The 1137224-nt window shown below is 42.6% G+C and overlaps 2 protein-coding genes across 2 annotated transcripts; one reads left to right on the forward strand and one right to left on the reverse strand.

Moving 5' to 3' along the window:
- The first annotated feature begins 119198 nt into the window (after positions 1 to 119198).
- KCNH8 (potassium voltage-gated channel subfamily H member 8) lies at positions 119199 to 707504 on the forward strand. The gene is made up of 16 exons (XM_030202709.1): positions 119199 to 119353; positions 255315 to 255548; positions 292970 to 293101; positions 311469 to 311596; positions 329194 to 329434; positions 444489 to 444646; positions 470115 to 470322; positions 498325 to 498522; positions 525209 to 525408; positions 536515 to 536764; positions 563512 to 563726; positions 626094 to 626132; positions 649431 to 649780; positions 682510 to 682613; positions 686409 to 686488; positions 706914 to 707504. The coding sequence occupies exons 1-16, from the start codon at positions 119278 to 119280 to the stop codon at positions 707502 to 707504; spliced, it is 3204 nt and encodes a 1067-aa protein (XP_030058569.1). The 5' UTR covers positions 119199 to 119277.
- A 292060-nt stretch (positions 707505 to 999564) lies between these two features.
- Positions 999565 to 1106318, reverse strand: EFHB (EF-hand domain family member B). The gene is made up of 13 exons (XM_030206026.1): positions 1106160 to 1106318; positions 1102945 to 1103001; positions 1097999 to 1098142; positions 1081638 to 1081818; positions 1072964 to 1073074; positions 1062453 to 1062579; positions 1051844 to 1051927; positions 1034377 to 1034444; positions 1034125 to 1034279; positions 1023101 to 1023308; positions 1021687 to 1021893; positions 1011126 to 1011307; positions 999565 to 999802 (listed from the first exon to the last, which is right to left on the reverse strand). The coding sequence occupies exons 1-13, from the start codon at positions 1106220 to 1106222 to the stop codon at positions 999641 to 999643; spliced, it is 1749 nt and encodes a 582-aa protein (XP_030061886.1). The 5' UTR covers positions 1106223 to 1106318; the 3' UTR covers positions 999565 to 999640.
- Between the last annotated feature and the right edge of the window lie 30906 nt (positions 1106319 to 1137224).

The following is a 1137224-nucleotide window of genomic DNA, read 5'->3' on the forward strand; positions in this document are numbered from 1 at the left end:
CTCCAGTAGTAAAAGCAGCAAGCAGACAGGCTCGACTCTGTCCTCCGCTTCCCTGCCCTCTCTGCGTCCCGCCCGCCTGAAAGGAAATGACATCAGAGGAAGGCAGGACGCAGAGAGGGCAGGGAAGCGGAGGACGGAGTCGAGCCTGTCTGCTTGCTGCTTTTACTAATGCCAGCAGCCTGTTCGCCGCTGCAACTTCGGTACCAGGGGCTGTTGGTAGCGGCGCTGCAGCAATTACAACAGTCTGCTTTCCTTACACTCCTCCTCCTTACTTCTTCCAGAATATAATGGGGTTCATTCTGGTGGTTAAGGGGGGAGGGGCAGGTGTGATCCATGGATGCTTCTACTCTGAAGGCTCCCATCTTCAAAATGAAAGCACATGCCTACTAGTTATGTGCAACATCAACAGGTGCATCCATTTTAGAAACATAACTGTCTAAATTATGAGCAGGGCCAAAATCACACATAAATATTTATGCTATGAAATAGTAATGTAAACATATGCCAGAATATAAAAATTTATGCCAGTCATTTTTGAAACGTAAACATTTATTTTTCACAAAACTGTCTCGGAGACCAGTATCACTTGGCAGTTTCACTTTTCTGGGGAACATAAACCACTGAGAATTAAGAAAGCAAGCTCCCCTAATCTCCCCCCAGCAAAGTGTTGCTCTATATCTGCACTTTTATGAAACCTAGACATTCCAAGTAGCAGGTGTAAATGTGATGATATTTCTGGACATAGAAATGCTTTCCCCTTATTTTTTAGGCCTGCCCTAGTTCCACCCAGAACCTGCCCAGATCATGTCCCCTTGCCAAATGCATATTTTGGAGTTTTAGATATGTATATCCCTGCTTTGTAAATGTCTTAATGTCATTTTATGTGTATCTATTACTCAAACAGCAATTCTAAAATAAGCACCTACATAGGTAAAACTTTGCTTTCTAAATTAATCAATCAATACCCTAACTTATTTCTAATTAATCTGTTTTATGTGGTAGTTAATAGTTTGCCCTAAAGCCTTGTTTCTGTGCAGTAGAAGGAGGCATTTCCTACAACTTAAAAATTCCTTTATAAATAAATCAAATCCTAATAATTATCACCGTTTATTTTAAAATCTGTTGGAAAACTGGTTTCACTGCAATTAATTGACAATTTAGATAAATGCACTGCACCCCAGGCAGGCAGATGTTTGGTCTTTTCGTAGCACCCAACTAACTTTTTTGGTCTTCTTGATTTGTATATGTAATGTTGCATCAAGTTATATTTCTGGATATGTCATCTACACTTGGTCTTGTCGATCATGTTTTACTCGCCCAACTCTTGGGTGGAATTGATATTGTAGGCTTTGTACTCCATTGGTTTCAATCTTTTCTAAATCAGTGTACTCATTGAGTACTGTGGAATAAAGAACTGTCTACACCTTTTGTATTATGGAACTTCTCAAGGGTCTATAGTAAAAGGACCCCTTAGTTTGTCCCTGAGGCAAAGGAAGGTTAAGTGGCTTGCTCAAGACTACAAGAAGCAGCAGCAGGATTTGAATTAGGCTTCTCTGTTTGTAAACCTTGTGCTTTTACCAATAGACTACTCCTCTATTCCATGTTATAATTGATTAAATCTATTTGTTCAATTTTGGAAATAACTGACTTCCATGTTCGTATAATTTCCTCAATTTATTTTGTACAATAGATTATCATAATCTTGTACTTTTCAAAGAAGTAATCTCTTTTTAACTAATTGTCTGTAATTCGTACACAATACTATAGTATGGGTTCTCTATGAAAAAAAAATATGATCAATTCTCTTCATTATTGTTCAAAGAGCATTGGTTGAATTTGCATAACTTACACAATTCAAGGTTTTTTTTACTTATACCTGGCATTTTTTATCATTATTCTCCTGATTTGTTGTTCAGTTTATTAGGGGCCCTTTTACTAAGCTGCGGTAAAAAGGGGGCCATTTTTGCTACATGCCTAGGTCCTTTTTTACCATAGCGGGTAAAAAGGCCAAAAAAAGACATGGCTATGCAGTAAGATTGCTCTTTCTGTGTGGCCATGCGGGGAAATACTGACACCCATTGAGGTGGTGGTAAGGGCTCCCACGCCAGCTCAGTGGTAACCAGGTATGACAGGGCACTGCTCGATTACCGTCAGGTGACCCCCTGTGGAAATATTATTTTCATATTTCCGCTAGCGCAGGAAATTCTACACACTGGGATTGTAACTACCACTGGCACCCATGTTGGGCTGACAGTAGCTCCAGATTGGCGTGCGGTACTACTGGTGCTTAGTAAAAGAGCCCCTTAATTTCTTATCAACCAAATTGTTTTCTCAGATCAACACAGCATAATTTGCTTTTAGGAAGGAGTCAAGATAAAGTAAAACTTGGAATTAAAACTTGGTATAAATGCCGACACCTAAATTATGCATGGACCAGGTATATTCTATAACTACGCACATAGATGTTAGAAATGCCCATGATCCACCCATTCCACACCGATGGCCACACCCCCTTTTCAACTTTCACGCTTATTTTCGAACGAGGACGTCCATCTTTTGACACAAATCGGGAGATAGGCGTCCTTCTCGCAAGGTCGTCCAAATCGGCATAATCAAAAGCCGAATTTTTTACACCCTCGACTGCTTTCCATTGTGGGGATGACCAAAGTTCACTGGGGCGTGTTGGCAGGGTAGTGAAAGCGGGACTGGGGCGTGATTAGGGGATGGTTGTCCTCGGCCGATAATAGAAAAAAGAAGGGCATCCCTGACGAGCACTTGGTCCATTTCTTTTCACGACAAAACCTCAAAAAGGTGCCCGAACTGACCAGATGACCACTGGAGGGAATCGGGGATGACCTTCCCTTACTCCCCCAGTGGTCACTAACCCCCTCCCATCATAAAAAAACAAGTTTAAAAATACTTTTTTTCCAGCCTCTATGCCAGCCTCAAATGCTATACTCAGGTCCATCGCAGCGGTATACAGGTCCCTGGAGCAGTTGTAGTGGGTGCAGTGTACTTCAGGCCAGCGGACCTGGGTGGGAAGTTTGGGAGGGTTAGCACCCAAGGTAAGGGAGCTATGCATCTGGGAGCAATTTCTGAAGTCCACTGCAGTGCCCCCTAGGGTGCCCGGTTGGTGTCCTGGCATGTGAGGGGGACCAGTGCACTACAAATGTTGGCTCCTCCCATGACCAAAGGGCTTGGATTTGGACGTTTTTGAGATAGACGTCTTTGGTTTCCATTATCGCCGAAAACCGAGGACGACCGTCTCTAAGGTCAACCTAAATGTCAAGATTTGAGCGTCCCCGACCGTATTATCGAAACGAAAGATGGATGTCAATCTTGTTTCAATAATACGCGTTGCCCTGCCTCTTCGTGGCACCTGCCTTATAGTTGGGTGCCCTTAGAAATGGTCGTCCCCGTTCTAAAATGCCCATGTATCTTAGAATTTACGTGCATCATGTTACAGAATACGCTTAGACAGTTCTGCATGAAAATTCTAATTAATGCCAACTAGTGTCAATAACTGATTGTTAAGTGCAATTATTGGTGCCGTTTGGCTTGTTAACTAATTAAGTTGCTAAACATTAGCACGCAGTAATGCTGAACACATCCATAGGATTATATGGATGTCTGTAGCCTTAGCGCACGCTGAAAATGCTAGCGAGCCTACAGCGTGACTTAGTAAACAGGGCCCTTAGACTGTGAGCCCCCCCCCCCCCCCTCTGGGACAAGGAAATACCCAGTGTACCTGAATGTAACTCACCTTGAGCTACTACTGAAAAGGAGTGAGGAAAATCCAAATCAATAAATAAATATCTGTCGCTTTTGACTCTGTAGATCATGATCTTTTACTGCAGAGATTAAGGACCTCATTTTCAAAAAAGAAAAATGTCCAAAAAGTGGCACAAAGCAGCAGATGGCCTTTATTTTTTTTCCTAACACATCCAGATCACTATTTTTTAAACCCTTTTTCAAGATGTTTTTCTATGCAGTTCATTTGCAATTTGTCTAAATCTCAAGGGGGCGTGTTTGAGGCGTGTTTTGGGTGAGGACTAGGGCAGGCTTATGATTTAGATGTTTTTCAGAGATAATGGAAAATTGTAAAAAAAAAAAAGTCCAGTACAAAAAATCTGACATTTTAGGCTGGACCTATTTCAATAATGACTAAGGGCCCCTTTTACCAAGTTGTGGCAAAAGGGGGCCTGTGCTGGCATCGGTGCATGTTTTTGTTGAGCACCAAGGCCCTCTTTTACTGCAGCTGGTAAAATGTAGGTCTTTCTTTTATTTAAGAAATGGCCGTGCAGCAAGTGAAGCACTTACCGCGTGGCCATTTCAGAGGGACCCCTTACTGTCACCATTGAGGTGACAGTAAGGCTTCCAAAGCTTAACCTGGTGGTAACCAGGCAGTGTGTGGCACTGCCCAATTACTATAAGTATATGTATAAACGGAAAAACTGTTTTAAACTATCTGTCAAAAGCAAATACTATTATTATACCTTAGATCAAATACAATAATCCATACACACCGCAGAGACAACAAGTCACCGCTACCTTATTTACCTTAAACACCAATTCATAAATCTGTTATAAATGTGTTCAGTCCGTACCCATTACAACCATTATATCCCCAAAAGGAATATGTGGTAGTGTCACAGATGGAACCATCATAGCACATTGAGTGTTCCGCCCAATTACTGCCAGGTACACACTGGTGCTACAAAAATAAATATATTTTTGTAGCGCCGGATATGATGGTGCGCTGGGGGTGGGAAGTACCACTGGGCTGCTGTGGTAGCCCGGCGATACTTCCTTTTTTGCGAGTGATAAACCCGCATTGGGCTTATTGCCACTTTATAAAAGGTGCCCTAAATGAGAAAAAGGTGCCCAAACTGACCAGATGACCACTAGAGGAACAAAGGCATGACCCCCCCTTCATCATCCAATAGTCACTGACCCCCTCCCACTTCTCTATGAGGTGACATAGACAGTACATACCAGTCTCTATGACAGCTTCACATATACCCCCGGATTCTATATAGCTCTCCTACAGATTTGTTCCAAAATTGGCTCAGATTCTATAACTGTATTTAAATCAAGTATCGACTTTATCATAACCTTACTCTGTAAGCCACATTGAGCCTGCAAAAAGGTGGGATAATATGGGGTACAAATGCAATATATAATAATAATAATGCTCCCAATTTAACAAACTTAACAAGCTAATGAGTGCTGATAACAGCACTTAGCAAGCAATACTGAACACTAATTGGCATTGATTAGAATTTAGGTGTAGAAGTCGCTAAGCATATTCTGTAATGATGTGCGCCTAAATCTAAGTGCTTGGATTTACACCACATTTATTTAGATTTAGGCGCTGAAATATCAACTAAGCGTATTCTATAAACAGTGCTTAAAGCTAGGTACCGATTATAGAATATGCTTAGTAGGCACTGATTTCAGCAACAACGTTTTTAGGAGCCATATATAGAATCTCACCCATAATGGCCTTTCCTCTTAGATCAGCAAACAGGTCCCTGGAGCAGCCTAATGGTTGGTGCAGTGGGCTGTAGAGAAAGGGAGCCATACCCATATCATGTTCTCATTGGTATACTTGTGGTGGAAAGTGTGAGCCCTCCAAAACACATAAAATACCTACTATACCTGCATATAGACACCTGCAGGCATAAGGGCTACATTTTTTGCTATTCCTGGAGAGTTCATCATACAATATAAAGGGGTTATGGTGAGATGTGTACCTGGGACTTTGCATGTGAGATCCATTGTAGTGTCCCCTAGGCTGCCCCACTGCTCTGCTGGGATGTCTGTTTGGCCAGTCTACTAAGAATCTTGGCCCCCAGGCATACCATTGGCTTATTTTTGTGCGTTTTTCCCTAGGCCTTTTTTTTAATGGTATCCAAACATAAACACACTGAGCATAAAAACATCTTGAAAACAGTGATTTTTCAAACAAAAAGATAGATATCTTCCTGGTTTAAATATCGCTATGTTTGCCACTCGATTTTTGGACATTTTCAGCAAAACGTCCTAAATCGGAGTTAGACATCATATTGAAATTGCCCCTCTAAGTGAATTTGGGATGGCAGGATCTGTTTTTAGTTGGTTTAAGAATTTTTTGCTCAATTGATGTTACTGTGTTTAGAAAACTGTCAAATCTTATTTGACCTGTGGTGTACCCCAGGGTTCACTCTCATTGCCTATTCTGTTTAATTTGGTTATGAGCTCTCTGGGTACAATTTCACTGGCAGATGGCGAAAGATTATTTTTATATGCTGATGCTATATTAATGTTGGTTCCAGTAGGTGCTAAATTGGAGGATATATTTGAGAAAATATTCTGCTGGCTGGGCAAATACTCATATGCTTAAGTTAAATGCTAATAAGATCAAAGTTCTATGGTTTTAGAATCCATCTATTCTAATTCCTTTTAAAATTGCACTGCCTCATGGTAAAATTCTACATATTGGTGATAATTCAAAGGTTTTTAGTGTCATCTTGGATTCCTTTCATACTTTTGAACCTCAGGTTGCAATTCTATGGAAGAAAACCATCTTCCGATCAAGACAATTGCACTTAATTAGATCATACTTTCATGAGCACCACTTTGCCTTATTGGTCCAAATGTTGGTTTTGTCCCAATTGGACTATTGTAACTTGTTATATATGGGATTAAATTATGTATTGTTAAGTAAACTTCAGCTGATAGAGAATACTGCTGCTCGATTAATTTTCTGGATTAAGAAATGCGATAGCATTTCTGGGTATCTTCACAAGCTTCATTGGCTCCATTTGAAAGCTTGAATTGTTGTCAAAATTGCTTGCATTGTTTTTCACATATTACATACTTCTTCTTCTTCACCAGACTTCATTCAGCTCGTCTCAATCACTTTTTTCTTCATCTTGGATATACAATACATTTTTATTACAATTTCCTACTCTTAAAGGATTATACTATAAGCATCAACTAGATCTAATGCCTATTTATCATGCCATAATTACAAATTATGATCTGCCCTAATGAATTAGAACAGAGTCAAACTATCTTCAGTTTCAAAGGAAACTGAATTTTTTTTATTTGATAAGTTTTGAGTGTTTTTTTTTTCTTTGACAATTTTAAAGGTATTTTTAAAACTTTAAGGACCATGTTTACTAAGCCACGCTGTAAGTGAGCTAGAGTTTTTAGCACTCACTAATGATAAAGATTCTTATGGGTGTCTCTAGTATTAGCGCATGCTAAATTTTAGCACATGCGCTAAAAAAGCTAGCACACATTAGTAAACAGGGCCCTTAATATATTATTCTAATGTATTATGTCTGATGTAATTCCCCATATGAATTACATATGAAAAATGTCAGGAAGTATTTTTTTTCACGGAGAGAGTGGTGGATGCTTGGAATGCCCTCCCGCGGGAGGTGGTGGAGATGAAAACAGTAACGGAATTCAAACATGTGTGGGATAAACATAAAGGAATCCTGTTTGGAAAGAAGGGATCCTCAGGAGCTTAGCGGAGATTGGATGGCAGAGGAGGGGCTGGTGGTTGGGAGGCGGGGTTAGTGCTGGGCAGACTTATACGGTCTGTGCCCTGAAAAAGACAGATACAAATCAAGGTAAGGTATACACAAAAAGTAGCACATATGAGTTATCTTGTTGGGCAGACTGGATGGACTGTGCAGGTCTTTTTCTGCCGTCATCTACTATGTTACTATGTTACATGGTCTTCTTAGAAACATAGAAACATGATGGCAGATAAAGGCCATATGAACCATCCAGTCTGCCCATCCTCTGTAACCCCTAATTCTTCCTGTTCCTAAGCGATCCCAAATGCTTATCCCATGCCTTTTTAAATTCTGGAACAGTCCTAGACTCCACCATCTCCACTGGGAGGCCATTCCACACCTCCACCACCCTTTCTGTGAAATAGTACTTCCTTAGGTTACTCCTAAGCCTATTCCCTCTTATCTTTGTCATATGCCCCCTCATTCCAGAGCTGTCCTTCATTTGAAAAAGGCTCTCTTCCTGTACATAAATGCCCTTGAGATATTTAAACGTTTCTATCATGTCTCCTCTCTCTCTCCTCTCTTCCAGCGTATACATAACTTTTGCATTCAAGACCGCTTACTAATTTCTTAGCCACCTTCTGGACCGACTCCATCCTGTTTATATCTTTCCATAGGTGCAGTCTCCAGAACTGCACACAGTACTCCAAATGGGGCCTCACTAGAGACTTATACAACGGCACTATCACCTCCTTTTTCCTGCTGGTCATGCCTTATAAGCTATAAATTGCCTAGAACCACTAGTTGGAATTTGTATGGTAAGCAAGTTCTATATTAGATTAGATTAAATTAGATTAGAAATGCTAGAGGTCAGACTTCCATATAAGATTTTGATATTGCTCTTGTAAATTTCATGTGAATACTACATTTTGAGGTTAATAATATTTCAAGGAGAGTGGAAGAAACATTGGAACAGCAAGCTGCAAGATAATCTCATAGTGCTACTGCTAGGATTCAAGCCTAAAGCTGACTACATGGCTTAGGCATTCCTGCTCTGTGTATCCATCTCCTGAATTGACATCATGTACTTCCGGGTTCGTCACAAGCATAAGTGACCAACCACACGAGGTTTCTCCGCTTCAGAATGTTGGAGGTGCATTCTATTAAATAGGATTGGTCAGTTCCTTGAAGCACAGCCAGAGCTCAGGGTCCTGCACAGTAACGCTCAGATACCAGAGAGAGAGAGAGGGGGGGAGCCTAACACCAGAGAGGGGGGGGGGGGAGGTATCTCTGTCACACACACACACTCTCTCTCTCTTTCTCACAGTCAATGTCTTTCTCTCTCTCACTCTCACACACTGTCTCTCACACACTCTGTCTCGCACTGTATCACATTCACTCTATGTGTCATACAGTCACTCACACACTCTCTTGGTTTCATACACTCAGTCTCACAGAGAGTCTGTGTCTCACACACACTCTCACACACACTGTTTCTATGTGAAACACATTCTCTCTCTCTCACACTGTGTCTCACATACACACTTGCACACACTCTCATTCTCACACACACAATCTCTCTCTCACAGACAGACTCGCACCCAGACTCACTCTCTCTCTCTCTCTCTCACACACACACACACACACACACACACACTCACACATTCACTCTCTCTCTCATACACAGTCACTCTCACATACACTCTCTGAAACATACACACTCCAAGGAAAACCTTGCTAGTGCCCGTTTCATATGTGTCAGAAACAGGCCTTTTTTACTAGTATATATATATAATTTACCAATGATATGTATTCCCCTTGTAAAATAGGACTATATATTGTTGTCAGCTTGCCCACACTATTCCCTCTCCATGTCCCCTTGCCATTTAGATATGGTGTATATCCCCATTTTCAATGTTCTTTACATATGTAAAATCTGCCATCTACATTGTGATAGTCACATCCAGGATAGTTGAGTTAAGGCAGTTTCAGTTTGAAATACAAGTCCCAGAAGGCATTGCAGGCAAGGAGCCAGGGGGTGAGATGAAGAACCCAGACTGGACTCCTAGCTGCAATCAGGGAAGACATGGGTGTAAGGTGGCAGGATGTGTAGAGTGGCTGCCACTAGGGGGAAAGAGAGATAGGAAACCCTGTGTGCAGGAGCTCCTCAATAGTCTAATGCTTAACTCAGCTGGTGTGGGGGAATCTAGTGGAAGGAGAATGATTGGTTGTGAGAGCAGAAGCCAGGGATTGATTGGGCAGGTGGGAAGGAGTCCCAGAGGAGGCGTTCAGGAGGAAAGAAGAAGTGAGAGAGAAGCAGTTGCAGGGAAAATACCTTGGGTGGGAGAAGTTGCTAAAGTATTGAAAACTCTTGAAGGTAAAGGCTGCTTTGTGATTTAACTGGGATGATGAACTGAATGAACTGTTTGTCTTGGGAATTGAACTACTGTTTACTGTGCACTGGATAAAGAGCCCAGACTGAAGCTGACTGTGAGCCTGTATTGAATCCTGGTAGATGCTGGCAGCCTACTGCTTAAAGGGGACTATTTGCCACACACTTTCAGGTGGCTTACAGGTGTTTAAGACTGAAGGTGAATGCTGCTGTTGGAACCGTGTATCAGGTCTACTAGAAACCTGCATGGAATAAAAGCCTTAAGATTGGAGTTGCTGGTGGACATTTGTTTCTTGATTGTACCGGGAGTGCTCTCCCTGGTGACAACATATGAGGATCTTTCTAAAATAAGGTCCATTGTCTTTGTCATATTTTGTTGTTTAATTTTATAAATAAAAAACTGAACAATAAAATAGGCTACAAAAAACTGAGTATGATCACATTTAATGTGTTCGTATTCAGTTTTTTGTAGCCTATTTTATTGTACTGTTTTAATTTAACCTTATCTACTTTAAAATGCAAATATATGATTATTGATTTGCAGTACACAAAATTAATAAACTACAATTCACCACATAGGTCAACCACAAAGAATCTCTGAGGGAAAAGAAGAGATTGAAAAGTTTGGGTTGTTGGTTTGAATGGGTAGGCCAGAAAGTCCATATAGAGAGGCATAATCGAATGGGGATGACCATCTTTAAGGGCGTCCATCTCTAATGACGTTCCGTCGAAGGGGTGGAGAAACCCGTATTATCAAAACAAGATGGACGTCCATCTTTCGTTTCGATAATACGGTCGGGGACACCCAAATCTCAACATTTAGGTCGACCTTAGAGATGGTCGACCTAAATGTTGAGATGGTCGTCCCCGGTTTTCGGCCATAATGGAAACCGAGGACGCCCATCTCAAAAACAACCAAATCCAAGCCCTTTGGTCATGGGAGGAGCCAGCATTTGTAGTGCACTGGTCCTCCTTACATGCCAGAACATCAACCAGGCACCCTAGGGAGCACTGCAGTGGACTTCAGAAATTGCTCCCAGGTGCATAGCTCCCTTACCTTCCCTCTGCTTCCCCCTGCCCTCCCCCATCCAGAGCCGCCCCCATTTCTTCCTCCTCCCCTTTGTTCCCGGTCTGTTTCTTCCTTCTATTCAGCCTTGGGGTTTAGTGGCCAAGCTTAGCTCTGTTCTCTTTAGGTCTGACATATGAAATCTTAATGGATTTCCATTGAGTTCACTCCTTGGCAGACTTTTGTGTGCATGGGAGGACAATGTGTGCTCCTTTCTCCTGCATGGGAGCTGTGCTGCTAATAAAGCATGGGATCCTTGCATTCTCCTGCACAGTAAAAGTGAAACCTGTCACACAGAGAGCTTATAAGGAGCGGAATGGATAGACAGCTTTGTGCCTCGGTATCTCCTGTGCAATTTTCACTTTTTCCCCTGCCATCTCCCCCTCCCTAGGTCCAGCACCTCTTCACCTCTTTTTCCCTTCCTTCATGGTATCTCCCTTTCCTCTGCTTTCCTTCTCCTTTGCTCCGGGTATCTCTCTCTCTCTTCTCCCTCTGCTTCCATCCCCTTCTCACAGATCCAGCATCTGTCCATCACCGCTGCCCGCCCCTAGTGTGGGTCTGTCATCTCTCCAGCACTGCACCCCCCCCCCCCCCCGTGATCCCCAGATGCGCAGCAGTCCTCAGTAGTCAGCTGTGTAAACAGGCTGCCTGCGGGTTAGCCCTGCTAGGGCCTTTCCTGTGCCACAGCCCGCCTCTCTGATGCAACTTCCTGTAGGTCAAATGCGGCAAAAGAAAAGCCCTGGTAGTGTCGGTCTGCAGGCAACCTGCTTTCATAGGACTGCAGAGGAAGTGCTGGAGGGGTGCTGGACTGGTGCAGCAGGGGAGGAGAAGGTGCAGAGTAAGGGAGGGATGCAGGATTTGGAGGGGAGGGGAGGAGAAGGGTTCAGCTGCTGGTGGCCCCTATCACTGGGTGGCCCAGGGCATTTTGCTAGGCAGGCTTGCCCCTGGTTGTTATTTAGCAGGTTAGTGTCACAGTCAGTCTCCATTTATCAGACAGATTCTCAATTCCAAAAAATCTTTATAGTTTAATCCTTCCTGAAACCTAAAAAGCATGGCCTCTCTTGGGCCAAATAATTAGCTCCATCAATGATGATTTTTCAAATTGGGTAAAACATAACTGTCAGAATTGTCTTAGCATTGCAATATCAAATTTGTCTACTATGTTCTGTAATTAGCTAGAACTGGCTGCTTCCTAGTGCATTTTTATCTTTACTCACTTAACCAAAACTCTCAAAATGGAGTCTTTGTGTTTAAACAATAAAATTATATGACCCACAACTGCCAATCAAAAATTGTTAGACCCCCAAATAAGTCTCTCTCAACTGTGGTTAACTTGTACAATACAAGCAAGCATTGTTCTCTTAGCATATCACAAGATATGTGCAGCATTTTAAATTTCTGTAATTTGTGGTTAACTTGCACATTATAAGTGTAACGCCCCTTTGCCTGGGTGCTTCTGGGTCCGGGATTCAAGTGGGTTGGAGCCTCCACGAAGGGCAGACTCTGTCGGACCCTTGTTCAATCACTCACTTGATGTGTGGTGCCTCCACCTGGGGAAAGAAATGTTAGCTGGTGGGATGACTCAGTCTCAGGTTCAAACCCTATGTGGGAAGCAAAGCTGAAGGTTAAAGATAAGCTGTATCTGGACAGCCACACACAGTCTAGTCCAAAATGACCACTCCACAGTCAGCAGCTTGTAACAAAACTGGAATTCTTTATTTTTACTCTGCAACCTGCAGCTTCAGGCAATTCAATAGGAAAAATAATCCAACAACAGATAATGCATTAAACCTCTCTTTCTCTCTTCTGTGGTTCCTCAAAGGGAATTCTGTCTCCTTCACTTCCAGCTATATTTACAGGGACAATCAGGGCAATTAAAAGTATGTACAGTTATATACAGTTTCCCAGTGCAGTCTGCACTGAGTAATGTTTTGATATCAGTCACTGCTTCCTTTCTAATCCCAAGAAGCACTTCCTTATCAGCTCAAATCCTCTTGGTTTGATCCTTCCCCAGTGGTGTTAACTCTCCTAGAATCACCCTGATTTCTGGGATGGGCTCTCCTTAGTCCCCAGTCCTCTGACTCCACAGGCTTCTATCTTCAAGCTCTGCTTTCTTCTTTATTCTCTCCACGGCTCTCCTTCCAAGGGCATACACACACCTTTATTATCATAACTCCACCTTCCCTGTCACTCTTCTTTACCAAGGGCACTTTTCTTGTGCATTTTGTTTCATAAACACTCCCATGGGCTGCAGGACCACTGAGGGGGGCGGGGGGGGGGGGGGGCAAAATTCCCGGGCCCTGGCTCCAAGGGGCAAGCTTCTTCTTGCTGCCTGCTTCTGGGTCTGTCCTCCCTTGCTCCTGCGTGTCACCCAGGACCTGAATGATTGCATTAGTGCAATATTGCGTTAATGCAATCATCTGGGACCTAATTCCCAGCACAGACAGAAGCAGGAGAGGACAGACTGTGGGAGCAGGCATGCAGGAAGCGACTTGCCGGCACTGAGCCTAGGCCCCCATTGGAGGCAAAGACAAAAAGGTGCAGAAGTGGCAGCACGAGTGGGGTTCTGTGGCTTGTACAAGTGTGGGGGGGGGGGGGGGGGGCTTGCAGCAGTCCAGTTCTGCCCTGGGCCTGGCTATACCTCTTGAGAAGCCCTGGTGGGCTGGGCTTCCTCCCACCCAGGGACCTCCCAGTCACTCCCCTCAGTGACTCATTACAGGGTTACTCTTCTAGTAATCCCTAACCTAACAGGGGATTTCATAAGCATGCACCTTTTTCTTCTGTTGTGTTCTGAGCTTCATCTATGTCTAAGAAAAAGCCTCCAGTGGCCTGCATCTATTGCAACATCAAAGCACATTAGAACCAGAAGCTACAAATAAAACAATAATCCATTTTCTGTGAGTTCAAATTTATCTGGTCAATATTCAGCCCACAGCGGACACTGGCACTAAATATCCAGGGTTAATTCCTACTGAGCTGGCAACTAGAGCTTATGTGGGTCTTGGCTGAAATTGGGCCAGGATCCGCATATGACAGTTAGGTAGACCCCACCTGAATTTAAGCCAGGACTCACATAATTAGAAAGAGGTGCCTTAGTCCCTCTGATTCCTTTCACCCAAGTTCCAATCTTCCCTCCCTCGCCTTTGAAGCAAATGCAAGGCCGAGCCTGAGCTCCTACCCCAACCCTTATACCCATAGGACCCCTAGGCCTTCTTTGAAGCTCCTTTGTGGTCTTAGGAGGCATACAGGCAGGAGCAATGTGCACTTTCTCCTCTCTGTCATAGGTCTGGCCTCAAAATGACCAACACATCCACTAGCGACAGTCTCACAGTACTCGTGAGTATTCAAGACTGCTGTGAAGGGTTGCGGTGAACTTTTTGAAGCCATGTCTTCCTAGACCACCAAAGAGCTTCAAGTTATGCCCAGGAAAGCCTATGGGCATGGGGGATGGGGGTAAGAGATTGGCCTAGAATTTGCTTCAGGAGGGCGGGAGGGCGATCGGGACACGAGAGGCACCCAAAACACCTCTGGAGCTCCATGGAAGTTAATTTGGCACTGGACAATATTCACTCTGGTGTCTAGTTACCTACATGGCTAAAGTTAGGACAGATTTTTTACTGTTCTAACTTTAGCTGCTTACTTAACCAATTAGAAGTGTGAATATTGGCACAAACTGGTTAAGTACCAACTTTGGCCAAGCTCCCCTTTGCCTTTGCTAGTGGGATGTCAAAGCCCTGCCAGCCAAATAAATACAGTACCGCCACTCCACTCTTTCACAAGCTGCTTCCTTACTGTAGATGTTAGCAGTGTGCCTTCAGCCACTGATGCTGGGACTTCTCACACATGTTCAAAGCAGGCTGCCAACTGCTGCAGGAAGGAATCAGAACGAGGAGGAGGGGAGAAGCTTGGGTACAGTATTTATTTGGCTGGTGGGGCCTCGGCATCCCTGCCAGCAAAGGATTGGTTGGTACACATGGGGCGGGGGGAGTGGTGGAATGCATTGCCCCCCCCCCCCCCCCAGTCCACCCCAATATTGGAGAACTGGATATGACCTTGGCCCACAGACTGGCCCAGCACTAACCAGACAATGCAGGGGCAATTAGTGGTGCTATTCAGAGGCACTTTCTGGTTAGGTGTCATTGAATATCAGCACTAAGTCAGACACAAGCAATTTAACTGTGCAGGAATGTCTGGTTAAATTGTTTTAAATATCGAGTGGTATATCTTTAAATTATACTATCTTCAAAACTCTAATATCCTGCTGAAACATCCACTGCATTTAACTTCCAGAGGAAATTCACATAGTTGTTATGAAATATAATAATTTATTTAGATTTTGCTCATACCTTTTTCAGTAGTAGCTCAAGATGCTGGAGACTCACAATCTAAATTTGTACCTGAGGCAATAGAAGGTTAAGTGACTTCCCAAGTTTACAAAGAGCAGCAGTGGGATTTGAACTGGGTATCTCTAGATTTTAAGGAGTGTGCTCTAACCACTAGGCCATTCCTCAGTGGTTGATTTATAGTTCTAGCAAACAGAAGTGCCTTGTTAGATGCTGGACTACCTGTTCTCAAGATTAAAATTCACAAAATTAGGTTTTTCTCTGCTGTGGGTGAATAAGCAATTGTACAGGACTGACTGAACATCCATCCCCTAGAGAATCTTAATCATCCAGGAAATAGAAACTTCAAAGAGACTTTAATCTTTCAACACATACTGTTTGCATAATTAACACTCCACTGTTAATTGCTGCCAGAGATGTATTGATGTTGTTATACTGCATAGCTAGAATTCTATAATCCATTAAACAGGGAAATGTAAGAAATTATTAAAAACTTTGGGGTTGCTATTCAAAGCAATTTAGTTGGTCACTGACTGGTTAAATCACGTAGGTCCCAGCTTTGAATATCAGGGAATAACTCCATCAGTGGTGCTCACCACCATCAGCTGAATATCAGACCCTTTGTTTTTCAAGCCTTTGAAATCGAAGGAGTATGAACTATGAAGACATTTTTGGATTCAGATAATAATAATTAAGAGGGCAAAGTATAGATGAGAAATGACTGAGCCATATCTGAAATGTATTGATGGATGAATGTTGTTATTTTAAATTTATTGTGTTTGTATTTACATAGTAACATAGTAGATGACGGCAGAAAAAGACCTGCACGGTCCATCCAGTCTGCCCAACAAGATAAACTCATATGTGTATACCTTACCTTGATTTGTACCTGTCTTTTTCAGGGCACAGACCGTATAAGTCTGCCCAGCACTATCCCCTCCTCCCAACCACCAGCCCCGCCTCCCACCACCAGCTCTGGCACAGACTGTATATGTCTGCCCAGCATTATTCCCCGCCTCCCAACCACCAGTTCTGCCTCCCACCACCGGCCCTGGCACAGACCGTATAAGTCTGCCTACCACTATCCTCGCCTCCCAACCACCAACCCCTCTTCCCCCCACCGGCTCTGCCACCCAATTTCGGCTAAGCTTCTGAGGATCCATTCCTTCTGCACAGGATTCCTTTATGTATATCCCACGCATGTTTGAATTCCGTTACTGTTTTCATCTCCACCACCTCCCACAGGAGGGCATTCCAAGCATCCACCAAAGAAAATGAGGGGACCATTGCGTAATCAACAGTCATCCTGTATCCAAAATGTTTTGTATATTTAGCTCCAGTGCTTTTTTTGTGCCGGTACGCAACGGTACGGCGTACCGGCACCTTTTTTTTTTTGCTCCCCCCGCCCCGTGACAGACGCAGTGCCAGCCCCCATTTACGGCCGCTGCTGCTTCTGTTGAGCAGCAGCGGCTGCTACACAAAGAAAAAGATCTAAAAAAAACTTCAAACCTGGTTGAAACGCGGCACCCCGGCACTGTAGACAGCCATTAGGCATTGGCTGTTGCCCCGCAGCCGCTCCTCCTTTTGACTCTACGTCACTGCGCTCCTCCGGGGTCTTCCTCCAGGGGCAGTGATGTAGAGGCAAGAGGAGGAGCGGCTGTGGGGCAACAGCCAATGTCTAATGGCTGTCTACAGTGCCGGGGTGCCGCGTTTCAGCCAGGTTTCAAAAATTTTTTTTTTTAATCTTCTTTTTCTTTGTGTAGCGGTCGCGGCGCTGCTGCTCAACAGCAGCAGCCGGAAATAGGGGCTGGTGCCGCGTGCATCGCGACTTCGCGCCGTTCGCGGGAAACTTGGCAGGGAGAGGGAAACCAACAGAGGGAAGGATTGGGGAGAGAGAGAAAGAGGGAAAATAACAGAGGGAAGGATTGGGAAGAGAGAGAAAGAGGGAAAACAACAGAGGGAAGGATTGGGGAGAGAGAGAAAGAGGGAAAACAACAGAGGGAAGGATTGGGGAGAGAGAGAGAGGGAAAACAACAGAGGGAAGGATTGGGGAGAGAGAGAAAGAGGGAAAACACAGAGGGAAGGATTGGGGAGAGAGAGGGAAAACAGATGGAAGGATGGGGAGAGAGGGAAAAACAGATGGAAGGATTGGGGAGAGAGGGGAAAAACAGATGGAAGGATTGGGGAGAGAGGGGAAAACAGATGGAAGGGTGGGGAGAGAGAGAAAGAGGGAAAACAACAGAGGGAAGGATTGGGGAGAGAGAGAAAAGAGGGAAAACAACAGAGGGAAGGATGGGGAGAGAGAGGGGAAAACAGATGGAAGGATGGGGAGAGAGAGGGAAAAACAGATGGAAGGATTGGGGAGAGGGGAAAAACAGATGGAAGGATGGGGAGAGAGAGGGAAAAACACAGATGGAAGGATTGGGGAGAGAGAGAAAGAGGGAAAACAACAGAGGGAAGGATTGGGTAGAGAGAGAAAGAGGGAAACAACAGAGGGAAGGATTGGGAGAGAGAGGGAAAAACAGATGGAAGGATGGGGAGAGAGGGAAAAACAGATGGAAGGATGGGGAGAGAGAGGGAAAAAACAGATGGAAGGATTGGGGAGAGAGGGGAAAACAGATGGAAGGATTGGAGAGAGAAAGAGGGAAAACAACAGAGGGAAGGATTGGGGAGAGAGAGAAAGAGGGAAAACAACAGAGGGAAGGATTGGGGAGAGAGGGAAAAACAGATGGAAGGATTGGGGAGAGGGGAAAAAACAGATGGAAGGATTGGGGAGAGGGGAAAAAACAGATGGAAGGATGGGGAGAGAGAGGGAAAAACAGATGGAAGGATTGGGGAGAGGGGAAAACAGATGGAAGGATGGGGAGAGAGAGGGAAAAACACAGATGGAAGGATTGGGGAGAGAGGGAAAAACAGATGGAAAGATGGGGAAGAGAGAGGGAAAACAGATGGAAGGATGGGGAGAGAGAGGGGGAAAAACAGATGGAAGGATGGGGAGAGAGAGAGGGAAAACAGATGGAAGGATGGGGAGAGAGAGAGGGAAAACGGAAGGATAGGGAGAGAAAGAGGGAAGACGCTGGATGGAAGAATGCAGAAAGAAATAGGGGAGACACTGGAAGGATGGGGAGAGAAAGCAGAGCTGCTGGAGTGGAAAAGTGGGAATAGAGAAAGACTGGAGAATAAGAGGAAGGGGCATGGGAGAACAAGGGTGAGGAAAAGATGAAAAGCCACGGGTAGATGAAGGAAATTAAAGAATGGATAGTAAGAATGAATTAAATCTGGACAGAGAGAGAGCCTGAAAAATATTGAAGAAAGCAAAGAAAAAGGAGACAAAAAATGACAAATGGCACAGAAGAGTTAAGCGAAAACAAAGGAAAGGAGAATCACAGACTGGGACCAATATGGAAAGAAAAACAGTCACCAGACAACAAAGGTAGAAAAAAAATCATTTATTTTCATTTTAGTGTTTGTAATATGTCCAATTTGAGAATTTACATTGGCTGTCTTATTTTGCACTGGGTATACTACTACTACTACTTAGCAAATCACGTTATTTTTTTCTCCTATAGTACTGTAATATTTTCAATGACGTCTGTTTATATGCGCCATGGCTGGTATAGGGGGTGTGGTTAATGTGGGTGTGGCTATCATAGGGGTGGAGCCATATGTGGTGACCCCGCCCATAATGAGTACCGGCACCTTTTTTTCTACAAAAAAAGCACTGGGAACAAGTATCTCTCTTTTCATTCACTACAGGAGCAGGCAGGAAACTCCTGTGTTTGTGTCTTCTCCCCTCTTCCTTAGCCCTGAGAGCAGAGTCATAGCTTAGATGGACCCCTGGGTGGGTTAACCCATCTGCTGCTGTCCAACATTCTCTTTGCTGGACCACTTCCAGAGAGGAAAAGATTCCTTCTACTTGGGCCTCTCTATAGGAGGAAAGACAAGGCTTCTTCCTTAACTTTCAATGTAGGAGTCCAGAATGTTCTTCCTGCAACTGTATAAGAAAGCACATTTTAGCTTTCTGCCACCCAAGAACAACTATAGGGATGTGCCCTGCAGAGGTACTCACACCACTAAGACTACCACAATACTCAAAAGATACCAAGGGGGGGGGGTCATTTTATAACAGGGCGCCTAAATTTTATGCCTATTTTTAAAAGGCAACAAAGGCCAAAGGTGGTTACCCCTGGATTCTATATATCGCATCTAGATTTTTATGTGGAAATCCAAGCGTATTCCATAACAATGCGCCTAACCTAACTGGTTAACAAGCTGTTAATTGGATGTTCAACAAACAATTATTAGCACTAATTGGCTTTAATCAGAACTTACACGCAGAACTCACTAAGCACATTCTGTTACCTAGTGCATGTAAATTCTAATGCGCATTGTCAAAAAGGGGGCGTGGAACGGGCAGATCTTGGGCGTTCTGAAAATTTACGCACAGGGTTATAGAATGTACCCGCTCTGCACCTAACTTAGGCGCCGGTATTTACACCAGGTTTTACTTGACGTAATTCTCCTCGACTAAATATAGTCGTGCGGATGTCAATAAGCATATTCTATAAACCGCTTGGAAATGTTATAGAATACGCTTAGGTGGAAATGTTTTCTGTGCAGATTTCTATGTATATGTACCTCTGTACAACTGTACAATAATTATTCTCCACACATAAAACATGCACCAATAAAAAGTCCAAATAATAGAAACAGCTTTGTTTAAAATATAAGGCTTATCAGTGTGGTATGTTCTAGAAGGAGTGGGAGGCGGAGTTCTTTACGATGATCCATCCCCACTGGGAGGGATCTTATTCAGTAATATGATAGTGCTGACTCTGGGTCACTGGGTTGGGGGGGTATTAGAATGTTCTGGAAGCAGAGTTAAGGAGTGGTGGAAGCAGAGGTAACATGTTGCTATGTCTAGGGCTTTAGAAATGATAAGTAGTAGTAGTAGTAGAAGACATGAAGGGGAGGCTGCCTTCAAAGGCACTCTCTCCATTGAGTGACTGTGTTTCACATATAGCCCAGCTTTTCAGTCCCCCCACCACATGTACAGGGCACATGCTTGCTTAGATTTCTGTTCCTAAAGCTGAAAGAGGGATGGATGGAATTAAAAAAATTGAGATCAAACAGGTGCCTTGGTCAGTTCATTTTGATGTTTCTTGTCAAAAGGCTGGCAGAATATGTAAGAGGCCATTGAAAATAATTTTGTTTAAGAAAAAAGATGACCCCAGAGTTCTTCTATATATATAAAACTCACCCTCAACGTTCTGAAGATAGTGACGTCAGTGAAGCCAAGCCCTGACTTCCTTCAAAAAGGTTCGAAGGTTCGTGGTGGTGAAGCCACCAAAATCGCTCTGGGCCCCCCCCCTCGAGGGCGGAGCAATGGCAGAACAATGAAGGGGTTGGCAGGGAGGGAGGCGGGGGGGTGGGAAATCGCTCCGGGCCCCGCCCTTGCATCAAACGTCATGACGTTGAGGGCGGAGCGATGCCAGAACAACGAAGGGGTTGGCAGGCAGGCAGGGAGGGGGGGTGTTGCCGACGAAAACCTTCATGGCAGAACAAGGAAGGGGTTCACAGGGAGGGAGGCGGGGGGGGGGGGGGTTGCGACATCACTCCAGGCCCCACCCTCGCGTCAAACGTCATGACGTTGAGGGCGTAGCAATGGCAGAACAACGAAGGGGTTGGGCAGGGAGGGAGGGGGGGTGTTGGCAACGAAAACCTTGCTAGCGCCCGTTTCATTTGCTCTGAAACGGGCCTCTTTTACTAATTTATATATATTAGGAGGTTTTACCGTGAAGCTGAAGGAAGGACAACTAGAATAATTTGTCAGGACCCGGGATACAGAAATGAGTATAGTCACTAAAGTGGCAGTATTTTATTTACCAGAATATAAGCCAGTCCCCTGTTTTTGAAGCTCTGAAAGTGGAGGAAGCCACAAGTACAGGAATGAAAAGTAACCCTCAATCCTCAGCAAACTGCAGAGCAAGAGGAAATGCAGGCATGCAAAATGAAAATAGACTGGTTTCCATGTAAAGCCTCATCTGTCTATGTCTGCCAGTGGGCAATATCGAGTACAGTTTTATTTTTGGGAGGAACACACAGTTGTAGGATAGTGCTGGGATAAGTTCCTGGGACTACGCTGCACTTCAATATTAGAACATGTTGGGTCACGCTATATCTGATTGCCTGCGTTTGGAGGTCAAGAAGACACCTATTTTAGACACATAGGTGGCTATGGGACTCATTTTCAAAAGAGAAAAACATCTAAAAAGTGGCATAAAGCAGCATTTGGATGTTTTTCTTTCCAAAATGTCCAAATCAGTATTTTCAAAACTCATTCTCCAGATGTTTTTCTATGCTGTTTGCAAGTACATCCAAATCTCAAGGGGGCATCTTAAAGGCAGGATCTGGGCGTTCCTAAGACCTGGATGCTTTTTAGCCATAATGGAACAAAACAAAAACATCCAGGACTAAAACTAAGAGGGTTTGAGCTAGGCCTGTTTTAATAACGACTAAGCTACAAAAAAGTGCCCTAAATGACCAGATGACCACTGGAGGAATAAAGGAATGACCTTGTCTTACACCTCCAGTGGTCACTGACCCCCTCCCATCCCCAAAACATAAAAGAAACAGAACATTCCAACCTGTATGACAGCTCAGATATTATGGCCAGTCCTATTAGTACAGCAAGCAGGTCCCTGGAGTAGCCTAGTGGTCTGTGCAGTGCACTGTGGTGAAGAGAACCCAGGCCCATATCCCACTCTAACTGTTACACTTGTGGTGGAATGTGTCAGCCTTCCAAAACTCACCAAAAACCTACTGTACCCACATACATGTGACCCCTTCAACCATAAGGGCTGTCGTAGTGGTGTATAGTTGGGAGCAGTGAGTTTTGGGTTGGAGGGCTCATCAGACAGGATAAGGGAGCAATGGTGAGATGTGTATTTTATATGAAGCCCACAGCAGTGTCCCCTAGGGGGCCCGATTGCCCTCCTGGGATGTCTGTGTGGCCAGTCGACTAAGAATGTTGACTCCCCCTACATCCCAATGGCTTGATTTTGTGTGTTTTACACTTGGACTTTAATTTTCAAAAATGGGCCAAAAAGAAACACACAGAGCACAAAGATATCGAGCATGTGGCCATTTTTGAAAAATAAAGATAGATGTTTTGCTGTTTCGAAAAGGGCTATATTACTTGGGACATTTAGCACAAAACGTCCAAAGTCCGACTTAGGCGTCATATTATTATTATTTATTGCATTTGTACCCCACATTATCCCACCTTTTTGCAGGCTCAGTGTGGCTTACAGAGTGTTGTTATGATGCAGTCATTACATGATCTTAGATACATAAGCTGAAAGTAAATGAATAAGATGCAAGGTCATTACATGATTTTAAATACGTAAGCTGAAATTAGATGAATTAGATGCAAGGTGATAGAGAAGGTGTTGTGAGAGGTATTTATGATGCACCTGAGTGATTTAAGGAATGATTTATTAAGGATGTCTTTCGTAGGCTTTGTTGAAGAGGTGTGTCTTCAAAGATTTGCGAAAGCTGGTTAGATTGTCCATATTTTTCAGGGCCATGGGTAGTGCGTTCCATATCTGTGTGCTTTTATACGCAAAAGTAGTAGCATATGACTGTTTGTATTTAATTCCTTTGCAGCTGGGGAAGTTTAGATTGAGGAATTTGCAGGCCGATCTTTTGGCGTTTCTAGGTGGTAGGTCCACTAGGTTTAACATATATGATTTTGTGGACGGTTGTGCAGATCTTGAACTCGATTCGTTCCTTGAGTGGTAGCCAATGTAGTTTCTCTCTTAGAGGTTTCGCCCTCTCGTATTTAGTTTTTCCAAAGATGAGTCTGGCTGCAGTGTTCTGGGCTGCCTGGAGTTTTTCTAAAATGCCCCTCGAGTCTTTATAAAATATCAGGGGTAAACTAGATTGCAGCCAGGGACATGTATGCCAGCTCAGGAACAGGTGCAAATGGTAGCGGATAAAGTAGTCATGTATTTTCTAAGTTATAAATGTAAGTCATGATTGTAGCCATGTCTCATCCACACTCTACCCATGAACACACAGACATTCGGTGAGGAAAAATGAGTGCTTTCTTGTCATTGCCAAACTCATGGGGTAATTTTTTACGCTGTGGAGAAAGGCCTTACGTATATGTGTCCCTCGTTGATTCCTATGAAGAGGAGTAAAATAAGTCTTTCCAAAATGATAGGAATGAGGCTGTCTGGGGTTTGACCTATGGGCAGGTGTGTTTGGTTTCTTGCCCTTAGGTCAGGCAGACATCATCCCACATGTGCCTCAAGCAACCTCCCAGCTTTTTTGATTGGGGGCTGATCTCACAAGAGCAACATTTAGTGCTGAAAAGGAAGAAGAAGATTCATGCATAGGGAAATGAGGCCTCTAGAAGACAATTTATAAACAGGCACGGAGCCTTACGCACCTAGAAGGTTCCTATCCAGAGCCTTTTCTATAAAGGAAATCAAGCACCTATTTTCCTTACACCAAGGATGCTCAATGTCAGTCCTTGAAGGCCATAACCCAGTCAGGTTTTCAGGATTTCCCCAATGAATATGCATGAGATCTATTTGCATGCGTGTTCATTGGGGAAATCCTGAAAACCCAATTGGGTTGCAGGCCTTGAGGACTGACATTGAGCACCCCTGCTTTACACAATACCAGCGTAACCGGGTATATGTGCCCATGTATGATTAGGCGGGAGCATGTATGCCAGCCATGGAGCTGGTGCAAATATTCACTCCTACATTTCATAGATACATAACTTATAGTATTGTATAAATGACACATGCAAGCTGTTCCCTGCCCGTCGTCTGCCCAGACTCCATTCATGCCAACCTCCACCTGCAAATTACACACTATCAAAGATATCTGCATAGTTACAGAATAGCGCATAGCTGGGCTTTTGGCATTTATGTGTATATATGCTGATACTGTAGTCATTTATGGGCTTACATTACATACCAAATAAGCCCATAAATGACTACAGTATCAGCATATATACACATAAATGCATAAATGCATTCTTTATAGAATTGCCTCCTCCAGGCATGCCACAAAGATATGATTTCCTTCATTATATAATTGTATCCAACTTCTGCCTCCTGAATAGCTCCTTACTTCAGTCTCCTTTCCAGCTGCAGGGCTGGGCCAACCATTAGGCAACCCTATTCACACACGCAGCAAAGTTTATTATTTAAAAGCCTGATGTATTGGGGGTGGGTCTGATTAGGGGCCTGAAAGTTAATTGGAGGGGGCGTAAGCTGAAGGTTTACTTAGAGCATTGTTTCCCAAGTCCGGTCCTGCAGTACCCCTTGCCAGTCAGGTTTTCAGGATATCTACAATGAATATGCATGAACTTGATTTGCATACACTGCCTCCATTATATGCAAATCTCTTTCAAGTAAATTCATTGTGAATATCCTGAAAACCTGACTGGCAATGGGTACGCCAGGACCGGACTTGGGAAACACTGGCCTAGGGCACCCAGTACACTTGATTTGGCCTTGCCCAGTTGTGTTTACAGTTACTGATGTTATAATTCTCCTCCTCACTCTTTCACAGTCTTTGTTCTAAAATCAGCAATTCAGTGTTATCTGTCTCCTTCTCTCTTTCTATATATGTACCGGAATTTCTTCTCAACCTCCCTCTCTGTCTTTGACTTTAGCCTGGTATTACTTCCTGTCTTTGTGCCCTTCTGCTCCTCTCGCTGTGCTTTATTCACCCCATTTCTCTCTGTCTTCTCCTGATTCTCTCTCCCTGTTCCTCCTTCACAGCTGGGACCCCATCGAGAAGTACATCAATGAGCAATACGAAAAGTTCCTCAAAGAGGAAGTGAACATCGCAAGAAAGAAACGGATCCCAGACACTAGAGTTCACTGCTGCCTCTACTTTATATCACCCACTGGCCACTCGTATGTGAAATCACTATTCTATATTACTCACTTGGTTTTGGCGCTTGTATCCCATGATAGCACCACTTTCTATCATCCAAAGCCCATTTGAACAGATTTTAAAATACTGAATGTGCTTTATACTCCCCGCAGATCATGAGCCCAATATTCAGCCGGCAGTGATTTGTGTTTTACTGATTGTCGCTGGCATTAAACCAGGAAACTCAATGCTGGGCCATGTCTGGGCTTTGGCATTGGATTTCCGGGTTTTCAGGGCTGGCTAACTTGTGGAGGGGCATAGTCAAATGGGGAGCCCAAGTTTTCCTGAGGGCATCCTCGCAGCAGGACGTCCCTGCGAAGGGGCGGGGAAACCTGTATTATCGAAACAAGATGGGCGGCCATCTTTCATTTCGATAATATGGTCAGGCACGCCCAAATCTCCACATTTAGGTTGGCCTTAGAGATGGTCGTCCCTAGAGATGGTCGTCCCCGATTTTCGGTGATAATGGAAACCGAGGACGCCCATCTCAGAAACGACCAAATCCAAGCCCTTTGGTCATGGGACGAGCCAGCATTCGTAGTGCACTGATCCTCCTGACATGCCAGGACACCAACCGGGCACCCTAGGGAGCACTGCAGTGGACTTCAGAAAAAGCTCCCAGGTGCATAGCTCCCTTACCTTGTGTGCTGAGCCCCCCTAAAACCCACTCCCAACAACTGTACACCACTACCATAGCCCTTAGGGATGAAGGGGGGCACCTAGATGTGGGTACAGTGGGTTTGTGATGGGTTTTGGAGGGCTCACATTTACCACCACAAGTTTAACAGGAGGGGATGGGCCTGGGTCCGCCTGCCTGAAGTGCACTGCACCCACTAAAACTGCTCCAGGGACCTGCATACTGCTGTCATGGAGCTGGGTATGATATTTGAGGCTGGCATAGAGGCTGGAAAAAATAATTAAAAAAATGTTTTGAGGGTGATCACTGGGGGAGTAGGGGGAGGTCATCCTTGATTCCCTCCAGTGGTCATCTGGTCATTTAGGGCACATTTTTGTGGCTTGGTCATAAAAAAAAAAGGCCCAAGTAAAGTCGGCCAAGTGCTCGTCAGGGACGCCCTTCTTTTTTCCATTATCAGCCAAGGACGCCCATGTGTTAAGCACGCCCCAGTCCCGCCTTCACTATGCTTCCGACACGCCCCCGGGAACTTTGGTCGTCCCCGCAACGGAAAGCAGTTGAGGGCGCCCAAATCGGCTTTCGATTATGCCGATTTGGGCGATCCTGGGAGAAGGACGCCCATCTCCCAATTTGTGTCAAAAGATGAACGCCCTTCTCTTTCGAAAATGAGCCCAATAGCCGGTTAAGTGTGATATTTGGCACTTAACTGGGTTACCGCATAAAGATAGGACTAATTTTATGTGGCCCTATTTATGCAGTTAACCTGCACTTAGGGGCCCTTTTACTAAACTACAGCTGGGTTACCGCAGGAACCCAGTGGGAATTCCCACCCCCAGCACACACCATTTTTGACGCTACAAAAAGTTTCTGTTTTTGTAGCGCCAGTGCTTACCCGGTGGTAATTGCTGCCTGGTTACCACCGGGTTAGTGCAGTAGCCCTTACCGACACCTCAACGGGTGGTGGTAAGTGCTCTCCCACCCACCAAAATGGCTGCATGGAAAGTGGTTCACTTACCACACGGTCATGTCTTCAGAAAAAGACAGCCTTTTACCCGCTGCGGTAAAAGGGGGCCTCAGCGCAGGCCCCTTTTACTACAGCTTAGTAAAAGGACCCTTTAACCAGCCAAGTGCCAATTCCACCCCCAGAACATCCCCAAAATAGCCAGTTTTCAGTTTGGCAATAAACAGTTAAGTGCCTCTGAAAACAACCGGTTAGCCCCAAACAGGCAATTTAAATGGCTAGGATCCATTTCTGGCCAATTAGAGCACATTGAATATTGACCCCCATTGTGTATCAGTGTTTAGAATAATGGCATTTACCTGTTTATGTGCGCATACGTTCATTCATTCATTTATTTCACTTTCTATACCGCTCTTACTAACTGGCAAACCAGGGTGATGCAACACACAAGGGTGGAAGCGAACAAGTTCCAAGTGACCAGCCCAAACAGGAAGTAAGAGCGTCAAAATGAGTTTATTGAGACCCTACACGGTCCGTGTTTCGGCAAACAAGCCTTCCTCAGGGGTCCAAATGCTTTGAACTGCAGTAGCGATGCAGAAGGCATATGAGCCTTTAAAAAGGCACAAAGATAATGCGCTGCTACTGTGAAGAAACCGGTCTCCGGGAGGACCAAACCAAACTAGGGTGGTGTACAGACTAAAAAAAAAATTACAAATAAATAGTAAGAAAGGAACTACAATTTTAGATAGGAAAGAAATCTCATACATTCAAACAAAGTCGTTAAAAGGAAAAAAGGGAGGTAGGTAGGTAAGTAAGGAAAAGGAGAAGGAATAGAAGGGGAGCGGAGGGAAAGAGCAAAATTCTGACAGATGGATGTCACCCCTCCATGCAGGACAAAAAGTAAGGGTAAAAAGCCAGGTTTTCAAGGCAATATTAAATGATTTCAGTGATGATTCTGCACATATAGCTAGAGGCATTATATTCCAAAGGAATGTTAAAGTGAAAAAGAAAGCTCTGTGTCTGATGAATTCAAGAGTAGACTGTTTTGGGCTGTGAGAACCAAGTGATGATCATTCAGGGATTGAAGAATCAGTGCTTTTTTTGTGCCGGTACGCAACGGTACGGCGTACCGGCACCTTTTTTTTTTGCTCTCCCCGCCCCGTGACGGACGCAGTGCCAGCCCCCATTTCCGGCCGCTGCTGCTTCTCCTGTTGAGCAGCAGCGGCCGCTACACAAAGAAAAAGATTTTTAAAAAACTTCAAACCTGGCTGAAACGCGGCACCCCGGCACTGTAGACAGCCATTAGGCATTGGCTGTTGCCCCGCAGCCGCTCCTCCTCTTGCCTCTACGTCACTGCGCTCCTCCGGGGTCTTCCTCCAGGGGCAGTGACGTAGAGGCAAGAGGAGGAGCGGCTGCGGGGCAACAGCCAATGCCTAATGGCTGTCTACAGTGCTGGGGTGCCGCGTTTCAGCCAGGTTTCAAATTTTTTTTTTTAAATCTTCTTTTTCTTTGTGTAGCGGCCGCTGCTGCTCAACAGGAGAAGCAGCAGCGGCCGGAAATAGGGGCTGGTGCCGCGTGCGTCGCAACTTCGCGCCGTTCGCGGGAAACTTGGCAGGGAGAGGGAAACAAACAGAGGGAAGGATTGGGGAGAGAGAGAGGAAAAACAACAGAGGGAAGGATTGGGGAGAGAGAGAAAGAGGGAAAACAACAGAGGGAAGGATTGGGGAGAGAGAAAAAGAGGGAAAACAACAGGGAAGGATTGGGGAGAGAGAGGGAAAAACAGATGGAAGGATGGGGAGAGAGAGGGAAAAACAGATGGAAGGATTGGGGAGAGAGGGGAAAAACAGATGGAAGGATGGGGAGAGAGAGGGAAAAACAGATGGAAGGATTGGGGAGAGAGGAGAAAAACAGATGGAAGGATTGGGGAGAGAGGGGAAAACACAGATGGAAGGATTGGGGAGAGAGGGAAAAACAGATGGAAGGATGGGGAAAGAGAGAGGGAAAACAGATGGAAGGATGGGGAGAGAGAGGGGGGAAAACAGATGGAAGGATGGGGAGAGAGAGAGGGAAAAACAGATGGAAGGATGGGGAGAGAGAGAGGGAAAACGGAAGGATAGGGAGAGAAAGAGGGAATACGCTGGATGGAAGAATGCAGAAAGAAATAGAGGAGACACTGGAAGGATGGGGAGAGAAAGCAGAGCTGCTGGATGGAAAAGGGGAATAGAGAAAGACTGGAGAATAAGAGGAAGGGGCATGGGGAGAACAAGGGTGAGGAAAAGATGAAAAGCCACAGGTAGATGAAGGAAATTAAAGAATGGATAGTAAGAATGAATTAAATCTGGACAGAGAGAGAGCCTGAAAAATATTGAAGAAAGCAAAGAAAAAGGAGACAAAAAATGACAAATGGCACAGAAGAGTTAAGCAAAAAAAAAAGGAAAGGAGAATCACAGACTGGGACCAATATGGAAAGAAAAACAGTCACCAGACAACAAAGGTCGAAAAAAATCATTTTATTTTCATTTTAGTGTTTGTAATATGTCCAATTTGAGAATTTACATTGGCTGTCTTATTTTGCACTGGGTATACTACTACTACTACTTAGCAAATCACGTTATTTTTTTCTCCTATAGTACTGTAATATTTTCAATGATGTCTGTTTATATGTGCCATGGCTGGTATAGGGGGTGTGGTTAATGTAGGTGTGGCTGTCATAGGGGTGGAGCCATATGTGGTGACCCCGCCCACAATGAGTACCGGCACCTTTTTTTCTACAAAAAAAGCACTGTTTAGCTCCATGGTCTCTTGTAAGCGTAGTTAACTCCTAAGTATCTTATTCACTTATCTTGCCACCTGAGTGGAGATAACTGCACCATGGTCTTTCTTAGATCCATCCATGTTGGTACAAATGATGTTGCTAGGAGTTCCCCCCCTAAAAAAAAACCCATACAATATCAAAATGACTTCATAGCTCTGGAAGGAGGGTGAGAAAGGTGCTCAGCTGGTCTTAGTTACAAAGTTTGCAGCAAACTAGTCTAGATATGGAGTGAGTGGAGAGTCACAGTCACCACATGTATTAAAGGCTTGGGAGAAGACCCAAACCTTTACCTGCATTCTGAAGTATAGGTAGTCTGGAGTTAGATGTAGCCCCTCAGAATGAGTTCCTGAGAAGGCTCTCTGGTGAGTATCACATTGTTTGTGGGATTTTTGTTTTGACAGGGGTACAGATTGTGATGCTCCTTGAGAGAGGCCTCAAAGTCGTGTAGAGTGCTTATTCTTTACCTACTGTGGCCCATTTTGTCTAAGGACCTTGAAAATCAAAGATAAGAGTTTTTATTTTAATGACATTTTAACATTACAATAATTCAAGTATAACCCTTGAAAAAAATAAATATTAGTGACTTAACAAAGAAAAGAATTACAAGAAACAATATTAAGCAAAGGCAAAGGATTAATCAGCATCGATATACAAAGTCAACAAAATGGGGGTGAAGTTAATAATGGAGAAAGAAAAATAAGGAAAACCCCTTATACAAAAAGATAAACATAAAGGAAAGACAGAACATAAAGGTGACCAAGCTCCAACCTATATTTAACAGCAGGTTACTATCTACTGAACAGGACCCTCAGCTAGTATTTCTTCAGAAACAGATGAAGCAGACTGCCTATGGGCACCTTAGCATTTAGGACCCAATGAACAGAAGCAAACGCGGGCACTAGAGGCCACTAGTGCCTGCGTTTGCTCCCACCCGATGATCATAGCCAACGAGTGCATGTAATAACGCGCTGTCTAGCTCTGAACACAATGAGAATGCAAATGCATGCTAAGCAGAGTATTACCTATTCCTCCCCAATCCTCAGTAGACAGCATGCCAAACATTGGCGCTGCTCCTGCAGCAAACCCTATGCCACGCTCAAAACTGGCATCAGGGTTTGCGGAGCATTGGGGAGGCATGGGGAGCCCTATCCAGCATGTATTTGTATGCCTGCAGGCTGGTGCTGGATGAGAAGGGAGTGAGCTACTCCCTCATCAGAAGCAAACGCGGGCACTAGAGGCCACTAGTGCCTGCGTTTGCTCCCACCCGATGATCATAGCCAACGAGTGCATGTAATAGCGCGCTGTCTAGCTCTGAACACAATGAGAATGCAAATGCATGCTAAGCAGAGTATTACCTATTCCTCCCCAATCCTCAGTAGACAGCATGCCAAACATTGGCGCTGCTCCTGCAGCAAACCCTATGCCACGCTCAAAACTGGCATTAGGGTTTGCGGAGCATTGGGGAGGCATGGGGAGCCCTATCCAGCATGTATTTGTATGCCTGCAGGCTGGTGCTGGATGAGAAGGGAGTGAGCTACTCCCTCATCCATTGGAGAGGTATGGTGGTAGCAGCCCACTTGGGCCACCAGGAATTCTTTTTTTTTGGGTGTTGGGGGCTTAGGGGGGATGGAGATCCACTGGACCTCCAGCCCACATGTCGTTGTCTGGGGGGGGGGGGGGCTTGGGGTGGTGGCTGGCAGAGATCTGTGGGTCCCACGACCTCCATCTCCTTGTTTGACAGGTCCAGGCTTTTGACAGCCCGGACTTGTCAAACTAGTACGGATGCTCAGGCACAATCCTCCCGCACTTTCCCCCTATGATCAGAGCTAATAGCGTGCCTATATTTGCATGCTATTAAGTCTGATCATATTTATTTATTAGGATTTATTTACCGTCTTTTTGAAGGAATTCACTCAAGGCAGTGTACAGTAAGAATAGATCAAACATGAGCAATAGACAATTACAGCAGTAAAAAATATTCAAATAACAATACAAAGTATGGCATACTATATACTACTTACAATGTCAACACAATATGTAATAGCACATTATAATGATCATAGGAGCAGTGTCAGGCTTGAATTAATCAGGGTCTCCAGTGCACTCATGGCTTACATGTATAGTCAGTGGCACTACTTACTACTACTACTTAACATTTCTAGAGCGCTACTAGGGTTATGCAGCGCTGTACAATTTAACAAAGAAGGACGGTCCCTGCTCAGATGAGCTTACAATCTAAAGGACAAAATGTCAAGTTGGTGTAGTCTAGATTTCTGAGTATAGGTGTGGTGGTTAGGTGCCAAAGGCGACATTGAAGAGGTGGGCTTTGAGCAGTGATTTGAAGATGGGCAGGGAGGGGGCTTGGCTTATGGGCTCAAGGAGTTTGTTCCACGCTTGAGGTGAGGTGAGGCAGAAAGGGCAGAGCCTGGAGTTGGCGGTGGTGGAGAAGGGTACTGAAAGGAGGGATTTGTCTAGAGAGCGGAGGTTACGGGTAGGAACGTAAGGGGAGATGAGGGTAGAGAGGTAAGGAGGGGCTGCAGATCGAGTGCATTTGTAGGTTAGAAGGAGAAGCTTGAACTGTATGTGGTACCTGATCGGAAGCCAGTGAAGTGACTTGAGGAGAGGGGTGATATGAGTATATCGGTCCAGGCGGAAGATAAGACTTGCAGCCGAGTTCTGAATGGACTGAAGGGGGGATAGATGGCTAAGTGGGAGGCCAGTGAGGAGTAGGTTGCAGTAGTCAAGGCGAGAGGTAATGAGAGAGTGGATGAGAGTACAGGTGGTGTGCTCAGAGAGGAAAGGGCGAATTTTGCTAATGTTATAGAGGAAGAAGCGACAGGTCTTGGCTATCTGCTGGATATGTGCAGAGAAGGAGAGGGAAGAGTCGAAGATGACACCGAGGTTGTGGGCAGATGAGACAGGGACGATGAGGGTGTTATCAACTGAAATAGAGAGTGGAGGGAGAGGAGAAGTGGGTTTGGGTGGGAAGACAAGAAGTTCGGTCTTGGCCATGTTCAGTTTCAGGTGGCGATTGGACATCCATGCAGCAATGTCGGATAAGCAGGCCAATACTTTGGCCTGGGTTTCCGCAGTGATGTTTGGTGTGGAGAGATAAAGCTGGGTGTCGTCAGCATAGAGATGGTAGTGGAAGCCATGAGATGAAATCAGGGAGCCCAGGGAAGAGGTGTAGATTGAAAAAAGGAGGGGTCCAAGGACAGATCCCTGGGGGACTCCGACAGAGAGTGGGATAGGGGAGGAGGACGAACCATGAGAGTGTACTCTGAAGGTACGATGAGAGAGATAAGAGGAGAACCAGGAGAGGACAGAGCCCTGGAATCCAAAGGAGGACAGAGTGTCAAGAAGTAAGTTATGATTGACAGTGTCAAAGGCGGCGGATAGGTCGAGGAGGATGAGGATGGAGTAGTGACCTTTGGATTTGGGGAGGAGTAGGTCATTGCAGACTTTAGATAGTGCCGTTTCTGTCGAGTGCAGGGGGCGAAAGCCGGATTGAAGCGGATCGAGAATGGCATGAGAGGAGAGAAAATCGAGGCAACGGCTGTGGACGGCGCGTTCAAGTATCTTGGAGAGGAAAGGTAGGAGGGAAATGGGGCGGTAGTTGGAGGGACAGGTAGGGTCAAGTGATGGCTTTTTGAGGAGGGGTGTGACTACAGCATGCTTGAAGGTGTCCGGGACAGTTGCAGTGGAAAGAGAGAGGTTAAGGATATGACAGATAGGGGGGGGGGGGTGATAGTAGGAGAGATGGTGTTAAGTAAGTGTTACTTAGATAGTGTATATGTTCTGACTGAATAGCAGGCCCAGTATTACCATTACAATGTACCAAACACAGTCTGGTTAGTTATTGTAAATTAATGTAGTGTGTGTGGTAGATGAAACATACTGCCAAATGGCACAATGTCTGGAAGCAGCATCTCAGGCTAGAGCACGGAGCCAAAGAACAAGATCCAAACTGCACAAATCAACAGCAGAAGATAAGTGAGTCCAAAGCAAAAGAGGAAAAATTGCCCATGCTCATTCTCCTGCTAGGTCAAAGCAACCTAGCCGGTCCACTTTCCTATTCACAAGTACCAGCAAGGCAGAAGCATATTAGGCCATCACTCTAAAAGTAAGAAACTTCACTCAGTCAGCAGTTCTGCTGAGCAGCCACAGGGAAGTCATTACCTGCAGGCAGCAAATCAAAAGAAAACTGCAAGGAAGCCATCAAGCAGCTTTTATGAGCTTACACCAAAAGACACAGCACACTGACTGGGACAGTTAGGAGCTCACTGAAGGTCAGCAGGATCACACAGGACAGCTAGTACTGAAACAGAGAGCAACCTGATCACTGCAAAGTGTTGAACCCAGTCACTCTAAGCAGAAATCCTTTGGAAGCTGGCATGTCCAACCTGTACTTATCCTTTCCATTCATTTTCCTGGTTAACAGCATGGTTGCTACCCTGTTGACACCACATTTAGATGATTTTTCAGGATATCCACCACACTTGAGATACATTTGTATATACCGGGTGTCTAGTGTATGCAAATTTACCACACCAGAAAAGGTCTAGAATCCAGTGGACTAAAAGGAAAATATGACTGTGATATTTTGCATAACTTTCCAACAATAACTTCAGGGTATATGAAGACAGAATGTACAGTATGTCAATTCTGAACCTGAAAGAAAGATGCATGAACTGTAGCTAAGACTGAAGTTGCTGTATCAGTAAGTAATAATGCGGTCGACATTCAGGTCACAGCGGTCAGTTTTTTTTAAATGCTAATCACCGTGAGCAGAATTAGCCCCAGATATTTGATGCTGGACTGAGCCTGGCCATTGTCATTGATTATCTAGGGCTACTTCAGCATATGCTAGCCGCTGGAGCTTATGCAGGCCCAGCTGATATTCAGTTAGGACCCACATAAGACACTTCTATAGGTCCCGGCTGACTATCGGTCAGGAGGTAAAGCCTGGACTAGCTCAATCTGTCCTCCTTTTTCTGGAGCCATATGGTAACCCTATGGGCCAAGACCTGCATAAATATATAAGCCCTCTTCTGATGCCCGCTCCCACTCCCACTCCCCAGGAAGCAATAAAAGACCCTTCCAGATCCCCCTGCCTCCCCCTACCTCTTAAAATGCAAACCCTTCCCCTCCCCTCCAATGTCATTGGGCTTACCTGCCTGTTTACCTGGTGGTCCAGTGAGGGAAATGGGCAGGAGTGATGCCCACTCACTCCTCCCCATTATGGCAGTCTCCCAAATATGGCTGCCTTGACCTCTAGCGACACCCTCCTGGTATTTTGACGTCTCCTGGTCTTTTAAATCATTTTAAATATCAGGTCAAATGTGTCTATTTCCTAACAAATCAGTTTGCAGTCTTCCTATTTTTATGTTAGTGTAATGTTTGATGTGGACAAACATATTTAAAACTACATTAAATACAAATGGAGGATGTATGAACTGAATAGTTTCTTAAATCTTGTCTACAAACATTCATGTAGTGTGTCTCATCAGTTTGGTGGAAGAGGGAGAAGGACAGCATAGCCTCACCATACTGCACTTTGTACAACAATCTCTCTCTCTCTCTCTCTCTCTCTCTCTCAAACTCTCTGTTTCATACATACATACTTATTTTTCCAAAGCCCAACAACCCCTGATGACTTCAACCCTCCCTTTGTTCAGTTGCAGCTGAACAATTTAATAAAATATTTTCAAACCTTTGCATTTCTTCTAATTTTATTTTTGTCTGTTATATATATATATATTTTTCATTCTTGATCCTTCTTCAATTTCCTTTTTTAAAAATTCTTAGAAGCCCATAGAAACAGAGAAATAACAGAAGAAAACGTATATATGACCTAGGGATGAGCACAGGCAAAAAAAAAAAAAACTTGGTTTGCTTTCAGAATTTTCAAAAATTGTCTTTATTTTTGAGTGGTTATTTTTGTTTGTTTCACACATTTTAGCATGCCTTAGAACTGTTTAACCTGTGCCAGTTCACGTATTGCATGTTTTAATGCACTGGCTAACGTGTGTTAAATCAATATTGTGCATGCTAATGTTTTTTTTCAAGGGCATCCGCTAGCCTTTCTGTAAAGACAAATGTCCTTAGATTACTCCTGGGTTTGTCCCCTTCCACCCTCACTCTATGACCCCTAGTTATAGAAACTCCTTTCCACTGAAAAAGGCCTCATTCCCCCTTAGAGATATTTAAATGACTTTCTCATACTCTCCTTCTCTGGCTCTCCTCCAGAGAATAACATGTTTAGATCTCCTGAGGTCTTTACACTTTATGACTAAGATTAGTGACCTTTTTAGTAGTGACCCTCTGGACTTACTCCATCTTCTTTTTTAACTTTTTAAGATGCAGTCTCCAGAATTTCACACTGTACTCTGTATGAGTTCTCATTAGAAACTTATTCAGAGGCACTATAACTTCATTTTTCCTGGTGGCCATTCATCTCGCTATTCATCCAAGCATTCATCTGGCTTTGGCAATCAACCTTTGTACCTGCTTGTGCAAAGAAGAACCTCAGCTCCTATAAAGTATTGCTGCTTTGGGATTTTACAACCCAAATATCCTGGACCTGCATTTTTAGCATTAAGGGCTAAATTCTATATATGGCGACTGGAAAATATATGCGGAAAACATATGCCTAGGCGTATTATCAAAAGTATGCCTACGTTTTATAGAATAGGCTTCAATTTCCGCGCAGTACATAGAATATGTCGAGCGCCTCTCCACATGACCAAATGTAGTCGTGGCCATTTATACCACGTTTTACTTGGCATAAATCCCGACACCTAAATTAGGCTCCGAGTTGGGTGTATTCTATAGAAACGTGCATAGATTTAAGAAATGCCCATGCCCCGCCCATGGTCATGCTCTTTTTTTCAACTATGCGAATTAGAATTTACATGCACCATGCTACAGAATATGCTTAGCAAGTTATGCGTGTAAAAATTAATGCTAATTAGTGCTGATAATTGCTTGCTAACATCCAATTGACAGCGCTGATTAGCTAGTTAACCAATTAAGTTACGCACATTGTTATAGAACACGCTTTGATTTCCACACAGAAATTAATGCATGATACGTAGAGTCCAGCAGTAATGGGGCAATTCTATAACTGGGTGCAGGGGCAGACTAACAGTGATGTGGGCCCCCAGGCATTAAGGGTACTGGGCTCCTATTCACTTATCAAAAGTGATTAAATTTGATGGAAGCTAGGGGAGAGTGGGCCCCCTACTAGCGTGGGTCCTCATTCACTGCCCTTTTGTCTCAATTATCAGTCCATCCCTGACGGGGTATTTCAGAGTAGGTGTACCAATGTCGAGCACTGAGCACAAATTCTATAATAGCATCTATATGACAAGATACTACTAAAGAATAATAGCATGAGGTCAGCACTGATACACAGAAAGTGAGGGTGAAGAGTTAAGGCAGGTAAATGGCAGGTGCAAATTTTCATGCCTGTGTTCCATGAGTACTCTATGATTTATACGTATAAGATATGGACATGCCCATGCCTTTCCAGTGTTTTTCCCATATGTACACCCCCTTGCAGTTATATACTAATACACCCATGTGTTATTTTATAGAATAGTATAGAACGCACACACATGCACAAGTTTCAGTATTCACTGTATTTACGTTCATATGGTGCATGCTACTACACACACACATAGAATTGGCCTTTAAATCTTCATTGCCAAGCTGTAGACCATTTGTCGTGCTTCTTTAGTCCCCTTGTATGCTTTCTATACCTTCAAGGATGTCTACTAGTTTTAATTTCCTTAATAGAAACATAAAAATATGTCGGCAGATAAGGACCAGTGTATGCCTGGCTAAAGACATCCCAATGCTGTGTCCGGGCTGAAGTAAGCCCCTGCTGCTAACTGTTTGAACTTTGCAAGTTTGCTGGAGGTCTGGCCTGAGCCAGATCTGACAAGTAAAATATAACTGAAAGGCTGTGTTTGGGGTGTGGCAACCCCATAGCCAAGGACTGTGTTTGAGATTACCACCAGAGGCGGCTTACTGTTGTTAACCAAACCCAATGGGGTTTTCCCTTTCTATGCCTCAGGCTCTGTGAAGAAACAAGCCCGGTAACTTCTCTTTATTTAAATAAATACAATTTTTGCATTCTACCTTTTTGTCCAGCTGTATTATTTCCTCCCAACTCCTGCTCAGGGTCTCATACTCATGTAAACAGGTTTGAAATTTACCCTCTTGAAATTTACCAGAAATAATTGTGCTCAAATATTTCCCTTTTCACCCCATAGTTTATAATGCAGGACATGCCAAACCTGTCCCGGGGATAGCCAAAATGAATATGCATGAGAAACACAGACCTGCCAAGTCTCCCACATTCAGCGGGAGACTCCTGCTTTGGCGGGTTATCTCCCACACTCTCACCAAAGCGGGAAAGTCTTCCACTGGGACACCGTGGTGGTAGCTCCCCCTTCCATGCTGTATTCATTTCCTGGCCACTGCTGCTTCTCATGTTGAGTAGCAGCGGCCGCGACCAAAAATAAATATAAAAAAAGCAAGCGCGGGGTCACAGCAGCCTTCAGGCATGCGCTGTCAGCTCTGCTGCTCCTCTCGCCTCTCTGTGCCACTGGAGCAGGAAGTTGACATCAACTTCCTGCTCCGCTCTGGGGACAGAGAGAGGAGCGGCAGAGCTGACAGCGCATGCCTGAAAGCTGCTGCGGCGGCACCATGCTTGCTTTTTACATTTTTTTGTTAGGTCTTTTTTTGTTGTTGCAGCCGCTGCTGCTCAACAGGAGAAGCAGCAGTGGCCAGGAAACGAATATCAGATGGAAGGGGGAACTGGATGCAAGAGGTAGAATGGAGAGAGTGGGAAGATGGGGAGAGAAGGAGGGGACATGGAGAAGGGCTGGAGAAAGAGAGAAGCTGCTGGAGATAAGGATGGGGTGTGACAAGGCAAGCCCCAGAGATTCCCCAGTGAAGCAGTTGAGTGCAGAACTACGGGTCCCAGAAGTCCTTGCAAGAAGGAGAGAAGAGAGTAGTCCTAAAAAGATGGAATAGATTCCCAGTCCCAGCAGGGGGAGCAATGGCTCGAGGCAGGGTGAGCCTGATACTCCCTTCCCCACTAGAGGGAGAGGGAAGGATGAAGCTCAGTTTCCCTGGCTTCACCATCAGTATATAATTCCCCCCAGCTGTGAGAAGGGCAGAGCAGATTTCCTGGAGGCTTTCAGTCACCAGGAGAGAGGGGAGATGAATGGAGAGAGAGATTCCATGTAGTATGTGGAGGAAGGAAGTAGCCTGCCACTAGAGCTGCCCAAGGGAGAGGAGCCAGCTACCAAGGAGTGGGAGAATTCAAAGGTTGCCCTGCCCAGCACTTGAAGGCAGTGGAGGAGGCCACACCGGGCTTGGTGCTGAGAGGTGGGAGAAACTGGCAACCCCTGCTCGTTACAGGGTTCCCTCTGTGCTGTGAAAAGGCAGGTGATTTGTGGTATTGGTTTGACGTGCAAAGACTGTCCATGAAGATTTGTTCTGAACTGTTGTGCTAAATTGGAAGTGTGCTGAACTCTTACTAAACCCTTCTGAAGGATTGGGAAGGGAATGCTAATGCCCTAATAGAAGACCTGAGGTCTTGAGGAGCTAAGCATTTGCTGAGGGATTTTGAGACCTAGACTGTACCTTTTTCCTTTTGAAGATTATCTTATGAAGACTGTACCTTTTTCTTTTGAAGACTATATTAAGAGGGCTGTACCTTTTGTTTTGAAGAATATAATTATGACTTTTGGTATGAAATTGTCTTAATAATAAAATACTTTGGCCCTGAGTCCCAGTATCAGCAGTATTCTGTCCTGGAACCTTGGGAGCCCCGCAGGCTTGCTGGCTCCACCCAAGAGGAGGAAGGGGACCCCCCCTTTACAGGGGAGAAAGGGGGGATCCTGGCTGAGAGCAGAAAGAGGGAAGACACTGGAAGGAAGGGTAGGGAGAGAAACAGGAGAGACTTTGAAGGATGAGGAGAGAGAGGGGGGGACATGATGAATGAAAAAGGGTAGCAAGAGACACACTGGATGGAAAGAAGGGGATAGAGAGAGAGAGAGAGAGAGAGACACTGGATGGAAGGATCAGGAGAGGGGGTAGACATTGGATGGAAGGATTGGGAGAGGGGGTAGATATTGGATGGAAGGATAAGTAGAAAAAGAGGGAAGACAGATGGAAGGATGGGGAGAGAGAAGAAAAACGGATGGAAGGATGGAGAGAGAAAGACGCTGGATGGAAGGAGAGAGAGAGAGAGAGAAAGAGGGAAGACACTGGATAGAAGGATAGGGAAAGAAAGGGGAGATGGATGAAAGGATGCAGAGAGAAAGGGGAGAGACTGGAAGGATGTGGAGAGAGAGAGGGACACTGAACAGAAAAGGGTAAGATAGACACTGGATAGGAGGAGGGGGAGAGAGAGAGAGAGAGAGAGACACTAGATGGAAGGATCAGGAGAGAGGATAAATGGGTGGAAGGATGGGGAGAGAAAGAAGGAAGATGCTAAATGGAAGAGTAGGGAGAAAAAGAGAGGAGATGCTGGATGAAAGGATGCAGAAAGAAAGAGGGGAGACACTGGAAGGATGGGGAGAGGAAGAGGGGAGCTGCTGGATAGAAAGGGGGAAAGGACAGAGTAGTGAAAGACTGGAGTATAAGAGGAAGGGGTATGGGGAGAACAAGGGTGAGGAAAAGATGAAAAGCCATAGGTAGATGAAGTAAAAAGAAGGAAATTAAAGAATGGATAATGAGAATGAATTAAATCTGGACAGAGAGGCAGAAAAATATTAAAGAAAACAAAGAGAAATGAAAGAAAAATGCAAATGGACAGGAAACCCTGGCAAGAGAGTTAAGAGAAGACGAAGGAAAGCAGAATCAAGAGACTGGGAGCAACACAATTAGAAAAAGTAAATGGCCAGACAACAAAGGTAATGAAAATAATGTTATTTTAAATTTAGGATAAAGTAATGTGGTAGCTGTGTCAATAAAGTTTAATAAATTCAAATAAAACACAAAATAGAAAATACGGTGATACCTTCATTGATTTTAAAACATTTTTGATTAGCTTTCAGAGACCAATACTTCCTTCCTCAGGTCAGGAGACGATACCATAACAGCATTATACTGAACTGAGGCAGGAGGTTTTGGCCTCTGAAAGCTACTTGAAAAGGGTATTGGGCTATTAAATAAAATATTTTCTGAAATAGCCTGTGGGTTTGAGGTGTGCCAGGGGGCGGAGCCATGTAGAGTGGGTGGAGCTAGGGTAAAGTAGGGTGGGGCTGGGGGCGTATACTAAAATCTCCCTTTCAAAAATTATGACCCCTTGGCAGCTCTGGAAACATTTGCATACACTATAAACCACCTATATGCAAAATGTATACCTGACTTGTGAGATCAATGGGTTAGATTTGGGAAGTTTTGCAATAACAGATATGTTACTATTGTTCAGGCTGCAAATTCTTTCAAGAGTAAACATTAGTTTTTAAGAGTCATGCCTCTAGAAAGGTGATACACAAATCTATCAATAGGAACTCTCAGTCTGCTGAGTTCTCAGGATAAACACAATGGGCCTGATATCCAGAGCCATTTAAACAACCAGAAGAGGCTCCCAGCTGTTTAAATCGTTTGGTCATGGCTAAACAGCAATATTCAGTGGTATGCAGAGCCACTGAGAGACAAAAGTCAGTTCCTGGGCAAGCAATCTTCAGGGCCCTGCCACCGATGCAGCTCCCACCGCCACCACTGCCCTCCCTGGCAGCGATCAAGAGAGACTGATCTGTCATCCATGGGTCCTTCGTCCTGCTACGTGCCTCCTCCAGTGAAGTAGCTTCCTGTTTCTGCATAGACAGGACATGGCAGGAAGAAGGACCTGTGGCTGGCAGAGCAGTCTTCTTGGAGGCCAGGCCCAGGGAATCTTGCTCCCCCCCTCCCCTCTTGGTGGCCCTGGCGTTATGTAATCCGACAGTACTACTGAATATTGCACTAAATGGCCAACCTTTAACCATTGAGGCTGGGGCAGGCCAGGGGTGGAGATTGGGCAGAGCATGCTCTAGCAGGTTAGTAGAAATATTCATACCACTAACCAGCCAAGAAATTAAGCTGTCCTAACTTTATGCACCAAGTTCAACCAGGCGCTGCTCTGAATATAGGCTGGAGCCTAGTTGATCTCAAATAGGATCCCCCTTTGTATTTGCGCACATGAGAAGTTAGGTGCACCGTTTATAGAACAGGGGAGTAAATCTTTTATGTGCACAATTTCAAATTAGAGACAATTAGTGTCTGTTAATGCTGATTATTTTTAATTTAGTGTTAATTAGTTAATTATGTTATGCGTGTAACTGACCCTATTCTATAACCTCGTGTCCATATACGCACCTAACTTTGGGTGCCATTTGAAGAATATGGTGATGTATGTGTAAAAAAATATAAACTGTAAATTTGGTATGCAGTGTGTAGTTTTGCAGATCAGAAACATAAAGAACAGATACCTTCTATGTTAACGTTAACTCGTGGTTCCATTCAGTTTATCTAATGATTTGCATTCTCACTGGTATCTATCTATTTTTGAGAACACATCTTCTCTATCTGTTTGGCATCTATTAGTGAATGATACTTTTTCATATAATGTTATTATATTTTGCTCTCTCTTCAGACTCAAGCAAGGGTATTGCTCCTGGTATGTTGCCAGATTTTTTTCAGGGAAATGAGGACATTTGAATGCTTGTACAAACAGGAGACAAATGTGCAAATAGCACAAGAAATCTATTAGTTTTAGGCAAAGAAAAAAAAAGATTTTTATTACAAGACAGAGATTTCCATGCCAAGTGTAAACTGTGTAGAAATATTAAATTAAAATGAGAGCAATCTGCTTCTCGACTTGAATGGAGTTCCACAGAGTAAGTGCACAGTGATTGTTACTATAAATAAGACATCTCCAGGAAACAGCTCCAAAGCACGCAGTATAGTTGTCAACCTGGATCAGCTTCAGGCTTTTTTTCCTCAGCTCTTTGTGCTTCATCTGTTAAGGAAAGACCTAAATACCATGATTAGTTTGGTGCCTTTGCAGCAAATGATGTTAAAATAGATAGTATAGAAAAGTCGTAACTAGCAATGATTTACACAGTGGAGGCTCTGAGTGGACCTTTATGTATTCTATGCCTGAATGGAGCAGTAGAGGATGAAGCTTAACAAAGAGCTGGAAGGTTATGCATTAGAAGTTCTAAAATTGCAAAGGGAATTACTTTTTTTTCTCTGAAAAGGGTCATCATTTTTTTTTGTCATCGTGAGACATTCACTTGCAGCTGGAACCTTTACAGTCCATTTGTGCTGGTGTCAATGGCAAGAGAAACATGGACTGCATCCCTATTGAAGGACAAGGAACAATTTCCTGCTGCTCAAAGTCAAGGTACCTTTAAGAGAAAGGGCCAACAGCAAAAAGTGTCATTTGGAATAGTTGCTGATACTCTTGTTACTTCAGGACATATCAAAGCAACAAGTCTGCCATCACAATGTATGCAAAGGACCCGAGAGAAGTCCAAAAGAGACACCCGTAAGCCTACTTATAAAATAGGCTGCCAGATTCAGGCCCAGTAGTGCACAACTGCTTCTCCCGGCACCCTGTCAAAACAAACTGGTCAAAAGAAACCAGACAAAAAAGTTCCAAACAAAAAAAAGTTCCTGACATAAAAGTCCATGACAAAATAGACTCCTGACAAAAGGGCCTAATGAAATAGATTTACTGAGAAAGTCCACGGCTTGTCACGTGAAATTCCTGGCACCTGCCTACGGCTTGACTTCACTATCCACATTTGGTATCTAGTGAGAATCATAAATCTGCTTGACAAGATAATCCAGCTTGATTAAGGAGGTTTCCCTGCCCTGTTTTGTGTAGAGTCTATTTTGCCTTGGGTTTTTTTTTTTTGTCATGGTCTGTTTTGGTTTTAGTCTGTTTTTTTTTTTTTTTTGTCATGGTCTATTATGTCGGGGTGCCGCTTCTCCCTGCTCTGAGGTAGGAGTAATTGTTTGCTGTACTCTATGCATTTTCTCACATATTTTATAAAATGCACACATACATTGCAACTCCACTCCTACTCTATCAAATCACACTCCCAGAACCTCCAACACGCAGTGTGTTTTTAAGTACACACATCTTGTCACTACATGCACAGCACCCCGACATAATAGACCATGACAAAAAAAACCAACAAAACAGACTAAAACCAAAACAGACCATGACAAAAAAAATCCCTCCCCAAAAAACCCCAAGACAAAATAGACTCTACACAAAACAGGGCAGGGAAACCTCCTTAATCAAGCTGGATTATCTAGTCAAGCAGATTTGATTCTCACTAGCTACCAAGTGTGGATAGTAAAGCCGTAGGTAGATGCCAGGACTTTCAAGTGACAAGCCGTGGACTTTCTCAGTAAATCTATTTCATCAGGCCCTTTTGTCAGGAGTCTATTTTGTCAGGGACTTTTATGTCAGGAACTTTTTTTGCTTGGAACTTTTTGTCTGGTTTCTTTTGACCGGTTTCTTTTGACGGGGTGTCTACATGCACATATATGTTTATAGACAACCATGCAATTTTATAAATGACCATTTCTGAATATTAACCAGGCTTTACAGGTAGAAAAGCCTTCATTAAATTACCCTTCAAAGACCAACTAAAGATAAGATTGAATGACATTTTGGGGGGCCTCTGTGCTAATAGTTTGCTTAAATGGCAGACTAACCATTTTTAGTGAGCATGGAAAAAAGTATCTATAGAATACTAGCCTAAGTTTGTACTTTTGCACCTAACTACTGCCATTTGGGTGCCTAAACTACCCAACACCAAAATCACTGAATCCTCAGCTGCGACTCATTTCAAATGAGCTCATCACTTACGGCTCACCTAGCCTCTTTATCAGATCAGTAACATGTTTTTGGCTCATTCTTATAAATACTTGTTTATACATTATTTTATTTATTATTGTATATTTATGTATAAACATCAAAGAGCACTTATCTCAAATTGCAAACCAACCAACATCTGCCATATTTCACCACTGCATCAGGAGCAGTCTAGATATATGTGCTTACACCATCTAGAATCAAGATAAACAAACATATATAAGAATGAGCCAAAAGGGTGTTACTGATCCGATGAAGAGGCCAAGTGAGCCATGAGTGATAGACTCATGTGAAATGAGTTACCGTTGAGAAGTCAGTGCTTTGGGGATTAAGCTATTTTGGTGTTGGGTATGCTGTGCTGTACTCGATGCCCCCGCCTTATTTTGCCTCACCCTAATAATTTGATTTATGTGCATAAATGCATGTATTCTGTAAAACTATACCTCATTTCTGGGCATGTCCCTGACCCACTCATGCCACTCCCTTGGCTGCACCTTTTTCGAAGTTACACACTGGAGAAATTAGGCATACTGTGTATAGAATAGGGGTGTAGAACAATTACACGCTGTAATGGCCCACTAGGTTGTGGCATGGTCTGTGTCACCAGATCTACTCCTTCTTACATTTTCCTTGGAAGAGGTCAGGAAAAATACCCCTGATCCTGATCCTGCTCTGGTCCAGGCTTTCCACCTCTCTAGCTCAGACACTCACACAGCAACCAGGTTCCAAAACATAAAGAGCTTTTATTCAGCACAAAGAATTAGATTCCATTAGAAAAGTTTGGTCTTCAAAACACAGCACAAGACCTCCCTGGCATGTGCTTCAGGATTCAAAGGAAAAATCAACCAAAACGAATTAATGCAAAAACAGCACAGGAAGGGTTTCTATTTTCTTCCCTAACCCAGCTTGCATTTTAAGTCCATAAGTTTGCACCAGCATTTCCAGGACACAACCTAGATCTGTGTCCCTTAATGAACCTCTCTCTCACTAAGTTAATTCCCCACCTAATTCCAGACATAGGCTTGGACTGCTCAATAACAGTCTCTACACCCTTCACATGGCTAACTCTGAACCCCCCCCCCCCCCCCCCTCTCTTTCTTCAGGCAGGTCAGTAAATTTCTCCAGTGAAGACTGGACACTAATTCTTTCTTCCAACCACAGGCTAGGACTATTCAAAAAGTCTCTGCACCCTTCATATGGCTGATCCTGACCCCCTCTCTCTTTTCAGGCAGATCTGTAACATTTCTCCAGTGAGGACTGGACACCAGTTCTTTCCCCTTCTCTCACTAACCAGGTACTGAATTAACTTTAGGGTCCTTTATGCCCTGGGTTAGTTAGCCCGTTTACTCCCTGCAACCGGTCCTCTGTGAGGAAGGGTCCTCCTGCCCTCAGGCAGGTTGCTGTTCTTCTCCTTTTCACTCCTTTCATAAGAACATAAGAGTAGCCATTCTGGGTCAGACCAATGTTCCATCTAGCTCAATATCCTGTTTTCTAAACAGTGGCCAAGCCACTCCTCCTCTGTCTTGATCACAGCAGGCTTTTTACCTCTGTGTCATCGAGAGAAACGGCCCCACCTGTTTCCAAGCCTCTCTTTAGCTCCATGGGTATACTGCTTACAGAGTCAAGAACAAAGTGCTTGATCTAATTCCTGGCATGTCCCTAAGGACTGACTCCTTTCCCTGCAGGAAAGCACTACAGTTGTGGAGCACCTCCCTTCCTGAGGCCACGCCAGATTTTCTCCCTTCCAGGGTGCTATGTCTGTCCTAAGAAAGACCTCACTAAGCACTACTGGAAAGGGTTTAGAACCTTGGGAAATCTGTCCTCTCTGTAATTATACTCACCCCTCTCCTGCTGCAAGCCATCCAGTGAGGTACAACTAACTATCCAGGTAAACTTCTTCTCCCTTCTTATAGTATTTACATGGCAATACGATATGAAGAGACAACAGGGACACCAGGAGGGTGTCTCATACATCACAATGGAATAACTACAAAGTAGTGCCGTCAGCACTTAAGGTCAATTACTGATACTTATCACCAATTAAGCACCAATTGAGCGTAAATGACCCCTATTGTATAATCACACGTCCAATTGTGCTTTTCTTTGGGTGCATTTGTAAAACAAAGGGGCTAAAATACACAGGCAAAAAAAAATTCCTATTTTCTTTTCAGAAAATTAAGGTGCATTAGATTCTTACAAAGTATGCAAATCATATATGTGTCAATTTCTAGGTTAGTGTATTGCTCTGCCGGTCACAGACTGCTCAACAATTACTATGGATTCTTTTGGATTCATATTAGGTAAATGAGACTTTTATTAGAGGTTCACTTCAAACGGAGAGTGTATAAGTCATTATTGTCTAAGATATATAATGATTAATCTATATAGTTGAAGAGAAACAATCATCACATCACTAGTCATACATGACTACATCCAGGCTTTTTTTTATCAGTGAAGCCAGGAGTCTCTTGACCAGGAGAAGCAATAATAAAGAAATATATATACATACATACATCACATCACTGGTCATGTGTCACTGCTTCCAGGCCTACATCAGCTGAGAGAAGCCCCTTTTCAGTGAAGCCAGGAGTCTTGTAACCATGCAGGTTCCTGCACGACATGTCTGCCCACAGGTGAGCGTCCAATTTCACTGTCAGAGGCTTCCCTTTTTATTAGGCTTAGAACTCGTTTTCAGAGCTAAGGAGTGGCCTAGTGGTTAGGGTGGTGGACTCTGGTCCTGGGGAACTGGGGAACTGAGTTTGATTCCCACTTCAGGCACAGGCAGCTCCTTGTGACTCTGGGCAAGTCACTTAACCCTCCATTGCCCCAGGTACAAATAAGTACCTGTATATGTAAGCCGCATTGAGCCTGCCATGAGTGGGAAAGTGCGGGGTACAAATGTAACTAAAAAAAATTATAGAATGCTTGAGAATGTGGGAATGTAGTCACATGCTCCCACATTCAGGTAAAAAAGCCATTGGCCAGATGGCCTATCTCCTGAACTTGAGACATGCGGCCCCACCTCCCCCCTGCACATACCAGACTAATTAGAGACGTGCCTTATCTTCTTACAAATTCCAAATCATTTTCACACAAACAGAATTACTTTTAATCAAAAACATAGGTTTAGAGTCACTATTGGTCATACAGACAGAGCAGACAAAGTTGGAAAGCAATCTTTAAAATTCTTTTCAATTAGTGTGTGTTAAATCAATTCTGTGTGCATTAATGGGCAGATGATCAAAACCCTGCGTTATTCCAATCATCGCTCTAAAAATAGCGCTGAACAGCACGGGGCTTTACTGCCCCTATGATCTGAGATAATAGCATGCAAATTTATGTGCGCTATTATCTCTGATCATAGAGTAAAGTGTAGGAGGATTGGCACAGTCCTCTCACACTTGTTTGACAGGTCTGGGCTGTCAAAAGCCCAGACCTGTCAAACACAGGGGCTGGAGGTCCATGGGACCACGAGACCCCAAACAGCATGGCCCTGGTGGCCTAGTACCCCTACTCCGAGCTAAGCAACATGGGGGCTGGAGGTCCAGCAGACCTCCAGTCCCCCAGACCCTCCCAACACAAGTTCAGGGGGGCTGGAGATCCGGTGAGTCTCCAGTCCCCCTAACCCCCCCCCCCCCTCCCTAGCATCCCCTCAAATTGAGCCCTGGTGTCCCAGTAGGTCGCAAATCAACCCTCCTGACCTGGTAGTCTAGCGGCCTTCTTCCCCACCCCCTACCTTAGTTGAAGGAGGGAGATGGCCTCCCTCCTCCTCCATCAGCGCCACCTTGAAAATGGCAGAGCCCAGCTCTGCCCAGTGCATTCTGGGATGTGCTGGGCAGGGCTTCACACCATAGTTTCCACTGGACCTCCAGCTCCCATATCACTAGGAGGGGGTCAGGACGGAGTTCCTGCTCCTGTGGGGGGGGGGGGGAGCTGCTGCATTGGAGGGATTGGGGGGCCTGCTAGCATGCAAATGCATGCTGGACAGGGCTCACCATTCCTCCCCAAAGGTCTGCAAACCCTAACACCAGCTCCGAGCTGTCATAGGGTTTGCCGTGGACAGCGCATTAATGTTTGGTGCGCTGCTCGCTGATCATTGGGGAGGAATACATTTACCATGTATTTGCATGCTACTTGCGCGGCACCCCCCCCCCCCCCCAGTGGCGTGCACCCGGGGGGTGTCATTTCGCCGGAGGGGGGGAAGGTGTATTTAGTGGGGGGGGGGGTGCATCGGCGCTCCGCCCCGGGTGCCATTCAGGCAAGGAACGCCACTGGCTTACAGATACAAGTTTTGATTTCATTCTAACTTTATACTTGTGAATTCCTGATTCTATCACCATACCCCAGGGGTAAGAGGTGCCTTCTTTGCACATCACAGTCTACTGTGCAGGTTTTTTTTGTACTGTAATTGTTTTGTGAGATGCATTCCCTAGCTCACAAATAAAGAATCCATGTGTGCTGACTGAAAACTCATTTCAGGGTCAGATGCACTTTAGTCTATTCACAAAGAGGGAACCTTTCACTCCTCAGGGTGACATGCTACATTCAAAAGTTTGCATGAGAAAAAGGTATTTCCATAATAAAATAATGTTCATTTTCCCGCTAGTAACCAGCAAAATCACACTCCACCAGTCACAAGGACATCCTCCTCACCTAACACTCTCCTCCACTCAGTCCTAGGCTTGTCCTCTTTCCTCCACATAACTCCAGTACCAAAATTCTTCCCCCATACTACCCTTGCTCCACCTTTCCCATTTCATTTTTTTTTCTGTTACATTTATTAATTCCTTCACCTAACAATGTAAAAGAATGTACAATAAAACAATAAAACACTTTTCAAAAATCATTCAATAAAATATATAGCCCCAAAACAGGTACTCTACTCTCTACAGTAAGCCCCATACCCCAAGTAATCCCCAGGGCCTGGAGATTATTTGATCCTATTGCTAAACTCCTGCAACTCTTCCCATTCAAACTCACCCATCATGGTCCACCATCACCAGATTCTCCTTACCTTTTTTTCTGCACAACTTTCAAATGTCCCACCTCACTTATTCTGCTCTTTTGCCACTTGATCCAACGCTTGCCACATGAAACAGCTTTGCATTAGTATTGATGGGCGAATGGGTAAATAGAGAACAATCAGCTGCTCAAAACTTGCACAGCTGAGGAGTCATCATGACAAAAGCTGTGCAAAAACAGAGACGCGGATGTAGAGTCACATGAACAGCAGTGTGTGGTTACCGTGAGGTGTTCACACATGGTACTGGGCACACAATACATAAAGGTGTTCAGCAGAGAAGTTAACTCCTGCAGTAAGTAGAAGTGCGCATCATATTAAAATGGTAATTGCACCATTAGGTATTCCTCTTCAGTGTACAGAAGTAGACAGGAGTACTTTGTACAATGTTAAAATTAATAAAAATAAAGATTAAAAAAAAAGTAAATAGGATTTTAATGCATACACGATGCAAGACGTTCACAGGTCTGAGGCAGCACAGAAGGGTTAGTCGAAAGAATTTAATGACAGGTTTTTGCATTTACTACCATTTTTTCCTGCAGCCATAGCAAGTACATGCAACTTAAAAAGACAGAATGGAAGGTAACAGCTCTGTGTGTGTCCAAAGAAAACAAATACCAGGACACCTCCTGCGCATGAACTGGAAAAATGTACTGTGCATATATATTAGCCTTGCAAAAATGTTATGTTTAAGAAACTTTTGTGTGGCTAATTGTACATGCTGAACAACATCCCGGTTCATGCACGCTTGTGTTCTGGCACTTTCATTTTCTTCAGACATGTGTACCATGAAGTCACTCTTATTGCAGAACCTTTGCGTGCACATTTCCAATAAGCTTTCCCTAATTAGCATGCAAGTTCTGCATTAGTTTACTGCATCACTGTGGAATATGTTCTCATTAGTTTTGTGGTAGAAGCCATCAGCACACACCTCTATCACGTGGCTTTCTGCATGACCCACGGTAAAGGTAAGGGCTGCTTCTGTGCATCACTTAGAAAACGACTGTGCATTGCATGGAATGCACATTTGAATGTTTAATACCTAAGTTAAATAGATTGGCATAGGATTCCCATTCTCTGCTGCTCTACATGGTAAAAAGCCCACAGAGCCCCTTTGTGCATCTCCTGCTGAACAATATGCTTGCTAAAAAGGCTGGAACTGGTATAGAAAGTACATTGCTGGCTTGGTAAGTTTAATGCATCTCCCCCTGAGTTATGTGCATCCCTGCTGCATTTACATGACCACAGTTACTTACATGTGCCAAAAATGAGCTATACTAGCATTCTATAGTGGAATCTGGATGCTCACATGTCATTCTAGAATAATAACCCAACGTGTGGCATTGGGGAGCCCAGTGGAGGCATCCAGTTATAGAACTGCCCCTAAGTGTTTGCCCCCCCCCCCCCCAACAGTTATCACACAGGTTTTGTACTTTCTGTGCATTCAATTTTGTACCTAATGTAACAACTTACTGCACTTTAGCAAGATGGCCCCTTAGTTCATGCCTGGAGATATTCTCCAACTCTTCAAACAGGAAAATATCCCCATATTTGTGGACAAAGTGCATTATTTTTCTACTAAGCAGGACTGCTGCTATAATGACTGGGATATATAATAGGGAGAAAATAATCAGCAGATGGTTGCACAGTGCTAGATCTCAGCTCCTGTTCCGACTAAGCTGGAAAAACAAAGGGACAGGGGGAAATCACCACCCCATCCTCCCTCCCATCCTCACAAATTAAAGTTTAGAAACCCCCAAGTAGAAAATCACTTTTTATAAACTGTACTCATCTGTGCAGCACAAGACTAGAACAGTATAATTTTATAAGCAATTTGCTATTTTCACGGTTCAGTATTTATTTTACCTTATTCAGCTCCAGTGATGTAAAAGGAATCATTTCATTTGTTATCAGTGTCTAAATTCCCATACATTATTATTCCACTTTCAGCTACCCAAATAACAGTGATTTGCTCTTGCTTTGCTTTCTTCTTAGGAACTGTACCAATGCATCAGGCATGCATCATAATCAGAAGTGAATACTGAAACATAATAAAAAATATGTTTATTTCTCCCTACAATAAATTAGCTTCAAAAGAAATATAGGACACAGCATTAGATACAGATCACCAGGCTCATGCAGTCTCTCCATTATCCTTTTCTGTTGCAATGTAACAAAATCTCCTTGATCTCCGGCTTTAACTTCATTTCCTCTCAGCTGTGCTTATTTCAGGGTTTCCTCAATTCTATTAATGTGTTGTCTCCTTTGCTTCCACTATTCTGTTCATCCGTCACAATTTTACAGCAAGAAAATTTTGCTATATTTCTTCTGTGTCTACCCCCTTTGAGTCTCACAGCATGACCTCTGTTCAAGGACTTCCTTTACATTTAAAAAATGTTTGCTTTTTCTGTATTTTGAAAATCATTGATGTACTTAAACTTCTCTATCATATCCCCCCACTTCCTCCTCTCTTGTAGAATATACATATTTATTAAATCTTTCAGGGGCTCTTGTACTAAAGTGTGTTAAGCTGTTAATGCGCAAATTAGCATATGCTGTTACTGCATGAGTGAAGTAACTATTACAGCTATGGAATGACACAGTACATAGTAATTCATGTTACATTACATATCTCTCTATATAAAAGGCAACCCCAACGTTCTGAAGTCTCCACGGAAGTTGAGGCGCCCGAGATATCCGGTGTGCCCTGGAGTATCTGCACCGCCCTCGCGTCAAAACGTCATGATGTTGAGGGCGGAGCTATGACACTCGAGGGCCAAAATTGAAACGCCACAGCGAACAAGGCAAGTAGCTCGGAGGGACGGAGGGAGGGGGCCCCTTGATAGCACCCATTTCATTCCGCTCAGAAACGAGCATTTTTTCCTAGTCAGTTTTATATTCTGCAAAAACCTATACAGTTCCATGCAGATCACAATAGCAGAAACCAGAACAATAATCCAGGAATTACAGCACTACACAATCTAAAATATAGATTAACTCACATATTTCTTGAATAACAAGTTTTAAGTTGTTTTCTGAATGTTAAAGAATCCCTTATAGAATGGACTGAAATAGAAATAGAATTCCAAACTGAAGCAGCTTTTAGGACAAGGATGAAGATAGTTGTCTAACAGATTTAACCAAACCTACTGAAGGGAATTCTAGAACAATCTGTCCCCATAATAACTGTCTATTTAAAAGAGAAAAAAACCCTAACCAAATATGATAGAACATCCCCATAATGCGACTGCAAAACCATAGTACCTAGTCAATGAAGTTTATGAAAATATGTTAATATTGGTTCATCCTGACGCAATTAAAATATAATCACAATCACTAAGTTTTGCACTGTCTGTAACTTTTTTTCAGAACCAAAATGGTACAGCCCACATAATGTTGCAATAATCTATCTTAGAAGGAAAGATATCAACTCAAAATGCCTTTGAACAGATCTCAACTTTCTCATGAAGAAAAAGGAACTTTTTATTACTTGGTTTACCTGGAGGGGCATTTTCGAAAGAAACGTCTAAATCAGAATTTGGACATTTTACAAAGACGTCCAAATTCAGAACAGGAAAGAAGGTCATTTTCGAAAAAGATGGACGTCTATCTTTTGCATTCGAAAATACTATGGATGTCCTGTGATTTGGATGTCCTTTGTTTTGGTCCATTTTCGAACAAAAGACATCCAAATGCAAGACCTCCAAAACAAAGAAGGAGTGGCTTAATGGTTAGTGCAGCGATCCTGATAACATGGGTTCAATTCCCACTGCTGCTCCTTGTGACTTTGGGCAAGTCAAATGCACAAGGGGCATTTTTGGATATGACATCTAAGTCTGAATTTGGAATTTTTTGTAAAACATCCAAAATCAGAACAGGAAAGATAATTTTCTACAAAAAAGGTCTATCTTTTCCTTTTGAAAGTGCTGTTTGGAAAAATAGTTTGTGATTTGGGGGAGTAAGTGGAGGTGGTCCTCGAGTCCCTCCAGTGATCTGGTCATTTGGGGCACCACTTGGGTGGAGTAGAGGAGTAGCCTAGTGGTTAGTGCAGCAGACCTTGATCCTGGGGAAGTGGGTTCAATTCCCACTGCAGCTATCTGTTATAAAAACAGGTCTAGCTCAAAATGTTTAAGTTTTATTCTTGGGCGTCTTCGTTTTGTTCCATTGTTGCTGAAAGACATCCATGTCTTAGGAATGCCCAGGTCCCACCTTGAACATGCCCCTGGCACACCCCCTTGAGATTTGGATGTCCTTCTGATGGACTTCAGAGAAAGGCATTCAAAAAGAGGTTTTGATAATACTGATTTGGATGTTTCTGTGAGATAAACGTCCAAATGCTGACTTATGTCACTTTTTGGACGTCCATCTCTTTTGAAAATGAGTCTGCTGGTCAACCATGGTGAGCTGGCTGTTCACCTCAACCCCTAAAATATATGAGGTAAATTCAAATTTAAATTTAGTGTTCCCAATAACAAAAGTTTCTTTACCCATTATGTTCTTAATCGGACCTAACCATAAAACCTTTTGCCTTATCCCGAATAAAATTTAGTTGAAAAAGAATGGCCTAATGTTCTATAACTTCAACACATTTCTGTATTCCTCTCAATATTTCATCATAGTCTTTGGGAATCAGCATTAGAATCGTAATGTCATCTGTGTAAACAAATGAGAATAACTTCAGTCTATCAAGTGCTTTCCCAAAGACTGAAACAAAAGCTTGAACAAAATGGATAAAAGGGGGCAAACCCTGCAATACTCTGCAAAGACAGGTCCAGGCATCTGACAAGACTCTCTGTGCCTTTACCCTTAAACAGTGTCCAGTCGAGAAACCCTTAACTGAATTTAACACTGCACCTCTCATGTTGAAACTATCTAACAAGAGTAGCAATATTTTCTGATCTATTAGATCAATGGCGCTTGACAAGTTGAATAACAAAAGAATATGATCTATAAAATGTATTGGATAGTTTCCTGCCTTGATTATGTCCTGAAGTGTATTTCTCCTATTTGGCCAGCTGGTGGTGTTTCTTTGCTGTAAAGCTGTTACAGGGGAACTGAATGTTTTATTACTTTAACACAAGCAGGGAGCATGCAGCAGTATACTTTTAAATCTTGTTGACTGGGCTTTGATTGGCCCAGGAGCTCATTTCCTTTAGAATGTACTGATTTTGACCTGCAGTCTTAGCCCAGGAGAAAAGAAAGACAGATCTCTTTGCTGAGGCTCGGTAAATTATATGTCCTGATCTTCCCCGGTACTGTTTAAACAGTATACAAATGTTTAGTTAGTGTTATAGTTGATCCATATTTCAGTTACCTGTTATTGTTTGCTGATTGCACTATTTTGTTCCACTGTTCCATTTTTAAAAGATAATAAACAATATGTTTATTGCATCTTTGTCTGACTGATAAAGAATCCTTGTGGTTTGTGTGTTGGGTCTGTGAGTGCTTTGAATAATAAGCTAATTAGCACTGATAATTGAGTTTTTAACAAGCATTTATTGGCAGTAATTAGAATGAATTAAAATTACATGCATAAATTTAGGCATGGGTTCCATGCCTAAATTTTATGCATGAATCAAAAAAGAGGGCATGGACATGGGAAGGTCATGGGCAGAATAGGGATGTTCCATTAAGTTACACACATAGTTATAGAAAAAGGACATCTGCACCTATATTTATGCATGGACATTTGTATCATGTTTTAGTTGGTGCAAATGGCCATGCATAAAGTTAGGCATGATTCCCTATGTAAGCGCTATTCTATAAACAGTGCCTAACTTTAAGCATGATTTATAGAACTGCACTGTTTTCAGTGCTGATTTTTTTGTGCTCTATATAGAATTTAGTCCATAACACCTCTAGAAGAGGAGGCATTGTGCATCCATACTAATTGTACATAGTCTTAATAGAACAGAGAATCTTTTCAGTGTAGCAGTGGATGTGCTGGGTATCCCTCTCCCAACAGTTACCACACAGCTTTTGTACTTATTGCGCATTATTTTGTTGCTGTTAAATCATGGACCACTGGATTCTGTATTGGTTGCCCAAAGTTGACCCACTTGTAAACTAATTATCTAATTAGGTGCTAACAATCAATAATTGTTGTTAATTGGGAGTTATACGCAGATCTGACCTATGCCCTAAATTTCATAGCATGCAGCTCCAAAGGGGGCATGGCCATAGGAGGGGCATGGACAGGTCAGGGGCATTCCAGAATATGGGTGCGATATTATAGAATACCTGCATTTATTCACATAACTCAAGCAAATAGGCAGTGACATCCATCAGTGAAATAACCAGTGCATTTCGGAAGGTAGGTTTACCTATCATGCAAGATTCTCAGGGGTTAAGTGTTAGAGGACATCCAGTTGTAAGACTCCTGAAGAAGGGCATTGTGGCTGAAACACAATTTGCTTTGTGTCTTTGGATGTTTCAAATAAACCTGTGAGTTTTGTACATCATCTAACCTTATCCTTTTTTGGTGATACCTTTACTGTATTTGTTATATTGTTTTCTGCAAGGGACTTTGTTCTTCTGTTCTGTGTTGATCAGTTGGATGCCAGCATTTACATCACTCTTTTTCAGGTGTAAATGCTCTTGCCCAAAGTTAGGCACGAAATTAGCACTAAGCTAGTAATCTGTAAATGTCGTTCTGCACAGAATGCCTTTTATAGAATTTTAGCTTAACATAACTTTGGGTGCCATTTATTGCATTCTCAAAACGTACTACACTTTAGTAAAAGGGCCCCGTAGTCACCTCATAGGGGTTTTGCTTTAGTCTCTCAATCAATTTGGTGGTATCCCTTCTCTGGATTCCTTCTGCTGTGTCTTTATCCCTCTGGAAGTGTATCCTTCAGAACAGAACACTATGGGGGCAATTATACAACTGGATGCCACCATTTAGGCAACATAAGGGCATGTGGGATAAAGGAATCCTGTGCAGAATGAACGGATCCTCAGGAGCTTAGCCTAGAATGGGTGGCAGAGCTGGTGGTTGGGAGGTGGGGCTAGTGCTGGGCAGACTTATACGGTCTGTGCTGGGGCTGGTGGTTGGGAGGCGGGACTAGTGCTGGACAGACTTATACGGTCTGTGCCGGGGCTGGTGGTTGGGCGGTGGGGATAGTGCTGGGCAGACTTATACGGTCTATGCCAGAGCTGGTGGTGGAAGGCGGGACTGGTAGTTGGGAGGCGGGGATAGTGCTGGGCAGACTTATAGGGTCTGTGCCAGAGCTGGTGGTTGGGAGGCGGGGTTGGTGGTTGGGAGGCGGGGATAGGGCTGGCCAGACTTATACGGTCTGTGCATTGAAGAGGACAGTACAAATAAAAAAGTAGCACATATGAATTTATCTTCTTGGGCAGACTGGATGGACCGTGCAGGTCTTTTTCTGCTGTCATCTACTATGTTTACTATGTTTATAAGGACATTACTACAACTACTACTATTTAGCATTTCTATAGCGCTACAAGGCATACGCAGCGCTGCACAAACATAGAAGAAAGACAGTCCCTGCTCAAAGAGCTTACAATCTAATATTTACAAAAATTAACTTTGAGAAGACTAAGGGGGGAAGGCAATGCTGCCTTCGACGCCTAACCGCTTGAGAAATATAGAATGCCCCAATCTATCCACCCTATCAGATTAACTGTTCACTCGTCCTCTAGATTGTACACTTGTCTTTAGATTGTTCTCTTGTCTTTTAGATTGCAAGCTCTTTGAGCAGGGACTGTCCTTCTATGTTTAAATTGTACAGCGCTGCGTAACCCTAGTAGCGCTTTAGAAATGTTAGTTAGTAGTAGTAGTAGTGGAAGTTACCAACGTGGGCTACAGTTAAGATGAGTTATTGTAGCTCAAGTTGTGCTATTTTAGCACAGCGTCTCATTGCATAAAATATGATCCTGTGCTAAAATAACATGACTTGTAGCCCACATTGGTAACTTCCCCCCAATAATGTCAATGAATGGAATTTAACATGTGAAATAATGAGTATAAACTATATGACTGGTATTACAAGAGAGCACTTGTGGTCAGACTAGATCACAGCCACATGTGAAATCACATGAAATGATAGTCTGGCTAAGCACACGTGAACCAGTATCATTTTTATCCTTTTAACATTTTTTTATTGTTCCACAACTCGGAGGCACTAGGAACACTTTAGACACAGAATTAGGTACCTAATATGCACTGTTCCCTCTAAGTTGAGCGGTAGGCCTCCAACTGCATTCTGTCAGTGAGGGGTGCTCTTTCACTATCACATTTTCAATAGTGAGGAATAGTCAAATTCTGTAGGATTCCAGAGGACATGCCTGTCCCTAGCAATTGAAAATACAATATTGAAACAGTACCTTCCACTGGCAGCAATGTGGTTGGAGAATTTTCGCTCAGCTTAGCGAGAACAGTGATAATATGCCTAGCTTTTATGCATATAAGTTGCTTTATTCATAAAAGTTATGCATATTTGAGGAGAATCACCTGGAGGCATGGTGAGGGCTGGGCCCAAGGTTACATGAAGAGCACTGAAAAATTCAACTGTTTTGTATATATATATATTTTTAAAAAAGAGAAAACCCCTATGAATCAAGGCACAGAGCAAAAATGAAAGTAGGGGAGGACCAATGCAATTTCAACTTAACGGTAAAAAGCAATTTTATTGTCAGATTCAATGCAGATCTGTGTTTTGGCGCAGGGACACCTGCCTCAGGAGTCAATAAATCAATCCAGAAAGGTGTAGACACAAACTCATGCAGGTATCTTTATATCGCTCCATGGTGTGACTGCACCTTGAATATTGTGTTCAATTCTGGTCGCCGCATCTCAAAAAAGATATAGTGGAATTAGAACAGGTACAGAGAAGGGTGACGAAAATGATAAAGGGGATGGGATGTCTTCCCTATGAGGAAAGGCTGAAGCAGCAAGGGCTCTTCAGCTTAGAGAAATGACGGCTGAGGGGAGATATGATAGAGGTCTATAAAATAATGAGTGGAGTGGAATGGGTAGACATGAATTGTTTGTTTACTGTTTCTGAAAATACTAGGGGGCATGCAATGAAGCTACAAAGTAGTACATTTAAAACAAATCAGAGAAAGGTTTTCTTCACTGAACATGTAATTAAATTCTGGTATTCGTTGCCAGAGAATGTGGTAAAGGCAGTTAGCTTAGCGGGGTTTAAAAAAGGTTTGACTGGCTTCCTAAAGAAAAAGTCCATAGACCATTATTAAAATGGAGTTGGGGAAAAATCCACTGCTTATTTCTGGGATAAGCAGCTTAAAATGTATTGAGCTTTTTTGGGGATCTTGCCAGGTACTTGTGACCTGGATTGGCCACTGTTGGAAACAGGATGCTGGGCTTGATGGACCTTTGGTCTGTCCCAGTGTGGCAATACTTATGTACCTTACAAGGCATGTGAACAAAAAACTAAAAACAGTGCCCTTGGTAATGCAAATACCAACAGAGTAAAATATTGTATGCTGTAACTAAACTGCAAGTTTCAAAAATGTGGCCACAAGGAACAGCAATGCTCTATATATAAATTATACACAGAAGTTAGGCTTCAGGCCTACCATGCATACATATGTGCCTCTGTGTGCTGACTAAAGCCAGCAATTATATGTAAATTCAGTGGTGTTATTTAAACAGAAAACACCACTTAATATGAGTATAATGTTAAGTACCAGCACTTAAGTTTAGTAAATCCATCTCCAAGTGTTTAAATTCAAGTCAGCATAACATCTATGTAGGACCACCTCTAGAGCAAACGATGCTATTGTAATATAGTAATTGATGGTGTTCCAGTAGATTAGTTCAAATGCTGTGAAATTATTACTTCTTTTGAGCTTTCTTTGCAAACACAGAATTCTGGTGTGGTTCAAAAAGGTTTTCTCACTCTGCAACAACTTTGTTCAATTTGTAGTTATCTTGATTTTTCTTCTTTGCAGTTCCTTACCTGTTGATTTCTAGGGTAGCCTATTGTAATTTAATATGTGCTGGTGTTCCACAATTCCTTTGGAATATGCTTAAGCGCTCCATAATACAGCTATCCTTTTTTTCCATTCTGTGTTCACGAATTTCATCTCATCACTCCCTTTTTTTTATTAAATTATATCAATCACCTATTCTTTTTCAGATTAAGTTCAAATTCCTTTGCTTAACCCATAAGGTCCTGTGTACTTATCTGCGAGATTATCTGTCCAAAGTTGAACATTATGGTCTTTTAACAACCATTGTCTTATTCTTCTAGCTCCATATCATGCGTGTTTAGAATCTACGTGACATTATGCTTTTTTCATTCTGGTTCCTAATTTTTGTAATAAATTACCTCTTTATTTGCGTGCTGAGCCTTCCCTTACAAAATTTAATGCAGGCTTAAAATCCTACTTTTTTTGAACATGCTTTTGATACACAGGGGGTCTTTACTCCAAGTTTATTTACTGTTATTTGTTCTATTTTCTCTTTTGTGTGTGTTCTTGATTTGCGTGTGATTGTGCTCTGTCCTATTTAGATTTTGGAGTTCTATTCTGTCTTTTGATTTTTGCCTCTAAATTTGATATGGTCTGTTTATCAGAGAGAGTGTTAGAGATTTTAAATAAATATAAAAATAAACATTGTTTGTTCAACAATCTGGCTTTTTCCACTGCACCACAGAGTACTTTTATATTGGAAGCATATTTGGGCAGACACAAGCTATATTGTAACTGGTTAAATTATAATTCCAAAAAATGTAGCCTTATTCCTATATAGTACCCCGTAATCCTCATAAACACGGTAATTACAATCAAAAAATGGTGTCTGTCATTGCTTAGTACAATCTCACTTTTTGCAAGTTTTTGTTAGTGTTTGCTTCTAAGGGGACCCCCTCATCTTAAGGTATCCCATTCCACCATCCCCAGTCACTCATCCCAAAGGCTAGTACTGTGACTCTGCTACCACAAAATGTTTGTATTTGCTTCTCATGGCCTTAGAAGCAAGTTCTCTGTTCACTTTACAGTGCTTTCCCCTACTTGGCATGGTAGCTCTCAGATTACCACTGAATTTTGCTTTTCTAGGAATCCTCTACTTCCCCAATAGGCCAGTGCTGGGTCCACGCAACACCCAAGCACTTTTGTTTGCTTCTTAGCGGCAAATTTTATGATTCCTTTACAGTGCTGTTCCCTTCTTGTAATTGTAGTTACCACTCAGGCTTATTTTCGAAAGTGATCGCCGGTCATTTCCCGACATAAATCGGGAGATGGCCGGCAATCTCTCAAAAGCGGCGAAATCGGTATAATGGAAAGCGGCTTTTTTTTACAGCATCGCTGCTTTCCCATTGCCTCGCCGGTGAAAGTTCAAGGGGGCGTGTCGGCGGCATAGCGAAGGCGGGACATGGGCGGGTATGGACGTGGCTATCAGATGGCCGGCTTTCGCAGACAATGGGAAAAAAAAGCGGCGTTAAGCAGTATTTCGCTGGGTTTACTTGGTCCTTTAATTTTCACGACCAAGCCTCAAAAAGGTGCCCCAATTGACCAGATGACCACCGGAGGGAATGGGGGATGACCTCCCCATAATTCCCCAGTGGTCACCAACCCCCTCCCACACTAAAAAAAATAAAAATAAAACACTTTTTTGCCAGCCTCTATGCCAGCCTGAAATGTAATACCCAGCTCCCTGATAGCAGTATGCAGGTCCCTGGAGCAGTTTTTAATGGGTGCAGTGCACTCCAGGCAGGCAGACCCAGGTCCATCCCCCCCTACCTGTTACACTTGTGGTGCTAAGTGTTGAGCCCTCCAAACCCCCCAAAACCCACTGTACCCACATGTAGGTGCCCCCCTTCAGCCACAAGGGCTATGGTAATGGTGTAGAGTTGTGGGGAGTGGGTTTGGGGGGATTTGGGGGGCTCAGCACCCAAGGGAAGGGAGCTATGCACCTGGGAGCTATTTGTATTTTGTTTTTAAATTTTTAGAAGTGCCCCCTAGGGTGCCCGGTTGGTGTCCTGGCATGTCAGGGGGACCAGTGCACTACAAATGTTGGCTCCTCCCATGACCAAATGCCTTAGATTTCGCCGGGTTTGAGATGGCCGGCATTTTTTTTCCATTATCGCTAAAAAACAAAACCGGCGATCTCAAACCCGGCGAACTCTGGCATTTGGCCGGGCTAAACCGTATTATCGAAAAAAAAGATGGCCAGCCATTTTTTTTCAATAATACAGTACCGGCCAGCTATTGCGCCACCGCCAACATAGATCGCCGGCAGCGTTCAATTATGCCCCTCACTGTCACCTTTGAGTGACCTCTTCAACAATCTTACAACCAAAGAGAAAATCTGATCTTGCTAAGTAACTCGATTTGCCTCAACTATATACCCCTTATCCTCATCCCATTCCTCTAGAATTTATACTATCCTCCTGATTAACTTTACGTTAACATTCACTCCCAGCAGCCTCTGATTTTCAATTTACAGGTTCCTTTCTGGATAAAATTCTCATACATGTCCTTTTCACCTAGGACAAGCATCTAAATACCCTCCTCCTTCTGAGCAAAATGCTTTGAAAACTCTTTAACCCAATCCCTGTAGGATTCCTTAATCTAAGGTTCAAACCACAGATCGATGAATGTATACCCGGTGTGAAAAAAATGTCAACAATCATCCAACTTAGAAAGAACATTGCTTGCATGTTTTATATATGCATACATTTCAGTTCCCACACGTTTTCAGAGCTATTTAATAGAAATAAGTAAATGTATCTGTAATTTCAGTATTAACATCTGCATAGGGTTTATTGGATTTTTACCAGCATAGAAACATATATGATACCAGCAGATAAGAGCAACATTATGCATCTTAACTACCCATTTATGCCTGTTTTGTACCACCTAAACTATAACGTAAGCCTCAATGTTAACATAAACTTGAAAAAGTCAACTATAACACTAAATGCTTATCTTGCATCCTTCTATCCAGTCCATATTGCCTAGCCTCCATCCATTCCAGTTGTTTACTACTCCCCTGGTCAATCTGTTACATTCTCTATTCTTTACACAGGAAGCCTGACATCCCCTTATATCATTAAAGGACTCCTTCGACCTCCTTGATCTGATATTCTGGATTATCTAAAGTTTGTAGCAGGAAGTCTACTATAATATTTATCTTATATAAAAGGCCACAAACTCCCTTGTCCTTTAGATTTCAAAGACAGCTTGGAACTGCCTGATATGCTTGTTTACAGAGAATTTTATTTCTTTTGCTTTCCAAATTCTACCGCTTCTTTCTCCATCTGTGCTGGTAGATTCTGAATTGCTTTTTCTATTTGTCAGAACACTTGTCCAGATTCAAAGACGGAGACAACTTCTGAGTATTCAGATATATTTCTATAATTAAGAAGCCTATGACAGTTTCTTTTAAGTGTAGTCTATTTCTTTCAAGATCCATAACTACTTCAGCTCTTGGAATGTAAAGGGCAGCTCTGTAATCTGGGTGCCTACATTTGCACGGCCCTTCAACACTTAAATGTAGAATGCTAGCACTTATGCACGCAAGTGTGAAACTGCCACCATGGTACCTAAGAGCTTTGAAATGGTACATATAACTTACCCCGCTGAGTGATCCAGCACCCAATATTCAGCGGCACTTAACCGATTAGAGCCGCTGAATATCATAGCTAAACAGTTATCTCCTAACTAAATAAATGAAGGGCAGGCCAGGGTTGGATTTAGAGTGGACTGGCAACTTAGCCAGTTAGTGGCAATTTTCGGTCCACTAATAGGCTCACGTAACCATATAGAGGGGTCCCTTTACCAAGCTGCGGCAAAAAGGGCCCTGTGCTAGTGGTGGAGGCCATTTTTCTAGTGCACCAAGGCCCTTTTTACTGCAGTGGGTAAAAAGTGCCCCCAAACACACATGGCCACGCAGTAAGAGAACTCTTCCCGTGCAGCAGCGAGCTCTTACTGCCACCCATTGAGGTGGTGATAAAGGTTCCTGCGCTAACCCAGCACTAACTGGGCAGCGCGCGGTGATGCCTATTACCGCCGGGTTACCGCGGCACAAGCCATTTGTGGGGGTTTTCTTTTTTCCCTCGGAAATGGCGCATACTCGGGCGGGACTACCACTGGTGGCCGCATTGGGCAGGCAGTAGTACCGGATCAGCAAGTGGTAAGCTTGCATTGGGCTTACTGCCTCTCTGTAAAAGGGTCCCAAAGTTAGGACTGCAAAATAGCTGTCCTAACTTTATGTGCCAAGTTAACTGGACATGGGTCTGAACATCGACCAGTGCCCGGTTAACCTGGGTTGGCTGTCTTACCCAGATGTTCAGTGCCAGGAACAACAGATGCACCAGCAATGAATGTCCAGGGTTAGTTCGCTTGTGCCTGGAAGCAGCTTTCCAGCCACTTACAGTTGCAGGCTGAATATGGGCCCCAAAGTTTATACATTTACTCATATAAGTATACATATCATCCACATACATTTAATACCTACTCCAAGCAATTTTAAACATATGCAGGTGCATTTTTGCAGCCACAATTGATCCAGGATTTGTGAGACTATTTTAATAAAGACACATAGGTGCTTATGTATCTTTCTGAAATAGCTCCAATTTAGGTGCCTACTTGCACTTCCTACGTGGAGGGGCATAATTGAAAGGGACGTCCTCGTTTCAATTTGGACATCCTCGCAGAACGTCCTGATCCAGGGGTGGGGAAACCCGTATTATCGAAACAAGATGGAAGTCCATCTTTCATTTCAATAATACGGTCGGGGATGCCCAAATCCTGAAATTTTGGTTGTCCTTAGAGATGGTCATCCTTAGACTTGGTCGTTTCTGATTTTTGGCGATAATGGAAACCAAGGACGCCCATCTCAGAAACGACCTAATGCATGCCCTTTGGTCGTGGAAGGAGCCAGCATTCATAGTAAACTGGTCCCCCTGACATGCCAGGACACCAACCGGGCACCCTAGGGGGCACTGCAGTGGACTTCATAAATTGCTCCCAGATACATAGCTCCCTTACCTTGTGTGCTGAGCCCCCCACCCCCCCAAAACCTACTACACACAACTGTATACCACTACCATAGCCCTTACGGGTGAAGGGGGGCACCTAGATGTGGGTACAGTGGGTTTCTGGTGGGTTTTGGAGGGCTCACATTTATCACCACAAGTGTAACAGGTAGGGGAGATGGGCCTGGGTCCGCCTGCCTGAAGTGCACTGCACCCACTAAAACTGCTCCAGAGACCTGCATACTGCTGTGATGGACCTGAGTATGACATTTGAGGCTGGCAAAACATATTTTTAAAGATTTTTTTTAGGGTGGAAGGGGGTTAGTGACCACTGGGGGAGTAAGGGGGGGGGGGGTGATCCCCGATTCTCTCTGGTGGTCATCTGGTCAGTTCAGGCACCTTTTTGTGCCCTGGTCGTAAAAAAAACACGACCAGGTAAAGTCGTCCAAGTGCTCATCAGGGACGCCCTTTTTTTTCCATTATGGGCCAAGTACGTCCATGTGTTAGGCACGCCCAAGTCCTACCTTCGCTACGCCTCCGACACGCTTCCGTGAACTTTGGTCACCCCTGCGATGGAAAGCAGTTGGAGACGCCCAAAATCGGCTTTCGATTATACCAATTTGGGCGACCCTGTGAGAAGGACGCCCATCTTCCGATTTGTGTCGAAAGATAGGCGTCCTTCTCTTTTGAAAATGAGCCTGAATGGGTTCCCAGCTCCTTAGAGTGACCTGGTTCCATGGTCTTCTTTTCTTTTTCTCTTTTAATTGGAGAGGAATCCCTTAAGTTGAGTACTGATGACATTGTATTTATTTTATTTTATTTGTGTAGGGACCCTTCTAATAAAAATGTGGTAAGTTTTGCACTTACAGCAGCACAGACAGTGTCAAAGCACAAACCACAGAAACTGAAAAAAGATCACCGAGTCTTCAAAAAAAAAGGAAAATATCTTTAATTCATGGCCCTGAAATGGGCCATGTTTTGGCACAACACCTGCATCAGGGGTTGTGAAAAATCTTTGTATCAATCAAAGTGCACCCATTTATAGGGTAATTAACAATTGCAGACCTCAAGACAGACATAATTTGGAGATGGAGGACAAGAAAATGAAATACAAGCCTTTCCCTTGCCTTGAAGCAGCTGCAGACAAAGGGCTCAACTCATTGCAGGCAAAAACAAGAGCGAGCATCACCTTCACTCCCCCAATAAATGCAGGGAGGTTTCTGCGCTATTAGGACAGGAATATAACGCAGCCCCAGGAGCTAACTGTCACAATGACAATTGGCTGAGATGGCACAACCATTTCACAGTCCCCCTAGCACACTCCTGACACCCTTAATAGGTTACCCTTGCCCCCTGGACACACTTCTGATTCCTAATCAGTCACCTTTACCCCAAATACAATCCTGACCCCCTGATCAGTCACCTGCAGCTCCCTGACACACTCCCAGCCCCCCTGATGTAGCACTGGGAGCCTCCCCCAACAGAATCCCAACACTCCCTGAACCCCCCCTGATTGGTCCGATCTCCAATCAACATTGAGGCACCTGCACAATGTTTCATTTCTATAACCCTCTTGAAACCCATGTTATTAGGGAGCAAAGAGAGCAGATAAATCAATTAATATTGTAATTGCACTTTTGTGAGGAAAGGTAAACTAGATATGAGACTATCCAGCTTATAATTGAAAAAGAAAAACGCCTATATTGCGACCCAAATCGGGAGATAGACGTTTATCTCACAAAAACGATTAAAGCGGTATAATCGAAAGCCGAATTTGGACGTTTTCAACTGCACTCCGTCGCGGATGCGGACAAAGTTGATGGGGGCGTGTCAAAGACGTGGTGAAGGCGGAACTGGGGCGTGGTTATCGGCCGATCAGAGATAGGCGCCTTTCGCCGATAATGGAAAAAAAATATGCGTTTTTAGCGAGAATTTAGGGCACTTCTCCTGGACCCTGTTTTTCCACGAATAGGGCCCCAAAAAGTGCCCTAAATGACCAGATGACCACTGAAGGGAGTCGGGGATGACCTCCTTTGACTCCCCCAGTGGTCACTAACCCCCTCCCACCACAAAAATATGCCGTTTCACAACTTTTTATGTTCACCCTCAAATGTCATACCCCCCTCCCTGGCAGCAGTATGCAGGTCACTGGAGCAGTTATTAGGGGGTGCAGTGGACGTCAGGCAGGTAGACCCAGGCCCATCCCCCCCACCTGTTACACTTGTGCTGGTAAATGAGAGCCCTCCACACCGCCCCCCAAACCCACTGTACCCACATGTAGGTGCCCCCCTTCACCCCTTAGGGCTATAGTAATGGTGTAGACTTGTGGGTGGTGGGTTTTGAGGGGGTTTTGGGGGGCTCAACACACAAGGGAAGGGTGCTATGCACCTGGGAGCTCTTTTACCTTTTTTTTGTTTTGTACAAGTGCCCCCTAGGGTGCCCGGTTGGTGTCCTGGCATGTGAGGGGGACCAGTGCACTACGACTCCTGGCCCCTCCCACGAACAAATGCCTTGGATTTATTCATTTTTGAGCTGGGCGCTTTCATTTTCCATTATCGCTGAAAAACAAAAACGCCCAGCTCACAAATTGTCGAATAAAACATGGACGTCTATTTTTCCCCAAAATACGGTTTGGTCCGCCCCTTCACGGACCCGTTCTTGGAGATAAACGCCCATGGAGATAGACATTTTCGTTCGATTATGCCCCTCCACATGAATGAGGATCTTGATCTCTCTTCAAAATAGGGCAAACTGATGCCCTTTTTAATAGCAAAGGAACCTCCCCTTCCTCTAAAGAAAATCAAGCTGATATTTAGAGCAATTTAAGCAGGCAGGAGAGGCTATGGCTCACTTAAATCATGATGAGACGCCCAAGCACTGATATTCAGTGGCACTAATCTAGGCAGTACTGCTGAATATCATCTCTGACCAGTGGTAAATCTGAACACATCTTTATTGCAGAATTTGAATCTAATAAAATGCCCAACACAGGCCTTGTTTCCCCCAAAGGAGCTGTGTCAGGAGCTAAATTGTGATCTTCATCACCAAAAAAACTAAATGGTGTATTCAATAGTTTCCACCATACACAATTGGGAGTCAACTGAGTATGGCACCAGGGCAGATTAAATTAAAAAAAAAAAAAAAAAAAAAAAGCAAACAGCACAATCTCTACTTCAAAGTGAAAGGAGCTCTCCAGAAAATGGCAGTGTGCTACCATGCAATTTAGTATCACTGGAACATGTGAACATTTTTCCACTGCTGACCTAAACATGCCCCTAGAATGCCTTCTCTCAATGCAGCTACTAGCATGATCATCGTGGAGCAATGTGCACATTTCTAGCCACATTCAGGGAGGGTAATTATCAGTCTGCAGATTAACACAGATAAAATGCTTTTACCCAAGTACATTGCTTTGAGAATTGTCAGGATGAAAGCATCTGCAGTAATCAGCCACTGAAGAGTTCTATTTAAGTGTTTCTTTCTTCGCATATAGCCTGAACATAAATAGAAACTAGTTTACATCTACTGCAGACACAAAAGAATGTATAGTTTAGGTTAGAATGCAAATGGTTATTGTTTGAGGCTAGGTATAATCAAGTCCAGAGTTCAGGTTTTTAATATATCTTCCTCTTCATAAGTAGATTTATATAATCATTTATTATTTATTATAGATTCATATTCGGCCAGTAGTGGTCAGTGTTTCTTTAAATACTGACCCCCCCCCCCCCCCCCCCCCCCCCCCCGCTGGCTAAATATTCAGTGAATATTCAGTGCCGAGCTGTATCCTGGCACTGACACCAAAAATCCAGATCTTTGGCAGCACCTGACAAATATCCAGGTATAACTAATATTCAGTGCCATATCTGCATACCCAACCAAGCAAAGTTAAGGGTCCGTTTTATGCAATTCAACATGCCCATTTAGTTATGCGGTGACTGGCACTGAATATTGCCTTTACCCACATAACTCCAGGCTACTTCTCAGCTCCATCTCAGACCATGCCGGTCCTAACCAGAGAGTGCTGAGGAATCAGATTGGATGGATATTTAGCAGCACTGTCCCAACTCACTTAGCATGATTTAAGCAGTCAGTAGCCTGTCCTGCCTGACTAACTTGCTTTGAATATCAACCCCTATGTGTTTACAAAAGCTTATTACTCACTATAACAAAAAATACAGCCCTAAGTGAAGTGCATACAAAATTGTCCAATAATAATTGCATACCGTAATATAGATAACATATCTCAACAAAATAATCAAATAAATACTTATATAAAAATAATTAATTTAATTTAATTAATAGTTAAAAAATAAATATCTAATTTAAAACAACTACTATATATTTATATATATATAAAGTATTGCATATCAAGTAAAATGAGTTTATCTTGTTGGACAGACTGGATGGACCGTACAGGTCTTTATCTGCCGTCACTTACTATGTTACTATCCAGCTTATAATCGAAAGCGATCGCCGGCCATCTTCCGACACAAATCGGGAGATGGCCGGCGATTTCTTAAAAGCGGCGAAATCGGTATAGCCGAAAGCGTCATTTTTGACAGCATCGCCGCTTTCCCGTCGCTTCGCCGGCGAAAGTTCAAGGGGGCATATCAGTAGATTAGCGAAGGCGGGACATGGGCGGGCATCGGCGTGGCTACCAGATGGCCGTCTTTCGCCAATAATGGAAAAAAAAAGCGGCGTTAAGCAGTATTTCGCCAGCTTTACTTGGTCCTTTTATTTTCACGACCAAGCCTCAAAAAGGTGCCCCACTGACCAGATGACCACTGGAGGGAATGGGGGATGACCTCCCCATACTCCCCCAGTGGTCACCAATCCCCTTCCAAACTAAAAAAATAAAACTAAAAACCTTTTTTCCAGCCTGTATGTCAGCCTCAAATGCCATACCCACGTCCATGACAGCAGAATGTGTTGTATCCTCCGACAGCCTTTCCCTGGTTGCGATGTGGCTGTGGGGTGAGTGTGACACCTTTTCTGTTAGGCGCCCTGCAGAAAGTCACATTAGCAATGCATTGTGGTGGGTGTAGGGTACTGGGCTCTACTCCCATGGTGCTTTTCCCCCCTGCTAACTGGGTCAGAGTGTGCCCTGTTTTGTTTCCTGTTGTAGTCCATGCGGTAGTGGCCATTTTTGTAAGCCAGTTTTAGTTCCCTTTCCTGTGTTACCCACATTAGAGAACGTAGTTCTTACCTTGAATGGTGCTGAAAGAGGGCATTGTACACCATTGTGCCAGCTCTGACCAACTGCTAATCTTAGTACCAGGGGACTCTTTGCCAGTGGGGCACAACCTCTGATCTGCAGTTAACTGTGAGTAAACGTGCTTATTTCAAGAAAGGACTTTTTCAGAGAGATTAGGCTTTAGGTGTGAACTGGTGTGCCAAAGTTATACAGCAGCAATAAGTCCTAGAGGCTGTATGCAGGTCCCTGGAGCAATTTTAGTGGGTGCAGTACATTTGTGGGTAGTGGGTTTGGGGGGCTCAGCTCCCAAAGTAAGGGAGCTATGCATGTGGGAGCTTTTCTGAAGTCCACTGCAGTGACCCCTAGGGTGGCTGGTTGGTGTCCTGGCATGTCAGGGGGGCCAGTGCACTAAAAATGCTGGGTCCTCCCACGGCCAAATGCCTTGAATTTGGCCGGGGTTTGAGATGGCTGACATAACTTTCCATTATCGCTGAAAAACAAACCCGGTCATCTCAAACCCAGTGAACTCCACGGCATTTGGCCGGGCTAAACCGTATTATCGAAAAAAAAGATGGCCGGCCATCTTTTTCGATAATACGGTTCCGGCCAGCTGTAGTGCCGCCGCCAACATAGATCGTCGGTGATCTATTTGGCCGGCGACGTTCGATTATGCCCCTCTATATGTTACTATGTAATATGGCAATCTCATACATCTTAAGTTGTTGTTTGCAGCACCCCCCCAGCGGCGTGCACCCAGGGCGGACTGCCCCCACCACCCCCCGCTTGGTACACCACTGGATGTCTTAGTAATCTATTGCTAGTAAAATAAATAGAGAGAATCAGAAAGAGAATTAATCCAGGTTTCATTATATTTGTAGGCATACTTCTTAGGGGTTCTTAGTGTGAGTTCAAAAATAGCTTAAGTTGTTAATTGATTAAACAAGCAAATATGTATTTATCAGCAGTAAAGGGATGATATTTAGCATTGAGTGGTATCACTTATTCATTTTAATTTAAACCTACTATGTCTGTGGTGTAACTTCAAAGTATAAGAGGCAGGGCTGTGCCTAGGGTCTCTGGCGCCCCCTGCAGACCATCAGTTGGCACCCCCCTGCAGACTATCAGTTGGCGCGCGCCCCCCCCCCCCAGACCTGCCTGGCTCCAAGGCGCGTGAAGAGCTGGGTGGTGCCAAACAGCCAAGCGCTGCTCCCCCAAGCTGCCATCTGGGGTGCGATGGAGGAAATGGCTGGGTTTGGCCTGAGCCTCCTCCGCTCCATCCCCGATTCCCCGGTGCTTTAAATTTACCTCTCTCCCCCTCCGGCTCCGATGTCTGCACAGCGTCAGTGAAAGCGCTGCCTGTCTGACGTCTCTCCACCAGCCTTCCCTTCGCTTGTTCGTTCCCTCTGTGTCCCGCCTTCTTCTGACGTCATTTCCTTGAGGGCGGGACACAGAGGGAACAAACGAGCGAAGGGAAGGCTGGTGGAGAGACATCAGACAGGCAGCGCTTTCACTGACGCTGCCAGAAGACGGAGGTGGAGCGAGGTAAATTTAAAGCGCCGGGGAATCGGGGATGGAGTGGAGGAGTAAGGTTTTTTTTTTTTTTAAATACAGCTCGACGGCGCAGCGCCCTTGAAGGCAGGCACCCCCCTGCGGCGCTTACCGTGCTTACTGTGTTGGCACGGCCCTGATAAGAGGGTCTTTTACTAAAGCTTAGTTCCAGTTATCTGCAGCAGGGCCCATTTTATTCCTATGGGCCCTGCTGCAGATAACTTGAGCTAAGCTTTAGTAAAAGACCCCTTAAGTTATCTAGAAAGCTAGATAACTTCTTGTCTATGCTCTAACCTGGCTTCCTGCTTCTCTTATATGTAGAATCTTTGATGGTATGTTTAACACCATACAAATTATCCCCCACCCCTTTTACAAAGTTATGCTAATGACTGCCGGTGCGGTAATGCCGACACAGCCCATTCAAAGTGAATGGGCTGTGTCGACATTACTGCATGACTTTGTAAAAGGGGGGGATATGTTTTTAATGGGGACATTTTTTAAAAAACCCAAAGGGATCCGTTTACTAAGCTGCGGTAAGCACTAGCATGTGCTTGCTTCAGGTTAAAAAGTCACTACTGCGAGATATGCTCAGGCTTCCTACAGTAATTTTGGAATTGGTGCAGGCTTCCCACATGCTAAAAAATAGATTTTATTTTTTAGCACAGGGAATGTGTTTGGAGGCAGAGAGTAGGCGTGCCCTACGTTAATCGGTTTGCGCATGGGCACTGGCACACGCTGACTGATTAGCGCAGGATTAATCAGCCCCTACCACCTACAAAATAGGTGGCAGTAAGGGCTCCCACGCTAATGTCCACACGCCAATTAGGATATTAGCACATGGCCATTAATGGAAAAAAAAGAAATTGCAGCCATTTTACAGCCACGTTAAAAGTGGCCTCAGTGTAAGCAGCTTAATAAAAGGGACTCATGGGGCGTCTTTTACTAAGGCGCACTCACGTTTTTAGTGCACGCTAAAATTGTGGGCTCACTAAGCGTTAGAGACGCCCATAGGAATGCATTGGCATCTCTAACGTTTAGCGTACCCACAATTTTAGCATGCGCCAAAAACTTGAGCGTGCCTTAGTAAAAGACCCTCTAAGTGAATTATATGATCAGCCACAGAACTGTCCATATCAGTCGTTTTGATTACCAGGTCCATTGTAAATACACGTCTGGTCACACACCACTATTTTTTTTCACTTCATTTACAACTATTTTTGTAATAAGTAATGGAAGTTTGCATCCAAACACCAGTTGTTCCATTTGATAAATTTCACCTGATTATGCTATAATTGCTCAAACAATTTAAGCTTGGGAATACATTAAATACTATTACATCACAAAAAAGAAAACAAATATACAATAGGTTAATTGGTAAATTGCAGCTGAAACACTATGACAATTCATGCACTCAGCGCATATAGATTCAGTTTGATGCATCGTAACACAGTAGGTAACACACTAATTAATTTTATAATTATGCTATGTATTTTGTGCATAATGCAATCAGCTTCAATTGCATCACTCAGAGCAGCCTGATTCATCAAAAATTATTTTTGTTCATTCATTGTCTATGCGAAAAAGCTTTAGATCTTATTTATCAATACATATTTGCTTGTTTAATCAATAACAATTTATATATAAACAAATTAAGCTATATTTTGAACTCACGCTAAGAACCCCTAAGAAGTATGCCTGTAAATATAATGAAACCCTAGATTAATTTTCTTTCTATCTCTCTCTGTTTATTTAGCTAGTGATAGATTACCAAGACACCCTTTTAATAAAGCACATTAAAGTCTGGGCTTTTTACTGCAGGCTAAGGGCTAGATTCTGTATATCACACCTTAATTTCCACACAGGAATCAAAGTGCATTCTAAAAAATATGCTTTAATTTAGGCATACATTATAGAATACGCCGAGTGCTGCTTCACGCAACTAAAATGTAGTCACGGTTAATTACGCCAACCAAAACCTGGTATAAATCCTGATGCGTAAATTAGGCATGCAGCAGGTGTATTCTATAACAACATTCATAGATTTTAGAAATGCTCAAGACCCACCCATTCCATTCCCATAACCTCGACCAACTTAGAATTTATGCACATCACATTACAGAATATGCTTAGTGAGTTGTATGCACAGCGCTTAATCAATACCAATTAGTGCTGATAATTGCTTGTTAACATCCAATTAACAGTGCCAATTTTTAAAATTTATTTTATTTATTTATTTTATTTATTGCATTTGTATCCCGCATTTTCCCACATAATTTTCCGATTAGCTAGTTAACCAATTAAGTTACACACATTGTTATAGAATGCACTTCGATTTCCACACAGAAATTAAGGCTCCATATATAGAATCCCAGAGTAAACCCAGATTTAATGTACGGTACCTGCTTCCAGTTAACGTAGAAGCCCTTAGCATCTCCTATTTAGGAGGCCGTAAGTGGTCCTGCATTAACTCTGTGTTAGGCAGTTAACATATGACAAGTGCCTAACTCTGTGTTAGGCAGTTAACATATGACAAGTGTAGTGCATTATCTACCAAATGCCTTTCATACCCACTCTCTACCCATGCCATGCCCCCAACACAGCCATGCTGACTACTGCAACGGAATTTATGCGGGTTGCAAACAACAAATCATAAAGAAACTTCAGACCGCTCAAAACATGGCAGCTAGGCTTATATTTGGAAAAACACGATTCGAAAGTGCCAAACCCCTCCGAGAAAAACTGCATTGGCTCCCAATCAAAGAACGTATTGCTTTCAAAATCTGCACCATGGTTCATAAAATTATCTACGGCGAAGCCCCGGGGTACATGACAGACCTCATAGACCTACCAACCAGAAACACAAGAGGATCAACACGGACATACCTAAATCTCCACTACCCAAGCTGCAAAGGACTCAAATACAAATCAACTTATGCATCCAGCTTTTCATACATAAGCACACAACTATGGAACACACTACCAAAAGTCGTGAAAACAACGTTTGACCACCTAAACTTCCGGAAATCACTAAAAACTAACCTGTTCAAAAAGGCATACCCTACCGACCCAACTTAAATGCCTGAACCCTGCAACACAACGAAACCAAAGCTTGTAACGGACATAAAATAACTCATCCTTTCCACGATTCCCTAATGTGTCTGTTACACATGAACCTTATTTGTATTTGTTCACTAAGATTTACTGGAACTTCTAAGGACAGGAGCAAGTGGGTATTGCTCTGGACCGTGCTACCTCACTGGATCACCCTGGAGGAAGGGGGGGAGTCGGGAAGGGGATCTGATCTCTGAAGGGGTGGTGGTGGGGTTCAAAAAGAGAATGATCCCCTTCCCGACCCCCCCTTCCTCCAAGGCCTATCTTATCAACCCTAGTGATTCAGTGAGGTAGCACGGTCCACAGCAATACCCACTTGCTCCTGTCCTTAAATGTTCCAGTAAATCTTCTTATGTATCATGCATTTAAGTAACATAATTTCTGCATGCTTATCAGAGAGGGGGTTAACAGAGAACTATGTAGACTCTTTAGTGTTCACCACATCTTTGGATGTATTTAACATTTCTGAATCTGAGAATTCCATGACCATACTCCAGTGAAACAGACAGGGATGTATCCATTAGGTAGAATCCTCCATATCCAGTATCTGGGCTTGTAGGATGTCCTGATAGGACAACAAAGTCAGCACGGCTTTTGTGTGGGGAAATCTTGCCTGACTAATTTACTTCAATTCTTTGAAGGAGTAAACAAACATGTGGACAAAGGGGAGCCAGTTGATATTGTGTGTCTGGATTTTCAAAAGGCGTTTGACAAGGTACCTCATGAAAGGCTACAGAGGAAATTGAAGGGTCATGGGATAGGAGGAAATGTCCTATTGCGGATTAAAAACTGGTTGAAGGATAGGAAACGAAGAGTGGGGTTAAATGGGCAGTATTCACAATGGAGAAGGGTAGTTAGTGGGGTTCCTCAGGGGTCTGTGCTAGGACCGCTGCTTCCTGTTTACGCATAGGCAGGACTTGCAGAGGGAAGCTACGATGCTGCCAGCCAATCGCTGCCTGCACCGTTCACCTCTGAGTCCGACGCTGGCTGGCATTTGTTTTGAAAAGAAGAAAAGCTATTTAAGCTAAGTAAAAAAGCTTTTTTTAAATGAAAATTTGTTTTGAATATTAAATAAATTGACTGTTGGTTTAAATGGATTAAAATATGGATCAAGTGACGAATACATGTCCACCATAAGACTGTGCATGGCTCGCAATTATAGCCAAAATGGTGGTATCATGAATATCTGATTGATCCTAAATCAATAATACCTTTGAAGTATGTAAAGTAATATTGATGAAGATACACATGGAGTTGGGTAATTTGAAGATAAAAATACACTTAGGGAAATGTACATATTTTCTGTTTTTCTATTTATCGGAGTAGAGGACAAAATGCATTTGTTTCACTTTTACCAGTATTACCCTGCCTATAGAGCCTGGCTTTCTTGGGTGGGGAAGGGGGGTCTCTGTTTCTGTTTTTCTGCCTGTATTTTTTATTTTTTTGGGTGGTCCCCTATGGTGTGGATACATCCGTGCTCTGCATGTGCGACTGAGGAAAAGGATTCTGCTATCATGTGGTGTCTGTGTAGGAACTTGTAACAGTCCGGTTTGTTCTAGTTTCCCAGTAGTAGGTAGTAGTAGTAGTAGTAGTAGTAGTAGTAGTAGTAGTAGTAGTGGGCCCACTGTACTATTTATAGCACTAACATTTCAAAGTGGATTAGGGCTCTTATGGTTTGGTAAGTTTGTTATGTAGGTTTTGAATGTGTCTTTGCAGGGTTTTGAGTTATTTTGAAAAGTGTCTGGCCCTATTTGAAAGCAGGCCCTGATACTCAAAATAAAAATACTCAAGACTAATGGTCTCCACATCCTGTAGAGTCACCACACAAACAAAATCCTATCTGACTGGCAGTAGAAGGAGTGTCTGCTGTTCCTGAGGTGATAATCACAATCTGCATATTTTTTTTTATGTAGCGTGGAATAAGAGGGATAGCTCCATTGTTGAGGAACATGGAGTTTGTGATACAGAACTGGAGGTACAGAGTTTATATTGAGATTCTGTCCAATCCTATAGAGAATCCAACTTCACACCACACAAAAGAATTCATTGAATGATGCTATCAATTATAATGGTAGTTTTGCATGGTAGCTGAAACTAGCTGGAGGGTTTCTTTATGCATAGAAGGCCATGGTGTCCTATTTTGCTAATTAAATGAGGGTGGAGAGGGGAAGGGCGTGTGATGTGGAGGGCATGATGTGCAGAAATGTTGCTGTGACTTGCCCCCTTCTATACTTAGCTTTCCCCCCCCCCCCCCCCCCCCCGTTGGTACCCCAAATATTTCTGTCTGGAGACACCACTGAATGTCAGGAAATTCTTTTTCACAGAGAGGGTGGACTAAGCTTGGAATGCCCTCCCGAGGGATGTGGTAGAGAGAAAAATAGTGTCTGAATTCAAAAGGGCATGGGGTAAACACAGAGGATCTCTAATTAGAAAATGGATGGTATAGCAAACCCTAAACTTAAATGGCTGCATGTGTGTGGATGTGTTGAGTAATGCTAAGATGGCGACTCTGGCTGTGATGAACTAGGGCCAGTGCTGGGCAGACTTGTATGGTTTGTGTCCCATATATGGCAATCTGGTTTAGGATGGGCTGGAAACAAATTCGACAGCAACTACAGTGCCGGGCAGACTTTTACGGTCTGTGTCCCAAAAATGACAAGACAGATAGGCTGGAGTAGGCTTCATCAGCAACTCCAGTAGTTGGAACATAAGAGCAGGGTCGGGAGGCCTTCTATGGTCTATGTCCCAGAAATGCCAAAGAAAGACCATAATCAAGTATTTTACTTCACTTTCATTGCTGATTTAATCATGAATTGAGAATGAATGTGACAGTTGGGCAGACTGGATGAACCATTTGAGTCTTTGTCTGACATCACTTACTATGTTATTATGTTTTCCAATAAACGTCTTTTTTCCATTTGGACATCATAGTGAAAATGCTCCTCCACATAACATATAATGGATTTATGAAAATATGTTTGTGAAAATGTCATCTACCTAGGACATGTTTACAATCAACTATCCACACTGTAACTCATTTAAGATACTAATTGTTAGCAGCTAGCAAAAAGTGAAATGCTATAATAAAAAGCAGAAGAATGTCTGTAAAATAATTATGTCTAATGAACATCTGGGAACACTTAAAACATACACATAATTGAACATTTCAAAAACCTTAAAAGAAATTCTCGGGATTTTATAAATGCTGTCCCAGTTAGCTGAAACAAAATTAGAGACACTGCACATGATCATTTAAAGCATTGAGCATGCCAACTCAAGGGATATATTAAGTTAACTTCAAAAAATGTCAGAAAATCTGTACCTGAATAAGAATTTACAAAGACTTATTTCCCATATATAAAACTAAAAATCCTTCTATTGCAACCCATCTGATTGGCAGTCTTCAATCATAAGCCAAACACGCCTCTTAGATCATCAAAAAAATTAACAATGTACATACTAAAAACAATATAGCATGTTTATTAAAAACTGCAAAAAAGTAATGATATTAAATTGCAGTAAAATCCCTGTTAGTAATGATCTTTTAAAGGGACATAAAAAACAAATGGTGTGTTTGAATAATCCTTCTAACGTTAAGCAATAGGCGTGAGTTAGACAGTAGTTTTCATAGTAAATCCCTGAGAGTAAATGATTTCACCCACAGTAGGAAAAGGAAAATGGAGAGGGGAAAGAAGAAGAAGATGATTAGAAAATAAGAAGGGGAAGAAAAGGGAGAAAGAAGAAGGTGATGAGGAGGAAGGAATGTAGAGGAAAGAGGAGAAGAAAAGGAGAGGGGTGAAGGGAAGGAGAGGAACTGAGAAAAGGAGGTTCATGAACATACTCTAACCCCACCCCTTTTGATGTATCAAATATGGTTTCCAGAAAACCATGTAGACAGACAGTAATGTCCTCAACATGGCTGCCACCACACAACCCCCTGCAGACAGATCATATGACAAGAAGTGACATCACCAACATGGCTGCCTCTATCATGGATGGGGTGAATTAACTGCTATGTCCTGACTTTTATTTTCTCTCTTTGATTGCCTGTCTGCCTCATTAACTCTGTTGTTTTTTACAGCCCTCAAAGAACATCTCCTTGTGCAAAGTCTGAGTTTGTAGGGTTGCCAACTGGATCCAGATTTGTCCAACATGTTTACCACATTGCATGCAGGGACTTTTAATTCTGATTTCCTCATCACATTCCATAAAAAGGCAAGGCTACAAGTTCCTGCAAGCAATGGGGTAAACCCAGGACTAGATCAACTCTGTTGGGTGAATCTGGATCCAGTTGGTAACCTTAATTTGCAGCTTCCAGCAAGCAGTGGCCACCAGAATTGCACATGTGCAAAAGAACTAAGCAAAAACTCAATCTCTCTCTCTCTCTGCATGATTGTCTGCCCTGATGAACATCTCCTTCTACAAAGTCTAAAGTCTAAATATATTTTTCCTTATGTGTTTGTCTGTCTACCCTGGTGAATATCTTTCCTTGTGCAAAATCTAAATTTATTTTATTTCTCTGTGTGTCATTGCCCCTTCCTTTATGCATATCGAACGTTCCTATCCTCTACAAATCACCACTGCTAATACCAGGTAACTGTGAAATTACATGCAAATTTTTCTTGGGCTGTGGTTTATTATTTCAGTTCCCATACCACCTACCATGTCAAGCCCCACTCCTCCCTCCCTGACTTTGGAAATCACCATCTGTTGCTTAAAATGTATTTATTTGTTGCATTTGTATCCCACATTTCCCCACCCATTTGTAGGCTCAATGTGGCTTACATTATTCCGGAGAAGTTGTTACAGCTCAGTGTTTTTTTTTTTTTTCTTAAAGATCTCAACACAGAGACTGAGAGATACCCATTGATAACTGATCTTCAGAATCACTGGAGAGTCTAACCACTAATAGAAATCAGAATCGTCTGGGGACATGTGACATGATAATGGATAAGCCACTGTTGCCCCAAGAAATGACCAAGTCAAGGATGGATCAACTAAATGATGCCCACTGAGACAAAGGTGTGATATGTTCATCGTTTGGGATTTTACTTATTAGTTCTCTTACATAATCAATAAAAGAGGGGTTCCATACCTCATTTTTCCTCACAAAAATCACAGAGTCTGTGTTATGGTAAAGGTAGTGCTCTTGCAAACTGTCCAGCAGCTTGTACAGCTCTATATAAGTGTGAATGGTTGTAAAAGAGGCTTTGAAGATATTTGGGTAACCCGGTAGTGCACAAATATCCTTTGAGCACTTCCAGGTAACATATGCAGTGCCACCATCTAAAAGATCTCGTGATAACACTTCATATTTGGAGAAAAACAGGTACATCTGGGTCTCTCACAATACTTGCGGTAGGTAAATTTCTTCTTTAACTAATGTGATAAAGAAGAGTTTTATCATTTTTTTTATTTTGTGGGATTCACACTAACCTGATCAATTCATAAAAACAAATCTTCTTTCTGACTGAAATCATCTATGTATCTGCATTTTTGTACACTATTGATGAAGCAAGAAACCTGATGCTTCCTGTTTTTGTTTTTTTAATTTTAACAAAGGTGAATGTATATGTATTCTGAAATCAGGCCGGTAGATATTGGTTTAAAGTGCAAAACTTCATAGATTTAAGCATATCCATTTCTATGGTATAGCAAGTGTCCATCAGAGATCTTTCCTTCTCCATTTGAGTGCACTTCTCCCACTAACCTGCTTCGGTACCTGCGGGAACCTAAGCTTCTTGTGCAGCCTAACCAGTAACACAGGGGGAAAAAAGCTCTCATGCAGGGTACACCTTGACTTTTATAACCCCAAAATAATTAGAAAGGAGGATGGAATTTTTATAGATGATTTTCAGGTGACCTATCAGATATTATTTTAGTTTTAATAACAAAAACGTATAGGCGAGTAAAATCATAATAGTGTATATTCTCACCCAGCTTATCCTGGAGTAAACATTTGTTTTACTCCCATAAAGGGCATCTCAAGGAAACAGGTGCACATATGGTGAACAAAACAGTTCAAACATTTTTGAAAAATGACCTAAGCTTTCTTTTATTGATGATGCACCAGATAGCTTATATGGTCACGATCCCTTCTGTGTTTCACCATAATGTCTAGCTTTTCAAAGGGATTAAGCACTATTTTGCACTGTCAATAAAATCAATGATAGTATTAATAGTTTCATTAACCACCCCCCCTCCCACACACACACACCCAAGTCTTTCCGGTGTTTAGCCTATCAGAGTGATGCTTAGAGCATGTTCCGAATACAGTCTCCCAGAAACTGTTTGCAATTTCTGCATTTTCACTTCAGATTCCCATTTCAGATATTTGTGATGCTTTTGTCCCATACATCCAATGTGAGCTACAACTTGGACCATGGACTAGCAGTTTTGTATAACAGAATGTACCACTTTTCGTGCAAGCATACCGAAGATGCTTGTCTGGAAAACAGCATGTGCCCTTAGCTTTTTAATAAAACCAAGATTGTACCACCATATCTGGTCCTGAAAACCTCCAGTCTAGAGGCCCATTTGTAAACTCTCTGTATACCTTGGGCATCAGCAGGTACACCTTGGCAGCAAAATGACTAACGGTGACTCTGCGGCATTTCTTTATTTACCATTGTTCATCTACAATAGGCTATTGACTATTATGCATCTTGTATAATAAAAGCAGCTGGGTTATGTGTGGTTAGAGCACAAACACAGAATGTTTTATAGCTGGTTGTCACATGATGTCCTTTTCCTTTAACGTGGGTGTGTCAGACTTTTTTTTTCTATTGAGACATGTTGGAGCTCATCTCCATCCCTGTCCCACTCACTGGCATAGTCTGGTGTTTATACTGACTTCTCAGACCCTGTCACGCTTATTTTCGAAAGAGAAGGGCGCCCATCTTTTGACACAAATCAGGAGATGGGTGTTCTTCTCTCAGGGTTGCCGAAATCGGCATAATTGAAAGCCAATTTTGGGTGTCCCCAACTGCTTCCCGTCGCGGCTACGACCAAAGTTCCTGGGGGCGTGTCGGATGCATAATGAAGGTGGGACTGGGGCATGCCTAACAGATGGGCATCCTCGAATGATAATGGAAAAAAGAAGGGCGTACCTGACGAGCACTTGGCCAACTTTACTTGGTCCATTTTTTCTTATGACCAAGTCTCAAAAAGGTGCCCGAACTGACCAGATGACACCGGAGGGAATCGGGGATGACCTCCCCTGACTCCCCCAGTGGTGACTAACCCCCTCCCACCCTGAAAAAGACAACTTTAAAAACTTTTTTGCCAGCCTCAAATATCATACTCAGGTCCATCACAGCAGTATGCTGGTGTGTGTGTCAGCAGAGGCATAGCGAAGGCGTGGATGTCCTTCGTTCAAACATTTTGGACGTCCTGAACTGCCCCCCCCCCCCCCCACAGGGATGGCCAAATTTCACTCCCTTGAGTGGAGTGGCATTGAGGAGTGGCCTAGAGGTTAGAGCACTGGTCTTGTAATCCAGAGATGGCCACTTCAAATCCCACTGACGCTACTTGTGATCCAAAATCCAAATAAATAAATAAAGGGGGTGTCTGAGGCATAGCAAAGAAGTAAATTCTAGATATCCAGTATACATTTACTTAGTCCTTAAATAAAAGTTCTTAACAAGAGAAAATGTTTTACACTTTTTCACTTTAAACTTATCAGCTCACATCTCAGTTTTTCCCATGAACCTCAGTGATGTTAATCGCCAACCGTGGCATGGATGTCCTCACAAAAACATCCACATTTTGGACGTCCTCAACTGCCCATCACAGGGACAGAGGCATAGCGAAGGAGCCTAACACTTGGACATCCTTCACCCATACTCAAAAAAAAAAGACGTCCCGGACGAGCACTTGGACGTTTTCACCTGGACATCAGTTTTTTTAAGGTTGTAGACAGCTATTATACACACAGCTTGTCTGCGTGTATGAAGCCTTCTTTGGCATGTGCAGAGCAGCCACGCATAACGCTTGGCTGCTCTGCACTGGCTTCCCCTCCTTAGGAAGGAAATCGTGTGAAAATGAGCTAACAGCAAGCAGCTCATTTGCATGCGATTTCCTTCATGCATGCCCATTCCTTTCCGAATCGCTAAGGGATCGGAAAGGGAAGGGCTTTTTCCGTTCAGTTAGTTCATCAGTTAGTCCACTGCAGTGCCCCCTAGGGTACCCGGTTGGTGTCCTGGCATGGGGACCAGTGCACTATGAATGCTGGCTCCTCCCACGACCAGATGAGTTGGATTTGGTCCTTCGGTTTCCATTATCGCCGAAAACCAGGGACGACCATCTCTAAGGTCGACCATCTCAACATCTTTGTCAACCATCTCTAAGGTCGACCTAAATGTTGAGATTTGGGCATCCCTGACTGTATTATCGAAACGAAAGATGGCCACCCATCTTCTTTCAATAATACAGGTTTCCCTACCCCTTCACAGGGACATCCTGCGAGAACGCCCTCAGGAAAACTTGGGCGCCCCATTCGATTATGCCCCTCTGTGTGAGCCTAATTCATGCCACTTGATAGAGGCAGACATGCTGATGATGTCATTTCCACAGAAGTCTGATTTTTATGTTAATTTTGGAAAAAGGGTGACAGTTTTCTAGCTTGTAGGCATGGCAGAATTTTTCTTATCTAAGGGTGCATCCCTCATTTCTGACCTACTTTGCTGTACCTAGTTCATGTTTGCATTTTTTTTCCTGGTTTTTCACTTGTACTAACCCAACCTTGCCCTGAGGATCTCTAAAGCTGAGGTCATTTTCTTAACTCTCCTGAGATCGGTAAATTCTGTCTTGCATTCCTCTAGTGATTGAAAGCACAATCTTGCAGCACCAGCCTACTCTGGCAGGAATGCCAGTGGAGGACTCCTGAACAGCATAATGCTGCTTTGAGGGGAAAATTAGATATAGATACAGATATATACTGGGACAAGGACAGATAATGCACAGAAACCAGAAGTCTGTTTAATGTAGGATCAAAAAAAAGTACACTGCGAAGAGCAGAGATAGGGATAATAGAAAAAAACTAAAGCAATCAACACTATCTCTTTATTTCTATCTATATCTATCTAAATTGATCTACATCTACATATAGATAGATAGATGTAGAAATAGAGAGATAGTGTTGATTGCTTTACGTTTTCTATATTCTCCCTCTTATCTTTGCTCTTCACAGTGTACTTTTTATTTTATCCTACCTCAAACAGACTTCTAGATTCTGTGCATTATCTGTTCTTGCCCCAATTTATGAAAGAAGAATCAACATATATTTCTATTCTATTAGTATTACTAGTCTGCTGATCTTTATAGAACCCTGAGGGTACCAAAATATACACACACACACACACACACACACACACACACACACATACATACACACACTGTTTCAGGCTATGGAAGGACATTACTGCTATTCTACACACACCTACTGTAGTCCTTAGGTGACGTGACTGACTTAAAATTATAGTATCCCATGATCCTGTGGCCACATTAGAGTTCACATAATTAGTATCTCAATGTAGAATAAACACCCTTGAAAGAAAATACACACAGCAGCTGGCTTCCTGCCTTGTAATTATTTAAATTGTCTGTTGGCATTGTAATGAAAACAGCTGTTCTATCTCTCCTGCCCTGCAGGCAACAAAACCCTGCTGCTGGCTAATTGTATCTCTTTCTCTCTCATCCAATCAGATTCCCAGTATTGGAAAAGAAAGCCAATAAGCATAAGTGGTGGAGGGAATTAAAGATAAGAGAGCAGTAAATGGACAATATTCTCAGATTTTGGGCACACAGCCAGTATTGCTGCTGACATCTAGTAGTCAGAAGAGAGAACTGCAGGTTTTCTTGATACTGCTACTGATTAAACAACAGCAGAGGTATATACACTTTTATCAAACAATACACTTGGGAGTCCTTTTACTAAACTGTGTTAAACTTTTGCACTTACCATATGATACTTGCCCAAATGACTGCATGGTAATCTGCAGTTCCTTGTGACCTTGGATAAGTCACTTAACCCTCCATTGCCTCAGGTAAGAAAACATAGACTGTGAGCCCTCTAGGGGCAGAGAAAATACCTGCATATAAAGTGTACAGCGCTGGATATGTCAAATAGCACTCTCAAAATTATTAATAGTAGTAGTAGTGTAGCATAATATGAGTTAATTGTTAGAATTATTGAAATATGTAACATGATATGAGTTTAATTGTCAGAATTAAATATGTAGCAGAATTATTGATTGTGCTGAATCAGATACAAATATATACCAATATTAAAAAAATGCAGCTTATTGAGACAGAAGCAGAGAAACTAATCTGAATTCCAAGTCCCTCTTTCCCCTTCCCCCTGGGAAACTTCTGATAACAAAAGACTATTCAGAACTGCTTCAGAGAAACTTCCTCTCCCCCCTCCCACCTGAAAGGCTGTTAACAAAAGCTTGGCTGGGTGGGTACCTGAAGGCTCATCAAGACATCTCCGAAGAATAAAAGTTCAAAGACAGAAAGGCTGGAAGAGGTGTGAACTCAGAATAAAGCATAAACAAGACCATTTGCCAGTAGAAATCCAGACCTAGGGTTTGCTACAATAAACCATCAACCCCAGACAACTGGACGCCAGCCCATGTATAGAAAGAAGGCTTTTTAGCATATGATGTAATCATGTTCCTCTACGAACTAAATTACCCAGTGCACCTGGGACCATGATCCTTTGCAAATTACCCATAACTCAGCGGACCCTAAGACCATAATGCTTTGCAATTACCCAGGTCCCAGTGCAACCAGGAAGCAAAATGATCAGGACATGCGATCATGTTTCCCTGCAAACTAACAGTATAAAAAGCAGGAGCTGTTCCCCAGAAAGACACTCTCTCCTCTGCTGCAGCTCTACTCTTCTCCCCTCCCCCACCAATGACTGCTGTGGGGATCTACCTCTGCCTCATGGCCCTTCACTCAGGTGGACCACAGCATGCTCTGCAATAAAAGACTTGTAAGTTTAATTTATGATTTTAAATCTGTTATCTTGTTAAGCATATTTCTCCTGTAAAGATTCTAAAGCTATTATCTCTCGCTTGCAACATGATTACATTGCCTGTATTGTAAATAAACCCCTTTTGAAGCTAAATATATGGTCTTTTCTGTTCTTTGCACATGTTCTCTGGCAATGCAGGCTAATGTAATTCAATAAATATAGCATTTAATTCCTCTTTAATCTTGCAATTGTAAATCTTATTACCTTATAGGTAATGGGTGGAGAATAAAAATAAAAAAATATGTATCTTAAAATTTATAAACACAGCACAAGCTGCGACCACATGCTCTGGGCAATTCCCCCTGTTCTTAAATATCATATTAGAACTGTAACATTTTTGAAACATTTTAATGGATATTAAGAACTGTGAATATTTTTTGAAACAGTAGTAGTAATTGCAAAGCTTGTATGGTAACTGTTGGGGACATTTCCAGCATGCTTCCCATATAGAAAAGACCTGCATATAACAAATGTAAATTGCTTGGGTTGCAGCACAAAAAGGCAGTATATCAAATCCATGACCCTTTACCCATTACACTTACCATGCAGAAAAATACTTTACTGCATGGTACGGTGCCAAATAAGGGCTTCTGAGCTAGCTGCACCAGTGATAGCACATAGCAAGTAACTGCACACTAGTCCATGCCCATCACCCCAAAAAACCTGTTTTCATTTCACAACAAGGAAACCTCTCCACTCTAAGGCTCAGGAGTACAAACAGGCAAAGCATCATGCATGAATGCACACGCACGCATAGCGGGAAAAAGTGTGCTCTCTTTGCAAATAGTGTGCATTATTATTGGCAAACAAACAATAAAAAAGCATAAGCCCTCTTGTTCTATAAAGTGAGCACCTCAGATTGTAGAATCCTAGCACCTATATGCATAGATGTTAGAAACTGGCATGCATATGCTAGTTGGGTGTTAAGCAGTATTCTCTAAAATTAACATGGAACCTGCATAGCTTGCAAATGCAAGAAGGAGTTCATGTGGTGAGGCATGGACACATGTTCTAGAATAATGGCATTCATGTGCTAAAGTGCTGCATTTACTAAGTAATAAACTTCACCAAACATACAAAAATTGTGTGTTTCACTGTCAGCTACACATTAGGTGTAAGGGGAAAAGTCTCATAATGTCACATAGGCTGCTTGTGTTCACGATTAGTGCTCACAATCTGAGCAAGCCTTCACACTCGTGACTTGTATAATAACAAACAAAACCCCCCACCTCCTGTGTTTTAGTTGCAGAAGTCCGTCAGTTCAACTTAATGTGCATAACTGATTTGAGATATTTTTACTTTTGTTTCCTTTTATTTGCTTTTTTTGGCAATACTGAATCACCATCAGAATGATATACTAATTATGGCAAAAGGACAATCACTTATCTGCACAATCTGGACATTCTCCAGACCCTGACAGGTTCCTGTTTCACCAGAGCTTTATCAAGGTATCTGGATAGCTGCAGATTTGCATCCTTACAACCCTCTACTCATTAGGGGTACAGAACAGTTCTGGATAAATAAATTAAATATCCTCTCTCCTTGAGGGTTAAATGTAACCATAAAAAGGAAAGTTTTTTTTCAAGGGATTCAAATATAAACAATCATACAAAAATGTATTTGCTTAGTCCATAATGGAGCTGTTTCTCATCAAAAAACTATAGCTTCAATAATTGAATTATTTTGGGGTTAGAGCTAATGAGTGAACCAGCTCAGGATACCAACCAATGAACGAGAAGTGTAATTTGATTGGTTGAAATCTTTACAGCGTCCATTTAAACCATGGATGCCATTTTATAGAAAATCTATGCTCGTAGGATTGAACAGTTTCCAGGACAGGAGTAAGAAATATATATTCTATACAGCTAGATGAAGATAAAAACCATGAGTATGTAGTCAAGTGAGTGTAATAGTTAACAATTTGCATGATATGTGTTATATATAGGGTACTGAAAGTGCATCATAAATAAACATGCTCCTGATGAAGCAAAGGTGAAGCAGCCGTGCTGTTGGGTGGGTTAGAACTGCCTCAGGTAAATACCTGGAACCTTGTTGAAACGAGTGATTTATTTTTTTAAAGAAAAGAAAATTAAAAAATATTAAAAATTGAAAATAGAAAATCAGTTGTTATTAAACACTGGAGGTTTTTTAGGACTAATGATGAAGCAGGATGGGCTATTAGTCCAAAATTGAATTTAGACATGACCTGAGCCACTGAAGTCCTTTTCCTCCTGCTTTAAAGCAAATTGACAGCAATTTGCTTAATCAATGTAGTGATAGTTTCAGGTGAGCAAGTTTAGCCAAAATACTTAGTTATGCACAATTTTGGGCAACTTTTATAGAATTAGGGGGGGGGGGGGCAGTCCCTAATAATCAGTTGTGAAGCTTGGTAAATAGTACATAAGTACATAAGTAATGCCACACTGGGAAAAGACCAAGGGTCCATCGAGCCCAGCATCCTATCCACGACAGCGGCCAATCCAGGCCAAGGGCCATGGCAACCTTCCCAAACATACAAACATTCTATACATGTTATTCCTGGAATTGTGGATTTTTCCCAAGTCCATTTAGTAGTGGTTTATGGACTTGTTCTTTAGGAAACCGTCTAACCCTTTTTAAACTCTGCTAAGCTAACCGCCTTCACCACGTTCTCCGGCAATGAATTCCAGAGTTTAATTATGCGTTGGGTGAAGAAACATTTTCTCCGATTTGTTTTAAATTTACTACACTGTAGTTTCATTGCATGCCCCCTAGTCCTAGTATTTTTGGAAAGCGTGAACAGATGCTTCACATCCACCTGTTCCACTCCACTCATTATTTTATATTGTAGTGAGTAGAAAATGACACTCTGAAAAAGGTTCTCTTAGCAGAATCAAAACACATCTGGCTTGTTTTTGTTCATTTCTTTCATTCAGTATCAGTCTTAAAGCACTCCTCATCCTAGGTACAACCACACAATCAACTGGCACATAAACACTAACCCTTTTTTTTTTAAGCCTAAGTATCTGATTTATGTTTTTTCCTTCAACAACTGCTAAACTTCATTGTACCTTTTATCCTGGATGCAATCTCATGAATTACTGATACATTAATACTAATGCATCTTGGAACCTAAAGATTGACTCCCTCTGTATCTTTTATCCTGTGTTACATTTACTTGGTTTTCTATTATCCATTGTACATCGTGTATGAATATAATGCATTCATTCACTTCTCACTTCCCTACTTGTTTGTATTATTTTACTGTATCTGTTAAGTGGATCTACTGCATGTATCTTGTTTTTCATTAGTTTTGACACGAGAGAAATAACTGACTTTCGAGCATTGTGCAAGTTATATGGTTGATTATTTATGTCATTGCAATTGACCTAGTTTCTTTTGTTTGCAATACTTTTATGTGTCTCCTTTATGTTTAATAAAATAGTGGTGAATAAAGGGAAACATACCGCAAATTCCTCAGTATCTTTTTATCACTCTCAGATGAGTTTTTCTCTGGATCCCTTGTTTTCCCAATTATTCTAGGAGGCTCAGAACTTTTGCTTTTGTTATTTAGGTTCTTTTCTTTCTAAAAATATAATGCTAGTAATACTTTCCTTCACAGTCAATAAGCCCTAACAAAAAAGAAATCCAACATAAGCCACAGTGGAATAATGGGTATAGGGAGGGGAGGGATTATTTTATAACTGGTTGCCTCTGTGAAATGCCTCAAAAGGTACCTATTTATACCTATTTTGTAAAGGCAACACAGGTACCTATGTGCTTTTATCAGTGGCGTACCAAGGGGGGGGGGGGCAGTGGGGGCGGTCCGCCCCGGGTGCAAGTCGCTGGGGGGTGCCGCGGCGCATGCCTGTCAGCTCCGAGTTCGCTAACTTCGCTCGTTCGCTGCAGCTCCCTCTGCCCCGGAACAGGTTACTTCCTGTTCCGGGGCAGAGGGAGCTGCAGCGAACGAGTGAAGTTAGCGAACTCGGAGCCGACAGGCTCGCACCGCGGCACCCCCCCCCCCAGCGGCGTGCACCCGTGGGGTGTCATTTCGCCGGGGGGGGGGTGCTGCGCCTGGGGCGGGGGGGCGCATCGGCGATCCGCCCTGGGTGTCATCCAGGCTAGGAACGCCACTGGCTTTTATAAAATAGGTTCCCAGATCTATCCCTATAAGGATACAAATCCTATCACAGAAATTTACACGTGCTCCAAAGAATATGTGTACTGTGCATATTTAATAAAATATGTATGTACATAGCAAACTAAACTCTGGAAATGCCTGTGTAGAGATCACATAAAAGTCAGTAAAATCTTCAGTGTGTCTACTTTTTACACAAGAATACCCCCACATAATTGCCATGTTCTATGTGTAAGACATGCTTTATCAAATTACTACCAGTAGTCCACCAATTTTTAAGCTGGGTCCAAAAGAGTCTGAAGAAGAGCCAATAACTGTCTTCCTCTGCTGGGCCATAATACCGCTGACTAGCATGAAATATGTAGCACAAGAAAGGTGTAGTTTGCTTTCATTGTTTGAAAGGTCAAGAGGTAAGGAGTTCAGAGTACTGGCAGGGAGTGGGCAGAGGTTGAACTTTCCTTTTGCCTTCAGATTGTCATTAATTAGCACCCCCCCCCCCCCCGCCCACCAACTTGTACTCATTCTCTTTTTCACACATACTCACCCACCCACACACACACACTGTCACCCCCATATCCTCCATCCATGCGTACAGCCACCACAACAACCTTTTTTATTTCTGTGTCTCAGGATAATGCAGACATACTTGGTAGCCTTCTCCATGGGTTGCCTGCCTGGATGTGATCCCCTATATTGATAGTTAAAGGTTTCAGCCAATTGCGTGTGGAGATCGTCTTCCCACTCTACTGAAATCAGCAGTCTGTCAGTTCTTTCTTTTCTGTGCTGTGCTGTGCTGTGCGGAGGACATCTGCTCCCCTCAGAGAAAGGAAAAGTGCAGAATTTCTTCATTTCACTATGGAAAATATTAGTGCTAACCCAAAGGGCCTTGTTGAGGTAGTAGCGGGTATTCTGGTAAGAAGTGTGTTAAATCCTACGAACCCTATGGGCTCACTATCAGTACCAAAGGGTCCTTGCACATCTGCTAAAACCTCTCAGGGGACAGTTTTGAAATCTACTCTTTGTAACTTGAATACCTCAGATAAGCTGCTGCATGGTACAACATCTCTCTCTGGTCCCGCAGGGCCACCGAGAGGGGGGCAGGGGGGGGGGGACAAAATTCCCCGGATCGGGCCTGACCTCCAAGGGGGGCCTGGCACTGGGGTCTCTCTTCTCCTGCTCCCAGGCCACCGGCGCTGCAGTCCCCAGTCTCACCTGCCTGCCCTCGGCTCCGTCGGCTGCCCCCTTCTCTCTGCCACCAGGCCCCCTGCATTTGGAAAAGGAAGAGTCTCTAGTTGGCAGCGCAGTGCCTCGCGTCTGTTTGAGAGCAGCGGATCGCCTCAGGCCTTCCCTCATTGTGTCCCTCCCTTGTCTGATGTAACTTCCTGTTTCCATGAGGGCGGGGCACAGTGAGGGAGGGCCCAAAGGGAGGCGATCTACCACTTTCACACGGAGGTGAGGCACTGCCGATTTGAATGCAGGGGGCCCAGTAGTGGACAGAGGAGGGCTGTCGATGGGGGTGGGCAGGTGGAGACTGGGGACTGCAGCGCCAGCGGCCTGAGAGCAGGAGAGGGAGGCGACAGTGGTAGCGATTGGGGGGGGGGGCGGCAAACTGACTCTACACCTCCACCAACTGTTAAAAAACTTAAAAAGATCAGTTATTCACAGCATTTATCTTCCTCTACTGACCAACTAGGGTCCCTACTGGTACCTCTACCATCTCCACCAGATTTCACAGCTCTCTCCAGCTGCTCAGTCCACACAGGATGCAGCTTCCCTTTTTCTTCAGTTATTTCAGAAGGTCTTGCAGAAACTGTTGCAGGAATTACCACTATTGTTAGCAGAATCTGTGGTACTTCAAGAGTCAAACACCACACACCAGAATGAGAGAGAAGTCTTCTTTATTTGCCAGCAAACAAAGTAGGACATCAGCACTAGGTCTCTTCTTCTCTTTCTCAGCTTTCTGGACCCTGCGTCTCCTGTCTGTCCTTCTCTCCTTCTGTTGTCTCTCTTCTAACGTAAGCTGCTTCTGCTCCCAGTTATATAGGGTCTTACACCTCTCTAGCCCCCCTTTCTCACCAGATGGTAAAGAATAGATTGATTACCCTGTCTTAAACTAATTATTACTTACATTTACTCCAAAATATCAGTTACATAGGTTAGAGATATTTCCTAAACTGACCTATGACCTGGGGCCTCTCACACTAGACAATGGGACACCTATCTCTTGCATTTTATTATTATTCAATTCTCAGCTAACTTCATAACTTAGGTTCATTGAGGGGCTAAGGGGCCAATCTTGCTCAATGGCACACATACATTTATTATTACTTTCAGAAAACCAGTCCTTCACTTAGCTATGATTAATCAAGACTTTCCCTGACCTCTTTCACCTATTAGCTTCCTACACAGAACTCGCTAGGACTGTGGATAATTCAAACCAGATGATGACCTCGAAAAGTCAGCCACTGGATTTAAAAGATATTCTACATAGAAATAGAACTTACTAATTACACAGAATAAAACATATTCTAAAATAAGCAGAAATCAGAATTCCTTATAAGACAAAATCTAAATCATCAAGAATATCTAAACTATCTTCTTCTAAACAACGTTCAATCTAATCCTTTTTAAACTGCCTGCAATATGCCTTGCTTGCTGATCCCCTCGAGATTATCCAGATGTGGTAAATAATACCTATGAACAGTCCATCACTCAAAAAGAGACAAAGAAAGTTTCATTTCTCACTGACCTTTCTAACCTCTTAGTCTAGCAAAAGTTAGACATTTGAGTAATTAAAACCAGATGGCATTCCTCCACTTTACAGGACTGAAAAGTTAAAATAGAATTAACAAATATGACTTCTTTGCCCAAGCTGCCTCAAAACCACCCCAATATTATCATCCTCCTGACATAACTTATACACCCTCTCCAGCCCCATCGCTAAAGCCAAGGAGTCCTTCTCCTCCACCTGAACATTGAAGCAATACACAATCACCTGCTATGGAGGTACTCTCCTCAGAACATGAACCTGAGCAATTTCCTCCTTTAGAGCCACAATAAACTGATGCTGTTTTGTCCAACATACAGCAGTCTGACACTGATTTCTCCAATCCAGATACTCCTACACAAGATGTCAACTACTCTAAATTTATTTTAGAAATCCTAAGAAACCTTACTGTCAATGCAGAAACAACAACAATGAACAGAAAGAATTTTGAGTCTATATTAAAAGCTGTTGACTCTCCTTCTAGATCCATAGTAGTCCCTATAAATACTATACTTCATGGTCTGCAGGCTAAGGTATGGCAGAACCCTTGTTCTCAGCAACCCATTTCAAAATCCCTGGATGCTAAATATAACATTCAAGCAGCACCTGGCCATGAGAAATCACAGTTGCCACATCACTTTGTAGTCTTAGAAGTCATTCTAAATAAAACAAAAACATCAAAATCAACTTCAGCTTACCCTCCTGGCAAAGATCCCAAATCTTTGGACACTGTTGGATGAAAGGTTTTCTCTGGGGTAATGATAGCATCAAGAATAGCAGCTCATCAGATTCAAATACTGCATTACCAGCATTCTAAGATATATTCTTTTTTTTTTTTTTGTTCAATCAGTTTTTATTGATTTTGTAACATATTGTAAATTAGTACCAATGACAATAACAGTTAACAAATATTAGTGCTTATACATGAATGAATAGTACCTGTTCATTAATTAAATTAATTTTTACTTATTGCTTAACTGGATGAATATTTAATCACCGGAGACCAAATTTTATTATATGTCATAAGGGAACCACATTTCTCTGCTGCTACCTTTTCATATTTAGCTGTTAGACATACTGAATTCTAAGATATATTCTACATTGGATTCACTCTGCACCACTTGCTGACCAGTTATCCTCCTTCCTTAATATACTGGAAGACATCACGTTTCACCTGATTAGGAACACCTATGACTTCTATGAGAGTTCTCTTGAATGAGAGAGACATTTGCTGTGTTTCTATCAACCATGCGAACTACAAGACTATTTGTTGCTTCTTTCATTGGATTTTAGCTCTATTGCATGTATGTGCCCTTTGAGACCACAATAGCTGTTTTAGCTCCAGTCCTGAAGCAGCTTATAGTGAGGTGAAACATGGCCACGTTGGGACATTTTACAGAGTGGCACAAATAAAGCCCTTTTATCATATTAGACGTGTGTTCTGCTCTTCTTTGGACTGCTCTATGACATAACTTCATGCATAGCTGTAGTTTCTATTGCAGCAAGTATTGCTTGGCTGTGTGCATCAGGTCTCTGGAATGATCTCCATTACCATCTCACAGATGCTCCATGTCAAGAAGCCAATCTTTCAGGTCAGGTCAAAAATGTCCGATCAGCTTTCAAGGAACTCTCTAATCCCTCTGATAAACATCATACAAGAGATTCCCATACTCTACAAACAGGCAATCATGCCAATCTCAATATACCTCTCAGCCTTCATATAAACAAAGATACCAACCTTATTTCAGGCAACTACAACCTAGACCATCTCAGCAAGCTACTTTTCCAAGACAGAGACCACAGAACAGAAAATCCCAACCTGCCACTTTTTCAACATCTACAAAACCATCTTTGAGCTTTTGACCCTTTGCCATTAGAGGGATGCCTTCAGTATTTCCTCCATGAATAGAGCAAAATAACCTCAGACAACTGGGTATTACAAATCATCACATATATATATTTTTTCTGATACCCAAGAAGTCATGTGGATTGTGAAATTCAGAATGCACTCCTTACAGACTTCAAAGTGCTTGGCTGGCAACTTTAGATCTCAAGCATGCTTATGCTCATATTCCAATTCATCAAAATCACTGGAAATACCTACACATCACTTTCCAGAATCAACACTTCCAGTACAAAGTCCTACCATTTGGACTTTCTTCTGCACCCCGAGTATTTACCAAATGTCTACCAGTGGTAGTGGCTTTTCTCCTAAAGAATGGAGTGTTTGTTTTTCCTTACTTGGATGACTGGCTTATTGCCAGAACCAACAAAGAAGATCTCTTGCAACATCTTCAACTAACTATTTCCACTCTACAAATACTCAGATTTATCATCAACAAAGAGAAGTCTGTTCTTCCATCCCAAACAATTCAGTTCATAGGAGTAGTGCTGGACACCAATCTCGAGCATTCCTCTCATAAGTTCATGCTCAAATGGTTGATCAGCTGGCTTTGCAACATCTTCCTCTACAAACAAGTACATCCAGATTCCTCCTCCGTCTTTTGGGTCATATGTCAGCAACAACAGCAGTCATAACCATAGCACAGTGGCACCCCAACATAATAGCCGTGACAAAATAGCCCTGTCAAAAAAGCCCTGACAAAACAAACTGTTAACAAAATAGCCCTTGACAAATCAGGCTCTAACAAAATAGCCCTTGACAAAATGGCCCCTCCCACAAAATAACCCTTGACAAAATAGCCCCTAGACAAAATAGCCGCCTAGAAAAAAATGCAGTACCATATTCTGGGCAATCTAATCGGACCCTTTTGTCAGGGAGCTAATTTGTCAAGGGCTATATTGTGGTCAGGCTGTTTTGACAGTGGCTGTTATGTCAGAGGCTATTATGTCAGGAGCTTTTTTTGTCTGGTGCTTTTTGTTGGGGATACTTTGACCGGGTACCGAATGCTCTACCTCAACAAGCAAGGCAGTACAGGTTTCCTCACTCTCTGCCTAGAGGCCTATCATATTTACAATGCTCTACTTTCCCTAAATTCATGGCTCATTTCCTGACCTCATGAATCTCTCTGCCACAGCAATTTGCAAGATTTTTAAAACCTGAGGTACTGCTATCATAGATCTTTTTGTTACAGACAAAATCAAGAAGTGTCACCTCTTCTGTTCCAGGTTTCCATCAGAGCACAGTCTCTCTAATGATGCATTCACAATATCAAAGCACAACTATCTCTTCCATGCATTCACACCAACACCACCTATCTCAATCAAAAGTCATCCAGAAGACCATACAAGATTATACAGATCTAACAGAAGTCACCTTCAATTGGCCCCATCAACTATGGTACCCCTGGATTTGCAAACTGGTGATAAGCAACTCCATACATCTGGGATCTCACCCTCACCTCCTTTCTCAGCAGAAGGTTCATCTTTTACATCCCAATATCAAGAAGTTATCTTTCACAGCATGGAGACTCTAGCGTCCCCAACCATAATGTTCCCTCCAGTGATTCAAGAAATTCTTTCAGCAGGTCATAAACCCTCCACCCAAACATACTATTCCTCAAAATGGAAAAGGTTTTCCATCTGGCGTACTGAAAATCATTTACACCCTTCATTTACCTTCATTCAAATACAACTTTAGTATTAGCTATATTTATCAGACTCAGGTCTCAAATCAACTTCTCTCAGAGTTCAACTTGCAACAATGTCTTTCTACCAGAAAGACCATCAAGGGATATCTTTTTCCTTGTATCCCACAGTTCATCATTTTCTTAAAGGCTTACTCCACTTGAGGCCACCACTCCAATCCCCCCCCCCCCCCCCCCCACCATCGTGGGATCTCAATTTGGTCTTATCTCAACATATCTACCTAAGAGCCTTTAATATCTGCTTCCCATCAACTTCTCACATGGAAGACACTTTTTCTGGTAACTTTTACCTCTGTACATAGAATTACTGAACTACAGACCTTAGTTCATTATCTTCCTTCTACATGATTTTTTCCCAAAGGTTATACTACGTACTCACCCTAAATTTCTTCTCAAAGTAGTTTCCTCTTTTCACCTTAACCAGGACATTACTTTACCAATCTTTTTTCCAAAGCCTCACTCTCACCCAGTGGAAGAATTTCTCCATACCTTTGACTGCAGAAGAGCATTACTTTTTTTTTTTTTACCTCAATGGAACTAAACAACACAGACGATCATCACAGCTTTTCCACTCCTTTCACACTCATTCACTGGGATTATACATATCAAAACAACTCTATCTTCAAAGATAGCTGACTGTATTGCATTTTGTTATAAGCAAGACAACCTAGACCCTCCAAATAATCTTGGAGCTCATTTTGTATGTGCCATCACTACCTCCATTGCACATTTATGAGGTATACCTCTCTTGGACATTTGCAAGGCCGCAACATGGTCTACTCTTCATATCTTTTCTAAACATTACTGAATAAATACTGCCACAAGGAATGATACAAAATCTGAACAGGCTGTCCTTCAATTCTTATTCTCGCAAATAGTGTCTCCACCACCTTTACAGACTCTTTTACCGGGTTGCTGACATGTATATTTTCAACCAATGCAACCCTCAGCTAGGGAGTCACCAAGTGTATCTGCATTATCCTGAGACATGGAGAAAGCATAGTTGCTAAATCTGTAGCTGGTACTCTTTGTGGATCTCAGGATAATGCATACAAACCTTCCTGCCATCCGTCCCCACAATTAATTTTTTTCATTAGAGACAATCTGAAAGGTATTAACATACAAACAAACCTTTTCCAGAGACAGAGAAGTGGTAGAACTGGAGGACATAAATAAAGTTTGCAGCAGGGATCAACAGGAGTAAATCATGAAGTACTTTTTCACAAAGAGGGTGGTAGATGGCTGGAATGCCCTCTTGTGCAGGGTGGTACAGATGAAAATGGTAACAGAATTCAGAAATGTGTGAGATAAACACAAAGGACTCCTATATGGAAAGAGAATGGAATCAAAGCAAACTCAGTAGTGATTAGGTGGCAACTCCAGTAACTGGGAAATAAGACCAGTGCCAGGCAGACTTGGCACTGCGACCTGGCACCTGATTATGGCTAGACAGATGTGGATAGGCTGGATTGGGCCTCTGACAGCAACTCTAATAGCTGGGGAATAAGGCCAGTGCTAGGCAAAATTTACTGTCTGTGCCCCAATTATGGCTAGACAGATCTTAATGGGCTGGAGTGGGCTTTTACGGCAACTCCAGTAGTTGGGGAATAAAACTAGTGCTGAACAGACTTCTATGGCCTGTACCCTGAAAATAGCAAGGGAAATCAAGATCAAGTATGCATATGTTCTATTGCATCACACCATATGCTATGTTTATATTTTTGGACAGACTGGATGGACTGTGCAGGTCTTCATCTGCTATCATCTGCTGTGTTACTATGTTACTATGATTCCCAACTGGTATGAGTGTCAGCTTCAACAGCAGCAGTGAGCAGTTCATGGCAGAGGGAGGAAAGGTTCAATCAAGTCAGGCTTAGGGTATGTTGTGATCTAGAAGGGAAGTAGCAACTGAGGTTGGAGGCAGTTGCTGTTCAATTTATTTCACAATTGCAGCCATATGCATTGGAGTTAGGTAGCAGGTTGCAGTCCTGGCAATGTAAATGCAGGGCCATGATCAGGCACTTAAGATATGTCTGGGCTGGTTGAGAAAGGGATACTGGAGTGGGTATAGAGCTGGAGGGAAGCAAGATTGTAATGAGTATTGCAGCAGCATGGCAGGCCATAATGAAGAACACAGAAGGATGTGTACTGTCTGGCCAGGTAGGCAGTGGCAGCTGCAGAGCAAGCATTCAGGCATGAATTGGATGGAAGAAGCTTGCAGCAGGTGGATCTGAAGCTTGTTATGCACATGCAAAGTACAGTTCCTGTAAGGTGCATTTTAGCATGTGTGGCTGTTCATTGGAGGACAAGTCCTAAAAATAAAAATAGTATGGTGATCTGGGTCAATATCACCTTATCAATGGAGAATAATATCACCAATATAAAGTTTGCACTCAATATCTGGTTTGCCATATTGGCTTGTAGGCCTTGAACTGAAGAACATTACCCCAATGGGACACGTCTACTGAGGAGGATGTCTCTATAAAACTCTGTTCATTTCTTCCATCCTCTCCTTGGATCATGCTGTTGCTCACTGGAAGAGCTCATGGGCACATAACAGTGACAGTCCCTTAAGATCCAAAGGCACCTAGAGAATGGGAAGTAGGAATATACATTTGTTTGGTTCATTAGAACATCTTAAACATTTTAGTGTATGCAAATCTATTTAATGCACATTAACCTAAAAATTAGTGCAAAACCAATTTGCATGCAGATGTTATATGTATTAATTTTTTTTTTTATCAAACCAAATGTGTGAAATTATCTGATACATTGTTTGAAAATTCATAGAAAATGCCTGACATTGAACCAAATATTTTTCCATGCTCATCCCTATTGAGAAAAAACAGAAGAAAAAGTTGATGAAAGGGAGATTAAATTATTCTTAGATTCATTAAAGACTTACTTCAACAGCCCTGTTTACCTTAAGATGAAGTAGTGTTTTTAGCGTGTGCTGAAAATTAGCATGCACTAACCGTGTAGACACCCATAGGAATATTGTGGGTGTCTACACGGTTAGTGCACACTAAAAATGTTAACATGCCTCTAGCACAGCTTAGTAAACAGGGCCCCAAGTGTTTAAGAAGTAGAACTTCTATATGGTGTCAGGGGGAACAGACTGACAAGAGGATATTCAACCAATTTGTTTTTTGTAACGGGAGCTCACTTGCAGTGTTTTCAGGTGAAGGATTCCAATTCTTCTGCTGGAGAACTCTGATAGAATTAAAACAACAGATAAAAATAAAAATCAATAACCCTACTAAACATACAAAGAAAACTCCATTCTCACTCCACCCACCTGCATAAATCCTTACTACTATAACTAAATTCAATCAACTACAGCCCCAAGAGCCTTCATCTTTATTTTTGCTCTGATTTCAGATAGCTAAACCTACTCTTCATAGCACACAAAATGGCTATTAAAAGGGTCTGACCTTTTGGTATGCATCCTGCTGTATGTTTGAACCCTCCAATTTACTTATGTATTAATTACAACTTGATGATATACTTCTGATTTGGCCCAATTTATCTTGTATCCTGATAATTCATCAAAAGCATCTACTAACTGGAGCAGTTCCAGAATTGTATGGAGCTTCAGGAAAAGTAGGAAGTCTTCTGCATATGATGGTTGCCTAATTTAGCACCTTTATACAAGATACCTCGCAGCAATGGAGAGATATTTATTATCTATAACAGAGATTTCATTGCTAAGTGGAAAAGCAAGGGAGAAAGAGGACATCCCTGCTGAGTCCCTTTATGAGTTGTATAGAATTCTATAACTGCCCATTCACTAGAACTCTGGCAATGGGCTTTGTATATAGAATCTTAGTCTTTCGAATAATCCATTCTCCAAATCCATACCAGGTTAAAACTTGAAACAGATATCGCCACTCAGAGTAGTTAAAAGCCTTTTTGGTATCCAATGACAATGCCAGTTCTGGTCTTTTTTAGTCTTGATCTATCATTGAAAATTCACTGAAGAATCCTGTTTGTTCAGGGCTATTAACAATGGTAACGCTCTGGATAACCATTGCACCAGTATTTTACAGTAAATTTTATAGTCGGAATTGAACAACAATATTGGTTGGTAGTTCTTCATGTACTGATGATCTCTACCAGACTTCCCATGAACAATTATTCAAGCTTCTGCTTGAGTCCCTTCTAAGGTGTTCCAAAGCTGCAAAAATCTGACCGAAGGAGCCAACTCAATCTTGTTGTTAAACCATCTGGACCTGGAGATTTTTGAAAGTGAAGAAATGCAATGGCTTCCAATATTTTCTACTCCATGATATCCCCTTCCAGTTACATAGATTATGCTTAATAAGCCAACATGTGTGGTTGACATTTGTAGTTCGAGGCCGGCAGGCGCAGACATAGAAGTGACATAGACCTAAAAGGGAGAGGAGGGACATAGTGCCTGGAGCCCGAAGGTCTATGTCCCCAGTGCACTGGAATGGGATACAAGAGATACATGTGGAGTAATGTATATAAAAAGCAAAAAACCAACTTACTTGGAAAAATCAGACTAACCAAGCTATGGTTTAAGGAGGGGACTGAACGCATACTCAGGGGGCACATGAAGGAGCACACACAAGGAGCTCCTTGTGCATGCTCCTTTGGCGCGTACATGTAGCACACCTCTACACAGCTTGTGCTGCTAAGGGCTGAGAATTTAAAAAGCCTAACCAAAGTCATTACTCCAGGAGGTGGGAGGGTCAGGCTGAAGCTGCCACATTTTACTGTCAGAAAAGCATTTTCCTGTTTTTGTTCTGTCATTGATTCTGTCTTATCTAGACTATTGTAATAGCCTATATTGTTGTTCATCGGCTACTTTATTTTCCAGATTGCAGATTCTACAAAACACTGCAGCTAATTTGGTCTTTGGCAAAAAGAGGTCTGATCATGCAACCCCATGTCTCATGAGCCTGCATTGGCTCCATGTAAGTGCTCGGATATCTTTAAAGTTGGCTGGTTGGATTTATAAAATATTTGAAGGATTTGGGCCAGAATATTTAGTAAAGCTGTTCACTTTCCCATTGTCACCTTTTTCTTCTAGATCAGGAGCTTCCCAACTCCTTTATTTTCCATCATTGCTAGGTGTTAGATATAAAAAAAAAATCGTAACAACTATCTTTTCCTTATCAGGCAGTCAACTTATAGTGTTCTTTGCCTGTTTTTCTTAGAACAATTCCTGCATATTAGTCTTTTCAGAAGAGTTTGAAGACCAACCTCTTTCAAAAATCTTACTGTTAATCTTGTTTTATTATTCTTAATATTTGTAACCTTCTTTGAACCAGTATTCCCGGGAGTTGGCAGGCTACAAAAAACATGTCATGTCATATCATATCATTTCATACTTCTAAAAGGACCCAGTTGTCTTCTGTGTCAGTTCAGGAAGATAAAGTATATGATAAAGGGATTTTGGCTAATATTGCAGCCCACATTTGTATTAACTGCTGACGAAAAACCCAACCTACTGTTTCTTCTTACTCCTGCTTACAGTATTTCTGAATCTTTTTTCTGCTTAATAGATTATAAACCCCACTGACGTTCAAGGACATTATAGTACAATGTATAAGCATGGTCAGTGAATCAGTCACAAATACGCAATCAAGAGTCCCATTTTATACAGTAATGTCATTTTTCTAGTATTTGTATACCAATGCCATTACCAGAACCAAGCAGCAACAGGCTACAATGACAAGTACAATTCCTATACTGTGATATAGTGAGTGGGATCCAAGGAGTCTCCACCTCCACCAGCCTTGACATATATTCACAGAGATTTGTATTATGTTCTCAAAGTGTCCATAATATTAGTACAAGTCCAGTACCAAGTATAAACATTCATAAATTACCAGGAAGTATTTCTATTTAAAAAACAGAGAAGGTTGAAGAAAAAGACTCTCTTAGTAATCAGATTAGATTAAACAAAAAAGCCAAATATTACAGTGATTGTTAAGATATTATAATTATTATGTACTTACATATCCAGTCCATGAATCAGACTCACCGAGACTATATCAAAAGCACATAGTTATTCAGTATAGTAGAAGCAAGGTAGCAGAATGCTTAAAATTGTAGAAAAGTGGATAAGCCACCACTAACCCACCAAAACCAACTGTACTTTCGTTATTCAATGTGGATTCTCTTGAGACGTTCAACTCTGACAAATAACACAATGACCTCCCCTTACTCTCCCAGTGGTCACGAACCCCTTCCCACCCACCCACCCCAAAATATGAGTAGAAACATTACTTACTAGCCTCTATGCCAGCCTCAGATGTAATACTCAGGTATGCAGCTCCCTGGAGTAGTCTTGGGGTGGGTGCAGTCCACTGCAGACAGATGGACCCAGGTTCATACCTCCCCCTACCTATTACACTTGTGGCGGAAACCTTGAGCTCTCCCTAATTCACCAGAAACCCATTGTACCCACATGTAGGTGCCCCCTTCATCCATAAGGGCTATTGTATTGGTGTACAGTTGGGGTAATGGGTTTGGGGGGGGGGGGTTGTGGCGGCTGAGCAGACAAGGTAAGGGAGCAATGGTGACATAGGCATTGGAACAGGAGGAGTCATGGGTGCCGTGCCCCCCCCCCCAAAAAAAAATCTTGAGGGAGCAGGAGTCATGCAACAGGTTCTCCCCACTCCCACCCAATACCCCCTGCTGCAGCCACCATTGCTTCTGCTGCTGTTTTAGCAGTGGCAGCAAAAACAGAGAAAATGATCATGGGGCTACACTGTTTCTGCTCGCATCTGCCGGTCCCGCCTCCCTCTGACATAATTTTCTGTTCCGGGGCAGAGCCAGTAAGCCACAAGCAGGAACAATGCAGTTCCATGATCTTTTATTTTTTTTTTGCCACCACTGCTGAAACAGCAACAGCAGCATCATGGGCTCTGTTCCCTTCTCTGCCCCATCCCCATGGGATCTGTCCCCATCCCTACCCTGTTCCTGTGTGATCTTTCCCTGCCCCATCTCTGTGGGTTCTGTCCCCGTCCACATCCCCATGGTTGTTGCGGGTCCCCGTCCTCATTTCATTCTCTAATGCTGGAAATAGGTGGGAGAGGAGGGACAGACACTGGATGAGGAGAAAAGTGGGTACAGATGTCGAATGGAATGGGGAGAGAAGTGGCAGATGCCGGATATAAGAGGGAGAGGAGGGACAGACACTGGATGAGGGGGAGAGAAAGGACAGATGTCAGATGGAAAGAGGGAGAGGAGAGACAGACACTGGATGAGGGGGAGAGAGGGGATATGCCAGATGGAAGAGGGAGAAAGGATGCAGATGCTGGACGGAACAGGGGAGAGAGAGGGGCCTGAGTCAATGGAAGTGAGGAGAGAGAGGAGCCAGATGTTGGATGGAGGAAGGAGAAAAAAGGGAGAAACTCTGGAAGTGAGGAGAGAGAAGGGTCAGATGCTGGATGGAAAGGGGGAGAGAGGGGTCATACACTGGATGGAAAGGGGAGAGAAAGATTGAGGGGGCAGATGCTAGATGGAAAGGGGGGAGAGAGGGGAAGAAGAGGTCAAGGAAAGAAGAAACACGAGACTGGGACCAACATCATTAGAAAAAGTAAACGGCCAGATAACAAAGATAGGAAAACATGAATTTTATTTTTAGTTTAGGATAACGTAGTGTGGTAACTGTGTTAATAAATACAGAAAATGGAAATAAGGTGATATCTTTATTGGACTAATTTTAATACATTTTTGTCTAATGTTTGAAGACCAAATCCTCCTTTCTCATGTCAGAATACCATAACAGCAGTATATTGTCCTGACCTGAGGAAAGAGGTTTAAGCCTCTGAAAGCTAATTGAAAAATGTATTTAGTCCAATAAAATGGTATCATATTTTCCATTTTTTGTTTTTTTTGTATTTGTTAGCCTATTGTATTGTGATTGAAATATGTCAGTTTTTGAAATTTGCATCTGCTGTCTTTATATTTGCATAGTATAGGGGGACATGCATCACTTTTTCTCTTTCTCTGGAGTTGCACTGTGGTTTTTTGGGAGTTCAGTTTAATATTTGCCTACATATTTTTATACTATGATTGGGGGTTCAAAGGTAGGGAAGAATGCTGGATGCCATGGGGAGGTGACTATAGGATATTAGGCAAGTGGAGATGCTGGAGCTGTGGGGGCGGAGCATGGGTGAAGCTGAGGGCGGAGCATAGGCAGAGTTGGGGGGCAGATCTTGCCCTGCCCCAAAACAAAAAGGCATTCCACTGCCTCTTAATGGTGAGATCTGTACCTGGGAGCATTTATATGAAGTCCTCTGCAGTGCCCCCTAGGGTGCCCCACTGCTCTCCTGGGATGTCTATGTGGCCAGTCTACATAGAATGCTGGTTCCTCCTACATCTCGATGGCTTGAATTTGTGCATTTTTCACTTGGACATTTTTTTTTCAAAATGGACCAAAAAGATAAATGCACAGAGCAGAAAAATACATCTAGCAAATAGCCATTTAAAAAATATATATATATTTCTATTTTGAAAATGGCTATATTCCCCACTTGAATTTTGGAGATGATATGTGATTCTCAGATTCACAAAGATTGCTGATGTCAGCAGTTGAATTGTACCAAAAGAGATTTCTACTGCAGTTTCTAAGGTAGAACATATGTAGGCAACATATCATAATGCATTTGGAAATTCTTTTTAATCAGGTTGGTGGCTCCCAATAGAATTAGGAGAATTTTTGTATGTTTCTGGCACATTTTCTTAGTCTCTGATTGCATTTGTTGGTACTTCAGTATTTTCTCTTTTTCCACACATATCTTTTTCCACTGGCATATCTATCAATAAATGCTGCGCTTGTAGAGATAGCAATGTCCCAGATGATCGTAATTTATTCATTTTCTATATTTGTGTTCAGGTCATGATCTAAATGATTTTTGGGCTCAGCTATGTTATAATGTATACATAGCTTTCAATGAAGGAGAGCTGCTAGCTTAATATTCATTTCTGTACATAGGCTTATAAAAGTACCTGGTGGGCAGCATTAGCGAAACTTTAAATAAAGTAAATTAGAATCTTGTGCTAATATACAATTCCAAAGCTATATAACAGCACCTAGCAAATTGATATCTTATATCTTATTTCATAGAGTTTAGACACTATGCTCACTAAAGAATGAAGTTCTGACTTTTGGTGTTGAATATATCAATAATGCTGTCATAGCCCAATGAATCGCACAGTCCTCTCTCAAATGATAAAAGTGACAGATTATGAAGGTGCAAACACAGCAAAGGTGACAACAAAGATGATGACAAAACATCCAACAGACTCAATGAGTTCACATCAGAAGTTTAATTCACAAAAAATACTGTATTCAACATGAATCATGTTTCGGCCGCAAAGGCCTGCATCAGGAGTCCTTGTAGTATGCAAGTATTACATTTCTGAGAGTTCTATAACGTCTGTGAATAGTAAACCAAATAATAGATTTGAAAAACAGGAGCATTCACAGTCAGAATCACCACACAAATGCACAGTGACAAAGCAAGAGCGTGCACAGTCAGATGCATCAAAACCAATGCCATATAAAGCGCATGGGGGCTGTAGACTCTCTCTCTTTGGCCAAAGGCCTCAGATGTTGGCATGCAGGGAATAGAAGCAGCCATCATTCCAAAAGCATCATCTTGAAAATGATTATTCAATTCAGTTATCTAGTAGTCAATAATCTTATTCCACAGATGTCTCAAATCTTCATTGCTTTGCACACAAGAAGGTTTACCCACAGTGGAAAAACCCAATGCTACATCAGACTTTGTGTCACGTTTGTGACTGCTTTCCATGTGGGTGCTCTCCTTGCCCTCTGGTGGCCAGAACTGGTGGCTGCTATGGACTGTTTTCTGCTGTCTTCCATGTTCCAGACTTCAGTGAGTCCGGTCCGGATTTTCCAGGTTGCCAGCCTTGCTCTGCTGGGTTGTTCTGGTACAGCACCCTTACTTGGCTGGTGATTTACTGCAGCTGTGGGTCAGCTGCTGAGGGGCTTATTAGCTTCTGTGAGCCTTGCTTGCCTTGGTATCAAAGGTCATCCATGAGTTCCTGGTGGTTTGTTGGAGTTCCTCTGAAAGTTTCCTTTGTGTTGGACCCTGCCTGTTCCTGGACTTTGACTTTGCTTGCTTCCCGTGCCTGTGACCCTTGATCTGGACCTGGACCTGGACTTTGCTTTCCGCCTGCCTATAGACTCTGGTTAGTTTATGGATTGCCCGTGTTTGCTGCCGGCCCCTTTGACCTTGCTGTGCTACTGGATAATGTTTACTGTCTACTATTAAAGCCTCTTCTAGTTATATTCTGTGGTTCCTGCCTGTTGTGTTCAGCACTGCTTTCTGCTTGGGTGATTTGCCTGCCACTGCCACTCCTCGACAGTGGCCCAAGGGTTCACAAACCTAGTTCCTGCTTTGAGAACGTGACACTTTGCAGGTAGCTTTGTCTTTCGAGAGGAAGAAATATCTCACTTTTCAATATCATTTGATGTGTTCTCTCTAAACTGAACAAAGGTTTCTTTTAGGCACTCTATCAGATTAATGCAAAGCAGCACCCTATAGTCCTTTAGTGGCAAAATCACTACTTTCAAATAAATTCTCAAATGTAACTGCCAGAAATAAGAATTTCTTTGGCTCTATTTGATATAGAAGAAATTGGGAATCTAGTTTTGTCTGTCCAGCAGCATTTGAAAATTCAGCAAGTTCTCTACAGATGTTATTCAAGAATAACATGAAAAAACATCTATACTTTTATCCAGTGCTTTTTTTGTAGGAAAAAATGTACTGGTACTCATACAGTGCCAACCTTAAGGGTGGTGTCCCTAGATATGGTTCCACCCCTGCAGTAGCCATACCCCTGCAGTAGCTACATCCATTTTACCAACCATGGCGCATATAAGAAGGCATCGTTGAAAATAGTAAACAACTCCCTAGGTCCAACAAAAGAACCCCTAAGAGTGACCATAAATTAATAAAACATGTAGAAAAAAATCTAGCTGAAACCCCTCAAAAAACAGACTCAGGCATGTAGGTCAACACCAGAAAAACAAAAATATCTTCCCCTTGTACTATTATAAAGATAGCAGAAGTAAATTTCAGAAACTCACATATTCCATTCACTACATTACAAATTAACAACAACAAATAAAACAAACAAAAAAATTAACACAGATACCACACTACTTTATTGTAAAATAAAAAAATTTTTTCTACCTTTGCTGTCTGAGCATTCTTTTTTTCCCATTCACTTTGGTCCCAGTGCCTCTCTTCTGCTTTCCTCAGTTTTTTTTTTCCTGTCTTTGCAGGGTCTCTGTCCACTTGACATTTCTTATCTGTGTCCACCATTCACCACCCATCTTCCCTCTGAATCTCTATTTCTCCTATCCAACATTTCCCTTCTGTGCTTTCAGTGTCACCATTCCACCTATTTTCCAGTATCACCCTTCTGTGTTCCCATATTACTTATGGGCATGTTTGCAGCCTAATGTGTGTCTACTTAGACTGTGTATAAATAGTTCTGTGCATCTATTCTGCCTCTCTGAGTTTGGTATGCTATGTTTGGTTACCTTATAAAGTTCTTTCAAAAATAAAATCAAATAAAATGATTATGATTATCTGGAAGTGGTTTCTTATTCAATTCACAGGTCCCTACACTTGAGAGTGATGCATGAACATGTGAGATATACTTTTGAAGCAGATCATACAGAAAGCCTGGGAGCAGCATCTAATGGAGACACATATAGTTTATTTTTGTGCTAGCTGGAAAGAAATGCACATGAATTTAGATTCAGGGCTGGCTTAACCATTAGGTAGACAAGGTGGTTTCCAAGCACAGTAGTTTCTATTGTGCAGCAAACAGCAGCTGCAGTTAATGTACTACAATAGTTCCTGACATCATACTAACTCAAATAACCACTAATGAGTACTTTTACCTGCAAGGAAGGTAATTTTCAGATATCCCAATTCATAATTACTGATATTAATAGATAGCATGCCATTACTGCCACATATAGCAATAGGAAATTAAAATATCAATTAGAAAATAATCTAAGGGGCACATTTACTAAAAAGAATTTTAATGCACTGTGAGCCCCAAACTTACGTTGCATCAGGAAGGAGTGTTCCCAGTATTTTATTTAAACCTTGGAGCTGGGACCCGTTCTCCACCGAGCCCCCCCACCCCCACCCCATCTGCCCCCCTTCCCCTTCACCGTAATAACTCTCTTGAAACCATTGTTGGGAAAACTTAGGCCGCAGCTTACTTTATTAACAATTCAAATTAGTTAACTTGTACAACTTATCATCCCCCCTTCACCCGAGCTACATGGGTCCGGCCATGCCATAAGCCTGGACCCCCCCATCCGCCGATCGCCCTGTCAGCAAATCGGCACTCTCGTCTAAGCCCCGCCCTCGCAGCAGGGGCCGACTCTGTGTGGACCTCCACACTTGTCTCCCGGGTCACCCGACCCGCCTTCCATGCTCCGGCTCAGCCCCCCCATGAGCCATGTCTTTTGTAGCTCGGGTTTTCGTTCTTTATTTTTGCCGCTGCGACATCACCTGCTCAACCTGAAAAACAAAAAACACGCACATCCTCCTACAGCACATCCCCCTCCCCCCTGTCACCTGAGGGCGGGTGGGTGGGAAACAGCCTCCGCGGATCACCAGCACCCTGGTATCCGACGTCTCACTCCTCCCTTTATGTCCTCGCCCAGCCCCGCCCCCTTCCACCTTCCCAGCCAATCAGCAGCCTGCCCTGCTCCAGAACCAGAGTGCATTCTTTGTCCTAGCCAATCCAAGCTGGCTGCTCTCCTGCATGACCCCTCTCCCTCCCAGCATGCCCATCGCTGGCTCGAACGGGCCCAGCCCACGTTTAACTGGGCCCTTCGAGACCAGCTCTCGGGCCTCTCATTATTGTAGGTTATGCATTAATGTTCCCATTAACATGTGGTATCTGCTGAGAGTTAACACAGGACAAGTTATCACTTCATATTTAGGAGGTGCTAAGTGCTCCTGTCTTAGCCAATTAGTGTAGCTAACGCTTCCACGCCTATTCTTGATCCATTTTAGATAAGTTGTGAATGTTGGAATATATACACGAATCGGATGCTGCCACTGTTATTTGAAACAAATCTTATTTAACCACCTGAAGTGGCCAAAAACATTCAACAGTTGCTATTAGTGTGGTGTAAATGGAGGAAAAAGCCTCTGTATTCCCGCTTCAGAACATAATCTTGTGTGTTAAACCGGGTTAAAATCTTCATTGGCTAAAAAACCTCCATGAAAACTTTAATCAACAAAAAATCACATCAAACGAACACTTGTCTTTAGTGCTGCCAGTGCAGTTACAATTTGGTTTCACTCTTGTGCGCCCGACGGGGTCCCGTTTCGCCATCGCAGGCTTTGTCAAGGGAACAACCTCATACTGCAATGTGAATCTGTAAATAAAGACACAAATTAGCCCCTGTAAAACTGCACAGCACAGTAAATAGGTCAGACGAGTGAGATTGAGATCAATTACACGAGTAAGGCACTGACACAGGGGCTAATTTGTGTCTTTATTTACAGATTCACATCGCAGTATGAGGTTGTTCCCTTGACAAAGCCTGCGATGGCAAAACGGGACCCCGTCGGGCGCACAAGAGTGAAACCAAATTGTAACTGCACTGGCGGCACTAAAGATAAGTGTTTGTTTGATGTGATTTTTTGTTGATTAAAGTTTTCATGGAGGTTTTTTAGCCAATAAAGATTTTACCCCGGTTTAACAGACGAGATTATGTTCTGAAGCGGGAATACAGAGGCTTTTTCCTCCATTTACACCACACTAATAGCAACTGTTGAATGTTTTTGGCCACTTCAGTTGGTTAAATAAGATGTTGGAATATAGACATTTTAGTGAATATATGCTGAGACTGTGACATATTTTAGATATAAGTAAGCATGTAGTAAAATCGGTATATCTTCAACCCCGTTACTAAGACATCTACAAACATGGAAAATGTGTAGGAGATATACATCAATCTCATAAAATACCATGGTAGGCGTGGAAATCCAGAATGTTGTAAATGGGGTGCCTATGATGCAAAAGCCAGCTCCACAGGGGCAAATACTTGCATGCCCTGCCTCTACACATTTAACATTTTACATATCGTCACTTGCAATGGTTCTGAACTGTTTACAAAATGGTAACAGATTATTATAAACAATGAATTACAATTTAGAATTTTACCTAGTTAAATAAAGCATCAATCTGTGTATCAATGACTAAAATTCTTCTGAAAGAGCCAACATTTCAACCAATTTTGAGATGTTAGATAGTCTTGTTCTATTCTAAGTTCTGTGGGCAAAGAATTCCATGATAGAACTACTGTGAAAATAGCTTCTTACAGGATAAATGTAACCTCAAAGAGGACAGCGAGGGAACTGAAGGTTTATTTCTGTTGATCAATCTACAGAAACCATGACCTATACTGAGGGAAACTAAAGAAACTAAATGCTCAGGACAACATCCATTCAGTTCTTTTTTTTTTTTTACTAAACATAGAATTGTAAATTCTATCCTGGCAGCAAAAGTCAATGCAGAGATTTAAGCAAAGGATTTACACTATCAAATTTGGATTTATGAAGAAAAATCCTTGCTGCTTGTAATAGTTGGATGCTGAATACAGAGATCATAGAAAGACCCAAATATAACAAATTGCAATTCTTGAGAAAATCATAGCATGAGCAATTTTTTCCATATCATCTAAGAAAAATATGAGCAGATCTGGTGCATCAAGGAAAGCTGACAAAATACTGAGGAGGATAACCATGTTATTTAATAATCACCTTTCAATTCTGCATCCAATCATACCCCTAGACTACGAACCACAGGTTGTACTGAGATACTTTTACCAGGTAATATAGGCTTAATAGTTGAAAAAAGAGTAGGACTTGCTGTTTACCCATAGTAATGGTGTCTTGTCAGAATTCAATTTAAGGCTGTGTCTAGTCATCCAGTTAGAGATGTTCAAAAAATAATCATTCATATAATCAAAAAAGATTTTGAATAGTACTTGTTAGGAAAAAATAATCTGAACATCACCTGCATAGATGAAACAGGGCAGACTTAAGACTTTAAGTGGTTTTCCAAGAAAACTAAACTAAAAAAAAACACAAAACAAAACATTACATAAAACTGGGGACAAAGGGGACACCTGCGATACTTCACAACCTGGACTCCAAGTAGATGAACATTACCCATTTCTAATAACGTTATAACTTTTTTTCACAGCTATTACTGAGCCAGAAATTCCAATCAAGTTCAACTTGTCTAATAATAAATCATGATCAACCAGATTGAATGCTGCTGAAAGATTCAACTGTATTAAGATAGATCAGCCTTGGTCAATCAGTAAACCAAGTTCTGTGGCTAGGGATATAGGGGCCCTTTTACAAAGCTGCAACAAAAAGTGGCCTAGTTTACCGTTATGCAGGGCTTTCCTGCGTGGTAAGGCTACTTTCTGTCACTGTCGGAAAATGGCCGATTTTCCACTTTCTGATTTAATGGACATGCATTAATATTATCAACACATATACATCCATTGCATAAATCTATAACAATTGTATTCTGAAGCCATTTTGATATCTGAACAAGCAGGATGCAAATGTACCGCATTACAAAATAAGGTACGTGATGATTGAAGGATATAGATGGGAATATATAAAATATACACTGATATTGATTGTCTGATCTTTTAGGGGAAAGCCTTGAAACAGCAAAGGTGAAACATGTGTCAGCACATATTCCCACTTACAGATGCACTTAAGATAAGTGATTTTGAATTTTTTTGTCATACATTGATTATAAGAAGAAATCAAGATGAATTTTAGAGCATGTTTCTACAAATGATGCTAAATTTATAAAAACTATACAATTCATAAAAATTACAATAATATAAATAAAATTGATGACTTTGATGATAAAAACAAGTAAGAAATTCAAGAACAATATCGGACTGATAATAAAATAAGGTGTTCCACCTACTTTAACAATAGAGGTTACCCCTAGAAGATTGCCTCTGATAGTCTGTTAAGCTTCAGAATATAATTGTACAGATTTATGCAATGGATGCACATGTGTTGATTATATATCAAGAATTGTGTATAATTTAAGATCAAGATAGTTGTGAGGCCTCATGAGTACTCATGGATTAATATTGCCATTAGCATGCAGCCACTAACAAAATTAGTGCATGAGCCCTTTCAGACACCTATTTTGTAGGCAGTACAGGTACACATGCTAATCCTGTGCTAATCAGTTAGCGTGTGGTGATGTAGCCATGCTTTATGATTAGCACAAAAACACCCACTTTCCACCCCCAGACATTCCCCCCCCTGGCTAAAAAATAAAACTATTTATTTTTCCCCTGTAGTAGCAAATGCACATTTGCACTTACCGCGGGATGCCTAAGCATGCCCAGTGGTATGCCATTTTAAGCTGCAGTAAGCATGTGTTAGTAGTGCTTACTGCAGCTTGGCAAAAAGGCTCCTTAGTAATTATTGTCCACACGGTCCCCTCAGTGTGGAAGCTGCCCATATAGCACCTGCATGGAAAACCATCTAGTTGGGTTCTAGTGGCAGCAATAAACATGTAGTGCTATATACTGACAGGCTATGCCTGTCCAGGTCTATTGGGGACAGGAGACAGAAGGCTGAGCAGTCAGAAAAACATGGCATAGATCAGTGTCTCTCTCAGAAAGAAATTGAACAAGGAACTGACCTTACATAGAAACCTCGCTGTTCCTTTCCTGGGGAAGGTGTTTCCAATAGAGATCTGCACGGGAATGGTGGTTGTGGGAATCCTGCAAAATCTGCGGGGATCCTGTGGGAATACCCTCTGGGACTATGGGGTTCCTGCAGAGACGGAAGCAGCTCTGTGGAGTTCCTGCAGGGATGGAAGCAGTTCCTGAGGGGTTCCCGTGGCAGTGTATGCTGCACCTGCACCAGCCTCTCACCTACTAAGTACCATGTTCTTTGAATGCCACCTCTTCCTCTTTGCTTTAATAGCTCAGATGTAGAAAGTCTTCCATTAACCCTCTCTGCTCCTGGGCTGATGCACAGGCCTCAGCTCTGACACAGGCATGAGCATCAGAGGTCACCTGGCCTATTGATGCATGCATTTGGTGTTCTCTCAGTACACAGTGCCAGCGAATCAGAGATGAGCATTTCATCTGCGCATCAGAATGCTCCAACTTCCAGCTTCCATTTCTTACTTGCCTGCAGTGCTGCGACTCGAACCCAGAGACTGAGAGAGCTGACCGGAAATTTTTTTTTTTTAGAGAATTAGTGAGGATGGATTAAATTCTTTCAGGGATGGGTGGGGGATAGGTAAGATTCCAGTAGGGACGGGGCGGGGATGAGTTAGATTTCTGTCCCTGTGCAACTTTCTAGTTTCCAGCAGTAGAAAGAAAACCCTGGAGTGGGGGTGGGGGCAGGGCAGGAAGGAGTACTGGGCAAGCTGAAAGGGAACAGTCTTCTTGGAATTACAAGCACAAACACTTTCAAGGTAGGAAGAGTGTACCTCATTAGCAGTCTTTCAAAGCTGCAGAGAAGGGGTGGAGCTGAGTGTTCCCAAACAGAGGAGAGCAAGGTGGTTGATAGCTTTAACCCACAGAACAGTCAGTATATTAAAGGAGAGAGAGATGGTTCCAAGTGGGGAGAAGGAAAAAGAGAGAGAAAGGCTGAATGCTCAAAAGTTACGGAAGCAGGACAGATGGAAAGCACTGGAATATGGTGCTGTTGTTAAAGTAAGGGAAAGGTGACAAGAGGTCTGGCTCCCCAGATGTAGGTTGCTTGCATGGGAGTAAGGGAAGCTAGAATAGGAGCCAGCTCTTTCACCAAAGCAAGAGACACAGCTGCCCATCCAGCAGGCCAAACTTCAAAGGTTTGTGGAAGAATCAAATTCTACCATGAACCCAGTGCAGCAAAATTGCCAAATATTAAGCATGTGAACGAATGCCGCATTAAAACCTAGGCATTAATTGGCTGCTCACTACTCTGCTCCTGATTGGCTCAGGTACTGATGGGAAAGTTGATGTAAAAAAAAAGCATTCCATGGTCCTTTACTCCACCCCTTCCCTATCAATAAAAGAAACCTGGTCCTGACCCAGCAGAGCATAGCACCCTCCTCCCACACATCCTCCTCTGGTGAACCCCTACCAGCCCATCAGAAAAGGCCCTTGTGGTCCAGTGGGAGCCCAGGGTAGGCTAGACTAGACCATAACCCCATCCTGAGACCCCTTCGCACCTCCAAAGGAGGCAGAAGGGAAGGATTCCTACTCCCTTCTGCTCTGGGTATCCTTATATGGTAGTTAGACCCTGCCTGGTGTGTCCTAAAATGCACCGGGCAGGGAAGGGCACCACCATTTTGTTGATGACACCCAGAGTGGGAGGGAAAAGGCATCTTTTTGTCCTGTCTCCTACGGAGGTATGAAGGGGTTTAGGAGTAGGCCACTGCTAAGCCACCAGTGTTGACCGGGGGGGGGGGGGGGGTTCTTGCTTAGGTCCCACTGGACCACCAGGGCCTTTTATGTTTTCTGGGGGGTCAGGGGACCATGGGACCACCAGAGCCTTTTGTGAGGGGGCTGGGGGGTCCACTGGACCACCAGTGATTTTTGTTAGTTTGGTGGGAGGTTGGGCTGATGCTCGGGAGGGGGCATAGCATGGCATGGCATGGTGGCATTGTTGTCGAAGCCTGTCTTGGTCAGGATGTTCAGGGGTGTTGTTAGACACTCTTTCTATCAACCAACTTTCTAGCAATGTACCGGACCTGGCATTATATTTTCTGGTGTTGTGTCTGACAGCTGGGTTTTTTTTTAAAGAATTTGTTTAGGGTACTAATTGACTGCTTTTAATTGTGGTCTGCACTAATGATTTTAGCACCCACGCTAAAACCATTAGAGCATTTGGGGACACACAAACACCAGCACTAGTCTGGCGGTAATCACCTTTAAAACTGGCATTAGGTTTTGAGCATGGACCTGTGAGTAAAGAAGTGTTAAGGATTAAGGGAGAGGTGGCAAGATGCCAGTCTCTTAAATGATGCATTGCTTGTAAAGGGGGAAGGGAACCTAGCTTGGAACTACGCCCCTGGGTGATGCAAGGGTGCATAGGAAGAAAAGGAAAGACTCAAGAATCAGTCTTAAAGAGAATAATAATCCTCTGTGTTAAAGAGTTGTGTTGAATGAGATAGTAGAAAGCCCGAAGGAATTGCCTAAAACAATTCTATTTAATCCCAAACAGCACTGAGAAAAGAGAGAGCTGTAATTTACCTTCAAAACCCTGTGTGTTTGAAGAGGGGTATTACAAGAGAGAGCATGAACCCTATTGTTTGTATGTAAGAAAAGAGGTCTATTATTGAGTGAAGAAAAGGTGTCCTATGTTAACTCTTATAGAGCAGGAATACATTTTTGACCATGTTTGCTTAGAAACTATGTTTAAAAAGGAAGACATAGAACTATGGTAATTTGTTTTGGTGATATTAAATAAAGAGTATTTTTGGGGAATATTCTAGAACCTGGCAGTCTATTAGGACATAAAGAATGGGATCTCAGGGACTAGATAAATAAGAAAGAAAGGCTGCAATGAATTAGGAACCTACTTGCCTGTAGCCAGAAATCTCTCAGCAGCCATTCTCTTAAAATTAAGATCACTGTCAGTCAGAGACCTGCCCAGACCAATGTTTGGGAGAATGGTAAATAGAGGTGAGCACATCCTTGGGGGCACCACATTACAATGTATAGCACTATTCATACATGCTCCGGCTGCAGCAGTAAATGTCTTGGCACTTGCGGCACATAGACGACCCCCGTCAGGAGCAGCATGTACCTGTGGAACACCTCATACAATCAGTCCCAGTTTAGAAAGGACATAGAAATCAGAATTGAGGCATTTGTGTCAGGACATCTCCAGTTTCAGTAGTATTTTAAAACAGAATCTGATGATTTAGTTGCTATTCTAAAATACATTTATGTGCCGAGATGGGCAGCATAAACATCCATTTTAGAAATATAAACATATAGGGCCTGATATTCAGTGCTATTTAACCATCCAGGAATGGCTCCTGGCTGGTTAAATAGCGCTAAGCACTAATATTCAGCGCAAGATAGCTGGTTATCTCCGTTGAATATTAGTGCTTAGCGGCTAGTTGCTAACCTGCTATGTCATTTGACTTAGCTGGCTAAGCACACATATTCATCGCTAAACCAGCTAAGTTGAGTGGTTAAGACAAGCTGCTTAAATGGTAGGCCTACATTTAATCTCCATTAATTAGCTAATGCTGAATATTCGCTTAGCCGGATAAGTTGTTGCGGCCAAAACTGAAACTGGATATTCAATACTGGTCGCTGGATACAGTCTGGCATTGAATATCAGGGGCCAACGTTGGAGGTGGCAGCTAACATGCTGCCTCTCACCAGTTGAAGATTGGGGAGATAGAATATTGACATTTTTCAAGCCGGCACATAACCAGTTAAGTTCTGGCACCTAACTGGTTATTTTTGCAATCTTAGAAACATAACTGGTTAATATTCCAATGCTGTCACAATGACCAGTTTCCCCATTATTTTATTGCCTTCTTCTGGTTTCTGTTATTCTTCCCCAGTCTTCTCTCGATTCCAATCTGTAGTTTAAATCATGATTTACTAAAAAAAAAAAAAAAATGCTACCCAACATTAGTACATGCCAATACATATTAATATCTGTTATGCACCATAGATACTATTTTATGCAATAGAACCAATTAACTAATAACACACATTAATGGTGCTAGTGTACACTTTTAGTAAATCTAGTCTCTAATCTGGTGTCAGCTTTCTTCTTTGCTGTACCTTCTGTTTGAAATAAACTACCAGTATCTCTTTATATGACCAGCTTTCTGCTTCTGTTAAAAGCTTAGATCCTACCTTATCAAGGACATGGTGATCCATTTTACTGTACCTTATATAATCATGCAAACAAAGGTGAACAAGAAACATATAGGTGATATTTATTTGGCAAACTACATTCCTTGACCAGCTTTACAGGCGAACCCCCAGAATAGAATGAAAAAAAGATAATTTACCAGAAAATATAAATTAATCATAAAGTATACCACATGATTGTAAAGCTTTTTTTTTTTGACACAGTGATCATTTATATCAATGATGCTATAAAAATGTCTCTTCCTATTAGGTACAATAATGTTTGCCTAAACCATTCATGTTTTGAGGGACGGTGCTATCGTTTTTCTTCTACTGAACAATCTGCTTAATCAGCCTTTAACTGTATAACAAATAGAGGCAACTTCAGTGCATTCTTATAGATTGGTGGCAGATTTTTTTTTTCTTTTTAATGATGATCTATGCTTTAGACAGCAACAAAGAAACTGCCAGCCTCACCTTCCCCAGAGAGAAAACGAATGAAAAAAAAAAAGCAGCGCTGGCACTTTTCTTGATAATCTGCGGGAAGCACAGATGTGACCCTAAGCATTTAGCTGTCTAAAAGGTATCCCCCCTCAGGGAACAGATTATTGTAATCTGCATAAAATACCTTTATATGTTGTATTAAAAAGTTGGCATACAATACACAATAAAAGCTGTAATTCATACCAGCTGACCCTTTTCTGTGAGAATGCGATGGATGCTGAAAAATGATGGTTGTTTGATATCAAGTGCTCACCCAAGCCCTTTGCTGGTCTGACTTTTAACGTGATAAGTGAAAACTCTTGAATTCCACTGGCCTTATTCAGCAGATCAGTGGCCTTCTTTCAAAGAGCTAAATTTAGAAATCAACCGCCGCAGAGAGGAGAAAGATCTCAGGAAGCATCAAAGAACTGTAAAAAGTGAAAAACCATGACAGCTTATTTAAAGTGCAAGCTCTGGATGTGAAAGATAAAGAAGTTCATTTGTCAACCATCTTCCCTCTGGTGGATCCAGGTTCTTTAAATATTTAAAAGATGACTTGGCATCTGACAGACTGCAGTGCTTGGACAGCGACAATTTGTCTTTACACTCTATTTCTTTTCACCCTCAATAACGCAACTGCTACTAGAGACAGGAGACAAGAGTTGACCATTCCACCGGCTCATCTTCCAATTGCACCTCAACTCTGCTCTTGCAAGTATGAAATCGTTCAATTTGCACCGATTTTCATCTGGATAAAATATATTTATTTTTAAGCTGACCTGTAGTCCTAATGGCATATTAACTTTGCTGTCAAAAGTCAACGTATGATGTGAGATGATTATAGAAATATGCTTCTTGCAACACTTGCAAAAGTATTGTTTCATGCTAAGTAACCAGTAAAAAATAAAACGCAAACTAAATACTAATAAACAGTACACAAAAGTACCATTTTTTAAAAATGTCTGTTTTGATTTGGTGAGTTTGCACTAATGCATAGAATGGAAGATAGAAGAAAATATATAATTCACAACGTACACGCACACATTCAGAGAGAGAGATCTCCGAGTTTCATAAGAAGAGCTGCTTTTATTTAATTAGAGCTCATGAATAAGGCACTTCCAACCATCCCTAGTGAGAAATTCGGAAGTAAAGTGGAAAGAAGGCACTGTGATCAGTTATTGCAGCTATTCTCCTGGGGGGGGGGGGGGGGGGGGGTCATTGACTCCTGCAGCATCTCTGCCTTGTGCTTTTGAGAAAAAAAAGTCTCCCAAGAAGACATCCTCTTTCCATACAGAACCACTTTCTTACACCACAATATTCAAACCCCACTTAAACCACCCGCTTAAGCGAAATCTTGTTTTGGTTAAGTGGAAGGAGTCTTTGCGCCTATTACGCTCCCCCTCCCCACCCCTACCCTCACCCTCCATCTGTGAAGTATTGGGAAGAGAGTTTGTCGTCCCAGCCGTCCGCGCACCTGCCGTGTGTGAACAGTATCTATGTACCTCGCAGCTGTTGTCTTGCAGCTGCTGCCTCCGCGCGACCGCTGTCGCTTTCGCACCACCCCTTTCCAGGGCGAACGCTGCTGGAACCGCCCGCTCTTGCTGATAGCCTATCAGAGGCAGCGGGTGAGCGCGCGGCACAGTCGACACCTGCGCGAGCACAAGCTGCGGGTGCAGGCGCAGCAGGAGCCCTGAAGTCGAGGTTTGGCGCGAGAAGGGCGCTGCACCTGCTTTTATTAAAACACCGTTAGCGGGGCCCGCTTTATCTCCTCTTCGCCTCACCTCATACTCTCGTCCGCACATCTGCTACTCCGACCTCTTTCTCCTCTTCCAGCTCACTCCGGACTTTCTTCCCCAACATCCACCCAGGCAAACTTTGATGGAGAATTTCACACCGCGCTGGAAAAATGCCTGTGATGAAGGGATTACTGGCACCCCAAAACACCTTTCTGGACACCATAGCCACTAGGTTTGACGGCACACGTAAGTCTTTCCTTTCCTCCTCATTCCCTAGTGCTGGCCGAGATTTCAGATGAGATTACTTGACCTGTAATGCGGCTCACGCGGAGCACCTTTCTATATTGGTGATGCACATCTTGATACCGTATCGCTATCGATTTGCCAGTAAAGGTCTAAACAGGGACATTTGTGCGCGCTCATCATGTCTTGTAGCTCTGCTTTTACCTTAGACATCTACATTCTAGGTACCGTTGGACTTTCACCCTTTACCTTAGTTTTATCGTTAATTGTAAAAGTTTATTTTCCACAATGCACGCAGTATGCACGGGATTAGAACATGTTTGCTGTAAGGAGTTTTGTTGCTGGTGCTGTTTTTACGTTTCTCTGAGCTATGAGCAGATTAATAATGTCGGTTTTGTATATTTTGTGGTTTTAGAAAGTTTTAAAAGGCTTTAAAAAGTTGTCTCTTCGAAACAGAGAGACTGGGAGCGATGTAAGCAGGTTGCTGTCGCCACTTCTTTCCTTTCAGCACCACAGACAGTTCTCGCAGGCTCTAGTATGTTTTGCTACAATTTGGAGCTCCGCTGGATATTATCTCGTTGCAATTAATAAGGAAGAACCGAGGAGAAGAGGGAAGAGTAAGGAAGGGGGGAAATGGGACTTGATATACCGCCTTTCTGTGGTATTTTGCAACTACATTCAAAGCGGTTTACATATATACAAGTACTTATTTTGTACCTGGGGCAATGGAGGGTAAAGGAAGCAGGGCTTATGGCGGATATAAGCTTGTTAAAACACTCCTACAAATGTTTATGGGAGAAATGTATGGCTTTTCTATGACCCACACACTGTGTTTCACGATGGTTACAGCAGTGCAAGTGGTAGGGGGTTCTCTGTGTGTCTGGCAAATTAGGTTACCGTAGCTTTAGGAGTCTAGCCTGGGATTTTTGCCTTGTGCTGCTGTTTTTAGCTCAGAAGACAGTAGTGTGGGCCCATGCTTTTGTCTGCGGTGTGGTAAAATGGATATTTGCTGCTTAGCACAACTAAGTTGATTACATACTGAGAATCTTTTTTTTTCTGTAGAAAAAGTGGGAGTGCACAACCAGATATGAAACATTTGCTGAATGGGGTTCTGTGCAAAGAAAATGCTCTTTTGAGAACCCTGAAAAGGTAGTGTGCTATATTAAGTCCGTTGAAGTGGAAGTCAATTCAATAAGGTGACAATCAGAAAAAAAAATCACTAACAAATTACACAGATTTCAAACAATAACTTCTGGCTAGTGTGAAAGTTAGGTAGTTTGATATTAATGTACCTTTGCAACTATCCAGAGTGAATTATCACTGTCTCCTATACTAGTAATCAGTGAATATTTAATTTGGCTGCACACAGCCGTTAAGCTGTAAACCTCTAGAAACACTTTCATGTTGATTTTAGGAAAGAAAATAAATAACAAGAGAGGAAGAGTAATTCTGAATAACAGGAAGGTAAAATCGAAATATCAATATGAAGTATCCCATTCATTTAATTGCTAGATACATATAATAGCCACTGTAGATCATGCTTCAACAATATAATGGCAAGGAATCTTCTCCTTACATTTAATAATATTGTGTTTAATGTGTGGAGTCTATATAATTTATCATTTACTTCTTTAAAACTGCATGTCCTTCAGGTTATTACTAAGTCTTCCGCAATATAGTACACATATAAATCACATGAAAATAAAGGATAGAAACATTTGAAAATTATAGCATGCATATATAATAATTATTGAAATGAGATACAACTAAATTAAATGTTTCCAGTTCTCTAGATTTCATTACTTGAATAATGGTTGATATCTAAAGCAAGCATTCTACCAGGTTGTTTTCATGAAATGTAAAACCATTTTAGCTGTGCCCCCCTTGAAGGGCTAGCTCCCTGACACACCAGACCTATCTCACCAATAAACCCTGCCCCTGACATCAAACCCTTGTCTCCAGGAGTCCTATCCTTCCCCTATCCCACCCTCCTAGGGGCCTCATTAATAGTTGAGGGGGGGTCCCAGATAGAAGTGGTCAGTCTGTCCTGCTACCTGAGTCAGTGCTGCCATCCTAAATAATGTGAATGACCCATAGTGGCAATCTTGTACAACTTTCTGCAGTATGTGCTTGTGAGGGAGTGAGTGGTATAGTGGCAGGTGTCCCTAGTAACACTCGCTCACTGAGGCTGCAGTTTAGCCATCTTATGGTAGGTTTAGGAACAGAGTGGATCAGAGAAATCCCATGGCAAGAGGTCTCCAGGAGAGGTCCTGAGGGTACAGATCCTCACAGGGTAATCTGTCTTAGATTAGAGTACCTGGTGGAGTTCAGGGGAAGAAAGTTGGTCCTCACTTAGATCTTGTATGCTGAGGGAGAAGAAGTTTGAAGTTTATGCTTGAAAGTACTCTAGGGCTGATTGCTTGTAAGAGATAAAACTGCAAAGGTAGACTCAGAATCCCTTGGTTGCTGAACTATGGTTATAAGTAATGAGACATTGTATATGGAAGAGAGTAGCCATGCCATTGGTAGACTATTGAAAGTGAAATTGTGTTTGAGAGACTTCCATGAAGAGTATTGAAACTGTGAGGAAACAGGTTTGTTTGTATACAGTAATAAAGTTTTCCTTTTTGACCTTACACTGCCCTCTGGTGTGTTTTCTGAGGGTTGTATTGTTTGTGTATTGTATTATGTTTTGCTTATTATATTCTTTTTTTTTTTTTTAATTGTAAACTGTTTTAAAACTTGTGTATTAAGCATCATATCAAATCAATAAATCAAATCAAATTAAATCAAGTCAAGCCTTGTCAAGTCATACTGTTATATTATTGTGGCAGTGGTGGGATCTGAGCTTCTGCGTTAAAGGTTTTGTGGCCTTAGTACAGTTGGGGGGAAAACATTTTTTATAAAGCTAAATAAGTTAGCTATGCCTTAGAGACCTAGGGAATAAAATAGTTAGCAAGTGCTGGGCAAGCAGGCTTTTTCTGTTTGGCAATTGTAGTATCCCAGAGTGCTTCCAGAGCAGCAGGAAAATCTGGCCTGAAGGGCAGAAGAAGAGTATATGTTTGGGGCTTCAGAGTAGCCACTGAGCTAGCAGAACAGAGAGAAAACAGAAAGTTAAGAATGATTAGCAAGCTAATCAAGCACAGAGTATGCATCTGAGGGTAATTGACAGAGAATCTGGTTCTGGAGCAAGGAAAGCTCCCACAGAAAGTGAAACCAAGAACTGCTGCTGGTGCTGGAGCAGCTAGGGAAAGCCGGTCTGGATTACAGAATGGAGCTGGAAACAGAGCTGCTATTTTGCTGTTGAGAAGCTGAACTGCTGCCAGGGAAACTTCAGAAATCTTGTCTAGAAGCTGGTGTAGGGTTTACAGTGGTAGCAGCACGCTAGTTTGGCACCCTGCCTGCTGAGCATTGGGTAGGAATACTAATGTCCCTGTTTAGCATGTATTCGCATGCTATTAGCATTCAGAGTCAGCGAGCACATTGTTATAGGTGCTCACCAGCTCTGATCCTGGGACATAGGCAAACACAGGCGCTAATGGTCTCTAGCATCCACGTTTGCTTTTGAACTTCTGAGCCATACTTACTTACCAGCTTTCAATACAGCACACAACTTGCAAGTGTGATGAATCTGTACATGCTCAGTGAGTTATGTGCAAATGATCACAGAGGTTTTAAGGTCAATGAGTTTAATGAGTGGCTTACTTGCCTTATCTATTGTCTTTTTAGCTTTTTGACCAAGTAGGTGACACCTTTGAGAAACACCTCTTAGGTGTGTAGGCACCCCATTTCAGCCTAATCTATGGCTATATATTCATGTTTTATGATTTTAATTATGTATGTCATAAGATTTTTATATATCCATGTTTATGATATGAGTTTAATTATGCATGTTATAATAGACTTGCATATGGTGTTTTACCACACTTTTCCTAATTTATTGTGTTAGTACTGTCATTTTAATTGTTGTTTTGATTATTTCCATTATGATATTACTAACGCATTTATTGACCATCCCTATTTGCCCCTGACACAGCCCTTAGGAGGGCAAAACATGGCCGTGTTGGGCTTTTTAGTGTTTTAAATATTATTTTGGTAAACAAACGTCTAAAGATGGACAATCTCTACTTCAGGAAGCAGGTGAAAGCTTGGCTCTTCAACCAGGCCTTTAATGGAAGAAATAACTAATTTGTTAGTCTCACTTGAACACACAAGGAGTGACATGGCTGCACATACTATCCACTCCTATCCTAGCTGAGATAATATTTAACCATTTTTCTGATGTCATGTGCACCTTTTTTTTTTAAAAGGTCACCTTATTTTCTAACTCCTCTTACTCTCTTACCTATCTATATATGTTCCATCTTTGCTTATACCCTACACTATCAATTAAAATGCTATATTACATATTGTGTTGGCATTGTAAGTAGTATACTATATATGCCATACTTTGTATTGTTATTTGAATGTTTTTACTGCTGTAATTGTCTGTTGCTCATGTTTGATCTATTTTTATTGTACACTGCCTTGAGTGAATGCCTTCAAAAAGGTGGTAAATAAATCATAATAAATAAATACATACATACATACAATCTTCATTGTGCTGCTGTTTCTTGGTGACAGATTTCCTTTATTGACTTGCTGTTTGTTACTGCCATCTTGCAGATCATTTTCCTTGCTGCTTCTTGGTTTCTATTATTTTATACATTGTTATAAGAAAATAATTTAGATTATTTGATAACCTTACTCTCCTTCTCTTTATTTTACTGATCCAATATGGTACATCCTATGTTACTAATAATGCTCAAGGCACATATTATATTTAGTTGATAACAACTACAATAACAGTAAACAATGATCAAAGGAACTTTCCATAGACATTGAAAGAAAGTGATGCTTCTGGAACTTTGAAATAAAATTATAACTTAGTGTTATGACTAGAGGCTCGCTGAATTTCAGGTTTGGTGTTGGATTTGGCACTAGAACTGACCTAAAATCTGGATTCCGGTTTCTGCAGAAAATTCCACTGCATTTTCAGCAGAAACTGGAACTCTCTCCCTCCACCCATACCCGTGACACTCTCCACCCCCCTTGGGCCTCCCGGGCTTACCTTAAGAAGCTCTGGTGATCTAGTGGCCTCTTCAGGGCACGAATAAAGCTTATTTGTTCATTTCCAGTGCCACTACTGAATCAAAATGTCTGCCAAGACTTCACGTGATGGCCTCGCGAGACTGCCATGAGAGGTCCTGGCAGCTGTTTTGAGATTTGCAGTGGCATAAGCAGGAGCATTCTCCAGTCACTCCTGCTTATTCTGGTGCCAATTTCAAAATGGCTGCTGGGACCTCCCACTGAAGTCTTGTGTGGTTGCAGTCATTTTGATTCAGTTAAAGCACCAATCATTAATGAGTAGGCTTCGTTTCTGCCCCCCAAGGAGGCCACTAGACCTCCAGGACTTGTTAAGGTAGGCATAGGCAGCCTGGGGAGTAGTTATTTGCTGGGGGGGGGGGGAGGAAGGGGCGGAGGCCTGAAGGGACCCTGATTGTCTCCTGCCAGGATGGGGGCATGCGGGGAGGGCACAGTGGTTTTGGCTTCAGCTTTGATTCCAGCTGAATCCGAGTGGCAGACTTCAGCTGCGGATTTGATTTTGGCCAGAACCAAAACACATTGGTTTCGGTAAGCCTCTAGCTATGACCTGGTTACTTTCATTTGTATTGTTTAAAATCTGATTTATGTACTATCTATAAGAACAAATTGAATGCTACATCTTCTTGCTACCATGGCTCAGAATATCATCCCTATTTTCTCCACAATATTTCCTTTTTAAAGCAGCCTTTTTTCTTTTTATTGCAGTGTTATTTCCCTCTGATGGGATAGTTTAATTGTTACAATATTCATAATTCAACCAAATTTCAGAAATCCTGTTCATCTATCTTTTTGACATCACAATAGAAGTGAAGCATGAATGAATGTTTTTTTACCCCCCCTACATTCATATTCAGAGTCATCAAAGTTTGTTGCTAAAATCCAATTGAAATACAAACCAGTATACTTGATAAATTCATCTAGGGATTTATCCATCAGAAAGTGTTGTACATCACTGTTTCTTTTGAATATGTTTATTATGTTAAATTGTTTGAATCACTAGATAAAGTCCTATACTGCTAAGCTACCCTTAATGTACGTGTATTTCTTTTAATAACATTTATGAAACAAATTTCACAGAGATAGCAACAGTAACATAGCAGATGCAGAGGTGGTTCTTCAGCGCATCCACTCAATACACATACAAATAAACAACCCCCACCCTCCCAACCCCACTTCACCCCAACTGTTGTAACTTCCAGGTTTGAAAACTATGCCATCTTCTGTCCAGTTGTCCCAATTTAAAATTTAAAATGGCATCTAGCCAAGATATGGTATATGGCATACCACTGGTCCAGTTCTTGCACCATTAGATTTCTACTGGGAGGGCAAGCTCACTTCCAATGTGCAGCCACCACAATCCTCACAGCCATCATCCCCAAGCAGAAGAGGAAGTTATGATGAATTCTACTGTTTGTTTGTTATTTGGTTTATCTAAATACTAGTAAAAAAGGCCCGTTTCTGTTAGAAATGAAACGGGCACTAGCAAGGTTTTCCTCGTAGTGTGTATGTTTGAGAGACTGTGTGTGAGATTGACTGTGTGAGAGAGAGTGAATGTGCGAGTGTTTGTATGTGACAGAGAGAGACTGAGACTGGGTGCGAGTGTGTCCGTGAGAGAGAGAGTGTGTGTGTGAGAATCAGAGTGTGTGCCAGGGGCCCCTCCATCCCTCAAAGTTTCAGGGTCATGAGAGAGAGTGAATGTGCGAGTGTTTGTATGTGACAGAGAGAGACTGAGACTGGGTGCGAGTGTGTCCGTGAGAGAGAGAGTGTGTGTGTGAGAATCAGAGTGTGTGCCAGGGGCCCCTCCCTCCCCCCTCCATCCCTCCAAGTTCCAGGGTCATCCCCCTTCCCTCCCTCCGAGTTTCTCCCGACGTACAGGGCTATATGTGCAGTTACTCGAGGCTGGACTTAGAAACCTCCCAGAACTTGATACTGTAAAACCTGGCATCATCTGTCCTGGGTAGGAGAAATTCAGCGAACAGTTCTGCTGGGCCATCTGGGTCTGTTGTGAGTAGGAGAACCTTTCTTGTGTTCCCATCTTCAGCTCAGGCAATTCTTTGTTCTGAGGATCCAGTTGTTTGTTAAAAGTTTGTGACTCAGTCCCGTTTAGCATAGTGAGAGAGCAGAAGTGGCTGTAGTGCTCCCATTGACAGCCAGCATAGAAAAAGAAACGATTAGGGGTAGAGGATGTATGGAGAAGAGAAGATCTGCAGCTGACTGTATGTCAGGACCAAAACTGTCTCCCAGCCTTCTTTTGCCATTAGTATCACAAGTGATCAAAGTTTATGTATAGATACAGAGAAAAAAAACGGAAAACAATAGAATCCCCCTCACCAGTTAGCAAAAGTCCTTGCAGAGGGTTTTTTTTTTTTGCCGTTTTGATTAGTTTCTGGAGTCCTCTGACTTCGTCATTCAACCTGCACCATGCTCTCTTCTATTAGCGTAGCTGAACCCGTCTTTCTTATTGAAAGAAACTGGCTCGCCCTGAAGGAGGACAGAGCTTATTGATTGGCTGATTCCTCTTAGTAGGCGGGTCCTATCTTAGCATTTTCCTACGACTGTTCAAGTGTCCTTCTACGAAACAGCACGCCCTCAACAATGACGGGCTTTTAGATTGTCTGGTTGCTGAGGAGGCAGGTCTTATTTTAACATATTCATAATAGTAGGGACTCTGCTGCCCCTTGTTTTACATGCGGGTACGCTTTGGCTGTGTTGTGCACAATTGAGGTGTTTCAAAAAAGGCAGCCTACAGTGAGGAGAGGGTGGGCTGCGTAACGGTGAGCGACCGGCTGCGGAAGGGTGGGTGAGGGGGACTGTGGGTGGGGGGACGGGTTGCAGAGGTTTTTTTCTTGTGGCACGGTTCTACTATTTTCTGGGGAGCTATGTGTTTGGGGGAGGGGATTGGTTTATGCGCCGAGGGGGAACTGACAGCTGTGTCGCAGGCAGGGGGAGGAGTGTTTCCCTACTCCTCCCCATGCATGGCTCGCATTTTTATGTGTTGCGTGACGTCCGTGCACTCCTCCCCATGCCTGGCTCGCGGTTTTGTGTGTTGCGTCCATGCTGGAGACGTTCGGTGAGTGTCATTGTTCCGCCTTCGACGTCTTCACATTTGACGCGTGGGCAGGGCAGACACTCATGGGTGAAAGCGATCTCTGCCGCCTCACTTTTAGAACATTGGGAAAGTGAGGTTGCATTAGAATGTTGGAGGTGCGTTTTATATAGAGAGATGAACACATTACCTCTTTTCTTCAGCAGTTGAGATGGTTACCTGTGCAGGACAGGATAAAAATTTGACTTTTGCTGTTGGTCCATCAATGTGTATACTGTGAATCATCTCACTATCTGATGGACTGTCTTTGTTTGTATCATCCGAAGCGGGCGCTTCATTCCGAGTGCTCTTGCAGGTTGGCGGTGCCTGTCTTTTTGTCTGGAAAATACTAGGAAAAAAATATTTCTTGTAGCTGGTCCTACAGAGTGGAACAAACTCCCTAGTGCCCTTAGGAGGCAGAAGAACTTTGGACTCTAAAAAAAAAACCTATTGAAGCAGCATTTTTTGATGCGAGTTGTAAGCTGCTCTCATTATAGTGAGGATGCCACACAGTGAAGAGCCTGTTTGAATTATTTGTTATTTTTATTGTATTGTTTTTATACTGTGCAAGCAATTTTTTTATCCCCCTCTGGATAAGAGTGGTTTATAAATGATAGTAAATGAAATCCTCAGACTCCTTCAGGTCCTGAAGTCTCTGATTCAATAGAGTCACCTCCATATCAGGAAGAAGTGTTTTATTGAAGATTTGCAAAAACATGTGGAAAACCTGCTCCCAGTAGCATTGAAGAACAGGGCAAAACCACCACATATGGTTATAGGTACCCCTCCCACCACACCCCCACAAGCATAGCACTGAAGCCAACCCATATATTTTTTGCAATAAGACATGTGTGTAGTACCAGTGGAGTAACACTTTACAACCATTTTCCACCATGAGGGCAAAGACCCTCAACCCCTTAGTAAACAGACAAGTTTCCTTCTAGTCTGTGGGGCTCAGCACCCTCCCCAGGTCTTTCTACCAGAGCTCCATATACAGGAGCTTCTGAGCTCCCTGCCCATTCAGAACACTTATAAATTAGCAAAATTGCTCCCCGCTGGACCACTGGAACTAAAAGCATTTCAAAGGCACTCCTTCCCTGCTGCAAATCATGAAGCACACATAATGCCATACCTGCAGGTAGGGGAAAATATTTCTGGGCTCCAATCCATAATGTTGCTGCAATTCAACAAAGGATCTTACTTGCCCATCCCATAATTGACCCACAGAAGCCAAGCTGCCTGTCTCCCATCCACAAAATGGCCTGGTCCCTCCCTGGGAAACTCCATATTTCCTCACCGAGGCATGTACCAGGAATAATTCTTACCCTCTATTAACCTATCCCTCACCCCCTTCCAAGCTCAATGTAAAATCACAATACAGCAGATCACTCCTAGTCCACATTTGATTACCACGAGGCTGCCAAGGAAGATGCACTAGCCCCGTGTCCTCTGCCCTGTCCTGCTCTAACTCAACCCACTGTTTCACCTCTTTCAACTGCCAAGCCATAATGGCCCATAATTGAACTGCCTGGTAATACTTGTATACATCTAGGACTGCCTATCCCCTCTTGCCTCACCCAAATAAAGCGAGAAAGCTGCCACTGCAGTTTATCTAAAACATTGGAGGACACTGCAATGGATATAGTGGAAAATAGATATAACAAGTAGGACAATATTATCATCTTCACGGTTTCAAGCCTACCCTCAGATACCTGTCAAGAGCCAATCCTTTGAAAGGGGATTTCACCTACAAAGCACAGTTAGCTGTTCCACGAGGAGCATAACATTCAAGATTTCTGATTTTTTTCCATGTTAATGCGAAAGCCAAAGTCTCTCCTGCAAGCCTCCAGCTACATCATATTGCTGGACAAGGAGTCAGCAGGGTTAGTATAAACAGAATATCATCAGCAAAGAGGTTAATCTTTTGGGACCTCCCATCCTGCACTCCATGAATTAAGGGCTAACTTTGCACCTTCTGCGCCAATGGATCTATTACCAATGCAAAAAGCAAAGGCAATAGTGGGCACCCCTGCTGAGTGCCGCAGTGTAATTATAAGGGCACTGAGTACCCACTATTCACCTAGACTCAGGCCAAGTGGCTTGTATGTACCATCCTACTCCACCCCTGAGACTGGGGTCCCAGACCCAACCATTCCAGAACACAGAAAAGGAAGGGCCATGAGACTCGGTCAAAAGCCTTTTCAGTGTCCACTGCTAGGAGGCACAGTTCTTGCCTGCTATTCCATACCCTGTGAATTTTGTCACCCATCTGGTGACCCTTCACAAAGCCTGATTGATCAGGTTGAATCAACCCAGGTAGCAATACCATAAGGCAGTCTGCTAAACCCTGTGTAGCTCAGTACCAACCCCCAGTAATCAAACAGGCCTGTATGAACTACAACTAGCTGGGTTCTTCCCTTCTTTATGAATCATGGTCATTCCTGCCAACTTCATAAAGTATGGCAAGGGTAAGCCCTCTCACAAACTACTGAACAATTGAACCAAGGGGGAGAGCAGCAAATGCTGATACTTCTTACAAAATGAGACAGAGAAGCCATCCAGTCCTGGGGATTTGCCTAGCTTCATGGTTCAAAGCGCCTGCTGCACCTCCATCCCCATGCTCTAATATCTCTCCTGCCCTCTATTGTAACTTACCAAGCTGCAACCCCTCCAAGTATGCATCATCTATATGCTCCCCATCAACCTAGTTTCTGGGGTATACAGTTTCTGAAAACAAACTCCATTAGGGATGCCCTGAGCTGATCATCTTCAACAATATCCACCCCCCCCCCCCTCCCGGCAGGCAGAGTATGTTATTCCCGGTACACAATATACTTGTATTTTAATGCTAAAGTCATTATAATAATTTATTGCAGTGTCTCATCACTTAGAGTCTTTGTGGTTCATGTATTATGTTTCATTTGTAGCTTCCAAAACAGTTTATAAATGGCACCATGATGTAAATACAGTAGCAAAATTATTCCTGTGAGTGTTGGCTCACTGCTAGTAGTTATTCAGATCTATAAATTATATTATGTGGAGGAGAATACACTGGAGTACATTTTAGAATAGAATTCAAAATGCATGATATTTTAAGTTGCATAAATATGTTTGTACATCTAATTCTTTAAAGGGCTCTTTAACTGAAGTGTGTTAAGCTTCTAATGTGCAAATTAGAGAAGGTTAAACACTATTGCAGAATTGCAGTAATAGCTACCACAGTGGCATACTGGTTTGCATGTGCTAATTCAGTGGTAAGGGGCAAGAACTAGATGGGTCATGGGCAGAGAATTGATAGAGACTGCATAATGCAGTGAGCACACAGTACTTAAAGCAGTAATTTTCATTTGTGTAGTTAACACAGCTTCATTTGGCATCACCTCAATAGCTTCTACACACGCTAATGCACATGTTCATGTGTTAATTCCATAGGACATTCTGGACAAGTCCCCAATAATTAGCATAAAGCATTTGCACTTAGTGCACCCTAACAGCAGAAATCATCATGCATTAAGTCCAAAAGATTAACACACTATGGTAAAAGACTCTCTAAAGGTTTTGTGCCTGATTTTATAAAAGGACAAATATGTGAGAAATTCCAAAAAGGCATTTCTTAAAGACTATTTCATAGAAGCAGTATGCATACAATTAGTGAAAAAAAACATAAACCTAATCACAAACAAATATGTATACAGAAGGTGCTTCTTTAACAACGCATCTATAGTTAGGCACCCAGAGGTCAGCTAGTAGAAGCCTATTCTCTAAAAGAATATAGGTACCTACTTTCTTTTATAGAATAATAGCATAACTAGGTGTAAATGCCATAGAGCTAGTGTAAATGCTTGCACATAAATGTTAGTGATATGTATGTAACATACAGTATTTTATAACTTATGAATGTAAATGTGAGTCCTGCCCAGTCACACCTCCTTACAAATGCATGCTATGTAACTTAAACATGACAATAACATTTAGGTGGAATTTTGGTATGTACATGTGCGCATATGTACACTTCTATACCAATATTCTAAAGACATGTGTACTAGGGGCATAACTCTTAGCACCTATTTTATAGAATTACCACCATAAAGGAGATTATTTTAGAAGCATCTGCACATGTAAAATAGTGGCATTTAAGCATATGGTTTGGATACAGCTGTAAATGGCAATTTTATAAATTCACTTTTTACAAGTTTAGATAACCAAGATGCTGATATTTTAAGGGGGTCATTGTTTGGGCATGTTTTGGGTGGGTTGAAAATATATGCATGCATTTCTTATTTTGCACCAGTACAGAGGCATAGATAGATTTTGTAAAAGTGCTCACTTTGACCAGGGATATAAATGAGGGGCTGAGGGAGTAATTATCATTACTGCTCCATTTTTTAATATCTGCCTAATTATCATTAGCTCTCTATTTTTAATACCTGCCTAATACATAACTAACTAAGGGCTTCTTTTTACAAAGCCACGTAAGCAATTCCCACACGGTAAATGAGAGGATGCTCATAGGAATCACTAGTGTGGCTTTGTAAAAGAAGTCCTAAGTAAATAGAACTTTGGCAGTTTTGCTAGTTAACAGTTTGTATATTTTACCTTAGTTTAGGCACCCCAGTGATCTTGGTAATTATTAATCAGCCTCCCAAATAAATAGAAATTTGTTTGGCGAAATAGACCACCCAAAGAAAGTTAAATAGCTGAGTCATATACAGATGAATTCTATATATGGAACCAAAAAAAATTAGCACTGAAAAAAAAAAAATCACACTTAGCACTATTCTATAAACCTTGTCTACAGTTAGGCATGATTTATAGAATAATCATAGTGTCCATTCCCACAACTAAAATGTAGATGTGACCATTTACACCAACTAAAACCTGGTATACATGCCCATGCCTAATTTCAGCATAGATTGGGCATATTCTATAATAGTGCGCATAATGTTTAGGAACTTCATGACCTGCTCATGCCCCTCCCATGGCCATGCCCTTTTGAGATGCACTCATTAGAATTTACCAGCACCATTGTATAGAATATGCTTAGAAAGTTGTGTGCATAAATTCTAATTAGTGCCAATTAGTGCCAATGATTGTCAGTGGCTAATTATCAGCACCGATTGTCTTGTCAACCAATTAAGTTGTGCATGCAATTTGGTTGCACTGCCACATTTGTGAGTGCAATTTTAGACTCCATATAGAATCTATGGGATACTGTAGCATCTTACAGTGTTCTCAAAGTTATCCTTGACTAGGACACATGCAAATACTTGTTCCTTATTGTCCCACCAAATCAGTCCAGATGCTAGTTTGTGCCATCCTACCAGCAGGTGGACACAGAGACTAATGAGTTATGTCATAGCTTAGGAACCCTCTCCAGCAGCTTGACCAGCCAATATTTCTGTCTCTAGCAAGTAGTAGGTCTGGTAGAACTGCAGTGGTCTGGTAGGAATATTTTATTATCTTCTGCTCCTCGGTCTCTCAAGCAACGAGTTAAAACATAAATAAAACTGGTGCTTATGCTCACAGACATGTGAAAAAGTACTGAATTCTCTCAGTCTCTTCTTTGGGATGTCATACCTGGAATATCCAGGCTCCTCCCTCTTCTCCCCAGCTTCCTCTTTCTTTTGAGGGGTAGGTAATTTGTGTCTCAGAGTTCCTTGTACAGGATTTCCATGAGAGTCTAAACTCATTATACAGTTATAGACAAATTTGTTTCTTTCTCTGTTACGCTGAATGCTAGTTAGCATTGGCTGAGCTAGGGACAAGGAAATTTGCCTTTGTGGAAACACTGTTATTACTGGGAATTGTAAAAGGGGGGGGGGGGGAGTCCGCTTCTTCCTCTTGGTGGAGCCAGCAAGTCTGCGGGGCTCCCAGGGCTCCAGGACAGAATGCTGCTGATACTTGGACTCAGGGCCAAAGTATTTTATTATCAAGGCAATTTCATACCAAAACTCATAATATATTCTTCAAAACAAAAGGTACAGCCCTCTTAATACAGTCTTCAAAATAAAAAAGTACAGTCCTCACAAGATAGTCTTCAAAAGAAAAAAAGGGTTCAGTCCAGGTCCCAAAATCCCTCAACAAACGCTCAACTCCTCAAGACCTCAGGTCTTCTATTAGGGCATTAGCTTTCCCTTACCCCCTCCTTCAGAAGGGTTTACTAAGAGTTCAGCACACTTCCAATATAGCACAACAGTTCAGGACAAATCTTCATGGACAGTCTTTGCACATCAAACCAATACCACAAATCACCTGCCTTTTCACAGCACAGAGGGAACCCTATAAGACGTAGGGTTGGCAGTTTCTTCCACCTCTCAGCACCACGCCTGGAGTGGCCTCCTCCACTGCCTTTAAGTGCTGGGCAGGGCAACCTTTGAATTCTCCCACTCCATGGTAGCTGGCTCCTCTCCCTTAGGCAGCTGTAGTGGCAGGCTACTTCCTTCCTCCACATACTCCATGGAATCTCTCTCTCCATTCATCTCCCCTCTCTCCTGGTGACTGAGAGCATCCAGGAAATCTTCTCTCCCCTTCTCACAGCTGGGGGGAATTATATACTGATGGCGAAGCCAGGGAAACTGAGCTTCATCCTTCCCTCTTCCTCTAGTGGGGAAGGGAGTAACAGGCTCACCCTGCCTCAAGCAATTGCTCCCCCTGCTGGGGCTGGGAATCCATTACATTTTTTTAGGACTACTCTCTTCTCTCATTCTTGCAAGGACTTCTGGGAACCGCAGTTCTGGGTTCAACTGCTTCACTGGGGAATCTCTGGGGCTTGCCTTGTCAAAGAATGCTTGTGAATTTTTTTGCTCTGCTAGAATTTTGTTTGTAAGCCTTAATTGGGAGAGTGTGTTCTTTGTGTGGCTGACACTGTGCTTTTAGTTACAGGGGAGGAACTGCTACTACATATCTATATCACTACTAGACATACGCAACGCTGTACATATTATATGCAGGTACTTTCTCTGTTCCTAGTGGGCTTACAATCTGTTTGTTTGGGGTTTTTAACCAATATCTGTGCAGCATGGCTCTCACTCCCTTGCTATGCCAGTTGCAGCTGGTTAAGCTACGTTGGATTGATGCAGTGGTTTCAGCCATAACAAATAAGATCGCTATACTGGTGGAAGGTGGTGCTGCATTGTCTTCAGGATTGTAAAATGAAATCTTTGTTGAAGCAAGCCTTCAAAGTCTCTGCCCTAGAGTTACAGGCAGCAGTGTGTGGTGGATATTTATTTATTTATTTATTACATTTGTAGCTTGTACTTGTTTCAGGTGGACCGAGCATCTGATACAGAATTTAGAACATGACTCACCTGGGGATCATCTGCTTCTGACCTTTTTGGATTTGGGCACTTCCTATTTGGCAGACACTCTGTATGACTTAGGGGCCCTTTTACTAAGCCGCGTAAGCGTTTATGCATGCCCAATGTGCGCCAAAATGGAGTTACCGTCTGACTACCGTGTGGCTCTTGCGGTAATTTTATTTTTGGTGCATGTCTGATATGTGTGTCTGAAAAATATTTTTTATTTTCAGGTGCACGTAATGGACGCACGCTAAGTGGCATTTGATGCGGGTACATCATTACTGCCTGGATTCTTTATTGCTAGGTCAATGGCTGGCAGTAAGGTCTCAGACTCAAAATGGATGCGTGGCAATTTTGATTTTGCCGCACGTCCATTTTCAGCAAAAAAGGCCTTTTTTTACAGGTGCGCTAAAAAATGGATTGGCGCGCACCCAAAACCTACGCCTACACTACCGCAAGCCATTTTTCAGTACACTTTAGTAAAATGACCCCTTAATTAGTGCCTTGGCCAATGATTCTGGTCTTTGGCTCTGGAATTGGTCAGTGGACCCTGCATCTAAAGCTAGACATAATAAGTTGCCTTTTAAAGGAAGTTTATTCTTTGGTGAAGATTTAGAGAAGTTGTTACAGGCATTTTCATAGTCCAGGGTGCCTAAGTTACTAGAAAATTGACCTAAGTCCTTTGTAGCTAGAGGGTTCTCTGGCAGAGGACATTTTATAGAGGCTAGACGGTATAGACCGGGCAGAATAAGTTCTACTCAGAGGGCAAGATTTCCCTTCAGAGGGCAGTCCTTTCAAGGTTCCTACAGGGGTGACAGAAGATTCACTGTGTCTGCAGTAGGGAATTTCAAAGGTACACAATGAAGGTTTGCAGGTCTACTCTAATACGTCCTGTGGGGAGATGACTGGCATCATTCTATTGGGGTTAGGCCAAATAACCACAAATCTTTGGGTTCTAGAGGTCATTTGTGATGGATATGCCCTTGAATTTGCTCATCCTCTTCCCAAGGCATTTCTGAGATTCACATTGGATGGGTGCTGACATTTATTTGAGCTACAACTTCTAAGTATTTGAATTTTGAGATAGTGCTGCCTGGGATGTTTTTGTTGAATAGATCCTAAATCTGATGGCAGCATCACAGAAAGGGAAGCTACCAGCCTTCTTTAGTCGTAGAAAGGATCCAAACTCATCAGCTCTGACTCAGCCCTGGCTGTAGATGGGTCTTCTGTATGTCTTTCCCCTGTGGCCCTTGATAGCCAGGATATTACAGCTAATACAGGGATATGCTAGATGATACACAGGTATGTTAAAGTTACTCATAAGTTAGTTGTCTGTCAGTGCAGGAGAGTGGCCACTTCTCTATATTGGATGAGGTGTTATTTAGGGCTTCAATTATTTTGTTATTTTGATTATGTTGCTACTGTAATATGGTAAAAAAAATACAAAAGTTTTACCTTTTTCTGTGGGAGTGTGGGAGAGTCCTCAGGGCTGCAAAGGTTAAAGAGACATTCTGAGATGTATTCTGGAGGAGAGCAGAGACCAGTTCAGATCCTTTTGGGTCTTTGTCTAACTGGGAGCTTTTTCTGGAAGTCCATGGGGTTCCAGGCTCGTTTTGGGACATTATTAGGGGCAGGAGATGTTTGTGACCAGTCCTGCTGGCTGGCTGGCTTTAAGTGAAGTAGAGACAGAGAGCATTACTGGGTAATGGCAAGTTTTGCAAATGCTCAGTGAGACTCTAAGGTTTTGAGTAGACCTGAAATCAGGGCCTGAACAGGGTGTTGGCATGATCAATTAATTAGATTCTTTTTGATAGTAAGGACATTTGGGGATCCTAGTTGGGTGCAAAAGGGGAATCTGACCAAAATGAATATTGTTTTTAAGTTGTCTTTAGGGAGATATGCAGTTTTGAAATTCCAATGGTTATATAGGATGGAGGGGGATGTAAGGGAAATTTTTAGATGGTAATCAAAGAATTTTATGAATTATTTTATGGGGGGGGGGTTGGGAAAACGCAGTGCGGTCGGTGGAATATGTATTTTTAAATTCTAAAGTTATCAGGGTTCTGGGAGAGATGTGCTACATCTGCTCAGCGAGCGAGAGGTGACATGTGCAGATGTCAAAATATTTAGGAAATGTGATTTTTCCATTAAAGTCTATGGGACTTATGGTTTTAAAATGGAGCTGACACCAGGGAAATTCAGATTCCATATTCTCAGCACAAACTGTAACTTAAGTGCTGGAGAGTTTGATTGGCTCAGAAGGGACAGATAATGTCTTCTGATTCTGGTTACCTGGACTACGGCTTGGGGTGAGCAGAGAGAAGGATAGGAAAAAGAGAACTGGCACGGAGGTTTTTCTATGCTGGGAGGAAAAAAGTTTTACTTCTGTAGAGTCAGCTGATAACACAGAGGCAGAACTGGTAGGGGCAAGGACTTTAAAGGGGACTCTCCAGTACTCCAGTGAAAGGGGGTTTAACTGTATTTGGGAAAGGCCAGGGTTGAAGTTTTCCATCAATAATTGTTGGAATTCAGAGAGAGCACCTGGAGGTGATGAGCTGGAAAATTCAAGCTACCAGTGAGGTTATTATTACAAAGGGGGGAAGGGTATAACCGAGTAGTGACACTGGAGGAATACGTTTTAGAGCATAGCACATGATTCTTGAACAGAGGAGAATTGTCAAGTAAAGAAGCTGGACCTGGGTTTGGGGTTAGCCAGCATTAGTTTTAGAATTCCTGTATCAGGATCACAATAGAGTTTAGGTTTTCCTGTTGCTGTGCATCAACTGCAGCAAAGCAGATTCCTGGAAGTTCCAGCAGTAATTCTGAGTGGCAGCTGCTGATTATTCCAGAGTGGCTGTGTTTCCCTGTGGCAGCAGTGTTTCCTGAGATCCAGTTTCCTGCAGCAAGAGGTTACCTGATCAAAGCGGGAAGGGAAGGATAAGTTATTTACTTTCATGAATTTTTGCATAATTTTCCAGAACTATTTTTTTTGTGTGCACACATAATTTTAGTTTTGAACAGTTGAAAAGGTAAAGGAACTTTTAAGTAAATGGTTTTTCTCACAATATAAAGGTTCAACACTTACCTGAGTGCAGAAAGTTCCAGAAGTTCCTGAAGGCTCCGGATGTATCTGTTGTTGTTTCGCTCTACCTGTGGAAAAAGAAAAACATTTTTTTTTTTAAACTAAAGAAAATTTGCTTTTAAGGTTTAAAATAGGAGAAAAAGTTCTGGACTGTAAAGTACTTATCTAATGCTATGCTGAGGTTTGGGTTTTACTAGGTGGTCTCCAAACATTTCTGAAGTTGTTTTTCAGGAATCTTTAAACTTGGGTCCATGAAATCCAGAAACCCTAAGAAGTGAGTAAATTTCTTTGTTAATGCACAAATTAATGCTATGTACTCTTGTGTTCATTTCAGTATAAGCATTTGAAGTTAACAGGCTCTTAAAAAAACAACAACTTAACTCTCCACACCAATTGCTCTGTAAGGTTCTTAAGGCTGAAAGATTTAAACAGAAAAAGAATTTGTTTTGAGCTGTTTACGTTATTCTAAAGTAAATGTAATTGTTAAACAAATGTGAGTTGCAGAATAAATGAAACATATTTGCTTGTTAAAAGTAGCGATATACATTTCTTTGCCAGCGTGAAAGGGGTTCCTCACACTCTGAATTAATATCAACTCTGTTAATAAAAATTATTTTATTCTAATACTTTTTATTTTTTTGAGTTAATAGAAAAACAGTAGCGCTGGGTGGAAGTGTGCTCCGCTTCAGGGGAAAACATCTTACCCCGGTGCCGTGACCAATAGCAGATTCTGTTATTGTAACGAAGCGGGGCAGCACTGAAACCTAGGGGGCGCTACACTACTATTTGGGTTTCTGCCAGGTACTTGTGACCTGGATTGGTCTCTGTTGGAAACAGCATACTGGACTAGATGGACCATTGGTCTGATCCAGTATGGCTATTCTTATGTTCTTATGCCATATGTTGTGTCCCTTATAAAGTAATCCTTCTCAGTATTCAGTCTGCTGAAGGATTATTTTGGCAAGGCACATTGTAGGAAGAGGCAGGAGGGAACTGAGGAGAAGGATGATATGAAGTAATTACACAGGTGCCATTCCTTGCTACCTATCTCCGTTGTGGATGTGTACTCCATAAACTTGCCAAATCTTTTTTATATACTGCAATATTATTGTCCCTGACTATGTCCTCTAGCAACAAATTCCACAGTTTAATTTATGTTGATTAAAAAAAAAACTTTTCTAAATGTATCTTAAATTTGTTTCATGAACCATCCTCTATACAGCCCTTGTATGATTTGAAAGGATACACTCTACTACACTGTTTGTGATAAACTTCTATTATATCTCTTTTTAGTTATTCTCCAAGCTAAAGAACAATAGCCTGTCAAGACTTTCTTCATAAGTGATTTGAATCATAATTTTATTATTTTGCTGCCCTTTCCTATACCTTTTCTAGTTTAGCTATATCTTTTTTTTTTGTAAATAAGGTGACTAGCTTGAGTGCAGTGCTTAAAGATTGTTCATATCTGGTATATTTTCAGTTTTCTGCAGGTTTTAGCACAGAGATAGGTGCTTAAAAATTTCCCTGGGATATAGGAATGTAAAAGCTCTTTCTACTAGATTTTTACATAGAATGAGCATAGGTGTTTCCAAAGACAGAGAATGGGCAAAGATGGCCTGGAATTGCAAAATGCACACATATCCATGCAAACTTTGATGGACCATTTTCTCTATACTTTCTTTTACAGTTAAAAAAAAAAGAGAGAGAGAGAGAGAAGAGTTCAATTCAAACATTCCTGGACTATGCAGGGTAGTAAGTGCCACTCTATGGTAATTTGCTCGCTTGATATTCATTGCAGCATCAGTGGTTGATGCAGCATGAGTGTGCATTACAAAGAGACCTGCTGCTACTTTGGCAGATGTATACTGCATCTTTCCATTCAGCATCATTTGGTTATACCGGTGAGGTTACTGGTAAAGATCAGCCTTTTCATTACCTCCATTTGCTGGTAGGAAGAAAAAAATGCCTACTTGTGCGAATAGTACAGCTGACTAAAGGAAAGAAAATTATCAGGTAAAGGGGTCATTTTAAAAGGCATTTCTGCATGAAAAATTGTTTCATGGACAGAAATGGCCTCTTCCTAAACTGCTTGGGGTATGTGCACCTGTATATGCATAAGGACATCCTGCCTGGTTAGAGGCAATCCCAGGGAGGGGGTTTGAGCAGAGTGTGAACTTATACATGTAATTTATAAAATATGTGCATAAACATATAAAATAAAAGTGAGCAGGGAAATTATCAATGTGGGCTACTGCTAAGATGTGTTATTTTACAGTTAACCCCAGTTATTAGTAACTAGGTCTGATTGCATTAAATGAGACCTATGCTAAAATAGCAAGAGTTAGTGGTAAAATAACATGTCCTGGTGATAACCCACATTAATAACTGTACACATAAACATGTAAAAGCCTCAGAGTTATTGGAAATGCTTGCATGTATTTTTTACCGGGCAGTTTTTGAAAGATACATTAGGCAATACTTTCCTTCTTAGAACTAATGTAACTTTTGTACAAATCTGTTGCAAGATTAGGAAGCCTATTGTAAAATTACTTTCTAAAAGATAATTATATAAGGGACTTTAGTACATAGAATTGCATTTTGCACTCTCCGTTGGGCTGTTGATTAGAGGAATACACAGGTATAAAGTAGGTGCACTGAGCCTTCACATGGATAAAAAGTCTTAGCTCTGTGGTGTGTGGGATCAGGAGGTTATCACTCCAGGACCAGTGAGACATATCTATGATTATCTGGGTTTTTCCTGTGTCCCATTATTATTTCTGGCAACTCCTGGACAGCCCTAGTGATAACACCGCTTCGGGCCTTCACTTGGATAAAAAGTTCCATGGCTTTGTGGTATATAGCCACAGGCACATTGCCACAGGCATTGCCCAAAGGTGTGCAAGACCCTTTTAGAACCTTTCAGAGCCACTGAAGAGCTGTTGAAGAGTTTTTTGAGGACAGTATATTATTGTTTTGCATTTTAGACTTTATTTTTGCATTGTTCTTGGTTTTATTTTATTTCCTTATACCTAAATTCAAGAATACACCTAAAGAAGCTTCTAGCATTAGCAATCAAATTAAATAGACCTTGTTTTCCAGTGTGGGGAGTACTACAATACCATTTATATTCCTCTCCCAGACACAAAATGTTTAAATGTATCTATTTTTCAGTCTTTTGTTCCAACATACATAATAATGATAGACATTTACATATTATTTTCAATATATGGGGATCTTCAGATTTCTTTCAGGTATTACCACCATGTGGGAACATTATCCCAGATCGTTAATGGTGTCCCTTTCATCCTCATTGATCAGCCCATAAAATAATTTTTCTTCATTTTTGTGTATATATACGTTTTTTCTTAACTAATTAATTTTTTTTGAAAAGTATTACTTAGCTTAGTTTAGTATAAAGAGTTTAGCAGCAGCGATTTTTCATCCAGCTCAAACCTCTGCCGCTGGAAGTCTCGGTGGCCATTTTGAAGAGCGATCCGGCAGCGGGGGAGAGTCATTGCCGGCAGCAGGCAGGCAGGCAAGACTGGGGATCTTTCCTGCCTGCCCCAAAGAATTCGCTGGACAACCTGGGTGGCTGGAGGGGGGGCAGGGGAGAGAAGAGAGTCGCTGTACATGGGTGGCTGGAGGGGGGCAGGGGGAGAGGAGGGTCGCTGGACATGGGTGGCTGGAGGGGGCAGGTGAGAGAGGAGAGTCACTGGACATGGGTGGCTGGAGGGGGGCAGGTGAGAGAGGAGAGTCTCTGGACATGGGTGGCTGGAGGTGGCCAGGGGGAGAGGAGGGTCACTGGACATGGGTGGCTGGAGGGGGGCAGGGGGAGAGGAGGGTCGCTGGACATGGGTGGCTGGAGGGAGGGCAGGGGAGAGAGGAGGGTCGTAGTATATAAAAGTGTACTGTAGACATCCATTCTCATTTTTTGCTTTGGTTATTTCATTACATTTTTCACAACAAAAATGTTGCCCGTTTTAACGGGCTTTACGGCTTGTCTGGGATAAACCAACTCCTCTTCCCTTTTTGTCATCCTTGAATGGCCCTAAAGTGGGGTCTTGTATATCTAGTTCCCTTTCTTCCAGAGTTGAGTGTTATAAAATTGATATTATCTTCTAGCCTTTTAGTCCAGATTAGTGTTCCTTTATCAGTAGATGTGGCTACATTTGGCTTATCATCTCTTACAGAATCTCCTCAAGAAGGAACATATGAAGTATCCTTAACAGATGTTTGGGCTGACTAGAACAGAATCTATTTTAAAGGCTTCTATAGTGAAATGACTATCTTAACTGAGGACAAATTAGAGGAGCTTGGCACTAGTTTGACTAATGCTGAAGAATGACTTAATGCTTTAGAAGACTCGATGTCTCAGTTCTCCACTTTGCAGACTGCAGGGACACCTGCATTTAAGTGCAGTTTATTATTACATCGGACAGTAGAAGCACTTGAAAACCAACAGAGATCAATGAATTTGAGACTGTTAAATTTTCCTTGCTGCCATTTGTTGTCTAAGAAGATGTTGCTTAGGATATACATCAAGAAGGTGCTGAGTTTAGCCAATGCTGAAACTGTTATTACAGTTAATTTTTAATCCCTTCCTTTTTTCAGAGTTAAAAACAATACGGAGGATGATGTTTTAGATTTCCAATGAAAGTTGTATCTTAGCCAGTCCCTAGAGTCCTCTGAGGATGATATTAAGACAAGGGCTACTCTTTTGGTGACCTTTCCTGTCTGTTCTGGATAAGTCTTTGTTCCTCAGAACTTATTTTAGAAAGAAAGAGTTGTAGTTTTGTGATCAGGTTATCTAGATTTTTCCAGATATAGCCAGAGTAATGCAATTTTGTTGTGAGATGTTTTCACATTTAACATCTAAGTTGCTTTCATTTTCATGCAAATGTTTGTTTCAAAATAATAACAGTGATCATATTTTCTTTAGTCTGGCACATTTGGAAAAAAAAATATCAGATAAACAGATTTAATTCCATTACCTTTTTATAGAATGTGGTTTCTGTATGCAATGGACAAAGGAAGTATAGTAATAAATTGGTCAAAATTATCCGGCCTTGTTATTGGGTAGAGAAGTTTTTCTTTCCCTTTCCCTTTCTCATTTTCCTTATTTTTTCCCTGTTTTATTCTCCCTGCACTTCATTTATAGGAAAAAAAAGCACCTGATTTGATTGTTTCTATTTGGATATATGTTTCTTGATTTAAATATGCACTTTTCTGTTGAGGCCTTATGTTTTCTTCATGCTGGTAGGCATTAAATATTTGAAATTAAAAAATAAATAAATAAAAAAGAAAGTATGCATACAGACATGTTGGGAAATTTTATAAAGGGGTGTCTATGTGGCATATCAAAAGGATCTTATTTAAAACTGCAAATAATGGCTCATATTTAGCAACTTGATCTTTGCAGTAGTACTCATCTCACACAATCTGTCCACAGACCAGAACCTAATAATAACAGAAATTAAATGGACAGAAACACTATGAACCAACCACTACAAACTAAACCTATCCCTAAAATGGTGGAAAAAGGGTTCACATCGTATACAAGAACACACAACCTATAGCACAAGAGGCCAAATAAACTCGGAAACATTCTGACAACAGATATACAAAAACGAATGGACAGCACAAAACGGACTCTATATACTACCTCTCAGAATGGGATAAAAGATGCAGAAGCATACTGGATGAAATAGCACCCTTACCAACAAGAACCTCATGTAGGCATAACTCGATACCGTGGTTCAACGAAGGATTGAAAAAAAAAATAAAAACACAATCCAGGAAATTCGAACGAGCTTGGAAAAATATAAAAGACAAACACACACTCAATGCATGGAAACAAATACAAAGAAAATACAAATACGCAATAAGACTGTAAATTGGATACCTGCTCCAGCTACCTAATAAAATCCGCCCCCCCCCCCCCCGCTTCATAGCAGACCTTACATCCCTCTTAAACTACTTGCTTCAACAAGGTCTCTTCCCTAAGGAAAATGGCAACATCCTACTCACCCCAATACCAAAAGATCCCAAGAAGAAATCAAACAAAATCACTAACTACCGCCCAGTAGCATCAATCCCACTGGTGGCCAAACTGATGGAAAGCATGGTAACCAAACAACTTACTGATTATATAAACATATACACAATATTACATGAATTTCGCCCCCTCCATAGCACTGAAACAGTATCAATTTCCCTCCTAGCCAAATTCAAGCAGGAAATAGCAACAGGCAAAAGCATACTTCTCCTCCAATTCGACATGTCCAGTGTGTTTGACATGGTAAACCATAAAAATACTACTAAGACTCCTAGATTACTTCGGGATTGGCGGACACATCCTTAGTTGGATCAAGGGTTTCCTAACCACTAGAACATATCAAGTGAAATCAAGCTCAAACATATCACCACCGTGGAAAGCAGAATGCGGAGTACCTCAAGGATCACCACTATCACCAATCCTTTTCAACCTAATGATGACCCCACTAGCCAAATCCTTAGCCAACCAAGGCATTAACCCTTTCATCTATGCAGACGATGTCACAATATACATTCCTTACAAAAGTGATCTAACAGAAATCACCAACGAAATCAAGCTCAGCTTGAATATCATGAACTCATGGGCAAACACACTGTCTCATCCTCTCATCCCAATACAATACGAACAAACCCACAAACATAAACACCCCAGATCATACCCTCCCTATCTCAGACAGCCTGAAAAGTATCGGGGTTACAATCAACCGTAACCTCACACTAGAGAACCAAGTGAAATCTACAACAAAGAAAATGTTCCACTCAATGTGGAAACTCAAACGTGTGAAACCATTCTTCTCGAGGGAAGCATTTCGCAACTTGATACAATCAATGGCTCTAAGCCATGTAGACTACTGCAATGGAATTTATGCGGGATGCAAAGAACAAATTATAAAGAAACTTCAGACTGCTCAAAATATGGCATTCAGGCTTATATTTGGAAAAACGCGATTCGAAAGCACCAAACCCCTCCGAGAAAAACTGCACTGGCTCCCAATCAAAGAACGTATTGCTTTCAAAATCTGCACATTGGTTCATAAAATTATTTACGGTAAAGCCCCGGCATACATGGCAGACCTCATAGACCTACCAACCAGAAACACAACAGGATCAACACGAACATATCTAAATCTCCACTACCCAAGCTGCAAAGGACTCAAATACAAATCAACCTATGCATCCAGCTTTTCCTACATAAGCACACAAATATGGAACGCATTACCAAAAGCCATTAAAACAACTTATGATCACCTAAACTTCCGGAAATCATTAAAAATTAACCTTTTCAAAAAGGCATACCCTACCGACCCAACTTAAATGCCTGTATCCTGCAACACAACGAAACCAAAGCTTGTAATGGACATATAATAACTCTTCCTCTCTACGATTCTCTTCCTCTCTACGATCCCCTAATGTGTCTGTACACACGAACCTTATTCTACCACAACATTATTGTATTTGTTCATACCGGAATTGGCGAATGCCTTTACGGTACTATGTAAGCCACATTGAGCCTGCAAATAAGTGGGAAAATGTGGGATACAAATGTAACAAATAAAATACTGAAAAACTAACATTAGGGATCATCAAGTACCATTTTCATGCTATGGGAGGAGAAATTGAGGATTGTTCCTTTGCTCCATCACTAGACACCAAGAATAGCCCTGGTAGGTCCAGGGAGTCAATTCAGGAGGTTACAGGACTATTTCAGGAATAAGGGGTCTTTGTGGAGGGGGGGGGGGGGATTATTCATTTTGTAGGGTATTTGGATGTCTGTTGAGGGGGAGGGTTTTGTGGTGTGGATCAAAAGATAAGCATGGGAAGATAACACTGGCCTCTTTAATAAGGCCTCTGGGAGCATCAGGTCACATGTTAATGGCCCACTGCTCCTGAGGAGGAAAGATAATACCAGCACAAACATGCAAACATGACATTAGTTTTCCAGAAACAGAGTAGCCTGCAAAGTTAAACACAAAGGGGTCCTTTTACTAAGCTGCTGTAAAAAGTGGCTTGCGGTAGTGTAGGTGTGGGTTTTGGGCACGCGCAGAAAATCTTTTTCAGCACACGTACCAAAAATGCCTTTTAAAAATTTTTGCTGAAAATGGACGTGCGGCAAAATCAAAATTGCCACGTGTCCATTTTGGGTGTCTGATCTTACTGCCTGCCATAGACCTGCATGGTAATGAACTACGCATGTCAGATGACACTTGGCGCGCATCTGCTACACGCGTCCAAAAATAATAATTTTTTTCCAGACGTGTGTAGCGGACGTGCGCCAAAAATGAAATTACCTCGAGGCATGCAGTAGTCAGGGGGTAAGTTCATTTTGCCGCACGTTGGGCACGCATAGAGCCTTACGAGGCTTAGTAAATGGGCCCAAACTGCATTATTAAGGCAATTTTATTAGAAACACTATTTGTAAATGCAGGGAATCTGGGAAAAAGAAGAAGCAATATAGATTGTTGTGAAAAGAGAAGATGGAACCTGTATCTACACAAGTGTTATCTACAAACCTCCAAAAAATACAGCAAATTCTCTGAAAATTATGATACTGTGCAAAAGCCTTATACAAATTCAATAACTGCCAACCTATCTATCTATCTATCTATCTATCTATCTATCTATAGCTATATCTAGATATAGATATTGGCAGTTATTGAATTTGTTTGAGGCCTTTGCACAGTATCATAATTTTCAGAGAATTTGCTGTATTTTTTTGGAGGTTTGTAGATAACACTTGTGTAGATACAGGTTCCATCTTCTCTTTTCTCGACAACCCATATTGCTTCTTCTTTTTCCCAGATTTCCTGCATTTACAAATAGTGTTTCTATATGTATATGTATCTATATATAATAATTTGTAACTCTGCTTCCCTGGATGGCTGGCTGGGTTCCTAACAGCATGCTGACATCAGCTCGCCTCCAGTGTTCCCTTCCCTCTCAGTATCCCGCCCTCGCATAAAGACGACATGATGTCAGAGGGGATGGGAGGGGAGGGCAGGGGAGAGAGGAGAAGCAGGGGGACACTCCCAACTTACTGTACATCACAAGTGATGGGAGGGCAGGGCAGAGGCGAATTGCTGGATATGGATGGGATGGGATGCGAGGGGAGAATCGCAGGACATGGATGGGAGAGGAGAGCAGGGCAGAGGAGAATCGCTGGACATGGAGGGGAGGCCAGAATCGCGGGACATGGAGGGGAGGGCAGGGCAGAGGAGAATCGCTGGATATAGATGGAATGGGAGGGATGGGAGGGGAGGGAAGAATCGCTGGACATGGAGGGGAGGGCAGGGGAGAGAGGAGAAGCAGAGGGACACACCAACATACTGTACATCACAAGTGATGGGAGGGCAGGGCAGAGGCGAATCGCTGGATATGGGAGGTGAGGGGAGAATTGTGGGACATGGATGGGAGGGGAGGGCAGGGCAGAGGAGAATCGCTGGACATGGAGGGGAGGCCAGAATCATGGGACACGGAGGGAAGGGCAGAGGAGAATCACTGGACAGGGATGGGATCAAAGGAGATGGGAGGGGAGGGGAGGGAAGAATCGCTGTACATGGAGGGTAGGGCAGGGAAGAGAGGAGAAGCAGAAGCATACTCCAATGTACTTTACATCACAAGCAACAAGCAGAGGCACACTCCAATGTGGTGTACATCACATGGCTCCCAAAAGAAGAGTAATTGCTGAGGAGCAGGCTGAAGGTAAATGGAAAAGAGCTGAAACACAACGAAAAAGGCGTGCAGCTCTGAGTGAAGACGAAAAGGCCCATGAAAGTCAACAAGCAAGGAAAAGGTCCAGGATAGGGAAGAGGAGTGATGAGGAAAGTGCAAGCAACAGACAAAGAAACACCGATTTGGAAAGGCACAGAATTGCTGACATGACGGATGAGCAGAGACAAACACATAGAACAAGACGGACTGCTATAGAATGCAAAAGAATTGGAGAAATGACAGATGAACAAAGAGCAACGAATAGAAAAAGGAGAGCAGATTTACAATAGCAAAGAATTAAAGAAATAACAAACAGAGACAAACACACAGACAAAGACGAACAGATTTGGAACGGCAAAGACTTGCACAAATGACAGACAAGCAACAAAAAATGACTACAGAAAAGAGAGCAGATTTGGAACGGGAAAGAGTTGCCAATCTGCAAAAACAAAAAACAGCCCATGACACACCACAAAATACAGCAACAAAAACGGATACAGTGGCAAATATGACAGATGTGCAAAAAGGTAATCAACGAAATAGGCACACACACTTACAAAAGGGCAGGAACAGAAATGTCACAGCACAGTACCAAACTGCAAGCGCAGGAATTGCAATAACAGATTGTCTCAATGAGAACGAAATTCAATACTATAGTTGTGGTCCAATGAATGCAGTGTGTGGATTTTTCAATGCCAAACATTTTCTAAACGAAACACCTTCTGGCAGGTATTTGCACAATGCTGTAGTAAGAAGAAAGTAAAGCTTCCAGGAATTAGATCCAATGAATTAATACAACAGCTTATGTCCGGTGAACATCAATATTCTAAGAATTTTAGAGAAAACATTAGGTCCATTAATAGTTTCTTAGCTTTTGCCTACATGGGAGCTAACATTGCACCACCACCCGGATATGGGCCTTATTGTTTTTGAATTAACGGCACTATTTACCATAGAACAGCAGCACTACATCCTCCCAATGACAATCAAAGACAATTTACTCAGTTATATATTCTTGATCCTGACGAAGCAGCCATTCAGAGACTACGAATCTGCACATATGCACACATCAACCATACATTAATAAGACAATTAAGCGATTTTATGGCGCAGGAAAATCCATTTGCAGACGCGTGCAAGATGCTATATGAAGTGGAAGATGAATGCATATGTGAAGCTGAACGACAAAGAATGCAACCTGCAACTGTTTCAATGGCCATTGTTCAAGATCACAAAAACAATCCAAGACGATACAATGCCCCTAGAGTCAATGAGGTGGCTTTCATTTTTCAAAATACAGGTGGGGAACCTCCCTTACATAGAGATCTGATAATGCACTGCTGGAACAAGCCAAATGAAGAAAACAAAACAGAGAAAATCAGAACCCAATCAGGACCCCAATCTAGAAGCAATGGTATATCCATTACACTTTTCATATGGGGATCAGAGCTGGGGGATAGATGTTCTTTTGTCTAACCAACCAAAATCTATTGTGCACCTCCGTCGGCAATCAAACAACCCAAGAGTATGAGTTACACAAATGCAGTACTATGGGTACCGTTTTGCAATAAGAGACAAATTCAATCCTTTTCTTAGTGCAGGTAAACTAACGCAACAGTATTTCATTGATGCATATCTTAAAACAGAGGCAAACAGACTAAATTACATTCACCAAAATCAAAAACTGTTAAGAGTTGAAAAATACTCTGGGTTAATGGACCACCTTGCAAGTAAATCTGCAAATGCAGGATTTACACCTGAGCAGGCATTTATTTTACCATCAACATTTGCAGGTAGCCCCAGAAATATGCATCAAAATTATAAGCAACATTTCCAACTCTAAACAGAATAGCACCAGGGTTAACCTGCACAGAGTGGCAGTTGTAACCTTAAACAGAATGGCACAAGGATGGCTGCATGGATAGGCAGTTACAACTCTAAACATCTTGCTGGGCAAATTGGATGGGCATGTTCTTCTTTATTACCTGTAATTTTATTATGGTACCATGAGGTCTATTAAATACCATACATTGGCTACTAAAAATTCGGAACAGTAGAACAGGAAAAACCTCTACGATGAATCCACACAGTACAAAGAAAGTAGAGGCTGATGACCACAGACTAGCCCAACTCGGGAGGTGATGATGGAAATTTTTATTGATAATTCAAGGGACCCGACGCGGTCCGTGTTTCGATGCACAAAGGTGTCTACCTCAGGGGTCGGGCTACTAAAAATTAACACTCTGGAGTTATTGCAAGTCACATTAACCCTTCTACATAGTAATGACACAGCTCATCTCCTGTTCCCCCATATTGCACCTGATTTATTTGCATAAAAGCCATATCAGTGCTGGTTAGTATGTGTTAGTGGCCCCAACCCCCTCCTATTTGCCAATAACATACATTAATGCAGATTAGCAGATAGGCCCTTATGAGATTAGCTCTAATGATTAAGATGAATGACTGATATGAATTTAGATCCATTATAGGATTAATTCTTGAAAATAAACATTTGTGTTTTAATTCTGGCTGTGTTGTTTAAATCTATTTTGTATATTTAGAACTGCAATCTGGATAGTGAGTAGTGCTGAATATACTTATTCAATGGTGACCACTGCTAGCTCTATGGATAGCAGCAGTATTCAAATGCTACCTGGATAGCTATCCAATTTAAGTTAGGACAGCCTTTTTCCTGGCTTAACTTTGTGGTATTATGTGGAATGGTCATTGTCTGTCCTTTCTCCACTCTTGTGCTACACTGATATTGCCAAGGTGGTCTGTAAGAATATTTGGTGGCACTATTTTGATAGTCCCTCTGTATACTGGTGGATAGGACCCTTATCCTCATAGCAGCTACCACTTTAGAGATAAGTGCATTTGAATATCTGGTCCAATATGATAAATGGAAAAAAAAACCAGGCAATGAAGCTTTTGTCACAATGACTGAAACTTGTTATGTAGAACCTTGCTTCTTAATTAATCGATAGAATCCTGCAGTGCAGAGATTGCTGTATTTTCACTCAGTAGCGGTGCAAAACTGATCTTTTTTGTTCAAGAGGTTAGTACACAGCAGGCTGAAAAATGTAATTCTATCTGATATGGTAGATAACTGTTTACCTCTTCTAGACACCAGAAAAGTGAGAAATAGCATTTCCATTCTATGAGGATAACCTTATCAGCCAAGTTTTGAATGATAAAAGCTGGAATATAATTGAAACTTTGATGATGTACTATATGCTCAACAATTGCAAATCTGGTATATTTACCAATATGTTTGAAGATATAAAAGAATGTGTGGTTTGATATATTGAATTAGAAAGAATATGTACAAAATAGGAGTGGAGTGAAATCATTTACTGAAGGTCACACTATGAATGCAGTAATTTTTAAAAGTACAATACTAGAAAGATAGCTTACAACTAAAATAGGTATTAGAAAAGTCACTGACATGTCAGTCACATTCCATGGTACTATCATAATTGTTCACTATATCGTGGCCAAAATAGCACTGAAACATGTAGAACTTGTACCATATTTGGTTGCTATTCAGACCGCAGCGGTCAGCATTTTTTAAAACGCTGACCCAGATATTCAATGCCAGGCCATGCCCAGCTACCAGCATTGACTATCCCAGGCTAATTCCTCAGGTATTAGCTACATGAGCTTTTGTGAATCCCAGACAATATTCAACCTCTGCTCCTCTGATCCCCCTCCCATCCCCCAGATGCCTAGAAAAAGACTCCTTCCAATCCCTCCCACCTTCATTAAAGGAAGCCCCCCTTCATATATTCCTCCCTCCCAAGTCACACCCCTAAAGATTAGAAGGCCTGACCAAGCCCACCCTCCACCCCTCTAACCCCAATCCCCTTCCTTCCCAACTCCATCAAAGGAAGCCCCCCCCCCCTTTCTGATCCCCCTCCCTCCTGAGCCCTCCCCCCTGAAGGCTAGAAGGCCTGACCAGGCCCACTCACCCCAACAAACCTCAAGGCTCCCCTGGGCCTACCTGGATATGTCCTGGTAGTCCAATGGGGTGGATGGACAGGAGTTATGCCTACTCCTGCCCATGGCGGCCTGCTCTGTAAAATGGCTTGCCATTGTATCTAGTTGCAATCTCACAGGGGTAGGGTGGGAGTGGGCCTGGTCAGGCCTTCTAACCTTTGGGGAGCTCAGGATGGAGGGGGATCAGTAGGAGGGCTTCCTTTGAGGGAGTTGGGAGGGGATCAGAAGGGGATTCTGGGGTGTGGGAGGGAGATAGGAACACATTGGCCAGGACCCAGAAATTAACCAGGCACCTGCCAATATACAGATTGGTGCCCGGTTGACTTTGCCACAAAGAGATAGAAGTCTTTTTTTCTGTCATAACTTTATATGGTTGCTCAGCTGGTTAGCAAACTGAAAATTTCTGCTAACCAGCTAGGTGTCTGCAATGCCCTAACTCCACTCCCGTAACGTCCACAAACTAGATAGTTTCAGCATGGACGTTAGAAGAAATATTCAGTGGACCTGTCCAGTTAAATACTACCAAATATCTCCGGATAGCCCTGCACATGCAATTTAAATGGCCAGGAGCCTCTCCTGGCTGTTTAAATAACTTTGAATATTGGGCGCTATATATATATTTTGTCAACAGGCTCAATACTAGTGTGTCAGAGCAGTTTACAACCAAAAGGTATTCATTATACATCAATAAATCATACAGAGCTGTAGTACTGAACATTTTTTAATAGATCATGCAGTTTAAAAGTAATCTGAAATGTTGCTGAAATAAGAGTCTTCAACACTTTCAAAAAACCATGATATGAAGAACAGTCAGAAAAACAATGCTCAGCGGGCAGCATGCCAAAAAAGGGCACACCTCCCACTGCAAACCCTAATCTGGCATTAGGATTGTGCAAAGCAGGGAAGGAATAGGGAGAAATGACCTGTAAGCCCTGCTGGTCTGGTGGTTCACAGACCCCCACTACCCCCAAACACAAACCCTGGTGGTACAGTGAACCCCAGACCCCCCCCCCCCCCCCCAAGAATATAGGGGCCTGGTGATCCAGTGGACCTCAGACTCCTCACTCCCCAAATATAAACCCCAGTGGACCCCAGACCCTCCACCTCCTAAAATAAATAAAACCATGGTGATTCAGTGGGACACCTGACCATGCCTCCCATCGTGAAGATTAACCCTAGTGGTCCATAAGTCCCCCCCCCCCCCCAACTCTTGGAGCTGCATTGGACACTGGGTATGCACCAGCACTGAGGAGGCCTCCACCTGCCTCAACATTGGGCATCAGTAGTGTTAGTCCAGGCCCAGCATCCTGGTACCCATACCAAAGACATGACAGGATTCAACATTGTCCTCATCCGCACTAAACGATCCCAATGTCATGCATTGAGCGAAGGTGAAGAAGCATCGACATCAGACCTTCTTGAAGTACTGTGCTTTGAGCTCCAGGGCACCAGCATCACTGATACCCAAGAAGTGCCAGCACTAAGAGGATAGCTCTCTCTCTTTTGAGTTAGTACTGATGCAACAACCTCACCAGAGTCAGGCCCAGGCCTCTGAATTGGACCCATTATCGTCTCAGGCTGTCTCCATGCCATGTTGCAGGAGGAGGTAGAGTGGATCTTTGCTCAGTGTGATGCTGAGGCATCGAGGGCATTGGTGTCAGTCATGGCACCATCACAGCCAAACCTGGAGGCCCATGCCTTGCCTGTTGGTCATGTATTGACACTGGTGCCCTACCAGGCATTGGAGCCAGAACCCACTGGTTCTCCTTTCCACCCATCAGGGGAGAAAGCTTCTTCTGAGACCAGGAGAAGACCCATCAGAAGACCCTTTCAGAGGAGGGATCTCTTGGTCTCCCCTCAGACCCTTATCCACCTCAAGAGAGGAGAAAGTCTCCCCCAGAGGAGCTCTCCTTTGTCACTTTTTATGGGAGTTGGCTCAGTCCATCCCATTTAAGTTAGAATTTGAGGATGAACCCAGGGCCAAGATGTTGAATGTCCTTGAAGATGAAGCTCCTCCCAAGGAAGCTATGAGAGTGCTCATGCATAGTATCTTACAGGTAGTGAAGATGAGGAATTGGGAAACTCCCTTCTCTCTACAGTCCATCCATAAGATGTAAGACTCTATGTACAGAGTATAAAAAGCTCCTGGATTTGAGAAGTAACATCTTCACCATTCCATGGTGGTTGAATCCACCCTCAAAAGGGTCGGAAGTTTCAGGACCCATGTCTTGGTGCCCCCAGGGAAAGAACTCTGGAGTATTTTTGTAGGAAGGTTCTTCAGGAATGTATGCTCATTTCCTGCATACAGTCTACATGAGATTCCACTTGAAGAACTTGGTGTGCAGTGTGATGGAGTTTATAGACATTCTGTTTCTGGAGCAGGTTGCTCAGCTCTGCAAGCTAGTAGCCAAGCAGATGTCCCAGGCAACCTATGATGCTTTCAATTTGGCATCCAGATTCTCCGCAATAGGTATTGGCATACACAGACTCGCTTAGAACTCGCACTTTAGGAGAAACTTGAAGATATTCCCTGCCCAGGTGATAATCTTTTTGGTGAAGCAGGTTGCTGACCTTATCAAGAAACATGATGATGCCATCAAGTCACTATCTCAGCCCTCTCCTTCTGTGGCCTCCTCTGAGGTTTACAGGTGGTAGTCAGAGGAGACCCTGCTACTCTCAAAGTCATAGGTTCACTCTCTCTGCTCACCCTTTCTCACAGTCAAAGGCTCCCTCTCCTGCCTTTGACAGCAGCAGACCCAAAAGCCCCAGCCAGCTCCCCAGTTGAAGCAGTGGATGAGCTTTTTACTGGCTCCAAGATAGCATAGCCACCATAAAAGTGACCATCTTGGATAGCCTATCGGTCGGAGGAAAGCTGAATTTTTTTCAAGTAAGGTGGCCCCTTGTAACCTCAGACCGATGAGTTTTCAAAATAGTCCAGGGGGTTACACTTTTCATTGATTATAACTCCCTCTAAATTGCTCACTGAAAGCATAAAGGTTAAGTTCTGAGCACCAGGACTTGCTTGCAGAGGAACTTCCTTCCTTTCTACAGGCCCATGCGGTCAAACCCATGCCACCAGGGGAAGAAGGGAAGAGATTTTATTACAAGTGTTTCTTTGTGCCCAACAACATGGGAATTTCATCCTATCCTAGACCTAAGGACCCTGAACAAATACCTTGTCAAAGAAAAGTTCTGGATGGTTTCCCTGGGCATCTTACTTTCAATGATTCAGGCAAATGTTTGGCTATGCCATCTGGATTTGAAGGATGATTACACCCACATAACAAATATGTCCAAATAATAGCATACTAACATAGCAGATGATGGGCGATAAAGACCTGTATGGTCCATCCAGTTTGCCCAACAAGATAAAACTCATAGCAAAAGGAATGATGTGATACTACATATGCATACTTGATTTTGATTTGTCCTTGACATTTTCAGGGCACAGACCATAGAAGTCTGCCCAGCATTGGTCATGTTCTCCAATTACAGAAGTTGTCATCGAAGCCCAGTCACGATTGTGGCACAGACTGTAGAAGTCTTCCCAGCAGTAGCTTTGCTTCCCAATAGCTGGAGTTGCCATCTAATCACTGCTAAGTTTGTTTGGTTCCATTATTTCCATATGGGATTCCTTTGTGTTTATCCCATGCCTTTTAAAATTCTGTTACCATTTTCATATCCACTATCTCCCATGGGAGGGCATTGCAAGTATCTATCAACCCCTCCATAAAAAGTACTTCCTGATGTATTCCTGAAACCTAAATTCTTGTCCTCTAGTTCTTCCACCTTCCCATCTCTGGAAAAGGTTTGTTAGTATATTAATACCTTTCAAATATTTGAATGTCTGTATCATATTACCCCTGTCTCTCCTTTCCTCCAGGGTATACATTTTCAGGTCATCAAGACTCTCCTCCAATATCTTGTGGTGCAGACCCCATACCATTTTTGTCTGAACTGCTTCAAGTCATTTTACATCCTTAACAAGATATGGCCTCTAAAACTGAACACATTATTCCAAGCGGAGCCGCACCAACAGCTTGTACAAGAGCATCAACACCTCCTTTTTTCTGCTGGTTATACCCCTCTCTATGTAGCCTAGTATCCTTCTGGCTGTGCCCAACATCTTGTCACATTATTTCATCACCTTGAGATGCTCAGACACAATTACCCAATGGTTCCTCTTCTGGGCTGTGCTCATCAAACCTGTGCTTGCAGAAATGTTTTTGTGGTGGACAATTCAGCACAATCTGACGATGGGATTCTCCTTGCCAATTCCTTCTCCTCACAAGATGCTGACAATGGATTTGTCCAACCTGGGCTGGAGAGCTCATGTGGATGGGCTTCACATTCAGGGTCACTGTTCTGCCCAGAAGAATCAAATCCAAATCAACCTCCTGGAGCTAAGAGCCATTTGGAATGCTCTGAAGGCTTTTAGAGATTGGTAAATGTATCAAATATTCTATATTCAAATGGACAATCAGACTGTGATTTAATACATCCACAAGGAAGAAGGCACTGGTTTGTACCTTTTGTGGATGTGGCAGTGGGCATTCTACCATGGCATGGTGCTCAGGGCTACATACCTGTTGGGAAAAGACAATAGTTTGGTGGACAGACTGAGCAGGGTGATGCAACTGCATGAGTGATCTCTCAACACGGATATTGCCCAGGAGATCTTCCAAGAGTAGTGCACTCCTTTGATGGATCTCTTTGCCACTCATTTCAACAACAAAGCTCCTCAGTTCTGCTTCAAACTGAGATCACATGGCAGACTAGTGTCATATGCCTTTCTCCTTGACTAGGAGAAAGGTCTTCTGTAAGCATACTCTCCCATACCTCTGGTGGGGAAGACTTTGCTGAAACTCAAGCAGGACTGGGGAACCATGATCCTCATTATACTCTACTGGTCAAAGCAGATAGGGTTCCCTCTACTTCTGGAGTTAACCTCCAAAGACCTGTGGAGAATGAACTGGTTTCTGACCCTCATCACTCAGAACAAGGGTCTCGTCTACATCCCAGCTTAGATGTTCAGAGGTTAGAACTTGTATTCCATAAGCTGTATCAGGGTGTTCCTCAAGTCCTACTGGCTTCCAGAAAAGATTCCACTAAGAGGTCATATAATTTTAAATGGAAAAGATTTGACATCTGTGTGAAGGCAAGGTCCTAGACCCATTTTCATGCCCTACACAAAAGCTGCTTCAATACTTTGTACACCTTTCTGAGTCTGGTTTAAAAAACAACTCCATAAGGGTTTACTCAGTGCAATTGGGACTTACCATAACCGTGTGGAAGGTAAGCCCATCTCTGTACAGCCTCTAGGATGTTTGCTTCCCAAGAGGTTTGTTTTTGACAAAACCCCCAATCATACCTCCAACAGTGTTATGGGACCTCAACGACATTCACACCTAGCTGATGAAAGCTCCTTTTGAGCCACTTGCCACCTGAAGTACCTGATCTGTAAAGTTTTGATTTTGGTGGTGGTTACTTCAACGAGCAGGGTCAACAGCTCCATGCCCTAGTAGTTGATCCACCTTACACAAAATTTCATCATAATAGAATAGTTCTCTGCACACATCTACTACTACTATTTAGCATTTCTATAGCGCTACAAGACGTACGCAGCGCTGCACAAACATAGAAGAAAGACAGTCCCTGCTCAAAGAGCTTACAATCTAATAGACAAAAAATAAATAAAGTAAGCAAATCAAATCAATTAATGTGAACGGGAAGGAAGAGAGGAGGGTAGGTGGAGGCGAGTGGTTACAAGTGGTTACGAGTCAAAAGCAATGTTAAAGAGGTGGGCTTTCAGTCTAGATAAATCCGCTCCATGGATAAATCCTTCTTATCTGTTTCCTTCTCCACTACTGCCAACTCCAGACTTCGCGCCTTCTGTCTCGCTGCACCCTACGCCTGGAATAAACTTCCTGAGCCCCTACGTCTTGCCCCATCCTTGGCCACCTTTAAATCTAGACTGAAAGCCCACCTCTTTAACATTGCTTTTGACTCGTAACCACTAAAAAGTTTGGACAAATTCCTGGAGGAAAAGTCCATAATCTGTTATTGAGATGGACATGGGGGAAGCCACTGCTGGCCCTGGGATTGGTAGCATAGAATGATGCTACTAATTGGGCTTCTGCCAGGTACTTGTGACCTGGATTGGCCACTGTTGGAAATAGGATACTGGGCTAGATGAACCATTGGTCTGACCCAGTATGGCTATTCTTATGTTTTTATATTCTGGAGGGGTTGATCAGGGAGCTGTAATTAGGGGAGGGGGGTGATGGGGGGGCTGTCATCAGTAGGAAATGTGATCAGGAGGGGGCTAACATAACAAGGGCCTACATGTTCATAAGGTAAGGGCTGTCATCTGGGGACTTTGTGCTCAGAATGGGTTGAGTATCCAGCCCGCGATTATTGTTTGTGTTTTTTTTTCCTTTTGGTCAGTTTCCTGCCTACTTGTTGGTAGTATGGACACATATTTCAAGATTGCATTAGATGCACCCAGTTACTGTGCAGTAATGTGCTGAGTGCTGTCAGTATTGTCTACATCCATCTTTGTCCATACCTCACCAAGTTCTCTTCCCACAATGCATTAAATAGTTAACACGTGGTTTGTAATGTGGATTTGCTTTAACACAGAGTAGCTGTTGGTGTGGGCCCATGCTAATGATTAGCTTGGTTTGGCATATTTCTCAGGAATGGAAATGTCTTTTTCCCCCTGAACAATGGCTCCCACCTCCACTATTATGATGTGGAACAGCTCTCCCCAGAAATCTCTGGTGAGGCTTCATGGGAAGATGGCACAACTGTGCTAATCATCCGAGGGGAAGATATCTCTACTGTAGCTTTTAGTCCAAGTTCCTTGAGACCAGATAAGAGGAGAATCAGTGTTAGCAAGATGTGGTAATACCCATGAGTGCAGTGGCGTTCCTAGGGGTCTGGCACCCGGGGCGGATCGCCGATGCGCCCTGCCTCCCGGGTGCAGCGCCCCCCCCCCCCCCCCCCCGATGCAGCGCGGACCCGCCCCCCCCCCCGGCAAAAGGACACCCCCGTGAAGGAACCCCCCCCCCGCCGGGTGCACGTCGCTGGGGGGGGGGGGGTGCCGCGCGCTCCTGTCCTCCGTTGTTCCATGCTTCTTCTCTGCCCCGGAACAGGAGGTAACCTGTTTCAGGGCAGAGAAGAAGCATGGAACAATGGAGGACAGGCGCGCGCGGCACCCCCCAGCGGCATGCACCCAGGGCGGACCGCACCCACCGCCCCCCCTAGGAACGCCACTGCATGAGTAAGCTGGGCAGTGTGTGACTAGTGGAAGCCTCATGGGAGAGTCCAATCAACTGAATCTCCTGGTTTCTGCTTTTCTTTGCCTCACCTTGACTTTCACCTTGGAGGCTCTATGGGAATCCATTTCAGATCTAGGGAAGGCTTTGTGTCCCCAGATTCAGTCTCTGTCAGCTAAAGTTCAAAAGAACACTTCAAAAATTGGCTATAATAAACAGTCTATCTCTCAGATAAAATTGTTAATGACTGTTGCGGAAGTTAAGCTACAGAGCCTTCGGGCTACTAATTCCACTTTAATTAAAGATAATACTCTCCTTAAAAATGAAATGGAAGCTTTACATAATGCAGCTTGGATCTGGAATTCAGCCTCCATTGCCAGTGTTTTCTTTTTTCTTTTTTTTTTTTAATACCAGCTGCAATAATCCAAAAATATCTGAATATTTAGCACCACTCCCTAGACAGTGACAAGCACTAAATATTCAGATAGTAGTGGTCAGCGCTAGAACTAATCCAGATGATAGCAATATTTAGTTTGCTATCCAGATTTCTGTCCTAGGCTATTCAGATAAGTTATCTGGATAGAAGACTGAACATTGCCATCATCTGGATAAGTTCTGGGAATGACATGGCTCTGTCCATGCTCTATCCCATTATCTGGATAGTAGATGATATTATCTGGATAAATGCTTTTGAATATTGACCAATATATGCTTGAAGTACTGAAGATCCCTACAGAATTAATGTAATCTATTTCTCTGGTATACTACTTAGAATCTGTATAAAAAGGGAATGTCTGATACTCAATGGTCTGTGAATGCTATATATATATATATTTACAGCTTTGTTGGTGATCTCTGGGACAGAAGGGTTTGTACCAACAACTTTGTTGATGGATTTTGCTATAAGATCTGATTGTGAATTTTCTCTGTAATGGAAGTTCTTTGTTAGGCAGTCAAGGCAGCATTCATGCTAGGAGGCAGATGGGATGGGTCATCTAGGTGCCTGCATGTTAGTAGTGCTGTCAGCTTCTACTGCCCTGTTTGTGACAGGTAGAGCACATTTTTTCAGTAGGAGCCTCTGCTGACCTCCTGGATACAACATGATTGCTTATGGAAATCAGGTAGCAGGCTCCCATGGCTCCTTTTGAGAAACCAATTTTGGCAGGAATGGTGGGCATTTTGTCCATAGACTGCCAGAATAGAGCACGATGCAGTCTGCGTCAGAGTCCATGGGGCTGGAGGCTGCATGGCTCTCTTCTCCCACTGCAGGGAAGAGGGAACTCAAGGGTGGTGATTTGGGCTCCTGGGGCTCCATATGTTATGGATGTATTTAGGCAATGTGATATTACTTTTATGAATCTTATTGTTATAATGTTTCCAGACATGATAAAGGAAACACAGAGGATGAAAATTAAGTTTCTTTTGATGAAGCTCGGGGTGACCAATTTTTCTTAAATTTTATGCAAATATTTAGTAAAGTTTCAATCTGTTATAGCCCAAATACAAGTGAATTTGTTTGAATAGTTATTGGAAAATTATAATTCCTAATCATCTTGCTGGACTGGTTATGACCAATGAGTTATGTACCCCTATGCCTTTATTGAGGTAGAGGCTTGAAGATTCTGATGACATCAGTATAACAGGTGAAACAGGTAGGAATATTCTCAATATTTTTGTGTCTCCAGCAGAAAACATAGGTTGAGTGGTGCAACAGGTTCTCTGCAAGGCCATTCTCCCTAGGGTGCAGTCCACGGCCTGCAGCCCTTGACACTGAACCTTGACCTAGGCACTGGTCCCAGGGATTGGTCCATGGACCTTCCATCTGTACGAGTGTGGAGCAGTGGCATAGCCAGACTTACCATTTTCTGTGGACCCAAGGTAAATTTGGATGGACCCAAGGTAAAGTCCCACTGCATGCATCTGTCTCCTTCTCCTCATCCCTTGAATCTGGCATCAGCCCCCCCACCTTAACCTCACCCATGGCCCAGCAACTACCCCTCCCCCCTCTGAGTGCCCCTCCTGTCTACTTGAAAACTACCAGCGCCGATTTACATCCGCAGGCAGCGCTTGTCCTGCAGGCTTCCCTCGCCCGCAATCCACCAGAGGAAACAGGAAGTGATGTCATGAGGGTGGGGCATGGTTGGATGCAACCTGCGGATGTAAATTGCTGCCAGCAATTCTCAATTAGAGAGGAGAGGGGAGAAGGGTTCATAGAGGGAGAGAGTTGTGGGGGTGGGGAGGGGCAGATGCTGGATCTGGGGCAGAGATGAGTGAGAAAGGGGAGAGAGGCAGCTGCTGTTGAAATGCTCTGGGGGCCACAGATTGGGTGGACCTGTGCCCACCCAGACCCACCCATAGCTATTCTGCTGGTGTGGAGGTGTCTTTCCCTTGGAGACCCCTAATGAGGCTAGCCAGAGATCCTCCCCCCCCCCCCCCCCCCCCCCCCCCCCCCCCCCCCCCCCCCACACACACCTAAAACAAAAGGAACAGAGTATACTTTCTGCCAGCTTTGCCTCTCTCTTTCACATAAAAGAAAAAAATGAAACAAATAAATAAAAGGAAAGTGGTAGTACTGCTTGTTAATTTAATTGAGCAGGCAGGCAGGTGGCTGACTAGGGAAGGCCTATGCTATGCTCCCAGGCTGCTTTCAATTATTTTCTCCTCAGTGGAGTTTCTTTGTTAGGCAGCTGAGGCAGCATTCATGCTGGGAGGCAGATGCTCTGGGGAATGTAGGAACCAGTGTGTTAGTAGAGCAGCCAGCTCTCACTGCCCAGTTTGTGATGAAGAGAGCAAATTTCTTCAGTGGTTGCTGGATACAGCATGATTGCTTATGGAGGTCAGGAAGCAGGCTCCCAGGGCTCCTTCTGAGAAGCTGATTTTCTCAGGAATGGTGGCCTTTTTGTCCCCAGATTGCCAGAATAGAGAACAGTGCAGACTTCAGACTCCTATGAAGCTGGGGGTTGCATGGTTCTCTCTAGGGTTACCATATGGCTCCAGAAAAAGGAGGACGGATTGAGCCAGCCGGGTTTTACTTCCATTGCTTTCAATTGCTTTCAGTGGAAGTAATTGAGCCAGCTGGGTTTTACTTCCATTGCTTGGAAAGCAATGGAAGTAAAACCCGGCTGGCTCAATCCGTCCTCCTTTTTCTGGAGTCATATGGTAACCCTAGTTCTCTCTCCCTAAAAGGGAGGGAGAACTCAAGGGTGGTGATTCCGGGCTCCCAGGAGCCTCAGACCCCATATGTTACAAACCCTAACTGATAGTTCCTTATCGTCCCTCCGGACCGGCCCAGCAAGACTGATGGGTTGTGTACGCATTCCAGCAAATGAAGACTGAGAACATTGAAACTTGAGAGCCAATAGGAGTCGAGCTCAGCTCCTCCTAGTCTCAGTATTCTCCGTCTTCAGCAGGTGACAGACGTGGTGAGCCCTTCAGTCTCTTTCTTTCTTTCTTTCTTTATCTTAAAAAAAAGCATTTATTACTTTTTTATTTCTCTGTGCACCATTGGGATTTTTTTAATTGCTGGCAGAGGCTGAAACCCGCAGGGGTTTTTCTTGTGCCTCAGGGGTGTAAACTCGGGTGGCCAGGTCCCTCCCCCCTTAACTCTCCCAGAGCTGTCGTTTAATTTCAGCTCTTGTCAGCCTCCACCCCTTCGAGGGAAGGGTGTTGCAGTTCTGTGGGAAGCAGTCACGGTTTAAAAGGAAATGTTAGCTTTCTCTGCCTGAGCACAGTAAAAAAAAAAAAAACTCACAAAAGAGCAGCCCTCTTTTATTTTAGCTTTTGTCTGTGCTCTGAGGTGACTGTTTCCTTAAAACGCTGCCGGGTACTATGGCTGAAAAATTAAAGCAATGTTCTGTTTGTCAGCGACATGGTCGTACTGCTGCTGGTATTTGCAGGATTTGTACTGCTCAAGATCTGACGGTACTGGTGTTATCGGCACCGGCAGGACCGAAATCTTTATCCTCTGTGGCGGTTCCAGGTGCTGGGACTCAGCTGGCGGTTAGTAGCGCTTCAGAGCCAGTTTCAGCGGGACCGTCCGCCATTTTAGATAAAGCACTCGATGCGACTCAGGCTGCAAGGAAACCTGCGCGCCGAACAGTTTCAGTTTCAGCTGATTTGGAAAATGCTCAGGGAGGGGTTTCTGAAGGGGGATTCCCTCCCGAATTCGTTTTAGCCATGTATAAAGCCTTTTTACTTAAACAGTCTTCTCCTCCTTCTATTCTAACAGCAGAAGAGGTTTCTGACTCTCTTCTTGCTACAAAAATGGCTAGAGTCTCCTGGGAGGACTAGGAAGACAACATGGACATGAATTCACAGCATTTTATTCCAGAACTAGAGGACTTGGAAATGCACACAGAAGATTTGGAAGGTGAACAGACTGGTTCTTCGGTTATTCAGGACCTTCCTCCGGAGGAGGATCCTTCTATGGCAAGGGTCTTCCATAAGGAAAATTTGCAGGATCTAATTGCATTAGTATCTACCACTTTGAATTTTGATGACGTCCCAGAGACTACAGAGCAGCGCAAGGTTGATCCTTTAGTTAAGGGGTTCCGTAAGTCCGGTAGATCTTTCCCTATGCATCAAGACATTTGAGATATTGTCCAAACCCAGTGGGATACCCCGGATGCTTCTTTCAGGTTAGCACGTTCTATGATTCGTCTTTACCCACTTCCTGAGAAGGATAAAGAATGGCTTAAGCCTCCAGTAGTAGACGCAGTAGTGTCGGCGATTACTAAGAAAAATACTGTGCCTGTGGATGGAGGAACAGCTCTCAGGGATCCTCAAGACTGCCGAATTGATACTCTATTAAAGCATTGCTTTGATGTCTCAGCCTTGGCAGTACAAGCAGCCAATTCTGGAGCTTTGGTAGCCCGAGCGTGTTTCCGATGGTCCGAAAGAGTGTTGGACAGAGACTCCGATGATTTGTCCTTATTGGATCAAGAGGTAGCTAAAATTGAGATGGGTTCCACCTTTTTATCAGATGCACTTTATGATTTACTTCGGGCATCAGCTAAATCCATGGCTTTAAGTGTAGCGGCACGTCGTACCCTGTGGCTTCGCGGCTGGTCAGCGGATGCAGCTTCAAAGTCCAAATTGAGCAAGTTCCCTTTTAGGGGTTCCTTCCTCTTTGTTGATGAGTTAGATAAGTTGGTCAAGAGTTTGGGAGATGCTAAAGTTCCTCGTCTTCTGTGATGGATGGAGCAATTGCCTACCTCTCTGGAAGTAGCCTCTCTGGCAGATGATCCTTATCAAATCAAATCAAATTAGGACTTAAATACCACTAAAATCCCCTTTCCAGGGTTTGGTGTGGTTTATATCAATTATAAAGGTTAATGTGGTACATCAAGATGGGATTGCTAGTGGCTTGTGAGGGATGGAACCAAGGTCAGGATTTTGTGAAGTGTGATTTTTATCTAGAGGAAGTGGTGTATGAGTGTATGATATTAAGTGGTGATTGGGAAGATGTGGGCTTTTAGCCTTTTCGTAAAGCTAATGTAGTTCCTTTCTGTCCTTATGAACTTGTGTATATTTGTTCTCACTCAGTGGCAACTGTAGTGGTGGTGTGTAGATAGATTTGGCTGCAGCATTGTTCAGAAGATGCATCCTCCATGTCCCACTTGAATAAGTTGACCTTTGGAGGTTATTTGTTGTTCAACAAGGATTTAGAAAAGATTGTAAAGCACCTGGACAAGGCTCACCCACAGTGTCTTCCCAAAGGCAGGACTAAGTGTGGATCTTGGGGTCAGATTTACAGGTCCATTCTAAGGATCTGATTTGGTATCAGCAGAATAGGCAAGTGTCCTCTGCCTCAGTGTTGCAATATCAGAAGACTTTGCCCTTTCAAGGGGCCTGGAATGCCTCCTCTATGGCTTCTTCCAAGATCCCCAATGAGGTTTTGTGGGCTTACTCTTGGGATAACCTGGTGGGAGATGATACCACCCCATTTCATTTGTTGTTGTCCCATATCACCTCAAACCAGTGGGTTCTGGAGGTAGTACGTCTGGGCTATGCCTTGAAATTTTCAGAGCTTCTTTCCAACACCTTTATGGTTTCCTCTTTGCACCTTTTCCTTCAAGGTATGAGCAGTTAACTCCACGTTACAACAGTTGCTCTAGTTAAGCATGAGGGATCCTGTTTCAAGTCCAAGGCAGATACTGTTATTCCATTTATTTGGTGGTGTCCTACAAGGAAAGATGATCAAGTTATTATTGAACAATGCACAGTGGTGGTATATTTCAACAAGCAATATGGGACCAAGAGTGCAGCAATGGCTCTGGAGATTGGTTGGATCTGTTCTTGGGTGGAGTGTCATCGGGAATCCCAGAAATTTTCTCAGCATGGATTCATCCAAGGGAAGTCTTGCCTCACTAATTTGCTTCATTTCTTTGAAGGCTTGAATGAACACATGCATAAAGGTGAGCCGGTTGATGTACTGTATCTAGATTTTCAGAAAGCTTTTGACAAAGTTCCTCATGAGAGACTCCTGAGAAAATTAAAAATCATGAGATAGGAGGCAATGTCCTTTTGTGTATTAGGGATTGGTTATTGGAAAGAAAACAAAAGGTAAGATTAAATGGCCATTTTCTCAATGGAGGAGGGTGAATAGTGAAGTGCTGCAGGGATCTCTACTGGGACCAGTGCTATTTAACATATTTATAAATGATCTGTAAATTGGAATGACAAGTGAGGTGATTAAATCTGCAGATGACACAAAATTATTCAAAGTTGTCAAAACACATGCAGACTGTGAAAAATTGCAGGAACACCTTAGGAAAATGTAAGCCTGGGCATTCAAATGGCAGATTAAATTTAATGTGGACAAATGCAAAGTGATGCACATTGGGAAGAATAATCCAAATCATAGTTATCTGATGCTAGGATCCACCTTAGGAATCAACACCCGAGAAAAAGATCTAGGTGTCATTGTCGACTAAACGCTGAGATCTTCTGCCCAGAGTGTGGTGGCAGCCACAATATCAAACAGAATGGCAGGAATTATTAGGAATGGGATGGTAATTAAGACCAAGAATATTATAATATCTCTGTATCACTCCATGGTGCGACCTCACTTTGAGTATTGCATTCAGTTCTGGTCACCGTTTCTCAAAATGTTATAGCAGAATTAGAAAAGTTTCAAAGAAAAGTGATCAAAATGATAAAGGGGATTGAACTTCTCTCATATGATGAAAGGCTAAAGAGGTTAGGACTTTTCAGCTTGGAAAAGAGATGGCTGAGTGGGGATATGATTCAGGTCTATAAAATCCTGATTGGTGTAGAACAGGTAAAAATGAATCAATTTTTCACTCATTCAAAAAATACAAAAAACAGGGGACACTCAATGAAATTACATGGAAATAGTTTTAAAACTAGTAGAAAGAAATATTTTTTTCACCCAAAGAATATTTAAGCTCTAGAACTTGTTGCTGGAGAATGTGGTAACAGCGGTTAGCATATCTGGGTTTAAAAAAAGGTTTCAACAAGTTCCTGGAGGAAAAGTCCATAGTCTGTTATTGATATAGACATGGAGGAATCCACTGCTTATCCTGAGATTTGTAGCATGGAATGTTGCTACTGTTTGGGGTTTCTCCCAGGTACTTGTGATCTGGATTGATCACTGTTGGAAGTTATATCTAAATATGTTAGCATTTGCAGTAATTATGATTTCATTGAAGGGAGGGTATGCTCCGACATTAGAATAGTTTAAAGCGCATATGTTGGCAACTGAGTTTTAGCAGCATAATTTTCAATTCAGCAGCCTGCTATGAAGCTATACCAAGACCGTTTGAGTAGGTGTATAATAAGTGTTTTTGTTCACTAGTTAAATTTAGAATGTGTTTTAATGAAATTTCAATACCACTGTCACTTTCTACATTTGTTGCAGGTTACATGAATTTATAAATAACCCTATGTTTATGACACTGATTATGCCAGTTTATTCTGGTGAAATGGGTCCCATCAGACTGGGTTTTCTTGAAAGCTAAGGGTCCTTTTACTAAGGTGTGCCGAAAAATGACCTGCGCTGTTGTAGACGTGTGTATTGGATGCGCACAGATCCATTTTTCAGCGCACCTGCAAAAAAGGCCCTTTTTTAATGAAAATGGACATGCGGCAAAATAAAAATTGACGTGTGTCCATTTTGGGCCTCAGACCTTACCTACACCTATTGACCTAGTGGTAAGGTCTCATGCGTTAACTGGGCGGTAATGGTCTACGCACATACAATGCTGTTTACTGCCTGGATGACGCGCTTAGTGGACACAAATAAAAAATGAAATTACTACCCGAGTCATGCGGTTGCCGGGCGGTAGTTCAAAATTGACGCGCGTAGGACCTGTGTACGTGCCTACGCAGCTTAGTAAAAGGGCCTCTAAGTATTTGCCTTTCAGTATTGATTTTGAATGTCTGCAAAGTTTTTCTCATTGAGTTGCTTATTGATTTTAGAAGTGATGTTGATGATTGTATTTAAGAGAATAGAAAAATTAAAAATATTTTGCTAAGAGAGATTTTTTAAGAGATATATGATTGAGTTCTAAACCATTGCAAAACAAACTGATATGTTTGAAATTTATGGATCAGTGCAAGGCTACTGAGATCCTTTTTTCCCCTTTCTTAGTTTAAATTGAACAAAGACCACTCTGTAACTTTTAGGGGTAAGAGGAGATTTAGAGTTAAGTCCCTTATCCTTTCAAAAATCCTATTTGATCACTGGGGCATTCTTTACTTTGACTTCATAACACCCATCCAGAATGTCAATTGTCCATGTTTATTCAACTGCATGAAAGAGCAAGGTTCAGTGAGAATCAATACCTTTCCCCAGTCTTCGCTGGAGGTGGAGCCTCTGTATGTATTCCCTCCATGGCCCATAATAGGGTAAGTCCTTCAAAAGGTGGTAAAGCATCGGGTCTGGTGATCATAGTAGTACACGATTGTCTCTTTGTTTGGCTAGGAGAGTATCCAAATTGCTCTTTTTTGCAGAGTTCTTTACATGTTCTTATCATCTGATTCTGTTTCCATTAGAACAGTGGTATCCTTTCTGCCAAAAGTGGTTTCTCTCTTTCATCTATATCAGGTGATCAGGCTTCCAGCCTTTTCAGAATCAGATAAGTTGGGTTCTAGAACCCTTCATAAGCTGGATGTATGCAGAGCTCTCTTATGTTACTTGGAGGTCACAAATTTGTTTTGTTTGATAGGCTGTTCATACTGTTTCATGGGCTGCACAAAAGCAAAATGGTCTCATAATCTACTTTTGCCCATTGGATTAAAGAGGCCGTAAGAGCAGCTTACCTATTCAGTAAGAAAGAGATTCCAGCATGTCTCAGAGCTTATTTGAATAGAGCTTAGGTGATGTCTTGGGTGGAAGGTTGAGCAGTCAGCTTTGAGGATATCTGTAGGGCAGCCACTTGGCCCTCACTGCATTCTTTTGTGAAACATTAAGATGTTCAGGGCAGTGGAGATGCTGCCTTTGGCACCTTTGGCAAAGCTGTTTAAACAGTGCCTTGTGTTTCTCCTGCCTGGTAAGATAAAATTTTGGTATATCAGTCAGTCTGGACTGGTATAGCAGAATGATAAGGAGAAATTTACTCTAAACTGATAACTTCCTTTCCTTGTGTTCTGCTAAAATCAGTGCTTTTTTGTAGGAAAAAAAAGTACCGGTACTCATTATGTGCGGGGTGACCATCTATGGCTCCGCCCCTATGGTAGTCACACCCACAGTAGCCACACCCCTTATACCAGCCGTGGCGCATATATACAGCATCACTGAAAATACTAGACCAGTATAGGAGAAAAAAATAACTTGTGATTTTTTTTCATTATAAATAATTTCTGTAAGCTGTTACAGCTAAAGTATACCCAGTGCAAAATAAGACAGCAGATATAAATTCTCAAATTGGACATCTTCTAAACACTAAAATGAAAATAAAATGATTTTTTTCTACCTTTGTTGTCTGGTGGCTTTGTTTTTCTTATCATGTTGGTCCCAGTCTGTGATTCTGATGCTCTCTATCTGTTCAATTAACTCCGTTTCCAGGGCTTCCTTTCTAGCTTTTGCTTATTTTATCCATGTGCAGTTTTTGTCCTCTTTTCCCTTTCCCTCATCTTGTCAGTATGCATCTCCTTCCTCTTTCCATCCATGTCCAGCATTTTTCCTCTCCCCCCTCTCCCCCAATATCCATGTCCAGCATTTCTCCTCTCTCCTCCCCTCCATCCATGTTCATCTCACTTTCTCTTTCTTCCCTCCCCTCCATCCATGTCCAGAATTTCTCTTCTCTTCCCTAAATCCATGTGCATCTCCTCCTCTGACTTCCCTCCCCTCCATCCATGTCCAGTATTTCTCATCTCCCTTCCCCTCCAACTGTACATAAGTACATAAGTATTGCCATACTGGGAAAGACCAAAGGTCCATCAAGCCCAGCATCCTGTTTCCAACAGTGGCCAATCTGTGCATCTCCTTCCTCTGTCTGTCTTTCCTTCCCTCCAACATTTCTCCTCTCTTCTTTGCCCTCCACTCCATCCATGTCCAGCATTTCTCCTCTCTCCCCTCTCATGTGCATCTCCTTCCTGTCTTCCCTCTCCTCCATCCATGTCCAGCATTTCTCCTGTCCTTCCCACCATCCATCCATATCCAGCACCCTTGCTCTCTCCCCTCCCCTCCCATCTATGTCCAACGATTCTCCTCTCTCCCCTGCCCTCCCCTTCATGTTCAGCAATTCTCCTCTGCCCTCCCCTCCCATCTATGTCCAGTGATTTCTCCTCTCTCCCCTGCCCTCCCCTCCCATTCATTTCCAGTGATTCTCCTCTGCCCTCCCCTCCATGTCCAGCAATTCTCCTTTGCCCCCTATCCTCCCCCCCCCCATGTCCAGTAACTCGCCCCAGCCTCCACCTACCCCCCTTTTCAGCCCCCATCATGTTCCAATACCAACCCCAGCCCCACCTACCCACCCTCAGCTCCCCGACAGCCTGTTTTCTGTTCCTGCCACCCCATGTTTAAATCTTTTATTTTATTTTTTTACCTGAAGTCACAGCGCCGCCGGCGGCATTACTGAAAGCAGCAGGCTTACCTCCTCCAGCCTTCCCTTCCCTCTCACTCTCTCATTGTCCCGCCCTCGCGGAAACAGGAAACTATGTCAGAGGAAGGCGGGACACAGAGAGAGTGAGAGGGAAGGGAAGGCTGGAGGAGGTGAGCCTGCTGCTTTCAGTAATGCCGGCGCTGGCACTGCGACTTCAGGTAAAAAAAAAAAAAAAAGATTTAAATGCGGGACACTAGGAACAGAAAACAGGAAGCTGAAGGTGGGCAGGTGAGCTGGCCCTGGGAAAAAAAGGTGCCGGTACCCCGAACCGGTGCGTACTGGCACAAAAAATGCACTAGCTAAAATATTCTAGGACCCACTCAGGAAGACAACAGAATCCTGGTAGTCTTTAGCTTCAGGCTGTTCTTTCCTGTTCATAAACACAGTTTTCTTTATGTAAATAGGGTGAAAAAAAAGAAAATATTTCTCAACCAGGGCTGTATTGGCCTGCTGTATGTCTGCCGAAGCTGCCAGCAGCAAAGTTAGGTGAGTGCAGAAGAGTGTTCCGGTGGTTAGGAAGAGGGCACAAAGCAGAGCAATGCATAGATAGAGGAGTAAAAGAATAGTAAAGACTCTGGTAAGGTATGAAACTGGATGGAAAAAGTGTTTATGGAAGTTTGTATTTATGTAATTTACCACTGTGCTGGGTAATATAGGGGCTGGGATTGCAACCTCAGAGCTGACAGACTTGTGCAGCCTTGAGGCAGCCTCCTAGCTGTTAGCAGGGGAGAAAAGGTTTTAAACTGTCACAGTCTTACGAGTGGGAATTACCAAAGAGAGAAAGCATGAGCTCATGTGTGTGAGACTCAACTAGTGTAAACCTGACTAATATTTATTTATTTATTTGAAATATTTATAAACCCACACAATCCTAATGTGCTTGGCAGCTAACAAATAAAACATTCACAATAAAAATACATAATTTAAAAACATAAATAACAAGAAATATTTATAAATAATACTCAAATATAAATTAGTAAATTCCATTTTTTGTTCTTTTTGTTTGGTTCCTTCAAGTTAACTGTTTATAAAACTATAATGTTCCTTAAAATAAAATTCAGAACACATTAGTCGCCAAAAGCTTGTTGAAATAATATTGTTTTTAGTTCTCTCTTAAAAGATTTGACATTCTTTATTGTTTGTAAATTCACTGGTAAGCTGTTCCACAATTTATGTCCAATTACTTTAAAATCATAGAGCAGTTCTTCCAATCTAATTACCTTAAAAGATAATGAATATGCACCAGAGGATTTCAAAGCTCTTGCATGTTGATAAATGCACAAAGTTGATGAAATAATTGGCAACACCATACTATTTCACACTTTGAATACCAAGGTAAGATTTTAAAAATGATTCTTTGTTTAATGGAAAGCTTCTTCAAAACAGGGGTAATATGCAATAATGTGAAAACCCAAAGAGAACCTGGGCAGTAGCATTCTGCACAACCTGCAGAGCCTTTCACAGACTCTTTATTTAATCCTATTAATAAACCACTGCAGTAATCAAAACATGGCATTATCACACCCTGAATAGCTAATCTACTATTGGAAAAATTAAGGTCACACAGAAGGGCATTTTTGATATGACTTCTAAGTCGGATTTTGGACATTTTACACTAAACATCCCAAATCCAAATAGCAAATATAACCATTTTCAAAAAAGCAAAATGTCTATCAATTTTTTTTTTAAATACTATCTGTAACAAGGTTTTGTGCTCTGTGCATTTATCTTTTCAGGCCATTAAAAAAAAACCCCACACAAATGAAAAACATAAAAAATCAAGTCACTGGGATGTAGGAGGGGCCAGCATTTGGTGCACATTGGTCCCCCAGACACCCCAGGAGAGCACTGCTGTGGACTTCATATAAATGCTTCCAGGTACACATCTCACCATTGCTCCCTTACCTTGTTTGCTGAGCCCTCCAAAACCCATTACCTCCAACTGTATGCCACTACAATAGCCCTTTTGGATAAAGGGGGCACCTATTTGTGGGTACAGTGGATTTCTGGTGAGTTTTGTAGGACTCACAGTTTCCACCACAGTTGTAACAGGTAGGATAATTTATACACATATATGCATGCATATATGCCATAATTCTAATCATTTTCATTTGAAACTGTTATGTAAATGTTAGTGTCCACTTTATAGAGTTACCCTCATAGTGCCATCCATCCACCTACTTGATCCTTCCTGTCAATTTTATATAATTTGTATTATAGTAGCCCATTGGTTGTCCTCATTCCACCAGGTCTCTGAGATGCCTAGTATGTCTAGCTGTTCATTTACTGTCATAATTTCTAACTCTCCTGTCCTATATTTTAGATTTCTGACATTATAATTGCAAATAATTTAAAGAACATTTTTTTTAATTTGTATTTACAAACTGCCTATTTATATGCTCCTGGGCTACTTCCATTTTTATCATAAATTCTCTGTCAGAATATTCTAACTTCTGCATTTTACCAGTATCTCTATGACTCATGTGCTCCTCAGTGACTGTTGAGTTCCCCCAAGGTTCTAGTTTAAAAGCTGCTTAATCTCTTTTTTAATGATTAGTGTCAGCAGCCTGGTTTCCCCTGGTTAAGGTAAGTACATCCTTTTAGAATAGTCTTATTTTTCCCAAACTGTTGCTCAGTCCCTTAAAAAAAAAAAAAATCTAAACCCATCCTACCTCTTGGGTAATATTTATGGAACAGGGAATATTTCTGAGAATGCTATCCTGGAGGTTCAGGACTTTAAAACTGTACTTAAAACCCTAAATGTAGCTTCTAGAATCTCCCTCCTGTCTTCCTGCATTTTCCCATAGGTACCAAGACATCTGGCTTCTCCCCAGCACCATCTATGTCATTCATGAGATCTGCTACCTTTGCACAAAGAAAACCAGTAATGGCTTATTTTCTTTTTTGTTCAATCTTTTTATTGGAAATGAGAGACCAATATTAACACCATATTTATATCGGATATAGAGAATATATAATATTATTTAAGAAACAACAAACAGTCACTAAATATAGAAAAGTAAATAAGAAACTAAGGGGTCCTTTTACTAAGCCACAGTAAAAAGTGGTCTGTGGTAGTGTAGGCGTGTGTTTTGGCCATGCGCTGGCCAGTTTTTACCACATCTACAAAAAAGGGCTTTTTTTTAATGAGATGGGGAAAGGGCATGCAGTAAAACTGAAACCAGTGCGCACCTAAAACCGTCCTGAACCCTTAACGCCACCCATTGATTTGCAGTAAGGACTCATGCGCTACACGTGTCGTGAGTGGTAAGTGCACACCAAGTGCTGATGATAAGTGCACACCAAGTGCTGTTCCTTGTCATCAAGCAGATGCAGCCATTACAGATGGGTTGTGTCCATCAACCAGCAGAGGGAGATAGAGAGCACACTTTTTTCAGTGCCTCATACCAGCTTGCTCCACTGCCTCTTCAGTATTCTCTATCTCCCCTAGCAGAGTGGCTGCAGCTTATTCGAGCTCCATCTACAATCTGCCTGGAGGTTGCTCCTGTGCTTTTGCCAGTTCTTAGCAGGGGTGTTGGAGGCTATAGCAGCTTCACTTTAAAGGCACATAGGTTCGCCCTTTCCCTGCCTTACCCATACCTCCGTGAATGTGGACACATTGCTTAGCTTTCCCTGTCCTTCCCCACCAACAGTGGATGCAGGCACATAGGTTCGCCCTTTCCCTGCCTTTCCCACTCACCTGAGCCTCCGGAGTTCTATTTACCTCTGCTTTCCTCACAGCGTTAAAAAAAAAAAAGTTGCGTTGCGCTTTGGCGCTTAGACGCTGGAACAGAGGTTTTTCCTTGCCTTTTTCTGTGGGACCGGAGCTGTGATACTTGGTTCAGTGAGGTAAGAGTGTTTTCTGACTCCTCCGGGGTGGGCCCGCGATCGGGGCGATTTTGTCGCGAACCGCCATTTTGAATTTTACCGCCGTTTTCGGCGATGGCTGCGGAGACAGTAAATCGCTGTTCCAAGTGTGGCAAGCGCAGATCAGCAGCGGGGCTCTGTAAATCGTGCTGTACAGACATTAGAGCCGGCCCAAGCATGGCGAGCGACGATTATTCATGCTCTGAGCTGGCAGCGGGCGCCATTTTGAATTTACCACATGGCGCGACCTCCGCTGAGACGGAGAGTCCTGAGCCCGGGGGGAAGCCTCGGAGTGAGGCTGATATGGGAGCTACTAGCCCCGGCAGAGATCCGGGTGCCCAGGGTGAGTTTTTCTCCCCTCATTTTGTCTTATTAATGCATAAAGCATACATGCTTAAAAGAGCTCTCCCACAAAGCCCGGCACGGGCCTCTTCTAATGCCCCCCCCCCCCCCGGTGGATTCTAGCCTGGGTATGCCTTCTGAGGCGTTATTCCCTGATAATTGGCAGAATATGAAACGCAGAAGGGCTCATTCCCCTTCAGAGAGTGCTGCACCTCCTCCCCCCCCCCCCCCCCCCCCGTGGTCAGGCTGCAAGGATTCGGAGGACTCTGGCAGGCCTTCATGGTCTGAGGAGCCAGAGTCTGGTGCAGAAGTGACTCAGGATCTGGACGATCCCTCCGCGATGAGCTGCCAGCGCTTATTTCTGATGCCCTGCAGGCTCTCTCTATTGAGGACCCTGCCAGTGGCACAGCCTCCTCTGTGAATCCTAGGATGGCTAGTACCAAAAAGCCTGCTCGAGCCTTTCCTTTGCATGACTCCATCCAAGAGCTTATTTCGGCTCAATGGGCTGACCCCGAGGGACCTTTGAAAGTTTCCAGGGTTATGGGGCAATTATACCCTCTGAGTGAAGAGCATATGGCTCGCTTTGCTATGCCTAAAGTGGATGCCCTAGTCACAGCTGTGACGAAGAGAACTACCCTCCCGGTTGAAGGAGGTGTTGCCCTGAAGGATATTCAAGACCGTAGACTGGAATCAGCACTTAAACGGTCATTTGAAATTGCAGGTCTCACTATTCAGGCGTCTGCATGCAGTTGTTATGCTGCTAGAGCCTACCTGGCTTGGTTGCAACAGGCAGTGGAACAGCCCGGTGATGGAGTGGAGCCCTTTTCATATGTGGCTCCGCGGATGGAGTCGGCCTTGTCCTTTCTTGCTGACGCCCTTTATGATATTGTCAGAGCTTCGGCTAAACACATGGCAGTAGCAGTGGCGGCTCGCTGTCTTCTTTGGCTACGGCATTGGGCGGCGGACATGGCCTCTAAGCAAAGGTTGGTGAAGTTGCCCTTTCAAGGCCTTCTCCTGTTTGGTGAGGAGTTGGAGAAAATTGTGAAGGGCCTGGGTGAGGCTAAACCCCAGCGCTTGCCCAAAGATAGGCCTCGGCCTTCCTCTAAGGGTGCGGCGGTCCACTCCTCTTACAGACCTCGCTTCCGTGAAGCTCGAAGGTACCGCCCGGGGCGTTCTGCTGGGTTCACTTCTCGTGCCCGTTTTCAGCAGAGGAACTCCTTTCACTCGGACAAACGTTCCACAGCCACTGGCTCAAGGCCTGGAGTTCAGGGGCGACCCTCTCAATGATGGTGCGCCGGCCCTCTCCTCGAGTCCTGTCATCGGAGGACGTTTTTCCCTCTTTGCCAAGAAATGGGCCAACATTTCCTCAGATCAGTGGGTCTTGGACCTGATCAGAGATGGTTACAGAATAGAATTCGACGCCCCTGTAAGAGACGTGTTTGTGGAGTCCTGATGCGGTTCTGCCGCCAAACGGGCGGCGGTAGAGGAGACTTTACAAGGTCTGATTCAGATAGGGGCCGTGTCCCCGGTACCTCCCGCCGAACACGGCTGCGGCCGCTACTTCATCTACTTTGTGGTGCAGCGAAAAGGAGGGTCTTTCCGCCCTATTCTGGACTTAAAAGAATTAAACAAGTCCCTGAGAGTGTGGCATTTTCACATGGAAACCCTGCGCTCCTTCATTGCGGCGGTACAGCCAGGAGAGTTTCTCACGTCTCTGGACCTGAAAGAAGCTTACTTGCACATTCCAATTTGGCCCCCGCACCAGAAGTTTCTGAGGTTTGCGGTGATGGGAAAGCATTTCCAGTTCCGGGCCTTTTGACCTCGCCACAGCTCCCCGCACCTTTTCGAAGGTTATGGTGGTAGTAGCTGCCTTTCTAAGGCGAGAGGGTATTCGGGTTCACCCGTACCTGGACGACTGGCTCATTCGAGCAAACTCTGCTGCAGAGTCAGCATGTAACAGCCAGAGTGGTCTCAGAACTTCAATCTCTGGGCTGGGTCGTCAATTTGGCCAAAAGTCACCTGACCCCCTCACAGTCTCTAGAATATTTGGGGGCCAGGTTCGACACAGCCTCGGGGTATGTGTACCTACCCGAGCAAAGGCGGTGCAAACTTCAGAATCAGGTCCATCTGCTCCTGAGGATGCCCCGCCCGCGAGCTTGGGACATTGTCCAGCTGCTTGGATCGATAACGGCCACCATGGAACTGGTGCCCTGGGCGAGAGCGCACCTGAGACCTGAGACCTCTACAGTATGCTCTACTCCAAAGATGGTCTCCAGTATCTCAGGATTACCAATGCAGACTCTCTTGGCTCCCTGCGGCCCGACTCAGCATGGAGTGGTGGCTCTCAGACAGCATGCTACAGCGAGGAATGCCGCTGGCGCTCCCCGATTAGTGCCTAGTGGTGACAGATGCCAGTCTGAAAGGCTGGGGCGCACATTGCAAGGGGAAGCATTCTCAGGGTCTATGGACACCCGAGGAGTCGGAGTGGTCCATCAACCGCCTAGAGTTGAAAGTGGTGTTTCAGGCGCTTCTGGCCTTTCAAGTGACCCTGGAAGGATTGGCTGTCAGAGTGATGTCGGACAACACGACAGCAGTGGCCTACATAAATCAACAAGGCGGCACTCAGTGCAGAGCTCTAGCCGCGCAGGCCGAGCTGCATCTACAGTTTCTGTCGGCAGCTCACATTGCAGGTCAAAGCAACGTGCAAGCCGATTATCTAAGCAGGCATCAGATCGATCCAGCGGAGTGGGAACTTGCAGACGAAGTGTTCCTGCAGATATGTGCCAAGTGGGGCAAGCCCGTGATGGATCTAATGGCGACAAGCTCCAATGCCAAAGTCCCGTGCTTCTTGAGCAGATGGAGAGATCCTCGCACGGCGGGGTTGGATGCCTTGGCTCAACCCTGGCCTCCGGGCCTACTTTATGTGTTCCCTCCGTGGTCCTTGATAGGGCGAGTGCTCCTGTGGATTCGGCTGCATCCAGGAGAAGTGGTTCTCGTCGCCCCGGATTGGCCCAAGAGGCCTTGGTATGCGGACCTACGACAGATGCTTGTGGAGGATCCCCTTCAGTTACCTCTGGTTCCCAACCTGTTGTCACAGGGTCCGGTGACCATGGAGGATGCCGGCCGATTTGGTCTTATGACCTGGCGATTGAGAGGGTGCAATTGAGATGCAGAGGCTATTCCAATAAAGTAATTACCACTCTCCTGCAAGCCTGCAAGCGTTCCACTTCCGTGGCTTATGCCAGGATTTGGCGCCAGTTTGAAGTCTGGTGTGCTTCCAGAGAGATCACACCCCTGCGGGCTCCTGTCTCGCCGATTCTGGACTTTTTGCAGGATGGTGTACAAAAAGGCTTGGCCTATAATTCCCTGCAGGTGCATGTGGCAGCATTGGCCTCCCTGCGTGGCAAGGTTGAAGGCGTGTCTTTAGCTGCTCATCCGGAGGTGGCACGGTTTCTTAGAGGGGTGCTTCGGCTCCGTCCTCCCGTGCGTGCACCTTGTCCAGCTTGGAACCTGGGGCTAGTGCTGAAGGCCCTTCAGGGTGCTCCTTTTGAACCGCTTCGGCGTGCTTCAGAGAAAGATTTGACACTGAAGGCCGTCTTGTTAGTGGCTATTACTTCGGCGAGACGGGTGTCAGAGCTCCAGGCGCTGTCCTGTAGAGACCCTTTTCTGCAGTTTTCAGAGTCCGGGGTCACGGTTTGGACCGTGCCTTCCTTCTTGCCTAAGGTGGTTTCAGCGTTTCACATAAACCAACCTATTTTCTTGACCTCCTTTGTCGAGGAGGAGTTTCCAGAATCTTTTGGGCAATTGCACCTGTTGGACGTGCGCAGGACTCTGCTGCAGTATCTGCAAGTTACTAACTCTTTCAGGACCTCTGATCATCTGTTAGTTTTGCTATCAGGTCCTCGCAGAGGGTCTCCAGCGTCTTAAGCCACTATTGCCCGCTGGCTTAAAGAATCTATCTTTTCAGCTTATTTGCTTGCCGGCTGGCCTCCGCCTGATGCCTTTAAGGTGCATTCCACTAGAGGAATTTTCTCTTCCTGGGCTGAAACTGGAGCACTCTCTCTTCAAGAGATTTGTAGTGCAGCAACATGGGCTTCTAAGCTCTCTTTTGCCCGACATTACAGGCTGGATGTGGCTGCCAGGAGGAATGCACATTTAGGAGCACAAGTGCTGGCGCGTGGTGTGGCTTGTTCCCACCCTATCTAGGGATTGCTTTGATACATCCCATCTGTAATGGCTGCATCTGCTTGATGACAAGGAAGGGAAAATTAGGTTCTTACTGTGATAATTTTCTTTCCTTTAGTCATAGCAGATGCAGCCATCATCCCTCCCTGTCTGATGCTATCTGCTGTAAATCTATTTCAGGTTCTGTTCGTGTTTCCTGGAGATTCCGTCCTTGGGAGAAAGTCGGAAAACAGTCTTCAGGATTTTTGTTCAATTAAAGGAGGATGACTTAATTCCCTCCAGTTTCATGTTTTGGAGGATAAGTTTATTCCCTCCGGGAGGATGAGTTTATTCCCTCCAGGTATGTCTCAGTGGAGGATGAGTTTATGCCCTCCGGGAGGATGTTTCATTCCCTCCATTCTGAGTTAATGCCCTTTGTTGTAGGGCCATCGTTCTCTGTGAGGAAAGCTTATGTTATTCCCATTGCGGTTTTCCATACTGCTTTGGAAGCTTCAAATACTGAAGAGAGGCAGTGGAGCAAGCTGGTATGAGGCACTGAAAAAAGTGTGCTCTCTATCTCCCTCTGCTGGTTGATGGACACAACCCATCTGTAATGGCTGCATCTGCTATGACTAAAGGAAAGAAAATTATCACGGTAAGAACCTAATTTTCCCATTACCACCAGAAACACCATGCATGGGAGGAAACAAAAAAAATCATCTAGGCGGTATGGTTGCACACTAAATCTGAAATTTCCGCCAGGGGGGCACGGTAGACTGGCAGTAGTCTTGTTTTGGCGCATGCTGCATGTGAATACCACCTAATGTACCTTTGTAAAAGGGCCCCTAAGGTGCGCTAGTGTTTTTAGCATCTGCTAAAAATTAGCACGCATTAACCCTAGAGACACCCATATATTCCTATGGGCGTCTCTAGCATTAGCACATGCTAATTTTTAGTGTGTGCTAAAAACGCTAATGCGCCTATAGCACGACTTAGTAAACAGAGCCAAAAAGTGCCCCACACCCTGTAAGAATACATTTCCTGAAGCATTACAAAAATTATCTAGTGGTGCCCAAGTCTTCACTATAGAGGCAACTTTGTCTTTTAATGGCAAAAACCTCTTCATATTTCCTCATATTTCCCTCACCATTCACATACAGAAAGATCCACATTATCCTTCTAGTGAAAATGTATTTGCAATTGTAGTGCACTGTATTGCAAGAGCCAACATAAGATCAAATAATTTAAAATGACCTCAGATGGTTTGGCTCAGTCCTGAGGAGCATAATATAGCTATTTTGTAGTGTAAGAGTTCCTGTAGGGAAAAATAGCACAAATATTTTCCCATACTGAATCCCAAAAATTGTGGAGGTTTCAGCAGGAAAAAAAAAAATGTGAGTTATTGTTCTAATGTCTGAGGAACAGTACCAACATACTGTACATTTGATTTGCCCTTGGGTAGTTTTGCCACTTTTACAAAAGTTCAATATGCCCTATGCTTGCGAAAATATGAAGAATGGATCAGTGCAGCAGACAGAGTTGGACGAAGGGATTTTACCCATATAGGGCTAGATTCTATATATGGCACTGTAAAAAGTGGCACTGAAAACAATATAGAAAGCACCAGGCGAAATTTCAGCAAAAAGGAGTAATGATACTAACAATAAGCTGAAATGTGCTTACACATTCAATCCTCTTGAAATTACATCATATTAAATGAATAGATACACTGTTTTTCTTTTTTTTCGTTTTTCTTCTTTTTCTTATTTAAAGTGGAGAAATGACCTCTGTAGTCCCTGCATGGCAGCAGCATGAAAATTACACTCAATGCCAGCGTATATGTTGACTCTGTTATTATCACTGGTCTAGAAAACTCCACTTGTGTGTAGTAAGGGGTTCTATATGCAATTGAATGAATCCCCTAAGCGTAATATTAGGCAATCGTTGAAATAAATAAATAATGTTACTTAGCTTTTGCAAATTTTGCCCAACGGGACTCACCGTTTCACTCTGCAATAAGCTTCCTCAGGGGGCCAAGTAACTAACAGCAAATCACCATGCCTTATACAATATTATGTAACTAGTAAAAAAGGCCCGTTTCTGAGACCAATGAAACGGGCGCTAGCATGGTTTTCATTGTAGTGTGTATGTTTGAGAGAGTGTGTGTGTGAGAGTGACTGTGTGAGAGAGACAGAGTGAATGTGCGAATGTGTGTGACATTGAGTGAGGCTGTCTGTGTGAGAGTGTGTGTGTGAGAAAGAATGAGAGGGTGCAGCAGGGCCCTCCCCCTCCGTCTGTTACCCTCCCCCTCCCCTTTTTTTCCCTTTCCCCCTCCCAGCTTCAGGGTCCAGGGTCCGTCCGTCCCTCCCACCGCCATTCAGACTGCTTAATTTCCTGATTCAATTAAAATAATAATAATTAAAAATCCATCGCTTGGCTAAGTAAAGTGCACAGGAATACAGTGTTAACACCCCAATATGCTCAACACAATTTCTATTAGTATTTCAGTATAGATAAATCATTAAACTTACATAATATCACAAAGAGGATAATGTTGCTTGCCTTTTAAAATCACCCTTGAAGTCCTGTAATACTTACATTCATCTATAACGTTGTGCATATTGGTTTTGTTTTGGCTCCCTGGCTCCCTCCCACCCACGTTCAGGCTGGCTGGCTGGCTTCCTCCCTCCAATGTTCTGGCTGCCTGCCTGCTCCCTCCGACGTTCTTGCTGCCTGCCTGCTCTCTCCGTCCCTCTCTCTCACGTTGAGGCTGGTTCGCTCGCTCCCTCACTTCCACGTTCATGCTGCTTTTCTCCCTCGCTTTCCAAGTCTCAGGGCTCCGCCCTCGACGTCATCGCGTTGTGACGCGAGGGCGGGGTGATAGCGGTGCGTTTGACGTGACGTTTTGTAGCGTACGAACGGGTTGTGTAGATCGAATCTCCTCCATGAGTGTATGCTCCGCCCTCGATGTCATCACGTTGTGACGCGAGGGCGGGGCATACACTCACGGAGGAGGCTCAATCTATACAACTAGATTTTTAGAATGTTTGGAAATGTGAGAGGGCAGGTGAGGGAGGTTGTGGCCAGTTGATGTGATCTTCTGTTCAGTTTGGATGGGCGTTTGATTTTATTCCATGGTTGTGGGGAAGGGGGGGAGAGTTTGTTCCATGTGTGTGGGTGTTAACCTGTTTTCTCCAAAAGTGCTGATGCTCTTTTTCTTTCTTATTATGAATTTTTTTTGTGCCGTTGGCGTTTTTTTTGTTTTTAATACGTTGGAGGTGACGGTGACTCGCGCTGCTGTGCTGTGATTGGGCACAGTCATTGGTAACGTCATCATGTCAGGAGATGGATACTACAGGAGCACGAATGCTTCAAGGTTTTTGTCCACGCTGCCAGCTTCAGAACGTTGGAGGTGTGTTTTATTATATGGGATTTGAAGAGGATTGAATGTGTAAGCACATTTCAGCTTATTGTTAGTATCATTACTGAAAACGATATGCCATTGTCGCTAGTTTAAACTGGATTGTGTATTTGGAAAAGAGGGATATACCATAACAATAACAGTGTAAATACAACTGTTGCAAATATACTGAAGATGTGTGAGATGGATTGACGTACAAACATATCCTCGGAATAGGATTCAGTTTTCATAGAAGGAACATGGGTGCATTCTAACTGCTTCTAGATGAACCCATCTAGGGATACCCAAGTTCAAATGTTCTGTGAGTCAACGTACAGCTTGAGACAGTTTGAAAGCCTGATGGTAGGTCTTAAAATCTGGCAGGTTAATAACATCTTTATCTGAAATTGCTAGCCTAACTCTTCCTTCTTAGACACACACACTCCTGGAGCTACATAGTCAGTATGATAGGATATAAGATCAGCTGGAATACAAATGCTGGCTATAGGATTGTTCCTGTCACACCAAGATGATGCTATCTTTCTAGGTAACTTTTCTCCTCCCAGGCAGCGCAAAGGCTGACAGACTATGGGGCTCATTGTCAAAGCACTTAGACAAACAAAGTTCCAAAGTTCCAAGCTGTGGCAAAAGGGGGCCAGCGCTGGCATCAACACATGTTTTATATGTGCTCCGAAGTCCCCTTTTACCACAGTTGGTAAAACGGAAGTCTCACCTTCCTACAGGAAATGGCCATGTGGCAAGTAAATCACTTGCCACACGGCCATTTTGGGGGGGAGTCCTTACCGCCACCCATTGAGGTGGCGTTAAGGGCTCCTGCATTAACCTGAAGGTAACCAGCAACACAAGGCATTCCCCGATTACCGCTTGGTACACTCCGGTGCTACAAAAAAAAATTGTAGTGACAGAAATGACGGCGCGCTAATGGTGGGAAGTGCTGTTGGGCTATTGTGATAGCCCTGCATACTTCCTGTACAGTGAGGACAAGCCCGCATTGGGCTTACCACCGCTTAGTAAAAGGAGCCCTAAGTGCTTTGAAAATGCACTTCTAGTGGTCAGCTTCTCTACTGTATTCCTGAAGGTCTCCTCATATGATTTATTTCTATTTTTTGTTACATTTGTACCCCGCACTTTCCCACTCATGGCAGGCTCAATGCGGCTTACATGGGGCAATGGAGGGTTAAGTGACTTGCCCAGAGTCACAAGGAGCTGCCTGTGCCAGGAATTGAACTCAGTTCCTCAGGACCAAAGTCCACCACCCTAACCACTAGGCCACTCTTCCACTTACCAAGTAAATCAAGGCAATGTACAATTTAAAATATAATCAAAAAGGATCTCCATCGAAATACAGGTGAGCTGAACACCAATACATATGTATAATTATTTTTGAAACAATTGCACTTTACTGAAGTCTGAAAATGCAGAAATTATTGCAAGTGGAGCCAGTGGTTGCCATTTACTCTTTTGCAAGCTTCCTGACCTTTCCATTGATTCAGCAGTACGTATATCACAAGCTGTGGGAAGAAGTCAACAACTCCAGTTTTATAAATAACCTCAACATCTCTCACTGCGAAATCAATGAAAGCAATCCAGTGTATATCAAGCAAAAGATAGAGCCCCTGAAAACAACTCACATACATCCTTAATGGTCAAAACTCCTTATCCGAAGGCTAAGCCAGGACGCCCGAGCAGTACAAAAACGGAAAAAGACCAGAAACCGAATCCTCAACAACCCGAAGCAGGAAGAGACGGCGACACCTCCCTCGAAGAACCCCACAAGACACGAGCACCCAGACCTGCTTCCCACTCGCCGATTACCCTCCGAAGGAAAAAACTACAGACTTTGTCCAAGCATTTAAAGGATCCCAAGTTGTGGAATGATCCCCATGAATCTGCCAAAAGATCACCTCCTTCTCTCAGTTTAAGAAGGAGCTTAAGACAATATTAATTCAAGAAGCATAGGGTAATGTATCTTAATAACCGTGTGTTCTGTAATTAGTATGTTACTATATCCTGCTGTTAGCTGTTGACTTGATTGCAATCCGATTATGCTCATACCTATCTGCGGCAATAAGCTATTTGCTTCCATCTGACATGTTTTTCTTACACAATTCTGTAATTGTTCATGTTAATGCTTAGATGTAATTTATAAGTCCATTGCTCTCCTAGAAATCTTCTAAATGATGCAAACCATATTAAGCGTTAACTCAAAGTATAAGAAATACTTCTATAATCGCAGAATGCTAACGTATACTATATTCAGTGTTCCATGTTGATATTGCCTACTGCTTATATAAAATCCCACTCACTAACACCAACAAGCACCACTAACTAACACCAACCAAAACCCATCTCTTCTCCCTTTGATTTTGGCGCATAACCACCTTCCCCACTCTTGATACCTACACTGACTACATAGTTTGTAACCTTTAGATTGTAAGCTCTTTTGAGCAGGGACGGTCCTTCCCCATGTTAAACTTGTACAGCGCTGCGTAACCCTGGCAGCGCTATAGAAATGCTAAGTAGTAGTAGTAGTAACATGAAGATCAACAAACTTCTTTTAATAATTTACTTTCTCCCTCTAATATACTATGCACGGACAACCCTCAATATAGACAATAATCTGCCCACAGCACACATACCCTACAAACAACCCAATTACAACTCACCAGACAAAAAGGACAACAACCAATTAAAAGGAAAAACAAATACACATGGAAATAACCAACAGAAAGGGAAGAAAGGACACAACAAAACCAGATACCAAGATAACAGACAACTAATAAGAATCAACACACACCCTCCCCAAGCCGAATCCTATTTATCAGTCCAAATGGGCTACATAAACGCAAGATCTGTAGTCTACAAAACAGCAATTATAACAGACTGGATCACAACAGACAATCTTGACCTCTTATTCATCACTGAAACATGGATTCACAACCTCAAAGACCCCATAATCTTAGATCTATGCTCACCAGGATATAAAATTACCCACTGGACAAGAAATGGAAAAAGAGGAGGAGTAATAGCTATAATTTACAAATCCCAATTCACCATCACAACTACAGCTGAATCCATTATGCCACAACTTGAAATTGCTTCGGCCGGAATCAATCACCCAAACCTACAGGAACACCTAACTGCAGTACTGTTCTATAGACCACCAGGCAACTGGCAAGACTCCCAAACACACTTCATGGACTTTATTTTGAATACATGTGTCTCTACTTCAAATCTTATTATAGTAGGGGATATTAACCTACACCTTGAAGACTCCACCTCAACAAGCACTCAAGAATGTGAAGAATTCCTACAATTATGGGACCTTCATATGCTAAACGCACAACCAACTCACAATAAAGGACACACATTAGACATCATCGCACACAAATTCGACACTGACCTAAACCTTGTACTAACAGATACAAAGTGGACACCCACACCGTGGTCCGACCACTACAAAGCAAACATCTTCCTCCAATGGTGAATGAAAGTCCCACCCAATAAACAAGAGCGAAAAACCTACACCACGAGAGGAAAAATAGACCCAACAATATTCTGGCAACAGATCTACGACAATGAATGGACAATAAAGACAGATACAAACCAATTCCTCCAAGATTGGGACAATAGATGCAGATACATACTAGACGACATAGCTCCAATCCAAACCAGAACCTCACACAGAAAGAACTCATTACCATGGTTCAATGAAGACTTGAAAAAACTTAAAACACAAGTCAGAAGGTTAGCACGAGCATGGAACAAAAAGAAAAACGACTCCTGGAAACAATTACTTAGAAAATACAAATACACCATAAGACAAACTAAAATAACATATTACAAAACTACAATTGGCCTAAATTACAAGGACACACATAAACTCTTCCAACTAGTGAACAAATTACTAGATACTATACCGGTCACTTCTAACAACATAGATGCACCTACAGCAGACAGTCTTGCGAAATACTTCAACGAGAAAATCGTAAAACTACAACTTCAGATACCTATCAGTACCACCGACTATGCTACACTCCTTGACTGTCTAGACCCAGACCCTGGTGTACACCCAGCAGACAGAACTTGGACCAACTTCGAGACATTATCAGAAGACACCATCTCCCAAACACTAAAGAAATTCGCTAAATCTCATTGAAAGCTAGGCATATGTCCTAATAACCTTATAACATTTGCCCCTCAACAATTTATAACAGACCTCACGGAACATCTGAACTATATGCTACAAAATGGACTTTTCCCAAAGGAGAAAGGAAATATTCTACTCACCCCCATCCCCAAAGATGCAAAGAAAAGCACTAGTGAACTAACTACAGACCAGTAATATCTATCCCCCTAATAACCAAAATAACGGAGGGTATGGTAACCAAACAGCTCACCAATTATTTAAATAAGTTCTCAATTCTCCACGACTCCCAATCAGGATTTCGGTCTAATCACAGTACTGAAACAGTACTAGTCACTCTCATGTCCAAATTCAAACAACTGAGTGCAATTGGCAATAACATACTACTTCTACAATTTGACTTGTTCGATATGGTTGATCATAATATATTACTACACCTCCTTGATTACTTCGGAATTGGAGGCAACGTTTTTAATTGGTTCAAGGGATTCCTAACCACAAGATCATACCAAGTGACATCTAACTCGATTACTTCAGCCACATGGACACCAGAATGTGGAGTTCCACAAGGATACCCCCTCTCGCCAACTCTATTCAACGTAATGATGATACCCTTGCCCAAACTACTATCCAACCAACACCTCAACCCATACATATATGCAGATGACGTAATGATCTACATCCCATTCAAACAAGATTTAAAGGAAATTTCCAGCGACATCAACCAAAGTCTTCATATCATTCATTCATATGCATATCATGCATTCATGGGCGGATGCATTCAAGCTGAAACTTAATGCAGAAAAAACCCAATGCCTAATACTCACCTTACAACACAACAAGAGCGAATTCACCACCATAAACACACCAAACCTGACACTCCCCATTTCGGACACCCTAAAAATTCTTGGTGTTACTATCGATCGACATCTAACACTGGAGAGCCATGCGAAAAACACAACCAAGAAATTGTTCCACTCAATGTGTAAATTAAAAAGAGTAAGACCTTTCTTCCCAAACACAATCTTCCGCAACTTAGTACAATCAATGGTACTGGCTGTAAAGAACAAATAATCAAGAAACTCCAGACAGCCCAGAACACCGCAGCCAGACTCATATTCGGAAAAACAAAATATGAAAGTCTGAAACCCCTACGAGAAAAGCTACACTGACTCCCACTTAAAGAACACATCACGTTCAAGATCTGCACCTTAGTTCACAAACCAGCTTATAATTGAAAGACAAAAACGCCTATATTGCGACCTAAATTGGGAGATAGGCGTTTATCTCCCAAAAACGAATAACGCGGTATAATCAAAAGCCGAACTTGGACGTTTTCAACTACACTCCATCGCGGAAGCATACAAAGTTGACGGGGGCGTGTCGGAGGCGTGGTGAAGGTGGGACTGGGGCGTGGTTATCACCCGAACAGAGATGGGCGCCTTTCGCCGATAATGGAAAAAAAGTATGCGTTTGTAGCTAGAATTTAGGGCACTTTTTCTGGACCCTGTTTTTTCACGTATAAGGCCCCAAAAAGTGCCCTAAATGACCAGATTACCACCCAGTGGCGTAGCCAAGGGTGGGCTTGGGTGGGCCCAGGCCCACCCACTTTGGGTTCAGGCCCACCCAGTAGCAGCATACCTATTTATTTTTTATTACATTTGTACCCCGTGCTTTCCCACTCATAGCAGGCTCAATGCGGCTTACATATTATATACAGGTACTTATTTGTACCTGGGGCAATGGAGGGTTAAGTGACTTGCCCAGAGTCACAAGGAGCTGCCTGTGCCTGCAGTGGGAATCAAACCCAGTTCCCCAGGACCAAAGTCCACCACTCTAAACACTAGGCCACTCCTCCACACTTATGATGTGGCTGGCAAGGATCCCCAAGCCCCACCAGCCGAAAACTCCCAACAAGTGTCCCTCCTTCATACCTTGTAAGTAGCAGATCTTCGCCTGCAGTGAGCAGTGACATACATACTGCTCGCACCGGCCCCACAGCCTTCCCTCTGATTTATTTCTGCCTAGGTGGAAACAGGAAGTTGCATCAGAGGGAAGGGTGTGGGGCCAACATGAGCAGTGTGTATTAGTTGCTGCTCGCTGCTGGTGAAAATCTGCTATTTAAAAAGGTATGTGGGAGAGGGGGGATGTTTGAGAGACCATATGGCATGCAGGCGAGAGGAGAGACCAAATCACCTGTGGGACGGGGCGAGGTTCTACTGCCCACCCATCTTGGGCCCAGGCCCACCCAAAATTGGGTGTCTGGCTACGCCCCTGTTACCACCAGATGGAATCGGGGATGACCTCCCCTGACTCCCCCAGTGGTCACTAACCCCCTCCCACCACAAAAAAATGATGTTTCACAACTTTTTATTTTCACCCTCAAATGTCATACCCACCTCCCTGGCAGCAGTATGCAGGTCCCTGGAGCAGTTGTTAGGGGGTGCAGTGGACTTCAGGCAGGTGGACCCAGGCCCATCCCCCCTACCTGTTACAATTGTCCTGCTTAATGCTTAGTCGTCCAACCCCCCCAAACCCACTGTACCCACATGTAGGTGCCCCCCTTCACCCCTTAAGGCTATAGTGTAACCCAAGGGGTTAAATAATCTCAACTGGGCTGAATAAGGGTTCTATTCAGTGACATCACTCTCAGACATCACTCAGCTGAGCAATTGGTTGTCTGGGAAACGGCTTGCTGGGCAGTTGGGAGGTGAGTGCTGAGCAGGGCAGAGCTGTGTTTAGGAGCTGTGCTCAGCTGAGAGAGAACTGTGGGTTAAAATTTAAGTAAAATTGTTTAGAGATATGTTTGATCTGAGTGTGCTGTGAGAGATTAAAAGTGGTACATTTAATCTGAAAGCCCGCCGCGTTTCAAAGGGTTTTTAGGAAAAAATTGATGACTGACTGTGAGTTGGGATTGTAGGTGAATTAAATTCCTAAATCTTGAACTCCAATTAATGTGTTCTGGGCTCTCTGTGAAAGGGGTCCTGAGCTAGTGGTAGCTTGATGGCACTGTAGAACTCTATGAAACTTGAATGGTTTAAAAGGAGTTAAAAAGTGAAAAGCTAACCTGAAGGTTTAAGTTTCTAATTGATTATAAAGAAAAAGGTTTTTTTTAATTTCAACTCTGTAATTTTAAAGAATTACTTAGCACACACTGATGTTATTACAGTTCTGATGGGGGGAGGTAAATAGAGTAGGGATTAATAATTATATGTTTTTTTGAAATATAGATAGGAAAGGTGTACAGTAGGCACCTGTATTGTGGGGATCAGTTAGATTTTAGGGTTATTGCTTTGTTATAGATTAGAGTAGTAGGTGTATCCGTTCCTGGTTCCTGTACCCTGGCCAGGGTTCAACTCTGCAGCAGACTTATGGTACCCAACGATTGGAAGAAGAGAGAAGATACAAAGCCTGCTGAGGGAACATAAATAAAAGTATCCTTTTGAACTTTAATAGAATAAAAAGAAAAATAGTATACTTACCTTGAAGTCTCCGGAGGAAAGAACCAAAACCTGAAAAAGAAGAAAAGAAACAAAGAATCAACTCTATATAAGGGACTCATATTAGAATATAATCTGTTGCATGCATGTTTAAACTTTAGTTTAGAAAATTAAACTGCTACTTCTCTGATGTGAAGTTACTCTGAAGTTGAGCCTTATAGAGAATAGAGGAACCTATGGGAAATAAAGAAATGTAAGGTTAAGGCTACTGAGGGGTGGAATCTATTGTGTTCATTTAAGTGCTTATTAGAATAAAGTGAACTTTTATTAATCAATTGTGATTTATAAGTTTTTTTTGTGCCCTTCTTCTGCTCTGGGTGAAACACTCGGCTCAGACTATATCCTTTTTGAACCCAGGAGTGGGGGAGGGGTCACAAAAGTAATGGTGTAGACTTGTGGGCAGTGGGTTTTGAGGGGGATTTGGGGGGCTCAACACACAAGGGAAGGGTGCTATGCACCTGGGAGCTCTTTTACCTTTTTTTTTGTTTTTGTAAAAGTGCCCCCTAGGGTGCCCGGTTGGTGTCCTGGCATGTGAGGTGGACCAGTGCACTACGACTCCTGGCCCCTCCCACGAACAAATGCCTTGGATTTATTTGTTTTTGAGCTGGGCTCTTTTATTTTCCATTATCACTGAAAAACAAAAACGCCTAGCTCACAAATTGTCGAATAAAACATGGACGTCTATTTTTTTCGAAAATACGGTTCAGTCCGCCCCTTCACGGACCCGTTCTTGGAGATAAACGCCCATGGAGATAGACGTTTTCGTTCAATTATGCCCCTCCACATCATCCACGGAGATGCCCCAGCCTATATGTCAGACCTGATAGACTTACCAACCAGAAATGTCAAAAGATCAGCCCACACATTACTTAATCTTCATTTCCCAAGCTGCAAAGGTTTAAAATACAAACTTATGCATGCATCAAATTTTTCCTAATTAAACACCAAGTTATGGAACATACTGCCGCGGAACCTAAAAATAATCTACGATCTAACAAACTTTCGTATATCATTAAAGACTCATCTCTTTAACAAGGCATACCACACAGAGCAACAAATGTAATTTTGGAAACCGCTTTGACCTTCCTAGGAAAGGCGGTACATCAAGTACTTATTAAACATTAGCCTACTATTTAGAGCAATGGGCTGACAACCAGGGACAGAAAAATACCTTCTGTACCTGAATGAATACCGCTTCAATAACCTTCAGATTTGTAAGTTTCTTATACATTTAGACACATTAGGTATTTTTCTGTACCTGGAGGGCTCACAATTTAAAAAAAGAAATCACAAAAAAAGTGAACGAGGATTTGAACCTCTGTCCTTTGGTTTTCAGCTCTCTGCATTTACCATTAGGCTACTCCTCAACTTTGCATGAGAAGTTAATTTAAAAATGATTTTAGTACCATGAATGTCTATAGTTCCTGAAGCTGTCATAGAGCCCAGTATCCCTTTCGAGTTTCACATTCAGAGAGAGGGGGCAGCAACCAATGGGGGATTAAGGAGGTGACTTATCTTAATCTCTCCAGTTGACAGCTGCTCTACACATGTCTTTGTAAAATCCCTTGTATCAGGCCTATATAGCGATTCCCATCCTTTTGGACATAGACATCCCTTCCACCTTTCAAATTGGAGCTAGATGTCTATATTTTAGCACCTCCTTAGTCCTGCCCAAAACCTACCCAGACCATGCCCTCTTGCTATAAGAATGTACTGCAGTATTAAACGTCCATATCCTGGATTAATAAAGTAAAAAATTGAATGTCCATGCAATTTGGATGCCTAAATGCTGGTTTTCAGACGTTTAAAACATGAATAGAGTTTCTAAAATAAGGACCATAGGCACCTATGTGTCTTTATAAAATAGCACCTAAGTAGGGGGCCCTTTTACAAAGTAAGCCCAATGTGGGCTTACTGCATACTAACTTGGAACTACTACTGGTCCAATGCGGCCACCGGCAGTAGTTCAGCCTCAACTGCACGCCATTTCTGGCACCAGAAAAACATTTTTTTATAATGTGGCGCTAACCCAGCAGTAATTGGGTTACTGTGGGAGCCCTTACTGCCACCTCAATGGGTGGTGGTAAATGTGCCCCTCCCCCACATTTCCACGCAGCAGGAGCATAGCTACGGGTGGGCCTGGGTGGGTCCAGGCCCACCCAATCTCAACTCAGGCCCACCCAGTCTTTTGTGACCCTCCAATCGGTGCTAGTCTGGCTGCAGATGCCTCTAGTTCAGCAACAGCAAACAACTGCCACTCATGAGAGCTCTTCTAGGACCTGACCCAGTGTCTGTTTCTTTCTCCCTCCCTCCCCTTTCATCCACCTGCTGTGCAGCATAATCCCTCCCGTTGTACCTCGCAGGGTTCGCGCTAATAAACAACCAAATCAAAGGCACAGGACCATGCTCTCTGCCTGCCACTACTGCTTCCTTTGCCGGCCTGGAAGTTTACCTCAGAAGAGGCAGGACCGGCACAGGAAACAGTAACGGCAGGCAGAGAGCTGCAGTCCCGCACTTCTGCCTTGGTTGTTTATTAGTGTGGACCCGGCGAGGTACAACGGGAGGGATATCATGCTGCACGACGGGTGGATGAAAGGGGAGAGAGAAACAGGGCAGGGATGGGAGAGGCAGTGGGTCTGGGGAAGGATGTGATTGAGACTGGGGAGGCTTTATTCAGGGCCGGACTCTTGATGGACTCAGCTAATCTGGGATTGGGCTTTGCCTCACCACTGATCAGCCTTCAGCCCAAGGCCTCTCAGCAGGTAAAACAAATATGTGTCATTGTGGGCTTTTGTGTGGGTTTGAGCTCTTTACTGCCAGGGGGGCAGGTATGTTGGTGGGTTTCTGGGCAGGGATGGGCTCAGTGCCTAAGTTAAAATAAAATAATAAGTTTAAAAAAGATTGTATGTTTTATGTTAGTTTTTGGGTGAGGGTCATCTCTACAGTGCCCAAGCATTAAAAATTAAAATGTTTTATATTTAATGCTGATTGCTGATGTGCTTCAGGGTGAAGGGAGGGGGAGATTGGGAAGAATAGGGGAGATGCCAGACTATGGGGGGACAGGTAGACAGTAGGACAGAGCTGATGCTAGACTACAGGGAGGGGTGGGGGAGCTGGGGTAGAGATGATGCCTAGCTGCGGAATAGATGGTGGGGAAGGGAAAGATAGGGCTGATGCTGAGCTATGGGGATGGATGAGGGGAAAAAAAGAAGGGAAGAGTAGGGCTAATGCCGGGCTATGGGAATAGATTGAGGGAGTAGGGAAGGGCAGTGAAGGGCTGATCCTGGGCTACAGAACAATTTGTAATTTTTGGTCTTCTATTTTGTAATTCATGAGGGTTGGTATGTGTTCTGCATGTGACTGAGGTGAGAGATTCTGCTGGCATGTGGTTTGTGTGGTGTTATGAGTCTGACATCTGAATTTTCCAATGGAATGCATATTCCTGCTACGTATATTCACTGCTGCCTTTATAAAAGTACTGTTGTTGCTATTCGTGTTCAGAATTGGTGTTAAGGAGCTTCTTTGCAGGCTTTAGTGTTATTTCACAAAGTACCTGGCAGTGAAGCAATTTTGTATTGCTATTATTGAGGTGCCACCAGAATTTGAATATATTTTTCTTATGTAATTATATTGCAGGATCCTGCCATGTGTGTTGAGAGGTTTGCCATTATAGTAGACTTATGTATGGTCAATTTTAAGATATGAGATAATGTAATTATATTTAAGAATATCAATTTTTCCAATAAGTATGTCTGTGCTCATATTGATGCAGGGCAGCTGTTGGGCAGACTACTTAGAAATCCATCATCAAGTGCATTCTAAGGCATTATTTTGTAGGATCCCAAGAAACACTACTCATATCTATATACACAGTGCCTAACCCATATTAGCTCTGGGCCCACCCAAAATCTCAGGTCTGGCTACGCCAATGCCATTCAGTAAGAGTAATCTTACTGTGTGAGGGGCGAAGGGCGACTAAAATGATAGCGGGGATGGGACGACTTCCCTATGAAGAAAGATTAAGGAGGCTAGGGCTTTTCAGCTTGGAGAAGAGACGGCTGAGGGGAGACATGATAGAGGTATATAAAATATTGAGTGGAGTGGAACAGGTGGATGTGAAGCATCTGTTCACGCTTTCCAAAAATACTAGGACTAGGGGGCATGTGATGAAACTACAGTGCAGTAAATTTAAAACAAATCGGAGAAAATGTTTCTTCACTCAACGCATAATTAAACTCTGGAATTCGTTGCCGGAGAACGTGGTGAAGGCGGTTAGCGTAGCAGAATTTAAAAAGGGGTTAGACGGTTTCCTAAAGGACAAGTCCATAAAGCACTACTAAATGGACTTGGGAAAAATCCACAATTCCAGGAATAACATGTATAGAATGTTTGTACGTTTGGGAAGCTTGCCAGGTGCCCTTGGCCTGGATTGGCCACTGTTGTGGACAGGATGCTGGGCTCGATGGACCCTTGGTCTTTTCCCAGTGTGACATTACTTATGTACTTATGGCATGTGGGATAAATAGCCCCCCCCCCCCCCCACACTACCGCAGAGCCCTTTTTCCCACAGCTTAGTAAAAGGACCCCTAGGTGCCCACTTGCCCCCTTAAACCAAGTGCCGTGTTATAACATTATCCTCCATAAATCAAGGAAGTTTATATCTCCACATTTGAAATCTGTCCTGTTCATCATTCCTTTTTAAACGTATGCCTACTACTCATAGCTGTCCCTGTATCCATTACAAAGATAACTGAAACAATAACTGCCTCTTCCAACTTTTGATATTATTGTCTGTACCAGTATATTTATAAATATAAGCATTAGAAAGGTTAAAGCACTATATACTGATGTGATTTTCAAAATGATGAATCCACTGCATGATTAACAAAAGCGAGATTACTAGATATATCCTCATGCCTATTCTTGGCTTTGAGAAAGGCTGTCATATGAGATGGATTATTTCTCATAATCTGTGCAGTTGGATGCATACCCAAGCTATTTCTGATAGTTACTGCAATTAAATCCCAAAAGTAGTGTATAATGTTGTGAGAGTGCTGCTGAATTACATGCCTCAGCAGGATATCTTCAATAAAGCAACTCTTTTAACATAATTTCCTTTACTGTCCTAGGGCCACGTTTAAATAAATGTAGAAGAGGTTGAACAACTTTTAAATTGAGACAAACTTCAGGCCTTCCAACATACTGCACTTAATTGGAAGTATCCATCCAGTACAAAGATGATTAGTTATTTTTACATGAATCACAGATAAAGCCCCCTCCCCCCCTAAAAAAAAAGCATATCAGTACCAAGGCCATGTACAACAAGATCATCCGTGATTAAAGTAAAAACAATAAACATAGAGGTGTTTCTTTAATCATAATGGCAAGTTTATCTTGAAAAATTTGGGGCATATGTACTAATTCATTTTTCTCATTATGAGAAACATTTTAACACTCTTATAAGGGCTAGAGGTACATACAAATGATAGGTACACAGATACAAGGAGGTTTATTCAGTTGAAGCAATTCAATTCACTGGCTTACCCTTATTAGTAAAGAAACACTTCCCTTTGCTAAATACATGTTGACTTCTCCCCAGTAACTCATGTATATCCATAAGGCCGGTAAATTTGATTGCCCAGAATATCATCTACCATTTTGTCTATCACCAAAGTCAGGAATCTATGGGCTTTTGTTTCCCAGAAAATCCCTGGAGTGGAACCTTTTTTTAAAAAATAGACGTGGAGGGGCATATTTGAACATGAACACCCATCTCCATGGGCATCTATGTCCAAAAACGGGTACGTGAAGAGGCGGGACAGACCGTATTTTCGAAAAAAATGGGCGTCCATCTTTCGTTTCGAAAATACGTTTTGGACGGACCAAATGCCATGGATTTGGTCCTTTCTGAGATGGGCGGGGTTTTTTTTTAGCGATAATGGAAACTAAAAACACCCAGCTCATAAATGTCCTAATCCAAGCCATTTAGTCGTGGGAGGGACAAATGTACAACACCTCCATAGCTCTTAGGGATGAAGAGGGCAACTACATGTGGGTACAGTGAGTTTTAGAGGCCTCCCATTTACCACCACAAGTGTTACAGGTGGGGGGGGGGGGCCTGGGTCTGCCTGCCTGAAGTGCACTGCAGTAACCACTAAAAGTGCTCCAGGGACAGGACTTGTTGCTGCTGTATAACCTTGGCACAGCAGTTCACACCTGAAGATGAATCTCGCTGAAAACGTCCTTTATTTGAATAAGCACGTTTACTCACAGTTAACTGCAGATCAGAGGTTGTGCCCCACTGGCAACGAGTCTCGCTGGTACTGAGATTAGCAGTAGGTCCGAGCTGGCAGAATGGTGCACAATGCCCTCTTTCAGCAACATGCAAGGTAAGAACTAAGTACTGTAACGTGGCTAACACATGAAAGGGATCTAAAACTGGCTTACAGAAATGGCCACTACCGCATGGACTACCGGAAACAAAACAGGGCACACTCTGACCCAGTAAGCAGGGGGAAAAGCACCATGGGAGTAGAGCCTACCAACTACCAACATTGTGAGCATGTAACACAAGCTAGTGGAATCACAGAGCCCAATACCCTACACCCACCACAATGCATTGCTGATGTGACTCTGCAGTGCCCTTAACAGAAAAGGTGTCACACTCACCCAAGACCCACATCAGAACCAGGGAAAGGCTGTCAGAGGATAGAACACAATCTGCTGTCATGGAGGTGGGTACGGCATTTGAGGCTGGCGTACAGACTGGGAAAAAAAGTTTGTAAAGTGGGTTTTTTTTGGTGGGAGGGGGTTAGGGACCACTGGGGGAGTCAGGGGAGGTGATCCCCGATTCCCTGGTCATTTGGTCAGTTGGGGCACTTTTTTGGGACTTGGACCTGAAAAAAAGGGTCCAAATAAAGTGGACCAAATTCTCGTCAAAAACGCCCTTCTTGTTTCGATTATCAGCTAAAGATGCCCATCTCTCCTCGGCCGATAACCACACCCCAGTCCCGACTTCGCCACACCTACAACACGCCCCTGTGATCTTTGTTCATCTCCTTGACGGACTGCAGTTGAGGACGCCAAAAATCGGGTTGCGATTATACCGATTTGGGCGCCCATGGGAAACGGACGCCCATCTCCCGATTTGGGTCGAAATATGGGCGTCTTTCACTTTCGAAAATAAGCTGGATAATAGACTAGAAGGTTCATTTTATGTAGGCTATTGAGATCAGAATTGAGTCATCCAGGCTGTGATGTGCCCAATTCCACCTTAATTTTACAAAAAACTCTGCTGGACACAAACCCCCCAGATTTTGTATAGGTCACCCAAATTTTGGTGCAGCTCCTAGATCCATGAGTAAATTAGTTAGTAAATTAGGCACTAATACCCCCCTGTTTACAAAGCTACGCGGCAATGGCAACACAACCCATTCAAAGTGAATGGGCTGTGTTGGCATTAGCGCACAGCAGTCGCTAGTGCGGCTTAGATAACAGGGGGAGGGTCACTTATTAGAATTAACAAGCACTTAATTGGCAGTAATTCGGATTTACGTGCAGATCTGCCCTACACCTATTCTATAACATGTACACCTAAAATTCATAGCGTACAACTTCAAAGTGGGTGTGACAATGGTAGGGACATGGGTGGGTCAGGAGCATTCCCAGAATTTAGACACAGTGTTATATAATACCTGCATTTGCATTCCTAACTGCCATGAGTGGAGTGCCAAAATTTACACCAGCCTTTTGCAGGTACAAAATGCACACGCCCAAAGTTATGCTTAAACCCCCGAATTCTATAAATGGCGACTAAAGTTGTGCACACAAATCAGCATATGTAGCCGATTTGTGCATGCAACTTAATTGTTTAAGAAGCTAATCAGCGCCAATAATTGGCCATGAACAAGCAATTATTGGCACTGATACTAATTAGAATTTACGCATGCAATTTTCTAAGTGTATTATGTAACGTGATACACATAAATTCAAATACATGGATCTCAAAAGGGGGCATGGCCATAGGAAGGGCATGGGCAGGCCTTGGGTGTTCCTAAAAATTACATGCACTGTTATTGAATACGCTCTATCCACATCTAAATTAGGCATGGGCATTTACACCAGGTTTTAGTTGTCATAAATGGCTGCGTCTAAATTTTAGTCATGGGGATGGCCACTATGTGTATTCTATAAACCACACCTAAGCGTGTGTTTTTTTGGCACTGACTTTTTGGTGCAATTTATAGAACCTAGTGCAAAATGCATGCTAAGTTCAGGGCCGGTCTTAGGCAGGGGCGATAGGAGCGGTCGCACAGGGCCCCGCACCTTCATTTGCCCTGCGGCGCTGCTTCCCACTCCCCACCATTGCCACGATCTGACTTCTTGCCTCCTCTCCCCTGAGCTGCAGGGTGCCCTCCTGGCACATATTTGAAGCCACCCTGGTGGTCTAGTGGAGTCTTCGGAGCATGAGAGATCTTTCCTGCCCGCTGCCAGCGCTGACCCCTCTGTTGCCGCATCGCTCTTCAAAAATGGCTGCTGAGACTTCCAGTAGTGGCCTCGCGAGACTTTCACTGAAGTCTTGTGAGGTCGCCAGTGGAAGTCTTGGTAGCCATTTTAAAGAAGATGCGGCAATAGAAGGGTCAGCGCCGGCAGCGGGCAGGAAAGACTATGGATCTTTCCTGCCCTGAAGGCTCCTCTAGACCACCAGGGTGACTTCAGGTAGGTGCTGAGAGGGCACCCTGTGGCTCGGGAGAACAGGGAGGAGGTATGGAATAAGTAGGTGGGTGGAGAGAGGAGCATATTATAAAAATGAAAATCAAGGTAATATCTGTTTGGAGGGACTGGTAAAAGGAACGGAGAGGGGAGGATACTGTAAAAAAAATTAAGGTAATATCTGTGTCATTTGGAGGGGCTGGTTAAAGGGACACCCTAGTACTATTATATTCGTGCAGAGATTTTTTTTTTTTTTCCTGGTAAAGGGCCACTAAATAGACATCATAAAATTAGATTCTCAACATTCAGAGTTTCTATTTATTTACATATTTATGGCATTTTATTCCACATTAAATATAAATTAGATTGAAACCTCGGAGCATTTAAAGTCTTTTTTTTCCTGTGCCTCAATCAAAAGAAAAAAAGATGGCATGTTGGAACTTGCTCCTTTTGCTTTGTGGAATGCAGTGGTATATTATAAAAATGCACTTGTCTTTTTTTTATTATTATTACTATTTCACAGAGAAGGTATTGATTAATGAGAGAAGGGTTTCCTTCGTGCAGAACTGTCCAGAGTCAGTCTAAATGTGTCAACATTGTCCACTTTCAGCACACTATTTATTTATTTATTTAATACATTTATACACCACATTTTCCCACTAGTTGTAGGCTCAATGTGGTTTACACATAACGGTAGGTAGGCTACAGTTCAGAAAAGTACAATTAAACAATGTAATAGTAAGAAAGTAATCAAATAGGTATCATATAAAACAGCAAAGATAATAAGATAATACAAGATAAAAGGTCAATGAATTTTGTTGAAACCAAGAAGAGGTAATTTAGGTTGAGTCTGGAAGGTAAGCCTTCTTGAACAAGGTGGTCTTCAATAATTTTCTGAAACTTAGATGATTCTGAGTTGATTTTAAGATTTTGGATAGTGCATTCCAAAGTTGTGTGCCTATGAAGGAGAAGTTGTATGCATAGGTAGATTTGCATTTTAGGCCGCTACAGTCTGGATAATGTAAATTTAGGTAGGATCGGGAGAAACTGGAACTGTTTCTGGGTGGCAAATCAACCAGATCTAGCATGTATTCAGGAACTTCTCCGTAAATAATCCTATGAATCAAGGTACAGACCTTAAAGGTGATATTAGAAGGCAAGTTCATACAAAGTTAATTATGTTCAGTGGAAAATAAATCTGTTGTCTCAGGCTGCTTGCTATGTGAATATTCAATCACTATTTCATTTTCGCTATCAAGTATTACATATTAAGGGGATTCGTTTTAATTCATTTATCCAGTCCTTACATGCATGGTTTTGCTTTTTAAACCCAAAGGTTTCCTATGATAGCATCGTGCATATTTGAATTAGTTTTTCTGTACAAGTTTTGCTTGATTTGTCTTTATTTGAAATAAAAAATTTTTTAAAACACATCTTGTCAACAAGGGGCGGGACTAGGTTGGATGGAGGGGCCCTCCGAACTGGTCTGTACAGGGATCCGCAGTTGCTAAAACCAGCCCTGGCTAAGCTAGTCTATATAAATAAGTCTCACCTCAAACATTCTGAAGCTCTGACGCTCACTCTGTGAAACACTGAAGCCCTGCACTTAGGCTGTCAGCAACACTCACTGTCACTCATGCACCACTCACTCTCACTCATAGACCCGCCCTCAGCCTCGCCCCTTCCGCACATAATTACAACCCCAACGTTCTAAATGAAGCTGCCACTTCCGTTTTTGAGGTGGCAGAGATCGGAATTTTTCCCCATGAGTGTCTGCCCCACCCTCGCGTCACAACGTCATGTCGACGGCGGGGCTAAGACACTCAGCGAATCGCCAGTTCCACCGCCCTCCGACGCTCCACCCCCCACCTCCCGAACTGCACAGCAACAAACCTCGACCCAGGCAGGGGGAGGAGTACCTCTGCCTAAGAATCTCTGGACACTGGCTGCCAACCTCCGGAACCACCTGCACACAGTAAAGCCCTCAAAAACCACCGCAGCCCTCCCTCTTCTAACTCTGTGCGCTTTTCCTCCTCTCCTGCTCCGCTGTCTCCTGCAATGGCTCCTCCCTCATGCTCGGTACAATGTTCTCCTATCCTCCAGCACTGCCTGTGTTGGCCGCGGTGCTCTTTCAGTACAAACAGCACCCACAGGCAGCAGGGACTAGCCGGCGGCTCGCACTGGGTGGTGGGGGAGGAGGTTGTCTCTCTTTCAGGGTACAACGATTCTGGTACGTAAGCCGAGGAACATGGAGAGCGGGTGACTTGCCGTTCCTAAGTGAAGAAACACTGATATGCAGTGAGCCGAAACAGACATCTCATGTTACAGATAACTGAGGAGCTCAGCAAGGCACAGTCAGCTGTGGAACAAAAAAAAAAAACCCTCCATGAAAGAAGGGATTGTCCTCCCATGGGCAGGTGCCTTCAGTGGAGAAACACTGACATGCAGTGAGCCAAAAGACACATCTCATGTTACAGATAACTGCTGTGCAACTAAAAAAAAAAAAAAAAAAAGCGAGGTCACTATTGTGTTCACAGAGACTCCTCGGGTTATTTTGGCACTCTATGAAGGGTTTACTAATGCCTTGGGAAATACCCATTGTATTACAAATAAATATTTTAACAACCACCATATCCGTTTGCCATGGAGAAACAGCATCTCTCTATCTCTCACTCACACCCACACACTCCCCTGCCACCCCCCTTAATACAAACAAACACAAATGGAAAATCAAAATGACTCTTTCTCAATAACACACACACACATTCCCCCCAAACACTACCACAACATCATACAAACACTCTGCCATGCTGAATCAAGATCTGTGTCTCTCACTCACACCAACACCCCCCCCCCCCCCCCCCCCAATAAATACACAAGCTCTAACAGGCAGAATCAGTGTCTCTCACTCACAACCACACACAAAACCAAAACACACACAAAAAAAACATTTATCCTAAAAATCACTTTCCAAACATTAACTGCAGGAAGCCAATACCTTGCTAGCGCCCGTTTCATTGTTTTCAGAAACGGGCATTTTTTCCTAGTATTCTATAAAGGACGTTCCACACAGAGCACCCTTTACAGAACACGAGCTTAGCTCAGATCATCCCAGCGCCTAACTTTTGCCACCATTTATTGAATCTAGCCCAAAGCCCTTTCTAAAATAGTGCATGTTTGTATCGGCATGTACATAAACCATGTTGCAGATATATATATACTCAAAAAGATCGTCATCAACTTGGCAGCTTTCACGTAAAAATACTATAACTTATATATGGAAGTGACTAGTTTGCAACTTTCACATTTGAAGTGCCAGCACTTCTGCATATACTGGTGATATTTCACAAACCTATACGTATAAGTGCTCTCAATTAACTAAAAAAGCCACATTTCTTTAGAACATAAGAACATATGCATTTATTTATTAGGATTTATTTACCGCCTTTTTGAAGGAATTCACTCATGGCGGTGTACAGTAAGATTAGATCAAACTTGAGCAATAGGCAATTACAGCAGTAAAAATATTCAAATAACAATACAAAGTATGGCTTAGAGGGGCATAATCGACCAGAAACGCCTATCTCCATGGGCGTTTATCTCCGAGAACGGGTCCGTGAAGGGGCGGAGTGAACCGTAGTTTCAAAAAAAATAGACGCCCATGTGTTATTCGCCAAGGTGTGAGCTGGGCGTTTTTGCTTTTCAGCGATAATGGAAAATGAAATCGCCCAGCTCAAAAACGAATAAATCCAAGGCATTTGTTCGTGGGAGGGGCCAGGATTCATAGTGCACTGGTCCCCCTCACATGCCAGGACACCAACCGGGCACCCTAGGGGGCACTTTTACAAAAACAAAAAAAAAGGTAAAAGAGCTCCCAGGTGCATAGCACCCTTCCCTTGGGTGTTGAGCCCCCCAAATCCCCCTCAAAACCTACGGCCCACAAGTCTACACCATTACTATAGCCCTAAGAGGTGAAGGGGGGCACCTACATGTGGGTACAGTGAGTTTGGGGGGGTTGGACGACTAAGCATTAAGCAGCACAATTGTAACAGGTAGGGGGGGATGGGCCTGGGTCCACCTGCCTGACGTCCACTGCACCCCCTAACAACTGCTCCAGGGACCTGCATACTGCTGCTTGGGAGGAGGGTATGACATTTGAGGGTGAAAGTAAAAAGTTGTGAAACATCATTTTTTTGTGGTGGGAGGGGGTTAGTGACCACTGGGGGAGTCAGGGGAGGTCATCCCCGACTCCCTCTGGGGGTCATCTGGTCATTTAGGGCACTTTTTGGGGCCTTATTCGTGAAAAAACAGGGTCCAGGAAAAGTGCCCTAAATTCTAGCTACAAACGTATCCATTATCGGCGAAAGGCGCCCATCTCTGTTCGGGTGATAACCACGCCCCAGTTCCGCCTTCACCACGCCTCCGACACGCCCCCGTCAACTTTGTCCGCATCCGCGACGGAGTGCAGTTGAAAGCGTCCAAAGTTCGGCTTTCGATTATACCGCTTTATTTGTTTTTGTGAGAAAAACGCCCATCTCCCGATTTAGGTCGGAACTTGGGCGTTTTTCTCGTTCGATTATAAGCAGGATAGTATACTATTTATAATGTCAACACAATATGTAATAGAACATTTTAATTGATAGTGAAGGGTATAAGCAAAGATGGAACATATTGATAGGTAAGAGAGTAAGAAGAGTTAGAAAGTAAGTTGATGTCAGAGAGTTAGTTAAATATTATCTCAGCTAGGGTAGGAGTGGATGCCATACTGCATTGCCATACTGGGATAGACCAAAGGACCATCAAGCCCAATATCCTGTCTCCAACAGTGACCAATTCAGGCCACAATGGCATTATTCAAAAAAAGTAAAACAGATTTTATGCTGATTATCCTACAAATACGGCAGTGGATTTTCCCCAGTCCATCTTAGTAGCTGTCCCATCCCCTTTATCATTTTCATCACCTTTCTGTGTACCTTTTCTAATTCTACCATATCCTTTTTGAGATTCAGTGACCAAAATGAAAATTGTAAAAATATTGAACTTCTTATGTATTTGTTTGATGTGATGTATCTGTTCAATAAAAACTGTTTAAAATTTAACAAAAAATTAAACAGCAGACTAGCAATTGCAAAAAGGTGATGTAGTTGATATCCAGCTGAAGATGTTGATTTGGAAGTGAGCAGTTCCAAGTTATTGGGACTAGAAGAGCTGAAGACCTCAAGATGCTTTCGTATCTCAAAAGGTAGAAGTGCTTGACTGTTTCCAACAGTGGCTAATCCAGGTCACAAATACCTGGCAAGATCCCAAAAAAGTACAAAATATTTTATGCTGCTTATCCCAGTGGATTTTCCCCAAGTCCATTTTAATAATGGTCTATGGACTTTTCCTTTTGGAAGCCGTCCAAACCTTTTTTAAACCCCACTAAACTAACCACCTTTACCACATTCTCTGACAACGGATTCCAGAGTTTAATTACATGTTGAGTGCAGAAATATTTTCTCAGATTCGTTTTAAATGTACTACTTTGTAGTTTCATTGAATGCCCTCTAGTCCTAGTATTTTTAGAAAGAGTAAACAGACGCTTCATGTCTACCATTTCCACTCCATTCATTATTTTATAGACATTTATCATATCTCCCCTCAGCTGTCTTTTCTCCAAGCTGAAGAGCCCTAGCCGCTTTAGCGTTCCCTCATAGGGAAGTTGTCCCATCCCCTTTATCATTTTTGTTACCCTTCTCTGCAAGTTTTCTAATTCCACTATATCTTTTTTGAGATGCAGTGACCAGAATTGAACACAATATTACAGGTGCGGTTGTACCATGGACTGATACAAAGGCATTACAACGTCCTCATTTTTGTTTTCCATTTCTTTCCTAATAATACCTAACATTCTATTTGCTTTCTTAGCTGCCACAGCACATTGAGTAGAAGGTTTCAATGTGTCATCAATGATGACACCTAGATCCCTTTCTTGGTCGGTGACTCCTAAAGTGGAACCTTGAATTATGTAGCTAAAATTTGGGTTCCTCTTTCCCACATGCATCACTTTGCACTTGCTCACATTAAACGTCATCTGCCATTTAGATGCCCAGTCTCGCAAGGTCCTCTTGTAACTTTTCACAATCCTCTTACAATTTAATAACTTTGAATAACTTTATGTCGTCAGCAAATGTAATTACCTCACTAGTTACTCCCATCTCTAGATCATTTATAAATATGTTAAAAAACAGCGGTCCCAGCACAGACCCCTGGGGAACCCCACTAACTACCCTTCTCCAATGAGAATACTGACCATTTAATCCTACTCTCTGTTTTCTATCTTTTAACCAGTTTTTAATCCACAATGGAACACTACCTCCTATCCCATGACTCTCCAATTTCCTCTGGAGTCTTTCATGAGGTACTTTGTCAAACGCCTTCTGAAAATCCAGATTCACAATATCAACCGGCTCTCCTTTATCCACATGTTTGTTCACCCCTTCAAAAAAATGTAGTAGATTTGTGAGGCAAGATTTCCCTTCACTAAATCCATGTTGACTTTCAGGCTTATTTTCGAAAGAGAAGGGCGCCCATCTTTCGACACAAATTGCAAAATGGGCGTCCTTTTCACAGGGTCGCCCAAATCGGCATAATCGAAAGCCGATTTTGGGCGTCCTCAACTGCTTTCCGTCGCGGGGATGACCAAAGTTCAAGGAGGCATGTCGGAGGCGTAGCAAAGGTGGGACTGGGGCGTGCCTAACACATGGGTGTCCTCGATGGATAATGGAAAAAAGAAGGGCATCCCTGATGAACACTTGCATGACTTTACCTGGTCTTTTTTTATATGACCAAGCCACAAAAATGTGCCCTAAATTACCAGATGACCACCGGAGGGAATCGGGAATGACCTCCCCTTACTCCCCCAGTAGTCAATAACCCCCTCCCACCCTCAAAAATAAATTTAAAAAATATTTTTCCAGCCTCTATGCCAGCCTCAAATATCATACCCAGCTCCATGACAGCAGTATGCAGAAGTTTTAGTGGGTGCAGTGCACTTCAGGCAGGCGGACCCAGGCCCACCCACCCCCCACCTGTTACACTGTGGTGGTAAATGTGAGCCCTTCAAAATCCACCACAAACCCACGGTATCCACATCTAGGTGCCCCCCTTTACCCATAAGGGCTATGGTAGTGGTGTACAGTTGTGGGGAGTGGGTTTTGGGGTGGCTTAGCTAGGGTGCCCTGTTGGTGTCCTGGCATGTGAGGGGGACCAGTGCACTATGAATGCTGGCTCCTCCCACGACCAAAGGGCTTGGATTTGGTCGTTTCTGAGATGGGCGTCCTTGGTTTCCATTATCGCCGAAAATCAGGGACGACCATCTCTAAGGACGACCATATCTAAGGTTGACCTAAATTTCACGATCTGGGCATCCTCAACCGTATTATTGAAATGAAAGAAGGACGCCCATCTTGTTTCGATAATATGGGTTTCCTTGCCACTTCGCCGGGACGTCCTGCGAGGACGTCCTCAGGAAAACTTGGGCGCCTCTTTCGATTATACCCCTCCACGTCTCATTAATCCATGCTTTTTGAATATGCTCTGTAATTTTGTTCTTTATAATAGTCTGTACCGTTTTGCCCTGCACTGACGTCAGACTCACCAGTCTATAATTTCCCGGATCTCCTCTGGAACCTTTTTTAAAAATCAGCGTTACATTGGCAACCTTCCAATCTTCTGGTACCATGCTTGATTTTAAGGATAAATTACATATTACTAACAATAGCTCCGCAAGCTCATTTTTCAGTTCTGTCTGTACTCTGGGATGAATACCATCCGGTCCAGGAGATTTGCTACTCTTCAGTTTGTAGAAGTGCCCCATTACATCCTCCAGGTTTACAGAGAATTAAGTTTCTCTGACTCGTCAGCTTTGAATACCATTTCTGGCACCAGTATCGCACCCAAATCTTCCTTGGTGAAGACCGAATCAAAGAATTCATTTAATCTCTCTGCTACGGCTTTATCTTCCCTGATCGCCCATTTTACTCCTCGTTCATCTAGTGGTCCAACCGATTCTTTTGCCAGCTTCCTGCTTTTAATATACCTAAAAAAGTTTTTGTTTTGGCCTCCAAGGCAATCTTTTTTTCGAAGTCCCTCTTAGCCTTCCTTATCAGTGCTTTGCAATTGACTCGACATTCTTTATGCTGTTTCTTATTATTTTCAGTCGGTTTCTTCTTCCATTTTCTGAAGGATTTTCTTTTAGCTCTAATAGCTTTCTTCACCTCACTTTTTAACCATGCCGGCTGTCATTTGGTCTTCCGTCCTCCTTTTTTAATATGCGAAATATATTTGGCATGGGCTTCCAGGATGGTGTTTTTGAACAGCATCCATGCCTGATGTAAGTTTTTGACCCTTGCAGCCGCTCCTCTAAGTTTTTTTTTCACTGTTCTCATTTTGTCATAGTCTCCTTTTTTAAAGTTAAACGCTAACATATTTGATTTCCTATATATATTTACTTCAAAGTTAATATCAAATCCGATCATATTATGATCATTGTTATCAAGTGGCCCCAGCACCATTACCTCCTGCACTAGATCATGCACTCTAATAAGGACTAGGTCTAGAATTTTTCCTTCTCTCGTCGGCTCCTGTACTAGCTGCTCCATAAAGCAGTCCTTGATTTCATCAAGGAATTTTACCTCCCTAGCATGCCCCAATGTTACATTTGCCCAGTCAATATCGGGGTAATTGAAATCACCCATTATTATTGTGTTGCCCAGTTTGTTTGTGTCCCTAATTTCCTTTAACATTTCTGCATCAGTCTGTTCATCCTGGCCAGGCGGACAGTAGTACACTCCTATCACTGTCCTTTTCCCCTTTACAGTGGAATTTCAATCCACAGGGATTCCAAGAAGTGTTTTGTTTCCTGCAGAATTTTCAATCTATTTGATTCAAGGCTTTAGTTAATATACAGTGCTACCCATCCACCAATTCGATCCACCCTTTCACTACGATATAATTTGTACCCCGGTATGACAGTGTCCCACTGGTTATCCTCCTTCCACCAGGTCTCAGAGATGCCTATTATATCTAATTTTTCATTTAGTGCAATATATTCTAACTCTCCCATCTTATTTCTTAGGCTCCTGGCATTCGCATATAGACATTTCAAAATATGTTTGTTGTTCCTATTTACATCATGTTCAGTACTTGACAGTATTAATTTGCAATCTTTTGTCTGATTTTTATTTAAGGACACCTGATATACTACGGTCTCTTTTGCAACTTCACTATCAGGATACCCTATCTTCCCTGTTTCGGTGATATCTTTGAAAGATACCTTATCCCGAACCATGCGCTTTTGAGCAAAGAAAGACCAGTATGAATTCTATAACTGGGTTCTACAGGTAGGCTTCTAGATGCAATGCACTAAGTGCTAATTCTTTAATGGCATCTGAGTGCCAAGATTCTGTTATAGAATATTAGTGTAAATAGGCACGACCACTTATGCCATGTCAATAGCAGGTGTTAATGTGCACACCAACATGTGGCACTTTAGCATGTTACTTACAGTATTCTGTAGGTTTTGTGTATACCCATGCCCTGTCCATATTTCTCCTATGTGAACGTCCCCTTGCATTCACATGCTAAGTGAGTTGCGCACCTAGCACATAATCATGTAAGTGTACACTTACCCATGTAAATGATTGTATTCTATAACATAAATGCTCAAATGACAATTAAATTTAGGCACTAAGTTATGGAATGTGTAGTGTGGTGCTTGGTATTTATATCTCCAGGGAAGGGCAAACATTTTTAGTTCCTTTTTTTCCTAAATTTTTGGATTTTTTTTTTCAATTTGTTTCATACATTCATTTTTACTAAAAAAAAAAAAAACACAAAAAACTTTAATGCATGTTAAAACTTTTTTAATGTATAAATATGACTTAACTTTGCTTAATTCATAGGATAATATGTGCTACATCAATTTTACATGCCCAAATAAACCAAATATAATGCTAATGTGCATCCCTACTGCAGGCTTGCAAGCCAATTTCAAAAGGAAATGCTGCAGAATATTCCTTTTATAATCCCTTCCCTGACAAGAGGAATGGGTAGATAAGTACCCATAACAACATAACACATGGCATATTGAGTCAGGCCAAGATCCATAGAGCTTGGCATACTGTCTCTGACTGTGACCAGTCTGAGGCACAAATACCCAAAAGGTCCCAAAATGTAAATCCCGTTTCTCATAGCCCATTTCATGTGATAGCTTTCCAAGGCAGCCTGCCTAATATTTATGGACCAGGAATTTGCCAGATCTCTTTTAAGCCCCACTATTTTAATTGCCTTGACCCCATCCTCTGGTAGAAATGCAGGCAAAGGGGGAGCACATTTCAAACAGATGACTTCGAAAATATCAAATAGATTCCCTATCTATTAAGCAGCTCTCATGTCATCTGAGACAAATGGCACACTAGGAGGGCAATGCTATCTACCCACGCTGCATCTATTTTAGACCTCCTCATCAGTATTGAAAAAGCAAAGCTGCCCTGGGACCTAAGAATTGTTCTAGCATCACTTTGTAAGCTGATATTGGAGTTAATGGAGTCAACTTGTGGTAAACATACCACCATAAACAGATGAGCAGTTCTGAGTTTGGGAATCACCCACAATGTGCTTGACTCTGTTCTGCTTGTAGGCAGGAAAAAAAAACAACATTTTAAGTACATAAGCAGTTGCTGCACCAAGACAGACTGGGGGTCCATCATGGCCAGTATCATGTTTTCAGCAGTGGGAAATCAAAGTCAAGTACTGGGCAGAATCTCAAAAAGAGTAAAATAGATTTCATGCTGCTTATCATAGGAATAAGCAGTGGATTTTCCCCAAGTCCAACTTAATAATGGTTTAAGGACATTTTCTTCTAGGAACTAGATCAAACCTTTTTTAAGCTCTGCTGCACTAACCACTGTTACCAAATTCTTTAGCAATGAATTCCAGAGCTGAATTATACTGTACATTAAGTGAAGACATATTTTTTTCCAATTTATTCTAAATTTACTACTTACTAACGTCATATGTGCCCCCTTGTCCTTCTACTTTTGGAAATAGTAAACAAGTGATTCACGTCTATCTATCCCTTTCCACTCATGTTAAAGACTGCTGTCAGATCACTGCACATCTGTTTCTTCTCCAAGCTGAAGAGTCCTAACTTCTGGAACCTTTCCTCAAGGAGAAGTCATTTGATTCTCATTATCATTTTGGTTGCTCATCTCTGTACCTTTTCTAATTCTGCTATAACAGTTTTAAGATGCACTGACCAGAATCCCCCAGATTCTGCATAGGTTGCCCAAAGTTGGGTACCCAAATTTGGGCACAGATACCATATCTGCACATAAACTAATTAGCCAATTAAGTGCTAACAAGCACTTGGCAGTAATTAGGACATATGCGCAGATCTGCCTTACGCCCTATTCTATACCATGTGTATCTAAATTTCATAGCATGCTCCTCAAAAGGGGGGGGGGGGGTGGCCATAGGAAGGGCATGGACAGATCGTGACTATTCCCTGGAATTATGCACCATATTATAGAATACCTGCATTTGTGCATCTGCTTGCTTACCTGTAGGACATGATCATGTACACCAGCTTTTGTCAGGCATAAATGTTTGTGCCCAAAGTTAGGTATGAAATATGAGCTAAGTTAGTATACAATAAAGATTGCTCCATGCAGAGCACCCTTTATAGAATACTAGCTTAGTGAAGATCATAAGGGTGTCTAACTTAGGGGCCCCTTTACAAAACTGTGCTAAAAAGTGACCTCCTCTGTTTTTAGCAAATTAGTTTCCCATACACTGAGGTCACTTTTAGAACAGCTGTAAAATGGCCACAATTTTTTTTCTGTTAATGGACATGTGCTAATTTCCCAATTAGCACATGGCCATTACCGTGTGAGCCCTTACTGCCACCTATTTTGTAGGCAGTAAGGACTCACGCGCTAAACCTGTGCTAATCTGCAGCGCACGATTTGCCTGCCCTTAACCAATTAGCACAGGGCATGCCTACTCTTCACCCCTGAACATGCCCCCATGATAAAACAATATTTTATATTTTTTTTAGCTTGGGATTGGTGCAATAATCCCAGAACTACTGTTGAAAGCCTGATTGTGTCTGGTGGTAGTGCTTTTAGTGTGCGGTAAGCCACTTAGTAAAAGGGTCCCCTAAGGTGCCATTTACTGAATCTGGCCCAATATTTGAGGTGTAGTTGCAGCATGGAGTGATACAAAGGCATCATATTCTGTTTTATTCTCCATTCCCATGCTCTGTCTAGATGCCTAGGTGTGAAATAATACAGTACACATGGGCCATTATGTATTCTTCCGCAATACACAAAAGTCAATAGGGGATTTTAACACACAGAAATTTACTGTCAGGTCTGTAGCAGTGTAGAAGGGTTAACAGAGAGAATTTAATGCCAGTTTTGGAGTTTTACTGTCACTTTTTTTCTGCCATATATACCTTTAACTTTAAAAGACAGAACAGAAATAAAAGCTGTGTGGTGGTAACAGCGGCTTCATCATGCACGTCTGAAGAAAATAAAAGTACCAGCACACATCTGCAAATGAAATTTAATGTGGACAAATGCAAAGTGATGCGTATTGGGAAAAATAAAATCAAAGTTATCTGATGCTAGGGTCCATCTTAGGAGTCAGCACCCACGAAAAAGATCTAGATGTCATTGTAGACAATACACTAAAACCTTCTGCCCAGTGTGTGGTGACAGCCAATAAAGCAAATAGGATGCTAGGAGTTATTGTGAAAGGGATGGTAAATAAGACCAAGAATATTATAAGAAGGGGGGCCAAGGGGGACCCAAGGGGGCTCAGAAGGCTGTTAAAGACTTTGCAAATTTATGTGGGTCCCGAGCTATCTTAACTTGGCTGGGTTAGCTATTCAGATCCCAGCACTGAATATTGCCAACAGCCGCATAACCATCAGCTCCTTCCCAACACCGCCCCCTATACCTCTCCTGACCTGGCCACATTTTTTGGGGGGGGGAGGGGCTGGTCACAGCCAATATTCAGTGGCACTGCCTGGCTACGTGCCACTGAATATCAGCAGTTGGGCAGCCCCGGGTGATTTAAGCAGGCAGGAGTCTCTCCTGCCTGCTTAAATCATTTTGAATATTAGCTGCATTGAGTTCATAACACAGCAGTAATAATTGTGTTTAAAGGTACACTTGAGTCTCACCTCTCTTTACTCGGACTTTCTGGTACAATATTAATTTGTTTGCCGCCTACTTCATTCCTTTTATGTAGACACTACTGTCTCAAGTTCTGTTTCCCAGTCTCTCACTCTTGTGGGGTTCCTCAGGGACAGGATCTGTTCTGTCCCCTCTGCTGTTTAACCAATTCTTGAGCCCATTAGCTTCCCTCATCCAGTCTACTGCGATTTCCTTTAATTTCTACTCTGTTGATAGTCTTCTCATTTTTCCTACAAATCCAACTTCCCCTGATATCGGCTCTTTCCAAGAATGTCTGAGCCAGGTGTCTGCCTGGCTCTGTGTGCACAGGCTTGTCCTTAACCCTCAGAAAACTGTTGCTTGCTGGTACAACCTCACTGTGCCCTATTCTCTTGCTCGTTTGCTCTGATCAGTCAATGATTTCAGTCTAGTTCTTCCCAGCCCTAGAAATGCACAGCTTGAAAGTATTAGGCACCACACTTTCTACTATGCTTCCCCCTTCTTTTGGAATTCCTTCCCTCTCCCCATCCATGCTGAACAATCAGTTAAAACTTTCAAATTTTGAAAGACCTGGCTCTTTAAAAGGACTTTTTTTCATGATTGAGTCTGTTCTGCTGTTTCTCTCAGTCCTTTGGTTTGTACCTCCCACTCCCCTCCCTGTTTTCCCTACTGTCCTCTATTCCCTCCTCCCTCTTCTCCCAAAGTTGTATGAATTGGTGTGGTTATTTACCTTTCCTGTCTAAAATTTTGTAGTTCTTTTCTGACTTCTGTATTTTGTATTAGTTTATTTTGTTTGTAAACTGCTGTGATCTACCAGTTAGGTATGGCAGTATATCAAGCCTCAGTAAACCATAAACCTTAACTATAGGATGATTTTTAATTCATTGAATATTGTTAATGATTTGTTTTTACTAAGTTGCACTAACGGATTTAGCATGCAATATCAAATTAGGGGTAAATATTCAGCTACCAGGCACAATTCCCAGATATTCAAAGCTGGGATCTATGAAGGCTTCAGCTTTGAATATCCGGTTATTTTTAATATGGTAAGACATAACCGCTTAAGTCGATATTCATCACTTAAGTGGCCATGAGTTACTGCATAAAAATAGGACAAACTTTTATGCAGTAAACTCAACCGCTTAGGGCCTTATTCTGTCAAGGATATGCTTCTAAATTATGAGCCTACTCTATTCTCCAAAATAGATTGTGCTCGTAATTTAGGAGCTTAAATTATGCTCTTAAAATAGGAGCATACCTTTTAGGAGCGTAAATTTAGGAGCATAACCTTTATAGAATAAGGGGTCCTTTTACTAAAGTGCACTGAAAAATGGCCTGCGCTGGTGTAGATACATGTATTGGTCGCAAGCAGGCCTATTTTTCAGTGCACCTGCTAAAAAGGTCCTTTTTTGGCCGAAAATGGATGTATGGCAAAATAAAAATTGGCGCGTGTCCATTTTGGACTTGAGACCTAGCGGTAAAGTCTCATGTGTTAACCAGGCAGTAATGGTCTATATGTGTACAATTTATTTATTTATTAGGATTTATTTACCGCCTTTTTGAAGGAATTCACTCAAGACTGTGCACAGTAAAAATAGATCAAACATGAGCAATAGGCAATTACAGCAGTAAAAATATTCAAAAGCAATAAAAAGTATGGCATGGTATACTACTTACAATGTCAACACAATATGTAATAGAACATTATAACCGATAGTGAAGGGTAAAGCAAAGATGTAACATATAGATAGGTCAGAAAGTAGGAAGAGTTAGAAAGTAAGGTGATTGATTTAAAGAAAGTTGCACATGAGGTCAGAGAGATGGTTAAATGTCTCATTTAGGGTAGGAGTGGATAAACATGTCCTGCTGTAGTATATGCAGCCCGAGTCACTCCTTCTGTGTGAAAGTGAGACTAACAAGTTAGTTATGTCTTCCATTAAAGGCATGGTTGAAGAGCCAAGCTTTCACCTGCTTCCTGAAGTAGAGATAGTCTTGTGTTAAGCACAGCATTTCAGGCAGTGCATTCCAGAGTGTGGGGGCTACTCCGGAGAAGGCTCACTTGCGGGTATCACATTGTGTAATGTCTTTTGGAGAGGGTGTGGTTAGTGAAAGTCCTTGGGAGGACCTTAGTGTCCTTGGCGGTGTGTGGAGGATCATCCTATTTTTCAGGTACTCAAGGCCATTTCCGTTCAGGGCCTTGAAGATTTTATTTATTTTATTTTTGTTATATTTGTACCACACGCTTTCCCACTCATGGCAGGCTCAATGCGGCGAGCAATGGAGGGTTAAGTGACTTGCCCAGAGTCACAAGGAGCTGCCTGTGCCAGGAATTGAACTCAGTTCCTCAGGACCAAAGTCCACCACCCTAACCACTAGACCACTCCTCCACTCCATACATAATGTTTTAAATTTAGCCCTGTATTGTACTGGTAGCCAATGAAGTTTTTGCAAAAATGGTGTGATGTGGTCACGTCGCTTGCAACCTTCTATGAGTCTTGCTGCTGCATTCTGAATCAACTGGAGCTGGTGCAGGCCCTTTGTAGTCAGACCATTGTATAGTGAATTGCAGTAATCAATGCCGATTACCACCCGGTTAGCTTAGTGGACATGCGTACAAAATGAAATTACAGCCCGGGCCACACGGTAGCCGGGTGGTAGTTCAAAACTGATGCGCATAGGACGCGCAGACCTTTGCAGCTTAGTAAAAAGACCCCTAAGGCCCTTATGGACTGAATATCAGCACTTAAGTAGCCCAGTGCTGACTCTTCCTCTGGAATATCCGAAATACAGCTGGCTTTGAGTTTGGTGCTAACTGCGATATTCAGTGGCACTTAGCCAGTTAAGTGAGGCTGAATATTAGTGGCTAGTCCTGACCAAGCAATTTAACCAATCATCAGCTGGCTAAATCACTTTGAATATTGGCTCCTTATTGTGCGTTAAATGCCATGCAGCCAATAAGCTGCGCAGCATTTAGCACATGCTAAATCTATTAGCGCACCTTAGAAAAAGGACCCTTTTGTTTGGAACATTATGCAACTCAATATCTCAATATGCGGAGTTCCACAGGGATCCCCCCTCTCGCCAACTCTATTCAACTTAATGATAATACCCTTGGCCAAACTATTATCAAACTAAAACCTCAACCCATACATATACGCAGACGATGTAACGATCTACATCCCATTTAAACAAGATCTAAAGGAAATCTCCAATGAAATCAACCAAAGTCTCCATATCATGCACTCATGGGCGGATGCATTTCAGCTGAAACTTAATGCAGAAAAAACCCAATGCCTAATACTCACCTCACAACATAACATGAACAAATTTACCACCATCAACACACCAAATCTGAACCTTCCAATTTCAGACACCCTAAATATTCTTGTAGTTACCATCGATCGACACCTAACACTTGAGAGCCACGCGAAAAACACAACCAAGAAGATGTTCCACTCAATGCGGAAATTAAAAAGAGTAAGACCTTTCTTCCCAAGGATCGTTTTCCATAACCTAGTACAATCAATGGTGCTCAGTCATCTAGACTACTGCAACTCACTCTACGCCGGCTGTAAAGAGCAAATATCAAGAAACTTCAGACAGCCCAGAACACTGCAGCCAGACTCACATTCGGTAAAACAAAATATGAAAGTGCTAAACCCCTACGAGAAAAGCTACACTGGCTCCCACTCAAAGAGTGCATCACGTTCAAAATATGCTCCCTAGTTCACAAAATCATTCACGGAGATGCACCAGCCTACATGTCAGACCTGATAGACTTACCACCCAGGAATGCTAAAAGATCATCCCGCACATTCCTTAATCTGCAATTCCCCAACTGCAAAGGTCTAAAATACAATCTAATGCATGCGTCAAACTTTACCTACTTGAGTACACAGTTATGGAACGCATTGCCACGCGACTTAAAAACGATCTACGAACTAACTAACTTCCGCAAACTACTGAAGACCCATCTCTTTAATAAGGTATACCACAAAGATTAACAAATATGAACTCCGCAACTCCTCCACATACATTCAGAACTGTCTTACAATACCTGCTTGTTATATTACTAACATGTTTTTTCATTATCATGTTACACTAAATGTATATTTTCTAATTATATTTACACCATTCATGATGTATTGTAAGCCACATTGAGCCTGCAAAGAGGTGGGAAAATGTGGGATACAAATGCAACAAATAAAAAATAGAATGCAGATCAGGGTCGATCATTCAGTAAAGCAGTAAGTAAAACATTTGCAATAGCTTCAGGCTTGTGACTAAGGGCCCCTTTTACAAAGCTGTGGTAAAAGGGGCCCTGCGGTAGCATCGGTGCATGAGGCCCCCTTTCACTGCAGTGGATAAAAGACTTTAAAAAAAAAAGGAAATGGCTATGTGCTAAGTGAACCATTTGCCATGCAGCCATTTCCTGGGGGAGCCCTTACTGCCAGCTATTAGGAGACAAGTAAGGGCTGTCCGATTACCCCTGGGAAAGCCCCTGGTGCTAAAAAAATAAATGTATTTTTTCAGCACTGAAAATGGCACACATTGGGGGCATGCAACATCATTGGACTCCTGCTGATGCCCGGCTTGGCGCAAGGCAAAGTGGTGGTACGAGTACCATCACTTTGTAAAAGAGGACCTAAGTGTTACTTTTCCCAACACTGCTATAATGAAAAATTAGTTTAGTGTCATAAACAAATCAGTAATTCGTATTTAATAATGTATAATACTGGAGGAGGAGGTGGTACATGCATGATAAATGTACCTTTTCTTGGTGTTTGCTTTCCACAAAGGTAAGAGTTGTTAAAACAAGCAGCACCATGACGGTCAGAACATAAATAATCTATTGTTACACAGTTAATTCATAAATATTATATAAGTTATGACTTGAAAGAAGCTACAACATGTTTTATAAAGTAATCAAAAGTATATTTCCAAAGGAAAGGAGGTTCTAGACAAAGTAGTAGCTTATATATGTAAGATAAATATTTCCATCAGGCTGCTGTAAACAGTTGTGTTCAGTACTTCATGTATCTAATAGCACAAGGTTAGGAAGATTACTGAGTATTTGTGCATCTGTTAATTACTACATCTGGTAGAAGGCCAATGTGATTATTTCTGGATAGTATATGAAGTGAGTGTATATCAAGATGTGACTTAGCAGACATTTTAATTGCAAAGTGCTCTTATTGGTTGTAAAGCTTTACAGCAACCTAAAAATAACTTTGCAAGACCCATTTTAGTAGATCTGGACTTAATTGTTGATTGAGAGAATTAAGGTCTGAATGTCATAACACAGGGCCGTGCCAAGGGTTTCTGGTACCCTCCTGCAGCCTATTAGTCGGCGCCCCTACCCATCCAGGGGCAGGATCACTATGGCTCCGCCCCTACAGTAGTCACACCCCTTTTACCTGCCATGGCATCATTGAAAATATTACACCAATACAGAAGAAAAATAACTTGTGGGGGTTTTTTGTTTTCATTATAAATAATTTCTGTAAGCTGTTACAGGTCCATTATATTGCTATACATTGCAAAATAAGATAGCAGATGTAAATTCTCAAAGTGGACATATTCCAAACACTAAAAATGAAAATAAAATATTTTTTTCTACCTTTGTTGTCTGGTGACTTTCTTTTTCTGATCATGCTGGCCCAGTATCTGATTCTGCTGCTATCTGTCCTCTTAACTCCGTTTCCAGAGCTTCCTTTCCATTTATTTCTTTACTTTCCTCCTTTCTTCTTCATTTCTTGCTCTATATCCATAAGTAAAAGCTGGGTCCTCCGCAGACTTGACTGTCCAGTGGATCCAGCTTCTGCCTATTTTCTGCATCCATGTGCAGTTTTTCTCCTCTCTTCCTTTTCCCTCATCTCATCTCCTTCATCTCTCTTCCCTCCCCTCCCCTCTATGTCCAGCAATTTCTCCTCTCTCCCTGGGCCCTGCCCTCCCATCCATGCCCATCTGTCCCCTGCCCCCTCAATTCATCCCTATTCAGCAATTCCCCTTTCTCCCTGAGCCCTGCCCTGCCCTCCCATCCATCCATATCAATCCATGCCCATCTGTCCCCTGCCCCTTCCATTCATCCCTATCCAGCAATTCCCCTCTCTCCCTGAGCCCTTTTCTTCCATCCATCCATATCCATCCATGCCCATCTGTCCCCTGCCCCCTCCATTCATCCCTATCCAGCAATTCCCCTCTCTCCCTGAGCCCTACCCTCCCATCCATCCATGCCCATCTGTCCCCTGCCCCCTCCATTCATCCCTATCCAGCAATTCCCCTCTCTCCGAGCCCTACCCTCCCATCTATCCATATCTATCCATGCCCATCTCTCCCCTGCCCCCTCCATTCATCCCTATAGAGCAATTCCCCTCTCTCCCTGAGCCCTACCCAACCATCTATCCATATCCATCCATACCCATCTGTCCCCTGCCCCCTCCATTCATCCCTATCCAGCAATTCCCCTCTCTTCCTGACCCCTACCCTCCCATCCATCCATCCATATCCATCCATGCCCATCCTTCCCCCTCCCATCCATGCTCCTCTCTCCCCTGCCCTCCCGCTCCCATGTCCCAACTGCCCGCCCTCTTCTCCCCCCCCCCCCCCAAGATCCCTTTCCTTTTTCTTTTCTTTTAAATTTACCTCCGTCCGGCAGCGCAGGCACAGCATTAGTGAAGGAGGCAGTGCTCCCGACGTGCGACATCTCTAGCCTTCCCTTCGCTCAGTGTCCCGCCTTCTTCTGACATGATGTCAGAAGAAGGCAGAACACTGAGCGAAGGGAAGGCTAAAGACATCGCACATCGGGAGCGCCACCTCCTTCACTGACGCTGTGCTCCCGGCCGGAGGTAAATTTAAAAGAAAAAAAAAGGAAAGGGATCTTGAAGAGGGAGAAGAGGGCGGGCAGTTGGGACATGGGAGCGGGAGGGCGAGGTAAGCAAGGTGCGGCGGCGCCCCCCAGAAGACGGCGCCCCCCTGCGGAGCTTACCCCGCTTACTTTGTTGGCACGGCCCTGTCATAACAAATGAAGCAGCATTTAAAACTAGTATTTGAACTTCATTTGTATTTACCTAAGGACCTTTTGACTGAACTGCATTTGCTGTTTAATGCAGAAGCTATTACACACTAAAAGAGAAGGCCCATGCTAACAGTTAATGCAGTACATAAGTAATGCCACACTGGAAAAAGACCAAGGGTCAATCGAGCCCAGCATCCTGTGCACGACAGCGGCCAATCCAGGCCAAGGGCACCTGGCAAGCTTCCCAAACGTACAAACATTGTATACATGTTATTCCTGGAATTGTGGATTTTTCCCAAGTCCATTTAGTAGTGGTTTATGGACTTGCCCTTTAGGAAACCATCTAACCCCTTTTTAAACTCTGCCAAGCTAACCGCCTTCACCACGTTCTCCGGCATTTACTGATAGTGCACACTAATTCCTGTGTTAAACTACTAATATGGAAAACACCATTTTGAGACAGAGAATAGGTAGTGAATCTACCTTATAGGATATGATTCCAGGTGCACAAATTTACCATCAGGCTTATATTCGAAAGAGAAAGACGCCCATATTTTGACCCAAATCGGGAGATGGGTGCATTTCTCCCATGGGTGCCAAAATCGGTATAATCTAAAGCCGATTTTGGGCATCTTCAACTGTAATCTGTCGCGGAAATGGCCAAAGTTGACAGGGGCGTGTCGGAGGCGTGGTGAAGGCGGGACTGGGGTGTGTCTATCAGCCGAGGAGAGATGGGCGCCCTCGACCAATTATCGAAAAAAGAAAGGCATTTTTAGCGCGAATTTGGGTCACTTTTTTGGACCCTTTTTTATCACGAACAAGTCCCAAAAAAGTGCCCTAAATGACTAGATGACCACCAGAGGGAATCGGGGATGACCACCCATGACTCCCCCAGTGGTAACTAACCCCCTCCCACCAAAAAAAAACAACTTTAACAACATTTTTTTCAAGCCTGTATGCCAGCCTCAAATGCCATACCCTCCAAAGTCTGTACATAAATACATAAGTATTGCCATACTGGGAAAGACCAAAGGTCCATTGAGCCCAGCATCCTGTTTCCAACAGTGGCCAATCCAGGTCACAAATACCCGGCAAGATCCCCAAAACGTACAAAACATTTTATACTGCTTATCCCACAAATAGTGGATTTTCCCCAAGTCCATTTAATAACGGTCTATGGACTTTTCCTTTAGGAAGCCATCCAAACCTTTTTTAAACTCATAAGTACATAAGTAATGCCATACTGGGAAAAGACCAAGGGACCATCGAGCCCAGCATCCTGTCCACGACAGCGGCCAATCCAGGCCAAGGGCACCTGGCAAGCTTCCCAAATGTACAAACATTCTATACATGTTATTCCTGGAATTTTGGAGTTTTCCAAGTCCGTTTAGTAGCGGTTTATGGACTTGTCCTTTAGGAAACCGTCCAACCCCTTTTTAAACTCTGCTAAGCTAACCACCTTCACCACTTTCTCCGGCAACGAATTCCAGAGTTTAATTACACGTTGGGTGAAGAAAAATTTTCTCCGATTTGTTTTAAATTTACTACACTGTAGTTTCATCGCATGCCCCCTAGTCCTAGTATTTTTGGAAAGCGTGAACAGACACTTCACATCCACCTGTTCCACTCCACTCATTATTTTATATACCTCTATCATGTCTCCCCTCAGCCGTCTCTTCTCCAAGCTGTATAGCCCTAGCCTCCTTAGTCTTTCTTCATAGGGAAGTCGTCCCATCCCCGCTATCATTTTAGTCGCCCTTCGCTGCACCTTTTCCAATTCTACTATATCTTTTTTGAGATGCGGCGACCAGAATTGAACACAATACTCAAGGTGCGGTCGCACCATGGAGCGATACAACGGCATTATAACATCCTCACACCTGTTTTCCATACCTTTCCTGATAATACCCAACATTCTATTCGCTTTCTTAGCCGCAGCAGCACACTCAGCAGAAGGTTTCAGTGTGTTATCGACGACAACACCCAGATCCCTTTCTTGGTCCGTAACTCCTAACGTGGAACCTTGCATGACGTAGCTATAATTCGGGTTCTTTTTTCCCACATGCATCACCTTGCACTTGCTCACATTAAACATCATCTGCCATTTAGCCGCCCAGTCTCCCAGTCTCGTAAGGTCCTCTTGTAATTTTTCACAATCCTGTCGCGATTTAACGACTTTGAATAACTTTGTGTCATCAGCAAATTTAATTACCTCGCTAGTTACTCCCATCTCTAAATCATTTATAAATATATTAAAAAGCAGCGGTCCTAGGACGGACCCCTGAGGAACCCCACTAACTACCATTCTCCATTGTGAATACTGCCCATTTAACCCCACTCTCTGTTTCCTATCCTTCAACCAGTTTTTAATCCACAATAGGACATTTCCTCCTATCCCATGACCCTCCAATTTCCTCTGTAGCCTTTCATGAGGTACCTTGTCAAACGCCTTTTGAAAATCCAGATACACAATATCAACCGACTCCCCTTTGTCCACATGTTTGTTCACTCCTTCAAAGAATTGAAGTAAATTGGTCAGGCAAGATTTCCCCACACAAAAGCCATGCTGACTTGGTCTCAGTAATCCATGTCCTCGGATGTGCTCTGTAATTTTGTTTTTGATAATAGCCTCTACCATTTTCCCCGGCACCGACGTCAGACTCACCGGTCTATAATTTCCCGGATCTCCCCTGGAGCCTTTTTTAAGCTAAGCTAACTGCCTTTACCACATTCTCTGGCAACAAATTCCAGAGTTTAATTACGCGTTGAGTGAAGAAACATTTTCTCTGATTCGTTTTAAATTTACTACATTGTAGCTTCATCGCATGCCCCCTAGTCCTATTGCAGCATTCTAAACAAGCATTGTGTCAAGCACGCTCACCTTCACAACGGTCTTTCTAAAGACCTCCCTTTGTTGAGGATTTGCCTTCATCAAATAGTTCTCAAAAGCATTCGGCATTAAGACTCCTGATGCAGGCCTAACGGCCGAAACACGACGTTGTGTCGAGTCTTTATACCTCAATAAACATCTTTATTATTATATATCCTTTCAGTCTTTGGAATCCTTGGTCGCCCTCCCACTTTTATTTCATTTCTTGTTGTTGTCCGTGGGGCGTCTAGAGTTCTCCGCCTTCTGGCGGATATTTTTTCTCTATACATACCACTGATATTTAAATCATTAATGATCTGAGACTCCCACTTTGACCAGCATAAATTTGTCCTAGTAGTCTCTCTAGATCTGTCAGTGGCATTTCATCTTGTTGATCAGTCTCTTTTACTTTCACATCTGTCAACTTTGAGTATCTCCAAGGTTGTTCTTTCCTGGTTCACCTCTTTAACAACATAAGAACATAAGTATTGCCATACTGAGAGAGACTGAAGGTCCATCAAGCCCAGCATCCTATTTCCAACAGTGGCCAATCTAGATTACAAGTATCTGTCAAGATCCCAAAACACAGGAATACATTTTATACTGCTTATCCTAGAAATAAGCAGTGGATTTTCCCCAAGTCCATTTTAATAATGGCTTATAGATATTTTTTTATAGGAAGCTAGCCAAACCCTTTTTAAACCCGGCTAAGCTAACTGCTTTTACTACATTCTATGACAACAAATTCCAGAGTTTAATTACACATAGATTGAAGAAATATTTCCTCCAATTCATTTTAAATTTACTACTTTGAAGCTTCATTGCGTGCCCCCTAGTCATAGTATTTTTGGAAAGAGTAAACAAGCGATTCACGTCTCCCTGTTCCACTCCACTCATTATTTTATAGGCCTCTATCATATCTTCCCTCAGCTGTCTTTTCTCCAAGCTGAAGGGCCCTAGCTGCTTTAGCCTTTCGACATAGGGAAGTCATCTCATCCCTTTAGCATTTTCGTTGCCTTTCTCTGTACCTTTACTAATTCCACTATATCTTTTTTGAGATGCTGTGACCAGAATTGCACACAATATTCGAGGTGCAGTCGCACCATGGAGCAATACAAAGGCATTATAATGTCCTCATTTTTATTTTCCATTCCTTTCCTAATAATAACTTACATTCTATTTTCTTTCTTAGCAATTGCCGCACACTAAGCAAAGAGTTTCATAATATCATCAATGATGACACCTAGATCCCTTTCCTGGTCAGTGACTCCTAATGTGGAATCTTGCAATATGTAGCTATAGTTCTGATTCCTCTTTCCCATATGCATCCCTTTGCTTGTGCTTACGTTAAACATCATCTGCCGTGTGGATGCCCAGTCTCCCAGTCTTGTAAAGTCCTCTTGTAATTTTTCACAATCCTTTTGTGATTTAACAACTTTGAATAACTTTGTGTCATCAGCAAATTTAATTACCTACTAGTTACTCCCATCTCTAGATCATTTATAAATATGTTAAAAAGCAGCAGTCCCTTCATAGACCTCTGAGGAACCCCATTATCTATCCTTCTTCATTGAGAATACTGACCATTTAACCCTACTCTCTGTTTTCTATCTTTTAACCAGTTTTTAATCCACAATAGAACACTACTTCCTATCCCATGACTCTCCAATTTCCTCTGGAGACTTTTATGAGGTACTTTATCAAACATTTTTTGAAAATCCAGATACACAATATTGACTGGCTCACCTTTATCCTCTTCCACTTCTATCCCACTACCAATCGGAGTACTTCAGGGTTCTGTTCTCGGTCCTCTCCTGTTCTCCATTTACACTTCCTCCCTCCCTTGGCTCTCTGATATCATCCCATGGCTTTCAATATCATCTCTACACTGACGACTCCCAGATCTACCTCTCTACCCCTGGAATCTCAACCAGCATCCAGACCAATGTTTCAGCCTGCCTGTCTGATATCGCTGCCTGGATGTCTCAACGTCATCTAAAGCTTAACATGGCCAAGACTGAGCTTTTCATCTTTCCCCCTAAACCCACCTCTCCTCTCCCCCTTTCTCTATTTCTGTGGATGGCACTCTCATTCTCCCTGTCTCATCAGCTCATAACCTTGGGGTCATCTTTGACTCCTCTCTCTCCTTCTCTGCTCACATTCAGCAGATTGCCAAGGCCTGTCTTCTTTCTCTTCAACATCAGCAAAATCCATCCCTTCATCTCTGAGCACTCAACCAGAACCCTCATCCACACTCTTATCACCTCTCACCTAAACTATTGCAACCTGCTTCTCACCGGCCTCCCACTTAGCCATCTCTCTCCTCTTCAATCAGTCCAAAACTCTGCTGCACGACTCATTTTCTGCCAAAATCGCTATGCTCACATTAACCCTCTCCTCAAGTCACTTCACTGGCTCCCTATCCGTTTCCGCATTCAATTCAAACTTCTCTTACTGACCTATAAATGTATTCACTCTGCTGTTCCCCAATACCTCTCCACTCTTGTCTCACCCCTCCCTACACCCCCCCTTGGGCACTCCGTTCTGTTGACAAATCTCTCTTGTCTGTCCCCTTCTCCTCTACTGCTAATTCCATACTCCGTTCCTTTTATCTTGCTGCACCTCATGCCTGGAATAGACTTTCTGAGCATATACGTCTAGCACCGTCTTTGGCTGTTTTCAAGTCCAAGCTAAAAGCCCACCTCTTAGTACTTAAGTACATAAGTAATGCCACACTGGGAAAAGACCAAGTGTCCATCGAGCCCAGCATCCTATCCATGACAGAGGCCAGTCCAGGCCAAAGGCACCTGGCGAGCTTCCCAAATGTACAAATATTCTATACATGTTATTCCTGGAATTGTGGATTTTTCCCCAAGTCCATTTAGTAGTGGTTTATGGACTTGTCCTTTAGAAAACCGTCTAACCCCTTTTTAAACTCTGCTAAGCTAACCACCTTCACCACACTCTCCGGTAACGAATTCCAGAGTTTAATTATGCGTTGGGTGAAGAAATATTTTCTCCGATTTGTTTTAAATTTACTACACTGTAGTTTCATCACATACCCCCTAGTCCTAGTATTTTTGGAAAATGTGAACAGACGATTCACATGCACCTGTTCCACTCTACTCATTATTTTATATACCTCTATTATGTGTCCCCTCAGCCGTCTCTTCTCCAAGCTGAAAAGCCCTAGCCTCCTTAGTCTTTCTTCTTAGGGAAGTCGTCCCATCCCCACTATCATTTTAGTCGCCCTTCGCTGCACCTTTTCCAATTCTACTATATCTTTCTTGAGATGCGGCGATCAAAATTTCTTCACCCAACGTGTAATTAAACTCTGGAATTCGTTGCCGGAGAAAGTGGTGAAGGCGGTTAGCTTAGCAGAGTTTAAAAAGGGGTTGGACGGTTTCCTAAAGGACAAGTCCATAAACCGCTACTAAATGGACTTGGGAAAAATCCACAATTCCAGGAATAACATGTATAGAATGTTTGTACGTTTGGGAAGCATGCCAGGTGCCCTTGGCCTGGATTGGCCGCTGTCGTGGACAGGATACTGGGCTCGATGGACCCTTGGTCTTTTCCCAGTATGGCATTACTTATGTACTTATGTACTAAATTTGAACACAATACTCAAGGTGCGGTCGCACCATGGAGCGATACAACGGCATTATAACATCCTCACACCTGTTTTCCATACCATTCCTAATAATACCCAACATTCTATTTGCTTTCCTAGCCGCAGCAGCACACTGAGCAGAAAGTTTCAGTGTATTATCGACGACGACACCCAGATCCCATTCTTGGTCCGTAACTCCTAACGTGGAACCTTGCATGACGTAGCTATAATTCGGGTTCTTTTTTCCCACATGCATCACCTTGCGCGTGCTCACATTAAACATCATCTGCCATTTAGCCGCCCAGTCTCCCAGTCTTGTAAGGTCCTTCTTTAATTTTTCACAATCCTGTCGCGAGCTAACGACTTTGAATAACTTTGTGTCATCAGCAAATTTAATTACCTCGCTAGTTACTCCCATCTCTAAATCATTTATAAATATATTAAAAAGCAGCGGTCCTAGCACAGACCCCTGAGGAACCCCACTAACTACCCTTCTCCATTGTGAATACTGTCCATTTAACCCCACTCTCTGTTTCTTATCCTTCAACCATTTTTTAATCCACAATAGGACATTTCCTCCTATCCTATGACCCTCCAATTTCCTCTGTAGCCTTTCATGAGATACCTTGTCAAAAGCCTTTTGAAAATCCAGATACACAATATCAACCGGCTCCCTTTTGTCCACATATTTGTTTACTCCTTCAAAGAATTGAAGTAAATTGGTCAGGCAAGATTTCCCCACACAAAAGCCGTGCTGACTTGGTCTCAGTAATCCATGTCCTTGGATGTGCTCTGTAATTTTGACTGTGATAATAGCCTCTATCATTTTCCCCAGCACCGACGTCAGACACTGCTTTTGACTCTTAACCACTGCTCACTTGCCCTGTACCTTTTTTCCCCTCCTCTTTAATTCCCTTACCACTTAGTTGTTCTGTCTGTTATCTGTCTTATTTAGATTGTAAGCTCTTTGAGCAGGGACTGTCTTTTATGTATGGTGTACAGCGCTGCGTATGCCTTGTAGCGCTACAGAAATGATAAGTAGTAGTTTGTTCACCCCTTCAAAGAAATGTAATAGATTGGTAAGGCTAGATGTCCCTTCACTAAATCCATGTTGGCTTTGTCTCATTAATCCATGCTTTTGAATATGTTCTGTAATTTTGTTGTCTATAATAGCCTCTAACATTTTGCCTGGCACTGACATCAGTCTCACTAGCCTATAGTTTTCTGGTTCACCACTGAAACCTTTTTAAAAAAATCGGTGTTACATTGGCACTCCCCAATCTTCCGGTACCATGCTTGACTTTAAAGATAAATTGCATATTACTAACAATAGTTCTGCAAGTTCATTTTTCAATTCTATCAGTACTCTGGGATTTATACCATCCAGTCCAAGTGATTTGCTACTCTTCAATTTGTCAAATTGTGCCATTTTATCTTCCAAGTTTATAGAGATTTCATTCAGTTTCTCTGACTCTTCAGTTTTGAATATTATTTCTGGCACCGGTATCTCTCCCAAATCTTCCTTGGTGAAGACTAAAGCAAAGAATTCATTTAATCTCTTTGCTATGGCTTTGCCTTCCCTGAGTGCCCCCTTTACCCCTTGGTCCAGTAGCAGTTCAACTGTTTCTTTTGCCGGCTTCTTGTACTCTTTGCTGATAAAACTATTGCTTGTTGGTTCTCCAGTTCCTCTAATCCACCTTCTTCTTCTGTTTCTTTTTTGGGTACTTCCATCATCCCAGTTTCCTATTTTCATTATTTAGGAGTTATCTTGGACTCCTCTCTTTTATTCCTATTCCAGATTACACATTTATCTAAGCTTTCCTTTTTCACCTTTCGCCATCTTTTTGACCACAGTAAGTTTCACTCCCTTATCCTCTCATTCATTACTTCTTGGCTGGATTATTGCAATGTCATCTGTGCAGGTTTGCAACGTACTACTTAAAAAAAATTTACAAACCCTCCAAAACACAGTTGTCAAGTTATTGTGTAAGGCCCATCGTACTGACCACTCTACTCCATTGGTAATTTAAAAAAAAACCTCACTGGCTTCCCATCAAATACCATATCATCTGCAAAATCACACTGTTAACTTTCAGAGCTTTCAGGGTGGGCTCCCCTGATTATTTATCCAGTCTTGCTATTACCTATTCACCAGCTAGGGTACTTCATTCTCTTAATGATCATTGCTTAGTTCTTCCTGGAACTAAATGTGCATCTTTAGAATCTATCCAACATTGTGCCTTTTTCTTCCTTGCCCCTTTTGTTTGGAATAATCTTTTTTTCTCTCTTTGGAGTGACTTATCCTTTAAAAGTTTTAAAACCAATCTAAAAAATGTGGCTTTTCAGGCAAACCTTTAGGGAAACAGTATGACTGGACCCTATGGCTACAGATATCTCATAATCCTTTAACCTTCTCCCTCTCTATCTCCTTTTACCTCTCTTTGTGTGGTTGTATTGCTTTTCTATCATCAATGGAGTTACGTTCCCATTTCTTTCTGTTATTTCAGTATGCACACTGCTCTGTTCCACTCTGGTGACTATAGCGGTCTAGCAAGCACAAATAAATAAATAAAACTGAAAGGGTGGAGACTCAGGAACCATTGCATGATTCAACTGTTGGATTCCTTGTAGTGGTCCAGCTACTTAAGGAACTCATGGTCCATTACAAGGGTAAAGAGACATCCTATCAAATAGTATTGGAATGTTTCCAGTGTGTTTCCAGTGCCCACTCAAGAGCTAAGGCCTCCATCTCAATTACAGCATAGTTCTTCTTATGAGGAATGAATTTTCTACTGTTGAAAGCTATGGGGTGTTCTTACCCATCAACTTCTTGGGCCAGGACTGCACTAGGGTCCACACTGGATATATCAGGTTTCCCCATGAATGGTCAATTTAAGTTGGGGTTATTCAGAACAGGCTGAGTTCAGAGAGCTCCTTTCAAGCCTCATAAGATGGTGTCCAGCTCAGAAGACCAGCAAATCTTATCTGTGGCTTTTTTCTGAAGAAAGTGAGTAAATGGCTCGGCCTTCTCAGCAAAACCTGGAGTAAACTTCTGTCAATAACCAACTAGTCCCAGGAATGAACAAACTTGTTTCTTGGATTGATGAACAGGCAATTGGATAATTGCCTCAACTTTCCAGATGTGGGGCCTCACTTGTCCTTGTCCAATGGAATACCCAAGGTACTGGACTTCCTGTTTGGCAAAAGAAAACATTTCTTTGGGTTTGCTATCAACCCAGCTGCTTTCATACTGAACAGGACTGTGTCTACCTGGATCAAATACGTCTTCCATTTTGTACTGTAGATGACAATGTCATCCAGGCATGAAGCTGTATGACCACCATAGGGTCTCAGCAGGCAATTGACCATACACTGAAATGTAACAGGGGTCCCATAAAATCTGAAGGTCAGCATCACAAACTGGAACAATCCTGAGGTGTAGGGAAGGTGATCTTCTCCTTGGCAGCTGGAGTAAGAGACACTTGTCAATACCCCTTGGTCAGGTCCAGTGTTGAAATAAATTGTGCTCCTCCCAGCCATTTGATCCATTCATCTGCTCTTGCCATCAGATAGGCTTCAAATTTGAAAACTGCACTAAACTTCTGGAAGACAATGCAAAAGCAAATATTACCATCTGTCTTAGGAACCAGTATGATGGGGGAAGACCAGATGCTTATAGATTCTTCTATGACATCAAGTTCAAGCATCTTTTCCACTTCTTTAGCCACAGCCTGTTGGCATACCTACCTCTGGAAACTGATATAGACAATGTCAAACCACCACGCCAGAGTCCATTATAATGTCATGGGCTCAAGATGCATTTGTTCTGGGGTATTGGAAAAGACATCCAAAGACATCCATATTCTGGTGAACTAGTTGCCCCAAATCTGATTTCTGAATGGCAGTGAGGACCATCTCCAAATGGCACTTGAAGGAGCTTAGCCTGTGATAGGATCTCAGGTCAAAAGTCATCTTCCTGTTCCAGTGCCACAGTCATGGGAATCCACTTCTTCAGTAAAGTCATATGGAAGATTTTAGCCTTTTTCTGTTTATCCGGTTGAGCTACCTTGTAGTTTATGGGTTCTACTTCCTCAGCCAGTATACAGAGCCCTTGCCATTTCCACAATAGCTTGTTATCTGATGAGCACAGGAGTACTAGAGCTCTGTCTTCAGGATGGAAAATCCTTTGTGCTGCTGCATAATTACTGTATATGCTTGAGTTTGTCCCACTTGGGCCTTCTCCAGGCAGAGTTTTGCAGCCTTCTCTCCTTTCTTCAGCCATTCCTGCATTTTCAATATGTAGTCTACCAGGGTTTGGCCTGAACTGGGTTCCTCTTCCATTTTTTCTTCAACAATGTCCAATATCCCCCTTGGTCTCCTTCCATAGAGTAATTTGAATGTAGAAAACCCTTTTGAATTCTGAGGCACTTCTTGGATGGTGAACAATACATAGAGTAGTAGGGTAGCTCAGTTCTTCCCATCCCCAGTGACAAACTTCATAAACATCTTCTTTATTTTCAACAAGGCACATAATTGTTTCATGACATATGACACTAAAAGTATCTCCTGGTCTGATCTTTGTAGGTATTCCCATTTTTGAAAAGCTCTCCTAAGTTAACAGTTATCCAGTTACTATCGTTGAATATTCATGGTGTCTAGGTAACTCCCTTCTCCATCCTGCACTGCCCCAGCCGTAATCGGATTGTGCTGTGGTGGTCTGACAAAATATTAAGTAGCACTATCCTATTATGTGCCACTGAATTTTTTTTTTTTGTTACATTTGTACCCCGCACTTTCCCACTCATGGCAGGCTCAATGCGGCTTACATGGGGCAATGGAGGATTAAGTGACTTGCCCAGAGTCACAAGGAGCTGCCTGTGCCGGGAATTGAACTCAGTTCCTCAGTTCCCCAGGACCAAAGTCCACCACCCTAACCACTAGGCCACTCCTCCACTCCACTTTCATGTGGAGACCCTCTAGAGCTAATGTCCCTCCAGGATATACACATGGGTGTATATTGTATATTCTGTACCTACATGGGGTAGGTTACAAGTCTTTCTTCAGCAATGGGAACATATCAGAACTGATTCCTGGTTTGTCAGCATTGTAAAACTAGGCTAGCACCTCATGTTACGCACTCTACCTTTAAATCAACCTCTCTGATGCTCCCAGTTACCTCAAGGATATACCCATCTGCTTCAGGAAGAGATCAATCCCTACTTCAGTTGATACATTAGAACTGGTTCCAGCTACTACTACTACTTAACATTTCTAGAGCGCTACTAGGGTTATGCAGCGCTGTACAAATTAACAATTAAGGACGGTCCCTGCTCGGAAGAGCTTACAATCTAAAGAACGAAATGTCAAGTTGGGGTAGATAAGTTTTCTGAGAAGAGGTGTAGTGATTAGGAGCCGAAGGCGACATTGAAGAGGTGGGCTTTGAGCATTAATTTGAAGATGGGTAGGGAGGGGGCACGGCGTATGGGCTCAGGGAGTTTGTTCCAGGCATGGGGTGAGGCGAGATAGAAGGGATGGAGCCTGGAGTTGGAGGTGGTGGAGAAGGGTACTGAAAGGAGGGATTTGTCTTGAGAGCGGAGGTTACGGGTAGGGACGTAAGGGGAGATGAGGGTAGAGAGGTATAAGGACTTCTTTTACAAAATGCCCCTACCGATTCTTGTTGTGGCAAATGGGAGGAAACCCATTCATTACCTATGGGCTTCCTCTCATTTGCCAAATGGGAACCGGTAGTACAGCTTTATAAAGAAGTTCTTTTACTTAGGTGCACTGGCGTTTTTAGCGTGTGCTAAAAATAGGCACGTGCTAAATGCTAAAGATGCCCATAGGAATACATGGGCATCTTTAGCGTTTGACGCATGCCTATTTTTAGCACGTGCTAAAAACACCAGAGCGCTTAAATAAAAGACCCCCTAAGACTGCTACTCCAAGCACTTTCTGATTCCAAGAAAACAGGAGGCTTACATCCCATATTACATTTCAGCCTTTCTCTTCAAAGAAAGGCTCATGGTGTATAATTTTTTTTTCAGTTCTCCTCTATTTGAAAAGGAGAGACTGACTCTGCTAACTAGGGGTGTGTAGCCTATATATATATATATATTCCTGTGTTGATTATGGACTTTTTAATGTGTTTTTGGTTATGAGAGGAATATCGTTGAGTGTGCACTCTTTCTGAAAATGTGCACATTTTTCCAAAAGATTGTACATTCTTTTGAAAGAATGAACACTTTTTGCAGAATGTGCACAATTTGCGAAGAGTTCACACTATTTGCAAAGAGAGTGCATTATTTTGGAAAGAGTGTGTATTCTTTTTGTATAGTGCATGCATGTGCACTATTCAAACAAGTTCATTGGTTTCTGTATATGCACACCATCAGGAAAGTGTGCATTCTTTTCAAAAGTGTGCACCCTCTTCATAAGTAGTGCGCAATCTTTTGAAAAGTGTGCACTATTAATGACATATGAAAATAATTAGGCCTGCACTTTGATTAAAATTTTAATCACAATTAATTGCTCAATTAAAGGTATGTTATTTATTTGTTTTTCCCACTGCTGCTCCTTGTGACTCTGGATAAGTCATTTAAAGGGTCTTTTACTAAGGTGCGCTCATGTTTTTGGCGTGCACTAAAACTGTGGGCACGCTAAACGTTAGAGATGCCCACAATTTTAGCTTGCACTAAAAACATGAGCGTGCCTTAGTAAAAGACACCCTTAATCCTCTATTGCCTAGAGTCACAAGTACCTGCAGTGGGAAAAAATGAAAAGATAAGAAATTCAAAATACAAATTGAAAAATTAAAATATTAAAGAATCTAATATAGCATGCAGAATAGCTGTAAACAACCTTACAATTTTCACAGCCTACTTAAAATACTTAAAAAAAAACAAGTCTAAAAATATGTCATTTTTCCTCTTTTCAGGAAAACATTGACATGAAACAAATGTACATCCCTAGTGTTCACTGAATCACACAAATGCTCATATATATATCCCAATCCATGCAAGTTGCAGAAAATACCTCTGATTTTTTTTTTTTTTGCCTCTCATTGGTCCCAGAGTTTTCATCAAAAGTCCTTTAGTGGTAGCTATTTGTTTACACAGATAGGGTCAGTTAGTCTTTCCATACCTTGAAGACTGGCTCTGATTTTATTGACAGTTTACCTTAAACTCAGTAGCTATGTATTCAAATAAGAATATATGGTTTATGGTTTATTGTACTTTATTTACAGCCTTTCAGTGAAAAATAGTAAAGCGGTTCACATAAGAAATTGTAAAAAAGAAAAGAACTGCAATTAAAATAGGACAGGAAAAAAGATAAAATGTATATATAAAGTAAAATATAAAATGCAATATAATATACAACACAGATTGTAACAGAGTCTGACTGCATCCTTCACACCATCCCATGTCACACTCGTCATATGCCTTCTTAAAAAGAAAAGTTCATTTAATAAAAGATGGCTCAGTGTGCAACTCCTCTGAGAAAGCTGAAAATTAAAGTTAAAAGCAAGTAAACATAAATATATGTGGATTTAATCTAGAAGCGATATCTGCCCGTTTAGTATTTCATAATGGCATATAAAGTAGGTTAAAAATAGCTACAGTAGAGTCTTGATTATCCAGTGTAAATGGGATTGGCCAATGTCGGATAAGTAAAAAGTTGGATAATACTAAAAACAATGGGAACCCCCTTAAAAATGCATCTACAAAGGCATAGGGTTCCCAATTTTCAAAAATTATTTATTAAAAACACTATACACTGTACTGTAATCACTGTACTATACCTTAAAATAAGACCAGTGGTTTTCCTAGGGGCGCTGACACCAGGGGCGGATCGCCGATGCGCCCTGCCCCCCCCCGGGTGCAGCACCCCCCCCCCCAAACAGCGCGACCCCCCCCCCCCGGTGAAATAACCCTCCGGGTGCAACACGACCCCCCGGCGAAAGAACCCCCCCCCGGGTGCATGCTGCTGGGGGGGGGGATGCCGCGCCTGTAGGCTCTTTGTTTCCATGCTCCCTCTGCCCCGGAACAGGAAGTAACCTGTTCTGGGGCAGAGGGAGCATGAAAACGAAGTGCCGACAGGCGCGCTGCACCCCCCCAGCAGCGTGCACCCGGGGCGGACCGCCCCCACCGCCCCCCTTGGTACGCCACTGAATAAGACCAATACAGAACTGTAAAAAAATGTAATCAGAAAGAGTATGCACTATACTATGTACCTAGTAGCAATGCAACTGGTAAACATAAATTATAAAACTGTTTTGCAAAATTTTGTGATTAATGTTTATTTTCCCATTTTACTTCTCTTCCTCGCTGAAAGGTCACGCCAGTGTCTCAATAACATCAGTGGATGTCACTTCCTCTTGGTGTTTCACATATGTCTAACCTCAATTGCCTTGACTTCACTATGACTGACTTTTACAATTCTAGCCTCACTCGAGGTGTCTTCATCACCATCATCTCCATTCCCATTCACCAGAGCAATCATATCATTGTTAGCTCTTCTTGCTCGTCTGCCTGCATCCATTCTTGCATTTCATCCTCACAAGTATTTTTACAGCCTGGTATTTTCCTTAGCTGCTTAATGTTCAGTGTCATGTCAATGTTCATTTTCATGAGGAAAGGCTAAAGAGGCTAGGGCTCTTCAGCTTGGAGAAAAGGCGGGTGAGGGGAGATATGATAGAGCTCTATAAAATAATGAGTGGAGTTGAACGGGTAGATGTGAAGCGTCTGTTTATGCTTTCCAAAAATACTAGGACTAGGGGGCATGTGATGAAGCTACAAAGTAGTAAATTTAAAACAAATCGGAGAAAATGTTTTTTCACTCAACGTGTAATTAAACTCTGGAATTCGTTGACAGAGAACATGGCAAAGGCGGTTAGCTTAGTAGAGTTAAAACAAAAAGGTTTGGATGGCTTCCTAAAGGAAAAGTCCATAGATCATTATTAAATTGGACTTGGGGAAAATCCACTATTTCTGGGATAAGCAGTATAAAATGTTTTGTACTTTTTTGGGTCTTGCCAGGTATTTGTGACCTGGATTGGCCACTTTTGGAAATAGGATGCTGGGCTTGATGGACCTTTGGTCTGTCCCAGCATGGCAATATTTATATATTCTCCAGAATTAACTTTCTCCGTGATAGTTCTAGGGTTGGAGGTTTGATTTCATCCCACGACTGAGGAATTCAGTGGATAACATCTTTGATGTTCACTTTCTTTAAAACTTCAGTCATTCCTTTGCCTTCATGCAGTGCACAAACAAGCATTGTAAGAAGCTTATGGCAATATTTTTTCTTTAAGATTTCTAGTATGCCCTGGTCCATTGGCTGACACAATGATGCGATATTGGGAGGCAGAAAAAGTACTCTAATGTCAGCATGTCTCAGTTCGTCCTCATCTGCATTGTCCAAGAGAAGGATTGCTTTCCTAGGCAGGTTTATCATTTTCAAGAAGCTTTCTATTGATGGAAAAAATTCCTTGAAAATCCAGTTACAGAAAATGTCTTTGCCCTTCCAAGTATTCCTCTGGTTCCTATAGTTCAATGGAAGTGCAGCGGGAGCCATGTTTTTAAAGGTCCTAGGATTTCTTGATTTTTCAGTGAAAGTCAGTAGTAATTTATATTTACCAGTTACGTTGCTACTTGTCAGAATAGTCACTCTTTGTTTACTCCGTTTATAACCTGGAGCTGACGCCTCGAGCCATGATGCAAGTTTTTGATGGCAACATTTTAAAATTTAACCCGGTTTCATCACAGTTGTATATCTGGCCCCTTGATATGCCTTCCTTTTTAAGGAGACTCTAAGGGCCCTATTTACTATGGCAGGCCAGTATTTTTAGCATATGATAATGCTAGATACACCCATATATTTCTATGGGTGTCTGTAGCATTAACACGTGCTAATGTTTAGTGCAAGCTAAAAATGCTAGTGCACCTATAGTGCGGCTTAGTAAACAGGGCCCTAAAATTTTGTTAATGCTAATTAGTATCTACTACTACTACTACTTATCATTTCTATAGCGCTACTAGATGTACGCAGCGCTGTACACTTGAACATGAAGAGACAGTCCCTGCTCGACAGAGCTTACAATCTAGTTAGGACAGACAAACAAGAGATAAGGGAATATTAAGGTGAGGATGATAAAATAAGGGTTCTGAACAAGTAAATAAGGGTTAGGAGTTAAAAGCAGCATCAAAAAGGTGGGCTTTTAGCTTAGATTTGAAGATGGCCAGAGATAGAGCTTGACGTACCGGCTCAGGAAGTCTATTCCAGGCATATGATGCAGCAAGATAAAAGAAACGGAGTCTGGAGTTAGCAGTGGAGGAGAAGGGTACAGATAAGAGAGATTTACTCAGTGAACGGAGTTCCCGGGGAGGAATGTAGGGAGAGATGAGAGTGGAGAGGTACTGAGGAGCTGCAGAGTGAATGCACTTATAGGTCAATAAGAGGAGTTTGAACTGTATGCGGAAATGGATAGGAAGCCAGTGAAGTGACTTGAGGAGAGGGCTAATATGAGCATAACGACCCTGGCAGAATATTAGTCGTGCAGCAGAAGTTTGAACAGATTGAAGAGGAGAGAGATGGCTAAGTGGGAGACCTGTGAGAAGCAAGTTGCAATAGTCTAAGCGAGAGGTGATAAGAGTGTGGATGAGGGTTCTGGTAGTGTGCTCAGAAAGGAAAGGGCGAATTTTGCTGATATTATAGAGAAAGAAACGACAGGTTTTAGCAGTCTATTGAATATGTGCAGAGAAGGAGAGGGAGGAGTCGAAGATGACTCCAAGGTTACAAGCTGATGAGAGAGAAAGGATGACAGTGTTATCCACAGAAATAGAGAATGGGGGAGGAGGGGAGGTTGGCTTAGGGGGAAAGATAAGAAGCTCAATCTTGGTCATGTTTAGTTTCAGATGATGCTGAGACATCCAGGCAGCAATGTCAGACAGGCAGGCTGATACTTTGGCCTGGGTTTCGGCTAAGATTTCTGGTGTGGAGAGGTAGATCTGGGAGTCATCAGTGTAGAGATGATAATGAAAACAATGGGATGAGATCAGAGTACCAAGGCAAGAAGTAATAGATGGAGAAAAGAAGAGGTCCCAGGTCAGATCCTTGAGGTACACCAACTGACAGTGGGATAGAAGTAGAAGAGGATCCACTCGAGTATACACTAAAGGTACGCTGGGACAGATAAGAAGAAAACCAGGAAAGAACAGAGCCCTGAAATCCAAATGAGGACAGCGTATCAAGGAATAGGCTGTGATCAACAGTGTCAAAAGCAGCAGATAGATCAAGAAGGATGAGGATAGAATAGAGACCTTTGGATCTGGCTAGGAACAGATCATTGGAGACTTTAGCAAGTGTTGTTTCAGTTGAATGAAGGGGGCGAAAGCCAGATTGAAGTGGATCAAGAATAGCTTGAGATGAAAGAAAGTCACGGCAACGGCGGTGACAGGTAGGGTCCAATGAAGGTTTTTTAAGGAGTGGTGTGACTATGGCATGTTTGAAGGCATCAGGAACAGTCGCAGTGGACAGTGAAAGATTGAGGATATGACAGATAAAAGGGGATGACAGTAGGAGAGATAGTGTTAAGTAGATGGGTGGGAATAGGATCAGAGGAACAGGTAGTTAGTTTCGAGGAGGAAATAAGATGTGTAGTTTCCTCTTCAGTGATTTCAGAAAAGGAAGAAAAGGAGGCAGGGGTTGGAGGGTTGAGAGAATGGACTAAGGGAAGGAGAGGTGGAGGTGACCTGGTTGAGAATTCAAGTTTAATCTTGTGAAACTTATCATGAAAGAACTCTGCCAGAGTCTGGGGGGAAAGTGAAGTGGGGGTTGGAGGTGAAGGCACTTTGAGGAGAGAGTTCAGTGTGGCAAAGAGACGTCGAGGGTTTGAGCCAAGAGAATTAGTCAACTGGATGTAATAGTCCTGTTTGGCAAGTAAAAGAGCAGACTGGAAGGAGGTCAGCAAGAATTTGAAATGTATGAAGTCAGCATGGGCAAGGGATTTCAGCCAAAGGCATTCGGCAGAGCGGGCACAGGAACGTAGGTAGCGGATTCTAGAGATCAGCCAAGGTTGGGGTTTGGTACGTTTTACAGAACGGGGAATGAGAGGAGCGAGAGTATCCAGAGCAGAGGAGAGAATAGTATTATAGGAAGAGACAGCCTCATTGACAGACTTGGATAATGTGGAGGGGCATAATTGAATGCGAACGCCCATCTCCATGGGCGTCTATGTCGGCGAACGGGTACGTGAAGGGGCGATATGAACCATATTTTCGAAAAAGATGGGCGTTCATCCTTCATTTCGAAAATACGGTTTTTGTACGGACCAAATGCCATGGATTTGGTCCTGAGATGTGCGTTTTTTTTTTTTAAACGATAATGGAAACTAAAAACGCCCAGCTCAGAAACGTCCTAATCCAAGCCAGTTGGTTGTGGGAGGGACAACTGTACAACAGTACCATAACTCTTAGGGATGAAGGGGGCAAGTACATGTGGGTTTTAGAGGCCTCCCATTTACCACCACAAGTGTTACAGGGAGGGGGGTGGGTGGGCCTGGCTCTGCCTGCCTGAAGTGCACTGCAGTACCCACTAAAAGTGCTCCAGGGACAGTACTTGTTGCTGCTGTATAACCTTGGCACACCAGTCCACACCTGAAGACTAATCTCTCGGAACAAGTCCTTTATTTGAATAAGCACGTTTACTCACAGTTAACTGCAGATCAGAGGTTGTGCCCCACTGGCAAAGAGTCTCGCTGGTGCTGAGATTAGCAGTAGGTCCGAGCTGGCAGAATGGTGCACAATGCCCTCTTTCAGCAACATTCAAAGTAAGAACTAAGTGCTGTAACGTGGCTAACACATGAAAGGGATCTAAAACTGGCTTATACAAATGGCCACTACCGCATGGACTACCGGAAACAAAACAGGGCACACTCTGACCCAGTAAGCAGGGGGAAAAGCACCATGGGAGTAGAGCCTACCAACTACCAACATTGTGAGCATGTAACACAAGCTAGTGGAATCACGGAGCCCACTACCCTACACCCACCACAATGCATTGCTGATGTGACTCTGCAGTGCGCATAACATAAAAGGTGTTACACTCACCCGAGAGCCACATCAGAACCAGGGAAAGGCTGTTACAGGATAGAACACATTCTGCTGTCATGGAGGTGGGTACGACATTTGAGGCTGGCATACAGGCTGGGAAAAGAAACTTTGTAAAGTGGGTTTTGTTTGGTGGGAGGGGGTTAGTGACCACTGGGGGAGTCAGGGGTGGTCATCCCCGATTCCCTCCAGTGGTCATATGGTCATTTAGGGCACCTTTTTGGGACTTCTATTGTGAAAAAACAGGGTCCAACAAAGGTGACCCAAATTCGCACTAAAAACGCCTTTCTTTCTTCGATTATTGGCCGAGGACGCCCATCTCTCCTTGGCCGATAACCACGCCCCAGTCCCGCCTTCACCAGACCTCCAACACGCCCCCGTCAACTTTGGCTGTTTCCACAACAGATTGCAGTTGAAGACGACCAAAATCAGCTTTCGATTATACCGATTTGGGCGCCCACAGGAGAAAGATGCCCATCTCCCGATTTACGTCGAAATATGGGCATCTTTCTCTTTCGAAAATAAGGCAGATAGTGGTAGAGAAGAGATTTGAAACATTGGAGGACAGAGTAGAAGGGTAAATAGCCTGAAGATTCCTAAATGTATTGGTTAAGATTGGACAGGACTAGAGAGGAGGGTGTTTAAGTGTGAAAGTTATCAGATGATGGTCAGAGACGGGAAGAGTTGAGGCACAGAAACTGGAGAGTGAGCAGTTAGAGGAGAGGATAAGATCAGGACAGTGGCCATTCTGGTGAGTGGGGGCAGTGGAGCACAGTTGAAGATTGAAAGAGGATGTTAAAGCAAGAAACTGCGAAGCATAAGAGTCAGAGGGATCATTAGCATGAATGTTAAAATCCCCAAGAATGAGGGAAGGAGATGAAGGTTCAAGAAAAAGGAAAGCCAAGCATCAAAGTCAGTGAGAAAGGAAGAAAGGGACTTATCAGGGGGTTGATAAATGACTGCTACTCAGAGAGGCAGAGGAGCAAACAGACGGATGGAGTGGACTTCGAAGGAAGAAAAACAGTGAGACTGAGGTAGAAGAAGAGGTTGAAATCTACAAGAAGGTGAAAGTAATAGCCCAACACCACCTCCGCGGCCAACTGGGCGGGGAGTATGGGAGAAAAGATAACCTCCATGGCATAGGGCCGCAACTGAAGCAGAGTCTTCAGGGTAAAGCCAAGTTTCAGTTAGGGCAAGCAGATGGATAGTAGGAGAGATAAAGAGGTCATGGATGTAGGACAGTTTGTTACAGACCGAGTGGGCATTCCACAGAGCGCAAGAGAAAGGCAGGGAAGGAGGGGGGAGGAGAGGAACAGAAATTAGATTGGAGATATCATGGTATCAATAATTGCTTGTTAAGTGGCAATTATTGGTGCTGATTGGCTTGTTAAGTAATTACATTTCATGCACAAATCCAGAATATGACAAGATTTGCATGCCCAATTTAAGTCACACTATATAGAATCTAGGGGATAATTCATAAAACATGCCAGAACAGCTCAATAGCTTAAATCTTGCCACTATTTCTGCAAGGTTTGTGCTAGCATTTTGTAGACACAAATGTTTGTGACTCATACACTGTTTACAAATTGTGCACATGGGAGGAGCAGCAGATGTTAAGCCTGGATGCTGGGCACAAAGAACGCAAATGAACAAGGGGGGGGGGGGGGGGGGGGGGGGGGGGAGGCAAGGACCCAGATGTTGAGCATTCAGAATGCACTCATGGATGGGACCCTGGCAAGGTATGAGTGGGGAGAGGAGAGAGCACTGGAGAGGATCTGGCGGGTGCGGCCAGTGAGTCTAAGCATCTCCAGGGGGAAAATCGGGCATAAAAGGCAGGAATGTTATGTATGGTGAGCTGGGGCATAAAATGGCTGACAGTAAACTGGATCTGCAACAGTGCATGGAAATTAAAGAAGCCGTGTAACTTGGTGAGTGACTGAAAAATGTGGGGAGAACCCAGCAAAGTATGGAAAGGGTTCGGATAGTTGTTTCAGGAAATGTACTGGGCATTGATAGGCCTAAGAGAGAGAGCCTGCACAACTTACAGGCATGTGCAGCCTCATGGCTGTAGCAGGGATTTCAACATTCTAAAATTGTCAGTTGACAGTTGGGAGGGTTTGATTAAAGAGCAAAGCTGTGTGTGAGAGAGAGAGTTCTGTCATGGGTGATGCTTTTTAAGGAAATTTGACAGAAACTAGTGAGATTCAGCCAGTGGTGTACTGGTAAATGTTTAACAACAGGCTCTCTCCCCGGTCCACCTCTGCACCCCCCCAAAAAAAAATTGGAGAGCTGGCTATAGCCGGGGAGAGACCCTGGGGGGGGGGGGGGCAATGCATTACTCCAGGAAAAAAAAAATTAAATGATCCCAGGTTCCAATCTAATTCATGTTTAATGTGGGATAAAATGCCATAAATAAGTAAAGAAATATAAAATTTTAATGTTGAGCACCTGATTCTCAAAGTGGACATATTCCAAACACTATAATGAAAATAAAATGATTTTTTCTACCTTTGTTGTCTGGTGACTTTGTTTTTCTGATCATGCTGGCCTAGTATCCGATTCTGCTGCTATCTGTCCTCTTAACTCCGTTTCCAGGGCTTCCTTTCCATTTACTTTCTGCCTTTCTTCTTCATTTCTTGCCCTACATCCATAAGTAAAAGCCCCCTCTCCAGCCACCCCCTCTCCCCCCTGCCCTCCCCTCCATCTACCCATGTCCTGCAACCCTTCTCTCCCCCTGCCGTCCCCTCCCCTCCAGCCACCCATACCCAGCGATTCTCTTTGCTCCCCTGCCCCCTTCCAGCCACCCATACCCAGCGATTGTCCTCTTCCTTCACCCTCCTCCAGCCACCCATACCCAGTGATTGTCTTCTCTCCCCTGCCCCTCCTCCAGCCACCCATGTCCAGCGACTTCCTTCTCTCCCCTGCCCCCCTCCAGCCACCCATGTCCAGTGCCTCCCTTCTCTCCCCTGCCACCCCCTTCAGCTACCAAGGTTGTTCAGCTAATTCTTCAGGGCAGGCAGTCTTACCTGCCCGCTGCTGGCACTGACTCTCCCCCGCTGCCGGATCGCTATTCAAAATGGCACTGAGACTTACAAGGGCGGCCTCCAAGACTTCAGCAGAAGTCTCGCGAGGCAGCTTATGGAAGTCTCGGTGGCCATTTTTAAAGGGTGATCCGGCAGCAGACAGGCAAGACTGCCTGCCCTGAAGTATTCGCTTGACAAGGGGGACCACCGGACCCTGTAGGAGGGAGGGAGGAAGGAAGGAAGGAAGGAGCCGGCTCGCTCTTAGGAACAACCAGCTCGCAAGTCGGTAAAAAAATTTAACAACCAGCTCTTGCAAGCCGGTGAGAGCCGGCTCCAGCACACCACTGAATTCAGCAGACTCTGATTGAGAGACTTTGAAGAAATGCTGTGAGTTATGTTTTATTTAGTAATATAAGTGAGAGTGACGGGAAAGTTGCTTGAAGGAGCTGATGTGGGTTAGTGACTCTAGGTGATTAAAAGAGCTTTATTAGAACACTAGTAAAAAAGGCCCGTTTCTGACAACAATGAAACGGGCACTAGCAAGGTTTTCCTTGGAGTGTGTATGTTTGAGAGAGTGTGTGTCTGTGAGAGAGAGTGTGTGTGTGTGTGTGAGAATGAGAGTGTGTGCGACTGCGTATCTGAGACACAGTGAGTGTGAGAGAGAGAAAGTGTGTTTCACACAGATACAATGTGTGTGAGAGAGATAGTGCTGCTGGATCGCTCTTCAAAATGTCCACAGAGACTTCAGCAGAAGTCTCGCAAGGCCGCCGCTGGAAGTCTCGGCGACCTCGGGGCGGGTGGAGAGATGAGCGGCAGCGACCTTGGGGGTCGTGGTGGCGAGGGTGGCAGGGGCGTGGCCTCGTGCTGCTATCGTGCGGTTGGTCAGTGCTGCGTGTGATGTCAGCTTGATCTGCGGAGCCTAGCAGACCAACTCCGAAGAAAGCCACGGACACAGACAGCAAGACGCATAGAACGTTGGAGGTGAGAATTATTATATAGGATATGCAACTTCTGAACTATTAGTTGAATAGGAAAGAAAATTGATGAGAGTTGTGTTTAAAAAAAAATTGGTGAATAACCAGAATTGATATGGGCTGGGTGCTTATAGAAATTGTTTTTGTCCTGAGAGGGATTGAAATTCTGCTTCTCTCGGGAACTCAGTGCCAGTGAACTGAATGTGACTGTAAACTTTTATGAATGAGTGTGATTGCTACAGTTTAAGTCTGGAGCAAGGGCGTATCTGTAATGGGGCCAACGGGTGCCTGGCCCCCGTACATTTGGCCCTGGCCCCCGCTACCACCGCCAACCCCCCCGTGCCGCCAATGGAAGCCTATGGGGGGGGGGGCGAAAAATGGCCCCCGCACTTCGGGCTCTGGCCCCCCCTACCAGGGAAAGTCAGATACGCCCCTGGTCTGGAGACAAGCTGGCCGATGGCTGCAGTGGGTTAATGGGGAACAGAGATAAATTTGAGGATATTAGTAGCATGAAGGACAGAACAGATGCAGAGGCAGGAGAGAAAAGGAGACTGAGGACTTGCTTATCAGGAGTCTGAAAACACTGCAGTAGAATATCATTGCCTGACAAGATGCTGATGCTACATGTGACTGAAGCCATCATCCTGACTGGTCATGCAACAGATCTGGATCCCTCTCCTTTCAGTTTAAGTGACTCCAATTTCCCACTCATGAATATCTGTTCATAACATCAGCAAGCACAGGGGTAGACATTCAAAGCCTGTGTTTTTCTCTTTGCCAACTCTATGTGCATGCTAATGTCATTAATTTGCATTATCCACCACAGGGTCCACTGCATAAAATGGGCCCTATGACAGATAATGCACCAGTAATGGTATTAACATACAATTTTAGCAAATGACCCCTAAATTAGCAATGCCAATTGATTCTTCATCTTCGCTCCAGACAGGAAAATATGCAACATTGTGTACACTGAAGCTCTATATGAATAGAATTATCAAACATTAATGTGATATGATATAATTTACATTCCAATAAAAGTACTTTGTCCCCATTAAGTTTCTTAATACATTTAAATGAGTCACTTTCATTACTTTTTCCCATGATCAAAAGCTCAAGACTGCAGTACAGTAATTGTTATACACTTAAGCATAACTTATCATTCATTTGGTTTACTACCCATGTAAGGCACTTCAGTTAGAATGTTATTTCAAGGAATAATTCAATTCAGCAGCCATCAAAACAACTCTTTTCCATCTCCATTACTCTTCTTTTTATTGACTACTGTAGACTTTACAACACTTTTCCTTATCAGTTGTATTTGACCTTATATCTGTCTACATACACCTGCTGATCTAGATATTATCATACCTGTTAACAATAAAAAATAGTTCATTATATTTACATTTCAAAATCTTTTCCCCTGATACATCTCTAGAACCATTACTGTTGCCATGTATGCAGCCTGCTCTAGATATTTGGTCTTCACCTCCAGTCCTTGAGGGCTGCCAACTGATCAGATTTTCAGGATATCCCTAATGCAGAGGATCCAAATCCTATCCTGGGGGAACTCCAGCCAATCAGATTTTCAGGATAGCCACAATGAATATGCTTGCGATAGATTTGCATACAAAGGAGGCTTTGATATTAAAAAAATGAAATAAATAAGCAAAATCACAGATTTTCCTTGTTTCTACTATGAAGTAATGCCTTCCTATCAGCTTGGTAAGTTTAAATAATATGTAATCTAATTTGATTTTGTAAGGTAGGAAATCTGAGCTCTGTCATAGCACTCATTTATGTTTATACTTCATTCTATTTTAATTCCTGTGTTTGATCACAGGTTTTGTTTTGTTTACACTGAATTATCCTAAACCCCCTTCCTAAAGAAAAAGTCCATAGGCCATTATTAAATGGACTTGTGGAAAATCCACTATTTCTAGGATAAGAAGTATAGAATGTTTTGTACTTTTTTGGGATCTTGCCAGGTATTTGTGACCTGGATTGGCCACTGATGGAAACAGGATGCTGGGCTTGATGGACCTTTGGTCTTTCCCAGTATGGCAATACTTATGTTCTTATATACTTATGTACGTACATACATATAGAGGTGCCTTGTCCTCTAGTCTTCCATACATCCCAAAACTAGAGCTCTCTGAGGTGCATACTAAGTACTTTTGAACCTCCATTGGTTAATAGTACTGAAATCTCCTAACAAATCAATCTATGGCTATAGATTTTAGTTGACTACAGAAATGAGAGAAAAGTTGTTTTGTTCCATTGTTGGGAGCATATGCATTTGTTAGCATAACAGGACATTCTTGGAAGGATTGTATAACAGTAATCTAACAACCCACTTTATTATGGAATTAGTAATTTGTATGGGACAATTTCAACAAGGAAAATAGCAGCTCCTGTCCTATAAGATTTAAAAGAGACTGAGATGACATATTCAACCCACCTCTAGGTTAACTTCTCGTGCTCAGAATGTAGTAAGTGTGTCTCTTGTAGAAAAGCAATGTTTTTCTTTCTTTTTTTTTCAGAGAATGTAAGATTCTTTTTCTCTTAATTGGACTGTGAATTCCTTTGACATTCCAAGTAATTGACATTCCAAGTAATCAACCTTAGGGACATGAGAATGTAAAATAGAAGTAGAACTACTCTTTCCTTTTTAAAAAAATGTTTATTGTCTATACCAAATTAAAAAGCTTACACGATACCTAAGAACTCGGAGAAAAACGTTTCTTATATCATTCTCTGCAGTCAGGGAGAAATCCTAGAAACTACCTTCCCACCTTTTCTTCTTCTTTCATTTCACATTACCTATTCCTAAAACTTCAATCAAGTGTACATATATATAGACTCTATATATGGTGCCGAAAAAAATCATCACTGAAAAAAATCCGCACTTTGAGTTAGTCTATAAATCTCACCTAAATTTAGGCATGGTTTATAGAATATGTGTACCACCTGTTCCTGTGACTACATTTAGTCACAGCCATTTATGCCAACTAAAACGTGGTATAAAAGCACATGACTAATTTAGGCATGGATTGGTCATATTCTATAACACTACACATAACGTTTATGAATTCTCATGACCCGCCCAATCCCCTCTCATGTCCAAACCCCCTTTTGAGATCCACACAGTCACTACTATATTCATTGCTTTATAGAATATGCTTAGCGAGCTATGCACGTAAATCCTAATTAATGCCAATGAATACTGATAATTGTTAGCATCCAATTATCAGTGCTGATTGGCTTGTTACCCAATTAAGTTCCACGTACAACTCGGATAGGTGTGCTGATTTGTGTGTGGAACTTTAGTTGCCATATATAGAATCTAGGGGGGGGGGGGGGAATTCTATACCTGGGCGCTAGAAATTAGGCAATATATCTATGTGTGCTGAGTATTCTATAAAAAAACACAATTATTAAGTATTTTTATGTAATACTAGTGTAAATGTGCCTACATTTATGCCCTAATACTTATGTCATGTCAAAAGCAGGCATAAATGCAGCATTTTCTGTGTTATAAATGTAAATATTGGTCCCACCAAAGCCCCCGCTCCTCTTCTGTGAATACCCTCTTGCATATTCATGCTAAGCAAGTTGCACACGTCAACTATAGAATAGTGCTGAGTATGTATCTGCCACTTATGCGCATCAGTGTATATTTACCCACAAGTGCTAATGTTCTATAATTTAAACACACAAGTGGTTCATATAGAATGAGGAGTTGATATATGAACTTGTCAGGATAAAAAAAAAATTAGTGTCCAGGTACTAAGGTAAAGATACATTCAGACAGGCAAATAAGCCAAATAAAGATGGACCCATGGTCATCCAAGGGGATATCTAAAGAAAGGAGAACAAAGAAGAGGAGGTAAAAGCAGTCCTTATATAGAAAGAATAGGAGAAAAGGGGAAGCCACGAGACTTTTAGAAGATATATATGAGAGCTCCAATATGCAAGAAAATTATGTAACAAGGGAAGATATCCCAATAAGTTATCCAGTTATTATTATTATTATTATTATTATTATTATTATTATTTTGTGGTAGGAGTCAAGTTGGTGGAACTAAGTTCTTCTCTTGTTGTGCAGCAACAGTTGTTGGAGGCAATCATCATTGTTTGTGCCAAGAAGATTTCTTCTCTCTTATGGGAGTTATCATTTTTCAGTTTAAGTTCTTGAGATTTTTATAAAGTTGTCATTTGATTCAGGCTTATATCCCATTTCGTCTGCAAGTTCTCATGCAGTATTTAGATCTTGACTCTGTTGATGCTCTCCTTGTAGTTAAAAATAATGGCAAATGTGCAAATGGAAAACTTCCCCAATATTTAATTCCCTTTGCTCTGAGGTACGGAGTAAGTGGTTAATAATAAAAAAAAATCATATTCTCTGTAGTGTAGACTGTGCCAAATCAGCAATTTATTTTCATACCATCAAAGGTATTACAGGTGGCCATAACCAAAGCCTGTTTCCTTAATGTCCCTCCGGACCGGCCCAGATTGAGACTGATGGGTTGTGCAGGTGGAGACTGAGAACTGAGACTCTTCAGTGAGAGCCAATAAGAGCCCCTGCCTGACATAGAATGCTCCAGTAAACTCATTCTCCAGCAGGTGGAAGGTGGTGAGCCCTTTAGTCTCTTATTTGGTATTTATTCCTGTTTTGTGATTTTTTTCTGGGATTTCTTCTTTGCATCTGGGTTTTATCCTACTTGTACAGGCTGAGATCCGTGGGGGTCTATTTGCAGCCTCGGGGGTGTTACACCTGGATGGCTGGGTCCTTTCCCCCTATCCTCCCAGTTCCAACGTTTTTTTGCTGAGTTAATGAGCCTAGGACTCTTTAAGGAAAGAGTAGCTAGACTGGGAGAGGCAGCCTATTAAGTTTAAAAAAAAGGGGGGGGGGGGGTTACACAGCTTTCAGCGCTGTTCTTAGTCTCTCTGAAGTGTTTTGTGATCAGCTGTCCTCTCTCTATCTCTGTCTCCCTGTGCTCAAAAACCGAGTGACAGGAGTTAAAAAAAAGAGAGAGAGGTTTGCACAGCTTTCAGTTCTGTTGTTTGTGGGATTTGAAGTGTTTTGTGGTCCACTATCCTCTCTCCCTTTGCTCTCTGTGCTCAAGAGCCGAGTGACATGAGTTTTAAAAAAAAACATGCAGAGCGCCTTTCTGCAGCAGACATGGCAGAGAAACTCAGATGCTGTACTGTGTGTCAGCGTCGTGGCGTAGGAGCGAACAGGGCTTGTAAATATTGTACGGCCGTGGAGGATGCCTCTGGGGGAGCTCCCTCGACCTCGGCGGCGCCAGTTTCGGCTGCAGGGGGTAAGGATTCGGCACCCAGTTCAGCAAAATTGGCAGCCCCAGTTTAGGCGGGTGGAGGAGTGACCTAGTGGTTAGGGTGGTGGACCTTGGTCCTGGGGAACTGAGTTCAATTCCCACTTCAGGCACAAGCAGCTCCTTGTGACTCTGGGCAAGTCACTTAACCCTCCATTGCCCCATGTAAGCTGCATTGAGCCTGTCATGAGTGGGAAAGCGCGGGGTACAAATGTAACAAAAAAAATCGCCACCATTTTGAATATCACGGCAAATTCGGGGACAGTTTGGTTTCCCTGCAAGTGGTTTCAGAGCAGGTTTCCTCTTCTTCCTCAGGCACTGTGGGGGGCTTCCCTCCAGAATTCGTCCTTCAAAAGTACAAAGCGTTTTTACTGCAGCAATCTCACCCTCCCCTGGTGTCTTCAGGGAAAAAAATTTTCTGAGGAGCAGATGGGGTCTGCCAAGTGGCCCAGAGAGTCTGGGGATATGGTAGAGGTTCCTGATATGGATCAGGATCTGGATTTGCCTTCCCTAGGGGAACATCCCTTTTCTCAGGCTGATATTGAGGACAAGGGTTCTGTCCTGGGGGATGCAGAAGAGGAGCCCTTCATTCCTGGGGAGGACTCTTCAGTACTGAGGATTTTTCATAAGGAGGACTTGCAGGAGCTGATTGCCTTGGTTTCCTCCACTATCCATTTTGAGGAGGAGGAGTCTTCGGCTTCTCCGTCCCGTAAGGTGGATCTTCTTATTAAAGGGGTCCGTAATCCAGGTAAGACGTTCCCTATGCATCAAGATATCAGGGAGGTCATTCAGGCTCAGTGGGATGTCCCTGATTCTGTTTTCCGGCCTACTAAGGCTATGTTGCATCTTTATCCAGTTCCTGAGGTAGACAAGTTTCTCTTAAAGCCCCCTGTATTGGACGCAGTGGTTTCTGTGGTTACTAAGCGGAATACAGTACCTGTAGATGGGTGCACCGCTCTCAAGGGTGTTCAAGACCGCTGGATGGAATTCCTTTTAAAGAGTAGTTTTGATGTGTCGGCTCAGGTCGTACAGGCAGCTATCTGCGGGTCCTTGGTAGCCAGGGCTTGTTTTCGGTGGTCAGAAAGGGTGTTAGGTCTTCAGACCAGTGGCGTTCCTAGGCTGGCTGACACCCGGGGCGGATCGCCGATGCGCCCCCCCCGGGTGCAGCGCGGCCCCCCCTGGCGAAATTACACCCCCCCCCCCCGGGTGCATTTTTACCTGCTGGGAGGGGTGCCACGCGCCTGTCGGCTCCGAGTCCGCTCGTTCCCTGCTGGTCCCTCTGCCCTGGAACAGGAAGTAACCTGTTCCGCGCAGAGGGAGCAGCAGGGAGGGAATGAGCGGACTCGGCCAACAGGCGCACGGCACCCCCCAGCAGCATGCACCTGGGGCGGACAGCCCCCACCGCCCCCCGCCCCCCCTCCCTTGGTACGCCACTGCTTCAGATGATTTCTCTTCTGTAGATTCGGAGGTGGCCAAGCTAGAAATGGGTTCTGCCTTTCTGGCAGACGCTTTGTATGACATTGCGCGCTTCGGTCAAGTCCATGGCGTTGAGTGTAGCGGCTAGGCATTCCCTTTGGCTTAGAGGATGGTTGGCAGATGCGGCTTCTAAGGCAAAGCTTAGTAAATTTCCTTTCAAGGGTTCCTTGTTTGGCGAGGAATTAGACAAGCTGGTTCACAGTTTAGGGGAGCCTAAGGTTCCACGGCTTCCTGAGGATAGACCTAAGTCTGCAGAGCGCGGTATGTTTTTCGGTCGGGGACGAGATTTTCATCATTTTCAGCCTCGTAACATTATGCTGGTTCAGCGTTCCAGATTTTTCTAGAGGAACCAGCCCTTTTGAGGGTCTCGCAGAGGAGGCAGGGACTTAGGAGCATAGGCGCCGACTCCGTGGATGCTGTGGGTGCTCGAGCAACTCCAATATTTTCTCGGCCGTCAGTCATCCGAAGTTCCGGTTCCAATGTGCCGAGCCCAACCTACCCGCCCTCTTCTCCCTCAACAGCCCTCCTTGCTTTCCTGCCGCCCTTGCAGAAACAGGAAATGAGGGCGAGACGCTGAGAGAGAAGGGGAAGGCTGAAGGCGAGCCTGCTCTACTCTGCCTCTTTTGGAATTGGAACTCGGGGGGCAGGGGGGTTTGGGGCATCACTGGACATGGAGGGGAGGGCAGAGGAGAATCGCTGGACATGGATGGGAGGGAGGGGAGAGAGGAGAAATCACTAGATATGGAGAGGAGGGCAGGGGAGAGAGGAGAATTGCTGGGTATGGATGGGGGGAGAGAGGACAGTTGCTGGACATGAATGGATGGAGGAGAGAGGAGAGATGAGAGTTGATAGACATGGATGGAGGGGAGGGCAGGGGAGAGAGAGGAGAGTTGCTGGACATGGATGGAGGGGGCAGCAGGGGAGAGAGGAGAGTTGCTGGACATGGATGGAGGGGAGGGCAGGGGAGAGAGGAGAGTTGCTGGACATGGATGCAGGGAATGGCAGGGGAGAGAGGAGAGTTGCTGGACATGGATGGGGAGGGCAGAGGAGAGAGGAGAGTTGCTGGATATGGATGGAGGGGAGGGCAGGGGAGAGAGGAAAGTTGCTGGACATGGATGGAGGGGAGGGCAGGGGAGAGAGGAGAGTTGCTGGACATGGATGCAGGGGAGGGCAGGGGAGAGAGAAGAGTTGCTGGATATGGATGGGAGGAGGGCAGGGGAGAGTTGCTGGACATGGATGGAGGAGAGGGAAAACAGAGGAAGGAGAGCACATGGATGGAGGGGAGAGAGGAGAAATACTGGACATGGAGGGAGGGGAGGGAAGAGAGGAAGTGAGATGAACATGGATGGCGGGGTGGAGAGAGAGGAAAATGGTGGACATGGATGGAGGAGAGGGAAGTGAGAGAGGAAGGAGATGCATATGGATGGAGGGGAGTGAAGAAAGAGGAAGAAGATGCATACTGACAGAGAAGGGAAAGGGAAAAGAGGAGAAAAACTACACATGGATGGAGAAAATAGATGCTGGATGGAAAAGGGAAGAGAGAGGGCAGACGCTGGATGGAAAGGGGAGAGAGAGGGGGCAGATGCTGGATGGAAAGGGGGAAGAGAGGGGGCAGATGCTGTAAGGAAAGGGGAGAGAGGGGGTAGACACTGGATGGAAAGGAGGGGGAGTTAAGATCGAGGAAAGAAGAAACAAGAGACTGGGACCAACACAATTAGAAACAGTAAACAGCCAGACCACAAAGGTAGGAAAAATGAATTTTATTTTTAGTTTAGGATAAATTAGTGTGGTAGCTGTGTTAATAAATGCAGAAAATGGAAGTAAGGTGATATCTTTATTGGACTAATTTTAATACATGTTTGACTAATGTTTGGAGACCAATCCCTCCTATCTCGTGTCAGAACAGAATACTATAACAGCAGTATACTGTCCTGACCTGAGGAAAGAGGTTTTGGCCTTTGAAAGCTAATTGAAAAATGTGTTTAGTCCAATAAAAATGATATTATTATATTTTCCATTTTTTGTTTTATTTGTATTTGTTAACCTATAGTATAGTGATTGAAATATGTCAGTTTTTGAAATTTGCATCTCTTTATATTTGCATAGTACAGGGGGACTGAGGGGTGGGACTGTACAGGGAAGAAGTCATGGTGCAGGTTGCAGGCAGCCTATGAGTGGCGCTGCCACTGCCCAGGTGAAAACTGCAGCAGACAGGATTTTAAGGTGGGGGGGGGGAGAGAATGCACTGCCTGTTTAAAAAAAATTCAGCACCCCCAATCATTTTGAAAAGTTGGCTCCTATGCTCAGGAGCCTCCTTCCAGTCTCCTGCTCGTCCTTCACAATGAAGGTGCCTGGGCCCAGCCTCTGGTTCCAGTTGGAGCGCGTTTAATGCAGTTTTACCGGAGGTGGGTCCAGATTATCTCAGACCAGTGGGTTCTACTACTACTATAAATCACTTCTATAGCGCTACCAGTCATATACAGCGCTTTACAATTGAACATGAAGAAGACAGTCCCTGCTCAAAAGAGCTTACAATCTAAATCAGGACAAACAGACAGGACCAAAAAGGAGAAGGAAAGGACAGACAGAAGGACACATAAGGATAAGATAAAAGTTACAAGTCAGGAGTTGAAAGCAGCATCAAACAGGTAGGCCTTTAGCCCGGATTTGAAGGCAGCCAGGGATGGAGCTAGACGTAATGGCTCAGGAAGCCTATTCCAGGCATAAGGTGTGGTGAGATAGAAGGAGCAGAGTCTGGAGTTAGTGATGGAGGAGAAGGGTGCAATTAGGAGAGATTTCCCTAGTGAACGGAGTTCTAGGGAAGGAGTGTAGGGAGAGATGAGGGTGGAGAGGTAGTGAGGGGCTGCAGAGTGAATGCACTTATAGGTCAACAAGAGGAGCTTGAATTGTATATGGAAATGGATAGGGAGCCAGTGAAGTGATTTCAGGAGAGGGCTGATATGGGCATAATGACTTTGGCGAAATATTAGTCGTGCGGCAGAGTTTTGAACAGATTGAAGAGGAGAGAGATGGCTGAGTGGAAGACCTGAGAAAAGCAAGTTGCAGTAGTCTAAGCGAGAGGTGATGAGAGTTTGGATGAGGGTTCTGATAGCGTGTTCAGAAAGGAAAGGGCGAATTCTGGCGATGTTGTAAAGGAAGAAATAAGTCGAAGATGACCCCAAGGTTGTGAGCAGAGGAGACAGGAAGAATAAGCATGTTGTCGACAGAAATAGAGAATGGGGGAAGGGGAGAAGTTGGTCTAGGAGGGAAGATAAGGAGTTCAGTTTTGGTCATATTGAGTTTCAGGTGGCAGTGAAACATCCAGGTAGCAATGTCAGAGAGGCAGGCAGATACCTTGGACTGGATTTCTGCCAAGATTACTAGTGTGGAGAGGTAGATCTGGGAGTCATCAACGTAAAGGTGATACTGAAAGCCGTGTGATGAGATCAAAGCACCAAGGGAGGAAGTATACATGGAGAAAAGGAGAGGTCCTAGAACAGATCCTTGAGGTACACCCACTGACAGCGGGATAGAGGAAGAGGAGGAACCACCAGAGTATACACTAAAAGTACGCTGTGAGAGATAAGAAGAGAACCAGGAGAGAGCAGAATTCCGAAATCCAAGTGAGGACAGCGTGTCAAGGTGTAGGTTGTGATCAACAGTATCAAAGGCAGCAGAAAGATCGAGAAGGAGGAGGATAGAATAGAGCCCTTTGGATTTAGCCAGGAATAGATCATTGGAGACTTTAGTAAGTGCTGTTTCAGTTGAATGAAGGGGACGAAAGCCAGATTGGAGTGGATCAAGAATAGGTTGAGAAGAAAGAAAGTAGAGGCAGCGACGGTGGACAGCACGTTCTAGTAACTTGGATAAGAAAGAAAGGAGGGAGATGGGTTAATAGTTGGAAGGAGAGGTAGGATCTAGAGAAGGGTTTTTGAAGAGTGGGGTGACTACGGCATGCTTAAAGGCATCAGGGACAGTCGCAGTGGAAAGTGACAGATTGAGGATATGACAGATGAAAGGGGTGACAGCAGAAGAGATAGTGTTGAGTAGGTGAGTGGGAATAGGGTCAGAGGAGCAGGTGGTTAGTTTTGAGGATTGAAGAAGAAACTTTACTTCAAACTTTCAGTGATTTCGAAAAAGGAAGAAAAGGAGGTAGGGGTAAGAGGGTTGGGAGAGTGGACTAAGGGAAGAAGGGGTGGAGGAGAGCTGGTTGTGAATTCAAGTTTTATCTTGTGAACCTTATCGTGAAAGTAGTCAGCCAAAGTCTGGGGAGAAAGTGAAGGGGTAGTTGGAGGAGTAGGCATTTTGAGGAGAGAGTTAAGCATGACAAAGAGACATTTAGGGTTTGAACCAATAGAGTTAGTCAATTGGATGTAGTAGTCCTGCTTGGCAAGTTGGAGAGCAGACTGGAAGGAGGTCAGCAAGAACTTGGAGTGTATGAAGTCAGCATAGGCACGAGATTTAAGCCAAAGGCGTTCAGCAGAGCGGGCACAAGAGCATAGGTGACAGATTGTAGGGGTCAGCCAAGGTTGAGGTTTGGTACGTTTAACAGGACGAGACATGGGAGGAGCGAGAGTGTCCAGAGCAGATGACAGAATAGTATTATAGGAAGATACAGCCTCATTAACGGACTTGGTTGACATAGCAGTAGAGAAGAGATTTGAGTTCTGGAGGTTATTCGAGAATGGTATGCCTTAGAATTTGCGCGGCCCCTTTCCGATGCTTTCTTGGAGTCTCCTTGTCGTTCTCGGGGAAAAGAACTCATTGTCAGAAGCACTCTAGAGCACCTTATCCACCTACAGGTGATCTGCCCGGTTCCCGCAGAGGAACTCAAGCAGGGTTGCTACTTAATCTACTTTGTAGTTCCCAAAAAGGAGGGTTCTTTCAGACCGATGCTGGATCTCAAGACTGTCAACAGGTCTCTCAAGGTCTCCCCCTTTCACATGGATACTGTTCACTCAGTTATTGTGGCGGTCAGGACAGGGGAATTTCTAACGGCCCTCGATCTTACCGAGGCCAATCTTCATGTTCCTATTCGTCCACTTCATCAGCGTTTTCTGAGTTTTGCAATCCTGGGCAGGCATTATCAGTTTTGAGCATTGCCATTCAGTCTAGCCACGGCCCCTCGCACTTTCACCAAAGTAATGGTGGCCATAGCTGCGGCTCTCAGGAGAGAAGGAATTCTGGTTCACCCTTATCTCGACGACTGGCTCATCAGGGTAAAATCATACCAAGAGAGCCTCCAGGTCACGGACCGGTGGTTCAGTTCTTGCAGTTTTTGGGATGGGTGGTCAACTTGAAAAAGAGTCATCTTCAGCCATCTCAGTCCCTGGACTATCTGGGAGCCTGTTTCGACACTCAAAGAGGTCGAGTGTTTCTGACAAAAGCTCAAATTCTAAAGCTCCAGTCCCTGATCCTTCAATTTCTGCGCTTGGTGTCCCCGTATGCGAGGGACTACCTTCAGATACTGGGGTCCGTGGCCGGTACAATAGAGGCGGTGCCGTGGGCCAGAGCACACACGAGGGCACTGCAGAGGTCGCTTCTCTCCAAGTGATCAATGCAAATGGGCTCCCTGCTCCAGAAATTGCCACTGCCGGCACAGGTGAGGGGCAGTCTCTGTTGATGACTCTTGAGGAATGAGAGTGAAGACCAAGAGTCTAATAAATATCATACTTGAAGCTCTGAGTGTGTGTGTGTGTGGGGGGGGGGGGGGGGGGTTCTGCCCATGTAAGTTCTGGCTTGATGTTAAGCTTTATTTCATACCCTTCAACCTGGTAAGCTGGTAACCTGGTATCATATATTTGCTGGGGATTTTTAAAATGGCACCCAAAGTTAGGCACTAATACCGTGCACAACTTTCAGCATAAAACACATTCTTATGGATGCAAGGGGCTGAAATGCAGATCAGAGCGGAAATACACTTCTATCCTATAACAGGGCACAAATGTGTGCCCAGTTATGGGATAGTGCCTAAGTGTATCCATATGCAACTGCAAAGAGGGTATTCACATGGGAGGAGTATGGATGGGTCAGGAGCATTCTGGAAAATTGTGTGCAGTATTATAGAATACCATGCATGCACGCCCATCTTGAATGCCAGAATTTACACTTGGTTTCAGTTGGTGTACATCCTAGTGCCCAAATTTTGGTGTCAAATTTAGTGAGCAGTATTATTCTATAAAGAGCACTCATCCCTGCACTGGGTGCAGATTTTTTTTGGTGTCCATATTTGGGCACCATTTACTGAATTTGGCCCTTTATCCACATAATTTTGGTAATACCAGCTATATTTCTGTAGTTATTGTGACCCTTTTAGCTTGTATGCTACTGTTAATTACAGGATGTTTATATTGATTTCTCCATTAATGATGTGTTTTAGGTATTATTATAATCATTTTAGTTTTCCACACAGAATGATTTATATTTTGCTTCTGTGTTCCTCAACAGACAGTAACTTCATCCTTGCAAATGCTCAGGTGGCTAAGGGATTTCCCATAGTTTATTGTTCTGATGGCTTCTGCGAGCTTGCTGGATTTGCCCGAACTGAAGTCATGCAAAAGAGCTGCAGCTGTAAATTTTTATGTGGTGCTGAAACAAATGAACAGATGACACTTGAAATAGAAATGGCACTGGAGGACAAGAGTGAATTCAAAGGAGAAATCTTGTTTTATAAGAAGAATGGTGAGTTGTTTTCTTTAACTGAATCCTTTTAGACTTAAAAGAATGTCACCTGATTTTGCACTCAAATATATTGTTTTTTATTGGTGTGCATTGCAGCCCCATTTTAGAAAGAACATAGAAATCAGAACTGAGACATCCAGGTCTGGACATGGAGAATTCCTGCAGTATTAAAAAAAAAAAAAAAGATCTACTGATGTAGAGCCTTTCTAAAATACATGCAAGAATTCAAGGGCTCTGTTTACAAAGGTGCACTAGTGTTTTCAGTGCATACTATGGGCATCTAAACGGTTGTCATGCACTAAAAACACTATCACACTTTTGTAAACAGGGACCCATGTGTATGTACCGGTTATGTGCAGCAGCAGCAGCAGCAACTCATTTTACATACATCAACATCTAAAACATCGACAAGCACATCTAAGTGTCAGCACATTCAAACTGGTATTTTAGAACATAAGTGTGTACTTGTTGATACTTAGATGGGTATGTCTGTCATTTTGGAAAACTACACATCTAAATATCCCTAATGAAATACTGAAGCCACAGTGTCTCTATACTAGTATGTTTGAGAGATAAAAACATTGAGGGATTTAAAGAGAGACCTCCCTCAGTCCCTTCTGTCCAGTGCTGTCCAAATCGAGCAACTTTACAAAACCTATTCTTACCTGGGAGCAGCTTTAAATCTCAGTGTTGATCTCTGTAGTCATAAACATGCATTCCTCTTCTGAAATGGGAAATACACATGTAGTTTTTTGTTGCACCCTAGAGTCTTCCAAACCATGCCCCCTTGCCATATCACATAATATAGATTTGGGTATGTAATTCCCAGCTTCATAAAATTGATGTTTCAATATTTATTTGATATAGATGTATAAATGCCTTATTTACATGTGTAAATCATCAATAGGGCTTCTAAAATAAGAGCCTTAACAAAGTAATATAGAAATACAAGCCTCGTTTAACATTCCCTCCTGTACAGTTGAATTGCTTTCCATTTGATTTTTGAGGGCATTTAATCAGATAAAAACTCAGTTGAAGACTCTTCTATGGTTATACAAGAACAAAAAACCCTGTGTCTTTCTCAAATCATTATGGGCCAAAAAAAACAAGTTAATTCCATCTTCACATTTTGCCTTCATTTAATTTTATAAATTATTATTTATAGATATACGATGACAGCAGCAAATGAGGAAACATATATCATAGTATACCTTCTTATACTATTTTTATTCAAAAATGCAGAGATAGGTATAGTATTTTGTAAATTCTAAATAATATATAGGTATCAGAAGAGTAAAACATCAGGCAACTCAGGAGTGGAAGCAAAATTAAAATCATGCCCTAACAAAGAGGTTCCCAAATCTTACTTGGGGAATCCTTAGCCAATTAGTTTTCAGGGTATCCGCAATGAATGTTCAGGAGATAAATGTTCATACAGTGTCTCCATTACATGTATATACATTGTGGAAATCTTGAAAACTTAACTGGCATGGAGGGGCATTTTCGAACGGGGATGCCCATCTCTAAGGGCGTCCATCTCTGAGGATGTCCCCGCAAAGGGGCAAGGAAACCCATATTATCGAAACAAGATGGGCGTCCATCTTTTGTTTTGATAATATGGTCGGGGATACCCAAATCTCAACATTTAGGTCGACCTTAGAGGTGGTCATCCTTAGAGATGGTCGTCCCTGGTTTTCGGCCATAATGGAAACCTAGGACGCCCATCTCAAAAACAACCAAATCCCAAGCCCTTTGGTCGTGGGAGGAGCCAGCATTCATAGTGCACTGGTCCTCCTCACATGACAGGACACCAACCAGCACCCTAGGGGGCACTGCAGTGGACTTCAGAAATTGCTCCCAGGTACATAGCTCCCTTACCTTGGGTGCTGAGCCCCCCCCCCTAAAACCAACTCCCCACAACTGTACACCACTACCATAGCCCTTAGGGATGAAGGAGGGCACCTACATGTGGGTACAGTGGGTTTCGGGTGGGTTTTGGAGGGCTCACATTTACCACCACAAGTGTAACAGGTGGGGGGGGGGGGGCCTGGGTCCACCTGCCTGAAGTGCACTGCACCCACTAAAAACTGCTCCAGGGACCTGCATACTGCTGTGATGGAGCTGGGTATGACATTTGAGGCTGACATAGAGGCTGGAAAAAATGTTTTTTAATTTGTTTTTAGGGTGGGAGGGGGTTGGTGACCACTGGGGGAGTAAGGGGATGTCATCCCCAATTCCTTCCAGTGGTCATCTGGTCAGTCCAGGCACCTTTTCGAGGCTTGGTTGTGAAAAAAAAGGGACCAAGTAAAGTCGACCAAATGCTCGTGCGGGACGCCCTTCTTTTTTCCATTATCGGCCGAGGATGCCCATCTCTTAACCACGCCCCTGTCCCGCATTCGGTACACTGCTGACACACCCCCGTGAACTTTGGTCATCCCTGCGACGGAAAGCAGTTGAGGACGCAAAAAATCAGCTTTCGATTATGCCGATTTGGGCGACCTTGGGAGAAGGATGCCCCCATCTCCCAATTTGTGTCAAAAAATGGGCATCCTTCCCTTTCGAAAATAAGCTAGTGTCCCCTGGGATAGGTTTGGGAACCTGCAATCAAAGCGGGTGAGAACAAAGGTGAAGGGGGTCTATGTACCATCCGGTGTTAAAACTAGCACTGTAATGTGAAGTACTTCCTAATTTAATTGTTAATTCTAAATGTATGAGAAGGCAAGCATATTTATATTGCTTCTTTAAGTCATGTGATTAAGGAGGAAAATACCTCAGGTGTTCGGCTCTTTCTTGTGAATTGTTTTCACAGAACTGCTGCGAGAACTTCTTCACCAGTCTTAAAAACCTCCAATTGTGATTTTTTTCATCTTGATTCTTATAAATTCTGTTCTAGAAATGATTTTTTTTATGTGTAAAGCTTTCAGCTGAAAGGACATTAGATATTGTGCTGGAGAAAATATACGGGCACTTATCTTAATTCAAAAATGTTTCCCAGCATTTATCCCAACAGAGCGCCTCTGTTTCACTGAAAGCTTCTTTGGGAGATAACCAGCTATCTATGTGCCATTTCAATATATTCTTTCCAATCCACTTGTCCTGATTGCAGACTCATTGGTGCCTAACTTATTTTATTTGAGAAAAATAAGTTAGGTGCCATGTTTAAATTAGACCTATCAGTAGTAATCACCAAGTCTGCAAACAAGACACATGGATGGAAAGAATATATTGAAACGGCACACACGTTGCCGGTTATCTCCTGAAGAAGCTTTCAGATCCTGCAGTGCCTGTTAGATTCTATCTGTTAATGCTGTGGTACAAATTTTTTAAACCTAAGTGGAAAAGACTATGGAGATTAGTTGATAAAATTTGCTTTTTATATTTTTATTTTACCTAACACTAACCTACAATTCCTCCTTTAAACCCCAATCTTTAAGTTCCCAAAGCACAAAGCAAAATAGCGTTCACTTACCAGAGAAATGTTCTCTTCTCTCGGAACATCTCAGAAAGAAAGTTCAGTGGGACCTTTCCTCTTTATATAGTTTTGAATCTAAGGGGCCTCTTTTAAACAGGCTCTTTGAAGCTGACTCAGCAACCTATGCAAGTATTCTACTTCCCACACCTTAATTAACACTTACTTGAGGTCGCTGGATGAGCTACCTCTCCAGCAGCCAAGGAACAGAAAATAACTGCCTTTTAGAACAAGAGTTTTTGGCTGTTTAGTTTCTACCTCTAGAAAAGGTTTCAGTTTAAAACTATGGGAAAAGGGTTTGTACACTGTGGCAACTAGTTAATGATGCTTGCCTCTCTCTCTCTCTCTCTCTCTCTCTCTCTCTCTCTCTCTCTCTCTCTCTCTCTCTCTCTTTTTATTCCCCCTTAATACTAAACTAGATCCTGCAGTGCCTGTTAGATTCTATCTGTTAATGCTGTGGTACAAAGTTTTTAAAACTAAGTGGAAAAGACTAATGTAACAAATAATTAAATAAATCATGCACTGATGGTTCATTCAAAAGTATCTGGTGTCGGGCATTCCTCTGCAAACCCTGGAATGGAAGATCATGACCACGGATGTGTCGCTGTCTGGTTGGGGGGCTCATTGCCTCCAGCAGACGGCCCAGGGCATTTTGACCTCGACAGAGGCGTCTTGGTCCATCAACCGCTTGGAGTAGCGGGCGATTCATCTGGCTCTTTGGGAGTTTCTGTCTCTTCTCCATGGTTGCCCACTTCGAGTTCTCTCGGACAATGCGACGGTGGTTGCCCGGGTGAACCATCAGTGAGGCACCAGGAGTGCACCACTAGCGCGCAAGTGATCTGTCATTGGGCAGAGACTCATCTCTCTCTCTTGATGGCAGCTCAATGATCATACTGGACAATTTACTATCCTCTTTCCCCTTGACCTTATGACGCCAGATTCACTTCTACCTAACTTGACCACAACACAATCTTGTATTTGTTATCAAGCAAAATGGCAAATGCCTTTACGGTACTTTGTAAGCCACATTGAGCCTGCAAATAGGTGGGGAAATGTGGGGTATAAATGTAACAAATAAGTATAGCGGGCTCACAGAATGTGCAAGCAGACTTTCTCAGTCGCCACCAGCTGGAGCCGGGGAAGTGGACACTCTCCCCTCTGGCCTTTGATCAGATAGCTGCCCATTGGGGGATTCCGGTGATGGACTTAATGGCCACCGCATTCAATGCGAAGGTTTCCCGTTTCTTCAGCAGGGGAAGAGAACTGGGCACGTAAGGCATTGATGCTCTTCTACAACCTATGCCTGCTCTATGCCTTTCCCCCGTGGCCTATGATGGGCAGGTTACTGACTCGCATTGCCAGTCATCCCGGTCGAGTGATCCAGGAGGCCCCGGATTGGCCCAAGCGTCCCTGGTACGCGGATATGGTCAGGCTCTTGTTCGATCGTCCTCTCCGGCTCCAGGCGCAGGACAGTCTCTTGCTGCAGGGACCAGTCATGATGGAGGATCCCTCCCCCTTTGGTCTTAAGGCCTGGCCCTTGAAAGGGCGAAGTTGAGAAGGAAAGGGTATCCGGATGCAGTTATCGCTACGATGCTTCAGGCTCAGAAAAGATCCACCTCGATAGCTTATGCTAGGGTGTGGCGTACCTTCTATTCGTGGTCTGCGAGTTCGGTATTGTCAGTGGCTTCGGTATCGGTATCAGTTATCCTCGCGTTTCTTCAGGAGGGTGTACAGAAATCACTCTCGTGAGTTTTCTTAAGGTGCAGGTGGCAGCTCTGGCATGTTTTAGAGGCCAGCTTCAGGGGGCGTCGATCGCCTCCCACTCGTTTTTTGAGGAGCGTAACGCGGTTGCGTGCTCCGCACGTGCCAGTTCTGCCATCCTGGAACCTTAATCTAGTTCTCAAAGCGCTTCAGTGTCCGCCTTTCAAACACTTATCGGGGATTACGGTTAAGGATCTTACCTTGAAGGCGATTTTCTTAGTAGCCATTACTTTGGCTCGGAGAATTTCAGAGTTGCAGGCTCTTTCTTGCAGAGAACCCTTCCTGCGCTTTACGGAGGCGGGGGTATCGATTACGACAGTTCCTTCGTTTTTACCCAAGGTGGTTTCTCGTTTCCATTTCGGGCAGTCTCTGCATTTGCCGACTTTTCGCTGGGAAGATTACCCCGAGCAATTCCGGGCTTCTCACTGCCTCGACGTGAGACGGGCTCTTCTCAGGTATTTGGAGGTGATGAATGAATTTCGTCTTTCTGACCATCTCTTCATCCTGAGGCAGTAAGAAGGGTCATATGGCTTCCAAGGCCACCATAGCCCGTTGGGTGTGGGAGGCCATCACTTCGGCCTACGTGGCATTGGGTAAGCAAGCCCCTGCACAAATTCATGCTCATTCTACGTGAGCTAAGGCTTCCTCCTATGCAGAGTCCTGTTTGGTTTCTCTGGAAGATATCTGCAGAGTCACTACATGGGCTTTGGTCCATACGTACACTCGTTATTATCGGGTGGATGTGACAGGTCGGCAGGATGCGGTGTTTGGCTCGTCGGTGATTTCTGCGGGGTTGGGGGTGTCCCACCCTACTTGAGGACTGCTTGGGTACATCCCACAAGTCTCTGGATTGATCTGTGGACACTATGGAAGGAAAAATTAATTCTTACCAGATAATTTTCTTTCCATTAGTCCCAACAGATCAATCCAGAGCCCCCCCCCCCCCCCCCCCCCCCCCCAGATTTACTGTCTGCGATTTTATTTCAGTTGGATAGTTTTTTGTGGGTTTCATTGTTGTGAATGTTCCTTTGTTTGGTTAAATAATAAAAATAAATACATTTGGAAGTGGTGGAAGTATGTTGGGCATTTGGTCTGACGTCAGGAGAGTTTTCTATTTGTTTCAATTCCACTGCTTTGGTATCGTTCATACTGAGGTTTACTTGGCTGCACAGGTCCACATATAGCACACCTCGGAGGTTCTCTCTATTTCCACCTGCTGGTAGAGGGACACAACCCACAAGTCTTTGGATTGATCTGTTGGGACTAATGGAAAGAAAATTATCAGGTAAGAATTAATTTTTCCGTCACATCAGCTCCCTCTGTCTCCTAAATCAGCTGGAAAGTTTCCCTCCCTAAACAATGTATTCACAAAGTAAGTTATCCAACATACTATACTATTTCTTTTGGAATACTCTTCAACAAAAACAATGGACATAAATCTAATAAAAAAGACTTATTTGCTAATTCTTTTAGCTTAGTTTCAATCTCAAGTTTCTTAAATCTCATTAAAAGCTAACCAAATCCTATCTGTTGGTATATTATCACTTTGATTTTCTATAGCTTTCTTAGAAATGAAAGAGCCACTATGAAGAGATTATCTTATTTTCTCCACTTTGTCAATATTTCTCCACTTTGTCAATAAAATAGCGAGTTAATGCTTCTGCTGCAGGTTGCTGTATTTCTGAAACTTTAGTCACAAGTGGAGTCCTATTGATGTTATTATTGAAGATTCTAAAAAGCATTTTGTGTTCTGAGGTCCCTCGCCTATTAGTGAAAACAGGTCATAGCAAACACACATAAACCCCTAAGGTTGGCTTCTAGTATAGCTAGTTATCCTAGTTCATAGCAATACACAGCAATTACATGGCAACTATACAACCTGGGTGTAAGATGACCCCAGATGTCCAGCAGGTGGCAGAGTGTTCTTCAGGTAGATCAGTCAGACAGGCAGAGCAGGAGCTGCACTTCAGATGAGATGTAAAGCAAACAGACATATGATTTTATATCTGTTTCCAACTATTGGCTGACAATGTACAATCTATTTATATATTGTTATATTTATGTTACTATTTTATTAATGTATGTTCACGAATATTCAAACTATGAATGTTTTTTGCCTATACCCCTGATGCAGGTGGTTTTGCCGAAACACAGACCATGTCGGGTATGTTTAGTAAAGCACTGATTTGATGCCCCTTATTCTTGAAGACTCCTTGTGCTCTTTTGCTTATTCCATTAGGCTCTGCTTTAGAGTCTGTCTTTTATATTCCCAATATATCTAAACCATACATACAGTTATTAACAGTGATCAACACAAAAAAGTGAAAAATGTAATCACCATCAATCATAATGAAAAGTTTTCTCCTATATTGCCTGAAGGTAGTTTTCCTATTTTTATGTAGGTTTCTGAGTTTTTTTTTCTAGTCACAATGGCTCCCATAGAGTATTATAATTGCTACTCTGCTATAACTACACTCCAGTTCAGAGAAACACCAGCCTTAGGCAGGTATGAATCAATTCTAGTCTGAGAGACTTTTAATAGTGAATATACAGTACAGCGCATATGGTTGTTGTGTGAATAGGTATTTTTTGGCATGTCTCTGTGTTGAGCAGATGGTGTTAATACAGCATCTGTGAAATTCAAAAATCTTTATTTTGGGGATGACAAATACCTTGGGTAAGAGATGGGTGCTCTGCCAACTATTCACTGAATATCTGTTTTCATGACAGTTGTTACTTTTTTTTTTCATTATCTGCCCTTTATAGAGCAAAATGTTTGAGTAAATAGAATCCTATTCTCTGCCTATTGTGTGTGCATAGACTGATGAATGACCTGCTTACTATATTGTTCATAGTCACTGTAAGGCAATTTATAATAGTCTTTCTTTAAACCTGTTAGCTGGAAATAAAAGAAAAACAATGCATGATTTCCCCTTGAAATCATGTTCTGTAAGTTCCAGATGTTATATGAGGTATCAATTACAGCCATCTACCTGATGGCATTTAGGATTTTAGAATATTAATTTTTTCTTCTGAGCACAGTAAATTAAAATGTTTCTTAAAGCAGTGTTTCCAAGACCTCTCCTTGACACACCAAGTCAGTCAACATTTCAGGATAGCCATAATAAATATGACTGAGATCGATTTGCACACATTAGACATCTGTTATATGCAAATCTATATTATGCATATTCTTTATACTAATCCTGAAAATTTGACTGGTTAAGTGAATCTCCAGGAAAGGGTTGGAAACATAGTTCTAGTGGAATTGACAAAATAGGGGCCTAAAGGTATGTCAGTAATACCTACTAAAGTCTGGTAGCACTATACAAATGCTAATAATAATAATGAAGTCAGAATATTGTGCAAATTAAAATCCAGAAACTTACATTTGCTCATTATTCCACTTATTGACAGCATGACATGGCACCATTGCACTGCCTCAGTATTTACTTCAGACACATGTCTGAGTTCAAAGTATATAATGAGATATACACTGCTAGCATTTTTAAAATTGTGATAATGAGCAATGAGAGGAATTAAGTATAGTAACAACCTGACCATTTGTTCAACAGAGTTATTCCTGTTTATACTGCTAACAATGTATCGGCTTCCTGTAATAGAGTGAGACTGCCAGTATTAATCCAGGAAGATTTTTGCTATCTTCTTCATCTATTCTCTACCCTGTCTAATAGTTGAGTATACAAATACCCTTTTAGTTCTTTCCAACTCAAAAGAAGCTGGAAAGAATTAAACAAATGGGGAGAAAAATGTCTGGGTTTTTTTTGTTGTTGTTGGGGGTTTTTTTTGTCTGTGTGTCTGGGGGCAAATTAACTCAGAAAATGGAATGGAATGAGATGAAACCTAGCATGTGAGAAAAATTAGTAAAGAGAAAACTCTAATTTGAAAATGGGCTAAATAAGACTTTGGATTACAGCGAAATAAGACCCCTTCCTCCCCACCAAAATGATAGTGCCAGCTTCTGTAGCATAGAAACGTACTTGCAGTGAGACACAGAAGTTAGGAACTCACTTCTTTCAACTTACCTCTCTCTTGTTCTTTGCGCTCCCAGATCACCCCATCCAAGATATCAAGATATTTATGCATTTAGCCCATGCCTTTTTCATAGATGAGCTACATTCATGTATGTATTTTCTTTTCCTAGTGGACTCATTTGTACCTGAGGCAATGGAGGGTTAAGTGCTTGCCCAAGATCAGAAGGAACGACAGTAGGATTTGAACCTGGCTCTCATCCCACTGCTTTTACCATTAGGCTATTCCACCACTCCAGAACTACCACTCTGAACCTGCCCCACCTGCACCAAAAATGTCTCCACCAACTAAAACAACCTCCTCCCCACAACTGCCTGACCTGCACTAAAATGTCTCTACCCTCAAAACTAACCCCCACAAGCTTTTATTTTTTATTATAATTAAAGCTTCCTAAGAGCAAGTTGCTAATTAAGTTTACTAGTAAAGCCTGCCGGATAGACTTTACTGCAGATCCCTTCATTTACAACCACTTTTCCAATTTTTGTACTTCCAGCCTGCCAGACAGACCCACCTGCAATTTTATGTTTCCTCTGTCTCTTCACTTTTCTGCAAATAAGGATCTCCTGTGTTTAACCTAGATTTGTTTCTGTTTAAAAATCTGTTACCATTTTAAATTCTACCAGATAATTCTAATTTTCCACCCCATATTGGGGGTGGGTGGGGGGGACCTGAGGTTGTTGCTTAGTCTACTTCCTTGAGCTTCATATTAAAACTCCTTACTTTGTAATTTCATTTCCATAGTAAATAATAATAATTAAAAAGATTAGCATATCTCCTCTCTCAACTGCTTTGAATGTAGTTGCAAAAACCACAGAAAGGTGGTATATCAAGTTCCATTTCCCTTCCCCTTTTCTTTATAGATGAGTAACTCATGCCTCAACTTGTACCTCTTTGTTGATGTTCTCTACACAAACTTTTTCTAGGTAACTCAAGAAAGGAAGAGATTTTGGATTTTTCTCATGCCTCTTTACAGTTGTAGCTCAAGGTGAGTTACTTTCAAATATAAGAAGTGTGGAGGAGTAGCCCAATGATTAGGACAGTGGGCTGATAACCAGAGAAGCCAGGGTTCAGATATCTCTGCCACTCATAGTGATTGTGGGCAAACCATTAAACCCTCCATTTATTTTGATACAAGCTTAGATTGTAAGCCCTCTTGGGACAGGAAAATAGCTACTGTACCTCATTGTAATTTACTTTCAGCTACTACTGAATGAGGCACGAGCTAAATTCAATCCAGTTCACAAGCACATGACAGGATCCCAAAAAGCAGATCCATTTCTTTTTGTTTATACTCAGAAATAAGCAGTGGATTTTCCATGCTCAATGGCAAATAATGGGTTATGACATTTTCCTGTCAGATGTTTTCTAAACCTTTTTTTTGTGCAGTCTATGATACTTGCTTTGACCATATCTTCCAGCAATAAATTCCACATGTGACTCAATGCTCCCAGATGACATCTTAAAGGAGAGGGAGCTGTATAATTAATGGTTCCCTCCTTTCCTGAACAGGCTCCTCCCCCCACCCACCAAAGGTACATTTCTAAACAAGACCATACCAGTGGCCTGAGTTTCCAACTTCCTAATCCAGCTCATGGCAGCTCTGTTCTAGATCTATCCAGCACTGAACCAATGCTAATTGTCTTGATATTTAATCAAAGTGCAGATTTACAAATTGTCTTCTGCTGTGCAACTATCTTCATTTCAACCACTGCTAGAATCCTGGTTGCAGTATTCAGTGAGTTGTCTCTATTAGTTTAGCTGCCTCTACCAGAGCAACACACTCTCTATATAAAAGCTACTGTAAAGATTTTCCATTAGTCCAGTATCAAAAAAAAAGGCACAATGTAAATGCATGCAATGCCACTGCACACAGAGAAATTCATTCATATCAAGATCAAATAGTATCAATATTTTCTCATTCAGATTCTGAAATCTCTCAGGAATGACTGAAATATTATCCAGATCCTGACTTAATTCCTTTACCATTTTCTTTATGGGAAGAGGAATACTGAACTAAAATAGTCTCTAACCCTTCTTCTCTTCCTGCTCAAAATGAATCTCTATGAGAAAACATTTATAACCTGAGGTTTATTCAGAACATAAGGGAGTATCTTTCTTCCACAACAAGAAGCAGAAACAAAAATATTTATCTGACCACTTAAAATATATAGAAAACATGGAGGGGCATTTTCGATATGATATCTAAGTCCAACTTTGGATGTTTTGCTAAAAACATCTAAAATTCAAGTGGTAATATAGCCATTTTCAAAACATAAAAACAACTATCTTCTTTTTTCGAAAATGGCTATTTGCTATATATTTTTTGTGCTCTGTGTGCTTATTTTTTTGGTCCATTAAAAAAAAAAAAAGTCCAAGTGAATAATGCACAAAATCAAGCCATTGGGATGTAGGAGGAATTCTTAGTAGATTGGCCACACAGACATCCCAGGAAAGCATTGTGGCACCCTGGGGGCATGGTTGTGGACTTCAGATAAATGCTCCCAGGTACACATCTCACCATTGATCCCTTATCTTGTCTGCTGAGCCCCCCAAAACCCACCCAAAATCCACTATGCCCAACTGTACACCACTACAATAGCCCTAATTTATTTATTTTTATTTGTTACATTTGTATCCCACATTTTCCCACCTATTTGCAGGCTCAATGTGGCTTACATAGTACCGTAAAGGCATTTGCCAAGTCCGGTAGAGAAACAAATACATGGTGATGTTGTGGTCGATTAAGGTTCAGGCACAATGGGGATCGAAGAGAAGAGAGGTTATATAGAGGTGCATTTTTGACCGGGGATGGCCATCTCTAAGGGCGTCCATCTCCGAGGATGGCGCCGTGAAGGGGCGGGGCCAACTGTATTTTCGAACGAGATGGGCGTCCATCTTTCATTTCGATAATATGGTTGGGACCGGCCAAATGTCAGAGATGGCCGGGTTTGAGATGGCCAGCATCAGTTTTCGCCAATAATGGAAACCGAGGCCGGCAATCTCAAACCCGGCCAAATCCAAAGCATTTGGTCATGGGAGGAGCCAGCATTTGTAGTGCACTGGTCCCTCTGACATGCCAGGACACCAACCGGGCACCCTAGGGGGCACTTCTAAAAATAATAAAAAAAAACCATTAAAATAGCTCCCAGGTGCATAGCTCCCTTACCTTGGGTGCTGAGCACTCCAAATCCCCCCAAAACCCACTCCCCACAACTTTACACCACTACCATAGCCCTAAGGGGTGAAGGGGGCACCTACATGTGGGTACAGTGGGTTTTGGGTGGGTTTTGAAGGGCTCCCATTTTCCACCACAAGTGTAACAGGTAGGGGGGATGGGCCTGGGTCCACCTGCCTGATGTCCACTGCACCCACTAAAACTGTTCCAGGAACCTGTATACTGCTACGATGAACCTGAGTATGACATTTGAGGCTGGCAAAAAAAGTTTTTAAAGTTGTTTTTTTGAGGGTGGGAGGGGGTTAGTGACCACTGGGGGAGTCAAGGGAGGTGATCCCCCGATTCCCTCCAGTGGTCATCTGGTCAGTTTGGGCAAATAGAATGTTAGGTACTATTAGGAAAGGAATGTAAAACAAAAATGAGGATGTTATAATGCCTTTGTATTGCTCCATGGTGCAACCGCACCTCAAATATTGTGTTCATTTCTGGTTGCCGCATCTCAAAAAAGATATATTGGAATTAGAAAAGGTGCAATGAAGGGCGATGAAAATGATAAAGGGGATGGGACGACTTCCCTATGAGGAAAGGCTAAAGCGGCTAGGGCTCTTCAGCTTGGAGAAAAGGCGGCTGAGGGACGATATGATAGAGGTCTATAAAATAATGAGTGGAGTTGAACGGGTAGATGTGAAGCGTCTGTTCACGCTTTCCAAAAATACTAGGACTAGGGGGCATGCGATGAAGCTACAATCTAGTAAATTTAAAACGAATCAGAGAAAATTTTTCTTCACTCAACGTGTAATTAAACTCTGGAATTTGTTGCCAGAGAATGTGGTAAAGGCGGTTAGCTTAGCGGAGTTTAAAAAAGGTTTGGACGACTTCCTAAAGGAAAAGTCCATAGACCGTTATTAAATGGACTTGAGGAAACTCCACTATTTCTGGGATAAGCAGTATAAAATATTTCGTACATTTTTGGGATCTTGCCGGGTATTTGTGAACTGGATTGACCACTGTTGGAAACAGGATGCTGGGCTCGATGGACCTTTGGTCTTTCCCAGTATGGCAATACTTATGTACTTATGCACTGTTTTGGGACTTGGACCTAAAAAAAAAGGGACCAAATAATGTGGACCAAATTCTCGCCAGGGACGCCCTTCTTTTATCCATTATCAGCTGGGGATGCCCATCAAGCACGCCCCTGTCCCGCCTTCGCTACCCTTCCGACACGCCCCTGGGAACTTTGGCCATCTTGGTGACGGAAGGCTGTTGGAGCCGGCCAAAATCGGTTTTCGATTATACCGATTTGGCCGGATTCAGGAGATGGCCGGCCATCTCCCAATTTGTGTCTGAAGATGGTCGGTGATCTCTTTCGAAAATAAGCTGGATAGTGTCCATTACGAGCTTTGGTTTTGCTGTGCTGCAGAGTGTAGGCATTTATGTTGGGTCAGTAGGGTATGCCTTTTTGAACAGGTTGGTTTTTAGTGATTTCCTGAAGTTTAGATGGTCGTAGGTTGTTTTCACAGCTTTTGGCAGTGAGTTCCATAGTTGTGTGCTTATATAGGAGAAGCTGGATGCGTACGTTGCTTTGTATTTGAGTCCTTTGCAGTTTGGGTAGTGGAGGTTCTTCGTGATGATCTGGTTGTGTTTCTGGTTGGTAGATCTATGAGGTCTGTCATGTAGCCTGGGACTTCACCATAGATAATTTTGTGGACCAGGGTGCAGATTTTGAAGGTAATATGTTCTTTGATTGGGAGCCAATGCAGTTTTTCTCGGAGGGGTTTGGCACTTTCGAATCGTGTTTTACCAAATATCAGCCTGGCTGCTGTGTTTTGAGTGGTCTGGAGTTTCTTTGTGAGTTGTTCTTTACATCTCGCATAGATTCTATTGCAATAGTCTGCATGACTTAGTACCATTAATTGTATTAGGTTACGGAATATTTCTCTCAGGAAGAAAGGTTTTACGCGTTTAAGTTTCCACATAGAGTGGAACATTTTCTTTGTTGTGGAGTTCTCTTGGCTCTCAAGTGTAAGGTTGCGGTCGATTGTAACACCGAGTATTGGCTATCTGAGATATTACTACTACTACTTAGCATTTCTATAGCGCTGCCAGGGTTACGCAGCGCTGTACAAGTTTAACATGGGGAAGGACAGTCCCTGCTCGAAAGAGATATGGGTGAAGGGGGCACGTATATGTGGGTACAGTGGGTTTCTGGTGAGTTTTGGAGGCTCACAGTTTCCACCACAAGTGTAACAGATACAGGGAGGTATGGTCCTGGGTCCATGTGTCTGCAGTACACTGCACCCACTATTAGACTACTCCAGAGATCTGCATACTGCTCTAATGGACCTGAATATTACATCTGAGGCTGGCATAGAGGCTGATAAGTAATTTTTAACCACATCTTTTGAGGGTGGGAGGGGTTAGTGACTACTGGGGGATTATGGGGAGATCATCCCTAATTCCAGTGGTGATCTGGTCATTTAAGGCACTTTTTTGTGGCTTATTTGTTAATAAAACAGGTCTAGACCAAAACGTCTAACTTATAGCCCTGGATGTTTTTGTTTTGTACCATTATGGCAGAAAAATGTCCAAGTGTTAGGAACATCCAGATCCCACCCTTAACATACCCCTGATGTGCCACCTTGTGATTTGAATGCACCTATGATGGACCTCATAGAAAAACATCTAAAATTTGATTTTGAAAATACCAATTTGAATGTTTTTTATGAGAAAAATGCCCAAATGCATATTTATACCACTTTTGGGATGTTTTTCTCTTTTGAAAATTAGCCCCATAGCCCCATACAGGATCAACAGATTCATTTATGGCAAACTGTACTAACAATCAGATCTGTCTCTAAAAAGATGGATTCAAATTCAGCTATGGCATAGATTCAGTAAAGATCAGCTGTCTCATTCTTCAGTAGTGGTTAAAATTGTCAGTGCAGATTGCAAAGAAATACAGAGAGTTCTAATATGTTTCCTGGTAAAGATCTCAGATCACTGTACCATTTAGACATAAAGACTTTTCTAGCTATGCTACATGGCTCAATACATGCACATCAGCTTCCAAGGAATCCAGAGTGTTTCATCTAGCCTATCTCCCTATTCACAACATGAACTGGCAGCAATGCATGCCAAAGCAAATCAGTGCAGAACAGAATTTCTACTATAAAAAGAGAGATTTTGTTCTTTTCTTCTTACACCCAGAACAAACCCAACATTAATCTTTTGTAGGGCTGCATGTCGATTCAAATTTTTAATCGCATGCTTAATCGTGAATAACATTTTTGATTGCGGGATTAATCACATAAAGTATCTCCCTCTCATTTTCACCTGTATAGTGCAAAATATAGACTGCAATAATGTAAATTCTGAAAACTAACATACTTCATTTCAGTTACTAAACTAAAAATAAAATCATTTCTCTTACCTTTGTTGTTTGATGATTTTTTTTCTAATCAATTTTTTTTTGTAATCGTCTTATTCCCAGTCTCTGGTTTTGTTCCTCTGTCTGTGTTCTGAACTGTATTTTCAGGGCCTCCTCTCTCCTATTTATTTTCTCTCCTCTTCTCTTCTTCACTTCTTCCTCTGCAGCATTTTCTCTCCAGCCACCCCATGTTCTCTCCTACCCTCCCCCCCCCCCCCAGCACTGACAGCTTTTTCTTTCCCACTACCCTGTGACTATCTCCCAGACTCTTCCTTTCTCCTGCATATATTTTTATCTCATACCGCTGATCCCTTCCCTTCCCTCCCAGTGTTCCTGGAGCTTGTTCTCTCCTACCCCACCACTACTACCGCACACAGGCAACCTTTTCTCTCTTTCCACTCTGTGTTCTCTGGCATTTCATTCCCCGCTTCGTATGGCCCTTCAAACTTGCCTTGCACACACAGCGTCATTAAGCACAAACAATTTCCAAAAAGACTGGAAATTAGGACAAGTAATGAGCATATGTTCTATAGGCACCAAGAAGACTGGGGATTTATTTATTACTATATCAGGATGTCCCCATATAGGGGCATATATTGATTGTGTAATAGGATGGGTTATAGTCTGTCTAATAGTTTAATAGCCAATTAAGTGGCATGCATAATATTATCATCATCAGAAGATGGAAAATTAATGGAACCTATTCTAGATTTCAGAGGAATAGAATAAGAGAGCTGTTGTTCCAATTGTAACCAAATAGGAGAAGGAAATCAGTACCAGCACCCATCCACTAGGCAGCAGCTCTAAGAAGGTAGGCCTGATTATATAGTTCGAACTCAGAGAATCACCCCCCCCCCCCCTTTGGATTAGTCTGCTTTGAGCTTTCGAAGTGCAATACGGGGTGGTTTTCCATTCCATAAGAATTTAGGCAATAATTTATCAATTTTTAGATAAAATGATTTAGGGAATTTGACCAGTAACATACTGAGTAAGTACAAAACCAAAGGAAATAGCATCATCTTTATGGATTCAAGTCTGCCCCACCAGGAAAGAAACAAAGGCTTCCATTTTTGACATGATGAATTCAGGAGACCTAGAACTCTATCCATATTAGTTTGTATAGTTTCTGTTAACATAGATTTAAAAGAATGGCCTAAGTATTTTATTTTCTGAGAACACCAACAAAGTGAGTCAGATATGTACTTTTCAGGCACACAGTAGACATTTAGAGGAAACATTTCTGGGTTTGACCAGTTAATGGTATAGCCAGAAAGGACACCAAGGGCCCTGTTTACAAAGTCGTGCTATGGGCGCGCTAGTGTTTTTAGCGCACACTAAAAATTAGCATATGATATCACTAGAGACACCAATAGGAATATTTTATTTATTTATTTATTGTATTTCTACCCCACATTTTCCCACCTTTTTGCAGGCTCAATGTGACTTACAGAGTATAGATCTGACAACGTTGTTACATGATTTAAAAACAGTTGATCATAAGCAGAGGTGAAAGAGGATTTAGATGGAAGGTATTAGGTAGGGTCGTGTGAGAGGTGTTTTTTGGTGTACTAGGGTGGTTTAAGGAATGATTTGTTTCATTGAGGGTGACTTTTGTAGGCTTTATTGAAGAGATGTGTTTTCAAAGCTTTGCGAAAGCTGGTTAGATTGGTCATGGTTTTCAGGGCCATGGGTAGTACGTTCCAAGACTGTGTGCTTTTGTACGCAAAGGTAGTAGCATAAGCCTGTTTGTATTTCATTCCTTTACAGCTGAGGAAGTTCAGATTGAGGAATTTGCGGGCTGATCTTTTCGCGTTTCTGGGCGGTAAGTCCACTAGGTTTAACATATAGAGTGGGGCATCTGCGTGAATGATTTTGTGTACAGTCGTGCAGATATATGGGTGTCTCTAGCGTTTAGCATGCACTAATTTTAGCACGCACTAAAAACGCTAGCGCACCTTAGTAAACAGGGCCCCAAGGCCTTTGATGAGATGAAAAATAGCTGGGACAGTAGTCTTAGAAGAGGAGACATTATAACAGGATGTAATCAGCATATGCACTTAATTTTACCTGAGTTTGGACAATAGTAATACCATGAATATCTGGGAAGACCTTATAGCTATTAGCAAGGGTTCAAGATCAAAAATGAAAAGTAGTGGGGAAATTGATGGGTACCACAAGATAATGTAAATTGCTGAGTGAGAACACCATTAGTAAAGAGACGAGCTGAAGGTTGTGAGTAAAGTATTTTAACCATATTTATAAAATTACTACCCAAGTTAAACCATTCCAACACAGAAAATAAAAATTTCCACTCAATATAATCAACTGCTTTTTCAGCATCAAATGATACCACACATGCAGGATTAGACATATTACGAGCATGATAAAGAACATGGGGAAAATCCTGGAATTGTCAGAGGCCAACCTACCTTTAATAAAGCCTGATTTGAGACAGGTGAATAAAGGTACTAATCATTTTCAACAATCTTTCTGCCAAGATTTTTGCACAGATGTTTGCAATCATAGTTAAGCAAAGAAATTGGTCTGTGATTCATCACATATAGAGGATCTCAGCCAGGTTTCTCCAAAATAACAATATTGGCTTCAGCAAATGTACCATTCCTCTGGGCAGTAGAAATAAAATGAGTATACAAATTCAAAAGCTGGGGTAATATCGGTGACAAAAAAAATGTTTATAATAGTATAGCCATCACCTCCAGGTGCTTTACCAAGATTTCAGAGAACAGATAGCAGAGGATATTTCCAAACCAGTAATAGGAACATTCAATTTTTCAGTTTCAGATTTAAGAAAGTCAGGTTTCTGAAGGCCATTTAGGAAATCAAATATCTGAGTATCAGAAGATCTATCAGATTTGTATATACTCGAATAGAACTCTACAAAGTGTGCGAGGGTGTCTTCATTATGAGTTAGAATCTGGTCTTGTTTATTGTGGATAACTGCAATGTGAGTTGATTTCCATTTAGCCTTCAGAAAGTTGGCCAGTAATCTATCAGCTCTGTTGAAGCCAGTGTAATGTGTGGATTGCTGAGCAAAAACCATGAAACCAGCTGCATTATTTAACAACCATTTAAACTAAATTCTAAATTTTTAGATAGATAACAGCAAGGAGGAACCAGGTTTTTGAAACCTTTTGAACCTTCTTACTTAAAATTTTGTAAACTGCAAAAAACGTATCTATTTAAAACATATTTGAAGGTCTGATTTGTATGCTTTTATGTAATTGATTTTCTATTGTGTACTCTTCAGAGATTATTAGTCTCTTTTGACTTTTTGTAATCTACACTAAGTCCTCAGGCAAGTTGTGGAATAGAAGTTCCTTGTATTTGTATTTGATAATACTGTACATGAAAAAATCAAATTAAAGCTAGAGCATCAAATATTTTTTAATGTAGATCTGGATGAGATCTTTCTGAAAAGATAAGTTATAGTGTCCCTTTTAAGAATCAGTAAGCACTAACATGTGCTTACTACACTCTAAAAGGCACTACCATGGGAAGCGCTGAGGCATCCTGCAGTAGTTCTGGGATTGGCGCACGCTACCGATTCACTAAAAAATAGGTCTTATTTTTTAGCACGGGCAGTGTTTGGAGGTAGAAAGTAGGCCTGTCTTGCACTAATTGGGTAGCATGGATAAATTGCCTTACGCTGCCTGATTATTGTAAGGTTAGTGCATGAGCCCTTACAACCTAGTTGATAGATGGCGGAAAGGGCTCATGAGCTAATGGCCATGCACTAATTGGGAAATTAGAGCGTGGCCATCAGTGGAGAAATAAAAATTGTGGCCATTTTACAGCTGTACTAAAAGTGGCCTCAGCATGCAGGAAAGCCCCATGCTACTGATATTGCGTGCCACTTCTGCATAATTTGCAAAGCCCAGAGGCTCCTTAGATATTAAGAGTTGAAAATTGAAAAAAATGGACCTTAAAAAAATAGTCATTGGAAAGAAATTAAAGCCTGAACTTTTAGAGGAAGAAACTAGACACTACTCTTCAGAGGATACTTTTTATTGTTTTTTATTATTTTTGTCCTCTATCCATAGGTACAAAGTTAGACAGATAGCATTATAGAAAGCTGTAAATATACTCATGTTGAAAGTTTACACTTATTGTAGACTAACTAGCTTGTGATTTTGTGCTTAGCTTTAACACGGAAGACTGTGGGTTCAACTCAGACTGTGCTAATTATTTTTATAATTTGCAACAACAAATATAGTCCTGGATGACTTCTTTCTTAAAATATGTTATAATTCCCAGAGCCCAGCAGTTGCTTATATTAAGGTTTAAAAATCAAAAAAGTAGACCTGAATTAAATAGTCACTGGAAAGAGATTAAACCCTGAAATTTTAGAGGAAAAAACTAGACACTACTCTTCAGAGCAGACCTTTTGGGTTTTTCAATTTTTTCCCTCATCCATAGGTATACAGTTTCAAACATGGCATTTTATTGTTTGCAGAAGCAACAAATATATGCAAGCTGAAAGTTTACACTTATTGCAGACTCATTATCTTAGTGGTTTGGTGCTTCTCTTTTGAACTTGGCTAACCACAACTTTGTTTTTTACATCATCAAACCATTTTTCATTCAATTTAATTGGTTTGTTTTAAAAACTAAATTACCTTTCTAGTTGTTACTCCCTGCAAGCTAAGAAATACTTATGCTGCTCACACCAGTTTTCCTGCAGCTGCCCAACCCCAGGTTTCAGTTCATGTAATTACAGTTTTTCTGTGAACTACCAGGCCTTTATCGATGGTCTGTCCTACTAACTTTGTTTGTAAAAATATCTCATACATCTTGCAAATTTTCTGTTACATTGCTGCATAATGTTAACTTGATCATTTCACACAAGCTTGAACAAATAAGTATTTACTTTCAGACTCATAATAAAAGGCATGACAAACTTTAATGTTGATCCCATCAATGACATTGTTATAAAAATGGATTTATGATATCCTTCATGCATAATTTATTTGATAACACCATTTTCATATCCCAAACACCATTTTAAAATAAATTATTTCATTTATTTTGGGAACAAACAGAATAAGATTAAAATAAAAACACAATTTATAAATACAAATTTTGGGAAATATGTAAAGTTTAATGAAACTACAATAAAATATCACAAAACAGATGTGGAGGGGCATTTTCAATATGACACCTAAGTGTGACTTTGGACATTTTATGCCAAATTTCCCAAATCAAAAGACCATAATTGAAAAAAATATAAACATTTTCCTATGTATGAAAATACAAAAAATAGATGTATGGAAATAAAACTCCTCTAACCAACAGCAAAAAACATCCGCAGCATTCGAAAATACATAGCATAGGACGTCTATCGTCACTAGATGTCCCTATATTTAAAAAAAACAAACAAACATGTGTAGCCACGGCTGGACATCTCCTCCATTTGCAACACTTCCATATATAGCTTTGCACGAGGAGGAATGTTCATTGCTGTTTCAGGAAGTCCCTCAGGTGAGAGCCCAATTCCCCCCCTCCCCCCCCCAGGAGACCCAGCTCCTGGTCCAACTGTGCGTAAGGCACAGAAGGCATATCTTTAAGAGGCACCACCACCTGCCGCCCCAGGAATGTGTCCATCAGGGCCTACACTCACATTAGAGACACCTTGGCAAGGTAAGTGTCAAGCAATGCCTGCCCCCCTTCCCCAGATCACAGTACAATTAATGTACAAGCACTAGACATGGGCAGGATACAGGCACTGAGGTCCCTTTCCTGTTGCAGTACATGTAAAAGCTCCCTCACCAATCCAAGGTCATACTGTAGTTCCTCATTCAAGAGTAATAGTGGACATAACCTAACTTTTCATCCTTATGACCCCCAATGTGTTTATCACACTTGATCATTACTTTACCATAACCCCATTTTCTTTTTGTTCATACCGGTATTGACAATCGCCTCTACTGTACTATGTAAGCCACATTGAGCCTGCAAATAGGTACGAAAATGTGCGATACAAATGTAACAAATAAATAAATTAAAAATAAAATGTTAGATTTTTCAGTGCACCTGTAAAAAATGCCGTTTAAAATTTTTTCACGAAAATGGACATGCAGCAAAATGAAAATTGCCACACATCCATTTTGGATCTGAGACTTTACCACTAGCCATTGACCTAGTGGTAAGGTCTCACACGGTAACTGGGCAGTAATGGTGTACACACGTAAAATGCCAATTACTACCCGATTACCACCTGCACACCAAAAAAATTAAAATATTTTCCAGCACGCATAGCGGCTGTGCATCAAAAATAAAATTACCACAAGGGCAACGCAGTAGCCAGGCAGAAGCTCAAAATTGACACGCATTGGCATGCATAGGCACCTAGGCAGCGTATTAAAAGGGCCCCTTAGGGAGGTAAAATTCTTAGATATTATAAATGAGTTCTTTCTTGGAGCAGCTGATCCAAGAACCAACAAGAGATGGAGCTATTTTAGATCTATCCCTTAGTGGAATTCAGGGCATGGTATGAGAGGTCAGGGCCGTGCCAACACGGTAAGCGAGGTAAGCACGGCAGAAGGGCGCCATCCTCTGATGGGTGCTCCGCCGCGCCATGCTTACCTCGCCGTCTCCCATGTCCCAACTGCCCACCCTCTTCTCCCCCCCCCCAACAAGATCCCTTTTAAATTTACCTCCGGCAGTGAACGAAGGCGCAGCATCAGTGAAGGAGGCAGCGCTCCCAACGTCTCTACTAGTCTTTCCTTCGCTCAGTGTTCCGCCTTCTTCTGACGTCAAGGAAATGACGTCAGAAGAAGGTGGGACATTGAGCGAAGGGAAGACTAGAGATGTCGGGAGCGCCGCCTCCTTCACTGACGCTGTGCCTTCGTTCACTGCCGGAGGTAAATTTAAAAGGGATCTTGGGGGGGGGAGAAGAGGGCGGGCAGTTGGGACATGGCCCAGTGAGCGGGAGGGCAGCGATCACCTTCACGGGGCGGGGGGGCACGCAACTGTTCATCTGCGGGGGGGGGGGCACCAACTGATCATCTGCAGGGGGGCACCACAGACCCTTGGCACGGCCCTGTGAGAGGTAACAGTGCTGGATCCGCTGAGAACCAGTGATCATAATATGATCAAATTTGAGTTGATATCTGGAGTGAAATCACTAAGGAAATCTACTGTAGCAGCACTTATTTTTGAAAGGGCAACTATGACAAAATGAGGAAAATGGTTAAAAAGAAGTTAAAAGGGTTGACAGCAAAGGTTCAGACTTTAAAGCAAGCATGGACGTTGTTTGAAAAAAACATTATGGAAGCCCAGACCAAATGTATTCCACTTACTAACAAAGTGGAAAGAAGAGCAAATGACAGCCCAGCAAGTGGAAAGAAGAGCAAATGGTTAAAAGGTGAAGTGAAAGAGGCTATTAGAGCCATAACAGCATCTTTCAAAGAATAGAAAAAGGATCGGAATGAAGAAAATAAGAAGTAGTATAAGCACTGTCAAGCTAGATGCAAAGCATTGATAAAAGGAAGCTAAAAGTAAATATGAAGAAAAACTTGTCACGGAGACGAAAACTTATAGTAACACCTTTTTCAGGAACTTCAGAAGCAGAAAGCCTGTAAGGGAATACATGGGACTGTTAGATCATGATGAAGCAAAATGGGCACTCGGGGAGGATAAGACCATAGTGGAGAGATTGAATGAATTCTTTGCTTTGGTTTTTATGGAAGAAGATGTAAGAGATCTACCTGCACCAAAAATGGTTTTCAAGGGTATTGATGCAGAGGAATTCTTGGTGAACCTGGAAGACGTACTGAGCCAAATGAGCAAGTTAAAGAGTGATTAATCACCTGGACTGGATGGTATACAGTGGGGGAAATAAGTATTTGATCCCTTGCTGATTTTGTAAGTTTGCCCACTGACAAAGACATGAGCAGCCCATAATTGAAGGGTAGGTTATTGGTAACAGTGAGAGATAGCACATCACAAATTAAATCCGGAAAATCACATTGTGGAAAGTATATGAATTTATTTGCATTCTGCAGAGGGAAATAAGTATTTAATCCCTCTGGCAAACAAGACCTAATACTTGGTGGCAAAACCCTTGTTGGCAAGCACAGCGGTCAGACGTCTTCTGTAGTTGATGATGAGGTTTGCACACATGTCAGGAGGAATTTTGGTCCACTCCTCTTTGCAGATCATCTCTAAATCATTAAGAGTTCTGGGCTGTCGCTTGGCAACTCGCAGCTTCAGCTCCCTCCATAAGTTTTCAATGGGATTAAGGTCTGGTGACTGGCTAGGCCACTCCATGACCCTAATGTGCTTCTTCCTGAGCCACTCCTTTGTTGCCTTGGCTGTATGTTTTGGGTCATTGTCGTGCTGGAAGACCCAGCCACGACCCATTTTTAAGGCCCTGGCGGAGGGAAGGAGGTTGTCACTCAGAATTGTACGGTACATGGCCCCATCCATTCTCCCATTGATGCGGTGAAGTAGTCCTGTGCCCTTAGCAGAGAAACACCCCCAAAACATAACATTTCCACCTCCATGCTTGACAGTGGGGACGGTGTTCTTTGGGTCATAGGCAGCATTTCTCTTCCTCCAAACACGGCGAGTTGAGTTCATGCCAAAGAGCTCAATTTTTGTCTCATCTGACCACAGCACCTTCTCCCAATCACTCTCGGCATCATCCAGGTGTTCACTGGCAAACTTCAGACGGGCCGTCACATGTGCCTTCCAGAGCAGGGGGACCTTGCGGGCACTGCAGGATTGCAATCCGTTATGTCGTAATGTGTTACCAATGGTTTTCGTGGTGACAGTGGTCCCAGCTGCCTTGAGATCATTGACAAGTTCCCCCCTTGTAGTTGTAGGCTGATTTCTAACCTTCCTCATGATCAAGGATACCCCACGAGGTGAGATTTTGCGTGGAGCCCCAGATCTTTGTCGATTGACAGTCATTTTGTACTTCTTCCAGTTTCTTACTATGGCACCAACAGTTGTCTCCTTCTCGCCCATCGTCTTACTGATGGTTTTGTAGCCCATTCCAGCCTTGTGCAGGTGTATGATCTTGTCCCTGACATCCTTAGACAGCTCCTTGCTCTTGGCCATTTTGTAGAGGTTAGAGTCTGACTGATTCACTGAGTCTGTGGACAGGTGTCTTTCATACAGGTGACCATTGCCGACAGCTGTCTGTCATGCAGGTAACGAGTTGATTTGGAGCATCTACCTGGTCTGTAGGGGCCAGATCTCTTACTGGTTGGTGGGGGATCAAATACTTATTTCCCTCTGCAGAATGCAAATAAATTCATATACTTTCCACAATGTGATTTTCCGGATTTAATTTGTGATGTGCTATCTCTCACTGTTACCAATAACCTACCCTTCAATTATGGGCTGCTCATGTCTTTGTCAGTGGGCAAACTTACAAAATCAGCAAGGGATCAAATACTTATTTCCCCCACTGTACATCACAAAATACTGAAAGAACTCAAACATGAAATTGCTGATTTGCTGTTAGTGATTTGTAACCTGTCATTAAAATTGTCCATACTACCTGAAGATTTGGGGTGGCCATCAATTTTAAAATGAATTCCTGGGATGATCCAGAAAATTACAGACCAATAAGCCTGATCTCAATGTCAAGTAAATAGTGGAAACTATTATAAAGAATACAATTATGAAACACATAGACAAACATGGTTTAATGGGAGAGAATCAGCATGGGTTCAGCCAAGGAAGTCTTGCCTCACCAATTTGCTTCATTTCTTTAAAGGCCTGAATAAACATGTGGATAAAGGTTAGCTGGTTGATGTAGTGTATCTAGATTTTTAGAAAATGCTTGACAAAGTTCCTCATGAGAGACTCCTGAGAAACTTAAAAAGTTATGGGGTAGGAGGCAATGTCCTTTTGTGGATTAGGAATTAGTTATTGGACAGAAAACAGAGGGTAGGGTTAAATGTTCAATTTTCTCACTGGAGGAGGGTGAATATTGGAGTGTCACAGGGATCTGTACTGGGACCAGTGCTATTTAACGTATTTAAAATGATCTGGAAATCGGAATGATGACAGGTGATTAAATTTGCAGATGACACAAAACTATTCAACCAGGGGCATAGCTAGGTGGGCCACAGGGGCATGGGCCCCCACTGATTTAGCCCTGGCCCCTCTACTTTCACCCCTCCCCACTGCCGATCCTCCCTGACCCCTATCAACCCCCCCCCCCCCCCCACCGCTACAAACCCTCCCCTGCCGCCGCCGTCAGGTACCTTTGCTGGCGAGGGTCCCCAACCCCTGCCAGCCGAAGTCCTCTTCAGCACCGGTCTCCGGCACGTTGCTGATCTGGATTCTGTTTCTGTGAGCCTTTTCTTGACTCCTGATGTCTGCACGTAGGAATGTGCAGAACGTCAGGACTCACAGAAACAGAATCCAGTTCAGCGAATGCACCGGAGTAGACCGGCGCTGAAGAGGACTTCGGTTGGAGTGGGTTGGGGACCCCCACCAGCAAAAATACCTGATGGTGGCTGCAATGGAGGGTTGGCGGCAGTGGGAGGGGGGTTTGATAGTGGCGGGGGAGGGTTGGCAGCGACGTCAGCCCTCTTGCTCTACTTATTCAATCATTGGGTATCAGTTTTTATTCATATGCCAATGATTTTATCCTGATTCATTATGTAAAACCGTTAAATCCTGACCTTACACAAATTCAGAATGGCATTAAAGAAGTAGCTAGCTGGCTTAGAAGACATCTCTTAGTCTTGAATCCAGACAAGACTGTTACATCGTGGATTACAGGACGTGATACTGTTCCTGCAGTCATACCTATTTTATTTTATAAACCGATACCAACAGTGCAATCCTTTAAATATCTTGGAGTCATTATTGACTCTGCACTATCCTTTAATGAACAAATGTCTATGGCAGTCAGAATTTCATTTTATCATCTTCGAAAACTGCGTTCAATTAGAAATTCAATTGATAAAGCTTCACTATGTACGCTAACACATGCATATATCACAACACGCCTAGGTTATTGTAATATCATCTATGCAGGGTTAACTAAGGCAAACATAAAATGTTTACAGATGATACAGAATACTGCAGTGTGTGTCATCTGCAGGGCTTCAAAATACAATAGAATTACGCCACTTTTGTTCCAACTTAACTGGCTTCCAGTGGAAGCCAGAATAAAATTTAAAATCCTTACATTGACTCATAAAGCTCTATATTTACTAATTCCATCATATCTATCAGATCTTGTCCCTGACATCCTTAGACAGCTCCTTGCTCTTGGCCATTTTGTAGAGGTTAGAGTCTGACTGATTCACTGAGTCTGTGGACAGGTGTCTTTCATACAGGTGACCATTGCCGACAGCTGTCTGTCATGCAGGTAACGAGTTGATTTGGAGCATCTACCTGGTCTGTAGGGGCCAGATCTCTTACTGGTTGGTGGGGGATCAAATACTTATTTCCCTCTGCAGAATGCAAATAAATTCATATACTTTCCACAATGTGATTTTCCGGATTTAATTTGTGATGTGCTATCTCTCACTGTTACCAATAACCTACCCTTCAATTATGGGCTGCTCATGTCTTTGTCAGTGGGCAAACTTACAAAATCAGCAAGGGATCAAATACTTATTTCCCCCACTGTACATCACAAAATACTGAAAGAACTCAAACATGAAATTGCTGATTTGCTGTTAGTGATTTGTAACCTGTCATTAAAATTGTCCATACTACCTGAAGATTTGGGGTGGCCATCAATTTTAAAATGAATTCCTGGGATGATCCAGAAAATTACAGACCAATAAGCCTGATCTCAATGTCAAGTAAAATAGTGGAAACTATTATAAAGAATACAATTATGAAACACATAGACAAACATGGTTTAATGGGAGAGAATCAGCATGGGTTCAGCCAAGGAAGTCTTGCCTCACCAATTTGCTTCATTTCTTTAAAGGCCTGAATAAACATGTGGATAAAGGTTAGCTGGTTGATGTAGTGTATCTAGATTTTTAGAAAATGCTTGACAAAGTTCCTCATGAGAGACTCCTGAGAAACTTAAAAAGTTATGGGGTAGGAGGCAATGTCCTTTTGTGGATTAGGAATTAGTTATTGGACAGAAAACAGAGGGTAGGGTTAAATGTTCAATTTTCTCACTGGAGGAGGGTGAATATTGGAGTGTCACAGGGATCTGTACTGGGACCAGTGCTATTTAACGTATTTAAAATGATCTGGAAATCGGAATGATGACAGGTGATTAAATTTGCAGATGACACAAAACTATTCAACCAGGGGCATAGCTAGGTGGGGCCACAGGGGCATGGGCCCCCACTGATTTAGCCCTGGCCCCTCTACTTTCACCCCTCCCCACTGCCGATCCTCCCTGACCCCTATCAACCCCCCCCCCCCCACCGCTACAAACCCTCCCCTGCCGCCGCCGTCAGGTACCTTTGCTGGCGAGGGTCCCCAACCCCTGCCAGCCGAAGTCCTCTTCAGCACCGGTCTCCGGCACGTTGCTGATCTGGATTCTGTTTCTGTGAGCCTTTTCTTGACTCCTGATGTCTGCACGTAGGAATGTGCAGAACGTCAGGACTCACAGAAACAGAATCCAGTTCAGCGAATGCACCGGAGTAGACCGGCGCTGAAGAGGACTTCGGTTGGAGTGGGTTGGGGACCCCCACCAGCAAAAATACCTGATGGTGGCTGCAATGGAGGGTTGGCGGCAGTGGGAGGGGGGTTTGATAGTGGCGGGGGAGGGTTGGCAGCGACGTCAGCCCTCTTGCTCTACTTATTCAATCATTGGGTATCAGTTTTTATTCATATGCCAATGATTTTATCCTGATTCATTATGTAAAACCGTTAAATCCTGACCTTACACAAATTCAGAATGGCATTAAAGAAGTAGCTAGCTGGCTTAGAAGACATCTCTTAGTCTTGAATCCAGACAAGACTGTTACATCGTGGATTACAGGACGTGATACTGTTCCTGCAGTCATACCTATTTTATTTTATAAACCGATACCAACAGTGCAATCCTTTAAATATCTTGGAGTCATTATTGACTCTGCACTATCCTTTAATGAACAAATGTCTATGGCAGTCAGAATTTCATTTTATCATCTTCGAAAACTGCGTTCAATTAGAAATTCAATTGATAAAGCTTCACTATGTACGCTAACACATGCATATATCACAACACGCCTAGGTTATTGTAATATCATCTATGCAGGGTTAACTAAGGCAAACATAAAATGTTTACAGATGATACAGAATACTGCAGTGTGTGTCATCTGCAGGGCTTCAAAATACAATAGAATTACGCCACTTTTGTTCCAACTTAACTGGCTTCCAGTGGAAGCCAGAATAAAATTTAAAATCCTTACATTGACTCATAAAGCTCTATATTTACTAATTCCATCATATCTATCAAATCTTGTCTTGCCTTATTCACCTAGGCAAACACTTCGTTCACTCACAGATAATAGATTGATTATCCCATCGCCACAGAAGGCTAGATGGGAGTCTACTAGAAATTCAGCTTTCTTTTTTCTAGCCCCTTCTCTTTGGAATTGTCTTCCAAAACACCTTAGACTGGAGGAGTCCTACATTAAATTTCGAAAATTATTGAAAACATACTTATTTCAGGGTACGTTTGAAGATAATCTGCGATAAAAGGCATTAGTTGGTAGGTTGTATTAAATATGCAGAACAATTATATGTTATTTATGTACTTGTTTATGAATGGCTGTTCAGTAAGAATTGGTTTTATCTTTTAAGAATGGTTGTTTTAGTTTTGCTTTCCTATCTATTCGATGGAGTTCTTTATGTTTGTTTTATCATTCTATTTTAATATGTAAACCGTTTTTGTTTTGTAACCACAGTTTGAAACGGTATACCGGTAGTAAAATGAATAAATGATAAATGCTAAAATGTGCCCCCTCACCTAGGGCTCTGGACCCCCCCTTCCGCTGGTCTGGCTACGCCCCTGTATTCAACATTGTCAAACACATGCGGATTGTGGAAAAATTGCAGAAAGACCTTAGGAACCTGGAAGACTGGGCATCCAGATGGCAAATGAAATGTAATGGACAAATGCGAAGTGATACATATTGGGAAGAATAATTCAAATCATAATTACTTGATGCTAGGGTCCACTTTAGGAATCAGCTTTCAAAGAAAAGATCTAGGTGTCATTGTAGACAATACGCTGAACTCTTCTGCTAATGTGTGGCAGCAGCCAGAAAAGCAAATAGAATGCTACGGAGGAAAGAGATGCAAAATAAGACCAAAAATATTATAATGCCTCTGTGTCACTCCATGGTGTGACCTCGCCTTGAGTATTGCATTCAGTTCTGTCCGCCGTATCTCAAAAAAGATCTAACAGAATTTAAAAATGTACAAAGAAGAGCGACCAAAATGATCAAGGGGATGGAATTGCTCCCATATGAGGTTAAGGGTCTTCAGCTTGGAAAAGAGATAGCTGAGAGGTACTACTACTACTTATCATTTCTATAGCGCTACTAGATGTACGCAGCACTGTACAATTGAACATGAAGAGTCAGTCCCTGCTCGACAGAGCTTACAATCTAATTAGGACAGACAAACAGGACAAATAAGAGATAAGGGAATTACTAAGGTGGGGATGATAAAATAAGGGTACTGAGCAAGTGAGTAAGGGTTAGGAGTTAAAAGCAACATCAAAAAAGTGGGCTTTTAGCCTAGATTTGAAGATGGCCAGAGATGGAGCTTGACATACCGTCTCTGGAAGTTTATTCCAGTAAAATAAAAGGAACAGAGTCTGGAGTTAGCGGTGGAGGAGAAGGGTGACATAATAGATGACGACAGATAAAGACATGTACAGTCCATCCAGGCTACCAAACAAGATAAAACTCATGGCATAAGATATGATGTGATACTGCATATGCATACTTCATATTGATTTGTCCTTGCTATTTTCAGGGCACAGACCGTAGAAGTTTGCCTGACACTGGCCTTGTTCTCCAACTACTGAAGCTGTCATTGATGCTCTACTTCAGCCCATCCAAATCTGTCCAGCTATGATCAGGGCATAGACCATAGAAGTCTGCCCAGTATTGGCATGGCTTCCCAATTACTAGAGTTGCCATCTAATTACCGCTAAGTTTGGTTCCATTCTTTCCATACAGAATTCCTTTGTGTTTGTTTATTTATTTATTTATGAACATTTATACCCCACTTTTTTCCACATTAAGCAGACTCAAAGTGGCTTACAATGTACAGGAATCAATTACAATTACAATAGATAGGGTAAAAGGAACAGGGTAGGAAGTAAAAGGGAAAGGGTAAGAGGGTCTAAAATGATTTGATATATCGCTCATTGCCAAAGTATTAAGTGATTTACATTAAACTAATATTAAATAATATAATACATTAAAAAATACATCAAATAAAACTGCATAAAATAATTAAAAAAACAATAATCTAACAGCAACCAGATTAGACTAAAAAAGATTAAAAACAGTAAACTGACTACATTATGGGGGCAATTCTATAACTGGACACCACAGATTTTGTGCCCAGATGCAGCCTGCTAAGCACTAATTCTATAACAGCATCTGGGTGCTCAGATTCCATTACAGAATACTAGTGTTAAGTCAGCATCTATGCGTCTTTATTTTGCTGAACCCACTGATGCCATGTCAACAGCAGGAGTAACTGCATGCGCCTACATGCGACACTTTAGGGTGTAACTTACAGTACTCCATACGTCACATGTGTAAATATTGTATGTGACCAAGTCCTGCCCATGCACCTCACCATGGGCTCCCCTTGCAGATACACACTAAGCTTGCTATGCACTAAAGGTATAGAATATCTCCTCGTGCCCAACAAGCACTTAATGAGTGAAACTGTAATGGTCTCGTATGTAAGTGCTAGTATTCTAGAATTCACATGCATACTTGGGGGAATTCTACATATAGCACTGAAAAAAATTACACTTAGCGCTATTCTTAATGTTAAGCACGGTTTCTAGAATACGTGTAGTGCCTGTCCCCACAACTATTATTTAGGCGCATTTTTAAATTCAGTTACAGTTTTCATCTCCACTTCCTCCTGCGGGAAGGCATTTCCTCTCCATGAAAAAGTACTTCCTGAGTTGGACCCTACATCCTAAATTCATGCTTTAGTTCTACCACCTTCCCATCTCTGGAAAAAATTCTATGTATATTAATATCTTTCAAATATTTGAATATCTATATTATATCACCCCTGTCTCTCCTTCCTCCAGGGTATACACCTTCAGGTTAGCAAATCTCTCCTCATACATCTTGTGGCGCAAACCCCATACCATTTTCATCACTTTTATATGAATCATTTCACGTTTTTTTTACATCCTTAGCAAGATGCGGCCTCCAAAACTGAACACAATGAGGCCGATATTCAAAGCAATTTAAGCAGGCAGGAGCCTCTCCTGCCTGCTTAAATAGCTTCCTGCTGCTTAACCGGGAATATTCAGCAACACTTAACCAACAGTGTCGCTGAATATCCCCTGAGACTGCCCAAACAAAAAGTGGCAGGTCAGGGGTGGCACTGGAGAGGAGCCCCAGATTATGCCGGTGCCTTAAATTTTCAGTGCCAGCACCCACATAGCTAAGTGTATAATGGTATTTGGCAGCCCAGGCCTGAGACTTTGGTTCAGGATCTAAAAATGACAAGAAAAGCACAGGCCTTTAGCCGTTATCTGAACTCTGAAGTTCCAGCAAGCTCCTGAGCTATTGGGACACACCATGCAGCAAAATGAGAGAGGAGCTAGGGTGCAAAAACCTCAAAAACAGGACACAGATGGCTTCATAGGAAAAGTTTGTGGTTAGTGGACCAGGTGCAGAGGTCTTGCAAAAGTTTGTGGCTGAAGCTAAAAGATGAAAAACATGTTTATGAGATCTTGAAGCTACTCATTAGCATAGCCAATCAGTGTTAACCATGACATTAGCATAGATCCAACCAGATGTGCCTACTGTCATATTACCTGTATCCTGAATGAGCATATAAAAGTTAGTGTACTTCCTGCTTCAGGAGCGAGAGGGGCGGTCACTACTCTCTCTCCAGGGGAAACCAATGTAGCGCAATAGAATTGGCAAATTACCCAATTGCTTTTCCATGTATACCTTTGAGTGGTAAGATATATCACATAAGACTAATACCCAGATAGCACCCGTTTGCAGCTGGGATACTGTATTCCTACAACCACCTGAATACTCTTTGGTGTCTCAGAAGTAAGAGTGATTTCATGTGGAAATATCCTGTAATAAGCTCTGGTAAGTTACAATAAACTTCTAATCTCTATATCTAAACTATCCCTCCTTCTCCTTTATTATCTGCTATCTACACCCTGATTTGGTTGGGAACAGGTACACTATTCTAGCCAGTGATGGAGTCAGATGTAATGGTAATGTTCTGTCTGGGATAGGACAGCTAGACTGTCCTATCGGGCAGAATAATAGGTTTGGGGGAACACTGAACCCCTAAAATAATTCATAAGCGGTTTAATTTAGGACAGCTCAAGAGCTGTTCTAAATAATGTCACCTAGTTATGCGGGTGATGGCTCTGAATATCAGGCCGGCACCCACATACTTTTTTTTCTTTAAAAAAGGCCCCATTTAGCACCCTCGTACCAATGTCCCCTCTTTTCCTCCTTCCCTCTGCCCAGCCAGCATCAACACTCCCCCATAAGACTTCCTGCTCCCCCAACCGTGAAGGTAGCCCCCGGGCTTACCTACATCTCTGGTGGTCCAGTGGGGTCATTGGGGTAGGAGTGCAGCTAAAAGGGGTAGGAGCAAGGGGTCTGCACTCCTGCCCCAACAACCCCACTGGACCACCAGTAATGAAGGTAAGCCTGGGGGCTTACCTTCATGGTTTCTGGGGTGGGGGGGGTCTTGATGTGGGCTTGGGGATAGAAGGAGGAAAAGAGGGAACATTGACATGGGGGGGGGGGGGGGAGGTTGAGACAGGGTGCAGGGGCTTTAAAAAAAAAACAGAAAAAGGTTATGTAGTCCCATCCCAATATTCAGCCATGGCTGCAGAACTCTTATTCGGCCCCAGCTAAATATTGGCCTGAACCGCATAAACTCTGGGTGGCCAAATCACCCAAAATTAGCCACTGTATTCAGTGCTGGTGCCTGGATATGGCCCAGCACTGAATATCAGGGAACAATTTAGCCAGTGATGATCAACATTTTAAAAAACGCTGACTGCCGCCGGCTGAATATCAGGGAGAAAATTCCCAGTGGGGTCTCACCAATGACTTGTACAGGAGCATCAACACCTCCTTTCCTTTGCTGGTTATACCCCTCTCTATGCAGCCTAGCATCCTGGTCATCGCCACTGCCTTATCATGTTGTTTAGTCATCTTGTGATCTTCAGACACCATCACCCCAAGGTCCCTCTCCTGAGCTGGGCTCTTCAATCTCTTGTCTCTTATCTTGTATATTTCCTTTGGATTTCTGCACCCCAAGTGCATCAGTCTGCAGTTCTTCACATTAAATTTTAACTGCAAGACCTTTTACCATTCTTCTAATTTATGGAGATCTCTTCTCATGGTTTCTACTTTTTCTAAGGTATCCACTCTATTTGCTTTCTTTGTGTCATGCACAAAAAGGCAAACTGTTCCTTCTGACCCTTCATCAATGTCTCTCACACATACATTAAACAGAATCGGCCCCAGTATCGACCCCTGAGGCAGTCCACTGCTCATCTTCCTTTCCTCTGAGTGAATTCCATTTACCACAACCCTCTGTCACCTGTCGTTCAACCAGTTTCCAATCCAGTCAGGGGCATAGCCATGGGCGGGCCTGGATGGGCCCAGGCCCAGCCACTTTCCCTCCAGGCCCGCCCAGCCAACATCCCGGGTGTCAGCAGGTGGGGTGGTGCTCCACTAGTGCCGCAGTCCCCTCCTGCCTACCAGCTCCGCTGACGGACACGACCCTCTTCTTCCCCTGCCACCCGGCACCTGACCTGACCCAGCCTTAAAAAAAAAATCCATGAAGCGCCTGGCGTCTGCTCTGCTTGGCACTGCTGCTGTAAAGCAAGTAAATCGCCTCCCTCATCGCGTTCGCGTCGGCCCTTCCTTCACTGTGTCCCGCCCTCTGATGTAACTTCCTATTTCCGCAAGGGCAGGACACAGTGAAGGAAGGGCCGACGCGAACATGATGAAGGAGCGATTTACTTGCTTTACAGCAGCAGTGCCGAGCAGAGCAGAATGCACAGCCTTTGAGTTCTGCTATGGAAGCTTAAGCTAGTGCATAAGTCAGCCGCTCTAGCACTGCGCTACTGCTGCTCTTACTCCTGAGTTCCATCAGTCTTGCCCCCCAGTGCACCCACAGCACTCATGCTGGCGCCGCACAGAAAAATCTGACACGACTTGGGTGCTGGGTTTCCTCCACTGTGCATTGCCAACACCAGCAGTAGCTGGAGCAGACAACATTGGGTCCTTACTGAATCAGCCTTCAATTGTGGCTTCCCCCAGCCAGCCAGGCCTGAGCACTCCCCCCCCCCCCCCCCCCCCCCCCGGGCCCCAAATAGACACAGAAGTCAGCACGCAAAGCACAGTCTGCAATGCTTTCTGAGCCTACATCTGCTACCAGATAAAATAAATATATATTTTTTAACATGTACAGTGAGTGTAATGCTGGTGGTGGGCTCTTCACTGCCTAGGGGAAAAAAAAGGTATATTTAATCTTTTTTCTCTAGGCAGGGAAGAGCCCCCCCCCCCCCCCCCCCACCCAGAAACCCACCAATAATGTTGGGGTAGGCTCAGTGCCCAGGTTAAAAACAAATATATATATAACCTTTTCTAAAATTTTATGTTGATGGGTTTTGGGGTGGGGATGGTCTCTGCAGTGCCCAGGTTTAAAATTAAAAATCCTTTGTATTTAATGTAGACAGGTTCCTGGGTGGAGGTGGCCTCTGCAGTGCACAGGACATTTAAAAAAAGGTTTTATATTTAATGCTGGTGTGCTTCAGGGTGTGTGTGGGGGGGGGGGGGAGGGAGATGCCAGACTATGGGGGGATGGGTAGGGGGTAGGACAGGGCTGACACTAGGCTACAGGGAGGGGTGGGGGGTTTGCATAGCTATGGGATGGATGATGGGGAAGGGAAGGGCTGATGCTGGGCTATGGGTGGAGAGGGTAGGGTAGAGAAGGGAAGGGCTGATGCCACGCTATGGGGGTGGATAGAGGGGTAGGGAAGCCAAGTTTGAAGGATAATATCATTGCTGTGATTATATTGTAGGATCTTGTTATGTGTGTTGAGATATTTGCCATTATAGTAGACTTATGCCTGGTTACGTTTAACATGTGGGATAATGTAACTATATTTTAAAATATTGTTTTTTCCATATGTTGATGCAGGGCAGATGTTGGGCATACTACTTAGAAATCCATCATCAAGTTCATTCTAATGCATTATTTTGTAGTATCCCATGAAACACTACTCATACCTATATACACAGTAGCCACCCATATCAGCTCTGGGCCCACCCAAAATGTTAGGTCTGGCTACGCCACTGAATCCAGTTCATCACTTTGGGTCCTAAGTTCAGCCGTCTCAACTTATTCAAGAGTCTTCTGTAAGGAATTGTATCAAAGGCTCATCACTCTCCACATAGCTATTCTCACATCTTTCAGTCTTACAATTCTATTCCTAGCTTTTCTCCTTTCCTTGAAATATCCGAGAAAGATCTTTCTCCTTACATCTTTAAATCAGACATGAGGGCCGATTTTGTTTGGGTGCAAAACTCATTTCAGATTTATCAAGAAAAGGAGTCCTATTATCAGGACTACAGCAAGAGTGGGGCAACTTGGATGTTTTGTAAGGCACTTATGGTACCGCTGTTTGGGGATAATGTTGCATTCTGGTACCTCCAGCAGTGGTACTCGTATTGCCATAAAAGTTAGTCCCGGTGCTGCCCATTATTTTCAGTGTGGAAAACAATAGCACAACTCTTGCACAAGCTTTTAATAAACCAGTCACTTCCCCTCAATTCATCAAAATGGGTAAAGATGTAATAAGTTTTCACTTGCCAATATTTAGCAACTTCCAGCCCCATAACTGTATCTGATCACCATTTTTTTTAGGCTGAATTCCTTCTTTATTCTAGTCTTTAAATTAGTGAAAATGATGCTCTAGGTGTATGCTGTAAGGAATAAGGATGAAATAGTCAACTTAAATAAGTAATCTAAAAACATATTTTAGAGTAAACATTAAATAAGCTTGAATGTCATAGGATACACACTGAAAAATATTCAATTCAAACATTAAGTTCTGTTAGTGATCCCAGCAGATAATGTTTTGCTTTTAAACTAATGTCTTTTTTTCAGAGAAAGTAGCATTACTGAGTTCCTATTGATAATGCAAACAGATTTACATGAGCTTAACATCTGTGTTTTCCTAACTACTGACTTTTCAAAAATAAATTGGGGGGGGGGGGGGGGGAGGTTAAAATAATAGTCATAGCATTTGAAATTCAGATTTTTCTTTTACCTTAAGTCAGCTCTTCAAATACAATTTATTATTGTGCTTTCAGGTTCTGCATTTTGGTGCCTATTGGACATTGTTCCTATAAAGAATGAGAAGGGAGATGTGGTACTATTTTTAGCCTCTTTCAAGGACATAACAGAAACAAAAGTAAAGAAAGCTCAAGAAGATAAAAAGGAAGGTTAGTATGGTTTTACAATAATTATTGCTCATTTCAGATTGGTAAGGCGGATGCTTTCAAGGAAATTGCACATTGAAACCTCTAAATCACAGATTTTCATAAGAATAGTCTATAAAGTGATTAATTTTTTTGCATGTTTTCAGGTTATTTACCACCTGTTTACAAAGCCATGCTAGTGGCTGCCACATGGCGATGCCGATACAGCATTACAGCACCAGCAGCCACTAGTGCGGCTTTATAAACAGAAGGGTTAATGCAGTAAAGACCTTTTCCTATGTGTACTCATACTGTATATTGAAACACATACATGAAAATAAAATCTTAGCTGTCTCAAAAAAATGTTTTCTTCGGAGTTTTCTGCAAACCTCATCCAACTTTCTAGTAATACTGGATTATTTTAATTGAAACAACCTTTCTTCAATAGGACCTAGTGTTATAAATTTTGGGGACATGAATTCATTTTTAAACTAATAGTAAAAGGCAATGATGACAGCATATTTGTTTGTTTCACTGCAACCTAACCAATCACCCAAGACCACGTTTATGGGTCATACATTAGATACACATACAAAAATATATTGTGAGGGTACACAAAAAACTTTTTAATATATGCCCCAGCTTTAATAATATGATCAAACCATCTGTATACCTAGATGTGTTAAAAATATTTCACGTGATCATAACTACCAACCCAAGAACAAAAAACTAGTAAAGAAACTACATAAGAAGTTATGAATATTCATATTAAAATATGTGATGTGTGCTCAGAAATAATGTGCTATCAGTGATACTACTATTTCATTTGCTATACTGCTTGGTTTAAATTCATAAGATCACAGCAGTTTACATCTCATTCACTGAATACTGCTGATAAATGATTGTCCCAACAAAATATATTCCAAATCTGTCTTTAAAAATTATCTTTTTATAAGGACCACTTTAGCCTTGTTCCTCAACAGGGATCCGGGTTCGCCATAAACTGGCTTCTTCAGGAAGATAAACTGCAGACTCATTCTACTACTACTACTACTACTACTACTACTACTACTACTTATCATTTCTATAGCGCTACTAGACGTACACTTGAACATGAAGAGACAGTCCCTGCTCGACAGAGCTTACAATCTAATTAGGACAGACAAACAGGAGAAACAAGAGATAAGGGAATATTAAAGTAAGGATGATAAAATAAGGGTTCTGAACAAGTGAACAAGGGTTAGCAGTTAAAAGCAGCATCAAAAAGGTGGGCTTTTAGCTTAGATTTGAAGACGGCCAGAGATGGAGCTTGACGTACCGGCTCAGGAAGTCTATTCCAGGCATAAGGTGCAGCAAGATAAAAGGAACAGAGTCTGGAGTTAGCAGTGGTAGAGAAGGGTGCAGATAAGAGAGATTTACCCAGTGAATGGAGTTCCTGGGGAGGCCACTACTCCATCCTCACCCTCCTCGATCTATCCGCCGCTTTTGACACTGTCAATCATGACTTACTTCTTGCCACACTATCCTCATTTGGGTTCCAGGGCTCTGTCCTCTCCTGGTTCTCCTCCTATCTCTCCCACCACACCTTCAGAGTTCATTCTTATGGATCTTCCTCCACCCCCATCCCCCTATCTGTTGGTGTTCCCCAGGGATCTGTCCTTGGACCCCTTCTCTTCTCAATCTACACCTCCTCCCTGGGCTCCCTGATCTCATCTCATGGTTTCCAGTATCATCTCTATGCTGATGACACCCAGCTGTATCTCTCCACACCAGACATCACCGCGGAGACCCAGGCAAAGGTATCAGCCTGCTTATCCGACATTGCTGCCTGGATGTCCAACCGCCACCTGAAACTGAACATGTCCAAGACTGAGCTCATCGTCTTTCCACCAAAACCCACTTCTCCTCTTCCTCCACTTTCTATCTCAGTTGATAACACCCTCATCCTCCCCGTCTCATCTGCCCGCAACCTCGGAGTCATCTTTGACTCCTCCCTCTCCTTCTCTACGCATATCCAGCAGATAGCCAAGACCTGTCGCTTCTTCCTCTTTAACATCAGCAAAATTCGCCCTTTCCTCTCTGAACACACCACCCGAACTCTCGTCCATGCTCTCATTGCCTCTCGCCTTGACTACTGCAACTTACTCCTCACCGGCCTCCCACTTAGCCATCTATCCCCCCTTCAATCTGTTCAGAACTCTGCCGCACGTCTTATATTCCGCCAGAACCGATATACTCATATCACCCCTCTTCTCAGGTCACTTCACTGGCTTCCAATCAGATACCACATTCAATTCAAGCTTCTCCTTCTTACCTACAAATGCACTCAGTCTGCTGCCCCTCACTACCTTTCTACCCTCATCTCCCCTTACGTTCCTGCCCGAAACCTCCGTTCACAGGACAAATCCCTCCTCTCAGTACCCTTCTCCACCACCGCCAACTCCAGGCTCCACTCATTCTGCCTCGCCTCACCCTATGCTTGGAACAACCTTCCTGAGCCCATACACCAAGCCCCCTCCCTGCCCATCATCAAGTCTTTGCTTAAAACCCACCTCTTCATTGCTGCATTCGGCACCGAACTTTTACCGTTCAGTAAATCCAGACTGCCCCAATTTGACTGTCCCTATCGGACTGACCATTCACTTGTCTTCTAGATTGTAAGCTGTTTGAGAAGGGACTGTCCCTCTATGTAAATTGTACAGCGCTGCGTAACCCTAGTAGCACTTTAGAAATGTTAAGTAGTAGTAGTAGACTTGCACATGAGCATGCACATCACTCTGTACATGTATTTTCCCCCTGAAGTATGCGTGCAATTGCCAAGAGATGCACCTATTTTTTAAACTATCTGGTCAACTATATTCAGTTGGCAGCAATGGGAGTTTTTTTAACTGCACACTCCCACTGACAAAATTACACCTGGACTTGGCTTTCATCTTGTCATGCAATGAGGGTTTGCGTGCATCGGTTACACTGAGATTTATGCAAGTAGTAGATTAAGTACTGGCAGGGTTTCTCAAGGTAAAGTCTCAGCAGACGTGCTAGACTAAGGGGGCATTTTTGATATGATGTCTAAGTCTGAATTTGGACGTTTTACAAAAAAACATCCAAATTCAGAACAGGAAAGTATGTCATTTTCAACAAAAAACCGTCTATCTTTCCCTTTTGAAAATACTGTTTGGAAAAACGTTTTGTGATTTGGACATTTTATTTTTTGGTCCATTTTCAAGCAAAAAATGTCCAAATGCAAAATGTACAAAATACACAAGAAAATCTACAATAGAGTAGAACCATTCACATGTTCTATGTGTGGTAAACGTTTTGGTAGTAATGTAAATCTCAAAGTGCATCAAAGAGTACACAAAGGAGAGAAACCATTTGCATGTATAAAGTGTGGTAAAAGCTTTGGTCAGAAGGTAAACCTCACAATGCTCCAGAGAATACACACTGGCGTGAAACCATTTACATGTCCTAAGTGTGGTAAAAGCTTTGGTTTGAAAGAAAGCCTCACATGGCATCAAAGAATCCACAGAGGGATGGAACCATTTACATGCACTGAGGAGGCAAAAGCTTCAGTTGCATTGGGACAGATAATTAAGAATGTACACTCTTGCTATGAAGTATGGAAATATAGGGCTCTGGTATTTAGATATATGTAATGAGACCTCCTTTTTATCTATAGATCTGAATTCAAAACCCAAATCTACTGATAAACAATAGACACAAGGCTCAGATGTTATTAAAAAAAAAATAGAAAGCTTGGCATTAGGTAGAATAGTTGAAAGGTGACATCCCAGGATAGCAATAGGGCATCATTGGGGGCACTGCAGTGGACTTTATAAAATACTCCCAGGTACACATCTCACCATTGCGCCCTTACCTTGTCTGCTGAGCCCCCCAAAACCCACTACCCCCAACTGTACACCACTACCATAGCCCTTACAGGTGAAGGGAGCACCAATATGTGGGTACAGTGGGTTTCTGTTGGGTTTTGGAGGGCTCATAGTTTCCTCCACAAGTGTAACAGGTAGGGGGAGGTAGAAGCCTGGGTCCACCTATCTGCAGTGCACTGCACAACTACTAGACTACTCCAGGGACCTGCATGCTGTTCTAATGGACTTGAGTATAACATCAGAGGCTGGCAAGTAATATTTTTAATCACATTTTTTGTGGGGGTGGGATGGGGTTAGTGACCACTGGGGGAGTAAGGGCACCCTTTTGTGTGGAGGAGAAGCCTAGTGGTTAGTGCAGTAGACTTTGATCCTGGGATAGTGGGCTCAATTCCCACTGCAGCTATTCATTATAAAAACAGGTCTAGCTCAAAACATCTAAGTTTTTGCTTTGTTCCATTATGGCTGAAAAACATCTAAGTCTTAGGAACGCCCAAGCCCCGTCCTGAACACGCCCCTGAACACACCCCCTTGCGATTTGGATGTACTTCTGATGGCCTAGTGGTTAGGGTGGTGGGCTTTGGTCCTGGGGAACTAAGGAACTGAGTTTGATTCCCACTTCAGGCACAGGCAGCTCCTTGTGACTCTGGGCAAGTCACTTAACCCTCCATTGCCCCAGGTACAAATAAGTACCTGTATACAATATGTAAGCCGCATTGAGCCTGCCATGAGTGGGAAAGCACGGGGTACAAATGTAACAAAAAAAAAAGAGGTTTCAAAAATACTGATTTGGATGTTTTTGTGAGAAAAATGTCACTTTTTGGACGTTTTTCTCTTTTGAAAATGAGCCTGTAAGACAATTAACACATATGGACAGAATGCTATGAATAGTTATAATGAAACAAATTGCAACATACTGCTGGAAGATGAGCCCCTGGGATTAGAAGGCACTCAGTGAGCTACTAGAAAAGACCTGATGACTCTTCAAAATAAAACCAGTCTTTGAAGCAGTTGGAGGAAAGCGCTCAGCACACCTGACAACTGATATAGCTGAGTCCAGAAAAAAAGGAAAACCAAACACTTCCACAAAGCACAACAAGAAGCCGAAAGAGCAGAAGTGACCACAGTAAGTGTGCTCCAGGACAAATATAAATCCCAAATTTATTGTCATATACACAGTCTCAAATTGGACTGCATTCAAAGTCTCAAATTGAAGTACATGTACTTTATAGATGGACCCAACATGGGCCTTGTTTAGGCTCACATTCCTTCATCAGATCAGGAGTCCTGCTATATAACACACAAAGCATACCCAAAAGTGAGACAGAATAATAATAATAACCCAAAGGTGAAAAACTAAGCAAAGAAGTCAAAATCCTATATGGTTCTCAAGTCTTGCGAGAACAGCACAGGACTTTTGACACCATGCCGATTGTAATCTGGAAAAGCAGGGCCATGCAGAAAAGTCGCAACAGCATTTGAACCAGGACTACACCTGTACAGACGCATGGCTAGGCACTACTCACTCTCCAACCCTGCCCCCCACCTGCACTGCGAACCTTGCCTGACTGCCTGGATGCTCCTTCCAGCCAGTGCAGTCATCCTTCCTTCTACTGCAGCTTGCCTCCTCTGATGAAATTTCCTGTTTCTGGTGGTGGGCTATAGCAGAATGAAAACAGCCCTACTCCTAACCTGGTTTATAACTATTTATTTTTAATTATGTATTTATTTATTTATTAGATTTATGTCCTGATTTAATAACAAAGTGGGTTACAAGATAAAAACATTCATAAAAACATAACAGTCAATTCAAAACTTTCAAACAATCTAACCCCCCCTCCACACACACACACACATTTTTTCAGAGCTGAGCTTGAGTTAGAGGATGCCAGTGAGCTTGTGTTGGCATTACCACGCGGCAGCCACTAGTTGAGCTTTAGAAAATATGGGGGGGGGGGGGGGGCGGGGAAATCAATACCGTATACTATGTACTGCAGGGAAGCTGTAGGATAAATCAAAGATCAATCCTCCATAAAAGCCTTCACAAAATAAAAAGATTTTAAAAGTTTCTTAAGTTGAAATTTCACAACACAATTTTAAATAACTAGGGAGATGATTCCACAAATCTGCCTCTGCAATGGAAAAAGATCACTTATGTGTATCAGAGTAATGGCAAGTATTAACAAATAATAGTTTTGCTGCTTCAGATCAAAGTGCTCGATTTGGTTGATACATAATCAGACTGTCAATGAAATATTGAGGTACAACATCATATAGTCATTGATGAATCAATATCATAGTTTTGAATAATATACAAAATTTTCGGTTGAGCTTTTACCACCATTTTGTGGTTTTCTACTCCTCATCCAATTTTATACTGAGGCTTCGTTGAGATTGAGGGTGCCTATTTGGCTTCTTCTCCTGAACCAGCTTGTCAGCTGTGTTCCAGTTGAGTTGGGGGTGCCCTTTTGTGTCACAATGTCAGGAGTAGAAGTGAGCCCTTGTGCTGATCCAAGGACCAGCAATCAGAAACCCAAATCTTCACCTGTGGCGACCACCGTTCCCCAGCGGTTGAGCTCTTGGGTTCAGGTGGCCAACAGGACTTAGGAGTCAGGTGAGAAAGAGGACTCGGCTCAGACAGATGGAGGCGAAGACAGAGCAGAGCAGAAGTCAGTACCAGGCAGTGGTCAAGGCAGGCAGCGATCCAGCAGTGGTTAGGTTCAGGCAGTAGTCAAGTCAGGCAACGATCCAGCAGCAGTCCAGTCCAGGCAATAGTCAGGTCAGGCAGCGATCCAGCTGTGGTCAGGTCCAGGCAGTAATCAGGTCAGGCAGCGATCCAGCAGTGGACAGGTCCAAGCAGTAGTCAGGTCAGACAGTGATCCAGCAGTGGTCAGGTCCAGGCAGTAGTCAAATCAGGTTGAACAGCAACAAGATAAACACACCAGACACCAAGAAGGTTGTAGCTGAGGCAATGAAGTAGGGAAAAGTTCCTGGTTTTAAAGTGAAGGCGTCTAACGTCAGAGTAGGTGCACCCAAAGTGTAGGTGCGCCCAAAGTGTAGGCATCAGAAGGGAAGTATTGAGTTCATTTGAGGAGAGAAGACTTGACTCCATACTTGATGTCTCAGGTATGTGACATCTTGGACTTGTTCTCCTAACCCAGTTTAATGCCAGAGGTTCAGTGGAATTGTTTTGCCATCTTTGGCATAAGCTCCTGTTAAATAAAGGGCAGCTGTTGTATGAACCTGAGGTATATCTCACAGGTCTCTGAGACCCGTACCACCCCCCACCAGCCCATTGGACCACCAACATCTCCTGTGGAAGTCAGCCTGCATCTGGTGAGCCTGTTCTGATTTATTTCAGTTGCTTCAGCACACTGGTGTTTATGCCTCCATTCCTTGACTTTTTCTCACAGCAGGGATCACTGACAGGAACCTATGTTTTTCTGGTTTATATAAGCAGTGACATTTTCTAATTGCAGTGAATATTTCTTTGACTTTCTTATGTGGAAGATTAGCTACTCCTGTTTCTGTGTGACATTAAATTTTCCTCAGTGTTCCAGACTGTTACAATTTTTCCCACCAAAATTTTTTTTCAGTTTCTGTCAGCTGGTTGTTTGTTTCAAGTGTTTTTCCTGACTGATTCATAGTAAGCAAGTCCAGACATTTATTAGCTCTCCTCAAATTAAAAAATAATAATTTTATTCTTTATTAGGACATGTGCTTCTGTTCTTTGGTTCATTGTTGTATACTGCAATTTGATTTAATTTTGTAATTTCTGGTGCATTCACCTTAATGGTTACAATAACTGCCTGAATAGTAGATACAGATTCTACTTGTTTTCTCTGTTTAATTTGAATATCAGTTAGGCTAAGTCTGTTTTTATGTGCAGTAATCAGTCATTTATTGCAGTTAACTGTATTTAGTTTTTTTCTATGGAGTTCCTAAGAGTTAACTGTTCTTATTTTCTTCATCCAGCTGGTTATATTTTGGCATAAATAGCCAAACTAGCTTTTTCCCCCCATCACCAGTGCTATAAAAAAAAAAATCCTACCTGGTCAAAGCAGTACAATGCAGTGCTCTTGGCTGTGTTCTACCACATTTCATGGGTGCACTCTGTTTCAGCATGAGTTACCCATCTGGCTTGCCAGATTCAGGATAGTTGCCTTTGTTTTTTTTCAGTTATGGAAACAGTGTAGCCAAAGAAGTTTGATAGCCACTGATGATTTGGAGTTGGCCCAATTGCACAGTTTTTCCATTCATCTGTGGTTCACTTCCATATATAGTGCATAGTTCTTTCTAAATCTTCCTGGGCTTCTCAGACCCTGTTTGTGTAGTTGTCCACCTGGGTTACAAATTGCAACAAGCACCTGGGTTGCACATTTGCACCCACTGGTATAGTTGCTCAGTGGTACTGGTATTGCACAGTGGTGACATTTAGCTGTGTTGCATTTACACCAACAAAAATGTGACGTAAAGCCCAGTGTGTAGATTTAGGTGCATTGGGTCATATTCTATAAATATGTGTGTAAATTTTGTAATGCCCATGCAATGCCCATTAACCCATAACCATGCCCCTTTTCCCTGCACATATTAGAATTTAGGCGCAGTGCATTGCAGAATACACTTAGCAAGTTATACGTGTAAATTCTAACTATTGCTTATTAAGTGCTGTTAATGCTGATTGGCTTGTTAAGCCAATTAAGTTATTGACATTGTTACAGAATATGCTTAGATTTCAACGCGGAATGCTAGGCATGTTATATAGAATCTTGGGGATACTTTATAAAATACTAGTAAAAAAGGCCCATTTCTGACACAAATAAAACGGACGCTAGCAAGGTTTTCCTCGGAGTGTGTATGTTTGAGAGAGAGTGTGTGTGTCAGAGGGAGAATGAGAGAGAGACAGAGACAGAGTGTGTGTGTGTTTGTGTGAGAGAGAGAGTGTGTGTGAGAGACAGAGTGTCTGTGTGTGAGAGACAGTGTGTGTGTGTGTGTGTGTGTGTGTGTGAGACTGTGTGTGTGTGACAGAGAGATAGAGTGTGATAGACAGAGAGTGTGTCAGAGAGTGTATGTGAGAGACAGTGAGTGAGTGTGTGCCCCCACCCCCCTCATGCAGGGCCCACCTCCCTCTCCCCTGCCCCCCCTCCAGCCATCCATGTCCAGCGACCCTCCTCTCCCCCTGCCCCCCCTGCAGCCACCTATGTCCAGCGACCCTCCCCTCCTCTCCCTGCGCATCAAACCCCCTCGCCACCTGCAGCTGCCACTGGTAACACTGTCCGGCCCCTGCTGCTTCTGTTGAGCAGCAGCGGCCGCTACAAAAAGAAAAAAAGCAATAAATGTTTTTAAACTTGAAACGCGGCACCGTAGACAGCCATCAGGCATTGGCTGTCGGCTCTGTAGCCGCTCCTCCTCTCGTCTCTCACGTCACTGCGCTCCTCCGTGGTCTTACTCCAGGGTCAGTGACGTGGAGGCGAGAGGAGAAGCAGCTGCAGAGCCAACAGCGAATGCCTGATGGTTGTCTGCAGTGCCGCGTTTCAGGTTTAAAAACATTTATGACTTTTTTCTTTTTGTAGCGGCTGCTGCTGCTCAACAGGAGAAGCAGCAGCGGCCAGACAGCGTTATCAGTGGCAGCTGCGGGTGGCGAGGGGGTTGATGTGCTTCGGGGGGAGGGGGTGTTTGATGTGCTGGGGGAGGGGCTTGGATGATGCGCCAAGAGGGTGTTTGAGCGGCGCATTCACAGCTGATTCCCAGGCAGGGGGAGGAGTAGGGAAACACACGGAGCAAGTTGCTCCACGTATTTCCCTACTCCTCCCCCTGCCTGGGAATCAGCTGTGAGTGACGTCAGCCTGGCTACGGAGCCTAGCTCAGCAACTCCAGGAGCCACGGACACAGGCAGCTACTTTAGAACGTTGGAGGTGAGAATTATTATATAGGATATGTTTAAACATGTAATTCTGGGTTCAAGTGTTCTTTGTAAGTGACTATCTATGGTTGCCCCATGGAGTAAAAACCAGGTGCAGAAACAAATTTATTAATTTAGTGGGATTAAAGCTGTGGCTGGCTTTTGCCAGAAGGACAAATAAGCAGTTCAGTCGTTTTTAAAAAAAATATTTATTTATGTGAAGCTCAAACCTCTTTTGTTGTAAGAAGCCAAAAAACGAAAGAGGAATTTTGTACTATAAAGTCATATAGTTTGTATTTAACTCTGAGGATTTCTTCCCTTTTCAGAATGGTTTAGCTTGGTAAACAGAGACTTCCTCTTTTCAGGCAAAAATGGTTCCCCTGCCTCCTCAGGCACCCTAATGCCAACTCCAAGCTGGCGTAAGGTTGATGGTGGAAAGAGTGCCCTTGTTTTGCACACTATCCTCTGAGCATTGGGGAAGAATAAGGAATAACCTCATCAGCATGCATTTGCATGTTCATTGCACTGTGAGCCAGCGAGCTCATTGGTTTATGTGCTCGTTGGCTCTGAACATTCAGTGTTAGCAAGTGCAGCACCAATGACCTCTAGCACCCACATTTGCTTCTGAGTATCGGGCCCTTATGCCTGTTAGAGTACTTGCCTAGACAACACAGTAAAGGCTTAGTATAGGCATGGCTTGAAGAGGCTCCCTAGCTTAGGGAATGGTCAGAGGTGAGCAATATCAACCTAAGCCTTGGTTTCAAGGGGGAGTGTCAGTTTTATAGTCAAAGGAAGGTTCTGCTCCCACTGATCATACTGGACACTTCTTACTTATATTGTTCTACAAGTTTTCTGCATCTTCCAGCTTTCTCTGGAAATAATCAGAAGTCAGAAAGTTCACAATAAATGTACCAGTCTGTCTTCCTACAAATTAGGTCAGACAGAGGATTTTACTCTATTGGTGGATTACAGTAGAAGCATCTGGAACAAAGAAAAGGCAGAAGTGTTGGGCATAAGAACATAAGAGTAGCCATACTGGGTCAGACCAATGGTCCATCTAGTCCAGTATCCTGTTTTCCAAACAGTGGTCAAGACAGGTCACAAGTACCTGGCAGAAACCCAAATTGTGGCAACACTCCATATTACAAATCCCAGGGCAAGCAGTTGCTTCCCATGTCTGTCTCAATAGCAGACTATGGACTTTTCCTCCAGGAATTTGTCCAAACTTTTTTTTAACCCAGATAAGCTAGCCGCTGTTACCATATCCTCTGGCAAAGAGTTCCAGAGCTTAACTATTCATTGAGTGAAAAAAAAAATATTTCCTTCTTTTTGTTTTAAAAGTATTTCCATGTAACTTCCTCAAGTGTCCCCTAGACTTGGTACTTTTGAAACGGCATGGAATCAAATTCAAAGCAGCAAGCATAGGCAAAACCCAGGAATCAGATGAGTCAGGACAGGCAGAGCAGATTCATTACTGGGAGTTTAGCAGAGGTCAAACATCAAGAAGCAGTGAACAATGAGACACTGAGACTCACAGGATACCAATCTGAGGACAAAATGAGTGGGGAGTTTCAGGGTTATACAGGCGCAGTGGGCAGGGCCGTGCCAACACGGTAAGCGGGGTAAGCACCGCAGGGGGGCGCCTGCCTTCAAGGTCGCCACTGCGGTGCTGCACCGCCATACCGCTTGGGGGTTTAAATGTTTAATTTACCTTGGTCGCAGCGTTCACATCATTTCAAAACCCTGCCCATCTCTAGCTTTCCCTCTCTTCGTGAGTTCGTTCCCTCAGAGTCCTGCCCTCAAGGAAATGACATCAGAAGGCGGGACTCTGAGGCCGAACAAACTCATGAAGAGAGGGAAAGCTAGAGACAGGCAGGGTTTTGAAATGATGCGAATGCTGGGTGTGGGGGGGGGGGGTGCTCCGCTGGATCTGCAGTCATCCCTCGTCTCCTGCCACCTGCCTTTAAAGAAAAAGGTGTGAAGCGGTGTGGCAGGCAGCGCCTCGCGTCTGCCATGCTTGTAAACGAAGTAAATCTCCATTCTCCTTCTTCTCCTCCTCGTCGTCGGGCCTTCACTCACTGGGTCCCGCCCTCGAAGGCCCGACGACGAGGAGGAGAAGGAGAATGGAGAATGGAGATTTACTTTGTTTACAAGCAGGGCAGATGCGAGGCGCTGCCTGCCACGCCACTTCACACCTTTTTCTTTAAAGGCAGGTGGCAGGAGACGAGGGCTGTCCTCTCTGGACGAAGCTGGTGGTCGGGTCGGGGTTTCAGATGGGAGAGGGGGGTTTCAGATGGGAGAAGAGGGGTGGGGAGGGGGTTTCAGATGGCAGAAGGGGGGTAGGGAGGGGGCTTCTCAGATGGGAGAAGGGGGGTGGGGGCTTCTCAGATGGAAGTGGAGCTGAAACTGGGGGCTGAAAAGTGGGGCAGCTGGGAGATGTGGGCTGGGGCTGGAACTAGGGGCAGGTGGGATAAGGGGGCTGGAATTGGGGGCTGAAAAAAGGTGCAGAGAGAGAGAGGGGACAGATCTTGGATGGATGGATGAATGGATGGATGGATGGATGGATGGATGGATGGATGGATGGATGGATGGATGGATGGATGGGGGGGATAGGAATCGCAAATGGTGGATTGAAGGGGCAGAGAGAAAGGGCAGACAGTGGATGGAAGGGATAGAAAGAGCAGACAGTGAATGGAAGGGGAAGAGAGAGGGCAAATGGGCAGATGGTGGATGGAAGGGGCAGAGATAGAGGGCAGATGTGCATGGAAGGGGCAGGGGAGAGAGGAGGGTTGCTGGACATGGATGGAGGGGAGGGAAGGGAAGACAGGAAGGAGATGCACATGGATGAAGGGGAGAAATTCGGGACATGGATGCAGGGGAGGGAAGACAGAGGAATGCGATGCAGATGGATGGAGGGGAAGGGAGAGAGAAGAAATGATCGACATGGATGGAGGGGAGGGAAGAGAGAAGAAGGAGATGAGATGAGGGAAAAGGGAGAAAACCTGCACATGGATGGAGAAAATAGGCAGAAGCTGGATCCACTGGACAGTCAAGTCTGCAGAGGACCCAGCTTTTACTTACTGATGTAAGGCAAGAAATGAAGAAAAAAGGAGGAAAGTAAAAAAATAAATGGAAAGGAAGACCTGGAAATTGTATAAGAGGACCAATAGCAGCAGAATCAGGTACTGGGCCAGCATGATCAGAAAAACAAAGTCACCAGACAACAAAGGTAGAAAAAAATCATTTTATTTTCATTATAGTGTTTGGAATATGTCCACTTTGATAATCAGGTGCTCAGTGTTAAAAGTTTATATTTATTTACTTATTTATGGCATTTTATGCTAGAGGGGGGACGCTAACTGATAGTCTGCAGGGGGGCACCAGAGACCCTAGGCACAGCCCTGGCAGTGGGCCAATCAGCAGAGATACATACTATAGGAACCAATGACAAAAAATAATCCACAACTTCTATGAATTTTAAATCTGATGACCTTAGTGATGCAACTTGCTGGCATATTTATCTTTTTTTGCTGCAAGAATTTCATCACCCACCTCCTCATCAGTCAACAGATAAATCTGACTTTTTTTATTATGTCTTCGTAAAAAGGTCTTGATTTCTACCTTACTTTGTTTAAATGTAAGTAAAATAATCATTAAATAGAATACCCATCTGAATGCTGGTTTAGAAAATGTTGGGTCGGCGACAACTTTAGACATGATTCATGTTTCACATAAGCTGTGTCAAGGATCAGTTATTAAGTCTCACCTTGCAAAACATTTGACATAAATCTAATTTAATCTTTAAAAACCTTCCATACCTTACACTTAAGCACCAGCTGCCTGGTAATGCATAATTTAATCCCAGTCGATCCCAGTATGCATTACCAGGCAGCTGGCTCTTAAGTTTAAGGTATGGAAGGTTTTAAAGTTTAAATTAGATATATGTCAGAGTTTTAACAAGATGAGATTTAATAACTGATTTTTTTTTACCTTGCATTATAGAGGGCAATCCTTGACACAGCTTGTGTGAAACATGAATCATGTCTGAAGTTGTCCCCGACCCAACATTTTCTAAACCAGCATTCAGATGAGTATTCTATTTAATGATTATTTTACTTGCATTTAAACAAAGTGAGGTAGAAATCAATACATTTTTGACAAGAAATAATAAAAAAGACAGGTTTATCTGTTGACTGATGAGAAGGTGGTTGTTGAAATTCTTGCAGAAAAAAAAAGATAAATATGCTAGCAAGTTGCACTGCTGAGGTCATAACATTTAATATTCACAGAGGCTGTGGATTCTTTTTTGTTATTGTTTTGAAATTTCCACAGTGGTACTATAGGAGCCAGTCAGAATTGGGGCATTTGTAGTGGTCCAATTGGGATGTGCTAAATCATCAGCCTGAGACTAGAGGCACTATAAAAGGCAAAAAGAGGCATGGGATCACTTTCTTTGTGGGACCAGCCTTCTGGGAATGAGAGTATTTTCCTCCACAAGGGTAATATTTTAACCGATTACTTATATCAGAAGTTCAATTAGTTGCCTAATTTAGGGTTTGTTCATAGAAAACAACATAGAGGGGCATAATCGAATGGGGGTGCCCATCTATAAGGGCACCATCTCTAATGACGGCCCCGTAAAGCGGCGTACCCGACCGTGTTATCAAAACAAGATGGGCGGCCACCTTTCGTTTCAATAATATGGTCAGGGCCGGCCAAATCTCAACATTTGTGCCGCCCTTAGAGATGGCTAACATTGGTTTTTGCCGATAATGGAAACTAATGGCGGCCATCTCAAAACCGGCCAAATCCAAGCCATTTGGTCATGGGAGGAGCCAGCATTTGTAGTGCACTGGTCCCCCTTACATGCCAGGACACCAACCAGGCACCCTAGGGAGCACTGCAGTGGACTTCACAAATTGCTCCCAGATGCATAGCTCCCTTACCTTGTGTGCTGAGCCCCCCAAAACCCACTCCCCACAACTGTACACCACTACCATAGCCCTTAAAAGGTAATGGGGGGCACCTAGATGTGGGTACAGTGGGTTTCGGGTGAGTTTTGGAGGGCTCACATTTACCACCACAAGTGTAACAGGTAGGGGGGATGGGCCTGGGTCTGCCTGCCTGAAGCGCACTGCAGTACCCACTAAAAACTGCTCCAGGGACCTGCATAGTGCTGTGATGGAGCTGGGTATGACATTTGAGGCTGGCATAGAGACTGGCAAAAAAAATGTTTTGTTTTTGGGTAGGAGGGGGCTGGTGACCACTGGGAGAGTAAGGGGAGGTGATCCCCGATTCCCTCCGGTGGTCATCTGGTCAGTTCGGGCACCTTTTCAAGGCTTGGTGTGAACAAAAAGGGACCAAGTAAAGTCGGCCAAATGCTCGTCAGGGTCGCCCTTCTTTATTCCATTATCAGCTGAGGACGGCTATCTCTTAACCACGCCCCCGTCCCACCTTTGGTACACTGCCGACATGTCCCCTTGAACTTTGGCCACCCCTGCTACAGAAAGCAGTTGAAGCTGGCCAAAATCGGCTTTCGATTATACCGATTTGGCCGGCCTTAGGAGAAGGCTGGCCATCTTCCAATTTGTGTCGGCAGATGGCTGCTCTTCTCCTTCGAAAATAAGCTGGATAGTAACCTATGGAACTTTCTAAGTCTAAGTGCTTTGAAAATGAGCACCATAGGCTACTTCACGTGTCTTTGTTAGATAGGCTTGAAATAGGCATCTATTTTTGCCTTCACATATAAGACATCTGTTACACAATCTCCCTGTATGTGTTAGAAATGTATGTGTGACATAGAAACACCTGCTAGATATTGGTGAGCTAAACTGAAAGCACAGCAGGCATGGCTATATGGAAAGCACAATATCAAACTGAATCCACTAGTGAACAAAAAATATCTAATATAATAATTCACACCTCCAACGTTCTGAAGCTGACTCCGTGTCAGCGTGGCAGTGAAGCCGTGTAGTGTTTGTAGGGTTCATAATCGCCCCACCCTTGAGGGAACTCTGTATAGTTGCCAGCCCCCATGCCTCCCTCCCTCTCTCTCTCTGCCCTCCAAGCATGACCTGCCCTCCGGCAGCTCCTCACCTTCCTAAGTGCTGGCTGTATTTTAAAAATTCTTACCTTGGGGTGCGGCATCCACAGTGAAGGCGAGCGGCGCTTCACACTGCCTTCGCTTGTGTCTCAGCTCTGGTCCTGCCCTTCCAGAAACAGGAAATGAGGGTGGGACCAGAGGCAGAGCTGAGACACATGCGAAGGCAGTGTGAAGCACCGCTCGCCTTCACTGTGGACGCCGCACCCCAAGGTAAGAATTTTTAAAATACAGCCAGCACTTAAGAAGGTGAGGGGCTGCCGGAGGACAGGTCGTGCTTGGAGGGCAGAGAGAGAGAGGGAGGGAGGCACGGGGGCTTGGACGTCGGAGGAGATGGGGGGCGTGGACCTCAGAGGGAGGGAGGGGGCGTCCTGCAAGTCGAAGGGGAGGGGAGGAGGGGTCATCCTGGAACTTGAAGGGGAGGGGGGTTGTCCTGGAACTCAAAGGGGAGGGAGGGAGGCACGGGGGTGTGGAACTCGAATGAGAATGGGGGGCATGGGACTCGGAGGGGAGGGAGGGGGTCCTGGAACTCGAAGGGGAGGGGAGGGAGGGGATCCTGGAACTTGAAGGGGAGGGGAGGGAGGGGGTCCTGGAACTCAAAGGGGAGGGGGAGGGGGCCTGGAACTCAGAGGGCACAGAGAGAGAGAGGTAGGGAGGGGGCCTGGAACTCAGAGGGGACAGAGATGGAGGGAGGAGGGCCCTGGATATGGGTGGATGGAGGAGAGGCCAGGGGAGAATGCAGAGTTGATGCATATGTAGGGGGGGAGGGCAAGGGACAGAGGAGAATTGCTGCACAACGATGGATGGAGGGGGCAGGGGAGAGATGCTGCACATGGATGGATGAAGGGGGCAGGACACAGAGGACATTTGCTGCATATGGATGAATGCAGGGGAGACAGCATAATTGATGCACACGGGACACACACTACACTCTCTCACACAGACAGACACACACTCTCTCTGACACACACTCTTTCTCACACATTCTCACTCTCTGACACATACTCATTCACTCTCTCACACATACTCATTCACTCTCTCTGTCTCACACATACTCTCTCCTAACAGTTCCCTTAAAAACATAATTGCCATTAGAGGACAACCTTGCTAGCGTCCGTTTCATTTCTTTCAGAAACGGGCTTTTTTTTACTAGTTTTTTGTATAAAACGGATCCTCAGATGGCTAACATAGGTATGATAGAAAGCCCATGATAAGCCAAATTCTTCATTGGTCAAATGATTTTTAAGAAACACAGTTTTATAAACAACTTATATTTTTCATTAACTGTAAAATCTTCAGTATTCAAGTGGGAATTCTTCATTAAGTTTTCATAATTTTCAAAGTTCATATGTGACACAGCAAGCATATATCACTTATCTTAGATAAAGGCTGCCTCTCCCGACATTAATTGATGCATCAGTCCAATGGACTCTCCGCATCAATTTATGGTGCCTTGACCCTGATGCAGATACTTGAAACATGAACTCATGTTGGGAGAGGCAGCCTTTATCTAAGATAAGTGATATATGCTTGTTGTGTCACATATGAACTTTGAAAATTATGAAAACTTAATGAAGAATTCCCATTTGAAGATTGAAGACTTTACAGTTAATAAGAATTATAAGTTGTATATAAAACTGTGTTTGTTAAAAATCATTTGACCAATGAAGAATTTGGCTTATCATGGGCTTTCTATCCTACCTAAGTTAGCCGTCTGAGGATCCATTTTATACAAAAATATTTTTTGTTCAGTAGTGGATTCAGATTGTTATTGTGATTTTATTTCTGTTTTGTGTCTTGATATATTACCACTTTTCTTTAGTGCATATGGAAAGCATGCATATGCATATAGAAACGACTGTGCCAGAAGGCAAGAACCTGACCCCTTAGTGGTAGTACCATGAGACTACCACTAGGGGTACCATTTTGTCAGAAAATATCAACAAGAGTAGGAGCAATTGGGGATTGCTGCTGAATTGGTGGGGGGTTAAATTTGGTGGGTGGGGCTATTGAACAGTGGTGTGGGGCTTCTGATCTGAGGTGTTCACATCTTCTGTGGGGTGGTTCAGGTATCATTGGGGGGTTGGGGTCTTGTGTAGGGGGATTTGGGTGTAATTGAGGGGACAGAGTAATGATCGGGAAAGTGGTTAGGTATTCAGATTAGAGGTGGGAACTACAGCATCGTAGCCTCTTTAAGATGCTAGACTGGAGTATCGACCATGGTTTTGAGGCCCAGTGCTCCCGGGCTGCTGGAATAACACTGCTTGTGAGGTATCTCGCAAGCAACTTTATTCATTTATCATCATAGTCAGCAACCAGCTGTACTGTTATGCCACAGGCTGATGACGCCTGTGGTAGTTCAATATACAGTAAATGCTCGCTTTCTACTGCTCTTTGATAACTTCCCCCCTTAGTGTCTACTGGAAAATGATCTGTAAGACATCTCTTAAAGGAAGTGTTCTATGGTAATTAGCTTAATTGCGTGCTGTTTTTATACTGCAGAAAAATATAAAGGAAGAGGAAAAACGAGTTCCCATTTTGATACAGCACGAAGGCGAAGTCGTGCTGTTCTTTATCATATCTCTGGGCACATACAAAGAAGAGAAAAGAACAAATTAAAACTTAATAATGTAAGTGTAACATGCATGTATAATTACATCTTAACAATTTTTCATCTTTTTTAGAAGTCTGTTTTAAGGATGTAAGAGATGCTATCTTATGCTTAATTTTGAACTGTCTTGTTTGCTAAGACATTATAACAATATTTTGGTACTGGTTAGCATCACTCTGCAAAAATAATGGTTAGTAATCACAACTGATGTGTAGCAGCCAGACCAAATTTATTTTAGTGACTTTAGGGAGATTGAAGGGGTGCCAGTATGCATGAGTGTGACACAGATATATATTTAGGGGAGAAGGTATGCATAGAGAATTTGTGGGAGAAGAATCAACAGTTCAGCAGGAAGGGAAGAGATCTATTGTCACAAATTGCCTAGCCACCGGCCTGGGGTTACCCCACAGTCACTTAGAGGGTCTATCCCCAGCACAGCTCAGGTCTGCCTGCACCTGCCACTTGTGCTCTACACTAGCACTCTCCTCCCACAGACTGGGTCACAACCGCCTCTGGGCAAGTCTCCCACTCTCAAATTATCCCCAGTGATTTCTAGGTCACTGGGGCCACACTCCCAGCGGTCCCACAGTTCCCAGAAAGAAGTCACAGACCCAACACACAGACCACCAGGATTCTTTATCAGGACAGACAGGCAGAATGAACAAACAAATATGTTCATTCTCAGAACTTGGAACAGTGGACAAAAAATATGCAAATAGCAAACAGTAACAAGTAACTGAAAATGGATCAATAAGAAAACTAACTAAACAGTTGCATACTGTCTAAACAGTACCTGGGAAGATCAGGACATATAATTCACTTAGCCTCAACAAAGAGATCTGTCTCTCTTTTGTTCCTGGCTAAGACTGAAGCAACAACCAGCAACAACTGCTGGGTAATTTCAAACTCCAGGCCAATCTGTCACATCTATAAATAGATCATTGAAGGTGGTATTTAAGTGGGGTAAAGCATAAGTATAAATTATGAGCCAATAGGGGAAACAGACCATATGTTTAATTTAATTTAAAATTTATATTCCTCTGATCCAGAAGCTCAAGGTGACTAACAAAACAAATGTAAACAAACAATATACAGACTATAATTTGACCCATTCTAAAGTATAGGGTTCTTTTACTAAGCTATATTAAGTACTAATGTGTGCTCAACACACCACAAGCCTAACATTGGGCCCGCTAAAGCCAGGACCTGCCCACCAGGGGATACAATATCCTTTTACACTGAGGATGTGTCACCAGGAGCTTCGGCTCAGGAGGGAAGGGTTTGGACAGTTGTTGTAGTTGGTGATTTGATCATTAGGCAAGGCATGTAGATAGCTGGCTGGCTGGTTGATGTGAGGATTGCCTAGTGACTTGCTGCAAGGTGTGAATGGGGCAGACTTTCTGCGTCATATAGGTAGGAATTTAGTTTGTGCTGGGGAGGAACTGCCTGTCTTGGTACATGTGGGTACCAATGACACAGGGAAATGTGGGTGGGATGTTCTGGAAGCCAAACTTAGACTCTTAGGTACAAAGCTGAAATCCAGATCCTCCAGGGTAGCATTTTTGAAAATGTTCCCCATTCCATACGCAGGACCCAAGAGCAGGCAGATCTTCGAAGTCTCAATGTGTGGTTGAGATGATGGTACAGGGATGAGGGATTTAAATTTGTTAGGAACTGGGCAACATTGTGGGAAAGGTGGAGCCTGTTCTGAAAGGATGGACTCCAACTTAACCGGGATGGAACCAGAATGCTGGCACTAACATTTAAATAAGAGATAGAGCAGCTTTTAAGCTAACATTTTAGGGAAGAGGGGAAACCAAGATGTACTGAGCCAAATTGACAAGTTAAACAGTGATAAATCACCTGGACTGAATGTTATACACCCCAGGGTGCTGAAAGAACTCAGACATGAAATTGTTGATGTGCTGCTAGTGATCTCTACCCTGTCGTTTAAATCATCAGTAGTACCTGAAGACTGGAGGATGGCCAAAGTAACACTGAGTTTTAAAAAGGGTTCCGGGGTGATCCAGGAAATTATAGACCGGTAAACCGGACTTCAGTGCTAGTCAAAATAGTGGAAACTATTATAAAAAATAAAATTACAGAACACAAAGACAAACATGGTTTAATGGGCCAGAGTCAGCATGGATTCAACCAAGGGAAGTCTTGCCTCACCAATTTACTTCATTTCTTTGAAGGCATGAATAAACATGTGGATAAAGGTGAGCCAGTAGATGTAGTATATCTAGATTTTCAGAAAGCTTTTGACAAAGTTCCTTGTGAGAAACTCTGGAAAAAATTTAAAAAATCATGGGATAGGAGGCAGTGTCCTTCTGTTGATTAGGAACTGGTTATTGAACAGAAAACAGAGGGCAGGGTTAAGCAGCCATTTTTCTCAGTGGTGGAGGGTGAATAGTGCAGTACCGCAGGGATCTGTAAAGGGACCAGTGCTATTTAACATATTTTTAATTGATCTGGAAATCAGAACAATGAGTGAGGTGATTAAATTTGCAGATGACAGAAAACTATACAAAATTGTCAAAATGCATGCAAATTGTGAAAAATTGCAGAGGAGTGTGGTAGCCGTGTTAGTCCACTCTTAAGGTAATCAATAGAAATCAAACAAAATAAAATATGGAAAAGAAAATAAGATGATACCTTTTTTATTGGACATAACTTAATACATTTCTTGATTAGCTTTCAAAGGTTGCCCTTCTTCGTCAGATCGGAAAAATTGCAGGAAGACCTTTGGAAAGTGGTGGACTGAGCATACAAATGGCAGATGAAATTTAATATACACAAATGCAAAGTGATGTAAATACAGAAGAACACAATCTTCACAAATTCAAAATCAGAGAGAACACAGCGAAGATGACACGCGGCTTCTTGAGCTTTGAGCTCTATAAACGAAGTTCCATTCTGGAAACAAATTGAGAGATGCAGCTTGCTGAACAAGATCATTGCAAAAAAGTATTAAGACCCCTGAGGCAGGCCGGTTGGCCGAAATACGGCTGTTTCGAGTCTCTTGGAGTTATTTTATTGATTTGGACTCATCAATAAATTTGAACTGTTTACACATCATCTAAAGACCCTATCCTTGTGTCATCTTCGCTGTGTTCTATGCAAGTGCAAAGTGATACACATTGGGAAGAATAATCTGCTGGGGTCCACCGTAGGAGTCAGCACTCGAGTAAAAGATCTAGGTGTCATTGTATACAATACACTGAAATCTTCTGCCCAGTGTGCGGCAATGACCAAAAAAGCAAACAGGATGCTACTAATTATTAGGAAAGGATGCAAAATAAGACCAAGAATATTATAATGCCTCTGTTTAGCTCCATGGTGCAGCCTCACCTTCAGAGTTGTGTTCAATTCTGGTCATCATTCTCAAAAAAATTATATATAGTGGATTTAGAATAGGTTCAAAGAAGAGCGACCAAAATGATAGCGGAGATGGAACTGCTCCCATATGAGGAAAGGCTAAATAGATTAGGGCTCTTCAGCTTGGAAAGAGACAGCTGAGGGGGGATATGATTTAGGTCTATAAAATCCTGAGTAGTGTACAAAAAGACCACAGTACAAAGACCAGGGGACACTTAATGAAATTACATGGAAATACTTTTAAAGTAAATAGGAAGAAATATTTTTTCACTCAAAGAATAGTTAAGCTGTAGAACTCATTTCTGGAGGATGTGGTATCAGTTGTTAGTGTATCTGTGTTTAAAAAAGGTTTGGACAAGATCCTGGAGGGAAGTCTTCAGTCTGTTAATGAGGTAAACATGGGGGAAGCCATTGCTTGCCCCAGGATTGGTATCATGGAATGCTGCTACTATTTGGGTTTCTGCCCGGTACTTGTTACCTGGATTGGCCACTGTTGGAAGCAGGATAATGGGCTAGATGAACCATTTGTCTGGCTCAGTATGGCTTTCCTTATGTTCTTAATCATTAAAATAATATACCTTCACAGTGCATCCTTGTTGGAATATTAGACTGAATAAATATGCAGTGCCAAAGTACTTTGTCATCTCTGGAGATGATACACCTAGAACAGAATTGATGTATATTGGTTTAGAAATGAGTTTATTTCATCAGTGAATAAATAGATAACTTCCATTCACAGAGCTTCAGCTTAACGTATTTTAAAGGGAAATATATTCAGCAATAAAGTATACAAACAACAGATGAGTCCATAAATTATGGGTTATGCCAGTCTACTAGCAGGTAGAGATAGAGGGCACAAAGATATGCTCTGTTATAGAGGATGGTTAGTATCCAAACCAGCCAGTATTCTTCTGTTTCCAGCAGGTAATGGATGGTTTCCCAGCAATTCCTGGTTTCATCTGTGAAATGGCTCCTTTTCTGGGTTTCTTGGTCCAATTTTGGGGTTGTAGGCTGCTGTAGGTGCCTATTGTGGGGTATTCCTGGTGGTGCCAGAAACAGATTTATTCTGCCCTGCAGCTTTTTGCTTCTTCAGGGTGGTTGAGACTAAGGAAATTCTTGTTTGTTCCACTGCCAGAAACTGCAATCAGCTTTTCTTCAGAACAGTATTAATTACAAGGACATATATTCTGTTCCTGACTTGGATATGTATGTTATCCATAGGTATTCAGCATTCTCATACGTTTAACATGTCTATCTCTTAATGTTAAAGGAATCCAGAACCCAGTTTAGAAGAAAAAGATCTTTCATATACCACTAAATTCAAACTTGATTTACTATTCTTGCAAGAAGCGCATTTGGCTGCCCCTGAATCATCCAAATTGATTACTAATTGGTCTAATCCTGTTTTATTTTCCCCAGCTGAAGGGAAAAAATGGAGTAGAATTGTTCATTAGGAAAAGAACTGATGTTAAAATTGTCTCTCATGTAAACAATATGCATGGCCATTAAGTCAAAGCTAAATTGGAAATAAATGGTAGTCCTTTAATTGTTTTAACCTTTATGGGCCCAATATTGATGATGCCATATTTTTTGAAGATATTGCTACTTCCTTGCTATCAGAAGGGGATTGCTTGGTAATTATTGGTAGTGATTTAAATTTATTAATTAATCTAGGCATAGATAGAAAATCAGATATATCTGATAGGAAAACGAGAGCATGGCAAAAAATGCATGACATCATGATTGATGCTTGGAGAATACTACATCAGACATCAAGGGATTATACTTTCTTCTCTGCTCCACACTCTTCCTACTCATGAATTGATTTTTTTTAGTGAGTCATTCATTAGTCAAACATTTGGAAACAGCAAATATACATAAGATAGTCATATTTGCTATGCTGTAATAATTTTGTCTCTCAAACATTTCTGTAAATCACAAAACAGAAGTATGTGGCAGCTCAACACTTCATTGTTAAATTATACTGATTTTATTAAACAAATTGACACCATCAAGGAGACCCCCTTTTAATAAGGCGTGCTCACGTTTTTAATGCGCGCTAAAATTGGGTGCATGCCAAACGTTAGAGACACCAATGCATTCCTATGGGCGTCTCTAACATTTAGCACATGCCCAATTTTAGCACACGCTAAAAACGTGAGCATGCCTTAATAAAAGACCCCCTGAAATTTTTTTAACATCAACAATACATCTGATACTTCCTGAGATTCATTTAAAGCTTAAATAAGGGACATGACCATTTCTTTCACTGCAAAAAAGAAGAAAATATTAAAGAATTGTTAGACATGGAACAACAAACATAAGTTGGAAGTTACACATAAATCTGATTCCAATAGTAAAGAAACTTTGGAACAATTGCTAAAACTGAGATTTGATTATAATGTGCTTCTCAGTAACAAAGCTAAAGATCAACTATTTATGCAGTGTTCAAACTATTACGCTAACAGCAATAGAAGTGGTCATCAATTAGCTGAGTTCTTGAAAATAAAAAATAAACATCTATTTCCTGCTATTAAAGACTCAGCGGGAAATATATTAACTGATGCTAATGATATCTCACAGCAGTTTCAAACCTTCTATGCTGATTTGTATACTTCAAAAGTAGCAGACAAGTCTAATATTACAATATTACAATTTTCCTAGATGATCTGCCGCATTCTACTGTAACTGAATCTGACAACTTGTCATTAGCACAACCTATAGATATTTCAGAATTAGACACTATAATTAAGGGTATAGCAAGAAAGAAAACACCTGGGCCAGATGTTCCCCCTGTTGAATTTTAAGTTTCATTTAAGGATGTCTTGTTGCTGTACTTATTAGAGTACTACAAATGTATGTTATCTTCATGTACAATACAAGGTACTATCACTGAAGATACTACCATCATTCTGCTTAAACCGAATAAGGATCCACCATGTATACAAACTATTGTCCTCTGTCACTAATAAATGTAGTTGCAAAAATCTTTGCAAAATTCATTGCTAACTGATTAGAAATTGTGTTGGCCTGTATCATTCATACAGATCAAATAGGTTTCATGAATGGTAGGTTATCCAGTGACAACACAAGTCTATTTTCCAGCATCATACTACAAGCTAATTCTTCATAATGTTAAACAGTTGCTATGGGTCTAGATGTGGAAAAGACCTTCAACTGCATAGTGTGGCCTTTTATTTTTCATGCTTTAAGCTGGTTTTGCTTTCATCATGATTTTATCAGTATGATAAAATTATTATATCAAGCTCCTACTACCAGGCTGCAAATTAATGGTGTTTTATCTTTACCTTTCCATTCTATTAGAGGCATGAGACAAGGATGTCCCTTGTTAACACTCCTGTTTAGTATTGCATTGAAGCCTCTACTAATTACTGTAAGGCACAATGTACATATTAAAAGTATACATTGGGGGTCATTTAGAAGCTAAAATACCTGATTATGTGGATGATATACTCCTTTACACAACTCCAGGATCCATACCTGTAATACTGAAGGCTATGCTGTTGGTTCCGGATATAAGCTCAATATATCTAAAAGAGAAATTATACCACTAAACATATCTACCTGCTGTAATGATTATAAAAAATACAACTTTCAATAGTTGTCCAAAAAAAAAAATCAAATATTTAGGTATATACTTTGGACCCTCTTTGCAGGATACAATATTATACAACACTAATTACATCCTGGAGACGGCAACACAACTAACAAATAGATGTACTCTTCTGAAATTATCCTAGTGGGGCTATCTAGAATCTATCAAAATGACAATTGCATTGAAAATAAATCACATTTTAAGTATGTTACCTTGTTTCTCCGAGGACAAGCAGGCTGGACATCATCACGCATGGGTCGTCGTCCATGACGGCCCAGGAGCTCCGGATTTAAAAATCAAAATTTTAAAACTGTAGAAGTGACGAGAGCGGGCGCGGGGACAACGCACCACGCATGTGCGAACGACTTCCTGCCTGCGATGCCCGCGCGCTTCCCTCAGTTCTCTTTTTTCCGCTTCGTGAGAGAGTTCTGTGTTGACTGACTTTTGTCGCATTTACGTGCTCCGTTTTTTTTCCCTTCTTCTTAATTTTCTTCAAATAATAAAAAAAAAAAAAGTTAATGCCTTTTTTTTTTTTAGATTTTTCTCATCTTTTCAAGTTTCATTTCTTTTTTCATCGCGGCTGCCTTTAGGCTGCTCGACCGCATTCCTTTTTTCCTTTTTTGTGCCTTTTTTATTGGCACCATCGAGCCGTTTGATTTTGTGAATGCTATTTTTCCTCCCATGTCATCGAGGACTCCCAGCGGCTTCAAGCGCTGTTCCCACTGCAACCAGACCATCTCGTGTACCGACCCTCATGCTTGGTGTCTCCAGTGCCTCGTGCCCGACCATCTTCCAGCTGCTTGTATGCTGTGTAAGTTAATGAAAAAGAGGACCCAAGTGGCTCGAGAGGCTCAGCGCGAGAAACTTTTTCCAGATCGGTCCGGTCCTTCAACGTCGGCATCGACATCGGTACCGAGGTCGGCGGCATCAACAATGGCGTCGAGGGAAGCAGCATCAAGAGTCCAGGTAATGGCTGCCAAGAGACCACTCCGAGCTGGGAACAGCGAGGCATCGAGTGGGTCTCCACCCGTCTCGAGGCCTACTGCTTCGCAGGCCCCCCGGGACCACTCTGAGTCGGACCCGGCCCCGAGGCGGCGTGATGATTCCACGTCCTCCTCATCAGTACTGAGGAGTGTTGATGACAGGCATTGAGCGAAGGCAAAGAAGCATCGCCATCGATCTCCTTCCAGACACGGTACCGGGAGCTCCAGGGAGCCGAGGGACTCGGCACCCGAGAAGCGTCAGCGCCGGGAGGACCGCTCACCCTCCATTCAGGAGGTGCCGATGCATTTGTCATCTGGCAGACAGGTACCAGCTCTCGAACCTCCTCAGTTTCTGGCACCGACTCCTGCACCGGCCCCACAGCTTATTCCGATGGCAGCCCTCAATGAGTGTCTCCGGGCCATGCTTCCAGGTCTTCTGGAAGGGATGATTCATCCATCTGCTTTGGTACCGGAGGTGCTTGTGCCTCTGGTACCTACTGCTGAGATGGCGTTTGGCCCATCTCCTGTGTGGAGGTCTCCGCCCTCGGTGCCGCTTGCGGTACCAGAGCCGGTTACCACCCGGGTCGATTCTCCCTCGACGTCAGTGGAGGAAGCTTCGCCGGAGTCCAGGCAAGGGTCCACTTCTTGACATCCCCCATGAGGACATCGATCCTCAAAGTCGAGACAGGCTCGGGTTCGGGCTGCTCTTCGGGAGCTCCTGTCCGATTCCAAAGAGGAGCACTCATGGGGAGAGGAGGAAGACCCCAGATATTTTTCGGAGGAAGATTCTCAGGGGCTTCCTTCTGATCCTACTCCACCTATTGAGGTTAGACAATCTCCACCTGAGAGTCTTACCTTTTCATCCTTTGTACGGGAAATGTCTAGGGGCATTCTATTTCCCATGGAGGCTGTGGATGAGCCCAGGGCTGAGATGTTCAAGGTCCTGGATTATCCTTCTCCGCCTACAGAGGTTGCAATATCCCCCCTGCACAATACACTCAGGGAAGTGATGTTGCGGAATGGTCTTGCCCTCTCTCTAATTCAGTTGTCAACAAGAAGTCCGAGTCCCCAGTACAGAGTCCATGGTGAGCCTGTGATGGTAAACGCCCAACTTCCTCACGATTCCATGGTGGTGGACTCTGCTCTCAGAAGAGCCAAGAGTACTAGAGACTATGCCTCAGTGCCCCGGGCAGAGAGTCTAGGACCTTGGATTCTTTTGGGAGGTGTACGTATCAGGATAGAATGCTTGCCGCCAAGATTCAAACATACCAGCTGCACACCAGCATTCACTTCCAGAACTCGGTAAAGCAACTGTCCAGTTAGTTGAAGCTCTCCCTCTGGAGCTTGCTGAACCTTTCACCAGGTGGTCAGGCAGCAGAAGGTGTGTCGCAAATTCCTGGCCAGGGGAGCCTTTGACACTTTTGATGCTGCATCCCGAGTAGCTGTTCAGGGTATCGTGATGCGCAGACTCTCATGGCTGCGTGTCTCGAACCTGGATCAGAAGACCCAGCAGCGCATGGCGGATGTTCCTTGCAGGGGGGATAATCTTTTTGGAGAAAAGGTTGAGGATATGGTTGATCATCAGTCATCAGCTACTTGCAATCATACTATCAATGGTTGCAATTGACCCACTGTATTACGCATGAATGCACAAGTTAAAGAATAGCCTTGTTGAACGTACCTGTCTCACTCTTTGCAAGACTTTGCTTATAAACCAAAAGAAGCATCAAATTGGTATAAGATGCTACAAACCGTAAAATTCTCATGTTCCACTGCTCTGCAAAGTGTATGGACCAAGGATACCTCAATTGAATTTGATGCAAAGCAGTGGCAGGAAATATGGCAATATCTGTTCATATCACCCAAGTCAGCATCAATATCACAATCTGCCTTCTTTTTAATGCACAAAGCATTTTGGATACTTTTGAAACTCTCCAAAATTAATAAGGACAATAGTAACATCTGTTAGTCCTATAATACAGAGACATGAACATTAGATCATATGATTACACTTGCCCTAATCTTAGGGCGTTCTGGTCTGCTGTATGGTGAAGAATATGCGCTCTGCTCCATATTTCAGACTCTTCATCACTAGCTATTTTCTGTTATGATGGTCCAGCCTTGAAATCCAAAATAGATCATTATAGCATCAGGCTATTAAAGAGCCCATTGCTAATTGCTACAAATTGATTTTGTCAAGTTGGAAAGATTCTTTTCAGTTAGATGTTGATAGATGGTGCAACACAGTCTATCGATATGCAAAATCTGAAAGGGTTGTGACAGTCTCCTTAGGTTGCTTAAGATATTTTAATAAAATATGGGCTTCCTTAATGAATCATTGTTTATTAATCAATAGTCCTCCTGACTGTGTCAATGTTGTTTTATTTTGAATCCTAATGTACTAGTAATTCTCCAAGGACAGCAGGCTGCTTGTTCTCACATGTGAGTCACGTCTGCGTCGGCCCGGGAATCGTCATTTTTGCAAAAGCAAAAATAAACAAAGTTTTGCCAAGTCTTCTGGAGCGTGTGCAGTGTACACCATGCATGCACAGACTTATTTCCTGCTCATTGCGTGAGCGCATCTCCTCAGTTTTTTCTTCCTCTTGACGAGGTGCAGCAGGTTTCCTCCTGTGCTCCTTGCTGAGGCCCAGGAAAGAGTTTTCTGAGCGATTTTCGCGAGTTTATTCGGGTTTATTAAATCTTTTTTTTTAAGAGGTTTCCCTTAGTTTTTTCTTTTTAGTTCTTTGTCCTGTTTTAAGTTTACTTTGTTTTTCCGACACGGCCGGCCTTTAGGCCACACGGTCGGGTTTCTTCCCTTTTTTGTGCCTTCTTTTTGGCACAATTGCGAATTTTGATTTCACCGAGGCCAGTTTTCCTTCCATGTCATCGAGGACACCCAGCGACTTCAAACATTGTACTAGGTGCAACCGGACCATCTCAGGTACCGATACCCATTCCTGGAGTATCCAGGGCCTTGGGCCCGACCACAGCCCAGCTGCTTGTAGTCCGTGTCTTCGTATGAAAAAACAGACCCAAGTGTCTCGAGATGCCCAGCGAGAGAAGCTTTTTGGGACTTGGTCCAGTCCTTCAACGTCGACATCGGTAACAAGGTTGGCGGCATCAGCATCGATATCGAGGGAGGCATCGACGTTGGAGCAGAGGTAATGGCTGCTGAGAGACCAAGTTGCGCTGGGAGCAGTGAGGTATCGAGTGGGTCTCCACCTGTCTTGAGGCCTCCTGCTATGCAGGCCCCCCGGGACCGACCATCGCTGGACCCAACCCCGAGGAGAAGTGAGAATTCCACGTCATCCTTGTTGGCACCGAGGAGCCTTGGTGATGGGCATCGAGCGAAGGTGAAGAAGCACCGTCACCAATCTCCTTCGACACACAGTGCTGAGAGAATCGCTCCCCCTCTATACAGGAGGTGCCAATGCATTGATCTCCTGGCAGCTCGGTACCTGCTCCCGAACCTCAGCAGATTCTGCCAACCGGCTGTTCCACCAGCCCTGCAGCATTCTCCAATGGCGGCTCTCGACGAGCTTCTGGAAGGACTGCTGCATTGGTCTGCTTCGGTGTCGGAGGTGCTTGCGCCTTTCGTACCATCTGCTGCAGTGGCGTCTGGCCCTTTGCCTGCGGTGAGGTCCTCCATCAAGCGGCACCGGTGTCTACTGCCACCCAGATCAACTCCCCTTCGACGTCAGTGAAGGAAGCTTCACCACATTCCATGCGGGTGTCGGCCTCTCGGCATCGCCTTCGAGGACGTTGATCCTCGGCGTCAAGGTAGGCTCAGTCTTGGAGTTCCCTGAGAGAGATATTATCCGATACTGAAGAGGAGCGTTCGTGGGAGTCACAGGGAGATTCCAGATACTTTTCTTCTGATGAGTCGTATGAGATTCCCACTGAGCCTTCCCCTCCACGTGAAAGGAGACTATCTCCTCCGGACAGTCAGTCCTTTACCTCTTTTGTTCGGGAAATGGCTACGGCCATTCCATTCCCTATGGAGGTTGAGGATGAGCCCAGGGCTGAGACTATCTTTCTCCACCTAAAGAGGCTGTGATGGCTCCTCTACATAAGGTACCGAAGGAAGTCCTTATGCGGAACTGGTCGTTCCCTCTGTCTGGCCCCGTGAACCCCAAGAAAGCTGATTCCCAATATCGGATCCACGGTGAACCTGGATTGATGAGGTCTCAGTTACCCCACAATTCCATGGTGGTGGACTCCGCCCTCAAAAGAGCCAAGTGTACTAGACACTATGCTTTGGATTGGCCACTGTTGGAAACAGGATGCTGGGCTTGATGGACCTTTGATCTTTCCCAGTATGGCAATACTTGTGTACTTATGTAACATCAATAATTGTTAGCATCCAATTATTGATGTAAATTGGCTCATTAATTAATTTGCAGGTGCATCTTGTGCATGCACAAAACTTTGGGTTCATAGTTCTGGATGCCATATATAGAATCTGGAAGTCTTTCAGTTTCACACCCCTAATGTAGTATTCATGAAACATGTTCAAGTCAGATATTTATTTTATGATTAATGAAGACTGTTTATATTATATATTTTTTGTTTACTGGTTTATCCATTATAAATCTTGCCTCTCATGTTTTTTTTTTTATTCGGATACTTTGGGTTTTTATTTGTTCTTGTCTGTATACCTGCTTGGCTTCTGTGGTCTAAGGAAACCTTGTTGGTTACTAGTTTAGGTGCATCCCTCTTCACTATTATTATGTATGCAACCAGGCCTAGTTTTTCCTCTTCACTTTTGTAGTACCTGCAGTAGTCCAGTTCCATCTGTGGCAAAGAAAAAGCCTGGCAATGTCACTGAGGGTGCAAAGCATTATTAATTGTGAAGAACTTTCACATTGTCAATGTTTTTAGCTCTGCCTAAGTCCAATTCACAATTTCTGCACTGTATCCAATGTCAGAATTATGGCCCAGGCATTGATGGCCTTGATTATATTTCTACCCTTAATTTTAGCCTTCAGTGTTTTCTTATATCCCACCCCCCCCCCCCCCCCCCCCCATTAGTTAATAGTGCTCTTTACTATAGCATGTTTGATGTTTATCTACCATATCTTCACTGATATTCAGATGATATTTAGCAGAGATTTGATTTCCAGTTGTGATTTTCCATACAGCTTTAATTTGTCCATGTACAATAGATGTAAAATTTTTGAGATGTCTTTCCAGTCTGGTCGCCTAAGTTTGTCTTTCTTAGTATAACTGAGGGGCCCTTTTACTAAGCTGCGGTAGGCTCTACACGCGTGCAGCACGCACCAAAATGAGGCAACTGCCAGGCCAGCGTGCCCTCCTTGTGGTAATTTCAGATTTGGTGCATGCCCATAATGCCTGGATGAATTATTTATTTATTTCCTCCTACACGGTGCCAGCCGGTCACGCACGTGTAGCGTGCGAGCAATTACCGCTAGATCAATGAGTGGCGTTAAGGTCTCAGGCCAGTTTTGGGCACGAACTGATTTCATTCTTACCACAGGCCCTTTTCCTGTCCCTTTTTGTAGATGCAGTAAAAACTGGCCCAGCACAAGCCCAATACACACGTCTACACTACCGCAGGCCACTTTTTACCACTGCTTAGTAAAAGGACCCCTGACAGTGGAATAATAGCAATCAAACAACAAAGGTTAGAGTGAGTCTGTCTGAAATATTCCTGATGTTTACCTGACCCACTTCTCCAATGCTAATTGTCAGTACTGTTTTCCACTGACTCATTGCTTTCTACAAACATTTTCTGATATTTTCACTCATTACAATCAGTTCTAGGCATGTCAAAATAAAACCCTGCAGCAATCAGTCAAAGGTCTTCTTTCCGTCCAAGCTACATTCAAGTTTGTTTTTAAATGTTAGCAGTTTTCTAGAATCATTATCAAACAGAAGTTATCTTTCATGCCTACATGTTTTAACAGTTTCTTTTTTATTCCACTGGAAGTGAACACGTTGCTTACCGAGTCATCTTGTCTGCTGTTATTCCTTTCAGTAGTTTGAAAATTGTTAGCAGATTATTGGCCTGTAGTTGTTTGGGATGGTCCCTACTGTCTGGTCTTTTTGCAGAATGTAGGTCTTCCCAGTTGTCAACCAATTTTCTATCTGCCCTTTTTGCTGTATGTTGTTGAACTGTTCAGCTCAGAAACCATGGTATTTTTCAGAAGCTGTTCAGTTTCTGACCTTCTTTAATCTTTTAAAATTTTATTTATTTATTTATTTATTGTAAGGAGGTACAAGGAAGACGGCCTCAAGGAAAGCGAGAGCAGCCCCGGAGGGAGATTAAAAGACATTTGCAAATGTGCTCTCTAGTGGCCAACACACCAATTAGAACAAGGGATAAGCCTAGGAACCACGATTACCACAATGCGTCTGACCCAATACAGGACTCACAGGAAGTGGAGAGGGAGGAGCAGGATTGGGAGATGGATTCTAATCAGGGCAATGAGGCGCAGCTGGAGGAGTCCTGTGAGGAGATAGAAGAGATGGAATGGGATAAAAGGGAGGAGATAGAGGAGAGTGAAGAGGAGAGTATGGAGGTGGCTGCATTCACACAGACTGCTGGTGCTAAGGTGAGGGTTTTTTTGGCCAAGGTATTTCCTCAACTGTCTGGGATAGGAAAGACAGAATTGATGCAGCTGGGAAGAAACCTGTGGCAACAAGCAATTCAAAAGTTTAAGGGTGCTAGAAGCTAAATACTGTGTGTTGTGAGGAACTAATGATTAACAGGCTGGTTAGTGACTAACTAAGAAGAAGAGAAAGATGGCGTTAGAGAACATTGGACTATGTTCAGCAAACTGACAGGAAAGCTCTGTCTGGCATTGTGAATGTGGAAATTGTCAAAGAGTTTATAATGATACAGTTTATTATGCTGCTGAACTCACTACAGCTGACTGGATGTGAATAAAAGATAACTCTTTATTATAAGACTGTTGGAGTTTCTGTCCATTTGTTGGGGTCATCACTGAATGGTGAGCTAACTGAACAGTCACTCACAGAAGCTGTGGCCGGAGTGGCAGAGAACTGGAGTTAACCGGTGCTGCGAGGGAGGAAGGCCAGCACTGAAGCATATCAGCTAAGCAGGGTTGACCTGGGCTGAAGAGCAAAAGGGGGACCTGCTGACATTAATTAATTAATTTATTTATTTATTTATTTATTTATTGCATTTGTATCCCACATTTCCCCACTTGTTGGTAGGTTCAATGTGGCTTACATATCACAAAGAGACGGTTACAGAGTTTTGGTATAGTTAAAGTAAAGCACTTAATATAAATGATCAAAACTGGCATGGACTGTTTACAATAGTCTAGGAGAATGAGTTGTATTGGGGTAGGGGTTATATCATTGTTTTCAATTTCTGAGGTTATTTGGGCAATATTTAGGTTGTTTTGAGGTTATAAACACAGCAGCCAGGCTGATATTTGGTAAAACACGATTTGAAAGTGCTAAACCCCTCCGAGAAAAGCTGCACTGGCTCTCAATCAAAGAAAGAATCATCTTAAAAATCTGCACTGTGATCCACAAAATTATCTACGGCATAGTTCCCGGATTCATGACTGACCTCATAGATCTACCAACCAGAAACAGAACAGAATCATCACGATCATACCTAAACCTACATTACCTACATCTGTGATCACCACTACTGCACTGTAGATGAGCTGTTTGATGTGTTCTAAAGTTGCTGAATCTATAGATTCAACTATTTCATTCAGCCATCTTGGACACATACCAGATCTTTATGGCAGCAAGTTTCAGTACAGGTAGTCTTTGATGTTGTTTTGTTCTCTCATGATCTTCTGTTTCAGTTCTTGTTTTTTAGCCAGCTGGTGATCTTGTGATCTGTGTTACTGGCTAGAAAGTTGCCTGGGGATGAGTGAACAGTTCTTTAAACTTTGGTGTCCTCTACTGTTTCACATGTTTCAGAGTGACCTTTATGTGGCATTTGTTCTTGTATATCCTCTTCTTGGATGCTCCTCTGAAATTCTGTAAAAATCTTTTCCATGGTGATTTATGGTTTATTAAACTTTTTTATACCATGTATACTGACAAGCAGATTTAAGCAGTATACAATCTAAATTATCAAATCGGATAAAAGGAAAATAGTTCCAAAATTAAGATAGGAAAGGTATAACAAGCAAGCAAGAACGAACAAACTGGCTATCACTGGTCAACAGATCACCTTGATCACTCAACAAACCTGACATCTGGAGACTCAAATGCAAGACTGAATCACCTCTGATCTGCTAGATATTGTTATTTCCAAATCCATGTGTTTTTCTCACCATAATTCAAGCATTTATTTAAGTAGCCACATATCCAGGTATAAATGTAAATACCACAATAAGGGGGCAGTTATCAAGCTGTATTATGGCTATAATTTGTGTTGACTTAAAGGGCACTAATGCAGGTTTTGTAACCATAATGCAGTTGAATTTAAGTCACCATGGGTTATATGCTAATGAGATATTTAAAAAACATAGAAATGCATGAAAAACAGCTCATTAATATATAAAAAATCATAACACAGCTTGACGTAAACACCACAAGCTATGTTATGCCTTGAAAAATAATGTCAGCAACAAGCTGGAGTTATTTTTTCATCCTGGGAACATCGGGCTGCCTAGTTGTAGCCCTATGCTCCTGGGTATGGCTTAAAAAGACTGGCCTCAGAGACAATAAGGAGTCCCCTGAGCCCACCCCCATTCAGAAAATCCCATCTCAAAGGCCCCGCCATAAGTTATACTCCCCATAAATTATATGGAAAGATGAACACTAACAGTAGTACTGCAAGACTTTTACTATGGCTTACCAGTGCCATTTTAGATCCTGGAGCTGGCAGGGTAGGAACAACTAGGGATCACAACCGCCCACCCCTTAGACCACTAGAGATTTTTGAAGGTACGGGTGAGGGGAGCCAAGGGGGATGGGACTAAGGGTTACTCTTGGGGGTGCTGGATGGGGACATTTTCTATAACAGGTACTGCCACTTTTAGAAAGGGCCCCCTGGTGCCAATGAACTAATGCTGCTTCCAAGGTGGTATGCAAGCAGCATTTGTCATGTGCCATGTCAGTAGATTGGTGACTCCTGTGATAAATCAAGATGCGGTAAAAGTTCATCTTTTACTGCACTTTGATCCCCCTAATCTGACAAAACTGCAAAAAAAAAAAATCTTTTCTTTTTTCAATTGTGTTTGTCAGATTATTGGACTGCAGACTTATTCTGTAAATTTCACATTTCTCTCCTGTTGCTGATTTATCCATTGTAAGCTGAGCAAGATTCAGTTGTGCAGGTGAAGTCATGATCTTCAGCCACCTACATTACAGAATACATGAGAAGTGCCAATTAAAAAAAAAAACACATATGACCAGTCGTGCTATGTCTGGAATTGTTAAATTTCAGAGCTGTGTGAATTATCAGTGCAGACATAATATAATATATACCCCAGTACACTCTTACCATGTGCTGTAGGAAATGCCTTGAGGAATATATCTGCAGAATTAGACAACTTTACTGAAAGTACCACACAGAATAGGCAGCAAGTTGTGAATTTGCTGATTTCTATTGTCATATTCTCTAATTGGATATTATTATTTAATATTTTTTTTCTTCCTCCCCCCTTTTTTTTGCAGAATGTTTTTGTAGATAAACCAGCATTTCCGGAATACAAAGTTTCAGATGCAAAAAAGTCAAAGTTCATAATTTTGCATTTTAGCACTTTTAAAGCTGGCTGGGACTGGCTAATTTTACTGGCAACGTTTTATGTTGCAGTGACTGTACCTTACAATGTTTCCTTTATTGGCAACGATGACCTATCAACAACTAGAAGCACAACTGTCAGTGATATTTCTGTGGAAATACTTTTTATCATAGGTAAGGAAAAATATTTTTCTTCCTTCTATGAAATGGGATTGATAAGTTGCTATGCTTATTTATATCAATTCTATTTCTGTTTGTACCACAAAGTATAATCATTGTGAGAAGAGATACAAAATATGCATACTCTGAAAATCATTAAAGTTTTTTTTAAATTTCAGAATGAAAGAAAAAAAAAGAGATTGTTAATTATGACCATCCATGGACCTTATTAAATGAAGACATTTCCATTAGGAAATGAGAAATATCTTTTAAAAGCATGCTCACAAATGAAGAAAATGTTACTTACATTACGAATATAATCTGTATTCGCAACTGCAACCTATAAATTAGTAATGGACAACTGGCAAACTCAGGCACATTCCTTGTGGTCTATGGCCAACCGGTTTGACATTACAAGTGGTAAAAACATAGGATGCTTTTGAACTAGAGGAAAGGAGGTATACAAACAGAGGGAAAAGAACCACGAGGTTCCTTTAGAAAAGATAAAAGCATACCTGTCAATGTGATGTAATGGAGTATATGCAACATTGCTCACAGACAGACTTAGGAATCACAGACTAATGTTTTCTGGGGTAAATATTGCTGCAGCGAAATGAAAAAAATTATGTCTTACTTGATAATTTTCTTTCATTTAGACACAACAGACAAATCCAGACTTGTGGATTATGACCATCTACCAGCAGGTGGAGATAGAGAGCACTGAATGGAACTCTGTGATATATGATGGTATGTTCCTTGGCAGTCAGTATTTCTCATAACAAAGCAGAAGGAACAATTAAACAGTTTAAACAATTGGAACTCCCTCACAGAAACACACCCCACATATGAATCACACCAACATTAACTAATGTAGAACAGCAACAAGGTAAACAAACACAGGACAAATACAGGCATCGCTTCACTACTGGGGGGAGGGGCACTGGATTCACCTGCTGTGACTAAATGAAAGAAAATTATCAGGTAAGACATAATTTTTCCTTCGTCATCATCAGCAGACGAATCCAGACTTGTGGGATGTAGCAAAGCAGTCATCAAATAGGGTAGGAAGAAGAAACCACTACAGAAAGAACTGATGACTTAAAGGAAGCCTCCACTCATGTCAAAACAATGAACACCAGGTAGCTGATCTATAGATTTCTTCCAGAGAAAAAGTGTGTGACTCTGTCGAAGACGTAGCTTGAGCCCTAGTTGAGTGTGCCCGAAGGGAATGGGGAGGAGACTTCCCCGCCAGCATATACATTGAAGTAATAGCGTCCCTGATCCAATGAACAATGGTAGCCTTAGAAACTACAGCACCCCAATTAGTACCTCCCAAGAGAACAAAAAGGTGATCTGATTGGCACCGTGTGGATCTTGACCCTGGCCTCTGAAAAGCAGAGAAAGGGGTCCTGGTAGTGCAGAGCCTAGAGCTTGGAAATGTGCCACACAGAAAAGAGTGCTACCAGAAAAAAAGTTTTCAACATGAGGTCCTTCAATGTAGCCTTTCACAGAGACTCAAAGGGACCTTTTGCAGAACCCGAAGAACTGTACTGAGGTTTCATTATGGACAGGGACACCATACAGGAGGCTTCAAGAGACTGATCTCCTTCAAAAAATGTACCATGTATGGATGTGTGGCCAAAGAAGAATTTAGCAGCCAACCACGAAAACAACCAGGGTCGCTACTCGAACCCTCGATGAGTTGTATGTCAGACCTTTCGAACAGCCCTCCTGCAAGAAGACCAAGATCTGTGGCAAGGAAGAGTGAAGGGATGAGATCACCCACTGTAAGCATCAGGATTCAAAATTTCTCCAAACCCTGGCATAGGCTGATGAAGAAGAACACTTCCACGCCTGCAGCAAGGTAGTAATAACTGAATCAGAATACCCTTTCTTCCTCAACCTCGACCTCGCAAGAGCCAAACCAAAAGACCAAAGCAGGGAGGATCGTCCATTTGACCCTGACAAATAAGGTCCAGCACAGGAGGCAAGCACAGAGGCTCATCCACCATCAGACAGAAAAGATCTGCATACCATGGTCTCCTTGATCAATCCAGTGTGATCAGAATCACCCTCCCCAAATGAAGCATAATCCTGTGGCATGGCAGAAAGATATAAAGAAGATATGTTGACAACCACAGCTGAAGCAGAGCATCCAGCCCTTCAGAACCAAATGCTTTTTTCTGTTGAAGAACCTGGGAGCCTTGGTATTATGACACAATGCATTGAGATCCAGAATCAGGGTGCCCCACTTTTGAGTTACCAACCAAAAGGCCATCTCTGACAGCTCCCATTCTGCTAGATCTAGAGAATTCTGGCTGAGAAAATCTGCCTGCATATTCATTGTCCCCATGATGTAAGCTGCTGAGAGGAGCAGCAATGCCAGTCCACTCACTGAAGCAGAATGTGAGCCTCTTCTGCCTTCTGGGTGCTGCATGTACCTCTGCTGATATAGACAACTGCAGTGATATTGTATGATAGTATGCAGACTGGTCTGCCCTTGAGTTGGACCCTAAAGCCAAGAGAACCTTGCGAACAGATCAGAGCTCTAGGTGATTGATCAGCTACAACATCTCTGACCTGCTCCACATGCCCTAAGCATTATTATGGAGACCATGAGCTCCCCAGCCTAATAGGTTAATGTCTATAACCACCACCATCCAAGGTGGGGAAGCCAGTGGCATCCCCTGAAGAAGCTTGTCCAAGTGGAGCCATCATGACATGTTGCTCTTCGTCGCAGTCATCCTAAGAAGATGCAGATTGTAATCCTGGGACACCAGAGACCAATGGGACAACACGGACTTCTAAAGAGGCTGCATAGGCACCACCTCAAGAGTCACTGCCATCGACCTGAGCACTTGGGCATAATCCCAGGTGCATGGCTTGAGATCCCATGTGAACTTCAAATCTGCAATTGAAGCTTGCCTCTCCAGATATCTGGTAGAAAGCTGTATCCCCTCAGCTGTATTGAATCACACCCCCAAATACTCAAGAATCTGAGTGGGAACCAAGTGACTCTTGGGTAGATTGACTAGCCAACCCAGGGACTGGAGAAGAGAAATCATCCTGGACGTGATATGATGGCTCTGTGCTAAGGATGCTCTGATCAACCAGTCATCCAAATAAAGATGTTCCCTGATCCCTTCTTTTCACAGGAATGCAGCCACCACTGCCATGACCTTGGAGAAGGTCCTGGGAGCAATTGACAGCTCGAACAGCATAGCCTTGAATTGGAAGTGCTGACCATGAATCACAAAGAGAAGAAAATGCTGGTGAGGAAGCCACATGAGAATATGCAAATATGTCTCCATTAGATCCAGAGAGGTGAGAAACTCCGGACTGCACTGCCACAATCACCAAGCATACGTTTTTTCCATTTGAAAATGTCAGACCTTCAGAAACCTGTTGACCCACTTGAGGTCGAGAACTGGATGAAAGGAGCCCCCATTTTTTAGGACCATGAATAGGTGGATTATCTGCCAAGGCCTTGCTTGAGCTTCCAGGTCTTGCAAAGAGTGAAGTGAGGTAACCACGACTCCCTTTTGTGGGGGGGCATTGCAAGAGGACTCCCAGAAAGAATTTATAATTTGGAAGACAAACTGTAATTTGTAGCTGTCTTGAATAATATCTAAGACCCATTGGTCTCTAGTAACCTTGGCCTACTCTCCTTAAAACATATTTTTGTAAACTGTTGAAGACACATCTATGTGTGCAGACATGGAGCTAATGTGTTTAAACTTTTTATTTTGATACAACAAAATGTTTTATTTGAAAATGCTGAGATTTCTTTTGTATGAGTTATCATGGGCTAATATGTTATATCTTTATATGTTTTGATTTGAATTTTTTATTTTTATTTTATGTATGTGATGTAATCCGCTTAGTTATAGGCAGAATTTAAAACATTTTTTAATAAATAAATGACAGCCATTCTCCTATGAGACAAGACAGAGAGTGGACCGGCAGCCTTTCATTGGGTAAGACTGGAGGCTGAGGAATGTTGGGCAGGCTGACCTGAGGAGTGGTTATCGGAGAGAAAGGACTGCCTCTGCTGATACCTAGGCCTCTGAAAGGCCTGAGATTGACCAGTGCAGTACCTCTTGGAGACCTTTAGTTGAGATTGAGCCTTAGCCTCCCTAAAGGAACCCTTCAGCTTATCCTCCAGTAGAGGTTTAGTCTTCGAGTCCTCTAAGTCCTTAACCAACTTCTCCAGATCCTTTCTAAGGAGAAGCTTCCCCCACAAGAGGTACTTTGTCAAATGCTGCTTGGAAGCAGCATCTACCACCTAGTGTTGCAGTCACAACAACTTCTTTGCCATGACTGCAAAGGCTATCTGTTTGGCCAAGGCCCTGACCAGATCATAAAAAGAAGCCATCAAATACACCAAACCTGTCTCCATGAAAGGAAACTAAAGTCCCCTGGGATTCATAATCCAACAAGGCATCTGCCACTTTCTAAACCCAGCTCAGGCAGGTTCAGGTAGCATAAAAACTACAGACCACTGCCTGTAAAGACAGAGCAAATATCTCAAAGGAAAGCTCCAGAGACGATTCCAGCTTGTGATCCTGGACATCCTTTAGTGCAATTCTGCCCTCCACCAAAAGAGTATTTTTCTTAGTAATAGCCACCACCAGCAAATCCACCCTGTGCAACTTTCACTTCTCCAGCTCTTCAGGAGAAATGAGATAAAGGCGAGACATAGCCCACGCCACTTTCAAGCTGGCATATGGAGAGGACTATTGAGCTGTAATTAATTCCTGAATAGCCTCACGAATCGGAAAGGACCTAGGTGGCCACTTAGTGCTTGCCATTTTAGGATTAGTCGCTGCTGGGGCTGGGACATCTGTGGACTCAGTATTAAGTACTTCTGGAGCTTTGATGATGAAGGATGGCATTTCTTCCTTATGAAAAACCTGGACCACTATGGGGTCATCAGCCTCATCTGTCATGATCTCCCCTTCTTTCAAACGATCAAGGAAGGGGGAAGACATGGAAATAGCTGAGCCATCTCCTTCTGATGGCCTAGGAGAAGGAGGGGAGACATTGTTTCCATTCTCCTCATTTTAGTAGAATAGTCCCCCTGACTCACCAGAGGAGCCACCTGAACCCCAAGGGACTGATGAGCCCATTTGAGAAGATATGCCTGATGTAGAAGTAAAATAAATTCCAAAGAAAAAGGTTCCTGTCCAACATGGAGTGGAAGAGTGGCCTAGTGGTTAGAGCACTAGTCTTGCAATCCAGCGGTGGCCGGTTCAAATCCCACTACTGCTCCTTCTGATCATGGGCAAGTCATTTAACCCTCCATTGCCTCAGGTATAAACTTAGATTGTGAGCCCTCCTGGGACAGAGAAATATCCAGAGAACCTGAATGTAACTCACCTTGAGCTACTACTGAAAAAGGCGTGAGCAAAAATCTAAATAAATAAATAACCCGTGGGCAGGCCATTCACATCCACAGAATCCAGCCCTGAGGGAGAAAACTGTGAAGCCATTGCTGACTGGGAAGTACTCTGCCTGCCATCGCAGCAAGGGACTAAGTGTGGCTGCAGGTGTCACTGCACGTATAAGGAGGAGAGCAGAAGAATGTGGCAGCATATCTTTTGTGCAGGAAAATTAATGTCCCACTGACTCTGCCCTAACTAGCCGTTAAGCCCGTAAAAACGGGCGAGATTTCCAGCGAACCCTCCTCGCCGCCGCTCCCTCCCCCCTCCGTGCCGGGCCCCCTGTACTGACCTGACAGCGCCTCTCACCTCCGTGTGGAAGCGCTGCAGGCAGCAGCAGATTGCTCTGTTGCTGCCTGCAGCGCTTCCACACGGAGGTGAGAGGCGCTGTCAGGTCAGTGCAGGGGGCCCGATACGGAGGGGGGCAGGAGTGGTGGCGGGGGAGGGTGGAGGTTGGTGCGCACGATGTTCGTTTCCAGACGGCAGCGTCCAACAGTCCGACTCCGTTTCCCTCTCTGTTCTGCCCTCTGACGTCATCACGTCTTGACGCGAGGGCGGGACAGAGAGGGAAGTCTCTACTGCGCATTTGCAGGTGAGTCGGTTACTTGCCATTTATATGTTTGATACTGATTTCTGCTTCCCACAGCAGGAGCAGCATTTCACTAATTCTGCCACCATCAAAGCTGTAACTGCAAGAGCAGCCAGATAAGAAAAGCACAAATATAAAGCGGTACTCACTACAATCCAGTGAGAGTGAAGCCTGTTGTTTCTCTGTAGGAGCTGGGCTGAGAGCAGAGCAGAGAAGCCTCCCTCCTTCAATATTAGCTGCAACAGCAGTGAAACTGCCCTCTTTTCTTTTATTTATTTTTAAATTCTCCTGCAGTTTGGCTTTTTTAACTGTGAGGAAGGAATGAGAGGGGCCAGCAGCAGAAGGCGGGGGCAGGGGCATAGTAGGAACCTAGCACCACCAGGTGTAACCCAGAAATACGCACTGACTCAGTCTGTACCCCAAAGTCAACTGCATTAGGAAACTCAAGACAGGAGCTAATCAGCAGACTAAGACAAGAGCTTATGAGGAAGACCATCCATCTACTTGCTGGAGACAGAGGATACATACTGGCCATGGAGCATACGGACCTATATCACATAATTCAGTTTATTACTCTCTCTCTTCACCTGCTGGTAGATGGTCATACCCCACAAGTCTGGATTCATCTGCTGCTGATGACAAGGAAACTTTATTTTATCACAGCTTAGTAAATACCCTGGTAAATTGGTCTGAAGCAGGTAAATCAGGGGTCCCTAAATGTTTCAATTGAAGTGCCACATAAGACAATTCCGTGAATGGGAAAAAGGGACATCCTTCCTAGGATATACTGAGCAAAGGGAGAAGCCCCCTTTGGAGCTTTTCCTGAGCAGGATGTGATCTTTGGAGAATGCTGAGTGGGGAAATGCTTATTTGATATGCTGACTAAAGTAATGTGTTTGATGGATGAATCCTTATAATGCATAGAAACAAAAGTTAACTTTTAAACAAACCAAAAAAGGCTACCTTAAAAAAAAAAAAAAACTGTCAATATACAGCCAGCAGTAGTGAGTGGTTTTTTTTTAATGCTCGCTCATCTGACTAAATTAGACCCAAGTATTCAGTGTCAGGCTATATCTGGGCTCCAGCATTGAATATCCAGGTCAGCTGTGATGCCTGGAAGTTATATGGGTACAGCCGATACTCAGTGCATAATTGCATAGATAAACCAGGCTAAGTTAGTGTCTGCTTGCCCGTTTAGCTGTGCAAGCAACGACATTGAATATTGTCAGTGCTCACATAAGTTTTGAACCACTCCAGATCGTACCAGCATTGCCTGGACAGTACTGTTCAGTGGCATTTCCCAGTTAAGTACTCCTGAATATTCCTTCCCAACTAACTCAATGTGGTTTCACTGGACAGGAACCTCTGCTGCTTGGTTAAACCCATTTGAATATTGGGCCCTAACTTAGGGCCCCTTCTACAAAGGCATGCTAGCGTTTTTAATGAACACTAAAAATTATCATACACTCAACGCTAAGACGCCCATTATATTCTTATATTCCCTTAATACATGTCTTTACTAGCTAATTCAGGCTTCTGAAACCTAGTAAAGATATATTAAGCTAGTCCAAAAAAAAAGGATATCACCGGATGAAGCCTTTTGTAGTTAAAATGCTGTCTTGGTCAGACCATGGTTTAATTTTGGGAGAACTGGAAGGTCTTAGACCAGCATTAATGAATCAGAAAGTGGAGGTAACTTCAAGGTGTTTAAATTTAATAACGTAAGAGGAGTTCATGCAGATTATGAAGACGCATGTCTAGACATGATTTGTTTATCAGTGAATAAAGTGATGAGTGAATGGTCTGAATGTATGTGATCTTCAACATTAAAACATAATAATTTTCCCTACCTAGAATGATCAGTGGGGTCATTTTGACCCAAAGTTAAAATTGACTTTTACATAAAAATTGGAAATGTAAACATACAGCAACTGAACAGAATTACAACTAAATATAGGGGCCCTACTAAGCCGTGGCAACACTAGCACATGGCTACCACATGTTAAAAAGCATGACCGTGCTGAGTAAAAGAGAAAATGTATCTCCCAAAAAGAGCAAGAAAAAGAGTGCATGTATTTTTTTACATGTAGCAGAATGCCAAATGTGCCTTCCTATGCAGTTGCAGGAAGAATATCCTTGATCCTTGCTCCAGTTCAGTGCCAGTCAAGCTTAATGAAGTGGTTGTCTATTGTGGGATAACAGTCCAATAGCATAAAAGATCTAGAGCTTAAAGGATGGTGGTGATACTCAAGATGGCGCTGGTTTGAAGGCAACACTTACTTGCACTGTTTCTTTCTAAATTATTTCTTGCTATTGTGGAACAAAGGATGGCCCCAGGTATCTCCCATGGAGCCTTTGACTTCAGCCCATCCTGGCCCCATATGTTGAATATGGGCAACCTCTGGATCAGGCTGGTCTGGAACTGCTGGGAGTGACAACAGATACAGGTGGACCATCAGGCTCCCCTAGCTTGGAAGCCACACTCAGTTCTGAAAAGTGTGTTCCTCCAATACAGCCCAAAATAACCATGGGTGTAGAGGGGAAGAGAAGGCATTCCCCCCTCCCCGGGCGTGGATTTCTTAGCCACTCACTTCTGCCTCCGACTGCTATTATTCCCCTTCATTCCAGCCTTCTGTTGAATAATGCAAAAAATTACTTTGCCCTCCCACTTTGAGGAAATTCCTCCCTACACCATTGAAGGTAACATTGATGATTGCCAAAGTCACTGAATGGATGGCTACAGAAGGAGTTGCCACCCTATCAGTCTGAGGGATTGAAAGTGGATTATTGTTTTAGTGGATCCGCTGTTGGAGGCAGAGTAGTGCATCTACAGGAGAGCAACTTCAGACTGGTGAGCAAGCAGTCCTTCCAATCTTGGCAGCCAAGACTGAAAGGACTCCTTGCTCACCACTCTGAAGGAGTCCTTCCAAGACTGGAAGGACTCCTTCAGACTGGAGAGCAAGGAGTCCTTCCAGTCTTGGCTGCCATGGAAGGAGCCATTTCTATGAATGCTGAGACAACTGTAGATCCCAGTGTAGCTGCAGGTCAGGCTATTACATTTTCTTTCTCTCCTTGTCATATGGAGAAGTTTACTCTGGAAACAATCTAGCAAGTGGACATAGGCGCCCGGTATAAGAGGCTTGGACAGGCTAAGCCTCCCCTGCTGTGCTCTGAGAGGTTAAAATTGTTGATTTACCTCCATCCTCACAGCAGGAGCTGCAGTGAAAGCCCTCTAGCGTTGTGTAACCAATTGTAGAAATTGGTTTATGGTTTGTTTACCTTACTGCTGGGAAAGCATAGGGAGGGGGGGGGGGGGGTTGGCTGGGTTGCCAGGAAGATATTTAACGAGGATGACTTCATGACCTGCACTGAGAACAGATAGCAGCAGAATCGGACAACCAGACAACAAAGGTAGAAAAGATAATTTTATTTTCATTATAATGTTTGGAATATGTCCACTTTGAGAATCAGGTGCTCAACATTAAAAGTTTATATTTATTTATTTACTTATTTATGGCATTTTATCCCACATTAAACATGAATTAGGGTGTTTTGTGGCTCTACATGAGAATTGTGATGATATGATCCCTTGTTTCATATTGTTGACGGTCTGCATTTTCCATATGGGTGGTATATTGGTGTATTAGGTTGTGCCCAGTGTAATATTTATGGTACAGTAAGGTTCTGAGTGCGTTTTTGCACAAAGTTGTGCATAGTGTTTTGCAGTTGAGCAATTGTGCTTAGAATATGCTTTGAGCAACCACTTTATTCTTTGACATATGATACATATCTAATATCTAAATTTAATAAAAGGTATTAATTGTGACTTTTATTTTTATTTATTTATTTTTTTCTGTGTGTTATCAGACAATTATGGATTTAAGCTCCACCCCTGGCCCCACCCCTAACCCTGCCCCCTTTAGCCTCCCCAAACAGTTGGGCCACCGACCGCCTATGCAAGTGGAGCTTGAGTTGGCTGGGAATGCTGAGCTAAAAAATGATGCTGTGCAGTCTTTGGAAGCTACAAAAGTAAAAGATGCTTCCACTTTGTGTTTGAAGCTTCAGGCTTAGGATGCTTTCAGATGCAACTAAGGATACATAATGGAGGTATAGGGAAAGTTTTACTTCAGCGATCTGTAGTCTTACAATTGAGCGCTCTTTATTATCTTGTTCCCTTTCAAATGTATTGTAAAATATCATTCTGTTTAATATGATGTTCGGGTTCCATCTCAGCTGTCCTCTTTTTTTGGCCACCAGAAGGTTAGAAACCTTGATCAGTTCTACTCTTTTTAAAGAAGTATTTTGTATAATTGTAATTATTAATAGTTGTTACTCTTCTCCAGTTTGAAGGTTCTAAGTTAGCTTTATTTGATATACTGCCTTGCAGATTAATCCATGAAAGCTGTGTACAATAAAATAATAACAACTAATTAAGAAATAGTAGAGGAATAAAGAGGAAAGCAGTGAACTACAATAAAAAAGAATAGAAAAGAACAGATTTAAAAGGAAAAGTGCACTCTCTGTCACGTCCCCCAGGCCCATGCAACCAGTGCTGCACCCCCTGCTGTCAGACCAAGTAGCGTCAGTCCCTATGAAAAAGATAAGTTTTAAAGGATGCTTTAAAGGCCAGAATCTATATAAGATGTGGCGAATAGCACGCATTAAATTGTATGTGTGGCCAATTTATGCAAGGTACTCAAGTGAGTAATGAGACAATTAGTGATGATAATTGGCCAATAACAACCAATTGGCAATAATTGGAATTTATAAGCGCTTCTTTTTAAGTGTACTCTAAAAACAGACATGCATAAATTCTAACATGCATAGCTGAAAGGGGGTGCAACCATGAGAAGAGTGTAGGCATGTCAGGGTTATCAATCAAATTTACATGCATTGTTATAGAATTTGGTGGAAAGTGCGTACATTTAGGCATGGGTATTTATACCACATTTTCAGTGTCATAAATGACTGTGCCTAAATATATGTGCATTCCCCCAGCCTATGCATCATTCTATAAACTGTGTCTTACTGTAGACGCAGTTTATAGAATAGTGCTATATACGTTATTCCGTGACCCTTGAGGCAGGTGTGCCCACTGAAACACGGCCTGTGTGTGGTCTCATTGCACTGGTGCTTGTAATAAAGATTTGAAGACCTCATCCCTACGGCTGATTGTCATTTGCTTCATCCTCTACTCGTTTTCTTGACTGTGTTTACAAACGTAGAGTCCCTTCTCCTGCTTCTCTGCTTTTGCCAGTAATTAAAACAAAACATCATAATCAAATTACTTGTTCCTATACATTTGAATTATGCAGGTTAAGACTAATATGATATTGTTCTTTCCAATACTGTGAAAACATGGGGACAATCATACTTCTCTGAAAACATGGAGACAATTATTTATGTTTTAGTTTCTTTTCAAAGACAAATTCATATTAACTAAAGTGTGGTGAGGATTGGCAGTTACCGCAAGTTGATTGCAAAGAGTCTGCATTTACTGTTGGGGGTGCTCCCAATATATTTCTCTATACTAAATACAGAGACTATTTCCTGGTAATTTTGGATGGTAATTTTATTACAGGGTACTAGATTAAGGGCCCTGATTACTAAGGTTCATTAGTGTTTTTAGCGTGCCTACACTTAGCGCGCTCGCTAACCCTGTAGGCGCCTGTAGGGATATTGTAGGCATGTACATGGTTAACGTTTGGACATGGTTAATGTGCATTAAAAATGTTAACATACCTATAACGCTGCTTAGTAAACAGGGCCCTAAGTGGGTTCGAAGGTGCTTATTGTATGCCTATTTTATAAAAACACATAGATACTTATTTGTCTTTATAAAATACTAGTGTAAAAAAAACTGCAGAGAACACACCTACATTGCAAGTGTAAACATTATACCTTCTCGAGAGCAGGTGTAAATGTCCATGCATAGAATGCTGAAGTACACATAAAAGGTGTTTTAAACCTATGCGTGTACTTCACTTCACAACTCTGACTGCCCAGACACTGTTGCCCTGTTTGGCAGGGTTGATGTTAACCAGATAAATAGAGAAGAAATTTATTCATTAGTCTTCATATTGCATATTTATGTGTAGTGAGTCGAAAACTAATTCTATAAAATTACTAAATCGATACATGGGAAGTTATAACCAACAAAACATACAAGCAAAAAAGGGATAACAATGCTCAACCTAGACAGGCTTAATTTATACAAGCAGTGACACTCCAACATCCATGGCTGGAGGGGCAAATCATATAGAAAGAAATTTATCACCATGCTAGTTCTGATAAGTATCTAAACCACTTTGTTAGAAGAGCCAAGACTTAACTTGCTTTCTAAAATGAAGTTTTGCTCATTAGGTCTGTTTTACTGTTACCAATTGTCAACTGAATTCCTCATGGGAAAGGCCGCATCATTATCTTATATAGTCTTTCATTTCTAGAACAACAGTTCAGATCTGGTTAAGGTGGCCTGTGTGACATGAGATGGTAATGTCCTGTCAAATACCAATGAAGCAAAGAATTCTGTTGCACATCTGATCACTGACTTCTGACAGGGACAGGGAAAGAGAGACTGCTGCCATGAGCTTCAGCATGGGTTAGATTTTTATATGTAAGATCACTTTTATTACAAAATACAGTTTCAGCATAAATTGACAGTCCTACCAACAAATAAGAAGGTTAACTAACAGTCTAAAGAAATCCAGTGCAAAAAGGTGTTAAGCAATAACCAGGACTTCCTCCAGGGGGTCTGCGATGAGCTGTGAGCCCAATCAGCTGAATACCACTTTAGTATCGAATGATCCTCTTCATTTCTCGCTCATCTCTATGGCAGCCAGTAGGTTCCAATATCTAGCCAATAGGCCAAGTTTGGTCCCTAATCCCCATGGTCAACTCCCAAACTAAAATGCCCACCTTAGAATACATAATGGTCAAATGTGCAGGTGATGGAGAGCATGACTGTAACCAATATCTATGTTTCCATCCTTCATAGCTCAGCCACCAGCTGCAGCATCCTCAGTGGCCGTCATGAAAGAGGAGGGTGAATAGGTGGTTGAGATAGAGGAAGAAGAAGAGGAGGATGGGCACACCTCTCCTGTCCCTATAGAACAAATCCCCCTCACCTGCCTACCCTAGACCCTATGTGCCACCCCAGGAACAGCTGGACCAGCCTCAGGAGGGGCTTGGTAGCTCTCAGGGAGAGGTTAATGGCTCCCCCCCAGGTCCTGGTCCCTCCCAGGACCCTTAGTCTGACTCACCTTTTAAGACGGCTCCAACGGCTCTTGAGGGACTTCCCTCTCCCCCCCCCCCCCCCCCACCCCACCCACAGTGGTCCTTTCCCCTTTCCTCACCCTTTAAGTTATTGTATATATTTTCACATTTTTCTCATTCAATTTTTTCCTCCCTCCCTCCCTCCCTAACTCCTTTGTAAATATGTTGCCCTGCCTGTGTTTTTCACTTGTGCAGTTTTAGAATATTTTTTTAATGTAAAGCAACAAATAATGTATTTAAATATAAATGTTTTATGTTTGAAGTTATATGGGTGTCCTATGTTTTCATCTCGATGCCCATGGCTGCCCTATCTAATATCAAGGTTCTGAGGGTAATACACAGGTTTCCTGAGCACTGTGAAGAGCGGAATGGAGAGAGGAATAAAGAGTGCTGTCACAGGCTTGAACCTGGGATTGCCAGATCCAGATGCAGCCACCTTCCAGGTATAGCTATTCTATGTGGTACTTGTCCAAAACAAGTCTTTCTTACTCCACCACCTACTGTTTGCGCAATATGGAGTCCTTTTACAAAGTGGCAGTAAGCCCAATACAGGCTGTCTGCTTGCTAAAACGGAAATATAGTTGGCTACTGCAGCAGCCTGGTGGTAGTTCCCACCCCCAGCATGCACCATTTCTGGCACTACAAGAATATTTATATTTTTGTAGCGCTGGTGTGTACCTGGCAGTAATCGGTCAGTGCTGCATGCTGCCTGGTTACTGCCGGGTTAGCACGAGAGCCCTTACAACCATCTCAATGGGTGGCGGTAAGTACTCCCTTCCGAAATGGCTAAGTAGCAAGTGCTTCATGCCGCACAGCCATTTCTTTAAAAAAAGAAAGACCTCCCTTTTACCTGCTGCGGTAAAAGAGGGCCTTGGTGTGCATCAAAAACATGCACTGACGCCAGCACAGGCCTCATTTTGCTGTAGCTTCAAAAGAGGCCCCTTTGAGTCTTTTTCACCTATTTTCTCAGAACAAAGCACTGGTCCACACCCTCATGTCATCCTTCCACTGGGCCCCATCCTTTTCCCTATTTTCACTCATTTTCCTCCCTATTTGGGGACAGATATTCAAACCAAACAACTGCTTCAGGGTGCCTTACAAGCATGCTTCTTTCCAAACCCCACAATACTTCACATCGTACCCGCTGTGATAGCCACCAGTATGTAACTAATAGTCCTACCACAAACCATTTCATTACAGTCAGGCATTGCTGCACCTTGGATTCGAAATCATTTACAAAGACATGTACAACAATTGTTCAGCAAATTAACAGTTTCCCTGCCAATAACCTCGTGATGCCATGCCAAAGGCTTCACTGTCATACCATAGGTGTCTCCAGCAAGCTATGTAATAGAGATGAAAGGAGATTTAATTGCCATGGTGTTCTGTGAAAAGGCCGAAGCTATAGCCGCCATTTTGAAAGACTCAAAGCAAAACAAAGTATTAGTCCACGTCAAGGCAGTCCTTATTTCAAAAAGGCATCTGCTATTGTTTTGGGTGACTCAATATGGCATCAAAGTCCATCTACTGGCTTCAGGCCGGATAATGGGCCAAGCACGATCCCACCACCTCCTGTCATTTAAACCTCCTTGTAGAGACAGTGTCTTCAGGAATCAGATCCCACTCTGCTTTATAGACACCTTTGCCCTCCAATGGGAAATGGAAGCAAGTGGCATGTGTTAGGAAAATTGGGGTTGTACCACATCTAACTTTGGGGAATGAAGTGCTATGCATGCATGTAATGTTGCTTAAATGGAATACTGTGGAAAGTCCTTTTTGTGACACTTTACCTTGCAACACACACTAATAGCTGTAGTTCAAAATATGTTTTCCATGGTGTTCTCAAATGTTGCGTATTCCCACTTGATTTCTTTTCCCTTTGGAGGGCAGACTGGTCAGACGTAGTCCCTGTTTGGTCACAGGTCTGGTTCTGCAATTGCTAATGTGCTATTTTCTTTCCCAGTTTTTTGCTGGAGGGTGTGTCATGAGCAGGGAATGTACATGGAAGTATTATCCAATTAGCATCTTCATATGAGTGCACACTAACTGGATAATGTAGGCTTAACATAGGAGCACTTAGCACCTTCTAAATAGGAGTCGGTAAGTGCTCCCACTTTAATATTTTTGCAGGTATCACACACTAATGAAGAAATTTGCATGGGACCTGCAAAAAGAAAAAAGCCTTATTTTAGGGATGTGATAGACATGGGCTTAGCATGTACGACAGTTCAGTGTTAAAATGTGCTAAGCCCATTTTTTAGCACATATTAGTATAAGGGCCCCTTTCAGAGGTATGATCTTAAATTGGCCTCTCTGAAAACTTACCAGGGATGAATGCCTAAATTTGTATCAAAATGTCACTATATTCTTAGATTTAGGTTCATAAAAATTGAGTGTCAACAGAAGTGGATTTCAGGCAGGGAAAAAAAGGTGTCTAGCACTGATTTCCAGCACTAACTGCTGGATTCTATATATGGCGACTGAATTTATGCATGCAAATCAGCGTGCATTGCCAAACTGCATGTGCAAATTAATTGATTAATGAGCCAGCTACAATAAATGGCTGCTAATAACTAATTATTGGCGTTAATTGGCCTTAAGTGGGATTTATGCATGCATCATTTTCTTTAATGATGTGTGTGAAATCCTATAACATGTAAATTCAAGGGGTCATGGCTGGGGACGTTTCAGGGGCATTCCCAGAATTTATGCACATTGTTACAGAATAGACCAAATCGGTGCCCAGCTTAGGTGCCAGCATTTACACCTGCTTTCAGCATGCATAATTGCCAACGCCTTTAGTTAGGTGCCATATATGCACTTAGCCGCATATCCTTGATAGAATAGCACTCAGCACTGAAGTTTTCTGGTGCTGATTTCTTGGCACCATTTATAAAATCTTGTCCTATGTTCATAAATTAGACTCCTAAATTAGGGCAAATAAATAGCAGGTCTAAATTTATAAACCTAACTTAAGCTCTTAAATTAAGATGTGTGAGAGTCATAAATGAACTGGGGGTCCCACTGCCAAGGACACCTCACCCTACCTCTAACACCCAATCCCTGCAGCACTCGTTTCCCTTCTCTCACATGATCACTCACACTGTCCCTTCAGAGACTGAAGACTTGCTTATCCAGTAAATATCTTTTATTCAGTAATCTTACTCACCACACACTTATACAAAATTAAAGGCAGAAGCTCATTTTCAGTACAGAACAAAGGAAACAGTTGCAGAAAAGATAATCCAGCTACAGAGACATGCAATCAGAAATACCTAGGCATATAAGCAGGTAATCACTCACAGTGCATCAATTCAGAGGCTATTGGGGGAAGGCTGGGGATAGCACCTTCCTGCAATACCAAACCAATTCCCCACAACAATCTGTGAAGTACTTCCTTTTATGCCACTACATCTGGCACTTGCTACAGTATCTAATCCACATCTGTTTTCTTGAACTTTGTTCTTCTACCTGTGGTGGGCTCCATGAGTCACAAGTTTTACAAACATATTTTACAACCTGCATTGCCTGTTTATCAGTCTACATTACATAGTAACATAGTAAATGACGGTAGATAAAGACCTGTACGGACCATCCAGTCTGCCCAACAAGATAAACTCATTTTACATGGTATGTGATACTTTATATGTATACCCGAGTTTGATTTGTCCTTGCCTTTCTCTGTTCTTGTACTAAGTTCTAAATCTAATGTTGAAGCCCCTTAAAATTTACCCTCCAGCCCATCCTTATCTATTCAGTCACGCTCAGGGCGTAGACTGTAGAAGTCTGCCCAGCTCCCGTTTTGTTTCCCAATTACTGGCATCACCACCCAATGTTTGTCAGTTCCTGTTCTCACCCCCTGCTCAGGTCAAAGCTGTGCACCAAACTGCTGACAGAGTTCAAGGAAAAGTCATCTCCAGGTATAGTAACTGGCACATCACGTGTGTCACAGCAGCCATTTTACTTTGGTTTATTAGGGATCTGATGGTCCTGGGTCAGCAACCCTTGGCCCATGTGAGCTACAAACACCTGAACCTGAGACCATGTAGCACACAGATGAATTCTCAACTAAAAACCTAGGCTACTAAGTTTGGCTGAAAATAGGTTACAAATTTAGGGGCCCATTTATTAACCTGAGTTAGGAGTTCACACGCCTATTACAGCAAAAATGGCCTGACACAGGACATGCTAAAGCATTCTGTGTTAGTTTTGTCATCTGTATGTGCTCAGTGTGTGGTATTTACTTTTTCTTATTTTGGGGGGGGGGGGGGGGGAGTGGGCATGTCATGGGTGGAGAATGGGTATGGATTGATTGATTGATTAGGATTTATTTACCCCCTTTTTGAAGGAATTCAATCAAGGCAGTGTACAGTAAGAATAAATCAAACATGAACAATAGGCAATTACAGCAGTAAAAATATTCAAATAACAATACAAAGTATGGCATAATATACTACTTACAAATTAAAAAGAGTAAGACCTTTCTTCCCAAGGTCCGTCTTCCGTAACCAGGTGCAATCAATGGTACTCAGTCACCTAGACTATTGCAACGCACTATACGCTGGCTGCAAAGAGCAAATAATCAAGAAACTCCAAACAGCCCAGAACACTGCAGCTAGACTCATATTTGGTAAATCAAAATATGAAAGTGCTAAACCCCTACGAGGAAAGCTACACTGGCTCCCAATCAAAGAACGCATCACATTCAAGATATGCTCCCTAGTTCACAAAATCATTCACGGGGATGCCCCAGTCTACATGTCAGACCTGATAGACCTATCACCCAGGAATGCTAAAAAATCATCCCGCACATTCCTTAACCTTCACTTTCCCAACTGCAAAGGTCTAAAATACAAACTAACGCATGCGTCAACCTTTTCCTACCTGAGCACACAATTCTGGAACGTGCTGCCGCGTAATTTAAAAACGATCTATGAACTTACCAACTTCTGCAAGCTACTGAAGACCCATCTCTTTAACAAGGCATACCACAAAGACCAACAAATGTGAACCTCTCCACATATATCCAGAATAGACTTATTATATCTGCTTATTAGACTACTATCATGTCTTATCATAATCATGTCACCCAAGATCTGTCTGTAATACTAAATATCTATCTTATCATGTATTTCCACTATTCATGATGTATTGTAAGCCACATTGAGCCTGCAAAGAGGTGGGAAAATGTGGGATACAAATGCAATAAATAAATAAACACAATATGTAATAGAACATTTTAATTGACAGTGAAGGGTATAAACAAAGATGAAACATATAGATAGGTAAGAGAATAAGAGGAGTTAGAAAATAAGGTGACTAATTTAACGAAAGGTGCACGTGAGGTTGGAGAGATGGTTAAATATTATCTCAGCTAGGGTAGGAGTGGATAAATATGCCCTGCTGCAGTATATGCAGTCCGTGTCACTCCTTGTATGTGTGAATAAGACTAACATTCCTGCCATGCTAACTGGTCAGCACGTCCATGTCATGAGAGCTCTTAGTGCCTCCTAAAAAAAGTGCTCCCGTGATAAATTTTTTAAATGACTGTGTGCTAATGCTAACTAGAGATGTGCTTAGCGTGTGGGAAAGGCCCATGTAAGGGAGCACTAAGCCCATTTCTTAGCACAATTTAGTAAAATTACCGCTTAGAAGCCTAATTTAGGAGCCCAGTTTTTAAAAAATATCAATTGCAAAATTGTTTTACATTAATTTTAAGATCTCTATTCAACATTTTGTGGTGATAAGCCACATCAAACCCAATCACAAATTAAGAGAATGTAAACATCGCAGTTATTGCAGATTCACACAGGTTTCTGAGAATATTAAAAACAGATTATGGATTTGGATGTGGATTAAAATTAAATTTTAAAAAATTTGCACAGAATTAATTACAATTTACATTTTAAAGGTAATGAAAAAAGAAAAAGCTTTGCACTTGAAGAGAGTTTTAAAAATGAACTGAAAATAAGTTTCTCAAAAAAAGAAAGATAAATCTTGATTTTAATTTATCTAAATGCAGAAAACAAATGACAATGTATGCTTTCACGTTCAGGTTTGATCGGACACGCATACATTTGCTTCTCACTACTAGCACTTAGGAGCTTGCACAGGCTTCCTTCTGCTTCAAAATTAAAGAAAAACTGGAAGATTTTAAAGAAAGCATCATGAGAAATCATCTCTTCAAACACCCTAATGAAGGCTCTGAGCTGCCATTACCTTTTCATTGGTAAAGGCGACTTTGTTTTGTTCCCTGTTCTATGAGTATTGGAAGGGAATAGTAAATGACCTCATTAACATATGCTTGACTACATTAGCAAGCTATTTCCACTAATCTTTTGTGCAATCGTTTCCCAAGCTAGAACCTCTGAGCATTCTGTATGCACTAATGCGGGCACTAGACTGGCTCTAATGGCCTCTAGCACCCACGTTTGCTTCTGAGCATCAGGGCTTTAGGGACCTATTTACAAAATGTCTTAACTATTAACCTGGCCAGGATTTTCAAGAGTTTTAAGCCTTGTTATGATTTCTAGCAGCAAACACAGTCTTAACTTAGGTAGACCAATTCTCCCTGTACTATTTCTGCTTGAGTCCTCAAATGTCTGTCAGTATAGACACTTTCCTTGTCTTCCTTCTCCACAAGCAAACCACCTAGTCACTGGGAAAAGATGAAGGATATACCCCCTCCCTGGTTTTTGTAAGGCAGGGGTTTGGAGTCTCACAAAGGACTTTCACCCTTCCCCCCTCCTTTTTCTCTCTCTCTCTCTTATTCATAGGTTCAGTTAACCAGACTTCAACAACTTTGTTCTCTCCAAAGTTCTTCTCAACTTCATTGAAAGTCAAAAACAAACAAAAGAAAACTATAGTGCTGGCTTTAGGCCATAGTTTTAAGACTTGGGCAGCTACTTCCCTTGCAGTGTTTTATTTGAAACACTGGCCAGCAATCCCACTACCCCACAATGTCTTAAGATTCTGGACAAATGTAGTCAAATGAAACTAATTAAGAACATCTCAATATCAGGGTCCTCATCTGCTACTTTTGGGCTGTGCCCTTCAACTCCTCACTTGCAGACCTCATCTAAGTCCATGTCCTCAGGCCCTTCCTCAGTGTTTGGGTTTTGAGTCTCTTTCTCTAAGAACATAAGAATAGCTATACTGGGTCAGACCAATGATTCATCTAGCCCAGTATCCTGTTTCCAACAGTAGCCAAGCCAGGTCACAAGTGTCTGGCAGAAATCCAAATAGTGGCAATATTCCATGCTACCAATCCTGGGGCAAGCAGTAGCTTCCCTATGTTTGTCTGAAAAGCAGACCATGGACTTTTCCTCCACGAACTTGTCTAAACCTTTTTAAACCTAGATATGCTAACCATTGTTACTACATCCTCTGACAAACAGTTCCAGAGCTTAACTATTCGTTGATTGAAAACATATTTCCTCCTATTTGTTTTAAAAAGCATTTTCACGTAACTTCCTTGAGTGTCCCTTAGTCTTTGTACTTTTGGAAAAAGTAAAAAATTAATTCACTTCTACTTATTCTACACCACTCAGGATTTTGTAGATATAAGTACATAAGTATTGCCACACTGGGAAAGACCAAAGGTCCATCAAGCCCAGCATCCTGTCTCCAACAGTGGCCAAGTCAATTTAATAATGGCCTATGGACTTTTTCTTTAGGAAGCCGTCCATACACTTTTTAAACCCCACTAAGATAAACGCCTTTACCACATTCTCTGGCAATGAATTCCAGAGTTTAATTACACGTTGAGTGAAGAAACATTTTCTTCGATTCGTATTTAATTTACTATTTTGTAGCGTCATCGCATGCCCCATAGTCCTAGTATTTTTGGAAAGCGTAAACAAATGATTCACATCCACTCCACTCCACTCATCATTTTATAGACCTCTATCATATCTCCCCTCAGCCATCTCTTCTCCAAGCTGAAGAGCCCTAGATGCTTCAGCCTTTCCTCATAGGTAAGTCATCCCATCCCCTTTATCATTTTCATCGTCCTTCTCTGTACCTTTTCTAATTCCACTATATCTTTTCTGAGATGCAGTGACCAGAATTGAACATAGTATTCGCGGTGCGGTCTTGCTCACATTAAATGTTATCTGCCATTTAGACGCCCAGTCTCCCAGTATCGTAAGGTCCTCTTGTAATTTTTCACAATCCTCTCGAGATTTAACAACTTTGAATAACTTTGTGTCGTCAGCAAATTTAATTACCTCACCAGTTACTCCCATCTCTAGATTATTTATAACTATGTTAAAAATCAGCGGTCCCTGCACAGACCCCTGAGAAACCCCACTATCTACCCTTTTCCATTGAGAATACTGACCATTTAACCCTACTCTCTCTTTTCTATTCTTTAACCAATTTTTAATCCACAATAGGCCACTACCTCCAATTCCATGACTCTCCAATTTCTTCTGGAGCCTTTCATGAGGTACTTTGTCAAACACCTTTTGAAAATCCAGATACACAATATCAACCAGCTTGCGTTTATCCCCATGTTTGTTCACCCCTTCAAAGAAACGTTATAAATTGGTGAGGCAAGATTTCCTTTCACTAAATCCATGTTGGCTTTGTCTCATTAATTCATGCTTTTGAATATGCTTTGTAATTTTGTTCTATGAAACAGTCTCTACCATTTTGCCAGGCACCGACTTCAGGCTCACTGGTCTATAATTTCCCAGATCCCCTCTGGAACTTTTTTTAAATATCCGCATTACATGGGCTACCCTCCAATCTTTTGGTACCACGCTCAATTTTAAAGATTAATTACATATTACTAACAATAGTTCCACCAGTTAATTTTTCAATTCTATCAGTGCTCTGGGATGAATACCATCCGGTCCAGGAGATTTTCTACTCTTCAATTTGTCAAATCATTCCATTACATCCTCTAGGTTGATAGAGATTTCATTCAGTTTCTCCGACTCGTCAGCTTCGAATACAATTTCTGGCACTGTATCTCTCACAAATCTTCCTTGGTGAAGTCTTCAATGGGGCCTTCAACTGATCTTTCCATCTTGGGGGAGAAGGTGGAGACATGAGAAGCACAGTTGGTTCCATATTCAGGAGGAAGTCAGGTTAAAACTACAACACTAAAAATTGTTACTTTAGAAACTGCTGGCGAGAGACTCCTGCCATTTAAATCACTTGTCTGGGGCTAACTGGGAATATTCAGTGACGCTTAATGAGTTAGTGTTGCTGAATATCCACGGTTAGCACTTAATATATGGAGAAGCCCCTGAATACATGCTCAATCTAATTGATCTACCATCTAGGAATGCCCTAATATCTGCAAGGACTTACCTCAATCTACATTATCCCAACTGCAGGAATGTTAAATACAAGACCCTTTTTGCTTCGTCCTTCCCCTACCTCAGTCCTAAATCCTGGAATGTACTGCCAAAGCAACTAAAAGAGCTAGTCAACCACCACCTGTTCAAGAAGTCCTTAAAAACATTCCTATTTGACAAGGCTTATTCCACTGGGAACTCCACTGTTTAACCTCTCTCTCTTGTTGACTGTGCAGGTTTTTGCTGGTTGTTTCGCCCCTGTCATTCTCCCTGTGTAATCCCATGTTCTTTCCCCTCCTGTCTCATTCCGTGTCTGTGCCTTCTATGTATTGTATTGTATCCTCTTGAATTAATGTAAGCCACATTGCGCCTGCTCTTGTGGGAAAATGTGGGGTAAAAATGCACCAAAATAAAATAAATAAATAAATAAATAAATAAGCTGAAATTGGCTAACTTGTGGGCATGCCAGGGGGCAGAGTCAGCACTTATGCAGTTAAGTGCTGAAATTCAGCCTTTAACCACATAAGATAATTGCATAAATTGGTCCGCATAAATAGCATTCCTGTCTTTGGGGGGTCTTTTACAAAGCGTTGGTAAGCCCATCGCAGGCTTACTGAACGCTAAATTGGGACTACCACTGGCCCAACTTGGCCACCATTGGTAGTTCCACTCTGAGCATGCTCTATTTCCATGGGGAAAAAGAAAACCCCTAGAAATGGCTTGCATGGCGGTAATCCAACAGTAATCGGGCATCGCTATGCGCTGCTGTCACGATTGTGGCCGTGACTCCATTTTCGGACTCACCTTGTCTTCAGGTGTTTAGCTTCAGAGGTGGCTCCAATCTGTTTTTTCCTTGCATTGTTGCCTCTGCTGCTACTTCTGTGTTTCAAGCCTCAATTTGTTATTCTGTGTTTCAAGCCTCACTCTGGTGTTCTGTGGGCTTCAAGCTTCACTCTGGCATTCTGTGTGTTTCAAGCCTCTTGTATGCATGACATAATCAGTAAAGGCCCTTATAAGGAAGATGAGGAGTTCATTCAGGGCCTTTGCAAAGCCAAAGGTCTCCAGATTTGTAGGTGTGCTTCTGTAGCACTTCTGAGTAGCTGTGTGGCACAGTGTGACTTCCCTCTACCCTTGTGGCTGTATGGCCCAGCCTTGTATTCTGCCTTGCCTTGTGTTCTTCCTAATCTGCCTTGCCAAGTGTTCCCCCTAGTCTGCCTTGCCCTGTGCTGTACCTAGTCTGCCTTGCCAAATGCTCTGCCTAGTCTGCCTTGCCTAGAGTTCTGCCTAGTCTGCCTTACCTAGAGTTCTCCCTAGTCTGCCTTGTCCTGTGCTCTGCCTAGTCTGTCTTGCCTAGAGCTCTGCCTAGTCTGCCTTGCCTAGAGCTCTGCCTAGTCTACCTTGCCAAGTGTTCTCCCTACTCTGCCTTGCCCTGTGCTCAGCCTAGTCTGCTCCCCAGCAAAAGCAAGGAACAGGCTTTTGACTGGCTCCAAGAAAGCATAGCCACAATAAAAGTGTCTGTACTGGGTGACTTGCCGATTGGGGGGAGGTTAATGTTTTTTAACCAAAGGTGGCCTCTCATAACCTCCAACCGGTGGGTTCTTCAAATAGTGCAGTTAGGATACACCCTCAATCTGGAATCCAAACCCCCAAATTGTCCACCGGGAGCTCATTTGTACAGCTCTCAGCACAAGCAAGTACTTGAAGAGGAACTCTCCGCCCTTCTAAAGACTCATGCGATCGAACCCATTCCATCAGGGGAAGAAGGGCTAGGATTCTATTCCAGGTACTTCTTTGTGCAAAAGAAAACAGGGGGAATATGTCCCATCCTAGACCTAAGGGCCCTGAACAAATTCCCAGTATGGGAAATGTTCAGGATGGTTTCCCTGGGCATCCTTCTTCCCATGATTCAGGAGAATGATTGGCTATGATCTCTGGACTTAAAGGATGCTTACACTTACATCCTGATACTTCCAGCTCACAGGAAGTATCTTCAATTTTGGCTAGGAACGCAGCACTTTCAGTACCGCGTACTGCCATTTGGCCTAGCATCAGCTCCCAGGGTATTCACAAAATGCCTAGCAGTAGTTGCAGCGTCACTACACAGACTGGGAGTTCATGTGATCCCTTATTTCGATGATTGGCTGGTAAAGAGAACCTCGGAGGATGGTGCTTGGAAGTCCATGTGGATGACTGTTCAGGTGCTGGAACTACTCGTGGAGATTGGAGTGTTTTCCGACCCTTATAACCCAGAACGAGGGGTCACTTTTACATCCCAACCTCCAATCTCTGGCTCTCATGGCCTGGATGTTGAGAGCATAGAAATTGCCTCCCTGAGTCTTTCAGAGTGTGTCTCCCGAGTCTTGCTTGCTTCCAGGAAAGATTCCACAAAAAAGTGTTATTCTTTCAAATGGAGGAGGTTTGCCGTCTGGTGTGACAGCAAGGCCCTAGATCAGTGATGGCGAACCTTTCAGAGACCGAGTGCCCAAACAGCAACCCAAAATCTAATTACTCATCGCGAAGTGCCGGCACTCATTATGGGCGGGGTCACCACATATGACTCCACCCCATGATAGCCACACCCCCTTACACCAGCCTTGGCGCATATAAACAGACATCATTGAAAATATTATACTAGTATAGGAGAAAAAAAATAACATGATTTTCTTTCATTATAAATCATTTCTGTAAGTTATTACAGCTCCAGTATACCCAGTGCAAAATAAGACAGCAGATGTAAATTCTCAAGTTGGACATATTCCAAACACTAAAATGAAAATAAAATGATTTTTTTTTCTACCTTTGTTGTCTGGTGATTTTGTTTTTCTATCCATATTGGTCCTAGTCGCTGATTCTGCTGCTATCTGTTCTCTTAACTCTGTTTCCAGGGCTTCCTTTCCATTTATTTATTTCTTTACTTTCCTCCTTTCTTCTTCATTTCTTGCCCTCCATCCATGTCCAGCAATCCTCCTCTCCCCTCCAGCCACAAATGTCCAGCCACCCTCCTCTCCCCTCCAGCCGCCCATGTCCAGCCACCCTCCCCTCCAGCCACCCTCCTCTCCCCCTGCCCTCCCCTCCAGCCACCCTCCTCTCCCCCCTGCCCTCCCAGCGGCAGGCCTCCCTCCCACCCGGCACCAGGCCACCCAGAATCAAGCCTCCCTCCCTCCCACCCAGCACCAGGCCATGCACCCACCCAGCACTCCCACTCAAGCACCAGGCCTCCCACCCAAGCACCCAGGCCTCCCACCCAAGCACCCAGCACCAGGCCATCCACCCACCCAGCACTCCCACCCAAGCACCAGGACACCCACCCAAGCACCAGGCCTCCCACCCACCCAAGCACCAGGCAGGCCTCTCTCCCACCCAAGCACCAGGCCATGCACTCACCCAGCACTCCCACCCAAGCACCCGGCCACCCAAGCACCCAAGCCTCCCTCCCTCCCACCCAAGCACCAGGCCTCCCACCCACCCAAGCAGCAGCAAGCAGGCAGGCAGGCAGGCCTCCCACCCACCCAAGCACCAGGCAGGCCACCCACCCAGCACTCCCACCCAAGCACCAGGCCTCGCTCCCACCCAAGCACCAGACCTCGCTCCCTCCCTCCCACCCAGCGTGCACCAGGGCACCCTCCCACCCACCCACCTAACAGGAAATGAGGGCGGGACCAGAGAGCTTGAGAGATGGAAGGCTGAAGACGTGACGAACCAGCAGCATGCTTTTCGCTGCTACTGCTGATGCTGACGCCGCCTACTCGAACAAGGGAAGACTTTTAAATTTCTTCGGGTTCGGAGGGAGGGATGGAGGCCGGGCGGGCTGGTGCCGGGTGGGAGGGAGGGAGGAATGCTTGACGCCGGGTGGGTGGAAGGGCTAAGTTTCGGGTGAGGCGACCAGCGGCGCGCGTGCCAACAGAGAGGGCTCCGCATGCCCTCTCTGGCACGCGTGCCATAGGTTCACCATCACCGCCCTAGATCCTTTTTCTTGTCTTACACGGGCCCTACTTGAATACCTTCTACACTTACCAGAGTCTGGTCTTAAGACCAACTTCGTAAGAGTTCACCTTAGTGCAATTAGTTCTTATCAACATGTACAAGGTAAGCCTATCTCTGGACAGCCTTTAGTTGTTCGCTTCATGAGAGGTTTGCTTTTGTCAAAGCCCCCTGTCAAACTTCCACCAGTGTCATGGGATCTCAACATCATTCTCACCCAGCTGATGAAAGCTCCTTTTGAGCCGCTGAATTCCTGACATCTGAAGTACTTCACCTGGAAGGTCATTTTCTTGGTGGCTGTTACTTCAGCTCATAGAGTCAGTGAGTTCCAAGCCCTGGTACTGCATGCACCTTATATCAAGTTTCATCATAACAGAGTAGTCCTCCGCACTCACCCTAAGTTCTTGCCGAAGGAGGTGTTGGAGTTCCCGAAACAGTCAATTGTCTTGCCAACATTTTTTCCCCATCCACATACCCGCCCTGGTGAAGACAAGTTGCACCTTGGACTGTAAGAGAGCATTGGCCTTTTACGTGGCGCGGACAAAGCCCTACAGACAGTCCGCACAATTATTTGTTTCTTTCGAGGAGGGGAGTCGCCATCGGAAAACGCACAATCTCTAATTGGCTAGTGGATTGCATATCCTTTACTTATGCCCAAGCTGGGCTGATTCTAGAGGGCCATGTCACGGCTCATAATGTCAGACCCATGGCTGCGTCAGTGGCTCACTTGAAGTCAGCTTCTATTGAAGAGATTTGCAAGGCTGCAACGTGGTCATCAGTCCACACATTCACATCTCACTACTGCCTTCAGCAGGATACCCGACACAACAGTCGGTTTGGGCAGTCGGTGCTGCAGAATCTGTTCGGGGTTTAGAATCCAACTCCACCGTCCTAGGCCCATTTCTGTTCTGTTCCAGGCTGCACTCTCACTTAGTTGTGTTTGTTTTCAGGTCAATCTCTGTTATGTCCTCGCCATTGTGAGGCCCAATTGACCAATGTTCATTGTTTTGAGTGAGCCTGGGGGCTAGGGATACCCCAATCATGAGAACAAGCAGCCTGCTTGTCCTCGGAGAAAGTGAAGATACATATCTGTAGCAGGTATTCTCCGAGGACAGCAGACTGATTGTTCTCAAAAACCCACACTCCTCCCCTTTGGAGAGTTGTTCCAGTTCTCTATTTTGCTTCTTACTAAACTGAAGAGGGCACGCTCGCGTCGCGGGCGGAAAGCCATTCGTGCATGCGCGGTGTGTTCGGCCCGTGCGACAGAGCATTCTCAAGAATTCTTTGTTTTGCTATGCAAGTTTTAGCTGGTCTCCTGGGCCGTCACGGACGACGACCCAATCGTGAGAACAATCAGTCTGCTGTCCTCGGAGAATACCTGCTACAGGTATGTATCTTCACTATATTGACATCCTATCAATCTTTAATGAAAGAGAATATGAGACTTAGCAATAATTGAAAATTTGGAAATCTTTCATTGGAGCTTAATTTAAGATTGTTAAATTTTCCTATAGTAAATTAATTTCTGCTCGAGAGAAATTTAAAAAAAATACGTTTTAGGAGTATTGGAATTCTCACCTTAAACTCTTCCTCCATTAGAGAAATTTTTCTTTGTTTCTCCAAGTAAGCTGAAAGCTGCAGAAGAACAAGTGGGAAATGTTTTGATGCATGTTTTAGATGTATCTCAGATCCTTAAGACTTTTTTGGATTCTGATAGTATTTAGTCAACTTTATTGATTACTTTTGTGCCTACTATGGATAAAGACTATGTTATGAAAACATTTAGGGCTCCTTTTACAAAGCTGCACTAGCAATTTTGGCACAGCTTTTTGCTTTATCGAAATTTGCCTATGCTGGAATCACTAGGATGATTTTGCAAAAGGAGCCCTTATTTTGGTAGAGAGAAGAATTATTTTGGGGTTTAAAAATTTTCATGCCCCAAGATGTTTCTTGTGCCATGAAAGGTTTACAATATGGGGCGCGGTCTTTCTATGGTTTCCATGTAAGTGTTTATTGAAATATCGAGGAACTAGGTACATTTTTTGGCCATGTGAACAGTGTCTTGCAGATAAAGCAAGTTAAGTTTGTACCTGTCTCTCTCTAATAATGATGCATATGGTTGATTTCACTTGGCTACATTAGCAGTTTAATATATTCTTTATAATAGTTTTCTTTTTTCAATTATCTTTTGCTTCCCCTCACTGAGTACTTTAAGGATTCTCTTTGATATAACCTGTTTTCTTCATTAGCTGGGTGATATTTGATTATTTTGTTTTCCTTAATAAAGAAGTCATCACTATACTGTTGTATTATGGGTTATTGTTATTATTGTTGAAAACTATTTTTTTAAAAGAATACTATTAATTGCTTGAATTGCAAGGTGCACATAGGCTTGCCAACTTACACCAATCATTAACCTGGCATAAGCAGTCATGCCTAACCTGTGGTGCACCAAATTGGTTTTGCCCTAGTATTCTATAAAGGGTTAGGCACTCCCTAACACTTTTCTAGAATTGGTGCTAAACGTGCCCCTTTGTGGTGCCTTAATTTTAGTGTCACTGTGTAGAATTTCCACCATTGTCTTTTTTTCAGGCTTGCAGAACTTAGGGTGACAGTGGGATAGGTGGGCACAGGCAGTGGTGTGCTGGAGCAGGCTTGCACCACCTCACCAGAGTCGGTTGTTAAATTTTGAAGAATTTTGTGAGCCGGTTGTTGAATGGAGCCAGCACACAAACGTCTGTTTTTTCCCCTCCATCCCTAGAGCTAATAGTATCACCCTCTCTATCTCCTCCCTGCCTGCCCGTGAGTCCAGCATACATCTCTCAGTTTCCCTCCTCTTATCCTCCCTCAGGTCCATCCCCCTCATCGCCATCTGTCAAACACAAGGAGGTTAGGTTTGGTCAAACATCACTATTCTTCCAGAAGCACTAGCGGTAGCATGCTGCCTGACCAAGCCTGAGCTTTTTCTCTGCCAGATCCCACCTACGCGGAAGCAGGAAGTTGCTTAAGTGTAAACAGGACACTGCAGAGAAAAGGCTCCGGGTTGGCCAAGCAGTGTGTTACTGAAGGAGTTTTGATTGAGAACAGGAGACGGCGTGATATCAAAAACTTGAAGCCACTTAGCTAATCTGTGTTTCCCCTTCCCCATGCAGCTGTCATTCTATGAACACTCAAAACAAAACAAACAAACCTATGAGCTGCTGCATCCATGTTGTTGTTATTGTTAATACGTAGCATTTTTATTTAATCTCACTTACATTTTCAAACATACCAGCTTGTGCAGCATACAGATGTACACAGAGGAAATATAATGACGGAATAACTTTTCATAGGTAGAGTAGTAATTTGTTATAAATTGTAATCAGTGTGCCAGGAGGGGCTAGTTATAGGGACACCTAGCATGTGTTATATTCATGCAGAGATTTTTTTTCTTCTGGTAAAGGGACACTAAAACAGACATCATATTATGAGAATCAGGTGGTCAACATTCAGAATTTCTATCTATCTATTTATTTAATTATTAATGACATTTATATCGCAACCTGGGTGCATTTAAAATCTTTTTTTTCCTGTGCCTAGATCAAAAGAGAAAGGTGGTTTGTGGGAACTTGCTCCTTGTGTTTTGTGGAATGCAGTGGTATATTATAAAAATGCACTTAGTAGTAATAAACAATATTATTTAAAACAGAGATATTCAATAACGAGGGCAACCCTACCTTCATGCAGACGTCTAGAGTCAATCTAAATGTCCCAACATTTTCCAGTTCTGTAATGTATATTTAGTTCATCTTCAAGTCAGTTTTCAACAGCATTTTCTCAATTATTACCCAAATGCGAACACAATTATAATATTAATATGTTTTTGGATGCTACTGATTCTATTATTCTGTCTCACTGTATTTCCAGTTTTGGCACAGTATAAGTCATCACGACGAAATTTGAGAAAACCAATGGACTGCATTAAGGGCTTAGCCCATTTAATTATGTTTAAACAAATGAGAGATCTGCATGAAAGAAAATATTTATTTATTTTTATTATTTTGACTTATGAAAACCACTTGTCCCTGAAATATGCTCAAAACAGAATAATCCATTTATACAAAAGAGATGAGGTGAACATGTGATTTCATGTGCCTCAATGAAAGGATAGCTTATTTTCACTTCCGATAACACTAGGCTTCCCAAGGCAGATTACAACAGTTAAGATGAACTTATCAGTAAATAGGATATCCTGACAGAAATTTGTTCATGTATTACTGTACTGTATAGAACAGTATAGAAAAATGAGCACCAAATACAGCCTCTATTAGTGCTGTTTCAACAGCCACAATAATTTTTGAAGCTGTTTTAGTGAAATTCAGTTTTTATTTCATGATATTTATATCTGCATATGGGAACCTTTCAAATAAATTAAAAAGCTGTCAAATAAAAAAAAAAAATCTTTTGTCCTCCACCTTTTAAGGCACTTTCCAGTGCATCCTCTTTCTAAACTTTTATTTTGTTATTTTTCAAATATCGGAACATATTTATTTATTTAAATATCAGAAAATGCTTATTTATTTCTTCTATGATGGACTTGCATTTTTAAATATTTTCCAGTAAATATTTATTTTACTATTTGAACATTATATCGAAAATGCCTCATCACATTTTTATTTTATCTAGTTTATTTTATTTATCTCATGCTTTTTTCCAAAGTGAGCTATATTCAATCTATGGTTTTATTTTTAGCTATTTTATTTTCCCCCTGTTTACTAAGCCATGTTAGCAGCTGTTGTGCACTACTGCTGACACAGCCCTTTCACTTTGAATGGGCTGTGTCGGCATTATTGTGCAGCAGCTGCTAACGCAGCTTAGTAAACGGGGGGGGGGGGGGGGGTTGTGTTGTGCATTTGTATTCATTATTATGTCTATTTGTAGATTTATATATTTGTGAATTTATTTTTTTGTTTATTACTATTTTAAAGTTTTATTTGTACTTTGCTCAAACCATTATGGATGTGTGGATGATAAATTTAAAGCACTAAATAAATAAAATTAATAAAGTTTACACAAACATATCTTATGAGTATTTATTGTGGATATTGTGAACATCAGGTGGACTAGGGATACTCCAGGACCAGCTTGAGAAACGATGATGTAGGCTATTATATTAGTTAGAAAATAAGACAACGTGGTTATGGAAAATGTTGGACCCTAGCAGTCTGGGGTTGATTCTTTTAAAAAAACAAACAATATTTTGCATCTGTCAGTGTCTGAAGCTGTTAAGTATTGTTTATATATTAAACTTTTAGTCTAGAATTGTGGATAAGATATAATCCTTCCGCCTGATATTCAGCGCTATTTAACTGGCGAAGAACGACTCCTGGCCTGTTAAATAGTGCTTTACTGACTATCCAGGAATATTCAGCAGGAGATAGCCAGTTATCTCCCACTGAATATTCAATTCAGCACTTAGCTGATAACTGGCTATATCACGTGATATAGCCGGCTGTCTACTAATATTCAGCACATTGCTGGCTAAGTCTGGCAACCAAATTTGGCCGCTGAAATATCAAGCCTATTTTTGGCTAGTTTCAACTTAATCGGCCAGCGCTGAATATTGATTTGTCCGGTTAAGTTGCAACTAGCCAAAAATAAGCTGGATATTCAGTGCAGGTTACTGGAAATGGCCAGGCATTAAATATCCGGGTTCAGCGCTGGCCGCAGGAGTCAGCCTGGCAAACTCTTTTAGTCTGAATATCGGGCCCCTTATGTCATATCTAAGGTATTAGAAAAACTGTGGTCAGTATAAACAGGCCTAAGGCTTGATATTGAAGTTTCTTTTACTGGACATTTAAGAAGCAGCCTTAAAAAGGTATGGTGACTGTGGCTGGTATTTTCAGTATCTGCTTCTTGAGTATATGTTTAAAAGTGTTGCAGAAACTTGTACAAATTCATTTTTACTGAGCCCATTGGATATATTATAAACAAAGTTGTTTTAGCGGTCCTTTTACTAAGCCGCGTAAGCATCTATGCGTGCCCAATGTGCGCCAAAATGGGATTACTGCCCAGCTATCACGTGGTCGTTTGCCGTAATTTCATTTTTGGTGTGCATCTGATACATGCATCCGAAAAATAATTTTTATTTTCGGACGTGAATATCGGACACGCACCAAATGGCATTTGACATGTGTAGGTCATTACCACCTGGTTACCGCATGAGACTTTACCACTAGGTTGATGGCTGGCGGTAGGCTCTCAGACCTAAAATGTATGCACGGCAATTTTGATTTTGCCACACGTCCATTTTTGGCAAAAATAGAAAAAAAGGCCTTCTTTACAGGCACGCTGAAAAATGGATCAGTGTGCACCCAAAACCCGCACCTACACTACCGCAAGCCATTTTTCAGCGCACCTTTGTAAAAGGACCCCTTAATTGGCCATTGCCTTTTTTTGGGCCACAAAGATATCTATAGCATACATGTGGTGGCAGTTTACCAACTGTTTCATAGCAAATCACTTTTCTTCTGTAGTTTCAGTTGTCAGCATGCTCTAGCAGAGTCTGAAATGCCCACAGATTTTATGGGCAGCAGCCAGCATCTCCTATATACTCCTGTTGTTTTTTCAGAAATGAATAGACTATCATAATAAGGGTGTGTGCAAAACAGGGGATGTACAAGCCTGGGGAAGGACCATAAGAGGTAAGACATCTCTCTCTTTGTTGCTCTTGTATTTGCATAGTACTACTTGCATTATCTTCTTTCTAATGTCAGTAACATTAAAAGCAACTTAATTCTAGAAATGTGACAAAGTCATAGTAGCTTTATAGGTTTGGATAATGAGGGTGATGTTGAGAACGTTGAAAAGGCAGCAGCAAGAGGAATCCAGTGGGGCATCATTGCTGTGTAGCCTTTAGGCTGCCTTGCTCCATTTGCCTAGTGATTAGGGTTGTGGACTCTGGTCCTGGGGGACTGAGGAACTGAGTTCAATTCCCACTTCAGGCACAGGCACTCCTTGTGACTCTGGGCAAGTCACTTAACTCTCCACTGCCCCAGGTACAAATAAATACCTGTATATAATATGTAAGCCGCATTGAGCCTGCCATGAGTGGGAAAGCGCAGGGTACAAATGTAACAAAAAATAAAAAAAATAATCATGCCTAAAAATATATTGACATAGTACTGTTCCACAGGGCTTTGGTTCTCTCTGATTCAGTTGTAGGAGACTTTAGGAAGTTGTTTAGTAATATTTATCATTCGGATGGTATCTGGTATTCTGGATTGGCAAATATAGGACTCTGTAAAATCAACTTCAGCTACAGTACCAGAACATAGATATTAAATTGCCATAACAGTTACTGCTTGATTTAGGTCTCTGACAACAATTATTGCCTCTTTCAAATGAACAATGAAAAGTTAGCTGATTTAGAAATAAGGGAATGAATATTGGATAGTTAGGAATAGCCTAGTGGTTAGTACATCAGACTTTGATTCCTGCGGAACTTGGTTTAATTCCCACTGCAGCAACTTGTGATTCTGGCCAAGTCACTTAATCCTCCATTGCTCCAGGTACAAAATAAGTACTTGTATATACTATGTAAACCACTTTGATTGTAACCACAGAAAGGTGGTATATCAAGTCCCATTCCCCTTTCCTTATTTATATAACAGTCTTCTTGGAATAAGATTTTGTTTTCCTAACCATCACATGCAAATAAATACTTAGGGGTCTGTTTACTAAAGTGTGGTAAGTTTTTGCATTTATCTTAACCACATAAGTTAAGGTGTGACAGGTGGAAAGGCTGTGTGGTAAATGCAGGCAGTGTATCCATCATCTGCCCTGCATTTAAGCACATACTGTAGGGCAGGCACTTACAACAAGGACACCACATTAAGGGGTCCTTTTACAAAGGTGCACTAGCGTTTTTAGTGCACACTAAAAATAAACATGCGCTAAATGTTAGCGTCATCCATATATTTCTATGGGCGTCATTTGAGTTTAGCGCATGCTAATGATTAGCACGCCCTAAAACTGCTAGCGTGCCTTTGTAAAAGACCTCTTCAATGCATTGGCAGGTTAAGTAGGAGCACCCATGGTATCTGCCAAATCATGTAATGTTTCTACCAGCCCAAAGTTTTTTTTAAAAACCCTGCTGTGGTGGCACAACCCAAATCAACCTCCAACCAGTATCCTCCCCGCCTCCCCATCCGAGAGCCCCCAGTCTGATTCCCCCCTATACAACCCCCACTTCCAATTTCTTTCAAAGCACCCCCAAAGAGCAGACCTCTCTATTTTGATCCCCCTCTCAAAGGCTCCCCCAGAACCCTACTCTCTCCAAAAAAGCAACCCTGAACCAACCCTCTTTCCCCAGGACTTACCCAGAGGTTTACCTGTTGTCTAGTGGTCTGAGATAAGAGTGGTCCCCTGCACTCCCAACCCGGCATTACCCTAGTTTCAAAATGGTGCCAATGATTCCTAGTGATTGTTTTCTGGTACTACCCCTAGAGTTCATCCATAAAAGGAGAATCGCTATTGAGGTGGTGCTAAGTGAAACCATGCTATCTGCAGTTGGCAGGTAGTGCATAGCACCAACCCATGTGCTAGTTGTCACAGCTCCTGCATTAAGCAGTTAGTGCAAGATATTTAACATGTGGTAGCTAGTAGTGTGGATCCATGCTAAACAGGCCCCTTAATTGGCAAAGAACTATATTATGGCATTTGTGGCAGTAGAAAGTTCAAAGAAGGTTTAACTGTTAGTAAAGAGTTGATGCTAAATAAAAATATTTCACTATTGCTGGGGGGAGGGGGTAACAACCTGCACACATCTACTCCTGTGATGGTGAGAACAGTCATATCTAGAGAGTATGATTTTTTTTTCTTCTAGTACTTTGGTAACACAAAACATTTTTGATGAAAATTCTGCTATCAAAAAATCAGCATGTTTACAGGAGTTCTTTGAGCCCGTGTTGAAAAACCTGCAGCAATCAGAATTCTTTATTATTTGTGTAATCCCATGGTAAATTGAGTGGATTTCTTCAGGGGATTACTAGAACTAGTTAGAGAACTCTTCAGAATCACTGGGGACAGGGATAGTGTTAGTGGGAGGGTGAAAAACCCAGCTCAGAGGGAGGTGTTGGGAGAAAAAGTGACAAGGGATGTCATTGTTGGGGTGGAGTTTGAATGTCATAATAGTTATAGGATTATTTATTTATAGCATTTGTATCCCACACCCACGGGCAGGCTCAATGTGGCTAACAGTCTGTAAAAACATACATCAATTCAGCAAACAATCAATTTCATAGAAGTTAAAGAGAGAAAGGGTAATAGCAAAGAAGGGAAAAGGAGAAAGAGTAGTGGTGATCAATATGTCGCTTTGACAGGTACAGTTCATAAGTAAGAGATGTTAGGCGGGATTTGAGCGTAAGCTTTTCCAAATAGAAAGATCTTGAGGCATTTTTTGAAGGTCGGGTGATCAGGAGTAAGTTTTACCAGTTTAGGTAGATCATTCCACAAATGAGCGCTAATATAGGGGAAGGTGGATGCGTAGGTGGTCATATACTTGAGGCCACAATATACTGGGTAATGGAGATTTAGGTAAGAATGAGCTGATCTGTGAGAATTCCTAGGTGGCAAGTTGATAAGGGTGTCCATATAAGCTGGGGCTTCACCGTAGATGATTTTATGCACCAGAGTGCAAATTTTAAAAGTGATCCAGGCCTTAACAGGAAGCCAGTGCAGTTTCACACACAGTGGTCTTGAACTTTCAAATCTTGATTTACCATAAATAAGCCTTGCAGCTGTATTCTGGGCAGTTTGTAGTTTTTTTAGAAGCATATCTTTGCACCCTGCATATATTCCATTGCAGTACAAGGCGGCTTATGACTAGTGATTGAACTAATTTGCGAAATACTTCTCTAGGAAAATAAGTTTTTATACATTTTAGTTTCCAAAGAGAGAAGGACATTTGTCTGGTTGTAGAGTTCGTTTGTTGCTCCAGTGTTAAGTTTCTATCAACAATCACTCCTAATATTTTTAGGGTCTCAAGGGTAAGGCAAGCTCAGGAGTGATTAGTGTTGGGGGCATGAATTTGTTATAGGGAGAGGAGAGTATAAGGCATGAGTTTTCTCAGTATTGAGTTTGAATTTAAATGAGTTGGCCCAATCTAGCATGGTGTGCAATTCAAGTCTTATTTCATTGGTTATTTCGCTTAGGTCTTTTTTAAAAGGAATAAAGATTGTGATGTCATCTGCATAAATAAAAGGGCTGAGACCAAGTTTGGAAAGGGCTGTGGCCAGAGGAATCAACATTATGTTGAAGAGAGTTGGCAAAAGTGGGGAGCCCTGTGGCACACCACAGTCTGCCTTCCAAAGAGGTGGTAAGCTTGAGCTGGAGATCACTTGGTAGGCTCTTGAGGTTAAAAAGCCTTTCAACCATGCTAATACATTTCCACTGGATCCAAAGTAATCAAAGAGCTGCAGTAGGTTGTTATGGTTCACCATGTCAAAAGACTAGACATGTCAAATTGTAAAAGTAGAATACTCTTTCCTACAGTTATTTCCCTTTTAAAGTTGGGCAGTAGTGTGACAAGCACAGACTCAGTACTATGGAGCGGACGGAATCCCGACTGTGAGTCATGCAAAATATTGAACGTCCAAATACTCGTTGAGTTGTTTGTTCACCATGCATTCCAGTAATTTCACGAAAAGTGGAATAGATGCAATCGGCCAATAGTTGGTAAGATTATGGCTTTTTTTCTTAGCATCTTTGGGAATTGGGGTGAGTAAGATGTTTCCATAGTTTACAGGGAACTTTCCATTACCAAGCATGAAGTTAAAATGTTGCGTCAGATCTAGACGTATTCGTTTCAGCTTCCTGATACTTAATCGCCCGGTCTTAGAGCAGGTAGTTGCTGCTGAGTCTGTCTGCTTAGCAGATTATTGCCCCCATTGTTGTTACCGGCAGATTGGCCTGACTCCAGCGCATACTGTGGCGATGGTTGCTGTGTGGTCTGTGAAGGCTTCATTAGAGAGCACATGGTCTTTGGTTGCCTTCACCCCAACTAGGATCTGTGAAGGGAGGGTGTATCATGATCAGGCCCCATAACCTAAGGCTGAACCAAGGAGTAGTTTATGCTAATAGAAGAATTCTGGGTGAAACCCCCTTGTAGCAGAGCAGGATGATGTCTATTTCATATCAGAATATCGGGCAGCAGGTCCGGCTTCACTGTTAATGGTTTTTAGCAGAGTGCTGAACAACAGCTGCAAGATAAGTACTTTTAGAAATTTGTTTTGCAATTTGACGTTATTATTTACTATAAAAAAATGTTCTTTCTTATAAAAGTTGGGACCAGAGAGAAATGGCAGCTGTAGCACTAAGGAGATGAATGTGCATAGAGTTTACAATAATTCTGAGGATCCCTAAAAATATTATTTTTGAAAACAATTGTGCTTTATGAGAGAGATGTGCAGATTTATTTATTTATTTATTTATTTATTGCACTTGTTTTCCACATTTTTCCACCTCTTTGCAGGCTCAATGTGGCTTACAATACATCATGAATAGTGGAAATACATTAGAAATAGACATTTAGTGTTACAGAAGGATCTTGGGCAACATGATAATGATAAAACATGATAGTAGTATAACAAGCAGATGTGGAGGGGCATAATCGAACGAAAACGTCTATCTCCATGGGCGTCTATCTCCAAGAACGGGTCCGTGAAGGGGTGGACCGAACCGTATTTTCGCAAAAAATAGACGTCCATGTTTTATTCGACAATTTGTTAGCTGGGCGTTTTTGTTTTTCAGCGATAATGGAAAATGAAAGCGCCCAGCTCAAAAACAAATAAATCTAAGGCATTTGTTCGTGGGAGGGGCCAGGATTCATAGTGCACTGGTCCCCCTCACATGCCAGGACACCAACCGGGCACCCTAGGGGGCACTTTTACAAAAACAAAAAAAGGGTAAAAGAGCTCCCAGGTGCATAGCACCCTTCCCTTGTGTGTTGAGCCCCCCAAATCCCCCTCAAAACCCACTGCCCACAAGTCTACACCATTATTATAGCCCTAAGGGGTGAAGGGGGGCACCTACATGTGGGTACAGTGGGTTTGGGGGGGTTGGACGACTAATAAGCATTAAGCAGCACAATTGTAACAGGTAGGGGGGATGGGCCTGGGTCCACCTGCCTGAAGTCCACTGCACCCCCTAACAACTGCTCCAGGGACCTGCATACTGCTGCCAGGGAGGTGGGTATGACATTTGAGGGTGAAAATAAAAAGTTGTGAAACATCATTTTTTTGTGGTGGGAGGGGGTTAGTGACCACTGGGGGAGTCAGGGGAGGTCATCCCCGATTCCCTCCGATGGTCATCTGGTCATTTAGAGCAGTTTTTTGGGACCTGTTCGCCACACCTCTGACACGCCCCCATCAACTTTGTCTGCATCCACGACGGAGTGCAGTTGAAGACATACAAAATCGGCTTTCGATTATACCGATTTATTCGTTTTTGTGAGATAAACGTCTATCTCCCGATTTGGGTCTAAATCTAGGCGTTTTTTCTTTCGATTATAAGGTGGATAGTAGGGCAGTTCTGAGAAATATGTGGAGGAGTTGTGTATATTCACATTGGTTGATCTTTGTGGTATGCCTTTTTAAAGAGATGGGTCTTCAGTAGTTTGCGAAAGTTCCTTAGTTTGTAAATCGTTTTTAAGTTGCGTGGCAATGCGTTCCATAACTGTGTGCTCAAGTAGGTAAAGTTTGATGCGTGCATTAGTTTGTATTTCAGACCTTTGCAGTTAGGGAAGTGCAGGTTAAGGAATGTGCGGGATGATCTTTTGGCATTCCTGGGTTGTAGGTCTATCAGGTCTGACATGTAGGCTGGTGCATCTCCGTGAATGATTTTGTGAACTAGGGAGCATATTTTGAACATGATGCGTTCTTTACGTTGGAGCCAGTGTAGTTTTTCTCGTAGGGGTTTAGCACTTCCATATATTGTTTTACTGAATATGAGTCTAGCTGCAGTGTTCTGGGCTGTCTGAAGTTTCTTGATTATTTGCTCTTTACAGCCGGCGTATAGTGTGTTGCAGTAGTCTAGATAACTGAGCACCATTGATTGTACCAGATTGCGGAAGACAGTCCTTGGGAAGAAAGGTCTTACTCTTTTTAGCTTCCACATTGAGTGGAACATTTTTTTGGTTGTGTTTTTCGTGTGGCTCTCGAGTGTTAGGTGTCGATCGATGGTAATTTGGATTAGCAACTGAATTTATATGATGTGATTAAGATTGCTGGGTTATTTCTCTGAGTTATTCCATGCCAGAGGCAACAGACAGATAGGTCCTGAGTGGGTCCAGAGGCTGGGTAAAAGTCCAGTGTGACAGCTTGCTGAGGAAGTAGAGGGAAGCCATAACCTTAGATTGTTCTGCCAGAAAGGATGGGTATTGGAGGACTGGATGGTCCTGTAAATGTGTAAATACCCTAGACTTTATCAAGAGAATATCAATTCAGTTATTAGAACTTTTGCCAATAGTCTTGGACTGTTGTAAAAGCTTCTACCAATAACATGAACTGCTTGTTAAAAGAGGATGGGACTTGATATACCACCTTTTTATGGTTACAAAGCAGTTTGTATATTATATACAGGAACTTATTTTGTACCTGGAGCAATGGAAGGTTAAGGGGGTCTTTTACTAAGGTGCGCTAGCATTTTTAGCTAAAAATATTGTGAGGGAGTCAGAGGATAGGGGCTCAAGGAAATCACGGGAACAGGGCTCGCAGAGAGCAGGGGAGCACTGATAGAGAAGGTTTCGATGCCAAGGCCCCAGTATTCAGAGAGCTCGCCCCCTTGAGACTGAAAGGCCAACGGAAGTAGTGAAGAGGGGTAGGAACTATCAATCCCAGAATTCCTCTCTTCCCCACCGAGCTATGCAGAAGCTAAGAGATGGGATAGAGGATTGGGAGATGGTTTCTGATGAAGGTAATGAGGGACAGCTGGGAAGATTGGGGGAGGAGGAAGCTGGTGATGAGGATAAAATGGAAGTAGCTGAGGGACTGGAGGAGGAGAGCATGGAAATTGCTGTTCTGGCTCAAACAGAGAGAGATACCATAGGAGGTTTGCTGGTAGCTCCTTTGAGATGGTGGTGGAAGGCTGGAGGATAAAGGTTGAGGCATTGGGGAAGGTCTCTGTTAAAAATGTGACAGGTACGCAGGCCTCAGGGAAAAGAAAGGAAGGCTGCACAGTTCAAACCCCATGAAGGGGAAATGTGAAGAGAAACTGTTTCTTGGTGCTGTAAGATTATGAAAGAAGCTGTATGAACTGTTTGAGCCTGGAAAGCGCTTTGACTGTAAGACACAGAACTAATGTGTTTTCCTTTTGGTTATGTTTTGATTAAAAGAGGACTAAGAAAGAAGTATTATGTTGAGTAAAAGGAAGAAAATAAAAACTTTTACTTATAAGAAGTCTGGCCTTTGTTGAGCCTCTGTGAAGGGAACCGGAGGAGAAGGGGAGACCCAGAAGCTTCCTGGGATCTGAGGTCAAATCAGAGAGAGCAGCCTGAGGAGGTGTGAAGCTGAACAATTGCTGTGCTAAGAAGGAAGCTAAGCAGGGTAAGCCTGGACTGGGTCCTGGAAGGGTGACCTTGCCACAATAGGCACATGCTTAACACTAGAGACACCCATAGGAATACATTGGCATCTCTACTACTACTACTATTTAACATTTCTAGAGCGCTACAAAGTGTACGCAGCGCTGTACAAACACAGAAGAAAGACAGTCCCTGCTCAAAGAGCTTACAATCTAATAGACAAAAAGTAAAGCATTTAAATTTAAAATATTTAAGCAGTCAAGCACAAGAGAACAGTCACAGAAGGACAGAAGATGTTGAAGGGTGGTCAGTGTGATTAGGTGTAACTCTGGTTGGAGTAGTGGGAGAAGGTGATAGAAGAATAGAAATGGGTGAGGTAAAGTAATGAGTGGGTTGATAGGGAGGTTATATAAGACATGTCACTCTAGGGGTGGGTGGGTAGAGGGGTAGGGTGGGTGGAAGCAGGAGAAGGTATTCTCTGCAGCCTATCTGTGAGATGGAAAATGCTCTCTGAAGCTGCTGCTATAAGTTGTTAGTTTTCTCTCCCTGAAAGAGATCCAAGCCACACCCACGAAGTTCAAACTGTCAGTGGGGAGGGTGAGGGGAGGAAATGGCAGTGCTTGATTTAGCATGCATCTGGTTTTAGTGCACACTAAAAATGCTAGCATGCCTTAGTAAAAATCCCTTAAGTGACTTGCCCTGAGTCACAAGGAGCTGCAGTGGGAATTGAACCCAGTTACCCTGGTTATCAGGAAGCAGCACTAACCACAAGGCTACTCCTGAATATCTGCCTGTTGCAGCATTCCAGTAAAGTTGTTGCTTTTTCTTTAAATCCTGAAATAGAGAGTTTGTTTGGAGTGCGACTGAAGTCAGTTTACTCATAGACTATTTTAAAAATAAATAAAAAGTGTGGGTTAAAACCCTACAGCGTACCAGGATCATACCCAGCCCCAGCCTGCGCCTAGTTCAATAAAGTAGAACTATTGTTTGTGGCTCTGGTTTTGGGTACCTAATCCGAAGATCTACTTGGTGCCCAGAACTTGTGCAGGAGACCAGGGTTACACAAAAATGGCACCCGTAACATGAGGCAATAGGGTTTAAGCCTGGAGTGACTGTTTAACCAAGGACTGAGACTTTGATTTTATCTTGGTACTGGCAAGAGATCCAAGCTGGTGAATAACAACAATCACCAGAGTAATACAGCTATATCAGCAGAACTGTGATTACCTGGGAAAATGCCGGGAAAAAGTTGCATGGTAAATATGGCTGCTGATCCCGTGCTTGCCGCGAGGAAGTGGAAGAGGATGTGGTATGCCTTTAACAAATGCCTAGAATACTGGGAGTGGTCTGCCATTGGACAGTTGAATCCCCTGCTCCTAGTACCATTGGGGAGGGGCACGAGTGAATGGAAGTGGCAGAGGAGGGAACTCTGGAGTCTGCGAGTTCCAGAGAAAGTTGGAGAACTTGGTGCCGTTGCATCATCGCCTGCAAGATGAAGGTGAGGCTCTGGAGAAACATCATGTGGTACCATGCCACTGACTCCCCTAAATTCTTAGGATAGCCTGGAGAGTCTGCTAAAGCTGTCTCGAGGTCAGGGGCAAGGCAGAATGAGCTCTCCAGGAGAAAAGACTGTGCAGCCACTGGTGGAGATGCCAGTGGGAAGGAGGGAGCCTACTCTGCTGCCAGACTATTTAAAGGTAAAGCTGGAGAGTTGTCTTTGGAACCCTCAAATAACTATCAGGAGGATCAGGGCATGTTATGCTACATCCCCGAAATAATTGGACATGGGCCTTCTCCAGCCTGGCACTCTATTAGAATGTTTGTGTTTGGCTACAGGAACTGTGGATATGACTGTCCCTATGGAGTTAGCCTTGGAATGGTTGGTAAGGAGTGTGGAGGTTGACTGCCTGCTCCAAGCCATACAACTCAACCTGACGAGCTCGGGGTCAGATGGAGCACCAACCGAGCAGAAATGGAGGATGTTGGGAGCATGGTAGACACTTCCTTGCTAGTGGAGTACCTCCGAAAGCTGTGGATAGATCCATGGACAGCTGGCAGAAAGAAGCTCCTGAAATTGAGCAAAGCAGATTGATACCTGAAGCGGCTGATGTGGTGACTTGGATACCGCCATGTCCTGCTCCAAGTCATGGGCATCATGGAGATCCAATGAGAAACATGGATCAGGGAGGAGATCTTCCATAGAATTTTGCCCTGATCCCACCTACCCGTTCCATGGGCCAGAGGACCCGATGGTCAGGGAACACATTAACACTCAGTATCAGGACTGGCAGATTGGCCACTTGATCTACACTGGAGAACGGGAAACACAGAAGAAGGTGACAAGATGGATGACGACAAACAAACTTCTACTGGACTCCGAAAAAAGTTCACAGCAAGAGTTTATTCTTAAATACTGGACTCGACACAAGTTGTGTTTCGGCCGTTCAGGCCTGCCTCAGGAGTCCCTGTATGGCAAAGTGCTTTTTTCTGAGTCCAGTAGAAGTTTGTTTGGCGTCATCCATCTTGTCACCTTCACTGTATTCTTTTCTTGGTTTTCCCACTTGATCTACAAGCATTGTAGAAAGTGGTTGATCTACAACCACTTTAGGAAGTTCTACAGTTTCACCTGAACCTTGCTAGGAGGTGCACTGGTGAGAAATCCAGACCCCAAATCGTATGCCTGAAAAGTGAAATCAGAACTGGAGTCAGTGACTGTTAATACTGTGATCTGTTCATTTCTATTGATGACTTGGGGGGGAGGGGGGACAAACTACGCTCGATGAGCTCACCTCCAGAAGTTGAGGGAATTTGATTGTGATTATATTGTTGGTTTGGGAAGAAATGGATAAGCATGATGAATGCCACCCTAATGGGGGAGTTGTTGAAGATGGTGGGGTAATCTTGTTAAGAATATTTGTTGGAAAAAATATTATATTAGATTTAAAGGTATACAATAAAATGAAGAGAAATGTTATCATGGTTATGCTGATGTTTGTGTTTAATAAAATGGTTAATACAGTGCACTCCATTTAAGTACACGTCGGATAAGCGCATGCTCTGTTTAACTGCATGCCATACTTCAGTCCCGTTAAGCGAAAGAATGTTAGAGTGCACACTGGGGTCATCGTAGTCGCGCAACTGTAAGATTTTAACACAGGCTGAACAAATAGAAGTTCTTAAAAAATTAGAAAACAAACAAAGTCAAGCATCTATTGCTAAAGAATATGATGTCAATCCCAGTCAAATTTCACATATCTTGAAGCAGAAAGACCAGCTTCTGGAAGACTGGCAAAACAATGCAAATCCACAACAGAAACGAAAACGGGCGGGAAAAGCTGAGGAGGTAGAAGATGCTCTTCTTCGGTGGTTTTCTCAAGTCAGGAACAGACAGTTTCTTGTCAGTGGTCCACTGCTTATGGAGAAAGCTAATCAGCTAGCTGAAAGTCTTGGACTAACTGAATTCAAAGCCACTGTTGGATGGTTGGAAAGATAGAAGGAGAGGAACAACATAAAATTCAAGAAACAGCATGGTGAAAAACAAGACGCTGATGACTTTGGTGCTGAAAATTGGGTTGTTTCAGTTCTTCCTACCATTTGGAACGAGTTTGCACCTTGTGACATTTTCAATGCTGACGAAAATGGTCTCTACTGGCGAGCGATTCCTGATGGAACACTTGCATTCAAACAAGCCGAAACTACAGGAGGTAAAATGTCAAAGGACCGACTGCCGATCCTCTTTTGCTGCAATATGGATGGGAGTGAGAAGTTGGAACCCTTCGTCATTGGAAAGAGCAAACAGCCCCGTTGCTTCAAGAATGTTAAGCAACTTCCTGTGTCATACGAGGCTAACACAAATTCATGGATGACTGGGGAAATTTGGAAGCAGTGGCTAAAGAAGTTAGACACTAGAATGCGGGCACAAAAGCATCAGATTTTGTTGCTTTGAGATAATTGTGCTGCACACAGGGATGATGTCAGGTTGTCTAACGTCAAGGTGGTCTTCCTGCCACCAAACACTACCTCTCTGATCCAACCTATGGATCAGGGTATAATAGCCAATGTCAAACAACATTATCGGGTTCTTGTGCTACATCGTCTGATGAGCATTATGGATGACCAGACTGGCAAAGATAAATGTGCTATTGAACTGGCTCGTAATCTATCACTGTTGGTTTCCCTACATATGCAGAAAGAAGCCTGGAATCATGTTACACAGGCAACCATTGTGAACTGCTACAAGCGGGCAAGCTTTGTTAGGGATGTGGAGAGGGACAAAACAGATGCAGCTGTTGCAAATGTGTCAGATGAACAGGCTATTGACATCCCAGCCGGTGTTACTGAAGAGGAGTTTCATCACTACGTAGCTGTTGATTACGATCTACAAACAGCTGACGACAGCACTGATGTCCAGAAACGTGCCTACACGCAGGCAACGGCTGATGATGAAACAGATGATGAAATGAGCAGCGAGGCACATGCTGACGAAATTCAACAACCTCCTGTCACTTTTGCAAGAGCGCTGGAGAGTCTCAACACCGTGCAGGCCTATCTGGAGGCCACTGGATGTCAGTGCTATGACAGTTTTTACTGTCTGGCAGCCATAGTCTATGGAACTCACAGACACAAGAGTGTACAGAGGACTATGACTGATTACTTCAAGTAAGCCTAATGTCAGTTAACGGAGACTGTATACTGTACATATAATAAACAGTACTGTACATATGTTTATCAGATGTCAAGCTTCTTTGGGTCACAACGGTTAAGTGCACGCTCCGGTTAACTGCATGTATTTCTTTGGTCCCAGACCCTTGCACTTAAACGGATTGCACTGTATTACCAAGGTTTGTTCTTTGACCCCTGGGGGGAGAAAAAATGTGCAGAAGCACAAGGAAAGATGATTCCCTGTGATGGAACCAGGGAAATCACATTTTCTTTACTGATGGGAGAATGTAATCCCCTGGTAAACTGAGCGTGTGGATTTTCCCAGGGGATGACTAGAACTAGTTAGAGAACTCTACAGAATCACCGAGGGGAGGAATAGTGTGAAGAACCCAACTCAGAGGGAGATATTGGGAGAATAAGTAACAAGGGATGTCATAGTTGGGGTGGAGATTAAATGTTATAAAAGTTATAGGATTAGAGAGCACGAAGGTATTTGGTTGTTTTCACCCTTGCCAGGATTGATGAGGAGAGGGGGTATCCTGATCTAGCCTAATAACCTAAGGCTGAACCTTAGCAGGTAAAACAAGTGGGGAAGTAACCTGTTCCGGGGCAGAGGGAGCAGGGAACGAGCATTGCTGACAGACGCGCGGCACCCCCCCTCAGTGGCATGCACCCGGGGTAGACTGCCCCCACCGCCCCCCCCCCCCCCCACCCCCCCCCCCCCCCCCCCCCTGGTACGCCACTGATTCTTATGTTCTTATATACTGAAGTTGTCATTGAAGCCCCATTCCAGTGCATCCAAATCAGTCCAGCCATGATTAGGGCACAGACTGTAGAAGTCTGCCCGGCATTGACCTGTCTGTCCAGCTATAATCAGGGCACAGACCACAGAAGTTTGTGTAGTACTGACTTTGCTTCTCAATTACTGGTGTTGCCATCTAATCTTTCTTGGTTCTATGCCTTCCATACAGGATTCTTTTGTGTTTATCCCATGCATTTTTGAATTCTGTTAATGTTTTCATTTCCACCACCTCCTCTAGGAGGGCATTCCATGCATCTACCACCCTCTCCATGAAAAAGTACTTGCCGAGGTTATTCCTGAGTCAGCCCCCCTGCAACTTCAATTCACATCCTCTAGTTCTACCACCTTCCCATCTCTGGAAAAGGTTTGTTTGTATATTAATACTTTCAAATATTTGAATGTCTGTATCATATTACTCATGTCTCTCCTTTCCTCCAGGACATACATCATCAGGTCATCAAGTCTCTCCTCATACATCTTGGGGACAAACCCCATACTATTTCCATTGCTTTTCTCTGAACTGCTTCAAGTCTTTTTACATCCTTAGCAAGATACAGCCTCCAATACTGAACACAATGCTCCAAGTGGGACCTCAGCAATGACTTTCATATGTGGGTTATACCCCTCTCTATGCAGTCTAGCATCTTTTTCTTCCACCTGTGCTTTCACTGTATTTCCGTCTTTGAGTTTAATCTGGTAATCTTTTCCATGATCCTCTTGCTGTGGTCTTCGTCATTTCTTGAAAGCAGCTTCTTTTGCCCGTATTTTTTCAGTCACTTCTTTGGAGAACTATATACGCTTCCTTTTTCTCTTTTGTTTTTGTTTACTTTCCATGTTTAAAGATCTGTTGCCATATTTATAGTAGCTTTCAGGTTGACCCACTGCCTTCCACTTTTCCTATGCCCACCCATACCATGAGCTCCTTCTACAGGTATTCCCCCATTTTACCAAAATCAGCATGCCTGAAATCCATTACTTTATGTTTTGTGTGTCTGCACTCCGCTTTTGCTCTTATATCAAATCTTATTGTGCAATGACCACTATTACCTAGGTGGGTACCCACCCAGACATTGGAAACACTTCCTCCATTTGTGATCACTAGATCCAGCATTGCCCCTTCCCTTGGGGGTTCTGTCACCATTTGTTTGAACAAAGCATTGTGACAGGCATCCGTGATTTCCTTTCTTTTTTCCATTTCTGCCGATGGGACGTTCCAATCCACATCAGGCAAGTTGAAATCTCCCAGCAACAGCACCTCCCCTTTCATTCCAAGCTTATGGATATCTTCGGTCAGATCCTTGTCCAGCTCCTCCATTTGTGCTGGTGGTCTATAGATAACACCCCTGTGGATACAGGTTCCATCTTCTCTTTCCAGGGCGATCCATATAGGTTCTTCCTTTCCCCAGGTTCCCTGCATTTCAGCCGCTCTGATAATATTTTTGACATACCATATGAGGCATATTTTCAAAGCATTTAGCCTTACAAAGCTACATAGTAATCTATGGAACTTTGTAAGTCTAAGTGCTTTGAAAATGAACCCCATCACTCCTACACCTCTTTGGCTCTCCCTGTCCTTCCTAAAAAGATTATAGCCCAGTATGGTCACATCTCATTCATGGGAATCATTGAACCATGTCTCTGTAATGGCAACCATATCCAAGTCATACTGAAACATCCGAACTTGCAAATCTTGAACCATTTTACTTACACTATGAGCATTTGTGCTCATTGCTTTCCATGTGTTTTTAAGTGAGTTCAGATGGTTTTCTATATTAAGATTACTTTCCCCAAATGTCATCAAGTTTTTTCTGGGTGTGACCTTCTGAATTCTCTTGCTTCCTTTTGTCACCCCTACCTTCTAGTTAAATGTCTAGAAACATACTGTCTGTATTTCTTCCCAAAAATACTTTTTTCCATCACAGAAAAATGTAGCTCATCATTACAGCACAGCCTGTTATTTTTCCTTGTACTACCCCATCCTTCTATGTATCTAAAATCTTCTTCTTTACACCAAGCTTCAAGCTACATATTGAACACCTATTTTACATAGCCCTTCTTCTCCCTTTCCACATGTAGGATAACTTCAGAAAAAGCTGCAGTCCAAACCAAAGACTTGAGTCCCTCCCCAAGCTTCTGGAATGCTCTCTGTGCTCCAAACTTGCTGTTGTTGGCCAGGTCATTTGTCCCTAGGTGGATTACATTATCAGTATTAGAATCCTTATTCTCTTCTTGGATCACATTTAGCATTTGGTTGGTACTTTTGGTAGCAGAGAATCCTGAAAGGCATTTCACTAGGTTGGGACCCTTAATTGTGTTCCTAAGTTAATGCCTCTTATAATGGAGTCTCCTTGCAGGTAAGAATCTTCAGCTTTGAGTTGATTTGTCATTGTTCTGTGGATGTCCTTTGAACTGAATTACATTCTTTACCTCTGGCTCCACCTTGGTACTTCTTTTCTGAGCATCATAGTGCTCCAGTGCATCCTACTAATTAAACACCATAGTTCAGGATTAGTTACCTCTCAAGGAGGAGTTAGTGGTAATGGACCAGATAATGCAAATGTTCCCAGAAGAGGAACAGAGTGGATCAGCAAAGACAATGGGGAAGATGAAACATTCCCTGTTATTGATTGAACATTAATGATTGAACATTGGAGTGGAGGAGTAGCCTAGTGGTTAGTGCAGCGGACTCTGATCCTGGGGGAACTGGGTTTGAGTCCCACTGCAGCTCCCTGTGACTCTGTACAAGTCATTTAACCCTCCATTGTCCCAGGTACAAATAAGTACCTGTATATAATATGTAAGCTGCTTTGAATGTAGTTGGAAAAACCACAGAAAGGCAGTATATAAGTCATATTCCCTTTCCCCTTCATGTCCACAATTTATCACAGCTGTCACCTCTTCCATTCTAAGGGAAATTGGCTCAGGCTATAGCATCTGGAGACATAGCAATAGCAGGTAAAACAAGTGGATAGCATATAATGGAACTCAAGGAGGTTTCTCAGCATATCTACTGCTAATATTTTCATGGGTTATTCTAGTTCTGTCAATATCTTCTGTGAAGTTTGTTTGCTTTTTGATGTGTGTAGGAGAGGTGCAGGTCTTAACTGGAATAACAAATTTTTGGTTTGTACTAGACTGAGGTTTTTTTTTGAGGATAATAACACTGATAATGAAGATGGTTACATTTAGAATATAGAAGTCTGTATGGTACTTCTAAGACAAAAGCAGTGGTAAGAGAGGGAAGTCACATGATGGCAATCATGAATAGACACATGAGAGAGACGTTCCTGCCGGCACAGCTTCTTTCGGCACTTAAACAGCTGATAAATCTCTTATTTTACAAATAATTTTACTTACCATAGCTACAGTAATCAGATATGTCCTCAAAAACACTAAAATCTGAGCCTATACATGCATCTCAATCTGCTAATAAGCGTGTACAGCATGACCCGCCATCGCTTGAGAAGACTGTGCTTCAGGTAGGCCTAGAGCGCTGCTTGCCATCAAATGATGTTTTCAAGCTACTGCATAATTTAATGCAGCAGAAGTTAGAGGCCACTACTGATATCAAGTGTGAAATTAATAATATGGCTTTACAGCTTAAATATAATGCTCGTTTAGAGTTTCTCAAAGAGAGCTACTGTAACTGAAAATCACAGCAAGAACTACGTCACTCCATAACTAAACTTAAGAGCCTTAAGTTAGATATAGAAGACATGGCAAATCATATGAGGAAAAATAACATAAGAATCTTAGGACTGCCTAAGCTCACAGAGGGACAAGATATGATAACTTTTCTGTTCTCTTTCATTCCTAAACTGCTGGACATTCAATTTCAAATGCCATTAGAAATTGAAAGGGCTCACATAGTCCTATCAAAGCAAGATCCAAAACAGCCATACCCCAGACCTATTATAATGAAGATTTCAAGGTTCCCACATGTATTCCAAATCAGTGGCATAGCTATAGGGGGCCCAGCCCCTCCCCCACTCCAGCCCCAGGACCCCCCCAAAAAACCTGGTGACCAGTCAAGTGCCTGGGTTTTGCACACTATTGGCTGCCCTCCCACTCCCTGCTTCAGCCGTCATGTCATCTTCTGTTCTTAATCTAACCGCCTTGGTCAACTCTCTCCTTCTCCCTTTCGGCTCCGTGCAGCACTGCCGCCTTCAATTTTCCGGGCTGCTGGCAGAGTGAGTGAGGTAAGCACACTGCCTTCGGTGGCCTGGAAGCTTTACCTCTGCTGCAATTTCCTGTCCCTCATAGGCGGGATGCTGCAACAGAGGAAGAGCTTCCGGGGCCGCTACCTCACTCACATTGCCAGCGGCCTGGAAAATTGAAGAAAGCAGCGGTGCTGGGAGCTGGAACTAAGAGAGTGAGTAGGAGAGAGCTGACCAAGGTGGTTAGATTCAGACGGCTAAAGTCCTTGAGGTTAGACTATTCCCTTTCCCTCTAATCCCTGCACACGTCATCCCCATTACTGAAGCAAAGCAAGCAAATCTATGAGTATCTCTATCTATGTTGTCGTTCTTTATTGTTGGTGGTGTTTTTATTTGATCACGCTTATATTTTTCAACATGCCAGCTTGTGCAGCATATGGATGTACACAGAGGAAGTATTGGTTTCATCGGTTAGAGTAGTAATTAGTTCTAAATCGTAATAGCCTGCAAATAGGTGGGAAAATGTGGGATACAAATGCAACAAACAAACAAACAAATAAATAAATAATAATTGTGTCATATGGAGGGGCTGGTTATAGGGACTCACTGTAGTCTGATGTTTTCACCTAGTAAAGGGCCACCAAAATAGACATTATGAGTATCAGGTGCTTGGCAATCAGACTTACTATTTATAGTACAGTTAACAAAATCATTAATTAGGTTGAGACCTGGGAGCATTTAACATCTTTTTTTCCTGTGCCTACATCAAAAGAAAAGGATGGCATGTGTGAACTTGCTCCTTTTTTTTGTGGATTGCAGTGGTATATTATAAAACTGCACTTGCCTTTTTGCATACTACAATTTCACAGAGAATGTATTGAATAATGAGGGAAGGGTTTCCTTCATGCAGAACTGTCCGGATTCAGTCTAAATGTGCCAACATTGGCCAGTTCAGCACTCTATTAGCCGCCAAGTTCATACAAAGTTAATTATGGTCAATGGAAAATGAATCTGTTGGCTCAGGCTGCTTGCTATGTGAAATTTCCATCACTGTTTCATTATTGCTACCAAGTATTACAAACTAAGGGCATTTGCTTTAAATTAATTTTACTTCATTTATCCAGTCCTTCCATGCACATGGTTTTGCTTTTTAAACCCAAAGGTGAATCCTAAGGGTGGTTGAATAATTAGGTATAAACTGTGTCATTTCTGACTTTACTTGTTTTGGACTGATTTGGGTCTTACTGATCTGTACATCTGCTGTCTAGGATTTTGGAAGATAGAAGTAATAAAATAAAATTAAGTATTGGATATACTCTGTAGAAACTATTGTTTACTTTTGCCATGTCTGTTTGGATGCCTGTTCTTGTGTGTGCATGTCTATACATATGGCTATGATTTCTGAACATGCAGCATCATTAAAGGACAGACTTTTAAATGCCAGGTTTGTATATACAGTGGGGGAAATAAGTATTTGATCCCTTGCTGATTTTGTAAGTGTGCCCACTGACAAAGACATGAGCAGCACATAATTGAAGGGTAGGTTATTGGTAACAGTGAGAGATAGCACATCACAAATTAAATCCGGAAAATCACATTGTGGAAAGTATATGAATTTATTTGCATTCTGCAGAGGGAAATAAGTATTTGATCCCTCTGGCAAACAAGACCTAATACTTGGTGGCAAAACCATTGTTGGCAAGCACAGCGGTCAGACGTCTTCTGTAGTTGATGATGAGGTTTGCACACATGTCAGGAGGAATTTTGGTCCACTCCTCTTTGCAGATCATCTCTAAATCAGTAAGAGTTCTGGGCTGTCGCTTGGCAACTCGCAGCTTCAGCTCCCTCCATAAGTTTTCAATGGGATTAAGGTCTGGTGACTGGCTAGGCCACTCCATGACCCTAATGTGCTTCTTCCTGAGCCACTCCTTTGTTGCCTTGGCTGTATGTTTTGGGTCATTGTCGTGCTGGAAGACCCAGCCACGACCCATTTTTAAGGCCCTGGCGGAGGGAAGGAGGTTGTCACTCAGAATTGTACGGTACATGGCCCCATCCATTCTCCCATTGATGCGGTGAAGTAGTCCTGTGCCCTTAGCAGAGAAACACCCCCAAAACATAACATTTCCACCTCCATGCTTGACAGTGGGGACGGTGTTCTTTGGGTCATAGGCAGCATTTCTCTTCCTCCAAACACGGCGAGTTGAGTTCATGCCAAAGAGCTCAATTTTTGTCTCATCTGACCACAGCACCTTCTCCCAATCACTCTCGGCATCATCCAGGTGTTCACTGGCAAACTTCAGACGGGCCGTCACATGTGCCTTCCGGAGCAGGGGGACCTTGCGGGCACTGCAGGATTGCAATCCGTTATGTCGTAATGTGTTACCAATGGTTTTCGTGGTGACAGTGGTCCCAGCTGCCTTGAGATCATTGACAAGTTCCCCCCTTGTAGTTGTAGGCTGATTTCTAACCTTCCTCATGATCAAGGATACCCCACGAGGTGAGATTTTGCGTGGAGCCCCAGATCTTTGTCGATTGACAGTCATTTTGTACTTCTTCCATTTTCTTACTATGGCACCAACAGTTGTCTCCTTCTCGCCCAGCGTCTTACTGATGGTTTTGTAGCCCATTCCAGCCTTGTGCAGGTGTATGATCTTGTCCCTGACATCCTTAGACAGCTCCTTGCTCTTGGCCATTTTGTAGAGGTTAGAGTCTGACTGATTCACTGAGTCTGTGGACAGGTGTCTTTCATACAGGTGACCATTGCCGACAGCTGTCTGTCATGCAGGTAACGAGTTGATTTGGAGCATCTACCTGGTCTGTAGGGGCCAGATCTCTTACTGGTTGGTGGGGGATCAAATACTTATTTCCCTCTGCAGAATGCAAATAAATTCATATACTTTCCACAATGTGATTTTCCGGATTTAATTTGTGATGTGCTATCTCTCACTGTTACCAATAACCTACCCTTCAATTATGGGCTGCTCATGTCTTTGTCAGTGGGCACACTTACAAAATCAGCAAGGGATCAAATACTTATTTCCCCCACTGTATGCTAATCTCAGCTTTATTAAATGTTTCAGACTTATCCATCTACTTGTTCTCATGATACAATTGAATTATATTATTCTGTTTCACTGTATTTTCAAATGTAAGCCACTTAGCTGGGCTCTAGTATTACCATATTGAAAATGTGACCATTCTATGCTTTTGTGGTTATTTTCCACTAATAAGTTAAATGATTAACTGGCTTTGTTGAAGAGATTACATAACCTTTGAGTGCATGACTAGGAACACAAACATATACTTATTTAATCAATATCACAATTCCTCATATAAGAGAGAAGAGGGTGGAAGGAACACTGTCAAGAACTCCAGGGAAAGAAAGCAGTAGAACCAGAGAAAGGGACAAGAAGACTTATTTTAGTAATACAGATTAATAAGGCATTTTATATTTGTTATAAAGCAAAGTTGAGGGATTTCTGCCACTGCAGTAATTATTTTCCAGGATACTGTGATGTATGTTGAGAGGTTGACCAGACTCATCACTATAATGGCAAAGTTTAAATTATTGGATAATGCAACTTCATTTAAAAAATGTTAGTGTTTCCAAGGTTTCTATAAGTGTGCATGTAGTTTATGTTGATTCAGGACAGACTGTTTACTTAGAAATCCATTATCAAGTGTACTCTAAGACATTATTTAGGACAAATCCCTCCTCTCAGTACCCTTCTCCACCACCGCCAACTCCAGGCTCCGCCCTTTCTGCCTCGCATCACCCCATGCTTGGAATAAACTCCCTGAGCCCATACGCCAGGCCCCCTCCCTGCCCATCTCCAAATCCTTGCTCAAAGCCCACCTCTTCAATGTCGCATTCGGCACCTAACCACTACACCTCTATTCAGGAAATCTTGACTGCCCCAACTTGACATTTCGTCCTTTAGATTGTAAGATCCTTCGAGCAGGGACTGTCCTTCTTTGTTAAACTGTACAGCGCTGCGTAAACCTAGTAGCGCTCTAGAAATGTTAAGTAGTAGTAGTAGTAGTATGTGAGAGAAGATCCACCAGCAAGCGGAAAACTCAAGCACCCCACGGTAAAAACAATAATTTGTAAAAAGTGGGAGTACGACCAAGGATACCAGAAACTGGAAGATGTTCTTAAATAAAAAACTTTATTAAAGGTTTGAAGACTCGACACGTCGTGTTTCGGCCGTTAGGCCTGCATCAGGAGTCTGCTGTGCAGAGTGCTGCAGAGCAATGACGATGGAAATCCTCTGGAGATTTTACAGCAGTCTCTTGCACGGAGAATTGCTAAATGGTAATAAGGTTGATTCTTCAAAAATAACGTGGTAGTCTTTAGAAAGACTATTTAAAATGTCCGTCAGAAGCGCTGCACGCACTCTTGATAATATTTAAGAACATCTTCCAGTTTCTGGTATCCTTGGTCGTACTCCCACTTTTTACAAATAATTGTAGTAGTAGTAGTATACCAAGAATATTCACACCTACATGCCTAGTGCCCCCCCCCCCCCCCCCCATGTCAACTCTGGGCCCCCTCCCCCAAAATGTCAGGTCTGGCTTATACCCCTACTCCAAATTCTTCAAGCAGCTAAAAGCAAGCCTGCATTGATTTTTGAATGTAAGAAGATCTTATTTGTTCCTGACCTTGCTAAAACATCTGCATATAAAAAGAATGACTTTCTAGTGCTTCAACCTAAACTTAAGAGCATTGATGAACAATTTGGCTTTCTATATTCAGCAGTTATGCGAGTTACTCATCATAATGTTACTAAATACTTCTCCAATCCTGCTACACTCCAGCTATTCTTGGATGAACAATGCAATCATTTTACATGAACAATTACTTTAATCTGATAGATTCAGCTTAATCATGTGCTGTTTTTTCAAAGTTCTGTACTGTTAATGGCATATCTATGTTGGAATATCTCTCTCAGGCCATTCTACAACCTCACGTGCCCTGACACTACAGATAAGATTATTGATATTGTCCCCCTTATTTTTTTCTTCCTAAATACTCTCATTTTGACAACACTGATGACATGAGTGTTGTTATTGCTTCTTATAATCATCTAACAATGATATAATAGGAAACATGGTTCCTACGCCATGCTTTGTTCAACATTGACAACGTTTTAATTTTTTTTGCATGCCTCTCCAGTTTTTCTCCTTAAATGTTAAAGGTATTTCACATCCTGTAAAGAGAAAAAAGATTCTGCTGCATTTTACAAATCTTGAAACAGATACAGTGGGGGAAATAAGTATTTGATCCCTTGCTGATTTTGTAAGTTTGCCCACTGACAAAGACATGAGCAGCCCATAATTGAAGGGTAGGTTATTGGTAACAGTGAGAGATAGCACATCACAAATTAAATCCGGAAAATCACATTGTGGAAAGTATATGAATTTATTTGCATTCTGCAGAGGGAAATAAGTATTTGATCCCTCTGGCAAACAAGACCTAATACTTGGTGGCAAAACCCTTGTTGGCAAGCACAGCGGTCAGACGTCTTCTGTAGTTGATGATGAGGTTTGCACACATGTCAGGAGGAATTTTGGTCCACTCCTCTTTGCAGATCATCTCTAAATCATTAAGAGTTCTGGGCTGTCGCTTGGCAACTCGCAGCTTCAGCTCCCTCCATAAGTTTTCAATGGGATTAAGGTCTGGTGACTGGCTAGGCCACTCCATGACCCTAATGTGCTTCTTCCTGAGCCACTCCTTTGTTGCCTTGGCTGTATGTTTTGGGTCATTGTCGTGCTGGAAGACCCAGCCACGACCCATTTTTAAGGCCCTGGCGGAGGGAAGGAGGTTGTCACTCAGAATTGTACGGTACATGGCCCCATCCATTCTCCCATTGATGCGGTGAAGTAGTCCTGTGCCCTTAGCAGAGAAACACCCCCAAAACATAACATTTCCACCTCCATGCTTGACAGTGGGGACGGTGTTCTTTGGGTCATAGGCAGCATTTCTCTTCCTCCAAACACGGCGAGTTGAGTTCATGCCAAAGAGCTCAATTTTTGTCTCATCTGACCACAGCACCTTCTCCCAATCACTCTCGGCATCATCCAGGTGTTCACTGGCAAACTTCAGACGGGCCGTCACATGTGCCTTCCGGAGCAGGGGGACCTTGCGGGCACTGCAGGATTGCAATCCGTTATGTCGTAATGTGTTACCAATGGTTTTCGTGGTGACAGTGGTCCCAGCTGCCTTGAGATCATTGACAAGTTCCCCCCTTGTAGTTGTAGGCTGATTTCTAACCTTCCTCATGATCAAGGATACCCCACGAGGTGAGATTTTGCGTGGAGCCCCAGATCTTTGTCGATTGACAGTCATTTTGTACTTCTTCCATTTTCTTACTATGGCACCAACAGTTGTCTCCTTCTCGCCCAGCGTCTTACTGATGGTTTTGTAGCCCATTCCAGCCTTGTGCAGGTGTATGATCTTGTCCCTGACATCCTTAGACAGCTCCTTGCTCTTGGCCATTTTGTAGAGGTTAGAGTCTGACTGATTCACTGAGTCTGTGGACAGGTGTCTTTCATACAGGTGACCATTGCCGACAGCTGTCTGTCATGCAGGTAACGAGTTGATTTGGAGCATCTACCTGGTCTGTAGGGGCCAGATCTCTTACTGGTTGGTGGGGGATCAAATACTTATTTCCCTCTGCAGAATGCAAATAAATTCATATACTTTCCACAATGTGATTTTCCGGATTTAATTTGTGATGTGCTATCTCTCACTGTTACCAATAACCTACCCTTCAATTATGGGCTGCTCATGTCTTTGTCAGTGGGCAAACTTACAAAATCAGCAAGGGATCAAATACTTATTTCCCCCACTGTATATACTTTATACAGGAATCACAGGATGAAGCGCAAAAATTAATTGGACAACATTATAATGAACGTTTTGCAGCTCCAGCTAAAAATAAGAAAAATGGGGTAATCACCTTAATATACAAATCCATAAAATTCCAATTATCTAACCACAGATTTGATCCAGATGGTCAATAGTAGTATCTACAGGGCTCTATAGACAATGCTCCTATAAATCTATTAAACATTTATGCACTATATAATGATGATCCGGACTTTTTTTAATACCATCAATATACTAGATTCAAGTTGTCACCATACTGATAGGAGGCGATTTTAACTTTCCTTTAGACCCTTTTTTGGACTGCACTTCCACTTGTCACCCAGAAAAACTAAGAACAAGATCAGCAGTAATGTCCCATTAAGAATACCAATGGGGGATAGCTGGCTATATCGTGCAATATAACTGGTTATCTCCTAAGCACAAACTGTGAATATTCAGCAGGAGATAATTGGCTATCCCCCACTGAATATCGCTGGATAACTGGTTAAGTGCCATTTAACCAGACAGGTGCCGTACCCGGTCGGTTAAGTGGTTTTGAATATCGGTGGGGACGACGACTTTTTTTTCTAACATACACCATACTTACTCCAGAATTGATTACTATCTAGCTTCAAAAGATCTTATCTCAAACCTGTTGGAGGCAAAGATACATGATATTTCTATATCAGATCATGCAGCTATCTCATATGTCTTCAAGTAGTCACCATCACAGGCTTCTCACTCATCATGGAGATTACATCCAAAATCACTCGAGTATTTCAACAGAAATTTAGCTTCTTCATCTTCTCCACCTTTTCCAGCAATATGGGAATCTTATAAAGCCTGGCTATGGGGGTAAACTATTAGTTTTATGGCTCATAAGAGGAAATAACATAGGTTGACTATTGCTAAACAAGAAGCAGAAATTAAACATCTTGAATCTATATTATATTCTAAACAAGATCCTGAAACCTTTCAGAAATAGCTGAAACTCAAATTTCAAAACACAATGAATCACTTAGTAACTGGATAAATGTAATCCATTTTAAACAAGGAGCAACATATTACTCTGATGTGAATAAATCTAGCAGACGTCTTGCACATATCTGAAAGGTAGATGTGTAAAACAACAGATTACTTCTTTGAAATCTTCTGGGAATAAAATTCTTACCTCTACTAAGGATATTTTACTTGTATTCCAAGAATTATATAAATCTCTTTACACTTCTGAGAGCAGTCCATTGGCTGACAATATCATGGCTGAATTCTTGAAGTCAGTAACTCTACCTACAGTTTTTAAATCTCATAAAGAATTTCTCTTCAGATCCACTTCTGATCAAGAGATTAGTTCTGCAATCAAATCATTGACTATTTTGAAAGCTCCAGGCCCAGATGGATTACCATCCAAATTCTATAAACATGTGGAGGGGCATAATCGAACAGGGCGCCCAAGTTTTCATGAGGGCATCCTCGCAGGATGGCCCCGTAAATGGTCGGGGCTACCTGTATTATCAAAACAAGATGGGCGTCCATCTTCCGTTTCGATAATACGGTCAGGGATGCCCAAATCATGAAATTTAGGTCGACCTTAGAGATGGTCGTCCTTAGGTCGTTTTTGAGATGGTCCCCCTGACATGCCAGGACACCAACCGGGCACCCTAGGGGGCACTGCAGTGGACTGCCCTATGTCACCTCTTCTTTCCAATTTTATCATTATGACCTTTGGTCCTCTTTTACAAAGCCATGCTAGCAATTCTCAGTGTGGCAAATGAGAGGAAGCCCATTCAATTCCTATGGGCTTCCTCTGATTTGCTGCACGGGAATCACTAGTGCGGCTTTGTAGAAGAGGCCCTTTATTAACAGTCATCCATCAATTGAGCATAATTAAAGGTGTTGATATAGCTGGTACTAATATAAGATTATTGGCATACACTGATGATGTGCTATTATTATACCTTTCAGATCCACAGAATTCTGTTATAGAATTGATAAATGTTATTACAAAATTTTCCATTTTTTCTGGTTATAAAGTGAATTGGGAGAAAACTGAACTTATGCCCATTAATGACATTTGTTTTCCTTTCACCATACCTCAGCATAGCCTGAAATGGATTAATTCATATATTAAATATTTAGGTATATTTTCTGATATGGACCTCCTGTTATCTTTCAATATTAATATAGCTAAAGTCACACAAAAAGTGAAGGATATTCTTTCCAAATGATCTCCCTTGCACCTATCCTGGTATGTGAGACTTGACACTTTAAAAATGATGGTAGTCCCCAAAATAACATATTTTGAGTAGGTTCCCTATTTCTTTCCCATGTAAATTTTATAATATGCTTTAAACAATGTTAGCGAAATTGTTATGGTACAGTACATCTTCAAGAATTACATTAAATAAGTTGAGGTGGTGTAAATTTCCCTGACCTTTTGGGATATCATAAGGCATTTATTCTTCAGCAAGCCTCTCATTGGTTTTGCAGTTCTGAAACCACTGACGTTCCCAGATGGCTACAGGTGGAAAATTGCTTTTAAGTTCTCCAATCCCTCTAAATAATTAAAACTTACATGCGCATAACTAAAGTGTGCCTAACTTCTAATGCACGCAGTCAAAAAGGGACATTGGTTATGGGCAGAGAAATGGCATTTTGTGGGTGTTCCAAAATGTATGTACGCCTAAATCTATGTGCCTGAATTTATGCCATGTTTTCGTTGGTGTAAATGGATGCACATAGTTTTAGGTGCTGGGATATCAACTAAGCATATTCTATATATAGTGCCTAAATCTAGGTGTTGCTTATAGAATACGCTTAGGTGAAAATGTTTTCTATGCGGATTTTTTAGGTACCATATGTAGAATCCCCACCCCCACCCCCATTTAAGATCTCACTTTATAAACTCAAGAGTATTTCAAACTTTCTTGGTCCTGCAATGATGCAATAGGAAATATTAGGCACTTATACGAATGCAAACGTGCAACAGTATTGGAACTCTGTTTGGATCACTATTAGGCTCATTTTCGAAAGAGACGGATGTCCAAAAAGTGACATAAATCAGCACTTGGATGTCCACCTCTCAGAGACGTACAGATCGGTATAATTGAAACCTGATTTTGGACGTCTCTAACTGAAGTCTGTCGCAAGGATGTCCAAATTTCAAGGGGGTGTATCGGAGGCGTGGTGAAGGCGGGACTTGGACGTCTTTGACCCATAATCGAAAAAAGCAGAGACGTCCATGGACCATGACTACAACTTGGACGTTTTCACCTAGACATGTTTTTATTATGAATAAGGCACAAAAAGGTCCCCGGAATGACCAGATGACCACTGGAGGGAATCAGGGATAACCTCCCCTTACTCCCCCAGTGGTCACTAACCCCCTCCCACCCTCAAAAAAATATTATTAACAATATTACTTGCCAGCTTCAGATGTCATACTGAGGTCTATTAAAAATAATAAAACTAGAGCTCCAGGTGATCTAATAATACATAAAAAGTTGCTCACAAATGGGAAAGACACCTGAATGTAGCGCCTGGATGTAGAACCTTCTGTTGAATATAGAGGAAAAGCCTCAATCCTGGCATGTACTCCTTCTGTTATACAACATTAGGGAGCACTGCCTGATCATCACTGGCTCAAAAACCTCTATCAGACACCCTTCGTGTGCTCTCTCTTTTTTGTATATATAAATTTTTATTTTTCAAGTTATGAAATTTTCAAAAATTATCAAAAATTACTTAGTTTTACTGCTAGAAACATTCCTTAAGCAGTCATGTCTTAAATCACAGTCTTATGCATTTCATCCATGGTCTGACTCCGGCCTGAGTAGATGAAATGTATAAGACTGTGATTTAAGATGTTTTTGACTTGGACGTCTTTGGTTTCAAAAATCGCCGCAAGTCAAAGATGTCCAAATCCAAGGACGTCCTTGGTATTTTTGAAATAAAAGATGGATGTCCATCTTTTTTTGAAAATGACCTTTTCTTCGCCTCCGAATTTGGACATTTTACAACGACGAAATTCCAACTTAGATGTTTCTTTCGAAAATGCCCCTCTATATGTAAGATTTTCCACTTTGTTTTATAAGATTATTATATTGAAGGATCTGCCATTGATTGTTTTCCTTCACAGGAGGATAGTTCTTTATTTTCTACCTGTATTTCGATTGCCATTAAAATTACTGTTTCACATCGGGAAGATCAAATTAGTTATGTATGATAAATGGTGGAACCTGCTATTACAAAATATGAAGCTTATCTTGCCAAGTGACAGAATAGGTTGAAAATTTGAATAAGAAATAGCACGCTTTGAAATCATTTATGGATTGACCCTTTATTATATCTTCTTCAATATTACATGTTTTATAAACTTTTTAACTCATGTACATCAGTGAATATACAGTATCACTGTATTATTTTACTTTTCCCCCACTTTTATATTTCATACTTTATGTTATAGGATGTTGTACTTATCATGGTTCATTGTAATTTGATGAGGTTTTCTCTGTGTTGTATGATTGACATTTTTGTTTTATTTAGTACAAAATTCTTTAAATAAACCAAGACTTAAAAAAAAGATAGTGGTAGGGGATATGTGTGAAAGAGCATTAGCATGCACATTGGACCTTTACAGACTTTGGGGTATGTTTACTAAGGTGCGTTAGCGTTTCTAACGCGCCTTTAAATTTAAGGTGCATTAAACGCTTATATGCCTATACATTTCTATAGGCGCATTAGCGTTTAATGCGCATAAACCATTTGCACACGTTAAAAATGCTAACGCGCCCATAGTGCACCTTAGTAAACATAGGCATTTATTTGTTATCCTGACCCCTAGTTGTAGTACCACAAGATTATTAAAGGCTCAAATGGTGCCATTTGTAACAAGGGAACTAGGCCTTTTCAGTAGCTGTTTCAGTAGTATAGTAGGTATTTTCCTATTCCTGGAGAGTTTACTATCTAGAGAGCAATTTTATATATACCTAGATACACATGTATAGTGTCTCTTATAAAATTACCCTACATGGAAAAAGTATGTGTGATGGCAAGACAAGTACTTCCATGCATATTCAATGTAGGTATGTTTGGGTGGAGCATGGCATGATGATTTGCCCCTCCTGTGCAGATTCCTGCAGTAGTTGCCAGTTTCCTGGTGCCTGGCTTCAATAATAACCCAAACCCCTCCCCCACTCAGCTCCTATGTGAAGTGCTTCCAAGGGTCTGTTTAGCCTTTAACTGTCCCCTTCTCTCCAAACAAGACACAGCAGTGAGTGCACAACCTTAGCTAATTCATGTGAATGTCCTTAAGGAGGAATTTATTTTAAATCACAGTCTTGCAAGGCCGTTTCAACTCTCGGTGGCCATTTTGAATCCCGAGACCATCACATCAACAGGATGCAGGGCAAGGACAGAGCTCCGGGCAGGAAATAGGGGGCTCTTTCCTGCCCCGAAGAGGTCACTAGACCACCAGGGCAGTAGATAGTAAGTAAGGGGAGGGGAGGCTAGGATAGGCTTGCCGCCCGCCCGCCCGTTTGTCCAGAAATCCGGACAAACGGGTGGACTGGCAAAACCCGTCCGGACGCCTGGACATGTCCTCAAAAAGAGAACATGTCCGGGTAAATCCGGACGTATGGTAACCCTATTCTGGACTCTGTTGTTTCCCTCTGCCCCTCCTCCTTTCTGCCCCTGTTCCAAAGCAAAATAACAAATTACCTGTTCCTTCATAGGCTCTAAGTAGGCAACTCTAACAAGCATTTCCAACAAACACAGTAACAAGTAATTCTGGCAGATGGCAGTTACTTTTCCCCTGATAGAGAGCTAGACTATAGGGTGTTCTTCTTCTCAATATATATTTATTTATTTGGATTTATTTACCATCTTTTTGATAAGAAATCTTTTAGAACCATGCACCTCTGCAAAGGGAAGGTTTGGGGTTGGCATGTGTAGTTGATATAAGTACTGCTCCCTGCTGGAAAAGAAATGAAGGTACAGGGGATGGGGAACTGAGAGATGCTGGGTCGCTTGGGGGTGAGGGAAGGGAGTGATTCCAGATGAGAGGCAAGATTCTTGTGCCCACTCATTTTGGGCTAAGGCCCACCAAATATTGGGTGTCTGGCTGCATTCCTGACCTGCTGTCAAGCTAGTGTAAGTGTATGTGAATGCAACTTACCCAATTTCTGCAGGATTTAAGTTAGTATTTTATAAAGACACATGGAACAGCATTTTAGAAAGAACATCCAACTCAGAATAGAGATATCCGAGTCAGTACATCACCGGTGATGTTTGTATTTTAGAACAAGATATGCAACAGTAGAGCCTGTTTTAAATACAGGAGAAGTGAACATCCAGCATGAGCATCTATTTTATAAACTGGAACATCTAACGTCTGAATAGGGCAAAAACAGGGACATGGATGGAAATTTGAGAGTTGCTCAGACACATCTTGGTATTTCAAATTCCCATCTATGGATTGCTTAGATTTTAGCCCCTCAATAATTAATCCAATAGAAGAAAATAGAAGTTTGAAGCAATCTGTGGAAACGCTTATCCCCAGATTCTATAAGGTCGCACAAAGTTGAGATCCCTAATGTGCTTGGAAACTAATTAGTTAATTAGGTGCCAACAATCAATTAATAGAGTTAATTGGCACTTAATTTGCACTAATTATGAGTTACATGAGCATCTGCCCTATGGCCTATACTGTAACATGGGCACCTAAATTTCATAGCGTGCAACTCAGAAGAAGAGGAGGGGCATGGGTGGGTCAGGAGTGTTCCCAGAAATTAAGCACTATGTTATAGAATACTTGAATTCTTGTGTCCAACTGCCATCAGTTGGGCGTGAGGATTTACACCAGGTTTCAGCAGGTATAAGTCCTTACACCCAAAGTTGGGCATGAGAATCCGCTCTAAGTGCTGCTCCATAAAAGTTGTGTAGCTTCAAGCAACCTTTATAGAATTGATGCATATCTTAATGGCACCTATCTTTAGCATCATTTACAGAATATGGCCCTTAGTGTTAGCCGCTGGTATCTATCTAAATTTAATCAACTAAGAGAAATAGTTACTTACGTGTATGAAGAGAATAATGCACAATTTTTACCAAAAATCGTGCATTAACTCCCTATTTCTATAAGCGCAGCACTTACATACATAATTGTAACAGTCATGCACATAAGTGCTAGTAAGGTGCTAAATGGTACTTTATTTATTTATTTATTACATTTGTATCCCACATTTTCCCACATATTTGTAGGCTCAATGTGGCTTACACAGTACCGGAGAGGCGTTTGTCGACTCCGGTGAGAACAAATACAAGGTGATGTGGTAGGATAATGTTCATGTGGCACAGCCACAATTAGGGAATCGTACAATGGAAGAGTTGAGTTATGTCCATTACGTACTTTAGTTTTGTTGTGTCGCAGAGATCAGGCATTTAGGTTGGATCAGCAGGGTATGCCTTTTTGAATAGGTTAGTTTTTAGTGATTTCCAGAAGTTTAGGTGGTCATGCATCGATTTCAAGGCTTTTGGTAATGTGTTCCACAGTTGTGTGCTTATGTAGGAAAAGCTGGATGCGTAAGTTGATTTGTATTTGAGGCCTTTGCAGCTTGGGTAGTGTTGATTCTGATGTGTTTCTAGTTGGTAAGTCGATCAAGTCTGTCATGTATCCAGGGCTTCACCGTAGATAATTTTGTGAACCAGCATGCAGATTTTGAAGGCAATGTGTTCTTTGATTGGCAGCCAGTGTAGTTTTTCGCGGAGGGGTTTTGCGCTTTCATATTGCGTTTTTCCAAATATAAGCCTAGCTGCCGTGTTCTGAGCGGTCTGAAGCTTCTTTAAGGTCTGTTCCTTGCATCCCACATAAATTCCATTGCAGTAGTCTAAGTGGCTTAGTACCATTGATTGTACCAGGTTGCGAAATGTTTCCCACGGGAAGAATTGTTTCAAGCATTTGAGTTTCCACATTGAGTGGAACATTTTCTTTGTTGTGGATGCCACTTGGCTCTCTGGCGTTAAGTTACGGTCTATTGTAACGCCGAGGATTTTCAGTCTGTCTGAGATAGGAAGGGTTTGGTCTGGGGTGTTGATAGTTGTGGGGTTGTCCGCGCTGTGTTGGGATGAGAGGATGAGACAATGTGTTTATTCTTCATTGAGTTTTAGTTGAAATGCATTTGCCCTTGAGTCCATGATGTTTAAGCTGAGTTTGATTTCGTTGGTGATTTTAGTCAGTTTGGATTTCTATGGAATGTATATTATGACATCGTCTGCATATATGAAAGGGTTAAGACCTAGGGTGGATAAGGACTTGGCTAGTGTGGTCATCATTAGGTTGAAGAGGATTGGTGATAGCGGTGATCCTTGTGGTACTCCACAGTCTGCTTTCCACGGTGATGATATGCTAGAGTTTGATTTTACTTGGTAGGTTCTTGTAGTTAGGAAGCCCTTGATCCAGCTAAGTATGTTTCCACCAATCCCGAACTTATCTAGTAATCTTATTAATATACTGTGATTTACCATGTCAAATGCACTACACATGTCGAATTGGAGGTGAAGGATGTTTTTGCCTATTGCTATTTCCTGCTTGAATTTGGCTAGGAGAGTGAGTAGTACTGTTTCAGTGTTGTGGAGGGGGTGAAAACCTGATTGTGATTTGTGTAATATTGAGAATTTGTTTATATAATCTGTAAGTTGTTTGGTTACCATGCTTTCCATCAGTTTGACTACTAACGGGATTGATGCTACTGGATGTAGTTAGTGATTTCATTTGTTTTTTTTTCTTTTTGTCTTTTGGTATTGGGGTGAGTAGGATATTTCCATTTTCCTTGGGGAAGGGACCTTGCTGAAGCATGTAATTTAGGTGGGATGTGAGGTCTACTATGAAGCAGTCAGGGGCGGATTTCATTAGGTAGCTGGGTCAGGAATCTAGTTTACAACTTTACAGTGAGAGTTGGAGAACCTGCAAATCGCCTGGGTAACTGTTTCGACGGTAAGGGGGGTGAAGTTTAGCCATCCGGTCAGCCGGGTATGCTCCAGTGGTTGCGTCCAACTCATTAAAGAAGTGATCGATGTCAGTGGTGGCTTGAAGTAGCGTATTGCGTAGGGTTATAATTTTTTCATTGAAATACTTAGCAAGTTTATCTGCCGATGGGATGTCTGTATTCGTTGTAGTGACCGAGTTGGTGTCTAGGAGTTTGTTCACGAGTTAATATAATTTCTTTGTGTCTTTGCAATCTGTCCCTATTTTAGTTTTATAGTAAGATCTTTTGGTCTACCTTATTGCGTATTTGTATTTTCTTTGTATTTGTTTCCATGTGTTGAGTGTGTGTTCATCTTTTGTTTTTCTCCATGCTCGTTCAAGTTTCCTGGAGTGTGTTTTTAGTTTTTTCAGTTCATCGTTGAACCATAGTATTGAGTTATGCCTGCATGAGGTTCTTGTTTGTAAGAGTGCTATTTTATCTAGTATACTTTTGCATCTTTTGTCCCATTCTATGAGTTAGTATATGGAGTCTGTTTGTGCTGACCATTCATTATTGTATATCAGTTGCCAGAATGTTTTCGTGTCTACTTGACCTCTTGTGCTGTAGGATGTGTGTTCTTGTATTCATTGTAAACCCTTCTTTCTCCAATGTAGGGACAAGTTTAGTTTGTAGTGGTCGGTCCAGGGTGTTTCTGTCCATTTGATATCTGTTATTATGAAGTTCTGGTCTGTTGAAAGCTTCTGTGAGATGAGGTCGAGTGTGTGCCCTTTGACGTGGGTTGCTTGCATTTACATAGTAACATAGTAACATAGTAGATGACGGCAGAAAAAGACCTGCACAGTCCATCCAGTCTGCTCAACAAGACAACTCATGTGTACTACTTTTGTGTATACCCTACTTTGATTTGTACCTGTGCTCTTCAGGGCACAGACCATATAAGTCTGCCCAGCACTAGCCCCGCCTCCCCACCACCAGCTCTGGCATAGACCGTATAAGTCTGCCCAGCACTATCCCCGCCTCCCACCACCGGCTCTGGCACAGACCGTATAAGTCTGCCCAGCGCTATCCCTGCCTCCCAACCTCCAGTCCCGCCTCCCACCACTGGCTGTGGCACAGACCGTATAAGTCTGCCCTGCACTATCTCCGCCTCCCAACCTCCAGCCCCGCCTCCCACTACCAGCTCTGCTATCCAATTTCGGTTAAGCTCCTGAGGATCCTTTCCTTCTGAACAGGATTCCTTTATGTTTATCCCACGCATGTTTGTATTCCGTTACCGTTTTCCTCTCCACCACCTCCCGCGGGAGGGCATTCCAAGCATCCACCACTCTCTCCGTGAAGAAATACTTCCTGACATTTTTCTTGAGTCTGCCCCCCTTCAATCTCATTTCATGTCCTCTCGTTCTACCGCCTTCGTATCTCCGGAAAAGGTTCGTTTGTGGATTAATACCTTTCAAATATTTGAACGTCTGTATCATATCACCCCTGTTTCTCCTTTCCTCCAGGGTATACATGTTCAGGTCAGCAAGTCTCTCCTCATACGTCTTGTTACGCAAATCCCATACCATTCTCGTAGCTTTTCTTTGCACCGCTTCAATTTATTTACATCCTTAGCAAGATATGGCCTCCAAAACTGAACACAATACTCTAGATGGGGCCTCACCAACGACTTATACAGAGGCATCAACACCCCCTTTCTTCTGCTGGTCACACCTCTCTCTATACAGCCCAACAACCTTCTAGATACAGCCACCGCCTTGTCACACTGTTTCGTCACCTTCAAATCCTCAGATACTATCACCCCAAGGTCCCTCTCCCCGTCTGAACCTATCAGACTCTCGCCACCTAACACATACGTCTCCCGTGGATTTCTATTCCCTAAGTGCATCACTTTGCATTTCTTTGCATTGAATTTTAATTGCCAGGCCTTAGACCATTGTTCTAGCTTCTTCAAATCCTTTTTCATGTTTTCTACTCCCTCCGGGGTGTCCACTCTGTTACAGATCTTAGTATCATCCGCAAATAGGCAAACTTTACCTTCTAACCCTTCGGCAAGGTCACTCACAAATATATTGAACAGAATCGGCCCCAGCACTGATCCTTGAGGCACTCCACTACTCACCTTTCCCTCCTCCGAGCTAACTCCATTCACCACCACCCTCTGGCGTCTGTCTGTCAACCAGTTCCTAATCCAGTTCACCACTTTAGGTCCTATCTTCAGCCCATCCAGTTTATTTAAAAGCCTCCTGTGGGGAACCATTTGTGGCCATTTGAGATCCCATAAGCGGAGGAATTCCTTACAATCTCATGTGTTGATAGAGTTTGGGTCTTCTAAGTGAAGGTTAATGTCTCTTAATATTAGTATGTTGGAGTTGGTTACACATGTGTTTGAAATGAAGTCCATGACCTTCGTTCCAGTTACCTGGAGGTCTGTAAAACAGGACACAATTCAAATGATCTCGTAGGGTTTTGTTATGGATTCTGATTGAGGCAATTTCAAGTTGAGGTGTCATGGACTCGGCAGTGGTTTTAATGGTAAAATGGGATTGATAGATTAGTGCTATGCCTCCGCCTCTTTTTCCTTTTCTGGTCCAATGTGTGATTTTGTATCCTGGAGGGCACAGGTCTAGAATTATAGGGTCCTTTTGGTCGTGGATCCAGGTTTCATTAATGAAGAGTAGGTCAAGTTATCTGACGTGATCCAGTCTGTTAGTACTGCTGCTTTATTTACAGCGGATCTGGCGTTGATGTAGCCCACTTGGATTGTTTGGAATGGATCATCTGTGTTTGGTGTTGTGTGGATTTTTAGTAGTTGTCATTTCTTAGTTAAGGTGGGTTTTTTGGGGGCCTTTCTTTCCCACTGCAGCTCCTTGTGACTCTAGGCAAGTCACTTAACCCTCCATTACCCCTGTTACAAAATAAGTACCTGAATACATATAAACCGCTATGAATGTAGTTGCAAAAACCTCAGAAAGGCGGTATATCAAGTCCCATTTCCCTTTCCCTTTCTATTGTGATTGTCCGCATGTTGATGTTCTTCCTTTGTTTAAGTTGTTGTCAGTTTGATGAGGTGTGGAGTATCTGATCAGTCTTTGATGATTGTGTAGTATGGATATGATGTTACTTTCTGCGAGTGGGGTGATTAGTGTTGAATGGATCAGTGTTAAGGAGTAGGTTATTAGGAGTAGTTTGAGGGTGTCCATTTTGGTTTATGTTCCCTGTGGCTTCCTATAGGCCATGTTCTGATGATTGGATGGGTGATAGGACTTTGTTGTTTGGTGTGGAGTCTGGTGTTCTGGTCTTGTGTGTTAATTTTGCTTCCCTCTCAGCTGTTTATATCAGTATTGGGTCTGGTTTCAGTGATAAGTTAATGAGCTGGGGAGGTGGGAGGGGGGAGAGCAGTTCTGGGTCAGAGTCCTCCTTTGATCTGTCTCATAGTAACTAATTGTTTCCCATTCTCCTTGCCCAGGGAGTCTTCAGTCTCCTGTTTCTGGCTATGGCTGGAGACAGATGGGAGGCAGAGGGAGGGGGAACTTCAGAACACTTTCAGGTATTTAACAGGGAGGTGTCACATATGCAACTGGCTATGTTTAGTTGCTGGCAGGTTGGCCCAAATGGGAGAGGTTGCTCTTGATCGGGCAAGATATTTGAAAGACAATGGTAGAGTACTTAGCTTAATTGCTTTTTGGAATGTGGTAAGGGAGGAGTGCTAGGGTTTGAGCACTAGTTTTAGACTTCCATGGAATCTTTTACATTTATCACGCATCTCATCTAAAATGTACACTTCAGCAGTCTTGCTTCTTTAGTTAAAAGTCCGTTTGTATGCAGACCAGTTAATTTCCAGGCTGATACAATCAAGTTATAAGATTAATTTTCCTTTCTAGTTAGACCAACTTACATAAATCTGCTCTCCTCACAAGCCCAGCATCTCTGGCTTGATCAAATGCAGTGTAGAAGGCTCTTTCAAGGGGCCTTTAGAGCCCCGTCAATCACAGAGTCTCAGTATCTTGAGGCACAATAGACAATCTACTCACTGTCTGATGTTCTGACGCGTTGCCCAGGGTACAGAGATTCCATAACCCAGAGAACTGTATATTGGAGGTAGAAACCAGTGGGGAGGCAGCAGCCTCGGCTGCTGCTGCTGCTGTTTTGTTCTGAACCCCTCGGAGCCTGTTGTCGGGACTCTACAGCGCTGCTCCCGAACCTTTTTGCCACCGCTGCTGTTTCGGCCAGTCTGATCTGGGCGTTGTCGGCAGGGCCCTTGGTGACCTTGGCAGCCCCAGTCGAGAGCGTCCTCACGCCTCCTTGACTCCGATACTCCTGAGGCGGTAATCAGGCAGCGCCGTGCAATACCCGGTTACCAGCAGGTTAACACTGGAGCCCTTACCGCTACCTCAGTCGGTGGCAGTAAGTTCTTCCCCCCGTATGGCCATGTGGTAAAAACAATCTTACCACATGGCCATGTCTTTTTTTTTCAGCCTTTTTACCCTCTACGGTAAAAGGGCATCAGCGAGTGGCAAAAACAGCCCCCGTCACTAGCGCAGGGCCCATTTTACTGCAGCTTAGTAAAAGGACCCCTTAGTGCACAACTTGCATATCGCAGAAATGGGCGGGGCATGGGTAGGCCATGGCTGTCTTACTCATTTATACATCCATGTTACTAAATACTGACATTTACAGAATATAGTGCTGCATTTAGGTGCACACATTTAAACCTGATGTAGACATGGCATAAGTGGGCACCTAAATATTAATATGTAAATGCTGACTCATGCTAGTATTCTATGTCAGAATCTGAGTGCCACTAATACATGATGTTCCTGGGAACATCTTAAAGGAAGCAAAGGCAAGGAAATGTCTGCATCCACCTCCAATCCTTCCTAGCAAATATTCTCCCTGATAAAAGCCTCATTCAAAGACACTCCCCACCCCACCCCCACCCCCAAAGATATACCTGGACCTCCCTACCTCCCTAAAGACACCCTATAGACCCTCTTCCCCCATGAAGAGCCCCCCATCCCTTCAAAGATATCCCCAACCATACAGGGATTATCCTTGGTGTGTAACGGTAGAGGACAGAAATGATTCCCAGTCGCTCCTGCCCTCTAGTCTGTCATCAAAATGGCACAATTCAACCCTTAGTAGTAGTCTTGCAATACTCTTACTAGGGATCAAGCTGCCAAATAAAGGTGTGGGTACCTTATTTGGCATCTTAATCCCTAGTGGTAGTACCTGCAAGACTACTGTGAGAAGACAGCTGGTGCCATTTTAATGCTGGCAGCTTAGGGTGTAGGTATGTGTGAGGATCACTGTTAGAAACCGAGTACGTCAAGATGTATCTTCAGAAGACTAAGAAGTCTCTTTCAGGGTGGGAGTGGGATCTGGAAAGTATCATCAGGGGGTAAGGGACACTTTCAGTGGGGAAGGAGTCCAGTGATTGTCCTTAGGGGTGGAGTTTTTTTTTTGGGGGGGGGGGGAGTGTTCTATTTTTTTTTTCTAGGTGGAGATTGGGAATATATTTGGGAATTACGTTACCTCTGGCAACTTTAAGATGGCTCCTGATCCCTAGCCTAGGATCAGAGCTTTGATTTTGTACCTGTGCTGCTGACAGGGAAGGAACATCTGGGGAATACTCTTGCTTCTCACTAAGGCCCTCTGGTAAGACCCAGGGGTCTAAGGTGGTAGGTTGTGGTGGCCTACTGGGGGTGTCAAAGGGATGGGGGTTCTTTAATTAATATAGGGAGGCTACAGAGACTTCCAGTGGTTGGGAGGGGGGTTCTATAAATGATTTTTTTTGGGGGGGGGGGATCAATGAGTGGGGAGGTTTTGCAGTTGAAGTTGAGGAGCTATAGAGAGATATTCTGTATGGATGTGGCCAATAGTGCAGATCTACTGTTCTATCGGGAATAAACTTTTCAAAGGTGATAAAGGTCTGTCCTCTGCAGCACCGGCAGGGCAGATGCTGGCCACATACCCCAACAGTTACTGCACAGGCTTGACAGTTACATTGTGCCAATTTTTGCCTAGTAACTACAAACGTTTACCATACTATAGTAAACATCATGCCCTATGTAAAAAAAAAAAAATATATATATATATATATATATATATATATATATATATATATATATATATATATATATATATATATATATATTTGATACCTTGGTAGGTGGATTCCTTGTAATCCAAGGATTCTTGGAGCATTGCTGCATTTGTTGCTGGTGCCTGCCAGTATACCAATGTTACAAGCTGAGAGCAGAAAAAAAATATCCCAAGTGATGGAGACTGACTAAAAAAACACTGCAGGGCAAAAACAAAATATAAGTTTATGCTAGTGATATTCCGCAAGCAAAAATTTAATGATATATTTTATATGCTAATATGTAATTAATGCAAAACAAGTTTTTATTCATAGAAGGTTATTTCTTTTGCTTTTTAACGTGATTATAAATATTCATGCATTCGAATAATACTGAGGCTCCTTTTGACAATGTCTATTGTTTTAGGTCTGCCTTGCCAATTAGCCACTCTTGACAAAAGTTAATCTAAAACTCTAAGATTTTTTCTACTATAGTTTCTTTTCATCAATATACATAAATATTCTTTTCATCAATTTAATGTTTTTTTTTCTAAACCATCTAGGCAACTCTGCTGTTTAATAAAGGGGTTTCTTTTCAAAAATAACTTTCTATGCCTTCCCCACTCCTGTCATCAGTTTCTTATTAATTTGGAATACAGTATATCATTCAGTGAAAGATTAATTAGGCTTACTTTCAACATTTTGTAAAGACAAACATATTTCTAATTAGTTGCTTTCCCATATGTATCACCTTTCATCATGGACTACTTATAACCAAGAACCAACTTGATATTATTGCAAACAATGTTTTCAATTTCATTTAGCTGCCTGAATTTTCTTTCACTGGTCAAGAACATGACAACAAATCTAAATAAAATGAAATAATAGACAATTTCAATTCTAAGCCTTAAGACTAAAGATAGTATCATTTTAATATAAATAAATAAGATTTAAAATGTATGAATCTCCTTTGATTTTGAAGTCTATAAAGACTATGGACAGTATTTTGCAGATCACTGTGCGGTAAAGTTTAGGTGTGTGTATTTCTTAATGTCTATTCTATTTAATAGTGTGCCTTGAACATTTTAACAGATCAATATTCCAAAGCATGTAACTATTCCTGACTAACATATTCAGAGGCCCTATCTGAATAGGAGGCAATTCTATACTTTGGCACCAAGATGTAGGTGTCAAGTTGGAGTTCACTTAGTGCCAATTCTATAATGGTACTCAGGTGCACTTAAACCAGTGTTTTTTTGCTGGTATGCGCCGGTACAGTGTACTGGCACCTATTTTTACCTCCCGTTTCCTCTCATCAGAGGAAGTGGGGGGCCCAGTACTTCCTTCCCATGTAGCATGCCCGACATCCCTCTCTCCCCTCCATACTTCCCGTGTCCAGGATCAAGACGTCCCCTCTCTCTCCTGCTAACACTCTGTCTGGTGCAATTTTGTAAGAAGAAAAAAACAAGTCTGCATGGCTCACTTACTCATGTGAGACCTCATCGCATGAGACACAGAACTTCTCTATGCTGTGTGGCCCACCCCCTTCTGATGTAACTTCCTTCTTCCTCAAGGGTGGGCTGCGGCAAAGGGATGTTCCGGTGTCGGTCCTGAGGATCAGGACACAGGAGAGTAAAGGACTCAGTTTCTTCTTATAGAATTGCAACAGACAAGAGTGTTAGCGGGAGAGAGAGGCAGTGTCCGGGTCCTGGTCCTGGAACTGGAGAGAGAGAGAGGACTGGGCTTCTCCTAAGGAGAATTGCTGGACATGGATGGGAGGGGAGGGCAGGGGAGAGAGGAGCATCACTGGACATGGATGGGAGGGGAGAGAGGAGAATTGCTAGACATGGATGGAGAGGAGAGGAGGGGAGAGAGGAGAATTGCTGGACATGGATGGGGGGGAAGGAAGGGCAGGGGAGAGAGAAGAATCACTAGACATGGATGGAGAAGAGGGTAGGGGAGAGAGGAGAATCACTGGACATAGATGGAGGAGAGGGTAGGGGAGAGAGGAGATTCAATGGACATGGATGGGGGGAGGGCAGGGGAGAGAAGAATTGCTGGACTTGGATAGAGCAGAGGGCAGGGGAGAGAAGAGAATTGCTGGACATGGATGGAGGGGAGAGCAGGGGAGAGAGAGAGAGGAGAATCACTGGGCATGGATGGATGGATGGATGGATGGAGAGGAGGGTAGGGGAGAGATGAGAATTGCTGAACATAGATGGAGGGGAGGGCAGGAGAGAGAGGAAAATTGCTGGACATAGATGGATGGAGGGGAGGGCAGGGAAGAGAGGAGAAATGCTGTACATGGATGGATGGGAGGGGAGAGAGGAGAAATGCTGGACATGGATGGAGGAGAGGGAAGACAGAGGAAGGAGATGTACATGGATGGTGGTGAGGGGAAAGAGAGGAAGGGAGATGCACATGGATGGAGGGGAGGAAAGAAAGGAGAAATGCTGGCCATGGATGGAGGGGAGGGAAGACAGAGGAAGGAGATGCGCATGGTTTGAGGGAAGGGGAAATGCTGGACATGTATGCAAGGGATGAGACAGAGGAGAGATGCTGGATATGGGTGGAGGGGAAGGTAAAAGGAAAGAAGATGCACATGGATGGAGATGAGGGAAAGGGAGGAGAGGAGAAAAACTATACATGGATGGAGAAAATAGGCAAAAGCTGGATCCACTCTATACATCCTCCAGTCAAGTCCGCGAAGGACCCAGCTTTTACTTATGGATGTAGGCAAGAAATGAAGAAGACAGGTGGAAAGAAAAAAAATGGACAGGAAGCCCTGGAAATGGAGTTAAGAGATTAGTTAGCAGCAGAATCAGAAACTCTGCTGCTCCCCAGTATCTCTCCACACTCGTCCTTCCCTACACCCCTTCCCGTGCACTCCGCTCCATGGATAAATCCTTCTTATCTGTTCCCTTCTCCACTACTGCCAACTCCAGACTTCGCGCCTTCTGTCTCGCTGCACCCTACGCCTGGAATAAACTTCCTGAGCCCCTACGTCTTGCCCCATCCTTGGCCACCTTTAAATCTAGACTGAAAGCCCACCTCTTTAACATTGCTTTTGACTCGTAACCACTTGTAACCACTGGCCTCCACCTACCCTCCTCTCTTCCTTCCCATTCACATTAATTGATTTGATTTGCTTACTTTATTTATTTTTTGTCTATTAGATTGTAAGCTCTTTGAGCAGGGACTGTCTTTCTTCTATGTTTGTGCAGCACTGCGTATGCCTTGTAGCGCTATAGAAATGCTAAACTGAGACCAATATGATCAGAAAAACAAAGTCACCAGACAACAAAGGTAGAAAAAAATCATTTTATTTTCATTTTAGTGTTTGGAATATGTCCAATCTGAGAATTTGCATCTGCTGTCTTATTTTGCACTGTATAGGAGGAAATGTGTTTCTTTTTGTTTTTCTGGTATTGTGCTGCATGCAGAGTCTGGCTTCTTAGAATTTCAGGTTAATTTTTGAAGAATTTGAGGAGGAGCTATCTTTGTTCTGAATGTGTGACTGCAAAGCCAAATGTCTGAATAGGGATCTGTTTGTTAGGTTCTGAGATTTTGATAACATATTGTGTTTCAGATTTGGCAAGACTGGTCTCCTAATTCCTGGTCTGTGTGCTAAGTTGGTTTGTGTCATTTTGAGTGTACTAGAGCTGTAACAGTTTACAGAAATTATTTATCATGAAAAAAAATCACAAGTTATTTTTCTTCTCCTATACTGGTATAATATTTTCAATGCTGCCTTTTTATGTGTGCCATGCCTGGTAAAAGAGGTGTGGCTACTATACGTGTAGCTACTGTAGAGGTGGAGCCATAGATAGTGACCCAGCCCCTATGGTTACCCATAATCAGTACTGGTTCCTTTTTTCCTACAAAAAAAAAACCACTGAGTTAAACCTTTATAGAATACTAGTGCAAAGCCACATTGGCATGCCCACTTACAAGTCAATGGCTGGTGTAATCTGGTGCACTAAGTGCACCATACAGTGTGCATAACTGAGAGTATACTGTAAGTTGTGCATGTCACTTGAAGACATACCCATGGCCTGCCTATGCTCTGACCATATGTATGCCCCCTTTCAGTTATGCACTAAGCAACTTTTGTGAATACTTTATAGAATAGCACCTAGCAATTAAGTGCATAAATGCCAATTATTGGGGCCTTTGAAACACATAAGGGCTAGTATTCTACAAACTAAGTGCGCATTTGGGGCCAGATTCTATAAATGGCACTGAAAATTCAGTGCAGATAAAATTTGGTACACAGCGCTATTCTATAAAGGACGCTTAAAGATGAGCACTTTATCGAAGAGTGTTGAGCATCAAACTTGGCACTCAAATTTGGGCTCAAGGACTTATGCCAGCTGAAACCTGATGTAAATTCTGGTCCACAAATTGGGCATGGATCCCCACTATTCTGTAACACTGCACACTCTGCATCTTTTGTGAACACCCCTGACCCATCCATGCAGCTTCCATGGCCACGCCCCCTTTTAAGTTGCACATGATTCAATGTAGGCGCCCATTGTTATAGAATAGTGTGTAGCCAGATCATAATTAGTGCCAATTAATTGCTTGTTAGCTCCAATAATGAAATCATTGGAGCCCATTAACTAATTATTTTGGGTGCCAATCTGGGATCTGTGACCTTTATTGAATCCAGGGGTTGGCACCTAGCTACTGAGTGAGGGGGATAGTGTCTCTGAATCCCCCCACATTCTGCCTCTGCACTATATATATAGATAGTGTTGTGGCAGAGCCCAGGTGGTTCTAGAACTTGTCTGGATAGTAGCAATATTCAGTTTGCTATCCAGACATAGGCGCCCGGTATAAGAGGCTTGGGAAGGCTACGCCTCCCCTGCTGCAGCAGGATGGATCAGCTGTGGAGTCCTGCCACTCTGGGGGGTTTAAATTGTTGATTTACCTCCATCCTCACAGCAGGAGCTGCAGTGAAAGCCCGTCTCTAGCCTTGTGTAGCCAGTTGTAGAAATTGGTTTATGGTTTAATTTGTTTACCTTACTGCTGGGAGAGCAGGGGGGCGGGTGTTGGCTGGAGGTGTCCTGGGTTGCCAGGGAGATATTTAACAAGGATGACTTCCTGACCTGCACTGAGGACAGATAGCAGCAGAATCGGATACTGGGCCAGCATGATCAGAAAAAGTCACCAGACAACAAAGGTAGAAAAGATCATTTTATTTTCATTATAGTGTTTGGAATATGTCCACTTTGAGAATCAGGTGCTCAACATTAAAAGTTTATATTTATTTACTTATTTATGGCATTTTATCCCACATTAAACATGAATTAGGGTGTTTGGCTCTGCATGAGAATTGTAATGACATGATCCCTTGTTTCATATTGTTGACGGTCTGCATTTTCCGTATGGGTGGTATATTGGTGTATTAGGTTCTGCCCAGTGTAATATTTATGGTACAGTAAGGTTCTGAGAGTGTTTTTGCACAAAGTTGTGCATAGTGTTTTGCAGTTGAGCGATTGTGGTTAGTATATGCTTTGAGCAACCACTTTATTCTTTGACATATGATACATATCTAATATCTAAATTTAATAAAAGGTATTAATTGTGACTTTTATTTTTATTTATTTATTTTTTTCTGTGTGTTATTAGACAATTATGGATTTAAGCTCCACCCCTGGCCCCACCCCTAACCCCGCCCCCTTTAGCCTCCCCAAACAGTTGGGCCAATGACAGCCTATGTATCCAGACGACTGATCTGAGTGACTTAGGGCAGATAGAAGGTTGAGTTTGAATATTTTTTTGAAAGCCACAGTTGTCTGCCATGTAAAAAAAAAAAAATGCTGACCCTGGTGACTGAATGTTGACCCATTAGTATACACAAAATTGGTTTAATGCACATTAATGTATGAATTAACAGGTGTACAGTTTCAGAGAGGAGATGGTGGGAGGTTCTTTAATTGATTCCTCCTAATTAGAAGTAAGAACCAGGGCTGTGAGAGAGTCCATGGTGGTGAATGTTCTGTAATTGATGTCTGGGTACCTGTAGGATTCTGGACAGGTGGGGATTCTGTAACTTATGTGAAGGGGGCCTGTAAGGGGGGATTAGTTGGGGGAAGGGGGTTCTGTAAATAATGTTGGGGGCTGTTCAGGGGTGCGGGTATTTATATGGAATTTTGGGTCTCAGTCGGTACATCACTGATAATACAGATGCACTCTTCATCTTCTCTTTAAGAGGCAGTAAGTGAATCCACAATATCAGCAAGTAATCTTTATACCAATAACCTACCCATTCTCTACCCCTTTTCTTCCCTCTGCCATTTTAGTGCAAAAACTAATGCACAATAAGTACCATAGTCACGTGTTATCTGTTACCATACACTAATTCATGCAGTAACTGCTTACTGCACTTTAGTTATTAGACCTCTTAGTAATCTGCCCTATAGCAGTTTTAGAATACTTAAGTTTTTATTATGAGTATGTCGTTTCATTGGGATATCTTCTAACATTAAAAATTGAGTCAGCAATAGGAGGATACATTACAATTTTGCAAATGTTCAGTCTAGACTATGCCCCTGAGAAAGCCTATATGCAGTCCAGGTAAAAGTATGGATCCTCTTGTCAGCATGTGTAATTCTATGCACATAACCATACATATCGTAAAATTACTCTTATCATCCTCCAGCTGCCTCTCCTGACTTTACTCTGGTTTAGCATGTTGTCAACAGTCAGCATCCTCGATTGAGATTGCAAACAATTTCTGCCTTGTCAGTCTCTAAAGTGTGAGTTGACCATCATTTTCTTTGCAGTCTCTTTGGGAAGTGCATTGGCTCATTTTCGCATCAATTAGCCTTACATGCATTTTTGGACAAGCACATCCTCCTCATAGATTGAAATTACAAATCGATGTGACTGCTCCTTTCTCATCTCCAAGTTTTCTATTTCAAGACAGCATACTTATATCTGATATGGTTTTGCTAGGCTGTCTGAAGCCTATGCACTAACTCACAGAACTGTTCAAGAGTTAGTACCCACGTCCCCAAAATTTACCTAAGAGATGCAGATGGCTCATTTATATCCTAAGCTAAACTTCACAAGGTGCCTCACATTCATGACTGTGATGATGTGTGAAATGTTTTTTAGATGCCTCTCTGTGTGATGTTCAGTAAAAATTACAGGACCCTCCAGACTTAATTGTAGGTCACCCAGACCCTTGCCGGGGGGGGGGGGGGGGGGGTGGGTGTCTCCACTCCTGAGAGGCTCATTGGGCCCCATGCTTCCCTCCCTAGCCTGGAGATCATTGCTTTAGGTCTCCTGAGCTACATTGACACTAACCACAATACAGCAAAGGACTGAGCAAAGAGAACAGGCTAGATTATAGAAGAGCAGCACTAGTAACAATACAGAAGGGTTTAGAGTCCAGGCAGCAGCAAGGTCTGGATTAGACTGGGCAGTAACACAGATGGCAGCAGCAGAAGAGAGGGACAGGGGATGAGGAGAATGTTTCTCTTTTTAAAATGTTTTTGTGTTTTTGAGTTAAAATAATCTACTGGAACCAAGAAGCCTACTCAGCACAACTAGAGTGGCAATTGGTAGACACTCAGAAAGAGAGCAGAGAGTATGGATATGTATTATTTCAATCCTCCTGTATGTCACATAGAAATTGTGAGACACAAAGTAGAGAAAGGTTTACCTTTAAGAATACCAGCTTTTCTACCAGCTCTGGTGCCAGCTATGAATAATGTGGACTCCTGATGTTCCAAACTATTGAGAATATCTGTTTTATGGGTATACTGGGAAAATCCACTGCTTATTCCTGAGATAATCACCATAAAATCTTTCTTACTCTTTTGAGGTCCTTCAGCCTGTCCTCGTATGGTCATGCTTATGTACTTATGTAATTGTGGTTAATAATAAAGAAAGGAAATGCTGGGTGATCTTAGCAAGATGTGTCAAAATTGTGGACTTTTGTGCCCAGTATCTGAACAAGATTTGTTGGTTTCTGCAAGGTATCATATCACAAAAGTTCCTGCAGGGATCTCAGCTTCAATGGAATTATGCTATTCTTTGCCACTTACAGCTGCAGCTATAGCTTCGGTCAACAAAGACTACTCTCTGGTTCCTATGGGGGACCAGCAGATAAAGGTGTGAAAGAGAATATGATAACTAACAGGGTGCTGCTAATGCTGACAGTTTTGCTGTCTAAGGTGCTTACTCATTCCTCTGCAATATTCCCACTGCCTTTCTGCTTTTGTTATTCTCTTTTCTTTACCTTATGTACAAGCTTATCCCTCCAGTAGATCAGTGTGTTGCACTGGAGAGAGATACACCTTTACAGAAGTGGGTTAGCATATAAGCGTCATCCGTGAAGGGTTTCAACTGTTTTGTACGTCATCTGCCAGGAGTTCACTAGCGCTAACCTCTGGAGTGGAGGAGTAGCGTAGTGGTTAGAGCAATAGGCTAAGAACCAGTAATCAAAATAAAAAATTACTGGGAATGAAGAAAAAACGCTGTACCCACTACAAAGTAACTATACTCAGTGCAGAGTACTAATAATTATATAACAAAAACCCATCAAGAATAAATTTTCTTGTGAATAAATGTGCTCAGTTCGTGCAAATACGACCACCTTAATTAAAAGGCGAAACTGAAAGAACCATCATGGCACATTTAGAGGGGCATAATCGAACGATAACGCCTATCTCCATGGGCGTTTATCTCCGAGAACGGGTCCGTGAAGGGGCGGAGCCAACCGTATTTTCGAAAAAAATAGACGCCCATATGTTATTCGCTACTTTGTGAGCTGGGCGTTTTTGTTATTCAGTGATAATGGAAAATGAAAGTGCCCAGCTCAAAAACGAATACATCCAAGGCATTTGTTCGTGGGAGGGGCCATGATTCGTAGTGCACTAGTCCCCCTCACATGCCAGAACACCAACCGGGCACCCTAGGGGGCACTTTTACAAAACAAAAAAAAAAGGTAAAGAGCTCCCAGGTGCATAGCACCCTTTCCCTTGTGTGTTGAGCCTCCCAAATCCCCCTCAAAACCCACTGCCCATAAGTCTACACCATTACTATAGCCCTAAGGGGTGAAGGGGGGGCACCTACATGTGGGTACAGTGGGTTTGGGGGGGTTGGACGACTAACGCATTAAGCAGCACAATTGTAACAGGTAGGGGGGGATGGGCCTGGGTCCACCTGCCTGAAGTCCACTGCACCCCCTAATAAGTGCTCCAGTAACCTGCATACTGCTGCCAGGGAGGTGGGTATGACATTTGAGGGTGAGAAGAAAAAGTTGTGAAACGTCATATTTTGTGCTGGGAGGGGGTTTGTGACCACTGGGGAAGTCAGGGGAGGTCATCCCCGATTCCCTCCAGTGGTCATCTGGTCATTTAGGGCACTTTTTGGGGCCTTATTCGTGGAAAAACAGGGTCCAGGAAAAGTGCCCTAAATTCTCGCTAAAATCGCATATTTTTCTTCCATTATCGGCGAAAGGGCGCCCATCTCTGTTCGCCCGATAACCACGCCCCAGTTCCGCCTTCGACACGCCTTCGACACGCCCCCGTCAACTTTGTCCGCATCCGCGACGGAGTGCAGTTGAAAGCGTCCCAAATTCGGCTTTTGATTATACCGCGTTATTCGTTTTTGTGAGATAAACGCCCATCTCCCGATTTAGGTCGGAACTTGGGCGTTTTTCTCATTCGATTATAAGCTGGTTAGTGTTCCAAAATTAGCATATCCAAATGCCACTCCAAATATAGGGCCCCTTTTAAAAAGGCACACTAGCGTTTTTAGTGCACGCTAAAAATAAGCATGTGCTAAACATTAGAGATGCTCATATATTCCTATGGGCATCTATAGCATTTAGCGCACACTAAAAACACTAGCGTGCTTTTGTAAAAGACCCCCATAAAGCTCATGATATTAAACTTATAACACTACAGTCTAGAAAACTCCATGTTGTCAACATGTAGATCAAAACAAGATTTTTTTCATATAGCACTTATCTAGATGTGTTGAGTGGTCCAAATGGTAAGCAAACATAAAATATAAATGGAACAGCTGTTGCAAATCTCACTCCTCTCAAACCTCCAGTCCAGTCATCAGTCATCATAGTCCAGCAAGCCCCATGAGTGAAATACAAATAATCCAATATTTCCTCTACTCTAGCTGAGTTTCACTGAAGCTTCGTTGGGAGGAAATAACAACTACAATACAAATCAAACACACTTTCACAATAAATCAAAAAATATTCAAAATTAACTAATCGTCAATCAAAGTTTAGCACAAAAATTTAACAGAAGATCTCCCAGGGTAGTACCAAACCCATCATGCACTTCATCCAGCACTGTATGATGAGCTAATGTGGCACCGGATTTAAATAGCTCTTCACAAGTAATTAATTAATGTTCAACCAAATCTATTCCATACACTCTGCAAATTGAAATTTACAGCAATTCTACTTCTCAGTTCAATCCATTCAGCTGTATGGTGTTCCACATAAAAATAAATCTTTGTTCCTTATGTATAAGCAACTCAGTGATCAACCCACCATGCAATGCCACAAATTGCGAATCAGTTATTTTATGTTGATGTTCTATCTAATGTAACGTCAATGGTGCTTCTTGTTTTCACATTTTGATATTACTAATATGTTCCTCAACTAAGTTTTATCTTTCTACTTGTCTGACCAATGTAATATAACCCACCCACAAGAGCAGCATATATAACACATCACTCCTGAGGAATTACAGTCAGTCCTGGAACACAAATGAAATTGTTTGGTCATGTGGGGTCATGATGAGAGAGCTACATTCACTCATGCTTTTACAGTCGCTCATTGAGTTCCAACAGAATGCTCTAATCCCAATTGAGCAACTGTGAAAGCATGAGTGAATGTAGCTTTCTCATCATTGTTTACTGCCCAGCAACAGTTTTATAGTAACCTGTGTCTAGTATCATCAGTGGCATTGGACTCCTGAAGCAGGCCAGGTGGCCGAAACACAGGCCCGTGTCAAGTCATTCCTTGTTGTGAATTAAAGTTTTCATAACACTGTTACTGACTGTACGCTATTTCATTGTCATCTTTGCTGTGATTTGTTTGCTGCATGAGTTGGTGCATAATTGATGCCTGCTGCTACCTACTATTTTTTTCTGCAGTTTTCCATCGGTAGCGTTAGGACAGGGCTAACACTTCATTTGTCCTCAGTCCTAGGTGGGGCAACAGTGTAAGGCATTAGATCCCATTGAATCCTCCCTGCTTTATTGCCTTAGCCATGTTCTTGTCATCATCTGTTAGAAAATATTTTCCCTCCAGTCTAGCTGCAGTCTTCTATCATTGTTCTTATTTCAAGTTTCAAGTTTATTTAGGACTTCCTATTCCACCCAACAGAATGAGCTATCTGGGTGACTTACAATCTGTAAAACAGAAGAGAGGAGCGAAGAGAAGATGATATACAAAGAGACATTTTGAATACAATGGGAAAGGGGGAGAATTCCATTTTGTGTGGGAAAGAGGGGAGAAAAAGGTCAGTAAATTAGGAGGGGAGAATTGTTAGCTAGAATCATATAGTCTTCTGTTGGATTAGATATAAGTGTCTTTGAGAAAAGAAAAGTCTTTAGCTCTGTTTTAAAATGAGAGACAGAGGGGATTTGCCTAAGATGTGTTGGCAAAGCATTCCATAGCTTTGGCCCTTGATAAGAGAACATTATATGTTCACTGTCTTCGTGTATGATTGTGCAGTGTGTTGGGACTACTAGAAGATTCTGTTGTGACGATCTCAGTTGGCAAGATTGTGTATAGGGGGTAAGGTAGTGTAAGAAATAAGAGGTTCGGAGACTGTAAGTGTTTTGTAAACTAAAAGAAGGATCTTATAGGTGATACGGTGAGATACAGGAAGCCAATGAGATGATTTGAGGTAGGCGGTGATATGATCAAATTTTTAAGAAGAAAGAGGAATCTGATAGCAGTAATTTGGACTAGCTGTAGGCAATGTCAGTCCTTAACTCTAAGACCTAAATAGGGAGAATTACAGTAGTCCAACTCTGCTCATGGAAGGAGAGAGAGGAATCAAAAATGAAACCTAGGATGCGTGTGGAGTGTACTAAAGTCACTGTAGTGTTATTAAGAAGAATAGGGGCAGCAAGCATAGGCGCCCGGTATAAGAGGCTTGGGGAGGCTAAGCCTCCCCAGCCGCAGCAGGAAAGGGTTAGGCGTTGGGGGAGGGTGGTTTGGGCAGGCGAGCGCTGCCGTGAGTCTCCCCTTTCCCTCCCCTTGTTTACTATCTGCCCCACGCCATCTTTAATTTACCTGCGTCCCAGCGTTGGCCCGCAGCGTCATTTCAAAGCCCGCCCTGCTGCCTGTCTCTATTCTTCCCTCCCTTCGCGACATGTTCGTTCCGCAGAGTCCCTCCCTCGAGGAAATGATGTCAGAAGGCGGGACTCTGCGGAATGAATCACATCACGAAGGGAGGGAAGAATAGAGACAGGCAGCAGGGCGGGCTTTGAAATGATGCGGCGGGCCGACGCTGGGACGCAGGTAAATTAAAGATGGCGCGGGGCAGATAGTAAACAAGGGGAGGGAAAGGGGAGAGGAGAATCGCGCAGGGTATGGATGGAGGTGGGCAGGGGACAGAAGGGAATTCAATTGCTGGATATGCATGGAGGGCAGGGGAGAGGAGGGTTGCTGGAATGGGTGGATAGAGGGGATGGCAGGGGAGAGAGGAGGGTTGCTGGAATAGGTGGATAGAGGGGATGGCAGGGGAGAGAGGAGGGTTGCTGGAATGGGTGGATAGAGGGGATGGCAGGGGAGAGAGGAGGGTTGCTGGAATGGGTGGATAGAGGGGATGGCAGGGGAGAGAGGAGGGTTGCTGGACATGGGTGGAGGGGAGGTCAGGGGAGAGGAGATTTGCTGGACATAGGTGGATGGAGGGGAGAGTAGAGTTGCTGGACATGGGTGGGTGGCTAGAGGGGGAGGAGGGTTGCTGGACATGGGTGGCTAGAGGGGAGAAGAGGGTTGCTGGACATGGATGGCGAGACGGGAAGACAGGAAGGAGATGCACATGAATGAAGGGGAGAAATTCTGGACATGCATGGAGGGGAGGGAAGACAGAAGAAGGAGATGAGATGAGGGAAAAGGGAGAAAACCTGCACATCGATGGAGACAACAGGCAGAAGCTGGATCCACTGGACAGTCAAGTCTGCAGAGGACCCAGCTTTTACTTACGGATCTAAGGCAAGAAATGAAGAAGAAAGGCAGAAAGTAAAGAAATAAATGGAAAGGAAGCCCTGGAAATGGAGTTAAGAGGACAGATAGCAGCAGAATCGGATACTTGGCCAGCATGATCAGAAAAACAAAGTCACCAGACAACAAAGGTAGAAAAGATCATTTTATTTTCATTATAGTGTTTGGAATATGTCCACTTTGAGAATCAGGTGCTCAACATTAAAAGTTTATATTTATTTACTTATTTATGGCATTTTATCCCACATTAAACATGAATTAGGGTGTTTTGTGGCTGTACATGAGAATTGTGATATTATGATCCCTTGTTTCATATTGTTGACGGTCTGCATTTTCCGTATGGGTGGTATATTGGTGTATTAGGTTCTGCCCAGTGTAATATTTATGGTACAGTAAGGTTCTGAGTGTGTTTTTGCACAAAGTTGTGCATAGTGTTTTGCAGTTGAGCGATTGTGGTTAGTATATGCTTTGAGCAACCACTTTATTCTTTGACATATGATACATAGCTAATATCTAAATTTAATAAAAGGTATTAATTGTGACTTTTATTTTTATTTATTTATTTTTTCTGTGTGTTATCAGACAATTATGGATTTAAGCTCCACCCCTGGCCCCGCCCCAACCCCACCCCCTTTAGCCTCCCCAAACAGTTGGGCCACCGACCGCCTATGGCAGCAAGATATGGGCTGAGGTATGGCTATCATCTATCAGTTTGTTATGTAGCACAGCCTGCCTACATCATGCTACTGATGTGCCACCGATATACCTACAACCTTCTCCGTCTCATTTGGCTGATACCAGTAAATCGGCATGGAGAAGCAGGTTGTATAATGTTCTAACTGATTCAGATGTTGCTGGTAAAATGTATGCTAATACTTAGTATACTTTCTTCCTTATGCCCAGATGATTAGAAGGAAACACAGGCACTAGAGGCTGTTAGCGCCATACTAGCATCTGCGCTTGCTACTGCCCCATGATCAGAACCCCCGAGTGTATGAAACAATGTGCTCACAGACTCTGAATGCAGCTAGCATGCAAAAGCATGCAAAACAGGGCTCAGCGCAAGTAGCATGCAAATGCATACTAAATGTATTCCTCCCCAATGATCAGTGAGCAGCCAAACATTGGCATACTGTCCACGGCAAACCTTATGCCAGCTTGGAGCTGGCGTTAGGGTTTGCAGACCATTGGGGAGGAATGGTGAGCCCAGTCCAGCATGCATTTGCATGCTAGCAGGCCCCTATTCCCCCAAAGCAGCAGCCCCCCCCCCCCCCACAGGAGCAGGAACCCCGACCCGCCCCCCCCCCAGCAACACGGGGGCTGGAGGTCCGGCAGACCTCCAGTTCCCCCGACCCCCCCCAACAAGGTTCGGGGGGCTGGAGATCTGGTGGGTCTCCAGCCCCCCTAACCCCTCCAGTATCTAGTGGGTCTCCAACCCCTCCATGAACTTGTGTCAGGGGGGTTGGGGGGACTGGAAGTCTGCCAGACTTCCAGCCCCCTTGTCGCTTGGCTCAGGTGGGGGTACTTGGGGTCTGGTGGTCCCATGGACCTCCAGCCCCTGTGATTGACAGGTCTGGGCTTTTGTGTCTTGAGCACACTTTACCCTATGATCAGAGATAATAGCGTTCTTAAATTTGCATGCTATTATCTCTGATCATAGGGGAGGTAAAGCCACGCGCTGTTCCAGCACTATTTTTAGAGTGCTCTTTTGAACAGCATGGGGCTTTCGATCATCTGTCCATCAGCTAGCTATACTTGTAGCAAGGCATTTTAAAGGCTGCGTACTAAGAGTTGTTCTGGAGGCTGGATGCTCCATATTTGGCAGCTTAATCTCTAGCAGTAATACCATGAGACTGCTTCTTCAAGTTCAAAGGCACCATTTTTAACCTGAGTGCCCAACGGAGTGGGAGCATCTGTGGATCACTCCTTCCCACCACTAAAGAACAGAGAGACCATAGTAAGAGTTGGGAGAGGGCTATAGGGATGAGGAGGAAATGATTTTGTCATGGGGGTCCAAGGGAGTAAGAGGAAAGTTATTGGTGTTGTCAGGAGTTCTGAGGGAGAGTCAGGGGTTGGGGTATTCATGTGCCACATAAAGGAGGTGGAGAGTGAGGCGAACTTGAAACCCACTATCTGGGTTACTGCAACCAGGAACCTGCAATGTATAACCCTCACTGAAGAGCTAAGGATGTTTTTTTCTTTCACCAGTTTATTTTATTTTTTTTTTTTTTATCACAGCTCCCTTTGGACATGCTGGCAAATATATATGTATGCCTGCACATTCTTATTAACATTTTACAAGACACTATGAATTCAGGATGGAGGGAAACTGGATATCTCAATTCCCCTCTCCTTGATCTATCAAAAATGGGCCTTTTTGTATTTTAGACTTTTCTGTTCCTTGTTTAAGTCTCCAAAAGGCAATCAAGTAGACTATAAATCAAAATAAATAAACAAAACAGAAATATAATTTGCACTGCAATGAGATTTGACAATGATTCTTAGTGAGAACATGATTAATGAAAGAGCAAATACTCCCTAATTAATCTAACAAATCATCTACCTTTGGTGCAGCTAAGTATCAAACTGTTGGTATTAATTTGCTCAGACCATAAGGCTAGCTCAGGTACTCCTAGTCTCCTCAGCTATGTCTAAAAGTAACATCTTTTCTACCATTATACACATCACTCTCCTGTTTGTCTCTGAGAGCTTACATGGATTTTTTTCTGGCTATCCACTAATCTGTTGCAGTTCTGTGTTATATTAGGTGCCCATCTGGCAAAGGTAGAAGAATTGATTGCAGCTCTTCCCACTGTAGCTTCTTTTTGAAAGATAGGTGGATCCCTCTATTTTTAGGTCCATCTCTACATTTGGGATCCCAAATACTCCTTTTGTTCTATTAGAGTGATCATTACTATATTTCATGGGACTCACTGCTTCAAGAGATTGACACAATATTTATTTAAATGTTTTATATACTGTTTTACTGATGAAATAACATAATTTAAAATGGTTCAAAAAACATAAAATCAATAAAAGATTGAAAACACAAGATAAAACATAAAGAAAAAAAATAAAGAAGCATTTATACATCAGTATAATATCTCCACTGATTAATCAAAAACTAATGATCAGGGAATAAAATGTTCCTAAACTGTGGCAGCTGGGACCTTATCTCAGTTTTAATGTTAATTTGTTCTTGTGTTCTGGGGAACTACACATGGGGGGGGGGGGGTTGTCAATGTGGGCTACAGTTAAGATGGACTATTTTACCACTAACTCATGCTCATTTTATGCAATAAGACCTAGTTACTAAGAATCCAGGTTAACAGTAATATAACCCATCTTAACAGTAGCCAGTGTTTATAACTTCTCCACTAAAGGCCTTAACCTGCCAGCAAACCTTCTTAAATTGTTTAGAAGAAGAAATTTCTAGCAAATTCCCCTGTATTGATTTCAGAGGCCTAAATGGAACATATGACTGCAATCTTTTCAACAAATAAACAGGTTTAGAATTATTAACAATATAGTCAGAATTTACACATAGAGAGCACCTATCATAACCCGTGACGCCGTGAGTCCTAATCATATCTTAATTTAAATGGGTTACATACTTTTAGCTGAGCTAAGCTCTCTTGCCTGGATAAATCACAGTATTTCAGCAGCACTTAACCACACTGTGCTGCTGAAAATCTGGTGTGACCACTGTGACATTATCCAGTTAATCCAAGGGTGACCCAGGATTTAACCAGTTAACAGAGATATTCAGTCCATTAACCAAGTAACTGCCTGAATAAAGCAAGGCCAGCAAAAATGCTGTCTTAACTCAGTCAGGAACTTACCAGAATTTCAGTTTGAATATTTCCGGGACTGACAAACCACTTATACCAGATAAGTGGTTTGTCTTTGTGCATATATACTTCCTGTAACTTTTGAATGGCTGCATATAGCTCAGTTAAATTTTATGTAGAGCTAGATTGCTGGTGTGTGTATCCAAGTGCTGCTATCCAGTCCGTGCCTGGCTGTCTTCAGCTGCATCAAAACCACACAACTCCAGCTCCTCTGATGACTCTGGCTCTCTTCAAGCTTGAGCCGTGCAGTGCAGGAAATTCAAAAGTCTCTTGAGTCTTGAAACCACAGGGCCATCCCAAACTTCCTGAACCATATGGTTCAACCTCTGAAAGCTTGAAGTTCAGGAGCACTCACCATTTCAAGTCTTGCAAGACTTGAGACCATGTGATCAACCTGAACTTCCTGTACCATATGTCTCAAGCTTGCAGAGAGCCAGAGTAACAGTGGGGAAGCCAGGGTTATGGGGTTTTGATGCAGCTGAAGTAAGTCAGGTGAGAGAGAGAGGAGGGAGAGGGGTACATGAGAGAGAAAAAGAGAGACTGAGTGAAAGCTAGGGGGTGCCCGAGAGAGAGACTGGGTGAAGGTTGGAGGGGGATACATAAGAAAGAGAGAGAGAGACTAGATGAAGGCTGGGAGGATCATTAAAGAAAGGGAGAGAGAAACATTAGGTGAAGACTGGGGGGTACATGAGAGATAGATTAGGTGAAAACTGGGGGGGGGGTCATAAAAGAGAGATACTGACTGAAGGCTCTGGAGAGGATGATGCACCATTGTATTTTGCCACTATTCGATGAAACGTGGCAAAATACGACAATGTATGCTTTAGCCCTCCAGATGTTACAAAATATGAAATGTGACCTACCTAATAGAAAAATGTTGGACAAGCTTGCATTAGACTGTTATAGTTTCAAATGGGGAGTACAAAGGATGGAGCAAAGGTGAAATATTTTCTATAGGAACAGCATCAACACTTGAACCAAGTTTAGACAGAATGTTGATTTTTCTACATGTTTGGATTTGAAGGTCTGGATGAAGACAAGTTCATTTCCTGGTACAAGCCAAGTGAAATGACGATTGTCTGTATTTACTCAATGATCATTTCAGTGTGCAAACTGCATAAGAGAATGTGTTTAGACTACAAAGGAGTCTGCTGTATGTAGTTCTAGGTAAAAAAAAATTTGATCTGGTGATGAATGTAATGGTCTCAACCAAGGGTAACAAATGTGGAAACAGTCATCTAATCTATTTTATGATTTGGCTGAATTTACCTCTAAAGTTTCTCACAGTCATATGCTTAAATCATGAAGTTCAAAACTCAGATTACATAAACAGAATTTATATTTGATTATTTTTTTCATAATATGACAGTTATCGTTTAAGCAAAAGGTAGCACAGACTTTTGCCTTCATAGATCTTTTACTAAATATATATGCCATGAGTCTGCTGACTGTTTACTATCTGGAGGGAGAGCAGAAGCTAAGTTCAGTGATTCTTCCAGAATGCCTAATTTCTGCATTTCACAAATTATGCATTTGTAAATATCTAAGTGGTACGGTGCCAGCACTTCAGAGCTGAGGGATGTTTTCAGGAAGAAAATGTTTTCAAAAGAATGGGCAAATATATTTGACTTCTGTGTATCTCTAGAGGTAATTAGTGTTTCTAACTCTTTTGTTGTGTACAGTCTAATACAGGAATTTCTGTCTCATGTATAAAGTTCATGGTTAATTCCTTATTAAACTGATCTTTAGAGAATAGAAAGCCAAAGAAGATTGCATAAATTCCTCATTAATCTCTTTAGGATCATTAGTCACGTCTTCATTTTCTTTCTTAATTGCAAGAATACTCATTGAATTATCTTCTTTGTTAATAAGCTGATTGCTTAATTTATTACTCTTTTACATGTATTAATGCAGTTTTTCCCTTGGATTTTAATTATAACCTTTCAAAACAAATTCCTCCTAATTCTATAAAGTTGTGCACCCAAATGTGCAACTAGTATGTATATTTTCACAAATTAGCAAATTACATGTGCAACTAACACTATAAACAGTTGTAACTTAGGGGGTCTTTTACTAAAGCTTAGCTTGAGTTATCTGCAGCAGGGACCATTTTATTCCTATGGGCCCTGCTGCTTTAGTAAAAGACCCCCTTAATTTAGTAATTCAATGCTAATTGACCTTAATGACTAATTAATGGCTATAAATGGTGTGAATTGGCACTGACTGGTAGTTAAGGGCCTAACTGCCCTTAGTATTCTATAAGTTGTCTGCTCAAATTCTATAAGAGAAAGATCCAAGCGGGCATGGATCTGGGAGGGGCATGGGTAGGCTGGGGGGTATGTCGGGCAAATATGAGTGCGGGTTGTACAATACTAGAATTTACACACCTAACTGTCTACAGTTAGGCACAAGCATTTATAGCAGTCATTGAGCTAGTGTAAGTGCTCTCGCCTAAAGTTAGGTGTGTCAATGCATTCATATGCTAATATTCTATAAAGGCAGCTGCATGCACAACTGCAGTTATAGAATTTCCACTTAGGGCCAAATTCTATATATGGTGCTCCAAATTGTGTGCGCAAATTTGGGCACGTGCCCAATTTGTGCACATAATTTAATTTGCTAATGAGCCAGTTACTGCTCTTAATTGGCAAAAATTTAGATTTACGCAAGCATCTTGCTAAGCGCTATTCTATAAATATGTGCATGTAAATCCTTTAGTGCACAACTGAAAAGGGGATGTGGTCATGGGGGAATGGTAGATGCAACAAATAAATAAATCAGGGGTGTTCATCAGAGATGCACACAATATTATGGAATTTGGGGGATCCATGCCTAATTTACATGCCAAGATTTACACCAGCGTTCAGTTGGTGTAAATATTTGCTCCTAAAAGTTAGGCACGGATCCTGAAGGTATGTGTTATTCTATAAACAGTGCCCAACTGTTTATAGAGTAGCACTGAGCACGGTTTTTGTTCAGAACACAAATTTGGGTGACAGTTATAGCATTCTCCCCTTAGTGTGCATCATCCTGGCACCTAACATTAGGCAACCTTTTGAGAATTACCCCCTTTTTGTCCAAGGCTAGATTTACAAATGGAAAAGCTAGGTCTATACCTAGGGTGATACAATTCAGGGAGCAGCAAAGGTCTTACCTGCAGCTACTCTGCAGGTCTCTAATCCCACCCTAGCTTCCCCTGTCCCACTTGACTGGTCCTCTACTTTTAGCCTGTCATAGCACATCCTTAGAGTTCCTGTGGTGGTGCTTCTATTTTCATGTATCAGCTTGAACTCTCAGCCCAGAACCCTGCATTCAAAAGTCTCTCCTCCCACTCAGACGCTACAGGGAATGAGGTCACCACAGTGACTGTGAATGCTGGCTACAGGGTAACTCAGTTCACAAGCATCCTGGCTTTTGAGAACAGAACAGCAGCCTGAGTATTGGAGCTCTGAACTTGATGATGGGGTAATCAATGGAAACAGTGCTTTTCTTTCTAGGAAAAAGGCTTAAGGGATGGGGGTGAACATCCAGGATTCCACCCCTCTATAAAAGCCGCACCCATTGCAACTAGCCACAAAGTCTATGAAAAGGCAGAATTACAAAATTTGCACCTGTCCCTAGAGCATACTTTTTGTTGGGAAAAGTGAATAAGCCAGACTGCTCCAAATCCCTCCACATAAACTACATGCTTGCAAAATACTGCACCTTGTTTGCATACAAAGAACATGGATAAAGCCTCATCCAATGCAGAATAAGTTACTACAAATTAGAAATAGAAATATGCAGACAAAAGCTGAACTGAAAACTCTAAGAAGTCAAACTCTACATATAGTACAACACTAGAGAAATAGAAACTGGAATTTAGTCCTAGACCGTGCAAAATATAAGATTTCAGAGGTGTCACACATTCAAATGTCAAAAATTGGCATACCCAAAATAATAAACTAAAATGATAAATTGTTTTTCTACTTTTATTTTCTGGACAGCTCAGCCTCCATAGTAGCCTATGTTTTCTGTGTTTTGCAGGGATTGGGCTATTCTGACAGTTTCCAGTCTAGGTCACAAGTATAAAGCAAATCACTCCCTTACAGTTTATTTCCAGGGTTAAGTAAATAGATTAAATAGATTTCTCCAAACTACTGGGCTACTATTTTTTTTTAATGGATGTTTCCTTCAGGAACTTATCTGAATTTCATTTGAACCCACTTTTTTTGCCAACTTTTTACATATATATATATAAGTAGCGAAGTGGAGTGGAGGAGTGGCCTAGTGGTTAGGGTGGTGGACTTTGGTCCTGAAGAACTGAGTTCAATTCCTGCCACAGGCAGCTCCTGGTGACTCTGGGCAAGTCACTTAACCCTCCATTGCCTGCCACATTGAGCCTTCCATGAGTGGAAAAGCACAGGGTACAAATGTAACAAAAATAAATATATATATAAGTAAAAAGTATATATATATACAGAGAGAGATAGATATGTATGTGCATTTCTTATTATTTATAAATGTTTATGCAATTACTTTCATTATATATGTAAAGTATTAGCTTTTATAAATGTTACTTTATATTTCTTCTACTACTATTGTCTTTTTGATGAACTGAATTTTACAATTTATATGTCTTTTATTGATTCATGCTATCCAGCTCATTTTCGAAAGAGAAGAGCGCCCATCTTCTGACACAAATCGGGAGATGGGCATCCTTCTCTCAGGGCCGGCCAAATCGGCATAATCGAAAGCCAATTTTGGCCGCCCTCAACTGCTTTCCATTGCGGGGATGGCCAAAGTTCAAGGGGGCGTGTCACCAGTGTACCGAAGGCGGGACGGGGGCGTGGTTAAGAGATGGCCATCCTCAGCCTATAATGGAAAAAAGAAGGGCGTCCCTGATGAGCATTTGGCCGACTTTACTTGGTCCCTTTTGTTTCATGACCAAGCCTCTAAAAGGTGCCCGAACTGACCAGATGACCACCGGAGGGAATCGGGGACGACCTCCCCTTACTCCCCCAGTGGTCACCAACCCCCTCCCACCCAAAAAAAACAATTTAAAAAACATTTTTTGTCAGCCTCTATGCTAGCCTCAAATGTCATACCCAGCTCCATGACAGCAGTATGCAGGTCCCTGGAGCAGTTTTTAGTGGGTGCAGTGCACTTCAGATAGGCAGACCCAGGCCTATCCCCCCCTACCTGTTACACTTGTGGTGATAAATGTGAGCCCACCAAAACCCACCCAAAACCCAGTGTACCCACATGTAGGTGCCCCCTTCATCCCTAAGGGCTATGGTAGTGGTGTAGAGTTGTGGGTAGTGGTGTTTGGGGGGGGGAGGTTGGGGGGCTCAGCACACAAGGTAAGGGAGCTATGCACCTGGGAGCAATTTGTGATGTCCACTGCAGTGCCCCCTAGGGTGCCCGGTTGTTGTCCTGGCATGTGAGGGGAACCAGTGTCCTACGAATGCTGGCTCCTCCCATGACCAAAAGCCTTGAATTTGGTCGTTTTTGAGATGGGCAGCCTCGGTTTTTCATTATAGGCGAAAACCGAGGCCACCCATCTCTAAGGTCAGCGATCTCAACATTTCGGTCGGCCTAAATGTTGAGATTTGGCCGGCCCTGACCGTATTATCAAAACGAAAGATGGACGCCCATCTTGTTTCGATTATACGGGTTGCCCCGCCCCTTACGGAGCCGTCCTTAGAGATGGGCGCCCTTATAGATGGGCGCCCAGTTCAATTATGCCCCTTTATATGATTTGTATGTTATTTGAATGGATGTCTTATTGATATTTTATGTTTGTTCTTACTTTGTGATGCTTTATTGCTGACACAGCCTAGTGTCAACATTTGGCCATGTTGGGTATTTTTAATAAAGACTTTTTATCATCTAGGTATCATGGTAATACTTGTGGTTTTTGACCACACCATGGACATATACAGATACATAATAATGTTGACAACTAGGGCAGATGCAGGCACCCTATCTGGTATTGTCACACTGATGGATCTTGTATGCGGAAAGCTGTATGATAGCTCAGGAGGGTTTAGACAGGCTCTGGAGCACATGCATGTATTCAAACACTGCTTGAGTCTCCTACTCCTCCCATAGTTCCACCCCAACTGTTCCCCATATCACCTCAGAAGCCAACAAAATCTGCAAATGTGACATTAAATTTTTTAAAAACTTACTTTAGGTCCACCACTTTTGGCTCCTACCACACTATGGGGGCCTTTTACTAAGCTGCGAAAGCATCTTCACGCACCCAATGTGTGCCAAAATGGAGTTACCACATGGCTACCACGTGGCTCATGTGGTAATTTTATTTTTGGCGTGCGTCCAATACGTGCAGCCAAAGAATAATTTTTATTTTCTGCTGTGCGTACTGGATGCGCGCCAAGTGGCATTTGACGTGCATAGGCTATTACTGCCCAGTTACCACATGAGACTTTACCGCTAGATTAATGGCTGGCGGTAAGGTCTCAGACCCAAAAATGACGTGCGGCAAAATTTTCGGCAAAAATTTTAAAAAGGTCTTTTTTACAGGTGCACTGAAAAATTATTTTGCGCACCCCCAAAACCCGCACCTACACTATCGCAGGCCATTTTTCAGTGCACCTTAGTAAAAGGACCCACTATGTGACAAAGACTGACTCTAGTCCCTGGAAACTTCCTCAAAGACTCAAAAACTGTCAAGTATCAGGTAGACCAAAGAGCCAATTTGAAGTCACAGTAAAATGATGGTCATAAATGTAAGCATTCCCACAGAAGCCACAGAGCTCATGAAGATACCTTCCCAATAAGCAGATGTTCTTCACAATGTCTCATGCTAGTCCTGTACCTCAAACAGTATCCTCTACAGGAAAATAGAAGAATCTTCCTAATAGATTTCTCCCACAGCTGTTTTGAAGGACAACTCTACTCGTAGAGACTTTGATGGTAGATCCTTCCTAGGCCTCTCAGCATCTCAGGATATCAGTTTTTGGGCCATTTGAATTAGTCCTACTATTTTGTAAAATGCAGTGTTCTCAATAATCCCTGAGATGCTCTGGGAGTCCCTACCTGAGTATTAATGGTGTGCATCCCTAAAATTTTCATTTTGTTCAGTTTCCCAAAATCTTTCAAGGGAATCTTTGTTTTGCTAATTTCTTTTTTAAAAAATAAGGTTGACGTGGGGTCAATGTCATAAACAGTGTACACACTTTACGAAGTGAGCACTCTTTGCAAAGAGTATAAACTATTTTTTAATAGTTCATGCATGTGTGTATTGAATAATGAACCTCCACAGTTCTCCCCAAGTATCATCAAATTTCTCAGGTAATGGCATAGGAGATTCAGATTCAGGAAAAGTAATCACTATTTAAGACTCGGGAAGAAACCTTTTATTGGGGGGGGGGGGGGGGGGGTTAAATGCATATGTCTACTTAGTATGCCTCAGCACCCTTACTGAACTTAGATCTTCAGCCTGTGCTCCCTACTCTTATGATTTCAATAACTCTACCAAAAAACTGTGCTACAAGATTCAGTGCTATGAGTATACCCAGAATCAAACTTGCAGCCTTGTAGATTACTGACTAAAGACATGCAGCTGCTTATCTGTGACCTGAGTTCCAGGAAATATGAACATGAGTGACAGAACGAGAAGCCTGCTCCTAGAGGAGACCACTGGACCAACAAGAGATGTGTCTTACCAATGACAGTATATAAGGAAGTCCAGTCAGAAGTACCTTTGATAGTTCAACAGTATTTGATGGGCCTGTCTTGTATCTACTGTTATCCAAACTTCTTGTGCTGCTTTAGGGCAAGTTCTTTCTACTTACTCCACATTTGGTTACTCCACAATCTACTGTACCTGTGGTTCCTGTTTCATACCTGACCCCTGCTTCACATTTGGATCCTGATCCTGCCTGGTCTCTGCATTACTCAACCTTGCCTTGGACCTAACCTCTCCCTCCACACTCTTGCCTAGGTTAGGCCCTCACAGTTTGAACCAGCCCAGCATCAGGGACTAGGTCATAATGGAGACTGTAGTGGAGACCTTGCAAACCCTAGTAAAGACTAAGCAAAATTTTGCAGGAGCAAATGTGGGTCCTTCAGAAGAAAGTGGATGCTCACCCTCTGGTTAGTAAGAAGGAAAATAGGTTGCCCTGCTCTCTGAACCTCCTATGCCATTATTTGAGAAATTTGATGGCACCTTTTGGGGGGGGGGGGGGAGGATTTGTGATAGCTCATCCATCAGTGTAAGCTTTGGTTCCAGCTCCATCCATATATGTTCCTATTGAAAATACTCATTCAAAGTAAGCTTTGTAATTAGCTTACTCACAAAGTAGAGGACTATGGTAGCCATGTTAGTCCACTCTTAAGGTTATCAATAGAAATCAAACAAAATAAAACATGGAAAAGAAAATAAGATGATACCTTTTTTATTGGACATAACTCAAGAAATGTATTAAGTTATGTCCAATAAAAAAGGTATCATCTTATTTTCTTTTCCATGTTTTATTTTGTTTGATTTCTATTGATAACCTTACTCACAAAGAAACACTGGTATGGGTCATATCATATCTTGCTGAAACAGAACAACACTGTGTTGAACAGCCTGAAATACTTTCTGACTCCCTTTCGGGAACCGCCCTGAGTCCAGTTCTCTAAGAATAACATGATAACCCTCCAACAGGGCCAATAAACAATGAAGGAGTATGCAAAAGAATTCTGCCATTGGGCTAATGAACTCAGTTGGAACGTTAGCTCCTCTTGCCCATTTCTGATTGGATTTTTCAACTTATATTAAAGATGAGCTGGCACAATTGCTTCCTCTGGCTTACCAAGATGAGGTACTCACTGAGAAAAATGTCTATCAAAATGCTTCCTTGAAAGACATCCTGAGAGGACTGAACTGAGTTATAGTACTGAATCTTCAGAACAGTCTACAGAAGGACAAGGAACGTTCAGCATATGCCATGATTGAATCTGGAGCTTCAGTCTGCTTCATGGACCTTACCATCAGAATCAAGTTTCAGTATAAGGGAATGTGGTGACTGTAGTTGTGGAAATTGTTGACAGCTCACCTCTGTCATCAGGTCCCATTATTCTAGAAACTAAACCTCTCATAGTAACTGAGCCAGGATCACCAGGAGGTGATAAGATTTGATTTAATTCTTGTACTACATTTTGATTAGAATGGAATGAACCCCGGGGGGATGTCATGCGACTCGCTCCAGAATGGCAGTATGATTGAGTGTCTCTCATCGGCAAACAGTAATAATTGTCGCGTGCTCGAGGACCTTGGCATACTGTCAGGCTTCTTCCCCGGGAGCACTGGGTTCGTGAGCCCATGGGCCATTACCGTGGAGCGGCAGTGGCAGGCAAGATCACCTCCAAGGTAGAGATGAGACAAAACTGGACCGGAACCCCGGACTGGAGTTCTACACCGGAATACACGGAACTGGAACGCACCGGACGGGTGCGCACTGGAGTGGAGCCCGCTGGACTGGAACACACTGGAGGGCCCCACAGGACTGGAACATACAGGAGTGAAACCCGCTGGACTGGAACACACTGGACCTAGGCTTCACCTACGCTTGACAACCTTTCCCCGAGGGTTGAGCCCTCAGGTTCTGGCAGCCGGTAGGACTTACAGGAAACCCGGAACTGGAACTTGCAAGCAGGAACAGCAGGAATGAAGATCCAGGAGTGCCCCCTGGCACCTAGGCGCAGGCAAGGCCGACAGGCAGGGACTGTCCGGGTTCTGGCAGTCGGCAGGTTTAAACACAATGACTAGTAAACTGTACCTAGGCTAATAGAAACGCTATACCCAGGCAAACCAGTCATACACAAGAAACATACACAGAGCACACTCAGGAGGCTTGAAAGCTATACACCAGCTAACAACAAAGCTGTGCCCAAGCTAACAAGTCATGCACTGGAAACAAACACAGAGCACTAGCAAAGCTATACACAGGCTAACAAGCCACACGGTGGCTAAGCTGGCTAGACTAAACAACCACAGAGCACTAGCAAAGCTATACACAGGCTAACAAGCCACACGGTGCCTAAGCTGGCTAGTCTAAACAAACACAGAGCACTAGCAAAGCTATACACAAGCTAACAAGCCACACGGTGCCTAAGCTGGCTAGTCTAAACAAACACAGAGCACTAGCAAAGCTATACACAGGCTAACAAGCCACACGGTGCCTAAGCTGGCTATTCTAAACAAACACAGAGCACTAGCAAAGCTATACACAGGCTAACAAGCCACACTGTGCCTAAGCTGGCTAGTCTAAACAAACACAGAGCACTAGCAAAGCTATACACAGGCTAACAAGCCACACGGTGCCTAAGCTATCTAGTCAAACATAGAAACTCACACAGAGCAAACACTGAAACAGTGTACAGAGCACTCTATACACCAGGGCCCTTAGATGAAATGCAAAGGCCAGGGCTGTAGTCTCTAAGTGATTAATAAAGCCCTTCCACACCAGAGGCACAGCTGCAGCAATCACCTTGCATCCAAACAGAGGCTTGACACACAGAGCAGTCAGCCCAGCGGGAGCCATCTTGGATGCTGGCATAGAGGAGTCGGCGGCAGCCATCTTGGAAAAGGCATAGCCCACACAGGTGAGGTTCAGTAGGGCAATCAGCACACAGAGCCAGAGAGAAACTAAGACAGAGACAGACACAGAGACAAGCAGAAGCCAGCACAGCCACTGACTCCCAGAAACAGGGTAAGTCTGAGGGTGGTCACGGCCACAGACGTAACAATAATATCATTTATCAGCTGATTCAGCCCATACTGCAGCTCAGTTTCAACTCCAAAACTATTTTGAACATAATGGCTTCCAAATCGTCTAAGAATGACAATGCTTTTATGATCCACTCTGCATCTAAGAAATCCAAGACAGAAATCACCATGCCTGAAAAGACCATGCTCCCACCTGATTCGCCAAGTAAGCATGAGACACTGGCTGAAGATATTACGACACTGTGAGAATTAATGCAGCAAAATCTGCTTAATACTGCTGAAATTAAATCAGAGATAACTGAGATAACTGAAATCTGTAACAAGATCAAATGCCCTGTTCAAGCTCTTAGAAGAGCACATGACAGAACATGATGAGCAGGCCCAGAACATATAACAGCACTTACATTAACTAGATACCCTGCAATCTGAAGTTGTTGATCTGGTGAACCAAATGCAAATAAATAATATTTGCATCCTGGGCCACCCAGAAAATTGTGAGGCATCTGATCTGTGCTCTTTTCTACACAATCGTTTTCCACAACTGCTCAAGTTGCAATTTACTCCACCACTAGAAACTGAGCAGACACACTGGACCCCATCAAGGCCCACTACAAGATCACCATTCTCATGACTGGTAATCATGAAGTTATTGAGATACAAACAAGCATTGTAGATCCTATAAAAAAACATCTCAAACCAAAAAACTCATACCTTTCCAATGTAAGGAAATAATTTTTACACCCAATCTTTCAAAACAACTTCGCCCATGCACAAACGCTTTCTGGATATGAAAGCTGAAGGCCTTGGGAGCTCAGTATGGGTTACTTTATCCCATGAAAATGAAGGTTTGTTACCATAATGTTACAAAAACATTTGAAAACCCAGAGACACTGCGCCTTTTCTTAATAGAACACTTCTTATCCTTGTCAAATAAATGAAGCCGGATCGCAAACACCTTCTCCTGGTTACTGCAAATCCAGCTGATATCAATACGATATATTTTAGTAACTATGCTTCACCAATAGCACTTTCCACATCCTTTCATGGACAGCTGTGATCTCCAATGTAATGTTTTAATCATGTCTATTATGTTTTTTTATCTCCTCCACTCCCTTTGACAGTGTGGACTTTTTAAAATTTCCAATCCTAACAATTTATTCATGCAGATCTGTGTCTACATCTTGCTCCTCATTAAATGACTAATCTACATTTTGTAGCACTTAATGTAAAGGGCATCTCACATGTTATCAAAAGAAAGAAGATTTCACTCTACCTTAAACATCTTAAAGCAGATGTTTGCTATTTGCAAGAATCCTACATATCAGAACTCGAAGCACAAACATTTTAAGGAAACTATTTTGAACACTGAAATAATGGAACAATCATACTTAATAAAGAAAAATAAAGGATTCCAGTACATATCTCATAAATTTGATATCAACAGGAGATGGATATATGTAGATGAACCTATAGCTGGCAAGCCTATTACTATATTTAATGTATATGCACCTAATGTTGATGACCCTAGTTTTTTCCAGGACTTAATATAAATCAATAAAATCTCCTATGCCTCACACACAGTAATAGGAGGTGATTTTGACTTTTCATTGGACCCTTTTTTTAGACAGGACCTCAAACTGCCATTCTACCAAACTCAAGTATTTTGACATCTATCAGGTAAGAATATGGTTGGATCGACACCTGGAGACTTTTACATCCAGATGACAGAGTCTAATCCCCTTACTCACCGCCTCATCATACATTTTTGAGATTGGATTTCTTTATGGCAACCAAAGACATTATACCAATGCTACTTTCTACAGAAATACACATTACCATATTGGATCATGCAGCAGTATCCTGTGTTCTACAATGGTCTCAAGAATCTATAAAACAAATCACATGGGGACTTAACTCCATTCTGCTCGCTGATCCAGACTTTGTCAACCACATTCAGTTCCTCTCAGAAGACTTCTTTTCCCGCAATATTTATTTGTTGCATTTGTATTCCACCTTATCCCACCTCTTTGCAGGCTCAAAGTGGCTTATAATACATCATGAATAGTGGAAGAATGTTAGTTAATAAACATTTAGTATTGCAGGGTTTTGGTCAGCATGCTGATAATAAGACAGAATAATAGTGTACAAGCAGATATTAAGAGACAATTCTAAATATAGATAGGCGATTTGTACATATTCACATTGGTTGATCTTTGTGATAGGCTTTATTAAATATGAGATTCTCAACCATCTTTAATCTTATAAAGCATGGCTCAGGTGTGTGTGTGGCGGTGGGGGGGGGGGGGAGTGATTAGTTGTACTAGTTTTGAAAATAAAAAGAGAAAAAATGGAATTAACCACTCTGGAAACAGACATTCATGCGCTGGAAACCACCCTTTACAACAAATTTGATTCACCAACTCTCTTTCAAGTGCAATCACTAAAATTCAAATACAACCATATTCTCAGCCAAACTGCATCAGCTATTTTCTTCAAACAGAGCTCAACATTTTATGCTTCAACCAATAAAGTAGGAAAACTGTTACCTTCATACCTCAAGTGGAGGATTGCTTCTCTGAACAAGACATAACTGACTTTTTAGGCTCTATTCAGCTTCCCTGTCTTGATTCACCCTCATCTGATCTTCTCTCTCAAGACATCACTGCTAGTGAATTACAAGTGGCTATTAAATCCCTTGCATCTTCTAAAGCACCTGGTCCAGGTGGCCTACCGGCTGAATTTTTCAAGACCTTTTCCACTCTGCTTATTCCCAAATTAGACTAATACTTCCAGGACCTTATCCAACATCCTCATTCTTTAGGAAGATTCTTAGAAGCAAAGTGATCGTCCTCCCTAATTCTAACCATGATCCTTAATTTGTTCAGAACTATTGTTCCATTTCACTACTGAATCTGGACTACAAAATATTTACCAAACTAACGGTTAACAGGTTGGAAAGGGTGAGTGCTCCACTTATACATTCAGATCAGTTTGTTTTTTAAAAGGTCGATGTGGATCAGACAACACCAGGCTTTTTTGTCATCTCCTCTACTCTGCTCAGTCGCGTGCTGATCCTTTACTTACAGTATCCATTGATGAAAAGGTGTTTGACAGGGTAGAGTGGATGTATCTTTGACTTCCCAAGCTCATTTATTCACATGGTAAAATCATTATACTCACAACCTACTGCTAGAATAATAGCAAACGGACTTGTCTGATTTATTTATTTTACACAGAGGTATACGTCAAGGGTGCCCCATGTTGCACCTTCTATTTAATCTTGCCCTTGAACCCCTATTAGCTAAAATTAGGCAAGACTTCCACCCCCCCCCCCTTTTACTGGCATCTGTATACATCGCCTATACCAATGATATTTTCCAACCCCCAGTCACCACTCATGAAACTATTGCATGTGGAGGGGCATTTTCGATATGACGTCTAAGTCCAACTCTAGACGTTTTGCAAAAAACATCCAAAATCTGAATAAGAAAGATGTTCACTTTCCAAAAAGAAAAACTTCTGTCTTTTGTTTTAGAAAATACTGTTTCTAACAAGGTTTTCTGCTTTGGACATTTTGTTTTTTGGTCCATTTTCAAAACAAAAACGTCCAAGTGGAAAACGTAGAAAATCAAGCCATTGGGATGTAGAAGGGGCCAGCAGTTGTAGTAGACTGGTCTCCCAGACATCCCAGAAGATAAATGGAGGGTTGGGGGCTCAGCACACAAGGTAAGAGAGCTATGTACCTGGGAGCAATTTATGAAGTCCACTGCATTGCCCCCTAGGGTGCCCGGTTGGTTTCCTGGCATGTCAGGGGGACCAGTGCACTACGAATGCTGGCTCCTCCCACGAGCAAAGGGCTTGCATTTGGTAATTTCTGAGATGGGTGTCCTTGGTTTCCATTATCGCCGAAAATCAGAAACGACCAAGACTAGGGACGACCATCTCTAAGGACGACCTAAATTTCATGATTTGGGCTTCCCCAACCGTATTATCGAAACGAAAGATGGACGTCCATCTTGTTTCGATAATACGGGTTTCCCTGCCCCTTCGCCGGGACGTTTTGCGAGGACGTGCTCAGCAAAACTTGGGCTTCCCTTTTCGATTATGCCCCTCTAAATCATCTATTAGTAGTACTTACCTTTTCACAGCTTTATTTTGAATGTCTTCAATTAAATATCTGCATTCTCTTCTAAAAATACCACTTTCAGGTGTATCTCTGGATGACAGGCATATGTGTATACTTCTACTTGCTTTGGGGTAGGTAAAAATATGCTTGTGCATATCTACAATGGCTACATTTTGCACAGTATGAGAGTAATTCTATAAGGAGATTTCTAGTTTTAGGTGGCAAGTACGGATGTAAATGCCAGTATTCCAGTCATTTATGCACATATGTGAACATACTTATTCCCCTGCTCGCACTTTCAGATTCTTCAATCAAAACTAATTGATTGTGCCAAACTGTAAAGAGATAATTCATGAGTACACCAGAGCATCCATATTTTCTGTACAAGAACCTCATCTATGGAATTCATTGCCTCCTTTGTTGCGATTACATACATCCTTTCTCTAATTCAAAATTGACCTTAATACATTTCATTTCAGTGATGCGTTTTGCTAATCCCCATTTACGCACTGGGAGCCCGGGTGGGTTCCCTTGGAAAACAGTGGAGCTTACCTTCTATTTCTACATTTCCCTCGTTCCTATCATAATTAGTGTTCTTCCCCCTTCCCCACACTGTCTGTCTTGTCTGAATCTTTATTTCTATTCTGTTCTGTATTAGATTGTAAGCCACCTAGATGGCATGTTTGTAAGGTGGGGCAGTATATATTAATAACCTTGAACTTGAAATGACAATAATCTGGCTATGAGCTATTTTGTAAGAATGCACCAATCTTCAATGGCTTGCAGGTCACTTTTCACAAGGGTGGGGGTTGGGCAAGGCACGTACTTACACCTGTAAATTATAGCATAGATTAATTTACACGTGTACTTTACCAAGCTAGGTGCATGATTTACTCCAAATCTAGGCACTTTCCACATGAATACTCAGGCTTGAGATGCTGCAAGGGAAGTGTTTTCAGCTCACTCAAGCAAGGGTATTTTGGTCATCACATAATAGTGGCATCTATTTGTCATAGGATCTGTTGCTCTGGTTGTACATTGTTTCTTGATTGCTGGGTTAAAGTAGTTTCAAGTGAAGTCTCATGGAACCATAGTCCCAGCTCGAAACAATAACAGGAAGGAGCTACTAGACAGAAAAGGGAAAAATAAGAATGGAAAAGTTGACCAGATCACACTACCATGTCTTTACAGTATTTTCTCTAGTTTCACAAAAGGAAATATATTGGATCATTCTTAAAAGGAAAAAAAAAGCATATGCAGAATAATAAAGGAATATGGTATCCTATACACAGAAGCACTGCTAACTGGTCAGTTAATGATCATATACTGCATAAAAATTAGGGTTAAATAATTTACTGTAAATAGAATGAGAATGCCATAATACATTTAGTTATTGTGTTTTGACATTTATTGTTTAAAAAAAGCATTGAAGCCACACATATTTATAATTCTTTTGCCACTGGCATTTACTTAAGCAGAAGCAGATGCACTTCCTAAAGCCCCATCAGTTTGATTTTATCCTCATTACACTGTTTTTGCTCTGACATGACATAAGGAGTCATGGATTTTATCTCTTGAAAATTAGTCTGCTGGGATTTATACATACTCACACAAAATATGCTTAACCTCGAAAGGAGAAATATTACTGTACATCAACTGCCTAAAAAGACAATATTCAGGATTATGTTTGATAAGAAAAATAATATGTATCATGAAGACAATATTTTGAGCATCCAGTAGATAAAGCACCTGGCAGTAAGGGTCATTGGGCCCCCCACAGCCACTGCCCACCACCCTACTGCTGCACCGCTGCCCCCCTCATGCACATCACAGCCCCCCCCCCCCCCATGCTGCAGTTTCCACCTCCCTCCCACACTCTACAGACCACTGCAAGTGAGTCCTACCTTGAAGGGCCCTGGTGGTCTAGTGGCTTCTTAGGGGGCAGGAAAGAATCTCACTTTTTCTTGCCCACTAGCGGTAGGATAGGTCAAGATGAGACAGGGAACAGAGATGACCAAATTGCCTGTCAATAACCTGCCCTCCAAAAAGAATAAGGGTTAAGGGAATCCCTGAGAAAACAAGTGTGTTTTAAGAAGAGAACGGAAGTGGGGGAATGAAAGCTCCTCTTCAGAGAAGATGGTAAGGAATTCCAGAAAGAAGGAGCCAAATAGAAGAATGCAGAGGCATATATAGACCTAAAATGGGAGTAGTGAACAGATGGTACAGATGAGCAGCAGTCAAATGCAGAACAAAGCTCGTGGGGAGGGCAGTAGGGAGTAATGAGACTGGCTAAATATGGAGGTGAACCCAAACATAATGCTTTAAAAGTAATGGTCAAGATTTTATGAATAGTTCTATATTTTATGGGGAGCCAAGATGCTCTTTCAGAAAAGGTTTTACATGATCATAGCGACATGTATGTGAAAGAAAGCAGATGGCAGTGTTCTGTACTGTTTACAACTTATGGAGAGATGATGTCAGGAAGACCAGCATACACAATATTGCAATAATCCAATTTCATGGTGACTAGTGCATAAAGTAAAGTGGCATAGCAATTGTCACTGAAAAATGGGCGGAGAGAATGCACCAGATATAAAGAATGAAAACATTTCCTAACAGTAACAGAAATATGGGTAGAAAAAGTGAGCTCACTATCGAAATGGACTCCGAGGTATTTCATAGTATCTACTAGATGGATGGGAACAAGAAGGTGCAAAAGAAGGTGCAGAGTGGTGACCAGTAAGCCATATTGCTGATATTTTATGTTGATTAAGGTGAAGACAGTGGTAAACAAGCCAAGATGAAACTGCATTAAGATATTTTTGCAAAATACTGAGATCAGGGTGGTAAGGATCTTGGGGGGAAACTAAAAGGATATCATCAGTATAAATGTAACATTTCACGTGAAATTATTGAATCAAATATGCCAGTGGACTGAGGAAAAGATCGAAGAGAAGATGAGACAGAACTGAACCCTGAGGAATACCACAAGTAAGGTGTATTGAATCTGAAAAGGAAGAAGGAAGGAACACTTGAAAATAACAACCAGTGAGAAATGAATTGAACCTGAGAGACCCAAAAAGATGACAGTCGGGGCAATAAAAGAGAGTGACTGGCCAAATCAAAGGCAGAGGTAAGATCTAATTAAACCAATAGAAGGGCTTACACTTGTTCAATATCAGTATGACAATCATTAGCAGAGATGCAATAATTGTTTTGGTGGAATATCCTGTGCAAAATCCGGATTGAGAGGGAAGAAGCATATTTGAATCCTCAAGGTGGTCCGAGAGCTGTCTGAAAACACAGCATTCTAAGAGCTTACTCAAAAAATGTAGATTTGAAACCAGGCTCCAATTACTCTGCAGTGCTGGATCAAGTACCTTAGCAGAGGGCAAACTAGAGCAGTCTTCCTTTGGGAGGGAATACTCCCAGAGGTAAAGCTGTTAATGATCATAGAATGGACCAGTAAACTAAGACCTTGTGCAGCAAGTGAGAGCCATTGATATGGAACAGGGTCCAGTGGATAAGTAGTCTTCTTAGATGACTGTAGATTTGTCCAAACCGAGTTAAAGATGGAATATTGAAATGTGACCAACAATGAGCGTGTGAAATAGAGGACTTGGGAGGGGAGAATGGAGGAGAAGGAACCTCCCAGGGAGACAAAAGTTAGGGATGAATAAAAATTAGATCATAAAGTCTGGAGAATGCAGAAAATTCTTGGACTGATAGAGTCTTAGGAAAAATACCACTAAGAGCCAAAATGGTCAATCTGGACACTAGGGAGAATAATTGGTGAGGGTGATTTGCAGATCTCATGATCATAGAGTACTATTAAGACTGTGAAGTCTTCAATTCTGTGCGATAATGCTTCTGGAGTGTTTTAAAGGTCTGGTGGGACGCAAGGTCTTGGGCAGATATCCAAATTTCTTTGGCCTTCCTCACCTGATGCGTCAGAAGCCGAAATCACCCATAAACCAGGGCTGAGAGGAGCATTGAAAAGAATTATTGTTAACGCTAGAAGAAGTATAAAGCACTGCCTGAAGGGTCGAGTTCCAGAGACCTGATCCCTGAGAGGTAGAAAGACAAACTTAAAGGGAAAAGCCAAAAGTAAAGGTGGTAAAGAGAATGGGTCGTGTTGAAAGGAAGGGCAAGAATGAGGGTAGAAGGGGGTAAAAGAAGAAGGTAAGGACAGAGAAATAGTAAAGGAGAAATAAGTCAAGTAGTTATTAGTCCAAGGATATGGAGAGTAGAACAGGGATCCAAGCCATGAGATAAAATTAGATATAAAGTATGATCTGCAGAATGGGAGAAAAACCTAAATTGTTAAGCAAAGAACAAAGTTGCTTATCGAAAGGGCAGAACATTAAGGACTCCTAAAAGAAGAAGATGCTGATATCGCAAAAAGATATCAGAAATAAAAGACAACTTAAGTATTAGTAGGGAAATAATATTACTATGAAATGAAGTTTATACTGTTGTACTGTTGCTGATACCTTAAATGTAAAACAACCTACAGCAATGGATCTTTTTGGAAGTGATTTTGGAAACCAATTTTATTATGAAAGGGATTTTTGTGATGGTAGTTCTTTATGTGGTATACCAGCTGAAAGGAACTGGTGAGTTTTTCGTACAGTTTCCAATGCAGAGGTTGAGTTAGTGCTTACGGAACTATATACAAAATTGTCCTTTGGATGTGTGCCTGGCTTACATGTATTTTGATCTTCCTTTGTCAATGGTTAATTGGTTGGTTCGTCAGGGGAATTCAATACTAAATTATGGCTGGTTTTCTTCTGATTGTGGAGAAATTGTACTTACTCCAATCCTGAAGGGCACAAGTATGGATTTGTCATTAATGTCTAGTTTGAGACCAGTTGCAAGTATACCTTTTCTGACTAAATTGATTGAATTTTTACTGGCTTCTCAATTGAGTGATTTTATTGCTGACTCAAATGTCCTATTGTTTTCTGAATGGTTTTAGAAGCCTTTATAGTATAGAAACTCTGTTGATTGAGTTGGTGTCATGATTAAGAACAGAGTTGAGTAAAGGTGGTCAAATGCTGCTGTTATAATTTGATTTTTTTGAAAGCATTTGATACCGTTAACCATGATCTTTTACTATGGAGGTTATCAGAGATAGGTACTTTTGGTGTGGTTTTACAATGGTTTGAGGGAGTTTTGAGAAACAGACAATATAGAGTATTTAAAGAAAGATCTTTTTCTGAGCACTGGATACCTCCCTTATTATACAACATGAGAACATTGAGTGTGATTTCATTGGGCTCTGATGAATGGATTTTTTCCTGTGCAAATGATATATTTTTGCTGATTCCTGTCAATCCAAATATGAATTGTTTCTTACTAGATTGCCTGGGGTTGTTCAACAGGTTAGACAACGGTCTTTGTCATATCGGCTTAAACATAATATGGAGAAGACCAAAATGTTATGGTTTAGTTTACAGAAAGAACTTATTACAGCTTCTATTCAAATGGCTGATGATGTATGCTTTAAAACTGATACAACCTCTAAAGTGTTTATTTATTTATTTATTTATTTATTTATTTGGTGCATTTGTACCCCACATTTTCTCACAAGAGCAGGCGCAATGTGGCTTATATGAATTCAAGAAGATACAATACAATATATAGATGGCTCAGATACAGAATGTGACAGGAGGGGAAGAAAAATGGGATAACACGGGGTGAATGACAGGGGTGAAGCAACGGCGAATAACCTATTCCATCTACAGGAGAGGGATACAACCTCTAAAGTGTTGGGTGTTTTTCTGGATTCTTTGTTGAATTTTAAAAAATGGGTTAATTCTGGAGTACAAAAATAATTTTTTAAATTGAGATAATTGTACTTAGTTCGCCTATTTTTTCAGCAACATTTTAGAGTTCTTATTCAATCTACTGTTGGATTACTGCAACTCCTTTTATTCTGGAATTTCAGTACAACTCATGAGGAAACATCAATTGGTACAAAACACAGCTGCAAGGTTGATATATCAAGTCTCAAGATATGATTATGTTACTCCTTTGTTTGAGGATCTGCATTGGCTCCCTGTGGATCTACGTGTTAAGTTTAAATTATGTCATCTGACTTTTAAGACTTTGCATGGGTATGTGCCTGAGAATTTTCTTAATTTAATTAGGAGATTAGGAAAACAAATTGGTAATTTGCAATTATGATTGATTACTGTTATCTTTTCTATCAGTTAGGGGTATAAAGTATAAACGGGTACATCAAAGATCTTACTGTTATTGTGTGGTTGAAGCTTGGAGATTACTTAACTTCTTCTTATGCAGATTTTAAAAAGGAAGTTAAGGTGTGGCTTTTTGAACAATTTTTGACATTAGAATAATGTATGTTAGACTTGGTGATATGTATTATATTATGTATGTATTATGAATTTATGTAACCCTCTTTGAACCTGAATGATGGGATATGGCAGGATATAAATCCCTGGCATAGTATAGCATAACATAACATAGTATTTAACTACATCTGTAATGACTTGGGAACCTAACTGTGCCAGAGTTGTTGAGAAGTCCTTGTTAAAATGGCTTTCCCAGTTATCAGCCTGTGCTTGCAGACCCTGGGACTGGAAGGTAATAATTTCCCATAGGTTTAGCAGAGGGCTACTGACTGCAAGCTCTGACATTCCCCAGTGGGCCTCATTGGTTCACATTCACACAACCAATGTTTAGTTTTCTGTTTATGTTTTGGCTGAAACCATGCAATAATTTTTGGTAGCAGTTTTAGTTTCAGCCAAAAGTGTTTAGCCAGTTTCGTTTCAGACGAAACTGAAAAAAGCAGTTTCAGTCAGCCTCAACTCTGTGCCTGCAAAATAGTCATGATTTGTGTTAGTCTTTATATAGAAATGTATAAAAAGTGGGAGTACGACCAAGGGAACCAGAAACTGGAAGATGTTCTTAAAAAAACTTTATTAAAGGTTGGAAGACTCGACACGTCGTGTTTCTGACGGATTTTTTCAAAATAGTCTTTTTAAAGACTAATACGCTATTTCTGAAGAATCAATCTCACTACTCTTCAGCAATTCATAGTGCAAGAGATTTGGTGTTATACCTTCAGAAGATTTCCATCGTCATTGCTCTGCAGCACTCTGCATTACAGACTCCTGATGCAGGCCTGACGGCCGAAACACGACGTGTCGAGTCTTCCAACCTTTAATAAAGTTTTTTTAAGAACATCTTCCAGTTTCTGGTTCCCTTGGTCGTACTCCCACTTTTTATACATTTTGTTTTCTCCCGTGGGGTGCTTGAGTTTTCCACCTGTTGGTGGATCTTTTCTCACAGTCTTTATATAGACACATAGAGGGGCATAATTGAACGAAAACGCCTATCTCCATGGGCGTTTATCTCCGAGAACGGGTCAGTGAAGGGGCGGACCGAACCGTATTTTCGAAAAAAATAGACGCCCATGTTTTATTCAACAATGTGTGAGCTGGGCGTTTTTGTTTTTCAGCGATAATAGAAAATGAAAGCGCCCAGCTCAAAAACGAATAAATCCAAGACATTTATTCGTGGGAGGGGCCAGGATTCGTAGTGCACTGGTCCCCCTCACATGCCAGGACATCAACCGGGCACCCTAGGGGGCACTTTTACAAAAACAAAAAAAAGGTCAAAGAGCTCCCAGGTGCATAGCACCCTTCCCTTGTGTGTTGAGCCCCCCAAATCCCCCCCAAAACCACTGCCCACAAGTCTACACCATTACTATAGCCCTAAGGGGTGAAGGGGGGCACCTACATGTGGGTACAGTGGGTTTGGGGGGGTTGGACGACTAATAAGCATTAAGCAGCACAATTGTAACAGGTAGGGGGGGATGGGCCTGGGTCCACCTGCCTGAAGTCCACTGCACCCCCTAACAACTCCTTCAGTGACCTGCATACTGCTGCCAGGGAGCTGGGTATGACATTTGAGGGTGAAAATAAAAATGTGTGAAACATCATTTTTTTTGTGGTGGGAGGGGGTTAGGTACCACTGGGGAGTCAGGGGAGGTCATCCCCGATTCCCTCCAGTGGTCATCTGGTCATTTAGGGCACTTTTTGGGGCCTTATTCGTGAAAAAACAGGGTCCAGGAAAAGTGTCCTAAATTCTAGCTAAAAACGCATACTTTCTTCCCATTATCGCTGAAATGCGCCCATCTTTGTTCGGCAGATAACCACGCCCCAGTTCCGCCTTCGCCACACCTCTGACACGCCCCATAAACTTTTTCCGCATCCGCGACGGAGTGCAGTTGAAAACGCCCAAAAATCGGCTTTCGATTATACCGCTTTATTCGTTTTTGTGAGATAACGTCCATCTCCCGATTTAGGTCGGAACTTGGGCGTTTTTCTCGTTCGATTATAAGCTGGATAGGCAACTATCCTGCTTATTTTCTAAGGAGAAGGGCAGCCATCTTCCGACACAAATCGGGAGATGGTCGGCCTTCTCCTAAAGCCGGCCAAATCGATATAATCGAAAGCCGATTTTGGCCGGCTTCAATTGCTTTCCATCACAGGGCTGGCCAAAATTCAAGGGGGTGTGTCGGCAGTGTACCAAAGGCGGGGTGGGGGCATGGTTAAGAGATGGCCGGCCTCGGCCGATAATGGAAAAAAGAAGGCCTGCCCTGACTAGCATTTGACCGACTTTAATTGATCCCTTTTTGTTAACGACCAAGCCTCGAAAAGGTGCCTGAACTGACTAGATGACCACTGGAGGGAATCGGGGATCACCTCCCCTTACTCCCCCAGTGGTCACCAACCCCCTCCCACCCCAAAAAAATTAAATACATTTTTTTGCCAGCCTTTATGCCAACCTCAAATGTCATACCCAGCTCCATGACAGCAGTATGCAGGTCCCTGGAGCAGTTTTTAGTGGGTGCACTGCAGTTCAGGCAGGCGGACCCAGGCCCATCCCCCCCACCTGTTACACTTGTGTTGGTAAATGTGAGCCCTCCAAAACTCCCCCAAAACCTACTGTACCCACATGTAGGTGCCTCCTTTCATCCCTAAGGGCTATGATAGTGGTGTACAGTTGTGGGTAGTGGGTTTTGGGGGGGATTTGGGGGGCTCAGCACCCAAGGTAAGGGAGCTATGCAGCTGGGATCAATTTGTGATGCCCACTGCAGTGCCCCCTAGGGTGCCCAGTTGTTGTCCTGGCATGTGAGGGGGGCCAGTGCACTACAAATGCTGGCTCCTCCCATGACCAAATGGCTTGGATTTGGCTGGGTTTGAGATGGCCGCCATTAGTTTCCATTATTGATGAAAACCAATGGCGGCCATCTCTAAGGCCGGCCCAAATGTTGAGATTTGGGCATCCCCGACCATATTATCACAACAAAAGATGTTGTTTCGATAATACGGTCGGGTACGCTGCTTTTCGGGGCCGTCATTACAGATGGCCACCCTTATAGATGGCTGGCCCCATTCGATTATGCCCCTCCACGTGTCATTATAAAATAGGAACTAAGTATCATTATAAAATAGGAACTAAGTAGGTGTCTACTTGCCATATTAATCCAGGTGCCCTGTTAAAAAAAATTACCTTTTTTGGGAAATTTTATAAGAAGGTGCGTACTTTATACAGTCAAGTACATACTCATTTTGGTGGTATTTTAGTTGTTTACACATGAATATGCACACATGCACAAGTAAATGACCTCTTATAAAATACTGACTAGATCAAAGTACCACCAACAAGATGGCACATATTTGCTAGTGGGTGTGCAGAGCAGACAAGTATGCACATACATTTTAAAATGTGTCATTTTACATGCCTACTTCAAAAATAATGGTGTGGACATCTGCACGAACTCTAGGACTGGTATAAATGTTCATGCCTGCAATGTAGGTGTGCATTATGCTACTTACACTAGTATTTATAAAGATAAGTAGGCACCTACTTGTTCTCATAAAATATCCTTAACATAGGTGCCCTAAAAGGTGCTTTAAGTAGGCTAATTAGCTATTTTGGGGGCGGAGTCAGTACTTGGCTGGTTAACTGCCAATATTCAGCACTTAACTGGTCAGGTTAACCACATAAATAGGACCACATAAAAACCAGTCCTATCTTTATGTGGTGGCCTATAGCTGGTTAAGTGCTGAATGCTATAGTTAACTGGCTATGCACTAACAAGATCCAGAAACCCAGCAATTCATCGCAGGAGCCCACATATGACCCAGCATTGAATTTCCAGGTTTAACACCAGCGGTGGTCAGCAAAACACTGATCGTCACCAGCTAAATATCAGGTTCTATGAATTTATTTTGTGCAAAATGGAGGAAGTAATTGATAATTGAAATTAGATTCAATTAATTTACTTATAGGGTACATGTTTAATAAGTTTTGCTACACTGAAAACTTTAATTTTCAAGGATTTTGATGGTATCCAATGTTACGTTATCTAATTTTATTTTATTTTCTCTTTGCCAAGCAGATATTATTTTAAACTTTCGTACAACATATGTCAGCAAGTCTGGCCAAGTTATATTTGAAGCAAGATCTATTTGTATCCACTACGTTACTACCTGGTTCATCATTGACTTAATCGCTGCACTTCCTTTCGATCTCCTCTATGCTTTCAATGTCACTGTCGTGAGTATTATTTTTAATATGGTTAATTTAGGGTTTTTGTTTTTCATTTCAGACATTTCCTTAGTATGAATCATATTTTTTAAATTCATTTTTCTTGTTAGAGTAGTTTCAAAATATTCTGACACAGAGTGTTTGAAAATTTGAGTATCTTAGTACATGAAAGGTATTCAGGATATCAAGTTATGTTGCATTTCTGAAGTTTCCATCAGTCTAATTTACTAATGATTTTCTTCATTGGTTCAAAATGGGAGAAAAATCTATAAATCAGAAGTCTTGTGTTTTGATTACTAGTCTGTGCTTTACAGCTGGCATCTACTCAGTTAATTTAAATCTTATAGACATGTGTAGCTCACCAGAAATAGAATTTGAAATGTGGTATATTCTCTTTATCAAGTTTGTATTCAAACAATAGAATCACTAATGCTTATAGTAATGCTGAATGTTATTAATAGTATGAGAGAGAACCCAGACTGACCTTTGTATAATGTTTGTAATATTGGGGGAGATATCCAGCCCATGGTAATCAGCATTTTTTAAACCACTTAAGGTTGTGGGCTGAATTAATGCTGGATATTTAATTCTGTGCTATCTCTGGCCTCTGGATTGAATATCCAAGTATGTGTGATCACCTGAAGTTAATTGGGCTCCAGCTGATATTCAAGCTGGTACCCAGTGGAGGTATAGCCTACTGGTTAGTGCAGTGGACTTTGATCCTGGAAGACTGAGTTCAATTCCCACTGCAGCTCCTTGTGACTCTGGGTAAGTCATTTAACCCGTACAAAATAAGTACCAGAATATATGTAAACCACTTTGAATGTAGTTGCAAAAACTTCAGAAGGGCGGTGTATCAAGTCCCATTTCCCTTTTCTTTCCCTTCCCAGTTAGCTCAGTGGATAAAGTTAGGAAAGCCTTTTTGGTGTCCTAACTTTATCCACTTCCTTAGCTGGTTAGCAGACTGACTTTCACCTCTAACTAGTTAAGTTTCATCTCTGTCTAGGCTCCACCCCAGACCTTCCCTGCACTTACCAGGCAGTCACAGGCAATATTCAGCACTACCTGCTTAAATGTCACTGAATACTTCAAGATGGCCAGCTCAGCAGGGCTTAACTGGGCAGGAACTTGGTTATAAACAGGCAGGCTAATGTTCAAAGCAAGTTATTTGTTCACTAGCAGGTGACACATTTATAATTTGCATATCTGTAGATTTTAAAAAGTCATATGGATAAAATTAGGCCTTATAAATCAATAAATGGCCAGGTAATACCTGTAGAATTAAGGCTGGGTTGGGGTAGGGTCGAGGCAGCACCAGAATGTATCTGTTTATTGTTGATATTCAGCTACTAAATGGATAAGTTATCTGTTTAGTTTAAGCCTACTCAATAACAGACCTAAACTAAACAGATAATGCTGGCATGGTCTAGGCCGAATACATATATTCAGTGTTCCTACCTATTTAGATAGCGGTGCTGAATATACAATTTGGGAGTCAATATAAGGAGACAACTAGTTTTAGGCACTAAGAACATATATAAATGCAGGTCTTTTAGTCATTTTCATACATAATGGCCAGTTATACATGTAAATGACCTTCTAAAATACCGACTAGAATGAAAGTACGCATGTAAGTTTCATGGGTCTTTTATTCACCATGAACATGCACAGGAGTGGACTATGGGTGGTATGTGGACAGAGTACTTCATGACATAAGCATAGAATAGGCACATGAAAATGTGTGTCACCTAACTATCCCCATTCACTCTAATTCTACATAGTGCATCAAATGCTAGGAGCAAATGGAAGATAAGCACCAAAATGGGGGGGGGGGGGGGGGGGAGAACAGCAGTTTGGTACCTAACAGGCTTATTTTCGAAAGAGAAAGACGCCCATCTTTCAACACAAATCAGAAGATGGGTGTCCTTCTCACAGGGTCGTCCAAATCGGTATAATCGAAAGCCGATTTTGGTCATCCCCAACTGCTTTCCGTCGCAGGGACGGCCAAAGTTCACAGGGGCGTGTCGGAGGCATAGTGAAGGTGGGACTTGGGCTTGCCTAACACATGGACGTCCTCGACCCTTAATGAAAAAAGAAAGGGTGTCCCTGATGAGCTCTTGGACGACTTTATCTGATTGTGTTTTACTTACGACCAAGGCACAAAAAGATGCCCAAAATGACCAGATGACCAACGGAGAGAATCGGGGATGACCTCCCCTTACTCCCCCAGTGGTCACTAACCCCCTCCCACCCTCAAAAAAATCTTTAAAAATATTTTGTGCCAGCCTCTATGCCAACCTCAAATGTCTTACTCGGGTCCATCACAGCAGTGTGCAGGTCCCTGGAGCAGTTTTAGTGGGCGCAGTGCACTTCAGGCAAGCGGACCCAGGCCCATCCCCCCCCTACCTGTTATACTTGTGGTGGTAAATATGAGCCCTCCAAAGCCCACTACAAACTCACTGTACCCACATCTAGGTGCCCCCCTTCACCTGTAAGGGCTATGGTAGTGGTGTACAGTTGTGGGTAGTGGGTTTGGGGGGGGGGGGGGCTCAGCACACAAGGTAAGGGAGCTATGTACCTGGGAGCAATTTATGAAGTCCACTGCAGTGCCCCCTAGGGTGCCCAGTTGGTGTCCTGGCATGTCAGCGGGACCAGTGCACTACCAATGCTGGCTCCTCCCATGACCAAAGAGCTTGTATTTGGTTGTTTCTGAGATGGGTGTCTTTGGTTTCCAATATCGCAAAAATCAGAAACGACCAAGTCTAGGGACGACATCTCTAAGGATGACCTAAATTTCAAGATGTGGGTGTTCCCGACTGTATTATCGAAACGAAAGATGGACGTGCATCTTGTTTCGATAATATGGGTTTCCCCACCCCTTCATCGAGACGTTTTGCGAGGACGTCCTCAGCAAAACTTGGACGCCCTTTTCGATTATGCCCCTCTATGTTTACTTAGGAACTATTCTATAACTTGGTACCTAAGGGCCCTGTTTACAAAGGCGCGCTAGAGTTTTAGTATGTGCTAACCATGTAGATGCCTATAATATTCCTTTGGGCGTCTACACAGTTAGCGCGTGCTAATTTTTAGGGCATGCTAAAAATGCTAGCACGCCTTTGTAAACAGGGCCCTAAGTGTTCTAATGCATAACTACAAAGGGGGTGTACACATGGGAGGAGCATGGGTGTTCCAACTATTTAAGCAAGTGCTTTATTTAATACTTTCAGTTAGCCACCTAACCTCTGCATTTACATGCACCCATTTACACCTGCCATAGAGTAAGCATAAGTGTTGACACCTAAATTTAGAGGCCTAATTGCTGATTTATGTTAGTTTTCTGTAACGGAATAGGTGCACAAATTTGCCATTATAGAATACTAGCTTAGCACTAGACTTTTGGTGCCTATCTTTTAGCGCCCTTTATAAAATTGCCCCCATTATGCTTAGCACTTTTGATGGTGATTACTGGGCCTAGGGATTTTAAGACATGCCAGAAAAGACCTGGCTAACATCTGAATGAGACTCTTAGAAACACTAGCAAGGTAATCTGTAAATGAGGTACTAACATATAAAAGTACTTTACACCCATAAATGTTTAGAATACTAGCATCTATGTGTGTATATGCGTACTTAGTCATGTAAATGTCAGAATGCAGTCTAAGTGCTATTCTGCAAATACTGGCTTAATTTACATAGTGCTTATTTGCAAGGTGGTATACACAGAGGCAGAGCATATATGGTACATAGGCAGGACACTCACCCACATAATTTGCAGAATAATTTAGGTTGTGCATGTGCCTACTGAACTTGCACTTACACCAGCTTTATAGCTGTCAGAAATGATCACACTTGGCATGTTAACATCCAGTTGTTCATAAATGCCTATGTTCCTTTATAGAATAAGATCCTACTACACATCCTCCAGACATCAAATTCTAGGCACCATATTATAGAATTGCGCCCCCCCCCCCCCCTCCCCCCGGTGCTAGAAAGAATGATGTTAGTGTTTCCATTAGGTCAACATTCCACTTTTGGAAAGTTGGAACTAGTGTTCCTGAAAGGTGAAAGATAAATTATCACAGTGAATGGTTTCTGATCTTTAAACAAAATGTAATGCTATACATGTGATTTTCAACCTTTTTCATCTCACAGCACACTGACAAGGTGCAAAACTTGTCAAGGCACACCATCAATTTTTTAAGGATATACATTTTATCATTTAACAAATGAGTATTAAGATTGTGTTTAAAATTCAATAATTACATTTTTAATCATTGTGTTATCTTTATAGTTGAACACTTTTATTGAAGTCATAAGTTGACAAAAAAGGGCAACAATACACTCCAAAGATAACAAAATTAGCCACAAATAACATGCACTCCAAAACAACAATTTTAAAGCAAATACCCCCTACCACTACCACCACCACCATCACCACAGTGCTGGTGGTGATCACATCCCTTCACTATATCTGATCTGTAAGTCTGTAGGCCTAAATTCCTTTACAATAGACCTCACCAAGCACACATTTATAGAACTACCCCCGTAATGACAAATTAATGAGATCAATCTGGTTAAAATTTGTGATGAGAACTAGAAAACTGCCACTGGAACATACATCAAACCCAAGAACTCAATATAATTGAGCCAGTTAACAATGTATGGCCAAGTTAAAGTAGATTTAGTATGAATTCCATTAACTTCCTCATAGCTTCTGGGTACACAAATGGGAAATTATCTGTTTTGTCTGTTTTTCCCTCACCTTTTTTTCTTTTAGCAGCCAGCAGCAACAGTTGGCGATGGCAGCAGCGGACAGCGATTTAGACAGCCAGCTCATGCCAACCTAAGCCCTCTCTCTGATGCTTCTCGCCTATGCGGAAGCAGGAAGTTACATCAAAGAGAAGACTTGGGGGTTGGCACTAGCAGGCTTCTGAATCACTGTCCACTGCCATCACCTGCTACAGAAGAAATCTTGTAATGCCAGGTCACTGCCTGGGGATGGGGCAGGAGTGACAGAAAACTCCTGTGGCACACCTGGGGGTCAGCGGTGGCCACCAATGTGCCATGGCACACTGGTTGGAAAACACTGTGTTAGGCAATGTGTCATGGTCCCAGGCTTTCAACAAAGAGTCACGGACTCTGGAACAATGTGAGCCCTTGGCCTACTGTCGTCGAACTGCAGCAGGAAGCAAAAACCCCCAACCAGGACTGGACAGGATTCAGGATGCTCAAACAGGCTTGGCTGGAACAGGATTCAGGATACTCAAGCAGAATTCAGGATTGTCAAACAAGCTTGGCTGGAACAGGATTCAGGCTACTCAAGCAGGATTCAGGATTCTCAAACAGGCTTCGCTGGAACAGGATTCAGGATACTCAAGCAGGATTCAGGATTCTCAAACAGGACTGGAGCTGAAGCTGAAGGTAGAGGGGACTGGAGCAAGCAAGCCAGACTAGGCAGGACACAAAGCTGACCCACACAGACGAACAACAGAACTAAGGCTGCAGCTGAAGGTAGAGGGGACTAGAGCAAGCAAGGCAGACTAGACAGGACACAAAGCTGACCCACACAGACAAACAGAGAAGAACAGAAGCAGAAGTGCACACACGCACCCTAAACAAGAAATCAAGACAGAAGTGCCCATGGGCACACAGACAAGAACAAGGCAGAAGTTCTACACTGCACACGGACTAACCTGGAGACCTTTGGCATTGCAAAGGCCCTGAATGAAAGTCCACCACTTCCTTATAAACAGGACAGAGGCAGGAAATACACTGAACACCAAAGTGAGGCTTGAAACATGCAGGAAGTGGAAACCCTACAGGACAGAGGCAGGAAACACACTGATCACCAAAGTGAGGCTTGAAACACACAGGAAATAAACAACAATGCAGACAGGAGCCAGCTCAGAAGCTGACCATCGGGGAATAAGGTGAGTCAAAGAGGGATCACGACCACAGTCGTGACACAATGGAAACCTGAGAAAACACATAACACACTTTTTGAACTATTACTTCATTTATTTAAGGGAGAAAGTTATCCATAACATCCATGAGAAAAAGTAATTATCCACTTAGTTAATCAACCAATTGACCAAATTTAATTGATAACCAGATTCTGCTGATCAAACACAGCCAGGTTTGATTACTTCCAGCCCTGTTGAATCTAAACCTCACTATGGGGCTCATTTCAAAATGGAAAAACATCCAAAAAGCTGCACAAAGTGGCAGATGGACATTTTATTTGCCAAATTGCTTATTTGCTTATTTCCGATCTGATGAAGAAGGGCAACCTTCGAAAGCTAATCAAGAAATGTATTAAGTTATGTCCAATAAAAAGGTATCATCTTATTTTCTTTTCCATGTTTTATTTTGTTTGATTTCTATTGATTACCTTTAAAAGTGGACCAACACGGCTACCACACCTCTCTACCCAATTATTGTAAACAAAGCAGAGCAAAAGCCCAGAACAGTCCTTTATTCAAAGAAGCCCAACATGACCACATTTTACTATATTGGATGCATCAGGGGTTAATAGAACACTAATAAATAAGCACACAAATTAAAACCAATGACATACAAATATATTTTTAAAATATACACAAATATTTTTTTTTCAAAAACATAATAATACTGAACCAAACATAACTGCATACATACAATCATTTGTACAATTAAATTCATTAACATATAACACATTTTGAAATAAAAAAAAGATTTTAAGTGTTTTCTACATTTTCTGCAATCAGGGATATCCCTAAGGTGGTTTCAAAGAATTCTCCACAATGTTGCAGCTAGCAAGGCAAAGGAAGACTTAAGTAATTTGATTGACTTTTTGTCCCTAGGATTAGAAAATTGAAAAAGACTCACATATCTTAATGACTGGATCTTTGTACTGGAAGCAAAATTAAAGAGGTCATTCATGTAGATAGGTGCCTCACCACGTAAAATCTTAAAAATAGTACTCTTGCCTCCACTGGAAGCACAGAAAAGGAGAAATATGATCTGCTTTAGATAAAGAATAGATCAAATGGATAGCCATATTCTGAATTGTTTGAAGTTTTCTCAGAATAATCTTGGGACAATCTAAAAAAATAATATTACAGTAATCTTGTTGCAAAAGTAGTAATGCTTCTACTAGTAACCGAAAATGAACTTCATCAAAAGATTTACAGATATGACATAATTTCTTCATTAATATAAAAAGCTTTCTTAACAAGAGAATTAATCTGAGGTTCCAGCCAACATTATTTACCTTATAGGAATAATCTTGGACAGTATCCAATCCAAAGCCTTTTTCCAAAGGGCAATATATGGACGCTGATAGCCCATATTCAAGGCATAAAACCAGTATCAAAGGTCACAATTAGAGCATATGTACAGATGGGGGGCACTTGGCCATGTCTGTTAATGTTGTTCTTCTAAAAAAAAATGCAACAGCTTCAGTGAGGTCTCAAATTCTTATGGGATCAGCACTTCCAACCTCTTTCATTCATACTTTACCCACCTTCTCAATTCCATCTCATGTTGCAATGATGGACTCACAAAGTCAACCTAGCAGCTGATATATCCTTTGCACCATGCAGCTTCAGTTAGTCCTGACAACATGTTAACCAAAGGTGGGGAGCTCATATTTATAATCAACAGGGAATGTGATCAAGAACTCAGAATACATTTTTTATTTATTTGTTACATTTGTATCCCACATTTTCCCACCTATTTGCAGGCTCAATGTGGCTTACATAGTACCGTAAAGGCATTCACCAATTCTGGTATAAACAGTTACACAGTGATGCTGTGGTAGATTGAGGTTCATGTGGAACAGTTTTTCTTCACTGGCTTCACGATTCCTCTGTATTTTATTCAGACAGACAATTGAGAGGTATTGCTTTATGTGAAAAATAAAAAAAAAGAAAACAAGGGGACGTGGAGGGGCATAATCGAACGCGAACGCCTATCTCCATGGGCGTCTGTCCGAAAACGGGTACATGAAGAGGTGGGACAGACCGTATTTTCGAAAAAAAATGGACGTTTTTCAGGTGGGCATTTGGGGGTTTTTTTAGCGATAATGGAAATTAAAAACGCCTAGCTCAAAAGCATCCTAATCCGAGCCATTTGGTCGTGGGAGGGGGCCACAATTCGTAGTACACTCACCCCCCTGACATGCCAGGACACCAACTGGGCACCCTAGAGGTCAGTGCGGTGGACTTCAGACAACGCTCCTACATGCATAGCTCCCTTACCACGGGTGCTGAGCACCCAACCCCCCTCCCCCTCCCCCAAAACCCACTACCCACAAATGTACAACACTACCATAGCTCTTAGGGGTGAAGGGGGCACCTACATGTGGGTACAGTGGGTTTTGGAGACCTCCCATTTACCAGCACAAGTGTTACAGGTAGGGGGGATGGGCCTGGGTCCACCTGGCTGAAGTGCACTGCGGTACCCACTAAAAGTGCTCCAGGGACCTGGATACACACAGGCGTCTAGGACTTGTTGCTGCTATATAACCTTGGCACACCAGTTGACACCTGAAGACTAATCTCTCCGAAAACGTCCTTTATTGGAATAAGCACGCTTACTCACAGTTAACTGCAGATCACAGGTTGTGCCCCACTGGCAACGAGTCTCCCTGGTACTGAGATTAGCAGTAGGTCAGAGCTGGCAGAATGGTGTACAATGCCCTCTTTCAGCCACATTCAAGGTAGAACTAAGTTCTGTAACGTGGCTAACACGTGAAAGGGATCTAAAACTGGCTTACAAAAATGGCCACTACCTCATGGACTACCGGAAACAAAACAGGGCACACTCTGACCCAGTAAGCAGGGGGAAAAGCACCACGGGAGTAGAGCCTACCAACTACCAACATCATGAGCATTTGCCACAAGCTAGTGGAATCACGGAGCCCGATACCCTACACCCACCACAATGCATTGCTGATGTGACTCTGCAGTGCGCATAACAGAAAAGGTGTCACACTCACCCGAGAGCCACATCAGAACCAGGGAAAGGCTGTCACAGGATAGAACACATTCTGCTGTCATGGAGGTGGGTACAGCATATGAGGCTGGCATAGAGGCTGGAAAAAAAGTTTTTACAGTGGGGGTTTTTTTTGGTGGGAGGGGGTTAGTGACCACTGGGGGAGTCCAGGGAGGTCATCCCCGATTCCCTCCAGTGGTCATCTGGCATAGGCGGTCAGTGGCCCAACTGTTTGGGGAGGCTAAAGGGGGCGGGGTTAGGGGTGGGGCAAGGGGTGGAGCTTAAATCCTTAAATATCTGATAACACACAGAAAAAATAAATAAATAAAAGTCACAATTAATACCTTTTATTAAATTTAGATATTAGCTATGTATCATATGTCAAAGAATAAAGTGGTTGCTCAAAGCATATAACTAACTACTAACTAACTAGCATTTCTAAAGCGCTACTAGGGTTACGCAGCGCTGTACAATTTAGACATAGAAGGACGGTCCCTGCTCAAAGAGCTTACAATCTAAAAGACAACCACTATACTAACCACAATCGCTCGACTGCAAAACACTATGCACAACTTTGTGAAAAAACACACACAGAACCTTACTGTACCATAAATATTACACTGGGCAGAACCTAATACACCAATATACCACCCATACGGAAAATGCAGACTGTCAACAATATGAAACAAGGGATCATAATATCACAATTCTCATGTAGAGCCACAAAACATCCTAATTCATGTTTAATGTGGGATAAAATGCCATACATAAGTAAATAAATATAAACTTTTAATGTTGAGCACCTGATTCTCAAAGTGGACATATTCCAAACACTATAATGAAAATAAAATGATTTTTTCTACCTTTATTGTCTGGTGACTTTGTTTTTCTGATCATGCTGGCCCAGTATCCGATTCTGCTACTATCTGTCCTCTTAACTCCGTTTCCAGGGCTTCCTTTCCATTTATTTCTTTTACTTTCCGCCTTTCTTCTTCATTTCTGGTCCTCAGCTTCTGCCTATTTTCTTCATCCATGTGCAGTTTTTCTCCTCTCTTCCTTTTCCCTCATCTCATCTCCTTCCTCACTTTTCCCTCCCCTCCATCCATGTCCAGCATTTCTTCTCTCTCCCCTCCTCTCCCCCTGCCCTGCATGCACCCATGCCCAGCGACCCTCCTCTCCCCTGCCCTCATCCACCCATGTCCAGTGACCCTCCTCTCCCCTGTCCTGCATGCACCCATGCCCGGTGACCCTCCTTCCCCTGCCCTCCATCCACCCATGTCCAGCAGTGACCCTCCTCTCCCCTGCATGCACCCATACCCAGCGTGACCCTTGGTTCTCTCCCCTCCATCCACCCATGCCCAGCGACTCCCTTCTCTCCCCTGTCACCCCCTCCCGAATTGTTCTGATAATTCTCCTCCCTCCCTCCGGATCCTGACTCTTCAAATTCTTCGGGGCAGGCAGTTTTGCTTGCCCGCTGCTAGCGCTGACTCTCCCCCGCTGGCGCTGCCGGCGTTCGCGTATCAAAATGGCCGCCGAGACTTACAGAAGTCTTGCGAGGCCTCTGGAAGTCTCGGCGGCCATTTTTAAAGTGTGAACGCTGGCAGTGCCAGCGGGGGGAGTCAGCGCTGGCAGCGGGCCGGCAGACAAATCTGCCTGCCTCGAAAAATTCGACAAGTCAGGTTGGTGGCCGGATCCGGAGGGAAGGGGGGAGGGAGGAGAGCCAGCTCGGTGCGAGCCTGCTCCAGCACACCACCGTCGCTTTGGCTGGGGAGGCTTAGCCTCTCCAAGCCTCCTATACCGGGCGCCTATGTCATCTGGGCAGTTGGGGCACTTTTTTGGGACTTGTTCGTGAAAAAAGGGGTCCAAAAAAAGTGACCCAAAATCGCGGTCAAAACGCCTTTTATTTCGATTATCAGCTAAAGACGCCCATCTCTCCTCGGCCGATAACCATGCCCCAGTTCCGCCTTCACCATGCCTCCGACACGCCTCCGTCAACTTTACCCATTTCTGCGATGGATTGCAGTTGGAAACGCTCAAAATCGGCTTTCGATTATACCGATTTGGGCGCCCACTGGAGAAAGACGCCCATCTCCCGATTTGGGTCGCAATATAGGCATTTTTCTCTTTCGATTATAAGCAGGATAGTATCTCTGCACCTTTGCAAAGATGCAGCCAATCTATGGGGCTTTGCTATAGTCAATTGCCTCCAGACAGCCTACCTATATAGCTGATCCACAGAATCAGTTATCCAACAAACTCAAAAGAGTACTTCATCCTCATGAATGGTTCCTTTATTCAGTTGTGAGGAACACCTCAAATTGACATTTTTGCCAGCAAAGAGAATGAAAAGTTCCATTTCATTTCTCCATCCTTCCCCCCTCCCTTACAATTAGATCTGGATGCCTTTAGCAATTCCATAGATTTGTTCACTCTTACATGTGTACCTTCTAATTCCTCCCATACTGAGAGTTCTGATTCTTATAGTGTCCTATAGGTGGACTTCTTGGAAGAGAGTGAGATGGAGGGAGGGAGGCTGGGTCCATGATAAAGGTTTATTTTGGGGATGGTATAGCCATGGGTGATCCCAGTGGGGTGGGGGGGATACAGGCCCACCAACTTTAGACTCAGGCCTACCCAGCAGCGGCACAGCAGCTATGTTGCTGGTGGGGATCCCCAAGCCCCACCAGCAGAAGAATCCCAGCATCTCTTCCTCCATGAGATTGGGGAGGTCACTTAACTCCACTCCCCTAGCCCTTCCCCCAGTATCTTTAAATCCTTTAGTTCTTTGCCAGCAGTGAGCAGCAACACATTCCATCTGCTCACTTTGGCCTGAGCCTTCTCTCTGATTCAGCTTCCTGTTCAGGAAGTTACATGAGAGGACAGGCTTGGAGTTGCTGCTTGCTGCTGGTGAAGACCTAAAGGATTTAAAGGTACCAGGGGGTTGGGGAGTTGAGTTAAGTGACTCCTGATGGCCTGGGAGAGGGAGGGAAAGATGCTGGGTAGTAGGGGGGTTGTCATGCCCACCCCCTGTGAGCTCAGGCTCGCTCAAAATTGGGTGTCTGGCTATGCCCCTGTAATAAACTGGTTCTCTCTTCTTAAAAACCTAGCAGTTCTACCTCCTCACAAGCTGTTCCAGTTCCCAGTGCTGATAACTTAACAGGAGGATCATTTTCTTCATCCAGACATGAAGTCTTTAGCCCTAATAGCCAGGACATTGAGCAGTATCTAGCTTATGCTGTTGATGCTCTGTAGCCTATCCAAGACATTCATATACCTGATTGGAAACCTTCCACTAGATAAAATTATGCTTTCTAATGGAAAAGATTTTTTATCTGGTGTTTTAATAATGGCCACAACCATATCATATGTCCTCCAAATACTATATTACAATATCTTTACCATGTATATTGCCTGGTCCCTCAAAGTTTGTCTGCTACAATATAACTCATTGCGCTGTTTGCTTATTACGCTGTAGTAAATACAGTTTCAGCATCACAATTGCATATGGATAATCATTTCATGAAAAGCCTGCTTCATGTGAAGACCCCATTATGAAAGCCCTCCTATTGGACCTAAATTTGGTGCTTATTTCATCTATGAAGTCTGCTTTTGAACCTCTGGAAGATGAATCTCTTAAAATCCTAACCTGGAGATTACTCTTCCTAGTAACATTTAGGTCACCCAGGAGAGTAAGAAGGGCATTTTCGATATAACATCCAAATCCAATTTTGGATGTTTTAGGAAAAACGTCAAAAAATCCAATTGCAAACATGGTCATTTTCAAACCAGAAAAATGGCCAACTTTTTGTTTTGAAAATGACCATTTGCTAGATGGTTTTGTGCTCTGTGCATGTATCTTGTAGGACCATTAAAAAAAAACCAACAATGTCCAAGGGAAAAATGCACAAACAAATGCCAATGAGATGCGTGTCTGTGTGTGTGTGTGTGGGGGGGGGGGGGGTATTCCTAGTAAACTGGCCACACAGACATCCCAGTGGGGCCCCCTAGGGGGCACTGTAGTGTACTTCACATAAAAGGCTCCAGGTACACATGTCACTGTTACCCCCTTATATTGTATAGGGAGCCCCCAAAACCCATCAAAAACCTAGTGTATCCAACTGTACACCACAACAATAGCCCTTATGCCTGCACATTTCGCCTATCTGTGGGTATACTAGGTTTTTGATGGGTTTGTGGTGTGGACCTGGGTCCCCTTCTCTACAGTGCAGTGCATCGACCACTAGTGTATTCCAGGGACCTGCTTGCTGCTCTAATAGGACTGATCATAACATCTGAAGCTGTCATAGAGTCTGGTATGTACTGTTTCTTTCACATCTTTGGGGTTGAGAGGTGACCACTGGGGGGGGAAGGAGGGGTCATGCCTTAATCCCTCCAGTGATCATCTTGTCATTTATGGCACCTTTGTGTGATTTAGCCGTGATTGAAACAGGTCTAGACCAAAATGCCTAACGTTTAGCACTGGACGTTTTTGCTTTGTTCCATTATGGCAGAAAAACATCCAAATTTTGGGAAATCCCAAATTCCACCCCCAACACACCCTCAACATGATCCCTTGTGATTTGGATGTGCATCCAAATTTGCATGCACAAAAGTACCATAGGTAGAATCCTGGGGCATATGCTAATTGCAAGACACAGTCCATTCCTAGTACATTCTCATTTCCCACCTGTTTCCTGTCCCATTCCATGATATACAGTTAGCACATGAATTAGTGTGCACTAACTGGAGAAGTTGCAAGGCTGCAACAAAATATGGCATTTTACCACAGTTTAGTTGATCATGGAAGTCATTAACCAGTGGTAATGCAGTACCACAGGTTAGTGACTCACACGGTAAAGGTATAATACAACTTGAGATCAACTCTTAAGTTGTTTACAGCTCACTGGGGAGCCTCTCTTAAACAGGCTAATGTGATAAAATAGAAGCCCAGTCTGAGGTTTTTTTGATTTCCCCTCTCTTTTCGCCCTTATTCCAGCAAAGAGTTCCCCCAAACACCCAAAGACCCCCACCTCTGAAGACACATTAAGTGTTCATTGTTCAAGCCCTGTCGCACCCCTGTTAATTCCCCTATATCTCCCAAGAACCCACCCCACTTAAGCCCCCCCCCCCCCAGGCTTTATCTCAAAATCACTAGTGGGATAAGTGTATGGGGTGAAAATGATTCCCAATTGATCCTGTCTCTGGTATCTCCAGTTTCAAAATGACACCCCTGGCCCCTAGCAGTAGGCTTGTACTACTATTAAGAAGTCAGGCTGCCATATAAGGGCAAAAGGTCCCATACACCTAGACCACCAGTCATTTCTTGAGGTAGACCTAGAGTGAACTATGGGGTTAGGGAGATCTTTGTTATGTGGGGTGATGACAGGGATGAAAGAAGGATTTGAATTGTGAATACCATATGTCTTTTTGAGGAGGTTGGGAAGTCTGGGGATTTGAGGGGTATGTTCGAGGGACAGTCTTTATTAGGGCAAAGAAGGAGGAGGGACCCAGGAACCCTAGACTCAGCTTCTATTTAAAATTCCAACCTTTTAAAGAAAGGATCCCTGGAAACATCTGGCTGCATGTGGGCAAGAAAAGTAAAGTCAGCTTTGAGCTGGTGTTATTTTACCTGGAATAATGCAGCTTATGAAGTTTAGCTCAAGCTGCATTATTCAGTTGGGAAAATAATAAGCCCCTCAATATCCAGCCAATAGCAGTAGGTGATTTTTAAATGCTGACTGCTGTGGGCAGAATAGGGGCCCAATATTCAATGCCAGGCCATATCCATTTGGATTGAATGGATATGGGGATTGAATATTTAGAGCTGACCATCCAAGAGTTTGCCACCTAGATTTATGAGAGTTTTGGCTGAATATTGGCCAGAACGCCCATACAGGGATTGGTCATCCCCCTCCCCTCCTGAATCTGATCTTCCCAACCCTGTCACCATTGTAAGTCCCCAATTCAGTTCCCCTGAGTCCCTACCACCATTACAAGCCCCCTCCCAGTATATACCCCCCTCCCTTGGGCCTTCCTTAGCTCTCTGGTGGTTGAGTGGGTCATTGGGGCAGGTGTGAACCTCACTTACCCCTGTCCCTAGTGGTTACTAAATGGTGACCATGACACTAGTAGTAGTCTCATGATACTGCCATTATAAATTAGCTGCCCCTAGGGTCAGGAGCGAGTGGGGTTCATGCCTGCCTCGATGACCCACTAGACCACCAGGAAGCTTAAGGTAGGACCAGAGGGAGGCCTATTTGGACAAGGGGGAGGAATCGGATTTGGGGAGGTCACTGTATTGGTGGTGGGGTTCGGAGGGGATCAGAATTGAAAGGGGGGCTTGTAATGGTGATGAGAGGCTCCAGGAGGAGGATCAGAATTGGGATGAGATTGGAATCAAGGGGGGGGGGGGCTTGTAATAGAGTCTCTGGGGGTTCAGAATGAAGGGGAGCTTGTAATGGTGATGGGGTTTGGGGGGCTGATCATGTTATAAGGTGGGGTCAGGAGGGCTAGGAGCAGGTTTCATAGATGTAGGCTATCACTGACAGCTATGTGAGTGCTGGCACTTGCATAGCTCCTGGCTCCTTCCCGTCTCCACAACCTGAACAGCCCTCTCCTGTTCACTTTTAAAATGACTGGTTATTGCTGATATTCAGCTGCACTACCCAATTAAATACCACTGAATATTAGTAGCTGCCTGCTGAGAATGATTTAAATGGGCAGAAGCCTCTTCTGCCCACTTAAATCACTGTTAATATTGACTCAGTGGTGTTTTGCCTGCATTTACAACCTGTATATTCTTTTTTATGTAGCCCATGTTATATTAAACTAATGTGCATTATGGTAAAATAATGCAGTTTTCCCATTTAACACACATTATGCATAAAAATCCACACATTCCTCCCTTAGCACATTTAATAACTACCCGAAGTGTTCTGCCAGTGCGATAACTGCTACCATGACCTGTGCTAACAGCATACATACTCTTAGCAGGGTAGCCGAAGTACTACATTAGACAAGTGGAGGAGGAAGCAGGAGGAGAACTTTCCTCCCAGGGAAAGGGACCACAAGTCCCAGATTCCCCCCTGGAAGAAATGTTTGCCCTCTGGTGGAAAACAGCTCAGTAAGAGATCAATATAGGAGAGAGAACTGCAGTCCCCAGAAACCACCAGGGCAAGGTAAAACCCATGACTCACAGGAAGCAGAGGGGGAAGGGAATGATTGGGAAAGGAGTTCCAATCAAAGTGATGAGCGACAGCTGCAGGAGGCATGGGCGGTAGAAGCTATGGAGTGGGATAAGAATGAGGTGGATAGGCAGAATGAGGAGGAAGTAGAGCTGATGGACGTCTCCGCTCTAGCCTCCAAAAGAAAGGTAAAAGCTTTATGGGGCAGGTTATTACCAGACCTGTGTAAAAAGGGGGAAGAAGGGATAATAAAGTTTGGAAGGAAGCTGTGGAAGAGCATGACCATCAAGCTATCTAGGCAGACTGTAAGGAGCACTGCTAAGAGATTGGACTGCAATAAGAGAACCAAAGGACAGTCTACAGGGGTTTGAATGTCAAGATTACTGTGGTGCCTGAAAACTCTGTGTGCAGCAGTATTGGGTGTTAACTGTTACTTTAAACCAGGAGAGGGGAAATGAAGCTGTGTTAGCACTACCAACGTGGAGCAGGCTTGTGTCAAGTGGTTTTCTGGAAAAAACTGATTAAAGAAAAATTGACTTGGGGAATCTGTCAATGCCTTCTGGTTTTGTTACTGAACCCCTGATAAAAGACAGATGGCACGAGGAAAGGAACTGTAACCTCACCGGTTTCCTCTACTATTGTGGAGTAAGCAAACTAGGAAGGCCTTCTGATCACAGCATAGGACTCCAGCTACTCCCTAGGGAAACAATCCAAGCAGGACACACCTGGGTCCCAGCTGGCAGGGAGAACCAGGGTGACAATACATAAGCTTTAGTAAAAGGGCCCCTTGTTTAACTGCTTACTGCACTTTAGTAAAAGGCCTCTTGAATCTTCTTATGAATAGAACTCATTAGATACTCTTCTGTAGAACTGATAACCTGACAAAATGTTTCTAAGAATTATCTTCTGGTTGGCTGCACCAATGCAGTGTCTTCATCTAACTTTTTCTTACTGAAAAGATTAATCATGAAAATGGCAGGGCCTAGTTTACTAGGACTCTTTTTCCATTCTATGGGAAATTACTCTTTTTCCATTCTATGGGAAAAGCTTAGATAATCAGACCTTAGATCAATTTAGTGGATAAAATGATGAAACAGAAGAGAAAATTATCGAAGAGAACATAGCAGAGAAATAAATTAACTATAAATAATAGATATGAACGTGCACATGAATTACTTTAAAGATGTATATAGTCATTTATACATTCTTGTTTCTGGTGCATACGTAATCACAGACAAGATTCTTTTATGTAAACTTATCATATTTGAAGGTGAAGCCTAATTTTAACATTTAAAGACCCTGATTTTTTAAATATCTTTCTCATAGGCACAGAATGGGAGAAAATCATTGGTATGTCAAGACTCCAAGCTTTTAACATTATTTTTATGTTAAAGCAGCAATGTCTCCTTTGTGTTCATCCTTTTTCACAAGTCATTTTGTTCATTCTGTCTTTTATGTATATACCTTGTATGTTTATTTAAAATGGGTTATTGAAATGTTATCACTATTTGTGGTGAGAGACTGCTAGATCTTTGTCTCCGATACTGAAAATTATTCCTCTAATCCAAACTAAACTAATCCTGACTCAGTTTGAGTCTTCTTCTACTACTACTACAAATAATTTCTATAGCGCTACCAATCGTTCGCAGCACTTCACAATTTAACATGAAGAAAAGACCGTCCCTGCTCAAAAGAGCTTACAATCTAAATCAGACAGACAGACAGGACAAATAAGGGATAAGGGTAGGACAGACAGATAGGACACATAGGGAAAGGGACTATTGAAGAGAGGAAGACAAGATAAAGGTTAAGAGTAGGTGACAAGTTAAGAGTTAAAAGAATAGTAAGAAGAATCTAGCCTTAATTCTAAAGGCAGAGACAGAAGCTGAAAAATATGAAAAAGAGGCCTTCCAAAGTTTACTATATCGGAGACCAATAGGCAAAGGGGAAGAAAAGTAGGAAATGATTTTTTTCAGCGACATATATAGTTAGAAGAATATTTCAATAGATTAGTCAAATAAGCAGGAGTCAAAGCGTAAGGGAAGCTGAATGCTAAATCGGGGACTACCGCTAGCCCTACGTGGCCACCAGCGGTATTTCCGCCCCAAGCATGCACCATTTCCGGGGGAAAAAGAAAACCCCCAGAAATGGCTTGTGTGGCAGTAAACCGGCAATAATTCACCGCGCACTGCGTGATTACTGTCAGGTTACCGCGGGAGCCCTTATCACCACCTCAATGGGTGGTGGTAAGGGCTCCCTGTCACGTGGCCATGTTCATCTGGGGGCTTTTTACACGCTGTGGTAAAAAGGACCCTGGCATTTGGGGAAAAACGTTCCCTGCCACTAGCACAGGGCCCACAGCTTGGTAAAAGTACCCCTTAAAGCTTTATAGACAAAACGAGAATGTTAAACATAATCCTTGCTTGTATTAGAAGCCAATGAAGGTTATGTAACAAAGGGATACTCGTTCATATTTAGCACATCTAAAAGTCATTCTCACCGCAGTGTTCTGGAGCAATTGTAATTTAGTCAATAACTTTCAAGGTAGACCAATATATACTAATTACAATAGTCAAACTGGGAAAGTGTCATAGCTTGAACCGCCAGAGCAACATGCTCTTCATAAAAAAAGGAACAAATACGTCACAATGTTTAAATGTAAAAAATACCTTCATCATCAGACTATTTATCTGGGACTCAAAAGATAAAGCTGAATCCAAAATAACGCCAAGAACTTGAGATTGTTGAGCAACTCGTAATGACATTTCATTAGATAAAGGGATTTCAGCTGAAGTATTACTAATCCATAATATGTTAGTTTTATCTGCATTCAGTTTGAGTAACTGTCTGTGAGCCCAGGTTTTAACCTTAGTGATACATAGATCAACATTAGCATATGTTAACAACTGATCAGGCAGAACTGGCAGTAAGTCAAAAATATTATCATGATAAGATGTAAGGTAAGAACCCATAAGCAAAGAAATAGTTCCCAAATCAGAAATAAAAAGGTTAAATAACAATGGAGAAAGCAGAGACCCTTGAGGAACTCCACATAAAACTTTCCAGATATTGGAGTGTTTTCCATTAAAACACAATAACTACAGTTTTTCCAGAAAACCCTTAAACTAATTGAATATAGAATCCACTATACCAAACTCACATGGAGGGGCATTTTCGATATGATGTCTAAGTCCGACTTTGGACGTTTTCCAAAAAAACGTCCAACATCTGAATAGGAAAGAAGGTCATTTTCAAAAAAGAAAAATGTCTTTTTTCCCGAAAATACTGCTTTGAACAAGGTTTTGTGATTTGGACATTTTGCTTTTTGGGCTATTTTCGGAAAAAAAAAAAACGTCCAAGTGCAAAATGCAAAAAATCAAGCCATTAGGATATAGGCGGAGCCAGCATTTTTAGTAGACTACTACTACTTAACATTTCTAGAGTGCTACTAGGGTTACGCAGTGCTGTACAGTTTAACAAAGAAGGACAGTCCCTGCTCGAATGAGCTTACAATCTGAAGGACGAAATGTCAAGTTGGGGCAGTCAAGATTTCCTGAATAGAGGTGTAGTGGTTAGGTGCTGAAGGCGACATTGAAGAGGTGGGCTTTCAGCAAGGATTTGAAGATGGGCAGGGAGGGGGCCTGGCGTATGGGCTCAGGGAGTTTATTCCAAGCATGGGGTGAGGCGAGGCAGAAAGGGTGGAGCCTGGAGTTGGCGGTGGTGGACATCCCAGGAAAGCAATAGGGCACCCTAGGGGGCACTGCAGTGGTCTTCATAAAATGATCCCAGGTACACATCTCACCATTGCTCTTTTATCTTGTCTGCTGTGCCCCCCAAAACCCACTACCCCCAACTGTACACCACTACCATAGCCCTTACGGATGAAGGGGGCATCTGAATGTGGGTACAGTGGGTTTCTGGTGAGTTTTAGGGGGGGCACACAGTTTCCTCCACAAGTGTAACAGGTAGGGGGAGGTAGAAGCCTGGTTCCACCTGTCTGTAGTGCACTGCACCACTACTAGACTACTCCAAGGACCTGCATGCTATTCTAATTGACCTGAGTATAACATCTGAGGCTGGCATAGAGGCTAGCAAGTAATGTTTTTAATCACATTTTGGGGGTGGGGGTGGGAGGGGGTTAGTGACGACTGGTGGAGTAGAGGGAGGTCATCCCTGATTCCCTCCAGTGGTCATCTGATCATTTGGGGCACCTTTTTGTGCCTATTCATTATAAAAACAGGTCTAGCTCAAAACGTCTTAGTTTTAGTCCTGGGCAGTTTTTTTCCATTATGGCTGAAAAACGTCTAAGTCTTAGTAACGCCCAAGTCCCAGCCTGAACACACCCCGACATGCCCCCTTGAGATTTAGATGCAGTTCTGAAGTTCTGACGGACTTCATAGAAAAACGTTTAAAATAGGCTTTGTAAATACTGATTTGGACGTTTTTGTGAGAAAAACATCCAAATGCTGCTTTATGCCACTTTTTAGATGTTTTTCTGTTTTGAAAACGAGCCCATTAGTTTCTCAAGAAGTTTAGCATGATCTACAGAATTAAATACTCCTGATCAAATGCAGACGCACCAACTGTTTGCCTCAAGGCTTCACATATCTTTGTTAATAAAGTGAAAGTGAAAGATTCAGTACTATGATAATTTCTGAAGCCAAATTGAGGAACATGCAAACATTAATGCTTTTCCATGCATTGAGATAGCTGTAACCCCACCAAGGATTCCATCATTTTAGAGAGAAGGGGAATAGTAGCAATAGGTCTGAAACTTAATGGCAATGGAAGATCCAACCCTTCAGACTTAGAAATTGGAGTTAGCAGAATAAGACCCATATTTTCTTATTCTGCTAACTCCAGAGTCTGAAAGGTTGGATCTTGCTAATCCTGTGTCAGGGTGATCTGTGCACACATTTGATCTTAAAAGGTTGATCAAATTGTAGATTCAAAAACTAAGGCAGAAAATGTTCCATGAAAACAATTGGATCAGAATGTTTGGCACCATCCTTCAAGCCAAGAACCTGAAGATAGTTTGGCCTACTCTAAACATTTATTTATTTATTTATTTATTTATTTATTTATTTATTTATTTATTTATTTATTTATTTGCTTATTGATCCCAATATAAGTCCGAGGGTGGGCTATGATATACATGCATAATGAAATGCTTTAACACTCACAAATAAATCAGAATATGTCCTGCCATCACAAGGATAAAAGATCAGCCTACTGTAAACTACTAACTTCTGTTGTAACATTTCTTTGTGCTAGATTAGCATAAGGAATTGACCTTTGTAATAGTCTTCTATTTTACTTTTTGAAAGTGCCTCCCAATTTTGTAAAAAAAATCTTTAACTTGTAAAATCCCCAGTGACACCAACTGCAGTGTAGTATTTATCCCCTTTATTGATGCTTTTTGTGTTGATTTGGAGCTTCAGTTTTAGTGTTTTACCTCTTGAGAAAATGGAGAAGAGAAATCCAGCTTACAGGTTTAGAAACAGATATTCTTAGTTACAGTCCATAAGGTTCACCATCTGGAAGGAAGGCTCTTTGACAATGTGAAACTCTGATATTTTAATGAATTTCCCAAGGAGTGCTTCATCTGAGCCACCATGCTGAAGTAGGCTTGCTGGTAGCCCCCCAAAACAATTAAGCACTTATCAAAATAAATGAAACCATAGAATTAGTGGATTCTCACTGAAATATGATCCACAATGAAAGTAATATTACAAAGATTTAAAAAAGGCAAACATTCCTAGGAATTCTTTATGCTGGCTCCTCCACCCTTATGTGGCATTAAATATGGGTGTCAGGTCATGATCTGTGTCACTCAGTCTGTATGCTACCACCCATTCTTGTTAACATACGACATTCTTGTCTAAATGTTTTTGTTTGTTTGTTTTTATTATATTGTGAGCATATAAGCTTAGCCAAAAATGTGAAATAGAAAAACTCAGAAGTGGTACAGTGGTTTTAGATGTCATGTCTCTGCACTAGATACACTTTAAGGGCATTAATGAAAGTACTCTTGGGTAAAAATGTGGTCAGCTCATAGAACACAGGTATATAAAGTACCCATATTTTGCTCCTGTACTGAAGCACTTGCAAAATACACACTAGAAATCATGTATAATTTCTCTCCCGTGGCCTATGTGTCTGTTTAATTTGGTAAGGAAAGGTAGGCACACAGTAAAAGCATGAAAGCATGTGTACTGTTACCTGTAGAAAGTGAAGGGGCTGGAGTAGATAAGGAAAGGACAATGATCAGCCCATAATCTTTTGCATGTAAACACAAGTTTATTCACATAAGTGGGTTTGATTAGTGTCCTCATATTTCTGTACTCATGCTGAGTGTCACTGTTACAGTATAAATGTATTTCACTGTATATTGACATATACAAAAACTAGACGTTTTCAATGCTACATGTCACCAGTTGTTGAGACTTGACATCTACTACAACTGTACTTTATGATGACAATTTTGAATAGCCTACATTGTTTACAATGTATGTGGACATTTTTAGACAACATACACTGCAGCTGATTTTCAAAGATTAAACTACCTGTGTTGTTTCCCTTTGAAAAATAGCAGTTGTAAAGGATGTGTGTTAGTTATTGTACACACTTTTAGGCTTATTTTCGAAAGAGAAGGGCACCCATCTTTCAACACAAATCGGGAGATGGGCGTCCTTCTCACAGGGTCGTCCAAATCGGCATAACCGAAAGCTGATTTTGGGTGTCCTCAACTGCTTTCCGTCGCGGGGACGACCAAAGTTCACGGGGGCATGTCGGAAGCATAGCAAAGGCGGGAGTGGGGCGTACTTAACTCATGGGCGTCCTCAACCGATAATGGAAAAAAGAAAGGCGTCCCTGACGAGCACTTGGGCGACTTTACTTGGTCCATTTTTTTGTTACAACCAAGCCTCCAAAAAGGTGCCCAAACTGACCAGCCAGCTTATAATCGAACGAGAATAATGCCCAAGTTCCGACCTAAATCGGGAGATGGGCGTTCTTCTCACAAAAACAAATAAAGCGGTATAATCGAAAGCCGAACTTTGGACGCTTTCAACTGCACTCCGTCGCGGATGCGGACAAAGTTGACGGGGGCGTATCGAAGGCGTGTCGAAGGCGGAACTGGGGTGTGGTTATCGGGCGAACAGAGATGGGCGCCCTTCGCCGATAATGGAACAGTTTTGAGCTAGAATTTAGGACACTTTTCCTGGACCCTGTTTTTTGACGAATAAGGCCCCCAAAAGTGCCCTAAATGACCAGATGACCCCCAGAGGGAGTCGGGGATGACCTCCCCTGACTCCCCCAGTGGTCACTAACCCCCTCCCACCACAACAAATGATGTTTCACAACTTTTTACTTTCACCCTCAAATGTCATACCCTCCTCCCAAGCAGCAATATGCAGGTCCCTGGAGCAGTTGTTAGGGGGTGCAGTGGACGTCAGGCAGGTGGACCCAGGCCCATCCCCCCCCTACCTGTTACAATTGTGCTGCTTAATGCTACTAGTCGTCCAACCCCCCCAACCCCACTGTACCCACATGTAGGTGCCCCCCTTCACCTCTTAGGGCTATAGTAATGATGTAGACTTGTGGACAGTGGGTTTTGAGGGGGATTTGGGGGGCTCAACACCCAAGGGAAGGGTGCTATGCACCTGGGAGCTCTTTTACCTTTTATTTGGTTTTTGTAAAAGTGCCCCCTAGGGTGCCCGGTTGGTGTCCTGCCATGTGAGGGGGACCAGTGCACTATGAATCCTGGCCCCTCCCACGAACAAATGCCTTGGATTTATTCGTTTTTGAGCTGGGCGATTTCATTTTCCATTATCGCTGAAAAGCAAAAACGCCCAGCTCACACCTTGACGAATAAAACATGGGCGTCTTTTTCTTTTAAAAAATACGATCCGCCCCGCCCCTTCACGGACCCGTTCTCGGAGATAAACGCCCATGGAGATAGGCGTTTCTGTTCCATTATGCCCCTCCAGATGACCACCGGAGGGAATCGGGGATGACCTCCCCTTACTCCCCCAGTGGTCACCAACCCCCTCCCACCCTAAAAAGAAAACTTTTAAAATATTTTTTGCAAGCCTCTATGCCAACCTCAAATGTCATACACAGCTCCATGACAGCAGTATGCAGGTCCCTGGAGCAGTTTTAGTGGGTGCAGTGCACTTCAGCCAGGCGGACCCAGGCCCATCCCCCCTACCTGTTACACTTGTGGTGGTAAATGTGAGCCCTCCAAAACCCACCACAAACCCACTGTACCCACATGTAGGTGCCCCCTTCACCCCTTAGGGCTATGGTAGTGGTGTACAGTTCTGGGAAGTGGGTTTTTTTTTTGGGGGGGGGGTTGGGGGGCTCAGCACACAAGGTAAGGGAGCTATGCACCTAGGAGCAATTTCTGAAGTCCACTGCAGTGCCCCCTAGGGTGCCCAGTTTGTGTCCTGGCATGTGAGAGGGACCAATGCACTACGAATGCTGGCTCCTCCCATGACCAAATGGCTTGGATTTGGTCGTTTTTGAGATGGGCGTCCTTGGTTTCCATTATCGCCGAAAATCGGGGATGACCATCTCTAAGGACGACCATCTCTAAGGTCAACCTAAATTTCACGATTTGGGTGTCCTCAACCACATTATCGAAATGCAAGATGGATGCCCACCTTGTTTCGATAATACAGGTTTCCCCGCCCCTTCGCCAGGATGTCCTGCAAGGACGTCCTCAGAAAAACTTTCTGTTATGCCCCTCTTTGTATCTTATTAGTGTGGATGGCCAAGCAAGTCAAAATGGACTGCATACATCTGAAAAATGAAGGTAGGCATGCTGATTTCCTCCTCCAGACTACAAATGTCTAAAAGAGCATCTGTTTTTAACCTGGCTAAAAGTCCATGCATTATGAAAGCCAGCACCTACCTTCAGCTAGATCAAGGGTTCTCATCCTAATCCTTGGGAAACACCCAACCAGTTGAGTTTTCAAAATACACACAATGAATGTGCATGAGAGAAATGTTCATACAATGGAGGCAATGATTGCAAATTTATCTCATGCGTATTCATTCTGGCTATCTTGAAAACCATACTAGCTTAGTGTGTCCCAACCACTGGGTTAGAAACCCATGAATTAAGCTGAGGAGGATAATTTTTCAGACACACCTTTTAATACAAATAAAAAGAAAACACAAATTGCTTTGAAAATTTTCCTCAGAACTGAAACCTCCAAATTAAAAAAATTGTCATCTGCAGATAAAAAGTCAGTGTCATCTCATATAATAGCTGTGCAAACTATGAAATTTTGTTTCTGTGTTCTAATTAGGTGTCCCTTGTTCATCTCCTGAAGACAATCCGTTTACTGCGTCTCTTACGTCTCCTTCAGAAGCTAGATCGTTATTCTCAGCACAGCACAGTGGTCCTTACTCTCCTCATGTCTATGTTTGCATTGCTGGCTCATTGGATGGCATGCATCTGGTATGTTATTGGCAAAATGGAAATGGAGGCAAATAATCCCCTTACCTGGGACATAGGTAAGAGTCTGTCTTTCATGTTGACTTTCCTTTTGAATTGTAAAAAAGTATATTCACTGCAGTTCAGGCAAAAGTGAATACCAGTCATTTTTAGAGCTAGCTTTGGGGTACAGAGTTGCACGGGACAGAAATTTCACCCATCCTCACCCATCTCCACTGGAATCTATCCCATCCCCACCAAATCCCACATGTAATCTCTTCCATCTCTGCCCATCCCCTGTGCTAAAATAACTTGACGAAGTAAAATATCTCAACAGTTGCCCATATTGATAACTTCCCCTGTCAGTGCTTATGGGGATTTCAATGCTATCAACCATATCCATTAATTTTTTTAGTGCTATTATAATTGCCATGGCAAAAGGAAAGAATAGGTAGGCTGGCCTGGCACTACACTACCGCTGGAACCCTGCAGGACCTGCTTCCATCCCCATGGGATCCCTGTAGGACCTGCTTCCATCTCCATGGTCCTGTGGACATAGAGGGGATCCCCACAGGAATCACAGGGGAATCACAGGATTCCCACTAACCCTGTTCCCGTACAGCTCTCACTTTGGGGGCAATATTCAGCCCATGGTTGTCAGTGGTTTTAAAGCCACTAACAGATGTGGGCTGAATTAGACCTTGATATTCACTGATGAGCCATATCAAGGTACTGGCATTGAATATCTGGAGACCAGAAGTTATGCGAGTGCAGGACAATATTCAATGCTGGAACCCACATACCTAAATGGGCAAAGATAGGACTGCTTTTTATAAGGTCCTATCTGTTCAGATAGGAATGAGGGCACCAGCACTAAATAATGCTGGTTATTGCATATCTTCCAGTTCCACCAAGACATGCCACTGAATGTGCTTTAAGCAAGTAGAAGCATCTCTTGCCTGCCAAAACCAAGCTGAACATTGATTCCTTTCTTTTCAATTCAGCATTTTCTGGCCAGAAGTCTGTTCAATGAAGGGCACTATATATTGTGTGAAAATTACATTTCAGAAGCAACTTTCTAGGCTGTTTATAAGCATTACTATAATATGCTATCCATTAGTACATCAAAATTGAGAAAATAATTAATTTTTGTCATTGGTTGTTTTTAAATAATTAGGGGGTAGATGTACTAAAATGTTGCAATTTGGGTAAGCTACAACTTATCCAATGTATGGTATACAAAATGTCATCTAAGTTCAGACTATGTACTAAACTAATGAGATGCAAAAATATTGACTGGTAATTTTATGTTATTGCACAATAGTATGCTTATTGTATGATAACTCATTAAGGGCCTCTTTTATCAAGCCGCATTATTGGCTCCTAGTGTGGTAATGCTGACAAAGCCCATTCAATTTGAATAGGCTTCGTCAACATTGCCGCATGGGAACCACTAGCATGGCTTGATAAAAAAAAGGCCCTAAAGATACTCCAGATGATATTCAGCGCTATTTAGTCAGCCAGGCCAGTTAAATAGCACTTAACAGGCTAAGCATTATAAGTGCAAGATAGACAGTTGTCTCCGCTGAATATTACTGCTTAGTGCATTGGAGGAGATTGTATATATGGTACCTAAAAAATCGGCATGGAACACATTTGCATCTAGGCATATTCTATAAGCAACACCTAGATTTAGGGGCGGTATAGAGAATACACTTTATTGATATCCCAGTGCCTAAAACTGCATGCATCCATTTACACCAATGAAAACATGGCATAAATCCTGGCACGTAGATTTATGCTCACTGGGCCATATTCTATAACTAGATGTGTAAATTTGAGAATGCCCACGGAACACCCATTTCCCTGCCTATAACCACACCGTATTTTGCCTGTACACATTAAAATTTAGGCACTCTGCATTACAGAATATGCTTAGCTATTTGTGCGCATAAATTCTAATTATTATCAATTAAGGCTCATTATTGCTTGTTAAGTGCTGTTAACGCTGATTGGCTTGTTAAGCCAAGTAGGTTGCATGCGCTTTTATAGAATCTGCTTAGATTTTGGCACAGAACGCTAGGCACGCTATATAGAATCCAGGGGGTAGTAGCTAACTGGCTAGCAACAAATATTCAGTGCATTTCTGGCTTCATTTGGTGGCCAAATTGGGCTGCCCAAATAGCAGGCCTATCTTTGGTGCTGAATATTAACTTGGCTGGTTAAATTTAAACCAGCCAAAAAAAAAAAAAAAACGGATATTAAATGCAGTCACCAGAAACGGCTCAGCATTGAATATCTGAGTTCAGTGCCAATAGTGGGATTAAGCCAGGCTGTTTCCAATGGGTTGAATATCAGCCAGGCTGTGTCCATTGCACCATCCATGGAATCTTCCTGGGCACTGAAAATTCTACACAGCAGCCCAATGAATTCTCTAGAGTAGTATTAATATTGGCTGGAATGTGAAACTATTAAGCCAGCTGTAGTCAGACTTTTTTGCCTTCAGCGGCATTATGCCCAATATTCAATGCCGTGCTATGTCCATTCACTGGCACTGAATATCTGGTTATGTGCAGCTAGCTATCTCTTATGTGGTTATGTGTGATATTCAGTACATAACCACTTAAGTGAAACTGAACAAAGATAAGACTGAGTTTTATATGTTCCAATTTGTCTGGTTAACTTGTGCTATTAAGTGCCAATATTCAGCATATAATCGCCTAAGTGCTTGCTGTGCCGCCAACCACCCACACTGATATTCAGCCGCACTAACCTGGTAAGTGCTGCTGAATATCAGCAGATAGACTTGCACAAGTGATTTACCTGGCCAGGAGCCTCTTTTAAATATCAACCCCTATATTTGCAGTAATCATTTTTAAAAATTAGATAGACATTTTCTTAGTAAAATGTGCCCCTCCTCCTTATTATATTGCACAAGAAAGGGGTGTAGTTAGTTTGGGGGAGCAAACTACTGCATGAAAATTTATTTTAAAATTGCTATATAATTTCATCTATTTCCACATAGGCACAAATTATTGGACATATATCTACCCATACTGTGTGCATCAGTCCCATTTTCAAGAGAAATTTATTTATTTCAGATTTCTATTCCGTGCAATCCTGCATTGTTGGTGGATTACAAAGTTACATACACAGTAATAAAATACATCACAAACCTCAGATCAAAAAACAAAACAAATCATAAATAAAAATTTTACTTTACTTTATTTCTTATTAATCGCAAGCATTCCCAGACTAAGTTCAGCACGACTTAAATTAAGAGATCAAGTACATCGTTACATTTTTAGACTCAACATATTTCAAGAGGAAAAACATTGTTACATTTTAGGGTCATAACAGTTGTAGTTGGGGGGTATTAGAGTGTTGTACACATTATCCATCATTTCGTAACACGTATTTTCTAAGTAGATGAGTCTTCAACAGTTTACAGAAAATTCTGTATTCTGATATTGATTTTATTGTCACTGGTATATCATTCCACCATTTTGCTGATAGGATAAGGTTATTAAGTGTACTGTCTTAAACAGTGCTTTTTTTGTAGGAAAAAAGGTATCGGTACTCATTATGGACGGGGTCATCATCTATGGCTCCTCCCCTATGGTAGCCACACCCACAGTAGCGACACCCCTTATACCAGCTGTAGCGCATATAAGCAGTATCATTGAAAATACTATACATAGGAGAAAAAATAACGTGATTTTTTTTTCATTATAAATAATTTCTATAAGCTGTTACAGCTCTAGTATACCCAGTGCAAAATAAAACAGCAGATATAAATTCTCAAATTGGACTTCTTCCAAACACTAAAATGTAAATAAAATGATTTTTCTACCTTTATTGCCTGGTGACTTTGTTTTTCTGATCATGTTGGTCCCAGTCTCTGATTCTGCTTCTCTCTGTTCCCTTGACTCCGTATCCAGGACTTCCTTTCCATTTATTTCTTTAGTTTCCTCCTTTCTTCTTCATTTCTTGCCCTACATCCATAGGTAAAAGCAGAGTCCTCCCCGGACTTGACTGGAGGAGGTATAGAGTGGATCCAGTTTTTGCCTATTTTATTCATCCATGTGCAGTTTTTCTCCTCTTTTCCCTTTCCCTCATCTTGTCAGTATGCATCTCCTTCCTCTTTCCATCCACGTCCAGCATTTCACCTCTCTCCTCCCCTTCATCCATGTCCAGCATTTCTCCTCTCTCCTCCCCTCCCCTCCCCTCCATCCATGCTCATCTCACGTCCTCTCTCTCTTTCCTCCATCCATGCTCATCTCACGTCCTCTCTCTCCCCCCCCCTCCATCCATGTCCAGTATTTCTCCTCTCTCCCTTCCCCTCCAACCGTGTGCATCTCCTTCCTGTCTTCCCTCTCCTCCATCAATGTCCAGCATTTCTCCTGCCCTTCCCTCTATCCATCCATCCATCCATGTCCAGCAACTCTGATCTCTCCTCTGCCCTCCCCTCCCAAACTATGTACAGTGATTCTCCTTTGCCCCATCTTCTCCTCTCAACCATGTCCAGTGATTCTCTTCCTCTGCCCTCCCATCCATGTCCAGCGATTCTGCTCTGCCCTCCCCTCCATGTCCAGCGATTCTCCTTCGCCCCTATCCTCTCCGCCATATCCAGTAACTTGCCCCAGCCCCACCTGCCTGCCCTTAGCTCCCCGACAGCCCTGCTTTCTGTTCCTGCCGCCCCGCAACGCGTTTAAAGCTTTTATTTTTTTTACCTGAATTTGCAGCGCCACCGGCAGCATTAGTAAAAGGACCAGGCTCACCTCCTCCAGCCTTCCCTTCATTCCCTTCCATCTCATTGTCCCACCCTCGCGGAAACAGGAAACTACGTCGGAGGAATGCGGGACACTGAGAGGGAAGGGAACGAAGGGAAGGCTGAAGGAGGCGAGCCTGGTCCTTTCACTAATGCCGCCACAGGCGCTGCAACTTCAGGTAAAAAAAATAAGATTTAAATGCATCATGGGTGGCAGGAACAGAAAGCAGGGCTGTCAGGGAGCTAAGGGTGGGAGGGTAAGCTGGCCCTAGGAATAAAAGGTGCCGGTACGTCATACCGGCGCGCACCGGCACAAAAAAAGCACTGGTCTTAAATCTGACACCTTTTGTTGCTGGAAATACCAAGTCCAGGAGATTTCCTTTCATTCTTCCCATTCTCTATTTGGGTAGTATTATCCAACAGTTTAGATATTCTAGCATTTTGCCATTTAGAAATGAGTATATCATGGTGCAGAGTTTAAAAATCACTCTTGCTTCAAACTGTAGCAGTGTAATGTGATGTGTAAAGAAGTTACGCTCTCATATTTTGATTTAGAAAAGATCAGTCTAGCTGCAACATCCTATACTGTCTGTATCTTTTTTTATAATTGATGTTGCACAGCCTACATACAATACATTGCAATAATCGATTTGTGCAAGAATGAGAAATTGTACCAATAGTCTAAAATTGTCTTTGCTGAAGCAATGATATATTCTCCTGAGTTTTTTTCTTTTAGTACATTGAAGGCTTTGTTAACCATTTGCTGACATTGTTTATCAAAGGTTAGGTATCTATCAATCGTTATCCCTAGTATTTTCAAGTTTTTTTCAAATTTCAGTGATATTCCATTGAAGTGTAGTTGTATGTTTGACACATCCATGGTAGGTGCTGTGATTACTAAAATCTTTGTTTTGTCACAATTCAGTTTAAGATACAGACATGATGCCCATTTGTCAACCAGCATCAGACCATGGTTGACCAGTGTGTTAACATCATATATAAGTACATAAGTAATGCCACACTGGGAAAAGACCAAGGGTCCATTGAGCCCAGCATCCTGTCCCCGACAGTGGCCAATCCAGGCCAGGGGCACCTGGCAAGCTTCACAAATGTACAAACATTCTATACATGTTGTTCCTGGAATTGTGGATTTTTCACAAGTCCATTTAGTAGTGGTTTGTGGACTTGTCCTTTAGGAAACCGTCTAACCCCTTTTTAAACTCTGCCAAGCTAACCGCCTTCACCACGTTCTCCGGCAACGAATTCCAGAGTTTAATTATGCGTTGGGTGAAGAAACATTTTCTCCTATTTGTTTTAAATTTACTACACTGTAGTTTCATCGCATGCCCCCTAGTCCTAGTATTTTTGGAAAGCGTGAACAGACGCTTCACATCCACCTGTTCCACTCCACTCATTATTTTATATACCTCTAACATGTCTCCCCTCAGCCGTCTCTTCTTCAAGCTGAAAAGCCCTAGCCACCTTAGTCTTTCTTCATAGGGAAGTCGTCCCATCCCCGCTATCATTTTAGTCGCCCTTCGCTACACCTTTTCCAATTCTACTATACCTTTCTTGAGATGCTGCAACCAGAATTGAACACAATACTCAAGGTGTGGTCGCACCATGGAGCGATACAACGGCATTATAACATCCTCACACCTGTTTTCCATACCTTTCCTAATAATACCCAACATTCTATTAGCTTTCCTAGCTGCAGCAGCACACTGAGCAGAAGGTTTCAGTGTATTATCAACGACGACACCCAGATCCCTTTCTTGGTCCATAACTCCTAACATGGAACCTTGCATGACGTAGCTATAATTCAGGTTCTTTTTTCCCACATGCATCACCTTGCACTTGTTCACATTAAACGTCATCCGCCATTTAGCCGTCCAGTCTCCCAATTTTCCTTCTGTAATTTTTCACAATCCTCTCATGAGTTAATGACTTTGAATAACTTTGTGTCATCAGCAAATTTAATTACCTCACTAGTTACTCCCATCTCTAAATCATTTATAAATATATCAAAAAACAGCGGTCTTAGCACAGACCCCTGAGGAACCCCACTAACTACCCTTCTCCATTTTGAATACTGCCCATTTAACCCCACTCTCTGTTTCCCATCCTTCAACCAGTTTTTAATCCACAATAGGAAATTTTCTCCTAGCCCATGACCCTCCTATTTCTTCTGTAGCCTTTCATAAGGTACCTTGTCAAACGCCTTTTGAAAATCCAGATACATGATATCAACCGGCTCCCCTTTGTCCACATGTTTGTTTACTCCTTCAAAGAATTGAAGTAAATTGGTCAGGCAAGATTTCCCCACATCTTTGTCTTTATGAAAGTGACAATACAGTGTTATGTCATCTGCGTAGGAGAAGCAGTTAATTCCATTCCTCTCCATATAGAAACCCAGAGTGGACATCAGGACATTGAATAGGATTGGTGATAGAGGGGATCCCTGTGGTACCCCAGTGTATGCTACCCATTCCTTTGATTGACAGAGTTCCAGCCCATTTCACACTGTAAGATCTGAGGGCGAGGAAACTACACCATTAATTCGTAGGGATTCTAAGATTTCCAGGAGTATCTTATAGTCTACTATATCAAAGGCACTTGAGAGGTCAAATTGCACCAGTGTTATTTGATGGCCAGTACCTACAATTTTCTTGAATTCGTGAATCAAGGTACCTAGCAGTGTTTCTGTACTGTAGTTTTGTTTCTTTTCTGAAACAAGATTGGTTTTGATATAATAGATTACTGTGTTCCAGAAAATTTGTTCCTTGTGACTCTGGGCAAGTCACTTAACCCTCCATTGCCCCATGTAAGCCGCATTGAGCCTGCCATGAGTGGGAAAGCGCGGGGTACAAATGTAACAAAAAAAAAGTATACGTTCTATGATTTTGACATGTAATGATATTGAAGCCACCGGTCTACAGTTGGTGACATCTTCTAGGTCTCCTTTCTGATTTGGGGGATGGGAGTAAGTATAATTTTGCCAAGTTGTCTTAGAAAAGAACCTGTATTTAAGGAATATTTTATCCATGTCATTCCTAGAGCGAGATAACTTTCTTAGGGTTTTTTCAGTAAATAGACTGGACAGGTATCTAATTGGCATTGGGAATTTGAGTATTTAGCATTAAATTCTTGAAAACTTTTATCTCAATAGGATCAAACAAACAGTAGAAATAACCTTTCAAATAAGAGCCTTGTCTTTTTACAGACAATCAAGATTTTTTTGGACCAGTGGTGTGCAATTTTAAATAAATGTTGTCTGGATCTGCTGATTTTGTCGAAACCTCAAAGAAAAAGAATTATAATATGAAAGCCTCTTTAGATTACAAAATAGACATTTTAAAAAATGAAGATCAGAATTTTGAAGTTGTAACCAATGATGGAAATAAATGAAATGATAGTTTTAGAAATGATATAAAGAAAACAAAAACTGAAAAGTTGAAGAGATTCTTTTTTTAGTTGTCATTTTTTTGAAAAATTTTCAGTTACATATAATATATAAGAACAAATAGTTATACACAACAATGCCATATCCAGATGTAACTATTAAAAGAAATACAATTATATTACTTTGTAAGAGTGCCCAATGTGAATAAAACAGTGATCAAATAAAGCAAAGAATAGCCAAGTATGCAATTTAGGGTTCATAACTTTACAGTAGGATATTAACAGTGCCCACGTTTGATCATAAGCACCTATGGCCTGTGATTGTTCATCTGCTAGTCTTTTTATATTTTGAAAATAAACAAACTGTGTTCCACCAAATGTTGTTATCTAGTTGTGAGGAATCTTTCCAACTGGACAAGATTAACGTGATGGATTTAAGAAATAAGCTTTTCAACAGTTTAGCTTTTTGTTACATTTGTACCCCGCGCTTTCCCACTCATGGCAGGCTCAATGCGGCTTACATGGAGCAATGGAGGGTTAAGTGACTTGCCCAGAGTCACAAGGAGCTGCCTGTGCCTGAAGTGGGAATTGAAGTCAGTTCCTCAGGACCAAAGTCCACCACCCTAACCACTAGGCCACTCCTATTAAGGCAATATTGACAAATATTACAATAGCAAATGGCAAAATGTCTTGGATAGACAGTAATTTACATATCATAGACCACACCACATCCCAAAATATTGACACATTAGGACTATAGTAAACTATTGGGCTTATTTTCAAATCAGAAAAACGTCTAAAAAGTGCCATAAAACAGCATTTGGAAGTTTTTTTCACAAAAACGTCCAAATCAGAATTTTAGAAACCTATTTTTAGATGTTTTTCTATGAAGTCTATACTGCTTATCCCATATTTCTGGGATAAGCAGTATACAATGTTTTGTACTTTTTGGGGATCTTGCCAGGTATTTGTGTCCTAGATTGGCCACTGTTGGAAACAGGATGCTGGGCTTGCTGGACCTTTTGTCTTTCCCAGTATGGCAATACTTATGTACTTATGTAAGTGCATCCAAATCTCAATGGGGTATGTCAGGGGTGTGCTCAGGGCGGGACGTGGGCATTCCTAAGACTTACAGGCTTATGTTCGAAAGAGAAGGGCTCTCATCTTTCAACACAAATCGAAAGATGGGTGTCCTTCTCACAGGGTCGCACATATCGGCATAATCGAAAGCCGATTTTGCGCGTCCTCAACTGCTTCTCCGTCACGGGGATGACCAAAGTTCACGGGGGCATGTCGGAGGCGTAGCAATGGTGGGATGGGGCATGCCTAAAACATGGGTGTCCTCCACCGATAATGGAAAAAAAGAAGGGTGTCCCTGATGAACACTTGGACGACTTTACCTGGTCCTTTTTTTCTTACGACCAAGCCACAAAAATGTGCCCTAAATGACCAGATGTCCACCGGAGGGAATCGGGGATGACCTCCCCTTACTCCCCCAGTGGTCAGTAACCCCCTCCCACCCTCAAAAAATTTTTTTTAAATATTTCTTCAACCTCTATGCCAGCCTCAAATATCATACCCAGCTCCATGACAGCAGTATGCGGGTCCCTGGAGCAGTTTTAGTGGGTACTGCAGTGCACTTCAGGCAGGCGGACCCAGGCCCATCCCCCCCTACCTGTTACACTTGTGGTGGTAAATGTGAGCCCTTCAAAACCCACCAGAAACCCACTGTACTCACATGTAGGTGCCCCCCTTCACCCATAAGGGCTATGATAGTGGTGAAGAGTTGTGGGGAGTGGGTTTTGGGGGGGGGGGTTGGGGGGCTCAGCAAACAAGGTAAGGGAGCTATGCACCTGGGAGCAATTTCTGAAGTCCACTACAGTGCCCCCTAGTATGCCCGGTTGGTGTCCTGGTATGTCAGGGGGACCAGTGCACTACGAATGCTGGCTCCTCCCATGACCAAATGCCTTGGATTTGGTCATTTCTGAGATGGGCGTCCTCAGTTTCCATTATCGCCGAAAATCGGGGACGACTATCTCTAAGGTCAACCTAAATTTTGCAATTTGAGCATCCCCGACCATATTATCGAAACGAAAGATGGACGCCCATCTTGTTTCGATAATACAGGTTTCCCCGCCCCTTCGCCGGGACGTCATGCGAGGACGTCCCGAAGAAAACTTGGGCTGTGATATTTCTTTATCCTCAGTGAGTAGTCACTCTGTGGAGTCTTTTTTAATGGCAGGAATACTGGTCTTTTCAATCTTTATTTTGAGATATTCAGCAAGTTGATATCCATGTTTGTTGTTATTGGCGATATAAGAGGTGCATAAATAGTTGATCATTTACCTTATTGCTAAGAAGAACATTAAAGCTAAATATCACTTTATGTAATTGGTCTAGAATGACGGTATTGGAAGGGTCAGATTTGTACGTGCTTTCTAGCTGTTTAATTTTTAAATTCCAGATCAATCAAGTCTTTCCTCACCACCTCCTTCCTTTTTAACAGTATAGGCCTTATGAAGGCCTTAAAGGAGTCTCACAAGCAGGGTCATGATATGTTGTCAACTTTATTCATGAGACAAAATTTACAGATCAATGCTTGCATTTGTTTTAGGAAATCATGTTCAGTAAGTAGTCCTGAGTTAAATCTCTATGTATTGAATTTTTACTGCTTTCCCAAGTTTTTGAGATTAAGGGCCCTGTTTACTAAGCCATGCTGTAGGCGCACTAGCGTTTTCAGTGAGCGCTAAAAATTAGCACACACTAACACTAGAGACATCCATATATTCCTATGGGTATTTCTAGCATTAGCGCATGCTAGCACACCTTAGTAAACATGGCCCTTAGTGTTATTGCCGCATGGTCTGACACAGATGTGCCATGGATATCAGTAGCATCAATGAAATTAACCAAAGATAGACTTACTAGGTAGAAATTAAAATCCTCAAGTAGAAAGAATGGGGGGAGGGGAGAGGGAGTAAAATGTGTAATCACGTTCATTTACATAGTAACATAGTAGATGACGACAGAAAAAGACCTGCACGGTCCATCCAGTCTGCCCAACAAGATAAACTCACATGTGCTACTTTTTGTGTATACCTTACCTTGATTTGTACCTGTCCTTTTCCGGGCACAGACCGTATAAGTCTGCCCAGCGCTATCCCCGCCTCCAAACCACCAGTCCCGCCTCCCACCACCGGCTCTGGCACAGACCATATAAGTCTGCCCAGCACCATCTCCGTCTCTCGCCACCGGCGTTGCCACCCAATCTCGTCTAAGCTCCTTAGGATCCATTCTTTCTGAGCAGGATTCCTTTATGTTTATCTCACGCATGTTTGAATTCCGTTACCGTTTTCGTTTCCACCACCTCCCGGGGGAGGGCATTCCAAGCATCCACTACTCTCTCCGTGAAAAAATACTTCCTGACATTTTTCTTGAGTCTGCCCCCCTTCAATCTCATTTCTTGTCCTCTTGTTCTACTGCCTTCGCATCTCCGGAAAAGGTTAGTTTGCAGATTAATACCTTTCAAATATTTAAACGTCTGTATCATATCACCCCTGTTTCTCCTTTCCTCCAGAGTATACATGTTCAGGTCCGCAAGTCTCTCCTCATACGTCTTGTAACGCAAATCCCATACCATTCTCGTAGCTTTTCTTTGCACCGCTTCAATTCTTTTTACATCCTTAACAAGATACGGCCTCCAGAACTGAACACAATACTCCAAGTGGGGCCTCACCAACGACTTATACAGGGGCATCAACACCCCCTTTCTTCTGCTGGTCACACCTCTCTCTATACAGCCTATTGAGTGCAATAATTACAAATCTACAAGTGACAACCAATTTTATGTGGTAAATGATTTCTTGCAGACTGTGCAAGATCATAGGAAATCTAATGCATCTTACAGGAAAATTTATCTAAATTGGAGTTCAATATAAGATTAAAATCTCTGCCAGTGATTACTGAAAAGCCTCCTCTAAAGATAGAATATTAGCAATTTCCTTACAAAATAAGGGATCATCAATATTAGGGTCATATATATTGACAACAATAATAATATGACCAGCTATATCAAGCTTTACCTTAATCCATCTTCCATGCATATTAGTGGTATGTGAGATAAGTTTAAGATCTGATCTCTTCTTTATAAATAAAGCTATACCATTCTTTTCACCTTCTGCTGGGGAAAATAGAACTGGATGAGACCAGTTGGTGCATAGGTTTTCAGATTCAGCTAAAATTAGGTGTGTTTCTTGAAAGAACAATAAGTCAGGTTTGAATTTAGAGGCATAAGTTAATTTTTTAATTCGGTTGTGAATCCCTTTCACATTAAAAGAAAAACAAGACAATGTCACTAATAATCATACAGAGATGATACTACGGCACACTCAAGATTAGGACACACACGACCATATAACATAATAGTACTGAAAAATATAGAACCTGAATATTGCCATAAGTAGAGTAATACAAACATATTATCTCTATAACAGGCAAGCTATGGGTAAACAAGACTGCAGTAGGACCTGAAAGTCAGTCCAGTAGAAAACATGTATAGCAAATATTATCATCATATAAACAGTATACATTCATAGAGAAATAAAACAAACATCAGTGAACCCCAAATAAGAAGCTTAGCAAAGCAATTAAGATTAAAGTACCACAATGTAATTAGCAGACCTGAAAATAAAAAAAAAGATAATACAGCAGTAATGGGAGTGTGCACATTTCAGGAAAACAACCATCTATATGAAAAAGATGATGTTAAGAGGAACAGTGTACTCAATGGATCTTTGACCACACAGACACACTGTATAGGACATGCAGAAATACAGCTATACCAATGGTATCTAAAATGGAAATATACTCAAGATTTGTCTATGCTGGTTGGATATAATTCTTCAATGTATTCTGCAAGTATTGCAGGATTGGTAAAACCTTTGGCACTATTGTTAAGGGTGATGAGTAATCTAGCAGGATATAACATACCGTACTTGGCTGTCAAAACCTTAAGTTGAGGCCTATTGGCTAAAAGTTGTTTATGCAATTTAGCTGTTTGGCTGCTGAGATCTGGTACAAACAGAATGGTGTTACCTTCATATTTTTTTTTGGGGGGGGGGGGCAATTATTTTAGCTTTTTGTATGATTTCTAGAAAGTGGTTATATTGTGGTATTTTTATTATGACTGGGTGCAGATACTTGCATTTTTATGTAGATTGCAATGGAATCCGATGTGCTCTATCTCTGGAATTTTGTGCCAAATAATATGGGTATGAAAGATTTAAAAAAACCTTAATAGGGCCACAGCCCTCTCATCCTTGCAGAAGGTCCAAGATATGAACGTTGTTGCATTATACTCAGTTAGTTGTCTCTGACAAATCATTTTCAATCTGAGTTGTCTTTTAATTTTTTGATTGGCACTGCAGTTCTTTAATATTGCTCTCTGATATCTTTCAGTTATTTTCCAGCACTTCTACACATTGTTTAAAGTGGTTAAAAGTTTTTCTGACAGAAGCCAGATCAGCTCTTATTTCTCCCATATCCTGCTTTGTGTCGGTTAACAAGTCTTGTAGACCCTGTAACTCATTGAGAATGATCTGTGAGGCCTCATGCTCAGACTTACCCATCACGAGTTTTTGTGGCAAACCAGGATCTACATTCCTTCTTTTTCCAGGTTTGTTGGTAGCCATACTATCTAAGAATATTTCTACACATGTATGGGATCTGCCATTATTATTAGAACAAAGATAGTTGATACTTTGATAGATAATTCACCAGAGCAGAATCTTTGGGCAGCCATCCACCACAGAGCTCACTAGCACCCCCAAGTTGAAGAGAGATTCTAATTATTAGTGAAAAGGCAGTATTTACCCATGGGCTAGAGATAGAACTTTCCCTAGATCTACCAGGCAATCAATTTCAGACTTAGGATATTGCACTAACCTCAGTGATAAAAATACAAGAAAATATTTTTTTTCTGATAGAGAAGTAGAAAGTGCATTCGTTATTATTCCCAAGGGTTTTTTTTTTAACTTATCCACCCACAAAACCTCCCCCAGTCCTATGCATGACTCCACCAGTACTTTTTCAGATGACATGATCAGAAAATATACAAAAAACCACTCTGGGGTGGGGACGCTCAAGAGCTCTTCATGAATGGAGGTGTGAGAAAACAGCTCCCTTGAAGTAGCACCAAAATACACCACAAAACGCTCCTAAATCCAAGTTTTATTGGACACTTATGCTCATACCATGCCTAATCAAAGACAGAGCAAAACTGAAGCATCTTTTGCTTCGCAAGCTAGCAGCAAATGGATAAAATATGACCCACCTTCTCCAACAAAGCAAACTAGAATGTCTTCTGAAAACAACATGGAGGAAGTGGCACTGCAACACATTTCTGAATTGCTGACTGCGAGCAAAAATGGCATTAAGAACATATAATCTGAGTTTACTAACATAATATCCAAAATTTCAGCTCTTGATGCAAGACTGGGCAAACTGGAACAGAAATCAAAACCTATAGATGAAGTTTCCTCAGAACAATAAATAGACTGGAAGGCCTTACAGCTTATGGAAGCACAAATGGAGGACTTTGGAAACAGAAACCACCATAACAGCAAAGTATCTATTCTAGAACCTCTTTCCAAATTAGTTGACTTTTTTTTAGACCTTTAATCCACAAATTAAATCTTATATGAGGAACCTTTCTCACATGATAAATTTGTTGGATGAATTTGATGTAGATTTTGAGGTTGTTCTCTTAGTGACTCTAGATATTGACTCACTGTATACCAACATACCTCAGGTTGAAGCACTGATGGTAATAGAAAATGTGCTCATCTTAGAATTTCTGATCATTTCATTTTGACAATAGCCACCATTTCATTAATATAGAATTATTTTTATGTCTAGAAAAGGGTTTTCCAACAAATCAAGGGGATGACAATGGGTACCACTGACACCAGATATTCCAACTTTGAGCAAACTTTCCTTGAAGATTATCCATTCATTACTGAGATTAGATTGTACAGATGTTACACTGACAACATCTTTATACATTGGATGGACAATTGAGATACACTTTTACAGTTTCAAGCTTGAATAAATACCAGAGATCCCAATCTGAAATTTAAGATAACCTACAATGCATTAGAGATCCCTTACTTAAATATACTTATTAAAAAGACATGCTATGGCTTAACCACCACTGTTTATAAAAAGCCGATGGATAAGAATACCAATCTTCATTTCACCAGCTATCATAACAGAAGCCTAAAGAGTAATCTTCCTGATTGCCAATTTTTAAGACTGAAGATTACGTTCTGATTTACATTTTTCTTCTTTCCTTTTCCTTTCCCCTTCCCCTTCTTTCCTTCACTTCAACCTCTCATCTTTTCCTCCCTCCCTCTTTCCCCCTCCCTTCTTCCGTTCCCTTCTCCTTCCTCCTTCCCTTTCTTCTCCTTTCTCTTCCCTTCCCCCTCCCTTCTTTTTTCCATTTTTCTAGGCTTGTCTAAGAGAAGAGTGTTTATGCTAATCCTTTATATTATTATATATTCATTATTACTTTCAGACATGGTTGTATTGAGTTTTTATATATATAATATATATATTATAGGATTTAGGATCATTTATGATGAATGGCCAGATTATTGCACTTCTTCCTGTTTCTTGGGGGACTGATCCTTTGTTTATCTCTTTATATAGTATAAAATATATGTATATATTTTTAATTGCACTTTCTTTCCTTCTCATGATCATGGTATTCACCTTGAGGATATTACATATACAAATTCATTTTGTTCCCATCATGACATTTTTTTTTAATATTCTCATCGATGTGTCTTTCATATTTACAATGGTTGGTTTAAGTTGCATAGTGTATCCTTGCGCTATGCTGACTATAGATCAGTAGACCAGATTCTCAGTACGTAATGCTCCCCCCCCCCCTTTTTTTATTACTCCTCTTAGCACTTTTTCATTATTTATGATGTTTCAATCTTAATGTTTTTTTTAGTTTGGCTTAGTTTCTTTTTGATACATAATAAATAATCTGGGGTCTTTTTACGAAGACTTGCTAGCATTTTTAGTGCGTGCTAAAAAATAAGCATGCGCTAAACACTAGAGACACCCATAGGAATATATGGGTGTCTCTAGCGTTTAGCACACACTAAAAACACTATTGCACCTTTGTAAAAGACCCCCCCCCCCCCATGTGACTTCCATTCTTTAAAAGGAGCAGTGCATGTGTGCACAGCATTTCCACAAATATTTGTTTGGCACCTATGCAGCTTTTTTGCCAGGATCACCAGCGGTAAATGTGTTGAAGATTTTGTGTTACTGTTGTTTTATATATTTATATTTTTATACATTGATCATGGCTACCATCTTTTTATACCTACCGTTAAGATGTGAAGTACCATTTTAAGAAGAGTTTAAGCCAATGGTTCCCAAACCAGGTCCTGGAGGCAAACCAGCAAGTCAGGTTTTCAGGATATCCACGATGAATATTCATGAGAGAGATTTGCAGGCAGGCTTAGTAAACCCCAGCTTTAATGGTAGTACCTCAGTTTTTGACCAAATAATAGTATAACCTCATAAAGTACTTAATTCCTCTTTTAATTGGAATAGTTTAGGAACTGAGGATTCAGGAGATGAGCTATATAATAATAAATCATCTGCATAGGCCGATGATTTTGACAGATGCATTCGCTATTTCAATACCTTGTAGAAGTCAATAATAAGCCCATCATTTCCAGGGGCATTGTTTCATTGTAAAGATTTTATAGCCAAATGGATTTCCTTAGGTATGAGTGCAGAGTTGAGAGATGCAATCACTTTAGGAAACAAAGATTTGCAAAGTGGTTTTAAAAAGCCTTCAATGTTGGAGATTTCTGAGAAGAATAGAATAAAAATTTAAGAATAAATCAGCTGTCTTTGTGGGATTGGTTTGTATAGAATTCACATCATGAATAGCAGATATCAAAATGATTCCTGTTTAGCCCTTAGGAAGTTAGCAAGTTGGGCTTTGTCTACTGCAGAGGAAATAAGATGGCATGCTTACCTTCATTTAACATGCTTAGTAAGTCTTAAAATTTTACATTCGCCTTGGAACATATGTTAAGTCTTAACATTAAAGTCTTTAATTCAAATGCTATTTCAAGGGCTCCATTAAAAACATGTATTGGAGTTACTGATGGAGGAGGTAGAGCTGTTATATATTGCAGAAGATATGGAAAGATATGGAATAGAAGAGGGGGAAGGATGCAAGAGAACATGTGGTGAGACACCAGCACACACTTGAACACTAAATTAATTTCATATTTAAACTAGAAAATATATTTCAAATCAAAAGTGCCCCAATAGCAACTATTTTTGAAACATTGCTGTATACTGCTTACTGTATAAAGAATAAAATTCCAAAACAAGCCTATCCACTCCAATCTAGCAACAAGATTTTGAAGAAATATTGTACTGCATGTGTTGTAGGCCCTAAATGATCTAAAATGGTTCCTAAAGCGATCTCTTATAGTTCCTTCTCCTGGGAGTCAGTGGGGGAGTGGAGGCTTCGTCTCTCCTCCTTCCTGGTATTCCATCCAATTTTTTTTTTAATTTTATTGTTTTCTTGTTAATTTAATATGCTTTCTTTTGCTTTTAACCTTGGACTGTGTACTGTTTTCTTCTTTCCTTTCTCCTTGGACAGCTTCGGTCACCTATATTCAAGTAGCTGGTATATGGTAATGGCCAGAACTGTCATTGCTCTGATATTCCATCCAAAGACAACTGCAGGCAATCTAAGGATTCCACATAAATAAATGTCATTATGGTATTCTGCTGCTGCAGGTCTCAGTATTGCAGCATTCTAATTATGTCAATGAAATTTAGAAGCATTAATGAGGTTGCTTGAAATAATACATGACAGTGGAAAGAATAGACAGCAGACAGGAGTTAATAAAAGATAAAAGTAAAAATTTGGCTCCTATCTCTTATGTGAGATTCCCTGAGGGCTGTGACTGTTCATACTGCTTATAACAGAAAAGAAAGAGTGATTGTTAGTCCTCAAGGCATAGGAAGAGAAATCACTAAAGCCATTTTCCTGGAGAAAATGGTTCTTTACCCACAAAAGTAGACTTTCACAAACGTCCTTGCCCTATATCAGGGCAATTTTATAAACTGCACATAGACAGTTTTGCACTAATTATAAATATAAGAACATAAGCGTTGCCATACTGGGACAGACTGAAGTCCATCAAGCCGAGCATCCTATTTCCAACAGTGGCCATTCCAGGTTACAAGTACCTGGCAAAATCCCAAAACAGTACAATACGTTTTATGTTGCTTATCCTAGAAATAAGCAGTGGATTTTATTTTTTTAAAAAAACAAAACCAAAAAAATCCCCACATTTTTATGTGCCTATCCAGCTTATTTTTGAAGGAGATCGCCGGCCATCTTCCGACACAAATCGGGAGATGGCCAGCGATCTCCTGAACCCGGCCAAATCGGTATAATCGAAAGCCGATTTTGGCCAGCGCCAACTGCTTTCCGTCATGGAGCCGGCCAAACTTCAAGGGGGTGTGTCGGTAGGGCAGCAAAGGCGGGACAGGGGTGTGCTCACAAGATGGCTGGCTTCGCCCGATAATGGAAAAGAAAGCCGGCCCTGACCAGCATTTCGCCGGCTTCACTTGGTCCCTTTTTTTTTCAGGACCAAGCTTCAAAATGTGCCCCAAATGACCACCGGAGGGAATCGGGGATGACCTCCCCTTACTCCTCCAGGGGTCAAAACCTCCTCCCACCCTAAAAAAAAATATATATTTTTTTTTGCCAGCCTCTATGCCAGCCTCAAATGTCATACCCAGCTCCATCATAGCAGTATGCAGGTCCCTGGAGCAGTATTTAGTGGGTGCAGTGCACTTCAGGCAGGTGGACCCAGGCCCATCCCCCCCTACCTGTTACACTTGTGGTGGTAAATGTTAAGCCCTCCAAAACCCCCCAAAACCCACTGTACCCACATGGAGGTGCCTCCTTTCATCCCTACGGACTATGGTAGTAGTGTACAGTTGTGGGGAGTGAGTTTTGGGGGGGATTTGGGGGGCTCAGCACCCAAGGTAAAGGAGCTATGCACCTGGGAGCTATTTTTGAAGTCCACTGCAGTGCCCCCTAGGGTGCCCGGTTGGTGTCCTGGCATGTCAGGGGGACCAGTGCACTACAAATGCTGGCTCCTCCCACGATCAAATGTCTTGGATTTGGCCGGGTTTGAGATCGCTGGCGAAAACCGATGCTGGCCATCTCAAACCCAACCATGTCTGACATTTGGCCGGCCCCAACTGTATTATCGAAATGAAAGATGGCCAGCCATCTTTTTTCGATAATACGGTTCGAGACTGCTCTTTGCGGTGCCAGCCAAATAGATGGCCTGCCATCTATTTGGCCGGTGCCGTTCCATTATGCCCCTCTATGTGACCGTATTTATGCAGGAAGTAACTATAAAATTACCCCCTTCTTTTGTGTTTAAAACAACAATATCTCAGTATTGAAAATAAAAAGTATCAAAAGCTGCGTTCTTACTTCTAAATTCCAAGTATATGTCTGAAATACTACCTGTATGACAATATACTCTGCTTCTAGCATTTTAGCTGATGACCTACTTTACGATTGCTCCCTTTTGGGATTAATTACTGTACATTGGAGTCTGGATTGCTATAAAGACTTTGCTATCAACCATAAATTCTATTAGGTTGGATTTTAATAACTGGGTAGATCACCCTTTATTTCTCCATGGCCATACTAGTTTGGTAAAAACGAATCCCTTGCTCCCTGTTCTGTTTTATATTACAGTCTTTTCCTGACTGATGTATTAAAAGTTTAGTGAAAATTCAGTTGCCCCAGAAACATCATCATTAATAAATGATATTTCAATAGAAAAGAAGATAGGACTCTTCTCCACTGAAAAATGTACTGTTAAGCTATTTATATTGATAGTATTATAAACTAGATAAATGTGGACATATCAGAGATAAGCTTGATCAGATAGCAAGTTTGTTGAGTTTCTCCTTTGCTTAAACTAATATATTTTGTATGTTTCATAAATATCTTAAATTTAAAATGTCTCTAATCTAATTCTAAATCCTTCCATCTTAATCTAAAAGCACTCTCGCTCTATTTTTCTATGTGTTCATAATGCCCTGTTTCAAAATTTGTCTCTTAAACTTGAGTCACAAAAATAAAGATCCTTATTGTTGTATATATTTCAGGGTAAAATTTAAATTACACATTAATAATTCATATAATTCAAGACTATTTTCTGGAGTTTGCTATCCTGGAGCTTAACTACTTCTGGCATAGTGGTTAGAAATATGGGCTTGTAATTGATGTCAAGTGACGTGCCAGTTCTTGGGTCCCTCAGTGGCTTTGGAAGTATCCTTCCCTTTTTTTATCAATTTGTTAAGGTGCACTGTGTGCATTTTGAGAGTTATTTTTGGTGACTTTCCATGGAATAGCAAACGCATTCTGATATATTATGTGCCATTTGGTAGTTATTTTCAAGGTAGGAGGTGAGCAGTCCTGTAGTTTGAGCCAGAGAAACTGTCATCACATGTGACTGATAGAGGTGGTTATGTTAAAGGAATAGGATCAGTTTCCAGATATGCAAAATGTCACTTGAAAAATGTCAGGTTATACTGCTGGTTTTATTTTGAGGAAGGAGCCAGAACTCCTCTGAGATGTGTAAGTAGAAAGCCAGGCTGAGTGGGCATGAGTTATGAATCATGTGGTCTTGGGGCAGGTTCTGGTTTCAGAGCATGGTTTTGTTGTGGGCTGTTCAGGTGGATGTGATAGATTTGGTGCTGGAACTGGATACTTTAGAGTGACATAACTTTATTATTCTGGGGACAGTGAACTAAAGCACACATAGCTTGTAACAGAGGAGGGGAGAAAGAAGATGGATTACAGGGTTTATTGCAGTATATAGTGAAGTCAGTGAAAAATGTGGTCTGGATGCAGTTAGAATCTGTCTTGATATTCTAACTGAAGGAATCCCCTTAGGCTGGTTGTCTGTTGGAATAGTCAGTTTCTAATCTGTTACCAATGAAATAAAACTGAAGGTTCATACACAGAGTGATGTGTTGACAGGACACAATGGGCTTGTAGCCCTGGAACAGTAGTCATCTCAGCTATCTACCATCAAAACAGGGTAGATCCAAGATAAAATGTTAGTCCTTAAGAAAATTGACAATTTGAAAAAGTACCAGGGCCCATAATCTAGGGATATACAACTTTTCTAAAATTCCCCTATTGTTCCTTCTGACTTTGTTAAGGTATTCACAAGACAGCTTTGCCTCCTGTAAGTAAGCAGTACCAGCACAACTCACTGTTCAAACCATGCACTTACACAGGATGGCAGCTCTAGAGGGGCAACAATGAACAGTAGGCTGGCCTATGGAACCCGACTTCTCATTTTTGTTCTATCACTTACCCCAAGCCTCCTCCTTTACCTAGGCAGGAGGAGCAGATATGGCTATGACCCATAGGCACTGGCCTGAAGGGAGGTACTGTTATGGTAGAGGAGGAGCCAAGGCAACAATAGTAAGCTAAGAGACTTTGAGTGCATGAGTAAAAATAAGGTCCTGCTGTGTTCCATCCCTCAGAAACAGGAATCTTGTCTCAGAGAGGTTGCAGCTATATCAGGGCCTTGAGAACATGCATGTTGTCAAAGGTCATATGCTTATTTTTGCTTTCAGCGCTGGTGTTACAGGCCAGGGATCAGATTTGTACCAGTAGCAGAAGGAAGAAGAGAAAGCCAAGATGCTAGACTAGTGGGGGAAAGAAAAAAAAAAGGAGTGATTCTGAATGCAAAGAGAGAGAGAGAGATACATTGATGGATGGGAAAATAGAACATGTGAGAAAGGCTATAGGGGCGCAGTTGGGGCAAGAAGATAAGTAAAAAGATGATGGAAATAGAGCTGGGGAGGTGGTGAAAATTGGTAACCAGAGACTGGGTGGGGATAAAAGACAGAATAAAGTGACTGGAGGACATGCCCAACAGAGAAGAAGAGGGAAGAGATTTAAAGCTGAACAACTGAGATTTGGAAGAGACTGGACTCATTTGCATGAGATTTGCATGCATGAATGATATGAGGAACTTTGAAGACTGACAAAAGACTCTGGGAACTTCAGAGAATGAGGCTGGGAGCCATAGAAACTGTTGGGACCTTGGGGGTTTCTCCTCAATGAGTACCTGAGGAACTTTTGGATTGTATCTCCGTCACCCTGAGAGGAAAGAAGATGGTGAGACAGGACTATCTAGCAGAGGGGATCCAAGAGAAGGAAACTAGCTTCTTCTGGGGTTGGCTTTGGCTTGAAATTGGCTTGCACTTTGGCAAGCAGAACTGTGGATTGGATTCAACTTGCATTTTTGGCAAGTGATGCTTGGATTGAACTTGGCCTATACTTTGGCAAGCGGAACTGTGAATTGGATGTGGCTTGCATTTTTAGCAAGTGGTGCTTGGACTGAAGTCAGCTTGCACTCTCGGTAAGCAGTGCTTAGATTGAATAGGCTTGCACTTCAGCAGACTGAATTCTGGATGCGGTAGTCCTCAGCCTATGTTTTCAAGTAGGTGGCGCAGGATGACAACCCATGTACAATAATTATTTAAAAAAATAATTGGGCTATATCAACTTTGTGCAACCTGGATCCCTGATGTCTTTTAGCTTTGTTGAAATACTTTTTGAGCTTTCCAGTTCAATTTTTGTCCACATATTCTATTTCTAGCTTGTAGACCCTTGTTCTATAATATGATATCTAGATGTTTTGTGCTAAACGTCCCAAATCCGAATAGAAAACATTACCATTTTCAAAACCACAAAACATCTTTTTTTTTAATATCATTTGTAACAAGTTTTTGTGCTCTGTGAGTTTATCTTTTCAGGCCATTTTTGGAAAAAAAAAAGTACAAGTGAAAAATGTAGAAAATCAAGCCATTGGTATGTAGGATGGGCCAGTATTTTTAGTAGACTGGTCCTCTAGACATCCCAGGAGAGCAGTGGGCACTGCTGTGGACTTCATATAAATGCTTTCAGGTACAGATCTCACCACTGCTCCCTTATTAGGGTTTTGTAGGGCACTGCTGAGCCCTACAAAACCCACCTAAACTCCACTACCCCAAACTGTATACCATTATAATAGCCTTTATGGGTGAAGAGGGCACCTATATTTGGGTCCAGTGGATTTCTGGTGAGTTTTGGAGGGTTTACAGTTTGCACCACAAGTGTAGCAGGTAGGGGAAGGTATGGACCTGGGTCCTTCTGTCTGCAGTGCACTAGACTACTCCAGGGACCTGCATGCTGCTGTAATAAACCTGGCAATAACATCAGAGGCTGGTGAGTACTATTTTTACTCACATTTTTGGGAGTGGGTCTGACCACTAGGGGAGTGAGGGGGGTCATCCTCGATTCCCTGCAGTGGTCATCTCATCTTTTAGGGCACCTTTTTGTGCCTTATCATTCTGAAAACAGGTCTAGACAAAGTGTTTAGATGTCCACCGTGGATATGAAGCTTTCCAAATGTTAGGCATCCCGTAAACTCACCCTAATCCCACCTTTGAAATGCCCCCATCACTCCCCCTTGTGATTTGGATGCACTGTAGTCGAATTGCATAGATAGAGAAAATACTGATTTATTTATTTTATTTATTATGACATTTCTACCCTGCATTTTCCCAAGAATGCTCAGGTTCAGTGTGGCTTACATTAAGAAGAAGCATTACAAGACAATATTAATACAAGAATACAACTATTTAAAAATTTATTTTCATATTAGCTGAACACAGACCTAAAGTGGAGTGAAGGAGTAGCCAGTTAGTGCAGTGGACTTTGATCCTGGGGAAATGAGTTCAATTCCCACTGCAGCTCCTTGTGACTCTGGGCAAATCACTTAACCCTCCATTGCTCCTGGTACAAAATAAGTACCTGAATATATGTAAACCACTTTGAATGTAGTTGCAAAAACCTCAGAAAGGCAGTATATCAAATCCCATTTCCCTTTCCCTAAAGAACTGGCCTTTAAATAAACTTCTACATTACATATAATCGACTGAGTGTCTGATATACTTGGGTCATGAGTTCCAGAGTTTGCTACTTTGATAAAAATTAGGTTTAGTTTTTACAACTTGGGATATGTAATATGACATGATGAGGTGGTATTTTGTGGTGATAACTTAATGAGATCTAAGATGGTAAGATACTGGAAAGGGACTTGATATACTGCCTTTCTGTGGTTTTTTGCAACTACATTAAACAGCAATTTACATAGTATATACAGGTACCTAGGGCAATGGAGGGTTAATTGACTTGCCCAGAGCCACAAGAAGTTGTAGTGGGAATCAAACCCAGTTCCCCAGGATCAAAGTCCACTTCACTAACCACTAGGCTTCTCTTCTACTTCCTGTTGCCTCAGAGGTGGGATGCAGTAGAGTGAAGAGGCCGGTGCCAGGAACACCATGGCAGGGTAGGGTAGCCTATGGGAATCACTGCTGCCGCCGCTGCATTTTGCAAAAGAAAAAAATTAAGGTAAACGTGGGGAAGAGAATTGAGGAGGGAAGGGGGGAGATGCCAGACTGGGCGCGGGTGGAGATAGGGGCGGCATCTCATCCCTGCCCTGCTTCTGATGAACAAGAACACCTAGCTTAAATGAGTGGAGGAGTGTCCTAGTGGTTAGGGTGGTGGACTTTGGTCCTGAAGAACTGAGTTCAATTCCCACTTCAGGCACAAGCAGCTCCTTGTGACTCTGGGCAAGTCACCTAACCCTCCATTGCCCCATATAAGCCACATTGAGCCTGCATGAGTGGGAAAGCACAGGGTATAAATGTAACAAAAAAAAAATCTTTCACTGATAGGTAACCAATGCAGATCCTTAAGAAAAGGAGGTGCTTTAACTTAATGTGGTGATCTATATATAAGGCAGGCAGCCATGTTTTGTGCAGTTTGTAGTTTTCTTAGGAGACTCCGCTTAATACCTGCATAAATTGAATTGCATTGGTCAAATTTAGTTGACTAACAACTGAACTAAAGTGTGAAAGATTGATTTGAATGTTTTGAGAACATTTTTTGTCCAAATGCTTCTTTATGACACTAACATTTTTCTCTTTTAAAAATGAGCTCCATAGCTACTTAATGCAAGCCTATGCTAAGCAACTCATTTTAAATTCAAAGTTCCAGAATCTTGTTTATCTTAGCTGGGAAAAGCCAGTCATGTTTCACAGCTGGTCAATTCACTCATATTTCAGCTGAAAAAAAATCAACAGCTATGTTTCCAGGCTTAAGGAATAAGATCTTTTCACAACTGTACAATTCAGCTATACTTGGAGTGAAACAATCAGCTGTTATTTAAGTGAGAAAGCCAATTGTATTTGTGTTTATCATTTCAGTTGTGTTTTTAACTCTGCTCGACTCAGCTCTGTTTCCAGACTGTATGTCAGCTGTTGGTGAGCAGGAACAGATCTCTAATTCACATGAACTAGGAGCAGTGCCAATTTAAAAAAAAATAAAGATTCAGTTGATGCATGTTAGCTGTACAGCACAACTTATAACTCACCTATACATACCTGCATAGGTTGCAGGTATTATATGTTTCTTCCCAATCCATGGTCTTAGTAACTCCTGCTGGTACAGGATTCAAAGTGGCAGCTGTGACCCCTGGTGGTAGTCTCCCACTACTATTACTAGGGGGTTGAGTCTTTTGTTTGATCGATATAAGAATACTGGCAAATATATGTGTGCATACCAGCACATCCGGGAGCAACAGCCCTTAACTAGCTATAATACAACACCTATCCAACTATAATATAACACCTTTACAACTTTACTCAGAATATACTTTCCTACTAATGCTTGAACAAATCCTTTTGCCTTCTTTAACTTCTTGTAACACCAATTGTATGATGTAACCTGACATGGCTATGCCATGACAGTGCTCTGTAAGCCACATTGAGCCTGCAAATAGGTGGGGAAATGTGGGATACAAGTGGAATAAATAATAATTTCATTAAATGACACATTCAAAAAAAGGGTGGCATAGGGGCTTTGCATGTATATGCACCAGTAAGTACACTGCAGATCTGGTGCCAAGAGAAATAACTCTTTGTTTTGTACTTTTCTGATGTGGTGCTAGACCAGTTGAGTTGCCAACTCATTAACTGCCGAAGACCCCAGGTCCAAATGAGCAAGTAGCTGACACTTATATGTGCCTCGGAACAGGTGTAAAAACCAATAAGGGATTTTTTTTAATAAAAAGATATATAGGTATTGATATATATCTATAGATATATAGTCCCATTATAAAATGCGCCATACACATATAATATTTAGACCACTCAAATCATGTCCCAAACATGTTCTCTTTAAATTTCTGCATCCCACATCATCTACACAAGTAAACTGTAAAATTAGCATATATACCATTTACATGTGTATATACTATATAACCATTTTCAAATTACCTGCTTTATTTGCTTGATAACTTGCATGGATACAATTTATTGATTATACTGTAAATGCCAGTAATATTTAGAAAAAAAGTACTTATGGAGTTGGTACCCTCTGCTATCCACATAAGTCCTTTTGAATATAGAACTGACTATTAGGTTATATACTTTGTTGTCCATCACACTCTCCCCTTAAAAAAGGAAATACAGGCATCTGCAGCACTCCAATGGGCTCTCATTTCTGTCAAAGGACAAAGGAGATCTCAGTTGTTTGAGTAAATTGAGTTACTATGAGGGGCATAATCGAAAGGGACGCCCAGGTTTTGTTGAGGACGTCCTCGCAAAATGTCCCGATTGGAGGGGTGGGGAAACCCGTATTATCGAAACAAGATGGACATCCATCTTTCATTTCGATAATAGGTCATCCTTAGAGATGGTTGTCCCTAGACTTGATCATTTTTGATTTTCGGCGATAATGGAAACCAAGGACACCCATCTCAGAAACAACCAAATGCAAGCCCTTTGGTCATGGGAGGAGCCAGCATTTGTAGTGCACTGGTCCCCCTGACATGCCAGGACACCAACCGGGCACCCTAGGGGGCACTGCAGTGGACTTCATAAAATGCTCCCAGGAACATAGCTCCCTTACCTTGTCTGCTGAGCCCCCCAACCCCCCCTAAAACCCACTACCCACAACTGTACATCACTACCATAGCCCTTATGGGTGAAGGGGGACACCTAGATGTGGGTACAGTGGGTTTGTGGTGGGTTTTGGAGGGCTCGCTGTTTCTTCCACAAACGTAACAGGTAGGGAGGGGGATGGGCCTGGGTCCACTTGCCTGAAGTGCACTGCACCCACTAAAACTGCTCCAGGTACCTGCATACTGCAGTGATGGAGCTGAGACTGGCATAGAGGCTGGCAAAAATTATTTTAAAAGATGTTTTTTGAGGGTAGGAGGGGGTTAGTGACCACTGGGAGAGTAAGGGGAGGAATTCCTCGATTCTCTCCAGTGGTCATCTGGTCATTTCAGCCACTTTTTTGTGCCTTGGTCATAAGAAGAACACGACCAGGTAAAGTTGTCCAAGTGCTCGTCAGGGATTCCCTGACTTCCATTATGGGTCGAGGACATCCATGTGTTAGGCATGCCCAAGTACCGCCTTCGCTATGCCTTTGATATGCCCCCTTGAACGTTGGCCATCCCTGCAACAGAAAGCAGTTGGGGACGTCCAAAATCAGCTTTCTATTATACCGATTTGGATGCCCATCTTCTGATTTGTGTCGAAAGATGGGCACCCTTCTCTTTCGAAAATGAGCCCATATATGACTCACATTATTGCTTCATCCCTTGTTGATGACATACATTTGTTCTGAACATCTTTAAATCTATACTGACTTAGAAGTATGTTAAGTTTTTCTTTCTCTTTCTTTAAGGATGGCTTCATGAGTTGGGAAAGCGTTTGGAGTCTCCCTTCCATGGCAATAATACATTGGGAGGCCCCACAATCAGAAGTGCCTACATTGCTTCCCTTTATTTCACACTTAGTAGCCTCACCAGTGTTGGTTTTGGAAATGTTTCTGCCAACACTGATATTGAAAAGATCTTCTCTATTTGCATAATGCTGGTTGGTGGTAAGTAAACAAATGTATAAATCATAAGTTAAAATTATAACATAAGAAGATTGATATTTCAAAAATGTAGAGAATAAAAGTCATTTGGAAAAATATCTTCTCAACATCCTACAGCAAGGCCTTTATTTTAGGAGCCCTGTATGTGATTTACACATGTAAATATCAGCATTTAAAGATACACCCTGAATAAACATGGAAAGCCAGGATTTCTAGGTGTAAATCTGAAATACATGCATAAGGAAAAGGGGCATGGTTTGGGTGGGACTAAAAAATAAATTGTATTCTCCATTTCAGAAGCGGAATGTACACCTGCGATCACAGCAATTAGCGTTGGGATTTACAGACAATTCTGAGTGCATATAGGTTTGTAAAAATGCCCATTTTGGGCAGTGCTCTCTAGGAGTGATTAGGGATCGTCACCTTTTAATCCCCCAGTGTTTTTCCTCACTAAAATTAATAGTGCCAAATAACTGCAGCTACTGTGCTTATAGTAATCGAGAGCATTTAAACATATAGGGTTTTCAAAATAGCAGACCTGTACATGTAAATGTCGTCACTTAAACATCTAAGTTCTGAAATACCAACTTACACATATAAGTGTCATCACTTAGACATCTAAGTTCTGAAATACCATCTTACACATGCAGGTACTGACACTTTGCCAGGTTGCCTCCATTGATGTTTTAGGCATTGATATATGTAAAATAGTTGCACCTGCCCAAGGTAGCCAGTACATAATGTGCATTCCTGCATGTTTTAGAAAATGCTCTGTTTGCAAATCATTTTCTAAAATACTACTGGAAATGCCCACATCTCAACCTGGACATCTCAATTCTGATTTCTGTGATCTTAACTAAAATGGGGTTCCACATGTAATTTCTATTTATAATGTTATGAGGTCAATTTTAAAAACCACTTTCATGCATAAAACAGAAGTTAATGCAGAGAAATGGCTTATTTTAAATTTGTTCTGATTCTATAGTATGCGCATACAGCACAGATCTTAATTATTTATTTATTTTATTTATTTATTTATTTATTTAACACATTTATATCCCACATTTTCCCACCTAGTTGCAGGCTCAATGTGGCTTACACGATACCGTAAACTTCGGTTCAATAATACAGGTACATAATGAAGTAGAAAGCATGATAAGAAACATAAGTATAAGCTACAAGAAATGAAGAGGAGGTGGTAATAAAAGTCTAATATTGTCCATATTTAGCTGTGTCCAGCTAAATATGGCTTATCCCCCGATCCAGATTTAGAAAGTTAATCTGGATCAGGGGGATAAGCCTTCTTAAACAGGATGGTTTTCAGTATTTTCATGAAGTTAAGGTGGTTGTGGATAGACCTTACAGCTTTGGGCAAAGCGTTCCACAGTTGTGTACTTAGGTAAGAAAAGTTGGATGCATAAGTAGATTTGTATCTAAATCCAATACAGTCTGGATAATGCAGATTTAAATAAGTACGGGATAGGTTGGTACTGTTTCTGGGTGGCAATTTTATAAGGTCCAGCATGTATCCAGGAACATCACCATAAATAATCCTGTGGACAAGAGTACAAACCTTAAAGGCAATACATTTCTTTATAATTATATTTTATAATTATAATAGGAGTTCTCCATAGACAGTAGGATGAATCAAACACACAAGTATGTGACATCATCTGATGGTGCCAGAATCGAATAACTATCTTAGAGCACAGAAAATACTGGAAAAGCTTTTGATCTTGCCTTCCCTTCCACATGTAATGTCTCTATGGAGATACCTTGGATAATATATTGTTTGTCTCTTTAATCCTGCTTTCTATAAAGAACAACCATTACCAGTAAGCAAGTATGTTTTCCCTGACAACATGTAGGATGAATCAGTCACACAAGTGTGTTTTCCAAAGCTGAGGGTTGTGTTTGTGCTTGTCCATACTTGAAGAGGAGTTTTCATATTTTAGGTACTGCATGCTGAACAGCATCATTTATTTGAAGGTTTGAGCAATATGGATTATTTTGCTGATTATGGAAGAGTTGATTATACTAAGCAACAGCATTGTTAACCATGCTTGTCCTACTACACTGTCCTTCCTAGATTAATGATGTAGACAATACATCTGAAAGTATGTAATGAGAACCAGATGGCAGTTCTGCAGATATCTTTTGTGGGATCATTTTTCAAATGAGCTACACTGCTGGGGCTTAATTCCCTCACTCAAGGGGTTACCCCAGATCAGTGGTGTTTTGCTCTTTTGGCCCTTATACTGGGTACATAAGTACATAAGCACTGCCATACTGGGAAAAGACCAAGGGTCCATCAAGCCTAGCATCCCATCTCCGACAGCGGCCAATCCAGGCTTCAAGAACCCGGCAACCCCCCCCCCCCCCCCCCAAAAAAAAAAATAAATTAATAATGTTCAATGGACTTTTCCCTCAGGAATCTGTCCAAAACCCCCTTTAAATTCCATAAGGCCAGCTGCTGTCACTATATTCTCCAGCAACGAGTTCCAGAGTCTAACTACATTCTGAGTAAAGAAAAACTTTTTCCTATTTATTTTAAATCTACCATATTCTAGCTTCATCTTGTGTCCTCTGGTTTTATTGTTGTTTGAAAGTGTAAACAAACACTTCACATCTGTCCGCTCTAATTCGCTCATTATCTTGTAGACTTCTATCATATCACCCCTCAGCCGCCTTTTCTCCAAGCTGAAGAGTCCTAACCTTCTCAGCCTTTCATCATAGGGAAGTCGTTCCATTCCATTTATCATTTTCATCGCCCTTCTCTGCACCTTCTCTAATTCCTTTATATCTTTTTTGAGATACGGCGACCAGAATTGGACACAATACTCGAGGTGCGGTCGCACCATGGAATGATACAACGGCATTATAACATCTTCTTGTTTGTTTTCCATCCCTTTCCTAATAATACTCAACATTCTGTGTGCTTTCTTAGCTGCCGCAGTACACTGAGCAGAAGTTTTAAGGTCTTATCAACGATGACTCCCAGATCCCTTTCTAGGTCCTTGACTCCTAACGCAGAACCTTGCATGACATAGTTGTAATTCAGGTTCCTCTTACCCACATGCATCACTTTGCACTTGTCAACATTGAACTTCATCTACCACTTAGACGCCCAATCTCCCAGTCTTGCGAGGTCCTCCTGTAATCTTTCACACTTCTCCTGCGACTTGACGACCCTGAATAACTTTGTGTCACCTGCAAATTTAATTACCTCACTAGTTACTCCTCTCTCTAGGTCATTTATAAATATGTTAAAAAGCAGCGGTCCCAGCACAGACCCCTGCAGGACCCCACTAACTACCCTTCTCCACTGAGAATACTGACCATTCAACCCTACTCTTTGCTTCCTATCTTTCACCCAGTTCTTAATCCATAGTAATACCCTACCTCCGATCCCATGACTCTCCAGTTTCCTCAGGAGTCTTTCATGAGCCACTTTGTCAAACGCCTTTTGAAAATCCAGATACACAATATCCACCGGCTCCCCATTGTCCACATGTTTGTTCACCCCCTCAAAAAAATGCAGTAGATTGGTGAGGCAAGACTTCCCTTCACTAAATCTGTGCTGACTTTGTCTCATCAGCCCATGTTTTTGTTTGTGTTCTGTAATTTTATTCTTAATAATAGCCTTTACCATTTTGCCCGGTACCGACGTCAGACTCACCGGTCTGTAATTTCCCGGATCTCCTCTGGAACCTTTTTTAAAAAATCGGCGTAACATTGGCTATCCTCCAGTCTTCCGGTACCACACTCGATTTTAGGGATAGATTGCATATTACTAACACTAGCTCTCCAAGTTCATTTTTCAGTTCTATTATTACTCTGGGATGAATACCATCAGGTCCTGATGATTTACTGCTCTTTAGTTTGCAGAACTGACCCATTACATCCTCCAAGTTTACAGAGAATTCGTTTAGTTTCTCCGACTCGCCTGCTTCAAATACGTTTTCCGGCATCGGTGTCCCTCCCAAATCCTCCTCGGTGAAGACCGAAGCAAAGAATTCATTTAATTTCTCCGCTACGGCTTGGTCTTCTCTGATTGCCCCTTTGACACCATTTTCGTCCAGCAGCCCAACCGATTCTTTAGCCAGCTTCCTGCTTTTAATATATCTAAAAAGATTTTTTACTATGTATTCTTGCTTCTAACGCTAACTTTTTTTCAAAGTCCTTTTTTGCCCTCCTTATCTCTGCTTTGCATTTGGCTTGGCATTCCTTATGTTTCATCTTGTTACTTTCAGTCGGTTCTCTTCTCCACTTTCTGAAGGATTGTTTTTTGGTTCTAATGACTTCCTTTACCTTACTGTTTAGCCACGCTGGCTGACATTTGGTCTTTTTTTCCCCTTTTTCTAATGCGCGGAATTTGTCCTGTACCTCCAGGATGGTGTTTTTAAACAGCATCCACGCCTGATGCAAGTTTTTTACCCTGCGAGCTGCTCCTTTCAGTCTTTTTTTCACCGTTTTGTCGTAATCACCTTTTCTAAAGTTAAACGCTAGTGTATTTGATTTCCTAAGTTCACTTACTTCAATGTCAATATCAAAACTGATCATATTATGATCACTGTTATCAAGCGGCCCTCGCACCGTTACCCCCCCCCCCCCGCACCAGATCATGAGCTCCAGTAATGACTAAGTCTAGTATTTTTCCTTCTCTTGTGGGCTCCTGAACCAGCTGTTCCATGAAGCTGTCCTTGATTTCATCAAGAAATTTCACCTACCTAGCGTGTACTGATGTTACGTTAACCCAGTCTATATGTGGATAATTGAAATCACCCATTAATATTACATTGCCCAATTTATTCGCTTCCCTAATTTCCTTTGATATTGCTGTGTCTGTCTGCTCGTCCTGGCCAGGCGGAAGGTAGTACACTCCTATCATCGTCCTTTTTCCTTTTTCACGTGGAATTTCAATCCACAAAGATTCCAATAGGGGGGTTGTCTCCTGCAATATTTGCAGCCTATCTGAGTCAAGGTTCTCATTTACATACAGTGTTACCCCTCCTCCAATTCTATCCACCCTATCGCTACGATATAATTTGTAGCTCAGTATGACTGTGTCCCATTGGTTATCTTCCTTCCACCAGGTCTCAGAGATGCCAATAATATCCAATTTTTCATTGTGTGCAATGTACTCCAGCTCTCCCATCTTATGTCTCAGGGTCCTGGTATTTGCATATAGACATTTCAATGCATTCTTGTTGTTCCGTTTTATGTTACATTTAATACATGGCATTATTAATATGTTATCTTCTGTCTGGTCATTATTAATTTTATTTAAGGCCATCTGATCTACTACAATTTCTTTGACATCCTTACTTACAAGTAACCTTTTCTTCCCTGTCTGGGTGATATCCTCAAAAGATACCTTATCCTGAACCATGCACTTTTGAGCGACTGTCAGCCTTCCCCCCGTTTCTAGTTTAAAAGCTGCTCTAGTTCCTTTAAAGTTGACGCCAGCAGCCTGGTCCCACCCTGGTTAAGGTGAAGCCCATCAGCTCGAAATAGGCTCTCCCTTCCCCAGAATGCTGACCAGTTCCTGACAAATCCAAAACCCTCTTCCCTACACCATTGTATCATCCACGCGTTGAAACTCCGGATCTCTGCCTGACGCTTGGGCCCTGCGCGTGGAACAGGTAAGAAGGCAACACTGAGTGGGAGAACATCCCACATCCCTTCAGCATGGGAGATCACTCATATCACTGATGTACACCTGGGAACATATGTGACTTAGGGAGAGAGCTAAACACTACTGTGCAATTTGGTAAAAGTTTAAAGACTTGACCCTGGGAACTTCATGGATGGGAGGGGGGCAGGTGACCTGTTCTGGAGGGGTTTGGCGATAATAGAAATGAATAGAGTGTATTGCTCATCTTCTATTGCATTTAGTACATACGTATTGCCATATTGGGACAGACCGTGTCTGGTTCTCGAAGCAGAACCGGAATTCGTGAGCCCTTGGGCCACTGCCGAGGAGCGGCAGGCAAGATCACTCTGGAACTGGATAAACAGAAGAGCAGGACTGGAACTCTGGACTGGAGTGGTACTGAGGCAGGCAACTAGAATAGGCAGAACAGGAACAACTTCATCTGTGCTTGACCACCTTTCCTCCGGAGTTGAGCTCCGGAGTGCGGGTGACCAGCAGGACTTGCAGGATAAGGCAGGCACTGAAGATCCAGAGGACCCACCCTGGTTCTGGGGTACACAAGGGAGACTAGGCTAAATACTAGATTCGGACTGAAAGCTGCATGCAGCCACTAAGCCAGAAACACAAGACAGACCAAGGGGACAAGACGTACACAAAGGCTAGGCAGAGACAGGATTCAGGATATACACTCAGGATATACACACTAGCTAGGCAGAAGCAGGACTCAGGAAATACAAGCAAGCTTGGCAGAAACAGGACTCAGGGTATACAAGTAAGCTTGGCAGAAATAGGACTCGGGATATACAAGCAAGCTTGGCAGAAACAGGGTTCAGGATAAGCACACATGCTGGGCAGACACAGGGTACAGGATATGCACATAAGCTGGGCAGGACCAGGTAATAGAATAACCAGGGATAGCAGGGTCTTGGGGCTGACAGCAGACAATAGAATAAACCAGGAGCTAACAGAGTCTTGGGACAGGCAGCAGACAGAGAAATAAACCATGTGCTAACAGAGACTTAGGGCTGAAGCTTCAGACTCCAAACACAGAGCAAGGCAATAGAAGGACTAACAGTCCACAGACACAAAGCAGAAGGGCAGAGCCCACACAGAGGGACTAGCAGTCCACAGATACAAATAGCAGATGGGCAAGAGCCCCAGAGAAAGGCTAAGTAGCAGTGCAGCAGTGCACTCACTAACCTGACGACCTTTAGACATAACACACACACCATGCAAAGGCCCTGAATGCAAGCACAGCACTTCCTTATGAAGGCTCTCACTGATGATGTCACCTATTGCAGGACAGAAGCAGGAAACACACTCACACCAAGGAGAGGCTTGGAACACATAGGAAGAACAGGCAGGAGCCATCTTGGAAGCTGGCACAAAACAAGCTGGAGGCATCTTAGATACTGGCTCCTCAGAGAGGCATAGCCCACACAGGTGAGGTCTAGTGAAGCAATCAGCACACAGAGACAGAGACAAGACTAACACAGAAACAGACAGAAGCCAGCATAGATGCTGACCCCCAGAAATAAGGTAAGTCTGAGGGTGGTTACGACCACAGACGTGACAAACCAAAGGTCCATCAAGCCCAACATCCTATTTCCAACAGTGGCCAATCCAGGTTACAAGTAACTGGCAAGATCCCAAAACAGTACATTATATGCTGCTTATTCTAGAAATAAGCAGTGGATTTTTCCCAGGTCCATTTTAATAATGGTTTATGAACTTTTCTTTTAGGAAGCTATCTAAACCTTTTTTAAATCCCACTAAACTAACTGCTTTTACTACATTCTCTGGCATCAAATTCCAGAGTTTAATTACATGTCGAGTGAAGAAATATTTTCTCTGATTTGTTTTAAATTTACTATTTTGTAGCTTCATTGTGTGCACCCTATCCTAGTATTTTTGGAAAGACCAAACAAGCGTTTGTTCCACTCCACTCATTATTTTATAGACCTCAATCATATCTCCCCTCAGCCATCTTTTCTCCAAGCTGAAGAACCCTAGCCGCTTTAGCCTTTCCTCATAAGGAAGCTGTCTCATTCCCTTTATTGTTTTCGTCACCCTCAGTGGTGTTCCTGGGGTGGCTGACACCCGGGGTGGATCGCCGATGCGCCCCCCCCCCCCGGGTGCAGCGCCCACCCCCAGTGAAAGGCCACCCCCCCCCCCCGGTGCAGCATGACCCCCCACCCCCAGGTGAAAGGCCACCTCCCCCCCCCTGTGAAAGGACACACCTCCCCTCCCCGGCGAAAGGACACCCCCCCGGGTGCATTTTTACCTGCTGGGGGGGTGCCACCTGCCTGTCTGCTTCGCTCGTTCCATGCTCCCTCTACCCCAGAACAGGAAGTAACCTGTTCCGAGGCAGAGGGAGCACGGAACGAGCGGAGCAGACAGGCGCGCGGCACCCCCCCCCCCAGTGGCGTGCACCTGGGGCGGACCGCACCCACCGCACCCCCCTAGGAACGCCACTGGTCACCCTTCTCTGTACCTCTTTCTCCTATTGTATTCTACTCATATTTGTATGGGGCATGTTGTTCTGTATAGCTTTGCATTCTATTCACTAATAAAGACATTCGCAAAAAAAAAAGGAAAATGACATGGCTGAGATTTGATAGACTTTCTGCTTGTTCTGGACAGGTAATCCAGTTTGAAGATAACAAAAATGAATACAAACTACTATTCAGTTATCACTAAGCCTTTGGTAATGGGAATTTCTAGTTTATTGAGGTCATTGGATATAAAGAGCTATGCACATTTCCAGCGAGTCTCCATCCATTTAACATAAAATGCAAGGGCTCTCATACAGTCTAATATATGAAAGCCTGTCTATCCCAGATGTAAGTGAGATTTCAGGAAATACACTAGTAGATGTACAGTTGCTCCTACTTAAGCTGTTTCCAACCTCAAAATGGCCACCGGGACCTCCTGCAGCAGAAGACTGCTGCAGGAAGTACCAGCAGACATTTTTGCTGTGGCATCAGTTGGGCCAAGAGTGACTGGAGATCACTTTTGCCCTGAAGAGCCACTAGACCTCCAGAGATTTAAAGATAGGCCCAAAAAAGGCCTTTGGGTGATGGATAGGGGGTGGCGGTGCAAGGGTGCAGGCACCGAAGTGATTGCAGGAGGGGGGGGTAGGGGGTTCATTTTTATTTTTGGTTGAACAATCTGAAAATTGTGATTGCTGGTTCAGTTGCAGTCAAAGCCAAAAATCCCAGTTTCGGTCACTCTCTAATGGTAGCATACAGTTTTAAACCAAACAACACAAATTTAAATTCAGATATACACATAAAATAATAAAACAGAACTTAAAGTCTAACAAAAACATAAAATAATCAGCAATAAATGAGATTAAATAAAAATAAAAGTCACTGAAGGAAATGTAGTTGAAAGCAATCATCTTTTATAATTTTCTAATTGCTAAATAGTCTTGTATATGCTGCAACTCTCTAGGAATCAGCTTCTTAAAAACAGTTAGGGAGTGTTGCATATGAAAAAGCTTGTGCATGAGTATCAACCAGTAGGAAAATGTAAAGACAAAAGATAATCCTGGGAAGATTTTAATAATTTACTAGGCACATAAAATTTCAATTTGTTTTTCAAGTGGCATTTGATCTTTCAAAGTACGAAAAGTCAAAGACAGTAATGGAAAATTAATTATTTAACTAAGGGCAAAGAGTATAACATCTTCAAAACCAAAAAATATGTGTCAGGTTCTCAGGTTCAGAGCCCGCGGGGCCGGGCTCTGGAGCAAACGTGAGCCCTTGGGCTGCTGCCGAGGAGCGACAGCAGCAGGCAAAACCCACCAACCAACACTGGGTAAGCACACCAGCAGGGACTGCAGGCACTGCCCAGCGAACCGGAACACCTGGACTGGAATCCCCCGGACTGGAGGACACAGGACTGGAACACTGGACTGCAATCCCTCGGACTGGAACACACACCGGACCGGAACACACTGGACTGGAGCACACCAGACTGGAACACACACCGGACCGGAACACACTGGACTGGTCCCCCGGACTGGAGGACACAGGACTGGAACATGGGACTGGAGCACACTGGACTGGTCCACACAGCTTCACCTGCACTTAGCTACTAAGCCCCCCAGAAGTTGAGCTCCTGGGTTCGAGTAGCCGACAGGACTTACTGGATACCGGATGACATAGGGACCAGGACTGGAAACAGAAGTGCTCCTAAACCTAAACTGATCTACGTGCTCCCAAGCCCTAAACCAGCAGGAGTGTTCCTAACAGTAAACTGACAACAGGACTTCCTAAGCCCTAAACTAACAGAGCAGGGAACTAAACACAAAGCTAACACAGGTGCTACTAAGCACCAAGCTACAAGCAGAGCTTTACCCTAATAAGCTAAACACAGAACTAACCAGCTACCTAAGCACTGCTCTAGCAAGCTAGATACAACTAACAAGGTGCTTCCTAAGCACTACTCTGGCAAGCAACCAGAAGAGCTCCTAGCACTAAAAGGGAAGACAGGGGAGCCACAAGGAAAAAGAAGGGAAGCTAACACATAAGCCAAAAGTGATTCTAAATCACCAAACACCAACAGCAAACACTGCAATGCTCCTAATAGCACAAAAACCAGAAGTACTTCTAACAGCAAACTCTGCAGTGTTCCTAACAACACCAAACCCTGAAGTACTTCTATCAGCAACAGAGCTTCTAAAGCCCTACACATAGCAATGCTTCCAAAACCAAGAGGGAACAGCAGGGGAACCAAAAGGGAAAAGCAGGAAAGCTAAACACACAGTCACCAGTGCACACTGCACTAACACTAACCTGGACCTTAGCAAAAGCAAGCAGGGAAACTAGACACAAGGTCAGAAGTGCACACTGCACCACCCTACCTAAAGCAAACACCACTGTTGCAAAGGCTCTGAAGGAAACAACACCACTTCCTTATCAAGGCCCTCCCTGATGATGTCACACTCCCTAGACCTAGGCAAAAGCACACTGACCCAGAGAGACCCAACCCACACCAATGCAAAACCGTGAAATACTTGAAGCCAGTACACCCAAAGAGAGTTAGAGCAACTCAGGCAACACACAGCTGTAGTAAAGTAAAACAATTAACCCCATGCTGCTGGAAGCTGCCAGCACAGAGAGACAGAGCCAGCTTAGAAAGGACAGAGAAAAGAAACAGAAGCCAGCTAAGAAGCTGACCCCCAGGAAAGAGGTAAGTTTGAGAGGGGTTCAGACCCCAATCATAACAGCACCTCCCCCTCAAGGCTCCCGTGTCCCCACGGGAGCTCCAGGTCTCAAAAGACAATTTAGGTCTCCATGGGTAGCTGTGATGAAATCTCCCAATGGGTTTCACAACATAAATCTGGGCGGCTGGGCAGGAAGTGACAAGTACATCTGGAACTAGGAAACCAGAATGGCTTTGGCCGCCACGAGGCTCTTTAGAACGGCTGCTAGGCAGGATCAGAGTCTTGGATGCAACAAGTGGAGTTCTATTCAACAGGAACCATCTCCTGAAGGAGTCCACAACTTCCTTGACTTCCTGGCACTCCACTGTAGCAGCCAGAACTGGGCTAGAGCCCACACCCATCCTGGAATCTGAAGCCAGACAGGAACTCGAACTGGACTTCAGACTGGACCTTGCCTCTTGGCTGGAGCTGGAACTCAGGAGGGGTTCAACATCTTGGTTGAAGTGGGAACTTAGAGTAGACTCAGCATCTTGCCTGAGACTGCAATCTGATCCGGCCTCAGCCTCTTGGCCGGAACTGCCACTCAATTCGGACTCAGCCTCTTGGCTGGACTCGGTACTCAATGTAGACTCAGCATCTCGGCTGGCACAGGAACTCACTCCGGACTCAGCATCTTGGCCGGAACTGCAACTTGACCCGGACTCAGCATCTTGACCGGGACTGCAACTTGACCCGGACTCAGCATCTTGCCTGGAACTGGAACTCCAACTTGACCCGGACTCAGCATCTTGGCAGGCAAAGCCCTTCAGGCTGGACTCAGAAGTTTGGCGGGAAAAATCAGGAAGCCACCTTCTTTCAGCTTGGGCTTCAGGAGTATCCCGCAGGGTTGGCTCCGAGAGGAGTTGGAAGCGGTAAAAGAACAGCTTGGTAGATGGATCAATAGCAGAAACTGGGTTTTCTTCGAACCCAAGCCAGGAGACACGCCTTCTTTCCGCTGCAGCTTCAGGAGTATTCTTCAGGGCTGGATCAGACAAAAGTGCAACCCGGTAATCCTGGAGTGTCAGAAACAGATCCAGATCAAAAATGGGGTTGGAACTGGGATCCAAACTTGTACTAGGAGGCTTGGTTTGAAGCGCCACTTGAACTGGACTCCGAGGCTTGCGTGGAGGCGCCATCTGGACTGGCACCGGAGGCTCGGTGAGAAGCCCCTCTCGGACTGGAATCCGAGGCTCAGCCAGCAGCGTCCCACGGACTGCACTCTGAAGCTTGAGTGGAAGCGCCACTTGAACTGGCATCGGAGGCTCGGTCAGAAGCGTCCCTCGGACTGGACTCTGAAGCTTGGCTGGACATGCTGCTCGGACTGGATTCAGAGGCTTGTCTGGGCGCGCTGCTTGAACGGGACTGGACCCCTGCTGGGCCCAGAGCGTGGAATTCCCAAGACGTCTTCTCTCAGCGACAGCTTCAGGAGTATCCCACAAAGCTGGATTCAAGACAAGGCTGCGGCGATACTCTGAGAGCGTGATGAAAGGGTCCATATCTGAAACTGGGTTTTCAGCGATTCCAAGCCACCGGACACGTTTTCTCTCAGCTGCTGCTTCAGGGGTCTTCTTCAACACAGGATGAGACAAAAGCTTCCCACGATACTGACGAAGAGTCATAGAAGGATCAAGAACAACGATGGAGCTGGACCCCAGCTGGGTCAGCTGGGCGGGGGTTCTTGCCGGGCTCATGGCCTTTGCAATCTGTCAGGTTCTCAGGTTCAGAGCCCGCGGGGCCGGGCTCTGGAGCAAACGTGAGCCCTTGGGCTGCTGCCGAGGAGCGACAGCAGCAGGCAAAACCCACCAACCAACACTGGGTAAGCACACCAGCAGGGACTGCAGGCACTGCCCAGCGAACCGGAACACCTGGACTGGAATCCCCCGGACTGGAGGACACAGGACTGGAACACTGGACTGCAATCCCTCGGACTGGAACACACACCGGACCGGAACACACTGGACTGGAGCACACCAGACTGGAACACACACCGGACCGGAACACACTGGACTGGTCCCCCGGACTGGAGGACACAGGACTGGAACATGGGACTGGAGCACACTGGACTGGTCCACACAGCTTCACCTGCACTTAGCTACTAAGCCCCCCAGAAGTTGAGCTCCTGGGTTCGAGTAGCCGACAGGACTTACTGGATACCGGATGACATAGGGACCAGGACTGGAAACAGAAGTGCTCCTAAACCTAAACTGATCTACGTGCTCCCAAGCCCTAAACCAGCAGGAGTGTTCCTAACAGTAAACTGACAACAGGACTTCCTAAGCCCTAAACTAACAGAGCAGGGAACTAAACACAAAGCTAACACAGGTGCTACTAAGCACCAAGCTACAAGCAGAGCTTTACCCTAATAAGCTAAACACAGAACTAACCAGCTACCTAAGCACTGCTCTAGCAAGCTAGATACAACTAACAAGGTGCTTCCTAAGCACTACTCTGGCAAGCAACCAGAAGAGCTCCTAGCACTAAAAGGGAAGACAGGGGAGCCACAAGGAAAAAGAAGGGAAGCTAACACATAAGCCAAAAGTGATTCTAAATCACCAAACACCAACAGCAAACACTGCAATGCTCCTAATAGCACAAACACCAGAAGTACTTCTAACAGCAAACTCTGCAGTGTTCCTAACAACACCAAACCCTGAAGTACTTCTATCAGCAACAGAGCTTCTAAAGCCCTACACATAGCAATGCTTCCAAAACCAAGAGGGAACAGCAGGGGAACCAAAAGGGAAAAGCAGGAAAGCTAAACACACAGTCACCAGTGCACACTGCACTAACACTAACCTGGACCTTAGCAAAAGCAAGCAGGGAAACTAGACACAAGGTCAGAAGTGCACACTGCACCACCCTACCTAAAGCAAACACCACTGTTGCAAAGGCTCTGAAGGAAACAACACCACTTCCTTATCAAGGCCCTCCCTGATGATGTCACACTCCCTAGACCTAGGCAAAAGCACACTGACCCAGAGAGACCCAACCCACACCAATGCAAAACCGTGAAATACTTGAAGCCAGTACACCCAAAGAGAGTTAGAGCAACTCAGGCAACACACAGCTGTAGTAAAGTAAAACAATTAACCCCATGCTGCTGGAAGCTGCCAGCACAGAGAGACAGAGCCAGCTTAGAAAGGACAGAGAAAAGAAACAGAAGCCAGCTAAGAAGCTGACCCCCAGGAAAGAGGTAAGTTTGAGAGGGGTTCAGACCCCAATCATAACAGCATGATCTGAAAATTTCAAGTCTTCACGAAAAGGGACAGCCATGTTCTGAATAAACTGGAGTTTAAGGAATATAATTGCAAGAGACAGAAAACCTGATTTTTGTCATGGTAGACATCTGGCCAGGTTCATGTTGGGCCTTGCAAACCAGCTGTCCAAGTGTCTGGCCTGAGGAGGGACAATACAAAGATGTGCCTGAGTACAGCAAGGTGAACTAGGCCAGAAGTGCATGGCAAGCTGTGAAATATGTCTGATGTGTCTCAATGATGTTAAAAGGTCAACATAGAAGTGATGGAGAGTTGACCCATAGACCACCACTTACTGAAAAAAGGATCACAGACAAATAGTGTCAGAAAGGCACACACAGATAGACTCTCACTCACATACACACTCACTGCAAGGGGGAGAGAGAAAGAGAGGTCTGGGAAGGCAGGTGGATTTAGTGGTGGAGAAGATCTTAGGGAACAAGGTGGATGGGAACAGCAGTACATTTTTCAGGGTGTTTAGTGCATACAGAAGAGTGAATAGGATGAAGATGAGTGAGGATCGACCTTGCACTCAGACAAAAAACAGCCGATCAATGCACCAATCAATGCTTCAGGTCAAAAGAGACATCTTATTTCCATTGTAGTTGGTATTTATAAAGCAGGTAATAATGGGGACACAGATTTTGATGAAGTATTGTTCACCTGACACTTATAGAATATGTCAAATGCATGTTGTAAGACGCCCAAGTGAGTTTCAGCATGGCTGAGTAAATAATATAGCTGGACAGGAGGTATAAATTCCACATAAAAGTATTTATTTACAATAACAAAAGTTCCCAGTTCTGTTAACTCACAGGGCCGAGTCATAACAAACAAACAAACAAGTCCTCTGTAGTTCAAGAACCTAATTATTAGTTTTATCTTCAAGTTTTATAGTCAATATACTCTCAGGCTTGTTTCCTCACAAAGCCCGAGGTATACAGAAGGGCACCACCCCAGCAGTTCAGAAAGCAGCCATAAGCCAGCCTCTGGCTGCGGCTCAAAACACAGTCCGCAGCTGTGGTATTTGTCAAGCCAAACCACAGTCTCTCACTTCTACTCTGCGGGTCAAGTTTCACCCAAGCTGGCCTGCAGCATACTTATACAGTTTAGTTAATAGTACTAATGGTGCAGTACTCTTATACAGTTCAGTTCCTTAACTCCCACCTGTACATGAGCTTATCACAGCTGTAAAGTAATTACATCTCCTCAGGGCTTTACCACAGCTATACACTAGTATTTATACTCAAAGCTTATGATAATTCTCAGCCTGAGTCACAAACACCTCAAAGACACTCCTGGCGTACCTCAGCCAGATGTCATTTATTTATTTTTTATTTATTGCATTTGTATCCCACATTTTCCCACCTATTTGCGGGCTCAGTGTGGCTTACAATACATTGTGTTGATGGAAGTACAATTTGTTACAACTCGATTATGGTTACATGTGAGGAGATAGGTTAGAACAAAATCTATGTATCGCTAAGGGGAATAAAACAATGGAGCAGAACGATGGAAGAACAACAGACATTGATAGGATTACATAACAATAGCCAGAGAACGTTCGGGTATAACATTATTAACTGTAGATTAAGGTTTAAGTGTGTTAAAATTACGGGGGATGAGAGTACAGATGAGGATGTGTTGATGCATTACTAACAGCGTGAGTGGACTTCATGTGTTTTGATCCTTTCGATAGATTTTTTCGAAGAGATAAGTCTTCAATAATTTGCGGAAGTCGGTCAGCTCGTAGGTCGCCTTCAGGTTACGTGGCAGTTTATTCCAGAATTGCGTGCTCATCATTTCAGTCATCTCAATTCAGCCACCTCTCTCTCTCTCTCTCTCTCTCTCCATGGTCTCTGTATCAGAATCTTGCTCCTCCAAGGCCTCTCACTTCTGCTTTGTCTTAGGGCTTTTGACTTCCTGTCTATTGGGAATCCACTCCCTCCTGGGCAGGCATCCTCACTTCCCCGTAATGTACTGGATCCTGCCATAGTAGTTTTGCAGTTCAGCCAAGGACACAGCAGGTCCATTGCCACCTGCTGCAGGATGACTGAACTGCAACTCCCCACAGGGAATATCTCTAGGGACATCTGTACTAAGTCCCTCACTGCCTCACATATCCCCCCCCCCCCCCCCCCACCCATCAGCTCAACCATATCATATTGAGTGCCTGCCAATACTTACACACATGAGCAGAGCAAGATCATTAGGGTAAGCATTGGGCCCCATCACACTAACGGTTACCATGGTCCCAGCTCCCATCATAGGGAAATTAATGGACACCATCTGGATAGGGCTATCATCTTCTCCATCACCCCACAATCTTTTTCTCTTGTGGGTGTTATCAATCTTCCTTATGGACCAGCCACAACTCTTGTGTCTCGGGGTCCTTCCCAACATCTACGTCCATACTCAAGCACTTCCTCTCTGCTCTAGGGTCATCTTCTCCGATGAGCAAGATTGATCCAACTTCCATGGTCCAATCACATTTGATTCCGCCTTCTCTTGCACTTTGACTGCTGGCTTCAGATGCCCAAACAGCCTGCTATTCCTTTTAGTATAGGACTCAGGGTGAGCTCTATGGTTCCACTCAGGGGTTCTCAACTCTCCCACTTCATCTTCCATACATCTCTTATCTGTGGTAGTATTCGCCTCTGGGCTAGGCAATGCCAGGGCCACCCATTGGTCACTTCGGTACTTCTGACCTTTTTTTCTCTGCTGCCACTATCATCTTCCTCCTCAGACTCAGCTGGGCTGCTTACATCCTGACCCACTACTTCAGGATCCAACCTTGTTATAGGCTTGCTCCTTTGGTGTCTTAGGCCATTCTCTATACTCTTCTCGGCCTGGATACTGTCTCCAGGTTCCAGTTCACAACTCCTTTGCAGCAACTCCAGTTTCTGGTCAGCCATCCATATGGCCTCCCCCAGGCCCTTCTGGACATCGAGCGCCTCCTTCAGGAGTTTCTTTAACTATTCTACCTGAACAGATAATTCCCTCTCAGGGTCCTGGTCCTGAGCCTCATAGGCTTGGGACACCTTTCTGGACTGTTGCTTCTTTTCCACCATCACTACGGCTTCATTCAGTGGATATTCCATCCTATACGTCATTTCTATTTGAATAACTTCCTTCAGTTTAATAACCACCATCTCTGTTGCAGCTTTACTCTCAGGTATCTCTACCATACTACACTCCATATGTGGAAATAGTTTCTTTTTCTTGTGATTCCAATCACCAACCATCATCCTACACTCAGTATGTGGAAATGTTTTTTTTTTTTGTGGTTCTAATCACTAACCACCATACTACACTCAGTATGTGGCTATGGATTCTTTCCACTTTTATTAATTTGGAAGGATCTTTTTTTCTAGGTATAGCAGGTGCACATGAACATCCTTGAATCTCATTCCAGTGTTCTCATACTTACTGACTCCATCTCTTGGGTCACCTACAGGTTCTATTGGCTCCATTGATTCCTGCTCACATTTCTCTAAGGGTCCCTTTTATAAAGGCACATAAGGCCCTACGTGCGTCCAGCATATGCCAAATCAGCATTACCACTCGGCTACCGCTTGTCTGAATTTGGCATGCATCGAAAACACACAGTAGAAAATATTTTCTATTTTCTACCGTGTGGTGCTTACCCAGTGGTAAATGGCAGTGTGCATGCGCTGTATGCCTACCGCCTGGGTAGCGTGTGAGACCTTACTGCTAAGTCAATGGGTGACGGTAAGGTCTCAGTCTGAAAAATGGACGCGTGCTGATTTCTATTTTGCTGCATGTCCATTTTCCGGCCCCTTTAAAAAAAGGCCCTTGTTCCCGGATGCCCAAAGGATGCACTCACACTGCTGCAGGCCACTTTTTGCTGCGGCATAGTAAAAGGGCCCCTAAATATCTTGGAATTTTCCCCAGTATTATTATTGCTTCTCAACACTCTTTCATCTTGCCAGCCTCTGCACTGGGACTTTGCTTCAACTTGGTCAGCACCTCAGTATTTATTAATTGCAGAGTCAACTGTCTATGCCCCTCTGTCAACACTATATCCTCTTCTTGCAGTGCTCTTAACTTATTCTGGAGGTTTAGACTGTAGGATTTTTCTTCCCAGTGCTCCTGTTGTCTGACTTGCCCCTCCTGGAATAGAATATCCACCCTAAGGGTCAATACCCAGCATTTTGGTCTCTTCCAGTGTTTTTTTTTACACTTCTCTAATTTTCCTTTTTGACACTTCCAGAGCTTCTGCTCTTGAGTTACCTCTTGGCTCAAGGCTCTTTGTGCCTGTTCCAGCTCCTCTGTATCTTGGGCTGAAGCCTTTATACTCTGGGTTAGTTCTTGGTTTTTAGCTTCTAACACTAGGTTAGCATGCTTCAAGCTCTCTGCTAACTCTGTTGTTTTTCCAAGCTCTTCTGCTATTTTGGCTACCACCAGGATCTTTTCTTGCTGTCTCTCCTGGACTTACATCTCCAGCTGCTGCCTTTCCTTGGAAAAGGCCTCCTGTAGCTGGGACACTTCTGCCATAGATTTGTTGCATTGCTCCACCACTGTCTGAATGAACTCCTTTGCTTCTTCTAATTTTTTCAATTGCTCTTGCTCCCGCTTATATAGGGATGCAAGGGAAGCTTCTGTCAGGGCTACTTCAATTTGCAACCCCTCTTGTTCCTTGACCTGTTGCTTCAGGACTTCTAATAATTCATTCTTCTCCTGTTCCAAGGCCATACAATGTAAGATTACGTCCTTGGTATATTCCTCATTCTTAGTACAAGTAAACCGCTCTGAGCTTGGAGCTGGCATTGTACCTCTACCAGTTCCTGGTGGAGAGATTTCTTCTCCTCTCACAACTTACATACACAGGCGGCTTTTGCTGCTGAATCTTCAAACAAGAGTTGGATGTATTCTTCGGCTTCCTCCAACTTCTTATGCAAACTTTGAAGTTGGACTACACCCTCTTCTGGACAATCTGGGAACATTTTAACTTCTAGGTTGCTGTTCTGGTCTGTTCATCATCAGCACACCCTAGTTCTGGCTCCACTGTGCTACTACCATCACCACAGACAACCATTTTTATTTCAGGGAGCTCTATGTCTCTCTTCGGAAGGTTACTTCCCTTTCTTCCTGGCTGAACCACCATTGCAGAAGGATAATCGGGGACTGCAATCTAGGCATTATCATCCTGGTGCTTATTCTTCCATCCAGTGGATGGCCTAGAAGGCAAAGATTTTCCCTCTTGTCTCCTCCTGTCCTGGATTTGGCCTTATGACTGTTTTCTCCCGGGACCTCTTGGAACTCCTCAGGATGGTTCTGATTGGACACTCCTTGGTCAGGATTTCTGCCTTTTATTTTCTTTTTCCTTTTCTTCTCATCTACAGTGCCCCATTCCCAAGGCCTGTAATCCTCCACCTTCACTGACCGTTGTTGTAGGATTAGCAAGGCTTCTTGCCATTCCTGCTCCCAGGCTCCCATTGTACAACTTGACTCATTTTCTCAGGGTTTTACCCTTGGTAACAGCTATGCCACTCTGAGCTTTAAAAATGTTCATGTTGCCCTTCTGCAGTACAGAGACGAATAGGTAGGCAATTGTGCTCTGTGGTATTAACACCACCTTAGAAATTCTAAAATTTGATTTTTCTAGCTTCACTCCTTAGTTGACTCCCCATTGGATTTCCAATTTTGTAAAATTTGGCAGTTACATGAATAAGTGGCTGGATATATATGTGTGGGTTGCAGAATTACTATATTTACATATACGTGCAAACAGTTACAAGTTCAAAACTTTGAGTGATGCTGCTCTTTTTTTAATGTGTTCTTTTGTAAAATGGCTGTTCTTACCAGACATACTACAAAATACATGCTTTAAAATTATTTTTAAAATGGATCTGTATTCAGGAAGCTTTTTGTTAAATACTTGTGAACATCAATACTTGGACATTTCTTCTTTTTTTGTCTAGAATAGATAACATACGTAAATACATAACTTCTATAGTATTTTGCAATAAAATTGTATTTTTCTCAGTGAATTTATTCACATCTTCAACAACAAAATTTATTTTTGTTCCATTTTTAATCTCTGCCCATCATTCCAGAATTTGTTGTATTGCTAGTCTATTTTGTATCTTTAAGCAGCATGAAATTGAAATGACACAGAAATCAAGGATTCTATCAAAACATGTCAAAAAACAAACAAGAAATGTTTGACATGCAGCATTATATAGAGTGCTAAAAAGTTTTTTTATTTACTGCTACTAAAGTGATGATTTACATCAGTGCTTCTCAACCCAATCCTCAGGGCACAATCAGCTCGTCAGGTTTTCAGAATATCAGCAATATATAAGCATGGGACAGATTTGTATGCATTGCCTCCTTGGTATCCAAATCTATCTCATGCATCTTCATTGTGGATATCCTGAAAACCTGACTAACTAACCCCCCTGTTTACAAAGCTGCACGGCAATGCCAATATAGCCCATTCAAAATGAATAGGCTGTGTCAGCATTACCGCAACAGCAGCTGCAAGCACAGCTTTGTAAACAGGGGCCTAAATGTGTCCCAAGCACTGGGTTAAGGACGGTTGCTTACATAATTGCTGCTAAAACTATAAACTGTGCAGTCAGTTTTCAACCAGGAGGAAATATTATAATGCTGAGGGTAATTTTATAAGTACAGCTGGAAAGGAACATCAGGAAGAAACAGGAAAGCAGTGGGGAAAACTGAAAGGAGCTATTGTAAAGGCAGCAAACCTTTATGTAAGGAAAGCAAATAAAGGTAAGGAAAAGAAAGTTGTTTTGGTTCTCAAAAGTAGTAGCTGAAAAGGTAAGGCTAAAGAGGTTACCCTTCATAAACTACAAATGAATGCAGAAAGAAGAAGACCAGCTGGTATGCTAATAGGGAACAGGTCATGATGGTTCATTCAACAGTAAGGATTCTAGACATCGGGAAAACTAACTTTATCAAAATGGAGAAGTACCTGAAAGAGTCATTAATTGAGTGGAAGTATCTAGGGGAAGCTGAAAAGCAATGGGCAAAACTGAAAGGAAATGTTATAAGGACAACAAAACTATTAGTAAAGAAAAGTAAAAATATGAGGAAACGAGAGTGCCATGATTTTCAAAAAGATAAGGGGGAAAAGGATAGTTGTAATAAATGAGAAAAGATCACAGAAAGAGGAAGATATGATGAAGAACTAGAACATATAGAATTAAACAAGTGATCCAGCTCTTAAATAATGACATTATCTGTGTTAAATGTTGGAATTTCATGACAGAATTTACAGAGGAATACAGAGAGAGATTAATTCTCTAGATAATGAATCTAAAGTAAGTTTGTACTAAGTGATAACGTAGGTTGTGTGGCAGTATATATACAAGAAAAGAGCACATAGACAAGAAAGAGCATATATAAGCAAAGTCTAAATCAGAGACTAAGCTGAGTTAAAAATACAGTGTACAATTAAGAATTTCTACCTAAATCACAGTTAGTATCATGTTCAATTCAGGTAAATCAACAGAATAGAATATAGGAAAAATAGTGACGTTGCTTTTGATATTGCGCACAAAGGGACTTCAATGAAAAAATTGCAAACCTACGTAACAGGCTACCACAGGACAGGACAACACCAATATCGAAAATTTCAACACTGGCTTGGGCCCAACCCCTGGTGAATACCCAGCGGACCGAACCTGGTCAAACTTCGCTCTCCTCACCGCAGAAACAGTCACCCAGGCGATTAATAGGTTCTCCAACTCTCATTGTAAATTGGATACCTGCCCCAGCTACCTAATAAAATCCGACCCCCACCGCTTCACAGCAGATCTTACATCCCACTTAAACTACATGCTTCAACAAGGTCTCTTCCCTAAGGAAAATGGCAACATCCTACTCACCCTAATACCAAAAGACCCCAAGAAAAAATCTAACGAAATCACTAACTACCGCCCAGTAGCATCAATTTCACTGGTGGTCAAACTGATGGAAAGCATGGTAACCAAACAACTTACTGATTATATAAACAAATTCACAATATTACATGAATCACACTCTGGATTTCGCCCCCTCCATAGTACTGACACAGTACTAATTACCCTCCTAGCCAAACTCAAGCAGTAAATAGCAACAGGCAAAAGCATACTTCTCCTCCAATTCGACATGTCCAGTGCATTCGACATGGTAAACCATAAAATACTACTAAGTCTCCTAGATTTCTTCGGGATTGGCGGACACACACTACAATATATCAAGTGAAATCAAGCTCAAACATATCACCACCGTGGAAAGCAAAATGCGGAGTACCTCAAGGATCACCACTATCACCGATCCTTTTCACCCTAATGATGATCCCACTAGCCAAATCCTTATCCAACCAAGGCCTTAACCTTTTCATCTATGCATACGATATCACAATATACATTCCTTACAAACATGATCTGACAGAAATCACCAACGAAATCAAGCTCAGCTTGAATATCATGGACTCATGGGCAAATGCATTTCAACTAAAACTCAACACAGAAAAAAACACACTGTCTCATCCTCTCATTCCAATACAATATGAACAAACATGAACACCCCAGATTATACCCTCCCTATCTCAGACAGCCTGAAATTTCTCAGTGTTACAATCGACCGTAACCTCACACTAGGGAACCAAGTGAAATCTACAACAAAGAAAATGTTCCACTCAATGTGGAAACATTTTGCAACTTGATACAATCAATGGTACTAAGCCGTGTAGACTACTGCAACGGAATTTATGCAGGATGCAAAGAACAAATTATAAAGAAACTTCAGACCGCTCAAAACACGGCAGCCAGGCTTATATTTGGAAAAACGGGATTTGAAAGTGCCAAACCCCTCCCGAGAAAAACTGCATTGGCTCCCAATCAAAGAACATGTTGCTTTCAAAATCTGCACCCTGGTTCATAAAATTATCTACAGCGAAGCCCCGGGATACATGACAGACCTCATAGACCTACCAACCAGAAACACAACAGGATCAATACGAACATACCTAAATCTCCACTACCCAAGCTGCAAAGGACTCAAATACAAATCAACCTATGCATCCAGCTTTTCCTATATAAGCACACAACTATGAAACACATTACCAAAAGCCGTGAAAACAACTTATGCTCACCTAAACTTCTGGAAATCATTAAAAACTAACCTGTTCAAAGAGGCATACCCTACCGACCCAACTTAAATGCCTGTATCCTGCAACACAACGAAACCAAAGCTCGTAATGGACATATAATAACTCTTCCTCTCTACGATTCCCTAATGTGTCTGTACACACGAACCTTATTCTACCACAACATTACTGTAATTGTTCATACCGGAATTGGTGAATGCCTTTACGATACTATGTAAGCCACATTGAGCATGCAAATAGGTGGGGAAATGTGGGATACAAATGTAACAAATACATTAAATAAATGTGTTCAATTATGCTTTCACAAAATCACTTCATACACATGAATTAGCTTATTTTATTACTGCATGGAGGTACTGTTACCATGCTAGCTTGATAGTGCATGCCAATTCATGTGCTAGGTGCACTCTGTGGAATGGAGCAGGAAATGGATGGAGGCTAGGTGTGGGGTGCCCTTTGCAGTTACTGCACTGTAGCATACCACTGGGATTTGTAGTATGGAGTGTTGCTATGATTTGGGTTTCTACCAGGTACTTGTCACTTGGCTTGGCCACTGTACGGAAAAAAGGATACTGGGCTAGATGAACCATTGGTCTGACCCAGTATGACTACTCTTATGTTCTTATGCATACATATGAAGTATCACATCATACCTTATGCTAGGAGTTTATCTGGTTGGGCAGATTGGATGGACTGTACAGTTCTTTATCTGCCGTCATCTACTATGTTACTATATTAGGGGTCCTTTTACTGAGGTGTGCTGAAAATGGCTTGCGGTAGTGTTGGCATGGGTTTTGGGCATGTGCCAATCCATTTTTCAGCGTGCCTGTAAAAGAGGCCTTTTTTTTTATTTTTGCTGAAAATAGACATGCGGCAAAATCAAAATTGCCACGTGTCCATTTTGGGTCTGCGACCTTACCGCCAGCCATTTACCTAGCAGTAAAGTCTCATGCGGTAACCAGGCAGTAATGACCTACGTGTGCCAAATGCCACTTGGCACGTCCGATATGTGCTTCCAAATATAAAAATGATTTTTCAGCCATGCATATTGGACATGCACCAAAAATGAAATTACCGCAAGAGCCACATGGTAGCCGGGTGGTAACTCCATTTTGGCGTGCATTGGGCGTGTGTAGAGCCTTACGCGGCTTAGTAAAAGGACCCCTTATTTGTTACCACACCAGATAGCACAGACCACTTAATCCCATGTCAGTAGGTGGCACTGAGTGGATCTGTTTTCTGTAATACACTTAAGGGCCCTTTTACAACACTAATATGCACCTAACTCAGCAAAAATGGTCTAACGCTGGACACATTAAAGCATTCCATGTTAGTTTTACCATCTGCATGTGCTAACCACACAGCAATTCTTTTTTTATATTTCATTGTGGGGGGCATGTCATCTGCACCGATGACCCCTAAGTGTCACAGATTTTGATTCCACCAGATAAGGTAGGCTATAATGGTACTTGTGGCATGAAAATACTGATACACAGGGGGATTTTTTGGACCCTCAAAAGACACTTATGGGCCCTTCTATGATGAATTAATCATGCACATTACCACCATGCTAACTGGTTAGCATAATCATAATGGAGTGGAGGAGTGGCCTAGTGGTTAGGGTGGTGGACTTTGTTCCTGGGGAACTGAGGAACTGAGTTCAGTTCCCCGCACAGGCAGCTCCTTGTGACTCTGGGCAAGTCACTTAACCCTCCCTTGCCTGCCACATACAGCCTGCCATGAGTGGGAAAGTGCAGGGTACAAAGTAACAAAAATAAAAAATAATGCAGGAGCCACAATAGGAGGCGATGTCCCACAGTAATTGTGTGTCAGCATTGCCGTGCAGCTTTGTAAACAGGGATGTTTGTGTACTGTTTTTAAATGTACAATTTTATACTACTTTTTATGTAAAATAAAACATATAAATAAGGGGGTCTTTTACTAAGGTTTGCTAGCGTTTTTAGCTCACACTAAAAATCAGCTGGCGCTAAATGATGAGCTGCCCATTATATTCCTATGGGCGTTTCAGCGTTTAGCACCAGCTAAATGTAGAATGTAGCGATTGCTTTAGAAGTATCTAGATGTGTAAATGTATTAACCTAAATAACAATATAAGGGGCCTAGTAATCAATATCAGTTACAGTTAAGACGTTATTTTATCACCAATTCATGCTTTGTGCAGTGAGATCTAGTTACTAATAACTGGGGCTAACAGTAAAATAATACATCATAAAGGTAACCCACATTGATATACTCTTGGATGTGTATATCCCCCAGGGTACAGAGATTTAAAGGGATTGTGAAGGGGAGTGATGGGGATATAATTTGTGCATGCTCCAAACATAGATGTCTACTTGCTATTTTACAATGGGAATACATCTAGATTTTAAAAATACCCCATCAGCTTTTGCACTGGACCCAAGGCATGCACAAGTGCTAGCTTCCAGTTTAGACCTGGGAGATGACTAAGAAGGGTAGGTACTAAAGCCAATGGCACCCCCCAGATCAAGTCATAATCCCTTCCCCCACCCTCAGCCCCTAGACACCCCATTTAAAGCCATGGCCCAACCCCTTCTCACTAGGGCCAGAGCCTCCATTTTGATCCTGGGACACTAATGGGGCAGCAATGACTGGGGATTACTCCTGTCTTCCAATAAAATCCAAATAGATCCCGCAGTAAGAGTTGTGGGAGTCCATAGGGAGTTTAGGGGTGGTCATGGTTTGAATCAGTTGGGTCTGAGGGTGTGGGGTTTATGGCTTGAATTGAAGAGGTTGAAGAGGTTGTTCTCCTTAACTGGTTACTCTTCTATTCCCTTTCACTATTCCCCACTTCTTGAACTCTTGCTATAGTTTCTGATTGGTAATTCTGCCAGTTTCTGCTGCTCATTTGGACTCAACAAGAAATAGTGCTTTCTTTTCTCTGGACCCCTCCCTTTGGAAATCCCTTCCCAGCCAATTAAAACTGGAGTCATCTTACCACAGCTGCTTTAACAACTTATCTGGCAGGTGCATGAGGGCTCAGTCAGTCTGAGGGAGTGCTCAATGGTACACATTTGCCTGCTACCCTTTTCTCTTTCTTCTGAATTCCCTTCTCTTTTCTTGAATCAATGGAGTTCCTTTTTAATTTGTGTTTTTGTTAAGAATATGTACACTGCTTTGTTTTGCTAAAAGAAAGGTGATATTAAAATCAAAAATAAACATAAATGTAAGTATAATGCATATTGTTCATATTCACTTTCAAAAATTAACTTTATATATGTTTGTTCAAGGCTGAGGTTTCACCTAAGGCACCTAACAAGTCTTGCAGCAGCCCTGATTAGAAAGTTGATATTTATAAATTTATGGGAATGTTTTCTCACCGTGTAGTAGACTGTACTTAACTGGCATGTACTCATTTTCAAAGTGCACATTTCTGTTTCTTCTAGCACTGATGCATGCCTTGGTGTTTGGCAATGTGACTGCCATAATTCAACGGATGTACTCCAGATGGTCCCTTTACCACACCAGAACAAAGGATCTGAAAGACTTTATACGGGTTCATCACCTACCACAGCAGTTAAAACAACGTATGCTTGAATACTTCCAAACCACCTGGTCTGTCAATAATGGAATAGATTCTAATGAGGTAATTTGAAACCTTGTACAAAATGCTTCTAACCAAAGATATAAAACAGTGTATGCTGATATCAAAATATTGCATTTCAAAATATTTTTAATTAAGTTGACTTGGCTATGTTTTGGCAGAATGAATTGCATTAGAGACAAAAGTCATGTGAAAATAAGAAATATTGGGGTTCTTTTACTAAGCTGTGCTAAAAAGTGGCTGATGGTACTTATAGCATGTAGGTTTCCTGCACATTCTGGCCACTTTTTAGTGCATCTCAAAAATGCCAAATTTAAATTTTTTCTATTAATGGCAACACACTAATTTCCAAATTACCTCATGGCAATTACCCGCCTGAGCCCTTACCACCTCCTATTTAGAAGGTGGTAAGGGCTCACCCGCTCCTTGTGCGGTAATTGGGCAGCATGCGGCAATGTGCCCGCGTTGCTTGATTAACACCAGGAATGCCTACTCCCCACCCCCATGCTAGAAAATAAAAATTATTTTCTAGTGTGGGAAATGGTGTATGGCAAAACCAAAACTACCGCAGGGTGCCTGAGGATGCCCAGTGGTAGTGCTGTTTTATGCGGTAGTCCTACTGTGCCTTGGTAAAAGGGTCCCATTATCAATGTATAAATCTAAAGTCATGGTCTGATCAGATAACCTATAATAATGCCTTTAGTAAACAGACCCCTATATTAGTCAAAATGATTGCATATTCATGATGTAATTTCATATCCTGGAGGGCTCATAATTTTAAAAGCTTTTTAGCCACTTTTAGAGCAACTTATACTGGTCTTGAGGAGTCCAATGTAAGCAAACTTTATGCCCTAAGGGATCCTTTTACCAAGCTGCACTAAAATGTGGCCAGCGCTGGTGTCAGCGCATGGGTTTTCCACATGCTTTGGCCACTTTTAGCATGGCAGTAAAATGGTTGTGCGATAATTTCCCCATTAGCACATGTCCATTAGTAAGGGAGCCCTTACCATCACCTGTTTAAGAGGAAGTAAGGACTTCCGCACTACTCCCGTGATAATCGGGTAGCATGCAGTAATGTGCAGGGCTACCTGATTAGCGCAGGCATACTTGCTCTCCTCTCATGGACACGCGCAAGATTAGCACACACTGAGCGGAAAAGTACCACAGGATACCTCAGTGTTTCCCATGGTAGTGCCCTTTTAATGTGCAATATTGTGACGTACTGACTTGGATGTCCACGTTCTGAGTTGCATGTCCTGCTCCACAACAAAAATACCTGCCTAATTTTTTATTTTTCAACAATTTTTATTAATGACCTCTCACAAATACACATACATAATATTTGTCTGTTCAGACGTAACAAATATTCTCAACAACTATGACATTATTAGACTTCTGTCATCAAACTTTAACTTTGAACCCCTGCTCCCCCTCTCTATTTAATTCAATTGTTACTGAACAAGGAACTTACATCCTATAAAACTTGAATACCTGCCTAATTTAAACATTAAAATATTTCTTGAGGGACTACAGATTATTTTATTACTCCATGTCTATGTCGCCTTTTAATAAATATTAGCAATATGGTTTACAATACAATAATGTATAACAAAAAAATTTTAAAACCCACAACATACAATTGCAATATGTATTTGAAATCAAAATGATTTACCATACACTATATTTAAGGCTATGTTTAAGTACATAGATTTTACAATTTAAATGCTATCTTAAGACATCCTCGTTAAAGCATTTATGTAATTTCAGCCATACAAGATGACAGTTGTAACTTGAGTGTAATAGTAGATTATACTATTTGCAGACAGAGTTTTAATTCTTTTAATTTTGTATGTTTTTAATTTTGTATGTTTTTTATACTTTGTTTATAGCTATGTTTGTATTTTGTAAACCGCTTAGGTATAAGTGGTATAAAAGTTTGACTAATAAATAAACAAATATATAGAATAGCACTTAGTGCAGATTCCTGTTCCCAACTTTCGGTATGAGGACTTATGCCTGCTGAAACCTGATGTAAATACTGGCGCGCAACTAATGGCAGTTGGGTGGGTAATGTAGGTTATTTTATCACAGGTAATAAATTATCTGCGTCCAAGATTCCCCAAACAGAACTATCTGCATGCAGAATACTCTGTACTCGGTGTAGGGGAGGGAACCTTGGATTGGAACCTTGCCAATTACTTCCGTGAGAAAGAACTGAAACTGAGAAAGCAGGCTGAAATATATTAGCTTTTATTATAGATAAGAAAATATAGATAAGGTATACAAAATAAACCACTCTGGCAAAGCTTTAGCTGAATACAAAAATACCGGCTGATAAAATTACCAACTATATTGTCACACTACTAAACACTAATTCTTACTGATTACCAGATCAAATTACACAACTGATTGTTCAGGTTACACTATGTTACGAGGTAGTACAGTTATTAGCGGCTTATCTCCTGATCACAGTAATGACCATAACCTGTCTCTTGCTCAAGTAATTACCACTCACTAAACCCAGACCAATAGGAAATAGATCACCGTATCTCTCACCAGGCTGACCTTCATGACAGTCTCTCGGGAGTTGCACAGGATACTTCCCAGACTCAAGCGTTACCAGCGAGTCTTTGTCAGAGCCAGGAGAAGGCACTCTGCAGCAGACAGGGAGGGCACAGGTCACTCAGCGCAGGTACAGCTGAACCACGATACTTCCTCCAGATACACAGTTCACCAGACAAGGACCTTATCAGGTCTCTCCAGTCTTCTTTCCAGCTTCCACCCTCTTCCAGGGCTTCCGACTAACTGATTTCTCCTTGTTCCCGCTTTTCCCAGTACCTCTCGGTCAGGTGACTGCAGGAACCCAATCTGTAACCTCCTCAGCTCACTGCATGGCAAGAAGGGTCCATTGTTCTTGACCTTCAAGTTGTTACATTGTGGTATGCATTTTCTGTTTCACCTGGCCTGCTGGAGCCATGTCTCACTCCCTTTCAGCTTCTCAGGGAGATAAAGGGGGGGCTGGTTTGCCTACAGCATGTCCTTGGATGTTACATGACTGCTAGAGATTTTCCAGAAAGCTGAATTAGCTAAATCACTGCTGTGCAGGTCATAGGTTACAGACGCCATCTTGATGTCATAGGATTAGGCAGGCCAAGACCAGCAAGGTGAGACACACAGGGAAATACCCCTACAGTAAATAACTCATATAACATTGTGCCTAAATTGGGAACCCCCCTTCCCCGTCCACACCCCCTTTTGAGTTGCACATGAGACAATTCAGGTGCACAATGTTATAGAATAGCACATAGACAGATCCACACATAAATCCTAATTAGTGCCAATTAATGTCAATAATTGTTAATGGTTCATTAACTAATTAGTTTGTATCCATATCTGGGATTCATGCCCAAATTTGGATGTCCATTATAGAATCCAGGGAAAATAAAGAAAAGCCTTTTTGCAACATAGCCCTTTAGGGATATGCATTTGTTGAACTCTATTGCATTCTTTCTCATTATGATGCAACTTCACACTTAACATGCTTTCTCTTTGTTAATATGTCTTAAATATAGTGCATTGCAAATCAATTTAACACATGTTGACCTAAAAATCAATGTGCTTTAAGTCAATTAGTACACAGTGCATACTAAATCACTTTAAAATGTTGACTTGGTCATGCAGTTGATACACTGCCATCCTGTGGCACAATCAAAGTGGTTTAAATATTATATGCAGTTACTTCCTCTGTCCTTAGTAGACTTACAATCTAAATTTTTGTATTTGACGCAAAGGAAGGTTAAGTGATTTGCTCAGGATTACAAGGAACTGCAGTGGGAATTGATCCTGCTTCCACTGATTCTCAGCCCACTGAATTAACCATTAGGATACTCTTCTCCTAAGAATTAATGGGGATCTTTTACTAAAGATTAGCTTGAGTTATCTGCAGCAGAGCCCATAGGAATAAAATTTAAAAAAAAAAAAAGACACCCAATATGCACTAAATCAATTAAAATGATCTAACCCATATTAAAAAATTTATTTTGAAACCAAATGTTTGAAATAACCCCCCTTCCCCTCCCACACACACAAAATGAACTGAAAAAATTGTTTGCCCTATGGACAACCTTATGGTCCGTAAATTGACCAAAAGCTGATATGCATATGTCAATGAATGAACATAGCATTATTATATGCAACATGAGCTGTTAATAAAAAGCATATAGCATTGTTAATTAGATATATCAGTGGGGGGGGGGGGGGGGGTTAACCGGTTTGTCTTTATTATATATATTTGAAAGTATCTTTTAAAAATGACCATGCATTTGTAATTTGGTAGTAATCTCAAGTTTCAATATATTTAACTTAAAAATAAAGTGTTCTCTTCTTGTACTATGGGTGACAACAAATTCTTTTCAAAACTGAGGCAAGCAGCAAAACACTAACTGTAGGAAAACCAGCTACACAGAAACATAGAAAAGCATGGTAGATAAAGATCATATGGGCTATCTAGTCTGTCTATCTACACCAGCTACTAAACTCTACAATCCTTGATCACTGTCAGGGATCCTCTGCACATGTCCAATGCTTTGCTGAATATCAGATACCATCCTCATCTCAAATACTTACAATAGGAGGATGTTCTATGTATCCACCACCATTTCTGTAAAGAAATATTTCCTTAGTGAACTCATGAGTCTACCCACTTTCATACTCATCCTATGATCCCTCATTTGAATGTTTCCCTTCAATTGACAGTCTCTCCTCTGTGCATCTATACCATGGAGGTAGTTAAATATGAATATCATATTTTCTCTCTCTTTGCTTTCTTCTGATGACCACTGACCATTTAAGTAGCTGCCCTTTCAACCTACCCCATTTTGTTTATATCCTTTTCAAGGTGTGGTCTCCAGGAATGCACACAGTATTCCAAATGAGGTCTCACCAGATATTTACAAAGAAACACTGTCACCTCCTTTTGCTTGCTGGCCATTCCTCTCCCTATGCTTCCAAGTATCTACATAGATTTTTGCCATCACTTCTCCTGGCTATTTGGTCACCTTAAGAAGGTCAGATACAATTAGACACAAGCTTTGCTTTTCTTTCATGCATAGAAGTACTATACTGAGCCATTCTTCACTCCTCTGGGTTTTTGCAGTCGAGATACATGACCCTCCTTTGAATATTTGCTGCTATACTCCAGACCAGGGATGGTCAACTTCAAGGGCCACAACAGAAAGGTTTTGAGGATTTCCCTATTTGCATACAAATAGATTTCATGTATATTCATTGGTGGAATCCTCAAATCCCTGCACTAGACCATTCCTCGAGATTTGTTAGATCACTCCTCATGTTATCCTTACCTTCAGGATGTCTACTGTGTTGCAGATTTTGGTATCATCCACAAAGAGGCAAACCATTCCTGACTGTCCTTCAAAAATGTTGAAAAGAACTGGACCAGAGACCAATCTCTGAGGCACACCACTGGTAATGATCCTATCCTCAGCGTAATTTCTTTTTATCATGACCCTATGTCGCCTTCCACTCAACTACTCAGTCATTTTAGGGCCCTGTGACAACCTGAGTGAGAGTTGAGGGTGGGCCTGTGAAATAACACTGCTAGACAAAGGGATGTAAATGAAAACAATGAAAGGGATATAAATGAATCCTAAGGATTGTTATGTCTTAGGACCAGGAACAAATGATAGAACACCTCTGTAGTTCAATAAGCAGTCAAGCAGGCCTCAGGTATGGCCTGAACACAGTCTGTGGCTGGTAGGGTGGCCCCACCCAAAACACAGCCTGTTAGTCTTTCTTGGTTCTTCTAGGACCTGGCTCCAGCCACACCTCAGAGCAAGGCTTGTCAGTCTCAAACAAGAAGCAAAAGCAGCTTACCTCAGCCAGGTCACAATTCTTAACCATAGGTAGTAGTGGTGGTGGTGGTGGTGGTGTACACAGGGGTTTCGATTTCTTCATGTCTCAGGGCCTCTTTAACAGGCCCTGTCTTATATACTTCCTGGTTTAGGCACCACCCCTCTTCCCATCTCACTTCCTCCCAGGCAGGACTAGTGCTCTTAAAGTGGTTCAGGTTGTTTAAGGGACTGTTCTTAAGGGTAAGGGGCAGAGTTCTGTAAACCCCCCTCACATACCCTCCCCTCAGCTCAACCATACCAGATTGAGTGTCTGCCATATCAGGGTCCACCTCCTGGGACAAAATGTCTGCATTAGTATGCTCTAGGTCCACATGATGTCTCACCTCATAGCTAAAGGGCTGAAGCCTAAGAAACCAGTGCATTACACATGTATTGTAATCTTTATGTTGAGCCATCTATTGAAGGGGTTGGTGGTCAGAGACCAACAGGAAGTGTTGCCCCAACAGATAGAACTGGAAGGTTTCAAGGGCACACTTAACATCTAGAGCCTCCGTCTCAATCACCGCATAATTTTTCTCTCTCTGGAACAGCTTCCAGCTAATGTATGCCACTAGGTGGTATTCCTCATCTACTTCCTGGGCCAGAACAGTCCTGAGTCCAACCTCTGAGGCATCAGTCTGCACAATGAAGGGTCGGTTGAAGTCTGGGCTGACCAGCACCAGTTCCCAAATAGATATCTCTCTTCAGAGTTTGAAAAGCACCATTCAGCTCTTCAGTCCAATATATCCTCTCTGAGGCTTTCTTTTGCAATAGATATGTTAGTGGTTCTGCTTTCTCAGAAAACCCTGGAATAAACTGGTGATAGTAATCAATGAACCCGAGGAAGGATCGTACTTGCTTCTTTGTCTGGGATTACTGGCACCTGGGTGATGGTCTCTTCCTTCTGGATCTAGGGTCTCACTTGTTCTTTCCCAAAAGTGTTGACCATAGGGATATGGGAACTAAAGGGGCAGGTTGAACCCTCACAGAACTACTCAACTGACAGGTTGGGCAGGACTGACAAAAGAGCTTAACTTGTTTGAATTCACCTGGCCCGAAAAACCAGGCGAAAATCAGCTCCCGGGTCTTCTTCTCCCCCAGGTGACCCTCTAACAGGTGACTGAGCTAATTACATGACTTGCCTATGGTAGGGTTGAGGGACCAACAGTTGCTCTACCTTTTCCATCACCAGGATTTGCTACCCTATACATCAATTTATTCTTAATTACAAAATATGGGAGTGCTACCTTAGAGGTGTCCTGGTTGCCCTTGGGATTCACATCTACTGAAACAACCCTAGCAGATCCCTCACACCCCATTCTGGTAGGCTGTCGAGTCGGGGCTGTCCGGCCCATCATCTTCCCTGGCTCCAAATCTCCATCTACATTGACTCCTAAATTCAGAGAGCACAACAGCTTCTCTAGCCACCGCTAGCGGTGGGGTTTAGGCAGTGTGTTTTTTCTAGCAAAAAAAGGTGCCAGTACACAAATGCTAAGCCACCCTTCAGGAGTGGGGTGATCACTGAGAGACCCAACCTATAATAGCCAGACCCCCTACAACCAGTCACAGAATCTATGACAAGATGGAATTGGTGTGTAGAGCCTGAGCTCTATCTTTAAGTAGTCTTAAGCAGACCTCAAACTGGTAAGGCCTGAACACAGTCTGTGGCTGGTAGAGCAACCCTGCCCCAAACACAGCCTGTGAGTCTTTCTTGGTTCTTCTCTGAGTACTAGGGTCAGGTTCCAGCCATACCTCAGAACAAGACTTGTCAGGTTCAAACAAGAAGCAAAAGCAGATTACCTCAGCCAGGTCACTGGGGCTTTGATTCCTTCTTCTCTTTGGGCCTTCTTAACCTCAGTCAGTTCCTATCTTATATACTTCCTGGTTTAGGCTCCACCAGTCCTCCCAGTTCACTTCCTCCCGGGCGAGACTAGTGCTCTTAAGGTAGCTCAGGCTGTCTAAGGGACTGTTCTTAAGGGTGAGGGGCAAAGTTCTATAAACCCCCTCACAGACCTATACCGGATGTGCTCAGTTTACATATGAGTTGCCTATGTAGAACCTTGTCAAAGCCTTACTGAAATGTAATTACACTGCATCTATGCTACTCCAATTTACAAGAAACTGCAAAATAGGTAGACTTACACTTTCAATATTCTTGCTTTTATCTGTGGATTCTCATGAAGCATGAGGAAGGGAAGATCAGCATTTCTAACCATGCAGTGAATCTGTTTCAAAATCACTTGACAGTATGGAAAAAAATGGTATATTAGTAAAATTATTTTACCTTAACTTCCAGTTATACTGAAATCTATTGCAATCCTTCCTCATTATGCCACAACCTCGCCATATTGCCTATGTTTCCTACTTTCCAAAAACAGACTAGTCAAGCGTATGTAATATGGTATGAAAAAGAATTTTGAGAGCACAGTCAGAATTTTTTTTTATTCCATTTTATCATTTGGACCATAGGCATATATTTTGTTACAATGACTTGTAGTCAAAGAGGCCAATATACTAACTTGCAGGATTTTTTAATGATTAGCTATCCAATTCTGGGATAGGGGCCCTTTTAAATAACTACTACTAGTGGTCATTTCTATAGCGCTACCAGACATATGCAGCACTGTACATATCATATGCAGGTACTTTTTCTGTCACAACCTAAGGGGCCCTTTTACTAAGCCACGTAGGCACCTATGCGCACTCAATGCATGCCAAATTGGAGTTACTGCCTGGTTATCATGTGGCCCTTGCGGTAATTTCAAGTTTGGCACACATCTGCTATGTGCGTCTGAAAAATATTTTTTATTTTCTGATGCACGGCAGCTACGAGCGTCAAGTGGAATTTGACATGCATAGACCATTACCGCCCGGTTACCGCATGAGACCTAACCGCCAGGTCAATGGCTCGTGGTAATGTCTCGGACCCAAAATGGACACGCAGCAATTTTAATTTTACCACACTTCAATTTTTGGCAAAAAAAGGCATTTTTTTGTAGGTGCGCTAAAAAATAATTCTACGTACGCCCAAAACACGTGTCTACAGTACCGCAGGCCATTTTTAAGTGCACCTTAGTAAAAGGATCCCTAAGTTTTTGTACCTGGGGCAATAGAGGGTTAAGTGAGTTGCCCAAGGTCACAGGGAGCTACATTTGTAAGCACTAACGGGTGTGTACCGCAACAAAAAATGGCTTACAGTACAGCATGTTGAGGCATCCTGTGGTAATTTTTGGATGTGTGCATGCAACCCACATGCTAAAAAATAAAATGTATTTTTTAACACTGGAGGCAGGTCTAGGGTGGTGAATGGGCATGTTCTTTGTTAATCGATTGCTGCACGCTAATTGATTAGTGCAAGTTTACCCCTGATTCTGTAAAGTTCGCCAAAAACTGTGCATGCAAATGTAGGCATATTCCTGATTTGTTAGCACAATTTAATGAATGACAAGCCAATTAGTGCCAATAATTGACTTTTTAACAAGCAGTTAACACTAATTAGATTTAATTGAGACCAACTTGCATAAAGTTAGGTGCAGGATCTGCGCCTAAAAATTATGCATGTTCCAAAAAAGGGTGCATGGAACTGAGGGGATCATGGGTGGAATGGGGGCGACTCTTCAAGTTACACACATAATTACAGAATAATGGTGCTCCACATGTAAATTTTGGTGCAGGCATTTACACCTCATTTTCATTGGTGCAAATGACCGTGCCTAAATTTATGTGTGACTTTCTGCTTAAGCATAAATTCTATAAACTACACCAAACTTTAGGTGCGGCTTATAGAATACTGCTTAAGCGGGGGGTTTTGGCGCTGATTTTTTAGGCACCATTTATAGAGTTTACCCCTTAGTGTATGTCCCTACAACCTACAAAATTTGCAGCGGTATGGGGCTCATGAACTAATGAGCACACAAAAATGGCAAAATTAGCATGTGGCCATTAATGTGAAAAATGGAAAAATCATCCATTTTACTGCTGTGGTAAAAATTGCCTCAGCGTGTGGGAATGACCAGCATGTTTGGTAAAAGGGCTCCTAATTTGCTAAGGATGAAAATGAACTCTGTTGCAAACGGTTTGCAAAAATCCTAGCTATGGAGAGTTTTGCATGTACTTATCTCTTAGAAAACTAGCTGTGGCTTTTTTTCTGTCTTTTATACTGCTCTTAGTCATAGCCTGATTATGTGGATTGCTCTGATTGGCCCATGAAGGATGCTCTCTGACTTGACTGGCTCTTAGGAATGCATCCTCTCTTATCAGCTCTCTACACATATTTAAATCCTGGTGCTCCCATTTTTCTTTACGCTCAGATAGGTCTGTTCTTGAATACCACAGTTCTTCTGCAGGTCATCAGCATCTAACCCTTCTCTGCCTTCTGATTATGAACCTGCTCTGCCAGCCCCAGCCTTAACCTGTTTCCTGACCTGCCTGCTGTTGCTTTTGCTCCTGTTCTGAAAGATTGCTCTATTGGGTCTGAGCACAATGTTCCTGAGCCCTGGCTCATCTCCTGCCTCCAACCTTTTGGTGCTCAGGGTCTACTCTGCTTCTGCAGGTAGCAGCACAGGCTGATGCTTCAAATCCTGGCAGCCTCCAAGTACTAGAGAGCTCAGTCTGAAGGGAAAGGGGGCTGATATAAGTGAAAACGTATGACCTAGTCTTATTGTTCCTTGTGTCCGTCTTTGTGATTGACCCGGCCATGATACTGTACCTCAATGAGGATAGCTCTTTTTTTAATATAAAAACCAGTCTGTGAAACTTATTAGCACAATTTTTGTAAACATAATCAGTGAGTTGGTTTGCATGATCTTGCATTGCAGCTGCTCATTAATTCTAAATTTAAATAAAATTTCATGTATGGCACACTATGCTCAAAATTGAAAAACTTGCAAAGCGACACATTTGAATGATTTTTCACAGATAGGATTTTGCCTTTAAAAATTTATTTTAAACCTCATGCTATCTTCATTTTTGCACATTTGTGAGTATTTTTGCATATTTTTAAATTTCAGAGCCTGTTTGTGAAAACTTCCACAGTTAAAACACAGGCCTCAAAGATTTTATAAAGTGCAAATAAGGTAGCAATGCATCTTCAAATACTTCATATTTGAAAACAGAAAGCCTTACAAATATTTAGTTTACAGATAATGTGCATAACAGCAGAAAGCCATTAGCTCCTTCTTTAAAAAATGTAAATGAATGATTTTGCACTTACATATCCTGTTCCCTCATATTTTGACAGCTTTTGAAAGATTTTCCAGATGAGCTGCGCTCAGACATCACCATGCACTTGAACAAGGAGATTTTACAGCTGTCTCTTTTTGAATGTGCCAGCCGTGGTTGCCTCAGGTCTTTGTCTCTGCATATCAAAACCTCCTTCTGTGCTCCTGGGGAGTACCTCCTTCGGCAGGGAGATGCATTGCAGGCTGTCTATTTGGTGTGCTCAGGTTCTATGGAAGTACTGAAAGATAACATGGTGCTGGCAATTCTTGGTAGGTGTAAACTGAAGATACCACAGAAACTGCATATAGCTATCTTATATTTTATTTACAAAACTAGTGGAGAATGATAAACTTAATTGAAATATTCTCAGTTTTCTGAAATACAATACCTATCACATCTGCACATCCATCTATTTATACATATGAGCTAGCAGTGGGGCCTTGTAAATTATGTACCATTATTCATGTGTAAAAAGATGTATTTATTATTATTATTATATAATTCCTTCTAATCACTTTAATCAGGTTATTAGTAGCAAAAGACAGGTTTTAAAAATACATTTGTAATAAATAGTTCACCCAATGATTCATTGGTATAGAACTCACTGTGTCATTTGGAATAAGTGATGCAATTTTGCTGCCCCAGGGGTTCGGTGGTAGTGCATTGCTCTGCCATACCATGCAGAAGAGCCTGGAGCCAACCAGGGATAAGAATGCTGTGTAGGCAGAATTCATAACCTCTCAATGAGAGGAAGTAATGATCAATACACATTAGTGACATCTAGTGTGCACTAACCATGTAGGTACCTATAGGGATATTGTAAATGCGTACATGTTAAATGCATGTATATAGTTAATGTGTGTTAAAAATGCTAACACACCTATAAGGCAGCTTAGTAAACAGGGCCCTAAAAGAGGTTGTGAGGAGATTTAGGATTGGGAGAAATTCCCCAACTAGTGCAAATAAAGGTTAATTGTGCTTTCACCTGAAAGTCCAAAGGAGCAGGTATTAAAAATTAATAAAGAAATGTAATTGCTGTATGATTCCACCCAAAAGAGGTAAAAATGAACAGCACAAAAAAAAAACCTAAATAAATGTGTCCACATCAATGTACATAAAAACCTGACTTGGCTATGTTTCAGCCATATGCTGCATCAGGGATAGTTGACCTATAATCTGAAACAAAAAATTCACACATCAATATCAAATAATATATAATGCACCTACTACATATAGCTGAATAGTAAACCATCCACTTGAAGAGTTAAACAATCCTACGCAGCCATGTTTCAGCTCATGACTGGATTAGGAACTGGTTGCCAGACAGATGCCAGAGATCGGTTAATGGAATTTACTTGGAGGAAGGAAAGGTGAGTAGTGGAGTGCCACAATCATCGGTGCTGGGGCTGATTCTGTTCAATATATTTGTGAGCAACATTGCCGAAAGGTTAGAAGGTAAAGTTTACCTTTTTGTGGATGCTACAAGATTTGTAGCAGAGTGGACACCCTGGAGAGAGTGGAAAACATGAAACAGATCTGCAAAAGTTAGAAGAATGGTCTAATGTTTGGCAATTAAAATTCAGTGCAAAGAAGTGCAGAGTGATGCACTTAGGGAGTTGAAATCCAAGGGAGCCATATGTGCTAGGAAGTGAGAGGGTAATATGCACAGACAGGGAGAAGGACTTTGCATGTTAGTATCTGAAGATCTGAAGGAGACAAAACAGTGTGACAAGCACCTAGGAATCATCGTTGATGATACTTTGAAACCATCTGCTCTGTGTGCTTCGGTGGCAAAGAAAGCACATAGAATGTTAGGTATTATTAAGAAAGGAATGGAAAATAAAAACAAGGATGCTATAATGCCTTTGTATTGCTCCATGATGCGAATACATCTTGAATACTGTGTGCAATTCTGGTCACCGCATCTCAAAAAAGATATAGTGGAATTAGAAAAGGCACAGAGAAGGGCGACAAAAATGATAAAGGGGATGAGATGACTTCCCTATGAGGAAAGACTGAAATGGCTAGGGCTCTTCAACTTGGAGAAAAGATGGATGAGGGGAGATATGATAGAGGTCTATAAAATAATGAGTGGAGTGGAGTGGGTAGACGTGAATCACTTGTTTACTCTTTCCAAAAATACTAGGACTGGGGGGCACGCAATGATGCTACAAAGTAGTGAATTTAAAATGAATCAGAGAAAATATTTCTTCACTCAACGTATAATTAAACTCTGGAATTTGTTGCCAGAGAATGTGGCAAAAGTGGTTAACTTAGCAGGGTTCAAAAAAGGTTTGGGTAGCTTCCTAAAGGAAAAGTCCATCAGCCATTATTAAAATGGGCATGGGAAAATCTACTGCTTATTTGTAGGATAAGCAGCATAAAATGTATTGTACTGTTTTGGGATCTTGCTAGGTACACATGACCGGGATTGGCCACTGTTGGAAACAGGATACTGGGCTTGATGGACCTTCGGTCTGACCCAGTATGGCAACACTTATGTAAGGTGGTGGCTGTTGCCAGAAGAATGCTAGGCTGTATAGAGAGAGGCGTAACCAGCAGGAGAAAGGAGGTATTGATGCCCCTATACAAGTTGTTGGTGAGGCCCCACTTGGAGTATTGTGTTCAGTTTTGAAGGCCATATCTTACTAAGGATGTAAAAAGACTTGAGGCAGTACAGAAAAAGGCGATAAAAATTGATATGGGGCTTATGCCAAAAGACATATGAGAAGAGACTGGAAGACCTGAATTTGTATACCCCAGAGGATAGGAGGGATATTGGGGATAAGATACATTTAAATACTTGAAAGGTATTAAAATAGAAACAAATATTTTCCAGAGGAGGAAATACAATAAAACTAGTGGACATGAATTGAGGTTGCAGGGTGGTAAACTTAGAAGTAATGTCAGGAAATTCATTTTTATGGAGAGAATGGTTGATGCCTGGAATCGCCTCCTGAGGCAGGTGGTGGAGAAAAAAATGGTGACAGAATTCAAAAAGGTGTGGGCATAGAGGATCTCTAATTAGAAAATGAATGGTATAAAAAACAAAACTTAAATGGCTGTACTTGTGTTTTCATGTCAAGAGGCGCTTAGATTGCAACTCTGGCTATGAAGAACTAAGTCTGGTGCTGGGCAGGCTTGTCTGTGTCCCATGTATAGCAATCCGGTTTAGAATGGGCTGGAGAGGGCTTTGGAATGTGAGAACAGTGCCAGGCAGACTTTTACAGTCTGTGTCCTGCAGATGACAAGATGGATTTGGATAGGCTGGATTGGGCTTTGACAGCAACTTCAGTAGTTGAAACCTAAGGACAGAGCCACTTCTCTGTTCTATGTCCCAGAAATGCCAAAGAGAGAGACAATGATCAAGTATTTTATATCACATTCATTATTGGTTTAATCTGACTTGATAATGAGTATGACTTTTGGGCAGACTGGATGGGCCATTCAGGCCTTTACCTGCCGTCATTTACAATGTTACTAAGTTACTTGATCAGAGATCACAAAAATAAAATCTACAACAAATAAAAAGAAGTAGAAATAAATCATACGTCCATCCTCTCAATCCATCTCATCCTTTCTTTTTCTTCTTTCTCTTTGTTTTTTTTTACTGCATAGTATTGTTATTTATACTTTCTAAGGAGTTGTTTAAAAATTCTAGAATAGAACATAATATATGATTTTAAGCTTTGTTATGAGCAGGTCATCAGCACATTTTCAAATAGTGCAGCGGTGACCTGATATTAATATGGTTTCTTTTTTATACTATTTCTAAACCACTAGTATTGAAAGTATCCCCCAGATTCTGTATAGGTCACCCATAGTTGGGTGTGGATCCAAGATCCATGCATAAACTAATTACCTAATAAAGTGCTATCAATAATTTATGTTAACAAACAATTGGTAGTAATTACGACTTATGCATGGATCTGTCCTATGCCCTATTCTGTAACATCCGTGCCTAAATGTCGTGGAGGGGCATAATTGAACAAAAACGTCTATCTCCATGGGCGTTTATCTCCAAGAATGGGTCCGTGAAGGGGCGGACCGAACCGTATTTTCGAAAAAAATAGACGTCCATGTTTTATTCGACAATTTGTGAGCTGGGCATTTTTGTTTTTCAGTGATAATGGAAAATGAAAGCGCCCAGCTCAAAAACGAATAAATCCAAGGCATTTGTTCGTGGGAGGGGCCAGGAGTCGTAGTGCACTGGTCCCCCTCACATGCCAGGACACCAACCGGGCACCCTAGGGGGCACTTTTACAAAAACAAAAAAAAGGTAAAAGAGCTCCCGGGTGCATAGCACCCTTCCCTTGGGTGTTGAGCCCCCCAAATCCCCCTCAAAACCCACCGCCCACAAGTCTACACCATTACTATAGCCCTAAGGGGTGAAGGGGGGGCACCTACATGTGGGTACAGTGGGTTTGGGGGGCGGTTTGGAGGGCTCCCATTTACCAGCACAAGTGTAACAGGTGGGGGGGGGATGGGCCTGGGTCCACCTGCCTGAAGTCCACTGCACCCCCTAATAACTGCTCCAGTGACCTGCATACTGCTGCCAGGGAGGTGGGTATGACATTTGAGGGTGAAAATAAAAAGTTGTGAAACGGCATATTTTGTGGTGGGAGGGGGTTTGTGACCACTGGGGGAGTCAGGGGAGGTCATCCCCGATTCCCTCCAGTGGTCATCTGGTCATTTAGGGCACTTTTTGGGGCCTTATTCGTGGAAAAACAGGGTCCAGGAAAAGTGCCCTAAATTCTCGCTAAAAACGCATATTTTTCTTCCATTATCGGCGAAAGGCGCCAATCTCTGATCGCCCGATAACCACGCCCCAGTTCCGCCTTCACCACGCCTTCGACACGCCCCCATCAACTTTGTCCGCATCCGCGACGGAGTGCAGTTGAAAACGTCCAAATTCGGCTTTCGATTATACCGCTTTATTCGTTTTTGTGAGATAAACGTCTATCTCCCGATTTGGGTCGCAATATAGGCGTTTTTCTTTTTCAATTATAAGCTGGATAGTGTACAACTCAAAAGAGGGTATGGCCATGGGAGGGGCATGGGCAGATCAGTGGCATTCCCAGAAATTAGGCGACATGGTATAGAATACCAGCATTGGAGTGCCAAACTGCCTTAAGTTGGGTGTGAGCCTTTACACCAGCTTTCGTCAGACATAAATGCTCACACCCAAAGTTAAGCTTGAAATGCATGCTACACTAGTATTCTATTAAGGTCACTTCAAGCAGAGCACCCTTTACAAAATATTATGTTATCTCAGATCATAACATCACCTAACTTTGGGCTCTATTTACTTAATCTGGCCCTATATATTTTAAGCAGCTATATAGAATTGATATCTTTACTCCATCCTTACATTTATGTTGATCTATGAAACATTGGCTGTATGATTTTTATTTCTGAAGTTTTTTTTAATCTGTCTATAAAGCACAGTTCTGTTTAATTATGTATATATTTTTGGCTGCTGTGTATGTATTTATTTATATAGGATTCTCGTACTAATCTATTATTATTGTGTCTAATATTTTTATTACTACTTATTCATTATTTGTCATTTTAATTTGTTGTAGAGTTTTTGTGACCTCTGATAAAGGTACAGCCAAGCCATGGTCATGTAGGGTTGTGTAACTCTTCAAGTGAATGGTTCTCTATTCAGCTAATAAACATTTTAATATGTAGCAGGTGGACTGTTCTTTTCTTGATTATATTTGTGCACCATTTGCCTCTCTGTCTTTTGACTATATCTAATACAGTAGACTAAAAAGACTCAACTCAATACCATGTAAATATATATTTTTTAAAAACATACTAGCACAAACATGGGTATATGTACAAATACCAGTTTAAGTGCTAGCAAAATGCTTAAGTGCTATTCTGCAAATACCCGCTTAACTTATAGCATGCATTTGCAATGGGGATGTACCCAGGGCTGGCTCATGGGTGGGACATGAGCAAGTCTTCCACTTACCTTTCATAACTTACAGAATATTATAATTTAGGCGTCCACACTTATACCAGCTCTATGGCTGAGGTAACTGTGCTTGCCTAAATGTTCGGCATGCCTGTACTTGGATATGTTAGTATTCTATAACAGAACTTAGGCATCTAGGTTCCATTATAGAATAGGCTCCCACCATGCAGCCTTGGGGTACCTAAATGGAGGCATCTATTTTCAGAATTGCCTCCCAGGTGTCATTCATAGAATGAAATCACAATTTGTCTCATGTTTCTGTGTAATTCAACACCCAATTAAATCACTGACATAGAAAGAATGTAACACCTTAAAACATCAGTCTAACCCCCCCCCCCCCCCCCAGCAAAATTTGATTATAAAGATCATATTTACAATACCAAAAGGATTTTTATTATTTGGTAACAAAATGGTAATTCTTCTACCAAAGGTTTATTTTCAATTCTATTTACACAGCTTTTGTGCTCTTGTATTTTAATTCTAAATTTCCTTGTTGTTTTTTCAATATAGAGCAGATTACATGGGCACTGAAAGAAATTTATGTTTATGTTTATTCAGAACTTGCCATATAACCTATCTAACTTATAGGTTATGGCAATTTACAATCCAGATCAAAATTAGAAAAAAATACCACTAATAAATAGAAAAGGTCCAAATATTCTTGACAAACTGATATAAGGTGCACATTAAAAGGAAAAACATAACAAGCTAATAACTTCAATCAGATTGCTGGAAAAAAGTGGGGTTTTTTTAGAGGCACTTTGTAAGACTTGAAAGCCAAATCAGCTTGAAGGTGTGGGGTAAAGAGTTCCACGGCCCAGGTTAAAGAAGGCTGAATATTGAGTATTCTCTGGTCAAGCTGTAGACAGGGAGAGAAAGACTAAATGGTGATCATGAAAGAAATGAATTAGTTGTGTTGATGTAAATGGAATAAGCAAAGAAGCGAGGTAATCAGGACAATCATTATAAAGGGCCTTAAATGCAAGTCATAATATTTTGAAGTGAAAGTGGTATCGTACTGGAAGCCAATGTACAGTGGGATAATATCATATATCATGCAGCTCAACATATAAAATGAAGGGCTGAATCTACTTAAGATTTGATTGAGAGAGACTTGCATATACCACATTACAGTAATCCAGCCATCTGGTAAACAAAGCATAAAGAAGGATGTACATAGACTAATTATCAAAATAATCACATACTGCTTTCAATGACAGAAAATAGCAAAACCTTCTTTTACAAGTGCAGAAATTTGAGAAGAGAATGTCAGTCATTTGATAGTTGATCAGAACTCCAAGATACTTGAAAGAGTCCATAATTGTGATCTGATGACTGAATAGTAAATATATAATAGAAGGACGTTCTAAATGACCAAATATCCAACGCGCAACAGTTTTCTCTGAATTGACAGTGATTGGGAATCCAGGAAGCGACTTCATTCAACACTGATACATTGGGAAGAGTGAGGGGTTCATGAGAGAAGTGTAGTAAATTAACAGAATATCATTGACATAAAAATATGAACTGATACCAAAACCCTGAATAAGAGTCATTGATGGACTTAAAAAGATCTTAAATAAAAGTGGTGAAAGAACTGAGTCTTGGACAACACCGCAGGACAGTTGGAACAGCACAGACAATGAGTAAGGTGTGGAAACTAGGAAAGATCTATTCTGGAGGAAAGAAGTAAACCATTGTAGGACCTGACCTTGTAGTCCCATGTCCACCAGTCTGGAGATAAGTAGATGATGTCAACTAAATCAAAGGCTGCAGATAAATCAAGAGACTACCTCTGTCTAAAGCATGATGAACTTCATTAAGGGCCTTTTTACAGAGCAGCGGTAAGCCCAATGTGGGATTGCCCTCGGTCTTCCAGGACTACTGTCGGTAGTCCTGCCCCGAGCATGCGCCATTTCCAGGGGAAAAAGAGAACCCCCCCCCCAGAACTGGTTTGCATGGTGATAACCTGGTGGTAATCGGCATTGCTGTGTACTGCCTGGTTACCACAGGGTTAGCACAAGAGCCCTTATCGCCATCTCAATAAGTGGCAGTAAGGGCTTCCCATCACATGGCCACACGGTGGCCCCTGCCACTAGCAGAGGGACCTTTTTCCCGCAGCTTGGTAAAAGGACCCCTAAGAAAGGATGTTATAATGGTTTTGGTACTGTGACCTGTCCAAAAGCCTGACTGCTTTGGGTGATGAATATGTCTCACCTTGACATGCATAGACAGTGGAAAAAAAAAAAGAACACCTGTTTTCTCTGTGAGCTTGGATAGAAAACTGAGATATTGGCCTATAATTAGATGGAGAAACAGGATCTAGTGTTGACTTCTTCTAGCTATAGAAACCAATCCAGTGTTGAGAGAAAGATTCAACATAGTAAGTACTAATAGGAGCAAGCCATGGGAAAGTAGTTTGATCCAATGAGATGGAATCGGGTCTAACAAAGATGTTTTAATATGCATAGTAGATAGCATCCTAATAAGAATCACTGAAGTAACAGATCAAAATGAGGACCACAATGTTTGAGGAAGATGTAAGGAAGCAGAGCCCTAATCAGAAACAGGTAAATCAGGTTGCGCATGAAGAAAAGAGAAGCAAAGTCTGTCAACTTGGTGACTGAAACATCATGCCAAGTCATCCACAGATGAAGAAGACTTACTAGGGTTAGAGAGATCTGATACTATTAAGAATAGCTTCCATCTAGGGCTAGCAGCTGTGAGTATCAAAGTGAAATAGTAATTCCACTTTGTACCTATAATTATCACCTGTGATTAGCAATGTCATTCTTTCCATAAAAATGAATTAGTGGGATTTTTTTCCACAAACCTTTCACTTGCCTCATTACTAGGCTTATAAGCATGGGCGTAGTTTGACTGTTTCATCTGGGGGGGGGGGGGGCAAAGGATGGGGCGGGCATATTAGCATATTCATTTGCATATATATGTTATATATGTATATGTGATATAAGTTAACAACGTAAAAAACAAAAAACGGGGGAAAAGACCTCAGAAAATGGTAACCATCAGCTACAAAACTGAAATGGCTGAAACTTGCTGGTCACAGTTCTCCTCTGTAATCATCAGTCATAAAAAACCCCGACATAGCCTGTGAGATTATGCAAATCTTTTCAATCTTTTTTCATTTTCTTATTGCATTATGTGAAAAAAACAAAACAGGGAAAATTGCATCCAATCGACAAACTGGCCCCACCGCAATGCTGGAAATTCATGCAAATTCTTGCAGTTCCTGCTGAGTGCTATTGTTGAGTTGGTATCTGTACTGAGGAGTCTGGCATCTTATATCCCCTGAAGAATTTTTGCAGTCCCTGCTGAACGCTATTGTCGAGTTGGTATCTGCATTAAGGAGTCTGGCATCTTATATCCCCTGAAGAAGCCCAAGATGAAACGGGTCTGGATGCCTTCCTGGGACAGTTGCACACACAGCTAAGTTGAATTTTAAGCTAAGATTCCAGCATTGCGGTGGGGACAGTTTGTTGATTGGATGCAATTTTCCCTTTTTTGTTTTTTTCACATAATGCAATAAGAAAATGAAAAAAGATTGAAAAAATTTGCATAATCACACTTAGGCTATGTCGGGGGGTTTTATGACTGATGATTACAGAGGAGAAATGTCGGTCGGGGAGCTGAGGGCGGGACGGAGGGAGAGCTGCCTGCAGCGTTGCCCCAGCCCTGAGTTTGGGGGAGGCAATGCCCCCCTCAAACTATGCCCATGCTTTTAAGTGGAAGAATGTTTCAATGGCTATGTCCTTTTATTTAGAGGATAGTGGATGCGCAAACTGATGAATCTGTAAAGTTTGACTACAAATGGAGCAATGGCCATATCTATAATCTTACGGTCGTGTATATAACATTTTTGAAGAATTATCATTTTTTCACCCAATAATGGAAAAATCATTGGTGTTGTACATATGATTTTTAAAACATTTTCTGCTGTTTTGTTTTGATTGATGTTTTAAAACGTTATGGGGCTCGTTTTTGAAACAGAAAAACATCCAAAAAGCAGCAAAAAGCATCAGAAGCATGTTTGTCTTGCCAAAACATCCAGATTGCTATTTTTGAAATCGATTTTTAAGATGTTTCTCTATGAAGTTCATCTGCAGTACATCCAAATCACAAAGGAGCATGTTGGGGGCATGTTGGGGGCGGGATTTGAGCAGTCCCACAACTTGGATGTTTTTCTGCTACAATGGAACAAAGCAAAAAATGTCCAGGGCTAAAAGTTGGATGTTTTGGTCTGGAACATATCACTACTTAGTCATAAAAAGGTGCCCTAAATGACCACATGACCACTGGAGGGATTAAGACATGACCCCCCCCCCCCTCTTATTTCCCCAGTGGTCACTGATCCCTTCCACCCTCCAGAGATGTGAAAGAAACAGTACATGCCAGCCTCTATGACAGCTTCAGATTTTATGGCCTGTCCTAATAGAGCAGCAAGCAGGAGTAGCCTAGTGGTCAATGCAGTGGACTGCAGAGAAGGGGACCCAGGCCCATATTGCACTCTAACTGTTACATGTGGTGGAAAACGTGAGCCCTCCAAAACCCACCAAAAACCTATTGTACCCACATTTAAGTGGCACCTGTAAACATAAGGGGTATTGTAGTGGTGTACAGTTGGGTATAGTAGGTTTTTGGTGGGTTTGGAGGGCTCCCCATACAAAATAAGCAAATAAAGGTGAGATGTGTACCTGGGTCCTTTTATGTAAAATCAACTGCAGCACCCCCTAGGGTGCCCCACTGTCTTGTTGGAATGTCTGTGTGGCCAGACTCCTAAGAATGCTGCCCCCCCCCCCCCCCCATATGTCCCAATGGCTTGTTTTTGTGTATTTTTCCCTTAATATTTTTAATGGTCATAAAAGAAAAATGTACTGAGCACAAAACATATAAAAATCTCTAGGAAATGGCTATTTTCAAAACAAAAAGGCGTTTTTCAGGTTTGAAAATGATCATTTTGCCATTTAATTTTTGGACGTTTTCAGTAAAATGTCCAAAGTTGGATTTAGACGTCATATCGAAAATGCCCCTCCACATATATTTTCTTTTTTTAGATTGCGTTGACACTCTTCCTTTGTTGATGATTTTAATTGGTTGTTCATTAACACTGGCATGTGGGACAAAATTTATCATTCTTAGGGTGCTAGTTATCAAGAATTTACCATATCATAATATACCACAGGAGTCAACAACTGGCAGTAGATAAGTATCGCAAGTTATATGAATAATGCTGTTTGTGACCTACTTCACAAGTAGCGTTCCTCTACCATCCTGGAAGCAGCAGGTTACAAAACCATGTCATGATTTTACCAAGCCACATTTTAAAGGGGCCGGGGAAAGGTCCATCGATCTGCCTCCAAAGTACTCCCCTCAATTTCACAATTACACTCTCCTCTCCTGAAGATCTCCCATATGTTAGGTCCCCTCCTGAGGGCACCTCAATTCCAAGGTCCTTCCAATTCAAGACCCCCCTCCACTTAAATGTCCGTCCCCCCCAAGCTGAATATCTGGCACCCAGAAGTTTTCCCCCACCCAGAAATGTCCTCTAAAGTCACAGCATCTCATCTAGAAATATCTCAACCCCCCCCCCACCCCCCCAAAAAAAAGAGTGAGTTGTGTTCTTGCCAATACTAGGTTCAAAATGGTGTCAGAGACCCCTAGCTGTAATCAGCAAGCTGCATTATTCCTGGGGAAAATAACACTGCATTATTCCTGGGAAAAATAACACCTGGTCACCTGCAAAAAGCTGGCATTATTTTAACTTACACGGAGCATTAGGCCACAGGCCAATGCTCCCAGTTAGCACTTCAAAGGGATGTTAGCAAACCTCTGATTCCCCCTTCCCATGGAAGCTGCCCCCTGAATACTGACACGACTTGTAGCTCTCTCCAAAGAGCTTTCAACCCCCTGGAAGAGCTTCCCTGTCCCCCACACAGGGCCCAAACAAAAAGCTTCCCCTCCCATGCAGTCCCCAGTTGTCTCTGTCCATCTCAGCTCTGGGTTTAAAATGGCAAGTTTGACCTCTATTGGTAGTCTTGTGGTACTATTGCTAGGGGTGAAGCTCCATATATGGCAGCTTGACCCCTGTCAGTAGTATCACAAGACTACCACTAGTGGTCAAGGCCACCAGGAGTTGGTGTATGCAGAAGAAACTGGGTTTGGCTCCTCCCTGCCCTACACTAGATCAGCAGGGAACCCTTTCAGATAGTCCTGAAGGGGCTATGGGGTGGGGGTAGGCAGTCTTTGGTAGGAGGCTTTTCAGAGGGGCCTGTTCAGGTGCTAACTCTTTAGGGGCTCATCTGCGGAGGGGTTGAAGCTCATCTGGGATAGACATGTGGAGGGGGTCGAAACTCTTCAGGGGGATCATGATCAGATAGCTTCTCTATTTTACGACAGCATTGCTGGGAGGCAGGAACTGAGCATCTTCTAAAGCCCCTTTAAGGAGTCATCTGGGAGCATCAAGCTGCAGTTTAGCTGCACAATGTTCCTAGGAGGCATGAAGAATGCAGTTTGCAAGGTTTATCACAAATTGTATTGTCCATATGCCATGGAACACACTAATCTCCAGTACTGTGATACGCCAGGTTCATGACTCACATAATACATCAATGTTCACTAAAAGGCCACCTTTTATTGTACCTTATCCCCTTGGAGAGTTATTGTATAACTGGGTGCTGCAATTTAGGTGCTCACTTATGTGGACTGTAAGTCTATTCTATAACAGCAATTACATGTGTAATTTCTGTTGTAGAATACTAGCATCAGTCAGTAGTTATACTCCTACATTTAGGCATGTCTAATTACACTATATCAATAGTGGGTAAATGCGGGTCTTTAAATGTGACTCTCATGCATATAATTTATAGTATTGCATGAGTTATATGCAAAAGTGGGAAGCCTGCCCATGACCCACTCATGCTCTCTCCCCGTGAAAGCCCTCTTGTATTTACACTCGAAGGCAATTGCATGCTAAACTTATAGAATGCTGCTGAGATTATGCCTAGCATGTAAGTGCAAGTATTCTGTAATTTATACATGCAGTTGACATCTAACTTTAGGTGACCTGCTATAGAATGAGGGGATAAATATATATTTTAATATGATTTTGAATTGTTAATCTATTGTGTAATGTTTATGCATTTTTTTCAAATATTATATTTTTACCTATGTATCTCCATTGTATTATAGAGTCATGCAAGATAGACACTGATAAAATTTGAATGATGCTATTACTCTATAAACAAAGTTTCTTTCTGAGGAGTCTACAATATGAAGTGTTTTGGTTAGCATTGCATAGAATCTTGCATTTTGTAAAGTTTTCACACATACATCAAATGCAGTAACAACCTCTGCAGGAACTTAGTATATTCTCATTTGAAAAAAAAAATCGGTAAACAAAATAGACCCTATGCAATCTCAGACACTATGCAATTACAAGAACTAATAAAATCTGGAGGATTTGAGTTGTACAGCTATGTTTCAAACCAAAGAGGATCATTTTACAATTAGTCATCTAGCTGAGAAGGATAAGTGGGCACTTATTTATTTGATATAATTTTTGCAGTTTTTGTTTCAGCTTATGTGTCAAGTGTTCTACCTCTAATGCAGCCTATAGGTGAAACATAACTATGTTGATATGAACTTTTGAATAAACACGCTATTTACTTTGTTTATTTTTCTGTGTTTTATGTTTGTTTTTGTTTATTTTAATGCTGTTTGTTTTTACCTTTTATTCTAGTTAGCATTGGCCTTTTTTGCTTTTCATTCCAATAAATACTCTCTGGCCGATATTCAGCTGGTGGTAGACACTGTTTTTTTGGCTGCTGACATTAAATGGTTTCAGCTTAGATGCAAACCACATATATTCAGAGGCACTATTCACTTAAGTAGCCTTGTAGCGCTATAGAAATGCTAAATAGTAGTAGTAGTAGTAGTAGTAGTATTTAGCCCTGGACAAGTGATTTAAATAGTCAGGAGCCTCTCCAGGCTGTTTAAATTGTTTTTAATATTGGGTGGACTAAGCCTAATATTCAAAAGGGCCAGCCAGCATCTAAATATTCTAAATATAAGTGCAGATGCTAGTGCTTAACTTTATCTAGTACATTCTATATATAGCACTCAAAATTGTATGTGTAAATTTAGGTGTACCCCCAATCTGAATGTGAAATTGAATAATGAGTCAATAAATGCCAATAATCAGATGCTAACAATCAATTATTGACTAATTGTCAACAATTTAAATGTACACATACATCTTCTTAGTCAGCATTCTATAAAGATGTGTGCATCAATTTATAAGCTCAGATCTAAAAATAGGGAGTGGCCATGGGAGGAGTATGGGTGGGTCAGGCATTCCTGGAATTTATATGCATTGTTATAGAATATGGCAGATCTGCACATAATTTAGGCACAATGATTTACACTAGGCTTCTGTTGGGAGATCAGAACATATATAGCTATTCACCAGTTATCAAATATAACTGTTTTTTACAGGGCTTCAGCAAAGAGCTCTCTCTCTGTCTTCTCCTGGGCTGAAGCTGAGCTCAAAACCAGTGAAATCCAAATGAGATGAGCTCCTGGGCCAATCAGAGTCCAGTCAACAAGATTTCAAATATATACTGCTTCTTGCTTCCTGCTTGTATCAAACTAAAGAAAAAAACATTCAGGGGCCCTTTTACTAAGGCGCGCCGAAAAATGCCCTTCACTGGTGTAGTCGTGTGTATTAAACATGTGCCTGCAAAAATGGCCTTTTTTGCCGAAAATGGAAGTGCGACAAAATAGAAATCAGTGCATGTCCATTTTGGGCCTGAGACTTTACCACCACCCATTGACATAGCAGTAAGGTCTCACGTGTTAACCAGGCAGTAATTGTCAGCATATACACTGCTGATTATTGCCCAGTTAGCGCCACATGCTAGAAAATAGAAATTATTTTCTGCCATGCATTTTGTATGCATCAAAATTAGAATTACCGCCCAGGGCATGCAGTAGCTGGGTAGCAGTTCTAATTTGATGCACGTTATACCCTCAGTTCACTGTAACAGCTTTACAGTAAAGAAACAAGAAATACACTTCAGAACATAATCAATACAGGAAAATATCCAATACATTTTACAGGCTTAAAACACACTGTTTCTTCACACCTCCCCTCTTAAAAGAGAGACTCCGGACTGCGGCCTCTATAGTCCGCTGATCGGGTCTCAATAGTCCAGTGTCAGGGTGGTTCTGGCATTTCCTTCCTGGAGAGGCCATCAGCTTTGCCATGTTCTTTGCCCTTCTGGTGCTTATAACAAAAGTTTTTACCACACTCAGTGCATGCTAACAGTTGTAATCCTGTATGCTTCATTTTGTGAATAGTGAGGAAGAGTTTCTTCTGACAGAAGCTTTTACCACACTCAGCACATGTGAATGGTTTCACTTCTATGTGGATTCTCTGGTGCTTTCTTAGCTGTGGTTTATGAATAAAGCTTTTTCTACATTCAATACATGTAAACTGTTTCTTCCCTGAAGGAATTCTATGTTGCTTTGACAATAATTTCTGGTAACTGAAACTTTTCCTACACTCCATATTTTAAACTGGTCTCTCTTCTGGGTGACATTTTGCATTCCTTATGGAGCTTTCTTCCAGGTTGAAGCTACTGTCATAACCAGGACATCAAGATATTCTATTATTAGTGTTTTCCTGATATTCTGTAACATTTGTGTTATTGATACAGTTTTTCCCATGTTCTATACTTTTACATAGTCCAGATTCTTTACTATTTTTCAGGTGTTGCATTAGCTCCTTTTTCACACTGAAATCTTTCTCATACTTAGAGCATGTAACGTGTCTCTTTTATACGTGTTTCCTGTTGTTCTAGTTCTACCTTATGTCTGAAGGTTTTTCCACACACAGTCTATACATTTAGATAGTATATCTTCAGTGTTAGATCGCTCTGGTAATGTTTCTGCTAGGAGGTCAGGTATGGGCTCAATATCTTGACACTCTTCTGGTAGGCGGCACACAGTGAGAACCATAGCTGTGTGATTTGCATAGGCCTTTAACATATTTACATGAAAAGTACGCTGCTTTCTGTCTCGAGGGTCCATAGATATGACATAGTTTGTATCATTCAGGCACCTTATGACCTTGTAAGGTCCCGCCCAATTAGCTTGAAGTTTATCCTGATGAACTGGGACTAAAACAAGTACTTGCTAGCCCTCATACAACTCTATTTTGGGCCTTACAATCATACCTGGTCTTTTGCTTAGTCTGGGCTGCCTGCAAGTTATATCTGACAAAGCCCACAAGTTCTTCTAATCTCTGCCGCATAATAACTACATATTTAATTACAGGGGTGTTAGAGGTATCAACTTTCCCCTCCCAATGCTCTCTTATTAGGTCAAGGGGCCCTCCACCCTGCATGGAGGGGGATCAGATACTGTCATTGTAAAGTCCAGACAGGGACTGGAGTAATGTTGCAGGTTTTTAGCATTCAGCACTATGCTCACATAGATATGCTTGTCTGACACACATTTTATTTTGAATGTGCTACAGTGGCTGAGATTATTATGATTATTATTAGCATTTGTATAGCATTACCAGATGCATGCAGCGCTGAACAGCTTGTATAGACTCCTGAGGCAGGCGCGTTTAGCGCTGAAACGCAGGACTGTGTCAAATCTTTGGATTTTATGTTTGAATAAACCTGCTGTTTGGTCTACCCCCTACTTCTTCTTTTTTTATATTGTGTGGTTTGTTTCTAGGGGGATACTTCTGCTTGCTTTGTTTGGGCAGAGCTAAACCTGTCACATCCAGATGACTATGTGGTCGGTGTCTATTTTTTCTCTGTTTAGATTTGAGAAATGGGTGATCCTACTGGACATTGCCATTGCAGGGATGTCTATAAAGGCATTTATTTTTAGAAGGGGAACAACTTTGTCAGACCCTTTTCTAAAATACTTTTTTAATTGTAGATGTCCTGACCTGGATATTTATTTTTTTTAGTTCCAAAGAATTTTTATTCCCCCCACTCCCCACCAAAAAAAAACAATAGACAAAACAAGCAATACCATCATAACATTAAAACCACCAATACTCAATAGGCCAAACAGTGGTGTATGATATCATGTAATGACTATGTCATAACAAACCTCTGTAAGCCACATTGAGCCTGCAAATAGTTGGGAAAATGTGAGATACAAATGCAATAAATAAATAAAGCAATTGAAGCAAGAAAATAAACAAATATCCTAAGATACATTGTCAAGATTCTTCAATGGAGCCCAATGATATCAGATTTATGCATACTTTGAAACTTCTCAGCTGCTACTCACTCATATTTAGCAGTCAGACAAACTGTATTACACCAGTGCATAAATATAGTACAATTAGCTAACAAAACTAATACATAGTAACAAATCGGAGAAAATATTTCTTCACCCAACGCATAATTAAACTCTGGAATTCGTTGCCGAAGAACGTGGTGAAGGCGGTTAGCTTAGCAGAGTTTAAAAAGGGGTTAGACGGTTTCCTAAAGGACAAGTCCATAAACCACTACTAAATGGACTTGGGAAAAATCCACAATTCCAGGAATAACATGTATAGAATGTTTGTACGTTTGGGAAGCTTGCCAGGTGCCCTTGGCCTGGATTGGCCGCTGTCATGAACTGGATGCTGGGCTCGATGGACCCTTGGTCTTTTCCCAGTGTGGCATTACTTATGTACTTATGTGGTAACATAGTAGATGATGACAGAGAAAGATCTGTACGGTCCATCCAGTCTGCCCAACAAGATAAACTCATATGTGCTACTTTATGTGTTTACCTGACTTTGATTTGTATCTGCTATTTTCAGGGTACAGACCGTAGAAGTCTGCCCATCACTAGCCCTGCCTCCCACCACCGGCTCTGCCACCCAATCTCCGCTAAGCTTCTGAGGATCCATTCCTTCTGAGCAGGATTCCTTTATGTTTATCCCACGCATTTTTGAATTCTGTTACCGTTTTCATCTCCACCACCTCCTGCGGGAGGGCATTCCAAGTATCCACCACTCTCTCTGTGAAAAAATACTTCCTGACATTTTTCTTGAGTCTGCCCCCCCTTCAATCTCATTTCATGTCCTCTAGTTCTATCGCCTTCCCATCTACGGAAAAGGTTTGTTTGCGGATTAATACCTTTCAAATATTTGAACGTCTGTATCATATCACATCGGTCAGGGATGTGATGAGTCTATTAGCTCTCAGTATAAGAAGTCCACACACTAATCCACAAGATTATCCACGGTGAATCTCCAGGCTATATGCTCAACCTGATTGACCTCCCCACCAGGAACATGTCTACAACCTCACGAACTTACCTCAACCTACATTACCCCAATTGCAATGGACTCAAGTACAAAGCCTATTATGGATCCAACTTCTCCTTCCTAGGCAGCCAACTCTGGAATGCCCTCCCCAGACCTATCCGATCAATCAGTGACCATCTGCCCTTCCGGAAATCACTAAAAACCCATCTGTTCAGGCAAGCCTACAGAAATGACACAGATTAATTCCTATGAACCCATCTATCCATCACATATCCAGGAGACAATGACAACGACCTAGACTACATATTCCGCCACACTTTCCCCTGCTTATCCCTTGTTCTATCACCTTTCGCCTCATTGACCCCTCCCCCAATGCTCACCTACCCTTGCTCATACCTCTCCTACTCCCTTCACTCTTGCCCATCCCCTTCCGCCTCATCTACTCCTCCAATTGTTCACTTACCCTTACTCATACTTCTCCTACTCCCCTCACCCTTGCATATCTACATTCTTATTTCTTTTATTATTCCGATAATACTCAATTTATTTCTCTTCATCAATACTTTGTAATCCCAATTACTATGTAAGCTGCATTGAACCTGCTTTGAGTGGGAAAGTGTGTTAATGGTTCAGATATAGACAATCCTTGACTAATGGTTCGTCAAACTTTGTCCCACTAAGAACATAACATAGTACATTCAAATAACATATGACACAGTGCTCCCACAAAACCAACAGAACCTTGAAACCTGTGGGTCAAATCGTGCCAATTTCAGAAAAGTCCATATAGCTCTATGAAGAAGAAAAACAGGGATTGTGGCAATGCAGCAGACTTAGAAGTTTTAGTCACATTAAGCCAAATTCTCTCCTACAGAGCATCCATTGCCTGCCAGTGCAATTCATGTTCCCAAATTTTCTCCAGTCCAAAAGAATGGCCGTGATTAGCTTGGTTGGAAAATTTGTACCAGTTAGATGCTGTACCTGTTGAATTATGAAAACACCTACAGAACTTCCAACAACTCGAATCACAATCGTTCAAAGCAGAATTTTGCAAAGTTTGTTCTAAGCAATGTTTCAATTGAAGCCATTGGAAATTATGTCTAGCATTCAAATGATAAGTATTTTGTAAATTTCTGAAGTCTCTCCAGTTACCATCTTTTATTAAGTGACCCACACACCAGATCCCAGCTCACTGCCATCCTTTCCATTCATTAGGGGCATGAATTATGTTGGACCATTTAGCCACAGACAGTGCACTCTTCCACTAGAGTAAAAGCCTTTATAGTTGCATACAGGATATCATCATGTTTCAGCTTATTGTTCAGTATCATATTGAAGTCGAACAGGGGAGCAGATCTCTCTCTCCCATTGAGGCCACAATGGGATGTAATCCGTATATGAGATCAAATTCCACCACACTCCTTGATGCATTAAAAAAGCAGCATGATCTCTAAAAAACTGGGAAAGTTTATCTCTCCATGAGTTTTAGTACACTTCAGTTTTTTCATCACAATACAAGGGGGTTTACCCTGCCACAGGAACTGTAGTACTTTTTCCAATTCCTTATATGTTCCAAGTGGTAGTAAGCAGGGGAGCATGCTCAATACGTAGATAATTTTTGGTGTTATCATCATTTTAATAGTGTCAAGGTGTCCACACCATTCCATGTGCAAGGGTGACCAGCGAGTATTAACTCTTTATGATAAGCTAGTGTCATTGATAGATAATGTCTGCTCCATGGTAGACCAAAACTAAACTCCTAAATATTTAATTCCAGTTGGAGCCCATTTTTAGCTGATGGCAAATGACTTCCTCTCGAGCATCAGAGCAGTTCAAGGGGAAAACCTCAGTTTTCATTTTGCTAATCTTATACCTGCTAATTCAGAGTATTGAACAATCATCTCCAGAATAGCTGTTATTGATGATGGTGTTGTATAGAGTAGAACATTGTCTGCATATACAGACACCTTCACTGTCACTCCACCATTGCTGATATCATCTATGTTGTGGTTGTGTTGTATAGCAGTTAATAGGGGTTCAAGCACCAGGTTAAAAAAGCAGTGGTGATAATGGGCAGCCTTGGTGCATGCCCCTCCCTGAATGGAATGGTGTAGACTGTTGATTGTTTACCAGGACCTGGGTAGCGGGACCAGAATGTTTTATTCATATCAATAAGGTGCTTATTGAAATTAAACCACAGAAGTGTGTTGAAAAGAAAAGGCCATTCAATTTTGTCAAATACCTTTCCCCAGAGCCGTAGCGAGGGGAGCTGACACCCGGGGCGGGTCGCCGCTGTGCACCCCCCCCCCCCCCGGGTGCAGCATAGCGCACCCTCCTCCCGCTGGAGCGCACCCCCCCCCCGGAGCGCATACCTGCGGCGAGGGACGAGCGAGAGGGCCGATCCGCCCCGACTGCACGTTGCTGGGGTGTGTCGGCTCCGCGCTGATTCACTGCTCTCTCTGTCCCGGAACAGGAAGTAACCTGTTCCGGGGCAGAGAGGGCAGTGCACCAGCACGGAGCCGACACCCCCCAGCGGCGTGCACCTGGGGCAGACCGCCCCCGCCCCCCCTTCCTACGCCACTGCCTTTCCCACATCTATGGAGATGGCAATGAGGGGCATGTTAGCAAAGAGTCTGATGTTATTGCTGAAGTATCTGCTGGGTATGAATCCAACTCGGTCATGCTAAATCAAGTCTGGTAAAACTTTCAGCAGTCTGGTTGCCAGTAGTTTAGTATATATCTTTGCATCAACATTATTAAGTGACAAAAACATAAGAATAGCCATAGTGGGTCAGGCCAATGGTCCATCTAGCCCAGTATGTTTCCAACATTGGCCAATCCAGGTCACAAGTACCTGGCAGAAACCAAAATAGTAGCAACAGTCCATGTTACCAATCCCAGGGTAAGCAGTGGCTTCTCCATGTCTATCTCAATAGCAGACTTTGGACTTTTACTCTAGGAACTTGTCAAAACCTTTTTTAAACCCAGATACACTAACTGATCTTACCACATCCACCAGCAACAAGCTCCAGAACTTAACTATTCATTGAATGAAAAATTATTTCCTCCTATTTGTTTTAAAAGTATTTCCATGTAACTTCATTCAGTAACCCCTAATCTTTATATTTTATGAAAGAGTAAAAAATCGATTCACTTCTACTTGTTCTACACCACTCAGTATTTTGTAGACCTCAATCATAACTCCCCTCAGCCATCTGTTTTATAAGCTGAAGAGCCCTAAACTCTTTTTAGCCTTTCCTCATATGAGAGGAGTTCTATCCCCTTTATCATTTTAATTGCTTCTCTTTGAACCTCTTCTAATTGAGCTATATCTTTTTTTAGATATGGCCAGTGGTGTGCTGGAAAAGTTTTTAATAGCAGGCTCACTCTCCGGGCATAGCCAGCCATGCAATTTGGGGAGGCTGGGGGACCCGGAGTGGACTGGGGGGGGGGGGGCAACGTATTCCTCACTCAAACCCCCCCCCCCCTCCCCATGTGGGCATGCTAGGCATACTTTTGCTGGCAGGGATGCAGACCATCTTTCTCTTTTGATTTAGGCACAGGAAAAAAAATATTTAAATGCTTCCAGATTTCAACCTAATTCATGTTTAATGTTGGATATTCATGTTATAAGTAAGTAAATAAATAGATAGAAACTCTGGATGTTGAGCACCTGATTCTCATAACATGATGTCTGTTTTAGTGACCCTTTACCAGGAGAAAAAAAATCTCTGCACAAATGCAACACATGCTAGAGTGTCCCTATAACTACCCCCCTCTAAATGAAACACTAATTACGATTTATAACAAATTGCTATTCTACCTATGAAAAAGTTATTCCATTATTATACTTCCTCTGTGTAGTTGCACAAGCTGGCATGTTTGAAAATATGTGAGATTAAATAAAAATACTACCAACATTAAGGAACGACAATGTGGATGCAGCAGTTCAAAGGACTGCTTGCTTTGTTTTGACTGTATGGAGATGATGGCTACGTGGGTGGAAGGAAAAGAGAGTCAAACTTCAGTGGGCAAAACAAAAAGCATGAAACAGTGCATGGGGCCATAGCCCTGTGCACGCCTTTGCCGGCTTCCTTCCTCCTCCCGCCCCTCAGGATGTAACTTCCTGTTTTGGAGAGCGAGGAGGAAGGGAGCCAACTGGGGTGTGAGTAGGGCTACGGCTATACGCAGTTTCATGCTGTTTATTGTTGCGAGGGTCGGAGAGGAGGAGAGCAAGTGAGATGCCCAATCCACAGGACAGCTGGATGCTTACACCTTCAGGAGGGGACCTGAATCACCCCAGCCCAAATTTTGGGAGCCAGTTGTTAAAGTTTAACAACCGGCTCCCAAAATTCTTTAAAAAATAACAAATGGCTCTGGCGAGCCAGCTCCAGCACACCACTGGATACGGCAATCAGAACTGAACACAATACTCAAGGTGAGGTTGCACCATGGAGCGATACAAAGGCATTATAGTGTTCTTGATCTTATTTGCCATCCCTTTCCTAATAATTCCTAGCATTCTGTTTGCTTTATTGACAAGTAGTTCTGAACATAAGTAGGGTGTCATGTCCCCTACCTCAACGCAAGCGGCTTCCTCAGGCTAGGCTGGGTCCTGGCAAACACACACACTTGACTGGCTCAACCTTGAGCCATGTCTATGTACTTCTTCTCTGGCTGCAGGCTCCTTGATTGCCTTGCTCTCATGCACCTGGATCTGCTCTCTCTGCCTGGCTTTCAGGCTCTTTAATTGCCTTGCTACCACGCACCTGTGTTGACTTTCTCTCTGCCTACCTGACCTATGGAAGCTCTCTTCTTCAGCTGGTTCCTGTCTATGTCAGAAAGCCTGCACTATTTCTGGGACGTTTTCCCTCAGCCTCATTACTTCGGCTTCTACTTGGGTAAGCGTTTCTCTTCAGCGTACTCTTCTGTTTGCTGCCTGCCTGTAAAGACCATGCTTGTACCTGGATTACTCTTCTGTTTGCTGCCTGCCTGTAAAGACCATGCTTGTACCTGGATTACTCTTCTGTTTGCTGCCTGCCTGGATATCCTGCCTGGACCTGGTTACTCTCTTGTCTGCTGCCTGCCTGAATATCTTGCCTGGACCTGGTGACTCCAGGGTCAGTTACCCGCCTGTATACCTGCCTGGACCCAAGACACTCCTTAGCCTACTGCTTGTCACTCTGTTGTGACCCACTCCTGAACTTCTTCCTTCTGCTCTCCCCTGGCTGGTCTCTCTGGGTGCCCTTTTCCTGGCCTCTCAGTATTGTTTATCGTTTATTTATTTACTAGACCGTCACTTATTACAAAGGTAAATCAGAAAGGTTTACAATATAAAATAACATAAAAATGACATTAAGACAATAAATAGAATACTCTGAAATCCATTTATGATAGAAAAGCACTGCAAAAAATCAACACACATACAGATTTCACAAGCTATAATCATAAAAACAATAAAAATAAAAAAAACAAAGTTTTTTTTCCTTTATTTCTATTTTAAGCGTTTTTTTCAAATGACTCCTGAAAGAAATGTGTTTTTAAAGCTTTATGAAAATGAGTATAAGAATCTTCAAGCCTAAGTTCTTTAGGAAGACAATTCCAAAGTGAGGGAGCTAAGAAATAAAATGCCGATGTTTGCGTTGATTCCCATCTAGCTTTAGATGGGGATGGAATTACAAGTCTATTATCTGTCAATGACCGAAGTGTCTGAGTTGGTGTATAGGGGATAGTAAGGTTAGACAGATATGATGGACTAGATGAATAAAAAGCTTTGTGTGTCAGTGTCAGAACTTTGAATTTTATCCTTGCTTCTATTGGAAGCCAGTGCAATTGATATAACAATGGAGTAATCCTGTCATATTTTGAAGCTCTACAGATAATACGAGCTGCTGTATTTTGTATCATCTGTAATCGTTTTAGATTAAGTTTTGAAAGACCTGCGTATACTATATTACAATAATCTAAACGTGATAAAATATAGGCGTAAGTTAGTGTACGCAAAGAGGATTTATCTATGGAGTTTCTATTCGAGCGTAATTTACGTAGTTGATAGAAAGATTTCTTTATTATGTCGGATATTTGCTCATTAAAGGATAGGGAAGAATCAATAATAATACCAAGGTACCTAAATAACTGTACCGTAGGTATTTGTTTACCAAAAAAAATAGGTGTTAGAGCTGGAATAGATCCGGGGCCCGTTATCCATGATGTTATCATTTTTTCTTGATTTAGTACTAATTTATGCTTCGTTAGCCAATCGGCCACCTTCTCAAGGCAGGTTTGAATCGGCGTTAGATCAATGTTTATTGCCTTCACATAGTGAATTAGGAGGAAGTCGTCCGCATATGAATTAAAACTAATACCTAAAGACTGGATGAGCAATGAAAGTGGACTAACATATAAATTAAATAACATAGGAGATAAAACCGATCCTTGTGGTACCCCACAAAAACTGAAGTATTAATTTGAAGTAGATTGATTTTGAATAACTTTGAATGAACAATTTGTAAGGTAAAGGCAAACCAGTCATAAATTGTACCTGAAATCCCAATTTCCTTTAGCCGTTGTAATAATAAAGTATGTCGTCCACCCGCACCAGGGAGCTCAACTCCCGGGGAATGGCGGTCACCACAGGTGAACTTCGGGGTTGTTCAGCTGCCAAGCAGAATCCAGGACCGAAGTCCTCGTACCCGGGATCACTGCTCGGCACAGGGACTCACAAAGTTGACATAGGGTCTTTATCCAGCATAGTTAATACCATAATTACCATTTCTGTAAAGGTTCCACAAACACAGCCTGTGGTGATCTTCTCAGAGAAGAACCCCTGTAGCTTGGGAATAAGCATTTTCTGAAAGGCCAGGTAGAATTATACAGTAAATCCATCAGGGCCAGGGACCTTTCTTTTTGCCATATTATACAAAACAGACAACATCTCATCTTCAGAAAATGGTTGCTTTAGTGTCTCATTAGCAGTTGCTGACTCTTTTTTATGAGGAAGGTGTTCAAATATGCCCAAGGTGTCACCAATAGTGGAGATTTCATATAAATCTTGAAATTGCTGCAAGATACGGGGGCTGTGAGTCAAAATATTACCAGCTTTATCCTTCAAACAATGTATTCCATTCCTTTCAGTGCACCCTTTCATATAGGATGCAGTAAGTGCTCTGCTCATTTCTCTGCGTAATATTGAGCTGATTTCAAGAAAAGAGTCTCCAGCTTTTTTGCTCAATAAAACATTATATTGCAATTTCACCTGTCGAACAGCTTGAAATAAATGCATATCCGTTATATTACCCTGGAATCACTGTTCTAACAGTTTAATCTCATCTTCTTTTTTGCAAACTCCTCTTTATGTTGCTTATTCACACTAGCATAATACGCAATAATATGACCTCTATTCGTGGCCTTGAAGGCATCCCACAACATAGGCCATTCTTTTTGTATTGATCTGTTTATTTCAAAATACTCGTGTATGACTTTCCTAATTGTTTCACAAAAGTCAGATTCATTCAGAAGTCTTGGAAAGAATCTGTCTATTCACTCTCAATTGCAAACAAGATGGCAGGCACGTGGCCCAATACTACTATATTCCCAATAGATGACTCCTGAATATGCTCCAATAAGGAGCCATTGATCAAGTAGTAAGCAATCCTTGAATAGTATGAATAAGGTGGAGAATGGAAGGCAAAGTCCCTTTCAGTGTGATGGGACAGACGTCAAGGATTCTTCATCTTAAAATTATGTATCACACCATGTAACTTTCCAAGCTCTAGTTTTGTGAAATTTAGTGGCTGATTTGCAGTCAATAGATGGATCAAGTATCAGATTACAATCTCCCCCTATTACAACTGGTGTTGAGCCCCCTTCTATCAGGAGCTTGGAGAATTTAAGGAAAAATTCCGGTTTATCGCCGTTGGGTGTATATATATTTAGAAGTGTTACTGTAAAATCATTAATTTTAAGGGTCACTTTGAGTCATCTATCTTCCACCTCCACAACTGTTTTAACACAGTATGATCTCTCTTTCATACCAGGATTAAGACACAATTTTTCTTTGCCACAGGTGGGGAACATATCAGAGGGAGATACTATCTAGTCATTATTTTAAAAGATTGATCTGCGGTTAAATGAGTCTCCTGAAACAATATTACATCAAGGACAAACTTATAAATATAAGTAAGAATCTTTTTCCTCTTGATAGGGTTACGGAATCCCTTAATATTAAGAGACAATAATTTTAAGACAGGAACCATAAGTCAAGTACATCATATGCAAGTAATGATAAGACATGATCACCATAGATCCACCTAAGTGAGCGAGAATCAATTACTAGATGCAGCTTGAACATAGACACCACATTTTTATCGAAAACCTCAATCAGTCCCTGTCTTATATCCTTCCCAGATATTCCCTGGTGAGCTGGGAGGAAGGGTTTAGGCTCCACCCTCCTCCCAGCTCACTTCCTCTCAGCAGGACTAGTGCTCTTAAGGTGGTGCAGGCTGTCTATGGGACTATTCTTAAGGGTGAGGGGCAGAGTTCTATAAACCCCATCACACCTGGTTAAACCCCATTGCTGATAATTGTGGAGGTGTTTTGATTAGGATATTATGGTCTTATTGGATCATAATTTGTTTTATTTTTTGTCAATGTTGTTGCATCTCACTTAGGGCATTGCTATAATGAAGAAATTAATAAGCTTAAATATATATTTTTTCTTTCAGGAAAGGGAGATCTTATTGGAGCAAATCTATCAATTAAAGATCAAGTTATTAAAACAAATGCAGATGTCAAGGCTCTAACCTACTGTGACCTCCAGTGTATTATCCTTAAAGGACTTTATGAAGTTCTAGATTTTTATCCAGAATATGCTCACAAATTTGTGGAAGATATTCAACAAGATCTCACCTATAATCTTAGAGAAGGCCATGAAAGTGATGTGAGTCTCTATATTGCAGTTATTTTACAGCTTGTATTTGCTTTATTGATGTATTTTTTGGCATAGCATTATTGTTTAACTTTGGTTCATCACCCTGTATATCAATGAATACATAACCCCTATTTCAAATAACTGTACATAATTTGATTCATCCTAATTAAGGGCATAAACATTTTCCGGATAAGGCTATTTACTATTTTCATAAATCAATATAGTTACATTCTGAATTTACAAAATATGACTTGGAAGCCCTGAATATCTTGGTGTGAAGCATTTATGTACTTTTTCACCAAATCAGAAAAAACAAGGGAGAAGAAGGTATCTGTTAAGCCAAAGAATAGCCCCAAATAAAAACACCTGACAAGGTTAGGAAAGAAATAAAAGAGAAATTATGAAAAGTCCTCCATGGGGAACAGTCCAAGAAAGGAGATAGAAAAATTAGAAATCCTTGATGGAAAGAGAAAACTGAACCCTGGGGCATCTCCTTGGATGCAAAAAACAACAACATTTAAATCAGAAGCCCTAAGAATATCAGTTGTGAAAAGAGACAGCTAGTTCAAAAACCTCTCATAAATGTACTTTGTGAGGCAAGTGAGCTTGGTATTTTAGGACAGCATAAGGATCCTTTTTGTTTTATAAGTTTTATCTATCTATCTATCTATCTATCTATCTATCTATCTATCTATCTGGCATATGAACTGAAGAAAGGGAGCCAAAAGTGTGTATCACCCGCCTAATGCAAATCTGAGAGTGTTACAACAGACAGACAACATTCTCTCCAACATTACCTCCTTGATCTCTGCCTTCATAGTATTGCTTCTCTCTCCCTTCTCTTTCTCCCCTCCTGCAGTTCAGCATTTCTCACTCCTTCCCTCCCCCCTCCCCCTGGGTGGTCTTTTAAAGTTGCCCTATATCACTAACAGCAACACTGCTGAAAAGAGAATAACTCTGGCCAATCCATGGGGCCTTACTACTGCTGGTCCTGTTCCACCAGAAACAGGAAGTAGAATCAAAAGAGGTGGACAAGAAGAAGGAAGGTTGTGTGAGCTAGCCAGAAAGCAGCCTGTTGTCTGCACTGCTGCTACTGGCAATCAAGGGCAAGTTTAAATGACCACAAGAGAAGGAGAGGATAGAAGATGAAGGGATATTGGGACAGGGTGGGTGTGTGGAGAAAGCAAATGATGTCTGGATCTTTGGGGAAAGGAAGAAAAGGGACAGAGAGAGAAGAAAGTGAGACCTTGCTGAATTGCTGGGGATGGGAGCAGGAAGGAGGGAAGAGAGAGGGAGATATGTTGGACATGGGGAGGGATAGGGAGACAGAGGGGTGATGATGGCCATTTGAGAGAGATAGAGAAACAAAGGAGCAATGCTGGACATGTGGGGGGGGGGGGGGGACAGGGACACAGAAGTGATTCTGAACACATGAGAGAGGGTAGGAACACAGAAAGGTGATGCTGGGCAAAGCAAAAATAAGGACAAAGAGAAGGGGGCAAGACCCAAACAACTGCAACAACCATGACATCAGCTGTGGAAGCCTAAGAGAACATAAGCAAGCATGATACTCATGATTTAAACACACACTACAAGTCCTGATAAAACCAACTAACTATGCAATGTGATCACAGCTCTTAAAATATATGACCTGCAACAGTTGTTAGAGTTTCACACTCTGATGGTAGCAGGCGATGGAACCCAGAGATGGATCATGGAGATAGAGACAAGTTGAGTCCTTCCATGAACTTATATGTGAGTTCTTATCAGTCATGTCCTTCAAGGCCCAATAACTCTCTGGCCAGGGACACTGGATTATGTCAACCGTCCTCAGATATCCTGATATAGAGTGGAATTCCCCTCTTCCCAGGTTGTATTGAATCATCTGAGCAACATGAGTTACTGCATACGCTGCATACTCGGCATACTTGGCATACTCTGTTCCAGGTTCAGGATCACAGTATTCATTCTTGGCTGATGAGCAGCAGTGAATGTCTCTGACATAGAAAGTTCATGTTGATAGCTTCTACCTGTGATTCAGACTTGGTTAGATTAAGCTCTGTGATACACACATTTAATCTTAGCAGGGACTGTACCTCTTACGGCCTAAAGTCTCCCTCCTGGAACTGGGTAAGTTTGCAGCTTTCCAAGCAGGGCACAATAGAATGAGGTTTGAGAGAAAAGACTAATCTCTGAGGACAATGGTGGCTCCTGTGTTACCATCTCTAGCTCTTGTTTCTGCCAACAGCTGCCTTACCATGGTGAATTTCTACCTTGCTTCCCATGGAATTAACACATACAATAGGGCAATCACCTAGATAACTGGACACTAGGAATTTGCTAAATTTGCTTATGCCTTAATGCTGCCCTGGCAGTGACATGTCCTCTGCCCTGTAAAGTGTCACCTCAGTGCAGTAGAGAACATATATATATAGGATTGACATGTAACAAAAGACTGACTCACCAGGGATGGATGTTTGCTTGGCAGATGGAAACATCTGTGTGGAGAACAGACCTGTGATGCTCATAAACACATAAGTACATAAACATTCCTGTGCTGGAAAAGTCCAAAGGTCCATAAAGCCAAATATCCTGTTTCCAACAGTGGCCAATCCATGCTGCTTATCAATGGAATAAGCAGTGGACTTCCCCAAGTCCACCTTAAAAATGGCTTATGAACTTTTCTTCGAATAACTTAGCAAAACCTTTTTTTTTAGCCTGCTATGCTAATGGCTTTTACCACATTCTCTGGCAACGAATTCCAGAGTTTAATTTCACATTGAGTGAAGAAATATTTTCTGATTTGTTTTAAATTAACTACTTAATAGCTTCATTGCATGGCCCCTAGTCCTTGTATTTTTGGAAAGAATAAGCAAATGATTCACATCTACAGCTAAATAATTGTATAACCAATCTTAGCATATTCAACCATAGTATGACCCTTCTTGCATTCTCCTCCTGTAGAGTTTCATAACTATAAAGATATATGGGATTCAACCATAGAAATTGTTACTACCATTTTGCTGTATGATGCAGACCCTAATGGTTGCTTCAGCCTATTTTTAATTACACCATTGGCAATTCTAAATGCAAGGATCCCCTTTACTAGTGCCTCTCAGAGTTGCTATCCGCTTCTTAGTGCTCATGATTGGATGGCCATGGCGGGTAAAGTAAGGCCCAGGAAATCCAACCTGCTTAGGGATTCTGGATACCTGCAACCTAAGACAGCCTGCAATCAGAGTACTAATCATATGTCTGTTGAGTTCATGACAACAAAGAGTTAGCTCAATATTTTGAGGCGATAGCGAACACCTAGGTGCAGGACTAGTTCGCTAGCAACAAGCATTGACCTTAACCACATTTTGTGAAAGTCTTGTTTACACAGGCCTTCAAGTGGGGATATGTATAGTTATTTGGCAACTCAGGCCTTAGACTTTGGTTCAGGATCTAAAATGATATAAAAACTTACAGGCCTTTAGCAAAACTTTGAACTCTGAAGTTTCAGCAAGCTTCTGAGCTAAATGGGGAAGGACCATGCAGCAAAATGAGGAAGGAGCTAGGGTGCAAAAACCTCAAACAGGATACAGATGGCTCCTCAAGCCAGGTGTAGGGTTTATTTAGGTTTGTGGTTATGTGAGTCAGGTGCTGTGGTTAAGCCAGCTGAAGATGAGAACATGTTTAAGATCTGAAGCTACTCATTAGCATAAGCCAATCAGTGACAACCATGACATAAATTGGATCCAATCAGATGGGCTTACTGTCATATTACTGATATCCTGTATGAACATATAAAAGTTAGCATGTTCCCTACTTCGGGGGAGAGAGGCTCATTCTCTCTCCAGGGAAAACCAATACATTCCAGTAGAATTGGCAAATTACCCAATTGCTTTTCCCTAAATACCTTTGAGTGGTAAAATATATCACATAGGACAAAAACCCAGATAGTACCTGTTTGCAACTGGGATATTAAATTCCTACAACCAATTGATTGTATATGCCAATTGTCTATTCTTTGGTGTCTTTGGTAGGTAAATAAATTTATAATCTTTAGAACTATATTATCTCTCCTTCTCTTTATTAATATCTGTGAATAATTCACTTATTCTTTAAACGAACCAAGGAATTATTCACAGATATTAATAAAGAGAAGGATGTAAAAAAAATTGAAGCGGTGCAAAGGAAAGCAACAAAAATGGTATGGGATTTGCATTACAAGACGTATGAGGAGAGACTTGCAGACCTGAACATGTATACCCTGGAGGAAAGGAGAAACAGGGGTGATATGATACAGACGTTCAAATATTTGAAAGGTATAAATCCACAAACAAACCTTTTCCGGAGATGGGAAGGAGTAAGAACTAGAGGGCATGAAATGAGATTGAAGGGGGGTAGACTCAAGAAAAATGTTAGGAAGTATTTTTTCACGGAGAGAATGGTGGATACTTGGAGAATTCCTTTATTAAATAAAACGGAAAAAACCAATATTCAAGACATTACATCATGCCGTTGTAAAACCAGCCCCACTACACTTTTATACAAAAAATACAAACCCGATAAAACCCGTCCCCCCCAAATCCCCCCCACACCATACATTCAAATCAACTTCAAGCGGACATGCTTCCACCAAACCCCAAAATTATGTACCCCCCCCCTCCACCTTTTCCCAGCGTGCCAATTCCTGGATGGCTCGGACAATGTCCCAGGAAACCTGCTCAGCCGACCTGCACTCCTGGCGCATAGACACCCCGCATCGAGCCACCCACAGGCAGTACCTGATAATGACTGATATGAGGAAGGCGGTACCTGGCTCCAGCCGCCCCGTCCCCTGCTGCCTCCCGTACACCCAGTCTGCATAGGTGTAGGACGTGAAGCTGGGGATGGCCAACAAGGCGGCCACTCTTCCACAAACTGCTCTGGAGAATGGACACACCATAAGGAAGTGGTCCATCGTCTCCAGCTGACCAGCACACTCCCCCCTCGGGCAGTTTCGGTCCTGCATGCTTCGGTGCATATTTGCCCTAACATATAATTTACCGTGAAGGGACAGCCAGGCAATGTCCCTGTACTTGTTCGGGAGTCGTCTAGATGAAATAAAGCGCAGGCCCTGCCTCAGCACGGGCCCTGGAGCATCCCTAAGAGTCAGGGGAGATGAGAAATGCTGGGAGCGAACCCGCTCCACCCAGCTCTCCCTCTGCCCCGCCCTTATTTCCTCCCATGTAATGTCCCACAACCGGACCAGCTTTACTAAGGATTTGTAGTAGCCTACCCCCTCCGGGAAACCCTTCCGCAACCTCCCCACCTTCCCCCCTCCCCACCAAGGGCCCCAAAATCCCTCCCACCACTGCACAACACTTTGTGCCCACCCTGGGGCCTCCGGCCCTCCCCCCCGCCCAAGGTTAAACTGGATGAACAGGGAGGAGAATAGCAGGACAGGGTTTACCATCCCCACCCCCCCTTCCTCCCGTGACCGGTAAGTAATATTGCGTTTTACCGGGTTCATCCTGTTGCCCCACAAAAGTTGAAAAAACACGCTGTACAATGAAGTGAAACAGCATTCCGGCAAAAGGCAGATGTAACTCAAGAAGAGAAACATGGGGACTATCTGGGTCTTCAACAACCGGACCCTGTCTGCCATGGACATCCGCCACCCCTTCCAACGATCCACCTTTTCCCTTGCCTCCGATATCTTTTGCTCCCAACTCTCCCGCCCGTAATCCCCCCCCCCAAAATACACTCCCAACACCCGCATTCTTTCAATCCCTGCAGGAAACCCGCCCCTAGGTTAAATCGCCGTTCCTCTGGACCCACCCACAAGCTAGTACACTTACCCAGGTTTACCCGTGACCCCGATGCCTTGGAATATTCTTCAAGGGTCTCCCGCAGCATCCTCCCCTCCCTCTGGTCTGCCACCCAAACGGTGACATCGTCTGCATAAGCGATGACTCTCAATACGTTCCCTTTGCCAACCTCTACCCCTCTGAGCCCTCCCTCCCCCCCCCTCCCAGCCTCCGCACCAGGGGATCTATGGCAAAAGCGTACAGCAGGGGGCTCAATGGGCACCCCTGCCGTACCCCTGCCGTGACCCCCACCTCCGCCCCCCTCCATCCATTCACCAGGGGAAAAAATCGCGCCCCAGCATACAACAGTTGCAGTTGTGCGATCCACTCCCCGGGAAGCCATAGTGATCCAGGACCTTCCACAAGAACTCCCACTGCACTCGGTCGAAAGCCTTGTCCTGGTCCAAGGCCACGACCAACCTACCATCTCCCACCCGGCTATGTTCCAAGCCCTCCCTCACCCAGGCTACTGCCTCCAGCACCCCCCTTCCTGGGACCCCACACCTCTGCGGGACTGCTAGCACTTCACCGGAGACCTTCCTCATGCGAGCATGAAGCATGTGGGCGAAGATCTTCCGGTCGCTGTTCAATAGTGCTATTGGTCGCCAGTTCGCCACGTCTTGAGGATCCTTGCCTTTGCTAAGGAGGACCAATGCTGATCCTCCCATAGACTCTGGCAAGGATCCTCCTGTTCGCGCCTCCTCCCAGAGTTCCAGCAAGAGCGGCGCCAGCTGGTCCCTGAACCGTTGGTAAACTCCACCGGAAGTCCATCCGGCCCCGGCGCTGTTCTGCGCCGCAAGGCCCCAATGGCCTCCTCCACCTCACCCAGCGTCCACGGCTGCGTTAAGACCTGAAGATGGGGCCCCCAGTTACCCACCCCCGGGGTCCCCTCAATATATCTTCCCATGGCCTCTGTCCCCAACTGTAGGTCCGAGAAAACCCGCCCAAAATGCGTCCCCACCACCCGCAAAATACCTTCCCTGGATTCTTGGAGCACCCCCCCCTCATCCCTAAACCCCACCACCACCCTCCTCTCCCTTCGTTCCTTGCAGCAGTCATACGGGTCCGGACCAAGCAGCTTCCCGAAGTCCCGCTCGTAGACGAGGGAAGAGTAGCGGTTGTACTGTACTCTTTCAACCTCCTGCTGCAGTACCTCAATATCCTCCCTCCTCCCCCCCCGGGAAATTAGATTATCCCGTCGCTTTCTCAGGGCGATCCCCAACCGGGTGGCCTCCCTTCCCTCCCGCCTTGCCTGACGGAGAAAAAACCCTCTGGTGCGGTGTTTCAGTACTTCCCACCAGTCCCTGAGGGAAGGGAAGACACCCTGAATGGACACCTGGTCTGCTAGGAATTCCAGGTACTCCTGGTGCAACACCCCCCTCCTTCAACCATTTGAGATTCAATCTCCACAACCCTTTCCCTAGCTTGCACGCCCCCCCCTCCCCCCAACTCTATCATCACCATCCTGTGGTCAGAGAAATCTACTTCCACCACCCTAGGTGCCTGCCTACATGCCCCTTCCCGAACTAGAAACCGGTCAATTCTGCTCCTACAGGTGCCCCGTGAAAAGGTGAAACCCTGATTCCCACCACCAAGTGCAATATGTACATCCACCAGCCCTGCTCCTTTCATAATCCCCGCTAGTCGAACCCCATCATAACGTACTTGTGGTGCCCGCCCCCCACTATCCTCTTTCCGTAAGATAGTGTTGAAGTCTCCTCCCCACACCAACTGCCTTGAAGTGTATAGGTAAGGCTTAATTTTGTTGAACAATGCAGACCTTCCCTGTTTGCTTTGCGGTCCATACACATTAATCACCCGCAAGGCCACCCCCCCGCAATATTACGTCCAACACCAAACACCTACCAATACCCAGCTCCACCACCCTCTGAATCTCTACTTTATTGGTTTTAAAGAGGACGCCTATCCCCCCATACCTCTCCCCGGCCAGACCCCAAATAGAGGGTCCCCATCTCCAGGCCCTCTTTGCCCGCCGGATGTCCTCTAGCGTCTGCAACCGGGTCTCCTGGAGGAGGAAACAGTCCGCCTCCACAGCAGAGAGGCCATCAAATGCCAAGCTTCTTGCCCTCTGGGAGGCGACACTAGCCACATTAAGTGTGGCGAACACCAATAGCAGTCCCGCCATCAGTCCTCGCTACCACACCCCCCCGCCTTCCTGGCTGCCTTCCCTTCTCTCCACACCATCATCCGTGGTCCCTTCCCCTCCACCCTCTTCTTCCTCCTCCGCCCAATCCCGGACCCCTAGCTTAAACATCCCTTCCCCCACCCTTGCTTTCTTCCTCCCTATCTTCTTTTTGTCTTCACCCACCTCCCTCCCTCCCTGGGGATCATCAAGCGACCTGCCCCCCTCCTCTCCTCCCTCTTCCACCCCTACTACCTCCTCTTCTTCCACCCTTCCCATCAATCCCGCCTCCGACCCTTCCTCCCTCCCCTCACGGGCCTGCATTACTACATCCTTTCTTACCTTCCTTTCCTCTCCCGCCCTCCCTGCATCAGCCGTCACCTCCCCCGATCCACCCACCTCCCCCCCTACCCTTCCCCCCTCTTTGTCCCTCAAAACCCTCCCCCCCCCGTTTCTCTTTCTTCTTACCCGCTGTTCCCCTCACTCCTTCTCCCCTACCTCCCAACCCGTCCTGCCGGCTACCCCCATCCTCTACCCTCCTCACCAGCCAGTTCCTCAACCCCTCCCTCCTCTTCCAAACCCCTGAATCTATTCCCTACTTCTATCCCCATTCCCACCCCCCTTCCCCCCTTTCCTCTCCGCTGTTTCTTGGACACCCGCGTCCAGCCCTCATCCTCCCCTTCCTGCCGCTTCCGACCCTCCCCCAAGCCCCCCCCCTCTACCTGTCCCTGTCCTTCCCTGGACCCTTTCCCTCCCGCCCCGGGAACCTGATCATGGTCTGCTTCCCCTCCCCCCTCCCCCTGACCTGAACCATCCCTATCTATCTCCTCCTCACCCCCATTATGGGAGGCCCAAGGGCAGGCTCGAAATGCATGCCCCAGACCCCCACACAAGTTGCACCGAATAGACATACAGGACTCCGTGGGATGCTCCTTAGACCCGCACTTTCCACACTGCACAACCGGGCATGACATACTAAAATGTCTAAACGACCCGCACTTGTGACACTGCCGTGGCTGCCCCCTTATAAAAGCAGAGAATCCGATCCCTGCCGATGAACGCCGAGGAGGGAATGTGCTGGGTGACATGCCCTGCCTGCCTCAGCCTAACCTGCGCACCCCAACCTCCAGCCCACACCCTACTGGGGTCCGGGAGTTTGGACAAGGGGGTACGCAATTCTGCGTACCGTTGTAGCCAGAAGGCCAGGTCCGCCCCTGATAGAGACTCATTTCGAACAAGAAGGGTTACTTGCACCAGGTCGGGTCTGCTGATCGGTACGGCCCGGTAGTTCTTCCAGTCCCCTCTCCCCCGTACCCCTTCGTATCTCTCCCAGAAGACCTCCATGCCTCGCTGGGTTAGAAAGCTGACATCGTATTCTGGTATATTCACCGGATGAATACAGGCATAGAGGTCCTCTGGGAGGAATCCTAGACCAAGGACCAATCTCAGGACCGCATCCCTGCTTGGCATCCCCCCCTCCCCCACCCATCTCAATTGTACCACATTCCTCCTTTTGGGAACCTGGCCTCCCCCCCACCCCCCTCCCCATCCTTCCCCGCTGCCCCCTACCCCCCTAGTTCCCCTGCGCCCACCTCCTCCACCCACCACTGCCGCAAAGGACGGACCCCCACCCCACCGTCCCCCCCCTTCTGCAGCGCGGGGACCCCCCCGCTCCTGATGCACCATATCCTCCTTCTCTTGCCTTCCCCGTTTCTCAGCCTCCCTCCCCTCCCTCCCTATCCCTCTCCCCAACATGCCTTGTACCCCTTCAACCAGCAAACCTTGGTCCCCTGCACCCCTCACCCCCCGAGCACTCGTATCCCCTGTAGTCACAGTGTCCATCAGTTCAATGCCTCCTGCAACAGAAACCCTGCCTGTCTCCCTATCGATTTGGTCCATAGGAACTTTGAGAGCAGGTTCCCCTATATAACTGGTCCCCTCCCAGTGCCCCTGCCCCCCTCCCGTCGAATCAACCCCTCCCCCCAGAGCCAACCACCCCGCTGCCTGGCCGGAATCAGAATCCCTAGTACCACCAGTTAAGTTTACTTCTGGTGCGCATGGCAAGGCAAGCACCCCTCCCTCCCGCCCAAAACCTGCTCTCTGGACCGGGTCCCTTTTTTCCTCCAACGTTCTGCTCCTTCGGATCCTCCAGCCCCGCTGTTTCGCCAAGCGGATGAGGCTTCCCACACTCCAGAAGTGCCTGCCCTCTCACACATGGGGAATCTTCTGGCGCTGCAGCTATTTCCCCTGCCAGCCTTTGTAGCTGTTCTGCAGTCTTTCCTGCTCCCACAGCCCGATTGGCTGGAGCCTCTGCTGCCAGGCTGGTTTGTTGCAAACACTCCTGATCCTCCAGTGCTTTCTTTATCGAGAACCCCTCCTTTTCACCTGCTGTTTGTCCAGCTGCAGCACTCTCTGTCACCAGGTTTTCCTCTGCTAAAACCTCACCATTCTCAGTCTTTGGCAGTGCTGCAGCCTGCCTGGCCGTGACCTCCAGCCCCTCAGTGCTGCGTGGGCGGGGCCTCCCCAGCTGCAATGGAGTCAGTGTTTGTTTGCTGCTCTCAACTCCTGCTGCAGGCAATGGGCACAAAACCTGTGGCTGCAACTGCCTCTGCTGACCTCTTGCTTCTTGCTCAAGTAAGTTTTTCAGTTCTGCTTCCACTGGTGTAGAAAAGAGTCTCTCTCCTGAACTTCCAGCCCCTGTTTCTACAAGATGAAAAGTCTGGGTTTTAAAACTTTTTTCCTGTTCAGTTTTTCCAACCTCAGGTTCCCTTAACGAGCATGCCTCTCCAGCCCCACCTCCAGTCCTGCTTGCTTCAGAAGCTGCCAGAGACTGACTAGCAAGGTACTGCATATACTGTAATGTCTTTTGGGTACTGGGCCCAGGAAGCTCCTCTGGCCCCTGGGTGTTCTGGGGTCCAAGGTCTGAGCTCCTACTCTCCTTCTCTGTTTGCTGTTGTGACTGTTTGAAGGTTGTCAGGGCTTTTCCCCCCAAGGCCATTCTTTCTCTGTTGATGTAAACTTCTCTCAGAGGGTTCCCAGGGCCCTTTTTCAATGCCCCCAGCAAATGTTCTTTCTTTTGAAGAAGCTTGAGTAAACGGGTTACCTCCTTTGTATAAGTCTTGCGGTGCTCCACTGGGGCTAGTTTGCACAGGGCTTTTGCCATTTTAACCCGTTTCCCCAACTCTACCACCTCTTTTTCTGTGCTTTTTATTTTTCTCACCATTTGAATCAGGCCACTGGTCGGGTCCTCTGGATCCTGACTATAGTCTGTGAAATTTTCCTCCTCTGAGGAGTCACTGTCCTCCTCCTCTGACACCGGTAGGGCCTCCCGGCAGATCTCCATTACCTCTGCTCTCTCCTCTCTCTCCTCCGATCTGCTGTTCTCTGGGGCCTCCCCCAGCTCTCTCCCCCCCTCACCTGCTAGATGGCGTGCCACTGTGAGGGGGGTACCGGTCTGGGTTCCTCCCATGGAAGCCTGCACTCTTCGATCCACAGGGCTCCTTTCCCTCCTCTCTGGAGTCCTGCCAGAGAGGGAACTACTTCTCCTGGCCTTCTGGTCCCTGGCCCCAGGAGACCCCCTGGCCTGGGGCTTTCCTGAGGACTGCTCCCCAGGGACCTTCCTCATTTCTGGGGAAGGAGCTAGGCCTCACTCCCTTCCCCCTGGAAGCCTGCAGAGCCTCTGGCAGCACTTCCTCCTCCTTCCAAGTCTCAACAGCAACTAACTTGGAATGCCCTCCCGCGGGAGGTGGTGGAGATGAAAACGGTAACAGAATTCAAACATGCGTGGGATAAACATAAAGGAATCCTGTTCGGAAGAAATGGATCCTCAGAAGCTTAGCGGAGATTGGGTGGCAGAGCCGGTGGGGGGAGGCGGGGGATGGTGGTTGGGAGGCGGGGCTAGTGCTGGGCAAGACTTCTACGGGCTGTGCCCTGAAAATGGCAGATACAAATCAAGGTAAGGTATACACAAAAAGTAGCACATATGAGTTTATCTTGTTAGGCAGACTGGATGGACCATACAGGTTTTTTCTGTCTCCTGTCTCTAGTAGCAGTTGCATTATTGAGGGTGAAAAGAAATAGAGTGTAAAGACAAATTGTCGCTGTCCAAGCACTGCAGTCTGTCAGATGCCAACTCATCTTTCAAATATTTAAAGAACCTGGATCCACCAGAGAGAAGATGGTTGACAAATGAACTTCTTTATTTTTCACATCCAGAGCTTGCACTTCAAATAAGCTGTCATGGTTTTTCACTTTTACAGTTCTTTGATGCTTCCTGAGATCTTTCTCCTCTCTGCTGCGGTTGATTTCTAAATTTAGCTCTTTGAAAGAAGGCCACTGCCCCCATATTTTGTGACACGGGAAACGCTGTGTGGCAAACACAGAACTACCATAGGGTTCCATGGTGTGCCACACAATAGTTCTGTTTTGCTGTGCTGTAGCCCTTCCATGCCTTTGTAAAAGGGCCCCCAAGGGAGGTAGAAGTAGTAGGGAAGGGATACTGACCAACCAATAAAACAACTGTCCAGAGGTTGATTGTGGCAATAATCTATTAAATAGGAAGATAAACAGACTCAACACGGCCTATGTTTCGGCAATAATATTGCCTGCCTAATGATTCAGGTTTATAAAAACATATAAAAGTAATATTTTTATATATATATATATATATATATATATATATATATATATATATATATATATATATATATACATATTCATACAAAGTTAACAAATAAGTAGATAAAAGGGAAAAAGAAATATGAGAGGTAATAGCTGAGAAGGAACAAAACTTACAAAGCAACAAAGTGGGTCTATGTATCTTACACTCTAAGACTATAAATAGAGAGGCATGGAGGGGCATAATGGAACAGGGCGCCCAAATACGGTCGGGGACGCCCAAACCTTAGAAATGGTTGTCCTTAGAGATGGTCGTCCCCGATTTTCGGCGATAATGGAAACGAAGAACGCCCCATCTCAGAAACAACCCAATCCAAGCCATTTGGTCATGGGAGGAGCCAGCATATGTAGTGCACTGGTCCCTCTGACATGCCAGGACACCAACCAAGCACCCTAGGGGGCACTGCAGTGGACTTCAGAAAAAGCTCCCAGGTGCATAGCTCCCTTACCTTTTGTTCTGAGCCCCTCAAAACACCCCCAACTCCCACTCCCCACAACTGTACACCATTACCATAGCCCTAAGGGATGAAAAGGGGCACCTAGATGTGGGTACAGTGGGTTTGTGGTGAGTTTTGGAGGGCTCACATTTACCACCACAAGTATAACAGGTAGGGGGGGATGGGCCTGGGTCCACCTGCCTGAAGTTCACTGCAGTACCCACTAAAACTGCTCCAGGGACCTGCAAACTGCTGTCATGGGTATGATATTTGAGGCTGGCTTAGAGGCTGGAAAAAATATTTAAAAATATTTAAAAATATGTTTAGGGTGGGAGGGGGTTAGTGACCAGTGGGGGAATAAGGGGAGGTCATCCCTGATTCCCTCTGGTGGTCATCTAGTCATTTTGGGCGCATTTTTGTGGCTTGGTCATAAAAACAAAAGGACCAAGTAAAGTCGTCCAAGTGTTCATCAGGGACGCCCTTCTTTTTTCCATTATCGGCCGAGGACACCCATGTGTTAAGCATGTCCCAGTCCCACCTTCACTATGCTTCCGACACGACCCTGTGAACTTTGGTCATTCCCACGACGGAAAGCAGTTGAGGATGCCCAAAATCAGCTTTCGATTATGCCGATTTGCGTGACCCTGTGAGAAGGACGCCCATCTTGCGATTTGTGTCAAAAGATGGGCACCCTTCTCTTTCGAAAATAAGCCTGATAATGTCTCATTCTCTCTCTCTCTTTTTTTTTAACAGAGAACAAAGCAAAAAAGAACTGAATGAATAAAAACATTTTTTACAAAAGCCTTAGCTTGAGTCTATGTTACAATTTAGAGTACTAGATAGAGAATCATATTGGGACTACTATATGCCCCATTCTATTTTCTCAAAATGAGAGAACAGACAAAAGAGAAAAAGAGCTGGATAAACATTGATTGACCTGTTGGCATTTAGCTCAGCCATAATAAAACTGGTGAACCAAAAGCTACACTAAAGGAATAAAAATATATCAAATAAAAAATTAAATGTTAAGTAATCTAAAGGATTACCAATACTAAAAAAATATACAGGAAATAAGTGTAAATGGAAAATATCCAAAGGACAGAGTAGAACTACAACTGAAGAGAGTATCACACTATGAAACTGAACAAAGGCAAAAAATCATGGAGTATAACACGGAGCTGCATAATGAATGTTATCCCATAGTAGAGGGATTTGTGCTGGCATTGCAAACCAATTAACAGAGTATAACAAAAAAAAACCCTGCATCATAGCAATATAATATATTACATTAATTGTTCACAAAGGAGTGCACTAAGGATCACAACCTGCACTTTAAATGCACTCTTTTGGCACAGGCACACACCTGTGGTGTGGACATTGCTGTTACTGTCAATAAATAAAAAATTACAGACCCATAACTTTTCTACCTATAGTCTATTCACTGTAATAGATGATGATTTATTAAGATTTTGCTCACACCTTTTTCAGTAGTAGCTCAAAGTGAGTTACATTCAGGTACTCTGGATGCTTCTCTGTCCCAGGAGGGTTCACAGTCTAGGTTTGTACCTGAGGCAATGGAGGGTTAAGTGACTTGCCCAAGATCACAAGGAGCAGCAGTGGGTTTTGAACCAGCCACCTCTGGATTACAAGACTTGTGCTCTAACCACTAGGCCACTCCTCTACTCCTCCACAGTATGATGAAATATACAATCATATTGATGCCAGTGACATCAAGCTAATAGAGCAGAAGGGCTATAATGGGGGAGCATATGGAACCAAAAATCAGTAAAATGGTAAATAAAGCTATCATGGCCAGTGCTGAGAAAAACAGAAATCTCAATATAGCATGCACTGACTGTAAGAAAGTCTTTGATAATATCCTACATCCCTGAATAATAAAATGCCTTGAAATGTATAAAATAAACTCTGAAGTGATTGTGTACTTCAAGTTTACAATGAAAATATGGCAAACCACACTCCAGCTGAAGTATAAAGATGAACAGTTTGTCATTCCTAACACCAAGATTCACTAAGGAATATTTCAGAGAGGCTCCCTGTCATCACTCTTGTATGCCACTGAACCCACTGAGTACTCTTATTGACTCCTTGGGCTATAGACAGTGCTTTTTTTGTAGAAAAAAAGGTGCCGGTACTCATTGTGGGCAGGATCACCACATATGACTCCACCCCTATTATAGCCACACCCACATTAGCCACACCCCTTATACCAGCCATGGCGCATATAAACAGACATCATTGAAAATATTATACTAGTATAGGAGAAAAAATAATGTGATTTTTTTTCTTTATAAATAATTTCTGTAAGCTGCTACTGCTCCAGTATACCCAGGGCAAAATAACACAGCAGATGTAAATTCTCAAATTGGACATATTCCAAACACTAAAATGAAAATAAAATTATTTTTTCTACCTTTGTTGCCTGGTGACTTTGTTTTTCTATCCATATTGGTCCGAGTCTCTGATTCTGCTGCTCTCTATCTGTTCTCTTAACTCCGTTTCCAGGGCTTCCTTTCCATATATTTCTTTACTTTCCGCCTTTCTTCTTCATTTCTTGCCCTACATCCATAAGTAAAAGCTGGGTCCTCCTCTGTGGAATTGACTGGAGGAGGTATAATGTGGATCCAGCTTTTGCCTATTTTCTCCATCCATGTGCAGTTTTTCTCCTCTCTTCCCTTTCCCTCATCTCCATCCATGTGCATCTTCTTTTTTCTTTCCTCCCCTCCACCCATGTCCAGCATTTCTCCTCTCTTCCCTCCCCTGTATCCATATAAAGCAATAATTCTCTCCCCCCTCTCCTCCATCGAAGTCCAGCATTTCTCCTCTCTCCCCGCCAACTCCTCCATCCATCCATGTCCAGCAATTCTCCTCTATCTCCTGCTCTCCTCTCCATCCATTTCCAGCATGTCTCCTCTCTCCACTGCCCTCCCCTCCATGTGCATCTCCTTTCTGTCTTCCCTCCCCTCCATCCATGTCCAGCATGTCTCCTTTCTCCCCTGCTCTCCCCTCCCATGTACAGTGATTTGCCACTATCCCCTGTCCTCCCCTGCCATCCATCTCCAGTGATTCTCCTCTCCCCTTCCCTCCCCTCTCATCCATGTCCAACAATTCTCCTCTCTCCCCTGCCCTCTCCTTCCATCCATGTCCAGCGAATCTCTCTTCGATGACCTCCCCTCCCATCCATGTCCAGTATGTCTCCTCTCTCCTCTGCCCTCCCCTCTTATCCAGCAATTCTCCTCTGCCCCCTGTCCTCCCCTGTGATCCATGTCCAGCAATTCTCCTCTCCCCTGCCCTGCCCTCCCCTTCCATCCAAGTGCAGCGATTCTCCTCTTTCCCCTGCCCTTTCCTCCCATCCATGTCCAGCAATTCTTTCTTCCTTGCCCTTCCCTCCCATTCATGTCCAGCAATTCTCTCTTCCCTGCCCTCCTCTCTCATCCATGTCCTCCTCTCTCATCCATGTCCAGTGATTCTCCTCTGCCCCCTGTCCTCGCTTGCCATCCATGTCCAGTGATTCTCATCTCCCCTCCTCTCCCCTCCATGTCCAGTGATTCTCTCTCCCCTACCGTCCTCCCATCCATGTCCAGCATTTCTCTCTTCCCCACCTTCTCCTCCCATCCATGTCCAGCAATTCTCTCTTCCCTACCCTCCCATCCATGTCCAGCATGTCTCCTCTCTCCCCTGCCTTCGCCTGTCATCCATGTCCAACGATTCTCCTCTGCCCCAATCCTCTCCTGCCATCCATGTCCAGCGAATCTCTCTCCCCTGACCTCCCCTCTCATCCATGTCCAGCGATTCTCCTCTGCCCCCATCCTCCCCTGCCATCTATGTCCAGCAATTCTCCTCTCTCCCCTGCCCTCCCCTCCCATCCATGTCCAGCAATTCTCTCTTCCTTGCCCTGCCCTGCCCTCCTATCCATGTCCAGCAATTCTCTCTTCCCTGCCTTCCCCTCAAATCCATGTCTAGCGATTCTCCTTTCTCCCCTCCCCTCCATGTCCAGCAATTCTCTCTCCCATGCCCTCCGTCCCCTCCATGTCCAGCGATTTGTTCAAACCCCAGCCCCCCCCCCACCCTCCCTCAGCTCCCCTGCGCCCTCCCTCAGCTCCACAACTTTCCTTGAAATCTTTAATTTACCCAAAGTCGCAGCGAACCGGCAGTAAAAACAGCTGGCAGGTAGGCTTGCCTCCTCGTCGCTTCCCTTCCTTCTCAGCGCGTCCCACCTTCCTCTGATGTAATTTCCTTTCTGCAAGGGCAGGACGCGCTGAGATGGAAGGGAAGCGACAAGGAGGCAAGCCTGCCTGCCAGCTGTTTTTAATGTCGGTTCGCCACAACTTCGGGTAAATTAAAGATTTCAAGGAAAGTCGGGCAGCTGAGGGAGGGCGGGAGGGGAGCACGGGTGCACGAACAGAAGGAAGCAGGCAGGTGAGTCGGACCTCACAAAAAAGGTGCCGGTACGCTGTACCGGCACAAAAAAAGCACTGGCTATAGATGGTAACATTCTAGAGGTAACTTCACACTTAGGGAGGAATTTATCAATGTGGGCAACTGTTAAGATGGGTTATTTTATCACAAGTTGTTGTTTTTTTTAGCACAGGGTCTCTTTGCATAAAATGAAGAGTTGCAGGACCTTTCATTCCACAAGTTTCAATGAAGTCCCATAGGAAGATAAAGACTGTGCAAAAAGCAAATATTCTCCAGCTTTGATTCAGGGTATCATTAATATATGTCATATTGTCAAGAGAACGATAGCATATAGGAAGACTGCAAAATCTATCTTTATGGACAGGCTATTTAATTAGTATGAATCTATTCCTCAAACCACACTAAAAATAGCATTCCTTCTATTTCACACTGAGCAGCTTATTTCCAGGATGGCAAAATTTACTAGTGAAAAGAAAAATGTACTCTCTGAGCTAAAGACAGATAAATTCACAGTTTGGTTGTGATCTGGCTCATATCCCAACAAGACTTTTGATTTAAAAAAAAAAAAAGGTTGGTGTACTATTCTAGGCAAGGTATAGTGTAGCGTAAACAGCCAGTATAAACCATCTCCAAGCAGAAGCTTCACCAGTAGACTCTCAATTCTTAAGCAAATCTTCTTTATTGTAGTAATAATATTCATATTAAATATGGGGGCAGAACAATTGGGTTAAAGTAGACTTATTATTCTTAAACTATAAAAAAGAGAAAATGCAAAATAAAGATATAAAAATTGGACGTTCAAAATCAAATCAGTATGCAATGAATTTAATGTGGGTCTGCCAGTGTTTGATTATCAAATTGGGATGATTTTTCTAGGGTGGAAATTGCTATTGGGTTTCACAATATTTTCCTGGATAAATTGGTGTGGTAGCCAGGTTAGTCCACTTTTAAAGGCAGTACAGCGCTGTGTATGCCTTGTAGCACTATAGAAGTGATAAGTAGTAGTAGTAAATAGAAATAGAACAAAACAAAAAAGAAGATTAAACCCAGATGTTTTGCTAAGTTTTGTCTGCTGGGTGTCAAAACATTTCATCATATTAACTTGACAAGAATCAATTTATACAAGCACCACATTAAACACCACAAACCTAACCAAGGGGTCCTTTTACAAAGGCACAATGAAAAATGGCTTGCGATAGTGTAGGCGCGGATTTTGGACACGCGCCAATCCATTTTTTAGTGTGCCGGTAAAAAAGGCCTTTTAAAAATTTTTGCCGAAAATAGATGTGCGGCAAAATGAGACCTTACTTCCAGCCATTTACCTAGCGGTAAAGACTCATGCGGTAACTGGGCGGTAATGACCTACGCGCGCCAAATGCCACTTGGCGCATGTCCATTATACGCGCCCCAAAATAAAAAATATTTTTCAGACGAGTCCAGCGATTCTCCTCTGCCTCCTGTCCTCCCCTGCCATCCATGTCCAGCGATTCTCCTCTCTCCCCTGCCAAAAATGAAATTACTGCAAGAGTCACATGGTAGTTGGGCGGTAATTCCATTTTGGCGCGCGTTGGGCGCGCATAGACTCTTATGCGGTTTAGTAAAAGGACCCCTTAGGTAGCACCTCAGTGGCACAGCACTTGGCAAGACCAGAGTACTGCATCAATGACTTTATGGTCAGAATAATATAAAGACATTTTAAAACAAACCAGGAATGTAAGACCTATGAAATTAAAATGATGAAATATTTTGGACATTCACCAGATAGGACTTAACCCGATCTGAGTTTCTTGTCACATTATAAACCATTGCATTGTATTGTTTTGTCACCCTCTGATCACCCACCATTTGTCCCTGTTTCTCCCCCAATCCCCCACCTTTTCCCATGAGACTTCCATTGGAATGTTTTTATATTTATTATTTATTTATTTATTTATTTATTTATTTATTTATTTATTTATTTATTTGTTGCATTTGTATCCCACATTATCCCAACTATTTGCAGGCTCAATGTGGCTTACATTGTACCGTAATGACGATCGCCAATTCTGGATCAAGAAATACATAGTGGTATTAAAGTAAAGTTCGTACATGATAAAGTGGTATTGCATTAAAGTTCAGTAGTTGACAGTGTAGGTGAAGTAACCGGGCAGCAAACCGCACTGCCTGATTACTGCCATGTACACACCGGCGCTACAAAAATAAAAATATTTTTGTAATGCTGGATATGATGGCTTGCTGGGGGTGGTAACTACTGCCAGGCTGTAACGGTAGCCCAGCAGTACTTCCTTTTTAACGAGCAGGAAGCCCATGTTGGCTTACTGCCGCTTTGTAAAAGGGCCCTTATATGAATAAAAAATCCACAGATAACAATTAAACTGCATATATCAAAAAAGCATTAAATTAAAAACACATAGATAAATCCATCAAAGAAACATGAAGGAGAACTACCACAAATATTTATCTTTTATGTAAATCAATTAATAAAAGAGTTTATGGTTCAAAACCAATTATGTTTACTAACAAGCAGAAATGGGTTACAATTAAACTTAAAAGCATACCTGAAACAACTCACAGGGTAACCAGCTATCCTTTATCAAAAAGAGCTAATAAAATCAAAGGTACATATCATACCCTCTGCAAGGTATGTGTATGATCTTTTCTATGAGAATATATATTTCCCGACACTAAAAGTCTGGTATTATCAAGCTCCATTGGGTCAGAATCAAACAAAAACAATCCCTATTGAACCTTGCATGCTTGTGCAGTATACAATGTGAGATATCTAAATTCCATAAACAATTTGATTTTTGGGCTCATTTTCGAGAGAGATGGATGTCCAAAAAGTGACATTTGGGCGTCCATCTCACAGAGATGTCCAAATCAGTATAATCAAAACCGCATTTTGGGCGTCTTTCTCAGAAGTCCGTCGAAAGGACATCCAAATCTCAAGGGGGCATATCAGAGGCGTGTTCAAGATGGGACTTGGGCATTCCTAAGACTTGGCCGTCTTTGAGCCATAATGGAACAAAGCAAAAATGTCCAGCACTAAAACTTGGACGTTTTGAGCTGGACCAGTTTTTCTTACAAATAAGGCACAAAAAGGTGCCCCAAATGACCAGATGACCACTGGATGGAATGATGGATGACCTCTCCTTACTCCCCCAGTGGTCACTAGCCCCCTCCCACCCCCAAAAGTGTGTCATATTCAGGTCCATGACAGCAGCATGCAGGTACCTGCAGTAGTTTAGTGGACTTCAGACAGCTGGACCCAGGCCCATATCCCCACTACCTGTTACACTTGTGCAGGAAACTGTGAGCCCTCCAAAACCCACCAAAAACCCACTGTACCCACATATAGGTGCCATGGTAGTGGTGTACAGTTGGGAGTAGTGGGTTTTGGGGGGATTTGGGGGGGCTCTGCACACAAGGTAAGGGAGCTGTGTACCTGGGAGCATTTTATGAAGTCCACTGCAGTGCCCCCTAGGGTGCCCAATTGCTGTCCTGGGATGTCAGGGGGACCAGTCTACTAAAAATGCTAGCTCCTCCCATGTCCAAATGGCTTGAATTTGGACATTTTAGACTTGGACGTTTTTGTTTTCGAAAATGGCCGAAAATCAAAGACATCTAAATCGCAAAAGTCCAAAACCAAGGACATCCATGGTATTTTTGAACACAAAAGATGGACGTCCATCTTTTTCGAAAATGACCTTCTCCCCACTTTGCAATTTGGATGTCTTTATAAAACCTCCTCCCCATCCTACCAGAAACAGAATTCCATACTGCTTCTCTAAGTCATGTCACTCGCTGTCACTCATGGATCCTCTTACTGGATCACACATGCTAAATGGAGGAGTGGCCTAGTGGTTAGAGGTGGCCGGTTCAAATCCCAGTGCTGCTCCTTGTGATCTTGGGCAAGTCACTTAACCCTCTGTTGCCTCAGGTACAAAATTAGATTGGATATAGTGTACCTGAATGTAAATCACCTTGAGCTACTACTGAAAAAGGTGTGAGCAAAATCCCCCCCCCCCCCCAAAAAAAAAAAAAAGTCAACCTAGTGGCCCAGAAGGTCTCTGTTACTCCCCTGCATTTCTACCCCCCTCTAAAATTTTTAACTGCTACTCATATCTGTTGAATGTTGTATAACATTACAAGTATACACAATATTATATGGTTAGATCTTCATGTTTCCTAGATAGTAATTTGCTAAATGTCAGCCTAATGTTATAATGTATGTTTACACATGCTGTTTTTATTTTCTCAGTTATTTACTCCAGTTCTATGTAAGCCACATTGAACCAAATATGATTTGGGATAATGTAGGATATAAAAACAAAAAAATTAAATGAAATATATGCTAGAACAGGTTTATTCAACTGAACAAGATCCCCAAGGTGAACTAATCTAATCTGAGTTGACAATAAAGTTAGAATACATATTTAATTCCCAGCATTAATGCAACAATAAACAAATTTCCTAGTAGATCTAGGACACTACATTTTTTTTCTGATAAGGCTATAAAATAACATTTAAGAGGTAATTTTAAAAAGTGAATGTATGTATAAACAGTATCCCATGAAAGGTTATGTAATACTGCCGTTTTGAAAATTACTGTAAGACACACACAAATTTCCCAGGTTAATTTATGCCACATATATATGTATTTTATAAAGTGTGTACATAAATGCATATCCATTTCCACTTTAGTTCCACAAATGCCTCTGTTCAATTCATACAAACAGTATGTGTGCACCTTTTTTGCAGGTATTGGAAGTGCAATTTTCTAAATGTCTATTTCTACGATAAAGCACTACTTTATATGCAGAAATAGCTTTTTAAATTGTCCTCCACAGTACCAAAATCATAAATAAAGAAAAAACAACTTGATAACATTTTCAGAATGGAATATAATTAATTTGACAGCATCTTGTATACGTCAAGTTATCCTGAAAGAAAACTTAACCTTCTAAATTTTTGACCTGCTTACATGTAGAAATAAAGAAAAAAATGACCTCCTAAAATGTATACATACAGTAGGTAATCTCTAGAAAGTTAGGTTTCACATTTTCTTCCCTATTTCTTTACTGTTTAAGGTCTTGATTTAAGTGAAACTTTTCCCTTATATCAATAGCATGGAGGGAAAAGCATTAGTAAACCAGGCCCTAATCAAAATTAATAATTTAAATAATCTTCGTATAAACTATGTACTGTACTGTTATATTTTAAAAGAAATTAATATTGTTCCTGAATAAGCAGTTGGTCAAAACAGTGGTTTGTGCAACCAGCAGATAACAGTTGGAAGATATAAGAAGCAATTATAGAACTAGATACACAAGTTGATGCAATCAATATACCTGTAAAACAGCAGTGATTTTAGAAAATGAAAGTTTTAAAACAAACACTGGCCATGGAATCTCAATATTGTTCCAATAAATGATGATCTGCTATGATGCATAGGCATGCAAAGCATGCTTATTAATTAACCACCTGATTTTCAAAGCAATTTAAATGGCCAGGAGAGGCCCCAGACCATTTAAATCTGTTGTCTAGGACAAACTGCACATAACTGGATTGCATAAAAAGGCGTACCGGCACCCTTTTTTACCTCCCGAGTCCCCCTCTCACCACTCTCGTTTCCTCACTGTCTGCTTGAGAGTCCAGGTCCCCGATATATCAGTACAAGACCTGGCCGGCACCAGCACACTCAGCCTTCAAGCCTAGTATCCGCTCATGGAGGCCCTGTTGGTACTGCCCCTCTGACACATACATGACGTATCAGAGAGGGTGGAACTAACAGGGCCTTCCTGAGCGCATGGCATTGGGCACAAAGGCTCGTCAGTACTGGAGCCGGGCCTTGTAGTGGCTGATGCTGGGGGCCCGGACTCTCAAGCAGGCAGGCAGTGGGAGAAGGAGGATATGTGGGGGGAGGGAGGGAGAATCGCTGGTCATGGATAGCAGGGGAGAACAAGGGGGCAAGGACTGGAGAATCGCTGGACTTGGATGGCAGGGGAGGATGAGGGAGAGAGGAGAATCACTGGACATGGATGGAGAGGAGAGCAGGAGAGAGAGGAGAATTGCTGGACATGGATGGATGGAAGAAAGGGCAGGGGAGAGAGGAGGATTGCTGGGCATGGATGGAGGGAAGGACAGGGGGCAAAGGAGAATTGCTGGACGTGGATGGAGGGAAGGAAAGAGAAAAGAAGAAGATGCACATGGATGGAGATGAGGGAAAGGGAAAAGAGGAGAAAAATTGCACATGGATGGAGAAAATAGGCAAAAGCTGGATCCATATTATACATCCTCTAGTCAATTTCATGGAGAACCAACCCAGCTTTTACTTATGGATGTAGGGCAAGAAATGAAGAAGAAAGGAGGAAAGAAATAAATGGAAAGGAAGCCCTGAAAACAGAGTTAAGAGAACAGATAGAGAGCAGAGACTGGGACCAATATGATCAGAAAAACAGTCACCAGGCAACAAAGGTAGAAAAAAATCATTTTATTTTAATTTTAGTGTTTGGAATATGTCCAGTTTGAGAATTTACATGTCTTATTTTGCACTGCATAGGAGGAAATGTGTTTCTTTCTGTTTTCCTGGTAGTGTGCTGAATGCAAAGTCTAGCTTCTTAGGATTTCAGGTTAATTTTTAAAGAATTTGAGGAGGGTTTTCTCTGTTCTGCATGTGTGACTGCAAGGCCAAGTGTCTGAATAGGGATCTGTTTGTTAGGTTTTGAGGTTTTTATAATATGTGGAGGGACATTTTCGAAAGGGACGTCCTCGTTTCGATTTGGACGTCCTCGCAAAACTTCCTGATCCAGGGGTGGGGAAACCTGTATTTTCAAAACAAGATGGACATCTATCTTTCATTTCGATAATATGGTCATGGACGCCCAAATCCTGAAATTTGGTCGTCCTTGGAGATGGTCGTCCCTAGACTTGGTCATTTCTGATTTTCAGCTATTTTCGAAACCAGGGACATCCATGTCAGAAATGACCAAATGCAAGCCATTTGGTCATGGGAGGAGCCAGCATTTGTAGTGCACTGGTCCCCCTAACATGCCAGGACACCAAGCGGGCACCCTAGGGGGCACTGCAGTGGACTTCATAAATTGCTCCCAGGTACATAGCTCCCTTACCTTGTGTGCTGAGCCCCCCAATCCCCCCTAAAACCCACTACCCCCAACTGTACACCACTACCATAGCCCTTACCAGTGAAGCGGGGCACCTAGATGTGGGTACAGTGGGCTTGTGGTGGGTTTTAGAGGGCTCGCTGTTTCCTCCACAAATGCAACAGGTAGGGGGGTATGGGCCTGGTTCCGCCTGCCTGAAGTGCACTGCAGTACCCACTAAAACTGCTCCAGGGACCTGCATACTGCTGTGATGGACCTGAGTATGACATCTGAGGCTAGCATAGAGGCTGGCATTCAATATTTTGAAAGATATTTTTTGAGGGTGGGAGGGGGTTAGTGACCACTGAGGGAATAAGGGGAGGTACCACGATTCTTTCCGGTGGGCATCTGGTCATTTTGGGCACCTTTTTCTGCCTTGGTCGTAAGAAAAACATGACCAGGTAAAGTCGTCCAAGTGTTCGTCAGGGATGTCCTTGTTTCTTTTGAACTTTGGCCATCCCTGCGACAGAAAGCGGTTGGGGACGTCCAAAATTGGCTTTCGATTATACCGATTTGGACGACTCTGTGAGAAGGACGCTCATCTTCTGATTTATGTCGAAAGATGGGCATCCTTCTCTTTTGAAAATGAGCCCAATTGTGTTTCAGATTTGGCAAGATTGTTCTCCTAATTTATGGTCTGTATGCAAATTTGGTTTTTGTCATTTTGGGTATACTGGAGCTGTAACAGTTTATAGAAATTATTTATAATGAAAAAAAATCACGTTATTTTTTCTCCTATACTGGTATAATATTTTCAGTGATGCCTGTTTACACCTGCCATGGCTGGTAAAGCGGGTGTGGCTACTGTGGGTGTGGCTACCATAGGGGCGGAGCCATAGATGGTGACCCCCACCCCTAAGGTTATGCATAATGAGTACCCGTACCTTTTTTCCTACAGAACAAGCACTGATTGCATCACTGAATATCTGCGGTTAGCACCTAAGCCAAAACTGGCTAATTCGTGGGTGGTCCTGTGGTGGAGTCAGCACTTATGCGCTTAAATGTCAATATTCAGCACTTAATCACATAAGATTACCATATAAATTGTGCTGCATAAAACTGTCCTATCTTTATACAGTTAAGTGCTGAATATTGCATAACTGCATTAGGGTTATCCGGTCACATATGCCTGGATATTTAGTGCCATTGCCTGGACATAGGCCTGCATTGACTATCAGGGAATTAAGCCAGCGACAGCCAAAAAATGCTGGACCATCACCAGCTGAATATCGGTCAGTATAAATTTTGCAAGAACAGGCATGAGAAAACATGTTTGATTGGGTAGTTATTTTTCCTCTGGCCTTTTAACAAATTTGTTCATGCGAGTTTGCTACAAATTCAATTGCATCAATAGCAAATTAGCATGTGAAAGAGGCAGATTAGTGGTCACTATGTCTGGGTGCACATTGTAAAGGGGGGGTCCGCTTCCTCCTCTTGGGTGGAGCCAGCAAGCCTGCAGGGCTCCCAGAGTTCCAGGACAGAATGCTGCTGATACTGGGACTCAGGGCCAAAGTATTTTATTATCAAGGCAATTTCATACCAAAAATCATAATATATTCTTCAAAACAAAAGGTATAGACCTCTTAATATAGTCTTCAAAAGAAAAAGGTACAATCCTCATAAGATACTCTTCAAATGAAAAAAGGTACAGTCCAGGTCCCAAAATCCCTCTGCAAATGCCCAGGTCTTCTATTAGGGCATTAGCTTTCCACTCCCCCTCCCCCTCCTTCAGAAGGGTTTAGTAAGAGTTCAGCACACTTCCAATATAGCACAACAATTCAGAACAAATCTTCATGGACAGTCTTTGCACATCAAACCAATACCACAAATCACCTGCCTTTTCACAGCACAGAGGGAACCCTGTAAGGAGCAGGGTTGGCAGTTTCTCCAATCTCTCAGCACCACCCTGGTGTGGCCTCCTCCACTGCCTTCAAGTGCTGGGCAGGGCAACCTTTTAATTCTCCCACTCCGTGGTAGCTAGCTCCTCACCCTTAGGCAGCTCTAGTGGCCGGCTACATCCTTCCTCCACATACTCCATGGAATCTCTCTCTCCATTCGTCTCCCCTCTCTCCTGGTGACTGAGAGCCTCCAGGAAATCTGCTCCCCCCCCCCTTCTCACAGCTAGGGGGGAATTATATACTGATGGTGAAGCCATGGAAACTGAGCTTCATCCTTTTCTCATCCTCTAGTGGGGAAGGGAGTAACAGACTCAGTCTGCCTCAAGCCATTGCTCCCCCTGCTGGGACTGGGAATCCATTCCATCTTTTTAGGACTACTCATCCTTGAAAGGACTTCTGGGACCCTTAGTTCTGGGCTCAACTGCTTCACTGGGGAATCTCTGGGGCTTGCCTTGTCACAACATGTACTACTTGTAACAGTGTGTCCATGCCCCCCAGCTTGGGCTGGATGACTTCAACCTCATTCTTTACACTGCCCAGTCTTTGTCCAGGCTTCCAATAACTTCCACATCAGACCACAATGGTGGCAAATACATGGTGCATGTTCTGCCAGTTCTAGGCAGCTACCAACTGAGATTCGTGATTATGGTGCCCCATAAGAACCTGCAGCTGCTGCTGGAGGTGGAAAGCTGATGGCACTTTCAGAAGAATGCTTAGCCTTGAAGAACTGGAATACATGCTTGGGAGGAGGATCCATGCCACATTCAAATAAGGAAAGTAAACAACTGCCTTTTTCCCTTTAGCCAAAGCTTCAGCTAGTCTTGGATCTCCAGCATGGCTTCCATCCTGGTAAGAGTCTGCTGCATGTAAAATGAAATAAAAAGAGGCTAGAAAAAAATAAAGAAGAAAAAGAAACAAAAAGAAAACATGAGGTAGGATATGCAGTTGTTGTGCCTATAAGGTAATTTTTGTGAGATGCCCTTGGGTTAGCCTCCTTGGCTTTGACTAGTGCCCCCACACATAGCCTTTGAAGCCATGCAATGCAGAGCAAGAGTGCTCTGGTCATGATATGACTTGCATCCCTGCCAGCATTACTAACCATCAAGGAGCCAGAATCTGATAGGATCAAGGTGGGGGCATCATGCAAAAGTTCACAGTGGTTCATTTCAGGGCTGGGAGGGAAATCATTTAGTTTCCAAGAGGTCAACTGGGCCAGAATCTGAGGTCATATATGCCAGTTAGCAGGCCACAGCACAGGGAGATAGGAAGAGAAGATAGACAACCAGGATAAAGGCTAAGGAAAAGGATCTGCCTTACAGTCTTCTGCAATATAAGTTACCATTTTATTGGATCACCAGGAACAACCTTCTACTGTAGCTAAGTTGTCATGCTGGTGCAATGATCTCCATGAACCTGTTCTGATAGGTCTGTTGCAGCTTGTTCCTGCTACTCTGCCTGAGTTCTCTCTTATTTCCTGCTTCTGTTCCAGTGTCTCTACCTACCTAAATTTACACTTGGTTCCTGCTTATTTCTAGAGTCTAATCCTGTTCCTGTGTGTGCTCCTTTTTCCCTGTTTTGCTCCTTCTGGACTGCACTCCTGGTGGTGGATCTTGGCCTGGATCTGAATCTTAAAATATAATCAGTTGCCCTTATTCATGTTTACTCATTGATGTGATGCACTGATATCCCAGTCATGTATCAACCTGCAGTAATCAAATAAGAAGACAAGTGATTCGTAATTCCTTTGTGAATTCAAAATCCTCTGTAATAACTTGGGCGGCACTCTAACAATGCAGACACTGCACTTTTTTTCTGTGTTTAAAGTACAGGTATTCCCTAGTGACAGACTTTTAATAATTGGAAGGAAGAGAATGGAAATTAATAGACTATGCTTTCATATTAAGGCAAACAATTTTATCACTTCCTTGACGGAAAAAGTCAGGGTCACAAGAAGATTAATGAAAAAGAAACCATAGTTGCTCCAGGTGACAGCTACCTTAAACTTCTGTCTATAGCATCTTCTGACATAGCCTTTTTTTTTAATGAGACAGCACTGAAAAGTTGTCATGACAACTTTCTCTTTCAGGAGTAATGTGACCTGTAGAAACAATAAGATTAATTTTATGTTTCTATGAAAATTACCTACTCTTTCAAACCTAACAATGTATTTTATGAAATCATAATATTCACTTGTTCTATCACGTGAAAAATACAACAAAACAAACCATTTGAAAGGTATAAACATTTTCTATATTGTTTTCAGTTTCATATATATGTTTCCAAGGTCATCATTTATAGGACTTCTAGTCAAAGGAGCAAAATGTTTCCTGATGCCAAGGATCCAACATTATTAGGCATGTTGCATTCCAACAATAATGTCTATTAAGAGACTGTCCACTTGTCTGTGTCTATCTGTCTGTCAGTATTCAAGAAGTATTCTGATCTACTGCTAGGGTCAGATAATGCCATATTTCAAAATGGCAGTGCCGAGCCAGGAGTGAATGGGAATCACTACTGTCCTCTACAGGTTTGTCTTCTGTGGAGTAAACTGAGACTTGGGGGGAAAGGGGTCCTATTTTGTTTTATAAAGCAGAAGGAGCTGAATGGCAAGAGGCACAATATTTTCAGAGAATGAGGTATTATAGGGCAATCAACCCATCAGAGATTTGAAGCTTACCATGGTGAGGATCTCAGTCTGTGCAGTAGCTCCTTAAATATACATGCCGCCTCTGAAAGGGCTCCAGGCTTCCTTGAAAAGAGAGGGAAAGTATCTAATTCTCTATGTACAGTGATAGTCTTTGCTGGGTACAACAGTGTTTGAAGGAAAGTATTTGCAAAGGGATATTTTCTTGCTGTAAAGAGACAGTTGTCCATATAAAGTAGAGATCAATGGTATTTGATTTTCACCACAACCTCTTGTCTCCCAACACCCAGATAAATTCTTTGATTATAGATCTTTACCGCAATTAAGAGTTTAGAAGGAGTTTTTTTCATGAGTCAATTAGGTTTTTATATCTAGGAGAAAATAACCCTGAGTTTAGCAATATGGAGGTCATTTAAAAGGCATCTAGATGAGCATATAGCAGCATTTACATGTCTAGACTGCATACAAATCCAAAGACTGATTTTAAAAAGCCACTGTTTCCATGTGTGCATCCCTGGGATACAGCGGATTTTAATAAGGCGAGGTGCAGGACTGGTTTAGATATGGACACAAAATAAACTTGTACTTCCAATTTTACAATGGGAATACATACCTCTTTTAAAAACAGTTTTCATGTAGAATTTGCATTTGTTTAAAAGCATTGGTAGTGCCGGCCACCAGTTTAGATATATAGTGTAAAGAATAAGACAGGTGCAAAAAAATAATACTTCACCATAATGCCCCTGATGCCCATTCAGTCAGGACAAAATCAACCTCCTCCCTCCTTCTGAACTCCCAATTTACCCCTTTCATGCTCCTAGTCCCTCCAAAATCACTGTTTACCTACTCCATGCTCTAGCATCACCACTTGCAAATGGTCTAACATCACTACTTGCAACCCCCCCCCCCCCCCCCCCGCACACACACACACTCATTCCTCAGACCTCCTTGGCATCATCATTGACATCCCATAACCACCTGGTTTCCCCATCATAACTTATATCTCCACATTCCCAAGACCCCTCCTTCCCACTCTCCGAGGGTCTCCCTGATGACTAGTGGGGACAGAAGTGATCCCCAGACACTCTTTCCCTGTCAATGCCCAGGTTCAAAATGGCATCTGTGACCCCATAGCAGTAGTCTTGCAGTGGAGACTTTTGTAAAATAAAGGAGGAATTAAGCAATTTCAGTCTTGACATCTCAATTTCCCTTTCAATAGCCTATCTTAAAAGGGCCTTCAAACATATTTCAGGGTTAAATTGAATTAAGTTTCCTCTATTCTTGCCTCCCCCCACCCCACCCACCCTCATCTTTGGGTAGGCATTTGTCTCCTTTCACTTATTGCCTGCTTTGATATATATGTTTTCTCTGATTTTCATTAATTTATGTTAATTTATGTTTTTATTTGGTTAGTCTTTTTAGTTTTTTTTTAAATGAACATAGCATAAAAACATAAGAATAACCCATTATCCTACTTCCAGCACTGACCAATCCATGCCACAAGTACCAGACAGAAACCCAATTAGTAGCACCATTCCATGCTACCAAGCCCAGAGCAAGAAGTGGCTTTCTCATGTCCATCTCAATAATAGACTATGGACTTTTCCTCCAGGAACTTGTCTAAACCTTTTTTAAAAAGCCAGATACGCTAAATGCCATTACCACATCCTCTGGCAACCAGTTCCAGAGCTTAGCTATTCTTTGAGTGAAAAAATATTTCCTTCTACTGAAAGAACTGAACCATGAAATTGCTGATCTGCTGTTAGTAATATGTAACCTGTCATTAAAATCGTCCATAGTACCTGAAGATTGGAGGGTGGCCAATGTGACACCGATTTTTAAAAAGGGTTCCAGGAGTTATCCGGGAAATTACAGACCAGTAAGCCTGACATCAGTGCTGGGTAAAATAATTGAAACTATTATAAAGAATAAAATTATGGAACACTAAGGGGCCCTTTTACTAAGACGGTAAGCATCTACGTGTACCCAATACATGCCAAAATGGAGTTACCGCCTGACTATCGCGTGGCTCTTCTGGTAATTTCATTTTTTGCACACCTCCGATTCGCGCATCTGAAAAATATTTTTTATTTTCAAATATGCATAATGGATGCACACAGGTCATTACTGCCCAGATTCTTTACCACTAGGTCAATGGCTGGCGGTAAGGTCTCAGAGCCAAAATGGATGCACGGCGATTTTGATTTTGCCGCACATCCATTTTTGGCAAAAAAGGCCTTTTTTACAGGCGTGCCAAAAAATGGATCAGTGCATGCCCAAAATCCACACCTACACTACAGCAAGCCATTTTTCAGAGTGCCTTTGTAAAAGGACCCCATAGACAAACATGTTCAGCCTCAACAATTTGCTTCATTTCTTTGAAGGCATGAATAAACGTGGATAAAAGTGAGTCGGTTGATGTAGTGTATCTAGATTTTCAGAAAGCTTTTGATAAAGCTCCTCCTCATGAGAGACTTCTGAGAAAATGAAAGAGTCATGGGACAGGAGGCAAGGTTCTGGTGAGGATTAGGAACTGGTTATTGGACAGAAAACAGAGGGTAGTGTTAAATAGTCATTTCTCTCAATGGAGGAGGGTGAACAGTGGAGTGCCGCAGGAATCAATACTGGGACCGGTGCTATGTAACATATATTTAAATAATATGGAAATCAGAACGACGAGCAAGATGATTAAATTTGCAGATGACACAAAACTATTCAAGGTTGTGAAAACAAGTGCAGACTGTGAAATATTGCTGGAAGACCTTAGGAAATTGGAAAATTGGGCATCGAAATGGCAGATGAAATTTAATGTGGACAAACGCAAAGTGATGCACATTGCAAAGAATAATTTGAATAATAGTTACCTGATGCTAGGGTCCACCTGGGTGGTCAGCGGTGTCATTGTAGATAATACGCTGAAATCTTCTGCTCAATGTGCAGCGACGGCCAAAAAAAGCAAACACGATGCTAGGAATTATTAGGAAACAGATGGTGAATAAGATCAAAAATACTATAATGCCTCTGTATCACTCCATGGTGCGACTGCATCTTGAGTATTGCATTCAGTTCTGGTCAGCGTATCTCAAAAGGATTTAGTGGAATTAGAACAGGCTCAAAGAAGAGCGACCAAAATGATAAAGGAGATGTAACTCCTCTTGTATGAGGAAAGGCTAAAGAGGTTAGGGCTTTTCAGCTTGGAAAAGATACAGATGAGGGGAGATATGATTGAGGTCTACAAAATCCTGAGTGGTGTAGAATGAGTAGAAGTAAATTGATTTTTTACTCGTTCCAAGGAAGTTACATAAAACAAATATGAGGAAATATTTTTCCACTCAACAAATAGTTAAGAACTGGAATTCTTTGTTGGAGGATATAATAACAACAGTTAGCATATCTCTGTTTAAAAAAGGTTTGGACAAGTTCTGGGAGGAAAAGTCCAAAGTCTGCTATTAAGACAAACATAGGAAAGCAACTGTTTGCCCTGGGATTAGTAGCATGGAATGTTGCCACAATTTGGGTTTCTGCCGGGTACTTGTGATCTGGCTTGACCACTGTTGGAAACAGGATACTGGGCTAAATGGACCATTAGTCTGACCCAGTATGGCTACTCTTATGCTTTTATGTTCTTATGTTTTAAAAGTATCTCCATGTAATTTCATTGAGTGTCCACTGATCATTGTACTTTTTGAATGAGTGAAAAATCAATTCACCCCCACCCCCACCCCCACCACACCACTCGGGATTTTGTAGACCCCCTCAGCTCTCTCTTTCCCAAGCTGAAGAGCTCTAACTTCTTTAGCCTTTCCTTACATGGGATCAGTTCCATCCCCGCTATCATTTTGGTTGCTCTTCTTTGAACCTTTTCTAATTGTGCTATATCTTTTTTGAGATACGGCGACCAGAATTGAACACAATACTCAAGGTGAGGTCACACCATGGAGCAATAGAGAAGCATTATAATATTTTTGGACTTATTTTGCATCTCTCACCTAATAATTCCTAGCATCCTGTTTGCTTTTTTGACCACTGCCACACACTAGGCAGAAGATTTCAATATATTGTCTACAATGACAACTAGATCTTTTTCTTGAGTGCTGACTCCTAAAGTGGACCCTAGCATCAGATAACTATGATTCAGATTATTCTTCCTAATGTGCATCACTTTGCATTTGTCAATATTAAATTTCATCTGCCATTTGGTTGCCCAGTCTTCCAGTTTCCTAAGGTCTTCCTGCAGTTTTTCACAATCCGCATGCTTTTTGACAACTTTGTATAGTTTCATGTCATTTGCAAATTTAATCACCTCACTCATCGTTCCCATTTCCAGATCATTTATAAATATTTTAAATAGCACCAATCCTAGTATAGATCCCTCGGTACTGCACTATTCATCCTCCTCCACTGAGAAAAATGACCATTTATTTATTTGCTTGTTTGTTTGTTACATTTCTATTCCACATTTTCCCACCTATTTGTAGGCTCAATGTAAGTGTTGCCATACTGGGCCAGACCAAAGGTCCATGAAGCCCATTATCCTGTCTCCAACAGTGGTCAATCCAGGCTACAAGTACATGGCAAGATCCCAAAACAGTAAAATAGATTTTATGCTGCTTATTCTATAAATAAGCAGTGGATTTTCCCCAAGTCCTTCCTAATAATGGCTTATGGACTTTTCTTCTAGTAAGTTATCCAAGCCTTTTTTTAAAACCCGCTGAGCTAACTGCTTTTACCATATTCTCTGGCAACGAATTCCAGAGTTTAATTACACATTAAATGAAGAAATATTTTCTCTGATTTGTTTTAAATTTACTACTTAATAGCTTCATTGCATGCCTCTAGTCCTAGTTATTTTTGGAAAGAGTAAACAAGTGATTCACGTCCAACCATTCCATTCCACTCATTATTTTATAGACCTCTATCATATCTCCCCTCAGCTGTCTCTTCTCCAAGCTGAAGAGCCCTAGCTGCTTTCCCCTGGATTCTATGTAGCGCACCTAGAAATCCGTGCTGAAATTGGTGCGGATTCTATAACAATGTGCGTAACTCAACAATCTTTACAAGCTAATCACTTATATCAGCACTTAACAAGCAATAATGAACACTAATTGGCACTGATTAGAATTTAGATACACAACTCAAGATGTGCGCTGAACTTCTAATGCATGCAGGCAAAAGGGGTGTGATTGTGGGCGGGTAAATGGGTGTTTCGTGGGCGTTCTGAAATTTGCATACCTAGTTATAGAATATTGCCCAGTGCGCCTAAATTTACGTGTCAGGATTTACACCATATTTTCATTGGTGTAAATGGATGTGCATAAATTTAGACGCTGAAATATCAACTATGTGTATTCTGTATGCGCCGATTATAGCATATGCTTAGTTGGCACTGATTTCAGTGCCAATGTTTTAGGCGCCATGTATAGAATCTCCCTCTTTAGCCATTCTTCCTGAGGAAGTCGTCCCATTCCTTTTATCATTTTTGTTGCCCTTCTCTGTACCTTTTCTACATAAGTACATGAGTATTGCCACACTGGGACAGACCAAAGGTCACAAATACCTGGCAAGATCCCAAAACGTTCAATACATTTTATGCTGCTTATCCCACAAATAGCAGTGAATTTCCCCCAATTCAATTTAATAATGGTCTATGGACCTTTCCTTTAGGAAGCCTGCCAGACCTTTTTTAAACACTGCTAAGCTAACCGCCTTTACCACATTCTCTTGCAATGAATTCTAGAGTTTAATTACACGTTGAGTGAAGAAATGTTTTCTCCGATTCATATTAAATTTACTACTTTGTAGCTTCATCGCATGCCCCCCAGTCCTAGTATTTTTGGAAAGAATAAAGAAACGATTCACGTCTACATGTTCCACTCCACTCATTATTTTATAGACCTCTATCATATCTCCCCTCAGCCATCTTTTCTCCAAGCTGAAGAGCCCTAGATGCTTCAGCCTTTCCTCATAAGGAAGTTGTCCCATCTAATTCCACTATATCTTTTTTGAGATGCGGTGACCAGCATTGCACACAGTATTCAAGGCAAGATATTATAACATCCTCACTTTTGCTTTCCATTCCTTTCCTAATAATACCTAATATTCTATTTGCTTTCATAGCCGCTGCTGCACACTGAGCAGAGGGTTTCAAAGAGGGGCATTTTCGATATGACGTCTAAGTCCGATGTCCAAAATCTAAATAGGGAAGAAGGTAATTTTTGAAAAGAAAAATGTCTATCTTTTTTTTAAATACTGTGGACGTTTTGTTTTTTGAACATTTTGTAATATGAACGTTTCGAAAAAATAAACTTCCAAATGCAAAACGCACAAAATCAAGCCTTTGGGATGTAGGAGGAGCCAGCATTTTTAGTAGACTGGTCCCCCTGACCTCCCAGGACATCAGTAGGGCACCTTAGGGGGCACTGCAGTGGATTTCATAAACTGCTCCCAGGTACACATCTCACCATTGCTCCCTTATCTTGTGTGCTGAGCCCCCCAAAACCCACCAAAAACCCACTACCCTCAACTGTACACCACTACCATAGCCCTTACAGGTGAAGGGGCACCTATATGTGGGTACAGTGGGTTTCTGGTGAGTTTTGGAGGACTCATAGTTTCCTCCACAAGTGTAACAGGTAGGGGGAGGTAGGCGCCTGGGTCCACCTGTCTGCAGTGCACTGCACCCAACACTAGATTACTCCAGGGACCTGCATGCTGTTCTAATGGACCTGAGTATAACATCTGAGACTGGCATAGAGGTTGGTAAGTAATGTTTTTCATCACATTTTGTGGGGGTGGGAGGGGGTTAGTTACCACTGGGGGAATAAGGGGAGGTCATTCCTGATTCCCTCCAGTGGTCATCTGGATATTTAGGGCACCTTCTTCTGCCTTATTCATAATAAACACAGGTCTAGTTCAAAACGTCTAAGTTTTAGTCCTGGACGGTTTTGTTTTGTTCCATTATGGCTAAAAAATGTCTAAGTCTTAGGAACGCCCAAGTTTCGCCTTGAACACGCCCCTGGCAGTCCCTTTGAGATTTGGTCACACTTCTGGCAGACTTCAGAGAAAAACGACTAAAAATAGGTTTCAAAAATACTGATTTGGATGTTTTTGTGAGAAAAACGTCCAAATGCAGACATACCACATTTTGGATGTTTTTCTCTTTTGAAAATGAGCCCGAAAGTGCAATCAACTATTTATTTATTTATTAATTTATTTAACAATTCATTTTTTCATAGATATTATGTATCTTGCTTAGTACACATTTATATGGTATACTTGATTATACATGTCTTAGAAATGATGTTTGTTTCATTTTAAAAGAGTTATTTTATGGATGCTCTGGCATCCATATATCTTCATAATTCAGCATTTTGTGTCACCTTTTCATACTTGTTTTTATTCATAAGAACATAAGTGTTGCCATACTGGGACAGACTGAAGGTTATCAAGCCCAGTGGCCAATCCAGGTCACATGCACCTAGCAAAATCCCAAAACAGTATAATACATCCTGTGCTGCCCATCCTAGAAACCAGCAGCGGATCTTCCCCAAGTCCATCCTAATAATGGCTAATGGACTTTTCCTTTAGGAAGCTTTCCAAACCCTTTTTAAACCCCACTAAGCTAAATGCATTTACCACAGTCTCTGGCAACAAATTGCAGAGTTTAATTATACATTGAATGAAGAAATACTTTCTCCGGTGTGTTTTAAATTTACTATTTCGTAGCTTCATTGCGTGCCCCCTAGTCCTAGTATTTTTGGAAAGAGTAAACAAGCGATTCACATCTACCCATTCCACTTCACTCATTATTTTCTAGACCTCTATCATATCTCCCATCAGCCATCTTTTCTCCAAGCTGAAGAGCCCTAGCCACTTTAGCCTTTCCTCATAGGGAAGTCGTCCCATCCCCTTTATCATTTTCGTCGTCCTTCTCTATACCTTTTCTAATTCCACTATATCTTTTTTGAGATGAGATGACCAGAATTGAACACAATATTCAAGGTGTAGTCGCACCATGGAGCGATACAAAGACATTATAACATCCTCATTTTTGTTTTCCATTCCTTTCCTAATACCTAACATTCTATTTGCTTTCTTAGCCGCTGCCGCACACTGAGCATAAGTACATAAGTATTGCCATACTGGGAAAGACCAAAGGTCCATCAAGCCCAGCATCCTGTTTCCAACAGTGGCCAATCCAGGTTCCAAGATCCAAAAAAAAGTACAAAACATTTTATACTGCTTATCCCAGAAATAGTGGATTTTCCCCAAGTCCATTTAATAATTGTCTATGGACTTTTCCTTTAGGAAGCCCTCCAAACCTTTTTTAAATTCCGCTAAGCTAACCGCCTTTACCACATTCTCTGGCAACGAATTCCAGAGTTTAATTACACGTTGAGTGAAGAAAACATTTTCTCCGATTCGTTTTAAATTTACTACATTGTACCTTCATCGTATGCCCCCTAGACTTAGTATTTTTGGAAAGTGTAAACAGATGCTTCACATCTACCCGTTCAACTCCACTCATTATTTTATAGACCTCTATCATATCTCCCCTCAGCCGCCTTTTCTCCAAGCTGAAGAGCCCTAGCCGCTTTAGCCTTTCCTCATAGGGAAGTCATCCCATCCCCTTTATCATTTTCTTCGCCCTTCTCTCCACCTTTTCTAATTCCACTATATCTTTTTTGAGATGCGGCGACCAGAATTGAACAGAATATTCGAGGTGCGGTCGCACCATGGAGCGATACAAAGGCATTATAACATCCTCATTTTTGTTTTCCATTTCTTTCCTAATAATACCTAACATTCTATTTGCTTTCTTAGTCACAGCAGCACACTGAGCAGAAGGTTTCAACGTATCATCAACGACGACACCTAGATCCCTTTCTTGGTCCGTGACTCCTAACGTGGAACCTTGCATGACGTAGCTATAATTGGGTTCCTCTTTCCCACATGCATCACTTTGCACTTGCTCACATTAAACTTCATCTGCCATTTATTTAGATTGTAAGCTCTTTTGAGCAGGGACTGTCTCTTTGTGTCAGGTGTTCAGCACTGCGTGCGTCTGGTAGCGCTATGCAAATGCTAATAATAATAATAATAGACGCCCAATCTCCCAGTCTTGTAAGGTCCTCTTTTAATTTTTCACAATCCTCCCGCTTTTTAACGACTGTAAATAACTTTGTGTTATCAGCAAATTTAATTACCTCACTAGTTACTCCCATCTCTAGGTCATTCATAAATATGTTAAAAAGCAGCAGTCCCAGCACAGACCCCTGGGGAACCCCACTATCTACCCAACTATCTGCTGACTCCTAGTGAAGGGGCTCTTGTTAGCATCATGGTTTCTTTAGTATTGAAGGTAATCTTCTCCCATTGGAAGTCTTTACATCAGGCTACCTACCAGGAATGGTGGAACTTAGTGCTCCAAATTTTCAAATTCGAATCACACTTTGCAAAGAAATCTTCTCGTTTTGCTTCATATAGGGAAAAATGGCTACCACTTGTCTCTTATTTTGATACGGTACAAAGATAAGTACTAAATTTGATATATTTTATGGCATATGCATGCTTTATACTTTGATTTGTATACTCCAGCCCCCTCCCCTTTCCCTCTACTTTTCCTCTTTCCTCTCTCTCTCTTGTTTTCACTTAATTTGATTCTGGATGTAGATTGCTACTTCTTAAATGTGAGCTCCAGTGTTGCCATACTTTGTAGCATATTGCTTGTTGTTATGTTGTGAGCTCTTGCTTATATTTGTATTGAAAACCAATAAAAGAAATTCAACTTAAAAAGCAGCGGTCCCAGCACAGACCCCTGGGGAACCCCACTAACTACCATTCTCCATTGAGAATACTGACCATTTAACCCTACTCTCTGTTTTCTATCTTTTAGCCAGTTTTTAATCCGCAATAGAACACTACCTTCTGTCCCATGACTCTCCAATTTCCTCTGGAGTCTTTCATGAGGTACTTTGTCAAACACCTTCTGAAAATCCAGATACACAATATCAGCCAGCTCACCTTTATCCACGTTTGTTCTCCCCTTCAAAGAAATGTAGTAGATTGGTGAGGCAAGATTTCCCTAAATCCAAGTTGACTTTCCACCTTATTTATCACTTATATACACTGTCAGCTAGCACATTTGCTTATTTCCGATCTGACGAAGAAGGGCAACCTTCGAAAGCTAATCAAGAAATGTATTAAGTTATGTCCAATAAAAAAGGTATCATCTTATTTTCTTTTCCATGTTTTATTTTGTTTGATTTCTATTGATCACCTTATTTTCGAAAGTGATAGCCGGCCATCTTCCGACACAAATCGGGAGATGGCCGGCCATCTCCTAAAACCGGCCAAATCAGTATAATCGAAAGCCAATTTTTGGACACACTCGCCGGCATTCCGTCGCGGAGGCGGCTAAACTTCAAGGGGGCGTGTTGGCAGGGTAGTGAAGGCGGGATGTGGGCGTGCTTACGAGATGGCCGGCTTCAGCTGAGAATGGAAAAAAGAAAACCGGCGATGACGAGCATTTGGCCGGTTTTACTTGGTCTATTTATTTTCACGACCAAGTCTCAAAAAGATGCCCAAACTGACCAGATGACCACCGGAAGGAATCGGGGATGACCTCCCCATACTCCTCCAGTGGTCACCAACCCCCTCCCACCCAAAAAAAAACCTTTAAAACATTTCCTTCCTAGGAGGGGAAGCCAGTCGGCCAGCTCGTAAAAAAAAAAAAAAGGATCTTGCTGATTAGTTATGTTATGACTTACTTGTTCTGGAGTGCTGTATTTTGTGATACTGTTTAGAGAAATGTTCAAGAAAGACTTCATACAAATTAAAAAAGTCCCTGACGTTCATTTTCCCTTGATGGCCGTCCCTGACGTGCACTTTCCTTAATAGCCGTCTTTCTCTTAATGGCCGGCTTTCTCCCCAAACAGGGAAATCAAAACAGTTTTTACTCACAGTTTTTTTTGAACCAGCCACCTCCACATTACAAGAGCCAAGATGTAACCACTTGGCCACAGCTCCACTTACTTGGTTGTCCCTCCCTTTTGATTATACCCCTTCAGGTCTCTCTCAGCCAATCACAGTGCGTTAAGCTGTCTGTGAGTGGCTGAGAGAGACGTGGAGGGGTATAATCAAAAGGGAGGGACACTCAAGTAAGTGGAGCTGTGGCCAAGTGGTTACATCACTAGTCTTATAATGCAGAGGTGGCTGGTTCAAATCCCACTGTTACTACAAAAAAAGCAGTGTGCAAAAACTTTTGATTTCCCTGGTCAGGGAGAAAAACGGCCATTAAGAGAAGTGCACTTTCGGAGAGAAAGACAGCCATCAAGGGAAAATGCATGGCAGGGACTTTTTTCATTTGTATGAAGTCTTTCTTGAACATTTCTCAAAACAGTATCACAAAATACAGCACTCCTGAACAAGTAAGTCATAACATAACTGATCAGCAAGATCTAAACATCCAGAAGTACCAGTGCACTACGAATGCTGGCCCCTCCCACGGCCAAATGCCTTGGATTTGGCCGGGTTTGAGATGGCCGGTTCCAGTTTCCATTATCGCTGAAAAACAAAGTTGGCCATCTCAAACCCGGCGATCTGTGGCATTTGGCTGGCCCCAACCGTATTATCGAAACAAAAGTTGGCTGGCCATCTTTTTTGATAATACGGTTCCGGCCAGCTGTTGCGGCGCCGTCAAAATAGATTGCCGGCGATCGATTTCGGCGGCGCCGTTTGATTATGCCCCTCTTTGTCTCATTAATCCATGCTTTTGAATATGCTCTGTAATTTTGTTCTTAATAATAGTCTCTACCATTTTGCCTGGCACCGACATCAGACTCATCGGTCTATAATTTCCCGGATCTCCTTTGGAACCTTTTTTAAAAATCGGCTTTACATTGGCCACCTTCCTATCTTCCGGTACCACACTTGATTTTGAGGATAAATTAAATATTACTAACAATAGCTCCACAAGCTCATTTTTCAGTTCTATCAGTATTCTGGGATGAAAACCATCCGGTCCAGGAGATTTGCTACTCTTCAGTTTGTAGAACTGCCCCATTACATCCTCCAGGTTTACAGAGAATTCATTAAGTTTCTCTGACTCTTCAGCTTCGAATACCATTTCCGGCACCAGTATCCCACCCAAATCTTCCTCGTTGAAGACCGAAGCAAAGAATTCATTTAATCTCTCTGCTACGGCTTTGTCTTCCCTGATTTCCCCTTTTACCCCTCAGTCATCTAGCGGTCCAATCGATTCTTTTGCCGGCTTCCTGCTTTTAATATACCTAAAAAAATTTTACTATGTGTTTTTGCCTCCAACGCAATCTTTTTTTCGAAGTCCCTCTTGGCCTCCCTTATCAGTACTTTGCATTTGTCTTGACATTCCTTATTATTTTCAGTTGGCTCCTTCTTCCATTTTCTGAAGGATTTTCTTTTAACTCTAATAGCTTCCTTCTCCTCACTTTTTAACCATGCCGGCTGTCATTTGGTCTTCCGTTCTCCTTTTTTAATACGTGGAATACATTTGGCCTGGGCTTCCAGGATGGTGTTTTTGAACAGCATCCACACCTGATGTAAATTTTTGACCCTCGCAGTTGCTCCTCTAATTTTGTTTTTCACCATTCTTCTCATTTTATCATAGTCTCCTTTTATATAGTTAAATGCTCACGTATTTGATTTCCTATATATACTTACTTCAAAGCTAATATCAAATCCGATCATATTATGATCACTGTTATCAAGCAGCCCCAGCACCATTACCTCCCGCAGCAGATCATGCACTCCACTAAGGACTAGGTCTAGAATTTTTCCTTCTTTCGTTGACTCCTGTACCAGCCGCTCCATAAAGCTGTCCTTGATTTCCTCAAGGAATTTTACCTCCCTAGCGTGCCCCAATGTTACATTTACCTAGTCATATCGGGGTAATTGAAATCACCCATTATTATTGTGTTACCCAGTTTGTTTGCGTCCCTAATTTCCTTTAACATTTCTGCATCCGTCTGTTCATCCTGGCCAGGCGGACGGTAGTACACTCCTATCACTATCCTTTTCCCCTTTACACATGGAATTTCAATCCACAGTGATTCCAAGAAGTATTTTGTTTCCTGCAGAATTTTCAATCTATTTGATTCAAGGCTCTCCTTAATATACAATGCTACCCCTCCACCAATTCGATCCACCCTATCACTACGATATAATTTTTACCCCGGTATGACAGTGTCCCACTAGTTATCCTCCTTCCACCAGGTCTCAGAGATGCCTATTATATCTAATTTTTCATTTAGTGCAATATATTCTAACTCTCCCATCTTATTTCTTAGGCTCCTGGCATTCGCATATAGACATTTCAAAGTATGTTTGTTGTTCCTATTTACATGATGCTTAGTACTTGACAGTATTAATTTGCAATCTTTTGTCTGAGTTTTATTTTTATTTAAGGACACCTGATCTACTACGGTCTCTTTTGCAAACTCACTGTCAGGATACCCTATCTTCCCTGTTTTGGTGATATCTTTAAAAGATAACTTATCCCAAACCATGCGCTTTTGAGCGACTGTCGGCCTTCCCCCCATTTCTAGTTTAAAAGTTGCTCTATCTCCTTTTTAAATGCCGATGCCAGCAGCCTGGACCCACCCTGGTTAAGGTGGAGCCCATCATTTCAGAATAGGCTCCCCCTTCCCCAGAATGTTGCCCAGTTCCTACCAAATCTGAAACCCTCCTCCCTGCACCATCGTCTCATCTACACATTGAGACTCTGGAGCTCTGCCTGTCTCTTGGGCCCTGTGCATGGATCTGGATTTGAGCTTTCTACCTAAGAGCCTAAATTTGGCTTCCAGAACCTCTCTCCCACATTTTCCTATGTCATTAGTACCCACATGTACCAAGACAGCCAGCTCCTCCCCAGCTCTATCTAAAATCCTATCTAGGTGACGCGTGAGGTCCGCCACCTTCGCACCAGGCAGGTAAATCACCAGGCGATCCTCATGTCCACCAACCACCCAGCTATCTATATGCCTAATGATCAAATCGCCAACTACAGCCACTGTCCTAACCTTTCCCTCCCGGTCAGCACTTGGGGAAAGATGCACTAAAAAATCATTAAAGCCCTTCCCTTACCGATTCCCTTAGCGAATCGGTAAGGAAAGGGAATCGGTAAAGAACGGGCATGCATCAAGGAATAGGAATGCAAATAAGCTGCTCGTTGTAGCTCACTTGCATTCTCTATTCCATCGTTAAACAGTCGGCCAGTCGGCCGGTCGAGCATGCGCAGGGCAGCCAAGCGCTATGCTGGCTGCTCTGCGCCTGCCAAGGATGTCCTTTATGGACATCCATCACTATATATAAAAAAAGACGAACTGTGCCTATGGACGTCCTTTGCCCCCCCCCCCCCCCCCCCCCGAGATCGCCGCTGCTCCCCCCCTCCCCCTGCATTGAAATGACAACTTCCCGCAGCCCCGGGCTCCCCGCCATCCTCCGCACCCCCGAGGCACCGCCCCCCTGAGGACATCACCGCTGCCGCTCCCCCCTTCCACCCGCCCCTTCCGTCTGCCACCAGGCCAGGCCCTCACAGCACCTCTCATTTCAGTGTGAAGGCGCTGCAGCAAGCAACAGCTGATCACTTCCCTTCAGAATTCCCTCCTTTCCTCCCTGGCCCGCCCTCGTCTGATGTAAGTTACTTACATAAGCTACTTACATCAGACGAGGGCGGGCCAGGGAGGAAAGGAGAGAAGTCCGAAGGGAGGCGATCAGCTGTTGCCTGCTGCAGCGCCTTCACACGGAGGTGAGAGGCGCTATGAGGGCCCGGCCCGGTGGCAGATGGAGGGGGCGGGTGAATGGGGGAGCGGTGACGGCGATGAACTCAAGGGGGTGGTGGGGATGGGGCCACGGGGGTGCGGAGGATGGCAGGGGGGCCAGGGCTGCGGGAAGCTGTCATTTCAATGCAGGGGGGAGGGGGAGTGGCGGCAACCTCGGGGGGGGGCGTCGGCGTCAGAAGGGAAAAATGAAAGCCAAGTGCAAGGACGTCCCTGATGAGCACTTGGGACACGCAGCTTGTTCTTTTTTTTTTTTTACATGGGTGTTAGGCTTTTTTCCCACTGGTCTCCATGGGTCCGTTCACAGCAGCCCCAACCTAACGAGAGGTGCAGACCTCATGTTAGGTTTTCCACGGTAAGGGGAATTGGTAAACGTTAGTGCATCTCATTATAATAGCCTTGCAATGGTAGTGCAGCTCATTATAATCATCTGCATTCCATTTTCGTTAGCTGCTACCATGATAGAAATATGGCCTTTAGTGCATGCCAAGGTTTAATACTTGCTCGTTAATGGCTTGTTAAGTTTAGTGCATCTGGCCCTTGGAGACATATCCTCGGTGCGAGAGGATAGTACATCCCCTGGTGGGCAGGTCCTGGCTACAGTAGTTCTTCCTTCTTCACCAGGGTGATGCTCTCCTTCTAGGAGACCTCCCTTCTCCAAAATAGCACAGGGACTACCAGACTGGAGGTGGGACTTCTCTACAACATCCTGTAGGTCTCCTCTATGTACCTCTCTGTCTCCCTCAGCTCCACCAAGTCTGATACTCAAGCCTAAAGAGAATGGACACGTTCTCTGAGAGCTAGGAGCTCTTTTCATTGGGCACATACATATGACTTCTCATCAACTGGGAAATAATCATACATGTGACACTCAATGCAAAAGACTGGATAGCACCCCTCTCGCTGCTGGACTGCTGACTCCATCTTAGTGCTTTTGAGTTTTTCAATAATTTAAAACTTGCTACAGTATTAAGGATATTAGCCTAATATAAAAGTGTCTTTTAGTTTATATAGAGGGGCATAATCGAACGAAAACGTCTATCTCCATGGGCGTTTATCTCCGAGAACGGGTCCGTGAAGGGGCGGACCGAACCGTATTTAAAAAAAAAAAATAGACGTCCATGTTTTATTCGACAATTTGTGAGCTGGGTGTTTTTGCTTTTCAGCGATAATGGAAAATGAAAGCGCCCGGCTCAAAAACGAATAAATCCAAGGCATTTGTTCGTGGGAGGGGCCAGGATTCGTAGTGCACTGGTCCCCCTCACATGCCAGGACACCAACCGGGCACCCTAGGGGGCACTTTTACAAAAACAAAAAAAAAGGTAAAAGAGCTCCCAGGTGCATAGTACCCTTCCCTTGTGTGTTGAGCCCCCCAAATCCCCCTCAAAACCCACTGCCCGCAACACTACACCATTACTATAGCCCTAAGGGGTGAAGGGGGGCACCTACATGTGGGTACAGTGGGTTTGGGGGGGTTGGACGACTAAGCATTAAGCAGCACAATTGTAAAAGGTAGGGGGGGAATGGGCCTGTGTCCACCTGCCTGAAGTCCACTGCACCCCCTAACAACTGCTCCAGGGACATGCATACTGCTGCCAGGGAGGTGGGTATGACATTTGAGGGTGAAAATAAAAAGTTGTGAAACATCATTTTTTGTGGTGGGAGGGGGTTAGTGACCACTGGGGGAGTCAGGGGAGGTCATCCCCGATTCCCTCTGGTGGTAATCTGGTCATTTAGGGCACTTTTTGGGCCTTATTCGTGAAAAAACAGGGTCCAGGAAAAGTGCCCTAAATTCTAGCTACAAACGCATACTTTTTTTCCATTATCGACGAAAGGTGCCCATCTCTGTTCGGGTGATAACCATGCCCCAGTCCTGCCCTCACCACGCCTCCGACACGCCCCCGTCAACTTTGTACGCTTCCGCGATGGAGTGCAGTTGAAAACGTCCAAGTTTGGCTTTTGATTATACCGTGTTATTCATTTTTGTGAGATAAACGTCCATCTCCCGATTTAGGTCGGAACTTGGGCGTTTTTCTCGTTCAATTATAAGCAGGATAGTATATTGTATGATTTATTTAGTGTTTTCTTCTTAGGTAGTAATGAAATGTATTTAAAACTCTGTAAGAGCACTACTTGCTTGTTACCCTAATTACAATAACTGACTATAAATGAAGAGTTGTCCCTTCTCCACTACTGCCAACTCCAGACTTCGCTCCTTCTGTCTCGCTGCACCCTATGCCTGGAATAAACTTCCTGAGCCCCTGCGTCTTGCACCATCCTTTACCACCTTTAAATCTAGATTGAAAGCCCACCTCTTTAACATTGCTTTTGACTCGTAACCACCTGTAAACTCTCACTTCTACCTACCCTCCTCTCCTCTTTCCTCTACACATTAATTGATTTGTTTGCTTTATTTTTGTCTATTAGATTGTAAGCTCTTTGAGCAGAGACTGTCTTTCTTCTATGTTTGTGCTGCGCTGCGTACACTTTGTAGCGCTATATAAGTGCTAAATAGTAGTAGTAGGGTGGGCAGACTAAACTAGTTCCTGCAGTGCTGCTAGATTCTGTTAATGCTGTGGTACAAAGTTTTTAAAACTAAGTGGGAAAGACCATGGAGATTAGTTGATAAAATTTGCTTTTATATATTTTTATTTTGCCTAACACTAACCTACACTTCCTCCTTTAAACCCCAATCTTTAAGTTCCCAAAGCACAAAGCAAAATAGCGTTCACTTACCAGAGAAATGTCCTCTTCTCAGAAAGAAAGTTCAGTGGGACCTTTCCTCTTTATATAGTTTTGAATCTAAGGGGTCTTTTTTAAACAGGCTCTTTGAAGCTGACTCAGCAACCTATGCAAGTATTCTACTTCCCCACACCTTAATTAACACTTAATTGAGGTTGCTGGATGAGCTACATCTCCAGCAGCCAAGGAACAGAAAATAACTGCCTTTTAGAACAAGAGTTTTTGGCTGTTTAGTTTCTACCTCTAGAAAAGGTTTCAGTTTAAAACTATGGGGAAAATGCTTATTTCTAGAGAAAATTTCAGTTTAAAACTATGGGAAAAGGGTTTGTACACAATCAGGCTACATATCCTTGAGTACTTCGGAATAGGTGGCAACGTTCTCAATTGGTTCAAGGGGTTCCTAACCACACAATCATACCAAGTGACATCTAATTCAACTACATCAGCCACATGGACACCTGAATGTGGAGTCCCACAGGGATCCCCCCTCTCACCGACCTTATTCAACCTAATGACGATACCCTTGGCCAAACTACTATCAAACCAAAACCTCAACCCATACATCTACGCAGACGACATAACGATCTACATCCCATTCAAACAAGATCTAAAGGAAATTTCCAGTGACATCAACCAAAGTCTACATATCATGCATTCATGGGCGGACGCGTTTCGGCTGAAACTCAATGCAGAAAAAACCCAATGCCTAATACTCACCTCTCAACATAACACGAACAATTTCACCACCATTAACACACCCACACTGAATCTTCCAATCTCGGACACTCTAAAAATTCTTGGAGTCACCATTGATCGACATCTAACACTTGAGAATCATGCAAAAAACACAACCAAGAAGATGTTCAACTCAATGTGGAAACTAAAAAGAGTAAGACCTTTCTTCCCAAGGAACGTCTTCCGAGGTCTGGTACAATCAATGGTACTCAGTCATTTAGACTACTGCAATGCACTCTACGCTGGCTGCAAAGAACAAATAATCAAGAAACTACAGACAGCCCAGAACACGGCAGCTAGACTCATATTCGGTAAAACAAAATATGAGAGTGCTAAACCCCTATGAGAAAAGCTGCATTGGATCCCTCTTAAAGAACGCATTATGTTCAAAATATGCACCCTGGTCCACAAAATCATTCATGGAGATGCCCCAGCCTACATGTCAGACCTGATAGACTTACCACCTAGGAACGCCAAGACATCGTCCCGCACATTCCTCAACCTTCATTTCCCCAACTGCAAAGGGTTAAAATACAAATTAATGCATGCGTCAACCTTCTCCTACTTGAGCACACAATTCTGGAACGCACTGCCGCGGAACCTGAAATTGATCCATGAACTAACCAACTTCCGCAAACTATTGAAGACCCATCTCTTTAACAAGATATACCCCAAAGACCAACAAATATGAACTCCTTCACACATACCTAGTATTGTCTTTACTATTTGCTTGTTATATAATTCATGCTCCATCATTATCATGTTAATATAATACTAAATTGTTTATCTCTTATATATCTCCACTATTCATGATGTATTGTAAGCCACATTGAGTCTGCAAAGAGGTGGGAAAATGTGGGATACAAATGTAATAAATAATAATAATAATAATAAATAATAATCAGGCTTATTTTCCAAAGAGAAGGGTGCTCATCTTTCGACACAAATTGGGAGATGGGCGTCCTTCTCCCAGAGTCGCCCAAATCGGCATAATCGAAAGCCGATTTTGGGCGTCCTCAACTGCTTTCCATCGTGGGGATGACCAAAGTTCATGGGGGCATGTCGGAAGCATACAGAAGGTGGGACTGGGGCGTGCTTAACAAAAGGGTGTCCTTGGCCAATAATGGAAAAAAGAAGGGCGTCCCTGACGAGCAATTGGTCGACTTTACTTGGTCCATTTTTTCTTATGACCAAGCCTCAAAAAGATACCCAAACTGACCCAATGACCACCAGATGGAATTGGGGATGACCTCCCCTTACTCCCCCAGTGGTCACCAACCCCCTCCCACCCTAAAAAAAACTTTTAAAATATTTTTTCCCAGCCTCAAATTTCATACCCAGCTCCCTGACAGCAGTATGCAGGTCCCTGGAGCAGTTTTATTGGATACTGCAGTGCACTTCAGATAAGCAGCCCAAGCCCATACCCCCCTACCTGTTACGTTTGTGGAGGAAACAGCGAACCCTCCAAAACTCACCAGAAACCCACTGTACCCACATGTAGGTGCCCCCTTCACCCCTTAGGGCTATGTTAGTGTTGTACAGTTGTGGGGAGTGGGTTTTGGGGGCTCTGCACCCAAGGTAAGGGAGCTATGCACCTGGGAGCAATTTGTGAAGTCCACTGCAGTGCCCCCTAGGGTGCCCAGTTGGTGTCCTGGCATGTCAGGGGGACCAGTGCACTATGAATGCTGGCTCCTCCCATGACCAAAGGGCTTGGATTTGGTCGTTTCTGAGATGGGCGTCCTTGGTTTCCATTATCGCTGAAAACCGGGGACGACCATCTCTAAGGTCGACCTAAATGTTGAGATTTGGGCATCCCTGACCGTATTATCAAAACGAAACATGGACGCCCATCTTTTTTCGATAATACGAGTTTCCCTGCCCCTTCATGGGGACGTCCTGTGAGGATGTCCTCAGCAAAACTTGGGCGCCCCATTCAATTATGCCCCTTCATGGGAACCTGTTAATGATGCTTGCTTTTCTCTCTCTCTCTCTCTTTTTTATTCCCCCCTTAATACTAAAGTAGGTCCTGCAGTGTCTGCTAGATTCTATCTGCTAATGCTGTTGTACAAAGTTTTTTAAACTAAGTGGAAAAGACTATGGAGATTAGTTGATAAAATTTGCTTTTTATATTTTTATTTTGCCTAACCCTAACCTATAATTCCTCCTTTAAACCCCAAAGCACAAAGCAAAACAGCGTTCACTTACCAGAGAAATGTCCTCTTCTCTCGGAACTTCTCAGAAAAAAAGGGGGTTTTAACATATTATCAATGATGACATCTAGATCCTTTTCCTGGTCAGTGACTCCTAATGTGGAACCTTGCATCACGTAACTATAGTTCAGGTTCCACTTTCACACATGCATCACTTTGCACTTGCTCACATTAAATGTCTTCTGCCATTTGGATGCCCAGTCTCGTAACGTCCTTTTGTAATTTTTCATAATCCTCTTGTGATTTAAGAACTTTGAATAACTTTCAAGCTTATTTTCGAAAGTGATCGCTGGCCATAAATCGGGAGATGGCCGGTGATCTCTCAAAAGCGGCCAAATCGGTATAATCAAAAGCGGCTTTTTTGACAGCATTGCCACTTTCCCGTCGCCTCGCCAGCAAAAGTTCAAGGGGGCGTGTCGGCGGCGTAGCGAAGACGGGACATGAGCAGCATGGGCGTGGCTACCAGATGGCCGGCTTTCACGGATAATGGAAAAAAATAGCGACGTTCAGCAGTATTTCGCCGGGTTTACATGGCCCTTTAATTTTCACGACCAAGCCTCAAAAAGGTGCCCCAACTGACCAGATGACCACCGGAAGGAATAGGGGATGACCTCCCCGTACTCCCCCAGTGGTCACCAACCCCTTCCCACACTAAAACAATAAAACTAAAAACCTTTTTTGCCAGCCTGTATGCCAACCTCAAATGCCGTACCCACCTCCATGACAGCAGAATGTGTTCTATCCTCTGACAGCCTTTCCCTGGTTGTGATGTGGCTCTCGAGTGAGTGTGACACCTTTTCTGTTAGGTGCACTGCAGAGTCACATCAGCAATGCATTGTAGTGGGTGTAGGGTAGTGGGCTCTAGTCCCATGGTGCTTTTCCCCCTGCTAACTGGGTCAGAGTGTGTCCAGTTTTGTTTCCGGTAGTCCATGGGGTAGTGGCTCTGACCTGCTAATCTCAGTACCAGGGAGACTCTTTGCCAGTAGGGCACAGCCTCTGATCTGCAGTTAACTGTGAGTAAACGTGCTTATTCAAATAAAGGACTTTTTCAAAGAGATTAGTCTTCAGGTGTCAACTGGTGTGCCAAGGTTATACAGCAGCAACAAGTCCTAGAGGCCTGTGTGTATGCAGGTCCCTGGAGCACTTTTAGTGGGTACCGCAGTGCACTTAAGGCAGGCGGACCCAGGCCCAACCCCTCCCCCCACCTGTAACACTTGTGCTGGTAAATGGGAGCCCTCCAAAACCCACTGTACCCATATGTAGTTGCCCCCTTTACCCCTAAGAGCTACAGTAGTGTTGTACATTTGTGGGTAGTGGGGGGTTTTTTTTGGGGGGCTCAGCACCCAAAGTAAGGGAGCTATGCATGTGGGAGCTTTTTCTGAAGTCCACCGCACTGACCCCTAGGGTGCCCAGTTGGTGTCCCGGTATGTCAGGGGGGCCAGTGCACTATGAATGCTGACTCCTCCCATGACCAAATACCTTGCATTTCGCCGGGTTTGAGGTGGCCGGCAGTTTGTTCCATTATCGCTGAAAAACAAAACCGGCGATCTCAACCCCAGCAAACTCTGGCATTTGGCCGGGCTAAACCGTATTATCGGAAAAAAAAGATGGCCGACCATCTTTTTCGAACATACGGTTCCAGCCAGCTGTTGCACCGCCTCCAAAATAGATCGCCGGCGATCTATTTCGCCGGCAACGTTCGATTATGCCCCTCCTCGTGTCATCAGCAAATTTAATTTGCTCACTAGTTACTCCCATCTCTAGATCATTTATAAATATGTTAAAATGCAACGGTCCCAGCACAGACCCCTGGGGAACCCCACTATCTACCCATTGAGAATACTGACCATTTAACCCTACTCTCTGTTTTCTATCAGTCTTTTCATTTTATGATGTATGATGTATATTTATTTTACCTATTGTGCAAGTTATTTTTTAATTAATTAATTTGTTTATTTATAAAATCATATGATTCCTGATGCAGACATTGTTTGCCGAAACAGGGCCATCTCGAATCATTATGTGCCATGGACGCTGGTTGAAAATATCATGCATTGAAGTCAGTATTGTAGATTCAAGATGGCTGCACGTACCAGACGTGTGTAGCACTTCTCTGCTTTTGTGTTGGCCTTTACCTTACTTTGCCAAAATGAAGGTGAAGGTCTGTTGCCAGAGACTGTCAGTGGCTGAGCCTCCCTGTTGATGGCATTATGGATAGCTTATTGCAAAGAACCAGGATCCCGATAGTCAATGAGCAGCCCTCTTGACCTGCACGGGGTGAGTGGAGACTCTGTGGCGTATCCTGGCTTGATGTCACTCTTAGCCCCAATTTAAGAGCTCCTCCCCCGCAGCTACGAAGCAGCAGTTCATCGCTGATAGCGTCACCAGCCCTACTACCAGGAAGTGTTGCAGAGCATGAGTGATGAGGAGCACTGAATATTCCAGTGTGTGTCCTGGAGACCCCGAAGACATTGAGTCTTCCAACAACGGCTGCTGTGGTATCAACTTCCATCGTTGGAAAGACAGTGGTTGCAGGTACTAAGTGGGAAGGTGTATTTTTGTCATTGGAACAGGTACTTCTACATAATTTCCTTCTTTTTTAGGTGCTAAACCTTCTGAACTGACTTTGTATAGTCTATGAGCTTTGATATTGGACTTAGGTAAGGCTTTGTGCTCCCAGGTCTAGAAGTTAGAAGAAAGATTAATTTTGTTGGAAAGGAAACTGGAAAAAAACAAATTCTGAAACTAAGACTTTGAGTGGATGGCTTGATAAGAAGGGTAATAATATGTTTGATTTTCAGAAGGTTCGAACTGCTACTGTAAAGCATTTGATTAATTTGAGGAGGAATGCTGAAGTGTTTGAGAACACTATTAGAAGTAACAATTTATGCTTTCTAAATTTTCCTAAGGGTTTTGCTACTACCCCTAAAGACATGCTCAAAAGATACATTAAGGAAATTTTAGGTGTTTCTGAGGAAAGTATTCCACCTTTCTCCCAAGTGTATTATTTACCGTAACAATGTTTAGAAGGTCATCAAAATTTGGATCAGAATGTACCTCCTTTGGATATATCAGCAGTTTTGGAGTCCTCTGATACTGATATGGCTATTGCCTCTACTTTGGTTACTACATTGGGTTTGGCACCTGATAAGAATTGGTTAATGATAATGTTTTTCAATAATAAAGACAAAACTTTCTTGAGTTTCAGAATACAGACATTTCAAGAGATACCTAGGAACAATGTAAACAATTTTTATTGCTGAAACCAGGGGTCCTTCACATTGGTGCTACCTTTTACCTTCATTAACCCTGTAAATGTGTACATACCAGTCTGTTAAATATGTATTTTCTGAACCTTCTAATCTCACAGCATTTCTTGCAACTAAACATGTCACAGGGGTTCAGTAAAGACTCCTATGATAGTTTAGCTCTCTTTTGAATTAGTGGAATCCTGTTACCACGTCTCGTAATAATTGTTTACTTATTTATTTTCCTTATTTTAGTAAATTTCCACAATTTGTAGCTTTGGATCCAATGATATGGACTTGAGTATTCCTATTATTAATTTCTTTATTATAATATAGGTTTTCTTATTGTTTCTTTATCTTATTATGTGATAGCATTACTTTTCTGTACATGTTTTTGCTTGGTTGTAATAATTAATCAATTGATAAATAAAAAATGTTAAAAAAAAAAGAAAATATCATGCATTAAAGTTTCTTTAGTTCTACATCAGATTTGTCAGTTTTATGTTTGTTTTACTTCCCTGTTGTATCCTGGTAAACTACTTTCTAAACAAGCACAAGGACTGTCTATATTAACATTAGTCAAAATCTAACATCAATCCCTCAACATGACTAATATAAACTATTATTATTACAATCCAAAATGTATTCACTAAACATGATAAAACACATACAGCTCACATAAATCAAGTATTCAAACCCTTTTTCCCACATTACTATTACAACATCAGAGAGAGCGCACACCTAACTGAGTGGCCCTTTTTTTAGAGAGCAGGGTAAGCCAAACGTGGGATTACTTCTTGCTATTTCGGGACTACTGCCAGCCCATCACAACTGCTGGTGGTAGTTCTGGGTCAAGCGCAAGCCATTTCTGGGAAAAACCCCAGAAATGGTTAGTGCAGTGGTAACCCGGTGGTAATCGGGCATCACCTCACGCTGCCCAGTTACCGCTCAGTTACTGCAGGAGCCCTTGATGCCACCTCAATGGGAAGAGTTTTCTTACCGCATAACCGTTTTATTTTGGGGGCTTTTTACTCACTGCATTAACAAGGGCCCTGGCATGTGGGGAAAATGGCCCCTGTCACTAATGCAGGGCCCTTTTTCCCGCAGCTTAGTTAAAGGATCCCTAATACAATAATATCAAGCTAACTCAACTCTAATAGTCTTCTCTGGTTCACTCTGGAGAGAGTAGGTCACCAAGTCTGAGCAGCTTGTGGACCCTCAGATGAGACTAGACGCTTGAAGATTTCTCTCCCTGTAATTTCTAGAAAATTGACCAAAATCAACTTTAAAAAAACAGGTTTTCATTTCCAAATGTTCCTGTTTCAGTTCTCGATTGCAACATGTCGCTTTCTAAGTCATCTAAGTTGGATTATTTATCCTTACTCCAATCGGTTCAAAACTCTGCTGCCCATCTCATCTTCCGCCAGGGTCACTTTACTCATACTACCCCTCTCCTCAAGTCGCTTCACCGGCTTCCTATCCGTTTTCGCATCCTGTTCAAACTTCTTCTACTAACCTATAAATGTACTCACTCTGCTGCTCCCCAATATCTCTCCACACTCGTCCTCCCCTACACCCCTTCCCATGCACTCCGCTCCATGGATAAATCCTTCTTATCTGTTCCCTTCTCCACTACTGCCAACTCCAGACTTCGCGCCTTCTGTCTCGCTGCACCCTACGCCTGGAACAAACTTCCTGAGCCCCTACGTCTTGCCCCATCCTTGGCCACCTTTAAATCTAGACTGAAAGCCCACCTCTTTAACATTGCTTTTGACTCATAACCACTTGTAACCACTCGCCTCCACCTACCCACATTAATTGATTTGATTTGCTTACTTTATTTTTAATTTTATTGTCTATTAGATTGTAAGCTCTTTGAGCAGGGACTGTCATTCTTCTATGTTTGTGCAGCGCTGCGTACACCTTGTAGCGCTATAGAAATGCTAAATAGTAGTAGTAGTAGTAGTAATCGGGATCAAAGAGATCAAAAATGGATCCTCCGACGCCAAAGAAAGCTTCTCAAGCAAAACTGCCATGCTCTACCTCTGAAATACTTATGGAAGAAATTCATGCCTTAAAATAACTTACAACTAAACACTATCAGACTACTTTTGATCTGAAGATGGAATTGCAAGCTCTTAACTCTTCCCTCTCGGTTTTTCAGATCAGAATAGAAAAGCTCGAAACACCTGCGGACGAATCTGCCCTCAATATGGCACAGAAGCAAGAAAGGACAGACCAGCGTATTTGCAAGTTGGACCTGGAGTTGGAAGACCTTTCTAATAGAAATAGAAGGAACAATATTAGAATTACTGGCCTTAAAGAAGGTGTGGAAGGATCAGATATGATCAAATTCCTCTCATTATGGCTTCCCCAGATTCTTCATTTATCATTGGATTTCCCCTTATAATTTGAAAGGGCGCACAGATCTCCTTCAAATCTCAAACAAGAAGCACTTCATCCACGTCCTATTGTAGCAAAATTACTGCGCTTTCCTCAAGCATTACAGATTCTAACTACAGCAAGAAATTCTGAAAATCTCAAATTTGACGGAAAAAGGATCTTAATTGTACCGGACTTGGCTAAAACTACAGCCAGAAAGCGCAAGGCTTTCCTCGAAACGAGGGCCCGTCTTAAATCACTGGGAGCCAGATATGGATTACAATATCCTGCCCGCATGGCAGTGACCCTTCATAACACCACGAAATTCTTTGAATCTCCAGGACAACTACAGCAATATCTGGATCAGCTCCAAACAACTGGAATGGACTCTTAGTCTTTGCTTCCCCTTATTACATTAAGTTTTATACCTGCAGGTATTTAATATAAATATTGCTGTTAATAATGTCCTCTCTTCTATTCCAGTAGCTAGTGCAGACTTCATGAATGATAAATGTGTTTCATATAAAAGGTTTTGTTAATTTGATCTAATTATTTTTCATGACTTATGCGTCATTTATGATGACTGCAATGTTTTTTTCTTATCTCTCTAGGGGTAGGTGTTATTAAACATTAAAAAAATATATAAAAACATTTTCTCACTTTAATACAGCTAATTGACTAAAGCATAAGCACAATCTTGTACCTTTAGATAGATATGTTTGTTGTCTCATATCTTTTCTCTAGTTAATTACGATAGCTATCACAAACATATCTACACATACTCTTACTGATTTCTTGTTTACGCATGTTTACGCATGTTTTTTCATCTCACGGTTTCGTGAGGCTGTTTACCTCCTCCTTGTTTTTTGCTTTATTCTAACAATCTCTACCATTTTCAGATGGTTATATACAATTTTTACTCCCTGTTTTTTTCTTCTGTTCTCACTTTCTTTACAGGGGTATCTTTAAGTGTTCTCTCATCTTTTCTCTCAGTCCCACTCACTCAAGTTTTTCTCTAGCTTGAACTATTTCCCTAGTTCTCTATGCCATTCTTATCTCTTTCAGGTTTAGTGTGCATAGCATATTATTGTTAAATGGCAGTTGACGTTTAATGTGAGCAAGTGCAAGGTGATGCATGTGGGAAAAAAGAACCCGAATTATAGCTATGTCATGCAAGGTTGCACATTAGGAGTTACGGACCAAGAAAGGGATCTGGGTGTCGTCGTCGATAATACACTGAAACCTTCTGCTCAGTGTGCTGCTGCGGCTCGAAAAGCGAATAGAATGTTGGGTATTATTAGGAAAGGTATGGAAAACAGGTGTGAGGATGTTATAATGCCGTTATATCGCTCCATGGTGCGACCGCAACTTGAGTATTGTGTTTATTTCTGGTCGCCGCATCTCAAGAAAGATATAGTGGAATTGGAACAGGTGCAGCGAAGGGCGACTAAAATGATAGCGGGGATGGGACGACTTCCCTATGAAGAAAGACTAAGGAGGCTAGGGCTTTTCAGCTTGGAGAAGAGGCAGCTGAGGGGAGACATGATAGAGGTATATAAAATAATGAGTGGAATGGAACAGGTGGATGTGAAGCGTCAGTTCACGCTTTCCAAAAATACTAGGATTAGGGGGCATGCGATGAAACTACAGTGTAGTAAATTTAAAACAAATCAGAGAAAAGTTTTCTTCACCCAACATGTAATTAAACTCTGGAATTTGTTGCCGGAGAACGTGGTGAAGGCTGTTAGCTTGGCAGAGTTTAAAAGACTGGACTACTTTTTATTCTCTAATTCTTTAGTTGAACAAGTTAGAGACTCCTCTATTTCACCCACAGTAGTTTCTGACCACGCTCCAGTCTCCTTATCTTTGTCTTGGTCATCTTCTTCTCCTAGACAGTCTCCATTATGGAGATTACCCTCCAATTTACTGATGAAGATGTTCTCTTAAAACTCAAATCTTTCATTAAGCAATTTTTTCAAATTAATACTCCAACTTCAATAAATCCTAGTACAGTTTGGGAAGCGTCCAAAGCTGCCTTAAGAGGCAAATTTATCTCTTTAGCTTCCTATAAAGCTAAACAAGAAAAAGCCCAAATATCTGAATTAGAATTGCAATTTAAAAATGTAGAAGCTAATTATACACAGTCCAGTAATCCTTTATTACTCAATTCTCTTTATAACCTTAAATACAAGTTAAACAAACTCCTCAGAGTCAAAGCAGCAAATCTTTGATCTACATTCTAAATATTATGCAGATAAAGATAAAAGCAGTACCCTTTTAGCAAACTATCTTAAAAGGAAACAACTTAAAGTTCAAATTCTTGCCATTAAATTGTTTAATCAAACTATCAATACATCGAAAGAGGGCATCTCTAAAGCTTTTCATGATTTTTATTCCAATTTGTATCAATCTGTCCCTTCATACGCACAATAAGGTTACTGATTTTATCTCTCCATTAGTTGGCCCCAAATGGTCAGGCAAAGACATTGAAAATCTCAAGAAAGAAACCACAGAACTAGAGCTTCATTGTGCAAATAGAGATACTCCCAAAAAGAAAGCTCCGGGACCAGATGGGATTGCAATAGAATTTTACAAATTATTCAAATCAGACCTCTCACACATTCTCCTCTCACTTTTCAACTCCTTAGCTCCTGAAAATGTGTCACATTGCTCATTCTTGGAAGCAATCATCACTGTTATACCCAAACCAAATAAAGACCCTTTGTTAGTTTCTAACTATCGTCCCATTTCTCTGTTAAATGTGGAGGAGTAGCCTAGTGGTTAGTGCAGTGGACTTTGATCCTGGGGAACTGAGTTCAATTCCCACTGCAGCTCCTTGTGACTCTGGGCAAGTCACTTAACCCTCCATTGCCCCAGGCACAAAATAAGTACCTGAATATATGTAAACCACTTTGAATGTAGTTGCAAAAACCTCAGAAAGGCAGTATATGAAGTCCCATTATAAATTATACACTAAAGTTTTAGCAAACAGAATCAAAAAAATTAGTTCAAAAGTTATACATTCCAACCAAGTTGGATTCATGCCAGGTAGACTTATTAGTGACAATACACGTTTGTTTCTGCATATTTCTCACTTGGCTAATTCTCGTTAAGATCCTATAGTAGCCTTATCTTTAGACGCAGAAAAAGCTTTTGATAGGGTGGAATGGATTATTTATTCACAATTTTAGAATGGTTTGGATGTCCCTCTGAATTTCTCAATAAAATTAAAACTTTATATGCCAATCTCTTTGCCAAAATTATCACAAACAACACACTGTCAAATCTAATTACTCTTAAGTGTGGTACCAGACAAGTTAATTACATTCTCTCCATGATCCCCATTTTGTTCCCGCCATCTTTTTATACTCTGCTAGATAAGCTGTTAAACAGTTTTTTATAGAGAAACAAACCACCCAGAATAGTTATTAAAAAACTTAAAAGCACGAAGGATTCTTGTGCTATATGAGGATGAAACATTTCTGTGCACAAAAGAAAAGAAAGACTTAGGAGTTAGCACATCTGATGATCATAAGGTAGCTAATCAGATAGAAAAAGTGATAGCAAAAGCCAAAAAGATGCTTAAGTGCATTGGGAAAGGACTGGCCAGCAAACAAAAATAGGTAATAGTGTTTCTGTATAAGTCTCTGGTGCAACCTCCTTTAGTTCTGGATACTGCACCTTCAAAAAATATTAACAGAATGGAGCTGATCCAGAGGTAGCTACTAAAATGGTCAGTAGTCTTCATAATAAAGCATCTGGGAACAGACAAAGGGGCCCTTTTACTAAGCCGTGTCAGTTTTGAGTTACCGCCCAGCTACCGCATGGTCCTTGTGGTAATTTCATTTTTGACACATGTACGCTAGGTGCACCAGAAAATATTTTTATCTTCTGGTGCGCAGGTGGTAATCAGGCGGTAATTTTTATTCTATGAACATAGACCATTAGCACCCCGTTATCGAGTGAGACCTTACCGCTAGGTCAATGGCTGGCAGTAAGGTCTCAGACCCAAAATGGATGCGCACAATTTTCATTTTGCCACACATCCATTTTTGGCAAAAATTTTAAAAAGACCTTTTTTACAGGTGCACTGAAAAATGATTCTGCGTTCACCCAAAACATGCATCTACACTACCGCAGGCCATTTTCAGCGCACCTTTGTAAAAGGGCCCTGTAAACATCTAAATATGTTTATTCACTCCTACCCTAGCTGAGAAAATATTTGGCTGTCTCTCTGACCCCATGTGCAACTTTCTTTAAATCAGTCACCTTACTTTCTAACTCTTCTTACTCTCTTACCTATCTATATGTTACATCTTTTCTTTACCCTTCACTATCAGTTAAAATGTTCTATTACGCATTGTGTTGACATTCTAAGTAGTATACTATGCCATACTTTGTATTGTTATTTGAATATTTTTACTGCTGTAATTGCCTTTAACCCATGTTTGATCTATTCTTACTGTACACCGCCTTGAGCGAATTCCTTCAAAAAGGCAATAAATAAATCCTAATAAATAAATGTATACTTTGAAAGAAAGGTGAAAGAGGGGAGATGAGATAGAGATATTTAAGTACCTCTATGGCATAATCCACAGGGGGCAGACCTCTTTCAATCAAAAGGAAGCTCTAGAATGAGGGAGCAAGGGATGAAGGTGAAAGGAAATGTTGAATGGATGGAACAGCCTCCCATTGGTGGAGACAGACTGTTTCTGAATTCAAGAAAGCACAGAGGATCTCAAAAGGAGAGAATGGGATAGCAGAGACTAGCATTTTGTATAGATGGGCCATATTTTTTTTATCTGTCATTGTTTTCTATGGGGTCAAAATTCAGCTGGCAGTGCTCAGTGTTTTGCCGAAAACTGCAGGTGCTAGGCCCACAAATTCAATGCCGGGCCATATCTGGGCTTCATCATTGAATTTCTGAGTTTTTAACACTGGCTACACCATAGCCAGTTAAGTGTGATATTCAGCACTTAACTGGATATGGTGAACCGCATAAGGATATGACTGATTTTTATGCAGTCCTGTTTATGCAGTTACCTTGGCCGTTTAAGTCCTGAATATCAGCATTTAACTGGACAAGTGCTGACTCTGCCCCTGGAACACCCCCAAAATAACCAGTTTTGCTTTAAGTGCTAACAGGTCATTTTCATCAGCACTGACAAACTGACTGACTTTGTGGCCTCATGCTCCCGAGTGGTGAAATAACCCCAGCAAAAAGCTGGGGTTATTTTACCGCCATTTTTTGGACCTAACATGACTTGTGGTGTATCACCGCAAGTCGTGCTAATGTAGTTTCATAGTAATGAGATGCAAAACATGCATTTCCATGTTTTGCATCTCCTTACTACTTAACCCACGGTGGACCCAGGCCTATACAGGTGCACCCAGACCCATACCTTCCCCTACCTGTTACACTTGTGGAAGAAACTGTGAGGCCTCCAAAACTCACCATGAACCCACTGAACCGACATATAGGTGCCCCCTTTACCCATAATGGCTATTGTAGTGGTGTACAGTTGGGGGTAGTGGGTTTTGGGTGGGTTTTGGAAAGCTCAGCAGTGACGATTATGGAGCAATGGTGAGATGTGTACCTGGGAGCATTTATACATTCTAGGCAGCATTATGACCCTTTAAGTTGCTTTAAGGAGTAAATAACCTCCCCCCTAAATAACTAACTATGGGGTCCTTTTACTAAGGTGCGCACCTATCCATTTTTTAGCCCACCTATACAAAAGGCCTTTTTTAAAATTTATGCCGAAAATGGACGTGAGGCAAAGTGAAAATTGCCGTACATCCATTTTGGGTCTGTGACCTTACCGCCAGCCATTGACCTAGCGGTAAAGACTCACACGGTAATTGTGTGGTAATGACCTACGCGCGCCAAATGCCACTTGGTGCACGTCCGTTACGCACGCCCGAAAATAAAAAATATTTTTCAGATGCGCGCCAAAAATGAAATTACCGCAAGAGCCACGCAGTAGTCGGGCAGTAACTCCATTTTGGTATGTGTTGCGCACGCGTAGACACGCATCTTAGTAAAAGGACCCCTTAGGGCACACTAATCATTAGTGTGTGCTAAATCCATTAGCGCACCTTAGTAAAAGGATCCCTAAATAAATATCACCATCTGTGAGTGATGCTCTATATATCTGTTATAAATATGAGCAGAACAGTAAACACTTTCTTATGAATAAACTGAAAAATCCATATTTGAAATAACTTAACAATTTCTTTCATTTACATAGGGATCCATAGTAAAAAAAAAATTCTGACCCTACTCTTTCTGTGCCTATGGAAATAAAAATGTTAACAAGTTTCTATGTCTCATACTACAACATCCTTTTCAAATTTTCTAAAAAGAAATTCTGTTTACCAACCATGCAGGTTACTGAAGCCTTAAGGCTTTTTGTTTTATTGTAATATCTGATTATTCTGCTGAATGATCCATGCATTGCTTCTGAGAAACTGTTGCTCAATATGTGTGTCAGCCCTGTCACAAATTAATATATACACTGACAGATGAGCTGCTGCTGCATGTAGATTAATTGTTCTGACCAGAAAACCAAATAGTGCCAAACGTTTCTTGAGGCTTGTTCGTCCATTTTGATTCCACATGAAAATGTGTAGGCTGTTATGTTTAAAGAGCATGTGTTGTTTTCTTTACATGAATAATTCTTTTGCAGATGTTATATTAGCATCAATAACAAGGAAGTGTTATTTCAATTTAATTAACTGTGTTTGGACCCCTAAACACTAAATGGTGACAAATATGCCATGCTGGGTTGTTTTTCTCCTCTCTTTCAGACTGCCCTAAATATGAAGGGAATTGGGTGTCAAATAACTCATGTAGTTTCACTATCTTTTTTATATATATATATATAGCACATTATCAAACATAAACTACTGTGGTTATTTCTCTTTGAAAATTATATAGGAAAAAAATAAGTTAATTCAGTAAACTAGTGCTTTGTAAAATTACTTTATTTTTGTTCCTTTTTCAGAGGATGTCAAAACTAACAAGCAGATCTACTGTGTCTCAGGTAATGTATGAAAAAGATTGCTGAATATTTATTGTCATTAAATATAATAACAAACATATCAATTTTATATCTAATGTAGATTACAGTACATTTATTTCAATAGTTCATAACACAGTGAATTATGATGTGCATGAAAAGCCAGCCTAAAGTTGTGCCGTTATGGAGGCAATTTTCAAACAACTTGTGTAACTTCAAAATTCACTAGCACATTATGACTAGGGGGGGAGTTATCAGCATGGGCTACTGTTAAATTGAGTTATTTTATCACAAGTCAGATTATTGTACCTCAAGTCAGGTTATTTTAGCACAAGGTGGGGCTCATTTTCAAAGCATTTAGACTTACAAAGATCATTAGGTTACTATAGCTCATTTTTGAAAGAGAAAACATCCAAAAAGTGTCATAAAGTACAATTTGGATGGATTTCTTCTCAAAACACCCAAATCAGTATTTTTGAAACCTGTTTTGCAGATATCTATCTATAAATTTTGTCTACAGTGCATCCAAATCACAAGGGGGCATGTCAGGGGCTTATCGAAGGTGGAATTAGGGCTTGCCTAACACTTGAATGTTTTACAGCCATAATGGAACAAAACCAAATTGTCTAGGGAGAAATCATCATCGTTGTGGTGTAGACCTGTTTTTCTAATGAATAAGACACAAAAAGGTGTCCTAAATGACCACTGAAGGGATTCAGGGTTGACCCTCCTTTCTCCCCCAGTGGTCACTGACCCCCTCCCACCAACAAAAAATGTGAATAAAAATAGGATTCATCAGCCACTCTAGCAGCCTCAGATGTTATAACCAGGTCCATTAGAGCAACATGCAGGTTCCTGGAGTAATGTACTGGTGGGTGCAGAGCACTGTATACAGGTGGACCCAGACCCATGCCTTCCCCTACCTGTTGCACTTGTGGAAGAAACTGTGAGGCCTCCAAAACTCACCAGAAACCCATTGAACCAACCTATAGGTGCTCCCTTTACCTATAATGGCTATTGTAGTGGTGTACAGTTGGGGGTAGAGGGTTTCGGGTGGGTTTTGGAAAGCTCAGCAGACACGATTATGGAGCAATGGTGAGATGTATACCTGGGAGCATTTATATAAAGTCCAAAGCAGTGCCCCTTAGGATGCCCCATTGCTCTCCTGGGATGCCTGAGGGACCAATCTGCTAAAAATGCTGTCCCCTCCTACATCCCAATGGCTTGATTTTGTTCGTTTTTAACTTGTGTGTTTTGGGGTTGGGTTTGTTTGGGTTTTTTTTTTTTTTTTTTTTTTCAAAAATGGCCTATAAAGATAAATGCACAAAGCTCAAAAACTTGTTCGAAATGGTATTTTGGAAAAAAACAGAGACATTTTTCTTTTTTCGAAAATGGATATATTTCCTATTTGGATTTGATATGATTTACACAAAATGTCCAAAATCCAACTTAGACGAATTTTCAAAAACACCCCTTTATGTAACTTTGTAAGTCTAAGTGCTTTGAAAATATGCCTCCATGTCATTCCATAAAATGGGACCCTGTGCTAAAATAACTCAACTTGTGATAAAAAATAACCTGATTTAACAGTAGTCCATTGATAACTTCCCCCCTTAATTGTGTAGATGCCCTACATGTATAAATAGCAATTGTAGAAAACCACTTCTTACATGTGTAGATCTGCAGCATGTGGATGATATGTTATGGTTATGAGCTGGCTGGTTATGAAAAGTATGCATGTTTTTTTTTAATTTTGCAATGGCAATACACACGTGCTTCTCAAAATCTAAACATCAGCATTTCCATCTACTCCAAAGCACATTTACATGTCATCTAGCTGTTCATTTGGATCTAAGATTAGCAGAAGTGATTAAAGGGACAACTGTGCTTATCTCTCTAGTGTTTAACACCATCTCTAAAATCCAATTTTTATTTTTCTACATGGCTCCTCTCCCCCTTGGATTTTTTAAAACTCAGCACTTACACATGTGAATTTTAGCGCTTTTGGAGAAAACATCAGCAGTTACTGTTTTAAATGTTATCACTTAAATGTTCAAAACCCCAAGTGAAATGGTTCTATTTTTTTAATATGCTACTTTTTAGAATGGCTATTACTACTACTACTACTTTTCATTTTTATAGTGCTACCAGACGTGTGCAGCACTGTACACCATATATGTAAGAGTCAGTCCCTGCTCTACAGAGCTTACAATCTACTCAAGACAGATAAACAAAACAAATAAGAGATTAGATAATTATTTACTGTTGGAATGATTAAAACAGACATGAGTACTGAACAGATGAATAGGAGTTAGGAGTTAAAAGCAGCCTAAAAAAGGTGGGCTTTTAGTCTAGATTTGAATATGGGCAGTGTTGGAGATTGACCTACCAACTCAGAAAGTCTATTCCAGGCATACAGTGCAGCAAGATAAAAGGAACAGAGTCTGGAGGTGGCAGTGGAGGAGAAGGGTACAGATGAGAGATCTACCTAATGGAGTGGAGGAGTGGCTTAGTGGTTAGAGCATGGATCTTGCAATCCAGAGGTGGCTGGTTCAAATCCCACTGCTGCTCTTTGTGATCTTGGACAAGTCACCTAACCCTCCATTGCCTCAGGTACAAACTTAGATTGTGAGCCCTCCTGGGACAGTGTACCTGAATGTAACTCATCTTGAGCTACTACTGAAAAAGGTGTGAGTAAAATCTAAATAAACAAACAGAGTTTCCAGAGAGGAGTGTAGGGAGACAGAAGAGTGGAGAGATACTGAGGAGCTGCAGAATGAATGTACTTGTAAGACAATAAGAGGAGTTTGAACTGCATGCACAAATGGAGAGAGAACCAATGAAGTGACATGAGGAGAGGGCTAATGTGAGTGTAACAACATTGGCAGAATATAAGTCATGCAGCAGAATTTTGAACAGATTGAAGGGGAGATAAATGGTTTAGTGAGAGACCTGTGAGAAACAAGTTGCAATAATCTAAGTGTTAGGTGATAAGAGTATTGATAAGGGTTTGATAGTATGTTCAGAAATGAAACAACAAATTTTGATGTACATGCTGCAAACTACACAAGTATTTTGCCACGGGTGGGTCCAGGTGCGCACAGGCCTAACTACTTTGGACTCAGACTCATCCAGCAGTGGCACAGCAGCTGTGAATTACTAGATTAACAATAATATCAAATTAAAGAGAGCACTTCAAATCAATAAAACTAGCAGTTCACCCCTCAATTTTTCTAGATACAAATACAGTAGAGATAAATGTTCTTTCACTGCTATTCAACCTGGCTATTGAAAAGGCTTCTTACCACATCTGCTTCAAGTACTCTAAACATAAACTGGGAGCACCTGCTCCACACATTGTTACAGCAAACATCCTGTATGTACTGTACAAAAGAATTGCACAGCTCTATTATTCATGTCTAAAACTATATATCCCACTGTGTTTACACATGGACAAAAGAGCTATGCAGTGTTTTTCTACAGTACATACAGGATGTTTGCTATATATAGAGAGATAGATAAATATACTATATATTTTTTTTTTTACAGGTGCAATACTTGAGAAAAGAGCACAGTTGAGTTGCAATGTTTAAATGCAATGTATGTAGGTCTTCCATTGTTTCTTTTTAAAAAGTTGCAGTCTGTCCAAAATACAGCAATATGCATTCGATCAGGTATCCGCTGTTTGATCATCTCTCTCCTCTAAACAGTTTCATTGGCTTCCCAATCAATTCCGTGTACAATTTATTTATTTATTTATTTATTTATTTATTTATTTATTTATTGCATTTGTATCCCACATTATCCCACCTATTTGCAGGCTCAATGTGGCTTACATAGTTTTGTTATGACATTGTCATTCCTGAATATCACAAACAGTTATTAGTGTGCAGAGATTAAGTAGGGAAGAAAGAGGAAGTGATTAGGTGGGTGATTGTAGAAGTGGATTTTCGTAGCTGTTGGGTTGGGAAAGTGGATCGGTATAGCTATCAGTTCTTGTTGTAGGCCTTGTTGAAGAGGTATGTTTTCAGAGATTTGCGAAAGTTATTTGCTTCGACAATTGATTTCAGGTCTGTGGGTAGTGCATTCCATATCTGCGTGCTCGTGTAAGAGAAGGTGGTGGCATGCATCAGCTTGTATTTTAGTTCTTTACAGCTGGGGAAGTGCAGATTGAGAAATTTGCGGGATGTTCTTGTGGCGTTTCTGGGAGGTAGGTCCACTAGGTTCAGCATGTAGATCGGGGCATCTGCATGAATGATTTTGTGTACCATCGTACATATCTTGAACGCAATGCGTTCCTTAAGTGGGAGCCAGTGCAGTTTTTCTCTTAGGGGTTTTGCACTTTCATATTTAGTTTTTCCAAATATGAGTCTAGCGGCAGTATTCTGAGCTGTTTGGAGTTTTTTGATAGTCTGTTCTTTGCAGCCCGCATATAGTGCATTACAGTAGTCCAGATGGCTTATTACCATTTACTGTACCAGAGTGCGGAAGATGTATCACGGGAAGTATGGTTTCACTCTTTTGAGTTTCCACATGGTGTGGAACATCTTTTTTGTCGTGTTCTTCACGTGAGTATCGAGAGTGAGGTTTCGATCAATAGTAACTCCGAGGATTTTCAAGTTTTGTAAGACTGGAAGAGAACAGTATGGTGTAGTTATGGTAGAGAAGTTTTTTGTATTATGTTGGGAGGTGAGTACAAGACATTGTGTTTTTTCTGCGTTAAGTTTTAGTTGGAATGCATCCGCCCAGGTGTGCATAATTTGAAGGCTTTGGTTGATCTTAACTTTAACTCAGAAAGTTCTCTACTCACAGACCCCATCTTATTTGTCATTTCTGATCATTCCTTACAATTCTGTTCGTTCTCTGTGTTCTTCATCTCTAAATCAGTTAACTGCTCCTACTGTAGCCCATACGAGACTCCAATCCATTCGCCTCTCAACATTCTTTTCACTGTCTGAATTGTGGAACTTGCTCCCCTTCCCCCTTCACATGGAGCAGTCCCATCAACAATTCAAAACCACACTTAAGATTCATTTATTTTCTATTGCCTTTTCCACCAATGTTTGAGTGGGGTGCTGGCTGGCTGCTGGGCAGTTATTTTCTCCTATATCTACTGGTATATCAAACCTCAAATAAAATAAAATAAACTTAACTAAAACATTTTAGATGTAATTACAAATTATCATACACTCTCATGTTGTTCGCATCTCCAAGTACCTAAAGATCTAAACCTTCTGGAGAATTATTAGATTCAAGATCTAAAAGATATAGCCTGCTTTATTTCACCATGAACTGAAAATAATTTTTGCATATACAGCAATTTATCTAGTACAGAAAAAGTTGGTTATACAATTTACCATTCAGTTGTTTTCCTAATTACTCTAAAAAAAGGTTTCCTTATGTAAAACCCTGAGGAAATGGACAAAGGTCTGAGTGAAGTTCCCTAGGGGATTACGAAAGGACGGTAACCCCATGGGCGTAGTTTGAGGGGGCGGGGGGCCATTGCCCCCTCCCAAACGCAGGGCCAGCAGAATGCTGCAGGCAGCTCTCCTTGGTTATTCCCAAACAGGGCCGGTCTTAAGCCGAGGCGACCGAGGCGGCCGCATAGGGTCCCGCGCTTAGGGGGGCCCCGCGCGGCGCGCCTCAGTCAACCTCTTCCCGCCGCAAGGATCTTTATTTTCCTTTTAACTTTACACTCCGTCGCCGCCTCACCAGAATCCGAGCGTCACTCCTCTCCCGAGTCCCCCCGACGTCTCTAGCAGAACTGGAGCTCTTCCTGATTCATTCATTCTCTGTGTCCCGCCCTCGAGGAGAGATGGGAATGGCTGGATAGGGATGATGAATGGAGGGGGCAGGGGAGAGGAGCATGGATGGGAGGGGGCTCAGGGAGAGAGGGGAATTGCTGGATAGGGATGATGAATGGAATGGAGGGGGCAGGGGAGAGGAGCATGGATGGGAGGGGGCTCAGGGAGTGAGGGGAATTGCTGGATTGGGATGATGAATGGAATGGAGGGGGCAGGGGAGAGGAGCATGAATGGGAGGGGGGCTCAGGGAGAGAGGGGAATTGCTGGATAGGGATGATGAATGGAATGGAGGGGCAGGGGAGAGGAGCATGGATGGGAGGGGGCTCAGGGAGAGAGGGGAATTGCTGGATAGGGATGATGAATGGAATGGAGGGGGCAGGGGAGAGGAGCATGGATGGGATGGGGGCTCAGGGAGAGAGGGGAATTGCTGGATAGGGATGATGAATGGAATGGAGGGGGCAGGGGAGAGGAGCATGGATGGGAGGGGGCTCAGGGAGAGAGGGGAATTGCTGGATAAGGATGATGAATGGAATGGAGGGGCAGGGGAGAGGAGCATGGATGGGAGGGGGCTCAGGGAGCGAGGGGAATTGCTGGATTGGGATGATGAATGGAATGGAGGGGGCAGGGGAGAGGAGCATGAATGGGAGGGGGGCTCAGGGAGAGAGGGGAATTGCTGGATAGGGATGATGAATGGAATGGAGGGGCAGGGGAGAGGAGCATGGATGGGAGGGGGCTCAGGGAGAGAGGGGAATTGCTGGATAGGGATGATGAATGGAATGGAGGGGGCAGGGGAGAGGAGCATGGATGGGATGGGGGCTCAGGGAGAGAGGGGAATTGCTGGATAGGGATGATGAATGGAATGGAGGGGGCAGGGGAGAGGAGCATGGATGGGAGGGGGCTCAGGGAGAGAGGGGAATTGCTGGATAGGGATGATGAATGGAATGGAGGGGGCTCAGGGAGAGAGGGGAATTGCTGGATAGGGATGATGAATGGAATGGAGGGGGCAGGGGAGAGGAGCATGGATGGGAGGGGGCTCAGGGAGAGAGGGGAATTGCTGGATTGGGATAATGAATGGAATGGAGGGGGCAGGGGAGAGGAGCATGGATGGGAGGGGGGCTCAGGGAGAGAGAGGAATTGCTGGATAGGGATGATGAATGGAATGGAGGGGGCAGGGGAGAGGAGCATGGATGGGAGGGGGCTCAGGGAGAGAGAGGAATTGCTTGATAGGGATGATGAATGGAATGGAGGGAGCAGGGGAGAGGAGCATGGATGGGAGGGCAGGGCTCAGGGAGAGAGGAGAAATTGCTGGACATGGAGGGCAGGGGAGAGAGGAGAAATGTTGGGCAGGAATGGAGGGAAGGAAAGACAAAGGAAGGAGATGCACATGGAGATGGTAGACAGGACACATAAGGACATAGGAGGATGGTGGACATGGTGAGAGAAAAAATATCAAATGGAAAGAAGACACTGCATAAAACAGAAGACACTGGGACCAAAGCGAATAGAAAAAAACAAATGATCAGACAACAAAGGTAGAAAAAAGTATTTTATTCAGAATGTATTAATTGGAATATGTCAGCTTTTGGAGATGTGCATCTGTGATATTTTGCATGTAAGTTTCAATTTTTCTAGTATTGCTGCATGCTGAGTCTGACTTCTTGAGGTAACTTTCCAGTTTATTTTGCCTTCATATCTGTTGTGTCATGTGTTTTTCATGCGTGATCAAGGTGCAGTATCCTGCTAGCATGTAGCATTTGCAGCCCTTTTTGTTTTGTTTTTTTCACGAGGTAGTGTATTGGTGTTTTAGAGCCTGGTGTAATTATAGTGCTGTCTTTCCACGCATAAGGTTGTAGCTCGTCCTGTCCTTGGAATTAGTGCTGTTATGATTTGGTAAGGTTATGAGTGTGTTTTTGCACAAGTTTGTGTATAGTGTTTTGCAGTGGAGAGATTGTGTGTCCGCACCTCTGACCCCCCCGGGGTTATGAGAATTGGAACTACTAATTGTAGTGGACTTGAACTGAATAATTTCTGGGGGGGGTTCATGATAGCATTGTGCTTATTATTTCAATCAGTTTTTCTGTACAAGTTTAGCTTGGGCTGGGGGCGGGGCTAGGATGGGGCCCCACCAAATTGGTCTGCATAGGGCCCCGCACTTGCTAAGACCGGCCCTGTCCCTAGTGGTAGTACTACAAGACTATTGCTAGGGATCATTGGAAGCATTTTGGATTACAGTGGTGTCCCAGGTGGCAGCAGTGGAGGATCGCTGTCAGTTAACTACATCCCCGCCAATTCTGACCCCTGCGTAAGTCCCAGGAAGGCTGTGGTTTGGTGGAGGGTAGAGTTCTGGGGAATGAGGTTGTCTGTTGTGGGGGCAGGGTTTCTTGAAGGAAACATTATTATTGGGGGTTTGGAAGTGTCTGATCAGGGGGTTAGGGATCTCATTATGTTTATTTGATTTACTATACCGGGGGTTGGGAGTGTATGATCAGGGGTTATTCAATTTACTATACCGCATATGCCACAAATGATGGATCTAGGCAGTGCACAGTTAAAATAAAACAACACATAGAAAAATAAAGGAACACCATCAATAAGATAGGACAGATGGGCATACATCTAGGAGACAGACTACCATTCAACCAGGTAGCAAGGAAACAGTACTACTTAGGGTAACATGCTTCCAGGTAGCAGATCCCACTGAGAGATTGGCATTGAGGGGACTGAGGATTTCATCAAGGTGTTGGAGTTGGTATGGTCTGGATTATGACCAGTGTTGGGTCTGTAACAGGGAGTTTATTGTTTTAGGGGTCCAGATTGTGATGGTGAGTCAGGATTGTGTCATAGGGAGTCAGGGTTGTGATTACAGAGATTATGGTTGTGATGGGGGGGGGGGGGTTGGGAAAGGTAGGCCTTGATATGGCAACCTGGTATGGTTAGCAGGATCTGCTGGTTCAGGGTCCAGTCCAGATGCTGGATCATTCTCAGTTTTGTCATGGCTTGACTCTTGAGAGGGCACAGCTGTGGAAGAGAGGTTATTAAGGCAAGGAGAGGTCCCACTTAAATGTCTTTCTGAGAAATTCTGAAAGAAGAGGACATTTCTCTGGATAAGTGAACATTATTTTGCTCTGTGTTTTGGCAGCTTAAAGATTGGGGTTTAAAAGAGGAATTGTAGGTTATTGATAAAGAAAGTTAGAATTAAAAAAAAAGCAAACATTATTAACTAGTCTCTATACCTTTTTCTCTATAGTTTTAAAACTTGAACTTTCTGCTACAGCATTAACAGATAGCACAGCAGGGCTTAGTTCAGTCTTTATTCCCACCCCCTCCACAGTTCCCACCCACACCTAGCATATCTCTTCATTTATAGTCAATTATTCTAATTAGGATAACAAGAGGAACATTTTCACTAGAGTTTTAATTACATCTAATTAGTTTCTGAGAAGCAAAAACTAATAAATTACACATTATACCATATAATCTTGTCTCTTTTTATTAATCTAATATCCTTAGTACCTTAAGAAGTTTTAAATAAACAACTCTAAAATACTAAGATGCAGACAGCAGTCCAGCAGAGGGATGCTATCCAGGCTTTTGCATTTAGTGTGTGCTAGATGCAAAGAGCTCCTAGCACTCAGAGAATGAGTCGTTCTCATGAGGCTAGAGTAGCAGACTTGGAGGAGCTGAGGGAGACAGAGAGGTACATAGAGGAGGCCTACAGAGATGTTGTAGAGAAGTCCCACCTCCAGTCTGCCAGCCCCTCTGCTGCCTTGGAGAAGGGAAGTCGACTAAAAGGAGAGCATCACCCTGGTGAAGTTGGAAGTAATCCTGTAGCCAGGACCAGTCCACCAGGGAATGCAATACCCTCTCACACTAAGGATGTGTTTCCAGGAGCTGAGCTTCAGTCCAGGAGGGAAGGGTTAGATCAGCTGTTGTACTTGGTGATTCGATTATTAGGCATGTAGATAGCTAGGTGGTTGGTGGACGTGAGGATCATGTGGTCACTTGCCTGCTAGTGCAAAAGTGACTGACCTTACGCATCACATAGATAGGATTTTAGATAGTGCTGGGGAGGAGCCAGCTGTCCTGGTATATGTGGGTACCAATGACATAGGAAAATATGGGAGGGAAGTTCTGGAAGCCAAATTTAGGCTTCTAGGTAGAAAGCTGAAATCCAGATCCTCCAGGGTAGCATTTTCAGAAATGTTCCCCATTTTCATGCGCTGGATCCAAGAGACAGGCAGAGCTCAGAAGTCTTAGCTTTACGTGCTAATATTTTAAAAGAAGATAGAGCAGCTTTTAAACTAAAATGAGGGGAAAGCTGACCAGGAGTGCATGATTCATTGTGGAGTATCCATGAAGGATACTATTGAAACAGGATCTTTAGACAATCCCAATAAAGAGGATTTAATAATAGTGAAAGAAAGCCAGGAATGTTCAATGGGAGAACAGAGTACAGGATGCAAGTGATCCCCTTTAACTTCAAAGCAGCTTGTAGATGCAAGGAAAAAAAAGACAATTTGAAGTGTCTATATACAAATGCTAGAAGCCTTAAAAATAAGGTAGGAGAATTGGAGTATATAGCACTAAATGAAGAGGTAGATATATAATAGGAATTTTGAAACCTGGTAGAAGGAGGGCAATCAATGGGACACTATGTTAGCAGGGTATAAATTATATCACAATGAAAGAGTGAATCAAATTGGAGGAGGTGGGGTTTCACTATAACGCTTATTTTCGAAAGAGAAGGATGCGACGAAACTACAGTGTAGTAAATTTAAAACAAATCGGAGAAAATATTTCTTCACCCAACGCATAATTAAACTCTGGAATTCATTGCCGGAGAACGTGGTAAAGGCGGTTAGCTTGGCAGAGTTTAAAAAGGGGTTAGATGGTTTCCTAAAGGACAAGTCCATAAACCACTACTAAATGGACTTGGGAAAAATCCACAATTCCAGGAATAACATGTATAGAATGTTTGTATGTTTGGGAAGCTTGCCAGGTGCCCTTGGGCTGGATTGGCCACTGTCGTGGACAGGATGCTGGGCTCGATGGACCCTTGGTCTTTTCCCAGTGTGGCATTACTTATATGTACTTATGCCCATCTTTTGACACAAATCGGGAGATGGGTGTCCTTCTCGCAAGGTCGTCCAAATCAGCATAATCGAAAGCTGATTTTTATTACACCCTCGACTGCTTTCCGTCACGGGGATGACCAAAGTTCACGGGGGCATGTCGGCAGGGTAGCGAAGGCGGGACTGGGGCGTGATTAGGAGATGGTCGTCCTCAGTCGATAATAGAAAAAAGAAGGGCGTCCTTGACGAGCACTTGGCCGACTTTACTTGGTCCATTTTTTTTCACGAGCAAGCCTCAAAAAGGTGCCTGAAATGACCAGATGACCACCGGAGGGAATGGGGGATGACCTCCCCTTACTCCCCCAGTGGTCACTAACCCCCTCCCACCATAAAAAACAAGTTTAAAAATACTTTTTTGCCAGCCTTTATATCAGCCTGAAATGCCATACTCAGGTCCATCACAGCAGTATACAGGTCCCTGGAGCAGTTGTAGTGGGTGCAGTGTACTTCAGGCAGGCGGACCTAGGGGTGAGTTGGGGGCTCAGCACCCAAGGTAAGGGAGCTATGCACCTGGGAGCAATTTCTGAAGTCCACTGCAATGCCCCCTAGGGTGCCTGGTTGGTGTCCTGGCATGTGAGGGGGACCAGTGCACTTCAAAGTCTGGCTCCTCCCACGACCAAAGGGCTTGGATTTGGATGTTTTTGAGATAGACGCCTTTGGTTTCCATTATCGCCGAAAACCGAGGATGACCATTTCTAAGGTCAACCTAAATGTCAAGATTTGGGCGTCTCCGACCATATTATCGAAATGAAAGATGGACGTCCATCTTGTTTCGATAATATACGTTGCCCCGCCCCTTCGTGGCACCGTCCTTAGAGTTGGACGCCCTTAGAGATGGTCGTCCCCGTTCAAAAGTGCCCCTCCACATGAGTCAAACAAAATTAACATTCTACAAGAAATAGATAGCAGATGGAATCTTTATTGATAGAAAGTCCAGGTCTGAAAGTAAGGAGTATACTGGTAGGCTGTACTACTGTCTGCCAAGACAGAACGAGCAGACAGATGAAAATATGTTTACAAACTTAGGAAAACTGGGCAACATTACTCTTAATTGTTTTGTCTGTTTACCTGTCTTATCTGGATTGTAAGCTCTTTGAGCAGGGACTGTCTTTTGTGTATGGTGTACAGCGCTGCATATACCTTGTAGCGCTATAGAAATGATAAGTAGTAGTAGTAGTAGTAATGGGGGATTTCAATTATCCTAATTTTGACTGGATAAATGTTACATCAGGGAGTGCTAGGTAGGTAAAATTTCTAGATGTAATAACTGACTACTTCTTGGAGTAACTAGTCCAAGAACTGACAAGAGGGGGAACTATTTTGAATCTAATCCTTAGTGGAATGCAGGGCATAGTACGAGAGGTAACAGGGATCTGCTGAGAAACAGTGATCATAACATGATCAAATTTCAGCTGATATCTGGAGTGAAGTCACTAAGGAAATCTGTTGTAGCAGCTTTTAATTTTCGAAAGGGTGATATACTGCTATGAATTTACAGCCTGCTTCACTAACACAGACTACTCAGTAATTACTGTGGATTCTTTTGGATTCATATAGGTAAATGAGACCTTTATTAGAGGTGCTAAAATCTACAATGATTAAGATTATACAATGATTAAGACATATACAATGATTAGCTATATACACACATGATTAGCTATATAACTAAAAAGAAACAATACCTATCTATAAACAATCATTATGTCACTGGTCTCTACATCTAAGCAATGCTAAGAGTTCCTAGACCAGGAAAAGAAGCAATAATACACTATAAACAATCATTAGTGGTCCTTACATCATCCAGGCTCTTATCATCAGCTTGGGGGGCCCCGTTCACATCGAAAGCCAGGAGCTTCTTTGACCAGGAAACAAGGTTCTCTGCGCAGTTCGTACGTTACAGATGAGCTCCCAAGTTCACTGAAAGAAACTCTCCTTTTTATTAGGCTTAGAACTCATGTTCAGAGCTACGGAAAATTACAGAATGCTTGAGAATAGGTAAACAAGACATACTGTGGGAATGTGGTCATATATTTCCAAGTCCAGGTGGCCAGTCTGAACTCGAAAACAAGCACCATCCTCCTCTTCACATACCAAATTAATTAGAGCTGTGTCTTATCTTCTACATTCCAGCTTATTTTCACACAATCAAAGTTAAACAGAATTACTTCTAATTAAAGATACAGACCAAAAGTGCACTTGTTGGTCAAAGCAGATAGAGTTGAAAAGCAATCTCTAAAATCTTTTTTATTACAGGTGACTAAGACAAAATGAGGGAAATGCTTAAAAAGAAGCTGAAAAGGGTCAGCTGCTAAGGTTAGGACTTCAAATTGGGCTTGGACATTGTTTAAAAATACAATCATGAAAGCCCAGACTAGATGTATTCAACGTATTAACAACGGTGGAAAAAAGAGCAAATGACAGTTAGCATGGTTAAAAGGTGAGGTGAAAGAGGCTGTTAGAGCCAAAAGAACACCGTTAAAAAATGGAGAAAGGATCTGAAATTTAATATAGACAAATGCAAAGTGATGCATATTGGGAAGATAGTTATCTGATGCTAGGGTCCACTTTAGGAGTCAGCACTCAAGAAAGACCTAGGTGTCATTGCAGACAATATGATGAAATCTTCTGCCCAGTGTGTGTGGTGGTAGCCAAAAAAGCAAACAGAATGCTAAGAATTATTAGGAGAGGGATGCAAAATAAGACCAAAAAATATTATAATGCCTCTTTATTGCTCTATGGTGCGACCTCACCTTGAGTACTGTGTTCAATTCTGTTTGACATATGTCAAAAAAGGTATAGCAGAATTAGAAAAGGATCAAAGAAAAGCAACCAAAATGATAAAGGGGATGGAAACCATCTGCTCTGTGTGCTTCGGTGGCAAAGAAAGCACATAGAATGTTAGGTATTATTAAGAAAGGAATGGAAAATAAAAACAAGGATGCTATAATGCCTTTGTATTGCTCCATGGTGCGAATACATCTTGAACTCCTCTCATACGAGGAAAGGCTAAAGAGGTTAGAGCTCTTCAGCTTGGAAAAGAGACAGCTGAGGGAAGATATGATTGAGGTCTACAAAATCTTGAGTGGCGTGGAGACGGTGGAGGTAAACTGATTTTTCAATGAAATTACATGGAAATACTTTTAAAACAAATAGGAGGAAACATTTTTCACTCAAAGAATAGTTATGCTCTGGATGTGGAACGGCTCTTAGCATATCTGGGTTTAAACAAGGTTTAGACAAGTTCCTGGAGGAAAAGTCCATAGTCTGTAATTGAGATGGACTTGGGGGAGCCACTGCTTACCCTGGGATTGGTAGCATGGAATGGTGCTACTAATTTGGTTTCTGCCAGGTACCTGGATTACCACTGCTGGAAGCTGGATTCTGGGCTAGATGGACCATTAGTCTGACCAGTATGGCCATTCTTATGTTCTTATGACCATGCTAATGTCACAGAAACAATCTGTTTCCTTTGCCTAAGTGCATGTGTAGTGTATTTTTCAAAGGATGGTTTATGTTAGCGTATGGTCACCACATTACTTCCTGGGGCTGATAGCATGGAGATCGCATGCTATTGGCCCCAGGCACATAATACGCAGGGGCGTAGCCAGACAACAGATTTTAGGTGGGCCTAGGCAAGAATTGGGTGGGCACCAAGTGTTCTACCCCCCCCCCCCCCCAAAAAAAAAAAAAATCATCTCAGCTGGTGGGAAAACGCTTCTTTCCACCTTGGCAGCAGGCATGCACTGAAAACTGAGCATGCGCAGGTACTGGTGTCATGGAGAGTAGCATTTTCGTTACCATCAGGGGAAAATCTTCAGCTGGAGGAGCTTGGGATTCCCACCAGTTACCACAAAACATGTGCTACTGTTGGGTGGGCCTGAGCCATAAATGGGTGGGCCCTGGCCCACCCAAGCCCACCTGTGGCTACGGTGGCCGTGCATTAACTGTTTGCCCTCTGTGCTAAATGCTGGGCACATTCAGGCACACTCTCTGAATTTACCCCAGTGGCTTTGCACTTACCACACATTAAATTTTGCTTTTAACATGATAAGTGCAAAACTTACCATATTTTAATAAAAGGGCCCCTTGAGTACTTTGTATTGTATAGTAGTAGTTTCTCTGTTCTGCTTCTGCCAGAATCTGTCATTTAGGATCTTACCCAGTTTTACTATGAAACCATGGGGTCCTTTTACTAAGGTGCCCCGAAAAGTAGCCTGTGCTGGTGTAGATGCGTGTGTTGGATGCACACAGGTCCATTTTTCAGCGCACCTGCAAAAAAGTCCTTTTTTGGCTGAAAATGGACGTGTCCATTTTGGGCCTGAGACCTTACCACAACCCATTGACTTAGCAGTAAGGTTTCACATGTTAACCGAGTGGTAATCGTCAGCACGTGTTCAATGTATAGACATAAATTAAAACTAATTTTTTGGGCCAAATTGGGAGTCATTTTATAACCAGGTGCATGAGTAAAAAGTATTCAGCCATCCTATTGTTCCAAGTTTTGCTGGATTTTCAATTAAAGTATGTGTTTACTTCTGCTTTGAAAATTAACCCCAGAAAACAATATACTTCCATTTATCCCTTCTTCTTAGGGTACATAATTATTGTGGGTTAAGATACACACATGTTAATTTTTTTTAAAACCCTAGAAAGAAACATAGAAACATGATGGCAGATAAGAGATAAATGGCCCGTCCACAGCAACTACTATCAACTCCTTTCTTTAAGAGATCCCACGTATCCGTCCCACACTATCATAAATTCAGAAACAGTCCTTGTCTCAACTACCTCCACCAGGAGGTGAGTTCACGCGTCCACCACCCTTTCTATGAAAAAGTATTTCCTTAGATTTCTCCTTGGCCTATAACCTCTTAATTTTATCATATGCCCTCTCATTCCAGAGTTTTCCTTCATATGAAAGAGGCTCACCTCCTGTACATTAATGCCACAGAGGTATTTAAACATCTCTATCATATCCCACCTTTCTGCCAAAGTATACATATTGAGAGCCTTAAGTCTGTCCCCATACACTTTATGAAAGAGACCACTGACCAATTTTGTAGCCACCCACTGGACCGACTCCATCCTGTAGCCACCCACTGGACCGACTCCATCTAATATAATAAAACGCACCCTCAACGTTCTGAAGCCAACGTTCTGTGAAGCCCTGAAGCCTGAAGCCTTGAAGCCCTGAAGCCTTGAAGCCTGAAGCCTGAAGCCTTGAAGCCTTGAAGCCTTGAAGCCATCTGACGTCACTCCCAGCCGTCTCTGCCCCGCCCTCGCGACAAAACAAACAAATCCGGAAGCGAAACGTCAGGGAAGGAGGCGGCGCTCCTTAAGGCGGAACACAGTGAAGGGAAAGCTAGACGTCGGGAGCGCCGCCTCCTTCCCTGACGCTTCGCTGCACAAACCGCCACGGAGGTAAAGTTAAAAAGAATAAAAAAAAAAAAAAAGGGATGCATGGATGCGAAGGGGGGGGGGCATGGATGCGAATGGGGGGGGCATGGATGCGAAGGGGGGGCATGGATGCGAGGCATGGATGCGAAGGGGGGGGCATGGATGCGAAGGGGGGGGAGAAGAGGGCGGGCCAGGCTGGGACATGGATGCGTAGCATGGATGCGAGGGGGGGGGGTCATGGAAGGGCGAGAGGGGACTTGCTGGAAAAGGATGAATGGAGGTGGCTGGGGACAGAGGAGCATGGATGGGTATGGATTAGGAGGGCAGGGCACAGGGAGAGAGGGGAATTACTGGAAATGGATGAATGGAGGGGGCAGGGGACAGAGGAGCATGGATGGGCATGGATTGGGAGGGCAGGACTCAGGGAGAGAGGGAAATTGCTGGATAGGGAAAAATGGAGGGGCCAGGTGACAGATGAACATGGATGGGCATGGATTGGAAGGGCAGGACTCAGGGAGAGGGGAATTGCTGGATAGGGATGAATGGAGGGGACAGATGGGCATGGATGGATATGGATTGCAGAGCAGGCCTCAGGCAGAGAGGGGAAATGCTGGATAGGGAAAAATGGAGGGGCAAGGTGACAGAGGAGCATGGATGGGCATGGATTGGAAGGGCAGGACTCAGGGAGAGGGGAATTGCTGGATAGGGATGAATGGAGGGGACAGATGGGCATGGATGGATATGGATTGCAGAGCAGGCCTCAGGCAGAGAGGGGAAATGCTGGATAGGGAAAAATGGAGGGGCCAGGTGACAGATGAGCATGGATGGGCATGGATTGGAAGGGCAGGACTCAGGGAGAGGGGAATTGCTGCATAGGGATGAATGGAGGGGACAGATGGGCATGGATGGATATGGATTGCAGGGCAGGCCTCAGGCAGAGAGGGGAAATGCTGGATAGAGATGAATGGAGGGGGCAGGTGACAGACAAACATGGATGGCCATGGATTGGGAGGGCAGGGCTCAGGGACAGAGGGGAATTGCTGGAAAAGGATGAATGGAGGGGGCAGGGGACAGATGGCCATGGATTGGGAGGGCACGGCTCACACTCTCTCTCTCATATACAATGTCTTTCTGACTCTCACTCTCACACACTCTGTCTCACACTGTATCACATTCACTCTCTATGTGCCACACAGTCACTCACACACTCGCTTGGTCTCATACACTCACTCAAACAGAGAATCTGTGTCTCACACACACTCTCTCTCTCGCCCACACACACACACTCTCACTCACACTGTGTCTCACATACACACTTGCACACACTCTCATTCTCACACACACACTCTCTCACAAACACACTCACACCCAGACTCACGCTCTCTCTCACACAATCACACTTTCACTCTGACTCTCAAACAGTCACTCTCACATACACTCTCCCAAACATACACACTCCGAGGAAAACCTTGCTAGCGCCCGTTTCATTTGTGTCAGAAACGGGCCTTTTTTACTAGTCTTTTCATAATTGCGGACTCCAGAATTGCACACAGTATTCTAAATGGGGCCTCACTAGAGACTTATATAAGGGCACCTCTTTCTTCCTGGTGGCCACCCCTCTCCTTATGCACCCGAGCAGCCTCTTCAATCCCATCCTCAAATTGAAACAGTGGGTAGAAACATATATGCAACCTGTATGCATGTAAGTTTGCCCACATGTGGAGGGGGTCAATTTTGTTACTGACTATTTCTGTATATAAAGCACTGGTTTTACCCATGAAAATTACATTGAAAATTGCTGTCATAAAGAGTAGATGGTGGTCATTTGAAATACAAAATGGTTTATGCCAAGAGAAATAATAAACTCCCTTTGGTGTCTACATTCATTAAACTGGCTTCACTTCTGCCAACTCAGGAGCCGCTCTCTAAAGATATTCATTTGTTTTGATACAAAATGAAAAATGCAGTGAAACAGGCTTGTTCCAGTTTGTTTTGTTTTAAAATTAACTCAACAGAATCTTGACTGCTGAATATTTTATTGTCTTCTCAATTGACCCTGGACTTCTATGAAAGAAGTTGTTGAAAAAAAGCATGAATTTGGTCATAAAAATGGTGCATCAGCTCAGGGCAGAATTAAGGCCAATTGATGCCCTAAACACAGTCCAACAGTGGTGCCTCTCCCTTCCACTGTTTAACTGACAAGGCATTGAGACTCAATAAGTGCTGAGAAATATTACTGTACAAAACAAAACATCATATAATATTTATAATGATTAGAAAAACACTGAAATTCATGTTGGATAATGGGTGTGGCAGATGGCTGTGAAAGAGTTAAAAGCATGATAGGTATGGGAAAAAAAATCAGAGGTGCCCCCCCCCCCCTTTCCCTTGGTACCCTAAGCATGTGCTTATTTTGCTTAATGGTTAATTCAGGGCTTCACCAACTATGTTTATACTTAAGAGCACAAGATTTTTGAGTGATGGTTCAGTCCATTACATTACATGCATTCTTATATTCCGCAAATACCCAAATAGATTTTATGTCAAACACATATGAAGAGATCCAGCAATTTCTGGAGAATAATAAGTGAAACAACAAACATTATAAAATATAATCATACAAAAAACATAACACTCAATAACCTGTCAGCCAGTTAAAAATGACTTGAACAGGTAGATTTTCAAGGCCCACCTGCAATGAAATAACTTTGCAATGACCTAATTTCTAATGGAAGTTCGTTCCAAATAAAAGGAACTTGGTACATGAGAGAAGGCGTATGGCTACTCTTATTGCAATGTGATATATCTGAGAATAACAAATAAATAATAAAAATGTTACAAAGAGTAGAGACAAAGAGCAAAAACTATTACATATAGCAAGATTTTTCTTAAAGTGACACCTTTGCTCTAGATCACATCGGCCCAAAATATCTGCCTAAATCGTTGAGCGTTAATATCCCAAGTGAAACTTTATATTATCCAACATAAAAGACAGACTACCTGCAACACAACAAAACTAAAGATCGTATTGGACACACCCAATTTTCCCCTTCCTCCCTAAGTTCCCCATCATATCAACCATATATGAATCCTATTATAACACAATAACATCTTGCATTTGTTCATACCGGAACTGGCAAATGTCATTACAGTACTCTGTAAGCCACATTGAGCCTGCAAATAGGTGGGGAAATGTGGGATGCAAATGTAACAAATAAAATAAAATAAATAAAATATTATTACCTTTGGCTTCAATATTTAGACATATTAAGAGTTGCTGTTTTTCAGGTTTGACTCCAGGTTTGTGGAACAAATTGCCAAATGATTTGAAGAGTATTGAGAATAATTTTATTTTTAGGAAACAACTGTAAAACTAGAATTTTATTTTACTTTCTATTTATGCAATTTTATAAAATAACAAGAAACACATGATGAACACAAATATACTGTGATCATAAAACCATTTAAATCACAACCTATGGAAACAAAAACAAAAAAAAATGAAAAAGAACATTAGATCACTGAACATCAGTCCTCTAAACCAAGTGGATAGGGGAACCTCAATTGTTGAAATAACTTCTAGGTAACACAGTACACAACAAAACCCTGAATATGTCACTAGTACTAAGCACCACCAACGCTCTCTATTAACTGTCAGATATCACTAGATGCATCTCACATTGGAGCGACTTGTTGGGCCTATCTAGTATCCAGGAAATGTTTCTATTGAGATGAGTCAAAGAATATATTTGAAGACTAAGAAGGAAGAACAATCAATGTCCAAAAATTGATATTCATAGAAAAAGAACTCCAAAGTTCTAAAGACTCTATTATGTATATTAAGAGGGAATTTTTAAAAGCTGCTTGATAGAAAATGAGCCACTGTTACTATCAGAACTGTAATAATATTTGTAATATAGGCATTCACTAGGTGCCAGCGTTAACTAAAATTTTGAAAAATTTAGACCTTGATCCTTTTTCCCTCTGAGTCTTCATTTGTAAAATTATGGGGCTCATTTTCAAAGCACTTAGACTTACAAAGTTCTATAAGTTACTACAGTATCTTAAGAACACTTTTACAGGGACAATGAAGTATAAATGACATACTCAGTGCCAAACCTCATACCATAACTGAGGAAATAATTTCCTCTTTCCCTGAGTAGATCTAGAAAGGTCTGGAAACAAATCAAAATTCTTTGACTCATAAATAGAGAAGTGACATTACAGAAGTAAGATCTCAACATCATGTTCAGAGTAGCCTTCCTAATATCATCAGTGCCTATTATCTTCCAATATGCAAACTATCCCTAGATAATTGGCCTTGATCCTCTTCCCAGAGGAGGAAAATAGATCTTATTAAGAGATGGTACAGCTTCTTCAGGCCCTGATAGCATTTCTTAGACATACTGTTTGAAGAGCTTTTTATTGTCCAGAGCTGAGGTCATTGAAAAGTTAAAAACAAATAGCAGGTTCAGATGCCTAGTGTGATGTTCTAACATCTCCATTTTCCAGGATAACATAATTTTATCTTGAATTACACTCACAGACTTGATCTTGGTCACATGCACTTCTAAAATTTTAATCTGGTTTGCCTGACACACTGAATGAGCTTCCTGAGCTCGGATCAAAATCCTCAACTCCAAAGTTACAACATCTTCTTCTGGCGGTAGTGCCGATTTGGTGAACACTATTGCACCTCACTAAAAGGGCCCCATAGTAAACTGCTCTGTACTGTGGAAAAACTGAAAGATGTGTAATATAGATATGGGTTTTAAATTACATCTTCTATTCTTTTATTAATAGTAGGTGGTGGGTGCTATTTCTAAATAGTAGACACTACAAACGAAAAGAAGAAGAAAGAATGAAATACACAGGAAAAAACCTAAACAAAATGAAATCCAGGCAGAAAATAGAGCCCATATGACCATCTCCTTTGATATCTCTGATAGTTCCTATAAATGATGTCAGACAAATAGTTGTTGTGCAGTGAAATGCTAAGCATACTTTTATGTAAAGGTCCACCTGGGATCACACTGAGATCCCACGGAAAGAATACAGAGAGATAAAGGGAGTGGGAAATAGACCAGGCTGACCAGGAACAAATGAGGAGACTTTGAATGATGGTAAAGAGTTTGTTGGTAAAGACTCTATACATCACTTTGTTTCGGCAGAAAGACTGCTTCAGGAGTCTTTATGTAACATATGTTAGACCATCAAAGAGTAAATAACGTTGGTACAAGCAGATGTAGAAATGTGGTCTTTATGCAACATATGTTAGACCATCAAAGAGTAAATAATGTTGGTTCAAGCAGATGTAGAAATATGGTCTTGAGAAAAACCTTTGTTGGAAAACTGGAAATCTGGCGTGAAATGAGCTATCTTTGCTCCAATTGTACCCTGTGCTAACCCAGCGGTAACCGGACAGCGTGCAACGCTGCCTGATTACCGCTGGGTAAGCCCCTAGCACTAAAAAAATTAAATTATTTTTTGAGCACCAGAAATGGCACACGGCACACACCAGCACTACTACTGGGATCCTGTGGTAGCCCGGTGGTAGGGACAATTTGCTGTGCGCCACTGCCGTAGTAGCCCTACCGTAGCTTAGTAAAAGGCACCTTAATGAGTAAAAAAGCACATCTCTATAGTATATCTTGGCCCCAAATAAGGATTTGAAAATTTAGTTTGTTAAGGACCACTTTTACTAAGGCACACTAGCAGATTTAGCACACACTGAAAATTAGCATGCGTTAAACGCTAAGACACCCAATATATTCCTGTGGGTATCTTAGCATTTAGCACACACTAAATCCACTAGTGCACCTTAGTAAAAGGGGCCCTAAGTCTTTGCAAATAATTTTTAGGCCAATATTCAAAGCGATTTAAGCAGGCAGGGGCCTCTCCTTCCATCTTAAATAGCTTTGCGGCACCTAACCGGGAATATTCAGTGAAACTTTACCAGATAGTGCTGCTGAATATCCCCTGAGACCGAGCAAACAAAAAGTGAGCAGGTCAGGGGTGGCACTGGGGACGGAACTGGGGAGGAGCCACAGGCTATGAGGGTGCCAGCAATATTCAGTTCTGGCACCCGCATAGCTAAGTGGTTTCAATTAGGACAGCTCAAGAGTTGTCCTAAATAAGGCTACTTAGCTATGCAGGTGCCAGCCCTGGATATCAGGCCAGCAACCGCATAACTTTCTTTTATTTTTTAAATTTATTTAAATTTATTTTTCTTTACTAAAGCCCCTGAGCCTACCCCCATGCCAAGGTCCCCTTCTTTCCTTCCCCCCTCCCAGCCCTTATCAAGAGACCCTGCCTCAGAAGACCTTTCGCCACCCCCCCCCCCCCCCCAGCTGTGCAGGCAGGCCCTCCCTCCGGGCCTACCTGTATCCCTGGTGGTCCAGCAGGCTCGTTGGAGGCAGGAGCACACCCCTCTCACTCCTGTCCCTTCCGGTGCTGGTCTAAAATGGCTGCCGACCTCTCACGGCACCTCGAGGTACTACCGCAAGCTGCCACAAGAGGTCAAGGCAGTCATTTTAGATCAGTGCTGCAAGAGGCAGGAATGAGGGGGCTGTGCTCCTGCCCCCAATGGCCCCGCTGAACCATAGGGATACAGGTAGACCCGGAGGGAGGTCTTGCCTGCACGGCTGGGGGGCGGGGAGTCTTGATAAGGGCTGGGAGGGGGAGTAAAAGAAGGGGACATTAGCAGGGGGGCTTGAGGGGGCTCAAGGGCTTTAGTAAAGTAAAAAAAAAAAAACATTTATAAAATGTTTTAAAGTTATGCGGGCCAGTATATCTTTTATGTGGCCCTTGCTGAATATCGGCCAGGCCTGCATAATTGCTGGGCACCCAGCCTGCCCAAAAAAATCCCCAATATTCAGTGCTAGTGCCCGGACATTGCCCAGCACTGAATATCGGAGGATAAGTTAGACTGCAATGATCAGCTGAATATTGGGGAATTTGAGTTTTAATTTCTTTTTCTACTTTTTTAGACAGAATCCAAGGGAAATGGTAGCATAAACAAGAGACTTTCAGCTATTGTGGAAGATGAGGAAGATGAACAAGGAGAAGAATCATCTTCAACGCCATCTCCTATTTGTACAAGAAGCACAACGTTTTCAAAACATAAAAAATCTGGAAGCAATAACTCTCTAGGGAAGAATTTGAACCAGCTCTCCTCAGGAACAATACCCTTTAAATCACCTGTTAGAATTTGTAATCAAAGTTCCTCAAGAACAACACAAGACAAAGAACCCTTTTACAACAATAGAAAAAAAGATAAAAATCTAAGGCTACATCTGACCACAGTAACCAACATAGGTCCTCCTGACCTCAGCCCAAGGTAATTGTTTAAAACCTTTTATCTTATTTTCTTTTACTGCAAATCTATAGGATAATTGTTTAACAGATGCTGAATGTAGACATGCTATAGCATAATCAGAGTTCTTAATTTCCCACAATTTGTTGATTATGGCAAGGACTGCAAAATTAAGCCACTTTTGTAGGATTGTCACATGCCTTGGAATCATTAGTACCTGGATCTATCTTACTCAGTCTTCTCCATCTAATTCTCCCCCTTACTGAGTCCCCATATCAGCATCCCTTGCCCGCACCCCCACCTCTCCACTGGTTGTCTGTCCTCACTCTGATTCAACCCTCTCACCCACCACTCACTGAAATCAGTAAGAAGAGCAGAGGGGGAGCTGTGGTGTTTCTGTATCATGGAGTTGGAGGGCGCATTTTAAACTATGTAGCACTATAGGGTCACAAACAATTCAAAAACCAGAATGAAGCTCACCAATGTGCTACATTTCTTTGAAAGTGTGATTAAACGTGCATAAATGTGAGCTGGTTCATACTGTGTATCTGTATTTTCAGAAAGCAATTGACAAAGTAGCTCATGAACAACTCCTGAAGAAATTTAAAAGTTATGAGATGGGAAGTAATGTCCTATTGTGGATTAAGAACTGCTTATTGATAGAAAACAGAGAGTAGGGTTAAATGGTTAATATTGTCATTGAAGAAGGGTAAATAGTGGAGTTCCCCAGGGATCTGTGCTGGAACCACGGCTTTTTAACATATTTATAAATGATCTGGAAACAGGAATAACAAGTGAAGTGATAAAAGTTGCTGGTGACACAAAGTTATTGAAAGTGTTTAATAACAGGAGGATGGTAAAAAATTGCAAGAGGACCTTATTACAAGTCTGGAAAACTGGGTATCGAAATGGCAAGTGCAAAGTGATGCATGTAGCTACATGATGCAAGGTTCCACATTAGGAACCACTGCCCAGGCAAAGAATGTGTGTGTCATTGATGATGATATATTGAAAACCTCTACTCAGTGTGCAGCTATGTCTAAGAAAGCAAATAGAATATTAGAAAGTATTAGGAAAGGAATGGAAAACAAAACTGAGAATAGTATAATTGTTAGTATACTATCCTGCTTATTTTCGAAGGAGAAGGGTGCCCATCTTCCGACACAAATCGGGAGATGGGCGCCCTTGTCCTAATGGCGGCCAAATTGGTATAATCGAAAGCCGATTTTGGCCGCCCTCAACTGCAGTCAGTTGCAGAAGCAGCGAAAGTTTAAGGGGGCATGTCAGAGGCATAGCGAAGGCGGGATGAGGGAATGGTTAACACATGGGCGCCCTTGGCCGATAATGGAAAAAAGAAGGGCAGCCCTGACGAGCATTTGGCTGACTTTACTTGGTCCATTTATTTTCAGGACCAAGCCTCAAAAAGGTGTCTGAACTGACCAGACTACCACTGGAGGGAATCGGGGATCACCTCCCCGTACTCCCCCCCAGTGGTCACCAACCCCCTCCCACCCAAAAAAAAATGTTTTAAACATTTTTTGCAGCCCCTATGCCAGCCTGAAATGTCATACCCAGCTCCATGACAGCAGTATGCAGGTCCCTGAAGCAGTTTTAGTGGGTGCAGTGCACTTCAGGTAGGCGGACCCAGGCCCATCCCCCCCTACCTGTTATACTTGTGGTGGTAAATGTGAGCCCTCCAAAACCAACCCGAAACCCACTGTACCCACATGTAGGTGCCCCCTTCATCCATAAGGGCTATGGTAGTGGTGTACAGTGGTGGGGAGTGGGTTTTGGGGGGATTTGGGGGGTTCAGCACCCAAGGGAAGGGAGCTATGTACCTGGGAGCAATTAATGAAGTCCACTGCAGTGCCCCCTAGGGTGCCCGGTTGGTTTTCCTGGCATGTGAGGGGGACCAGTGCACTACAAATGTTGGCTCCTCCCACGACCAAGTGACTTGGATTTGGGCAGTTTTGAGATGGCCAGCCTCGGTTTCCATTATCGGCGAAAACTGAGGCCGGCCATCTCTAAGTCCGGCGATCTCAACATTTAGGTCGACCATCTCTAAGTTTGTCCTAAATGTTGAGATTTGGCCGGCCCTGACCATATTATCGAAATGAAAGATGGACGCCCATCTTGTTTGATAATATGGTTGTCTCCGCCCCTTCCTGGGGCCGTCCCTGGAGATGGCCGCCCCCGTTCGATTATGCCCCTCCATGCCATACTGAGTATTGTTATTTGAATATTTTTACTGCTGTAATTGCCTATTGCTCATGTTCGATCTAATCTTACTGTACACCGCCTTGAGTGAATTCCTTCAAAAAGGCGGTACATAAATCCTAATAAATAAATAAATAAATAATACATTTCTTTGCACGACCACAACTTGAATATTGTATGCAATTCTGATCATTGCATCTCAAAAAAGATGTGGAGGAGCATTATGTATAAATCCGATTTTGGACATTTTGCAAAAAACATTCAAAAATCCAGTAGCAAACATGACCATTTTCAAAGCCAGAAAAATGTCCAACTTTTTGTTTCAAAAACAAACGTTTACTAGCCATTCTTGTGCTCAGTGTATCTATCTTTTAGGACCATTTTTGAGAAAAGAAAAGGGAAAACCCCACAAAAACAAGACATTAGGATATATGGGAGCCACACAGGCATCCCAACAGAACAGTGGGGCACCCTAGAGGACAATGCAGTGGACTTCATATAAAAGGACCATGGTACATACCTCACCATTACCACTTATATTGTATGGTGTGCCCTCCAAAACCCACCAAAAACCTACTGTACTCAACTGTACACTACCGCAATAGCCCTTATTCCTGCAGGTGTCACCTGTATTTAGGTACAGTAGATTTTTGGTGGGGTTTGGAGGGCTCACACTTTCCACCACAAGTGTGCCAGTTAGAATTGAATATGGTTCTGGGTCCCCTTCTCTACAGTCCACTGCACCAACCACTATGCTACTCCAGGGACCTGCTTGCTGATCTATGCCATAACATCTGAAGCTGTTGTAGAGGTTGGTATGTACTGGTTTCTTCACATCTTTGGGAGGGGGGGTCAGTGACTACCGGAGGCTTAAGAAGATCATGCCTTAATGCCTCCAGTGGTCCTCTCATCATTTAGGGCACCATTTTGTGACTTAGGTGTACCAGTATTGTTTGCTGTTTTGTGCCAATACTTTATTGTCTCAAGGTATTTTTCCCCAGCAGGCTTATGATACCATGCTTGACAGAGATTATGACCCTTGAGACAGGCAGCTATTCCATCAAAGCATGGTACCGTGTCGGACCTACCAAGAGTATATGTGGTGCTTTTGAAATTAAATTTTATATGGCTAACATCCTTGGCATCTTGATTAATTTGTGAAGGATCATTGCCCATCCCTACTCCTTTTCCCCTTTAGGCATGATTGAAACAAGTCTAGACCAAAATGTCTAACTTTTAGTCATGGATGTTTTTGCTTTGTTCCATTATGGCAGAAAAATGTACAAGTTTTAGGAATGCCCAAATCCCACCCCCAACATGCTGCCCTGTGATTGGATTCACTGCAAAGAAAAACATCTCAAATCCGAGTTTCAAAAATTGCAATTTGGATGTTTTTAGGGGGAAAAAAGTCCAAATACCACTTTATGCTATTTTTGAGACATTTTTTCTCTTTTGAAAACGAGCCCCATAGCCAAATTAGAAAAGGAACAAAAGTGATAAATGGGAGGGGACAACTTCCCTATGAGGAAAGGCTACAGTGGGATAGATAGCTTGTTTACTCTTTTTTGTCTTTATTTGTTTATTATTACAAAACATATAAAAAACAAACAATACAAAATATGAAAAACAAAAACAGAGCAAACCAATAATTTATTTATTTATTCATTTATTACATTTGTATCCCACGCTTTCCCACACATGGCAGGCTCAATGCGGCTTACATAGTAACAATATAAAGAATTACAAAGTCATAAGAAGAATATACAGTTTGTAGTAAACGCAAAATTAATGGGGTTAACAGATAAGTAGATTGAACATAGGAGGAATTGGATGCAGAAGGAAATGAACGTTGGGAGGTAGGCATAAGAAGATGGAAAGGAATGGATATGGGGTAGCAAAAAGGATAATGGGAAACTTGCTAACCTGCCTGGTAAAACATAAATACCTATCCCATCATCCAACACTATATGGTGAAATAACATCATATAGAGCAAAATAGAGGGAAGGCAACAAAAGGAAAAAATTATACAGCAGAACTGATGTGGAGGGGCATTTTCAATATGACATCTAAGTCCATCTTTGGATGTTTTACTCAAAACATCCAAAATTCAAGTGGGGAATATAGCCATTTTAGAAACAGCAAAACATCTATGGTTGTTTAAGATTTTGTTTATGTTTTTAATGACTATTTGCTAGATGTTTTTGTGCTCTGTGGGTTTATCTTTTTGGTCCATTTTTGAAAAAGAAAAGTCCAAGTGAAAAACACACAAAATCAAGCCATTGAGATGTAGGAGGAGCCAACATTCTTAGTAGACTGGCCACACAGACATCCCAGCAGAGCAGTGGGGCACCCTAGGGGGCGCTGCAGTGAACTTCATATAAAAACTCACAGGTACACATCTCACTATTACTCCCTTATGTTGTATGGAGAACCCTCCAAAAAACACCAAAAACTTACTGTACCCAACTATACACCACTACAATAGCCCTTATGTCTGCAAGTGTCACCTATATGTGGGTACAGTAGGTTTTTGGTGGGTTTTGGAGGGCTGACACATTCCACCACAAGTGTAACAGTTAGAAAGGATTATGGGCCTAGGCCCTTTTCTCCACAGTGCACTGCATAGACAACTAGGCAACTCCAGGGACCTGCTTGCTGCTCTAATAGGACTGGCCAACATCTGATGCTGTCATACAGACTGGTATGTACTCTTTTACTCACATATTTGGGGGTGGGAGGGGGCCAGTGATCACTGAAGGAGTGAGAGGAGGTCATTCTTTTATTTCTCCTGTGGTCATCTGGTCATTTAGGGCACTTTTTGTGGCTTAGTCGTTATTAAACAGGTCTAGACCAAAATGTCTTAGTTTTAGTCCTGGACATTTTTGTTTAGTTCCATTATGGCTGAAAAACATCCAGGTCTTAGGAACACCCAAATCCTGCCCTTCACATGCCCCTGAAATGCCCCCTTGAGATTTGGGCGCATTGCAGGCGAATTACATAGATAAACATCTACAAAATGTGTTTCGAAAATACTGATTTTCATGTTTTGGTGAGAAAAACTTCCATATTCTGCTTTATACTACTTTTTAGATGTTTTTCTCTTTTGAAAATGAGCCCCATAGTGAGCCAAAGAGAAACATCTATCTATAAATTTTGCGGTTTGATTAAAGCTTCCTTGCCAGATAAGCCTCAAACTGATCGGTTAAGCACACCTTAGTCAAATCTTTCCATTTATAGAATTGAGACCCTAGAGTGCATCTATTAAGAGTGGGCTGATGAGAGTCAAACATCAAAAATCTGAAGAGTATAGAAAGTGAAATATGATGTGTTTTTGTTTTTCACATTAACGTTTTTTTTTTTATTATTGTGTTCCTGAAGGTTTTCCATACAGCTCTTTTGTGAATTTCATAGTAGCGCAAGCAATAATGGATACAATAAAAGCACAAGTTAATGTTCTCATTTTGATGCAGTTTGAAAGAAAGACCCCATAGTGGTACACAACGGAGTAACTACAGAATAATTATATGCTTGTATTTTTTTATAAGCTCACTGACATTTATTGAAAGTTTGTTTCATGTGAATTTGTAGTGTTAAACGTATTGTTCATTCTAAATTGCAAACTGCTGTGCATAAAAAATATATGGTCTACTCCTAGTATCTGACCTTTTGCAACTGCTATGTCATCAAGGGGATTGCTTATACAAAAGCCCTTTAGAGGTTGAGCTTCATAAAAAATTAAAACCAAGAGCAAAATGGGAGTCACTGGAAAGAGAAGAGGAGCCATAAAGAATTGAAGTCTGATTTATTAGCATGTTTGAGATTTGGAATACAGTTCTTAATCTGGCACATAGCATCAAGTATTAATATATGCACTGACACTCTTTATATCCTTTCCAATTTCCATTCCAACCCAAATATACCATACACTGAAATGAGCACAATGCTCCAGAAGGTAGCAACAAATCTTGGCTGTGTCTTTAACAACATTTATGAATCATAACTGAACTCAGGAACCAAGAATGACATTCAGTGTCATAAAGGGGCATAATCAAACAGGACAGCCATCTCTGAGGACGGCACTACAAAGGGGTGGGGCATCCCATATAATCGGAAAAGATGAGCAGCCATTTTTCATTTCGATAATACGGTTGGGACTGGCCAAATGCCTTGGATTTAGCCGGGTTTGAGATGGCCGGCCTTGGTTTTCGCCGATAATGGAAACCGAGGCCGGGCATCTCAAACCCGGCCAAATCCAAGGCATTTGGTCGTGGGAGGAGCAGGAGCCAGCATTCGTAGTGCACTGGTCCCACTAACTGAATGGAAAAAGCCCTTCCCTTACCGATCTGGAAGGGAATGGGCATGCATGAAGGAAATTGCATGCAAATGATTTGCTTGCTGTTAGCTCATTTGCACACAATTTCCTTCCTAAGGAGGGGAAGTGACAGCAGTTGAGGTTGTCCCTGTGAGAAGGATGTCCATGCCTGTGCTATGCCTCCAGCACCCTCTTTATTTACTTATTTGGATTTTGGATCACAAGTAGTAGCAGTAATGGGATTTGAACTGCCACCTGGCCACCTCTAGATTGCAAGACCAGTGCTCTAACCACTAGGCCACTCTGCCACTCCTCCACTCCACTCTTCTCTACTCTACTCCACTCCCTTGAAATTTGACCGTCCCTGTGGGGGGGGGGGCAGTTGAGGACGTCCAAAATGTTTGAAAGAAGGACGTCCATGCCTTCGTTATGCCTACGCTGACACATGCATACATACCTCCCTCCCCCAGGGACCTGCATACTGCCCACCCCCACAGGAATGGCCAAATTTCAAAGGCGTGGAGGAGTGGCTAGAGCACTGGTCTTGCAATCCAGAGTTGGCCAGTTCAAATCCCACTGCTGCTACTTGTGGTCCAAAATCCAAATAAATAAATAAAGAGGGTGTCAGAGGCATAGCACAGGCATAGACATCCTTCTCACAGAAACATCTTCATTTTGGACGTCCTGAACTGCCGTCACAGGGAACGACATCCTCAACTGCCGTCGCAGGGACAGAAGCATAGCAAAGGACATACTCTAAAAAAAAAAAGACAAAAGTTTTGAAGTTGTTTTTTTTCAGAGTGGGAGGTGGTTAGTGACCACTGGGGAAGTCAGGGGAGATGATCCCCAATTTCCTCCGGTGGTCATCTGGTCAGTTTGGGCACCTTTTTGATGCTTGGTCATGAAAAAAAATGTACCAAGCAAAGCCAGCCAAATGCTCGTCAGGGCCGGCTTTCTTTTTCCCATTATCGGCCAAAGCCGGCCATCTCTTAACCATGCCCCGTCCTGCCTTCGCTACCCTGCCGACATGCCCCCTTGAACTTTCACCGGCTCCGCAACGGAAAGCAGTTGATGGCGGCCAAAATCGGCTTTTCATTATACCGATTTGGCCGGCTTTAGGAGAAGGCCGGCCATCTCCCAATTTGTGTCGGAAGATGGCCGGCCATGTCGTTCAAAAATAAGCAGGATAGTCTCCTATCCCCTAACTGCAGTGATGCAAGGCTATAGGTGGTGTTGGACATTTTGAGACTCCTAACATAAAATTTGGGGACTTTGGGACCCATCTTACTTCTTATCTTATTTCTCAAGGATAACTGAAGAAGTTTAAAATATAGTAAAAATTTCAGATTTAAACATAATAGTCACCAAAGCAAGTATATCTGTTCTTCCAAATACAGGAAAATTACATATAGGTAAATGAAAGTAGCAGCAACCATATAGTTGATCATGTCGGAAATGCTGTCAGTGTAAATAAGCAATGTTACTAGATCTACCTACAAATGTGTCATTTCAGACTCCAGACTACTACTACTAAAACTGAATTCTATGAATTCTGCTGGACATAAATTCAACTAACTCATGGTTGCAGCTTGTTTTCCAACTTTCTTCCTTCTCAATTGCAATAATAAACATGTCCTTTGAATAGACTTGGATCATGCTGGATCTTAAATAGATTTCACAAGCTTAAGTTTGCAAAAGCTGTATTCAGCTGAATCAACCATATCCAACAAAATATGGTTCCACTGCTCCATTCAGGTAGATTTCACATAAACTGTTAGAGTTAGATGCTTATTTTAGATGCTCTATTCGTGTTTTGGAAGATGAAGCAGACAAGGTGGAAGATGAACTTACATGTCTTTATTGTAGAGAGTGGGTAAAAGGATGCTCAGCATGGCTGTGTTTTACCCAGTGGGGCTGCTTCAGGGGTAATATAAAACTAATAAACATATAAAAACAAAAGTTTATGTATTTATTTATTATTTATTTATTTATAGCATTTATATCCCATATTTTCCCACCCATGGGCAGGCTCAATGTGGCTTACATCAGTCTGCAAAAACATACATCAATTCAGCAAACAATCACAGACATTGAAGTTAAAGAGATTAGTGAGTAACAGCAAAGGAGAGGAAAAGGAGAAAGAGTAATAGAGTTCAATATGTCGTTACAACTGCAGCAGTTCAGAAGTTAGAGATGCTAGGCGGGTCTTTAGCGTAAGCTTTTCCAAATAATAGGGTCTTTAGAGATTTTCTGAAGGCCAAATGATCTTGAATAGATTTTACAGATTTTGGTAAACCATTCCACGAGTAAGCGCTAACATAGGGAAAGGTGGATGCTTAAGTGGTTTTATACTTGACGCCACAACATGTTGGGTAGTGAAGATTCAAGTACAAGAGAGACGATCTGGAAGAGTTCCTAAGCTGGTAAGGGCATCCATATATGCTGGAGCTTCACCATAGAGAATTTTATGCACCAGGATGCATACTTTAAAAGTTATCCGGTCCTTGATAGGAAGCCAATGCAGTTTCTCACGCAGTGGTCTTGAACTTTCAAACCTCGATTTACCATAGATCAGTCTAGCAGCTGTATTCTGGGCGGTTTGTAGTTTTTTATGAAGCAGTGCTTTGCACCCTGCGTATATTCCATTGCAGTAATCAAGGTGGCTTAAGACTAATGATTGAACTAAATTGCAGAATACATCTCTTGGAAAATATGGTTTAATACGTTTCAGTTTCCAAAGTGCGAAGAATACTTTTTTAGTGGCGGAGTTGTTTGCTGCTCCAGCATTATGTTTCACAAGCTTAATTAAAACCATATCAACATAAAATCAAAGTAAAATGAATACTTAAACTGGTCAATAAATACATACTAGCATAAATATATTTTTTTTGAAGTGTCTGGAAACCAGTAATGGTGTTCATGCATAGATAACTATACATATGAATCATATTGCAATCCAAATTCACCAGTTTGTTCACCTATGTTTGCTTTGTAAAGTTCGGCTTGATGTGATTTACATTTGCCAACTTTATTACCTACATATAGTGTTCTGTGTACGTTAAGGGCTCCCGACGAAGGCATGCTTGCCGAAACACAGCCATGTTGAGTCCTTTGATTGTATGCCTACAGCACTTTGGAAATAAATAGGAGTTTCACCATCACTCAGCTTTGGCTTCCTCATCTTTTGTTTCCTCACTCCTTTTTGCTGGTGTTTACGTATTCATGAGGACTGGAGTTTCTTCTTCTTTGCTTTTTTTGTGATCTTGAGTACTGGCCAGAAAAACAGGAGGAGGCTGAAGAGGGAGGTGAAGGGCAAAGCTGCAGAGAATCCACTGGATGTGGACCCTGTGAACCTCAGCCCTAAGGAGTACATGGTATAAAGACCAATTCCATGGGACTCCAAATCCCACCCAGCTTCTCCTGAAGGCAGCCACAAAAGGGTATGTGTACATATCCCCACAGTTACTTTGTTTCAGCAATAAAACAATAAATATATAAATAGGATAAAACGGTGTGTTGCAAAGTCCACTGCTGTCCTTTGTCTTTGGATAGCAGAAACATGGGGCAGACTAGATCTCCAGTCATCTCCATAGCAAAAGGAGAAGGGTAGATTCAAGGGTCTCTGCTTACCTGGAGACAGTGGCAAATGGGGACTCCAGCTGGCTCATGGTTCCCAGGGTTCAGCTACCTGATGCTGTGAGGGCAGAATGGAGAACAGTTTCCTGGGTATTTGGGATTCCTGGCTGATAATAAGCCACTTCCACCTTAGCAATGTTAAGGCAATATTGAGGGTCGAAAATAGCATTTAAATCATGTTTTTTAGAAATTGTTCTCCCCAAAACATTTTCATGTGTGAGCTATTAGCAAAAAAAAAAAAAAAAGATTATTCCCTAAACATCTAAGTGTCCGCAGCTGATAGGTCTAAAGTGCTCTATAAAAACCTGCATCTTGGGATTTTCAACCCTGCACAGCAAATCTGCAAAGCCCACACTTGCAATGCCATCTAAAAAGAAGCCCCCACGCAGGAAGCAATGCTGAAATAGAGCTCTTAGTGAAGGAGATAGTGGCAAGCCATGCAAATCTGTTTGCTACCAAGGGGCAAACTATATGTCATTACACCAAGCAGAAAGAATGTGTGACAATATGCCAGAGGTTTAATGTAGGCCACCTCACAAATAGAGATATAGAGGACATCAAAAGAAAACAGAGGCAGCTGAAGAGGTTTATCAAGCAGAATGCTGGCACCAACCTGCTGGTTGTGGACCCGTGAACTTTACCCCTGTGGAGCGCATGGTGTACAGACTCCTTCCCAAGGAGAGCCAGGACACCTCTACACAAGCTGGGGAATCGGTCAAGGTTTGGGGAATAAAAATGTAATGGCTGCTTTCTCTATTTCACCCTCTCTCCAGCAAGCTTGAACAGTGTGTGTGTGTGTGTGGGGGGGGCTAACAGGAAACTCATTTGCACTACAGGTTCTCAGAAAGGTGGAAGGAGGGGGGAAAGGCACTCCAGACTACAAGCAAAATGGCTGATAATCAGGGACTATGTCATAACAAATCAGCATGGAGTAATGGTTACGGACTAGGTCTGAGAGCACTCAGGTCACCGGTATGAGTCCTGATGTGACTGTCATTTTTTGGGGCCTTCCTCTCCTCCCCCTTCCCCCTAATCACCAACCAGTGACTATTCCTGCTTTCATGGCATCTATGTCACTCTCACTGTGTTCTTCAAACCATTCTCACTATCCTTTCTCCTATACCCAATCGGAGGTGTGGCTGTCTACCATCATAGCTTCTGAGGTCCATAGTGCACTATACCCCTTGTATCCTGCAGTGTGAGATGTGGAGGCATACATCATGTGCTGGCATGACAATGGCAGTCCTCATCAGCTGTGATATACAAGTGCACATGGAGTGATAAGTTCGGGTAGGCTGTAACAGACTGGCAGGTTAGCTAGTGGAACAGACACATTTCTTCTACTTTCCCTATGCAGGCGAGGACTCTTATTCAGAGGCAGAGGTGGGAATCAGCAGGCAGAAGGTAGCACAGGCTTCTCAGGCAGAGGAGGGGAAGTCAATGGTAGCGGAGGAGTCATAGGAGGGCACTGTGCCAGTAGAGGAGCACACTGAAGATACTAGCCAGAAGCCGCCTGCAGGAGAGAAAGAGGAGGACCAATTACTGGTTGAACCCCCACCCAGATATTGCCAGATGCATCTGTAGAGGTTGAGGAGCCAGAAGAGAAGGCACAGTTGGCCTGTAGGGGACCACCCCTCTATAGGTGGCAGGTTGTGCGGCAGGTCAACAAACTCCTGGCCCAAAATGTGCAGCTGGCTGACTACCAGCACCAGAAGCTACAGCTGCTGCATGAGGGGGTTCAGATTCAGCAGCAGAGGCTACAAGCCTAGGATGACTACCTGCAGTTGCTGCATACCATGCAGCAAGAGAGCAGGAATGCAAGGTACAATATGTGACTGCAGCTTCGGGGGATTTAGCAAGATTTGCATGATTAACCAGTGGCCTTGTCTAGCACATTGCCCACCCAGTAGGTGCTTGACCCTCCCAAGGGAACCAGTGAGGCCACCCTCCACAGCAGCCACAAGTGGCACCAGTGCCCACACCACCCAGGCCAGCTTCACAGCTACCTCCTCAGCTCTGGCCAAGCAACTGGCATCAAAGCAGGTGCAGATGGGGCTCACAGGACCCCAAGCCAGTGGGTCTGCTTTGCAGCCTAGTATCTCTGGGGCAGCACACTCTGCCTTCTTGGGTGCTGTGCCCATCAGCAACACAGCCACAGGGCCAAAATTGACATGATTTCCATGGAGCAGCAGAAGCAGCTGTATCTTCTGTCACCTCTCAGGGCAGTGGCAGCCACATAGGAGAGTACTTGGACACTGTGTTTGCTCCTACAATTCCTGGACCATCCCCTGCAGCCACAGGGGGGAGTGGGAGAGGTGGCCCACAGAGAGGATGGTGAAGGTGGAGGAGGAAGATGAGGTAGGGCTGTGAGGCAAATACCATGCTGAGGTGGTGTGTGCTGGTGGAGGGGGGGGTGCTAAAAGGGAGGGGGTGTAGAGTGTGCTGAGGAAGGGGTATGAAGTATGTGCTAGTAGTGGTGGTGGTGGGGTCTTGGGGGGAGGGGAGGGTGGTGGCGCTGATGGCGGATAAATTAAGATGGTAAACACAAATAAATACTACACTGACCAGTACTGGAAATTGGTTTGTGTGACTCTTTGGCGTGGACCCCCAGCTGGTATGGTCCCTCGCCGGCTCTGTGGGCAGGGAGGAGGGCGTCATCATCCTCTTGGTCTGCCTGCTGCTGCTGTGTGTCCTCTAGCAGGGGCAGTCTTCATTGCAATGCAAAGTTGTGCAGCATGCAACATGCAATGAATATCTTGGCAACATTTTCTGGGCTGTAGAGGAGCTTCCCGCTGGAATGGTCAAGACATCTGACTCAGTTTTTCAGCTGGGCAAAGGTGCGCTCAATGATGGTGCGGTGTTTTTGTAGCTCTTGTTATATTCCTCCTCCTCCACCTGGGCACTTAGCACGACTTGTATGTTAATGGAGTGATATGATTTTCTGTTCTATAGGTCTCCTTATGTGTCCAGGGGGGTCTGAGTGTGATGTGTGGGCAGTTCATGAAGCCAATGAGTGAGGGGAAGAGGTCTATGGCGTAGAAATGAGCCATGTTGTTCTGGAGAGCCTGGACAGTAGTGCGGAAGGTAATATCATCTGATGTGTGGGTGAAGAAGGCATCGAGGAACTGGGCAAGGCCTGCATTGACTGCTAGCACTGACTGAAAAATAGGCAATAAAGGCAACGGAGGCAGTGACCTTAAGGTGTACTGGCACTGGATTATTCCTACATGTTCTGGCCTGGAGGAGGGATTGTAGCCATTCACAGAGATGCTGTATGGCAGCCGTACCAAAGTAGTACCTAGTAAAGCATTGCTGGTCAGTTAGGTTCATGAAGAGGGTCCTGGACCTAAATACTCTGGGATTGGGGGTTCTCCTCCTTGGTCTCCCCTCCAAACTCTAATCCATATCCAGCAAAGCGTCAGCCATAATAGCATTCAGCGCATCCATGATTGACATGCAGTTGTCCCACCACTACAGATGCAACCCACTAAGCCCAGTAACACCACTGTGTAGTCCACTTTCTGCACCCAGTAAGAATGAGCACCAGTATTCATTCTCCCAGCACCAGCAAACAGTCCTCACACAAACAGCAGCAACACACAGCACCAGGGGCGTATCTGAACTGCGGCGGTAGGGGGGGGGGCCAGGGCCAGAGTGAGGGGGCACATTATAGCCCCCCCCCCGCCACCGCCGCCATTGCCGATCCCCCTCCCCCCAGCCGCTGCCATTGCCAACCCTCCCCCTCCGTTGCTCGCCTACCTTCGCTGGCGGGGGACCCCAACCCCCGCCAGCCGAGGTCCGCGTCCTCCTGCCCCTGCCGGCTGCCTTTAAAGAATTCCGTCAGCTGGCGGGGGACCCCCAACCCCCGCCAGCCAAGCCGAGGTCCTTTCATTTTTCCACCGAAGCTGGCGCCGACGAAAGTTTCTTTTGAGTCTGACATCGCTGCACGTTGTACGTGCAGGACGTCAGACTCAGAAACAGCTTCATTCTGTTTCTGAGTCTGACTTCCTGCACGTACAACGTGCAGCGACGTCAGACTCAAAAGAAACTTTCGTCGGCGCCAGCTTCGGTGGAAAAATGAAAGGACCTCGGCTTGGCTGGCGGGGGTTGGGGGTCCCCCGCCAGCTGACGGAATTCTTTAAAGGCAGCCGGCAGGGGCAGGAGGACGCGGACCTCGGCTGGCGGGGGTTGGGGTCCCCCGCCAGCGAAGGTAGGCGAGCAACGGAGGGGGAGGGTTGGCAGCTGTAGGGGGGTCCATGGCGAAATCTGCAGGGGCCCAGGCCCCTGAGGCCCCACGCAGATACGCCCCTGCACAGCACAGTCTCTCCCAGCACCAGCATACAGTTCTCACACAAACAGCTGCAACCGAAAGCACAATGACAAACTGGGAATGGACAAACAGAGAAACAATGAGAGACAGAAGACAAGCAGGTAGGGGATTTGAATGGGAGGTGTGGAGGTTTGGGGACAGTGAGGGTTTTGTGGGGAAAGGGGGCAAGATACAGAGCAAGGGATGGGTGTGGCTGGGGAGCTGGCAGGTGTGGGCAAGAACTTGAGGAGGTGAGACACAGAGGAGGGAATGCAGGGAATGTGAAGGTCGAAAGGTTCAGATGGGGCAAAGAAACAAGGTTACAGACCACTCAGCAACTCTCTACTCTTTTTCATAAACCAACAATTCTACCTACCCACTCTCCAACTCAGCAAAATCAAAAACTGGGTCCAAAGACAAGTTTGGTCATGAGCTAGTCACTTTTAAAGCAGGTCTGATTCACAGCGTTTTTCTTTGCAGCACAAGGAAATCACTTTGCTATCCGTTATGGCAACAAAATGTATATCACGTAGTAGTGCCTAGCTCATGACCCTGAAATACCCACTCTCAAAACATGTATTTTCAGTGAATATAAGACTTAAATGTTTTTTATTTTAGTTTTTATTGTTATTATAAGGTTTAAATATTTAACTGTAAGAAACACATCAATCTGCCTCTTGCGCTACTTTTTGCACGTCCTTTCTTTTGAAAATGAGCCCCAAAGATTTATTAATACAGTGAACAAACAAAAAGAATATAAAGTCATACTTTTTATTGGATTAACGATATATATTTTGTGAAGCTTTCTGGAACTTAAACCCCCCCCCCCCCCCCTTCCTGGAAAGGTACAAAGAAGGGCAAACAAAGTGATTAAGGAGATGGAACGACTCTCATATGTGTAAGGGCTAAAAAGGTTAGGGCTCTTCAGCCTGGAAAAAAAGACAGCTGAGGGGAGATATGATAGACGTCAATAAAATCCTGAATGGAGTGAAACGGGTAAATGTGAGTCAATTATATACTCTATCAAAAAGTACAGAGTAGGGGACACTCCATAAAGTTACATAATAATACATTTGACACAAATAAGAAAAAAATATTTTTTTCACTCAGCGTATGGTTAAGCTCTGGAACTCTTTGCTGGAGCAAGTGGTAAATGCAGTTACTGTATTGTGGTTTTAAAATGTTTTGCAGAAATTACTGTAGGAAAAGTTCATAAATTGCTATTAAAGTAGAACTGAGGAAAGCCACTGCTTATCCCAGAGGCTAAGTAGCATGAAATGTTGCCACTTTTTAGGACCCTGCCAGATACCAGTGACCTGGACCACAACTGTTGAAAACAAGATTCTAGACTAGATGGACCCTTGGTCTGAGCCAGTTTGGCAACTTTTATGTTCTAAAAAGTAGCACATATGAGTTTATCTTGTTGGGCAGACTGGATGGACTGTGCAGGTCTTTTTCTGCCATCATCTACTATGTTACTATGCTCTTATGTTCCTCAGGTCAAGTCAGTATGAGCAAAATATGACAATGCTAGAATATATGTCAGTTACAAAACCATTCAATGATGGTCTGTTTGGGAACAGGTGGAAAGGAAAGGAAAGGAAAGGAAAGGAAAGGAAAAGAGGGAAAGATGAATAGGTAATCATAAGGTGACAGGCAGTAAAATGTTATATTTTGTAATACATTAGAAACCTGCATCTTTGTTAAATCCTTTCTTATTATTTCTGATACAGCTGATCATTCAAACTTCAAAAGTCTTACATTCCTGGACTGATTTTATAGTTTCCTTGTAGTACCCTGTCCATAATGGGGTAAATTCTATAAGTGGCACCTAAAAATCCACATGCTTAGGGAGTCTTTTACAAAATCGGCTAGTGTTTTTGGTACGTGCTAATGATTAGTGCTTGCTAAACACTAGAGGCACCCATAGAAATGTATGGGCATCTCTAGCATTTAGTACAAGCTTATTTTTAGCATGTGCTAAAAACGCTAGCATGCCTTTGTAAAAGGACCCCTTAGTGTGATTCCAAAAAGGGAATGCACCATATATAGAATCAAGCTTAGCATGATCACTGACCTGAGTGGCTAAGTAATTGTGCCAATGTTCGCGCTGAGTGCGATTCTATATATGGTGCACTTCCTTTGTAGAATTGTGCTAAGCATCTAATATAATAATTTGCTGCTCCAACATTCCAATGTGTCTCACTGGGATAATAACCACCTGCTGACATCACTCCTCCGAAGTTCTACTCCAACATTCTAATGTGTGTCACTGGGATTGTAACTACCTGCTGACATCACTCCTCCAACGTTCTCCGTCCCCTTCCCTCCCAGTTCCATGGGACCCTGGAACTGGGAGGGAGGGATGGAGGGACACACACTCTCTCAAACATACACACTCCGAGGAAAACCTTGCTAGCGCCCGTTTCATTTGTGTCAGAAACGGGCCTTTTTTACTAGTAATTCTATATATGGTGTACTACATTTAGCATGAAATTCTTGATCCATGCTGAACCTGAGTGTCGATGTCAGAGTGCAAAACATCATGATGTCATCCATGCAGGGACAGTGTGAAAAATGGCCACCGCGAGGAGGCAGCCAAAGTTTTCTGAGGCAGACAAACTGCTGCTGGCCAGGCTGTTCCTTAGAAAGCCGGCCAGGTATTCTATCATACATGGCCACAGAAAAAGAATCTATAACTCCTATAGGAGAGCTTGGCTGAGGTTGACTGAGAGGTACAACAATGAAGCCTTCTACCCCAGGAAGGTAAGTGCAAGCAAGCTGACTAAGTTTCATGAAAGCATCAGTCAGCTGTGACCCCTGAACAAGAACGTACTCTTTTGCATGCCACTTCTCTATGCTAGGAAATGGAGGATGAAGTGAACATCTTCAAGTAATAGACCCCAATGGTGGTGATAGGTCAACTGTTCTAACTACTAGGCAACATCATATCCTTCATAATCCTCTGTCTTGGTCATCTGTACTGAATCTATTGGTGGACTGCCTGGTCATGTATGAGTGTGAAATATCTATTGCCATATATGTCCTTACCTAGGAATGGGATCACTGAAACCAGCCCAACAGTCTTTTTCCCCCATGATGTCACTCCCTTATGTAAAGCCCCACTGCAAATAGCAATGTAGCATTCTGAAACATTTGTCATATACCTGCCACTCAACCTCCTTCTCCCTCTCACCCTTTATCTCCATACAAGCCGAAGAGCTTAGAAAGTGAGGACACTGTCTGCAGCAGAGGAAGGCAGACTGCCTTCAGGGGGTGAGACACCAAATGCAGGCAGAGCTAGGTGAATAATATTGCAGTGCCACATGCACACAGTATTGGCTCTCTCTGCACTTTGTGGTTATAATGATCCAGAGTGCAACTGAGGAACAGCATGACTGTAACCTATGTCCATGTTCCCCACCTTTATAGGTCATCAACCAACTGTATCAACCCCCTCCCCCAAGATCAGCTGCCACAGGGCTGGCTCAAGCAGATCCTGGGGAGAGGAAGGAAGAAGAAGAGGAGGAGAAGGAAAAGGCGGAAGAAGAAGAAGAGGGATAGGAGGAGGAGAATGAGGCCCCCCCCAGCTCATCCCCCCTCCTGCCCACCCTATCCTCCCTGTATCACCTCAGGAGCAGCAGGACCTCACTCAGGAGGGTGATATCTCTGGGGGAGAGGACAATGGGGTATGAATGTCTCTCCATCTTCCCCAAAACTGAAAGCTGAGGCTCATTCTGTTCCAGTGGCAGGTGCTGGCAAAGGTGGAGCCCCCATCTCTGCCTTCATCTGCCACTGGAACAGAGGCTGTCATGGAGCAGATGGGGTACATGCAGGAGCAGTGATTAAGGGCCCTGGAAGTAGGACAGGCCAGGCTGAAGGATGCTCTAGAGCAGGCGGTGGTCACACAAGCCTGCATTCTCTTTGCTCTAGAGAATGCTGCCATCCCCAAAACCTCCCAGGACCCTTAGAGGGGCATAATGGAACAGAAACGCCTATCTCCATGGGCATTTATCTCCGAGAACGGGTCCGTGAAGGGGCGGGGCGGATCGTATTTTTTAAAAGAAAAAGACGCCCATGTTTTATTCGTCAAGGTGTGAGCTGGGCGTTTTTGCTTTTCAGCGATAATGGAATATGAAATCGCCCAGCTCAAAAACGAATAAATCCAAGGCATTTGTTCGTGGGAGGGGCCAGGATTCATAGTGCACTGGTCCCCCTCACATGCCAGGACACCAACCGGGCACCCTAGGGGGCACTTTTACAAAAACCAAATAAAAGGTAAAAGAGCTCCCAGGTGCATAGCACCCTTCCCTTGGGTGTTGAGCCCCCCCAAATCCCCCTCAAAACCCACTGCCCACAAGTCTACATCATTACTATAGCCCTAAGAGGTGAAGGGGGGCACCTACATGTGGGTACAGTGGGTTTGGGGGGGTTGGACGACTAGTAGCATTAAGCAGCACAATTGTAACAGGTAGGGGGGGGATGGGCCTGGGTCCACCTGCCTGACGTCCACTGCACCCCCTAACAACTGCTCCAGGGACCTGCATACTGCTGCTTGGGAGGAGGGTATGACATTTGAGGGTGAAAGTAAAAAGTTGTGAAACATCATTTGTTGTGGTGGGAGGGGGTTAGTGACCACTGGGGGAGTCAGGGGAGGTCATCCCCGACTCCCTCTGGGGGTCATCTGGTCATTTAGGGCACTTTTGGGGGCCTTATTCGTCAAAAAACAGGGTCCAGGAAAAGTGTCCTAAATTCTAGCTCAAAACTGTTCCATTATCGGCGAAGGGCGCCCATCTCTGTTCGCCCGATAACCACGCCCCAGTTCCGCCTTCGACACGCCTTCGATACGCCCCCGTCAACTTTGTCCGCATCCGCGACGGAGTGCAGTTGAAAGCGTCCAAAGTTCGGCTTTCGATTATACCGCTTTATTTGTTTTTGTGAGAAGAACGCCCATCTCCCGATTTAGGTCGGAACTTGGGCGTTTAGTCATCCCCAAACTGCTGTTGGAGTCACCTCCCTCCCTCCCTCCCCTTCACCCTCAGTGAGCCTTTTTTATTTGTATTATATACCTGCAAATTTGTTTTGGTTAACTGGAAAGAAAATGAGCTAAAGACAAATCAAATGAAAACAAATTAACTTGGAAAATTGCCATCAAAACATATAAAAATAAGATCAAAATTGCAAAAGCTCAATACTATAACAAAATAATCGGTGATAATTTCCTTAATACCTGTAAACAAAAAATAGTTAAAATCAGAAATGGAGTCCTCAAATTAAAAGTCAACCATCAAGATATGTATGAAAAGCAGTCAGACACACATACAGGAATAGCCACCAATAGAATCTGGTCTTCCTTCCAACTACCAACCCACGAAACAGTAAAACATTACCTCCTAAAATATTCAAACTCACAATGCATACTAGATCCTTGTCCTAGTTACCTTATGAAGGAAGCTCCTAATATATTCATCAATCTGCTTCAGCAGATTGATATCTCCTTCCTACTATTCCACTGTAACAAACTAGAGACCAGTATCTTCCACTCCTTTGATGATAAAGGTTATGGAAGAAATAGTAGCAGCACAAACTATGGACTACCTTTCACATTTCTCCCCACTACACAAATCGTAATCAGGTTTCAGTCCATGCTATAGCACGAGACTGTCCTTACTATCCTAGTATCAAATCTCAGAAAAGAAATTAGCATAGGTTGTAAGATCTTAATAATGCAGTGCGATATGTCTGGCAAATTTGATGTAGTAGATCATAATATCTTACTAAACATACTAGACAACTTTGGTACATGTGGCACAGTCCACAAATGGTTTCTAGGATTCCTGAAATCAAGATCTTACAAAGTGAAAATGAAAGGAACCCTGTCTTCTCCTTGGTCACTGGACTGTGGCATCCCTCAGGGTTCTCCATTATCGTCCATTCTGTTTAATGTAATGATGTCACCACTAGGCAACAGACTAGAAACAGCAGGATTCAAAACATTCATATATGCCGACAATGTTACCATATACATAACCTTCAAAAAGAGCATTAAAGACATCTTACAAAAGGCAAAACTTGGCATAAATTTGATGGAAACCTGGTCCTCAGAATCCAAACTAAAGCTAAATAAAGAAAAAACTAAATTCATGGTCATTACCAACCTATTTGACCAAAATGACTACAACAGTTTCACAATTCACAACACTTCATTCCCCATTGACAATAATCTGAAAATTCTAGGTATAATTATAGACAAACATTTACATTTGATACTCAAGTTTCCTCAGTTATCACGAAATCTTTCAGGTCTCTTTGAAAACTAAAAAGAATCAGACCCAATTTCTCATCAGAAACATTCAGACTATTGGTACAATCATTAACATTATCCTAATTCGATTATTGTAATGCCATATATGCTGACTGTAAGGAGTATCTGTTGAAGAAAGTCCAAACAGCTCAAAACACTACAGCCAGGTTCATATTGTGATAAAGTCACCTCCAGGATAGTTGGGTTAAGGCAGTTTCAGTCTGAAATACAAGTCCCAGAAGGCATTGCAGGCAAGGAGCCAGAGAGGGAGATGAAGAACCCGGACTGGACTCCTAGCTGCAATCAGGGAAGACATGGGTGTAAGCTGGCAGGTTGTGTAGAGTGGCTGCCACTCGGCGGAAAGAGAGTTAGGAAACCCTGTGTGCAGGAGCTCATCATTGGTCTCATTAGTCTAATGCTTAACTCAGCTGGATTGGGTGTGAGGAAGCTAATGGAAGGAGAATGACTGGTGGTGGTAGCTGAAGCCAGGGATTAATTAGGCAGGTGGGAAGGAGTCCCAGCAGTGCGGTTCAGTTCAGGAGAGAGAAGCAGAAGGAGAGAAGCAGTTGCAGGCTGAAAACCCTTGGGCAGGGAGGTCCCTAAAGTACTGAAGCAGGCTGAAATTCCTTGGGTGAGAGGAAGCCCCAAAAGTATTGAATTCACTGTGAAGCTGATGCAGGGGAAAACCCTTGGGTAGAAGGAGTCCCTAAAATATTGAACTCTCCTGAAGGTAAAGAGGATAGAAGGTAGAAAATGCTGCTTGGTGACTGAACTGTGATGATGAACTGAAAGAACTGTATGTCTTGGGAATTGAATTACTGTTTATTGTGCACTGGATAAAGAGCCCAGACTTGAGGCCTGTAAGCCTGTATTGAATCCTGATATGTGCTATGCTGCTGTTGGAACTGTGTACTAGAAACCTGCATGGAATAAAAGTCCTTAAGATTGAAGTTACTGGTGGACATCTGTTTCTTCACTGTACCAGGAGCCTGTGGCTGGAGGAGATTGTTCTATCCTTGGCTGCATAAGAAAGGCACCTGGTTACAATATATAAAATCTCTCGTTTTGAAAGTGCCTCCCCTTTATTAATCAAATTGCACTGGCTTCCCATCAAAGCGAGAATCACTTTCAAATTATGTACCTTTATCTTTCAAATACTAAATGGCACAGCTCCAGACTATATGGTACCATTAATAAACTTACCTCAAAGAAACACTAAATATGAGGCAAGAAACTATCTCAAACTACACCTCCCAAATTGCAAAAAAGAGATCTACAGAATTGCCCACTCTTTATAGATTTCACTTAACTAGGAACCAAATAGTGGAACTCCTTACCACCCAAAATAAGAAATATACAGGACTATACTAGATTCCGCAAAATCCTCAAATTGTTCCTTTTCAAACAAACCCTCATAAAGAACGACCATATCTCAAACAATTAATTATTGCCTGAATTAGTTATTACTCTATTTACCATTAACTTTCTCTTTACTTGATGTACAATTTCTCATTCATAATAGATTTTCTAAATGTTAAGCATCCATAGCTATCCCAGTATGTTTATGATATTGTGTTGTAAAATTGGATTCTTACAACAAATTACTTTCTTATGCATTATTCTTTGTTATATATCCTGTACTGTTTATTGTAAGCCACATTGACCAACAGCTCTGCACCTAAACCCATGGAGCCCAAGCCCTAGAGCATCACTCCTGATAATTGGTCTAAGAGCTATCTACCAACCTCCATTCCAGCAATAGTATGAATATATTCATATCACTACTAGTAATATACTCCCTATCACTGTTCCAGCTATCATTTGCCATCCCACTTGCAGATAAAAATATAATACCCATCATACTAAACCACCAAAGACTAATCAAACACTCCACCTTTCACCAAACTGACAACCACCATACTAAAGGAAGAACACCCACACATTGGCTATACCAACAAAGCGGAATGAAAGGTCAAAACACACACACAATGACCAGGGAACGACAACTCACCAAAATCCACACCTCTCCAAATATAGAAGCTCCACTCCACAACATTCAAGTGGGCTACATTAACGCCAGATCTGTAGTAAACAAAACAACAACAATAACAGATTGGATCACATCAGATAACCTTGACCTACTGTTCATCAATGAAACCTGGATCCACGATCAAAAAGATCCCATAATCCTTGACCTCTGCCCTCCAGGATATAAGATCACTCATTGGACCAGAAAGGAAAAGAGAGGCGGTGGCCTAGCACTAATTTATCGCTCCCGTGTCACCACCGGAACTACCACTGAGTCCATAACAACCCAATTAGAAATTATCTCATTCAGAATTCACAACAAATCCCTAGTTGATCACCTAAACTGTGTCTTATTTTATAGACCTCCAGGCAACTGGAACGATTGTCAGCTCAACCTTATGGACTTTATCTCAAACAGTTGTGTATCCAACCCTAACACACTAGCAGTAGGTGACATAAACCTCCACCTTGAAGATATTAACTCTACCAACTCACGAGATTGCAAGGATTTCCTCCACTCATGGGATCTCAAATTTCCTCAAATGCAAGCTACTCACATTAAAGGGCACACACTGGACCTCTTCTCCTACAAATTTTCCACAAACCACAACATATTAGTAACAGATATTAAATGGTCAGAAATACCATGGTCCGATCACTACAAACTAAACCTATCTCTAACTTGGAGGAAAAAGGGATTATACCATACACCTGAACACACAATTTACAGCACAAGAGGCCAAATTGACCCAACAGAATTTTGGCAACAGATATACGACAATGAATGGTACGCTCGAAGGGATTCCACACATTACCTTTCTGACTGGGATGAAAGATGCAAGAACGTACTAGACAAAATAGCACCTCTAAGAACACGAATATCACGAACACAGAACGTGACCCCATGCTTCAATGACAAACTAAAAAGACTCAAAACACAAACCAGGAAACTTGAACGAGCATGGAAAAAGTTAAAAGATGAGCACACACTCAATGCATGGAAACAAACACAAAGAAAATACAAATATGCAATAAGACAAACCAAAAGATCTTACTACAAAACTAAAATAGGACCAGACTACAAAGACCTGAAGAAACTATATCAAATCGTAAACAAGCTCCTAGATACCACTCCTATCACTACAACCAACACTGACATCCCATCTGCAGATGATCTTGCCAACCATTTCAAGGAAAAAATAATAAAACTACGCAATATACTTCCTCAACACAATACCGACCTCAACCACTTCTTTAATCTACTGGACTCAAACTATGAAGAATACCCCGCAGACTGCATCTGGTCAAAATTTGTTCCTCTCTCCGTTGAATCAGTTACCCAAGCGATTCATAGATTATCCAGTACCCACTATAAATTAGACACCTGCCCCAGTTACTTACTTAAAACTGCACCCAACCGCTTCATTGAAGATCTTACATCTTACCTAAACTACATGCTTCAGCGAGGTCTCTTCCCCAAGGAATATGGCAACATCCTACTCACCCCGCTACCGAAAGACACAAAGAAAGAATCGAACGACCTTACCAATTACCACCAAGTCACATCCATTCCATTAGTAGTCAAATTGATGGAGAGTATGGTGACAAAACAGCTTATGGAATACACGGACAAGTTCTCATTATTAAATGAATCATAATTAATTATTCTAATTAGAACAAGAAGAGAGAAGTTATCATTAGAGTTTTATCATTTATCGTTTATTTATTTACTATACCGTCACTTATTGCATAGCAAATCAGAACGGTTTACATTTCAAAAGTATACAATTAACATACAGTAAAACCAACAACTATAAAACTAAGAAATCCATTTTATGATAGGACATCATGCTATTGTCTCAAATAATTTATATCTTCTATATAGTAGAGACAATTTTCTTACCTGAGTGGTTACGTGGAGGGGCATAATCGAACGTCGCCGGCCAAATAGATCGCCGGCGATCTATGTTGGCGGCGGCGCTACAGCTGGCCGGAACCATATTATCAAAAAAGATGGCCGGACATCTTTTTTTTTCAATAATACGGTTTAGCCTGGCCAAATGCCTTTGGAGTTTGCTGGGTTTGAGATGGCCGGGTTTGTTTTTCAGCGATAATGGAAAAAAATGTCGGCCATCTCCAACCTGGCAAAATCCAAGGCATTTGGTCGTGGGAGGAGCCAGCATTTGTAGCGCACTGGTCCCCCTGACATGACAGGACACCAGCTGGGCACCCTAGGGGTCAGTGCGGTGGACTTCAGAAAAACCTCCCACATGCATAGCTCCCTTACTTTGGGTGCTGAGCCCCCCCCTAAAAAAAACCCCACTACCCACAAATGTACAACACTACTGTAGCTCTTAGGGGTGAAGGGGGCAACTACATGTGGGTACAGTGGGTTTTGGAGGGCTTCCATTACCAGCACAAGTGTTACAGGTAGGGGGGATGGGCCTGGGTCCGCCTGCCTTAAGTGCACTGCGGTACCCACTAAAAGTGCTCCAGGGACCTGCATACACGCAGGCCTCTAGGACTTGTTGCTGCTGTATAATCTTGGCACACCAGTTGACACCTGAAGACTAATGTCTCCGAAAACGTCCTTTATTGGAATAAGCATGTTTACTCAGAGTTAACTGCAGATCAGAGGTTGTGCCCCACTGGCAAAGAGTCTCCCTGGTACTGAGATTAGCAGTAGGTCAGAGCTGGCAGAATGGTGTACAATGCCCTCTTTCAGCAACATTCAAGGTAATAACATTCTCTAACGTGGGTAACACATGAAAGGGATCTAAAACTGGCTTACAAAAATGGCCACTACCTCATGGACTACCAGAAACAAAACAGGGCACACTCTGACCCAGTTAGCAGGGGGGAAAAGCACCATGGGAGTAGAGCCCAGTACCCTACACCCACCACAATGCATTGCTGATGTGACTCTGCAGGGTACCTAACAGAAAAGGTGTCACTCTCACCCGAGAGCCACATCGCAATCAGGGAAAGGCTTTCGGAGGATACAACACATTCTGCTGTCATGGAGGTGGGTACGGCATTTGAGGCTGGCATACAGGCTGGCAAAAAAGGTTTTTAATTTTATTTTTTTAGTTTGGGAGGGGGTTGGTGACCACTGGGGGAGTATGGGGAGGTCATCCCCCATTCCCTCCAGTGGTCATCTGGTCACTTGGGGCACCTTTTTGAGGCTTGGTCGTGAAAATAAAAGGACCAAGTAAACCCGGTGATATACTGCTTATCGCCGTTTTTTTTTTCCATTATTGCCGAAAGCCGGCCATCTGGTAGCCACGCCCATGCCCTGCCTTCGCTTCGCTGCCGACACGCCCCTTTGAACTTTGGCCAGCAACGCGACAGGAAAGCGGCGATGTTGCCAAAAAAGCGGCTTTCGATTATACCGATTTGGCCGCTTTTCCGAGATCGCCGGCCTTCTCCTGATTTATGTCAGAAAATGGCCGGCGATCACTTTCAAAAATGAGCTGGCTAGTCAAATAATATTATATTTCAAAAGTTTTTCAAAAAAATAGGCTTTGAGGGCCTTACAAAAGGCCTTCAAAACCCTAATAAATTTTGGGAGGGAATTTCATAGTGATGGAGACAAAAAGAAATTGCATTTAACTACTTTCTGAGAAGCAAACACTTAATAAATTAAATATTACACCAATCTTAAGGCTATTTATATTCATCTAATATCCCTAGTACCTTAAGAAGCTTTAAATAAACAACTCTATAATACTAAGATGCAGACAGTAGTCCAGCAGCAAGAGGCGTGCTATCCAGTCTTTTGCATTGAGTGTCGCATGTATGATTATCTCCCAGTTGATGAGAAGTCATAATATGTGTGTGCTTGATGCAAAGAGCTCTTAGCTCTCAGAGAACAAGTCTGTTCTCTTGAGGCTTGAGTAGCAGACTTGGAGAAGCTGAGGGAGACAGAGAGGTACATAGAGGAGGCCTACAGAGACGTTATAGAGAAGTCCCACCTCCAATCTGGCAGCCCCTCTGCTACCTTGGAAGAGGGAGGTCTTCTAAAAGGAAAACATCATCCTGGTGCAGCAGGAAGTAATCTTGTAGAGAGTACAACCACATCAGAGGATGCAATATCCTCTTTCATCAAGGATGTGTCTCCAAGAGCTACTACCCAGGAGGGAAGGGTTAGAACTGCTGTTGCAGTTGGTGATTCGATTATGAGGCATATAGATAGCTGGGTGGCTGGTGGACATGAGGATCACCTGGTCACTTGTCTGCCTGATGCAAAGGTGGCAGACCGCACACATCACCTAGATAGGATTTTATATAGTGCTGGGGAGGAGCCAGCTGTCTTGGTACATGTGTGTATCAATGACATAGGAAAATATGGGAGAGAGGTTCTGGAAGCCAAATTTAGGCTCTTAGATAGAATGCTAAAATCCAGAACCTCTAGGGCAGCATTTTCCTAAGTGCTACCCGTTCCATGCACAGGGCCCAAGAGACAGGCACAACTCCAGAGTCTCACTGTATGGATGAGGCAATGGTGCAGGGAGGAGGGTTTTATATTTGTAATTCCTCTGCCCAATCCCAGATGTTGTTGATAACAGGAGAAAGAATCTACGTGATGGGAAAGAGATAGTAATGATCTTGTAGTAGTAATAAACAATATTAAGTGCATTTGTATAATATACACTGCATTCCACAAAACAAAAGGAGCAAGTTCCCACAAACCATCTTTCTCTTTTGATCTAGGCACAGGAAAACATTTTAAATGCTGCCAGGTTTCAACCGAATTCATGCTTAATGTAGGATGTAAATGTCATAAGTAAAATACATAAATAGAAACTCTGAATGTTGAGCACCTGATTCGCATAACATGATGTCTATTTAGTGGCCCTTTATCAGGAGAAAAAAAATCTGCGCAAGTATAACACATGCTAGGGTATCCCTGTAACCAGTCCCTCCAAATGACACACTCATTACAATTTATAGCAAATTACTATCTATCTTTGAAAAGTTATCCCATTATTATACTTCCTCTGTGTGTACATCCATATGCTGCACAAGCCAGCATGTTTGAAAATATAAGTGGGATCAAATAAAAATGGTACCAACAATAAAGAACGAGAATGTGGAAGAAGTAGCTCACAGGTTTGGTTGCTTTGTTTTGAGGCACCCTGCTTCCTGTCCTTGCAGTCAGGCATCTGAGCTCTTCCTCCTTTCCATCGGCCAGCTATCTCTCCTGTTTCTAGCTGTGATCCGCAGTGCAGGCAGCTCTGAAGACAGCTGCTTCTTGCTGCCCCGGTCCATCTCACTGCTTTGTCCTACTCACAGGAAGTTGAAAAGGCAGGATAACGCAACAAAGAGACCGAGGCAGTTAGACGCAGCTGTCTTCAGTGTCTTCAGTGCTGCCCACGCCGTGGCTCACTGCTGGAAACAGGGAGGAGAGATAGCCGACTGGACCTGAAGGAAGGGAGGGAGAGCTCAGCTGCCTGATTATGGGGACAGGGAGCAGGGAGCCTAAGGAGGCAAAAAAAATGCCTGACTGGCCACTATTGTTGGGGGCCCTGAGATAGAAATGGGGGGCCTGGGCCCCCGAGGCCTCCTATAGCTACGCTACTAGAACAAGCCACAGGGGAGGAGGAGGACAATGATGCCAAGAAGGGACCTGAGCCCAAAAATTAACAAACTGCTCATGCATGCGGGTGCGAGCCAGTTCCAGCACATCACTGGTCTTAGCTGTTATCTGAGAGAGTATACAACTGTGACAGGCTACATGCAGAGCATCAAGTTTTCAGAAGGTAGCATAATAGGGTAGCATAATAGATAGGATGGGGGTCTGTAAAGCTGAGGATGCCAGCTTCAAGTCCCACTGCTCCTTCCGGTGTCACTGAGACACCCCCCTTCCCCTTGCTCCAGGTGCAATACCAGGCTGTCAAGGCTGTCTTTAAATTTGTTGTTCACTGACCCCAGATATTGCTGAGGGCCAATTCTGTCCCCTATCCTTCTACCTTGACCCACCTGACAGTATGTATGTCTTTTATCCAGGGTTATGAGATATGCAGTGCAGGATATCCATCTTCTGCTTCACTGTGGGCTGTTGTACCATAGAAAGGGTGTGCCATTCCTCACCACTTATAATGATAATGTGCACAAGGAAGGGTTGGGTCAGGAAATGCTTTTCCACTGTCTATAAAATAATAAGTGGAGTGGAATGGGTAGACATGAAGCTTCTGTTTACGCTTTCCAAAAATACTAGGACTAGGGGGCATGCAATGAAGCTACAAAGTAGTAAATTTAAAACGAATCGGAGAAACTTTTTCTTCACTCAATGTGTAATTAAACTCTGGAATTTGTTGCCAGAGAATACGGTAAAGGTGGTTAGCTTAGCAGAGTTTTAAAAAGGTTTGGACGGCTTCCTAAAGGAAAAGTCCATAGACCATTATTAAACTGGACTTGGGGAAAATCCACTATTTCTGGCATAAGCAATATAAAATGTTTTGTACTTTTTTGGGATCTTGCCAGGTATTTGTGATCTGGATTGGAAACAGGATGCTGAGCTTGATGGACCTCTGGTCTGTACCAGTATGGCAATACTTATGTACTTATGTACTTATGCCCATGCTACCCGATTAGCGCAGGTACGCCTACTCTCCACCCATGGGCACATCTCCCATGCTGGAAAATAAAAAATATTTTCAAGTGTGGGATTAGTGTGCACTGAGCAGGAAAGTACTGTGGGATGCCTCAGCGTTACTGCCCTTTTAACATGCGGTAGACCCGCTTTAGGACTACCGCACCTTAGTAAAAGGACTCCTTAGATTCTTGGTGAAATACAGGGACAGATATATCAATAAAACAACACATACCGATACAAGGAACTACACATTGCTTTGTATTTCTGGGCATTTTGTATGACTGAGCTGGCAAGTATCTTTCAATTAGACCATAGATGGTAGCACAGAGTTCCTTGTACAACAGTTGAACTTATGCATATACTTCTAAGGTTGGCTTTTTATTTTAGAAGAGTCATCTTAGCTGTCTTGAGATAAGATATCATACTAATAAAAGATAATATTTTGGGTTTGATTTTTTTTTAAGTTACAGTGTTCTAGACACAAGCTCCTGGGTTCTGTATAGGTCACCAAAACATAGGTGCATGAATTTGCACATATTGGGCAGATGTGTTCACAAATCAATTAGTTAACGAGGCATAAACAATCAATAATTGGTTTAATTGGCACCAATTTGGTTTTGCGTGCGCATCTGTCCATGGCACTATTCTATAACATCTGCGTGTAATCTTTTTAGTGTGCTGCTTAAAAGGTGCGTGGCCATAGGAGTATGAGCGGATCGGGGCACATTCCTACAAGTTAGGCGTGATGTTATAGAATACTATGATTTGCGCGCTCAGCTCCTGAAAATTAGGTGCCAGCATTTACACTAGGTTTTAGCAGATGTAAATGCTGGTGCCTAAACTTAGATGCAGGAACTGGCTCTAAGCGCTATTCTATAAAGGGCACTCATCCCAGAGCACCCTTTATAGAATAGTGCTTAGCACCAATTTTTTTCCAGCTCCAATTTGTCAGTGCCATTTATAGAATTTCTCCTGTTTCGAGTGTTATATATGACAACCATGATTTCCTATTTTCTGCTATACGTGGAGGGGCATTTTCAATATGACGTCTAAGTCTAACTTTAGACATTTTGCGAAAAACATCCAAAATCTGAATAGGAAAGAAGTTCATTTCAAAAAAGAAAAATGTCAAAAATACTGTTTCTAATGAAGTTTTGTGCTTTAGACGTTTTGTTTTATGGTCCATTTAAAAAAAAAAAAAAACGTCTAAGTGAAAAACATAGAAAATCAAGCCATTGGGATGTAGGAGGGGCCAGCTTTTTCTGTAGACTGGTCTCCCAGACATCCCAGGAGATAAATGGGGCACCCTAGGGGGCACTGCAGTGGACTTCAAAAGCATGATCCCAGGTACACATCTCACCATTGCTCCCTTATCTTGTCTGCTGAGCCTCCCAAAACCTACCCCAAATCCACTGACCATAACTGTACACCACTACTATAGCCCTTATGGGTGGAAGGGGTAAGTGATACTTGGGGGGTATTGGGAGGTCACCTCTGATTCCCTCCAGTGGTCATCTGGTCATTTAGGGCACCCTTTTGTGCCTTATTCATTATAAAAACAGGTCCAGCTCAAAACGTCTTAGTTTTAGTCCTGGACAATTTTATTTTGTTCCATTAGGGCTGAAAAACATCCAAGTGTTAGGAATGCCCAGATCCCACCCTTAACATGCCCCTGACATGTTCCCTTGTTATTTGAACACACTTCTGACAGACTTCATAGAAAACCGTCTAAACATTTGTGAGAAAAATGTCCAGCAGCAGATTTATGCCACTTTTTGGACGAATTTCTCTTTTAAAAATGAGCTCCTTAATAACATGTTCCACATTAGTGGACATGAAGGGGGTAATTTTATAGGTACTCAGAAAACACAGCACTTAATTTTATGCAATGTAGAGTTAATTTTGTAAACTTATTGACAATTGTATGTGACCTTATTTATAAAATTCTGATCAGCATAAAAGCATTAGCATTCACTTGATGGGGCACATTTGCCAGGGGTGGAATCTGGGTGAAGCACAGGTGGAATTCACCAGTGTATGCATAGATTATAATATAAAGTAATTTATATGTATACTTAAATCATCAAGGTATGGACATTTACACCAGCTCTTGAGCAGATATAAATGTCCATGCCTGCAATATAAGTGAAATTTCTGTCACATACATTTTTATAAAGACACATATTTGTATCTTTATAAAATAGTGCCTATGTAGATGACTACTTGCTCTATTAAATTATACATCTTGAAACATGGTCATGTTGGGTTTTTAATTTGATGCAGCATACCTCCAACCCACCCCCATCCTCCCACCCTGTCAGACTGTCATAGTAATGCTTGAATGTTTTCACTTATATACACTGTCAGCTAGCACATTTGCTTATTTCCGATCTGACGAAGAAGGGCAACCTTCGAAAGCTAATCAAGAAATGTATTAAGTTATGTCCAATAAAAAAGGTATCATCTTATTTTCTTTTCCATGTTTTATTTTGTTTGATTTCTACTGATAACCTTAAGAGTGGACTAACACGGCTACCACACTCCTCTACTGGTTTTATCCATAATTTTATGTAATAGATTATATTTTAATTATTGAATTTGGAATGTGTATTACTATTTTATATTCTAATTCACTTATTTCTGTGTTTTTTGTTCCTACTCCTTATTCTTCTGTGTGACCCTGCAGGAATGATGCCTCTTATTCTTTTTCTTCATACTATAAATATAAATAAACATATCCTACTGCTGTTCATAGAAAATGAAAGTAGCTATAGTTGGTATTAAGTAAGGTCAGACACAATCATTTTAATATCAGAGTGGATTGCAGGGCTTCAGATGCAGTCCACAAATGGTCCAGCTGAACTAGATTGTGAGAAATACAATTTGCAGATGCATTGTTAAACTGAAAATACTGCAGGAAATATCAAATCATGAGTAAGAGAGAGAAAGTCATGCTTTTAAAATATATTTTGCTGTGTATATATATCTTTATTTTTTAGTCATTCATCTTGATGATATCTCTAATCATTATAAAATAGAGTTATATAAAGATAATGCTACATCCATCACATAATTGCTCTGATTTTTACGGTAAATATATACACATATTGAAATACTATACCTTTATCTTTTCTCTTGTCCCTACTGCTTTTCACCCTCAAAATCATTTTGAGGCTGGAATGCAATTCATGATTCAATAACCAGCTGCACTCCAAGTTTTGAGACCGGATCACAAAAGCTAGATCAACACTTCGATCATATCAAGAAAAATAGGTAATAATTAAGCTTGAAATCCTGACTGATTTGCTCATTTGCTGTGACCCTTTTTTGTCTGTTTGTTTCCTACAGAGTTGTTGACGGAATTGAAGATGGAAAAAATGAGGAAAGCCAGACTTTTGATTTCAACTCTGAACAAATCAAGCAGGGATCCTGGCCATCTCAGAGTATAGGAGGTTAGCATATGTTAGATCTTTATTTATGCCACTATTCCATGTTTGTTTTTTTAGGCTGTTGTACCCTACCGTGGGGAATTCTATGTCAAAAAGGCAGGTAATAAATCTTATCAAATAAGTTTCAGGCTCAACACATCCATCTGTAAGCACTATTTTTGAAAAAAAAAAGTCCCAGAAAAAAAATTAGAAAAAACATACTACTATTAACTACTTATCATTTCTATAGCGCTACAAGGCATACGCAACGCTATATACCATACACAAAAAGACAGTCCCTGCTCAAAGAGCTTACAATCTAGATAGAAAACAAACCATAGGGAGGTCTGCCTGTCAGCAATGAACTGCCCACACAGACATTCCAGCAGAGGGGCAGCCTAGTGGTCAGTGCAGTGGACTTCATGTAAAGGGACCCAGGTACAAATCCCTCCTAAACCCCTTCATATTGTACAGTGGGCCCTCCAGAAACAGAGAAAACCTACTGTATCTAAAGTTCCACCATTATTATATCCCTCATGTTTGCAGATCACTTATACAGGAGGTATTTCTGTGTTCCAGGAGGACTCACATATTTGTACTGAAATGAAAGAATAAAGTGGGAAGTGAACCTGGATCCACTTGTTCACTGTCCACTGCAATGACCACTAGGCTACTCCATCCACTTACTTGCTGCTTTCTTAGGAATGGCCATAATATCTGGAGCTATAATAGAGGTTGTTATCTACTGTCACTGTCATATCTTTGGGGGGTAGGAGAGGGTCAGTGACCGCTGGAGGATAAGGGGGCGTCATGCCTTAATCCCTTCAGTGGTCAGCTGGTCAGTTAGGGCACGTTTTTCTGACTTATTCGTGACTGAAACAAGTCTAGATAAAAACGTACTGCTTTTCTGTCTTGAACATCTTTTTCTGTTCCATTATCACAGAAAAACATCCAAATTTAAAGCCCACCGAAGTCCCACCCAAAATATACCTCCAACACACACCCTTGTAATTTACACAAACTGTGGAATAAAACATCCCAATTCTGAGTTTCAAAAATTGCGACTTAGATGTTTTGGCAAGGAAAATGTCCATCTGCCACTTTGTGCCACTTTTGAGACCTTTTTCTTTTTTGGAAATGAGTGTCATAGTAAATAAAGACCTACAGGGTCCATCCAGTCTCCCCAACAAGGGGGTCAGAGCTGCACCCAACACTCCATGCAGGTTACACTTCTTCCTGATTAAATACCAGCATCAAGAATAGGGCAGTCAGCAATTCGCCAGCATGTCAACCACATGTAGGTAGCTTAATGCCATACAGTCTTGGAACACAGTACTAAGTGGTTTTATTATCATGGCTGCAGCATAGTCACATTCATTATCAATACATTATTAAACCAATAATCCAACAATATTGCCAAAACATAACCAGTTTATCATTCCAATCTTAGAAACATAAGGGTCATTTTACTAAGCTGTGGTAAAACGTGGCCTGTGGTAGTGTGGGCATGTGTTTTGGGCATGCACTGGGCCATTTTTTATCACATCTGGGAAAAAGGGCTTTTTTAATGGGGTGGGAAATGGGTGTGTTCAGAAATTAAAACTAGCACGTGCCTATTTACCAGCCTGTGCCCTTACCACCATCCATTGACCTAGCAGTAAGGGCTCACACGCTACCCACGTGGTAAGCATGCAGAGCGTGCCAACTGCTGATTATCACCAGGAATGCCTCTGTGGTAAAAAATAGAAAATTATTTTCTACAACGGGATTCAGCTTGCACCAAACTCAGAATTACCGCTGGGCGCACGTGCTAGCCCAATGGTAGTGCCAATTTGGCGCATACTATCTGCATGTTAGCCCTCCCTTGCCTTGGTAAAAGGACACAATAATTGCTTATCTGATATAACCGATTATGTGCCGGCTTTAAAAAAGTCTATATTATGTACATTTTAAGCTGCACGCACCCAGCACATAAACATCCATTTCTGCTATATTTTGAACAGGCTGTATGATAGCAGAATCTGTTCTAAAATACAAGTGAAAATTGAGACACACTGGCTTATACATCTCAATTCCTTCATCTACAGTCTATCTAAAATGGATCCGCATGTGTCTCACCCAAGGTTCACTGGGTCATTCCATGTCCTGATTCTACCATATTTTTCAGAGAGCTCTACCCTATAAATGCACAGACACTGGGTTGAGACAATTGACAATTTTTCTGTTCAGCACCGGAGGAAATTTTGAAGCTCTTTAATCTGTACATCCACCTCTGCTTCAATTACTAAATCCATGTTTTTTATAGTGCATCGGGCCCTTTGGATCCCTGTGAGAGCAACTAGAATAAATGCATCTCTCAGTGCTAAATTTTGCTCTTTTAAAATGGCCCCTTTTATTTTATTATCCACATCTCACATCCTGTTGGAAGAGTGTTTTTTGGCAAATCTTCCAAGTACTATCTGTTTCTATACCTTGTACTTACGAAATGGTCATCTGCCTCCTCTCAGATACACTTGGATGTTTATCATTTTAGATCTCTTGGTATGTATTGTGCTTAAGGGAATTCTTAGTTGCTGGAAAGTTATGCATAACTCAAGGGTGAGATCATTCATAAATAAGAAAAATCTGTTGAAGAAAAATATGGTACCTTTGCTAAAGTAGAAAGAACATGGCACCTAGTAGAAGTATATGTACAATCCTGATTTGATGTATTATCCACATTCTTGGTTATATGTTCTTGAGGTTGGTTAAAATAATTTTTTAAAACCTTAATCTACAGTAATCTATGTGCATACTTGGAAGCTCTACTTGCAGAAATCATGCATTCAAGATATGATTTTGCCCACCTTTGCACTTATTTTATAAAGACACTAGTAAGAAAGGCCCATTTCTGAAACAAATGAAACGGGCGCTAGCAAGGTTTTCCTGCTCTCACCTCTCATGTCGCTGCGGTCCTCCGGGGTTCTACTGCAGGGGCAGTGATGTGAAAGGAGTAGGGGATGCAGAGTTGACAGGCGATGGCTGCCTGCAATGCCCCGCTTCCTTTTTAACACAGCTGATGTCGGACGGAGGGAGGGGGAGCGGCGGCGATCTGTGGTGGAGGCTTGAGTACTGGGTACGGCGACGTTGGGGGGGGGTGGAGGGTGGTAGCGGTGGCAACCTAGGGGGGTGTAGGGCTGAGCGATGCGATTCGCTGAGTGTCATACCCAAGCCCTCGACGTCATCACATTGTGACACGAGGGCGGGGCAGACACTCATGGGGAAAAATTCTGATCTATGCCACCTCAGAAGTTGCAGCTTCATTAGAACGTTGGGGTTGCGAATTATGTGCGGAAGGACCATGGCTGAGGGCGGGTCTATGAGTGACAGTGAGTGGTGCATGAGTGACAGTGAGTGGTGCTGACAGCCTAGCCTACCAACAGTGCAGGGCTTCATTATTTCCCTGCCACAGAGTGAGCTTCAGAATGTTTGAGGTGAGAATTATTTATATAGATAGAGGTGCTTGTGGCATATCTTTATTAAACAGTGCCTAAATACAGTAGGTGCTAATTGATCACTTAACCTAGCTGCTCTCTTTCAAAATCACTCTGATAAAGCTACCCTGCCATTTTCAAAATTCAGAGTTGAAGAACTAGCTTAGTTGAAAATCTGTATAAAGTTATACAGATGCATTATTCAAAAATATGTTTATTGGCTGGTAGCTAAATATTTTACCATTACACTTTCTGAATATAACATTCTTAGAAAAACCTTGTTTGGATGTATGTGATAAATTTGTATGCTTTATTGTTTACTAATCAATGCAAACATTGATTGCAGAATCTTCTGAATTCAACCCTGCACTCTTAGTTATTACAGCAGAAGAAACCAAACAACAGATTCACAGACTGAACCATGAGGTATGGGGATATACATTCTTTGCATTACTTGTATCTAAATTGCCAAGTTGTAGCATAGCTTTGCATAGCAGTTTTATTCATAATGTGCCTTCTCAATAACATTGTTTAAAGCATACTGCATCATCTTATAATTATATTTTTGACAGTTTATTTGCCTCTAAAGATCTCCAAAATAGTAAGAGATAGAAACACTAAATTTTGAATGGCTATTACAGGTGTCCTAATGTAAATAAAATAGTAATTAGAGCAGCAGACTGAAAACTAGAAAAAACAGGTTTCATTCTTGCTTTGCTCACTGATGCTGCTTATGACTTTTGGGCAAGTCACTTTGGCCTCCATGTCTTCAGGTGCAACTTAGATTGTATGTCCACTTGGGCATAGAAATAACTTGTGTATCTGATTGTAACACTTCGGGCCCCTTTTACTAAAGTGCAGTAAGTTTTGCAATTACTATATTTTTACCTCAAAAAATAATGTACAGTAGGTACAAAATTTGGTTGGTAAATGCAAGAAGCATGCCCCATATCTGCCCTGCATTTACCACACAGCTCAGGCAGTGCTTTACATACTTGGGCCAATAAAGTGGGCCCTTGGTGCTATTGGCTAAGGCATGTAACACAGCTCCCAGTGCTTTCAGAGTCACAGCTGGCTGGAGCAGCACAACCATATTGCAGACCCCTGAGATCACCCAAATCCTCTCCCAGCACCAGCCCGATCCTCCTGCCATTACTCAGACCCGCTCCTGACACCATCCTGACCCTTCTGATATCACCCAACACACTGACATGATCCCTTCCCCCCAAACCACCCCAGCCTCTCAATGATAGGGTCTGCCCCTGGTCAAGTTAGAAACTAGGAAAACCAGGCTTCTCCTTCCCCCAACCTGTCCCTTACACTCTACAACTCCACCCCTGCCAGAAATCTATAATCTCCCCAACCCCAACCCTCCCCTAGGACTTACCCAAGGGTCTGAATTGGTATCAGTGGGGTTCTGGACAGCAGAAATCCTCCTTGCTGCCACCCCAGTTAGCATCGGCATCCCAAATGGCACTAATGGTCTCTAGCGGCAGTCTTGTACTAACACCACTATGGGTCATCCTTCCTTCCATATATGGAAGAATCTAGCTTAGTAAAAGGACCCCTTTGAGTCTGGGTTTCGAAAAGATAAGTAATTAAATCTAAAATCCAACTCCAAAATCTCAATATCAATACCCCATTAACAATCTCAGTGCTATATTTTGAACCAATTTAAATCTTTGTAAACTATTTTTGGACAGCTCCTGGTAAAGCAAATTACAATAGCCCAACTGGAAATTATTACAGGTGTCCTAACTTAAATAACTATTTCTATCTCAACCCCCCCCCCCCCCCCCAAAAAAAAAAAACAGTTAACAGTTCCAACAGCACTTTATCACTTTGGACAGCAAAGACAAATTAGAAATAGGTTGAAAATTCAAATAGCTTCCATTTTCACTTTTCCCCTTTTCTAGGAATAGGAGTAATGATGGCTTCTTTTATGTTTATCAGGAACTTTTCCCATTTATAGTGATAAATTTATTAAAAGGCACTAGTGAGTCATTGCATTGAGGGGCCCTTTTACTAAGCCGCGTAGGCACCTACATGCACCCAACGCACCCAGCTTCTGGCGTGCAGCAAAAACCGGGCGGTAATTGTCATTCTATGAGCGTAGATGATTACCACACAGTTACCGTGTGAGACCTTACTGCTAAGTCAATGGCTGGCGGAAAGGTCTCAGACCCAAAATGGACACACAGCAATTTTCATTTGCCGCACATCCATTTTTAGCAAAAAAAAAGGCATTTTTACAGTTGTGCTGAAAAATTATTCTGTGCATGCCCAAAACACATCTACACTACCGCAGGCCATTTTCAGTGCACCTTAGTAAAAGGACCCCTTAGATAAATAACAAAAATGTATCTGATCCAATATAATTGCAGAAGAATTTATAGAATGAAGATGTTTGCTAACTTCATAGTTAATAACTTCTTGAAATTTATCCGAAGAATTACAGGTTCAACACTTTATTAGCCATTCCTTCCAGTGCAACAGCCCCATTACATCCATCAGACAATTTCACAAGTTCAGAACATTCATTAACAGCTCCTTCCACATCCATACCCCTGTTAGATCTATCTGACACTTCATCAGTTTTGTCACCTACTGTTATAAAGGTCTCTAAATGAGAATAATTTCAGGTTACAGTTTATTACAATTTATTAAAAATTTGCTATACTCCTTTACCTTAAAAGAATTCAGCAGTTTACAATACTAAATTTTTTTAAATGCAAAGGAAAGGACTTCCATTAAATAGATGAGACGGAATGTGAAAACACACAACACGTGGAGGGGCATATTCAATAAGATATCTAAATCTGACTTCAGACATTTTGCAGAAAACATACAAAAAATCCAGTAGCAAACATGGCCATTTTCAAACCTGAAAAACATCTTTTTTTTTTTTTTCCAAAAATGATCCTTTGCTAAATGTTGTTGTGCTCAGTGCAACTATCTTTTTTGACCATTTTCGAAAAAAAAAAAAAGTCCAAATGAAAAGCGCACAAAATCAAGCCATTGGGATGTAGAAGGAGCCAGCACTCTTAGTAGACTGGCCACACAGACATCCCAGCAAAGTCGAGGGGCACCTTATGAGGCACTGCAGTAGACGTTACATTAAAAGTCCCAGGTACATATCTCACCGTTACCCCCTTATGTTGTATGGTGAGCCCTCCAAAACCCACCAAAAACTTACGGTAACCAACTGTACACCACTACAATAGTCCTTATGCCTACAAGGGTCACCTATATGTGGGTATAGTAGGTTTTTGGTGGGTTTTGGAGAACTCACACTTTACACCGCAAGTGTAAGTTAGAATGAGTTATGGGCCTGGTTCCCCTTCTTTACAGTGCACTGCACTGACCACTAGGCTACTCTAGGGACCTTCTTGCTGCTCTAATAGGATCTGAAACTGTCATAGAGCCAGATATGTACTACTTCTTTTACATCTTAGGGGATGGGATGGGGGTCAGTGACCACTGGAGAAGTAAAGGGGGTCATGCCATGATCGCTCCAGTGGTCATTTAGGGTACCTTTTTGTGAATTAATCATTATGAGAACAGGCTAGCCCAAAACATTGGTCTTAGCCCTGGACTTTTTTGCTTTGTTCCATTATGGCAGAAATACATCCAAGTGTTAGGAATGCCCAAATCCCATCTCTAACACGCCCCTGACACTCTCCCTTGTGATTTGGGCACTCTTCAGATGAACTGACATAGAAAAATGTCTTAAAATGGGTTTTGGAAATAGAAATTTGGATGTTTTGGGGGAATAACCATGTAAATGCCACTTTGTGCCAGTTTTTGGACAGTTTTAAATACTCTACAAATAAAAAACATAGATATGAGGACATCTACAGTACTAACTAACTAACTGCCAGGTAGTGGTATCCCAAACGCTAAGGTGAAATATAGTCTACAGTTCATTAAAATTTTTCTATACCACTTTACCTTAATAAGAACTCAGCAGTTTACAATACTAAATAAAAAATAATCTAGATATTTAAAAAATATCACAAAACCAGTGCAAGTTAAGGACTCGTCTGAAAAAACATGACATATAGGAAAAGTAAGTTCTTATACTACCTTGAAGAGCTGATGACAATTATTGTCTGGCTCAGTAAGTCTTTTGTTTATATATTATTTGTTACTTTTCAAAATTTCTTGATGATAAAATTTACTCTGAAGTCAACACTTCCTCTTCAGCTTTTCAGATGAGGTCTTGTACCACCTGCATTCCAACTAGCACAGTTGGTGCCGAATAAGAAATAAACTTTTATCTTTCCACTTGTTTCTAATCAAAGACTATGAAGTCCAGTAATATTCTTTTTTTTTTCATATTTATTAATTTCAACTTTTAAACAAGTATTACACTTGAAACAGAAAAGGTACATTTGTCTGAAATAAAGCAGTTTTAAATAAAGAAAGCAAAATCTTTAACAAAGTGCACTCTAGTCCACCATATAGATCGAAGATTATCAAGTCCAGTAATATTCTACCAACCCACATGCAGCAGTGCTTAGAAATTCAAACCATTTAACAACTCCCTCCTCTAGACTCAGGTTTATAAATCAGGAAATAAAGGTAAAACCTGGTTATTTAGATCCTTGTTAACTAGACTTCTTTTTAGTCTAATTTTCTTAATTTTCTTAGCAGTAGCACAGTTATACTATCTGTGAAATTAAAAATGCAATGAATAAAATAATGGAAGCACAGCCGTTAGTAAGCAGCTTGCCTCCAGGATTATGTGGGAAGCTGCAAATGGCTGAGAAAGGGAATGAACTGTGAAAAGAGAGTTGCATATGCTGTCCTACAACTGGGAAGCTATATACTATTTGGGCCAGGGTTTGGAATTTGTAATAAAACTCTGCTGTTGGGAAATGAATGTTTGGAAGTTTGCTTTTGTGGCTAAATTTAAAAGATGGTGTGGATTCTTCTAAAAAAAATTGGCCTGAACTCTGAGCCAGAATATAACTAGTAAACATAAGGATACAGGAACACCAGTGCCTTGACCCTCAGTACTTACCACAGCATTAAAACTCACATAAACATTTTTACACACCAAAATGTGATCATGAATGCTCAATTTTTTTGCACACATCTTATAAATTATCAATAAAGTTTGCATGTTATTAGTATGTACACTAACCCATAAAAGCATTGGGTTTATACATTCTATAAGGTTAATTTTTTTGTAAAGATTTTCAGATATGAAAACCTGTTTTACTTTCTTATAAGAGCATTTTTAAAAATTGCCTCAAGTGTTATACACATGACAGAAAGGCACATATGTATGTTCTGGGGCAAAGTATGGGCATAGTACAGACAAAGTTGCATTTTACTTGCATACTTTCAAATATAACTGGTGGGGAGGTACCATGGAGCCCAAGAGGAGCAGTTACATGCTCTGAGCTCTCCTCCTTATTGGAACCTTTGTTAAAGAACATTGCGCTACTCGGGGACCCATCGTGATCACACCACCTTCCTGATTTATTATGATAATGTTCGCTTCTAAGCCACTGTAGCCTGAAATACAGTTTGCAATGTCTTCTGGTCTAAAATGGCATAAAACTGACCCATCCACTCCAGACAAGACCAGGTCACTGAAAGGAATAGATATCAAAGTGTGTTATGGCAATAACGTGTTATTTTCCCTTTAATGTGTGTTAAAAGGCATTAACATACATTATATAACCATAATGCATATTAGTTTGTTACCATAGGTTACATAGTAATGAGATGCAAAACACACAAATGCATGTAAAACAGCTCGTTACTTTGTAAATTTTAATAACATGGCTTGTGGCGAACACTACAAGCTGCCATTATTCCTAGAAAACTACCACAAGCAAAAAACCCTAAAGGAGCCTAAACAGACCCTTGGTTCTCCCCACCCCATAGCTCCCCAAACAATCCCTGCTGAAGAGCCACTTCTATGAACAATCCCCCTGAAATACTATCCCCTGTCACGTATACCCCTCAGAGAGCTTCCTGTTCCCAGAGTAGAGCCCAACCTCTGTGGGACTCCCCCACCCTTTAGACTCTGCTCTCGGCCTACCTTTAGGATATCCTGGTGTATATTCAGGGTAGGATCAGTGCTCTCGTATGAGGAACTCCTCGTATGGAACTCCTCTCATATGAGGAAAAGCTAAGTAGGTTAGGGTTCTTCCGCTTGGAAAAAGAGATGGATGAGGGGAGATATGATCGAGGTCTAAAAACTCCTGAGTGGTGTAGAACGAGTAGAAGTAAATCAATTTTTTACTCATTCCAAAAGTACAAAGACTAGGGGACACTCGAGGTAGTTACATGGAAATACTTTTAAAACAAATAGGAGGAAATATTTTTTCACTCAACAAATAGTTAAGCTCTGGAACTCTTTACCAAAGGAATTGGTAACAGTGGTTAGTGTATCTGGGTTTTAAAAAGGTTTAGACAAATTCCTGGAGGAAAAGTCCATAGTCTGCTATTGAGAAAACATGGGAAGCATATAGTCTGGTGCATGTAGTATGGGATTTGTAGTATGGAGTGTTGCCACAGTTTGGGTTTCTGTCAAGTACTTGTGACCTGGCTTGGCCACTGTTTGGAAAACAGGATACTGGGCTAGATAGACCATTGGTCTGATCCAGTATGGCTACTCTTATGTTCTCTGTGGCTCCTAGTCTTTACCAGTGCCAGGTTCAAAATGTCTCTGGTAACCCCTAACTGTAGTTTCATTGTACTACCACTAGGGGTCAAGCTGCCATGTGAGGGTCTTTTGTCCTTATATGGCAGTTTGACCAATAGTGATAGTACTATGAGGCTATTACTAGAAGCTGGGGCTGGCAAAGGGCAGGAGCGACAGGGGGATTGCGCCTGCTTCAAGCTCACTAGATACCAGGGAACTTTAAGTTAGGTCTGGGGTCTAAGGGGGGAAGGGGTCTTACAGGGAGGGGTCTACTCAAGAGGGGGAAGCTCTTTGGGAGGGGATTATCCAAGGGGTCTGCTAAGGCCCTTTAAGGTGTCACCCAAAAACATCAGGCTGTGGTTTAGCAGCCCAATACTCTCTGGAGGCACAAAGAAATCAGCTTGCATGATTTATTGCAAGTTGCATTCTTCATGTACCACAGGAGTCAGTAACCTGTGATATTGAGCTACTGCCAATTGGTGACTCCCAAGGTAAATTAAAGTGCAGTAAATGCCAAATCTTTACTGCACTACAGGCCGGTAAGCCTCACTTCGATTATTGGAAAAGTAATGGAAGCGATGCTGAAGAAAAGGATAGTGAATTTCATAGAAGCAAATAAGTTGCAAGATCCGAGACAACATGGTTTCACCAAAGGGAAATCGTACCAAACAAATCTCATTGAATTATTTGACTGGGTAACCGGAGAATTAAATCAAGGACGTGCTACGGACATAATCTACTTAGATTTCAGCAAAGCTTTTGACACGGTTCCCCACAGGAGGCTCTTGAATAAACTAGACAGGCTAAAGATAGGACCCGAAGTTGTGAACTGGATTAGGAACTGGTTAACGGGCAGACACCAGAGGGTGGTGGTAAATGGAGTTTGCTCAGAGGAGGGAAAGGTGAGTAGTTAAGTGCCTCAGGGATCAGTGCTGGGGCCGATTCTATTCAATATATTTGTGAGTGACATTGCCGAAGGGTTACAAGGTAAAGTTTGCCTTTTTGCGGATGACACCAAGATTTGCAACAGAGTGGAGGGAGTGGAAAACATGAAAAAAGATCTGCGGAAGCTAGAAGAATGGTCTAATGTTTGGCAATTAAAATTCAATGCGAAGAAATGCAAAGTGATGCATTTAGGGAGTAGAAATCCAAAGGAGATGTATTTGGTAGGTGGGGAGAGTCTGATAGGTACGGACGGGGAGAGGGATCTTGGGGTGATAGTATCTGAGGACCTGAAGGCGACGAAACAGTGTGACAAAGCGGTGGCCATAGCGAGAAGATTGCTAGGCTGTATAGAGAGAGGTGTGACCAGCAGAAGAAAGGAGGTTTTAATACCCCTGTATAAGACGTTGGTGAGGCCCCACCTGGAGTATTGTGTTCAGTTTTGGAGGCCATATCTTGCGAAGGATGTTAAAAAAATGGAAGCGGTGCAAAGAAAAGCTACGAGAATGGTATGGGATTTGCGTTACAAGACGTATGAGGAGAGACTTGTTTACCTGAACATGTATACCCTGGAGGAATGGAGAAACAGGGGTGATATGATACAGACGTTCAAGTATTTGAAAGGTATTAATCCGCAAACGAACCTTTTCTGGAGAGGGGAAGGCGGTAGAACTAGAGGACATGAAATGAGATTGAAGGGAGGCAGACTCAAGAAAAATGTAAGGAAGTATTTCTTCATGGAGAAAGTGGTGGATGCTTGGAATGCCCTCCCACGGGATGTGGTGGAAATGAAAACGGTAACGGAATTCAAACATGCGTGGGATAAACATAAAGGAATCCTGTTCAGAAGGAATGGATCCTCAGGAGCTTAGCTGAGATTGGGTGGCAGAGCCAGTGATTGGGAGGCGGGGATAGTGCTGGGCAGATTTATATGGTCTGTGCCGGGGCTGGTGGTTGGGAGGCGGGGATAATGCTGGGCAGACTTATACGGTCTCTACCAGACCCGGTAGTGGGAGGCGGGACTGGTGGTTTGGAGGCGGGGATAGTGCTGGGCAGACTTATACGGTCTGTGTCAGAGCCAGTGGTGGGAGGCGGGGCTGATGGTTGGGAGGCGGGGATAGTGCTGGGCAGACTTATACCGTCTGTGCCCTGAAGAGGACAGGTACAAATCAAGGTAGGGTATACACAAAAGTAGCACATATGAGTTTATCTTGTTGGGCAGACTGGATGGACCGTGCAGGTCTTTTTCTGCCTTCATCTACTATGTTACTATGTTACCTTCTACCCCTTTGAGCTTGATGCAATGCTGAAGAAAAGGGAAGACTTCAATGAGATGATGTGCACACAACTGGAAGTAACTAAGAAAGGAACTGGGAACCTTAAACATACAACTGGTTGCTTCACAGCAACACTATAAACTCTGGAGCTACACATAGTGCAATTGGAGTGGAAGCAGAATAGATTCTGACCAATACAGCCACTATCCACAGATTACAGATGGACCTTGAGGATTTTTCCATTTACACCAAAGGAACAAGGTATGGGTTTTGGGAGTGCATGATGGATCTCAGGGGGCTGGTATGATTAAGTTTTTGGAGGAGACCATGCCAGCTTTGAAATTTTGCAAACTGGTAGAAAGAGGTTTTGCTTACAGGGTCCTTTTTTACCCTTGCTTCCTAGCTAAAGTTATATAGTCTATAGTAACTAAACTGTTCTGTTGTCCCCAAAATACTTCATACTGCCAAATCTAAATTTTCTATAATATCTCAGTGATAAAAAAATGTATTTGCATCAACTGCATTGAAGAGGAAACTGTTTTAGTGATAAGACAACCACTCAAAGTCATGGGGGCCCAGTATAGGCTTCTCTATCTGGCCAATATGCACGTAGCCTATAATAATAAAACCATCTGAATACCAGACCAAAAGGCTTAATTGTCAATGAGCCAGTAGTGTGAAGAGTAGAAACTTGAGGTCGGTCACTTGCAACCTCTTGTCAACTGAAGTCAATTTGTTCTCAACATCCACAAATTTAGCCACAATCTCTTGGTTGAAAGTGTAAACTGACAAATCTGACCCTCTTATTCATGGTATACACAGCCTGGCAAGTTTCAAGATTTTTTGGACTCTCACAAAATGCAGTGATGCATCTGGAACATCTGGGTTGTCACCCACTGGAGCAGTACCTCTTTGAGTGGCCCAGAGTGTGTTGGAGTTGATTTGATAGGAATCTTCCAACAAAACTGGATTGTACTATCAGTGTAGAGCAAGAACTGACAATGGCAGAATATGCTGTGTTTTGCATGCTGCTGAGTTCATAGACTGGACAGTTTTATATGAACTAGAGGGATTGAATTGGGCTCTGGAAGTGCCAATTTGGTGCTGTATTGGTGTGCTGTATTATTTGGATGACAGTATGTGTGGTGTGAGTGTTGGAATGATTCTTGTATTGGGTTGGACGTATGGGGATATCTATATAGGGGATGGAAGGGGTTATTATTGGGTGAGGTGAGATTGGGGTTGTTAGGTTCTCAGGTTCGGAGCACACAGGCACAGACTCTAGAGTAATCATGAGCCCTTGGGCTGCTGACAAGGAGCGGCAGCAACAGGCAAAACCCACCAACCAACACTGGGCTAGCACACCGGCAAGGCTAGGACTGCAGACGCAGACCAACGAGCCGGAACACACCGACTGGAACACACTGGACTGGAACGCACCAGACTGGTACGCACTGGACTGGAACACCCGGGACTGGAACACCCTGGACTGGTACGCACGGGGCTAGAATCAGGCTTCACATACACTTAGCCGCCATTCCCCAGGGGTTGAGCCCCTGGGTGCAGGCAGCCGGCAGGACTTGAAGGAAAACTGGTACTGGAACTAGCAAGCTGGAACACCAGGGAACTCACACAAGAAGGGACACAAACAAGCTTGGCCAAAACAGGGGTCAGGATAGGAATCAGGATTCAGGATTTCCCAACAGACCGGACTGGAAGGAAACTGGAAGCAAGCAGGGCAGACACAAGCAGGAGGGGAACTGAAGCAGAAGACAGCCAGCCACAAACAGAGGAAGGACAGATACTATACAGGGTAAAGGACATTCAGACAAGCTTGAATAACCAGGGTAGGGTAGAAGCCCAAGGTGAACAGGGAACCAGAATACAGAAGTGCCCACCGGCACCCAGACAAAAGCAAAGCTGAAGTGCAATCTGCACAGGGGAAACAGGTTCTCGTACAGAAGGGAAAGGAGGCCAAAAGCAGACAGGGTTCAGAAGTGCCCACAGGCACCTAGACAAAAGCAAGGCTGCAGTACTAACTGCACAAGGGGTCAGGGTTCTCAAACAGGAGGGACAGGGAGCCAAAAGCAGACAGGATTCAGGAGTGCCCACAAGCACCTGGACAAGAGTAAAGCTGCACTGCTAACTGCACAGGAAATTCAGGGTTCTCAGACTGGGGGAAAGGGAGCCAACAGGACTGGATTCCAGAAAGGAATCAGGAGACAAACAACAAGGAATACAAACTAGAGCAAGACTATAAAGCAAGGCTAAGCAAAACAACGCAGAAGTGCTAACTGCATCAAACACCAACCTGGACCTTTGGCGTTTGCAAAGGCCTTGAAAGGAAGAACACCACTTCCTTATCAAGGCCATGACTGATGATGTCACAACTCCTGGACACAGGCAGCAAGCATACTGAAGCACAGAGAGGCAGAGCTAACTCAGGCAACACACACAGGTGCAGTATAGTGAAGCAATCAGAGTCACGCTGGAAGCAACCAGCACACAGAGACAGAGCTAACTCAGGAAGAGCAGACAGAAGCCAGCTAAGAAGCTGATCACCAGAAATAAGGTAAGTTTGAGAGGGGTCACGACCACAATCGTAACAGGGGTGTTGTGTAAATCACTTTTTTGCTGAGTGTGTGTCCATAGCTTGAAGGGTGTGGATCGGGGGTAGTCTGATTAAGTTGATGATGGGTAGGGTGGGATAATGTTGGGACATGGAGGTGCTTGTTTCTTTGAGATTGGGAAGGTCTCAGCTTCAGGATGTATCCAAGAGTATTGCTTCACATCCTGCATTTTATATGGTTTCGGATGGGTAGTAGCTGCCTATTGCAACAGCCTTTTCCTTTTAATGTATAGCGAGCATGTCTGATGTTGGAGAGGAATGAAATATTAACAATGAGTGAGAGAGCAATAGAACTGAATGATTATTGGGGTGTATTAAAAGTTGAATGGGTGGTTGGGTAGACTGAGTTTAAGATAGTATCTTGGAACATTATTGGGCTTAATCATCCAGTAAAGAGGAAGAAGTCATAATTATATCTAACAAGGAAACCTGATGTTATGCTACAAGAAACATATATTCACTTTTTGTTCTTTACTAAATTTCTCTGACAGATTTGTTCAAATATCTAGGTACTATATTGTATTCAGAGCTCACTTTCTCTCCTCAGATTTCTACCATATTAGAGTCAGGTTTTCTTGCTCTGTGACGTTTACGATCAGTTTGCAACTATTTAGATACTGATACTTTACACATACTCTTTTTGCATTTATTAATACTGACTAACTATGACTATTGTAACACTGTGTATGTGGGTATCACCAAATTCAATTTGAAGAAATTACAAACATTATAAAAGACTGCTGCTAGAGTACTGTGTCACACAAAATGCAGAGACCATTTTATTCCACTTCTGAAATGGTTACACTGGCTCACGGTCGAATGCAGAATCCAATTTAAGATATTGACTTTAACCCATAAGGTTCTATATATACTGGAGTGCCTTCATACCTTTATGCACTTAGGGGTCCTTTTACCAAGCTGTGAGAAAAAGGGCCCTGCAGTAGCAGCAAAGCCTGTTTTTCCCACGTGCCAGAGCCCTTTTTACCACAGCGGGTAAAAAGCCCCAAAAACAAAATGGCCACATGGTATGAAAACTCAGCAGGTGGTAACCAGGCAGCACACAGCGATGCTACCAACATGCTAACCATTTCCAGGGTTTATTTTCCCCTGGAAATGGCGTGCACTCGACCCAGAACTACCACCGCTCTGTAAAAGGGCCCTTCATTATTTCTTATATTCCAACATGAATGCTCTGATCTCTAAATGATAACCTAGCCCATCTCATGTAAGATGGGAATCGACAAGGAAAAGAACCATTTATTTTCTGGCTCCAACTTTAAGGAATTTTTTTTTTTGTTACATTTGTACCCTGCTCTTTCCCACTCATGGCAGGCTCAATGCGGCTTACATGGGGCAACGGAGGGTTAAGTGACTTGCCCAGAGTCACAAGGAGCTGCCTGTGCCTGAAGTGGGAATTGAACTCAGTTCCTCAGGACCAAAGTCCACCACCCTAACCACTAGGCCACTCCACCACTCCTTACCACATTATATTAGACTTGCAAAGTGTTATGATACTTTTTGTTCTTTACTTAAATCTTTTTTTTTATGTGGCTTTCAATTACCCATAATTCCCGTTTGACCCATGGAGTAGGGATCAGACTGGCTATAGACTGGAGCATGGAAAAGTTGAAATGTTTTGTGGATGTTTCTTGTGTGATTGGGTGTCTCTTTCCTATTTATTAATGGAGTTCCTTTATATTTCATATTGCTTCTGTGTGTATTTATATTGTAAACCACTTTGTTTTGCATTGCAATTTAAGTGGAATTTCAAATCTAATAAATGATAAGATTAGTTAGATTGAAGCACATATGATTTCACCTGTAAGAAAGGTGGGGCGTCTTATTAATTTTCATATAACTTGGGCTCTGTCCAAATTAAAGGGAGGAAATATTCATAAATATTTGCACTCCTAATATGGACTATCCTCAGTTCATTCTACAACTTTCTATGCTCCTCTTAGAATATAGGGAGATTGTTAAAATTGTAGTGGGGATTTTAATCAACCTCATGGTCTTAATCTTGGATAGGCCTACCCAACAATTTTTTGAAGGGGTCATGTGAATGCAATAAAAATGGTCTTAGTGCCACAAGGGAATTTCACGTTAAGTATGTTGCCATGCTTATGTTTCAAGGGGGCCCTTTTACAAAGCTGCAGTAAGCACTAACACATGCTTACCCAGGTGAGGCGTCCCGTGGTAATTTTTGAATATGTGCACGTAAATTGCACACTAAAATATTTTTCTCGGAGTGTGGGCACATCTATGCAAATCGGTTAGTGCGTCAGCACTACCACATGCTACCTGATTAGCGCAGGTTTAGTGCATGAGTTCTTATCACCCATAAAATAGGTGCTAATGGCCATGTGCTAATGGGAAAATAATAAAGTAATAATTAAAATCATAAAAAACTATTTCATAAGAGATGTATCTGGACAACTGATATGGATGGATATAAAAATCAAGAGGCTGTTACAGAAATGTGCATAAAAAGTGCATAATGAAGGCAATAAAAATATATATAGAAATAACATTTCAAAAATAGAAATAAAAATTGTCTGACCCAAAAAGGAACAACCATAAAAATGGTAGGAAAAAATGTGTCTGTCATATCTAAATTCATTATGCCCAGAACGCTATGATCTATACAATCTATCAGCATATTGGTGATTGTACAGAAAGATGTATAGGTTCCAATAATAGCTATAACATCTATTCCACTTACCACAATGAAATAATTAACTAGGGGCTCGATATTCAGCTGACAGTACTCAGGGGTTACTCAGGGATATGTTTACTAAGGTGGACTAGCGTTTTTAACGCACCTTTAGAGTTAAGGCATGTTAATCGCTAAAGTGCCAATACATTTGTATAGGTGTGTTAGCGTTTGACACGTGTCAACCGTTAACATGCATTAAAAATGCTAACACGCCTATAGCCACCTTTGTAAACATAGATCTGACTGCCACTGGTGTTATGCCCAGAAATTCAATGCTGTGCCATGTCTGGGCTTCAGCATTGAATTTCCGGGTTTGCAGAGCTGACTAAAGCATAGCCAGTTAAGGGACCCTTTTACTAAGCTGTGGTAGGCGCTACGTGTGTGCAGTGTGCGCCCAAATGAGACTACCACCAGGTCAGCTTGCCCCCCTGGCGGTAATTTTTTTTTGTTACATTTGTACCCTACATTTTTCCACCTATTTGCAGGCTCAATATGGCTTACATAGTACCGTAGAGGTGTTTGCCAGTTCGGTTGATAACAAACACAAGATTATGTTGTGATCAGATGAGGTAGGTGTAGGTCAGGTGTCATGTGTCGAAGGGAATGAAGATTAGAAATTGTCCAGTACGATCATTAGTTATGCTGTGTTGCTGGGTGTGGGGATTTACGTTGGATCGATGGGATAGGCCTTTTTGAAAAGGTGAGTTTTTAGTGATTTCCTGAAGTTTAAGTGGTCGCGGATTGTTCTCACCGCATTTGGGAGTCCATTCCATAGTTGTGTGCTTATATATATATTTTTTGTTACATTTGTACCCCGCGCTTTCCCACTCATGGCAGGCTCAATGCGGCTGACATGGGGCAATGGAGGGTTAAGTGACTTGCCCAGAGTCACAAGGAGCTGCCTGTGCCTGAAGTGGGAATCGAACTCAGTTCCTCAGTTCCCCAGGACCAAAGTCCACCACCCTAACCACTAGGCCACTCCTCCGCTTGTCCATAATGCCTGATGAATTATTTATTTATTTCCTCCCACAGGCGCTGTTTCCAGCAGTAATTGGCACGTTCTGACCGGTCACTGTGCATTCAGGAAGTGAGCCTTTACTGCTAGATCAATGTGTGGCATTAAGGGTTCAGATCAGTTTTAGATGCGCGCTGGTTTCAGTTTTACCACATGTCCTTTTCCCGTCACATTTTTTTAAAAAACCTTTTTGCAGACGCATTAAAAACTGGCCCGGTGTGCACCTAATATATATGCCTACACTGCCACAGGCCACTTTTTACCACAGCTTAATAAAAGGGCCCCTAAGTGTGATATTCAGCACTTAATCGACTCTGGAGTACCACATAAAGATAGCACTGACTTTTATGCAGTCTTAATTATGTGTTTATCTTGGCCAGTTAGTGCTGAATATCAGCATTTAACCAGCCAAGTGCTGAATCTGCCCCTGGCATGCCCCCAGACTACCCAGTTTTGAGATAGACTCTAACTGGACATTTTCAGAGGCACAAACTAGTTAAGTGCTGCTGAAAATGACCGGTTAACCCCGAAAAAGTGATTTAACTGGACAGGAGCTGTTTCTTGCTGGTCAAATGACTTTGAATATCAACCCATAAAAAGACAAATAAAAAACATATATGCAAACACTATCAGAAACTGTTTAAAAAACAATTAAATACAAAGGACAAAGAATCTTAGGCAATAATGAATGAAGTGTAAAAAACTAAAACATATACCAAGTGATATGAATTTATCTTATGTTAAGGTTGGCCTTGAACTGGTAATCTTGTGGTTTCAAGGCAGTCTCCTAAGAGACTATTCTTTCTTGCGTCAAACACCCTCAATATAGACCCCTGCCCTCCTAAGGTTCTCTCCCCCCATCATTGAGGGCCTAAGGGCCTTGTACTTGGTGGTTCAGTGGTCCAAGGGCAGGAGCAATCCCCTGTCACGAATGCCCTTCCAGTGCCACCTTCAAAATGGCACCCTTTGAAGTAGCCTCATGCTACTACTACAAGGGTTCATGACCTATACCTAGTGGTCTAGTGGTCCAAGGGCAAAAGCAATCCCCAGTTGCACCCCCTGTACCTCCTCCAAAATGATGATCCAAGCAGTACTCTTGCAGTACGTCCACTAAGGAAGCATGAAACCTAGTGGTAGTAAATCAAGATCACCTCTAGGGATGCCATTTTGGAGATAACGCCAGCAGGGTAGGAGTGACTGGGAATTACTTCTACCCTTGGACAACTGCACTACCAGGTATAGGGCCTTTAGGCCCTCGATGACAGTGGGGAGCACCTTATAGAGGTGGAGAAGTCTGGATCAGGGGAGCAACTGGTCAGTGAAGAAGTCTGGATCAGACCCGCAGCTCCTTTAAGTTACAAACCTGGAGCATCCAACCACAGTTTTGAGGTATAATGTTGCCAAGGCATCGGAATAACTGGAATAACACTGCTTATGAGGTGGCTCACAAGCAGAGTTATCCATTTATCTTGGGAGTTACCAACCTGTAGTATTGAGATACCACAGATTGCTGAATCCCATGGTAAATCAAGGTGTGCTAAAAAAAAATATGCCTTTTACCTCACCTTGGTAACTTTCCCCCGAAATCAATTTTATGTTTAACAAATTTTTGAAGGTGTGTTAATGAACCAAATGTTTACTAATGAATATCCATCCCTAGTAAATTTTCAGTACTAACTAGCTATCTTGCATGCCAAAAATTAGAAAACAAACTGTAGGCATAAATCTAGTTGTTCAAATTTTGAGACATTTTCAGCTAAAAACTTAGCCAGATAGGTTTGGGTGATAATGTGGGTAAGGATAACTGTTTAAAATTAACCTGTTATCCAAGATGATTATGTCCTTTTTTAAACTATACCCTAAATTTTACAGCTTTTCATTCAGATGGCATGGCTGGCATTTTAAAATTAGGCTTACCATTGCCATGGAAAATTGACCTACTAACAGGCTTATTTTCGAAAGAGAAGAGCGCCCATCTTCCAACACAAATCGGGAAATGGACGTCCTTCTCTCAGGGTCGCCCAAATCGGCATATTCAAAAGCCAATTTAGAGCACCCTCAACTGCTTTCCGTCACAGGAACGACCAAAATTCACAGGGGCGTGTCGGCAGCATAGCAAAGGCGAGACTGGGGCGTGCTTAACAGATGGGCGTCCTCGGCCGATAATGGAAAAAAGAAGGGCATCCCTGATGAGCACTTGGCCGACTTTACTTGGTCCATTTTGTCTTACGACCAAGCCTCAAAAAGGTGCCCGAACTGACCAGATGACCACCGGATGGAATCGGGGATGACCTCCCCTTACTCCAGCGACGGGGGTTATTGACCTCTGGGGGAGTAAGGGAGGGTCATGCCTTAATCCCTCCAGTGATCATCTCATCATTTAGAGCATCATTTTGTGACTTAGCATGATTGAAACAGGTGTAGATCAAACTATCTAACATATTTGTTTTGTTCCATTATGGCAGAAAATTATGCATGTTTTGGGAATGCCTAAATCCTGCCTCCAACACATTCCCTTGTGATTTGGACACACTGCATAGAAAACCACCTTAAAAATGGGTTTCAAAAATAGCAATTTGGACTTTTTGGCAAATAAAACATCCAACTGCCGCTTTGTGCTGCTGTTTGGACATTTTTCTATTTTGAAAATGAGCCCCGTGGAGGGGCATTTTCGAAAGAAACATCCAAGTTGCGATTTGGACGTCTTTGCAAAACGGCGAAATCCAGGGGTGGGGAAACCTGTATTTTCGAAAAAAAAAAAAAGATGGACGTCCATCTTTAATTTCAAAAATACCATCATAGACGTCCAAATCCTTAAATTTGGATGCCCCTAGATTTGGACGTCCTTGGATCTGGACGTTTCTGACTTTTGACGATTTTCGAAACCAAAAACGTCCAAATGCAAGCCATTTGGACGTGGGAGGCGCCAGCATTTGTAGTGCACTGGTCCCCCTGACATGCCAGAACACCAACCGGGCACCCTAGGGGGCACTGCAGTGAACTTCATAAATTGCTCCCAGGAACATAGCTCCCTTACCTTGTGTGCTGAGCCCCCCAAAGCCCCAACTGTACACCACTACCATAACCCTTACGCGTGAAGGGGGGCACTTATATATGGGTACAGTGGGTTTGTAGTGGGTTTTGGAGAGCTCGCTGTTTCCTCCACAAATGTAACAGGTAGAGGGGGCATGGACCTGGGTCTGCCTGTCTGAAGTGCACTGCAGTACCCACTTAAACTGCTCCAGGGACCTGCATGCACTGTCATGGACCTGAGTAAGACATCTGAGGCTGGCACAAAATATTTTTAAAGATGTTTTTTGAGGGTGGGAGGGGGTTAGTGATCACTGGGGGAGTAATGGGAGGTCATCCCCGATTCCGTCCGGTGGTCATATGGTCGTTTTGGGCACCTTTTGTGCCTTATTTGTAATAAAAGCACGTCCGGGTGAAAACATCCAATTGTTCGTCAAGGGTGTCCTTGTTTTTTCGATTATGGGTCAAAGATGTCCAAGTGTTATGCACGCTCAAGTCCCTCCTTCGCTACGCCTCCAACACACCCTCTTGAAATTTGGACATCCTTGCGATGGATTGCAGTTGGAGATGTCCAAAATCGAGTTTCGATTATACCGATTTGGACGTCTCTGTGAGAAGGACGTCCATCTTCCGTTTTATGTCGAAAGATAAGTACATAAGTAATGCCATACTGGGAAAAGACCAAGGGTCCATCGAGCCCAGCATCCTGTCCACGACAGCGGCCAATCCAGGCCAAGGGCACCTGGCAAGCTTCCCAAACGTACAAACATTCTATACATGTTATTCCCAGAATTGTGGATTTTTCCAAAGCCCATTTAGTAGCGGTTTATGGACTTGTCCTTTAGGAAACCGTCTAACCCTTTTTAAAACTCTGCCAAGCTAACCGCCTTCACCACATTCTCCGGCAACAAATTCCAGAGTTTAATTACGCGTTGGGTGAAGAAAGGTTTTCTCCGATTTGTTTTAAATTTACTACACTGTAGTTTCATCGCATGCCCCCTAATCCTAGTATTTTTGGAAAGCGTGAACAGATGCTTCACATCCACCTGTTCCACTCCACTCTCTTTCGAAAATGAGCCCAATAGTATCTTAAGACTGTATTCCTAAGTGGTGTCCAGAATGCATTGTACAACATATGGGGGAGACGTTTCAAACAGTTTTATACAGGTACCAGTGGCTAGTTTCAGTTTAAATCTACTATTCATAAACATTTAGCCTGTGGACACTCTGCCACCGTCCGTATAGGGCTGGGACAGACTTAGGCTGGAGTAATAATGAAAAATGTAAATGCATTTACTACTACTACTAGTACTACTACTTAACATTTCTAAAGTGCTACTAGGGTTACGCAGCGCTGTACAGTTTAACATAGAAGGACAGTCCCTGCTCAAAGAGCTTACAATCTAAAGGACAAATGTACAGTCAGTCAAGTGGGGGCAGTCAAATTGGGGCAGTCTAGATTTCCTGAAAGGTATAAAGGTTAGGTGCCGAAAGCAACATTGAAGAGGTGGGCTTTGAGCAAGGATTTGAAGATGGGTAGGGAGGGGACTTGGCGTAAGGGCTCAGAAAGTTTATTCCAAGCATAGGGTGAGGCGAGGCAGAATGGGCGGAGCCTGGAGTTGGTAGTGGTGGAGAAGGGTACTGAGAGAAGGGATTTGTCCTGTGAGCGGAGGTTTCGGGCGGGAACATAAGGGAAGATGAGGGTAAAGAGGTAATGAGGGGCTGCAGACTGAGTGCATTTGTAGGTAAGAAGGAGAAGCCTGAATTGTATGCAGTATCTGATCGGAAGCCAGTGAAGTGACCTGAGGAGAGGGGTGATATGAGTATATCGGTTCATTTACTTTAGTCCTGCTGAATAGAAATCCTAAAGTAGAGTATCACCACATTACTACTTTGTGAGTAATGTCCTGGGGCAAATAGCAAAAAACTAAGATATATACATTAGATTCATTAGAGAGAGACATACATTAGATACATGGATATAACAAAAGAGAGGGAACGAAGTACAAACTAAAGTCCAAACAAAAAAAAAAAAAACAGCACCACGGGCCTTTAAAAATGGAACACAGTTCTTTAATGAATGAGCCTTGACAAAAAAGACCCGACACGGGTGCCTTGGTGCTTTGTAGCTTTTACTACATGAGACGTGGGGTAAGGAATAATATATTGTAGAGGAATATATTCGAGTTATTCCCCAAGTTTTCCACGTCATCACTGTGACCCCTGACGCAGGTGCTAGTCACCGAAACACGGCCCGTGTTGGGTCTTTTTTGTCAAGGCTCATTCATTAAAGAACTGTGTTCCATTTTTAAAGGCCCGTGGTGCTGTTTTTTTTGTTTATACATTAGATACATACCATAGATACTAAAGTGGCATGAACTACATATTAACTTTGTATGCATAGGCAAACTGGGACAGTGACTTATGCCAAAGCTCAACTTTGCTATGATACCACATATTTTTTAAATGCTGTGATTAGTGGTTAAAAAAAAAACATGCTGACCACCTACACTGAAAACTGACCCCTATATTTCCACTCTCTAGGAAAGTTATAATTTTTCATATCTTTCTTTTGTAGGTAAATACTTTAACCCAAGAGGTCTCTCAGTTAAGTAAAGATATGAAGAATGTGATGAGTCTCTTAGAACATTTACTAGCTGCACAGAAGCCTTCAGGGTTTTGCCCATCATCAGCGGAGTCCATGGATGAGAGTTTGCAGACTAAAGTGGCATGGACTACACATCAAACTTGCATGCACAGGCATTCTGGGACAGTGACTTATTCCAAAACACAGCTTAGCCATGGTACCACAGTGTCTAGCAACTGGAATGTGGATCTCGCTAGAGGAGGCAGCAGTCCTCAAAGAACTGGATCAAATGGTCAAAATTCCATAGAGAGTGAACTTTATCATACTCCAGGCCTTGTATATTCACCCTCTCATTATCAGGTAATACAAGGAGATCATTCACCGTTTTTAAGATGCTCATCTCCGCATTCTGATACTACATTGACTCCTCTTCAGTCAATCTCGGCAACTCTTTCCCCATCCATATGCTCTTCATCGGAAATGTCACTGCAGCTTGTGCACTCCAGTCAATCTGAGGAAGGGATTAACTTCAGCCAAGGGGAAATCAGTTCACTAAGTCTTGAAAATTTGCCAGGTACCTAGAACTTTTGACGGAACAGGAATGACAATGCAAACGTCAGAAGGATTCCCTTTAGAACCAGTGACAAGCACAGACAGTTTTAAAGATGATAAAGCCATATATGTACCTCGTAGAATGATAGACTGAAAAAGTGGTACTCACAGCATGTTTAGCAGCTGCTGGTTTTAAACCTATACTGCATGACTGCTTTGTTTCAACTTTTCTCTAGTGACTGCAGAGAATTATAAACATTGGAGATTTATACAAAACAGAGAGAACTGAAAAAAAAAGCATAACTGAGTCACTCCTCAAGCAGCTGCTAAAAGCAACTGAAAAGTGTCTATACAAATGTAAGCTATTGGAGAGTTGGGCAGACTTTTGTGAGGGTCTAAAGACCCTGAGGTTCAGAGCAGCTGGGAGTCACAGACAAAAGAACATATGATTGCTTTTGTCATAGGGGGCTTATTGTTGCCTAAAGCAAAAGGCTCTTCCCTGAGTGCCTCATTGTCATTCCCCAACAATATTTATGGCAACATTTGCTTCAGGTGATCTTGGCCCCTGCTGGTCTATTTTTCAGTTCTGTGAGGGCAAAGAGACAATTATCACTGCATGTCATCTCCTAGACAATCAACCAAATAGAGCTGGTAGGCGGTGGTTAGTTTGTTGCACGTTATTTGTCATGTAAATGAAACCTCTTTATCAAGAATTTAAGATTTTAAAAAACCCTATTTTTATATACTTGGTATGAAATATGTTATTTAAATTATTTCAAATATTTATAAGAAGACATGATTTGTTTTCCTTCTGGTAAAAGCTTGCAGTTTTTAAAGAAAAGTGCACTACTAGTATATATGTTAGATAAAACAACTGATGATGATGGTGTAGTTTCATAACAGATTTTGACAGATTCCCCCTCTTTTCTTCTGCATGCTGTTTGCAATGAATGTAGCCATGATGATGGAATACAGTTTAAAAAACAATGATTCTTTTCTTTTTTTTTAAACATGGAATGCTGAACACAATGTTAATTCACTAACCTTTAAATTGTGCAATGCTGATAACATTTAGTTTCCTTTTTTGTATAATTAATAATCAAATAAAACAAGCCTGATTATTTTGCAGAGATATCAAAAGTTTCAGGATTTTTCAAATAAGCTACCATTTCGCGCGCTCTCTCTCTCTCTCTCTCTCTCTCTCTCTCTCTCTCTCTCTCTGACAAAGCAGGAAGGGAACTCAGGGGCCCTTTTACTAAGGTGTAGAAGGGCTAACGCATGGGTAGCGTGCACCAAATCAGCACTACTGTCAGGCTAGCGCATGCGCTCAGCAGTAATTTTGAGTTTGGCGTGCGTCAAATCTCACGATAGAAAATAATTTTCTATTTTCTACCATAGAGGCCTTCCCAGCTGTAATCAGCAGTTGGCATGCACTGCATGGTTACTGCACAGGAAGCGTGTGAGCCCTTACCGCTAGGTCAATGGGTGGAGGTAGTTTTAATTTCAGCGCACATCCATTTCCTGGTCCATTAAAAAAGCCCTTTTTCCCATCCATTTTAAAAAATGGCCCAGCACGTGCCCAAAACACGGGCCCACACTACCGCAGGCCACTTTTGCCATGGCTTAGTAAAAGGACTCCTCAAGAACTTACTCAGTTATACAGGTGCAGATGTTAAAAGAGAAAGCAAGAAATAAATTGTATGTAAACCCTTCTTAAGGGACAAACTGCATTTTTAAACTAGCTTTTGAGTGCTAGGTGCCCTTTATCAACTCAGTGAGGCTTGAGCACCCCCGATATTGACCAAACCCCTTTATTGTGACTGGAGAACATTCACTTTTGAGTTTAGCACCCCCAATCATTTTGAAAAGTTGGCTCCTATGATGAGGCCCCTACTTTTACCTTGTCCCTTATTTATTTATAGCATTTACATTCTACATATTACTATGCAGATCCCAAAATTTCTGCATATTCAAGTGGGCTATTATGGCACTACACAACATTTTATCAAAGATGCATGCATGCAGAACTTCAGAGCCAGTATAAGGATATTAGGCACTCTAAGCGTGTCTCCTTTCCCTTGTTACACTCCTGCCACCAGGCTGCAGCTTTTGCGTACAGCATAATACCTTCACAGATGCATCCCAATGAACATAGGGCCAGATTCAGTACATGGTACCAAATGTTAGATGCTGTTAAGATTCGCGCTAAGCACCAATTCTATAAAGGTCATTTATCACTAAGCAATCTTTATAGAATAGCACTTAGTGCAGATTCCTACACCCAACTCTGAACGTGAGGACTTATACCTGCTGAAACCTAGTGTAAATACTGGTGCACAACTAATGTCAGTTGGGCATGTAAATGACCCTATTTTATAAAACTACATCTAAATTTTGGGAAAATTGGTTAAATTTACAGTTTCAATCAGGTAAATTTCCCCCTTTATGAGGTGGTGGTGTTCTGACTAAAATATTAAAGAATCCTAAAAGCTATTTTCAAGAGTTGGTAAATTATAGACCAGTGGCATTCATCCCTCTATTTGTTAGCGATGGAGGGATGGGTAATTGAAAAGTTGGATTCTTTTTGGGATAATTTTCAATTGTTGCATGGGTCCCAATCAAGCTTTCATCGTGGTTTTAGCGCTGAGACCATGGTCTGCTCCTTAGTTACATCTGGTCAAAGGCTTTTATGTCAGGGTCAGAGTTCTATTATAGTTCAATTTGACCTGTCCAGTGCTTTTGACCTGGTAGAACATGGTGCCCTGCTTTCTCTCCTTGCTTCATTAGGGATTCAAAGTTTTGTTCTATCTTGGTTTCAAGGATTTCTAAATAGATCGTAGAAGGTGAAGATGCAGGGTGAATTTTCTGACTCATGGGGTGCTGTATGTAGTGTGCCACAGGAGTCCCCTCTTTCACCCTCGTTGTTCAACATTTTGATGCAACCAAATCCAAAACCAAGTATCAGGCATAATGTGAAGTAATAAAAAACCCAACAAAAGTCACTCACAGCCCTATAAAGCAATTCTACCATACTATAACAGCACTAGCATACAGGCATCACACAACAAGGCCCTACCTAGGAAAAGGCAGTTGGCATTAGAACATGAATTCACTCATGGGAAAACCAAACAATCGTGATTAGCATGGATTGAACCTATACATAAGACTATAAGAATAGACATACTGGGTCAGACCAATGGCCCATCTAGTCCAGTATGCTGCTTCCAACAGTGGCCAATCCAGGTCACAAGTACCTGGCAGAAACCCATTTAGTAGCAACATTCCATGCTCCCAATCCTGGGGTAAGCACACACCCCCTGTCCATCTCAGTAACAGACTATAGACTTTCCTCCAAGAACTTGTCCAATCCTTTTTTAAACCCAGATACGCTAATCACTGTTACCACATCCTCCGACAAAGAGTTCCACAGCTTAATTATTCTTTGATTGAAAAGTATTTCCTCCTATTTGTTTTAAAAGTATTTCCATGCAATTTCATTGAGTGTCCTCTGGTCTTTGTACTTTTTGAAAGAGTGAAAAATCGATTCACTTTTAGCTGTTCTACACAACTCAAGATTTTATAGACCTCAATCATATCCCCCCTTAGCCATCTATTTTCCAAGCTGAAGAGCCCTAACCTCCTTAGCCTTTATCATTTTGATCGCTCTTCTTTGAACCTTTTCTAATTCTGCTATATCTTTTTTGAGATACATCAACCATAACTGAACGCAATACTCAAGGTGAGGTTGCACCATGGAACATTATAATATTCTTGGTCTTATTTTGCATCCCTTTCCTAATAATTTCTAGTATCCTGTTTCCTTTTTTGGCTGCCACCACACATTGGGCAGAAGATCTCAGTGTATCACCTACAATGACACCTAGATCTTTTTCTTGAGTGGTAACTCCTAAAGTAGGCCCTATCATCAGATAACTGTGATTCAGATTACTCTTCCCAATGTTCATCACTTTGCATTTATCCACATAAAATTTCTTCTGCCATTTGGATGCCCAGTCTTCCAGTTTCCTAAGGTCTTCCTACAATTTTTCACAGTCCGCATGTGTTTTGACAACTTTGAATAGTGTCATCTGCAATTTTAATCACCTCACTTGTCGTTCCAATTTCCAGATCATTTATAAATATGTTAAATATCACCGGTCCCAGTCCATATCCCTGTGGCACTCCACTATTCACCCTCCTCCATTGAGAAAAATGGCCGTTTAACCCTATCCTCTATTTTCTGTCCAATAACCCATTCCTACTCCATAGAAGGATGTTGCTTCCTATCCCATGACTTTTAAATTTTCTCAGATATTCAGTGCTAACAGAGAACCCTCTTTCACACACGCAGAGCACAGACAGAGTCTCACCAACTGCAAAATAAGTAATCAGAAACTAAACATAGAAATATATACAAAAAAATTAAATTGAACCCCCAAAAAGTCTGACTCTGCATATAGGGAGGAATTCTATAAATGATGCCTAAAAAATCAGCATTGAAAAAAAGGCACATGGCGGTGTTCTAAATTTAGGCGTGGTTTATAGAATAGTGCTTAAGCCCAGGGATCGCACCTAAATTTAGGCATGGCCATTTGCAACAACAAAAATGTGGTGCAAATGCCAGTGCCTATATTTAGGCACTGAGCCCCCTTATTCAACAATTACCCATGTAACTAAAAGCCATACCCCCTGATCTGCCCATGGCCCTCCCATTTCCACACTTCCTTTTCCAACTTGCTTGTAAATTTTAGGTGCAGATCCCATGTGTAAATTTACATGTGTACATGTTAATTGAATCTAATTAGTGTCAATAATTGCTTGTTAAAAAAACAATTATTGGCACAAATTAGCTAGTTCAATTAAAATGCAAGCACAAACTGGGCACATGCCCAAATTTGAGTGCACATTTTTAGTGCTTTTTATAATACTTAGGGGCCGTTAAATTTGAGTGCTGCAAGAAAACTTACCAGGTCGCAAACGGCGACCAATTTACATGCAAATGAGATGTATAGATCCCCTTTCATGTAGCGATCACTATTTGTGACTCGAATCTGTCAAATGCATTTGACACTACTGTCAAATCCCTGGTAATCCAGTAAACTGCTTCCTGACATCCTCGGCACCTCCCCTGCAGAGCAAAAAAATCCCTGGTGGTCCAGTGGACCACCTCTTGACCCTCCTCCCCACACCCCCAGAACAAATAATCCCTGGTGGTCCAGTAGACCCCTCTCGAGTCCTCCCCTCCCCATGCTCCCTCCTGCTCCCTCCTGCCTTGGGCCCGGCCCTCAAAATGGCGATACCCAGACCCTTCCCGGTGCACCCATGGATTTTTGTTCTTGCAGGAGGAGGGACACATGGAGGATAGGGTTGGGACGGGTGCATGGGGGTCAGGAGGCAGTCGACTGACCACCAGGGATTTTTTTGTTCTGGGTGTGGAGGGGCACCGAGTGAGGGTTCAGGAGGAGACAGGTAGGGAGCACAAGCAGGCAGCCTTTGCAGCTGCCTGTTTGTGTTTCCATCCTCTCTGACAGCTCCAGAGCAGCTGTAAAATCTAGCTTGTTAAAGCTGGGCACTCTGGAGCTGTGCTTCACAAGGAATGCTCATTATAATACTAATGAGCTTGTTGTAATAAATTTGCATAGGGTTCTCAGTGGCTGCTAAGGGCACACGTTAAAGCTGCAGAAAACCCCTTTGTGCATTACTCACTAAATAACATTTTCTATAGACTGGGTACAGCTAGTCTAAAGCAAATGTTGCCAGCCTAGTAAGCTTTGTACATCGGGCCCTTATGGAAATAATGTAACAACCAGGGAAAGAGAAGCAATGACGTATGCCCCCCTTTGCTGTGCAAAATATAGATAGCAGATATAAATGTCAAAACCTGGCATGTTCCAATCACTACATTACAAATTAACTAATGAAACACGAATGAAAAATAAGTTGATACCTTTTTTTGTTGGACTAGCAATGCAATTTTTGACTAGCTTTTCTTCCTCCAGGACAGAATACCATAACAGCAATAAGCTCCACAACCTGAAGAAGGAGGCTTTGGCCTCCAAGAGCTAGAAAACTAATCAAAAATATTTAGTCCAATAAAAAGGTATCATCTTATTTTCCATTTTATTCTTATTTATTAACTTTAAAAGTGGGCTGTGATGGCTACCATATTACTTCATCCTAAATAAAGCATAAAATTCTTTTTTCTATCTTTGTTATCTGGCCACTTAATTTTTCTAATTGTGTTGACCCTGGTCTCTGGTTACTGCTTTCTGTCTTCTCCTATCCATTTGTCATTTTTCTCTCCATCTGTTGTCTTCACCTCTTCTACTACATCCAGCTCCAACACTGATCTTTTCCTTTCAGCTTTCTTTCATTTAGATTTCATTCATTCATATTATCCAGTATCTTCCTCTTGTTACTGCATCTACCTACAGCTTTCTATCTCTTTCCTTCACCTTGGCCCTCCCATTCTCCTTCCTCTTATCCCCTAGTCTTTCACCAACTCATTTCTCCCCCCCACCCCACCATCGCTTCTCTCTCTCTCTCTCTCTCTCTCTCTCTCTCTCTCTCTCTCTTTCTCTCTCTCTCTCTCTCTCTCTCTCTCCCATCTGCCATTCTTTCCCCAACCCATACCATCCAGCAGCTCCTCTGTGTGTGTGTCTTTCTCCCCCTTCCATTCAGCAACTTCTGTCTTGTTTCTCTCTCTCACCTCACAATCCTGCATTTCGTCTCTTGTCTCTCTCAACCCAGCCACCATCCAGCATTGCCCAGTCTGTCTCTCTTTCTGTCCCTGGCATTCAGCATTGCTCCTGTTTCTTTCTCTCTCTTCCTTCTCTGCTTCCTCCTGAACCATTTAGCATTGCCCATGTCTTTCTCTCTTTCTCTTCCGAGTCTTCCCCCAATCAACATTGCCCTCTCTCTCCCCCATGCAATATTGCCCCTGTCTCTCTTCTCTAGTCAGCATTGCCCCATCTTTTTCTTTCCCCCCATTCAGTATTGCCCCTGTCTTTCTCTCTCTACTCCAACCATGCATTATTGCCTCTGTCTCTCTTCCTCTCTCTCTGTCTTTCTCCCCATACCATCCATCATCTCTTTCTGCACCTCCTATTCAGCATTGACCCCCTTGTCTGTGTCTCTCTCTTATACATCATTCAGCATTGTCCTATTTGTCTGTCTTTATCCCTAAGTAGCATTGCCCCATTTCTTCCTCTCTCTCTACCCCCCACCTGGCATTGCTCCTGTCTCTCTCTCCGTCACCAACAGTGCTTCTGTCTCTCTCTCTCTCTCTGTTCCCACCCTGGTACTGCTGCTGTCTCTCTCCTTGTCCCTTGGTGCTGCTCCTGTCTTTCCCTCCCTATAAGCCACTTGCCGGCATGTAGGACTTTTTGTTCTCTCCCTCCTGCTACCATCTCTGCTAGGTCCAGGGTATTAATTATACAGCAAAGTTGCATGTGACCACTGCTTTCTACTTGCTGTGACTGCTTCTGGAGGAAGCAACCACAGTGTGCAGACAGCCACGGTCTCGTGCAGTTTTGCTGTATAATTATCACCGCAGGCCCAGCAGAAATGGCAACTGGAGAGAGGGAACAAAAACTGGAGGAGAGAGGGTGGCAGTTCCAGGAAGACAACAGTCTGAGAAAGTTGCATTTCGGGCTGGGGAGGCTTATAGGCTCATTTTCAAAGCACTTAGCCTCCCAAAGTTCCATAGAAACCTATGGAACTTAGCCTCCCAAAGTGCTTTAAAAATATGCCTCTTAGCCTCCCTAAACTTCTTATACTGGGTGCCTATATTCTTTGCTTTATTTCCTCGCCTACATCTTTCTTTGAACTAGACCCTCTTCTCTTTTCTCTAAACTCTTATCCAGTCTTTCCATTCCCCATTCATTCCTTCAACATGCTCACATAACCCCCTCAATCTTTCAGCCACTACTTAGGCTCCCATTTCAACCCTCTGTACTTACCCCTTTCCTAGCCCACTTCTACTTTTAATATTGGTGTTTTGTGCTGTGTGGGGGCGGGGGGTCAGCTTGCTTTTTGCTCAACCCCCTGAACTAGTGACATTTGAGGTCTCTCTTTGCTCTGCTCCCTCCTGCTGATTTTGGCTCCACCCCTAACCCAATCATGGGTGCCAGCGCTGTGGGTGCTTGAGAAATCCCATTACTGAGCAAATTCCTTGACTGTGTCCAGGGAAGAGTAACTTCCAGTTGATTTAGTATCCCCAATCATTTCGAAAATTTGGCTCCTATGCTGACATCTATCCGCTCCTGTCCACATAGCCAGGCTATGTCAGCTCTGGAGCTGGTACCATGATTGGTCTTCCTGTAGACAAAACATTTCCTAGAAGAACATAGCTTGCTACATTTAACACAAGCCTGCATTAATCTATTTGCTTATCAAGGAGCTGCTTTGCTTATGCCTTCATGTTATGCAGCTTGCTGCTGTAATTGCATGGTACCTTCTTAAATAGCTGAAAAATAATATGCAAAAGCTTATAATAATGACAAAGTTTTATTTCAGGGTTTACCACCTAAAACCACGTTATTAAGGATTAGTAAATGATCCCTAAGGTATGGTAGCCAACTGATTCCATTTTAGCAGGCCAATCAGACCAAGTCCAAGCTTCATGCACTTCAAGCATAGTCTTGCAGTTCTAGTTTTCCTAATATGAACAGTCTGAAAGGGTCACATGGATATTGATTTAGATATGGGAACCTGTATGTTCATCTCTCTATAACAGCAAAATTAAGGAGGAAAGACGCCAGAACTAACCTGAATAAGAAGTACTGTCTATATATGATCAAGTTTGTAGATGGATTCGGTTTGCCAACTGGTCCTTAGCCACCATCATCTACTCTGTTCTTGCCTGTTAGTCCTGCCAAAATGCAGGCAGCTAGCCTCCCTAAATTAATGTGCTCAAAGGACCAAATAACTAGTGAATCTTAATAGCAATCATGGCTCTGCTTTCCTCTAAAGTGACATATGAGCAAATGACTCATCATTCTTTACAGGGGCACAAAAGAAGTATTCTAGAAAGCAAAATGTGAGTCTTGAGAATCAATTAAACCTTTTTTTTTTTCATGGCCTTTAGAATACAATAGTTGTAGAAGTGTTTCCTTTCATTAAACTTGAGCAAAAGATGAGCTTTCAGCAATAGCTCCTCTGACCTGCTGTAGTTTGACAGCCTTTAGACTCCAGCTCACTATATTTGACTGGTATTGTTCTGACTGTAAATGTTGGCTGGCAGGCTGCTGCTGGCTACATGAGAAACACAGTAGTAAAAGGGACACTTCAGAATGGTGTCCCAACACATAAGGAATATACAACCTGTACTTACAAAAAATATACAACATCGTGTGCAAGTTCATAATGGAATAGGATGCAGTTTCTAATGAAGGGCTGCTTATTTAGGCAGCCAAGACATGGGATGTAGCTTCTTTCTGACAACCTGGATAAGTTGTATGTGACTTTTCAATATATTTTTCTTTGACCTTTGAGTATTCTTTCCATTCCAGTAGGGATATTTTAATTTTATATATCTTGGTACTTAGCAGCTTTGTCCTAGTTGCATAGACAATAGTGATAACCCTGGGGCCCATGCTCCTCTAGCCTATTAGGCTGCTACACCACTCTCCCAGCCTTGTAGTTCCCCAACCAGTTCAGGTCAAGGACTCAAAGTGATCCAGTCCAGGTTTTCTTCTTTTATTTCAGCCAACTACTCAGCAAACTTGCAAAGAGAATAGCAAATGCTCTTCAGCGTTGCTACCATCACTTCAAGCACTTTCCTGGGTATCTACTCATCACCCTCATCATTCTCAGGGCCAGTCTTAGGCAGAGGCAACTGGACGGTCGCACAGAACCTCGCTTTTCCAGGTGCCCTGTGGCACTCCCTCCCACTCCCTGCTATTGCCGTCTCCCTTATGCACGGGCCGTGATCTGACTGCTTTGCATCTCCTCCCCCAAGCCGCAGAGTGCCCTCCTGGCACATACCTGAAGCCACGCTGATGGTCTAGCGGATTCTTCGGGGCAGGAAAGATCCCCAGTCTTTCCTGCCTGCTGCCAGTACTGATCCTCTTGCTGCTGCAACGCTCTTTAAAAATGACTGCTGAGACTTCCAGCGGCGGCCTCGCAAGATTTCCACTGCAGTCTTGCAAGGCCGCCGTTGGAAGTCTCAGCAGCCATTTTAAAGGATATGTGGCAACAAGAGGGTCAGTGCTGACAGCGGGCAGGAAAGACTGGGGATCTTTCCTGCCCCGAAGAATCCACTAGACCACCAGAGTGGCTTCATGTACATGCCAGGAGGACACTCTGCGGCTCAGGGGACTGGGGGAGCAGGGAGGAGGTCTGGAATAGGTAAGTGGATGGGTGGGAAGGAGGTAGGAGAGGGGAGGATGCTGTAAAAAAAAAAAGTAATATCTGTCCCCTTGTTCACGCAGCCAGATCCCTGTTCACTCAAGCTGCTGCATCCACATTGTCTTTCTTTATTGTTCATGGAATTTTTATTTAATCTCACTTAGATTTTCAAACATGCCGGCTTGTGCGTATGGATTGTACACAGAGGCAGTATAATAAGTAGCATAGTAACTTGTTATAAATCATAATCAGTGTGTCATTTGGAGGGGCTGGTTAAAGGGACACCCTAGTACTATTATTTTCTCCTGGTAAAGGACCACTAAACAGACATCATGTTATGACAATCAGGTGCTCAACATTCAGAGTTTCTATCCATTTATTTACTTATTTATGCCATTTTATCCCACATTAAACATTACTTAGATTGAAACCTAGAAGCATTTAAAATCTTTTTTTTTCCTGAGCCTATATCAAAAGAAAAAAAGATGGCATGTGGGAACTTGCTCCTTTTGCTTTGTGGAATGCAGTGGTATATTATAATATTACACTTGCCTTTTTTTTATTATTACTACTATTTCACAGACAAGGTATTGATTAATGAGAGAAGGGTTTCCTTTGTGCAGAGCTGTCCAGAGTCAGTCTAAATATGCCAGCATTGTCCAGTTCAGCACACTATTAGCAGCCAAGTTCATACAAATTATTAAATTGACTTGGGGAAAATCCACTGCTTTTTTCTGGGATAAGCAGCATAAAATGTATTTGTTTGGGATCTTTCCAGGTATTTGTGACCTGGATTGGCCACTGTTGGAAACAGGATGCTGGGCTTCATGGACCCCTGGTCTGTCCCAGTGTGACAATACTTGTATACTTATGTAAAAAGTTAATTATGTTCAATGGAAAATAAATCTGTTGGCTCAGGCTGCTTGCTATGTGAATATCCAATCACTGTTTCATTAGGGGATTTGTTTTAATTCATTTATCCAGTCCTTAAATGCACATGGTTTTGCTTTTTAAACCCAAAGGTTTCCTATGATTGTGTTGTGCATATTTGAATTAATTTTTCTGTACACATTTTGCTTGATTTGTCTTTCTTTGAAATAAAAAAAAACTTTAAAACACATCTTGTCAACAATGAGTGGGGCTAGGTGGGGGCAGGCCTAGGTGGGGGCAGGGGGGCCCCACTGACCTGGTCTGGATAGGACCCTGCAATTGTTAAGACTGGCCCTGATCATTCTAAACTTCTCATTCCCTTTTTTAGTGTGAACTAGGGATTGGAACAATCCGCTGTTGCTCATGGCCAACCAGTGTCTGCTCTACAATAATTTAACATAGCATAACATAACTCTTATAATAATTCTTATATTCCGCTACTAACAATGTGAGTTCTAAGTGGATAACAACGAAGTAAGGAAATCATCTAGGAAATATATGAAAAATAATTCAACTTTTAAAACATATTGACAGCCTTCTAATCTAAAATCACATATTTATGGAATAACCATGTTTTAATGGTTTTCTGGAAGATTTTACACTAAGTGGTAATGCTTTTCAAAAGGTTGCAGCCTACGTGAAAGAAGAATTTAATAGTCTTATGAATTCTCTTCCCTTTAGAGGATGGAAAAGAAAATAACTTTGATTGTAAACTATGGACCCTGTTTACTAAGGTGTGTTAGTGTTTTTAGCACGCCTACACTTAACACCTATAGGGATATTGTAAACACATACATGGTTAACGCGCATTAAAAATGTTAACGCACCTATAACGCTGCTTAGTAAACAGGGCCCTATGTGTCTTTTTCAGACTAAGAAAAGCAAGAGATTATGCATAGAGGGGCCCTTTTACTAAGCCAACTGTTCTCTGTTGGAATGTAGCAAAGAGGTCCACTTCCTGATGTAGCTAGGGTTTAATACTCCGCGAAACATGGTCCATGTAGGCAGTGGATCTGAAAAGTCAACATAAAAGATAAGTTGTATAAGCAATTTTAATAGAAGTTTAAATAAACAAATGAAGCCTGTTAAAAGTAATTCTGACTGATGAAGAGGCAGGCAAATCATGAGTTGTATACTCATTTGAAATGAGTCGCTGCTGAGTTTCATGAATACATAAAGTATAAAGAGTCATTAGAGAGCTGAGCATTTGTTAGATATTCTTATGAGAAGCTCCCACTCAGATACAAATGTTTGACCTATTTAATTGGATTCAAAAGTTTAAAACAGTCATATGCTGCCGATTACCGCCGAGAATGCCCCCCATGATAGAAAATAGAAAATTATTTTCTACCATGGGAAACTACCAGTTGGCTCCCACACTACCATGGCAGTAGGGCCAATTTGGCACAAGCTACCCACATGGTAGTCCTACCGTGGCTTAGCAAAAGGGCCCCATAACTAGGTGCTACGCCATGAATAACTTTGAAAAGAATTGAATAAAACTTAAATAAAATTTTAGATTTTACTGGGAGCCAGTGCAATTGAGTATAAAAAGGGGGGAAAAAAACAGTCAAATTTGTTTGTAAAGAAAATTAGCCGACCCGCTCAGATAATTTGGGCAGTTTAAATAAATATTATTACAATAGTCTATTTCAGATAAAATAAGTGATTGAACTAATAGCCTAAATTGTTCTGGTTTAAAGAAGTTATGTATCTGATATAATTTCCTCAGCAGCAAAAATGATTTCTTTATCAACAAATTAATTTGTGATTGAAGTGATAAAGAATGGTCAAACATTAGCTCTAAAATGTATATCTGTGAAGAAAGATTATATGAGTCTTTTTTATATATATAATAATGGTGTTATTGTCAGCAGAATATGAAGGAACGCCTACTAACATAAACTTGATCTTATCCCTTGTTAAGTTTAAGTAAATGCTGAAATGAGGTGTGGGTGCATACAGATATACAACGTTTTGGGGTGTTAGTGGGGTACCTGACACATCATATTCTAACAGGATACAGGAATAGGTCTCTGGTAAAACCAGCCTCAGTGAGTGAAGTATCAGAAGCAGATCTCTTCCCTCTTATCCTTAGATCCAAGCTCACTATTGCCCGAAATAATAGAAAGAACTAACTCTACAACCAAGTATTATAAAATATAGTGTGCAGGGAGAGTGGCCTAGTGGTTAGAGTGGTGGACTTTGGTCCTGGGGAACTGGGTTCAATTCCCACTGCAGGCACAGGCAGCTCCTTGTGACTCTGGGCAAGTCACTTAACCCTCCACTGCCCCAGGTACAAATAAGTACCTGTATATAATATGTAAGCCGCATTGAACCTGCTATGAGTGGGAAAGCGTGGGGTACAAATGTAAGAAAAAAATTTACAATAGTAGCAAAGATAATGTGCAAAGAAGGCAAAAATAAAAAGACACAGGAAGTATTATCATAGACACAGCTCAGAGTAAATGCACATACAAATCACTAACTAGACTCCTAAGTAAAAGAGTCACACTAAGCCCACAGTACTTATACAAAAGTATATGACACACATACAACCTGTTGCAGACTTCTAGCAGGTGACAGCATGTTCCTCAGATTTCAATCAGCTACAGTGTAGATCTGCTCCTTGGATGGAATGTCAACACAAAGAGCCCCATTTTATACAGCAATCATGGGCTGCAGCTGTACTAATGATGTACATTCTTGCCTTGGGTGTCATGCATACATAACACTGTTAACCCCATTATTATGACTTCAAGGGCCCCAACATTGTCTCACTGATTCCACTTTGATGGGGTCACCTTGACAAGCAGATGGGGTTTCATAAATAATGTGCAATATGCCAGCCACAGTGTCTCTCCAGCTGTATGGGAGACTCTAAGAGCCCTTGGCTGTTCTGGCCATGATGTCAATGCTGATAACAACCTTGTTATCTAGCACATTGGGAACCTTGTCAGTGGTCTTCGTCTGTATGCAAAGTCACAGTTTCAGCAAATAACAGGCTTTAGCAACAAAAGTTGGAATAACTCTGAGTCTGTATCTTAAGGTCAGGTTGCTAATGCTAGATAGTGCCATGTATTATAACCTCACATACAGTATCTTTGCTATGTAGGAGCACATATAGTGGTTCATAGTGCTTGTTTTGCTCCTTGCCCATCCCCTAGTCTCAGCATGCTGCCTCACACCTATATACTGATGGGAACATTGGCAGCAGCTCACATAAGTACATGCAGCCACCCGAAGGAACACCTGCTTTACCCCATTGCCCATCCCCACCTCCCAACAACAGTGCACATGTGCCACCAAAAGGCCACTATACTCATCCCCTCAGCACCCCCCAAACTGGATGCAGTCATCTGTCACAGGCAACGTGAGGAGTATTGCACAATATGCCCTTAAAAATTTCTGTATGTGACACCAAGAAGTCCCATCACCTGAACCCTGTCTCCACCAATTTGTGTTTTGCAGATGGATTGGAATACACAGTGACCTTGAGGTGCTCAGGCACCAGTCCAGGCAGATATGCCGGGAAGACCCAGGTCTCATCCAGCACATGACGGAGAACCTCAGGGCCCGACATAAGTAACACTGACATTGCACCCTTATAAACAGCTCTGTCCTGGATCAAGGCCTGAGTATGCAGCTACCCTCATTACAGAATGCTTACAACCCCATATCTACTAGAATGTGTTGCAGCCAACCACAAAACTATTAGATGACATTGAAAGGAAGGAGGAAGGGGTTTAGACAGCACCCTCCTGTGATCAATAGAAAAGTGGCCAGCATGTCACACACACACACACACACACACACACACACACACACACACACCTATCAAGCACATTGCAGCAGCCATGGCAGGGTAAATAACAATAATCAGAAACACCCTCAGTCGGAAACAAACCCACATCCTCTGCATTGAAAAGCCATAGCCCTAACCCATAGGTCACACACATAGGAAGCAAAGGAGTATGCAAGGACAGTACACTGCCATATAGGGTTATGAAAGCATAAGTTGCCATCTCCTGGCTCAGAGCCCAGGTTGATTGTATATACCATTGCGAGGTCCAAACGTACACATGCCACCCTGTAAAACATCCCTCAAGGCCCAAGCTATGGGCCCTTGAAACCTCTCAACCCAATCCTTGGGACACACCTAGCCAGTAAGATTTTCAGGATACCCACAATGAATATGCATGAGAGAGATTTGCATGTCCTACCTCTACTGTGTGCAAATTTATCTCATGCATATTCATTGTGGGTATCCTGAAAACTTGACTGACTGTGTCCCAAGAACTGGGTTTTGAACCCCTGTTCTACATGATAATGGGACACAAACCCCCTCCTTAGTGAAAGTACCACTTATGTGTACTCTTCCATCCCCCCGGTCACCCCAAGAGCAGGCCCATGAGTCATGTGGTGATGGGCAGCCACTGGCATCTGTGAGGTCCCCATGCCATCTGGCATGATGACATCACAGATAGATGCCCCCAAGCCTAGGTTTCCCACCATGAAGTATATAAACTGCCTTTCTCATGGGGGTCACAGTAGAGGTGGCCAGAAGGATAGGAGAATCAAACAGAGTCCCTTGCAATCTCCTAGGCTACATAGGTATCGGGATGCACACACATGAAACAATGCAGTGGTATACTATCTCTCAGCCAGTGCTGGTCTCTCAGGATCCTCCAGCAGTGCTTGCACATCTCTTTCAGGCAGATTCCATGGTCATCTCCTCACCACCTGAGGGTCTGGGGTGCCCTCAAGACCTAGCAGAGGAATATCTGGCTTAATGTCTCATCTCACGAAAGGACCCACTCACAAATGCCCTACAGCAAGAGCACAGCCAATGTGCCTGTGGGGAGTTAGGGGGAGGGTGGCCAGCTGAACTGACTAATGTCATTCACCCCTCATGTAGCTACAATAATCTGGATATGAGAAGACAAAGCAGTTCAGAGAAAAAGCATTATGGGTACAGTATAGGGCTGTCTGCCCACCTACATCACCATTACACTTTGTAGCTATCGGTCCCCTGTAGGTTCGCAATCTGTGTATAATCCTATTCCAATACTTCCAACAGATATCGGGTCTATGGGACAGATGTGGTTAATGTGGCTGGATGGTAGGTGACATAAGTATTTGTGGGAAACTAGCATGCTAGGCCCCCGGTCCACCTCCATGCAAGAGTCTGGAACCAAGTTCCCATCACAGGTGTTCCTTGACAAAGATGGTAGATATTTGCACTACCATCCCCAGGAAGAGGGCAGCAGCTACTGATGTTGGCCATATTTGGCCCACTCTAAGCATTTCCATGTCTGTGCCTAACAGCTTGGAGCAAGAGCCCAGCCCCATATACACCCTTCACCCTGCAAACCCACACCTAATTAGCAGACTGCATATAGCTCATCAAATTAAAAGTTTGTCGTCTTACACTAGCCACCAGTCTAGTACCAACCAGATGGTGTGCCTAGGCAATGCCCTAGAGTTTACTCTCTGTTCAACATACTGCCTTGCCTACAACCAGCATGGCTGAGGGTTTAGGAAGATGCACAAACAGCTGCTTTCTATCTATATATTTACATATTTTAACCAACTTCAGCAATTTAAGGTGAGGGAAGAGAAAATAAACTATATACAAATATGGGGGACATATACGTGAAGTGGGAAATGAACTAAGTTTATTCACATTTTTAAGTTTATTCAAAGTTTGATATACAACCATAAGGCAAAAAAAGCATTCAGAGCAGTTTACAATTTAATAGAAGGAGAAAAGAGATGAGAGGTAGGAAAAGCTAAGTCAAGAAAGGAAAAGGTAAGCAAAGAACTCCATTTGGCATGAGACAGAGGAGATGAGAATAGAAGTAAAATATGGAAGTAATGAGTTACCATACCCGCAGGCACAACCCTGTTGTCTCACAATAGTGACCAGAAAGGTACAAACCAGCAGGTGCTTTGCCATTGGACAGACTAGAGTTTGTGTTCATCAGACCAGAGGGCAAGGGAATATTTTAGTCACAATGGCCACACTGAGGCCTCATCCAGCACACTACCCCCTCCCAGCAGGCCCATGACCCTCCTACTGAAACCGGTGAGGCCCCCAGAGGAGACTGCCACTACAGCCAGCTGGTGGCAACCAAGTTGTTCCTATGTGGCACCAGCAACAGCTTGAGGGAATACAACAACTAGAACAGAGGCCCTGGCTTCAGGGTCTACTGATGTGGTCTACCACACAAATGGAGATGTGGAGACCAAAAAAAAAAAAAAGGAACCAACTGAAGAGTAGTAGTAGATGACGGCAGAAAAAGACCTGCATGGTCCATCCAGTCTGCCCAACAAGATAAACTCATATGTGTATACCTTACCTTGATTTGTACCTGCCTTTTTCAGGGCACAGACTGTACAAGTCTGCCCAGCAGTATTTCCCACCTCCCAACCACCAGTCCCTCCTCCCATCTCCAGCTCTGGCACAGACCGTATAAGTCTGCCCTCCACTATCCTCGCCTCCCAACTACCAACCTCTCTTCCCCCACCTGCTCCGCCACCCAATTTTGGCTAAGCTTCTGAGGATCCATTCCTACTGCACAGGATTCCTTTATGCATATTCCACGCATGTTTGAATTCCGTTACCGTTTTCATCTCCACCACCTCCCGCAGGAGGGCATTCCAAGCATCCACCACCCTCTCCGTGAAAAAATACTTCCTGACATCTTTTTTGAGTCTGCCCCCCTTCAATCTTATTTCATGTCCTCTCGTTCTACCGCCTTCCCATCTCCGGAAAAGATTTTTTTGCGGATTAATACCTTTCAAGTATTTGAACGTCTGTATCATATCACCCCTGTTCCTCCTTTCCTCCAGGGTATACATGTTCAGGAGAGAGATGTGACGCGCAAATCTGGAGAAAAGTCGCCAGATGTGGACCCTGTGAGCCTCACCCCTGAGGAGAACATGGTGACAGATCCATTCACGGGGACTCCATCCCCCCCCCCCCCCCCCCAGCTTCTCAGGCAGGTAGCCACAAAAGGATGTCTGCACATATCCCCACAGTAACATAGTTTCAGCAGTAAAACAATTATTACATCAATAGCTTAAAACAGTGTGTTTCAAAGTCCATTGCTGTCTCTTGTGTTCCTGATGACCAGTGCCTGTGCTGTATCTTGTCCAGCAGCCTGGTCCTACAAAAAAACTAGGAGTCCTTTATTAGCAGAAACAGAAGGCAGACCAGATCTCAGGTCATCTCCGTATCGGAACAGGAAGGATAGATTCTGGGGTCTCTGCTTACCTGGAGACAGTAGCAAATGGGGACTCCAGCTGGCTCATGGCTTCCAGAGCCTGAAGCTGAGGGGACAGAATGGATAGCAAAAGAGTTAGTTCCCCAGATGCAGAACATTCCAGGCTGGTGCTAAGCCACCTCCCCCTTAGCAATGAAAAGCAATGTTGTGGTTTGAAAATGGCATCTAAATTGTCTGGTTTAGACTACATTCTCCACAAAATGTTTTCTTGTGCAAATCATAATAAAATAAGTTTATCCCCAAAATGTCTAAGTGCCTGCAGCTGAAACATCTAAATTTGCCATATATAAACGAGCACCTCAGAATTTTCAGTCCTCCACATCTCACATTTGCAATGGCATCTAAAAAGAATTCCCCTAGTAGGAAATGCAACTTCAGCAATACTGAGACTGAGCTCCTGGTGAAGGAGATCATGGCACACTATGCCAATCTATTTGCTCTAAAGAGGCAAAAAGAATGGGTGGCAATATGCCACAAGCTAAGTGGGGTCTACCATGCAAATCGAGATGTGGCTAGTGTTGTTCGGTGTTGTTCAGTGTAGATAAGTACATAAGTAATGCCACACTGTGGATTTTTCCCAAGTCCATTTAGTAGCGGTTTATGGACTTGTCCTTTAGGAAACCGTCTAACCCCTTTTTAAACTCTGCCAAGCTGACCGCCTTCACCACGTTCTCTGGCAACAAATTCCAGAGTTTAATTACGCGTTGGGTGAAGACATTTTTCTCCGATTTTGTTTTAAATTTACTACACTGTAGTTTCATCGCATGCCCCCTAGTCCTAGTATTTTTGGAAAGCGTGAACAGACGCTTCACATCCACCTGTTCCACTCCACTCATTATTTTATATACCTCTATCATGTCTCCCCTCAGCCGTTTCTTCTCCAAGCTGAAAAGCCCTAGCCTCCTTAGTCTTTCTTCATAGGGAAGTCGTCCCAACCCCGCTATCATTTTAGTCGCCCTTCGCTGCACCTTTTCCAATTCCACTATATCTTTCTTGAGATGCGGCAACCAGAATTGAACACAATACTCAAGGTGTGATTGCACCATTGAGCGATATAACGGCATTATAACATTGTCACACCCGTTTTCCATACCTTTCCTAATAATACCCAACATTCTATTCGCTTTCCTAGCCGCAGCAGCACACTGAGCAGAAGGTTTCAGTGTATTATCGACGACGACACCCAGATCCCTTTCTTGGTCCATAACTCCTAATGTGGAACCTTGCATGACGTAGCTATAATTTGGGTTCTTTTTCCCACATGCATCACCTTGCACTTGCTTTCATTAAACGTCATCTGCCATTTAGCCGCCCAGTCTCCCAGTCTTGTAAGGTCCTCTTGTAATTTTTCACAATCCTGTCGCGAGTTAACGACTTTGAATAACTTTGTGTCATCAGCAAATTTAATTACCTCACTAGTTACTCCCATCTCTAAATCATTTATAAATATATTAAAAAGCAGCGGTCCTAGCACAAACCCCTAAGGAACCCCACTAACTACCCTTCTCCATTGTGAATACTGCCCATTTAACCCCACACACTAAAAAATTTACTAAAGTGAAAGTAAAAAAGTTATTGCCCAATATAATACATTTTGAGTAAAAAGTACCTCAACTATGATGAATGCAACTATTGTTAATTTTTTTATTCCATTAACTTTACTGCTTTACAATTCAATCCACTTTGCATTTATTAAAACTACATTTTGAAAATGACTCACTTGTGCAAGTGCGCTTGTGAGTCATTAGTCCAGCATAGCGAAAAGGTGTTCAACAGCTGCACCGACAGGAAGTGGAGTGTTCAATATGATAAAAAGTTCCTTCAAATCAGACCAGGCTGAAAAACTACTGATGTTTTCTGACAGGGTCTGCAAGTATAGATCAAAGGTATCTCTTTCTGAAACACTTGACTTCCATATAGCAAAGAATGCTTTATCATCATTGTCATTATCATCTGCATTAATAGTGCTGTATAACTGATCACTTGCACCGTTATCTTCATCATCGTTATCATTGTCATGCTGTCCAATTACAGAAAAGGTTTTCACAATGTTGGAATCGTCTGCTATACTTCTTCTTTTTTTTAATTCTTTATTTATAATTTTGAAGTTTAGTACATAGAATAAACTGTTTAATGAAACACAGAGCATATTCAAAAACAAAGTAATGCCAAACAAGGAAATTAAAATATTAAACAGGAGCTTCCTTGGTCTGAAGGTTCATCTCTTCCCTGATGTTACTAAGGAAACCCAAAAGAGTAGACAGAGATTTTTACTGATGAGACCTGGTGTAATTCAGTTAGTTGGAACTTTCTTCTTAAAGTACCCTTGCAAATGTTTAGTAAAGTATCAGTCAATTAAGTATGTGTTCTATGAGCCTTCACAACTTTCTTCTTTCTTGGCTGCAAAAGGGCAGGGGGGTACTTAGATCATAGTCCTATGTAAGAGAAAAGGGTATCCATTATGAGCAACCGATAGAGAGTACTTTTCTTTAAAACATTTCTTCCTAGTATCCATATCGTAAATTTTGAACCCCATCATTGTGGACTTTGGTTAACGTGCTGTATGTGATTGCTTAAAATAATTATTTTCCTTGTTTTTGTGAACAGTAATGTTATTTTCTTGACAAGTATATATCTTTGCTTGTTTATATATGTAAATTGATTTAAAAAATATTAAACAGGAAAAACAATTACTCTCTTTCTTAGACCACAATACATGAGGAGAGGAGAAAATAAAACTAGGAGTAGCAAGAAGGAAATAAACTTATCAAAGAAAGGATATTAACACTGAAAACCTCTTTCTCTATTTACAATCAGCAACTATCAAGCGGAGGTCCTCCTTAACCTCTTCATGTCTAAAAAAGAATTTAATTGTTCAGGAGCAAAGGAGGTATACTTGACTCCCATGTAATGCACCACGCATTTATAAGGATAGCTCAATAAGAAAGAGACTCCTAGTTCTTTAATTTATTTGGTGCATAGCCCCCCAAAAAAACTCCAGTTTCTTGGGTGATCTTTGTAACATCCGGAAACATCCATACTTTCTGACCAAAAAACAATTCCTGAGATTTTCAAAAATACAAGCAGAGAAGCAAATTTAGATCCTGCTACAACTACGACTACCAGTAAGGTAGCACATCCCACCACTTCTTCCACAGATTGTTCCAGAAAAGCTGTTAATTTGTTCATACCCATTTCATTATTCTGTATCAAATTATCCCCCGATCTATTTCCTGAGAGACATTACCTCCAGCTTTAGAAGAAATAGTCAAAAAGTAAATCTTATTAATAGGAGGAATATGTTCTAAGGCATAATGAACAACATTCACTAGGTATTTTTTCAGATCATCCAATGGGGCCATTCCTATCCAATTAGGAAAGTTTAAAATATATACATTTAATCTCCTATTATAATTTTACAGCTGTTCAACTTTTCTATGCGTCATTTCTGTATCTTTTACCAAAGCAACCGTCAACTCTTGATTTTTTTTCCCAAGTCCTCCTTTAGTTGTTGAATCTGGGCTGTAAGCTCAGTCTTAACAGTTTTCATATTTACCACTGAAGAGTCAATTTTGCTCACCAAAGCTGAAACATCAACCGAAGTCATAGCGTTGCCTCCAACTTGATCAAAACCCGCCAGACGCCTTCCAGTGTCACACTACTCGGGGCCACAGATTGCAAACTACCACCGATATCACCAGCAGCTGCCACGCGAGGAGAGGCCTTCTCCACTGCTATGCCATCAGTAATTTCTATAGTCGGCTTTGTCAGGACTCCCACCTTTGCTTCAGCTGGATATGGAAGGGCGTTGCAGGCCAGAGGACAGAAAGAATATTCCAGCCCTAAGCTCTCAGATGCTCCCTCGTCCTTCTGAGCAGCAGGCACTCGAACCCTGGATTTGTTCAAAGAAGTCCCTAGTGCAAATTGCTAGATGGCAAACTGTACAGCGGTAGAAGTCAAGCTCATGGAGGCTGTAGGCTTAAAAGTCCCTTTCTGCTTCATATGAGGCATTTTTCTCAGGCAAGATCAAACAGCAACACTCAGCACATATGCGACAATACTCAGGTCAGTACAGCCATTTTGACTCCTCCAGCCATCTTCATCCATTGTTGTTCTAACAATTTTTCATCAGTAGCATAAAGTAATTTTATTTTATATTTGGTGAGGCTGTATCCATGTTCTATGTATATATGACTGATATGCAGTATTCTGCTGATTTGTAGTTTCAGTGTAGAAAATCCTGTTTGTTATGTTTTCCCAGTAAGAGATGTGTTGGCATTCTATGGACTGGTGTAACATTTTCAATTATGCCTTTTTATATGCTCTGTGACTGGTAAAAAGGGTGTGGCTATTGTAGGGCAGAGCTATAGTGAACCCACCCCTAAGGTTGCCCTACAAAAGAAAAAAAAGCACTGTGCAGATCATCCTTAAACACATCACATGCTACAAAGTGATAATAAAAGGGGCACAAATCCCCTGGAGTTCACAGATCAAAAGAGAAACTTGTCAAATGTAGATAAAGCAGTGTATGGACTATCTTAGCTTCAGCAGTCCTAGTAGCTCAGCAGTATTCCTTCAATACAGTGCAACTACAAGACTATCTTAGCTTCAGCAGACCCATTAACTCAGCAGTACTCACTCTATCAACCTCTTCTAATGGCCCACTTTGTCCCACAGCTTTACTCCCTGGTGCCCTTCTCCTGCACTTCCCAGCCTTCTGGCTTCTGCCCAGGGGCTATCCTCTTTAATGCCTTTCTGGAGGTTCTCACTGTTTCCCAACCAGTTCAGTGCCTTTTTGGCTACCAAAGGCATTCCTTTGCCCTTTGCCCTGACCTCAGCCTTCCAGGACTAATGAAGGCATAATGGGAATGGTCCTGCCCTATATTCCTGCTGGACTTGGAACCCTCCCCAAAGACCAGTTTCTGGGGATGGGATCAAACGGTGACATTTCAACTACCGTGCCTTTAAAGCAATCATGCAGCTCTCTATATCTTCTTAGTCCCCCAATGTCCTTGCCAGCTTTTGAGTACTGCAGGTCCAAGACAAGCTTATGTCCGTAGCTTCACAGGCAGGGCAGATTCACAGCAGTCTCACTGGGATGGCTGTCTCTCTCTCCCTTCCTCATGGGAGTGGCTGTCTCTCCTCTTGCTCCTTTGCAGACTGCCCCTTTTGTTGCCCTCTTTCCTTCCAGACTCTGAGCCCCTGCTATCTTTCTCCCAGGAGCTCACTCTGGCTACCCTGCTTTCCCATTGGCTTTCCCAAGACTACAATTTCCAGCCTGCCACAGGATTATCCCAGTTGGGCTTGATTGACTCAGTCTGTGCCTACCCCTCCCCCGCTTACTATCACCAGCATGCATGGAGGATCTCTCTAGTGCTAGGAGACTAGTCTCTTTCCCTTCCCCCTCCTGGCTTTCCCGAACGGTCCCATGAAGAACACAGAAGCTCACCCCTCCCTCCTCTGGGAAAGCACATTCCACTCCATAGCCTCCCACCTTTGTCAACCTTTCAGGTAAGAGCTGGTTTGCTGTCCATTTTGGGGGGGGGGGGCTCCTACCATGCTTACTGCTGTGGTTTCGCTAGAGTTTCCTCTTGATCCTGTGCTGACTCCTATGGGATTTTAGGGGATACATAGGGCCTCTGCCCTCCTATACATCCCCACCCCCTTAGTCTTTGGTGGCATCCCTAAGTGTCACAGCTATTCAAGAGTATAAAGTGATGTTGTCTGAAAACAATTAACACACTAAAATCAACCATGCTTAATGTAACATCTTAGAAAAGTGAAGAGGTATATTTGTACTGTGATGAAAATGGCTATTTCACTGCCAGCATACATTACTAGTGCAAGTATTGTGATCTGATTAATTTAAGACAGCTCCATGGCAATGAATGCGATGTCTCCTGCTGCTATCTATTTTGGTGCATATTTTATGACGATGGCTTCAAATACTATCACTGCTGAAACACCTGTACCACTATAGACAGTAAAGCCAGACAAAAACACCAATAAGATCACTTCTTAAACAGACTAGGAAATGGAAGAATTTCATATTAATAGCCAGGGGTGTAATATCTAACAGCTTTGTTTAATGAAGGGTTTCAAATGTATTCCTGGAAAAAACAAACAGATTTATTGCAGTTTTAGTCTAATGTCATTCCAATTTTGTAAAGTAATATTAACAATAATAAGATTCAAATTTAAGGGGCAATATCCGCTCCTCGGGAGAGACACTCTCCTTCAAACAGAAAAGGGCAATTGTATTCTAAGCTCACCACTAATGTTGCCTGAAGCCCTATGTCATCTATTCAAAGAGGTCTCCCACTGTGCCGCACAAAACTGAATGTGCCATGTCAAGAACAGAATTTTCCAACAGTGGCAAAGATTAACTTTCAGTAAAGGATTCCCAAAGTAAGTCCTTTTGTGGTCTACAATACTTCATCTTTTAAATGGCATGAACAGAGCTTAAGATGACCATATATTGTGTCACCATGAGTCAACATCAACTCAGTGACACATAACAACAACTACATATATGTACTGCATATGCACACAGATTCATAAGGATTTGACTCATTATTTTCAGCGGCATAACAAGGAAATTAATATCTATCAGTAAGATCAAGCAAAGGCTTTATGCCATCTTTCTGAAGCCATTTGAACACTGTCTCGTACATTCTAATATTTTCAGTCAAATTAAGTTTTTATGGGGCCCTTTTACTAAAGGTCATCATGCCTTAACGCGCAGGTAATATGCAAGAAAATGCTTCCTGCAAAATGCATTGTGCGGTAATTTCACTGTTTTTGCATGCTAAATGTGCAATAACTATTTTATTAAAAAGGTTGAGGGGGTGGAGCATGGGAATTCCTGCACTGCCTGGCTAGCATATTATGATTAGCGCATGCCAACCGCATGACGCAGGTTTAACGTGGGAGCACTCAGCAGCTCCTGCATAGGAGGTGATAGGTGCTTCCGCATGTATTATATGCAGGTCTTGTGTGCTAATCAGGGGCGTAACCAGACACCCAATTTTGGGTGGGCCTGGGCCCAAGATGGGTGGGCAGAACCTTGCCCCGTCCCACAGGTGATTTGGTCTCTCCTCTCGCCTGCATGCCATATGGTCTCTCAAACATCCCCCTTCTCCCGTATACCTTTTAAATAGCAGATTTTCATCAGTAGCGAGCAGCAACTAATACACACTGCTCATGTTGGCCCCACACCCTTCCCTCTGATGCAGCTTCCTGTTTCCGCCTAGGCAGAAATACATCAGAGGGAAGGCTGTGGGGCCAGTGCGAGCAGTATGTATGTCACTGCTCACTGCAGGCGAAGATCTGCTACTTACAAGGTATGCAGGAGGGACACTTGTTGGGAGTTTTCGGCTGGTGGGGCTTGGGGATCCCTGCCAGCCACATCATAGGTATGCTGCTACTGGGTGGGCCTGAACCCAAATGTGCAATGTTCAATAATAGTCCTTCTATTAATTTGCCATCCATTCTCTTCTACAGTACACAAGTAATTATGAACGTTTTCCAAGTTCAAATCTGTGGGTATATAATTCACACCTCTCTCCCTGCTGGATTCACTCTAACTTGATCACTGGTGTCAAACCCGATGCAGTCGCTGCATTTCACACAGGCATCTTCAGGGGTTTAACTTGCCACATTCTTTGGCTGCATAACCAGAGCAGGTCTACCATGGGGAGGGGAGGGCTAGGACTCCTCCCATATCCCTTCTGCTAAGGTAAGAATGTGGACATAGGAGCAGAGGTGGAAGAGAGTGAGAGAGAGGAAGCCAAATGGCTTTTTGAAGGGTAAAAAAAGACAGATGTGGGAGGAGTGACCATTTGCTTCAGAATCAAAATCAATACTGGAGTGGGAAAGGTTTACTGTATTTATCAGAGTATGCAGTCTTCAAATACTCTGTGCTTGAGTAGCCATGCTACTACTACTACTTATCATTTCTGTAGCGCTACTAGACTTACGCAGCGCTGTACACTTGAACATAAAGAGACAGTCCCTTCTTGACAGAGCTTACAATCTAATTAGGACAGACGAACAGGACAAATAAGAAATAAGGGAATTACTAAGGTGGGAATGATAAAATATGGGTACTGAACAAGTGTGTAAGGGTTAGGAGTTAAAAGTCATGCAAAGATTTGGTAACAGGAAGTTACCAAATCTTTGCATGGCTTTTAACTCCTAAATCTTTGGAAGCTTTTAACTCTTAAATCTTCGGAAGCAAAAGCTCAGATAAACAGGAAGTTTATCTTAGCTTTTGCTTCCAAAGTGTGGAACTTGGACAGGGGTAGTTCTGTAGATAAGCCTAATTAATTGATGTGCAATGGGTTTGAGAACTATTATATCTCACTCTGTATACAAATTGAGGCTTCATATTGCAGCAGATGGTACTGTAGTTGGGAAGTTAATAGTTTGCCTTGTTTTGGGAAGGGAAGTTAAACTGCTAAGAAGGAATACAAGATGACCCAGCCTTTCACATACAGTGATGCTGGTGGGGTATTTCAAAGCACAGAAGAAGACAATATAATTCAAAACTGGACAATGAGGTAGGGCCCATTGAAAAGCACTCAATATACACCACATACTGCTGGAAACTAAAATGCTAGTAATAAAGCCAGATATGTTGCTTAAGTCAAGAGTTAAGAGTTAAAACCTAGAGCAGGGTTTTCAAACCTTGGCCCTCACTAAGTCGGGTTTTCAGGATTTCCCCAATGAATATACATGAGATCTATTTGCATACAATGGACGTGGTGCATGAAAATAGTTCCCATGCATATTCATTGGGGAAATCCTGAAAAGCTGACTGGATTATGGCCCTCAAGGACAGAGGCTGGAAAACCCTGACCTAGAGCATCCCAGGTAAACAGTGAAGATAGATAAGTTGCCATTGCTTAGAATTGCTGGCTTAGGTAGTCATCAGGGATATATAAAAGAATATTCATATGTCTTACTCAGCATTATCCCTAGTCATTCGCTACTTGTATTGTTAGGTGATCCACACTTTTTGGGGTGGGGTTTCTGCATTTCTAGAAAAAATAGTACTGGGGTGAAATCCAAGAAATTTATAGAATGGCTAATGAAGCTGCAGCAATTATTGCTCAAGGGGTTTGTGGATAGATTTCAGGGACTCTGTGTACTTGGATGGGGAAAAAAATTACAGCTTTATTGTCACTAATCTCTAATTGAAATTTAGCATTTCATTCAATAATGAATGTAGGCAACCAAATAATTTATAGCCTTTAGATTCCAAAAATAGGCACTCAGGAGCCAACCATTTGTGTTTGGATTTGCTTTCTTCTTCTTTGAGACCTGAAGGAACAGAGTTGGGCACGCAGATGAAGATTGAACTGGACAAGCTGCCTGGTGATTTCCCTTGATTAGTAGTGATTGAAGGTCTCAGTAAGGGTCTTTCAGAGCCACTTTCTCAGCTTTCTTGTCAAGTTCAAACTCTTGCTAACACAGTGGATATCCAAGTTGCAGATGCAATGTAGAACCTGAAGTTGCCAAGAAGAGAATTTACAAGTCAAGAGTATATTTTGCTGCATATAAAAATTGAAAATTTGTCAGAAAAATGAACATTCATTGTATTAATTTTAATAACGTAACCAAGGTATCTCCTAAAGAGCTGTTGAAAAATCATTTAGTAGATATATTGAAAATTGAGGTGTTACTACCTGCTCTTCAGCTTTCTATTTGTCGTCTGTGAAGGGTGAGTTGCAAGTTAGTTAACAAATGGATGTCTCAATTCATTGAGTAATAGTTAGACCTAGGCAAACCCATTAAGGGGAGACCATATACAAATGGGCTGAAGGCTAGGGAAGATGGGGAAGGGGGAGGGGTTTGGGGTTAGCAAGATAAATGAGTATAGACAGAATGCAGAACAATCAGGGTGAGGAAAGGGTTAAGGAAAATATGGGAGGAGCGTGAAAGGGGGTTTGGAAAGCTAGAAAGAAACAAGGGTAGTGGCAGTTGGAGATTAATGAGCATAGGGAGAGCATTGCTGACCCAGCCCACCCACCCTATGGCCAGAGCAGTAGTTGTCGTGGCCGGACGTTATGCTATGTTCAGTTATACGTTGCCAGCGCCAGGTACACAGCATCTGAGCAGATAACAGTTATACGTTTGATGTTATATCTTTGGAATAATGTTGAAATGTAACTAAAGATATGCCCGCATGTTAGCGGGAATATGACAGAATGAATGGTGACACAGATCGGGAGACCCAGATCATCAGGTGTTTTGAAAAAAGTATAGGTGCATCCTCCTACGGGATACGCCCAAAGAACATCGGGTGCTGAGAGAGAAAGCACAGAGAGGAGACACCGGGTACTTGGACGGCCCACCTGTGGGGTAATAACAAGTAACAGTTGATAAAAGGCTGTGTACCTAGGCAGGAGCAAAATGTTTAAAATATAGCAATTGAAGTAATAGTGTATGGATTATGTTACAAATACAATGTTTAAAGTCCTGGCTGCTGCCAAAATAAATTCCACTTTTGTTGCAATCAGACTATTGTTGCTGGTATTTAATATAAAGGGAGTACATCTGAGTGTGTGCCGAGTGCCCAATTTGTGGATTTGTCTGGTTTTTCTGATGCTGTGGAATATACAATTGTGATAGTGTCTTTTTTGTTTGAACCAGATATGGATTTACTACTTAGGCTTTTGTTTTAAATATAGGAAATCCTTTTTTTTTTCTAATATTAAAATAAATGTATGTCCTGATGTTGCCAGAACTACACAATTAAAAATAAAATAGTTTCTTATTATGCACCTTACAATTCTACAGAACGGAGCAGTTTTTTTCCCTTAAATTTGCATGTAAATCTATTGTGTGATATAGAAGTACTAAGTATGTTTTATCCCATCCAATTGCCTTTCTTCTTATTTGATAAAGTTTAGTTGCCTATGTTAGTGGATGGGATACACTATTAGATATTTCATTAAATTTGGTTGCACGGAGTTAAGATTTAGCCTGCCATATTTCTCTTCATTTTATAGTTTTCTTCTTTCCTCATTATGCCTTTGCCCATACCCCCACCCCCTTTCCCTCCTCTCTCAAGATTTGGTGGACTTTTCAGAGCATTTTCTTTCTTGTTTACTATTATATGATCATTATTTCTTTTTTAATCTCCAATTCCTTTGCATGTACTGACTTGAAAAATTATATAAAATTCATAAATAATTAATAAAATAAAAATCAAACAAAATATCACTTCATGGAAATTGAGGTAGATATGTTAAATGGCCTTCCAGCAGATGTGGGGAAGAGGAGGACTGCATCTGAATTCAAGAAAGCATGGGACAAGCACAGAGAATCTTTAAGGGAGAGGAAATGACTAGTAGAACTTATTAGTTGGCATGGATAAGCAGACTGGAAGGCTTTATGATCTTTATCTGCTGTCATTTTCTATGTTTCTAAAGACAAGATAGATATACAGTAGGAAGCAGATTCAAGAAAGTGCACCAAAAATTAGGTGCAAAAAATACGGGCATTATGCACCAATTCTATAATGCAATTGTGCGAGAAATTGCTATTATAAAATTGAACATAACTTAACATGCCTGTGCCTATCTTTAGGTGCGAGCACTTACACCGTGTCAAAGGCTGGTGTAAATGGTCATGCCTAAAGTTGGCAGTTAGTGATAGTATTCTAGAACTTTTGCTCGCAACTGCAAGACACACCCCTGACCTGTCCATGGGCACACCCCCTTTGTAGTTGCATGGTATAGCATTTAGGTGCAAGGTTTATAGAATAGAGCCTAAGTGCAGTTACATGCGTAAGTACAAATTACTACCAACTAGCACCAATTAATGCCACTTAAGGTCTATTATTGGTAATTAAGGCCAATTGGTACATAATTTAACAATTAAGTTAATCATGCAACTGGCATTATTTTTTAACTTGCGCTAGTTGGAAATTTAGTCACACAACTTTATAGAATCCAGGGGTAGGTGAACAAGTGAAGAAGAGGAAAGAGAGAAAGAAGAAATGGCACCTGGACAGGACACCCTGGAAAAGGAGGTAGAAGAACACAGAGGAGAGACTGGAACCAATTCAATTAGAAAAATAAAATACTAGATCCAAAATGATAGCTCACAGGAAGCAGCACACAAAAGTAGCGCTGACTTCCATTTTGTTTTAACCTGTCACCTCAGTGTTTTAGCACCCTGTTAAAGAATTGCCACCTATCCCCCCGATTCTATAAACGGTGACTAAAGTTCCATGTGCAAATCAGCACGCATAACTGATTTGTGTGTGGAACTTAATTAGGTAACAAGCCAATCAGCACTGATAACTGGATGTTAACAAGCAATTAGTACTAAATGACACTAATTAGGATTTATGTGCATAGCTTAATAAAGCGTATTCTATGAAGTGATGCAGGTAAATCGGACCACACGGATCTCAAAAGAGGCGTGGCCACAAGAGGGGCATGGACAGGTCATGGGCATTCCTAAAATTTATGTACAGTGTTACAGAATATGCCCAACCTGCGCCAAAATTAGTCGTGTGCTTTCATACCAGGTGTTAGTTGGCATAAATGGCCATGACTAAATCTAGTCACAGGAATGGGTGCTTTTGCACCATCTCTAAGACAATCATAAATGTTGAAGAAGTGCTATAACTGAGGGATTAAGAGAGCAATTACCCTTATCCCTAATTTGTTATTTCACCCTCAAATGTAAAAAACAAACATAAAAAAATTTGGTGGCTTCAATTTTAATTACCACCACTTCTATGTGCAAGTGTCAGTGCTTGCATGTGGATACTGCAAAATTGCCACTTCCACATAAAAGTGCCAGCATTTATTTGTGGAATTAGCTAAATGGTGCCATTCTTCTTTTCTATCTAGATTTACAAAACCACTGCTCCCATTGTTCGTCTTGATAGGCTGTATTTCCAAGAAAATAAAGTGTGTTGTGTAAGATTTGTGTGTAACAGATACTGAGAAAGAAAGTCTTGGAGAAAGCACATCAATATATCACTGAGACAATTTTAAATTGTGGACACTGCTGCATTATTTATATGAAATGTGTTTTAATGAAGCTTTTGCATAAATTCAGTCATTTGACAGTGTGTATACTATCCAAGCAGGCATTTCCTTTGCATTTCCAGGTTGACTTGTAGCCTGAGGTATTTTAAAACTGATATATGACTTTGCCCTCAATCATGCTTCCTACACATGGCTCACATCCATTGCATAAATGGTCTTGCCCCAATTTGAACCTGGAATACATAATTATAGAACCATGTCCCAATGATAATTGTCATAAAAAGAAAATCTGACCAAAGTTCACAAGAAACTAAATGGTATTAGTAACAGATGATTATGAAACAGGGGTATGAATGATGTTTTTCAGTGTATTGCATTAAGTTCACAACTGACTGGAGCATGATTAACTGCAGGGAAAGGTACAGATGTTTACCCATTTGTCGTTGGCTGCTGCACAGTACACTTTAGTATAATGAAATATAATTAGGTTCTTCTGCTCCTGTATAGGAGATCCTATGAACCAAAGACAGATTGCTTTCTAACTACTGATGTCAAAACTCTGGCCATAGTCGGTGAGACTGACTTCTCCTGCACGGTTGTCTTCACAAGCGGTTTAGAACTTTAAGCTAAGACTTTTACACTATGAGTTCTTTTGGATCCAGTATTCCTGTGAAGTTTTTAGCAAGATAAGAATTGAGCAAAGGGTTTTTTTATGCCAATGAAGAAAGTTCACCCATCCATGTTGTTTCCTCCTTATCCCATAAAGAGTTATATTGGGTACAGAGGCTTTTTTCCCTTTTTCATCATTGTGGTCTTGTATTTCACAGGAATTTATTAGTACAAAAAGTACTTTGTAGTTCACATCAAGAGAGGTTTATTTTGTTGTGCAGTTGTGATACTCTCTTGTTCTTTTGTTTATCATTGTGAGGACTAGAAAAGGGACCATTCTAGCCCTTCATACTGGGATTCTCCCTCAGGTAGATCCTGGGGGGGGTAAAGGGGGGTCTGGAGGGGAGAATGGTGAGGAGTGAATTTTAAATTTGTCAAAGAGCTTGAAGTTTGCAGAGGGATCAGAAAGGTGATTTTGGATCGTGGCATAGATCAGAGGGATAAGGGTAATGTTAAGAATAATGGGGGGGGGGGGGTACTAGACTGGCATATCGCCTTATGCGGGTCCTGGCTGAATATTAGCTGAGACCCCCATACGTAAGGACAGCACAATATTGCTGGGTCATGCAACAATATTCAGCGTCAGTTCAGAATTGAATATCAGGGCCTAATTCTCCCCACAGGGGTCAATATTTTTTTAAAAATCCAAAAAAATGCATGTGCGTATAAACTCTTCCCCAACCCACCCCCCAAAAAATGTTGTGTGTGAAATGGCTTTAAGCACATATTTTGCCAAAATTTCAGGTGAACAGTTTTGTAACAGACCATTTTCACGGAGTAATGTCCTTTTCCCCAAATGAGTTTTCTTGCTTTGGGGGATTTATTAGCTCCTATTTATAGACTATTACCTATGCATGTGCTAACAAACCTATATATAAATCATAGCAGGAACCAGTGTAGGAAAAACAATGCTGGTGGTGAAAGTTCCCAAAACACACTTCTACACTACCGCAGACCATTTTTCAGCACACCTTTGTAAAAGGGCCTCTTAATTTAAAATGACCAGACCAAATCACTGCTCCCATTTTTCAATTGTCACATATAAATTGTCAGGGGTATTTGATTTAAAAGCAAACAAACCCAACCGATGCACTTTATTATGAGAAACCTTTGATCATGATAACTGCAATCCCAAAGAATTTTAAAAAGAGTGCATTGTCTTAGTATTGTAATTTGTGTCTTCCCCCAAATGCAAATTTGAGTTGCCAGTTAAAACTATGGGGCCCTTTTACTAAGTTGAGGTAAAAAGTGGCATGCACCAGTTTTGGCATGTGAAATTGGCACGCACTGGGCCATTTTTAACTGCAGCAAAAAAAAAGGTCTTTTGTTAAATGGGGCAGTAAATGGACGTGCTCTAATATTCAAATTCTTATATATATATATATATATATACATATATATATATATATACGTATATGCTCTACTTCCATCTATTTATTTTCAACAGTACATAATTTCCATCGGATCTACTGAGTCAGGAAGTCATAATATTATCTTTTATAGGATCAGTCAGATCGGCGTACCGTCTCCTAATTAGGCTAAATGAGCCTAGCATATATCGAAAAGGGGTGCGTAACGCAATCCTCATCAATCCTTAAGAGTACTTCCTTAAAAGTTTTTCTTCTTTTTTTTCTTTTTTACTTTTTTTCAAATATATTAGGCTTAATAGCGGTTTGATAGTTATATAAAGCTTTTCAAATTATTATACATAACATTTTCTTAGTATATCCAGGTACATAGCTTTTAGCTTCGGCTTTTAATTTTCCTTATATACACACAGCATTGGAGACCAGATGTCAACCGACATAGATCCATGTTTCACATTAAAAAAACGCTGTTTCAAGGTAGTCTCCACAAGTATGTCAGACGGTTACTCATGCGGTAATCGGGCAGCATGCATCAATGTGCCTGTGAAGTCAATTACCGCTGGGAACGCCTCCCACGGTAAAAAATAGAAAATTATTTTCTACCAAAGGAAAATGTGTGAGCCAATTTTAGAACTACTGCTGGGTGCCCGCACTACCCTGGCAGTATGGTCAATTTGGTGCGTGTGGTAGCCCTACCGTGGCTTAGTAAAAGGACCCTTATATTAGCACATTCCAAGCTAGCAGTCAAAATACAATCCATAAAACTATCCTGGGCGACAGACCATTTTTCCAGGGGACAGTAGAACAAAATGCTGCTTAATGTCTCATCCAATGAATCATCCTGAATTTTCTGAAGATGGTGCCAAATACTAAATCTCAACTGGATTTCCCAAAAAGATTTATATAAAACAACTATGCTTCCACCCCTTCTCATATCCTTCAGGAAACGAATCATCTTATAACCATTTGATAGCTCATCCCAAACTCTTAACCAAGTCTCAGTAATAAATACTAACTCATATTGGTTTTCTATAATCCAATCGTGTAAAATACCAGCCTTCCCAGTTACTGATCTAGCATTAATGAACTCACTGAGATTGGAACTTAGGAATCAGAATTAAACTGTGCCTTAGTTAAACTGATTAGCTGCCATTTATTACATTGTCTTTTTAAAATTGTACTCTTACTATTCTGACTTCTACATGTTACAGATTTTGAAATCATTCTATTTTATTTGGCATCACTTGCCCACAATCTATCAAATTATTGTAATTAATTAAGCCATAATGTATCCTAGAGGGTCACCAGTACATAACAACAATCAGTATTTGATTGACAGAATTTAAACACAATCCTAAATTACCCTGTAAAAATACTATTAACCACTCCTTTAGCTTGCCCATAGTTCTACATCCTATATTTTACATAAGAACATAAAAATAGCCATACTACGTCAGACCAATGGTCCATCTAGCCCAGTATCCTGATTCTAGCATTGGCCAAGCCAGGTCACAAGTGCCTGGCAGAAACCCACAAACAGTGGCAACATTCCATGTTACCAATCCCAGGGCAAGCAGTAGCTTCTCCAGATCAGTTATAAACATGTTAAATAGCACAGGTACCAGTACAGATCCTGGTGGCACTCCACTATTCATCCTCCTCCTTTGAGACAAATGGCCATTTAAACCTACCCTCTGTTTTCTGTCCAATAACCAATTCTAAATCCACACCAGAACATTGCCTCCTATCCCATGACTCTTTAATTTTCCCAGGAGTCTCACATGAGGAACTTTGTCAAAAGCTTTCTGAAAATCTAGATGCACTACATCAACCATCTCACCTTTATCCACATGTTTAATCATACCTTCAAAGAAATGAAGCAAATTGGTGAGGCAAGACTTCCCTTTGACTGAACCCATGCTGACGCTGTCCCATTAAACTACATTTATTTATGTGTTCTATAATTTTATTCTTTATACTAGTTTCCACTATTTTACCCAACACTGATATCAGGCTTACCGGTCTTTAATTTCCCAGACCATCCCTGGAACCCTTTTTAAAAATTGGCGTTACATTGGCCACCCTCCAATCTTCATGTACTACAGATGATTTTAATGACAGGTCACATATTAATAACATCAGATCAGCAATTTAATGCTTGAGTTCTTTCAGCACCCTTGGATGTATACCATCCAGTCCAGGTGATTTACTACTCTTTAATTGGTCAATTTGGCTCAGCACGTCTTCCAGGTTCACAGAGATTTCTTTCAGTTCCTCCGCATCATCACCCTTGAAAACTATTTCCGGTATAGGTAGATCTCTTACATCTTCTTCCGTAAAGACTGAAACAAAGAATTCATTCAGTTTCTCCACTATGGCCTTATCCTCCCTACATTAATCTAAAAAATAAATCTAAAATTAGCATCCAAACACATTGATTAATCCAAAGCATTTAGAGTGTTTGCAACATACTCATCAAAGTTCCAAACTTGCTCCCAAAGGTGCACATGAAGCAGCGCACAAAGGGGCAGAGCTTGCTCCTTTGGTACACCCCTTCAGCATGACATCTGGGGTGCATTGCCTCAGAGGTGGGCATCTCTTTAATAGCAGTCCACTGATATCATTAGTGGTTCACAAAGCTCCCTGACATTCACCTCTCCCGATGCAGTCCAACACAGCTGTGTTACTCTGCCAGAACAGGAAATTAGGGCTATAGATGGTACCAGCCTCAAAAATGGTCTTGCAAGCAATGGGTTATGGCCATAGATGGTGCTTAGCCTCAGAGGTGGGCATCTCTTTAATAGCAAGCCACTGACATTGAAATGACACTGATAATACCAGTAAATGGAAACCATGCCCTTTATTCTACAGCTGCCAAATATTCGCAGGTCACCTTGGTTGAGTACTGTGAGGGAGCTATACAAAGTCTCCCTCACCATGCCACAGCAACTGCAGAGAACTGGACACTTGACAGATGAGCCTGATATAAGCCCATAGCAACCCCAACATAGGAAGTGTGTAACTGAATCTGTGCACCAGCCCCAAATTGTCACTGTGTAGGCCCTGAACCCAAAGGAGGTGTTTCATCTGCATATCTATCCCTACACCTTCCACTAGCACAAGTGAAATACAGGTGCCCATGTTCAACCAGAGCTACCTCATGTCTAATATATTGTATTCATGTCCAGAACATGTTTCTAAGTTACCCTGTGTCCCTGTTGCCACCACATAAAAGCTCAGCATAACAGTGTAGTACCAGAAGCTGCTGTGAGAGGTTGCAACAGCCATTTTCTTTAGGCAGCCACAAGGGGCAGGAGGAAGTGGGTTTTGCTCCTGACCCCATTGCCCCTACTAGAACACCAGGGATAGAAGGTAGGCCTGGGGGTTGCTATCTGGACTGCAGGGGTTGGGGGTTAGAAGGATATTCTGGGGGGAGGGGGTTGTGACTCTCAAGGGCTAGGGAGGGGGAAGGGGAGAAGGGGACTGCATCAGGGGCAAGAGGGCAATCGTGAAACGTTAAAAAAAATTATACAGATGCCGTCCGATATTTAGTGCCAGCACCCACATAACTAAGTGTGCCAAATTAGGACAGCTATTGCATTGAATATCACCAGCACCTGCATAACTGCTGGCTCCCTCCCCAACACCACTCTCTCTCTCCCTGTAGTGCCCCTGACCTGCCTATTTTGTTTTATGGGCAGACAGAGTGAATTTTCAGTGGCGCTACCTGGTTGATGCTGCTGAATATCAGTGGTTGGGCAACCCCAGCTGATTTAGGCAGTCTGGAGCATCTCCAACCTACTTAAATCACTTTGAATATTGGCTGGTATGTTTTTAGCCTAGACATTTAATTTACCAGCTCTGAACATTTCATGTGTTTTTTTTTTTCCCTTTAGCTATTAGTATATGTATTGCTTACAAGGGGTCTGTAATAATTTATTTAAACAAAGATTTCTAGATGCAGAGATTTGTGAGAGATTTTTTTGGATAAAATATTGTCCCTGTATGCCATTTTATATAGCAGAAAACTGTAGAACACAATATAAATTATCAGTTCATGAAGTAGATTAATATTTATAAGGTAGAGCAAATTAGTCGACAGTGTTTTCATGTACATTAAATTTCAAACTCAATCCTTTTCTTAAACTTTGCTTAAATTGCACTTCTGTATTTTCTGCTATTCTCACAGAGCTAATAGAAATGCCAAATCTCATCTTCTGAGAAACCTTCTCTTAAAACTTGCACACTCATCCTGCCTGATGAGCACAATGCTTTGTGCGAAAAGAGAATCCAAAGCAAGACAAACAGTTAGCTTATCTCTGTCACCAGGCTTCCTGTCCCCAGCACTACCAGTGGTTAGTAAATACTTGCTTCAGCGATACAAGTTCAAAATTGATAAGGAATATACTTTTAAAATGAACACTTTTTCCAATTTGTGGTATGTTAGCTATGTATTCTTACTTCCAATCTTGCTATTCAGAATCCCAGAATATAAATACATATATATAAATATATATATATACATACCTGGAATAATTTCCAGATAATTGTACTAGAAAAATAGCAAAAAGTGAGTCAAATCTATAGCAAACTCTATCAATAAAAGAAGATTTTTCCAAAGGGTACAAAGTAATACAACATATAAGTGAGGAGAAAAGACTTCAGACCTTCTATAGCCCTGGTAGATTTTTGTATTTAAAATTATCCCTAAGCTCACACTTTACCTCCTCTAAATACTTCACTAACTTACAACCATTTAGGGGAGCAGTTATCATCGTGGGCTACCATTAAGATGGGTTATTTTACCATTAACTCATGCTATTTTAGCACAAGTCCCATTTTATGCAATATGGCCTACTTACCAAGAATCCACATTAACAGTAAAATAACCCAGTTTAACAGTAGCCCACAATGATAATATTCTCCTTTACACTGTTCAGTCACATTTTGTCTCACACGAACATTAAGTTTAAGAACCTTTTGAGTTTCCTGGAAACTGAACTAACCCCTCTTTTATCTAAACTGTTTGTTTTCTGCTATTTAATTACAATGTAAAAGTTTCCCCAAGGGCAGCATACCTTCTCTAAAGCCCTCAGAGTAGGGTTACCATATGTCCGGTTTTACCCGGACATGTCCTCTTTTTGAGGACATGGCCGGGCAACCGGGTGGGTTTTGCCAGCCTGCCCGTTTGTCCAGATTTCTAGACAAACAAGCAGGCTGGCGGGTGGGCGGGCCTAGTGGTGTCCTATCCTAGTCCCCTCCCCGTGTAGAATATGATCTCAGCTATAGACTTTGGTTCAGACCTTGGTTCAAGGCCTGCAGGACACAGGCTGAGTGACCAGTCACCCTGGGCGTAAACAATTCTAGGAAAGAAGAAAGATAAGGGTGCAAGTAATTCTGAGAATAGAGAAATGGTCAGTATGCACATATAAGATTACATGGTTTAGTAAGATTAAGGGGAATACCAGATGGCCTGATAACCTCTGTGGAAAACTCCCTAGCTTTCTGAGAAATATGACTAGCTTAAAGTGAAATATAATGTTGCCTAAGATAACCATATATAACTGTATGCATTAGAATATAGTTGCTGGAGAGTCAGAGTCAGACAACACTTCTGTGTAATAGAAGCTGATCTCCCATGAGAAAACTTATTGTACCTGCTTGGATAAGAGAATAAAACTTTGATTGCTTTTCTCATAAATGCAGTCTTGTCTTATATCTCTTCGAAAGAGTAAAGGGTCTTATTACACACCTTGTGGAGGTAGAATAAAGACTAAAACATTTTACACCCGTTACCTTACTATACTGCCCTGGTGGTCTAGTGACCTCTTCAGGGCAGGAAAGAGCCCCTTCTTTCCTTCCCGGAGCGCTGCCCTGCATACTGTTGCTTGCTGATGGTCCCAGCGCCGATTCAAAATGACCGCCGAGAGTTGAAGCGGCTGTAGTGAGACCACTATTTATAATAAACAGAACAAGTTCTGTTATCACAGTGGACAAGTGGCAGATGTTTCCCCTAGAAAATGGTTCACGTTCACCCAAGCAACTACAAGCGCCTTACCGACAGAAACTTCCCAGGAGTGTGTTATCCTTAGTTGTGTTCAGGGATAAAAGAAGGAGACTTACAATGCTAATAAATATAAAACTGATATATTTTTATTACACAATACTGTTAAAATAATATTAAGTACTTCAATAGTTTCAAAGACAAATGCAAACAGATGTTTCATTGCAGGTAAGATATTGAATGTAATAATAATATGCAGTTTTTCTTATTTGATATATCACATTCAAGAAATTGTCAATTAGTGATGTTTTTCTCTATTTTCCCTAGAGATGCTTCAGTTACACAGCTTAAAGTCAGATAAGTGTCTTTTTGGTACCTTCAAATTAATTCTTATATTCTATTTTTTTCCTAAGAACTTTCCTTTATGTAAAATTATTTCTTTTCTTTTTCTAAAACTTAGGACCCGCAGTACCGGGCCCTAGCACTGTTAAGGCAAATATTTACTTTAGCATGAGTACTCAGCTTTAAGGTACATTAGGATATGTGCAGACTATATATATTTTTTTACTTAGCTCTCTCACTCTTCTTTCTTCCAGATCTGTCTTGCGGAAGCTAGCACGGATGGCGATCACTGGATACCACCAGATGACGTCTTTCAGGTCTCTCACAGACTCAGACACAGGTAAAACTACTATCCTGACTAAACAAAATTAACAACGCGAAGACTGACTCCCTAAGTAGGCAATCTTTTTAATGTATTTTGAATTCTTCTCTTCACAGGTATACTAGCTTGTCCCGGAAAGAAATGAATAAGCTTATGCTCCTGTCTAGATCCCACCCTGAAATAGATGTGATTTGCCTCAAATCTTCTTTATTTCTTGTAATTCCTAATGTGAAACTAGGTAATTCTGGCTTCAGCAATTCTGCAGTTAGTGGCACTGGCTTTGTCAAGCACCAATCTCCTTGTGACTGGTGGACTTCTATTACTTCCAGTTATATCACTATACCAAACTTTACAACAGAAAATATTTCTCCTTATGAGTTTTTTTTTTCCTGTTAAATTATAACTTCTGGGCTGAAAGTGGTCTCTGCCTCAGGCTGGAGGAGCGAGGAGCCTCCTATCGCCCCTACCAGCAGCGAGGAACTTGACCCCGAACTTCCTCCAGGCATAGCAAAGCGGTCCATTGGACCCAAAGATCTTGCAGCTGTGGAGGGGATCATATGATGCTTACCCCTCCGTTTCGGCATAAGTTCAGGTAATTAGTTTAGGTTTGAGGTAAATTGGGTGAAGAGCCGCCTTACAGCGTTGTCTTCTGTACTGAGTTAAGCAGCTTTCCATCAGTCAACTTTTTTTTAAGGGTTTGAAACCACCAACATAGTTCCCTCCTCAAACTTGTAAATTCTTCAATTTTCAGTACTTTAAGCATTCTCTCTCATAAGAGATGGCAGTATAAATCCTTTTTACAGAGGAGCTACAGTCCCTACTTACTACCACAATTCACTAGAGAATGGTCCTTGTCCATTTCAGAACTTCAGATTAATAGTTAAATTGTAACCAAAAATCAGCTTTTGTTTTCATCAGCTATTAAAGCTGTCAAAGCTTTATCACTTTACACATTTTTAAAACCCAGTCCTACCAGCCTCTTTAGTTACAGCAGGAATTGGACAGAATTCCTTTCATAGACCCCCTCCTTAAATACTTCCCTGATATCCCCTATAAATATTTATTTATTTTTCTTTTTTTTTTTTGTTACATTTGTACCCCGCGCTTTCCCATTCATGGCAGGCTCAATGCGGCTTACATATTATATACAGGTACTTATTTGTACCTGGGGCAATGGAGGGTTAAGTGACTTGCCCAGAGTCACAAGGAGCTGCCTGTGCCTGAAGTGGGAATCGAACTCTGTTCCTCAGTTTCCCAGGACCAAAGCCCACCACCCTAACCACTAAGCCACTCCTCCACTTTTAATCACCCCTTTTCAGTAACTTTCACAAATGTAATAACTTTTGAGGTAAATTATCCCTCTACGTCCCCACTCAGACAATACCCTACTCTTACCTCTGATTTTCCTCAACCATTTCTAACTGTCCCACAATATATCACAGCCCTCTGACATCACAGAGTTCCAACCTTCAGGCTTTCCAACAAAAAGCTGAAAATAAACTTTTAAACCCCCTTTTATAATACTTGTGTTATAAAAGTGTGTATTCCAGGTATATACATATTTGTAATTTTTCCTAACTTTTTTGTAAGCCACATTGTGCCTGCATGTGTGGGAAAATGTGGGATATAAATGAACCATAATTAAATAAATATATGTATATATATTCTGGGATTCTGAATAGCAAGATTGGAAGTAGGAATGCATGCTTGCTGTGAATGGTGTGTTGTGTGAGAGAGTGGACGTGTTCCTCTCTCTCACTCAACACACCATTTACTGCAAACATAGATTAAACTTAAAATAAACTTAAACCTTTGGAGTCATTTTACAAAGGCGCACTGAAAAATGATTTGCGGTAGTATAGGCGTGGGTTTTGGGTGCACGCCAATCCATTTTTTAACGCGCCTGTAAAAAAGGCCTTTTTTTATTTTTGCCGAAAATGGACGTGTGGCAAAATGAAAATTGCCACATGTCCATTTTGGGTCTGAGACCTAGTGGTAAAGACTCACACGGTAACCGGGTGGTAATGACCTACGCGTGCCAAATGCCACTTGGCATGCGTCCGTTACGCGTGCCCAAAAATAAAAAATATTTTTCAGGCGCGCGTATCAGACATGTGACAAAAATGAAATTACTGCTAGAGTCACGTGGTAGTGGGCAGTAACTCCATTTTGGTGTGCTTTGGGTACGTGTAGACGCTTACATGGCTTAGTAAAAGGGCCCCTCTGGTTTTTTCTCCCTATCTCGTGACTGCACAAGCTCCACATCCTTGCTATGACACCCCAGGCCTAGCTGCAGCTTGGGCTCAAACTTAACCTCTCCAGCACCACACTCCTCACAGTCTTACACCAAGCACTTTATTTTATTCCATTCTTGTCACTTCACTCCTAACCAAACAGATGAACAGCTTCACACACAAGATGCACCAGCTCCCTCATCACATCTCCCCTCTACATGTATGCTTCCCCGGGTCCCTCTCAAGCTGTCCTATTTTCTGTTGCGCCTGTGCTGCTCCTCGCAATGTCTGAGCTCCTACCACTAAAATGACCTGGGTAAGAGCCCAGCTACACTTTCTTTTAAAAATTTTAAAAAAAACTTTAAACTTCACTGGTTTACAGTGGGTATATCTGCATTTTTGTAGAGCTGCATAGAATTTCTTTTTATCTGATAAGGGTGCATACACATTAATTAAAGATAAAAGATTACCATGAATTTTAACATTAACTTTAATTATTTTGCCATTATCAACTGAGCAAGCGAAACTTCTAAATTAGGAATATCATTAAATAAAATAGATACTCCACATTTTTTCTTAACAGCTGGGGAGTGGAAATACTATTTAATCCATTCAGCATGTATTCTCTTAGGGGCCCTTTTATTAAGCTGCTTAGGCGCCTACGTTCGTCCAACACACGTCAATATTGAGCTACTGCATGGCCTTTGCAGTAATTTCATTTTTGACACGCGTCCGCTAGGTGCGCTAGGAATTTTTTTTTCTGGCGCTCGGAATGTAATCGGGCGATAATTGTCATTGTAAGCGCGTAGACCATTACCGCCCGGTTACCGCATGAGACCTTACCGCTAGGTCAATGGCTGGTGGTAAGATCTCAGACCCAAAATGGACATGCAGCAATTTTCATTTTTCCGCATGTCCATTTTTGGCAAAAACTTTTTTACAGGTGCGCTGAAAAATGATTCTGCGCGCGCCCAAAACACATGACTATGCTACCGCAGGCCATTTTTCAGCATGCCTTTGTAAAAGAGCCCCTTAGGCTCCTGTTTACAAAGCTGTGCTAGCGGCTGTCACGCTGTAATGCCAACAGAGCTCATTCAAAGTGAATGGGCTACGTCAACATTACCGCACAGCCAGTCGCTAGCACGGCTTTGTAAATGGGGGGAGGGAGTTAGTGTCCTGCATATTAAGATGCATTTCCTGCAGGAATATGATATCAGCTCCCTTAGGCTTTAGAAACTGTAAACATTTTTACGCTTGACAGGATAGTTTAGACCATTCACATTTAACGAATAAAGTACAACCATGGTAGTGCATCAGTATATGTTTATGTATCATGTAATTTTTTAAATTACATGATACATAATGTACTGTACTGTACTTGTACTGTAAATGTACTGTATTTGTAGTTCCACAGATGTATAATATAGTGCATAATTTAAAGTGCCCTCAATTTCAAATGACATTTTAAAGCTTAGTTGAAGCAACTTAGGTAGAAATTCTTCAAGAAATAATACTGGATTCAGTCCCTCAATACCTTCAGAAATGCCAAGGTGTGATGGGGTCTGCAGAACATTGCCCCTCTTCCTTAAGGAAAGTCCCTCTGATAGCCAGGGCCACCGTAAGAAAGATCCTTCTATAACTAACCAGGGCCACCTTAAAAGCACAGGTCCCACCACAGGAGAAAGGAAGCCGGGGGGGGGCGGGGTGGAGTTGAGACCGGGGAGTTTAAAAGGGTAGGGTCAGGCAAAGGTTAGAAAAGCCAAGAAGAAAAAGAGGAGAGACCACAGCGTATGCCTTGACTGAAGACATCCCAGTGCTGTGATCAGGCTGATGTAAGCCCTTGCTGCTAACTGTTTAAACTTTGCAAGTTTTCTGACAGTCTGGCTGGAGCCAGACCTGAGAAGTAAAATAGAAGTGCAGATCTATGTTTGAGACTATCACCAGAGGCGGCTTACTGCTGTTTGCCGAACCCACCAAGGTTTTCCCCTTCTATGCCACAGACCCTGTGAAGAAATAGACCCAGAAATTTCTGTTCTTGTAAATAAATACTTATTTTTTGGCATTCTGCCTTATGTTCGACTGTATTATTTCTCTACGGCCATGCCCAACCCGACTGGGTGTCTCACGCAAGGATTCTGAGGTTATTGTTTCTAGCCCTGTTATTCAATGTCAGACCTGTGAGTTCTTGTACCAAGTAGAGCGCTGTCGAGCCCGGTACTCAGACCAGGTTCTGCTTGGTGGCCGGACAACCCCGGGTTTCACCTGCACTGATCACCGTTCCCCAGAGGTTGAGCCCCTAGGTGCGGGCAGCCTGCAGGGCTTAAGAGATGGAGCAGGAAGCGGGGTGATGAACATGACGGCCAGACAGGCAGCAGGCAAGAGAGTAATCCAGGTACAGGCAGAGTCAGTAGGCAGGCAGCAGACACGAGAGTAATCCAGGTGCAGGCAAGGTCAGGAGGCAGGCAGCAGACACAACAGTAATCCAGGTACAGGCAAGGTCAGTAGGCAGGCAGCAGACATGAGAGTAATCCAGGTACAGGCAGAGTCAGTAGGCAGGCAGCAGACACAAGAGTAATCCAGGTACAGGCAGAGTCAGTAATGAAGAACAAAGTAGAGGAGAAGCACACTACTGAGCAAGTAACACCTACCAAAGTAGAAGCCGAAGCAAGGAGTCTAGGGAGAGCTCAGCTGATAAAGTGCTGGCATCTGACATCAGCAGGGAGAAGGGGCACAGCCATAGGATAAGAGCAGGGGAAGGAGGAACTGGAAGACCAATAGGAGAGAAGCAAGGGAAGCCAGGCAGAGGAAGAGCAGACCCAGGTGGGTGGAAGCAAAGCAATCAAGGAGCCTGGAAGCCAGGCAGAGAGAGAGAGAGAGAGCAGAGCCAGGTGCATGTAAGCAAAGCAATCAAGGTGCTTGCAGCCAGAGAAGAACTACACACACATGGCTCAGGGCTGTGCCAGTCAAGCGTACGTGTCGATGGGACCCTGTGCAGCCCGAGGACGCCGCTTGCGTTGAGGTAGGGGACATGACATTCAAATCCTCCAACTCAGCCTGAATTATCTCTATGGTCTTATGGTCTCACTGGTAGCGGTGCATTTCATCCTCGACATCTGAAATTTGATTTTTGAGGTTAGTGGTGTGATCATGACATGATTTAAGTTTACAATGCATTTCTGTTATCTCAAGTTTGAGGGCAGCTAGGGGTTGATATGATGTCCTGAAGAATATTTTTAATGGCGTTCAGCTCCATCATCATAGGTTCCAAGATCTCGTGTTGGTCTGAAGTCGGCACCATTTTGAGTAGGGTCAGGCAGTCCTGCTTGATGTTTTTGCTGTTAGACCCTGAAGGTTACGCGTTGTCCGACTTATTATTTTTACCAGTAGCCATCTCCAGGTAAGCAGTAATTGCAATGGTAATATAGTGAATCATCTCAGTGAGGTAGAAAGGTAGAGTTAGAGAAGGCAGGTTGGAGCAGCTCAATCCTTAAGCTGCCATCTGCCAGCGAGCCAGGCCCCCCCCCCCCCCCCCCCCGGTAAAAGAATGTCTTAAAAGACAAGCCTTTAGTGGGATTGGAAGGAATTCTGTTGAATTTGATTATTCTATATGAGTTTGAAGTTCTCAGAAGAGAAATCAGTTCTTTCAGGCAGTGCTTTGGGAGAGCCACTGAACATAGGAAGAAGAATTTGCTGAAGTGTGAGTTTTGGAGGCTTCAGAAAGGCCAAAAGCTGTTTTAGAATCTTTAGACCACTGCTGCACTGTGGCTGTAGATGCAGGGTTCTTGGGGGATTTGAATCCAGTTAAAGGAAAATATGAAACTTATTGACCTTGGAAAGCAAAGACTCAATAGGAAAGCAGCTTGGAATTTTCAGGGTGGCAGCTGTAAAGCTGTGTTGGAAGCTGAAGTGCTGCACTGGAAGCTGAGGTGCTGAATTTGATTGAGAACAGTGAGTGGACATAGAGTTGTTGCTTGCTCACAGGCTTACACGTTGATCCTTTCTTTTGAGCTAAAGTCAGGCTGGCTTGGAGAGCTTGGGGATTGAGTCCGAATCCAATTTACCAATGAAGGGTTAGCACAGAGCTCCCTAAGTTAACTTTTATTTTCAAAAGTAATGAGAAATACATGGCCCTCTCACCTAAGAAGACATTGGCAAAGAAAGCATACACTAGGGAGGCAGGGTTTTGTTTTGATGATTTGTTAGAGAAAGGACAGTAGGTACAAGTTCCTGAGTTCTTGTTCTGCAGGGAGACATCACAGGGATCCAGAGTTCCTGACTGGAGGATCATCTGCTGTATCCGGTACCCAATGCAAGAGAGCTACAGAGCCAGTGAAGAGGGGATTTTAAAAAAAGAAATTATTTCAGTGTACACACTGGATTAATTTTTCAGTTCACATCTGACTATATTTTAAGGGACACTGGGGCAACAGCTGAGTGAGTTGTTCTTGCAAGAAAACATAAACACATGATGGAGGGGAACACGCTGTTTTAAGAACACATTGTTAGAGGGGAAAAAATTGGTAAATACTTACCTGAACCTGCTGGAGCCTGTAAAGGAAAATAAAAGAATTTCAGAAGCAAGTACACCCTGAGTTAGGAAATAAATTAAGTTATAACACAAGTTATACTTACCAGGTGCTACAGCTGAAGCCACATTCCTGAAATGGAAAGGACAATTATTTTTAAATGATATCACACTTTAGTAAGCACAGCTGTGATGTTAATAAATGTTTTATAGGGGTTTTAAATGTCTTAACTTTGACAGCACTTTAAACAATTGTTCTCTGTACTTTGCTTGCGATGTTTTAAAGTTAATGTGCAATAAAAAAATAGTGTTACCCTGAGGAGCTTGCAGGATCCCTTGTCTGCCTAACACTTGTATGGTGGTGACACTCTCATTCTGTTTACAGCGTTGGTTTATTTTAGTGGCTGTTGTGAAAAGGGTGGAAGTATGCTTTGTTTCATGGAAAACCACCCTACCACTGACCACTGTGACTAATAGCTGGCTTCGCTATTGCAAAGAAACAAAGCAATGCTGAAACCTAGAGGGCAGGACAATACCAAACAAGCCGGTATCATCAGTTTGATATTATTTGATGGTCTAAGAGCCCTCTTTGGTTGATACAACAGGGCAAAATTTTATAAATAAATAGGAGCCAAATAATAAAGAATTAAAAAAATCTAAATCAACAATTTATATTTGTATTTTGGCTTTCTTATTATTGTACACCGCCTAGATCTATCCATTAGTTAAGGCAGTATATCAAATTTGTCTAAATAAATACATTTACAGGGAAGCCAATGTAAATTTTTTCAGAAATGACATAGCATGTTTAAACCAACGACCTCCACATATTAGTTTAGCTGCTGCATTCTCCACAATCTCTAATCTCCTTAATTGCTTATCTGGAAGATCCAGATAGACAATGTTACAATAGCCTAAAGCCGTTATTACCATTGCCTGCACAATAATCTGAAAATATTTAGGCTCCAGAAAATATTTTAAATGACAAAGCATCTTCAAGTTTAAAAAGAAAAACTTATGGACTATCTTATTTATTTGTGAGCACATTGCCAAAACCTATCCAAACCCTTAGTAATTTGATTTCCTCTCTAAGAGATATCTCATCTCCTGCCAACTTAGGAAGTTGTTGTGGTCTGCTTTGTGATACATTCTCTACCCACAATATATTTGTCTTGCCTGGATTAATTTTCAAATCTAAGGAGCAGAACCAGACAAAAGGCCCTGTTTACTAAGTTGCGCTAGTGTTATTAGTATATGCTAAACGCTAGAGACACCCAGATATTCCTATGGGTGTCTATAGCATTTAGCAAGCACTATAAATGCTAGCGTGCCTATAGAGTGGCTTATTAAACAGGGCCCAAAAACATTTTCCATAAGTGAACAAGCTGAGGTTAAATTATTCCATGGGAACAGAAGGACAATATTGTCCACATAAGAAAAATATTTCATACCATAAAGGTTCCAAATCTTTCCCACGTCTCTGAAATAAAAAGTATAGGGGAGAATGGTGAGCCATGTGATACCCCACATTTCATCAACCTCATGGTAAACACTTCTGTAAATGCACTTATAAAGATTTGTATTTCAAGAATCCGGTAAACCATGCTAATACACCGCCAGTGATGCCTACCTCTGAGAGCATCGTCAGCAGCGTTTCATGGTTCACAAGGTTTTTACGATGCAGCAGAGAAATCCAGCTGCATCACAAAAACCTGATGTCCCTTATCCAGAAAAAAGCAAAGCTCAGAAAAAAGCCTGTCAACACTGTTTCCATACTTAAAAACAGACAAAAACCCAAATACATAGGATCCAATAACTGATGAGATTCCAGATAACTTTGAAATTGAGCAGTAACTACTGCTTCTATAATTTTTGTTAATGTAGATAGATTTTCTACTGGGCAATAGTTAGTGTACAAGGTTTTATCCAGATCCTCTTCCTTCACTAATGGTGTCAATACATTCCCCCCTATCTACTACTACTACTACTACTATTTAGCATTTCTATAGCGCTACAAGGCATACGCAGCACTGCACAAACATAGAAGAAAGACAGTCCCTGCTCAAAGAGCTTACAATCTCCTTTGGGAAACAACCTGCTCATAGCACAGTTTGTATCATCACTGTTAAATATGAAAAAAAACCTGTCCCTTGGCATCAATTGTAATAAATCAGCTCTACAAGGATCTAAGATACACAGTCCCCTTGAAAATGTGGTCAACACTAACTTAATTTCGGAAGAATTCATCTTAGCAAAACACACACACACACATGATCTGCAGGGCAAATTCCTCTTTGATATGTATCAACAGTCCCCTCATATGATGGAAATTTGGAGATAGCATCCAGTAATTTAGTCACCTTGTCCTGAAAAAAGTTAGCAAATCCATCTGAAGTTAATGTAGTTTCAGTTATTGGTTGAGGAGTGGGGGTTGTCAATGATTGACATAATTTAAAGATGGTACGTGAAGAATTATTACTCTCAGTAATCTTTTGCGAGTAAACTTTTTGTTTCTCTTCTTTCTTCAATTTTTTTCTATCTTGTAATTCCTGCATTTTCAGCAACATTCTTTCCAAGTGTCTGCAGGATTTCTTTAAAGATAGCAACTCTTGGGTGTACTGGTGCAATTTAATCAAGAACAGATCAAACTACATAGTTCCAATTAGTTACCATCTCCTCAGGGGAGGTGACAGGTTCTGTATCTAGATGTATAGCAGCTTTCTCCCAAAGGCAACCCAAGTCTATCTTTCCTTAGTTAGTATCTTCTCTCATTGAACTGCCTGCTTGAAAGAAGTAAAAGGGAGAAAGAATTCTTGTAATTCATGATCTGACTGAGTAAGTGGAGAAGATTTCCAGGTAACAAAAATAGCATCCAACATATAGCACCTTTCTGTGGCACAATCAAAGCAGTTTACATATTGTATTTAGGTACTTTCTCTTTCCTTATTGGGTTCACAATCTAAGGGGGCCTTTTACTAAGCCAAGTAGGCGCCTATGAGCGCCCAATGCACATCAATTTTGAGTTATTGCCCGGCTACCGTGTGGCCCTCGAGGTCATTTCATTTTTGACGCATGTCCGCTATGCGCGCCAGAAAATATTTTTATTTTCTGGCACGCGGGTTGTAATTTGGTGGTAATCGGCATTTTACACGCGTAGACCATTACTGGCTGGTTACCGCGTGAGACCTTACCGTTAGTTTAATGGCTGGCAGTAAGGTCTCAGATCCAAAATGGAGCTGAAAAATGATTCTGTGCGCGCCAAAAACACATGTCTACACTACCACAGGCCATTTTTCAGCGCACCTTTGTAAAAGGGCCCCTAGTTTCTTGTACCTGGGGCACTAGAGGGCTAAGTGATTTGACCAGAGACACAAGGAGCTGTGTTGGGAATCAAAGCTACTTCCCTCGATTCTCAAACTAGGGCACTAACCAATAGGCTACTCCTCTTCTCAAATGTTTTGAAGTCTGTGCCATATCACCACTATCCCTCCTTTTCTCATATGTTCTGTTTACCATGTTTATCACTTTTCTTTGAACCGCTTCAAATCTTTTTACATCCTTAGCAAGATATGGCCTCCCAAACTGAACACAACACTCCAAGTGGGGCCTCACCAATGACTTGTACAAGGGCATCAACACCTCCTTTCTTCTGCTGTTTATACCCCCTCTCTCTGCAGTCTAGCATCCATCTAGCCGTGGTCACCGCCTTGCCACAATGTTTTGCCACCTTGAGATCCTCAGGCACTATTACCCCAAGGTCTCTCTCTTGAAACATGCTTATCAATCTCTTGGCTCCTATTTTGTACATCTCCTGTGGCTTTCTGCACCCCATGTGCATCACTCTGCACTTCTTTGCATTAAATTTTAACTGCCAGACCTTAGACCATTCCTCTAATTTTTTGGAGATCTCTTCTCATATTTTCTACTCTCTCTGGGGTGTCCACTCTGTTGCCAACCTTCGTGTCATCTGCAAAATGCCAAACTTTCCCTTCTACCCCTTGGTAATGACACTCATAAATATATTAAATAGAATTAGTCCCAGTACTGATCCCTAATTGCAGTTTAATGAGTTCTATTTATCCAGAGACAAATATGTGGAAATGTTAGTTGGTTTTTGCAAGATTTGACTTATTAGGCTGCTTTGACACTGCCCTACATGCCAGGTAGGATGTTGCATTTACTCACAGCTCATAGTATGGTAACTGCTACTCTTTCATGTGCACATTGGGAGTCCACTCAAACTGGTGCCTTTTTTGGCTAATTCTTTTGAAATGACCTTCCAGCATCTATCTGTGTTGAGGGCTCTCTGGAAAGGTTTAAAGGGAAATGGGACTTGATATACTGCCTTTCTGTGGTATTTTGCAACTACATTCAAAGCGGTTTACATATATACAGGTACTTATTTTGTACTTGGGGCAATGGAGGGTTAAGTGACTTGCCCACAGTCACAAGGAGCTGCAGTGGGAATCGAACCCAGTTCCCCAGGATCAAAGTTTGCTGCACTAACCACTAGGCTACTCCTCTTCTCAAATGTTTTGAAGTCTGTGCCCTGGAAGATTCACTTTTTTTAATCAGGGCATTTGGTGGAGAGTGATTGGCAGGGAATGGGAGGGCATTCTCTAGGTGCTTGTAGAACATAAGCTTTTGGATTGCCTAGTTACACATTTTGGAGGAGATTCTATATATGGAGCCTAAAATATTGGTACTGAAATCAGTGCTGACTAAGAATACACCTAGATTTAGGTGCTGATTATAAAATATGCTTAGTTCATATTTCAGCGCCGATATCTGCGTGCATCCATTTACGCCAAGGAAAACCTGGTGTAAATCTCAGCGCGTAGATGTAGTCACACTGGGCCATATTCTATAACTAGGCACCATGTCTCTTTTTGTCTCAGCATGTTAAAAGTTCAGCACACATCGTTAGAGAATACGCTTCGTGAGTTGTGCGCCTAAATTCTAATCAGTGACAATTAGTGCTCATTTAACAAGCAATAATGAGCACTAATTGGCATGGATTAGAATTTAGGCGCACAACTCGCGAAGCGTATTCTGTAACAATGTGCGCTGAAGTTCTAACATGTATTTTTGTCAGCGCTCATTAGCTTGTTAAGCCAATTAAGTTACGTAAATTGTTATAGAATCCATGCTGATTTTGGCACCGAAATCTAAGCACACTATGTAGAATCGGGGAGTTTATGTGTGTGTGGTAGGCTTTCTTATTATAAATGGCATTCTTTTAGTTTTCTTTTATATGTTCCTATTTTATTGTATTCTAAGGCAACTTGATTTGCAAAGTTGGCAGTATGATATGTTTCAATACACCATAAGCCATTTGGACATGTTGGTGCAGAACTACCCGTAAAGTGGAAAAATAAAGTTTACTACATCGGCACATTTGGACCTGACAGGTTTTATGATTTTGTTCAGAGTTATGCAAACAACAGGCAAAACTTTTGTCATTTCTGTCTCTCTCATGCACATTTGTTTTGGAGCATATCAGAGAGTTTGGCTCAGTTGTGCTCCATTAATTCTCAGTGTGTTGCTCATTATCACCATTACCAGAGTCATTGGTTTCATGATAAAACAAAGTCTTCAGATGAGTTAAGTTTAAAATCAAGTCTGAAAGTCAGTTGACTAGCAAGGGAAATCAGAACTGTGCATATGGTTACACAATATGGGTCTGATTTCTCCTTTGTTGTTACTATAATAAAAACAAAACCAGTAATTGGTCTCTCTCTCTCTCTCTCTCTCTCTCTCTCTCTCTCTCTTTCATTAAGGGGTAATTATATAAAACTTTTTTTTTCCATGTGTTAAACCTCCTTTATTTTTGAAAAAAAGATTTTATAAAAATGTGTAGCCACCTACAAGGTACATGCATAAAAAAATATGTACCCAAAAAGAGTATGTGTATTTTCTACAATCTGATTGTAGGTATTCCCAGGGGCACAGTTTGAGTGGAGCTGGGATGCAATTGCAATATATGGGCATATTTTATAAAAAAAAAATATATATGATTATATACATAGGGCCCGATATTCAGTGCTTTTGCTGTTTGCTACTAGCATCGATGGAGGAATAGCCTAGTGGTTAGTGCAACAGATGCCAATCCTGGGGAACTGGGTTCAATTCCCACTGCAGCTTCTTGTGACTGGGCAAGTTACTAAACCCTCCATTGCCCCAGGTACAAATAAGTATCTCTATATATGTGAACTGCTTTGAATATAGTTGTAAAAACAACACAGAAAGGTAGTATATCAAGTGCCATTTCCCTTTCCCATTAAACCCAGGTATTCAATGCCTGGCCATTTCCGGTGACCAGCACTTAATATCTAGGTTTTTTATAACTGTGAAAATGTTAACCCGTTAAGCCAATGTTCAGCACTAACTGGCTAAGTTTTAGCGGTTACAGATAGACCTGCTGTTTATACAGCCTATTTTAACCACTAAACATAGCTGGTTAAGCGCTGAATATCCATGCCTAACCTGCTATGTTGCACGATATATCTGGTTTGCAGCTATCCACTAACCACGTTTATTTAGTGGGAGATCACCAGTTATCTCTCACTGAATATCCATGGTTAGGCACTAATATGCTATTTAACTGCTCAGCAGCTGTATGTAACCGGTTAAATAGCTTTGTATAAAACAAGGATAGATTGCAGGACCAAATTTATAAATATATTTGGAGCAACTGCACATTTGTGCAAGTGAATTTCCTTGCTGTAGGGGCTGGTTCTGGCAGCCCATTTTATGAACGCTTATATGCTCCTATGTTTCCTTTATAAAATATTGAAAACAGGCATCTTTTTGCTATTTCAACATAGGCATTCTCTTATAAAATTATCCCCTAAGAGTACAGCTTTCAAACCACCTATATCTGTAAAGCCAATGGGCAATTTTTTACTCACAGACTCTTCACCAAAGTACATGGGTGTACTTTCACATTGAAACTTGTCTAAGGGAAAGGACCCAAATGTACCTGCACCTCTTTTCGTGCAGGTTTTTTCTGCACATACCTGTGGATTGGCCTGCTAATTTTGAAAGAGGAAAAAAATAAATAAAATAAAATTCCAGTCTATAAAGAGGGCTTTAAACTAAAATCATTGGGGATGGGTGAGTAAAAGCCCTCAGATAAGTAAAATATTAAATTCCTCTATAGAAATAGGAAAAAAAGGTCATCATTTGGAAAGCTGTGTATAGTAATGTCTGTCATATGGAAAATAAAGTTCTGCATCTAGAGATGATGAAGGAAGAGGCTGACTTGGATTTAGTGGTGGTCACAGAGATGTGGTTCACAGAGAATCATGACTAGGCTACAGTTACACTGGTCTATATTCTATTCAGGAAGGACAAGATAGAAAGAAATGGAGCAGGAATGGCATTATATGTTAAGGATAATATTGAATAACAGAATTGAAGGAATATCGGGTAAGGAAGAGGCACTTTGTGTTAATTTGGAAAGAGGGAATAGAAAATCTGTTTACATTGGCATGATATACAGGCCTCTTTCACAGCAGGCACAAGTGAACAGAAATTTAATTGAAGACATTTACAATATGGCTATGAAAGAAGATGTACTATTAATAGGGGATTTAAGTGTGCAGGACGTTGATTGACCAACAAGAAAGTTTCTTGTCAAAGGTACTGTTTTACTGAGTATAATATATAATGTGGATAATATGGGAGAACCTCAACATCAATCTGAGCTACTACTAATTTATTGTGACTTACTAAAGTATGTGTATAAATGAAGTTGCTGCCCTAAAAACAGTCAATCATTTCCTGTTCAATGCCATCATTGATCTATCCCATATATACTTAAAGTGCTGATATATGCAAAAATCAAATAAATTGGCTCTCAAAACTTATAATGTTTCTCCAACTTTTAACAAATGTAATCACTTCAGTCATGGCACTCAAATCCATCAATGACATCGAGACCCACTCTATACATAAAACAAGAAACACTGGGTGTCTTTTACTAAAGCTTAGCTTAAGTTTATCTTGTGAGCTGTCTGAGCTACACTGGGCATTTCAGACTTGGTTGGATTGTAAACTGATGTTACTTATGTTCTTAATATCTTCCTGATTACCTGCTTTCTATTTTATCTTATTTTTTTTAACTGTCTTTTCACTTACAGAGGTTCTGACTCTATAGTCCCACCCACCCCTAGGTGAACTCCCTTTATATAGGGCAATCAAGGGACAAGTATCTTCATTACACTATAATTGGTCAATCCTACTCCTTGTTAACCCCTATCATAGTTTACCTTTTCACACTTGTGAATCACATCAATATGACCTTCATTCAGTGCAATATATGTTCTGCTTTAATCCTAATCATGAATGAAAAGGGAACAACAGAACTTGTGATGTTAAAAAAAGAAAAATAAAGAAAAAGGAAAGAAAAAGGAACCGGGGGCATCAGATTTATATCAGTGGCCAGGCTATTAGGTCTCCTATAGCACTCAGCTATTTCAAACCCTTGAGCCTTCTGCATAACATCAATCACTTGCCAACCGGGACCAAAACCTCCAAAGAACTACTGCTCATACTTTATTAATGAAACTGAAAAATCATAGAAAAAATATTTTTTTAGCAAACTCATAACAAACTTACAACATATCAAAATATATAAATGGTGACTACTTATCCTGGATTAGGGCAGTGGAATTTTTTGATCAGCGCTAAGTCTGCTAATGCAAAAGAGAGATACCAGATAAGAGGGGATAAATTAGTAAGCTCAACTCAGGAGAGAGACCTTGGGGTGCTGGTGTCAGTGGATATGAAGGTAGAGAAACAATGTGACACGTCGACGGCTGTGGCCAGAAGGATGCTAAGTTGCATAGAGAGGAGTATAACCAGCAGAAGAAAGGAGGTGTTGAAGCACCTCTACTAGTCATTAGTGAGGCCCCACTTGGAGTATTGTGTTCAGTTTTGGAGGCCGTATCTTGCTAAAGATGTAAAAAGACTGGAAGCGGTGCAAAGAAAAGCTACAAAAATGGTATGGGATTTGCATTACAAACCATACGAGGAGAGACTTGCTGACCTGATCATGTATATCTAGGAGGAAAGGAGAAACAGGGGTGACATGATACAGACATTCAAATATTTGAAAGGTTTAATCTGCAAACAAACCTTTTCTGGAGATGGGAAGGTGGTAGAACTAGAGGACATGAATTGAGGTTGAAGGGGGGCAGACTCAGGAGTAATGTGAGGAAGTATTTTTTCATGGAAAGGGTGGTAGATACGTGGAATGCCCTCTCATGGGAGATAGTGGAGATGAGAATGGTAATGGAATTCAAACATGCATGGGATAAACACAAAGGAATCCTGTTTAGAAGGAATGGATCTACAGAATCTTAGAGGACATTGGGTGGGAATGCCGGTAATTGGGAAGCAAAACCAGTGCTGGGCAGACTTCTAAGGTCTATGTCCTGATCATAAATGAATAGATATGGATGGGCTGGAGTGTAAATTTAAGGGGCTTCGATGTTAGCTTCAGAACTTTTAATACAAGAACAGTGCTGGGCAGACATCTACGGTCTGTGCCCGGAGAATGGCAAGGACAAATCAAACTCGAATATACATATAAAGAATCAAATACCATGTAAAATAAGTTTATCTTGTTGGACAGACTGGATAGACCGTTCAGGTCTTTATCTGCCATCATTTTCTATGAAATAAACTACAAAACCAAAAATAAGAACTAACTGTCTGCAAATAGCAATACCTTAGGTTTTCTCGTTACACATTGGTTTATTATACATGTTCATGATGTGATATAATCTTATACTTATATCAGGGAACCCTCGGAAGATACCACTTAAAAAGACAATGTCATAAAATCTTTTGCCTAGTGGCATAGCATCTCTTCATTGGGCTATCCCTTAATTCGTTTTTTTGTAAATGCTATTGCAAACACATAAAACTGCTTAAACTATATGTGCTTTAAATAATAAACTTATCTTATCTTTGAAGTCGTGTCCATATCTCTTAATGCTAAAATCCACTTGGGCTTCCCCTGATTACGCCCGACACCGCGGGTTTCAATACTTTCATCAGGGACTCGGGTTAATTGCCCTCGGCAGATACACAATGACTTGTTAGTTGAAACATCGGCGTTGAATGCTTGTGCTGCACTCTTGTGTTCTTTGTAGGCACTATTTAAAGGCTACCAACTGCTGTCGCTTCAATGTGACGTCACTGTGAAAACAAAACATCTTAAACCCATGTATACGTATAGTCCATCCGGATACCATGAATAATATCCTTGCTAACATATAAACATCTTAACCCGCCACAAAACCTAAACATGTCCCACTATTATCCCTGATTAAAAATTAATAATGAACTTAATAAAATTAGTGTTGTTGGAAAAATAGTCATTCTGAAAGACTTCAATCAAATCATGGAGTTCCATTCCACTGTTTCGTTCAATCCCAGTGGGCTAATGGTTTGTAACTTGTGTATCCATCACTGCTCTCTCCTGATTAAACTTGAGGTCCAATCTCGACCTCCTTTTGGTTCTAATACCTGCTCTATAATAAACCATCGGAGGTCTGAGAAAACATGATGATGTTGTAAACAATGAGAAACTAGTGGAGCAGTCAAAGTCTTTGTTGTAAGACGACTTTTATGTTCCACCAGACGTATTCTCATGGTTCTGATTGTACGCCCCACATAATATAGAGAACAAGGACAATATATAATGTACACTACATATGTTGAAAGACAAGTAGTCTGTTGTTCCATCTTATATGTACATTGAGTACCTACGTGAGTCCATTGAGACAAGGTCATAGTTTGTGTACAAAACTGACATCATTTTCTATGAGTCATCTGCAGCATGGCCCATAGGAATAAAATGGGCCCCGCTGCAGATAACTTGCTAAGCTTTAGTAAAAGACCCCCATTGTCACTTAATTCAGAGCAGCCTTTCAGTTCACTCCAGGCTTAACCTCAAGTAACAATGCTAGATGCCTCCAGTTTGACAAGCACCCTGTTTCGGCTTCTGTTTCAAGAACTGATGTCCAGTACTTCAATATGGTGTTTGCAAACTTCACTTTGCTGGGTACACAGAACATGAATGACTTCTCTCAAGCCAGTGACTTAATTTATACAAATGCTCTAGTAAGCCACTGTAATTCAACAGTAGCTCAGATTGATACTGAGGTCCTCCCAAATTATCCACATTATTTATTATACTGAATATACTCTTTGATAACGCGCATTATCAAAGAGATTTTCCTGGCCCTTTTTGTTTGCTCTTTGCTTTAAGGGTTTCGTCGTGGATGTTGATTGGGGCAGTCCTGTTGTGGGGTTGTCTAAAAGAAGGGAGATCCTGAATTATCTACAGGGAGACATGTTCTAGCAGTTGGTAAAAGAACCCATGAGGCCATTCTGGCTTATTAATATAGAGGGTGTTTCTGATGTTCTAGTGGGTGATACATCCAGTGATCATCAGATGATGTAGTTCAGCATTAAGACACACATGGCGAGGGTTTATTCAAAAGTGAAAGCTCTCGACTTCAAAAAACTAAATTTGATGGAGAATACTTCAACTGTTCAATTCTGGTCGCCGCATCTCAAGAAAGATATAGTGGAACTGGAAAAGGTGCAGCGAAGGGCGACTAAAATGATAGCGGAGATGAGATGACTTCCCTATGAAGAAAGACTAAGGAGGCTAGGGCTTTTCAGCTTGGAGAAGAGACGGCTGAGGGGAGACTTGATAGAGGTATATAAAATAATGAGTGGGGTGGAACAGATGGATGTGAAGCATCTGTTCACGCTTTCCAAAAATACTAGGACTAGGGGGCATGCGATGAAACTACAATGTAGTAAATTTAAAACAAATCGGAGAAAATTTTTATTCACCCAACACATAATTAAACTCTGGAATTTGTTGCCGGAGAACGTGGTGAAGGCGGTTAGCTTGGCAGAGTTTAAAAAGGGGTTAGATGGTTTCCTAAAGGAGAAGTCCATAAACCGCTACTAAATGGACTTGGGAAAAATCCACAATTCCAGGAATAACATGTATAGAATGTTTGTACGTTTGGGAAGCTTGCCAGGTGCCCTTGGCCTGGAATGATCGCTGTCGTGGACAGGATGCTGGGCTCGATGGACCCTTGATCTTTTCCCAGTATGGCATTACTTATGTACTTATGTCCTTAGCTGGATAGGAACATCTGGGGAAAGTAGTAAAGCAATTAAAAAAATTGAAAGATATTTTAAGGGCAAGAAACCTTTTTGTTAGGAAAGTAAATAAAAGTAAGAGAGGGAAAATACCACTTTGTTCTCAAAAGTAGTAGCTGAAAATAATGAAAAAGAGGTTAGCCTTCACAAACTACAGGATAACACAGAAACAAGAAGACAGGCAACAATATCTGGAAAAGCTATGAGAAGCTGGTAAAGTTGTCAGAAAAGCAAAGGTGAAAATTGAAGGAAAAATAGCCAATATGATAAATGTGAGGGGTGGGGGGGTTAGATATGTTAGTGATAGGAGAAAGTTCAAAAGTGTCATTGGAGGCTCAAGAGTGAAAGGGTGGAATATGTAGAAGCTGATAAGGATAAAGTGGAATTGCTTAACAAATATTTCTGTTTTGTGTTCGCAGATGAAGGGCCAGCACTAGGACCACAGAAGACAAACAAAAATGGAAAGTAAAGTGTGGTAGACATTGAATAATTTTCAGAAAACTGTGTTCATGAGTTGCTAGCTAAGCTAAAGGTAGTGAAAGCAATAGAGCCAGATAGGTTATATGTAGGAAATTCTGGTGGCTCTAGTGTCTACCTTTTTAATGATTCTTTAGAGTTGGGAGTATTCCCAGAGGCCTGGAAAAGGGTAAATGTGAGCCCTCTCCAGAAAAGTGTAAGTAAGGAGGAGGTTGGGAACTGCAGGCTGGTTAGTCTGACTTCTGTGGTAAGTTAATGGAAACATAGAGATAGTGAGGTTTCTGGAATCCAATGATTTGAGGCAGCATGGTTTTACTAGAGACAGGTCTGGTCAAATAAATCTGATTAAGTTTTTTGACCAAACAGTTGGGTCAAGGGAGAGTGCTTGATGTGGTGTGCTTAGATTTTAGCAAAGCATTTTGCATGGTTCTGCATAAGTGACTTATAAATAAACTGAGTTCCCTTGGTATAGGTCAGTGGTTCCAAAACTTAGTCCTGGAGGCACCCCACCCAGTCAGATTTTCAGGATATCCACAATGAATATTCATGAGAGAGATTTGCATGTACTGCCTCCACTGCATGCAAATCTCTCTCATTAATATTTATTGTGGATATCCTAAAAACCTGATTGGCTGGGATGCCTCCAGGACCAGGTTTGGGAACCACTGGTATGGGTCCTAATCGTGACTGACTGGGTTAGGAACTGGTTGAGTGGAAGGTAACTAAGGGTAATGGTAAATGGAGTTCAATCTGGGGAAAAGGATGTTACCAGTAGTGTACCAGAGGGATTGGTGCTTGGTATAGCTGTTTTTAACATGTTTGTGAGTGATATTACAGAAGGGCTATCTGGTAAGGTTTGTTCCTTGGCAGATTATACCAAAATCTGCAATATTGTAGACAGTCCTGCTGGTATGGATAACATGAGGAGGTATCTAGCAAAGCTTGAAGAATGATCTAGAATGTGGCAGCTAAGATTCACTGCTAAAAAATTCAGGATCACGTATTTGGGCTGAAAAACCCAAAGGGAGCGGGACTGTAAATATGTACATATTCACTTTTCAGAACTTGCCCTTGTAAATAAACCTGAGGAAAGAAATGGTAGAGTAGGTCCCCTGAGGAACAACAGAAGAATTGGAACAGAGTTTGTGTTTACCTGGATATGGATTTTAAAAGACTGATGTTGCTGCTGTTACAAAGTTGGAAAATAAAAGAATCAGTTGGACCGCTAGATGACCAAGGAGTAAAAGGGACACTCAGGCAAGACAAAGCCATAGTAGAGAGATTAAATGAATTCTTTGCTTTGGTCTTCACCGAGGAAGATTTGGGAGTGCCAGAAATGGTATTCAAAGCTGATATCAGAAAAACAATGAAATCTCTATAAACCTGGAAGATGTAATGGCGCAATTTGACAAATTGAAGAGTACCAAATCACCTTGACCAGATGGTATTCATCTTAGAGTACTGATAGAATTCAAAAATAAACTTGCGGAACTATTGTTAGTAATATGTAATTTATCTTTAAAATCAAGCATGGTACCGAATGATTGGAGAGTGGCCAATGTAACGCCAAATTTTTTAAAAAGGTTCCAGAGGTGATCTGGGAAATTATAGACTGATGAGCTTGACGTCGGTGCCGGGCAACATGGTAGAGACTATTATAAAGATCAAAATTACAGAGCATATTCAAAAGCATGGATTAATGAGACAAAACCAACTTGGATTTAGTGAAGGGAAATCTTGCCTCACCAATCTACTACATTTTTTTTAAAGGGGTGAACAAATGTAGATAAAGGTGAACCAGTCGATACTGTGTATCTGGATTTTCAAAAGGCATTTGACAAAGTACCTCATGAAAGACTCCAGAGGAAATTGGAGAGTCATAGGATAGGAAGTGGTGTTCTATTGTGGATTAAAAACTGGTTAAAAGAAAAGAGAGTAGAGTTAAATAGTCAGTTCTCAATGGAGAAGGGTAAATAGTGGGGTTCCCCAGGGGTCTGTGCTGGGACTGCTGCTTTTTAAGATATTTATAAATGATCTAGACATGGGAGTAACTAGTGAGGTAATTAAATTTGCTGATGACTCAAAGTTATTCAAAGCTGTTAAATCGCAAGAAGATTGTGAAAAATTACAAGAGGACCTTACGACACTGGGAGACTGGGCAACCAAATGGCAGATGACATTTAATGTGAGTAAGTGCTGTCACGAAGTGCCTAGACAACCACCTGGGGTTACCCCATGGCCACGTATAGGGTCTATCCCTAGCACAGCTCAGGTCTGCCTGCACCTGCCACTTGTGCTCTACACCAGCACACTTCTCCCACTGACTAGATCATAACCGCCTCTGGGCAAGTCTCCCATTCTCCAATTATCCCCAGTGATTTCTAGGTTACTGTAGCCACACCTTCAGTGGTCCCACAGTTCCCAGAAAGCACTCACAGACCCAACATACTAACCACCAGGATTCTTTATCAGTCCAGATAAACAGGGCAAACAAACAATTATGTTTATTCTCTTAAAAAATATTGAACAGTGGAACAAAATAGTGCAATTGGCAAACAATAACAGGTAACTGAAATATGGATCAATTGTAACACTAACTAAACACTTGCATACTTCCTAGAAAGTACCTGGGGAGATCAGGACATATATCAGTTCACAGAGCTTCAGCAAAGAGATCTCTCTCTCTCTCTCTCTCTCTCTCTCTCTCTCTCTCTCTCTCTCTCTCTCTCTTTCTCTCTCTTCTCCCAGGCTAAAACTAAAGCAACAGCCAACATCTGCAATCAGAGCCCAGAACAGTCAAGTTTCAAATAAAAACTGGTTACATCACTACAGGAACTTCTTATTATCTGTGTGCCAACTAAAAGAAAGAGAAGTCAGTCCTTTGTAACAGCTTTAAGCATAAACATGTACCATCTGCTGGCTAAACAGGAGAAATACACTTCAAACATATTTAAGAAGGAAAATATCCAATACATTTTACAGGCTTAAAACTCATTGGGCCCCTTTTACCAAACTGCGGCAAAAGGGGACTGGCGTTGGCATCGGCACATGTAAGGGTGTTACATGCTTTTACCTGGTCCCGCTTTGCCGGCCAATCTCCAACAACCTTACTCTTCCATTTTGCCATAATTCAAACAAAGATTCCTGGCTCCTGGCCTGTCACTGGTTCCCAAGGGGCTCCAAAGCAGTGGGGTATGCCCTTTGGTCACACCCCTTCAGGCACGCACCCATAGCCATGCACAGTGAGTTTTAACTCACTTTTTCTACAACATTTCTAATACAATAGGTATATAATACTACTGTAATACCAGTGCTTTTTTTGTAGGAAAAAAGGTACTGGTACTCATTATGGGTGGGGGTCACCATCTATGGCTCCGCCCATATGGTAGCCACACCCATAGTAGCCGCACCCTTTATACCAGCCATGGCGCATATAAACAGATATCATTGAAAATACTATACCAGTATAGGAGAAAAAATAACTTGTGATTTTTTTCCATTATAAATAATTTCTATAAGCTATTACAGCTCCAGTATACCCAGTGCAAAAAAAGATAAATGTAAATTCTCAGATTGGACATATTCCAAACACTAAACTGAAAATAAAATGATTTTTCTACCTTTGTAGTCTGATTACTTTGTTTTTCTGATCATGTTGGTCCCAGTCTCTGATTCTGTTGCTCTCTATCTGTTCCCTTAACTTCATTTCCAGGGCTTCCTTTCCATTTATTTCTTTACTTCCCTACTTTCTTCTTCATTTCTTGCTCTACATCCATAGGTAAAAACTGGGTCCTCCGCAGACTTGACTGGAGGAGGTATAGCGTGGATACAGTTCTTGCCTATTTTCTCCATCCATGTGCAGTTTTTCTCCTCTTTTCACTTTCCCTCATCTCCGTCAGTATGCATCTCCTTCCTATTCTTCCCTCCCCTCCATCCATATGCATCTCCTTCCTCTATCTTCCCTCTCATCCATCCATGTCCTGCATTTCTCCTCTCTTCTTTTCCCTCCATCTGTGTCCAGAATTTCTCATCTCCCCTAAATCCATGTGCAGCTCCTCCTCTGTCTTCCCTCCCCTCCATCCATGTACATCATTTCTCTTCTCCCCCTCCCCTCCATCCATGTTCATCTCACTTCCTCTCTCTTTCCTCCTCTCCATCCATGTCCACCATTTCAACTCTCTCCCCTCACCTCCATGTGCATCTCCTTCCTCTCTCTTCCCTGCCCTCCAACCATCCATGTCCAGCATTTCTCCTCTCTCCCCTCCCCTCCATCTGTGTGCATCTCCTTCCTCTGTCTTTCCTTCCCTCTAACATTTCTCTTCCCTACCCTCCATCCATCCATGTCCAGCATTTCGCCTCTCTCCCCTCCCCTCCATCAATGTGCATCTCCTTCCTCTGTCTTTCCTTCTCTCTAACATTTCTCTTCCCTGCCCTCCATCCATCCATGTCCAGAATTTCGCCTCTCTCCCCTCCCCTCCATCAATGTGCATCTCCTTCCTGTCTTCCCTCTCCTCCATCCATATCCAGCATTTCTCATGCCCTCCCCTACATCCATCCATGTCCAGCAACTCTCCTCTTTCCCCTGCCCTCCCTTCCCATCCATGTCCAGCGATTCTCCTCTGGCCTCCCCTCCCATTCATGTCCAGTGATTCTCCTTTGCCCCTATCTTTCCCTCCCATTCATGTCCAGTCATTCTCCTCTCTCCCCTTCCCTCCCCCCCCATCCATGTCCCACGATTCTCCTTTGCCCCTATTCTTCCCTCCCATCCATGTCCAGCAATTTTCCTCTCTTCCCTGCCCTCCCCTCCATGTCCAGCAATTCTCCTCTGCCCTCCCCTCCCATTCATGTCCAGCGATTCTCCTCTCTCCCCTGCCCTCTCATCCATGTACAACGATTCTCCTCTCTCCCCTCCCCTCCATGTCCAGAGATTCTCCTTTGCCCCCTATCCTCCCCCTCCCTTCCATGTCCAGTGTCTCGCCCTAGCCTGCACCTGCCCCCGAGATCGTTCCAACCCCAGCCCCACCTGCCTGCCCTCAGCTTTTTGTTCATGCCCCCTGCATTGAAATCTTCTGTTTACCCGAAGTCGAAGCGGCGAACCTGAAAGCAGTAGGCAGGGACTGGCAGGCTTGCCTCCTCATCGCTTCCCTTACCTCTCAGCGTCCCGCCTTCATCTGATGTAATTTCTTTTCTGTGAGGGCGTAACACTGAGAGGGAAGGGAAGCGACAACGAGGCAAGCATGTCTGCCTGCCTGCCTGCCTGCTGCTTTCACTGCTGGTTCGCCACTGTGACTTCGGCTAAATAGAAGATTTCAATGCAGAGAGCAGGAACGGAAAGTCGGGGAGCTGAAGGCGGGCAGGTGAGCCGCCCTCAGAAAAAAGGTGCCAGTACGCTGTACCCGCGCGTACCGGCACAAAAAAAGCACTGTGTAATACAGTACTATATTTTTATTCTTTGCCTTTGGATCTGTAGAAGATCACTTCTGAAATGGCCAGTCAAAAGAGAAAAACAGTTGTTTTGTGTATAGAACAGAAACTTGATGCTTTAAAAAGACTTGAACTAAGGTAAAAGGAAGAAACAAATTATACACCCTCCCTTAATTGAAAATCAACAAAGAAAAATGGGTTGAAATGTGATCAGTATAGCAGATTCTCAAAACAAATGCACCCAATATATAATAAATAACTTTAAAATGTGTAGAAGGCAAAATGGCATCAGACATAAGTAAGAAAAAGCTATAAGTCCTCTTATAGTACTCAGCTATTCCATGGCACGGTTTATATTATAGTGTCAATCATTTGCCAAAGTGTCTCTCTCATTCCTTTTTTTTTTTAATTTGTATTAAATACAAAATCTGCATGGTAAGAGAAATATCAAAAATATCAAAACAGCGACCACTTATCTTCAATAGTGCCACCCGCACTGTAACATAGTAACATAGTAAATAACGGCAGATAAAGACCTGAATGGTCCATCTAGTCTGCTCAACAGTGCTAGCAACTGAGAATAAATCACCCGACACCCCCTTGACATAATGGCGTTTCGGTCAAACAAAGACCTGCATCTGGGGTTGTTCACAAAGCAGTCACAGCAATCTAAAATAAAAACATAATCAATAAAAATAAAACTGAAAATAAACCAATGTGAAACTGCTATACAATAATAAAGTGTATGCAATGCAAACGTTTTTTTAAATGCTTACTTTCAAAATCACTAAAAAGTGACAACAGGTGAAAATGCTCTCACTTCCAATTTAGAGATGCTACACACCTGCAAATGTAAAGTCTTTTAAACACCCACATATAGATGTGGTGTCATCATGACATCATGATATCAAACCAATGATTGTAGCAGCATGAACATTCAAGCCGCTGCACAAACTCAAGTGCTTCTAAGATCTATTTAAGACACCTTGACCAGAGAGAGACAAAAGAGAAAAAAGAAAGAATAAAAGAAAAAACAAATGAAAATAAAAATAAGAGCAAATGCATATAAACACTGCAAACAGTGTTCTATTTAAACCACTCGGAATTAAAGTGTCCAAAAAATATATCCAACATCGTTCTTTATAATGCATCCAAATCACCACCCTTTGGTGAGTGGCACGTTACTTCCAGCACCACAAAAGTTAAATCTTTAAAACTATGACCTTGTGTTAAACAATGTTGTACAAGAAAAGCAGTCAGATCTTGACATTTGAGCTGGCTTTTGTGTTCCAATATTCTTGTTTTGAAAGCCCGCAGGGTTTTTCCCATATAGACCAACTTACAGGGGCACCAGTTGGCATATACTGTTTTCATAGAAAGGCAGGTAGTTGACACTTTTAACTTGATGAAGTGGTAGCTCAAGGTTACTTCAGACGGAAGGAAAGCAAAGGGGGGTCTTGCAAACTCGAGTGGAGGCTAAAAATGTGCCAATATTTCAATACAGTCGATCAGACCACAAACGCCCCTGCAGAATAAGGTAAAATGCAGGTTACCCATTCAGTTGATTCTGTGACAGAAGGAAGAAGGAGATAATCTCTTTATGCCCAATGTGCCTTTTTTAAAACTGAATTAGGATAACCCCTCTGCAAGAAGCGTACATACTATCAAAGGTTTGTCTTTTCTGAAATTTTGTTTTTTTGTGTTTTTTCAAAATGTTTTATTAGTTTTCCATATATAACAATAACACAGGGTAGTAAATACAGGGATTCAGGAACAAAAGAAAAAATAAGGAGAAAAGGGAAAAAGGGGAAAGAAGTATCCAGGTGCCTGGTACATAAGTGTCTTTTATAGGGTCAATAGTAGATCTATCTATCAAGGTGGAAGATAAGACTCCAATGGCGACCAGACCTTTTTCTTAACAAATGTTTGGAACTTTTCTGTCATGGCAAACTCAAATTTCTCATGTTGCAGAACTGTATTCCACCAAAAGTGAATATTCAATAGGTGCACTGATTTCCAGTTTTGTAGAATTTGTCTCTGAGCAATGGTGAGAAGTATGTCCAACAACTTTGCTTGTGACGTCGTTAAGCCCAAGGATGTATAGGCAGATTTAAAAATTATGATGGGATAAGATAATTCTTCACCAATAGTTGTGGAGCATATACGATGAAGTCTCAAAAATTGGCCCACAGGGATGCTGTCACGTAATTTACATGGGTGACCACTTTGAAAATGTAATAAAGTATTATGATCAATGGACTTCCTTAAAACTGAATACTCAAAACCAGAAAGAGATCTCAAAACTTATACATCCAAAAAGGAAATAGTTTGAGCATCAAAATGGTAAAGAAATTTTGTGGTCAAATTCTTTTGGCAATTAAAAAGAGCACTCAGACTCAACGCATCTCCATCCCATAACAAAAATATATCATCTATGAAACATTTCCAAAAAAGGATATGTGAAACAAAAGGCGTATTGCAGAGAAATTGTTTTTCGAAGGCAGAAACATACAAATTTGCTACATCTGGAGCTACTGTAGCTCCCATTGCAGTACCCTTTACTTGAAAATAATACTTCTGTTGAAACATTAAAACTTTTTTGTAAGAACCAAATGTAATAACCAAAAACTCAGTAGGTGGGTGAAAAGTCTCTCTTTGTATGTCCAAATACTGTTGGATCACATTCAAACTCTCTTCCTGAGGTATATTGGTATAAAGTGCTTCAATATCTGCTCTTACCAGAAGACAATCCTTTACTGCGATGTCACAAGCACTTAATTGAACCATGAAATCAGTAGAGAAGGAGCCTGACATACCAAGGGCCTTAAAAAAGTGTTCACATAAACCGATAAAGCTTCTAAGAGAGATCCTTTTGACAAAATAATGGGACTGCTCGGCGGATTTTGAACATTCTTTTGTATTTTTGGCAGAATATAAATTACCAGCATAATTGGATGTGAGACTGATAAATACTGGCCTTCTTGTACAGTTAAATACTATTTCTCCAGCCTCTCTTGAATAAGTGTGTCCATTAATCTTTTCACGTCTGCCGTTGGATTCTCAACTATGGGTTGATAAAAGACACCTCTTGAAAGTTGTGTTACTACTTCATTGACATAAAAATGATGGTCCATCACTACTATCGACCCACCTTTGTCAGCAGGTTTTATGACCACAGACGAATGACTTCTTAGTTCCCGAATCGCTTGTTGTTCCTGACGTGGCAAATTGTGATGGTGAAATACAGAGAAAACTTCCTTATTCAGGTCTTGAAGAACTAGCTGTTGAAAGATCTCAAAAAAATATCGCTGTAAGCTTCATATAACGTTTGTTTGTGCACTGGATGAAAGGAAAGGAATAATCAAAGTTTTAAAGAAAGTAAACTTCAAGATGCTATCTACTGGATTGCTCAGTCATGGGATGAAATCAAGCCTCCAACCCTAGAAAAATCATAGAGAAAATTAATTCCTGAGAATTAAAATCAACAAGGACATGACACTGAACACGGAGCAGCCGAGAACGATCTCCTTCCTTTGTTACAGGAAATACCAGACTGTGAGAATGCTTGTAAGGATGACATACAAAAATGGATGCAGGTAGATGAGCAAGAAGAGCTAACAGTGATGTGATTGATCTGGAGGATGGGCATGGGAATGGAGATGATGGTGATGAAGACACCTCAAGTGAGGCTGATCCTAGAATTGTAGAAAGTCAGTCATAGTTAATGTATGAAGGCAATTGAGGTTGCACTGGCATATGTGGAACAACAAGAGGAAGTGACAGCTACTGATATAATGTTATTGAGACGCTGGTGTGACCTTGCAGTGAAGAAGAAAAGTAAAATGGAAAAATAAACATGAATCACAAAATTTTACAAAACAGTTCTATAATTTAGGTGGGAAATAGGTGGGAAAATGTGGGATACAAATGCAACAAATAAATAAATAAATTTATGTTTACCAGTTGCATTGCTACTAGGTATATAGTACAGTACATACTCTTTCTAATTCTGTTTTTTACAGTTCTATATTGGTCTTATTTTACAGTATGTTACAGTGACTATAGTACAGTATGTTTTAGCAATCCAATCATGCTGCAATATGTGCTATTAATAAAGAATTTTTGAAAATTGGGAACTCTATGCCTTTGTTGATGCATTATTTGCAGGATTCCCATTGTTTACCATATTATCTGACTTTTCACTTATCCGACAACAGGCCAGACCAGTTACATCGGATAATTGAGGCTCTACTGTATCTAAGTGAGCCATTTTAAGGATAAAGAATACAAATACCATGGTTGGCAGAGAGAGGAGAAAGAATGACTGTATGTGAATGAGCAAGGACTGAAATAAAGAAAATTGCAAAGCACTGAGTCAAGATGAACAGGATATAGTAGAGAGGAAAATGGGACCTTTCACTTGCCAAACAAGTGGTGAGTTCAAGGAGTTCAACCAGCACACAGTCTAAGCTAGAAATAGAATAGGCATAAAGTGTGAGTGAGGGGGAGAAAAAAAGCAATTTGAACATAAAGCATAGGAAAGTAAAAGTTAAGGATAAAAGAAAGCATAAATTAAAAAAAATTCAGGAATAAAAGAATAATACTAAAACTGTAGCAAGGCAGGAAGGCAAATTAAGGCTGAGCGAGACACTAACAAATGTTATGATCACAAAGCTGAAACATGAAGAAGGAGAAAAAACAAAGGATTTGAAGAGCATGGGCTGACAGTTTGTGACATAAAGAACAGAATCTCAAGATTTAAGGCAGAGCTGCAGAGCTAGAAGGAAATGAATACAGTGTCTTTGAACTGACAGCTGGAACTTTTAAGTGCCAAAAAAAACCTAGCGATGGAATAAAAATTAAATGCAAAGGCAGGATTAGATGTTTTAACCTCCAAGTACAGTGACAAAGAAGTTGGAACAGTCATTAAAAAGAACGACACAAGAGCCAGGGTGACAGAGGGCTCATTAAATGTGTACTTACGAATACCAAAATAATAAATATGTGCAGTAGATATACCAGATTAAAAACATATTTCTGAACAAAAATAGGCAAAGGATATACAGTGACTAACTAAAAGGCTAAAGAAAAGTTATGAACAGAATAAGGATGAAAAGCAAAGATACTTACCTGTAGCAGGTATTCTCCGAGAACAGCAGGCTGATTGTTCTCACAAGTGGGTCAACGTCTGCGTCGGCCCAGGAATAGGCATTTTGCAAGCAAAATATTTAAAATGTTTTGCCAGAATCTTCTGGTGCACATGCAGTGCGCACCGCACATGCGCGGACTGATTTCCTGCCGTCGCGTGAGCACTTCTCCTCAGTTAAATCCAAAAGCATATAGAGAAATAAATAACAATTCCAAAGGGGAGGTGGGCGGGTTTGTGAGAACAACCAGCCTGCTGTCCTCGGAGAATACCTGCTACAGCTATCTTCGCTTTCTCCGAGGACAAGCAGGCTGCTTGTTCTCACATGTGGGGTATCCCTAGCAACCAGGCTCACTCAAAACAATGAACATTGGTCAATTGGGCCTCGCAACGGCGAGGACATAACATAGATTGACCTGAAACCATAAACAACTAACTGAGAGTGCAGCCTGGAACAGAACAAAAATGGGTCTAGGGGGGTGGAGTTGGATCCTAAACTCCAAACAGATTTTGCAGCACCGACTGCCCAAACCGACTGTCACGGGTGTCCTGCTGAAGGCAGTAGTGAGATGTGAATGTGTGGACTGATGACCACGTTGCAGCCTTGCAAATCTCTTCAATGGAGGTTGACTTCAAGTGAGCCACTGACGCAGCCATGGCTCTAACATTATGAGCCGTGACATGGCCCTCTAGAGTCAGCCCAGCTTGGGCATAAGTGAAGGAAATGCAATCTGCTAGTCAATTGGAGATTGTGTGTTTTCTGATGATGACTCCCCTCCTGTTGGTATCGAAAGAAACAAACAACTGGGCGGACTGTCTGAAGGGCTTTGTCCGCTCCACGTAAAAGATCAATGCTCTCTTGCAGTCCAAGGTATGTAAACTGCTTTTGCCAGGGCAGGTATGAAGACGGGGAAAAAATGTTGGCAAGACAATTGACTGGTTCAGATGGAACTCTGACACCACCTTCGGCAGGAACTTAGGGTGAGTGCAGTGAACTACTCTGTTATGATGAAACTTGATATAAGGTGCATGCACTACAAAAGCCTGAAGCTCACTAACCCTATGAGCTGAAGTAACAGCCACCAAGAAAACGACCTTCCAGGTCAAGTACTTCAGATGGTAGGAATTCAGTGGCTCAAAAGGAGCTTTCATCAGCTGGGTGAGAACGACGTTGAGATCCCATGACACCGGTGGAGGTTTGACCGGGGGCTTTGACAAAAGCAAACCTCTCATGAAGCGAACAACTAAAAGCTGTCCAGAGATAGGCTTACCTTCTACACGACGATGATAAGCACTAATCGCACTAAGGTGAACTCTTAAGGAGTTGGTCTTGAGACCAGACTCTGATAAGTGCCGAAGGTATTCAAGAAGGGTCTGTGTAGGACAAGAAATAGGATCTAGGGCCTTGCTGTCACACCAGATGGCAAACCTCCTCCATTTAAAAGAGTAAGACCTCTTCGTGGAATCTTTCCTGGAAGCAAGCAAGACTTGGGAGACACCCTCTGAAATACCCAAGGAGGCGAATTCTAAGCTCTCAACATCCAAGCCGTAAGAGCCAGAGACTGGAGGTTGGGATGTAGAAGTGACCCCCTCGTTCTAGGTGATGAGGGTTGGAAAACACTCCAATCTCCACGGTTCTTCGGAGGACAACTCCAGAAGAAGAGGGGAACCAAATCTGACGCGACCAGAAGGGTGCAATCAGGATCATGGTTCCGCAGTCTTGCTTGAGTTTCAGCAATGTCCCACCAGAGGTATGGGAGGATACGCATACAGAAGGCCTGTCCCCCAATGCAGGAGAAAAGCATCTGACGCTAGTCTGTCATGGGCCTGAAGCCTGGAACAGAACTGAGGGACCTTGTGATTGATCTGAGTGGCAAAAAGATCCTGAGGGGGTGCCCCTTGCTCGGAAGATCTTGCAGACTACGCCCATGTTCAGTGACCACTCGTGAGGTTGTATTATCCTGCTCAACCTGTCGGCTAGACTGTTGTTTGCGCCTGCCAGATAAGTGGCTTGGAGAAACATGCCGTGACGGTGAGCCCAAAGCCACATCTGGACGGCTTCCTGACACAGAGGGCGAGATCCGGTGCCCCCCTGCTTGTTGGTGTAGTACATGACAACCTGATTGTCTGTCTGAATCAATAAAATTTGGTTGGACAACCGATCTCTGAAAGCCTTTAGAGTGCTCCAGATCGCCCTCAATTCCAGGAGATTGATCTGAAGACCTTTTTCCTGAAAGGACCACACTCCTTGAGTGTGAAGCCCATCTACATGAGCTCCCCACCCTAGGAGGGATGCATCCGTCATCAGCACTTTTTGTGGCTGAGGAATTTGGAATGGACGTCCCAAGGTCAAAATGGATCGAATCGTCCACCACTGAAGAGAATTGCGAAAGTCGGTGGACAGTTGGATTACATCCTCTAGACTACCCGCAGCTTGGTACCACTGGGAAGCTAGGGTTCATTGAGCTGATCTCATGTGTAGGTGTGCCATGGGAGTCACATGAATTGTGGAGGCCACGTGGCCCAGAAGCCTCAACATCTGCCGAGCCATGACCTGTTGAGACGCTCAAGCTATGGACACCAGGGACAGGAGGTTGTCTGCCCTTGCCTCGGGAAGATAAGCTCGAACTGTCTTTGTGTTCTACAGGGTTCCAATGAATTCCAACTTTTGGACTGGAGTGAGATGGAACTTGGGGTAATTGATTACGAACCCCAGTAGTTCTAGCACCTGAATAGTCATTCACATGGCTGCTGAGCGCCTGCCTTCGAGGTGCTCTTCACCAGCCAATCGTCAAGATAAGGGAACACATGTACTCCTAGCCTGCGTAGCGACGCTGTGACTACCGCTAGACACTTTGTGAATACTCAGGGTGCAGACGCCAGACCAAAAGGCAGCACACAGTACTGAAAGTGCTACTACTACTTATCATTTCTATAGTGCTACAAGGCATATGCAGCGCTGTACACCAAACACAAAAAGACAGTTCCTGCTCAAAGAGCTTACAATCTAGATAAGACAGGCAGACAGACAGAACAATTAAGGGTAAGGGAATAAAGAGGTGAGGATACAAGGACAGGGCAAGTGAGCAGTGATTAGGAGTCAAAAACAGTTGTAAAGAGGTGGGCTTTAAATTTGGACTTGAAAACAGCCAAAGAGGGGGCTAGACGTACAGACTCAGGAAGTGCTGAGTTCCCAGCCAAAATCGAAGATACTTCCTGTGAGCTGGAAGTATCGAGATGTGTGTGTAAGCATCCTTTAAGTCCAGAGAGCATAGCCAATCGTTCTCTTGAATCATGGGAAGAAGGGTGCCCAGAAAAACCATCCAGAACTTTTCTCGAACTAGAAATTTGTTCAGGCCCCTTAGGTCTAGGATGGGACGCATCCTCCCTGTTTTCTTTTGCACAAGGAAGTACCTGGAATAGAATCCCAACCCTTCTTCCCCTGGTGGAATGGGTTCGACCACTTGGGCCTGTAGAAGGGTGGAGAGTTCCTTTGCAAGTACCTGCTTGTGCTGGGAACTGTAAGATTGAGCTCCCGGTGGGCAATTTGGAGGTTTGGATTCCAGATTGAGAGTGTATCCTAACCAGACTATTTGAAGAACCCACCGGTCAGAGGTTATGAGAGGCCTTTGGTGAAAAAACATCAACCTCCCCCTTACTGGTGAGTCATCCGAAATGGACACTTTTACTGAGGCTATGCTGAACTGGAGCCAGTCAAAAGCCTGTCCCTTGCTTTTGCTGGGGAGCAGAATGGGCCTTAGTCGCACATTGTTGACAAGAACGAGCACACTGGGGTTGAGCCTGGGCAGGCTGCCAAGAAGCTGGAGTGTACCTATGCCTAGAATAGGTATAGGGGGCACTCCTCCTCCCTCCAAAACACCTCCTAGATGAGGAGGCAGTAGCAGAAGGCGCCCAGTGGGAGAAAGAATCCATAGCATCATTATGCTTCTTGATTTGATCAACTAGATCCTCTATTTTTTCTCCAAAAAGATTGTCCTCCCGGAAAGGAACATCCGCCATCCGCTGCTGAACAGAATGATCCAGGTCAGAGACACGCAGCCATGAGAGTCTGCGCATCACTATATCTTGAGCAGCGATTCCGGATGTCACGTCAAAAGTGTCAAAAGTACCCCTGGCCAGGAACTTACAACACGCCTTCTGCTGCCTAACCACCTGGCGAAAAGGCTCGGCCAGCTCCGTAGGGAGTGTCTCAACCAAGCTGGACAATTGACAAAGGCCGGTCCCAGGGGGCCTGCATAACAGGAGGCCTCGAGGCAGGTGAAGATCCACTCGACGCCTCACTGCTCCCAGCACGAGTTGGTCTCATAGCAGCCATTACCTCTCTCCCCGACGTCAATTCTCCCTTCGATGTCGACACCGCCGCCACCTACCTCGGTACCGAAGTCGATGTCGACATCGAAGGACCGGACTGAGCCCCAAAAAGTTTTTCCAAACCTCTGAGTTTTCTTTCCTGGGAAACAGATTGTGTCTCCGTAGCCCAACAAACCAGGTTGAGCAGATTAGACCTCCTGATGGGGTGCTCCTTGTTTACAAAAGTCCCATCAGCACCCCAGGTCACTACATGCTTGTGCATGGATAGCTTATTGAGCAACACTTTGGTGTTTTTCCTATATCACGCACCAATTCATTTTAACATTTCCTGAAGATCAGGTCAGGCTGGCCATCATTATCTAGCGGCACCTCCGTCTTCTCATGACTTTGATCAGGAGATACAGGTTTATTTTCTTTCTTTCACTTTCATCCTGTCTGGTAAACGAAAAGTAGAACTGTTTGGCCTTTTCATAATCAGTTACTCCAGAACTTTGAAGAATACTGCTCATTTCTTCATCGTGCCTTTGAACAGCATCCGTTCTAATATTTTCATGGGATCCTGGATGACCTCTTAAGCGATCAAGCTGCCGGCTAGGGACCAAGTACATCTTTTCAGTGTACTGCATTGCCGCTAAGGCTCATGAGCAGTGGCAAGGCAAAACTTAGTAAGGGTCCAATAAAAAAAGCCTAGACTGCATCACCAAAACCATTTAACTGGCCAGGAATGGCTCCTGGATGGTTATAATAGGGCTTAAGTGCCTAAGCACGGACATTCAGAGGGAGATAACTGGTTATCTCCCACTGAATATCCCAGTTAGTGGCTAGCCGCTAACCGGCTACATTGTGTGACCTGCCAGTTAGGTGTGGATATTTGGTGCCTATCCAGCTATGTTCAGCGATCAAAATAGGCCACTTAAATAGCAGGCCTATCATTGACCGCTAAAAAGTTAACCTGTTAAGGGGAGATTCTAGTATGACACCTAAAAAATCTGTGTGGAAAACATTTCCAATTAAGCGTATTCTATAAGTGGCCTTTAGATTTGGATGCTTTATATAGAATATGCTTAGTCAATATCCCAGTGCCTAAAACGACATGCCTCCATTTACACCAATGAAAACATGGTGTAAATCCCGGTGCTTAGATTTAGGCACACAGGGCCATATTCTATAACTACGCATGTAAATTTCAGAATGCCCATGAAACACCCATTTCCCCACCTATAATCATGCCCCTTTTTGCCTGCGTGCGTTAGAAGTTAAGCACACTGCGTTATAGAATATGCTTAGTATGTTGTGTGAATAAATTGTAATCATTGCCAATAAGTGTTCATTATTGCTTGTCAAGTGCTATCAATGCTAATTAACTTATTAACTACTACTACTATAAATCACTTCTATAACGCTACCAGTCGTACGCAGTGCTTTACAATTAAGCCAATTAAGTTACATGCATTGTTATAGAATACGCTTGGATTTCAGCACGAATCTCTAGGTGCTCTATATAGAATCTAGGGGTTAGCCCTGAATATCAGCATAACCGATTAACTTTTTAGCAGTCAAAATAAACCCAGATATTCAATGCAGGTCGCCAGATCTGGCCTGGCATTGAATATCTGGGTTTTATGCTGATTGCAGACAGCAAGCATCCTGCCGCCAGCTGAATATCAGGCCTTTAGTCCTCAGTTCTATAGCGTGTAACTGCAAAGGGGTTGTTAACATGGGAGGGGCATGGATGTGTAAGTGGGCCTTTTACAAAGATGTGCCAGCATTTTTAGCACACGCTAAAAATAAGCATGCGCTAAACACTAGAGAAGCCCATGTATTACTATGTCTCGAGTGTTTAGCACATGCTAATCATTAGTGCACACTAAAAACACTAGCACACCTTTTTTTAAAACGTTTCTTTATTAATTTTTTTAACAAACATAATATTCATTTATGATTGATAATACACAAATCATGCAAAAGTATGAAAGGAAAAAGAAGAAATTACATTAGATCAGGTCTCTACTAACGTCCACTAATTTTAGGTAAATGATCCAAGAAAAATAAATTACTTTGCTTAATCATTAAGCATTAAATCATTCAATCATTCAATCAAAAATAGCATCATTCCCGAGCGGTTCACTCTAATCTGCCAAACAGTGTTACATTTGTGACTAAACTCTTACATTAACCTCCTCTCTTCTTATTAGGAAATCTTCCAGATGTTTTGGGTCAAAAAACTGATATTGTTTAGACTGAAATATTACTCTACAGATACAGGGAAATTTCAAAAGGAAATCAGCTCCAATTGCAAGCACCCTAGGTCGCAACGACAGAAATACTTTACGTCTCTTTTGTGTTTCCCTGGATAAATCTGGAAAAAACTACTAGCACACCTTTATAAAAGACCTCCTAAGGACCCTGTTTACTAAGCCATGCTAGAGGCACCTTAGTGTTTTTAGCGCACGCTAACCATTAGTGTGTGCTGTGTAGGCGCCCACAGTATTCCTATGGGCACCTACACAGTTAGAGTACGCTCATTTTGTGCATGCGCTAAAAATGCTAGTGTGCCTTTATAAAACACCCCCTGTTACTGGCACTTACATGTGCAAATGACAGTATTTAGGCACAATCATTTATACCAGCCTTTGACACGTCATAAATGCTTACGCCTAAAGTTTGTGCTGAAATTCCGACTTATATTAGTATTCTATAACGGCTTCAGTGCTTAACTGTGCCATTGTAGAATACTTGCTTAATGCTCAGTTTTTTTGTACAATAACGTTTGGTGCTCTTTCTTGAATTTACCTCTTACTTAATAAATTATTCCTATTGCAATATAATGTAAGCCACATTGAGCCTGCAAATAGGTGAGAAAATGTGGGGTACAAATGCAGCAAATAAATAAATAAATAAGATAGGGTGAATGCAGGAGCCCTTAATGCCTCCTAAATAGGAGGTGGCAAGTGCCCCCACATTATTTGCAGTTGTCGCATACTAATGACAACATTAGCACATGACCTGCAAATACAAAAATCAAAAATGCCTTACTTTGTGGCCATATGAGACATGTGTTAGTGCAGGGGTAGGCAACTCCGGTCCTCGAGAGCCGCAGGCAGGTCAGGTTTTCAGGCTATCCACAATGAATATGCAGGAGATAGATTTGCATACCATGGAGGCAGTGCTTGCAAATCTATCTCCTGCATATTCATTGTGGATATCCTGAAAACCTGACCTGCCTGCGGCTCTTGAGGACCGGAGTTGCCTACCCCTGTGTTAGTGCATGGGAAGGTCCCACATTAGGACGTGCTAAGCCCATTTTGTAGTGCATATTAGTAAAAGGGTCCCTAAACCTTTTAAGGAGTGCTAATTAACATATTTCCCTGGAAAAGAGGTAGGGCAGAGGGTAGGGTAAAAGTAGAGAAAGGAAAGTACAGGTTGTGGTCTTATTTTGAAAATCCTTTATATACTTTACTGTGGTAAGGGAAGGGAAAGGGAAATGGAACTTGATATACTGCCTTTCTGCGTTTTTTTGCAACTACATTCAAAGCGGTTTACATATATTCAGGTACTTATTTTGTACCTGGGGCAATGGAGGGTTAAGTGACTTGCTCAGAGTCACAAGGAGCTGCAGTGGGAATCAAACTCAGTCCCCCAGGATCAAAGTCCACTGCACTAACCAAAGCAAGTACAAAGTCTAGGTGTAATTATAACTGAGGATAGAGTCAATCTAAACTTTCCAGGGCACTTGAGTATCCCTTTGAAATTTGCTTGCAGGTCCATGAACCTACAAACTACCCAGGCTGTTTACAAATCATCCTTATTATATATTTGAAGATCTATAATTAACATGTATTTCAAACCTTTTGGTGTGAAATATTCCTTCATATACTTTACTGTGGTAAGGGAAGTCACTTCACTGGTTTCCTATCTGTTTTCACATACAATTCAAACTCCTCTTATTGACCTATAAGTGCATTCACTCTGCAGCTCCTCAGTACCTCTCTACTCTCATCTCTCCCTACATTCCTCCCCGGGAACTCCGTTCACTGGGTAAATCTCTCTTATCTGCACCCTTCTCCTCCACTGCTAACTCCAGACTCCGTTCCTTTTATCTTGCTGCACCTTATGCCTGGAATAGACTTCCTGAGCCGGTACGTCAAGCTCCATCTCTGGCTGTCTTCAAATCTAAGCTAAAAGCCCACCTTTTTGATGCTGCTTTTAACTCCTAACCCTTATTCATTTATTCAGAACCCCTATTTTATCATCCTCATTTTAATATTCCCTTATCTCTTGTTTGTCCTGTTTGTCTGTCCTAATTAGATTGTAAGCTCTTCCGAGCAGGGACTGTCTCTTCATGTTCAAGTGTACAGCGCTGCGTACGTCTAGTAGCGCTTTAGAAATGATAAGTAGTAGTAAATATGCCCCTTCCCCTTGCCATATAAAGATAATGGCACTGAAAAAGGCTACTCAACACCCTCCCTTAATGCTGAAAACTATTTCCATAGGATTTCACAAACTAGTGTGAAAAAACAATGTTTCTGCTATCTTTTTAGTGACTAAACTGCAATTATAGGTAGAGGATAAACTATTTTAACAGTTAAATAAAATAAGTCACCATGTTTTTCATTAATTCAGCTGTACAGTAACACATTTGAAAGCATGCACACCAAGATTCATTTTGGATAAACATTGATTGCCTCTAATAGAAGTTATTTCAGGTTTGAAGGCCACCTATTGATCAAACAGCATGAGCAATTATATGCCTCTGTTTTATACTGCAGTCTAGATTTATACTACAAAATAAATGATTGTCTATTTGTACAGGCTTTTAAATTAGGTCAGCCTACAATACAGTAGATCACTGATTATTCCAAGAACAAAGGTAGGAGTATGTTCATACTGTGCTATCCGAGCAAGTAACATTTCTTCTTCCTTGTGCCCAAGACTATTAAGCTTTTAAAGATGGGGAGTTACTAAAATGCAAGTATCTACAGTGTACATAGAATTGCTACTGTGTATACTAGCCTGTAAATGCAAGTTAGAGTGTATTTTCTGGGCATCTGTATTAGCATTTCACAGCAAGTATAAGAATCATTACAACATTTCTGCATATCAATTATTGCATTTTTAAGCCAGCAATTTCGTCCTGCTGTTTTGGACTTCCAGATGAATCAGAATCAGGTCTGGGGTATGAGACTTTGAGGCTTAAGTCCCAGCGGTTTTCTCAGTATTTTATGTATTCTTTCAACAGTGATGGCCCTTAACTGAGGAGCGTGTATCATCTAGAACCCTGAAATCATGGACCTTAAATCTGATTTGCCATTGTGCAGTGACTGAGAATTCCTCTCCCTTCTCCCTTCCAAGCCATGGAGTGGAAGTCCTAAGCCAGAATTCAAATCCAGAAGCCGCTGCAATTCCAGGAGCTACTGAGCCAGCCCAAATATTAAATATTTCTGGCCTGTAGAAGAACATGGACTGCCATTTATAGATGTATGGTTTCTGTGCCATACCATATGGCCCAGAGATTTGTACAGCCGTTTGCCATAAGTTGTGCAAGTAGTGCAGCCACACAGGGTCAAGTATGGAGGGATGCACTCAGCCTACCATCTCCTTTCATTGGTGATAGTGAAGAGGATGTTTCTTAGGTGCTAGTGGATGAGTCACAAAAGTGCAACTATAGCTCACTAAGGTCCTGGGTGTGAATCCTGTGCTTTGAACTCTAGAGATAGAGCTCAAAGATGTTTAAGATGGCACACTACATTTTCACTCACTCTCTCACAATAAAGATAAAATAGAAGCAGCTGATAAGAAAATCACACTAAAATGATTAAGTTTCTATCCAGATAAGCTAAATGTTTATTGTATGCCAGCTGTAGAATGACATAGAGTGGAGGAGTAACCTAGTGCTTAGTGCAGTGGGCTTTGAACCTGTTGAACTGAGTTTGATTTCCACTACAGCTCCTTGTGACTCTGGGCAAGTCACTTAATCTTCCATTTATTTTTTATTTTATTTTTTGTTACATTTGTACCCCGCACTTTCCCACTCATGGCAGGCTCAATGCGGCTTACATGGGGCAATGGAGGGTTAAGTGACTTGCCCAGAGTCACAAGGAGCTGCCTGTGCATTGTCCAAGGTACAAAATAAGTACCTGTATATAATATGTAAACCACTTTGATTGTAACCACAGAAAGGCAGTATGTCAAGTCCCATCCCTTATCCCCCTAGAGCAATGGCAATTACCACACTGCATGTGTATTCAGTACTGTGGCACTTATTTTAGAATTGCTGTTCATGTTTTAGTATCAAGCTCTTCATTACGGTAGAGACTTCTTTTTGGCTTTCATCAATACTTTCGGTAGAATGTATTTTCTTGTGCTGATTCAGTGTGTGGAGTCTTCTTATTGTTTCTGTGCCAGTTAATTTTATGGAGTTGGATTGCTAGCCTGACACCCAACCCTCATCTTTTTCATCCAAGCTTGGGAATAGCAATGGTGGAGATACGAAGGATTCCAATGATGTATTAGAACAGAAAACAGCATTATAGACTCTTTGATATCATAACAGGGGTACAGCAAGACTGTGTCCTCGTGCCTTTCCTTTTCCTCCTAGACTTACAGGCTCATTTTTGAAAGAGATGGATATCCAAAAAGTGACATAAATCGGCACTTGGACGTCCATCTCTCAGAGACGTCCAAATCGGTAAAATCAAAACCCGATTTTGGTTGTCTTTATCGGCAGTGTGTCGCAAGGACGTCCAAATCTGAAGGGGGCATATTGAAGTCGTGGTCAAGGCGGAACTTCGACATTCCTAAAACTTGGACGTCTTTGAGCCATAATGGAAAAAAACAAAGACGTCCAGGACTAAAACTTGGATGTTTTCACCCAGACCTGTTTTTATTACAAGCAAAGCACAAAAAGGTGATTAAAATGACCAGATGACCACTGGAGGGAATCGGGGATGACCTCCCGTTACTCCCCCAGTGGTCACTAACCCCCTCCCACCCTCAAAAAACACGATTAAAAATATTACTTACCAGCCTCTATGCCAGCCTCAGATGTCATACTCAGGTCCATGACAGCGCATGTAGGTCCCTGGAGTAGTTTAGTAGTAGGTGCAGTGCACCTCAGACAGGTGGACCCAGGCCCATACCCCCCCCTACCTGTTACATTTGTGGAGGAAACAGCGAGCCCTCCAAAACCCACCAGTAACCCTCTGTACCCACATATAGGTGCCCCCTTCACCTATAAGGGCTATGGTAGTGGTGTACAGTTGGGGGTAGTAGGGTTTGGGGGTTCAACACACAAGATAAGGGAACTGTGTACCTGGGAGCATTTTATGAAGTTCACTGCAGTGCCCCCTAGGGTGCCCAATTGCTGTTCTGGCATGTCAGGGGGACCAGTGTACTACAAATTCTGGCTCCTCCCATGTCCAAACGGCTTGAATTTGGATATTTTAGACTTGGACGTCTTTGGTTTCAAAAATCGCCAAAAATTAAAGGCATCCAAATCCTAGGATGTCCATTGTATTTTCAAAAGCAAAGATGGATGTCCATCTTTTTCCGAAAATGACCTTCTCCCCGCCTCCGAATTTGGACGTTTTACAAAGACGTCCAAATTCCAACTTAGATGTTTCTTTCGAAAATGCCCCTCTATGTCATGCATGAACAACAAACACATCAAACATTGGTATCGAATGGCAGGGACTGGGTCAATTTATAGATCTAGATTTTGCTGATGATATAGCCTTATTGGTAGAGTCAAGAAAGAGTTTACAGACTTTAACAGCTAGATTAGAAGGGACTGCTGGAAAAGCAGGATTGATAATAAATACTGAAAAACCAAGATTATGCAGTTTGAAATTAGTTACGCACAGCAAACAGAAGGAACCTCTACGTAAACAGTACAAGCGCAAAGGAGTAGAGGCTGGCCGAAGGACAATCCAACGCAGAAGATGGTGCTTTAAAAGATGCTTTATTTGCTGCATGGACACAAAGGACCCGACACGGTCCATGTTTCGGTGTCACAGAATGCCTGCCTCAGGGGTCACAATAGTGTTCAGAAAGAGACACTGAGCAACCAAGACAGCCACAAGGCAATCCGTTCGGGAAATAATGCTGACTAAACAGCACTGCTAAGGAGACTGCACATTTAAAAAAAAACTCTCTTTAGTAGTGCTGTATTTTAAACCCTGCTAAGCTAGCTACTTTTACTAAAGTCACTGGCAAAGAATTCCAGAGTTTAATCACACGTTGAATAAAAAAATATTTTCTCCAATTTGTTTTAAATGTACTACTTTGTAGCTTCATTTAAAAAGGTTTGGGTAGCTTCCTAAAAGAAGAGTCTATAAGCCATTATTAAGGTGGGCTTATGAAAAATCCACTGCTTATTTCTAGGATAAGCAGAATAAAATGTATTGTACTGTTTTGGGTTGGCCACTGTTGGAAACAGAATGCTGGGATTGATGGACCTTCAGTCTGTCCCAGTATAGCAACACATATTTTCTTATGTATTTTTACCCCTAACCCCCCCCCCCTCATCTATTTCATGGCTTCCCAAAGGGTCCCCTCCCTCCTAACCCACCCCCCCAGCCCACAATGCTTAAAGACCCTTCCCTCCTAACCCCAGAGTTCTAAGAAGGCCCCCTGGGCCTACCTGATATTCTTAGTAGCGGGTTGTTGAGGCCAGGAGCAATGCCTCCTTGCTCCTGGCCCTTGTATCCGGCCTTGAGCTGGTGCAAGAGGTCACTGGCAGCCATTTGCAAGGGCCCACCCCAAAGGGCAGGAGCGAGGGGGTTCACTCCTACCCCCAATGACCTCATGGACCACCAGGGACATCAGAGAGGCATGTGGGGCCTACCTAGACCTCAGAGGGGTTGAGGTGGGAGACTTGTTTCAGGGGTGGTGGGAGGAGGAGGCAGGCTGGGTGAGGGGGTAGAAGGGAGGGGGGCTCTTTGGAAGGCTGGGAGAGGGATCAAGGGGGGCATACAGGGGCAAAAATAATTATTGGTTGGGACCCTATGTAGGACCCAACCAATATTCAGCTGGAGTCAAATAACTGTCTTATGCGAGCCCCAGCTGAATATCAGCCAGGACCTGTATAGGGTCCAGCGGCCATCCCCATGACATTTAGCCCGGACACAGCCTGGCACTGAATACTGGGGGATAATCTAGCCAGGGATGGTAACTATTTTAAAAAACCTTGACTGCTGCTGGCTGAATATTGGGGGGTACATAAGTACTGCATAGTGGGATAGATCGAAGGTCCATCAAGCCCAACATTCTCTTTCTAACAGTGGCCAATACAGGTCACAAGTACCTGGCAAGATCCCAAAAAAGTACAATACATTTTATGCTGCTTATCCTAGAAATAAGATCATATATATTATGTCCCAAACATCAAATATTTTATATATATAGTACTACTTATAATTGATGATTCACTTTCAATAGCATAACTCTCTATGATGAACAATATTCAATGCTTCATCCACCAACTAACCACTTTTAAACATATTTTCCTTTATTTTGGGGGGGGGGGGGGTCATCAGATGCTCCTGCTGCTCTCACCATATGAACATAGTGTTCAAACAATTGAAAAATGGTTGAGGCCACTCATTATTTTATATACCCCTATCATATCTCCCCTCAGCCATCTTTTCTTCAAGCTGAAGAGCCCTAGCCACTTCAGTCTTTCCTCATAGGGAAGTCTTCCCATCCCCTTTATCATTTTCATCACCCTTTTCTGTACCTTTTCTAATGCCACTATATCTGTTTTGAGATGCGGTGACCAGAATTGAATACAATATTCGAGGTGTGGTCACACAATGGAGTGATACAAAGGCATTATAATGTCCGCATTTTTGTTTTCCATTCTTTTTCTAATAATGCCTAACATTCTATTTGCTTTCTTAGCTGCCACCACACACTGAGCAGAGAGTTTCAACGTATCACCAACGACGATGCCTAGATCCCTTTCCTGGTCGGTGACTTCTAACGTGGAACCTTGCATTATGTAGTTATAATTTGGGTTCCTCTTTCCCACATGCATCACTTTGTATTTGCTCACATTACAAGTCATCTGCAATTTAGATGCCCAGTCTCCCAGTCTCATAAGGTCCTCTTGTAATTTGTCACAATCCTCTTGCATTTTAACAGCTTTGAATAACTTTGTGTCATCAGCAATTGTAATTACCTCACTAGTTACTCCCATCTCTAGATCACTTATAAATATATTAAAAAGCAGCGGTCCCAGCACAGACCCCTGGGGAACCTCACTATTTTCAATTCTCCATTGAGAATACTGACCATTTAACCCCACTCTCTGTTTTCTAACTTTAACCACTTTTTTTAACCCACAATAGGACATTACCTCCTATCCCATGACTTTCCAATTTCCTCTGGAGTCTTTCATGAGGTATCTTGTCAAACGCCTTTTGAAAATCCAGATACACAATATCGACTGGCTCACCTTTATCTACATGTTTGTTCACCCTTTCAAAGAAATGTAGTAGATTGGTGAGGCAAGATTTCCCTTCACTAAATCCATGTTGACTTTGTCTCATTAATCCATGCTTTTGAATATGATCTGTAATTTTGTTCTTTATAATAGTCTCTACCATTTTGCCTGGCACCAATGTCAGACTCACCAGTCTATAATTTCCCGGATCTCCTCTTGAAACTTTTTTAAAAAATTGGCGTTACATTTGCTACCCTCTAATCTTCCAGTACCACATTCGATGTTAAAGATAAATTATATATTACTATCAATAGTTCCACAGGTTCATTTTCAATTCTATCAGTACTCTGGGATGAATATCATCAGGTCCAGAAGATTTGCTACTCTTTAAGTTGTCAAATTGCCTCATTACATCCTCCAGGTTTATAAAGATTTCATTAAGTTTCTCTGACTCACCAGCTTTGAATACCATTTCTGCCACTGGTATCTCTCCCGAATCTTATTTTATTTATTTATTTGTACAAAGCAAATAGAGGGGGCAATACAGCATATAAACAAGATATACAAACAAAGAAAGCAACACTGGGCCTTCAAGACTAGGACAACAGGAGTACTTTATTGACAGGTGACCCGACACGGGCCGTGAATATCAGGGGCTAATTTTTAGCACCCTTTGTAAAATTGTCCCCCATATCAATAGCAGATGTAAATGCAAACGCCTAAATGTAGCACTTTAATATGTACTTATGGTATTCTCTAAGTTATTTGCATAATTGTTGGATAGACCCATGCCCTTCCTTTGCTCCTCCCTCTGAAAGCACCCTCTTGTATTTAAATGCTAAGTGAGTTGCGCACTAAATTTATAGAATACCGGTCAGGCCCAACAAGCACTTGTCTTATGGCTCACCAATATAGCCACTGGCTTCCCACAACTTAAATTTCTTTACTTGATTTATTAGTGCCTTCAATATAATAATTAAAGATAACTTATCTTACTAAGTCAGCTTAAAAGGACCCAATACCATTGGGTGAAACAAGTCACCTGGTAAGGCTTCATGATAAGAACATGAGCATTCAAGCACCTTTTAAAAGATGATCTAACTGTGAACTACAGCTTATGATTTATTTGATGAATAATTTAAAAAGTGTTGGGTATTAAAGTATGTTATATTGATAACCCCCGATTTGACTGCTATAAACCTGGTAACTACTATTGATGAGGTGAATGGCTTCTGCCTGCTCTATCCTTCAAGTCCTGAGGCATATGGTGGCCATCATCTATGTTATTTCCTTTGTACGTCTACATATGAGGCTCCTTCCAGTGGGATCACCTTTGCCAGCCATGGATGGCAGAGATTTAGGTAACATCAGCAATGAAACAAGCACTCCAGTGGTGGCAACACCCTCCAACCTTAAGGAAAGGTACACTTTTCAACCACCTCAGCATGACTTCACTCTGACTGCTGATGCTTCTACAGCAGATTGGAGAGCTCACCTTCTCCAATTCTGTATGGTTGTGGGGAAACCATGAAAGGGCCCATCACAGTAAGTACTCAAAGCTACCTATCAGGCTTTCAAGTATGGGATAAAAGATAAAGTCATCCAGACTGACAAACTGGGTAGCCATGTTCAGTATCAATATGCAAGGAAGCACTGAGACCCTCAGGCTTTGCAGGGAAACAGTACAGATGGCGAGTTCTATTGACACAGTCCTACAAGCAGCCTATCTCCTGAGTTACCTCAATCAATTTGCAGATGGTGTGAACAGAAGACTAGATCCTCACGAATGACCACCAAAGAGGAGATTGTGCAGACCCTATTCAGTTGCTGGTGTGGTGGGGGGGGGGGAGATCAAATGCCAGTTCTTGTTATTATAGGCCTGCCAAGAGCATATTGGCTTATGATTTTGTTGCCATTAGCTATAATCACAATCTCCTCTATGCATTCCCTCTAATCTATTTACTGTAACAAGTCATACAGAAGATTTTGCAAAGTGAAACACCCATTATCCTGAGAGCCCTCTAGTAGCTTCACCAGATGTGGTTTCCATGGCCCTTTATCATTGCATGGTGTCTATCAATGCTCCTGGGAAACCAGTCCTCCCTTCTGTCCCAGGAAGGGGCAATCTCTTACTTCCCATCCTCAGATCCTCTTACTGATTGCATGGCTATTGAAAAGCACATGATATCACAGTGCTTTGTATCACAAGTTCTTTCTAGCATCCTCCTTACGTCTAGGAAACTTTCCACCAAGAAATCGTACTAGGTCAAATGGACTCACTTTGTCTGCTTGTGTTTACAAAACACCCAGGACTCATTACATTGTCCAATCTGAGAACTGTTCATCTTCCTACTGATGCTCAAAGGTAATCATTATTCATGAAAGAACATCTCTTCATGAAGATATCCCTATTTGCAACCCACCTCCTGAACCTCAGTATTATGCTGACTCATCTTATTGCCCCTCCTTTCAAGCCACCACTCAAAAAGCTATCAACAAAGCTTTCTTCTTGGTGGCTATTGCTTCTGCCCAGTGAGTTAGCAAGATGCAAGCTCTTGTCCAATAGTCACCACCCATTTCTATCCAACCACAGTGGTTCTATGAACACACCCCAAGCATTGTCCTCTCAGTATATTTTCTTAAGACTCACTCCTGCTAGACTGAGAAAACCCTGCACTTATTGGTTTGCAAATGTGATCTACTTTACTATATACAGGGTACCCAAGAATATTCATGCTAATGGAGATTAGTGCTGGGGTTAATTTAATGTGTACAGGCCATTATCAATGGAAGGAATCCTAGCACATGAGCTTGTGTTAACAACTTGTTTTAATCTTCTTTTCATGCTTCTATGCAGATATTATTTTCTTCCTTTGTTTCCTAGCATTTTGCATCATTGGAAATATTCAGATCACTTTTTCACATTTTTCCTACTGATTCCTAAAATCATAGTCTAATTAGTTGTAGGCTGCAGTGACTCGACTTCCTAGTAGGGCATCCTGATATCTTGCAGTGGTCACATTGGCAGAGTGCATAAGGGACTCTCGGTGCATATTATCAGAGCAAGGATTTCCTCCACTGTGTGATGAGTACTTTACAAATCACAGACCGTCTATAAATAGACACTGCTTTGCAGGGAAGCAGGTATTGTTCTGGTTGTCCTTCCATCATCAGTGAACCTTGGCATCGAAGACACTGAAGTCAGCTTTTGAACTTCATGTCACTGTTGGATTGGCAGGTATACTTTGCTGGTATGATTAAAATCTACTTTTCTACATCTGTCAGGCTTCAGTTCCATCCCCAAAATCATATGCTGTAGTCTATAGTAATGGTGACATTTACTGCCCTGTAGCTGCAGGATGATGTGGTGTATGTTGTCCTGAGATAACACCATCACAATTCTATCCTATTATTTGCTGAAACCCTTGAACCACTCAAGAACTGTATTGCAGGCAGAACAAATTAACAGAAAAAAAAAGCTAGCATGAGAGGGAACTAATGCAAAAACGCCACAGGAGCTTTTCAAGTAGTTTAATAGGCCACGCAACTAGGAGAGACTGAAGCCTTCAAAAATCAACATTACATCCTGAAACTGTTTGATTATTGGTAGACCTCTGAAATTTCATAATTAAAAATGTAATTTTGAGCCATCCAGTCTTCTGAAAGTCCTTTCAGAAGACTGGAAGGCTCAGAATATTGGCAGGAGATTATACAACCTTTCACCTATAGTTCATTAATTCCAAAACTAGCTTAAGCTGATAATGACAAGTTATTACCACATGAAAGCTGCTCAGTCACCTATTTTTATTTATTATTTATTTATATTCATTTGCTTGGTGAAAGCACAAGGTGGCTTATATCAGATATGAAGTATACTATGCAGAAAAACTGTATATACATAATCAGGCACAAATGCACTCTGTACAAGAATGAAGAAAGAATTCTGGATAATTGTCTAATTGAGACAGGCTGAGGTAATGTTTCTAGATGTCATAAATGACTTCTTCATGGAGCAACTGGTCCTGGAACGAATGAGAAAACCTTCATTTGATCTAGTTTTTACGCATGACAAGGTGCAAGGGATAATGGTGGTTGAGTCACTCGGTAATAGTGATCAGAATGTGATCAAGCTTTTCACAATAACTGGAAGAAGGATGGTAAAGAAACTGCAGCTGTAGTGTTCAATTTTTTTTTTTAAAGGAAGCTATGATAAAATGAGGAAATTAGAAAAAAAAACTAAAAGGAGATGAAACCATAATGAAAAATTTTAATGAAGTGCAGCTTACTTTAAAATACCATATTATAAGCCCAGATAAAATAAATAGTATATGCTTTAAAATAAAGTTGAAAAAGACCAGACTACTTTCAGCATGCTTTAATGGTGAAGTGAAAGAGACTGTGAAAGACAGAAAGATATTTTTCTGAAAATAGAAACCAATATGACAACCAAGAAGCCCTGAGTTTCCCACATGATAAGCTCAGATTCAATGCGGCGGTATTTAAGGCCTTGGGGATGGGGGAGGGGTTGCATGTTCTGTCCTAATCTTCCTATTTAGGCAGCGCTAAGTGCTTTCATGTTAACTCAGCATTAGCCAGTTAGCGCATGTTAATGAGAATGCACAAACTGGGCAGGCGGCACCTTAGCACTTTCCTTTGATCCCACACCATATATTACACTTATCAACACTTGACACATTATTCAAGAAGAGTAGAATTTATTATGGCCGCAGCATTGATCATCTTACATATGCAAAGACATGTACAATATCGTACAGTTACAATCATGCATGTAGCTTACACAAATCAGCATGTACATACATGTCTTGATCTTCTATCTAGAGCCTTTTGAGCAGGGTGTCCGGCCTTTTGAGTCACACAGCTCCCTCTACTTACTCATGAGCTAGATTTCCTGCTCCGCCTAGGGCATATACCGTAGACATGCCTAGGCGCACCTTAGTAAAAGGACCCCTATGTTTTGTCCCGTCCAGGTCGTGCAGCCATCTTGGTGGTTCAGTGGTGCAGGGCAGGGAGGTTCAATGGGCCTCCCAGGAAACCTGCTCTTTCTGCTTGATTGAAACTGCAAGATTGCACTACCACTGCTCATGTTAAGAATGAAGTCATGGACTCCCATACACCTTTGAAGCTACAGAACGCTATCGTTGTGTTCGCAACTGTGCATCGTCAAGTATATACCGCAGCCACACTGAGCCCGCAAAGAGGTGGGAAAATGTGGGATACAAATGCAAACAATAAATAAATAAATAAATAAAGTCTGGCTGCACGTCGCTCTGCTGCTTCCTCGGCACGTATTTGAGCCATTCTTTGTCTGTTTCGCTCGTTCAGTGATGGCCGTTCTTCCTCAGTTTGATTTGCAATTACTCGTCGCACTGCTTCCACTCCGCGAGTATGACAGATGTGACATCTATATAATAGTAGGTATATAAAAACATGCGTGTATTCGAATGCAACGTTGTGTCCAAAATTTGAAAGCAATCGGTGAAGAACTTTCAGAGATTTAAGATTTTGAACAAAAGAACATTACATTTATATATATATATATCAGATCTGAATACAATAATTGGGGTTGTGTACATGTTTGGGATGTTTTATGCTATTGCAGCAGTGGGGTCGGGGTCTTGGTAACTGAAATTGTTTTGAACATCTTATTGCCTTTGTAACCTATCACAAAGTATTTAACACCTTGCACTACTTTTATTTAATACTAGCAAACTTTAACAATTGGTACCAACATTAAAGAACATAACCAACAAGTGTTTCTACCTATTTTATCATTTAATAAAACATTTAATATTTTTTTTTCTTGTCAAATCCCTTGGTTGCGTGGAGTTTATTTGGGAACCCTATTTGAACTGTGACATTCCTATATATTTATTTCTTTAATTATTGTAATTACCCGCTCCATGACTAGGGGACACAGAAAGGCAGTATATCAAGTCCCATTTCCCAGTTCTAGTTTAAAAGCTGCTCTATCTCCTTTTTAAATGCCGATGCCAGCAGCCTGGTCCTACCCTGGTTAAGGTGGAGCCCATCCTTCCGGAATAGGATCCCCCTTCTCCAGAATGTTCCTTACAAATCTAAAACCCTTCTCCCTGCACTATCACTTCATCCACGCATTGAGACTCCGGAGCTCTGCCTGTTTCTTGGGCCCTGTGTGTGGAATGGGTAGCACTTCATAAAATGTTACCCTAAAGGTTCTGGATTTCAGCTTTCTACCTAAGAGCCTAAATTTGGCTTCCAGAACTTCTCTCCCACATTTTCCTATGTCCACATGTATCAAGACAGCAGGCTCCTCCCCAGCACTATCTAAAATCCTATCTAGGTGGAGTGTGAGGTCCGCCACCTTCATACTAGGTAGGCAAGTGACCAGGCGATCCTCACTTGCACCAGCCAACCAGCTGTCTGCATGCCTAATAATCGAATCACCAACTACAACAGTCATCCTAATCCTTTCCTCCTGGGCAGTAGCTCCTGGAGACACATCATCGGTGCGAGAGGATATTGCATTCCCTGGTATGTTGGTCCTGGCTATAGGATTACTTCCAGCTGCACTAGGGTGAAGCTATCATTTTAGAAGACCTTCCTCCTCCAAGGCAGCAGAGGGACAGCCAGATTGGAGGTGGGACTTCTCTGAGAGCTAGGAGCTCTTTACATCGAGCACACACATATGACCTCTCACCAACTGGGAGATAATCATACATGTGACATTCAATGCAAAAAACTGGCTAGCACCCCTCTAGCTGCTGAACTACTGTCTACATCTTAGTATTATAGAGTTGTTTAGTTAAAAGTTCTAAAGATACTAGGAATATCAGATGAATATAAAGAGCCTTATGATGTAATTTGTAATTTATTTAGTGTTTGTTTCTCAGAAACTAATTAAATGTAATTAAAACTCTATTGAAAACTGTCCTCTTGTCCTAATTAGTACAACTGACTAAATGAAGAGTTGAGCTTAGGGTGAGTGGGAGTTGGGGAGGGTGAGTGGGAATGAGGACCAAACTAGGCCCTACTGTTCTAGAGACTATCTGTTAATGCTGTGGCAGACAATTCAAGTTTTAAAACTATGGGGAAAAGGGTATGGAGACTAGCTGATAAAGTTTGCATCTTTTTTTTCTTAAATTTTGTGTTTATCAATATCCTACAATTCCTCTTTTAAACCCAATCTTTAAGTTACCAAGCACAGAATAAAATAATGTCACTTACCCATAGAAATGTACTTTTCTGTCAGAACCTCTCAGAAAATTAAGTGGGACCTTTCCTCCCTGAAAGAACGTTATACGAGTCCCAGCTGATATTCAGCTAGAGCCCACAAATGAGCCCTCTACTAGCTTAATTTGAATTAGACTCGGATATTCAATGCCAGTGCTTGGACATGGCCTGGCATTGAAGATACGGGTTAATTCTGCTCACAGTGATCAGCATTTACAAAAACAGGTTGAATACTGATCAGCTACAGTTCTACACATTAAACTTTCTTGTGCTCTTTATAGTTGTCAAATAACATTTCTAGCAAAGCTAGGCCTTCTCAATTAATCTTTTTATCTATCCATCTCTGAAAGGTAAAAGAAGAAAAAGATGTATTGATTCTTTGTTCTCTTTTCAGGCAGCTAAATTAGGTAAAGAGTTTTTTCTTTGATTTTAAAGGCATCGGGGTATGTAAATTTTAGACGTTTGCTTAAAATATCCTTGTTTCAAAAAAGTGTTAGGAATTGAATGTATTAATTTAAAATGATTATGTTTCTTTGATTGTCATTAAATTATGTGTCCCTGGCTTGTCCAGCTTTTTGTTTTGTAATCCACATTGAACTGCAAAGTATTGCAGGATATAAAAATAAATTATTATATTATTTAGTGGCATAAATTCTTTCCAAGCATTCCCTGCTATGCAGGGGCTAAAGGTTGCAGCCACTCCCAGATAATCTGAAATTTAAAGTGCTCAGGTGCTGATGATCAAAAGTCCTGCGCTGTTCCAGACAGCGCTTTAAAAATAGCGGTGGAACAGCACGGAGCTTTACCAGCCCTATGATCAGAGATAATAGCATGCAAATTTAAGCACGCTATTATCGCTGATCATTGGAGGAAAGTGCGGGACGATTGTGCCTGAGTGCAATCCTCCCACACTTGTTTGACAGGTCCAGGCTGATCATTGCGGAGGAATAATAAAATACCCGTTTAACGTGCATTTCCATGCTACTTGTGGTCAGAACCCGTGAGTGCATTGTTTCACATACTCGGGGGCTCTGATCATGGGACGGTAGCAAACACGGATGCTAGAAAGTCACTAATAGCCTGTAGCACCCGTGTTTGCTTCTGATCATCGGCCCATCAGTTCTGCAAGTCAGCTTGGGAAGTATATCAAGTTTTAGTAAACTGGAAACTAAACTATAAACTTACTCTGGCAACCATTTTTCAAGATGTTTTTGGGTGCCTTTAATTTGTACTTCTGTCTCTGCCCCTTTTTAAAACATGTGGTTTCTTGAGATTTCAAAACAAAGTCAGAAATAAAAATTTCCTGCAGAAATATAGGCAAGCCACTCTTAAATAAATTCAAAATTACATACCCACACAGAATCAGCACACCAAAAAATTTGAGTTTAATGGTGTCATTAGGCTCCAAGTCAAATAGGGGAAGGGAAATACAAATCAAGGGAATATCAAGGTAACAAAATACAACAGAAACAGGCAGAAGTGTGCAGACAAGACAAAAATTATTGCCTAGGGGCCCTAGTTTGAACTTATGCCAATGATCTTGTTATATCCAAATGCTGTTTTTTTTCAGTTTCAAGAAACCTTTAACTCAAATGTTCCTATTTTATGAACAGAATTAAGTCAAAATATTTCCAGGAAATAAATATAATTGGTTGACTGAATATATTTTTATAGGGGTTTCACTTCATTATTTTGTCTACTCACAAGCTGTCAAAAGCAGACAAAGTAAAATAATAAATAGGAATGCAGAGAAAGTGCAACGTGTGAAGAGAGCTCTGGAAGCCAAATTTTATTAGTATAAAATAGAAAGTAAACTTGAGATTCAGAGGGTCTGATTTATCAAGTGTTTTTCTGTAGGCACAAAATGAGAGAAAACCTTGGGTAAACCAGATCCAAAGTATACTATTTCCAACAGAAATGTCTTTAAGAACCATCTATGCTAGATTTACTAAAAGGCACTACCATATTACTAGATGCTAATGCATATTATTTTCTGTATGCCCCATTTTAAGCAATAGGGCCTATTAACTGATAAGGCATGTTAACAATAGCACACGATAACAGGTTATCATACTGTTGTACGTCTAGTCCACTGGGCATGGTAATTTTATAAAATGAGTCCTAGAAGGCCAAACTTAACAGTAACAGAGGATATCAATAGCTGAAGGGTGAGGGCTGTTGAAATGTTCGCATATAAAATACTGGGAACAATATTCACATAGAAGAGTGGAGCCGCAGGGATTTTTCTGAACCAGGGAATGAAACATGGCCTATGTCTGGAACTCTGGAATCTTTAAGCAAAGTTAATTTTTACTTATTCAGCAAAAGATTTAAAATTATTCAGCCATTGTTTATTTCACCTGATATATTTGAAAGCATTGGACACTTTTGATATACACACTATATAGATAGATATGCCATTATTAAACAATATGAGATGTTTTTGTCCAATAAACTATGACAATACTGGTCTCAACTTTGCATGAGCACATTCACAATCATTGAGTATCTAAGACATTCATTTTAAATCTTTTTCATCTTGTGGCACACCTATAAGGCACAAAAATTGTCAAGGCACACCACTGGAATCTAGCCCATACCCACTAAGATCCATTCCACCCCACCCATCCCTGGAAGTAATCTCCTCTATCCCCACCCGTAGCTGTAACCTTCAGAAGTAGTTATTTCATTTAATTATGCTACTGAAGTACATTAGAGCACCAATATACCTGCTACTGGGAAACTGAAACTAGATGGGCTGTTACAGATTCCTACACAGACACCACATGCGAAAAGAATCCTTCACTTCAGTTGCAGAACATAACTAAAAAAAAAAAGGGAACCGCAAAAAAAAAAAAAAACATGCAGACAAAAACTGAAAGCGCAGATACCAAACTCAGCATGTAGTGCAATACCAGAGAAATAGAAATAAATGCATGTCCCCCTGTATAATACAAAATAAAGTCAACAGATGTAGATTCTCAATTCTGACATAATTTTCCTACCTTTGTAATCTAGTGATTTTATGATTCCAATCATCTTGTTCCCAATCTTTGGTTCTGCTTTCCTCTGTCTGCATTTTTAACTCTGTTTCCAGGGCCTCCTGTGAGAAAAGAAATAGCAAATTGAAAGGAGACCCTTCATGGGTAGCCTGTCTCCCTCTTCCCTTCCCTGTATGTGCAACATTTCACTCATTTTTTCTGTCATATTGTTTCTCCTCCTCCATAATTCTGGTCCCTCCAGCAATATCTTTTCCTACATTCCTGCTCCCACTCCTTAGGCCTCTCTCTACTCTCTGCTATGATTCAACAAACGTTGTGGTTGCTGGCAGCTACTAGAACAGGCCTTCCTGTGGCCATCAGGAGGCTTTCCCTGTGCTGTGTGTCTCCCATGCAACAAAAGGAAGTCGCATCAGAAGGACCCTGGGGCTGGTTAGAGGAAGGCCTGTTCTAATAGCTGCCAGCAACCGCAAAGTTTGTAGAACTGCAGCAGAGGAGAGAGATCCGGTGGGTGGGAGGAGGACGATAGTAAGGTGGCACCTATGACCAGAACACCTGGGGAGCAACCATGACATATCAATTGAAAACTGCTGGTCTATGAAGTGTGTGGTATGTTTCATTGATATTTTGTAAAGGCAGCATAGGTGCCTTTATAAAATAAGCAGTTAGAACCAGCCCCAATAGTGCACAAATTGAAATGTGCAAATTTACACTTATTTTTATTACATTTGTACCCTGTGCTTTCCCACTCATGGCAGGCTCAATGTGGCTTACATATTGTATACAGGTACTTATTTGTACCTGGGGCAATGGAAGGTTAAGTGACTTGCTCAGAGTCACAAGGAGCTGCCTATGCCTGAAGTGGGACTAGAACTCAGTTCCTCAGGACCAAAGTCCACCACCCTAACCACTAGGCCACTCCTTCACTTGCTTTGAAGTCGGTGTAAATGTGTTTATGTACTCATTATTTTAGGTGCCCTAATGCCACATGGTAAGAGCCTACTCAATAATGGCATCTGGGTGTCCAAATTACGTTATAGAATACTAGTGTTGCTCAGCATGGCATGACTTAAAATTGTGTGCCCACAGTTACATCAGCCATAAACCTGGCATAAATGTGATTGCATAATTGTGGCAAGAGCACACATCATTTACAGTACTGTGTAAGTTGTGTACTTTAGTGGCAGCTCTGCTCAAGCTCCTCCCATGCTCTGCTCATGTAAACACCCCCATGCATTTACACTCTATGCAACTTATGCACCCTTTCAGAATAGCGCTTAGTTACTATCCTTCTACTTGTGTGTAAGTGTACAACTTGCCCCCACAACTGCAGGTAGTCTGTATATTTACTGCAACAAGTGGCACATAAATGCATGCGCCCAGTTATACAACCGCCCTTCATGCTTGTACAAGTGAATTTATCATTCAGGAAACAATTTGAAACCTGGCTATCTAAGCTCATTGTATTTTTCTGCTACTACTGTGAAAGTTCATACTATATTGTAATTCTCTGGGCTATTCCCAGTTTTCTTTGTTATGTACACCACATCAAACTTAATAGGTATACGAGGAATATAAGTAATGTAATATAATATAATTTTGCAAGGCCGCCTCCACTCTCCACACTATACCCCTGGGTATGACTACTTGCAACATAAATACAAGTACATGTAGTCGTGTTTTTTGATGTGATTCCTTAGCTATAGATGAATGATTCTCTGATTAATCGACAAATAGAGAGCATATTAGTGACCACCAGTCATCTGTCTTGGACCTCTAAAGTCATCTTGGGGTCTGACAGTTATTATTCTAACATGTGAGCAGACTCCTGATGTAGGCCTCATAGCTGAAACATGGCCCGTCCTCCAAATCATGTTTTGAAGACGTTCAATAAAAGCCAGCTATACACCATTGACTTTTCTGATCACCTCTACTGTTGATTCCTGCTGGCACATTCAGGAACAAAATAACTGCTGTCTTGGAGTGGGTTTAATGCTGTGCAGAAGCTTTTGTATAGGCTGTTTTATAAATGCATACAGGTGCATATATTACTTTTATAAAATAGGCCTGACCTAGGTTTTTTTCTGAGTAAAGGAGTGCTGAGAGAGGACCTGCCACTGCTAGTAAGGAATTAGCACAGGTGAGTATTTACCTGCTGGGCTACTCTGTCTTAAAAGTTGGTGAAAAGGGAAATTGTAAGTTACACCAAAGTTCAGCATTTAATTAAAAGTAAGTTAAGCAATATGCTCTGTAAAAGCTTTGTGTTTGTCTACTTAAAATGAAAGCTAAGCTGTAGGCTAGGTTGGATCAAGGCTAAGTATGCCCTTCTACTTGTGTGGCTACTTAACTAACTAAACATATCCCAAGGAGAGAAAAGGGGACTTGATATACCGCTTTTCTGTGGTTACAATCAAAGCGGTTTACATAATATATACAGGTTCTCAGGCCACTGCACTAACCACTAGGCTACTCCACCAGGGAGTCCATAAGCTGCCTAAGACTCTCCACACGATTAGAGACTGAGCTACCCCTAGGCATTTTAAATATCCCAAGAAGAGTAACTTAAAGAACTCAAACACAATCTGCCCCACAAAGTCCAGCAGATGCTGTATGGCAGGCTTGTCTATGGCTGCAAACCTGGCCTGTTTGTGGTTCTCAAGGAATGAATTTGGACAAGCCAGCTGTTTGGACTGAACACCCTGTCTTGGGGCAAAATATCCCCCCCCCCCCCCCCCCATCCACACTAACATATCCTCAAATCCCTCCCAATCAACAGTAGCATCTTTTTTATATCATACATAAGTCTCTATAGAACAAACCAACTACTTCCCCTTGTTTAACATTCTAAGAAGATGCAGGAGTTGATAACCATGTGGGATGAGCTGGCCATCCTAGACCCTTCCAGATTGTGAACTAAGTTTCTGTAATACAACAAATATCATCTATCCTCTCCTCCTCAATCAATTTAATATAATAAAAGCCCTTTTTAAACTTACAGGCACACATTAATAAAAACAAATGTAATCTTCTGATTCATTTTATTAGGCATCCTTACCTCCAAACTACTAATTCCACACACTAGACTCGGAAACACCAATTTGGAAACCTCTTTAATTCTATTCTTACCTGCTCTATAACATCCCTGGCACAAAAGAACCTTAATAATAAATTCCATCTCCTCCTTCCAGAACTATAATCCCCACACATGGTAGAGTCATTAGCACCACACAGTACTGCCACCACCACTGCAAAGAAAAGTGTCTTATTCCTCTGAACGTCCAATGTGCCCGCTGCAATAAAGTGTCCCACAATAAAGGGCAGACATGCTTCCTTCAGGTCTCCAGAATAGGCCTCTTTAATATGGCAGTGTCCATTACTGATGGTACTGCTGTAGAGAGGGCAGAATCCAGGGGCTATAGGCCCAGTGCTGGAGAAAGCAAAGTTGTATGAATTACATTCCCAACCAAACCTAGCCTTCAGAAACACCTTCAATGTGTGGGATGAATGTGCATGCACCGTGGGACAATGCATGAAACGTTTACTCATCTTGATGGTAGAAAATTTCCCAAAAGCCCACCTTCTAGGGATCCACATTCATTAGTGAGTGTTAAAATATTGTATGCATGCAAAATTGATTTAATGCATGTTAACTTATCAAGTAATACACATAGAATTAATTTGTGTGCATTAAAAAGTTCTAATATGTACTAAATATTTTCATACAAATGTGTGAAATCAACCAAAGAAAGACCACACATCAAGAAACAAGGCCAAAAATCTGAAAATGAAATAAACGTGTTCTCTGGGTGCATCCCTACTATGTTTGTGAGGAAAACATTGTTGTACCCATGCAAATTACTTTGATTATTGCCTTCCACATATTTATATGTAAACGTAGTGGTTAACCACATTAAAGGTTGGATTTATTAGAGAGCACTACCGCTTTATCTTGTACGATAACCATTAACATGCTTTGTTAGTAACTAGGTCTCACTACATCAAATGGGGCCTATGGTAAATAACAAGTTAATGTATGTTAGCATGCAGTAATGCAATGGTGCCTTATCGTAAACCTAAAAAAAAAAATAAATAAATAAATCCCAAAACAACTCGATAGTGACAGAGGGAATTTTTATTATAAGCCTAGCCATAATTGTGTTAAATTTCCAGTTAAATTATAATGAATGTTTTTACTAAGTATGAAAGAAATAATATTATGACTATATATTAACACCTCTAACTGCCCTTTGGCATAGATTGAAAGAAATAAATTGCATTTTGCCTTTAAAAGAACCACTTTTAGTGCCTAATTACCATTTGTCATAAAAGCATAGCTAATAGTTTTCTAGACTAATGATTGCTCAGTGCACACCAGCACCATGTTATGGGAAACTAATGAGCCTGCACTTGTGCTCCTGAAATAAACTGCTAAATCTAATTTATCTATTGATGTCTGACAAGTCAGGCCAAATGCTTGCACTGAGAAGTTACCAAATATTTTGATGAGAAGAAGTACTGTTAGTAATTGTTTAAAAAATATATTTTTAGGGGCTTTGCTCTGTACAAATATTCCATATCCACTGCATTCAGATAAACCTGCTAAACCTGAATGTAACTCGTCTTGAAATACTACGAAAAAGCCAGAGCTAAATCCAAATGCAAGTATTATGTATAACAGGTCACCTGATTATTGATGCATTGCCAGAATATTTTTTTGAGCTTTTGATTTAGTACATAAGTACTTAAGAATTGCCATACTGGAAAGACCCCATCAAGCCCAGCATCCTGTTTCCAACAGTGGCCAATCCAAGTTTTATACTGCTTATGCCAGAAATAGTGGATTTTCCCAAGTCCAATTTAATAATGGTCTATGGACTTTTCCTTTAGGAAGTTGTCCAAACCTTTTTTAAACTCTGCTAAGCTAACTCATTCTCTGGCAACGAATTCTAGAGTTCAAATATACTTTGAGTGAAGAAAATGTTTCTCCAATTAGTTTTAAATTTATTACTGTGTAACTTCATCGTATTCCCCCTAGTCCTAGTATTTTTGGAAAGTGTAAACAGACGCTTCACGTCTACCCATTCAACTTCACTCATTATTTTATAGACCTCTGTCATATCTCCCCTCAGCCGTCTTTTCTCCAAGCTGAAGAGCCCTAGCCACTTTAGCCTTTCCTCATAGGGAAGTCGTCCCATCCCCTTTATCATTTTCGTCACCTTTCTCTGCATCTTTTCTAATTCCACAATATCTTTTTTGAGATGCGGTGACCAGAATTGAACACAATATTTGAAGTGCTGTCGCACCATGGAGCGATACAAATGCATTATAACACCCTCATTTTTGTTTTCCATTTCTTTCCTAATAATACCTAACATTCTATTTGCTTTCTCAGCCACAGCAGCACACTGAGCAGAAGGTTTCAACGTATCATCAACGACGACACCTAGATCCCTTTCTTGGTTTGTGACTCCTAACATGGAACCTTGCATGACATAGCTATAATTCGGGTTCCTCTTTCCCACGTGCATCACTTTGCACTTGCTCACATTAAACGTCATCTGCAGTTTAGATGCCCAGTCTCCCAATCTCGTAAGGTCCTCTTGTAATTTTTCACAATCCTCCCACGATTTAACGACTTTGAATAACTTTGTGTCATCAGCAAATTTAATTACCTCACTAGTTACTCCCATCTCTAGGTCATTTATAAATATGTTGAAAAGCAGCTGTCCTAGCACAGACCCCTGGGGATCCTCACTAACTACCCTACTCCATTGAGAATACTGTTTTCTTTTAACCAGTTTTTAATCCACAACAGGACACTACCGCCTATCTCATGACTCTCCAATTTCCACTGGAGTCTTTCAGGAGGTACTTTGTCAAACACCTTCTGAAAATCCAGATACACAGTATCAACTGGCTCACCTTTATCCACATGTTTGTTCACCCCTTCAAAGAAATGTAATAGATTGGTGAGACAAGATTTCTCTTCACTAAATCCATTTTGACATTGTCTCATTAATCCATGCTTTTGAATATGCTCTGTAATTTTGTTCTTTATAATAGTCTATCAATTTGGCCAGCATCAACGTCAGACTCATCGGTCTAGTAACAACTGCATGATGAATAAATTGTCCACATAGCCCCCAAATTATGGGATTTACTGTCACATTTCTTCAGTGGAACAGGCAGTTTATAAATTCCAAGATGCATAATACAGCATGTTCTAAAATACATATTAAATGGATGTCGTCCAGCATAATTATCCATTTTACAAACTGAAAGTCCAAATTATGAAAAGTGGAAAACAAAGGACATGGATGTCTATGTGGCAAAATAGAAATACCCATGTTGGAAAATGGCCACACAAATATCAGTACAGAGCATAGGGATAGCCTAATGATTAAACCAGTGGGCTGCGCATCAGAGGACTCAGGTTCAAATCGCACTTCAGTTGTTTGTGATTTTTTTTTAACTTGTGAACCCTCCAGGGATAGAAAAATATCTGCTGTACCGAAATGTACACCACTTCAATAGCCTCAGGCTTGCAGATGAGGAGTGGCCTAGTGGTTAGGGTGGTGGACTTTGGTCCTGAGGAACTGAGTTCAATTCTGGGCACAGGCAGCTCCTTGTGACTCTGGGCAAGTCACTTAACCCTCCATTGGCCGCCGCATTGAGCCATGAGTGGGAAAGCGCAGGGTACAAATGTAACAAAACAAATTACAGGTCCAGTAGATATTTTTCAGTCTCTGGAGGGCTCATGATTTAAAAAAAATTTTTTTAAGAAGACCTGAAATTGGATTTGAATGTGAGTCTTTTAGGGCCAGATGCACTAAACTTAACGAGCCATTAACAAGCAAGTAGTAAACCCTGGCATGCACTAAAGACTTCTCTGAGCCTTTTTCCGACGACGGTAGCAGCTAACGAAAACAGAATGCAGATGAGCAAATTGTAGAAACCCTATTGTAATGAGATGCACTAACCTTTTCCGATTGCCTTAACGCTGGAAAATCTAACGAGAGGTCTGTACCTGTCATTGGGGCTGCGCAGAATTGAAAAACGTCTATAAATGTTACAAAAAAAATTAGGGAAAAAAGTGCTTGTCAGGGACGTCCTTTATAGACGTCCTTCACTATATATAAAAAAAAAAGACAAGCTATGCCTATGGGCGTCCTTTATGGACGTCCTCCCCCCCCCCCCCCCCCCGAGAACGCCGCTGCTACCCCCTGCATTGAAATGACAGCTTCCCACAGCCCCGGCCTCCCTGCCATCCTCCGCACCCCCAAGGCCCCATCCTCACCACCCCCCCTGAGGTCGTCACCGCCGCTGCTCCCCCCCTCCACCCGTCCCCTCCATCTGCCACCGGGCCGGGCCCTCACAGCACCTCTCACCTCTGTGTGAAGGTGCTGCAGCAAGTAACAGCTGATTGCTTCCCTTCAGACTTCCCTCCTTTCCTCCCTGGCCCGCCCTCGTCTGGAGTGTTTCAAAATATGAGAAATAGCAACTTTGATGAGAGTAAATGTTCAGAATTTCAGATTTTCATCTATATACCTATTGGAGGTCTAAACATCTAAGGATTAATGTTCCCTCAAAGGTGTGTGGGAGTCCATGACTTCATTCTTAAATGAGCAGTGGTAGTGCAATCTTGCAGTTTCAATCAAGCAGAGAGAGCAGGTTTCCTGGGAGGCCCATTGAACCTCCCTGCCCTGCTGCACAACTGAACCACCAAGATGGCTGCACAACCCTGACGGGACAAAACATAGGGATTCTTTTACTAAGGTGCGCTGAAAAATGGCCTGTGCTAGTGTAGGCGCGTCTTATGGATGCACTCAGATCCATTTTTCAGCATGCCTATAAAAAAGGCCCTTTTCGGCCAAAAATGGACATGCGGCAAAATTAAAAATGGCACGCGTTCATTTTGGGTCTGAAACCTTATCATCACCTATTGACTTAGCGGTAAGGTCTCACGTGTTAACCAGGTGGTAATCGTCAGCACATGTACAATGCTGATTACCGTCTGATTAGCGCCGTGTGCTAGAACATATAAAATATTTTCGGGTGCGTGTAGCAGATGCATGTAAAAAATGGAATTACTGCCCGGGCCACATGGTAGCCAGGCTGTAGATCCAAATTGGCATGCGCTGCATGCACATAGGCGCTTACGCAGCTTAGTAAAAGGGCCCCCTAGATTCCTAAAGACAGATTGGACCTAGTATGTTTTTACAGTGATGAAAATGAGGGTTCTGTTCTATCTCTCTTCCTAAACTTACTCTCTCTCTCTCTCTCTCTCTCTCTCTCTCTCTCTCTCTCTTCCCCCCCCCCCTCCCCATCTGCCTTTCCACCTATTGCTGCTTTTCCACATTTTTGCCCCTTGTATTGCTTTGTCCATTCTTCTTTCCTGCTTCCTCTCTCCTACTCGCCTCTTTTCTGCCCTTGTCTATCTCCTCTGTACCTTTGTCTTGGTCTCTTGCAAGTTGCCTGCCCTTCAAACACCTTTGTCTCTTTCTCCATCTGCCTTACTTTGCAGTTGAAATTGCTACAGATAAATGTTGCTAAAAATAAAGTACTGAACTGTTCAATAAAAAACCAGCAGTTCGCAACAAACCTTCTCTTTTATAAATAATTTATTCCCACTTCATTCTTCTTTTCTCACCAGCTGCGCAGAAATGGGTGCTGGCACACTCAAAGAGTTCAACGCAATCGATGTACAGTCAGCACATTGAGTTCAGTTTAAAAGTTTTAATATATAAAAGGGATTTTTGAACAAGTTCAAACACAAAAATCTGTGCTAAGTTTTAATTAATGAACCATTTCCCTTTGTAAATGGCGGATAAGGTATCCCAGGATATCCTGTAAAGGTTTGTAAGCAAATAATATATACATTTTGATTAACATCCAGATGCACTGAGCAATTTCCCCATAGACACCATGGGGGAAGTTTTACAAATGATTTCTGCATGTAAAGTCTATTTTACATGCTGGAAAAGGGTTTAATAAAATTCCACATACTTATGTGCATGCTGTGCATAGGCATTCCCTGGGAGTAATTTGGGTCGAGCAAGGGTGGATTTGTGATGCATTAATATGTCTTATAAAATACATCTGCATGTACATAGAGTACAAGACCTATTGGGCTTTTATAACATAGAATTAACATAGGCTCTATCCTGGAGCTCAGACGTAGATGCCCTGTTATAAAATGCCCTCCAATTTAGGAAAATCCTTCAGTACATCAATCCCTATAAGGCCAATTTTGAATAGTCTGTGATATACACAGACACTTTGAGGGGTGATTTTATAAAGGCTTTTTGTGCATATATGCAAATATATTTATTTATATATTTATTTATTGGTGCTTATATCCCACATAATCTGAATGTTAATTATTCAGTTCTATGTGGCTTGCAATAATTAAGACTAGAAATGCATACAATATATTTTTCCAAGTATGAAGATTATGCACATGAAAGGGTCTTTTTAGTAAGCTGCAGTAAGTACTAACACACGCTTACTGCATCCCAAGGGGCCCTTTTACTAAGCCATATAGGCACCTACGGCACCCAACGCATGTCAATTTGAAGTTACCGCCCAGTTACCGTGGGGCCTGGACGGTAATTTCATTTTTTATGCGCGTCCACTACGTGCGCTGGAAAAAATTTTTTATTTTACAGGGCGTGGCACTAACTGGGCGGTAAAAGGCATTCTACATGCATAGACCATTACTGCCCAGTTAACGCGTGAGACCTTACCGCTAAGTCAATGGGTGGTGGTAAGGTCTAGGACCCAAAATGGGCGTGTGCTAATTTTCATTTTGCCGCACATCCATTTTTGGCCAAAATTTTAAAAAGGCATTTTTTTTACAGGTACGCTGAAAATGGATCTATGTGCGTCCAAAACACGTGCCTACACCAGCGCAGGCCATTTTTCGGTGCACCTTAGTAAAAGGACCCCTAAAAGAGCTTATTGCGTTGGTGTCCTGTGGTAAAATCCCAATGTGTGCACACAAACCACACGCTTAAAAATATTGCTGAATTTTCCTCAGAAGGTTGTATCTGGGGAGGAGAGAGTGGGTATGACAGTGTGAATCAATTAGCTCAACTACATTACTGTGCGCTAATTACAGTGGGAATAGTGTGTGAGCCCTTATTGCCTACAAAATGGGTGGCAGCAAGGGGTCATGTGCTAATTTTTGTTAATGGCCGCGTGGTAATGGCAATATTCACATATAGCCATTAATAGGGAAAATGGAAAATTGGCTAATTTCCATCTGCAGTAAAAATAACAGTGTACGGGAAAGACCCACATAAGACCACTTTTTATACAGCATAATATAAGGACCCCTTAAGTTCACTAAAACATAGGCGCCTATAATTTGGGCGCTGAGCTAGTATTTTATAATGGCATCTTTGCATACCAAATCTGTTACAGAATACTAATATAAGTACACAGTAATACACCAATCTTTAGGCACAACCACTTACACTGGTGTAAATAGTCCTGCCTAAATGCGGCAGTTGCCCACATACTAGTTTCAAGGTTCAAGTTTATTAAGGATTTACCATCCCGCCCATCACACAATATCTAGGTGACTTACAGTCTAAGTTACAGAAAAGGACAATATTACAGTATTCAAAGTTCATTCTCATTTGCGTTTCCTAGTGCCTGGGGGACTACCACGAAGAAATTGTTCACTAGCCTGTTCTCATATCAGGTATCTGGTCTGTGGAATTCCCTTCCACGTGAGTTAAGGCATTTATCCAGCTATGTTAGTTTTTAAAAAAGGATTAAAGACTCTACTGTTTTATAAATATGTTACAAGAAAGTGAGATATTGTACTTACTTTAATAGAGTTGGGGGGTTCAATTTAAGGATACTGTAAAATTAATGCTGTAATTATTTTGGTTTATTTTGTTACATCCTAGATCTGTTTGGATATAGTATCTTAGTGGTAATATGCTATGAACTTTATTATTGGTATTAGTGGACTATAAGTAAACCAACTGTAACTGAGACAGGATATAACAAGTAGGATGGGGGGGGAATGAACTACAATTCTGATAGGATAGCAAGGAACAGTACATAAGGAGGGAGGTAAGATCGTTCAGACTCATCTCGGGTCAGGCATGACATTCATATATAGGCAATACTCTATCCTGCTTATAATCGAACGAGAAAAACGCCCAAGTTCCGACCTAAATCGGGAGATGGGCGTTTTTCTCACAAAAACAAATAAAGCGGTATAATCGAAAGCCGAACTTTGGACGCTTTCAACTGCACTCCGTCGCGGATGCGGACAAAGTTGACGGGGGCGTGTCGGAGGCATGGTGAAGGCGGAACTGGGGCGTGGTTATCACCCGAACAGAGATGGGCGCCTTTCGCCGATAATGGATACGTTTGTAGCTAGAATTTAGGGCACTTTTCCTGGACCCTGTTTTTTCACGAATAAGGCCCCAAAAAGTGCCCTAAATGACCAGATGACCCCCAGAGGGAGTCGGGGATGACCTCCCCTGACTCCCCCAGTGGTCACTAACCCCCTCCCACCACAAAAAAATGATGTTTCACAACTTTTTACTTTCACCCTCAAATGTCATACCCTCCTCCCAAGCAGCAGTATGCAGGTCCCTGGAGCAGTTGTTAGGGGGTGCAGTGGACGTCAGGCAGGTGGACCCAGGCCCATCCCCCCCCCTACCTGTTACAATTGTGCTGCTTAATGCTTAGTCGTCCAACCCCCCCAAACTCACTGTACCCACATGTAGGTGCCCCCCTTCACCTCTTAGGGCTATAGTAATGGTGTAGACTTGTGGGCAGTAGGTTTTGAGGGGGATTTGGGGGGCTCAACACCCAAGGGAAGGGTGCTATGCACCTGGGAGCTCTTTTACCTTTTTTTTTGTTTTTGTAAAAGTGCCCCCTAGGGTGCCCGGTTGGTGTCCTGGCATGTGAGGGGGACCAGTGCACTATGAATCCTGGCCCCTCCCACGAACAAATGCCTTGGATTTATTCGTTTTTGAGCTGGGCGATTTCATTTTCCATTATCGCTGAAAAGCAAAAACGCCCAGCTCACACCTTGGCGAATAACACATGGGCGTCTATTTTTTTTAAAAATACGGTTCACTCCGCCCCTTCACGGACCCGTTCTCGGAGATAAACGCCCATGGAGATAGGCGTTTCTGGTCGATTATGCCCCTCTATATCTCTCTAAAGGGAAATTCCAAAACCCAAAAACAAATATTTCTATCTACCCAACCAGGTTTGGAAATACTAAATATGTATAGGAATGTAACCCACCTTAAGACTCTAAAATCCACAATCGGGATTTAAACTTATTACAAACCAAGAACCTCAAACCACCTCATGGGAACCTTAATGCTACTTGTGCTTGGTTCACCATTCTACCGAGGAGTAAGTTACTATCATTGGTTCAAGTGCGGGGGAGTAGAGAAAAACAACCAACCGTAAAAACTCAATCTAATTTGAGAAAACCGGATGGTTTAAAAACTCTTAACCCCCGACACTAACATACCAAAAAAAGAGCCAAAAAGTAGGCATCAGTGAATAAAAACGTTTTAAGTTTTGATTTAAAAGTTTGTAATGACGTCTGTTGGTGGAGAGATTGTGGTAGTTGATCCAACAGTATCGACCTTGTACTGAAAAAATCGCTCTCTTGGAGTGCTCATGGAAGATTTCTCAAAATGAGGGAACTGTCAGCCTATTTTGAGTTGAGGATATTAAAGCTTTCAGAGAAGAATGAGGAGTTAGCAATCAGGCTCACTGCTAATATGAATTTTGTATACTAAAAGTATAGTTTTATAGATGATGCGATAAGCCAATAATAACCAATGTGCTGACTTCAAGAGAGATGCAACATAGTCAAACTTTCTTGCCCCTGTAATCAATTTTATGGTTGCATTTTGTATTAATTGCAACTGTTGGACATCATTCGTTCTGAGACCATTGTAAAGTCTGTTGCAATAATCTAGTTGACTAATGATGAAGGAGTGGATCAATATATTTAGGGCCAGAGGGTATACCAGGGACTTAATAAATCAAATCTGTCAGAGCCTGAAGAAGCATTTCTTAACCTCAGCAGAATTTTGTGGCTGAAAAGAGAGTATACTATCTAAGACAATGCCTAGGATCTTAGTATTTGGTTGGGGTGCAATGGGAACAGAACAAAGTAGGATAGGCAGAGTGGTATTAGGAAAATTGGAGAAAAGAGCACATCTTGATTTATCTGGGTTAAGGGCAAGTCTGTTCTTACATAACCAGTCAATTAATTGAATCAAGTTATTCTTAAAGCTGTGGATCATATGGCTGTCATTAGTATCTAAGGCATGCAGGATCTGAATGTCATCCCCATAGATAACTGCCGTGAAGTCCAAAGATTAGGCAAGGGTTAGTAGGGATGCAAGAAAAACATTAAAGAGCATGGGGAATAGAATGGATCCCTGTGGAACCCCTAAGGCAAGTGAGGATGGTGTTGATGTAGCATTTTCAAAATGAACCACATAAGATCGATTGGAAAAATATGACTGAAACCATTGAAAATCAGTGTCCCGTAGTCTGATCTGGTGTAGTTTATCCAATAAAATAGTATCATCAACTAGATCAAAAGTGATGGAGAGATCAAGTAGGAGCACCATTTTATTTTTATCCAGATGACAACATATGTAGATAGTGATGCCTAAAAGGGTGGTCTCTGTACTATGATGTGTTCTGAATCCTGTCTGGTTTGGGTGCAATGCATTTGTTTTTGAAAGAAAGTCTTGAAGCTGTAAATGGACAACTGATTCGGCAATCTTTCCAAGAAATGTGAGATTAGCAATAGGACGGTACTTGCTGCTATCAGAATGAGATTTGATAGAGTCCTTCAATTTTGGTCTTATAATGGCATGCTTCCAAGCATCTGGAACAAATGCAGAGGAAAGCGAGGAAATGATCATAGAACAAATGAATGGAATAAAGTTTTGAAGAAAACGCTTAATGAAGTTGGAGGGAATTGGATCATGGTGGGGGGGGCATAGTGAACTTCATTGCCTTGAAAATGGTAGTCAGTTGAGACAGAAAAGGGATATTAAAAGAAGAACAAGAGCTAATAGGCAATATGTTCTGAGATGTAGTCATGAGTCCATTGATAGAAACTGGTAGAAAAGTGGTTATCAGGGTGGAAATTTTATCGCTGAAGTAGTCTGCAATATTTTGAGCTGTGGGAAGTAAAACAGAATAATCTGAGGACGAGTGTGTTATAGCCAGTGTTTTTAAGATCTGAAAAGTACAGCAGTGTTAGTTGCCCTGGTTATTTTAGAGGTATATTAAGCTTTTTTAGCAGAAAGGAGAACCGATTTATAGGAGTGAGCAATATGTATGTGCAAGTATTCTATAAAATGCACATTAAATAGTGGAAACGCCCATGATCTGCCCATGCACTTCCCATGCCATTCCCATGGGAATGCTTCTTTGCAGTTATGTCCAAGAATACTTTGGCACCCAGTTATTGTCACAACTGTCAGGAATGGTGACAATACCTGACTAACTCTCTTGGCTCTAACCCTCAACTTCTCTTCACCACATTGAACTCTCTCCTCAAGGTGCCCCCTCCCCCAACTCCCCCTTCATTATCTCCTCAGACCCTTTGCTGAATTCTTTCACGACAAGGTTCAAAAGATAAACCTTGCATTCTCTACCTCGCCACCTCTCCCTCCACTAGTCCGTTCCCCTCTCTCTCCTTCCCCTCATTCCCTTTCCTCCTTTCCTGAAGTTACTATTGAGGAAACTACACTTCTCCTTTCTTCCTCAAAATGTACCACCTGTTCCTCTGATCCCATTCCCACCCACCTTCTTAATGCCATCTCTCCTGCTATTATTCCTTTTATCTGTCACATTCTACAACACTTTCCACTGCGACTGTCCCTGCTGCCTTTAAACATGCTGTGGTCACACCTCTCCTTAAGAAGCCTTCACTCGACCCTACTTGTCCCTCTAATTACTGACCCATCTCCCTCCTTCCATTTCTCTCCAAATTACTTGAGCGTGCTGTTCACCGCCGCTGCCTTGATTTTCTCTCCTCACATGCTATTCTTGACCCACTACAATCTGATTTTCACCCTCTCCACTCAACCGAAACTGCGCTTACTAAAGTCTCCAATGACCTATTACTGGCTAAATCCAGAGGTCAATATTCCATCCTCATTCTTCTTGATCTTTCCGCTGCTTTTGACACTGTCGATCACAGCATACTTCTTGATACCCTGTCCTCACTTGGATTCCAGGGCTCTGTCCTTTCCTGGTTCTCTTCCTACCTCTCCCTCTGCACCTTTAGTGTTCACTCTGGTGGATCCTCTTCTACTTCTATCTCTCTGCCTGTCGGCGTACCTAAGGGTTCTGTTCTTGATCCCCTCCTCTTTTCTATCTACACTTCTTCTCTTGGTTCATTAATCTCATCTCATGGCTTTTCCTACCATCTCTATGCTGATGACTCCCAAATCTACCTTTCTACCCCTGATATCTCACCTTGCATCCAAACCAAAGTTTCAGCGTGCTTGTCTGACATTGCTGTCTGGATGTCTCAACGCCACCTGAAATTAAACATGACCAAAACCGAGCTTCTCATTTTTCCCCCCAAACCCACCTCCCCACTCCCCCGTTTTCTATTTCTGTTGATGGCTCTCTCATTCTCCCTGTCTCCTCAGCTCAAAACCTTGGGGTCATCTTTGACTCTTCTCTCTCCTTTTCTGCTCATATCCAGCAGATTGCCAAGACCTGTCGTTTCTTTCTTTACAACATCCGTAAAATCCGCCCCTTTCTTTCCGAGCACTCTACCAAAACCCTCATCTACACCCTTGTCACCTCTCGCTTAGACTACTGCAATCTGCTTCTTGCTGGCCTCCCACTTAGTCACCTCTCCCCTCTCCAGTCGGTTCAAAACTCTGCTGCCCGTCTCGTCTTCCGCCAGGGTCGCTTTACTCATACTACCCCTCTCCTCAAGTCGCTTCACTGGCTCCCTATCCGTTTTTGCATCCTGTTCAAACTTCTTCTACTAACCTATAAATGTACTCATTCTGCTGCTCCCCAGTATCTCTCCACACTTGTCCTTCCCTACACCCTTTCCCGTGCACTCCGCTCCATGGATAAATCCTTCTTATCTGTTCCCTTCTCCACTACTGCCAACTCCAAACTTCACGCCTTCTGTCTCGCTGCACTCTACGCCTGGAATAAACTTCCTGAGCCCCTACGTCTTGCTCCATCCTCGGCCACCTTTAAATCTAGACTGAAAGCCCACCTCTTTAACATTGCTTTTGACTCGTAACCACTTGTACCACTCGCCTCCACCTACCCTCCTCTCCTCCTTCCTGTACACATTAATTGATTTGATTTGCTTACTTTATTTTTGTCTATTAGATTGTAAGCTCTTTGAGCAGGGACTGTCTTTCTTCTATGTTTGTGCAGCGCTGCGTACGCCTTGTAGCACTATAGAAATGCTAAATAGTAGTAGTAGTAGTAGTAGCTTTGGCAGAAAAAACACCAGAGCTGGCACAGGCAGGAATCAGAACAGACTGGACTAGGATAAACTAACAGACTCAACAAGGCAGGACAGAGGTAACTAAACACAATGGACAACACAAGAACTGGATCCAGATGAGGCAAGGAAAAGAAGGCAAAGGGCCAGAACTGGAACCCAGACAGGACAAGGCAAGACTCGGAACTGCATTAAAACTGGGACTGGGACCCAGAAATGCAATACAAGGCAAAACATGGATCTAGATTAAAACTGGGTCCAGAAAAGGGCAAGACAAGGACAAGGCAAGGACTGGATCCGGACAGAACTAGACTGAAAGAGAGAAGACAAAGCACAACCAGACAGGCAAGACAGGGTAGGATTACGCAACAAGAATAACAGAAGCAAGACAATAAACAAGGCAGGGACAGGATTCAGGATTCTCGAACAGGATTCAGGATTCTCAAACGGGATTCAGGATTCTCAAACAGGCTTGGCTGGAACAAAATTCAGGATTCTCAAATGGGATTCAGGATTCTCAAACAGGCTTGGCTGGAACAGGATTCAGGATTCTCAAACAGAATTCGCTGGAACAGGATTCTGGAGTGGGCTCAGCTTGGTTTGACTGGAACAGGATTCTGGAATGGGCTTGGCTTGGCTTGGCTGGAAGACGATTCTGAGACTGGCTTGGCTTGGCTGGAACAGGATACTGAAGGGGACTTGGCTTGACAAGGAATAGGAACAGAACTAGCTCAAACACAGAGCAGGGGCAGAACCTGGCTCAAACACTGTGAGGAAAATGAGGATGAGAGGGAGAATGAAGACACATGGAGGAACGAGGAGGCTCGAGAGGGAGGGAGACTGGGTAGAGAAAGGAAGGAGTCTTTTCCCCTGGGGGATTGGAGAAAAGGAAAAGATTACAATTCCCAGCAGCCCCTGAATAGGTCATATGTAGAAACAGGGACTTCAATCCCCAAAAGCCCCCAGAGGAGGTCAGGAGAAGGGCAAGAGAAGGGAGTTGGAAAAACTTGTCCCAGAGAGCCAGGATGAGGGAAGGAGTTCTGAACCTGCCCAATCAAGCAAATGGAGAGCAGCTGAGCAATGGGTGTGGGGAGGAACCTATGGACTGGCAAGGAGAAGAAAAGGAGGAGGAACTAGAGCAAGAGGAGCCAATGGAGATTGCTGCTCTGACCAGTTTAGTCTCCTCCCAAGCAGCCCTCTCCTGTTTCACCTCCTTTCCTTCCAGTTTAAATAGGAGAGGGCTGCTCGGGAGGAGAGCCTGGTAGAAGAAGGGAAAAGGTGGCTATCCCACAAGGGGAGCTGAGAGAACATGTTTACCATGGAAGGGTCATGCGGGTGGTGGTCAGGGTATAATGCTGGCCTGGTTGGGGAGGGACCCTTGCCATTCTCCCTAGGTTGATTTCTTTTGAAAGGAAGAGAGGGGGAGTGGTGGTTTTGGGCATAACTGCTATACATGAACTGTTGGGAGTTTGAACCCTTTCTGAACTGCTGTGTTTGGGGCCTTGTTTTGCCTAACTGCTGGGGAGGGTTTGAACCCTTTCTGGAGCTACCATGTTTGGAGAATTACTTTGCATACCTGCTATATATGAACTGCTGGGAGTTTGAGCCCTTTTTGAGCTACTTTGTTTAAAAATTGCTTTGCATAACTGCTTTATATGAACTGCTGAGATTTTGGAACCTTTTGGGGTTTTTTTTGTTTTGTTTTGAATACTATGCTGTTGAACTGCTATGCTTCTTGAGAAATGCTGTGGTGGGAACTACCTTTGGAGGAGCAGTTGACACAAAGGGATTACAATAAAGTATGATGATCTGACCTTGTGGATTGCCATGTGTTATTTAGCAGTGGATTAGAGCACACAGCTCTGCTAAAGGGCCGAGGGACTCAAGAGTCTCCCGGTGCAGGAGACTTTTCCAAGAGTCTCCTGGTGGTGGAGACCTTACAACACACAACAGGAACAGAACTTGGCAGAAACAGAGCTCAAGAGTCAGGAAGCAAACATAACAGGCAAAGGATTAAGCAAACTAAGGGAAGACAAACAAACAAAGAAGCAATGTGTTTACCAGCACCCACAGCTGGAAAGGGAAAGGCCAGGCAGACTGAGAGGCAGTCACAGATGTATAGCAGTGAAGTAATCAGGGCCAATGCTGGCTTCTACAGACTTTCAGAATAAACAGACAAGAACCACACACACACAGGAAACAGAACAGGGAAAACACAAACAGAGCTTGGTTAAACACAGAGATTGGCTTAAACACAGAGCTTAATTATAGCAAGAGTCAAAATCAGGGCTAGACTAAAAGCAGGAGCCAAGGGTAGAGTCAAACAGATACAGACACCAAGGGCAGGGTGTGGCTCTAGAACCAGGCTTTCAGGATCAAGGTACAAAAGCAAACGCACAGAAACAAAGCAAAGCATTGAAACACAAGACTCAAAGAAACACAGAGCAGACATTCAGGAGCAAGATTCTCAGGAACAAAGCCAAGCAGGGAAATGATCTAAACAGGTAACACAAGATTAAGAGACCTCTTGCAAAGGCAATGTAGGAAAGCTCCCTAGGTCCTTATAAAGGAGTAGGATGATGATGTCACTTAGTAACGTGGAAGGGCATAATCGAACGGCGCCAGCAAAATACATGGCCGGCGATGTATTTTGGCGGCGCCGCAAACAGCTGGCCAGACCTGTATTTTCGAAAAAGATGGCCGGCCATCTTTTGTTTCGATAATACGGTTCCGGCCAGCCAAATGCATTGGATTTGGCCGGGGTTTGAGATGGCCGGCTTCGTTTTTTAGCGATAATGGAAAGTTATGTCGGCCATCTCAAACCCCGGCCAAATTCAAGGCATTTGGCCATGGGAGGAGCCAGCATTTTTAGTGCACTGGCCCCCCTGACATGCCAGGACACCAACTGGGCTCCCTAGGGGTCACTGCGATGGACTTCAGAAAAGCTCCCACGTGTATAGCTCCCTTACTTTGGGAGCTGAGCCCCCCCCCCCCCCACACACACACACAAAAAACCCACTACCCACAAATGCACTGCACCCACTAAAACTGCTCCAGGGACCTGCATACAGCCTCTAGGACTTATTGCTGCTGTATAACTTTGGCACACCAGTTCACACCTGAAGACTAATCTCTCTGAAAAAGTCCTTTCTTGAAATAATCACGTTTACTCACAGTTAACTGCAGATCAGAGGTTGTGCCCCACTGGCAAAGAGTCCCCTGGTACTAAGATTAGCAGTAGGTCAGAGCTGGCACAATGGTGTACAATGCCCTCTTTCAGCACCATTCAAGGTAAGAACTATGTTCTCTGACGTGGGTAACACGGGAAAGGGATCTAAAACTGGCTTACAAAAATGGCCACTACCGCATGGACTACAACAGGAAACAAAACGGGGCACACTCTGACCCAGTTAGCAGGGGGAAAAGCACCATGGGAGTAGAGCCCAGTACCCTACACCCACCACAATGAATTGCTGATGTGACTCTGCAGTGCACCTAACAGAAAAGATGTCACACTCACCCCAGAGCCAAATCACAGCCAGGGAAAGGCTGTCAGAGTATAGAACACATTCTGCTGTCATGGAGGTGGGTACAGCATTTGAGGCTGGCATACAGGCTGGCAAAAAAGGTTTTTATTTTTATTTTTTTAGTATTTGAGGGGGTTGGTGACCACTGGGGGAGTATGAGGAGGTCATCCCCCATTCCCTCCAGTGGTCATCTGGTCATTTGGGGCACCTTTTTGAGGCTTGGTCATGAAAATAAAAGGACCAGTAAACCCGGCGAAATACTGCTTAACACCGTTTTTTTTCCATTATCGGCGAAAGCCGGCTATCTGGTAGCCACGCCCATACCCGCCTATGTCTCGCCTTCGCTTTGCCGCCGACACGCCCCTTTGAACTTTCGCCGGCGAGGCGACGGCTGTCAAAAAAAGCAGCTTTCAATTATACCGATTTCGCCGCTTTTCCGAGATTGCCGGCCATCTCCCGATTTGTGTCGGGAAATGGCCGGCGATCACTTTCGATTATGAGCTGGATAGTAACATAGTAGATGATGGCAGAAAAAGACCTGCACGGTCCATCCAGTCTGCCCAACAAGATAAACTCATATGTGCTACTTTTTGTGTATACCTTGGTTTGTACCTGTCCTCTTCAGGGCACAGACCGTATAAGTCTGCCCAGCACTATCCCCGCCTCCCAACCACCAGCCCCGCCTCCCACCACCGGCTCCGCCACCCAATCTCGGCTAAGCTCCTGAGGATCCATTCCTTCTGAACAGGATTCCTTTATGTTTATCCCACGCATGTTTGAATTCCGTTACCATTTTCTTTTCCACCACCTCCCGCGGGAGGGCATTCCAAGCATCCACTACTCTCTCCGTGAAAAAATACTTCCTGACATTTTTCTTGAGTCTGCCCCCCTTCAATCTCACAAGTAGGAAATGAAGCAGAAGCAGGGAGACCAAAGCAAGGCTTGGCTAACAGGAAGAACAATATGAAAAAAGGCAGACTGGAGAGGTCACAGAGCTAGATACAGTACCCAGACTGGCTCAATCTGTCCTCCTTTTTCTGGAGCCATATGGTAACCCTAGTATGATACAGAGAAACAGTAGGTCTAAACATAAGGGCATGGCCACAACCGTGACAGTTATAGAATAGTGTCTAAGAGCACTTACATGCGTAACTGTCATTTTATCCCCATTTGGCATTCAACTACCATTATCTTCCTATATGCCTACAGTTAGGCACCTACTTGGCACCTAACATATGGCACACTATAAAGAATTATCCCCTAAAGGTGTAATTCTATAAAGAAGATGCTGACATTTACACACCTAGGGCTAGATTCAGTAAATGGTGCATGCTCTGCCCATAGTCCTTTGCTGTCAACTTGGCTCTGTGCGTAAGAACAGGCTCCTCCTACTGACTGACACATCAGAAGCCGCAGGGAGTTTAAACCGCAGGTCTACAGTCCCTGTTATTACTATCTCTGGCCAGCGCTGAAGCATTTTTATGCCCAAGCTGTTTCAAGATCTGCATTTGCAAGCTTTCCCTCGACTGCCATCTTGCCGGGACTGCTTCTGATACCATCAAACTACAGTTAATGTGGTAATAAGAGACTGACCAGTTGATGTTCAGCTGGCACAGTAAGCATTTTTTTTAAATGCTCACCATCACCAGCTAAGTTAGACCCTCATACTCAATACCAAATGCAGGCATCAACATTGAATATCTGGGCCTGACTGGATAGGAAGCAGCCCCCAGGATTTATACAGGTCCCAGCCTATATTCAGCTGGGAACCTACATAAGGTACTTAGTTGGTCAGGTCCCAACCCCCACCCCACCTGTGATTCTGGGCATATGGGTATCTGGGCAGGTCTAAACTCTCCCAATTTTGATCCCCCCTGCCGCTCTCCCACCCCCTTGTGACAGCAAGACCACCCTTCTAGTCCTCCTCCCTCCCTCCAATCCGCAAAACACCAACAGACCCCCCCTTCTGATCCCTTCTCCCTAGAATGGCATCTGACCCCCACCTAAGGATCTTCCTCACCCATGAGCCCCTCTCCTAGGCCTACCTTCTTAAGCCCTGATGGTCTAATAGTAGAAAAGCCAGGAGTGACTCTCACTTGGTCCTGTCCATCATGACTTCCCTTCAAAATGGCTGCCATTCCCTCTAGCAGCAGTTTCACAGTACTTTAGTTGTAGTGCAAGACTGCTGCTAGTGTTTGCATCAGCCATTTTGAAGGGGAAGCCATGATGGGCAGAAGTGAGTGGACATTGTTCCTGCCCTTTCTACCACTAGACTACCAGAGAATGAGAAAGTAGGCCCAGGGACCCTACAGGGGTGAGGATGATCCGGTCAGTTACTATTCTGAGGGATGGAAGGAAATGAGGGCGGGGAGATTGGAAGTGGGGGTGTCTGTTGCTGTTTTAGAAGGTGGGAGGAAGGGAAGGGTATCATAATCTTGGGGGTCAGGACCTGGCCAAATTGGAATGGAGGTTTGTTGCTGATCCAGGAGTAGGAAGAAGGGAGGGGGGGACTGGAACACTTCAGGCTGGTATCTGGAAGCTATGCATTTTCTGCCTGATTATATTCAGTGCCGGCACCCACACAACTAAGCAGGTATAGGTAGGGCTGCTTTTTGTGTGGTCCTATATGCCCGCTTAGCTATGCAGTCACTGGCATGGAATATTGCTAGCACCTATATAACTGCCAGTCTCTCCTCAACTCTGCCCCTGTAATGCCCCTGTGCTACCTGGTTTCCAAATGGTCATTGAGTGCCAATATTCAGTGGCACTGCCCAGTTAGGTGCTGCTATCAAACGATAGCTGGGTCCAAGCAATTTAAGCAATCAGGAGCCTCTTCTACCCATTTAAATCACTTTGAATATCAACCCCCGAATGTTTAGTGGCTTGGGAAGGTTTGGATAAACTAGTTGCTAGCATGATAAGTTGTAAGCAGCCACAGGATATAAGAAGTGATACTGTTAGGACCAAGAGCAGGTGCTGGACAATGTATAGAATGCCGTGGCCTTTCATTGTCTGGGCCAGCCTTAGTATCAGTCTCAGCAGTAGCAGCAGCAGCACCCAAGGATGCAGAAAGGGAAACCATAAAAATTCAGAGGTATGAAGGTATTTTACAGTGCTTGAGAATCAGCATTTTACTACCAGAAGGCCATCAGGAAAGCCACAGGGACACATTTCAATCATTTGTATAATAATACTGATTAGAGCTGGTTTCAGGAAAGGATGCTGATATTAGGCTGAAGAATCGGTCCTGCACTCAAAGTGGCAACAGCAAGAAAGCCTCACCGAAGAGGAAGTCACTCTGTATCACATCTTACAATCCTTTTGCCCCAGAGGCTCTCTTTGGTATTGGTCAACAGTAGCTCATTTGTCTCAGGAGAACAGTACAGATGAAACGTTAGGCTGCATTCTAATCATCCTTTCAGAGTATGAACTTTTAGTCCTTTCCTGTGATCTTTCTGTCAGTATAACAGAAAGTAGGCTTTTGCACCAAATTCTACCAGGCAACCTTGTCTCTGGAGACATTTAGATACTTCTTCATGCATCCCTCAAGCAAACTCATTTCTTATACAAAACTTGGTAAATCTAACTTAACCTTGCTGCTGCTTCTTTGTCACCACCCAGAGGAGTTGGTTATTTGGGATCTTCATTCCAATGTTGGTGATGCGTTGACCTTCTCTCGGTGATTGGGGTGTTCATTCCACTCTCTGTGCCACTTTGTCCCTTATCACGGTGGCTTGGAGTCTTCTGCCACTCTTAGTGCCCTTTGCCTCTCAATTGGCGCTGTGGGGTGTTTGTGCCACTCTTGATGTTCTGCAGTGTCGTTGCCTGTCTGGCAGATGACTGCCTGCAAATTTTAAGCAAGTATCATTGAAATTGTATGGAAACCCTCAATGTTACAATGTAAAATTGCTTGCCCATTTGACTTTAATGGAAAAGAATGAAACAAATGATTCCGACTCTGAGAATGAAAAGAATGGATGATTGATCGAAAATTAAATTGTACTGAAAATTCTTCCCATAATTTATTTATTTATTACATTTGTATCCCACATTTTCCCACATAGCAGTAGGCTCAATGTGGCTTACAGGTTCTGGAAAGGAGAGTAACAACTTCGGGAATATATACAGAGTGGAAAATAGAGTAACAGTAGGTGCAAGGTAATATGAGTCTAGATACTAGGCATATTTTTCCTAGGAAAACATAAATACATAGTTAGAAGGTCATCTAAGAAGCATCTATGTGTAGAAATTGTGGCATTTAGAGATGCAGATTGTATGCACATGTATATGGCAACTTCAGAAAGCTGCTATTGCCACATGTAGATGCTCCAGGATGCAGATTGGCGCACAGAAAGCCTGATGCCACGCACCAACCCTTTAGTAAAAGGGCCCCTAAGCCAGTTGTGCATGTATATCTTAATTAATGCCAATTAGTGCTGATAATTGCTTAACATCCAATTAGCAGCACTGTTAGCTAGTTAACCAATTAAGGTACGTGCGTTGTTATAGAATACGCTTTGATTTCCGCAAGGAAATTAAGGTTCCATATGTAGAATTTGGGGGATAGCATTTAGCCCACTATTGCACATTGCATAAACATAGGAGTGATTTTAATGCTATCCTATTTATGCAGTTACCTTGGCCGGTTAAGTACTGACTATTGGAAGTGGACAACTGCCAACTCCGCCCCCAGAATGCTCCTAAAATAGCAGGTTTTCAGTAAGGTGCTAACCAGACATTTTCAGTATACCCTTGGCCTTCCCATAAACACCTGTGAAGTCTATTTAATACATCAAATACCTGGAAAAATATAGACAATTCAATCTATACTGGTTATACAAACAACGGATAATGAAATGCACTGTAGTGAACCTTTTCTTAATAAATCACCCATTATAAACATACCAAGGACCCCTGGGAGAGGGAAAAGCACATTTTTCAATATTAGAGCTAAAATTGGTTGTGCTGTGGTCCCTCTCTGGGGAAATTCTAAAGATAGGGGTTAAAGTGTCAGAGACGCTTGAAAAATGTTAGCACCTTAGGACATTTTCTTTTCCAGCATGAGGAAGAACAAGCAATAATGTCTAATATTTGCAGCTTCTGTGCTACTCATTTTGCATAGGCAGCCAAATGAATTGTCATCTCTCACAGGTCCTGCCCAGTTTCTAGGTCAGGCGCCTGGGGGGAGAAGAAAGCATTAAAGTACCTGCAGCAGAACTGTCAGACCGGTGAGCACAGCTGCTTGCTAATTGCCTAGTACATTTCTGTACTACCGCACAAGCCTGCAAAGCAACAAACCTGCTTCAGAATTTAATAAGAGAGTACAAGGCTAAATAAAATCTTGTGCCTCCATTTTAGACTTTGGTTTTTGCTTTGATCAAATAACCATGTGCATCGCAACTGTGAACTGAGCTGGTATTTGACATTCAGAGGCCCAAGGCAAAAACTGGGGAGGGAGCCACAAAGCCTTCACATAGACTATGCCTCCATCAACTTGACACATAGCTGGGGCCCACTGTGGAATGGAGGCCCAGGGCAGTTGCCTTGTTTGCCAAGCTTTAACACCAGCCCTGACTGTGAGTTTGCTGCACCCAAACTATGCTGCCAGAAATGCCTACACATAGATCACATAAAAATAGACATACTCTTTCCATGCACCTACTTTTTACATGTGCGTAAAAGCCCTTTTCCACATGCAAAACAGGCTTTGCAAAAAAACAAAAAGCTTCATAAAATGGCCCCATTTGGTTCTAAACTGATTGGTTGATTAGTATCCTGAGGTATCATGCCCATAGTAAGCAGTCAGCATACAAAGGGGCCCTTTTACTAAGCTGCGGGTAAAAGGCTATCTTTTTTTCTTTTTAAAGATAATCAATAGAAATAAAACAAAATAAAACGTGGAAAAGAAAATAAAGATGATACCTTTTTTATTGGACATAACATAATACATTTCTTGATTAGCTTTCAAAGATTTACTTCTTCGTCAGATTGGAAATAAGCAAATGTGGTAGATGACAGTATATATAAGTGAAACATCAAAGCATTTCAGTGACAGTCTAACAGGGTGGGGGTGGGTAGGAGATATGCATGGGAACATCAAAGTATTTTAGTGATAGTCTAACAGGATGGGGGTGGATAGGTGAGAGGAGGGTGACAAACAGATTTGCTTTCATCAAAAAAAAACAGATTTGCTTTGAAGAAGGGCAACCTTCGAAAGCTAATCAAGAAATGTATTAAGTTATGTCCAATAAAAAAGGTATCATCTTATTTTCTTTTCCATGTTTTATTTTGTTTTATTTCTATTGGTTACCTTTAAAAGTGGACTAACACTGCTACCACACCTTTCTTTTTAAAGAAATGGCCGTGCGGTAAGTGATCCACTTGCCGCACAGTCATTTCAGGGGGAACACTTATTGCCACCCATTACGCTAACCCGGCGGTAACTGGGCAGCACGCGGCACTGCCCGATTACTGCTGAGTAAACACCGGCGCTACAATATTTTTGTAGCTTTGGAAATTGTGCCCACTGGGGGGTGGGAACTACCACGGAGCTGCTGCAGTAGCCCAGTAGCAGTTCTGGAATTGCGAGTGGTAAGCCTGTGTTGTGCTTACAGGCACTTAGTAAATGGGCCCCAAAGTTTGCAGGGTTTTTTCAAATAGAGGGGTTGGGTGATTATTTTTGATTTTTGCTAGTAGATGTAAAGAACAGTTCTATAACTGGGCATATGCAGCTACATGCAGCTTGGGTGCATAGGTGCTGATAAAATTATTCTATAGAGGAGCACATAAGTGCCTTAACAAGGGGCTGTACAAATAGGCAGAGCGTGGGAGCATCTCCAAACTACACGTGTAACTTAAAGAATATTATAAGTTACACACGTTGCATGGTACACTTGGTACAAGTTGCATGGTGATAACTTATGCTTGCCATTGACCTGGCATAAATGGTCACACCAAAATTTAGGTGCCCCAAATCTGGATTATGCTAGCATTTATTTTCAGGAACAGGAGTTCCCGAGTTTGTTTCTTCACAGGGCCCAAGTCGTAGTGAGGGTAAACTTCTGTGGTTCAGGAACACAGTTATTAGCAGTGGTGTAGCTACGTGGGGCCAAGGGGGCCTGGGCCCCCGTAGATTTGGCCCTGGACCCCCTGCCGATGACCATCTCGACCCTCCTCCCACTGCCAACCCTCCCCCACTGCCACCGTTGCTGTTGGCTACCTTTGCTGGCGGGGGACCCCAAACCCCGCCAGCCGAGGTCCTCTTCTTCCGGCGCAAGGCTTCGTTCTGTTTCTGTGAGTCTGACGTCCTGCACATACAACGTGCAGGACGTCAGACTCACAGAAACAGAATGAAGCCTTGCGCCAGAAGAAGAGGACCTCGGCTGGTGGGGGTTGGGGTCCCCAGCCAGCAAAGGTAGGCGACAGCGGCGGCGGCGGCAGGGGAGGTTTGGCGGCGGCAGGGGGATCAGAGGGTCGTCGGTGGGGGGGGGGGTCAAAGTTGGTGGTGGTGGCAGCGGCGTTAGGGGGAGTCAAAAATGGCGCGGGGGTTGGCGGCGCCGGGGGGGGGCTAAAATGTGCCACCTCACCTTGGGCTCTGGACCCCCTCCCGCCAAAGTCTGGCTATGCCCCTGGTTATAAGTATTGATTTTCATGTACCATCAGGCCTGTTTCTTCACAGAGCCCAAGGCACTAAGTGGGGAAAACCCATGGAAGTTTCAGCAAACAGCAGTAAGCAAGCCTCTAGCGGCAGGTTCAAACACAGTCGGTTGCTGTGGGGTTACCACACTCCAAACACAGCCTTTTGATTCTATTCTACGGGTCTAGTCTGGCTCCAGCCAGACCTCCAGTAAACTTGCAAAATTCAATCAATTAGCAACAAGGGCTTACCTCAGCCCGATCACAATGTTTAGATGTATTCAGTCAGGGCATACGCCTCTCTAACCTCTGCCTGGCGCTTCCTTTCAAACTCTCTGCTCTCTGCTCCACCCCGCCCCACTCACTTCCTTCCAGCGGAACCTGTGCTCTTAAGGTGGCCCTGGTTAGTTATAGAAGGATCTTTCTTAAGGTGGCCCCAGCTATCGGAAGGCCTTTCCTTAAGGGAGAGGGGCAATGTTCTGGAGACCCTGTCACAGTTGTATACATATTTGTAAACAGCAAAGTTTGTAGTATGTAGTTCTAAGACCTGATTATCCTGCTGGATGGAACTGGTGACAGGCAGTGGTGTGCTGGAGCAGGCTTGCACTGACTCGCAAGAGCCGGTTGTTAAATTTTGCTGAATTTTGCAAGCCAGTTGTTGAAGGGAGCCAGGCAGCCAGCACACAAATATCTGTTTTTTCCTCCTCCCCTAGCTAACAGCATCATCCTCTCTCCCTCCTCCCCTGCCTGCCCGCAAGTCCAGCAGCATACCCCTCTCTCAGCTTCCTACCCCATATCCTCCCTCAGGTCCACCCCCTCACCACCATCTGTCAAATATCACTACTCTTCCAGCAGCACTAGTGGTAACACGCTGTCTGTCCAACCATAGTAACATAGTAAATGACGGCAGATAAAGACCTGTATGGTCCATCCAGTCTGCCCAACAAGATAAACTCATTTTACATGGTATGTGATACTTTATACCTGAGTTTGATTTGTCCTTGCCATTCTCAGGGCACAGACCGTAGAAGTCTGCCCAGCACTATTCTTGTACTGAAAGTTCTGAAGCTAATGTCGAAGCCCCTTAAAATTTACACTCCAACCCATCCCTATTTATTCAGTCATGATCAGGGTGTAGACCATAGAAGTCTGCGCAGCTACCGTTTTGTTTCCCAATTATCGGCGTCGCCACCCAATCTCTGCTAAGATTCCGTGGAACAGCCTTGTCTCTGCCAGATCCCACCCATGCATAAGCAAGAAGTTGCATCATTTGGGCAGGACACGGCAGAGAAAATGCTCCGGGTTGTCCAGATAGCATGTTACCGCTAGAGCTACTGGAAGAGTAGTGAGGATTGAAGGATGGCTGGTAAGGGGAATGGCTCATCTGATGTGGGAAGCTGAGAGAGGTATGCTGGATGGGCAGGGACATGATGATGCTGTGTTAGCTCTAGGCAAGAAGATGAGAACAGGAGATGGCATGAAGCCAAAAAGTTGAAGCTAATTAGGTTTGTCCCTGTTTCCCCTTCTCCACACAGCTGTCTTCGCTGTAAATTCTATACAAGCAAACCTATGAGCTGCTGTATCCACGTTGTCATTCTTTATTGTTGGTAGCATTTTTATTTAATCTCACATATTTTCAACTATGCCAGCTTCTGCAACATACAGATGTACACAGAGGAAGTATAACAATGGAATAACTGGAGATTCTGCGAAGGCTTGGATAATAATGTCAGCCAGATCAAGGAGGTGTGATTCAGGAGAGGGGATAAGGTGGTTAAGTCTTTGGTCAAGTTGATCAAGATGATTCAAAAGTGTTGGGTGCGGGGTCGGTGGTCTCGGGCTCAGGGGCGGTGGTGATGGGGTTCGTACTGGGACTGGTCTCTCCAGTGACTGATGTGCTGGAAACAATGGCGGTGGAGATTGGGTTCGTGGGAACATCAATGGAAATATCCAGGAGACCTGATGGGGTATTTGGATAAGCTCGTATATCTTTCAGATGGACCCATGATGTGTGGTCCTCCAGCTTTGCAGCTGTGGCTGACAGGGCTTCTATCTTGAAGGGCCCAACGTAGATCGGATCTCGCCAGGTCTTGTGCGTGTAGTAACGCCGGTGCACCAGATCTCCCACTTTATAAGGGGGGGATCTATCGGCATCACAATCCCCTCTTCTGTCCGAAATGGCCTGTGGAATTGAGGACAGAGAACTTACAATAGTTTGCAAGATATCCCAATATACTGAGTATTGATCGGGTACTTGAGTGTCTGGATTGCCAGGTATGAGTCGCATCTGGCGACCTGTACATAATTGGAACGGCGTCAGTTTAAGGGAAGAGGATGGAGTGGCACGGAGAGATAATAGTGCCAAAGGAAGGGCATCTAGCCAATTCTTTATCCCATTTGCCATAAGCTGACGCATTTTTGTTTTGAGCAATCCATTGTATCGTTCAACCAGACCATTACTGGTGGGTTTGTAAACACAGACAGTTCTGTGAGTAATGCCGAGTGCAGGAAGAAGGTTCTGCAAAAGTTCATTTACAAAGTGTGTACCATTATCTGTGGTAATTTTGCCAGGAATCCCAAATCGAGGAATAATTTCAGTGCACAGTGATTGTGCCATTGTTTGGGCGGTTTCTCTAGAGCAAGGGAAAGCTTCCACCCACTTCGAGAAAGCGTCCACGCAGACAAGCAGATACCGTTTACCACGAACAGGCGTCTGCATATCTGTGAAATCAATATACCAATGTTGGCCAGGTCCCTGGACAACAGGTAAATGACCTGAAGGAATAACAGGTCCTCGTTTAGGTGTGTACAGAAAACATTTGTAACAATTATGAACTACGGTGTGACACATGGGCATCATTTGGGGAGCCCATAATCTGGAAGACAATTGATCATACAGTGTAGTAGCATTTAAATGTAAGGGGTAGTGGAGGGCATGCAAAAGAAGAGATAAAACATGCTGTGAAATACATAATTGCCCATTGGGATGGGTCCAAATTCCATTCGGATTTAGGAAACATCCTGCCTGCTTCCACAAAGTGAGTTCTGCTTGTGAAAGGGAGGAAGTGAGGGTAGTAGAGAAGTCTGAGATTAAGGATTCGGAGGGAGGGGACGTTACCGGGGGCTCAGATTCAGGAGATTGCAAGGAGGTGATGACAGGAGGGGTGTTGAAAGCAGGTGGGATGTCAGGGGAGGAGGATTTAGAGGGTGATGAATCCGTGGGAGTAGAAGGGGGCGTCTCAAAGGGAAGCGCTTCGGACGCGAGTACAGGAAGTGTAACATCGCAAGTGGATATAGTAGGAAGATTGGAAAAGGAAGTGACTTCACGGGCTAGTTCATCTGCAGCATGGTTACCATTAATGGCGAAAGAGAAAACTGTCTCCTGATGTGCTTTAATCCAGGAGATACTGGTGCGAAGGCCTTTTTGATGGCGCTTCTCCAGTGCTTCAAAAAGTGCAGTCCACAAAGGTAAGTGACTTAGGGGTTGCCCGGTAGAGGAGATCATACCCCTCTGGTTCCATTTGCGAACATGGGAATGCAAGGAAGTGAATACATAGTCTGAGTCGGTGACAATGCTCAAATCTGAGTGTAGTGCTTTAAACAGTATAACATACAGAACTGCTGCAAGTTCTGCAGTTTGGGCTGTGAATGAATCAGGTAACCTGAATTGTATAGGCTCCAGAATATCTTCTTCTGGTGTATAACGGAGGGCGGCAAAACCGGCAACTCCGTTTTGCTGAGAACCATCTGTAAACCAAACCTCGCCACTTTGCAAGATTTCTGAATGTAGATGGAGTGATTCAGGAACAGATAATCGGGTAGTGCACTCATGGGGAAAAATAGCATTTTGTGCTGTCTCTGTTACAGTGAGTAATGGATCCAGGCGTTGAAGATCAGTTAAAGTTAATGGGTGAATAGAGTGCACTACACTGAACAAGAGCACTTGATACTTTTGTAATCGGCAGACAGTCATGTGACTGATCTGTTTATCCAACAGATATTTAACATCATGGGATGTGTGAAGAATCACCGGAAGGTGAGGAATGTAGCTGTATAGTTTTGTAACAGCTGTGCTGGCGGCAACAAGGCCTTTCTCACAAGTAGCAAAAGCTCTTTCGACAGGTGAAAAAGTACCCGAGAGATAACCACAAGCAAGGTCATCATGTTCTTGAGTGATCAGGCAAGACCAGGTATTCTCAGTATGCACGACCCAAAGGTGCACATCCTGAGAGACATCAATGGTTGCCAATGGTGAGGAAAGCATAACATCCTTTACAAGGGCCATAAGATCAGCTGTTTCTTGAGGTGTAAAAAGAACGGGTTCATGTTTTGCTTTCTGTTTGCCTTGTAGTTTCATATAAAAGGGTTGAGTTCGGGCTGAATAATTTGGTATCCACAGGCGACAAAAATTTAACATGCCAAGGACACCTCTGAGATCAGAAATGGTGGTGGGCAAACGCAAGGAGGAGACATGTTGCAAAGTGTCGGGACCTAGGCCCTTCTGACGGGGGCCAATGTGATGGCCAAGAAAGGTAACATGTGTCTGAGCAACTTTTAATTTCTTTCTGTTAACCTTGTAACCTTTCGTAGCAAGAAAGCCAAGAAAGTCACAGGTGACCTGAACACATGTGTCAAAATCGGGGCAGGTGATGAGCATGTCGTCTACATACTGAACAATAGAAGTTTGTGGTGGGAGATCATATCTGTACTGTTTGAATTCCTGTATGTGTCCTGCTAAAGTCTGGGAAAAGACTGTAGGACTGTCAGTAAATCCCTGAGGGAGACGGGTCCACTGATATGTTGTGTTATTGAATTGGAAAGCCGTTAGCGGGCGGCTTACGGGGTCAAGGGTGATGGAAAAGAAGGCGTTGGACAAATCAATGGTGGAATGATATGTCTGCAAGGAGATACTATTGAGGAGTGTAGTTGGGTTTTCAACGTTCGGGAATACCGCGTAAGTGAGGTCATTTAGCGCGCGTAAGTCCTGTACTATACGGAAGGCGCCAAGTTCCTTCTTTGGAATAGGGAATAATGGAGTATTGTATGGTGAATTACATTTTTCAATAATACCTTGCTGTAATAGGGAATCAATTTGTTCTTGAGCTCCAGCAATAACTTCAGGTTTTAATGGGTACTGTGGGATTTTTGGACCTTTACAACCAGGTAACAGCTGAATACGATGGGGAGGACCGGTAACCTTACCATAGGGTTTCTCAGGTGTGGCCCAAAGAAAACCCGGTAAGTCATTCAATGCTACCTCTATTTGTTTTTCAACCATAGAGGTGACAGCCATTAAAAGTGAAGTGTTTGTAGTAGGGGAAGAATCAAAATGAATTTCAAAATGAAACAATGTCAATAGATCTCTTCCAAGTAAATTAACAGGGCACAGCGGAGCGTATAAAAAGGGAGCAGATAGTTGTTGATCCGCATATTTAATTGGCAGGGGCTCAAGCAGTGGTGTGTCCGTAGGAACACCATCAAATCCTGTGGTGGTAACATTGTCTGGGGAAACTTTAAGAAGTTTCTGTAGTTTGTGTGGGACGTGGGCTAGTACAGAGCGAGAAGCGCCTGTGTCAATTAAGAAGGGGACCGGAACTTCACAGATAAGCAGGGTGATCATGGGATCATCCAGTCCTGCAGCAGTGCGGACTACGCCTAGTCACTGTGGGCGGCGTTGGTCTGGGTTCCATAAAGGGAAGGATTGGCGTTCTGGAGGATTTTGGCGGGTCTGACGGTTTTGACGGCGGATTTGATTCATAAGGGTATTTTGTGGTGGTAGTGGGCATTCCCTTGCATAATGACCGTATTGCTGACAACGATAACACAGAACATCTATATAACGATCTGGACTAGGCCGGGAATAATCGTTTCGGAACCGTCTGTTATCATCAGGAGGGCCCCGTTGGGGACCCCGCTGCGGTTGCCCCGACCTCTTTCTTCTGGGTAGTTAGGTCTACGGTCTGGGCGGTAGGGCCGTGGGCCCTGAGTTCGGCCGTTATTGTCATAGCGTTGGTCAGCATACATAACAATAACAGGGGGAGAAGTGTCAGGAGTATTGGTATCAGGGTCAGAGCTCTTAGAGGCTCTTTTCTCTTTGAGATCTTCAGTCTGCAGCACTTCCAAGTTAGTGTGTACTGTCTTACGATGTTGGGCTTCATCTTGCTTGCTTTTAATAAGCCGTCTGCAATGATGAAGGATGTGTTCACGAATTTTAGGCCATTTTTCTAATTGGAGACCTACGGTGTTCTCCAACTTAAGTTTAATTTCTGAAGGTAAGGTTCCCTTCAGTAAATGGTAGAATACTGGGAGGGCATTATCAGAGTCAAATTTTTCCTCTGTTTCTTCCTTATAGAGGTCTTGGAGTCTGAGTAAATAAGCCTCAATAGGCTCTGAATCCATTTCCCATCTTTGGGAAGTGATAACCGAAAAGTCTTTAAGGGTCGGATACATGGTCCGGATTTCCTGAAATATTTTTGTCTGAATTTCAGTCAAAGGGTTACCATCATATTGGGTATCTGTAACAAATTTTGCATAGCCCGATTGAGTGAATATGTCAGTGACACTAGCGTGTGGGGTTCTGCCCAGGAGCGCTTTCATATCACCTACTGATAGAGTAGTCCCCAGGGTAATGTCCTGTAATTTTTTCAACCATCGGTTGCCTCCCAGTGCAATATCCGGGAGCTGTAGTATGAGGCTATTCAATTCAACAGCTGAAAGTGGGGTGTATTCCGTATGAGGGACACCACCTGACATTTTATTCAGCAGGGGAAAAAGTTTCACTGATTTAAGGAGATCAATCGAGGTGGTTGGGGGAAACTGATTCTCATACTTTTTCCAAACCTGAAGACCTTGGATTAGATAGAGGGTTGTTTTCTGATCCCAATGGGGGTCGGGGTGGTCATAAATTAGATCTTTTACAAGTGAAAGCTTGTCAGAACGTAAGGATCCTTCACGTGGGAAGAGAGCGGACTGGGGCTGGAGCGCCTCAGACCATCTGCGAGATTATCAACCCATGGGTGAACATAATGCCATGAATTCTCATGCAAAGCCACATATTGGGCAGGAGTGTTAGGTGGACCAGATAGGATAGGTTCTGTACTGATATTCTGTCTTGTAGGGTGTTGGGGACTGTCAATGACTGCAAGGCAGCGGCTAGAGCCTTCATCAGTAAGATAACTGTGAGGATCGCGCTGTCTAGTATGATGAGAAATAACATCATGTTGTTGGGGTATCTGGGGTATGTCGGATTTTGATGCAGAAGGTGCAATAGTGTCAGGGAGCGTTGACATGGACTTCCGTAGAGAACGAAGTCCTTCAGAAACGTATACGAGATCATCTCCTATAGTGGCTAAGGTGAGGCCGGGTGACGGTGGACAGCCTGCACCTGAAGGGACTGGCGTGTCAAGGGGGAGGGGCTTCGGTAGGTCAAGGTGAGAAGAATCTCCTTCCATCGAGGAGGAGAAACTTAGTACTGGGGGAGGTTCGTTTCGAATATCCATCAAATCTGTTTTAATTGGAAGTTGTTGTTTTAAAATTTCCCATGCTTCTTCTAATGGGGAAGATATTACTTTTGGTAGACCCCCAGTACCTGGTTTGGCTGGAAGTATGAGAGGACGGCGGAGAAGAGCCAGATCCTCTGCTAATTGGGGAATTGTACCCTTGGGGCGTGCGCCCAATTGATCCCATCTAGGAGGAGTAGAGCATTCAGGTTCTAGAGTGGGTATGGAAGAGTCTTTCGGAACTGGGGGAGCTTTAATGAAACCCCGATCATACAGTCCCTGACAAATAGCCCGTGTCTGTGTAGCAGGACTACATGGAATGAAACCCATCTGTCGTAATTGAGACAGGATAGACTGTAGGGATTCAGCTGGCAAGGGACCAGTTTGGACAGAAGAGTCCAAAGGTAGTGGTGGAGGTGATGTCTGAGTTGTGTGTCCCATATGTGGGTAAGTAGTCGTTTGGGTGGTCATGTGTGAAGTCAACCCGGATCCTAGGCTAGGGTAGGTGGAGGTCTGGGCAGCTACGTCAATTTGACTGTTAGTAGTGTTAATATATGGCCTAGCTTTGGATCTACCACTGGAATAGTGAGGGCCAAAGCTATGAAGCCTACAATAAATGAAGAAGTACCGACTAGGCCAAATAACAAGTACATGATTTAATATTTCAGAATCTGTAAAAAGCAGGTCTGAACAATGAGTCCTGACACAAACTGGTACAACTGTCACTTTAAATCAGATGAACAAAATGGAGTCTATTAGTTTTGTATAGAAGGCTACAGAGGTTATACAGAGTTCTTAAGATGGTGTGAAAAGTATTGCGACACAGACAGATGTGGAACTGTTATCTCAACGCTTCCCAAAACATGCTGATAAGACTGTGTGGGAAAGTATCATCTCAGAAATTGAGAGCTAGGTACCTCACCATAGACTTCTATGGAGAGGTTTGTGTATAAAAGAGGGGACAAATTGCCATAGCTTTGGAATTTTCCCCAACGCTTCTGTCAGACGGCAGGGCTCTGTCCGGTCGTACCCAGAATCTGTCTGCTGATTGTACCTGATTAAAGTCTGATGTCTGTATTCGTACCAACTTGAAGACTTGTCCTTGGGTAAGAAATAAAATGTATCTATCTATTTAAACCTATCTCTGTCTTTATTCTATCTTCTCTTTACCTTACATTTAGCTTACAAGGCACATCACATACACTCAGTCTCTGGAGAAACTTAGACAGATTTTTATTAGGCATTATCTGGGAACATAAATGGCCCAGAGTATACCTAGATCCAGGAAGACAGAAAGCAGTAGTTATGGGAATTAGAATTCGATTACAGCCCCTAATGCAAACCCAGAACAGACCTCCTTGTGATTGGGTGACAATGAAGGTGGGAGAAATCAGACAGAGCCTGTTATGTGAAATAGGTATCTTTAGTCCCCCGTGTGATCTGGAGTCAGAAAGAGGTCCAAGAGGGGGAAATTAAAACAGTAGGGTGCTGGATGGTGGCCAGAACCGATGGGTTCGGGACACAAGGATATTGCTCAATAATGGGAGGGGGTATCTCAATCTCATAGCCTCCAAGAGTACGATATACATGAGGCGGTGGTGGGGTTAGCGTCTGGGTTGTTGCTTGCATCGTTGGAACAGTAGTAATAGTAGGCAATTGGGCGGTGGTCGTGGCCATTGGGGTTGTTGGAGGGGTTAGGGGCGTCTGGGTTTGTACTGACCCCTGAGATATTGGAATTGGGTCTTTTTGTGATGAGGGAAGAGATAGATCAACTACACCGGCAATGTGTACGGTAGTAGGTGGGTCAAATCTGATAGGAGCGGGATGTACCGCAGGCAGCGAAGGTATCGCTGTCTGTGATCCTTGAGATGAGGAGGTCTGTGTCTGAGATCCCTGCGAAATCTGTAGCTGAAGTTTATCACAATATCCTGGGGGTATCGGGGTATATCCCACTGCACATGGTAAAAGCTTGGTAGTACCTGCAGCATCATAAGGTGGAGGGGCGGTAGGTGTTACTGCCTCTTGGTAAGGGGCTTGATCGCAAGCAGACTTCGCTAGGGCTCTGTCATGCTGGTTTTGTGCAATAAGTATAAATTTATTAATAGCAGCTAAATGCTTCTCCCTAGATTTTCCTGTTTTGTTGGATTCATTATAGCAGACCAAGGCTTGGAGCTTACCCTGATCAAATGAGCCCTTTGTTGGCCATTCCAATCCCGGGTCTTTAGCAGACCAAACGGTATGCCAGGTTTGACATAAACGGGAAAGTTCTTTTTTATCAGCGGGGAAAAAGTTGAGAACTCTTTCCAGGGGGCTAGTGGAGGACTGAGTGGACATAATGGAATTAGGAATAGGGGAAAAGCAATCCACATAGGGGGCGGTGTGCAGTGTAAAATGGCAAATTAAATCTCAAATTGGATCCTAGTTCAAAGAATTATAATAGGTACCTCTATAAATATATATATAGATAAAAAGGTGCAAAAGAAGATCATTCAAAGGAAAACATGCATCATGCGTATAGAAAACACCTTTATACTCACGCGTCTTCAAGAGCGTCCCAGAAGTGGAACCTAAAACATAAATTACTAATTGGCGGAAAGCCCTATGCTTTTGCCGCAGGTTAAATAAACAGACAATTGAAAGTTACAAAGGTGAAAAGTGTAAGAAAATAGAGCAGAAGGTGTTTAGTGTCAGCTATTATATATTTATACTACTCTATCCCAAATTAATAAATACTACTCCCCAGAGTGTGCTTCTAAAGGCGTAAAGAAACCCAGTTTCCCAGCCTACCAAGAACTATTCCGTATACATGGCAGAGCCCCCAAAAAGGGACCTTGCAAACACTCCCAAAAAGGACTCAAGAAACCAGCGAATAAGGTGTCATGAGTCGAAGAGCAGCGGTCCAATGGGTTTTCGCTGACTAGTGAACTTCTCGTGTGCGTTTGAACTTCTCGTGTGCGTCTAATCACCCCAAAGGACCTGTAGTTTGAGAACTTCTCGTGTACAACAACCCACTCAAAATTTTGTGGTTAGGAAACATCTCGTATATGACTAACCAAACTACAACATTGGAAAGTTAGGAAACTTCTCGTGTAAAAGCTAACCATCCAAAAATATTGAATGCCCGAGTCAACCTGTATACAATCTCAACTAATGCCTTAGGCGTCCCTTTAATGTCACAGCGATCATGTATACAGGTAACTCCTACGTGGGCAATAATGCCGAATCAGCAGGCCACTCCGAAAATGGAATGGAAGTCTGCTCCTAATAAATAAGATGCCGTCATCCATTGAAGGATCTCCTTCAATGCATGTAAGTCTCAGACATCGGTATCGAAGTTAATTGCATGACACTAGTACAATAAAGTAGAGAGAGAAAAAATATTAAGAAATAAAGGAGAAAGAAGGAAAAAGGAAATAATAAATATGGCATGTTCCTAGAAAGAACCTCTGAAACCTAATCCAGAAGTAACAAGCAAAAAAATTATTTTAAAGGGAAAAAAACATGTAAGCTCTTCGGGTAAGGCACAGTAATCAGACAACATAGAATAAGTTTGCCACACAGCACTAAAGAGCACTCAAGCATGACAACTGACCGAAAGGGAGCTATGACAGGCAGTATAAAATCAATCATCCGAGACGAGCAAAGCAAAAAAACCCAGAGAAAAACTTGACATTGTAAATCATCAAACAAACAGCCTAAAATGTTCTTTCATGGCTGACAAGATTAGTGCTATAACCGTGTAAAGATTATAGGCGAGCAGTGAACCAGCACTGCCATCACAGAAGTAAAACTTAAGATGATCCGAGCCAAAATATTTATACAGGAAAGAGTCTGTATCTAGAATACTTTGGAAACAACACTATACACCGTTTTTCCTATAGAACAAAAGCACAATATGATAGCGTTGAAATGGGACAAAAACACTTGCTTTTTAACAATAAAACCAAATATGCAACGGCCTTCCTAAAATACTACCGGTTAAGCATTCAGCAAGAAATACATGCGTATTAATCATAGTAAGGTGACATTATAGTAAATTATTAAGACATATATCTGTACATATATCTGTACAGGGCAAAAGAAATGTTACCCCGCTAGGAAATGAGTAATACCATTTACAGTTCAAAAACCAAAATCATGAAGCATAAATCATGGGGGGGGGCCACGTAAAATATAAGCGTATTACCAAGAATAGATTAAAGAAACATTGTAACATAATCATTAGGACAAAGAAGGAGAACGCCGGTTTGTAAAGGGGAAAGTTAAGTAATGTGTGTTTGAAAGTGAAATACCCTGTTAAATTTTATAACCACATGGTGTAGCACAATTAGGTCTATCAAGCTGTCACTAGCAGCGCAAAAATAAAGAAACCTGTCTTGGGGTTGAAATCACGGCTCAGAGACAGAATGAGAAAGCATTTGTTTAAGGGAGATGAAATGAAATAGAGGGCAACGCCCAAAAGTCAAAGCAGTATGAGCAGAGAATTGTGGGGAGTGGGAGACAACCAGAGAATTAGATAATCTCCTCGGCGTTAAGGGAAGGACCCTTGCATAAGTCCACCAATTTCGAGGGGAAACCGGATTGGAAAGATATGAAAGAGATGGATTCAGGAGGAATTTTGGGAGAAGAGAAATACAGTTGACAGAGGATAGACAGTGAGAAGTTAAAAAGAATATCTGTGTAATTGACTGTTTAACTTGTACCACTTCAGCATAGAACAGGGACAAAAAAAACGAACGGAAAAGGGGGAGAGGAGAGGAAGAAAAAAAAATCACTTTCTTAGCTTTTAAAAGTGAACTGTAGAGCCTCCTCTGCCGAAGCAGTGCTGGACTGATAAGGCAGCTAAAGTGGGCAAGCTTCCCAGATTCTCATGTCCTTGAGATAGTGAACTACAGCACTTGTTAGGGAAAACCTTTAAAAGCTACAGAAAGAAATGGCAGTTTCAGAAGCCTGAATAAGGATATTAAAAAAATGTGAGAAAAAGGGGTTTAGAACTTACAGCTCTTCGGGAAGTTTATTCGAAGCCCAAGAGGGAGTATATAATCAAGACTCACACCACATGGGACTGAGAAGGAAAAGGGATAGTTTTATAGGGAATCAAAAAAATGATTTCTAGTTTGCACAGGAAGCCAAAAAGGTGTATGTAAGGTGTTAAGTTACCCCAATTGGTATCGTGCGGGCCACACCCTTATAAATTTTACACGGACCACAGTGTAGGAGTCGGTAGAGCATCAGAGAGAAGGGCAGGGAGGATTATTGTGGCCGAAAAGGGGGACAAGACCAAAATGTTGTAAAGGAGGGGATTCAGATTGGACTTAAGGGAAAAAGAACGGCTATGGGGGGGGGGTGAAAGCACAGAACTGAGCAGTTGTGAAAAAGAGCAATCAGGTGAACTACGCAGTAGATAATAAAAGACAGGAAATGCGCTTCAAAGTGAAAAAGCCAAGCCAGATTTTGACAGGTGGAAGCCGGTGCCTTGTATGACAGCGGCATACAGAGATAAGAACCAAGAAAAGCAGAGACGGAACAGTATAGTTCCAAATCAGACGGAGTGCAGAGACACACACAAAGATGTAAAAGGAAAAAAGGACGGAATAAGAGATACTACGCAGTTATTCATAACAACTGAAAAGATAGCACTGGAGCATAAGATAGAAACTATATATCTGTAGAGAGATGAGGGGAAAACAGCAGTTGGACGACGGTAAGCAGCCAAGCTGAACACTGTTTTCAGCTGAAAAGGAAAGAAAGTTGTAGAAAGTCCAACCGAAAGAATGAGGAGGAATAGAGTAAAAGGGACAGTCCCGAGACATTAAAAAAATCTCGTGGATAACTGTTTCAGCACAAGATCAAAAGTATGTGTCGCACACACAGAGTGAAGGCAATAGCAGATGTGGAAAGGTGGGGGCTGTCAGTACTAGGAGCAGAGAAACCAGAAGGATTTTAGAGGAGAGCAATCTGAAAGCGTGCTGTTCTCCCAGAGTAAAGAAAATTCCCCCGAGACGGGAACATACAGAAGAGAAAAGACTAATAGGAAGAGGTAGGCAGAAGAAGTTAGGATGAAGGAGAACAGGAAAAGGGGGAAAAAACAGAATGCATAGTGAGGACAAGGATTTGATACGGAGGGATTAAGACAGAACACAGGGTGGGAATGGGAAACAGAAAAATGCGCAATCTCTGAGGATTGTTAAGCGAGAATGCTAGCATAAAGACCAATCCAAAGATTTTGAACATTGAAATAAACTTACAGCAAACCCCAAATCGCAGTCGCCTGGATTCGGTGTTATGCATCATTCACACAACAAGCACAGTCTTGCGCACATCACGCAAATCAAAGAGATGGACAGGATAGGAGAAAGAAAAGAGGGTGAGAAAGAACAGAACAGAATATTGAAAGACAGAAACGAAGGTTTGACCACAAATAGAGATCAGCGTAGTCAAGGGCAGAGAAACAGGTGTGTTAGGTCAGCGCAGGGCATGAAGACATTCAGGGAAGAAAGTAAAAGACAGAAGAATAGAAGAGTATTTAAAGTAGGGGTGAGGACGGACAGAACATTGGTGCCCAATACCCCTGAAGTGGGCAGTGTCCGTGATAGGGGAAAAATGAAGGAATAACAGCAGGGAGATTGGGGAAGGAAAGATAAGAGAAAAAGAGAAAAAAGTGATAAAAAGATAACAGAGAACATTTGAACGCACAAAATAAGTATCCCCTCTTGCGGTCAAAGGAAGATAAAGAAGGATAGAGTGAACGGTCAGCGTACGGCTGGTCACCACTGTTTTTATTTCCCCTCTTCTAGACCTCTATCTGACTCCTTCACACGGGGGACTAATAGTACCTGTTTCATATATCAGGTTCTGTATAGTTTCTCTAACCTCCATTGTCACCCAATCATAAGGGGGTCTGTTCTGGGGTGGCATTAGGAGCCGTAATTGAAAACTAATTCCCATAACTACTGCTTTCTGTTTTTCTAGATCTAGGTATATTCTGGACCATTTATGTTCCCACATAAATCTTATTAAACATCTGTCTAAGTTTCTGCAAAGACTGAGTGTCACTTGTATATGATCTACCTTGTAGGCTAAATGTTAGGTAAAGAGAAGACAGAATCTATAAAAATAGAGACAGAGATAGGTTTAGATAAATAGATACATTTTATTTCTTACCCAAAGACAAGTCTTCAAATTGGTACAAATACAGACATCAGATTCTGGTTTCAACCGCACAGGGCTTCGCCGTCTGACTGAAGCCTTGGAGAAGAGACTCTCAAACTGAGCCAAACTCTCCCCTCTTTTATACTCTATCTTCTCCATAGAAGTGAATGGTGAGATACCTAGCTCCTAATATGTCTCAACTTCCGGAGATCATACTTTCCCATGTGATCTGCTATCTGATGTGCCCACCTCCTTCCGTTCTCAGCTACTGCTAATTATCAACATGTTTTGGGAAGCGTTGAGATAACAGTTTCACATCTTCCGGCTGCAATACTTTTCATACCTTTCTCATGAACTCTGTATTACCTCTGTATCATTGTATACCAAAACTAATAAGCTCCATTTTATTCATCTGATCTTTCATTACAGGTGCTATATTTGAATTAAAAATTGTACCAATTTGTGGCAGAACTCATTGTTCAGACCTGCTTTTTGCAGATTCTTCAAATATTACATCATTTACTTGTTGTTTGGCCTGGTCAGTACTTTTTCAGTTGTTTTTAGGCTGCATAGCTCTGGCCAGCAATATTCCAGTGGTAGCCTTAAAGCTAGGCCATATATTAACAAAAGTCTATGCTGTGATTGGTTAATGTGTAAATATAATGGAGGAATGCACCAAATCGCCACCATCTTTGACGCTTAAAGTTTGTGTTGCTAAGACAGATCAGGTCTGATGAAAGGTAAGATTTTATTTATTATTTATTTATGATATTTATACCCCACATTTTCCTGTACAATTTCGAGTTCAATGGGGCTAACAGGCAAAAAAGAAGTCATTACAAAATATGAAACAAAATGCATAAACCCACACATATCAATAAGAAAAAAATCATAAATATATAAAGAATTCAATAATAAAGCATAATGAGGAGAATGGAAAGGGGAGATTAGGCACCAGAATCATTGACAAAAATTTTTTGAAAAGGAAAGATTTCAAAAACATACAAAAAGCCAAATATGGGCTTATTTTTGAAAGAGAAGGACGCCCATCATTCAACACAAATCGGAAGATGGGCGTCCTTCTCACAGGGTCGTCCAAATCGGTATAATCAAAAGCCGATTTTGGACGTCTCCAACTGCTTTCTGTCGCAGGGATGGCCAAAGTTCAAGGGGGCGTATCGGAGGCGTAGCCTAATACTAGGATGTCCTCGGCCCATAATGGAAAAAAAAGGGTGTCCATGACGAGCACTTGGATGACTTTACCTGGTCATGTTTTTCTTACGAACAAGGCACAAAAAGGTGTCCGAAATGACCAGATGACCACCGGAGAGAATCGGGGATGACCTCCCCTTACTCCCCTAGTGGTCACTAACCCCCTCCCACCCTAAAAAACATCTTTCAAAATATTGATTGCCAGCCTCAGATGTCATACTCAGGTCCATCACAGCAGTATGCAGGTACCTGGAGCAGTTTTAGTAGGTACTGCAGTGCACTTCAGGCAGGCAGACCCAGACCCATACCACCCCCTACCTGTTACATTTGTGGATGAAACAGCGAGCCCTCCAAAACCCACCACAAACCCACTGTACTCACATCTAGGTACCACCCTTCACCCATAAGGGCTAAGGTAGTGGTGTACAGTTGTGGGTAGTGGGTTTTATGGGGGGGGGGGGTTGGGAGGGCTCAGCAGACAAGGTAAGGGAGCTGTGTTCCTGGGAGCATTTTATGAAATCCACTGCAGTGCCCCCTAGGGTGCCCGGTTGGTGTCCTGGCATGTCAGGGGGACCAGTGCACTACAAATGCTGGCTCCTCCCATGACCAAAGGACTTGCATTTGGTCGTTTCTGAGATGGGCATCCTTGGTTTCCATTATCGCCGAAAATCAGAAATGACCATCTCTAAGGATGACGAAAATTTCAAGATTTGGGCGTCCCCGACCGTATTATCAAAACGAATTTGTATGTCCATCTTGTTTCGATAATATGGGTTTCCCCACCCCTTGATCAGGACGTTTTGCGAGGACGTCATCAACGAAACTTGGGCGTCCCTTTCGATTATGTCCCTCATAATCATGTTGGGAACATATTTTTCGGCAAGGAATTCCATCATTTAGTACCTTGGTATGAAAAAGTAGCTAAATATATAGATTTATAAACTACTTTCTTACAGGTAGGAAAATGAAGATGCAAGTAGTCTCTTGCATCAAAAACTGAATTGCGAGAAGGCAAAGCAATAAGGAGCAACATGTAGTCAGGGGCAAAATCTGAAATATGAGGGCACAGAGTTTGAATACAATCCTGGCCCTAATGGGAAGCCAATGCAAAAGTATCAGCAAAGAAGTAGCCCTCTCAAAGCGTGGTACATTCATGACAAGTCTAGCCACAGTATTTTGGGCAGTTTGCAGTTTCCTTAAGATACATTCTTTACACCCTGCATAGATAGAATTACAGTAATCACATTGGGTCAAAACAAGAGATTGGACAAGTAATCTGAAAATATCAATTGAAAAAAAGGGCCTAATGCAGTTCAGCTTCCAAAGTAATTTAAAAGATTTAGCAACCAAGGAGGACACCTGAGATTCAAAGGTTAAGTGCCGATCAACAACAACCCCTTAAAACTTTTTGAGTGGACTCCAAATGATAAGAAATACAGTCAATGCTAAAATTGCTGCAGGGATCATGGTCAAACAGATTAGTTAATACCATAAAATTTAGTCTTCTCCTGATTTAATTTTAGCCTGAATTCAGAGGCCCAGGATTCCATTAAATCAAGGCTAGTTTTAATCCTATATAGAATTCCCTAGATGTGACTTCGAAAAGGGATGTAAATAGTGACATCATCCGCGTAGATAAAAGGATAGAATCCCATTGACTCAAGACTCCCCCCTAGCGGAGCCATCATGACATTAAATGATATTGGAGATATGGGTGAGCCTTGCCTTAAAAAAGATAGTTTTATAAAGAGAATAAGAATGTTTCTAAATTATCTTTAATGGGATGTGTTTTTTGTATAGGGACAGTCCTTGTTACAGCCTGAAAGCGAAACATGAGTCATGTCGACAGAAGTCCCCAACCGACTTGCTTGAAGTTGTTTGATGAGTACATTTCTATGTAACATTTAAAGTTAAAAGCTAAAATTTTGACTGAAGATATTAAAACTGGTTTATGATTTGAGCTGGTGGTGTGTGGACCAGTGAGGAGGTGGGTGCTGTAAATCTTGAGAGCTAAAGAGGGGCATTTTCGATAGAATAAAACGTCCAAACTATGAACAGGAAAGAAGGTCATTTTTGAAAAAGATAGGAGTCTATCTTTTGTGTTCAAAAATACTATGGACGTTTTGTGATTTGGACGTTTTTGTTTTTCAGCCATTTTTGAAAAAAAAAGTCCACGTGCAAAACGATCAAGCCATTGGGATGTAGGAGGAGCCAGCATTTTTAGTAGACTGGTCCCCCTGACATCCCAGGACAGCAATAGGGCACCCTAGGGGGCACTGCAGTGGACTTCATAAACTGCCCCAGTCAACTTCTGGTGTGTCTATCTAAGTCTCTCTACCATTATCTGCAAACTGTAAGCGATAATCAGCTTTAAAGTGAACTTACTAATCCTGTCAAAGTGAACTGATGATAAACCGGCCAAAAATATACCTGCTATTTTGGTGGCCAAATTTGGCCACCAAACTTAGCCAGCGATGTGCTGAAACTGGCGGATAGCCAGTTATATCATGCAATAAAACCAGTTATCCATTAGGCGCTAACTGACAATATTCAGCGGGAGATAGCCGACTGTCTCCAGCTGAATATTGCCAGATAGCCAGCTAAGTGCTATTTAACTGGCCAGGAGCCATTCCTGGCTGGTTAAATGGTTTAAAATATCAGTCGGTTTGTGTCTTGCTGGGGTCAAATTGAGTAAAGAGTGAAAGATAGGAGCCTATGTACACCAAGTTCACATGTCTTTATTATAACAGTTTTCAATTCAGTTGTCAAACAATATACTTCTTGTTAAAATAATGTTTCATTCTGCCAGATGTGATCATTTGTATGCAAGCAAAGCTCAATCATAGTCCACTAAAAGACAATTAGGCACGATAATGCTTATGTTTGCAATGTTAAATAACCAACACTGTATTAAAAGCTGATAAGAGTTGAAGGCAGTAAATTAGGAGTGATGTTTTATTTGATGTAAGCTGAAAGTTATGCTGTGCAGTCCTTGAAGTGGAAATCTAATTGTGTTTCAGTGTCAACACAACACAACATGGTTTTCTTGTCATGTTGAATGAGTATATTACAGCATGCAAAACAAGGGACAGCAACTTCTCCTGAAGATGAGTAGCAAATGCAAATGTGTTTAAACATTGCATTGTTATGCAAGCAACAACAAAAAAAAACACATACACATCACTTTGCATTTCTAAATGATAGCGTAAGATACCTGTGCATTTCTGAAGTAAATGTACCCTCATTTTCATAAATGCTTCTGAACTGTCCTCTGGAACACCTCATTATGTGGCCAAAAATAAATTATATGAAAATCCACTCCTACTGGTAAACAGCGAAAATTCAGGTTACCTTAATATGGCTGACTGAAGCAAGTTAATTCTATTTTTACTCATGTAAATGTGCCCATCACTTTGAAAATGTACTTCATCAGGTGGAGAACAGTTCAAGTATAACTGAAGTTGTGTCTACTTGGAACAAGTCCTGTTTGCTTGTTTAGAACAAAGTCAGACTGTTCCATTAAGTTTTGCATCCATTTTTAAACAAGGTGGAAAGTGTTCATAATCTGCTGCAAAGAGATTACGGTGCTAGGGCCACTTGACCAGGGCCCACTGGGTATATTACTGGTATACTGTCCACCTGGACGATCCAACCCTTTTTGAGACTATTATTCATATTGCTGCCCAGTTTTCAAGAGTATTAATTATTAGGGATTTTAATATACATCTAGAAGACTCACAAGACTCTAGTGATATAGCTCTTACAACTTCTATATAGTCTCCATCATTATTCCCTCTAAGCTGAGCAGGAGTTCTCCAACTGCATTGCTGTCAGTGAGGACTGATGCTTCAATATTGTGTTTTCAATCACTAAGTACAGGCAGGTTCTCCGAAGTTCTGAAGAGCTTGCCTGTCCCTCACTATTCCACTGGCAGGAATATACAGTGGGGGAAATAAGTATTTGATCCCTTGCTGATTTTGTAAGTTTGCCCACTGACAAAGACATGAGCAGCCCATAATTGAAGGGTAGGTTATTGGTAACAGTGAGAGATAGCACATCACAAATTAAATCCGGAAAATCACATTGTGGAAAGTATATGAATTTATTTGCATTCTGCAGAGGGAAATAAGTATTTGATCCCCCACCAACCAGTAAGAGATCTGGCCCCTACAGACCAGGTAGATGCTCCAAATCAACTCGTTACCTGCATGACAGACAGCTGTCGGCAATGGTCACCTGTATGAAAGACACCTGTCCACAGACTCAGTGAATCAGTCAGACTCTAACCTCTACAAAATGGCCAAGAGCAAGGAGCTGTCTAAGGATGTCAGGGACAAGATCATACACCTGCACAAGGCTGGAATGGGCTACAAAACCATCAGTAAGACGCTGGGCGAGAAGGAGACAACTGTTGGTGCCATAGTAAGAAAATGGAAGAAGTACAAAATGACTGTCAATCGACAAAGATCTGGGGCTCCACGCAAAATCTCACCTCGTGGGGTATCCTTGATCATGAGGAAGGTTAGAAATCAGCCTACAACTACAAGGGGGGAACTTGTCAATGATCTCAAGGCAGCTGGGACCACTGTCACCACGAAAACCATTGGTAACACATTACGACATAACGGATTGCAATCCTGCAGTGCCCGCAAGGTCCCCCTGCTCCGGAAGGCACATGTGACGGCCCGTCTGAAGTTTGCCAGTGAACACCTGGATGATGCCGAGAGTGATTGGGAGAAGGTGCTGTGGTCAGATGAGACAAAAATTGAGCTCTTTGGCATGAACTCAACTCGCCGTGTTTGGAGGAAGAGAAATGCTGCCTATGACCCAAAGAACACCGTCCCCACTGTCAAGCATGGAGGTGGAAATGTTATGTTTTGGGGGTGTTTCTCTGCTAAGGGCACAGGACTACTTCACCGCATCAATGGGAGAATGGATGGGGCCATGTACCGTACAATTCTGAGTGACAACCTCCTTCCCTCCGCCAGGGCCTTAAAAATGGGTCGTGGCTGGGTCTTCCAGCACGACAATGACCCAAAACATACAGCCAAGGCAACAAAGGAGTGGCTCAGGAAGAAGCACATTAGGGTCATGGAGTGGCCTAGCCAGTCACCAGACCTTAATCCCATTGAAAACTTATGGAGGGAGCTGAAGCTGCGAGTTGCCAAGCGACAGCCCAGAACTCTTAATGATTTAGAGATGATCTGCAAAGAGGAGTGGACCAAAATTCCTCCTGACATGTGTGCAAACCTCATCATCAACTACAGAAGACGTCTGACCGCTGTGCTTGCCAACAAGGGTTTTGCCACCAAGTATTAGGTCTTGTTTGCCAGAGGGATTAAATACTTATTTCCCTCTGCAGAATGCAAATAAATTCATATACTTTCCACAATGTGAGTTTCCGGATTTAATTTGTGATGTGCTATCTCTCACTGTTACCAATAACCTACCCTTCAATTATGGGCTGCTCATGTCTTTGTCAGTGGGCAAACTTACAAAATCAGCAAGGGATCAAATACTTATTTCCACCACTGTAGGTGGAGGACTGCCACTCAGAAGGAATAGTGGTCTCCATTTTTATTTACCACCTGCTATACGAACACATGATAAAGGTCATTCTCTCGATGTCATTGTATATACTCTGATACAACAGTTTGCCACTACTGATATCTGCGACCATAGCTGGAATCTGGTGTTAGATCATTTTCTTGGTAAATTTACTTTGCCCCTTTTTATGTAAAAAATCTATACGTTTTCCCAACCTAGACTGCTTCAGTCCAAGGGGAAAATTGATAATTCTCATTATTGGGACAAACTTTTATCTGTTCTTCCTATTACCGAATCTGATTCAGATCCAGCTAGGTTTTTGGGTGTAGGGGACCAGAAATCAACTGCACTTTTAGATGATATAGCCCAAGTTAAGACTAGAAAGCTTTTTATCTCACACAAAGCCCCTTGGTACTCTTCAGCAGCTTTGTACTTCTAAGCAGATTTGCAGAAGGTTGGAAAGAATTTTGAAGAAAACTAGATGTGCCTCAGATAAATTGAACTGGTAGAAACAAATACATTGTTAAAAACATGAGATTAATGAGGCAAGGAAGTTATATTACGTTGATAAAATTCAGCGCCCTGACCCGAACATACTTTTTAAGCTTTGGAGTGAACTCACCTCACAAGTTCAACCTAATCAAGTAGTTGGATGCCCTACAACTAAGACTATGTCAAAATATTTTTTTGACAAGATCAATACTCTCCAGAAGGCCTTAGGCCTTAGGACAAAATACAGGTAAGTTCACAGGTCTCAGAGCAATTATCTAAGGTTAGATTTGACTGTCTAGATTCTATTCCATCAGATAAGACACTGGATTATTTTTGAGGAAGCTTCTATTACTTCAGTGAAATCTTTGCACTCTAAACTTAGCGTTTCACCTGTACATTAGATCCTTGTCAACCCTTTTTAAAGATTTATCTCTTTCAGCTGTATAATGGATAACGAATTTGGAGGTCCTTTTACTAAGGTCATTCTCTCGATGTCATTGTATACTCTGATACAACAGTTTGCCACTACTGATATCTTCGACCATAGCTGGAATCCAGTGTTAGATCATTTTCTTGGTAAATTTACTTTGCCCCTTTTTATGTAAAAAATCTATAACTTTTCCCAACCTAGACTGCTTCAGTCCAGGGGGAAAATTGATGGTTCTCATTATTGGGCCAAACTTTTATCTGTTCTTCCTATTACCGAATCTGATCTAATGTAGTTAAAGTTAATGGAGAACTATCTCAGTTCCGGTCCCTGGTTTGCAGAGTATCTCAGAGCTCACCCCTTTCTCCTATTATTTTTAACATCTACATGCACTCATTACATCTAGTGCCATTGGAGGAAGGAGAAATCATTTACTCTTATGCTGATGACATCTTTGTCCTTCAGGAGATATTTCCTGACACTAAGGCTTCTCTTGCCAGATTGTCTAATTGTATTTCTAAAATAAAATGCTGGGCTGTTGGTAATCATTTGAATATCTTTGACTGGTTTAAACTTAACCATCTATCTCCAAATATTAACATAGCCGGATAAGTTTAAACTGGCCAAAAATAAACTGGATATGCAATGCAAGTAACCAGAAATGGCCCAGCATTGAAAGTCCAGGCTGACCGCTGAACACGGTCTGAATATCAGTCCTATAGGCATAGATTAATGGGATAAAGCCAATATGGATTTAGTCAAGGAAAATCTTGCCTTGCCAATCTGCTGCATTTCTTTAAAGGGGTGAATATGTGGATAAAGGTGATCCTTTTGATATTGTTTATCTAGATTTTCAGAAGGCATTTGATAAAGTACCTCATAAATGATCCCTGAGGAAATTAGAAATTAATGGGATAGGAAGCAGTGTGCTATTGTGGATTAAGAACTGGTTAAATGGTGTGTATTACAGAGAAGGGTAGATAGTGGAGTTCCAAATTGGTCTGTGCTGGGACTGCTGCTTTTTAACATGTTTATAAATGATTTAGAATCAGGAATACAAGTGAGGTGATTAAATTTGCTGGTAACACAAAGCTATTCAAAGTTGTTAAATTACAAGAGAATTGTGAAAAATTGCAAGAGGACCTCATGAGACTGGAAGACTGGGCATCCAAATGGCAGATGACATTTGATGTGAGGAACTGCAAAGTGATGCATGTAGGAAAGAGGAACCCAAACTATAGTTATGTGATGTAAGGTCCACATTAGGAGTCACTGCCCAGGAAAAGGATCTAGGTGTCATTGTTGATGATACGCTGAAGTCCTCTGCTCAGTGTGCAGCAGTGGCTAAGAAAACAAATAGAATGTTAGGAATTATTAGGAAAGGAATGGAGAACAAAACTAAGAATATTATAATGCCTTTGTATCTTTCCATGATAAAACCACACCTCAAATATTGCATGCAATTCTGGTCATAAGAACACAAGCGTTGCCGTACTGGGACAGACCAAAGGTCCATCAAGCCCAGCATCCTGTTTCCAACAGTGGCCAATTCAGGTTACAAGTTCCTGGCAAGATCCCAAAATAGTACAATACATTTTATGCAGCTTATCCTAGAAATAAGCAGTGGATTTTCCCCAAGTCCATCTTAATAATAGCTTATGAACTTTTCTTTAAGGAAGTTATCCAAACCTTTTTTAAACCCCGCTAAGCTAACTGTTTTTATCACATTCTCTGGCAATGAATTCCAGAGTTTAATTACATGTTGAGTGAAGAAACATTTTCTCCAATTTGTTTTAAATTTACTACTTTATAGTTTCATTGTGTGCCCCCTAGTACCAGTATTATTGAAAAGAATAAACAAGCAATTCACGTCTACCTGTTCCACTCCACTCATTATTTTATAGACCTCTATCATATCTCCTCTCAGCCGTCTTTTCTCCAAGCTGAAGAGCCCTAGCCGCTTTAGCCTTTCCTCATAGGGAAGTCATCCCATCCCCTTTATCATTTTTGTCGCCCTTCTTAGTACCTTTTCTAATTGTACTATATCTTTTTTGAGATTTAGTGACCAGAATTGCACACAGTATTCAAGGTGCGGTTGCACCATGGAGCAATACAAAGGCATTATAATGTCCTCGTTTTTGTTTTCCATTCCTTTCCTAATAATAACTAACATTCTGTTTGCTTTCTTAGCTGCCACTGCACACTGAGCAGAGGGTTTCAATGTATTATCAACAATGATACCTAGATCCCTTTCCTGGTCAGTGACTCCTAATGTGGAACCTTGCATCACGTAATTATAGTTCGGGTTCCTCTTTCCTATATGCATCACTTTGCACTTGCTCACATTAAATGTCATCTGCCATTTGGATGCCAGTCTTCCAGTCTCATAAGGTCCTCTTGTAATCTTTCACAATCCTCTTGCAATTTAACAACTTTCAATAACTTTATGTCATCAGCAAATCCAATTACCTCAAAAGTTACTCTCATCTCTAGATCATTTATAAATATGTTAAAAAGTAGCAGTCCCAGCACAGACCCCTGCGGAACACCAGCCTCTACGCTTTTCCTTTGAGAATACTGACCATTTAACCCTGCTCTCTGTTTTCTATCTTTTAACCAGTTTTCAATCCACAATAGAACACTAGCTCCTATCCTATGACACTCCAATTTCCTCTGGAGTCTTTCATGAGGTACTTTGTCAAAAGCCATTTGAAAATCCAGGTACACAATATTGACCGACTCACCTTTATCCACATGTTTTTTCACCCCTTCAAAGAATTGTAGTAGATTGGTGAGATAAGATTTCCCTTCACTAAATCTATGTTTGCTTTGTCTCATTAATCCATGCTTTTGAATATGCTCTGCAATTTTGTTCTTTATAGTCTCTACCATTTTGCTTGGTACTGACACCAGGCTCACCGGTCTATAATTTCCCGGATCACTTCTGGAACCTTTTAAAAAATTGGCTTTGTATTGGCCACCCTCCAATCTTCAGGTACCATGCTTGATTTTAAAGATAAATTACATATTACTAACAATAGTTCTACAAGTTCATTTTTCAATTCTATCAGATTTAGAGGGGCATGTTTGGATTTGGAGTTGGACATCTTTGTAAAACGTCCAAATCTGGGGGCGGGGAAAACCGTATTTTTGAAAAAAGATGGATGTCCAATTTTGTTTTTGAAATTACCATGGACATCCTTAGATTTGGATGTCTTTGTGATTTGGACATCCTTGTTTTTTGTCCATTTTCGAACAAAAAATGTCAAAATGCAAGACATCCAAAACAGAGGAGGAGTAGCTTAATGGTTAGTGTATTACAGACCAAGTAATATGTGACAGCCAAACTTCAGAATATATCTTAATGAAAATAAGAACAATGACGGAGGGCTAGTACCTAGGTTTCTATGTTTTTAACAGATTGTGGGAAGATCATGGTTAAGGCAGTAAAGGAGGGATTTTATGGTACCCAATGCTTTGCATACTTACTGCCTCTAGTAATAAGGACTCCCTAAGCTTGGAGATCAAGGAAAGCAGGAGCCCATCCTGACGCTACTGATTGATAAGTGCTGGGAAGAGCATGAGCTAGTGGGAAGCATCAGGGGCACCTCTGTATCAGATGACATTGGTTACCAAAGCTTATATTGAAAGGCACCTAGGGCATCAGGATTTGACAAATATGACAGAAATACTATAAGCCCTGAAGCCTTTCAAAGATGCCACAGAGGATCTGAGTTCAAGAAGGGCCATCTAGGCATTGTCACTCCAGTATACTAGAAGTGAAGTTAGAGGGATTTTGGTAGCTTTGGGGACTGATATCAGAACTGTGGATGCTGGTGAACTTCCTGCATCTAGAAATGCAAAAAAAGACAGAAACACTTCACTAGGGATAAGCTTGTGATTAAGGCGGAGGAAAGAAACACAGGTGATGGGGCATTTTGGATGCTGCAGAGGAAAGAGTATTTATGCTTACAAACAGTGCTAGCAGCATGATTGCATCCTGTGAACTAACCACTTCTTCCTCCATCTGTATTCAACAATACCCCCCCTCCCCCTCCCCACCTTTTGTGCTACAAGACCATCTTTGTTAAAGGAAGCTATAGCTGCAGTGGTAAGTAGCGGAGACTATCATCAGTTCAGTGTAACTGAAACTACTGTAAGAATTTATGTGACACAGTACCTTGCAGAGCTCATTAAGACCATAAGCCTGTGAGGGAAATACCAGTAATTATCACTGACTCTCTTTGACAAAGATGTGCAAAGAATAATTTTGTGGCACTCTGGGATAAAACAAACATGTCTTATTTTTAGCTGATCTTGAGTTCAAACTTCTTTTGGTTATACACTGATATGCTACAGGAATACATGGTAATAATAGAAGAATATAGGCAGGTAGAGGGGAGCGTGAGCCTGGTGAGTGTTGGAGGCATCAGGAAGATTTTCTTTTTGCTGGCAGTGAACTTTCTCATCAGCCCTCTGACATCAGCACTTGTGGATGATAAAGCCCAGCAGACCTCTGCGGCTGGTGGAGGTCATCTCATCGGCCTGCTGATGTCATCAACGTGGGCTGGTGTCAGCGATAAAACCCAGCAGATCCCTGTGACAAGGCTGCAAGGCATGGCTGCAGGGTGTGGTCAAATGGGCACACCAGGCCCCTCATGAGCCTCTTTGGAGCCTGGGTAGGCCTAAACACTGCTTTACATTTTGACCTCCCTCTGTTACTCGGGTATAGACTGTTGGCCTTTATTACAAAGAAATGCAAGATTAAAACTAAACATCCTACCGTGAGCATTCCTAATATACCAGGCTTGATAGAGATATTTGATACCTTTGAATAAGGATATTCCCTCTCCTCTAACTGAGTCATTGATTCTGGTGCTTCTTTGAGTTCAGGGGAAAGATATACCCCTAATCCACCTATTTCTTCCCACCTCTCTACTATAGGGAGTTTCTTTCAGGAAGGTTTTTCCTCCCAAAGGAGTGTGTTGGTTTTGCAGTAGCATTACCACGTTCATCTTTACCTGTTGCCTCTTTGAAGGTGATAGAATTTCCTAAGAAGTTTTGCAAATATTTTTACTGGATGTGTAGAAAGCGGTAAAAAGGACTGAGGCAACGCTTTAAGGTCCAGCACAACAGCTCTGTGTTTTTTCTCAACAAGTGGTCTCAAAGGTGGATGAAATGGACAGTAATCTTCAACAACTGAATATTTTTCTTTAGCAAATTTATTGAACCTCAAACTGGTATGTTGCAGTAAGTGAAGACATCTGGGATTAAAGATAATTGAATCCTGCATAGACAACTTGAAATGTTAGAAAATCAGTTTAGAACTACCAATTTGAGATTTCTAAATGTCCTGTGTGTTCATTGTTATCTGCTGAGATATTGCTGAGGAAATATTTCAAGGAAGTGTAGGCTTTAACTAATGCTGATTCTATTTCTATTACTAAATGTTATTATTTGACAGAAAAAAAAAGTCCTGAGGGGTGGCCAAGATGAGGTGGCATCGGATGTATTATCCATTAGAGATAATGATATGTAACTGCTTTTCTAGAAACAAATCAGAATGATATTGCATCTCTGCCCACTCTCCTTGTTTCGTTCTCTTTGGAGACTGATAAAATTATGATTTTGAAAAATTACTTTAGAAAGAAAGATTTCCTGTTTTATGAAGGGAAATTGCAAATATTTCCAGTCATTTCTAGAGTTATTCAGGTTAGACGTAATTTCTTCAGTTAAAACCAAAGGTTTTGGTTCTTGGGGTTACGTTTTTCTTGAAATTTTCCTCCAAATGTTTAATTTCTTTTTTGAATACTAGATATGTCTTCTTTGAACCAGATCAATTGGAAAGACTGCTGTTAGAGAGGGAAGTTAAATAATATGATATCAGCAACGTCCTTGATTACTTGATATCATTCTGATAGGTGATTGGTCTGTGTCCTTTGTTGTGGCTACAAATACCATAGGAATTCTGACACCACCCTGGAAGTTTTCTCCAAATTCCAGAACTCTAGGCAGGCAGGATCAATATGACCAAGGGTGCTTATCCAAGGTTGCCCACATTCTTTTGCTTATATCACCTTGATTGCCATCTAGACAGTTCCATCAGAATCACAGACTTTTTTCTTCAGAAAAGCACATCTGGGCTTAAGTCCTTTTTTTTTTTAAGCATAGAGCACTGCACATAGAATGTACCACAGGGCCTGGTATAATCAAGCTCTGCAATAGACTGGTTATACTGTGTTAGGAGTTTTTATTTATTTATTTCAGGCTTTTGATATACCGCTACAAGACCTACACATAGGCATGTGAGTGGTTTACACAATAATAAAAATAATAAAAACTGAGTGGTTTACATTAAATAAAATAAAGAGAAATCTGAGAGAGAGGGGAGTAAAAGAGAAAGGTTAGAGTCTGCCAGCAGGTTTTGCTAGGGAGAAAAAGAGAGAAGAGGTGAGCTTTGAAAGTTTACTTAAAATCAGGAATGAAGGGTTGATTCCTGATGTATAATAATAGGTCATTCCAGAGTCTGGATCCATTACAACGAAATGCTGAATGACGTGTAGAGGACAGGCGAAGTTGTGTTGAGAAGTATCAGAAGGTTAGGTATTGAAGACAACAGAGGGTAGTGTAGGGGATGAGTTTGTTGAGATAAACAGGAGCCAGAGGAGACCTAGATTTGTAAACCAAAAGAAGAGTCTTGAAAATGATGCAAGCAGAGACAGGTAGCCAATGTTCAGAATAGAGGAGGGGGGTGACATGGTTGAAATGATGAGGAAGTCCAGTATAGACAGAGTTACAGTAATCAAGGTGAGAAATGGCAAGTGCAAGGATAAGGGGCCAGAGAAGACCAGCAGGGAGGAATGGATGGACAGATCACACTATATGAAGTGCAAAAAATGTGGAATGGAGAACAGAGTCAATCTGAGGTTTGAATGTGAGGTCAGAATCAAAGCCAACACCCAGGATTTTAACAGAATCTCTGAGAGGAAGAGGAGTGCCATTAAGTACAAAGGAAGAGGGTAGCTTATGGCTGGAGCAAGGGAAGATATAGATTCACAATTAGCATACTAGATCTGAAAGTTCACAGCTGGGCCAGATATGGAAAAGGTCACCCAGCATTTCCTTTCCTGCCCACCAACCAGCATGCTTAGTGAATGGATATTCTCAATGGCAGGGGATGAGTCTATATCTTTTCATGCCTAGCACCACACTTGGTGGAAAAAACTGTTGTTCTTCCCTTGGCTTGGTTTCCCTCAATTTCCACTTGACTAGGAGGAGGACTGAATGCACAGGTTCATTAAAGCAATATATGCTCATACATTTTGCCCACGGTGTGTTGCCATGCTTTGCCAGTTGCCATTCCAGTTGTTGCTGCTTGATCTCTTTTGTTCAGTGAGCTCTGTTAACCCCACATACAAAAACATCAACAAAGAGAAAAACCTCCTTCTTCCTACCACTCTCTGCTTCTCTTACTGACAACTATGTTGGTGCTTGCCAAGCCTGTTCCAGGCCCTGCCACTCTCTATCCTGCTCTCCTAGTTCCAGTAGATTCTGTTAACCCCACATAGAGAAGCTTGAGCACAGGGAAAAACTTCCTCCCTACCCATTTCTCATTCTGCTGCTGCTGAGCCACTCTCTTACTGGCTGGCCAGCCTGCTTCAGGCCCTGCCATTTTCCATCCTGTTTTCTTAGTTCCAGTGGGTGTTTTTAGCCCCATATGCAAGAACATTTACAGAGAGAAAGACATTTTCCTGCCTACCCTTTTCTGCTTCTGTTGCTTCTGCCATATGTTTCACTGTCTGCCCAGTCTGCTCCAGGCCCTGTCACGGCCTGACCAGAAGCGGAGCCAAGTTGACAGCGCTGGGGGAGTGAAAGTGGCGTGAGAGCGGACTTCCGCTGGTGCCGGCGCACATTTTCAATGCAACACGTTGAGAAAAAAATAGGCACCGGCAGAACTCCGTTTGGGTGAGCGGCCGCGCTCCTGGCACCCCCCCTCCAGCTACGCCACTGGACCTGGCCCACTCTTGTGATTCAGTTCAACTGTCTTACTTTCTTGTCGCTAGTGCTACTTTGGCTACTTCTGCTGGTATGATCAGCTGCAGTGCCACTCTCTTGTTTTCACTGGACTGTTTTGTCCCCCCCAAATCAAACAAGAATACAAAAACAAAAAGAAAGAAAAAGAAAAGATATTTTTCTCTTCTAGCACTAGCATCTTGTGCTGCGGCTTAGAGTGCTCTGCCTCACTTTTAGTGAATTAGCCTGCACATGCTTTACTAGGCTGCACTGCTATTCTTTTGTTCCCACTGAGGCGTTTTCTTCGTTATGAGAGGGGAGTTCCTGGGTGATTATTCTGATTCTAATTTTTAATGTTTAAATTTGCTACTGAGGGGGCTGGGAAACTAGAAGTTACTTGAAGGGGAAACAAAGCTGAAGATTCACCAGGGTAACTAATATCCTTGTATTAGCTCTGCTTAAATAGCCAATGCAAGATATCCTAGTATGCTCATATAGGTACAACAAACTGGCTTTTTTTTTTTTGCTAAGAATTGTCAAGAGGGGCAATGTTGTTCAGCTCTAGAGGACCTGCTTCCAATGCCCAACAAGATACAGACAGAATTCTTTACCTTTGCAAGCTATTAAGGAGGGTAGTTACTGTCGTGTGTTAAGGAAATAAATACCAAAATAGTTTCTTAGAGGAAAGAAGAGACCATATGTATAAATCCAAAACCACTCTTCTTTGAACTAGCAATTTTAGTACCACTTAGGGAACAGTATTTATATAGCAGTGTAGTGTGATTAACATGAATGGGGGAAAGCCTCAGAGCCCAACCTGCTTTTACTTATTTGATAACAGGACTTATAGAGTGGTTCCAATCATGGGTATAAAAAACCCCTTCGTTATTATATCACAAAATCTATCTGCTATGTCAGTTTGGCTCGTTAGGTTTTATATAGTGACTAAAACAAGATGAAAAAGTATTAAAAAAAAACTTACCCCCAAATTCCACATATGGCGCCTTAACTGAGTGGTGTAGAACGAGTAGAAGTAAATCAATTTTTTACTTGTTCCAAAAGTACAGACTAGGGGACACTTGAGGAAGTTACATAGAAATACTTTTAAAACAAATAGGAGGAAATATTTTTTCACTCAACTAATAGTTAAGCTCTGGAACTCTTTGCCAGAGGAGGCGGTAACAGTGGTTAGTGTATCTGGGTTTAAAAAAGGGTTTGGACAAGTTCCTGGAGGAAAAGTGCACAGTCTGATATTGAGACAGACATGGAAGGCAACTGCTTGCCCTGAGATTTGTGGTGTGGAGTGTTGCCACAATTTGGGTTTCTACCAGGTACTTGTGACCTGGCTTGGCCACTGTTTGGAAAACAGGATACTGGGCAAGATGGACCATTGGTCTGACCCAGCATGGCAACTCATGTTCTTATGTAACTTGCGTGTGCAAATTTGGCTGCATGGCTAAATTGCATCAGAACTTAATTGATTAAGAAGCCAATCAGCACCAATAATTGGTACTTAACCAATTAGCAGCACTAATTGTCTTTAATTAGAATGTAAGCACACAACTTCCTAGGTGTGTTCTACCACATGGTCGACAGCCACATTGGGCCGGCGGTAGTTCCGGGTTGCCGCATGGCAACCCTTTTAATAAAAGGGTCCCTCTGTGTTCAACATCTCCAAAATACTTATCCCACCCAATATTCGGAACTATTTAAACAGCCAAGAGCCGGCTAAGCACTAATATTCAGCACAAGATAGCCCAGTCACCAGCTATGTTGCACAACATAGCCAGCTAGCGCCAATATTCATTGGCTGACCAGCTAAGTTTAGCAGCCAGATACGGACCAGCATTGAATTTCTAGGTTTGTCGCCGACTGTGGGAGGCAGCCCTGCTAACTCCCACAGTCTGAATATCGGCCCCATCAAGTCTAAGATACCAAAAGGCAGCTGTGACTGGTGATCCTTCTGTTTGATTCCTCCTGCACCTTGAAGTCAGGAAGGAATAACACATGCAGTACTTTTAAAACTTTGGTTCACTACCTTTTAAACATATCATTTGCTGTGCCAGAGAACAACTTTGGAAAATTAATCGGGAGTAAATTCTGCCACCTAACTACATTGTCCATATGTTTATTATTCATACCACAATTGTCTTTAATAAAAATAAAGTCACTGTGCTCCAATTTCTGAACCTTGCTTAAAGGAGCACCGTATGTTCCTCAAATTCAAATATCTCAAACTGTAAGGTATTAGATTTCACCATAGCTATCTGCAATTGTTTGCATAAATGAACTTGGCCTCAAAGTCATGTCTACTACAGCAATGGCCTTCTATAAAATTCAAAGTTAAAGCTGATAGTTCACCTCAAAAGTATCTGCAAATTTATCCGAGGATATTCTTCAACATTCAAAGCTAATACAAGATCAAGTTCACCTAAAAAGGAGCCTTCCATGACTTTTTTTTTCTCCTTTTCTTTTAGTCATTCCTCTCAATTTTCTGGGGTCCTCCTAGTACAGGAGGCTAGGGGAAGTAAGAGATTAGTATTGGTCTTTAATTTCAAAAGATATTGTTTTTCATATTTTCTTCTTGTAATATTGTTCTGTTCATTCTAATCTTCCCTGTTTTCTGCATTAAGTATTGTTTATTGGAATGTATTGTTTCAAAATTCTGAATAAATAAAATGTTTCTTAAAAATAGCTCCCCATGCGATGTGGCTGCCCTCTTTGCTATCTGATGGTACTGCCAGAGGGACTTTTCCAAAGGCTCAGAGCAGTTCTCTCCATAAAGTCAACACCTTCTCCATTCTCGCTTTTCAGTAAATGGGTTGCCAAAGCTGCTACTCAGGTCACTAAAGGTGTCCACTGGCCCAGGGAAAGATAGAATGGATGCAGGCTTGGAAGGGTAGGCGCAGACCTTCTCATTTATTCACTGAGTGAATAGTTCATTCTCCAGACCACAAATAGCAGTGCCAGTATAATACACCGTCATGCTATGTCCACCATCATGCGCACTGCTACAGCAGGTTTTTAATTGAAGAGAAATTCAATAGGCACAAAAAATATTTAGAAAAAAATGGTCATATTTCACAATCTTTATATCATTTTAATCTCAAGATTAATAGTGTTTATAAAGTTAACATTTTATCATTTTCCGGCAGATACTACCATTAAAATGACTGCTCTATCACCAAAGTAGAAAAACTCAAAACCCTTCAACATATTCATTCATCATGTAATTCATACCTCTTCTGCAACAGAATGAAATTTGAAGATGCTTTTATTTCCTCCTGATATATTGGTATTCTCTGGATTCAATCTTTCTGACACTAATGGCATGAGATAAATCACAGTCCTCTTCTGATTAGATACCTTGAATGTTTTTGGCATTGCAAAACTTAATAATATGAATTATCAATTTTTTATATTACTCTCTAAAAGAGAAAATGCAGGCTTATAAACATTTCATTTATAATAGACAAGAAATTGCAGACAGACACATTGAACGAATGCAGTGGATGTAAGATAAAGAAATGGATGAGCTCTGCTCATCTCGATAATATGTCTTCTCTACTTCATGATGTAATTGGATGCCAGCACATTCTAGCTATGTAATAGTGGCAGAGCAGGTGAAGACCTAAAGTTAAATTAGTATAATTATGAATGAGTGCTTGAGCAACTTACTTGAACAAGAAAAGTATATGCTACACAGTAATTTAACGAAGAATGTTCCAACTACACAAATGTAGATTGTTATTAAATTATACAAATACACTTTGTAATCTGGTTAAAGATTTACAACCTACTCATCCTGCATGAAAGGTATTTAGGTTTTTGCACTGCCTTATGTAAGATTGGAGGGTGGCCAATGTAACGCCGATTTTTAAAAAAGGTTCCAGAGGTGATCAGGGAAATTATACACCGGTGAGTCTGACGTCGGTGCCAGGCAAAATGGTAGAGACTATTATTAAGAACAAAATTACAGAGCATATTCAAAAGCATGGATTAATGAGACAAAGTCAACATGGATTTAGTGAAGGGAAATCTTACCTCACCAATCTACTACATTTCTTTGATGGGGTGAACAAACATGTGGATAAAGGTGAGCCGGTTGATATTGTGTATCTGGATTTCCAGAAGGCGTTTCACAAAGTGTCTCACGAAAGACTCCAGAGGAAATTGGAGAGTCATGGGATAGGAGGTAGTGTTCTATTGTGGATTAAAAACTGGTTAAAAGATAGAAAACAGAGAGTGGGGTTAAATGGTCAGTATTTTCAATGGAGAAGGGTAGTTAGTGGGGTTCCCCAGGGCTCTGTGCTTGGACTACTGCTTTTTAACATATTTATAAATGACCTAGAGATGGGAGTAACTAGTGAGGTAATTAAATTTGCTGATGACACAAAGTTATTCAAAGTCGTTAAATCGCAGGAGGATTGTGAAAAATTACAAGAGGACCTTACGAGACTGGGAGACTGGGCATCTAAATGGCAGATGACGTTTAATGTGAGCAAGTGCAAAGTAATGCATGTGGGAAAGAGGAACCCGAATTATAGCTACGTCATGCAAGGTTCCACGTTAGGAGTCACCGACCAAGAAAGGGATCTAGGTGTCGTCGTTGATGATACGTTGAAACCTTCTGCTCAGTGTGCTGCTGCGACTAAGAAAGCAAATAGAATGTTAGGTATTATTAGGAAAGGAATGGAAAACAAAAATGAGGATGTTATAATGCCTTTGTATCGCTCCATGGTGCGACTGCACCTCGAATATTGTGTTCAATTTTGGTCGCCGCATCTCAAAAAAGATATAGTGGAATTAGAAAAGGTGCAGAGAAGGGCGACGAAAATGATAAAGGGGATGGGACGACTTCCCTATGAGGAAAGGCTAAAGCGGCTAGGGCTCTTCAGCTTGGAAAAAAGGCGACTGAGGGGAGATATGATAGAGGTCTATAAAATAACGAGTGCAGTTGAACAGGTAGATGTGAAGCATCTGTTCACGCTTTCCAAAAATACTAGGACTAGGGGGCATGCAATGAAGCTACAAAGTAGTAAATTTAAAACAAGTCGGAGAAAAGTTTTCTTCACTCAACGTGTAATCAAACTCTGGAATTTGTTGCCAGAGAATGTGGTAAAGGCGGTTAGCTTAGCGGAGTTTAAAAAATGTTTGGACGGCTTCCTAAAGGAAAAGTCCATAGACCGTTATTAAATGGACTTGGGGGAAATCCACTATTTCTGGGATAAGCAGTATAAAATGTTTTGTATATTTTTGGGATCTTGCCGGGTATTTGTGACCTGGATTGGCCACTGTTGGAAACAGGATGTGGGCTCGATGGACCTTTGGTCTTTCCCAGTATGGCAATACTTATGTACTTATATGTACTTATGATTATGGATGGAATCTGTCCTATGATTTTATTGTGTTCTTTTCTTTTTGTGTTTAATTTTTTTTAATATATTGTAAACCATTCTGACTTGCTTGGCAAAAAGATAAGGTATGGGAAAATTAATAAATGATAAATGATAGCTTGCACCTCCATCCACTAATATATTGTTACCCTCTGTGGTGGAATAAGTGTGTGACTCCTGCAGGTGCAGTTCTGTTAGTTCAAGATGGTTCGATCCTTATATCTGGCACATGGGGCTCCTCTTACTGTAGCTGTAAAACAGGCCACCAAGGAAATACTTCTAAAACAGCAGTTTTTATTAATTCCTTAGATACTTTGAACATTAGGAGAGAAATCTGAAATCCCACTTCAAAAATCAGGCATTCAGCTACATTACCTTCACACTGCTCCTCCAATCACTGCCTACTCACAGCCACAACCATTCTGCTGCAGTTTCCATAACACCAAAGCCCATGGTTTCTCTTTAACCTTCTTCCAGCATTTAAACTGAGCAGCACTAGAACAGTCTGATCAATTAATTCAAGTGAAAAAAAAATTCACAAAGTCATGTCAGTAGATTCCAAGCCAAAGCTCATGGCTTTCTCTTTCTAGGGCAAAAGGAGGACTTTGCTCCAGCTATAGGTCTGTAACACTAACTCCTTCCCTCTCTGGGATTCATCCACTACACAGGCTGCTTGCCAGAGGCCTCTCTTGTGGGCTGCTCCTACACACCTTTACTTCACTGACTGCCACTTTTCTTTCAAAAAAGTCTCTGTTGAGGTTTTTTCTCTCTCCAGCATTCCCTTATAAGGCTTCTAATATCAGGAACCTCTCCTGGGATTCTCAGCCTGCCTCTCACCTTCTAAGACTTTCATGTTTCTTTTGCAACCTGAGCCCAGGGATTTGCACCCAACTTTCATCTTCCTCATTGAGGGGTCCTTTTACTAAGGTCCACTGAAAAATGGCCTGCAGTAGTGTAGGCCAGGGTTTTAGGCACTTGCAGAATCATTTTTCAGCGCACCTGCAAAAAAGGCCTTTTTAAAAGTTTTGCCGAAAATAGACGTGCGTCAAAATGAAAATTGCCGCGCATCCATTTTGGGTCTAAGACATTACCACCAGCCATTGACCTAGTGGAAAAGTCTCACGTGGTAACCGGGCAGTAATGACCTACGTGTGCCAAATGCCACTTGGCGCGAGTCCGATATGCGCAGCAGAAAATAATTATTTTTCAGCCATGCGTATCAGACACATACCAAAAATTAAATTACTGCAAGAGCCACGCAGTAGCCATGCGGTAACTCCATTTTGGCACGCATTAGGCATGCGTAGACGCTTACGCGGCTTAGTAAAATAGCCCCTGAAGTCTTTTTTCTTCTATTCTTTCTTTCATTTCCCCAAATGCCTGTTATATTTCTCAGCCGGACTCATGAAAGTTCCTTGTCACACTCCTTTTTCTGGCTCTGAGATGTGAGAGCTATCTAACTCTCCAATTGGTGACTATGGGCCCCTTTTATTAAGCTGCGGTAAATAGGCGGCCTGCACTGGCATCAATGCGTGTTTTTGACATGCGCTGAGGCCCCGCTTTTACCGCAGCAGGTAAAAGACTGTCATTTTTTTAAAGAAATGGCTGTGCGGTAAGCGAACCATTTCAGGGGGGAGCACTTACCACCACTCATTGAGGTGGCAGTAAGGGTTCCTGCACTAACCCGGCGGTAAACGGGCAGTACTGCTGGGTAAACACCAGTGATACAAAAATAAAAATTATTTTGTAATGCCGGAAATGGCACATGCTGGGGGTGGGAACTACTGCTGTACTGCTGAGGTAGCCCAGTGGTGGTTCTGGATTAGCGAGTGGTAAGCCTGCATTGGGCTTACTGCTGCTTAGTAAAAGACCCCTTATGTTTCTCAGCCTGCTTGTACCACCTCGCCTGGGTTAGTTCTGCCTTCCTAAGAGGTTCTTTTACTAAGCAGCGGGAAAAGGGTCCAGCAGTAACAGCGGAGGCCATTTTTTACTGCAGCAGGTAAAATGCCCCCCCCCAAAAAATGGCCACGCAGTAAGCTAACTCTTACCATGTGGCCATGCGGCGGGGAGCACTTACCACCACCCACTGAGGTGGCAGTAAGGACTCCCACGGTAACTCAGTGGTAACTGGGGAGCACACAGCGATGCCCAATTACCTCCAGGTTAGCGCTGTGCTATAAAAAAAAAGATTTTCTGGCACGCCTGAAATGGTGCATGCTGGAGCCGGAAATACCGCTGGTGGCCACATTGAGCTGGCAGTAGTTCCAGGATAGCGTGCGATAAGCCTGTAAAACGGCACCTAAGTAAGTTTATGCTTCCCCTTCCCCCATGGCTCATAACATCCTGACTCACCCTGTCTTCCCAGGAACCTGCCTTGGGCTTTCTCAAGTAGGGATTTCTCTACTGTTTGGTCTATAGGGCTCTTCCTATGCTATGAGCTGAAGCTAATTTAGGCATAGCTTTCTATACTGTCTTGTTACAGAGATCTCATTCCAGGGTTCTGATTGCCATTTTTCTAGAAAAGGGAGTATATATTTGCCATTCCTTCATTTATTCCAGGGTTTTGACCTGAGGCTCTGGGGATTCCTAAAGGGAATGCATGACTTTACCCCTCTTCCTGTGACACATTTAGTGGGTCACAATAGATAAAGATTAATATGACATATTTATTATTAGAACATTCTAGTTTCCATTTGAAAATTAGCTGTACCAAATTACTCCCAGATTTTGCACATGGATGATGAAATGAAAATTATCTTTGCTAAATGTTTACCTGATGAAAAATATAAATAGAATTATTTTTTAAACATAGGTTGAATGGCTTTTTTGTTTTATTTAGAATCATGAGGGGTTCTCCTCTAGTGTAGTTTTTTTAATTTGTTTTTTTTTTCTGTGTGTGTGTTTTAACATCAAAATCTTTAATTTTATCCTAAAATAGCAAGAAGTAATGTGCCCCCAACCTCGGACTCTGGCCCCCTCCCACCGTGAGGTCTAGGTACGCCCCTGGTGTGTGCCAGTGCCCACACGCTAACCGATTAGCTCAGGGCATGATTACTCTCCACCTCTAAACATGCCCCCTGCACTAAAAAATAAAGGACCCTGTTTACTATGCTGTGTTGGCATTTTTAGCATGTGCTAAACGCTAGAGTCACCCATATGTTCCTATGGGCGACTTAGCATTTAGAGTGTGCTAATTATTAGCGCCTGCTAAAAATGCTAATGCATCCTTAGCGCTGCTTAGTAAACAGGGCCCAAAATGTATTTTTTTAGTATGTGAGACCCCTGAATGTGTCCCACAGTAGCATCTTTTTAACCTGCAGTAAGCATGCACTAGTGCTGCTTACCGCAGCTTAGTAAAAGGACTCCTTAGCCAGTCCATTATTCTCAGGGTGAAAAAGGTTCAGGAAAATTTTTTAAAGTATGGTTTGCCTTGATAAAACGACTGTAGCTAACTTTAAGCCAAACTATTAATGCCCATGCCAGACTTAGCAGATACGTCCTTAAAATGTTGAAAAAAATAATGATTTCAACATGGAAAAAGAAATGCAGTAAGAAGGAATGATTCTCTGGTCATAAATTAGTTTTTTGCAGCAGTAAATTAATTCCCTGGACATCTCTGTATCTGCAGAAACTAGGGACCTTGCGTGCAGTCCTCCTCCTGAGTGAGCCACAGTGAAGGCACTCATTTGTCAAATTAAGGTTTCTGTCACAAAGGGCGTCTGGACCTTTTTCTAACTCATCTGAAATATGCTGTACCACTTTCAAATCTGTCTACGTGGCTGGAAGTGTGTCATAATTTTTCTCCTTTTCCATCAGACATTAAAAGCAAAGGAATTTAATGGTAAAAAAAAGATTTCATGCCAGCACAAAAATGCCCTTTTCAGGAACCACTCAGTAGTGAAAGTACAAGGCAGACAGAGGACTTATAATAATGTGCGGGTGTAACATTTCAGGGGTAATTTAAACATTTCAACTTAAAGTGCTGCAATAAACCATGAGAAAGGTATGTAGGTTCTTTTCAAGTGGAATTGAAGGAAAAAGAATATTTAGCATAATATCCTATAATGGACATTTTATTAATATGATATATACGATAAAAGAAAGGGAAGACAGAATAAGGGACATTTTATATACTTTGATAATAGGAAGGAAAGGGAGATGAAGAAAGACTTTGCATATTAATGGCCTTTTCTGAACACGAAAAACACTATGCACTGCAGGAAGACCTAAAGATGCACATTAACACGCTCCAGAAATACCTTAGCATGAGCACATTAAAATTTACTTCTCCGTGAAATCAAACGAGTAAACATCATATGCAAATGAGGGTCTGCCATGAGCATGGTAAATAGCATGGCACGCTTTCCATCCACCAAGCACTGATTCATGACTGAAAATTTTACATCTGCTTCCCAGGTAATAACTTCTAACTATGTAAGATATTGAGAAGACTCAGCTACTGCAAACAGACGGCAGGGACAGAAGATGATACTGTCAAAGTGCTCCACAGAAGTACTTGTTACACCATAGGGAATGAACATGTTTGACCAGAATTCTCTTTACCGAACCAAAACACAGCTAACACACTTTTTTCATGCATTCTTATACACACACACACATATATGCCTTCTCAAAGAAAACAGTAACATATAACATATAGAAAGGACGTCCAACTCAGAAAATGGACGGACGTCTAAGTCTGCACCTCAGATATTGACATCCATTTCTTGTGTATTTATAGCAGAATCTACTGACATACAGCCTGTTCTCAAATACTTGAAAAATGGATGTACAAGTGCTGGCTACATCCAGAATGACCATCCATGTTATTTATTTATTTATTTATTTATTTATATCATTTATACCCCACAATTTCCCACCACTGGCAGGCTCAATGTGGCTTACAACATTTAGTTAACAAACAGGAAAGTACAATAAATGTAATGTGATACGAGGGGAGGAAAGATACAGGGTTAAGAGAAAGTAGTTAAGTCCACAAGATCTTTAGAGGAGTTGGAGTTCAGGAATCACAGAGGCAGGACGGGATCTTTAGGGTAAGCTTGCCCAAATAAGTAGGTCTTGAGAGGCTTATGGAAAGTCAGATGATTTTGAGCCGTTTTTACAGATTTAGGTAATGCATTCCACAAATGAGTGCTGATATAGGAAAAGGTGGAAGCATATGTGGTTTTATACTTGAGACCAGAATACGCAGGGTAATGGAGGTTTAAGTATGAATGAGAAGATCGTAGCGAATTCCTTGGTGGTAAGTTGACAAGGGCATCCATATATGCTGGAGCTGCTCCATAGAGGATTTTACAAACTGAGGGGCCTTTTTACTAAGCTGCGGTAAATGGGGGCCTGCGGTAGCGTCGGCACATGTTTTTTATGCACGCTGAGGCCCACTTTTACCTCAGTAGGTAAAAGACTTTTATTTTTTTTAAGAAATGGCCATGTGGTAAGTGAACCACTTACTAAGTGCCTAATTAAAGAGGGAGCACTTACCGCCACCCAACCCATTGAGGTGGCGGTAAGGGCTCCTACCCCAATCTGGCGGTAACCGGGCAGCACGCAGCACTGCCCGATTACCGTCGGGTAAACAACGGTGCTACAAAAATAGAAAATATTTTTGTAGCGCCTGAAATGGCGCACGCTGGGGGCAAGAACTATTGCTGGGCTGCCGCAGTAGCCCGGCGGTAGCTTCCGTTTGGCGCACGATAAGCCTGCAGTAGGCTTACAGCAGCTTAGTAGAAATCTCTGAATTGTGAACAGGGCAAAACACGGGAACATGGACGGGTTTTTGTGGCAGCATTGGAATGCCCATATTATAAAATAGCCACACAGTTCTCCAAGTTAGCAAGTAACTGAACAGTTGAACAGCCTCCTGCGAACCCGAGTACAGCACCAGAGATTTCAGGTTCAAATCCCACAGTAGCTGATTGTAATCTTCTTTTCTTTTCTTTTCTTTTTTTTTAATTGTAAGCCCTCCGGGGACACAAAAATACCCACTGTGTCTTCCCTTACTCCTTTTAGTGGAGAACCACTCAGAGCACCTTTCTATAAACTGGATGTGCTAAGTACCAGGTCTATATATGGACGTCCATTTTTTTGACATGGATGTCCCTTCCCTTTCTGCAATCAGAGTTGGATGTTCATCTTTTGGCCCCTCCCTAGTCCCATCAAAAATACACCCAGAACATGCCCCTTTCTCATAAGAACATACTGCAATTTTAGATGTTCATATCCTAGCTTTATAAAATATGGATTTGGATATCCATATAATATGGACATCTAAATGCCAGTTTTCAGACATCCAAAACAGGAATGGAGTTTCTAAAATAAGGGTCTTAAGCTCTTTATGCTTTGTTCTACATTTTACAATGTACAAGACAGAGGCTTTATGCCAGTTGTAAATAGAAAATCTCCAAGCTATTGAAAGGATTGCCAGAATCATTGCTATCATTGCTGTATTTGGTCTGGTCAATGAGTTCTGCAGAACAGACGGCAAAAACAGAAAAACCAGATTAATTATCGAAAGCCTGTTGCAATAAAAATGTTTTTAATTCTTTCTTGAAACGATTCACATTCTGTAATGTACGTAAGTTCAGTGGCAGCTCATTCCACAACTTGGGACCTATCTCTTTAACAATAGAGGTGCGATACTCATCAAGTCTGACCACCTTAAAGGAAGGAACTTCTAAAAGACAGGCGTCAGAGAATCTCAAGTCTCTTACAGGCTGATAAATCCGCAATGTTGAGCATAAAATTGGGGAAACCAAAGGGCTCATTTTCAAAGCACATTGACTTACAAAGTTCCATAGGTTGCTATGGGGCTCATTTTCAAAACACTTATGAGGTCTTTTTCTAAGCTGCATTAGCGTTTTTAGCTCACTGTAGAAATCAGCAGGTGGTAAATGCCGAGATGCTCATTATATTCCTATGATCATCTTGGAGTTTACTGCCAGCTGATTTCTACCATGAGCTAAAAACACCACTGTGGCTTAGTAAAAGACCCAGTGCTTTTAAAGTACGCCTCTACGTAACTTGTAAGTCTAAGGGGTCCTTTTACTAAGGTGCGCTGAAAAATGGCCTGTGGTAGTGTAGGCATGTGTTTTGGGCATGCGGCAAAATCAAAATTGGTGCATGTCCATTTTGGGCCTGAGACCTTACTGCCAGCCATTGACCTAGCAGTAAAGATTCACACGGTAAGCGGGCAGTAATGAACTACATGCATCAAATGCCACTTGGTGTGCGTCCGATATACGTGTCCAAAAACAAATTTTTCAGACGTGCATATCAGACATGCTCTAAAAATGAAATTACTGCAAGAGCCACATGGTGTCTACGTGGCTTAGTAAAAGGGCCCCTTAAAGCTTTAAAACTAAAAACAAAATCTTGAAAATAATTCTCTGTTTGATAGGTAACCAGTGTAACTTCTTCAACACTGGAGTAATATGACACAAGCTACAGCATTTTGTACAATCTGTAAAGCCTTCAAAGATCCTCCAATCAAGCCTACCAATAGGCCAATTCAATAATCCAAACTCAGCATGATATTACTTTGCACAACTCATCTAAAGTTTGCGTCATTCAAAAAAATCGTGTATTCTCCTAATCAGTTTTAACTTATGTAATACTAGTCTAATAATCTTTAGCACCTGAGTTTTAATAGACAAAGTAGAATCAAGCATGACACCCAGATTCCATACACAATCCACCAGGGGAATCAATACACCATCAATCTGAAAGTGGCAAGGAACATCATGAGATGGAAAACTGGACAGTACTAGAATCTTTAGTTTTTGCCACATTCAACTTTAAATCGTTACCTCACAACCATTGAGACACAATGTCAGCATATCAAAAGCAAGTGAAATAAATCTATGAACCTCGAGCAAAACTGTATATCATCAGCACATAGTTTAAATTTCAGATTAAAGCAATTCAATAACCTGCAGAGAGGTAAATGAAAAATATTAAAAAAGCATTGTTGGCGAATCAGATCCCTGAGGTACACCAGTAGAACAATCCACCTCAGCAGAAACCACAGAATTGCTTAAAACTCGAAATTTTCTACCTGTCAAAAAAGAATTAAACCAAGTCAATACTACTCCACTCAACCCTATCACTTTCAAGTGGTTAATAAGTACAGCAGGATCAATAGTGTCAAATGCTGAAGAAATGTCCAAAGTTACTAAGAAAAAACATTTGCCCTTATCAAAACCTTCTTGAACAAAACCTGATAAGGAAATTAATAAAGTTTCCATATCATGCAACAATCTGAAATCAAATTGATTTATTTCGAAGATGTTATTATGATCCAAAAAATCTAAAACCTGCTCATTACCTAACTTTTCCATTACCTTAGGGGATCTTTTACTAAAGCTTAGATCGAGTTATCTGCAACAGGGTACATTTTTTTTCCTATGGGCCCTGCTGCAGATATCTCAAGCTAAGCTTTAGTAAAAAAAAAAAAAAAACCCTTAGAGAGAAATGGCAAAGATGAAATAGGCCTATAATTAACAACCAAATTTGGATCGAGAGGAATTTTTCAATAAAGGTTTAACCACCACTTTCTTTAAAGAATCAGGTAATTTGCCTTCTTGAAAGGAAAGATTTATAATCTCGGTAAACACCTCAACATTTAAACTCTTAGCAGCTCAAATAATAGAAGGATGACTTAAATCAAAATGACAATAGGAATAGCCATGGGTTTTAGCACCTTCTGATATCTTGTTTTATAATCTGCTTCCAATCTTACATGCCTAGGCAACTCTTTCTGCCATATTTATTTATTTATTAGGATTTATTTACTGCCTTTTTGAAGGAATTCACTCAAGGCGGTGTACAGTATGAATAGATCAAACATGAGCAATAGGCAATTACAGCAGTAAAAAATATTGGGAGCCATCACTAAAAATTTTCTGATCTGTTCTGTTTGCTTCCTTTATCTCTCTGTTGGAACTGCCAACAAGTATCCTTGACTTGATCTTAAACATCTGTTTGGAATATACAGTCTCGGTCTCTCCTCTAAATATCTAAGTTTACCATCCCTTAAAACTTTAAAAGTTAGCACTAACACCCTAATTCTGTATATGGTGCTCAAAATTGCAAGCGCAAATTTGGGCATGCACCCAATTTGTGCGTGCAATTTAATTCCCAAATGAGCCAAATAGCACTAATTGGACACTATCAATTATCGGTGCTAATTGGCATTAATTTACATTTATGTGTGCATCTTTAGGCGCTGAGATCAACAAGTAAATTTTACATGCGGAACCAAAAGGTGGGAGGGGCATTCCTGGAATTTGCACACAATATTACAGACAGTGGCATAGCCAGACTTCACAATTTTATTTTGGGGTGGGGGGCAGACTTAATATGAGGGGGTAGCAGTCATATAGGTATGAGTGGTGCTTGGTATACTCCTAAATAATGCTTTAGCATGCACAGATTTCTAAGTAAACAGTCTATCCTGCACCAAACATAAACCCTATACATCAGTGGTTCCCAAACCTGGTCCTGGAGGCACCCCAGCAAGTCAAGTTTTCAGGATATCCACAATGAATATTCAGGAGAGAGATTTGCATGTAGTGGAGGCAATGCATACAAATATCTCTAATGAATATTCATTGTGGTAACTAAAAAAATCCTGACTGGCCGAGGAGCCTCCAGGACCAGGTTTGGAAATCACTGCCATACATACTTATGGAAACTTTGGGCTCCTTTTACAAACCCACGGTAGTGATTCCAGGATAGCAAATGTGATGAAGCCCGTTCAATTCCTATGAGCTTTGTCGCATTTGCCACATGGGAATCACTACCGCGGTTTTGTAAAAGGAACCCTTTGGAAACACTGATATTTTGAAATAAATTTGCATTATCCCATAATTTAAACTTTGCCATTATAGTAGAGTTGAGTCTGGTCAACACACATCACAGTATCCTGCAAAATAATTACCCCATCTTTTCTCCTCCCAGTATGGTCTCTCTCTTTCCTCCTCCCACTCTTCACTATGGGTTCGGCATCTCCCCCTATCCTCTCCTTGCAGTCTTCCAAACTTGTGTGTCTTAGTTGACAGCTGCAACAATTGAGCCAGACAGATCTAGGTACAAATATTTGCTTTATCTCTGCCCCAATGCCCCTGACTACTTTTACTAGTTGCAGTAATACCTGGAAGGTCTTCTGATGCTCAGAGTGGTATGCCTATAAAAACTCCTCACATTACTCTTGAACTGGCCCATAGCAGTAGCAAAAACAAGGCATCAGGTCAGGCCTCGCCACCTGTGTTCACCCTGCATGAGAATTCTCTGTATGAGAACTCACAAAGAACCTGTTAGCTGTGCTACACAACAAGTAAACTCAACTGCACAACTCAATGAAATAAATAAAGGAGAGTTTGGAGTGTCATGCTGTAGGTAGAGCTGTCTACTGTATAGTGCTTTTATAGGCACTACAAAAGTGGGAAGGGCAGATTGTGTAATGGTAGCTATTATCAGGATTTCTAAAACCCTATCCCACATGTTATATGAATCCAAGTTCTGTTACTGACAAGCAATGAAACAGGTCAATTATTATAAAAATAAAGGCCATTTATTTAAAAGCGAGTGAAACAATACAAATTTAAACAGGCATTTTTAAGGATTTTGACACTTTTTTCTAATGGTAGCCATTTTGGTTGTGGCATTTTTATCACATTTTTTTATGATCTTAATTACCAGTATTTTTGGACAGGGGCAAGTCAGAAGAGGTCTGAACTTCTAGGATTTATCTTTTTTATTTCCAAAAGTGTGGTTTTGAAGTTTTTATAGGACTCTTTTGGTTATTGACAGACATGTTGCTTTTGCTGGTTTTACTGCAATTTTTTAAATTGTTTTAATTATTATATTTTGAAGCTGTGGATGTCAACAAAGTTGTGGCCTCCTAAAATATGGTTCCTTCAAAAAAATATTTTTATTTTTGAAGGAAGTTTGGAAGTTTTGTAATGTTTGATGCTGGTACTAATAAAGTTTAAAGTGGCTGACAGCATTTCATGTGACTCAGCCTCAGTTTAAAAGCAGCTATTCCAGCCAGACAAACATTCATGAATGAGCAGAGATCCCTCTGTGTCTGAATGGTCTGGTGAATTTATCTTTCACTTTGTGTCTGACTTGTACAAAAAAAAATGTTAAGATTATCACTGATATGTATTGCTTTAATTGTTTCAATTTTACCTGGCTGCATTGGCAGTATTATACCTCAGGAATTTTACCTTTGATGAAGTGGCATTATTACACATTAAGGGTATGTAACAACACCTTGACTGGTTCCAAGACACTTTTTGTATTTATTTATTTATACATGTACTTATATTTATGTATTTATATTTTAATTGTTTCAGTTTTACCTGGGTGCACTGACAATATTATACCTCAGGGCTTTTGCCTTTGTTGGAGTCACATCATTACATAAGTACATAAGTATTGCCATACTGGGAAAGACCAAAGGTCCATCGAGCCCACATCCTGTTTCCAACAGTGGCCAATCCAGGTCACAAATACCCGGCAAGATCCCAAAAATATACAAAACATTTTATACTGCTTATCCCAGAAATAGTGGATTTTCCCCAAGTCCATTTAATAACGGTCTATGGACTTTTCCTTTAGGAAGCCGTCCAAACATTTTTTAAACTCCGCTAAGCTAACTGCCTTTACCACATTCTCTGGCAACGAATTCCAGAGTTTAATTACACGTTGAGTAAAGAAAAGGTTTCTCAGATTCGTTTTAAATTTACTACATTGTAGCTTCATCACATGCCCCCTAGTCCTAGTATTTCTGGAAAGCATAAACAGACGCTTCACATCTACCCATTCCACTCTACTCATTATTTTATAGACCTCTATCATATCTCCTCTCAGCCACCTTTTCTCCAAGCTAAAGAGCCCTAGCCGCTTTAGCCTTTCCTCATAGGGAAGTCGTCCCATCCCCTTTATCATTTTCGTCGCCCTTCTCTGCATCTTTTCTAATTCCACTATATCTTTTTTGAGATGCGGCGACCAGAATTGAACACAATATTCGAGGTGCGGTCACACCATGGAGCAATACAAAAGCATTATAACATCCTCATTTTTGTTTTCCATTCTTTTCCTAATAATACCTAACATTCTATTTGCTTTCTTAGCCACAGCAGCACACTGAGCAGAAAGTTTCAACGTATCAACTACGACACCTAGATCCCTTTCTTAGTCTGTGACTCCTAACATGGAACCTTACATGACGTAGCTATAATTCAGGTTCCTCTTTCCCACATGCATCACTTTGCACTTGCGCACATTAAACATCATCTGCCATTTAGACGCCCAGTCTCCAAGTCTCGTAAGGTCCGCTTGTAATTTTTCACAATCCTCCCGCGATTTAACGACTTTGAATAACTTTGTGTCATCAGCAAATTTAATTACCTCACTAGTTACTCCCATCTCTAGGTCATTTATAAATATGTTAAAAAGCAGCAGTCCCAGCACAGAGCCCTGGGGAACCCCACTAACTACCCTTCTCCATTGAGAATACTGACCATTTAACCCTACTCTCTGTTTTCTATCTTTTAACCAGTTTTTAATCCACAATAGAACACTACTTCCTATCCCATGACTCTCCAATTTCCTCTGGAGTCTTTCATGAGGTACTTTGTCAAACGCCTTCTGAAAATCCAGATACACAATATCAACCGGCTCCCCTTTATCCACATATTTGTTCACCCCTTCAAAGAAATGTAGTAGATTGGTGAGGCAAGATTTCCCTTCACTAAATCCATGTTGACTTTGTCTCATAAATCCATGCTTTAGAATATGCTCTGTAATTTTGTTCTTAATAATAGTCTCTACCATTTTGTCCGGCACCGACGTCAGACTCACCAGTCTATAATTTCCCGGATCTCCTCTGGAACCTTTTTAAAAAATTGGCGTTATACTGGCCACCCTCCAATCTTCCGGTATCATGCTCAATTTTAAGGATAAAGTACATATTACCAAGAATAGCTCCGGAACTTCATTTTTCAGTTCTATCTGTACTCTGGGATGAATACCATCTGGTCCAGGAGATTTGCTACTCTTCAATTTGTAGAGCTGCCCCATTACATCCTCCAGGTTTACAGAGAATGCATTAAGCTTCTCGGACTCATCAGCTTCAAATACCATTTCTTGCACCGGTATCCCACCCAAATCTTCCTCGAGATAGCCCCTTCTTTAGCCAGCCGGTCAGCAAGATCATTTCCCATTCTGTTTGGATGGTCCACTTTGGTATGACCTTTTACCTTCTTCCAGTAGATGGTCATGTCATTATCCTGGACCAGATGGTCCAGAATCAATATGAGATCTCCATTCGTAACAGGTTTCCCTTTGGAGTTGAGAATGCCATTGGTTTTCCAGATTGGCAGGTGTGTCACTAATGCATGGTGGACATAATCAGAATCAGTGCTAATGACTATGGTTTTAATTCCTTTCTTGATAGCAGACTGCACAGCTGTAACTGCAGCAACAATTTCCGCATACTGATTGGTCTTATGTCCTAGTCAAAATTTCAGTTTCTCTCTTGGGTTTATGGGATCCCATACCACACCAGTCTAGGCAATGACTTCCTTTTCACTATCTTTCCGATAAGCCCACCCATCCATATACACCTTAGACCACTGTGACCTGTTCATCATAAAGAAAATGGCACGGAGACTCCTCAAACTTTACACATGGGGTGCAGTCTCACCTGCATCCTCTGGTCTGGAGCCTTCTATGGTGCAATCATGCAAGTCAGCCAGGCCTCACACTACTGCACTCTTGTGCTTTTGAACATACCTCATTTCCATGGGTCACCCTTGCAATGCTAATTTCCAGGAGATGATCTGACTGTTAGTAACCTTGCCTGACTTAATCCATTCACTTCCCAGAAAGTTTAGGAGCTGATGACTGGTTTCCACGACTAGTTTTTCTCCTTGGATATAACTACAGAAATGTTGTAGGGTCCAAACTGCTGTCAACAGGACACTTTTGCAGTCATTGTATTTCTTTTCCACCTAGACAAGGCTTTGCTGGCATAAGCCACCACCCAGAAAGCAACAAAGCAATCGATCTGCAAACTCCAAGACGGCAACAAAAGCAAGCAGATCCAATGCAGGGTAAAATAGATCTTTATTAGTAACATGCAAACCAATAAAGCCCGAGGCTGGCCGTGTTTTGCCCATGCAAGGCTGCATCAGGGGCTAGAAAATATTAAAATGGACAACTACATGTTGTCACCACTAGGGGCTAGTCCCAGTCCTAATGCTTCCAGTGAAGTCAAGGACTGCTTGAGTGGTGTCTACTTTTCTGTAGTGGGAAGGGCTGGCCCTGAGGGACTCCTTTTCTGCTATGGCTGGGCTACCCTGCCCTCTACTTTAACCTCTCAGGTATCAGCCAGCCTCCTGGCCTAAGCAGCTACCTAGCAAATAACCAAGCCTTCACAAGGATTGGAATAAACAAAATACCATTTATTCTGGATATCACAACTTTCATTCACTTAAACAAGGCTGCTATCTTCAACTTCCAGAGAGTACCGTAATGCAACAAAAGTATTTCTTGGCTTCTCAGTACAATTATGTAATAGAAAGTCAACTAGACCTTTACGTCTTGTTACATGCTTGTGGGAAATACCTTATGCAACATACAAAGTTGCTTTAAACACATCTTCTTCCTCCTCTATTACTCCTGTACCAAACTTACTGCTCCCAAACTTCCACTTGGGTTACCTCAGGGCTGCTCTTTATATCCCAGAACTAGGGGCGTAGCTACGCGTAGGCCTGGATGGGCCCAGGCCCACCCATTCTTGCTTCAGGCCCACCCATTCACTTATCCTGCATACAGCTGTAGTGCTCATTAGCTCAGCTTCAGCCATGTGCAAGAGGAAGTGCCCCATCTGAGAGCCTGTTGTAGCTCCAGTGATTTTTTTTGTTTGTTTGTTTTTACCTACCACCTGATTTTTTTGTGTGTGTTTACCTACTATCTTGTAAACAAGTAAACAGCAGCACTCCTGTCTTGCCTGCCTCAGTTGCTGCTGCTGCTCGGGCGTGGGGGGGACCTCTGCTCGGCTGTTTTTCTTATGCTCTGCTTCTGCAGCAGCTCTGCTCTCACTGCCTGCCCCAGCAAATCAGCCTGGCACATCTTGGGTCTCTACTATTTGTGACCCTCCATGACCCAGAGAAATCTGTAGCAAAGTCCAGAGCCTCAGTGCTGCCTTTAAATAAGTGGGACCCGTCACATGCCGCTGGGGGAAATCCAGGTACTCATCCAGCCCTAGACCAACACCAGGAGTCAGCAGCTTCCATAGCATTGGGAATGAAGCCTTCTACCCCGCCCCTGGCCAACACACCCTGCTAGGAGTCAGCTTAGGCTACCTCTCCAGCCCTGCACCACATGGACATTGATCAGGGTCTCATCCAGGGCAGTAAACTTCTGGAAGAAACGTTTTTGCAGTGCCCGGGGACACAGACTCCATGTTTTATGATTCAACTATTTTTTTATTGATGACACACATGTAAACTACATCTTTTCTCATATAGCTCATCTGATAATACAAACAGCTCACTTAGCAAACCATTGTAACCATAAGCAACAATAACCGTCATCAATGCTTTATTACCCACAGTCTCACATCCCCCCTACTCTCCCCAAGCCCACTGTTGTCACCTGAAAAAAAAAAATAAGGGGGGGGGGAGAGGAGGGGGTCCCGCCCAGGTGGCATCCCCGTGACTGCATTCTCTTATTTGTTACCCTCTCAACTGGTTATAATGGAGCATCTCAACCCTGCCCTTCCAATCCCCTAATTAAGAGAGTTCAAAAGCAGACTCCTGGCCCTATGCGGAAGGGACTCAATATACACATCCAGACTCCAGGGTTTTTTTTAAAAAATGGTTTATATTATGCAAATCCAAAGATAACCACCCGGAGAATTTGGATCATCTTTGACATGTGTTTATATTTATTTATTTTAATGATTGTTCCATATATATATATTTTGTGTATATATACTCTGTTTACATATGGTCATATATATTCTTTTTTTATATACATGTATTTTCAAGCCATAATTTCTTTATATATATGTGATAATTTTAGTATTCATATATTGTCTTACGAATAGATGGATTGATGGATTATTTTATATGCGACATCTTTTTTATATATATGTACAGAATTTTTATATCATTTTGTTTCTTAGACATGTCCTTTGTCGATTTTGATTATTATTATCTTTTTATCATATATCCTTTTATATGTTTTTAATGCTATATTTTATAGACTCCTGAGGAAGGTGCATGAAGCGCTGAAACACTGCTGCTGTGTTTAGTCGTTTTTGATTTTCTTGCAATAAAGAATTGATTTTCACCATTACGTCTCCTCCGGTCTTTAGAAGAGCTTACTCTTCCTACTCTAATATTATACATAAACAAGTCTTCTATTTCATGCTGTTGGGAGGGTGTGGGCTTTGCAATACCAAGGTTAAAAAAATGTCTTGTTATTTTCTGGGCTTCTGGGTGGGGGTGGGTGATTGGGAAGGCCAGGGAAGGGCAAGACTGATGCCAGATTATAGGGGATGGGAGGTAGGGAAGAGCAGGGCTGTGCTGTGCTACAGGATGATTTCAGAGATTGCAGGTTACCCAGTTCCAGGCTGGAAATTTCGAGACAGTCCTGGATTTTGGACCACCCCATCTTGGTGCAGCATTATGGGACTTGCAGCACTGATTTCAATGGGCAGGATCAGGCACTGCAAATCCCATACTGCTTTAGGTTATAAATTCTAAACCAAGACTATCCCAAAATTTACTTCTACTACTACTTATCATTTATAAAGCACTACTAGACGTACGCAGTGCTGTACACTTGAACATGAAGAGACAGTCCCTGCTCGACAGAGCTTACAATCTAATTAGGACAAACAAGAGATAAGGGAATATTAAAGTGAGGATGATAAAATAAGGGTTCTGAACAAGTGAATAAGGGTTAGGAGTTAAAAGCAGCATCAAAAAGGTGGGCTTTTAGCCTAGATTTGAAGACGGCCAGAGATGGAGCTTGACATGTCTAAATCTCCAGCCTGGAACTACGTAACCTGACATCTCTGTGATTTCTGATTTTTGGTCCTTTATTCTGCAATTGGTAAGGAGTGGTCTGTGTTCTGTATGTGACCAAGGTAAGAGATTCTGTGTGCATGTAGTTCATGTGGGGATCTATGTGAGTCTGGCTTTTCCTATGGGAATGTCAGTCTCAGAATGGAAAGAAAGTAGTAGAGCCAGAGAAAAGAGACTTCAAAGCTATTTGTCTGTTTTATGAATATAGCTTAATTGGGCATTTGCATTTGTTACAAAGCAGAGTTTGAAGGATATGTGCCATTTGCTTGTTATTATTTTTCAGGATACTGTAATATGTGTTGAGATGTTTGCCTAAAAGTAGACATAGCTGGTCAAGTTTAAGTTATGGGATAATATAACTACATGTAAAAATGTCTGTGGTTTATATTGATATAGGACAGCTGTTAGGCTGGCTATTTACTTAGAAATCCATCATCAAGTGCACTCTTAAGGCATTAGCCGAGATTGGGTGGCAGAGCCGGTGGCAGGAGGCGGGGATGGTGCTGGGCAGACTTATACGATCTGTGCCAGAGCCGGTGGTGGGAGGCAGGACTGGTGGTTGGGAGGCGGTCTGTGCCCTGAAAAGGACAGGTACAAATCAAGGTAAGGTATACATAAAACGTAGCACATGTGAGTTTATCTTGTTGGGCAGACTGGATGGACCGTGCAGGTCTTTTTCTGCCTTCATCTACTATGTTACTATTTAGTAGTATCCCAAGAAACACTATTCACACCTATGTACGTAGTGTCCACTCATGTTAGCTCTGGGCCCACGCAAAATGTCAAGTCTGGGTCTGCCACTACCCAAAACAGTTCCCCAATCAACACTCCCCTTTTCCCAACCAAGGGCAGTTCTCAAACTCCTTTTACAATCCAGGGCAATTCCAAAACCCTTATCTTTTACTCCAGGGCAGTTACACACCCTCTTTATAACCAAGCGCAATATTAACCCCCTTCACACTTCAGGGCAATTCCAAACCCCTTCTAACTAAGCTACCAAATACAGTCTTTCTAGGCTTTTTCTTCCAGACTTTTCCCTAGTCTGCTGAGTTTGGCTTTTACCTGCCTCTGCCCTTTTATTCCTTTTGGGACTATCAGTAACCCAGGGACTTTCAGCCCGAGCTCTCCTCCTTTTCTCTCCTTGGCAGCTCCTTTTTTAGTGGCTGTTAGCCCTGCTAGAGTGTTTCTAGCCACACTCCTTTCCGGGAACTTCTATGGTGATTAGCTTAGTGCCTTTCTCACCTGAGAAGAAACAGTCTTCTGTACTACATTTCCCAGTAGATGCAACTTCCTTCCCAGTTTGCCTGCTGAGCCTCTCTCTCATGTCTGGTTCCCAGCTACCCATCCCCCACAGCTCTTGTGCTTGGTTAGAGGAACCTTTGCTGAAAGCCGATGGAACATCTCTCAGGTAAGGACTTATTTTAACATTTGTTCCTGCTTTTCTTTTGGACATTTGGGTTTTAAATGGGTATTGCAACTGGTTACTTCCTAACCTCCATGATCCCTAGGGTCCTGATGCAGCTGCTGCATCACGATGTTAGTAAAAATAATAATAAATGAGAAGAAAAACTCAATCACAAATCATAAAACATAATATATGACAGATAAAAACAAGTCAAAACATCTACTATAATAAAACTCACCCTCAACGTTCTGAAGACAACGTTCTGAAGTCACTCAGTCACTCCCTGAAGGGTTCATGGATTCATGGTGGTGAAGCCACAACACTGATCATGTCTCTCTGCCCCGCCCTCGCATTACGGACCAATCAGAAAAAAAACCCTCAACATTCTGAAACACAAAGGACCATCACAACACCGTTCCCAGGCAACACTAGGCAACGTAAGACGGACCAATCAGAGGAAACTATGTGACAATAAGGGAGGAGCATTCCCCAGCAGAATGGCTCATTATCTGTGCAGCACGGAGAGCACAGAACCACCGCTGGAACGAGAGAAGAATATTCCTGCTGTGGGTATGTGCAAAAATAGACTGGGGGGGAGGGGGGAGAAATTTTTAAATGCCTAATGCCAGTACTGAAGAGTGCCAGAGGGCCTATAGCACAGACTATATTTGGGATCGCTTGGCATGGAGTCAGAGGAGCCGGAAAACAACGTGCCCGTCACCATCTGGGACGTGGGCGAACAGGACAAGCTGCGGCCCAGCTGGAAGGATTACCCGCGACCCAGCCAGCAGCAAACAGCTACCAAGGAAGGGGGAGGAGTACTCCTTCCCTGCCTAGGAATCGCTGGAGACTGGCTGCCACAAACGAAACAAACACATACCGACGCACCACCTCCATCATTCGAAAGGCATCCACTCTTTCTTCAACAGAAATGCAAACTAATAATAAAAAAAAACAAAGAATACATGGTTTCTCAGGCAGCTGCAGGTAACTCCCAACCCCCTTCCTCTTCCCCTTTTGCCAAAGCGGCCAAGGACGTGCCCAACCATCCCCAGCCTCAGGCAAGCTGTCTCCCACCTCGGGGATTCCCCGAGCACCCGGAAAAAGACGGTGCTGATTCCTGCAGCGCAAAAATGTTCCAGCATTCCCCTGCAGCCGGCCTGAAATGGACCAAACATACCAGATCACCTCCCCCCGGCCCGAGACCGTGCTCTTCTCCCTTCTACCAACTTAAAACAACCATCCCCGTCCTCAGGCAAGCCATCACCCACCTCCAGGATGCCCAGAACCCCAGCCCAATAGAAAAAGATGGCACTGCTTCCAACAGCACATTTCTCTTCCAGCATTCCCCTACAGCAGCCCTGAAATGGCCAAAAAATACCGACAGACAAAGAACGTGCTCCTCTACCTTCCGCCCATCTAAAACAACACTGCTGCCTCAGCACAACACAAAAATAAAACCTGGGGAAAAAAAAACAACACTCAGCAAAGGCTGACCCCCCTACAACCACATTTACATTTCACCAACAGAAAGACCCCCCTCCACAAACCTCCTTGACAGACAAAACCACACACACACAATACAACAGAAACACACCCTCAAAGCCACACACCAATCCAACCCACTTTGCCAGCACAGCATAGCACATCCCCCAACCCCCAAGCAAAAAACAAAACAAAACAAAAAAAGACACACATCAACAACCTGCACACACACCGCACCCTCACACACTCACTCACACACACACACACACACACAAAATAACTCTGTGACACATACACATACACACACACACAAAAAAAATCCACATGCTAGCGCCCGTTTCATTGGTTTCGGAAACGGGCCTTTTTTACTAGTATTGAATATGATAAATAAGCCACAATACTCAAAAACCACTGTAAAAAGGTAAAAGTAAAAACAGGACACATACCTAGTGGTGTTCACAAAGCACTTCACCACCTTGGTATAACTAAAATTAAAAAAATAGTCAGGGATAAAATTCAGGCAGCAGAAAGTGTGTTAATACAAAGAAGTAATATAGACCTCAGTCAAAAGTCTGATGCCAGCAGAACAAAAAGTGTTTAATAAAAAGAATCTGCTTAATAAAAAAAAGAAAGAAACATACATCTTACCAGTTATGTCATGAAGATGGTGATATCCTGAAAACCCCAACTAGCTGTCTGTGCCCTGAGAACTGGGTTGAAAACCTGTGTTCCAGAGACAGCTTGTCTTTTACCAAATCACCTCTTTTACACTTCAGCCCTGAATCACTCCATGTGACAGTTCCTGATCTTCCTTTGCAGCATTCAGGTTTGCTTAGAGGGTCTCATTCTCCTTCAGTGCCCCAGCAAGGTCTGAATGTGCGGTATTCAATTCACTCTGTATCTCCCCCACATGCCCACATACTGAATTCGAGTCTTCCCTTCATCTCTCTGTTGTCACCATATGCAAACATGCCACCTCAGCTAATATCTGCAGAGGAGGGTATTTTTTTCCCTTCTGCCAACAGTTAGTCACAGAGGTGTATAGGTGACCTTTACCTGAAGTAATGGCCCTGCGCAGCACACCCACATATGCTGCCGGAGAGCCACTACCACTGGCAGCTAAGGACACCTTTTCCACAGCCTAAGAAAATGGCTCCTTTGAGAGTGCCACAGTAAAGACTTCAAGAGGCTTAATACATGGAGAAAACATGACTATACAACGGGATCCCCAATCACAAGAAGGGAGGCCCTTAAACTGACTTGATATGTTACGAAGTGCAACGGTATTTCCGCTATCTAAGACCCTTGTGTGTTCTGTACTAAACAAATGACTTATTAAGGCTAAAAATAGATTCAACTGTATGTCCCTTAAATAGGCTAAATACAGCATCCAATGAAAATAAGAAATCAGAAGCACAGTTTTACTAATAAGGATATCAAGAGTTAACAATGTATTTTCCTCTGACCACTTACACAGGCTTAAAAGTTTAAAAGTGAAACCTTTTTTTTTCCTATGAGCTTAAACTCACCAGCTGCGCAGCTTGCTATCAGCAAGCAACAAGGACACTGTTCTGGGAAATATGCCAGCTGGAAGCTTGGAAGAGAAACAAGAATTAAACACTCATGCTTCAAATTAGAAAGCAATAATAATGGTAAAGGCTTGTCAGTATATTATTCATTTATTATTAATTTAGCTGTAATTAATTATTTATAATTACTATATTGGTAGACATACCTTCAACTGTAGGTGATGCTGGCACCAGTATAGTGCTTTTATATGCACTATAAAAGTGGGAAAAGCAAATTGTGTAATGGTAGCTATTATCAAGATTTTTAAAACCCTATCCCACAAATTATATGAATCCAAGTTCTATTGTTCTGGGAGAAGAGAAGCAAGGAAATGAGCAGATTATTATAAAAATAAAGGCTACTTATTTACAATCAAGTGAAACAATGCAAACATGAGAACACAACTAAGAATTATATGCAAATGTAAGATAACTTAGGAAAATAAAAGATAAAGGTTCTTATCAGATAAGTAGTCAGAGTGAAACCCTGAGGTCAGGCCATAAAATTATGCCTCCTGTTATTACCCCTTAGCTATAATAGAGCTGGCATACAACCTGGATGTAGATGAGGTTAGCAGGTGATGTCAGTACTGGACACCAAACGAACAGCTAGATACAGAAGATTCCCAGCAGGTCCCATCAGTGCTACAGCAGAGAGGATGACCGGTAGAAACCTGAATGATGGTAATTCAGGCCAAATGGAAAAACCAACTCCCTCACCTTGGTTTCCGGTGGTTCTTTATACAGTTCTGATGAAGGCATTATCCTTGAAGATAAGCAAGCTCCTCCCTATGTTCTGAATATTCGGTTCTTATAAACCACACTTATGACCCTAAAGATGTCATTATTAGAATTCAAGGAAGTCCTCAAACTCAGATACTGAACAGTTCAGTGATGTGGGCTCTGTGACCTTCTCCCATTCCCAGGCACCAAAGTAGCTGAGTTAGCCTGACCTGGGATACATGTCACTGAGCAAAAATGGATTAGGTATGTCCTCCAGTCTTTACTGTAAATGATGCCATACAAAAGGTGGCCACACAGCCACTGTGCGGCTTCAGTAGGTGGTCGACAAGGCATTGAAATGTTGCCGGAGCCCCATAAAGGCCAAAAGGCAGTACAATGAACTGGAACAGGCCCTGGGGCATTGAAAGGCTGTCTTCTTGATAGCCGGCTTGAGGGGCATCTGACAGTACCTTTTGGTCAAGTTCAATATTGAGATGAATAGGGCTCCTCTCAATCTTTCAATAAGATCACCAACCCTTGGCATTGAGTAGGCTTCCAGTGTGAAGACAGTATTCACCTTCTGGAAATTGATACCTAACCAGATGCTCCCATCCAGTTTTGGCATCAGAGCAATTACTGGTAGATTGCTCAATAATCCCCAGTTCCAGAATTTCAGTGGCCTCTGTCATCATGGCCGGGCTTCCAGAATCTGGTATAGGACCACGACTGGATCCATGATAATGTTAAGGGTTGCAAGATGTATCCAGCCTGGCATGCCAGAGAACATATCATTCTGATGGTCTAATTGTTCCAAATCAGCTTTTTGTGTGGCTGAAAGCAGATTTCCAAATGGAACTTACGGCGGTTCAGGTGATATCATCACCTAGGATCCGAAACTATCTTCCCAGACTAGCACCACAGTTTCTGGCACCCATTTCTTTAACAAAATTGGCATGGGCAATCTTGGCCTTATTTCTTTTGTCTGTTTGGTCCACCTTGTAATTGTCTTGAGGTCAGCTTTGAAGTGTTGGAGAGAGGATTGCAATCTAAGGTGCTGTAATAGCATGTTCCAGTGCTCAGGGCCCTGGACTAAGAAAACTGAGCATCAAGTATGATCATGAACATTTTCTCTGAAAGAAAGTACAATCAGGCAATTTTGCTGTTATGATCGAAGCATTCTAGGTGGGCAGTAGGGGGTTAAAAACATGAACGATATAAAGGCTTGTCAGACTGTAAGATTTTGAATACCATGAGTAGACTTTTGTAAGTGAAGCAATGAGAAAATGGTAGCCAATGTGCTGCTTTTAGGAAGGGGATTACGTGATCATATTTTCTGGCTCCTATGATTAATTTGATAGTGGTGTTCTTTATCAATTGTAGTCTTCGGAGATCCTTTATTCTTAGTCAATTGAAAAGTGCATTACAGTAATCTAATTGGCTAATAATTAAAGAATTAACTAGGATATTCAATACTGGTGGATAAAATAGAGATTTTATGGAGCGGATCAGTGTGAGCTTAAAAGTGGATTTTTTTTTTTAAACTGCAGCAACCTGAGCTATAATCACCTAAGAAACATTTTACCAGGCATGAAGGTACAGGATCATGGGGAGATGTGGTAAATCTCATACTGTTGATGACAGTAGAGAGATGCAGTGAGGAGGGGACATTAAAAATAGTAAAATGTTAGGAGAGGAGGGGATTGAAGGTGTGCTCTTGGGGGATAATGAAAGAGTATTCCATAAAGTAGTTATTTTATTTTTGAATTAATCAGCTAGTTCTTGTCCAGTGGGAATAGAGCTAGAACATTCTTTTGGAGAGTATAAGGTGATGAGTGATTTCAATATGTTGAAAGTGTGATAGTATTAGGTGCTCTAGCTATTTTGGTGGTATAGAAAGTTTTCTTAGCTGTGAAAAGGGCTAGTTTATAGGAACGAGCAGTGTCTTTGTAGATGGTGAGAGAACCAGAGAAGTGCTAGCATCTCCAGATAAATTCTGCATATCTCAGTTGCCGTTTCAGAGAGTAGAGATCTGGTGTGTACCAAGGGTTACTAGGTTTGCATAGTCTATTAGAATGGCATACCGTAGTAGTGTTGAAGTAGATTTGGAGAGAATTGTTACAGGTCTTAACCTGGTCCTCTAAAGACAGTTTGCAGAAATTATCTAGATTTTTCTAGTAGAGAATGAGATGTAAGTTTGCTAAGATCCCTATGTTTAGTGGGTACAGGGGTCTACTTGCCAGAAATGATAATGCATGTGTAAGTAAAAGATATGGCAATGGAAGTGAGGAGAGACCTTTTAAAGAGCAGGATGTGTGGGAAACTAAGAGAATTAGATCTAGGGTATGGCCACTCGTGTTTATGATACCAACCACATGCTATATAAGATTTAGGTCTAAAATAAGTGAAAAGAAGTCTTCAGCAAGAGGAGAGGTGTCGTCATCTAGATAAAGGTTAAAGTCACCAAGTATAATTGGGCATAGGACGTTAATACAGTGGTCGGTTATCAAGGCCTGAAGGAGTTGAAAAGAATGTAAAGAGGACAGGGTGGGCATTTATAAGAAGGAAGTTGGAGGGTGCAGAACTACAGAATCTAAATTATAAAGATTCTACAAGTGACTGAGAATGTGGCTGGAACTGAGTGAACTGTAAACATCATGAATAAATTACTGCAACACCTCCACCACAATGGTTTTTCCTGTTGCAAGTACAATATAAATAGCCAGGAGGGGAGGTTTGATTAATATACGTGGTGTCGTGATCTGAAAGCTAAGTTTCAGTAAGGCAGAGGATGTCTTGTGATTTTGAGTAAGGTCGCATAAGAGGTGAATTTTGTCATGGATTGACTGTGAGTTAAGAAGACCAGGTTTTGCAGGAGAAAAATGTGGAAGTGAGCTTAAACATCTTACCTGTGGTTGTAGAGGCAAAGACTGCGGTGGTGGCAATCAACATGAAATGTTGATCAACATGTCATGAAATGGCATTCCTTTCCATTGCTTTTTATAAAACTGTTTTTAATATTTTAATATTATAAACCACTTTGACCAGATTCTGCTTAGGGGTATATTAAATTTGTGAATAAACATAAACATAGAACAGGTGTAGGCTGTGCAAGACACATTTTGTAGAGTAGAATGTAAATGGTAAAATCATTAAAGGAATGGATACCAAAGCAGGCCACGGTGTCTAGAAGGGGGTGCGCGCTGAGGATGCGCAGAAAGGAGCACAACCTGATCCTTTTGCGCACTCCTTTGTGTGCCTTTGCGGCATGTGTCACTAGTAGGTCTGAAGATAAGCACCAGTTCTGATAACATCACTTCTGGGGTTGGGCAGGATCTGTGCAAGGTTCGCAGCAGGTTTGGAGCAGATTGGGTGATGAAAGCAGCCAGAGCAAGCCTGAAAGACACAGCAATACACAAAGTTGTCTGTAGAGGGATGGGGTGGGGAGAGCATAAGTGAAAAGTAAAAACAAATTTGCCATGCAAGTTTTCCACACAGATAATTTGAGTACATTTAGCTTTCTGCACGTGATGGTGTCTTGCGATGAAATGTCTGTCAGCGATGAACTGTCTAACAAAGAATCATCAGGTGTTTATCTGATATTTACTTTTAAAAAAAGGCAATTTTAAATAGTACATAGCACATAATGCACAGTGAATAATTAACTTACTTTGAACTATTTAGGGGGAAAGTTATCAACGTGGATTACGGTTAAGATGGGTTCTTTCACCATACGTTGTGCTATCTTAGCATAGGATCTCAATGCATAAAATGGAACTCTGTGCTATAATAGCACAACTTGTGGTAAAAGAACCCATTTTAATGGTAGCCCACATTGTTAACTTCCCCCCTTAGTCTCTATTTTTCTACTTCCTTGGCCACGCAAATAAGCATATTACAGTGCAGAAAGCTAAATGTATTGAAATCATATATGCGGAATACTTGTGCATAAAGGTGAGGAAAGGTCAAAACCACAGCAGTTCATCACTGGCAGCCAATCACATTGCATATATCACATAATGCACAAGGAATATTTAAATTACTTTGAACTAGTTTGTCTTTATTTTTTTTGTTCTTTTTAGATCATAAACAAAAATCCTGCAAAGAGGTTTGCATTTAAAATAGGACGCAGCAGGCAATCACATATCATGTCATGCCCATAATGAATAATTAAATTGCTTTGAAGTATTTTCTATTTTTGTTCTTCTTAGAATATGTAAACAAAGATCCAGCAAAGAGATTTACATTTAAAATAGGATGTGGCAGGCAATGTACAATGAATAATTAAATTACTTTAAACTATTTAGTCTCTATTTTTTGTTCTTCCTTGGTCATGTAAAAAAAGTGTAATACAGTGCAGAAAGCTAAATGTACTCAAATTATATGCATGGAAAACTTGCACACAAAGGTGATGAAAGGTCAAAACCATGACGGTTCATCACTGGCAGGCAATCACATAGCACATATCACGTAATACATAATGAATAATTTAATTACTTTGAGATAGTCTCTATTTTTCTGAGGTCCAATAAACAAAACATAAACAAAATTTCAGAAAGAGATTTACAGTTAAAATACGATGCATCTAGTTTGACAATGAGTTGAACCTGAAAACTACAAAACGTCAAACAGAAAACATACAAGCCTAGTTGTTATATAGTTTGTTTCTAAAAGTTTTATGAAAATTGGCATAGTATTATTAATAATACATTTTTATTGGCTCAACAAATGGTCTCTTTCTCAAAAACATCTAAGGGTAAAACCATTGTAACATATAAGTAATTCAAACACCTACAGTAATGACAATACAACAATGGAATTATACAATGGTGATACGAGAGGGGAGTAGCCTAATGGTTAGTGCAGCGAGCTTTGATCCTGGTGAGCTGGGTTTGATTCCCACTGCAGCTCCTTGTGATCTTGAGCAAATCACTTGACCCTCTGTTGCCCCAGGTACAAAACTTAGATTGTGAGCCCTCTAGAGACAGAGAAAGTACCTGCTTATAATGTATACAGCACTGTGTACATCTAGTAGCGCTATAGAAATGATTAGTAAATTTTACATCATTACAACTAGTGCTAAATGTCAAAATGTAAGGCACAAATAACAATGGATGAGATAAACTTGCTGGAAATGCAGATCCACAACATAACTACAGTGGTAATATGGAAGCAACATTTGCTCAAAAAGCTATAGTTGAAATAGAATCAGAGATGAGGGAAGTCTCTGCAACAGCAACAGCTTTAGTCAGGACTGTAAGCATGCAGCTGACTGATAAAGTTCTGATGGCTTTGCCCAAACATATGACTCTGAAGCAAACACTGCAACAACACTGACAAGCTTTAGAGTCATCAAATTCGGTGCAACCTCAACCTGTGGACATGATATTTGAAATTCCACAACAGTGTAAGGGCATGAATCTTTTTGACTCCAGACCTGATGAAGATCTATTAATTATAATGGACAGCAGTGAACTGCTAAATGGACTCTCACGAGCAAAGCTATTGGTACCCTGTTGTGAAAGGGGGATTAGTTTGAACTTTTTTTTTCAAGGAGTGATATGTACTTTGTGTTACTTTTCCAATGGCATTTCATACCACCCATGCTCAGTTTTTCATTGTAACATGCACTTTTTCTCTTTTCAGAGCCTTAGGAGTCTGAAAATACCAGATGAACATTCTTGAGGCTTCCCTCAGCCTTCCCTTGACCCTCTATAATATCCTGTGTTCCCCCTGCCCCCTCCTTTTTCTTCCCCTCCTTGTGCCTGATGCAAAGAGCTCCTAGCTCTCAGAGAACGTGTCTGTTCTCTTGAGGCTAGAGTAGCAGACTTGTTGGAGCTGAGGGAGACAGAGAGATACATAGAGGAAACCTACAGGGATGTTGTAGAGAAGTCCCACCTCCAGTCTGGTAGCCCCTGTGCTACCTTGGAGGAGGGAGGTCTCCTAGAAGGAGAGCATCACCCTGGTGAAGTAGGAAGTACTCCTGTAGCCAGGACCTGCCCACCAGGGGATGTACTATCATCTCGCACTGAGGATATGTCTCCAAGTGCTGCCCGGGAGAGAAGGGTTAGGATAGCTGTTGTAGTTGGTGATTCAATCATTAGGCATATAGATAGCTGGGTGGCTGGAGGACGTGAGGATCGCCTGGTGACTTGCCTGCCTGATGCGAAGGTGGCGGACCTCACGCATCACCTAGATAGGATTTTAGATAGTGCTGGGGAGGAGCCGGCTGTCTTGGTACATGTGGGTACCAATGACATAGGAAAATGTGGGAGAGAGATTCTGGAAGCCAAATTTAGGCTCTTAGTTAGGTAGAAAGCACAAATCGAGAACCTCTAGGGTAGCATTTTCTGAAATGCTACCCGTTCCACGCGCAGGGCCCAAGAGACAGGCAGAGCTCCAGAGTCTCAATGCGTGGATAAGATGATGGTGCAGAGAGGAGGGTTTTAGATTTGTTAGGAACTGGGCAACATTCTGGGGAAGGGGGAGCCTATTCCAAAAGGATGGGCTCCACCTTAACCACAGTGGAACCAGGCTGCTGGCATCAGCATTTAAAAAGGAGATAGAGAAGCTTTTAAACTAGAAACAGGGGGAAAGCAGACAGTCGCTCAAAAGCATATGGTTTAGAATAAGGTATCTTTCAAAGATATCACCAAAACAAGAAAGATAGGGTATCATGATAGTGAGGTTGCAAAACAGATCATAGTAGATCAGCAGGCTTATTTTCAAAAGAGAAGGGCGCCTATGTTTCGACACAAATTGCAAGATGGGCGTCCTTCTCACAGGGTCGCCCAAATCGGCATAATCGAAAGCCAACTTTGGGCGTTCTCAACTGCTTTCCATCACGGGGATGACCAAAGTTCATGGGGGCATGTCAGAGGCATAGCGAAGGCGGGACTGGGGTGTGCCTAACACATGGGCGTCCACCCCCCCCCCCCCCCCCCCCCCCGCAATAATAAAAACGTCCTTTTTGGCCGTGCTTCACTCAGCTGAGAGACCTGAAAGTAAGGGAGGGCCATCCAAGTAAGCAGAGTTGTAGCCAAGTGCTTAGTGCACCGCTTGTGTAATCCAGAGGTGGCAGGTTCAAATCCCACTAACAGTTTTGTTAAAAAAAAAAAAAGGACGAGCACTTGGATTTTTTTTACCACTTTTTTAAGTTGTATGAAGTCTTTATTGAACATTTATCAAAACAGCATAACAAAATACAGCACTCCAGAACAAGTAAGTAATAGCATAACTGATCCGCTCCAGGTCTCTCTCAGCCAATCCCAGCGCGTTTAGCTGTTAGCAATATCAGCTAAACGCGCTGTGATTGGCTGAGAGAGACCTGGAGGGAGGGACGTCCAAAAAGTTTTGATTTGTGTCCTCGGCTCTCACGTCCCGATTTTCTGGGCTGGAAGGCTCCTCCGTATCGTCAGGTTAGTTTTTATTCTCTTGCCTCTGAACTGTACATTAGCTTTTAGCCTGTAAAAAGAATGTCTTTTTAGAGGGAGTTTTTTTTATAGTGAAGGACGTCCATAAAGGACGTCCTTGGCATGCGCAGAGTGGCCAGTATAACGCTTGGCTGCTCTGCGCATGCTCCACCAGCCAATTGGCTGACTGTTTAACGATGGAATAGAGAATACAAGTGAGCTACAACGAGCAGCTCATTTGCATTCCTATTCCTTGATGCATGCCTGTTCCTTACCGATTCGCTAAGGGAATCGGTAAGGGAAGGGCTCTAACGATTGATTAGTGCATCTAGCCCTCAGTTAGATCAAGGGTTTCCTAACCACCAGAACATATCAAGTGAAAGTAAACTCCAACATATCATCACCTTGGAAGGCAGACTATGGAGTACCTCAAGGATCACCATTATTACCGATCCTGTTCAACCTAATGATGACCCCATTAGCCAAGTCCTTATCCACTCAGGGCCTTAACCCATTCATCTATGCAGATGATGTCACTATATACATCCCTTTCAAACAAGATCTAACAGAAATCACCTACGAAATCAACCTCAGCCTCCATATCATGAACTCATGGGCAGTAACCTGTTCCGGGGCAGAGGGAGCATGGAACGAACGAAGGACAGGCGCGCGCAGCACCCCCCCAGCGGCGTGCACCTGGGGCGGACCGCACCCACCGCCCCCCCCCCCCCCCCAGGAACGCCACTGTTTTACAGCCATAATGGAAAAAAAACAAAAATGTCTAAGGCGAAAATTCAACATTTTGGGTTAGACCTGTTTTCAGAATGAATAAGGCACAAAAAAGTGCCCTAAATGACCAGATGACCACTGAAGGGAATCAGGGATGACCCCCTCACTCCCCCAGCGGTCACTGACCCCCTCCCTCTCCCCCAAAATATGAATAAAATAGTACTCACCAGCCTCTATAACAGCCTCAGATGTTAGTGCCAGGTCATTAAAGCAGCATGCAGGTCCCTGGAGTATTGTAGTGGTAGGTGAAGTGCACTGTAGACAGGTGGATCCAGGTCCATACTTCTCCCTACCTGCTACACTTGTGGTGGAAACTTTGAGCCCTCCAAAACTCACTAAAAACCCGCTGTATTCACATAGGTGCCCCCTTCACCCATAAGGGCTATGATGGTGTACAGTTGGAGGTAGTGGATTTTTGGTGTGTTTTGGAGGGCTCAGCAGACAAGATAAGGGAGCAACGGTGACATGTGCATCTGGGATCATTTATATGAAGTCCACAGCAGTGCCCCCTAGGGTGCCCCATTGCTCTCCTGGGATGTCTGGGGGACAAGTCTGCTAAAAATGCTGGCCCCTCCTATTTCCCAATGACTTGATTTTCTAAATTTTTCACATTTTTTTTTCAAAAATGGCCTGAAAAGATAAATGCACAGAGCACAAAATCATTTTCGAAAGAGCTCGATGTCCAAAAAGTGACATAAATCGGCACTTGGAGGTCCTTCTCACAGAGACGTCCAAATCGGTATAATCGAAACCGCATTTTGGACGTCTTTATCGGAAGTCCGTCGAAAGGACGCCCAAATCTCAAGAGGGCGTATTGGAGTCGTGTTCAAGGTAGGACTTGGGCGTTCCTAAGACTTGGACGTCTTTGAGCCATAATGGAACAAAGCAAAAACGTCCAGCACTAAAACTTGGATGTTTTGAGCTGGACCTGTTTCTATTACAAATAAAGCACAAAAGGGTGCCCCAAATTACCAGATGACAACTGGAGGGAATCAGGGATGACCTCCCCTTACTCCCCCAGTGGTCACTAACCCCCTCCCTCCCCCAAAAAGTGTGTTGAAAACACAATACTTGCCAGCCTCTATGCTAGCTTCAGATGTCATATTCAGGTCCATGACAGCAGTATGCAGGTCCCTGGAGTAGTTTAGTGGACTTCAGACAGGTGGACCCAAGCCCATTCCCCTACTACCTGTTACACTTATGCAGGAAACTGCTTTGGTTGTTTTCCATCTTGGAGTTTGCAGATCAGTTACCCTGTTGTTTTCTTGGAAACTGTGAGCCCTCAAAAACCCACCAGAAACCCACTGTACCTACATAGAGGTGCCCCCTTCACCCATAAGAACTATGGTAGTGGTGAACAGTTGGGGGTAGTGGGCTTTGGGGGGCTCAGCACACAATGTAAGGGAGCTGTGTACCTCGGATCATTTTATGAAGTCCACTGCAGTGCCCCCTAGGGTGCCCGATTGCTGTCCTGGCACGTCAGGGGGACCAGTCTACTAAAAATGTCGGCTCCTCCCACATCCAAATGGCTTGACTTTGGACGTTTTAAACTTGGCCGACTTTGTTTCGAAAAGGGTCGAAAATCAAAGACGTCCAAATTGCAAATCGTCCAAAACCAAGGACGTCCATGGTATTTTCGAACACAAAAGATGGACGTCCATCTTTTTCGAAAATGACCTTTTCCCCACCTTCAAATATGGACGTCTTTGTAAAAACGTCCAAATTCCGACTTAGACGTTTCTTTCGAAAATGCCCCTCTACGTGACTTAGAATTTAGGTGCACCACATTATGGAATACACTTACGCCTGTGTTTACAAAGGTGCGCTACAGGAGCATTAGCATTTTTAATGCACGTTAAATGCTAACGCATGTCAAACACTAACACCTGTATTGGATTGTATTAGTGCATTAGCATTTAACGCACCTTAACTTTATGGGCCCATTAAAAATGCTAAAGCGCCTTAGAAAAACATACCCTTTAGATGGGTATTTTCGATATGATGTCTAAGTCCGATTTTGGACATTTTGCACAAATGTCCAAAATCCAAATAGGAAAGAAGGTAATTGTTGAAAACGAAAAATGTCTATCTTTTTTTTTTTTTTTAATACTGTATCGAACAAGGTTTTGTGCTTTGGACATTTTTTTTTTGGTCCATTTTCAGAAAAAAAATGAATGAGTGCAAAATGTACAGATTCATGCCATTAGGGAAAACGTCCAAATGTGGTTTTATGCCACATTTTGGACGTTTTTCTCGTTTGAAAATGATCCCTTTAGCGAGTTGTGTGCGTAAATCTCAGTTAATGCTAATTAGTGCTGATAATTGCTTAACATCCAATTAATGGCACTGATTAGCTAGTTAACCAATTAAGTTATGCACATTGTTATATAATATGCTTCAGTTTCCAAGTGAAATCTGGGGGAAAATATCCAAAGTCTGACTTAGACGTCATATCGAAAATGCCTCTCCATATCTGCTTAAAAATGTTAATCGTTAAACTGGATTGGTTTCTTAATTTCAAGAAATGAATTCCAAGAGTATTTACAGTTTTAGTAAAAGTCATCCTGTTTTGATTTTCTTGATACCATTAAATGCGTCACTTCTCATCACATCAGAGAATTAAAGCAACAAAGTGCCAATATTTACACTACTGTTTTTGTTTTTTAATAAGTTTTTTTCTTGTTGATGTAATTTCTTTCTTCCTAAAAGGATCAGCAGGCAACCTGAAACCACCAATTTAACCATATAATTCTGCTCCCTAGAAATCTAATGAGTCTTACTGTCTGCCATCCTGAAAGATGACAGCTATGGTTATAATGGTTTTCTAGGCCCACAGGATTCCATTTCAATTGATTAAAAGGCCTTCCATTCATCTCATTCCTCTGGCGCTTGCATTTGGCTCTAATTAGGCAGCAAAATCTTGGAAGAACTCCCCATGCTCAGGGTCCTCTGATCAGTTTCTAGATTTATATCTTCGTTTCCTTCTTTATTTTATTGTTTATTGTTCAGTTAACATGAGCGGTGCAAAATATCCTAATGAAGCAGTGAAGCTACACTGCACTCTTCACTTATCTTTCTCACAAATGAGTTGAAAGCCAAAGTTATTTGTGTACTGACCCAGTGGCTTAGGCTGTAGCTTTGCATGCTTTGGTGCAATGGACTTGTTCTCAATTAAAGTGGCACTGTCCCCAGAGCTGGTTTGTCAGCTCACTCAGGTCAGTTCATTCTGTCCTAGTTTTACCATGATGCACACATAAAGAATCCGTTATCTGCTTGTGAAACTAGAGCTACATCTCCATGCATGAAGTGGGAGGTAACAGAAATAAATTGCTCAAAGAAAAGGGGCATTACCCAAGGTGCCCCCAAGGATCAGTCCTGTGTCTGGTTCTTTTTAACATTTTCGTAAGTGATATTGCAGGAGGGCTATTGGGAAAGGTTTGTCTCTTTGCAGATGATTCCAAAATCTGCAAAAGGATAGACACTCTGAGAAGTGTGGAAAACATGAGAAGGTTGAGGATTGTTCGAGAGCTTGGAAGCTAAGATTTAAAATTTGAAAATACAGAGTCATGCACTTAGATTGCAAAAACCCAAGAAAGAAGTACAGTAGTGGGGAGAGGGGGGGAGTTCTGTCCAAAAACAAGAGCGGAATCTGGAGTGATTATATGCAATGATTGTAAGTTGGCCAAACAGATAAATAGACAATGTCAAAAGCTAGAAGGATGCTTAAATACATAAGGTCAGAAATGGCCAGCAGGAAAAAGGAGGTGATACTGCTCTTGTGTAAGTCTTTGGTCACACAAAACAAGAAAAACAGTGGACTATCGCAGCCTATAATCACTTAAGAATAAGGAAAGAAAAGACCTCATATGGCTAGCGTAATAGCTATAACACCAATGGGCAAGTGAGTTCAAGCACATAAATGCCCAATTTAATCATAAGTTAAAAAAAAACTCCCCTATGTTCAGAAATGTCCAATATTTATTCACAACATTAAATATTATAACTTTTTTGAAGTATTATAACTTTTTCTTTAAAATATCTTCAACTTAAGGTTCATCAGGGGAAAAGAATCAAAAATGCTGCTTTCAGTAATGAATTTCATCCATCGATGTTCAGGGCTCTGTTTAAATGAAAAACAGATAATCAAAGAGGAGAAACAAATTGCCGCTGTGAATCAAAAAAAAAAAAGAATAATCATGGTGAACCTACCAGTAAACTTCTTAGCAATTAGTTGAAGCAGGGGTCACATGGAGGGGGATTTTTGAAAGGGACGTCCAAGTTTCGATTTGGACGTCCTTGAAAAATGTCCCAATCCAGGGGCGGGGAAACCTGTATTTTTGAAACAAGATGGACGTCCATCTTTCATTTCGAAAATACGGTCATGGACGTCCAAATCCTTAAATTTCGCCGTCCCTAGATATGAACGTTTCTGATTTTCGGTGATTTTCGAAACCAAAGACATCCATCTCAGAAATGGTCGTGGAAGGAGCCAACATTTGTAGTGCACTGGTCCCCCTGACATGCCAGGACATCAACCAGGCACTCTAGGGGGCACTGCAGTGGACTTCATAAAATGCTTCTAGGTACATAGCTCCCTTACCTTGTGTGCTGAACCCCCAACCCCCCCTCAAAACCCACTACCCCCAACTGTACACCACTACCATAGCCCTTACTGGTGAAGGGGGCATCTAGATGTGGGTACAGTGGGTTTCTGGTGGGTTCTGGAGGGCTCGCTGTTTCCTCCACAAATGTAACAGGTGGGGGGGATGGGGCTCGGTTTGCCTGTCTGAAGTGCACTCACCCACTAAAACTGCTCCAGGGACCTGCATACTGCTGTGATGGACCTGAGTATGACATCTGAGGCTGGCATAGAGGCTGGCACAAAATATTTTTACAGATGTTTTTTGAGGGTGGGAGAGGATTAGTGACCACTGGTGGAGTAACGGGAGGTCATCCCCAATTCTCCCCGGTGGTCATCTGGTCAGTTTGGGCAACTTTTTATGCCTTGGTTGTAAGAAAAACAGGTCCGGGTGAAAACGTCCAAGTGCTCATCGGGGACATCCTTCTTTTTTTTGATTATGGGTCAAGGATGTCCAAGTGTTAGGCACGCTCAAGTCCCACCTTTGCTACACCTCCAACATGCCCCCTTGAACTTTGGCCATCCCTGCGATGGAGTGTAGTTTGGGACGTCCAAAATTGGCTTTCGATTATACCGATTTGGACGTTTCTGTGAGAAGGATGTCCATCTTCTGATTTATGTCGCTGCCCCTAATAGCAAAACATCTAAATTGTTCAAAAGATTGTCCTGGCAGAGAACAGTGTGCAACTAAAGTAGCTCCCAGTATACCATGGGAGATACACAATGTATGTTCATTGATTCTCAAACGTATACATCTGGTGGTTTTCTCAACATACATCTTCTCGCAGGAACATTGAAGAATACATACTACAAAGTCGGTTTTTCAAGTAGTGAAATGCTTTAAAATATACTCTCTACTGTCAACGTGATTCTGGAATCTGTCTAGTTTAATGGTCATAGTGCAAGTTCTACAGTTACCACATCTGTGTCCCATAATAGGATTTAATGGAACCAATGTATTCAGTAGAGGTAACAATGCTGGACTCAAAAAGTTCTTTAAGGTAAAAAGCATTCCAGACCCATGGTCCCTAAATGCAGGATGTGTCTTCATGATATCCCAATGAGTGGTAATGATATTTGCCACTGCTTCCTCTCCCCTCGTAAACCATAAAATACAGGTTTGAATAGAATCATCCACATCACTTTTGTTAGGTTTTGTAGCAAAAGATCACGATGATTATACTTGGCTCTTTTATAGACTCTTTTCAATGGTTAGGGTATCCTCCTTTAGATAAATCATTCAAAAAGATTTTAGACTTGCTCTTGAAATCAGCTCCTATGATATCACAACACTTGAGAATAAGGAAGACTGTCACAGAGTTTGACAGGATGACAACTGCCATATTCTAACATACTGGCTGTGGATTTCCTGTGCACTTTCATGATGAAGTGATAATTAGACAATTCAACTTTTACATCTAAAATGTTCACAAGCTCTGTAGAAAAAGAATAAGTAAATTGAATGTGATTGTTGCACGAATTCAGCCATTGAACAAATTTTTGTAACTTATCTCATCCCCAGTCCACAGCATAAATGCATCATCTATATATCTGTACCAAATGAAGATTTTGTCAGTGAACTGGAAACTATACACTCAGGTAGCTTCATATTCTGCCATACAGATTTGCTATGGAAGGAGCAAAAGTAGCTCCCATAGCCACACCCGATGTTTGCAAATTCAGTTGTTCATTTAAAAGTAAAAAATTATTAAATAAGGAAGTTCTGTCAATTTTACCACCGATATGGGTGCAAATGAGTGTTCAATGCATGTGATGCCACTTCTAAAGCTTCTCTTTGGGGTATAGAAGTATAAAGAGATGTAATATCTAAGGTAACCAACAAAAACTGAGTAGATGGATCCAAAGTGACAGAATTCAAAACTGTAAAAAATGTGAGGTATCTCAGAGGTAGGGACGACACTGGGGCACCAAAGTTCACAAAAAACAATCGGCAAAAGTAGAAAGCGGCTCAAACACAGAGCCTCTTGATGAAATAATGGGCCAGCCCGGAGGCTTTTGTAATCTCTTGGCCATGCCCCCTTTGCAAATCCATGTGGAAACACGTGCTATTCTATAAATGGGCATGTGTAATTTCACACGGATCTGCCATTTTTACCCCATTTCAGCACCTTATATCCGTTAAAACGCTTTTCACACTGGTACAGAAGTAGCACCTAATGTTCGGCACCATAAATAAGATTTCCTGCTAAATGTGTCCTCTATTTTTAGCCAAACTTAGAAGCCTAAGTTTTCAACTGAAAATGAATTTAAATTTAGGAACCTGAACATTATAAGGGCAATTCTATAAATTAGTGCCTAGCACTAAATTGGTGCCAATAATTGGCAATTATGCACATAAGTGCTAGGCGCTACGCTGTAACAGTGCCTAACTTTAGGTATGTCAATGCTGACTTACCCTAGTATTCTATAATGGCATCTTCACACTGAGAAGCCATTATAGAATTTGCACTAAGAGGCCCTTTTATAAAGGCGCACCAAAAAGTGGCCTATGGTAGTGTGAGTGCGTGTATTGGATGAGCATTGGACCATTTCTCCACCGCATCTGGAAAAAAGTATTTTGGGGGGAGGGGGGAACCAAGAAATAGGAATGTGGCAAAATGAAACCCAGCGCACATCAATTTACGGCCTGATCCCTTAATGCCACCCATTGACTTAGCGGTACGGGCTCATGTGTTACCCAAGCAGTAACCATCCAGTGCATGCCAACTTCCAGTTACCACTGGGATCGCCCCTGCGGTAGAAAATAGAAAATTATTTTCTACTGTGGGTTTTTGGTGCACACCAAACTCAGAATTACTGGCAGGCACAGGCGCTGCATGCACGGAGGCCCTTACATGCCTTTGTAAAAGATCCCCTAAGTGCATAGCATTAGGATGCCTACATCCTGCCACCAATTTATAGAATTGCCACCTATGTTCCTAAATTTAGGACTGCCATTCATTTGTCTAGAATTAGGAGCTTATATTTAATATTTTTATTAATTTTGACATTCACATTTACATATAAATGTCTAAGAAATATCCTTAATGTTTAACATGGAAATATACATTCTTAAGACCTTTTCTTTTAAATTTTGTCCACAATCCTATTTGATCCAAGTACAAGGTAATATAATTTTAACAACAAAGAAAAAAATATCTTTAAAGCAAGGAGGAGCTGAGAAAAACTCGCAATCGACCTATAGCATTAACTTGTGGGGGTATACAAAGATTTTCTAATACTTTCCTTAGAAATTATGCTAACTCCAGGCTTCGTTCCTTTTCCCTTGCGGCTCCTTATGCCTGGAATAAACTTCCTGAGCCTGTACGTCTAGCTCCGTCTCTACCTGTTTTCAAATCTATGCTGAAAACCCACCTTTTCACCACTGCTTTTGGCTCCTACCTACTACTCAATTGCCCTTAATTGTCTTGTCTGTCTGTATTATTTTTTTAGATTGTAAGCTCTATTGAGCAGGGACTGTCTCTCTATGTCAGGTGTTCAGCGCTGCGTGCGTCCGGTAGCGCTATACAAATGTTAATAATAATAATTTTCCAGGAACACAAAACATCTACAAGGAAATTTTAATTTAAACATAGCTCCTACGTTGAGAACTCTTGGTTTAAGCGTCAAAAATTCTCTTCTTCATTTTTGTGTGTCTCTGGCCAAGTCTGGAAAAACTTGAATTTTACTTCCCCAAAAAAGTGCATTAATATGACGAAAATAAACTCTGAAAATATTATTCCTGTCCAATTCCAGGGCAAAAGACACTAGAAGTGTGGTTCTTTCAGTCACTACCTCCAATGAGCTTTGCAAAAATTCTATCAAATTTAGTTCAGGAACAAGTTGTAATTGCTCATTGGGAGATTTTGAGGAGCCTGTTATGTATTGAGCTCTAAGTATAGGTGGAAAACCTCCAATAGGTATACCTAATATTTCTCCAAAATATTTTTTAACATATCCAAGGCAGTTATTAATGAAGATTTCAGAAAATTTATAAATCTGAGATTATTTCTACGGCCTTGATTTTCCAGGAATTCAAGTTTACAAACTTGAATATCATTTTTTTTTATAAGCATTGTTGCTACATTTTGGAGTTTAGCTACTTCTTCCTTCAATACTGTTATTTGACTTGCTTGCTCTTGAGTATTTTCGGACAGATTTTGAATAGTCTGTTTCATTCCCATTACTTCTCCTGTAAAGGAGTTTGAAATAGTAATGAAAGTGGAATTCAAACCTTGTATGGCATCCCACAATGACTCCATTGTCACCACAGCTAGTTTCACCAAACCTCTGTTTCCACTGGAAGGCAAATCACGAGGAGAAGAAGAGTGGAGTAACATTCCTATCCCTTTCTGTGTTAATTCTCTCTGAGTCAGAGCGTCTTGAGGACCTCCTCCCTCAACCAGCGCCGGACCTTCCAATACCTCCGCTGGTTGTGGCTCCGTTGACATTGAATCTCTTCTGGGTCACGGGGGAGCTGTACAGGAGGGAGGGCTCAATGATGCTCCCTCCATGCTATGGTCCGCACACAATGGTGCGGAACCCATCGAAGCGAGCCTCCACTCTTCAGACGTTCTCACCCTGAAATTTTCCAAAGTTGCCTGCCGCATAGGAGGGTTTTCACCGGGGTTGAGGAGGTAAGTGCCCCGTTTTTCCCTTTTCATTTCCCCATCCTAAGTATGGGGAAACTCCTTAGCATTCAGCTTCTTCGAAATCTCTCCAGAGCACAGAGCATTCAAGCTTCACTAGGCGCCATCTTGGATCGCCTCCCTCACTATGGGTCTAGAATTAGGAGCTTAATATAGATGCCTAGAGCATCTAAGAAGGTGTCTAGTTTGGTGATCATGTGGGGGAGATTTTTGTGTAAGTTGATGATTTTTTCCTCAAAGTATTTGGCTAGTTCGTCTGCAGGTGGGAAATCTTCATTCATTGTTGTCACTGATTTGGTGTCTATTAGATTGTTCACTAGTTTATGTGAAGGGGCATAATCAAAAGGGGCGCCCAAGTTTTCCTGAGGATGTCCTCACAGGACATCCCGGTGAAGGGGCGGGGAAACCCGTATTATCGAAACAAGATGGGCGTCCATCTTTCATTTCCATAATACGGTCGGAGATGCCCAAATCGTGAAATTTAGGTCGACCTTAGAGATGGTCATCCTTAGAGATGGTCATCCCTGATTTTTGGCAATAATGGAAACCGAGGACGCCCATCTCAGAAACAACCAAATCCAAGACCTTTGGTCATTGGAGAAGCCAGCATTCGTAGTGCACTGGTCCCCCTGACATGCTAGGACACCAACAGGGCACCCTAGGAGGCACTGCAGTGGATATAAACCTACAACTAGAAGATCAAAGTACAAACTGCACTAAAGAGTGCATCGGCTTCCTTCAACTGTGGGATTTCCAGTGGCCACATGTGCACCCAACACACGTAAAATGTCACGAACTAGACCTGTTAGCATACAGATTCATGTCAGACCAAATCTTTTCTATAAGAAAACACAAATGGTCATAAACCCCCTGGTCTGACCACTTCAAACTAAACTTGATCCCATGGTACAACGAAGACCTTAAAGAACTAAAAACAAAATGCAGAAGACAAGAACGGGCATGGATAAAAGGTAAAAACAATAAAACGAAATCCACATAGAAGGAAACACAAAAGAGGTACAAACACAAAATAAGACAGGCCAAAAGGAAATTCTATAAAGACCAAATAGGCCCTGACAATAAGGACTCAAATATTAACTATCAGACTTATTTTTGAAAGAGAAGGGCGCCCATCTTTCGACACAAATTGCAAGATGGGCGTCCTTCTCACAGGGTCACCCAAATCGGCATAATCAAAAGCCAATTTTGGGCGTCCCCAACTGCTTTCCATCACGGGGCCGACCAAAGTTCATGGGGGTGTGTTGAAGACGTAGCGAAGGCGGGACTGAGGCGTGCCTAACATATGGGCGTCCTCGACCGATAATGGAAAAAAGAAGGGCGTCCCTGACGAACACTTGGACGACTTTACCTGGTCCTTTTTTTCTTACGACCAAGCCACAAAAATGCGCCCTAAATGACCAGATGACCACCGAAGGGAATCAGGGATGACCTCCCCTTACTCCCCCAGTGGTCACTAACCCCCTCCCACACTAAAAAAATGTTTTTAAATATTTTTTCCAGCCTCTATGCCAGCCTCAAATATTATACCCAGCTCCATGACAGCAGTATGCAGGGCCCTGGAGTAGTTTTAGTGGGTGCAGTGCACTTCAGGCAGGCAGACCCAGGCCCATCCCCCCCTACCTTTTACACTTGTGGTGGTAAATATAAGCCCTTCAAAACCCACCACAAACCCACTGTACCCACACCTAGGTGCCCCCCTTCATCCATAAGGGCTATGGTAGTGGTGTACAGTTGTGGGGAGTGGGTTTTGGGGGGCTCAGCCCCCAAGGTAAGGGAGCTATGCACCTGGGAGCAATTTCTGAAGTCCACTGCAGTGCCCCTAGGGTGCCCGGTTGGTGTCCTGGCATGTGAGGGGGACCAGTGCTGCTTCCACGACCAAAGGGCTTGGATTTGGTTGTTTCTGAGATGGGCGTCCTCGGTTTCCATTATCGCCGAAAACCGGGGACGACCATCTCTAAAGTTGACCTAAATGTTGAGATTTGGACGTCCCCGACCGTATTATCAAAACAAAAGATGGACGCCCATCTTGTTTCGATAATACAGGTTTCCCCGCCCCTTCGCGGGGACGCCCTGCGAGGATGCCCTCATGAAAACTTGGGTGCCCCATTCGATTATGCCCCTCCATGTCTACTTTTAGTTTATCCTCATCAGCTTCTACATATTTCTCCCCTTAACCCTTGAGCCTCACAATGCCACTTTTGAACCTCCTCCTATCACTAACAAATCTAAAAAAATATGTTTTATTCCCCCCCCCCTCCCATTTTACTGTACTCCTTATTTTTTTTCTTCCATTTGCAACATTGCTTTCCTGATCACTTTACCAACTTCTTTTAGCTTTTTCAGGTATTTTTGTCTGTCTTCCTCTTTTTCTGATCTCTTATAGTATATGAAGGCTATCCTTTTTTTCTCTTTTTCAGATAAAAGCAATATCTTTTCAGCTAAAAACAATATCTTCCTTTTACTAGCTTGTACTTATCATGATTCATAATATCATAGTCCAATCATTCCCAAAATAATATGCCATTTACCACCTACTTATCAAAAGAAGAAGATAGTATCTAAGTTCCAATAATGTACCTGTTCTTCTGGTAAAATCAATAAAAATTCACTGGGGGAAAAAAAGTCTTTTATTTAAACTCTGAGAACAGCAGTAAGATATTACATTAACCAGCTGTATGCCTAGAATGGGAGTGTACAGTTTAGAGTTGTGCAGCTTTTAACTTCAATTTAAGGAAAGACCATTCTTTTCAATGAGGAAATAGTAATGTAGCAATTTCAGAAAAAATGTAAATGAGTCTTGATAGATATTGAATGTGGGTATCCCTTTCCCATTTATAATGGGAAACTGTTTGCGCTGTAACCATCGTGTTTGATATGCTTTAGGATTGAGCATACTGTATCTGTTTTAAAACAGAGGTGTGTGTTCAAAGACACAGCTGTGTATGTATTGATTCCTTACAGGTCACCTGATGAAGGCTATTGTGCCGAAACATGGCCTGTGTTGAGTTTTGCCTATATGTACCATTGATGAATAAATAATTTGGAACAATAAAATTGCTCGTCCTTGGAGGTTATTATCCTTGGACTTGTGGTTTTTATGGCTCCCACCCTTTCCTTTGGCTTGTGCTTGCCATTGTTTGTAGAAGTTTTTTTGCTCTTCTTTGTGTTTTTCCTATCTTTTCAGTTTCACACTCACAGACACATACACACCCACCCAGTTTACTAAGTCAGTGGCTGCCGTGCACTAATGCCAACACAGCCCATTCATTCTAGTGTGGCTTAGTAAACGGGGGGGGGGGGGGGGGAGACAGAAAAAGAGAAAAATGTAGGCAGATAAAGATCATATGGCCTATCCAGTCTGCCCATCCATGCCGTCTACTCTCCCTATCACTCCCATAGAGATCCCAAGCTCTCTTGAATTTAGATACTGTTTTTGTCTTCACCACTTCCACCGGGAGGCCATTCGATGAACTTACCACCCTTTCCATGAGGGACAACAGAAGGAGAAATATTCCCAGGGCATTTTTTGAGGGGGTACTGAGTACCGGCACCTTTTCCACTGTCTGCTAAAATTGACCCATGGACCCCAAGTTTTAATGAAAAAGCTCAGGCCTTACACACCAATTCTGCCTTGTTATAGATTCTGTGACTGGTTTCAGGGGGCCCGGCTATTGTGAGGTGGGTCCCTCAGTGATCACCCCACCCCTGAAGGGTGGCCTGGCATTTGAGTACCGGCACCTTTTTTGCTAGAAAAAACACACTGCATATTCCCAGAAAGAAATAAAATCTTTGCTGCATTCATTCTGAATCTGTTCGCATTCATACAAGACTTCTCACAATAGAGAGAAACCCATAAGAAATATAGGAGTAACAATGAAAGTAACAAATCAGAAAGCAAGGCTTAACAGAAATACCTCAAATATAAATCAAAACAAGCAAAATTAGATCTTTTTCAAGTCCAAGAATGAACACAGCTGTTAAGAGGCAAAGAAAACATACTACGTTTGCATGGAAATGCTAACAAAAAAGATGCACCCAAGTCTTTCACTTCTTGAAGCATTTCAAGAAAAGCCTTTCTTATTTCTTGGGTAATCTTTGAAATGTCCCGATATATCCATATTTTAGACCCCCCCCCCCCCCCCCCCCAAAAAAAAAAAGATCTTGAGCGTGCCTAAAATACTGTTTCATAATTGAGTTCACATCTTATTATTTACTGCATTTGTATCCCACATTTTCCCACCTATTTGCAGGCTCAATGTGGCTTACATAGCACTGTGCTGGCGATCGCCAGTTCTGGTATGACAAGTACATAGTGATAGTGATTAGATTGTGGAGGAGTGGCCTAGTGGTGGACTTTAGTCCTGTGGAATTGAGTTCAATTCCCACTTCAGGCACAGGCAGTTCCTTGTGACTCTGGGCAAGTCACTTAACCCTCCATTGCCCCATGTAAGCCTGCCATGAGTGGGAAAGAGCAGGGTACAAATGTAACAAAAAGAAATTGTTGTGTTGCAGGGTTTAGGCATTTAAGTTGGATCATTCAGATATGCCTTTTTGAACAGGTAATTTTTCAGTGACTTCCCGAAGTTTGATAGGTCTTGCGGTGTTTTCACGGCGTTTGGTATTGCGTTCCATAGTTGCGTGCTTATATAGGAGAAGCTGGATGCATAGGTTGATTTGTATTTGAGTCCTTTGCAACTTGGGTAGTGGAGATTTAGGTATGTGTTTGTTGATCTCATGGTGTTTCTGGTTGGTAAGTCAATGAGGTCTGTCATGTATCCTAGGGCATCGCCGTAGATAATTTTATGAACCAAGGTACAGATTTTGAACGCAATACGTTCTTTGATTGGGAGCCAGTGCAGTTTTTCTCGTAGGGGTTTGGCGCTTTCCAATCTCGTTTTTCCGAATATAAGCCTGGCTGCGATGTTTTGAGCTGTTTAGAGTTTCTTTATGATTAGTTCCTTGCATCCCGCGTAGATTCCATTACAGTAGTCTAGGTGGCTTAGTACCATAGAAGTTGCGGAATATTTCCCTTGGGAAGAATCAGACATTGACACTATTAACATACAGTGGGGGAAATAAGTATTTGATCCCTTGCTGATTTTGTAAGTTTGCCCACTGACAAAGACATGAGCAGCCCATAATTGAAGGGTAGGTTATTGGTAACAGTGAGAGATAGCACATCACAAATTAAATCCGGAAAATCACATTGTGGAAAGTATATGAATTTATTTGCATTCTGCAGAGGGAAATAAGTATTTGATCCCCCACCAACCAGTAAGAGATCTGGCCCCTACAGACCAGGTAGATGATCAAATCAACTCGTTACCTGCATGACAGACAGCTGTCGGCAATGGTCACCTGTATGAAAGACACCTGTCCACAGACTCAGTGAATCAGTCAGACTCTAACCTCTACAAAATGGCCAAGAGCAAGGAGCTGTCTAAGGATGTCAGGGACAAGATCATACACCTGCACAAGGCTGGAATGGGCTACAAAACCATCAGTAAGACGATGGGCGAGAAGGAGACAACTGTTGGTGCCATAGTAAGAAACTGGAAGAAGTACAAAATGACTGTCAATCGACAAAGATCTGGGGCTCCACGCAAAATCTCACCTCGTGGGGTATCCTTGATCATGAGGAAGGTTAGAAATCAGCCTACAACTACAAGGGGGGAACTTGTCAATGATCTCAAGGCAGCTGGGACCACTGTCACCACGAAAACCATTGGTAACACATTACGACATAACGGATTGCAATCCTGCAGTGCCCGCAAGGTCCCCCTGCTCTGGAAGGCACATGTGACGGCCCGTCTGAAGTTTGCCAGTGAACACCTGGATGATGCCGAGAGTGATTGGGAGAAGGTGCTGTGGTCAGATGAGACAAAAATTGAGCTCTTTGGCATGAACTCAACTCGCCGTGTTTGGAGGAAGAGAAATGCTGCCTATGACCCAAAGAACACCGTCCCCACTGTCAAGCATGGAGGTGGAAATGTTATGTTTTGGGGGTGTTTCTCTGCTAAGGGCACAGGACTACTTCACCGCATCAATGGGAGAATGGATGGGGCCATGTACCGTACAATTCTGAGTGACAACCTCCTTCCCTCCGCCAGGGCCTTAAAAATGGGTCGTGGCTGGGTCTTCCAGCACGACAATGACCCAAAACATACAGCCAAGGCAACAAAGGAGTGGCTCAGGAAGAAGCACATTAGGGTCATGGAGTGGCCTAGCCAGTCACCAGACCTTAATCCCATTGAAAACTTATGGAGGGAGCTGAAGCTGCGAGTTGCCAAGCGACAGCCCAGAACTCTTAATGATTTAGAGATGATCTGCAAAGAGGAGTGGACCAAAATTCCTCCTGACATGTGTGCAAACCTCATCATCAACTACAGAAGACGTCTGACCGCTGTGCTTGCCAACAAGGGTTTTGCCACCAAGTATTAGGTCTTGTTTGCCAGAGGGATTAAATACTTATTTCCCTCTGCAGAATGCAAATAAATTCATATACTTTCCACAATGTGATTTTCCGGATTTAATTTGTGATGTGCTATCTCTCACTGTTACCAATAACCTACCCTTCAATTATGGGCTGCTCATGTCTTTGTCAGTGGGCAAACTTACAAAATCAGCAAGGGATCAAATACTTATTTCCCCCACTGTAGCTCTTGCCATCATCGGAGCCAACTTTTCAAAATTATTGGGGGTGCTAAACCCAATGGAAATAACCTTTCCCTGGACACATACAAGGAATTTTCTCAATATTGGGGGTGCTCAAGTACCCATTGCACCCACAGAGCCAGCTCCTATGCTTGCCGTAATTTCTATCATAGATTCTTTTAAAATAGCTGATATATTATTTAAGTGCAACAATGGATCTGGCAGTCAGCCTACCACCTCACCCTAGACATTCTTAACCGGAAGATAATAAATCCAATTTACAGGAGGCAAAACTTCAGAGGAGAGTTTTAGAATATCAATCAAATATTTTTTAAAGAGATTCAAGGGGGTGAAGGCTAAGGTCTTAGGAATTTTCAAAATACATAAATTCAGGCTTCAATTATGATTTTCTAATTGTTCGATCCGTCTAAGAGCAGCTAATTTGTCTACAATTGTAGCGTTGTTAAAATCTCGCAAACCCTTCACTTCTAGCTGGACCTGATTCAATTGAGCTGCATAATCCATTTTAAGTGTCTCAATTGTTTTATTCATAGTATTTAACTTAGTCATTGAAGTTTTCTCCACCATAAAACTCATAGTTTGTAGCGCTCTCCAAATAGACTCTGAAGTCACCGCCATGGGGGTTTCTAATGGACCTCCAACAGAAGCTTTCTTCAGCAGCTCTCCCTTCGTCATTGCACTCTCACCAGGTGCATCCATCGCTGAACCATCATCAGTGCTTTCTCCACCCAAGAGCATCGTTCGTGCTGCTGAACATAGCGGAGTGCTTGCAACTGGGGGAGATAGTGATGTTTCATGTTCTAATGGAGGGAACACTCCTCCGCCCATCTCCAACACAGAACCAACATTCCCGATAAGTTGCCTCGAGGATCCAACAATGAACTGATCAATCCTGGGCTGGATCGGGGGTATTACAGGCACCAGTGGGGGTATGGTCCTGAAAACCCCCTTTCTCTTAGTGTGAGACATTGGGAACAACAGGAAATACAACAAAAGAAAAACGCCAGCACCAAGGTAGAACAGCACACAGCGTCAGGTATCTGCCACCATCTTTCATCTAAAGGAATATTTTAATTTAGGTGACTGGACATCTGAAATGAAAGTGTCTGAAGATGTTTAGTACTTAAATATAGCGCTATTCCTTTCACAAGGAGAAAATTTCATGTCAACAGTACCTTATTCTCTAAATAATGTTGGGCTTCTCCAGGACTGTTTTTTCACATAGGTCTGTGGTTATGATGGTAAACTTCCAGTGTTCACAAAATGTTAGAGATGCCATGAACTGTAACACCCCTTTACCTGCTCAGTTACTCTATATGCAGCATACATGTTTCCCTTTGAAGAAAGCAGATTTTCAGGATCCCATTAGTCTGTATGGTGCCAGAAAGGTTCTTGACAGTATCAGGTCACCCACCCAGTCTACTGCTTTCACTGTGCATCACAAGCTGCAATACAAGGCCAAGGCCACTGAAATGCAATGCATGTGCTTCTGTCTCAGGTTTTAGGATGACTGCACCAGCAGTACTTAGTAACATACATAGTAACATAGTAGATGACGGCAGAAAAAGACCTGCACGGTCCATCCAGTCTGCCCAACAAGATAACTCATATTTGCTGCTTTTTGTACCTGTGCACTTCAGGGCACAGACCGTATAAGTCTGCCCAGCACTATCCCCGCCTCCCAACCACCTGCCCCTCCTCTCAACCACCGGCTCCGGCACAGACCGCACAAGTCTGCCCAGCACCATCCCCACCTCCCAACCACCAGCCCCGCCTCCCAACCCTGGCTCCGGCACAGACCGAAAAACAAAAACCATCAATTGGCTATTCTTTGAGTGTTCTACATTCACACACACACACACACACCCCTAATTCCTCACGATGTTTCTGAAGGGACTGCTACTGTACCACTAGGGAGGGAATATGGGATTTGCTAGCAAGTTCATAATTATGGAGAAGATACTTTTCATTGAAATTATTGCCTTCTTCTGAATTTATACCACTGTCTCCCTATGCTTTGTGCCCTCAGGGCCAGATACACTAAACTTAACGAGCCATTAACGAGTAAGTAGTAAACCGTGGCATGCACTAAATGCTTCTCCGAGCCATTTTCCAATCACGGTAGCAGCTAACGAAAACGGAATGCAGATGAGCAAATTAGTACCCCAATGTGTATAAATCGTATTGGAAACCGTCCAAGTGCTCGTCAGGGACGTCCTTTATGGACGTCCTTTACTGCCTAGCCAAGTCCAAGTGCTCGTCAGGAAGTCTAACACGAGCTGGACGTCTTCCTGCAGCTTTTGTGATGGGCGTCCTTCTTGGACCTGTTTTTCTTACCTGCAATTAGGAAGGACAACCTTGGAGGGGACTGTTGAGAGAACTGTGGTTGTGGTCAGTTCAGGCAGGTAAGAAAAACAGGGACTGTCCTTTTTTTTTTTCTTCAGAGAAGTCCTTCCTAATTGCCTGATGTAAGCCTGCCTTTAACATGCAAAGCAGTAAACAATGGAAATGTTAAGAGCAGTAGCACTTAAATTAACTGGGGCTCTTTTCAGCACTGTTTCTCTTCTGAGGTTTCAGGCTGCTGACAAATTTCGTGCTCCTCAGGGATGTCCTTTTTTTTTTTTTTTTGGACATCCTTGGCATGCGCAGAGCAGCCAGCATAACGCTTGGCTGCTCTGCGCATGCTCGACCGGCCGACTGGCTTCCGAGGGAATATAGAATGCAAGTAAGCTACAAGGAACAGCTCATTTGCATTCCCTTTCCTTGATGCATGGCCGTTCCCTACCGATTCACTATGGAATCGGTAAGGGAAGGGCTCTTCCGAGGACCTTAGTGCATCTGCCCCTCAGTGAGCATTTCAGTTTCACTGACTGAGTGAACTAAATTGGAGTATGTCTTGAAAAACATGAAACAGGTTTTACTCTTGTCAACGACAGAAAGAAAAGTCAATAATCAGACAGCAGATGGCACTGCACCATTTAATAACGTGTCATGTCATGCATATCAAGTCTGAGTCACCCACAACTTAATTTATGCTAATGCTAAGGGAAAGTTTGGACTGGTAACCTCACCTCACTTAGGGCCTGCTGTCCAAACCATCACACTTGTGACGGGCCCCCTTCAGCTTTTCACAGCTTAGAGTATGTGCACAAGGGAAAGAGACAGAAAGAGAAAAGTGATCATCTCAGGCTAAGGTTATGAATAGTCAGCCTGTATTTATAGGTTGGTTAATTGTTTAAGTGTATCTTTCATTAAGCACCAATGGCCTAACCAAAAATAGCAATTTTATTTACATTAAAATGTTGGAGGGACTTATTTATGTGATAGACTAGATATTTGTCTTGCTATATAAATTCAATGACAGTGGAAAAAAAGAGCTGTAGAAGTCATGATGATAACCTTTTCATCTCTTTTTTTGTAGTCTAAGGGAAAGTATTGTGTGGTCAGAAAAGAGGATACAATAGTTTCTATGGATTACCTTTGGCTGCTAACCCCCTAGTGCTTCTTCAGAGCATGCTCCAATAGCCATTGTCAGCCCACAGAGGATTTAACCATTGAAAAGCACTATTGCTGAGAGATAGGCATTCACAAAAACCTTTCACCTGCTGTGCATGCCTGGCAGGAGGTCACTATTGAAAAGGAAGAGGTAGATGCCTTCAGGGGTGTGGGTAGCTGTATAAATCCAACAAATTAAGGGTCTGATTTACTAATGCCCTTCCAAACTCCATGTCTATGGGGGGGGGGGAAGCTTAGTAGGTGAGACCCTAAATAAGATGACAAAAAATACACAAAATAAACAAAACCAGAGTTCTTTGTTACAAACCATTGGGGAGTAAAAGGCACACAAAATATAAGAAAATATATGTTTCCACAAAATCAATATGATGCTATAGTGTTTTGAGTTTAATGAAGACTTTATTGCTCTACCCTTAGCTCTGTCTCTTTGTAAACCCCGATCCTTACTTAAGTTAATACATTTCTTTATTGGCTTTGAGGGGTCTATGCACTAAAGCTCAGTGTATGCTAAGGCTATTTAACATGCATGTGAAACTGCATGCAATGCACTAAATAATCCCTTAGTCATCTATCTTACCTCGTCGGGGTTGGGGCAGCAGCAGCGATAAAAAGCATGCAGGCTCGGCTCTGTGCTTAGTTGTTTTCCCTCTCTCTCTCAGCTCTGGTCCCACCCTTGCGGAAACAGGAAATGAGGGCGGGATCAGAGCTGAGAGAGAGAGAAGGGAAAACAACTAAGCACCGAGCCGAGCCTGCATGCTTTTTATCGCTGCTGCTGCCCTAACCCTGACGAGGTAAGATAGATGACTTTTAAAATTCAGAGGGAGGGGGCCTGGAACTCGAAGGGAGGAGGGAGGGAGGGAACGAACTTCCAGTGGGTGAATGAACTTCCGGTGGATGAAATATTGGGGGTGCTCGAGCACCCACAGCACCCACGGAGTTGGTGCCTATGCATTAGGGGATCTTAGAGAGGAAGAGTTAAGTTGTGCTTGTTTGGTTACAAAATGAAGGGATCACCCTGAAGATGCAGGTCAAAGTTGAGAGATGGACCTGAGACAAAGTGGTGTAGCAAGGAGTGGACTTAAAAATACTCAGAGGGAATGCTCTACTGCCACTAGAACCTTCTCTCTGAATATGGCAAGGACCTCCCAGGCTTTTCTACCAGTTCAGCAAGAGGCCACAGCTAGGATGGGTCTCAGGAATAGTGCTGCAATAAAATGCAGGCACCTCTCTCCTATTGGATGGATGGCTTCTCCTTACACTGATACTGAACTGACCTTTAGAAAATGGCAGTGAGAATTCAGGCAGATCTAACTTGCTGAATTTCTCATGATGGTACATAATTTATTTATTTATTGCATTTGTATCCCACATTTTCTTACCTATTTGCAGGCTCAATGTGGCTTACAGAGTTTGATTGTGACATAATCATTCCATGATATCAGATACAATTAGTAATGTACAAAGATTAGGTGAGGGAAGAGAGAAGGAAGGTGTTAGGCAAGATATAAGATGGACTGTAATAATTGGGTGAGTTGGTGAGGTATTTTGTAAGGTTATGGGTTCTCTTTGTAGGCCTTGTTGAATAAATGTGCCATCAGAGATTTATGGAAGTTAGTTATTTCATCAATAGCTTTCAGGGCTGTAGGTAATGCATTCCATAATTGCGTGCTCATGTAAGAGAAGGTGGTGGCATGTATCAGCTTGTATTTTCATCCTTTACAGCTGGGGAAGTGCATAATCACTTTAACCCCCTCCCTCTATAACTTGGCACCTAAATTTAAGTTCCATTTGCATGCTTAGATTTACAGAATCCTGGCCCTTACGTACATGCTAGTTGATCAATGCACAATGGAGAATGGGTGAGACCAACACTTACATATATAACTGACAAAATACTGTATGTTACATGCTAAAGTGCTCTAGAGAGAATCCACGTACGTGGAGAACTCAATAGATCCCACAAGGCGTATAATGAAAATAAAAAAAGGTGGGAATATAAGCCAGGCTATCCAAAGACTGAAACCAAGCTAAACTTAAAATATATAACATTTAATGGTTTTGAAACAAATAATAATAATAATAATAAATCAATTATACATAGAAAATGACTAAAATGACTCGACACAACGTTGTGTTTCGGCCCGATGGCCTACATCAGGAGTCTGATGATTAAGGTAAACAGTGAATTGAGATTATCATCAGTTATAATCAAAAAATCTGTAAAAAAAAAATCTCAATGCTCGAAAAAATTACCAATTAAAAGATCTGCAGACAGGATCTTAAAAATGGTCTTGAAAAAGACCATTCACTGAGTAATCCGCACTACACCAACGATAGGAATAAAGTGCTACATTTAGGTGTATGCATTTACATCAGCTACTGATATGGCACATGGGCATGCCTAAATGTAGGCATGTTAATCAGAACTGACACAGCCCAGTAAGCATGCTAAGTATGGCGGAGGTGCTGACCTCTGAGGAGCACCAAGAGCCACCCCAAGCCACGCTTAACTGTTGCACCGGCCATGGGGCCATTGTCTCTCTTCCTTCCCCAGCTCCTGCATATCTTCTCCACACTGCCTCACACTGGCATCGCAAAGCTAACTCTGCCTCCAACACCCCCCACCCCACCCCCACCCCGTAAACCCAAGAAACCAGTGTACAGTGGAACACTGAAAAAACAGAAACAGAAAGGCATTTCTTCCTGTACAGAACAAAATACAAGAAGTCCACATTTTCAATTCTGACATCTCATTTCACTAAATATTAAAAATCCAATTCTTTATGTACCTTTATTGTCTGACCACTTTGTTTTTCTACTTGGGTTGGTCCTGGTCTCTCTTTATTACATTCTCTTATTGGTTTTCTCCTAAGACCTTTTCCAGGATCTAACTTCCATTTTCTGCTGTTCACTGTCTTCCATTTTCTGCTGTTCACTGTTCATCTTCTTTCTTCCCTTCCTCCATTAGATCTAACTCTGAATCTTCTGTCTCATGTTTTTTTCTTTATAACACTCACCTGCTTTTTTTTGTAACCTATATCTCACTAGATTTTATTCCTCCTTCTCCTCCTCTTCCCAATTCTAGTCTCCATCATTTACCTACTTACCAGCTTTTTACTTCTTGCGATTACCTCCCTTGTTCTCCCATTCCTCCTTATTCTTCCTCCAGTCCTAGTTCCTGTATTTCACCTACTTTCTCTGTATTCATTGTCTCCCCAGCTTATCTTTTCTGCCTCTCACTCCTTACCAATCTCAGTTCCTGTCTTGTCACTCATGCCCTCTCCAGCTCCAGTTCCTTATGTCATTCCCTTTTTTGGGCTCCCATTTCCCCCTTCCTTATTTCTGCCCTTTCTCACCTCCTACAAAGATCTGTCCCCTTCCATTGTCCCTCACCCTCTTTACAACCTTCACCCTCTTTTTCCCTTTTCCCCATCACACTTTGCCTCTGCCTCTTCTCTAGCATCTGTCCACTTATCTCCTTCTCCAGTATTTATTTATTTACCCTACCTTTCCTCCACCTTAACCCCAGTACCCTTCCTTCTGCCCCTTCATTTTCACCTTCCCCTGCATATACCCTTGCTTCTTCCTCTCCCCCACATAGGTTCTCTTCCTTCTCCCAGCCTCTGCATCAGCCCTCAACCTTTAGATCCCTTCTCCCACTCCCATCTCCAACCCCAATCAGATACCTCTGAGCCACCCTTCTCTCTACAGCCCTAGAATTAGCCTCTGACCCTCTTCCCTCTCCTATGCTTCCTGGTTACAAAGGGAGCATGTGCTACAGAGGAAAAATAGTCACATGTTCAGAGAACATATGCTCACCACTCTCCCAACCTGCTGACCTGCTAACCATACTATTATGCCCTACAAATTTGAGAGTAGAGAGTTGCATAGGAACAGAAATTTCACCCACCCCCAATAGAATCTACCTATACCCACATGTACCCACTAAGATCCATTCCATCCCCACCCATCCCCACAATTAATCTCCTCCATCCCCACCCATACCCACAGGAGTCGACACTATTATTTATTTGCTCACAGTCCTCTGTTTCCTCCCAATCCCAACAGCCTCCCATGGTATACAACTGGTGTAGCTAACTATCCTGATTCAGAGGGGCATTTTTGAAAGGACGTCCAAGTCAGAATAGAGACATCCATCTCACATGTATTCTCAAACACGATACAGCCTATTTGAAAATACATAAGATTGACGACCATGCACTGGAAGCATCAAGCACTGAATATCCATTTTGCAAACTGAAATGCCCAAACTTTGAATGTGGGCGGGGGGGGACAAGGAACATAGATGTCTGTCAGTGGCGTACCTAAGGGGGTCGCAGGGGGAGCGGTCGCGCCCCCAAACGGAGTTTTTAAAAAATGGCGCCTATGCAGGTCTCAACCGGCGGGGCCGGTACACTGCAGCCAGGATCTTTTTTTTTAATTTGCCATTACTTTCTCCCCTCCGTTTCCCACCCCACCATGTTCCCACCACCACTTCATCCACCCCAACCCGTCCTGGACCATCATCAAGCAAGCCTTAATGTTTAGCAGCCCCTACCTGCACTCCTGTAGCAATAACACGCTGCCTGTTTGAGCCGGCGTCCAATCTTTCCCTCTGCTTGCTGTATGTCCCACCCTCACGTAACAGAAAGTACTCGTGTGAAGCCAGAGGTGCGCTGCTGTGGATCCAACACCAGCTCAGGCAATATGTTATCGCTGCAGGGACCACTCAACAGAGCAGACAGGCTTGACAGTCGGGGGGTGGCGGCGGCGGGCGGGGAGAGAGAGAGAGGAAACAGAAGGCGCTGGTCTCGGGGAGGGTGATTGATGGTGGAGAGAGAGGAAACTGAGGGTGCTGGACTCGGGGAGGGTGATTGATGGCGGTGGAGAGAGAGGGGAAACAGAGGGTGCTGGTCTCAGGGTGGGGGATTGATGGCAGTGGAGAGAAAGAGAGGGGAAACAGGATGCTGGACTCGCAGGGGGATTGAAGGCAAGGAGATAAAACAGGAGTCAGGGTGAGGCTATCTAGCCTTTTGACCCAAAACAATAGCAAAAACTGATTATTAGAAATAAGGGACTGCCTATGCATGGTCCATCTATAAAACGTTTAAGCTGTTCTAGTTGGATAGGCAGTGCCTTAAAAGGTGGAGGACAAAACATATTTTTTTATTTTTTTACTTATTTGACAGCTTTTTAATTTATTTGAAAGCTTCCCATATGTAGACATAAATATCATGAAATAACTACTGAATATCACTAAAACAGCTTAAAAATTTATTGTAGCTGGTAGAAACAGCACTAGTAAACTCTGTATTTTGTGATAATTTTTCTACACTGTTCTATATAATACAGATGGCCAAATTTCAGCAAGGATATCCTGTTTCCTGATGGATTCAATTTTATGTTAACTATTGTAATCTGCTTTGGGAAGCCTGGTGTTATAAAGATGAAAAGCAGGAAGAGAAGAGGAAGATGGCGGACCATAGGAGGAGGAGGAGGAGGAAGAGAAGGGGAGAGATATGATGCTGGACCTACAGGAGATACAGCTACACAAACCCCGATGGCTTGGTTCCTTCCTGGATTGTGTACACTTAGCAGGCTTTCACTTCTTGTGTGCAGTTTGCTGTCTATACAACCTGGAAGGCACATGGCACTGGGGATTTGTGTAGCCATGTCTCCTGGAACAATAAAGAGGAAAGGGGGAGAGAGGGGATAAGGAGTTGCTGGTCTGTAGGGGTGGAGGGGAGAGGGAATAGGGAAATACTGGACCATAGTGGTGGAGAAGGGTTGGGGGGATAAGGAGATGCTGGGCTACAAGGGAATAAGAAAGGAGAGGGAGGGGAGATGTTGGCATGTTGGAACAATGTGGGGAGAGATCATGGAGGTTCTCAAGGAGAGATGAGTGAGAGGAGGATGGTGAGTACAGAGGGTAGAATTGTATAATGTGGAGTGGGTGAAAAAGAAGGGAATATGAGGCTAGGGAAGGGTGAGACAGCAGAGGTAGGGGTGAGAGAAGATGGAGAGTTGATAGGTACTGGTAAGTGAAATATAGGTGAAGGACTGAAGAGTGAGAAGATAAAATCTGAGGGGAGAGACAGAAAACAGTGAAAGGAAATGTGTCAGACAGATAAAGTGAGGAAATAGAAGAAGATAAGAGGGAAATACGGACAAATGAACTGCACTCACTGGAAAGAGAGCAGAAGACAGGAAAACAGAAAAGAAGAAACTGGGACCAACATGCTTGAAAAAATAAAATACCCAGACAACAAAGGTAGAAAAAAGTGTTTTATTTTGAATTTATTTGGTGGAATACTTTAGCTTTGGGAAATGTGCATCACGGATGTCATTTGTAATTTTGTTTTTTTTTTTTCAGTACAAGAGAAAATACATTTGTGTTTTCATTTCGCCTATGTTGTGGAACATGCCCAGTTTGAATTCTTGGGATTCCCAGTTCAATTTTTATCTTTATATTTCTAATTTGTGATCCCTTGTTCTGTTTTTGGTGTGTGACCAAGGTGTATTCTGTGGGCAAGTAGTTTCTGCGTAAAACTGTTTAGCAGTCTCACTTGTTCTGTTTTACCAGTAGTAGATGTATTGGTGTTCTAGGGCTCTGTGTAATATTTATAGTACTAGCTTTTCATAGGTGAATTAGGATTGATATGGTGTGGTAAGTTTTCTGTATAGGTTTTAGTGCCTTTTTGCATGGTTTTGTGTTATTTGTGTTATTTCATAAACTGTCTGGTTCTATTTGAAAGTAGGCTCTGGAGCAAGGGCTGCCTTTGGTGGCCCTTGTCACCAAAAATAAAAATGCTCAGGACTAATGGGCTCCACATCCTGTAGAGTCACCATACAAACAAAAGCTCATCTGATTAAAACAGTTTCTACCAGTGGAAGGAGTGTTACTGAGGTGATGGCCACAATTTGAATAATTTTACTTGCAATTAAGAAGACAGGTTGCCTGCTCTGGCCGGTCCCGGGACCTCTGCTACCTCCCGCCTCCTAATGTAATTTCCAGTTTTCTTGTAGGTGGGATGCAGCAGGCAGCCTGTGTTAATCATTGCTAGCCACAGTCACTGCACCTGAGCGACAATACCAGCACTGCCGCCTGTCTGACACTGATTAGCGCCTAATTTACAAAAGGTTTGCTCCCCCTGATGTCAAAACCTGGCTACGCCTCTGATGTCTGTATAGCAGCATTCTTAGAAAATGGCCACACAGATGTCTATCCCGCCACGCTTTACAGAGGGTGGAAGACTGTCAGCACTGGAAGCTGAATCCTTTATTCAAAGTACAGATAGAGGATAAGGAGAAGAAATGTTGATGCCCCACATATTGTCTGTCAGTGAATGGAATATCATTAGCATCTTTAGCCTAGAAGGGGTGAAATGAGTCATTTCATTACACAGCTTCCCACTATTCCAGAACCTCTGTGGGATAGTTGTGTCCATCAAACAGCAGGTGGCGATAGAGAACTGAAAACTGAGCTGAGATGTATCTTTCTTCTTCTATGCAGAGCAGAGGGGAAGCCCAGTGGTTAGTGCAGTGTACTGTAAACCAAGGGACCCAGGTTCAACTCCCATTTTAGCTCTTCGTTTTTCTAATTATAAGCCCTCCAGGAACAGAAAATTCCCCACTGTACCTGAACGAACACCATCTCAATAGCCTTCAGACTTGCAGGTTTCTTATATATTTAGATACAGTAGGTATTTTTCTGTTTCTGTAGTGCTCACAATTTAAAAAATAAAAAGAGTTGACATGAGATTTGAATCTGGGTCCTCTGGCTTACAGTCCACAGCACTACTGGACTACTCATCAGACCTGCTTCCTGTTCTGTTAAGAATGCCATAATACTTTGTATTGTTGTTTGAATATTTTTACTATTGTAATTGTCTATAGTTCACCACCTTGAGTGAATTCTTTCAAAAAGGAGGTAAATAAATCCTAATAAATAAATACATAAAACCTGGAGCTGTCATAACGCCTTGTATCCCCTTCTGGTTTCACTTTCAGGAGAGAGGGAGGGGACAGCAACCACTGGGGTATTAAGGACGTGTCATGCCTTAATCCCCCCCCCCCCCCCCCCCCATTTTTTACCCTGGATGTTCTTGGGTGTCCTTTTTAGACATGAACATTTCTTCCCCTTCAGTAATTGCTGTTGGAAGTCCAGATTTCGGGCCTCCCTAGTCCTGTCCAAAACATGCCCAGAACATACCCCCTTGCTATTTGGATATACTACAGTGTTGGATGTCCCTATTCTGCCTTTGCAAAAGCGAGATTTGGATGTTTCGAGCACATGGACGTCCATTTTAGCCTTTGAGACATCAAAATGCTTCAAAAATGAGCAAAATAGTGATGTTAATTATTAACACAGCTGAAATGAATCCCTAACCAGACAATACTTTGCTCTTTTATTTCAAAAGGAGACAAAACAAACACTTCAGTAACTAGCCAAACAACGCACTTGAACGGGCCAGTTTTACCTTTCATTCACTTTTGTTTGGTAAGTGTGTGGGGGGGGGGGGTTCCACTTTTGAAAATGAAATTGTTTACACTTGGATGACTTACTAGAAATAGAATGCTATGCAATACAGTCACACATTTTGATTTTTAATTAACATACAGAAAGATATTTATAATAGCTGTCTGAATGGAAATGTGATCCACATTGTGCACTGTCATCCTAGCTATTTTGCTTACAAAATGATTGCTAGCAATTATATTTATAGCTCCTGAGAAGAACACATTTGATTTCTTTAAGAATGACTGTAGAGGAGTATGCAAGTTTTATTGAAAACTTCTGAATTCAAATGTCCTTTGTGACAGTGGCGTAGCTACATGAGGCCACGGGGGCCCTCGTACATTTGGCCCTGGACCCCCCTTCCAACAACCCTCTCGATCTCCCCTCCCACCGCCAACCCTCCCCCGCCGCCGTCGGCGACATTTGCTGGCGGGGGACCCCAACCCCCGCCAGCTGAGGTCCTCTTCTTCCGGTGCAAGGCTTCATTCTGTTTCTGTGAGTCTGACGTGCAGGACGTCAGACTCACAGAAACAGAACAAAGCCTTGCGCCGGAAGAAGAGGACCTCGACTGGCGGGGGTTGGGGTCCCCTGCCAGCAAAGGTCGCCGAAAGCGATGGCAGTACCGGGGGAGGGTTGGTGGCTGGGGGGCGAGAGGGTCGTTGGCAGGGGCCTCAAAATTGGTGGTGGTGGTGGTGATGGCGGCGGCGGGGGGTCAAAAATGGTGGGGGGTCAGCGGCGCCAGGGGGGGGATAAAATGTGCCCCCTCACCTCGGGCTCTTGACCCCCCTCCCACTGAAGTCCGGCTATTCCCCTGCTTTGTGAGGAATTTTACAGCTGAGAACCTAGGCAATATTTTTTCTTGTAAAAGACGTCTGACTCACAAGGGCACTTTGAAAGTTTAGTACTGCCAAAAGATTTGACAAGCATTCTTGATTTCAATCTCTAATCTTGTATATGCAGAGCTTTTCAGAAATGACTTCCTACATTGATTGGGTGACCTCCTTCCCCAAAGGATTCAATTAAAGAAATAAGGCATTGAACTATACTATACCAGTAGAATGGGAACAGGCGAATGATGGCTGTTAAAATCTCTCAAAGACAAGTTTTCCCACTAAACTCATTCTCCTTCAAGGTTTCTCTGCCCCTCAATTTGCAAATTGACTCTGGAACAGAGTAGCCTAGCTCTAGCCCCTATGATCAAGCATGTTTTACACAGAATTGCTCCAGGATATGTCAGTGTCTTCCTTAGGTGTCACCAAGGAATCTATCTGCTGTCAGCCAATAACACAGATGCTTGACAAGTCTGCAGGATTCTTCACTCAAAGCAATACAGATTTAACAATCTTCCTTATAGTTCATCTATCTGCAAATCTACAAAATGCATGCACTTTTCAGCCCACTTTCTTCCATGAAGCAACACTGCATTCAGTTCACCCAGGGGGGAAGCAGAATACCTTTATGTTTGGAAGGACCACACAAAGCAATCTCTGGCCCCCACCCCTAAGCCCTTGGTTGCTGATGCTTGTTGAAGAAAATATTGGTTGGACCAGGGTCCCAGTGGCTCATCTCATTACACTATGAATTCACCTGTAAAATGGTAAAAAAAAAAAAAAAATCCAGAAATTTGCATTGCCCAAAGGGGTCCAGGACAACTCTGTGGAGAGAGAGGATGCTGCTAGAGAGGAAGGGAGAAGCAGCTTTTACAGCTTTTTATGCTGCCATTTCAATCAGGCCTGTGGTGACCTGGTGGGCAGGCAGAAGCAGAGATAGTTTTATACTAGTGGTTGCCATGTGGAGCCATATTGAACTGATCCTGTGGAGGGGCATAATCAAAAGGGACGTCCTCATTTCAATTTGAACGTCCTCGCAAAACGTCCCGATCCAGGGGCTAGGAAACCCGTATTTTCGAAACAAGATGGACGTCCATCTTTTGTTTCAATAATATGGTCGGATGTCCAAATCCTTAAATTTGGTCATCCCTGGTCTTGGTCGTTTCTGATTTTCGGCGATAATCAAAACCAAGGACGTCAATCTCAGAAACGACCAAATGCAAGCCATTTGGTCATAGGAGAAGCCAGCATGTCTAGTGCACTGGTCCCCCTGACATGCCAGGCACCAACCGGGCACCCTAGGGGGCACTGCAGTGGACTTCAGAAATTGCTTCCAGGTACATAGCTCCCTTACTGTGTGTGCTGAGCCCCCCAAGCGGCAGGAGCAGATGGACCTGAGCTATGCTGGGGATAAACCCTCTAAGTGGCCACAGGGTAACCCCAGGTGGGCGGCTAGGTATTTTCATGGCAGTCCCATAGTCTGAATTTCTCTTAAAGTCACAGGCAAGGAGTTCCATAATCTAGACCCAATCACAACAGATGACCTGTTCTTCCAGCCTAACTGACTGCAGAGAAGGCACATCTAATAAATGTTTATATGCTGATCTCAAAGATCTTGACTGCTGATATAATTTCAAATTTGACTAAACTGTAACTGAGACACAGTTGGTTCTTTAAAAAAACAGCAATAATATTTTAAACTTTACTCGCTGCACAATTGGAAGCCAATGAAGTTTTGCTGGGTTTTTTTTTTAAATACTGAGGTAATATGAGAAAATCTAGAACATTCACTAATCATCCCTGCAGTTGTATTCTTTACTGCCTGTATAGCTTTAACAAAGCTTTTGAGAACTCCTATTAACAGTCCATTGCAGCAATCAAAGCATGAACAAACCACGCTCTGAATCAAGTTAATTTGCAATTACAATATCCTTATCATTCTCAATTTCAGGAAGACCTGCTGAATTAGTAACCTGATACTTCATAGTTAATGCAGTGGACCCATGTAGATATAGGAGAGGATCAGAAAGAGAACACACATTCTATCCCCAAGTACATAAGACATACAGATTGATAAGCTATTAGTAGGGAAGTCCTACATACAAGGGTTAGGGGCTATAGAGGTTGAACCCATAATATGGTCTGACCATGCAGCTATTTGGGTGGAAATTAATTTGATAATGCAGTGGTCAAACTTACTCCTTTTTGGTAGAGCATACGCTTCAAACCCGCCTGGCATCTCTTCCTTCTGAATTCCAACTGTCGTAGCGGCATATTGTTCACCACTACTCTTTCCCCTTTTCCCTCCTTAGCTATTTCCCTTTCTCTCTTACGACATTGATTGTTTGTTTGCTGAATTGTTCTATGTTTTTATAGACTGTTGTATGCCACATTGAGCCTGCCCATGGGTGGGAATATTGTGGGATATAAATGCTATAAATAAAATAAATAAATAAATCTACATGCAATCTTGTTGGCATTGATACAAGTTCAGGAGTCTTTTCAAATGAAATAGATGAATGACTTGGGGTGAATTATTGCCCCTGTGGAGTGGGAGAAAATCTCAGCACAATTGCAGAAAATGAGTAGAAAGTGTTATAGACAATATTTGTCACCTTGAAACAACTTAAAGAGTTGTAACGCCAGGGGAGTGGCTTGCAAGAGTGTGAACAGGAGGGTAGCATTTACCATTTATGGTAGGACTAGCCATTAAGCCCGTTAAAACGGGCGAGATTTGTGTTTTGCAAACCATCCTCTCTCCCCTGCCCTCCCCCCCCCATGTCCAGCAGCCCTCCTCTCTCCCCTGGCCTCACCCTGTCCACCGATCCCCCCCCCCCCCCCCATATCCAGCAACCCTCCTCTCTGCCCTGCTCTCACCCCATGCCCCCTCCCCCTGCCCTCCCCCCATATCTAGCTACCCTCCTCGCCGGCGCTCCCTCCCCCCTCCGTGCCGGGCCCCCTGCACTGACCTGGCAGCGCCTCTCACCTTCATGTGAAAGCACTGCAGGCAGCAGCAGATCACTCTGCTGCTGCCTGCAGTGCTTGCACACGGAGGTGAGAGGCACTGTCAGGTCAGTGCAGGGGCCCGATACAGAGGGGGGCAGGAGCGGCAGTGGGGATGGGGGAGGGTGGAGGTTGGTGCATGCAATGTTCATTTCCAGGCTCCAGCGGCAGCGTCCGACAGTCTGACTCCGTTTCCCTCTCTGTTCTGCCCTCTGACGTCATCACGTCTTGACACGAGGGCGGCACAGAGAGGGAAGTCTCTACTGCGCATTTGCAGGTGAGTCGGTCACTTGCCATTTATATGTTTGATTAGTCAGCGTCTGTGAAAGTTGGTGGGGACATGATCCACAAGGTAACAGAGATAGTTTTTACCTAAAGCCTGAACGTTGTTTATTGAACCTCTGGAATCAAATTGGAAGTAGGAAGATAGAATTGTCACCCTAAGTCTGTTGTTCACTCAGAACAGCATCACTACATTATGGAAACAAACATATACAGCAGGCAGAGATGAAGTTATCCAACAAATGTTGGATACTGTATATGCTTTATAGCACGTATTGCAGCTTTCTGCAACCACACAATTGCAGAACATGGTAAAATCTGGGATCCTTTTCTGGAAGCATAGAAAATGCAGACCATATAACGTATATGTGTGTTTTTATAGCAATGTATACAATTTATTGTTGCTATTATGCTTTATGATACTCTCCAGCTTATTTTCGAAAGAGATCGCCGGCCATCTTCCGACACAAATCGGGAGATGGCCGGCGATCTCCTGAATCCATCCAAATTGGTATAATCGAAAGCCGATTTTGGCCAGCTCCAACTGCTTTCCGTCGCAGGGTCGGCGAAAGTTCAAGGGGGCATGTTGGCACGGTAGCAAAGCAGGATGGGGGCGGGATTGAGGCGTGCGTTGAAATGGCCGGCTTCACCCGATAATGGAAAAAAGAAAGCTGGCCGTAACGAGAATTTGGTCCACTTTATTTGGTCCCTATTTTTTCAGGTGCAAGTCCCAAAAAAGTGCCCGAACTGACCAGATGACCACCGGAGGGAATCGGGGATCACCTCCCCTGACTCCCCCAGTGGTCACTAACCCTCTCCCCCCTCTATGCCAGCGGGAATGGGGGTCAAAAGGGTCGGCAGGGGCCAGGGCTAAATCTGGGGGGGCCCAGGCTCCCGTGGCCCCACGTAGCCACGCCCCTGGTGCCATGTGGTATTTTCTGCCATGCATTTTGGATGCACGTCAAAATTAGAATTACTGCCCGGGGTACGCGGTAGCCGGGTGGTAGTCCTAATTTGACACACGTTGTACGTGCATAGGTGCCTATGCATCTTAGTAAAAGGGTCCCTATAGCTTTACATTTTGAAGCAGTTTCCTGGAAAGAAATCAAACCTTACACTTCATTAAGAGCCTCTTTTACTAAACCGCACTAGCAATTCCTGTGCGGCAAATGAGAGGAAACCCATTCAATTCCTTTGGGCTTCCTCTCATTTGCACTGAATGAATTGAGGTGTGTCTGAAAGTTAAAAACTAAATTTCTTTTATCTTTAGAAAATGTAAATAATTTGTACCTTATGCGCTTGGGTTCATAAATATTCCTTCTCAGAGTGTAAGTTTAGTGCAAACAGACAGTCGGGGCTGTGATAAACACTTTTCTCTGGTACAGATGGTGCTTTAATGTCAAAACCTGACAGATGCTTTTCATGAGAGAGAAAGGCAGTGACTGAGTAGGCACAATGCTTATTGTTTAATTAATAAATAATTTATTGACAGGAAGATAAGAGCAGCTCTATGGAAAAATAAATCTCTGACTGGAAGATTGACTGAATGCTTAAGTTCATATAATTGACAACTGGCAGGAAAGGACAAAGGAAATTCTGATATGAGATTGTATAAAACTGTTGTGAGAGAGAAGCATTAATAAGGGATGTGTATTAGTCTAATGCTTTATACACACTGAAACTTGAGGCCTGATATTAAAAAAAAACTGAGGACCCAATGTTCAAAGGATTTATATTCCTAACGTTGGGACCCTTTTGCTACAGTGTGCTGAAATCTGGGTTTAGTGCGTTTTAACTCGGGACTTTTCCATGTGCTATCCCCAGAATGTACACAGCACATTTTAGACTTTTTTAATAATATTTTTATGCAGGTCATGCACTCTACCTGCTGGGGTTAACGGAGGAACAGTTACCACCTCCTAAACAGGAGAAGGTAAGTGTTTCTGCTTTAAGTCTGTGTTACCCACCTAGCGTCCTACTATAATGCACTAACCGGATGGCGCAAGAACACTCATTCTCTGTCCATGACATGCCCCCTCCAAAAATATTTTTTTAAAATAGCTACCATACACTTAGCATGCAACAACAGGGAAATTGCCACAAAATAGGTTTCTCGGGGAAAGTCTCATATGGTCACCGGGGCTACTTTCATTTCACCAATATGGTGAACCCCTATTTGTGACAGATTTAATCATAGACAAACTCCCCAACCTTCCTGAATGTGTGGTCGAGCAAGCATTTATCAGTAACTCTCTTTATATTTTTTAGTTTTTAATTTTTTTTTCCTTGTTTAGTTTGCTAGGCATATGGTGCAGTAAGATAAAAGGAACGGAGTCTGGAGTTAGCGGTGGAGGAGAAGGGTGCAGATAAGAGAGATTTACCCACTGAACGGAGTTCCTGGGGAGGAATGTAGGGAGAGATGAGAGTGGAGAGATATGTATACTCTGGAGGAAAGGAGAAACAGGGGTGATATGATACAGACATTCAAATATTTGAAAGGTATTAATCCGCAAACGAACCTTTTCCGGAGATGGGAAGGCAGTAGAATGAGAGGACATGAAATGAGATTGAAGGGGGGCAGACTCAAGAAACATGTCAGGAAGTATTTTTTCACGGAGAGAGTAGTGGTTGCTTGGAATGCCCTCTCGCGGGAGGTGGTGGAAATGAAAACGGTAACAGAATTCAAACATGCGTGGGATAAGCATAAAGAAATCCTGTGCAGAAGGAATGGATCCTCAGGAGCTTAGTCAAGATCGGGAGGCGGGGCTGGTGGTTGGGAGGCAGGGATAGTGCTGGGCAGACTTATGCGGTCTGTGCCAGAGCCGGTGGTTGGGAGGCGGGGCTGGTGGTTGGGAGGCGAGGATAGTGCTGGGCAGACTTATACGGTCTGTGCCAGAGCCGGTGGTGGGAGGCGGGGCTGGTGGTTGGAAGGCGGGGATAGTGCTGGGCAGACTTATACAGTCTGTGCCAGAGCCGGTGGTGGGAAGCGGGACTGGTGGTTGGGAGGCGGGGATAGTGCTGGGCAGACTTATACGGTCTGTGCCAGAGCCGGAGGTTGGGAGGCGGGGCTGGTGGTTGGGAGGCGAGGATAGTGCTGGGCAGACTTGTACGGTCTGTGCCAGAGCCGGTGGTTGGGAGGCGGGGCTGGTGGTTGGGAGGCGAGGATAGTGCTGGGCAGACTTATACGGTCTGTGCTAGAGCCGGTGGTTGGGAGGCGGGGATAGTGCTGGGCAGACTTACTGTATGTGGTCTGTGCCCTGAAGAGCACAGGTACAACTCAAAGTAGGGTATACACAAAAAGTAGCACATATGAGTTATCTTGTTGGGCAGACTGGATGGACCGCGCTGGTCTTTTTCTGCCGTCATCTACTATGTTACTATGTTAGTTTGCTAGGTATATTGTTGCAACACTTCATATATTCCACACATTCTCTCTCTTATCAAAAAATGTCCATTATGGTCCATTATGGTGGCTATGCCTATCGTTCAGTGCTAGTGGAGGTAGCTCTACAACACTTATCTGTATGTTCAGGTGTATTTGCAATCCTGACAGGTGCCTGTTTCGCTGACGGGAGACTGAGAGACTGTCCGGTGTGAGATTATCCCTTGATAAAGCTGTAAAAGCGAAACAGAGCCAACGAGGACAGGGACAAACTTTGTCCCCGGGTCATTTTCTACTTTGAAGCCTGTTAATGAACTGGACAGCTATTTATGTTTGAGTGATGCAGACAACGATATATTGATTTTTTTTTGGAAAAACAAGCAAACATGCTGGCCACAACTAGCAAAATTTACATGGGGCTCCTGTACATTCCTGCTACAGCACATCTTCTATTGCAGGAAGGACTGTGGAAGACAGGAGAGCTAGACTGAATCCCGAGATTATTGATAACGTCTTATTCATCCACAGATTAAAAAATCATAACAGTGCTTCATAGGGCATATTTCTCCCCTCTAGGGCATACAGAACGGGTTGTATTTTGAACCCCTGGCTATTTTAATAGGGTGGATTAGGATTCCTTGGGGTAGTAGAAATCAGCTATTTTTGGGGTTGGAAGGGTAAAGGGTGGTGGTAAGGAAGGTTATTATAGCTGCTCACTGTTATTGTTTTCTATTTGTAATTTATACACAATTGCACAGTATATTGTTCCTTTTTATACTTTAATAACAATATTTAAATATAAAATCATAATTGTTCGAGGCTTCTGCAGATGAGGATAGAGTTCATGGGGATGGAATGGGGACAGGGCAGGGATGGGGACAGGGCCTGCGGGAATGGGGCAGAGACAGAGACAGAACCCGTGGGGACGGGGACAAACTTTGTCCCTGTGTCATTCTCTAGTTCATGCGCTAAGCATGCACTAATCAGCATGCAGCAATGCATCTGTGCTAACCAATTAGTGCAGAACATGCCCACTCACCACTCCCTTCAGACACACGCCCTGCGCCATAAAATAAATTTTATTTTTTATCACATGTGTACTAAGTGCACATCCCAAAATTACCACAGGACACCTCAGCGTGCCCTGCTGTATGCCTTTTTTTGCTGCAGTAAGCTTTGTAAAAAGGCCCCTTAATTTGAGGCAATGACTTGCCCAAGCTCACAAGGAGCAGCAGAATTGGAGCTGGCCTTCCATAGTTACTGCCTGGTGCTCTAACCAATAGGCCACTACTCTGTTTTTCCTCATTCTGTGGATCATTTTGTAACATCCTACCAGTACGAGCATGCTACACCAGCTCTCAAAAGGAAAGTATGTGGATATACCCTTGAAAATACCTACATACATAGGCGCTGACTCCATGGGTGCTGTCTCGAGCACCCCCAATATTTTAACCCGCCAGAAGTTTAAAACTCATCTTTCTTACCTCGGGTCCCGGCAGGCTGAAGGAAAGACGAGCAGGCTCGGGACTCCAGCCTTCCCTTCTCTCTCAGCTCTGGTCCCGCCTTTGCAGAAACAGGAAATGAGGGCAGGACCAGAGCTGAGAGAGAAGGGAAGGCTGAAGTGCCGAGCCTGCTCGCCTTTCACTGCAGCCTGCCGGGACCCAAGGTAAGAAAGATGAGTTTTAAATTCTGGGCGGCAGGAAGGCGAGGCGTGAACTGAGGACTGTTGTGGGAGAAGAGGTCAGGCTGGGGTTGGGCCTGGCACTCGGAGGAGATGGGGGCAGAGGGGGGGAAATGCACCACCTGTAAAAAAAAAATTCAGCACCCCCAATCATTTTGAAAAGTTGGCTCCTGTGCCTACATACATTTAAACCTGCTATTTAACACACAGTATTTTATTGAAAATTTACATGCATACATTTGGAAATCCAAAAATACACACATTAGTCAAATTCTATCCTAACTTCACCCTAGGAATGCCTCAACTTACCATAAGTAAAACTGTGAATGAAATGTGTATTTTTACCCATATCTGGGAAAGGTCCAGAAGCACAAGTGGAAGACAAGCACCGTATGCCAATAGTCCAACAACAAGCTACAAAGTAAGGGTGGACCAAAGGAATTCAAATTCAAAAAAGAGGGAGAGGTAACAAATCATAAAGTTTTCATACAAAATAGTAAGTTAAGTCCAACATTAAGTCAATGGTTAGATATATACAATGTCCACCAAAGGATAGTGCGAATGTATGCAAAAACCCGACACAGATCTGTGTTTCGGCATAAAATGCCTGCCGCAAGGCAGGACCTCTGAGAGATAAAGCTAGGCTCAGGGTAGATAAGGGGCTCGCCCCTGCCTCTGCTGCCCCCCTGCCCTCATTTTTTGCAAAAATCGAGGCCCCTGTACCTTTTAAAACAGCAGTTCTTCACTAGACGTGAGCAAGAACAGCTAGCGACTGATACACACTGCTCCCACTGGCCCCACAGCCTTCCCTCTGGCATGTTTCTATCTACGCAGAAACAGGAAATTGCATCACAGGGAAGGCACAAATGTGTATCAGTTGCTGGCTGCTCATGCTCGCTGCCAGCGAAGAACTGCTGTTTTAAAAGGTAAGGCAGGGCCTTGATTTTTACAAAAATGAGGGCAGGGGTGCAGCAGCCCAACACCTCCTCTGCAATTACTACACTGAAATGTTCGTTATTATGCATTAACATTGCAAGCAATTATCACAGATACATAGTGCCTCCTATGATCCCACACTAGCAGCACAATTGACAGGTAGTACAGAATATGTTTTCTACGCCAACTGCAATATGCCATCCACCTCCATTCTCCACTTATGCTCCTTCTAGTTCCCACTGTGACACAAAAAACCCTTAACATGCGAACTTGTGTGCGCCAGCTGCAAAACCAGTATTGACAGTTGGCATGCTTCTGCAATAGTGCTTAATGTGCGCTAGTTCATTCATTTATTTATTTATTTGTTACATTTGTATCCCACATTTTCCCACCTATCTGCAGGCTCAATGTGGCTTACATTGTACCGTAATGGTGTTCGCCATCTCCGGTAAAGAAACAAATACAAAGTGATGTTGTGGTCAATTAAGGTTCATGTGTTATAGACACATTGGGGGAATCACAGATAGGAAGAGTTATACAATGTTCATTACAAGCTTTGGTTTCGTTGTGTAGCAGGGTTTAGGCACTTAAGTAGGATCGGTGGGGTATGCCTCTTTGAACAAGTTGGTTTTCAGTGATTTCCGGAAGTTTATGTGGTCGTACACTGTTTTCACGGCTTTTGGTAGTGCATTCCACAATTGTGTGCTTATGTAGGAGAAGCTGGATGCATAAGTTTGTATTTGAGTCCTTTGCAGCTTGGGTAGTGGAGATTTAAATATGTTCATTTTGATCCAACTGTGTTTCTGGATGGTAGGTCTATGAGGTCTGTCATGTTATCCCAGGGCTTCGCCATAGATAATTTTGTGGACCAGGGTGCAGATTCATGCGTTAAGGACTCAATTCCATAAATAAATATGCTCGCTAAGCGCTATTCTATAAACGGCGTTCAAAGTTGGGTGCTGTTTATAGAATAGCATTTAGTGCCAGGATCCGTACCCAATTTTGAGCACACAGATTTACATCAACTTCCCATGCCTAGATTAGGCACGGATCTCCCAAAATTCTATAACACTGCATGCAAATCATAAGAATGCCCCTGTCGCACCTGTGCCCCTGCCATGGCCATGCCCTTTTATCAAGTCTGCGCGGAAAATTGTACATGCACATCTTTATAGGGTAGCGACTCTAGAGCTGCGTGAATAAATTCCAATTATTGCCAATCACTACTGACAACTGATTATTAGTGTTCAATTATCGGCACTAATTGGCTCATTAATCAATTAAAATTAGTGCACAGTTTGGGCATGCAGCCAAATTTGCACACACAGTTTTGAGCACTGTAAATAGAATTGAGAGATAAGTGTTTAACTTCCCATAATATAAGCTGACAAAAAGTTCATTTTGATTAATTTTAAATGAGCAAACGTCAAGAGCCCTCACGTGAATCTGTGATATCTCATACTCCAAGCTTCAAGGGTTACCCCTTCCCCCTGTTTACTAAACCGCACGGCAATGCCGACACAGCCCAGAATGAGCTGTGTTGGCATTAGCGCACGGCAGCCGCTAGCGCAGCGTAGTAAACAGGGGGGTTAGTGAATTACTGTCTAAACATTTATGCAGCTTGCAATAACCATGGATGTTTATTTGAAGTAACTGAAAATATATTGCACTTTGCTATTGAATTAAAAAAAAACATTTTGAAGAACAAGGTATAACTTTTATAGTGCTTTATTTGATATATTACCAACTATTAATATCTGTAAAATACTGTTATAATTTCATGCTGGGCTGTACTTCACTAAAGACTGAAGTAAAAAGATAAATGATGAAGTGACTGAATCAAGACTTTCGGGAACAAAGCAGCACAGATTTAATAGTCATTAAAATGTAGATTAGATCATTTGATGAGAGATCCCATGTCCTTTACTGACCTACACACTTACTTCCTAGGATGATCATGTGCTCTATTACATTTACCATCTCCATGTGAGATTTTCAAAATGATCAAATGGCAAACTAATCACACACACTTGTGCTATAAAAGTTCCTTCATCTGAATTCAAGATAGTTTGGGACAAGTGCATAGGATCTCTACGGGCGTGAACGGGAGAGCAAATGGCATTGATGGGCAGACTGGTCTTTATCAGCCTTTATTTTTCTCTGTTTCTATGTTTCTCTAGCTTTGAATTTTTGATAGTTGTAGCTGTGCATTTACAATGCAGAAGAAGGGAAATTAACACTGAATCTGAAGGTAAAGTTAGCCGATGTTCCTGGCAAGAAGATACCATCAGCATGTTGCACTCATTTTCCAGCCTCCAGGTGTAAAGACACTTCAGCTGATAAGATGTGACAGTTCTCGACAGCATGCCTAGCAGAGGCTGCAGAAGAACATTTCCGTGTGTGCTACTTGTTACCAGCCAAACACGTAAGTAAGCATTTCTAACCAAGACAATGAGACTGGAACTGGCACTCATGAATGTTTTGCTAGTAAGAAACTGGCAGATTGACAGCCCTGATTACTGAAGCTCCTCAGGCATCTGCAGAATAGCCACAGCATTGGACCAACACAGAATAAACTTCCTGAACTCTGCTTTAAAGAGGAAATGAATACAGGGAACAAGGCCACCTTGGCACTCTTTCATCCCACACACATGCCACCTTCTCCGAGAAGAAGAGTGGAATTTATTATGGCCGCAGCATTCTGCTGTTTACATATGCAAAAACATTTGCAGTATCGTGCATGTACAATCATGTATGCAGTTTACAATACAAAACAAGTAAATACCTGAATCAATCTAACTAGATCATTTTGGGGCAGGGTGTGTAGCCTTTTGAGTCACACAGCACCAACTACTTTTGCCTTATCCGCAGAGCACATTTTCTGCTCCACCTGTGGCATATACTGTAGAAATGTCAAAGCACTACCATCACTTCCTTGACGTGGGGTTGCCGTACAAGCACATCCCCTTACTTAACCATGGACTCTCTTTCTTGATGCCTTCAGCCTCCCCATTCCATCCAAGTCTGAGGTAGGCACTGCCATTTTTCTGCTACTCTGATACTGGCCTTGTATAAGACGAGGACTGCCCCCTGGTTTTGATGTCATCCATGTCACTATTAGCATGTGACAAAACACTTCACATTTGACCAATGTTGAAGCTTAATTTGATCTGCAACGCACTGCTGTGTGCTCTATTAGGCTAGGATCCACCTCCATAGACCATGAAAGCAACACTACGCTTGTCACAGTGTCCCCATCTCCCCTACACCTAGCTGTGGCTATTCCTCAATATGGGCACACATGATGTCTGTAGCTCAAAGCTACAACCAGCCTATAGGCTGGCTGCACCGTACTATTTGTCTTCTAATTTAAATAAATCTGACTCGCTCCTGTATTACCCAGCATTACCACGGAACCAATCTTAACAATGCTGAGTCACTCCTGCAGTACCCAGCATCACCAAAGAGCCATCCCTAGCAATGCTTGAAACTATCAGCACCTGGAATGTTCCAAGTTGAAGTCAATATGTATTTGCTTATCCCAGGCTAAATATTCCCCGGTGAACACCGCATGTTGAAACTATCAGCACATGTAGTGTTCCCAGGTGAAGCACATGTAATATTCCAAGGTCAAGTCAATATGTTGAAACTATCAGCAAATGGAAGAAAATGTATTTGCATATATTTGTACTGTAACAGGCCCCAGATGAGAAAAACGTAACTGGAGTGTAAGATTTTGTAGGAATATGAGGAGCCAGAGTGGCGCACTACAGACCATAGAATTGCCCAGCTATGATACTCAATGGCAGTCTTGTAGTGAACCTCCAAGTGAAAGCTAGAGCTTAATCATCCATGAGGTAGAGTGGTGCCCTCAGGTTCCTCCTGGGATAGCCTGAAGCTCTCCGTATCCAAGGCTGTATGTCATCAGTCAGCGCCATCTTGCAGGAATATAAAAAGGAAGTGCAGCATTCCAGGAAGTAGAACAGATTCTTCAGGCACAGGAGGCTGCTGGACCGTAGAGGGCTTCTGAAAACAGGTGAGGGGCGTGACAGGTACTTGCTTCTTCTTGTCTTCAGGTATTCCAGGAGAATCAAAACACAGCGGCATGATTAATTATTAGCATGCTTAAGTCAGCACATATAATGCCTGTATTGAAAAAGCTAGATAATAAGGTAAATTTAATAATCTGAAACTATCACCATATAACCTGTATTTCTGAGATCCAGTAAATAAATTTTACATATAAAGATTCAGCAATCTTCCAGAATCATGTGTGATTTATATCTTATATCTTATTCAGAACTAATTCTCCCAAAACCTCAGTGATGTTAATCACTGCAACTTCAACTGCAGTGATATAATTAACATCAAAATCTTCATAGGTTCTTACACATTTAACATTCTATATATTTTATATTTTTGAAAACTTTTTCACTTATCTCATCTTATCTTATTGTCGGACCCAGGGGAAAGTTGTCCGACATGCACGTTTCGCCCACACCTGGGCTGTCTAAAGGGCCTTCCCCTGCAAGCACACAAACCCATATGTTAGATTAATTCCCCAGACTTCGGCTCAAAACCGCCATCAAGGAGGGAAAGCTTTAAAGAAAAATCTTTTAAACTTTAAAGAAAAATCTTCTAAACTCACCCGGTCTTTTCATTAGCGTCAGCCCAGCAAAAGAAACTTAGTAACCAAGATGGCGCCAGCGTTTTTTCAACCACATTAAATAACAGCTGATTGATGACTCATCAAACCCCGCCCCCAGGGCATTCCACCAGCAGCAAGGAATCTCCTAAAAATGCTGCCGGTGGTAGGGTGGAACGGCTTAAACTAAATTAGAGTAGTCCATTCAATCTCTAAATTTAAACCTTTCGGTGCTACTGTTTGCAAAGAGAAAATGTGGTATTGCTCTCTGAAATTCAATAAATTTTTTAAAAAGCTTCATTGGTTGCCAATATTCTATGGAGAGCAGTATAAAACCATGTGATTGGTTCATCAAAGAATTTTTGGAGAAGTTCCAGCTTATGTCTCCAAGGTATTTCAAATGTATAAACCTCAAAAATTCAAAAACTACTGCACAGAGTAATTAAATTAGAAACTATTAAATTACCAAATACTCTGAATATAGATTGCTATTTTGGCACTTATATCCACTGTCACTTTATTTTTTTTCTTAAACTAACTGTAGTGGCTAACATCATTGGCTCCTCCAGCCGTATGTTCGCGTTGATTGAAATGAGAAACAGATATTTGTTATTTTGAATTTCTCCTGATGAAGTAGCGAAACAGATGGGTTCCTATAACTGTCGAGAAATTGAGAAATCAAAGATATATATGCTGGACTGAGAATGATATAACAGAAGATGTATATTTTCAGTTGATATTTTGAGTGGACTGAAGACTATAACGTGTTCGGGTTCAACATAATCAAGGGCAACAGTGTGATATGTGCTATTTGCACTTCCACTGAAAAGCTAAGTACAAGAAGTGTTTGTTCCCATTCTGAGATTTTCATGACACTTTACAGCAGTTTTCAATTTCACATTTAAACTTTAAATGATAAATCATGGTTGGTGTTTGAACACTTAAATCAAAATTTGGTCACGTTTAAAACCTCCTCCTCCGTTTTTTACTGCAGACTTTTTCTCCCAATGTTAAAAAGTTTTGGGAGTTTTTACTCTGCCGGTGTTTTCGGAAGGTGGAGGAGCCAATGATTTTAGCCACTACAGTTGGTGTCCTAAATAGATGGTACGCTGGGCTTATGAGGCTACATTAGTTTAAGAAAAAATAAAGTGACAGTGGATATAAGTGCCAAAATAGCAATCTATATTCAGAGTATTTGGTAATTTAATAGTTTCTAAATGTATAAACCACAATGAGAATTCTGATCTGAAACATCTAGATAACTAGTTATATCATCTGTTTCAGATTCCATTATGTGGAAACTTATGCTTGTGCTTTTTTTATTGATGAGACCATTATTATAGAATAAACTTCCTGGCTATCTCAGGCTTTGTGCTGTGGCCTCTCAGTTTAAAATTATTTGAAAACTTTTTATTTTGTGTAAGTTTACTTAGGATAAAGTAAGGGTGCAGTGATTTATATTTTACAGTTAAATATTTTCAGTTGTTATCTTGTCTTAGGCATAGTTCAATTACATAGTAGATGACAGCAAGTCTGCCCAACAGTCACACTCATTATTAATTTATGATTAAACCAAAAATGAATGTGATGTAAAATATTTTATTCTGATCATTCTTTGGTATTTCTGGAACATAGACCATAGAAATCTGCCCGCCACTGTCCTTACATTCTAACCAGCTGACGTCAAAGCCCACTTCAGCCCATCCCAAACTGCCTTGCCATATACGGGACAATTAACTTGTGTATGTATGTGTTTTGATTATTTTATATATGTTTCTATTGTAATCCACTTTGGGATTAAAGCAAAATATAAATGTTTTAAAATAAATAATAAATACATTAAACACAGCACTTTTATTTTATTAACTTATTTTAAAATGTATATGCCACCTTAAAACCTAGGTGGTTTCCAAAATTACATACATAATAACAAAAAATACAAAACAATCCAATTATTACCCATTAGTAGAAACCTTGCTCACTCTAGCCAAAAGATAGCAGAGGTAGCTCTAATATAATCCTAAGTACAAAATCGAGTTTTCAGGAAGTCTCTTGGTAGAACGATGGACATGGTTGTAACATTCCTCTGAGGCTGAGGAAGGATAGAGTAATGGAAATTTCAGACAGGGCAACAGAATTAATAATTACCACCTACAATCACAGAACACAAGTTGCACCTACCAATTATGCTAGATGATATGAATAAATTTTTTCACACCTGCCAAATCTTTTGAGTATCTTGAAATATTTGCCCTGTGAAGTCAAAAGAATTTTTTTCTGCAAAGATCTAAATTCAGGATTTACTTTTGTGTAAACCTATTTCTGTTAATAATCACAGATGGCATTACTTCTCAGCCAATGTACTGTAACAATTCATGCTGCTTCCATGATATCCTATTGGTCTTAAAACAATACAACTAGAAAAGTTCTTTATATGTATATTATTAGCAAGAAGCTATTATTTTCACTTTCTGCTCCAAGTTAGGTTTCTTTTCAATTATGGGCTACAATTCATACTGAGTGGCATTCTGAAATGCACAATCCTGCATAAATGCATGCATGAATGTGTCATTTTATACACTCAGTAGAAGTTTGCTTTCTGTATACTGGGTTATTATATTTTATATCAATGTTTAGAGGGACGTTTCTGTATAACAGTTTTTGTGAAAAGCTTAATTCCATGAATTATAATATACTATACCTTAAAAACATTGATACCCAGCAACCTTATACGTGTCATTTTTCACCTATAGCCTTCTGGAAAAAAAATCATTTTGGTGTGGCCATTGAAATATAGATAATGCAGTCAGAAAGCAATTTGTTTTTAAACTCTCGCTAAACTTTTAGGCTCTAGAAACTGTCATTCTCTCCTGCCAGGTGAGGTACACATAAGGAAACTGTCTTTCTGTGCTGCTGCTGCTGCTGCTAACAGGATTATGCCAATTCCTGTCTTTTCTAATTGCATACATTGTTAGGAGTCTCACAGACAATAACTCCTCCCTCTCCCCTCTTTCAATTATGCACACATTTCTGTCTGCCTTTGTATTAGCACTTTGGAGCTGCTTACGTTTAGGTAGCAGGAATGCATGTAAATGATCTCTTATAGAATACCAACTAACAGAAAATTACACCATATTTTATTTATTTAGGTTTTGCTCACACCTTTTTCAGTAGTAGCTCAAGGTGAGTTACATGCAGGTAGACTAGATATTTCTCTCTCCCAGGAGGACTCACAATCTAAGTTTGTACTTGAGGCAATGGAGGGTTAAGTGACTTGCCCAAGATCACAAGGAACAGCAGTGGGATTTGAACCGGCCACCTCTGGATTGCAAGACAAGTGCTCTAGCCTCTAGGCCACGCCTCCACTTTGTACTGTGTGCTTTGTCGGGGGCACACACTTGGGTGGAGTTTGGACACAACATGGGTAGAACATGTACATATATGAATAAATTATAGTATTCTATAATGTACATGTGTTCTGGCTAATATCTAGGCACAGGCATTTACAGTTACAGGGCTGGTATAAGTCAGCATGCCTTAAATGTAAGTGGTTTTCTAACACTTTCTATAATATTCTAGAAAGAAAAGTAGGTTCTTTCATTTATAGTTTGAAAATAGAAGTGTGCATAGGGACATAAGCTGGTCCCCATCCCCACTCATCCCCAGTCAGTTTGTATCCATCCCCACTCTATCCCTAGTCAATTCTTTTCTATCCTCACCCCATCCCTATATCTTCATTCCCATTCCTGATCATATTGTTACCATCCCCATAGTTTTCTTTCCCATCCCTGTACCCAACTTACATTTCAGCGCTCTTGTAATTTCAAGAAAAACATATTCTTATTATTAACACTTTGAGGCAGATGCAGCAACCAAACGTAAAAAAATCTAAATCGTTAAAGTACTTACCGATTTCAAAAATACGAAGAATGCACCAAGAAACCCCACCTGCAAACTCCGATTCATAATTCAAAAGTCGGATGCATGACAGTTTCGTAGCGGAGCAGAAAACGCATGCGCTGTTGCACATTCGTAAAGCACACGGTATCGACGTGGATAATATGCGACCCATCTTGACGTCATTAACATGCGTCCAGAGCGTGCATCCACAGCGTGTAGGAATCACGTCGCTGCAGCTTAGGCGACTGCCCTGCTTCGTTTTTCTTCGTGTTTCGCGCTTTTCTCCTCCCTTTGTGCAACGTTGTATTTTTTTTTTAAAAAGGTGGGTAAGACGTCTGATGTTGTAAACCGTGATTTCACAGCATTTGCCGTTAATCAAATATTTTTCCCTTTTGTAAGGTGTGTGCCACATGTGGTTTCATCCTTTTTGTTTTCCCAAAAATCGTTATAGGTAAGAGGTACACATGAATTTATGATATGCATTGATTGCGATTTGCTGATATTTGCTGATATTTGTTGTTTAACGTCAATATTTTTTTCTTTTCAAGGTGTGTTCTGCGTTGTTCCACCGTTAATTCGTTCATATACAGAGTGTGCATAGGTAGGTATGGCCTTTCAAACAGCCTATGAATGTGGTTTAATTAGAGTTTTCTGCTAGTTGTGTGTTCATGTCTACATTTTTTTCTGTTCATGAAGCAATGCAGGAAAATGTGTCGTGGCGAGAGGAGGATGAGGAGACAATTGAGGGCCCTAATGTCAATGGCAAGCGTAAGCGTGCTACAAAATTTGCGGAGGAAGAGCTTGAAGTATTGATTCGCGGTGTATGTGACGAATTTGGACAACTGTTTAAAAAGTCCCGGTTGACGCTTGGACAGAAGAACAGGATATGGGGGAGGATTGTGGACGAGGTGAATGCTCTTGGTGTGCAGAAACGCACTTTAGAGCAGTGCAAGCACCGTTGGCAGGACTTCAGGGGTATGGTGAAAGTCAAGGCTCGGAACAAGTGGAACCATGGAAAGGGGACAGGTGGTGGCCCTCCATGTGCCGTGCAGATGACTCCCCTGGAGGAGGCAGTGTTGGCCACCCTTGGTCGTGAACAGGTGGTTGGACTATGCACTGGTGACGACACGTCTGAAAATACAATTGATGGTATGGAACTTGAATATTTTCCTGCCGCGCTTAAGTCGTGGTGTGTTTGGGTATGGACCCTCTTTGTGATGGTGGTTTTGAATGTACCTTGTATTTGTGTTCGGTTGTAGGTGAACATCTAGAACATTCAAGATTATCTGAGGACACAGAAGGTGGTGAGTACTGATGATTTTCTGTGGGCTGCTGTAGGGGACATAACTACATGATTATTGTCATGAACCTTAGAGCATGGCAACCACATTTACAAGCGTGTGTTCTTTGACATGTATAACAGCCTGGATGAGAAGCCTGCCCCCCTCTGCCCCTTCCTGTACTACCTGTGATGTTCTGCAAAGTTCAAGTCACTCCAACTCTTCCCCTTCCTGGTGTAGCAGTGATGCAGTTCCACGTAAGTATTGTATCGCAGTTTCTATTGTGTTCTACCTTTTGTAGGACCTGTGTTTGCTGTTTTTTTTAATTACGGCAGCAGTCGCTTATAATGAACATTTTTGGCATACCTCTATCATATCTTCTCTCAGCAACACCATGTGGCACTGAGCCTCCGGTCCCAGGATGTTCGACATGGTTAGCAGGGTGTGCAACGCCATGTGCGACACAACAGGAGGGAGAGGAAGCACGTGAGTACAGACTTGTTTTCCTGTTTACAATGTCCAGCCACCCTCCAGCCACCTTCCTCTCCTCTCCAGCCACCCTCCTCTCCCCCCTGCCCTCCCTCTCACCCAGCACCGGCGGAAAGTGGGGAGCAGCGGGGGGGGGGGGGGGGCAAGGCCGTCCGTACAGGACGCTCCTGATGAGCGCCCTTGCCCCCTCCCGATCCTTTTTTTATTTTTATTTTTTTATGTGTTTTCTGACATCCCTTGGACCAATCACAGCGCTTTTAGCTCTGCTAATGCGCTGGGATTGGCTCAAAGTTTGTTTATTTTTTCACTTAACACTTTTTCCTGGCACAGAGCTGTCCTAACGAGAGGTCCAGACCTCTCGTTAGTTTTCCTGCCTTTTTCCTGCGTAAAGGCAATCGGAAAAGGTTAGTGCATGTCGTTTCAATGGGGTTTTCACACTAATTGCTCATCTCCATTCCGTTTTCGTTAGCTGCTACTACCGTCGAAAAATAGGCTTTAGTGCATGGAAAGGATCGGAAATTCTTCCTTAAGGGCTCATTTAACGATGAAAAACGTTTAGTGCATCTGCCTCTTTATGTTAAGCAAGTTTGTACAAATCTTAAACAAACAAGTAAGTAAGTCCATAATGGTGTGCATGGGGACATAATCAGGTCCCCATCCCCAGTCAATTTGGATCCATCCCTAGTCAATTCTTTTCTATCCCCATCCCATCTCTATCACCAATACTGCAGATTTCAATGGATTTCCCATAGTCCCCATCCCTATATACACCTCTACTTGAAATAGATGCCTGATTTTTCTCTTATCCTAGGTGCCCTATTGTAGCATTACCCTCTTTCTTTGAAGCTAGGGTCATTTTTATCAAAGGGTTTAGATATTAACTTTTGGCATTTGGCACTTAAATTAGTCCTTTTGAAAACTGATAAGAATTGAATTCCTAAGTTTACAAGCCTATTCTCACTGGACATCTTAATTTAGGTGGCACGGGAGTGATGTTAACAAATGAGAGGGAAGGGGAATTAGGCATCTACCATTGATTATCAATACTGTGCTCTAACTTAGAATCCTTTATATTAACAATTTTCACATAGACATAAATGTGAGAAAACCTTTAGTATATAGGATCGTTAGGCTTCCAAATACAGAAGTGAATTGCAGCCCTAGATTTAAGTAATAAGATTTAGATACCTAAACTTAAGGGAAATTTCTGCTAAAATTTAGGTGCCTAAACAACCACATAAAATAATGCTCCTAATTTTGAATATGAACATTTTATTGAAAACTTATCCCATTAAAGTCTAAAGGGATGATACTCAGCAGAATTTATTCAGAAAGGAGTGTTGTCCTACCCAGGTAAGTCCCGCTCATTTAGATAATGCCACTGAAAATCCATACAGACTGCCTCCGCACTATCAAGGTAGTACCAGGGAGGTCCAGGGGGTAGAGCTTTGCCTGAGTTTCTACTTATCCAGTTAATGGCAATATTCAGTCACCCTGCCCAAACTTTATCTGGTTAGTTACCCGAGTACCAGTCTGAATATCATTGGTACCTGAATAAGTACTGAGAGCCAAGCTGTACCCAAATAATCAACACCTGCCAGTATCTAGATACTAGCAATATATTTTTAAAAAAACCTATTGTGGATGACATTTAAATACTGATGATGCTTGCAGCTGAATATTGGAAGGTTTCTATTCTTATCAATCAACAGGAGAGAGGGAATAAAAAGCACAGTGGACAAAGCATAGCAGCAGAAAGGGCCATGGTATGGAGGAACAAATTTATTAGATGACCCAATATGGGCCGTGTTTCAGCAAAAAGCCTGTGTCAGGGGTCAGTTGGGTAGATCTTCCTATACATATTATGTTCAATCAGTCCAACATAAAAGCAACAGGAAACCTGGAACTGCTGAATCACCCTTAGTTGGCAAAAGAGGTAGAAATGCTCATCACAAGGTTTGCTCCACTTGTACGCAGTTCTAAAAACACCACACGTGTGCAGAGGAAATATAAAGGCACCAAACCAGCAAACAACACTTAGGACTGCTGACATCATTCCAATTCTGAAAAAGTCTGGGGCAGTCCATCTGTTTAAGAGTTACCTGTGACTGGCCCTCATCATAGGAAGTTACTCATCCTGCCACAGGTGTTGCCAGACAGCCAAGGGGGAGGGCAGAAGGGTCTGGTGACTTCTGGAACACCTGGTATTTAGTTGGCAATATGAGTAACTTTCCCTGATGAGGGCCAGGTACAGGGAACTCTTTGATGGATTGTCCCATACTTTTTTATATATGTATTTATTTTATACCTGAGGCAATGGAGGTTAAGTGGCTTGCCCAGAGTCTCAAGGAGCTGCAGTGAGAATCAAACACAGTTCCCTTGGGTCACACACCACTGTATAACCCTTAGGCTATTCATGCAGTGCTGTGTTTGACCTGGTTCACAATTCTATCCTATCACATCACCTGCAGTCACTAGGTATCTCAGGGTCCACACTGTCTCTACAAGACAGAACTTTTCAGGTCTTCTGGCATAACTCTGTCTGAATCTCACACTTTAACTTGTGGTGGCCCTCAAGGCACACCCATCCCTTGCTCATGCTGTTATAGGTCATAAGACATATGTTAAATCTAGTGAAAGTATTTAGAAAATAACCATAAGCCAGGAAGAGCAGTTTTACACAATTTCTTATGAGGTGAAGCAAGACAGGTAGAAGATGCAGCTGGAAGTTCAAGCTTATATAGATGTATCGAGCGTTCAGGGACTAGGTTTGGTCTGAGCCTTAATAATGTCTTAAGGTAAGATGCACAGTCCTCATGCAATATCTTAAGGGTATGACAGAGTGTTTTAAATTCAATACTGGTGGCCAATGTAGACCTTTCAAAAATGGAGTAACTTGATCAGACTTAGATTTATACATGATGATTCTGGCTGCCGTATTTTGCTAACATTGTAGCCTTGATAATAAAGATTTAGAAAGATCCAAGTAGAAAGAATTGTAGTAATCTAATTGTGAAAAGATAAATGCATGTATAAATTTCTGCAAGCCATCTAAAGGGAAAAAATGCCCTCATTTGATATAAAAAAATGTAACTTATAGAACATAGCAAAAACCAAATGACGAGATTCTCCATTGTACTCCAAGTCAATCCAAATTCTTAGACTGTAAACCACATCCTGAAGGGAAATAGATTTACCATGTAAAGGATCACTGTTTTCTCTGAATTTAACTTGAGTTGATATTGTTTCCAATGCCTTTCTATATGGGAAAACTTATTTGTACATCATCAGCGTAAATAGAATAGAGTAAGCCCAAGGAATTAAGTTCATTTCTCAATGAACTAAAGAAAACATTGAAAAGAATGAGGGACAGTGGAGAGTCCTGAGGTACCCCAGAATCAGACAGTCAGATGGGAGAAATATCAACCCCTGTAGCTATACACAGGCAGAAGCTAAAATATGGCATTGTCAGGTCTTTTTACATTGTAGATTTCTAATAAAGGCCATTTTATCATTTCCATTTGGTGTCCCCTAGTTTCCTAGCATCATTGCTCTGGATTTTTCTCCTTACCCAGGAGAAGTTTTGACATCTTCCTCACCAGAATTCCACCATCTTAGGCAGAAAACATATAAGATCTGCCACTTAGTTCACACCCAGCAGTCTTCCCTTTCCTTGTCTATCTGCAAGCTTTATAATAATGTAAATAGCTACCAATACTAGCATGGTGGTTGACCGGGCATCCTGAGTTCCCTGCATAGTTTGCTCAACCCGACAATGTGAGGAAAACATGAGTCTCTGTTATCAATAAAATTGTCAATGATGCCTGAAGACTGGAGGGTACCAAGGTAAGAGTCATTTTTAAAAGGGGTTCCAGGGTTGATTCTGGAAACCAGAAATGAATATAAGAATAAACATAAGAACATAAGAAGTAATCCTGACAACACTGCCAGGCAGAATGGTAGAAACTGTTATAACAAACAAAATTACTGAACACATGGCTAACCATGGTTTATTAGTACAAAGTTAAAATGGATTTAGACAATGGAAATCTTGCCTCACTAATTTGTTACATTTTTTGAAAGCATCAATAAACACAGAGTGGAGGAGTGGCCTAGGGGTTAGAGGCACTGGGCTTGAAATCCAGTGGTGGCCAGTTCAAATCCCACTGCTGCTCCGTGTGATCTTGGGCAAATCAAAGTCACTTAACCCTTCTCAGGTACAAACTTAGATTGTGAGCCCTCCTGGGACAGAGAAATATCCAGTGTACCTGAATGTAACTCACCTTGAGCTACTACTGAAAAAGGTGTGAGCAAAATCTAAATAAAATGTAGAAAAAGGTAAACAGATGTTACAAAAAAAATAGGCAGCAGCATGTTTTGGGGGAGCAGCTGCTCCCCTGGTGCCCCCCCTCCCCAGCTACATCTCTGGGAAATACCCAGTGTACCTGAATGTAACTCACCTTGAGCTACTATTTAAAAAGGTGTGAGCAAAATCTAAATATTTATTTATTTATTACATTTGTACCTCGCGCTTTCCCACACAATGCAGGCTCAATGCGGCTTACATAGTAATTTGAAATACAAAGTTAAGAATAAATAAATAATTATATAGGGCAAGAAAGTTTGAACTGCAAGGTTCTCTCTCACTTTTGTTAAAATAGGATGAGATTTTGGGTAGCACCTTGTTCAGACTCACCGAAGGTTGCACTGTACAGATATTAAACAGAATATTATGGAGGAATGCCTTCAGCAAGTCTGAGGAAAACGTGGGAGATATTGGGCATGGGAAAGAATCAGGGGGTCACCACTTGCCCCCAGGCTTTGCAATAAGGAACATTGCTCTAGATCAATGGTTCTCAAATCTATCCTGGTGGCTGGTCAAGTTTTCAGGATACACCTAATGAATAAGCATGAGAGAGATTTGTATATAATAGAGGTAATAGGTATGCAAATATGTCTCATGTCTATTCATTCATTCCAAACCCATTCAAACACAAATTTTAAATGTGTGTATGAATGGGTTTGGAATGTTTGTTTTGAATTTGGTAAAAATATTGTATTAGCCAAGTGATATTGGAATATTAACGTATTGTGGCTAATTATTGAGAATTTAACCCTGAGTTTGGTACTAAGTATGCCTATTCATTCGAGATATCCTGAAACCCCAACTGTCTGGTGGTCCCCCAGGACAAATTTGAGAGCCACTATTCTAGATCATTCTTTCCTCTGAGGTTCCAAATGAACTGCTTGATATTTTACTCCTGAAAAATTGTATTTGGGATGTAGAGTTTTAGTAGCTATACTTATCCTGAAGGAATCTTTTGTATGTTAGTATCTTTTAAGAAATCACAACAAAAAAATGCATTAACTTTTGAGACTACATATGTCACATGAAAACTAGCTTATGAAATCTTGAAAGTGGGTATACTACAAAATCTCTTTCTTTGTTCTGCTTCATAACCAGAAGAGAAGAAAGACAGGTGTAATTTATATTATAAATCCAAAGTCCTTTAACCAAAGAGAAATTGTTTTTTGCATGGTCTGCAGCTCTGTTTCCAGGTCACTGATCAAATACATGGAAATTAATAGTTAGGTTATTTTGACCCCATTGCCTTCTAAATGTATTCCACTTGATCTCCTCTTCCATATCAAACCATTGCTCAGCAAAAGAGGTTGAGTTAGGCAGCTATCTGTGCTTGGAGGAAATATGAACTCTAGCAAATTAAACATACTGAAATAAAATAGTAAATTAAGACAGATAAAAACCAATGTGGCCCATCCAGTCTGCCCACCCCCACCCTCACCCCATTCATTCTGAGACACACAAAAGATCATTTCGCTGCTGCTGCTGCTTCCTTCTTCTTGCCCTTTAGGGATCCTTCATGAATATCCCACTCCTTTTTGAATTCCATCACCATTGTTATCCTTACCACTTCTTCCAGGTTAGCACTCCAATCTTCATCCACCCTTTCACTGTGATTATATTTTCTGAGTCTATCTACTTGTAGTTTCATATCATGCCCTCTAGTTCTACAGTACCCCCTCCTTTGGAAAGCTTTTGTTTGTTCATTAATACCTAATGTCCTTAGCTTGTCAGCAGTTCCCTCACAGGCAGATGATCAAAAGCCCCGCGCTGTTCCAAACAGCGCTCTAAAATAGCGCTGGAACAGCATGGGGCGCTATTAGACCTATGATCAGAGATAATGCATGCAACTTTAAGCAGCGCAATTATCTCTGATTATGGGGTAGAAGTGCAGAAGAATTGTGCCTGAGCATGTGCTCAGCACAATCCTCCTGCACTTGTTTGACAGGTCTGAGCTGGATACCAATGAAAAGAGAAGGACGCCCATATTTAAATCGGAAGATGAACGTCCTCAACTGCCCTGTTGCAGGGACAGCCAGATTTCAAGGGGGTGTCGGAGGTATAGCAATGGGGCAGTTGAGAACATCCAAAATTTGGACATTTCTGTGACAGGGCAGTTGAGGACGCCCAAATTTTGGACGTTTCTGCAATGGGCAGACGTCCAAAATTGGATGTTTCTATGAGAAATGCATGCTGGACAGGGCTCACCATTCCTCCCCAATGATCTGCAAACCCTAACACCAGCTCGGAGCTGACATAGGGTTTGTCGTGGCCAGCGACCCAATCTTTGGCGCGCTGGACACTGATCATTGGGGATGAATGCGTTAAGCACTGATTAGTATGCATTTGCATGCTACTTGCGCTAAGAGCACTGTTTAACATGCATTTGCATGCTACTTGCGCTAAGAGCCCTCGAGCGCATTGTTTCATGTGCTTGAGGGCTCTGATCATGTGGCGGTAGCAAATGCCGGCGCTAGTATGGCGCTAACAGCCTCTAGCACCGGCGTTTGCTTTTGATCATCTGCCTATCAGTGCTTAAGAAATCTAATTTGAACCCCAAGGATCTTAATAACAATTGTCCATTGTCCCTTTTGACTTTTTGAGAGGAAAAGTAATTCAAAAGGCTCCGTTAGCTCATTGATCCAAGCTCCTAGAAGATAATTGCTTCTATGACCTCTGGCAATCAGGGCATGGAATGGGACATGAGACAGAACAATATTTTTGGCCCTAGCAGATGGCCTACAATTGTCAAGTGCATAACTACCTACTGGTTGTTAAACCAAAGACCACAGTAGCAGTGAAAGAGGGTATTCAGAAGTTTCTACTCTGCCAGTTGAATGTTAAGTTCAGGTTACTATGCAAATTGATATGACTTCACCTGCCTGCCCAATGAGATGAGTAGGTACAAATGGAGGAAGTAAAAGGAAGGAGAGGGTTAAATAGGAGCAAGGAGAGACTGAAATGTCCCCCAACACTCAGACTATCTGTATCATTTTCAAATCACACCCCTCCTTCTATTCACTCACTCTTCCCAGCATCTCCTGCACTCACCCCACTATTTAACACGCAGGCACTCATAAGCTCACATCCATTCATCTGCTCACTCAAGCCACATTCCTGTATCCAATTCTCCTTCTTTTACTTGATCAACAGCTGTGACATATATATCCCCATCTATTCAATCAGGACCTCTAGCCCTAACCTCCTCCCCCACTGATTAACTCACTCAGCTCACCCTGCCACTATAACTCCTGCATCCACTTAATTCATTCAACACCCAACTAGTACTTATAAATCCATCCCTTATTCAATACTCCACCATTAATACCCCATACTGTCACTGACTTAATCAAGCATCTCCATCCCCACCCCTAGCAGCCTGACATTTATAAACCCCCATGCAGTCATTCAGCTTATCTGTCACTCATAAACCCAATCTGCTCACTGACTCACTCAGTTCATTCCACAATTAGTATCCCTACAGGCATGCACTCATTCATCCCACTCACTACCACCACTCATAACCTGTCATTTACTTATTCACTCAACCTTCCCATCCACTTAATTATTGTCTTAGCCATCCTTCATCCACTACGTTAGCCTTCACCATCACTCATAACATCTCTATCCATTAATTAGTCTTAGTCTTAGTTCCCAATGTTTTTTTGGAGTATTGAGCAACTAGCAACTCCAATCATTGCAGTTTTGTACGCTTCATCCCAGGTGATTCCCAGTGTCCTTAGGTTTGGTTTGAAAGTGTTTTGTCACATGGTACAAGGTTGACCCCCTTCCTTTTTTGCCTCCTTCTGGCTTCTGTTATATAACCATTTTGGTTGGGCAATTCTGCGGTAGCCTGAGAATATGCCCTGTGAAATGGATGCATCTCTGTAATAATGTCACTATGTGCTGCTACGTCTGTTTTCTCTAAGATGGTTTCATTTTTTACATTGTCTTTCCATGTGACTCTGAAGATCTGATTGAGGCAGCGTTGGTGAAAGACATCTAAGCTATGTGCCAACTTTTTTGTCCGTTTCCAGGTTTCATAGGCACAGTCAAATTTTCAGTGTTTTCATAATGGTCTTAGACAACCATAGTGGGTACAATTTCTGAAACACAGGGCTACCTTGCCAATACATATTCAAACATCTTTCTCATCATCTCTGTTCTTTGATATTGAAAACCCCAGTTTCCACATCTACTGGCTGCTTCCACAAGTAATTGATGTTTGCATGTGGGACTGCATGGACATTGTATTTGTTTTGTCAGTATTTAGAATGAGGCTGACCTGGAGGCATGAAGACACAAAATGTCTGTCATCTGTTCTAGCATTTCTACATGTTCAGCCAATAAGGCTATATTATCTGTGAAATCTAGATCCACAGAATATTTGTCAAGCCATTTGATTCTGAAATTACTGTTGTTTATGTTCTTCCTTATTATGCAGTGTATTCAGTAAGAAAGAGGAGAGGTGGTAAGAGGCAACCATGTGCCACACCTGTCAAACATTGAATTTGTTCCATTTGCAGGGGCAGAGACAAAGCTGGGCCCAGGGCAAAGGCAAACAATCTTAACCCCCCCCCCCCCCCCCCCCGTACCATTAGTCAAAAGTAAAATTTTGATAATATGTACTCCACTAATCTACAACTAGGGTTATAAGTAGCACATTACACAATAAAATATAACACAATGGGTTTGCATTATAAAAGAACAGGCAAAGAAATTGTATAACAATCAAATAGAAGGTAAAGTCTTTTATCTTATTGTTTGCAAAAGAGGCAGCCACAAAAAAACAAAAAAAAACAGGTCATTGTGACAAACATCCTGTTGGATCACCAGGATGGCAAAACATTAGGATTTAATACCATTGATTGGAATCTGCATCAGTTTTGCTTATTCAGTGCTTAAACTCAAGGTCATAGGTGTCATATCTATAACCTATGACCTTGAGTTTAAGCTTTGAACAAGCAAAACTGATGTGGATTCCAATCAATGGCATTTCCTGCATCTGCCCTTGTTTCTCTTTATTTCAGGGAAGGTTCTGCACATCATCAGACAGTCTAAGAATAACATGTTCTCATGATTTCTCTTTGTGTCTGGCAGCAGCAGGGCACTCTGTTCACAACATAAGCAGAAAATACCATGTTTAATTGAGAATGGAGGGGTTAAACATTCAGTTCATTCCATACCATTTCCAAACAAAGTTGCGCATTTGAAAACTGAAAACAGAAACTCTCCGTGCTGCCTGCCCCTCCCTCCCCACAAAATACATTACTATAATGCTTTAAATAGGAGTTCAGAGATCTGCTTAGTTGAGGCAGTAGTTTGAATGCTGGTAAATTTTTAACAGGCTCTGTCTTCAGGCATAGACAGCCCTGCAATTTGGTGGGGAGGACGGATTCCTCTCCCCCTGCCCCCCCTCCCATGCAGGCATGCTAGACATTCCTTTTTCTGGCAGGGATGCTGAGCCCCCCCAAACTAATAAATGGACTGCCACTGCTTCCCACTGATTTTTACACACCAAAATACCATCCATGGATTATCCCAAGTGAAAAAAACTTAAGAGAAACATGAGACTCTAATGTGAGAACGAAGATAAGTCCTCAACAACATTGAATGACTTAAAAAGGCACAAAAGTATGGTAAAAAAAAGAGGGTAATATTGAAGAAAGGGTATAAATAAAAGGTTATATGAAAAATGCTCTGCTATAGAAAATGTCATAGAATGCAGACTGTGCAAACAAAAGACGTATCAGAGAAGTAACTCAGTACCAAATTATGCAATCATAAGGGCATAAAACAAAACTAAAAAGATGGATTTGATATTAGCTTTGAAGTAAATATACATAGGAAATCAAATACGTTAGCATTTCACTTTAAAAAAGGAGACTATGATAAAATGAGAAGAACGGTGAAAAACAAACTTAGAGAAGCGACTGCGAGGGTCAAAATTTTACATCAGGCATGGATGCTGTTCAAAAACACCATCCTGGAAGCCCAGGTCAAATATAATCCGCATATTAAAAAAGGAGGACGGAAGACCAAACAACAGCTGGCGTGGTTAAAAAGTGAGGTAAAGGAAGCTATTAGAGCTAAAAGAAAATCCTTCAGAATATGGAAGAAGGAACCGACTGAAAATAATAAGAAATGGCATACGGAATGTCAAGTCAAATGCAAAGCGCTGATAAGGAAAGCTAAGAGGGACTTCGAAAAAAAAGATTATGTTGGAGGCAAAAACATATAGTAAAACTTTTTAAAGGTATATTAAAAGCAGGGAGCCGGCAAAAGAATCAGTTGGACCACTAGATGACTAAGGAGTAAAAGGGGCAATCAGGGAAGACAAAGCCGTAGTGGAGAGATTAAATGAATTCTTTGCTTCGGTCTTCACCAAGGAAGATTTGGGGGGGATACCGGTGCCGGAAATGGTATTTGAAGCTGACGAGTCGGAGAAACTTAATGAATTCTCTGTAAACCTGGAGGATGTAATGGGGCAGTTCTACAAACTGAAGAGTAGCAAATCTCCTGGACCGGATGGTATTCATCCCAGATAGAACTGAAAAATGAGCTTGCGGAGCTATTGTTAGAAATATGTAATTTATCCTTAAAATCGAGCGTGGTACCAGAAGATTGGAGGGTGGCCAATGTAACGCCGATTTTTTAAAAAGGTTCCAGAGGAGATCTGGGAAATTATAGACCAGTGAGTCTGATGTCGGTGCCAGGCAAAATGGTAGAGACTATTATTAAGAACAAAATTACAGAGCATATTCAAAAGCATGGATTAATGAGACAAAGTCAACATGGATTTAGTGAAGGGAAATCTTGCCTCACCAATCTACTACATTTCTTTGAAGGGGTGAACAAACGTGGATAAAGAGGAGCCGGTTGATGTTGTGTATCTGGATTTTCAGAAGGTGTTTGACAAAGTACCACATGAAAGACTTCAGAGGAAATTGGAGAGTGATGGGATAGGAGGTAGTGTTCTAATGTGGATTAAAAACTGGTTAAAAGATAGAAAACCGAGAGTAGGGTTAAATGGTCAGTACTCTCAATGGAGAAGGGTAGTTAGTGGGGTTCCCCAGGGCTCTGTGCTGGGACCGCTGCTTTTTAACATATTTATAAATGACCTAGAGATGGGAGTAACTAGTGAGGTAATTAAATTTCCTGATGACACAAAGTTATTCAAAGTCGTTAAATCGCGGGAGGATTGTGAAAAATTACAAGCAGACCTTACGAGACTAGGAGACTGGACATCTAAATTGCAGTTGTCGTTTAATGTGAGCAAGTGCAAAGTGATGCATGTGGGAAAGAGGAACCCGAAATATAGCTATGTCATGAAGGTTTCACGTTAGGAGTCACGGACCAAGAAAGGGATCTAGGTGTCGTCGTTGATGATACGTTGTAACCTTCTGCTCATTGTACTGCTGCAGCTAAGAAAGCAAATAGAATGTTAGGTATTATTAGGAAAGGAATGGAAAACAAAAATGAGGATGTTATAATGCCTTTGTATTGCTCCATGGTGCGACCGCACCTCGAATATTGTGTTCAATTCTGGTCACCACATCTCAAAAAAGATATAGTGGAATTAGAAAAGGTGCAGAGAAGGGCGACGAAAATGATAAAGGGGATGGGACGACTTCCCTATGAGGAAAGGCTAAAGCGGCTAGGGCTCTTCAGCTTGGAGAAAAGGCGACTGAGGGGAGATATGATAGAGGTCTATAAAATAATGAGTGGAGTTAAACGGGTAGATGTGAAGCGTCTGTTCACGCTTTCCAAAAATACTAGGACTAGGGGGCATGCGACAAAGCTACAATGTAGTAAATTTAAAATGAATCGTAGAAAATGTTTCTTCACTCAATGTGTAATTAAACTCTGGAATTCGTTGCCAGAGAATGTGGTAAAGGCAGTTAGCTTAGCAGAGTTTAAAAAATGTTTGGACGGCTTCCTAAAGGAAAAGTCCATAGACCGTTATTAAATGGACTTGGGGAAAATCCACTATTTCTGGGATAAGCAGTATAAAATGTTTTGTACATTTTTGGGATCTTGCTGGGTATCTGTGACCTGGATTGGCCACTGTTGGAAACAGGATGCTGGGCTTGATGGACCTTTGGTCTTTCCCAGAGTGACAATACTTATGTACTTATGTGAGAAATACCCTTTATCACTCAGGACAGGAGCAGCAGAAAACTAAATTTTAAAAAACGCTAAAAGGCATGGGTAGAAGAACTACCAGAATAAAATGTTAAATTCTCCATACGAAATATACAATACAAGTGGTAAAAATGGTATGTCAAGAAACACTCAGCAAAACAAATATAAAATGACAGTCCTAAGGCAGCTATAGAAATGGCATTAAAAAGGGGGTTGTAATAACAGAACGCTGTTCAAAATAACCGAAGGATGAAGGCTGTGTGAGCAAACATGTACTGGACAGGAAACCTATACCAGACCAATGCTAACTTACAGACATAATACAAAGCAAAAGGTTTAGAAGAAAATGTAAACAGTGCACATTAAACATAAAAAGATAGGAGTGGCGGGAAGCTGTTCTAAAGGTGCCAAAAGATGCTATTTACAAGCAATGAGCAAAACTGTATCCATTCCTATTCAGAATAATAAAATACAGATAGGCAAGGTGAAGTACACTGGACAAATCACATATAAATGATGTGAAAGAAAAACTTGAAGATAAAAGGGCTCCAAGAGGACCTCAAACAACTTGTAAAAACAAACACAAACCAGACAGACCGATAAACAGCTGATTAAGAGATCGGCTACAAAAAGGAAGAAGAACACACTGGTTTAAAAAGCGCATTGGTAACTGCAACACTAAGGGGTCCTTTTACAAAGGTGCAGTGAAAAATGGCTTGCAGTAGTGTAGGTGCGGGTTTTGGGCGCGTGCCGATCCATTTTTCAGCACGCCTGTAAAAAAGGCCTTTTTAAAATTTTTGCTGAAAATGGACGTGCGTCAAAATCAAAATTGCCGCACATCCATTTTTGGTCTGAGATCTTACCGCCAGCCATTGACCTAGTGGTAAAGACTCATGCAGTAACTGGGCGGTAATGACCTATGCGCATCAAATGGCACTTGGCGTGCATCCAATACACACATCCAAAAATAGAAAATATTTTTCAGATGCGCGTATCGGATGCGCACCAATAATGAAATTACCACAAGAGCCACGCGGTAGCTGGACAGTAACTCCATTTTGGCACATGTTGGGTGCACATAAATGCTTATGCGGCTTAGTAAAAGGGCCCCTAAGAAAATAAAAATCAAGTGGTGAAACTTACCAAAGAAATGACTTGCAATAGTCAAGCAGAGCAGCCTGAAAACTGCTGCTTTAGCATTCAGAAGTATGTCCTATGTGCATATTCAAATGTGCTGCCATTGTATAGAGTGGAGGAGGAGTGGCCTAGTGGTTAGAGCATTGGTCTTGCAATCCAAAGGTGGCCAGTTCAAATCCCACTGCTGCTCCGTGAGATCTTGGGCAAGTCACTTAACCCTCCATTGCCTCAGGTACAAACTTAGATTGTGAGCCCTCCTGGGACAGAGAAATATCCAGTGTACCTGAATGTAACTCACCTTGAGCTACTACTGAAAAAGGTGTGAGCAAAATCTAAATAAATAAATAAAATGGCACAGGAAGAGCCAGGCAATATTAAATATGGATAAAAAGAAAAGACTCTGCAGGCCTTGAACATATGTAGTTGCACAAGGTCCTGTGCCAGCACAGCTTGCAGTTACCGTACTTCTGTGACAATGGTAGCTTCAAGTTCAGAGGCAGCTGTAAGCCAATGAGGAGAGAGAGGCAAGAGCAAGTCACAGTCACTGTGAGAGGCAAGAGCGGGGATAGGGGAGGAGAAGAAAGACCAGAGATGTTGTGCAAACTCAACTATAAGCCAAGATCCCAATTCTTGGGCTTTTTTTAAAGCTCCCAAATCTTGATTTATAGTTGAGTAAATATGGTAACAACTGGCTCGCAAAATTGATCTAAAGTTAACAACCAGCTCCAGTACACCACCACTGCATCAAGACAAAATCACCACCTGGTAGTAGCTTACTGATCACTCAATCTGACTCCTGCTCCTGTGTTCTGGGTTATTGTGTTATTGCGTTTGCTCTGCCGTCCACAGGTCCTTCTTCCTGCCATATCCCCTCCCGCCTATGCAGAAACAGGAAGTACTTCACACAAGAGGCGGGATGTGGCGGGAAGAAGGACCCATGTCTGGCAGAGCACAGTTAACGCGATAACACGATAACCTAGCACACAGGGGCAGGAGACCAATTCAGCCCTCTGTCTGTTCCTGCCAACAGAAGCCTGAAAAAGTGGCTTTTCTATTGCTTGCACCGGGCCCCCTTTGGAGGCCGGGCCTGGGTGAATTCCCCCCCCCCCCCCCCCCCCATCTCTGCAGCCATGATCAACTGTGCTTTTAATACAGCATGTAGAACCTTCTTACATTGACTGAAATATGATGATATACTGATCAGGGTGCCATACATTTGTGGAATCTTCCAAAGTGAATCACAATGCGTACTATCAAATGCCTTCTTGAAATTAACGTAATTTATCAAAACATTTTACTCCACCCGAAAATCTTAACTGCTTCTTCTGTTCACTCACATACCCCAAGCACACGTTCCATCAGTGAGCAATTCCTTTATCTAATGCTTACAGCACGCGTTATTTAACTTGTTTTACTAAAGTGCCAGGACTTTACCACTCCTTAGTAAATAGACCCCTAACAGAGTTTTTTATCTGGAAAAAAAAGTACAATAAGAACAAAAGTTTCTGTGTCTTCTTATAGTCATTTGAGCCACTGAGGCATCTGAAAAGTGAGCAACTTAGAGAATTTTCATGTGCATTGCCACAGCTGCCTTCAAAGAAGCCAAAATATACACTGCAACTAAGCAATTTGAAGAATTCGGTGGAGAAGGTGTGGGAGGAGAGTACATGTCAAGAGGACTTACAATTTACTTTATATAGCAAACACAGCTCTGCAAAGCCCATTGCCTACACTGCTATAAGGAAGCCTCCAGCAGTGCCAGATTTGTCATTGTTTTTCCCAGTAGAGCAAAAAATACCATTTTTTTATTTAGATTTTGCTCACACCTTTTTCAGTAGTAGCTCAAGGTGAATTACATGCAGGTAGACAGGATATTTCTCTGTCCCAGGAGGCCTCACAATCTAAGTTTGTACCTGGACCGACTGCCAGATCTGTTTGAAGGTAGTCAAGGGTCTGGAGGTAGCCAGAACACCAAGCTTAGCCATGATTGGAAGAGGAATGCATGGATGTTGTCCATAGACAATCCAGAATGGTGAGGATCTTGTAGCTGAACTCACTCTGTTGTTGTGAGTGAATTCAGCCCAAGAAAGCAATTGCCCCCAATTATCTTGATGCACAGATAACATACATTCTTAGGAATAGTTTCAGGCATTGATTAGTTCGTTCAGTCTGTCCATTCATTTGGGGGTGATAGCCCAAAGAGAAATTCAGCTTCACTTTTAAGGCCCGATGAAGAGCACGCCAGAACTTGGAGACAAACTGCACCCCTCGGTCAGACGTAATGGTTTCAGGTAATCCATGGAAGTGGAATATGTTCGAGATGAAGTGTTGTGAAAGTTCCACTGCAGAGTGAAGACCTGTAAGAGTAGTGAAATGAGCCATCTTAGAAAACTGATCCACCACTACCCATATAATGGTATGTCCATCAGAAGAAGGGAGGTCGGTAATAAAATCCATGGATACATGGGTCCAAGGTTTTCTGAGTGTGGGGAGTGGTTGGAGTAGCCCTTGTGGTCTTCTGTGGTCTGGCTTGTGTTGGGCACAAGCCAGACAGGCTGACACAAAATCTTGAACATCCTTCTCAAGACATGGCCACCAGTAGATATGGGATACAAATTGCTTCATACCCAGGATACCTGGATGTGTTGTGAGCTTGGATGTATGACCTCCCACTGGTGTACTCTCTCCCGAGGATGGGGAGGTATGAAAGTCATACCGGAGGGGACTCCTGCGACAGTTGCAGGAAATATGACCGCTGGATTGATGATATGTTGTAGACAAGTGATAGGAGGTAATGTCCTATTGTAGATTAAAAACTGGTTAAAAGAAAACAGAGAGTAAGGTAAATGGTCAGTATTCTCAATGGAGAAGGGTAGATAGTGGGGTTCCCCAGGGGTCTGTGCTTTTTTTTTTTACTTTATTTTTATTAAATGTTGAAATTACATACAAAGGAAAAACAATTAATTGCACCAAACGTACCATCATTACCATAATGGAAGGGAAATAACACAATCAATATACCACATTACGGAAAATAACCCTAACACAGAAAAAGAGAGAATTACAAAACTCAGTAGGGTAATATTGTTTCCAGGTGAGAAGGATCATTGAAATTATAATTAACCTGCTGATAGGAAATAGGGGGTACTTTTACCAATCTGAGGAAAAGGGGGGGGCCTGCACTAGCATCAGCATGTGTTTTTGAAGCGTGCTGAGGCCCCCTTTTACCGCAGCAGGTAAATGGCTGTCTTTTTTGCTGGAAAAGAAATGGCCATGTAGTAAGTGAACCACTTGCTGTACGGCCATTTCAGAGATTGGGGGGGTGGGGGGGGAGACTTACTGACAGCCATTGAGCTGGTGGTAAGGGCTTCCGCTGTGGTAGCATTTTTAGCACTCCCTAAATGCTAGAGATGCCCCTATGGCATACCGCTACTTAATAAAAGGCCCTATAAGGTTTCTAATCCTTAGTGTAGTTTCCAAAACTTCTATGTGCCTAGGAAGTGTCAAATTGTTTTTAACCCTTGCTGCTCCTAGGGATTACATAGAAGACAACTGAGAGGAAAAAACACCACAGGTTTCCTCTGACTTTTTAAGCCTACCACCTACTTCCACCAGTTTCTCAGCAGTTCCCTGAGAAAATTTGACTACATGATCAGTCATACCCTTCAACAAAAAATTGTTATTTGAAAGCAGAGTCCAGATATCCTTCAACGTAACCTGGTCAGAAACTACAGGTACATCTGACGTTCCAGCTGAGTCCACAGGTGAAGCTATAGGCAACCACTTCTTATTAACAACCGAGGCAAAACCCTGTTCCCCATATACCTGTTCACCTGTAGTAGGAACAAGGTCTTGTAACTTGAGTGATAAAATCAAATCATGTGAACTTCCAGGGACTGGTGGAGGTACCCTCTCAATGGGGTAAAAGATGTCCTCAAGTTTGAAGAAGACTGAAGTGGAGAATTTAGCCACGTGGCCATGTGACAGGGAGCCCTTACCGCCAGCCAAGCCATTTCCCGGGGTTTTCTTTTTCCTCCGGAAATGGTGCATGTTTGGGGCAGGACTACCACTGGTGGCCACGTTAGGCCGGCAGTAGTCCCGGAAGAGCGAGCGGTAAGCCTGCATTGAGTTTACCGCTGCTCTGTAAAAGGGCCCCTAACTTTTTTAGCGCACCTTAGGGCTCCTTTTGCAAAGCCATGCCAGTTATTCTGGTGTGGCAAATGCTATGAAGCCCATTCAGTTTCTATGGGCTTTGTCACATTTGCGGCATGGGAATCACTAGCATGGCTTTGTAAAAGGAGCCCTTAGTAAAAGGACTTCAAAGTGTTCTAAAGTTTTGATTTGATATTTATTTCTTTTAGGTTTTTTTTGGGGGGGGGGGTTCATTTTTTTCCTTTCCTTTGTTTGGTTGCTTTAATTTTCTATGGATTTTGAGCCCAAATTGTTGTATTGGCTTGTTCTGTTTTAAGCATCAGTGTCTTCTAAAATAAGTCCCCTGAGCCATGAACCATGTTTTAACAATATATTACCCTCCGTTTACAAAGCCAAGCTATCGGCCGCCGCATGGCAATGCCGACACAGCCCATTCAAAGTGAAAGGGCTGTGTCGGCATTGGTGCGACTTTGTAAACAGGGGGGTTGATGTTTTTTTGAGTTATGTTGAACTGATAATCTTATTTCAGATGATGTGAGATATAAATACCAATAAATAAATATAATCAGAAGTGGGATGCAGTTCCTTGGACTGATCATTTTGTTTTGAATTTTTTTTTAAGACCATTTTAAGAGCTTTCAATCCAAGTCTAAGATTAATACATGTCCTGGCTGGGGAAAAATTAGTGCAGAACTTTTTTTGGCAGAAAGTGGACGGACAACGAAAATCAGAGATAAAACATCCAGAACAACACCTACAGGTTTGGAATAATGCAGTGTCTTTATATTTAGACAAATTAGCACCTCTGAAAAAAAGAATGGCTATTTAAGATGGAATCACTGGTATACACCAGAGTTGGCAAATCTTAAGAGAGGCTGTCGGAGGCTAGAGAAATCCTGGAGTAAAACTAAAGATCTAAATTCTCCTGAAGAAGGACTTATTGGGGTCCTTTTACTAAGCCGTGTAAGTGCCTACGCATGCCCAACACACATCAGTTCTGAGTTACCGCCCAGCTACCGTGTGGCCCTGGTAGTAATTTCATTTTTTATGGGCATCCACTACACGTGCCATAAAATATTTTTATTTTCTAGTGCAAGGGCGGTAATTGGCATTTGAACACACGTTGACCATTACTGCTTGGTTAACACATGAGACTTTACTCCTAAATCAATGGCTGGCGGTAAGGTGTCGGAGCCAAAATGGACGTGCTTCATTTTGCCGAACGATCATTTTTGGCCAAAAAAAAAGGCATCTTTTACAGGTGCGGTGAAAAATGATTCTATGTGTGGCCAAAACAAACACCTACACTACCGTAGGCCACTTTTCAGCACACCTTAGTAAAAGGACCCCATTGTTTGTTATCTGCAAAGAATCTCTTTTGATCTTAGCAAAATATAAGAATCATATAGCATAGCATAATAATGATGAATCTTTGGTATGGTCAGTTTATATTATTTTTATGTATATTATATTTATGTACTGTATTTTTAAGTGTGTTATATTTTATTTATTGTGATGTCTTTTTAACTGCTTTAGTTGTTCACTTTGCATAATTTTTGCAGTGGTTTTGCTTCTGTTGTGTTTTTGGTTTATGATGGCAACGGCTGATGGCTGCTGAGTAACTCGCCTACTCCTGCATTTTCCATAATATTTTTTTTACCTCACTGAGGGCTCCTTGTTCAAAGCCACACTAGCGATTAGTAGTGCACCAAATGTGACAAAGCCCATTTAATTCATTACCACAGCTTTGTAATAGAAGCCCTGTGTGTCTGCTATGGGGAAGCGAAGAATAAAAGTAAGGATTACCTTACCAACTACCCTTCTTGCCACACAAATAATGATGATACTGTTTGCTGTTTATAGCCAGAGGCTCCCTTACTGGGCAAGAATGAGGAGGACTCCCATTCTCCTAAAAAGCAGTATCTCTCAGCCTGTTGGCCCACATTCCACCCCAACTGGCGGCGACTAGCTCGCCAACACTGGAGCAGGAGATTTGCCTGCAGCGCTTTCACACGGAGGTGAGAGGTGCTGTCAGGTCAGTGCAGGGGGCCCGGCACAGAGGGGGGAGGGAGCGGCGGTGAGGAGGGTAGCTGGAAATCTCTCCCGTTTTAACGGCTAGTAGGAATATAATGGATGTCTCCGCGTTTAGTGCCAGCTGATTTTGATTTGTAGCACAAGCTAAAAATACTAGCGCACCTTAGTAAATACGTACGTTTTTTCTTTCTTCTTTGATTCCCTATTATTCCTGCTTTCTGGGATTCAAGTAGAATTTACTTGGATTGTATATTTTGAAATTTCAATAAATTTTTTAAAATGATGGAAACAGCTGAAAGCATTGCTGTTTGTGCAGGCTTATGGCAAGTGAGATAATGTATTTGTAAGGTAGCAAGTTTTTTTAATTGATTGTTTTTATATATTTGTATATTTTAATTGTCTATGTATATATGGACAGAAATGAAATGAAACTATTGCTGTCCTACCTTTCAGAACCACAAACAGCTCTTAGTGCATTTTGCTTTAAAAGCTCATAAATATATTCTTAGCCAGGATTACTTTATTTTTCTTTAAAAAGAATAGTTTAAAGTAAAGCGGTAATCCCAACCATCCCAGTAAGCTGTATCATTCTGTTTTCCCACCCAGTGCCTCAACTATCAACTGTCAGCAATGTTTTCTTATTTGCTATCAGGGCAAACCTTCCCTTCAGCTCCTTGCAAAGGATGGGACCCCCCCCCCCCCCCCCCCACACACACACACACACACACACACACACTAAGCTCCTTTTCATTTCACCTTCAAAATTTTTATATCCACGATCAGTGGTAGCAAAGCCCAACCTCTCTTTCCTTAGCACCACAGCTGTTCCCTGCCAGAGCCCCTGTGCACTGTGGATACCATAAAAGCACAGTTGCTATTTAAAACTTCTCTTTCCTTCTCCTCAATACTACCCTAAGCCCCATGGCTTAGTGACATAAAACATCCCAGTTCACCATTGAGGACACATTTTCTCATGAGAGACTCCTGAGAAAATTAAAAAGTCATGGGATAGGAGGCAAGGTTCTGTTGTGGATTAGGAATTGGTTATTGGACAGAAAATAGAGAGTAAGGTTAAATGGTCATTTTTCTCAATGAACAAGGGTGAATAGTGGCGTGCTGCAGGGCTCTGTACTGGGACCGGTGCTATCCTATATAATAAAACACACCTCCAACATTCTGAAGCTGACTGCATGGCTGAGGCATTCCTGCTCTCTGTATCCATCTCCTGAATTGACATCACGTACTTCCGGGTTCATCACAAGCAGAAGTGACCAACCACACGAGGTTTCTCGGCTTCCGAATGTTGGAGGTGCATTCTATTAAATAGGATTGGTCAGTTCCTTGAAGCACAGCCAGAGCTCAGCGTTCTGCACAGTAACGCTCAGACACCAGAGAGAGGGGGGGCCTGACACCAGAGACGGGGGGGGGGGGGTATTTCTGTCACACACACTCTCTGTCTCTTTCACAGTCAATGTCTTTCTCTCACTCTCACACACTGTCTCTCACACACTCTATCCAGCTTATAATTGAAAAAGAAAAATGCCTATATTGCGACCCAAATCGGGAGATAAACGTTTATCTCACAAAAACGAATAAAGCGGTATAATCGAAAGCCGAATTTGGACGTTTTCAACTGCACTCCGTCGCGGATGCGGACAAAGTTTATGGGGGCGTGTCGAAGGCGTGGTGAAGGCGGAACTGGGGCGTGGTTATCGGGCGATCAGAGATGGGCGCCTTTCGCCGATAATGGAAGAAAAATATGCGTTTTTAGCAAGAATTTAGGGCACTTTTCCTGGACCCTGTTTTTCCACGAATAAGGCACCAAAAAGTGCCCTAAATGACCAGATGACCACTGGAAGGAATCGGGGATGACCTCCCCTGACTCCCCCAGTGGTCACAAACCCCCTCCCACCACAAAATATGCCGTTTCACAACTTTTTATTTTCACCCTCAAATGTCATACCCACCTCCCTGGCAGCAGTATGCAGGTCACTGGAGCAGTTATTAGGGGGTGCAGTGGACTTCAGGCAGGTGGACCCAGGCCCATCCCCCCCCCCACCTGTTACACTTGTGCTGGTAAATGGGAGCCCTCCAAACCGCCCCCCAAACCCACTGTACCCACATGTAGGTGCCCCCCTTCACCCCTTAGGGCTATAGTAATGGTGTAGACTTGTGGGCGGTGGGTTTTGAGGGGGATTTGGGGGGCTCAACACCTAAGGGAAGGGTGCTATGCACCTGGGAGCTCTTTTACCTTTTTTTTTGTTTTTGTAAAAGTGCCCCCTAGCGTGCCCGGTTGGTATGCTGGCATGTGAGGGGGACCAGTGCACTACGACTCCTGGCCCCTCCCACGAACAAATGCCTTGGATTTATTCGTTTTTGAGCTGGGCGCTTTCATTTTCCATTATCACTGAAAAACAAAAACGCCCAGCTCACAAATTGTCAAATAAAACATGGACATCTATTTTTTTCGAAAATACGGTTCGGTCCGCCCCTTCATGGACCTGTTCTCGGAGATAAACGCCCATGGAGATAGACGTTTTTGTTCAATTATGCCCCTCCACGTCTCACACTGTATCACATTCACTCTCTATGTGTCACACAGTCACTCACACACTCTCTTGGTCTTATACACTCAGTCTCACAGAGAGTCTGTGTCTCACACACACTCTCTCTCTCACACACACTGTATCTGTGTGAAACACACTCTCACACTGTGTCTCTCATACGCACTTGCACACACTCTCATTCTCACACACACACTCTCTCTCTCACAGACACACTCGCACCCAGACTCACTCTCTCTCTCTCTCACACACACAGTCACTCTCACATACAATCTCTCAAACATACACACTCCAAGGAAAACCTTGCTAGCGCCCTTCATTTGTGTCAGAAACGGGCCTTTTTTCCTAGTTTAACATATTTATTAATGACCTGGAAATTGGAATAGAAAGTGAGGTGATTAAATTTGCAGATGACACAAAACTCCCCTCATATGAGGAAAGGCTAAAGAGGTTAGGGCTTTTCAGTTTAGAAAAGAGACAGCTGAAAGGAGATATGATTAAGGTCCACAAAATCCTGAGTGGTGTAGAACAAGTAGAAGTGAATCCTTTTTTTACTCTTTCAAAAAGTACAAAGACTAGGGGACACTCAATGAAGATACACAGAAATACTTTTAAAACAAATAGAAGGAAATATTTTTTTTACTCAACAAATAGTTAATGTCTGGAACTCACTGCCAGAGGATGTGGTAACTGTGGTTAGTGTATCTGAGTTTAAAAAAGATTTGGGCAAGTTCCTGGAGGGAAAGTCCATAGTATGCTATTGAAATAGACATGGAGAATCCACCTTGGGATTGGTAGCACGGAATGTTAGTTTCTGCCAGTTACTTGTGACCTGGATTGGCCACTGTTGGAAACTGGATACTGGGCTAGATGGGCCATTGGTCTGACCCAGTATGGCTGTTCTTATGTTCTTATGTGGTGAGAGGGAACCAGTCAGTTTCCAGAGCAGCAGCATAAAGCAAAACTGCTGCTGCGCTCTGCCAAACATTTTCTTCCCCTCACTGAGCCATGTAGCCCTGGCTCCTACATAGCCAGATCCTCTCTAGCCAGCAGGAAGGCCACCACTGTAAGCTTTTATTGATTTCCCTATTATAATATATTCCTTACGCATAAATCAGTTCTGCATCAGTGGAATAATGGAGTTTAAAAAGGCTTTCCTTGTCACTTGCTTGCAAATTTGGGTGAGGGAGGGAGGGGGAGGTGAGGAGGTCTCTGTACAGAAAACAAATTCTGTTCCTTTTCCTGTCACTCTCATTTCCCAGTGTCCCCTCTCCCGTTGCTCTCACTTCCCTTGTTTTCCTCACACCTCTCCCCAAAATATAAAGTATCTGCAACCTCTATTCTGCAGACTGATGAATGGTGAATAAATGAATTCAAGCCAGCTATGTAATTCTGCAGTTTTTCTGATTTCTTTCCCACTGAAGAAAACCAACATTTTGGACCTCAGCACACATCCACTTACACAAGATTCCTCCCACTGCTCCTCTCACTGTATTCACCTGAACCCCAGGGTTCCATACTATGAACATTCAGCAGGGTTCCCTTTAGTGGTACAGACCTCAGTTCCCTGCCCTGCATTGTGGGAGTTATGGGCCTGTTCATCTATGCCCCAGGTTAGCACTTAGCTTTCTAGCTTTCTAACTTTAATAAAACAGCAAGACACCCAATAATAGGGCTATCTATAATTTCAAGCTGGTCTGGTTTAAAATGTATGCCAACTTTAAGTTATGACTTCTACAACCAATCTCCTCCTAATAATAGGTTTTATTGTGTGTGTATTTTCCATTGTTTGCATTAAAAAATGCAGAGGTAAGCAGTCTCCTTCCTCCATTTGACAGCTGTTATTTCTGTGCTGAAATCTTGCTGAATACTGGATGCTGTTATCAACTTCTCTCAGTTGTCATTGTTAAGAGCTACAGCTTTTCCTTGGCTGTGGAAAACCTAGGATGCCCTCTAGTGGTGCAATGGAAAAATTACATTTTAACATACAATGTTTACTGTCTTCCAACTAAAAATACATGTGAATTTGCACGCAGAAAACATCAGTGTAGACCTACTTACATCTATTCTCCATACACTTATGTTGTCTTTTTTTCACTATATTCTTTGTTCTGCTTTTTCTTGTTGCATAAAAACTGTTTTTTTTTCTGCCTTTCTTTCATTATTTTCTCTTCTTTTTCTACATCACACAAATTTTTCTTCCTCTCAGTCATGGTATACTTCTGTTTATATATTCAAATTAGCTGCATTCCTAATCTCTCTCCCCCCACCCCCCCTTCCTTCCTTCTGACCTGGTTTTTCAGAAATGCTTGGTGCTTTCTATAAGATTTTATTTTCATTCAATTATTTGATAGTCCTGACTTCCCACAGACTGAAAGTATTGAAGATAGTAATCAACTCACTATTCATCTGTGGATCAAATGTAGATCATCTTTAAGAAAGAATATGAAAATAAACAATATTAGGACAATTTTCATATTGCCGTTGGATCTTGCAAGCCTGCCAATACATTGCATCTATGGGCTTGCAAGACTGTTTTCAAAGCTTCCCACTGAAAATCTGCTACCTGGCAAGTGCCACAGGCAGTCTTTACCCCTTATATTTTGCAGGTGCAAATGTATGCAGTGTAAAATGGCACGGTACTACCATGACCAATATCACATGGCTCATCTTTGCCTTGTTTCCACCACCCCCACACCCCCCCCCCCCCCCCCCCCATACACACACACACCTACGTAGATAACTAACGTCAGAGGAGGGCGGGCCCAGGAAGAACAGAGAGACGTCGGAGGAGGCAGCAGTGATCGCCAATCAGTCGTTCCATCCCGTGCAGCGCCTTCACACAGAGGTGAGAGGCGCTGTGCGGGCCGGTAAGACGGAGGGGGGGTCCTGTGGAGGGGAGGAGCAGCGGCGATGACCTCAGGGGGCAGGGCACAGGGGGCGGAGGATGCCGGGAGGCGGAGCTATGGGAGAAGGAGTACAGAGAGAGACAGGAAGGGAGGGGGACCGGGGCTGCTAAACTTTTTAGTTTTGTTTTAATTTTTTATTTTATACGAGCGGAAGCGGGGATCAGTGGCAACCTCGGGGGGGGCAAGGCCGTCCATACTGGACGCTTCTGACGAGCGCCTTTGCCCCTTCCCGATCCTTTTTCGATTTTGTGTTCATTTTTTATTTAATGCAGAGGGAAGTGGCTCGTGTTTGTGTTTTTGTCTCACTTTTGTTTTTAAACATGCCAGCTTGGATTTTCATGGTGCAGGGGGAAGCGGGGAGATGACAGCTCAGGCCTTAACGACAGGTCTGAGCTGACGTTAAATTTCTCACAGAAAATGATTCATTGCAATCGTCGGTATGGTTAGTGCATTCCGAATTGTCCACATTTCAATGATAGTTTCTTGTTTGCATTCCGTTTTCGTTAGCTGCTAGCGTCGTCGGAAAATGGCTTTTAATGCATGCTACGTTTCAAAATTTCCTCGTTAAAGGGTCGTTAAAGTTTTGTGCATCTGGGCCTTGGTGTGAAGATATCCCAGGGAGGCTGCTCAAAGGCATAGGATAAAGACCTTGGGAAAGATAAAGTGTTCTTTTAACATGTTTCACCACTGTTATATGCCAGCTAAGAACGGATTGACAATATACTGAACACAACAACTTGAGTAACAGCTCACGTGTTTTGTGCTGTTACGTTGAGTTAACCCCTGAGGCAGGCGTTTTTTTTACGCTGAAACATGGCCCATGTCGGGTCATAAATAAAGCACACTTGTACCATTTCTTGAGAGCCCTTTGTGCTTTTTTTTAATTGCTTTGCTATGTACTTTGACCCTCTCCGTTGTACATATTCCCTCCCATGCCCACGATCTCTTTTCAATTATGTGCTGAAACATTTGTTTACACATCTTCATAGAATAGAATGCGTGCAAATCCAAATTGTTTGGATTGTTGCCAATTAACACCAGTGTGCTCCCCTAAATTGTGTCACTTTCATGTGTAACTTTCAGTATGTTATAAGTTACACATGTAAATATGGGACCTGCCCTTGTTCTGCCAATGCTTGTCTTCCTTTACATGCCTCTGTATATTTATATGCTAAGGGTCTCTTTTACTAAAGGGTCGGCGCACAGCAATGGACTCACCGTGCACCAATCTGGAATTACTGCCAGTCCAACATGGGTGCCGGCAGTAGTTCCATCCCCAGGATGCTCCATTTCCGGCACTAGTAGTAATTTGGGAAAAATATTACCACAGGGGGTTACCCGGCGGTAACTGCCAGGTTAGCATGGGAGCTTTTACTGCCACCTTAATGGGTGGCAGTAAGTGCTTCCTCCAAAATGCAAGCACGGCAAGTACAAACTTACCACATGGCCATTTCATTTTTTCCAATTTTCACCTGCTGTGGTAAAAGGGGCCCTGGCGTGCAGCAAAAATGGCTGCTGCTAATACAGGGCCCCTTTTAACCGCAGGTTAGTAAAAGGGCCCCTAAGTGAGCTGTGTGGTACAGCTACAGTTACAGAATATCACTTAGCACCCAACTAGCACTTATGTACATAACCGTAATGGTCTCACGCATAAGTGCTAGCATTGCATAACTTACACCCAAAATTGGTGCTGAGGTTTAGGCTTCCTGCTGTAGAATGAGGGGGACAGTGTATAAAGCTCTCATGTACCAAGGGCGAGGCAGTGGGGGTAGTCTGCCCCAGATGCAGGCAGCAAAGGTGTGCGCTGAGTAGGTGTGTGGCCGTCGGCTCTGCCTGTCCTTCCCTCTCTGATGTCCACTTCCTGTTCTGAGGCAGGGGACCGGCAGAGCCAACAGCCAAGGGTCTGCTTGGTGCACCCCCTTGCTCAGAGGAGGGGGTGTTCTGCCTGGGGGGAGAGGGGGTGCTCCACCCCAGATGGCAACTAAGTTAGGTACACCATTGGAATAAAGTAGCAGACACACACATTTTCAATCTTCTCATGAAATATCCTATTAGTTTCCATGGCAGGGATGGTGCAAAGAAAATTATTGTATGTGAAAATAATAGACATCCCTACTATATAACTATCATTTACACACATTGTAGAAGTTATTAAACAACCATCATTTTCCTTAAATTGGTATAGGTCAATTTTCAAATGGCCTGCATCGTTCCAAGACTTGCATGTGCTTTTCACTTTGCAGTCAAGTGTTATTGCCAGTTGTCTTTGGTATGTGATAGTGCTCCTGACCTAGGAAGTCAGCTAGCTGCTTTGAGTCAATTCAGTAAAGGGTTATTAATAATAACTAAGGGTTAAAGTTTATTAAAATTTGATCGACCACTTTTTATTTTTAAAAAACAGCAAAGCAGCTTATAAAAGATAAACCAATTAATGTAAAATAGTTTAAAATGATGTGACATGCAATCATAAAGTAGGGGAAATGACAGTACACATGAGAATAGCTAATACAATTTATGCTTACCGTGTGCCTTTTATAGTTTCCCCTTTAAGAGAAGGGCACAGAAGGTCATAGCATCTTATTCCCTCTGAGGCTAATTTTCAAAGCAGTTCTCTGAGATCAAAAGCATTTTGAATGCATCAATTGACTATCTGAAAACTGCTCCTCCTCAGTGCAGTGAAAAGTTTGCACATCCAAGAGAGGTGTTCCCATGGGCATATTTTGACTGGGGAGGCAACCTATATGCACAAATACATTTTCAAATTTTTGCATGTTCTTTTCCAGCAAAATCCCACCCATGCAAAAAGCAGTGGCAAATGTCTGTGCCTATTTTTTTACCCACAGCAAGTTCGAAAGTGAAAATGTGTGCTACTTCCTCTGAGATCTGGTAGAAAGCCCATAGGTAAAATGTAAACTTTTCCCTAGGTTTGAAAATTACCCCCAAAGCTTTATTGAGTCTAATGAAGGGTCAACAAACTATTATACTATAGTGCATATTAATGAGCATAACAAGATGCATATGAAGGATAACAAATGCCCACAAATTATCACACTAGTCACTACATTAATTAGCTATCATCTACAGCCAAATTTTTTATCACCCAGTCCAGACTATTCAATAGGCACAGAATGCACATATAAAAGCTACCTGCTGGCCAAAGACAGACTGTAGGAGAAAATAGTGCTGATTTATTGCTAACAAAAAAAAAAAAAGAGAGAGAGAGATTAAATGGACACAGAGAACAGTAGAGAAGATTAGGAAAGACATGAGCAAGAGAATGGACAGGCCAGGGAAAGAGAAAGAAAAGTAGCAGAAGCAGGCAGAAAGAAAGACTGGAGGGGGGAAAGAGTGAGATAGCAGAAAAGATAATTAGCGCTACTGTGTCCCTGAATTTTCTAACTCAGAAGAATCTACTGCTGCAACCAATGCTATCTGCCTCCCTTTACAGTGGCAGCACATCTTGCATTGACCCTTTCTATCATGGCATAGAAGAAGATGTTATTGGCCAAACCTAAGATGAGAGGGGAGGCTGGTACTAGCTTGGAAGGTGATGGGAATAAATAGCAAGTGAAGTAGGTCTTGCATTCCAGAGGTGAAACATGCAGGAGATGGAAAGAGAGAAGACAAGTTGTATTAGAAAGAAGGCAACTTCCCCTCCCCTGCAGCTCTTCTAATTTCACATCTTCACTCTTGTCTGCCTTCAATCACCTCTGAGCCAGAACTTCAGAAAGCACTAATACATTCAATGTTGCACCAAAAATATAGGTGTTTTTTCTTTTTAAATCAACCTGCATTATGCGTGTGGAGCGCCATTTTAGAAAGGATATCCAACTCAGAATATGGACGTCCAAATCAGTACATCACAAATTGACATTCATCTCACATGTATTTTAGGACAGGATACAGCCTGGTCTAAAATACATGTAAGATGGACATCCATGTGCTGGAAATGTCCAGCATGAACATCCATTTTACAAATTGAAACCTCCAAATTATGTACAAGGAAAACAAGAGATATGGGCACCTGTGTGGCAGCATAGGAATGTCCATCTTATAAAATAGCCACACAGATGTCCATGCAGAGAAGAGGGGTAGCCTAATAGTTAGAACAGTGGGTTGAGAGTCAAGGGATCCAGGTTCAAATCCCACTTCACCTGTTTGTGATTTGTTTTTTATTGTGAGCCCTCCAGGAACAGAAAAATGACTACTGTACCTGAATGTACACCACTTCAATAGTCTTCAGACTTGCAGATGTCTTATATATTTAGGTATAGTAGCTATTATTCTGTCCTTGGAGGGCTCATAATTAAAAAAAATATAAATAATATAAAAAGAAGAGCAGAATGATTTGAACTTGAGTCCCTTGCTTCTTAGCCCACTGCACCAACCATTAGGCTACTCTTCATATCAGCCTGCTGTTCTGTTAAGCAGGGGCGGACTGAGGACCCAGGGCTGTGAGGGGGCCCAGTGCTTCCCTCCCATGTGCAACATCCTTCTCTCTCTACATAGTAAAAAAAATTTTCGGTATATTAAAAAGCAGGAAGCCGGCAAAAGAATCGGTTGGGCCACTGGATGACCGAGGGGTAAAAGGGGCGATCAAGGAAGACAAAGACGTAGCGGAGAGACTGAATGAATTCTTTGCTTCGGTCTTCACCGAGGAAGATTTGGGTGGGATACCGGTGTCGGAAATGGTATTTCAAGCGGACGAGTCGGCGAAACTTACTGACTTCATGGTAAACCTGGAGGACGTAATGGGGCAGTTCGGCAAACTGAAGAGTAGCAAATCTCCTGGACCGGATGGTATTCACCCTAGAGTACTGATAGAACTGAAAAATGAGCTTGCGGAGCTACTGCTAGTGATATGCAACTTATCCTTAAAATCGAGCGTGGTACAGGAAGATTGGAGGGTGGCCAATGTAACGCCCATTTTTAAAAAAGGCTCCAGGGAAGATCCGGGAAATTATAGACCGGTGAGTCTGACGTCGGTGCCGGGGAAAATGGTAGAGGCTATTATTAAAAACAAAATTACAGAGCACATCTGAGGACATGGATTACTGAGACCGAGTCAGCACGGCTTTTGTGTGGGGAAATCTTGCCTGACCAATTTACTTCAATTCTTTGAAGGAGTAAACAAACATGTGGACAAAGGGGAGTCGGTTGATATTGTGTATCTGGATTTTCAAAAGGCGTTTGACAAGGTACCTCATGAAAGGCTACAGAGGAAATTGGAGGGTCATGGGATAGGAGGAAATGTCCTATTGTGGATTAAAAACTGGTTAAAGGATAGGAAACAGCGGTTCAGTGAAAAGCAACAAAACTGGTAGGTGGTTTACATAGCAAGACGTACGTGGAGAGACTCACTGACCTAAACATGTGTACCCTGGAGGAAAGGAGAAACAAGGGTGATATGATACAGACATTCAAATATTTGAAAGATATTAATCTGCAAACAAACCTTTTCTAGAGACAGGAAGGTGGTAGAACTAGAGATCATGAATTGTTTAAAGGGGGCTGACTCAGGAAGTATTTTTTCACAGAGAGGGTGGTAAATACCTGGAATGCCCTCCCACAGGAGGTGGTAGAGATGAAAACTGTAACAGAATTCAAAAATGCATGGGACAACACAAAGGAATCCTGTTTAGAAGGAGCGGATCCAAAGAAGCTTAGGGGAGATTAAGGGCCAGATGCACTAAACTTAACGAGCCCTTAACAAGCCATTAACGAGCAAGTAGTAAACCCTGGCATGCACTAAACACTTTTTTCCGACGACGGTAGCAGCTAATGAAAACGGAATGCAGATGAGCAAATCGTGTAGAAACCCTATTGTAATGAGATGCACTAAACTTTTCCAATTGCTTTAACGCTGGAAAACGGTGGAAAATCTAATGAGAGGTCTGTACCCCTTGTTGGGGCTGCGCGGGATTGGAAAAATTATTAAAATGTAAAAAAAAAACGGGGTGCTAAAACGGCCAAGTGCTCGTCATGAACGTTCTACACCCGAAAAACCACCCAAGTGCTCGTCACTTTATTGATAAATGTTCAATAAAGACTTCATACAACTTAAAAAAGTGGGAAAAAATCCAAGTGCTCGTCCTTTTTTTTTACAAAACTATTAAGATTTGAACCCACCACCTCTGGATTACAAGACCTCTGCTCTAACCACCCACTCGGCCACAACAGTACTTACTAGGATGTCCCTCCCTTACTTCCAGGTCTCTGAGCTGAGTGAAGCATGACCAAAAAGGACGTTTTTATTATTGGGATGGGGGGAGGCCGCCCAAAATGGACATTTTTTTTTAAGCGAAGCTTTATTTAAAAAAATCAAACAGGCTCCGATGCTGCAGGCTCTTTTTTGGGCATCATTCAATCCCGGAATAATAAAAACATCGTTTTTGGCCATGCTTCACTCAGCTGAGAGACCTGAAAGTCTCTGAGCCAATCACAGCGCGTTTAGCTGAGCTAAACGCGCTGTGATTGGCTCAGAGACTTCCAGGTCTCTCAGCTGAGTGAAGCACGGCCAATCACAGTGTGATTGGCTCAGAGACTTCCAGATGAGTGAAGCATGGCCAAAAAGGACGTTTTTATTATTGCGGGGTTGAATGTCCAAAAAAGAGCCTGCAGCATCGGAGCTGCATTGAATAAATGTACTTACTTACAGAAATTTAAATAACTATACTGACTGCCATTGCTGAATATTGACCCCTACTTATTGTTGTTATATGGATCTCATTACAGCAAATCATATAGGGGTCCTTTTACTAAGATGCCACGAAAAGTGGCCTGTGCAGGTCCATTTTTCAGCACACCTGCAAAAAAAGCCTTTGGGGGGGGGCCAAAAATTGACAGGCGGCAAAATAAAAATTGGCGCGCATCCATTTTGGGCTTGAGACCTTACTGCCGATTACCGCCCAGTTAGCGACACATGGTAGAAAATAAAAAATATTTTCTGCCACGTATATCAGACACACATAAAAAATGGAATTACCGCACAGGGCTTGCTGTAGCCGGGGGGTAGTTACAAATTGATGCACGTTGGGCGCATAGGCGCCTATGCACCTTAGTAAAAGGGCTCCATACTATATCCATTACAATCCCTGGTAAATGAAAACATTCTTAGTCAGACCATAATGAATATTCCTTAAAACTACAAGACTTCTTCCTTAAATCTTCAGATCTTCCAGCTTTTCAGACTTTTTTTTTTAATTATATTTATCAGTTTACAACAAAAATATCACTTGAAAACAGCAATTCTCAACCTTTTTACAGTCAGGACACTCTTGATGGATGATGCTGGCACATATGTCAAACTGCACAGGTGACCCTCACTGATCTTTGGTCTGATACAGTACAGCTGTTCTTATGAGTTAAATGTAAACATGCTCTGCATCCACAAAAACCCTAACTCCCCTCAACAGCAGATGCAGATCAGAAGTAGGACATTTTTCCATAGAAGTCACTATACGAAAACATTCTGATTATCATATCGTCTGAGCAATAGCAACGTGGAGGGGCATAATCAAAAGGGACGCCCAAGTTTTGCTGAGGACGTCCTCGTAAAACATCCTGATGGAGGGGCAGGGAAACCCATATTATAGAAACAAGATGGACGTCCATCTTTCGTTTCAATAATACGGTCAGGGACGCCCAAATCCTGAAATTTAGGTCGTCCTTAGAGATGGTCGTCCCTAGACTTGGTCGTTTCTGATTTTCGGCGATAATGGAAACCAATGACGCCCATCTCAGAAACAACCAAATGCAAGCCCTTTGGTCATGGGAGGAGTCAGCATTCGTAGTGCACTGGTCCCCCTCACATGCCAGGACACCAACCGGCACCCTAGGGGGCACTGCAGTGGACTTCATAAATTGCTCCCAGGTACACAGCTCCCTTACCTTGTGTGCTGAGCCCCCCAAAACCCACTACCCACAACTGTACACCACTACCATAGCCCTTACAGGTGAAGGGAGGCACCTATATGTGGGTACAGTGGGTTTGTGGTGGGTTTTGGAGGCCTCGCTGTTTCCTCCACAAACGTAACAGGTAGGGAGGGGGATGGGCCTGGGTCCGCCTGCCTGAAGTGCACTGCATCCACTAAAACTGCTCCAGGGACCTGCATGCTGCTGTGATGGACCTGAGTATGACATTTGAGGCTGGCACAAAATATTTTTAAAGAGTTTTTTTGAGGGTGGGAGGGGGTTAGTGACCACTGGGGGAGTAAGGGGAGGTGATCCCCGATTCTCTCCGGTGGTCATCTGGTCAGTTCGGGCACCTTTTTGTGGCTTGGTCGTAAGAAAAACAGGACCAGGTAAAGTCGTCCAAGTGCTTGTCAGGGACACCCTTGTTTTTTCCATTATGGGTCGAGGACGCCCATGTGTTAGGCACGCCAAAGTCCCGCCTTTGCTACGCCTCCAACACGCCCCCATGAACTTTGGTCATCCCCACAACGGAAAGCTGGCACATTTGGGGACACCCAAAATTGGCTTTCAATTATTCCGACTTGGGCAACCTTGTGAGAAGGACGCCCATCTTCCGATTTGTGTCGAAAGATGAGCATCCTTCTCTTTCGAAAATGAGCCTGATAACTTTCTCCACCATTAGGCACATTCTGAAAAAATACAAAACCTGAAAAAAAAACAATCTCCACTCAATATATATGTAACAAAACTGCCATACAACAGTAGAGCTAATTCCTATGATTCAAAAGCACGGATCCTACATATGAATAGGCAGCACTACAAATATTACACCTATACACCTACTACTGATAAGACAGAACAAGTGAAAGATTTATACACAGAAACTAAATGCAAACAGAATACCATACCTCCATCAGAGCATACAGACAGGCCTTTACCAAATATAGAGCAAGAGATCAAAATTAGAAACAAAATATGAAGAAAAAAATTGAACTGGGAACCCCATGAATTCAAACTCATTGTGTAGTGCAGCACTGAGAAATAAAATACAGAAATGCATTTTTTCTTGCATAATACAAAATACAGAGCTAACATATTCCAGTTCATAAATTAAAAATAAAACACTTTTTTCTACTTTTGCTGTCTGGGCATTTTATTTTATCAATCAGGTTGGTCTCAGATTCTTTTTCCTGCTTTCCTGCCTGTTTTCTGCTAAATCTCCAGTAGCTGCTGTCGATTTCTTCTTTCCACTCTCTTTTCCATCCCCTCACTACATCTGTTTCTAACAATTGATCTTTCCCTTTTAGTTCTTTCCTCTCTTTCTTTCTTTTCTGCCTCTTTGTCCACTCAGATTTCACCATCTTTCTCACCTTCCAGTCTCCTTTTCCTTTTTATTTTTTACCTACCTATTAATTTTCCATCCCCTTCTCTCACCTCCTGCCTGGCCCATCTCCCCTATCTCTCCCACTTCCCGTGTCTCATTCCTTCCCCAGCCTCTTTTTACCTTCTGTCTTTCACCCATACCCATTACCACATTTCTATTCTCTGTACTCACTATTCTACTCTCACTAATCTCCATGACAACACTCCATGGCCTATTCTACATGGTTACACTATGCCAAGCATATTTCCTCCCCCCTTCCTCCCTCTACCCTTGTAGCCCAGGATCTCTTTTCTTTCTTTTTCTTCAACCACTCTTGTAGCCCATGGCCCTCCTCTCTCCCCCTCACTCTTGTAACCCATCTCTTTCCTCTTCCCCCTCAGTCTTGTAGCCCAACATCTCCCCTCTCTATCCCCACCCTTGTAGCCTAGCATCGTCCTGTCCCCTATTCCTTCCCTTCTACCCCTATGGTTCAGCATCTCTATGTTCCCTTTCCCTTCCCCTCTACCCCTATGGTCCAGAATCTCTCAGTCTTCTCTTTTTCCCTTCCTCTCTACAATCTATTATATCCCTATCACATCTCTCTTTCCTTCCTCCTCTACAGTCCAGCATCTCCCTGTACCCTCTCTTTCCTCTTCCCCTAACAGTGCAGCATCTCACCTTATCCCCAGTAGTACTGCAGCCTCTCTGCACTTTCCTACCAACAGTGCAGCGTATCTCTTCTACCTTTCCACCCAATAGTGCAGCATCCCTCTATTCCATTTCCTTCCAACAATGTAACACCTTTCCTCTCCCCATCTCCCTCAACAGTAAAATGTCCCTTCCCCATAACCCCACCCTCCCTCAGTATCTTCCCTCTCCAATGTGACAGAAGTTGTGGCCACACAAACATCTACATTTTTTTAATTTGTTCTGAGCTGTGGTCCTTCCTCACGTTGCAACAGCACAGGGCACTTATTTTGATTTCAGTTCTTCTGGGCTCTGCACACTGAAAGTATGAGTACCACATGCTGCAGCAACCTGGAAAAGGAGCACAGCTCAGGACAAATTAAAGCAAAATGTTGGGGCTCATGTGGCCACATCTCCTGCCACTGTGCTTCCTGCCACTGCTACTGCAGCCTTCTCAGAGCTACTGCCCTACTTGCTCTGGCCCTAAGACATACCTCCTGGGTCCTTGTGGCACAATGGCATGTCACAACTTGCCAGTTGAAAACAGGGTCACCGACAGATGAGGCAGGGCCTGGAGCAAACAACGCATACTCTGCTCTGTCACCACAGGTCCTTCTTCTTGCCACATCCCCTCTCGCCTATACGGAAGCAGGAAGTACTTCACAAAGGAGGAGGCAGTAGAGTTATGAGTAAAGGCTAAAGCAGCTAGGGTTCTTCAGCTTGGAGAAGAGACGGCTGAGGGGAGATATGATAGAGGTCTATAGAATATTGAATGGAATGGGTAGATGTGAATCGATTGTTTTTCCAAAAATAATAGGACTAGGGGGCATGCGATGAAGCTACAGAGTAGTAAATTTAAAACAAATCAGAGAAAATATTTCTTCACTCAATTTGTAATTAAACTCTGGAACTCGTTGCCAGAGAAAGAAGTAAAAGCAGTTAGCTTAGCAGTGTTTAATAAAGGTTTGGATAGCTTCCTAAAAGAAAAGTCCATAAGCCATTATTAAATGGATTTGGGGAAAATTCACTGCTTATTTCTAGGATGTATTGTACTGTTTTGGGATCTTGCCAGGTACTTGTGACCTGGATTGGCTACTGTTCAACCTTAAATAACATTTTGTGATATTCTCTGCCATCACTGGCCATGCTGGCTTTTCTCCAGGATGCATTCTCAGTGCAGAAATAAGTAGAATTAAGAAGCTCAAACTGGGAACAAAGTCCTTTGATCTTAAATCTGAGACTGCACCAATAACTGCTAGAAAGGCAGGTTGCAGCCAGCCATGGCAGCAGTAGCAAGGTTGAGAGATTGATAGGAGGCATTATAAGAAAATCATAAATGAACCAGTACATTGAAGCTGGCATCAGAGTCTCATAATTTAGAAATGAGAAAATCTTTTGAAGTGAAGGTAGATAGTAGTGAGCTGTAAGTTTGGAGAGAAGCAGATTCCCAATCCTGGGGAGATAGGGGGAGGAGCTATTGGCATGGAGCAGGAGAGGAAGAGAGAGTGGTAGAAGAATGTAGTACCTTAGGATGTACTCTTTCCTTGTCTGTATGGCCCACAAGAAACAGATGGGCCCTTGAGGGTGTTTTGGCAGTTATGTCAGAAGCAGAGGGGGAGGAAGAGGGAAGAAAGATTGGGGTTGGGATGATTCAATTCAAAATAATAATGTCACAGGTTGAAGATTTGCAAGATATTGTAAGTTGATTTAAGGCCTTTATATGTTTAAAATGTGTGGTATGTTGGATTAGCTATAGTTGTAAAACGGCCTTGACATTAAAATAAATTACAGTTAAAAATGCAGAAGCAAGCATTGGAAAGTAGAGGTGGCAGCAGGTAGCATTTGGAAAAGGCAAAGAAAGAAGGCCATAAAGGTCTCCAAGTCAGGTCAGACTGTCATGGCACTACGACAGGCAGGCAAGGAAAATAGCAATTATATGAGGTACCTTTACCTCGCCTATTTATTCCCCTACCCTTAATTGTTCTGTCTGTTTACCTGCCTTATCTAGATTGTAAGCTCTTTGAGCAGGGACTGTCTTTTTGTGTATGGTGTACAGCGCTGCGTATGCCTTGTAGCGCTATAGAAATGATAAATAGTAGTAGTAGTAGTAATATGAGTGATATAAAGCAAGCAGAAAGGCATAGGAGTAGGTAGCCCATACATTTAACCAGTAAGCTTGTGACTGCTCTAAGCCAGGTCAGACTTTCAAGACACTTTAAGACAGATGGAGGCAATTCTATAAATGAGTACCTCCGTTTAGGCACCCCAATGCCGCACAATGAGAGACTATAAATACGTCAAATAAATATTACTATTGGACTTGCTAGTTGGAATTCTCCCATGGAAGGATAGTTTAGCAAAAAGATTGTAGGTTAGAAAAAGAGCATCTGTTTTGCATGCAGAAGGCCCTAAGTTCAAATCATATCACTGACTAGATCCTGAGGAAATACTTCAGTCAGTATTTTATTAATTTTTTTCTCCCAACTTCCCTGATTAACAGCAGGAACTCAAGAAAAAGAAGAAAACAACCGGCTGCTACTTGTGTGCTAACCCATCCCTTCCAGTCTCTATATTCTCCCCTCCATCTTCTCATTGAATCAGTAAGGCAAGAAACTGCCTTTTTCTGCTATCCCTCCCTCCTCCTCTCTAGTCTATATCCTTATCTGATTGATCTCTCTTAACATCCACACCCCCCCCCCCCCGGACTGTCCCACCCCTTTAGAGACCACCCTTCCAAAAAGTGCAAGGACTCCATCCTAAAACACTATACCCCTGACCTTCAGCCAAATATGTATAGACATACACACCAAACAACAACAAAATCATGTATTTTATTTAGATTTTGCTCACACCTTTTACAGTAGTAGCTCAAGGTGAGTTACATTCAGGTAGACTGGATATTTCTCTGTCCCAGGAGGGCTCACAATCTAAATTTGTACCTGAGGCAAAGGAGGGTTAAGTGACTTGCCCAAGATCACAAGGAAGCAGCAGTGAGATTTGAGCCGGCCACCTCTGGATTGTAAGACCGGTGCTCTAACCACTAGACCACTCCTAATAATAATAATAATGTCGGCCCAGTGGATCAGCAATAGCATTTTGCATGGCCATCTGGAAGGATCTGGTTTAATTTACTGGTCAAGCCTTCAGTACCCTGGTTCAACTGAGGCTGAGGATACTACAAAAATAGCCTTAGCCTGGAGGGAAGGGCAGGAGACTGTCATTGTTAACAATAAGAGTGGCACCTAGTAAAGGCCATGATACAGGATTCCAAAAGAAGCCCTAGAACAATTCAGCAATGGCCAGACTAGACACAGCAGGAGGAAAGGTTTATTAAAATAAGGGAAATATGCAAGGTAGCTGCAAATAAAGGTTTGTGATGCTGGAACTCCAGTGCTGATGATTTATCCCTAGTCAGATTGAGCTAGAAGAAGCACAGGAGAGAAAAGGGGACTCTGAGCCAAGAAAAAAAAAAAAAAGACCATGCTCAATAAAGAAATTATAAAAGCTATGTTTGTTTTGTATTCCACCATACTGAAGCCCTAAATAGAACTATAAGAATTGCTTCTCTTGCTGCCTCCCATGCATTCAGTTATAAACTCAGCATGAGCTCCAGTAAACAGGATGCTCCAGAAATAAAACTGAAAGACCATGACTCTCATTCTGCAATGCATGAGAAAGCAGGCATCAGCAATAATAATCATGAGATATTAGTTATCTTTACTGTAGAAAGCCATCTGTGGAGAGATGATTTAGTCTGTAAAAATGCAGCAAATCAGGGGCTGCATTACATTAATTTTCTACTTCTGTGATTATTTTATCAATTGTCTGATTCCTAAACAAAAAGCTAGAGATTTCAAGGTGTGTGGTTTGGTCATGGCTTAGGAAGGACTAAACTCTACGTGTGTATTCCCCATTTTGCAAAGGGAATGCATGCGCATGGGGAAAAAATTGCCGTATCGGATTTTACGCTACCTCAAAGGCATGCATAGTTTGTTTTGTATTTTTTAACTGCTCATTTCAGCCAGGACTTTACATAAGGAATTAAGGGATTCATTCTCCTTAATCCCATGTAGTGTATTTCCACCTCCAAATGAAACCAAGTTAATATTGCATCTTGCTACTTAATTTATTTTTATTTATTTACTGGGTTTTATTAACTTCCTTTATGGAGAGATTCACCCAAGGTGGTACACAGCAGGTATAGCTTAATTTACAGTTTTGTTAAGTTATCATTTTGAAATGAAGAAATATAATCATAAAGACACTCAATGAAATAAACTTGGAGATAGGCAAATTGAATCCTTATAATAGGGATAACATGATACAGTGTTAAATATACACACATTAAAACAGCACAATAGAACAATTATATAACAGAAACATAAAAATGTCAGCAGAGTAGTTTCAAGATTATTGATATACCGCTTACGAGAAAAATCTATCAAAGCGGTTTACATAAATAGTAAATATTAAAAATCGAAAATGTGAAAAAAGAACTACAATGTAGATAGGAAAGAAAAGTACATACAGAAAAGTATAGGAGAGTTTTGAGCAAAACAGTAAGAGATGCCATCATGGAGTCACAATTGAGCCAGCAGGCAATGAAGCGAAGCCAGGGGCAAAGTCCATAGTAAATAAATAGGCTTTAAGTTGAGCCTTAAAACTGGACAGAGAAGTTTCCAGCCAGAGTGCTAGAGGGCAGCATTCCAGAGAAGGGGACTCATTACTCTAAAGATGCAAGTGCACCTGGGCAGTACGAAGTGAAGGAACCTGTAACCAATGTTCCTGAGAAGATCGACATGCCCTAGAGAGGCAATATGGTAGCAGATATTGTGATAGATAAGAGGGTTGACTAAAATAGTATATTTTATAGACTAAAAAAGTAGTTTATAGGAGATTCGGAATGAAACAGGCGACCAGTGCTCATTGCGGACCAGAGGGATGACATGATCAAACCGTTTCGCCCCAGTAAGTAAACATATAGCAGCGTTCTAAACCAACTGTAGATGATGAATGTCTTTCTTTTGGATCCCCTGTAGCAGCGCATTGCAATAATCAAGCCCAGAGAGTTCGCAAGTGCTGAGATGGTGAATAAACTGTGGACTGAGTAAAGCTTTTTCAACTTGAAGAAACAAGTTTCATATAATCTTGGAAATATGAGGATGAAAAGTCTATGCTACATCCAGAATGACACCTAAGACTCTAACTGATGAGACCAATAAAAGAGAGGCACCCACTATAGTGACAGGGTGGATTAAAGGATGAGACTCCACATCCTGCCAAATGGAGAGGGAGAAGAAATACTGCCAGTCAACCATCCACACAAACACTCCCAAGATAGCAGGTTATACAACTAAACTGGCTATTTCAGATAGCCGGTTATTATCAATTAAACTGGCTATTCCAAAACCTGGAGAGAATGCGTGGGAGCAAGCTCCGTCCATTTCAGAACCAATGTCAGATGCAGCAGGGATACATTGCGGCGATCAGGAACCCCAGAGACTCCATATCCTGCCCAGATGGAGAGAGAGAAGAAATATCTTCCAGTCAACCATCCACACGAACACTCCCAAGTTAGCAGGTTATACAACTAAACCGAGGTAAGGTGAAATTTAAGAAGAATATGATCAGTTCATGGACTAGCTAAAGGAGTGGAGAAGGAAACAGTGACAGGACAAGTTGGGGAAGTGAGAAAAAGATCAAGAAGACAGGCAGCCTGATGTGTTGCAGAGGGAACGTGCTGAGTCAAAGAAAGGTCATGATATACCATAACAGGCAGCATAGAAGAACATTCATACAACACAGATATGATACTTACAATGTCAGCACAATACAAATTAAACACCTTAATAAGCAATGCTTTGGAAGATTCATATAACATAGATACGATGCTTACTAGGTCAGTACTATACAACGAAACACCTTAATAGGCAGCAGAGGGGGCAAGTGCAGTTGAGAAATATAGACTGGAAAGATGGATAAGAAAAAGTCATTGGGATAAATAGATGGGTGACAAAATTGAAGGTAAATTATATGTATAACTGAAAAGGGTATGTGGAACTGGTTTTAGTTAGAAGGTATATGACAAGCTAACCAGATGTGGAGTGAGTGAACAGTCAGTCATCACATGTATTAAAGGCTTGAGAGAAAAGTCAGGCTTTCACCTGCTTCCAGAAGTAGAGGGAGTCTTGTGGGGGCTACTTAGAAGTCTCACTGGTAGATATCACAGCAAGTAATTTCTTTTGATGAGGAGGACCTTAGAGGTCTCAATGGCAAATGGAGGGATATCATTTTCTTTAGGAACTCTAGTCCATCTTGTTTGAAGACCATGAAAATCAAAGAGTTTTATATTTGCCCCTGTAAGGTACTAGGAGCCAGTGCAGTCTTTGCATGAAGGGATATGTTCATACCATGTCAAATTCTCTGTCAGTTGTGCTGCTGCATTCTGAATGAGTTGAACCTAGTGCAAACTCATTTTGGCCTCGCAGGGGTCGATTTTCAGCCAGCTGCAGCAAGTGTTTCTTTAGCCACCACTGGCATTATTCCTGGATATTCAATGCCAGGCAATATTCAGGCACAGGTACTGAATATCCAGGTTTATGCAGCTATCTCTTATGTGATTAGGGACCCTGTTTACTAAGGTGAGCTAGCATTTTTAGCGAACGCTAATTAGCATGCGCTAACGCTAGAAACACCAATATATTCCTATGGGTGTCTTTAGCGTTAGCGCATGCTAATTTTTAGAGCATACTAAAAATGCTAGCGCACCTATAGCACAGCTTAGTAAACAGGGTGATATTCAGCATTTAACTGCATAAGCAACACCTAAGCTAAACTTAGGCAATTAAATGCTAAATATTGGCACTTTCTATATAATAATTCTCACCACCAACGTTCTAAAGTAGCTGCCTGTGTCCATGGCTCCTGGAGTTGCTGAGCTAGGCTCCGTAGCCAGGCTGATGCCACTCACAGCTGATTCCCAGGCAGGGGGAGGAGTAGGGAAACATGCGGCGCAACTTGCTCCACGTGTTTCCCTACTCCTCCCCCTGCCTGGGAATCAGCTGTGAGTGCGCCGCTCAAACACCCCCTCGGCGCATCACCCAAGCCCCCCCCCCCGACACATCAAACACCCCCCTCCCCCCCGAAGCACATCAACACCCCCCCCCCCCCCGGGCACATCAACCCCCTCGCCACCCGCAGCTGCCACTGGTAATGCTGTCCGGCCGCTGCTGCTTCTCCTATTGAGCAGCAGCGGCCACTACAAAAAGAGAAAAAGCAATAAATGTTTTTAAACCTGAAACGTGGCACCGTAGACAGCCATCAGGCATTGACTGTCAGCTCTGCAGCCGCTCCTCCTCTCGCCTCCACGTCACTGCCCCTGGAGTAAGACCATGGAGGAGCGCAGCAACGTGAGAGGCGAGAGGAGGAGCGGCTGCAGAGCCGACATCCAATGCCTGATGGCTGTCTATGGTGCCACGTTTCAGATTTTAAAACATTTATTGCTGTTTCTCTTTTTGTAGCGGCCGCTGCTGCTCAACAGGAGAAGCAGCAGTGGCCGGACAGCGTTACCAGTGGCAGCTGCGGGTGGCGAGGGGGTTTGATGCGCTGGGGGGGAGGGGAGGGTCACTGGACATGGGGGGCTGCAGGGGGGCAGGGGGAGGGGAGGGTCACTGGACATGGGTGGCTGCAGGGGGGCAGGAGAGAGGAGGGTCGTTGAACATGCATGGCTGGAGAGGGGGCAGGGGAGAGGGAGGTGGGGAGGGGGTCCTGAGACCAGAAAGGTGGGGGTGGGGGCCCTGCGAGGGGGGGTGGGGGCACACACTCACTCACTCACTGTCTCTCACATACACTCTCTCTGACACACTCTCTGTCTATCACACTCTATCTCTCTGTCACACACACGTGAGTCTCACACACACTGACACTCTGTCTCTCACACACTCTCTCTCTCTCTCTCTCACACACAAACACACACACACACACTCTGTCTCTCTCTCATTATCTCTCTGACACACACAGTTCATCTCTCACACACAGTCTCTCTCAAACATACACACTCTGAGGAAAACCTTGCTAGCGCCCGTGTCATTCCTGTCAGAAACGGGCCTTTTTTACTAGTAACTGCATAAATACCGACTCCACTGAGACTACCCACAAAATAGCTGGCTTTGAGTTTAGGGATCTGTGTGATCTTCAGCGACACTAACTGGTTAAATTGCTTTGAATATCGACCCCATAAAAGAACTGCATGCTTTTACTATCCAGACAGTTAAACCAGCAGCAACCTGACATTCATAAGACTCTGGGTGGGGGGGAGTTCTGAATTTCAACTATTTATTGCAATATAAATAGAACAATTACTTACAGGAAGCAGAAGTTGAAATCAGAAGTCTTTCTGCTCAGTACTAGAATCTTTGTAGCTGATATTCACAGTTGATGAAAAGCTGATGATATTGTAGAGAGGTGGATATGAAATGTTTGTAGAATAAGTTGATTTATTGCAAAGGATGGTGCTTGAAAGGGAATTTATAGGTTTAAAAGGGAAGTGATGAAAAAGTCTGCTTTCCAGGAGTAGAGGGACCAAGCAGAGCTGCATGCTCTGAACCAAAACAGAGAATATGCTTTGTAAGTAGGACGGGGCAAAAAGAAGAGCCACATGGCTGGAGGCCAAGGGGAAGGCCCAATAGGTTAAGTGCCTTAGATTAGGGCACAGTTTATCTCACTTGATGTCACTGAAGGCAGCACTTTTCAGTGATTGGAGGAGGGAGACCCACACATCTGCCAAGACTTCAGTGACTGAAGAGAGAGGGTCACATTGCAGAGGCTGGCCTATCAGAGCAGTGTAAGGGCAATCAGGAAGTGACAGCAGCATTGAACGCCATAGGAAATGCAGCTTAGAGCTACAATATTTAAAATTCAGATATAAAACATGCACACATGACTGGGTGCAGAACAGTTGCAGTACTCTAGATGTGATATTATCACAACAAAGACCATTGTGATCTGATTCTTTGTTTCAAAAGATATTTGGTAGTTGCTGCAGGTGATAAAAGCAGTTTTCAAAGGTTGCTTTAAATTTGCATGATCAAAGAAAGTGATGGGTCTGGCAGTATCCCAAGGTTTCTGACCTCAGATTTTAGAGGAAGTTCTTACTTCTCAAATGGTATTTTGAAGTTAGGAAAATGTCCACTTCTGTTAGGAACACAGAGAATCTTTGTTTTACTTGGGTTCAATAAAGTTTGTTGTTTCTTGTTTGATTTTTTTGCCCAGTCCTGAGTTGCTTTTAGACAGGAAGTCAATTTACTCAAAGCTGTGAGTAGATCTGGTTCATTGGGTATGATTAGTTGCACATCACCAGCATAGACATAGGCACCCGGTATAAGAGGCTTGGGGAGGCTAAGCCTCCCCTGCTGCAGCAGGATGGATCAGCTGTTTCTCCCGGGAGTCCCCTGGGGGGTTTAAATTGTTGATTTACCTCCATCCTAGCTGCAGTGAAAGCCCATCTCTAGCCTTGTGTAACCAGTTGTAGAAATTGGTTTATGGTTTAATTTGTTTACCTTACTGCTGGGAGAGCAGGGGGGTTGGCTGGAGGTGTCCTGGGTTGCCAGGGAGATATTTAACGAGGATGACTTCCTGCATGAGCAGTTCATACCAAAGAGACTTGCAATGACACCTGAGATTTTAAAAGTGCTAAAAATAAGTTTTAAAAGTATTTGTATTAAATCTAATTGCAGAATTTAGGTGCTAGTAGATGGGATTGGTATGCTATGTACTCAAATTTGTTTAAATCATATGCAAATTAGTCCATTTTTGGGAGGTTCTCATTTGCATATTTATGGGTAAAAATTGTTGGAAATGTTTACAGCCTTAATGTTAGGGCATGGTTCTGATCAAAAATGTGAAGTTTGATCCAAAATCGAAGGGTTTATCTAGTGTTTTTGACTAAACATTCCCATTAGAGTGTCTGTAAGTTAATCTGCATTCAAATAGAGCTCTCTGATTGGATGAGCAGCTCCCGTTAGAAATCTGCCCGGGAACAGAGAGAAGAGAGTAACTGAAGATTTGGACTGAGAGGACATGCAGCTTTGAGCTCCGTGTGTAAGGATTGATAGAAAGAACTGAAATTATAAAAGAGTGCCTGATTATGTGGTAAATGAGAAAATATGAGTGAAAAGAGATTGGTGGAAATTTACAAGTTTGAGGTTTCTCTATTGAGAAAAGGATCTGAATATTTCACTTGTAAGCCTTCCCTTCGTTCCCGTCAGTGTCCCGCCTTCTTCTGATGTCATTTCCTTTTTCCGCGAGGGTGGGACACTGACAGAAATGAAGGGAAGGCTTACAAGGCTAGAGACGGGCTTTCACTGCGGTTGCTGCGATGGAGGCAGGGGAGCGAGGAGAATTGTTGAGGGTGGGTATAGATGGCTGGAGGGGGCAAGGGAGCGAAGAGAATTGCTGGGTGGGTGTGGATGGCTGGAGGGGGCAGGGGAGAGGAGAGAATCGCTCAGTGGGTGTAGATGGCTGGGGGGCAGGGGAAAGGAGAGAATCGCTGGGTGGGTGTGGATGGCTGGAGGGGGGCAGGGGAGAGGAGAGAATCGCTGGGTGGGTATGGATGGCTGGAGGGGGCAGGGGAGAGGAGAGTTGCTGGACATGGATGGAGGAGAGGGAAGGGAGAGAGAAGAAATGCTGGACATGGATGGAGGGGAGGGAAGAGTGAGGAAGGAGATGAGATGAGGGAAAAGGAAGAGAGAAAAACTGCACATGGATGAAGAAAATAGGCAGAAGCTGGATCCACTGGACAGTCAAGTCTGCGGAGGACCCAGCTTTTACTTACAGATGTAGGACAAGAAATGAAGAAGAAAGGCGGAAAGTAAAAAAATAAATGGAAAGGAAGCCCTGGAAACGGAGTTAAGAGGACAGATAGCAGCAGAATTGGATACTAGCATGATCAGAAAAACAAAGTCACCAGACAACAAAGGTAGAAAAGATCATTTTATTTTCATTATAGTGTTTGGAATATGTCCACTTTGAGAATCAGGTGCTCAACATTAAAAGTTTATATTTATTTATTTATTTACTTATTTATGGCATTTTATCCCACATTAAACATGAATTAGGGTGTTTTGTGGCTCTACATGAGAATTGTGATGATATGATCCCTTGTTTCATATTGTTGATGATCTGCATTTTCCTTATAGGTGGTATATTGGTGTATTAGGTTCTGCCCAGTGTAATATTTATGGTACAGTAAGGTTCTGAGTGTGTTTTTGCACAAAGTTGTGCATAGTGTTTTGCAGTTGAGCGATTGTGCTTAGAATATGCTTTGAGCAACCACTTTATTCTTTGACATATGATACATATCTAATATCTAAATTTAATAAAAGGTATTGTGACTTTTATTTTTATTTATTTATTTTTTCTGTGTGTTATCAGACAATTATGGATTTAAGCTCCACCCCTGGCCCCACCCCTAACCCCACCCCCTTTAGCCTCCCCAAACAGTTGGGCCACCGACCGCCTATGAGCAAAGATATAGAATTTTGTGCCAATCAACTGAAACTTGAGATAAATTTTAAATAAACTAGGTGACAATAGGGTGGTATCCCAAAGTACTGCACTCTTGTTGTACAGAACTGATTGTTGTCTGTATGACAAATAGGATTTGAGCCATGCATATACTGTGCCACCTGTTTCAACTAGCTGTGCAAGCATGACATTATAGTCCACAGTGTCAAAGACTGTTGAAAAATCTAACAACACTAGTATCAAGGTAGATAACCTGTGAGGGTTTTTGTTCCATACCCAGGTCTGAAGCCATACTGACGCAGTTCTAATCAGTTTCTTTCACTTAGCAAGTCATACAGCTAAAATGCAGCCTGCCTGTTCCATAATGTGGCCTAGTGGTTAGGGTGGTGGACTTCGGTTCTGAGGAACTGAGTTGAATTCCCACTTCAGGCACAGGCAGCTCCTTGTGACTCTGGGCAAGTCACTTAACCCTCCATTGCCCCAGGTACAAATAAGTACCTGTATACAATATGTAAGCTGCATTGAGCCTGCCATGAGTGGGAAAGCACGGGGTACAAATGTAACGAAAAAAATATTAGATACTGGTCAGTAATTTTCAAGCTTGTCCTGGTCAAGGGAACATTTTCAGTAGGGGCACACTACAGCCCTTTTTAGTGTTGTTGGCAACTGCCCTTCCACAAGAGAGAACGTCAATGAGGCCTCTGCTTCCTAGCTGTACTGTCCGCTTGGCAGGGGTCAAGAGGCAGCATGTTGGCTGTGGGCCTTTCAATATTTTTTGAGAGCTCTTCTGTTACATGGTTGAATGAATCCCAGATAGCTGTGCATGGGGGGTATGAGGGAGCGTTTTCTTCATTAGCTGGTAGCAGACTTGATGGAACTGCTTGCAGGTCCTGTTGGACACCTTTAATTTTGCTGGCAAAATGTGTGGCAAAATCATTGTTGGTCAATTGTGACTAAGAAGGCTGGTTATGTTGTAGGGATTGCAGTAGACCATTTATTCATTTGAATAGCTCCTTGTTAGAATTTGCAGCCTGTTCAATGCATTGAGAGAAATATTGTTTTTTGTCTACTGCTAAGGCCTACAGTTCAGCCTGTCTTCATCTAGAGGAGATTTTATGCCATTTTATTCCCAGTTTAAGTCCTTGACGCTTACGGGCCCATAGTTCTGGAGAGAACTGAGGGAGTATTTATGCACAGAACATAGGACCTTATTTTGTGGGACCATTTTAATTTCATAATAATGACATCAAGAAAATCTTGAAATGGAAATCAAAGTTGTCAAGCCAAAAATACAAATAACAAGTAGTCAATATCAATGTAAAAGAAATTGTTTGCATCATTTTGGAGTAAGAGTTTTTCAAGATGTGACAAAACTAACAATCAAAGAAAGGAGGAATTCCTATATCCGAAGAAAACAACTGTTGTGTTCTCAAGGACCTTGGCATTCTGTCAGGCTTCTTCCCCGGGAACCCTGGGTACGTGAGTCCTTGGACCACGGCCGAGGAGCGGCAGTGGCAGGCAAGATCACCTTCGGAGCAGAGAAGAGACAAGGCTGGACTGGAACCCCGGACTGGAGTCCTGCACTGGAACACTCGGGACTGGAACGCACCGGACCGGAACACACTCGAGTAGGCTTCACCTACGCTTAGCTGCCTTTCCCCGAGGGTTGAGCCCTCAGGTTCGAACAGCCGGTAGGGCTTACAGGAAAACCAGAACTGGAACCAGCAACAGGAACAACCGTAGTCAGGATCCAGCAGTGCTCCCAGGTACCTAGGGTAACGTGAGACAGGCAGGCAGGAAATGTCCAGGTTCTGGCAAAAGTCCGAGACAGGTGGCTGGCAGAGAAGATCTGAGTACAGGCAATAGGCAGAGACAGGTGGCTGGCAGAGAATAACTGAGTATAGGCAAAGGTCAGAACCAATAGCAAGATTAGGACTGGAGCTCCAGTAACAAGGAGAACTGGCAAAGGACAAGACTAGGGCTGAAGCTCCAGAAACCAAGAAAACCCCACCAGGGAAAACCAGAGGCTAAACTCAGGAGACCTAGAAGCTGTGCACAAGCTAACAAGCAGAGCAGTGCCCAAGCTAACTAGGCAAACAATAGGAACTCACACAGAGCAAACACAGAAGAACTAGTAAAGCTGTACACAGGCTACCAAGCAAGGCTGTGCCCAAGCTAACTAGTCAAACACTAGGCAATCACACAGAACTGGACAATGTAGCAGTGCACAGAGCACTCTAGCATACCAGGGACCTTATACGATGCAAAGGCTGTAGTCTCTAAGTGCTTAATAAAGCCCTTCAACACCAGGGGCGCAGCTGCAGCAATCTCTAAGTAACTACAGAGGCTGTTCAGGCACAAACCACAGAGCAGACAGAAAGCACAGTGAAACACAGAGAGGCTCCCCACACCCAGGTGTAGTGTAGTGGAGCAATTAGAATCATGCTGGAAGCAGCCAGCACACACACAGAGAGAAAGAGCTAACCCAGGCAACACCCACAGGTGCAGTATAGTGAAGCAATTAGTGTCACGCTGCTGGATGCAGCCAGCACAGAGAGCCAGAGCTAGCTCAGAAAGGACAGACAGAAGAAACAGGAGCCAGCTAGGCCCCCCAGGAACAAGGTAAGTCTGAGGGTGGTCATGGCCACAGATGTGACAACAACCTGTCTTGGTCAGGATCCAGTACCAAAAGTCAGTCACTAGCAATGTAGACTCCAAAAAGGCAATGCGATCCGAGCTGCCTTCTGATATTAGAAAAAGAATATCTTGAGCAACAAAATTACAAGACTTTACAATGGCAGAAATTTGTGAATCTAAAGCATTTTATTTATATTTGTGAATCTAAAGCATTTTATTTATGCCTCCACTGCTTGCAAATCTCTCTCATGAATATTCATTGTGGATAGCCTGAACACCTGAATAGCTGAGGTGCCTCCAGGACCTGGTTTGGGTCCACTGATCTAAAGTAATGAAATTGAAACCCAAAACAGTAATACTATCGTAAAGAGGGATTACAACTCCAGAGATAGTAGGAGAAATCTGAAGCAGTGGCGAGGGCTGGGATATCCATAATGAAAACTGATCTCAAAATATACAGAGTGCAATACTAAAAACAGAACACACAGATATAAAAACACTATCAAATATAGTCAAAATGCCTCTGGAACTGTGCATACCACCCATCTCCTTCAAGATCTGAGAAAGCTCATTCCAAATATAGAAATCAATCCAGAAAAGTACTTACACTGAATTCAAACTGAACAAAATGCTTATGAGCCCACTGGCTCAAAATTACAAGTCTGAGAGGACCTCAGAGATTCAACTGACCAATGCTTACACAACCACTCCCTAAAATAAGAGTGGTCAATTTCATGATAAGCGTTAAATACCAAGCAGACCAACAGGCAGCCAGTGTAAAGCTGCCAGGATAGGAAACACCCAATCCCATTTAGAGATATGAGTAACTATCCTGGCAGCTATTCCCACAGTCTATACATACTCATTCCTGGCTACTGCTGAAATTTGAGCATTTAACATCAGTTTTGAGTCAAATAAAGCCCCCAGGCTCTTCGCCTTCTCCCTTACAGAAATAAATATACTGTCCTGAACCTGTAGCTGAAGATCATATGGTGAAGTTCCACTGACTCATTGCACCTCTGATTTAGCTACATTAAGCAACAAATGATTACTCGACAATCAACAATTTAATAGAAAAAAAATATCTGATGAGTATATCATCAGCATACAAATAGAGTTTGAATCTACATCCTCATATAATATCTGATATAGATTGAAAGTAAATATTGAATAGTACAGGTCAGGATGGAGAAAGTCTAAATGCTGATAAGTTTCCTGCATTCACATATAGATCTAGGATTTTTGCAAACAGCAGGAATTCCATACCAAACAATTACACTAACCCAACATAAACAGAGTGTAGGGATCTTGAGCGCTGAATGCCTGATGGTACAATTGTACTCTTTGAACAGAAGTAGGGATCCAGCAAGGCTTTCGGCTGCTCAGAAGCAAAGTAGCTGAGAAACAAGCTTTCTTTTACCTGACTCTCTGACATTACCCAATCATTTGCCACCCCAGAGTTGAGTATATGATGGGATACTGATGCAGTGTCCTAAATACATCAGTAGATGGCAGCATAATATCAGGGCTATAGCAAGATATGTGTGGCCACTGAGGCCACACAGGGTGCAAGGCAGGCAGTATGACAAAATTGCATCCTGTCCACTGCCTCCCCTGCTTGGACAGCATCTCCCATTCCTCTCCCTAAAACCCCACCACCAAACTCTACCACCTTCCCATAGCCCCCCTCCCCCCAGGACCTACCTGATGGATGCCTTGGTGGTCTAAAGTTGGGGCGAGCAGCAGTAATCCCTACTCGCTGTTGCATGTGCCAGTTCTGGGATCAAAATGGCAGCCGGGACCTCTATCAGTAGTCTTACAAGACTATCACTAGGATTCACAGCTGCCAATTTGAACCTGGAACTAGCACAGACAGCATCAACTGCGGATCACTGCTGCCTGCTCTACCCTAGATCATCAGGGCATCTGTCAGGTAGGCCCTGGGAAGGAGCCTATGGAGAAATGGAGGTCCTTGGGAGGGAAGTGAGTGCTCTTGAGGGCACATTTTTAGCTTGATACAGCCTTGCATAGGCGCCGACTCCGTGGGTGCTGTGGGTGCTCGAGCACCCCCAATAATCACCCACCGGAAGTTCCCTGCAGGGCGTTCCCCCTCCCTCCGAAATTTAAAAGTCACTTATCTTACCTCCTCGTTGGAGGAGTTACATCTGCAGCCCAGGAAAAGCATGCAGGCAGGAGACTCAGAGCTGTTCCGTTTGGTCTCTCTGAGCTCTGGTCTCGCCCTCATTGCCTGTTTAGGCAAGGGCGGGACCAGCGCTCAGAGAGAGCAGAGTGCAGACGGAACAGCTCTGAGTCTCCTGCCTGCATGCTTGTCCTGGGCTGCTGCTGCTGTAGATGTAACTCCTCCAACGAGGAGGTAAGATGAATGACTTTTTTAAATTCGGAAGGAGGGAGGGAGATGGGGGGGGGGCCACCCTGGAACTCGGGTGCTTAGCATTTTCTGAATATTGTGCCATTAAACACCAACTCTTCAAGGTCTTAGCCTTCTTGATTTTAAACATGTTCTTGTAATAAATTTTTTTTTCTGAAGTCCTTGACTAAATTGTAAGCTCCATGGAGCAGGGACTGTGTGTGATATTTATTTATTGGGATGTATCTGCACTGCCCTGTGCATGTCTAGTCATTTTCAGTAGCAGTAGTAACTCAGAAGTTGTGTTGAAAATGGAGGCAGGATGTGCTGTGTGTACACAACCAATACAAATCTTAGCCCACCTGTTTGTGGCTTTTGAAACAAAGTTTATCATGGTGTAACCAGCTGCTTTTAAAAGCTGTGTGCTGTAGCATGTTTCTCAGCAATGCATCTACCCAGAGTACAGATGGGTTTTCTTTGTGATGTAGTGGAGATTGCTTACCTCAGCATTGCAAACTGACCTCGCATTCACTCATAGTTAAATTGACTAGGATGCCATCAGAATGAAATGATTGCACAGGTGATAACATAAACATTTTTCTGCTTTATTTTTTGTTTATGTATCAAGACAGAACCAGCACCACTGGAGTGAGGCTGGTGTCTGAGTTGATGTAAGGTGCTGGCAGGTTGCAGGATTGGGTTCCATCACTGTCTTTGGCTTGTCTGCCTTAGGCTGGAAGTGCTTCTGGAGTAGACATACCCTACACTGCCTGAAGTATATAACAGCAAGATTGTTTTTTCTGTTACGCTTTTTTAGGGCTCTCTTTTTATGCCATTCTAGTCTAGAAAGACTATATCAACTCTCACCTGGAGTCCCCGGGAACTCCGTTCACTGGGTACATCTCTCTTATCTGCACCCTTCTCCTCCACTGTAACTCCAGATTCCGTTCCTTTTATCTTGCTGCACCATATGCCTGGAATAGACTTCCTGAGCCGGTACATCAAGCTCCATCTCTGGCCGTCTTCAAATCTAAGCTAAAAGCCCACTTTTTTGATGTTGCTTTTAACTCCTAACCCTTATTCGCTTGTTCAGAACCCTTATTTTATCATCCTCACTTTAATATTCTCTTATCTCTTCTTTGTCCTGTTTGTTTGTGCTAATTAGATTGTAAGCTCTGTTGAGCAGGGACTGTCTCTTCATGTTCAAGTGTACAGTGCTGCGTACGTCTAGTAGCACTTTAGAAATGATAAGTAGTAGTAGTAGGGGGAGGGAGGGGTCCTGGAATTGGGAGGGAGGGTGGGGTGAGGGGGGTCTGAAACTGTAAGGGTGAGAAGGGGGGCATGGAATTGGGTGGGAGGGGGGGCCTGGAACTGGGAGGGTGAGAGGGAGGCGGAGGAGGTCCTGGAACTCAGAGGCAGAAAGGGAGGCCTGGAACTCAGAGGGGGAGGGGAGGGGGAGGGGAGGAGAGGGTGCCTGGCCTGGAACTGGGAGAGTGAGGGAGGGCTGGAACTCGAAGGCAGGGAGGGAGGCCTGGAACTCGGAGGGAGGGACAGGGGAGGAGGAGGATGGGAGGGGGCAGGGGAATGCACCACCTGTAAAAAAAAAATAAAGAAAGAAAAATTCAGCACCCCCAATCATTTTGAAAAGTTGGCTCCTATGCAGCCTTGTATACCATATAAACAAAGTGTAAACAGAGTTTAGGTTGGAAAACAAAGTCCAAGTTGGGACATGCATAACTTTCCAACCACCCAAGATTCAGTGCTTAACCAGCTATCCGCTGATATTCAGCAGGGGATAATCATCTTATCATTCAATACATACCCATAATAAAAATCCATCAGTTAGTTAAGCTACTCCAACATCTACAGTAGAAGACTCCAACCCTTAGTTTTCAGTATCTTACTGCATTAAGGGCCCTGTTTACTAAAGCATGTTAGCATTTTTAACATGCCTACAATTAGCACGCATGCTAACCATATAGGCACCTATAGGGATATTGTAGGCGCATACAGAGTTAACACGCATACATGGTTAATGCGCGTTAAAAACATTAAAGTGTTGTTGAAACAGAGGAGTTCTGCCCAGGTGCACAATCAGCCTCTCTGAAGCTGCTTCAGTTCAACAGCCCCAGACTAAAGGGCTGTTGGGATAACTGCTAAGCAGTGGTAAATGCTGGATGTTGGATGAGTTAAAAAGGCAATGGAATTACAAGGAGGATGGAGAGGAACAAGGGCAAAAAAAAAAACCTTGCCTCCAGGGCTGAGGTAAAGATGGCTTTTTTTTTCCCTTCTCTTCAGCACACCAAAAGAGGGGAAATAGGTATACCCAGGAGGGAAGAGGCCCAGCCATTCAGGAAATGGCATGTGACAGTGGAATGAGGAAAGACCTTGCTGAGTGGGAGAAGGTGGCCACATGCAAGGAGATGACCAATAAGAGTAAAGCTTACAGAGCTAAGCAGGAAGCAACTTGCATTAGCAAAGGCTGTCACAAATGAACATAAACATACACGCACAGCTGTGGAGACAGAACAATCAGTATTATAATAAATAACACGAAAATTACACAGATACAAATATGTATATTTGACATCTTCAATGATTAAAGTAGTAAGAAATAAAGAGGATTCATGCTGTAAGTATGAAATAGAATATTTGTTAAATGGAATCTGCATTAAAATTAAGGATTAAACCCAGAGCTATGGTATGAGATATATTCAAGAAGCTCTCATGTTTGATGCTTGTATCTCATCTAGTACATTTCTGAATGTTTCTACACAGACTTCTCCCTTTGGATGTCTCTGGGCGGCAAGCTTCCACACTGCTTCAAAGGTGTCATCCGAAATGTTCACGCCAATGTTACGGAAAATTTCTGCAACCTGTAGAAGTTACACACACAAACATTTTTCACATGGAAGATAACAATTTCATGTAAAATGCACTTGAGAAATAGAAATTATTACAGGCATCCATCAATTTTCCACTGTGTTAGAAATATTATATGATGCACAAAACACATTTGGTCAAATTTACTGTATTTTGGAGTAGATACCATTGAAAAGTTAAGGATAGAATTAATACATTTTGCTATGATTCATCAGTAAATAGTGATAAAACAATACTTATACAGTAAGGATTCATATAATTATAACACATAAATGACCACTAGTTTCAAAATATACTTCATGATGAAAGGTCAGACCACTGACATGGACATTATGGGGTTAATTTTATAACAGGGCACTTATTTGATGCTATTTTATAAAGACACATAGGTACATATATGACTAAATTACTAGTGGCACAATTGAACACATCATTTGCTGTTATTATTTTACATTCCAATGCCAGTGTTTCCTAATAACCTTTTCCAGCCACTCTCATCTTTTCCAATTTTGGCACTTAGATCATCCATTAATATCAGTATGCCATGTTTCATGAGTTGGTTGATAGTGTCTTGTAGCATGCAATGACAATTGCCCTTCTTCACATCTTCTGTGGGTGCAAAATACTGAATAATTTTGCTGTGTCCATTCTATCAATGTCTTAGCTGCAGCTGATAACAAGAAGATGTTTCGCTTCTACCAAGGACGGAGCACAGGAGCTGCATTTCCACAGGAAAGATGAAGGCACCTCTATTGTCTCATTCTCTGTCCCACTGCTATACATATTGTGATATACTTTTCACTGTGAAATAAAGGTCTCATCTACATAGAGAGGTCCAATGCAAACAAGGCTGAATTTACAGACTCATAGTAACATAGTAGATGACGGCAGAAAAAGACCTGCATGGTCCATCCAGTCTGCCCAACAAGATAAACTCATATGTGTATACCTTACCTTGATTTCTACCTGCCGTTTTCAGGGCACAGACCGTACAAGTCTGCCCAGCAGTATTTCCCGCCTCCCAACCACCAGTCCCGCCTCCCATCACCGGCTCTGGCACAGACCGTATAAGTCTGCCCTTTACTATCCTCGCCTCCCAACCACCAACCTCTCTTCCCCCACCTGCTCCGCCACCCAATTTTGGCTAAGCTTCTGAGGATCCATTCCTACTGCACAGGATTCCTTTATGCATATCCCACGCATGTTTGAATTCCGTTACCGTTTTCATCTCCACCACCTCCCACGGGAGGGCATTCCAAGCATCCACCACCCTCTCCGTGAAAAAATACTTCCTGACATCTTTTTTGAGTTTGCCCCCCTTCAATCTCATTTCATGTCCTCTCGTTCTACCGCCTTCCCATCTCCAGAAAAGATTTGTTTGCGGATTAATACCTTTCAATTATTTGAACGTCTGTATCATATCACCCCTGTTCCTCCTTTCCTCCAGGGTATACATGTTCAGGTCAGCAAGTCTCTGCTCATACGTCTTGGAATGCAAATCCCATACCATTCTCGTAGCTTTTCTTTGCACCACTTCCATTTTTTTAACATCCTTCGCAAGGTACGGCCTCCAAAACTGAACACAATACTCCAGGTGGGGCCTCACCAACGACTTGTACAGGGGCATCAACACTTCCTTTCTTCTGCTGATCACACCTCTCTCTATACAGCCTAGCAACCTTTTTGCTACGGCCACCGCCTTGTCACACTGTTTCGTCACCCTCAGATCCTCGGATACTAGCACCCAAGATCCCTCTCCCCCTCAGTACCTATCAGACTCTCACCGCCTAACACATAAGTCTCTCGTGGGATTCTACTCCCTAAATGCATCACTTTGCATTTCTTCGCATTGAATTTTAATTGCCAAACCTTAGACCATTCTTCTAGCTTCCTCAGATCCTTTTTCATGCTTTCCACTCCCTCCCGGGTGTCCACTCTGTTGCAAATCTTAGTATCATCCGCAAATAGGCAAACTTACCTTCTAACCCTTCGGCAATGTCACTCACAAATATATTGAACAGAATCGGCCCCAGCACCGATCCCTGAGGCACTCCACTACTCACCTTTCCCTCCTCTGAGCGAACTCCATTTACCACCACCCTCTGTCGTCTGTCCGTCAACCAGTTCCTAATCCAGTTCACCACTTCGGGACCTATCTTCAGCCCATCTAGTTTATTTAAGAGCCTCCTGTGGAGAGCCGTGTCAAAAGCTTTGCTAAAATCTAAGTAGATTATGTCTATAGCACGTTGATGATTCAATTCTCCAGTTACCCAATCAAAGAGTTCAATGAGATTCGTTTGGCACGATTTTCCTTTGGTAAAACCATGTTGTCTCGGATCTTGCAACTTATTGGCTTCCAGGAAATTCACTATCCTTTCCTTCAGCATCGCTTCCATTACTTTTCCAATAACCGAAGTGAGGCTTACCGGCCTGTAGTTTCCAGCTTCTTCCCTATCACCACTTTTGTGAAGAGGGACGACCTCCGCCGTTCTCCAATCCCTCGGAACCTCTCCCGTCTCCAAGGATTTATTAAACAAATCTTTAAGAGGACCCGCCAGAACCTCTCTGAGCTCCCTCAATATTCTGGGGTGGATCCCGTCCGGTCCCATGGCTTTGTCCACCTTTAGCTTTCCAAGTTGTTGATACACACTCTCTTCCGTGAACGGTGCTATATCCATTCCATTCTCAGGTGTACTTTTGCCAGTCCCTCGCCGTCCTTCTCCAGGATTTTCTTCAGTGAAAACAGAACAAAAGTATCTATTTAGCAAATTGGCTTTTTCTTCATCATTATCTATATAGCGGTTCGCTGTATCTTTTAGTCTCACAATTCCCTTTTTAGTCATTCTCCTTTCACTAATATACCTGAAGAAATTTTTGTCGGCCCTCCTTACATTTCTAGCCATTTGTTCTTCCGCTTGCACCTTCGCCAGACGTACCTCTCTCTTGGCTTCTTTCAGTTTCATCCGGTATTCTTCCCCGTGTTCCTCTTCTTGAGATTTTCTATATTTCTGGAACGCTAACTCTTTAGCCTTTATTTTCTCAGCCACTTGCTTGGAGAACCATATCGGTTTCCTTTTTCTCTTGCTTTTATTTACTCTCCTTACATAAAGGACTCCAAACAGTGCATTGAAAGGGTTAAACAATGAAATTAAATGGACTGGTTTAAAAAAAAAAATTGTCATCACGCACTTTCTCTGCATTAGTCACTGACATTATTGTAAGTTGGGTTTTTTGTATATCCTTTGACAAAAAGTCCTTTTAATACAGAGATAATTGTTTTTGAAAGGTACGTTCTTTGATTTGGGCAATCATATCCCTATAAAGACTCATTGTAACAGTTGAGTTTTTGTTCTCAGATAAAAAGTGCACTCTACAAAGACAGTTTATGTTGATTGAATAAAATTTCATGTTTGAGAAGCTATTTAAAAGTATTCTTTTCCCCCTTAGACAAACAGTTTTCTGGAGGTGAGGGGGGCAGATATAGGACTCTGTCCTTAGTGCTTGTCTCATGCCCTTTTGACTACGGAACATTGGATTATTTATTTACCAATTTCTATTTGCCTTTATACTCAGAAAACCTATGAATTAATTGTTTTTCTACAGAATACATTTTTACATATTCATCTAATGTCAGGGTATTTTGTATATTTGAGACATTGTTTAAATAAGGCGGTATATAATTAATTTAATTTTATATTCCTCTTATTTCTCAAAAGAGGTATAAAGTGGATTATACAGGTAGCATAAAATGTGTTTGATGCTACCTGTATATGTGATAGCTCCTTGCACAAAAGAAAATAAGTTAAAAACTACAAATAGGACAGTAATCCCTTATAAAATTTGCTATTTTTATTGTTGTAATCCACTTTTTTTGTGCGTGGGACTTGGGTGATTTTACAAAACTAAAGAATGAAACATCTCAAAAGAAAAACAGGGCTATTTAATGCTAGAGGCTAGTTGCCTGACAATATTTTCAAAAGTTTCGGTTGTCAACTGGAGTAATGGCTTTGACATGGATTAAATCACATGACCCACATTTCTCAACCCATTAACTAAGAACATAAGAATAGCCATACTGGGTCAGACCAAAGGTCCATCTAGCCCAGTATCCTGTTTCCAACAGTGTCCAAGCGAGGTCACAAGTTCCTGGCAGAAACCCAGTAGTGGCAACATTCCATGAAGGCTGCTTATTATAAGGTAAACTTACCTCCTTCATAGTCCCTCAAACAAAGAAGCAAGTATGAGCTTTCCTCGGGATTGTTGGGTATTACTGCCGGTTTATTCCTGGATTTGCTAAGAAAGTAAAACTGCTAACCCGCCTCCTGCAGAAGAAATCTCCTGAAAGGGTATATTGGACCGAAGAGTTGGATGTGGCCTTCCAAACTCTAAAGAAAGCTATTTGTTCAGAACCGGTGCTGGTCAGCCCGGATTTTAACCGGCCCTTTATTGTTTAGATGGATGCATCAGAGGCTGGGCTCGGGGGTCATACTGGTCCAGGAAGTGGATGGAGAAGACCACCCGGTGGCGTACATTAGCTGAAAGCTGTTCCTGAGATAGAAGAAATGTGCGGGGATCAGGAAGGAAGTTCTCACGATCAAATGGGACCAGGAGACGTTCCAGTATTATCTACTGGGCCGCAATTCCCTTTTGGCCACTGATCATCAACCCTTGCAGTAGATGGCCTGCCATAAAGATTCAAATGCACGTGTAATGCAATGGTTCCTCAGTCTTCAACCTTTCAACTATCGGGTACAACACTGGGCAGGCCGAGAACATGCAAAAGTAGGATTTTTGTCCTGGGAGGTGAACCCTGAAATGGCAAACGCTCAGCCAGGTACACTTGAGCTGAGAGGGAGGATGTGTGACGAGGTTTATAGGACATTGCCCATCACCATTAAGAAAAGTCCCTCTTTAATTAGCCTGGGCCTCCTTAAGAGTGCAGATCCCGCCTCAGGAGTTAGTAAACTGGGAGGGGCAGAGTCACCAGGGCCGGTCATAGGGTTTCTGGCGCCCTCCTGCAGCCTATTAGTTGGCGCCCCTACCATCCAGGGGCGGGATCACTATGGCCCTGCCCCTACAGTAGTCACACCCCTTTGACTAGCCATGGCATCATTGAAAATATTACACCTGTCTTCCCTTCCCTCCCCTCCATTTATGTCCAACAATTCTCTCCCTGCCCTCCCTACTACTACTACTACTATTTAGCATTTCTATAGCGCTACAAGGCATACGCAGCGCTGCACAAACATAGAAGAAAGACAGTCCCTGCTCAAAGAGCTTACAATCTAATAGACAAAAAATAAATAAAGTAAGCAAATCAAATCAATTAATGTGAACGGGAAGGAAGAGAGGAGGGTAGGTGGAGGCGAGTGGCTACAAGTGGTTACGAGTCAAAAGCAATGTTAAAGAGGTGGGCTTTCAGTCTAGATTTAAAGGTGGCCAAGGATGGGGCAAGACGTAGGGGCTCAGGAAGTTTATTCCAGGCGTAGGGTGCAGCGAGACAGAAGGCGCGAAGTCTGGAGTTGGCAGTAGTGGAGAAGGGAACAGATAAGAAGGATTTATCCATGGAGCGGAGTGCACGGGAAGGGGTGTAGGGAAGGACGAGTGTGGAGAGATACTGGGGAGCAGCAGAGTGAGTACATTTATAGGTTAGTAGAAGAAGTTTGAACAGGATGCGAAAACGGATAGGGAGCCAGTGAAGGGTCTTGAGGAGAGGGGTAGTATGAGTAAAGCGACCCTGGCGGAAGATGAGACGGGCAGCAGAGTTTTGAACCGACTGGAGAGGGGAGAGATGACTAAGTGGGAGGCCAGCAAGAAGCAGATTGCAGTAGTCTAAACGAGAGGTGACAAGGGTGTGGATGAGGGTTTTGGTAGAGTGCTCGGAAAGAAAGGGGCGGATTTTACGGATGTTGTAAAGAAAGAAACGACAGGTCTTGGCGGTCTGCTGGATATGAGCAGAGAAGGAGAGAGAAGAGTCAAAGATGACCCCAAGGTTTCGAGCTGAGGAGACAGGGAGAATGAGAGAGCCATCAACAGAAATAGAAAATGGGGGGAGCGGGGAGGTGGGTTTGGGGGGGAAATTGAGAAGCTCAGTTTTGGTCATATTTAATTTCAGGTGGCATTGAGACATCCAGGCAGCAATGTCAGACAAGCACGCTGAAACTTTGGTTTGGATGCAAGGTGAGATATCAGGGGTAGAAAGGGTAGGAAAAGCCATGGGATGAGATTAATGAACCAAGGGAAGAAGTGTAGATAGAAAAGAGGAGGGGACCAAGAACAGAACCCTGAGGTACGCCGACAGGCAGAGGGATAGAAGTAGAAGAGGATCCACCAGAGTGAACACTAAAGGTGCGGAGGGAGAGGTAGGAAGAGAACCAGGAAAGGACAGAGCCCTGGAATCCAAGTGAGGACAGGGTATCGAGAAGTATGCTGTGATCGACAGTGTCAAAAGCAGCGGAAAGATCAAGAAGAATGAGGATGGAATATTGACCTCTGGATTTAGCCAGTCCAGCAACTCCCCTGCCCTCCATCCATCTATCCATCCATATCCAGCAATTCTCCTCTCCCCGGCTGCCCCCCTCCATCCATCCATCCATATCCAGCAATTCTCCTTTTTCTCCCCTGCCCTCCCCTCCATGTCCAGCAATTTCTCCTCTCTCCCTGGGCCCTGCCCTCCCATCCATGTCCATCCTTGTCCATCGATGCTCCTCTCCCCCCTTCCCTCCTCCATCCATCCATATCCAGCAATTCTCCTCCCTCCCCTCCCCTCCATGTCTAGCAATTTCTCCTATCTCCCTGGGCCCTGCCCTCCCATCCATGTCCATCTTTGTCCATCGATGCTCCTCTCTCCCCATCCCTCCTCCATCCATCCATATACAGCAATTCTCCTCCCTCCCCTCCCCCTACATGTCCAGCAATTTCTCCTGTCTCCCTGGGCCCTGCCCTCCCATCTATGTCCATCGATCAATGCTCCTCTCTCCTCTGCCCTCCCGCTCCCACGTCCACCTGCTTGCCCTCTTCTCAGGTTTAAATCTTCATTTCCTTGTGAGGGCGGGACACTGAGAAGGGAACGAACGAGCGAAGGGAAAGCTAGAGACGTCAGGCAGCAGCGCTTTCACTGATGCTGCTCAGCTGCTGTGACGTCGGAGGTAAATTTAAATACAAGATTTAAATGCCCTAGGGTGGCACGGGTACCGGAGCAGGAAACCGAAGGCAGGGCTGCTGTTGGGGTCCGGGAGCTGAGGTAAGCGGCGAGGGTCAACATGGCGTGGCGGCGCCCTCCAGAGGTTGGCGCCCTCCTGCCATGCTTACCTCGCTTACTGGGTTGGACCAGCCCTGAGAGTCACTACTGGGAAGTTCAAAAGACAGAGCCAGGCACAGGTTAAGGAGGCCCAGGGAGGGAAACGTGAATGCTCACTGTATGCCACTGAAGCTCCTATTCCATAATCATGACCTGGCTGAGGTAAGCCATTGTTTCTATTGAATTGAACTGTGCAAGTTTTGCTTTGAGTTCTGGCTGGAGCCAGATCTGGATCTCGGAGGAACCCGAGAACTTGTAGACTGTGTTTGGGGCGTAGCAACCCCAGCAGCTGTGGACTGTGATTGGCCTGCTGCCAGAGGCATACCTAAGACCCTGGATGCTGAACTGCAGAGGGCTTTCCAGTCTATATCTCGGGCTCTGTGAAGAAACAGACCCAAGAATCCCTTGAAATAAAATACTTATTTTGTGTTTCATCCTTTTGTCCAGCCATGCCCAACCCATGCTCAGGATGTCACAGCATACTTTAAGACCAGAGAGCATAGCCAATCTTTTCCCTGAATCATGAGCAGAAAGGTGCCCAGGGAAATCATCCTGAACTTTTCTTTGACCGGGAATTTGTTTAGGGTCCTTAAGTCTAGGATAGGAAGAAATGTTCCCATCTTTTTGGGCACAAGTACTTGGAATAGAATCCCTTCCCTTCTTCTCCTGGTGACACAGGTTTGACCACATTGGCCTGTAGAAGGGTGGATATTTTCTCTAGAAGTACCTGCTTGTGCTGAGAGATGAATGATGCTCTCTATGAGCAATTTGGAGGTCTTTGATGCCAATGTAGGGCATAACTGAGACAGACTATTTGCAGAACCCACTGGTCAGAGGTTACAAGGGGCCACCTGTATTGGAAAAGATTCAGCTTGCTCCTACCAGTAGGCTGTCCAAGACAGTTACTTTGAGTGTGGCTATGCTCTCCTGGAGCCAGTCAAAAGCTCATCCCTTGCTTCGACTTCTGAGGTCAGCGACTGGCAAGGCTGAGAATGCTAGGCCTTGGGGTTCTGAGCAAAGCAAGAAGGTGGTGGAAACCTACATCTTTGTGAGGAGTAGGGTCGCTGCCTAGGTCCACTCAAAAACCTCTGAGATGAAGAGGTTGCAGCTGGAAGATGCTGAGACAGGGTTTGGATGGCATCAGTATGTTTCTTTATGAGGTCAGTGACCTCCTCCACCTTGTCCCCAAAAAACTGTCTCCTCAGCAAGGCATGTCTGCCAACCTCTCCTGAACCACTGGTTTTAAGTCAGTGATACGCAGCCATGAGAGATTGTGCCTCTCTACACTCATGGCAGAAAGTCTGAAAGCAATGTCAAAAGAATTGTATGCACCCCTGACCATTTATTTCCTACACTCCAGCAGCTTATTGGCCAGCTGATGAAACTCTGAGTCCCATGAGCAGTCCCTTTTAGACTCCTCACCATACTCAGACTGGACTGAGTGAGTTTGTACCTGCCTTGGCTCAGTGGAACCATGTCCATGCCCCAAAGAGCGCCAAGGTACAGCCCTGCCCTCTGACTCTGGGGAAGCTTCCCCCCTGACAATAAGAACGGTACTGCATGTATCGATGTCGACAGCCTTCAAGACACTAGCACCGAGGATCTTGCCACAGGCATGGATGGAGCCCCAAGAAAAATCTGGAGCTGATCCGCAGTTGGTGCAAGCACCCTTGATGCCTGAGTGGATTGCAACTGCAGCATCTGCACCAACTCCTCCCTGAGCATGGCTCGGAACTGCTCATCAAAGGTAGGCATCAGCAAAGGCAGGGGAGTCAGGAGACATGCAGCCTGAGAAGGCATCAGTGCCAAACCGGAACTAGGGACCTAGCTGCCCCGAGACTTGTGCACTGATACCTCTACCAAAGAGGAGGAGTGCACCTCCCAGTGTTGGCGCTTCATGGGTACTGGCAAAACTGATGCCCTGGAGCTCCTGGCACTGTGTGTCAAAGAGGACCCTATGCTTATGCTTCTTGGGCTTCCCCCAATGCTCAGTATCATGGTCCTTCGGTGCCAATGAGGACATATCGCCCCCCCCCCCCCCCCGTGCATGCCATCGGTGTTGGATCCGATGCTGACCAGTCCGAGGGCCTGCTTTCAGCACCCGATGTCAAGAGAGGTGAGACCTTCTCAATGCCTGTGCACTCCCAGCAGTAGCTGAAGTCTTATCAGCCATCAAGGTTGATGCTTCCAGTACCAATGTCTACGTATTGGCCTTTGAAGAGCCAAAAATTTCTCCTGCTGGACCTGCCATGCCCTCTGTGTCCTCAACTGCATTTACAGAGAAAACAAGAGTTATGGCTCATGGTCAGGCCCAAGGCACCCTATGCACCAAGTGTGGGTCTGTCATGGGAATCAGCCAGTTTCATTCAGCACACCTTTTGAAGCCAGTGGGTGTCTTCTTGGACATTGAGAAAAGAATTGTAGTCAAATTAAACTCCTTAACTGTGAATAGTAAAAATGGGCAGTGTTCAAACTGAGGTCGGTGCTCTGGCCTTAACAGGTCTAGCAACTCGCAAAAAAGAAAGGAAAGTTTAAGAGCCCAAAACACTACAAAAATTAAAGGGAAACAAAATCAAATAAAAAGAAAGGGAAAATAGTGATAGGGACAAAAATATCTGCATGGGAAGGCACTGCAAATCTGAGAAAAATACACACTGAGAGGAGAACACGATGACGCATCCTCCCTGCTCTGCGGAAAAATGAAGATTGAGGAACCCGCACTCACGCATTGGGTGGGTAGGTACCAGTGCATGCATGGTGGGATGCTTTTAGAAAGTTCTATGTTAATCTCGCTAGTCAGCATCCGCACTGGGCTCCGTCACCCAGCTGTGAAAATACAACTGACCTACTTGTCCTCAAAGAATATAGAATAGTGTCATTTACACACCTAAGTATCATGTTTAGGTGCACACACTTATGCCTGTCATAGACATGGTGTAAGTAGGCACACTTAAATATTGGCAAGTAAATGCTGACTTACATTAGTATATTGTAATGGAATCTGGGCGCCCAGGTCGTGTTATAGAATTTGTGCTTAGTGCCCAGCATTTTGGCACCTAACTTTTGGCGCAGTTCAAAGAATTGCCCCATTGAGTACACACCCAAATTTACACTTCCTTCAGAGCAGGTGTAAAGTTTGAGCATCAGTATCTGTGCGCTAAAGGAGCTGAATCTGACATCCTATTTTATAAAGGCACACAGGCAACTATATTGCTTTCATGAAATAGGCTTAAAACAGATACCTTTTTTGACTTCTCACATATTCATCCTTTTATAAAATCAAGCCCAACAGCAGGCGATAGTTTATTCTCAAAGAATAATGGCTTTAGATTAGGACATTTCCCACCAGTTAATGCCCACTGAGCACTGTTTAGGAGTTAAGGTAAAAGTGAGTTTTCTTAACCCACAGGGCATACAACTGATTCTTCTTCATATTTATCCTAATCTTCCAGTTTTGATGAATTATGTTCAAGAACTGCAATCCAGTAAATTTTATTCAAGATATACAGATAGAGATAATTTTTCAAAGCTATTTGTATGTGTTAACCACATACTGAGCACTACCCACTGTAATTGAAAGCCCTGGTCCTGTTCACAGTACAGGTATTCTTACCTGAGACCAAAAACAGGGCAGGAAAGGAGGAGGCCTAGATCAGGAGGGAGAGCATACATGGGATTTTCATTTTCAAGGCACCATGAGGACTCTCTGGGGGGTACATTTGCACATGATGCAAAACAGGTGTGTAAGTACTTTGTGTTCTCCTGCAGGCTGGATATTAAAAGTGAAACCTCATGTGGGGTTTCCCTTGACTGTAGGCCTACTGTTTGGATTAAAAATTGGCCCAATAAAGGGTACATTTACAATCACTGACTGAAATTTTTTCAATCCATTTCCACATCTGAATTACACTTTTCTGGGCATTTTGGTTGGCCTGCCTTATGGCTAAATTTGGAAAGATATCCTCAAATACTAAATTAAAAATATCAAACCTAGAGACATTTTATTAAGCAGTTACCTCTTCTTTGGGGCGTGACTCAAAAAAGTCACTTTCATGTATTCCTTTCTGGCTGAAGATAGATGGAGAAAGCAAACCAAAGACATTGGCTTCATCACCGTAACTAATTCTGTCAGTGAAACGGCGAACGCGAGGCACAGGAATGTCAGTTCGAACAGATGGGACACCACCCACTTTGTAATCTGTGAAAAAAATAATAATTCTGTACAATAAAGAAAACAATTGAGCATTCCAGTGTAGCTAATAAACAAAGCCTATATCATGACAGTGCAGCTTAAATACATATCCAAAGCCGACAGGCCAAGCAAAATAAAAACAGTGTAAAAAAATATTACTCTACAGAACAGCATCAGATTACCAAATGTCATCTGAGGCTCCCAAGAAATTCTTCAGAATTTAAAATATATCTCCTTTCTCTACTACCATCTCTATTTGGATTAGAATTGTGGGGCTTTAAACCTTCATGTTGATTTAAGACAGGCCACAGTCTATTTTCAGTTTAGAACTTCTCACTGACAGGCAGATGCTCAAAACTCCAGCGCTGTTCCGAACAGTGCTGTAAAAATACCGCCAGAACAGCACAGAGGAACTACCTAATGCTCAATGCTAATGAGATGCAAATATAGGCGCACTCATAGCATTCAGCATAAAGGAGTTCAGCGGGAGAACTGTGCTTGGCAAATGCGCAGAGGAATTCCACAATAAGCTTGGCTCCTGTGTGCATGAGCCTGGCAAAACTTGAATGTGAAGCACACATTGATGTCTGTTTTCTGTGGCCTAAATATAAGCATTTTAATTTTTGTTTTTACCTTGGACACATATTTGAATGCAGGAAACCGATGCCAATATGTGCTTTCACTTTTAGGTCAGCTGTGACTTGCGCATTTTCATTTCTCATGACCAGCGCTTAAGGGCTTCCACAGGCTTCTTTCTGCTTCCAAAAGCAATCAAAACCGGCAGTTTTTGAAGAAAGAATCATGAGAAATTCTCTCTTCCAACACCCTAATGCCTGCTTTGACCTGGTGTTACTGGTTGCAGCGGTAAGGCAGCTTTGTTTTGGGTGCTCATTTCTGAGCATTGGAGAGGAATACAAAATGACCTCATTTACATGAGCTTGACTACATTAGCATGCTACTTGCACTGTTCGTCTACTCGCTCATTCATTCCCACACTCCGGGCCTCTGAACATTCTGCATAGGTAAATGCAGACGCTAGTCCAGTGCTAAAGGCCTCTTGCGCCCGCGTTTACTTTTGAGCTTCGGGGCATAAAAGAATTAATTAATTAGGTAATTTAACTTTCAAGAATCTGGGAAGCAAACAATTTAAAAGTAACACCAATCAAAATCATTATGTTAGATTTTAGTTCTTCTTTTCAATAAATTCTGAACAGGCATTGAAAGACCCTCCTACTTATCCATTCCCACCATTTTAGATCTAAATAAATGAGGGAGCACTGTGTTAAGCATCCTTTGAAAACTAAAGAAGCATCACTTAATTCAAAGGGAAGATTTTCAAAATGTTCAAACTGAGACAAAGTACATGAGTACTTTTAATCCAAAGGCTTTGCTCCAAGTTTCAAAGTGAAAGGAACTTCCAGTTTGAGCTTGAAAAGAATGGCTGGCTGAACAACATGCGCCTGCTAACGAAACAAAATTCTCAACTAGACACTTACCTCACCTGCATCTTTTCTGGTGATTAAAAAATGTTTCCATTAACTTACCTCAGCAAGATGAAGAAAAATAAATATGGAGTTAATTACAACATATCCTCTAACTTAAACTGGCTCAAATCCAATCCTCTGTCGCTCAACAAATCTGGTGGGCCTGTGATTCTGCCACTGACGATCCAGTACTAACGGAGCTCCGCAACAAGCAATGTATGCACAATTACATGGCTATCTCCCGGGACAAGAGACAGGAGTTAGAAATGATATATGCTCAGATTGCAACAAAGCACCAAAAAGATCTTTCATTCTGTACCACGCAGCTTGAAAAATCTCCTGCCACAAATGCAGCAAAATTCATCTGTTATCAGCAAGCTACAAGGAGACCTGGAGGATTTGGCAAATCACAGCTGGAGGAATAACATCCGAATCTTCAGCCTTCCTGAGGGTGCAGAGGGTTTGGATGTTTCCTCCTTTTTAGAAATCTGGCAGCCGAAATCCTTTGATATTGAATTTACACCTTTGGTGGAACTAGAAAGGGCCCATCGCATGCCTTCACATCTACAATCTGGCACCAAACATCCAAGACCAATTGGTGCTAAACTACTGCGCTATCCACACACTCTGCAAATTTTAATGGTTGCCAAGAACAGATCTTCTCTCCTTCATCAGGGCTGCAGAATTTTGATCATCCCCAATCTGGCTGTACCTACTGCTGCTAAAAGGAAAATCTTCCTATCCCTCCGGCAGAACCTGAAAGACCTCAGTGTCACGGTCTCAGGCTCTAAGCAAACGGTCACAGACTCAGAAACAACGTGAGCTCTTGGACTGCTGTCGATGAGTGGCAGCAGCAGGCAAAAACCTCCAACCAGGACTGGACTAAACAAGCAAGATTGGAACAGGAGGACTGGAACTGAAACCAAAGGCAGGCAGGACTGGAACAAGCAGGACTAGAACAACAGGACTGGAGCTGAAGCTGTAGGCAGGTAGAACTGGAACAACAGGACTGGAGCTGAAGCTGTAGGCAGGCAGGACTGGAACAACCTCTAGGCAAGGCAGACTAAGCTGAGCTCTAGGCAAGGCAGACTAGGCTGAGCCCAAGGCTGGACAGACTAGGTAGAGTTCAAGGTGAAACAGACTAGGCAGAGCTCAAGGCTGTACCACATGGCCACACAAACACACAAGAGAACAAATAGGCAAACCAAGACAGAAGTGCTAACACCAACACACAGACAAGCTGAAGAACTAAGGCTGAAGTGCTGAGCCTTGCACACAGACAAGCAAAAGAACTAAAGCAGAAGTGCTAACCCTAGCACACAGACAGACAGAAGAACTAAGCAGAAGTACTAACCCTAGCACAGAGACAAACAGAAGAACTAAAGCTGAAGTGCCACACAGGCACACTAACTAGGAAACAGGACAGAAGTGCTACACAAGCACACCAACTGAGAAATAGGGTAGAAGTGCTAACAAGCACACCGACAAACCTGGAGACCTTTGGCTTTGCCAAGGCCCTGAATGAATGTCCTCAACTTCCTTATGATGTCACAACTACAGGACAGAGGCAGGAAACACACTGAACACCAGAGTGAGGCTTGGAACATACAGGAAGTGGAAGTACTACAGGAAAGCAGCTTGAAACACACTGAACACCAGAACGAGGCTTGGAACATACAGGAAGTGGCAGCAGGGGCAACAGTGCAAAGGAAAAGAACAGACTGGAGCCACCTCTAAAGCTGACCACTGGAAGACAAGATGAGACTGAAAGTAGAGTCACGACCAGGGTCGTGACACTCAGCACCCAGTTCGGACTCCTGTATCCAGCTAAGGTGAGGGTTACCTATTAGAACCGCACAGATTCTTATGCCAATCCTGAGCTCCTCGATTGCTGCTCAATCCATACCCAGCTCTTATGCATGTCTCTCTATCAGGCCACCAGATATTTAAATTGAGCAATGAGGTAATGGTATTTGAAATTTGGGACCGCCATGCCACCTTCCCTTTAAGTTGGAACATCACTGACCTCTTCACTCTCGGAGGCTTGTGTCTCCATATAAATTGAAACACTCTATGATGTAAGGACCGAAAAAAGATATCTGGCAAGGCTATCGGGAGTGCCACAAACAGATATAACAGCTTGGGGAGCTCTATCATTTTGATCACATGTACCCTGCCCAACCAAGATATATGAAGATGGTGCCACTTATCCAGGTCAGACCAAATCCGCCGCAGCAAAGACAGATAATTAGACATACAAAGATCATCCCTTCATGGCCGCTAACTGAACCCCAAGGTATTTCAATGACTTATGGGCCCAATGAAAGGGGTACCAAGCTTGTATCCAGGTAACATCCTCCCTCCCCAATGATATATTTAAAATGTAAGACTTTGCAAGATTATTCTTAAAACCTGAGACTCTCCCATAGTCTTTTATAGAATGCACCACCTCAGGAAGCAATGTCTGCAGACTCCCTAAGGTGAGAAGCATATCACTGGTGAACAATAAAAGCTTTGTCATGATGCCTCCTCCCATTATTCCCTGAATGTCAGCCCTACTCAGTATCATTGCAGCAAAAGGTTCCATAGCCAAGGTGAACAGCAGGGGAGATAAAGTACTCCCCTGTCACTTGCCTGTCACCAATTCAAAGCCATCACTGTAGACCCCATAGATGTGGACAGGGGTTTAGTGTAGATAAGTTTCACCCACGATAAAAACATCCCATGATCTCATGCGGCCGAGGGTTTTCAAAAGGAAGAGCCAAGACACCCTATCGAATGCTTTTTCAGCACTGATACCCAATATCAATGATGGATTTGCCCTCTCTTGTGCCAAGGAAATCACATGAAGCACTGGCCATATATTATCAAAGATTTGGCGACCCATGATAAAAGTCATCTGATTGTCTTGGATTAATTTGGGCATATAGCTCTATAAGCCAGTGGCCAAAATCTTTGTGAAAACCTTCTAATCTGTGCCTAACAGTGAGATGGGGTGGTTGGACCCACACTGTATGGAGTCTTTACCCCGACCAATCGCCATGGGTGTGGAAATTCTCCATCTTCCTGAAAGCTATTGAGCAGTCTCGTCAGAGGCCACACCAGGAGCCTCTGAAAGCATTTATAAAAATTATTAGAAAAGCCGTCTAGACCAGGGGCCTTACTGTTGGGCAAGGTCTGAATAGCCTGGAGTGTCTCCTCCTCGGTCATTGGCACTGACAAGATGGTAGCCTCACCTTGAGTTAAGCAGGGCAGATCCACCTGTAGTATCAATCCACAGCCTGTTCATCAGAACAAGACTCAGGGGTATAGAGGGCTCAATAAAATTGGGTAAAACTTGTACTAATATGTGGGGTGTCTCTATACTCCACCCCCGCTGAATCATTAATAACATAATGTTTCTCACCTGCCTTTGCTTCAATCTGTAGGCTAATAGCCTCCCTGCCCTATTACCAGTTTCAAAATAGTCCTGTTGAAGAATTTGCATGGATAGAATTATGAATAGTGTCTAGCTGGGAAAGAAGCTTTTTGGTCCCCCCAGCTCATTTATGTTGTTTTTCAAGTACGACTAGTTGATGATGCAACACCTCCCATTTCTGTGCTCTCAGCTTTCGTCTATGGGCTCCCAATGCAATAAACTGCCCTCGCATTACAGCTTTCAGGAGCTCCCAGAAAGCTGGGGAGATCTCATCCAAATCATTAAATGCAATGTACTCTTTAATGACTGTCTCCAACTGGGTCACATTCTGAAGGTCCCTCAGAAGACTGTCATCGAATCTCCAATACTGCTGACCATGCCGGTCAAAGACCTCTGCAATTGAAAACCACAAACGTGCAAAGTATGACCAAAGGCAAGGTTCTTTCACAGCCTCCTGTACATGAGGAAGGACTGAGTGATCCACCCCCCAAAAACGATTGAAAATGCGTATCATGTACTCCTGAATAGCACATATAATTGTGATCTCTGGGGTGGAGATGCCTCCAGGGATCCACCAGATTCCAATTTGAAAGTATATTCTTCAATTGTTTCCTATCTGTGTGGCCATACTGTACCCCACCCACTGAATTGTCCAGAACTGGGTCAGGTGTGAGACTGAACTCATCCCCAACAATTAAATGGCCCTCTAATTTAGACTTTAGCAGCTGCACAATTTCCTGATAGAAAGCTTTCTACACCGACTTATTCCTTGACTCTCAACTCAGTGCTCTAAGAGCTCGTTCTTTCTTTTGAGGAATTAAAGATGCATAAGAAAGTATTTTAAATTTGAGGTTTAGATTATTGGTACAGGTGTTGCATTTGTCCAAGTTGGACTATTGTAATTTTATCTATTTGGGTGCGCCTAGACAAGTTATCCAGCAATTGCAAACAATCCAGAATGCTGCAATCCAATTAATGTTTTCAATACAGAAGCATGATAAAATTTCTTCATATTTTGTTGACTTTTTTTATTATTTTATTTGTACCCTATGCTTTCCTACTCATGGCAGGCTCAATGCAGCTTACATGGGGCAATGGAGGGTTAAGTGACTTGCCCAGAGTCACAAGGAGCTGCCTGTGCCTGAAGTGGGAATTGAACTCAGTTCCTCAGGACCAAAGTCCACCACCCTAACCACTAGGCCACTCCTCTACACTGCTTGCCTATGGAGGCGAGGATTATGTTCAAATTCTTTTGCTTTCTATATAAGATCCTAAATGGTGAATACCCAATTTATATAATGGATCATATAGAATTTATTTCCAATAACAGGGATAGAAGATCATGTCACAATTCATTTTTGTCCTTCCATCTATTAAGATTTAAAATGTTTGATAAGACTTCTTGCAGTTCAAGCATCAAGGTCCTGGAATGATTTTAATATTTGTTTTGCTGCTCGGTTATCTTTTTTCTTATTCAAGAAAAAGTGAAAACCTATCTTTTTAAAAAAATTGTTAAAATTAGTTCTTGAATAAGATTCTCTATTTTTTGCTTCCCAAGAGACTGTCTTGGTTTTTTAATTATTGTAAACTGCTAAGAACCTGAAGGTATCAGCAGTACAGAAGTATATTGTAATGTAATGTAATGTAAATATTCACCAGAGTATATAAAGTTTGGCCCAACAGCACTGTTAGGAGAATATAGCACCCATTTTTATCCCTCACTACCTCCCACACTATAGGGTTAAGAGAGCACTCAATAAAAATCCCCATCCAGTAGTTCTAGTATAAAATCTACTTGAAGCTAAAAATGCATGAGGATATTTTTATGGCAGAGGAGGTATTCATGAGTAGGCTTAAGATGGGTTTCCTGAATAATCCCCATCCTTGCATTTAAGCAGTCTGTCTCTTTAAAGAGTAGTTGACGCTTACAAGGCACATTAAGGCCTCAAACATTCAAAGTGAACAGAACTAGCTGTTTGACTGGCAACATAGTAGGAAAGAACAAATAAAAGTCTAAGAGAGCACAATACAAGCAAAAACACAAAGCACCCCTCCCATGTAGTGTCACCCTGGGAGCATTCAATAAACAACTTGGCCCAATACCCCCAACCCATAACCCATCCATTCCTTGTCCCCCAATCTACCCCTTCCCCAACCAAGCAAACGGGCCCGGCATAATCGGACCTCTCAGGAGAGTGCTTCTACTGGTTTCCCTCCCTCTTTTCCCCACTAGACATCAACATTTTCGCATGAGCATGATCCCAGTCCCCCTCCAATTCAGCACAAAATGACCAAAGGAACAGAGGGCCAGAGGGCCTCCCGACTAAAACAAGGAGTATTCAATCAAGTCAGCCAAAGCGTTTCTGAATCATCAAGCTAGTGGGTCTTGGTCCCCAGAGGAAACATCTGAATTGCGCTGCAATCCTTGGGTCCTAGGAATGCCCTGATGCCAGCACTAAGCTGGGGAACCAACCTTGGTGCCTCCAGGTTCTCTGCACTCTCACTCACCTACATCCTTCTACATTGTAGCATCCTTTAACAATTCCAGGGCCTTCTGAGGTGTAGTAACCTTATGGAACTGGATTTGCAGAGCAAATGACAATCCAAATGGATAGTGCCACCTTATAGCAAATGTTATGAGAAGTAAGGCACCTCATCACCACCCGAAAATCTCTGCACTTATGCAGGGTGATAGCTGACATGTCCACAAAATCTCCACTTTGGAGTTATCCTATGTGATATTGCCCACTTGCCTCGCTGCACGCAGAATACGCTCCTTTTTCAGAAACCTAAGAAAGCAGGCCACAAGATCTCAGGGGCAGTCTATAGGCTTGAGCCCCAGGGCTCTATGCACCCATTCAAAATCAAGAGCAACTCAGCTCCAAAGTTAGCTGCAAGCAAAAACTGATGACAAATAGTCTGCATAAGAGCGTCTGCAGTTTGCTCTCCCTGTGCCTCTGGCCCTTGTTGCACTGGGCCCAATTCTCACCATCCTCTATTTCAACAAGTAACATACATACATAGTAGATGGCGGCAGAAAAAGACCCACATGTAAATTCTACTGCTTGGATTCCAGTTCAGCACAGCGTTTCTGCAGTGACACGTTACCATCGTGGTCATTGACATGCTCCTTGAATTCATTGAGGTGCTGGCCCATATCCTCCATTGATTTCTGAAGACCCTCCACATCATTATGGAGCTCCTACTGCACCACTACAATAATGGATTTCAAATCCATTAACCAACCTCGCAGCTCCGTTCAACTAGCGGGCCGCTATTCACAATCCTTCCTGGGTCCTTCCATACATGTCTCCTTGATGCAGTCCAATTCCACATGCGGGACCGCCATCTTACCAGGGACATGGTCTTCCAGCTCCAACGGCTGATAGGCTTCGGCTTCCTGTTGGTCATCACTGCTATGATCAGGGATACCAGAGGGGTGTGACTGCTGCAAAAACCAAGCCTGCTGCTTTGTTAAGTATTGCTAATTTTGGCGGGGTCTGGAGGAGCTCAACGGCTAAGCAGCCATCTACCAGATGACATCACTTCCTCCCTCCAGAATTCAGATTTGATCAAACTGTCTGACTGGTGTTGCACAGGGTCATACTACCTCTCTGTTTTACAAAACCTTACGATTTAAGAAGTTTCCACATAAAAAATATACTAAAACACTTATACTAAATATACTAAAACACTGCTGTAACCTCATGGGCGGGGGATGAAGATGATTGGATTAACATTTTTTAAGTTGTTATGCGCCCTACAGCCTCTGTTAGTTTAATGCAATCCCTCCCTTTTCTCTTTCACAAAGTCATATGGACACCAAGCAAACTACACTATGCTAACCTCAGCATTAATATTATGTGTTGGCACTGTAACTCTCACTTAGGTGATTTAATGCATATGTTATTTTCCTGCTCTTGCATAAAAGGATTTTGGTCCTCTGTTTGGGATATTATCAAATCTATTCTCTCAATTACCTCTCCCTTTACTCCTGACATCATCATCTATCGTTCTTTGGCAGTCCATGAGAATTTAAATTCCTGGCAAAGCAAATTACTTGACATTCTGATTGTTCTTATTCTTCAAATGATTCTTTATAACTGGAATCTTCCTCGTTATTAAATATTACCTTCTGGTAGTCAAATATCCTTATGATACATAAGTTTGAATGTAAAGCTGCTGAATTTACTAATTGCAGTCGCACTACTGAAAAAATCTGGTCTCCAACTGCCACGCTTGCTACCTGTTAATCATACCTTTAGATTATATATATGCCTTAGCTCGGTAAAGAATCTTTTCAATACATTACTTGATTTACTGGGTGCACTACTTTTCTTTTATATCTCCACTGAGGATTTAGATCTTAATTATGTGTATGGAATTTTTTTTTTTACAGTATGTATTATACTACTTTGTTACTCCCCGGACAACATTATCTGAATGACGTCATTTTGACTAATACTGTTTTTGTTCTAATGTTCTTCTTTCATTATAATTCGATAAAACTGTATGAACTAGTTATGTATGTAACATGAAATTATGCATGTATATTCACATTAAAACTTGAAGTGGTTATAAAGCACTAACAGATGATATTTACACCCATTTTTCATATAGATACTTTTTCAAAGGAAACAATATCTGTAGATAATGCACAACATATTTATGGCTACATGATCCCAGGAATGCCACAAAACATGTACATTTAGCTACGCTGTGAACACATCGTATCTTTAGCTGTATTCAGAAAACACAAATTTCAGATCACCAATTTATATGAGTAAATTGTTTTCACCTCTGTAAAAGGTTCTAAAAATTGCCTACCTACCATATAAACACTGCACAAACAACTCAAGAAGGATATTAGAGAAGATTTTGAAAAGCAGGTCATAATAAAAGTTATATCAAAGAAACAGAATACCTTTGAAGACAGCATAAAGAAGATCCTAGAGTAGATTAAACAATGGAATCAAAACATTAACAATATTTTGAGGATCTATACTATCAGTGAAGCGAATAATGTGGTTACAGGGCAGCCGAGAGACAAAGCCGTGCTCAGGGAAAACAATCTTAAGGGCTCCACCACCACCACCACTCACTCCCCGCCGCACCATCAGTCAAAAATAAAATCATTGGCTGGAAGCTGCAGCAATCAAGAGACTGCACTGCCAGCCACAGGTCCTTAACTATTACTGCGTGTCACCTCCTGTGAAGTAACTTCCTGTTTCCACATAGGCGGAATGCAACAGAAAGAAGGACTCATGGCCGGCAGAGTATTTTCTCTCAATCACTGCTACCTGCCAGCCAATGATTCCGAGGCAAGTAGAGGATGGGGGGAGGGGTGGAAGGGAAAGAAATTGGATCTGACTGAGCGAGGCTGTCAGGCTGGCTGTAGCATCACAGAAAAAAAAGTGGCTTGGGTCCCCATGCCCCCTCCCCCCCTCCATCCCTGTGTGGTTATATATGTTTATTGTACTTACAGGTTGTTGGAAAACCTCCTACAACACCATTGATCATAGCAGAGGTTGTGTGATAGTCATTTAGTACTTGATCTGATGGTTTAGTCAAAGATTTTGGTGTTTCTTCTGAGTTATCCTGTTCTTGTTCTTTAACATCTAAAGTATTTACTACTCTTGTGTCTGTCAATTTAACTTTTTCATCAACTTTTGCTCTTTCTGTTTTCCACCCTGTAAAGGTTGCCGTCAATGAAACATAATTAGTTGTTGGTACAATTTAGCAATGCTCAAGTAACTAGCTAAAACACAAATTTATAAATAACTGCAGTGGACCTCCATTCCCCTGAAGCTTCACTCCTTGGTACAAAATCCCTATCACAAGTTATTCTACAGTATAAAGCAATTGTAGGCCATTACAAACTACTTTACTGCATAAACAGATCCTCAGGAAGAAGTGATATACAACAGCAGTAGGAGGTGTGATCTGTCTGACAATGGTGGGTGGTATGAGAGTGACTCCTGGGGACTGGGAGGGAAAGAACAGAGAAAAAAGGGGAGTGATGATGGCCTGAGGACAGGGAAGGAAGAGATTTTCAGAGTGAAAGCCACAGCTAAGGATAGGGAGAGAAGGTTGGCAGAGATGGGAGGGACTTCAGAGAGAGAAGGAGTACTGGATCTCGAGTGGGGGGGCACCAATGCAAAAGCTGGCTCAGAGTGCCCTAGTCCCTTGAGCCAGCCCTGTCTATTGGGGAAGTCTTCTATCCATCTATCTGTCTTTATCCATAAGCACAAAATACACACACACATACTGAAAGTCACACAGACACATACACAGGCATAAAGATACACACACAAAAAAAAGGCACACAAAGACATTCACACAAAGAAAATACTATACACATACAAAGACTCAAATACACAGATAGACTACACTCACACAAAGACACTACACATATCCCCATACACATATAAAGATGCAGACTCATTTATACAAACACTACACCTACACACAGACACAGACACACAAAGACATAAATACCTACATATATATACACAGACACACAAACTCACATGCACATGCCATATAGCCCGTCACCCTAATGAGAAACACTCTCCTGTGACTTCACAGACATGAGTTTGCAAGTGGAATAAGCAGAAACATGCTAATTTGTCACTTTTCAACTCATAGAGTTATTGTGCCTACAGACAAAAGAATGGAAGTAAAGATAGAAAGAAATATATCCCTTTTGTATAATTCTTTCCAACATTCTTTGTGTTGGAAAAATATAAATATGGGTTTCTTCAACAGTGTCCCATGTTAACCACATGTTTTAAACTATTCTACAAATATACTTGTAAGATTTGAGGTGACAGAGAATGTGAGAACATTTCAACTGTATTAATATATTAATTAAGGTTACCAAATCACATGCTATACCTCTTGAAGATATTTTTTCTGCCAAATCTTCAGCTGATACGTTCTTCTTCCAATTAATAAAATTTGTGAACAACACAAAATCTATCAAGCCAACTTCATCCACACCACAATATTCAAGTATAGCATCCAAGAGTTCAGGGTACAGTTCTAGGTTAAAATGTTCACATACATTTTTGAGATGATCTCTACTTATTTTTCCATTATTGTTCTGTTGAAAAGAAGAGAGGTAAAAATTACAGTAAACATTTAGAAGTAAGGGTGAGCAAACTCTTAAGGTGCAGATTTCATCTGCAATATATGATTCATTACCATGATGATATGCAAAGTCATCAAAACCATACCTCTCAAATGTTCTTTGACTTTGGCTGGAGTGGAGACTTCTTTCCAGAACTATCAAGTGCCCCAGTTATACTTGGGGAAAATTTAAGTTAGCGCTGACTTTTTAACACCCACCCTGAAGATTTTGACACCAGAACTGCTGATTGAAATAGAAAGAGAAGGCCAGCCTAATGGTTAGTGCAGTGGGTTAAGAACCTGGGGAGCTGGGTTATCACTACAGCTCCTTGTGACCCTGGGCAAGTCACTTAACCCTCCATTGCTCTAGGTACAATAACTTAGATTGTGAGCCCACTAGAGACAGAGATAGTACCTGCATATAATAAATGTAAACCGTACTACATAAAGGCGGTATATCAAATCCATGACCCTTTACCTAAAATGCAATGGGATTCAAATTCAAAGTACACATTAAAAAATGAACAAAGGTGTGTTTCTCCTTACTCTTGGTAAACTGAAACATATCTCTACAAGGGGCTCAGTGGGGAGGAACAGTGTGGATATGTCATGGTAAGTTGTCAGGGTGTGACTGGAGGGAATATATATGGTGTGTATGTATATCTATGTAGGGAGTACATGTGGGGAACTGTGTGTATGTATGGAGGGAGTATATGCAGTATATATAGGGAAGTAATGTATGCATTTACGTATGTCAGATGGGTGTATCATTCTTTGTTGATGATGGAACAATATACATGTAGGAATTGTATGGCTTTGTGGCAGGGAGGAGATTATAGGATATGTTGGTATGGTGTGTCTCTCTGATATTCATAAGAACATAAGAATAGCCATACTAAGTCAAACTAATGGTCCATCTAGCCCAGTATCCAGATTCCAACAGTGGCCAATTCAGGTCACAAGTACCTGACAGAAACCCAATTAGTAGGAACATTCCATGCTACCAATCCCAGGGCAAGCAGTGGCAATGTTCTCTCGACTTCTGTTTCTTTCCCCTTAATCCCCCCCCCCCCTTTCTCCATCTGCCCTGCCCTCCTTCCACTCTATCTTTCCCTACCTTTTCCCATTCCTACATGTTCCTCCCTCTACACTTTTTCTTTCTTTTCCCTTCATCACTATCTTCCCTCCCTCTAGCCAGCTTCTGTTTTGGAGTAGCCTAATGGTGTTAGTGCAGTGACCCAAGAACCAGGGGAACTGGGTTCAATTCCCACTGTGGCTCCTTTTGACTCTGGGCAAGTCATTTAACCGTACATTGAAATAAGTATCTGTATATAAACATGTAAACTGCTTTGATTGCAACCACAGAAAGGCAGTATATCAAAGCCCATCCACTTTCTTTGCCCTTCTCAGTAAGTCCCACACTTGCTCCCCACCACTCTGGGCCTCAGTCTCAATCTCCACTAGCTCCACTTTGGGTGGTGGGTCCCTGGCACCCACCAACTGCAGTCACAATCCCTACCATTTCCAATTCCTCTTTGGGTGGCAGAATCTTGGCCACCAGCCATGGTCTCAGTCCCCCCAGTAACAAGTCAGTGCAGGATCTCAAGGTACTGCACCCACTTCTTTATAACGGAAGACAACAATATATCATGTCAAGCTCCATCTGTGGCCATCTTCAAATGTAGGCTAAACGCCCACCTTTTTGAGGCTGCTTTTAACTCCTAGCCCTTATTCACTTGTTCAGCCATGTCTGTTTTGTCATTCCCACTTTAAGTATTTCCCTTATTTGTCCTGATTATCTGTCCTGATTAGATTGTAACCTCAGTCGAGCAGGGACTGTCTCTTCATTCTCGTGTACAGCACTGCGTACATCTAGCAGCACTATAGAAATGATAAGTAGTAGTAGTAGTAGTATATCAGAAAATTATGCATATCTATATCTATCTATATATCTATAAAAAGTGAAATATAGTGACATTAAAAATGTTAAGGGGGCATTTTCGATATAATGTCAAAATCTGACTTTCGGTATTTTAAAGGGAAACATCTAAAAATCCAGTAGTAAATATGGCCATTTCCAAACCAGAAGAATGCCTAGCTTTTTGTTTTGAAAATGGCCATTTACTAGATGTTGTTGTGCTCAGTGTGTCTATTGAGAAAAAAAAACGTCCAAGTGAAAGACGCACAAAATCAAGCCAATGGGATATAAGAGCAGCCAGCATTCTTAGTAGACTGGCCATACAGACATTCCAGCAAAACAGTACCCCTAGGGGGTACTGCCGTGAACGTCACATAAAAGGCCCAGGGTGCACTTCTCACCTTTGTCCGTTATATTGTATGGTGAGCCCTCCAAAACCCACCAGAAACCTACTGTACCCTATGTTTCTACTACAATAGCTCTTATCGCTGCAGGACAGGTGTCTCCTATATGTGGGTATAGTGGGTTTTGGAGGGCTTACACGTTCCACCACAAGTGTAACAATTAGGATGGGATATGGGCCTTTCCCCTTCTCTACAGTGCACTGCACCAACCACTAGCCTTCTCCAGGGACCTGCTTGCTGCTCTTCTAAGAGTAGCCATAACATCTGATGTTTTCTTGCAGTCTAGTATATACTCTTTTTTTCACACATCATAGGGGGCTGAGAGGGGGTCAATGACCACTAGGGGAATAAGGGAGTCATGCCTGAATCCCTCCAGTGGTCATCTGGTCATTTAGGGCACCTTTTTTCTGATTTAGTCGTGATAAAAACAGGTCTAGACCAAAACGTCTAAAACTGTAGCCCTGGATGTTTTTGCTTTATTCCACTATGGCAGACAAATGTCCAAGTTTTGGGAACGTCTAAATCCCACCCTGAACAAGCTCCAGACATGCGCCCTTGTGAGTTGGACACACTGCAGACAAACTGCATAGAAAAAGTCTTTAAAATGTGTTTACAAAATAGCAATTTGGATATTTTAGCAAATAAAACATCCAAGTGCAGCTTTAGTTAATGAAAAAAGTCATTACCTGAGGTTGCAGAGTGAGCAGTTGCTCTTGGTGGTAAAGCCCCAAAAGGCTACACTAATATATAGAGACAAATTTTATAACAGGGTACCATGGCTCGCTGAACACAGATAGCTCAATATTCAAACACCATGTTTGTTTGTTTTTAAACATTAGCTATGGCATTTAAATACGATACATAAATTCAGCACTACTATCCAGATAACAAGTGGCACTGAGTACATATGGAGATAGTGGCCGAGATATTCAGCTGCTATCCATATAGCTATGCAGTTTAATTTAGACATGCTTCAGTGTTAAATTAAGCTGCATAGCTATAGGGTATAGCAGCTGGATACTGCTGACTATATACAGTTTTGCAAAATCTGTCACTTAGTGTATAGGTAGCAAAATCTATTCCTACACGTGTAAGTGCCACTGTTTTAACTTTCAAAGCCCCAATCCATTTTTTCTGTTTGTTTGAGCATGATTTTGTTTGTAAGACAGCTGTTCCTACTGTATTTACCACCAAATACAAGTATTTCTTCCACTCCACTACATGGATAACTTCTCTGTCAGTTTTCAGCAGTGCCATCCATGTAGTGCCACTGGAAAACCTCTTACAGACTGAACCAGGGCAAAGGCATAGTGTAGGCATTCTGCTTAAATCTACAGTTCTTAGAGTAGTCAAACAAAGAACCAAGCTCCAAAACTCAAAGGGGTCAATATTCAAAGCAGAAATGGCTCCTGGCCAGTTAAATCACCTGTTCGGGGCTAACCAGTCATTTTAAGTAGCACTTCACTGGCTATTTTGGTGGCGTTCTGAGAATGGAGTCGATACTTGACCAGCTAAATGTTAATATTCAGCACTTGACAGGCCAGGGTCAACACGTAAGTAGGACTGCATAAAAGTCAGTCCAAGCTTGATGTAGTGCCCCATAGTTGATTAAATGCTGAATATCATATTTAACTGGCTCCAGAAACTCAGAAATTCAGTGCTGAAACCTGGACATGGCCCAATCCCATAACATTTCTCTATAACATTTCCAAAACAACCCAACTGTAAGACACATTGAACTAACTGTAAGCCACATTGAACCTGCACTAGTTGGAAAATGTGGGGTACAAATGCTGAAATAAAATAAAAAATAAAACATTTATTTTTTCAGGTAGTTTTGAGAACCCAAGGGGTAAACACAATTTCTTCCAAGCACTCTTCCAAACCCTAGCTCCAAGCAAGTAGTTATCTGGCAGTTATGTATGACCTGAAGCAGGTGTAAATGCTAATGGGGAAATGTTTTGAAATGCACATGCATGGCCCATGGCAAAATAGGGAATAATTTTATAAAGATACATAGATGGTGCTTTATAAAATACTAGTAAAACAGGCCCGTTTCTGACACAAATGAAACGGGCGCTAGCAAGGTTTTCCTCGGAGTGTGTATGTTTGAAAGAGTGTGTGTGAGAGTGACTGTGTGAGAGAGAGAGGGTGAATGTGCAAGAGTGTGTGTGTGACAGAAAGACATTGAGACTGGGTACGAATGTGTCTGTGAGAGAGAGGGTGTGTGTGAGAGTGAGGGTGTGTGCCAGGCACCCCCGCCCCTTCCTCCATGTTCCAGGGTCATCGTCACCCCCCCCCTCAGAGTTCCAGGGTCGTACCCCCCGCTTTTTTTTCTAGTTTTTGTTCAGATGGTGCATTCCCTCCCTCCTCCCGTCTCGTCCCCTCCCCCGAGTTCCAAACCCCTCTCCTCCACCGAGTTCCAGACACCCCCCTCCCTCCCCCAAGTTCCATACACCCCCCTCCCTCCCTTGAGTTCCAGGCCCCCTCCCTCCTTCCTTCCTGGTCCCCTCCTTCCCCCCCCCAAGTTCCAGACCCCCTCCCTCCCCCCCCCCCCGAGTTCCAGCCCCCCTCTCCCTCCCTCCCTCCCTCCTCCTCGAGTTCCAGACCCCCCTCCCTCCCTCCCCCGAGTTCCAGACCCCACCTCCCTGTCTCCCTCCGATTTCCAGACTCCCCCTCCGAGTTCCTGACCCCTGGACCCCCCCCTGCCGCGACCCTCTCGAGCCCCCCTTCCCACCACCAACCCTCCCCCACTGCCGTCGCATACCTGTGCTGGCAGGGGACCCCAACCTCCGCCAGCCGAAGTCCTCTTCTTGATCTGATCAAGTTTTAATCTGTTTGTATGCATGCGTCTGACGTCCTGTGTGCAGGACGCCAGACGCATGCACACAGATTAAAACTTGATCAGATCATTCATCAACGCCGCGCAGCCAAGAACTTTGGCTGGCGGGGGTTGGAGTCCCCCGCCAGCACAGGTACACGACGGCGGTGGGGGAGGGTTGGCGGCGGGAAGGGGGCTCGAGCGGGTTGCGGCAGAGGGGTCCAGGGGTCAGGAACTCGGAGGAGGGTGTGGAAATTGGAGGGAGGGAGGGATTCTTCTGACGTCGTGTTACCATGGGCGGCGCTATTACAAAGCCTACGAACACTTCAGGGCTTCATGGCTTCACTTCCAAGCTGCCACGGAGTCAGCTTCAGAACGCTGGAGGTGCAAATTATTATATTAGAGTAGTGGTAAGTGGAAGAAATTGATCCTACATTACAGGCACAGACATTACACCTGCTCAAGAGTAGGTGTAAATTTCTGCTAATAGAGTACTTAAGTATGCACATAAATTAGTGTATTTTATAATCTACATTTGTTCATGCAAACTTCTCCATGTGCTCTGCCCAAACTCCACTTTTGTATATGCCTACCAACAAAATACACGCCAACATGTCAACATGAATACTTTTACACTGGTTGGAATTTTGTAGCAGACCATTTGAGCTAGATTCTATAAATGACACCAAAACAATTGCCACTGAAAAAAGTGCTATTCTATAAACCACGCTTAAAGTTAGGTGCAGTTTATAGAATACTGTTTACACCAAGAAATCGTATCTAACTTTAGGTGTGGCCATTTGCACCAACTGAAACATAGTGCAAATATATTATTCTATGACAACACATGTTAATTTTAGGAAAAATGTTGGTAGAACAATTGGCTAATAAACTATCTTAGCATGGAAATGAGGATGCATGTGCAGGACCACTCTATTGTTGGACAACTTAGTGTAAGGTGGATCAGCTACTAGAGCTTGGAGCTCACTGACACTGCGAGCTGCAGGGACCGCCATCAAAAACTAGGACCTTCAAGGTCAGGTACTTCAGGTAACAGGTATCTGGTGGCTCAAAGGAGCTTTAATCAGCTCTGTTAAAACAACGCTGATATCCCATGACATCACAGGATGCTTGATGGGAGGCTTCAACAGAAGTAAGCTCCACCTGAAGTGAACAACTAAAGGCTGAGAAAGATGAATTTATGTGCTATCTGGTAATGACAGGTGCCAATTGCACTAAGATGAACCCTAATAGAATTTGTCTTGAGTTCCGACTCTGACAAATGTAGAAGGTACTCAAGCAGTTTTTCTGTAGGACAGGAAAAAGACTTAGAGCTTTGTCTTCCCACAAGATAGCAAAAACGTCTTCCATTCAAAATTAGAAGACATCCTAGTAGAAACTTTTCTGGAATCCTTTTTTTCTTTGTTCATTGGGATTTAGTTACTGCCTTTCTGAAGAAATTCACCCAAGGTGAAGCACAAGTGGATGGGCCCAGGCCCACCCCTGGCAGTTTGGCCCATTTTAAAGCAAGTAATTTCCATTCATAGATCACAGTTTTATGCACATCAAAGATTTAAAATTACCTCCTAATTTGTGTTATTACTAGTTTTAAATCTATAATTATCAAAAAGTCAAAAATATAATAAATGTTTTTTGCTGTAAGTAATGTAGATAGACCTTACGCACCTGACTATACAATTTTCCAACTTTATTTTATCTGAAACATGTGCATATAATTTTCCTTACAATGGAAAGTTATGCATGCAAGTTTTAAAAAATAATCACAGGGCCACAGGATCCAAGATGGCTGACTGAACTGGCCGTAGGTCGCCACACTCTGATTATTTCCTTCTTTTTACTCCGCTAAAATGCCAAAGCGTAGAGAGAAGTCTACAGTCAATGTTCCCCCAGGTCGACTAACCTCAACGTTGACTGGCCCTCTTGATGCTTTTGTGCGGCGACCGGAGGTTTCGGGTGGGTCAGAGGGCAGCACGCTGACAGCGTCTGGAAAGAATGGAGGATCCGAGACGCTGTCTGTGCATGAAGTCACCCTTAGCCCCGACCAACGAGCTCCCCCTCTGCAACCCCAGGCTGTTTCCTCTCCGATTCTGGCGTCGTTTCCGAAGCTTCCAGGAACTGGTTTAGCAATGGAACCTCAGGGGGAAGAAGATCTTTCAATGGAGAGTAGTGGAGCGGAAGGTTTTGGGAGCTCCCGATTAACCCTGGAGGGTAACATTCAGCTAGCAAGAGGAGGCATGGCTGTCACGGGGAATACAGAAACAAGGGCTACATTGGCCGAAGAGAAGCAAAAACAAGGTACTTTAACTTTTCTTCCAGATAAACCAGCGGAGATTACCCTGGAAAGTTTGTGGGGGTTAATTGTTAATTTGGGAAAAGTATTATGTCCACAAATTCAGGGCTTGGAGACACGAGTCAAAAATCTAGAAAAATCTGTCGAATCTATAGAAGGAGAGAATAAAGACTTATTGGGGAAATTTGGACCTTCAGTACAAAGAATAGATAAATTGAATGACATGCAAATAAATATGATAAAAGATCTTACTAATATGAGAAAGAAAATTGAAAATCTGGAAAACTCTCAAAGGGCTAATAATATACGACTATTGAATTTCCCAAGAACAATAACTATTACTCCAAGAGAGATGTTAGCCAGATATATGAAGGAAATATTGGGATTTACGGAGGGGAACTTTCCTCCAATGAGTCAAGTTTACTATTTACCACAACGATTACCAGAAGTTCCTAACCAACAACAAGGGCAACCATTGGATGTCTCAGCGATGCTGGAGGCACCAACAGAGGACTCTAGCTATGTCAATTGATAAAGTCTTAATTATGAAAAAATTCTTTAAAAATAAAGAGAGAGAATTTTTAGGTCTAAAAGTCCGTATCTTTCCCGACTTCTCTAAGGAGACTCAAAAGAAGCATAGGCAGTTTTTGTTACTGAAGCCAGGAGTTCTCCAGCTGGGTGCAACATTCTTTTTGCGATATCCCTGTAAGTGCATTGTTTGCTATCAATCAGTCAAGTATGTATTCTTTGAGTCTGTACAACTCAGTGAATTTATAACAGCTAAAAAAGAATTGTTGGATCGAAGAGAATGAGCTCGTATATGGTAAAGTGAGAAACCTCTTTTGACCAGTTTAGTTTTCCTTATATTTTTTCTTATGATATCCTCTATATATGGTTATATCTTGGATCAATATTGAGGACTTGTGTGTACTGACTCAGGAAATGTTACTTTTAATTATATTTCTTATAATTTTCTTTTTTCTTTCTTGACGAATGTACCTTTTCTATCACAAGTGTGTAATGCTTGTTATAAAGTGAAAGTAAACAAATAAATAAATAAATTAAAAAAAAACTAATCACAGAAGAACAAGAGCAGGAAGACCAAGGAAAAGATCTGCATGTTTGACATGATTTCCTAGGCTCCACCAGATGAAAAATAAAAAGGATGAAATGATACCAAGAGCTGCAAGGCCAGCAGGCCACTGTAGGCCTTATCATCAAAAAAATGGAGTTATTCTCAGGAACAGTCCGGCCGAAACGAAAGCAAGGCCCAATTTAAGATTTTGGTGCATATAAGCAAGACTTGGGAGCAGGTGGTAGGGTCCCATTAAGATCATAGTGCCATGGTAGCCCTAAAGCAAGCACAAGCAGGTTCCTTCTCAGCCCACATATCTGTTGCCTCAAAAATTTGGTGCAGTAGACAGCTGCCTATACTCCCAGGTCTAAAACCAGGTTGATCAGAAGGAGCTTTCCTACTAGTTGAAGAGGAGAATTTCCCTCTTCGTCTATGGAAGGCTATCAGACTTATTTTCGAAAGAGAAGGGCACCCATCTTTTGACACAAATTGGGTGATGGGCGTCCTTCTCTCAGGGTCGCCCAAATCGGCATAATCGAAAGCCGATTTTGGGCGTCCCCAACTGCTTCCCGTCGCAGGGACGACCAAAGTTCCCAGGGGCGTGTCAGAGGCGTAGCGAATGCGGGACTGGGGCATGCCTAACAGATGGGTGTCCTCGAGCAATAATGGAAAAAAGAAGGGCGTCCCTGAGGAGCACTTGGCCGACTTTACTTGGTCCATTTTCTCTTACGACCAAGCCTCAAAAAGGTACCCGAACTGACCAGATGACCACCGGAGAGAATCGGGGATGACCTCCCCTGACTCCCCCCAGTGGTCACTACCCCCTCCCACCCTGAAAAAAACAACTTAAAAACTTTTTTTGCCAGCCTCAAATGTCATACTCAGGTCCATCGCGGCAGTATGCAGGTCCCTGGGGGCGAGGTATGTGTGTGTCAGCGGAGGCATAGCAAAGGCGTGGACGTCCTTCTTTCAAACATGTTGGATGTCCTGAACTGCCCCCCCCCCCCCCACAGGGATGGCTAAATTTCAAGGGAGTGGAGTGGCTTAGTGGTTAGAGCACTGGTCTTGCAATCCAGAGCTGGCCAGTTCAAATCCCACTGCTGCTACTTGTGATCCAAAATCCAGGTAAATAAAGGGGATTTCAGAGGCATAGAAAAGGCATGGACATCCTTCTCACAGAAGCATACACATTTTGGACGTTGCAGGGACAGAGGCATAGCGAAGGAAGTCCTTCGCCCATTCTCTAAAAAAAAAAAAAGATGTCCCTGATGAGCACTTGGACATTTTTGCAGCTTGTCTGCATGTATGAACCCATCTTTGGCATGTGCAGAGCAGCCACGCATAATGCTTGGCTGCTCTGCACTGGCTTCCCCTCCTTAGGAAGGAAATCGTGTGCAAATGAGCTAACAGCGAGCAGCTCATTTGCATGCGATTTCCTTCATGCATGCCCGTTCCTTTCCGAATCGCCAAGGGATCGGTAAGGGAACAGCTTTTTCCGTTCAGTTAGTGCATCTGGCTGAAGGTAAGAGAGCTATGTACCTGGGAGCAATTTGTGAAGTCCACTGCAGTGCCCCCTAGGGTACCGGTTGGTGTCCTGGCATGTCAGGGGGACCAGTGCACTACGAATGCTGGCTCCTCCCACGACCAAATGGCTTGGATTTGGTCATTTCTGAGATGGCACCCTCGCTTTCCATTATCGTTGAAAATCAGAAACGATCAAGTCCTGGGGACGACCATCTCTGCTGGGGACGACCATCTCTGCTGGGGGCGACCATCTCTAAGGTCAACCTAAATTTGCTGATTTGGGCGTCACCGACCGCATTATTGAAATGAAAGATGGGCGCCCATCTTTTTTCGATAATACGGGTTTCCCCACCCCTTGCTGGAGCCCTCCTGCGAGGAAAATTTGGGCGTCCCTTTCAATTATGCCCCTCCACATGAAACTGCTGCCTGGATCTCCCTATCTTCCAGTGTGAATGTAGGAGCTGAAGACAACCAATGTCTAGAAGAAAATAGAGAGAAAGCTACAGGGGAATGGGGTAGACTGGGGGTATTTGACAGAGAATAAATGCACATATCAATGTTCTCCTGCCACTTATCACTCTGAAAAAACTATTATGAAGGAGGCAGGGTGCATAAAGAACAGAGGTAATAAATGAAATGCTTTTGAAATTTTGAATATTTTTTGGAACACACATTTCCAATTTAGTTCAGATATGTGGCAGAAAAAAAAGTAGGTATGTTGTCATGCTATTACTAACTTTGTCATAATGTCTGAATGCTTCCAGCAATGCGTGAAAGTCATGAAAGCAGATGTTTTTCATGTGCTGTCGAACTGTACTAAGAGCAGCTCTATATCTGTCTTTGCCATACAGGAAACAAGTAGGAGCTTTGTATCGAAGAATCTCTGCAACTCCTGTTAGGAGAAAATAAATTGTGTTTAGCTCACAGAAATTATAATAATCTCATTATGTTGCGAGGGGCTAACTTGAAACCCAGCCAATTTACCTTACCATAGCCATCTGGAATTATTGGAAGACCAAATGTATGATCTGGTGGAACATTCAGTGTATCTATAATGCTGCACAAAAAAAGTAGATTAGTAAACTTTTGTTAGTGACTTAATGGGTATACCACATTTAACTACTATAACATTTACCACCTATGATACAGATTTTATAGCAATATCACAAATTACAGGCAAAAAAAAAGCTTTAAAAAGTCAGTCTAACATTTCTTATCTTCCAGGATATTTGGTCCTATCAGCTGGTATTTATTTAAATATCTCAAAACATCAGTAAAATAATAAATTACTTGTTATTTTTAATTGAAAAGGGCTGAAACAAATTAACCACCACGAATACATTTTGAGGACAATATGCCCAAATGAGTTAGTTTTGTGCCCCTTTTACAAAGTTGCGGTAAGCCCTAGAAAGGCATACTGCTTGCTAAAATGGAAGTACTGTTGGGCTACCGCAGCAGCATGGCGGTAGTTCCCCCCCCCCCCCCCCCCCCCCCGCCAGCGTGCGTCAAATACAAGGCTACAAAAATATTTTTATTTTTGTAGCACCAGTGTGTACCCAGCAGTAATCGGGCATGCTGCGCAGTGCCCAGTTACCGCCGGGTTAGTGCGAGAGCCCTTACCGCCTCCTCAGTGGGCAACGGTAAGTGCTCCCCCCCGAAATGGTCATGTGGTAAGTGCTTCACTTGCCGCATGGCCATTTCCTGAAAAAGAAACCTGCCTTTTAGCCGCTGCAGTAAAAGAGGGCCTAGGCACGCGTCAAAAACACGTGCCTATGCAAGCACAGGCCCCCTTTTGTTACAGCTTTGTAAAAGTGTCCCCTAGGGAGTAATTCTATAACATGGGTGCTAACAAATTACGCATTAAAATATTTAGAATAATGGCCTTCAAGCATATATTTGTGCATATACATATTGCCATGCTCTGTGCTAATCTGTCTGCTGACGAATCGGGTATGAGACATTCTCTGCCACCTTTGACCTCGCATCTACACTGGGGTCATATGCAGAGCTTTATATAAGCAGTCACTAGGCAAAAGTTATAATCCACTGCTGGAAGACATTTGCAAATTCATTGACTTTTAAACCTGTTACCTGGGAGAGGTTTAATCTGAGACAGGTTGGAAGTAATACAAAAACAAAAATACTTGCAACCATAATTACCATAATCAAAGAGAGCAGTTTCATCTCATGGTTGAGTATAACAAGCAGCCTTTAACTCCTCAACTGCTCTCTATTTTAGTTCCAATTTAAGCAAAAGGAAAAGTAATATACTCTAGCAGGCAGTCCTACATTTAATATGTCAGGGTACCGTCCCTTTAAATCTAGAGCTGTTTAGGATCATGTGGCTAGTTCCCAATACACACATAAATTCAGAGAAAGCAAAACAAAAATAAAAAAAACATAAAACAAGCTCTCAGTGCTGTTCTTAATCAATTGGGGGGCCCACTTGGCTGCCTTGATTTCCTCTCCTCTCAGGCCGTCCTCGATCCGCTCCAATCCGGCTTTCACCCACTACACTCGACAGAAACAGCACTCTCTAAAGTCTGTAATGACTTGTTCCTTGCCAAATCCAAAGGTCACTATTCCATCCTCATCCTCCTCGACCTATCTGCCGCCTTTGACACCGTCAATCATAATTTACTTCTTGACACACTGTCCTCATTTGGGTTCCAGGGCTCCGTCCTCTCCTGGTTCTCTTCGTATCTTTCCCACCGCACCTTCAGAGTATATTCTAATGGCTCTTCTTCCACCCCCATCCCACTCTCTGTTGGGGTTCCTCAAGGTTCTGTCCTTGGACTGCTTCTTTTCTCGATCTACACCTCTTCCCTGGGCTCGCTGATCTCATCACATGGTTTCCAGTACCATCTCTATGCTGATGACACCCAGCTTTATCTCTCCACTCCCGACATCACGGTCGAAACCCAGGCCAAAGTTTTGGTCTGCCTTTCAGACATCGCTGCCTGGATGTCCAACCGGCATCTGAAACTGAACATGGCAAAGACTGAGCTCCTTGTCTTTCCACCCAAACCCTCTTCTCCTCGTCCCCCACTTTCCATCTCTGTTGACAACGCCCTCATCCTCCCCGTCGCTTCAGCCCGCAATCTCAGAGTCATCTTCGACTCCTCCCTCTCCTTCTCTGCCCATATCCAGCAGACAGCTAAGACCTGTCGCTTCTTCCTCTATAATATTAGCAAAATTCGCCCATTCCTCTCTGAACAGACCACCCGAACCCTCGTCCACTCGCTCGTCACCTCTCGTCTTGACTATTGCAACCTTCTTCTCGCTGGCCTCCCGCTTAACCATCTATCCCCCCTTCAATCTGTCCAAAATTCTGCCGCACGTCTTAGCTACCGCGTGAACCGATACTCTCATATCACCCCTCTCCTGAAGTAACTTCATTGGCTCCCGATCCGCTACCATATACAGTTCAAGCTTCTCCTTTTAACCTTCAAATGCACTCAATCTGCAGCCCCCCATTACCTCTCTACCCTCCTCTCCCCGTATGTTCCCACCTGTAACCTCCGCTCTCAGGACAAATCACTCCTATCTGTACCCTTCTCCACCACCGCTAACTTCAGACTCCGCCCCTTCTGCCTCGCATCACCATATGCCTGGAACAGCCTTCCCGAGACCATACGTCATGCGCCCTCCCTGCCCATCTTCAAGTCCTTACTCAAAGCCCATCTCTTCTCCCTTGCTTTTGGCGCATAACCACCTTCCCCACTCATGATACCTACACTGACTACATAGTTTGTTCCCCACTCATGATACCTACACTGACTACATTGTTTGTAACCTTTAGATTGTAAGCTCTTTTGAGCAGGGACGGTCCTTCCCCATGTTAAACTTGTACAGCGCTGCATAACCCTGGCAGCGCTATAGAAATGCTAAGTAGAAGAAGAAGTAGATACAATTAAGGGAGAGTTCACCAATTCTTTTAGTAGATGAAATACTTCTTATGAGAGAGCTAAAAACACAATAGGGGGGAGGCTAGGGATGGGAGGGTGGTAGGGGGGAGGGAGTATAAACAACTAATTGGGTAAGATATGTAGACATGGACCTGAGGTACACATTACCAGACAATTTAATCTTCATATGTTATTGAGTGGGTCTCCGGACTCATCTGGGAACAGTGGGCACCCGCAGGAGACTAATACCTTCAACTGTTGACAATAATTGCTAATAATAAAAAATATGGAGAATAGCTTAAGAGCAAATGTAAATGTCTGATTGATAGGCTGCACATAAGACCATAGATAAGTTCAGTTTAAGTTGAATGTTTATTGGCAAGTATTGTGGCATCAGAGCTTAAGGGAGGGAAGGGGAGGGGGAAGGGAGCAATCTTGAAAATTAGATGACAGCATGTAAAATAGAAATAACAGAAATTTTGTATACATTGGGATTTTGTGTATCCAAGATGTGATATGTATATCCTATGCATAGTCATCAATAAAAATTGTTGAATTCTAAAAAACATTTTCCCCCTCCAGCAGGGTTCACAGTTCCTGGGATTCCTAGCCTTTGGGCAGAGTTTTCAAAAGTTTAGCTATCTGGCAATCCCAAAACAGCTAACAGAGGCAAACATTTTAGCTGCAGAGGTACACAGCTTGCCTAGTTTTCTCCCCACTGCACAACAATACTCTTTTCTCTCCTTTGCTTATCATTCTCAGGCTGCTTCTTAAAAGACAAAAGAAACCTCTCTTCTCTTCTTCTGTGTATCTCTCAGCAAATTCCATCAGAAAGGGTTAACTGCTTGCTACATAGAGCCAGACTCCATCCTTCCTCCTAGCACAGCAGTAACTGTCAGAATAAATAAAACCTCTCCCCTGAAGCCTCAGAAGAGTATGTAAATATGCAAATGTAACTGACTTACATTAAATCCAATTGTTCAGGCACCTCCTCTCCTTCTGAAGGTTTCTGGGGACCTGACTGCCATTTTTAGTGGCTTCTCAGATTGCAAGCAGCCCTGGAAAACTCCCTGGTGTACCCTGAAAACATTACGCAGTCCCAAGGAAGCTCACTTTTCTCCTTCCCGCTGTCTAGTGGGCAGATGATTGAAAGCCCTGCGCTGTTCCAAACAGTGCTCTAAAAATAGCGCTGGAACAGCGCAGGGCTTTACATATATATCTCTGATCATAGGGTAAAAATGCAGGAGGATTGTACCTGAGCATGCACTAGACCTGTCAAACACAGGGGCTGGAGATCCATGGGACCACCAGACCCCAAGTACCCCCATCCTGAACCAAGCAACATGGTGGGCTGGAGGTCCAGTAGACCTCCAGTCCCCCCGACCCCTCCAACACAAGTTTGGGAGGGCTAGAGATCCGGTGGGTCTCCAGCCCCCCTTATCCCCCTAGCATCCCCTCCAATAAAGCCCTGGTGGCCCAGTGGACAGCGAGTCAAACCCCCCAGTCCCCCGACCTCCCGACACAGGTTCAGGGGGGCTGGAGATCTGGGGAGGATCTACAGCCCCCCTAACCCCCCCCCCCCCAGCATCCTTTCACATGAATGGAGCCCTGGTGGCCAGTGGACCGTGAGTCAATCCCCCCCCCCCCCCAGCGGTCTTAGTGGCCCTTCCCCACCCCTACCTTCGGTGGAGGAGGGAGGTGGCCTCCCTCCTCTTCCATTGGCGCAGCCCAGTAAATGGCGGTGCCCAGCCCTGCCCATTGCATCCTTATATGTTGTGAAGCCCCACCAGAGCAACCCAGGATGCACCGGGCAGGGCTGGGTGCTGCCATTTTCGAGGTGGCACCAATGGAAGAGGAGGGAGGCCACCCTCCCTCCTCCCCCGAAGGTAGAGGGTGAGGAAGGACCGCTGAGACCACCGGGGGGGGGGTGGGGGGGGATGATTGGTGGCCCACTGGGCTACTAGAGCTCCATTCATATGAGGGGATGCTAGGGGGGTTAGGGGCAGCCCCCCTGAACCTGTGTAGGGGGCGGGAGGACTGGTGTGTCGCTGGAGGGGGTGTTGGGTCAGGGTTCCTGCTCCTGTGGGGGGGGGAGAGCGTGGGCTGCTGCATTGGGTGGCCTGCTTGCAGGCAAATGCATGCTGGACTTTGCTCACCATTCCTCCCCAAAGGTCTGCAAATCATAACACCAGCTCCGAGCTGGCGTAGGGTTTGGCGCACTGGTCGGTGATCATTGGGGAGGAATAGGTTTAGCATGCATTTGCATGCTACTTGCACTAAGAGCTCTGTTTTGCATGCATTTGCATGCTAGGTGCATTCAGAGCCCGCTAGCACATTGTTTCACACATTTGAGGGTTCTGATCATGGGGCAGTAGCAAACGCAGGCTCTAGTATGGCGCTAACAGCCTCTAGCGCCCGCGTTTGCTTCTGATCATCGGCTCACAAGTCAGGTGCAAGAGCAGTTGTTTTCCCTCTCTCCTATCCAAAATAAAATTCTTACCTCCCCTGACGTAGAAAAGAAAAACTAAGTTTAAGCCCTGCTTCCTGGGCTTCTGCTTTATGCTGATGAGATTCCTGACCCTTCCTACTGGACAGGGTTGCCCTGACAGGAGGAACAGAGGGCCCAATGCACAAGACTACAGCACTGTAGAGAACAGCGCCAAAAAAAACACCAGATCAACAGCAAGTCAGAATTACTGACCAATGCTCAACACTAACAGCACGCAAATTATATGCACACTCCTGATGCATGCCACAAGAGCTGTGCAGTAGGCACAGCTCTTGTGCATTTGTCCAGTAACGACTGCACTCCTGCCCCCCACAAAAAAACTTGAAAGCATCTGGGGGGTAGTACAGTGGACCCCCAACCCCTTCCCAAACAAATAACCTGGTGGTCCAATGGGCCCACTAACCCCCCCCCCCCTCCCTAATTTAACACTGGCTCTGGTGGTCTAGTGTAATTGCACTCCCCCCAAGCCTCTCCACATACCTTGCCTTGTCAGAAGCAGAAGGAAGCCTATGCCTTCCTGCTCTGGGCCCACCTGCTGCAAATGGCAGCACCCCACCCCTGTTCGGTGGGAGGGGCTAAGTACCATATAGGGATTAAATTGAAAAATCCATTTTTGTTCCAATTGAAGCAGAGCCATTCTACGATTACCATTTATTCTCCATTCCAGGACTGTATCAATGGCCACACATTGTAGCGCTGAAAAATTATGCTGTTTCTCCATACGAGTCCATATGTAGTTCATATTGCTCATATAACTCATATTTTGTCAATTTTAAAAGATTTTTCATATATTTCTAAATTAGAATTTATGGTGACCATTGATGTGTGATCTTTGTATACTTCTATACCTCAGGATGAGGCACTGAAAGTGACTGCAGAGGTATGGCACTTGGTTCTGACTGAATTTTTGATCACTCTAGCCACCATTGCACTGAAGATTTTTTTTTTCTTTTTAGAAGTTAATTTTTCTTTAAAATTTGTAGAATTCTTTGTCGCCAAGGATAGCTAAGATTATCTATAAACATTGGAACATTTTATCAGCTCATGAGGTCTTTGTGCAACAGAAATGTATGGTGTCATACTCGAGACGGGCTAATCTGGCTGATGTGCTATGTGATTCCCACATTTGGACATACAGAGAGACTCTTCATACTGGACATGTAAAATGTGGTAATTGTATCAAGTGTGAGGTTATGGAAGAAACCAATAAATTGTGGGATTGTGTACAGAAAAAATGGATCTATGTGAAATGCTCCACAAATTGTATTTCTAAGGCTGTGATATATATGATCACGTGTTCTTGTGGACTTAGATATATTGGACAAATGAAGCGTATGCTAAAAACACATTTAATAGAGCATAAGAAACTTCAAACAGCCCAGAATACAGCAGCCAGACTCATCTTCGGAAACCAAAATACGAAAGTGCAAAACCCTTACGGGAGAAACTACACTGGCTACCACTCAAGGAACGCATCACTTTTAAAGTATCAACCTTAGTCCACAAAATCATTCACGGTGAAGCCCCTGCATACATGTCCGACCTAATTGACCTGCCACCCAGAAACGCTAAAAGAGCGTCCCAAACCTTCCTCAAACTCCATTTCCCTAAGTGCAAAGGCATAAAATACAAAGTACTTCACATACATGAGCACACAATTCTGGAATACACTACCACGCAGCCTGAAAATGACCTACAAACTGACCGACTTCCGCAAACTACTAAAGACTTATCTCTTTGAGAAATCTATGGCAAGGATCAAAACACATAAAGCCCATTACAATCTCATAGACACGCACCAATACACTCTCTGAACCTCTACTCCCGCGCTCTCACCACTCTTAAACCCTACCCCACAGATAAAATTGTCAGACCTCCCTGTTCCCTCGATAATGTTTTGCCCCCCTCTCAACTCACCACTGTTATATTCCACTGTTCTATCCCCTACGAATATCCTGAATTTACTCTGTTTTATATAATTCTTCACAATGTAACCCCATAATTGTACTGCAACCCATTGCACTTCACTGTTTTACAATGTATTGTAAGCCACACTGAGCCCGCAAATAGGTGGGAAAATGTGGGATACAAATGCAATAAATAATAAATAAATAAATAAACATGGAATCCAAGCAGAAAAATTATACATGCCTTTAGTAAAACACTGTGTTAATAAGGATCATACATTCAATCAATTGTGCTGCATGGTGATAGAACAATTAAGAGACAATGGTAGAAGAGATGATATTTCACGATGTTTGCATCAAAAAGAACAAAGATGGATATATCGTCTCCAGACAGTATTTCCTAATGGACTTAATGGTTAATCCGTAGGAGATGACGTCAGTTCCGGGAGGAGTAACCACTGAAGGCGTCTACTTAAGCAGTTGCCATTTTGTGTCTTCAGTTCGTGTTGTTTGGAAGGAAAATGGTCACTTTCTTTCCTTTATTTCCTCCTGATGAAGTAGTGAAACAGAGGGATTCCTGTATCTGTCGAGAAATTGCTTAAGAAGACACTTGAGAGACTTGAGAGATTGAAGATTATTCTGACCAAAGAGATTATATCTTGAATATCCGGTTTGAACAAATGAAAGTAGCTCCGTGATTTTGCTTCAGTAGCTTTCCATGGTGAAGCTAAGTACTACTTTTTGTTCCCGTGTTTATAAGATTTATATTTCAAATTAAGTCTTCCAACTGTTTATAACTAGTAGGAAGTTTGGCTATTGTTTATGCACTTAGATTAAAATTTGTCACAATTAATCCCCTATGTTTTTTACTGCAGACCTTTTTTCTCCTTTTTGGAGTTGTTTGCTCTGCAGTGTTTTCGGAGGAGGTACGAGCCAATTCAGTTGGTGTCCAATTTAAATGGTACCCTGGGCTTATGGGGCTACATTTATTTAAACTTATGACAAGTGACATTTGATACAAGTGCTTAATCCAATACCATAAATTCAGGGCATATATATCTATTAGTTTCTACATTTGTAGAATTGCAATGTAGACCCCATTTGTACCTCCTCTTGCAAATTTGAAATAGCTGGTACATTTTCCATTTTTGGTTACATTTTAACCTGACATCACTATACAGATCATATTTTAGATTGTGGTCTGATACAGAACAGCCACTAAATTCTTATTTGTTATGGATTAATTCATGCGACAAGGCAATTAAATTCAATAGGGCTTATATTAAAGAGAAGATAGTATTCATTTATGTTGAAGTATCTCAGCTCTTCTAAACCTACTGACAGAAACACCGTACAGAATTATAGCAGTTTCCATCCATGGCAATGGCCCCACTTAGGGCTCAGGCCCGCCTAACAGTAGCACACGCTTAGCAGTAGCTGGTGGGGATCCCATGCTCAGCCAGCTCAAGATTTCCCCCTGATGGTAACGAAAATGTTACTCTCCACAATAACGGCACCTGCGCATGCTCAGTTTTCAGTGCATGCCTGCTGCAGACTGCCATGATGGAAAGAAGCGTTTTCTCACCGGCTGAGATATTTTTTGGGTGGTGGTTGGGGGGGGGGGGGGGGAGTTCACTTGGTACCCACCCACTTCTTGCCTAGGCCCACCCAAAATCTGTTGTCTGGCTACGCCCCATGGAAATCTACTATTTTCACAATTTCTTTACTGCAGAATTTGTTCTTTTGATGATGATTTTTAAAGCACAATTTCAGATGTTGCATAAGAAGTTGTTGGCTTGAGGTTCTCCTACAAAAGTTATTTAAAAAGTATATAAAACAGCTTTATTTGATGACCGAGATGCCCTTCTCAAGTTAAATTCCTCACAAGAAAAAGAAATAAAACAAGATATGTATTTTCCTTTGGTTTTAAACAATATAGGCAATCATTAGAAAATATTTGAAAATAGTATCTATACACGTAGTGGCGCTTAACATGTAGGCACCCACACTTTTGCCAGCCATAGAGCCAATATAAGTGCAGGTGCCTAAATGTGGCAAGGACACACATAAATTACAGTATTCTGTAAGTTTGCTTGTAAGTGAGAGCCATGCTCTTTCTTTGTGATACCTCCCCTCATAAATACAAGAACAGTGCTTAGGCAGAATTATTGGCATTCACATACTTATGTGCACATATATGTCATTATTCTAAACATTTCTGCACATAACAGGACTATGCAATTCAGTTATCATTTGTCAAATGTTAAGGAACAGCTCGGTCTTAAAGAGAGAGGTCAAATTTGCCAATGTTACAAAGACATTGCCGCGTAGGAACCACTAGTGTGGCTTGATAAAAAAAGCCCTAAGCAAATTACTGTAAATTTAATTCTTTGATCAATTTGCAACCAATGAAGAGACTTCAGAACAGGGGTAATATGAGTATACTGAGAAATTCCTGTTAAAACCGTTGCAGGAGCATTTTGAGCAGATTGTAAAGCTTTAAGGTAATGCCAAGGTAACTCTATTAATAGACTGTTACAGTAGTTAAAACAGGGAAAAATAGCACTTTGAATGACTAACCAAAATTGGATGGATTCAAAAAATCTCTCCAATGTCTTACAAGCTTCAATTTCAAAAACATCAAGTCATTATCTCAGCTACTTGGTGTTTCATTGTTAAACCTGAATCAAGTATCACTCCCAAATCACTTATTTTATCAATCATTGGTATTTTTACATCTTCCATGATGAAAAATTGTTGAACACCAGTAGCAGAATAATCGTATAAGTACAAAATTTGAGTCTTTGACATATTAAACTTTAGGTGATTACCCTTATGCCATTGATTAATCACATTCAAATAAAAACATAATCAAAAAGAATCAGCAATTGTCTTATCGATTTTTCAAAAGAACCTGAATATCATCTGCATGATGCAGTATATCAAATCTATGACCCTTTACAATCTAAAATCCTTAACTTTGCATCCCTACATAATTAAAATGTTTGGCTAATCAATCAAGTTTTCAATAGTTTTGAGAAGATTTTATAAGTGGTCTGTTGCCTTATTTCCAGTGGGAGAGAATGCCATAATATAGGCACTTGCCTACAATGATCTGTTTCCTTATGTAGTCCTTAGCATAAAGTAAGCTAAAATGAATATCTAACTGCAATCACAATTGTCTCATGGAGATACACAAAGACACAAATGGGGGGGGGGAATTCTATAAATGGCATTCAAAAATGGGCACCAGAAAAGATCAGCATTAAACACTATTCTATAAAGGGGGTGCGCCCTTTACAGAACAGCACTTAGCACCAATTCTCTGGGCACCAGACTTACGCCTGCTGAAACCTAGTGTAAATCCTAGTGCCCAAGTTGAGCACGTTGACTCATTATTCTATAGCACTGCGTGCAACTTTTTGGAATGCCCCTGACCTGTCCATGCCTGCACCATGGTCACACCCCCTTTGGGGTTGCGTGCTATGGGATTTAAGCATCCAGTATTGTAGAATAGTGTGCATCCAGATGTGTGTGCAAATCCTAATAGGTGCCAATTAACATCAGTACTTGGTTGTTAGCATCTGATTATCGATGGTTAGCTAGTTAGCCAATTAAGTTGCACTTGCATCTCAGGAGGGTGTCCAAATCTAGACACCATATATAGAATTCGGGGGGAAATGGGCCATATGTATAGGACGCAATCCCTTCAAAATATGCGGATCACCACAGCACCCTAAGATAAGTGCTGACATTCTTTATACTTCACGCACTGCTCTTTATACTATTTGGTTGAAGAGGACGGTTATGGTGCTATGATGGTGACATGGAGGGGCATAATTGAAAGGGACGCCCAGGGTTTTGCTGAGGACGTCCTCGCAAAACATCCCGGCGAAGGGGCAGGGAAAACCATATTATCGAAACAAGATGGACGTCCATCTTTCATTTTGATAATACGGTCCACTTCCTGAAATTTAGGTCCTCCTTAGAGATGGTCGTCCCTAGACTTGGTCATTTCTGATTTTTGGCGATAATGGAAAACAAGGACGCCCACCTCAGAAACAACCAAATGTAAGCCCTTTGGTTGTGGGAGGAGCCAGCATTCATAGTGCACTGGTCCCCCTCACATGCCAGGACACCAACCGGCACCCTAGGGGGCACTGCAGTGGACTTCACAAATTGCTCCCAGGTACATAGCTCCCTTACCTTGTGTGCTGAGCCCCCCCAAAACTCACTTACCCACAACTATACACCACTACCATAGCCCTCACGGGTGAAGGGGGCACCTAGATGTGGGTACAGTGGGTTTCTGGTGGGTTTTGGAGGGCTCACATTTACCACCACGTGTAACCAGTAGGGGGGGATGGGCCTGGGTCCGCCTGCCTGAAGTGCACTGCACCACTAAAACTGCTCCAGGGACCTGCATACTGCTGCGATGGACTGAGTATGACATTTGAGGCTGACATAGAGTCTGGCACAAATATTTTTAAAGAATTTTTTTGAGGGTGGGAGGGGTTAGTGACCACTTGGGGAGTAAGGGGAGGTCATCCCCGATTTCCTCCGGTGGTCATCTGGTCAGTTCAGGCACCATTTTGTGGCTTGGTCGTAAGAAAAACAGGGTCAGGTAAAGTCATCCAAGTGCTCGTCAAGGATGCCCTTTTTTTTCCATTATAGGTCAAGGACGCCCATGTGTTAGGCACACCCAAGTCCCTGCCTTCGCTACACCTCTGAGACGCCCCTGTGAACTTTGGTCATCCCCACGACAGAAAGCAGTTGGAGACACCCAAAATCAGCTTTCAGTTATGCCGATTTGGGCGACCCTGTGAGAAGGATGCCCATCTTCCTATTTGTGTCAAAAGATGGGCATCTTTCTCTTTCGAAAATAAGCCTGATGGTGTCATTACAGTCACATGAGACCTAGGTCTGGGTAATGCGCTATAAAAACTGAGCACCCTTTTACACTTTATATAATTTATTATTTTTTGGACATTTAGTTTATTTACTTATTTTTATATTTTCATATTTCTTTAGTTCCATTTTTTATTCTTTATCATTGAGGTTTCTGGAGTACTTGTAGTCTTATTTTCATAGAAACCATTCATAGAATTAACTCAGTATTTGTTTAAGATTAAATTTTAACTGTCAGACTAATGTTTGGAGATCCCTTCCTTATGGTTTCTACTCCCTCCAGGGTTTCCATTCTATTGGTTATCTTTGTGTCATCCACAAAAAAGCAAATTTTTCCTTCTAACCTTTCAGCAATGTCTCGCACAATATATTAAACAAAATCGACCCCAGCACAAACCCCTCAGGCACTCACTACTCAAACTTTCTTTCCTCCAAGCGGATTCCATTTACCACCACCCTCTGCTGCCTGTCGGTCAACAGTTTCCAATCCAGCTCACTACTTCGGGTCCTAAATTCAACCCTCTCAGCTTATTCATGAGTCTTCTATGAAGAACCATATCAAAGGCTTTGCTGAAATCCAAGTAGATTACATCTATCGCATGTCCTTCATCCAGTTCTTTGGTTACCCAGTCAAAGAAATCAATCAGATTTGTTTGGCAGGGTTTTCCTTTGGTAAAAGCCATATTGCCTTGGATCTTGTAACCCGTTGGCTTCTAGAAAGTCCACTATCCTTTTCTTTAGCAGCAATTCCATTATTTTTCCTATCACCAATGTGAGGCTTACCGCATTGGTCTATTCATCATCATTCTTAATTCTGTTATCACCATCATCACAACTATTTCAATGCTATAAAAGCTGCAAATTCCCAATTGTGCTGGGTCTAATAATTTATAATCTGGCAAGTGGATAATCTGAGCCACAGCAACTTCCACTGTCTTTGCTAACATGAGAATATTTGCTACTGGGTGATAATTCATACATTGTTTCAAATCTATCCTTTCACCCTTCAGTAATGGTATTAAAATAATTTGCCCCAACTGGTCTGGGTAACATCCATCTCGTAAAGATAAAATTATCCATTCTACAAGTCAAATCAATACAGAATCAAGCATACATTTCAATGATCATCCCAGGTAAACTTTAGCAAACTTCAGTAATTTAACATTATGTAATTTGACAAAAGAGAAAGAAGACCAAGAAAAATACGCCCAGGGTCCTACCACCATCCCTTAAGGATAAATTGTCATCTATCTGTTCTGTGCTGGTCTGACATGGTTGCAAATTGCCTTGAAAGACCATGTTTACATTTAACTCATAAGAACTGCTATATTGTGTCAGACAAAAGATCCATAAGGGTCATGTATGTAGTGTGCTACAAATGCGAGCATTGTCCATCTGGTGTGTCCCAACTGGAAAAAAGTTTGAGAACCACTGCCTTAGAGTCCTAATGTCATTTAGAACACAAAACAACATGCAGATCTTTCCAAATTCATACCCAGATGAACAACTAAAAATCCTTACTCATTGGCCTTCAATCTCACTTATTGTAGTGGTGAATCTCACTCTTAGGGAACAAGCCATCCTTGGTGTCTCTGCATTTAGGCACCTGCACTCAAGCCAGCCATAGAGCTGACATAAGTGTAAACACTTAAATGCAGCAGGTACCCATATTACACAGATAAGTAGGAGCCTCGCATGTGCTCCTCCCCTGTGTACACCTCTTTACAAATATATGGTATTTAAGCGGATATTTGCAGAGTAGCACTTAGGTAAAACGTTTGCATTTACACATGTATGCCATTATTCTAAACATTTATACGCATAAATGTGGGCACTTAGGTTACAGAATTGCTGTTATAGAGGACAATTCTACAACAGGGCACCTGTAGGAGCCTATTCTATAAAGGAACACAGGCACTTACTTTCCTTTATAAAATACTAGTCTAACCAGATGTATACGTACTTAGCAGCTGGGTGTAAGCACTTATGCCAGCCATAGAGCTAGTATAATAGGAAACACCTAAATGCCACAGATACATGCATAATTTATGGTATTCTATAAGTTATACACTTAAGTATGAGTCCCACCCATGCTGCATCCAAGCTTCAACCATGTATACCCTCCCCCTTAGGCAGAAGTTTGGCAGTTATGTGCCACAGAGCACACATACATATGTATATGCCATTATTCTAAACATTATGTTAGCCCTTATTTTGCAGATTTACCACAACAGTGGTATTTTGGGAGGCAGTGGCACAGCTCTGATGCACATAAGAGCCTTCTATCTTCCAGGTATACCACTGCTGCCCCCTCCACCTCCTCCATACTGACTTCAAACTTAACAGAAGAATGAACATCCTCGGAGGCAGTGTATTATTATGGATTAAGAGCTGGTTAAAAGATAGGAAGCAGACAGTAGGGTTGAATGGTCATTATTCTTGATGGAGAAGGGTAGTTAGTGGGGTCCCTCAGGGGTCTGTACTGGGACCGTTGCTTTTTAACATATTTATAAATGACCTTGAGATGGGAGTAACTAGTGAGGTAATTAAATTCGCAGATGACACAAAGTTATCCAGGGTCGTCTCGTCACGGGAGGAGTGTGAAAGATTACAAGAGGACCTCGTGAGACTGGGGGATTGGGCGTCCAAATGGCAGATGAAGTTCAACGTTGACAAGTGCAAAGTGATGCACGTGGGAAGGAGGAACCCGAATTATGGCTATGTCATGCAAGGTTCCGCTTTAGGAGTTACGGACCGAGAAAGGGATCTAGGAGTCATCATGGATAGGACGTTGAAATCTTCCGCTCAATGTGATGCGGCGGCTAAGAAGGCGAACAGAATGTTGAGTATTATTAGAAAAGGGATGGAAAACAAAAATGAGGATGTTATAATGCCATTATATCGCTCCATGGTGCGACCGCACCTGGAGTATTGTGTTCAGTTCTGGTCGCCTCATCTCAAAAAAGATATAAAGGAATTGGAGAAGGTGCAGAGAAGGGCAACGAAAATGATAAAAGGGATGGGACGACTACCTTATGAGGAGAGGTTAAGAAGGCTAGGACTCTTTAGCCTGGAAAAAAGGCGGCTGAGGGGTGATATGATAGAGGTCTACAAAATAATGAGTGGGGTAGAGCGGACGGATGTGAAGCATTTGTTTACGCTTTCTAACAATAATAGAACCAGGGGACACAAGATGAAATTAGAATGTGGTAGGTTTAAAACAAATTGGAGAAAGTTTTTCTTTACTCAGCGCGTGGTTAGACTCTGGAACTCATTGCCGGAGAAGGTAGTGATGGCAGCTGGCCTTGCTGAGTTTAAAGGGGGTCTGGACAGATTCCTGAAGGAAAAGTCCATTGATCGTTATTAAATTTTGGGGTTTTGCCAGGTTCTTGGGGCCTGGATTGGCCGCTGTTGGAGACGAAGTGCTGGGCTTGATGAACCTTTGGTCTTTTCCCAGTGTGGCAGTGCTTATGTACTTATGTACTCTCTGAGGCAGACTTCATGCCGCGGGGGTGGGGGCAGAACGCAGCAGTGCTTCAACATGGGCCTATGTAGCATTTAATCCTCTTTAAGCTCAAAGCCAGTGCAGGAGGAGCTAGAGGGGGAAGCAGTGGCAGGGAAGTGGGATGAAAGGGGAGATGGCTGGACATTGGATGGGGTTAGAGAAGCAGATATGTTGATAAGCTTGGAAGGTGGGATAGAAAGGGGGAAGGGGACATGCTAGTCATGGGGATGGGAAAGGGAGATGGCTACAGAGAGGGGGAGGTAAAGAGAAGAAGGGGCTATGCTGACCATGGAAGGAGATAGAGAGGGAAGGGAAGAGAAGATGCTGACCATGGAAGAGGTAGAGAGGGAAAGGGAAGATGTTGGCCAGGGGGAGATGCTGGATACCTGGGGACCGTAGGGAGGGAGAGGGAAATGCTGAACTATGGGGGAGATGGTAATGCCTTGAACCACTCCTATTGGGGGGAGGACCCAGATGAAAGTTCACCAAGGGCATCCAGTACCCTTGGGCCAGCCCTGTGTATGGCAAATAGTAAAGCATTATCTATTAACACATTATAGAGATCATGTTAGAGGCATCCATACATGAAAATAGTGGCATTTACATGTATACACTGCACACACACATAAATGGCTAAAGTCTCTATTTCGACATATAGTTGGTCCAAGATGCAAATATTTCAAGGAATTATGCTTGGGGTGTGCCAAAACATTGTACATGTTGTTCCCATTTTACAATGGCAATACATGTATATTTTTAAAACTTTTATCATTGGCTTTTGCACCTGCTCTGAGGCACTTGAAAATACCAGCTGTCTACTCATTTGGATCTGGGGCATCACTAGTGATTGAAGGGAAAATTGTGCTAGCTTCTGCAGTGTCCAATACCACCTCAAACATTCATTAAAATTTATTGGCTCCTTTTGTACATGTAGCTTTGTAAAACCTAAGACCAAAACCAAAGGGTGGGAATGACCAGGGAGATGACAAAGGAAATGCTGTTCAAGTCTTTATTACAGGAATCCACAACCAGGATTTTAGACAACCATTCGCAAATGCAAGAATTCTACACGGTGTCATGCTTCGGAATGTGTCTTCATCAGGAGTCCACATGATCAACAATGAGTCAAATAAATAGCAGTCAGTGAAACAAACACGGAGTCTAAAATTTAGTGCCGGGCAATGCCAAAGCAACTCAGGGAAACAAAATGTCAACAATAGTATGTTGCAAGATCAGCATTTATATGTATAGTTAACAGCACATACAAGTGAAAACTTCCAAGTTATGCCCCTCTGTTTCTGAACATGCTTTACATGCTAAAAAACACATGTGTATTAGCAGGCCTCCTTATATGTATCTTACAAAAGGCTCTAAATTAAGCAAACGTTTTGTAAAATACCGAGGGACATGTATTCCAATTTCTACCCTGCTGTTCTATGTAAAATGGGGCTTTCAATTTTTTCATTAAACTTTATAGCATTGTCTATAATTTGTAGCTATAAGCTATAAAGTTTTACTTCAGGTATACTGCATTATTTCCCATCCCCCATCTCTCTTTTTCCTATCAACCACATGAAGGAATTTCTGGCTGGTCACATGCTCTGATGGGGTCTCCAAATTGCGCAGCCTAGTACAGCATCATCACAACATGATTATTTTCTCATTCCAATGACATAAAAATATTAAATATTCATAGAAATTATTCTTTCATCAACTTACGGATCAAGAATTTTTCCAATCTGAGGTTGAGATCTTTCTCTGAAATCATCAACTCTTTTGGGTACCAACTGTGCTGCCTTTTTCCTGTAAATAAGAAGTACTTCAGCAATATACTACTTTAATGAGCACTGCACTGTATTATTTGATTTGATTAATTTAATATGCTCCTTACCACTAACATATTAAAGTGGTTCACACATAAATATCAATACAAAGAAAACATGTAATAACATGCAATATGAAACTCTAAGAGCTATATCTACAAAAAGGTTTTTTCCATTTCCCCCCAAATTCTGTATAGGTCACCAAAATTTGGGTACAGCTTTAGATGTGCAGAAATCAGCATTTAGACATGTCTCAACCTGATTTTAGAAAACTGGGATACACATGTCCAAAATGTGAAAACATTTTCATACTTCAAATAGGATAAAGAAGAAAACTAATGGGGGTGGGGATATTAATAAATGGGACACTACCAATTCAGTTTAAGACTGTATTAAAAGTTAAGAAGAGGCGCTACCTGTTATTAAAAACAGAAATATTCGGTCAGCTTTATACTCTACTTAAGGTGTATGCCCCCTTAATTCTAAACAGGGGTTTTGTTTTGAAAAACTTGATTTGTTATTGACCTAACATGGCAAGGGATATCTGATCTCAGGGTGAGATTTAAATATCACACTTCATCCCTGTTTAGAAAACAGTGTGGGAGTGACAAACTACTCCCATTCGAGTAAAAAGAGATTGATTTTCAGTATGTATATAAGCAGTTTACATTTTCTTTACAGAAACTGTCCCTAATGGGCTCACAATCTAAATAGTATATTGTACCTGAGGCAATGGAGGGCTATGTGACTTGCCCAGGGTCACATGGAGCTGCAGAGGGAACTGAACCTGGTTCCCTAGGATCTCAACCCACAGTGGGAACCAATCCTGGTTCCTCAGGTCCACAATCTGCTGCACTAACCATTAGGCCACTCCTCTACTCCCAATGTCTGGGAATCCATTGGGGACTGGTTGATGCATGGTGGACCCTTTAGTCCATGACTAGAGATTACACTTGTCACTCTAGAGTCCATGTGGTGTCTAGAGTCCATGTGGTGGGGGGTACAGGATCAGCTTACGCAAGTGCAGGCAGTTGATACAGAACCTCAGGTGTGGGCAGACCATGCTGCACTACGTCTCCGGATTTGTAACGGGATTGTTTAGGGGGCAGAGGCACTGCTGTTTTAATGACACTCTTTTTTAAAATCCTAAAAATATTGCCCAAATTCAGAATGATTTGAAGGAATATATACAATTTAATAGATTTGAGGACATATGCCCTCAAACATTTTGGGAGGGACTAAAGATGGTAATTCAAGGGAAGATAACATCCTTGAAGGTCCACATACAGAGTCAGCATAGAGAACATGAGGAACCTCTCTGTAAACAAATTCTGTGATTAAAACAACTACATAAAACAGGTCAGGAACTTCAAACATTACAATTTCAATTAGACAAATACCACTTTGAGCTCAAGGCACTACAGATGAAGATTATCAATGAGCAACTCCAAAGACTGCAGAAAACCTTTTTCAAGTGTGGAAAAAGAACAGGGTGGCTTTTAGCCCATAAACTTCAGAAAGAGAGCACAGAATCTTATTGTCAGTATTAAGTACCTTATGGAATGGGAAAATAGAGACACAGAAGCAATTCAAGAGACTTTCCTTAGTTTCTACGAGAAACTCTACTCTCCTGAGAGTGAAGTAGATTTTACAGCCATAGACAGTTAAGAACTGAAACAGCAATGAAATTTTCTACTGATAGAATGACAGCTACAAGATATGCAGAAACTTGCATGACAGCTGGAAATCAGAACAATGAATGAGGTGATTAAATTTGCAGATGACACAAAACTATTCAAAGTTGTCAAAACACATGCAAATTGTGAACAATTGCAGCAAGACCTTAGGAAACTGGATGGCTGGGCATCCGAATTGCAGAAGAAATTTAATGTGGACAAATGCAAAGTGATGCACATTGGGAAGAATAATCCAAATTATAGTTACCTGATGCTAGGGTCCACCAAAGGAGTAGGCACTCAAGAAAAAGATGTAGGTGTCATACAGACAATTTGCAGAAATCTTCTGCCCAGTGTGCAGAAATGGCCAAAAAAGCAAACAGGACCTATACCATTGGCTGGTGCTTGGTGTTGTAGTTTGGCGTTCCTGGGGTCCAAATGATAGTACAGCAAACAGGAAGGGAACCTCTACAGAGAAGAAAGCCAAAACAGGGTGAAGTAGAGGTCGACCAAATGACAAGGCAACTGAGGAGATGTTAATTTTTAACTGGATTACCTTTTTAGCGGTGATCGTTCTAGCGGTGATTTCTAACCATATACTTTGTAATATGAGTCATTGGTCAGTATTTTGCCCAATGTGCATGTTAGCACAGCTTTTTAGCCTCTGTTTATGCAACATAGAGGGGCATAATCGAAAGGGGTGCCAACGGTTTCCTGAGGACGTCCTCGCAGGACGTCCCAGCGAAGGGGCGGGGAAATCCGTATTATCGAAACAAGATGGGCGTCCATCTTTCATTTCAATAATACAGTAAGGGTCGCCCAAATTGCGAAATTTAGGTCGACCTTAGAGATGGTCATCCTTAGAGATGGACATCCCCGATTTTCGGCAATAATGGAAACCGAGGATGGCCATCTCAGAAACTACCAAATCCAAGCCCCTTGGTCATGGGAGGAGCCAACATTCATAGTGCACTGGTCCCCCTGACATGCCAAGACACCAACCGGGCACCCTAGGGGGCACTGCAGTGGACTTCACAAATTGCTCCCAGGTGCATAGCTCCCTTACCTTGTGTGCTGAGCCCCCCAACCCCCCCCCCCAAAAAAACCCCCACTCCCCACAACTGTACACCACTACCATAGCCCTTATGGGTGAAGGGGGGCACCTACATGTGGGTACAGTGGGTTTTGAAGGGCTCACATTTACTACCACAAGTGTAACAGTTAGGGGGGGATGGGCCTGGGTCTGCCTGCCTGAAGTGCAATGCACCCACTAATCTGCTCCAGGGACCTCCATACTGCTGTCATGGAGCTGGGTATGATATTTGAGGCTGGCACAAAATATTTTAAAAAAATTTTTTTAGGGTGGGAGGGGGTTAGTGACCACTGGGGGAGTAAGGAGAGGTCATCCCCGATTCCCTCCGGTGGTCATCTGGTGATTTAGGGCACATTTTTGTGGCTTGGTCGTAAGAAAAAAAGTACCAGGTAAAGTCGTCCAAGTGTTCGTCAGGGACGCCCTTCTTTTTTCCATAATCAGTTGAGGGCACCCATATGTTATGCACGCCCCAGTCCCGCCTTTGCTACACCTCCGACACCCCCCCGTGAACTTTGATCTTCCCCACGACGGAAAGAAGTTGAGGACGCTCAAAATCGGCTTTCGATTATGCCGATTTGGGTGACCCTGTGAGAAGGACGCCCATCTTGCGATTTGTGTCGAAAGATGGGCGCCCTTCTCTTTCGAAATAAGCCTGATAGTATATGTTCACACTATACTTATTTTTTAGAATGTGTGTTACTTTTTAGAATGCGCACTAATATATATTTTTTAGAATGTGTGCCAGCATACTTTTTAGTTTCCTTTTTTAACCTTTTTTATATATGCAATATAATCTGGGTATGCACCATACTAATATGTAACTGCCTCTTCTCAGCTGGTACCACTGCTCCTACCTGCACCAGTTGCTCTAACTCACAGAGGTAGGCTCCTTTGTTTATCCATTTTATCAGTGCACTGTTATTTTTAATATCCCCTCACCTCTGTTTGCATCTGTATATCCTCAAGTTTCAGCAGAAAAGAAAAGCAGACCCATGTGGTGAAATAAAACAAAATTTATTCAACGCAGATACATAAAAATCAGCATACAACTTTTCTCCAGTGGTGTAGCCATGGATGGGCCCAGATGGGCACAGGCCCACACACTTTAGGCTCAGGCCTAGCCACCAGCAGCACAGCTGTGATGTGGCTTACAGGGATCTCCAAGCCCTGCCAGCTGAAGACGCCTGGCATCTCTCCCTCCCCTCCCCTGCAGGCATTTGGGTCTTCCTATTCCATACCCCCAATACCCCTCCCCCCCCTCCCGGTACCTTTTAAAGCCATCAGTTCCTCACTGGCAGCAAGCAGTGACTGGGGCTGGTGTTAGGGAGTGGCAAACAGGGCAGTTGCCCTGCCTGGGCCTTAAGCTGAAGGAGGCATAACTTGCAGGAGGGCTCTGGGGTCCCCTTCCCAGTTTCTACCCAGGGCTCCTGCTTATCTAACACCAGCCCTGGCAGTGACTCATACCCAGTGCTCACACTATCCCCGAGACTGGAAGCTCTCTGTGTTGGATCATTACTTAGAGATTTGTTGTGAAAGTTATAACAGACAGATTTACTCCTTCCTCCAATGAACCCTGTAATGATAAGCTCTAGTTCTACTGAATCAAAGAGTGTATGAGAATGCATATACTCCACAGGTTTGTTATATGGGATTCAAATAATAAAGTAAGGAATAGTGCCTTCATACCATCCTAAAAAAAGGACCACTGTCACTGTTACATCTTCATAATAAATTAGAAAATACATTGTAGTTCTGTGGAATCTTGGTAAGAAACAATAAGAAAACCAGATATTTAAAAGTCACCTTGGATTCATGAACGCTTACAAAAGACCAGTGATAAAACAGTTCATAGGTAAATACCTGCAAGCTGCCAGATACTACATGGAGTATGTGCCAAAATGTTTCAAACAATGGCTTTAGTGTATTCTATTGCAGAATACTGTGTGCCATGTGTAGGATAATCTTATAATAGGGTGCTTGGTTTAGGTATGGTGGCTGTATTTTATAATACTAGCTTAGGTGGCAGCAATCATATTTACCTTGCAAGCACGTTTACACCTGCCTTAGAGCATATTATTTGCATGTATGCCTGTAGAGTAGCATATTATACTTACAAAGTGCCAATGCTCTGCCCAAACTCCACCCCACCAGCAAAGTATGCTCCATCATGTCACGATGATTACCCCAGTTGCCTTGGTTCCCCCTATTGTAAAATATAATACTCAGGCATTTCTGCACAAAAAAACAGAGGGGCAAATTTCTGCTGAAGATGTCATCACACTTAGGGCGCTAACAATTCCTACGTGGCAATGCTGACAGAGCCCATTCAAAATGAATGGGCTTTGTCAGCATTGCCGCACCGGGAGCCACTAGTGCGGCTTGATAAGAGAGGCCCTTTTTTAATTATAGACAACTCTTTTGTAAGACTTCACCACTTTATCACTTAACTTGATTTCAATAGAGACCAGAAGCCAGGGGTAGATTTTCTCAAAAACAGGAATCCATTTAAGATTCCAATCATTAATCCCTCATGGTAACTCTAGGTCTCCCTCCCTTTCTAGATGATAATGCTAGATCCCGGACTACCTGAGAAGAAAGAGCACATAAAATTCTGGGTTCAATCCAGTGGCATAGCCCCAATTCAGCAAGCCCAGCAAAGAACCGAAGGCCTGCTGTGGTTGGTGGGAGGAGGGGGCAGCATGCTGTGGAGGAGGTGAGCATGGCACTGTACTTATTTATTTATTAGGATTTACTTACCACCTTTTTGAAGGAATTCACTCAAGGCGGTGTACAGTAAGAATAAATCAAACATGAGCAATAGGCAATTACAGCAGTAAAAATATTCAAATAACAACACAAAGTACGGCATAGTATACTACTTACAATGTCAGCTTAGCTCAAATAGTGTTGCTGGGCCACTTTTCGATCCCCCATATGACCAAGCAACAGCGGCACTTAAGCACATCATATCCTGCTTCCACAGGGCCAAGTCTCAGAATATGAACTATGAGATCATATGGCACTTATCGTGAGAGTTGGCCCACACAATACCAAGAGATGATGTGCCTAAATACTTCTCCTACTGCTGAACGACTGAAAAATTAAACTGAGAGGTGGCACACCCACACTGGTGGAGATAAATGCATTATTTTCCATGCTTACATCCTCCCCAATACTCCAGGCTGAAGAAATGATTTATCTGTTCATGGAAGGTAAGGGGCTGGAGTTAAGTGTTCCCTTGAAACCTCCCCTGCAGCATAAACATGGCTTTGTCTGTCCTTCCAATAGACGATAAATCTGTGGTGTGCCTTGAGTTTAAGCTTGTTTAGGTCTACTGTTATAAGGAAGATATTTGTATAATGTAAACGCTAAATGGTAAACACTTTCCTTTTGAAAATTACCTTATACTTAGTGTGGGGGGGGGGGGGGGGGGGGGGAGTTTCAGTTCCAGTCAAAACCCAAACCCAGATTTCAGTGCGAAATTCAAAACAGAAATTCAGTCAGCCTCTAGCCAGATTACTATCAGTTGGGGATATTTAGCACTGGCAGTTCAGTGACTTTGGTGCATGATGAGCCCTCTCTACTTCAAAGGGCAGCTCAAACATGATATCCATCTGCTGAGGTAAGTAGTTCTCAATAAATCTGACCAGGTCAGCTCCCTCCCTACTCTGTGGTATACCTAAAATGCTGACTTTGTTAAGGTACGAACTGTTGTTGAGGTCTTCCAGTCATCTCAAGAGTCTCCATCTGCTTAACATTGCTTTGTTATTAGCTGTAGAGTTGTCTGCAGTGTGTACCTTTAATGTATTGATTATTTTGGTATGCAAATCAATTTGTCCTTTAAGTTAAACTATATGTTCTAGTAAATTAGAGTAACTTGTAAAGTTTCATGCAGTAGTGTCAAAAACGTCACCTCCTCCTCTCTAACTGCCGGTGTCAACAGAGAAGGCACAGCAGATTTTAATTGCTTAACTGTTTGAGAAGATGATGGACTGAAATCTAACTTTTTGTTCTTGCTGCTGGCCATTTTGTATCATAATTCTGCCGATTATAGTCAGAAAGATGCATAAAAGGAGCAGGGAATTCATTTTATTTATGCTCCTCTCCCAAGCTGTCTGCCCAAGCAGCCATCTTGGAGCTGGCTCTCTAATGCCCTGATGCCATTCTTTTTATGCATGTATATATTTTTAAGATCAATGTTCCTGCTGGACATGTCATAAATACATGTGTATTTGCAGTGTCCTTCTATATATTTTTACAAAAGGCTCTGTGTTTGGCACAATTGAGAATGTTCCGATCTGGACATCCCAATTCCAATCTCTACAACCTATATAAATAAGCCATTACATATACAAACACTAAACCTTCCCACACTCTGCCCTCAAGAAATGCCTCCACTTAGTTTGGATAAGCTTATGTGCATATAGGCTATATATGCATAATTTATCCTGCAGATAAGCAAAACAGTTTTAGAGGAAACCATTTATGTACATAAGCCTCTGTTTAAAATTACCCCCTATATTGAGCCTACAAACAGGTGGGAAAATGTGGGATACAAATGTAACAAATAAATAAATATTTCTATCTAAAATTTGCTAAATAAAAAATCTTTTTAAATGATTTTGAGGACCTGCAGAATGAAGTAAAGCAAAATATAGATGCTAGCAAATGTGGACAGAATCTTAAAACTGTCTTATCACAGAATTTTAAAACCCTTTCTGCAGAATCTAATCATAATCTACTGCAGAAAAACAAGATCCTAATTTTTAGGGTAGTATATGTTTTCAAACACTGACAGAGCAGAGGGAGCCAGAAAACATCGGAAACCCAGTGTTGAGGGGATCCACTTGTGAGTGCTGTAGATCCACCAATCCCCACCACTGTCTGTGATATCATCAGAAGAGACCATTGGACCGGTATTTCAAGTGAGCCATGTTGCAGATAGACTTGTGACTCTTGTGACTAACAAGGGGTTAGTGAGCAGAGGGAGCCATAAACCACTGGGAGCCTGGTGCTGGAAGGCACAACTCAGAAATGCTATGACCCAGATACAAATAAAGGCAGGGCTTATTGTCACATCAGCAGCAGTGGACTAGCATTTCAAGTGGGCCATGCTGCAGCACACAGCTGAAGGAGCATGCCAAAGAGTCATGATGCCTTTTAGGAGCCCCTTCAGAACCACTGAGAATCTGTGGGCCTGCGACTTTGCTTGTTTGAAATCCTTGCTGGCAATATAAGTATGAGAAATAGGAAAGAGGTGCAAAGATGTGCAAGATCAATCAGTGACAACAATGGCTTCAGAGACACTTATGACTTCTACTATGGAGGAGTGGCCTAGTGGTTAGGGTGGTGGACTTTGGTCCTGAGGAACTGAGTTCAATTCCCACTTCAGGCACAGGCAGCTCCTTGTGACTCTGGGCAAGTCACTTAACTCTCCATTGCCCCATGTAAGCTGCATTGAGCCTGCCATGAGTGGGAAAGCACAGAGTACAAATGTAATAAAAATACTGTTTCCTTGGTTTATTTGCTGTTGGAAGAAAGTACATAAGTAATGCCATACTGGGAAAAGACCAAAGGTCCATCAAGCCCAGCATCCTGTCCCCGACAGTGGCCAATCCAGGTCAAGGGCACCTGGCAAGCTACCCAAACGTACAAACATTTTATACAAGTTATTCCCGAAATTGTGGATTTTTCCCAAGTCCATTTAGTAGTGGTCTATGGACTTTTCCTTTAGGAAACCGTCCAACCCCTTTTTAAACTCTGCCAAGCTAACCGCCTTCACCACGTTCTCCGGCAACGAATTCCAGAGTTTAATTATGCATTGGGTGAAGAAAAGTTTCTTCTATTTGTTTTAAATTTACTACACTGTAGTTTCATCGCATGCCCCCTAGTCCTAGTATTTTTGGAAAGCATGAACAGACTCTTATCTTCCTGCTAGATTGAGATTGAGGCCTCAAACTCCTTGAATTCAAGTGGGTCTAATCCAGTAATTTTTCCTGCATCACTTGTGGGTTTGACTGTGGTTGACTCTGTACAAACACCTAAAGCTATATCATCAACAATATCATTCAAAAAACTTTGTTCAGAGGTCTGCACAGGACATTTTTCTTTCTCATATATAGGAGGCAGTCATCAGAACTGAAGCTTTAATGACTTCTCCTGTGGGTCCAGTTTCAACTTTCTCCAGGGATATGGTGGCTAAGCTAGATGATCAAGAGAAGCATCTTTCCCATTAGCAATCTTGCTGAGAAGGTGCAGTCTCAATTTTCTGCAATACAGGCAGTTGATAATTAAGAATAGTTTGGTATTTCACCATAAACTAGAGGCAACTGAAAATGTATTCAGACCCAAAATTTTGAAATGTTTGTATTTTCTAGTTTTTAGCTTACTTTCTACCATCGAATTGTCAAGTATGTATTTGTGGGATATACAGAAAATTATGGATGAGATTCAAATTTCTAAACTGTATCATATCTCTTTACATTCTTGAGTTTTGAATTCCAGTGAAAATGATCTAGATGGGGTTGTCCCTGCTGATAGTGTGGGGTTGTCTATTTTTCTTGAGTCATTTTTGGATAATATCACTACTAGGCCTACCCTGCTGGTTTTCTTTGTTAGATCTTACTTTAAAAAAAAAAAAAACAGGTTCTTGCAGTCAACTTTTCTGGTCTAAGTTTAATTTCTCTGATATTGCTAGATATATACAGTTTCATTGGAAGAATTTTCTTTCTTTAAAAGAAAAGACACTTGGGATAGGGACAACCTTTTCCGGATGTTCTCCTGTAAGTGTCTGGTGATAAATCATGGAAATAAATATATTTTTATTAGTTCTATGCAAATTGAAGAATTTCTACATTGTAAGATACTTAGGGCCTCATTTACAAAGCCGCGCTACTGATTCTCCATGCAGCAAATGAGAGGAAGTCCATTCAATTCCTATGGGCTTCCTCTCATTTGCCACATGGGAATCACTTGCATGGCTTTGTAAAAGAAGCCCTAATTTAGTACTTGTCCCCGTTATTATGATATTTATCTTCTTTTAGGTGGTGGGAAGAATGTAGTCATGATATAATTTATGTCAGACCTATAGTGAATGACTCATAATTATTTTTCTTTAATTAATTAATGACTCATAATTCTTTTTCTTTAATTAATTTTCTTTGGACCCTGTTTACTAAAAACGCGCTAACATTTTTAGCATGTGCCTAAAATTAGCATGTGCTAAATGCTAGAGACACCCATATAATCCTATGGGTGTCTTTAGCATTTAGCGTATGCTAAAAACGCCTGCGCACCTTTAGCGCTGCTTAATAAACAGGGCCCTTTGTTTGATATAGTGATTATCCCCAATTACAAGGGCTGTATGGATTGGATGATCTGTTCCTTCATTATTTATTCTACTGCTTTTTTCTTGCTGTATTTATTCTACCATTTTTTAAAATATCTTTGTTCATTTTTTGTTAATTAATTTTGAAAAAAAAACCCTCAAAGTGCCCAAGTCTGCATTAATACTGAGGGAACATGAAAGCAACCAATACCTCACGGAATAAGGTGTTGGCTCCATCAACATCAAACATGGCCATTAAGGTGAACATTGGGTTTGATTGCCTTTATGTTCCTCTTCTTTGAGTCTATGAGACACAAGTCCAATGTGTTTAAAGTATAATTGAAGCAAGAGTACAAAAATTGAATCATTTCAAAAATAAAATATAAAATTGACAGTTATTCAAACTTACATTTGTAGGTCATGAAGCCAGTGTAAGGTTTTTGATGTAAGTCTTCCATCATGAAAGCATGGTGTAGGCATTCCAAATGTATCTGTTTTGAAGTTTGACCAGTCATACTTCCTGTCTTTTTTTTCACCTGTGACAAAAAGTTTATCTTTTCTACATCAAAGAATAATGATGTAAAAAATAAAATCCAACAGGTTTTTTTAGTTTTTATTCTTACATTTAGGTCTTGTATACTTGAATTTAGGCTGTGATCTCATGCCTCATTTCTACTCACAAAAAATTCTGTGGAGCACTCATTTTTATCTAGAGAAGGATCTTTGGCCACTTCACATCAACTGGTTATCATCCATATCATTCTCTGAAATATATCAGACTGTCTAAATAGGAGGTACTAAGTGCTCCCATGTTAACTTTATGCAGGTATCATGCACTAATGGGAACATTAACATACAACCTGCACATAAATAAAAAGAAAAAGTCCTAAAAAAGTGACACACTAAATCTGGGCTTAGTGTATGGTAAAGCACAGATTTTCGAACCACACAAACCAAAAACAGGAAAAAAAACAACCCTAAGTTGAAAATCACAGAAGAAACATGTGGAGCAGGGATGGACAAAATGCAGTATGAAAATTCATTGGACAAAATACAGTATGATCTTCAAGAAATCAATTATCTGGATGTTCTTATTATAAAGGGAACCTATCATTTTACCACCAACCACCCTTTATAAAGGAAAAAAAAAACCTACAGATAGGAATGCATTTTTACATTACACCAGTTTTCACCAGAAAACTCTCAAGAGAAATCCACCATATTGCCAGTTTCTCATACTAAGGAGATTATGCATTGATTTTAGTGAATTTGATAGGCAATCAACCACCATGGCACACAGATTCCAAAACAGGGGTATCCTAAGAAGTACAGTGCACTCCATTAAAGTGCACATCAGATAAACAAGCGCATGCTCTGTTTAACTGCATGCCGTACTTCGGTCCCGTTTTTGGCACCATCAATTTCTATGAGGACAAACTTCGTTTTAGCGCACCACTGATAAGTGCAAGATTCACTTATATGCATGGTTTAAGACTGCTCCTCTGCAGGAAAGACTCTGCATAAGCACACGCACAGAATATGGAAGCCGATTGGTGCGTGACAAAGGGGCGGTAAATTTGAAATCTCGTTGGTTAACTGCCACAGGCAGAATAAGCGAAAGAATGTTGTTAGAGTGTACACTGGAGTCGTCGTCGCGCAACTGTAAGACTTTAACACTGGCTGAACGAATAGAAGTTCTTAAAAAATTAGAAAACAAACAAAGTCAAGCATCTATTGCTTAAGAATATGGTGTCAATCCCAGTCAAATTTCATGTATCTTGAAGCAGAAAGACCAGCTTCTGGAAGACTGGCAAAACAATACAAATCCACACCGGAAACGTAAATGGGCGGGAAAAGCTGAGGATGTAGAAGATGCTCTTCTTCGGTGGTTTTCTCGAGTCAGGAGCAGACAGTTTCCTGTCAGTGGTCCACTGCTTATGGAGAAAGCTAATCAGCTAGTTGAAAGTCTTGAACTAACTGAATTCAAAGCCACTGTTGGATGGTTGGAAAGACAGGAGAGGAACAACATAAAATTCAAGAAACAGCATGGTGAAAAACAAGACGCTGATGACTTTGGTGCTGAAAATTGGGTTGTTTCAGTTCTTCCTACCATCTTGAACGAGTTTGCACCTCGTGACATTTTCAGTGCTGATGAAAACAGTCTCTACTGGCGAGCGATTCCTGATGGAACACTTGCAGTCAAACAAGCCGAAACTACAGGAAGTAAAATGTCAAAGGACCGACTGACGATCCTCCTTTGCTGCAATATGGATGGGAGTGAGAAGTTGGAACTACTCATCATTGGAAAGAGCAAACAGCCCCATTACTTCAAGAATGTTAAGCGAATTCCTTTGTCATACGAGGCTAACGCAAATTCATGGATCACTGAGGAAATTTGGAAGCAGTGGCTAAAGAAGTTAGACACTAGAATGCGAGCACAAAAGCGTCAGATTTTGTTGCTTTGTGATAATTGTGCTACACACAGTGATGATGTCAGGCTGTCTAACGTCAAGGTGGTCTTCCTGCCACCAAACACTAACTCTCTGATCCAACCTATGGATCAGGGCATAATAGCCAGTTTCAAAAAACATTATCGGGCTCTTGTACTACAGCGTGTGATGAGCGTTATGGATGACCAGACTGGCAAGGATAAATGTGCTGTTGAACTGGCTCGTAATCTATCACTGTTGGATTCTCTACATATGCAGAAAGAAGCTTGGAATCATGTTACACAGGCAACCATTGTGAACTGCTACAAGCGGGCAAGCTTTGTTAGGGATGTAGAGAGGGATGAAACAGATGCAGCTGTTGCAAACGCGTCAGATGAACAGGCTTTTGACATCCCAGCCAGTGTTACTGAAGAGGAGTTTCATCACTACGTAGCTGTTGATTATGATCTACAAACAGCTGACGACAGCACTGATGTCCAGATATGCGCCTACACACAGGCAATGGCTGATGATGAAACAGAGGATGAAATGAGCAGCGAGGCACATGCTGATGAAATTCAGCAACCTCCTGTCACTTTTGCAAGAGCGCTGGAGAGTCTCAACACCGTGCGGGCCTATCTGGAGGCCACTGGATGTCAATGCTATGACAGTTTTTACCATCTGGCAGACGTAGTCTATGGAACTCACAGACACAAAAGTGTACAGAGGACTATGTCTGATTACTTCAAGTAAGCCTATCGTCAGTTAACGGAGACTGTATAATGTCAGTTAACGGAGACTGTATACTGTACATATAATAAACTGTACTATACATATGTTTATCAGATGTCAAGCTTCTTTGGGTCACAATGGTTAAGTGCACGTTCCTGTTAACTACATGTATTTTTTTGGTCCCAGACCCTTGCACTTGAGCGGATTGCACTGTACATCAAGGAAGGATATCTCAAACAAAAAAGAAAAGTAGAGAGGAACTATTAACAGCTCAAACAGAAAAATTGACACTAGACATTGTATGCACTTTACGTTTTTCTCATCTTGCGAGTAATATACAGTTCATTCGTAAACACTGGCACTTTCTGGAGGGTCATCAGTGTTTCAGAGATAAGAGGTTGGTCACCGCATATTCACAAACAAAGTATTTAAAGGAGAAAGTTGTACCATCAGCATTACCAGTGCTACAGTCAGGGCCCAATTATAAAGAAAATAGGGGGCACACATCATATGGAAGATGTAGTATCTGCGAGCAGTCTATGGTCACTTCACATTTACAGACCCTGTGACACAAAGAACCTTTAAATTATATCACATGTCTAATTGTAATACAACTCAGGCTATTCAGATCGTTCAGTGGCCTTGTCCATTTATTTGCATAGGAAAAACCAAAAGGAATCCCAAAGATAGTGCAGAATAAAAATTTTGAAAATAAAATAAATAAAACACAGATTATAGAGCACCGCAGCTGTATTAGTCGTAAGATCACAACAGCCCCTCTAGTTGACCATTGGAATGAAGCAGGTCATTCTGTTAGTGATTTAGAGTTATTAGTAGTTAAAGTAATTAGACCAAATTGGAGAGGAAGTGATATTGATAAATATTGATTTGATCCTTCTGTAAGAAGAACAGAGATTAATTTTTCAATTTAATTCAGTGGTACCAAATAACTTAAATCTTGAAATGGATTTAAGACCCTTTCTTTAATCTGTGTTTTGGCCAAGGGCTTTTTTTTTTGCCTTTAAATATGAAGATACATGTTTCTTTTGTCCGTCCCCCCCCCCCCCCCCCCCCTCTCTTTCTTCTTTCTGGCTTCTCTGAGGTTTATTTTCTCATTTTCACTTTTCCCTGTAGTCCCCCCTCTTTTTTTCTCTGTTATTCCTTTCCCTTCCTTTCTTTCCCCTTTTCCTTTTCCCGTTTCCCTTCTTTTTCCCCTTTCTTGTTTCCCTACCTTTTGTCCCCCTTTTTTGTGCTTTTCCCTCCCCTTCCTCCCCTTCCCTTTCCCCTCCATTACCTACACATTCCTCTACCCCTACCCTCTCTACCCCTTCCTTTTTCTCCTTTTCCCCTTTCCCCTGCCTTTTTATTTTTCTTATCTAATTTTCTCTTTCCTACACTCCTCCCACCCTCCACCTCCCTGCCTTCCCCATCCCTTTTTCCTCCTCCTCCCTTTTGCCCCTCCTTCCCCTTTCCTCCCACTTCCTCTTTTCTTTTCTTTTTTCCTTTCTTTTTATTTCTTTCAGAATGCTGTCGTATGGGTATTTCATTTGCAGTAGGCACCCATACATCTATATGTTTCTTGCTGTTTATAACATTTTGCAATTATCTATCATGATACTTTCGTCCTTTCTCATTTTTCTAGCTGGCATTTGCCACAGTTCACATGTCATCTTTTATTTTTATTATTACTACATAGTAACATAGTAAATGACGGCAGAAAAAGACCTGCATGGTCCATCCAGTCTGCCCAACAAGATAAACTCATATGTGCTACTTTTTGTGTATACCCTACTTTGATTTGTACCTGTCCTCTTCAGGGCACAGACCGTATAAGTCTGCCTAGCACTATCCCCGCCTTCCAACCACCAGCCCCGTCTCCCACCACCGGCTCTGGCACAGACCGTAAGTCTGCCCAGCACTATCCCCGCCTCCGGCTCTGCCACCCAATCTCGGCTAAGCTCCTTAGGATCCATTCCTTCTGAACAGGATACCTTTATGTTTATCCCATGCGTGTTTGAATTCTGTTACCGTTTTCATTTCCACCACCTCCCGCGGGAGGGCATTCCAAGCATCCACTACTCTCTCCGTGAAAAAATACTTCCTGACATTTTTCTTGAGTCTGCCCCCCTTCAATCTCATTTCATGTCCTCTCGTTCTACCGCCTTCGCACCTCCGGAAAAGGTTCGTTTGCGGATTAATACTATAATATTTTGTAATTGTTTACTAAGGTGAATAAGTTACTATTTCTTCTTTCTCTGTTTCCTGGTGTTCACGGCAGTTTTAAAAAATACTTATGAATGTATTATTCTTTATTGGTGTTATTTTTGGTTCTATGACAAAAGTACTCATGATTACATATATTTTTTATATTTATATGTTGGCAGTTGTATTTAGAATGAGGCTCGGGTTCGTAAGGGAGAACTCTCAGCATGGTAGCTCTTATATCCCACATTGTTGGTAATTGTACCAGGAACTTTTTGCTGTGGACTCATACGACTGTGAGTTACCCGACCTCCATGCAGGGTCGCCGAGAGACTGAGCCGGGCCTGGGGCAAGGTAGCCCCCGGGGCGCCCACCGCGCCACCGCTCCCCCAATCGCTACTCAGGCCGCCGGCATTGCAGTCCCCGGTCTCCTCCCACCCACCCCCAGCCCTGTCGACAGACCCCCTCTGTCCACCACCGGGCCCTCTGCATTCAAATCGGCAGCACCTTACCTCCGTGTGAAAGCAGCAGATCGCCTCCCTTTGGGCTCTCCCTCCCTGTGTCCCGCCCTCGCAGAAACAGGAAGTTACATCAGACAAGGACGGGACACAGGGAGAGAAGGCCCGAAGGGCTTTCACATGGAGGTGAGGCAGGGGGCCTGGTGGCGGATGGAGGGGGCTGTCGACAGAGCCAAGGGCGGGCAGGTGAGACCAGTGTCTGCGGCGCCGGCGGCCTGGGAGCAGGAGAAGGAGAGAGACCCCGGTGCCGGGCCCCCCTTGCAGGCCCGGGCCTGGGGAATTTTGTCCCCCCCTCTCGGTGGCCCTGCCTCCATGCAACGCATGTTCCAACCGACCCCAACAGTAAGCCTACCTTTCTTTGTGCACCAATATAAAACCCCATTGCAACTTATGAGTCTGTACAAGATATTCTAAACACCTTGAAAGCTTGAGACATCATTTGGCACTGCAACATCACCTATAATTTACCCATACGGCCCATTTTGAAGAAAACCAACACTTGAAGACCAGCTGTGTACTATCATCTGCTGAACAAGCGGATTCCACTGTCATGGTAGCCAATGGCCCCGTTAGACCAGAATCTTGCCACCATAAAAGTTTCCAAATATTTCACCATCCTAGACTTAGCTTCAGGCTTTTGGATCATACCCATGCATCCTAGTGATCAATACAAGGAAGCCTTTACTTTTAGTAATAAACAATACACCTAGAATAGAACACCTTTTGGATATCTCAATTCCCCAGTGGAATTTACCATTTTCCTACACAATGCACTTCGAGATGCCAAGGCTAGGGGCACTTTAGTGTATGTAGATGACATCTTAATAAAAAGTGCAACTCTATTGTATCATCTCATGGAGACTGAGCACATCTTTCAATTGTAAAAGTATGCAGGTGCTAAATTATCCCTGGCAAAAGGACAGTGGCATAGGCGCCCCGTATAAGAGGCTTGGGAAGGCTAAGCCTCCCCAGCCCAACCATGACCTTCTCCTGCCTCCTCTCAGTGCACAGATCGGGTTGGGAAGACATGGAAGCGGCAGAAGCCTGGCTGGACGATCACTGGGACTTCACTCACTCCTACTTCGTCCAGAAGGGCACCAGGTGAGGGAGGGCTGACGAACAGCACGGAAGCACCTGGAAGAAATGGAGAAAGAGTGGCGGGTGGAACCGGTTTCCAGGGCAGAGAAGGACTGGGGTATCTGGAAGCAGGAAGATCCATCGAGTCTCTTTAACTCACCCCCTCCCCCGAATAGTGGCGGGGGGGGGGGAATGCTGCTCCTGTCTGGGGAGGTCAGTGAGCACAGAGTCTTCCCTCAGCCATCGGCCCGGTGTCGGGTTTCCAGCCCGGGAAGCAGAGCAGCTATCATCCATGTTCCTTGCACTGGCTGTGTTTTCGCATTACAGTACCAGCAACAACTGGTGGCTTTGTAAAGGGGGAGGGGGAATCAGTTCTCTGATCTGTTTCTTCCTGGGTGGGATCTGCTATCTCTAGGATCCACCTTAAGGAGGTGGGCTACTTCAGGATGACCACAGGAGGAGGAGTGAAGAGCTTTGAGCTAGCTCACTCAGGTGCTTTGCTTTCTCTTTCTGTACAGCTGCCGGAGCTGCAAAGAGCAAAAAAGATTCCTAGGAGCAGACTTTTCTTTGTGTCTTGGGACTGGAAATCCTTGCAAGCCCCAATTCCAGATATTAAGAGGGGGAGAAGAGGCACTTTATCTGAGACTTTCAGGTATCAGCCCAACCTCCTCTAGTCTTACTCACATACAAGTTTTCTTTTTTTTTTTTCAGTGGTCAGAACCGCTGGGGAAAGAGCTGTGGCTTTGAGGGGGGGGGGGTGTGCGGGCTGGCTGCGGTTTTGAAACGGGGGTGGCCACTTTTTACACATGGACCATGAATAGGCAGTTCCTTATTTCTAATAATATTTTGCTATTGTTTTCGGTGAGTGAAAATGGTGGCAAGCTCTGCCTACTGGCTTGAGCCCATATAATGGGCTAGAGTAGATAGGTTTCCTATGATAGCATTGTGCTTATTTGAATTAGTTTTCCTGTACAAGTTTTGCTTGAATTTTAAAACAAGTCAACAAGGGCAGGGCTAGGTGGGGGTGGAGCTAGGTGTGTTGTCAGACAATTATGGATGTAAGCCCCACCGTTGGTACCACCCCTTTACCCCGCCCCCTTTAGCCTCCCCAAACAGTTGGGCCACCGACCGCCTATGGACAGTGGTGTCGCAGTTCACTCAATTACCTAGGATATGAGGTATCTGCAGAGGAACTCCATCCATAGATGAAAATAATTCAAGCATTACAGCAATTAAAGATGCCTACAAATGTTTCTGAACTACGGTCTTTCCTATGAATATGCGACTATTTCCAGCAGTTCATGGATCAATATGCAGAGACTGCACAACCATTATTCAAACTATTAAAAAAAGGTGAGCCCTGGGCATAGGGTCCAGAGCAGAGCTCTGCTGTCCAGGAATTGAAGGATGCTTAGCCTACTGTCATCAAGGCAAGGAGTTTTACCTTGAGTTAAGGTTCACCCGGAACTGCATGAGTGCCATGTTTATACCAAAAATATGATATCGATTGTCGGGTAGTAGCCTACACCAGCAAAGCCCTGTCTGTAGTTGAAAGGATATATAGTAACTGTGGAAAAGCACTATTGACAGCTATATGGGTCCTGCAACATTTTCTTAGTTATGTTCAAGGCATAGAACTGGTTGTGGAGACCAGTCATCAAGTCATGAAGTTCCTAGGTAGTGAACATCTCAAGACTGGCCAGGTTACCAACAGTTGAATTATATCCTGTACATTGGCATTACAAGGCTGACCCATGAAGGTAAAGTATATTCAGAGGCACAAGCACAGTAGCACAGGGCCTAGCTGAGCTACATGACAGTGCTATGGAAGATCCTAACCCAGAGGTAATTACCCCTGTTGCTCCTCCCAGTGTCATCATAGATGTGCCTCCACACCATTTGCTGTATGGTGAACAGCACAGTGGATAAGCTCCTCAGGTATATGTGGATGGATGTGCCTTTCAGATTAACTATCAACTATTAACTATCAGATTAACTGTTCACTCGTCCTCTAGATTGTTCACTTGTCTTTAGATTGTTCTCTTGTCTTTTAGATTGTAAGCTCTTTGAGCAGGGACTGTCCTTCTATGTTTGAATTATACAGCGCTGCGTAACCCTAGTAGCGCTTTAGAAATGGTTGTTGTTGTTGTTGTTGTTTCAGAGAGATGGTGAAAAGGAAGTAGTGGCCGGAGTTGGTGTGGTTTGTGATACCGCAGACCTTCAAGAACAACTTAAATTACAACTGGGACATTTGTGGCTGTGCAATCCACTATCAGGCAAGGAGTAAAAATTGTTATCATCTGCACAGACTCTGATTATGTCCACCATGTGTTTGTATCCCATCTGCCCACTTGGAAAACCAACGGCATGCTCAACTCAAAAGAGAAACCCATTGTGAATGGAGATCTCATCTTGGCCTTATAACGATATGGTTGTCTATTGGAAGAAGGTAAAAGGGCACACCAGAGTAAACCACCCAGTCAGAGTAGGGAATGACCTAGCTGACCAGCTAGCTAAAGAAGGTGCTTTATTGGGGGAACCCTGGATATGTGAACAGCTGGTATCCACCCCTGTTGCAGTTATCACATGAGAGCAGGCCAAATTTCTCGCAAATAATCCGGTGCTGCAGTGGTTCTCTGATGAACCCTCATTTGATTTAATCACTGCACAACAGGAGGACCCCATAAAGAATTCTATCACTCAAGCAGACACTGAGAATGATGAGGACTTAAGAGTACTGTATGCCACCCCAGGAATGTTCCAAATGAACAAAGGACTGCTGGTGCGTCAGATCTGTGGAGGAATGCATCAATGGGTAGTTGTCACGTCTGTGGGTGTGACCCCTCTCAGGCTTACCTGATTTCTGGCGGTCAGCTTCTAAGCTGGCTTCTGTCTGGTCTTTCTGAGTTAGTTCTGTCTCTGTCTCTGTGTGCTGGCTGCTTCCAGCATGGCTCTGATTACTCCACTGTACTGCACCTGTGTGTGTTAAGCCTCTCTGTGCTTCAGTATGCTTTCTGCCTGTGTTTTGGTTTGTGTTCCTCTTGCCCTCTGGTGGCCAGACCTGGTGGCTGCATTGGACTGTCTGTGTGCTGTTTCCCGTTCCAGACTTCAGCCCAGTCCAGTCCGGATCTTCCAGCCTGCCAGACTTGCTTGGCTTGTTTGAGCCTGCACAGCTTATTTGAGCCTGCACAGCTGCTGCTGGGCTTATTAGCTATTTGGAAACTCTCTGCTTTGCCTTTGCATCGCCTAAGGCCCTGGTTTGTTGGTGCTTGCTGCACTTCTGCCTAGTCCAGTTTATAGTCTGTATTCTTGCCTGATTCTAGTTTAGTCTTTGTATAGCTTCTTGTACTTTACTACTTGTTTCCCAGTCTTGTTTCTTGTTTGTATGTCTTTGTCTAGTTCAGGTTGTCTGTGTTTCTTGTTTCATTGGCTGCTTGCAGCCTTCAGTTCTGTCTCTTGTCTACCAGTGTTTATTCCCTGTTTCAGTGGCTGCTTGCAGCTTTCAGTTCTGTCTCTTGTCTGTCTGAAAGTCCTAGTCTAGTATTCTGCCTAGCCTCCCTGTGTATTCTAGACCCTGTGTGTATCTAGTTGGTATCCAGTGCCTGCCCGGTCCAGTAAGTCCTGCCGGCCACCTGCACTCAGGGGCTCAACTCCTGAGGAACAGTGGTCAAGTGCAGGTGAAGTCTAGCTGGCCCTGTCAGAGTTCTGCCTTATCCCTGTGTGGGGTGGTTTTGCCTGCCACTGCCGCTCTTCAGCAGTGGCCCAAGGGCTCACGATCCTAGTTCCTGCTTTTGGAAAGCCTGGCAGTAGTCCCTTGATCTTATCAAGGGCTAATGCTACAACAAGCACATGAAGAGCCTTGTGCTGGACATTGGGGAGATCGAGTTACCTACAAAAAGGGGTGGAGATTATACAAGCAATATTTCATGTTTCAGGTTATCCCTCTCTGGTCTTATACTCACCAACATTATAATCATTATGCGTCATAGCATACAGTTCATGTCCTTTTTGTGATTCATCATGTACTTCTTTAGATGTTTTTGGTGGATTTATAAGTTCTCCTGCAGGGATCCCTGAAAATTATAATATACAGGTTCATTATATGACTGAGGCATCTATGCAATATACAAAGTTATATTATGGTGTAATACTACAGGGGAAAAAAACTAGGACAACCTCTGGAGGTCTGAATCCTCACTTGGAAAACAGTATACATATATCAAGTTTTCCTTTTACTTTCAAAGAAAGAGATATTAAAACACTAATCATGATGGGGTCAATATTCAGCCAGCAGCAGTGTTATTCCTGGATATTCAATGCCGGGCCATGTCCAGCCACCGGCACTGAATATCCAGGTTTATGCGGCCCACTATCTCTTATGCGGGTAAGTGTGATACTCAGCACTTAACTGCATAAATGGCACTGCATAAAGATCGGACTGACTTTTATATAGTGTGATTTAACCGCTGAACTTAGGCGGTTAAATGTTGAATATTGGCATTTAACCACATAAGTGCCAACTCCGCTCCTGGACTGCACACAAAATAGCCGACTTTGAGTTGGTTTGCACTTAGAGATGGTATAACCTGAAGACATTTAAAATTGTTACTTAGAATATGGGTAGTATATTATTTATTAAGCACCAAAAGATACTTCATGCTTTAAATAGGTAGCAAGTATCAGTGGCATTTTTTAAAACCCACCTTACTTCTCTAGAGCACAGTAAATTGAGGCAAAGGTAGGTGCTAAAAAGACAGGGGCTGTGATCTTATTTCGCAGGCGGATAGAGGTAGAGCATTGTAAGATCGTAAAATATGAAAAGGGATGATTTGTGATTGTGCGTGCTATCATTGAACATCCGCATCTCCTTTACTGTAATGTTTACACCTCTAATCGATATGACGGGGAGTTTTGCTATATGTAATAAAACAGCAGTTGAATTCTTGTCTAGTAAACATTTTAGGAAGTTTCAAAGTGTTACTTGATAATATACTCCTCCCTTGAGAAAGCCCATGAGTGGGTTGAAACCATACTTGGCCACGATTGGGCTGAGAGTGTGCAATATTATATGGATCTTTGTTGCAGTGAGAAGCTTCCTCTACATAAATAAAGAACTTAAGAATATAATTATTAACAACTAATAGTAGTAGTAACCACTTTTTAAATAAATATTTTGGGTGTGATGATGAGTATAGCCCCTCCCCCCTCCCCACCGTGATTAAGCCTGTGTGACAAGTAGATGGCATGGCTCTTTTATATGAAGCACCGAAAAATATTTTGAATTTCTGATCTTTAAAGCAATTCTAAAAAAAAAAAATGTAAAACATGCACATCTAGACTATGTTGCTTAGTGTTTATTTGTTCTATATATCACAGTTGTTTTTGGTGGTAATTGTTTCACCATATACAGACTTTTGAAGGGATTCCTCCAATTATGGGTGGTATTCCAGCAGAGTCCATGATACACAATTAGATAAATCACATGGGCGGCCTTGAGAATACCTTGATGTGTCCAATAGCATCCCTTTTGTGCAAGATTTTCTGCTACATCCATTAGAACATGATTACATGCATTTCTCCTGTGCTCATTCCGCCCTGTGCAGAACTGATTATGTTTTGTTATCCCCACAGGTCATAACAACAGAGACTATCTGAAGTAAAAATTCAGATCATGATATTGTATGGGTCACAGTGGACTTAGGAATGGCCTCTTCCACTGTCTACAGTGGAAGTTCTCTCAGGAATTTTATCTTGATGCCCCTTTTTGAGACTATTTGTGTAAAAGATGGACTAAACATGCACACAATAATGAATCTCATGCTGATAACCCTATTTTGTTCTGGGAAGATGCAAAAGCTGTATTAAGTGGAGATATTCTCGCGTATCCAGCTATAGGAAGAGAGCGTTGGATAGAGACATTCTTTGGTTGGAGAAGCAGGTAATGCATGATCACCGAACGTACGTAGCTCATCCCTGTGCTCATAATAAGTCCCAAATCTTAGCAACTCAGCAGGCCTTAAAAATGTTACTTCAGCAGAAGGCCCAGAAATATAAACTATATTATAAACTCCACCTATGTTATAAACTCCACCTATATAAGCATGCTAACAACACAGAAGAAGGTTCACTAAACTTGCCCACTGTGATGCAGGCAAGCACAGGTGATCTAGTTCACATGGATCAGGAAATCAATAATAGTTTTAAAACTTTCTTTGCTGCTTTGTTCTCCTCAATTGAATAGAATACTTTAGACGAAGATGCATACTTAAATAGTCTAGATCTTCCACAGTTTGATGAGGAAACACACACTATGTTCAATGTTACCATTATGACAGAAGAGTGGACAGCAACAAATCATGTTTTTTTTTTCCCGTGTGCTAGAGATATTCTCATTGATTCTGTGGAGCCAAGGCAAATAATATTTTTTTAAAGTATACCAACAGGACTGCATGGAGGGTGAAGTGTGGGTATGTGATTTTATTTCTTTCTCTGCCTTTCTATATGCTGGACTGCAATCATCTGCATGACTTTACTGCTCAGAAATAGATCATTCTATTCATGTTACTTCATTATAAATTCAACATCATCAAATTTGCAGCTATTAGGTTATCCTTGCAGCCCATACTCTGTCATTGAAGAGAAACTATCAGGGGCATTTTCAAAAGAGAAGGGTGCCCATCTTTTGACACAAATCAGGAGATGGGCGTCCTTCTCTCAGGGTCGCCCAAACCGGCATAATCAAAAGCCGATTTTGGACGCCCTCAACTGCAGTTCGTTGTGGGGACGACCAAAGTTCCCAAGGGTATGTCGGCAGTGTACCAAAGGCGGGATGGGGGCGTGCTTACAGATGGGTGTCCTCGGCCGATAATGGAAAAAAGAAGGGCGTCCCTCACAAGCATTTGGCCGACTTTACTTGGTCCCTTTTTTTTCACAACTAAGCCTCGAAAAGGTGCCCGAACTGACCAGATGACCACCGGAGGGAATCGAGGATGACCTCCCCTTACTCCCCCAGTGGTCACCAATCCCCTCCCACCCAAAAATAAAATTAAAAAACATTTTTTCCAGCCTCTATGCCAGCCTCAAATGTCATACCCAGCTCCATCACAGCAGTATGCAGATCCCTGGAGCAGTTTTTAGTGGGTGCAGTGCACTTCAGGAAGGCGGACCCAGGCCCATCCCCCCCCTACCTGTTACACTTGTGGAGGTAAATGTGAGCCCTCAAAAACCCACCACAAACCCACTGTACCCACATGTAGGTGCCCCCCTTCATCCCTAAGGGCTATGGTAGTGTTGTACAGTTGTGGGGAGTGGGTTTTGGGGGGGGGGGTTGGGGGGCTCAGCACCCAAGGTAAGGGAGCTATGTACCTGGGAGCAATTTGTGAAGTCCACTGCAGTACCCCCTAGGGTGCCCGGTTGGTGTCCTGACATGTCAGGGGGACCAGTGCACTATGAATGCTGGCTCCTCCCATTTTTGAGATGGGCGTCCTCGGTTTCCATTATCGGCAAAAACCGTGGTCGCCCATCTCTAAGGTTGACCATCTCAACATTTAGGTCGACCATCTCTAAGGTCGACCTAAATGTTGAGATTTGGGCGTCCCCCACCGTATTATCGAACCGAAAGATGGACGCCCATCTTGTTTCGATAATACAGGATGCCCCGCCCCTTTGCAGGGATGTCCTCAGAGATGGGCGCCCTTAGAGATGGTCGTCCCCGTTTGATTATGCCCCTCCACGGTACTTTCCCTTAATAGCTATTCACTTTGGCCTTCTTCCAAGTCACAAGATAGGGAAACAGCTACATTCATATTCTGTGAGTCCTTACTATCTCAGCTTTCCAAAATGTGTAACATTGATAGACTGCCCAAAGACACTCATACTTATATAAGTAGTCCCACATGCCACTGCTGATCTCAAAAACTTCATGACTGACCATCAGAAGAATGCTCATGAAACTATTCTCATAAAGTTAAGAACTTTTGGTGATCAAAATTTTAAAATGAAAGTAAAACAAACCAGGAAATGAGAGGATAAAATAAATTCCCTAACATTCCTATAGTGTGAATATCAAAACTCATGCCAGTAAATATCCATATTGTGGCCATGGTTTGTTTGGTTTTTTTTGAGAGGTGGTTGAAAATGTTATTATATTTTTGTTTTTTGGTGGGTTGAAAATTTTATTATATATCACAGAAAATTATCACTGCGATAACACACAACCTTAGTAACAGTATCAAAGGAAATATTTAAAGAATAATATAACTATAGTTGTCTACAATATAGGAAAAACAGAACTAACAAAAGGAAGCTAAGGGGTCCTTTTACTAAGAAACGCTGAAAAATGGCCTGTGCTGGTATAGACGCATGTATTGGGCGCACCAGGCCCATTTTTCAATGCACCGGCAAAAAAGACCTTTTTTTTAGGCCGAAAATGGACATGCGACAAAATAAAAAGCACCACCCACTGACCTAGCGGTAAGGTCTCACTTGTCAACCAGGCGGTAATGGTCTATGCGTGTACAATGCTGATTACCGCCTGGTTAGTGTCGCCCACTGGAAAATATCTTGCGCGCTTAGTGGACGCACATAAAAAATGAAATTACCACCCGGGCCATGCGGTAGCTAGGCGGTAGTTCAAAATTGATGCATGTAGGATGCGTGTATGCACCTATGCAGCTTAGTAAAACGGCCCCTAATTTAAAGAAAGAAAATTTGAAATTAAATCAACAACGTGAGAATCACATCTTCTGCTACAAACCAACTAGCCAGCCCATACAGTGGATAATTAAACCTTTACTCTCAATTCATCTTTTGCTACTATAAAATCAAATAGCTGTCTTAGGTCAAAAAAAGGAATAATATTTATCCTCATATAACATCGGGAGGCGGGGCTGGTGGTTGGGAGGCGGGGATAGTGCTGGACAGACTTGTACGGTCTGTGCCGGAGCCGGGGTTGGGAGGCGGGGCTGGTGGTTGGGAGGTGGGGATGGTGCTGGGCAGACTTGTGCGGTCTGTGCCGGAGCCGGTGGTTGGGAGGAGGGGCGGGTGGTTGGGAGGCGGGGATAGTGCTGGGCAGACTTATACGGTCTGTGCCCTGAAGTGCACAGGTACAAAAAGCAGCAAATATGAGTTATCTTGTTGGGCAGACTGGATGGACCGTGCAGGTCTTTTTCTGCCGTCATCTACTATGTTACTATGTAAAACACATTGACAAGGAAGTTGTAACACAAAACCCATACCTAAAACAAAGACTCTAGGGTAGTCCTTTTACTAAGGTGTGCCGAAAAATGGCCTATGCTGGTATAGACACATGTATTGGTACAATACATGGATGCCCACAGGTCCATTTTTCAGCGCGCCTTCAAAACAGGCCTTTTTTTTTGGCCAAAAATGGACATGCAGCAAAATAAAAATTGGCACGCATCCATTTTGGGCCTGAAACCTTACCACCATCCATTGACCTAGTGGTAAGGTCTCACACATTAACGGGATGGGAATGGTCTATGCGCGTACACCAATTACCGCTTGGTTAGCGCCACGCACTGGAAAATTTCCAGCGCATAGTAGACGCGCGTAAAAAATGAAATTACCGCCTGTGCCACGTGGTAGCCAGGTGGTAGTTCAAAACTGACACGCATAGGAAGCATGAACGTGCCTATGCGGCTTAGTAAAAGGGCCCCTTGGTCTCAGTGCCAAAAACTCTTGGCGATTCTTTTGTGTATCTCTAGAGAGATCAGAAAATATATGTATTTTAGACCCTAGAAATTGCTCATCCATGAAATGGAAATATAATATTTCTATCTGGTTCCAAAGCAAAACTCACCAACAATGTTGTTCTTTAGGTAACAACTTCAAGAGATAACTCAAGAAACTCAGTCAGATTCAGTTGACCATTCTGACTGACTCCCCATCAGGTCTTTTATAGTTTCCCAATACCAAATACTGAGCATTAACCAGTGGTGGTAAGGCTTCTGATGGAACCTTCAAAATGTCCATAAAATACTCTTGCACCATTTCTAGAGGTGAAATCAATAGCGACTTGGAAAAGTTTAGAAATCTTAATTTTTTCTGATTCTCCAGATACTCAATTTTCTGAAATGAGTACAGTTTATCCTTCATCGAAGTCATATTTACTACTTGAAATTCAGTCAATTTGGCCTTCAAATTTACAATCTGGTTAGAATGCTGCTCCAAAATCTTATTATGAGCTTCAATGGAGCCAGAAACTTCAATTGAACTGATTAGTAAAAGTTTCAGTAACCTTAAGTAAAGAGTTATTGAGAATCTATAAGGCCTCCCAAATTGAGTCCATTATGACAACTTTAGGTCTCACCAACTCCGACAGCTGAGGGTTAACAAGCAGCAACTCCCCACATGGGGGCTGTACACTTAAAGTTTGATGTTTCTGCTGCAATTCCCTCTCTCCAGATGAAATAGGATGTAGAGTAAAAATTGCTGTAGGAGACCCCTCCAATGACTCTGGAAATGGTCTACTTCCAGCTGATACCAAGCTCTGCCCACCTGCAGCATACACACTCGCTGGCTGTGAAGGTGTTGTCTGCATGACCGGGCTTAACGAAGTGCAGTCTCCACTGCTGCTTGCGAAGGAATCTGCTAGCAGGGCCAAAAGAAGTAAACGAGTAGAAACCGCTGTAGCAACAAAATTGTCAACGGTCATCTGCCGAAGCCTAGAGAGGAACAGTTGCAGAGGGAATTCATTGCTCACTACCCTTTCTCTTTTTCCCCATAGCTCAGAGGAATCAGAGCACTGCTAGGCATGCTTACAGCTACTGAAAACAGAGTGTCCAGCCAGTATGTCTGTCTCAAAGAGCATCCATCTTGGTTCAAAGTACCGTGAGCATAGTTTGTAATTATAAACAAGAATAATACTGGTCAATATTCAGCCAGTGTTGGTCAGTATTTTTTTTTAAATGCTGACTGCCATGGGCAGAATTAGGCCCTGATATTCAATGCCAGACTATGTCCAGCCACTGGCATCAAATATCCAGGTATGACCAGACCCCCTCAGAATGCCAGCTCTTATGTTGGTCCTGGCTGATGTTCTGTTAAGTACATAAGTATTGCCAAACTGGGACAGACCAAAGGTCTTTTAAGACCCATATAAGGGTTTCTGGCCGATTCCCCTTCCTTTGTTCTCACACCCCCAGAAGAGTATTTGGGCCCCCAACAAGGATCCCTTCTAGCAGCAACCTCGCAGTACTTCAGTAGTACTATGAGGATGCTGCTAGAGGTCATGGCAACCATTTTGAAGTGGGAGTACAAATGGGCAGAATCAAGTGGGCTTGGCTCCTGTCCTTTCTCTGTTATTTCACCAGGGATTTGAAATGTAGGCCTGGGAAAGAACTCCAGGGGGTGGGGGGATCCTTGTTGGGGGCCAGATATTCTCTTCTAGGTGGTGTGAGGGAGAAGTGATCGGAATCAGGAGGATTTCAGATGGTCTTCCGTGAAGACAAGGGATAGGAGTGACGGAAGAGGAGTTGAGAGGGACAGATTATCTTCCACTAGTAAAAAAGGCCCGTTTCTGAAGGCAAGGAATCAGGCCCTAGGCAGGCAATTCCTCCCCCCCCCCCCCCCCACGCTACGGCCCCCTCGCCCCCCCCCTTCGGCAAACCTGTCGCCCCTCCCCCGGACCGCCGAAAACCGCCCCCTGCCGCCGTTGTGTACTACCTGTGCTGACGGGGGACCCAAACCCCCGTCAGCCGAAGTGTTGTTGTGCCCTTCACGTTCCTTCCTCATCTTCTCTGGAAGTTCCTCCGCGTGCATCTGACATCAGACGCACGCAGTCAGACGCACACAGAAGAACTTCCAGGTTTGCGGAGGGGGGGGTCGAGGGGGCCGTAGCACGGGGGGTGACAGATGATTCTGAGGCAGGGGGGCACCTCCCCTTGCCTTGGAATCAGCTGTAATGACGTCAGTGACGTCAGTGCGTGTCTGCCTAGCAGAACACCTCCAGCCTAGGGAGCTACGGTCCCAGGCACAGAATGTTGGAGGTGAGAATTATTATATAGGATGGGATGAGAGAATGGTAATGCTCTTCAGGGAGGGGGAAGGAAGTTGGTGGAAGGAGAGTTCACAGCACTTCAGGCCGCTATGCAGAAGTTATACTGCTGCTGGCTGATATTCAGTGCAGACACCCACATAGCTTTCCAGGCAAAGTTAGGACTGCTATTTATGCAGTCCTACATGCCCAGTTAGCTTTGTAGGCACCAGCACTGAATACTGCCAGGCAGCACCTGCATATAACTCCTGGCTTGTCCCCCCTTCACCCCCCCCCCCCCCCCCCCCCCCCCCAGAATGCCTCTCTTGTGCCCAGACTTACAATGGCCCATTAGTGCCAATATTCAGTGGCATTGCCTGGTTAAGTGCTGCTGAAAATCTTCAGCCAGACCCCTGAAATAAAAAGTTTTAAATATCAGGCTAATAATATTTACACTTAGGGGACTGTTTACTAAGCCGTGTTAGCGGCTTCCGCGTGGCATTGCCAACACAGTCACAGCTCATTCAAAGTGAATGGGCTGTGTCAGCACTAGTGCTCAGCCAGCTGTGCTTAGTAAACCCCAATATTAATTTACTAAATGCAAATGTAATTAAAAAGTTTTTTTTAAACCTTGGTTTTACCTCTTTTAGTTGGGTCCCCAAATGTCAATTCATGCACCTTTGTGCCTTCAGGAAATGATGGTATCTGATCATGTGATGTCCCCAAAGGTGCCCACCGTTGACTTGAATAAATGGATTCCCCTTTGTCTATCAGTTTTTGCTGAAACAAAGTTTTGGGTTCGGGGTTTATTTGCAAGCCTGCCTGGAGAGATAACTTAGTTTTAGAATAATGAAAAAATTTTACTTTCACACCCACAAACAGAAGCAGATCTCCCAAGTGTATTTGTATTGCAGACAAGGGTCTTTTAACTGAACAGAAGAAGATGCAGGTTTTATGGGAAAGACCGTAGGTTCACTGAACCTAGTAGTCAAATTTTGACTAGATAGATTTAGCCAAATTATTAGCTGAATACTTAGCTGGTTAGGTTCAGCTGAAAATTCAGATAAAGATACATTTACTTTAATTTCATTTATTTAGGGGCCCTTTTACTAAGGTCCACTGAAATCTGGGCTTAACACATGCTAATGATTGACTTTCCCGTGCAAAAAGCCCAGATTTACTGCAGTACAATTTAAGGCATTTTTTAAAATAATTTTTATTCAGATCATGCATTAATGTTTACATTAGCATGTGTTACCTGTAAAAACATAATGTGGGAGTACTTACCATCTCCTATTTAGGAGGTGATAAGTGCTCCCATATTAAATCTGCATTAGCCAGTTAGCACATGGTAATCTGAATGCACTGGCTGGTTGATGCTTTCATCCCACTGTCCACCCGTACTTTTTTTTAGTGAACACACGGCTAGCAAGCAGAAAAGGGGAAGATACTGCAAAACTCTATTAACATATTTTGTAGCAGCTTGTTTTTCCACACTAAACACACATTAATATTAACACATTAACATAAAATATTCTACATATCACGCCTAAAAATTCAACACTGAAATGAAATTTGCCTCAGCACATTCTATACAATATGCCTTAATTTACTTTATAGAATAAGCCTAAATTTACATGCAGTATATAGAATACGCTGAGTGGCGCCTAACTTTAGGCATGGCCATTTACGCCAAGTAAAACTTGGTGTACAGTGGGGGAAATAAGTATTTGATCCCTTGCTGATTTTGTAAGTTTGCCCACTGACAAAGACATGAGCAGCCCATAATTGAAGGGTAGGTTATTGGTAACAGTGAGAGATAGCACATCACAAATTAAATCCGGAAAATCACATTGTGGAAAGTATATGAATTTATTTGCATTCTGCAGAGGGAAATAAGTATTTGATCCCCCACCAACCAGTAAGAGATCTGGCCCCTACAGACCAGGTAGATGCTCCAAATCAACTCGTTACCTGCATGACAGACAGCTGTCGGCAATGGTCACCTGTATGAAAGACACCTGTCCACAGACTCAGTGAATCAGTCAGACTCTAACCTCTACAAAATGGCCAAGAGCAAGGAGCTGTCTAAGGATGTCAGGGACAAGATCATACACCTGCACAAGGCTGGAATGGGCTACAAAACCATCAGTAAGACGCTGGGCGAGAAGGAGACAACTGTTGGTGCCATAGTAAGAAAATGGAAGAAGTACAAAATGACTGTCAATCGACAAAGATCTGGGGCTCCACGCAAAATCTCACCTCGTGGGGTATCCTTGATCATGAGGAAGGTTAGAAATCAGCCTACAACTACAAGGGGGGAACTTGTCAATGATCTCAAGGCAGCTGGGACCACTGTCACCACGAAAACCATTGGTAACACATTACGACATAACGGATTGCAATCCTGCAGTGCCCGCAAGGTCCCCCTGCTCCGGAAGGCACATGTGACGGCCCGTCTGAAGTTTGCCAGTGAACACCTGGATGATGCCGAGAGTGATTGGGAGAAGGTGCTGTGGTCAGATGAGACAAAAATTGAGCTCTTTGGCATGAACTCAACTCGCCGTGTTTGGAGGAAGAGAAATGCTGCCTATGACCCAAAGAACACCGTCCCCACTGTCAAGCATGGAGGTGGAAATGTTATGTTTTGGGGTGTTTCTCTGCTAAGGGCACAGGACTACTTCACCGCATCAATGGGAGAATGGATGGGGCCATGTACCGTACAATTCTGAGTGACAACCTCCTTCCCTCCGCCAGGGCCTTAAAAATGGGTCGTGGCTGGGTCTTCCAGCACGACAATGACCCAAAACATACAGCCAAGGCAACAAAGGAGTGGCTCAGGAAGAAGCACATTAGGGTCATGGAGTGGCCTAGCCAGTCACCAGACCTTAATCCCATTGAAAACTTATGGAGGGAGCTGAAGCTGCGAGTTGCCAAGCGACAGCCCAGAACTCTTAATGATTTAGAGATGATCTGCAAAGAGGAGTGGACCAAAATTCCTCCTGACATGTGTGCAAACCTCATCATCAACTACAGAAGACGTCTGACCGCTGTGCTTGCCAACAAGGGTTTTGCCACCAAGTATTAGGTCTTGTTTGCCAGAGGGATCAAATACTTATTTCCCTCTGCAGAATGCAAATAAATTCATATACTTTCCACAATGTGATTTTCCGGATTTAATTTGTGATGTGCTATCTCTCACTGTTACCAATAACCTACCCTTCAATTATGGGCTGCTCATGTCTTTGTCAGTGGGCAAACTTACAAAATCAGCAAGGGATCAAATACTTATTTCCCCCACTGTATATACCGGTGCCTAAGTTAGGCACAGAGCAGGTGTATTCTGTAATCCTGCACGTAGTTTTCCAGCATGCTCATGACCCACCTATTCCACGCCCATAGCCATGCCCCCTTTTCAGCAGCACGCATTAGAATTTACAACCACCGCTTTACAGAATACGCTTAGCGGGTAGTGTGTGTAATTTCCAATTAATACCAATTACTGTCGTTTGTTAACATCCAATTATCAGTGCTGATTAGCTTGATAACTAATTAAGTTATACATATTGTTATGGAATACTCTTTTTTTTTTAACTCTTTATTTATGAATTTTCCATTTACATCAAAATATAAAGTTCAGCAATATCAGAAAATTAAATAAGGAAATATACATTTATCATTACTTATAGAAAATAATATTTCAAATTTGTCCTCAATAAGTTTGAATCAAGATACTAGGAAATATTATTATGGAATACTCTTTGATTTTGTGCAGAAATCTCAGCGCGCTATATAGAATCCAGGGGTAAGGGCCTAAAGCAGTTTAGTAAAATAGGCTCCTATTTATTTATTGGATTTATGTACCACCTTTTTGAAGAAATTTGCTAAGGAAGTGTATACCAAGAACAACCTGGACATAGATAAGACAGTTTCAGCAGAAAAAATATCCGGATAACATATTATGGCATCATATGCTACTTCTGGTCTATTATGCATCTTATATTCCACCTTTATCCCTAAGCATGCAAGGCGCATCACAGATAAACATCTTCACATCCAAAGGAATTCACATCAATTTTTCATGCTGCTCTTAAACTAACAGATTTACAACTGTTTATGTAAAAATAAATAAGTTTTAAGTGTCTTTTGAAAAAGAAAATAAGATGAGATTTTTCGAATCAGATAAGGAATATTATTCCAGATTCTAGCACTTTGGTATGTAAAGGATTGTTCCCAAACAAACTTTAAGCGTACCTTTTTCATAGATGTGTAGCTGAGTCTCAGAGGTTCCTATGAGCTTTACCATTACCTGTGGCTGAATACCTCAAGGTCACAGCTCACCTCTGAGCTCAGAAACAATTAAACTAACCTCGTCCCCAAAATTCTATGGAGAAGAATGGAAACTAAAAGGATTTTGAAACCCAGTAACCAGACAGATGGTAAGTATGTTACTTCTTTATTTTAAACCCAATTTGGGGTATAGAAAAGGTGTTCAGGTTAACAAAATTGGTATGTTTGTTGCATAAGCATATATTCAAACATTTCTTCTGGTAGAACAATTTAACTAACAACTCAAATTTCTTTAACAGGTACAGTAATACCACTCTGGAACAAAAGTGAAACCATCAGATATGTATTGAACAAAATATCTTTCTTTTACTCTATAGCTATAACTTTCTTTTATAGTGTATGTCTTAAGAATTGATTCTATCTGTGATCTATTTTATGTTTTTCAGGTGCAGACACCCAGAACCAGTCACTAGAAAAGGTAAGTTTGACTAAACTCAGTTACTTCTCAATGTCCTTTCTTTTGCTGTATATGGTGGTACAGACTTATCTTTACTTTGGTCTCTCTTTGTGCTTCTTTTCTTCACCTTGCTTGACTATTGGAGCTCAGGTTCTTTTCTTCCAGCTTTAGAACCTACTGCCTCACACTTTAAAACAAATCAATAAAAAAAACTTTGTCTAACAATCAGGAACCACCCTAACTAGTGCATAGGGATTACTGGGGCTTTCTAGCTGAGAAAATAAATGTTAATTTTGCAACCCTAACTAATTATCCCATACTTTTTACTGTATACTGTAACTAAAGAAGGGCACTCTTCATTGCACACTAAAATCACACTGCCCACAGTAACTCGGTCTTTCCAAAAGGATGCAAACTCCCACACCGTCAAACTAGCAAATCATGCATAACACACAAGCTGTTTTACTTCAGGCCCAACTTTAAGCCTTGTAGACCAGTTTCCCTTGGGACTTAACTGGAGCTAATCCACAAATAAATTTGTTTTACACAGTCACACAACTGGTTTCTCTCCCTCAGTCTTCAATGCAAACTTTCACACAGCATATAGGTAATAAGAAATCAGGTTTCAGATTTTTCTTGAAAAAATCCCACACCATTCACTTTCAGCTTACTTTGCCTTCATTTAGTACTTATTAAGCACTTGGAGAAAAAACTAACTTTCAAACACTTTTTGGCTCAGAAATCTATCACACAATCAGAGCTCTCTCACACACGTCCTCACTCTTCGGTGTCTTCAGCCTCTGTCCCCACTGCCAGGCAAGCTGTTGCTAAATGAAAAAGTAACTCTGATTGCATCAGCACCCTCCGCTAGCCAATCAGGTCTTAGATTAAAGAATGTTTTGAAGCATGACCCTAACTGAATTTTTCACAATTTCCATTTTGAAAGAGAACTTCTTCATAGAGAATAATAGAAAAGTTGAATTTTTAATAAAATACCATTAAAATTACTATGAAATTTGTTCAAAATGTCTTAGAACCATTAGTGCCATCAAACCACACATACAGTTCCTTTTTCATATATTTTAACACAGATTTAAGCATGTTCACACATTTTTGTCATAAATTATTCTCAAAACAGCCATAAAACCAGAGATGTCCACTCTAATAAAAGTCTGCATTACCCCATGCACACCCCCCAAGTGATGCCACTCAAAGTGGCAACTAGAATTTATTTTAAGGCAATGCAATTTATTTAAAAATGGGATTGCTTTGTATTTTGCAACACAATACACAATAAAACATCCCAATAGATGGCATAGGGTGCAAGCAGAGGTCCAACACAGATTTTATTCAGAACCTTGAATCTGTTAAAAACTACACTGATACAGATTTTGGACCAGTTTTCCATTTCATACAGGCATCCAACAATGAGAAGTGTCTTTGCATAATTTAGTGTTACTTCACAAAGTGTATGGCATTGAATAGTGTTTGTGTGGCTAATATTTATTTATTTGTTGCATTTGTACCCCACATTTTCCCACCTATTTGCCCACATTTTCCCACCTATTTGCAGGCTCAATGTGGCTTACATAGTACCGTCAAAGGCGTTTGCCCAGTCGATGGATAACAAATCCAAAGTTGTATAGTGATCGTATGAGGTATAAGTGGAGGGTCGGAATGGATGAAGATTGCGTGATGTCCTGTTCGATCATAGTCATGCTGTGTTGGTAGGTGAAGAAGGTTACGTGGGGTCATTGGGGTAGGCCTTTTTGTAGGTTTTTAATGATTTCCTGAAGTTCAAGTGGTCATGGATTGTTTTCACAGCTTTTGGGAGCCCATTCCATAGTTGTCGCTTATGTAGGAGAAGCTGGCTGCGTAAGTTGTTTTGTATTTCAGTCCTTTGCAATTTGGGTAGTGTAGGTTTAGGTAGGATCTTGACGATCTGACTTTGTTTCTTATTGGTAAGTCTATAAGGTCTGTCATGTATCCTGGGACTACGCTGTACATGATTTTGTGGACTAAGGTGCAGATTTTGAAGATGATCCGTTCTTTGATTGGGAGCCAATGCAACTTTTCTCGGAGGGGTTTGGCACTTTCGAAGTATGTTTTGCTGAATATCAGCCTGGCTGCTGTGTTTTGGGCGGTCTGGAGTTTTTTTTATGAGTTGTTCTTTGCAGCCCATGTAGATTCCATTGCAATAATCTGAATGGCTTAGGACCATTGATTGTATTAGGTATCGAAAAGTTGCTCTTGGGAAGAAAGGTTTTAATCGTTTGAGCTTCCACATTGAATAAAACATTTTCTTTGTTACAGAGCTTACTTGACTGTCGAGGGTAAGGTTGCAATTGAGTGTGACACCGAGTATTTTCAAACTGTCCGAGGTAGGGAGGGTATGTCCTGGAGTATTTATGGTTGTGGGTTTGTATTTGTTATATGGAGAGGAGAGGATGAGGCAATGTGTTTTTTCGGTGTTCAGTTTCAGTTGGAATGAGTTTGCCCAGGAGTCCATGATATTCAGACTATCGTTGATTTTGTTGGTTATTTCTGTCAGATCATGTCTGAAGGGGATGTATATTGTAACATCGTCTGTGTAAATGAATGGGTTAAGGCCTCGGTTGGATATTGAGGTGCTGCCAGAATCTCTAGTGGGTGCTGGGTAGATGAAGCACTTGACAGAGTCAAAACTGCTGCTTTGTAATGTTACACCTATTGCCCATGGTGACAATATGGGGGTCTTTTACAAGGGTGCACTAGTGTTTTTAGCGTGCACTAAACACTAGGGACACTCATATAGGGTGTCTAGCATTTAGCGTGTGCTTATTTTTAGCACTCTCTAAAAACACTAGTGTGCCTTTGTAAAAGGATCCCTATATGTCTAATGACCCCCCCCCCCTGTTAATTCTGCCCCCCCCCCCCAATAAAATGTCAACTCTGGCAATATTCAGTCTACTATCCAGATAGTTTATCTGGATAACTTAGGACTAACCAAAAAAAACTGTCCTAAGTTACCCACATACCCCAGGATTCTATATATCATGCTGAGATTTGCACATTGAAATAGAAGCATATTTCATAACAATGCACATAAGATAGTTGGTTAACAAGCTAATCAGCACTGATACCTGGATATTAACAACCAATTATCAGCACTAATTGGCATTAATTAGAATATATATATGGCAAGGACTACACCTAAGAGTTCAACTTACAGTATGGGTCATTTCTGTGCATTAACTCTTATGTGGAAGACAAGACAGAGCAGTTAATGCTCTACAAGAGCTGTAGGTAACTGCGTCACATTATCTGCTGTGCACTCAAGGCATGGCAGTAAACCTTTCTTTGTATTAATTGTATAGCAGCCCTCCCAAAAAAATGTTAAGACTGCCCCAACAGCTAATGTAGACGTTTTGTAGTATGCTTTCATTTTGCTCTTAATAAGCATTAATTGTGAAACCTTAGCATACTGGTAAGCTACCTATTTAGCATACAGCTACCGTATGAACCCTTACCACCTACAAAATGGGTGGTGGTAACTGCTTCCGCATTAATTTTTACAAATAGCCACATGCTAATGGAAGCGGGCCACAGAGAATCAGCAACACCTGGTGCAATCAAACCAAGGATGTGGCTCCTTAGGTGAAATAACAACCGGAAGCAAGAAATTTAGAAGCCAAGCCTTATTCAAAGACCCAGCACGGCCTGTGTTTCGGCACTCTTGCCTGCGTCAGGGATCTAAACAATAATATAAAAACAATGTTCACAGTTTTCAACAATACATTATTTCTAACACAAAACAATATAAAACACAGTAAAAAAAATAAAACTGAAAATAAGAATAAAAACGATTCTCAGAATACTGGTCTTAGAGCGGCTTCCCTCAATGATCAAATAGTTATAAATTCCAATCCTGGGATAAACTATATTGTATAATACAATAAAATCAGTATAAAAAATTTACAATTACAACAACATATAAAGTATTTGTATAATAAAAAGGTCTATTACTTGACAGAAAACCCTTAAACCAATTAAGCACTTTCCCTGTTATGCATATGTCACTTAAGAGCTGTAATAAAATCCAGTAATCATGCCAATCAAAAGCTGATGATAAATCCAACTGTAGAATTATGGCATGGCGACCTCTATATAAAACAGTTCCAAATTTCATGTATCAATGTCTCTAAAAGAGTTTCTGTACTATAACCCTTTTGAAAACTGGATTGTGAATGATGGAGAATATTATGTGATTCCAGGATAACTGTTAATTGATTAGCTACAGGAACCTCTAAAACTTTTGCAAAACACTGGTATGTTTGCAACTAGTCTAAAATTAGATAATTCATGGCTGCCTACTGATAGATTTTTGAGGACATGCATGGAAATCCTCCTGATGCAAATATACTCTCCAGCCAAGTTAGAAACCATAAAACAAAATTAGGCAGAGGAGTATTTAATAAATATTAAAGCAATAATCTAAGTCACAGTGAGAAGATGAGAATCTCCTTCATAAATGAATATCCACTGGTTAGACTGGGAGAAAAGTTTTCCATAACTGGTTAATTGGAATAATTTCAGCCATCTTCCGGTAGCTATTTAATGCTACCTTGTGCTAATTACTATGGAAAAATATTATTCAACATTCTGTAGAGCTCCTTCATAAATACTTAATTAATTGGCTTTGTATATAGTCCTGGGTTTTCTACTATGGCTGCCCACTATCAGGCTTATTTTCAAAAGAGAAGGACGCCCATCTTTCGACACAAATCGCAAGATGGGCGTCCTTCTCACAGGGTTGCCCAAATCGGCATAATGGAAAGCCGATTTTGGATGTCCTCAACTGCTTTCCGTCATGGGGACGACCAAAGTTCCTGGGGGTGTGTTGGAGGTGTAGCGAAGGCGGGACTTGGGCGTGCCTAACACATGGGCGTCCTCGACCCATAATCGAAAAAAGATGGGTGTCCCTGACAAGGACTTGGACGACTTTACTTGGTCCTTTTTTTTAATGACCAAGCCACGAAAAGGTGCCTGAACTGACCATATGACCACCAGAGGGAATCGGGGATGACCTCCCCTTACTCCCCCAGTGGTCACTAACCCCCTCCCACCCTCAAAAAAATTCTTTAAAAATATTTTTTGCCAGCCTCTATAAGGGCTATGGTAGTGGTGTACATTGGTGGGTAGTGGGTTTTGGGAGGGGGTTTGGGGGGCTCAGCACACACAGTAAGGGAGCTATGCACCTGGGAACAATTTCTGAAGTCCACTGCAGTGCCCCCTAGGGTGCCCGGTTGGTGTCCTGGTATTATCGAAACGAAAGATGGACGTCCATCTTGTTTTGATAATACAGGTTTCCCCGCCCCTTCACGGGGACGTCCTGCGAGGACGTCCTCAGAAAAACTTGGGCGTCCCCTTCGATTATGCCCCTCCATGGCTCTCATGTCTCGGTCTCATTTATCAAGAGCACAATTTGGGGAAAATATGGGCATACCGACACTCATTTGCCAGACCCTAAAGGATCTTTTCTATGCAAGCAGATTAATTTTACTCAAATGCCAAAAATGTCAGAATCTTGAAGTTGTTTTGATTTCTGTGAACCTTTCCTAAGGTGGGTTGAGGCATTAAAACAGATGCTATTACTGTTATTAAACACATATGCTGAAGGAATTTGTAAGTAGATATGAGGTCCTAGCCAATATGACATCATTCACTTCACCCTGGTTATACACTATGAGTCAAACATAACTTGGATTTATTATCCTTGAAATAATTGAGATTGTTTTTATTTTCTGGTATTGCCTCACTCCATTTAGCTTTTGTCTCAACTCATGTGGTCCTTTACATAATCAAATGGAGGAGTTTGGGGAAATTTGTATAGTACCAAAAGGTTGCAGGTTGGCAGAAAACATGTGCAACATAAAAATAAGTGGAACAAATGTAAGTGAGTTCTGTAAGTTCACATGAAGATAAATAAAGAGAGTGTGGCTTTCCAGCTTATAATCGAAAGAGAAAAACGCCTATATTTCGACCCAAATCGGGAGATGGGCATTTTTCCCGCAAAGGCGCCCAAATTGGTATAATCAAAAGCCGATTTTGGGCGTTTCCAACTGCACTCCGTCGCGGGAACGAATAAAGTTGACAGGGGCGTGTCGGAGGCGTGGTGGAGGTGGGACTGGAGCGTGGTTATCAGCCGAAGAGAGATGGGCATCTTTAGCTGATAATCGAGAAAAAAAGGCGTTTTTACTGTGATTTTGGGTCACTTTTTTTGGACCCTTTTTTTCACGAACAAGTCCCAAAAAAGTGCCCCAACTGCCCAGATGACCACTGGGGGGACTCGAGGATGACCTCCCTGGACTCCCCCAGTGGTCACTAACCCCCTCCCACCAAAAAAAACCCACTTTAAAAACTTTTTTTCCAGCCTCTATGCCAGCCTCAAATGCCATACCCACCTCCATGACAGCAGAATATGTTCGATCCTCTCACAGCCTTTCCCTGGGTCAGATGTGGCTCTCGGGTGCACTACAGGGTCACATCAGCATTGCATTGTGGTGGGTGTAGGGTATTGGGCTCTGTGATTTCATTAGCTTGTGTTACAGTCTCACGATGTTGGTAGTTGGTAGGCTCTTCTCCCATGGTGCTTTTCCCCCTGCCTACTGGGTCAGAGTGTGCCCTGTTGTGTTTCCGGTAGTCCATGAGGTAGTGGCCATTTTTGTTAGCCAGTTTGAGATCCCTTCCATGTGTTTGCCACGTTAGAGAACTTAGTTCTTACCTTGAATGTGGCTGAAAGAGGGCATTGTACAGCATTCTGCCAGCTCTGACCTGCTAATCTCAGTACCAGAGAGACTCGTTGCCAGTGGTGGGGCAGAACCTCTGATCTGCAGTTTACTGTGAGTAAACGCGGTTATTCCAATAAAGGACGTTTTCGGAGAGATTAGTCTTCAGCTGTAAACTGATGTGCCAATGTTATACAGCAGCAACAAGTCCTAGAGTCCTGCGTGTATGCAGGTCCCTGGAGCACTTTTAGTGGGTACCACAGTGCACTTCAGCCAGGTGGCCCCAGGCCCATTCCCCCCCCCCCCCCACCTGTAACACTTGTGCTGGTAAATGGGAGGCCTCCAAAACCCACTGTACCCACATGTAGGTGCCCCCTTCACCCCTAAGAGCTATGGTAGTGTTGTACATTTGTGGGTAGTGGGTTTTGGGGGAGGGGGTTGAGAGCTCAGCACCCGTGGTAAGGGAGCTATGCATGTGGGAGCTTTTTCTGAAGTCCACCACACTGACCTAGGGTGCCCATTTGGTGTCCTGGCATATCAGGGGGGCGAGTGTACGCCGAATCCTGGCCCCTCCCATGACCAAATGGCTCGGATTAGGACGTTTTTGAGCTGGGCGTTTTTAGTTTCGCTTATCGCTAAAAAAAAAACAAACGCCCAGCTCAAAAACGTCCATTTTTTCGAAAATACGATTCGGCCCGCCCCTTCACGGACCCGTTCTCGGAGATAAACGCCCATGGAGATAGGCGTTTCCGTTCGATTATGCCCCTCCACGTACACTATGAGATGTGGTTACCCCATAGCCTGAAATCTTATCATAATACACATTTTTCAGGGTAGGTAAAAAATTACCCCTAGGTGCTAAATCCGATTCTATTACACCCAGCAAAGGAAATTATCAAGGGAAAAGAGAAAAGAGGATCCATAAGGTATACAGATACAACAGAACTTCTATACCCAATTGGACCGATAAAAATGTAGAATAAAGACACTAGGGGAAAGAAGGTTGCAAAAATGTGGTCTGCATAAGTATGAGGTCCACATGCAATAGAAAGAGTTTGCTTATGTATGTTGACTGATCTACTGTTTGAACTATTGCAGAACTTTTATTTGTTGAGGCCATCCATTCTCGGCTCATCTTAAAGAGCCAAAGGAGCAGTAACATACACAACCAGGAGACTATAAAGGTACCTATAAAAGTGCACTGGTGCATATCAGTAAAATCTCACTGGGAAGGCCCATATCCAAATGCCAAGACTCAATTTGAATCTACATATTTCACAGCATGTAGACCATGCACCTCAGAACCTTCCATCAACAACCAGAGGGGACTTAACATTGCTGCAGACTCATCTGCCACCCCAAGATCACCAGCCTGAGCCATCACCACTGCTACTGAGTCCTGAATCCCTTATTGCTGGATCACTGAGGTTGGGTGAAGTGCTTGCAACCTCTCCCCTACAGAAAGAAAGAAATCCTCAACACCTATTGTAAGCCTGGTCCTGGGGAGGAGCCAGACTAAAATACATTTATGGTACATTGTTTTGAGTTACCCACAGAACTTCCAGCTGAAGACAGTAAAGTTCATGAATCCTCCTGAGGAAAAGAAAGTTGTTTTATCCTTTTGTTTTCACTGTCCTTCTAACCATAGCAAGGAATTGCTACAAAGGACAACATTTTCTCAAATACCTGTGAGAATACATTGCACTAATATGCCAGGGACTTGAATCAGACTGCCTAGTGGGTTTGTTTCCTATGTACTTCACTGCCAGACAGGTTGATTTTTTTTTTTTTTAATAAACAGAATGACAATTCTGAAGACATTATTGCTTCAAATGATCACTTGCACACAACTGCAAAATAGGATTATAAAACTGAACAATGAAACTTTTGGAGTTTGTTTAGCTCTAAGTTGGAACTTATATCTTTCTAGCTTGTTAATCATTCTCATTGTTTTATTAGAAGTTTACTTTCCTTACTGCTTATTAAATATTGACTAGAAAAATACTAACAAACTTGTGAAATAAAAGTAACCGGACAGTTGCAAGAAATACATTTATTTATTTATTTATTTATTTGTTACTTATATCCCACATTTTCCCACACATGCAGGCGCAATGTGGCTTACAGAGAATTAAATAAGAGTACAATCTTAACAGCTTAGGCAAGCATAAAGAAATACACAGGAGGGAAGAAACTAACAAAGTGAACTAAGTAGGGAAGGGACAAGGGATGCTTTAATCAACATGGTAAATTGAGGGGTAAGTCTTAGCAAAGAGGAATGTCTTTAATAACTTCTTAAAAAGGGCATGGTCCACTTGGGTTTTAAGGTGACGAGGTAACGTGTTCCAGTATTTGGGACTCCAATAACGGAAAGACGAGGCGAAGATTTTCTTATACTTGACTCCCTTACAATTCGGAAAATGGAGATGGAGATATGACCGAGCAGCAGGGTTGGCATTTCTAGGCGGAAGGTCGATCAAGGGGAGCATGTATTCCGGGGCATCCCCATAGATGATTTTATGTGTTAGGGAGCAGATCTTAAAGGCAATGCGCTCCTGTACAGGTAGCCAATGAAGTTTAAAGCGCAGGGGGTCGGCGTGTGCGAAACGCCGTTCGTTTAGGATGAGCCTCGCCGCGGTGTTCTGAGCCGTTTGGAAAGTTTTCAATAAGGAGGCCTGGCAACCCACATATATACCACTACAATAATCCAGGTGGGATATGACAAGCCAATGGACAAGGGTACGAAGCAAGTCTCTGGGAAGGAGGTATCTAATGCGTCGAAGCCTCCACATGGCCTGGAACATTTTTTTGGAGACCAGGTGTACATGATCAACCAGCTGGAGATGTGAATCCAGGTGTACTCCTAAAAGTCTCAGGCTTTTGGCAATCGGGAGGGTCGAGCCCAGAGCTGGAAGCATTGTGTCAGTTACATGAGCGTGCGTGGACGAGAGGATGAGACAATGAGTTTAAAATGTTATATTCATCCGGCCTTGAACCTTATCCAGCCGATATTCAGCCAGCAGACAGACAAGACTAGGATTAGATGCAGACGGCAAAACAAGACAAGAAGGAAAACAAGGTCTCGGCAAGACAGGACTAGTTGGGGCAGGAGCAAGAGACCAAAGCAAGGCAAAGTCTAGAGGCAGGGCAGGGCTGGATCTTGGCAGGAGCGCAGAGATGAGGCAGGGCTGGAGCTTGGCAGGAACTCGCCAGGGCTTGGTCCAAGGCAAGGCTGGAACAAGGCAGGCACTTGATCATGGCAGGAACACAAGACAAGGCAGAAGACTGCATGCATCCCCAAACTTCAAAGCGCTGCCCCTTTAAGACAGATCTTCAGCACTTATGCGCACCCAAGAGGAGCCAACGTTACAGCACAGGAGCAGCCCCCACCCAAAGGAACGCTGCAGGACCAGGCTGAGGAGCGACGCAACCGAGGTCGAGGGTTGGGGGTCCAGGGCAGGAGTCATTGTTAATGAGAAAGTTAAGGCATATTAGAAAATTCTTTGAAATTGATCAAATCAGATTGTTGGTACAATCATTAATACTCTCCAAACTGGATTAGTGTAATCCGATTTATTTAGGTGCACCAAAACAAACAATTCAAATATTACAAACTATTCAGAATATCGCAGTAAGATTGATTTTTTTTTCCTCTGTGCAAATTTGATAGAATTTCAACTTACTATCTTAAGTTGCATTGGCTATCAGTAGAAGTTAGAATTCAATTTAAATTTTGATGTATGATGTTTAAAATTCTAACTGGGGACTGTCCAAATATTTAATTTCTTAGTTTGAACTTATTCCACCTAATAGAATTCGGAGACTAAGATTGTTCTTTTTTTTTTTCACTTTTCCATCTACTAAAGGTATAAAAAGATTCAGCATTTATGACTAATTATTTGCTGTACAAGTTATGAAGACCTGGAAATTTGCATCTTCCTGTTTTAGATATTTGACTAATTATCCCTTTTTCAGGAAAAATTTTAAAACCCTGTTTTTTAAAAGTTTATATATATATATATATATATATATATATCCTGACTTTTAGCTAATAAGAATCCAATAGAGAATATTATGGGGAATACTATGGGGAACACTATTTTGCTTTCAGGGATATTGTTATGCCTTACGTAATTTCCCAAGTGTCTGCCCTGGATCTACTTTTACTTATTGGAAACAACTTAGAATCATTTGGTATAGAGCGATATATAAACGCTATGTAATGTAATGTAATATATTGATGCTGACTAACCCTCCTGCCTAGAAATCCTCACAGCAATGCCGACACAGCCCATTCAAAGTGAATGGACTGTGTCGGCATTAGCGAAATCGGCAGCTGCTAGTGTGGCTTTGTAAACAGGGGGGTTAGGCTTGTATTTTCTAATGGCATCTTGGTACATACATATTTCATTAAAGAATTGGTGTGCAGCATCAGCACACAAATTGTGGCACCCAGTTATAGAATTGCCCCCATAGAGTATAATTATTCATTCACATGGAACATTCCCAAATCAATTAATAAAACTCTCAACAACAGGTACAGAGCAGAAGTAGAACTACAGAAACATTCTGTGCAAACTCAGATGTTACACCAGTGAGAGTGCCAAACACACTAAAAAGTGTTCCCTAGAAGATGCTGTCCAAGGAGTAGGGAAGGGACTTGGGGCAACCAATCCAGGTGGGACACCAAAAGCTGAGTAGATAAAATCTTTATTTCCATGACCAGATATAAAAGGCTCAACACGGTTCTGTGTTTCGGCAAATGGTATGCCTGCCTCAGAAGTCAATGTATCTGCATCAATTGTGGATATTTTTTCAGTTGTGCAACCTTGTAGCTGAAAAGCTACCTTTGCTAAAACATCCAGTAGCAGTTCAAAAAGCACAGCACCAAGGATGACCAAGAATAGCGCATCCCTTCCCTACTCCTTGGACAACATTAGTGAGAACAACACAAATTCCCTCCACTACCAGACACTGGGAATTAACAAAATCTTGTAAATAGTCACTCACTGCACTAGCCCTACCTCTATCAAAGTCAGCACTGCGAATATTCTAAAACACCAGTACACCTCCAGCTAGGGAAAGAGAACAAGCCTACACAGAATTTATATGTTAAAAGAATCCTCCTCTGTGGTTACAAAACATGTCTGGAACCACCACATTGAACTCCTTCAAACTATGCAGTCAGGAACTCAATAATGATCAAACTAAATGGTCTCTATTGGTGACCAATTTGGAGTTTTGTAACACCATTTGGAGTCCCAACCCACAGTTTGGGAAATTGGCCTAAAGAAAGCCATCTCGGTAAAACATGTTATCAGCCTCACAGCTGAACGTTATTTCTATAGGGCATCTAAGATTATATGTTAATCCTCAAATGTGTCACTTTTTCCACTTTATCCATGTTAGAACCATATCAGATTAGCACCTAAATTAGGAATGTTAATAGTTTTAGGATTTTAAGCATAAAAACATTTAAATTTCTTACAGGCAAAGAATAAGCGCTACAAATTCCATGTGTTATTTCGTTTTCAACTTGAGGATCATTGGCTTTGCCATGCCACAGTCTTCGTGTTGCTACTTTCGGGCGTCTAACAACTAGAAACTTTTCGACCAATGGTGGAGTAAAAGTCTGTAAAACATGGAGACAGGAGAAAAAAACATTAAAAAGAAATACCACATTGTGTTTTCTTTCAGCAACATTATATCCCCTTTCCAGAAAAAATGTTCCAGAGACATAATTTTCTTCCATATACAATTCATAATAATAATTTTTAAAAAAATACAAGCATATTACTTTTATAAATCATAGGCTCTGCAACAATTCTCAAAGCAAAGATATGTGAATATTTCCACTTTAAAACTCATTGCATTTACAAAGTACACGCAGTAAAAGTATGCACAAAAATCTGAAAATGCGATTGACTTTTTTTGTATTTGTATTTCTAACATGCCTTTTCCGAATTGGCTCAGGGTGGAGCACAACAGTAAATAAATCACAACAATATTACTAATAACAGTACATTCAACCTTATAAACAAAGTACCATTAAAAAAAACACAAACCAAATAAGAAACAAGACAAAATCCAGATAATAGTCAGAGAATTTGAACAACTTTAATTTGATAAAAACAATTGAATCTAAAAGCAATCACAGCTCATTTAATAACATAACATTTTCACCTAAACACATACAAAGCTCATTACATCCTATATAATAAAATGCACCTCCAACGTTCTGAGGCTGGCAGTGTGGACAAAAACCTTGAAGCATTCGTGCTCACTGCTCCTGTATGGCGCATCACCCAAGCCCTTCCCCTGCCAATCCGCGAGCCAAGCAGGGGGAGGAGTAGTGCTTCCCTACTCCTCCCCCTGCCTACGAAACACCTCTAAGTGCCCCCCCCGGCGCATCAACCTAGCCCCTCCCCAACGGCACATCACCCCCCACCCCTTGGCGCATCACCCAACCCCCTTCCCCCCCCCCCAGCGCATCAACAAGCCCCTATCCCCCCCCACATCAACCCCCTCACCACCCGCAGCCCCCAATACTAATAGTGTCTGGCTCTGCTGCTTCTCCTGTTGAGCAGCAGCAGCCGGTATCAAAAGAAGAAAGCAATACAAAGTTTTTAAAACTAAAACACACCTCCATAGACAGCCATCTCAGATTGGCTGACGTCTCTGCAGCCGCTCCTCCTCTCCCCTCTACGTCACTGCCCCTGGAGGAAGACCCCGGAGGAGCACAGCAACGTCAGAGGGGAGAGGAGAGGAGGAGCGGCTGCAGAGACGTCAGCCAATCTGAGATGGCTGTCTACGGAGATACGTTTTAATTTTAAAAACTTTGTATTGTTTTCTTCTTTTGATACCGGCTGCTGCTGCTCAACAGGAGAAGCAGCAGCGCCGGACACCGTTAGTATTGGTGGTTGCGGGTGGCAAGGGGGTTTATGTGGGCGTGGGGAGGGGCTTGGTGATGCGCCGAGGGTGGACGGGGTCGGGTGATGAGCCAAGGGGGGAGGGGCTTGGTGATACACCGTTACAGAGGGCCTTGGGTGATGCGCCGTGAGGGGAGGGGAGTGTCGCTGGACAAGGGTGGCTGGAAGGGGGCAGGGGGAGGGGAAGGTCGCTGCACATGGGTGGCTGCAGGGGGGAAGGGAAGAGGGAGATGGGGAGGGGGTCCTGAGACCACATGGGTGGCTGCAGGGGGGACAGGGGACACAGGAGGGACACTGCAGGGGGGGCAGGGGGAGAGGAGGGTTGCTGCAGGGGGGACAGGGGGATAGGTGGGTCGCTGGACATGGGTGGCTACAGGGAGTGCCAGGGGAAAGGAGAGGAGGGTCATTGGACATGGGTGGCTGCAGGGGAGAGGAGGGTCGCTGGACATGGGTAGCTGCAGGGGGACAGGAGGGTTGCTGGACATGGGTGGCTGCAGGGGGCAGGGAGAGAGGAGGGTCGCTGGACATGGGTGGCTGCAGGGGGGACAGGGGAGAGAGGAGGGACGCTGCACATTCGTGCCTGCAGGGGGAGAAGAGGATTGGTGGGGAGGGGGTCCTGAGACCACATGGGTGGCTGCAGGCGGGGCAGGGGAGACAGGAGGGACGCAGCAGGGGGAGAGGAGGGTTGATGGACATGGGTGTCTGCAGGGGGGGCAGACGAGAGGAGGGTCGCTACACATGGGTGGCTGCAGGGAGATGCTGGACATGGGTGGCTGCAGGGGGGGCAGGGGGAGAGGAGGGTCGCTGCACATAGGTGGCTGCAGGGGGGGCAGGGGAGAGGGAGGGGGTGAGGCGGTTCCTCAGACCACACACTCACTCACTCTCTGTCTCTCACATACACTCTCTCTGACACACTCACTGTCTATCACACTGTCTCTGTCACACACATACAATCTCTATCTCTTTGTCCCTCTCTCTCACACACAGTCTCACACACACAGGCACTCTGTCTATCACACACTCTCTCTGACACACAAACACACACACACTCTGTCTCTCTCTCACATTCTCTCTCTGACACATACGCTCCATCTCTCACACACACTCTTTCTGAAACATACACTCCGACGAGGAAAACCTTGCTAGCGCCCGTTTCATTTGTTTCGGAAATGGGCCTTTTTTACTAGTAATTTAAGAACTGAGTTTGATTCCCACTTCAGGCACAGGCAGCTCCTTGTGACTCTGGGCAAGTCACTTAAACCTCCATTGCCCCATGTAAGCCGCATTGAGTCTGCCATGAGTGGGAAAGCATGGGGTACAAATGTAACAAAAAATATATATATATAACATTTTAATTTCCTGAACTCTTCCACCGATGACCTAAATTATTAAAAATAGCTGAAAATAACCAAGTCTTCAGTCCATTCCAGAGCTACAGAAGGTCAATGCATAATTCTAATAGTAGTTCTTTACAGTATAGATGCAATTGCTGAAAATGCTCAATTCCATGTACATTCTCATTTTATTTCAGAGGGTACAGAGAGCGTCAGAGAGCTCCCTAGTTGAAGATCTCAGTCAGTATGTAGCAGAAGGACAAAGAAATATTTCTACATAATAGCATGGTCCCAGATTATGTAAAGTTTTATAACAAGAAATCAAGAAAAGATTTAATGCCCTGTTTACTAAGGTGCACTGGCGTTTTTAGCATGTGCTAAATGCTAGAGACACCCATAGGAATATATGGGTATTTTTAGCACGTGCTAAAAATGCTAGCGGGTCTATATCACAGCTTAGTAAACAGGGCCCTAAATTTGGCTTCAGTAACAACCAGAAACCATTAAAAAGTCTCCAATATTGATAAACATAATAAGAATTCTATAACCACTATCAGTCTTCAGGCATGCAGCTGTATTTAAGTAATACAGTGTTTGGATATTCACATTTGGTAAACTAATTAACAAAGAGGGAAATAATCGAACAGCGCAGGCAAAATTGATGGCCGGCCATCTTCAGGTCTGACGCCGTAAGCGGGCGGAGCCAAGCGTATTTTTGAAATATGCTTGGCGCCTGCCAAATCGCTCGCAGGGTTTAGAATAGGATCGCCGATGGATCACCGGGTTTAGATGAGATGGCCGGCTCCGATTTTCAGCCATAATGGAAACCGGACCCGGCCATCTCAAACCCGGTGAAATGCAAGGCATTTGGTCATGGGAGGAGCCAGCATTTGTAATGCACTGGCCCCCCTGACATGCCAGGACACCAACCGGGCACCCTAGGGGGCACTTAAAAAATCTAAAAAAAAAAACAAAATTAGCTTCCAGGTGCATAGCACCCTTCTCTTGTGTGCTGAGCCCCCCAAATCTGCCCCAAAACCCACTGCCCACAAGTCTACACCATTACCATAAACCTAAGGGGTGAAGGGGGGCACCTACATGTGGGTACAGTGGGTTTGGGGTTTTTTTGGAGGGCTCAACATTAACCACCACAAGTGTAACAGGTGGGGAGGATGGGCCTGGCATAGAGGCTGGCAATCAATATTTTTAAAAATGTTTTTTGAGGGTGGGAGGGGGTTAGTGACCACTGGGGAAGTAAGGGGAGGTCATCCCCGATTCTCTCCAGTGGTCATCTGGTCATTTCAGACACCTTTTTGTGCCTTGGTCGTAAGAAAAACACGACCAGGTAAAGTCGTCCAAATGTTCGTCAGGGACGTCCTTGTTTCTTTCTATTATGGGTTGAGAACGTCCTAGTGTTAGGCACACCCAAGTCCTGCCTTCGCTAAGCCTCCGATATGGCTCCTTGAACTTTGGCCGTCCCTGCGATGGAAAGCAGTTGGGGACGGCCAAAATCAGCTTTCGATTATACCAATTTAGACGACCTTGTGAGAAGGACGCCCATCTTCCGATTTATGTCAAAAGATGGGCGTCCTTCTCTTTCGAAAATGAACCCAATAATTTCCCCTAAGCTTTGAAGATACATAGAGGCTCATTTTCAAAGCACTTAGCCTCCCAAAGTTCCATAGAAACCTATGGAACTTAGCCTCCCAAAGTGCTTTGAAAATATGCCTCATAGATGACTATAAATGCTCATTTTCAAAGCACTTAGACGTACAACGTTCTATAGGTTACTAAAGAACATTGTAAGTCCAAATGCTTCGAAAATACGCCTCCGTGTTTCACAGAGTGCATGTACATATTTACACCTTCTTTGGAACAGGTGTAAATTTGAACTTGAAGATTTGTGCAATACTGGGGCTGGTTCTGGATGCCCTTTTTCTAAAGGTGCTTTGGCCCTTATGTTGCCTTTATATGAACTAGGTGCCCTTTTGACATGCCACAAAAATTACTCCCCAAAAAGTGTCTACATTGCTTCTTCAGCATTTAATGCAGCATTTATTTCAAAGATTAACATCTTCGTCATGCTAATAAAAGCTTTCTCCTGAAATTACACTTTATAGAATAAATGTATTCTTATAGCTTGAAATGGCAAATACTCTAGAGGAACTTACCCTAGGATGTAAGAGACAGGTTGCAACAGTTCCTCCCATTGGGAGCAGCTTCCCTGCCTACAAAAAAAAAGTCAGGAAAAGTGTTTCAGACATTAATGCAATAGTTCATTTGCAATGCAGAAACTCAAGGAAGGGGCATCTGGGGAGTGGGGAGGCATGAAATCAATAAATAAAGCGAAGGACTTTGGGGCTAATACAGAAACCTTGCATGAGAACTGTGTACTGATGCTTAGCACATGGCTTTCTAACACAAGAGTAACAGCAAAGTTTTGCAGTATGCAAATAGGTCCAGCACAAATAAAATGTGTGCTAACAAGGGACAGCACACCAGAGATATATGCACACATGGGTCTTCACTAGCAGCAGCCACATCTTGTGCATGAATCGGTACCAGAAGTTGCATGTACAGAAAAGTCTCGATTATCCAGCCTAGACACAAAGGCAGCAAAAGCAGGGTCCCAGTTCACATCAGTGATAAAAGTAAGGTCCCGGGTTCGGAAAGTAGAAAGAGAAGCCATGTGACGTTACCAGGGGTCTGTCGGATATGCCAGATGGTTGGATCAGTGAAGGTCAGATAATCAAGACTGTACTGTATTAAAAAGCTGTTCTGTGAAAAAAAGATTTTGCAGTGCCAATATTTATGTGTAGAACAGCATTCTAGCAACAGTCTAACTCTTTGCTCTCTGTTGCAGCACACTTCCCCCTCACGTCTGTCTTTTTTTTTCAACCCATACTTTTCATGGAACCCAGAATAATGTGCATATGCTTACAGTAAAGAGAAGAAACAGGCATGAAGAATGAACTAGCTAAACTTTTGCGCCTCCTCAGGCCTTGTGCTAAAACACCCTGGCTTTGAACTCAGTCTTTTGGTCTTCTGCACACTTATCTGCATCCATTCATAAGCATGGATTTAAATTATTTTTTGCATTGTGCTCCTATAAAATTATGTGCTAAAGTCAAGTTAAATGGTATGCAAACCCTAGAGCACTTTACTGCACTAAGACAGAGTCAGATGTTTGAGCAGGATTAACCCTTTGGTAGACCCCAGGCAAATGAATGCACTGGGCCCCTATCATATTACATTTTAAATCTCTCTTAGGGCAATTTCTCCAAATAGGTTAAATATTTTCATATATGGGGTCCCATGTGCTTCTGACTGCAGAGAAAACTAGCAGAGAAAGAAGTGCTGCTCACTCCTGCCAGCTGGAGAACAACACACAGGACATGGGATGAATAAACAGAGACCTCTGTGAGCACTGGTGGCTCTGGCTCTCTCCTCCCACCCTACACTGCTCACTCTGCCAGCAGCTGACTTGCTAGGGCAAAATCTGCCTTGGGAACCGTTCAGTTGCATATCTGAGAGGACCCCTTATAAACATTTGGGCTTTAGGCAGGTCAGGGCCAGTTCAACCTATGGATCAGGTTAGCACTGGCTCAGGGTGCCTTTCATAAAGGGCACCAAAATCCCAGTCCAGTCTACCATCAAGCTTCAAACTCCTAGAGTAGTATTCGCCAACACATGGTCCCTTTAGTCAATTTTTGCAGCCCCATAACTAATACCTGAAAAATTGGAAAAATGTAATCTGCTTACCAGAACGATGCAGCAAAGTCAGTGGCAGGTAGAGAAAGGCCCCACGAAGCTCCACTAGGTGTCTACATGCCTTATTCGGTTACAATATGAGCCACACACTACCCAGTGGAGCTTTGCAGGGCCTTTTCTGAAGCTGCCTTCAGATACTGCTGCTGCTGTTGGGAGAGCTTGGCAGAGTCCCTCTGTGCTGAGGCAAAGTCCTTGGCTGACCTGAGTAGTGAGTATTAAAGCTCAATTCATTGAGGGGGGATCATGGATAAGAGGGAGGTGCTGGGCAATGCTGAGAGGGGGTGGAGAAAAATGGAGAAATGTTTGGTAGCACAGATGGAGAGTTTGTCTCAATTAGAATTATTAATTTTAGACTGCACACCAGTCCACTCAGATTTATTTTTAAAGCTACCTCAGGTTCTGAGCACAATTTTTCCCTCCAAGCATTATCCACGACAATCTGTCTGACAGGCAGGTCATAGAAGGTGATTCCAAAAGCAGGACAGAATATTAATCTCAGCTTTACTGTTGTGCACTATCACTGCTGGCCTTTAATTGAGATCATTTCATTTCTGAATAGTATGATTCCAGCTATTTGGAATGCAGGATGCATTTTAGACTGCACACCATTCCACTCAGGTTTTTAAAGCTACCTCAGGTTCTCAGCACAGCAGTGCCCTCCAAGAGTTACAGGCAGCCAGTTGAATATTAATGCTTCCCCTGTTTGTACCCTGTCATAAATACGAAAATTTTCTATAAATAAATAAAGTGAGTTGGGTTTTTTAAAAATATATCCTTGTAGAATCTAAATTAGTATTTAAAATTACACGTGGAAGCCTAAAACCTTTTGGTGGCTCCTGGAGCTCTCTCTTGTCCACTTTGCAGCCCTTTAAATGAAAGAGTTTTAGAAATGACTTTCCTAGAGGAATAGATGCCAGATGGTGCCCTTTATCACCAGCGCCCTGAGCCAGGGCCTCACCTGGTCCAGTAGGAGAGGGGATTTGACAGAGTGGGGGAGATAGAGATACCGGATAACAGGCAGGGAGGGGGGAAAAAGAGATACTAGATTGCAGGGCGGGGGATCCAACAAAACAAAAGTTGGCTGAAGATACCACAGTACCTTCAGTCAGCCCTGAGGCAGGTGCCTAGTTTGCCTATGCCTTAATCCTGTGCTGTGTCAGGGGGCCAAGCAACCTGAAATGCAGAATATGGATCTCATTCATTTGGAATGCTACTGTGTGCAGCTGCTGTAATCAGAAGGAACAAAATAAGGTGATAATTTCTGGGTTTAAATTATTGGGGAGACCTCCACTGGACTATTACAGCACTGAACTATTACCTCCAGTTACGGAAAGACGGCCCATCCAAGAGGCAGTCCAATGAAAGGCTACCAAAATGTTCAAGTGCATATTAGGACTTAAGAAGAAATTTCACGATAGTATGTATACAGCTACTCTTGAAGAGCGGAGGGAGAGAGGTTGAACATAGAAAGGGCGAGTCAATTATTTTTGGACGTAATGAACACTATTAAATTATTTCGTAGTCATAAAAATAAAACCCAGCGTGGCGGGGATTCAGTACCAAACAACCCTTTTGATAGAACTAAGAGCCATGGCCTGCGCCCGCTCTCACTCACCGCCCGTATGTTGGGGAAGCGCTCCCTGAACTTGCCGGTATAGACCGGCTTCAGGTCCATCATTTCCAGCGCCTAAGTGCACGCAGAGAGAAGTCCCGCGCTAGGCTCCGTGCGTACAGGTACAGTGCGCGTGCCGGCAGACAAGACAACCTGCGCCCGAAGGGAGGGGGGAAGGCGAATAAAACGGTGGATGGACGCCCCACAGCCAGCCAGCTGGAATGTTTACATCCTGTTGCCGAGCAACTGCGCCGGCTTGCCAATGACGTCTGCTGCCTGCGTGACGGAGTTGGTTAGAATGCTGCGGGGAGTGTGTCTTGTCGGGAGAGGGAATCCCCAGTGCTGGGATTCATTAGGGATGCTTCACCTAAGCATCAGCTCCTGAAAGTATGCCAGTAGAGTCTATGTTTATTTCAGATCTGTGCGTTAAGCTGGCGCGTGCTATTCACCAGCTCAGTGAGCCCTGTATCATGGGGTGTTCTGTGGCAATTATATAATTAACTTTGTTTTTAAAAAAAGTGATGTTGTACTTTTAGATCCTAACATGGACATTTGGTAGCACCAAAAATACCGTTTATCTCAAAGTAAAGAGCTAGACCTATGTGGAATCCAATAAGGGCTCTCTAATTCACGTTTTTGGGCAGGACAACTGTATTATTGAGTGAGTTCCACAAAAGGCACAGGGCAGCTTGCTGCTGGACGGATTCTAAAGAAAGAGTTATGGAGCAGTGGTGGTAATGGAGCTTGGAGAAGGTAAGCATAGCACACTAACTATTGCATTTGCCCTTAGTAGTATTGCCAGCTGCACTGCTTCGATAACCAGCCCACCAAATTTGGATGGGCACCAAAATTTTTTCTCCATCCCAACCCCCCCCCCCCCCCCCCCCCCACACACACACACACACACACTCTCTCTCTCTGCCCCTTCCCGTCCCCCCTCCCCTCCGCCAGCGCCTCCTACTCAACATATAAATACTTCAGATGGCAGGAATCCCCAAGCCCTGCTACCTAAGACCTCCTCCTCCCAAGCTTGGCAGTCAGTGGCAATGTCCCTGAGCCAACAGCACCCTGCACATGCTCAGTTTTTGTGCATGAAATAGTGATTTGGCTAACTTTTTTTATTTATTTTATCTTTTGCTATTGTTTTTCTAGGAACAGGTTTTTTATAAGTATTCATTAGGCAGTACAATATTGATTCCCATACCTAAGTTGGAAGGGGCAGACTTAACCTATCTTGGCTTGCTAAACTTCTTGAGTCATTGTGTCTCAGCTTTCTATTTTTCTTAATACTTTTGATTGCTTGTATTTGTCTCAATTTGGGTTACAAGTACAGAGTCAATGCTTCTTGTCTTCACATCTAAAGTTTAATATTATCTGTGTGAGGGTCAACAAGTGATTTTATTACAGTTTGATATCTCTGCACTGGCAAAGGGGAGGGGGGACAGGAAGGGGGCAGAGAGTGTGTGTGTGTGTATGTGTGTGTGTGTGTGTGGGTGTTGGGATAGAGAGAAAATTTTGGTGCCCATCCAAATTTGGTGGTCTAGTTATCGAAGCAGTGCAGCTGGCAACACTATTAAGGGCAAATGCATTTGATACAGTCATCAGTTATTGCTGAGATTAAGTGAGCTGGGTATTTCAAGCAAGATTTTGAATTAGAACATGAGAATAGTCATACTGAGTCAGACCAATGGTCCATCTAGTCCAGCTCACTGAAGAGCATGAAGAACACGATTTACCTTCCACCTTTAGGTTATCAATAGAAATCAAACAAAATAAAACATGGAAAAGAAAATAAGATGATACCTTTTTTATTGGACATAACTTAATACATTTCTTGATTAGCTTTCGAAGGTTGCCCTTCTTCGTCAGATCGGAAATAAGCAAATGTGGTAGCAGATAGTATATATAAGAGAAACATCAAAGCATTACTTCCACCTTTGAAACTCTTCCAAAGTAGAGGGTGCAGATGACTGACACCTGTCAAGAAATGAACATCTGGATGTCCACAAAAGAAACAGGAATGCACCTCTACAAATGTCCAAGGCAAACAAAGGAGTAGAGAATGTTTGCTGACACTGCAATAGTGACTGTTTTGGCGCCAAGGCATCTTTGCGTGAAAGATTACATATTTGTGTGATTTTTTTTCATATATCATTACATCTGGACCATTTTGTTTCAGGCACAAATAACGTATTTACCTTACCAACAGTGTATATTTGGACCCATGAGGCAGGCGGGTTTATTCTGCCTAAACATCCCTGTGTCGGGTCTATATTTGGTGCCCATAAAGTATTTTGTTCAATACTCCCTACGTTGGACCTCGTATTGCTTTCTCTACTCCTTTGCCAACATCTGGATGTGCCATTAGAAAAGAATTTTGCAAGTAGCTTCAAAGTATGCTGCCACTTGAACTTTTAAGGAGCCTAGTGCTAAACCTTTCTGTAGACCTTCCTACAGGGAGGCCAGAATTTGTGGAATTCAAATAGGAAATGCAAATAGTGCTCTTTCAGAAGACCAAGTTTCAAAAGTCCTCCAGGCTCTACAGCATATGCTGTAGAGCAGTGTTTCCCTCCTGAAGTACCCCCTTGCCAGTCAGGTTTTCAAGATATCCACAATGAATATGCATTAACTTTATTTGCATACATTGTCTCTATTATATGCAGATCTTTTTCATGCTTATTCATTGTGGCTATCCTGAAAACCTGGCTGGCAAGTGGGGGGGGGGGGGTACTCCAGGACCGGACTTGGGAAACACTGCTGTAGAGTTTGAACATTTTCTTGCTTGAAGGGGTGTACTATTAACCTCTTCCAAATATCCCCTCTTTCTCAATCATAACCTTTCAAAAGCCAGGTTGTAAGACCAAAATGGGAGGGATCCTGGATTCAGAACTGGACTTTGTCATAATAGAAACCTGAAAGATGGACTCGCCTGCAGTCGGATTAGGTCTGGGCCAGGGCCAGAGCCACTAGAATCACAAGCCCTGGTTACAAGGCAGTGTGGCGCAAGAGACGATCCAGAATCAGGAAATGGAGGGAACACATGCAGGAGTCCTTCCTGTGGCCAGAGCATATCCAGTCTCTGAGACCTCAGTTCCCTGAATCAACTGAAAAAGCAAAACACCTTGGCATTAGAAGCCAACTGAATTCCAGTTTCAGTTATGGCAGCAAAACTGGCCCAAAATCCTTTTTCTGCCTGGTTTTGGTTTTGGCTGAAAGGTTATTTTAATTTTTGGCCATGTTTTTGGTTTCAGTCAAAAATGACCATATGAACATAAGAACATAAGAATAGCTATACTGGGTCAGATCAATGGTCCATCTAGCCCAGTATCCTGCTTCCAACAGTAGCCAATTCAAGCCACAAGTACCTGACAGAATCCCAAATAGACATGGGGAAAGTCACTGCTACTATCTCAATAGCAGACTATGAACTTTTCCTCCAGGAACTTGTCTAAACCCTTTTTAAACCCATATACACTAACCACTGATACCACTTCCTCTGGCAATGAGTTCCAGAGCTTAACTATTCATTGAGTGAAAATATATTTCCTCCTGTTCATTTTAAAAGCAGTACTGTGTAACTTCCTTGATTGTCCCCTAGTCTTTGAACTTTTTGAAAGAGTAAAGCATCGATTTACGTTTACCCATTCAACATCACCCAGTATTTTGTAGACCTCTATCATATCTCCCCTCAAATGTCTCTTTTCCAGGCTGAAGAGTCCCAACCTCTTAAGCCTTTCTTCATATGAGAAGAGTTCCATCCCCTTAATCATTTTGGCCACCCTTCTTTGAACCTTTTCTAATTCTGCTATATCTTTTTCAAGATATGGTGACCAGAATTGTACACAATATTCAAGATGAGGTCACACCATGGAGTGATACAGAGGTATTATAATATTCTTTGTTTATTTTCTATGCCTTTTCAAATAATTCCTAGTATTCTGAATTTTTGGCTGCCACCACACACTGGGCAGAAGATTTCAGCATCTTGTCCACGATGACCCCCAGATATTTTTCTTGGGTGGAACCTAGCATCAAATAACTGTGTTTGGATTCTTCTTCCCAATCTGCATTACTTTGCATTAGTCCACATTAAATCTCATCTGCCATTTGGATGCGCAGTCTTCCAACTTCCTAAAATCTTCTTGCAATTTTTCACAATCAGCATGTGTTTTAACAACTTTGAATAGTTTTGTGTTGTCTGCAGATTTAATCACCCCACTCATCGTTCCCATTTCCAGATCATAAATATGTTAAATAGCACTGGTCCAAGTACAGATCCCTGGGGCACTCCACTATTCACCCTCCTCCACTGAGAGAATTGGTCATTTAACCCTACCCTGTTTTCAATCCATCAACCAATTCCTAATCCACAACAACACATTGCCTCCTATCCCATGAGTTTTTAATTTTCTCAGAAGTCTCTCATGAGGGACTTTGTCAAACTCTTTCTGAAAATCTAGATACAACTACATCAACCTGCTCATTTTTATCCAGATGTTTATTCACGCATTCAAGCAAATTGGTGAGGCAAGACTTCCCTTGGCTCAGTCTCATTAAATAACGGGTGTCCAACCTCAGTCCTCGAGGGCTGCAATCCAGTCAAGTTTTCAGGATTTCCACAATGAGTATGCATGAGATCTATTTCCATGCACTACCACTATTGTATGAAAACAGACGTCATGCATATTCATTGTGGAAATCCTGAAAACCCAACCTGGTGACAGGGCCACCAAGAGACTGGGCCAGGCCCGGGGAAAGGCCACCCCCGGGGCTCCGCCCCTGGTGCCCTCGCCGCCCTGCCCCCCCCCCCGAGGTCACCGCTACCGCTCCCCCCTCCACCCCCCCAAGGTCGCCACCACTCCCCCCCCCAAGATCGCCGCAGCCACTGCTCCCCCCTACACCCCCCCCAAGGTCGCTGCTGCTCCCCCTCCACCTGCCCTGAGGTTGCCACCGCCGCCGCTCCCCCCTCCATCTGCCACCTGCATTGAAATCGCAGTCTCACGTCTGTGAAAGTAGCACTGCAAGCAGCAGAACGCCTCCCTTCAGTCCTCCTTCCCTCCTTGCGTCCCACCTTCGCGGAAGTTACATCAGACGAGGGCAGGACAAAGGGAGGGAAGGAGAGCAGAAGGGAGGTGTTCTGCTGCCTGCAGCGCTGGTTTCACAGATGTGAGACTGCGATTTCAATGCAGGGGGCAGACAGTCGATGACGGAGGGTGGGTGGGACTGTGGTGCCAGGCCCCCCTTGGAGACCTGGGCCCCTGGAATTTTGTTCCCCCTGCCCCCCCCCCCTCTCGGCGGCTATGCCTGGCGAGGACAGAGGTTGGACACGCCTGCATTAAACCATGTTTGTCTATGTGTTCAGTGATTTTATACTTTATAATAGTTTCCACTATTTTGCCCGGCACTCAAGTCAGGTTTACTGGTCTGTAATTTCCCAGATCACCCCTGGTTCCCTTTTTCTTTTTTTTTTTTTTAAATAGGCGTTACATTGGTTTGTTGATTTTCTTGGTATGAGTAATTACTGTGTACAAAAAGCTGTTACTAGGCCTTTTATTTGGCATTCTACTTGAAGTGTCCCTGAGGGATTTCCACTTTCCCCTTTACTAATCAATATTTATTTGAGTTTGGTGCATTCTTTTCTGTCAGGTAAGGGGGTACAGAATTTCTTTTAGGCAGATGACATCTTTGTATTGATACCTGTGTTAGATGATCTTCTGCAATCGTTAGCTAAAATGAAGGATTGTATTGACTGTTGAAAAATGGAGACATTTTTGAAAGCTTAATAAGAAGAAAATAAAAGTATTATGGTTTAGTAATACGTTGACAACTATTCCACCAAATATCATTTTAAATTCCAGTGAATCCCCATTAATGAGAGGGAATCCTGGGTATTATAATTCAAACTTAACATTAGAATCTCAAGTGAACATGCTTATTAAAAGGTTTTTTTAGGTTAAGATAGTTATGTTCTATTAGATTCATCTTGGTTCAAGCTATTATAATCCCACTGCAATTCTTTATATTTAGGAATTTCTCTAAACTTTAGTATAAGCTTCAGTTCCCTTAAATTTGATAGTGATGATTCAATTACACTGGCTGCTCTGTAAGGCAGATATTGAGTTTAAAATTGCTTGTTGTGTTTTTAAGATACTGTGGTGAGTGGGTTTAGAATATCTCACCCATATTATTACCTATCTGCTGATGAAATGTGAGTCACATTTTTCTGCTGTCTTAATTTTGAGTGACCTCAAAACCTAAGGGGCCTTCTACTAAGCAGCAGTAACTAAGTCTACCATAGGCTTGCTGCACAGCAATCTGGAACTACCACTGGCCCAACAAGGGCACCGGTGATAATTCCACCCCCAGCACACGGCATTTCTGGCACTAGAGGAACTATTTGACAAATATTTTGCAGGAGTTTACCCGTTGATGATCAAGCAGCACCGCACACTGCCCAGTTACAGCCGGATTAGCACGGGAGCCCTTACCGCCACCTCAATGGGTGGTGGTAAGTGTTCCCGCCCAAAATGGCCACGCAGCAAGTGTGAACGTACTGCACAGACATTTCATTTTTGGCCATTTTTACCTGCTGCGGTAAAAGGGGCCCTAGTGCTGCTAGCACAGGGCCCCTTTTGCCGCAGCATAGTAAAAGGGCCCCAAAGCCTGTCTGTTTTACACACATAGGGGGAAATTTTATAAATAGCATTCAAAACTTGGCACCGAAAAAAATCAGCACTGAATGGTATGCTATAATGAGCGTTCCAGGATCAGCAAACTTTATAGAATAGCGTGTAGTGCTAGGTCTCTGCTCAACTTTGGGCATAAGGAATTACACCAACTGAAACCAGCTGGAAATTCCAGCACACAAGTTGGGCATGGATACCCCAAATTCTATAACACTGAGTGCATTTTAAGGGAGTGATCCTGGCCTGTCCATGCTCCTCCCATGGCCACAGCCCCTTGGCAGATCTGTGCAAAAACGGATTCTATTCTCGTTAAATTGGCGCATAAGTGTGTTTTCATGTTCGATCTGCCGTTTCTGCACATTTTGGCACCTTGCATCCATTGGAACACTTTTTTGCACTGAAAGTTCAGCATGGAAGTAGCCATAGGCATCCAGTATAAGAGGCTTGGAGAGGGTAAGCCTCCTGAGCCCCAGCAGGGACCTCCATCACCAAAGTCAACCACTGAGCTGTAAAACATTTCCTTCCTTCCTGTTACCTTCTCTGCCAGGCCACGGTGCGAAATACAAAGCAAATCTGTGTGGGACCACGGCTCTTCATGCTGCAGCTGCTTCCTCTGGGACAGCCCCGCCTCCTCCGAAAGAGGAAGTTATGTCAGAGGAGACAGAGCTGGCCCAAAGGAAGCAGCCGCAGCTTGCAGAGAGCTGCAGTCCTGCACAGCTTTGCTTTGTATTTAGTACTGCGGCCTCTTCAAGCTCTTACTAGCCAACCCCACAAACAGTGCGTTACAATAATCTATGCATGAGATTATATACGCATACAACAATTGGGCAATATTATGCATACATTAAGCGCATAAGTAATAGTATTACAAACATTTATACCCATATGTATGCACATACCTACATAAATGCTAGCGGAGCACCTAGGCACTATTCTGCAAATGCTCGTTTAACTTGCATAGTATGAATTTGTAAGGGGGGGTGTACACAGGGGCAGTACATGGACAAGACATAGGTGGTGCCCCTCTTAGGCAGGTAGCTTAAGGAATACTGTAAATTACCATGTATGTGCCACAATTAGGTGCCAGTTCTTTGGCTGGTGTAACTGTGGATGCCTAAATATTAGGTGAGCAGATAGGTTACGATTGTATTCTATAACAGAAATTGCTGCCTATCTTGCACAGGAGCTTTTGGAGCAGATGATGGCCCAAACAGGCTTTGCACTTACTGCACAAACTTGTACAAATAACATGTGGTAAGTACAAAAATGTACTGCACGCTAGTAAAAGGGCCAGTGGCAGCGTGGCTTGCGGCTGCTACAGGACCTCATGCAAATGTGGCACACACATGCACAGGTTCCAAGTAAAAAGTCAAAATACTTGTTTTTTTTTTTTTGTTACATTTGTACCCTGCACTTTCCCACTCATGGCAGGCTCAATGTGGCTTACACGGGGCAATGGAGGGTTAAGTGACTTGCTCAGAGTCACAAGGAGCTGCCTGTGCCTGAAGTGGGAACTGAACTCAGTTCCTCAGTTCCCCAGGACCAAAGTCCACCACCCTAACCACTAGGCCACTCCTCCAGTGGAGTGGCCTGAGAATAATCAGCACTGTTTCCACAAAGGATTGGTATTTCCCATAACGTCTTTCAAACACAGTCCCAATTCCAGTAGCCTGCCTCTGGCTTGGCTACAGTCTTTAATATACAATAACTTCCTTTATCGTAACCAGAGTTCCAATAGCAAAGGGATAATTAGCCTACCTTGGCAATCTTCAGTTACCTCATTTGTGATCATACAACCCTGGAATCCCTTGGAGGCATAGACTTAAGACTTCTTATCATACAGGAATGCAAGGGTTTGAACTAGGGCAAATTCTCTTCTCTGGAACGCCACTCAGATACTGTAGCCAAGCCAGAACTCCTTGGGAGACTGAAGACTTCTTCTGTCAGGGCCTCCCTGATCCGCTCTGCTCCAGAGCATTTAACCACCTCCCAGCCTGAGCCCCACTTCTCTCACTCAGCCTCTGGCATAGCAGGTTAGCGCCACCTGGCCCTAAAGTTAGCACCACCTGCCCTAACCAGCAGAAGAAAGGAGGTGTTGATGCCCCTCTACAAGTCATTGGTGAGGCCCCACTTGGAGTATTGTGTTCAGTTTTGGAGGCCGTATCTTGCTAAAGATGTAAAAAGACCGGAAGCAGTGCAAAGAAAAGCTACAAAAATGGTATGGGATTTGTGCTGCAAACCGCACGAGGAGAGACTTGCTGACCTGAACATGTATACCTTGGAGAAAAGGATAAACAGGGGTGACATGATACAGGCGTTCAAATATTTGAAAGGTGTTAATCCGCAAACGAACCTTTTTCAGAGATGAGAAGGTGGTAGAACTAGAGGACATGAATTGAGATTGAAGGGGGGCAGACTCAGGAATAATGTCAGGAAGTATTTTTTCACAGAGAGGGTGGTGGATATGTGGAATGCCCTCCCGCGGGAGGTGGTGGAGATGAAAATGGTAATGAAATTCAAATGTGTATGGGATAAACACAAAGGAATCCTGTTTAGAAGGAATGGATCCACGGAATCTTAGCAGAGATTAGGTGGCAACACCGGTAATTGGGAAGCAAAACCAGTGCTGGGCAGACTTCTACGGTCTACGCCCTGATCGTGACTGAATAGATATGGATGGGCTGAAGTGTAAATTCTAAGGGGTTTTGACGTTAGCTTCAGAACTTACTACAAGAACAGTGCTGGTCAGACTTCTACGGTCTGTGCCCTGAGAATGGCAGGGACAAATCAAACTCAGGTATAAAGTATCACATGCCATGTAAAATGAGTTTATCTTGTTGGGCAGACTGGATGGACTGTACAGGTCGTTATCTGTCATCATTTACTATGTTACTATGTAAACTGTAACCTCAGTGAGGGAGTGTTCTCAGGTGCACCTGCTGCTATACCACTCACTACCTCACAGGGCCCCACTACAGCATAGGCCCCATTAAGAAAAAAGGGGCTTATCGTTGTGTGTTAAATCATGTTAACAGACATTAGTAATTGAGGACCAAACACTAAAGTAATAAATGTGGTAAAGAATAGCAGAATGTTTGTTTATTTTTATGATTTATTAAATTTGATATACTGCTTTTCTTCATTATCACTGAAAACCTTCTCCTGCATTGCAAATCATAAGTACATAAGTAGTGCCATACTGGGAAAGACCAAAGGTCCATCTAGCCCAGCATCCTGTCACCGACAGTGGCCAATCCAGGTCAAGGGCACCTGGCACGCTCCCCAAACGTAAAAACATTCCAGACAAGTTATACCTAAAAATGCGGAATTTTTCCAAGTCCATTTAATAGCGGTCTGTGGACTTGTCCTTTAGGAATCTATCTAACCCCTTTTTAAACTCCGTCAAGCTAACCGCCCGTACCACGTTCTCCGGCAACGAATTCCAGAGTCTAATTACACGTTGGGTGAAGAAAACTTTTCTCTGATTCGTTTTAAATTTACCACACTGTAGCTTCAACTCATGCCCTCTAGTCCTAGTATTTTTGGATAGCGTGAACAGTCGCTTCACATCCACCCGATCCATTCCACTCATTATTTTATACACTTCTATCATATCTCCCCTCAGCCGTCTCTTCTCCAAGCTGAAAAGCCCTAGCCTTCTCAGCCTCTCTTCATAGGAAAGTCGTCCCATCCCCACTATCATTTTCGTCGCCCTTCGCTGTACCTTTTCCAATTCTACTATATCTTTTTTGAGATACGGAGACCAGTACTGAACACAATACTCCAGGTGCGGTCGCACCATGGAGCGATACAACAGCATTATAACATCCGCACACCTGGACTCCATACCCTTCCTAATAACACCCAACATTCTATTCGCTTTCCTAGCCGCAGCAGCACACTGAGCAGAAGGTTTCAGCGTATCATCGACGACGACACCCAGATCCCTTTCTTGATCCGTAACTCCTAACGTGGAACCTTGCAAGACGTAGCTATAATTCGGGTTCCTCTTACCCACATGCATCACTTTGCACTTGTCAACATTGAACTTCATCTGCCACTTGCATGCCCATTCTCCCAGTCTCGCAAGGTCCTCCTGTAATCGTTCACATTCCTCCTGCGACTTGACGACCCTGAATAATTTTGTGTCATCGGCGAATTTAATTACCTCACTAGTTATTCCCATCTCTAGGTCATTTATAAATACATTAAAAAGCAACGGACCCAGCACAGACCCCTGCGGGACCCCACTAACTACCCTCCTCCACTGAGAATACTGGCCACGCAATCCTACTCTCTGCTTCCTATCTTTCAACCAGTTCTTAATCCATAATAATACCCTACCTCCGATTCCATGACTCTGCAATTTCTTCAGGAGTCTTTCGTGCGGCACTTTGTCAAACGCCTTCTGAAAATCCAGATATACAATATCAACCGGCTCCCCATTGTCCACATGTTTGCTTACCCCCTCAAAAAAATGCATTAGATTGGTGAGGCAAGACTTCCCTTCACTAAATCCGTGCTGACTTTGTCTCATCAGTCCATGTTTTTGTATATGCTCTGCAATTTTATTCTTAATAATAGCCTCCACCATCTTGCCCGGCACCGACGTCAGACTCACCGGTCTATAATTTCCCGGATCTCCTCTGGAACCCTTCTTAAAAATCGGAGTAACATTGGCTACCCTCCAGTCTTCCGGTACTACACTCGATTTTAGGGACAGATTGCATATTTCTAACAGTAGCTCCGCAAGTTCATTTTTTAGTTCTATTAATACTCTGGGATGAATACCATCAGGTCCCGGTGATTTACTACTCTTCAGCTTGCTGAACTGACCCATTACATCCTCCAAGGTTACAGAGAATTTGTTTAGTTTCTCCGACTCCCCCGCTTCAAATATTCTTTCCGGCACCGGTGTCCCCCCCAAATCCTCCTCGGTGAAGACCGAAGCAAAGAATTCATTTAATTTCTCCGCTACGGCTTTGTCCTCCTTGATCGCCCCTTTAACACCATTTTCGTCCAGCGGCCCAACCGACTCTTTGGCCGGTTTCCTGCTTTTAATGTATCTAAAAAAATTTTTACTATGTATTTTTGCTTCCAACGCTAATTTCTTCTCAAAGTCCTTTTTTGCCCTCCTTATCTCCGCTTTGCATTTGGCTTGGCATTCCTTATGATCTATCCTGTTACTTTCAGTTGGTTCTCTTCTCCACTTTCTGAAGGATTGTTTTTTGGCTCTAATGATTTCCTTTATCTTACTGTTTAGCCACGCCGGCTGACGTTTAGTCTTTTTTCCCTTTTTTCTAATACGTGGAATATATTTGTCCTGAACCTCCAGGATGGTGTTTTTAAACAGCATCCACGCCTGATGCAAGTTTTTTACTCTGCGAGCTGCTCCTTTCAGTCTTTTTTTCACCATTTTTCTCATTTTGTCGTAATCATCTTTTCTATAGTTAAACGCTAGCGTACTTGATTTCCTAGTTTCACTTCCTTCAATGCCAATATCAAAACCGATCATATTATGATCACTGTTATCAAGCGGCCCTCGTATCGTTACCCCCTGCACTAGATCATGAGCACCACTAAGGACTAAGTCTAGTATTTTTCCTTCTCTTGTCGGCTCCTGAACTAGCTGTTCCATGAAGCTGTCCTTGATTTCATCAAGAAATCTTATGTCCCTTGCGTGTACAGATGTTACATTAACCCAGTCTATATGCGGGTAATTGAAATCCCCCATTATTATTGTGTTGCCCAGTTTGTTTGCGTCCCTGATTTCCTTTAACATTTCCGCATCCGTCTGTTCGTCCTGGCCAGGCGGACGGTAGTACACTCCTATCACTATCCTTTTCCCCTTTGCACATGGAATTTCAATCCACAGTGATTCCAAGGAGTGTTTTGTTTCCTGCAGAATTTTCAATCTATTTGATTCAAGGCTCTCGTTAATATACAATGCTACCCCTCCACCAATCCGATTCACCCTATCACTACGATATAATTTGTACCCCGGTATGACAGTGTCCCACTGGTTATCCTCCTTCCACCAGGTCTCAGAGATGCCTATTATATCTAATTTTTCATTTAGTGCAATATATTCTAACTCCCCCATCTTATTTCTTAGGCTCCTGGCATTCGCATATAGACACCAAAAGCTGTACATTTAAAGATTCTACATAGTACAGACTATAACCAGTTATTAACATTAACTGAACTGTCTTTCCGGTAGGATCTCTTCCCATCTTTCCCCTATAGCTTTTAAATCATAGCTTATCAACAAAGGTGCGTAGGCTTTACTGAAAAATAGACAAGGTTACTGGGATCAAAAGGACAGTAATTGCCATGTGCCTACTGTAGAGATTTTCTGCAATTATAGCACACTGTTTCTAAAAGTTACTTTTATAGAACTTGTTTTATCTATCTCATTTCTATAAGTTTCATTTAGTTAAATCTAGCATGTTAATTGAACATTTTGGCCTGTACTTTAGCAGTTAAAATTGCAACTGTGTTTTAAGTTCATGATTGCTATTTGACTCATCTGTCAGAGCTATTTCAGAAGTAAGGAATTCCATTTTGCCTTACTTTTTATTGATCAGTGTGTTTTAATCTAAGCAAATGAGTCTTTTTTTTTGTCAGGTTTGATACTTGTTTTGCCTGTTCTCATTATTTAAAATAGTCTTGATCCATCACTTATTCTGAAAGCAAGAAGAACGTGTCAGATGCTGGTGCATAACCTAATTCAGGGGCCAGACTAGAAGGAACTTTTCTTTCTCTAAATCAGCTGCAGGGCAGCATGGGCTTGTTTATTTCTTCCTGCTGCTCTGCAAGTCTTCCAGACATACCAAGTCACATGCATTAAGGACTAGATTCTCTATATGCACCTGAAAAATTGGCGCCAAAAATATTTCTGCCTAGGCATATTCAGTTTCTAGAATTATGCCTAGCCGGTTTATATATTACACCTAGCGGCCATGCCTGCGCCTAATTCTAGGTGCGTCCATTTACGCCAAGTAAAACTTGGTGTAAATACTGGTGCCTAAGTTAGGCACAGAGCAGGTGTATTCTATAACTATGCAAGTAGATGCCATGGCCACGCCCCCATTTTAGCAGTGCACATTAGAATTTCCATGCACCACTTTACAGAATACGCTTAGCAAGTTGTGTGCGTAAATTCTAATTAATGAAAATTAGTATCAATAATTGCTTGTTAAGTGGCAATTATTGGCGCTGATTGGCTTGTTAAGTAATTAAATTGCACATGCAAATCCAGAATACAACCGTATTTGTACCCTTCCTCCAGGTCACATGCCAAACAGTCTGTTCTGTCAATTAATAGGCATTCCTTTCTGTGATTTTCTACACCAATGTGAACCATTTTGCTCTGCCTCTGCTAGAAAGATGGTATATCAAATACAGCAAACAAAAGGGGTCTTCCCCTTGTGCATTCTACCTGTGTTTCTACTCTCCTACCTCTGCGGTCAGCATCTCTTTCCTTTTCCTTCCCTTCTTTCCTCTCCTGCAATAATGATATCTCTCCCTACCCCTGCCCCCTCTAAGCTTGTGTGTGGTCACTGGCAACAATACTGATAAAGCCAGGCTGCCTCTAGTCAGCTCTGAGGCTTTCTCTCTGCCTCATAGTAACTTAGTAGATGACGGCAGAAAAAGACCTGCATGGTCCATCCAGTCTGCCCAACAAGATAAACTCATATGTGCTACTTTTTGTGTATACCTTACCTTGATTTGTACCTGTCCTTTTCAGGACACAGACCGTGTAAGTCTGCCCAGCACTATCCCCGCCTCCCAACCACCGGCTCTGGGACAGACCGTATAAGTCTGCCCAGCACTATCCCCGCCTCCCAACCACCAGTCCTGCCTCTCACCACCGGCTCTGGCACAGACTGTATAAGTCTGCCCAGCACTATCCCCGCCTCCCAACCACCAGTCCCACCTCCCACCACCGGCTGGCACAGACTGTATAAGTCTGCCCAGCACTATCCCCGCCTCCCGCCACCGGGTCTGCCACCCAATCTCGGCTAAGCTCCTTAGGATCCATTCCTTCTGAACAGGATTCCTTTATGTCTATCCCACGTGTGATTGAATTCTGTTACCATTTTCATTTCCACCACCTCCCGCGGGAGGGCATTCCAAGCATCCACTATTCTCTCCGTGAAAAAATATTTCCTGACATTTTTCTTGAGTCTGCCCCCCTTCAATCTCATTTCATGTCCTCTCGTTCTACCTCCTTCGCATCTCCGGAAAAGGATCGTTTGCGGATTAATACTTTTCAAATATTTGAACGTCTGTATCATGTCACCCCTGTTTATCCTTTTCTCCAAGGTATACATGTTCAGGTCAGCAAAGTCTCTCCTCGTGCGGTTTGCAGCACAAATCCCATACCATTTTTGTAGCTTTTCTTTGCACTGCTTCCGGTCTTTTTACATCTTTAGCAAGATACGGCCTCCAAAACTGAACACAATACTCTAGGTGGGGCCTCACCAACGACTTATACAGGGGCATCAACACCCCCTTTCTTCTGCTGGTCACACCTCTCTCTATACAGCCTAACAACCTTCTAGCTACGGCCACCGCCTTGTCACACTGTTTTGTTGCTTTCAGATCCTCAGATACTATCACCCCAAGATCCCTCTCCCCGTCCGTTCCTATCAGACTCTCCCCGCCTAACACATACGTCTCCCGAGGATTTCTATTCCCTAAGTGCATCACTTTGCATTTCTTTGCATTGAATTTTAATTGCCAAACCTTAGACCATTCTTCTAGCTTCCTCAGATCCTTTTTCATGTTTTCCACTCCCGGGTGTCCACTCTGTTACAGATCTTAGTACCATCGCAAATAGGCAAACTTTACCTTCTAACCCTTCGGCAATGTCACTCACAAATATATTGAACAGAATCGGTCCTAGCACCGATCCTTGAGGCACACCACTACTCAACTTTCCCTCCTCCGAGCGAATTCCATTCACCACCACCCTCTGGCTTCTGTCCGTCAACCAGTTCCTAATCCAGTTCACCACTTCTTGCCTCCCCACAATTGCTGCACTGGGTGAGACATGGCAGAGGAAAAGCCCCGCTCCATCCTCTTGGGCTCTGTCCTCATCTGCAGAAGCCTCGAACACTTATGATTTTATATTTAAATCTTTTTATTAAAGTATAAAAAAGAACAATATGCTGTGCAGCTGTTGTTTATAAATCACAAATAGAAAGCAATAATAAGAACAAGTAACTATAATAACCCTCCCCCACCACCCCAACAATAGCTGACTTCTACTACCCCAAGGAATCCTAATCCACACTATTAAAATGTCCAGGAGTACAAAATACAACCCATTCTGTCTGCCCTAGCAGGGGAGAAATATGCCCTATGAAGCACTGTTATGATTTATTAATATGTTTTAAGTGATCAACAATCTCAGGATTCAGTCTACCTCTCCTGTCTTCCACAGTCCTTCCTGAAATAGAAGATGTCGTCTTAGAAGATGTGCTGGTAGCAGGAATTTACAGGATTCCCCATTAAAATTTTGCTAGTTGTGGCCAGCATGTTTGCTTGTTTTTCCAAAAAAATCAAAATATCATCATCTGCATCACTCAAGCATAAATAACAGTCCAGTTCATTAACGGGATTCAAAGAAGAAAATGACAGGGGGACAAAGTTTGTCCCCGTCCCCATGCGCTCTGTCCCCATCCCCACCCCATCCCCTCAGGCTCTGTCCCTACGAGCTCTGTCCCCATCCCCATCCCCATGGTTACCACAGGTCCCCGTCTCCGTGTCATTTTCTAATTGGTGATTTAGAACCCAATTCAGGCACAAGGTTATTGCTCTATGAGTCTGGGAGTTAGTGCTGTTACGGTATGGAAAGGTTCTGAGCATGTTTTTGCACATGTTTGTGCATAAACCAGACATTGGGAACCACCAGATCATGGTCTTGGATCTGCTGGACCACACCCCTCAACTTATATCAAACTGGGAGTTCCGAGTAGCGACACCACCGGACCGCAATCCACCACTCTCACAGACCTTAGGAAATTGCTGGATCAGGTCCGTGGGCCTACCAGACACAGCCTCCAGCTCATACTGAGCTAAGTACCCCAGGGAGCACAGTAGGACTCTACATGAGAAGAACTCCCGAGCGAACACGGGACGTGCAACTGCTGAGACCACCATAAAAGGAGCTCAAATCATCCTCACACCACTTTTCCACACTTTCCCTTTACTGGATTGAGGGAGAGCAGCAACCGACCCCTCCAGGCCGCGACAAAGAAAACCAGCTCTCTGTACCCCAGCATCAACGCAGACCAACGATCAAGTATCTGCAGGACATACGACAAACAAAAAGGTAGGAACTAACTGGAAAGAATATAGAAACCACTCCATGTACACGACAACCAGAAGTCATCACCCCAAATTCAGCACTACCTACAACACTGAAGGCAGCAGTCAAACAAGGTAGGCAAAACACTGCAACCAGAGAAACAGATCTAATCTTTAACCTAAACAGTGCTACAGGCAAAAAACAAACAAACAAACAAAAAGACAAGCAAAAAGTGCTGCAAGCAAACAAGGCAGGCAAGACACTGCAGCCAGAGAAATAGATCTAATCTTTAAACTTAAACAGTACTGCAAACAAAAGAGGAGCCGGAGATGATCCTACCTCTCCCCAACCTCAGTGTCACAGACCGGAACAGGCCATAAATCAGAATTCATAAAAAAAAATAAAAATGAACCATACAAAACTAATCCTAGGATTACACATCCTGGCTCTAGTACATACAATAGATGCCCTATCCCAAGAAGAACAGAATATCATCCCCATAATACACTCCCAACATAGGATGAAAAGATTAAACTACTGTCATCAGATTGAAACCAGACCTTACCATGGAAAATTATTATCACACAAACAAAAACAGAAAACAGGGAAAATGAACCCATACACACCCAACACATCGATCACACGTTAACTAATAAATATTCCGTTAATACCCGCCTTAGACGAAACCTTTAAACAGATCCAAATAGGATACATAAAAGCTAGATCAGTAATAAACAAAACGGAAACCTTAATAGACTGGATTACTCAGGACAACCTAGACCTAATATTCATCAGTGAAACTTGGATTCATAACCAAAATGACCCCATAATCCTTGACATCTGCCCTCCAGGATACAAAGAGGGGCATTTTACTTATTTATTTATTTATTATTTATTTATTGCATTTGTATCCCACATTTTCCCACCTTTTTGCGGGTTCAGTGTGGCTTACAATAAGAAATGAATGATGGAAGTACAATTTGTTACAGATTGGCTATGGATTACATTGTGCAGAATTATGCGAGACAATCGAAGTGTCGTTAAGGAGTGCAACAATGGAACACAAACATTGAACATTGGAAGGAGACAATGGGAGCTTGAAGGGCAGTATTAAGGCATAAAGACATATGGTATACATATTTCTGTGAGTAAAGGTATGAGTGATGTGGGATTACGGGGGATGAAAGTTCAGAAGTGGATTTATAGTGCATTACTAAACAGTGAGTGTGGATTTTATGTGTTTTGGCTCTTTCCATGAATTTTTTCGAAAAGATGGGTCTTCAATGATCTGCGGAAGGAAGCTTGTTTGTGGATTGTTCTTAGGTTGCGCGGCAGTGTATTCCAAAACTGCGTGCTCATGTGAGAAAAGGTTGACGCGTGTAGCATCTTGTATTTCAAGCCCTTGCAATTGGGGAAGTGGAGGTTGAGGAAGGTTCGGGATGATCTTTTGGCGTTTCTGGGTGGTAAGTCTATTAGCTCAGACATGTAGGCTGGGGCTTCGCCGTGGATGATTTTGTGAACTAATGTGCATACTTTAAAAGTGACGCGTTCCTTGAGTGGAAGCCAGTGCAGTTTCTCTCGTAATGGTTTTGCACTTTCATATTTTGGCTTTCCAAAGATGAGTCTGGCTGCCGTATTTTGGGCTGTTTGAAGTTTCCTCAGTGTATGCTCTTTGCAACCTGCTTATAGTGAGTTGCAGTAGTCCAGGTGGCTGAGTACGAGGGATTGCACTAGGCTGCGAAAGACGGATCTTGGGAAGAATGGTCTTATCCTTTTCAAAAGGTCGTCCAAGTCTGAATTTGGACATCCTCACAAAGACGTCCAAAATCAGATAGGTATATTCGAAAAATAGTATGGACGTCTTTAGACATTCCAAAATCGCAGCGTGAAATGTCCAAATCAGAGATGTCCAAAGTTTAGTAACAAGGATGTCTTTCTCACAGAACTGCCGAAGGATGTCCATCGTACAGAACCGCCGAAGGACGTTCCCAAATGTACTTGCTAACATTTGTCTTATGAATGTCCTTCAGTGGTTCTACGAGAAACCTGGATGTTCAGGCTCCGCACGTGTGAACACGTAATCATCCATATAAGGCCTCACACGTGTGAAGATGGTCCATGAGCGTGATGGACGTCCATGCGTGATGGTCATCCACGTGCTGACCTGCCATATATGGGCCAGGACGTCCATGTGCTGACCAGGATGTCCACGTGCTGACCCGTCCATATATGGGATGGACGTCCATATATGGAGCTGTGCATGTAATGACGTCCATCACGAATGGACATCCATATAAGGCGATGCACGTTTTACGTTTATTTGCTGAGAAACATGTCTCTGAGAAGAGAATAATTAACTTTCGCAAATCTTTGAAGACACATCTCTTCAACAAGGCCTACAAAGAGAACCCATAGCCTTACAAAATTACACCACTAGCCCACCCAGCTATAATAGTCCCCCTTCTATACTGTCCTCCCTAACACCTTCCTTCACTCTTCCATTACTCAATCTTTGTACACTACCAATTGTATCTGATATCCTGTAATGATTATGTCATAACAAAACTCTGTAAGCCACATTGAGCCTGTAAATAGGTGGGAAAATGTGGGATACAAATGCAATAAATAAAAAAAAGAACCGAATTTCAGCGAGCAAGAAAACACGTGCCTAGTGCACCTTTGCCTGAGACACAGAAGGTGCCTGTTTATGCACCACCACCATCTGTCGCTGAGGACCATATCCATTAGAGCATGGACTCTAATAAGGAACACTCTGGAAAGGTAACTGTTTGGGAATGCCCCCCCCCCCTCCCCAGCACTGGGCATGGGCTATCAGGTCCCCCAGGGGCGTGCTGGTAAATTTTTAACAACGGGTTCTCTCTCTCTGGGCATAGCCAGCCCTGCAATTTTTTTTGGGGGGGGGGGGCATGGGTGGACTGGGGGGATAAAGTATGCCCCTCTCTCTTCACCTCATATAGGCATGCTATGGACTGCCACCACACCCCACTGCTTGTTTCTGGCTCTGAGCAGCAAGCTGGGACTTCTTGCACATGCAGGAGAAGTCCCAGCCAGCTGCTCAGAGCTGGAAATAAGGAGCGAGGAGCAGCAGCAGTCTATTCACTTGGCTGGCGAAGCTCAGCATCCCCACCAGCAAAGTAAAAGAGAATTGAGGTGGGGGCCCGAGCCCACATTTTGGGAGCCAGTGGTTAAAGTAGTCATGGAAGGCCTACTTTAACAGCCGGCTCCCAAAATTCTTCAAAACTTAACAAACGGCTCTCACGAGCCCGTGAGAGCCTGCTCCAGCACACCATTGAGGTCCCCCCCTCCTGTACCACCAACTGTAGTCTGCATTCAAGTGTAATCAGTCATATGTGCACGTGCACATGCACATCCATTAATAGAATCAATATACTAGAAAGGAAAACCATTCCCACATCCCTGCAATACTGCACAGAAATGGTACTCTCTGTCCTCATGTCCACCTCAATGACATCACCTGTACCAATGTAATGTCATCGTCGTCTTCATCCCCCAATCAGTGTTGTGTGTCTCTCCAATCTGGCTTCCAAATGAATTTGTGTGGTGAAGGTAAGAAGGGCCATCCCCTGACTCCTGGTGTACAAACGTGTATCTTGCAGAAGATATGGGAAAAGACCAAGGGTCCATCGAGCCCAGCATCCTGTCCACGACAGCGGCCAATCCAGGCCAAGGGCACCTGGCAAGCTTCCCAAACGTACAAACATTCTATACATGTTATTCCCGGAATTGTGGATTTTTCCCAAGTCCATTTAGTAGCGGTTTATGGACTTGTCCTTTAGGAAACTGTCTAACCCCCTTTCAAACTCTGCCAAGCTAACCACCTTCACCACGTTCTCCGGCAACGAATTCCAGAGTTTAATTACGCGTTGGGTGAAGAAACATATTCTCCGATTTGTTGTAAATTTACTGCACTGTAGTTTCATCGCATGCCCCCTAGTCCTAGTATTTTTGGAAAGCGTGAACAGATGCTTCACATCCACCTGTTCCACTCCACTCATTATTTTATATACCTCTATCATGTCTCCCCTCAGCCGTCTCTTCTCCATAAGGAGGGACCTGGAGTCCCTACGGCGCAGGTTCCGAAGGATAAGGCGGAAGAGCCCTGAAATAATCAGGAGAGTGTGACGGCACCTCAGGGCTCGACGTAAGTATTATAAACAGGGCACCTATAGTCATTTGTAAAAGTATTTATTTAATAATGCAAATGTCATGTACAATATCAGTTTCCATGTGGCTAATAAGCAAATAAATAAGTCATAACACCTCTGTCCAAGATCAAGGCCTGAGGTTGCAGCTACCCTCCCATGAGTGTGGCTGCAACTTCCAACTAACCTCCTCTGAGATGAATGAGATGACATGCCTCACTTCTGTATCCCCCTTTCTGGGGTGGATACTGTTTCATGGTATTCCTGCCTGAGGTCCTACTCTTAGTGGATGTCATAGCATGATTTTAAAGTAATAAAAAGAAATAGTGCTCCCCCCTCTCAAAAAAACAAACAAAAAAACCCAAAAACTGCTCATCCAACTATAGTCACAACTCAGAATGCGAACATGCTGCTGAGGAATGTGCCCTGCCAGCACATCCTGGGTACTCTGTGTCAGACCAGCTTCCAGGGTTCCCTGTCATGTCATCTCATGCATCTCACACCCCGCAGGGCTCACCACTGAGCATACCTTTCCCCATCCCCCATCTCATGCCAGCCAGCTCCTGCACTATGTAAGCCACTTTGGATGTGCTGATCTCAAGGACAAACCTTTTATATACACAGGGTGGCAGCGGCGGCAGCAGCAGCTGCAGCAGCAGGAGGAGGAGGCCAAGGCTGTGTAGCAGGAGGAGAAGGAGGAACAACCACAACCATTTTTTCACTATCTGTTTTAACTTAATAGATGTTTGGCTTTTGAGGGTTTGCAAGTGTTGTATAACTGATAATACAACAAACCAGACCATTGTTTATACCCCAGTGGAGTACGTACTATTAAATTTTAACTGCTAGACCCTCAACCTTTCTTCTAACGTTCTGCGATCCCTTCTCATCATTTCTACTCCCTCCAGGGTATCCACTCTATTGGCTATTTTCGTGTCATCCGCAAAAAGGCACACCTTTTCTTTCAACCCTTCAGCAATATCTCCCACAAATATATTAAACAGAATACGCCCCAGCATCGACCCCTGAGGAACTCCACTGCTCACCTTCCTTTCCTCCGAGCGGATTCCTTTTACCACCACCCTCTGCCACCTGTCGGTCAACCAGTTTCTTATCCAGTTCACCACTTTCGGTCCTAAGCTCAACCCTTTCAGCTTATTCACGAGTCTTCTGTGGGGGACCGTATCAAAGGCTTTGCTGAAGTCCAAGTAGATTACTTCACGCACACGTCCCTCATCCAGTTCTTTGGTCACCCAGTCAAAAAAGTCAATAAGATTCGTTTGGCAGGATTTTCCTTTGGTAAAGCCATGTTGCCTCGGGTCCTGTAACCCATCAGTTTCTAGAAAGTTAACTATCCTTTCAGCAGCGACTCCAGTGGCGTAGCAAGGGTGGGGCGGTGGGGGCGGTCCGCCCCGAGTGTCAGCGGGTGGGGGGGGGGGTGCTCCACTCCCGCTGCTCCCAGCCTCCCACCCTACCTTTAAAAAAAATTTTGTGAAGCGTCGCTGCAGGCAGCGCCTTACGTCTGCCCTGCTTGTAAAAGAAGTAAATTTCTTCTCCTCCTTGTCGTCGGGTCTCACGGTGTCCCGCCCTCCTCTGAGGTAACTTCCTATTTCCGCGAGGGCGGGACACAGTGAGGCCCGATGACGAGGAGGAGAAGAGATTTACTTCTTTTACAAGCAGGGCAGATGCGAGGCGCTGCCTACAACGACGCTTCACAATTTTTTTTTTTAAGGTAGGGTGGTGGCAGGAGAGTCGGGTCGGGGGTTCTCAGATGGGAGAGGGGTGTTGTGGGGGTTCTCAGATGGGGAGGGGAGGGGGTTCTCAGATGGGAGAACGGGGGTGGGGTGGGGAGGGGTGTTGTGGGGGTTCTCAGATGGGGAGGGGAGGGGGATCTCAGATGGAGAGGGGACGGGGTTTTCAGATGGGAGAAGGGGACTGGGGTGGGGAGGGGGTTCTCAGATGTGAGAGGAGAGGGGTGTTGTGGGGGTTCTCAGATGGGGAGGGGAGGGGGTTCTCAGATGGGAAAAGGACTGGAGTGGGGAGGGGGTTCTCAGATGGGAGAACGGGACTGGGGTGGGTGGGGTGGGGAGCGGAGGGATGTTGTGGGGGTTCTCAGATGGGGAAGGGAGGGGGTTCTCAGATAGAGAGGGGAAGGGTTCTCAGATGGGAGGACTGGAGTGGGAAGGGGGTTCTCAGATGGGAGAACGGGACTGGGGTGGGGTGGGGAGGGGTGTTGTGGGGGTTCTCAGATGGGGAGGGGAAGGGGTTCTCAGATGGGAGAAGGGGGTGGGGGCTGTCAAATGGGAGAAGGGGGCTGGAACTGGGGTCTGAGAAGGGATCATGAGGGAAAATGGGGCATGCCTGGGTCAGGTGAGAGAATAGGTCGGGATGAAAAGGGGGGCCCTAATGCAAGGCATGTGGATGAAGGGGGCTGGAACTGGGGGCTGAAAAGGAGGGTAGGTGGGATAAGGGGGCTAGTACTGGGACTGGGGGCTGAAAAGGAGACGGAGAAGTGGCTGGGGCTGAAGCTCGGGACTGGTGAGAGAAAAGGGCTGGGGTTGAAACTGGGGGCTGAAAAGGGGACAGGGAGAAGTGGCTGGGGGCTGAAGCTCGGGACTGGTGGGAGAAACCCCCCAAAACCTTTATCCTTCACCTTTTAAGGCACTGCCTATCCAGCTGGATGGTGATGGCACAAGGAAAGCAAGTTTGGTGCAGTGAAACTAACTCAAAATAACCTCTTCCTTAGCTGGTTCGTAATATTACCATATTGAAAATGTGACCATACCATGCCTTTGTAGTTATGTTCCACTAATAAGTTAAATGATTAACTGGCTTTCTGGAAAAGATTATGGGGCTCATTTTCAAAGCATTTAGACTTACAAAGTTCCATAGCTTACTATGTAAGTGTAAGTGCTTTGAAAATACACCGCTATGTAACAATATGGTAAATAACAAAGCAAGTTCTGGAGCACTGACAAATACATTTTGACTATAACCCTCCCACCCACCCCCACTTCACAGACTCTGAAAAAATTCCCCAACCCCCTCCAACTCCTCTTACACCCTCCCCCCCCCCCCCAAATCCCCTCCTAACAGAGAGAATGCAAAATCTAAGAGGATTAATAAAACCTTACAAGTTCAAAAAATTGAAGCCGTTCTCTTCCTCCCCCACCCCCATAACCACCATATTGGCCAGAACAAAACAATTGCTATCACTATTTTATTTATTTATTTATTTTCAGTATTTCTATACCACCTAAGCGATTTACAATTTTCTTTTTCGGGTACTGTTGGAAACAATAGAAGACTTGTGAAATTTTATTAAACTGCCCCAGTTTTGGTTTCTCCCTGTTGGGAGGGGATTGGGGGGGGGGGAGGGATGTAAGGGGAGTTGGGGGGGGAGGGTTGGGGAATTTTCAAGGGGTCTGTGAAGGGGGGAGGGTTATATTCAAAATATATTTGTCAGTGCTCTAGAGGTTGCTTTGTTATTTGCCGTGCTGTATTGTGGATTTCAGTGCTATGCTATGTCTTTATTTTGACATATATTTTGACGGAAATCACCAACAAAATCAAGCTAAGCTTAAACATCATGAACTCATGGGCAAATGCATTCCAACTAAAACTCAATACAGAAAAAACACACTGTCTCATCATCTCATCCCAATACAATACATACAAACACACAAACATTAACACCCCAGGATACACCCTCCCTATCTCAGACAGCCTGAAAATTCTCGGAGTAACAAGCGACCGTAACCTATCACTAGAGACACACCATAAAGAAAATGTTTTTCTCAATATGGAAACTCAAACGCGTGAAACCATTCTTCCCGAGGGAAATATTTTGTAACTTGGTACAGTCAATGGTACTAAGCCACGCAGATTACTGTAATGGAATCTATGCGGGATGCAAGGATCAAATCATAAAGAAACTTCAGACTGCCCAAAATACAGCAGCCAGGCTTATATTTGGAAAAACACGTTTTGACAGCACCAAACCACTCAGAGAAAAATTGCATTGGCTACCAATCAAAGAACGTATCACTTTCAAAATCTGCACAATTATTCATAAAATTATTTACAGCGAGGCACCGGGATACATGACAGACCTCATCAACCTGCCAACCAGAAACACCACAAAATCTGCACGATCATACCTAAACCTCCACTACCCAAGCAGCAAAGGACTCAAATACAAATTCACCTATGCATCCAGCTTTTCCTACCGAAGCGCACAACTATGGAACACATTGCCAAAAGCAGTAAAAACTACGCTCGACCACCTAAATTTTTGGAAAGCACTAAAGACAGACCTGTTCAGAAGAGCATACCCCACCAACCCAACATAAAAATACCTGGTCACTTGCGACACAATGCAAAGACTGCAATGGACATTACCTGACTTTTCTTCCCCCTTTCCCTCTCTAAAAATTTCCCCCCCCCAAACTGTATCTACCATACATATACCTCATTCTACCACAATATCACTTTGTATTCATTCATACCATGTATTTGTTCAGACCGGAATCAGCTAACGCCATTAATGGTTATTTGTAAGCCACATTGAGCCTGCAAAAAGGTGGGAAAATGTGGGATACAAATGTAATAAATAAATATAAATAAATAAATAAATATATGATGACAAAGATATTCCTATATAAAAAGAAAAAATAAATTTATGTAGCATGGCACTGAAATCCACAATACAACATTGCAAATAATAAAGGATGCACCCTTCCCCTCCTTCACAGACCCCTCAAACTCCCCCCTCAAAAAAATCCCTTTACATTCCCCCCCCCCCCAATCCCCTCCTAACAGAGAGAATGCAAAATCTCGGAGGTTTATTAAAACCTCACAAGTTTGCTATTGCTTTCAATAGCAATAGCAATTGTTTTGTTCTGGCCAATACAATATGGCAGCAAGCTCCACCTACTGCCTTCAGCCCAGATAATGGGCAAGATAGGAGCAGACATGATCCTGTCATTAAACCTCCTAACTTGCCACCAAAGAGGTATTATGCAGGAGACAGCATAACGTTAAAAAGTTGAAGTCATCTCCCCCATGCAGCCGCCATATTGTATGACCCCAAACATTCGCAGGCACTATTGAAAACAATAACAAATGTGTGAAGTTTATGACTGCCTGTGGGTTTTTTTTTAATTTGATAGCTTTTTTATTTATTTGAAAGCTTCCCAAATGTAACCCATCTGGGGGGGGGGGGGGGGGTACAACTAGGCCCTGGGTCCGAAGCTCAGGCACAGCTGGGACATTTCTTAAAGCTGCCCTCCAGGGGTGTAGCCACGGGTGGGCCTGGATGGGCCCAGGCCCACCCACTTTCCCTCCAGGCCCACCCAACATCCATCGCATGTGTGGCGCGCTGCAACGAAAATGCTTGTCCTCCCTGCCGGCGCTGCCTCGGCCCCTGCACGCTACCCTGCCTCTGCCCCTGCCTGCATTCTTTTCTTCGATCGTCGCGTCGCCGGCAGCGCTGCCATTCACTCAGGCAGCTCCGCTCCCCTCTGCCACGTCCATCTGGCCCTACGTAAACAGGAAGTGCGTCAGAAAGAGCCGGATGGACGCGGCAGAGGGGAGCGGAGCTGCCTGAGTGAATGGCAGCGCTGCCGGCGACGCGACGATCGAAGAAAAGAATGCAGGCAGGGACAGAGGCAGGGTAGCGTGCAGGGGCCGAGGCAGCGCCGGCGGGGAGGACAAGCATTTCCGTTGCAGGCGCGGTGGGACGCAGGGGTGGAGAGAGAGGCAAAGAAGGGCATGAAAGCTGCCTTGCAGCAATTCCTCAAGGCCGCCACACTACAGCAGTGGCCAGGAGGAGAAACTAGTGGTTGGGCATCAGTGCCCTTGCCCTGGGCCTGCCCCGTGAGAGGGGGTGGGGTGGAGAGAGTGAGTGAGTGAGTGAGACGGTGGGGTGGAGAGATAATTGTTTGACATGGGGGAAGGGAGAGAAGCAGGAGGAAAAGAGAGGGAGAATTGTTTGATATGGCTATGGTGGGGAGAGGAAGGGAAAGGCTGCAGAGGAGTGGCAAAGGACGATAGAGGAAAAAAGGGAGTGAGAGATGAGAGAGGGAAATATTGAACATGGCTGGATGGGAGAGAAAAAGATGTTAGACCAGGAGCTCAAGGCAGGGAGAGAGAGAGAGAGAGAGAAAGAAAGAGATAGTGGACAATATGGGAGAGATGTTGGACATAGAGGTGGAGCAAAGGGAAGGAGAGGTGCTGCACAAGAGAGGAGAAAGAGGGAGATATTGGATCCAGGGGCAGAAGGGAGATATGCTGGACAATGGGTAAGAGAGAGAAATGCAGGACCGTGGAGGGAGGGGGTAAAAGGGAGATGTCAGGCTATGAGAGTGAAGAGAGGATAAAGAGAGAGGGGAGATGGTAATAAAATGAATGAGAGGATAGTGATTACAGGTGGTAGAAATATGGTAATGGTGCGTAGATTGAGGATGGAAGGGAATGGAAGGCTGGGAAGGAATGAGTTTGGATATGGGTGAGGTAGTGGGTGAAAGGAGAAGAAAATTTGATAGATATCTGAAAAGTAAAAAGGAGGAAAAAGTTTAGAAAGAGGGTTAAATTTGAGTAGACAGAGGCAGAAAAGAACAAAATACAGAAAGGAAAGAGCTAAAATGGAAAGATCAATATTTCAGAAGCAGTTGTAGTGAGGAAATGGAACGAGAGGAGAGAAAAGACAAATGGACAACAGTTGCTTGAAGAATTAGCAGAAGACGACGGGAAAGTGGGAAGGAGAAACTGAAACCAACATGATAGAAAAATAAAATGTCCAGACAACAAAAGGTAGAAAAATAATTTTATTTTGAATGTTTTAAATGGAATATGTTCAGTTTTATTGTGTTCAGTAGAAAAGGAAATGCATTTTTGTTTTTATTTCTCCAGTGTTGCACTAAATGTTGAGGTTCTCAGTTCAGTTTTTGTCTACATATTTTTATTTCTAATTTGTAATCCCTTGTTCTGCATTTGGTGATGGTCTGTCAGTGTGAGACTGTAAGGGCAGATGTGGAGATTAAAGAGGAGAGGGCTTCTTTATTTTCTGCCCTGGGCACCAGCATGGCTAACAGCAGCCCTGACCCTTGCTGTAGCTGGTGGGGATCCCCAAGCCCTGCTAGCTGAGGACCTCCACTGAAGGTGGCCAGAAATCCCTTCTGCTGAGCTTGGCAGATGGGGGCAGCATCCTTGAGCCACTGACAACTAAGCATGCATTGGGTGCCGCTGTCGGTGGCTCAAGGAGTTGTTGCTTCCGACCAAGCTTGGTAAAAGTAAATTCTGGCCATCTGTGTTGGAAGTTTTCAGATGACAGAGCTTGGGGATCTTCATCAGCTAAAGTATTTATCTTTTGAGTTGGGAAATGCTGGGGGAGGGGGTTAGAGAGAAAATTTTGTGCCCGCCCACTTTGGGTTCAGGCCCACCCAAAATTGGCTGTCTGGCTACGCCACTGCTGCCCTCTACAAAAAGCAAGCCTCCAGCAGACTTGCAAAGTCTCAGTGGGAGATGCCCACTATGGCTGATCATCTCCTGCACTCCCGCCAAAGTGGAAAAGTCTCCCACTGAGACACACCGCTGGGTCAGGGGAGCCACCTTGCACATTTTTCCCACAGTGCTGCTTCTCCCGATGAGCAGCAGCAGTGACAAATCAACAAAAAAAAGCAAGCACAGGGCCACAGCCTTCAGGCATGTGCCTTCGGTCCTCTGCCCCGTTGATGTCAACTTCCTTTTCCAGGGCAGAGGACCGACAGCGCATGCCTGAAGGCTGTGACCCTGTGCTTGCTTTTTTTTGTTGTTTTGCCTTGCTGCCACTGCTGCTTATGATTGGGATAAGCAGTGGTGGCCAGGAAACAGATACTGGGTGTAGATGCGGGTGGAAGGTGAGAATGGAGAGAGCAGAGGGGAGATAAAATGATGGAAGAGTGGGGTAGTGCTGAATGGAGAGAACGGAGGGGAGATAAATATAGAAGAGTGGGGAGGTGCTGACTAGAGAGAGCAGATGATAGAAGAGTGGGGACGCTGAATAGAAGAGGGGTATAGAGAGAAAGAGAGAGTGATGAGTGAAAAGATGGGGAGAGAAAAAGGGGATATGAAAAAGGGCTGGAGAGAGAGAAGATGCTGGGAAGAAGGATGAGGAGCAAGGGGGAGACCCTGGCTGGACAGATGGAGAGGGGAGATGCTGGATGGAAAGGGGGAGAGGATATAGTTAGTGAAACACTGGAGAATAAGAGCATGAAGGGGCATAGGGGAGAAAAAGGATGAGAAAAAGATGAAAAACCATAGGTAGATGAAATAAAAAGAGGGACATTAAAGACTGGATAGTAATAATTAATTAAATCTGGACAGAGAGGCAAAGAAATAAATTGGAAAAAAAAAGGAAAGAGAAAAATGAGAAATAGACAGGAAACTCTGGCAAGAGAGTTAAGAGGAGAGCAGAATCAAGAGATTGGAAGCACAATTAGAAAACAAAAGCAAATGGCCATACAACAAAGGTAGAGACAAAAATTGTATTTTTAATTTAGGATAAAGTAATGTGGTAGCTATGTTAATAAAGGTTAATCAATACAAATAAAACATAAAATAGAAAATAAGGTGATACTTTTATATTGGATTAATTTTAATACATTTTTGACCAGGGCCGTGCCAACACAGTAAGCGTGGTAAGTGCCGCAGGGGGGCGCCTGCCTTCAAGGGCGCCGCGCCGTAGATGTATTTTTTAAAAAAACCTTACTCCGCTCCATCCCCGATTCCCCGGCGCTTTAAACTTACCTCGCTCCGCCTCCGACGTCTGCGCAGCGCTGCCTGTCTGACGTCTCTCCACCAGCCTTCCCTTTGTTCGTTCGTTCCCTCTGTGTCCCGCCCTCAAGGAAATGACGTCAGAAGAAGGCGGGACACAGAGGCAACGAACGAGCGAAGGGAAGGCTGGTGGAGAGACGTCAGACAGGCAGCACTTTCACTGATGCTGCGCAGACGTCGGAGGCGGAGAGAGGTAAATTTAAAGCGCTGGGAAATCGGGGCACGCGCGCGCACCAACTGATAGTCTGAAGGGGGGCGCCAACTGATGGTCTGCAGGGGGGCGCCAGAGACCCTAGGCACGGCCCTGTTTTTGACTAGCCTTCAGAGACCAACACTTCCTTCCTCGGGTCAGAAAAGGATACTATAACAGCAGTATACTGTCCTGACCTGACCTGAGGCAGAAGGTTTTGGCCTCTGAAAGCTAGTTGAAACAGATATTAGGCTAGTCCATTTTCAAGTGCCTGAACTGAGCAAATGCAGGAGGTCCAGCATCGGTGGCTGAAGCACGCTGCATTGTTCAAACAGCACGGTAGGAAGCTTATGCAGTGGACCTCTTCAGCTAGCGGGGCTTGGACATTCCACCAGTGATTCAACCAATGCCACAATTTTGGAGTGGGCTTAAGCTCAAAGTGTGTGGGGGGGGGAGGGGGCGAGGCCTCTTTGTAGTTATGTGGGGGGACATAGATGCTGGATAGGAGGTGTAATAGAGTGAACTGAAACACTTCCTCTTACCCATCCCTCTGTCACTGGTGTAAATAAAATATTTCTGGAATGGCCGTGGGATTGAGGTGTACCAGGAAGTGGAGCCATGCAGTAGATTGGGTGGGGGCCAAGGCAGAGAGGCAGGGCCAAGGCAGATTGGGGTGGGGCTGGGGTGTGTACCAAAATCTCCATCTCAAAAATTGGGACCTCTTGGCAGCTCTGCTCCCCCAACTCCAAAAACAAGTCTGCTGCTCTAAAGCGCTCGCACCCATGGACCGCAGCTCATGCTACAGGACCCCCCAGAGGTTTAAAAAAACCCTCTGTTATGTATGGGAAGCTTAAATAAAACCATAAAATCATAAAC

This window comes from Microcaecilia unicolor, chromosome 1 (assembly GCF_901765095.1).
Source record: "Microcaecilia unicolor chromosome 1, aMicUni1.1, whole genome shotgun sequence".
In the NCBI taxonomy this organism is placed as follows: domain Eukaryota; kingdom Metazoa; phylum Chordata; class Amphibia; order Gymnophiona; family Siphonopidae; genus Microcaecilia; species Microcaecilia unicolor.

Coding starts and splice junctions, on each gene's coding strand:
- KCNH8 (XM_030202709.1), top strand. CDS start 119,278: ATGCCTGTGATGAAGGGATTACTGGCACCCCAAAACACCTTTCTGGAC. Junction 119,354..255,314: donor CACTAGGTTTGACGGCACAC/GTAAGTCTTTCC, acceptor GTTCCTCAACAG/ACAGTAACTTCATCCTTGCA. Junction 563,727..626,093: donor GAGAAGGCCATGAAAGTGAT/GTGAGTCTCTAT, acceptor TTCCTTTTTCAG/AGGATGTCAAAACTAACAAG.
- EFHB (XM_030206026.1), bottom strand. CDS start 1,106,222: ATGATGGACCTGAAGCCGGTCTATACCGGCAAGTTCAGGGAGCGCTTC. Junction 1,034,280..1,034,376: donor AATAATTCCAGATGGCTATG/GTAAGGTAAATT, acceptor TTCTCCTAACAG/GAGTTGCAGAGATTCTTCGA. Junction 999,803..1,011,125: donor AGTCACGCCCCAAAGAAGAG/GTAACTGCTTAA, acceptor TAACTTCTACAG/GTTGCAGAAATTTTCCGTAA.